The sequence below is a fragment of the Lissotriton helveticus genome, chromosome 6 (assembly GCF_964261635.1).
Source record: "Lissotriton helveticus chromosome 6, aLisHel1.1, whole genome shotgun sequence".
In the NCBI taxonomy this organism is placed as follows: domain Eukaryota; kingdom Metazoa; phylum Chordata; class Amphibia; order Caudata; family Salamandridae; genus Lissotriton; species Lissotriton helveticus.
Window position 1 is genome coordinate 946,345,499 of NC_136067.1, and position 1,153,433 is coordinate 947,498,931.

The 1,153,433-nt window shown below is 45.0% G+C and overlaps 2 protein-coding genes across 12 annotated transcripts in view; one reads left to right on the forward strand and one right to left on the reverse strand.

The window, feature by feature from the left end:
- The window catches only part of LOC144763210 (uncharacterized), a 473,214-nt gene extending 241,544 nt beyond the window's left edge, over nt 1-231,670 (forward strand). For 4 of the 10 annotated variants that reach the window (XR_013596185.1, XR_013596184.1, XR_013596183.1 and 1 more), the window contains 4 exons: nt 26,138-26,229; nt 41,147-41,239; nt 69,539-69,594; nt 231,457-231,670. Coding sequence is in view for 5 of the 10 variants with exons in the window: in XM_078648592.1 (XP_078504718.1) it covers nt 20,638-20,847; nt 26,138-26,229; nt 41,147-41,177 (333 nt within the window). In the remaining 5 variants the exon portion in view is untranslated. Of the gene's footprint in view, nt 1-20,630; nt 20,848-24,208; nt 24,341-26,137; nt 26,230-41,146; nt 41,240-69,538; nt 69,595-117,353; nt 117,541-163,929; nt 164,863-169,964; nt 171,142-231,456 lie in introns of those variants that run through there. The other 6 variants (XM_078648592.1, XR_013596187.1, XM_078648590.1 and 3 more) reach the window with 6 other exon arrangements.
- A 26,778-nt stretch (nt 231,671-258,448) lies between these two features.
- Nucleotides 258,449-960,542, reverse strand: RMDN2 (regulator of microtubule dynamics 2). Of its 2 annotated transcripts, none has more exons than XM_078648597.1 (11): nt 960,353-960,542; nt 928,164-928,632; nt 728,537-728,732; nt 707,968-708,070; nt 694,850-694,910; nt 502,653-502,728; nt 456,235-456,312; nt 330,217-330,315; nt 290,658-290,711; nt 290,474-290,554; nt 258,449-258,955 (listed from the first exon to the last, which is right to left on the reverse strand). In XM_078648597.1, the coding sequence occupies exons 2-11, from the start codon at nt 928,616-928,618 to the stop codon at nt 258,902-258,904; spliced, it is 1,257 nt and encodes a 418-aa protein (XP_078504723.1). In that variant the 5' UTR covers nt 928,619-928,632; nt 960,353-960,542; the 3' UTR covers nt 258,449-258,901. The 2 variants fall into 2 exon arrangements, with proteins under 2 accessions (XP_078504723.1, XP_078504721.1); XM_078648595.1 differs by having other exon boundaries at nt 707,968-708,073.
- Between the last annotated feature and the right edge of the window lie 192,891 nt (nt 960,543-1,153,433).

A 1,153,433-nucleotide genomic window follows, 5' to 3' on the forward strand; every position in this document is an offset into this window, starting at 1 on the left:
TTTTTCTGCAGATCTCTTGCCTCTTTCTGCACCCCTCTTTTCTCTTTCTGTACCTCTCTTGCCTCTTTCTGCACATTTCTTGCCTGTTTCTGTACCTTTCTTTCCTCTTTCTGTACCTCTGTTGCCTCTTTCAGCACTTCTCTTTCTCTTTCTGCACCCTTCACGCCAGTTGCAGCACCTCTGTTGGTTCTTTCTGCACTGCTCTTGCTTTTTTCTGTACCTCACTCGCCTTTTTCTGCACTTCTCTTGCTTATTTCTACAACTCTGTTTCTTTCAGCAATTCCCTTGCCTCTTTCTGCACTTACTCTTATACAATCACTGATACAAGCACACACTCATCCATACAGCCACTCTCACAATCACTCGCTCTCGCATATAGTGATTAATATACTCCAACACTCACATATACTGCCTTTCACATATGTAGTTACTCACAGATGTACCACTGAGACATCCATTCACTCACCAACACACCCATACACTCACCTACCCATACAGCCCTTCACAGATGCACTCTTGAACCCATACACCCAGTGAATTACCTACTCACACATCTATGCAGTTACACACCCCCCACCCACACACACGGACACTCAGATACTCAGACAACCAATTAATAACCCATATAGACACTCATATAGCTACTCACCAACCCATGCAGCCGCTTACACACCAACTGACTGATACAGACATATATACTGTTTACTCACTAACCCATGCGTTCAGTAAGACACGTTAATCACTCAGTTATACACCCACTGACACACCTAATAAATCATCTATTCAGACACTCATACACCCACTCATACTTGAATACACATTGGTGTATATATATATATATCTATATATATATATATAGATATATATATATATACAAATGAAGAGTTTGCCTAAAATGGAGGACGCCCACACAAGGTTAGTATTTGCCAAACATAGCTTTATTGAGGCAGTGGTTTCTGGGGCAGTCATCCGCACAATACAGTCCCAAAGTCCAGGAACCAACACGTTTTGTGGTTTCACTTCATCAGGGGTTTCACGGAGTGAAGGAAAGCAGCAGAGTGTTATGGCGGCAATTGCTAAATATTCAAGACCCCGCCCCATGGGCGTGGCCACACCTGTGGTTTTCTGGTCCTTGTAGTGCCGTTTTATTACTCAAGTGAGATACACTGCTGTTTAACTTCATAAGTAAATTAAGTAAAATCCATGTGGATTGTTGTGCCTCTTGACATGCGCCAGAACCGCTCCCATTCCTCAAACAGCGGCACCTCTCCCATATGCAAGTTCATCTTTTGATGTGCTTGCTGGAGTGTTGAAAACACCGGGGCACTCCTCCGCGACCCAGGCAAAGGCAGCATTCATCCAAACAAAGAGTTTTACTGAAATGGAGGACGCCCAAACGAGGTTAGTTTTTGCCAAACATAGCTTTATTGAGGCAGTGGTTTCTGGGGCAGTCATCCGCACAATACAGTCCCAAAGTCCAGGACCCAACGCGTTTCGTGGTTTCACTTCATCGGGGGTTTCACGTACTGAAGGAAAGCAGTGGAGTGTTATGGCGGCAACTGCTAAATAGTCAAGACCCCGCCCCATGGGCGTAGCCACACCTGTGGTTTTCTGGTCCTTGTAGTGCCGTTTTCTTACTCAAGTGAGATACACTGCTATTTAACTTCATAAGCGGTTCTGGCGCATGTCAATCTGCACAACGATCCACATGGATTTTACTTAAATTTACTTATGAAGTTAAACAGCAGTGCATCTCACACACCTCAAATTTACCTTAAATGTGTGGTATAGGCATACGTTGTAAAAGCATATGCATTCTAAAACCATGCTTGGCAAAAAATATGTGGTAAAGGTACAACATGGTGAAAACCTTCCTGATGGCATATCACAGTGGACAAACATAGATGGCTTGTTTCTGGACCCAAGATTACTGGGTCCAGAAACACCGAACCAGGAAATTCAAAATCAGTGTAACTTTACATTGCTCCCACCCCACCCCCTCTTGCACTTAAGGGATACCAGCTAATGCTCACTCCAGCATTTCTTTGCATTCCCCCACCTCTCCTCAAAGTAAAAATTCAATGTCAGGGGTAAACAACCCTATACTGTGCCCAGAATCAGTAATGATGTGGGTGAAAATAATTTGGTATTTCTAAAGTTTGTATAATTCTCACAACTACGGGCAACACCTTGTTATTTGAGTTGGAAATGCTGTCCAGAACTGGAACTTCTCTCCCCTCTAGATCGCTGCACCAAATATGGAGCTATTGGTAATGAGGACTCTAAAAAACACACAGGACCCAATTTTTAAATACTTGATAATATGCTCCAACCGTCACTGTGGCCCAAGTGACACTGACAGATAGGTTTCTACTGCAGACCACCTGCCTTATCTGGAGTCGTATCCAAGGCCTAACTCGGTGTTTTGTTCTCCGTGGCTACCTTGCTAATTTGGTACTATATAAATTCCCCTACACACATACACGAGGGGGTATATAATCCAGACTGTTCCACCTTTCATTTTTTGAATCAAGCCTAATATATTCCGTGCCACCAGTTCATAGGTTAACATTACGTACAGTACGTTTAAAAGCTAGAAGGGCGGCATTTCAATGTAAATAAATCGTAACATATAATATTGCTTTGACTACAGCACAGGCTAGTGCCATCTTTTTCTATACTTAACACGACTAATGTAGCGCTTAAAATAACATCAGAACATAAAATAGCATTTAGTTTAATTCCGTAAATGCAATAAACTTCTATTGGCATGGTTATTATGTAACACTTTTGCCTTCTTGTGGCACAATGAACTAAAATCTATTCAGGAACGTTTGCACCATTTATTTATTTCATTTTTTTTGGGGAGGGGACAGAAATGTCTCCATGCAGGTACCCCTTCCCCATAGTGTCTAACTTCATGCATCCTGATTTTTGTGTGGCTGTGTAACCACACTAATCTAGCAGGTGTGCAGAGGCCCAGGTCTGCAATAGTTACACGAGGTCCAGAACCTGTTCGGTGACCTGAAGTGGTGCACTGTGCTTGCCCTCGTAGCTGGTATAGGACCATTGTGCATATCCTAGATTTTGTACATAAAGCAGTGGTGTCAGCTGACAGAGTTTTGTGAATCATTAGTTATGAGAACTTTTGTTCTATGTCAGAAGAGCACAGTGGCATAGCTAGACCATTGGCCGCCTGTGGCAGCTGCAGCATGTAAGAGTAGGGGGGCAGGTAATTCTTGCATTTGCCACCCGCGACGGGCACAGGTAACAGCAGGAGGGGAGGCTGCCACCCCCAAAATTCATGCAGTCCGATACGGATCACCCCCCCTCCATGCTATGCCACTGGAAGTGCATGTGGTCTACTGATGCTATTCATTTAAAGTTCCTCATTAGTTTGAGCCCAAGAGCCTTCCACAACCATTCCCTGGACATGTCGAATGCATGTGTGTGTGTGAATATGTAGCACGTTTGATAACAACATTATATGCATGATGAGTTTCTGAGTGCTGGGACCTCTTGAATCTATTAAGATGGCCCTTGGTTCGCATGGCACAAGATGGAGGAGGGACACAGCTCCCCATATAGTGAAGTGTTTTTACTGCATTCCTGTGGCTGGAGTGTGGAGACCCAGACAATGAAGTGAAGGAGGATAGAGACAGAGTTACCTTAGAAATTCAATTAGGTCCTTCTTAGTAAAGGGCCACTGATTAGTCCTTTCTGAGTGCCTCCTGGAGATAGACGGATGGAGACTATCCTTTTGTCTGTCCCTTATTACTGCTTCATAAAGGCTGATACCAGTCAGGTGCAGAAATCTCACACTTACCGTGCCTTTATTTAGAATACTCGTGCTTGGAGCCAGCATCATTGCTGCCTGCCGGGAGAGCCATCACCTTTCACAAAGATCATGGCTCTCACAGCACCTATTCCTCATGAAAACCCTCTGTGTGCCTATAAGACAAAATCAAGTTAATTAAACATAATCTGATTAACCAAGCAAATGCTGTGCTATGGTACATGTTGCTACTCCAGCTGAACCATCAACCCATGAACATATTATGGACCCTGTTATTGGTCACACGGGCTTAACTAGCACTACTTGTAATGTCCAATCCTTTTCCTCTTTTAAACTTATCACTGCTAAAGACTGTTCATCATTTATTGCAAACAGTAGACCATCAGGTTCACCAGGTGACTCAACACCTGGTCCGATCTGGAAACGTTTAAATGACCAAGTGGCTCCCTAACTGACATCACCAATTCCTCATTATTAACAGGAATTTGTCCTCAACAATTCAAAAGGGCAATGGTCTGCCATCTATGAAAAAAGGGGGATCCAAACTAAACCACGCTTTTCTAGTTCCAAGTTCTCCTTAACCAAGGAAGGGATTGTTTTCAGAGTACTCGGAGAGCTGCTCTGAGACCAGTACTGGTGTCTGCATTACAGCAATCTCCAAGAGGTGGATATATCTGTACCTGAAATCTGTACTTCTTGCTGGAGGAGCCGAGGGTTTGGCTAGTGCCTAGAAGACGGCCAGCCTACTGAGAGAGGAATGTAAAGCGTCTGGCCCTATAAGAGAAGAGACAGTCCATGAGCAGAAGCTCAGCATACTCATAGTATGATGAACACCAAGTACAAGCTGACTGTCAGTAACAACAAAATCAAGAGCGACCCATGTCATTTGGAGTCTACCTATCTCCCTAAGTAGTTCCCCTGGTGAACTGTGCCATGTCATTCAAAGAAGAAGCAGAATTATGTCATCCAGTGCCCTGACATATGCCAGAAAGGCTTGTGCAGCCACTGCCTGAAGTTAGACATGCCACAAGAAACACCCCAATCATCACCAATATGAAAGCCCTGATCTGGACGAGAGGCCACAACTACCTAGGCAGTCACCCATTGAAGACCTGGGACAGAGGCTACAACTGTAATGACGGGACTCATCTTCACCGGGCTTGGGAGTCCGCAACCGCCAACGTGTGCTCCACCATCTTTGTCCTGAAGCATTTATCTCTGCCCAGCAGTCCATAATCAAAGTGAGGCTGTTGTCGCTGCCCAAGCTGTTGAAGCAGCTGATTGAATGGGTGTCCTGAATGTGCCGCCAGCGTCTCTAGATTCCAGCTGCATCACACAGGTGAAGCATGCTAAAGCTGTGAACAGACTGAGAAATTTAGGTGCAGAAAAAATCTGCCATATGTTTGGCCGTGTGAACTATGCTTACACAACAAACCGAGGCCCATAGACATTAGAAACTCCTAGAGAGGGGAGAAAGCACTGGAGGAGATGTAACGCCTCACTGGGTATCATAGATTAGAGTACAACCCTGTAACTGTCACCCCATTTACCTGTTTGCAATTTTGTTCTGTTGTTAAATAAAGCACTTTCCTTTTAACTAATGTTAAGCACTGTGATGAACATTATGATATTGCGTCTGTTTGATGATTATTGGGTCCTGATCTCTTGTCCCCCAGATTACCTACGTGAGAAAACTGCGACTGCTCTCCCTCACAACCCTGACAATCAAATGCAGAAAGGGTGTACTTGATCCAACCTGCAGAGCTATTAAGAAGGACAGACCTTAGGATCCCAGTGGAAAATGACTGCAAACACCACAGTTGTTATGTTATGTTATGTTACTGGGGGTTTTGTAAAGCGCTCAGCTGCTCCGAAGAGCGTCCCGGCGCTGTAGATCCTCAACACAAATATCAGCAACTAACAAGACAGCCAAAACGGCACTAGAAATCCACAGGAACAACTTACAGAACAAAGAGATAAGTTTTAAGTCCCTTTCTAAAGGCAGACAAATTGGGGCACGTTCGCGACATCAGGGGTAGAGTGTTCCAAAGACGGGGGGCAAGATAACTGAAGGAGCGACCTCCACAGCGAACACGTCTCACTGCCGGCACGATGGCATAGGCCTGGGCAGCCGACCTCAAGGGTCTAGATGGAAGATAGAAATTGACCCTTCTCTGCAAATAGCCAGCGCCGAGATTGTGAAGCGCCTTAAAAGCTGTAGTTAAGGTCTTAAAGGAGATGCGCTTGCGAATCGGCAGCCAGTGCAGAGTAGCAAGAAGGTTGCTAGCCCTGGCTCTTCTGGTAAGACCAAAGATTGCCCTGGCTGCCGAATTTTGGACTATCTGCAGGCGGGTCAGCAGATATTCAGGAAGACCCAAGTAAAGGATGTTGGCATAGTCTAGGCGAGAGCCTATCAGGGCCTGCACCGTTATCTTCTTGTGTTCCCAAGATAGGTACGGCAGAAACTTTCTCAACATCCTTAAGATGGCAAAGCACTTCCCCGTCAGGCCAGCTACCTGGGCTTTGAAGGAAAGGGTGTTATCGACCAACATGCCCAGATTCTTAGCTGTAACAGAATCGCTAGCAGCGGGGAACATGGCTGAAGGCCACCAGAGCTTCCATCTCGGGTCGGCAGGACAACCAAAAAACAATATCTCGGATTTGTCTGAGTTGCATTTGAGGCCGCTTTTCCCGAACCAATCAAACACAAACTCCAGGCACTTCCGGATGGCCGCTCCGTCGAAGTCACAGCCCCTGTCACACGTGAACAGGAGCTGTGTGTCATCCGCATAGGATACGATCTGAGCCCCTAGCTCCTCCACACGTGCCACCAACGGTGTCATGAAGATGTTAAAAAGGGAGGGGCTGAGTATGGAGCCCTGCGGGACCCCCACCTCAAGCTGTGGCATAGGGGCGGAGAAAGGGGGGGCCCAGATCGTTTGTCTGCGGTCGGCCAAGAAAGATTGAAACCATTCGAACACCGTTCCCCTTAGGCCAATCTCCCAGAGTCTTGTCAGGAGAAGGTCGTGGGGAACGGTGTCGAAGGCCGCCGACAGATCAAGCATGATGAGCAAGGCCTTTCCACCCCTGTCCAGAGTTTCTTTCACAGCCTCGGTCACCTCGAGTAGAGCAGTTTCAGTACTCAGGTTAGATCTGAACCCGGACTGTGACTGATGTAATAAGGAATTAACCTCTAGAAAGTTGGTTAAGGTGGTGTGTACATGCTTTTCCGCTATTTTGGCCAAAGCGGGCAGCAACGAGATTGGCCTATAGTTGGAATGCAATTTGGCATCTGCATTCGGCTTTTTGATCAGGGGAAGGACTAGGGCCTGCTTCCAAGATGAGGGGACTTTGCCCGAGCTCAGGGATAAGTTGATAATAGGGTTAATGATGGAGTTAAGAGCAGGTGCCAAAGTCGCAAGATACTTGGCGGGGCAAGGGTCAAGTGGAGAGCCAGATTTCAAGTTGGATACGAGGTCAAGCGAGGCCTGAAGCTCTAAAGCAGGAAAGCAGTCAAGAATAGGACCCGGGGTATACGTGTCCGATACAGATGAATGTATCCCGGGCTTAAGAGAGCCGTCGGCCCCGGAGCCAGAATCCGAGATGTTATGGGCTCCTTGCAAGGCCGACTGGATGGTGCGAATTTTATTAGTGAAGAATGCTGCAAGCTCCGTGATCCATGGTTCCGAGAAGACAGACGTAGGAGTACAGCAGGAGGGAGAGATAAAATCTTTAACGATCTTAAAGATCTCTTTGCAGGAGTTATCTGCTTCCTCAATCCTTTTAGCTAAAAAGGATTTTTTCTCTGCAATGATCTCCCTATGATACTCCTTCACTGCTTCTCTATAAGACTGCTTAGGAGATGTATCATACTGCCTCCGCCAGTTGTGGCTCATGGGACCCTGCTACCGATAGAGCAAGGACTCGTAGAAAAGAGACTGGCTCGGGAAGCAATCCTCTCATTTAACTTCTAACATTGTATTAATTACGTATTGTGTAAAACCAATACGCATCACATTAAAAAACTAAGGGTCAGAGAAGCATGCATATTTGTTTACTAAAATAAATAACTCGAGCGCAGTTCTAAAATGGCTGCTAATGGGAAATCTTTACTGCGCATGCATCAGCTGCATCTATGCAGTATGACGAGCTGTCGCTTGGAGGTAAATTCTTGCGCATGAGCAGAAGCTACTAAAATGGCGGCTTGAAAGCCCACATGCTTGGCATCTGCTTGGCTGAAACTATACCAAGCTATTTTACTAATGCTAATGCGGGGAAAGCATTAATGAATTAAGAGGGTTAGAGTAGAGATTGGTTGTACACAGTAAAACCATTAATTTTTTTAAATAACATTTGTCTTTCTGACTTTCTTATTAGTACGCATTTGGGCCTTTCGTGTGTGTCCGGAGTTTGTTAGACATGTGACCTCCGCGCATGCCTGTTGAAAGAGAGCCAGAAGAGTGACAATACTCTTGAATGCGATCCAAGGACACAAAAGTTACATACCCTGGGAACAAGCACTGAAGACCTCTGGATGAATAGATGTTCACAGCAAATTTAAACAAATGTTTCTATTAAGATGTGAATAGGGGTGGGAATAAAGCTTCGGAATAAAAATTAAGGGGGTGGATTTATGAACAATGGGTTGATAAACTAAGATGACACTTAAGCATGGTGTGATGATCTTCCCTCCCTTACCTGTCCAATCAGAATGAGTATTTTCACGATAATGAAACATTAATGGGTGGTACATGAATATCGAAAGGTATAATTGAGGTAATCTTAGTTAGATAGTCAGACGGAGATGCTGATGAAGAATCCAATGTAGAACCATCTATCTTACATAAATTACTTCAGAAGAAGATCGCGGAACTATCTCGAGGAAGAAGAGAGTGTCAGAGAGGGGTGCTATGCAAGCGTCGGTGCTGGAGAGGTCATCTATCCTCTCCTGAATCCTGTCCTGAAGCCTTTGTCGCCAGATCTTTCCTGGGAGACCCTTACCAGCCTTTGGCCATGGGGTTGGTTTTCACACCATCCTAGGTAACTATTATTTCTGTGAATGTGCAGATGTTCTTTTTTCTCTATCCTCTCTTTTCTGAGCATAAGTCATTGCAAAAGTATAAAGTATGTGTTTGATGATTGATTAATTGAATCTTCCCTCCTATGAGTGATTGAGACTGTACTGGACTTGGAGGTGGTTCACATGCAATTCATTTAGATAAAGATTTAAAATGTTCCCTGAGTCTGTGGTTATTTCATTCCAATAAGAGAAATAATTCATGTCATTTCACATCCAACTAGTTCAACTAATGGTCCATCGACCAGAGGAAAGAACTTTTTGATCAGTGAAAGATTGGTTGAGAATAAGAGGTGACTAATCTTGGAATGGTAGAAAATCATAAACTTTGACTCCAGCGGTTTTACTAAGCTGTGTGTATGTGTGTTTATGGACCGAGGTGAGTATATGGTATTGGAGTATCTTTTGCTGGTACTCCGCTAGATCACTACAATGTGGCCCCACACTGGATCTGACATTATATGCTTGTCTATCACTTATGTTATGTCATAAATCTTTCAGTTGTTCCTACCATCTTCTACCTTCTGTTCCTATTGGAGCAGGATCAAGACTGATTTGCTTATGGCAAGTCCCAGCCTGAAATGGCCTAGTCAGCAAAAAATCAATGATCTGGAATACAACCTCAAGTAATCACCAGTGGCTGAGATTAATTCAAGCATTCCATCAGTCACTATTTTGTTTCCTCAATGCGATGCCCTAAATGTGACAATATAACCAGAAGTGAGTCCCATGATAGCTTTGCCATAGGAAACAAGATGCTCCTAACCAATGAGGTCCAAAAAGGGTTGCTTGTGTTCCCATTAGGACAAGTCTAGCCAGGTACTTTGGGGCGGGCTGTTTCTATTGGAGTAGGACAGACCAAGATTGATTCCCATATGACTGGTCTCTGTGCGGCATGGCTTAGTGGGAAATAAAACCAAAGTCTAGAATGCAGCTCGAGTAAATACCAGTGCCTGAGGTAAGGATTCAATCCATCACCTCTTTGTTTTCCTTGTGTTAGGAGTGAAGCTATCTACACAGAGGATAGACATTTAGGGGTGGCCACTATGTTGATGTTTTTGGGTATAACCAGAAGTATTTTTAGGGAGATGTGAAAGAGAAAAATGAAGTTTAGAAGGATGTCTTGAAAGAAAATCTAATTTCCAGCTAGGGGAAAATGGCCACAAGCTACTCCTGACTATCCATAATGCATTAATTAAGAAACACTGCACATAGACTTTCCAGATTTTATATGGGGGCTAAGTGCCAAGGAGGATACAAGAATATCCAGGTACTTTACTTATTTTTAATTTTTATTTTAGAGTTTTATATAGCACGAACTAGACCCAAGACACTGGGTATCAGAGCGCTTTACATGATCACCAATTTTGTTACATTATTTGATTTTTTTTAACCTTGTCTCCTATGAAATAACCGCGGTTCTCAGCACAGGCCAGTTCAAAACAATAAATTACATTGCTAAACTGAATATAACAATAACCTCCAGATAATTACATTTTCAAAGGTAATTATCCTCAGTGTTTTTCACTGGACTTCAAAAATGTTAGCATTCTAAAGTGGCAGAATCAGGGAACCTATTAAGAAGCCCTGGTTAGAATGACTGACCTCCCATATATTGAACCACATTTATTAAAGAGAATTGGAATGATGACCAGGGTGTAGCTATCATTAGTGCAGTAGGTACAGCGAAACTGAGGGGCCAAGAATATGAAATATCGCTTAGGTGAGGATGAGCTTCCCTGTTTGAGGAAGAGTCTCTGACACCCTGCTATGTGTGTCAGAGAGGTAGGTAAAACATATTATTTGAGTGGAAGGGTTATTAAGATCAAGATGTATGTAATTAAACTGTTTAAGGTGGAAAGTGGGATATATACAATTTTAAGTGAAGGATGATTTGAACCTTTTAATTAAAACCGCTAATAGAGGCATACAATCTTAATTTTACTGCTAAAATTATCAATCAGAGCTGAAGAATTCAACGATGGAAATGTAGGTTCAGTTTTGTATGCGATGAGTGAAATAGTCAGAACTTGTCAAGTTAATAAAACATGGCCCCCTAAGACGTGTCAACCCAAATGAAAACATTTTATTATTGGAGGCATGCCAGCAGGCAGCTGGCTTACATCATGGTGGAACTGGTTTCCCAACATTGCAGCAACAAAAAATACTTTTTCTCGCATCACGTGTCTCACGTAATAAAGGAATGTTTTGGACTAGCAGTTGTTCATCTGACATTGAGCCTTAAATTCTGTTCACACATAATTTGGCTGTTGACATAAAGGCGAGAGAGGGCTCATGAAGCGCATTTTAAATTGAGCGGTTGTCATTTTAAAAAAAATGTTTACAAACGAATAATCTTAATGACAATTCACTGCCTGACTACTACAGATAGGACTAAGATAGGCCAGCTGTTAACTCATGCAGATTTGACAGCAAGCTTATTTTGGCACTTACTCTATTGTGAACTGAAACACTACTATGCAGTATCTGATTGGGGTACCCATTGATAGGCAAATATCTCTGATACCCAATTACGCTACCTCTTTCACAGGGGCGTGGCTTCAGAGGGGTGTACGGGGTTTGACACACTCCAAATAAATACATTCTTGCTTTGGTAGTTGTGCCTGGAGGCCCTTAGTAGAGTCTGCTTTGTCTCTGCAGGTTTTTCTTTTCATCCTGATTTAACTATGACGTTTTAATATGTTTATTTTCGGATCAGGAACTTAAATATATTTAGTGACTGGTTTTCCAAAAAAGTAGTAAATCTGCACCCACAGAAGTACTCCTTGAATGGTGCCAAGTGTCCTACTATTTAGAATTTACGAACATTGGCTTGGAAAGCTACACCAATCTCAGGTTTCCAATCATATTATGTATTAAAATACCCAAAAAATGATTGGCTGATTGTTTGCCTATAGTCTACTGACAATCCCTCAGGTAGCATTCCAAACCATTGTTTTTCGCCCAGTGGGCCAGAGAAGCCTGAGACTTTACTGCCTATACTCCACCTTCAAAATGTAGTGATGTCCACCAGACCAGTGGGCATCTCTAGAAACAGTGCTTAATTTGTTTTAAAAAAAATACATGCCAGGGCCCTCATCAGGAGGCCACTGCAGGTTAAACCATCCATTGCCCCTGCCAGTGCTGCCAATGACAATACCTACTCAACCACTAGCCATCACATGCTAACAAGTGTGACAATTCATAATATTCTAGGCCCCAAAGCTATAAGAATGGCTTAGGAAGTGTGGTGGGGGGCTCCTGATTATTTTCCACCAAAACCCTCTGGGCATAGCCAGCAATTTCTATTCCTAGAGTGTCCCTACTGAAACGCACCTGACTTCAAAATGGCGCCTGCCGCCGATCGTCACCGGGGATCTAAGTTACACCCCAAGGGGTGCCCTATGTCTGTTTCCTCAGCTTAAAGGCTGCAATAATAGACTGTAACAGCAATCATTGGTATCAGACCTACTGGGATGAACCCGATCAGCCTGAGGATTAAGCGAGAAGATGGCCGCCACTGTTCGCCGCCACTGTTCGCCTCACCACGATGTACTTCTACTCCTGGACCATAAAACAATTGGTCATCGACCGGACCTTGATCTTAGCCCTCATCCAACCTGGATCCTGCACACCCTTCATGACATTTACCCTGTAATCTTTCCCTCGACTGGTGAGACCTTGCTACCTGACCGATGCCCGGTGGAGCTACCCCAATAGCTATTGGGGAGATGGGCTGTGGATTCCCTCCTCGGCCGTCACCTACCCAGCTGGATATTGGGCAGTCCTTCATTTGTCTCTCCTGTCGTTATCTCCCTCCTTTCCCCTACACCCTTCCCTCTTACCCCTATCCGACCTGGAACCTGCACACCCTTCAGGACATTTACCCTGTGAAGTTTCCCTCGACCGCGGAGACCTTGCTACCTGACCGAAGCCCGGTGGAGGAACCACGATAGCTATAGGGGAGATGGGCTGTGGATTCCATCCTCGGCCATCACCTACCCAGTCGGACATTGGGCAGACCTTCCTACATCTCTCCTGCCGTTATCTGCCTCCTTCCCCCTACACCCTTCCCCCTTACCCCTATCTGCCCTATTTATCCTTCCTCCATACTCCTTAAATGTGTTTTCTTATTAACCAATGTAAACTGTAACTGTTTTTAACTGTGTAATACTGTGTTTCCTAATGTAAAGCGCTCTGATACCCACGGGTCTCGCCAGCGCTATATAAAACGCATTACATAAATAAATCAATAGGCAGACAGCGCCACCCTGTGGCAGACTGTCATAAGAGCCAGTGCTAACACTTCAGTGCTGGTGCTGAGCACTGGAAATCATGGGCTTAAATTAAGCACTCTCTATACATTAGAAAGAACTATAGTCATGGCAGATCCTGTCTTGTAGGGAATATTTGATGGATGGCTCATCGTCAAAGTTTTCCAAAGTTTTTTATTTTCCAAAAACGAACTCCCAAAGTGGGAGTTTGCACTTGAAAGAAAAATAAGTGAATGACCCCCCTACCATTGCAGTTTTCTTCCACGGTGTGGGGTCATTTTTCTTTTTTTTTTAGTCCTTCATGGTCAGAACTTCCCTGGTGGTGACAAACTGCCATCCACTCTAACTAAACAGTGCGGACTGTAGTGTGGCTTACTTTTGTTGGCACCTATTCCATCAGGCTATTGGAGGAAGTTCATATTGACAGAGTAAATGTTACTCTGTCGGCTTAAAACTTGCATTTTCCCACAGTCTAAATCATAAGGGTGGACCATGCATTTGATGGATAGGGTAATCTGTTGCCAGAGATCCACATAATGCAAATCAGTACTGACTCTGCTCCTCATGTGACCAGTCTATCCCGGACCTTGGTCAACTCACACATTCACCCATGTAGCCCTCTGCATTTATAGTTTAGATTCACATCCACAGAATCTCTTGCCTATGCTATGCTATGCCTTTGCTCTTTGATTTGTATTTGCTCTGCAGGTACCTCCTTCTTGACCCTTCTCTGCCTCAGCTGTAGTCCACATAATGAAAAAATGAAAAAATAGTCTCTCTTTTTGTACTCTACAGAAAGAGAACCTCCACTGTGTTTCTCTTCGCCATGGTTTTATCTTTCTTATTCTTTTCGCAAAATGTATGTTCCTCCTCAAAAAGGTAGTATTTTAAATTAGCAGAAAACAGGCACAGCAGCTGGCCCTCAAAGGAAAGAACAAAACAACTGCCAAGGACGGTCATACCTCACATAAAAAACTTCCAGCTTTCATTTAAAAAAAATGGAATACTAGTCTCGATTAGCTGATCTGAGTAACCTGAACGAATGTTAATTTCTAATATGTTAATGAAGAAGAACCGGGCACACTTTCACTGATATGTTGTCTACTGCAGTGCATGTTTAAAAAATGGTAAAGACTGTGTGAACCATACGTTGAAATTAACACTAATGTCAAGAGTATGAATATTTATACCCAGATTTATCAAACCTTCATGTAACGTTACACAGCAAGACATTTGCTGCACTGCGCCGCGTGAAAGGGAGAGGGCAGGAATATGCCATATTTAGCATTGTATGGTGCCTTCCTGTCCTCTCCATGCACTGGCACGCAATGCCCTGCCTTGCCCCAGTGCAGGGACCCTTGTGTCATGATGCAAAGGTGCCTGCGTTGTAGGCTGGATTGTTTGCAGGAAGGGTCACCAGTATTCAGAAGTCTTGGTATAGCCAGAGAATTAGAACCCCAAATAGATGTTATTAGCGCGAAAGCCAATTTTGATTCCCTTGCTTCTATGTTGCCAAAATCAGGATAGGTAAAATGAAATTAAAAAATTAATAAAACCTCTTACCTTGCGCTCACCACATCGCTGAGTCAGCGATGCGGCAACCGCAAGGTAAGGGGTTTTATTTATTTTTTATTTTATTTTACCTATCCCATCGTCTGTCGATCTCCCCCTGCCCCGCCCCACCACACCACTCTTACGTGTGCAGGCCGTGCCTGCTACTCCTACCGATCCCCATTCCACCTCCTTCCCACTGCCCCATAGGCCCCTCTCATGTGCTCTGCTTGTTGTATAAAGTATTTAAACATTATATACCAGCCTGATTGATGGAAAATCTGATGCTCACACTCCCCAATTTTACTGACCAAGCTACACCCCTCCTTACCACCAGGATTTACCTGGCAGTAAGAAACAGTAAAAAGTGGCAATATGTCCACACATCTAAATTAAGCAGGAGGACATGTAGCCATTTCTCCGACGGCCCTTACTTCCCAATGCCGTCAGAGAAGCGTGGCCACGGTGGAACAGAGTAGTATCCACTGTGGTCAAACGTAATGTCCGTCTGCAATTAAATTTGGCGGGCAGACCAATATATTGGCGGGGAGGGAACTCTCCATAAATACATCAATCGGGCCCTAAGTAATGGATAAAAAAATGCAAATGTGCTCTTTGAAATTTAGGAGGTGATAGAAAAGGATAAGAGTACCCAGCAGTGTAAAAATAAATAATACACTGTAACGGGGTGAGGCTGCGTACTGCAGAAGAGTGGTGGGCACCCGGAACTGACCCGGTACAACCTCCTTCCTTACAGACAGAGTCATGGGGTACGGATCACGACGAACACGAAGAAGAGGAACGCGGCTCCTTTAAGTGGGCATACACGGAGGAAGAGGATCCTCCTATTATACACGTCAGCGAGACCGGATTGGCTAAAACTGAGGAAGCGATGTTCATGGCGTGTGACATCACCCCCGAAGAGACAGCGAGGAGCGGGGACGGAGAACCGGAGACCGGAGATTGCAGAACCGAAGGAAGAAGTGGAGAACCTGAAGAACAACTGGGAGCAAGCGGAGGAGTGTCCGAGGGGAAGCCAGGAGGCCAACGACCCTGCGAGCCGCCGTGCCACTCTCCCGGGGGAGGAGCGTGGCTTTCCCAGGTACGGCAGCGTATGGCGGCTTGGGTGGGAAGCAAGCGTGTAAAATAGTGTACAGATCCCCTGTTTGTATCCTGCGTCCCCCCCCCTCTCGTTTCCATTAACCCCGCGTTTACCCTCACCGTCTGTGTACTCCCCACCCACTTCACTGGCGTATGTTAGAGTTGCACGTTCACCGGTGAATCCTCTCCCGACTCACTACACCCGGTCCCTCGGTGCATAAGACCCAAGCGGACAGCTGAACTAACGGCTCCCTTTCTGTTGGTTTTCTCTTTCCATGGACACCGGAGCCAAGGTAGCAGCTTAAAACCCAGACCGTGACCAAACATTGAGGGGCAGCGCTATACCCAACAGAAAAGAAGGAAGAACACCCGAACGCCAAAACGGATCCCAGTCAGTTCGCAAAAGAGAGACTAACGTTCAGAACGAGGAGAACATTAATGCTAAAAACAAACCGAGGAATACCAATAAAGCCCTCTTTGACCCCACGAACCGGTGTCCTACTCGTTCCTGCACCACAACCTGATACCTCTACTACCCCTGGTCCACAAGCCCAGCCCACAGTGGTGTCAGAAGTGGGATCCACTCCCTCAGAGCAAGACCCGATCATGGAACAAGTGATTCAAACCTTAATCGATGGGCAACAGAAACTGGAGTGGGCTATTGGCCAACAAATCAGTACCGCGGATGCAGATCGAGCCCTATTCCGCAACACCATGACTCAACAAATGGACAATTTACAGAAAGTGGTGCAGACCCCAGGAACCGCAGTGTCGGTAGATCGAAGACCTTTCGGACCTCATCCATCGGGGGTCTCCCTACAGAAGTACGTCATAGGCGAAGACCCGGACGCCTTCCTGGTCAATTTCGAAAGAGCTGCCCGAGCATGTGGGTGGCCAGAGGAAAAATGGCCTTTCTTTCTCGCTCCCTTGTTGACGGGAGAAGCACAGACAGCGTACCGGGTCGCTAACCATTCAGGAACGTCCACCTATACCGAGATTAAGGGGGTGATCCTGGACCACCTTGGTATGGATGCAGAAGCCTACAGACTCAGGTTTCGGAAGGAAAAAGGAGTCACAGGGGAAAACCCAAAAACGTTATATCTGCGTCTGAAAATGGCGGCGGAAAAATGGCTAAGACCCGAAACCCGGAGCAAAGACGATGTCATGACAAGCATCATTTTGGAACAGTTCATGGAAGCACTACCCTATGGTACACAAAGATGGTTGAGGCAACATCCAGGCCTGACCGCAGCTCAGGCGATTGAAATGGCGGCAAACTATACAAGGGCCGCTCCCCAAACCTTTCCATGGGAGATGGAGAAACCCTCCAAGACTTCAGTCTCTCCACCCAAGATGGAGAAAAAGAAGGCCGTCTTTGAACCCATGAAAACACGGCCCTTCCGCCCGGATATAACTCCTTTACGAGGGCCCCAGTGCTTTGAGTGTGGGGAGTGGGGCCACATAGCACGGTTATGCCCCAGGAAAAAACCAGCGGAGGAACACATGGAAGTTGGTTACATTCCTAAGGCCATGATGTACAGCGCAGAAATGGGGCCTTCCTACTATGTAAGGGTACGGGTGAACCACACTCCTGTGCTCCTAGACTCGGGCTGTAGACAGTCTGTAATAAGGGAGAAACTCGTGTATCCCTCTCAGATAGGGCAGGAGGGCGAAGTACACATTAGGTGTGTCCATGGGGACGTCAAGACTTATCCCATTGCACGCATTACCATACACCCAACGGGGAGGGAACCCTGTACTGTAAGGGTAGGAGTGGTGGGGTCCTTGCCTGAAGAACTGATATTAGGGGTGGACAATCCACAATTCCTAGCCCTGTTTAAAAGGGAGTTAGACAAGCGTCCTGCACAGGCCTACCTGTCCACCGAACCATGGGTCATAGATAGGGGGTTTAAGTTTGCACAGTCTAACGACCCAACACTTTTGAACGCATGGGAGGCCGCCCACATTGCCCAGACTACCGACTTGTCTCAGAGATACCCCCGTTTTAGCGTTGAAAACGATCTGTTGTATCGGGAAGGGAAGGAGGGAGAGCCTAGACAACTGGGGTGCCAAGTGCATTCCGAGAACAGATATTGTTCTACGCCCACACTCATTTGACAGCAGGACACAGTGGGGCAGAGAAGACCACTCAAAATATTCTACGCTTATTTTATTGGCCGGGTATCTATAAAGAGACAGAGGCCTATTGTCAACACTGTGAGGTGTGTCAGAGGAAGAATATGACCAGACCTCCAGCGGTGCCGTTACAACCCCTGCCCGTTATCGGCATTCCATGGGAACGCGTTGGCATGGATCTCATAGGGCCCCTGCCCCGCTCCTCTAGGGGACATACCTATGCACTAGTGGTGGTGGATTATTCCACCCGTTTCCCGGAGGCATTTCCGTTAAGCAGCCCCACCACTAGGAATGTAGCAGAAAAACTCGTTGAACTATTTTCAAGGGTTGGGTTTCCCCGTGAGATCCTGACGGATCAGGGGACGCCCTTTGTGTCACGCATGATGAGAGAGGTATGCAAAACTTTGGACCTACAACACATCCGCACATCTGCTTACCACCCACAAACGGATGGTTTAGTGGAAAGATACAACAGGACTCTAAAAACCACCCTCAAGAAACTGTTGACTTCAGAAAACAAGGACTGGGACAGAATGCTCCCGTTGGCTCTATATGTAGTAAGAGCACAGGTCCAGAGTAGCCTTGGATACTCGCCCTTTGAACTACTGGATGGCCGGCAACCCAGGTCCCTGCTCGAAATAACCAGGGAAGCATGGGAAAAAGAAGAGGCTAACGAACAGCGGTCCCTTCTGGAATATACCCAGCAGTTGAGGTCACGATTGGGGAAACTTAGGGATTTGGCCTATTCAAATCTGAAGTCGGCCCAAAGTCACCGAAAGCGGTATTACGATAAAGGCAAACGATGGAGAACCCTGAACCAAGGGGACTGGGCTCTAGTGCTACTCCCTTCCTCCACACAGAAATTCAGGAGCGAATGGAAAGGGCCGTATCAAGTACTAGAGAAGTTCGGCAGTACCACCTACAGGCTACAAATGTCGCCCACCCGCAAGCAGTCCTTTCACATGAATCTCTTAAAAAAATGGTTGGGACCAATACCTCGTTCTTCCAATCTGACCCTTCCTGAAGGCAGTGATAAATCAACCCTAGCCTACCTACCCATCAACCCGGAGTTATCCAACATGGAGAAACAGGAACTGCTGAACGACCTCCGCCCTTTTTCCCCCTTGTTTTCCGACACACCTGGTTGCACCCACTTGGCAGAACATGAGATACATACAACCCAGGGTAGTACAGTAAAACAAAGAGCATATCGCATACCAGCAGCAAAAAGGGCGGACGTGAGAAAGGAAGTCGCTAGTATGGTAGAGCTTGGTGTCATCAGACCCTCAAAAAGTAACTGGTCATCCCCGATTGTCATGGTGCCCAAGCCTGATGGGTCCACCCGTTTTTGTATGGACTTCAGGGCGCTGAACGCCATTTCCACCTTCGATGCGTTCCCCATACCCAGGGTGGACGAATTGATTGAACGTATAGGGGAAGCCAAATACATAACGACTCTGGATCTGACAAAGGGTTATTGGCAGGTACCCTTAAGGGAGGAGGACCGCCACAAAACTGCCTTTGCCACAGAGGACGGGTTATACGAGTTCATTGTCCTTCCCTTTGGCCTCCACGGGGCGCCTGCCACGTTCCAGAGACTTATGAATACGGTGTTAACCCCACATGCCAGCTACAGTTCTGTGTATTTGGATGACATAGTCATTTTCAGTCATACATGGACAGAGCACCGAGAACATGTAACCAAGGTTATGGCCTCTTTAAGAGATGCACGATTGCATGTGAACGCCAGGAAATCCAGGGCAGCTTTCTCAAAAGTGAAATATCTTGGGTTTATGCTAGGGGACGGAGTGATAGCCCCCCAAGAGGAGAAAATCAAAGCCATTACCGAAACTCCGTTTCCGTCTACAAAAAAGGAACTCAGGGCCTTTTTGGGCCTCATGGGCTACTATCGACGATTCATAAAGAGCTTTGCCGATATAGCTACTCCCCTGACCAATTTACTCCCAAAAAACGTCAAGAACACCCTGCCTCTCCCTCCTTCACAGGAAGCCAGGAATGCCTTCGTTCTACTGAAGAAAGCCATCACCACTAGTCCGGTGTTGCTACCCCCAGACTTTGAAAAGCCGTTTACACTAGCCACAGATGCTTCAGACACAGGTATAGGAGCAGTCCTGTCACAAATAGGGGAAGACAAAGCAGAACATCCGATACTGTACATAAGTAGAAAACTCCACCCTCGGGAACAAAGGTATCTCACCGTCGAAAAAGAGTGTCTGGCGATACGATGGGCAGTAGAGAAGTTACGTTATTATCTGGAGGGGAAAGTCTTTACCCTCTACTCAGATCATGCCCCTTTGCAGTGGATGCAAAAGAACAGGACAAAGAACGCTAGGATACTGCGGTGGTTTCTCTTCCTCCAGCCCTTTGCGTTTACGGTTGTACATCGGAAGGGGAGGGACAATGGGAACGCTGATTTTCTCTCTCGCATGCCCATTCTCCCCAATCGGGAGAATCCAGGGGGGGAGGAGTGTAACGGGGTGAGGCTGCGTACTGCAGAAGAGTGGTGGGCACCCGGAACTGACCCGGTACAACCTCCTTCCTTACAGACAGAGTCATGGGGTACGGATCACGATGAACACGAAGAAGAGGAACGCGGCTCCTTTAAGTGGGCATACACGGAGGAAGAGGATCCTCCTATTATACACGTCAGCGAGACCGGATTGGCTAAAACTGAGGAAGCGATGTTCATGGCATGTGACATCACCCCCGAAGAGACAGCGAGGAGCGGAGACGGAGAACCGGAGACCGGAGATTGCAGAACCGAAGGAAGAAGTGGAGAACCTGAAGAACAACTGGGAGCAAGCGGAGGAGTGTCCGAGGGGAAGCCAGGAGGCCAACGACCCTGCGAGCCGCCGTGCCACTCTCCCGGGGGAGGAGCGTGGCTTTCCCAGGTACGGCAGCGTATGGCGGCTTGGGTGGGAAGCAAGCGTGTAAAATAGTGTACAGATCCCCTGTTTGTATCCTGCGTTCCCCCCCTCTCGTTTCCATTTACCCCGCGTTTACCCTCACCGTCTGTGTACTCCCCACCCACTTCATTGGCGTATGTTAGAGTTGCACGTTCACCGGTGAATCCTCTCCCGACTCACTACACCCGGTCCCTCGGTGCATAAGACCCAAGCGGACAGCTGAACTAACGGCTCCCTTTCTGTTGGTTTTCTCTTTCCATGGACACCGGAGCCAAGGTAGCAGCTTAAAACCCAGACCGTGACCAGACATTGAGGGGCAGCGCTATACCCAACAGAAAAGAAGGAAGAACACCCGAACGCCAAAACGGATCCCAGTCAGTTCGCAAAAAAGAGACTAACGTTCAGAACGAGGAGAACATTAATGCTAAAAACAAACCGAGGAATACCAATAAAGCCCTCTTTGACCCCACGAACCGGTGTCCTACTCGTTCCTGCACCACAACCTGATACCTCTACTACCCCTGGTCCACAAGCCCAGCCCACATACACCCAAAATCCTGAGATATACAACAGGTCCAGACACTTATTGGAGCAAAAACAGCTTTATCTAAAATATAATCACCAAAGAATAATGAGCCAGTTCCTGAAATATTGTAAAGAGCCAATGTTCGGCAATACTTTTACTGTTTACCCATGCCAATAAATCATTACTGCTTTTCAAATTTAAACGGAAATGAAACCAGCCTCAGAACACCAACTGGGGATAAGCCTGTGGTGTTTCCAGCACTGTAATCCAGCAGCAAGCTGGACAATGAAACCTAGTAATGGCGCTTACTACTGCACCATTGGTACTGCATCTGGTTTATATTAATTTAGAATGTCATCTTGTAGTGGCCTGCTGTAATGTATTCCTGCATTTTAGCAATGGATAGAACAACCTGCTGCTACACATAAGAACCTTCTTCTCACCTTTTGAATTCTGCAAGAAGCTCAAGACCTGGCTTTTCGAGTAGTCCCAGGACCTATGTTTGGTACGTTTCAGAACTTTTCAGCGCCAGTATGCCCCCCCCCCCCCCAAGTGATAGTGTGCTCTACAGATCTGTGCATAACATAACATAACATGTTGATATAAAGCAAAACACCACTTAGTAAAGGCCTTTGGTACTGCATCTCTGCTCACACAGTCATGGTTATGCTTAAGTGTAGTTGAAAGGTTGTCCTGCATGCTGCAGCCAGTGGTTGTGGTTAAAAAGCAGCAGTAGATCAATTGAGTGTGGCGAGGAGGGAACAGAAAAAGTATGGAGAATAGCAGAAGCATAGTGAGAACTATGAGAGGAGACAAAAGGCTACTGAATCCCCAGCAACGTGTGAAAATATGAGACTGCCAAAGACCCAGAGATGTACGAGAAGGCCATTCACTGCTAGGATCAAAAACAGTTTTATATAATATGTAGACTAGGGTAAGTGATAAATTACGCTCCGCTGGCAGAGTTGGGTGAGTTTTGGCCAAGTTCCAGCCAAACCGTGCCAACCGCAGCACAGATGAGTTTTTTCTCACGTGATTCACCAACAGTAAGTTGGCGAGCAAGAATTGGGGTCCTCTAGCACAATTTTCGGGTGGTGGGACAGTACCTGGCAAGATTTTCCCAGTGCGGCAGTTGCAACTGCTTGCAGCTCGTGTACAAAATCCACGCAAGTGGCAGCAAAACCAACACGAGCAGCAGCTCCTTCTGGCACGCTATGTGTTGCCATTCATGCTGGTTGTTCAGTGTGGAACAACTTCCTGTCGCTAAAAATCAGTGCAATGAGACAATTTCTGCCAGTTTCCAGAACTTGTGAAATCTCACAGAGATTTCATGTAACTCCGGAGATTCCGTCAAGTGAAACTCCGCAAATTCCTCCCACCCCTACTGTAGACATTAAAATAAAGACCCGGTTCTCATTTTGTATTTGATATTAAACTTACAAATTACATCTTGGAAATATACAACTCTAAACAACCATCTTTCAGGAATATTTTGATGATTTTTGGTACCATTAAAGAAATGTTGTGTTGTACAGTGATCCAAAAATTATAAATGGTTTCAGAATGTCACTTAAAGACCTACCTGTGGTAATACCATCACTCCAACACAGCAATTATTCCAGGCTGCACAATGTCACCTAGTAACAGCCGTAGTACTGAATTCCTGTGCATCCAGTAATAGTGCCAGAAATCTAGGATGCAAATCAAGCTCAGTGAAAACTGGTATACTGTCAATTACACTTGTGCTTGGGCTTGAGTGTATTTTTTTGAGATATTGAATAGGAGAGTAATAGTATGCCTCAGAAATTAAAACTGATATACCTTTCAATATTTTTGACTCTCTGGTAGATAATGGCCATTATGTTCTAACCAGCAGTCAAAGTCCAAAAGAATCAATAGTGGAACTATTAAGAACTATTAAGAGTGTCATCCAGAGGGCATAGAAGAGTGGGTGGAGTCTAAAACAGCAGAAGTATTAATTTTAAGGCATGCCATTTAAACTCTGGTAACAAATAACATTAGTTGGAAATTGCAGATCTTTAGCCTGCTGGAAGCCAGGGATATGCTCTGGATCCCCACGAAATCGTTGATGATGTCATTTGAGATGCCATCAAATTAAGTCATGTATTAGGTCATTTGCATGGCAGGGCACGAGTAATGATTTTTGCAGATAACCATTTAGCCTATTTCATGAATTTCCAGGTTGTTTTCATTACCATGATTTTAATTTACTGTGTGTTTTTTAACTGGATTTCTGAGTTTTTATATTCTTAAATATGTTCTTATGTTATGAGTAAATCTGGGTTTTACAGCGTCAATCTTTTGCCTGTGCTCAGTGGCGGTTGGTAGGAACACATTGTCTTTCACCAGAACATGTGCCCAATCGCCTAATTACCAACCACCCACTGCTGTCTCTTCAGCCAGGCCCTCTGCACAACCTCCTACATGGTCAACACCCCAACTGTGCCCGGCCTTTCGTCGAGGCACAGCGGAGTTGCGATTAGGGCCTGTCCTACTGCCATGTCAGTAGCCTGTATTTGCACATCACAGGAACAGCGAAAAGTGGGGTGATACTAGCTCTTCAGTTAACTGCACCTTCAGTAATTTCCATGTACTCTTGATAAAAGCACAGAAAAATATACATGAGAATATGGAGCTTATGATGTGTGCTGATGCCTTCGCTATGCGTTCCTGTAGTTCTTTAGGTAATCACTTCTGTTATTATGTTGTATGTCTGGAAAATCTAGAAATCAACAACATAAATATCTCACCTAACCGTCTAACTCTATTGATGTTTCCCTTGCTCTCTGTTTTTATCAGGCACATGCTCGTTGATGCCCTCAACACGTTAGAAGAAGATTCAAGAGAAAACATAGAAACATCCTCAACTGCTTGAAAGTTATTACATTATGAGCAGCCTGTCAAGAGAAGCATGTCTTGGGCATATAAATGGTGATCACTAACTCCCCAGCAGTGCTCAAGCAGGCACCTGTTGGTTCCTTTGTGTCCAGTGGCTTACTTGCTGCTGTTTGTGATAAACCACACCCACCTGACTGTGCTTGTATTAGAGGACCATCCTACTGATTGATGGAGGAACAGCACAGACCTAGAGCTGGCTTGAGGCCAAAGAGGACACTGTCAACTTACGACTACACTAATCTCCTGGTGCTTGAATGCAACTTGCATCCTCTCACTACTGATGGCCTCTACCTATTGCCAAGGTGCTCCTGTCTGATTAGTGAACAGGTTTCTGGCAGCAGCCCTTAGGCTGCCATATTTGCTGCTAGTTCCCAGGGCCTACAGGGTGAACAACTCATTGCAATGAGCTTCTGTCTAATGCATCACCTCACCTGCAAGTTCTGCATTTTATTTTAAGTTCATCTTGTCAATATTTTGACACCTGTGTGCCTCCTTCACACACACTTGCACAGAATCAACTGGAACATCACCTATCGGATCCAGAGCATATCCCCAGCTTCATGCAGGGTAAAGATCTGCAATTTCCAACTAGTGCTATGGGGGGGAGGTCAAGAAAAGGAGACGCAAGGAAGTGCATTCAGAAGAGCAAGAAAAGAGGATGCTGAAGAGGACACACATGATGAGATGTGGAGGGAAAATAACGTAGATGCACTCTGAAGACCACTACCCCTTCCACAGGCCTCAATAATGTTTAGTCTACAGTTTCACAATTTCAGTTTAATTATTTATATAAAAAAACATTGCTGTTACGCATTTATCTTAAATAGCTAACAACCACTGATGAAGCCAATAGTCCTGGTTTCAGGTATATACAAGTTGTGTGATATATCTGGATGCAATATCAACGCTCAGAGAGAAACCAAAATACAGGACAGGTGGCACATTATGGCAATCACACAAATTCTGTCCCCTGCTGATGAGACTCCACTGGCTCCCAGTGAGGAAGCGAGTCCAGTTTAAAACTCTATGTACAATCCACAAGAGTATGATAGGGGAGGGCCCAAAATACATGACCGAAATCTTCCAGCCTTACATTCCCGGGCGCCCTCTGCGCTCCAGCCATCAGCAGCTTCTGCAAACACCCAGAGTAAAAAAGGCCAGACAAGGCGGCCGTGCATTAGCCTATGCCGGACCAGCACTCTGGAACTCTCTGCCCCCAGAACTAAGATCTCTCTCCAGCCACCTGACCTTTCGGAAAATTTTAAAAACTTACCTGTATCCTGGTAAATAATGCTTTTCTAGCTTACATCCCCACTCCCTCTGGGCACACATTCAGAATTAGTACACTCTAGTGTTGCAGCAATAGCGCGGAGATACCCCTTCGGGGGTCTAGTCTGGCGCTTTATAAGAATATAAAATAAATATAAAATAAATAAATGTTTAAGCCACACCCTTATTTCCATAAGCCACACACTTTTTAGGGACCCTCCCCCCCCACACACACACATACACACTTTTTTCATCCCACTTCAAGCCCTGGGGATAAGTGTTTATTGACTTTTATCCAATGTACTAATCTCATGTATATTTAATTTTGAGGAATATTATGTTTCATATCCAAACACCAGGAGTTGATTAGAGATACAGCTAAGTTATATCTTATCCCTGGTGCACTGAGAAACGAATTCTCACAACAGGTTACTAATATATCTCTGATTGCCTTTATATACCCATGTGATTTGGAGACCTCAGTGCCCACAAGAAGTAATTAGCCATGGGGGTGTCAGGTTTCTCTCTTCTCACATTCTCCTATTCCAATTTCTTTTACAGGCCCTCATATTACAATTGTATGTTGCCATTGGTGAAAGTAATGAGAGAAGGAAGAGAAGAGTGCATTACCCTCTTTGGATCCTGACTACAAGGTTAGTGCCTTTTAGCATCCTGTTAATGCTGCACCACTTAAAATGTTGCACCTAATTACATTTATTGTAAATAGTTTTGAATCTATTACTGTGTTTACGCCCCTACTGATTTTGTAGCAAGGCTAATGTTGTACCTAAATATGATAATTCCCAAGCTTGGGTGCTGCTGTTGTGTATTCCTTAAGCATGTTGTGCTTGTATCATGCAGCAGGGATTAAAACAAAAAAGAGTGCATACAAAGAGGCACAGACAGATGCAAGTTGCATAGACCCATGGCATTAACAGACTATAAAATATGGTACCGGCTGCGGTAGGTGCAGGTAACAGCGGTGGGGCCGCGTAAGGGAGGATTCTGAGAGACGATACCGAGGGAAAATTAAATAAATTATACATTTTCCCTCTCGGAATCCCTCCTTACATGGCCCCACCGCTGTTACCTGCACGGACCGCGGCTGATTGGTACATTCCAGTGTTTGCCTGCTTTAGCAAATTAAAGACTGATTCACTCTTCTAGAAGTCAATTAAATTAGCTACATTGAGTTGTGTAGCAATGAAAACCTATTAAAAAGTGCCAAAAATTACTTCATTGCATCCGAGGTACAGATAGGAGGACATTCTGTAATCACCTCCATTGCATACTATATGAGCATCACTGGGACTAGGTCACAGCCAAAAGGTGGTTATTATAGAGCTAGGAGGCCATAAGGGCATTCATACTTTCCAGGGTCATATTGGTTAATGTAAACAGTCTTGTTAGCCCAAACAAATGCTGATCTAAATTGTGCTGTATGAAGCAGAGACATGTGCCTATAGTCTCTATTCAGGTCCATGGATGACATGAAGTGACAGTTCACAAAGCATCCAACAAGCCACCAATTCTGTTAAGGAACTGTGCTTTCCTCCCATTTCCTTCCAGGAAGATACAAATCATGCACATCCGTTAGTTTCAAGATTTAGCACAAGTGGATTTTTGCAGCCTACAGGATATCTACATGATATCCGTATTACACTTTAGAAATCATGGTCTTAGATATCTAGGGGAATATTTACTATCACTTCAGGGAGGGCAGCAACTTGCACTGCATTACGTGAAAAGGGAGAAATCAGAAATGCTCCGTATTTGCTTGTATTTTGTTTCCACTGCGGGTATGGACAAAGCCTCATTAGTTAGCATAGAAGGATTTTGTTTTCATAAGTTAGCAAGGTATGAGAAAATGAAGTTGGCAAGTAAAAGCGCAGCAACCAGCAAGGAAGTGAGTTCTCATAGAAGAGGAGAGGAACGATCAAGGACGAACGAAGTTGCAACTTATCGATGTGTGAAAGGTGGTGCAAGTATCCAGTTGTGGTGGAGCCATTGAAATTCACTAGCAAGGATCACATGGGATTATCTACACTGAATGCAATTGACATTTTATGCTGAAACATAACGAGGAACAGAGAGAGTCATTTTAGGATTTCATGAAGAGCAGATCTTCGCTTCTGCTTCTGTGGTTTTATGCTACCTGACCCATTGTTGGAGTGCCTTCTACTGAAGACTCCGACAGCTGACACCTTTCTGATTACACCTTTACTAAATGCTTCTTAGAATAGGATTGCCCTTTTAAGGTAGTGTAGGGTGAGATAGTTTGCTCATGCTTACTCTAGAAAATCATGTGATGCATTGGTTCCGTAATGTCAGGTAGGGAAGGTAGGGAAGGTGATGCATCATTTTTTCTCGATGCGGCGGCAACGGCGCTGCGTTAGTCTCTCCAGCCGCAGTCCCACGATGCATTGGTTCTTGCAACCACACAGCATCTTTACTGAAAGATGTGTTATTAAATTCTGAGTTCAGAGTGCCTAAAATGTATTTGTCCGAATGAGAAGTTATACTTGTAAGATGTTACAAAGTATTTCCCATTCTATCCTATTAAACAGATAGCCTTTCAATAGTGAAAAATAAAATTTGCAACATTTCACTATCAGGACATGTCACACTCACCAGTCCATGTCCTACCTTTCACATACATTGCACCCTGCCCATGGGGGTACCTTGGGCCTACCATAGGGGTGCCTTACATGTGAGTAAAGGGAAAGTTAGGGCCTGGCAAGCTGGTGCAATTGGTAGGTCACATGGCAGTTTAAAACTGCACACAGACTCTGCAATTGCAGGTTTGAGATACCTCTTCAGAGCTAGTCATGTGGGTGGCACAATCAGTGCTGCAGGCCCATTAATAGCATTTGATTTACAGGCCCTGGCACACTCAGTGCACTTTACTAGGGGCTTACCAGTAAATCAATTATGCCAGTCATGGATAACCATTGATCCAAAAGGAAGTGGACAGGGCTGCCCGATCCCGGCGGTGAGAGGGGTAGGACACTGGCCTATGACACAGGAGATTAGAGCCTTAGACATAGAGGCACCATCCCTGATGTACAACCCGCCGGGTATTGATGAGGCACATAAATCTTGACGTTGAGGCAAGGAACAGTGCTCCAGAGGTACAACCTTCACTTAATTGGTAACGAGCATTTATAAATTAAAATTAAAATTTGAGTTATATTTCATAACCTTTGTTAGTAGACTATAACCATAGAGGTCCTGAAGAATCCCGAGCCAATGCGCATAGCGAGAAACATGTCGACCGACTTCCTAACACTTCCCAGTCTAGTCTAGAGCTAGGGAACATCACATTCCAGAAAGCCCGACTAGCTTCACTTTTAACTGCAATGAGGGACCGCCCGAATAAAGTAGTCTCAGGTACCCTTCGCTGCTTTTTAATTCACATTCCAGTCTACAACCCATTTGGCCCCATACCCACACTTCACCAATACGCAGTTGGAACAAAAGATCTCCGCCAAAGAGCCCCTCTTTGAGGTGAGCCCGTTGGGAATTGCACCGCCTACCCGACGAGGAGCACTGCCGATGATGAAGCATGACACCTGCAAGGGTGTCTGAGGCAATTATATCCAACACAATGGATACCCAGTGGTAGGCTTACACACTCAAGCCTCCACGTGTCTACTTCCCTGTGACCAGCATTCCACACAACCCTTTTCTTCCCTAGGAACAGCCCTGTCCACTTCCTTTTGGATCAATACTTACGCAGGGCAAGGACTGTGGCTGGACCTTCCACTCACTTTGAGTGGTAATTACGCCCGCACTGATCCCATTGGATCATTCTCCTCCCCTCCCCCTTCTTTGTATACACACAATCATGGATAACCAATCATGTTCATAATTTTCACAGAGAGCATATGCACTTTAGCACTGATTAGCAGTGGTAAAGTGCTCAGAGTCCGATAGCCAACAACAAAAGGTCAGAAAAAAAATAAGAGGAAGAAGCAAAAAGTTTGGGAATGACCCTGTAAAAAGGGCTAAGTCCAAGAACAGCTTTGTATTATATAAGATAAATCTCTTCAGGAGATTTAGATTTACCTTGGTCTGTCTGTATTTCCATATGATCATGTTGAGATTGGTCTATATTGATTTGTTTCTAAATTTATAATTTAACCCTACTAAACTTAGAATAAGTTGTCGAGTTGGTTATTTATTGAGTGATCGCATTGGTCACTCTGAAATGAGATGCAAACAAGTGATAGTTTCTCCTTTTACCTCGCAAGAAGCTTTAACGATCATCAATCTGGGGATAAATGTTTTAGTGGGCCCAAGCTCCATCATTTACATCATACTCTATATAGTCTAAATATCTGAAGGTCTGATTCACAAAAGTAAACTTACACTTTCAGGAAAGTTTACAATTGTTTGCAATTCACAAAGGGATTTATGAGTAGTATCTTTATGAGTGTGGAGTCTTTCCACATAAAAAGGCCAACGTTTTTATGTGCGTAGACTCCGATCCCTTAAATGTTTTCTACTTGTTAATCCCTTTGTGAATAGCAAACAATCGGAAACTTACACAAAAGTGTAAGTTTGCCTTTGTGAATCAGGCCCTCAGTCTCTCTACGTGGGTTACCATATTTGGTGTTTCTATAGCTTATATATCCCTTGTGTTGCCTGAGCTATAGAATTCTCTGAATCACATATTTTCTGTTCTAGTTCCAAAGTCTCCTTTCAAAGCACCTTTTTGACCACACGTAATATTTTAATGTGTAGTCCACCTTTGACTATCTCTAAAACGACTTGTTTGATATCTGTGTACTGGGTCAGGCCTTCATTTATAGCAAATTAAATGATTAGAGAATCACTAATCATCTCTTATATCACCTTGTCTTGCTACACTGTGAGTTGCAGTCTTGATGTCGGGAGGGCCATTATGGGGTTATCCCAGTCCGAAGTCATCGGGGGACTATGGTCTAACAGTAAACATCCTAAATATTCTGAGTTATATGCTATGTGACCCAGATCAGGTGTGCACAAGATCATATTGAGAAGTGTGGAAAGCATGCATGGAAGTACAGTACAAGTACTATCTTGCATTTGGGTGCATCTCTTGCTAAATGTCTATGAGATGTCGGTGTTGCATCCAGCCAAAGAGGCGTGCTGAACTTTTCTGGGCCTGTATATTGTGTAGCAGGTGGAAGCAATGTATTCATTGCTACGTCATGCATTTGTTGTCACCTCCCCATATCTTCGGATTGTCAGCTAAATGAAGCCAGTTTGAAACCAGGGCTTCAATAAACTGTGGTTAATTTGTGTTTGGGCTGTGTATGCTGGCCAATGGCTTAGCCTCACCATCTAGTGTACCTTCTGTGATTGCAAATCTTTCCTTCATGCTTTGGTACTGTTTTGGGTGCACAAACATGACCCCAAGTATTATACAGATTAATGTCCTCCGGTGTATCTAGAGTATGTTGTGGCATATATTTGTCTGCACCTTCTATGCAATTTAATGGCCTTCTCGTAGTTGAGGTAAATTTCCTTCTAAGTATGCTATTTCTACACGTTTGTGCTTTAGGTAGGCATAAATCCTGTGTTGGTTGGTCAGCTGGCCATCCCTCTCACTTTAAAAAGAAAAATCTTTTTATTGACAAATAAAATGATAAACAAATAAGGCACAACAGATGAATTTACAATAATCACTCATTTAGCACCGACCATCACAATGGATACATCAAGTTTTGTGGGGTCATGGGGATTCCCACTCCACAGTGTCATTATGGTCAACTGGAGGGGTACAAATATCACCTCTATAACTGTTGCAGGCGCCCCAAATTTTCCCCCACGTTCCAGGGCGGCCCCTAGCCACATATACCGATCTCTACCTAAACATGCTCCAATCGAGATATTCCATCCATTTCCCCAGTTGGGGCGCCTGAGTAGCACCCCAAAGTTGCGCGATATTACGCTTGGCGATCCTACATGCTAGCGTCACCCATCGTTTCCCATGCGCTGTGAGGTCAGAGGGCTCCCAGACATTCAAAATACAGCGTCGGGCCTCCACCTGCACACTCATCCCCAGCACCTCCCGAAACTTCTTGTGTATCTTCATCCAATAGGACTGCACCTCTGAACAGTGCCACAATACATGCATAAATGTGCCAGTTTCTCCACACCCTCTTCGGCATCTCGCATCGTCCGCCAACCCCATTCGCACCAATCGAGGCCCCGTCACATAGGACCGATGTAGAATCTTCAATTGCACCAATCGCAACCTCATCTGAATGGCCACTGTTTTAGGAGATGATTCCACCTCCCTCCAATCAATCTTCATCGTCTATGACTAAGCCGTCAGCACTCCACCATCCCTCTCACTTTTAAATGATGAAGTTATATTTAGGCTGTTTCACCATGGTCTGGTTTCATGAGGAACGTGCTCCTTTTGGGCCTTGCAGGTACCAAATATTTCTCTTTATGTATTGCTCTTCTCAGTGTGCATTTTAATACCTTAAGGACGTCCCCATTGCCACTGTGTTTATCTAAGGGCAATATGTGATGTGAATCTCCCCTGCCCTAAATTTACTCATCATCCCTCAACACAACATTAGCCAACTTCCTACTCCACGACAAAGTTGAAATGAGAACTCAACCATTTTTAACATAACGTGCAATATTCCTGCATTGCATGTTCTTGTGTGTCATCAGCCTACTTGGAGCGTAATGGGGTACCAGCATTACGAGTTCTGCCTGAGCCCTGGCCCAAATTCCAATTATTCTATCTATGAAAGGATACAGAGCCTCAAACCTTTTTAAAGTTCAGTTTGAAATCTTCTACCAACTAGTATACTTCTCAGTTTCTGCTGAATCAGAGGCACTACTTCCTGTTGTGCCTAGACCATATCCTCCACAGTGGCATACTAGATACTTTGCAAGCCATGGCAGTCCCTGCCTTTGCCGCCCACCGACGGCCGCATGGTACAGTGGGGGTATGTCCTTGCATTGATTCCTTCGTTTGCAGCCCTGCGGCAAATGCATGTAAGAGTGGTGGAGGCCACTGCCCCCAAAACTCGTGCCACCTAGGGCGTAGTGGTAATCAGGTGAACAACCCTTTTCTTCTTCTTGGTGGCCTAATAACCATGTGCCTGATGTTTCTGATGATGTCAGTTAGTCGCTTCCTGCATGTATATTTATTGAGTTCTGCAACTGGAGACCTCCACTACCAGTTGTGCCATCTCAGTCGCTGCTTGTTCCTTAGTTGGGCCTCTTGTTGGTTTAGACCAGTCTCTTTTTCGGGCTTTGGGCACCCATTTGATTTCCTCCTCTGGTTCTGAGAGGTCTTTTTATCAGCGTGTTTTCTTCCAGCCACGTCCAAGCCTCCTGGGCCTCAGTGAATAAGTGTGTATCGCTGTTGATCATAATTTTCAGATTCACTAAGAACACTAATGCGTATTTCAGGTTCAATTTGTGAAGTCTCTTCTTGACCCTCAGGAACGAGTTGCATTAACTTTGCTCATTCACAGTATAGTCCGGAAAAATTAGAAGCATATTTTTTATGGACTCCTAGCCCTTCTTTCTAGCTATCTGGAGTATGTTGTTCAATTCCCTATAATTAAATAGCCTGGCTGTTACTGGTCTTGGGGAGTCATTACTTCTTTGAGCCACTGCTCCAGGAAGAGTTCTACACTAGGAGCGAGATTTATCAATATTTCACACAAAGCAACGCAGCAAGACAACTTGCTGCACTGCACAGCATGAAAAAGAGGAGGAGGAATGCACTATATTTTCCAAAATATGGCGCATTCCTGATGTATGCCGCACTGGCAAACAATCTGCTGCCTACCCCCAACGCAGCCACCCTTGGCTCCATGAAGCAAAGGTGCATGTGCTGCAGACAGGATTGCTTTTGTGCAGGAAGGCACAAAAGCAACCCTTCGAGGTATTTTCCTCTTTCCAAGTGTACCGAAGGGGAACATCGTTTACAACGCAGTGAAAACACCGCGATGCCTTTACAACGATGCCATTACAACGCAGGTCGTTACTACGACTTGCGCTGGATGGCGCTGTTGTATAAGGAATATTGCAATTTTATATTCCAACACCTTCCCTACTGTTACGTGGACTGGTGTTGGAATATAAAATTATAATATTCCACAATCCATACCCTACAACGCAAGTCGTTGTAACGACTTGCGTTGTAATGGCAGCGTTGTCATGTACCGCGATCTAAGAGATCGCGTTGTACTGACATACATCCGTCCCAAAGAATGCAGCACATTTTGGAAAAAAACTTGGAGAAATTAAAATATTTCTCCTCGTTGTGCCTGAAATCATAGCATTATGATGCATTCCCAGGTTTACCAGTCTTGTTAAATCTGGGAATGAGGCAAAATTCATGGGTGGATGTGTGGGAATATCCATGCTCCACCCATGGAACACCTTACCAGGGCAGAATAACGCAAGGCACTCACCTGCGCTGCCTTGCCTTACTCCAGATTTACCAAGCAACACAGGGCTACACATGTATCCAGTGTAGTGTCTGGAATGAGATTGAAGTCCTCCCTAATATGTTATCTGTGTCAACTGAGGAAGTGACGAGACCGAGAGCTTTCAGGATTTATAGCTCCTGATGGTCATTAGGTGCGTATAGGGTGGCGAGGGTGAATGTGAAGTGGTGTACTGATATCCTGAGGGAGAATAGTTTCCCTGGAAGCTTTGCTGGGTCTGCCATGCGGCCTTAGAATTTAGTGGCCAATAGGATTGCCACTTGTGCTTGTTTTGTGGGACTGGGCGAGAAAAACTGCCTGTTGAACCAGCAAGATCTCATCCTTGTGGAGTCCTTCTTCAGTAGGTGTGCCCCCTGCAACAGGCATATATCACAGTCCAAGCCTCTGAGTGAGGAGTGATAGGAGTGCCAGGCATTTGGCCAGTCCATTCAACCATCGAACATTGAGGCTTAGGACCTTAACCATTTGCATTGGGTAATGGTGACTGTGTAGACTTAAGGTGTGGAAGGATCTGTGGAAGCCCTGTCAGAGGTTTAGGGTGGACTATTGATGGATGTAGCTGTTGGCTGAGGCAGATAGCCTGATTGGAGGAGATTACCACCTTGGGGTTTAACATTATAACTGCACCGCTTCCTCCATGGGAACAAGAAGTAGTACTGGCTTGATGGTTGTGGGGCCGAGCGTCATAGTGAATCAGGTGCAGAGAAATGATGTGCCCTCTGTCAACCTGATGCTAACTAATGATAACATATACCTGCGGGTTTGGGTTTAGTAGCGAATCCCAGTTGTAAGTGCTACATCAATGGGCCTCGTCGTTGCAAACATCTTCCAAAGCCACGGGCCATAAAGCTAGCCAATGTATTTCCTGTCTCCTTCCTCCGTCCCCTGGCCATTTTTCTGGACACGTTGTAATTCCAAATGTGGTGCTCTGGAGTAAGCAGGGGGTTGAACAAAATTAGCAGTTTTTGAGCTGTCTCCGCTGGGACAGGTCTGGATCCTGACAACTTCTTGAAATGTAGAATATCTGTGTAGATAGAATGCACTTCAGAGCAAAATATGTATTTAAGGCATATGTGGTTTAATTAATGCTGATACTAATTGTAATGCTATCTCTCGACAAAAAAGAGATTGAGACCTTACGGGGAAAGGACCAAGGTTAATAGTTATTTCTTGAAACAGCTATACAGGCGTGGATTTGATAGTAATGCCATTGGGATTAACTAGTAAATGTTTATGTCGATTTATTAATTCAGAATTTTTTGTATACCACTACTTGTGTTGATGTCAGGGCGCTATATGTTGCCCATATAAAAAGTCGTACCCTTTGTTAACTTCCATTAAAACACGCACTAGCAAAGCCAATAGGCCAAGCATTGACAGGCAGCCTTTTGATTTTGCCAATGTTTGTTTTGTTTCTTCATTGCTTTTGCAAAACGTCATTGTTAGGGGTGCTGCTGGACCTTCACCAACATAAAAAATGCCTAAAAACAAAAACTTTTTGGGCATTCAAAAGCACACATTTTCACACTAGCCTTTAGCATTAAGGTAACTACTTTCTGTGTGGATGAGCTCCCTGTGAAAGAACAGAATGCTGTCACTCACAGTGGAGTTAGCAAATGACTGAAGTGGGCTAAACAACTGACCCGTGTGATATGCGGCTGTGGGCAGGAGAATTAATGTAAAGGACACAGAAACAGGCAAATTGATTAAAAGGGCTGTCTGAAAGCCCCTATAAATAAGTATATGACATATATAATTTAGTCAAATCAAAAAGTCTTGGTTAATGCCAGACCTCAAAATTGTTTTAAAACTTTTTCATAATATGTGGGTGTTTTTGGCAAACACTGAAAGCAGAATAATAAACTGAAACACTGGGGAACATGGCGCTCTTCATCCAGAACCCCTACTAAGCTAATGCGAAACTCGTATTTAATTTAAAAGTGCTATTTGGCATGAGTTGGATTCTGGGATGGGATCCGCGTGGCAGGGAAACATAAATTGCATTAAATGACCATCAATCACAGTCATATTACTGCTGCCCCGTAACAAATGGCCACACATTCAGCACAATGAGCACGGCGATATCCCCAGGCAAACGCTAAGGTCTGTTGCCGGTAATTTGACAGCAGTTTCATCATGGCCGTGGGTTAAACTGCAGGAGCGAAAGGCAAACAACTTTAAAGGGATATATTTTCCATCATGATCAATGGAGACCTCTGGCTTAGACTAAACCAAGCTCAAACAGGAAGTTCCGTGACATGCTTAAGCTGGAACACACGCAAAAGCAAACACAACTTTCCCCTCTCCAGCGACGTTTGGAAAATAGTCTATTAGGGCCGGGATGCAATCTGTTTGCTCTCCCTGTACATTTCAGCTGATCTTTCCGAATGCATTAATGGTCTGTGCCGGGCCCAGCCCTACAGCCATTGCTGCTTCTGCTTTGCTTTCCCTTATTTCCATCTCTGAATCTGCTTGTGTTGGCATCTGGCTGTGTGACTTACCCAGTGGCTTCCAGGTGTTGTGCGCTCACACGAAGGTGTTCTGTTTCATTCAGGAGAGCAGAAGCACTGAATGCAGCTAAAGAGTGCACGACTGTGCGGCTGTGTTACATAAAGTGAGCACTGGGGGCAGTATCACATACAGTGCTATGGGGTGCAACGGGCCTTTGCGCCCACTTTAAGCGCCCCCGGGGCACTTGGGTATTACAGAAGGGGGCGCAGACGCTTGTGCGGCCCCTTTTGTAATACCAGTAGCACTGGCGCACATAAAGCACCAGTGCTATTTTAAAGGGGCGTCCCCTCATTTGCATGGGGGCGTGCACCAGGCAAATTAAGAATCTCTTTGCCGTGCTGTATTACTGACGTGGGTGCAGAAGCACAGAAGCCCTCAGGAGGCACATTGAGAGTGCCCCCCTGATGGCAGCCCTCTGGTGGGGGGAAAGTGAGTCCCATGAACCCCACAGACATCCCCTTGTGGGCGGGTGCAGTCACTGACTGCACCCACCTGCAAAGGGTTCTCTAATCCTGCGGGTGGCGCCTGCACTGTGAAAACATGGAGCAGCTGTAAAGCAGCCGCTGCGTTATTCACCTGAATGCGTTGCCCAGGGTACAACGCAAGTTCGCTGCTGCCCTGGGGGCAGCGCATTCATCGTAATAGGGCGCATTTTCATTGTTTACCCCAGGCGCACGTTTGCAAAGCTGCGCCCGGCGCAAACAATGAAACAGCGATTTATGTGCAATGTTGCCCTGGGAGTGCTAAGATAAGACTGAGGGCCAGATTTACTAACTTTCCACATAGCACAACAACCAAAGTTGCGATAGGCCTACTTTGCACTACTTTAGGGCTATTTTCCAGCGTAAGTAAACTTTTGAGCATCAAAGTAAATCTCATATTAACAATTTTCACCAGTTTGCATCACTTTTGTGATGCAAGTCTGGTGCAAATGATTAATAAATCTGCCCCACAGTTTCTGCCAAAGCTTTAGACAGGTGTCTTAAATAGACGAAGAGCTAAAGAAGCACTATTTTACTGACTTAGACAGTGGTAAATGGTAGCTTGCCACTGGAGCTTTCAAGGTATGTACTGCTTTTTGTTGGAAACACAGTAGTATGTGTTGAAATATCAAAATTAAAAAAAACGCACATTACAAATAACCTCAACAAAGCAATGTAAATGCAATAAAAACATAACAAGGGACATCGCAACAAAAGAGTCAAAACAGAATACAAAATAAATAAATATAATGAATAACTAATCTATATATGAGAAGCGCAAACATATCACCCCTTAAGGTTTCAAGGCGCTGTGGGCTGTCGGGGAGATTTAGTGAGCTATTGTCGAGAATCACATGATGACAAGCTGGGCTGCTGCCGGCGATCGAGCCGTGAGCCCCACACTCTGGAGTCAGCCACTCTAGCCACTCCGCCACACCTTTCCAACTTCATAACCACAGTAAAATTACATTGCAACATGCAGCACAACGACACAGCAGCACAACACGCAGAGAATGCATCACTACTAGGACAAAGTGTCACCCCTCCAATTTCCACACCATGGCCAAAAGAAAAGCTCTTCTAAGCAGGTGGTAAATGTGCCAAGATCTGGTCCAAGAGGAAAGAAAATCATGGTGAACTGAATCCAGTTTTCTCTTGCCCGATTGAGGGGAAATTACTTGTAATCAATGGATCTAGGTCTGGGACCACAGTTTTGATTTAGGGACACCACCCCTCCAGTATCCTCACAACTATATCATGGGAACTTACTGGTGTCCCAAGTGCTAAACAATAAGTAATTGTGACTCGAATGTAACATGCCTTATACGTTTTATTTTATTCTCTGACTGTTAGCTGATAAGTTAACTAACACAAGTAGACATTGCATACATACATTGACTGATAGCATATTGCTTTTCCATTTGGGGTGAAAATATACACTGTATAACCTTTTAAAGTGTGTCCTTTAATTCCTGTCGTAAATAACAACTGGCCCAAAAACATTTACACTGGGATTCAGGTATGTTTTCGCCCAGAATTTCTACCTTGGTGTGAAAAAATATGCAATAATGTCTACAAACAGTTTTTGCATCTCTTTTTGCATATGCCAATACCCAATTTCTCATTGTTGTATACATGATGGAATTGAAAGTGCCCCATTACCCCTTAGTAACTAGTAAAAAGGAGAACAAATTGTTTATGTTTATATTGTTGGAGAGAACTACCTGATGACAAATGCTGGAAAAGGAGGAGAACTAATGTCAGGCCATAACTTTCCAGTTACAGCAGGTCTCTGAGGGGGGCACGTCCGGCCTACTTCCACAGTAGCCCTCTTAAATCCAGATATACATTTCCAAGACAGCAACTGAGCCAACGTTTTATTCTGCAATTTATTTTCAATTGCAGAGCGTAAGACATTTTTTTGGGTTCTGCCCATGGACTTGGGTAGTCAAGAAAGAAAAGACTGAAGCCATCCAGTGCATTGATAACTCAGCCATCACCTCAAACCCCATTATGCACCAGACTGTTTCCATGCAGCTGTCTTCTGCTCAGCAATATTATCGAGAAATGTCTTTGGATATATTTGATGTCATTCTGTTTCAAAACCTACTGGGAATGCACTGGTGCCTATCCACAGCGCACTGGTAGACTGGAGAGAAGGGTTGTCACCTTTCAGAGCAGTTACATCTTGAGAAATGTTCTCCATAGAAGGTAGTCCATCCATTGAAAGTCATGTATTGCTGTCCTACTCTTTATAGCATAGGAAAAAACATCCTGGTACTGGTAGATCTTAATTGCTTGTATGTGCTTAGGACCAAGAAGACACACACTCTTCCCCTATCCCCAGTCCTAGATGTCAGCGTGACCTTTCTAAGTAAACCTTAATAATATATGAAGAATTCCTGCACACGTGGCTAAAGAAAATCAGATACCCCACCAAAAAAAAGATGACCACTTCAAGAAAGAATTCACAAGACATTCCCCTTCACCAACACAGACACCCACTTTCTTTAACACTCAGTAATGCTCACAAGTTAATCTATAATGTTTCCAAATCAGGATTAGAAGTTTACGTGGAATACCGCACTCCCAAAGCTTTTCTGCTGGACATTTCACTCAGGAAAACCTTGTGAAATATGTGAGTGACAAAAGGATGAATATTCAGGAGAAGATGGCAGGGTTTAGTGCCATAATACAATTTTTAAACTTAATTCCCTATTTATGATGGGTAGTCTCAGAGCAGCAATACATTCCCTCAACTCAGAATTACTGATCCTAAAAGTATTGGTAATTTTGGGTGGTGGGAATTCTGCATAGGTATTCCTAATAAACCTTTGATATGGACCTAAGTAAACAAAAACATGCCTCAACATTGTTTGATTTGATTATCATCACCTCAGTGATAGTGAAGGACTGATATCCTTAATAAATATATCACTCGATCAAGTTCAGGACGCAAAGACCTGCATGAAGTTTACTCATTAGAAAGTACACAGTCTTGTTCAGATAAACAGCTAGGATGAGTGGAAAACTACTGGGGACTACAAGTATCAATGCCCTTTTGCCTTCAGTATGTGGCATCAGCTTTCATTCTTTATTTGAGCACAGTTTCGAAGTGCATACTTGACTAATTTGAACATGGCTACCCGGTGGACATGCTAATGTGTCCTTCTCTTCCTAAGGATGCATATGCATTAACGATTACCTATCTGGGTGTCACTACTGTGTAGAGCAAAACCCAATTATCAGGCATCATTTAGTCTTCTTTCTTGTCTAAATAATTTGTAGCATTTCAGACAATTGCAATAGACTTTTTAATGACTCTTTCTCTGTTGCCTGGTTAAACAAACATCTGGTTGGTAGCATATGCATTTACCAAAACGTCATAGAAATGAATGGAATACCTACTACAGACACTTAAGCATGGGTATTCATAAAGAACATATTTCATTTCCATGGATCACCTACCATGATGACCTCTAACTGTCATAAGCCACCTACATGGATCCCAGGTTATTCAAATGGGGCAACGGCACTAGTTCCCGAATCCTTCTGAGATTTGCCCTCGGTTTACAGGAGGAGACACTGCTCAGTGACAAATCCCAGGGGGCAGAGGGTTGAGATGGATAGAGCGTGTGGACTCAAAAAATACTGTGGCTTGTCTACTCAACTGCAACACTGCAGCAGGCATTCACACCAGTCTGATGAATGGTACCGGCAGATATGTTATCTATAGGCAAACAAATATTAAGGCTTTAGTCTAGTATTAGCTATATCTTTTAAGGTATCTCCTCACGAAAGATTGTATATCTCAACTAGCGTTTAGTTTTGTTGTTAGTTGTTTTTAGATAGTCCATAGAGGTTCCTTCATCAAAGTTTCAAAACTGTAGTGAGTATGATTCCAGCATCAAACTCAGAAGGTAATGTGGACAGGGTTAGCTTCACCCAAGCCCTTTCTGGCAGAGCCCTGCCAACATAATGTACAAGTTGAACAAAAACACTGGTTACCTTGTCTGCAAGTACGATGTTGCGACAGAGCTCAGCGTCTTGCGAAATCAAGTCTGTTAATGTGTCTGTCCTTCTCTTCTTGTTTTTCCATCCAGGTGCGAACCTGATGCGGGACATTCTTTATAGTGAGGTAAAAGTGGAAGGAACAAGGGAGCTGGCAAGACAGAGTCCTTGAAGCCGGGAAACAGGTAAGTGCAGGCAAAGAAGCTAAGCGAAGGGGTGGAGTGTGGACAGTATTTAAAAAAAGACTGTTTTAGAACATTCCTAAAGGTCACATTCTAATTGTTGTAACAAGGAACAGGTGCAGATAATTAACTTGATGAGGCTGTCTTCTAGAAGGTGTTTTAGAATGTTCACAAAGGTCACATTCTAATTGCTTATAGCAAGGAACAAGTGCAGCTGATTAATTTGATTAGGCTGTCTTCTAGAGGGTATTTTAGTAGGTTCACAAAGGTTGCATTCTAATTGTTTATAGCAAGGAACAGGTGCAGGAAATTAATTTGATGGTGGCTTTCTTCAGGAAGGTTCAAGTTGAGGTAATCTATGCCAGTTGCTTAATGCTTATTCTGGTGGATTTTCTGGATGTTTCTGTGGCGCCAGAAACTTGACTTTGAATATGCATGGTAAACATTTGTAAAAGCTAATAAACATTTTCAAACAAATCTGGGAACACCAGCTACAGCTAGCTATTACCAACAGCATGTAATCTGATCAAAAGTCAGTGTACAAGATGTTTGTTCATTCACAAGTGTTGGAAGGAATTATATGAGTCATGCCGTTAGTCAAGAGAGGTGAGCTGTGACAGGAATCCTGACACTGACAGAGGGACTCTATTCAGCTCTAACTTTTGGAAGACCTTCACAGAAACTCAGAAATCATACTTCACTGCTCCTCAAGCTATGACCCTCTGATTATGGCCAAACAGTACTCACCAACCAAGTATGGAACAGTACCTGACGTGTTTTTTGTAGACTATGAAACTAAGTGGAAAGCATAACCTGTACTTATCATAATTCACCTACACACCACTAAAGGTACCATCCCTTTGTCATGGTCACAAGTCTATATTTAAAGAATGATCCCCAAACATCTAACTGGTCCTCATGTCTCTAACGTTTAGACATACATTTAAACCTTGAAAAAAGGTTTGGATCCAATTTGATAACATTTCCAAAATTTCAAGAAGAACAGAATATTCTCTGATTGATATTGAGTGCACGCATGTCCTTAAATCTAAGATGACACATCCTGGTTGCCCACAATAAATACCCAATTGAGTGTGAAGGCAAGAAACTTCTCATTGCCTCACTTTGGGCTAAATGTAGTTAAAATCAAATTTGCGAAACCTTAATAGCGAATTTTACAGTTTCGCTATTAAGAACTCGCAAAATTGAATGTAGGTAGGAATTGCTAAACTATTAGCGAATCCCTAATATTCCTCAGTAGCGAATCGCACGTTGAGATTCGTTAATAAGGAATACCTACCCATTCATTCCTATGGGCCAGGACGCCCATAGGAATGAATGGGAAGATATTATCCATTTGCTAATCGCTATTTGAGAATTGCAAATAGCGGGAGCTATTTCAAGGGTGCCAAGGTGTCAAAAGGACACCCTGTTGCACCCCTGAAATGTGCATGTGTGCACATGTTTCGCACATACATGCCTCAAGGGCATGAATGTGTGCCACATGGCACTTTAAAAAAAGCAAAAAAGTGTTTTTTAACAGGAAATCGCTAATTACCACCAACTTGAAGTTGGTGGTAATTAGCGATTCCTTAAGGCTAAAGTTCACTTTCTTTTGTGCTACTTACATTGCATTTAATGAATCGCAATTTGCGATTCCTTATATGCAAGAGCAAAATAAAGGAATCGCAATTTTGCAATTCCTTATTTTGCTAGTAGGTTTAAACTCACCTACATTTCAGCGTTGGAGCTCACTATTTGACCATCTACATCTGGCCCTTAATGTTTTTAGATCAATAGTAACTGTATTGGCGTGATCCATGGAATGCAGAGGATGTGTCAAAAATGGCTGTAGGCTTGATATAATTATCACTTCAGGCATTAAAATCTACAGTCCATCCATAATGGTATGCATCCACATTCATTTTATAAAACCTTAAGGGTTCTCATGTAAATATCTAAGCAGTATGCTGCAAGACGTATGTGAAAATAGCAAAAGGACAGGAGGAGAGAAAATGTTCTTGGAAAATATTTAAGGAGACCCAAGGATCATCCAGAAATATATTTAGAGGGAGAAAATATTTTGCCAAAAACACACATACATTTTGCCCATTTCTCTGGAATAATAGATTTTTTTCCTGGTTACCCTACACATCTAAGAAAAGTATGTGCTTTGAGTACATTTTAAATTAGTATATTTGGTCACTTTAGTCAACAATATCTACTTAAGGACATAACCCAAAGCTATTGTAAGCAAACTATCAGCTGATAAGCTGACATGCCAGTGAGATGTTGGGTTCAATAGTTCTGCAAACTAAGTACCGCTGTGTCTATGTGTATCATCCAGTCGCAAATCCAAATCCAGGTTGGGTCCTCTAAGGCTGTAATTCTTCTGAAGTCAATAAAATCAGCATCAATGAGTCAGGATATAATAATCGTGGGTGGCAAGGTCAAATAAATTGGGTGGCAAGTACTGTACAAAATGCAAAAGTTTTTTTTCTGGGTGAAACCTGCTCTGAATTTAGCACGAAAAAAAGATAGAGGTTAGACTTAGATCATAAATAATCATTTTAACCTCTATGGCAGACACAACCAGGCCCAAATTGCATAAAAGTTTACAGGAGGTTAGACACGAACCGAAATTGGGGACATAATTGTGTTACTTTGTCCTGATTGCATAATAAGACTTGGAACAAAATATACTTCCCCAATTTTCAAATGTGAAAGCTGGACCTAAGCTTGACTTAAAGTCTTCTTCAAAATAGCCTACCTGGGCCCTCGTTACTTGGGGCCCAGTAAAATACTTGTTATTTGCTCCCCAGAATATCCATTCCCGGGTTCTTCAGTAAATCCGTGGTCAGGGGCAGTACCTAGCACTGAGAGATATTTTGTGGAATAACAAATGAAATTGGACTTACCTTGCTGATTGCAGTTTGCTTTCCCAAGTATTTCGCCCAAAGGCATTGCCTGGTTGCCATAGGCAAAATGAGTCCAACATATAGTGTTCTCTTATAACTACTAATTCCCATATGATGGTAACTTGCATTGCCAGCACCAATGCAATTAGCAGGTCACACATAATGAGAGCATAAGTGTTGTTTGTCAACAAATACATGTTCAAGAAATCGCCCTTCCAACCTAACATCAGCCATCAAAGTCATTATGGTCTCCTAGCACTTCTTCAGAGCTGGTCCTGTAGTTCAATACAGTATGCCTGCACAGCGCCGTGTTTAAATTAGAAAAAAAAAAGGTTGTACTACTAACCTTAAAGAAACAAATGACACTGATCCTATTCTGGATTCTAATGGCAATACTCAGAAACCGCTTTCTTGATAACTTCCAACTGTACTATTTTCATCGCATTTGAAGTATGTGAATTAATGGAAAAACGAAAACTCATAAACCACATTGGAGAAAAACAAATAATGGAAAACCAATTTAAAAAAAAGAAAATTTTAAGGAAATACAAATAAATCGAAAATGAAAGGAAACATTTTAAAGGAGAGATAATTATAAGGAAACATCTAAAATCACACACTTGGGTGAAGATTAGGGGTAAGGAGGGTTTTTAGGTTCAGTGATGGGTGGTGTTTAGGGGCAAAAAGGAGATTTTAGGGTTCAGGGACAGTGATGTGCAGCAATGGTGAGGGTTTTTTAGGGGTCAGGCATGGGTTGAATTTATGTTGGTGAGGTGTTTTTAGGGTTTCTGGATGAGTGGAGTTTAGGGGTGATGAGGGTTTTTTAGTGGCCAGGGATGGTGGCTTGCAGAGGTGCTGAGCATTTTCTGGATTTGCGGATGGGGGGAGTTTAGGAGTGGTGAGTGTTTTTCAGGTTCAGTGATGGGTAGAGGCTTTTGGTGGGGAAGGGTTTTCAGTGTTCAAAACTGATCTGTAACCTCCCTTCACGCTCGCCTGCTGGTCCACTCCTCAGAAAGCTGCATTGGCTGCCTGTTGAGAAGCGTGTCATCTTTAAACTCTGTTGCTTGACACATAAAGCCCTGTTTAAGTCAAGGCCAGCTAACCTAGCATACCTATTAAACTCTTATCTCCCATCTGGATGCCTGAGATCATCGGACAAATCTTTCTTGGTGATTCCTCGCATCCGTGCCTCAAGATATGGGGCAGATTGTTCTCCTATACTGCTCCATTTCATTTGAACAAGCTTCCTTTCTGCCTTCGCTCCTGCCCTGATTTCACTTCTTTCAAGAATGGGCTAAAGACCTGGCTATTTTTGACTGTTCTCTTTTCCCATGTGCAGTGCAGCACCGAGATGCTCCTTCAGGACCAATGTGTGCGCAATACTAAGGGGTCTATTAAAATGGCGGAAGGATCGCCACTGCCCATATGGCGGTGACGATCCACCCGCCATTATACTCCACCCGCATGCAATTTACCCCCCGCCTGATTATGTTGGCGGGGATTCCGCGGCGGATGGGAAGACCGTCCGCCGCTTTTCCGCCTGGTCGATGAGTTTGAATATGGTGGCGGTGTCTGTTAGACACTGCCATCCATATTATAATGCATAATGCATGCGGGGAAGAGCATGCGGGGAACCGCCACGGAAAGGCATGCGGATTTCGCAAATGGGGGCCCGTTGCGGGCCCCTAGGATGTTAGGGGTGGGGGGGCACAATGGGGGTACCATTGGCACGGACAAAGTGGCAGGCACCGCGCTGGGCCTGTGACCTTGTGCATGCCAATGCTCACAGCACCGCCCGCCACAATGCTGGGAATAGAGGATGCCACGCCATGGTGGAGGTGGCTTTCTAATTGCCGGTGAGGGACCACCGCACCACTGGCGGCCGATCCCAGCACCGCTAGGGTGGCAGGCGGACAAAAGGACACCCACCATCCTATAGACCCTTTAAGTGTCCAAATAAATAAATAGGGTTCAGGCATGGGGGAGTTTAAGGGTGATGTGGAGCTTTAGGGGTCATGATTGGGTGGATTTCAGGGGTGGTGAGGGTTTTTTTACGGTTCAGGGATTAGTGTAGTTTATGGGTGTGACAGAATTTTACGGGATCAGGGATGAGTGGGGTATAGTAGAATAAAGGGATTTTTAGGGTTCAGAAATGGGTGGAGTTTAGAGATAGTGCTGGAGTTTAGGTGAAGAGATGAGTTTAGGACTAGAAAGGTCTCTAAGGGTTCAGGGATAGGTGGAGTTTAGGAGTCAGAGATGGGTGGAATTTAGGTGTGGTGTGGGGTTTTTAGGATTCAGGGATTGTTGGAGTTTAGGGTTAAAAAGTGCTTTCAGGGTTCAGGCAGCTGTGGTGTTTAGGAGTCATGAAAGGGTGTAGTTAATGCGTGGGGAGGCATTTTTAGGGAACAGAGATGGATGGTGTTTAAGGGTGGGTGAGGGTTCAGCAAAATAAAAGCACCAAAATAATTGTTTGACAATGTAAAATATATACATCTGAAATAATGTCCCCTGACATAAAATATTGAAATAAATGCTTTCAACAAAAATGTTTCTGAAAGAAGGACCTGAAACCAGTTCATTTACACTTCAAAAAATAATTATACAGAAGCTAATTTCAGAATAAAAAGACATTGTTTAAATTGTTTTCTCCGAAATGACAAATGCCATTCATCCTGAAAATCTCCATTAAACCATTGAGGTGAAATTGTTTCTCAGTAATGGTATCCCATTAAATTGTTTTTGTATAAAAGCACATACAAGCCATCGCAATAGCTTCTTTTGGGATAGATTTTGACTTTACACATAAAGCTTTGGCAAAGTGCTAGTACGAGATTTCCAAGATGAGGCGCCCATCATTTTCTGTCCAATCCATTGAATAGTCAGTGCGCCAAATATGGCTTTGTGTTAAATCCCAGGAAGATCACACCATGACTTAACAAGACAGTGAGGCCAAAATAGGTTTAAAGTTTCAACAGCAGCTCAGAAATATGCAGACAAGATTGAGAGGGCGTGGCTTGGCGCCCGAGGGACATGGCGGTGGCTGAGTGAAGCTACGCGGCGGTCCCGGGAGGCAAGATGTTGTAGATTGACTTTACCTGCACCAAGGCTATGGGCGGACATCGGAAGACTCCAGGATCTTCTCTGGATGTTTGAAGACTTTTGCGGTGAACAATAACGCCGCATTTTGACGCCGTAAGTTCTTTGCGGTCCCGTTATAATCGTGGCTGCCATTTTTAATTGCTTTCGTGTTTCAGTATGTCTTCACAAGCTTTTTAAAGCAGAGTTTTTTCCTGGTTAATCTGTTTATTCTGCTTTAGCTGACTGTGTACCCCATAAGACTACTGTATCTTTCAGCAATTTGAACACTACATAGCTTTATTGCATCTGCTCACCTTTCAGGTTCTTCATGCCTTTTACTACACTCTGCGGGAAGCCATTTTAGGAGCATCGTTTCTTCTTAGGCATTTTCCTCAAGTTGCTCTGTGATGTTACCAAGCATCTGGCTGACAACGTGTTCTCTTACTTCTGGACATGAACTTTAGGACATTATTTTCTTTGTGCTTTTAAAGCTGGATTTCGACATTTTAATGCTGTTCCTTAACATTTGCTCTACGCTTAATTGCTGATGAGACAACTTGCTTGGCGGCCATATTATGTTCATTTTCACAGTTATTCTCTGTCTACTGCATATGGCCTCTACTACACAAGTTTTAAGGAGGTATTTAAGTATTGGTGGTTACTATATTTGATTTATGTATGATATATTTGTACTGTACTTACGAGACCTCTTACTCAATCCCACATCAGCGCTACTCTTTACAGTACCTCCCTCCTAGAAGTCTGTTTTTTCACCATATGTGCATATCAAACAGGAGTGTGTAAAATAAGACTTTATGGGCAGAACCTGGGGCCATATGTATCAAGCAAATTCGCATTCGCAAAGACCCCTTTGCGAATGCGAATTTGCTACATGGTATGTATTAAGCAAAATCTGGTGCAAAATAAGGAATTGCAAAATTTGCGATTCCTTTTTTTGCAATTGCATTTAGGGAATCACAAATTTTGCGATTCCTTAAATGCAATGTATGAAGCAAAAAAAAATTGCAAAATGTCCTTAAGGAATCGCAAATTACCACCAACTTCTAGTTGGTGGTAAGTTGCGAATTCCTTGAAAACTGCACATTTTTGCATTTTTCAAAGTGCTATGTGACGCACATACATGCCCTTGGGGCATGTATGTGCGCCACATGTGCACCCATGCATATTTCCGGGGTGCAACAGGGTGTCCTTTGGACACCCCTGCACCCTTGAAATTATTCTCAATTTGCGATTAGCAAATTGCAAATCGCAAATTGAGAATAATTTCCCATTCATTCCTATGGGCCTCCTTGCCCATAGATATTAATGGGAAAGTATTCCTTAATTGCGATTCGCAATTTGCTAATCGTAATTAAGGAATCTTAAGAAATCGCAAAAAAAATGCGATTTTGTACATACATACCCATTTGCGATTCTCAAACAGCGATTTCTTAAAAAACGCTATTTGAGAATCGCAAATGGGTATCTTGATGCATATGGCCCCTGGTCTCTTTACCCTACATCTTCTCAACCAAAGCGCATTTTTGTGAAAAACTCGAAGAAAAATTTAGAATTCTCCAAATTAGAGGACTCCTTAACTTCTTCTTTGCACAGCACAGACTCAACAATGGAGACCTCTCAAAGTGTCTCAGGGAAATCAAATACCAAGTGACTAAAAATAGATCCTCCTTCACCTCCTAAACAATCATCACTTGTTTCAATGGAGTTGTTACTAGAGAAAATCAGAGCTCTTCGCCCTTTAATGGAAGAGACTAATACTAAACTCTAGGTCTTGACGGACAACTGGTCACAGCTTGAAACTAGAGTCTCTTCTGTTGAGCAGACGGTTACTTCTTTAAAAGAAACCTGTGTTAATGTTTCCCATCTTCATTCTCAAGTATCGGTACTCCAGAAGCAGGTTGAGGACTTAGAAAACTGCAATAAAAGGAATAATCTGCTTATTTATGGTCTAGGTGAAGGACTTGAAAGATCTGACCTGTTGACTTTCTTCAAATCATTCCTACCTAAGCTGCTTCATATGCCAGAAGACACGGTACTAAACATCCAACGAGCACATCGCTTAGGGCGTCTATCATCTTCTGCATCTTCTTCATAAAGGCCTAGAAGAGTCATCTAGTACTTCTTAGAATACACAGATTTATTGAAAGTCTTGGGGGCAGTTAAATCTTCCCCAAAAATTATATGGTCAGGCTCCTCACTGTTTTAGCTCAGGATTATGCTAAATCCACTGCTAATCGACGTAAAGCTTTTCTAAATATGAAAGCTGAGCTTCGCTCTTTAGGAGCCAGATACGGCCTGTTCCATCCCTGTTTATTCAAAGTTACATACAACAATAGAACAACTACATATGAAGATCCAGTATGGTTGCAAAGTTTCATTAATTCATGCAAAACATCGGCTATGGAATCATCTGGACCTTCCTCTTCATATAATGGTTGAACTTTAATGATGCTCCTCTGTGACTTTTCACTTTCAGGGCTGTATTTTTCTTGTTTTTTTTAATACTCAAATGCTGTTCTTTTGTTATAATCATCTTTTTTAGGATATTCAGTCACTGTTTCTGTTTACGTTTTGATATATTCGTTCATTGCTGATGTTTCCTCATAGTTACTATTATTGTTATTGTTGTTAATGTTCGTTCTAGTTCACTATTCTAACATTTCATTCTCTCCTTCTGCTTTTACAGGCTCCCTATCCTTGTCTCATGATGTTTTCCCGGTTCCCCATTCAGCCAACCTTGGATGTGTCGTCCATCCCATGTCGTTCCATCCCCCCTCCTTGTCTTCATGTTTTCTTCCCTTGTAGGTATGTTACCCTTCTACATTTCTATTCCTCCTCTACCCCTAATCCTATCCTTCTTCTTTCTTGTAACTAATCTTCTTCTTCTCAATCTAGGTGTTGTCGTTATTCCTATTCTTTTTGTATTTTTATATTACATTATTGTGTACTCTAGATTTGATTCTATTTTGATACTCTACTTTCCTATGCTTTTTCTTCTAGTCTGACTTTTCTGGCAGATTTTGGTATATTTTTGATATCTCTTATTTCTCCTAACTTTTCATGTCATTAAAATTAGTTTCATGAAATGTTAGAGGACTCAACTCTCCTATAAAAAAGCAGAGAGTACTAACTCATCTGGCTAAGTTAAGTGCTGACATAGTATTCCTGCAAGAGACTCATCTTACAGAAGATGAGTCATTAAAATTTAAAAAAGGTTGGGTAGGAGAACTATTTTATTCAAGTGGAGATGGTAAACGTAATGGAGTTATGATGTTGTGTTGTAGATCCCTTAACTTTAAATTAATCTCACAAGACTCTAATACAGATGGCCGTTGGCTAAATGTTAATTTGATGCTTAAGGATGTTCCAGTCTCTTTTTTCATTGTTTATGCCCCTAGTGGCGGTGATGCCTCTTTTTGGCGCTCAGTGGCCAAGCAGATCACTCTTCACATGGAAGACAATTTCATTTTGGCGGGTGACTGTAATCACGTTTTTGATCCTTTTATAGATCGGAACTCTAAAGTGTCATTTATCACTAACAAAATACATAAATCCTTTATTCACACGGTCACGCAACTTAAACTTTTGGATACCTGGAGATTATGTAATCCTACTACGAGGGAGTAAACTTTTCATTCCCCGGTGCTTCATTCCCAATCACGACTTGATTATTTTTTTGTATCGCATAACATCTCACAAGCACTTATACATGCGGAAATAGGCCCTATTTTATTATCTGACCACGCCCCAGTTTTAATCGATGTGGACATTCTACCCAAACCCAATTCTCCCAGAAGATGGCATTTTAATAATACCCTGCTTTTGGACCCAGAATTTGCTTCTTCATCTAAAACCTTTTTTTAACGAATACTTTCTCCTAAATCATACTGATTTTCAACTATTTGGGATGCTTTTAAAGCTACCGCTAGGGATTTTATTATTTCCTATGTGACAAAGAAGCGTACTATTGCTCGCAATCGTACTAGTTCTTTATTCCAAAATATTAAGAGACTGGAGCATTCTTTTTACACTTCCAACTCTAAAGATGTTCTTAACACTCTCATCAAAGCAAAGTTACAGTTCAATAAGGAATCAACGGATAATGCCGTGTTATATTTATTGAAATCTAGCGTGAAATGTTATGGTGGTAGAAATAAGGCAGGAAAACTCTTAGCGAATTATTTAAAAACAAAACAGAACAAACGGAATATTGATGCTATTTTTGATGATGATATTACTTTAAAGTTCAAGGACTCAGAAATTTTAGATGAGTTTGCTTTATTTTATAAAAGACTATATTCATCCGAAACACAATCCACAGATCATTCACTATCACAGTTCTTTTCACTCATACAACAGCCCCAACAGTCTTCTGCTGATTTAGCACTATTGGAATCTCAGATAACGCAACAAGAACTCTTGATTGCACTCCAACATTTGAAAAAAGACAAGGCTCCTGGGCCAGATGGATTTACTGTTGATTTTTTTCTTTATTTTTCCAATGTATTAATGCCTAAACTACACCTTTTAATTGAGTCTTTTCAATCCTTGGGAAAGTCTGGTGGTACCTTTTTAGATGCTCACATATGTTTGATTCCTAAAGAAGAGAAAGATACGAAGTACCCTAAGAATATCAGACCCATTTCGCTTATTAATATTGATTACAAGATTTGTTCCAAAACACTAGCCCTCCGTTTAAACTCCTATCTCCACGAGATTTTAGGTAAAGAACAGTCTGGCTTTGTGAAAGGCCGTGTTATACAAGACAACACAAGACTTTTTTTCAATATTTTATCAAAGGCTACGCATTTGAAACATTCCCTTGCACCTATAGCACTAGATGCTGAGAAAGCATTTGATGGAGTAGAATGGCGTTATTTATTTTATTTGGTCCTAATTTAATTTCCTTAATCTCTCTATTATATATTCGAATCCACGTGCTGCTGTCGGTGCTAATGGGTTACTGTCCTCCTTCTTTGACCTTGGCAGAGGGGTGCATCAGGGTTGTCCTTTATCCCCTTTTCTTTTTAATTTGGCCCTCGAACTCTTCCTTTCCAGAATTCATCAAAATATGCACATACAAGGTTTTCAGACCCCTACAACTAATGTCAAACTTGCAGCATATGCTGATGATAGTTTGCTTTTTATTTCAAACCCCACTGAATCGATCCCAGCCTTTTTAGACGAAGTTCATTCTTTTTCATCAATATCAGGATATTAGTGATAAATGTGAAATATTGCCCTTGACTAAATATACCTTTAAAGCTGATTTTATTTCAACTAATTTTACTTGGAAGTCGTCCTCTATTAAATATTTAGGCTTAAATTTTACACCGACAATAAAAGAGACAATCAGGTTATGCTTAAATAATTGCATGCAAAAACTCACAGAGCTCACCAATAAATGGCATCCTCTTTATTTATCCTGGTGGGGTTGCCTGGATACTATTAAGATGATGCTTTCCCCCATAGTTTTATATACCATATCTAACATCCCAGTTTCCATACCTACTAAATTATTTAAATCCATTAATTCAGTGTTATCCTGCTTTTTATGGAACAAGAAAAGACCGCGTATGTCTATCTCAAAGTTATCACGTCCCAAAGCTGAAGGTGGAATTCATTTTCCGAACTTTATTGCTTATCATAAAGCTTTTCTTTTGCGACAAGCTTCATACTGGTTGCTTGGCTCTGAGGAGGATTTTCCTCTTTGGACGTCTTTGGACGTCAGTAGAGCTTTCGTTCCTTTCTCCTTTTTCATTTCAAGAATACCACTCTTTTTACCGCAAACCCCAAACACTTTCTATTCCATTAATCAAGTTTACCTCAAAATTATTAAGCCCCATATTTCCTTTACTTTATGATACTCCCGAATCTTTTTCGAATTCACCCATATGGCATAATAAAACGTTATTAATACGTAACAGACCTTTTTACTGGAAATCTTGGAGACAACGTGGTATAATTTGGATACATTAGTTGTTCTCAAATAAAGAATTTCTTTCCTTTTCCTCGCTCAGACAGTTATACGCCCTACCCGCCTCCTTCATCTCCAAACTTCAGATTCTTCGTAAAGCTGTCCTTGATGTATATACACTGTTATCAAATAACACTATTGCCAATCCCACCACTCATATTGATAAGGACCTTTCCGTTCTATTGCATACTCAACCCAAGGCATCTAAATTATACCTTTTCTTACAATCTGTCAGCACACTGAGACAGAAAACAAGTACTGAAGAGACGTGGGAAAAAGATTTCAATACGGAATGGTCTCTTACTCTGTGGAATAATTTATGGACTAAAATACGTAAATCCTCCAGATCAGCTAGTTTAACGCAAACATTGTTTTATGTGTATAATAGACTTTTGTTATCTCCACAACTTTTACATAAAAGATTCCCTAATACTCCGAATACATGTTGGACTTGTACCTCGCCAAATGCAGATCTATTTCATTTGTTGTTCTCATGTACACCAGTATATAATTTTTGGAAACAGGTCTGGCTTCAAATTAACCCAATTTTTGACACACACCTCCCGTTCTCTATGACACACATTTTCTTTGGAACCCTTTCCTCAGTTTGGGATAATAACGCAACTAAGCAGTCGTTTCCAACAAATAATAAGAAATTGGAAGGACTTTACGAAAATCTCATTCAAGGCCTGGTGGTATGATGTTTGCCACAACCATAGACTGGATACTTTTTCCAATTTACCTTCACCCATTGCTTTCAAAAGGCTTCAGTTATTGTTACCAGTTACGACATTTTTTGACACTTGTGCCAAAAAACCCTCCTTACTGAAGCCCTCTCAACAAGAAGTACTCAAACCTCCATAGTTTCTCTAACTTCCTTCTCTTTCTCCTGTAATTCATGTCTTATATTTTTCTTGTTTATTTAGTATGGACATTATTGTTCTTTGTTTTTATTCAAGTACTTATGCTGGAATACAATTGTATTGTAATACTTGTTGCTCAATGTTTGTTGCCTAGTCGCATTGATGTATAATGACACACCTATATTCCTAAATAAAATTCTTTTTTGAAACTAGAAAAAAAAGATATGCAGACAAAAGCACTGTCAACCCTTGGCCATGGTTGACTTCTAATAAACCTAGAATAACCATGGCTCATTCATGAATATAAAAACTGTGTTTTAGACATGGAAAGTTCCCCAGTAGAAGCAATACTGGGCGGGTAACAGGGCTGGAAAAATGAAAGCTTTAATTTTATAGAGGTTAATGTGAAGGTTAAAATGCTTCTATTAAAATTGGATGGGACAATTATTTATTTCTTAAACCACTTTTTTCCAAAGGGCTCATGCACAACTAAAAGGTGTAAAGGAAGAATAAATACAACAGGTAACAGCAGTGAGGTTTAACCATGATTATACAGTAACAAGGAAAGATCAAATCTCTAAGAAAATGGAAGCTTCTTCCATAAATTAAGAGCTAACAACACAAGTGAATGAAAATTAAATAGTGCACAGGGAGGACAGGACACAGTAAACACAAAGCAGAACATAAGGTTTGTGAATAATTATACAGACAAATGGGGAGCAAAGGTATGGAGAAGCAGTTAAAGGAGAACCCTTTAAAAGAGTCAAGTGTAATATGGGGAATAATGACAGCAGGAACGTAAAGAGAAAAAAAAGAGTACAGGTATTATAAATGGACTATAGTGGATTAGTTAGATATTAAGGAAGACCAATATATAGCAAGAACAGTAGTTAAATTTTGAAAGAACCAATGCTAGAATAACAACTTCAAAGAAGAAAATCTATGAGATGTATTCATTTTACAAATGGAAGTGAGAGCCTTGGCCACAGAAGAAATCTGGCACGCAATATCAAGAGAAGAGTTAAAAGAAAATAGGTTGCGAGCAGTGGAGGAGAAAGGAAGTTGAGTCAGAGGAAAGAAAATAGATGGTTTAACAGGATAAGAGGAATCAACCGAGAAGTAAACATTTTTATACTTTCTTGGAATTAAGCTTAAGAAAATGAGAGGCCATCCAAGACTCTACTGCCAGAAGGCAACTAGACTCACATACATGTAAGAACGTGGAGGGTGAAGAAAAAGAAAAGAAAATCCGTGAACCATCAGCAGAGAAATAGGAAACAAGACTGCAGGTAAAAACAATGGAAAACAAATTATAGATTTCAAGAAAAAAGCAAGAGATCCAAAACTGGACCATTAGTAACCAAACAGAATCAGGAGAAAGCAAACTGAACAGGGTAGAGAGCATAAAACAACCTTTGATGATCCTGAAAAGAGCAACTAGTACTATAAGAACAAAATTAAAAGGGAACAGAAATTGATACCCAGAACTGAAAAAGAAGAAAACATACATTGTTCCAAAAACTTTGCAGATAAATGTAACAGAATAAACACTGTTGAGAATTGACTATGGAGAGAATAAAGAAGAGAATCGGATACCTGAAGCAAAGCAGTGTCAGTTAAGAAAATCAGAGCAAAATCTAGATGGAGCAGCGGAAAGAAGATTGAAAACATGTAGAAAGAAAAATGCTTGTAAAAAAATACATTTCAGAAATTAAAAAATACATGGGAGTAAAGAAATAGGCTGAAAGGTTAACAGATCATCAGGATTCAGAGGTTGCGTCTTAGGAAAATGGAGAACAGTGGTAGACTGGGAGGAAGAATTCTGTGAAAGATTAAAGAAAATAGTCAAGTACAGCCAAGTGAGGGGAAACCAATTTTATAAGTGGTGAGGCAAGATGATCAAAAGGCAAGCTAGTGGGGTTGTCCCTATGAAGCAGAGTCAAAACCTAAGTCTCACAAACAGTCTGTAAATATGTAAGTGAAGGACAAGAAGTGTAGATCTAGGAATCAGTACAGAGACTATCTAACAGTCAAAGGCACAAGAAAAATAAGATGGAGTACATGCATTAATGTTGTGAGAACTTAGAAGTAAAGTACGAAGCAACATCTCCCACAGAACATTGAGAAGGATCAGAATGTTAAGGAGAAAGCAAATAATTGACAATATTATGCAGTGAGCAAGGGACATAGTGCCAATCTTGAAAAGAGGGAAGGGAGAGAATCTTTGACAGACTTTAACTGTGAGACAGCGATATCATGAATTGCCAGATGGATGAGGTCAAAATGAGAGGACCAACATTTCTTGTAATATTTCCAAAACAACAATAATTATTCCATACCTCTCTTGAAAGGGTTAGTTGCAGTTCCTGAAGATTGTCAGTAAATTACAACCAATTACTTCCCCACAGAGGCTATTTGTCCTTTTCTGCATTTAAGGTTTTTGCACAAATAGCATACCTCACCATAGTACATCAATATTAACTGAAGGAAAAAATCATGGCAGTGTCAAAGAAGAAAGACTCCTTTGAAGGACACTTAATCACCCTCTTGCAGGAACTTCCGGCAACAAATCCTCCAAAAGGGGAAGATTTTTCAACCTATCACAAATTTTTTAAAACCTCATGACACAATATACTGATCAAGATTGTTGTCACAATGCAGTAAGAGCTACATTAAATTACAGCTTTGGCAGAGGTGAAATAAATTCTTGGAATACTGGATGAAGCACTCAACAACAACAGCAACAACATAGGGACTGCCTGAGATAATCTCAGAGATAATGGCCTCAGAGGGAAAAATGGAGACAGGTATTGAAGAATAAAAAGGTGGTCAAACCACCTTTGGAAGCTAAAATAAGAGAGCAGAAAGCAGCTGTTCATGAGGTGATGGGTTTGAAGCAACCTTCTTTGATGAAGAGCTGGGACACTTGAAAGGTCTCAGAAGAAAAATGTCACTGAATCCATCTGATATCTCTGATGGGCTGATCCCTTATTGGTTCTGAGCGAGGAAGAGGGAAGTGGTGATGGTGGGGGTTCATAGCAGAGGAACCACATGGGGCTTCTTTCTCTTGGCCTTCGGGTATGCCCACAAAACGCAGATTTGAGCAGCGAGTTCTATCTTCCAATTCTTCAAGCTTAGCCTTCGGAACATTATTATATTCTCTGAACTACACAGACACACTGTCAAGCTGATTGAAGTGGTCTTCCAGATCTGAAACCCTCTGCTCTGCTTGCTCCAGACATACATTGCACTGAGTCAGAGTCTCATTAATGAGACACAGTTGTTAGTTGATTTCTTTGTAAGCTTGGGTTTGGATAGCTCGCATCTCGCAAATTTCAACTAGAACCAGCTAAAGTAGTGAAGCAAGCGGTGAGGTGGACACAAGGCCAGTTAATGCTCAATGTGGCACTTCCTGTGGCACTTCCTGTCGATCCTGCTGCATAGGCCCTTGAAGCACTGATTGACCTGACTTTGCCCACAATTCAACAAGCGGTTGAAGGTGGAGGACCTTACTAGAAGGCTCATTCCTCTGCAGACTGCTCAGATCATGGCCGGGGACTTCTAGTGGATGTTCAGCGCCTGTGTATGGCAATGCCTCATTACAAGAAGAGGTGGCAATAATTGGCCTCATTAGCCAAAACAGTTGACAGAATGGCCTGGATGGATGCGGAGAGTGAGAAAAAATTGGACATGTAGCTTTCGGAGACAGTGCACTGCATGCTGAATCACGCCCTGAGCACTTTCTTTAGCGACTGCTGCTGTGCTCGGGTTATTGTGGCCATGACTTGTGGTAATTATTTCACTAATGGGTGAGTCATTGCACTCCCCAATATCCTGAAGCAACTGTTATTTTAACAACTGTGAGGTAGATATCTCCATTTTATCCATATTGCCATCTGTTACTGAAATTGCTGAAGTCCGTGGACCGACCCTGGGCTCTGATGCATTGGCATTAGAGACTGACTGAGATGATCCACCGATCATGGTTTTTGGTTCGGTTCTGATACACATCTGCATGCTCTTGCAGTTGTGAGCCAATGCTTCAAACCTTTGCTGGATTTTGCAAGAGTGCGACTAGAAGCTTTTACATTTTGAAGGGAATAGAGCTTCATTAGGGCGAGGTGCTCTTCACTCCTAGTCAAACTGATGTCACTCCCAATCATCTGGAAACCCCTGCATAAAAGCACTGCTTCTCCTAGGTTTTGGTGCAGCACCATAGGATGCCTCCCAGAAGTGTGAGGGAGCCTGTAAAGGCTCCCTGAGGGCCACAAACGGCTCCGTCTTCTAAATGGGCCACATCTGCAACCCCCAAAGGGGCCACTGGCCTAAGGAGACCACTTCTAAGAGCTCAACCTCTGCCTCCCACTCTAGTCACTGGGTTTCCCGAATAAAGTCCTGTATTGCAAGCAAAATACTAGACATCTAGTGTTCTGGCTATCCCTCCGCTTGTAAAGATAGGCCTCCCTTAGGATCAACACAAGGCTCAGAAAGTCAAGCAAAGTCAGTTGTGTGATAAAATAGCAGAATAAAGGGGAGCAGTGCACCCTTGTGAAAAGCTGACCTGTATCTTAGATGTTTTCTCTCCATGTCATCCAACCGACAGCAGGGGGGGAAACAATGGCATACAAATGCCTGCACCTCCAGCTTGCCTCACAGCTTCTTCAACAGTTGTGCACTCAGAGGACAGTGCCAGTTGGCCACCAGAAAACTGTTTATTTGCAATCTGCGAACCTGGTCCACCTATCAAGAGAGGCTAGAGAGGTAATAGACTGTCCCATTACTAGTGAGAAACTCTGCACGGTTCCTGAGGACATGCAGAACAGAAAACACCTGGACCAGATGGTCTGCCCCCCCTGAGTTTTATAAAACGCCCCCCGGATTGTTGATAAGCTCATGGAGGAGCTAGCAGGAGTCATGCAAATTTTGGTTATCAAAGATCAGATGGGTTTTATCCCACAAAGGAACACAAAATGTAATATTTGAAGACTGACACATGTAGAACACTTCTTATGCGCTGATAGTGGTTGCTATCCTGCGGGCTCCCTGGAAATGGAAAAAGCATTCGATACAGTGGGCTGGAACTACATTTTTGTGGTCCTAAGAGGGATGAACTTTGTACTGGGGGGTGACAAAATGGATCAAAGTACCATATACTTGTCCTGAGGTCAGGATCTGCGCGGGAGGGATGGCGTCTCTTAAGTGGGAGCCTGAATGAGTCACACATTAGGGATGCCCATTGTCACCTGTTCGTTTTAGACATTGAACAACTAGCAAACACTCTCCGTAGAGAAACAATGGACTGGGGAGTGTGGGTCAGCTTGGTGACTAATGTGGTGTCTATGCAGATGATACCTTGGTCTTCATGATGGGGCTAGGGGGACTCGGTGCCCTGCTTACTACAGCACCTAGAGGAATTCAGGCAAGTGACTGGATTGACTACTAACTGGAATAAATCTTGATTATTCCCTATGTAGGTCCATGCTGACATGCCAGAGGGGGATCTGCCTGACCTGGGGATGAAATGTCAATAGAAATAGTTGAAATACCTAAAAATACATGTGACTCATACTCCCTCGGACAACCTCATGCTCAACATTGGGAACCTCTTAGAGGACCTAGAAAAGTCCATCCCATTCTGGAAGAACCTACCATTGTCCCTCTTTGGCAGGGTAGTAGTCAGTAAAAAAGGATCATTTTCCTCAGATGCCTGTATGACTTCCATGGCAGGATGAGTCTACTCCCACGGTTGGTGTTCTGACAATTAGATAAGATTACTGTATTCCTCTAGGATGGAGCACACCCCAGGATAAAGCTGGACACACTAAAATTGCCCTATGACATGGGAAGTACGGCTCTACCTGACAGTTGTAGCAAGTTGATATACCCATTCAGGTGAAAAGGTTCCTTGTGAGTTGCTACCTTCAAGGGGACTTAAAAAGGGCAATCCTAGAGATACAATGAGAAGGGCAGGTGGTCCTATATCTGGTATCTCTTATGTCTCAGATCTGGGACAGTTTCTGTAGAGATGTAGGAAGGGGGATCCCTTTCAGCTCAGACATAGAAATATGGACCTGCCTGTATTTTGGGACCTTAGCCTGCTTGCCAGAGGAGTCGGCTGGCTGAGAGGAATGCGCTGTTGATAGATGGGTGACCTATATGAAGGAGAAACCTGTCTTATGCTTGAGATGGCACAACAAAACATTTCTATCTGGTCAGGCCAATTTCTGACATTTGCTAGACTGACGGCTGTGGTTCATTGGTATTATACTGGTTTTCTAGGCGCCCACCGGAATCGTACACACTAAATGTCATGGCGGACCTGCAGGAAGGAGGTAGGCATGTTTCCTAGTTGTATAAGGCATTAGTCCAGAACAAAGTGGCTCCATACCCTGACTGTGAGGTTAAAATGTCAGCGAGATGTGGGAATCTCTCTCACTGATACTGAGTGGGATAGAAAACTGGGGTATAACAAGATTGTCCCTAGCAATGCCCGGTTTCACCTGATGCAGTTGAAGATACTTCATTGAGCCTACTTCATGCGCCTTACTTTTCGTAAAATGTAACTGGCATTCACAATAGAATGCTCTACATGTGGATGGACTCCATCTGATCTCCTGCATATGTTGTCTACGTGCCCTGTGGTGTCCGCTTACTGGACTACGGTGATGAAGTGTTTTAGGACTATTCCTTGAAACATTGTGAGCTCGGACGCTATCCTACCTATAAAAATGGAAACATTTGGGGCCAGATGTAGGTAGCCAAATACCGGTCGGTAACGGACGAAATTCGGTAATTTCGGCCGTTACCGACCGGTATTTGGAATTTGAGATGTAGGTGCCAAAAAGTACCCGAATCGGTAAAGAAGAGTCGGTATCAATCCGAATCGGTATTTTCCGAATCCACATCTACCGAGTTCTTATTTACCGATTCGGTAAATAAGAAATGGTAAAAATGGCCCATCAAGATGTAGGAAAGTAAAACAATACCGAATTTCTCGAAAATCGTTATTTAAGAGTCGGTATTTACCATGGATTGAAAGCAGGTGGTAACCAGGGGCAGGCTATAAAAAAGGCCACAAAATGCCACAGTTTTGCAAGAATGGCGGCATTCTACGTGATTGTGAGGCGGCTACGGCTACAGGCAGCAGGAGAGAGGGTTTGGAGAAGGGAGGAGCAGGTCTACAGGCAGAGGATCACCCTATTCCAACTGACTGAGCCAAAGATACTGCAGAGGTACAGGACACACCCCAGAACCATCCTGGACTTGATTAGGGACCTCCACCCATACCTGGAACACCCAACACCCAGGGTCCACGCCATCCCACCCCATGTGCAGGTGCTTTGTAGCCTACACCTGCTTGCCTCTGGGAGCTACCAGAGTGTGATTGCTGCAGTTGGTGGTGTGTCCCAGAGCTTCCGCCACGTTTTTTTCGCACGTTCCTGTAGGCCATGACACACAGAATGGAACATTACATCCGGTTCCCTGACACACCTGTGGAACTTGCAAAAACAAAAACTGATTTCTATCAACTGGCACACTTCCCTCACATGATAGGATGCATAGATGGCACCCACATTTCACTCTGTCCACCTGCAGCCACTGAACACATCTACAGAAACCGTAAGTCAACGCACTCCATCAATGTGCAGGTGATATGCCATGCTGCCAACATCATCACCGACATTATGGCCAAATATCCCGGTAGCACCCACGTCTCCTACATTTTCCAGAACAGTGGGATATACACACAGCTTGTTGCTGGAGAGTTTGGGGACGGATATCTGCTAGGTAAACAACTGTGATACACCCTGATAGTTATGGCAGATGTATGTGTCATGCGTATGTAATTAATGAACCTCTCTTTACCACCTAGGTGATAGTGCATATGCCCTGCGTCCCTTTGTGCTCACACCCTACCTCAATCCAACTACCAGGAGTGAGAGGCGTTATAATATGGCTCACAGGTCTTCTCGCAACGTTGTGGAGCGAACATTTGGACTCCTCAAGAGCAGATTCCGCTGCCCGGCAGTACACCTCCACCCTGTGTTGCAAGATAATAGCTACCTGTGCCATGTTGCACAATCTTGCCACCAAAGATGGCACAGAGGTACAGGTAACACATCAAGAGGACATTGATGATGATCAAGAACAGGCAGAGCCCCAAGCAACAGGAGCAGCAGCAACAGATGGTAGATTGAGACGGGCAGAGATCACACGTCGATATTACTAGGTAATGAATGAGACACAGACAGGTGTAGTATGTGAAGTATGTAGTTTACTTTTCACTACATCGTGCAAGTGTTCAAATGCCATTGGCTTACAATGTCTGTGTCCATGACTGCGTGCTCACAGTTACCCTCACTGTGACCAGTCCTGTGGGGTGTGGGCAATCCTTAACGTTTTCGGGCACACACTACAGTGCGGGATGCATGAGGCTGGGTATCCACACTTTGGGTGGTGGCTGGGTCAGAAATGTTGTGCCTGACGCTCCTACGCTTCTCAGGTACAGGTGTGCTGGAGCCACTCCTGCTGGTGGACCCTTCTGTGTCATCCACACCTGTGTCACCAGCAGTGCCTGTCTGATTAGTGAGCATCTGCTCCATTGTAGAGGTGACTCTCCCCATGCCCGTTGATAAGCCTGTGCAGCAGTGCACTAATGCATCCTGCATTGCAATTGAACGCCTCCACAGCAGTGATGTGGCTGTGGCAAAGCGGTCCAGGGCCTTAGACCGCTGCCGCATACACTGGCGCTCTCTGCGACGCTCTAAGTGGTCTCTGTCCAACTTGTCAGACAGAACACCCATGTACTGTGAGATGTCTGTCATCCCCTTAGCAATTGCCTCCATGCTCCCAGCAATGCTGCCTATTCCATGGTCAATGTGTGACAGTTTGTAATTCATGCTGCGCACCTGCCTGTGCACTGCCAACATTGCCTTTGCCTGCATGCGCTGCACCTTAACCATGGCGGCCTCCAGGCCACAGAAGACCCCCTCTCCTTCCTGCCCTGCACCACTCTCCCTTGCCCTTCTGCCAAGGACACTGGCTCGCACAGCGCCTGCAGTACTCTGCTGCCTGGCCTTGTCAGCCACAGTTGGATTTATCTGCATTTCACCCTCCTCATCCTCCTCATCTGATGTTTACAGTTGCCTAAGAGGGGGCACATCAGCCCTCCTTGCCCTTCCCTGCATGGATGACTGTGTGGTTGGTGTTGGCGAATGTGCTGCTGGTTCCAACTCAGGTGTTCCAAACAATAGAGGGGAATGCGGCTGAGGTGTTGTGGCTCGCTCAGGTGTTGTGGCTTCCTGGGATGTGGATTTCTCTTTTCCAACAGCGCTGTGACTTGCACTTTGTCTGTCATTTTCCCTTCTTTTAGGTACTGGTGCCCTCTCCTCCCTTTCTGGTGCTGTACTGCGTGAGGATTCTCCTGTGAAAAGATATGATCATAGGGTCAGAGGTGTCGTTCACCTGTGTGTCTTCATTAAATGCATTTATATCACACATTTGCCTAGTCTACATCAGCTGCTCGAAGTTGTGTGTGGCATGCCTTGCTGGATTCTATGGTGTATGCATTGCATGTATGAACCTATGACTACGTCTCCCATGATGCATTGCTGGCCATCAGTAAAAGCTGTTCTGGAGTGTTATGCTTACACACAGTGGGGAAGAGGGACAGGGTAATGGGTAGGGATAACTGTCCATACCTTGTTTCTTTGAAGCTCTGTCAGAGCTATCCATGTCCCCAATTCCATGGATGCTTTCTGGCTCCAGGGTGGATTCAACTAGCTCCTCAAGCTCTGTAAGTCTGGGAGCTCGGTTTTCCCCCACCTGTAACACCTGCTTCCTTTCTTTGGGCAGCAATTTTCTTCATAGTGACGATGCGCAGGTCGTACCATCTTTTCTTTAGGTCGTCGATCTCCCTGTGCGTCATCCCAATGGCATTCACCTTTGTTTGGATGTCAAGCCATATGCTTCTTTTTACAGACTTTCCTTCTGCGGTCTCCTGCATCCTTCTGCCCTTCCTGAGACTCCATTCTGATGAACAGGCAAGCTCTGGAAAGCCAGCTCCTCTCTGTTTCCTCCTGCTTTGCTAACTGTTCAGTTGCTCTGCACCTGCATGGGTATGGCCACTCCCAGGTACTGGGGAGAGGTGCTTGATTCTGATTGGTTGGTTCCTCTGTGCCTTTGTTGTGGTGTGTGGTGGGTGTTCCTGATTGGTTTACAGGGTCACATGTAATTTTTCAGTTCTCCTGATTCGGATTTACCGAATCCGTATTTACCGAATCCGTAAATTCCGATTCGCTATATTCCATTCATTCCTATGGGCCAGAAGGACCATAGGAATGAATGGGTACCAATTCGGTATTTACCAATCGGTATTTACCTATTCGGTAAATTCCGAATTGAAATTCCGAATGATACCGATTCGGTATATTTTAACGAATTTTTATCTACATCGCGTTTTCCGATTCTTAATTACCGATTCGGTATGAGTCGGGAAGACATCCAAACCTGGTGCATGATCATTGATACACTGCTGGAGGTGGACTGTGCCCTGGAGACAGACAGCCCTCAAAGTGTAGTATCTCCCCAACCTGACCAGAATACCTGAGCTGTGACTTGGAGGGAGACATATTGTAACATATGAGTGAAAGCAATTGTAAGGGCTCAAAATGTAGATTGATATGGCATGATGTATGATGTTATGTAAAGGTGGTAACATCTTTGTATGAGCGCTGCTCTTGTTATTTTGATGGTATATAAAACGAAAGAAAAGATTTTGTTTTCAAAAGAAGTAATTCAATTGTTTTAATTTGAATATCAGTCTTGATGGCAGAGACACATTTTGCTACAAAGAGTTCCACCATCCCTGGGTTATAGACTTCCTGTAAAGCTGGGCAATTAGACCAACAACCCTCTTTAAATAATAGAAATGACAACCTCCTATATTTATAAGATCTTAAGAGAGGCTGGTCATGTGTTCAACAGATGTTTTAGACAGCCTGCGGCAAAGAGCTGGGGCTATCTTTATATGACGAAGTGTTGCTGGACACATTACATGCAAAAATGAGGGATTTGTCATACAGCTTATACTTTTCTCAGTACAACTGTGTGTTTGTTGGTCAACATAAACGTCAAAACTGTTTAAGAGTGAGTCTACGCACACCATCAGGATATGTTGGCCTTAGTCCTGCTAGCTCACAGTGTACCACCTGTACCCCTAACCTTGCAAGGTAAGAGGTAGAACGTGCAACCTCAGAACTTGACAGCCCTGAACCCCCAAGGAAATCATGGTAAGAGATCTAGAACCTTTTCATTTGGTAACTAATACCCAAAGAGATACACAAGAAATAAAACACCATGGTGTTTCAATATTTATTGAAGCATTACGATTCTTGTGTAAAATATGTGTGCTGCAATAATCAATAGAAGGAAACAGAATAGTGTTATGAACATTATGAAAATGGTGAATAAGATAAACAATTCAACCATTTTGCTGTTAGAGAATATATGTGTGCATCTAAGTACTATTATATTTTGTACTCCTACTTAGCGCTACCTATACTAGTGTGCCTAGTGTAGGTGAATCTGCCAGAATCCCTTTAGGGTGATCTAACTCCCCCGTTACCTGGGGGTAAGGGTCATCAGGCAGCCCGTCTTGGTGGAGAGCTGGGCATCATCCCTCGCAGGAGGTAAACAGGAATCAGCTGGGCTTGAATTCCAGCACAGGGCGACCTCATAGTGCCAGCAAAATGCTCCTCTAATTAAACAAAGGAATGATTTAATTTATATAATAAACATCACCCATGTTACCATGCTTCAGATAAAGTCAGGCTGCCATTAAAGGTTCTACCCTGTCAAAGCTGTCGCAGAGCGAACTATAATAAACAACATAATTTTGCTCAATGAACTTTAGCTTTCATACAGAATGTCCAAGGCTTATGAAGATGTGTAAATGTAAGTAGAGTTATTTCATGGAACGTTATCCGTAAAAGCACACAAGTAAAAAAAAGTATGTCAAGTGTCAACATTCAAGAAAAGATGTTTAAATGTGAGCATATAAAATGGCAGTGTTCCTGCCCAGGCCTAAAAGTAACCACATGGCAGAAAGCACACAAGATACTGGGAAACACAAAACAGTGAAATTATTCTTATGGTTGCTTTACACTCTAGAAAGGCTTTAATCACATTGGTGTCTCTTTCACATCTGTTATAGAACTACCCCCAGCTACAGAGGTTTGGAGGAAGTTTCTCTATAACTTTACATAAATTACAAATATTAAGGTTCTACCTCTTGAAATATTTCTGTTCTTGTTGCCGGAGCAGAAGTAATAACCAGGTAATAGGGCAAAGATCCGCCCTTTCTCCTATTGTTCGCAGCTAGAGAATCCATTCAAGATGCAAATGAAAGACCCCTTCTCTACCTACTAAGATTAATTGATCTCACAGACTCAGGCAGATTTTGGGAATGGAAAAGGCAGTTCATAACATTATAGGTATAAATATTTTTTGGCAACTTTGGGTGACACTACTGACTTTCTACTCCAAGGATGCCAGATTGCTCACATTGCCAAAACCTTGAGGGAAGATCTGAGTGATAATGGAAGCAATGCATATGTAATAGTTTGATTAGTTATTTATTTATCTATTTTTTTGCAGAGTTTTATATAGCGCGAACTAGACCCGAACCGAATCAGGTATCAGAGTGCTTTACATAGCACCAGTTACGTTACATGAGGACACACTTTCATTTTTTTTTTTAGGCACGGGGAGATTAAGTGATTTGCCCAGAATCACAGGAGGTTTTTGGCGTCGTTACCGAGACTCGAACCCAGATCCCCAGGTCCGAGGTCGAGCGCCTTAGGCCAACCCCTCTCCCCAATATCTTTCAATATGTTTTATCCTGGAAGGTGTTTAAATTTTTATTTTTTATGCTATTTGGGGACAAAGTGACTTTTAAGTACTGAAACAGGGTGGGGGGCAGGGAAGGTTTGTTTTGTTGTGTCTATTGTTGGAATAACTGTCTTAAAACTCACTAACAATGTACTGAGCAATGAAGAACCAACCAACTCCTTTTATTTGTAACAAATGTTTCATTCTACAGTTTCCTGAGTTAATAATGTGGCAGCAATGCCCTCTGGTAAGGAAAGTCAGGGTGAGATTCCAGCACAACCAGATAAGGTTTCAAAGCCAAAATATATTTACTCATTTAGTTATACATAAGCATGGCTTTTGATGGTTGCTGCTTCGTGTGAGTAACCAAGATCCATCCTGCCCTGCAGTGTGGCCAAGATGTGGCACACTAGATGAGACAATGCCAACCGGTGAGATGGTTTCCAGGATGACATCACCTGGAGGGGCATAATTGTGTCGGAAAAAAGGACTGAGTTTCAGAAATATTTGCATGCCAATACAGCAAATGGGATTTGGATGGCAAGTGTCCAAGGTCTTGTGTCAGGTTACAAGAGGGTGAACCCAAGCTACGCTCATGCAACAATCATACAAATAAACTAATAATGAGGATGTATGACATTACAACGCATGTATTTACAACGCTGGTACCCTTACAACGCATACAATTACATCGTAAGTATTGGTAAGTTTAAAATATTTTTTTTTATGTAAATTAATTAAAATTAATATAATTTAATTTAATTTAATTAATTTAATTTAATTTTAATTTTTTTAATTTAATTAATTACACTTAATTTAATGTAATTACTTTATTTTAATGTAATTTAAATTTAATTGTATTTAATTTTTACCCTGTACCCCTTTACCCAAAAACCCAAAACTGACCCTTAATCTTAAAAATACCCCTTTACCCAAAAACCCAAAACTGACCCTAAACCCTAAAAATACCCCTTTACCCAAAAACCCAAAACTGACCCTAAACCCTAAAAATACCCCTTTACCCAAAAACCCAAAACTGACCCTGGACCCTAAAAATACCCCTTTACCCAAAAACCCAAAATTGACCCTGAACCCTAAAAATACCCCTTTACCCAAAAACTAAAAACTGACCCTGAACCCTAAAAATACCCTTTACCCAAAAACTAAAAACTGACCCTGAACCCTAAAAATACCCCTTTACCCAAAAACTAAAAACTGACCCTGAACCCTAAAACTACCCCTTTACCCAAAAACTCAAAACTGACCCTAAACCCTAAAAATACCCCTTTACCCAAAAACCCAAAACTGACCCTGAACCCTAAAAGTACCCCTTTACCCAAAAACCCAAAACTGACCCTGAACCCTAAAAATACCCCTTTACCCAAAAACCCAAAACTGACCCTGAACCCTAAAAATACCCCTTTACCCAAAAACCCAAAACTGACCCTGAACCCTAAAAATACCCCTTTACCCAAAAACCCAAAACTGACCCTAAACCCTAAAAATACCCCTTTACCCAAAAACCCAAAACTGACCCTAAACCCTAAAAATACCCCTTTACCCAAAAACCCAAACTTATAATATTTTTAATAAAATTATATACTTACCAATACTTACGTTGTAATGGTATGCGTTGTAAAGGTACCTGCGTTGTAAATACATGCGTTGTAATGGTATTTCGTTGTAATGGATCCTGCATTGTAAAAAATGCGTGGTAATGGTAGGTCGTTGTAAAAGTTGCGTGGTAATGGTTGTATACCAATAATGACAAAGTTAATTTTCAAGATCTTAAAAAGTTCAAGGAGCATCTGGTTAAAATTCAGGTCAATCAGAATTGAAATGTGGTACATGAGTTTGGGAAGTGGTTAAACGTAAATAAAAGCAGCAATAGTGTCATACTACTACAAACAATGTATACATAATAACCTGTATTATATTAAAAATATAAAACACAATGACAAAACTCATTTAATGTTAAACTCAGCATTATACATAAATAAGTTAAATAACAAAGGCAAATGGCAGACAATTATGAAGAGATTGAGGGAATTCAATTCTGCTTTTATTGAGTGAAACACATCAATCTGAGTAGGTGAATTTTATATATGTCAGCAATATTGGTGGATTGAGGAAAAATTGCCTCAAATGCTCTCTGGGGAGTGGCAGTTTTTATCAGACAGATGGGTGACGTGAATACGGTGAATATTTAAACTTTAGAGGTATTAGAGGCTCGATAACTGATCAAGCAGAAATATATGTAAATTATTACTGATGAGCTTCTAGAGTTCAATGACCAATGAGACTATTGCTGTTTATCAATTAATATTGGAATAAGTATAAATACAATCTTCAGTTATGGATTAATGGATATCTGGCACAGCTGGTACATTTATGTTTGCAAATATATCTATGATTAAAGAAATTACTATAGTGCAGGCTGGTTGGAATATTTTTTTTGTGAAAATATCTTAGGTATCCTGAAATCTACAAAATAAGTTGCATAGGTCCCTCTTATTATCTATGTCTTTTTTTCAATTTCTTCTCCGACTGTCAGTCATTCCAGCCGTCATCCTGATGTTCAACGGGTCCAACAACAGGTCCCATCATATGGTATTGTAAAATGTTTGCACAGTTCAACTACCATATTCCATCTAATATCTAAATTACTCTAGACCATTCCTAATTATGAAATTCTTCATGAGTGTACCTTTGCAACACAAATTTTGACAAACCCTCACTATTGGGAGTCAGTGGTCTCAATCCATTCAAAGACATTACAAGAAGCCGGAATGGCGAGAAAATACTATGAAATATCCAGCAAGGTCATGGTCATGGCAAACAGAATGGCATTGGACATGCCATATTACATAGTAGGATGGGAGAGATTTTTTTACTGAGCCAATATTTATCCTCCAACAGTCACGTTTTAAATTGAAGCTCTTAATTATGTACAACAGAACATCAAAAATAGAATTTTCATTTTAAATGCAGAAAACATTTTGACTTAATAAACTAAGATTTTAGGTCTACATCTTTGAAGAGAGAGTTCCGGCCTCGGAGATCATATTTCAGGCATTCAGCTATTTTAATGCTGTCGACCAGACTCAAAGTTTTAGTTAATGGGTCCTTTAGAATATTTCATGAGCTAGAGGCAGGAAGAATGCTTCTACAGGACTATCGGAACGAGGGAGAAAAGGGAACCCTACTCACAGCGGAACCAGGGTAGCTAATTATAACAAGTAAACAGTGGTTATCCCAACCTAAATTGGTCTGCTTGATTTTACCATTAACCATCGTGAGAATTAATTTCCGGTAAGTCGACAGCACTTCCCTTTTTTACACACGCAATCACTCAGCATCATCTTGCCACTAAGCGCTATTGCCACTCTCGTTCCCCACACTTGTTCCACCACAGAAGTGACCTGCCAAGCCCTCCTTATTGCGACCGCCAGTCTCCCTTACTTTTACGAGGGTAAGTGCACAATGTACCCCCCTAACAGTCAACAGTATATAGAGTGCTCTTCTCTCCATGCATCGATCTAATTGCTCCCCCTTCTCGTTATACTACAGAACCCGTCCGAGTCTCCCTATAAGTAACTTTCCTATTATTCACGGTTGGCACTTCACCTTCATTCATACTTGTACTGTGCGGTCAACAACTTAGGTAGTTGTAATACCAACATTTTACAATTAAAATAATGCAAATAGGTCCACTCTCTCTTCTTTATACTACTTCTCATTCTCCTTCTCGGATGCCCCAAATACCCCAGGTCCTGAAGAGACCCTGCATCCTTAATAGGGTCGAAACGCCGTCAACATTTTATGAAAACAAACCATTATCACAGCACTTATCATCATATAACGTGGCTGTATAATTTGAGGAAATAACATTGTTGGTCGTCTCCTCTGTTAAAAATACATGAAACCTTGTAAATATTTCCACTCCTTGTCACTTAACTGTTTGGTTCATGCCACACTTGGGACACTTTTTTCACAAATGCTTTTCTTTGTATAAATAATGTTTACACATATTGTGTAAATAATACAAACATACATGTGCAAACTCTTAGTGTCTGGTCCCCCTTCTTTGACATCTTACACAACCCTTTTTATATTGCGATTGCGCAGTAATATTATCACGTATAGCTATATTTTTCCCACAGGAACCACTGTTTCCTTCTAGAGGACTATCAGCAGAAGGAGGAGATGAAAGAGCCTTCAAAAGGACACTGTAGAATGTCTATGATGAGTCAATCATAAATTCTGTCTGGTGCATCTTTAAAGTCGGACTGAGAAGTGGGCCAGGGCCAAGAGACCATGGGCCTGATCAAGGACACCGTCTCGGTCCTGGGACTGACCAACCTAATTCAGCAGTCCTAACCACCTAATTCGAATGCAACTGTACACTTATCGGTCGCATTCCTACATTTCCCTAAACTGGAGGTAATACATGCTTCCATAGGGAAATGGGAGGTGCTATTCATCCCTGCACCCCGTGGCAGGCATGGTACCTGCCACAGGGTGCAGGGATCAACAGGGGGACCTCATAGGTGCCCCCTCGGCCCCCAACCGGAGACCACACACACAATGGGGCCCTGCTGGGGGCCCCCAAACACGCTTTACATGTCGGACTGACCGACAAGGAAACCATGCAGTAAAACCATGCATCGTAATCCCAAGGACGGAAATCCCTTTGGAATTACAAGCTGGTTCTGGCTGGCCAATGGACTCCTTGAGCCCGTGGTAAGCCAGCCAGAATAACCGGCCGGTTTAGTTTCCGACTGTAATTCAGCGGTCGGATAGTAAACCAAGGCGCTGATTACGTGGCGTTGGTTGGAGCCTTCCGAGTCGCATGTTGAAAACGGAACACACCGGACGGTGTAGGGAGTACTCTCCCTGAAATAATTAAAATATCACCCTACAAGAAGAACTCTGAGATAAGAAAATGAATAGAGTTCTCAATTATTAGTTGAGAAACTACTGACTTCTGGAATTGGCTCGCATGATTTTGAACCGAATTACTCTTATGCCCTGAAGAAGTCATTTGGGTGACTGTACCCCATGACGAAACACGTGTTGGCATTGGTTTTTTTATGTATTGGCTACATTCTATATGAATTTGATGAATTTTGAAGACTGAGAATATTCTGATGCATGAAGAGAAAATAAAATAAAATAAAAGGAATTGATTCAATGGACTCTGGATGGACATTAATTTGATTGTGGTTATCTTTTCTCTTGGGACAATATAAGAAGTTGCTTGCATGTGCTCGGGGACAACTTGTCTTTTCTTCATTGAATTCTCTGATTGCAGAGGATTCTTTTTTGGGGACGCAGGTGGCCGCTTTCCCCTGTTCCCTTGAGCCATTTCACTTGGAGAACACTGAATCAGTTGGTTTTGCACATAAATTACCCAGCCACTTTTTGTCTTACTTCGCATCCTAATTGGCCCCTAAGTGTTTTTTAAAAAGTCAGCCTTCTCCAATATTTTCATGTTTGTTAATTCTACCATAGACTTTTCATGGTTTCCAATGTGGTTTACATGAGAGGGGAGTAAGGGAAGGCTGAGTTGATTGAGGATGAGGTGTTTGTCTTCGGTGTGGAGGGTCTTACATAAGGCAATTCTCTTTCTTTATCCTTCTCTTTTTTGGGAGGGGGGATGACCATACCAGCACCCATACATAGGTGCAGACATCGCACCAGGAGAGAGAAGGGAGGGGCATCAATGCAATGGGCGGTAAATGCGCCAAGGTTCACAGGAAGGGTTTAGGGTGGGTGGTAGGGTGGGCAGAGGTGGGGAGAGGCGAAGAAGGGGGAGAGGCAGGTGCCAGGCAAAGGTTGCCAAGGCACAGGTAGGGGGTTAGGAGACGCTGAACACCAGGGCAACCAGCAGTCTGTGGTAAAAAGAACGGTTCCAGGGTGGAACAATTTAATATATGGAGCGGAGAGGTTGTCTTTTAGTAAGGTTGTAATACGGCAGGAAAGAATCCATAAACGTGGTGAAGAGATGAACATACTTAAGGAGCTACCCTTGCAGCTCTGTCTAAATTAAGTGTTATTTGTGTGGACGTTAATGGTCTAAATAATTCAAAGAAACAGAAGGCAATTTTGAGGTGGCTTGACAAACAAAAATCTTCTGTACTACTCCTTCAGGAGACTCATATTAGGAAGAATAAGAGTAAGTCAATCAATCAAAATAACTTTATTCGGTTTACACATGTAAAACCATATAAGTTTCCAATATTTAAAAACAATGCATGATAAAAATTCATAAAATATTTACACAGTTCATCACACGGTAAACCAGACCCCATAGAGATCTCATACAATTCATAGGCAAAATACAAAACCAAATACTAGGGGCTAGATGTAGGTAAATCTTATTTACCGATTCATAAATACAGAATTTTACCGATTCGGTATTTATGAATCGGTAAATAAGATGTAGGTAAAAATTCGGTAATTTTTACCAAATCGGTAGGATTCGGTATTTACCGATTCGGTAATTATCGAATCGGTATTTGCCATTGATTCCTATGGGCCTTGAAGCCCATAGGAATCAATAGCAAATACCGATTCGGTAATTACCGAATCGGTAAAAATACCGAATTGCCAAGGGGGACAGTGTCACTTTGACGCCCTGTTACACCCCTGTTTCTGGCTTGTGTGCCATGTGACACACATACATGCCCTTAGGGCATGTATGTGTGCCACATGGCACAGGTGTGCATGCACAGATGTGCTTGTACACAGGAATTCGTTATTTACTACCCAATGGTATTAGGTGGTAAATAACGAATTCTAAAGGCCCTGTAGCTTTGTTTATAGTGCTACCTACATAAGAAATTACAGATTCAGTAATTTTACCGATCGGTAATTTTACCGAATCTGTAAAATTACCGATTCGGTAAAATTACCGAATCTGTATGATTTTGTAACCCCTACATGCCAATGTCCAAATACCGGTCGGAAACGGCCGAAAATCGGTATCTTCGGGCGTTTCCGACCGGTATTTGGACACCTACATCTGGCCCCTGGTCCCTTAAAAATAGGAGTTCAAATAAACTAATGGATAGATGACTCCCTGGATCCTATCTCATAATTGTGTCTCATCTGGGGGACTAGAATAAGAACAGACCCTCACAGATACCATCGTTTAATTAAGGTAGGCTCTAAGCTTCACTGCAGATTTAAGAAAATTAAGGACAAATAAAATAGAATCGTCATGAAACAGCTATAAATAAATAAGAGCTGGGCAAGGTTGCCTCAATTACATCCTCCTTAAAATAGGAACAAGAAAAGTTTTCTGGGGGATCGCATAAAACTTACAGAATAATAAAAAGTGAAGCAAATCCTGTGGAGACTCACCGTCGCAGTCACAAGATGCTAAAATCCGTCTCCTACTACTCCCCATTGGTAAAGCCAGCAGGAGGTGGAAAAAATCCAGGCAAATCTTGGTCAACAAAAACATTCATAGGTACTAAAAGACCCCAGAAGATATGGCTCAGTAAATAATGGAGTTTTCAGTGTTAAAAAATTCCGAACACTAGGTTTCCTCAATTCCAGCTCTTCCCTCTCTAATTTCCTTAGACTGCAAAAGGACTCCCTTACTCACCCCAAATCATTTTTAGATACCGATTCTGGGTCAGTGTATAATTCTGCTCTTCCTAGCCTAGACAGAGTGACAGCTAAAAAGAAGTTCCATAACTGTTTGTTAGAAAAAGAAGGTATCAGCATCCAAAACTTTGGTCAACAACTTTAAGAGGAGGGAGAATTCAGTGGCAAATGACTAGCTCAGAGTACGCGGTCCTGAAAAATTATAAACAGCATTGTTAAAATTAGGAATCCCAAAACAGGGGCTATGGAGGTAGAAAGCCAAACAATCGAGGTTATATTTTTTTGAACACTATCAAAACATTTATGAGGAAAACATAAATCCTCCAGAAGAAGAAATTTCAAGTTTCTAGGCCCAGCTCCATATGCCCTCAATCAATTATAGGTGACTGCCAATCTTATTCACCCAGTTGAAAGGGGGAGGTAGGGAAAGTGACTAAAATCCTGCCCAGATGGTTATCCACCACAGTGGTATCTTTATATGCTTAAACTTCTAAAACGTTCACTTACGGAGCTTAAAGGAGGGGATCCCACTTTCTTTTTTTTTTTTTTTTTTTTTTTTGTTGAAAAACCTTTATTGGAGTAAGCAAGAAAATACAAGGATGGGCCTACAACCACACGGGCTGGCCGCTAAAGAGGAGTCAAAATACAAGATACCTGCCCGCAGAGGCAACAGTCGACCAACAATGCAATACTCCCCACAAAATACAGGACAAAACAGATTTTATTTTATATGTAAGAACAAGCACACAAAAAGGCGAAAGTATAGTACTGACAGTCAGCCCAAAGGACGTAAAGGGGGTATAGCAGCAGGAGAACATAAACGGAGCTCCAAGCTCCAAGGAGATCGGGGGGGTGGGGGGGGGGGAGGGGCGAGGAGATCAGAGGGGAGAACCGGAAACACCAGTACAACCCCTATATGAAAGGTTCCAGGAACGCTCGCCTAGGGAGACAGGGTAATCTCAGCAGTGCCTACAAGGGGAGGAGTACAAATGTCGCCACGGTAGTCATTCCATTGACCCCAAACCTTCGTCCACGCCCTGGGTCTGCCCCTGGCAACATAGACAGTCTTCTCACGGAACATGGACCAGTCCATATTATCCTCCCATTTCGAGACGTCAGGGGGCCTAGAGGCCCCCCAGAGTTGCGCAACATCCCGCTTCGCAACCATATAACCCAGGGTGGCCCATCTGGTCTGGGCCACCGAATAGTCAGTGGGTTCCCAAACATTCAAAAGACAGCGACGAGGTTCCGGACGCAAGGACACACCTGTCACCACAGCCATCACTTCAAGCACAGCCGTCCAATAAGCAGCCACCATCGGGCACTCCCAAAGAATATGCAAAAAAGTTGCACTCAAACCACAGCCACGCTTGCATAACCCGTCGGAGGAAAAGCCCATCACCACCAGACGCGGTCCCGTAACGTACACCCGATGAAGGATCTTAAGTTGAACCAGACGGAGACGAGCCGGAATAGCCACCTCCTTCGGGGAGGAGAGGGCCGATTGCCAGTCCTCATCATCAAGTTCCAACCCATCGCCCACCCACGCTTCCCGAAGTCGGACCAGTAGGTCGGCCCGATTATTAATCAACTTTTTATAGATCAGGGAGATAGTGCTATCAGGAAGATGCCCGTCAAGGATACGGTCTTCAAGGGGGGAAGAATCAGGCGGAATCTCACCAGGAGCAAATACCGAAGCAAGGGCGTGTCTGACCTGTAGATAACGAAAGAATTCCCGACCATTCAGGCCATAGTCAGCCTGGAGGGCCTGAAACGACCGCACAGAACCCTTAGAGTACACATCCCCCACCGTACAAATCCCAATCATATCCCAACGATCGAAACCCTTGGTAGACCAGAGACCGCCCAGACGTTCCGAAGCATAAAGCGGTGTCGCCAACGTCAAGCGATCTTCCCAGCCCAAGTTCACATTCGCAGCACGCCACACAGTCAAAGCAATCAATGTAGGTCCCACAAGATGGCGCCCAGCGGAGCGAGAGTAAAGCACTCTGTTAAAATCACCTCCCGGAAGCTGAAGTTTATCCATCTCGAACGCCGGATTGCGACCCGGCGAAAACATAACGTGATTGATAGCAGACAGGTGGGAGGCCCAATAATATCTCTTAATGTCGGGGAGCGCCATGCCCCCGTCATACCACGGGATGGAAAGTTTCGCGAGAGCAATGCGCGGACGCCCATCCCAAATAAGCTGTCTCTGAAGGCTCTCAATCTCCCGAAAATAGGTCTTAGGGATAGGATCATAACAGTTCTGGAGAGCGTAGAGAAATCGCGGCAATGACATCATTTTAAACAGGGCCGCCCGACCCAGGGGAGATAAGGGAAGTTTACGCCAGCGGGCAACGTCCAAACGTAGTCTAAGCAACGGGGGAAGGAGATTACGATCAAAGCGAAGGGACGAGTCCAAAGTAACAAAAATCCCCAAGTATTTGAAGCCATCCTGGGCCACCTGAATGGGAAGTCTACTCGGCAACGGAGGCAAGACACCAGATAAAACATATACACAGGACTTGGTCCAGTTAATTACAAGGCCCGAGTTAGCACCAAAGGACGCGAGAACGTCAAATAAAACGGATAAAGACTTACAAGGGGAGGTAAGATACAAGAGGATATCGTCTGCATAAAGCGAGACGCGGTCTTCGAAGTCCGGGGCCCAACGAATCCCTTTAAGGGACGGTTCCCACCGAAGCCAGGCCGCCAATGGTTCAAGAGCGAGTGCAAACAGCAGCGGAGACAAGGGGCAACCCTGACGGGTGCCCCTGCCCAAGGAGAAGGGAGCCGACACCCTACCATTCACCACAACTTGTGCCAGAGGTTCCGCGTACAACAATTTAACCCAGCTAATAAACTCGCACCCGAATCCAAATTTCTCAAGAGTCGCCCATAAATAGGGCCACTCCACAGTATCGAAGGCCATGGAGGCATCCAAAGACGCCAAAATGGCCGGTTCCGTCAACAGCCTCGCCCTCGCTAACACGCCGTGAAGGCGACGTAGATTCAAAGCAGTGTTGCGATGCGGGATAAAGCCAGATTGATCTGGATGGACCAGGTCACCAAGAACCGACAGAAGACGGGACGCCAAAAGTTTCGCCAAAACCTTGGGTTCAACATTCAGCAGGGATATAGGCCTATATGAGGAACAAAGGTCCCGTGGTTTACCATCTTTGGGGATGACGACTATCGTCGCCAGACGCTGATCGTAGGGAAGGATGTTCCGCTCTCGGGATTCTAAAAACATATCGCGGAGATACGGCGCCATCTTATCGGGACGTAATTTGTACAACTCAATAGGCAACCCGTTCGGGCCCAATGCTTTGCCCGAGCGGAGCGAACGGATAGCAGTAGCTATCTCATCAGCCGTAAAAGGGGAGTCCAAAGCAATACGGTCCAAGTCGGAGACACAGGGCAGAGTTATATCACGCAACAGAAGGTGAGAGTCAGCCACATCCCTCACAGACACGGGAGCATACACAACACGGAAGTATTCTGCAAAACGATCAACAATGGCAGTCGGGTCAGTCACATTCTCACCACTCGCAGACTGAATCACGGGCACCACACGATTAACTCTTTCTTTCTTGTCCAACCACGCTAGGAGTTTACCCGCTTTATCACCCACATCATATAACCTGCCTTGTTGTTCTCGAAACATCACCTTTGCAGCGTCCGTGACCAGGGATTTATAGGCAAATTGTTTCAAACCCAGGGCGTGAAGTTTCTCAGGCGTGACTCCAGAGTCCAGTTCGTCCTCCAAAGCCGAAATCTCCCCCTCAAGGTCTACCACCTCCCTCTTCCCGGCTTTCTTAGCTTCAACAATCAAGGAAAGGGCCTGTCCACGAATCACCGTTTTAAAAGCTTCCCACAGGGACACAGCCGAAGAGACCGACCCCTCGTTGTCCAGGAAATACGCATCCATGGACTTGAGCAAGAGGCTACGGGTCTCAGGGGAGGAAAGGTACCATGGGTTAATGGGAGCTACTCGGCCCGCTGCCTCTACCCCAACCTCAAAACGAAGCCAGAGCGGCGAGTGGTCAGAGATACCCCTTGGCAAATGCAGAATCTCACTGACCGCCGACGACTGGGCCGCGGGCATCAGGAAATAATCCAGCCGAGATAAACTGCCATGTGCCCCAGAGTGGAATGTGTATTGAAGCTGAGTAGGATGCAACAGTCGCCAGCAGTCCACAAGGCCAAAGGTATCTAGAAACCCACCCAACCACTGCTGAGCAGCCGGAGTATCCCTAGGGGGATGGCGATCGTGAAGGCCGGAAAGCACCGAATTAAAATCACCGGCCAGGAAGAGAGTACTATTAGGGAGATCTAACAAGACGCGGCCCAAATCAGTGAAAGTAGAAGTCTGCAAACCCGGGGGGACATAAACATTGAAGAGAGATAGGGTGCGGCCCTCATATCTACCCACCAAGACCGCATACCTCCCTCGGTCATCTTGAATCACCTCATCAATTGCCAGGGGGAGGGAGGTTCGAACAAGGATACCCACACCCCTGGAACCGGAGGTAAACCCCGAGTGTGCCACAAGGCGGTAGCCCCACCTATTCATTGCATAACAAACATTTCCAATCAAATGAGTTTCTTGCAGGAAAACAACGTCCGGTGATAAACGTCGTATACATTTCAAAACCACACTGCGCTTAATACGATCTCCCAGACCGTTAACGTTCCAGGAAACGAATTTTAACCCTCTACCCCCCATCCCATCCACCCGAGCCAAAACCCCTCGTCCATGAGCACGACATCAGAAACAGCAGCAAACACAGGAGCAATCCGCCTTGAAAACAACACACAAAAAAGAAAGAACTTCCCAACCCCCCTCCCCCAAACTGAAAAGGAACACCCCCCACCCTGCACCCCTGCAAAAAGCTAAAGAGCCACCCCAACCTGCAGTGTGCCTGTCGCCCTAGAACCCCTATTCTACACAAAGACCCCGGAGGAGGAAAGGCCCCCGTTCCACCCGCCCCCCGACCACACCAAGAATGAAAAGAAACAAACTAAAGACAAAATAATTATACTGTAGAGGAACGCCGGCCAACACTCCTGAAAACGTATTCAAAGTAAGACATGAGAGCCGAACAGTCAGATCTCCGCACCACCTTCGGCACCACCAGGGTGAGCGGCGGGCTCAGTCTCAGGAGGACGGTCAGGCAAGGAGTCCAGCCAGTCATTAACAACATCTGGTCGATCAAAGAAAAGGGTACGCTCGTTATACTCGACCCGAAGCCTGGTGGGAAAGAGCATAGCATAGCGTAGGCCCCGGTCCCGAAGACGTTTCTTGGCACCACGAAATTCCATCCGTTGTCTCTGAACTTGTTGGGAAAAGTCCGGGTAAAAGTTCACCGTGGCATTTTCAAAGGCCACCGGGCCCTTCACCCGCGAAGCCTGCATGATAGCGTCCCGGTCTCTATAGTGGAAAAGCTTCGCCACAATAGGTCTCGGCGGGGCTCCCGGCTTACCTTTGCCCCCCGGAACACGATGTGCACGTTCCACTGTGAAAAACTTAGTAAGACCGGAAGGGGCAAGATGGTTCAAGACCAGATCTTCAACCAGGAGATCCACCGAGTGGGGTTCTGGGTTCTCCGGTACACCAACCAGACGGACATTGCAGCGACGTGCCCTATTTTCAAAATCCTCCAGGCGTCGGGTCATGAAGTCGTTCACCCGACGGAGATTCCCGACCTCCGTCTGGAGCTCCGATACGTCCTTCGTGAGGCTGGATGATTTAATATCCAATGATTGTACCCTGTCATTCGTCTTGCCGAGATCAGCACGAATCAGATTCACTTCAATAGCCACAGTGTCAAGTTTATGGGCCAAGGCCTCGTACTGCAGGCCGATGGATTCCCTCACGCCCGAAATGGCGCCCATGATGTCCTGCAGGGAGGGCTCCGCCGACTCCTCCAAAACTCGATCGGACGCTGTAAGAGGACCAGGCAGGGCAGCTCCGGGGGACCCCTTAGAATGGGTATAGCGGTCCATAACATTTGATTGAACCGGAGCTCCGCGCAGAGGCGTTTTCGTCTTGCGCGTCTCCCTGTCCCCTCTGCCCGCCATTTTGAAGATGCGTCACAAGGCGAGCCACCAGGGTCAACGGGCCCGACACCCAAATCGCAGGACCAAAGGTTTCCAAAAAGGGCACCACTCGGGTAGAGGTCGCCAAACCAGCAAACAGTCCACAGGAAGGCCCAACAGCCGATCTGCCTCCAAGTATCAGCCCCTGCACGACACGCACACTCGCGGCCCAAGTCGAAACAGAATCGAAACCGAAACTTAGGAGGGGAGCCCACAAGGCTAGTTCTCCTGCCTCTGTTGTTCAATTCCAGGACGGCCACAGAACCGCACCCCGTCCCGGGCGCACCTCAAGGGCGGAGCCCAAAAGTTCAGATCACCATATCTCAGGAGTCCGATGTCCAAATCGATTTCTGAAAAGTGCCAGGGTCATCAGCCAAACGTCCTCCACATGAATTCTTGCAGGAAATCAGGATTCAGTCAGGATAAAATGCCGGGAGCGGCGAGGGTCCGGAGAGCGCTGTGCTCAAGCGGCCATCTCGGATGCCCGCCAAGCTCCTCCTCGGATCCCACTTTCTTATTTCAGAAAATGGTTCTGATTTTCTTCCCTAAAAAACGAAAGCCAAAGGATGTCAAGTCTTTTCAACCCATTACTTTATTGAAAACCGACTATCAACTTTTTATGATAGTTTTAGCTCTAAGGATATGTAGGGTAATAGCAAGCTTGACAGAGGCAGATCAAAATGGTTTCATACCAACATGCATTCTGTATTCTAATGCGCATTTTCTGTTAGGGGCTATCGATTACTTCTCTGAAAATAAGATACCTGCAGCGGTACTGTTTTAGGACACTGAAAAAGCATTCGAGTTGGTGGGGTGGAAGTTTTTGAGGAGATTAAACTTCCTGGCCACATCCCCAAGTCAATTTCCCAAACACATAAGGGCTGCTCTGCGCTCCTCTTTTTAAAATGGAAAAATATTTCTCTGATTGAAAGACACGAGGCACTATGCAATCTTTATGGAGCTCCTTGCATGTGCCCTGAGGAGAATAGAGGTAGATTAAGTCAGCTATCCCTCTGTACCCCAGACTCAATGTATATGCCGATGACCTTGTGCTATAACTCTGAAATGGATGTTCCATCAATATCCAGTTTCAGAAAATGTGGAGCATTTATGTAGACTAAACTATACCAATGTTATGGGAAAGATTGAGTTTATTCTAGACCGATAGCAAAACCTACCAAGCACGATCGGATGAAGGGTGGTGAGGATTAAGATTCACATTTTACCTTAACACAATTTCTGGTTCTCTGCAATCCTGGGGCACTTATAAATCGAATTGTATCATTAGGTTCAATACAAAGATTAAAAGTCCTCAATTCTCGGAACAGGAAAACAATTGTTTTTCTCAGCATGGACACCTGAGACTAATCCACTACTCCTTCGGTTACAGGACATTGATGGCAGTCATTAAATCCTGACTACATGCTGGGCACCTGAATTACCTTATTCTTCATGTCCTTTGAAGCTTGCTTCTCCTTGAATTTTAGAAAACCCAGACCCTACGAAAGTTGACCTGAGCGCACTCAACTGGCTCAAAGTAAAGAAAGGATTTTTATAATGATAGCCTGTTCTACATCTAAACCTTATCATGACCTAACCCGAAGCTACTTAACAGATAGAATCCAATATGACATCCAATAGCAGATCTCCTCGCATACTCTTCCCTCCAGCATACAAGCCAAACCAGTAATTAAAAAATATATGCTTTGCGCTCTATATAATTGTGTTTAACCTTATGAGAGATGTGATTTCATTGGCTAGAGGGCAGCTTAAGAAAATTTCAACAATACAAATAAAATTCAAACATAGTTGCCTGTAAAATAATGGCTACTCCAATTGGCTCAAGTCAAAGCAATGCAGAGCTTGTAGTCTGTTTATTTCATCTCCCAGACAGCACAACTCTGGCGCAAGTGAGACTAGTGTTTCATTTAAGCAAACAAGCTATTGCCCTGCAAGTTGCATTTGAGTGATTCTTCTCAAAGATTCGATCAGCTCTCATCGTCTCGCTACAAACTATATAAAGGGAAGCAATAACTAACAAGACCAGCCTTTGGAGTGGTTTCTTGAAAGGAGAGCTGAAAAGGCTAAAGTTAATGGAGATCTGGAACAAAGGGCTGTACTTTGCCAAATAGAAACTTGGAAAACAAGCATTGGCAAAGTCAATAGGTCTCGCCTATAGGGGTCCCCTGCGGACGCTTTCCCATTTGCGACTCCATTACCACCCTCTTGAAGAGAGTGCAAATTTGCTAGCATTTTGTGACCGCAATTGTGGTCGCAAAACATTCGTAAATGGGTTAGCGAGTCGCTATTTGGAAGGGAACGCCCCTCCCAAATAGTGAGTCTCTGAACACTTTTTCTATGTGTCGCAATTAATTTGCGGCGCGCAAAAGTGTGTTAGTACATGGCCATTCCAATTTTAGCATGGGCAAACGGGTCACTAACCCATTTGCGCATGCTAAAATTGGTTGTACATCTGGCCCTAAGTCCCTTATAAAACCGCCAATTAGTAAGAAGGGCCACTGTGGAATATTCTTCTGCAACCTAATCTCAGGTTTCATGTCTTCCCATACTTTCCATGAATCTCAATTTAGGAAATCTGACATTAACCTAAAGCCAATCCTTTCCCATTTTAAGGCAATATGTTTTTCTAAAAGGTGTCTTTCCCCCACATAAACATCTGTTAAATGAGTTGCACCATTAATTATTGAAATTGCGCAATGTTGTAATATCCATGCCTTCCGCTTTATACACCACTATAAAGTCTTATATCAAACTTTTTTGGGGAGCTTTGATAATATGTAAAAAAGTCTCTAATATATTCTTGCAAAAATATTTCTAGAAAAAAATTATCATACCCATGACTAATCAATGATTTAGAGAATCTAAAGGTGCTCTGGGCAGAGCTCGCAAAATAATACGTTTTTATATTAAGGAGAGCTAATCCTCCTTCTTCTAAAGGCCTATGTAAGGTCTCAAGTGCTAAACGGGGTGCTTTATTTGCCCAGATGAAAGCTGTAAACATACTCTCCATCTCATCTGGAGATTTAAAGGAATTGCGGTGAACAAATAATGATACAAAGGTAAAACCGAATTTTTAGAGGAATACAACCCATTACAGAAAGAGGTACATTGTTCTATCTGGCAAATAATGCCTTCGCCTTGCTGATAAGGGGAATATAATTCAATTGAAATAAGTTATCAACATTCTATGTGAAATATAACCCCCAAATATCGTTTAGACCTTGAGTTAATTAGTGGATGAAATTCATGTAATAAAGTGTCTTCGTGCAATTACTTAACAAAATCTCTGTTTTGGATTTATTAATCTTGTACCCTCCAAAATCTTGATATGCTTAAAAGATTGAAAACATTATTTTCTGGTTTTCGAAATCTGGCTGTACAAACAACACTATATCATCTGCATATAGTTTGAGAGGCGTCATTCCCCTTACATGCAGCGCTATATTGGGTGTTGTGCAGATTGCAATGGCTAGAGTCTCTATAAAAAGAGCAAAGAGTATGGGTGATAAGGAGCCTCCTTGTCTTTTTCCCCTATTTCTTGCGCATGTTCCTATATTTTTCGCGTTTATGATTATTTGAGCTTTAGCTCCTGTATATAGACTAGATAGTAGGTGAATCAACTTTCTAGGTAATACTCATTTTTTGAGAATGAAAAAAGGCTCTCACGGTTTACTAGATCGAAAGCCTTTTCTGCATCTAAAAACATCACATGTGCAGGTATATTCTTCTGTGCAAAGAAATCCATGGCTTCTGCTAAAAAAAAAAAAGTGTTAAAAAATAGCTGTCTGCCTGGTACAAAGCCACACTGATCTGGATGTATTAATGTCCCCATAACTTGACTGATCCGAATAGCTTAAAGTTTTGTGATTATCTCACAATCTACATTTATAAAGCTTATGGGCCAATATGAATTGATATCCTCTCTATCCATGCCCATGAGCAAAATCAAAAGTAAAGATGAGTGCAACAAGAGAAAAGAAGACTTGGCAAAATAAAAGAAAGTTAACCAGAGAAAATAAATCTTTGCAATTTTGTTTGTCCTGCTGGGCACCTGTTCCCAGTCACACGCCTTCTGTTTGCAGGGGACTAAAAGTTAAAAAGAACAAAATAGTACCTCAATCACGTTGAGAGGAGCGGACAGGCACTGATAAAGTTGAATTCATCAGTGCTTGGTCCCTGCTCCACAGAGAGTAACAGAAATTATGTTAGGCCTGCCTTGATGCATTACAAGGCTGTAACGAAGAGTGCCACACAAGCAAACAAATAGTAAGCAACAGGTGTACTCCAAGCCCTTTTTGTTAACAAAAGTGTCTCCCAAGCGAGACGCATGCCCTAGGGCATGCTCGCGCAGGCCCGACCCTAAAAAGCAGACAAAGCTGATTACCTTCTACGACATGCTAGGGCAACCATCAAGCAAGAAGCCACATCTTGATGGTTGTAAGATTGTATGAAATTTTAAAAACTGAACTTATCTCTATCATTAAACCAAAAGGGGGTTTGGGTTAATTCTGCTATAGTGTTATCGTTATAGGAGACCCGAAGATGAAGCTGGCTGCACTTGCCGCTTTTTTGGAATGACAAAAGAGACTTTAATACATATTATCTGTTCATATGATCCTCTTAACACCCCTAAGAAGATTTTGACTTAAGCTGATTTTTTATTAAACTGAATATTAGAAGTTGCCATCACAGCATGCCTATATAGATCAGACCCACAATTAACTGGTCGATTTCTTAAATATATGAAAGCGGTCATAAAGTTATTGTAGATGCTGGAGACCAACGTAGGTATGACTGAGCAGAACTACATCATCTGCGTACAGAAGGTTGGACAATGTTTTCCCTCTTAACCTCGACGAATGTGAGTTACAGGCGTCTAGCGCCTTTGGGAGGTCAGCCATATATAAATTAAACAGAGTTGATGCGAGCACGCAACCCTGTTTCAGTCCCTTCGTTGTTGGAACTTTTGAAGAGATGTGGGTACCGCCACCTAGTTTCACCTGTACCCAAGTGTCTGTGTGCAGAAGTTTCAACATGTTTAGAGTAGGCTGTGGTAAACCCCATTGCGCCAGTTTCCCCCACAGTCTCCCCCTCTCTACATTATCGAAAGCAGCACTAAAGTCGATTTAGCACAAGTATAAAGGTAGTTTTGATGCTTTAGCTGCATTGGTTATTAGTGAGATTGTAAGGATATTCATAGATGTGCTGGCCATTTTGCGAAAACCGGTCTGATTCAGCGGTATTATCATGTTTGTCTCCACCCAGTTTGTCAGCTCCTCTAGTATAGTGCCCGCAAAGTATTTTGCTTCATTGTTTATTAGAGCTACTAGGCGGTAATTATTGGGCTCCGACTTTTCACCTTTTTTGTGGATTGGCACTATTGTTGAGCCCTTCCATGAGTCCGGTATTTTGTTTAGCCGCCTGACCTCCTGAAATAGGAGTTGTAGGATTTCTACCCAGTCTTCAGTCTTGGCTTTGAGCAGGGCAGGTGGAATTACGTTCGGTCCCGGAGCCCCTTCCTTCCTTCCCTTGGCGATCTGCTTTTTGATTAAGAGAGGCATAGAGCGATTGTCTGTGCCTGATGGACTAATTTCTTTGTGTGTCTGCTCCTGCTTCCTCATCTCCAATTTACTTGCTCCACCTTGTTCTTCAAGTGTCCTGCTATTGGCCGTATAAGTTCCAACACTGTCTGTTTGGTTGTTAAAGTGTGAGAAAAGGTATTTTACTCAATTTGTTTCCGCAATATGTGACCCAATGCCCTTATGGCCTGGGTGGATAATCCCATTCGCCATCCTCCAGAAGCGGGCGCTATTGTGGCTGTTTGAGTAATATAGAAGTTTTGCCCAGATTGCCATCTCGCGCTCACTGTTGATGTTCCATTTGAGCCTTTTTAATTCAGCCCTTTGTTCCTTCAAGGAGGCTCGTGCAATGGCGTTCTCTGGGAGTCTTCTCAGCCTGCGCAGACTTGCATTTATTGATTTTTTGAGATGTTTTAGCTGTAAACTTTGTTCCTTCAAAGTTTTATTGATTTCCCATGCTTTCTTGGAGTTATTTTTTGTAGAGGAGGTTTCTGCATATTGATCTAGTAAAATGGCAGTAAACTGTTCCCAGTGGTATATTTGGTCTTCTGAGCTAAAAACTGGTGAGCTGAAGAGTTGAATGGCTGCTTCGGCCTTAGAGTTTACATTGTTTGTTGTGCATTTAATCCTTCTTAAGTTGGAGGTAAAAATCGACCCCACAATTGGGTCCGTGCTGATTTGTCTTGCAGCAGTTGCTAATATTTGAAATTCTTTGGGGCGATGATCGCTGTCGCCCTTATCACCCATTCTGTACCCAGATATGTATGGAAAGAGAGTGAGACTAGCAAAGGTGTAGTCCAGTATGGAACTTGTTGTAGAGGAGTATTAAGAGTCAACTGGTGGAGTGTCATCCGGGAATCTTCTGTTTAAAGCTCGGAAGTTCAAGTGTTCTAAATCTGAAAGTAGGGGACTATTGCAGTGCTTCTTCCTTCTGTGCAATGGATGACTTTGTGTAGGAATATTGTGGATTCCGTTTTGTATATCTACCTCCTCTCCTTGTGACGAGCCTATAAGATCTTGGTTTAGGTCTCCTGTCAAAATGAAGGTTGGGTTTTCCATCGCTGTGGCATACTTTGCTGCCTGTTTAACAAGAGCTGTTGAATCTTTCGCTTTACGTTTATGATGGACGTATGAATTGATTAGACATACCTCCATTTCTTCGTCCTCGAGAAGGATTGAAATTGTGACTGCTATTGTTGCATTTGACAGCGAGACTATACGGGTTATTGAAGGTATGATTGTGGTGCAAACGTAGATTGCCATCCCGCAAGAGCAGTGGCCAAATCTGCCCATCCTTGTTGCTGGAGTAACGAAGCAGGTATAGCCTTCAATGTGCTGAGGTGCCAGGAGCCAGGTCTCCTGTAGAAGAATTATATCAAAAGTTGTTACATACTGCAGGAAGTCTGGATCGTCTATTTTACTTGCCAAGCCGTTTATGTTCCACGAGCATAGTCTGAGGAGAGATTCCTTTGATCTAGTGTGGTTTCTGTCTTGCCTATCGCGTCAATGCTCCTCTGTTCGTAAGATGATGGTGTGCGATGTTAGTTCCTTGTTAGAACCTTCGCTTGGTCTAGCATCTGCCCATGGCACCTTTTCTTGTTGATCCCTGTAGCTGCTGGCACTCTGTTGACGGGATCTTCCCCGTGCTCCTCTGAGTACACAGTTCGGGTGTATTTGGTGTGTTTTTGGAACTGTGCTTGGATTGCTTAGTAATGGCGATGGATAGGCCGGTTTTTGAAAGGGGGTGATGTCTATGCCCCAACTTTAAAATTTGCCTAGTTCAGCTAAAATGACCTCTGCAGTTTTGCTTGTGGCCCACGTTGTTTTTGTGGCCTCTGGACACTGAGGGTCGGTCGTTTGTATGAACTCAATAGAGGGTAAATCTGTTGACCTTATGCCAGCAAGATTGGGAATTGACGGCGTTAGTCTTAAGATATTACCTCGATTTAGTATGTCCTGTTGACCCTTGTAGGTGTATAGAGGGTAGAAAACCACTACCTCATCTTCCTGGTGACTGAATTGCTTAGCCGGCGGCTGTATGTTTGCTGTGGCCAGCGGTTCAGGTTGGAATATATTGCTAATTATTTCTTTGGGCTGTGTTTCTGCTTTGTTACTTAGTACTTTGGCCATGAAGTTTCTAGGTGTGGACTTCTGTTTTATAGACGTGGGGGAAATTTGTTTAGATTCTTGCACACCATGCTGTACCCATTGGCCCGGGAACCTCCAGCTAGAGCTACCGTTTGCCAATATGATAGGCCCTTTGGATTCTTTTAACAAAGGCTCCTTGTATGGCCCGACTGGCCTGTCTGACGTTCCACAGTCTTCTCAACTGGACCCATTCTTTGAGCTTGTGTTGGTGTTTTTATGGTTGCTCTTGAATAGCTTTTGGGCCTCGGCGTTAGACGCTTCTCCCCTTCTTTCTTGTGGGTGTTCAGGTTTATTGGATGGAAACATTAACTCTCCTCGAGTTTCCTGGCATTGTGGTAGCTGGGAATTGTGCCCACTATCTAATTTTGTTATTAGAAGAATGGTAGTACGAACTTGTTTTGTTTCTTCTTTATGTTCGATAGTGGCCCTAGATGCAGCTCTTGGTCCGTAGTCTTCTCCCATTACCCCTTGTGCCCCAATTACAGAAATCTGATTTGGGGCCTCCTCTTGGTCCGGGGGATGTTTGGAGATTATTGGAGACAGTTGTACTTGATTGACAGAGATTGCATCAGCTGGGTTATTATCGCAAATTTTGGCTGAGTCTGAGAAGATGAGAAAGAAAGCAGTTGCTTTTGTGAGGGGCTTTTGGTTGCGCCCTTCCTTTTCAATTGACGGTGTTGCTTGGCTTTGAGTTTTGGTGAACTTTCATTTCCGGGACTTCCCTTTTTCTCAGTGTCCGCCTTGAGGTTACCTCTGTGCAGATTGCTGGTTATTTGGTCATTAGTTGTTCCCACTGAGCTGTTGAAATTGTCCTGGCGCTTTGTTGTTTTCCCTGCTGTAACGCTTTTGATATCTGTTACGAGGCTGCTTAGAATTGAGGGCAGGGTAGATAGTTTATCAATGACCTGGTCACAGTTGCATATGGATTGGGAGCTAGATTGTGCTCTTGTTATTAGACCATTAAAATTACCCAATTTTTCGTCAATGCCGGCACTGAAAACTGCCAGTGTATTCAGCAGACTTAATTGTAATTTCAATCTGATAAGATGGAGATCCAATGTATTAACGGCTAATTGTATTGTATTTAGTAGGGAAGCCCAGACACCTGCATTTTGTTCGTTTGTTTGCCCAATCTTTTCTGCTCTCTTTTTAGTTTGTTCTATGGGGAGAACGTTCCCAGAAAGTTCAGTCATGGTATCCACTCTTCGTTCCTGTTCCTGTTCATTATTTAGTGAATAGGTTGCGAGCATATCCTTCCATTCCTGTGTGTTCAGATAAGACATAAGCGCCCTCCTTCTTCTTTCTGGTTTGGATCCAGTGTCCATACTCCTGCTCCTGTTCCTATGTTTTGTAAAAATTGACACCCATGGTCAGGGGATGGTGTGTTTATGGGTGATTTAATGTTTGGTAAGTCTGATCTTTTAGTGGAGGTGCTGTAACTGCTGGGCAAGGTGTTATTTCTGAGACTGAAGTTGATTACGCTGATTTGCTCAGCATCTGTTCTCCTTAGTGCTTCTTTAGTGTCACTCGCAGCCTTTGTTTTTTTGTTGTCCCAGTCCTCGCCCCTAGCATCTGATTGTGGTAGTGGTGTAGAACTTTCTTGTAGCCTGTAGTCTGCAGTGGAGGTCTCTTGAGGACTACGCTGCTGTCTGATTTTTATTGGTTAAAATCCTAATCTCCCAGGTGCGCCCATGAGAGATGTAGTTTCTGGCAATTGCGCCCCTGGTGGTTGTAACACGGTCTGTGGATGCTGGATTGGTTGGTCTAGTGCCCTGCTTTCGTTGTTGGATTCTTTAGGCTTTGAGCTTGGAATAAGAACTTGGGTATGCATTGGTAGCAGAGGAGATTGCAGACCTTTTAAAGTTGCAGTACATGAAAAAATGGCTGACCCTGGGTCCCTAAGGAAATTGAATTTCGTGTAGATCTTCGGTTGACTGGAGCTTGTGCCCCTACTAGATCCCGTCCATGCTGTGGTCTCGCTCAGTTGCTGATCTTCTTTTGCTAGTTTTCGTTCATCACTTTGCTGACTTCTCTTCTTACCTTTTCTCCCCCTTGTCTTGGATGGCAAAGCCTCTCTTGTTCTACCGGACCTCATTTGGCCTTTATGCGGCAGGTCAGCTGTTCCACCTCTGCTTTAGCTTAGCCTCAATCGTCTGCTGGTTGTCATGCCTGGCCCCCTGGCTGAGTTTGAATTTAATTGAGTGGTGCGATAATATGATGGAATGTACTGAATGAAATACCAGTAACCAGAGCGCAATGTCCGAAAACTCAATATCGAGGCTCCCTCTTTTCGAGTGATGTGCAGTGGGGGGGTCAGAGGCCAAGAAGGGGAGGGGGTGAATTGGTTCCTCAGGTAGAGCTAGCTCAGCCCACCCAGCCCTTTCCCCTTCCCACACTCACCGCTTATACTGGGTTTGCTTCCCGGGTCTGCCTGGATTTGCCTAGTCTGCCGAGTTTGCGGCAGTGTTACTGCTGCTGTTTCCCCTGCTGTGCTTCAGGCCGCTTTTGGTAGACAGCTCTGGCCTTTCTGTTCTTCATCAAGATGCAAAGGCAAGGATGCAGAGGTTGCAGATGTGCTACAGTACCACTGAAAGACTCTGGGAACCCCTTGCTAGATCCCTGTGGTGAGCTTGATCCTTTGGCAAGGTTGCTTCTTGGGTTTCCCGGCCTCAAAGAGCCTACAAGCCTACAAGAGCCGCAGCTGCCACTGTCTAGTAGCCTGACAGACTCTCAGACTCCCAGCATAGCACAGCTTCCTGCACTCGACGTGTCCACATTATGCTTCTGGGGTCAGTTGTGGAATGTGGAATGTTGTAGGGGTTGGGGTTTCCAAATAATTCCCTGATAGTTCCAATGACCTCACTGTTTCCACGGTTTTCCACTGTTTTCCACAGTTTGCAGTTTGCAGTTCCTGGCACTGCAGTCCCTATTGCAGCTCCCGCCGCCTTCCTCACTGCTCTACTGCAGCCTCTGTGGCTCCTGCCTGCTGTCCCGCTGTGGTTCACGGCAGCTCCGTAATGGCCCCCAACTGTGCAGCTACAGGCTGCAGGCCACAGGCAAAGCAAGGTGGGGGGGGGGCATACTCCAGAGCGTTTTCTTGCAGCGAGCTGCAAGCTAGTCATATGCGGCTCACATTTGGGCTCGCGTTCGTGCTACTCAGAGCTACTCAGCTCTGTCTTCCTCGAGTCTTCCTCGGTGGATCGCAGTGGCGGTTTAGCGGGTATGGTAACTGGGGTCTCCGCTCACCGCTCGCCTCTCACTGCTTCGCTTCACCATTGCGTGCACACTCGCTCTGACGGGTCGCCAGCAAGAACAGGCCTGGATTCCTCAGGAGTCGACAACAGTGAGATCTCACTGTGCATAGGCTTCAAGCTGCACCTCACTCACAAGTCCCAATAATGCCGAAACCAGTCGACAGTTACTCATGTTTCCATTCACAGGAAATATGATGTGGAAGTTGGTGAAGAACAGCCCTCCATAAAGTAGGGATAAAACTAATGTGCTTATGATTCTTCATTGTCAGTAATGGAACAGACTTTAAAAGACAATGGGATATATGTGCCCTAATAGGTGGAGGCAAAGTTCAACCTTTACAGCCCAAGTTCCAGACCATTCTGAACTGGGAAGCTCCAACAACTCTGGTTCAGTCCTTGGCTTGACTGGGTATTACAGGAGGTTTGTGAAGGGGTATGGTACCATTTTGGCACCCCTTACAAAATTTACCTCCAAGAAGCACCCAAAGAAGATAAACTGGACAGTGAACTGTCAAAAAGCGTTTGACACCCTGAAGGAGGCAATGTGCTCAGCAACCATTCTTGAGCTCCAGATTACTTGAGGCAGTTCATAGGGCAGACTGATGCCTCTGAACATGGCATAGGAGAGGTCCTATCCCAGACCAACAATGATGGCCATGGCCAGCCTGTTGCTTTCGTTAGCTGGAGGTTACTCCCAAGGGAACAGCGTTGGAGTGCCACTGAGAGAGACGCCTTTGCTGTGGTTGGGTCCCTGAAGAAGCCGAGACCATACCTGTTTGGTACTCACTATTTTGTGTAAACTGACCACAGGCCACTCAGATAGCTGATGCAAATGAAAGGTGAAAACCCTAAACTGTTGATGAGGTCTATCTCCCTACAGGGAATGGACTTTACAGTGGAGCACAGACCTGGGACTGACCATGCCAATGCAGACGGCCTTTCCATGTTTTTCCACTAAGGTTAGTCTCATCCTCTTCTTTTTGTGGCGGGTTTGTGTAGGAAAGTGCCCCTTTTTGACATGATCACCCCCACTTTTTTCCTGGTATTTGATGCAACTTTGGCTGAAGTGCACTGGGTACCTGCTAACCAGGTCTCAAGTGGCAGTGTTCTTTCCCAAAAACAAGGTAAACTGCAATTGTTCCACAATTGGCAAGACCTTTAGCAACCTTGTAAGTCCATAGTACCTGTTTACATGGCATCGACATCCTGGATCGCGCGTCTTGGTGAATGTAAACATTAAGTATCAGGATAGGTCGCTTGATATCTTTATGCCACTTCTATAATTTGACTACCAAGATGTTACATCAGTCCACTATCACTTGTTCACTGTGTTTTTGTGAGCCACAGCTATGAAGAGGACAGTCTCCCCCTCGATCGCTCAAACCTCTTTGTTTTTTATACTAGGATGAAATAAACAATATATCCTTCTATTGTAAACAGTTACATTGCCCATGTTTCTTGCAAAAGAAGGATTTAATATTCTCGCAGAATGTTTATCAAGTGCCTATTGTGGTTTCTAGTACATACACCACTGATATTCCACAAGCACAATTTCAATTTCAGGGATTTTGTTGCATTACCCGCTGATGTTGGTCGGGAGGGGCTGCACATTAGTGCATCAGTATCGCCTGCCATTGTGTAAGGCTGCTGTTAGCCAGCCTACGTTTAACTGACTCGCACTGTAATAGCATGTTGCAAACTGCAAGTTCTGCTGCAGCAATGTAGAGGATGAAGAGGATATTGTTCTGCCGATAGAGGTCCTAAGGACTGAAAAAGTTTGCATGTGTCCTTCTGTGTCTTGCTTCAGGGTAGTTTCATTCTGAATTATAAGAGGGTCTGGATAGCCTAACTGATGAGGTATACTGATCTTAATTCCCCATTCAAGAAAAGGCTCCTTCTCATGAAGGAACTTCCTGGCTAGCTGATCAGTGGCCCACGTCACAAGGCTTGACTCTTGTTTTCCATAGGAGGCAGGAATTCAATAGATTCAATATAATTCGTTGGCATCTTTGCAAGTGATGGAACTGACTAAATGTTTTAAGACGTTACCATGGTTAAGTATGTCGTGTCTCCCCCTGGACTGGTATTCTGGGGTGAAGACTATTTGGTTGCCTTCAATCCACGGACCAGAAGACTTGTCTCCGGTGTTTGAACCAAAACTTGATGGGCCTGAGCCAGATTCTTTTTGTATCTGAGGAAGGTTTGGTAAATGGTCCCCTGGTCAATAGGCTTTAGACAGCTACAGAGTCTTGGAAAACAGGCAGACATGCAGAAGCCTTGAAGGTAGCTGTTCTTTGTATTGCTAGAGGTTGAGCTTGGTCTATGTTGTTTGGAAGGGCTTCTATGTTGCCCATATTATTGACTGTAAGATGTTTACATAACTGAGCTGCCTTCAACTTACTCTCATCCTGTGAGGCCGAGGTGGAGCTAGGGGTTCCCAGGGCAGATTTGCTCTTAAGTTAGGGCTGAAACCTTGTCTAGAATTGTACTACTCTGAGTAGTTTTTCCCGATTCTTTAATCAAATAAAGGGTAGGGTTTCCTTTTTTCTTGCAGTCCTTTACTGTCGTGACTTAGCTCTTGCATTGGCTCTACCTTGTGCTCAATTTCTTTCTTAGCTAGTTTACTTGCAGTGGTACAGATAATAGTTTTTGAGTTGCCTTTAGTTTTCTTTCTGAACTTGTGTTGTTTATTCTCTGTTTTTCTGTATTTGCTTCATCTGGAACAGTTACAAGCTTGTTGAACATAGGCGCACAAGTGCAATCGATGCTGCATTGTTCGGTGCCCGGATTATCAGTACATTTAGGTCGGCCAACTTTTGGTGGATTCCTGAAACTGATTTTGCGATGGCGTTAAGCAGATTCATTTGGACGTTCATTTTGGTGACTTGATATGTCAGGGCATCAAGTGTTAACTGTGAAGTTTTGAATAAAATATCCCACACTGCCCCATAGTATATTTTTACTTGGAGGCTTTGCCATTTGTATAGCTCATTCTTATTACTTTCTAGGTTATTATGTACAATAGATAGCCCAGCTTGAGAAGCTGTGTCTACTTTAGCCACATTAATTATAGGCTTAGTGAATGTGTTATTAGCTGGGCACGGAGTGCTCCAGCTGTAGGACTCTGTCTCCTCTTGTAGATTTAGTTAATTTATCCTCCATTCTAATCTGCTTAGACTTGTATCCCCATGACACTGGTCACCTGCTATTTGTTCAGTTTGTAAGTATAATGGATATGAAATAAGTTAGGGAGAGTCATTGGGGCTTAACTGACGCTGCTCTAGTTGGCTAGTCTCTTAGCCGAGTGCTTGTTCTTGTTCCTCCTGGAGCAAATGTGTTTCCAAACTATTTTGTCCTTTTTGGACATTTACGCTACCTCTGTTGGCAGTGGGGCATCATTTTTCAGTAGTAAACTGGGGGGTGTTAAAGGTAAGGATAGTCTGGGAGAAATCAGTGACAAAGGCGACCTCAATGTTAGTAGCTTTAGGTCAGTTATAGATCCCAGCTGGTATCCTTGTTCTCTTTGTTTTCCACCTGTTCTGAATTAAGTGCATTGGCCATCGATACCGTGCAGGACCCAGTTTTACAGATCAGGGATAAGATGGGAGAAATGGCTTCGGCGTTTTGAAAATTATGCTGAAGCAACAGATGTCACCGAGGCCAAGATGAAAGGACTATTCCTGAACTATGTGGGCGATGAGGTCGAGGATCTGTTGGTAACGCTGCCAGCCGCGGACATTGACACCTATGCCAAGTTAACAAAGTGCCTGACGGAAAAGTTTGATCCGCAAAGAAATGTCGACTTCGAGAGATACAGCTTCACGATTGCCTTCCAACAAGCTGAGGAATCACTAGATGACTTCGCAACGAGGTTAAGGAAACTAGTGACTCACTGTGCGTTCGACAAATTTGACAACGAACAGGCCATAAGACTATTGATCATCGCAGGCTGTCGGGACATAGAATTCCGAACACGAATACTGAAGGAACCAATAACACTGGAGAGCATACTCGCACTAGGGAGGGCAGAGGCACGAGCAACAGCACACGCGAAAGAAATGGAGCATGGCAAAGGAAGAGGTGGAGAACAAATTAATAGGATAGCGAGCAACAACAACAAAACAGGAAACTGGAGACAAGACAGAAGCGGCCAGACGGGGAGGAAGCAACAAGAAGGAACATGCTACAGATGTGGACTAGAGTTCCCACACCGAGGTGGCCCCTGCCCAGCATTTGGCCAGACGTGCCGAAAATGCAACGGACGAGATCATTATGCAAGCGTATGTCAAGGGGCGCAGTTTAGAAATGACCGTGGAAGAACAGGTAGAGGGAGGATGTCGACACGCGGACACATCAGACACGTCAAGACAGGAGTGAGGAGCTCGTCTGCAGAATCCGAGGACGAGGAAAGAGAAGAAAAACCGGAGCGGCTATACCTCATGACAGAGGTCAACACAGACTCAGAAGATGATGAAGAAGAGTGTGACGAAGTAATATGCCTGGTGGACAAAAAGAAAATGAAGAAAACGGAGTCCGTCACAATAAAAGTGGGGCCACACGATACCACGTTTGTGTTGGACAGTGGCGCAACGTGCAATATCATGTGCGTCTCTGAATACGAGAAGATGAAAGTAAAGCCGACCCTGAAGCCGTCTAGAGTGAAAGTATTCACATGGGGGGCAAAGAGACCAGTGATCAACTTGGGGAAATGTAAGGAGGAATTAAGATACAAAGATCAAAGACTAACGGAACAGATACACGTGCTCCAAGGAGACATCCCAGCGCCATGTTTGTTGAGCAACGTCACGGCACAAGTAATGGGGCTGATGGAAATGACATATCAGATATCGGAAAGAAGAACAAACATTCTAAAAGAATACCCCAAACTGATAGAAGGTTTAGGAAAGCTGAAAGGGCGGCAAATAACGCTGCACATAGATGAAACGATAAGACCAGTCGCGCAACACCACAGAAGGGTGCCCATACACCTACAGCCACAAGTCGAGGAAGAGCTGGAGGCCTTACTAAGACAGGACATCATAGAACGAGCAGATGGACCGACACCATGGGTGTCACCAATCGTGGCCGTCCCAAAGAAGGACAAGTCAAAGATAAGAATATGCGTGGACATGAGGATCCCTAACAAGGCAATTGAGCGGGAGCGGCACCCTGGCCCACATCTAAATGACATGATTAGCTGCCTCACAGGCACGAGAAAATTTTCGAAACTGGACCTATGCAAGGGGTACCACCAACTGGAACTAGACCCCCAGTCGCGATACATCACGACGTTCTCCACCCACCTCGGACTATTTAGGTACAAACGACTGAGCTTCGGGATCTCGTCGGCTGCAGAAATATTTCAGGAGACGATTCGTCAAGTCATCAGGCCGGTCAAGAACAGTTTGAACTACAGTGATGATATCCTGGTGTTCGGCAAGTCGGATGAAGAACATGACACGGCTTTGAGGGAGGTATGCTCACACCTAGAGGAAGCAGGTTTAACGCTAAACGAAGAAAAATGCAAACTGGGGCGGAACGAGCTAGTGTTCTTCGGTCACATATTTTCCAAAAAAGGCATGCGGCCAGATTGCAGCAAGGTAGAGACATTAGAAAAATCAAAGAAGCCCACGGACGTGGCAGAAGTGAGATCGTTTCTAGGGCTGGCAAGTTACTGTGCACGCTACATTAAAGACTTCGCCACCGTCAGCGCGCCACTGAGAGAGCTGACGAAACAAGGACAAAAGTTCCAGTGGACCAGCGAGTGTGACAAAGGGTTTGAAGAGATAAGAAGAGCGGTGACAGCAGTAGATCATTTGGCCTACTTTGACCCGAAGCTATGCACAGAGCTGACAGTGGATGCAAGCCCCGTGGGGCTGGGAGCGATTTTAGCACAACATCAGCCCGGCAGAGATTCCCCAAGACACATCGTTGCGTATGGGAGCAAGAGTTTGACCGACGTTGAAAGGGGATATTCACAACCCGAAAAAGAGAGCCTGGCGGTGGTGTGGGCCTGTGAACATTACCACATGTTCGTGTACGGGAAACCATTCACGATCGTGACCGACCATCAGGCCTTGATAACAATCTATGGCAACCCGAACGCTAAGATACCGCCAAGAATAGAAAGGTGGGGAATCAGGCTCATGGACTACAATTTCAAAATCATCCACAAGCCAGGAAAAGAACAAAACCCAGCAGACTATGTGTCAAGACACCCCCTGCCGCAAAAGTCACGAGCGACCACAATGGCAGAAGAATACTTGAACTTCGCACTGAAACTGAGTACACCGGCGACAATAACAGAGAGTGAACTAAAGGAAGAAACAAAACAGGACGCCACCATGCAGGAGGCAATGAGAATCAACAGGGCGCAACGATGGAGACACGTAAACAATAACATGTGCGTAGGAAAAGGAATAGACTGAGAAGAACTGCTGGCCTTCAAAAGAATAAATGAGGAGCTGTCCGAATGCGAAAACGGGACAATAATGAGATGCACCAGAATACTGATGCCCCAAAAGCTGAGAAAAAGAACAGTGGACTTGGCACACGAATCACACCGAGGCATGGTGGCCACGAAAAAGATGCTCTGGGAAAAAGTGTGGTTCCCGGGACTCGATAACATGGTGGAAGAGATGGTGACAAAATGCCACGTATGTCAAATAACAGGACCGCTGTCAAAACCAGAACCCTTGCAAATGTCCCCGCTACCACAGGCGGTGTGGACCGAGCTGGCAGCTGACTTCTACGGGCCGCTAGAAACAGGAAACTATTTTCTGGTTGTGATAGACGAGTACTCAAGATTTCCCCTAGTAAAGACAGTGTCGTCAACATCGGCGAACGCAACGCTACCAGTGCTAGATGACATTTTTGCAGCATGGGGCTCGCCACAGACATTGAAAACGGACAATGGCCCACCCTTCTCAGGCGAAGAATTTAAAAGATTTATGGCGTACCTAGGCATACGTCACAGACGAATAACGCCGCTGTGGCCACAAGCGAATGGGATGGCTGAGCGGTTCATGGGGACCATCAAAAAGGCGGTACAGAGAGCAAAAGTGACTCAAATCTCGATCGGGCATGCCCTGTGCCAGGTACTAAGGGACTATCGGAACACACCACACAGTTCCACAGGAAAATGCCCGGCTGAACTGGTACTAGGGCGAGTGAGCAGAACAAGACTGCCACAGATGAAAGAAGAAAAAAAAGCAGAGCAGAAAGAAATAGCTATCAGAGACAAGGGACAGAAAGCAAAAATGAAAGAATACGCCGATCAAAAATGACATGCCACGCCTCACATGTTAGAGGAAGGGGACATGGTGTTTATGAAACAGCGGCAGGTGAGGAAGTCAGACAGCGCGTTTGCAAAAGATCCGCTAAAGGTGGTGAAAGTGAACGGGCCCATGATCACGGCTGCTGCTGGCCAACACCAGGTCACAAGAAACAGCTCCCACTTTAAAGAGGTGAAAACGGAAGAAGAAGGAGACATGCCAAAGAACGAACCAACCAGAGAGATGTGGCAGGAAGATCCAGCACCCACTGTCGGAGAACAGCGACCAAGGCGAGAATGCAAGAAGACCAAGAGACTGATCGAAGAGATGTGAGGGGACTATCACTACACACATCTCTCTCTCTCTCTCTCTCTCTCTCTCTCTCTCTCTCTCTCTCTCTCTCTCTCTCTCTCTTTGTTGCAACAAGGGGGGAGATGTCGTGCCCACAGGATGGCACTAGGACCCTGGAGCCCAGGGTCAGGGGAACAAGGACACCGGACACCACATCCGGTCAGGGGGCGGAGGTCAGGGCACTCTGGAGCAGGACTTAGGCGTGGGAGATCAGGGGTTCAGGAGCTCACCCCAAATGATACAATGATACAGCCTGTATGCCAATAAAGAATACTACGAATCACCATACCGTCTCCTGTGTGTTCTGTCCGAACGACGCGACAGTGTCCAGGGGGGGGGGGGCTATTCCCGCTTATATAGGAAAAATTGGAGCAGGAAGAGTAGTCGTGGCTTCAGAGATGAAGAGGATAATCCCAATGGTTCCTATAAAAAGTAAAATGTGTGCGGTATTTTTGTGGATTTCTCGAACATTCGAGACACTGAGAGATTAAGGTGCGATTTTCCCAGATCAGTTTTGCCTTCAAACGTTTTGCAGTCTGCAATGTTTGCTGTTTTTTTCTTCCTCCTAATGGGAGGTTGTAACACTGTCCCGTTCCGACCGCGTGTTCCTCCTGGCTCTGCTTTCACGGCCTTGATAGACCGAAAGTCAGGACAGCCTGATAATTCAAAGTAAATTAAGCTCAGAGGGTAACTGAAGGTAAAAAGTTCAATGAAGGGCGCATCGAGCCTTTCACTTCACACTATTTAGAACGAAGGCAGCTGGTGTTTATGCACTAACCAATTCGGTAAGTACTGGAGATGCAGACAAATGACGAAGCAGGCTGCCGAGGCAAAGCAATACTATTTAGAACGGTACTGCGTAAAAGGGTTCTGTTTAGAGTCTGCTGAGTGTAAGGCAGTGCTTTAAATGGAAAAAAATAAGTGCGGGTACTCATCAAACTCATGCATGGGACCTACAGAGCCTGGAAATTAGTCACACCTGACTCATTTCATCACCACTTCGCCTCCAACGGCTTAGCGACTCTGGGAACACTACCCACCAACAGAGGTGCAGTGCAGCTTGAAACAGAGATCACTAAGACGCGGGACCAATGGTCACCGAATCATGTGCACCGAATCTTAAATCTAAACCCAGAAAAACGGTACCTGAAAAGTGGTACACAGCAGAACTTAGGGTGCTGAAAAAAAAATGTAAAACACTGGAAAACAATTGGCAACTGTCTAGATCGGACACTGATAACTCAGCGTAGAAAACGCAACTCAGGGGCTACACCCATGCAAACAAGAAGGTCAAAAGGGCATACTTTGCACAATGAATAAATGAGAACACAAATTTGCAAAAGAACTTTATAAAATAGTGCCCGAGCTATGCAAACCAACCTGCATGTCCCAAACCCTGCTCCCTTCAGCAAAAGCTGTGAAAAAATCAGTAATTTCTTCACTGACAAAATAGGCACAATCTATTCGTCATTTAACAATACCACTCCAGCGAATTTCGTTGTGAGAAGTTGGCCTGTCATATGCTGTCCACTATTCTAGTGGGCACCTTGCACCAGTCCAAACGACCCTTATTGATGGTAGGTTAAATACAACCTTTATAGAAAGCTATCCTCGTGGTAGCTGTGGAGAGCAGCCTACAGGCTAAGTCTTGGAGGAATGTAAAGCAGCTTGTTTTACCAGTCTATAATCTCGTGAATGATCAAATGAAAGGAGAACCATACTAGGTATATATATAAAATATATGTATTTATTCTAAACACATCCCTCTAGTCTCTTTATGAGGCTAGAGGCAAAAGTACTTTCAGTAAACACAATAACATACAGTAAATTAGCACAAAATACGTTGAGCCCTATGGGCGTACAAAACCATATATCAATAAAGTGGTATAAGAATCACAACTTGGATAGATACAAGGCCTAGAGCATTCAGAACCGCTGGGGTCACCAGGAACCATCCAAGGTAGGGACACAGGACCCACAGGGGACGCGTGCAGTGTCTGAGCACAGCCGCGAATCACCATTAACTTCTAATGGGAAAGTCGCGGTTGGAAATTTAAAGATAAAGGACACTTAGAAGAGTACTTGAAGCAAACCCTTTTAGAACTAGGAGGTTCTAGAGTCAACACCCACGTGAGCACCGAAGTACTCGAGTTACCTCACCCAGGGAAGCCAGGTGCATAGGTGTCTTTTGATGTCGGGTTTCGTCATTGGTTTCAATGGCAAGTTGCTGCAAAAGTACTGCTGGCGACCAAGTGGAAAGTGTCCCGGTGGATCCAAGCCTTGATCAAGGATGTGAAGAACCTGAAAGCAGAGGGGACAAAGTCTGGGTCACTAGCCAGTGACCAGGAAGGCGATGAGCGGATGCCCACAGATGCTGGGTGCTTGCAGGTGAAGAAGGTGAAGCTTGACTCTTCAGCTACGAGGACCAGGAGGCATTGACGATGACCAGGTGCTGGATTCAAGCTGTCCCATGAAGGATGTCGAGTGCTGAGATGTTGGTTTCTGGATTGGACCCAACAAGCCTTGACAACAGCAACCCACGCAGAAAGCAGAGATTGGCTTAGGTGCATACCAGCAAGGTCTGAGGGGCTCATGCTTTGGTGGGGAGTCAGGGTACCTCTGGAGCAATCAGGGAAGCCCAAAGGAAAGAAGAGTTATCTTTTTGGATACCCACCAGTCGACGGACCACAGATTGCAAAGGGGCCTCGGGCAGAAATGCAAGAAGCAGGCTCACGGAACACTCGTGGAGTGTAGGCCCTCAATCTTTGGTGCAGATGGTGCTAAGGGCTTGGACTACAAAAAGACCAATGCACAACTTTGGGAAAGCTCAGGAAGTTGATGCACTAGCAAATATGCACGATGTCCAGGAGTTCCGGTCCCACGCCACTCGTGAGGGCTTTGGGTCTCAGCTTTGCTTGGATCTCATGCAGGCCTCTGAGAAATCTGGAAGTCTGTGTCCTGAGTCGCAAATACTTTGGGGTCTGGCAGGAGCCTTGGAAATGCAGACCGGCAAGATGCTTCTTTGGTGCCTGCTTGAGCAGGGGAGTCACTCCTTGACCCCAAGGGAGATTCTTCCATCTTCTAATCATGTAGAATGTCGAAGTTCCAGGATATATGTTTCAGAGTTTCGTCCAGGTGTAATCTGAAGTCCTAAGTACTGAGGTCCCATACTTATACTAAGAAAGTGAGTTGGACATACTCTGGGGACCCACCTATGGGAGGGTCTGGGAAGAGGGGTGGTTACACCCATTCCCTTTGTCCAGTTTCGTGCCAGAGCAGGGGCTGAGTGCCCCTGCAACCGGTTTGAACTGGGATATGCACAGGGACACCAAGTGTGCCCCCAGCACGGTCTGAAAAGCATTCTCTGAATGCACCACCCAGCCCCAATACACTAAAGCCTGTCTGGGAGGTGGTTATACCTCCCTGTAACAGGAAACCTATTGTCCAGGCCTCCCCTGCCGGAGTTTCATCCAGCAGCAGGAGGTCAGACTTGTGTCTGTGGCTGTGGCATTCATTTTGTGATGCCAGGGCTCGTTTAAACTATTACCGGGCAGACCAGTGTATACATGTCTTCTCCCTCTATAAGGGTGGAATTCTACCCCCGCCGCCAGTACTGGTGGGGGGTAGGATTCCAAAGTGTTTGACACCAAGCACAACATGTTTCCATGCAGCCATTCCAAAGTTAGCATTTACCACGAGGTTATAATGCACTTAAGAGTATATGGTCTGGCTGCATCAGAGAACAGCTTCAGAGAATAGATTCTGAAAGCAGCAGAGGGGTGCTGCTCATGCATGGGCACCCTCTCACACAAAACCAAGCACTCTGCCTTCAGGATTGATAAGGCCTGCGATCCACCACTGCTCTAAACCAAACCTCCAGACCATCACTATATATCCTAGGAGCTATCGCACTTTACTCGTCAGTGGGGCCCATAACACCTCGAGTCACTCATTCACACAAGTCACCCTGCTCCCAAGATCAGTGAAAACCAGAGGACGAGCTGCTGGGATAGCAGAGTGTCCTACTTCATCTATTTAATCTAAAATTCTATACATTATATACATCTGCAGTTTATTAAATTTACCATGGTTTTAATTCTCGAGAAAACATTAAGACACCCCACTGTTTGGTCAATGGATCAACTAGTAAAAGTTAACTAATGGACAACAAGACCAGCTTAATTCTCCATTTATTTAATTTTTATATTGAAATTGTAATCTCCTAGCATGACCTTATTTTATTTAACTTTAATTCGAATACAATTAAACATTTTATAAATTCACCTAAAGAAAAAGAAGATTAAATTCAAACAGTTTACATTTATTAGCAGAATAGTTCGGAAAAATAAGTCAAAGACATATTACCAATCTTCTCGGCAATAGAAATCAGGGTTAAAGCAGAAGAGTTCCCAAAAACAGCCTCTCTATTCCTTCTCGATGTTCACCTCCCATCAAGACTCCGTCCCCATCAATAGTTAAAGTCAGGAAACATTTCAAAGTCTTTGCACCAAGGAAAAATTAATCAGTCCGACAGCATGTCGTGGTGCAAAAAGTAATTCAAAAGCACACTCCTTTCTTTCTTCCAAACAACCTCTTTTATACCCTTTTTCCCTAACCATCTATCTAAAATTTGAAACTTTTAGGGTCCACATTCAATTTTCATTGGTCCATTCAAGGGGTGGATGAGGATAACCTCATCTCCTCATTGTCCATATTTCCGGCTAGTCATGGCTCCACACACAATAAGGTTCTGATTGTTCATTATTACACTCCTTCACCCTTGTCCTTTAACTTGTCACTTTCGTACAGTTTCCCAGGCTTATGACACAGACATCTTAAACTTGGCACCATTCTGCTCTTCAGGCCACGCTGACCTTGACATCAGCCGCACAGGCACAGGCTGCTTGCACATCTCTCGAGCACAATCGCACTTGCGTAGAGAGATACTTTACTAGGTCGCATAACGGGAACTATTATAGAAACAAACACAATTAAACGTTTGATTTTGAAGTAAGACCCTTCTGTTTATCTCCCCCATTCTATATTCACCCTGTTAGTGGTTACCTAGCTGTAAAGCAAAAATGATGCATTGTTTTTTTACCATTCTGCATCATTTCTACCACAATTATACAGTTAGGAAGCATCCATGCATAGCCTTTCATTAGATTATAGCATTTCCGCACTATATTAGTAAGACAGTTTCATATAATTAATGGATTACGGGTTGCAACACAAGCATATTAGTTTCCCACGTGTCTTTGTGTGTGTGCGTTCTATTCTATGTTGGTTAAATTAAAATCACACGATTAATTCATATTACAGTTATGAGAAGTTAACTCCACGAGGGTATATAAAATTGTTTTGTTTTTACCCTCGCTCCATCAACTGCCATAGGAGTGACTGATAGGTTTATATGTGTCAGTGATATAAGGTAGATATAGGTAACCTATATCTTAGTAAGGGGTTCATGCACCACCTTACCCAGGCTGCAGTAGCAGTCCGGTGGTGCCATTTTGGAAGGCTTCCCAGGGGTGGCATAATACATGCTTCACCCCTTGGTAGGCCTCTGGGGTACCTATGCCCTTAGTACCTAAGGTACCATATACTAGGGACACACAAGGGTAACCCAGTAACCAATCTGGAGTATACCTAATGTGCATGCAATCAATTTAGAGAGGAAGCAGCTAGGCTGGGGTCCTGGTTAGCAGGGCCCCAGCCAGACTAAAGTCAAAAAACAGTGGAACACCAGCAAAAAGTCGGGGTAACCATAGTAAGCAGATCCTACTCTCCTACAATCATCAACTGGGAAAATAAAGACCCTCATCCCAACACCCCGTGCATTTAGACAGCTTTGTGCCTTTTACAGAAAAAGAAGTTGCTAAAGCAATCGGGGAAGTCAAATCGGGATCCCCTCTCGACCCATGTCCACACTTCATTTTTTCACAACTTATACCTACCCTGTGCCATTACATCACACAGCTATTTAACCAATCCCTGGAGACAACAGTCTTCCCAGAGATCTGGAAACAAGCCATAGTAACCCCCTTTGAAAAAGATAGGATCCAACGTAAACAACCCAGTCAACTACAGATCAATTTCTTAGCTCTCCTATCTATCCAAGGTACTAGAGAAACTTCTCAATAGACAGCTATTTAATTACCTAAAATCCAACGATTTGCTTGACCCCTCACAAACAGGTTTCAGGGCCACCAACAGTATGGAGGCAACTCTCTTGACTGTCCTAGACAATATAATATCATTGCTGGACCAGGGAAAGGCAGTAGCCCTGATCCTGGGGGACCTGCTGGCGGCTTTCGACACGGTCACCCACCAACTTTTTTTGGAAAATTTGCACGAAAAAGAGATACATGCAAAGGCCCTTCAATGGCTCAGCTCATTCTTATGTAACAGAACTCAAACTCCAAAAAACCTCAGCTGTGGCGTCCCACAGGGAGCATCCCTGAGCCCCATACTATTCAATGCCTATGTTTCATCCTTGGCAAACATTGGCATGAAATCGGGCTTTGGAATTTGCTCCTATACGGATGATACCCGACTGAAAATAGCCATCAGAAATAGGCATGATGATACCAGAGCCACATCCAACAAATGCCTTACTGCGATGGCAACCTGGATGTCAGCGCACTGTTTAAAGCTCAACGCAGAGAAATCTGAAATCCTGCTTCTCGGCGGAGCCAATCATATCTGGGACACATCCCGGGGCCCCACTCTGTGGGTGTGGCGCCAGCACCAAAGCAGTGCGTCAAAAACTTGGGCATCATCATTGATAACACCCTATCGATGCAGGACCATGTGCGGATCCTGTGTGGTAGAAGCTTTGCATCACTGAAGCTTCTATAAAAACTCTTCCCCTGGATCCCACTGGAAAGCAGGAGGACCATCACACAAGCCCTGTCTGTCAGCAGGTTAGACTACGGGAGTGCACTTTTTGTTGGCATGCCAGATTATCTTTTTAAACGTCTGCACCTGATACAAAATGCAGCGGCTAAACCGGCGTGCAATGAGGGTAGATACAGCTCAGCGACAAAATGCCTGAAGCAACTTCACTGGCTGCCCATGCACCAAAGAGCACGATTTAAACTCTTAGGACATGCACATAGGCCCCAAGATTCTCCAGAAGAGAAGCAAATTCTACGTCCCATCCAGGTGCTTAATGTCACGTTCCCTAGCATTAGCTGAGACCAAAAGAATCAGTAGCAGGACAGGTTGACACACCTTCTCGCACCTTGCCGCACTTTATTGGAATGAGCTTCTGCTGGAACTACGGCTAACTGCAGAACACATGGCGTTCAGGAAGAAACTTAAAACTCGTTTATTTCCTTTGCACTGCCGCTACCGCCCTCAATTAGACTAAACGGACTCATCACTCTCCGGCTCCACTAGCGCCGTCATATCCCAGTGGAAAGAATGTCAAGCTTTATACATAAATAAAAATAAATAAATAACTTTAATTAGAGGTGTGGCTAGTGGGCGGGGCTATGGGCGGGGTTAGAGGTGGAACATGATACAATGACACTACTTCCATCTGTTGTGTTATTGCTATGTTTGGGTGTTAAACTGAAATGCAACCTATGCCCTGACAGTATTAACAAGTATAACATCACTAAATAATTAATACAATCAGCAAATGTTCTGCATTACACTGCATACTTTGCCTTTTGATGCTGCATAATTTTATCAAACCTGCTGCATAATTACAGTGGCCCGGATTATTATCATTTATTTGCATTGGGCTCAAGTCAATACTCATATTCACGTGTGATCACACACACACAGGCCCAAGCTCACATGAACATACAAAGCAGTCCGCACACTTTCTTTTAAAAAACTTTGTAGAGTATTCACATTCACTCTCTTCCTCTTTCCTTTACACGTTAACGCGCACACAAGTCGTTAAACACTCACAACCAAACACTCACACAAAAGGCTCACGCAGGATAAAGAACTCTTTCAAGTCCTTACCTCCTGTGGCTTCCTTAATTGCCACTCTCAGTGGGTCCTCTGGATTCCAGGGTGTGCACAAATGCACACCATAGTGTAAATGTGATTGACAGAGCAGTGTCTGAATGGTACGGACACTGCTCTGTCAAGCTCAGCGTGAAGGTGAGATTTTCAACACCCACACGTCCAAGAAGACATAATGCAACTGAGCTGCTGTTGAACGGTTCAGCAGGGGCTCAGCCCAGGGCTCTCGGGGTACTTTACCTGTCAGAGTATCCGGTAGGCAGGCTCCACCTTGCCTCCGCAGAATTAGCAATAAACAGTACATCAGACATGAGTACCGGTACTCTCCTTGGTGGGGGTTGAAGTGCCGGTACTTGAAGGGATAGAAAAAAGAAGTGCTGGTACTCAGTACCGGTGAGTACTGGCCCATTTAAAGCACTGGTGTAAGGTAAGGCAAAAGGGGGGAATGGGAAGGTGCCAATGCGTGCACAGGCTGCACGGCCTAATGCAGACTACCACAGTGTGAGCGGCCTAATGCTTCCTTAGTGTTCACTAGCTTTAGCCCCCTGCAGAGTACCTGTGTCCGGTGCACTAGTCCCACCACAGAGAAACAGGATTTGACTGCCTTTACTATGTGCTGGTAATACACTGCAGTGCTACAACACCATTTTATTACTGCCTGTCTCCTCACCATCTGTGCCTGCTTGTTTACTGGTTATCAGTTGGTTATCAATTACTCTGCAGTAGTGGTTGCAGTGGCGTTGTCAGCAAAAACATGGGAGGATGTAGGAGAAGAAAGATAGCTTCTCACTGGTGCCACTTTCACTCTTGCAAACCAGGCTCACAGCCCGCACCGGGGCTACTCAGAACAACTCCAAAGTAGTTTTGTGGTTCGGCACAGGCTGCACTGGCTACAGCCACCCTGGCAAGTCTCGACTGCCTAATTAGACATGAGTACTCCAGCCGTCGCCCATCCACTTCCTGTCCGATCGCCAATGGCCTCCCTGCTGCCTCCTCTGCTTCTGTGCGGTGCTTAACTGCGCCTGCTTCCACAACAGTGTCTACATATCATAGTGACTCATAAGAAAGCAAGCAAAAACACATAAACCACCACAGGCAGGTTTCTGACCCCTGCAGGTGAGTGCCCACGCTCTCTGAGGTCAGACACAATGCCTACTCTGGCTGGAGGTGTTGTCACCTCCTCCAAGGAGGATGGATAGTATTCAGCATATCAAGGCTGGAGGTTTCGAAGGCATCTGCTGCCCTTGAAATGCAACTCCAACTTCCCCCCAAACAGGAGAAATGCAACCACCTTCCTGGGTCCCATTTGGCACCAGGACAGGTGAGAAAATTAGCTAGTTAAGTATCAGGCTAGTTACCCCCTTAGGGTAGGTACCTGAAGTGAACACTAAAAATTTAATTCCACCATCTTGTTTGTTGATGAAATTAGATATACTGGGTCAGGGTTATGCCCATTCCCCACAGAAAGCGGTCATAAAGGGGGTGTAGGCACTCCCAAGGTAAGTACCCCTTTGCCTACTTCCTTACAATGCCCTTTATGCCACTAAACTGAGAATTTAGGTGCACCCCGGATATCACCAACTCAGATTCAACTGACACAAGAAGAAGAGGACAAAGAATAGCGAAGAAAGCAAAAACCGAGAACCAGCTGCAGACCTTTTGGCATCAAACCCTGCCTGCACCGGTCCCTAGAATCATGACAAACTGCGCATCTGCCAAGAACCCTTGTGGGCTGCCAGCACTTTGCAAATTGACAGCAATCTCCCTAGGAGAAGATGAGCTACTTTCCTGCAGCCTACAGGCACCAAACAGCAAAGTCTGGTCCACCTTCCTGCCACTCCCCGGTCTCACCAATGCAGTGACCGACCATGAAGAGGTCACTGTGCTCCCGGAGGTCAGATCCACCTCCCCACCAAGTGAGAAGATGCCAGGACCAACTGAAGCTTGACAGCACCAATACCCGAGGTACCGCACCCATTGTAGCAACCAAAGCCTGTGTGTGTCCAATCTGGACTCCAACGACTGCAAGACTGAGCAGCTGTTGAGAGATATCATCACCATGGAGACCCACTCCAATAGAGGCCCAGCTTTCTTGTTTTTGTCTCCTCAACTGGTGAAGACCAACAACAGTAAGTGCCAGTGATGTACAAGCCCAACCAACCTAACCACTCTACACCTGAGTGCCCTGGCCTGAGTTTTCAAGAACCAACTATGCTTCCTTGCTCCCAGGGCCCTCACAAACCGAGCCCCCCATTGGGAGCGCCTGGGCTTTTCCCCAAGACCACATCTGCAGCCTGTTTCTAGGTGCTCCCTCCTTTCCAACCCGACCAGCACCTCTGCACGTGGACGCTACAGGGCAGGTAAAGACTAACTGCTGGTGGTTCTTTGAAACTTGGCCACCCAACAACTTAGTTCTGAAGGGAATTCCCAGAAACCTATAGCAAGTAACTGTATGCAGTATATGCCTTTTTTCTAATAGAACAGCATTGCCACATAAAGACGCATTTAAGTGAACATTTTACTTACCTGTAAAAAATCAATATCATGAAAAGTACTTATTTGATCCCGAAGTACTTGGTGTTGAAATTTATATAAAAATATGTGTTATTTTTCTAAATTATTCTCAGATTTATTCTTGAGTGTGTGTGTAATGTATTGCCTCTGTGAGTAAAACAAATGCCTAGCACTACCCTCTGATAAGACTAAACTGCTCGCCCACACTACCACAAAAGAGAACATTCGGGCTTGTTACTTGTGCCACTGAAAGCCAATAAGGATTACTTGGACTCTCTAGACAGTATACCTCATTGTGTTGCACTACATAGAGAGCCACCTTCCTACAATCTCACCACTCTCTCTTCCCACTCTGGTGTCGGGCCCAACCATAATCCTCGTACAGCTAGGTGGATGTCCACCCCTCCCACTTGGTTCTTCTCTATGGCCAAACCACAGCCTCACCTTCAGATATGGAACAATAATTCATCCTGTTTGGATATGCTGCCAGTGCAGAAAGTCTTTATTGCTGTTATGTTGTGTTTTCCCCCATCCTTACCCTCTCTCATCGATGTCGACCAGAGACAGACTGTTGCCGCCCCCTGTTGTATGCCGAGTATAGATTGGGCTCACACACACAGTAGCTGGCCCCAGGCACACTGCTTCCGGGGAGGACAAAGCTCACACACAGCATGGCCCCTCTGATGGAAACACAGCTCCTGACCCTTCAGGTTAGGGGGGATGCACACAGTGGCAAAACGCTACTCCTACACAAAACACCAACACGCCCAGATCATTTTGATCCAAGAAACACATCTCACACTGACAAAACTGCAGCGCTTGCAAAAAGATTTGAGGGCTCACATCATAACCACTGCCAACTCTGCATATGCATGCAGCGTCCTCACCTGGATCCGCCCCAGAGTCTCCTTTCAGGCCATCAACACTATAATGGACAGCGAGGGTCATTTTGCTATAGTACAGGGTCAGCTTGATGGCTCCAGGGTCCTCCTGGGTAGCATATCTGCCCCTAACACAGAGCAGGAAGTCTTTTAGACAGCACTATCACAAACACTTGCACATAAAAGAGGAACCCTTTGGACCCTGGCTAGTGACTATAATTGTCCGCTGTATGTTTCACTTGATCGCTCCCATCCTCCACTCCCTGCGCAACCCCCCACACATATGCGTTTCATCTTCAGAAGTGGATATTAGTGGATGAGTGGAAGTCCATCTACCCTTCAACAAGTGTGTGCTCCTTCTATTTGGCGGTACATGATATGTACTTATGCCTTGATCATGTCCTCATATCAGCCATCCTTCTAGAAATTATGAGTCGGGCAGACTACCTGGACAGCAAACTCTCTGGCCATGGCACGCACACGGTCGAACAGTCCTGGAACACCACCCACCCCCGGTGCCCCGTGGCAATTGCCCAGAGATATTGGAAGATCTTTTCTTCCAAGACTCACATGCTCGGCACATCACTCAAAGCTTCTTTGATAACGGCGGGATGGCCTCATCATGTGCAGTTGAGTGGGACACCTTCAAGGTGCTCACCCACTGCATTGAATTCAGGAGATAGCAGCAGTCAGTAAAACAGTTGACCGAGAGCTATCCAGGCCCTAACCTGGACAAGGCGGTAGTCCTAGACGCCTCTAGGAAAATGGGACTCTCGGACCCCAAAACTCACTACGCAACCATCCTCTACCAATTGCGCTGCTTCACTTTCAAAGCCTATGAGGCCAGAATGCATCAGCAGGGAGACAAATCAGACTGTTCCACTAAGATTACCGTTGTGGGTACATACTGGAGAGTTCCCTGCCCTCCGGTACCAACCTCCACACCCAACAAGCTATCAATGACCACCGGCGGCACAGATGAGTTCACTCCTCTCAGGGTGCTTTCTTCTTAGAGTTGCACCCGTCAGTAGGGGGAAACTAGATGTACCTTTGACCACACAGGATATCAAACAGGCTATATGTATCCTAGCTAGGAATAAGACCCTGGCCTGGATGGTCTCCCAGTCCAATATTATGGCGCCTTCAGCTCCCCTCTTGTCCCCCACCTAGCCATGATATATGAAGAGGCTCTGCGGGCCAAACAACTACTTCCATCCTTATGCATGTTTGTACTGGCATCGCTCCTGAAGACTGATCAAGACCCGACCCACCTCGCACCCTATCGCCCAATTGCCATACTGAGTATGGATTACAAAATCATGGGGGAAATATTAGCCGAACGCTATGCTCAGATCCTGCCGACCCTAGTCCAACCTGATCAAAATGGATTTGTCCTAGGGCTGAACACCCCTCAAAATATATGCTGCCTATTTCATCTGATGGACCAAGCCAACCACTTTTCCTATGCAGCATGCCTCATTCTAGATTCAAAAAAAGGCATTCCATACCCTGGAGCCTTTTCAAGGTGCTCTCCACCCTGGGAGTTGGTGAGCGCCTCTGTGCATACACACAACTTCTATAAACAAACCTGACATCCAGAGTCTGGCTGGGCTGACTGATCTCCTCAGCATTCCCAGTGAAAATGGCACTAGACAGCCCTGCTTTTTATCCTTGCAATGGAATCCTTAGCTGTAAGACTTCGACTGGAGTGGGGGCCGGCTGGGGGACCGCCCTAGATGGCACAACTCATGCAGTCTCCCTCTACGTGGATGACCAAGTCCTTTACATCTGGGACATCTGTACAGAGCTCTCCCTCATCTACGTCACACTGCACTCTTTCGCGCATATAGCCGGTCTACGACTTAACTGGACAACGTTGTGCACATTCCCCTTGGGTGGCCCCCCCCGTCGAGGTTCGGCTGGGGGGACAGAGGCTAGAGTCGGTGGGTGACACTGTCCTGTACCTTGGGATGCACCTATACCACTCCCCTGCAGACCTTTTTTGCGGGCAACATCAGGAGGACGTTCACAGCCTTGAAATCGCAGGTTCCATTTTAGAACACAGTTCAACTGGCCACGACAAGGAAAATTACCATCTCCAAAACGTTTTTCCTTCCCTACCTCTTCTACCAACCATTCCGTCACCCTCCCTCCCCCTTTGCAGGACCTCAATACACTGCTCAATAGCTTATCTGGGGCATTAAATGACACTGCATAGCTCTGCAGAAACTGCAGTTACCTGTGAGGTAGGGCGGCCTAGGAGCGCCCTCATTCAAAGTTTACTACCTGGCAGCCCAGCTTTAATGGGTCTCACAGTGGCTGGCTCAGCGTAATCTGGCTTAAACGCGTGCAGGCACGTGCCCCCTCAAACCCACAAACCTTCAGAGTCTCCTTTTGTCCAAGACAGCCCTCTACACCAGCAATCACAATTAGTGAAAATCGCACACAAATGCATTAGGCTGACAATACATCTTACTCGCCATATCACCCTGGACGCTCCTGCCTTCCCCCTGCAGGGCCTCCCATACCCTCCCATCTCTCACTCATCCAGAGACCTAACGCCCTGGTATGCCTGCTCCCTCACCACCATTGAGAATACTGCTATGGATGATTGTGCCCTGAGTGGGAATGGCGCTCACTTTTTTTGGTATATATATTGCTATTATGCTTATATATATGATGCCAAGGGAGGAGGTAATCACCCAACACCCCACAATTTAGATCCAAGGATCTGTACAATACTACATATTAAGCCCTGGCACACATATGTACAGTGTTTAAAGTTAATAATTTATATCAGAGAAACAAACATGGATCATATACATCGATTTAATGTTTTCTTCTTGTAGCTCCAGCCAACAAGTGTTTCGTCGATCGGGTCAAGGGACCCAAGACTTCCTCAGGGCTTTATGTATTCAGTGAGGATTGTTGAGCCTTCTGGCTGGTTATAATTCCATCCCAGCCTAATGTGGCTGGGAAATTCCAAGGGAATAGTTTTGTCTATCATAAATTAATACAACACATACAAATCAGTATTATGTCTTTGCGTTCTTGAACAGATGGCGTATCCTGGCCGTTACGAGAGCGCTGTGTGTGCAGCGACGTAGTTACTTCCGATCTCGGCACCTCAGTATGGCCGTTATGGGATCGACAAAACATGTGTTGGCTGGAGCTACAAGAAGAAAACATTAAATCGATTTATATGATCCATGTTTGTTTCTCTTATATAAGTTATTAACTTTAAACACTGTACATATGTGTGCCTGGGCTTGATATGTAGCCTCACCACCATTGGCAACTTATTTCAAGATGGCCATCTTCTTACCACTGACCACCTATTCGAAGACTTTGCTAACTCAGGGGTTAATTCTTCTGTTCCACCAGATGCTGTACATGTTCCATGCCCAATGATCCGTAGTTGATACCGGAACTCCCACTCACTCTATCATACAGTCCCTACTAACCATGGGAACAGGACGCAGTCTCGTGAGATGGCTTTGCAGTGCGATGAGAGAACACACATGGACCCCGCTAATGACACTTAGAGATGAATGGCAAACAGATTTTGGGTAGGCATTCCACGACACTGAATGAGACAGGGCCCTTGAATTCCCGCACACGGTTAAAATTATTCAATTCATCATCCTACATAGGACCTATGTAACGCCACATCAGCTCCACCACTTCTTCTCCACTACCCGCCGGGGATGCCTGCACTGCCAAGAGTTTCTTGTTTGACCTACAGCATATGTTGTGGTCGTTGCCCACCCTTTCCGCATATTGGCAGTCAATCCACACAATGTTCCGTGAAGTAATGGAGCTATCGGCCATATGCTCTTGGGAGGCTTGCGTACTGGGCATTTTCAAACATGGAAAGCGTATAGTGGTCAGGGTGCATTTTGCTAGCCTCGCATTACTGCTAGTCAAGTATGTGATCTCCCTTCACTAGTAATCAACCCACCCTCCCAAGATAGAGGCCTGGTATGGGGCAATGCAGTGGGGGGTGGGTGGCCGAGGGCAAGGTCCTACACTTTGTAGAGGTTCGGTGCATACACAGGAACCCCATCTCCCCTGCGTAGTATGCCCTTCCGGACTACTTCCTCCAGTGATGATGATTAGCCCACTTGAACCCAGGTTTACGGTCTCTCACATGTCAGATCCCCCTCCCCTCTCCTAACACTGCACCCTGACCACCCTTCAGATCCTGATGCCCTCCTCCTAGATTCCTTTCCCCTGTCCACATAGCGGCCTTTTGGACACCTTAAATTATGTTATATAACCCCTGAACAGTCTATGTACTTGTCATTCTTTGTTGAAACCCCTCATTCAAAACACTTGTTAACAAAAACATTACTTGAAGTGCTGCATAAGTGCTGTGTAAAGACTTTAAACATTGTCTCTAAGTTAAACCTGACTGCTTTTATGGCAAGCTACCAGAGGGTTCAGCAGAGGGTAAATTGGGGTTTGCTTGTGACATCATCCTGGCAGGGATTGTGGCTGCTGCTTGAAAAGGGTTTCACCCCCTCAACCAGTAACCCAATTCCCAAAAATGGGTCATCTGAGTATATAGTGGAGAACATTCTTGACCCATGTAGAGTCAGACGTCAGTTATAACATCTAATGTCCTAAAAAGGGTATGAAGGCAAAGATAGATTTGGAAACCTGGGTCAGTTATTCATTCACCCCACTTAATCTGCTCATTCCATCATTGCTTCACTAATAACAATAGATCCTAATTTGGAGTATTTGGGAGGGGGGTACTACCAGGAATCCTGGAGCTTGTGCTTTTCAGGGATCATGACAAGTACTGCAGGGATGCGGTCATATTTCTAACACTCGACGATGCAATCATGCTAAGGTCTGGCTTTGAAGACTATGGCAGAAGGCCTAATAATGACTGGGGAGTTGAAGGAAGGTGGTCATAGGGTAACACAGTTCAGCAGTTTCCAGGAAAGTAGCAGAACATTCTAGAAAAGTTGGAACATTCTGGAAGGAGCCAGAAGGTTCTGAACACTTGTGGGTCAGTAAAAGCTGGGAAGATTTAAACACCAGTCACAGTATTACACTTTGCCTGGCAACAACGGTTGATGGGTTCTCTATTCCTTTTGCATAATTTGCACTATTTGTGTTCACGGATCATTTTTTATTTGCTCCCCGTTGGCTCATTTGGATGTTTAGGGCAGCTTGAAGTAACCCTTCCCTTCGCAGATACTGAGCTTTGCTTGTTGCCATTCTGGAATACCTACTCCAACTTCACCACCCGAGTCATCCTGGCTACCGGCATCTCTACTGTTGTAGGAGGACATTGTGTTTGATTTCCAGACTGTATCCTGGTCATTTGGTTGCTATTTGTGCCCTCTCTGCTTCCATTCCCTGGTAAGCCATTCTCCTGATACTCACAAAACATTGCATCATGTTGTACACATATACTTAGATCACTGGTACCTTGTGTTGTAGGATTACGGGGTATACCAGTCAGTACATTGGAGATCCAGAGTCATTGCTGTACGTTTCCACCAATCCAGGTTCTTGAGGTCAATGGGCAGAGACACTTATAGAGTGTTTCTTTTCTGGCTATCTAACTTCCCCTTTGACTCCCTGTACTGTTATTTCAGCTTCTGAAGCTAATGACAGAGCTTACGTAACTGAAAGGGGAAGGAGTGTGGTTAGCTCAGAGTCCTTAGCCAGAATTCCACTGAAATCCTGACAAATAATCTTCAAATATAAATGTTCAAATTCACTTCCTAAATAGGATTGCTTGATTAGAATGCTCCTCTGAACATAGAGACGGACTCCAGAATGTGAGGTATGTGTGGAAATAACTCTCACCCGTTGTCTTGGGTTCCAGAAATCAAACTCCTGGCACATCTCAGTTGTCTTGCATGGACATTGTGGGCTGCGATGAAACATACACAAAGATGATGCCGCTGTTCCCAAATGATGTGGGAATTAAAGAGTCATGGACAATGAGATTCATAGTCCATACTGTTGTGCAGTGCATCATCCAAAGATGCAGAGCCTTCCGCCAACTGTCACTGGCATTCCTGGTCCAGTTCTAGCATTTCCTTGACTGGTGGTAAAAGCATCACCACCCCCTTTCGTACCGCTTTTGGCCGCCATAAGTGTGGCAGGGTATGCTCAGACGTGAGTCCCTTGCTCACTTTGCCACTGGATTCAAGCAAGCCGGGCTGAAGACGGCTGTAATGCCAGAAACCGGTCCTCGGAAGCTTGTTTCCGGTCCAGGGAAGGCATGGCTTGGCAGTTCGGGCTGGACTGTTCCCATGAGGTACAGGGTCAGACTGATTTGCATATAGCCTTGTCTGAACTGGGGTGGCAGAGTGGGCTAAAGAACGGTGATGGATTCAACCCAGATCTTTTGACTGGGTGTGAGTGTTTGATTGGTTCAGATGCTCCGTTCATCACCACCCCCTTTTGTACCGGTAAAGCAAGTGCATTCAAAGTATGATGCCCATATACACAGTGATGTAAGTCATGGATCATTGCTGTACTCTAAGATGTGTTGCTAGTCACTACTGCCACTGCCTCTCTTTACTAGGCAAAGAGGTGCCTGGATGTTGCAGCGTACTATAGTAAAGTAGACCAGGTCTTGTTACCTGTTTTCCGTTTCCCCTTGTATAGAGATCTCCTACTGGCTCTCCCATGTGAAGTTTTTTCCAGTCATTCACAGACTGCCAAGTGTGGAATGAGGCATCTTCTCAATGCCAGGAAGAATTGCCTAATGCAAATTTTAGTGAAGGTCGGCCTGGAATTAATCCTAAGGGAGTGAGTCGCCAAGGATTAATGACACCCTTGCTGCTCCGATGACGTGAGTTGCTGAAGTAATTCAAGATCATCAGCTGGTGTCAGAGAGCTGCAGTAATGCTTGCCTGTCAACAACATTTGTGATCATGCAAATTTGTTGACATTGCCCCATCCAGCACCACGGGGAAACAAAGGTATTTCCTCTACATTCCTGCAATTGTAGTTGGATTTCAACCATCCACATTCTGTGAACAGTTCCAGTGATATGGGGTATTAAAATATGGGTTGGATCCTATCCCTAAATCCTAGAACCCAGTGGTACTGATAGACTTTCTGGGGTTCAGCGGCTGCCTCTAATCATGTTGGTGCCAACTTCCACAGGAAGAACCTGATAAAAGCCATCCTGTTTTAAGATATGAACCCTTATGTGTTCGGGGATGCTATTTTGGGCACAAACCTATTCCATCTTTTATCCTCCACTGAAACTACTCAAGAAAAAATGAAGACCAGTTGGGTTTCTACTGGTCTCGCGTTGAGCTGCATTCCAACGGAACATTGATTGTTGTCTCCAGAGTGGAAGCGTTAAACTAGAGATGCAGCACAGTTTAGCCTTGCCGGTGTAAACCTACATTTATAATGAATTAAAAAAAGGGGAGCAATACCGTCTTCAAAGTTCAAACAGAAAGGCTCACCTTACATTAAACATACAATAAGCCTCTTCTTAGAAGTGGATTTTTCATGCTTTAGCTTAGATGTTTTTATACTTATGTGTACATAAAGGAGAAATTGAATACACATTATCAAAGTGTTATTAAGATGTGGATTAGTGTATGTTTAATGGAAGATGAGCCCAATTGTTTGAACGTTGAGAAGGGTTTTGCTCCCCTTTTTTAAATGTATTACTAGTGAGCAGGACTGAAAGGTTACTGACCTCAAAGGGTTAGAGCAGTGCAGGGCTGAATCACGGTTATAACCTTGCCTTTGTATCTACATTTCTGATGGGTGTAGCTCTTTACCTTTGGGTTGTGAATGTTTGGCATACAACATTTTGGACTGTTTTCATCTTAAACTTAGCAACAAAGCATCAAACCCCTGACTTGTCTAAGTTGCAACCAGAGCAAGAGTAATTGAAATCAAGGCTCAAGACAAACCATGGACATAATATGCTTCCATTTGGTACCTTTGTCCCCCTGATTAAATTCTGTTGACCAACATTTTAACAGGTCATAGAAGAATAAGCAAACACTCCCTTTAAGGACTGTACTGGCTATAGTTCTCAATGTTGTTCAGAAATATAGCATATGGATTGTACATTTTATACATACATTTAGGATCACATGTGACTTTCTGAATATATAATATTTTAACTGCCCTATTTTACTAAGCTACTGATAAAGTCATAATCTACTTCGACGTTATTCTGCCTGACTGAACTTGACATTGAGGGGCACATTTATCAAGAGGTTGCATTGCCCTTGCAACATGCAAATAGCCAGAAGGGAGACGCAACTACTCAGTTAGATTTATCAAGCCACGCAAGGCCACCTTGTGTGGCCCTGAGAGGCTTGATAAATCTAGAGTAACGCAAAGCAGTGCATGTCGCTGCATTGCAATCCTCTGCCCGAGGTAAGCATTCCATGGGTGGAGCGTGGGTGTTCCCATGCCGCCACCAATGGATTTTGGCGCATTTTCAGATTAACCATTATTGGCAGACCTGGGCATGCATCAAAATGCTATGCCTTCACAGGTGAGGCATAACGAGGAGAAATATCTTTATCTATCCTCTTTTTTCCCCCTTTCTGTGTGTGCGCTAGAAAGAGGAAAATGGCTCAACGGAATGTTTGTTTGCAGGAAAGTGTCTCTTCCTGCACAAAAACAATCCTTTCTTGTACTTAGGCTCCTTCGCACCATGGCGCAAGAAAGCCCACGCTTGTCCTAGGCTGCCAAAAGGGCCCAATGCAAGGAAAGGACAGGAAAGCGGCGTATCGTGTAAAATTTTATACATTCCTGGCCTTTCCCTATCATGCGGCACAGAAAGGTGACTCACTGCATTGCATGATTTTTTCATAGATATGCCCCTGAGTTTCTTGTGTGGTATTGTTGGACCCGGCCCTTTTGGCAGGTTCACCCCGAAACTTTTTGCTTTTTCCTAGCCTGTTTCTGGAACCTGGTGTTGGTGATTTTAGGCCTTGGCGCACTTTGTCACTGTGGTACAGTGTAAAGTGCGTGAGCTCTCTGTGTATGTGTGGTGAGTGACCTGCCCTCTCATAGGAATGAATGGGGAATATGTATGCCCATGGTAGTTCCTGATGTGTGGGGAGTGCAGGGTCGAGTTTGGTATGTACGAACTCGTGAGATTGAATGCTGCGCAATGGTATATGCGGCATGATTGTGTCGAAGTGCCACTTTTAGAAGTTGGCATATTTGTGTAGTCTGTGGCTGGCGTGTGATTGGCTGGAGCCTGGCCCCAGGAGTGAGCCTGGGCCTGCTTGTGGATTGACTGTCTGGTTTGAGGGTGACAGGGGCTGCGGAGCCCCCAGGAGGTTGTCTGAGTCAGCCCGTGGATGAAAGGCTGCATCTGCTGCCAGGGAAGTGGGAGGAGATAGCATCTAGGAGTGAATAGGGCTGTGCCTGCCTGACCACAATGCTGGCTCCACCTCCCGCTGGGCGACTGTCACCTCTGTCCCTGATACTGAAAGAAAGATGGAAGCCAGGAACTCCAAGGGCTCCAGCAACACCCAAGAACTGGTTTAGACCGGGCTCAGGGCCCACTTGCACAAAGACTTCAACGGACTTCAAAGACTTTTAGGGGTATAAGAGAAGGACCCCTGACAACAGAAAATCAGATTCTACAATCAAGAGGAACCTCGGCTGGAAGAAGGACTGCGGGAGAACTGAAGGAAGATTGCCTTGCTGTGTGCTCTAAGGGCTGACCTGTTCTGCTGTTCAATTAAAAGCTGAGAAGAAGAAAGGGACTTTGCTATGTGCTGTGACCCTGCCTGCTTGACCTCAAGACTTTGCTGTGTCTACCAAGGAATCTCCAAGGGCCTAAGTAGAGCTGGCCTCCTGTCCTGGAACCCAGGGTCAAAAGGTTCCCTTGAAACTACCAAGAAACGCCGTAAAGATCGTGCTCATCTGCGGCTTGGTGCGTGATTAATGACTGGTGGGCGTGTAGGAGATTGGTGTGCTCATCGGCACATTCTGACTGCAGATCGGCGGCTCGTGGTGCTCCCCTTCGTGAGGTAGTGCCCAAAAGGTCCTCGTGACACCCCGAGCGCCCTGCCGCCTCCTACGACCTCGAAACTGCCGGGTCGCTGATCACCGCCGCAGCCCGGGGCCTGAAATTGACTCAGAAGCCTCGCCGGGACCACGGAGAACAAGATCGGAGAACTGTCCTCTCATTGGTTGAGAAGGACGAGCCCCCTCAGCAATGCTGCGCAGGGATTGGCTGGCAGTAAGAAGCTCTTCCGCGGCGCCGCGTTGTCATTGGCGGGCTGTGGGAGGCTTGCCTGAAAGACCGGCGCTCTTATTGGCTGTGGACTGAAGGCTGTTCGTGAGGTGCCGCGCTCTGCCGCGCTCTGGTTGGTTGATCCCCCGCAGAAGCCCCTACGTCACGGCAAGCTCGTCCGAGCGCCGCGCTGCGATTGGCGGGCTGCGGTAAGCTCGGCATGGGGAGCGGCCTGCTGATTGCTCCACTCAAAGCCACGTCGTCACCCAGGAGGCTCGCCTGCCGAGCCACGCAGTGATTGGTCCCTGTAACCGGGACCCCCGAGGACGTCGCTGAAGCCGTGTGTGAAAGAGTGACCCGACCTCGCCGAGGGAGCCAGAAGCGATCCCTTCCCCTGGCCTGTCGTCCCTGCTCGGAGAGCCGAGCTAGCTCCCCACCGCTCCCTGGAGTGCTGAGAGCGGGCGGAGGGCTGCCGGGACTGGCCGGGGCTTAGGGGAAGTCAGCTCGGAGTAGCGCGAAGGCGCTAGCAACTACCGGTGAGGCGCGCTCGCCCTGGCTGGGGCTCAGTAGTTCGGAGACCTAATTAAGAACGTACTAACACGCTGGCATTGCTTGGTTTACTCGTTTTAAGAGCTGATTTGAAATAAGTAAGTAGTATTATTTTTAATACGGATTTACAGAGACTTGAGACTGTTTCTTTTTAAACGTGAGGGACTCCAACAACGGGCCATAATTGTTTAAGAGCCTGTGTGGCTCCAACGTTTGGGGCATGTGTGATGTCCAGAGCCTGTGTGGCTCCAACGTGCACAGTTCAGAGCCTGTGGGGCTCCAACAGAGGGCGCAAATTTATTCTAGGGGCTAGTGACAGCCCCTGTCGCAGTTTGTTTCCCAGCTGCCCAGCAATTAGTGGGCAGCTGCACCGTTTAGGTCTTGTGAGGTTCCCAGGTGCCCAGCAAGTAGTGGGCACCTGCAATGTTTAGGTTTTGCGCCAGTGGCGCACCCCTGACTGGCGCTGCAGTGGCAGTGCGCCCTGACATTCTGGACACAGGGCTCTTTAGTCCCTTTATTAGATGGGGGCTGGTATGTGATTTTATTTAGGCGCAATGTGATTATCTATGTGATGGTAATTGCCTAATGTGAGTTTTGCGCAATGTGATGTGGTGCTAGGAAATGTAATGCATTTAATATGATTACGCACCTTGATCTTACACCTCTGAATGTTTTTATGCATCATGTGTTTTTGCGCTATTGAGTTGTGTTTTGGCACCTCTGAATGTTTTTATGCATCATGTGTCTTCCTTGTCCTTGCACCTCTGAATGTGTTCTGATGCATCATGTGCCTTATTCTCACACCGCTGAATGTATTTTTATGCATCATGTGTTTTCTTTCCTTACACCTCTGAATGTGTTTTTATACATCATGTGTTTACCTTTTTCCCTACACCTCTGAATGTTGTGATGCATCATGTGTAATGTGTTTTTGCTTACACCCCTAAATGTATTTTATTCTTAGGTGGTTGTTCTTTCCAGTACAGGTGGTCCTAGTGAGGTCCTGGTCCCCTGCGTGACATTCTCCTATGGTGGTTAGGGTTGCGTAGGTGGTACTTACCTGTTACCAGTAGTTACTGGTTGTGTGCTATTCTTGCTAATTTGTGCTACAGTGATTTTATATCCTTTTATTCTAATGTCTGACAGTATTTCTATTTCTAAAAGTGTTGATTCTGACAGTGGCCCATGTGGCCCTGTCTTGTAAATAATCCCTTGCGAATATTGCCCGTGCCAGTTGGCACAATGTACCTGTGTGATTTCTATCTGATGTGATTTTGACAATACAGAAGTTATTTTTATATAACCTTGTGTGGAGTTCCTTTTGTGGTGTGCCTAGTATGTTGTTGCTGTTGTGTGCTTGCGCAAATGCTTTACACATTGCCTCCGAGTTTAGCCTTACTGCTCGTGCCAAGCTACCAGGGGGTGAACAGGGGTTATCTTGGCCTGTGACTCCCTTACCCTGACTAGAATGGTGGTTTCTGCCTGGCTTTGGCATCAGCCTTAGCCTACCAGAAATAGCCAGTTCTAACAGGTATGTACTGTGCAGAGCTGCATCCGAGTGTCTAACTGTTAACAGCTACTAAGGTAAGCTTTCACTATTCAATTTCAGCTGGCAATATCTTGTCTGCCCTGTCCAATCACCTTTTTTCCTTCAAGTGATCAAAATCAATCAATCAATCAATCATTTGCATTTGTAAAGCGCGCTACTCACCCGTGGGGGTCTCAAGGTGCTGGGGGGGGGGGTCAGTGCTCAAAAAGCCAGGTCTTGAGCTGCCTTCTGAAGGAGAGGTGGTCCTGTGTGGCGCGCAGGTGGCTGGGAAGAGAGTTCCAGGTCTTCGCTGCCAGGTAGGAGAAGGACCTGCCCCCGGCGGTGGCCCGGTGGATGCGGGGCACGGCTGCCAGGGCTTGTCCTGTCGAGCGCAGGGTGCGAGGAGGACAGTAGAAGGAGAGGCGGTGGTTGATGAGTTTTGGTCCGAGGTTGTGAAGGGCCTTGTGTGCATGGGTGAGGAGCCTGAAGGTGATCCTCTTGCTGACTGGGAGCCAGTGAAGTCTCTTCAGGTGACCGGAGATGCGGTGGTGGTGGGGGATGTTCAGGATGAGTCGTGCGGCTGCGTTCTGGATTCGTTGAAGTTTCTTCTGTCGCTTGGTAGTGATGCCGACGTACAGAGTGTTCCCATAGTCCATGCGGCTGGTGACGAGGGCGTGGGTGACGGTCTTCCTGGTGTCGGTGGGGATCCAGCGGAAGATTTTGCGGAGCATGCGGAGGGTGTTGAAGCATGCCGATGTCACCGCGTGGACCTGTCTGTTCATGGAGAGGGACGAGTCCAGGATGAAGCCGAGGTTGCGGGCGTGGTCGGTGGGTTGGGGAGTGCTGTCCAGGGCGGGGGGCCACCAGGATTCGTCCCAGGCGGTGGGAGTAGGGCCGAGGATTAGGACCTCCATCTTATCGGTGTTGAGTTTAAGCCGGCTGTCTGTCATCCAGTCCGCTACTTCCTTCATGCCTTCGTGTAGTCTGGTTCTTGCTGAGGTGGGGTTGTTGGTGAGGGAGAGGATGAGCTGAGTATCGTCAGCGTAGGATATGATGTTGAGTCCGTGTTTGCGTGCGATGTTCGTCAGGGGGGTCATGTAAATGTTGAAGAGGGTGGGGCTGAGGGAGGATCCTTGTGGGACGCCGCAGATTACTTCAGTAGCTGTAGACCTGAAGGGGGGGGGGAGTCGGACTCTCTGTGTTCTTCCGGAGAGGAAGGAAGTGATCCATTCCAGGGCCTTGCCTCGGATGCCAGCGTTGTTGAGGCGCCGTATTAGAGTACGGTGGCATACAGTGTCGAAGGCTGCGGAGAGGTCCAGGAGTATGAGTGCCACGGTCTCTCCCTTGTCTGTCAGGGATCTGATGTCGTCTGTGGCTGCGATGAGGGCGGTCTCGATGCTGTGGTTAGCTCTGAAACCGAACTGTGAGGGGTCGAGTGAGTCATTGGATTCTAGGGCGGTGGTGAGTTGGGTGTTGATGATCTTCTCAATCACTTTGGCGGGGAATGGGAGGAGCGAGATGGGCCGGACGTTTTTGAGTTCGGTGGGGTTTGCTGTAGGTTTCTTTAGGAGGGCGTTGAGTTCGGCGTGTTTCCAGTTTTCGGGGAAGGTGGCGGTGGTGAGTGATGTGTTGATGACGTCTCGTAGGTGGGATGCGATGATGTTGTTGGCTTTGTTGAAAATGTGGTGCGGGCATGGGTCGGATGGGGATCCTAAGTGGATGGAGTTCATGATGCGGGTGGTTTCCTCGGTGGTGGTTGGGTTCCAGGTGTGGATGGTGGTGTTGTCAGTGTCGGATTCCGGAGGTGGGTTCGTGTTGGATGTGGAGAGGCTGTTGTAAATATCGGTGACCTTGTGGTGAAAGAAAGCCGCGAGGGAGTCGCAGAGATCCTGAGAGGGGGGGGTGGCGTTGTTTTCAGCATCTGGGTTAGAGAGTTCCCTGACGATGCCGAATAGTTCCTTGCTATTGTGGGCGTTGTTTTCGAGCCTGTCTTTGAAGGATGATTTTCTTGCTGCGCGGAGGAGTTGGTGGTGTTTGCGGGTGGCGTTCTTGAGAGCAGACATGTTCTCGTCGGTCTGATTGAGGCGCCAGGTTTTTTCGTGGGTGCAACATTCTTTTTTGGAGTCCTTGAGGGTGGGGGTGAACCAGGAGTTTTTCTTGTGGTTGTCTTTGTATACCTGGGTCTTCAGTGGGGCCAGGAGGTTGGCGCAGTCTGAGATCAAGTTTGTGAGGTTGGAGGCCGCTTCGTTGGGGTCTGCGGTGCTGGTGGGTGGGTTCTGGGAGAGGGCTGTGGTGAGTTGTTCGGTGGTGACTCGGTTCCATTGTCTTCTTGGTGGTTGTTGGGCGTGGTGGTGTACGGCGTTTTTTTTTTTAAGCTGAAGTGGACACAGCTGTGGTCCGTCCAGGATAGTTTGGTGGTGTGGCTGAAGGAGATGTGTTTGCTGGAGGAGAAGATCGGGTCGAGTGTGTGTCCGGCGTAGTGGGTGGGGGTGTTGACCAGCTGTTTCAGTCCGAGGTTGGCGAGGTTGTCCAGCAGGGTGTTGGTATTGTTGTCGGCGTGGTTCTCCAGGTGGAAGTTGAGGTCCCCTAGGAGTATGTAGTTGGTGGAGGGGAGTGCGTGTGGGCTGATGAAGTCTGCGATGTCTTCGCTGAATTTTGTGCAAAGTCCCGGTGGTCTGTAGATGAGGGTGCCTCTAAGTGTGGTCTTGGGGTCGCTGTGGATTGAGAAGTGGAGGTGTTCGGCGTCGGGGAGCGTGTTGTCGGTGTTGGTCGTTATGCGGATGGAGCTCTTGTGGACGATGGCGATGCCTCCTCCGGTGAGGTTAGTGTGGTCTCTCCTGACGATTTTGTAGCCGTCGGGGATGGCTATGGCGGTGTCGGGTGCCGAGGAGGGGTTCATCCAGGTCTCGGTGAGGAAGGCGATGTCCGGGGTTGTGGAGTCGATGAGGTTCCATATTTCGATGGCGTGCCTGTGGACGGAACGGGTGTTGATCAGGATGCATTCGAGTTTGTTTCCGGGGGAGTTGTTCTTGTTGGGTGCGTTGGGTGTTCGTAGGCAGGTGAAACGGCAGTTGCGGCAGGAGAAAGCCCCGTGGGCTCGCTTCGGGGTGGCGCGGCAGCAACCCGGTGTGCGTCCGCGGTTGAGGGCGGTGAGGGAGGTGGTGTCGTAGGTCCGGCGGGGGGTGTGGGAGTCACAGGGGCCAGGGGTTGTGGCGCTGGGCGCGGTCCAAAAGATGGCAAAAAACGAAGGGTATTCTGTGGGGAGAAAAAATAGTGAAAGACTGGGGGCAGATGGCAGAGAGCACTGGTGGCGCTGCACGAGGCAGGGGGAGCGACCTACCCTTGGGTCAAGGGTCGCTACCTCAGCCTCGCTGCGGCCGCCAATTGTGGGGTAGCCGGGTGAGGAGGGGTCAGCTGGGGGTGGGCGGCGGGAGGGTAGGCGGGGAAAAGATGGCAAAAAACGAAGGGGAATCTGTGGGGAGAAAAAACAGTGAACAGAGACAGACAAAGATGGCAAAAAACGAAGGGGAATCTGTGGGGAGAAAAAACAGTGAACAGAGACAGACAAAGATGGCAAAAAACGGAGGGGAATCTGTGGGGAGAAAAAATAGTGAAAGACTGGGGGCAGATGGCGGAGAGCACTGGTGGCGCTGCACGAGGCAGGGGGAGCGACCTACCCTTGGGTACCCCACGTATTCACTCTCTACCGTGTAACCTGCCTCTTGAAACCTATCTTCTTTGGTTCAAAAATTGCAGTAGTTAACCCATACTAAATATCCCTCATATGAGCCTCCAACACACTCCATCCCCATCTTGTTTCCCTCCTACCATTCTTTTCCTAGATCATCGACAGGACCATTTTCAATAGCTCACCAGGTACAGTTCCACCAATAACCCATGCACTTCCTCCAATCCCAGTCAACGTTCCATAAAAGTACACTGTTATCAGCATTGTTCATCCTAGTTACATCTACTCCTTCAAACTATGGATCACAACCTCTTCCTGTCAATTTTGTCTGATTTTGGATCCTCTGGTTTATCCCTCTTCTGACTCTCCGCCTCAGTCTTGGTTCATTTTTAAAAATCGTGCCCATTTTCTCAACAAATAAAAAATACACTGGTGATGCACGGATGGCTATAAATTGGAGCAAGGGGCTGCACGTGTCTCACAAGTCATCAACACAAAAAGTAAATTTAAGAAAACTATCTGGGGAAGCAAAAGACAATTATACTGACAGATCCATTCTCACAAATATTGAACTAGAAATAAATAATAATTACATCATCAAATGTCAAGGCTCTTACTCCATTAATGAGAAATTGAAATAAAAATGATTGCTGCAAAAATGTAACAATTCCTCACAGTGCTCGTTAGGACTTTCAAGGAAGTCACATTTTAAATCTGCAACTCATGTTATCACCCTAGACTTCTGGGACTTTTTGCATTTCAATGTGTACATTTTTAGCCTTCTGCTAGCCACCCTTTGACTACTTCTGGTTAGAGTTTGGGCTTTATTCCGAGTGCCCTCAGTTTTCCCCATGGAGTTGGTAACAGAAATTACTGGCCCCATCCCTTCCAGATTACAAGATGTGTTGTTTCACCTCAAGACTTCGTCTCCTAAAAGCAAAAATTCCAGATGAAACACCGGTCGAAAAAATTAATATTGGCTTACACACACCGATCCTCAAAAGATATTTCCCCAAAAACATATCACGTGGAATATTTGCATCCTCCCCCTGGAGTTCCTCATGCCTCTAGTGTTGGTAACTCTAATTGGAGGTGGGATAAGGGCCGATTTACAGCCTGCTGTTAAGATCTACAAACATTTTGCATTGGGGATGCATTACAAAATTGACGCACACCTGAGCACATTTTTTTCCATTCATTTTCCCGTTAGGGGCGTGACCGAGACCCCTGTATCCCCTGCGGCTCAGGGGGGTCTGAACTTTTCATGGCCCCCAAATCCTTCAGGGGGCCCACATTCGGCCCAATTCCAATGAATATACGTAAGATATGGGAGACCCATGGTCCCCTCATCATATTATGTAGGGGGAGCCCCATCACTTTGTGTTAAGCCACTGTTTTCAGCACAAAACTTACTTTGTCCTGGAAAAGTGCCTGAAAGTAATGCAAAAGAAAGCAAAGCGCTGCTTTACATTAATTCGCATCAAGGGGGCATTCCAATGGTGGGACATGGGTATTCCTGTGCAACCATCCATGGTTTTGATGCAACATCCTATCTACTAACAATAGTAGGAAGGGTGTTGCACCCAAAAATAAGGCCATTGGAAAGCAGGCTTTAAAAGGGAGAAATGCTTTTATTTCTCCTAACTTGTCCCTCTTTGCATATGTGCTGCACTGTACAGCTCACATCCCATGTGGGGAAAGTTTTAAAGTTTGTCTAGGCGCAGTATTTTGTACTGCACTGGTATAATTTCAGTACCAAATCTATGCTAGACTCAAGCAGACATCTTTGCATTAAGGCACAAAGGTGTGTGCGTGGCGATCGGTAGGAATAGTGCATCAGCGTTGCGGAGATAGCAGGATAGCGGCATATCTTAGTAGATAGGACGGTTTCATGCTCTCTCACGGTCACGCAACGTAACACAACAACGTTGGGTGCTGCGCTGCGTTACACTTTTGTAATTCTCGGCCTATGTGTATTAACTAAATAAATACAGCAATTTAGGTATAACTTGAATGTGTCATATTACGTGCCATGTCAGAGGTATCTTTAGGACACGAACTATCTAGGGAGCAGTCGGCTACTAAGACTTTTTGGTAGTTATGCAACCTGTTATTAGTTACAAGAGACAATTCAGTATGTACTGTGTGCTACACAAGGGATCACAGTTATTATTAATAAACTGCAAATGCTGGTGCCCTAATCTCATGCTTTGATGATTTAGCGCCAAGAAGCTCCGCGATGGTCTACGGTAGAAATAAAGTTGACATAACAAACTGAAGGATATTACTCAGCCTATGCTTTAATTATATTTAAAAGTGGTATGCAGAGGGGTTTGCGTTTTTAATTCATAAGTGCTCCTATGCAGGGCTTTCATAATCTTTTATAGATCCCTTTTGCGCCCAGAGTCCTTTATTTTAAAGATGAGTATAATTACTTACTTATTTCTTAGGCCAGTCCACAGAGGTTGGCGTGGAAAGGCCTCCATATGCCTTTAATGCCAGACTGTGAGGTATCCAGGCAGGTAATCAGAGGGGAACCCCCCCTCCTAACCCTGCCCATAAATGATGGTTTAAGAAGGCAGTAGCAGTACGTAATAAAAAATATTTGCAAGGGAGCAAGCAGAGCATGTCGGTTATAACCTACAGAATTTTCACATTAGGGCTGTGGCTCTCTGCCCACAAAAATATTTGTTGAATGTTTCTTGGGGGCTCCTACACTCACAAGGAGTTTCTCAGCATATGGCAGTCATTAACCGGCTATTCCCAGATGTTGTATTTTTGTGGGAGATTTGGATCAATGCACAATTCTATAATAAAAACCAAGTCCTCAAGACCTAGTCAAATCCTATTTTTTCTATGTAGCTCAATAGTAAAAAGTGTATCCATAAAAACGCAGGTACTGTACAATAAAATATATTGGGATTAACTCAGTGGTATTGTGTGTTGACATGCTCCAATGGCACGCAGACATTTTGTTGTGGAGGAAGCAATAGATGTGTGCGCAACATCTGCGAAAAAGGATACCCTGGTAACGTGACATCATGTTCCCGCTTCCTGAGGCGGTAGCCATATTTCTCTACTTATCCATCAGCATTGCAGTCCACATCTGTAATGTATATGTACACACAATGAACTACTTACGGCAAACATACACGCACACATTAAGGGCATTTCCTCGACTTCCAGTTAACGTAGATTGAATAAACCAAACCAAGTCTGACCGCTCAACTTAAAACCAGAGACAATGTGTACTTCTGTAAATATCTTTATATGTTTCTGCATCAGATCAGAAAATGCTTCTGTTCCACTGTCTAGACAGAAACTTGTAGATTTTCCATTTCCCCAAGAATATCAATAAAATATGTTCCAAAATGCAAATAAATATTTGAGAACCTTTATGAACTTTATCTGGACCTCAGACGGTGAACACAATATTTTGGAGTCATTTGAACTATGTCTCTGATATACCTTCTCTGCTTAGGAGACACCCTGACAGACTAAGGTTACTCTGTCCATCAGGGTAACAGAGGACATTATGTCCGCTACCTTGATGGACAGACGACCGCTATATTTAGAGATCACTGACAGCCCTGCGGTGATCTCTGTGCCTTCAGTGGAACCTCAGTGGTTCCCATGAAGGCTCAGCACATTTGGTGAACATCCACCGTCTCGCCAAACTTTTCTGTTTTGCAAAAACAAACCCCCACTTTTGTTATTGAAAAATAAAGAACTAATTACTCTCACATCCTGAAAGTCTTCTCCCAGGATATGGGTTCAAGTTTTTTCTTTCGGAATCGGTCAGTTTTTTTCAAGCAGTAATGGACATGGGAAAAAAATACAGCAGACTATCTGCTCTAAATAGGACGAGACGTCTGATGCGGGTCGTATGATGTGCTTAAACTGGGGTGACATAGTGAGCAAAAGAAAGATGGATTTAACCCAGATCTCATGACTGGGGGTGAATGTTTGATTAATTCAGCATTCCGTCCATCATTTGTTGCAGCAGCATTTTTTGTACTAAGTGGGTTGGGTATGTCCAGACATGGGTCCCTTGCTTGCTATGCCACTGGAATTAAGCTAGCCTGGCTGATGGAGGGTGACACCTCGAAACCAGTCTCAGGATGCTTGTTTATGGTCCAGTGAGGACCCTGCTCGGCAGGTCTGGCTGGAGTGTTTTCCATGAGGAGCAGGGACAAGACTGATTTGCAGAGGGAAGGATCCTAACTGGGGTGGCATAGTAATCAAAAGCACGATGGATTTAACTCTGATCTCTTGACTTGGGGGGAATGTTTGATTTATTCAGCATTGCGTCCATCATTTGTTGCTGCAGCATTTTTTGCCCAAGTGGGCTGGGTATGGCCAGACGTGGGTCCCTTGCACGCTGTGTCACTGGATTTAAGCTTGCATGGCTGTTGAGGGGTGACACACTAAAACCAGCCCAAGGATGCTTGTTTCCGGCCCAGTGAGGACACAGCTTAGCAGTTCAGGCTGGACTGTTTCCATGGGGAGCAGGGTCAAGTCTGATATGTTTATGGCTCGGTCTAAACTGGAGTTGCGTAGTGAGAAAAAGAAGATGGATTTAACTCAGATTTCTAGACTGGTGGGGAATGTTTGGTTTATTCAGCATTCCGTCCATCATTTGTTGCAGCAGCATTTTTTGTACTAAGTGGGTTGGGTATGTCCAGACATGGGTCCCTTGCTTGCTATGCCACTGGATTTAAGCTAGCCTGGCTGATTGAGGGTGACACCTCGAAACCAGTCCAGGATGCTTGTTTATGGTCCAGTAAGGACCCTGCTCGGCAGTTCTGGCTGGAGTGTTTTCCATGAGGAGCAGGGACAAGACTGATTTGCAGAGGGAAGGATCCTAACTGGGGTGGCATAGTAATCAAAAGCACGATGGATTTAACTCTGATCTCTTGACTTGGGGGGAATGTTTGATTTATTCAGCATTGCGTCCATCATTTGTTGCTGCAGCATTTTTTGCCCAAGTGGGCTGGGTATGGCCAGACGTGGGTCCCTTACACGCTGTGTCACTGGATTTAAGCTCGCATGGCTGTTGAGGGGTGACACACTAAAACCAGCCCAAGGATGCTTGTTTCCGGCCCAGTGAGGACACAGCTTAGCAGTTCAGGCTGGACTGTTTCCATGGGGAGCAGGGTCAAGTCTGATATGTTTAAGGCTCGGTCTAAACTGGAGTTGCGTAGTGAGAAAAAGAAGATGGATTTAACTCAGATTTCTAGACTGGTGGGGAATGTTTGGTTTATTCAGCATTCCGTCCATCATTTGTTGCAGCAGCATTTTTTGTACTAAGTGGGTTGGGTATGTCCAGACATGGGTCCCTTGCTTGCTATGCCACAGGATTTAAGCTAGCCTGGCTGATTGAGGGTGACACCTCGAAACCAGTCCCAGGATGCTTGTTTATGGTCCAGTAAGGACCCTGCTCGGCAGTTCTGGCTGGAGTGTTTTCCATGAGGAGCAGGGACAAGACTGATTTGCAGAGGGAAGGATCCTAACTGGGGTGGCATAGTAATCAAAAGAACGATGGATTTAACTCTGATCTCTTGACTTGGGGGGAATGTTTGATTTATTCAGCATTGCGTCCATCATTTGTTGCTGCAGCATTTTTTGCCCAAGTGGGCTGGGTATGGCCAGACGTGGGTCCCTTGCACGCTGTGTCACTGGATTTAAGCTTGCGTGGCTGTTGAGGGGTGACACACTGAAACCAGTCCCAGGATGCTTGTTTCCGGTCCAGTGAGGACACAGCTTAGCAGTTCAGGCTCGACTGTTTCCATGGGGAGCAGGGTCAAGTCTGATATGTATATGGCTGGGTCCAAACTGGGGTTGCATAGTAAGCAAAGGAACAATGGATTTAACTCAGATCTCTAGACTGGTGGGAATGTTTGGTTTATTCAGCATTCTGTCAATAATGTGTTGCTGCTGTGTCTTCACTCCAACGACCCCTACATCATCAGTCTGTCAGAGTAAGCTTTCTGAAGGTAAAGCCACCAACTAGGCAGAGGATTTCTAAAGCAATTGTAGGTAGCACAGGAAAGCTAAAATGGAAAAGGAAATATTGCAGATCAAAACAGCAGTGCCTTTAATTAAATATGCAAATGTGTCTAGCATTCAGAGGATTTTCAGAACTCATGGAGTTAAGCGGCATTTACCCAACACCAAGAGCTACTGAGTAAGAGGAAACACCTTTCCATTAAAATGCAGATATCCAACAAAATAGAGAGAAAAAAGAAAATCCACTACAATCACACCGAATGTTAGCTCATTCCTTAAGATTCTACTTAAAAGACTGAAGCTAGGAGGAGGAGCTTCGCGTGAGCCCAAGATGGCCGCGTGAGCTTTGGGCTCCCGAGACCCCCGCCGCCCCCGGAGACACCCTGTGTATAATCCTGTAGCCTGACGGCTGAATCCTGTGGCGGAAGTGAAGCGGTGCCGGGCGCTGGTCTCCGCGTCCTGATCCGCAGCTGGGGGCCGGAGCTGCATCGCCGGCAAATCCGAGGCCTACGCATCCAGAAGCCGGGGTCTCGAGCTTGTTCCCGACCACGGCGCAAGTGTCATAACAGCGGGCCGGAAACCGGACGTCGCCGGTCCGGCCCCACATCAAATATTAACTTTACGTGCCCTGCGTGCTGGGGCCCCCCCCTGTCAATACCACTTGTATGGGAGACCCTGCTTGCTGCCCACACTGCAGGGGGGTCGATGACAGCAGCAACAGCGCCACAATCTGACCCGCAGACGCAGCCCAGAGAAGTGGGCGACTGGTGGTGGTTTGTGTCCCTGGGACTGGTGAGTGGAGCTAAGGCCCAGGTGCTCCAGTCCTGGTGCGAGGCTGCTAGGGGAGATGGAGAATGCCCCTCACTATTGTATGCTGGCTGGGGGGCTCACACGTGGCGTAGTGGCATGAGACCTGAAGCAGCAGAGACCCGGATGAGGCGTATTGGGTACCCCATGCGGCAGAGCGTCATCGGAGTCTGAAGGTGGGCCACAGAAGTAGCACCCTATCCTGGAGCCGAGGGTCAGCCCGGACGGTTGAGTGATTAGCCGCTGAGTGCGCAGATGTCCTGTCGCGGCTCTGGACTGCCCCACCCCCCCAGTTCCACAGTGGGCAACACCGGTGGCCAGAGACATTTATATGGCCTGAGGGCGACTGAGAGCGCCCGGCAAGCAATAATATTCTCCTTTGATATCGTGGCAAGAACTGTAGGCACCGAGTGGCCTGTCCCACGCCCACGACTGAAATGGCGTCTAAGCCATAGACGGAGAAACAACAGTCCAAGTCTACCAGAGGGGCCCGTTATGTCCAGGCCAACAAGTTAGACCGATACACGCAGCCCAAGAGAATCGCCTTCTGGGACTGGGAAATCGCAAGACGGAAGCAGAGAGGCTTCGGGCCCCACAGCAGAGCCTACACAACAGGATGTGATGGCTGCTATACAAGGGGTAAAAACCTCCCTTGGACAACAGATGGAGTCACCGGACCAAAAGTTGGACGCTGTAACCATTGAGGTTAATTTGATCCGGGCTGACCTCACCAAATCGAGTGAAAAAGTAAAGTCATTGGATATCAAAACAGCAAGTTTGACGGACGATGTGGCGCAGTTGCAGCGAGAGGTCCGGAACCTTCAGGCGTCTAGCGAGTTGGCAAGTTGCAAGCTGGACGAATACGAAGGAAGGGCCCAGAGAAACAACGTATGCATCATTGGTGTTCCAGAGAAAGCCGAGGGTCTGGCCCCTGACCTCTTTGTGGAAGATCTCATACTTAAACATTTGCAACCGAAAGGACTGGGAAACTTCTTCACGGTGGAGCGGGCGCATGGAGTCCCGGGGTAAAGGCTGCGACCGGGGGCTCCACCTCGACCGATGATTGCAAGAGTGCTCAACTTCAGGGATAGAGACGCTATCCTGCAGGCCTCCAGATCTGGGGGCCCTCTGAAGTATGAAAATTCCACCCTCAACCTTTTTCCAGACTTTACGCAGGCAGTTCAGAGGCAGCGGCAAAGTTTCCTCGGAGTCAAGAAGCGGCTTCATGATAAAGGACTCAAGTACGCCATGATGTATCCTGCTGAGTTGCTTGTTGAGGCTGAGGGGAAGGTGTGGTTTTTTGACAATCTGGAAACTGCCTCGGACTGGGTGGAAAGTCTTCTGTCCTAGGGAGAGCCTCCGAGGCGGAGCGGCAACAACGGAGACGGCTCGCAAGAACAGGAATGATGAGTAGTTCTATTGTCTGTGGGACCGGACATTGTTGGGTGGGGGGTCAAGTGCGTGATGTTTCCACGGGTCTGCTTTGTGGGGTCCTGAGTTACAACAGGTGAAACATTATCCTTGGAGGGGTGCGGGGATGTGGAGTGCCGAACTCCTCCTTAGATCTACCTTTATATAGTCGGTTAGTTAGATATAGGGTGACAGGCACACTGCGAGTTGGGGGTTGGCGAAGGCCGCGTGCAGGAGTGCAGGGTGGGGACAGGGGAGTATGGTTGTGTTTGTTGTTGTGTGATGGGTGCTGTTGTTTTTATTTTTGCTTTTTTTTTTTCTTCCCTTTCGCCTCAGGTGCCATTACTGTAGCAAGCCGTTTTGCACGTGAGTTGAATGGGGCAGGGAAGTAGAGGTTCAGGGATGAGAGTTCTGAGCTGGAATGTGAATGGCTTGGGGGACAAGATCAAGAGGGGGATGGTCAGTCAACTTATCAGACGACACTACCCAGATGTGGTATTGCTGTAAGAGACGCACTTAGTTGGTAATAGATGCATGGCCCTCCATAAAGGGGGATACAAGTTGGTGGTGCATGCAGGGTTCACTACCGGCTACCGGGGAGTCGGTGTACTGATCAAAAACTTTTTCCCTCTGTCGGTGCAGGCCACTTGGGTGGATCAAAGGGGCAGATATGCGGGAGTCTGGGGGCTGGCTGGGGCAGAACGGTCACCTTATTGTCTATCTATGTGCCACCGGGCCTCCAGGCGGAGACCTTTCGAGACCTGGCGGCGGTTTTCCTCACATTACCCCTAGGGGGACTTATCCTGGGTGGCGACTTTAACGTGGTTTTGGATGGAGAGATGGACCGTTGCCCCCCGCGTGTGCTTAGACCAACACAGAGGTGGCTCCCAGAGTTTCTAGACATGCTGGGACTGATTGATAGTTGGCGACTATGCAACCCAGCATTGACACACTACACCCATGTATCTGCTGCTCATGGGAGTTTATCTAGAATAGATTATATTTTATTACCTGCGGCGCTGGAGACTATGATCAAAGAGGTGAAGTTTCTTGGGAGGGGCATTTCTGACCACTCTCCACTGTGGGTGCGGCTGGCCCTAGACCTTCCAGAAGTGGGGAGGGTTGCCCCCATCAGCGCGTGGCAGTTGAAGGACCCTACCATTAAGAAAGAGGTACTGCAGATGTCGGACCGCTATTTCTGGGAAAATGTGAGGTCTGTCGATTCGGCCCAATCTCTTTGGGAGGCATATAAAACGGTGGCGAGAGGAGAGGTCTTGTCCCTAGTGACGGGCAAGAAGAAGAAAAGGCAAGCAGATGTGGCCCAGAAAGAGACAGAGGTCATTATTTTGGAGGAAAGGGTGGCTAAGTCACCCACCCCTGAGGGGCTCCATTTGCTAAAACTCCGACTGGAGGAATATAAAGATCTCGTGAGAGATAGAGCAGTGGCCCATAATAATGCCGTCCAGAGCCGTATCTATGAGCACGGTGATAAAGCCGGTAAACTGATTGCATGGCTCGAACATGGAGAGAGGGCATCCGGACTAGTACCCCAATTGGAAGGGCGGGTGTCAGGTAAGATCACAGATCCCCAGGCGGTGGCGGATGAGTTTTCGGAATATTATAGGACAGTATACACGACCGGTAATGGATTTACAGAGGCTGACAACAGCGAGATGATCAGGGATATCGTAATGCCGAGTTTGTCAGAGGAAGACAGGAGCTATCTCAACTCCGCGTTTTCTGACGACGAAGTTGCGCAAGCGATCAGACAATTAAAGTCCGGCAAAGCGACGGGCCCAAATGGGATACCGATAGAGTTATACAAACTGAATGCTGGTAGACTGGCCCCATATGTCCGAGCTATGTTTTTGGAGAGCAAGGAGAAGGGTGAGCTCCCATACGACCAACGAGTGGCCAATATTGTGGTCATCCATAAGACTGGTAAACCCAAGACACAATGCCCATCTTATAGACCCATATCGCTTCTTAACGCAGAACCTAAAATCCTAGTGAAAATCCTATCCACTAGGCTGGTCGAGGTGATCTCGTCCCTTATTCACCCGGATCAGTCCGGTTTCATGCCTCGTCGCAACACAGCGCTGAACCTGCGTAGGCAGCATGGCGTCCTTGGCGGCGCCTCGAAGATCCATGAGCCGGCAGTGTTGGTATCTTTGGACGCCACAATGGCTTTCGATAGAGTGGAGTGGCAATACTTGTTTGCGGTGTTGGCAAAGCTGGGCTTTGGAAAAGAGTTCATTGCTTGGCTTTGCTTGCTGTATGCTAAGCCCCTAGCTAGAATGGTGGTCAATAACTGCAAGTCTGCCGACTTCTCTTAGGGTCGAGGCACGAGACAGGGATGTCTGTTGTCTCCTCTGCTTTTTGCACTCGGATGGAGCCCCTGGCAACCTGGGTTAGTTGGGACAGATCGATTCGGGACTTACGATGGTCGCCTGACTGGGAGGACAAAATCTCGCTTAATGGGGATGATGTCTTGTTGTATCTCACTAACCCTAGAGATTCCTTTAGTAATTTTGTGGACGTGCTTTCTATTTTCGGCAGGTACTCCAGACTGGCAATAAACTGGACGAAGTCGGTGCTATATGCTCTGGTGGGCGACCTCCCAATGGTTCCGCAGACGTGCCCTATTCATATTGAGACCGTCGGATTTAAATACTTAGGTATATTTATCACGCTCAATCCACAGTTACGGTATGCTAATAACCTGACCGCCCCATTGAATAGATGTAAGAAGGACATGGAGTGCTGGAAAGCCCTACCGCTCTCCTTGCTTGGGAGAGCTGCGCTCTTCAAGATGATGGCCTTGCTTCGGTTTTTGTATGTCTTACAGAATTCAATTGACCCGGTCCCGGCAGCGTATTTCCGGGAGATAGAGACCCTTCAGAGACAGCTCCTGTGGGATGGTAGGGCTCAAATAGCGTTTGGTAAATTGACTCTTGCGTGGTATGACAGTGGAATCGGGATCCCAGATCTGCGGAAGTACTATTGAGCCTCACAACTGGCCGCAGTGAACCATATTGTTTATGGACTCCCTGGAGATCCAGGCTATGCTATGGACCAGGGTCAAGCCCCGGGGGGGGAAGGGGGGGTGATAGTGAGGGCTCTGTATTCCAGGCCCGGGATGTTTCCGTTGACCGGCCCACTGTGCATGCTATCCAAGTGTGGCACGCAGCTAATAAAGGTCTGGGGTGGGAAGGCAAATTGACTCTAGCCACTCCCCTCCTGAACTCTGAGAAGCTGGGTAGTCTATGGAAATCGAAGGAGTTCGACAGGTGGGATCTTATTGGGATTGCTCAAATAAAAGATGTATGGGCGAAAGATACAGTGCACACCTTTGAGTCCCTCAAAAAACAATATAGTCTACATGATACCAAATATTATCGATATCGACAGGTGAGGCACGCCCTGGCCACTCACATCCCTAAGGGTACGCTGCTCCCTGAGACTTCGCCCCTGAAGGACCGAGTGCTGGATGGATTTATTCCCCAAAAAACCATCTCCCTGATATACAGGAAACTGATCAATAACGTGGAAAACCCATTGGTGCGTCTTAGAGCTCAATGGAGTGCTGGTGGGTTAGAATTAGATGATGAGGATTGGACGGAGGCGGTCTCCTCCCCAAAGGTGGTTGCCATTCAGATGCGGCTTCGACTGGTGCAACTAAAAATACTTCATAGATCCTATATAACTGGACCCCGTTTGTTACGAATGGGACGAGCTGTAAGCGGAGAGTGTAGGAGAAAGTGTGGGGAAGTCGGCACTTTAATGTATACTCTCTGGCATTGTGTCGAGATACAGTTGTATTGGGCAAAGATCCACGATGAACTGGGGGGTGCCTTGGGGGTGGAGCTGCGGCCGGAGGCCCGGAGGTGTTTGCTGAATGTGTGGGAGCCTACAGATTTAAATGCATATCAGAAACAGTGGGTGACGTTGGCGTATATGGTGGCTAAATGAAACATAGCCCAGCACTGGGGAGCCAGTCAGCCGCCCGAGTCACCAAATGGGCGGAAGACCTTGACTGGTGCATGATTAGAGAAAGAGTTGTTTATGTGGCCAGGGGATGCCCAAAAAAGTGGGGTAAGATTTGGAACTCATGGAATTGTCATAGAGGGGATATTTGTGAACCACCTACGCCGATACTGGTGCCAGAGGCACAGGACTCTCCAAGCTCCCTGCATTAAATGTTGGTTTATTTGATTCTGTACTTTGCCACGATGCCTCACGTGATTGGAAATGTAATGTGCGCACCTGAGCTATATATATATATATATATATATATAATTTTTTTCCCCTTTTCTTTTTTCCTTCTGTAATGTTCCCCTTTTTCCGTTTTCAATAAAAAAGAGTTATTAAAAATAAAAAAAAGACTGAAGCTGTCAGCAATACTCTAAATCGAACTATGTTGTGTTCTTGCAATGGATCATAATTTGAATTTTATACAAACAATGAGTGAGAAATAACTTCCATTGAAATAAGGAGATTAGTAACTAAAATGTATTAAACCAGGTCAAAATTTTCCCTTCTCATGAATTCAATTTCCTGGCATCAACTTTTTAGACAGCTCAGAGAGTAAGCCAGATCAATCAAATTCAAATGACAACTCTAGATTAAATAGCTATTTTCAACGTTTTATAGCCTGGGTTTCTTAAAGCATTTGATTATACCATCTGATTGGCCTGTTAAATAGGGTGACATGAGCATAAATCATCCCGTCTGTATTTTTGTATTTTAACCGTGCGCCATATTGCGTCGGAATCGGCTGCTCCAAGTTAGATTTTAATTTATGCAAGGTAGGCTTTCCGTAGGAAATGCCTACTTTAAAAGTGCCTCAGTGGTATTTACCACTTTGTTTTGCCACTTCAGGCCGCTACGGAGCCAATGCGCCACAATCGTTACGCCTGCTTAACCCAGGCTTAGGCATTGGCTGTGCCCAAGGGACCTCACCAGCTGTAGTGACTTGATTGCAAGGTAAGTGGGCCACAGAAGGTAGGTATGTGCACGTAATGTGACAATTTGTGGCATTACATGCTGCTGTCACACATACAAGTGGGCACTATACCCACTTGTATCCATCACATCCAGAACCAATGCGTGTGAGCGCAAGGTGAAAGGTGACTGTCAGCTTTTCATGCTCTAACACATTGGTTTATATTCAATAGGCGATATGTCAGTGAAAACTGACTCATCGCCTCTGTATTGTGATGCATTGCTGGAGTTGCATCGGTTTTCCCACCAACTCTAGCAATGAGCCAAAAAACCCTGCTACAAGGTGTGACGTATTGTAAATATGGCACATCTATGGTGGTGCAAGGGCATAAATTATCCCGTCTGTATTTTTGTATTTTTACCATGCCCCTTAACGCGTCAGAATCGGCTGCTCCAAGTTAGATTTTAATTTATGCAAGGTAGGCGTTCCGTCGGAAATGCCTACAGTAAAACTCCCTCAGTGGTATTTACCACTTTGTTTTGCCACTTCAGGCCGCTACGCAGCCAATGCGTCACAATCCTTACGTCTGCTTAACCCAGGCTTAGGGATGACGCATTGGCTGTGCCCAAGGGACCTCACCAGCTGTAGTGACTTGATTGCAATATGCAATCAAGTTAGAAGGTAAGTGGGCCACAGAAGGTAGGTATGTGCACGTAATGTCACAATTTGTGACATTACATGCTGCTGTCACACATACAAGTGGGCACTATACCCACTTGTATCCATCACATCCAGAACCAATGCATTTAAGAGCAAGGTGACTTTGTCACCTTTTCATGCTCAAACACATTGGTTTATATTTAATAGGCGATGTGTCAGTGAAAACTGACGCATTGCCTCTGTATTGTGATGCATTGCTGGAGTTGCATCGGTTTTCCCACCAACACTAGCAATGAACCAAAAAAATCTGCTACAAGGTGTGACGTATTGTAAATATGGCACATCTATGGTGGTGCAAGGGTTTCTGGCGCAAGCGCATGTAATCTAACGCATCTCTGCTTTAACGCAGTGATGCATCAGTTTCTTGCAAATGAGGCCCCATATTTTTTTATGTCTTTCCGTGTGTCATTGGTCACCACGAGAGACGCCCTATCAAAGTAACAGCTCTCTCTAATAGGCAGGTTTCAAGACGAGGAAGCTCAAAGCAAGTTGAGTGTGTGTGCACAAAGCAACCGATGCTGGAGCTCGCTTTGCCAAGTGGCATAGCCTGGTGTGATTCCGATAGGCTACCTCCTGCCACTTGTACAGACTTAGCTTTGTAGGTCCTAAACCTCAAACGCAAGCACAATTAACTGCAGCAGGGAGCGTCCATGTTTAAATAATGTGCTGCAGTAGCGGATGCAGAAGAGACAAGATAAGTCATTTCAGCACCACACCAGGAAGCTAAGGATAAGTCAATGGAATCACCATACCACTCACTAGAGACGCAAGACACTATGATAAGAGTAATTTATTTATTAACATTTTTTATATAGCACTAGAGGTCACCTAGATAACTTCAGAGGGCTGATCTGCTATTCTCCAGTCCCACCCATATGGGTATTGGCTTTACTAGAAAGCTTGAAAGAAAAGTTTGGTATTCAAAGGTTTCCTGAACTGAATCTGCTTTATTTAGTTCATGGGTAGGGCTAAAGCTGTTCCCTAATTTCAAACCCTGCCTCTCCAATGATCTTCCACCATATTTAAAACTATTTTTGGGCCCTTTTTGGATCAGATGTGCAGACAAGAAGCTGAACTCTGAGAATTAATAGTGGGAGACAATACCAGTGAGAGACCACAAATGGCTGATTCAATCATAGCATTTGAGCGGCTCACTGATTCTCACCAGCTCTTGCAGTAACGTTGCATTTGTCGAACGTCATCATTTGTTAACAAAAAGCGCCTCCTATCTCGCTGTGAGGGTTTCTCTAGAGCATCTCAGCTGATACAGTTGCACTTCCCTTGTGCCTCCTTATTGCAACTGCAATAACATCCCCAACTTTTTTTCGAAAGAGGCAATGAGCAAAGATGTATTCACATGATTGAGAGGAAGTGAATGGGAATGCAAGTTTCCATTACTAAATCTCCCTAGCACATGCAGTCTATGGTGGGTATCATTAAGCTATAGCAAGCTCCACTGGGACTCCAGGTGTGAGCATCAACGCACATGGATAAACCAACAGGAAAGTTGACATAACCTATATACTGACTTCTGTAACTGAGAGTACATGGGCAACACCCTCAGGCTTTATCTGCTATTTTGTGTAATCATGATTTGTGATCTTATGCGTTGACTAGTAAGTCTATTTATATTCCAGCACTGACGAGAGTGTACATACCATCTTATCCAAAGGATCTATGCAAATTTACGGGTTAAATTATGCTGCACTATAGGTCAATGTGTATGCTTACAGTAATGTCTGACAGTAGCTTAGCACCCTTGCAACAAAGACACATTTCCAACATTCTGGTAATGGCACTGCTTCACGTGGTCGCCTAAACTCTCCTTTCACCTCATGGTGTACGTTTTATTTACACCTGCTTATGATAAAAAATAATGTACATATTGAATAATACGCACAAGTTTACCACACGAATTCTATACAGTTCCTCAATATTGCCTAAAATTCAGTTTTTTTGTTACTTCTGCTCCTAAAATCCCACACACCCTACAGCTCGTCCTAGAGATAGACGCCCTAATGAGATTCATCCTCCTGTAGATGGCAGTAACAAAAACCATGACCTCACAGTGAGCTCTTTAAAATCATAGTGCAAACCGTGACTAACTTTCTGGACTCTTAGGGGTCTATTTCGATGGAGGACGGATCGCCCCTGCCGGCTCGGCGGTGGCTACCGCTACCCCGGCGGGGGCGATCCACCCGCCATCCACGCCTGAATGACCCCCCCCACCATATTAGGATGGCTGGGGGGTCCGCGGCGGACGGGAAGACAGTCCGCCCCTTTTCCACCCGTCGACGAGTCGACCGGGTGGAAAAAGGACTTGATATGGTGGCGGTGTCTGCAAAACACCACCATCCATATTAACATGCCGGCGGAGAGCAGCCTTTCCAATGCGGCGTTGCCGCCATAGAAAGGCATGCAGTTTTTACTGTTGGGGGCCCGTAGTGGGCCCCCAGGATGTTGGAGGGGTGGAAGTGCACTATCCCCCTGCATTGGCATGGACAAGGTGGCAGGCACCGCGGGGTCCCTCTCACCTTGTGCATGCCAATGCACAATGTGCATTCCCAGCATTGTGGCAGGTGGTACTGTGAGAACTGCCCGCCACAATGCTGGGAATGGGGGTGCCACAGCCTCGGTGGCAGTGGCATCATAATTTCGGGTACAGGACCACCGCACCCCTGGAGGACGGTCCTGCATACCATTACTGCCAGCCTTCGTAATAGACCCCTTAATCTTTCACCAGGGACCTCAAAGTAGTGTTACACATTGTTGCACCCACATGCATCCTAAGTGTGCCTTATGATTTAGCATCCTTACAAAACAAAAAAAAAGTAATATACTCTGTCTGTTTCATCACACTGATCCCGAACTGTCATTTTACGGAATCCAAGTCACAAAAGGGACGTTTTCATACTTTCAAAATGTATTACACGTTGACAGTCACTTGAACAAACATAGGAGTGTGGGCATAACCTGCACATAGACATTCAGGATATCAATAATATAAAATGGATAATCTTAAGGCATCAAATTTCACATTCACTGATTTGGTTCCAAGGTAATGTGCAGCCACATGCTGATGCCAATCCAATAGCAAGAGCAGCCCAGGTCACTTGTTAGTGGTACCGGAAGGCGCGGCACGCTCAGGCTTGGGGCACCCCTCTTCAGGATCTCTTCTTGAAACAATTACTTGGCACACTTACCATTTCATATCATGACACCAAGCACAAATCGTGGACAATAACTCACAATAGCGCCCATAGGTTTTTAGGAAGTTATCTTATACCTAATAATCTTTAGTCTTGGATCCTGTGGACAAGAAGCTGAATCTGCCCTTGAGCCATCCAATGGTATCTTAGACCTCTTGACACCATAAAAGTCTGACAATACTTCTCCACGTCAAGGAACCTCAACAAAGAGTGGATGGGAGTCTCCTCTCAGAGCATCACATTAGAGGAGTAGGTTTCCCATTAAAATGGAAAGGTCAGTCAGAGTCTCTTCCATATTGTTTTGGTCAGACAAGAAAAACAGTGCAGGAACTAGAGCTTCCCGCATCTTTGTGTGCAGATAACTTTCTCTAGCCCTGGATAGCGGCCAGAGCGGATGACTAGAAAGGGCGTGGCTCATGGCGCCGGGGGCTGCTCAGAATCATGTGACTCTGGACAACAGCTAACTTAATCTCCCCAGACAGCCCCCCCCCCGGCGCCTGGATACTCTTAGGGGTGATAAGTATGCACTTTACGAAATGTGGATATGTTCACCTATGCAACACTGCTTCTTTGCACACCCACAAATGGATGTAACATTCATTCATCATTTTAACCAGAATGTGGTTTACTGGGTTTTTACAAAGTCTTGTTCTCACCACTGTCGAGCAGTGGGGTAGGAAGGGTACCTAGGACACTTCAATCAAGAGAGAAAAATGCCCCCAGAGGCCCAATTAGGAAAATAACTGCAGCATTTGTTACACTGTTGGTGGCCCATCACAGTCTTAGGCCCTGGTGCTACTGCAAGGCTAAAACTTGTCTGGATGTTGCTCGTGTTCCCATTCAGAGAAGAAGCAGATCTGACAACACACACGGTGCCTTCATGTGTCACACGATATTTGCCCCCTTCACATGGCCACATGATGAGGTGCAAATACCACACAGAAACACAGAGGTGACCTGGATCCTCCTGTATAGGGTGGGTTCCCAGATTCTTTTTTCTTTACTTTTTCAAAGAAGATAAGAGGAAGAGGGTTGTCATGCCTCAGAAGCTGTGGTCAGCACAAAGCTTGCCCCACCAAGACCACTCCCTCCTCCCACAAAGAAAAATATTTAGAAGTTGGCAGGTTCGGGAATGTGGCCAGGCAGTTTGGGCTGGACTGTTCATTTAGGAGAAGGACCAAAACTGGCTTGCATAGTGTTACTCAGCGTCTTGAGCGGTGCAGTTGGTAAAACATTTGTGAGTAGAACTTCAATCCATGTGATTGTCTATTGGTAACAACTTGCATGTACTATATTAGTTTGTTGTACCCTGGTGTGACTGTCGCGGCTGCACTAATTATATATAGCTCCATACCCGCTCTAGACCACAGGTACCACCGCCAAACGCAGCCATGTACAGCAAACATCCACATCTATATCAGCTACAAACAACTACATCAATTGTGTCCAAACTCTTTAAAAGTATTAGTGGAGGCGTAGCCAAGATGGTGATCTGACTGGACGTGGGGTGCTGAGGCTCCTCGCCCGCGGCCCTTCACTTTTTTTGGCAGACAGTCCCCTGCAGTGCGCTGAAACGTGCGGCGCTGTGCGAGGGGGCCCAGGTACAACAAGAAAGAAGGGTCAGATTAGCCATTTCCCCCAGAATTACTCCTCGACTGACCTGGCCAGCGCCGACGAGCTCCACCAACATAGCGCCCTGATAGTGACTGATTGAAGGTGCCGCTGGGCCGGGGAAGCTGTGTGGCCAAGCGCTGGGCGCCGCCTGCTGCAGACTGCTGCTGAGCTCGACACTGAGCCCGACTGTGAGCGAGGAGCGGCCCTGGTCCTGACTGCCTGGTCCTGATCTGCGCTTCCCAGGTGGCAGCGTGGGAGGCCCGGGAGCACGAAAATCGAGCGCACAGCCCTTTGGCGGCCCGGCGGCTGTTGCTTCAGAGGACGCTCGCCGGGCCCGGGGCACGCAAGCATAGTGCCAGCTGGGACAGCGAGCACAGCGGCAATCTTGGTAGCCGGAGAGGGCCGGACCTTTCATAGCTGCACCGAGGCCCCCGCGCCATCTCCTGAGGGAACCACGAGTTTGCTGCGGAGCTGACTTCATTGGCACGGAGAGGCTGCCGCGCTCTGCCGCCACAGGTGGTCTACGCTCGTGTAATGTTGGGCCCTAGGCCCGCATTATGCAAAGCAGGGAGACAAGGACACCAGGATAGTGGGCTGGTTAATCGGCCACGAGCACGTGCGCTCGGCCCCCTTTATTGACCGGGTCACCTGACTCGTGACGCCGGTGGTGGGTGGGTGTATAGTGTAGGTTACAAATTCTGAAAGACTAGAACGTGTCCAGCAGGACACTACATTCCTCTCAAACTTTAATACAAATTAAAGGAACAAAGTCCGAAACTGCGGGAGGAAACAAACACACAATTTACTGTTGTCACAATTTTACAAAAGTCCCTTCCGCTGCTTGACGCATGACGACGGTGGAAACTTGCAGCTGGAACTACTAGTTCACATGGGCATGACGTCCTGGTGCTCCCTGGAGGTGCCCTTCTGGACTCTCAGCCTCGCTCTTGTGGTGGCGACAAAGATGACAAAATGATATATTTGATGGATGTTGTTTTCTGCCATTCAGTCCTGGTTTCTTTAGTGTAGGCAGCGTGGCTTCTCTTTGCAAAGGAGGGAGTATCTGAAAGACATCCCTCTCACTAGGACGTGGGTATTCTTCTGCCACAAGTTGCTCCAACTCCACAGTCTGCGTGTGAATGGAGGAGACGATGAGAGTGTCACCACAAAGTCCGTAGCTCCACCTGGAGGGTGGTTGTTGAATCCTGCCTTTGCACACAAGTTCCTCTTCTTCCCGGGACGTGCAGGGTAGACGGCGATGGATCCATCTCTCTTGTCGGGACCCTCTGCCACCGGTGTCCCTGAGGCCTTTGCCCCTTGGATATCCACGGGCTGGTGTGGAGTGGTCAGTTCTCCTTCTGCCAGGACATCTGGGCGCTATCCCCATCCAGACTTCCGCTCAATCCCAAAGGTGGGTGTTGTCAATGGTCCAGCCTGTTCATTCCTGCAGCCGACAGGTTGTCAGAAGACTTGTACGTAGATGCCTGTTCCTCTCCTCGTGCCACCGATGTTCTCCTGGACATGTATGTCGCTGTGCTCGATGTTGTGGCGCGTGTCACCTCCTCTTCTGGAGTGTGGGTTGACCTGCCACACCTCTCCTCATCTTCCTGGACGTTGTTGTTTCTGATGGTGTTATGCCACTTGGCTTCTTTCTTCTTTCCATTTCTTCTTCGAGGCATCGTGCCACTCATTTTCCATCTTCCTAGATGTTGTTGTATCTGGTGGCACTATGCCCTTCGATTCCTTTCTTCTTTTTTTTTCTTCCTCGCGACACAGTCTGGTCATCTTGCTGCTCTTGTCCTCCTGACCAGGCTTCTCCGAGCGGCGTGCACTCCGCCCGTTTCCCTCTGGTCTTGTGCGGGCTCTAGGACACTGTCTTCTTTCCGCTCTGTGACTGGACCGGTCGCCGCGACCTTCTTCCTTTGACTGTTTTACTTCTGGTTCTTGATGGGTGTCGCGTCCGTCTTCTTCTGGTCCTCCTCATGGATCCCTTGGGGGTCCTCTTCTGGAGACCCGCTCCACGGGCTTCTACTTTCCTCTGATTAGACCTCCTGCCAGGTCTCTCATCGTAAGTGACCATCGTGCTGGTGGGATCCTTCTTTTCTTCCTGGGCGATCATCTGGCTTTATCTTCCTTGCGACCAGACTGGGTGGTCTGCTTTCTCTCCTTTGCGACCAGACTGGGTGGTCGGCTTTACATTCCTTGCGACCGGACTGGGTGGTCGGCTTTCTCTTCTTTGCGACCAGACTGGGTGGTTGGCTTTACCTTCCTTGCGACCGGACTGGGTGGTCGGCTTTCTCTTCTTTGTGGCCAGACTGGGTGGTCGGCTTTGCCTTCCTTGCGACCAGACTGGGTGTTCGGCGTCCTCCTGGTGTGTCTTCATGCTTCTGGTGATCTGCGTGATCACAGTTTTCTGTTGCAATGCTTGTGCTTTGGCGCGCTTTTGTCTGCGCTCTGTGTGCGCTTCTTTGTGTCCGGAGGGTTACGCCACCGCTCCTGTGACTTTTCCTGGCGTCATCGCGCTACTCAACGTGCGTGCTGCACTTCCTCCCTTCCTCGTGAACTCGCTGCGTTTTCCGTGTGGTGGTAAAGGCTTTGGTGTCTCGGTTGCCGCTGTGGTGACGACCTGTGGCCATCAGGCGTCACCTCCACTTTGTTTCCACAGGTCCTGGCAGTGTCTTACTTCATGTCGCTCTTTTGCTTCTTTGGGCTCACTTGCTGTGCGTTCTGCTGAGGTCCCTTGTGGAGTTCCTGCACTCCTTTCACGTTTCTCGCAATTCTGGCGCGTTCCTGCGCCCCTGGCACACTCCTGCGCCGTTACCTTTTATCTTCACAGGCTGTGTGATGACTTGGTGGCGCTCAGGCGTGGCAGTGTCCTTGCGCACTCTTCACGCGCTCACCGTTGTCTTTCTTTCCTTTCCCCTGGTGGTAGGTGTCCTTCTGTGACGTGCTGTGGTAGTGTTGCCTTTCTTTAGTTCCCTTCTCCTTGGGAGTAGCCACCTGCCATCATTTGATCGGTTCCTGTGCACCACATTGGGCTCCTTTACTTTTCGGCGGGCGTGATGCTTCTGATCGGACACTAAGTGGCTCTGCAGGCCAGGCAGCTTTCCAACGGATGCGAGTCTCGCTCGTCTTGGCCGGGTGGTGAGGAGCAGTTCCCGGAACAAAAAGGAAGGCCCAGTCAGGCCACGGGACACGAACTAGTCAGGTAAGTGGAAATGTCTTTATTGTTTCTCTGGCAGGCACGGGTGCACTCGCGCTTACACCCCCTGGGGCTTTTATACTGTGCATTTGTTTCCCACGGCTGCATGGGGGCACCTTTTTTCTTTATGCAGGGCCCGGCAGCTCTCCTCACGCTACGGGCTCATTCACCCCGCCGCCGCAGCAGCCTCAGTCACACGCTGCGCGGCGGGGCATGGGTCGCTGCAGGCAGGCCGCGGGTGGGCTCTGCTGGTCTTGCTTCACTGGGGGGCCACAGTAGCCGGCGCTGCTCACACTGTTGGGGGCAAGGTTTGTGTTCATAGCGGGTGGGCTCCGCTTTACACACTTTTTCAGCGGCGCTAGCTGGCGGCCGCCATTATCGCTGTTGTGACCTTTGCGGGTGGGCTCCGCTTTCAGTGTCGGTCACTGGCATAGGCTCACCTTCGGCCAACGGGCCTGCTTTCTCCATGCGGGTGGGCTCCGCGTGGTTTCCCCCCACCGGTCACTCGATCGTGGCCGACAGGGGTGGGCTCCGGTCGGTCCGCTCTTCTTGTTGTGGGGTCACTTTGTCGCGGCCGATGCGGGTGGGCTCCGCTCGGTCCGCTCTTTTCCCTCGGGGCACCGCCATGGCAGGGCGGCTCACGGTAGGCTCGAAAGGTGCGGGGTGGGCTCTTGGACACCCTCTCAGCATCCTCCAGTCCCGGGGCTCATCACACGCCCTACGGGCCTCTCGCCGGCCGGCGCTGATTCACAGGGGGTGCCCTCTGCGCGGGCAGCTCTCTCCCCCCTTTTTCCACCGATGAACTGTGGCTGCACACGCGGGAAAGACCCGCCTCTTTGCCAATGTAATGTTGGGCCCTAGGCCCGCATTATGCAAAGCAGGGAGACACGGACACCAGGATAGTGGGCTGGTTAATCGGCCACGAGCACGTGCGCTTGGCCCCCTTTATTGCCCGGGTCACCTGACTCGTGACGCCGGTGGTGGGTGGGTGTATAGTGTAGTTTACAAATTCTGAAAGACTAGAACGTGTCCAGCAAGACACTACAGCTCGGTGGAGCCCGGTAGACAATACTCCTGTCGTCATAGGATACCTATACGCTCCCAACTCTGGTCAAGAGCCTTTCCTTACAGATTCGCTGTTGGAAGTCCTTCGCTATCATGACAGGCAGATCTTAATAGGCGGGGATCTTAACTTAGTTATGGACTCAGGGAAATACAGGTCCGGCCAAAGATATGGTGTCACTGGGGCGATTTCGAGTGTGGGGAATGAATGGCTTCACAATAGAGGGCTGATAGATATATGGAGACCGGCTCACCCACACAGCACGCAATACTCATCTATTCCCATGTACACCATACCTACGCTCGCCTAGATCATTTTATAGGGTCCTCCGAACTCAATGCCCTGGTCCAAACGGTAGACATAGTTCCTGCAGCACTGTCCGATCACGAAGCCATGACGTTGACTCTTGATATGCGATCCATAGGCAGACCGAGGGGGAGGTGGAGACTACGGGAATCTCTATTACAAAGATCAGATATTTGCCGACAGGTGCAGAAGTGCATCACTGACTATTTACAATCCAATGACTCTGCTGACACACCTTTGACTGCATTATGGGGAGCTTTTAACGCGGTAGTGAGGGGTGAATTAATAGCTATCTCTGCAGCTGATAATAGAGCACGCAAGGAGAAAAGGGAAGAGTTAGCAGGTAAAGTGTTGGAGCTTGAGCGAGTACACAGCAGGACGGGGGCTCCGTGAATGTGACGGCAACTCAAAGCAGCTAGAGCGCAACTTGCCAGCCTAGACTTAACAGAGCGGAATATGCTGCCTTACGCCTCAAACACTCTTATTATATAGGGGGTGAAAAGACGGGAAAGCTCCTTGTGAGCAAGATCCAAGCGTGGTCCGATCATTATGCAAAGCAGGGAGACAAGGACACCAGGATAGTGGGCTGGTTAATCGGCCACGAGCACGTGCGCTCGGCCCCCTTTATTGACCGGGTCACCTGACTCGTGACGCCGGTGGTGGGTGGGTGTATAGTGTAGGTTACAAATTCTGAAAGACTAGAACGTGTCCAGCAGGACACTACATTCCTCTCAAACTTTAATACAAATTAAAGGAACAAAGTCCGAAACTGCGGGAGGAAACAAACACACAATTTACTGTTGTCACAATTTTACAAAAGTCCCTTCCGCTGCTTGACGCATGACGACGGTGGAAACTTGCAGCTGGAACTACTAGTTCACATGGGCATGACGTCCTGGTGCTCCCTGGAGGTGCCCTTCTGGACTCTCAGCCTCGCTCTTGTGGTGGCGACAAAGATGACAAAATGATATATTTGATGGATGTTGTTTTCTGCCATTCAGTCCTGGTTTCTTTAGTGTAGGCAGCGTGGCTTCTCTTTGCAAAGGAGGGAGTATCTGAAAGACATCCCTCTCACTAGGACGTGGGTATTCTTCTGCCACAAGTTGCTCCAACTCCACAGTCTGCGTGTGAATGGAGGAGACGATGAGAGTGTCACCACAAAGTCCGTAGCTCCACCTGGAGGGTGGTTGTTGAATCCTGCCTTTGCACACAAGTTCCTCTTCTTCCCGGGACGTGCAGGGTAGACGGCGATGGATCCATCTCTCTTGTCGGGACCCTCTGCCACCGGTGTCCCTGAGGCCTTTGCCCCTTGGATATCCACGGGCTGGTGTGGAGTGGTCAGTTCTCCTTCTGCCAGGACATCTGGGCGCTATCCCCATCCAGACTTCCGCTCAATCCCAAAGGTGGGTGTTGTCAATGGTCCAGCCTGTTCATTCCTGCAGCCGACAGGTTGTCAGAAGACTTGTACGTAGATGCCTGTTCCTCTCCTCGTGCCACCGATGTTCTCCTGGACATGTATGTCGCTGTGCTCGATGTTGTGGCGCGTGTCACCTCCTCTTCTGGAGTGTGGGTTGACCTGCCACACCTCTCCTCATCTTCCTGGACGTTGTTGTTTCTGATGGTGTTATGCCACTTGGCTTCTTTCTTCTTTCCATTTCTTCTTCGAGGCATCGTGCCACTCATTTTCCATCTTCCTAGATGTTGTTGTATCTGGTGGCACTATGCCCTTCGATTCCTTTCTTCTTTTTTTTTCTTCCTCGCGACACAGTCTGGTCATCTTGCTGCTCTTGTCCTCCTGACCAGGCTTCTCCGAGCGGCGTGCACTCCGCCCGTTTCCCTCTGGTCTTGTGCGGGCTCTAGGACACTGTCTTCTTTCCGCTCTGTGACTGGACCGGTCGCCGTGACCTTCTTCCTTTGACTGTTTTACTTCTGGTTCTTGATGGGTGTCGCGTCCGTCTTCTTCTGGTCCTCCTCATGGATCCCTTGGGGGTCCTCTTCTGGAGACCCGCTCCACGGGCTTCTACTTTCCTCTGATTAGACCTCCTGCCAGGTCTCTCATCGTAAGTGACCATCGTGCTGGTGGGATCCTTCTTTTCTTCCTGGGCGATCATCTGGCTTTATCTTCCTTGCGACCAGACTGGGTGGTCTGCTTTCTCTCCTTTGCGACCAGACTGGGTGGTCGGCTTTACATTCCTTGCGACCGGACTGGGTGGTCGGCTTTCTCTTCTTTGCGACCAGACTGGGTGGTTGGCTTTACCTTCCTTGCGACCGGACTGGGTGGTCGGCTTTCTCTTCTTTGTGGCCAGACTGGGTGGTCGGCTTTGCCTTCCTTGCGACCAGACTGGGTGTTCGGCGTCCTCCTGGTGTGTCTTCATGCTTCTGGTGATCTGCGTGATCACAGTTTTCTGTTGCAATGCTTGTGCTTTGGCGCGCTTTTGTCTGCGCTCTGTGTGCGCTTCTTTGTGTCCGGAGGGTTACGCCACCGCTCCTGTGACTTTTCCTGGCGTCATCGCGCTACTCAACGTGCGTGCTGCACTTCCTCCCTTCCTCGTGAACTCGCTGCGTTTTCCGTGTGGTGGTAAAGGCTTTGGTGTCTCGGTTGCCGCTGTGGTGACGACCTGTGGCCATCAGGCGTCACCTCCACTTTGTTTCCACAGGTCCTGGCAGTGTCTTACTTCATGTCGCTCTTTTGCTTCTTTGGGCTCACTTGCTGTGCGTTCTGCTGAGGTCCCTTGTGAAGTTCCTGCACTCCTTTCACGTTTCTCGCAATTCTGGCGCGTTCCTGCGCCCCTGGCACACTCCTGCGCCGTTACCTTTTATCTTCACAGGCTGTGTGATGACTTGGTGGCGCTCAGGCGTGGCAGTGTCCTTGCGCACTCTTCACGCGCTCACCGTTATCTTTCTTTCCTTTCCCCTGGTGGTAGGTGTCCTTCTGTGACGTGCTGTGGTAGTGTTGCCTTTCTTTAGTTCCCTTCTCCTTGGGAGTAGCCACCTGCCATCATTTGATCGGTTCCTGTGCACCACATTGGGCTCCTTTACTTTTCGGCGGGCGTGATGCTTCTGATCGGACACTAAGTGGCTCTGCAGGCCAGGCAGCTTTCCAACGGATGCGAGTCTCGCTCGTCTTGGCCGGGTGGTGAGGAGCAGTTCCCGGAACAAAAAGGAAGGCCCAGTCAGGCCACGGGACACGAACTAGTCAGGTAAGTGGAAATGTCTTTATTGTTTCTCTGGCAGGCACGGGTGCACTCGCGCTTACACCCCCTGGGGCTTTTATACTGTGCATTTGTTTCCCACGGCTGCATGGGGGCACCTTTTTTCTTTATGCAGGGCCCGGCAGCTCTCCTCACGCTACGGGCTCATTCACCCCGCCGCCGCAGCAGCCTCAGTCACACGCTGCGCGGCGGGGCATGGGTCGCTGCAGGCAGGCCGCGGGTGGGCTCTGCTGGTCTTGCTTCACTGGGGGGCCACAGTAGCCGGCGCTGCTCACACTGTTGGGGGCAAGGTTTGTGTTCATAGCGGGTGGGCTCCGCTTTACACACTTTTTCAGCGGCGCTAGCTGGCGGCCGCCATTATCGCTGTTGTGACCTTTGCGGGTGGGCTCCGCTTTCAGTGTCGGTCACTGGCATAGGCTCACCTTCGGCCAACGGGCCTGCTTTCTCCATGCGGGTGGGCTCCGCGTGGTTTCCCCCCACCGGTCACTCGATCGTGGCCGACAGGGGTGGGCTCCGGTCGGTCCGCTCTTCTTGTTGTGGGGTCACTTTGTCGCGGCCGATGCGGGTGGGCTCCGCTCGGTCCGCTCTTTTCCCTCGGGGCACCGCCATGGCAGGGCGGCTCACGGTAGGCTCGAAAGGTGCGGGGTGGGCTCTTGGACACCCTCTCAGCATCCTCCAGTCCCGGGGCTCATCACACGCCCTACGGGCCTCTCGCCGGCCGGCGCCGATTCACAGGGGGTGCCCTCTGCGCGGGCAGCTCTCTCCCCCCTTTTTCCACCGATGAACTGTGGCTGCACACGCGGGAAAGACCCGCCTCTTTGCCAATGTAATGTTGGGCCCTAGGCCCGCATTATGCAAAGCAGGGAGACACGGACACCAGGATAGTGGGCTGGTTAATCGGCCACGAGCACGTGCGCTTGGCCCCCTTTATTGCCCGGGTCACCTGACTCGTGACGCCGGTGGTGGGTGGGTGTATAGTGTAGTTTACAAATTCTGAAAGACTAGAACGTGTCCAGCAAGACACTACAGCTCGGTGGAGCCCGGTAGACAATACTCCTGTCGTCATAGGATACCTATACGCTCCCAACTCTGGTCAAGAGCCTTTCCTTACAGATTCGCTGTTGGAAGTCCTTCGCTATCATGACAGGCAGATCTTAATAGGCGGGGATCTTAACTTAGTTACGGACTCAGGGAAATACAGGTCCGGCCAAAGATATGGTGTCACTGGGGCGATTTCGAGTGTGGGGAATGAATGGCTTCACAATAGAGGGCTGATAGATATATGGAGACCGGCTCACCCACACAGCACGCAATACTCATCTATTCCCATGTACACCATACCTACGCTCGCCTAGATCATTTTATAGGGTCCTCCGAACTCAATGCCCTGGTCCAAACGGTAGACATAGTTCCTGCAGCACTGTCCGATCACAAAGCCATGACGTTGACTCTTGATATGCGATCCATAGGCAGACCGAGGGGGAGGTGGAGACTACGGGAATCTCTATTACAAAGATCAGATATTTGCCGACAGGTGCAGAAGTGCATCACTGACTATTTACAATCCAATGACTCTGCTGACACACCTTTGACTGCATTATGGGGAGCTTTTAACGCGGTAGTGAGGGGTGAATTAATAGCTATCTCTGCAGCTGATAATAGAGCACGCAAGGAGAAAAGGGAAGAGTTAGCAGGTAAAGTGTTGGAGCTTGAGCGAGTACACAGCAGGACGGGGGCTCCGTGAATGTGACGGCAACTCAAAGCAGCTAGAGCGCAACTTGCCAGCCTAGACTTAACAGAGCGGAATATGCTGCCTTACGCCTCAAACACTCTTATTATATAGGGGGTGAAAAGACGGGAAAGCTCCTTGTGAGCAAGCTCCAAGCGTGGTCCGAACGTTCCAGAATCATGGCCCTCCACACCTCATCTGGGGAACGAGTCGAAGGTGATGATCAGATTGCTGACGCCCTACGGGATTTCTATGCTTCATTCTATAGTAGGGACCCCACAATTGACAGGGCAGGAGAGGATTACCTTTGTCAAGCGGCGGTCACAGCTCTTAACGCATCGGGTGCGGCGGCACTTGATGCCCCCCATTAGGGTGGAAGAAGTGATTGGTGCAATCTCCCGCCTCAAACCACTGAAATCGCCGGGTCCGGACAGCTTCTCCACCGGTTTTTAAAACCTTTTTGTCATTCCTTAGCCCCGGTTCTAATGCGCCTGTTTAACTCCTTCCATGGACCGGGGACAATCCCAGCAGATATGCTTGAGGCCGACATTGTAGTCATTCCCAAGGCAGGGAAAGATCTCACTCAGTGCGCCGCATACCGGCCAATTTCCCTCCATAATCTCGACCTGTAGCTGTTTACAGGGGTCCTAGCGGCCAGGTTGGGCCCGCGGCTGCCCAGTATAATCGAACCGGACCAATCAGGCTTCATCCCCAACAGGCAAAGCAGCGATAACACCAATGCATTTAATAGATAAAGCCCTGTTGCTTTCCGTCGATGCTGAGAAAGCGTTCGACCGGGTGGAGGTGGATTGGGGCTTCTTGGATATGAAGCTAGCGCACTTTGGCGTGGGGGATCGTTTTCGGCCTGGGTGGCGAGCTGCTATGACCAACCCAGAGCAACGATACGGGTCAATGGGGTCAGTTCAAAACCCTTCGATATTCGGAAAGTTACACGTCAGGGTGTCCTCTTTCACCCCTGCTTTTTGCACTCTACATAGAGCCACTGGCTCAGCGGATTAGGGACAACCCCCAGAAAGCTGGTATCCCCTTTCGGGGGGAACAGCATACGACATCCTGGCAACCCTTACCTCGCCCGACGCTCCGTTCCAGCTTTTCTACAGGAGTTAGCAGAGTTTGGTAAGGTTTCCGGCTTTAAGGTTAACGTTGGGAAGTCCATGTTTTTGCCTCTGGGTATTAACGAGAATGCACCGGGAACTGCATTTTTGGAGGTCGGGGAATTGCGTGCCCGGACTGAGATCCCATACCTGGGGATTGCGCTAACCCCCACCACTGGCCAAACACTTACACGCAACTACTCTAACCTCACTTCCCAAGTGGCTCGAGATCTTCGCTGTTGTAGGATGCATCCCCTGTCTTTGCTAGACCATGTGGCAGAGGTAAAAATGTCAATACTGCCTAAAATACTATACATCTTTCAGACGATACCGGTTGGTCCCCCCTTGAGGTACATTCACACGCTGCAGTCGGAGATCCATCACTTTATCTGGGCGGGGAAAAGACCGAGGCTACGTCGAGATGTTGCTTCTTGGCCCCCGGACAAGGGAGGTCTAGGGGTTCCCAATCTCATGAACTATTATAAAGCGGCACAACTCCGTTACCTAGTTGAATGGAGCAGGCCGGAGTCAGAAAAGCGTTGGCTTTTTCAGGACAGGGCAATGGTGCGACTTTCACTATGGAAGGTACCATTCCTGAAGCCTTTGGACCAGCCATCATACCTCAATAAATCTCCCATTACTCGTTCTGTGATGAGGGTTTGGGACTTAGTTGCCGCGAAGAGGAATCTCACTTCGTTTCCCTCACCTCTCACTCCTCTCTTTGATAACCCTGACTTCCCCCCGGGATTGGAGGCGCGGGCTTTCCCACAGTGGCGAGCATCAACCTGCTGGTCAGCGGTTCACCTCTTTGATGGATTCATCCCCTACTCAGAATTGCTAGATTTGGTATGACGTCAAAGACCCTATAAGGTTCCAGTACTTCCAACTTCGCCACTGGCTGCTACACCCCGACACATGCCCTTTGGTTAGCCGTACCCTCACGGCTTACGAGAAGTGGCTCTTATCTAAGCACTCTGATCGCAAATTGATCTCTGAATTATATTGTATGCTGCAATCACCTGTATCTCCGGAACGCTCGGCTGGTCAATGCCACTGGGAAGCAGAGTTAGGTAGGAGCCTTTCCCTGAAGGAATGGCAGCAGATCTACTACAGGGCTAACCACACCGCAAAAAACCTAGGGAGTAGGGAAGCTGCAGTTAAGGTCGCCATTTACTGGTACCTGACCCCAGCTCGCCTTCTCAAAATTCATCCAGGCCGCAGTTCCGATTGCTGGAGAGGTTGTGGAGAACTAGGCACACTGACGCATATCCTCTGGGACTGCAGGGAAGTGAAAGGGTTCTGGTCGGAGGTTCTTAATGATGTAGACATCTACTTTGAAACTGAGATTCCCCGCTTTCCTGCTTATGCTCTCTTGGAGCTGCCGAACAAACTCACCTTTCCACTCAAATCCATACGAGGGAAACAAATGGGGATAGCACTTGGCGCAGCAGTACACCACATCTTATCACTTTGAGGCACAAAGACCCGTCCAACGTATACTGGGTGGCTTCACAAACTATGGTATATCATTGGCATGGAGCGAATACAAGCTAACATCATGAATACAGCAGCCTCCTTTTACACTATCTGTTGCCCCCTCCTCTCGTTATTGGCACACAAATTCAATGAAGTCACCTGTCCTAGGTACCTCCGTTTGCTCAGACTCACGGATGCTCCGCAGCCTGCAGACTCGTCCTAGTTGGCAAGACAACACTGTTTGCCATAGCGTATAGGCACACCGGTTCCTGGGGTGGGCGGGAGGGGGGATGCGGTTCTGGGGGAGGGGTTGGGATGGGAGGGGGGTTGCAGGCGGGAATAGCTCAGGCTTTGCTTTAAACATTGCTCTTCTTCATCTGATATGGACTCAAGGCCGTCGGCCGGACATTTCCTTTTCTTCTCTTGTAGTTCTTAGCAAGGGTTTTGACCATGCAAGCATCGTTTAGACGTTTATAGCAACGAATGTGCCAGATGGGAGATATCTCGGCAATTGTGTGTTTCTCTCACTGTACCTTTGCCTGCTTTAAAATCAATAAAATAAAGTTAATTCAAAAAGTATTAGTGGATCAAAAAAGAAGACCACAGTCTACGTCTCACTGAGCCTTATTGCCATCTAAATGTAAATGTAGTATACTTGTAAAGCGCACAGCTGCCCCAGCAACGGGGCGTCCCGGCGCTGTATAACTCTGGGGAACCCGTCCTGGCTTTCCCTGTGGGATGGTCCCTTGCTGGGAGTCCCCAAGGTGGAGCCAGGCATCCCCGGAATTGGTGGGGCCGTTGTGGAGATTAGGCAAGCTAATGCCCAGAGTTGCCGAGTGGAACCCCTGATTAGAGTAAGCACCGAAGCGAGAATTATCGAGTCCGCTGACCAAGGTCCACGACCCAGCCGCGTCGGGAATTGAACCCTGGTCCCAGGCTGACTTCTGCTCTCAGGCCTGCCGCCTCTAACCAGTGAGCCACACTACTAGAAAACTTTAGTGGACAATGGGCCTAATATTTGCCTTTGTTATGCACATGTGTCAATGTACGGCTCCCATTTTCTGTTCTCAATAGACAACTTTCTTTAGTACACTCCTTTGGGGCAAAAGGCTTTCTACTACCATACCATATGCCAGTCCTGTGATATTTGATTTGTAAACCCATGGCTCAGATAAATAAGGGAAGCCAGCACAACAACAAAAAGTGGACCAGAAAATGTTATTTTGCAATTCTTCATTGAAGATACTTTAAACCAACCTTTACAAAATGTACAAAAAACACATGATTTCATTGGAGCTTACATTAATTATCAATAACTCATGCATCTGCTTCATTCATTGGGATTCCTTCCGGTTCAATTTCCTCCAAACATGCATTTAGGCTGTCAGACTTACTATTCCCATTCCAACCGTAAGGACCATTTCGAATTTTGCAGGGGTCAGATTTACCATTCCCCCTCCAACATAAGCAACAGTAGGGAAAATGTTGGATTTTGGAGGGGTCAGAATTACTATGACCCCTCCTACCTGAGTAACAGTAGAGAAAGTGTTGGACTTTGGCATGACTACATTTACTATTCCCACTCCAAAGTAAGCAAAATTAGAGTAATGTGGAACTTATGAGGGGTCAGATTTACATTTATCTCTCCGGCATTAGCGACAGTAGGGAACATTTTAGATATAGGAAGGCTTAGATTTACTAATCCCACAACTAATATATAAAAACAAATATGGATACAATAAATAAAAATAAAACATATTTTAACAATTATAAAAAATATAAATGATCTAACATTATCTAATTTACATAAATATTTAAGAAATACAATTACTAAATTAACAAATAAAATTTTATAAAAAACCATATTAAAACATTTTAAAAATTAGAAACATTTAAAAAATATGTAAAACTTTCCCAACCCTATTACCATACAAATATCACACCTACAAAAACTAATAAAAATTATAAGTATTTATTTATAAATATGGTATTTGTAGAGCGTGACAATCATCCACAGAGGACTATCAAGGCGTATAAAGAATTAACAACACACATTAATTAAAAAAAAAATAATACTATAAAATTCATAATTACAGAAAAGCCTAACTTTTAATACAATGAATCAATATATAAATGAACACAAAGGATTTTGCAAAAGCAATTATCCAACTAAACACGTAATCCCAAAAATTAATTACATAAAAAAACATCTATAATTAACAATTAACATCATTTACATAATTAATAATCACATTAACAAATTCAAAGCTATAAAATGGATATACTATCTATAGACAATTAAAAAGCAGTTATAAAAAGACTTCCCCCTTACTCCCCTACATACCGAACAACCAAAAAATAGATGAAAAAAAACTTAACATAAAATTCTCTAAATATGTTACCAAACTAAAAAATGAACGAGTTAAAAATAATTAGACATATTTAACAGTAAAATCATAACTTATAACAGAAAAACGAATAGTACACAACAAAATGTTTTTTTAAACGTTTTTATATACAACTATACTTAAAACGTGATATAAAGTTTGTAAAAAAAAAAGATATTCTTACCATCTATATTCTGTCCCTCGATATTATATTCTTGGCTCCACTATATTTTTGACACAATATTTGTGTCCATCAATATTTTGGAAACAATACAATGGTCGGACATGCTTAAATCAATAGTGGATTGGTTCTGAAGAATTTGATGCAGTCAGCCCATGAGGCAGTCGCCTGGTGAAGGCACGGGGATGTCTGACCCTTGCTGTAGACCATTTATTGAGGATTCTGGTGTAGTGACTTTACACCAGATATGGCTCTGGCACAGGAGGAAACTGAAGCTACCAGCTTGCACTAGACACACAGGGGCAATAGGCCGCTCTTTTAATAGTGCTTTCTTATCCAGCTATAATTGAACTCCACAGACCCTGGCTGAGCCTGCCTCACAACAGTATCACAGTGTGACTGACGTTGTGCAGTATAAAAGTGCTTCCTGGAGGCATTTTGTCGTTTTGTGTGGTACCCGTCCCTATTTCCCTGTTAGTCACCGACATTGCACAGTTGTTTACGTCCCTCTTTTTGTTTACTACCAGTACCCCTGTGATTGCCATTTCCCCTCAGATCACGTAGCCAACACGAGTACTGCCAGGGAGTTCACCCGGAGTTTGCCGCATGAGCAACAATGCTCGCTGTTGTTCATACAACTAGGCATACGTTATGCTATGCTGAAGTCAGTGTTAGTTGAACTTTTCTATGTTTGACAAGTGTTCAACTACCACTAAAAAAAGGGTTGCTTTTCTCCATTTTAGAAAACCTGAGTGTGTCTATTAAGAGGCTGACATCACATTACCCTGGGAAACACTGATTCTTAGACCCAGTAGCATAACGAAAGTTGAGGGGGGACCCTGCAAGGTATACAGAGGGCCCCCCGCTCCATATTTAATCCAGAGTACTCAGCCCTGAGTACTGTGCTGAGGGGCCCCCTGCAGCTCGGGCCTGTGTTACGCCCCTGCTTAGACCAGGGGTGTAACGCAGCCCCTACGGCGCATCGGGGGCCCAACCCTTTATGGAGACTCCATTCCTTCAGGTGGGCCCCATTCCAAGACCAATGAATATCTGTGAGATGGGGAGACTCAGGCACCCCTCATCACATTCTGCAGGGGGTACCCATCATGTTGCATTACACCATTAGTTCAAAGTGATGGTCATGGGTAATTCAGACTCCAATAGGTGCTGTGTGCAAAACTTGGCACTGCCATGGGGGTTAGGGGTGGAGAGAGGGAACAGCAATCCAACGGTAACCCAGCAGTTTACTGTCCTCTCCAGAGACTTGAAACAGGCTGTGAATTAGGTAAGCGCAAAAGAGACCTCTTCACCAGTAGAAAACAGCACTGCATTATTGTCAGAAAATATATTTGTATACACACCAATTGCATGGATACCTAGGAAATGTGTTAGAGGACAGGGGAAAGGATTCTGGAGGGAGGCTGTATTTTTATAAGTAAAGTATTAGTGTGTTTATCCCATGCATGCATGTTGAGCAGGAAATGGATTGTCTAATTCCAGAGTCAGCGAGAAATGTAGGTGATTTATCTAAAGTGGGCTACTGAAGCTATGCAGGTAACCAAGTTGCTTTCTTCCTTTGCAGTACTTTCAACAATTCTATAGAGACTAGTTACACTGGACCACTCATAGCTTAAGACCGTCTCTCTCATGGACTTTAATCCAGGGTCAACAGTGTAGCTGAAGCCTCCCCAGGCTTGTCATTTGCGGCCCATGTCAGTAACTTTGCTACCCTAATGTCAGGGGTCACGAAGAGAGCGCCACGCACTTAAGGTACACTAGACTCTATCAGCCATGTCTGCTATAATCCACCTCTTGCTATTACCAAAGCCCACTAGCAGCAGGGAGCATTAGCAAAACCAGTAGGTCTCTCCACCTTCACCTTCACTCTCCACCTTCTTTGCACCTGAAATTGCTGTGAGCCATGATTGAATGGTGATACTGCTAATGGGGAAATACACTAAGGCTAAGGGTCTGATTTAGATCTTGGCAGTAATACCATCATCCCGCCACGGCGGCTGTCCCAAGTAACCCATCACCCTGAAAGCGGTACACCTCCCCTATTTAGATGGATGCTGGCTGACTCTCCGTCCGTGTTGACAGAGGGTTTACGATTGCCGACCCTGCGGACTCCAGTGCTGGTGAATAGTACTTCATTGCCGTCAGGGCGCCAGGATTGCGCTGAGCCGATTTAGATTTCACAGATGTGCTGGCGGTCTTCTAGCGGTGGGTTGCCGATTGAGTGAATCTGTTGCGAGACAGGGTCAAAATTGGAATATTCCTGTTGCTCCAGGCTGGATGCTAGCATCACACACCTGATGCATTTTGCTTAATTGTTTGAACCTGCATAAAACACACTCCGTTTCAGACCATGATCTTTTGCCATTCTACAGCACCACGGCGTTTGAAAGGCAAAATGTGATCACTGAAGTCAAGTTATTTTGTTGCTTTTCCCTATTCCTTGTCCGGTTTTCTTCTTTCATGTATTTCCTTGTGGTTAATTAATTTGATTTCATCATATTTATTTGGATAATGCCAAGGTACAAAAATCCATGTTTCACTGTGGGAGAATTGTCAGCCATGGTGAATGAAATCATAAGAGTAATGCCACAATTGTTTGGAGCCCAAGTCCAAAATACATCCCTATCTCAGAAAACGAACATATGGTCCAGAACAGTTGACAGAGTGAATGCTGTAGCAAGCAGCCTGTGCACACAGGAGGAAAGAGTGTGGTCCCTGGCCTCCAAGTGTCACCTGGAGGCTCAGAGGACTGGTGGTGGTTTTCCAGGGCCCCTCTTACAATTCATGCACTGGGAGTAGAAGGTCTTGCAGATCCTGCATCCTGAAGTCTTGACAGGATTTCTAGTGGGGTGGAGACTGATAAGTCACAAAACCTAAATGTCCTATTTGCTTTGAAGTTAGCTGTTGCAAATGTGTTCAGCATCATTTATTTTACATAGTAACCTACACATATCAGTAACATCTTGTTTGACTTGTTTGTTTGAATGTATTGAGTTGTATTTAAGAAAACAGGTTTCAAAGCCATCGCATTTCAGATGACGTTATGGCGCTTAGAAGTGTTTGTACTCCAAATAACATATAGGTGTTTCACATAGTAAATTTATGTTCTCCTTCTACTGCAGATTTACACAAGGTGTGTTCAAGTAACAATTTTGCAAGTGTTGTGAATGTTTCATTGAAATAACTACAACTACTATGATGCCTGGTTTCAGTTTTGTGAAAATAATATTGCCATTTAATTTTGATCGTTCTCCCTTTTCTATCATATTTTCACCTATGGTAACGTGTTATTTATTGATCAATCTCTATATAATGACCTCTTTTTAAAATTGTTTTGTTGAGTTTTGGATGTTGTCCTTTTCTTGTCATGAAGTTGAATTGATGTCATTAGTTTTACAAATCAACGGTTGTTGGCCTTAAAAATGTTAAAGCATGTAAAATTGTATCCTGAATAAAAGTGGCATATGCAGAACTGAACTCTGATGACTAATGCTAAACATCTCCCTAAGTTGTGTAAATGTCTCTTTGGTAGCCCGCTATGCCTTAGAATGGTATATGTAAGATTTCTACTCTCTTTTGTGTTGTGTTGAATGTTTGGTACATTCCATGTATACTTACTAATTTATCTTTTTTCATTTCAGAACATCTTCTAAACTGTTTATTTGAAGTAGTTTTGTATGAAACAAACTGTGTAATTAATTACATTTTCACTTTAAGGTCTAATCAGGATATTCAATTCCTTTTCTCTTTTAGATTGCTACATTATTATTGAATAAAACTCATTGGATGTGTAATCCGCACTTTTACAAAATAATATGTATGCTACATTCATTATAGGTCTTACAGCAAGAGCACATGGTCAAACATCTGTGTCTCAGGGTACCTCGACTCCAGCCCAGGATCAAGCCTCCAGGGAGGACTCCACTCCTGAAAGTCTGGATGAAGAGAAGCGGCCTGGTCCATCTGTTCTGCCTGGGCAGAGGGCTCCAGTGAGTCTCCCTCGGCCCACACCTACACCTTCCACCCCAGCTATTACAACACCTCAGCAGACAGATACCTCTAATTTCTGTGTCCAAAGAAACATAACACCCATCTTGTGCCCCTCCCAGTACTGGCAGGTGGTGAGACAACACAAACACCACAAACAGTTCAGCCAGGACTCAGTGGGACGGAGCATATTGGCTCATGGCTACAGGTTAGTGGGGTTAGGGGTCATAGGAGGGATCCTGTGGGCCAGCATAGCGAGGCCACTGTGGTCACAGTTACCCAGACCACCATCAATCAAGTCTTGGGAGCCCTCCATCAGTCTTAGGACTTGATGGGCGCGATCCTTACAGAGCTCCAGGACATAAAGCAGTTGCAGAGGGAGCACACTGTTCATAAAGAGAATTTGAACTCCGAATTGCAGCAGGACATTTACACCCAGATGTGCAGGGATTTTCTTGCACCATCTTCCCTTTTCTGTGGTCCAATTACAACTGCCTCAGCCACAAAAAGGGAGGCCCTTACACAAGAGGCAACACTTCCAGCCACCTCAGTACCTGCAACTGTGGGGCCATCGGCCCTCCACAGGAGTAAACATTAATTCGGATCACCATGGCAAAACCCCCCCACCACCAAGAGACGTCAAACTTTATTTCCTCCAGGGTGTTACCACCATTCATTCGGTGGACAATTCTCTGCTCACATTTACCTTTGTGAGGCAAGTTGTAGATTGGACATTGGACTTCCAACTATTCTGGCTCAACAATTATGGTTTCATTCACCATGACTGACTTTTTCTTATTTTTTTTTTTTTGGTTTACATCCATTTTGCTTTTGTTTAATAAAAGCAGAAAAAGTCAAAGACTGGTGTTGTAGTTATTTTCTGTATTCATGTAATTGTTTGTCTTCCATCATACATTTCAAAATGTAAACAACCAAACAATTCATTAATTAGGTACTGTTTCTCACTAGTTTCTACCTTGACAATTACATTTGAAACAGAGTGTTCTGTCAATTTTTATAAAACGTAGCAAACATTACATAACTCAGTGCCATTTTTAGGTCGAGCATTCAAGACCTCTTGTATATATTTTAGTATATACTTATATGCTTTAGTATATACCTATATATGTGTATGTACTTTGTGGACTCTGGAGATCAGCCAGCTGAGGCACTTTCCTTTTTTTTAAATATTTCTGGCAACTGCGTCTATGTAACTTTCTTGATAGAAAACGACCAGCAGAGGTCAGTAAAATACCATAATCACTTTAGCATTCTCTAAAATCCAGTCGATAGAAATTGTCTTCCACGAGCACTCGTAGACAATAATATATTTTTCAAATCTTGTATTTTCAGTGATATGACCACTGAAGGCCCTGAATTTATATTAAAAACAGAGCTTTGGACTATACCATTTTCCACTGAAAGGCAATGTGTCTCTCCATAAGTTCCCATACCATGCTTGTCATACAGTTTGGTGCTTACTTTCTATCCAAGGTGAAGAACAGTAGATGTTTTAGCACCCAGGCTAATGTGCTGCATAGCTAAATACATATAAGATCCCAAAGACCAGACTGATAGCATTGCAAATGCTTGTTACCTTTCCAGTTCCACACTTTGCCACCATTGGAAGAAAGGGATATAATCAAAAGAATCAGATTCAATTTTTTGGCCACAGGATTGGATAAAAATATTGTTGCAGTGTCTGGGGGAATGTCACAACTAAATTTAAGTGGTGTGCTGTAACAAGTTCTTTCTACAATGATGCAACCCAGTAACATTGTCATACACTTTACACAAAATGTGTATCTGACCAATGTGAAGAGGGGTGGGAATGTTTTTGGTTGACTACCACATATAGTTAGAGTAAATCTAGCACAACATATTGGCTCAGTGCCACCATTCAACAGAAAACAAGTCAAATGCAATTTGAAAAAAAACTTCCATTCAATCTCTGTGCAAGTTGTCTCAGTGCCAGATATGCACACATAAAATCTGTGTGTGTCTTCCACAGGAACAAACCATGGTCCCTTTGTACTTTGAAACAGCACTATTTAACTACAAATGTCGCAACTGTGAAATGTCAAAATGAAGATGACATGGTGAAGATACCTAAAACAGATTAAAACAAAAAGATGAATAATTCAATGTGATAAAATAGATACATTACAAAGTCATCTTTTTAAGGACACATTTTCGTAAAAGATGTCAAACATACTTTTTTCCTCATTACATCAATAACTGTTTTTTACAGACGTGATAATATGTAAAGAGATACTTACACTCATGTGAAGAAGTCATGGCATCCTGACGTAAGTCAACTCCTTCCCCCTCACCACGATCATTGTCATTTGACATTTCAGCATCCTCACCCATTGGCTCTTCACTGTCCCCATCCTTTGCAATCTAAGGGATGTTCCGTCGCAGGGCTTTGTTATACAGCAGGCTATGGTGATTTGGCATACCATCCTTTGCAATGTAAGGGATGTTCCGTCGCAGGGCTTTGTTATGCAGCAGTCCATGGTGATTTGGCATACCTTATCGGGTGAGTAGAGGAGGGCTCCAGACAGCAAATTCTGGCCTTTAGGAGCCCAAAAGCAGCTCCACTGGCCTGTGTTGTTCCATGGGCCTCACTGGAGCAGACTTTCTCTGGCATTGCTGGTTTCCTCAGTAGTGCCAAAAAGCATTGTTGGTTAGGATAAGCCGAGTCTCCTAAAGAGAAAAAGAGAAGAGCCAAGATATGTAACACAATTTCAGATGATTCACCTTGAAATTACTCAAACAATCTTATGTCAGATTGTACTTACCAACAAGCCAGGCCCACCCATGTCCAAGTTGTGACATTTGCAGGAGTATGCTGCTGTTCCGTAGTACAATGAAATCATGGACTGGTCCGGGGAAACACGCACAGACACTTGTAATGTACAAATCAACTAAGCAGACAACTTTCACATTGAAAGGAAGTGCTTCCGATTACTGTAGACTTTTTCTTTGGCGTGTGGTGGCACTAAGGCAATATGTGTGCCATCAATTATTCAAACCACATGTTGTAGGTGACCCAAACCATATCAATCACCCTTCACATTCGCAAACTCCTCATGTCGTGGAAACTGGATGAACTGTTGATGTGTCTCATTGTTTACAAAAGAACTTCTTGAAACCCACTGATGAAAGTTGGTTGTGCCATTCCTCCAGATACTGCCACAGTGTATTGGAATGATCCTGTGGGCACAAAATGAGGAGCTGCCATGAGTTTAGCAATAAATGTAATATTATTATTATTATTATTATTAAAAAAGCTTATAAAGCGCGTAGTCCCCCTGAGGTATCCCAGCGCTGAAAATCTTCTGTTGTGAGGCAGAAGATCTGGCTCCAGCAGATGACATAAATCCAGTATAGTTTGCCTAATCAATCTGAACTTTTTAATAATATCCTGTGCTTCCATAGTGGCAAGATCTGCAAATGGGCGGTACACTTGAGGTTGTCATCTCCTCACTCTCCCAGGGTTCAAATGTCTGCATTGGAAGAATTATGAACATTTTAAAACATTTTCCACATAAATCCCTTTTGATTATTAACACAAATGTAATGTGCAAATAATATATATGGTTTCACAACATATTTTAAGCGTAACATTTTTTTTGTAATTTTTACTTCACAAATGTTATTTTGTAGCTGTCAATATTTTAGATATAAAAGAATGTGTAAATAATACATCTCTAATGTATTATTTGCACACTCTTTTTTTCCAACCTAAATACCGTCAACGAAGTTGTACTCAACTATCACATTTAACCACAGTACGCACTACATATAAATGTGTTTTTTTTTAAACATGAGTGTTCTTCAAAGTTTTAATATGTAAACAAAGTAGCCACCATTTTGAATGATGGTGACAAACTTAACAGTCACAAACATACAATTTGATCTTCTAAAATGGGGGTCACCTGACCTCGCCATCATCACATTTGTAATCTGTGGCAGAAGTTACCCGTGTAGTGGGTGTTCAACTCAACGACGGACACAGCCATAGGCTAATGTGTATGAAAGCAACATACAAAGGCCAATGGCCGTGTCCGTCTACATGTACATGGTGGTACAAAAAAAATTCACTTCCCTCTTAACACTGCAACCATCAAGACCTGCTCCTCTTTTGCTGCTGTTCGTGACTTCTGGGAGCAACGATGTCAGGTCGAGCTGTTGAGACAGCCCCTGCCTTTTCGCCATAGGAGCTGGAGTTACCAACTTAGATGGTTCTCTTCCTGTCTGGCCAGTTCTATAGCTCAACAGAGAAACGAGTACATGTTTGAAATGTATATGTGAATCTGTCTAGCTGTTTTTTTTCCATTAACACAGGCTGCAATGTCTCTTCCAGAATGAAGCGTAGTGATTGATGTAAAGTGTCATATATTTTGATCCTTACTTAGGACAATGATGTTGGGGATTTGTAAGCACTTCACAATGTTAAAAAACAACAACGTTAGTATGTGTTATGTGTTTAAAGCCCTAGTCTTTATTTGGCATGTATGTAGAGATATATTTAAATTACATGTGAAGTGTAGAAATCTCACCTCATGTGTAAATTAAAAAACACATTATATAGTCTTTACAACTGTAAATATATATGTTTTTCTGTACAAACCAAATAAAAATGATTTGAGCTATGTGTATTGTCCCACTGGTCACTGAGCCTAGATCATGGGCTACAAACAGTTGATTGGGAGATATCAGTAGCCCCCAGCCCCTTCAGAATAGCACACAGCCTTGAGGTCAGTTATTAGATTGGCTCAGCATCCTTTTTTAGGGAAGGCTGTGTTCATTTGACATCATGATTTTCAGGCTCCAGATAGCAGGGTCTGACAATGAGCAGTGCTCAGTCAGAATCATGGGCCTGGCTGGGGCTTAATCACAGAGACAAACAACTGAAGAACCGAGGTTATCTGTCATAAAAATATTTCCTTGTCAACTCAAATTTGGAGGTGTGAGCAAAAATATGCCCCTGAATGCTTTTAAAAGGACAATTGAAATGGAGAGTTACCTAACTTCTTGAAATAACATTTCATTTCACGTTACTCCCATTTCGCAGTGTTTCATGTCCAAACTGCTGGCCCTTTACTTCCAGTGGCCATTATTCACTTTGCCATAAGTATTTATGCAAGATATAGCTCCTTTTGTACATGTGAGAGCTTTAAAGTGCAGAAAAATGTTAAATGATTTGAAGTGTTTGGTAGAATATTTCTCTGCACTTTTAAATTCCCCTCATTTCAAAAGGACATACAATTGTATTTTTTTGTCATCCATGTAACAGTGCCACATATGGCAAAAGCTGTGTCCTGTGCTACAAGTACATACCCCACAGACTGTCACCCGCACAATTATCTCCCATTCATTCGCGCACATGTTCCTACATCCCCAAAGAGCACACTCTCACCGATACACAAGGCAGCCCTTTCATAGTGCCCAGTGTCATAGTATTTTGTTCAAACCATAGTACCTGGCTCTATGGACTTTAGGCATCAAGTCCATGAAGCTGGCAATGAGGGTGTCTGGTAACATAGCGCAAGTTGTTTAGCCTTCAGTAGTGCATAATGTTTTGCACTGCCCTGAAGTAGCTCACATCACAGAAAAGGTAGAAACCCCCTGGGCTAGATGATGTCACTGGTCTGTATTAGTGAGTGTAGTACATGACAAGGGATGAGGGTAGAAAAACAGGTCACCAAAAAAAGTGTGTTTTAATATAATTGTTTTGGTCAGCTTGTGAAAATACACATGTTGTATGGTAACTTATGAGTCATGCTTGTGATAGATGTAGTAAAATTCTGTTACATCAATACAGGCAAACAAAATACAAAACGATTTTTTTTCATTCATTTCTTGTATCCATACAGGTCAATGCCCAACAGAAGCGGGATATCTGGAAGGCCATCCCCAGGAAATTGTGAACCCTGGTTTTCTACAAGTGGCGCAGCCTCTATTGCAGGAAGAAGTGGGAGGACCTACGACGCTGGACCAGGAAGTAAGCAGAAGTCCAGCTCGGGCAGTCCTCCCAATGTGGAAAGCACCCTGACTCCACAAACGGACCGCATTCTTGTGGTGGCCTATCCTCACCTTGATGGACAGTTGATGATCCTCTGTCAGCCGTTCTTGAGTTGGTGGTAAAGGAGGAGGAAAAGTAAGAAAGGGAAGAGAATAGCCATCCTGGTTGATCAGCAAGACCCATTTCTCTGAGGTTGTGGACCTCCAGCAAAAGAGATGATGTTGAATTTTCACTCCAACTAGAGCGGCATGGTCTTGCAGAACCAAACTAGAAATGCTTGGAGGCTGCAGCATGCGGGAGCTGGGTGGCAGATGGCTTCTGGCTACCATTCCCACGAGGTCGGAATGTACTTCATCCATGTCCTCGCACAGCTTGAGAAGTCTGTGCAGAACAGTGGCTGGGACATGGCTGATGCAGTTTCCACAAAAGGGGAGAAAGGTAGAGTGGCCACAAGGTGTAACCCAGAGGCCCAAGGATCTGGTCATAGCACAATATTTCTTGAAGCGCCCCAAAGCCAAGTCTGCCTGCTCACCAAAGAGACAAGCCCGATCAAAGGGCATGTCCATGAGGTTAGCCTGGACTTTACCAGAGAAGCCGGATGTTCTCAGCCAGACTTGATGCGGTAAGACCACCGTCATTGAAACCGCTCTACCCAGCGAGTCAGTGGTGTATAATCCACACCTATTGCTAAACTTTGCAGCATCTCTCCCATCTTTCACTGCCTCGGTTACAAAAAGCAGCACTTGCGCAACTGTTTCCCATAAGGTGTGCGAGAAATGGCCCAATAAGCATCCAGTGTTCACCGACCACAATGCAAGGCTGGTGGAAGAAACTTCTACTCCCCAAGTGCATCTAGCCTCTTGGATTCCGTATCTGGGGAGCGGAAGGGAACACACCAAGGGACATTGAAGCCTGAACCACCAAGTTCTCAGGGGTGGAGTGTTGGCTGAGGAATCTTGAATCGCCCGGTATAGGGCTATGGCGGCAAGCTATTGTTCTGTTCACAGGAGCCCTTGAGCTAGGCTTGGACCATGTGCCAGTACTTTATTAAAGGGCAAAAGGGATTCGGATGAGGAAGCCCCAGATTGAAGCATTTTGGTCAAGATATTAATCTTCACCTGCACCTGAGGTAGCTCTAAGTCAAGGACCTCTGCTGCCCTCCTCACCACAACCTCCTCCCTAACCACACGAGGAGGTGAGGTTGTGTGAAGGGTCCAGAGACCCCTCCCATTTCTCTCCCAAGCCTGAAACCTCTTCAAAATGCACAGGCAACAAAGCAGAAGCTCTGGGCTCTGTTGGCACCAGAGTCGACGTTGACTAACGTCAATCCTACTTTGATTTATCAGGTATCAGAATGGGGCTGGCACCTGAGGCATCAACTTTGGGGCCAGCGCAGGCCACGTTGGCACAATCCAGGATACTCCGATGGATTGCACCCGACAGCGAATTGAAAGCTATCTTCGTTAAGATAGTCATCCTCACCACGTGTATGGGATTACATCTAGTATTCGAAGCAGGATTGATTTATTGGAACCTTGGAATAGGATCAATCGCATGCATATGCGCATGTTGAACTTTTGAAGAAACACAGCAAAACCACATGCATAACAAGACATTAAATAGTGTGCACGTTTAAGTAGCAGCTTTTCAGTTAGGGAATATAATGGATTCTGGGTACTGTAGTTTTTTAGTTGCAGTTACACTACGGATGGGGACACGTGGGACAGGCAGGTGGTTAATTTACACGAAAGGAGAGGGAGGAGTTAAAATGTCAGTGGTGGTTTAAAACGAGCAGGCACACGAGTGAAACAAAACTGTTGGTGAAAATGGAGGCTGGAGACAGAGTGCAGTTTTCACAGGTATGTGAGGAACGTTGGTTAAGGTGAATGTTTGAATGTCGGTGGTTTGAATGTGTGAGGAACGGGTAATGTTGTGGAATGCGTGAGTGCCGCTAGAAAGTGGTTAAGGTTGTGTAGCGATGTAGGGATATGTAAGCAGTTGCGGGAAAGGGGTTTAATAGTTTGCGAGTGGTTTCAGTGCGATAGTTGCTACGAGCAGTTTGAGTCAGGGAGAGGAGGGGAATGGTGGTCGAATGTTTGATAGTGAGTAATTGGTTTCCGGCATGAAAGTAGGGGGAGGCATGGAAGGCGCAAACAGTTTGAATTTAATTTAGACATGGTGGGAGGTTTTGATACTGGTGAACACAGCAAAGGGCACTTTCAACGTGTAAAATATATTTAAAATACAACACGGAAAAAGTATGATTTCCATAATATTTTATGGTTTATTTTTGCAAATATGGTTGTAATACATGTAGTGATGGCTGTTTTTTCAATTGATATTTGTAGTTATCCCTGACGAAGGTCTTACAGAGATCGAAATGCATTGGGTGGAAATAAAGAAAACTGTTTTGGATTATTCATGCGTTTCCTTCGTGTTCTTGAATGAGGTCCGGATGGGCACGGCTTGAGCATGAGAAGCTTTTAAAACAGCATGATAACCTGCACGCGGTGTAAAAAACAGAGTACATGGAAAAGAAATGAATTAAAGTTGTTGAAACTTAAGAAGTCAAAGGATTGTTCACATTGGAGCATTAATTTGCAATTATGGCTGTGCAATTGGGAATGGGGTGTCAAATCGCCCCATATTGTTTTCTATACAATCCATGATACTCACCAAGTGCAGTGGCCGGAGCCATCAGTGTGGAGCCTGGTGGGGCTTCTCTCTACCCCGGGGGACCCAAAGGCGCACCAGAGGTCTGGCCTGCTCAAATACACGGAGCATGGTCTCATAAAATTCTTTCACTTGAGCGGGGGTTGCTCTGCCTACCGGAAATGAGGGGGATGTGCAGAGTCAGACCTGGCAATGATTCCGCAGAACTGTGCCTAGGGCGTCTATGATCCTTACTTGTCTCGTCGATGGACGACAGACGAGGTGAAGTCGAAGTCCATTTGGACTTCTTCTTCTTATGCCTCTTTCCCATGTGTCCTGAGGACCTCGAGTGCAAAGAAAAGGACTTTGGGGGCCTGGAATGGTCCCCCAAACTTCTCTTGTTCGATCAGGACCAGGACCTCCATGGGTCCGTGTTAGATGTCGACTACCATGCCACAAGGAGCTTCATGGATCGCTCGCGCAAGGCCTTCAGAGCAACGGCCAGACAGTCCGAGCCCGACGTCAAGTTGTGGTTGCGCTTGAGATATATACACATAAGATTACTGAGTTTGAGGATACGCTGGCAGGGGCCACCCTCCAAATCTTGACACATGGGAAACAAAATAGGGGACCCGGACACTTTCTACTTGGAGTTCCTAATTATTCCTGTTCGCTCACTTTTATGGAAAACCCGTGAGGTTTTTCGTAAAACCCTCACCCACCAGGTTTACCCCTTGGTGGCATGCTTCATCATAGGGTCCTTTCCATTCCGCTACAGAACTAGGAGTGCTGCAACCAGACGGACTACACAGAAGCACTGGTAGAAAAGACTATGAGAGGCAGAATGTTCTGCTGGGGAGGAGTGAGGTAGAGGGAGTGTATGATTAAAAATATCTGACCAGTGGGTGATGCTACTTTTATTGTTACCCCCAGTCGGTATGATTAAAAACAGGGGGAAAAACTAGGACTATATGGGATATTAATGAGCCCAAATCCTAACGTTCGACATGTTTCTAGCCTACTCCTATGGCTATTCTTCAGGACCTAGTGTTCTCTAATGTTGTACCTAGTTTCACTCCTATAGTTGGTTTACTAAAGACCAACTTTTTTACAGTGCAGCAATTGCACAATTATACTCAGGTGCTGTACAAAATGATACCGTCTGGTAATCCTACTGTGATAGTTCTGAAACGAGAAAGCAAAGAGTAACAGTTTTAATGTCTCCACTTATGTCCCGGGAAGGACTATGTAGATTGGTGAAGTTCGTCAAAAACAAGGTTTGTGGAGGGTCTAAGGGGAAAATTATTTAAAGACCAAAGGACAGACAAACCCCTTATTCACAGTATAACAACACAAAAAGGACTGTCAATGGTCTGTACAACTTATGGGGGCAAAGAAAAATGTGACAGACTCTGTGTCTACCTGTAAAGTGTGTACAACAAAAAGGAAATGAATCCCATCAGCCCACCCATATGGCAGAGCTTCATCATCTGGGATAGAACCAAAGATGGTCCGGTTAGGGAGCCACACACCTATTGGAATTATGTGCTTCTCCAAACCCAAGGAACCACCAGTGATGGATCATACCAAAAATCAAATCAGTTTGGAATGGTGTGGGATGTTAAATTGCAGTGCGAAAAATTTGTGCAAAAAGAATCAAAAAGTGAGATGTAAAATTGGCTACCATGATTTAAGGAAAACTTTATTAGGGAAAAGCTCTGCCATATGGATGGGCTGATGGGATTCATTTCCTTTTTGTTGTACACACTTTACAGGTAGACACAGAGTCTGTCACATTTTTCTTTGCCCCCATAAATTGTACAGACCATTGACAGTCCTTTTTGATTGGTGAAGTTCGCCATTTTTCTAAAAAGTGTATACTTGATTGAGACACCACAAACAAACCAGATGGGGGTTGGTACCGACATGGGGGTGACAGACACCACACGGCTTGAAACCTACCCGTCCAGACGTCATCACTTGACAGACAAGAAGAAAATCTCTCGACAAAATGTTGGAAAAAAACTATCAAAAAGAGACAGAGAGGTAGCTCTTCCCCGGATCAGCACTAACCTCAACAGAAAGAAAAGAACTGACACCACTTGCCTGGGTGGCTCCTACACAGGAAAGCGGGAAGTCACAACCGATGTAGCGCCATGGTACTGAAATTCGAAGGTAAAGAATCTGCAGCTAGAAGTCTATCAGATAGCATAGGTATCTACATAGTGTGTTACACATTGATAAGCTACTTCAGTACAGAATCCATGTAATATTTTTTACAATTGACATATACTTTAGTTACTACTTTAAGTAAGTGTTACCATTGTGAAATGCCCAAACAAAGGAAACAGGCTTCCAGTTTATACTCATTTTGGTAGAAAATTGCAGTACTTGCTGAAATACAGTGATTCATATTTTACTCTTTGAGAATGAAAATAATGCATATTTCTAGCCCTTGTAAATACAATGTACTAAGGTATTTTTGGTTGATATACTTCTAGGTGACATAAGTTTGCGATTCTTAACAAAGCCAACCATTCAGAGGTGTTCAACAGTTCCTGGAGAGACATCAACATGGATAAGAGACAAGATCATACATGCTATAGGAGCCTTCTTGGGGAATGACAAAACTGTCACCAAATGGTTCCTGGTAATGTTGCGTTCATGCATGAGCTTATGCTAATGTAGAACTAAAGATTGAGAGCCTTGAAGCAGGTGAGATATCAACATTTGGAATCTGTTTTGTGATCAAAGTTAAAGAGCAGTTCTGTTTACACAAATTCAATCAAACTATAGTGTATGTCTTTTCAGCATCATGAGGAGCAGGCGAAGGAGACATTGGCCATAGAGGCGTTGAAGCAGGCTGCCACTGGTGTTTGGGTGCCAACACCATGGACACTGAGGGACCAAGTGGCACAGAGGGTGAGGGGAAGGCAATGGAGGCTGCCAACTCCACAACATCATCTTTGGAGGCCTCCACGAGTCAGCACTCCCAAGTGGTGGCGGACCCGCCAGGAACTCTACCCCATCCTTGTCTGCCACCCAGAGTACCATCTCTACCCTCCCTCATGCCCCCCAGTTGGCCAAACCTGCCCCCCTAAAAGGGGTGGCATCTCCTTTGCTGCAGGCACCTTACCCCTTGACCCTGTCCCCCCAGTTGCGGTGAGTGAGGAGGCTATTGACCTCCTCCAGAACATCTTTGTAGGACAGACTATACTACTGAATGCCATCCAGGGGCTTAGCTGCCATATGCAACACATTGTAGCATACCCTGAAGGCATTCACAGTACTATATCTGGACTATGTAAGTATTTTCAAGATATAGCCTCCTCACTTACTGCATCCTCCCAAACTTGTGAATCCCCACCTTCTGCCCCTTACCCATCCAAATTCCCTATTTTCAGCCTGTCCCAAGCTCATTCAAAACTTTACATGCACCCACTCAAACAGAAACAAGCAAGCAGCACACCCACACAGAAAACCAAACACCACAAAAACACAGGCACACAATCAAACACAGACACCATACCCACCAGCACACCCACATGCACACCCAGAGACATGGCAGCTGCCAGCACACACAGGGGCACCACCCCCACCACCAGCACACCGACAGACAACGCAACCAACTCCACACCCATATGCACCACCAACAGCACACCTACAAACACTGCAGCTACCACACTCACACCACCCCCACTACCAGCACACCCAAAGACAGTGCACCCACCAGCACACCCACATGTGCCACCAGCACACCCACAGACACCATACCCTCTGCCACATCCACATGCATCACCATCAGCACACCCACAGACACCGCACCAACCACCACACCTACATGCACCACCACATCCACATGCATCACCACATCCACATGGACCACTTCCACACCCAGCACCTCCAAAACACACCCCTCCACACACACATTCACACTTTAGAATCCACACCCACAAAAAAAACACCTACACTCAACCAAACAACAGACTTCTAGGAAGCAAGACATACCCAAATGTGCACAACATACACCAGACCCACAAGCACCTGCACCATCAACAGACACATGCACATGAGCCACTGCCACACCCTCTACCACCCAAACCCAACTCCCTGCTGTACATCCTACCTCTTTTCTCTGTTAGAGTTTGTTGCTTGCCCCTGCCATAACGTCTTCCAAAGCCCAAACCACCCCTCCCAAATGCAAATCTACCCCTCCCACACCCCAATCCTCCCCTTCCACACCCCAATCCACCCCTTCCACATCCCAACACACCCCCAATACAGAAACCACCCCTGCTAAAACTAAAAGTACCCCTACCAAAGGCAACCCCCCCTCTCTACCCCAGGAGCACCCCTCCCAAACGCAACCCCCCAAATCCAAGAACACCCCTCCCAAACCCGACTCCCCCTGTAAGATCTTTGAGGTGCCAGCTCCACCCATAGTGACTAGATGCACCTTCCTGGGGAGGTTCCTGTTGGTAGTGAATTAGGAAGCAAGCTTAGTGCCACGGCACAATAGCCCACAGGACTTTGTTGGTACTTTATGAAATGCAATTTGGCTTTGAGAGAATATCGAGGGACATTTTTTGCAATAAATCCTTTATTTTGAGTTCATCAAATTAGTCCTGGCATTAATTTTCCTTTGCAATTGTTTTAGTCCTAGCAATGTTTCTGACTAAAGTGTGAATTACTTATTTTGCTTTACCGTTATTGCAGGTAATACTTTATTTTAAATGTCTACTTTGTTAAGTACATACACTGGTTAACATAGTACGTGATTGGAGCTTTTGGCGTGCTCTTGTGCCATCAAAACGCTGGCTCTCTGACTTTTCCAGATGTTGTGGTTTACTGAGGACAGACAACGTCTCTGCAGTCAATACATCAACAGACTGGGTGGGACCAAGTCCCAGGTGTTAGTGGAGATTGCCAAAGAATTTTGGCACTAGTCTTCAACATTGCATTTCGGTGATTGCAGAATATCTCCCAGGCTGAGACAATACAGTAGCGCACTGGAAATCTTGTTATCTTCCCCAATATATCCCCGTCCAATTTACCCTTTCCACTTCAAATTACTCCAATCTACCCCACTCCAATTTACCATGTTAATCTAGCCAACTTCCGCACTCCAATCTCCCCAATCCACCTCACTCCATTCTATCCCACTCTACCCCCACTCCACTCTATGCATGTCTACCCCACTTCACTCTACCACAATCTACCCTGCTACAATCTACCCCACCCAACCTCACTACATGCCACTCTCTTTGACCTCGCCCGCAGATTCTGGGACTAATGCTTGGAGAAAGAATTATTGTGATGGCGGAACACCACCCAGGAGTATTCAATCAGGTAGCATTTTGGCACTCCAATCACCTTCAGGATGAGAGCCTTTGTCGTTTACAACCACTGGTGTTTCAAGCCCTTCACAACAGATTGTGTCAGTGGACCTCTTTGCCTCCTGTCTGGGTCACCAACTCCCAAGATATTACAGTTGGAGACTGGATACTGAGGCAGTGGCCACGGATGCCTTCCTGTAGGATTGGCAAGTCGTACAGGATCATGCCTTTCCCCCTTTCTCGATGATCATGCGCCTTTCGGCGCAGGTCAGGAGACATAAGGCAGATGTCATCCAGGTGACTCCGACTTGGAAATCACAAGTATGGTTTTTCCAATCCCTCTACTCCTATTTCCGGATCTCCTCAAGGATCCAGAGGGGAATCCCCATCATCTTGTCATTCAAGGATCTCTGTCGCTTATGGCCTGGAGGATTACAGGGAACACTGGAAAATCCCAGGTCTTTCGCAACTGGCTGCATCTCTGCTCTCCAAAACATGGGCCGACAGCACTATCAAACACTACATATCAGCGTTGTCTAGATGGTTGGGCTGGTGTCACCAGAGACATCTGGATACCGTGTGGCAGACATTGTCCATATTCAGAAGTTCCGTGCATTTCTGGCATCAATCCATTAACACCTTTACAGTCACTTATGCAGATGATACCCAATTAGTGATCCCAGTATCATCCAATTTGTCATAGACAGCAAAGCATTTTTACAACTGTATGCAGGAGATCGGAAAATGGATGGTCCAAAACTGCTTGAAGTTGAATTCAACGTTTATAAAAAATGGAGGACCCAATATACCCTTGTAGGCTTGGCCAATGAATAATTCAAAGAAAAAAGTGTCTACAAGGGATTTCACTTGTGCTAGATATATTCTATTACTTCAATTACATTTGAGTCAGTCATATATAATCAGACTCTCAAGTGTCACAAAAGACAACCACAATAAGTATACTTTTAAGAGAACAAAGAGCAAAGCACACGGAAAAACCTGTTCGTATAAAATGATTTTATCTGATTTGAATTTCTTGAATTTGAAAAGGGTACATCGGAACAAAATAAATATCAGCAAATAACTTTATGAAAAGATGTACAAATCAATTTAGACATACAAATCATAACCTACATCAGCTCTTGAAAAAAGAATAAGCAAATATTAACTTAATATAGATAAATATTGCTAAAGAGACTGAAGGTTCTCCTGGAGTTCACGGGACTGTCGACATTTCGGTCTGTGTGGCGTCAGTCCATTAGACCATTCTCAGGACGATTGTTTTTTTGCGAGATATAGAACCCTATACAAATATAAGACAGTGTGTTATATTTCACATTACAATGTATTGTCTCAAATTGAGGTGAAAGAGTAGGAAAGACCGTGTGCAGTGGGAGCAATATTGAGAAGGTACACCAGTGTCAGGAGATCACATTTGTGCAAAGCCCAAGTGCGTGAGGATATATTTAAGTGTCACCTCCTTAACCCTTGTGTTCAAACTAAGCTCTAAGGGGAATGAAAATAACAGTAGCTTACATCTATTCTGTTCACAAGGAGATAATGAATGACCTTGAGTCGGGGTGGTAGCTTTAAGGCCACTTTCAAATCACTGCCAGAACGGAACGAAAGAGTATTTTTTATTCCACTGGTCAGTGCAATATTTAGAAGATAAAATTAATAACCTTCAGAGATGTATACCTTATAGTATATGGCAACCAATCGATGTTTCTGATAAAGCCAACGGCGATTCTTACTTTATTCTTCCCAGATAGAATAAGGTCAACATTTCTATAAATAAACAAGTGTGGAAAATGTATCAGAGGCTAATCTTACACTAAATCAGCAGAAAAGTGGTGGGCCAAGATGGCGGCTGAGTAAGACCTGAGTCACTCACCTCCACGCCGCTCTGGATCTCTGAGCTGTCCTGTCAACCGAACAATGTGCCCAGGTATCGATGGTTGGGATCGAGGCTATGGGCGCTGCTGGTACACTAAAAAATGGAGTCTGATTGAGGAGAGGAGTGTGCGGGAGCATCGCTGTTGGCTGGGTCGAAGATCGTGCTGGGAAGCACTTGCAAGATTGCTGCTCACCGCGCTGACTGACAGGCACGAGATCCACGATCACGGAGACAGGTCCTGGTTGCAACGCGACCGGGACGCCGAGGAGAAGGAGAACGAAGCGAGCGCGATGGCAGCCGCCCAAGGAGGTGTGCGACCCAAAGCCCGACTGGCAGTGCCCGGTCCCGCTGCAGCTACTCGCTCTGAGCATAAAGACAGCGCTAAGGTGGAACAGGGGAAGCAGAAAGCTGGCGCCAATTCTGGTAAGATTGGGAAAGACCTGGGGGGTAAAAACGCTAAACATCCTCCGATTAAAGACACACTAACGGCGGGGGATAAGAGGCAACCGATCATTGCTAAACTATTTTCTAAAAGACATAATGGCGGGGCACGCCTGTTTGCAGCTTGTGGAGACCGCGCCGTGAGGGCAACGGCCTAAATACTTCATTTTGCTGACCGACTGCCGTGAGGGAAACGGCTGAAACACAGCGGCTTTCCCCGCCAAAGACTCCATTTCCCAGGTGCCCCAGGGTTCACCGGCGCACCGGTGACATCACAGCCAGCGCCCGGTGGCGCTACTAAACAGCGGAGCGCCGAGTGCTCCGAGGGGGGCGAGGCACGCCTGTTTGCAGCTTGTGGAGACCGCGCCGTGAGGGCAACAGCCTAAATACTTCATTTTGCTGACCCACTGCCGTGAGGGAAACGGATGAAACACCGCGGCTTTCCCCGCCAAAGACTCCATTTCCCAGGTGCCCCGGGATTCAACAAAGACTTTTCATATGACATTATTTTTAACGTAGTACTTTGTGCGCTTCTGGAGTACCTGTGCTGACAAATAAACAGTATCTTTTGCCACCAACTATCCGTATTTTATACACCTATAGTCCTTGGGACCAACTACCGGCAACTAAAATGTCCAAAAATAAATCCACTATGGATAACTATCTAGTCAAAGTGGTAAATAAGATTAATAATGACCGGAGAAAGTCGCTGGGCCGGGAAAGTCAATCTGATTTACCCCTTACATCTCCCATAGTCGATACAGAAGTAGCTGTGGATGTAAATTGTGATCCCGATGTTATACCAACAGAATTACCTAATCAGGATTTTCCCGAAGTCTCTGATGATATCCCCTTACGCCGATCTCCGGCCCTGAGAACAATGAGGGCCTGTAGAAAACTACAAACCAAGCGTGGGGGAAACAACAACAAGAGAAGAGTTGAAAACACACCAAAGAACACTGCTTGTGACAATGAGACTTTAAATAAGAACAATGCTGTTAATGTTAACACCGAGCAATTGGATCTATTAGCTAGTATTATAGAGGGAAAATTTGAAACTATCGTTAAACCACTGGTAGACAAAATAGACCTACTTACAGCTGAAGTGTCCAGACTAGGCAGACTATTAGATGCACATACTGGTAAGATTGAAAGCCTTGGGTCTAAAGAGAGGAGTGTACCAGGTAATGATACTGTCCCGAAACCGTATGCTGGGGGACCTAGTCCAAACAAATTAGATATACTAGACCCGCCAGTGGAAAGCCAAACCGCTAAGGTAACAGCGGCATCTGTAAGTATGCCTGGAGCATTAGCACCCAAGAAAAGTCGTTCTATAATCTCCCACCAGATTGTGCACCTTATGTTGTTGTCCTTTCTAACGTTCCCCCTCTAGATGTTAGTCAGGATCAATCCCCTCTGGAATCACATGATTCGCTCAAATATAAAATGGTCTCATGGTTACATAGACACTGTGGGTTCCCAACCAATTTCTCTGACCAAATTCTAACAACTAGAAGGGTACATTGGATTGGCAACTCAAAAAAATCCTGTAGGGGTGATTGTGTCATCTTTAATTTTAAATATCCACAGCATGTCGCAACTGTCTTGCTTAGAGCAGCCTCTCTAACTCCGAATGAGAACGAGGTACTGGTGCGGCCATTGGGGTATTTTTATAATCATCTTAGTAAGATACCTGCTGCCACTAAAAGAGATAGACCTTTCACCCCCAACCACTGCCCAGCTTTTGAGGTACCAACACAGAATAGATACCAAGCTCTGAGCTCCCTGGACCAGAACGATTGACATCTAAAGGGTACTGGGCCTTTGTTGTGCAAAACTCTTAATGCCCAAGAAAAACATTTATGTGGGACAAGCATAAACTCAGAGCGAAGTTGGGATAATTCCACTAAAGCGATTATTGAAAGTGGACTATTATTTGCCCTTGTTAGAGAGAGTGGGGTGATAAACCCGCGATTATCAAGTGCTCAGGACCATAATGCTGGTGCAATTAAGGTTGATCCCCATGTATATGGTGCTAATTATAATAGTGTCCAAGAGATACCCAAAAACTCTATCACAGGGGGTACCTCTATTGTTAGATGGAACATTGATCCTGAGGTTGAGAAGAACCCATACAATAAGTATATCACTGCAGATAGTGGGGCTTTAGGTGAGTCCTTGACATCTTTACCTGTTAGCAACAAAGTAAGAGTAGCTATGCCCTTAGAATGGACTAACCATGAGGGAGCTTATAGCCATGCAGCAAGCACATCAATAACAAGGTACGATTAAGTGGTCGACTATCATCCAATCATAACTCTAGACACAACCCCTGTTACAAGAAATTGTATCCGCGATGCTATAAATAAGGAGTCGCTACCAGTAGAGGAAACCCTAATCAGCCATCCTAACCTCGTAGTGATATCCTGGAACATCTCGGGTCTGGCAAAAAATCTTTCAGATCCCGATTGGTCTAATTATATAGACTCCAGTGATATCTGCCTACTGCAGGAAACTTGGGCCCTTGATATACCACACAGAGTAGGGTATAAAACCTTTAATATAGAGGCAGTAGCTTCAACCCGATGGAGACGCTCGAGGGGACTCACAGTGTGGATTAAAGTGTCTCTTAAAGTAAATATTAAGCAATTACACACCGACTCAGCTGACATACTGGGGCTGGCAGTTAACCCAAGGGATGGTAGGCGCATTACTGTCTTCAATATATATAATCGACCGTGTGGGCTGTCAAAAGAATCTACAACCCTGGAAAAACTGGACAATCTCCTTGTTAATAATATAGACTCGCCAAGCATCCTGATTTGAGGGGATTTTAATTGTAATTTCGAGCCAATTAAGGGGTTTGGCGATGTTTTGGAGATGAGGACAGTGCTAACAATATCCCATCTCTATCCTATACGGAGGGAGTGCGCTGCACGACTCTAGCTGTGGAAATGACAAAACTAGTCGCAGTACATGGAACGAGGGCTTGAAATGGCCGCTTCAGTTCTGATTCTCCCAAGGCCCCCACCTTTGGTAAAAACAACTCTCATAGCTGTATAGATTATATGCTGGTATCCCTTGACATTTGGTCTTATCTGATAGACTTTGAAATTGTCCCAAGGTATGAAAGTGACCATCGGCCGTTGCAGTTGTTAATAAATTACCGATTGCTCCCTAGTAGTAGCTCAATGTCAGAGGTTCTCCCCATGGAGAATAAATCCCATGATGCCCCAGTAATGAGCAATAATAGGCGTTCCCTTAAATGGTCCAGCATATTGGGAAATGGGGAGGCAATGTCTAGCATCTATCAACTCTTTGCAGATACATTTTCTAATCATTTATCCCATCCGGTAGAGGACAATGATTTTATAGATGCACATACCAAGTTTTTCACATCCCTTGTACCCTACGTGTCGAAAATGGCAAAAAAAAGGTTGATGCATAAAATTAGTGCTGTAGGGTCCAAACCTTGGTATAACAAGGAGTGCCGCTTACTGAAGAGTTCACTCATAGATGCTATCAAGAACAAGACACCAGGGGCCCAATGTAGGTAACACATTTTTACCGATTCTTAAATACCGATTTTTACCGAATCGGTATTTAAGAAAAGGGAAATGATATGTAGGTAAAAAATCGGTAAAAAATACCGATTCGGTAAAATTCGGAAACCCCGACCCGTTATTTACCGATTTGTTAATTACCGATTCGGCAAATACCGATTCGGAAATACTCATTCAAACCTATGGGCCCGGATGCCCATAGGAATGAATTGAGGTTACTGAATCGGTAAATACCGAATCGGTAAATACCGAGTCGGGGGATACAAAATATCAGGCAGTTGATGTATCAACCAATCAGGTGCCTCCACCACGCCCCCTCAGCCAACCAACAGAGCAATCTACCAATCCTGTGCATCCACCCCACCCCACAACCAGGAAGTGGCCACACCCATGCAGGTGCAGAGTACCTGATCACACAGGAGAGCAGTTACACAGACAGGCTGTTGTGAAGCTGAGCCCTGCAGGACAAACAAATGGATCCCCAACACTCCCAGAGGGAAGGTGGAGATAGGAAGAGGAAGATGAAGTTCAGCACAGGTGAACTTCAGGTGCTGGTGGAGGAGGTTGTCAAGCACTACCCCAAAATCTTTGGAAAGCAGTCTCTGCAGGTACCAGAGGCTGTGAAGAGGAACACCTGGCTGGGGATCCAACCAAAGTCAATCCAACAGGAGTGACAACCAGGGAAGTGGACGATCTCAAGAAGAGATGGTATGATCTAAGGATCATAACCAAGAAGAAATTGGCAGCAAGGATTAAAGAGGCCAATGCTACAGGTGGAGGGAAGAACAGGGCACCTGCTCTCACGGATCTAGAAGAGCTGGTGGAGTCCACACTGGAGCCAGAGTGCGTTGTGGGGATTGGTGATGAAGACAGCTCAGCCCGAGCTGCATCAAAGAAAGGTAAGGGACATGTCCATCATTCCTCACCCCTTGCCTGTGTCCCTCCCCCAATGTGGCTGTGTGTTGAGGAAATCCAGTTCAGACTTCAGTATTCACCTGCAATGCATTATGGGAGTGGTAGTCATAAGAATACACATCAGAGCAGTCAAAATGAAATATTGTCAGATCTGCCACACAATACAAATAGAGACATGGGAGGAGCAGGAAAAAGTGATATTACAATGTGATTTAATAGTGATTTACACGGTGAAAGCACCACTAAGACACTGTCCATATCTGTCCACAGGAGAGACATCACGCAAGTCACTGCAGGAGAGGGAGAAGACACATCCCCACAGGGATAGGAGTGAGCAAGAAGGCAGGGATGCAGGGTCCAGCACTGCAACACCTACAGCACCCTGCACACAAGCAGCTGCCACACCAGAGGCAGACACCATGCTACTTGAAGCATCTCCTGTGCTCCTAGACTCTCCACAAAATGAGTCACAACTACTTGACACACCAGCAGACACAGAGGTGTCAGACATCTGCAGGCCCAGGAGGCATGACGGTCCCCCGCTAAGGATCCTTCAAACATCCTCCGATGAGGAAAGGGAGGGTGAGGAGTCAATTGAGGCAATTGCAGGAAATGCACCAGGTCTTACATCCACTCCTGTCAGTCGACCTGGGGGCACAAGACGTCGTAGGGTCCGGGAGGCAAGCGGGAGTGGCCGTGATGAGAGTGTATTCTGTGGTCTTGAGACCACAATGGTCAAGGTGCAGCACCTGCAAGCAAAAGGTATTAGTGCAGTGCACAGACAAATGCGCCATGTGAACACAAATCTGGACAACATGAACAAGGGAATAACAGCAATGGCGGACAGCATGAGGGACATGGCCGAAGGAGTCAGGGACATGTCACAGTGTGTGATGTCACTCTGTGAGGAACTACGTGAGGACCGCGTCCAAAGGCGCAGGGCGAGGCATTGCATGCAACAGCAGACAAGGGGCATGCACCGTCTTGCAACTACGACTTCACTGCTGTGTCGCCGTTCAGTTGCGATGCAGGAGGGGCTGGTGCACTGCTGTATTGATCTCACGAGGGGGATGGGGAGAGTTACTACAGCAATGGAGGTGCTGCTGACAAACCAGGCAGCCACCACAGGAGCAGAAGGTCTGGCGGAGACAGATATTTCCAGTAGCAGGAGCAGCACCCCTATCCCAGAAATACGGAGGAGCAGCAGACGCCAGACTACCGGCGCTGCTACAGCAGACTTGGAACTAAGCCAACTTCACGCATCACGCAGTGCTGGTCATGGGCGCAAGCAGTGAGTCCGCCACATTCAGTTGGACATGTGATGGTGAGGTAACCCCCGTCCACCCAGTAGTGGTAGGCACACTAGTATGTTACAATTGTGTCTTCAGACATTTAACGTAGTGCCAATTAAACTACGTGCATTGCAGTACAACACGTGCTTTGTCTCTATACTTACTCAAAAGTAGTTGTGTGTGATCTCTGCCCGTCTCTGTATTCCGTCTGTGGGTGTAGGTACTCCTACTGTGTTGGCTTCTGGTATTGCCTGCCCCGCAGCCCTGGGCCACTCCCAGCCGAGTATCGACGCTGTGGAGTTGGTCCCGGGCACTGAATTGCGGCAGCCATATTGGGGGTAGCTGGGACTCCCCACGCTCTAGTTGCGCATAAAAGGGGACTTCCATGCCTCCGCGCAGCGGACGCGCTCAGCGGATGCGCCGGATCTGTGCCGGAGTCGTGCCAGAGTCCTGCCCGTCTGCGCCCGTCCACGACCATCTCGCGGCCTCGACAGTCGACTATCCTCCTGGCTCTACCTTGAACCTCATTTCTTACAGCAGGGAACAATTACTGGATCTTAACCCTACTCTCTGCAATTTTACGCACGCAATTTCTTCCTATGATAACCGCCACGCCCATCCCTTCTCCCACTGTAGCGACGAAAAGAGAGCCTGCAATCTCCTGATACAATCCCCCCTCTTTCAGACACCTAACCAACATCTTCCCACTAGCAAAACTATCAACATTAAAGCGGGCCTAATTAACTGCCGTTCTCTAGTCAAACACTCCTTAGACATTGCGCATACCCTGGAAGATGATAAATGGGATCTCCTCTTTTTAACTGAGACTTGGTTGGGGGACGAATCCAACCCTGCCCTGAACCTAGCTGTTCCCCCAGATTACAGCATACTGTGTGCTAATAGACAGAGCCCTAATCCAGGTGGAGGGGTTGCAATAATTTATCGATCAAAATGGACCATTTCATCGTTCCCCTTTGCCCAAATTGGATCTAATGAGGCATTACCATTCTCTATCCATCTCGCCGCTAACATCACTTGTTCAGGCCTTTTGGTCTATCGTCCTCCCAAATGCAAACTTATGCATCTCCCATCACTTTTGGACTATGCTCTCCAGGCTTGTTCCCGCTATTCGAACTTCACTCTGCTTGGTGACTTTAATCTCCATGTAGATAATGTCCATGATCAAGCCAATTTAAACTTTCTGTCCACCCTCTCTGACGGCGGTTTGAATCAACTGGTCTCCAACCCTACCCATAAAGCCGGACACATCCTTGACTTGATTTGCACAAATCTGACAGATATCTGTATCAGTGAACCCTACCCGGTGATCTGGTCAGACCATTTCTTTGTCCCTTTTTCCTTCTGCCTACAACAACAGGATAGACCTAGACTCCCGGCTAAAACAGAAGGCCGTAACTGGAGCAAGATTACCCTTCATAGCGTAGCAGCTCATCTCCCTCCGACTGCCCCAACAGAAACCTTAGACCTTGATTCTAGGCTAAACGATTTCAACAACAGAATTTCTTCTGTTATAAATATTATTGCTCCTATCAAACCTATTAAAACTTTCCGAGCGGTTCCTTCTGCACCCTGGTACTCTGATGATCTGCGTAAATGCAAATCAGCCTGTAAAATCTTGGAGAGATGTTGGAGACAAACATATTCCCTGGAAAGTAAACAACTCTACAAATCAGCCCTCAAAGATTATAGAAAAAGGATAATTGAGCATAAGAGAGTATATCTGGAGGAGAAAATTAAACCGAGCCCAGGGCTCATCACGAGAAATCTATAACACTGTTAGAGCCTTTATCGATCCTATGGCCCTTAAACGACAATCCCCAGCGTCCCAATTTCTCTGTGACCGCCTCTCGGATTATTTCGAGGACAAGATTGCTAGCATTTATGCCTCCTTTCCAGACAAAAAAACCCCACTGCCCTCTGATAACAGCCCAATCAATTCAGTATTCACCCCTGACATTTCTCTAGACAAAAAATCTCCACAGTCCACTGATAATAGCTCTGTCAACTCAGTTTCCACTCCTGTCTTTACTAATTTTGCAGAAATCTCCCTCGAACGTTCTTTGACAGAACTATCAAAATGTAAGTCAGGGTCACCCACAGACCCTTGGCCGGCCAAACATTACAAATTCCTGGCCCCGCTTCTTAATCCATTTCTTAACGAGATTTGGAACGACTCATTCCGGACAGGTATCTTCCCTGATTCCTGGAAGCATGCCCGTCTGGTTCCTATTCTCAAAAAGCCCAATGCCGATCCCAATGAACCATCTAATTATCGGCCTATCTCGTTGTTACCTGCACCTGCTAAGGTATTGGAAAAACTAGCCCACCAACAACTTGCGGACTTCCTTGAATCCAACGGCTCCTTTTACAACTCCCAACATGGGTTTAGAACCGGTCATAGTACCAAGTCGGCATTAATAGAAATGGCTGACTCTGTAAGATGGAGACTGGATGAAGGATCTAGAGCGGTGTTGGTGCTGCTCGACTTGTCGGCAGCATTCGACACCGTCTCCCACCCAGTCCTCCTTGACCGACTTCAGTCTAAGGGCATCCAAGGTAAGGCACTGGAATGGCTTACCTCCTTTTTAAAAAACCGTACTCAAGCAGTTTTTACCCCTCCCTTCACCTCGGCTAATCGTCCTCTGAAGTGGGGAGTCCCACAGGGCTCCTCACTTAGCCCCCTTTTATTTAATGTTTATTTTTCCCCATTAGCTGAGATCATTGCTCAATCAGGTATAAAATCTACCTCCTATGCTGATGACATCCAGCTATTGTTTGCCTACAACCCTAATCAGTCCACCTTCGACCCATTAAAGAACTGCCTTAACAATATAGCTAGTTGGATGGATGACAACTTCCTTCGGCTTAATGCCGGTAAAACTGAGGTCCTCTTTTTCCACCAATCCTCCCCCCTTGACTCCAATCTTTGGTGGCCCCACGAATTAAACACACCCCCCTACCCAAAGAATCTGTGAAGAATCTTGGAGTCAGATGGGATACCAGTCTCTCATTTCATAAACAAATCCAAACGGTATCGGCTGCATGCTTTTCGAAAATCAGAATAATTAAAAAATGTATTAACTTTTTACCCAACAACACCAGAAGAACAATCATTCAGGCATTGATTACGTCCCATTTGGATTATGCCAATGGCCTTTACATCGGACTCTCCTCTGGCCTCTGCCATCGTCTTCAGATGGTCCAAAATGCCGCAGTCCGTTTGGTCTGTGGCATTTCCTTGCGTGACCACATCTCCCCTCACAGACGTCGCCTCCATTGGCTTCCGATCAAACAAAGAGCAGAATTTAAGGCCCTGACTTTGACCCATCGAGCTGTAAGGGGCAAGGGCTCTGCATATTTCTCCTTCTCCCTCCGCCCCTACAGCAACATCAGACCCCTCCGCTCCCGTTCAAAACATTTTCTAGTCATCCCTAAATTCAAAAAGGTACGTTCAGGTGGAAGAACGTTTCAAGTAGGGGCCACTACTCTCTGGAACAATCTCCCCCAACCCATTCGATTTATCCAAGAAGAACTACCATTCCGAAAAGCTGTAAAATCATTCTTATTCTGTTAAACTTCAACAAGAGCCAGTAAATCATTATACTCACATACAACGGGCGCCGGGACACCCCGTTGGGGTAGCCGTGCGCTATATAAGATACACTAAATAAATAAAAAAATAAATGGTCTTCATAGTCCTCCAATTCCACCTCTGTACCCTTCTTAGTTGCGAGGTTGTGCAACATTGCACAGGTTGCAATTATCTTACAGCATGTTACTGGTGAGTACTGCCGTGCCCCACCACTTTTGTGGAGGCAGCGGAACCGGCTCTTCAGGAGCCCAAAGGTGCGCTCCACGATGTTCCGGGTGGATTTATGTGCCACATTGTATCGTCTCTGGCTTGGGGTTGTGGGGTTGAGGTAGGGCGTCAGGACAAAGGAACGGAGTGCATATGCACTATCCCCTAATGTGAGAGAGAAAAATACATTACTCACAGGCACACAATGACATACGTCTGCATCATCTATCAAGGGAGTGTCACACAGTAATTTACCTAGCAGGTATCCTTCCCCGAATTCCCCCGCTGTCAGGCGGGTGTAGATCCCACTGTTTTGGAATATATATGAGTCGTGGGTGCTTCCTGGGTACCTGGCCACTATATCTGTGATCATGTACTTTGCATCACAGATTACTTGTACATTAATTGTGTGTGATGACTTTCTGTTCCTGTATATGTGCTCAGTGGCAGCTGGGGGGCATATTGGGATGTGGGTCCCATCAATGCAGCCAATCACGTGTGGGAAATTTGCCATGAGGTAAAAGTCAGTCTTGGTCCTGAGCAAGTCCGCATCAGTGTCTGGGAAGTGGATGTAATGCTCCATTCTTTGCATCATGGCATCCAGGAACTTTCTGAAAATACGCGACAGGCAGCTCTGGGACACCCCATCTACCGCAGCAACAACACTCTGATAACTCCCAGATGCAAGCAGGTGTATGCTACAGAGCACCTGCACATGGGGTGGGATGGCGTGGGCCCTTGGTTTTGGGTGGTCCAGGAGTGGGTGCAGGTCCCTGATCAGGTCCATGATGGTTTGGGGGTGTATCTCTGGCTCTGTCAATTGGAAGAGTGTAATCCTCTGCCTGTAGACCTGCTCCTCCCTTCTCCATTCCCTCTCACCTGCTGCCTGTAGCCTTAGCCGTCTTGCTATGACGTAGAAAGCCGCCATTCTGGTTCCAGTGTTGCATTTTGGGGCCCTTTTTTATAGGCTGCACCTGATTACCACCTGCTTTCCATCCATGTTAAATACCGATTCATAAATACCGAAATTTCGTGAAATTCTGTAATTTATGGGTCACCTACATCTCAATGGTGTTGTTTTTTCCATTTCTTATTTTCCGAATCGGTAATTTTACCGATTCGGTACGTTTACCGACTCGGTATAATTTCCGATTCGGTAATTTTACCGATTCGGAACATTTACCAACTCAGTATATTTTCCGAATTGGTAACTTTTCCGATTCGGTAATATTACCGATTCGGAAATATTCTCGAGCCGGTAATCTACCGATTCGGTATTTTTACCGAATCTGTATATTTTGGGCGAGCTACATCTCAATGTCCAAATACCGGTCGGTAACGGCCAAAATTACCGATTTTCGGCCGTTACTGACCGGTATTAGGCTACCTACATCTGGCCCCAGATGTGATCAGGGCCCTTAGGAGCGAATACAGGAAGACACAGCTTAACGGCAGAGTCCTTTGGGACGAGGAATGTTGGGGGAATATGTTACTAGCTGCTAAGGCTAAGGATAGTGTGGGGTTTTGGAAACTTGTTGCTAATGACAAAAATAGAGACAAAATACCCGAGGATGTGTTTATTGACGAGCAAACCTGGGTCAATCATTTCACCCAATTATATGAAGCCCCAGGAAACAAGGAGCCATCCATTGATAATTGCTCTAGAATTGTACATAGCACAAATCCCCTAGTGTTTAGTCTAGAAGAAACTGAGCAAGCCATTAGCTCAGTAAAAAATGGTAAAGCGCCTGGACTGGACAAAATAACTAGGGACTTGTACAAGCATGAGATTGGAGTGTGGGCACCCTACATCAACCATCTCTTTAATATATTTGCTACTGGTGGTAATTTACCTGATAGTTGGAGGGGCGCTGAAATCGTTTTAATTTTCAAAAAGGGAGATAGAGGTGTTCCTTCTAACTATCGTCCCATTAGTCTTTTAGATATTTTGCAAAACATTTTTGCGAGGCACCTTTTAATTCGTATAAATTAGTGGATTGATGAGCATGATATCTTTACCAAATTCCAAGCAGGCTTTAGACGTAACACCAGCACAATCGATCAAGTGTTCAGATTTTGTTGTATTTGTTGGAAATATGTTTTTTTATTGAAGGGACATATTTATGTAGCTTTTGTTGACCTTAGGGCAGCTTTTGATTTAGTTTTGCGGGATCGTTTATGGGATTGTTTGTTTGCAATGGGACTACCAGTCTGTTTAATCGAGCAGATCAGAAGATTGCATAATAACAACTTTGCAAGGATACGCTGGGGTCCGAATGGGGAACTATCTAATCCTGTTCCAATTAGGCAGGGAGTCCGCCAAGGGTGCGTGTTGGCCCCTACTCTCTTTTCCTTATTTGTCAACGATATTCCGGCACATTTAGACGAGAGTCAAAATGGCTCACCTAAGTTGAATGGAGAGAGGGTTCCCGCACTTTTATTTGCAGACGACACCATTCTGAACTCGCAAACCCCGAGTGGTCTGCAAAACCTTTTAAACTCCTTCAAATTGTACTGTGACAAGAAGGGATTAGAAATATATACAAATAAGACCAAATGTATGGCCCTCAATCCCCATAAATCCTTTAAGGGCCATTTCCTTCTTAACAACCAAAAACTGGAACTTGTATCAGATTTCTCCTACTTGGACGTCTCTCTTGACTCCAAAAATTCCTGGAAGACACAACTAGAAAAAAGCAAAACCATTTTTAATCAGAACACCCTACCCATGCCATGACGACATGGGGCCAGCTTAAACAAATCTATTACACCAGCTCTGGAAGTGTTCAAATTCAAGGCACAGGTCGGTGCCTTATATGGTGCCGAAATTTGGGGTATGAATGCGGGGAATCTTTTTAAGAAAAGTGAGAATAACTTCTACAGGAGTATTCTGAGAATACCCACACGCACCCCAGTCTTACCCCTTTTTTTAGACCTTAATATGAAGCGTAGGGACGATCTTGCAGTACTCCGCCCACTCCTATATTGGGTTAGACTATGGAGTACTCCAGATCTTGCAGATTACAAAAGTGGCATTCTAGAAGTGAAGAACCTTGATGCTTACAATGCCAATCCTTGGTTAAAGCATGTAAAAACTTGGTTTATTCAAATTGGTCTTACCCACTTCTGGGAAAACCCTGCACCTTTGACACAAAGTTGCAAGATTATGGTCCTATATCTCTCATAACTCCCTAATTGATAATTCTTGTGGCTCTATCACCAGTAGTTTCCTTAATTTTAAAAATGTACCACACTTTGAGTTTTTAGATGAGATACAACCCCAGCTTGCAAAAAGTCTGTACCTAAAATTTAGATACGGAATACTTAAAACGAATATAGTCCTAGCTAGGTGGAAAAAGCACACCGGGACAACAAAAAGTTTGAACTGTACATGTTGTCAGTCCAACCTAAGAGAGGATGAGAAACATATATTGTTGTTCTGCACCACATACGACAGAGCAAGGAGACGATGGATAAAGCCCTTGTGTAATGCCCTAGGTATTCGTTCGTATGTGGAAGCATTTAGGATCATCAACACAGATACTAGTCGTCATACTGTGTTCTGTGTCAGCAGATTTTTATTGCTTGTAAGTTATTCACGCAAGAAGCGGGAGTTGGAGCTGTAGCTGCTCAGCTGGCCGTTCGCTATGCAGAGGTTATGTTGTCCTGATTGTCCGAGGAATATTGTTGAGTCAACCTTTAGGATCATTCTCTATGGTGCCACTTAAAAAGTTTTTTATCTTGTATTTTAACAAAAGTTTTATATTTTATGTGCCTTTTTAAATTCATGAATTAACACTAAATTTGATGAATTGTACTGTATTCCAGCTCCCCAACAGCATATCATGTATGTACTTTTGTATCCACTGTGTAAAATGTACTGTTGTTTTTATGTGTCTTTTATGGCCAGATTGTGCCGAAATAAAGATCAATGAAATTAATTAAAAAACATAATGCGGACCGGGGCACGGACTCAATGACAGAACCTTTGATGGAGGCTGGTAGCACAAGGGGCTCTGGGTTAAACGAGACAAAACAAAGTTTGATACATAAAGACAGCATAACAAACTGTGAGGCTCGTGTGTCCTGGGGCTCAAGTGGTGAAACAACAGTCCTGCTGACAAGTGATATGGGAGGCACAATACTGGAAAATCCTGAAATGGGGCTAGAGCGCAATTTGGACAAAGAGATTAATAAAACATCAGAGACAGAGTCAGATACAATGAATAATCACACACCAAAAAGAGAGGAACCACAATTAAGGCAGCAGCTAAAAGATGTGCAGGCAGCCCTTCTGGATATTACAGAACAGGGATATCAGTCTCCGACCCCCACCGAGAACTTTTTCTCTCTAAATGAGGAATCGTATGGCTCAGAGTCCTTGGGACCACATATCCGTAGTAGCGATGATGAGGGAGTTGATACCTCCGCAAGCAGCCAACGTGAAGGCAAAAAAGCCCAAAGGAAATAAAGGAAATCCTCGGAAAGAAGGAAATTGGCTCAGAAAACGGATACTGAGGAACTTGAGGCAGATCTCCGATGGGACTATTCCGATACACAACCACTGCTACTAGGAGGGCATGGAGCACTGGTCACACAAGAAGGGGTGGACAAACAGGAGGAACTAGCGCAAACACCCGAACCAACTCTAACAATGATCTTACAATCTTTGAGCACTTTTCACAATGAGGTTAAGTCGGAAAATCGGATAGCTCGTGTGGCGGCAAAAAAGCGACAGGGGTCCATGCGCAAAATTGGTAAGACCTGCAAAGAGATTGCTGAAAGAATGAATATGGTGGAGACCCGAACAGAAATATTGGAGACCACAGTGGATTCTCTGAAAACCCAGGTTACATCTCAAGAAAAAGCGGTCACCGACATCATGTGGAAGCTAGAAGAAAATCGCCAGCGCAGGAATAACCTGCTAATTCTTGGGATACCAGAAAATAGCGAAGGCAACGACATCCGGGCATTCGTTATTAAGTTGTTTAAGGATGCATTCCCCGAGCTAACACAATGGGATTGGGACAAAGAGATTCAATGAGTACATGGGTTCTCACTTTCACTTCCCAAACAGCCACATAAGGAACATGCTTTCCCCAGAGTCATTTTGATATTCTTTGGCAATTTTCTTTTGCGACAGGCAGTATATGATCTTGCCCCGCTAAATAAAAAAAGGAACTGGGAGGGGCTTTCCTTCTTCGCAAAACCAGACTTCGCACATGCCACTGTGGAAAGATGATGGAGACTACTGCAGCTGATCACACCATTTCAGAATGCAGGGGCTCTTGCCTTCCTCCAAAACCCGCCCAACTGAAAGTAGTGTCACAGGGCCGCACAATGTTTTTCACCTCAGAGATACAAGCTGAACACTTTTTGAAAGATATCATTGCAGGAGGTAGGGGGGCACAAGGAAAAAATAAGATATCTATTTTGTGTACCCTTCTTTTTCTTTTTTTTTTCTCTTTTCTTCTTTATTTTTTCAACTAAACTAAACTACTACTGAACGGCAGCTAGACTATTGTTGGACTATGAGGGTACCCCGTTTGAATAAATTTGATCTGATATCTGGACTTGGTCATAGCAGCTTGCTAGCAATAGGTATATTGTATCCCCATCCGGTCAACTTATTTTTCCCTATAACTATCCTATAAGGTTTTCTTTTTTTCAATGTATATCTCATGAATCTATGTGTTCCCTCCTAGGGCACGATTTGTATGTATGTAAGGGAAGGAGGGGCATGGAGTGAGGGTGAGGTTGGTCAGACGCTATCACACAGGCTCGGGGTTGAGCCTGGCGGCTTAAAAAGTGGTGGAGGGTGGGGGAAGGGGAGGAGGGGGGAAGACCAACGGAAGGTAAATACAAGATGGGCGGAAGTAGGTGTAGGTGTAGGGTGGAGGGGTCACAATAGTAAGAAAATGATAGGAAAGGGGATTAGGCGCCAACAATATGATTACAGTAAATGTATGAAGAATGATCAAACAATAGATTGGCAAGGTTAAGAATTATATCAATGAATATATGTGGTCTTAATGACATAAAAAAAGACAAAGTAGCTATGGGACTGCAAGCAATGGAGGCTAATATAGTATGCCTACAGGAGACACATATTGAGGGGTCACAACAGTACCTACTGAAAACATTAGGGTACCAACTCATAATCGCCTCTACTCAGGGTGCACGAACAAGAGGGGTAGCCATCCTAGCAAAAGGGGGAGGGCTCCAATTTACAAGATCAACATCTGATAAATTTGGACGATGGGCCATCACTGAATGCCAATATAATAATGGGGAAAATAAAATGACATTATGCACAATTTATGGCAATGTTAGTGACGATCCAGATGTTCTGATGAGTGTCGCTAATGAACTAGGGGATTGGTCAATGGGTCCCGAATATAAATATCAAGGGAGGAAACCAAAGGTTTTCAGGGCTCTTAAGGATTTTTGCGTATTACATGGGCTGATTGATAGCTGGCAACTAAATCACACTGGGGACCACGGCTTTACATATTTCTCCCATCCACACTCTCGACATGCACGACTTGATTACATGCTGATCTCTAATTCTTTGAAAGATATGTGTACTGTAGGAAAACTCCCGAGGGAATTATCAGACCACAATCCTCTAGAATTGGATCTAGTATGTAATAGAAGTAATCCCATAATAAGGACCTGGAAGTTTGAAAGAGCATTTTTAAAGAATGAGAAATACTGTCAACATATGAGGGATTGGATCCCGACTTTCTTAGAGGTTAATATGGGTAGTGCACCTATCGAGGTGGTCTGGGATACCATGGAGGCTGGTATTAGGGGAGAAACGCTCCAGTTTTCAGTTAGGGCCAATAGAGAGGGGAAACAACAGTTGGCAATGCTACCGCGGAACTTGAGTAGAGCAGAGGAAGATCTGATCGAAGCTACACAAGGGGGACGGGTAACGAATGATGACTTGGCGCCGGTAGCCATCGCTAGAAATCTTGTATCTGAGATTTTCACGGAGAAGGCCATTACCAAAGCTACAACTTATGGGGATAAAACGTATGAGCTCAGTGAACAAGTTGGTCACCAGTTAGCAGGTCGCACGAGAGAGGAGATAACAGCTAATGTAATAAAAAGCATTAAGGATTTAGAAGATGGTCTGAGATCAGAATCATCTGAAATTAGAGCATCATTTCAGAGGTTTTATCAAGAATTGTATAAAGAACCAGAAAGAGAACAGGAGGACCCTAATGAATATTTAGATCAAAGTGTGGGCCATTGCTTGGAGAAAGAAGATCAAGACAGTCTAGATATCCCTCTCTGTTGGGATGAAATATTGCTTTCTATGAATGCTCTGGCAATGGGCAAAGCAGCAGGTATGGATGGGATCCCATCAGAGTTCTTGGTGAAATTCTCAGATCAACTTAAAATAATCATGTTGGAGCTATTTAGCTCTATATTTCAGGGAGGGAATCCACATGCTTCTTGGTCAGTTGCTAAAATCATGGTTTTCCTGAAAAAAAACAAGGACCCCCTGGAAATGGGATCTTATCGTCCTATAACATTAATAAAGGGGGATTCCAAAATTTATTCTAAACTTTTGGCCGCCCGATTGGCACCAATCATTCATAAAATCATGTCAGCTCGCCAACATGGGTTTATCGCAGGGATATCAACAATTGATCACGTGCAAAGAGTGATTTTCCTATTTGATTATGCAGAGACAACAGGAGACCCTATGGCGCTTATTCTGCTTGACGCGGAGAAGGCGTTCGATAGGGTCTCCTGGAAGTTTCTGTGGACAGCCATGACCCGCTGTGGAATTACCAGGGGATTCATTAAAGCCACCCAAGGACTTTATGTCAATCCAGGCGCTAATGTACTGATTAACGGGATTCTCTCTGAGAAATTTACCATCACTAGGGGAACAAGACAGGGGTGCCCCTGCTCACCTCTCCTATTTGCAATCTATATTGACTCATTTATCCGCAAATTTGAAAGTCATCCTTCTGTACCACCTATTCGGGTACATAATCACAACACAAAAACGCTGGCTTATGCCGATGACATCGCATTGGTCACCAGTGATCCTATTAGGGCTATTAATATGATAGGGGAGGAGGCACAGCGGTTCGGCAGTGTCTCTGGTTACAAACTGAATTCTGGGAAAACCCAGATTGTCCTTAATGGTAAAGCCAGGATGAGGGATAACAGGGTAACTGGTCAGGCAGTGTATCTCGGCATTAACATTAGCGCAAAAATAGAACATTTTGTTAGTATCAATCTTGACCCCCTGATCGGCCGCACTAAAAAAAGAGTTGGCTCGGTTGGATAATCTACATCTTACCATCGGTGGTAGATGCAATGTAGTTAAAATGCTTTTCTTGCCCAGATTTCTGTACTTTTTTCGAGCAATATGTCTGGAGTTTTCTCCTCAGTATTTTAAAAGCATCAAGACCATGTTCTCAAGATTTATCTGGGGATTTAAGAGACCCCGTCGGGTTCTTAAATTGATTATGCTGCCTAAAGAAACAGGGGGACTAGCAATGCCCAACTTTGAACTTTATTACTGGGCGACGGGGCGAAATATTGTGTGACACTCATCTCCAAAGAACCTAGCAAACACCTTATTCCAACATCACAAGAAATGATCATGGGGGATGGGTGTGAGGGGTGCTTATGGCGACATGTCAACGATAACTATTTTAAGAAAATTAAACTTAAGATTATCTCTAGCATATACAAAGTCTGGTGCAATGTACGGAAATTGCTGGGGCTGGGCCATTATTCATGCTATACTCCCGTAAGCTGTAATAATCATCTCCCGGAGATTTTTCAGGATGGATGCATGGCTAGGTGGATAGAAGCAGGGGGGTTGCTTCTATACACCAAACTGACTGAAAAGCTTTACGGAGCTGCATACAGAATACAACATCAGCCATAGGGATTTCTTTAAATTCTTACAGATTAGGGATTTCTTACTAAAGAAAGTGGGGGGTCAGGTAAAATTCCAAACTAGTATTACTATAGAGAATTTATGTAGGAAACCCACTCCTAAAATTGGGGAAATCTATGAAACATTAAATAGAGCTTTTCCTGATGATATGAGTAAGCAATTAACAGTTTGGCAGACTAAATTAAACGTACAGCCAACAACCCCCGAACATGCGTATGAATTATCTCAAACCTGCCTAATGTCTATTAAATTGCAGGCACAATTCTATAAAACGTTCTTTTCCCTATATTATACCCCTTACAAAATTGCAAAAAGGGCGACCGGAAAGGGAACTACCTGTCCGCGATGCTCTCTGTATGAAGCCGACATTATCCACATGTTTGCCTCCTGCAATACATTAACTAATGTGATAATAGAAATATCAGATTTCCTATCGGAGGTATTTCAAGCAAGAATTACCATCTCAACGGAAGAGATAATGTTAGGAGCAGCTGACTATAAACGACCTATATATATGCAGGGATTGATATTGGTGGCTAAGGCTGTTTTTTGACTCTGCATAGCCTCATCTAGGCTAGACCAAAATCCACCTGCTTTCTCACAATGGAGGGCAAGATTACTTGTGGCTTGTAGCCTGGAGGTGGCCATATATATAAAAATAAAGGGATTAACAAAAGGAAAAGGGGCATGCTGATTTGGGAACCACTACTTCAGTGGATGCAAGACCACATTTAGGGCTGGAGCCTATGCTGAAGTCTTAGATGTTTGTAGATATTATAGCGAGTTTAAGCCAAGACATTCTAGGATGGTGTACATTGCAACGAAATGCTTAGACTTTGAATATGTGACAATTGTGTATTGTTTGGTTATCTATCTGCCTATAATTGAATTGTCTTCACAAAGAATGTATGTAATAATTTTTTTTTTGTATCCTTGTGGAATGAGAGCTTGGTCTTCTGGGGGGGTATGTGTAAAATGGGAAAAAATTATTGAATAAAGATGTTTAAAACAAAATCAGCGGAAAAGATTATAAAATGAGACAATTATCCTACTGTGGACCTTGAGATGTATATTACTAAAGGGCAACAAGGGCAATTGATTTAGCAGTATAGCCTCGTCACATCACTAAGCCTTCCTCCACAGGAATATGTCTATTCTGTATTCATAATAGATCAAATATAGACATGCGATGTGCCATATCAGTTTAAGTCACATAAACAGGGGCCTCCAGATATTGAAAACGACTCCTTTTATAGTTGAACGGGTAAGGGAGAAAAGATCGTACTTAGGGCACCCTGTCAAATCAGTTGCAAGTCTAATATATATATTTGACTGTGTCACAGTATTTTGGACAAAAAATTACTCAGAGCTAATCTCGACATCTAATGCCTCAATAGATGCAATGTCAAGAGGGTGTTACCTTTTATCTGCAGTCACTCGATAGAACAAAGAGCCCGCATTCGCTATTGGCATAGAGGCATATTCCTGTAGAGGAAGGCTTAGTGATGTGACAAGGCTATACTGCTAAATCAATTGCCCTTGTTGCCCTTTAGTAATATACATCTCAAGGTCCACAGTAGGATAATTGTCTCATTTTATAATCTTTTCCGCTGATTTAGTGTAAGATTAGCCTCTGATACATTTTCCACACTTGTTTATTTTATAGAACTTTAGGCCTTATTCTATCTGGGAAGAATAAAGTAAGAATCGCCGTTGGCTTTATCAGAAACATCGATTGGTTGCCTTTCACTATAAGGTATACATCTCTGAAGGTTATTAAGTTTATGTTCTAAATATTGCACTGACCAGTGGAATAACAAATACTCTTTCGTTTCGGTCTGGCAGTGATCTGAAGGTGGCTTTTAAACTACCACCCCGACTCAAGGTCTTTCATTATCTCCTTGTGAACAGAATAGAAGTAAGCTACTGTTATTTCCATTCCCCTTAGACCTTAGTTTGAACACAAGGGTTAAGGAGGTGACACTTAAATATATCCCCACGCACTTGGGCTTTGCACAAATGTGATCTTCTGACACTGGTGTACCTGCTCACCTTTGCTCCCACTGCACACGGTCTTTCCTACTCTTTCACCTCAATTTGAGACAATACAGTGTAATGTGAAATATAACATACTGTATTATATTTGTATAGGGTTCCATATCTTGCAACAATCGTCCTGAGGATTGTCTAATGGACTGACGCCACACAGACCGAAACGTCGACATTCCCGTCAACTCCAATAGAACCTTCAGTCTCTTTAGCAATATTTATCTATATTAAGTTAATACTTGCTTATTATTTTTTCAGGAGCTGATGTAGGTTATGATTTGTATGTCTAAATTGATTAGTAAATCTTTTCATAACGTTATTTGCTGATATTTATTTTGTTCCGCTGTACCCTTTTCAAGAAATTCAAATCAGATAAAATCATTTCATACGAACAGGTTTTTCCGTGTGCTTTGCTCTTTGTTCTCTTAAAAGTATACTTATTGTGGTTGTCTTTTGTGACACTTGAGAGTCTGATTATATATGACTGACTCAAATTTAATTGAAGTATTAGAATATATCTAGCTCAAGTGAAATCCCTTGTAGACACTTTTTTCTTTGAATAGAAGCTGAATTCAGGCAAGACCGAGGTATTTGTCTTTGGGAAGGATCTCTCCTTTTAGTCCCAAGAGGGGTGACAACCTCAACTTGGCCAACTTCCATTGGCAGTTACTAATGTAAAAAACCTTGGAGTTATCTTTGATAATCAACTGACCTTCGAAGGACATGTAAATGCAATCATGTCTGCCTCCTTTAATATGAAACTTTCAAGAAAGATCTTTCCCTTCATTTCGAAAGACCTGCAGAAAACTAATTTCCGCACTGATACTCTCAAAAAGTGAGTATGCAAATGCTCTTTCCTTAAATATAGGAAAAAAAAGTCTCAATAAGCTTCAGGTCCTACAAAACACAGCCGCTCGCCTTTTACTTGGCATATCTAAAAGAGAATCAGTATCAGCTGCCCTTCCACTTCTCCACTGGCTACCTATTGAGAAGCATATACTGTTTAAGGCCCTGTGGATTGCTTTCAGGGCTCTTCATGGGGAAGGCCCTCAAGTTTTTAAGCTTTAGATTCGTTGGTACATTCTGCCAAGATCCCTTCGCTCAGCATGTAATCAGCATGGATTATCTCTTGCCTAGACTACGGGAACTCCCTATATGTTGGCCTCCAGGAAAAACTGTTGACTAAACTCCAGGTAGTCAGGAACTATGCTGCCAGACTGTTTTTCAGTTTTCCAAGGTGAACCCACGCCACCCCCCTATTGCAGCGGCTACACTGGCTACCAGTTAAGCAGAGAACCAGATTTAAGGGGCTATGTATAGCCCACAAAGCCATCTATGGGCAGGCCCCAGCATACATTAAGCAACGCCTGGTAATCTATACTCCAGGACGGTTCCTCCGGTCCTCTGGTGATGGTCTGCCCAGCTTCTGGACCTCTTCCGTAGGGGGCAGAGCATTCTCTATTATGATCCCCCAACTCTGGAATGAGCTGCCACCCTCCTCCCATTTAGGAAAACATTTAAAACCCTCCTTTTTACTGAAGCCTGGGGAACAATGTAGGCCATTCGGGGCGCGCACTCTCAGAGGTGCCAAGGTTGGGCTCTCTCTCAAAGCGCTTAGAGACCAGTAGGTGATAATGCGTTGTAGAAATCCCAATTAACATTAACATTAACATATAATATCATTGTTCCTCGAGTAAAAAGAGCACAGTGGGGCAGGAGAAGTTTTATAGGCAGCACTTCCCATCTCTGGAACATCCTTCCATTATTCCTGAAAAAGAAAACGGACTTCCTCTGTTTTAGGAAAAAATTTAAAACATGGCTTTTCAACCTGTAGGAGTCTCTTAACTCTGGCCAGCCTCCTAACCTGGCCATGCCTGGTTAGCAAGCTTGTGCGGCTAGACACTCCAGGGCAGTAGTGCACGTTTATTATAAATTTTTATTTCATTTCATATCAGCAATTTAGTCAGGCCATTCTCCAGTGCGTGACCATTCAGTTGGGGAACACCCCCTCGTATGTAAACTGTAGTGTGGTATCCGCCTATTCCTTCCTCCGGAGCCCAGATACTCTGCCCTATGGGATGTGAACACAGTCCTTAATAGGTTTTTGTCTTGGGGATCCAACAAATACCTGTTGAGGAAGGATCTCTGAGCTAAACGTCTCTGCTTGGTTTCTTGCCAGCGAGTCTCAGATGTAAGAGCTCTGGATATAACAGGTAGAGTTTTTATCCCAGGGAAAATGTTCCACAGCGGATCAAGCAACCAGCACCTCTCATTTCCAACGTCCCTTAAAATAGTCAGTCTTGTTGTGCTGACAACCTCCAGGACCTGCTGCGGTTCGGTCCCACTGGAATTCCAGATAGAAACTTTGGAGAAGAGTGGAGGCAGCACCAAGCACGAAGTAAAACAGGACCAGAGTTGTATCAAAAAATATATTTTTCTTTTTATTTTCGTATTTTCAAAGTGCATAGGACAGCCAACGCGTTTCGCTCCCCAACCGAGGGAGCTTCGTCAGGGCTGAAAACAACGTGAAATAATACACATATATTAATGACATATACTGACATAAAACAATCACAGCAAAAAAACATACAAGTTTTAAAAACATCAGATCAGGCTTTCGAAAGGACGACACAACACCTAAGGAGACCACAATAACAATCCTACTATCTTGAGGGCATGTTACCCCAATTCGAGATATACATACAGCAATGATGGTACAACATGGTAAATACAGTAATCACATTGTAAGGCGAAATAATATACAACCATGTATTGCGTCTAGGATTTAAGAAAAGTGGGTCAGTGAGAAGAGTGGGGTGGGGCAGAGTTCAAAGGAGAGAGGAGGGGGAAAGGAGCTAGAGAGGAATAAAAGTAAAAAATGCATTTAAATAATACTAAGAAAGATATGGAATGATAACCAGTTCTAAAAAAATACGCAAACGACTAGGCCCATTTATTCGAGAATGTGTACATTGTATTTCTCACCAAAAGTACTGGATGGTTAGTCTTGCTGTAGCGCAATAAAGTTGACATGAATGTATCTTCTTCACTGCAAGTTCTGCGCACTCTTGTGAGTTCGCCAAACGGAATGTTTCTAATTACCGAACTAGCATGCGCACTAGACGCATGTAGTACGGAATTACAGGAAGTTTCCTTCCGGTAGAGTTTACTTTGGACCCGACCGTTCTGTACATAGAACGTAATGTCCAAAAAATTGATACTGCTCTTGTTATGTGACATGGTGAACTTTACATTGTAGGGATTATCGTTAAGGTAGACAAAATAGTTGGTTAGTTCCTCAGCAGTCCCTGACCACAAACAAATCACATCATCGAGGTACCTCCCCCAGAACACAATATGATTGGTCCAAGGGGAGGCACATCGGGCCCAGGCATGCTCCCTCTCATACCATCCCATAAAGAGGCAGGCATAAGAAGGAGCAAACCTGGAACCCATCGCAGTACCACTGGTCTGCTGGTACCAGCAGTCATCGAAGAGAAAGTAGTTATTAAGTAGAATGAGGTCAATCATCTGCAAAATCATTTCGCTCTGTGAGTAGAGCTGGGCATCCTCTCTACCCAGAAACGATTGGACTGCTATTTTCCCATATACTCTGTCAATACATGTATAGAGACTGGTGACATCCAGTGTGACAAAACTAAGGTCATCCGACCACTCAAAATAATTGAGTTTGGTCAAGACATCCTTGCTATCTCGAATATAGGAAGGGAGACTCAGGACGTATTTCTGCAGCTTCAGGTCTACATAGTGGGAAAGACCTTCGGTGGGTGAGCCCACCCCCGAGATAATGGGTCTGCCAGGTGGAAACCCCTCTCCCCCCTTGTGAATTTTAGGGAGGATGTATATACAAGGGAAGGAAGGGTGGGACATGTGTAGAAATTTGAATTCATCCTCCGTAAGTAGTCACGAATCCTTCCATTCATGATGGAATTCACTACAAGTGGTATCGGATTACTCTTGATCTCCCTATAATTATGGCGATCTGCAAGTTGACGTTTGATTTCACTAAGATAGTCTACCCGATTCATAATCACCACACTTCCGCCCTTATCGGCCTCACGTATGACTATATTAGGGTCATCCTTGAGGTTTTTAAGGGCTTTTCTTTCAGAGTGAGTTATATTAGCTCTGGTTCCAGTATATAACTGGTTCGAAGTGTCAAGTTTATACAGATCTTCTGTGACCTTCTTATAAAAGGCATCTATATTAGAATGATATCCGAATGTTGGAATAAATTTGGATCTGGGATGAAGGCCACTGTCATCGGTTATTTCTTGGCCAATACCAAGTTCTGTCATTAGAGCAGGTAGATCAATCTGTTCCTCCTCGTCGATAGTCATGAGGCAGTGAACAGCACGGATCGAGGCAACAGTATGTTCGCTCTCACTCAATCGGTTTGTTGGAGTAGCACTACACACAGCTCTATTGGAAAAGAAATCCTTCAGTTTTAAAAGTCTAATAAACTTAAACAGGTCAACGTGTACATCAGCAAAATCTCCAATTTGAGTAGGGCAAAAATTCAATCCTTTACTCAAAACTTGCATTTCAGTAGTATCCAGATTTTTATTAGATAATTTTACAATTTTCAACTCTTGTATACCATCAGTAACATTTGTCAAATCAGCATTATTGACTATTTCTTTACTTTTACAGGCTTGTCGGTTTTTCCTACTGACTTTCCACCTCCTGCCCCCCTCCTAGTTTTGGCTGTCCCCTTTTTTGTTGAAGGCGGCTTGACATTCTCAACTTTGCCAGTTCCTTTTGGAACGACGAGGAGCCCTCGCCTAAAGGGACCTCAGATGTAGTAATGGAGGAGGCGACACTGCTGGTTGAGGAAATGGAGATGTTACTGACTGACTGGTTGTCCTCACCATCATCCCTTTCTTCCCTACTTCTCTTTTTATCCTCGGCCACAGAGAGATTATCAAATTTCCTGGCAAAAGTGTAGATACAACCGTCCTTATAGTCACGGTCATCTCTCTTGATCTTTCGTAGTTTCTTTTCCTTAAGGTAGACTTGGTGATTATCCATTACTTGTTTCAAAATAGTGACATTTTTCTCAATTAAATCCTTCTCCCCCAACTCACCAATCTCTTTTTCTATTTGCTCACTCTCCTCCTGTAGCTTTTCACCCTTTTCTAACGAGTGTTTAACAAGAATTTTCATCATGATACATGAGGCTCCCTCTAAATTACTCTCCCATTCTTTAAGTAGGTTTTCACTCAAGTCCTCAAAGGTGGGGAATATGAGGATCCTCAGTCCCCAAGATATTGTGTCAGGGTCACCCCATCCCACCATCTACTTAGCTCCAATTTGCGTAATCTCTCTAATTTTAGGAAAAGGCTCTTTAAACTTTTTTTGCCAGGTTGTTCTGGGGCAGGTGTTACCCTAGGATTGTTGGGTCCAAACAGATTAAGTGCAATCTCTTCACGTCCATCATTGTATCTAGACTAACTGGTTGCAGGAGGTACGGGGACGTGCCGATCCCCACTGGTTCCTCTCCTTAGATGCCGAAAAAGCGTTCGACGCAGTGCACTGGCCGTTCCTTTTCGCAGTGCTCAGTAAGTTCGGCTTTGGTCCCAACTTCCTGCGATGGGTTCGTCTCCTCTCTACTGCCCCGAAGGCCAGAGTGCGGGTAAACGGGACTCTGTCCAGAGAGTTCCAGATCCAGAGAGGTACCCGACAGGGATGCCCCCTGTCCCCCCTCCTGTTCACGCTTACCATGGAGGTACTAGCTGCGAGGGTCCGACAGGACGCAGACATACACGGTTTTACAACCGGTGCTAACGACCCGATGCCTGAAAAAATTTCATTATATGCGGACGATGTCCTCCTGTACATAACAGATCCGGAAACTACGATCCCAGAACTCTTCCGAGAATTAGACAGCTACGGCAGGATGGCGGGACACAGAATTAACTGGCACAAGTCAGTGATCTATGACCCCGGGGGCCACGATCGATGGGGTACTATACCAGACGACCTCCTGACAACAACCGAGGGCTTTCAATACCTCGGGATATTCGTTACCGTGAGAGAGGACCTCTCCTTTACCAGGAATGTGGAAAGGGTCATACGAAATGCAATAGCGGATATGAACCGGTGGAGACAGCTCCCGCTGACTCTCTTGGGGAGGGAGGCCATGTACAAAATGGTCATATTGCCAAAATTCCTCTATGCTCTGCAAAATGAGTACTATCCGATACAGGCGTCGGTTTTCCGTAGGATCCATGCAGACTTGAGATCTTTCCTTCGGTTAGGCAAGCAGGCTAGGGTGGCTTTGTCCACCCTTCAGAGGCATCAGTACAGTGGAGGGATCTCACTCCCAAACTTGGAGGCCTATTACTGGGCGGAACACCTGACGCCAATAAATGATTGGCTCCATGCCCCAGCTGACCACCCAACATACGCACTAGAAAGAGCTAAACTGTCGGCCAAGAATACTCTGTGTTTCCTCTATGGGACCCCAGGGCGGACCTCCCTCCTCCCAGCCACGCTAGAGACGCTGCACGCGTGGAGGACGGCCACACGTCGTATGGGATGGGACAAGAAGCCAACTAGACAGACGCCACTGTGGCACTGCCAGTGGTTGACGGAACTCCACAAACTAAGGGGCTTTCAGAGGTGGGATGATATTGGGATCTCCGCCATAGGAGATGTCATCGCCAAGGGGGAATTCAAATCGTTTCAGACACTTAAATCTGACTTCGGGCTTCACAACTCACAACACTTTAAATATATGCAACTGCGACACGCATGGCTAGCCCAAAAGGTCTCACTCGTAGATCTCCCGGAATATGCACCTCTTGAGGGGAGGATCCTGCAAGAACAGCTGCAGGGGAAGGCAGTGTCCCTGACGTATAAGACTCTGACTAACCATACACTGGGGGATTTGGCAAAGCTCAGGGCCACATGGGAGGCGGAGGTGGGAGTGATGGAAGACCTGGATTGGGACACAGTGCTGATGCATCCCCGTGAGGTGGCCATCAAGTCCCGATTGCTCTTAATCCAGCTAAACATACTTCATAGAACATACTATGGCAGGCAGAGGCTATGCAGAATGGGGAAGGTTGATGATCCAAACTGTCTCAGGTGCACTCGAGAGATTGGGGGCTTTTACCATACGGTATGGTCATGCGGGATAATACAAGCTTACTGGACCCAGGTCTTCCAAGAACTGGAGGAGATCCTAGAGGTCCCCATCATGCAAGAGCCCAAACTAGCCTTACTAGGCATGACCAACGAGGTAGACGTGGCCCGTCCCCTTCTTATATTCCTGGTCTTGGCGTTGGTGGTGGCAAAACGGGACATTGCAAAACATTGGGGAGCACCAGAGCCCCCTGACATAGAGGAATGGAGAAGGGGGCTTGATATGTACATGGCAGCTGAACGAGTGACATATAAGGCTAGGGGATGCCCCAAAAAATTCCGTAGAGTGTGGTCTAAATGGAGACGATACAGAGGATTGGATGGAGGGATGTGATTGTCCGCCTACTGGTAGGGAGAGGGGTGAAGGGTTGAGTTTGAGGGAACAGAGACATTGAACAGATGCTACATAAACAGCCCTTCTGGGGATAGTTGTACACTGCCTCGGGAGTGTGCCACAGCTCTAGAAAATGAAATGCTGGCTTGGGTGGGGAGGGGGGTGGGCGGGAGGGTGTGATTGCTGCGGGACTTACTTCTACATGTAGTTTGATGGATGCAAGTATCTAGTTGTTTCACTGTTCAACGGGGGGGGGGAGTTTTTTGTTAGCAACAGGGGATCCATAGGACAAAATATAAAACTGCAGAGGTTATTCTTGGCCCTTGAAATACACTGAATATACACGGGTGTACGCAGAAGCGCTTGGTTGAACATTGCCGCCCAACCTCCGGGGTGTGGGCTGAATGGCCGTGTATATACCTGGGGGGACCGAGGGGGGTTATTCGTGACAAATTGAAAGTGCTTGATTATTGTGTTAACTGATTAAGGCGAATCTGCAATAAACATAAATTAAAAAAAAAAAAAATCATTGTATCTAGACATGATATAATATCAAAAAATGTCCCAGGAGGAAAGAGTGCTGAACGATCCAAATAAGGTCCAAAGGAAAATGTTCCACAGCGGATCAAGCAACCAACACCTCTAATTTCCAACGTCCCTTAAAATAGTCAGTCTTGTTGTGCTGGCAACCTCCAGGACCTGCTACGGTTCGGTCCCACTGGAATTCCAGATAGAAACTTTGGAGAAGAGTGGAGGCAGCACCAAGCACGAAGTAAAACAGGACCAGAGTTGTATCAAAAAATATATTTTTCTTTTTATTTTCGTATTTTCAAAGTGCATAGGACAGCCACCGCGTTTCGCTCCCCAACCATGGGAGCTTCGTCAGGGCTGAAAACAACGTGAAATAATACACATATATTAATGACATATACTGACATAAAACAATCACAGCAAAAAAACATGCAAGTTTTAAAAACATCAGATCAGGCTTTCGAAAGGACGACACAACACATAAGCAGACCACAATAACAATCCTACTATCTTGAGGGCATATTACCCCAATTAGAGATATACATACAGCAATGATGGTACAACATGGTAAATACAGTAATCACATTGTAAGGCGAAATAATATACAACCATGTATTGCGTCTAGGATTTAAGAAAAGTGGGTCAGTAAGAAGAGTGGGGTGGGGCAGAGTTCAAAGGAGAGAGGGGGGAAGGAGCTAGAGAGGAATAAAAGTAAAAAATGCATTTAAATAATACTAAGAAAGATATGGAATGATAACCAGTTCTAAAAAAAACGCAAACGACTAGGCCTATTTATTCGAGAATGTGTACATTGTATTTCTCACCAAAAGTACTGGATGGTTAGTCTTGCTGTAGCACAATAAAGTTGACATGAATGTATCTTCTTCACTGCAAGTTCTGCGCACTCTTGTGAGTTCGCCAAACGGAATGTTTCTAATTACCGAACTAGCATGCGCACTAGACGCATGTAGTACGGAATTACAGGAAGTTTCCTTCCGGTAGAGTTTACTTTGGACCCGACCGTTCTGTACATAGAACGTAATGTCCCAAAAATGTATACTGCTCTTGTTATGTGACATGGTGAACTTTACATTGTAGGGATTATCGTTAAGGTAGACGAAATAGTTGGTTAGTTCCTCAGCAGTCCCTGACCACAAACAAATCACATCATCGATGTACCTCCCCCAGAACACAATATGATTGGTCCAAGGGGAGGCACATCGGGCCCAGGCATGCTCCCTCTCATACCATCCCATAAAGAGGCAGCCATAAGAAGGAGCAAACCTGGAACCAATCGCAGTACCACTGGTCTGCTGGTACCAGCAGTCATCGAAGAGAAAGTAGTTATTAAGTAGAATGAGGTCATTCATCTGCAAAATCTTTTTGTTCTGTGAGTAGAGCTGGGCATCCTCTCTATCCAGAAACAATTGGACTGCTATTTTCCCATATACTCTGTCAATACACGTATAGAGACTGGTGACATCCAGTGTGACAAAACTAAGATCATCCGACCACTCAAAATCATCGAGTTTGGTCAAGACATCCTTGCTATCTCGAATATAGGAAGGGAGAGTCAGGACGTATTTCTGCAGCTTCAGGTCTACATAGTGGGAAAGACCTTCGGTGGGTGAGCCCACCCCCGAGATAATGGGTCTGCCAGGTGGAAACCCCTCTCCCCCTTTTGAATTTTAGGGAGGATGTATATACAAGGGAAGGAAGGGTGGGACACGTGTAGAAATTTGAATTCATCCTCTGTAAGTAGGCACGAATCCTTCCATTCACACAGTCTTTCATTGATGGCATTCACTACAAGTGGTATCGGATTACTCTTGATCTCCCTATAATTATGGCGATCTGCAAGTTGACGTTTGATTTCACTAAGATAGTCTACCCGATTCATAATCACCACACTTCCGCCCTTATCGGCCTCACGTATGACTATATTAGGGTCATCCTTGAGGTTTCCAAGGGCTTTTCTTTCAGAGTGAGTTATATTAGCTCTGGTTCCAGTATATAACTGGTTCGAAGTGTCAAGTTTCTACAGATCTTCTGTGACCTTCTTATAAAAGGCATCTATATTAGAATGATATCCGAATGTTGGAATAAATTTGGATCTGGGATGAAGGCCACTGTCATCGGTTATTTCTTGGCCAATACCAAGTTCTGTCATTAGAGCGGGAAGATCAATCTGTTCCTCCTCGTCGATAGTCATGAGGCAGTGAACAGCACGGATCGAGGCAACAGTATGTTCGCTCTCACTCAATCGGTTTGTTGGAGTAGCACTACACACAGCTCTATTGGAAAAGAAATCCTTCAGTTTTAAAAGTCTAATAAACTTAAACAGGTCAATGTGTACATCAGCAAAATCTCCCATTTGAGTAGGGCAAAAATTCAATCCTTTACTCAAAACTTGCATTTCAGTAGTATCCAGGTTTTTATTAGATAAATTTACAATTTTCAACTCTTGTATACCATCAGTATCATTTGTCAAATCAGCAGTATTGACTATTTCTTTACTTTTACAAGCTTGTCGGTTTTTCCTACTGCCTTTCCACCTCCTGCCCCCCCTCCTAGTTTTGGCTGTCCCCTTTTTTGTTGAAGGCGGCTTGACATTCTCAACTTTGCCAGTTCCTTTTGGAACGACGAGGAGCCCTCGCCTAAAGGGACCTCAGATGTAGTAATGGAGGAGGCGACACTGCTGGTTGAGGAAATGGAGATGTTACTGACTGACTGGTTGTCCTCACCATCATCCCTTTCTTCCCTACTTCTCTTTTTATCCTCGGCCACAGAGAGATTATCAAATTTCCTGGCAAAAGTGTAGATACAACCGTCCTTATAGTCACGGTCATCTCTCTTGATCTTTCGTAGTTTCTTTTCCTTAAGGTAGACTTGGTGATTATCCATTACTTGTTTCAAAATAGTGACATTTTTCTCAATTAAATCCTTCTCCCCCAACTCACCAATCTCTTTTTCTATTTGCTCACTCTCCTCCTGTAGCTTTTCACCCTTTTCTAACGAGTGTTTAACAAGAATTTTCATCATGATACATGAGGCTCCCTCTAAATTACTCTCCCATTCTTTAAGTAGGTTTTCACTCAAGTCCTCAAAGGTGGGGAATATGAGGATCCTCAGTCCCCAAGATGTTGTGTCAGGGTCACCCCATCCCACCATCTACTTAGCTCCAATTTGCGTAATCTCTCTAATTTTAGGAAAAGGCTCTTTAAACTTTTTTTGCCAGGTTGTTCTGGGGCAGGTGTTACCCTAGGATTGTTGGGTCCAAACAGATTAAGTGCCATCTCTTCACGTCCATCATTGTATCTAGACATGATATAATATCAAAAAATGTCCCGGGAGGAAAGAGTGCTGAACGATCCAAATAAGGTACAAAGGAAAATGTTCCACAGCGGATCAAGCAACCAGCACCTCTAATTTCCAACGTCCCTTAAAATAGTCAGTCTTGTTGTGCTGACAACCTCCAGGACCTGCTGCGGTTCGGTCCCACTGGAATTCCAGATAGAAACTTTGGAGAAGAGTGGAGGCAGCACCAAGCACGAAGTAAAACAGGACCAGAGTTGTATCAAAAAATATATTTTTCTTTTTATTTTCGTATTTTCAAAGTGCATAGGACAGCCAACGCGTTTCGCTCCCCAACCGTGGGAGCTTCGTCAGGGCTGAAAACAACGTGAAATAATACACATATATTAATGACATATACTGACATAAAACAATCACAGCAAAAAAACATACAAGTTTTAAAAACATCAGATCAGGCTTTCGAAAGGACGACAACACCTAAGGAGACCACAATAACAATCCTACTATCTTGAGGGCATGTTACCCCAATTCGAGATATACATACAGCAATGATGGTACAACATGGTAAATACAGTAATCACATTGTAAGGCGAAATAATATACAACCATGTATTGCGTCTAGGATTTAAGAAAAGTGGGTCAGTGAGAAGAGTGGGGTGGGGCAGAGTTCAAAGGAGAGAGGGGGGGGAAGGAGCTAGAGAGGAATACAAGTAAAAAAGGCATTTAAATAATACTAAGAAAGATATGGAATGATAACCAGTTCTAAAAAATACGCAAACGACTAGGCCCATTTATTCGAGAATGTGTACATTGTATTTCTCACCAAAAGTACTGGATGGTTAGTCTTGCTGTAGCGCAATAAAGTTGACATGAATGTATCTTCTTCACTGCAAGTTCTGCGCACTCTTGTGAGTTCGCCAAACGGAATGTTTCTAATTACCGAACTAGCATGCGCACTAGACGCATGTAGTACGGAATTACAGGAAGTTTCCTTCCGGTAGAGTTTACTTTGGACCCGACTGTTCTGTACATAGAACGTAATGTCCCAAAAATTGATACTGCTCTTGTTATGTGACATGGTGAACTTTACATTGTAGGGATTATCGTTAAGGTAGACGAAATAGTTGGTTAGTTCCTAAGCAGTCCCTGACCACAAACAAATCACATCATCGATGTACCTCCCCCAGAACACAATATGATTGGTCCAAGGGGAGGCACATCGGGCCAGGCATGCTCCCTCTCATACCATCCCATAAAGAGGCAGGCATAAGAAGGAGCAAACCTGGAACCCATCGCAGTACCACTGGTCTGCTGGTACCAGCAGTCATCGAAGAGAAAGTAGTTATTAAGTAGAATGAGTTCAATCATCTGCAAAATCATTTCGTTCTGTGAGTAGAGCTGGGCATCCTCTCTATCCAGAAACGATTGGACTGCTATTTTCCCATATACCTTGTCAATACACGTATAGAGACTGGTGACATCCAGTGTGACAAAACTAAGGTCATCCGACCACTCAAAATCATTGAGTTTGGTAAAGACATCCTTGCTATCTCGAATATAGGAAGGGAGAGTCAGGACGTATTTCTGCAGCTTCAGGTCTACATAGTGGGAAAGACCTTCGGTGGGTGAGCCCACCCCCGAGATAATGGGTATGCCAGGTGGAAACCCCTCTCCCCCCTTGTGAATTTTAGGGAGGATGTATATACAAGGGAAGGAAGGGTGGGACACGTGTAGAAATTTGAATTCATCCTCCGTAAGTAGGCACGAATCCTTCCATTCACACAGTCTTTCATTGATGGCATTCACTACAAGTGGTATCGGATTACTCTTGATCTCCCTATAATTATGGCGATCTGCAAGTTGACGTTTGATTTCACTAAGATAGTCTACCCGATTCATAATCACCACACTTCCGCCCTTATCGGCCTCACGTATGACTATATTAGGGTCATCCTTGAGGTTTTTAAGGGCTTTTCTTTCAGAGTGAGTTATATTAGCTCTGGTTCCAGTATATAACTGGTTCGAAGTGTCAAGTTTATACAGATCTTCTGTGACCTTCTTATAAAAGGCATCTATATTAGAATGATATCTGAATGTTGGAATAAATTTGGATCTGGGATGAAGGCCACTGTCATCGGTTATTTCTTGGCCAATACCAAGTTCTGTCATTAGAGCGGGAAGATCAATCTGTTCCTCCTAGTCAATAGTCATGAGGCAGTGAACAGCACGGATCGAGGCAACAGTATGTTCGCTCTCACTCAATCGGTTTGTTGGAGTAGCACTACACACAGCTCTATTGGAAAAGAAATCCTTCAGTTTTAAAAGTCTAATAAACTTAAACAGGTCAATGTGTACATCAGCAAAATCTCCCATTTGAGTAGGGCAAAAATTCAATCCTTTACTCAAAACTTGCATTTCAGTAGTATCCAGATTTTTATTAGATAAATTTACAATTTTCAACTCTTGTATACCATCAGTATCATTTGTCAAATCAGCAGTATTGACTATTTCTTTACTTTTACAAGCTTGTCGGTTTTTCCTACTGCCTTTCCACCTCCTGCCCCCCCTCCTAGTTTTGGCTGTTCCCTTTTTTGTTAAAGGCGGCTTGGCATTCTCAACTTTGCCAGTTCCTTTTGGAACGACGAGGAGCCCTCGCCTAGAGGGACCTCAGATGTAGTAATGGAGGAGGCGACACTGCTGGTTGAGGAAATGGAGATGTTACTGACTGACTGGTTGTCCTCACCATCATCCCTTTCTTCCCTAGTTCTTTTTTTATCCTCGGCCACAGAGAGATTATCAAATTTCTTGGCAAAAGTGTAGATACTACCGTCCTTGTAGTCACGGTCATCTCTCTTGATCTTTCGTAGTTTCTTTTCCTTAAGGTAGACTTGGTGATTATCCATTACTTGTTTCAAAATAGTGAAATTTTTCTCAATTAAATCCTTCTCCCCCAACTCACCAATCTCTTTTTCTATTTGCTCAATCTCCTCCTGTAGCTTTTCACCCTTTTCTAACGAGTGTTTAACAAGAATTTTCATCATGATACATGAAGGCTCCCTCTAAATTACTCTCCCATTCTTTAAGTATGTTTTCACTCAAGTCCTCAAAGGTGGGGAATATGAGGATCCTCAGTCCCCTAGGGACTTTTCCATTCTCAAGATATTGTGTCAGGGTCACCCCATCCCACCATCTACTTAGCTCCAATTTGCGTAATCTCTCTAATTTTAGGAAAAGGCTCTTTAAACTTTTTTTGCCAGGTTGTTCTGGGGCAGGTGTTACCCTAGGATTGTTGGGTCCAAACAGATTAAGTGCCATCTCTTCACGTCCATCATTGTATCTAGACATGATATAATATCAAAAAATGTCCCGGGAGGAAAGAGTGCTGAACGATCCAAATAAGGTCCAAAGGAAAATGTTCCACAGCGGATCAAGCAACCAGCACCTCTAATTTCCAACGTCCCTTAAAATAGTCAGTCTTGTTGTGCTGACAACCTCCAGGACCTGCTGCGGTTCTGTCCCACTGGAATTCCAGATAGAAACTTTGGAGAAGAGTGGAGGCAGCACCAAGCACGAAGTAAAACAGTACCAGAGTTGTATCAAAAAATATATTTTTCTTTTTATTTTTGTATTTTCCAAGTGCATAGGACAGCCAACGCGTTTCGCTCCCCGACCGTGGGAGCTTCGTCATGGCTGAAAACAATGTGAAATAATACACATATATTAATGACATATACTGACATAAAACAATCACAGCAAAAAAAACATACAAGTTTTAAAAACATCAGATCAGGCTTTCGAAAGGACGACACAACACCTAAGGAGACCACAATAACAATCCTACTATCTTGAGGGCATGTTACCCCAATCCGAGATATACATACAGCAATGATGGTACAACATGGTAAATACAGTAATCACATTGTAAGGCGAAATAATATACAACCATGTATTGCGTCTAGGATTTAAGAAAAGTGGGTCAGTGAGAAGAGTGGGGTGGGGCAGAGTTCAAAGGAGAGAGGGGGGGGAAGGAGCTAGAGAGGAATACAAGTAAAAAAGGCATTTAAATAATACTAAGAAAGATATGGAATGATAATCAGTTCTAAAAAATACGCAAACGACTAGGCCCATTTATTCGAGAATGTGTACATTGTATTTCTCACCAAAAGTACTGGATGGTTAGTCTAGCTGTAGCGCAAAGAAGTTGACATGAATGTATCTTCTTCACTGCAAGTTCTGCGCACTCTTGTGAGTTCGCCAAACGGAATATTTCTAATTACCGAATTAGTATGCGCACTAGACGCATGTAGTACGGAATTACAGGAAGTTTCCTTCCGGTAGAGTTTACTTTGGACCCGACCGTTCTGTACATAGAACGTAATGTCCAAAAAATTCATACTGCTCTTGTTATGTGACATGGTGAGCTTTACATTGTAGGGATTATCGTTAAGGTAGACAAAATAGTTGGTTAGTTCCTCAGCAGTCCCTGACCACAAACAAATCACATCATCGATGTACCTCCCCCAGAACACAATATGATTGGTCCAAGGGGAGGCACATCGAGCCCAGGCATGCTCCTTCTCATACCATCCCATAAAGAGGCATAAGAAGGAGCAAACCTGGAACCCATCGCAGTACCACTGGTCTGCTGGTACCAGCAGTCATCGAAGAGAAAGTAGTTATTAAGTAGAATGAGGTCAATCATCTGCAAAATCATTTCGTTCTGTGAGTAGAGCTGGGCATCCTCTCTATGCAGAAACGATTGGACTGCTATTTTCCCATATACTCTGTCAATACACGTATAGAGACTGGTGACATCCAGTGTGACAAAACTAAGGTCATCCGACCACTCAAAATCATGGAGTTTGGTCAAGACATCCTTGCTATCTCGAATATAGGAAGGGAGACTCAGGACGTATTTCTGCAGCTTCAGGTCTACATAGTGGGAAAGACCTTCGGTGGGTGAGCCCACCCCCGAGATAATGGGTCTGCCAGGTGGAAACCCCTCTCCCCCCTTGTGAATTTTAGGGAGGATGTATACACAAGGGAAGGAAGGGTGGGACATGTGTAGAAATTTGAATTCATTCTCCATAAGTAGGCACGAATCCTTCCATTCACACAGTCTTTCGTTGATGGCATTCACTACAAGTGGTATCGGATTACTCTTGATCTCCCTATAATTATGGCGATCTGCAAGTTGACGTTTGATTTCACTAAGATAGTCTACCCGATTCATAATCACCACACTTCCGCCCTTATCGGCCTCACGTATGACTATATTAGGGTCATCCTTGAGGTTTTTAAGGGCTTTTCTTTCAGAGTGAGTCTTGGTATTGGCCAAGAAATAACCGATGACAGTGGCCTTCATCCCAGATCAGGTCGGGTCCAAAGTAAACTTTACCGGAAGGAAACTTCCTGTAATTCCGTACTACATGCGACTAGTGCGCATGCTAGTTCGGTAATTAGAAACATTCCGTTTGGCGAACTCACAAGAGTGCGCAGAACTTGCAGTGAAGAAGATACATTCATGTCAACTTTATTGCGCTACAGCAAGACTAACCATCCAGTACTTTTGGTGAGAAATACAATGTACACATTCTCGAATAAATGGGCCTAGTCGTTTGCGTATTTTTTAGAACTGGTTATCATTCCATATCTTTCTTAGTATTATTTAAATGCATTTTTTTACTTTTATTCCTCTCTAGCTCCTTCCCCCCCTCTCTCCTTTGAACTCTGCCCCACCCCACTCTTCTCACTGACCCACTTTTCTTAAATCCTAGACGCAATACATGGTAGTATATTATTTCGCCTTACAATGTGATTACTGTATTTACCATGTTGTACCATCATTGCTGTATGTATATCTCGAATTGGGGTAACATGCCCTCAAGATAGTAGGATTGTTATTGTGGTCTCCTTAGGTGTTGTCGTCCCTTCGAAAGCCTGATCTGATGTTTTTAAAACTTGTATGTTTTTTTGCTGTGATTGTTTTATGTCAGTATATGTCATTAATATATGTGTATTATTTCACGTTGTTTTCAGCCCTGACGAAGCTCCCACGGTTGGGGAGCGAAACGCGTTGGTTGTCCTATGCACTTTGAAAATACGAAAATAAAAATAAAAATATATTTTTTGATACAACTCTGGTCCTGTTTTACTTTGTGCTTGGTGCTGCCTCCACTCTTCTCCAGAGTTTTTATCCCAGATAGGGTTACTTTCCATATCTCAAGGCGTACAAAATGTAATTTCTGCATGGTTAACTATCCTCCCGTTCCAGATTCCCCAAAGGTATGTGTAGTAAGATGCATAAAGAGCCATGAGACGATGACTGAGGATGCCTGTCCACACATAGAGAGAGACCTCCTGATAGCCCCTGAGGAAGCCATTCTAGGCAGTCTCTTCATCCACTATCGCATGATGAGTTGGATGAGTCAAGTGGCTGGCATAGAAACCAAATTGTTCGGGGCACACTCTACCTGGGGCTATGGCGTTAAAGGCGTTCTCTCTTGGAGACCCTTTAGAGAATATCCTCAATACAGCAGTCTGGTCTTCAGGCTCTACCTTTAAACGGTTTGATTTCAAACCAGTCCAGCTTCTGCCTTCACTGTTTGTGGATAAACTTTAAACAAGCATAAACCTCGCCTCTGGTCCTGACATAGAATGTAAAATGTCCTAGCTATCATGACGGAAAGTATAAATTCTAGTAAGAACACGAAGGTGAGGAATAACCCACAAGGTTAATTTACTCTCACCCAGATATGGAAGAACCATGTTAGTATGTGTTAGACCTGGCATCATTGGTGTGGGTCTCCCCTGTATTTTTTGCCTTTGCCTCCTGTGTTTTTGCTGTGGGTTGGACTTCGTTTTTGCTGGTCTAGGTGCTTTGGGCACCCTTGCCACTGCTGTTCAGTGCCAAAGTGCAAGTGCTCCCTTTGTAAAATGTTGTTATGGTTTGGTGATTCCATGATTGGTATATTTGACTTACTACCTAAACAACAAGGAGCTATAGAGGGATAGTTTCAAGCCAGATCGCCCTCCACCCATCAACTATTCAAACAACAAGAATCGGGGCACTTATTTCTCTTTATAGTAAGACCAGAGTATTCACCTCGACCCAACAACTGTTTAAAAAATGATACAGTTTAATATGGTCCACTTTGCCCGGGGTAATAAGTTAACTTAAACAGGAATCACGAAACAGGTGTATGTCAGACCATTCACAACCACACATCCACTGAACATTAGAATATGTGTCCCGCCCCAAAAAGGTGTGAAGAGAAAGTGCCTCACGTGGGCACCACAAGAGGAGCTACTGGCAGGTTCTCACCAGATTTCCCAGGTAATCATTATCATCTGCAACTTTCTCAAGAAAAAGTGTATAGTGTCCAGATAAGCAAATGTGTAGAGGTGTACTTGGTGAAAAAATCACTAAAAAGGAAAGGAAGAAAACCAGACCTGGTGAAGTGCAAGAGACAGAATTGTCTCAAACCAAGATTAAAAATGAGCTAAGACTCACATGACCCTTTAATCTGAAATCGAGAACTTGCCCTTTAAAACCATAGCATATTATATACCTGTTCTAAGTAGGCCAAAGTGCAAGTGCTCCCTTTGTAAATTGTTGTTATGGATTGGTGATTCCATGATTGGCATATTTGACTTACTAGTCAGTCCCTAGTACAGTTCACTGTGTGTGCCCAGGGCCTGTAAGTCAAATGCTTCTAATGGGTCTGCAGCACTGATTGTGCCACCCACATAAGCAGTCTGTAAATGTAACTCAGGTATGTCATTGCAGTGCCTGTGAAACACACAAGATGATGGACGGAATGCTGCACAATGGCAAAACATTCACCCCCAGTCACAGATCTGGGTTTGATCCATCGTTATTTTGCTCACCAAGCCACCCCAGTTTAGACATGGCCGTAAGCAAATCAGTCTTGATCCTGTGCCTCATGGGAACAGTTCAGACCGAACTGTCAAACCATGTCTTCCCTGGACCAGAATCAAGCATCCTAGGACCGGTTTCTGGCTATCAGCCTTCATCAGCCAGGATAGCTTGACTCCAGTGGTGTAGTGAGCACGGGACCCACGTCTGGGCATACCCTTCCCACATAGGGTGAACAGCAAAACACACAAGATGATGGACGGAATGTTTCACAATGGCAAAACATTCACCCCAGTCACAGATCTGGGTTTAATCCATCGTTATTTCACTCACCAAGCCACCCTAGTTCAGACATGGCCATATGCAAATCGGTCTTGGCCCTGTGCCTCATGGGAACAGTCCAGCCCAAGCCCGAGCCAGTGAGTATGCTGATCAGCCTATAGAGGAGGTAGGGAATTTAGATGGACAGCTGGATGGGCTATTGTGTCTGCCTGGGGGAGGGTACTTTCCTGAGGGGGCAGCAGTGTCTCTTCAAAGAGGTTGCCTCCAGCAGAAGCTGGAAAACAGGGGAAAAAACAGGATGCATGAATTGGAGATCACAAAGCTTAAGCTGGGTAAAGAGGACAGGGAGTTGGCATTTCAGAGAAATTAGCCCTGGAGGAGAAAAAGATGCTCTTGGAGCATGAAAGAGGTTTGAGGGAGCTGGGTCTAAAGGCAAAGAGGATAGAGTCCAATCCCATGGTGGCAGCGCACCATCAGTGCCTGGAAAAGGGAAGGTGTACACCCCCAAGGAGTATTAAGGAATTTATGAAGCATGAAGACATTGGTCAGTGGCTTAAAGCATATGAGGTAGCAATGAGATCCTACAGAATCCCTGAGAGAGACTGGGGAGCAGGGTTGTGGAACAGCTTTGTCGCTGAAGTGAGGGAAACGTTGCCCACGGAGGATCAGATGTCCTATGCCCCCATGAAGTTAGCCTTAATAGGGAGGTATGGTTTGACCCCAGAATCATACATGCAGAAGTTGAGGACTTGTAAGAAGCTGGAGTCAAGCACTTAGGTGGAGTATGCCTCCTATTTTTGCAGAACACCGGAAGGATGCGTGAAGGGTAGGAAGGTAAATGATTTTCAGGGGCTCTATGATTTGGTTGCACTGGAGCACTTGTCAGATAATTGTTTTCCAGAGCTATGCCAGCACTTGATTGACAGTAAGCTGATTGACCCCAGAAAGCTGGCTGTGGAGGCAGACCTCTGGGTCAGTACAGGGGTCCAAAAAGGTCATGTGGGAGACTCCGCCAAAGGTGGGCAGGGTCCTCAGCAGAAGAGTGGGGGGGACAAGGGTAAATCGAAGGAGTTCCAGAAAGGGCCCCAAAGTAATTCCCAAGGGATCCAAGGGAATGGTTCCCAGCCTTTTACTGAGAAGAAGCCATGGGTCCCTACAGGTAAGCCTGGCCAGAAGGGCCCCATGGCATGTTGTGGTTGTGGTCAGGTGGACCACTTCCAGGGGGATCTTAGGTGTCCCAAAAAGGTTACCACCGCATCCACTGGTGCACCACCTAGGGAGATGGCTAGTGTAGCCTTGGGGGAGGAATCGGGTGCCCAAGAGGGGTGGGGTCACGCAGAAATGACCCATGTTTCTTTAGGCGACAGTGAGATGGCCAAAAGAGCTCATCTGCCTGATAACACTAAAAAGTAAGGGCAGTGGGTGGCCATCCATGACCATAGTGTGGAACCACTGAGAGACACTGGAGCCAGGGTGACAGCTGTCAGTTGTCAGCTGGTGTCTGAGGAGCAGGTGGTCCCCAACACATTTTACCCAGTAGTTGCAGCTGAGAACCCCGAGTGCCTCTGCAAAATGGCACCGGTTCCCTTTGAGTGGGGGGGGGGCTCAAGTACCTTGAAAGTAGCTGTGAGGCCAGCCATGCCTGTTGACAGTCTGCTAGGCAACGATTTGGAGACCTCCCTTGGGAAAAGGTAGAGCATAAGTCTCATTTGGAGATGTTGGGTCTGCCTGAGTGGGTGTGTGTGACCACTCATTCTATGGCAGCCGATAAGGGCAATCAAGAGGACCTGGAGCCTGAAAGAGTGGTCCAGGTGCCTGCCAGAAAGAGAAGAGGCAGGGGGTGTGGGTAACCGGCCCCCGAAGTTCCCATGGTCCAGGAGGAGGCAAACCTTGAGGGGGATGCCTTGGAGCCTACAGGGGAACAAGCGGCTGAACTGGGAGACCTGGCTGAGCTCACCCATTGGTGGCAGGAAGGGGGACCCTCCAGGGAGGTATTCTGCCCGGATAAGCAGAAATGCCCTTCTCTTGTTGGTTTGCGGCAACAAGCTGCAAACCAGGCAGCAGGTGATCAGTCTAGATCACATTAGATTGGCTGGGAGAAGGGTCTCCTGTATAGTGAGCCTAAGGTTGCTGAGCATGGGTTGGCCCATGTGCTGGTGGTACCGCAGCCCTTCAGAGCCTTCCTACTGGGTCTGGCTCATGATGTGCCATTGGCAGGCATTTGGGGCAAGACAAGACCTTTGAAATGCTTGTCACCCACTTTTATTGGCCCCAAATGTGTAAGAACTCTGACACTCATTGCAGATCTTGCCAGACTTGCCAAGCGAGTGGCAAGAGTGGGAGGAAGTGTATGGCTCCTCTCGAACCTTTCCTGTGGTCAGCACCCCCTTTGAGAGGGTGGGTATTGATATTGCGGGGCCTCTGGATCCCAAGACAGCCATGGACAACAGGTTCGTCTTGGTGGACCATGCCATAATGGTACCCGGAAGCCATCCCTCTATGGACTGTGACAGCCTGTGCGATGGGTCATGCGTTGATGGGGATTTTCTCCCGGGATGGGTTCTCCAGAGAGGTGGTGTCTGACCAGGGTACCAACTTCATATCTAAGTATGTGAAGTCCCTGTGGCAGGAGTGTGGTGTTACCTACAAGTTCACCACTCCTTACAAACCCGAAGGTAACGTGCTGGTTGAGAGATTCTGCCAGACGCTGAAGGGCATGATTTTAGGTCTTGATGAACCCATGAGCCATAATTGGGACCTTCTCGTACCAGGCCTTTTGTTTGCTTACAGAAAGGTCCGCAGAAGTCCTTAAGGCTCTGTCCATTTGAACTCCTGTATGGGCATCCTGTAAGAGGACCTCTTAAGTCTGGTGAAAGAAGGCTGGGAGAAAGCTCCCAGTAAACCCCCCTCCCCCCGGATGTATATAGCTACATTCTTGGCCTTCAGGAACCAGTCTAAGTACTTCAGGCAACTTGCTTAGGCAAACCTGGAAGCCAGCCAAGAAGAAATGTAACGGTTGTATGTGTCAGGATGTAGACGTTGCGCCTGCCCAACGAACTACAGTTCCCAGCAGGACCGGGGGTTGAACTACGTTTCCCAGCATCCTCTGCGCCGATTGGGATATCCTGGGGCGGAGTTTGGCGCTCGAGGCTTGCGATTCTGACCGTGAGGAGGAAGCGGCTGCTCCTCCTCGAGCCCGGCGTTCTGATGCTGTTTTCCGGAGTTGTGAACCTCGTCCATGAGGTTTGAGACTGGTGATTATAAGCCCTGTGAGCTTTTACGCTGGCTAGCGTATATGTTTGAGTAACTGTTTCCCGTGAATTCTAACGTGAAGCGCGCTGATATGTTTTTGTTGTCCTCGCTGCTGCAAGGAAAATAGTAGTACGATTTGTGGGAGGCCATATTACTAGAGAGGCTGGCTGCTTCGTTGTTTTGTGCAGAGCCAGACGCGTTGTCACTGAAGTGCAAGTGGCGGAGTGCAGGGGGGGATGAGGACCTCCGCACTACCGGCACGAATAATCATTGTTGGCCACACAACCTTGGATAGGATTGAAATTACCAAAGCGGATGTCTGTAGTTGAACCTACGTCATACCGTGTTTGGATTGATTAATGACATTTGACATGTATTTGCTTACTGTGTGAAGGAGCCATTTACACTAGCGAATCTAAGGAGTTTTTTGTGCTTTCAACAAAGAAACTTTTGGGCTTCGTTTTCTTTCAAGGAGGAACTGTTTCCTTTTACTTTATTACTTTGAGTGCTTTACTGGATTCCTGGACTCGCTTCTAGAGTTGTGGAGGGAGGCTATAGGGTAGGTTGCTGATACGCAATTTCTAATTAGGTGACTGGTGCTAGGAGGCACATGTTTAATATTTTCTCTTGTGTTGTATAGGACAGAAGGAAGGTTGGAGAAACTGCGGTATTGGGCCGGTTCACAAAGCATACAGGTGATTTCTAGGCTCTGCTGTAGTGAGAATTACATGAGTGTAGTGATTGATGTATTACTAACCATTGCCTTTTGTTTTCCAGTTTATTTTTCCCTGCTGCCCCTTCCCTTCTTCTCTTTTCGGGTTTTTCCCCTTTTGGGGTTTTTTCCCTCGCCGTATCGTCTGACCTCCCTGTGTATACAAACTTCAGGGTGGTCGGAGGGTCCGGAGGTGGAGCATTGTTGCTGCGTGCTGATCCTGCGGAGCGTGAACCTGACAGTATGATCAGAATGGTGAACAGCCTTTACAACGAAACTTTTACAACGCACTACCATTATGACGCAACTTTTACAACGCAAACCATTACAACGCATAGCGCTGGGGGTGCTCTAGGATAGGGAATAGGTTTAATGTACTATCCAACACCTTCCCTACTATCCACGGGGACTGGAGTTGGAATAGTAAATTAAACTATTCACTATCAGCGCCCAAAAGCATTATGCGTTGTAATGGTATGCGTTGTAAAACTTACGATGTAAAGGTAGGCGTTGTAAAAGTATGCGTTGTAACGTCATACATCCATCAGAATGCCACTCTGATCGAGTTTCAGCCTGGCCAAAAAGTTTGGGTCATGGCCCCAGTGGAGCCTTGTGTGCTCCAAGATAAGTGGACTGGGCCATTTGAGGTGGTGGAGCACAAGAGTAAAGTCACCTACCAGGTGGACTTGCAGTCTCCAAGGAACCCTTTGTGGGTCCTACATGTGAACCGACTTAAGCTACATTAGGAGAGGTCCGAAGGGGGCATGCTCTTAGCGACAGATGCTGGAATGGAAGAGGAGACTGAGCCTCTTCCTGACCTCCTGCCTGCGAAGGAACATGATGGGTCAGTGGACGGTGTAACACTCTCCCCTGCCCTGACTCCTGAACAGCAGAGTGACTGCTGCCAACTCTTGGGACAGTTTGCTGCTCTGTTCTCCCTGACCCCTGGTGTCACTCAGTGGTGTGTCCTTGAAGTTGACACTGCGGACAGTCCTCCTGTGAAGCATAACATTTACAGAGTGACTGACAGGGTCAAGGCTTGCATCAAGGAGGTCTCCAAGATGTTAGCACGAGGGGTGATTGAGCCCTCAAACAGCCCTTGGGCCTTGGTCTCAAAGGCTGCCGCACTCGGTGCCACGCCAGCACTCTGGTTCTGTGTGGACTACCAAGCGCTAAATTCAATCACCAGGACTGATGCACACCTCATCCCCAGAGCTGAAGAGCTCAGCGAATGGTTGGGAGCTGCCAAGTACCTCAGTACGTTTGACTTAACGTCTGGGAACTGGCAGATTGTCCTAACTGATGGGGTAAAGGAGAGGTCAGCATTTTCAACACAAGAGGGGCACTACCAATGCTGGGTGATGCCCTTTGGGTTGAATAATGACCCTGCCACCTTTCAGAGGTTGTTCAACCAGGTGTTGGCTAGACTGGAGGATTTCAGTTCCCCCTACCTGGAAGACATTGCAGTGTTCCGTACCACTTGGGAGGAACATCTGCACCACCTCTGGGAAGTGTTGAAAGCTCTGCAAAAGGCAGGCCTCACGATCAATGCAAGCAAGTACCAGATCGGGCAGTGTTCAGTGGTATACTTGGGACTCCATGTAGGGAGCGGCCCGGTGGCGCCCCTACCGGCCTAATTTATACCATTCTGGCTTGGGATCCCCCAGACCCAGACAGAGATGAGAACCTTCTTAGGACTCACCAGGTATTATAGAAGATTCGTCAAGGGTTATGGCTCTATTGTTGCCCCCTTCACAGAGCTGACTTCCAAGAAGCAGCCCAGGAAAGTGAACTGGACAGACGGCTGCCAAAAAGCTTTTGATGCCCAGAAATCTGCCATGAACATGGTGCACATGCTCAAGGCACCCAACTTTTCACAGAGATTTGTGGTGCAGACAAATGCTTCAGAGCATGGTATGGGGGCTGTGCTCTCACAGCTAAATGAGGAGGGCATAGACCAACCTGTAGCCTTCATTAGTAGGGGTTACCTCCATGGAAACAGAGGTGGACTGCGATTGAGTGTGAGGCATTTGCTGTGGTCAGGGTGTTGAAGAAGCTGAGGTCCTACTTGTTTGGGACTCACTTCTGGGTTCAGACCGACCACAGGCCCCTTAGATGGCTGATGCAGATGACGGGTGAGAATCCAAAGTTGTTTGGGTGGTCCATTTCCCTACAGGGGATGGACTTCATGGTGGAAAACCGCCCTGGTACAGAACACGCCAATGTTGATGGTCTGTCCAGATTTTTCCGCCTAAGTGAAGAGAACACCTAAGAGGGTGGGTAGTTCTCCCTCCATTTCAGCTGGAGGGGACACTGTTAGACCTGGCATAGATCTCCTCTGTATTTTTAGGTTTCGTCCTGGGCGTTGCAACTGCGTAGCAGTTGCTCCTCCCACGGCGAAACCTCATGATCCTACATATGGACTTTGGTTCCGCCTCTGTCTCTCATTGGCTAGCTCCATAAATGGAGGCTAGCCATTGGGAGAGACAGAGGCTGTCAATCACGCTTTCCTGTGAAAACGCGATTCGGGGGCGTTTCTCGGGCTTTTTTTAAGTCCCGCCCCTTTGTCCTGGGCCGCGCTGTCATTGGCTGCCGGCCGAGACACCCCCATGACGTCATTCCCCGGGCCGCGCTGTGATTGGCTGGCCGGCCCGGGACCTGACTTGTTTCTATAGCCGTCTAGGGACAGTCTGGCTTTCGATGTCGTCTTGTGCGCAGAGCCTCTCATGAATAATTGCACCGGGCAGGTCAGACTTCTGCAGCAGCATGCCTCCGTCAATTTATATCCATTGCTGCTCTTTACTCGGTTTACACAATGTCCTGACAAACCGGGTGCTGCACAGCTCTCGCCTGCTTTATGCAATATATATGTCCTGAGTGGCGTGTCATCCGTTATCGAAGGGCCCGTGCATTTTGCAGCAATTACAGTAATTGCCCACTGTCACCCCTCTTAGTGCCCGCTGGTTAGACTGCATTTGCATCTAATTATCCTGTGTCCCGGGCCGACTGTCACCGCCTGCGAAATGTCCGCCTCCCGGGGATTGCACTCAGACAATGGCCCGTGCAATTTCCTGCACAGACAGAGCTGGGGAATGGTTGCAGTCTTCACAGAAGGGGGAACACACAGAGGGCGACTCACCGCTGCCGTTTCCCTACCGCCACAGTCTCTGTTGCGCGGGCCGCTTCTTCCGTCTCCGTGCGGCTTGTTCTAATATTCCCCTGAAAGCAGTAATACAACTCTTACTTAGAGCAGACAGCAAGCAGATTAAAATAAATTCTACAGAAGCATCGCAAGCAGGTATTCATGACTGCATGTAGGCTAGTTGATTTGACTACACTGGCCCTAAAAAGAGGTACTGGTTGTTTCATAAACTCTCCTTAGACATTCATCTGGCAAGGCACTTTTAACATGCCCCGTTTGAGTACAGAATTGTGGTCATTATAGACTGTATGCTTAACAAAGCTTTTTCGGCTTTTCCCAGACTAACTCCGGCATAGAAATGTTTGTCTTGACTGGATTATGCTACCTCCTTTAACATAGCCATATTTATTTAATAAACGAATCGGCAGGCTTCAAATGATTTGAAAACAGTCCACTAGATATAGATTGTGATAGTCAGCTGCATGATTTTATTAAGTCTCCTGAATGTGGCTTACACCAGCACAAGTCAAAAGTCATTTGTAGAATTCTAATCTTCATGTAACAAAGCCATCAGGATTGAAGACAATGTTGCCCTTGTGGGTGGGTTCTAAAGTGTGTCATCGACATTTTAAATCACAACATGATTAGTTGCGGTTTAATCGCTTCTTTTTTTTAAATGTTGGCTGTTCAGACATGACTTCAAGAACCTACACCTTCCTTCAAATACGGAAAATTTTAAATTACTGGCAGTTTATGAAGATTCTAAAAACTTGGCCCTTTCCACAAGCCTTATAAATGAGTATCCAGTGTTGGTCCCGGGCCTGTTCCACCTGGAAATTCCCATTTCATTTTAGCTCTGGTGATCAAAATTATTTGGCCCTGTGTTCTGAAACGACTCATGAGTGCATGATCCACGTTAAAAAATACATATAATAGATCTCTTTTGTGGATTTGACCATATGTTTCTACAGCAAAATAAACGGTGGTCAGTTTGTAGATAAGCATAGCTCTGCAAACGGATTGTTCAAAGGCACTAAATCTGTTTCTAAACTGTTACCTCGTACAAATAGGCCTCTAAAGCGACCATTCGTTTTTTAGGTTTCGCCTTGTCGGCGGGCGGAGTGAGGCTCGGGCACGAGCAGGAGCCGAAGATCCCGAGCGAACCCTGCTTTGGAGACTGCAGTGCTCGGAGATAACTAACCTCGATGCTCACTTTCCATGGTCAATGAATTCAGTCTGTGGTTCCATTCCATACAAGTCTTGTTAACCAAGCCGCTCATGAATGCATTGATCCAATTATATCTTTCCTGATAAGTTCTGTGGGACAAGATCCTCATCCAAACGATGCTTAATGTGGACAGAGGGGAAGTGATTTCGGGCAAATTGTATTCCAACTCACTAGTCACTACTGCCTCCTATGCAGGGAAACTGCCAGGCACTTCTTACTGATTTTGACTTTATTTAGTACCCACTTTTACTGTTTTACATGACTTTTTTTCTTGTTGACCTCAAGCTTGGTGATTTTTAAGCCATCCCACTCGCACATTGTCCACTGACATCGAAAGGAATGGCCTGGGAATGCTGTAACTAAAATATAACTCTTAACCTGCCGATCAGGTATGGAACCCTGCAATGACTGTGGTCACGTTGTAGCTCAACACCTTGAGCTAAAATATTTTTTAGTGAGGCAGAAATGTCCTTTGTCAGATGCCCCACCCTTGCCATTTGGAAGTGCTAATAGTCACAGGATCTGTCCATCTCCCTGCAATCCACCACGAACAGCTTCTCATGTGTCATACTCAGCGCCACAAGTTCTTAAATTGTTTTTACAAAAAAGTGCAGGGACCTACATTTTTAGGTTTCGCCTGGCGAAAGCTGCGCACCGTGGCTGGTTCTGGGTGTGTGTGTGTGTGACTCTGGGTGTGTGTGTGTGTGTGGTAGTAATTGCTGTCTGCTGAGCTCGTCCGTAGGATACAATAGGTCTCACATTTGCGAGAGATTAAGCTAATGGCAATGTAAATGACAATGCCATTTATTTATCTGTTTTCAAAACCAATACATAAATACAAATTTTGTCATTAACAAAGCCAATAGCTCTAACTTTTCTAAAGGCGAAACCATTGCATTGTAAATGCTTGTTTCTCTTTGCTTCCTGTGTTTTTGCTGTGTGTTGGACTTTGTTTTTGCTGGTCTAGATGCTTGCGGCACTTTGCCACTGCTGTTTAGCGCCAAAGTGCAAGTGTTTCCTTTGTAAATTGTTTTTATGGATTGGTGATTCCATGATTGGCATATTTAACTTACAAAGTCAGACCCTAGAACAGTGCAGTGGGTGTGCCCAGGGCCTGTAAGTCAAATGCTGCTAGTGGGCCTGCAGCACTGATTGCGCCACCCACATAAGCAGCCTGTAAATGTAACTCAGGCTTGCCATTGCAGTGTCTATGTGCAGTCTGGTACTGCGACCTGGCAAAAGCACCCACTTGCCAGGCCCTAACCTTCCCTTTATTTACATGTTAGTCACCCCTAAGGTACGCCCAAGGTACCCCTGTGGGCCAGGTGCGGTTTATGTGAAAGGTGGGACATGACCTGATGTGTGTGGCATGTCCTGATTGTAAGTCACTGACAATTTCGTTTTTCACTTTTGCAATAATACTAGTTCCCATAGGATAGGATAGAATAGGGAGATTGCTTATAACATCTTATAACCATAACTACCCCTGGAAACAAGGTAGGAAAATAAACTTTGATATGCCTGAACTCAGAATGTTAAGATGCATGTTTTAGTGAGGGTGATTTTTACATTCTACAATCAGGGAATTGTAAGCGCGCTACTCACCCGTGAGGGTCTCAAGGCGCTGAGGGGGGTGGGGGTGGGGGGGAGGTGGGGGGGTTGGTGCTCCGTTCAGCAGTGAGCCACTCTGTTCAGCCGAAGAGCCCGGTCTTCAGGGTCTTCCTGAAGGTGTTCAGGGAGGGGGCGCATCGGATGTCTGCCCGTAGCTCATTCCAGGTCTTGGCTGCAATGTGGGCAAACGATCTTTCGCCTGATCTGGCCCTGAGGATGCGTGGGGTTTCAGCCAGTGCGAGGTTGGATAAACGCAGGTTCCTTTTGGGTATGTGGAAGTTTATTCTGTGGTTGAGGTATATGGGTCCATTGTTGTGCAGGCATTTGGAGGCACGAGTGAGAATCGTGAAGGTGACTCTTCTCCACGGGAAGCTAGTGGAGTCGCCGCAGGTGTTGGCTGATGTGTTCGTGCCGGGGGGATGCCGAGGACGAGTCTGGCCGCGGTGTTCTGTGCTTAAAAATACAACTTTTGGAAAGTAGGTATATTTTTTTGCCTAACCAGCCAGTGTGCCTCTGCAAGGATGTGGATTGACTGTCTGGCTTTGGAGTAACTGGCTGGATAGGTGCAGTGGCTCTGGAGAGTCTGATGAGTCAGGGCTGGCCTGAATAGACCTGGGCTGCATTTAGAGTACGGGAAGGAGATTTCCTTTCTCCTGAATGGGCCTGGTTTGCCTTCCACAATGCTGCCTCCACCTCCTGCCAGGAAGCTGCATCAGTGAGGACAGAACTGGTTTTGGCTGGGCACAGACACACTCTGGCTTCAGAGAACAAAGATATTTATTGTACCTACCTCTGCCAACTAGAGGCCCCCATTTTTAGCAGTATGTTTTACTCTCTTGATACTGATTCTGTATAAGAATGTCTTCTTGATACTGTGTAGTTTTCTTACAGCATATACTCCTAGTTATTAGCTTATATTGTTGGCTATAAACTTGGCTGTAATCATATTCCAGATATTGGTTCATTCATCGCCATTCTTCTCCCTAGGATTTGATGGGTAAAAACAGGATTGAGAACGTCTGCAGTCACAGGAAGAAAGAGGAAGAGGAGATAGTGACAAATGACTATGGAAATATTGTGGAGCCAAATGATTGCCCATTGTTGAAGTTTGAACTATGGCTTTTTCTACAAGGGTTGTGGGAAACAAAGTCTGCTGTAAGGTTTTTCTAGTGGCTGCAGTAATAAAAGTGAAGAAATAACGGCATAATCCTCACCTTTGCGTCCTTAATAGAGATGAAACTTTCTGGTACGATAGCTAGAAAGTTTTGCATTCTAGTAGTCACAATACACTCCTTACACACAAAAACACAGCTTAATATCAGCACTTGCCACAAAACAAAGAAAGGAATATGTAAGAAAGAAAGGAAGGCATAAATTACAAGTAATCTTCATTACTCCCAATTCTAATCTTCCTCATCACAGTCCTTACCTGTTGAACAGTAATGCCGACCTCATGAGACAGCTTTCTCAGACTAATTTTTCCCTTACAGTATCTCTTCGGAGTTTACTATTGAGCCCTCCCCTTCCCCTTTAAATAACAAAGCCAAAACTGGCACTTCCTGTACTATCAAGTTCGACTGTATTGAAGAAATGGTGAGATAGCAACATTTTTGGACTGTGATGAGGAAGTTGGGAATCAGGAGTGATAAATATTACGAGTAAGTAAAACAAAATTACGTACCTGTACACTGTGGTTGTCCAGTATTGATATCTTTTATAGATTCACATGCTTGAATCTTCCCCCTCGTCATGGTGGGAGTCCCAAGACAACAGTAAAATAGCAGTAATAAAGTTTAACATTCAATTGCCATAGAAAATCAATAGCCTTTAGCAACCTATTGCCATTGTTTTAAAACATCCAAATTTCAACCAATCAGAGCATAGACCGTAGAGTCATCCCCTGCAGGGCCACCATTCCTCAGATTTCGAGCATGAGTACAATTAGAGAAAAAATGGAGGGTGAGGATAAAGAGGACTCTCTTGGGATTAGTACAAATCAAAAATCAGCACAAGATATTCAAGCACCAAATAATCTCCAAAACGCACATATTTATTGCTCAGAAAACCCAAACAACGGTAGTGCACATAAGGGCCGCTATCGTATTTGAAGCAAAAAGACAATGCGGGGTTACGTGCATACACGGCTCTACCACAACGGAAGGTGCTTATTTTCAAACACCGAGCGGGCAGACGTAATACACAGGATTGGTCAAAACCGCTAGGTCAAACTACACAGGCACATTACAATATCGAAAATGGAGTTCCTTGCACAAGTTGGGCCATGTGATTGGATATCCTATTATACTTTAATATGGGTCCCATATGAGTGGATAGACAACTAAACTAATCCACCCTGAAAAAACGCCACAAGATCCATTATGGACCCTCTGAAGGCGTGAAACATGTCAACCTAACGCACTCATTCACCATTACCGCTTTTCACTTACTGACAACAGAACAGAAGGAAAATATTCACCCCTCAGAAATAATTTCTCTTGAGGCCTTCGATGTCACCAATTTTAACTTTAACACATGGACTTCTGAATGAAGGTTCTTTAGGGTATCATTGTGGTAATTTTACTCACTCTCCTTCCTTTCCCTCCCACACATCTGCACTCACCACTGCGGCTTGCTCATAAAAAGAACTTTGACAAAGAGCCCTCTCGCAGGGACCGAGGGGACTGCAGTGCCACCCCCACAAGGAGCAACGCCAGATGATGAAGCATGAAACCCGCATGGGTGCGAGGGCACTTCTTCAAAAAGGAACTACTCCATTTCCAACCTACCCTGTAAGTCAGTTTCTCACAGACTCTCACAGCGACTGAAATAGGCCAGCTCATCTGTTACTCCTTTGTGATTATTAAGGTGAACCATCCCACCATGCGACCCAAAGCAGAACAAATAAACATCAGTCATAGAGTGCAGGCATTATAAACACAAATAAATATATACCTAAATCAGAAGGTATTCGAAAAGTATTAATCACTGGTCATAAAATAATACTGTACGAAGAAATAGACACAAAGAAATTCATACCTTATGCGAACAGGCGTCGCAGGGCAGCTTATCCAATCGCTACATCTGCCTTCTGCCATGTATCAAGGCAGTAATGCTTCGTGAAGTTATGGATGTTCGTCCATGTCGCAGCCCTACAGATGTCAGGCAAGGACACTACGGCAAACAGGGCTGAGGAAGCTGCCACCTTGCAAGTGGAATGAGCTGTGACCTTGGTAGCCAAAGGGCGGCCAGCCCTCTCAGGACAGAAGAGTATAGTCGATGAGACCCAGCAAGCAATAAATGCCCAGGTCAAATCCTGGACAAAGTAGAACTTTAAACAACGTTCAATGTCCACTGAATGGAGGGCTTTTTCAGCCGCCGAAGATGGAGCAGGAAAGAAGAAGGGAAGAATCATTGATTCATTTAGATGAAACGTGGAAGGTACCTTGGGAATAAAAGAAGGATTGGTACGAAGAATTACTCTATCCTGATGAAACTGCAGGTAAGGCTCTGATGCAGTAAAGACTTGGATGTCACTAATGTGTCTAGCTGAGGTGAAGGCCAACAGGAAAGCAACTTTCCATGAAAGGTATTTTAAATCACATTTTTGTATCGGTTTCGAAGGAGACATCATAAGCTGTGACAGGATGAGGTTTGGTTGACATAGCACCGGAGGAGGTCATATTGCAGGGTAGGGCCTAAACAGACCCTTCAAAAACTCCTTCACCAGCTTGGTAGACCACAAGGACAAGTGACCAGAATGTCGTCTGTATCTGGATATTGTTGCCTAGGGCACCCTGATGGATGTATGCGTCAGGCCAGATCTGGCGAGAGACAATGGATAGGGCAAAATGTCCTCAGGAGGCGATGAGAGAGGATCACAAGAGTGCTCGACACACCATGAGCAAAATGGTTTCCATTTGGCCAAGTAGCCCTTGATTGTAGAAGGAGCTCGGACTTTATGCAGTACTGCTTGACATTCTTCAGAAATTGCTAGCGCTCCAAATTCTGTGTGATGAGGAGCCAAGCTGATGAAGTGCCTGAATTTGTGAATTCACCACTGGCCCTGGTTCATGGAGAAGACATTCTCCTTTGGCTGGAACAGGATTGGAGAGGACCCTGATAGGCGATGCAGCTCTGTAAACCAATACTGTTGTGTCCACGCAGGGGTGATAAGGATGATGCAGCAAGGCTCCTGTTTGATGTTCCGCAGATCCTTTGGAAAGAGAGGAAATGGAAGGAATGTGTAAGCAAACGTTCCTTTCCAAGAGAAATCGAAGGCATTTCCTAGAGAGCCTAGCTGAGGAAATCTACTGGCGTAGAACCTGCATTTTCTGTTGAAAGATATAGCGAACAAATCTAGGGTTGGAAACCCCAAATGACAAAAGACCCCTAGCAGCTGATGCTCCTTTAGCTCCCACTAGTGACATTATTAGGTGTCTCTGCTGAGGGAGTCGGGCCATTAGTTTTCGACTCCTGGAACATGTTGAACTTGTATTGATATCTCATGGGCTATCAGCCATTTCCAGATCTGCTGAGCCAGGACTGAGAGGGCATGAGATCTTTTCCCAACTTGCTTTAGTAGATAGAACATCCTAGTGGTGTTGTCCGTGCGAACGAGGATCGATGATTTCCAATCCTTGGCAAGAATGCCTAGAGCTGTTCCTGGAGAGGTCTCATCCGTAGGCGACAGTGAGGGTTGAGCGGGATGCAGGATGACATCATCCCTAGCATTGATTTGTACATCCTTACTTAAACACACTTTTTTGAGGATAGGGATTGCACCTTCTTTTGGATGTGTGAACTCCTCTCTTTCGCGGGGAAGGCTTTTGAAAGCGTAGTATCCAGAGTTACTCCTAGGAACACCAGCGACTTGGAGGGAATGAGAGAGGACTTTTCCCCATTGAGTTTGGACCTAGAGAGCCAAGGAGCCAAACACAGGGGTTTGTAGATCTTAAGGCGCCTTAAAAGGATGGAACCTTGACCAACCAGTCGTATAGGTAAGGGAATATCTGGTGACCGAATCACTGGAGAAATACCGCCACTGGCACCAAGAACTTGGTGAAGAACTTACAAGTCAGACCCTAGAACAGTGCAGTGGGTGTGCCCAGGGCCTGTAAGTCAAATGCTCCTAGTGGGCCTGCAGCACTGATTGTGCCACCCACATAAGCAGCCTGTAAATGTAACTTAGGCTTGCCATTGCAGTGCCTATGTGCCTAAGTGCCTATGTGCAGTCTGGTACTGCGACCTGGCAAATGCACCCACTTGCCAGGCCCTAACCTTCCCTTTATTTACATGTTAGTCACCCCTAAGGTACGCCCAAGGTACCCCTGTGGGCCGGGTGCGGTTTATGTGAAAGGTGGGACATGACCTGATGTGTGTGGCATGTCCTGATTGTAAGTCAGAGCCAAGGAGCCAAACACAGGGGTTTGTAGATCTTCTGGCGCCTTAAAAGGATGGAACCTTGACCAACCAGTCGTATAGGTAAGGGAATATCTGGTGACCGAATCACTGGAGAAATGCCGCCACTGGCACCAAGAACTTGGTGAAGAGTCTTGGAGGAAACTTTAACCGGAACCTGAGAAAACGTCGATTCTTCGGATTTATGGGAGTACGTGTCCAGAAGATTGAGGGAGGACTTATAATCCAGCACATCCATGAGAAGCAAAATCTCCTGGAACGACAACATCATGAAGGGTTGCCTTTGATGAACTTGTCCAGCAACCTGAGGTCCATTATTTGCCTCCATTTTTCTGTCTTTTTCTTTATCAATTAGTAATGAGAGTAGAAACCTAGATTGTGCTGACTGTGCAGCACTTCTTCAATTGCTTGCTTGCAGAGGAGCAATCGGATTTCCCTCTTGAGAACTTGCAGATGACGATGAGAAGTTCTTCGCGGAGGTAAATCCGGAGGATGTTGAACAAATTCTAGGGTGTGACCATGGTGGAATTTGTGTAACACCCTTTTGTCAAAAGATATGAGCTTCAATTGATTGGAGCAAGTGGGGCCGAATTGAAGTGGAGCTACAGTAGCACGGGCCAGTGAATCCTCATTGCCTCTAGCTGGCTTCATAAGATCTTTCTCCTGACTCTGGGCACTGATGTGCTGATGCTCTAGGGCAGGCTGGTGTTGAGGTTTGATGAAAGGGCTTCGCTGAGTACTGCGATCGAAATTCCTACTGGTAATAGGGTTGAGAATGCTGCTGGAGTTGAGGTTGAGAGAGATATTGACCTCTAACTTTTCCCCGAAAAGAAAACTTATTTTGCTGTAGGTTCGTCAGCAATTTTGCCATATCCATGTCTGACTTAATAGATTTCAGTGCGTCATCCACGTGTTTACCAAAAAGGAATTTGCAGTCAAATGACATATCAAACACCTTGGTCTGAAGCTCAAGGTGAAATGTTGTAGCCTTTAGCCACCCCTTCCGCCGCAACACCGCCACTCCCGCCATCTGTCTGAAGGCAGACGATGAGATGTCTAGAGCCACATCAATGATCTTGGAAATGGCTCTCTCCCCCTCTGACAGAACATCCTTTGCCTCCTCCTTCTTGTCCTCTGGAAGATACTCCAACAAGGAAGAGATGTCAGACCACATCTGCTGGTCATATCTCCTGAGGATAGCCATGGCGGTGGAGGCCCTGATGTCAGTGGCTGCCAATGCGGAGAACCATTATTCGAGGTTGTCCAGACAGCGCCCTTCCTTGTCAGGTGGAACTACACATGGAGAAGAAGGATTTTTAGATCTTCTTTGAGCAGTCTGCATAATAACTAAATCAGTCCAGAGGATGACCAATAAGGCATGTAGAAGAGTTTTCTGGTGCCCTGTACTTTTTACCTAATTTTGGAACCACTGGAGGAATAGAGGCTGGCATTTTCATTAATTTCAAGTCCTCTTGCCATAAGTAGTCCACGATGGGTATGGCCCGAGTGGAGCGTTGCATAGAAGGTTTAAAATCATATAAATAACATCTGCTTAGCTGACAGATAGATCGAGGCGCCTTGAAGCGTGCTCCAGGAGAACATAGAAGCCGCCGATATCTGCAGGTGGAGTGTCGGCTATAGGTGGAGTATGCGAGGGCACAGAAGGAGCCACGTAATTGCCCCATTCATCATGGACATGCGCATCCATGCTCCCCTTCTTCTAACTGCTGGTCATCACTGTCCTGCACCTGAACAGGAATTTCCAACGGTGAAGGAACATTCTTTATTCCTGGAGGCGGAGGCGCAGCCAGCGGCGGAGAATGACAACAGGGACCTACTGTGTAGGTGGTAGTTGCGGAGCAGAGTTCTCCAAAGGAAATAGCTTATAGTAGTCATGAAGCATCATACGAAGATGGTAGATCAATGAAATGGGATTATTGATGGATGGCTCTTGTGCATGATCCTCCAGTTTTTCGTATGGGTAGTGCTCTTGAAATGGGTGCCCTGCATCAGAGAAGGAATATTCACCCTATAAATAAGCAGATGGGTCATCTAGCTTCTCGTCCTCCTCTTAATCTTGGCAAATGACTGAGCTGTGAGGGGCTATATGCAGGGCCATACGGACTATCATCCTCAAATTCCTGGAAATCCAAGAGACAAGAAGGAGGCAATGGAGATATTTTTGAAAATATTTTGTAGGAGAGAAGGTATCGTCTTTTAAAGCACAAGGTCCCTTTCCCTCGTCAACGGAACAGTTGACGCGGTCGTCGACGGTAGAACCGGCTGCGGCAGCTGGAGAGAGAGACTCCCCAACGGTGAAGTGACGAGCGAAACTCTAGTCGACGGAGATGTTCTTACCACAGGTCGACGACAGTGACACCACTACTTCGGTCTTCAACAACGAAGCCGCCATCGTAGTCTTGACTGTTGACGTAGTCGAAGTTGCTGACGAGACCGTCAATGGAGCGCCTGATTCTGTGGAGACGGAGGCCATGGATATCGATTTCTTTGTCGACTGTGTCGTTAACGAATGGATTTTTGTAGATGAAGGGAGTATGAGGCATTGATGGTGAAGCAGAGCTAGCTCTTTGATGAGAGGAAGAGGGACCAAGCTGATCTTTTGTAACCCTCTTTTCTTCAGGCCTCTCTTTACTTTGAGATCTAGATTTTTTAGGATCTCTGCAAAGAGGAAGACCCTTCTTCCTTTCTTTTCTTGGAGGAGGTATGAGGCTTCTCCTCACCTTCAGAATCAGAGTCCTAAGCAGCCTTTTTTCTTTGCAGTCAGAGAAGCAGCCTATCCTCACTGTCCTTGAAGGTTTTTGTGCCAAAAGTACGAAAGTACTTACATTTTCAAGGCTTGTGGTCAGGATACAGGAAGTAAAAGCACTCTTTATGTGGGTCTCAAGAATACAGACTGTACTTTCCACAAGTCTTGCAGGGCCTAAACAACCCTTTTTTAGAGTCAGCCATAATGAAGAAAAATAGGTACTCACACTCCGGGACTGCACCTCAGCAAAAGAGATGAAGCAAAGAAATGAACTATAAGCTGGAAGTCCAACAGGGCAAAGTAGAAACACTGTGACTGAGCACAGTTCAGGAAGACTACTTAACACTTGACGTGCGGTAAGAAATCTGAGGTATGGTGGCCCTGCAGGGGAAGGAGGCTCTGTGGTCGGTGCTCTGATTGGCTGAAATTTGGACGTTTTAGAACAATGATAATAGGTTGCTAAACGCTATTGATTTTCTAAGACAATTGAATGTTAAACTTTATCACTGCTATGTTACTGTTACCGTGGGACTCCCAACATAACGAAGGGGAAGATTCAAGCATGTGAATCTATAAAAGATACAATACTGGAGAATTTATGGATTACCTTCAGGTGCCTTCTTCCTAGTCATGCCTTAGCTGTTGAGGATATACCAAGTGCATTTTTTAATTTATAAATGAAAAAGACAGGAACTCTTCTTTTGTTCATGTGAAACTTAACAAAAATTTAACTTATTACAATCTATAAAATAATCTGAAATTAAACAAAATACTTTGAATTCAGTTGAATAACACACATCAAACCTGCAATGTTTAAACAAAAATGTTTTGCGATGATCAAGTAGCAGATAAACACATTTCAGTCAAAGAAACACCTTTGAATTCTAGTGCTCCATTTACTGATATTATATAACCCCTTCTTTTTATTTTTTATAGAAGACACCTAGAAAAATCTCAACATAGATGTAAGATTCCTAATGTCTGGAATTATTGCTAGAAAGATTCAACTTATTTTGTACCAGCAACGGGCTAGCAATAAATGTGGATAAAACCAAATTAATGGCTATCCACCTGGGACGACTTTTTGTTTATCTTGCCGCCTGTCTGCTTTGTTGCCCGCAACATAGAGGGCACCGGACATTGGACCAGCTGCTCCCGCTCCTGCCACCGGACTTGCTGCTCCCGCCCCGTACCTGCCACGGACTTCAACTCCCAGCTCCCCCGTGTGGCTCATGATCATGCGTCACGGGGGGACAACTGGATAATATAACCAACAAGGACATGTTGGAATCATGGAAATCCATCATGAGCAGCATGCTGGATGGAAGGCTGAATCCCATCATGGGGAAATTGGACCTTATTGAGAAAACCCTGATAGATTTAAATAAGTCTTCATTGATTACACCCACACTTATTTCTAATTCCGTACCCTCGATTTCAAATACAAGTACCATGACGTTGTGTCTTATACCCCCACCTGCAGCAGTGGCAGCCCCTCAACCTCCACCCAGTACCCAGTCTTGTAGTGCAAATGTGGCTGTAATAGATTCACGTAGGGATGCTGATGGTGTGAGCAAGGGACCTTAAAGCATTACGGCCCAATCTAACATCGGGCAGGGCAAGGCTACACAGGGAATAGAGAGAATATTAGCCGATTATCAGGGATCCCGGACTTTTGCCCTCATATCGGGAACCCAGAATCCAGCAGTGGTTGATCTTCCACCACAATCTACGCCCCTGGTAGTGATTTTGACAAATGTCCCGCCACTCCACCATGGATCTCAGGAAAAAAATGTTCAACTTAGAAATAAGGTGACCTATTGGTTATCTTGTAATACATCATTGGGACCCATCGTGGAACGTAACATTTTAATGGTGCGCCGTGTTGGGTGGATAGGGAGTTCACGGAAAAATGCAGATGGCGACTGTATTATTGTGAATTTTAATTGTAGCCACCTTGTGGATAGAATCCTTCGGGAGGTCTATCTCAATTCTTCTAATAGTGCCTTTTGTATAAAAGCTCTCCACTAGGCTCATTCTACAAGGTTGTTCCTAGAAGCCGGATGAATTCAAGTTTGCCTCGCGACGGAAGGGCCACAAGTTCGACCAGGGTGCCAGGGATGGATTCTTTATTCCAAATGGGGGTTTTAGGGTGCCAAGATGAGCAGCAGTCGGTCCCCCGGCTGGAACTCTCAAACTGGTTCTCAGTCCTTTCCAGGTTGGAAGAGTGTGATTGACTATTGCCAAGGTCCCAGTCAGTAGGAGCTCCAATACAAAGGCTCGAGGAACTATGTACTACCACATCAGAAATTGTGTTAAGGGGCGAGGAAGGGCCGGAGAGGGTCAGCACTCGAAGCAAGGACCTTGTATTGGTAGGAACCCAGGGATTTCAACCTACTCAGGACCTTTACAATGTCGTCTCATAGAATATCGCAGGTTTGGCTGGGAAGCTCGGGGACCTGATGTGGCTGCAGTTTATCAGGCAGTTCTCCGTGATTTGTTTACAGGAGACCTGGCTGGTTGATTGTAGTCTATCCCTGGAGGGTTATAAAGCCGTTTATGTCCCAGCAATACCATCATTACATGGCAGAGCCAGCGATGTCTTAATTATATTTATAGCATTGGCATTGTTCTGTAAGATACAGATAGACCCCTACACCAAGAAAAATCTTCAAGCAATTATTTTGAAAATGGGAAAGAACGACTTGGGAATCATTAATTTTTATAACTCTGTGGCTCAAGAGGGGTGGGTGTAAAATTGCTCAGCTACAAATCCTCCTACGGAAGATGCGTGGCTCTGTCGCTAATAATCTGATGGTAATGGGAGACTTTAATATCCACCCCTGTGGTGATCCAGCAGTTGTCTGTATGGGGGACTTGGAGTGTGCAAAGATGCTGGGTTTTCATTTCGAACATACGGCACAGGGAAATGCCCTGAGCAGTTTGCTGGACTCTTTTGATCTGATCCCAGCAATGACAGTTTCTCACCCACAAAGTAAACAGTGTGTACTCTTGTTTACAAGTAGGTACAATGGCTCCTTCATTGACCACAAATTGACCACCTCCGGCTTACATAGGCATTTAGTAAGGTTTGTAATTATTTAAAGTGTTTTAGTGATCACAACCCAGTTTGTGCATTCCTGGGAGGGGGTGGTTGTTGAGCCAAAATAGGATTCAGGTAGTGGGCAGAATGAGATGGTAGACGTAGAATAAAGTGGACACAGATTGACCCTGACCTATTTTATAGTGAGGTGAAAATTTCATGTGCTACTGAGATTGCCTCCTGCATATCCCCCGATACCCACCCCGGGGGAGTTCTTAGGACTTTTGAGGATATTACTTTCAAAGTAGGGACCCTGTTAAGTGCTCCTCAACGCAAATGACTGCCCTCCGAACCTTGATGGTTTGATGCTTCTTGCTCTAAGGCTGCTAGATTGCTCAAAGAAGCCTTAAAGATCACACCGAGAGAAGCAGGCCCTGGATTTGAGAAAGAGAGAATTGAAGGAGGAAACCTGGCGTGAATTACTAGAACCCAGTAATCTAGCTAGCAGTTCCAGATTCTGGAACATTATTAATCGCCCACTTTTGGAGAAGCCACATGAGGGAGAAATGGGTACTAACATAACCGAGAGCGAGTGAGTGTCTCATTTCAAGTCTATTTTTAAGGGTGGGCGGGATCCTGACAGACCCAGGGAAGGGGGAATTTTATCGGCCCCAATATCAATTGAGTTGAAGGAGGTGGAGTTGGGCATTCGAGGGCTATCTAGCAACAAAGCGCAAGGACCGGACGGTATACCGCCGGACCTCTTTAAGTCCAACCCCCAGTTTTGGGCCCCGGTACTGGCGGGCGTGATTAACGCTGCGGCCACTATCAGATGGCCAGAGTCCAGGGGTACGTCCACGATTGTTCCGGCTTTCAAAAAGGGGGATCGGAATAGCACTTTGTGCTATAGACCAATCTCCCTTCTTGATTCCGTGGTCAAGGTCGTTGGCGGGGTACTACTAAGAAGATTAGCCTCATGGGCAGAGCAAAATGCGATAATCTCAGACATCCAGTATGGAGTCCGCTCAGGACATGCCACCATATCCCAATGTCTTAACTTTTATCTGATCCAGGGCAAATATACAATTGCCCGTTAGGGCACCCTCTACATGGCCTTCATGGATTTATCCTCCCCTTTCGACTGCGTCAATAGGGGGAAATTGTGGCAAACCATGAGGGCCATGGGGTAAAGGATAACCTGGTCGGTTTTCTTGAGGACCTGCATAGGGATACCAGGGCCAATGTTAGATACGCCAACGGCCTTCGGGTATCTAGGGATTTTAATATATAGAGGGGCGTTCGGCAGGGCTGCATTTAATCCCCGTTTTTATTCAACCTTTATATTAACGACCTATACAAGACATTGGTAACAACAGGGGCCGATTTCCCATATGTAGGTAGCCGGGGTCTGCCCGTCCTGCTTTATGCGGACGACGCGGTCTTTATTGCTAGAACTGCAAAGGGTTTGCAGACCTTGCTTGACTCATTTCGGAGTTTTATGGAGAACCGGGATCTATCAATCAATAACTCCAAATCATACATTATGTTGGTCGGGTCCCGCCGTAAGAAAGTATATCTTTTTAAAGTAGGCATTGGCAGGGTGCCCCTGACAACAACATTTTCTTACTTGGGCGTCCTGATGGATGATAAACTTAACTGGGGGGGCGCTCATCCAGCGAACTAAAGGGGAAGTTACACGGGCCAACACAGCAATCTTCAACTTTGCCACCAAAGTGGGCAGGCACCCTGTGGCGGCAATGTTGAAGCTATACCGGGCAAAAAGTGTGGCAATTGCAAGCTAAGGAAGTGGCCTATGGGGCTATACATGAACTGATGAAATACAGGTGGTGGAGAATAACTTCCTAAAACGCCTCCTTGAAGTGCCATGGGGTACTTCCAATTTGGTGGTTCACGAAGAGGTCGGGCTGCCGTATATCAGTGACTATTTGGCTATACATCCTTTGTTGCTCTGGCTCAACTGTTGGCTGAATGATGAGTTGGCCCTTAACCACCTGATTTTAAGGGATATTTGGAGTCTGGATTTCATGCTACGAATTCCGTGGTTGAAATATATAAAGAAATGTTTTGAGGAGTTAGGGCTGTGATTTATTTTTAAAACCTGATCTCATTACAATGGAGTATGTGGATTATATTAAGAAGACCTTTATGATGACAAAGAAGCTTGCGTGAGACCACAGCGAACTGGGGAAACAAAGCGTTCGCAAATATGTGACGCTAAAAACAACCCTTACTATGGAACCATATCTTCTGTGGCCCTTGTCTACCCATGAGCGGTTTTTATTGATCAGGTTTCGTTTTGATTATTTTCATTTGCTTTTAGCAGTTCCAAAGGGGAGTTGTAGAGGACAAGTGCTAGCACCCTGTAGCTGCGAGGAGTGTCTCCATAGGACCTGCTGCATTTTGTGTTTTTCTGCACTTTTTACACTGTTCCCCGTACATATTTTTTAACTTCATTATTAAAGAAATTACATTTTAATCAGGTTCGCCCTGCTCTTTTCTATTTACAATTGTTAAAACCAGACTGTATCCCTTTTGTAGTAGGTTTTTTAAAATCGGCCCTGCGATCTAGATTATGTATGGAGCACTGATAGTGATCCTTTTCCTCATCATCCTTTGCCTCATGAGTCTGTATTTTGCACATTGTTTGTTCAGTCTGTATCTATTTCTTAATATGGCATTGGTGACCATGTTTTAATTTTATTGTACTGTAACTGTTTTTTTTATTATCCTTTTTATGGAATCTCTGTATTTGTCATATGATTATATTGTGTTGGGAAACTTTTATGGTTTTATCTTTAAAACCGAATAAAGTATTTTGAAAGGAAGAAAGGCTATCCACCCACACAGACAATTTTGGGGATCAGTCAGACTAGGGGTAGTCAATCTAGAGAGAGTCTCAGACTTTGATCATTTGGATGTACGCCTTTCCAACACCAGCTCCTGGAAAAGCCAGGTTCTTAAGAGTAGAATACTTCTAAACCACAGAGCAGCAGCCATGTTGAATTTTGCTAGGAACACATATTTCCATCCTATTTCCCCACTGTTGGAAATCTTGAAATCTGGAGAGCCCAAGTCCTGGCTGCAGCTACCTATGGCTCTGAACTATGGGGCTATAGCAATGTTAACTCAGAACTTAGACTCCCACATGGCCCATCTCGGATTTTTTGCAGAGTGGATCTAAATAATCGCCCTATCGATGTCAAGGTGAGACTGAAACCAATTTTATACTGGCTGAGTTTATGGTTGGTCTTGGAGCTGGAATATTTTAGAAATAGATTGAAGGATATCCTTTTAATCCCAAGGTATGCTAAACACTTAGCCATGGCTCTGCTACGTCAGCGAATCGCTCACTGCACTGGGAGCCTCAGACCTTTGGCAACGCCCAGAGGGCATCTCTTTTTCCTCTGTAAAGGGGATCAGAAAGGCCTTCTGGACAAAGACTGGAGGAAGGTACTGGAAACCACTGCCAGTGTCAGTCATGTTGATTCTTTGCTCTATCAAAAAATTGAACCAAGGTTTGAAACCTTCTTGGGTGAAATTGACCTGTCTTTCACTAGAATTTTGCATATCAAATTCAGGCTGAGTACCCTGCTACCTGCATTCTTTACCAGCAAATGTAGATCCCTCCCACCCAAGTGGCAGTGCTGTCTGCTCTTTTTGTGGCACAGCCCAGGAGACAGATGCCCGCTTACTCTTTTTTTTGCCCTGCATACACCAAACAGCGTAGATGCTGGATTGTCCCCTTGTGCAGGCGCCTTGGAATAAGGCTATACAAACAAGCATTGCGTATCTGTAGGTCAGATACGGGGTCCTGTGTGGTTTTCTCAATAGCTACATTTTTAAATTCAGTGTGGCCTATCTGCAGTAGGATACTTATGCAAACACCAGAACCCAATCATTGAGCACATACGTTGACTGCAACATACCACCTTAGCTACAGCTGCACATAACCATTCGATGAACCACTAAATATAATCGCCCAAGAATAGACTCACATTTAACAAAATATTGATTTTATACAGCATCACCTCCAAATTTATGTTTTAAAGTGCGAAAGCTTTTACCCAGATTATATTTAAACCTAAAAACCAAATATTTTTTACTATGGCATTGTCCCTTTGGGAAACTTAAGCTTTGAGTTTATTTAATCGTTTGTTAATCCAATGTGACTTTTATTTTATGCTGCTTTTATGGTCGTGACCAAAATAAAGTATTTAAAAAAAAAAAGAGAGACTGTATTTATTGGCCTATGATTCAAAACTTCTTTAAGGTCAAATATGCCAGGCTTGAGATGCTATTCACTTACACACCTCCTCCAGTTAGAAATATAGCTTCTAGGCATCCTTGGCAGCAATGCCAATATTTTGTCAGCAATTTGTTAATAATTTGCCAGTAATCTGCAGGAAGAACATTTGAATCAAATATGAACTCTACCTGAAAAAACACATAGATTAAGCTGTCAAAGCATGTTTTTCCACCAAATGTTGTTGAAACAAATTCTTCCTTTCATGTCCATCGCTCACTATGAAACTTCAGGAAACACGTCTTTGCTGCTGGTCTGTGGAAAGTCTTTAATTTAGGTCTTACAAAATGCTCAGTTGCACATTTACAGCAAGTCTGCACTACCACAGGCAGGGCTCACCTTAAAATTAGGAGATTATATCAAATTTCCCCAGCATGGACTCTTTTGATTGGATGTCAATTCATAAATGGACGAGTTAAAGGTTTTGTGCCTTGCTCAAAGTTATTTCCTGAATTAGCACCAAATCGTGAGCACTAATTTTGCAGCATTTTCTCTTGGGCATTTTATTGGGTCCTCTATGGAAAATAGATGATAATTTCATCAACACCAGGTACGAGGTAGGGATTTGAGTACAGATAACCTAGTGGGGAACACTCTGCCCTTAGCATGGGATCTTAAACAAAACCAACATAGCCTCTGTAAACCTCTGCAGAATTTACACTTTTCTCTGTTGGACTTTTCATCCAAATACACAGTGTTTTATTCTCTGTATCACCATAGGGGGTCAGACTGCACTTAAAATATTAACCAGCAATTCCATAACAAAATCACTGAGGAGTTGAGCGCATCACCCAACCCCGGATGCGAGATCACCAGGAAAGAGACACTTCACAAGCCTGAAAGCAAAATCACAATCATCTACAAGAACGCCATCAGGTGCATCACCTCCATGGACATGTCATCCTCCAACATGGTACACTTGTCGTTCAAGCTCTACACAACAGCCAAGTTCACCATAAGCAGCACTTTCATATGCAGACCACCAGGCCTGGGTACCAGATTCATCGACAGCATCACAGACTTTGTTGCACACATCCCCCTCAACACTAGAAATGTCATTGTCCGCAGAGATCTGAAATTCCACCTGGAAGACCAAGCCGACCCCAACTCAAAAACACTCATTGAAGTCTTTGAATGCCTGGACCAAAGTCCAATAAATAAAGGGACCTACCTACATCACCGAGCACCACCTGGTCCAATTTTCTCTACTTTTAACAACATCGGAGTCAATGAGCCAAAACCAGTCTCTTGGGGAGACCACACACTAATCAAGTTAAGCACCCCTTTATCAGTTCAACACATACGTACCACCACCAGCTTTCCGAAATTGAATCTATGCCAAAATTACTGACCTGGATCTCAGCAGTCAGATACTGAACCTTCTGGAGACAGAGGGCCAAGGGACTCCCTGACTCTGAACTCCTTTTTTCCAATAACACAAGCACAAGTTGAACTGTTGATGAAAGAAGTGAAGTCAGGTTCTCCGGCAGACATTATGCCCGCAAGAATAACAACTCTTTTAACAAAACAGCTTTCCCCAGTGATCACTAAGCTTCTCATTCTATCTCTGCAGAAGGGCGTGGTACCCAGAGAATGGAAAACCTGGTCAAGTCAAGCCCATTTGCAAAAGTAATGGACTCCCACTTTCGGAGTTCTCCAATCTTCGCCCTATTTCACTTCTCCCTTTCATGGGCAAGCTCCTGGAAAAACACGTAAATAAGCAACTATCCAATTTTATTGAAAGCGCTGACAGGTTAGATCCATCACAATCGGGATTCCGGCCCAAACACAGCACTGAGTCCGCCCTTCTAGAAGTCACTGGCAATATCAGAAAGGGCACTCAATGATCTTAGTGCTGCTTGACCTGTAGGCAGCTTTCGACACTATCTCGTATAAAATCATGAGACAGCAATTGGAAACAGTAGGACTCACAGATCAAGCCTTGGAATGGTTAGTTAGCTTCCTAGACGCTCGGACCCAGGTAGTAAACCTCGGGAATTTTAGGTCATCTTCGGTAACTCTGTCCAAGGGAGTCTCCCAGGGCTCATGTTTGAGCCCAACTCTTTTTAATATCTATGTGGCTCCCTTGGCAGAACTATTAAGAAGCAGCGGATTCATCCCCGTTTCATACGCGGATGATACCCAACTGCTGTTTCCATTTGAAAAATTCACGCCGGAGGTGAAAAGGGCATTCTTCATTGGAATGGGAAAAATTTCCAAGTGGATGAAGAATAATTATCTTCAGTGTAACATAGGAAAGACCGAGATCATGCTGTTTGGTGAGGCCAAGCTATCATGGTCACCGGATTGGTGGCCATCGGATATGGGTATATCGCCTGCTCCTAAAACAGACATTAAAAACTTAGGGGTCTGCTTGGAACAGACTCTGACAATGAAAGCCCATGCTGCCCAAACTGCTGGAGCCTGTTTCCATATATTGAGGATGCTACGTCGAATTTTGTCCTTATTACCGGACTCTGCACGCAAGACGATAACCCAGGCACTTGTATTGAGTCGACTGGATTACTGCAATGGTTTATTACTAGCAGCCAATGAATCAGCCTTAGACAGACTTCAGGTCAATCAATCAATCAATCAAAGCATTTATATAGCGCACTACTCACCCGGAGGGTCTCAAGGCGCTAGGGGAGGGGGGGTCTGCTACTGCTTGAACAGCCAGGTATTGAGCTGCTTCCTGAAGGCAAGGTATTCCTGGGTCAGGCGGAGGTGGGTCGGGAGGGAGTTCCAAGTCTTGGCGGCCAGGTAGGAGAAGGACCTTCCTCCTGTGGTGGCTCTTCGGATGCGGGGGACGACGGCGAGGTCGTGGCCGGTCGATCAAAGCTGGCGTGTGGGAGCGTAGAAGTTGAGGCGGCTGTTGAGGTATCCTGGGCCTTGGTTGCGAAGGGCTTTGTGTGCGTGGGTGAGGAGACGGAAGGTGATTCTCTTGTTGACCGGGAGCCAGTGCAGATCTCTCAGGTGTCCGGTGATGTGGCTGCGAAGGGGGATGTCCAGGATGAGTCGTGCTGAGGCGTTCTGAATCCGCTGGAGTCTCTTCTGGAGTTTGGCGGTGGTTCCGGCGTAGAGGGAGTTGCCGTAGTCCAGACGGCTGGTGATAAGGGCCTGGGTGACCGTTTTCCTGGTCTCGGTGGGGATCCACCGGAAGATCTTACGTAGCATGCGCAGGATGTTGAAGCATGACGAGGAGACGGCGTTGACTTGTCTGGTCATGGAGAGGGAGGAGTCCAGGATGAAGCCCAGGTTGCGTGCGTGGTCTGTTGGTTTGGGTGCGCTGCCCAGGGCGGGGGGCCACCAGGAGTCGTCCCAGGCAGAGGGTGAAGATCCCAGGATGAGAACTTCCGTCTTGTCCGAGTTCAGTTTCAGGCGGCTGTTCGTCATCCACTTGGCTACGTCTGTCATCCCTTCGTGTAGGTTGGCTCTGGCGGGGTCGTTGGTGAGGGAGAGGATCAGCTGGATGTCGTCGGCGTGCAGAACACGGCGGCCAGGCTGATTCTGAATGCCCCGGTAAGATCAGCCTCCAAGCCATTGCTCCAGCAATTACATTGGCTGCCCATTCGGAAACGGGTGCAGTTTAAAATCCATTGCATCATTCACAAGGCATTGTTGAACCAAGGCCCAAAATATATGAAAGATAAATTTCATATATATGTCCCCACACGGTCTTTGCGTTCGGTAGCCAAACACTTACTCAATGTACCAAGAATAAAACGGACCAGACAGGGTGGTAAAGCCCTTTCTGTGCTTGGCCCCAGTAATTGGAATAAGCTACCCGCTCAGCTCCGCTTAAGTGCGGAGCATTCTGCCTTTAGGAAACAATTAAAAACGTTTCTTTTCAGCGCCTGAGCAATAATTCCCTCTGATAATACACTTCCAAGGACGGAGATACTCCTCCGGGAGTCGATTCAGGTGCTTTATAAGTAAATAAATAAATAAATAAATAAATAAAACAGCATCACTGGCAAGAACCAGAACACTGCTCTCACCACCCATCGAAACAAACACAGCTACATCTCCAAACCCGTCAAAAATGTGTTTTTAAAAAAAAAATGTATTTATTTATTTTTTTAATTTTTTTTATTCCTCATATACCAATGATGGGTATTCTAGATAGGGTATCTCTTCCTCTCCACATTGCGATGTACCGGCATCAAGGATTGAATCCAAGGAATTCAATCCAGCATTGGAGAGAAAGAAGAATCCCCCTCCAGGCAAGCTGTTTGCTAAGTCCACTCCATACCCTTTAATCCGATAGACCCTTGGTTGGGTTGGAGACAAGGCACCAACAGTACCCAGGTAAAATCATAGGAATACTCTCATCTGTTCCGCCAAGCCACTAGGGCCGCCCAGATCTTAGCAAGGCTAGAGCCATCGCAAGCAATGTCCGACTCACTGATATAAATGATGTATCTCAGGCAATTAGCAAAGGTGGGAGCATTCTCTGACTTCCAGCACTTGCATATTTACTGTCTAGCTAAAATCATTACGTAAAATATAAATTTGGTCCTCATTTCATTAAGCTGATACTCTACCCCTAGACCAAAAAGAATCATCATAGGAGTAATGGCTATATGTATACCCAAAACTTCTGTTATAAAACCTTCGATGTTAGACCAGAAAAGGGATAGTCTTGGACACTCAACGAACATGTGTAGATCGTCCGCAGCGGAAACTTTACAACGTGGGCAAAAATGTTCAAAATTCGTGAATTTGGCCAATTTTTTGGGGGATATGTAGACACTGTGCATGGTAAACAGATGATTTCGTTTTAGGGGGGCTGATTTAACAACTGTGTATAGCAATTTAAAAGAGTCTCCCCATAGAGCTGGTAAATTATCACTCTGCAAAGCTATCGCTTCTCCCCATAGTTTATTTAGTTCAAGTTCTGTGACTTCATCTTTCTCGTTTAAAGCCTCATACCAGAAGGAAATCTCTTTTTTCCAGCTCCCTTTTTTTTTTACCAGATCAAACTTAGGACGAGCTGGTAAACCCCAGGATATGGTACTCCACCAGCTAGATAACTGGTAAAATTTAAACCTGGTGAGAGTTCCGTTTGTCAAACGAGAAAATACATCCCACCCCACTAAATCTGAATCATCAAGGAGATCCTGCCACTGCTTAATACCAGCTGTTTTAAGGGGGAGCGATAATTGATCTCTGAGACATTCGGGTGTTCCCGGGGAATCCCATATAGGGGCCTGAGGTGTATAGTAAGGGATGCCTAGTTTTTTTCTGACAAACACCCAATTTCTCAGAGCCGTGCCCAAGACCTTTAGTCTAACCTTCTTGTAGTATTTTGGGTCCCCAAACTTAAATAGAAAGGATTCATGTCCTAGTGGGATGCCATGTAATAGTGCCTGGAATAGTCGACCCAAACAAGATGTATCAGCTTTGTCGGCCATTAACCTAAAGTTTTTGAAATGAAATGCATGACAGTAATGAAGAATATCGGGCATAGCAAGTCCACCAGTCTTCAATTTTCTTCTGAGTTTTTTCAGAGAAATTCTGGGCGATTTAGAGTTCCAGATAAAAGATCCTACTCGTCCTTGCAATTTGGCAATGTCCTTGGGACTGAATGACAAAGGTATCGAATTAAAAAGGAATGTAATCTTTGGCAGGATAACCATTTTTATTAGGTTCACCCTCCCGAAAATGTTCAATGGCAAGCCCGACCAGCGATGTAGAAGCCCGCTGATATCCTTGTAGACTCTATCGAAATTAACTTTAGATATCTCAGAAATGTTCTGGAGCAGATGTACACCTAGATATCTCATCCGAGGCTTTGTTTCGAAGACTTGGTCCTCCTGATTCCATTGCATGACCTCGGTTTTCTGTTTGTTGATTTTATACCCTGAGGCCTCTCCGAATGCTTCTGCGTGCTGAAATAATCGGGGGATTGATATTTCGGCATTTGATGTATACATTAAAAGATCATCCGCATATAAAGCAATTTTTAAATCTAGCTCATTCATGCGGAAAGGTTTGATTAGAGTATCCGATCTTAACTGGATAGCTAGGGGCTCTAAATATAAATTAAACAGTAAGGGAGAAAGTGGACATCCCTGTCTGGTGCCACGTGTTATTTGAACCCAGTCAGTAAGTGAGTTGTTTACGAGGAACTTGGCCCTAGGGTGTAGATAAAGTGATTTCACAGATGTTATAAAATTAGCTGGAATGCCAAATTTTGACAGAGCTTCCCACAGATACCACCAACTGACCTGGTCAAAGGCCTTAGCGGCATCGATTGCTACGATGGTTAATGGGGATTTTTCCTCTGTAGCAAAATCAATGGCAGCAATTGCCTGGAAGGTCAGCTCATTCAGCTGTCTGCCGGGCATAAAACCCCTCTGATCCTCGTGAACCACTGACTTAATTACTTTGGCCAGTCTCGCTGCTAACACACCCGCAAAGATTTTATAGTCTGTGTTTAGCAGCGAGATCGGCCTGTAAGACTCAGCCTTAGTAGGGTCCTTATTTGATTTCAGAACTAACGTAACCGTAGCCTCTAACCAGGACGGGGGACTAAGCTCTCCTGCTTGATGTATTTTATTAAATAAAGACGTAAGGATGGGAACTAATATATCAGATCCTATTTGGTATACTTCCACTGGAAGCCCATCTGGACCAGCTGCTTTTCCCCTGGCCATCCTTTTTAATTGATCGTGTACTTCCCCCTCTTTGATCAGAGAACTCAAAGACAGGCTATCTTCCTCAGTTAAATGTGGAAGGCATACCCCCTCTAACCAATGAGCTACGCTTTCGGTTGAATTTTTGTCGTTATCCCCTGTATATAGGTCCTGCATATATGTTTTGATTTCTCCCAAAATCTCATCATTGTCGAATGTAATATCTCCAGAGCTCTGTATCCTTAATTTACTTATCTGATTCCTAGTACGATCAGATCTAGCCTTCCAAGCCAATATTCGACCACATTTTTCCCCATAAGAAAAGTTCTGCAGTCTACTTGCATCCCACTTTTCTTTGATTATTTTATCTAGATTAGCCTGATATTTAGCTTTTAAACTCTTTAGCTCTTTCTGGATGGGAATCAAGTTAATCTGCTGTTCTAGAGAGGCTTTCTGTAGCTCTTGTTCTTTATGCTTTATTTTGGATAGAGAATCATCCTCTGCCATCTTCCTAGCTTTATTTCTGCGTATCATAATAGATGTAAGTGTCCCCCTTAGAAAAGACTTAAATGCTTCCCATATTATTTGATCTGATGCAGTGGCTTTATTGAACTCAAAATATTCCGCCATATCTTTCAGTAGATCATTCTTTAGCTCTTCCTGTAGTAATAGGGATCTATCCAAGATCCACCGCCTAACTAGAAGGCCTTGTGAAAATTTGACTGTTAGTTCTACCAAGGAGTGATCAGATAGTATTGCCGGGATATATGAAGTAGACACAATCTCAGGAAGCAAACTTTGATCAATAAGGAAGAAATCAATACGGGAGTGATGTTTGTGTCTGTGGCTATAAAATGAGTAGTCTCTATTGTTCTGATTCTTGACCCTCCAAACATCCAATAAGTTAAAATCCCTCATGATATTTCTAAGCTCTCTTTTAGATCTACATAAGGGGGGCGAAGCGACCTTAGAAGTGCGGTCCAAACTTGGATCAAGTACGAGGTTAAAATCACCGCCTAGGATGATGGGAGCATTTAGATCAAGAAAACTCGTTTTTAAGCTAGTCAGAGCCTCAGGAGAGTCCTGATTTGGTCCATAGTATATTGCGCATGTCAACTTTACATTTCTTATGTCTAAAGATGCAGTCAACCATCGACCTGTATGGTCGGTTTCGTATTTCTCCACTCTAATCCCACTATTAATTCTAACGATTATTGCCACTCCTCTGGTATTACCGCTCTGCTGAGAGCAGAGGAGGTCCTGTATCCACTTTTGATTTTTAAAAGCTACTTTACATTCCTGCTGTTCAAGGTGGGTTTCTTCTAAAAGAAGAATATGGGCGCCAGATTTATTTAAAAATTCGCAAATTCTGCTGAGTTTTCTACTCTCCCTCAACCCATTAACATTCCTATTTATTATCTTGATTTTATTCTCCATATTTCATTAGTAGCAGTAAAGAGGGTACCAAATTGAAGAGTTAACTCCCATGTGCACTCCAAAACATTGAATCGTGCCTGTCTCATCTTTACTAGATATATGAGGGATTTTTTCTTTTTACCATCTCCACCCCCCTGACCACCCCCTCCTCCCCCCATGAGGAACCACCCCATATTACCTTTGGCGATTGTATCGCCATTTGGGGCCCGTCTGCCCGATCCGGATTCTGGTCCCAATTATAACACCTATATAAGAAATAAAGTAATGCCGCTGCACCCAAAAAAAAAAAAAAAAAAGTCCACCTAATTATTATTATTATTATTTTTTTCTCCTTTATTTGTCTATTTCTACCCTCATTTTCACTTTTCTTTTTGTTTTTGTGGGTTATATATATTTTCTTTCCCTTCTTTTTTTTTCTCCTTCTTCCTCGTTCCATTTTTTTTTCACTTTATTATGTGGATGCATGTCTATATATATATACATATTTTTCTCTCTTGTTTTTTTTTTTTGTTTTGTTTTTATTTCCATTTTTTTTTTCCTTCTTCCTCCCTTACCTTCCATCTTCCTTTTTCTTTTCTCCATTCCTCTTTTTCTTGTGTGATATTCTTACTTACTCCCTTCACCCCTCACTTATATTCTCATGAAACTAAATCTTATTATATAGCTATCTCTGAGCTTCTTTCAGACTAATAAGGAAACTGTCAACTTCCTGAGGGGATGTGAAGTTATATGTCTTATTATTCCATACCACCCTTAGTGAGGCTGGAAACTTCATCCTAACCTGTGCACCTAGTCCTCTCAATTCCTGCATCCGGGTCCCCAGCTCCCACTGCCTCTGTGCTGTCACTCTCCCGACATCTGAACGAATTAAGTATTTAGAGGAGTCAATCTGAAGTGTAGAATCAACGAGGGCCCTACCTAGAATTAATTCCTTAACTGAATATGATAGGAAATTAACCCGTCAAAAATGTTAACAATTTGATCACCTCCTGCACCAATTCCCAGGCCCCGCTCAAACACAGTAATAAAAGAGCTAGATCCAGGCTAGTTGGTACACGTAGGAACTCAGACTGATGAAAAGCCACTGCAAACACCTGGAGCTCAAATGGAGACAAGAGCACGTTTAAATCTGACCTGATGTACTACCACCAAATGATCCAAACCACCAAATGTGCTGCTCGAGCAGACTGCATCGATGCCAGCACTAACAGAAGCAAAGAAATCGTCACCATCGTGAAGGATTTCACCTCACCAGCGGCTGTTTCAAACTCACTCACCTCTGATACAATCTCCCTCAATTCTTTAGCAGCAAAATCTCTGCCTTTTACAGCAATTTCAGCCCGCACCCAGACCCGACAGACTTTTCCAAATGTCTCGCGATCTATTCCAAAGAACAATATTAACAACATGGATCGTCTTCACTCTTGAAAAGCCGCCATCACAATGAAGTCTACTCACTCAGGGGCCCCATCAGACCCTGCCATCACCACATCTATTCCTGCGGACTACAACCCAACAGTGACATACTCACAACCATTCTGAATACCTTCACCTATTCCATGACCTTCACAAACCCCTGGAAACATGCAACTGTCCTCCCATTGCTGACACAACCCAACACTTGCCAACTACAGACCGAGGTCTCAGAGACAATCATCAACATAGTTGAGGCCTCACCGAATGTCTTGACAACCAATAACTCCTCAATTCAGCTCAGTCTGGTTTCAGTGCCGACCACAGCACGGGAACTGCCCTCATCCCCTTCATGGATGACATTGCATGACTCTGGATGGAGAAGACACAAGGTCCCTCATCCTACTGGACCTCTCCGCAGAATCTCACATGGTCTCCCAACCTATTCTCATCCAACACCTACACAACATCGGAATGCAAAGACATTTACTCCAATGGATCTGCTCCTTCCTGACTAGAGGGATTCAGTCAGTCAGCCTGCACCGTATACCTCAGATGCTTATGATATCATATGTGGAGTTCTGCAAAGATCCTCCCTGAGCCCGACCCTTTTCGATCCTCTAGCCAGTATCATCCACTCTCATGACATCAACGTCTTCTCCTACGCTGACAAACAACTCATTCCTTCCGTCATGGAGAAGATGCCCAGTAACTGGATCAAGTTCAATACCTGCTTGACTGAAATGGCTCACTGGATGAAGACCAAGTGCCTGAATCGGAACACTGACAAGATTGAAATCATGATCTTAGGGTAGTGCACTTCACCGTGGGACTCCCCCTGATGGGCAACACAGCGAGGACGAACACCCAGCCTCACTACCCCTTCCATTCCAAGAACCTTAGGTTCATCATCGACAGCATAATCGACATGACCGCCCAATTAAACCATCACTGCCTCATGCCTCAATACCCTGAAGATGAGCTGAAGGATTTTGAAATGGCTCCCAATAAGCACCTGGAAAACCATAATGCACTCCTACGTTACAAGCAAGTTGGACAACAGAAACGCCCTCTAACCTAGGATCAACAAAAAACTCACCGAAAGGCTGCAGACCATTCAGAGCCTAGCAGCCATTATCGCTCTTAACCTGCCACATCGCATTCACATCACACCCATCAGAAGGAGCTCCACTGGCTCCTCATACTCAAACAAGCACAATTCAAACTCCTCATACACACTTCCAAGGTACTACATAACACTGGCCCTGCATACCTCAACAATCGCATCAGCTTTCACAGTCTTTCCAGACACCTCAGCTTTTATGGACTTCTACTTGCACAAATCCCGTGCATATGGAAAACCAGATTCGTCAGAGGAGCCTTCTCCTACATCGCTTCTAAAGCGTGGAACAACCTGCCGCTACACATAAAAGCCTCCTCATCACTCCTTGAATTTCGCAAGAAACTGAAGACCTGGCTTTTCGAGTAGTCTCATTATGCTATTGGTTTGGCTAGACTCACACATGCTCAGTGCCAGGATCCCCTCCCGGGCAAGAGTGCGCTCTACAAATGTGCATAACATAGCACGAAGCAGCCCACATATTAAATGCAGAGCAATGGTTAAGTGGTAGAACTACATCCTGTGGAATCCATAAGTTCAGCCTCTTTACCTAAAAGAACAGCAGCTAAAGATGAGGGCTATTTTTTTGCTGCTTATCTCAATGGCTGTCAGTTTGGTGGTCGGAGGAAGTGACATTATTCCCAAGGTTTCACCCATTTTCAGAACTCCCGATTCGAGCTGAAAACTTTATTTATAGTTTTTTAAAAATTTATGAAGCAGCTAAAGCAGCTATCTCACATGATTTTGCCATATGCTGGAAATGCAGTGCTTTCCCTTTTCCTTGAGGTTATATTGCATTTAACTTAAAAACAGGTTCTCAAGCTATATGGACCAGTATATGACCTTTTTGACCCAGGCCATGCCTCTGACATTCCTATTAGACATGGCACATTTTCTAGTGTGATGCTGGGAAGTGGCACATGCCAATTCATTGGCCTAAGCTGGGCTTTTGACATTTTATACCTCTTTGAAGACTTCTTCCGAAATTGGTCTGAAAGGCATTTGATGTTGTCTTGAAGGACCTACAAGGATACTCTACAGCCTCCTACACTAGATAACCATTCTAAATCATGGAGGGTTTACAACAGACCAGGCCACTGTATCATCTATAAAGACAATGAATCGGATCTTGAGGATGTAAACTTTCTGGGCTGCTCATTCCCACTTATCTTAGTGCAATCCTGTCTCTGGTATCAGCAGTAATGGGTGCCTATTCCTAAGCTACTTTTGACTTAACTTTATTACAGTCATGACTCCGGAATAGGTGGTAATATTTAAGATGACCCACTTGGGGAAATATTGGAAAGATCCCGTCCAGGGCCAATATTGGGGCCATAAGGAAGTACAAGCAGCAGAAGAAGGTTTGAAAGCCTGATCTCTACCACTTGCATTGAATTAAGAACAATGAATATGGCTATTCTATAAGGAAGGTGGGATGGAGAGTGGAAAGAGGACACCGAAGCAAGGTGTTCTGTGGCCCATTTGCCAAAGGGAGCAAAAGTAAATGTAGGTTACTGATGGAATTCAGAGAAAAGAAAGACAGCAATTTTAAGTTAATACACACATTCGATTAAGCATGTTTGCATGTACACAATTGTTATATCTCAACGTCTAATATAATGTGCTTGCAGGGCAACTACTGGGGTGAGCAGATCATCACAGTGCCATCACTCGCTCCCTCACTCACCCAATCACTATCTCACAAACCAGCCACACTGATTGGCTATGCTGCATTTGTATTCCTAGTTACTGCAAATTGTTTCTGAAATAAAGTCAGGTCGACAAAGTGAAGGAGAAAAATTACATTTTCAAGACGTCTAATAAAAATATCATCTTTATTGATTCCATTGTGTGTTATATTATTGCTTTATTAATCTCTGTAAGAAATATAAAATATACTAAAAGGCTATGATGTGCTTTCTTTTCCTTATTTACTTTCACTGTAAAAGAAACATCTTCAAATGTACAAGTGGTGATTACTGACTTTTACAGATTTTCCATGGTTTTACTTCACCTATTTTTGAAGATAGTCCTACAAATCTACAACGATTTATACTGATTCACAGAAAATGCCCTAAACTCTCTATTACTGGGGCTAAATAGAAGATCATTTTTCTTTTGCCAAATTATTAAAAAGTAGATAAAGATCTCAGCATGTACATGATTATTAATATAGTTGATCCTAAACTTCAGGCGGTCATCAAATCAGCCATGCTCTTGGACTCCATTCAACTGAATGTACTGACGTGATGTTAGGTAAGAGTTCTTGTTATTGCCTCAGCGTGGAAAGTAACGCCTCCAAATCTTTTTGAGATTCTTTATCCTACAAAACAAACATTATAAATACACAAGTGCATCAGTAAGGCACGTCTGCGATTTAAACATTTTTACTCATAAGCCAGTGGCAACATTTGCTTGGAGTCAATTGGTACAAAAATATAGATTTTCGAGCACTATTTGCGCACAGAAGAGATATTTGTTTTTGTAAAGATTTTCAACACATACTTTAAATAGGAAAGATATTTAATAACTGAGGTTGCACGAGTAAGTGAAAAACAGGTTATTAAATGGATACACAAAACCTTTGCTGATATACTGGTTTAATTTTTTATTTGATTGTTTCCCTGTTGATTTCTGAAAATGACTGTAAAAAAGGAACTGTGGCACTATGCAAATATAAAAGATTCGAGTAAAATACGGAGTTAGGAATTACACGTTTACCAGTAACTCATGTGTAAGATTGTGACCACATGGTACGTATTATATATCACTCAGCTAAACAGATTTCAAGCAGGATAAACAAGCATTATCAAAGGCAACATGTCTGCCCCTCAAAAGCTGATGGGGTGGTTATTAATGTTCTTTTACTGAAGGCATATAAAAGAAAAAGAAAAACAAGAAACAAAAATAGAAAAAATGCTGCCACTTTAACATGGTGGTTATATGCTTGCAAAAAATATTTAACCATCTGATATAAATTCATTATATCAGCATATTCCTACCAGGCTGGAGTACAGAGAACAGATGTAGGAATGTGTTTTAATCGTAATGTACTATCCAGGAAAATGTGATTCTTATTGATATATGAAAAGTAATCTTGCCTTTTGACTACTGTAACCAATACCAAAAGAATGTATACAAAAATAAAAAAAATAACAGAAGGAAAAAAGCATTGGCAAAATAAAGTGTAGGAGGGCCACCAGCCTTGGCACTGAAATGCATTTCTTTTTAGGTGGATATGAGCGATTGATAAAGAAAGAACTGCTGTAATTCACAGAGCAAAAGATCAATTGGCTGAAGTGGGTTGACCCACAACCTCGAAAAATGTGGATGACAGTGGACAGACCAATATATGAAAAGGGCAGGCCCTAAATTCCCTTTAACAAGAGGCCAACAGACATTAGAATCTTTCTCAAGACCAGTAAAAAAAAAGCCCTGGCAAAGCCAAAAGGTCTGGTCCTGGAAACCTGGTATGAGGGCTACTTGCGTTGTGAGAAACTGCTGATAGGCATTGTTATTTTGGGAATCTGTGGCTGTGAGGCATTCTGATAGCTCAGATACACCGCGGAGGTCTGTGAAGCACTCATTTAAGATAATCCTTGAAGGTACAGACTAGTGAATATTGACCCCAATCAATAAATCCAGCCACAAACATTTGCCCTCACTATACTTTAATTCTTCTACAGTATCTAGTATTGACAGAAAGGTGGCAATGATCTTGTACATTGGGAATTGAGGGACGTGGTGTAGCAACAGAGAGAGAGTATGGTGATATTGCATTCTTATTGGAGAATCCACTGCCAGCAACATCAGCTCAGTGCCATCAGGACGTCTGCAACTTGATTGGCAGAAGCCATTTAGCTTTGTGTAAAGTTGAACATTTACGCATACAGATTTCAGAGAGTCTGTTAGAATCCTTGGTAGGATCTGGATGTGATGGGAGCAGGCACTTTTCATCAAGACGCACTGTGCTGGAAACCGGAACAGGAAGGTTCCTCTCCCTCTGCCTCTCATTCTTTCGAGATGGTGCATCTTGCATGGGACGCAACCGTGTCATCATTTTATCCAACAAACGCTGAAGCTTCTCAAGATGCACTCAACAGTGTGTCTGCCGTTCGGATCACGGTTCAGCACACATACACATACATATATATACACACACACATATATACATACATATTTAAAACCCACCTTAATTCTTTTCAAGTCTGAGTTTTGACAGTGCAGCTAGCAAACAGACCTACTGTGCCTAATATACTATAGCGGCCTTTGGGAATGCTCCTTTTCAGCCATTCCTTTTAGCTATATCAGACTATTTCCGCCAATAGCTTGAGACTTTGGCAATCTCACAAGGTACTACTTCTGTCTTACCTGCTGCTACCTGCTGTCTGGGCGTATCTTGTATCTTTAGGCTTCCAATGGAGTGTTTCATTGAACTGCATGAACAACTATTTTACGAACCCAGGCATGACTGCCTGCAGATGGTATTGCCCTTTTCACTTTCCCCTCATTTCCAATCCTGCCGGCTCGACCTGTCCTCGCTCTTTCCTGTCTCTCTCAGTCTTCCATTTCTGCCCGCAGCAACCCCACTTGTTCCTCCCCCTCACTCTTTCCCGGACTACTCCTTGTTCACAGAGAGGTTTTAAGGCTTGGGCAAAGTGGGCTCCAGCCCAGGGCCCCACCTTTCAAAGGAGACCCTTGTTATTTGGTCAGTACAGGACCCCTCGTTCATTTATTCGAATAGTCAAGCTGCAATAACCACCTATACCTGTTTTGGTCATAGAATGTTTGAAAGTATACCACAACCTCATACAGGGCTGCCCCTTGGTTCAGTTCCATGCCAAACAGTGTGCTGTAAGTGGATCGAAAAGGGACTAGGAAAGGCTTGGGTCCTGTCACTATCCGGCCTGGACCACTCTCAATAAAGTAAACAAACAAAGTGGCCGGATAGCTTGAGTTTAGATACTAATTCAGCGCCTAGTTCAATGAATTACCAGGTTGAACAGACATATGTCTGGAATTACTTTTTTATTTTATAAAAGGATTTAGAAAACTTTTTTCTTATAGCGTCAAAAGACACAACAAAACATTTAACGAATTTTACAAACAATACATTCCATAAATTGAACACAATAATACAAATCAATGGGGTTTTCCACCAGTGAAATACAAGACAATATACTTCTCATGGACAACTGTACTATGCCTCGAGTTGAGTAATCTATGAGGCACCAATCCTGAATATGGAACAAACAAGTGGTCTAACAGAGTGGAATACTGGCCTACTTGTTTATCATCTGCAAAAGATACACAGTGCATTTATCACCAAGTGCTACACCGAATAGGAATTACAAGGAGGCAATTCTACAGTTTGCACATGTATTAATTACATTCCTATCGAGCCTTAAAACATTGGTATCTTGCAGGGAAGGACGTCGACGCGTTTCGAACCCAAGTGTATGTAACGGGTTCTCCTCAGGACATGGACTGGGGGGTCGTTGTCACTATAAAATAATTACAAACACTATATCAGAGAAGGGCTAATTAGTATAAGCTTCTCGCGGAGACTCACACACTTAAAAGTTAAAAAGGTACCTTATTGGCTGGGGGTTTGGATCACTCCCTGCAATTGAAAAAAGGTTTAAAGATCCAAATTAAGGTCATGCCTACACAATGCCTCTCATATTTAGTGAGTGAACTACAACGTCCAGGACATACCTCAATGGTGCGTTCAAAGACGATCACTGGGAGGGGTGCCGGTATACGTCAGTTATGCACTATGCAGATCAAGAGAGCTGTAAGAAGCGGGGGATACCAGTTACTAAACCTCATCGAGTATATGGGAGTGTTACATGGGGTTTACACAAGATAGAATCCTACCTTCGTTGTACGGGCATGAGTCCCTTCATAGACGCCTATTCAAGCGGCGGCCGCCGCTTGGACTTGTGCGCTGTTAAGACACAAGACGAGCGTTTTAATAAAGCGTCAGATTCCGCTTTCTTAGTATAAACTGCATCAACAGTACATATAACCTTACTTCTCCTTGACGGTTCAGAAGCGTTTGATTCCGGCACCCAGCTCCGTGTGAACAGACCGCTGTTGACTAAAGGGGGTGTGTCTAGTTGTGTTTAAGCCCACGCTCAAACCGGTGTATCGTGGGAAACGTAGTTTCCAATGTGTTCTCTCACAAGTTGCATGAAATTTTGAAATGTAATAAAGAGAGGCACATGTTGGGGGCAAAAGTGGACCTATTAGCTCATAATTAGGCGACAGAGAATTCTTTTAACTACACCATATATAGATGTGGTGTCACATCGTCGCACGAGCAGCAGCGTGAGACAACAGGTACGCGTGGCGGGCGTATGGACAGTTACAGGTTACTAAATTCATTAAGATCGTTCAATCCTTCCATGGCAGTGTTGAACTTCAAGATGAGGTAGGCCTCTTTTTGTGCCAATCGTACATCTGGGTCCCCGCCCGCTCCAGGGGTGTTCTTTATGCTTGCTAGAATTGTCCATTTGAGATCATTGGCCGAGTGTGCCTTCTTCAAAAAATGGGACACCAGTGGTGCTGTCAGTACTTTGTTGTTTATCCTGGATCTGTGTTGAATTATGCGTTGGCGCACTTCCTGGGTGGTTTTGCCAATGTAGACTTTACCGAAGGGGCATGTGATGGCATATATTGCATATTTGGTCTTACAGTTCGTAAAGTCTTCGTGCCGCCAATGTTTTTTGCCGTCCGTGAAATGGGTGCCTTCAATCGTGAGGCTGCATACCGAACATGTACCACACTTGTGGTGTCCTTTCACTGGTCCCATGTTGAAGAGTGTACTCTGTGTTTCCCTTTTCGTAGTACCTCTAGTCGGAGCAATTTGTTGTCCAATACTCCGTTTTTTTTTCAACGCAAACAGTGGTTTGCCAATCTCAGGAATGATTTCCTCAACGAGGTGCCAGTTATTGCGTATGATCTTCTGCACCGGGTTGGTATGTGGTCCAAACGTGGAGACGCACACCATCCTATCCAGTTTCGGTTTGTCCCTCTTCTGCAGGAGGTGTTCTCGAGGAGTCCATCTGGCTCTTTTCATCGAGTGTTTGAGCAGTTTGGCTGGGTATCCTCTCTCCTTCAGCTTGTTTGTCAGAGCTTCACCATGTATCACAAAGTCTTCTGTTGAAGAACAATTCCTTCTAACCCTAAGGTACTGTCCGTAGGGTAGGTTGTTTCTCAAACTTTTAGGATGGTAACTTCTGTAATGTAGGCAATTGTTTTTATCCGTTTTTTTCTTGAACAGAGTTGACTTGAGGCCTTCCGGCGTGGACTTGATCTCGACGTCCAGGAATGGCATGGTTTTGCAGTCATACGTCAAGCTGAATTTGATGTCTGGACTCCGGTTGTTAAGCCAATCATGGAATTCTTCCAGGGATTGTGGTGTACCATTCCAGATACACCACACATCATCTATATACCTCAGCCACTGCCCAATATGGGCTCTGTATGGATTGTTGTTATACACGTACTTCTCCTCATACTGGGCCATAAACAGTATGGCCATTTCCGGTGCGAAGGGACAGCCCATCGCTGATCCTTTTATTTGTAGGAACATTTCATCTTCAAACACAAAGAAGTTCTTTTTAAGGGCTAGAGCTGCTAGATTCACAATCAACTCGGTCGGGACTCTATGTGGATGGGGTCTGGAATCTAGATACATTTCAATCACATCAACTCCATCTTGCTGGGGAATTTGAGTGTAAAGGGACGAAACGTCCATTGTAACTAGAAGTTGTGTACTCGGGTCAAATTGAAGTCCTTCTACCTTGTTTATAAAATCCATAGTCAAATGGATGAACAATTGGATTTTGAAGAGAGGTGGTATTATTCACCAAGGACAAGGGGCATTCAATGTACATTTACAGTTTGAGACAGCACTGTAAAGATTAGATCTTGTGACAACCCAGTGGCACTTGGTGCAAGGTGCTATATACAGTTAAAGTGAAGTGAAAGTGCAAGTGCTTTAAAAACAGCATTGGTGGCGCATAGAATATATTATATACATCAATTACAGCTTCAATTACAAAACAAGTTACAATCACTTGGAAAAAGGTTATTTTCTTGTAAGAGCTTAAAGTGTCATATGCGTCATTTAATTCAGGCTGTGTGGTCGACGGCGTTTCGATCCCCTTTGGTCGGGATCGTCATCAGGTTATTGCATTTATTGCTGAATAGCCACGCCAGATGAGCTCTTGCCTTCTGCGCCCCTCATTTCTTCAGACGCTGCCCAACTACGTGAGCAGTCCCAGGACAAGTCGCTACCAGCAACCGGCGCACAGTTCCCCCGAATGCCACAAGCCACGCATCCTTGCTTGGCTTCCTCACTGTACTTATCGACAACCCCGTCCTGATGACGATCCCGACCAAAGGGGATCGAAACGCCGTCGACCACACAGCCTGAATTAAATGACGCATATGACACTTTAAGCTCTTACAAGAAAATAACCTTTTTCCAAGTGATTGTAACTTGTTTTGTAATTGAAGCTGTAATTGATGTATATAATATATTCTATGCGCCACCAATGCTGTTTTTAAAGCACTTGCACTTTCACTTCACTTTAACTGTATATAGCACCTTGCACCAAGTGCCACTGGGTTGTCACAAGATCTAATCTTTACAGTGCTGTCTCAAACTGTAAATGTACATTGAATGCCCCTTGTCCTTGGTGAATAATACCACCTCTCTTCAAAATCCATTTGACTCCTTGTTTCTGTTCTTAGTAATGCCTAAAGGCATGCACAATTGAAACTGTCTCTTAATAATACCTGTTGGGAATTGTTTTTTGCTTACGCCTCACGATTGAAGGCACCCATTTCACGGACGGCAAAAAACATTGGCGGCACGAAGACTTTATGAACTGTAAGACCAAATATGCAATATATGCCATCACATGCCCCTGCGGTAAAGTCTACATTGGCAAAACCACCCAGGAAGTGCGCCAACGCATAATTCAACACAGATCCAGGATAAACAACAAAGTACTGACAGCACCACTGGTGTCCCATTTTTTGAAGAAGGCACACTCGGCCAATGATCTCAAATGGACAATTCTAGCAAGCATAAAGAACACCCCTGGAGCGGGCGGGGACCCAGATGTACGATTGGCACAAAAAGAGGCCTACCTCATCTTGAAGTTCAACACTGCCATGGAAGGATTGAACGATCTTAATGAATTTAGTAACCTGTAACTGTCCATACGCCCGCCACGCGTACCTGTTGTCGCACGCTGCTGCTCGTGCGACGATGTGACACCACATCTATATATGGTGTAGTTAAAAGAATTCTCTGTCGCCTAATTATGAGCTAATAGGTCCACTTTTGCCCCCAACATGTGCCTCTCTTTATTACATTTCAAAATTTCATGCAACTTGTGAGAGAACACATTGGAAACTACATTTCCCACGATACACCGGTTTGAGCGTGGGCTTAAACACAACTAGACACGCCCCCTTTAGTCAACAGCGGTCTGTTCACACGGAGCTGGGTGCCGGAATCAAACGCTTCTGAACCGTCAAGGAGAAGTAAGGTTATATGTACTGTTGATGCAGTTTATACTAAGAAAGCGGAATCTGACGCTTTATTAAAACGCTCGTCTTGTGTCTTAACAGCGCACAAGTCCAAGCGGCGGCCGCCGCTTGAATAGGCGTCTATGAAGGGACTCATGCCCGTACAACGAAGGTAGGATTCTATCTTGTGTAAACCCCATGTAACACTCCCATATACTCGATGAGGTTTAGTAACTGGTATCCCCCGCTTCTTACAGCTCTCTTGATCTGCATAGTGCATAACTGACGTATACCGGCACCCCTCCCAGTAATCGTCTTTGACGCACCATTGAGGTATGTCCTGGACGTTGTAGTTCACTCACTAAATATGAGAGGCATTGTGTAGGCATGACCTTAATTTGGATCTTTAAACCTTTTTTCAATTGCAGGGAGTGATCCAAACCCCCAGCCAATAAGGTACCTTTTTAACTTTTAAGTGTGTGAGTCTCCGCGAGAAGCTTATACTAATTAGCCCTTCTCTGATATAGTGTTTGTAATTATTTTATAGTGACAACGACCCCCCAGTCCATGTCCTGAGGAGAACCCGTTACATACACTTGGGTTCGAAACGCGTCGACGTCCTTCCCTGCAAGATACCAATGTTTTAAGGCTCGATAGGAATGTAATTAATACATGTGCAAACTGTAGAATTGCCTCCTTGTAATTCCTATTCGGTGTAGCACTTGGTGATAAATGCACTGTGTATCTTTTGCAGATGATAAACAAGTAGGCCAGTATTCCACTCTGTTAGACCACTTGTTTGTTCCATATTCAGGATTGGTGCCTCATAGATTACTCAACTCGAGGCATAGTACAGTTGTCCATGAGAAGTATATTGTCTTGTATTTCACTGGTGGAAAACCCCATTGATTTGTATTATTGTGTTCAATTTATGGAATGTATTGTTTGTAAAATTCGTTAAATGTTTTGTTGTGTCTTTTGACGCTATAAGAAAAAAGTTTTCTAAATCCTTTTATAAAATAAAAAAGTAATTCCAGACATATGTCTGTTCAACCTGGTAATTCATTGAACTAGGCGCTGAATTAGTATCTAAACTCAAGCTATCCGGCCACTTTGTTTGTTTACTTTATTGTAAGTGGATCGAGGCAGTGCATGGGCAACTCGAGAAAAGGAGTACTAGTGCTGATTTTAAATAAACAGTTTCCTATAATTTTTCTTTTTCTTTTATTATTGTTTAACTTTTAAGGTCTTATCAATGGCTATGTTTTAGTTAAAAATAGATCGTAAATCCAAAGTTGTTGGCAACAGGGACCCCAAAATAGGTTTTACTCCTGGCCCCCAAAATCCCAAAGATGTCACTGCTCGTGCCCAACCTCTCCACCCCTTCTCTCCTTCCCTCAACCCCTCCATTTTTCTCTTTTGTAATATTATAACCTCCTGCATCGCACCTCATTTCGTTCCTCCCATCTAACTTACACACTTTGCTATGTGCGCTGTTTGTACCCCCTACACACCACCCCCTCTCATTCCTTTCTCTTACCCAAATGTGTGTTGCCCTGATTCCACCTGCTCTCCTTTCCCTCCTGGTGACTCAATTCTGCCAGGGTTACCTGTGCTATTATCAAGTTGTCCGCCAAAACTATTGCCGCTCAGTTAACAGATATTTACAATGCCATGTTTAGAAAAGGTTATTTCCCAAAGCAGTGGAAGATTGCTTCCATCCTTCCCTTACAGACAAATCCACTTAGAATCCTACATATCCCAGTAACTACTGACCTATCTCCCGTTTGCCACTTCCTGCAAATGTAGAAGAAAAGGAAATGAACAAACAACTGTCACAATGTATTCAGAATAATCAGCTATTAAATGACTCAATTTAATTCAGAACAGGCCACAGTCAAATCTACTGAAGAAATAAGGATGGCTATTGATAAAGGAGGAAATGAGGTCCTAGTACTTCTTGACTTATCTACCACTTTCGACTAACATTTTATTGGCCGACTGTCTTCGGATCATAGGTATAGAAGGTTCAGCACTCTCCCTATTAAAATACTTTCTATCGGAATGAACTCAAACAGTGGCCCTGGATCCATATGTTTCAGACAAAATGTTTCTCTCCCGTGCGGGGTTCCACAGGGCTCGTCCTTCAGCCGAACGCTGTTTAATATTTATGGCATATCACTTGAGCCCCTGATAAGATCGTTTGGCTTTGATCTTACATCCTATGCGAATCATACACAAATTGTGGTATCAGTGGCAACAAAGGATACTGACATGGGAGACAGATTTCAAAACTGTATGTTAACAATTAGCAACTGGATGAACAGGAATTGTCGAAGACTCAATTCTGGCAAGATTGAGGTCATCTTGTTTGGGAACCAGCCCACGTTTTGGTCCTTGTCATGGAGGCCAGAGGAGCTAGGTACTCTCCTGGTTCCAGTTAATAAAGCACAAAATGTAGGAGTCATTGTGCACAGTAAACTTACCTTTAAAGAACAAATGAATTGAGTGATCTCCTCAACATTTAACAGTTTGAGGACAATTAAGAAGTTCCTCCCTTTCATTCCTGTAGAATCAAAGAGGACTGTGGTGCCTGCCCTGACCTTATCAAAAGTTGATTACTTTAATGGCCTTTACCTCAATATGCAGAATCAACACATGAATAAATTGCAAATTCTTCAGATTGCCGCAGCCAGGCTGCTTACTAGCATTCCTAAATTTAAGTCAGCTTCACAAGCTATCCACAATCTACACTGGCTCCCGATTAGACAACGTACCAAATTCAAGGCCCTGTGCATTGCCTACAATCCTCTGCGTGGAGGCAGGCCAGCTTATTTGAGACATAGTTTTAAAAAACAGGAGCCATCAGGACACCTGCGCTCATTCGGAGCAAACAATCTGGCCATCCCCAGGATTTATAGGGCTAACTGGGGAAGTAGAAGCTTTGTGCTGGGCCCAGCTAGACTCCGGAAAGAACAAATATCAGAGCCATGCTGTGTTTACTAGCATTCAGAAAGGCATTCAAAACATGTTTTTTTTGTCTAATTCAGATGCCAAATCCTAGCCTACCACGCTAAGCTAACGCCTCCGGGTATTTGTGTTTATTAACATAACACAAAATATACATTCATCTTTTGTTGCAATATCAAATGAAAATCAGGAGCAGGGGGACCTTTTATTATAGTCCTGAGGGGCGTAGCTTCATGGGGGGGTTGTTTGAGGCAGTACACCCCGCTAATTCATGTATTCTGTAGTCAATATTTGGGCACAGGTGCTTTGAGTCGGGTATGGTGAGGTGTTTGCCAGATTTTCATTGGTATTTTCAGATACACATGCAGACAAACACACAAATTCTTGTCACCGTTTTAAAGGTCTTAAAACATGGTTATTTATATTGAATTATAAATACCCCTCACATTCTGCACTCCTCTCCCTTCCTACTGCTCCCTAAGGCTCTCTCCTGGACTGCTTCTCATATAATGTATTTTAACTCGCATGATTGTTAGAAAATCTGAAGCTCACCCCACAAACTTAGTGACCAAGCTATGCCCCTGAAAGTCCTTCCTTTTTTTCCATGTCACAGAAACTAAAGAAGAACCATTATGAACGCTCCTTTGCTTTTCCAGACATTGTTTTGACAGAGAAACAAAGGCAGAACTGAATTAAAGGCAAGGATCCTTTCAATGTACAGCGACTTTTATACAGAAACTTCCTTCCCTATATCCCCTGAAAAAATGGAGGCTTGGACTAATTCACACACACTATGCACTATTTCTCCAGCATTTCTTGCACTAAGAGTAGGTATTATATGCCACCGATAATGTTGATGATTACTCACTATGTGTGAATTTGTGAGAATTCAATGAAATTCAGAATAGTCATCTAATTACCCTTCTGCAAAGAAAATTGGTGGTTCCCACACCTAACCATAAATTTACAATATTGGAATATTTGAGCAATCATAGATATTATGTGGTTAAAAGCCCTAACTGTGAGTATAAACGCCGACAGATTCTGTTTCCACGTGTCACAGTCTTTCACAAGGGTAGGCAAGAGATTTTGCTACTCAGTCCTTATATTGATTCCTTAATGAAGAGTCACAAGACTGAATATGGCGTATTCATTTTTGCAATACCTATGCATTCTCATTAATGTTGCCGATTCTCATTTGTTCGAGTAAAGAAAACATTTTGAAATAAGAATGAAAATCATGGATAATCAAGCACATCTGAATTATATAAACAAGGTAGGTGTTTTTACCACACTAAACAAAATGTGGTTGGCACAGGCAAAGGTGAGCGATGTTGTTTTTCCCCAACTGTGTGAAAAGTGCCAAGTAATGGAAAGATTCATTATTCTTCCCTCTTGTGAATGAATTGGCTTGATCTTCAGTGGTAAACGCTATATGGCTTGCCAATATCAACAGTGAATGAAAAAGCTGTTCAAACTCTGTGTATGGTAAGCATACAGATCTACATGCTTTGACTCCCGTGTGCCTCTTTAGACCGCCGTGTGAAATGTACTAACATTCTGCTACTCTCCTTGTTCTCAATTCATAAAAGTCAGTTCAGTTATGAAGAGTTGGAAAGCTACACTAAATGTACTCCTACAAACAGAGCCGGAAGAATCCCTGTTGACGCCCCTAGGCAGTCGAAATTTCGCCCGACCCCTCCCCCCCTCATGCACCGGATTTGTTTTTACAAACTGACAGCTGCCAGAAAATGCGCTTTTAAGAGGCAAACTGTTATGTGATTCTGATGTCTCTGGTTTATGTTCTTTTGTGTTGTTAAAATGGTACATTACATTATTACAGTATTTTCTCTATAGAGTCTTTAATGTAAAGTTTTCGTTTCTTTGAGTCGACTCATTTTTTTCTCTTTTGGAAACAATATTTAAGAAAGCTTGATTGTCATGTTCTTGCAAGCTCAAATCAATATTATTTTGATCCGTTGTCGTGGGGCCCAAAAAGGAGTGGGGCCCATAGGCCAGTGCCTACTCTGCCTATTTGGAAATCTGGCACTGCCTATAACTGGAGCAGATTTCTGAATTTTATGGGATAAAAGACAATTCCGAACAGTATGCCTAGAAATTTACGCCAGAGTTCCAGGGCACGTAAGAAGTTCACTGTTCCTGTTTGGGCCTTGGCGCTGCTTTAAACAGGTGTGCCAGGCACCCCTTTAAACAGGTTTGCCAGGCACAAACATTGACAGAGCACCTATTACGAAAAAAGTGAATAGAGAACAGGCGATGCTCTGAGGGCAGCACATTAGTGAAATACAGAGAGACTCTTTCAATCAGTTGCTTTGTCTTCTCTGTGCGGGTGGCCCTTGCCCGCGCTTGAAAGAGGAGACAGACCTCCCTGCAGGCAGGTGTAGGGAATGACTGCACTCACCTGACGGGGAGATGACTAGGGTGTCCATGTGACCATGTGACTGGCCCCCCTCATCCCTCTTCAGGGGCTGCATGCAGGGGGGGGCACTGACTGTGCACTATCTTTCTGTGGCACTCAGTCAGTGCACCGCCTAATGGCCTCTATGCCTCTCTGTCCACATCTATAACGAAGTAGAAAGTGCTTCCCTCATATGCTAGTAAGGGAACGAGCCTCCGAAAATAGTACTGGCACTACATGTGCACCGGCATCCATCTGCATTACAGAAGAAGACGCACAATCGTTTGCACCTTCTTTTGTAATACTACACTGCCCTCTGGACGGAGAAAAGGGGTGCACACACCCATTGCGCCCTCAGGGCACTGTTTGTAATATTGTCCCAGAAAGCATAAAATAACTAGGTAGAAAGCCACTTACAACTCTACCTTGGCAGCACCAGAGACATGAGCTGCCACTATCCAGTCTGCTTTTGCAGTGTTCCTCAGTTCATACTACTTCACTGATACCTGCAAAAGCCCCAGCAGTAATTCATATTTTGGGCAACTTACTTCTTGCCTGACCTTCCGAAGGCTAAGCTAGTAGGGTTGATGGGACAGCAAAGGAAGACTCAAGGGAACTCTTTCATCCACTAACTCAATGAGTTATTGTCAGACTTCATCTGTTGGTTACTGTGGCTAAAAGCTACAGGATGGACACACACATGGGAGCAGTATTAAATCTTTAGCAACACTCAGAGCATTTGCAGAGTTCTCAAATTTCCCAGTTGCATGAGTGGGTAGTGATCCAAACCAGGTATTTTTTCTCGCCTTAGGATACTTACTTGTAATCTAGAATATGTAATGTGACAAACAGAACTACTAGTACTGGAATGCAAAGAAAAAAGTCAGACTGCGTCATCCATGGAACAGGGGATCTTATGAGCTCTCCATAGGCATACTAATTGACAAAAAACACTTTGAATGTACCAATCAAGCTTAGCTAGCCTTTGTTTTTAAAAGTTGTCACTAAGTCATTTAGAAGCACAAATACCCTTGAATACAATCAAAAGATTTGTGAATCTACAGTAGGTAAAACACATTTTTACATTTTCTTTGTGATAATGTCTGTTTTCTTAGTAACTGTATACCACTCAAAGTGTAAGAAGTTCACTTTAGAGCACTATTAAAAACTGAAAATGAAAATTATAGCAAACCTCAGAGATCCCAGGATTCAAATCTGCCTCCCTGACTGTTAGCACACAATTGATATGATACATCACTATTGAAATCAATGTGATTTGTTTTATATATCATGGATAATATAAATATATAAATATAACTGCCTAACAGAGCACTGATTCTAAATGCGATCTCTTCATCCTTAAATGTCTGAAAGCTCATAAAACGCATGCATTTCTTTTCAAACTTCTCATGTTGCTTTAGAGTGTCACACAAGCAAGTAGACAGGTATGAAGGTGTGGTTAACTTACAAACATGTGCATTGTTTACTGTGTATATATAGCAATGCTTGTATTTTGCCTTTGAATGGTAGTCATTTACCATTTATGTATGATAGCCCTGTGACAGATAGAAGGACTGAAGGCTTTACTTCACTTAAGTATTCTGCTATAAACAATGCAGTTATCCAAAGTTCTGAAATGAATACGTCAACAACATTTAAACCCCAACAACATTTATAAGGGGTCTTCATCAGGCAGAACATCAATTCTAGTAAATAACAGATACTTGCTTCATAATCAACAATAACTAACAGCAGAAAGAAAGAAATTAATAAAGCCTGAACAGGTATCACCTCCCTTTCAAAGTCAAATGCATAGGATAAAGACCTGCAGGCTTGTAAGTTCTGTGAAACCAAACTCATGTCCCCAGTATAGTAAATGTACTTGCCCCACTACTTAGGTATTCCTTAAAAAGGAATGCAACCCCTCACGCTCACTTTAGGTGGCATGTGCCATCATCAGAGCTGCTCCCTCGTCAGCATGAATGGTGCTAGGCAGGCTCATCCCACAAGTGTTCTTTCCCATTATTTAACCCCTTCGCCACGGCGTGAATTTCGCTGCTGCACGGGGGAAGAGTGGGGGTCTGAGCGAGGTGCTGCTGTGTTCGTGATGGAACCACGCCGTCATGAGTCACGGGCGGCGTGTGCTCATGACGGCGTGGTTCTGTCACGGCCCCACCCGCTCATTATTTCGCCCGCACAGGCGGGAAATAATGCCGCGTGGGAGGAGCGGTACAAAAGGGGGCGGTGATGGACGGAGCATCTGAACCAATCAAACACTCACACCAAGTCAACAGATCTGGGTTTAATCCATCACCGTTCTTTAGCCCACTCTGCCACCCCTGTTCAGACGTGCGTGGGAGGAGCGGCAGCTGCATGACCTAACCACGCCGTCATGAGCACACGCCGTCCGTGGCTCATGACAGCGTGGTTCCGTCATAAGCAGGCAAGGAATTCATAACCCAGGTGCCTTGGTTTACAGCAAAGCGCATTACATGACCGATTTATCTTTTATAAATACATAACAATACATGTTTTGATTATCAAGGCTCTAACTGTTCTCTACTTGTGATAGAAGCTTGCATTGCAGTTGCCTGTGTGGCACCGTTCATTTGTTTGTAACAACAATTGCAATGCCGCTTCAAATGCTGTGCATTTATTCCATATTCGAGGAAAAGGGTGACTGTAGTGGGCAACAATGTGTCCATTCGTTTATTGCATACAAACATCAGCACTAGTGTAAATTCATGGCACTGACAAATATAATGATTTTTAAAGAACATCAGCAGTGCAATGTAAGCCAAGTAGCTAGAAAGACACATGTTTTACAGCTCTGATAAACATGTACTGACCTTTGTTTTTAAAGGGAACATAACTAAATTCAAAGGCTGAGGTGATAAGAGAGAAAAGGGTCATCCCATTACATAGGACTTTTTTTTATATTTCAGAAAGTCCAAGATATGAATTACAGTGGACGGTAGCATTTTTGAAGGAAAGTTGTGGTGAGAGTGGTTTGTGAGAAAAGTATCACTATCATTTTTTATTACAAGAATGATAGTACAAAACGATTTAAACGTGATTCTCTCTCACTGGTAAGCAACGCAAAGGTCCAAAATTAGGGGAGGCATGACCTCTCTATTTTTTATATTTAATCTTTTGTATTGAAGTATCAATTCAGTCACCATAGTCAAAGAAATATAATAACACGTCAAATCGAGAACATGTGTCCTTCTTCAGCACAAGGTAGTAGCAGGAATAACACACAGTCCCCACTTCCAAAGACCAAATACTCCTCTATGGATCCTAGTGCCAAAAGAGACTGCACCTTCTGACACAAAACGGACAGATGATCCCCTGAAAGGTGCTGGGCTCAATGTGGCAGATGTGGGTGGTCGAAAAGAAATGGAAGGAAGTAACCCGTTTGGATGATTTAAACGATCTACCTGCTGGGTGTGATGCTCAGCCACCCCTGGAGGACATGGCAAACAATGGCTCCTACAAGATTGTTGAACTGATGCTGAAAGGCCCAAATAGCATGCCGTGTCCCAGCTCTCTTTAAAACGCTCCATGGCAGAGTCTAATTTTTCACTGAAAAGCAATCTATCAAAAGGCATGTCCATTTGGGATCTTATCCGTTTAGCATCACACTTGTCCCAATATCCCGTCCTAGACAAACAATGGTATCTACCTTGATCATATGACATCCCACCCATCCCGTATTGGTTTGGGCCAAGAAAGCCCTAAAGTCTTCTGTAACTGATGGTAAGATCTCACCAACCAAGTTCCAGAATGCATAGGTGTAGCATCCCAGGAGGAAGCTGGCTTTGATCGACTTCAGCGCAAGACTGTTAGACAAAAACATCATTTTACCAAACACTTCCATATGTTTGAACTTTGTCTGGAGGAGTAGGGTTCACTATGCTGGTGGATGCCTGTACTACCAAACTCTTAGCGGTTGGATGCAGGTTAAAAAAAAAAAAGTGGTTCGCCAGGAGCTGGTCTATGGTGAGCTTGTGACTTGGTGATTGACCAAGGGGCTAAAACATGGTTTAGCAGAAGCACCCAAAAGCGTATCATTGAGGGTTTCACTGAATGGCAGAAGAAGTTCCGCCGGTGTAAAGCTGAAGGACCTCAGTGAGGACTTTAGCTTTTACATCTGTAGTGGTGAGGTGGACATCAAGAACTTCAGTAACTCTCCTAGTTACTGTGGCAAAGGATATACTTGCATTAGTTGCTGGTCCAAGGGCGGAATTTAATGCAGTATTGGGTGCGATATCCATTCCACTGGCATTTTGCAGGTCCACGTACAAGTTATCCTCATCATTGGGTAGGGTAAACTCATCCCTAATGCCCCCATTGTCATTTGTATATCACTAACTCTGGGTGCAGTATTAGCCAAAAGGTTGGTGCAGGGCCTGAGCATGACTGCGCAGTAATGGTATTGTTTCTGGGTCATGTGGAGAAGTGTGGCTCAATGGTTAGAGCAGCAGAACCTGATGCAGAGGTCTAGCCTGGGACCAGGGTTCAATTCCCCGCCTCGGCGGGTCTTGGGCTAAAAAATTCCACGGACCTCATAATTCTCGCCTCGGTGCCTATTCCAATCATGGAGTCCCACTCTGCAACTCTGGGCAATAGCTTGCTTAATCTCCACAACGGCCCCCACAACGCTAAGGATGCCTGGCCTCCACCTTGGGGGTGCCCAGGAGTGGACACCTCACAGGGAAAGCCAGGATGGGTTCCACAGCGGTATTCGTACAAGCGCCTTGAGACCCTTGCGGGTGAGTAGTGCGCTATACAAGTATCAATTTACATTTACAAGAATTAAATATTGGCTGTTCCACATTATGTTAAGGGCAGGGCCTCAGTCAAGTTAAATTTGGCTCGAATACAGATGCCACAAAGGTAGGTACCTTGGACAATGTCCAAGGTACCAGTGCAGATTTTCGCTCCAGACCCGAAGTTTACCCTGATGCTGGTGGAACACTGGAAGTTGGTTTGAGGGGTACATATGACAATGAGGACAGAACCACCAGCAGTAACACGACTAGAAGTCCCCGTGTTTCCTTGGGCCTGAAAGCATGCCAGAGGAAGGCGGAAGCACGCCGGAGATGCACAGCATGGCCTCTCTAAAGTCTTCAGTCTGCTGCGATGTCACTGATGGACCTGGAAATTGGAGGTGCATCAAGACTAAGGTTGGAATTGGCTCCTTGGTTGAACGCGAACAAGACCTAGAGGCACACCTTGTCTGGAGATCAAGAGATGTGGGAAGGGGCCAAGTCTTGGTTAGACTTCCTATGCTTCCTTTATGATTTACCCAAAGACTTTGAACATCAATAAGATCTATTGCAGGAGCAACTTCGGGAGCTGCAGTCTCATCTTCAACCAGGAATGAGACCTGCGTTGAGTCTTGAGATGTTTTGTCATGTAGAGCTTCATCTTACGTTCTTGAATGGCTTTCAGATTTATCAGGCCGCAGACATCACAGGCCTTGGAGTCATGCGCCAAACCCAAACACCAGAGGTACACCTCATGAGGATTTAATCACAGATACCTGTTTGTGATAGTCCCTATAGGATTTAAACCATGTAGTCTTAAGAGGTGACATGTTTCCATGCACATTGGAATAATTTAGGGAAAAACTCACTGAGAAAAAATCTCTTGAAGAAAAAGAGGGGAGCTCAGGATCCATATCTGAAGACATGGGTGAAAAGGAACTGACGTTAGTGCACATAGGGGGAGCATTTAAGTGTCTCCGCTCATCGCTTCTGTAGCAGAATGAGGTCAGTATGGAGTTGCACCGCATCACCTGTTGGCATGTAAGAGCACTGCTTTTTAAGTTTCTGGATTCAGTGAGGCACCTGTGGATATTCACAAGGCTAAGAATCTGCACTTAGAAATATCTATTAGAAATAATATCTTTTAGTAAGGCAAGCTGGTGTTCTTTTATTGCATACAAAAGAAGATTAGTCAAACAAATATGTAAATCATCCATACCTTTCATGAGTTTATCAGTAGGCCATTGCTCAATTAGTCAACAACAGGACAAGACCTTGTTTGATAGGTGCAGTTTTCCCCTAAAGTCAGTTGCCTGTACCTTTCTGATTGTATTAAGACTTGCATTGGTATCAGTACTTTCTGGCTAAACAAATGTGGTAATAAACGCATTTAAAAACGTAATTTGTGTCTCCAAAGGAGATTAGAAAGCCCAGTAGGCTCCATGATCCGTGCCAGATTTTTCAGCTATTCACGCAAAATCAATTTACAAACATTGAATCCAATGACATATAATTGACAGCGTGGTTATCCTTAATATCTGAAATGGACCTAGCCACCCAGGACGTACGTTGGGCACTTCTTGGACATATATCTGTGATGCACTTTTTTGGAACCTTTGACAGAATTTCAGCCCTAGGTGGACAGAGAGGAAATGTGGTTGCCTCGGGAATGAGTACTTTGGCTACTGGTGTTCGCAAGTTTGTTTTCAAATATCTTTAGTTTTTTTTTTATTACACCACAACAGGACTCGGGCCAACATCCGGAGAATTTCCAAGTATTTGTACGTGATGAATCTGATTTTCTAAAGGTGCACAGGCGCCAATCTCGATTCCTCTGCACGCATGTTTTGCTAAAGTTGAACAAAAACTTTGTGCATTTCATTACTGTCAAGAGAGAGATACCTGCAAGCACAGGTGTAACTAAATAGGGCCAATTCTGGTTCATTTGATGTTTCAAAGCTTCCTGGGAATTCGATGCAGGCTTCGGCCCGGTGTTTGACAAAAATAATTAATTCCATGTCACGTTACAAACTTCAAATTTCAAAACTCACTTGGCAAGGGAAGGACAGGCTTCGAAAAACCCGCAAGGCAAGCCTTTCATAACTTGTGTTTCTTTTTTTTCTCATTCATGAACGGTAGAAATACATGCCACCCACATATATCAAAGGGTAAACGCGGTATAAATAAATGATTAAAAACATCTTAAAGAAACCCGGAACTGCGTTTTGTCGCTTGCTTAATTGCAGCTGAAACTGGATAAGACAAAGGATCAGTTTTATCTCAGCTGTTATGGGCTTCCTTAATGCCTGCCAAAATAAAGCTTTTCACACATCCTCCTTGGCAAAACCGCAGAATTGTGCATGTTTACAATCCACTGTTTTAGATAATTTAAAGGCGCCCTGCAGATATCTATACAAAAGGCGATAACAGACGGTGGTTTCTGATTTTTGTTCAGGCAGCCCGGAGGCCCTCGGATAGCGTCAGGGGCATGACCGGTGCTTAATATGAGCCGGTGGTTGCAGGTTGGGCCCACCAGCACTTTTGCTGAACAGATTTTGACCTTGAGCAAAAGAGTGAAAAACCAACAATGGGAAAAGGAAGAGAGAGATGGATGGAAAGATAGTGTGAAAGGGAGAACCTAGGAACCTGCAGGAGTGAGGAGTGTTTGGTAGTGCCTTAAAGAGCCATGTGGTGTAATTAAGACCACACAGCCTTGGTATTTGGCACACTGACCTTCAATAGCGCCCGCCGCGATCTTTTGGGCCCCAGCACTTTTTCTTTTACAAATTAAGCACTGCATGAGACAAGTGTCAGGAACTCATCACAAGGCAAACAATTAGCGTCAGGGACAATAGAGGTGTGTGTCTTGAAAACAGTTTGTGTTGGGAAACATGGTGGAAATATCAACGGCATGGTGGGAGTATTGGGGGCTACCAGACAAGGTCCAAGACATGGTGGACATCACGAACACCTATAAACAGTGTCAAGAGTAGAACACGTCTGGTGGGCACAATGGCAATCTATAGAACCCAGAGTCTGGGCGAAGTCCATAGGAGCCTCTGGACGGGTGCTAGACTCCTTTTTGCCAAAGAGCAAAAGAGCAGCAGATAAGAGGAACATGAGTGCACATTCGTGCAAAATTGGCGTCCAGGTTCAGCACATTCCCATATTCAGGGAAGTATCTTTTGAACTATAGGATACTCTAAGCATGTTATTGATATTGTCACATGCTTTTTTCTGAGGTAGGCTATTGGCACATTCAGAGCATAAGTGCCTGTACATTTTGATAATTATGACATAAGCACTCTGGGAATGATTGAGTAGAGATCCAGGCCCTCTTTTGAAAATGTTAATCGAGTTCATGTGGGTATGGAATCATGTATGTGGGAAACTGGCAAACTTGGTACGCCTGGTAGTGCAACCAACAGACAGACATAAGAGGATTTAATGAGAACAATCATGGCTCTTGGTTGAGTGCTTGGCCTCTGCAAAAATGCATGCAAGTGTACAATAAACAATTATACTAATAAAGTAAAACGTGATGTTAATGTTCACATATCACTTAAGTAAAGCAACAAAATGTAATATAACAAATTTAACAAATATTTAAAAAATGGATAAGAGTTTCAAACGGTATCGGAAAAAGAACATTTAACACGAACAAATGATAAACAGAGTCGGATTTCAAATTCATGAAAAACAAGAATAAGAAAAACAGCCATCAGTTAAAAAAAAAAAATTAAGAAGTGGTGCATGAAAACGTAAAGAAACCAAACCCAACTGATAATTAAGGGTCATCTATTACCCAGACTGAGGCTGCACAGAGCCACAAATCAGGGAGTGCTGTTACCGTACATTGTCAACAGAACTGTAGCACAACAACCAACGGAACACGTACAATTCAAATGGTTCTAGGCAACAACATGTAATGAAACCAAACTCCAACTGTAAAGGGCCATCTATAGTTAGATTTGAGGAATTGATGCTGTATGTACAAAACAAGGGTTGCCCTTTTCACCTCTCATTGTGAGTAGAACTCTTTGCACAAATGCACACAAATCAAGAAGTAAGGCAACAAGAAAGTAAAATGGCATTGTTCATTGATGACATCCTATGTGTTATGACTGCCCCACTCAATTATCTGATTGCTATTAAAATGTCTTGCCATTCTTTGAGAATGTATTACGATTTAAGTTCAACTACTCTAAATTCATGATGTTGAACATATACAATGTATCAAAAAAGTTACACTTAGAGATACTTTTGAATTTAGGAAATAAAATCAAGGATTTGGGTGTGCACAGCATTCGTTTGCATATATCCCTTAACCAACACAGTAACCAAAATCTCTTACAGAATTTATATCCTGTTCTAGAACCCGATCTCTTGCCTAAATAGGACAGCATAGATCAAGAACAATGTTCTAGCAAGAATGCAGTTTGCCATCTACAGCGCCTGTAACAGATCTGTTAGACAGTAGTCAAAACATTCAAAACAAGACTTCTCCATTTTATAAAGAAACATAAGTAGCACAGGGTATCAAAATGAGTTTTGTTAGGTTCTAGGATGAAAGGTGGACCACCGCCCTTGATATTGGGTGCTGTGATTTTGGTACACTCTCGAACCAGCAGCAGCAGTGTAGTGATGGAACATCAGACTGTTTTTCCCTCCCTCATGAGCTGCATAAGACATCCAGAGAGATGGAACATAAATTCTCTCTAACACCATTAAAAATCTAGAATGCCTTCACATACAGGGAGAAAGGCCTGAGGATCTAAGGGAAATTTGCATCGCCTCCACGCCTTGTTCCCATATTTAATAACTTTGATTGTACACCAGATGAAACAAAGATTAGAATGATGTATGGAAGGAAAACTGACAAAAATATTTCAGATGCACACAGACATACAAGCCAAAAGCTTCACTCAATGTAAAACAGACTTTTATCTGAGAGTGTTATATATTAGTATATACTCACATTTATTTAATTTTCCAGTTTTGCAAAACTTGCAGCTGCCCCAACTGGGGCGTCCTAGTGCTGAAACGTTCAACTAGATTGGAGCAAAAAGATGACCATCTAATATTGGAACCACCATGTTTTCAGTTGCTTTCTGAAAGCATATTCAGATGTGCTCAGTTTGATGTAAAGAGACCTATTCTCGAGTTTGCGGTCAAGACAGCTGAATGAAGGGCCAAATTGTCTGGAAAACTTGATGTGAAGGACACAAGCAAGATGGAAACCCCAAGTGCAAAGATCGTGGGTTGGAATAAGGGGATGTAGACACAAATGTAGATAATAGAGACCTCTATTGGAAAAGTTCTGTAGACAAAGCATGAAGGTTTAAAGATTGTGCATTTTTCCACAGGATGCCAATGAAGATATTTGAGCTGGGCTGAAATTGACTACTGGTGAGGGATGTGAAGTAAAAGCCGAGCAACAGCATTCTGGATGACTTGAATTTATTTTGAAAGTGATTTAGGGAGTCATAGATAAAGAGAATTTCCATAGTGCAGGTATGATATAATTAGCAATTGGATTATGGATTTGCCAGTGTTCAGAGGTAGCAAAGGACAAATCTTTCTGAGAGTTCACAGAATGCCAAACCATGAGGCAGCCACTTTAGTAATGTGGCAGTTGAAAGAGAGTTTGGAATTAAACCATTGCATGATTTTCAGTCACTGAATTCATCTTTCACTGGAACTCAAGATTGTTGAAAACGGCAGTTCATGATATTGCTGCATATTGAAATGCAGAGTCCCCCTTTGTAATTAAATATGGTCCTAGAAAACTCTGATAGGTTTAAGCTTTATAAATTTCGAAGCGGCAAACTGACCTGCCAAATAACATTTCTGAAGAAGTGTAATGATAAAGCAGGAAAATCTAGCTTGAAGCCTTCTTTTTTTTAACAATACTTTTTATTGATGACAGAGTTGGTACAAAACAAACATCCCTGCATTTTCTCATACAATTATCAACTTTGATACATAAATTGTTCGATAAGTCTTCACTTGGTTGTATACCATGTGGACCACTATCCCCAATTTCAGTTTTTCTTCAACTAGGGGGCTTGAAGCCTTATTAATATAATTGATAAATTGCCTTAGACGTTAAAGTAAAAGCACACACAATAGGGTAAAATGTAGGAAAATGTGCCTTTATTAAACCGATAAAAGTTTGGATGCAGAATTAACATTAAGCTTGTTTTAAAAATTACACATACAAAATTAGTGCAGAAGGCAGTAAGCTTCCATTTCAATTGTATTTCCATTGCTAGGTACAAACTAGGCCCTAGTCTTCTTTCCATCTTTTCTTATTTTCTTTTTAATAAATAAATGGCTTTAAGGAAATGCCTACCCATGAACAAATGTTTAATAGATGGACGAAATGTGGCCTGTTTAGATTGTCATTGCTGTAGAATGTGTTGACTTCATAACATGTATTTCTCTTTCCAAAGCTAGATGTTCTCATTGTATTTAGATAGTTTAGCTTTCACATACTTATACAATGTTGAATAGTGAATAGTATACTAAAAAAATATTGCTTACATGAAAACATGAACCCCATGATTTAACCAGGATGTTGCAAATAAAATGTTTCTGTTTTTGGAGTAGTTCATTCTTACGCAGTGCTTACGTTTCTCATGGGAACCCAAAGTCAATGTTACAAGGGCCTGAAAGTCTAGCAGCTAACTGATACTTTTAAGTAGTACTCTGTTGACATTGTACGTTTCTCGAGGGAAACGAAGAAGCTGTAGACCATCGGACGATTTCTCTTCATTGGCCAGAGGTGATCTAACAACGAAATGGATTGATAAATGTGTTTTTGTGTTTTATAATAGTGCACATTTCCTAGTTAGGAGGGGCTCTCTCTCTCTCAGACACACAGACTCTCTGACATTCTTCTACTGAGAGATTTGCTGTAAGCTACTGCTGACAGTTCTTTGTTACGTGCCACCTTGGTGGTGACTATTTCTGATTTATCTTTTCTCATGCCTTTACAGGTGTAGCTACTGCAGCACCTGTTGTTCGCATCCAGAGCAGGGCCGGATTGGCCGTTGCGGGCACCGGGCAATTCCCCCCCCCGGTGCGCGGCAAGGGTGGGGGCCGGTTTTGGGCCACTGGCGGCCGTTTTTGTCACAGGGCCTTTTTTGCAGCATAGCTGCAAAATCAGCCCTGTAACAAAACCGGCCGAAAACCGGCCCCGGCAAAAAGCCAGCTCCCCCTCCCCCCGGGGGGCCGGCCAAGCACTTTGCCAGGGCCGGTTTTGGTTCCCAGTCCGGCCCTGATCCAGAGCCTCAGCTGAGTCTTCCTTAACTGCTCTTTATGGGGAGTTCGACTTCTAAAATGCTCCAATGATCTCGTTCTTTTCAAGAACTGACTAAATTCTGAAATGATAAATCTATATAGAATAGGGACTAAATTCCTTTATGGAACACACTTAACCATAACGTTTTACTTTATATTTCTGTAAACGGATTTATCTGACTTACCAACTGAATATATTTGAGAAAACAATCCTGCAATCTGTTAACGAGAAATAATGATTTTGAACCGATCCTAAACTCTCGGCATTGACTGAACTAATCAACTGTAAAGATAACACTTGTTAAGATATTTTCGTTTTATGCTCCATTCTAATACGGTAGCAAAGATTAATCCACCTGAAGAACATAGCACAGATCTGGAGTCCACATTGTAAGTTACAGTTTGAACTGATTAAATTAAATTGACTTCCCCGCTATAAGTAGTATAACATCTGGATAAGGTTTGAGTCATCTTAATAAACACAAATGAAAGAAAATTAATGTAATGTGTGAATTATATGGTTTTATGCCCTTCTTCAACTAACACGCACATTTCCGAATGGGTCACATTATATGCTGGATCACGGCAGGCCTGGCCGACAAAGTTTGTGACCCTACCTGGCTGTCTTTTGTTAAACAACACGCAGTGATATGTCTGCAGGAAACATGGCTGGTAGATAACAATTTCGCTCACATCGAGGGATACCAAAGCTTTTTTATCTCAGCTGAACCCTCTAGTAGTGGAAGAGCAAAAGGGGGCTTGGCAATCTACATAAGTTTGGCTCTCACCTACCACAAAAACATCCGCCAAACAGGCAATAGGAATAGCCAAGTACTTGATTTGAAAAGGGGTAAACATACCTTGACCCTGATCAATTTTTACAATGCAGTAAACCAGTATGGAGAATGCAACTTACTGCAGTTGTGTGACTTTTTGACAGATAATGAGAGGAACTTGTCGAGTAAACTGTTGATTGCTGGTGACTTTAATACCCATCCCTGTGGGAATCCAGGAGAGACGCCCATGGGTCATCTAGGGTGCAACAGCATAAATGGTTTTCACTTTGACCACTCTAGGCGCGGAACTCAGCTTAACAACTTGATGGACAAAAACAATTTAATTGCAGCTATGTCTGAGACGGCGGAGCATACACTCTTTCAAGTTCCCACATATAAAGGTAATACAAATGGTTCTTACATAGACCATATTCTATTATCTACGGACCTTGCTAACTTTGCCTCGGATTTTCGCATTCAATTAAATGCCCACAGTGATCATAATCCGATTTCCATCGACTTGGGTGGCGGCATTTTTGACCTGCGAAAGCACAGCGAAGGCCGGGGAACTACAAAGTGCATAAATGAGAAACGCCGACTAAAATGGACAATGGTGGACTGTGATAATTTATATATCTCGATAAATAACCTTTGCAGCTCTGATCTTTCAATTTGTGTGTCACCCACATCATCTCCCGGTCAAACTTTGTCTGCCTTTGAGGGGGTCGTAGATAAAGTAGGGTCCTTGCTGATGGTACCAGCAAATGGGCATGCTGGAAAGAACCCAAAATGGTTCGATCATTCTTGTTCCAAAGCCAATAGAGACCTCAAGCTGTACATTAACGATTTAGAGGAGTGTCTTTTGGGCACGGGAGTTGACTACCCCTACGTCGGTCGGAAAGGACTGCCGGTACTGCTTTATGCGGACGATGCAGTCCTGATATCCAGGACTACAACAGGCCTACAAATTCTGTTAAAAGCGTTTCATGACTTTATGAAGTCACGGGATCTGAGTATTAACAACTCAAAATCCTATGTCATGAAGGTAGGCTTGGGGAATAAAAAGCTAAACTCTTTTAATGTTAACGGGGAAAAAATCCCCGTGGCCAAGACATTCTCTTATCTGGGTGTCCTTTTTGACCATCAGCTGAACTGGGGACCCGCAGTACAGAGGAAAATGGGTGAGGTAACCAGGGCCAATGCAGCCATACATGATTTCGCAAGAAAAATGGGCAATAGCCCGGTGGCTGCACTGCTCCAACTTTACCAAGCAAAAAGCTTATCTATTGCATGTTATGGAAGTGAGCTATGGGGTCTTACTTCTCCTAGAGGGCTAGAGGTTGCAGAAAATAGCTTTTTAAAACGGGTTTTGAGGGTACCAAGGGGCACAGGCAACTTTTCTGTCCATGAAGAATTAGGCATGCCCTATTTGAGCGACAGAATAGCCGTAAATCCCATACTTTGTTGGCTGAACTGTTGGACAAATACTGAAATACCCCTCACTCAACAAATCCTGAAAGAAGCACTAACATGGGAAAATGGTTTCAAAGTCCCCTGGCTCAAATACATTAGCAAATGTTTATCTGATCTAGGGCGTCCTGACCTTTTTGCAACCCCAGAGCTTATTACTAAATCTGATGTTATTTTTGTGAAGAAGACCTTCATAGCTTCTAGGTATTTAGCCCGGGAGGAGGCCGAATTAAAAAAAGACAGTGTCCGGAAACATGTGTTTTTAAAAACCTGCTTACAAATGGAACCGTACCTGTCATGGCCCCTGTCAGGTTATGATCGCTTTCTGCTCTCGAGGTTTCGCCTTGATCTATTCCATCTTTTATTGGCCATACCGAGGGGGGCCCATCGAGGCCAAGTGTTGCCACCTTGCAGCTGCGACGAAAAGTCTCCGCAAGACCTGGCACACTTTTTATTTATCTGCCCCTTTTATCTTGTACCAAGGAAGTTATATTTAAAACCAATCCTCAAACAATTGAATTTTGTACAAATCCGCCCAGCACTTTATTACCTCCAACTACTAAGTTGTGACTGCACTTTATTTGTATGTAGCTTTTTAAAACTTGCAATCAAATTCAGGGCAAGTATGGAGGGATAATTGCGTTGTGCTGAGAGAAATATTATTATACCAATATAACTATATATATTTACAAATTTTTACTGTACATTCTGTCTGATCTTTTTCAAGTGATTCCTAGTAATATATGAATTTTATGTGTTAACTGTAAATTTATTGAAATGTGCTTTTATGGATGTTACTATGAACATTCGAATAACGTTCTTTTGACTGACTGATATGCTGGATCAACTGTGGCCAACTAGGAACAAAATCCCACATCTGGCAGAGTTGTATCACAGATCAGACTTACTGGAAGGAGGCCATGTCATGCATATGGGATTTCATGGGAAAGAAATCTACCTCAAACCTGCATGAGTTTGCCTGGTGATCGAGACAGTAACCATTCTACTTGTTACATATGTGGCAAGAGCTGTGCTGAAAGATTACAATGATAATGAGCATTCAGAAGACGAAGCGCCTGTCAGACAGCATGTTTATGGTTGTCATGCTTTGCATGTGATTAAACATCCACGCTGCCTAGACTGCACTGATGCTTCTGCACTCGCAGCCACCCAGAACTTCATGAACTATGTGGAGCATCAGCCATCAATTACAGTGGCAGACATGCAGAAATCAACCCTGGGCAAAGGACGTCAAACTTGGGCTTATTTGTGTGACACACAAAACCATGAATTGCAATAAAAGGGTGTGTAAAAGCCTTATAAACTGCCCTGTCCAAGATTGTAGTCTGGCCATAGAATGCCATGTAAGATTCCCAATACAAGGTGACATTGTTTCTTTTCCTGTGATGTAAGTTACTGTTTTGAATCATATATAAGGATGCCTTTCCAAGGTATGGACGCATCCAAATGCATTACTTCCCTAATTTTCCCTCACATTCTTCACTCCCATGCTACTCTTTTTGCTTTTTGATACTCTTTTTGTTTCTGATTTTTGATTCTTGCATTGGCTTTTTCCCTTTCCCTGATGTAAGGAGGAATATGGTGCCGTGATAATAACCTCAGTATAAATATATACATCTTGAATCAAGAGCTGGAACAAGACTGCCAAGGGGAGTTTTTAGCCTTTGTTCGTTTTTATCTCCTAATTGGGACCCTCCTAAGGAGTCACTTGATACCTTGTATGAAGTGGTCTGTGCACGGTGGCACCATGGATACATGGAAGAGCCGTACTTTCCTTGGACAATCTAGCATCATGTTCCTTGACACTATCGCAACATAATTTGATATGGTTAAGATAATCACACTATTATTTGCTGTCAGGCTGACTATAGTCCACTCACAGTAAACCACAGTAGTTTCCACAATTAATCTGTGCTGACTTCATGTGAAGTTTGCATTCAAGACAGGGAAAATCACTGTATCTTTCACTTAATATGAACTGAAGCTTCCCAGTGAGTGTAAGTCGTTCCTATATACACAGAAGGATGAATCACTACACTAGGCAAGTTTCAGAGGTGTACACACACAGAGAAATAGAAACCTATTCAGGGCATAACAAGCGTGATTTGGTTACACATATTTTTGGTGCAAATTCTGTGCCTTTTTATGAATGGGATGTACACATAATTGAGTGCAAATTCTAATCATTAGCCACTGAAAATATAGAAAATTTTACATGCGCATTTGGAGAATTTCCAGATGTATTTTCTATTCACTTGTGTATGCTTATTTTATACTTACTGATGAACACTCTTTCGTTGATGCTGGCCAGATTTTGTGGGTATCTGATCCAAAGTCCCCAGTCAAATTAGTTTTGACTGGAATATTTGCTACGTGTACTGGGCTCTGACTTAGGACTACGTCTGTTCCTGCTACTATCAGAGATAGTCACAAAACAGGAAAAGAGAGATGGATGTATACTGTTCTCTCTTCTCAACCCCCACCCCAAGCCACCAGGTACTAGAGATTTCAGGCAGTGAACATGCAGGAGCCATTTACAGGCTGATGTGATATGTCCGAGAGGGAATACCCTGTTTACAGAAAGGAGACCACCATTTTGTGCACACATCCTTCATACATGATGGTACTGACATAACGAAGGCAAGAGTCCCAAGTTACAGTGACTGGACGGACCTTTACTGGTGAGAGGATACAGGCAATCTTCCCTCAGAGGTACAGGTAAAATGACTGTGCTCTTGGGCTATAATCATCCTACCAACACTACCAGCCATCACATAGGCTATGTTCAGGGGGCTTTAGTCATCTGCATTCAAAAACAAAGACTACTTTGGGTTTCTCTCAGAAAACAAAAAACAAAACATGATTGAGTGTCTTGCAGGCTGGTATGATCCTTGAGCTTGCTGTAAGAAAAACATAGCGTCGTCCAGAAAACATGCAAGGGCAGGGCGGGCTAGCATCACCAAGCCACGCAGGGCACTTTCTTCCCAAGGAACACTGCTTGTGCCAGGTTTTCCAAATGCTCCAGCGAGGAGGTTGTTATACCTGCTACTCAGCCAGTGTGACTGTGGTGGCGGAATGTTGGTGTGTGAGGTGGCTGTGGAATGTTGATAAGTGAGCGAGTCAGTTGGAGGATGGGCGGAGCAGCAGGGAGACTGTTCCAAATGGGGCTCTTGTTAACATCTTACTCAATAAACTTTGCATGTATTATTTTACCACATGTTGTGCATATGCATGAAATGTTTCCACCCATTATTTTCATGCTTTCGCATCAGTACTTTGCTACATTGTTTATTTGCATGCAATTGTTCTGAGGTCGTTCTGTTGCATGCAATAGTCCTAATGTCATCCTTTGCATGCATTACTTTTAATGTTATTCTTTCTAGGGCTCCAATGTTATTTGTGTAAAGAAAGGAGATGTGTTATACCTGCTGCTCAGCCAGTGTGACTGTGGTGGCGGAATGTTGGTGTGTGAGGTGGCTGTGGACTGTTGGGGAGTGAGAGAGTCAGTTGGAGGATGGGTTGAGCACAGGCGCGCAACACCCATTGGGCTCACGGGGCTTTAGCCCCCCCCCCCCCCCGTCGTGCCTGTCAGCCCGGGCTGACACAGCTTTGCGGGCTGGCGAGCATGTAATTGCAGCCGCACCCGAGTACTTAACAGGTCTTTAAAAGACCATTTAGTTGTAAATGAGGCTTTTGTTGTGTGATCACCCCTTCTCACAGCCACTTTGTCCGTGGTTGGAAGAATTAGCCCCCCCCCGAAATATTTTCAGCCCCCCCCCCCCCCCCTGAAATTTGCCTCTAGTTGCCCGCCTGGTTGAGCAACAGTGGCTTTTGTTAACATCTTACTCAATAAACCTACTTAACTAATCTACTTGGAACTGGACCTTCTTTCTTCTACAAGAGAGGTCCCTTTTGTTCCTTAAACATTTTCTATTTCTGTGGTGCGATTTTGCACAACACCAAGAACTGAGCCACAGATTCTTAGCAATTGATCCCTGAACTTTCTATTAATATAAAACAGATTATCGGTATTTGCCTAGGGACCGACAAACATTCATCATTTACGTTCAGTAAACATAATTATTCGGATTTAAGAGACACACAAAAGGAACACAAATGTCCATGTCTAATATCTAGATTCATGCTCATAATGAGGTGTTGTGATGATCGGCATTCTCTTTACAATGCTATATATAGTTTTAGAAAATATTGTGTAAACAAAAGGAATATATATTTTATAAACTACCCATGTCTACCTAAGAAAGCGGAAAAGATAGGCGATCTGTTTATATTCTCATTGCCAAGGCAATAAAATGGAAATTAAATTGCAGTTATAAAAGATTAAACAACCCTTTGTTGATTTGTTCAATCAAAGTCCGCCTCATAAAGTTTAGACCCTCTTCAAAAAAGCGGACTGTGAGAACAAGAAGCGGCTGGTTTTCCAAATATCCAAACATTAAATTGCGACATGAAAAGAAATATACGGAGTTAACGGTGTACGTGGGATTCTTCAGTTACACACGACAGAGAAGACGGACATTTATTTTAGTACCCACCTCATTGGTCAGCGATACAATCGCTGATGCAGCATCACAATACTTGAGTGCCTGGTTATTAAGTCCAAGGTCTCTATAGCACTGAAATAAATGTGAGATATGTAAAAGAAAAATCAATTGTACATGGAACACATCAGTAATAAGCGATAGAAAGCACACAGAAAGAACAATGTGTTATAGTTACCTTTGCTAAATACACATAATTGGATTTGGAATATGAAGGCCGCATTTCTTCAACCTGGTAAAAATATTTTTAGAGTAAAAAACAAACAAGAAGTTAAAGAAATGTCTCGATAAAATCGACACGATTTGATATAGTCAATTTAACTGACTTTACATCTTATTGCATGGATGCAATTTGTTTTTCATATCGGGGGTAAGTCAAATAAAATGCGCCTTCCCGTTTAAGTTCCCATAGGAACTCTTGCTCATAGTAATGGCATGCATTGTTATTGGGCCACATTTATATTCATTGTGGCAAGGCAAAAATATAGGCAAGAATAGAGTATATAGTAAATTCTCAAATGTTCTAAATATAAACCTATAATAAATCCCTCTCCATTGTATATATGAAATTTTGAAATATGTTTTACTTTACCAGAAGCTCAATACATAAATGAAGTAACTGCTTCAAATTAGTTTAAATGCTACACAACATAAAGTGCTGAATGATAGGGTTTTGAAGTGTGAATGTGCAATTACAATATTTGCTTTTGGAGAGGTTGTAATTTCCCTAGTAAAATATGCTTATATTGATCCCCAAGATCTAAATTATTTACAAAGAATGAGTTTATCACAATAAATACCAGGAACATGGCCTTTTCTAGCAACTTATAATGCTAATCAGATGTCAAAGGACAGTACTGTAAAACTGGGTTACTGATTGAGGGGTGTGAAACCCTACTCAAGCAGCAACCACCAACCTTGTTGGGGTGAAGTCACAAGCAAACTCTAAATTAACCTACGCACTTTTAAAGGTTTAAGTAAAAATAGTGCCACGAAAGCCTAAAGTGCTATTTGCGACTATCTGGTCATGTGAGACCGGGAGAAAGTAACAAGTTCAGGCCAACTGTGATGGAGCATGGGTCGTATACAGGAACCAGGTTAGTCTCGCTGAAAACTATCTTCTCTTACTAGCGCGCAGAGTCCCGTTACCAGTGGAGGAAGCCACGAGGAGCAGGGAAGTGTCGCGGATGGTCATTGATGTAACGCGAAGAGTAGGTCTGGCGTCACGGATAGGCAGAGCTGTAGAGTGAAGATTCTGTTGTCGTCACAAAAGTTGGGCCAGTACTTCGAGAAGGCGCTCTACACGAGCGGTTTATGTTGGAGTGCGATGGGTGATGGGTCGAGCTGACAGAACTTAGCACTGGTGGGCTGTGTGAGTGACAAGGTTTCAGCACCAACGGGCCCACTCGCGGTCGCACAGAGCCCACAAACTTCAATTCAGCCTCTGTGAGGCCGCACCAAGGGTCCAAGACCTAAGGAGCATCATTTGGGGCTCAGGGCCCTGCTCCAGCTGGTTTTGGGTGCTAGTTCAGGGGGCTGTGAGCCTGTTATGTCCCTATGGCTCTAAACAGCAGGCTAGCAGACTAGCCCTTGGAATCACTCTGGGAGTCCTGAGTTCAGTTACAGGTCCCAATCCCTCTGATTCAGGTAGGAGGGCAGCAGGGCAGTAGTCCAGGAGAGTGACAGTCCTTCCAGCAGCAATGCAGTCCTTCTTCCTGGCAGAGTCTCCCACAGGTCCAGAGGTGCACTGAAGAGTTGGTGTCTGAGGTCCAATATTTATACTTGCCTCTTCATTTGAAGTGGGAGAAGCTTCTAGAGGCTTCCCTTTGAAGTCTGCAGGATTCCTGCCTTCCCTGTGCTGGCTCCAGAATAACTGCAAGGGGTGTGCAGCCATTTGTGTGGCAGCAGGACACAGCCTAGTCAAGTGTAAGTAGGGCTGCACCCAGCTCTGTCATCCTGCAAGTGATGGGCCATCCAGGCACACCTAAGCTCTCTATTCTGTCTGGCTGCCTAGGAGAATACAAAAAGCCCAACTGTCAGCTACACACAGTCATGTGACCCAGAGACAGGCTGCAGGCACCAAATGGATAAGGCAGGAAAATGACAACTTTCTAAAAGAGGCATTTTCGAAATTGTAATTCAAAATCTAAAGACACCAAATATGAACTGGTTATCTGTTCCCATTCAACAATTATAGCTTGTTAAATGTAATATGGTAACCCCAGTGTTATCCTATGGAAGACGCAGGCTTTGCAGTAGTGAAAAAGGAATTTAGAAGTTTTTAACTGCCAGAACATGTCAAACGTCAAGGTCATTGTCCAACTTTTTTTTAAATATACTGCTCCTAGCCCTCTGGGCTCTCCAGGGGTTACCCCTAGGGGGGACATATGTATTAAAAAGGAAGGTTTTGGCCTAGCAAAAGGTTTATTTTTTCAGGTCAGATGGCAGTTGAAAATTGCACACACAGGCTCTGCAATGTCAGGCCTGAGACATGTTTAAAGGGCTTCTTTAGTGGGTGGCACAATCAGTGCTGCAGGCCCACTAGAAGCACTTAATTTACAGGTTCTAGGTACACATAGTACCACTTTAATAGGAACTTATAAGTAAATTAAAGATTGCAATTTGGGATAAGTCAATCTTACCAATTTGTTTAAGTAGAGAGCACATGCACTTTAGCACTAGTTTGAAGTGATAAAGTGTGCAGAGTCCTCAGGCCAGCGAAAACGACATCAGCAAAAATTAGAAGAGGATGTCAGGAATTTGGGGAAAAGCCCACTCTTAGGCTCACAGGTCTAAGAAGTACATACCAGGAAGTCATGTGTTGAGGTGCAATGGTAAGTTGAGGCTTGCTGACCAGACTTAGTAACAAACATTTGCATGTCTTATTTGATGGGGGGGATCTGAAAAACAAACCATTCTCTTGGAGTTCAAAGCCTCTAGGGATGATATCACTTAATGAAGGGGCAATGAAGTGAACAAACTTTTAGACTACATTTATTGTAGAGAGGTAATGTTCAATTAGAGTACCCCATAATCAAAACTCACAGAACAGAAAGTTAATAATTCAGATAAAATAGAATAATGCGTCCCAACAACATATAAATATCAGCAGTCCTACTTTCATTTTTTTTTTAAAAATATTTTTTTATTGAGACCAAACATTTAAGCAGTTCAAATTTACCTTTTATACAACAGAATTGGTTATACATACAAAATTCATACAAAATAAAGTAGGCAATAGATTGGCAGATTAGACAAATGATACCACAAATACATTCCTATCAATTAAGACTGAGGAAAACACATCAGAAACAAATGAAAAAGATACTGATGCTACATTGCAGTCCGAGCAACACTATTCTTTTATCCATTCTGCCACAGGCGCCCAAATTCGAGTCGCAAATTGCCTCCGTCTCCCCCCTTTACAAGAGAATGCAGAAAATTCTAGACGATGTATAGCTAACAATCTTGCTCGCCACTGTACAAATGTAGGGGCTTCCGAAGAAAGCCACTGAGAAGTTATGCATAGGCGAGCCTGCGACATAGCAATAAATATAAGAGCCGATTCATTAAAGGTGTTACTACCAGCTAATATATTACCAGCCTCAGAGCCGAATATCACAAGTGCCGGTGTTATTATGCATCGGATCTTAAGTGTGGCATTAATAAAAAGCTCGATATCGTCTAGAAAAGCACGAAGCGATGGGCAGGAATAAAACATATGTGTTGCATCGGCTGCCAGCAACCCGCATCGTGCACATGTAATTCCTTTCGTGGCCCCCCATTTTGCAATCTTAGCAGGCGTATAGTATAAATCCAGCATTGACATATAACTTTGGGTTTTGAGCGAACCAGATACTATAACCTGACTAGCAAGTTCTATCACAGAGGTTAAATCAATACCTGCCCTACCTAATTTTACTTCCCACTTGGCATTTTGAACAGTCAAATCATCCGGAAGTGTTGATAACATAAATTGGTACAAAGTGCATATCCTACTTCTCTTTTTTATCAACTCAATGACAGGTACTTTCTCCAAGATGCCAGGAGTTATCTTCAGGTATTTTTGGATAAAACTTTGAATCTGTAAATACTTGAAGAAGTCACGTGAAGATAACTGAAATTTATCACTTATTTCACTATATGAAAGGACAACACCCTCCTCAGCCATATCGCCCAACCCATTGATACCTTTGCTTTGCCATCTATACATAACATGATCCTTAAAGATGCTGGGAAATATTCGAGTAGCTTTAAAAGGCGTATATAAATTCATATTAGGAATAGTTAATTTCCTCCTAATCATTCGCCAGATGGTATATGCAGCTATCAAGACCTTAAAGCGAGTTCTCTTATAGAAGCTGGGTTCAAGGACTTCAAGTAAAATACCTTTTGCGGCTGAGCCCAGCCCAATCTCATAAATAGTGGGAGTGTTACAGATTGGTATGCACACCTTATCTCCACAAAGCAGCACACCCATTACTTGCAGCATCGCAGCCCAATAATACATAACGAGATTTGGAACCGCCCAACCCCCTCGATCTCTGGGGAGACACATCCACTTAGCCGCTCTGCGTGAACGCCTATACCCCCACAAAAATCTGTAGCAAACTCTATCTGCCTTTACCAAGCTTATTTGAGAAAACAAAAGGGGAATGGTCCTGAACAAATATAAAAACTTAGGGAGAATTAACATTTTAACAACACTGCATCGTCCATATAAGGATAGATGCAGGCTATCTAGTCTTTCCAATTTTTTATTAACTTCATCTATAACCGGTAAAATATTTAAATCAGGTATAGTGTCCACTACAGAAGTTATACGCACCCCTAAATACCTGGCATCAGGAACCACTGGGGCATCTGAGATGACCATACCAGGTGTCTGAACCACCTGCGTCTTTGAGACATTAAGCTTATAGCCCGACACTGCCCCGAAGTGCCACGCCAATTGCTTAAGTTCACTAAAAGCAGACGAAACTTCAGATGTTATAACAACTATATCGTCTGCGTACGCTAACAATTTATAAGACATATTAATGACTCTTATAGGTTTTATGCACTGATTAGCAATAATCTTAGAAAGAAAGGGGTCTATATAGAGGGCAAACAGCAGGGGAGAACAAGGACACCCCTGTCGTGTGCCCCTAGTGATAGAAAAAGGGCAAGTCTGCTGGCCGGAGATACGAAGTTGTACTCTTGGGAAAATATACATTGCACAGATCGCCTGTATAAATTCTTTTGGAAATTTCTTCCACTTCAGGACAACCCACATAAACCCCCAGGAGACCCGGTCGAACGCCTTCTCGGCGTCCAACAGGATCAACCCAAGGGGTGAGTTCGTGACTTGAGCCCAGTCTAATAATGCTACGGAGCGTCTAACATGGTCAGCAGTATCTCGGCCAGGTATAAATCCATGCTGGAACACAGAGACCAGAGGGGTAATCACCTGTGCAAGTCGACCGGCCATTATTTTTGAGTATATTTTAGAATCACTATTAATTAGAGAAATAGGCCGAAATGAAGATGGTAACAACTCCGGTTTGTCTTTTTTTTTTAAACAAGACTATGGTTGTATTTTAGTAATAAAGAAAAGGGAGGACTCCTTTTAGGTTCAATCAGGGACCAGGAGTGAAAAGTGTAAGAAAAAACAAAGGTCCAAGGGAAGACCAGCTCTTGGGCTTCTACCCAGTTTTACCCTGCTCTCTCAGGAAGCCCACTGTTTCTGAACTAGTTGTTTAGTTACACAGTACTTAAGACAATAAAGACGTACATGCATAAAGACCTCACCAACTATACTTGGATTAAAAATACTTAAACACTTTATTCAAAGTTCATACAATCATAGATAATACACATTAGATAAAAAAATTAATAAAACCATATGTTTAAAACAGTTTCCTCGTCTTTTTGTTCGAGAAAAAGATTAAGGTTAATCCTTGTACATAAAAGTTGTCAACTTTTGATAAACTGGACACCCACGAATAGTGTGATTTCTTGTATATTTTTGAAAAAAACTGATGATGTGTGTTTCTTTTTATGTACAAGGATTAACCTTAATCTTTTTCTCGAACAAAAAGACGAGGAAACTGTTTTAAACATATGGTTTTATTATTTTTTTTATCTAATGTGTATTATCTATGATTGTATGAACTTTGAATAAAGTGTTTAAGTATTTTTAATCCAAGTATAGTTGGTGAGGTCTTTATGCATGTACGTCTTTATTGTCTCAAGTACTGTGTAACTAAACAACTAGTTCAGAAACAGTGGGCTTCCTGAGAGAGCAGGGTAAAACTGGGTAGAAACCCAAGAGCTGGTCTTCCCTTGGACCTATGGTTGTATTTTGCCATGATTCTGGTACTATACCCCTCTGGGCTGCTCTTAATATCTCCAAGAAGAACTGGCCGATTTCGGGTAGAAACACCTTATAAAACTCCAATGGCACTGCATCTGGTCTGCAAGCCTTGCCATTAGCCAAAGATTTTACTGCAGTCTCGACCTCCTCCCATTGAATGGGGGTGTCCAAATGCTCACCCTGTTCAGGAGAAATAACGGCGGTCTCAAGATCTGCTAGAAAAGCTTCGGCAGCTCTCTCAGAATTAAGGCGAGTGGTATCTTCCCTATATAAGGAGGAATAAAATCTGAAGAAAACTTCATTAACCTTTTCCTGTGTTTCATGCACTATTCCATGTTCATCTTGAATTTTCACCACCTGACTCTGAATGCTTTGCTGACGGAGTCTCATAGCTAGAACCCTGCCAGAATTCTCCCCAAACTCAAACATTTCTGTACGATATGGTAAAAACTTTAACGCAAGGTCCTGTCCAAGAGGCTCCAACAGCCCAGCCCTGAGAATCGCCACCTTTTGTAAACTGAGAGCTATATCATTCCCATCCTTGATATTTAGAGTCAGTGCTATTTCTGCATCCCGAAGTTCTCTAACACCATTACGCATCCGTTCTTGTTCTAATTTCCACCTGTAGGAAGAGAAACTTTTAGTTTCACCCCGTAACCCCGCTTTCATTGTGTCCCAGTCCACTTGATCTGTAGCAGATCCTTTATTGATATTCAGAAATTGGACTACCCATTTTTTAATATGTGAACGATACCCCTCATCGAATAAGAGTTTCTTATCAAACGTCCAATCACTAGGTGGTTTTCTAACTCGTGACCAAGGACATTCAGCGATCAGTGAATTATGGTCTGAAAGAAGTCGTGGTAGACAAAAAATATTGCTAACAGCTGCCACCGGTTTAGACAAAAAGACAAAATCTAACCTAACATTTTTCTTATGAGGTATGGAGTAGAACGTAGAGCCATCTTCTGTTCTCTTATGAAGATACCATACATCTGTAAGACCATGCTCCTGAAGAAGAGCCTGAAGGGCTTTAAAAACTTTAGCTTTTCTCCCCACATAATTACGGACATTCGTGAAATCCACATTGCTTGACATATTAATGTTCATATCTCCACATAGGAGTAGTGGACTGGGCCATGGAGCCAACTCAACATCTAAATATTTAAACACATCAGGGTCATCTAAATTCGATCCATACACATTACAATTTGTTACCAATTTACCCCCGATGCACAATTCAACTAAAGCCCACCTACCCATTCTATCGGCCAATGTCCTTTTGCATATACCCAGGCCGCCCTTTGCATATATAGCGACCCCTCTAATCATAGATGTCTGTTTGGAGCAGACTAATATCTCAAACCCAGGAAGCTTTAAACATTCCCGCTTCCCCCATGGAATATGTGTCTCCTGTATACAGAGTATATCCACATGCATGAAGTCAACAATTTTACGAAAAAGAGCCCGCTTTTTAGCGTCATTGAGGCCACAAATATTCCAAGTACCGATAACTATTTTATCCTGCCCCATCTAAGCACTAAAAGAAAAAGAAAACCCAAATGAGATTCCCTCGGCCTATACAACCTATACAATAAGCTATAATGTCTGTCTGCCATTTTATAGATAATTTGTACCACCAATTCTGCCAGATAAGTCTCAATTTTTTACCTACCCCCACTCTCCCCCCCACACACCATACCGCCCCTTGCAACTCCCTCCCGCCAACCCCCACACCCCCACCCAAAAAAGAGGCGTAAGGACATTGTCCTCAGTGATGTTGAGATGCAACAACCGTTCCCCACCCCATCGAGTTCCCTACACCACACATATGGCACTCTCTTGCTCCACTTCTCAAGTATGATCAACTTCTACTTACAAATATCGGTATTATGTCGTTCATAATCACAGATCCCTAAAACCTATAAGAAATGATTGCATATAAACAGATACAATTACCATCATTGTCTCCTAGGGACCAGCTTTTTACTAAACGAATGAAGTACACCTTTATGTTTGAGATACCTCAACCGATACTATTTTAGATAAAGAGAGATACACTCATAACACTCAAACAATAATAAAGCATTGTAATTAACCCAACCCACCATCCCAGATTACAAGACGCACCAGACCAATTACGAGTTATAAGTTCTCATTATCGAAACTCAGAAACCGGATACATCATCTTTTCCGCTTAATTAACTTTTTTTTCAGCCTTCTTTCTTTTTAAGATCAGACAGGTAAACCTGTGCCATCTGGCTAGATGTAAAGTACCTCGTTTGCCCATTAAAGACAACCTTTAATTTGGAGGGATTAAGCAAGAAGACCTGAGCACCTACTGCTTGGAAGGGGGTAAATAATTTCTGCATTTGCCATCGTTCATTAACAGTTGTTGGGCAAAAGTCCGGACGTACGAAAAACTCGCACCCCAAGCCAGTGAGTTTTTTCCCAGGACGAGCTAAATCATAAAGGGCTTCTCGAAGCAAATAATTATTCAAACAAATTAATATCGCCTTTGGGTGTAAGTTTTGGTCACCCTGTCTATCTCTCGCCCGCTGTCGCACTGCAAACGGGAATCTGTGAACTCGGATTACCTCCCTTTCCCATTTCCAAGTAGTCAACTCTGGAAATGCCTCCTTGAACAACTGAACAATAAACTTACGAGGGTCTGCCCCCTCTCTTGTTTCTGCTATCCCTAAAATACGCAAGTTATTACGGCGTGATCGATTTTCTAGATCCGTTAGCTTCCAGTCTACATCAGTTTTTGCATGCTGTAAAGACTCTACCACAGATTGTTGCTTCACCAAAGTATCTTCTACAGAGGACACTCTCTCCTCTACTTCCACCACACGTGATGTAACTTCCGAGCAGGTTTTTATTAGGCGCCGTACGTTGTTCTGTAATTTCCTTACAGCACCTTGCATTCGCAACCCCTCCATTTTTGTCTCACTACGATGAGTCATAATAGTCTTATAGATGAGACCAAGTGTAATCGCCTCCTCTTCCAGCTCTTCATCCAAGTTAATCTGAACGAATGGCCGTGCTTGATCACACTGTACTTCACCGGTATCCTTCATCTTCCTCACTGTATCCTGGGTCTGAAACTGTTCCGGGTCCTCTGCTTCTTCATAATCTGGAAGGTCCCCCCAGTCCCCAAGATTGCTAGCACTGTCCAATTCTTGTTCCTTATCAGACAAGGTTGTTAAGTCTGACATAGAATACAATTTCCCTTCAGCCTCAGATTCAAGCTCTTTGTCCAACACCATTATAGGTAAATCCGCTTTTAAACTGGGCTGGGAGGCCAAATCTTCAACCCCATTTACAGGGGTAATTACCGCTGTCTGATCCTGCCTCATACTTATCTCAGAAGAATTCACTTCACTACCAGCTCCGACTACAACGTCACTGTCGATAAGCTCATTAATCAGCTCGTTATTTGATTCCACGTTTTCTTTTAGCCTGGCTCCCCGCCTCTTATCAAAAATTGCTGCAACTGCAACTGTTTTTTGTTTAGCTGCTGTCTCTAGAGACTGGTGGGCTGCTGAATCTCTGTAATTAGTCTGTAAATCTCCCAAGGCTCCTTGCCCACTTCGTGCTTGTAACTGTGGAAGAGGCTGCATTTTTGCACTTAGACCATTAACCTTTCCAACTGCGCCAGCTTCTGTAACCACCCTGGTCGAGCGGTTATCTACATCGGGAACATTAGACTTAGAAGCAGCACCTTTTGTTTTAGCTCCATTGCCAATTTCCGAAGCAGGTGTGCTCCTTGTAGGGGTCCCAGTCTGAGTTTCAGTCGCTCCCCCGCCTTTATTCTTCGCGTTTCCCTTCCCTTCGGCGCCATCGCAAATGCTATATAAGCAGGATCGCTACAGAGTTTAAATATTATATTTTGCAAAAGTATTTTCTAATGGAGCCTACGGTAGCTCTACAACTGAATGTCCCACTCTCACCTTGATTTAGTAGTGTTACAGTGTAACAAGTCGAGCGCTCCTACTTCCGAAAACAGTTACAGCAGAGAGGCAACAAAGTAGCAACAAGGTGGCAGCAGCGCTATTTTTACTCCCCGCTCAGTCACCTCGGCTCGTTTCGATTTATTCAGCAAAAAAAAGCGAGCTGAGTTCAATAGCCGCTTATCAGCAATGCCACAGCAGACAACACATCTCGTCTCAGCCCAGCGTCGGGCGGGATCGGCCCGAAGCACCGCACACACCCACTCGGGGAATCACGCAGCTGAGACCGCTGAGAATCGCCGAGATCCGCCAGAAACGCTCCGACCCCACTCAATCATCCATATGGCCGGTGCAAATCTGCGATGCAACGAGGAAGTGAAAGGAGGAAGAAAGTCCAGGGAGAACAGAAGCCGCCAGTCTACAATCCGGAAGGTAGGGAGGGAGAATCACCATTAGCATGGAACTCTAACGGGAACACAGCGGTGCACCTCACACGGCTACAGTTGCGGCCGCCATCTTGCCTCACCCAAATGTGGCAGTCCTACTTTCAGAGTAATACAATTTTTTTTTGAATACTCTCATGAAGATTCCTAATTTCTTTTTGGCTAAAGCAGTATGGGATACCCTTATAGATAGAGGAATCTAAAAAGTCTGAATCAGTCAAAAGCATTCTCCAAGACCGAATGGCCTAACCCGGTATCCACCAGAGCACTGACCTCCAGACAGCAAGTAATGGGAAATGTATTCAGGAATAAAATATTCACAACATACATATCGCCTGGACTGACCCTTTTCCAGGCATATCGGTCAGGAGGACACTGACTGTTAGTTTTCTGATCGAAATTGGGGACGTACTAAAATGTGTCCTGATATTCGTAAATTTACATTGTTTTGGATGACATGGACGGTTTTACCTTTCATCATGGATTTATAATGCTTCTGACAAAAGTTTTACTCAGGGGCGGCTCCTCCGCTAAGGCGCAGGAGTGTCGCCCCACTGCCTTTTAGCACAGCAAAAAAGGAAAAAAGATAACACAATGTTATTATAATTTTATTTTTCTGTCCTGGAGCAGTTTTGTGGGGCGGGCCTAAGTTGCGCAGGGGGAAGAAGTGGTGGCAACTTATTAAGTGCGCATGAATGTTTGGCCGGCTCTCTGGGGCTGGCCAAACATTTTGCATGTTCTCCACCCAGGCTACATTACAGCCTGAGTGGAGAACATGCCCAGGCTCCCATTCCCCATCTGAACGTAGAACCATGGCACTCAGACCAATCACAAAGCTGCATTGCAGCGTTGTGAACGGCTTAGGGGTGCCTATCCTGCTTCCTATTCGAACAGAAGCCAAGAAGTATAAGGAGAGGACAGAAGAGAGGTGGCAGCCGGGCAGCTGGCTGGCCGGCAGGTAAGTGATCTCCCCTCCCTCCTCTTCTCCCCTCCAAGCGGAAGCAGCCACGACTGGTTTTACTTGTAATCTTGTGAAGAAACCCATTAAGATAATACATGTGATAAACTATCCCACTTATGTAAAAAGTTTCATTATTATTGTTGCAGGTGATCCGCATATCTGTCTTTACAAGAATATCTATACACTAAGAAGGGTAACTAATGGGCTGTGAGAGCACCTTGTGCCGGGCTCCATTCTCCATTTATGCGCTCATTTTGACTACAAATTAACAAGCTGCATTAGATTCTGCCATTCCTAAAAACGTTATAAATTGTTTTATTTGAAAATGTTGCAAAAATGACAATGGTAACTTTATCATAACATGACTTCTATCTTGCTAGTGGGTTTCAGAGTGATAGTGGTCTGTACTTTACAGGACATTTGGGTAGTCAAGAGCTGTCTTCACTGCCGCTCAAGAAGTACAAGTTTTTAGCATTGGCAAGTATACTGGCGTGTCATAAGTTTCATAATTAGCAGCTTGGAAACTGAAAGATGTGCCTACTATGATTGTCTTCTTTTACGGTGGTATAATTATTAGGGTGCTAGATTACTAGTGTATCTATTAAGCTTCATTTGTAGGAAACTTAGTACCCTTCCATGATTGATTTGTGAGGAATGCAGAGTATTTTGAAATTGGACCTTATCGCAAAAAGAAACAAAGGAGGGACTTCAGCACGGGATGTGGTCTTGTAAGATTTTATAGAAAATGTTTCTTGCGGATTCAATTTGGATTCATTGGAGGATTCTCGTAACTGAAGGTGGCACTCTAGGGCATACACAGTTGCATAATCTAGTTGTGATATAGGGTAAGTAGTTATCTGGTTCTTGTTTAAGAATTCAAAATGCTGAAAAATACGCCGTGATCATCCTTATGGTATTAAATGTAGATTTGTTTGCTTGCAACTACATATTTTATTAGAGACAAACTACTATCAGTTTATTCGCCTGAGTAAAGAAACATTTCCTGTAAAAACACAGGATACTTTGAAACAAAAAATGGAGTGGATGAGAATTCATTTTCATCAATTGAATTCTTCCAACATTTGTTAAATAAAGACAGGCCTAATCCCAAAACTGTTTAGCTGTCCTTTGTAACAGTACTTTATAAATGTAACATATATGTAGGTCTTCGAATGTATCTGATTGACGTGCACATTACTAAGTGATTCAATACCATGTCTCTTCAATTCCTCACGGACATCATGTCATGAAGCCTGACACAGAATTACCTCACTGTTTGCAGTGTTGACAGAGTAGCCTGAAACTCTTGAAACATTTACAATATAGCTCAAAGTCTGACTTACACCAGCTTGGTTTGCTGCCAAGTAGAAATCTTTGCTGCCTGTGTGGAGATGTATATAAAAAGCACAGTGTATCGTGTAGCTAAATTCTGTCTCAGACAAACAAACTCATGACAAATTCCACCTTGTGCTCTAGAAAGATCATAAATAAAAGGAGGGGAATGGCATCCCAGCCTTATTCCATAGTGGTGCAACCTGTCCGATTATCATTAACTATTATTCGTGCCATGACCCATGATAAAGAAATGCAGTTGAGTTAATGCAGTGGGACAGTAATCCCATTGCCTCGATAACAAACAAGACATAGCTTTAAAATGTAACTTGACCATTGACCTTGACAAGTAAAAATATGCTATATGACAAGAGTTCTTGACTGAACGCCTAAGAGTGCCTCCAAGGAAGGTAGGAACTCACAGCTTGCAGGCAGAATACATACAAAACTCAACCACAAAGGGCCCAGGGGGGCATAACAGGCATTTGCACCCGCTTTGTGCACCCCAAGGGCACTTTGGTATTACAGAAGGGGCCACAGAAGCTTGTGCGTCCCCTTCTGTAATACCGATCGGGCTGGCGCACATAAAGTGCAAGGGGGCGTCCCCTCATTTGGATGGAGGTGTGGCCCATGCAAATGAGGGAATCCCCTTGCCTCTGCACCCTCGCCTTATTACAGAAGCGGGCGCAGAGGCAAAGAAGCTCTCAGGAGGTGCACTGTCAGTGGGCCCCTTCAGAGCAGGCCTCTGGAGGGGAGAAAGGGGGTCCTATGGACCCCTCTACACATCCCCTTGCAGGCGGGTGCAGTCACTGACTGCATCTGCCTACAAGGGGATCTTTATTCCCCTTTGAAAGCGAAAGAGGGTTGCCCCCTGCACTGTGAAAACACGGAGCGGTTTTAAGGCAGTCGCTCTGTTTTTTACATGACTGTGCTGCCCTGGGGGCCCTGGGGGGGAGCGCATTCACCATAACACAGCACATTTTCCTGCACTGCGCCGGGCGCAACTTTTGAAGGGTGTGCCCAGCGCAATCCAGGAAAATGCTTTGCATCTGTAATATGGCCCTTGGTTGTTTAAGAGTGCATAATAGGGTCAGGAGTTTATCACATGACAAATGCACAGGATGGTTAACAGTTATGATATTGAAGATGCCGTAGACCTAATATGGAATCAAGTCTTTATTTTCAAGCTCGAAGAACAGAGCCCACGACCGCACCTCCTGCATCACTGGTGTCCTCAAAGAACTCCCAGACTGTTCATTAAAACACCCAACAACACCAGAAGCTGAACGTGGAGCTCAAACATATCCAAGCCATTTTACACACAACACGACAGTGCCATGAGGAACAAAGGGAATACAAAGCTTAATGACTTACATCACCGTTACATCAGTGCTTATTAGGTGAAGGGCTACTATCGCAATGGATGTAAATATACACACATATACATATGTATATACTTATATAGATATAGCACAGACACTGGTGGACCCTACCATCCACACGAAAAGCCGTCCATGGAAGCCTTATCAATAAAATAGTGACAACACAACTCCGTTTATTCTTACATTTTCTGCAACATCTCACTCTTATGTACAGTGACGTTTACAGCTCCATGTTTGAAACACATCTTTAAACCTCGCACATCTCACCAAACTCCTCCCAAACAGGTTGTACTACATCCAAGACACTTCCACTTATGAGCTTTGAAAAATTGCCCTGGAATGCAATTGATATTAGATTTCTTCATGGAGTCATCAGGGGGATGAAGAGCTAGTCAAATGCTATAATACAAAACTATATGTGTACTACCGGAAAACTAGATTGCCCTCCCAGAGTCTCTGAGGGGTGCTACATGATCCATTGGCAGCTATGTGATTGCTCTATTTGACATCACTCTTTTGCTAAACTGATTACCAATAATCTTCCTCTTTGTAGTTTATCTCTTGATTGTTAGTAACAAACTGAACATAATGGTCCCATAACCTAGGTCCAACTCCAGTATTTAAGACAAAGGAGATGAAGAATGCATCCTGGTAAGTCTCGGAGGAGAAGATGATACTGGAGGATGAAAAATGTAGAAGACCCTTGTAACTTCTTGTGTGTATACTAGGGATATGAATGAGGGTTGACTGGAGATTATTGGGACCAATCAAGCAGCCTCAAAGTAAGAGAGGTGAAGAGATGCTCTTTGCTGTCCGTCTGAGGGATTTAAAATCAAATATGTTCAACTCCACAACAAGGGAGGAGACATGACTGTTAGAGCAGCATGATTTGATCACCCTGAACTGGGTGGGCTGAGGGGTGAAAGTTTAAGGTAGTTGAACAAGTCCGAACATCCTTACAGCAGCTGTAGACTTCAACATTGTCATAAGACCTAATGTGTGCCACTCCGATGAGCTACTTATGATTACACCAAAACCCTGGGCTATCCTTAATGACTGAAAAAGGCCTGAGGTATAGAGAATGCAGGTTTCTTATTGGAACTGGAGTGTCCTGTCTGATTCCGTTAACAATTCCAATACCATGTTCCACTGATTTGTCCCTGGTTTTCTAGAACTAGAGGTTAACATTCGGTGTTTCTTCAATTACTAATCATGTACCTTTGTTCCACACCTGCTGATAATAATGTCTCAAGGAATATGGTGCAACACAGAGTCAGCAGGACCTCACCACAGGATCACGGAGGCCAGTGTGAGGGACGAATGTGTTTGGCACACAAAACACACATGCTTAAGTGTAAAAGGAAGTGTGTGATTTGACTCAATTGTAGAACAAATAATATTAAAAAAGAGAGCACCATGAAGAGGAAGAAGTGGTGGGCAGCTCAATAACTGCTTCCGAAATACAGAGAATGCAGTTTGAAGCACGAAGGGTTTAGTTTGTGCAAGAATATCAATGTCAAATGTGTCTTAACTTTTATGATGCTTGTGTAAATGTGAAGACAGATTGCATTTTGTAAGAATATCTTAAAAGTGTAGCTTGTGGTAGCCTAAATGCTGATAAGGATTTTCCAAGCAAGATATACTGATGGAGGCTTCCTTTTCCCTAACTAGTGATAGGAGCATTTCCTGAAAGAACAGAGAACCATGACATATATGAGTATATACATCATTGATAAGAATGGAAGCTTCTGTTAGGAAGTTTGGAACACTGAACTGGTTAAAAGGGATAGAAGGAGGACACATAGGAATGTGTCCTAGTCATAAATTGACATCGAACATCTACTTCACATGGACAAATAGCCACAAAGCCAGACCTTGGAGCCAACAAGGCTGAACCCATCAAAGTCTTCCCATTGATTCAATGAGACTGATGGCCAAATTATTAGCTATTAAAGGCTAACTCACCTGACTTTTTTTGCTGCAGGGTAGTGCGTTCCGCCATGAGGCCCAAACACTGCTCCTAAGCCGTCTACTCGGCGCGCAAGCCAGTGATAGGCCTCCAGAACTGTTTCAGTGGCACATAAGAGACATCACCTTTATTGTTAGCACTTTAAGTTAATGATGGTTTACTCTTTGAATTTAGGCAACTGTTATGGGATTTCATCTATGCTTTTACAATAATGCTGTTACTCAATTAATTATTGCTACTATCAAATAATTACATATTAAATGCATTGTTGTTAGTGTTTCTGCTGTTTTCTGCATCGCCGTTGCCACTTGTCTACGTTCAAAAGAACATGTTGTGTTAAGTGTTGCCATCTGAGCACACTTGTCAAAGACACAAATAAAAAGAATGTACTATTGTACATGTGAATGTAATTGCGTTTGGGAAGATATAGGCACGTTGTGTACACGACACTCGTAATACGAAACTTAGCTTGAGTGAACCGCAAGAGCCCTCTTCTTCCCCATTTTAAGTTGGCCGCCATGATTGTATTCATCGCGCGTCACGTGGTATTGAAGACGCGCTGATTGGGCGGGACCACAGTAAGAGTTAAAACACACGGCGACGGGAGCTCGGAGTCGGAGCTCCTAAAACGCCGGTGGGACGCGGCACCGGTAAGAGGATCTTTGCCGGTCGGTGAGATGTTTGTTTATATAAAGCTTGGTAGCTAGTGGTTGCGAGCTTGGGAGTTGTTGATGACAGCGCGAGCAACTTGCACTTCCTTATAGACACGTAAATTGTTGATGAGGGCATTATACAGGCAGTGATGCTCTAACCTTTAAGCCATTAAGTGGGATGTGAAGTGGTCGGAGATCATTATAAATGAGAACGAACTAGAGAATTGTGTCATGAGCATACAATGAGAGGGTATGGTTTAGATAAAATGATATGTAAACCATGGATTATTGATGTTGTTGTGTGCAAACTGTGTTTATATACAATTATAGAGGGCCAGATTGTGGATGGTCTTCGTAGGGACACGTGATCGATCGACATGTTTGACCCAATGAGGAGGGTTGTAGGTATGCTGCAACTTCGCAACCTCCAGGTAATAATGCTCTAAATGAACTATCTGCCACTACAGTTTTCGACATTCACGCTGCCCGTGCAGGAGGCATGTTACCACGATTTTTTGTGGTTCTCGAAAAGGAGAACAAGCACTGTTTTTTTCTTTCTTTGCTTTACTTCTTTCACTGAAGAGAGAGAGTTGCCAATGATGAGAAGTGGGTAAACTGGCGATTGTTAGCCAGAAACCCCATTGGCGGTTCTACCGTGAGGTACTCTCTCTCTCCTCCCACATTTTTTCATTGGATGTAAGGTGGGGAGTTTGGATGGTAGGGGACATTGTTGTTTTTAGTGAGACTCTAAGACAAACAAGAGTAGTTGGATTGTTCACACTCAAGGGAATTGAGAAGAATATTGAAAACCTTGGTTTTGTCGTTTTCAAAGTGAATAAGTGTCTGTTAGGTGAGGCCCCATGTTGTTTACAAGATCACCCACCCTAGGCAAAACTAGGTTAGGTAGTGGTAGGTAGGAGTACAACTATACAAAGCACTTATATCCCTGCATATATTCACTGTCTTAGCACAATGGTGGAAATGTTCATCCTTTTCACTGTTCTTGTGATGCTAATTACATTAATCTGTTACATTCTAATTATTGCAGCACATGTATTTTATGGAAGAATCACAACGCCTCAATACATATGGAAAAGCCTTGCTGAGTGTTTCTTGTGTACTACTTTGGGTAAGCATGAGAGCCCTAACGAAAGGGTTCTAGATCTGTGACCACGATTTCCTTAGGGGATCAGTGTTGTCATGTTCTAAGGTTGCACACACATTTGTTGTGCTGGTTAGGGGTAAAGATGGTGCCCTATGGCTAGCTCGGACATAGGCCAATATATCCTGAGGGTGTGCACAGAATCAGTCTGGCACAATCCTGATGTTTATGTTGTCCAACAAACGCACAGTTTTACAAAGGGAGGTACAAGCTGCAAAACACTGCCAGATGAGCTTAGCTGAGTAGGCCAGGTGGATGTGAACAACAAACAAACTTAGAGGTCTAAATCAGAAACCTGATCTGAATATCTTTCAAAATACCTTCATGTCTAAAAAAGTACATCAAGATAAAGAAGTAGCTAACAGTTATGAACAACAGACCAGATCGCCAAGAAAAGGGCCACCTGTAATTGCTAATCAAAACCCATTATGGATTCCCATCAATAACTTGTATGGATCAATGTTTTCATTTGGTAATCCTGCCAGGGTATCCTGTCTCTTGATCATTGAGACATACGGCATACCCCCATCGTTGGCATGGGGTAATGACCTGCAATTACTAGATTAGACCAAATGATGATGATCTGATGGGAAAGTGCAGTGCAAAAAATATAAAGATGAATGTGATGGTTAAAACAGGATAGGGAGCTTTAACAAAAATTACTTTATTGGGCATAAGCCCCTTCCTTGTTAAAAACAAGAACAGTGCAACAACATAAACGCAGTTTAAACAAATAGCTGCGAGAGGACCAACATGTTTCAGCCTATTATGGGAAGAAACCCAAGGCTTTCGTCAGGGTCTCTGTTCTCAAAGAATGCTACTGCCAATTTAGTGAGAAACGTGTGAAAAAAGTATAATAAAAAACACACAAGTGAATGAATAACAGTAAAGGATATATTTCTCCTACATCTGTTTCAATTCCTCCTTGGCACCTGGTGTGATCCAGTGTGCCCGGGGAAAGGACCTCACCTCTTCCTGGACCTGGCTCAGGTAAATGTGAGACCCCGCTCTGTCCGTCGTTGTCCCAAACGGTGACTGAGTCAGGGGGAGGCCAATGGATGACAGGGTCACCAGTCTCGTGGGTTTTTACAGTACATTAATATCATTACCAGTGAATACCCATTTAACAGAAGTCAGTTCTCTTACATTCAAAAGTGGATTCTGACAAATAGGTAGCAATGTTATTTTAATCTCCTGCCACTCCATGAATAGTCAGCTAAGTCTTTATGTTGAATGGCTACATTGCTGACACAAAGGACCAAAGTCATGGGCAACCTGAGCCAAAGGGAACATATAAGCATTAAGGGTCTTATTTAGAGTTCTGTATAGTGGGACATCAATTGTATTTAGAGTGCCATTGACACAATTGCACTCTTAATATAGCATATGGGACATTCACCACGTTTTAGGTTGACCTCAATCCACCCAACTGTAAATAGGACCTTAAATCCGGTTATGGAATCACAACAGACCTGTAAAAAGAAAATTACATCACTACTCTACTGTAATAAGTTACTAAAGTTGAACTGTGACATCACAATACCTCCTTGCAGCAGATGGTGGAAGGGAGGTCAGTGAGCAGAATAAGTAGTATTGCCTGATACAGAAGGCTAAACCTTTTGCTAAAAGCCCTCTAACCGAGTTCTAACGAGGCTGAGGCCCATTAAAATAGCCTTATAGCCTGCCGTAGAGGGCTATACCAGCTGTTAAAGGCCCCGAGCCGAAGGCGAGGGCCTTTAACAAGGGAGAGGGACTTTAATAGCGGTATAGCCCAGCTACGAAGGGCTATAAGGCTATTAGAACATTCTGCGACTAGAGGGCAGAATGTTCTAACAAAAAAGAACAAAGCCTTATGGGAGCGTGAGGGGATTGGTATCCCCTCAGGGTCCTTGAAGCCTTTGTTCACAGCCAGAGCTGTGAACAAAGAATCATTGGAATGTTGGAGCTCCAGGCTTATACCAGCCATTATAAGCCCGGAGCACTCCATTGTTTTCAATGGAGCTCCCAACATTCCAATGTTCTAATATAGCCTTATAGCCCGAGGTAGAGGGCTATACCGGCTATTAAAGGCCCTCTCCAGCGTTAAAGGCCCCGAGCCGAAGGCGAGGGCCTTTAACAAGGGAGAGGGACTTTAATAGCGGTATAGCCCATCTACGAAGGGCTATAAGGCTATTAGAACATTCTATCACTAGAGGACAGAATGTTCTAACAAAAAAAACAAAGCCTTTTGGGAGCATGAGGGGATTGGAATCCCCTCAGGTTCCCTGAAGCCTTTGTTCACACCCAGAGCTGTGAACTAAGAAACATTGGAATGTTGGAGCTCCAGGCTTATACGAGCCATTATAAGCCCAGAGCACTCCATTGTTTTCAATGGAGCTCCCAACATTCCAATGTTCTAATAACTGGTAAAGTCCGAAGCAGAAGGACTATAATGCTACTGGAATATTCCAGCCACTAAAGGAAGAATGTTCTAATTTGTACAAGGAGAAACAGAAAGACAAGCATTAGATTGTTGGAGCAGAAGGGACCTGTTAGGATCTAAAGGTCATAAAACTCCTTGGTGAATTTCAATATTTTTATAAGGAGTGGCAGAAAAAAACAGCAGACCCCCCCCAAGACCCAGCACAGTTTATAGCAACTAAACTTGAATTACAATTAATGCAGATGTAACTGGTTAAAGACGAAACATTCTTATATTTCAAATTATTTGAGGTGATTGCTGTTTTTACATGCTTGAACTATTTACTTTACTATAACAAGGGCAGGCAATTTTGACGACTGCTCCAACCTAAGAGAGAAAAGCGACCGCAGTTCTAGAGGAAAGAAATCAGTAAAACGTACAAAGCTGATTTGTGACATACTGAAATTATTAGAAGACAGAGGCCGTTAGGTACAGATTTTATCCATCAGCATTGCAACAAAATCACTGCGGTGGTCTGTCATAATTTGAGGCGGGTGTAATTTGCTGTACAGTAATTACACAAAATTATAGCAAAATTACGCAAGATTATGGGGTATTACGCTAGGAGCAAAACCTGGCATTTAGTGCTATCTTCTTGGCGCAAAATGTACCCGTGTATCCAAAAAGGGCCAGGGGATGCATTTTGTGCTAAGAAAATATAGCCAAGTGCAACAGAATATTAACATCAGCAGCAAGAAGTCACTAAGGGCCTCATTAGGATGGCGGTTTTCCGCATCCTCCGGGCCGGCGGAAGTGTCCGCCGGCCTGGAGGATGCGGAAAAACCGCGGCGGAGACTCCAAAGACCCACCGCCAAATTAGGATGGCTGGTGGGTCTGGAATTCCGTCCGCCGCTTTTCCGCCGCGGTCGGCTTCCGACCGCGGCGGAAAAGCTATAACATGGCAGGCGGTGTCTATGAGACACCCTCCGCCATATTATGATGTTTGTGTAAATATGCTTTTCCACGGCGGCTTTTCCGCCATGGAAAAGCATACGGACATTCACTTTGGGGGCCCGTTGCGGGCCCCCTGGGTGAATGGGGGGTGGGGGGTGCACATGGGGGGTACCTATGGTACCCCCCTGCATTTGCGTACACAAAGCAGCAGGCACCGTGCGGTGCCTGCCGCTTTGTGCATGTAAATGCAACACATGCATTTTTAACATTGCGGCGGGTGCAGCTTGAAGCTGCACCCGCCGCAATGTTAAAAATAGAGGATGTGACCGCCACCCTGGCGGTCACATCCTAATTCCCATGGAGGGACTGCCGCTGCCCATGCGGACGGTCCCTCCTACTCAGGGGTGGCGGACGGACGCAAGTCCGTCCGCTATCCTAATAGGCCCCTTAGTTTGTTGCTCCTGAGGTAGGACTTTTGTACCAAACTACTCATAATCAGGCAAATGGATGTGATCGGATAATTGTCGGTAATTTTGCAACAAACGAGTAACGCAAAATTACTAAAATTACTCCAACTGCTCTGGCATAATTACCATTTCGCCCAGGCCTAGTCATAATAAGGCTAATGAATGCTGAATTTGTAAAGGAAAAGCAAAGTTTCACAAAACTTTCTCTATTGCTTAAAGGCCTGGCAGGCAATACCCTATCCCTTACTGGTCATATGATGGTGCTGAGTTCAACACATTTCCTATGACCGCAATGCTAGCGTTTTCTAACCTCGGTTCATTAAATTCAAGTTTGCAACACTCCACACTTCACACTCAATTACATTCTAGGACACGAATTCTATTGAGTCTTGTTGTATTCCCTTTTGACTTCCATGGTCATTACTTTTAACAACAGACGTCAGTGTTAGATCACTGGATCAGCCTACTTCCTGAATGATACATATCCACAAGTAACAGTGATTTCTTATTTTTGACTAAGAATCACGTTGTGCATTTTTCATGGTGACTAAGGGATTTTTCAAACAGGGGGAAGTGGAACATGCGTGCACACCAATCCTGCCGTGCAAATAATTAAAGGTGGATTCCCACATGAAAATGTGAGTAAGAAGGCGTTATAGACTCATTTCCAGAAAACTATGCAACGACCCCATCATCATTGCCTCATTCTACAAAAAAGTAATCTTGGGTGTCAAATTTTGCAAGAGCTCTAGAGTATCTGTTCTTTTAGCTTATTTAAGAAGGTGGGCAGTAAACGGTTAATGTGTAGGCTGATTTACAATTTTTTAAAGTTATCTATCTACACCTCATATGTTACACCTCACAATTTGCATGCATTTCTGACTTTGCACCACACATCCAAGATTATGCTTGGAAAACAAGGCGTATAACTTACAGAAGTTAAGTACTGCCAATATGCAAATCCGATATGTTCATATTTCTTCTTCTCCGCCTGAATTTTCCTTCAGTCAGAGAAACCTCTTCCTCTGCACCCCCGTTAAATATAGGGGTGCTCCAGACTGCTTCATAAACTTGTATATAGCTTTACTATAACGATTTTCCGGTCTGACAGCACAGTTGTCTCAGGACGTATTGTAACCAAATATTTTAAAAATGCATAGAGTGAGTTTTGGTTTCACCCAGATAAATATTCCTCTTTCCTCTCAGTTTACTGGCTGTCTGGCGTACCAATCCACCTTTCACAAAGTGCTTCCACTGGAATACATGAGGTACCATTTTACATGTCAAACATACACTCCATACTAGAGCTGTTGTCCGCATTACATTTTTTGTCACCTTTACGCCTTCTATACAGAAAACAATCCTTTTTGCTCCTTATTTTCCTCGGTATTCACAATGCCAATAGAACAGGCTTTAATGTAATAACAGCATACGTGCAGACACAACATGTAAACGTTCTGTAAATTGTGTTTATATGCTTTGGCACGCACTATTAACATACTTTGGTATAGTACATCCAGGCCTACTGGCTCTGCAACGCTCTCTACGTCGGAATCAACAAGAAACTCCTTTGCAAACGCCAGACTGCCCAGAACGCTGCAGCCAGACTGATCCTCGACATCCCCCGTCCCAGTCACTTCACCCAACACCTCTGCGATCTCCACTGGCTGCAAGTCGAAAGAAGAATAACCTTCAAACTCCTCAACGACGCATACAGGGTCCTTCACAACACCGGAACAGCATATCTGAACAGCCGCCTCTCCTTCCACACACCCAAAAGACACCTCCGATCAGTCCAGCTCTCTTTGGCCATCCATGTTTTAAGCGATCAGCACAGGAGTAAAGTCCTTCTCCTACCTTGCAGCCAAAGCCAAGGCACACCCTCCCCTCCAGCTATCTCCCACATTGCCCCAATTCAGGAAGGACATAAAGACCTGGATCGTTGAATGACGCCAGCACTCCACGGAGCCCCCCCAGAACCCTGCTTGATTGATTGTTATGGGTATGTATATGTGTGTGGTAAATAAGTTGAAAGCAATGCAAAATGCTTTTGAATAGGCACAAATAGCTAACATTTACGGTGTTCCATGCTCTTGCACTTTCACTCTTATTCTTTACACTCTCCTTCAAGCCCTTTTTACCATCCATATTTCTAAAACTTACAACTGCAGACATCAGGATTTGGTACTGAGAACCACAAGAAAATGTATTGTGATTCCTGCCCACACTAAAACACGGTTCTTCTCAAGCTGATGTATTCTTGAAGCTGAGTTACATTTTAAGATTTTCACTGATTCCGTTTTATGATCTGGCTTGACTACGCAGCTATCACTAGATAATTTTGTGAGAATTACCAGGAGAGGCGCTTTGGCTCCCTCCACCCACATGGAAGAATCCAGGAGTAAAGGTTTTGATTGGGCAAAAGTTGTGTTTGCCCTCCATTGACTCCATTGACAGCTGTGATCATTTTGTTATTTAACCAGCTGCCTGAGCTTGAACTTTCAGGGACACACCCATGACATTATGATGCTATTAAAGTGTCTTAGATAACTAGATTTACGCATTTTTTCTATTTTTCTCTGGCAGCAGCACAGATCGGAGGAGGGCAATCAATGTACATGGAATTGTAAGTCTGGCTTGACAGTGTATTCATAAGCGAGACCTATTGGCATTGCCAATGCTGGTTATTTTATGTGAGCATCCTATGTGTTTAACTTTCCTTGTATTTAAAATTCCGATTTGCACTGGATAGAGAGAAGGACTGTTCATAACATTCCATGTACATTGTCAGTGTTCTAAAAACCCTAGTGAAACGGGGCATTCTGCCTACAAGTCCTGCCCTCCAGTATCTCAATCTGAGTTCTGTTGAACTAGGCAGTCGTTTCATGATTGCAGAGCCACTGATTGACACTGGTTATTGTTGGCAATACTAGATGCATAACAGCACATGTTAATGATTTCATTATGGCATTTCCAATTACTATCTGTTTTTTACGTCATCAATAGGATACGAGCTCATTTGAACTACTGCAAACTTCAACAGGAGAATAGTAGCATAGATGTATTGTTGTATGATATGCTGAGATCAAACATAGTTAATACATGTATGACTAGGATTTGAAACTACACATGCAATACTAAAACATATTTTCATGATACAGTTTATCTTTCCATCTTGATCACAAACCAAGCACGAAAAGTTATTTCCTAATTCTGAACATGACGATACTGGTAAACAACCTTATTGTATTCCGGATGGGTATTGAGTTACTGTATTAAAACGTAGTAGTATATCAGCTCAGAAGAAAGGGAATGTTTCAAACTATCATAGAGATCAGAAATATAGGTACATCACAGGTAAAACGTCAAGCAGTGGCGTCACTAGGGTTGGTGTCACCCAGTGCGGGTAACTCATGGTGTCACCCCCTCACGACTTACCCCATGAATCCATGATGGACCTCCTCGAGGAGATGTATTCATCTGTGCAACATCCACGGAGGAGGTCCTTCTTCTTCTGGAGCCTTTCCAAGCCCACTCCTCTACACCGCAGTCAAAAGCACTGCAGAGGTGTTACCCATCCTTTCATAACTCCTCCCCTTGCTCCTGGCCAACATAGAAAAGTCTTAACCACACGTGGGGAAATGTGGAGTGTGGCTTTGACGCATTCCTTCGAGGCGGAGACGCCTGCCCCATTCCAATGTGTGGCGCTTTGCATCATGCTCACCAGACCTGACTGGAGTTTACTTAAAAAACAGTAGCTGTGCACCTGTCAATGGTTACAATGCCAATTGTCTTACCAGGCACTTTGTAATTGCTATTCATTCTGCTCAAGACATCACTCAACCACTTTCTTTAACAAGGAAGATGAGAGGGCAAAAATGTTGCCAAATAAATAATACAGGGCACAAGTAAATTGTTCGAGAGCCTGTAAATCTATTAACCAATTGGTTTCCATCACCAAAGAAAGTTACATGATAAAAATGAATGCTACTTTTTTATTTATATTCAGAAGGGCAGAGCCAGTGTTCACCTTTCCGACTCTTCCTTTTCAGTGCATTATTTCTAGCGCACTGAGCAGCAGTGCCACTCGTCTTGACACAGGGGTGCAGGTGTATGTGGTTTGCGTGAGTGAAAGTTCATTGCACTCTGTCACGATATGGTAAACTAGTGTAAGAAAGGGGACGCATTTAAGGAAAGGTCGGCAACTCTAGCGCCTTACACCGGGACTGCCCTAGCGCCTGTCATTTAGAAGACAACTCTGTGCAGTTCACATAAATCAACGTGACTGGCGGGTTTTCAGTTGAGTCTCTCCTACATGTAGCAGCGCCTTCAAGCAACACTCTGAGCGCTATCCAAACCCCAGCAATCCACATGCTACATTTGCACAAACCATCAAAGTGCAATAGAGCTCGAGTACCGAAGCGCTTTAATTAAGGTAGATTGCTGAAAGTTGCAGTACTTTAATTGAGCCACACAAACCGCAGTGGCAGACAGGATACCGCTTTGAATCACAGTCACAACGCTGCGTGCACCGAGTAAGAAAGGAGGCGCTCTGACGCCGTTCTCAGCCCAGTCAGAGATACAATATAGAGAAGTAACTCATGCAATAATATATAGGATTGCCAATCAACAGGTCTGAGCGTGAACTGTTTTTAAACTTAAAGCGCGCTCACTACAGTGCACAGGTTATCGTAGGACTGTGGTCCTACACCTCACACCGAAGGAGCAGAACACACATAATATACTTTTTCAGAATGGGCAGCGGACAGGTTGACAGGTGCAGAGCTACTCTTTTTTAAGTAAACTCCAGTCAGGTCTGGTGAGCATGATGTGAAGCGCCACACATTGGAATGCAAATAAAATAATGTATATTCGAATTCCACCATTATCCAGAAACAAATCTTCAATACCACTTTATTCCCACATGTACCTACCTCTAAACTCATTTGCAATATCAAAGTATCTGTGCGGCGTTTCTTTTGCTGCAGTGACCTCAATTTAAACGCAGGTTTTTCTTTCTACAGTGAAATAGCGAAATACTCTATAGACCTCTATTAGATATGGTGCTTAAACACAAGCTGGACGCCACATGCATGCCAGGCGGGCATGCATTCAGCACTTGAGGGCAGCAGCATCGAACTGGCAGCCACGGCTGCTGGATCTAAAGAACTCAAAAGAACAACCGGAAACAAAGAAAGAACGTAAAAAAACAGAGCCAGAATGCCCAGTGGGAAAATGGGGAACATATTTAACATACAGCTGTCCCTCACAGGGCAGAGTGGTTAGGACGGAGTCACTCTAAAAACAGGGTGAAGTGAGTTGCATGAGGAGGGAAGGCTGGGGCAGAGTCAGGTAATCCCTTCCCTTTTACCATTAAGAAGCATATAAATCGCAGCGACTGTGCTCGATGCGCTTTCTGGTGAAAATGGCATCAGCAGCCACATGCGAGACCACTGGCTCTGCCCCAGCTGGACGGGCCTTTCCAATGCATGGCCTTAGCAAAAGTGCCCTCCCCCTCCCATGAACCAATCTGCATCTTTCGGGCAGCACAAAGAGTAGTGAGGGCTGCTAACCTGCTAGGCTGTTTTAATAGTCCACCTCGATGCACTCCACAATCTGCCTCTGCTCGGCTGTCAGGGCCCCAGAGGGGGCCCCTCCGGGCTGGGGCAGCAGCAGCCTGTGAAATTTGCTCTGTGAAATTTGGGGAAGGCAGAGGCACATCCTGTAACTTTAGGAAAGCTGTGAGTTAAAAGATGCTGTTTGCGGAACGTTTTACCGTTTTTTCCGGCTCCCAGTTCAAAGGGCATACTTCAAACACACACACAGCGAAGGGAAGAATTGGGGTGCCACTTACCAGCTGAAGACAAGCGTGCACCTGGCGCTGCAATTGCAAAACATGGGCAGTGATGGAAACGGCGGGTCGGGAGCCACATCACACGAGAGTGACGTTTTCGAACGTCGTTGACGTCTGGACGTCTACGCCGTAGCCTAATTGGACAATAATCTTGGCCGGTGGCCGGTTAAGGTTCGACAGACAGTAATATTATTTTGCATTTTGGTGTGCAAAATAATATCAGTCTGTCGAACCTTACCCGGCCGCCGGCCAAGATTATTGTCCACACGGACCACGGTGTCACCCCCATGTGAAGGTGTCACCCGGTGCGGTCCGCACCCCCCGCACCCCACTAGTGACGCCACTGACGTCAAGTTAAGATATGATTGTTCAAACTGTAGTAAAGATCTCCGTTTCCTGTTAGATATCAACGCTACAATAGTGCAAATTAGCCTAGCTGCGTGATGAGGCGCAAGATGATATACAGTGTCTCTGTTTGTCTCGGGGACCTCAACTTCCACCTGGAGAACGACGACGACCGCAACACCACCACCGTGCTGGAAAACCTCGCAAACCTGGGACTCAAGCAACTGGTGACCACCCCCACCCACCTCGCCGGACACACACTCGACGCCGTCTTCTCATCAAGCAAAGACATCGCCTTCAGCCACGCCACAGGACTCCACAGGACGGACCACAGCTGCGTCCACTTCACCTTCAGAAGGACGACGACCCACCACCACCAGCAACAGGTTGCCCGAAGAAGCTGGAACAAGATCACAGCCGACCAGCTCGCCGCCTCCCTGAGGCAGCACCCTCCCGCCAGCTCAGCGAACCCCAGCCAGGCCGCCGACAACCTCACGAAGTGGATCAGCAACTGCGCGGACGAACTCGCCCCTTTGAGGACCCCGCCCAGCAGACGCGGCAGCAAGAAAGCCATATGGTTCACCGACGAACTCAAGAGCTCCAAGAAGAACTGCCGAGCCCTTGAGAAAGTCTGGAGAAGGGAACCAACACCGGACAACATGACCACCCTCAAGCTTGCCACCCGGAAGCACCACCAACTGATCCGCGCCACCAAGAAAACTGCATTCAAGGACAGACTGGACAACAACGCACACAACTGCAAGGAACTCTTCAACATCGTGAAAGAGCTCTCCAACCCCAACGCAGGAAACAACAACATCACCCCATCGCAAGACCTCTGCAACTCCCTCGCCTCCTACTTCCACAACAAGATCGCAGACATACACAACAGCTTCAGCAGTCAACCATCGCACACAACGACCGCAGCAACGCCACCCACCACCACCCTCCGCGCCTGGACTCCGATCAGCACCGATGACACCGTCCGCATGATGAACTCCATCCACTCCGGATCGCCGACCGACCCCTGCCCTCACCACGTCTTCAACAAGGCCGACACTGTCATCGCACCCCACCTGCGGGACATCATCAACACCTCCTTCGACACCGCCACCTTCCCGGAGAGCTGGAAGCACGCCGAACTCAGCGCTCTACTAAAGAAACCAACAGCGGACCCCACCGAACTCAAGAACTACCGCCCCATCTCGCTCCTCCCGTTTCCAGCCAAAGTCATCGAGAAGACCATCAACAAACAGCTGGCCGCCTTCCTCGAGACGAATGGATCCCTCGACCCGTCGCAGTCTGGCTTCCGAGCCAACCACAGCACCGAGACCGCCCTCATCGCTGCCACCGATGACATCCGAGCCCTGATGGACAACGGAGAAACAGCGGCCCTCATCCTCCTAGACCTCTCCGCTGCATTCGACACTGTCTGCCACCGCACCCTAGTGCAACGCCTCAGCAACGTCGGAATTCAAGAGAAGGCACTGGAATGGATCGTCTCCTTCCTCGACGGAAGAACACAGAGAGTCCGTCTACCACCGTACAAGTCAGAGGCCACGGAAGTAATCTGCGGCGTCCCTCAAGGATCCTCGCTGAGCCCCACCCTCTTCAACGTCTACATGAGCCCCCTCGCGCCCATCGCACGCCAACACAACCTGAACATCATCTCCTACGCCGATGACACCCAGCTGATCCTCTCACTGACCAACGACCCCGCCGCTTCCAGAGCCAACCTTCACGAAGGGATGAAAGCCGTAGCCGAATGGATGACGACCAGCCGCTTGAAACTCAACTCAGACAAGACGGAAGTCCTCATCCTGGGCTCCTCGCCCTCCGCCTGGGACGACTCCTGGTGGCCCCCCGCCCTGGGCTCCGCACCCACACCGACAGACCACGCACGCAACCTGGGCTTCATCCTGGACTCCTCCCTCTCCATGACCAGACAAGTCAACGCCGTCTCCTCGTCATGCTTCAACATCCTGCGCATGCTACGAAAGATCTTCCGGTGGATCCCCACCGAGACCAGGAAGACGGTCACCCAGGCCCTCGTCACCAGCCGACTGGACTACGGCAACGCCCTCTACGCCGGAACCACCGCCAAGCTCCAGAAGAGACTCCAGCGGATCCAGAACGCCTCAGCCAGACTCATCCTCGACATCCCCCGACGCAGCCACATCTCCGGACATCTGAGAGACCTGCACTGGCTCCCCGTCAACAAGAGAATCACCTTCCGTCTCCTCACCCACGCACACAAAGCCCTACACGACCAAGGCCCGAGCTACCTCAACAACCGCATCAACTTCTACGCTCCCAAACGCCACCTCCGATCAGCCAGTCACGCCCTCGCCGCCGTCCCCCGCATCCGAAGATCGACAACAGGAGGAAGGTCGTTCTCCCACCTGGCCGCCAAGACCTGGAACTCCCTCCCGACCGACCTGCGCCTGACCCAAGACCACCTTTCCTTCAGGAAGAAGCTCAAGACCTGGCTTTTCGAGCAGTAGCAGCACCCCCCCCCCCCCCAAGCGCCTTGAGACCCTCCGGGTAAGTAGTGCGCTATATAAATGTCCATGATTGATTGATTGATTGATTGCCCCATTCACCTTTCTCCATGTCAACTGTACAACTCCTCAATTTTGTTTTAGAACTGACTGAGTTTGGCGAACTGTGGCAAATAACCTTGCTCTTATTGGATTTGAAATTCCAGGTTAGTGCATCCTGACACCGCCATACACTCACTATCGCCTTATCTTTATTATCCCTGTTTTCTCCATTTGTCACTCTTTTTCAATTTTTAGCTTCCTCCTCCTTTTTCCATTTTCTCCCTTTTTCTTTCTCTGGGTAAAATCTGTTGACGAAAAATAAGTTCTGGTCAGCAACAATTAGTAGCATGGCTCACCACTGCACAAATTAAACAATGCTCCATATTTTACTGAGAGATGTCCCAATAAACTCTAGAAATCTGGCAGGACTAGTATCTCGGAGGGCTCTAGGCAGGATAGTGTTACGACTTGAATTCTCACTATGCACGATTTCCCTTAGTTGCCTGTTCCCTGCTGCTCAGCCAGTATGGATGTGATTTTGTGGAATTCGGGAGTGCTTTTTGAGGTAATGAAATGCTAGAGAGCCTGGTGTGGTTGAAAAAGCGTCAGTTGGAGTGTGTGGGCTGAGCAGTGGGAGGCTGCTCCTGGTGGGGCTAAACAACTGAAATTTACCAACTTAATCTGTAACTATGCTTAATAAACCTTCTAGTTAAAACCTACCACGTGGCTACCTGGACCTCCCTTGGATTGCAACAATGGCGACGATGTGAAATAAGAACCTGTGTGTTGTGAAAGATAGACTGTATTTTAACCTGCTGAAGAAACTGGAACTAAGGAACCTTAAGCTTAAAGTAAAAGGAACACCCTGGTTAGCCCCACCAGTGTCCTTTATCACCTGGACAGTCTTCCAGGGGCGTTTGAACTAACTGACATCATGGGACTGATTAAACTTGACTGCATGCTCTGATGTATGCTTAGACCTTTGTCAATAAGTGTGAGCGCACAAGGAGTTACTGAAGTTCGTGGATCAGCAAGCACAACTGGCAGCATTTATTTCTGAAGGAACTGGCAGCGTTTTTAGTATTGGTCACTGCAGTGTGCAGCACAATTTATGGGATGCTTATTCCATGGGGACACACTATGTAGCAGTGTTTCTTTGGAAGGGATTGTGGTGAACTGGCAGCGCTGCTGTGCCGTTCGAATAGTGCTTTTCCTGCCAAAGGGAAGATGGCGGTTGGTGTGCTGGTGCACTTGTTTGGACTGGAATTACACCTTAAGGTGATTCCATGAACTGGAATGGATACACGGTTGTGGGTAAGTTCACTTTCAAACTTAATCACCGCAACGGCTTGGCTCGAGTGGCAGGTCTACATAGTGGCCACGTGTTGGAACGTGCTGGGGGTTTGTGGCAACTTAGCAGTTCCTGTATTCATTTTTGTGTGACGTGCACCGTCTTGTGCACATCACTCTGGAGGGTACTGTCACTCTCTGGATGGGTGCACATGCGTTGTATGTGCGTATGACGCGCAACCTTAGCCGTGATCCCTGATTGGTGTGACGTCATCGCAGGCAACGTGAGTTGTCATCTGTGAGGAGGACACCTTTATTTTGAGGTGTTGCTTCATCTTGGACTCCGTGAACTACAGCGCTTAGGCCAAGGCACTGTTCTGTGTCCCTATGAGGGGCTGGAGATCGGATTGAGTTGGTGAGAGTGGTGGCAACAAAAGGAAGCTCGTCGGCAATTATTCAGCATTGCTGTGGACTTCGGGTGAGAGATCGTTCACCGGAGTAAAATACTTTCTTTCTGCTTGTATTGGAATGTGTTAATGCTGTTGTTTTATTTTTAGAGATGTGTACTTGGAATGTGTGTGGTTTGTTAAGGAGTTCTTTGGGTGTTATTACTTTATATTGTGGTTGTTGCGTTGGGGATGGGAGAACCACTCTTAACTTTATGTTCCTGTGTGCCATGCTGATTTTCTTGCTTAAGTGGATGTTATATGCTGGTCTGTATTTTCTACATATACATATACTGCATGCGGATATTGCATGCTGAGTGGTTGTTTATTTATTCTATTAAAAAGTCTTGCCTATATGCATTTTGCCATGCTTGTGGGGGTGCCTAGAGTTTTTAACCTATTAATGTAAGCTATGTAGCATGTCCTATACTGATTGATTGTAGAGTTGTGAACTTTGGCATGGGGTCGGGTAACCTAGTATGCTTTGCCTGAGACGTATGGTCCTGTCAGGTGTGCGAAAAAACTGCAGTAGTGTTGCGTACCCTAGTACTGATTTGTACGGATTTGTAGGCTCGAGTACCCTAGTGATGCGCTGTAGGGTTGTGTACTCTAGTACTTTGATGTAGGGTCATTTACCTAGTACTGTGTTGTAGGTTGTGCACCCTAGAACTGTGTTGAAGGGTCATTTACCCTAGTACCGTGCTGTAGGGTCATGTACCCTAGTAGTGTGTTGTGGGGTCCTGTACCTTAGTGCGGCATTGTAGGGTTGTGTACCCTAGTACTGTGTTGTAGGGTTGTGAAACCTAGTACTGTGTTGAAGGGTCGTGTACCCTATTGATGTATTGAAGGTTCCCATTATGCATCCTTTCCCTTAGTTACCTGTTCCCTGCAGTTCAGCCAGTATGGATGTGATGTTGTGGAATGCTTTGTGAGGTAAAGGAATGCTGGAGTGCCTGGTGCGGTTGAGCGTGTCAGTTGGAGTGCATGGGCTGAGCAGAAAGGAGGCTGCTCCTGGTGGGGCTAAACTACTTATCTGAAATGTACCATCTTAACCTGTAACTAAGCTTAATAGACCTTCTACTTGTAACCTAACCTGTGGCTACCTGGACTTCCTTTGAATTGCAACAGATAGCGACCTACGACCCTGCTCGCAGGCAGGTCGCTCCCCACGCTGCTGCACGGCTCTGCCTGCATTGTTTTTGCCTAATCTTATATTTTTCTCCTGTGGCTAACTTTCTTTCTTGCCCAGACTTGTTTATATTTCCCTGTGCCTGTACTTGCTTTCTTGCCCAGACTTGTTTTTATTCCCCTGTGCCTGTACTTGCTTTCTTGCCCAGACTTGTTTTTATTCCCCTGTGCCTAACTTGCTTTCTTGCCCAGACTTGTTTTTATTCCTCTGTGCCTGTACTAGTTTTCTTGCCTAAACTTGTTTTTCCTTCCTGTGCCCAGTTCTCCCGTGGACCCGCCCATTTTTCCCGCCGCTGCGTCCCTGTGGCCCCACCCACTGCAATCCCATTTGCTGCCCCGCTCCCGTCTCCCAGCTGCTCTTCCCTCCCATATCCCCTCATATGGAAGCCGCGCAGCGGTAAAAGGAGCGACCTACGACCCTGCTCGCAGGCAGGTTGCTCCCCACGCTGCTGCACAGCTCTGCCTGCATTGTTTTTGCCTAATCTTGTATTTTTCCCCTGTGCCTAACTTTCTTTGTTGCCCAGACTTGTTTTATTCCCCTGTGCCTGTACTTGCTTTCTTGCCCAGACTTGTTTTTATTCCCCTGTGCCTGTACTTGCTTTCTTGCCCAGACTTGTTTTTATTCCTCTGTGCCTGTACTAGTTTTCTTGCCTAAACTTGTTTTTCCTTCCTGTACCCAGTTCTCTCGCGGCCCCCGCCCATTTTTCCTGCCGCTGCGTCCCTGTGGCCCCGCCCACCTGCAATCCCATTCGCCGCCCGCTCCCGCCTCCCAGCTGCTCCTCCCTCCCACATCCCCTCATATGGAAGCCGCTGGCGCACCTAAGGCAAGCCCGTCTGTGCCCGTCCGTGCCTGGACCGCTCCCAGCGCCAGGACCCCTGGACACCACGAACGCCACGACGCCCGACACCGCTACGATGCCAGAACCCTCCACGCACTCAACACCGGATGATCACACACCTGCTTTCTTGCCGCCCCGAAGCGCACCCACGGAGCTTTCACCTGCCGGAACTGCAGCTTCACAAGCATTCACCCCACCACGCTGCCGACCAGGAAAGAACCCAACCACCTCAGATGCATCCTTCTCAACACCCGCTCCGCCCGAAAACATGCAGTTGAACTCTGGGACCTACTCGACTCAACCTCCCCAGACGTCGCCTTCCTGACGGAGACCTGGCTGAACCCCGCCTCGGCACCCGACATAGCCATAGCCATCCCGGAAGGCTACAAGATCACCCGCAAGAACCGCATCAACAGAGCGGGAGGAGGAATCGCCATCGTCCACAGGAACATTCTCAGAGTCTCGACCAACACCGACGACACCCTCAGCACGGCCGAACACCTGTACTTCCAGATCCACACCGACCCCAACACCACCCTCAGAGGAACCCTCATCTACAGACCGCCCGGACCCCGACCACAGTTCGGCGACTCCATCGCCGACTTCGTCAGCACACACGCCCTCACCTCCACGGACTACATCCTCCTCGGGGACCTGAACTTCCACCTCGAGAACAATGACAACACCAACTCCACCACCCTGATCGACAACCTAGCCAACCTCGGACTCAGACAACTCGTCACAACACCCACCCACTCCGCCGGTCACACGCTTGACCCCATCTTCTCCGCAAGCCCCAACGTCTCCTTCAACCATACCACTGAACTCCACTGGACCGACCACCACTGCATCCACTTCACCTTCAAGAAACCCACCATGCACCACCGCACCCAACAGATGCCTCACCGCTGCTGGAGCAAAGTCCCCGAAGACCAGCTAACCACCACCCTCGCCCAGAGTCCACCCGCCGACCATACCGACCCTGACACCGCCGCCCGCAACCTCAGGCAGTGGATTAACGACTGCGCCAACACCCTCGCCCCGATCAAGAAACCCTCCAACAATAATACCAACAAGAAAGCCAGCTGGTTCACTGAAGACCTCCGGGCCTCCAAGCAAACCTTCCAAAAGCTGGAGAAGATCTGGCTCCGTGAACGAACACCGGACAGCCACACCGCCCACAAGAATGCCACCCGCAGACACCATCACCTCATCAGATCTGCCAAAAGGGCCTCCTTCAAAGACCGCCTAGACAACAACGCGCACAACAGCAAAGAGCTCTTCAACATCATGAAGGAACTCTCCAACTCCAGCTCCAACACCAACGATGTCCCACCCTCGCAAGACATGTGCGACTCGCTGGCCACCTTCTTCCACCGCAAGATCACAGACATCCACGACAGTTTCAACGCCACGACCGCCCCGACAACCACTGAGACCTCCGCCCCCACGACCACCATCCGCACCAACCGCCTGCTCTACTGGACCAACATCAACGACGATGACACCATCAAAATCATGAATCCAATTAATTAAATTAGACCATCATTTTAAACTTCCTTTTATCCATATATTTATTCACTAGTTTCTCATCCTTTTTAAACTGTTCATTCAATTCGTTTTATCCATACCATTGCTTTTACAAAGCCGTTAAAAAACTTCAAGGCACAGGTTGATTCCACATGTAATGTAATGTAATGTAATGTACAGGAATTTATATAGCGCAAATCACCGAGCGGTTTCTAAGCGCTTGCTTAGGGAACCCGTCCTGGTATTCCCCTGTGAGATAACCCCGGCAGGGTATCCGCAAGGTGAAAGCCAGGCATCCCGCCGCGAGGGGCCGTTGTGGAGATTAAGCAAGCTATTGCCCAGAGTCGCAGAGTGTGAACCCGTGAATCGAGTAGGCACCGGAGCGAGAATTGTCGAGTCCATGGACATTTTAGGACTCAAGACCCCGCCGAGCCAGGAATTGAACCCTGGTCCCGGGCTGACCTCTGCTTCCAGGTCTGCCTCCTCTAACCAGTGAGCCACACTTCTCCACTCCACATGTCGAGATGTTTATTAAAAGAACCCAATGCATTTCGGGAAAAAATCCCTTCGTCAGGGGCATCTAAAAATATAATATAAACACAATTGTTTTTTACCCATCATCATTCTCAATATCATAATTATGTGCATTTAGAACCAACAACATACGTTTCTTATTACTCTAAAATGCGTGAGAGGATCAACAGTGCATCCAATTCTGCATATTAACGTGTCACATTATAATTAATTGCACTTTGAAAAATACCCGATTGAGCACTCGTATCTGCATCCGTATTTCAACTATTATTAAGTATGCTGTGCAGCCTATTCCCCTTTGTCTGTCTTTCACCTCTCTTTTATAAGGCGATTTTACTCGTTTCATGATGCAACAATGACTCACATTTCATACGCGCTTACCGTGACATGTACTTTTGCTCCAATAAAACCATTGGAAAAGTTACTCTACCATTGAATAGTGTGTTTAAATGGAAGCTGCATCTCTCTGAGAGATGCAGCTTTCATTTAAACACACTATTCGCGCTGCGGCACGCTTTGAATAACAGGAACATGCTACAATGGTAGAGTAACTTTTCAAATGGTTTTATTGGAGCAAAAGCACATGTCACGGTAATTGGATCTCCACTTTGGTGAGGTGTAGGATCCAGTATCGTTGGGGGTTATCTGTATGTGTCCTGCAAAATTAACTCCAAAGTATTAGCACTGTCCCCTTTACTCTCCTCCTCAGTATCGCTTATAAAACCAGTAAATGGATGCTTAATGATGCAGAAGGACCTAAGAGTCGCACATGATGGAAGTATGAATCCTGCAGGACAGAAATCTGGGCTGATGGGAGATAGAGATTCCCTCTCTCTTTAGTCTTTCTCTTGTACAGCGTAAGGTTTCCTTATCAAAGTTTTTGTGGTAAAGTCAAACAAAGATCGCACATGAAGGGACAAGATAATATCAGTAATTTAAAAAAAATGTGATGACCGTTCATCTCAATACAACATACAGTGCACATACATAAACAATTGATTCTAAGAATCAAAATACAATGCAATAAAAAAATATAGCCTAGAAATGATCACTTGCACCAACTGAGCAACTTGAAGCATCCCATAATTCCCGCCAACACCCCACAGCAAGACACCAGCGGTACATTGAGCACGTGCCACATCACATTCCATGTCCCTTCAGCCTAATGGTGTCCTCTGTCTGCCTATTGCAGCCATAGAACCTGAATGTTTATCCAGTTGTAGGTGTGCTTGCTTCAGAAGTACCCGCATAGCATGGATTACCCCTGGCATTGGTGGACACCTCCCAGTCATGCCACTAGCGCTGCAGTCAGAAATGGCTGTTAATACAGTTAATTTCTTGGCACAGACCAGACTCGATGTTATAGGCTGTATGAGTAGATGTGAGATTGGTTACAAAACACTTGAGAGAACCACACATTTTAATGAGACACAGGGAATGTGGCGATTATAAAAACAGAATTTTATTGGACTGTCGTGCAAGTATATTAATTGTCTTACGCTGCAGAACCAGTTTGGGGTGGTTCTCCTTTCAAATGTTTTTTCCAGGCTACTTTAGCCTCAGACTTTGTTTAGTGATGCTTCTCACAGCAGGGTGGTATCTGGTCAGAAGCACCCACAACAAAGGCATAAAGAGCTGTGAGGTTTCTGTGCTTGGTTGTCATCAGCCCAAATGAAAGTGTAATCAAGGAGAGCAAAAGGCTGGGCCTCACCTAAAGAGTCCCCTTCACCTTGCAAACAGACTCTTCAGCCCCACCCATCACCCCTACCTTTTACCAAAGAGAAGTGCATCAGAAAGTCTCATCAGCAGCCCCTTGCTAAGAAAGTCTCCATCAAATTTCTAAAGAGAGCCCTGTCCCCTTCTCACCTCACTCGAGAAGGATCTCAATCCTACAGCCAGGGAAATGTAGATAACACACTCGCCCTCCATCCAGTACCATGCTAAACAGGGGGTGCAAAAATAACACCAGATCCCACTTTACTTTTTTATCTATAACTGTAAGCCACAATTGAGGATTAACATCAGAATACATTCATCCAAGCACTTGCAGAGTCTCCTTTTCAATGTTTTGTAACTCAACGCCACATCTCGCTAGGATTAGTAAGCGTTATATAAATGCAATTAGAATACAATACAATGGTGGAGATTTTATCTCCATGTAAGAAAGGCATTTTATGAAGGTGAAGTTAGACATTTAAGAGCCAAGGAGAGCTATGGCTGAAGCAAAGAATCCCATGGAGTTTTGCCATAGATCTATTTATAGTCTCCCATCACACCAATGGCAAATGGACACCTCAGTATCAGTGACACTGATGTTAAATGTTAATTGGTTGGGTGAACTAGTTGCAGAGAAGGGAGGAATCATTACTAGAACCAATATCACTGGGGTTCTACAGTCTTATGGCCTGAGTAACATGTTATTTGTGCATCTAAGTTCAATTTTGATTTTAAAATACAAGGATTGAAACCACACAGAAATCAGAAATCGTGAAAACCAATATAAAATTGGCAATCACACTACCCAGAACTCATTCCCCCCTGAAATCTAGAATTAGATCTGGATGAGTAAATAAGCACAGTAAAAGTCAACAAATTAAGATATAGCAATATGTTGCAATTAACTTCAAGATTAAGCCGATGTTGATGTACACTCCTCTTTAGAAAGTCAGAGGTGCTTTTGATATTTCTGGTGAAAGATGCTTCTGCTCGCTTTACACTTTACCTGGTGTTGTTGACCAGATATTCAGCATGTACTCAAAGGGTGCAATGTCGACACATTTGGTGCTTTTTGCAACGGCTGTTGATGCCGTTCTACTGAGAATTTAACCAGACTGACTATTGATCAGGATGTTTGTGCTGGTTATCAATCAGGTTTTCAAAAAAGATAGTTTGAAAAAGAAGTAACTAATGGCACATTATCTAAGTCAACAGTCGTGTGATGTTTCTTCATAGGGTACCATCAGGATCAAAAACTGTGGTTATTACCACTATCTTCACGATTGTGGTGAAATGTCCCCACTGAATACAGAAGAGTAATAGAAGTTAAAGGAAAGTTTAATCTACTCCAGAACAATACATGAAACAAAATAACTCCACAATAAACATTCATTAAAAAGTAGGAAAGCAAGATATTTACCTTAATAAAATTCTGTAGAGCCTCCTGGATTGTCGCTGATGGTGGGTTTCCAAACAAGGTAGCAGCAACTTTTCTCTCAATCCAAGTCAACTGGGCAACCTGTTTTAAAATAAACAACCACATATATGTTCAGGCAGCATGACAGCAAACAACAAATGTACTATAACATGTGGATTATCTTTTAGAGTCAAACTTAAGCCTATGTATGTTTTGATAGACAAAACCGGGTTTATTGTGCAATAGCTTCAAAAATGTGTAAGGAATTGAAAGAGCATACAGTGAAATAGTGTAAGGGAAAAAAATAGGCTAAAGAGAAAATATACATGTGTTAAACGTATGCCTCTGGTTGGCACACAACTGTTTTGGACTAGGATGTTTAATTGTGTACATTCCAGTGACATTCTTGAGTCATTTAGTTTGAGAAAACATAATTCTGCCAAATGTAAAGCAAAATCAATACCAACATAGCATGAAATGCAGTAAGTAACTAATGTATGCAATCTTTATTGAGCTTATTATCCAGCCTCTATGTGTTCAACTTGAAATCTAAAGAACTAACTTCTAAACTCCTCAATAATATTTGGTAACAAAAAGGGATTAGGCAAACCCAACCTAACCCAACATATATAGTCTCTTGCTTGATCTAAGTGAATGTACAAAGGAAAACAACAATGTTTTAACAAAACTGAAAGTCCTTACTCAACTTTTATAGCTGGTGATCAGAAAGAAGCAGGAAAAGGTTTTGGCGAAAAGTGCTGCACCCGCAATTGGGGTACAGCTTTCACGAGTAAATCATTCAAATCAGCGGTAGATGCAAAAACATTAGAAAGGCAGTAATCAGATGTTGAAGGTTTTGATAACCTGTGAGCAGATGTAACACTGAAGAAACTGAAACGACTGTCTCTCACAATGAATCAGAGAGACTTACTGTACTGAGATGTACTGGCACATAAAAGGAAGCATCGTTATTGTAGAAGATGCATACACAACTGGAATATGTGATGTTAAATCATGGAATGGAGATTTGTAGAGCACACTACCACTTGAGAGGGGTATCCTGGCTCTGAGTAGATGTGAGTCTAGCCAAACTTAGGGCCTAGTGGGACTACTCAAAAAGCCAAGTCTTCAGCTTGTTGCAAAATTGAAGTGAGGAGAAGGCTTCTATGTGCAGGTGGTACCATGCTTTAGGAGCGATGTGCGAGAAGGCTAAACCACTGGATCTGGTTTTCCCCATGAATTGTTGTGAGCAAGTAGGAGTCTGGACGAGTGGAGGTGTCTGGAACATCTATGAAAGCAGGTGTGATTGTGGAGGTATGCTGGACCAGTGCAATTTATTGCTTTGAAAGTGTGGGTAGGGAGTTAGAATTGTGCTTGAATGTGTACGGGGAGCCAGTGGAGACCCTTCTGGTGTGGTGTGGTGTGATGAGAGTGTGGCGTTGAAGGTTGAAAGTGATTCTGGCCACGAGTTCTGAGTGGTCGCCAGTCTTCTGGTGAGATTTTTATTGACCCCCGGATAGAGGGATTTCCCATAGTCTAGCTTACTTGTAATGAGGGCATCCATGATGGTTTTCCAGGTGCTGATTGGGAGCAGTTTAAAAATCTTTCTCAACATCTTCAGAGTATGAAAGTATGAGGCGGTGACGGTCCTGACTGGAGTGGTCATGTTGAGTTTGCTGTTGACAACGATACAAAGGTTGTTGACGTGGGTGGAGGGGTGGGTGTTGGTCCTAGCTCTGTCGGCCACCAGGTGGAGTCCCATGGTGAAGTGCTCTTTCTTGAAGATCCCGATTTCAGTCTTCTCGGTGTTCAGCTTCAGACAGTTGGGTTTCATCTAGTGGGTGTTTTTAGTCATTTAGGCAATGAACTTTATTCGAGTTGCGTGTCATCAATGTCGTAAAAGAGGTTGATATCATGAGAAAGGATGATGCTGCCTAAGGGGGCTCTTATATGCATTGAAGACGGTTGGGTTCAGGGAGGATCCTTGCTTAATTTCGCACATGAGTTTGTGGGCGTCCGAGGTGTTGGTGTCATGCTGAATGACTAGATCCTTCAGTCAGGCAGGAGCAAATCCATTCGGAGTATATTTCGTGTAGTCGTCGGATGTGGTGGGAGGCCATGTCAAACATTGAGGACAGGTCCAGAACAATGAGAGCTTACATGTCTCTTCCATCCAAAGTCATATGTGGCAGCCATGTGGACAGCTTCTGTTCTGTGGTTGGATCTGAAACCAGACTGAGTGGTGTCAATAGGTTGGTGGTCATTGAGGTATTTTGTGAAGCGTCTGTTGATTATTTTCTCATTATCTGGGAAAGGTAGCAGGGAGATCGCTCTGTAGTTGGTGAGCGTTGAAGGGTCTTCAGAGAGTTTTTACAGCAATGGGAGGACAGGTAGGTCGCAGAAGGGGTGGAGGCGTTCAGAAAAGGTGTAAGCATGGCACTGATGGGTTGTAGTCATCTGGCATAACGGATTGTAATGTGATCATTACTTAAGTTTGACTTCCAATGTTCTTGTTGAAGTGGTGTCTGTATCATTCCAGCCTTTACTGTGCAATGTGTACGCCCTAGTGTGCGATTTTTTGCACTGTTTGTCTTCTTGACTGTCCAATTCCTCATTTTATTTTCTGAAGGGACAACAGACAAGGAACATTGTTGGCCCCTTTGAAAGAAATATTATTACAACCACTTCTCTTATGAGCTGAACTCTGACAAGAGAAAAGTCCAAGTAGATGGAACGCAGCAACCCTTCACCTAAAGATGTTAAAAGTTTAATTTTGGCCTATCCAGTGGACTGAAACCTCATTGCATCTGGGTGTCTATCTGTCTCGTTAGTTAAGAAAGCTTTGCCTAAATGTTTTCCGAAAAGCTGGAGGCATTGAAATGGCATACAAGTTACTTCCCTTCAGTAACGCCTCATCTGGTAGAGACTATATCTAGCCACAGATTCTTTACCTTAGAATTTACCAGGCGTCAGACTGGATCCGTAAGATTTTTCGTGAGCAGGTAGGTGGCGTCGTTCGGCTCTGCTAGCGTCGTCTGTGCCGGAAGTGACGTCTGTGGCACCTATATAGGTGCCAAATAGGCGCGCGGACGTCAGTATGTTTTCACAACTTTCCACGACAGAAGCACGGCACCATGAAGAACACTGACCACTGGTGTGAAAAATTAGGGCCTTGAAAGGGATCAGTTTTGTCCCTAGAAATCCGTTCGCCGGACAGGGAGGAGGAGAGGGTCGGTAAGGAATCTACAGCTAGATATAGGGACTGATTATGACCCTGGTGCACACACTTTCCAGCCTGTGGTGGCTTTCGGGAAAACGTGTCCAAGCCAGGGGCATCCTGACTGCACATTACATTAACTCTTAATCAAAAAGGGGGAGGAGGAATAAGTGTCCAGTCAGTTCCCCTGGTCAGATATCCAAAATCAAAAGTAGGCAGGACACTTGTAACTACGTTACACAAGGTTTATTTAGATAACCCTCATAAACGCTATGTTGTTAACGTTGCGGTTTATTTTGTTTTTTCCGCCCCACATAGACGTTGTGGCATTTATCATTGTGTTATCCAAACGTGCTGTATGCCAGCCTCAAGCCTGAGGCAACCTCTGGTGCTGCGTAGTAGTGTCCAGAGATGTGCACAGATACCCCCAAAATGAAGGTTAAGGTAAAAAACTAACCTACATCCAAAAAGACTCTTTTAATTAACAGGGGATGTGGTTTGTTATTAAAAAGAAAATGGGTATGCCTTAAGATCAGGTTACTGGATCCATGCATATCACTTTACCGTCAACATGTTTCAGCTCCTGTGTGCCCAGCCGGGTCTATGGAGCATTCGTCAGGACAAAACAAAACAAAACACAATAAAAATACTCACACAACTTGTGCAGTATTCAGTGGACAAATTTAGTTACCCACAATTTTCGGAAGGTTCGGTTCACCTATAATGCAAAAGATTGGTACACAGCATTACTCATATTAGAGGGTATATTATTGCATCTTGCTGCTCATTCCTATCTTTAGGAGACAACTATGTTGTTTGTACAATTATTACATTGTGATACACTATGTCAGACATCCTGGTGAGTCTAAGGGAGGAGAATTCTAAAGGTAAGATTCTCAGTAGGGAAGGATACAAACAACAGTGCCTAGACCTCCTTGCTGACACAAAGTTTTACAACAGAATCATTTCCGACCCCACCCCAAGACTACAAAACTCCATAGCTATGATGGTCTACGAAGCGGAATCGAATGCTTGGATAACAAAAAAAGAAGCAGACTATCTGATTACAAAAGACCCAAAGACTCCGTGTTTTTACTCGTTACCAAAAACACACAAAAACAGATCCCCATCCCCGGGACGCCCTATAGTCTCAGGTATAGGCTCTATATTAGAACCTTTGTCTCAGTTTGCAGACCAATATTTAAAACCCTTGGTTCAAAAAACACCAACATATCTGAAAGACACACGTGACCTCTTAAACCAAATATCAGAGATGCCTTTTGATCAGGAGACAATGTTACTTGTGGGTTTAGATGTAGAGTCACTCTACACGAGTTTACCACAAAAAGAGACACTGCAAATGTTAGAGGATGTACTATTCATGAAAGAGTGGAACTATCGAACAGCGCGACACTTCATTCTTGAATGCGGTCGACTAGCCTTGACTGAGAATTTTTTCGAATTTGAAGGGAGTCTATTTTTGCAGAACCATGGCACTTCCATGGGCAGTGCTTTTGCCCCATCAGTAGCAGGTCTCTATGTTAGCAATTTCGAAACCAACAATGTACTCACTGACACTAACCCTTACGTTTCCAGTATATTATACTGGAAACGGTACATAGATGACATCCTAATGATATGGAAGAATGACAATGATGTACAACTATTTATTGATTGGTTGAACACACGAGTCCAATGGTTGAAATTTACCTTCACTATGGACACTACAAGTATAGATTTCCTAGACCTCATGATCTTCATTAAAAATGGACAGGTCGAAACCAAAACGTTTCACAAACCAACGTCAAAAAACAGTCTCTTGTAAACCACTTAGGGATAATCTGCCCTATAGCCAGTTCTTGAGGCTCAAAAGAAACTGTAGTCAGGAGAGTGATTATAGAAAACAAGCGCAAGAGCTGTGCAGAAACCTTGAATACAGAGATTACAAGAAGTCTATAATATCCAAATGCCGAAAAAGGGCTAAGAATCAACCAAGACAATGCCTTCTGGATACAACTGTAAAGGAACCAACAACAGGCTTAGTGACATGTGTCACAACTTACAGCCCAGCCATTCACAAAGTTCAGAAGTTGATAAATAAGAACTGGAGAATATTGGCGACTGGCAAATTCAACTGGCCTAAACCAAGATTCTCAAACCGACGAACTAGAAACCTGAGAGACATTGTGGTGCATACCCACCCTAAAAAACTTCAGCCATATGGACAAATTAGAGACATTGAAATGTCCCCATTGACAGGACATTACCCGTGTGGAACTTGCCTAGTGTGTAAATTAACAACTGCGACAAAAACCATACAATTGACAGAATCACTAACCTGGACCCAAAGACAACATACGAACTGCAACTCTACACATGTTATTTACATATTAACATGTCCCTGTGAGAAAAAATATATAGGAATGACTTGCAGAAAAATAAAAGTGAGAATTGGGGAACATAAGAGTAACATCAGATTGAAGAAGAACACAACAAAACTCTGTGCGCATTTTATTGATGTAGGCCATAATGCTGAGGAACTGAAATGTGAAATGCAAAAATACCCCGTGTATCATTTCTTTTATGGCTCTACATTTAAGCAACACAAACTAGTCTCAATATAGTTTGTGAGGTATTATTTATTTATACCTTTTTGTTTTATTATTTTTCAGATCTTTTACAATTTCATTACTATCTGAGAAAAACACACTGTAACAAACAAATACATCACAATTCAACATACATATTTACAATAACAAATTACATCTATATACAACCAGCAGATCAAATCAAATTGTCTTTTCGACAGACATTCAATAAGGTTAGAGTTATTCAATAACACTAGTGACAATGCCATACAGCATTTACCTGGACAGTCCACTACTTATGAACCAATATCATTAAATAAAGAATACATAAAACCAAAAAATGTATTTAGTGTTTAGAAAAAAAGAACAAAAACAGAAATTTCACTGGAGACCACAAATTAATTTCTTGGTCAACTGGACATTCAAGGTGAATATTTTTCAAATGCCGACGCGTTTCAAACCCTGTCACTTCAGTTATTGGGTTCTCATCAGGGCTCTTTCCTTTAAAGTGGTCTGTGGGATATACGAAAAAGAGCTTTGTTTTAATCTTTGACTACCCTAATAGGTTTCCCATTTGCTTTTACCTTCTTACTGTTACAATTTACCAGACTTCCAGCCTTTGCCGGTCCACGGGCTCCCTTAGTAGGTAATCCTTCAGCTTACATGCCCCCTAGAACACAAGTGGTCAAAGTAAGCCCTCGTTATTAAAACGAATAGGTCAGTCATCCAAATGCTTCAGCTCATCCTAGACGTACCTGGGGGTGTCTTCGAATTAGTGTGGACACCTTGTGGTACTTGTTCTGTGCTTGGGCTGTTGTTGATTATCAACGTTTTATTGGCGTTTTTATGAAACAACCTGCAAGCCACAGTACGAAATTTTAGTCCCCTTGTCATATTTTAAAATTGCTGCGCTCGCCGGCAGAAAGGCATACCTGTCTCTCCAAAGGGGTGAATACGTCGTTCTTCACCTTCACACTTTGTGGGCTGGAATTACTCTCTCGCGCCCTTCATGGCCATCATCCTAGCTTTCCTGTATGTGAAAAGACGGGCGTTTGTTTAAAATGTCCCGTATATCAAGTAACTAACACACTTTCGCCCGCGGAAGTCAGGTAAATTGTAACAGTAAGAAGGTAAAAGCAAATGGGAAACCTATTAGGGTAGTCAAAGATTAAAACAAAGCTCTTTTTCGTATATCCCACAGACAACTTTAAAGGAAAGAGCCCTGATGAGAACCCAATAACTTTAGTGACAGGGTTTGAAACGCGTCGGCATTTGAAAAATATTCACCTTGAATGTCCAGTTGACCAAGAAATTAATTTGTGGTCTCCAGTGAAATTTCTGTTTTTGTTCTTTTTTCTAAACACTAAATACATTTTTTGGTTTTATGTATTCTTTATTTAATGATATTGGTTCATAAGTAGTGGACTGTCCAGGTAAATGCTGTATGGCATTGTCACTAGTGTTATTGAATAACTCTAACCTTATTGAATGTCTGTCGAAAAGACAATTTGATTTGATCTGCTGGTTGTATATAGATGTAATTTGTTATTGTAAATATGTATGTTGAATTGTGATGTATTTGTTTGTTACAGTGTGTTTTTCTCAGATAGTAATGAAATTGAAAAAGATCTGAAAAATAATAAAACAAAAAGGTATAAATAAATAATACCTCACAAACTATATTGAGACTAGTTTGTGTTGCTTAAATGTAGAGCCATAAAAGAAATGATACAGGGGGTATTTTTGCATTTCACATTATATTAAAGGTCCAACCCACTGTATGTCCCAGGACCTAACTCCATTGTTTAAAAAAAAAGAGGAACTGAAATGGACAGTATTGGAGATGCTGTAAGACAAACCAACAATGCAGAAAAGATCTTATATGAAAAGGAACAAAGATGGGTGGACAGGCTTAATACCAACTTATTTGTAATGATGATATCCAATGGCACCATTTCTCACAATGATCATAAGGAGAAGTATCTACTTTTGGTGCGCATATACAGAATTACACTAACTTCCCTATGCCATGCATGAACTTTATCTGTTGGCTGTCAATGTGGCAGGTCTCGCTGAAAACCACTACAATATGTCCGCTCAGGAAGCAGGGACACTGGGGACCCCCACCTGAATAATGAACCTATCCTGCACACTATTGCCACTTTTTTGTACATAAGCTTTATCACTTCAATGCCCCTAGTCTCTCGTTTCAGGTCTATTAACCGAAGATTAGTTTACTAGAGCGGACTTATGAACGCTTTTATAACAACTCAGAATGAACACAATAAATTATCTAATAGTATTCACGATGCACCAATCAAGTATATATTTTGCAAACAAGTTCGACACCATAAAGAAAAAATAGACGTAATAAATCCGATCTCCGGTATACATAACAAAAATAGAAATGCAATGTGGTACAATGTGTCCTCTTTCTATTTCTTATACCTTAGCGATGTAAAAGACGAACACTGATGACGATGCCGCATCCAGGGGCAGAGCCAGCACTAGACGCGGAATTCGCCTTCCATGCGGGTAAGAATGGCGTCCTGGAACAGTTGCGACCTGTTCGACGTACAAACGGTAATATTTAATACCTTACTTCCCTTCTCCCGCAGCCTGGGACCCAGTGTCTAACTCCCCTGAAGACGGGAACAATTTACAACAATAAGGTAAAAATTCGAATCGCTAATCAGCATTGAGTAATATATGTCTGCCTTAAATTGTTCACATCCCATTGCCAAAAACAAACACAATATTAGCTTTACAATCTTTGCATTAACTGTGAGATATTCGGTATATGTCTGAAATTGCATTACTATGGATTATGCGTTAGTGCCGCATCAAAAGTGGTTATTGTCACGCGCACATTATCAAAGTATGACTTACCTTGGGATTACATATTTTATAACATAAAACCAGATATTACACTCTTTACTCTGGTTACAATACAAGACCTAATTTTAATCAAGTGTCTTCACACGTTTACTAATAACTACGAACAAATCTTACCTGTAGAATTCTCCTTCCCTAGACTCGCCAGGATGTCTGACATAGTGTATCACAATGTAATAATTGTACAAACAACATAGTTGTCTCCTAAAGATAGGAATGAGCAGCAAGATGCAATAATATACCCCCTAATATGAGTAATGCTGTGTACCAATCTTTTGCATTATAGGTGAACCGAACCTTCCGAAAATTGTGGGTAACTAAATTTGTCCACTGAATACTGCACAAGTTGTGTGAGTATTTTTATTGTGTTTTGTTTTGTTTTGTCCTGACGAATGCTCCATAGACCCGGCTGGGCACACAGGAGCTGAAACATGTTGACGGTAAAGTGATATGCATGGATCCAGTAACCTGATCTTAAGGCATACCCATTTTCTTTTTAATAACAAACCACATCCCCTGTTAATTAAAAGAGTCTTTTTGGATGTAGGTTAGTTTTTTACCTTAACCTTCATTTTGGGGGTATCTGTGCACATCTCTGGACACTACTACGCAGCACCAGAGGTTGCCTCAGGCTTGAGGCTGGCATACAGCACGTTTGGATAACCCAATGATAAATGCCACAACGTCTATGTGGGGCGGAAAAAACAATATAAACCGCAACGTTAACAACATAGCGTTTATGAGGGTTATCTAAATAAACCTTGTGTAACGTAGTTACAAGTGTCCTGCCTACTTTTGATTTTGGATATCTGCACATTACATTATCATAAGGCTGGCGGTATATCAACTGCACAGTCATGGTGGCTGCATGCTGTGGCTCTAGGAAAGAGCCTGCAGCCAATGTGGGCCAGGCTACAATTACCCCAGGCAGCATGGCCCGCAGGAGAAACAGTGCGTGCAACAGTGCCAATGGCAAGGGGGCAAACATAGCTGGCTCAGTAACATGTCTCAAAGGCACGCTCACACTGGAGACATGTTTGCATCCCAAAACCAGCCTTTACGCCAACCTTTTCACGCCACAAAAAGGTTCTCGGAAAGGCAGGTCTTGATCAGCCCGGCAGTGGAAATGCCGGGACCACCTCTATGGGCCACAGCTAACACTGCTGCCACGGTAGCAGACATGTTGGTGGTGATGGAGACAGTCCGCCATGCCCTGCTTGGGATCCGGCAGTCGGACCGACAGGGTAGCAGTCAGCCGGACTGTCAAAATGCAACAACGGTTCAAAGACGCCACCAGGGTTGTGATTGGGCCCATAGTCTCTACCAGATAAGGAGTTACCAAAGGTAGGTAACTTGTTCATCTGATAGAGACTTCTAGCTGTAGATTCCTTACTTTAGAATATATACCCAAGCAATACCATCCCCCGTGGTGGGTTTGCAAGCCAATTTTACACAAGGATGTCCTGCAGTACCGAACCCGCAAAGTGCCCATCGGACCTGACTGTCCAGCAGTAATGTTTGGTGAAAGTGTGCAGGGAAGTCCTTGTTGCTGTCTGGTAGATGTCCAGGACCTGAACTTTGTGATATAATGCAGTGGTCACAGCTGTAGCTCTGGAGGAATGAGCTCGCAAACCTTCGAGACGTTTCTTCTTGGCCAGTGCTTAGCAGATTTTGGTGCAGAGCACAACCGATCTGGAGATGGTTAGCTTCTGCACAGCGTGATATTTCTTCGCACCAACATACAGCATGAAGAGTTGGTTGGCCACCTGGAACTCTTGTGTGCGGTCAAGGTAGAACGATAATGCTCTCTCTGGGTCCAGGCGGTGGAGTCGCTTCTCTTCTTTAGAGGAATGTGGAGGAGCGTAAAAGGTAGGCAGGGTGATTCACTGGCCTATGTGAAATGGGGTGATCACTTTCCGTAGAAAGGAGGCTGTTATAATCTCTCTTTCCCTCTTTACCCTCAGAGGTATACCCCTTTCCTATCCCTCCCAGTTCCCCAAGTGGACTCTCACCCGGGAGCCTGCTTTGGAATGTTGGTGAATGTTCACTGTGAAGCAGAGTCGGTGAGTGGATGGCCAACAAAGAAGTTCTACAGCTCTTACCTTGTTTCATCGTTATTATTTCGTTTCGAAAACCTTTATTTCGGTCGCTAGGACCATAAAAGTGTACACAAATCAACAGAATAACAAACATACATAAGCAATTCATGCAATTCTATACAACACTCTATAAAATGTTACAGTCACTAATTATTTTGATATTTTGATATTTATGGGTATTTATAAAGCACGAACATTCGCTCCCAGGGGAGGATCTTGGCGCTGCTCATAGTACTAGATTTTACGGGACAAATAGGGTGGGAGATGGGGAGCACATGAAAGTTGACATAAATGGGGAACAATTACTTCAGTTACTGTTGGTGCACCCAGCAGACAGACAAGAGATAACAGAAATATTTCAATAAATAATTTAAAAATAGGCTATGTACAATAAAATGGCATTCTTCATAAAAACTTATATATACAAGAAGAATTAAAAATCTGTATCTCAAAAGTTATTATTTCACAATACTGGCGATGATCTACTGCGTAGGGGGCAGTCTAGCCATCTCCACTTTGTGTGCTCTCCACCTACAGCTGTGGGATTTTGCAAAACAGTGTATCCTGGCAGGTACACCTTTCTCTGGAACGATCTTGGTGGTGGCATAGTAGGATACCCGGTGTGCTACAACCTTACGACATTTTCACCTGTGTGAGGGAGGACAAGATATTATTTGGTTTGCCACGGATTGTTCGTGTTTTGAGTAGTGCCCAAAGTGCAGGGGTCATATGAGTTTTGACAGCGTCCCTGGTTCCTGACTACATATCTTCATTCTTCTGTCACGTATTGTTGTGTTTTGGGAGTGCCTTCATACAGCTTTCTTCAGGGTTCTGCCGGCATTCCAGTTTCCTGACAGAAACTTCAGCTTCAATTCTGTCACGGATTGGACGAGAAGAGTTCCCCAACGAGCATCTGTCATCGGGATTCACCAGCGTTCCTACCACCTTTCAAAATCCTTCCTGCGGTGGCATGAGTCTGAGCCATTTATCGCACCAGCTGTACGCACCTCGATTTCTTCGTCTCCTCAGATTTCTGAGCATGTGTGGCATCACGGAGGTCACGGAGGTCAGGGCCAATCGGTGAGGGGGTGCCACTTTACCTCAGCGCAGGCGTCCTGACAGGAAGAGTCATACGGAAGGAGCGGTCTATCCTTTTGGTAAACTCTAAGGAGTTTGTGCATGTGAGTGACGGTTGTCTCTCACATCAGCCGTCTAACAGCCCATAGGGTGTGAGTTTTTTTTCGTCCTGAGCCTCGCTCTCCAATGTACACGCATCGCTCCTGAGGAAACCAACTCAGTTTCCAGCTCCGTGCGTGCACAGTCTTCCTCACGGGATCCTAGGCAGTTTGGGAGCGGAGACTTTGCCTTCTTTGCAAGCGCGGCTGCGCTCCGGCTTTCCTGCGGAGTACTTTCAATATCTTCAAGAGGTGCATGGCAGAAAATCTATCGTTGCTGAGCTTCATGCGGAGATGGAGCCCACACATTGCGAGCTAGCGAGCTAGTCTGTTTCTTTTTGTCTAAAGCCTAGTAAGTTTACACCTGTTTATGGTTTTTCCTCTTTTTGTCACTGGGATCAGCATGGTAGTGTAAGGGTGCATCCTGTTAGTGAGGCAGATGTGTTCCTTAGCTATCGCTCGCAATCTGTCCTGACATCTGAAGTGAAATACTGGTCAGTGTTAAGCAACCTTGTCCTCAGTGCATGATGATGGCCGCAGCGAGCATGAGCCAAACCCCATTGTTCCTAAATGAGAACGAAGAGCCTGAGATATATTGAAAAGACTGGGTTAAACTGTTTGAATCTTACCTAATTCCCATTGGGGGCAAACGGTTCTTCCCATAGCCGAAACAGCATATCTTACTACATAACTTGGGGGTATATGGACGTAAAATTGATGACACACTGCCTGAGACTGAACGAGAATGGGAAGTGGACGCTTTCGACATATTTGCTAGCACCATGTTCAAATTGGAAATTCATTCTGGAAACAAAATCAATGTGGTGTTAAAATGCCATAAGGTTTTCTGTAGATTGCAGGGGAAACAAGAGGATGTATTCAATTACATTGCAGCCTTAAGGGGTCTTAGTAAGTTGTGCGATTTTGGGAACCTTACAGATTCCCTTATAAGGGACCAGCTAGTACATTGCACGAATAACATATGCAGATAAGAACAGCTGTTAGCCAAAAATCCCACCCTCAGGGAGGCAGTTGCCATAGCCCAATCAGTGGAACACACTGCTAAGTGTATCAAAGAGATGAAATCTCCAACGGATCTGGTAGCTAACGTACAAGAGGGTGTGGAGGAGGGTGAGATTTGTAAAGTCAAGAAGACGGAAGGTATACAAAACAAAATCGCAACTGACTGAAGGAAACTTGGATGTTTCAGATGTGGCAGCAGCAATCATTTAGCCAACAATGTACAATGCCCAGCTAAAAGTGTTTAGATGTAAGAAGTGCAATAGGAGGGGGCATTTTGGCAGAGTTTGTAGAGAAGGAGAGCCCAACAACAGAGGGTGGGGGAAAAGGTGATCATGTTAAAGAAAATATTTGTGTCACTCCCATGCAAAGGAAATAGGTCTTCCAGGTAAAAGACATAATGGGAAGTATTAATCTAATCTATCCCAAATGTGATGTGCTGCTCAATAGGAAGGCAATCACTATGTATGCAGATTCCTGTTCGCCTTTTATCCTGTTGAGCATGCAGATTTTGTGAGCATGAATATGGATGGGTGTGTGATGTCAGACATTTCTCCTACAGGCAATACCAAAGAACCCATACCACTTAGTGGAATGAAAGAAATGCTTATTGAATTCAAGGGGAGAAACACTGTAGAGAAAGTTTACATTGTGGAAACTGGGTCTCATTTCTTGGGATGGCAACATCAGAAAGAGTTGGGTATAATTCTTGATCCCAATGACCAAGAACAGGTACTTTTGATGGATGATATCCAATCTGGAGCTGGCATAAGTGAGGAGTTCCCAAAATTGTTTTCTGGAAAACTAGGCCTTCTTCAGGATTTCCAGCATAAGATTAAGCTACAAACTAATGCTTGACCCACTGTGCATAGGTTACGCCCCGACCACATTTAGTGAGGGAACCCGTAGAGAAGGAATTAAACAGATTGTGCAATATGGGCGTTATCCAATCTATTGACACGTCTGAATGGTTAGCACCCATCGTTATTGCATCTAAGGCCAATGGAGAAGGCATTTGTTTATTTTTGGACTTGCGTAGTCTAAATGAAAGCATCTTCCAAACATAAACAACGGAAATGCTTAGTACCATGGGTCTTCAGCGTCATCGATCTCTCCATGGCATACCACCAAGTGGATCTCCTCCCTCACTCCAGACCCCTTACAGCATTTATTACCCCACATGGAGCGTAAATTTACAGGTACAATGCCGTTTGGCTTGGCATTGGCTGCAGCGGTCTTCCAATAAATAATGCACCAAATCTTAAAGGACGTGGGTAACACCATGTGCTTCCAGGAAGATATCCTGGCATACGGACGGTGGGCTGAAGCTCATGACCAAAACCTCAGAGATGTCTTCTGAGGGTTAATTGGGGCTGCATTTACTGGGCAGAAATCCAAGTGTCAGATCAGAGTGACGTCTGTGTATTACCTAGGACACTATTTCCGAAAATGGGTTTAGACCCAAACACAAGTTATTGAGTGCTGTGAGAGATGCCCCGTATCCCAGGAGTAAGGACAAGTTAATATCCATTCTGGGTTTACTAGAGTACATGGCTAAGTACATTAAAACCTTCTCAGGGAAGTGTGAACAGTTGCGGGATCTTAAAAAAAAACAACAACAAAAAAGGAGTTCGAGTGGCAGGATGAACACAAATGCACTGTTGATGCCTTAAAAGAAGAAATTGTCAATTCACCAGCATTGGGTACTTTTGATCCCAGGCAAAAAAACATCCTCACTACTGACGCCTCCAACAAGGGCCTGGGGGCAACACTATCACAGAAAGAAGGCAAGGATGAAAGGATAATTGCCTTTGCATTCCGGTGTCTTACCAAAGCTGAGAGTAACTATTCTGTAGTTGAGAAAGCGGCCCTGACATGTTACTGGGCAGTGAAACACTTTAAGTTCTGGGGTTTAACTTTTACTATCCGCACGGACCACAACCCCCTTATGTCAGAACTAAAGGAAAACTCTTACCTAGAACTTACACAGGAACAGAGATGCTTGTTCCCAACTCCCTCTCAAGGATACCTCGGAGAACCAGTAACTTCACCTAGCCTCCAAGACTACACTCAAGGGGGAAGGGGGAGTGGATAAAATAAACTAAGAAGAGACTGGTCTCGAAACTCTGGTCCTCTCTTTACTGGTCTATTTCTTCTTCTTCCGCTCTGCAGACCGTGTACTTCTGGGAGAATCTACCAATAGATTAGAAAACACAATTATTGTATCTCCCTATCAGCTCTATGTTTTCTTATTATTCTAATTACATCTACCAATCCGAAGCTCCAAGAACGGAGCCTCTCCTCTGTGTTTTCTCTTTTCTTTTTAATTTGAGCTTCTTTCTTATCTTCTATAATTACACCAGCCTTTACTTGACCTATTGACAAGAATACCTTTTAGTCATGTTATTCTTTTCTTTTATATGTGTATTTTCTGTTATATATTTTCACTTACTTTATCTATGGTGTTTGAATTTCTTGTTTCTTCCTTCACTTCGAAATTCTTTTTGCACTCCTTTATCTTGTTCTATGCTCTCAATCTATTTAGTGTCTAAATAGTAATTATGACCTTTTCTTTTATTTACAGGTTCTAAAGAAAGCTTCTTGCCTATGGCAAGTATCGGGTTGAATCCTTTACATAAGTCTATTGCTTATAACAACTTATATTTGTCCTTGCCTTAAAACTACCCTTTCTTTTTATATCGTTTTTTGTTTGTTGTGTTTTCTCCTTACAGTTTTTCTGGTGCTAATCTTTACCAAGGAACGTACTTATTTCTATGAGGTAACTATTTACAATTTCCACTTAGACTTCTATGGTTTTCATAACATTGTTTCACAGTCTAAAAATCATTTTCAACTTAGCTTTGTCTTCTGTTTCCTTTCCGTAGGTCGCACGGTGAGGCAGAAGCTGAAAGGAAACTGTGGCGCAGTTCAATGACTATCTAAGATGATTTCTCGGCAACACTAGGCGTCCTCAAAGACTCCGTGACTTTAGGTAATCCTAACTACACCCGACAGAAGCTGCGGAAGAATTCCCGATAGGCACCAGACGAAAAAAACTAATTGGCCTATTCAGCGAAGGCGCAACCGTCCTTGCTCTGGAATTTCCTCAGTGAAGTGCGCGTTCGTCTTAGAACGCGAGCTTCAACTTAGCTCTGCACACCTGTGGAGTGAAAGACTAGACCGCTGCTCAGGGTTAGAGGCGGCGGCCATCTTTAAGTGTCTACATTGGTGCAACTTAGACCAGCCATTGTTCTTTGGCTGTTTCTTCCTTGTCAGACAGTGACCGTTAGGTACCAGTGCACAAACAGTCGGTATGAAGCGTTTTGGAGGTCTGACAGTACCCCCAACAAAGGAGGTCCCCTCAGTCCAAGTTTTGTAGGGAATCGTCAATGAAAAGATTTCACCAATCTAGAAGCATGCACATCGGACTCTAATTCCCATGATCGTTCCTCTGGTCCATAGCCCTTCCAATCCACCAAGTAGTACAGCTTTCCTTTTACTACTTTTGAAACTAGAATTTTTTTTACTTCAAATTCTACCCCAGACTCTAGATGGATAGGTTTTGGAGGTAAGTCTTTTTGCAACTCTGGTGATGCCTTTTTCAATAAAGAAACATGAAAGACGGGGTGAATTTTTAACTTGGTGGGTAGCTTCAGCCGATATGTGACTGGGGTCATTTGTTCTTCAATTTGATATGGCCCTATAAACCTGGGTTGGAATTTTCGGTTCCCCTTTAATCTAAGGTTCTTAGTGCTTAACCAGACTCTATCATCTTTCTCTAAGGGAGGGCCTTCACGTCATTTCTTGTCTGCATAAGTCTTAAATTTTCTTTTAGCTTGTTCTAGGTTTTGAATAGCAGTCTGATGGACTTGTTCTAGATGAGACACTAAATGCTTTACCGCTGGAACTGAAATATTAGTCTCTCTGATGGTGGAATTTGGGTGTCTGCCATAGTTCAGATAAAATGGAGAGTAGCCTGTGGAGACATTTCTAGCATTATTGTGTGCAAATTCTGCAGCCCACAAATAGTCCGACCATTCTCCTTCCTGTTTCAAAAGGAACAATCTCAAACACTGCTCTAATTCTTGGTTCACCCTCTTTGTCTGTCCATCCGTCTCGGGGTGATAGCTAGTTAAATATATGGCTTCAATACCTAGCCCTTCCACAAATGCTTTCCAAAAATGAGACACAAACTGTGTCCCTCTGTCTGAAACAATGACCTTTGGAATTCCATGTATCTTTACAATTTGTGTACTAATATGGTTAGCTAGTTGTTTAGCAGTGGGTACTCCCTTTAAGGCCATGAAATGCGCCATCTTTGAAAAGGCATCTACAAACACTAGAATGGTGTTGAACCCTTGACTAAGAGGTAAATCCACTATGAGGTCTAGTGTAACTGTGTGCCATGGGAAGGGTGGTGTGGGCAAAGGTTGTAACAACCCCCTAGGAGCTTGCAGTTCTGATTTTCCCTGAGCGCAGATTTCACAGGCCTTAACATACTTTTCAATGTCTTTGGTCATTTGAGGCCACCAGTAATGTCTTTTTATGAATTCTTCATTCTTTGCCACTCCCTTGTGTCCTGAAGGTTATCATGACACTCATAAATCACTTGATTTCTCAATTCTTTACTGGGCAAGTACAAGGCCCTCTTATGATAAGGTAGCTGATGCTGAATCTCTCTTTCTGCTTCCTCCCTCACCCAATCTTGCATCTCTTCAGGACTCATGGCCTTGATTATTTGTTCCTTCAGATCAGTTGAAATCGTTGCTCCAATGATTTTCGCACTCGGAATTATCAGTTGATCGCCTGTCCGGTTCCTTTGAGCACTACTTCCCAATCTTGATAAAGCATCGGCCTTTCCGTTCTGGGCTCCTGGTCTGTACGTGATTACAAAGTCGTAGTCAGCAAAGTACAGTGACCATCAAAGTTGTCTTGGAGTCAGCGTCCTGGCTGATTTCAGGAACTTTAAATGTCTATGATCCGTGAAAACAGTTACCTGGTGTTGAGCTCCCATGAGATAGTGTCGCCACTCTTTGAAAGCATCTTTAATGGCAAATAACTCTTTCTCAGTTATGGTGTAATTCACCTCAGCAGGCGTCTGCTTTCGTAATCTGTAGGCGACTGAATGCAACTGATCTGTTATCTTGTGTCGTTGAGATAACACTCCTCCAACCGCTAGAGCGGAGGCATCCGTCTCCACATAAAATGGTTCTGAGGAATCTGCGTGCAAGAGTATTGGGGCAGTGGTGAAATCTTTCTTCAATGACTAAGCAGCAAAGGCACAAACGTCTGTGCTCTGGAATTTCCTTGGTAAAGTGCACGTTCGTCTTGGAACGCGAGCTTCACTTTAGCTCTGCACACCTGTGGAGTGAAAGACTAGACCGCTGCTCAGGGTTAGAGGCGGCGGCAATCTTTAAGTGTCTACATTGGTGCAACTTAGACCAGCCATTGCTCTTTGGCTATTTCTTCCTTGTCAGGCAGTGACTGTTAGGTACTAGTGCACAAACAGTCGGTATGAAGCGTTTTGGAGGTCTGACACCTTACATTCATAGTCACCGTCAAGGGCATGGAACATAGTACACCCCGCATATGTAAATGGATACTGGGTCTGGAAAATGTCTGTTTTAAAGTTGAGTATGGTCCGGGGGGTGAAAACAAAATTGCTGAATTTTTGTCCAGAACACCGTTGCAAAATGAACAGCCTGATGAAGTGGTTTTTTTTACTTAGATTTTAATAAATGAAGCACAACAAAAAATAAACAAAAACATTACATCTTAGAATCGGAATCAGAGGATAATACAAATACATGTTCTTCCACAAAGCAACTTCAGCTTGTATATGTCGTGCTGCCAGATGTATTCCCAAATAGAAAAAACAATAAACAAACAAATCAAACCAATTTGGGCAAAATCCTATATCATCTCTCACCACAGTATATATTCACTGTGAGCCATTATTTGTTCAGTCGTGTTCGAGTGATCTCATTAGCAGCTCACGCTAGGCACCCCGCCCCTGCGAGGTCATATGCAAGTCAATACCTTACTTGGACGTATTTAGGAAGTATGTCCGTAAGGGCTCCCATATGTCTTTCGGTCTCGAACTAATGGGTAATTCCTCCATATATGTATTAAGGTTATCACAGCAATACACCATGTCCTTTATCCATGCCCTCAGTGCAGGGCGGCGCCTATTCCCCCACGTGATCGCCACTCTCCGCTTCGCCATCAGCACCGCCAGTCGCACAAAAGTACCCTTCGCCCCTTTCACATACGGCACACAGCATAACAAGCATACAAGTGGAGTTCAGGGCAGATCTACAGTCAGCATCTCCCTCAAACAATTCACCACTGCAGTCCAAACCTCCGCCACCTTCACACAGCCCCACGCCAAGTGCATAAAATCTGCATCATCCTGACCACACCTGTCACAACACGCAGTCACACGCAAGCTGTATTTGTGCAGTCTCGCAGGTGTATAATACATTTGGTGTATGTATTTAAAATGTATAATACGGAGATTACCATTCATACAGAGCCTCCCCGTCAAACCGCAGACATGCTTCCAGTTATCTTCTGAGATTGGGCTAGGCAGGCATTCATTCCATCTACTCCAACTCTTGTCTACTGTATCCACCGTTTCATCTTTAACCATCTTATATAGTTTTGATATCAGCCTCTTATTAGTAGGCGTGGTGAGAACAAACTGCAAAGACATCAGTGCGGGAGGTTCTTGCGGATACGTAGTATAGTGCATCTTAGCCGCGTGCCGCAGCCTATGGAGCGCGAATCTAAAGAGGAGTGACTGATATATTGCAGGGTCTCCTGTGAAACGAACTCGCCATTTGGGTAAATGTCTTGCATGTGAGAAAGACCAGCCTCCCACATCACCCTCATGGATGGGGCTTCGTGTGTGACCGACATATGCGCGTGATGTTCCAGGTACAGATCTGGCGCGTATATCGGCAGTTTTTGTGCTAGGTGCCCGATTTTCCGCCAGGCAGAAACCGTGGCGTCAACCGCATTAATTTCTCATTTTGGAGTACCCAGGGAGTGATGGGTAATTACACTGTGCAGCGGGATAGGTGCTACATCCCCCTCCTCCACTGCAACATGTGGTGTAAAGGCATGCGGTCTGTACCAATAATATAAATATTGAGCCTCTGCACTCAAATAGTATGCATAGAAATCTGGCGCCACGAATCCTCCCCTCTCATAACCTTTGGTAAGGATCGTGCACTGTATTCGCGCCGCTCTGCCACCCCACACCAGTCGAATTAACTGGCCACGGAGGTTCTTAAAGAACTCCATAGTGAGCGTTATCGGGATGTTTATAAACAGATAGAGAAACCTAGGTAATACAACCATCTGGATGAGGGCAATGCGATCCGCCAAAGATAGCGGCAGCAAAATCCAGCTGTCCACCATACTTTCCAGCTTAGAGTATGCTCTCCCATAATTCTCCCTGATGACCACAGTTGGATCACGGTGTACCCAAACTCCTAAATATTTAACTGGATCCGTAGACCATACCAGCGGGAATTCCAAACTGGGTTGCGTAGTACCTGCCGTCTAAGGAATTATAAACGACTTGTCCCAATTAATGTGTAATCCGGATAGGAGACCAAATCGGACATACTCCGGGAGTAGCTGTGCCAAGTATCTGGTCGGTTCACGTACAAACAGCACCATGTCGTCAGCGTACATTGATATTGATACCGGCCTATAATTAAAACTAAGTGCAGTGGCTCGATGACGCTGTCGAATAACCCAAGCCAGAGGCTCCCACATGATCGCAAACAGCAACGGCGAGAGGGGGCAGCCCTGCCGAGTGCCCCTCTCAATCCGCAGCACTTCAGATGAATATCACCCCACCCGCACCCTCACCGATGGTGCAGTGTAGAGTACTGTTATCCACTGTGTGAAGAAAGGCGGAAATCCCATACGATGCAAGACCCGATACATATAGTGCCTCTCCACCGAATCAAACGCCTTTGCGGCGTCTAGCATTACCGCCGCTGCTTCCAGGTTCGGCTCCAATACATGGAACATAGAAAACAGCGTACGAAGGTTGTGCGAGGTGGACCATTCCGGCATGAACCCCGATTGATCCGGTAGTATCAGACCCTGCAGCAGAGGCTGCAATCTGGTGGCCATGATCTTTGCCAAGATCTTAGCGTCGATATTAATTAGGGAAAGTGGGCGGTAAGATTCACATCTATCTGCAGGCTTATCTTTCTTAAGGAGAGTAATAATCAACGCTTCTCTCATCGACGGCGGCAACATCCCTGTATCATACGCCTCTGCGTACACCTCCAAAAGATGCGGTGCGAGCAGATAAGCATATTTTTTTATAAAATTCTACTGTAAACCTATCTGGGCCGGGCGCCTTACCATTAGGCATCGCCGCGATCGCCAACTTTATATCCTGCTCATCTATGGGCAGGCATAGGTATTTCCTTTGTACGTCAGAAAGCCAGGCACATGCTATGTTTTCCAAATATGCGTCAAACTCAGACTCCGACGTCATACCTCGCGAGCTATATAAATCCGTAAAAAACACGCGGAACTGCTCTGTGATGGCTTCTGGAGCATAATGTTTGACTCCCTGATCATCAACGATTCTGTCCACTCGCTGCTGCTCAAGACGCTCCCTGATTTTAAACGTCAGTGTACGACCCGATCTACCTGCCTCACCGTACCGTCGAGCTACATGCCTACGGGACAAATACTTGACATCCGCCTCAGCAAATGTATCATACTACCCGACCAATTCTTGTATCCGTGCCAGTTTAGTCATTTCCGGTGCAGCCTCATACTCCTTTTCTAGGTCGCGTAATTTGTTTTTAATGTTTTGGAGTTTTGTCCTTATGTCTCTCAATATACCGGCTGCCATTCCGATACAAACCCCCCTGATTGTGACCTTAAAGGCCTCCCAGAGCATTGAAGCGTCCTCTACAGTGCCTGTGTTTAACGCAAAATATTGAACTATGGCTTCGCGTATCGCCTTGTCATATACGGGATCAAGGAGCGCCTCAGAGCGTAATCTCCACGTAAAAGGACGGCGCACCACCGTCGGGTATCGTAGCACCAGCCTCACCGGGTTATGTTCTGAGAGTGTGCGACCAAGGGGCGCCACATCATCAACCCATTCCATCAGTTCTCCACCAATCAACCAATAATCAAGCCGTGATCAACTTCCATGCATTAGCGTCGCATGTGTGCCCTCTCGTCTCTGTGGGTGCGGTACTCTCCATACATCGCACAGCCCAAATTCTTCCATAGCTCGCGATATACTCCCAGCAACCCTGAGGGTACGATGCGAAATGGGGTTCGATTTATCTAGTTGCGCATTCAGATAAGTGTTCAAATCCCCCCCCCCCCCTATATAACAGGGGCAGCAGGCCAATCTCTCAATTTCCCACATATGTGGTCCACACAACCCGGGTCATCAACTATCGGCCCATACATATTTATAATGGTGACCAGCCTGCCACGCAGTTTCCCACACACCATCGCACATCTACCATCTTCATCTGTGTATGTGTGCAGCGCTTGAAAGTCCGTCACCTTCTTAACCAAAATCATCACCCCTCTCGCATAGGAGGAGTACGAAGCGGCCAGACGAAAACCTGCCCACCTGCCCATCACTCCACGCTCAGTTACCTTAGTCAAGTGAGTTTCCTGCATCAGGGCAATTTGTATCCCATGCCTGTTTAAATATGCCAGTACGTGTCTCAACTTTTTTAATGAGTTTAGACCTCGAACATTCCAGGTGAGCATCGTACATTTATCTACCATCAGACACATTCAATCCCATTATCAGTAGCTACCGTATCAGGACCTAGAGGGGCACAAGCCATGCTGCTATAATACAGTAGAACCTTATTGAGATCATCACAGTTTGGCTTACACAGTTGACTGGTTTCAAAGCAAAAGGAAACAAACAAAAACAAAAACTGCACATTCCCAATCCCTTCCCCCCTTCTCCCTCCCACTCCAACCTCCCAATCAGGTCGAGACCATACCTCCCCTCCCTCCCTTAATACAACAACGATATGGGGAACACCCTCTTGGGGAAGAGGCTTAGCAACTGTTCTCGCACCAGAGTGTGGTTGCTGGAACTATCCAACTGCCCCATCTGCATTTTCACTACAACATATTTCAATGAACTGTAATCTACAACCCTACCCGGGACCCGCTACAAACAGTAATACAGAGATGTGACCTCCATCCCTCGCCCTCCCCCAGCACATCACCTGACAAGCGCTATATCACTCCAAACAGAACCAAAGCAGGTGTTTTGTAGTGAGGTACATAGGTATCTATCTACTATCTCATAGTTAATCTGCATCATCTAGTCCCGACAGCCTCTTTTCCTCATCCAGCTGTTTCGGCCGTGGCTTCGCCTTACAAATATGTTTGGTGAATTTTAGCGCAGACTTTGCATCAGTAAAGAAATGTGACTGCTCCTCATACGTAATTTTCAATTTCGCCAGATATAGCATGGCGTACGGCACAGACGCCTCTCTCAGCAGCTTTTTCACTGGCACAAATTCCCGCCTCGCTGTCTGTACCGCCGGCGTGTAATCCGGAAAAAACAAGAGTCTGTCTCCCTTGTACATCACCGGTTCCTTGGCCCTGGCCTCATTCAAAATGGAGTCCCGATCTGCATAGTTGAGCAGGCGTGCAATGATCGGGCGTGGCGGCGCTCCTGGTTTAGGCCTCAGTCCCAAGGATCTGTGCACCCTTTCCACTATCAGCACGTTAGAGAGAGCGGGCCCAAAGAGTTCACGTAACATGCCATCTACGAAAGTCTCCATCTTGGTTATGGGCGTTGTTTCCGAAAGACCAATAATTCGAATAATATAGCGCCTTGAGCGCGCTTCTAAATCCTCATTCTTTGGGCTAATCACCTCAAGTATCTTTTCCATTTGTAGGATCTGTGTGCGAGCCTCAGCCTGCGCATCATGGCCATCAGACACTCAGTTCTAAAGAACGTCCAATCTGCTCTCGTGCTTATCCACTTTTTTTTTACCATATCTAATCCAGTCGCTAGGGCATCAATTTTGCTATCAATGGACTTCATCCCTGCACGTAGCTCCAGAAGTATGGACCTGGTGTCGTTATCCGCGTCCTCCGTGAGGCCAGAGGCACCACGCGAGTCACTCAGCTCGCCCATACCGTCCGTTGTGCGCGTCTGTCTTTTATTCTCAAACTGAAGCTTTGCCTGTTTAGGCTCCGATTTTCCCATGATGAACCGTTGCGCATCTAAGTGACCCAGTAGAACCGATCAGCCACCCAGAACACAACTTGTAGCTCAACCACACCGCGCTATGAGCACCGCAACTGTACCGCTACGTAGTTCACACTCCTGGGCTCCACGCTGTGCCTTCAAATAGCATCTTCAGACACTCTGCACAGCTAGGCCCCAGCAGACCCCGTGTCACGGAGATGGTTGGTTGCTGAACAAGCAGATCTTAGGCCAATCGCACAGGGCTCAGGGCAAGCGTTCCAGGCCAGACTCGGCACTCTTACTATCCCCCGCACCCGAGAGGCCCCACCACGGCCCCTCTGCCACTCCTGCCCGTATTACGGGCCGACAGCAGACCGAGATGGCTGCCAGGTAGTATTCCCCCCCAGCGCCAAGAGACAGCCCAGCAACCAGTCGGCATAGATGAGCAGCACTGCTCAAGTCGAGATCTCCTGCGGCCCCGCCACGTAGGCCCCACGAGGCGCTGCCACACAGCGGGTCGCTTCACCCCACGAGACCCACGCCGCCTGGCCAGCGAGTCCCAACTCTTCCCAGCGCTTCACTCACCCCACCTTGTCCGTCCTCCAGGCCTCTCCTCCACGCCATCAGCCGCGGTCACCAACATCCACCAGCAGTGAAGCGCCCCAGCCAGTCTCGGGGTCAGGCAAAGTCAGGGCAGGTCCACACACAAGGCCGCAGGTTGTATTCCAGCACCCAGGGGGATCCGCGGTCAGCCTCGCCAAAGGCCTATCGCCACATCAGGAGACAGTCAGGTCGCCGGGTCACAGCACCTCCCCGTCCCACCAGTAGTAGCGGCAGTATGGTCCGCGAGTCCCACTTAACGCTCAAGAGCTTGCCGCCACGACGGGAAATCCCCCAGATCCTCCACGAGCCTAACAGCGCTCAGTTCTCCTGCCGTGTCGGCGCCATTTTCTCCTCTCCTCTCCGTCACAGCCTCGCTCAGTCCGGGAGAAGCACGTGGGACAGAAACCTGTACACCTCACCAGTACGTGCCCCAAACGTCCCGGAACATCCGGTGGGGGGGGTTTTCTTGTGCAGTCGGGTTGATAAGGATGGTATTTTTCCAGTGCAGGGTTCCGGCGCGCGGAGCTCCCCTAGCAGGCAGCCATTCCGCTACGCGCCGAAGCCACGCCCCCCCGCCTGAAGAAGTGTTAGACAGTCCCATCCTGGCTAAAATTATCCTGCATTAACAGAAGAGGAATGGGAAAAATGCATGGAAAAGGGATATGAGTCTGAGTAGCTTTATTGAAATGATTGTGGAAGGGTGGCCCAACAAGTACAGTGAGGTCGACGAGGAGATCAGAGACTTTTGGGAGGTCAGGGTGAACTGAGCACCATAGAAGGAAAAGTATTTCAAAAGATTAACATTGTACCTCCGGAAAGTTTGAGAAGGAGAATCGTGAAATTGGCACACGAACATCACCTCGGGCGGAGCATGGCAAACAACAGAGTTAGAGTAAACTTATGGTTTCCCAGGATGGACTTCCTGGTAGAACTAATGGTGAAGGACTGTCACAGTTGTGCCAAAAGTGACAAATCGGAATCCACCCGCAAAGCCCCATTATCCCCTGTTGAGGTACCTCTCAAACGATGGAGTAAACATGCCATGGATATATTTGGACCCATGGACAATTTAGGAATGTTCAAAAAATTCATGCTTGTGTTGGTTGATTAAACATCTCACTGGTTCATGCGCAAATCTTTTCATTGCACTAACACAAAAATGGTCCTAGATTTCCTCAAGTACGTCTTTTCAAGGGAAGGTATACCTTCTCTCCTGGTCACAGACAATGGGGTGCAGTTCACATCCCAACAGATGAAGGAATTTTTGTTAAACCTGAACATCAAACAAGAAAGAACTGCGTTATATTGCCCCAAGGCATATGACATGGTAGCCACTCCTCCTTGACCCGCCCACCCGCCTGCCCCCAACCAAACTCTTCTTCTGCTTTCTCGCAGTGCGAGAAGCAGAAACATAAAATGGCATTTATACTATTTTATGTTTCTGCTTCTCGCACTGCGAGAAAGCAAAGGGCGATGCTCCTCTGCCCACATGGAGGAACTGCCCCGGATTATACATTTTAATATCACAGATTCAAAATCTATGTTAGCCCACTTTGGCTCTTTCTTCTTGTACCATAGCTTTTGCCATTTTTTCCACACAAAATATTCTGGAACTCATCTTTCCAGAAACAGCAATTTTCTTTTTACTGTACTGTCACTGACATAACTCTTATTTTTACTCCATTTCACACATTACAATTGTGTCTTTGTCGTATGTCCCTGTGTGTATGAGTGTGCCCTTCCTCCCTCTCTCCATAACAGTAATGCCCAACCTGCCTCTCACTCTTTAGCTATCACATTCCAATCACGGCTTGCCTCACATCCTTCTGTGTCCCCTGAAGTGTATAATTTTATAAAATATCTACTTGTCCAAGGGATGCTAAAATTCTCATTGTATCAGTACTCTTATAGTAGCCGCTTTAATTATGCTAGCGCTCATATTACATCGGGGTACAAATTTGCAATCGCTCTGCAGATTTTTGCATGTGTATTATTGATCACGAGAAAATGATAATCACAAATGTTTTCTAGGAATGTGGTTTCTAGGCCTATGTCTGTAAACTCTTTTGAATTCCATCAAGTCATAAATCTGCATCAAGTCAAAGACCTATACCTGCAGGTGTACTTTAGAATTGTTCTTTAAAAATAGCACCCCAATTTTATTTCCAAGTTGCTATTAATGGTTTTACATTGAATCTGCATTATGAATTGTTTTTACAAAATAAAATACTGCAGAGCATCAATTTGGATAAATGATGACTCAGAAATAGTATCTAAAGTTGTGCAATAGCTTAGCAAAAATGTTTATGAAGTTGCAATTTTTGGGGTACATTTAATTTTGAAGGCATACAATCACTAATCTTGCTGTCATGCTTATACTTGTATTTGCATATTATCAAGGAGTATTCTGAGAGCATTATAAGTAGCCTCTCATTTTGCAATAAAGTGTACACACTTTTATACTGGAATCACTGGCAGTAATGGAGGTTGAGCTCACAGGTCAATGCATTTCATTGGAGCGCTCACTCTAATGGTAAAGGCTTTGCATTAATAAATCATATAAAGAAGTTTGAACAACTTATACATATGGATACAATCTTGCTTCAACGGAAGACAATCCTCTTTCACAGATCCATAATATGGTACTGTAAACTGGCAGCCAAAGGATTTGTGATGGAAGAGGTTGGGCCTACTTGTCCAGTGGACAAAGTAAATATGAAACCTTCTTGGCCTTAAACCCACGCAATATAGGCTGGGCGTCAGAAATTCCACACTCCTGGTGCCTGTGCATTCCCAAATACTTTTACCACCAACCCTGTCCCTTGTGCTCAGCTTCGGTTACTGTCCCATTTTGTTCTCTATCTATTCCTCCGGGCAATGGATTTGGCATTGCAGTTCTGGCACCAACAGCATCAAAACACTTGAACATTTGACCCATAGGTAAGAGAGATTGTCATTTCCCTAAAAAGAAGTTACACCATCTTTCTGATTTTAAAAACTAGCATCCAATCACAAGTCTCTTATTTAAATGATTATAACTACTTATGTATTGTTTTTAGCTCATCCTTAGGTTGGAAATCACACATTCCTATGAAAGAACAACAAATCGGAAGGAATGTGGAGGCTATGTTTCACTAGCAATGTCATTAAGACATAAACCTTTGGCAGAGAGTATAGCCCTTTATAATACCAAATCCATTGCTGCTGAAATATATGGGGTATCAAAAAACAGACAAACTTCAATATATTGAAAATGGTTTCACACTCAGAATGCTTGCAGTTCCAGAAAATACTGCAAAAAGTATACGTCATGAGGAGTTGGGCCTTCCCTGTATAGATGACCAGGGAAAAATTGCACCGCTCTTCTTGTGGATTAAGTGTTGGCAAAACCCAGAGGCAGTTTTGGTTAGAACTTGCATGTTAGACTGTTTAGCCTTAGATCGTGTGAATAAGATACCTTGTGTGATGTAAGCAGATCAGGTCTTTAGATATTGGGTCTAATATGTTCAAATCCCCTACTCATATTCCACCAAATGCTACGATGATTGTGAAATTAAAGTATGCCAACCATTGTTTTGAGGAATGATTAAGAGGCATTTTGGATATGAAAACAATTGAATATTACTGGCAAATGCATACAGTTAAATTAATTGAATTGTATCTGAGATGGACTGAGAATGTAAATCATCGGCTTCTTTTAACATTCTTCAGATTTAATTTGCTTTAAAGTTGCTTTTCCATTACAATGTGTTTGGCAGCGGGAAGTACCGCCATGTCATTGTGATATTGCCATCAAACAGAGCACATAACTTTGTCTTATTTTGTCCGCTTTATTCAGGTCCAAGAAGTACCTTTCTGATTCCTTTATTGTACCAGGATAAAATTAGGCAATGCTGGTCAGCAATGGAATTTTTGTAAAAACGAATTATGGTAGACACGTGCCACGCAGTGCTACCTTTTATTAGGAGTGCCATCCGGATTAGAAAATGCTATGAGCTTGTACATTTTACAGAGGCCTTTTTTTTTAAGTCAGATGTATCCTCTTTTCTGAATTTTAAAGATATAATTTAATGTAATATTTTATGTGTTTTCATGACCATTATTGTCTTTTATATTGAAATGTATTCATGATATGTGTTGTATGCTTTTTATGACCCCATGCCAAACTAAAAATACACTGACTGACTCTTACTTATTGCAACAATGGAAAGATACATTGCCATGTAAAATAGCAACATTTATCATGGAGAACAAACATCTAGCTGAAATTCAATTAGGCTTCCAGCCAGGTTGCAAATTAAGTACAAAAGCAAAATGAACAATTGATGGACAGAATGTTGAACAATGTCAAACATTAACCCCAGTACAGAGATCTGGGCCTAAATCCATCGTTCCGTTGCTCCCCATGCCATTCCAGTTTAAAACCAGCCATATACAAATCAGCCTTGACCCTGCTCCCCATGGGAACAGTCCATCCCGAACTGCCAGGCCAGGGTCTCCCAGGACTGGATATCAAGCATCCTATGACCCATTTCCGGGTTTCACTCATCATCAACCAGGCTAGCTTGACTTCAGTGGAATGGAGAACACAGGACCCTCCTTTGGGCCTACCCATTCCACTCGGGGTGACAAAAGCAAAAAGAACAATTGATGGACAGAATGTTGAACAATGACAAACATTCACCCCAGTACAGAGATCTAGGCCTAAATCCATCGCTATTTAGCTCCCCATGCCAGTCCAGTTTGGGCTGGACTGTTCCCATGAGGCACAGGGTCAAGAATGAGTTGCATATAGCTGGGTCTAAACTGGGGTGGCATGGTGAGCAAAAGAACTATGGATTTAAACCCAGATTTATTGACGGGGGTGAATGTTGGATTTGCTCTGCATTCCATCCATCATCTGTGTGTCTTTTGCTTTCTCGCCTTAAGTGCGCCAGGTATGCCCAGGCATGGGTCTCGGGCTTACAGTGTGACTGGATTCAACCTAGCCTGGCTGATGAGGGGTGATGCCCCGAAACTGGTCTCAGGATGCTTGTTTCCGACCTAAGGAGGACTTGGCTTGGCAGTTCGGGCTGGGATGTTCCCATGAGGCACAGGGTCAAGACGGATTTGAATATACCTGGGTCTAAACTGGGGTGGCATGGTGAGCAAAAGAACAATGGATTTAACCCAGACCTATTGACTGGGTATGAATTTTTTATTTGCTCTGCATTCCGTCCATCATCTGTGTGTCTTTTCCAACTGAAGTACAGTCAGTCTGCAAAGAGTTGACCACATTCTTTGCATCTTTGACAAAAGGCGGAGATTGTTTCCCAACCTACAGGACTGCTATGACTATTCGCCAAAGTTAAAAATATGGCACAATAGCCCAACAACAAGACCGAAATACGTATTGACAGCATTCTTACTTTTTAGTAAAAAGTAAAATAATGAATCCTTATGTTCCTCTAGAGCCATCCTGTACACATTGATCCCCCTAGGAGCACTGATCAAAGGCATAGGAAAACCAATCCACCAGTATGTTCGCAATCCCAAAAACTAAAAGCACACCACTTTTCTCTCTGAATATATGGTGGTAAAAGAGAACTGTATGGTCAAGTACACCTAAATGTTGATCAAATTTGCCACTCATATTGCAACTCCATATCCAATGGAACTTGTGATACGATGAATAGGATATCCGTCACATTTGTGATAGAGTATCCAATCCGCCAAGATCTTAATCAGGCCCTATGTCTAGATTCAATCCTACAAGTTTCTGGATTCACATTACCTTCTCTCCTGGCTAGATCAGGCAACATGCTTTCTGGCTTCTGTGGTGTTCCCATTTAGTAGTGTTGGATTGCAGTTTAGAAGGGATATTTGTGCACAAGTGCGCCATTTACAGAGATATCTCCGTGGAGCCCCATGGTTTTTGAAGGATGAGGTCGAATCAGGAGATTTGCCCACAAGTTAATAAATCTGGCACCAATTACAAGACTGTTGGTATGTCTCATTACATTGTCTAGCTGCACTGCCTGTATTACTGGTATCTAAAATATAACAAAGATGTGGTTTTGATTACTTCTTGCGAGGAGACTTCAAGATGTGATTGGGATGGATTTTTGTGGTCTGAAAGTTCATTTTTTAGTATGTCCATACTTCATCTTTACAATTGAGACTACAACTGAATGAATTATGATTCCCCGGAAATAGTGAAATTCGTGAGTGCCCATGAATGTTTAAACAGTTCAATGTGTTGTCTGTCAGCACAGAATACAATTGCATTGTCTGGACAAGGTGAAGGGCTCTTAGGCAGAGTTTCATTATCGTCGCTTGTTAAAGAGGAAGTGATTCTAGGTCAAATTCCAGCCAGCTGTAGGAAATTTTGCAATTGCTATCGCTGGTGCTATCAGTGAAGTTTCCCGTGGTACGAAATGCCTCAGTGGTTGCTCCTGGAAGTATGATGCATGATTGTGATTTTTGAAATTACGTTACAGACAGCTTATTTAGAAAAAAACATTCACCCTTCTTACACTTTGGAAAAGTTTAATTTATCCTCAGTAGATCTATTATTGTACTGAGGCGAGGTCCTGGTTGTACAGCATATGAAATAGGGATGAATTCAGGGAACTGGCACTGGGATTTGATGAACACATTCTTTTTCTGCTGAAGCAATGCTCTTGATGATCCCTGGAAGGTGGAATTAGTATTGTTTTTGACCAGTGACAATGCCACATGCAATAACAGGGTATTTGGATGGGACTCATGTTGGTAATGGCTGAGAGAGGATTTGGTAAGAATATTCAAAATCAAAAAGTAGCTTGTGGGTCTTTAAACTAAATGTACAACTCATTTCCCTCAAAAGTTTATTATGACTGTTCTGAGAACCGTAGGCTGAAATACAGGATGACATAATGCAAAATAAATACCAGTAATAAGTATGAAATCCTAAGCGATGTATGGATATATGCATGTGAATACTATTCCCCTTTGGTTAACTTTTAAAGATATGGAGAAGTGGAGAAGTGTATTTTGAGAGATTTGGGCAATATAAACTTTAAACTGCACTTTCACAACTTTCATTGGTTGTAATCGATCTTGGAGAGAGCTGTCTAGGGCGTCTCTCAAGTTCTTGATTTGCTGCTACCAAGGATCTACTGAAATGAGAGAACATCGATTTGCTCTGAGTGTCTGAGTTCATTGAAGGCATGATAAGCCTTGATGATCCCAGTTTCCATTGAGCATTAATGCTTCTTTCCATACCAATGATCTCAGGACACAGGACTTGGAGAAAGCCATCTTTTATTGGATGATTTATGATCATGTGACGAACAAGTTACTTACCTTTGGTAGCGATGTATCTGGTAGAGACACACCTAGCTGCAGATTCCTTAACTTTGAATATCCTCCAGGCGCCAGTCTGGATCTGGAGATTTTTCAGCAGTGTCTCTGCGTTTCCTGGGGGACGGCATCGCATGGCTCCGCCCTGATGTCATCCACGGATATGACATCACTGGAGCCATATAAGTTCCTCCAGGCGCGCTGACGTCAGTGTTCTTCTTTTCCGCGCTGTAATGCGGATCCAGAAGAAGCGATTCCTCTGGCATGTTTGTTTTTGGCTTTACCGATGCCTTTTATGTCCAGGAACAGTATGCCAATGCCTTCTGGCTTTAAGTCATGTGAGACCTGTACGCTGTTGATATTGGTGACGGATCCACACGCGAGTTGGCGACTTGTATGTGGTATATAACAACAGAACCCCAGGGAGGACATGGGGGAGGGAACGAGAGGCACGGGGTACTGAGAGTAGGCAGCCTCCAACATATAATGTTCAGCACAAGTGGGGCCACTCCCAGTAGGGAAACCGAGGTGCTACAGTGTTAGTTTGTGATGCAGGCATCTCACAAAAAATGAATGACTGGTCTCACACATCACATGGTGTCATGCTTCATCATTGACCGTTTCCTCTTACGTTACGTAGGAACTTCGGCTTCAGCTTCCAACAGGCGTCACACTCCTCGGAGTCGTGGTGCTCGTCTAGGCACCACATACAAATCTCACAAAAAGTGAAGGACTGGTCTCAGACACCACCTGGTGTCATGCTTCATCATTGAGCAGTCCTTGCCCTCTAAAAACTTGGTTTGATAGAGGGCGGGCATACACCTGATGACAGGGATACACTTCTAAACTAAGTGGGGGCCATTAAAGCAAACAGTGAGATTAAAAGGCCATTATACATGTCAAATCCACTTTAATGTAGCTGGCATCTATATGGTAATTAAAATAAGTGATTGGTGTGTTGTGGATTCTATTGTTCTCCCACCGTGGTAAGTGTGGTCGACATGTTTCAGCCGGTTGGTCCAGTAGGGTCCATGGCATTCATCAGGACCTAAAGGAAAGATTGCGGGCTCCACTCTTATCAGGCTTTGGTGAGAGGGTTCCACTGTGTGGGGTGATCTAGATCACGCTCCACTGTTGTGCGGCTTATGCGTTCAATTGTGGTATCTTTTATCCACAATGCTTACCCTAGACAAGGAAATGAATTGCCCCATAGGATGGTGGGGGAGGAAGACCCCTTTGGTCAAGCGCTGAATAGTAAGGCGAAACAAACCAAAACAAACGCAGTTGAGAACATTAAAAAATGTGGGTACAACCATGAGACTCTGGTTTCTCAGGCATGGTGGTCGGAAGGAAACTTAGGTCAATGATTCTTACTTTCACACACACAGTCATGCTATCACTCTCTTACTGTTCCCTGGTGCGTCTTCCTCCTCTGCACCTAGATGTTTACTCCTCACCTCCTGGACGATAAATGAGGGACGCGAGGCCATGCAATTTATAGTGCTAGCGCTGAGTGGCGGGTGTTAATTGGCCTAATTGAGTGCAAATGACTGCAGTGACCCGAGATCCGGTGTTACAAGGCAGCGCTGCTAAATTATAGAAGGCGCCGCCTGATCTGCTTGGAGACAAGTACGTGGTCTGAGAGTGCCTTAAAAGGACATCCGTTGTCCGCAGTGAGCGTGCCTGGCCACTGCACCTGAAACCGAAGGAGCAGGTGTCCCAAGACAGCGTTGCTTAAATATGAAATGCGCCACCTGACCTGCCTGGTGGAACATTACGTGTTCTGCGAGTGCCTTAAAAAGGACATCCGATGTCCGCAGCGAGCGTGCCTGGCCTCTGAACTTCAATCAGTTACCATAGGAGCGGAGGCGACACATCCACCACATGCTTAGTGTCCCGTCTTCCACTTCGTGCAGAAAAGATAGTGTCTGAGAGCAGCGCATGCTCCCGCTACAAGTACATTCCGTGTACACTACAGTGCGCCTACCCCAATAGCATGTAAAGAGGTGTAGTAAAAAAGGAACTGCTCTAAAGCTCAAGCTTCAAGAAAGGGAATTCCTCTATTCATTAAAGTGAATTACGTAACAGTTATTCAGGCTACTGTGCAATTTGTAGCCATGGGATCTCATGACTGAGTCCCTTTTCCCACGTGCGGAGACGGTATACCCACGTCTGTTCTCTGACATGAAGTGGTCTGGTCAGATCAGCCTTGTATTTCTTCATTAATTCTAAAACTACCCACTTAAGATCGGTATCTCTGTGGTTATGATCCAAGAAGTGCCTTGTTAGTTTAGTGTTCTTTTTTTTACACTGTATGGTAATGCGGTGTTCAATAATGTATATTTTAATCTTCCAGTGGTCATGCCCACATACATCAGGCCGCAGGCACATGTGAGGAGGTATACAACATTTTCGGTGTTACAATTACTGAAGCTTTTTAGTTTCCAAGAGTTTGTAGTTTCAATGTCTACCTCTTTCATGACCACAGTAAATGGACATGCGACACATCCACCACATGCTTAGTGTCCTGTGTGCCTCTGTGTGTTCCAAAGAGTAACACTCGGCAGACATCGGATGTCCTTTTTAAGGCACTCACAGACCACGTAATGTTCCTCCAGGCAGGCCAGGCGGTGCATTTCAGATTTAAGCAGCGCTGTCTTGGGATGCCCGCTCCTTCTGTATTTGTTTCAGGTGCAGTGGCCTGGCACGCTCGCTGCGGACAATGAATGTCCTTTTAAGGCACTCTCAGACCACGTAACTTGTCTCCAGGCAGGTCAGAAAGCTAAGTTCATACTCTAGACAGGTATTTATTCTGCTTGAGATTTGCAGCTATTGAAGGCTCCAAATAAAGCATAGTGTGATTCCAAAAAGAAATGTGATGCTGCCAAAGAAGTACTGTATAGAGAGGTATCGCTGATGGTGAGGGAGCAGGAGTAAGAGTGGCAAAGAGAAGAAGTGGATATAGGAGGAAGAGTCGTAGAGGAAGCTATGAAAGACGAGAGGGCAGAGGTGGCAGTGAAGAAAAGGACAAGAGAGAGAAATTTGGAGGAAAGAAAAAAAGGGTGGTGTAAGGAAGGAGTAAGAGAAATTTAGAAAAAAGGGTAGCTGGATGTTAGGTTTTAGGGTTGGTGGAAAAGGTGCGATAATGTGAATGTTCTGCACAGGTGAAGCCCTCCGTCAACCTTTGCAGCAATGATCCCATTCCAGTGGAGTCCAGGAGCTTTTAAAGATAGCATTTATAATTGCCTCTTGTTAGAATCGGGTTCTTAGTTGGCAGTGGCTAGCACCCTGCCCAAGTTGGGAACCTTCCTTCTAGTCAGGGTAAGGAAGTTACATACCTAAAATAAACCTTGCTCAACCCCTTGGTAGCTTGCTGTGAGCAGTCCGGCTTATCTCAGATGCAATATGTCGAGTGTTTGCACCTAACATACAGTAACACAGTGAAATCACTACAGAATGACACCACAACAGGTTTAGGAAAATAGGCAATATTTATCTGTGCAAAGAAAGACCAAAACAATACATAAATTAAAATACGAATTCTGTAAGCATGAGCATAAAATACAGTTCCTCTTAGTCTATAGCTCCGTCTGGGGCTATTGCAACGTCATGAACAACAAATCCAACAGTCAGGCAGACCATGAGGGCCAGCTACTGTGTCAGGAAGACCCGCAAACAGTCCCTTGGATATGCAGGCTGTCGAGGACCTCGTGATGAGATCCGATGATGTGGCATCTCTTGCGCCGGCAGGTGTCGGTTCCAGCGGTCAGTGTAGAAGTCGTCGGGGCCTTGAAGTCACGTGCATTGCACTTTGAAGTCAGGAGCGCTGCGGTCGACTTTGGCCGGGGCTGCAATGCGAAGCGGGGCAATGCGTCATGTGGTGCCCACAGGTCAAGGTGCAGGCAGCAGCGTGGCATCGTTACTAAAGCACTGTTGTCGGTAGACCCAAGGTTGCGATGCGAAGCGGGGCAATGCGTCATGTGGTGCCTTTCAGTCGTGATGCAAACAACGGCGTCAGTTGACAAGGCTGGAGTCGATGGCGCTGACGTCAGTAGACCAGGGCTACTGTGTCGGACGGGGCGATGCCTCGTGTACCTCACAAGCGATATTTGCAGGCAGCAGCATCGATGTCAGTGTGGAATATCATCGTTGATGATACCAGGACTGTTATGTGAAGCAGGCAATGCTTCATGCAGTGCCTTCAGGTCATGGTGCAAGCAGCGTCGTTGATGCTCCTTTTTCTCCTGTTGCAGCACGAACACACAGTTCCCAGTGCCGGTAAGCAGATGAAGTCAAAGTCTTTGATGTTCCCGAGATTACCTCAATCCCTTGGAGAAACAAACAGCAGGATAAAGAAATTTCAGCCCAGTTCTTTCACTGCCCAAGACAGAAGCAGCACACAGCAGGCCAACACAGCAAAGCACGCAGTAATGTGGTAGTCTCTCCTGAAAGCGTTTCTAGCCCTTCTTCTTGGAAGAGTTCTTAGTCCAGAGTATTCTAAAGTTGTGGGGTCTGAGCCCCAATACTTCTAGGTAGGCAACCTTCAAAGAAAAGTCTTTGTTGTGCACAGAAGCTGGCCCTTAACCTGCTCTGCCCCATGACACACCACAGGGGGTGGAGACAGAATTGAGTGAGGACAGGCACAGCTCCTCTGCCCACTCTAACTCAGGAAGGCCAATCAACCGGGCGATCTTCATGGTGAGTTCAGACACCCCAAACCCCAACTTGCTATCATCTTCCCCTGGGGATCTGCACTTGAAAAGGCGTTTCCATTATGACGCAAAGTTAACCGATGGAAGGGATAACCTTGCAATAGTGAAAAACAAATTGAAATGAAATAGCAATTTGTAGAGCACTCTACATCCCAGAGATGTTTAGGTGCTAAGATTCTGGGATGAAAGGAGAGACCTAACAGAAAATCCTGATAAAAAAAGTAGCATGCAGGTAGGTGTAGCATACCGGACTTGCCACAGCTATTTATTAAAGAGCCAAGTTTTTAAAGCCATGCAGAATGCCAAAAGGTTGGATTTTTCTTCAAATCCAAGGGCATAGAATTCTATAGTTTGGCCGTTCCCGCTACGAACCTTCTGCCACCCCCAAGTAGCTTTCTTGACTTTGGGAATAATTAGACTGGCCGAGGATGCAGACCTCAAAGATCTTGATGGCACATACCACTGAAAGCATTGCCTCAAAGATTCAGGGCTGTCGCGGTGCAGCACCTTGAAGGCAAAGCAAAGAGATTTGAACTCCACCCACTTTTTGAGTGAAGTTCAGGCAGTGTGGGAGACCGATTGATACCTAGGGATCTCAAGAAGTAATCTAGCTGCCACATTTTGAATCATCTGTAGTTTATGTAGGAATTTTTTATGTGCATAAGGAGTAGTCCACAACAATAGTCAATTTTAGAGAAAATAAGTGCAGTGATCACTGCTTTACGCAGGTCCAAAGGAATGAAAGGAAAGATTTTTCTGAGAGTTATGATTTATGAGGAACATACTTCTTGTGAAAAATATCAAATGATAATACCAATAACCTCACACCTTACACTAAGTTTCCCTGAAGAAGAAAATGTAATTGATGTCACAAGTAACATGTGGGGAACTTTAGATCACGGAATATCGCTGGGCTTAAAAGCGAGTTTAACAATCTTGAATGTATTAACCTCATTAAGCAAATACAGCCTAATTTGTTTACAAGAAATGTAGGAGCGTGACAAACAATCTATTTATGGTTACATATCCTACTTCACTCCTGCAATCAGATTCAGTTCTGGTCAAGCCAAAAGGGGGTTATTGATTCTGATTTCTGTGTTATTTCCATACAAAGTGGTGCAGACCAATCTGGTTCACCCAACTCCCAATTGTTAATCTTACAGGGATGAGTTTGCCACAAACTTCTAGTGCTACATTTCCATAATAATGCATTTAATACACAACATTTAGAACCTATTTTCAACTTGAGAAAACTCCTAGAGTCCTGGTTTGAGACGGCCAAGGACAATGCTTCGATTTAATGGGCTGGAGATTTGAATGTCCATCTCTCTACCAGACATCTATCTCCTTGGCTCTACCTGTGGGTTACAAGGTCCAAACCATGAAGCCATATAACATTTCAACCACGCTCTGCAAGGTGATGCACTGAATAATTATTTAACTAAATACAATTTTTCCTTTCGTTTTGATTATTGTTTGAAGCCCCTTATTATAGCTCCGACCTACAATGGCAGAGAGCACAACAGCACAATTGATTTTATTCTTTTGTCCAGTGACATTGCCCATCTGGTTAATAACTTTATGGTATTGGAACCAGCTTTAGTGACCACAATCCACTTAACCTCCTTGTTCAATCAGGGGGAGCCTTCTTACCGCCGCATGTGAAAACATTTTCTTTGGAAGCCAATAAAAATAATGGTGTGCCACTTAAATGGGAGCGTCTTAATCCTAACCTATTGCTAAACAGGTACTTAGTATGAGATTGGACAACATTTTATGCTGTCTGGATGATACCGCAGCCCCAGAGTAAGACACTGGGATATTGGTTGATGAGGGTGTTAACCCTTATCAAGCAACAACCACAGTCCTTTTGTCAGGGTGAACTACAGAAGTCACAAAATTAACCCATGCTTAACCCTCTGCTAGCTTGGCACAAAAGCAGTCAGGCTTCACTTAGAGGCAATGAATAGAGTATTTATGCAGCACTTAATGAGTAATAAAGGGAAAACACAAAACAAGAAAAACCCCAAATCAATTTAGACAAATAGGATACATTTCAATAAATAAAACGAGACTAAAACAACAGAAATCCAATCAGTAGAACTGAAAATATGCAACTTTAAAGGATTAAGCAACAGATTTCAGAGGAGAAGGTCAGCTGATGAAAGCCAAGTGTCCAGAACCCGTGGAGGCATCTCTTGGGGATCAGGAACTCACACCAGCAGTGGCAGCAGGGCTTAGGCAGGTCCAGTTGCAGATCCAGGTAGAGCTAGTTGCAGCAGATCAGCTGGGTAGTTGCAGGAAAGCCTCAGGAACTTACTGTGTCTCTGTAGCTCAGAACGCGAGGCCAGGCGACTGACCCTTGGAGTCACTCGGGTAGCCTGGGATGAAGGGAGCATGTCCAGTTTTTATTTGTGCAGGGCAGGCCTCAAGCAGTAGGGTAGTCCACTGGGGAACAAGATAAGACTTTAGCCTTTTCCTGGAATCAACTCACCCCACAATAACGTTGGAAGACAAAATTTGCCATCTACTTCCTCTAAGATCATGTTGTACCAAAGCGAGATCTCCTTCTTTACAGGGGGTGTATCAACTAGACACGCCTCTAATTCACTTTCTCCCCCTATAGGCAAGCTGCTGTTCCGCATAGACTGTATATGAAGTGCCTGAGCCCAACTTGAGATTTGTAAATATTTAAATCTTGAAAGTCTTGGCCCAACTTTGTTGACCAAGTAGTTCCATGGAAATAAAGATCCGTCGATAAACAAGTCGCCCCAAGATGCAATTCCAGCCTCTTTGAGTGGTAATGCTAATGCATTTCCCGTCCAGGCTGGGGGCGCAGGTAAATCCCATATTGGAGCTCTACTAGAGTGATAACCTCTATCCTCCAAATCTCGAAACTCGATCTGGCAAGGGGAGGGAATCAGGAAAAGAGAGCCTTTTGGTATCAGCTGGATTGGTCACGTTGAACCTGGGTTTTTTTCTTTTTTTTTTTTCCCAGGTCCAATGATTACGCAGACATGGTTCACCTTCTGGTTCTGCTGCAGCATGTAGCGGTGCTTTTGGGGCCCCGGTGGGTCGGGCGCTATCGATCAACAAAATAGCCCACATGTCAGAGATTTCTGGCTCGCCAGCAGTTACTGTTGGGATTTGGTCGCCATCCTCCCTATGCTATCCCTGCCAGCTGACGCTGAGACAGTACAGTGGCACTGCCTGCTTTTCTGCTCTGTGGCAGTTTTGTTTTGATAGATTGGAGCCATGCACGCGAATGAGGATATTAAAAAAAAAAAAAAAAAAAAGATCAGACTTTAGCAGCAGAGCAGTCCTCTGGAAAATAAGGCAGGCTTCAAGCAGCAGGGCAGTCCTCTACGGAACAAGGCAGGCTTCAAGCAGCAGGGCAGTCCTCTACGGAACAAGGAAAGCTTCAAGCAGCAGGGAAGTACTCTGGCTAACAAGGTAAGCTTCAAGCAGCTTGGCAGTCCTCAGGGGAACAAGCCAGTCCTTCCTCTGTAATTTACGCAGGCCCAGGAGTGTACTGAAGAGCGGCTCTGGGTGTCCAATATTTATAAGTGATGCCGGCCTTTGAAGTGGGAGAGACACGTCTAGGTCTTTCTACCATATGGTTCAGGAATGTTCCCCTTTCTGTGTTCAGGCTCCAAGAGGACAAGGGTAACACAAGACTGGTGTCAAGTTTTTGGTGAGTGTGCTAAGGCAGCTCTTTTAAAATGTAAGTGGGGCGACAAGCAGCTCCGTCCCACCCATTATGCAGGATGGCCCATCCTGCCATCATCTAATCCCAGTTTGTCTCACTGTCTGGAACAAATACACAAAGGGAAACTGCCAACTACACCTAGTCATGTGACCCAGGAAACAGGCTACAGGCACCAAATGGCTAGGACAAGACAATGACAACTTTCTAAAAGTGGTATTTTCAGAATTGTAACTTAAAATCCGTCTTTACCTTTGTAGAGGAATTTAAATTACAATAATTTTGAGACCAAACACAAATTTTCTACCAGTTCCCAATCCAATGTTAGCGTTTATTAAATCTAAAACAGAAACCCAATGTAATCCTATGCGAAAGGTAGGCCTTGTACTAGTGAAAACGAATTTAAGAGTTTTTCACTACGAGGAAATGTAAAACTTAAAATTACATGTTCAACATTTTAAATACACTGCATCCTGCCCTGAAGGCTGTCTAGTGCCTCCCTCAGGGGTGACATATGTAATAAAATGGAAGGTGCAGACCTGGCAAAAAGGTTATTTTGCCACGTCAAATTGGCAGTTTAAAACTGCACAGAGGCTGCAATGGCAGCCCTAAGACATGTTTTGAAGGGCTACTAAAGTGGCTGGCACAATAAGAGCTGCAGACCCACTAAGTAGCAATAAAATTACAGGCCCGGAGTACATGCAGTACCGCTCTACTACGGACTTATAAAATTTGCCAATTGGGTGTAAGCTAATTTTATCATGTTTAGGGGAGAGAGTAATAGCACTTTAAAACTGGTTAGCAGTGGTAAAGTGCAGTGAGACCCAAGGCCAACAAAAACGAATTTCATCAAACAGTAGGGGAGAAAGAAAAACATTTGGGGGGAAGACCACACCAAAGGCTGACAGGTCCAACAGTTATTTATTTTTTACAAGGGCCTAGCAGCTCTACGCACACTGCTATCAGGTCAGTCGCACATCTTAATGTGTGCAGCATCTTGTACATAGTCCCTTATTTTTTGCTGTTAAAAAATGACGGCCACTCTGCTTTTGAAATGCTTTATTGGTAAAAAATGGCCATCTGCATTGGGAACACAATCATTGGCAAGACTATGCCAGACCTATTCCTTTCGCCAATGCTTATTTTTTAGGGCTAATGATCTTTGAGCTATTCCTGGTAGCGTGGCATTTCTGCTCAAAATCTCAGGAGTTTGTCACGTCAAATAAAAAAGAATCCAGAAATAAATCAAACTAAAAATAAAAGACAGGTTAACTTCAGATCAATTCAAAATATCATGATACTTGTTCCTCTATTGGCTTGGGCTGCCCTGGCAGGGTAAGGAAACAACTGCAATAGCTCTTGGGAAGGCCGAAAGAGCACTGGCAAAGCCTCATGCGTCATTCCTGTCCAGATGAAGTAGCTGGGATTTCTTTAGAATAACCAGTTGTTAAATATATTTAGCAAGATCTTTACTTGGAACTCTCCAAAATAGCACCTGTCACTTCTAATGAATAACTGTATAAACAGCAACTCTAGGTGCATTTCTCAAATATCAAATCCTGTGCCATGCGTGACTTCATCGTGCTCTGGGGATGCTGTGAATGGTGCTGACAGGGATTCAGCATAAACAATAGAGGGTCCTTGCTGGGGTTTTATCTCCCTTCCCAACGTTTAACCCCTATTGCAAGGGAACATTCTGCTGATACTTTCATATGAAAGTGTGCATTTACTTAAGGACATTTGAATATACTCTTTGTGCCATCTGCAAAAAACTATTTTGTTTAGTCACATATTGTAAATATTTTAATAGGCATCTTTAATCATAATATCTGGGGCCGTATTAAAGATAGTGCCCTGGGGCGCGGCAGGAATGTGCACATGCTTTTTGCGCCAACTGGACACTATGGTATTACATAAGGACCGCAGATGCTTCTGCAGCCCCTTCTGCAATGCTGATAGCGCAGGCGGACATGTACCACCAGTGCTAGCCTTTTGGCGTTTGCCATGCCTAACATGCCCCTAGGAGCCGATTGTCAGTGCGCCCCCTGAAGCTGCCTTCTGGACCCCCACATATTCCCCTGCAGGCAGGTACCATGACTCACTGTACTTGCCTGTAGGTAGATCTCTGCCTTCTGGACCCCCACATATTCCCCTTACTGTAAAAAAAAAAAAAAAAAAAAAAAATTTCTTTCATTATCACTCGGACTCTATAACCAGTCTAATTAAAATGGCACAACAAATATTAGTTACACTACCTCCTCAATTCCTACCTGAACCTAGTACACCCCAAATACCATGGGAAGACTGGTATATTATGTTCGATAATTACCTCGAAGCACTGGATGGCCAAGAATTTTCGGCCAAAAGGAAAAAAGCCATCCTATTGAGCACGCTAGGCAAAGAAGGGCAGAGGGTTTTCCGATTCCTACCCATAGCTTTAAGAGCTAATGGACAAGACATGGACGATGAGTTCAAAGAAGCTGTAGCGAGGTTGGAAGTAAGATTCTCTAAGGAGGAGAATCTAGTCATGAACCGATATAAGTTCTACACTCAAAGACAAAAAGATTCTGAATCCATAGATGACTTTGTGGCCAGACTCAGAGAACTTTCCATTAAATGTAAATTTGGTATCATGAATGAGGAACTCATAAGGGATCAACTCATAATACAATGCTCAAACAAGAAAATCCAGGAGAGATTGTGGGCAGCAAAGAATCCCTCCCTCAAAGATGCCATAGACCTGGCCAAAGTCATTGAGGAATCAAGCAAGTGCATGAAGACACTAGACTCCCACAAAACAAGTCCGCAACAGGAGGTTTCAGTAGTGTCGGATAAGAATAATTCTACTGAATGTGAGCATTGCGGGAGTGATAATGTTGCAGTAGTAAGAAACAAATCTAGATTTCCACAAAAGAAGAATTTCAGTAAACTATGCAGCAGGTGTGGAAGCAATACCCACTCTTCGGAGGCAAAGTTTTGTTTTGCAACAAATAAAGAATGCCTCAAATGTGGCAAAATGGGACATTTCTCAAAGATGTGCAAAACTAAATCCAAGCAGAAAGTTGCTGTAGTTGAAGATTATCCTCATGAAGATGGAGAGGAAAGATTCTTAGTAGTGGATGATGTGGACGTGATTGAAGATGATCCCAGGCAAAATAGACCAAAAGCCGTCTTCACAATTGACTCTCATGAAGTATCATTAATGGTAGACACAGGATCACGTCATACCATTATTCCTAAAGTTACTTTTGACACTTTCTGGCAGGGAATGCACTTATATGAGAGTGACATTTCAGCTAAAGGTTTTAATGGCAAGAAGATCGATATTCTTGGGTTCTTTGAATCTGATATTTGCTTTGAGAAAAGATCCACTCGAGGGAAAGTATATGTCTCAATTGATGGCCCACCCATTCTTGGTTGGATCCACCAATATGATCTGTATATAGTTATCAACCCTAGGGCCAAGAACCAGATTATGGTAGTCGATGATGACTCTATCGAGTCTATTCTCAACGAATTTGATTCAGTATTCAGAGCCGAGCTTGGTGAGTTGAGAGGTTACTCTCATCTGATCAAACTCAAGAAGAATAGCCTACCCATACAGCACCGTGTCAGGAGAATTCCCATCTCTATTCGTGAAGAAGTAAAGTTATTGATTGAAGAAATGCTTCAGTCAGGGGTTATAGAACCTACAGAAGCATCAGCCTGGGTTTCACCTGTAGTTATTTCTAAGAAGGCTGATGGTAAACTCAGGTTCTGTGTAGACCTCAGGGCCCTGAACAAGTGTGTTGTTGCCGACACCTTTCCCCTACCAAATATCTCTGAGATGGTTTCTACCCTTCAGGGAGCTAAATATTTCTCGAAGCTGGACCTGAGGAGTGCCTATCATCAGGTCAGGCTTCACGAATCTTCGAAACACCTCACCGCATTTATCACCCCGGAAGGCATATTCCAATTTACACGCCTCCCCTTTGGTTTGATATCGGCGGCGAGTGTGTTCCAGAGATTAGTCACAGAAATTTTCAAGGGGTTGAGTAATGTGGTGTTTTTCCAGGATGACATCTTGGTATTTGGAGAATCAATTACTGAACACAACCTGGTTTTGAAGAATGTACTGCACAGAATTTGGGATACAGGCCTTACATTAAGAAAAGATAAATGTTCCTTTCTTGTCCAGGACATCGAATACCTAGGCCATGAAATATCCGTCAGAGGAGTAAAACCTAAAAAAGACCTCCTAGAGGCTATACGCTCTGCCCCTTGTCCAGTTGACAAGGATCAATTGAGGTCCTTCATGGGACTAATTGAATATTATTCTAAATTTGTAGACAAATTTTCCGAAAAGACTATACCTTTGAGAGCATTACTTAAAAAAGGTTGCAAATTTGTTTGGGGGCAGGAGTTAAACACATGTTTTAACAATATTAAAAATGCAATTTGTTGTGCAAAAGTATTAGCACCGTTTGACACCAAGAAAGTCTCTACATTGATGGTTGATGCGAGCGCATGTGGTCTTGGCGCTGTCCTAGTACAAACACATAAGGATGGTCAGCGACCAATTGCGTTTGCTTCCCGTACTCTTTCTCAAAGTGAACGGAATTATTCCGTTATTGAGAAAGAGGCCTTGGCTGCTGCCTGGGGAGCACATCATTTCCGTACTTATTTGTGGGGTACACATTTTAATCTAAAGACCGATCACAAACCACTGATAAGAATACTTTCTCCTGGAGGCGCAGCCTGTAGTTCCCCGAGGTTAGCAAGATTGGCCTCCAAACTGCAGGAGTACCATTTTGATATCTTTCACATACAGGGCTGGAAGAATTTTCAGGCTGATTGCCTGTCTAGATTGGCAGTCCCGAGTGAACATCTGTCTGATGATGAATTTCAACTTGAGAGTGTAGAAGAAAACATCGCTTGGATTAATGATGTTGTGTCTCTTGGTGCTAGTTCTTTCACACATAAAGATTGGGTAGAGGCCATGTCTAATGATTGTGTGCTACAAGAAGTCATTCAATTAATTAAACTAGGTGCACGAAGAGAAAGTTGTGTACATGTTTCAGTTCGTCCTTTCTTAAAGATTATTGACGAACTGTCCGTGTGTGGAGAAAATGTTGTAATGCGCGGAGACAAATTTGTTCCCCCTGCTGACTTAAGGACCAAACTTATTGCCATAGCACATGAAGGGCATTTGGGGCAAACATTGACACAACAAAGGCTTAAATTGAACTTTTGGTGGCCAGGTATAGACTCCTCTGTTACTTCCTGGGTTGAGGATTGTCCTACTTGCAAAGTTGGTGAAAAGCGGTTGAAAGTCTCAGCAGGGTCTCAAGTTGGAGAGTTAGTGTTTCCTGAAGTCCCATGGCATACGATATGCCTGGATTTTATAGGTCCCATGAACGAATTACCAATTTCTCAGAGGTTTGCTATTGTCGTAGTGGACTGTTTTTCAAAGTGGTTATCTGTTGAATTCTTGAAGGACATTACCACTGAAACGACTATAAAGTACTTGAGATCTTTATTTTTTGTGGAGGGTTTTCCTAATGTCATTATCACTGATAATGGAACGCAGTTAGTCTCTCACGAGATGCGTTCTTTTCTTGCCGCTTCTGGTATTTCCCATCACAGAACGTCTCTTTACAACCCACAAGGGAATGGACTCTGTGAGCGCCTGAATAGATTAGTTAAAGGTACTATTCAGATGGCCTTATCGAAGAGTTCGTCAGTCTCTGTTTTGGTTAGTGAAATGGTCTATGCTTATTGCACTACACTTCATGGGTCTCAGAACAAATCTCCTTTTGAGATTATGAGAGGCAGGGTTGCTAATACGAAGTTGACCCCTTCTTGGCTCAAGGATTTAATTTCCCAAGCCGGCTTAGTCAAGATTAATCCTATGTTGGTGTCTTTCCCCTCTTCCCCCTCTGTAACTCCTACTGTTAGGTCAACTCAGTCTACTTCACAGATAACTCCTACTAGGAAGTTAACAAAGTCGGTTTCAAGCAGAATCAATAAAGGTGACCTGGTCAAAGTCAAGTCTGGGAGGGTGTCTGGTGGATTGTCCAAATTTAGAGGTCCTTTTCTGGTGAAAATGGTTTACCCACACTATGTGGTACTTTCCAATGGAGAAAAATGGAACTTGAGGAGAGTGGCGTTATATCAAAAAGCTGGTTCCATCAATTCTCATAGTTCAAGAACTGGATTTTCTCAGACTCAACATCCCGCTGATGATAGTTCATCCGGATACATGTTCATTTCTCCCATATTTCTTCCAACTCTGTGGGAGGGTTAAGTACTATAGGTAGTGGTGATTCACGCACTCTTTCTTCAGTTGGTGATATTTCTCACTGTAGGAGGGGTGGTGATGGTGATGCTACTACTGTAGCTCAGTCCAGTGAAGAGACTTCAGATAGAATCCAACCACCCTCAAGGTGTCTGCGAGATCGCAGACCTCCTTTGTATCTTAACGATTACTGTTGTGATTGATCGATAAATCAAATGAATCCATATGTGTTCTTAACAACGTAAAAATGTAAGTTATTTTTACTTATGCTACAAATAGAGTGTTTCTTGTTAATAATAGATATTTTCTCACTTTAACTTTCTAGTGTTTTTGTATTCAGCGAGAGGAGATGTGTTATACATTATTCCTACCTTTGTTTCTGGTATTTTCCTACACTCCATTCCTACCTTTATTTCTTGTGTTTCCTTACCTCGTTGTATTCCAGAATGTATAATGTTCTAGTCTCCTCTAAAGATTCTTAGTTGAGTCAGTTACTCCTGACCAGCTCCTTGATGAAGATGCTTATTCTGTTTCCTGTACATTAAATACAACTTACCTCCAAGGCTGACTCCAGAGTATTTACTACACATTGCTTTTTTTGTAAATATTTTTTATTGATTTTAAACATTTAACACATCACATTACATGCTGCATTATGCAAACTACACAGCAGTAGGCACATTTCCACTTTATCACAGAATAAACAAGGGGCGGCATTGCATTGTCCAGCAATTCTAACTCAACCCCACCCATATATAGTTCGTGTACATCAAGACCTTTGTCAGACAATTACATTGTTATGCCAAGGCTCTTGCCTACGCCACCTTTTTTGGGGAGCGCTCAATGCAGCATGAACATTTTGTCCTACAGGTTTTTGTAGCATGTTTGCAGAGGCACAGGTGAAAACATGGGAGAGAGGGTTCCACAAAATATACCAGGCCCTTGGCATTAAAATGTATTTTTTGGATAATCAGTCTCGAACCAATAACGTATTTTCAGCGCTGGACTCTCAAATTACAAGAAAAAGCAATGCATTGTTCACTTGCATCAAAGCAACTGTTATGAAACAAAAACATGTTAAATTCTATATGTGAAGCCAAAGGATAAGAAATAAGGAAAAAGCTAAACAATTAAGAATCTACCCTGAATCTAAAACAGCATTAGCAAGAACTATTGTTTATCTCGATATGAGTGATCAGAAGTCTTTCTAAGCAAGTTCTCGAGATTATAGGACCTGAACGTATACCCAGTGCTCCCATTGACACATGTATAGACTGGCTCAACCTGCAGTCAAAAGGTTGCCTGATGACTGACTGCTGGCCAGTTAGAATCTTTAAGGGAGTTTCAAAGAAGCACAAAAAAGATCATACTTCTTCACTCCTGCATTAAGGTTTGAAAACTAAATATTTATACACCAGAGGTGGCTTCAGATGACAGAAGGCACTGACGATCTTCCAATAGTAATTTTTTCCATAAACCACATTGTAAAATTCTGAACAACATACATGGAAGAACAAGTATTTTATAAAATTTCATAGGCACTCTAGTTAGAGCTTTTGTAAAGTGTTGAACACAGATAGGCATCTCAGATTGCTTCGATAGAGAATGGGTTACATTGTAATTTTATTATGAAGACACCAGCAAGGTAAGATTTCTTCAAGTTTTATTGAGGTACACCACCATAGGCTGTCAGCTTGACCGCTTCACCACCCTCTCAGAACACAGCCAGGAGGCAGCGGTAGAATGTTGGGACAATGGAAGGAAGGTTCCAAGGAGACAGGAAAAGGAGGGGGAAACAAAGAGAGGATGAAACATTCCATTCCGGTCACAGCCAGGATTCTTAACTCTATGGCTTACCGCCAACAAGGATGTTCATGAGCAACATAGTATTGGGCTCTGAGGTGTGATGAGGTAAGGTGTCGGCAATCAGGATGTAACTCTACTTGGTGATATGCTGATGATAAGTCGAGGACACTGAAATGACTAGCATCTTTAATGAGAGTGAGGACTTCATGTATTCTGGGTAGCGGGTGCCTATCTACCCAAATATTTTTATTTAGGTCCCTAAGATCAATGCAAAGTCTGACTTCCTTACTGACAGCTTTGGACGTAATTTCAATGGGAGCTAACCATTGGAAACTTTCTATTGGTTCTATGCCCCCCCAATTCTAGCAGTCTGTTTATCTCTTTACGTAGGGGTTCATGCATTAAATGTGCAATAGGCCTTACCTTATGGGCAATGGCTTTGGCTTTGTCTTCAAGTTTTATACAATGCTGGAAAATCTTTGAGTAGACCTAATTTATTGGTAAATACTTCAGGGAATTCTTCGCAGATTGCTTGACCACAAACTGACCTATCCACCAAGAGAACTTGATTATAACTATTGGGATCAAGTTTCATACCGAGGTCTTTTTGGTGCTTCCACCCTAATAGATTGGATCCTTTTTCGGTTACATAGATCTTGCCGACTGTGTTTCTACCCTTATATTCAATTCTCATAGTGGTCATGCCTAACAGGGAGATGGGATCTCCTCCATATCCTCTGGATTTGATGTTTGCTTCTGTGAGAGTGCTCAACTTGTTGGGAAACAACCCTTCAAACATTTTACTGTCTAGCAAGGTGTATGGAGAACATGAGTCGGCGAAAACTCTGACCAATTTATTGTCCAGTGTGATGGTGCATTCCGGAAAGTTGACCGTGCCATCATTGTCTTCAACTTGGAACACCAACTTATCCTCTACAGGTGTGGGTTCTGCTTCTATCAAGGAAACTTTTTGGGATTATTGTCATGGCACACTCTGCTGGGTATCCTCTCCTTCCACATTTGTGTCACGTTACATTTTTTGCTGGACAGGAAGGATTATTCGCTAAATGTGCGGGGTTACCGCACCTATAATATTTAGATTTAAAATTAGTACTCGTTTGGTTTTTCTGTTTCAATTCCTTTTCCTTTGATGATTCTTGTTTGTTAATGGCATTTACTTCATGGCAGGACTCAGCACTTACGTTTATTTCTTTTATACATTCGGCTGAGTGTTCAATACTTAAAGCAATTTCTATAGCTTGTTTCAGATCGGGTTACCCATCAACAATTTTTCGTGAATTTTGTGGTTGTTTGTGCATCTGACCAATTGGTCTCTAATGAGAGATTCTGTTAATCCTTCTAACTCGCATGTGTTAGATAACGGTTTTAGAGCTGCAAAATAAGGTTTAATCTTCTCACTTTTACTTTGAACGCTGGAAAAGAACTTGTGCCTTTCCAGCACCACGTTTACGGCTTTCCCAAAATGTTTCTCCAGTTTGTTCATTGTAGCTAGATAAACATTGAAATCTCCTTCACTTCCTTCTTCAACCTCTGTGTCAGGACCTTCAAAGTTATTATAAGTCTTTCGGCCCTCAACTCCTAAATTATGCAATAAAATGTGCTGCTTCCTGAAATTCGAAAAAGGTTTTCCCCCTATCGCTATCAAGTATGATTCAAATATTACTCTCCAATCCTTCCATGAGATGGTAGGATTTCCTTCTTCATTTAGAAAGGGCGGAGGCAATGCCATGTTTAACGCAGCCATATCGTACTAAAGGAAATAATTGCAGAGTAGAACTGGTAAAAGAGTCAACTGGAGGTGGCAGGACTAACGAACACTGAGGTCTGGGGAAGAGAGTTTAGGGCAGATCTACACAGGATACTTTTTAAAAGCTGGATATCTTAACTGGCTATAGCCTAGAACTGCTTGTTAAGAATGGATAATATGTTATGTTATGTTAGTTGCTCTTTTACAGCGCGCAAATCACCCTGGGGCATCTCGGCGCTGCCTAGAGGAATGTCACAGATAGCGGGGGCCTGAGCTGTCGTAGTCTAATACAAGAAAGCCTTTAGATGTTTCCTAAAAATTCCATATGTCGGAGTATCCCGCAGGGCCTTAGGCAAGCTGTTCCAATACTTGGGAGCTAGATAGGAAAAGGCTCTGCCTCCAGTGTGGTTCAAACGGATGCGAGGGATCTGTAACAATTTTTGGGAACCAGATCTCAGATTACGGCCTGGAATGTGTTTTTTCAGTTTCTTTTGAAGATAATGAGGACCTCGGCCATTTAAAGCATTATATGACAGGCAGCAGATTTTAAAGAAGGATCTTTTTTTTACCGGCAGCCAATGCAGTTGTTTTAGCAGAGGTTCGGAGGGGGAACCTGCTGGCATGTTTAGGATCATTCTGGCGGCAGTATTTTGAATGACCTGTAATTTATTTAGTAAGGTCACACCCACTTCGGCCAGCACCCAGTACTTTAAAATCAAAGACCGGCACTCTGGTAATGCTGTGCCTGTTGGCATGCGTTGAAAGGGAATGATTCTTCGAAGTACTGGATGAAAAAGCTGTGACCATCAGCGTGTCATATTGAAGGCACCCTTGGTATTGCTGTGCCTATCAGCGTGTCACCTTGAAGGCAACTCTTAGAACAAGATGGGCAAAATAGCATAAGCTGTGCCTATCAGTGTGTACTTTGAAGACAAGCTTTAGAACTAGATAGGCAATTCCGGATAAGCTGTGCCCATCAGCGTGCAGTAACAAACTCCTTCAATGACGTGGACAGGCAGTGTAGAATAAGCAGTGCCCATCAGCGTGCACAGAGACTGGACCAAAGCTCTCGTCACGAAGAATCCTTCAGAGAATTACTGAGGAAAGTGTGGATGGGAAACTTCAGCTATTTTCCAGTCAAGATGCATGAAAGTGCTGACACGAATCATAGGCCACACGGGGCGCTCGTCAGCTGAGGAGAGTTCACAGGGTGACGGGTAACTTGAATACTCAGCCGATTAGAACAAGGACTACCCAAGGCTCTCCAAGACGGAGTTGAAGAGGGTAGCAGGTCCCAATGCAATGCGAGCCAATACTTACCTCGTGTGAAAATTGCTGCCAGGAATCTCCGCCTGAAAATGCTACCAAGAATCTCCATTAACTAGAATCCCCATTTGCCAACGGCCAGAAACACTCCCCACTTGATAAGAGAGGCAGCACCAGGATGAAAGTTCCGCTGGCAGGAACTACCGCTTGACAGATTACGTTGTCCACAGAGGTGGAAACTTCCAAATGGAGAGGAAAACAGTATTCGAAAAGGAGAGCGCTCACTTCAAGGAGACAGTGAGCAGGGCAAACTCCCCAACAGCCAACCACACAGAGGCGACGTGCGACCTGTGGCACAACTCACTTGAAGAGTACCTGCGCATGTTGACCCCACAGGAACCGGCACAGGCCGTCTGGAGACGTCGGCACAACAGGACACGGAGCACAAAATGGTGAGGGTCCACTAAGAAATTACTTCAGCACTAGCCACGTCCTTCATGAACGATGTGCCCCTCACAGCAGGCACGGCCGTACCTGAACTCCTCTCCACAATCACCTTCTGTCTGGGAACTGGACACCGCTGTGAACAGCTGGGGATGGTGGTGTAACTGCCCCCATGCAGCAATAGTCACTAGTATTATAAAGACACCAGCAAGGTAAGATTTCTTCAAGTTTTATTGAGGTACACCACCATAGGCTGTCAGCTTGACCGCTTCACCACCCTCTCAGAACACAGCCGGGAGGCAGCGGTAGAATGTTAGGACAATGGAAGGAAGGTTCCAAGGATGCAGGAAAAGGAGGGGGGAAACAAAGAGAGGATGAAACCAATAGATCACAACAAATTTATATTGTGTAATAGGAAGTTTCAACGCCGTTGTGGTGCGGATATTTTGAGATCTAGTTGTTAATCTTTTCAGAGTGAAATGGAGGGAAAGTCAGGCACAAGAGTTAAGCAGGTGGTTGGATATGTCCAGGTAGATTCATGTGAAGACGTTCTTAATGCCGAGTGAAGCCACTTGGTGTAGAAAAGTACTTGGAAAAGAAGTAGCGAACAAAACTCATGGTGAGTATGCACCGGATTATTGGCTGGCTGGTGATAAAACATGCTGTTGGCGTCACACCAGCGGACTTTGTTCAGGGAAGGTAGACTTGACGGGTTTATGTGGCAGGGCGATCCAAGACATGGATCAGTTCTGCCTTCTTTTAGCAACGGCCAATCAAACAACTTGGCCTCCTAGTCAGTCATACTGATCTCAAATTTGAATTGAACCCCATTTATCAATATTTCAGAAATTTAGTGTGTGGCCTCCAATTCTTTTTAATGGGGTGTGCTAACAATCACACTTTTGGAACCTATTTTCATGTCATATATTTCCTGAGGGAAGATATTTTCATGAAATGCCTTCCGGTCAGCTAAGACCAAAATACTACTGGCTAGAGAAGCTGACAGAAATGTCCAAAAGAAGAGGGTTCTCTTCTGGTAAAAATTACCTGTTGAGCATGCGGACTCAGTGGAAAACTAATACTTAAATATAAAGAATATTTTTCCTTAATAACTTCAATATCTCACTTCTTAATTGGATGTTCTAAACAGAAATGGATTAACATAAATAGGATGTAGGTCTTCTCATCCTAAAACACAGAACTGTATTTTAACCTGGAATGATAGTAGGTACACAAACATTACTGAAGGGAGTTAATATTCTTTTGAATGAAATCCACTTGCTAAAAACTATTTTATCACACATTAAATTTATGTCATTTTACATATTTTCATTGACAAACTTCACACTGTATGTAAATAGTTTTATTCGTTTACGTTATGGTGCGTGTATTTTATGTAAAATATATAAAAAGAAAGCTTATTCTTTCCTGTATCAAAAAAGGCAGCAAAGAAAGTTGCTTACAAATTAGATGATTTTTTGCTGTCATCAATAGTCCTAGGCATTATCTTCAAGTTTTAAAAAGATAAAATTCCTGCAAAGGTTTGAGTAAGCCGTCATGCTGAAATATGTATAGTGGTATCAAATCCAGGTCTGCACATTCTACTTAAACCTTTTGGGAAGAGGCAGCCCATTGAATAATGATATAGTGGGTTTCAAATCCAGGTCTGCACATTCTAATTAACAATTATTTTGAGATGAGATAGTCCAATCCCCCTTATAATATACATAGGCCCTCATTATGATGTCGGGTGGACCGCCACAGACAGGCCGTCAGTGGGGGTCCGCCTGACATCTAGGGCAATGGTATGACTGCCAGATTACGATACTGGCGGTCGAATCACAGAGGGCGGGGGGAAAGACCACCGCCTCCGACAGGCTCAAGGAGCCCGTCGGGGCAGCGATCGGACTGTAAAACCTACAATGAAGGTGGTGCATGCGCAGGCACTGCCCTAGGGATTACAATGTCCATTTCCCACAGCATTTTCACACCAGTCTCACTGCCATGGAAAGGCTGTCTGAAAGGGATTTTGAGGGCCCCCTGCAGGGCCCTGTACCCCGTGGGCACCCTATGTGGCCAGGGGGGCACATGCGGTGCCCCCCCCTCCCAAAACATCCATGCACTGCATGGTGCCTGACACAGCGCATGGATATTTGCAAACATGCCTTTTACTACTGCGGCTTGTCCTGCAGTCCTTTTCTGGGCCACAGCACAAGCCACAATAGTAAAAGGCATGTTTCCAACTGCCTACACGGCGGTCTCATCATAATATGGCAGGTGGAACTGCCAACTACTTGTCGGCCGGTGTCCAGCCGGCTGCGATCGGACGCTCGTCTGACCCCCATCGTAATGAGGCACTTTATGAGGTAAGGCCAAGTTTGAGCCTTATAAATCTGTATTCCACCAAAGGAAATTCTTCCCTAATAAATACTATTATTGCCTTACTGTAATTCAACATGAGAACATTTGTCAAAGTTTATTGTACAGCAGATGACAAATAACAAGATTCCTACCCCAAGGGACAACTATATAACAAGTATAACTCTGGAAACTTTTCCAATCAAGAAATTCTTAGCAAGTCTTAATCTATCAATTGTCAGACAGTGTGCAATGATACAACACTACTGCAACATGTGTTGACCTCCTCAAAGGACTTTACTACTTCTTACAGACTCCATATGCCAGATGTTAGATGCCATAAGTCTCACCTGTTCATCAGCAACAATTAGGACAAAGTTAGTAGACCTCACTAGTGAAAAGCATATGTTGAAACAAATAGGCATTTCAAGGTGCATTGTTATTCCACTATTTTAACCCCTTAAGTGCTGCCGTCGGCCAACGGTCGTCACGGGCACTACCTCCCCAGTGCTGCGCACGACCATTGGACGTCCAGTTCAGCACCGGATAATGGACAGCGCAGCACTGGGGAGGTTTGTTTACTAGCTTTAAAGGGGTTAATGCCTGAAGACAGTTCTTTTTTATATTGAATGTCACCGATTACCATATCAGGAAAGAGTTTTAGTGCTGGAAACCCCCTCTAATGAATCCTGGAGGTATTAAAAAAAGGACTATCACTTCTTAGCCTCTTTTAGGAATGGTTGCATTTGCTTTGATAACTGAATTTTGAACATATTTATAATTTTACGACTATGCATGCGGTTGCCTTGTGGGAGAGCTTATGCATGAGTTGGTTATGATGACAGGCAGGAATAAAAGCAATAATCCCGATTAGTTAATTGGGGAAAGCTATGTCAGATTGATCTTTTTATTATGCAGAGACTGTAGGTGTAACTTAACTGTCAAAAGCATATGTTGGCAGTAATGGGCCTTTAAAGGTGGACTGTTAATCCAGTGTATTGAAAATTGTAGATAGATATTTTGTATTTTATCAAGCAGAATCTCATCTCACAGATTCTGTTTTAGGCAAGGGTACTGGTGTTTGTTTCTCCCTCAAACACTTGGGGTAGAAGATTTGCTAGACCCTTTTAGAGGGGATTGTATATTTTGTGGCAAATGCAATTTTGGACATATCTGTACTCGATTTGTATGCATAGTATTTAGGAGGGTGTGTGTGTATTAAAGTGCTTTTCAAGGCTAGTCTGACAGCTTAAGCGGTCTGGCAGGCTCTTGCAATGAAGGAAATCACATGAAATAGATAGATATACTTTCATAGTGGGATTTTGGGTCAGCTGTCTCCAGCCATTGTTCTCGTCATATTTTATTTGCATTCTGTTTCCACCCATGGCAGCATATATAAAGGGAAATCAGGCTGTTTTCCCAAAGGAATCATTAACTCCTATTATTTGCATGTTTACTAGGACGGGGCTTCAAGGTGCTAAAATGATACAGTGACCAGGTGTTTGCCCCCAGTGGTTTGATTTTTACATTATTCATCACCATTACACTTTGCTTTGAATCGTTGTCACAAGAGATGCTTTTCCCACATCTTTATACTGCACAAGACCATCTTTAAATCATCTTCTACATTCATTTGATTAGTTTATAGGTGCCAATTAATAAGTGAGTATGATTCTCTGGGTAACCCTGCTTTCTTAAGCTCAATACCTAATTCCCACTTTGCATATCTGGTACAGCCCTGTCTGTTCACTAGCATGTAGCATGAGCCACTTAGTTGTCCCACTTCAGCTATTGGCCATTGACAGCATTTTGACTGATCGTATGTGCACGTTTACCTGAAATTAAGTGACTTCAGTACTGTTGGGCCGGTCCTGAGTTTTGGACTTCCTCTTTTTATAGGTTCCCTTTCATTTCTTTCATTCTCCTTTTTTATTGTATTTTTCTGCTTGCCTGGCAGGTCCCTAAACAGTGCTAACGAGCCACTCTTTTGCCACATACTGCACGGCCACTGCTTCTACACTGAGTGGCTGCCATGGACTGGTATTGTCCAAAGTGTATCACTGCATTAAAATGCCATGATAGTCGCAATGTTAAGATGTAACAAGTCAGTGGTTTTCAGTACTACAATGATACAATTTGCACAATACCAATTCAAGGTGCTGACACAATGTGATAGTTACTGGGTGGCCATCTTTGAATCACTGTATATTGTGTTTGTGTATTGCTGTTTTACCATTCCAAGATTGTGGAGACCTTCCTTCTAAATTCTAACCTATCTAATCTTCAGGAGACTACTCAAGAGCTGGCTCTTTCCTACATAACCACCATACTCAAATTTAGTATACAGCATACCGCTGTGTTTGTAAATATTTATAATTGGATTATGTGTATGTATTTACATATGTGTGTTTCTTTGAACGAATATATATAATAACTATGGGTTTTAAAATATATATTCTTTAGGTCTGCTTAAGAAATATATATATATATATATATATATATATATATATATATATATATATATATATATATATATATATCACTTTCTCTCCGTCCGACGCCACAGCATCCCAGTCACAATATCCAGCTGGTTTAAAGACGAACAAGTAAGACCCAATTCCTTGTGCAACAGCGCAATTTATTTTAAAATTACACCCAAGCAAGCCGCATGACGCGTTACGCCTCTAGCCAGAGGCTTGATCACATGATACGTTGCTAAACATAGTGAAAGGGTTAAATAGCAATGGCGAGTTGAAATGGGAGGCACCATATAGTTAGTGCTCCACCCCTTTAAAAAGACACAAGACTGTTTTTTGCCAGTATCTTCTCAGCAGCATAATTGTGCATTCCTTAAAGTTCATCATTGGACAAGTGTCCATATTGTGTATAACAGAGGCACTGATTAAGAGAAACACCGTTAAGCATAGACACTATATATAGAAAAATATGCAACAAATCTTTGCATTATTCATTTCATAATATATACAGTATTTACAATATTTACAGAATAAAAGACATAGTGTCTATGTATATATATTTCTCAACAAGGAACAAACCCAGCCGAGCTCCTGTCCGTAACCCAGCAGTTCGAGTGCACCACAGCACAAACGGAATCCAAACGCAATTTCTTCAAATTAAGGTATTTTTTATTATTTTTACAACACCATTGGTGCAATGAAGGAGAACGGTCCTATTATTCTATGCTTAACATGTTTATAGGTCACTGCATAGTTTTCATATGTTATTTGATAAGATGCTTATGGGTCCCTGTTTTATTCATCTATCACAATATGTAAATATTATCATAACTATTTTATCTACAAGTTCTTCACTACTGAAATATTGGTGAGAAGATAAAATAAAAATAGAAAATCCCAGATTACCAAATAGGCAAAGTATGCACCGGCCTATAGGCCCCACTCCTTTTAGGGGCCCGCGACAATGGATAAAAATAATATTGATTTGATCTTGAAAGAAAATTACAATCAAGCTTTCTTAAATTGTTTCCAAAAGATAGAAAAAGAAGGAATCAACTCAAAGAAACAAACACTTTACATTAAAGACTCTATAGCGAAAATGCTGTATTCATTTTAATGTAGTGGTTTATTACAATTATTGGTTGGTTGGTAAAATGAAAAGCGTATTAGGAAATAATTTGTGTAGGGGCCCACAAAATTTCGACTGCTTAGGGGCCTTCACAAGGTTTAATCTGGCACTGAATATAAGCTTCAAGTACAGCATCACTTGAAGGTATAAGTTTGTACAATACAACTTTAAATCTAGACATTTATCTTCCTTTTACATGTATACCCTTTCTATGTAGTTATGTATCTATTTATTTATTATTTTACTCCTACTGAAGAAGAATAAAAACACCTTTGATTCTCTCCAATGCACTACTCTGTCTCGCCCTACACCTCTTTCAATATATCCTCTACCTCCACTCTCTGACTCATCGCAAACCTTATTCTACTATGATCTCCAAAATAAACCTTTCTAGGCTCTTCTCCCCTCCATCCCTCCTTGGCTCAACCTGAATGCTCATTATATTACTATGATCTCCCAAACAACCCTTTCTAAATGCTTCCCTCACGTATCCCTCCTTTGACTCTTCCCAAACCTAATTTTCCCTCTCGATTTCCCTAATCAATTCTATAAACTCTTCCCTCCTCCATCTCTCCTTTTACTCATCCCAAGCTTCATCTTACAACTATTATCTCCAAAATAACACTTTCTAGACTCCTGCCTGTTCTATTCCTCCATTATCCTATTCAATCCAATTAACAGACTCACATGTCCAGCTCTCAAATGAGCACATATTTCTCTATACTCATCCACCACTAATCCTTTTTCTGTTCCGGAGAAACGTGCTACTCACCAAAAAGCGCTTTGATGCCTCGTATGAGGTAGTAAGTACTATAAAATTATACCTACAAATGCTGTTACAATGTTAGAACTGAAAATTATGCCCTCTGCACGATAGCATAACAAGATTGCCATCCACTGCCCTGTTCAATTTTTTTTTCAAGCATCTGCCGGCCACATTTATTTTAACGTATCTTCCAAAAGTGTTGAGTTTGATAGCATGTTTTTACTGTAGATGGATGCATGAATGGATGCGTGACAGAGAGCATTTATGATGTATTAATGAGATTCTAAACTCACCAGTGACTTCAGATGTGCTTTCCGTTAAAAGCCAGACCTACTGACATTGCCAATTATTTTTCTTCTCTGCCTACGGTGGTGACATAGATTACACACACTTTAACCTCTTCAGTGCTGCGCGAATTTCGCTGCAGTGCTGAAGGGTCATAAATCACATTGACTCATGACGGAAATGTTCCGTCATCAGCACCTGAGCACCGACGCTGATGACGGAACCGTTCCGTCATGAGCATGGAAGGGGTTAATACTCTCTTACATATCATCATACGATTTTCTTGGCAATGTAAACCCATCTCATTGTAATGACGGAAGCTTACTACATAGTGGTGTATATTTTTTTATGTTGTTATTTCTTTCTATACATTATCTGCTAGTTATTATTGCATTATTATACCCCAAGACCAGCCACTACATTTCTATCAAATGTTGCTCTTATTTTCTGAATATGTATGTCGATATCTCGACTGTTAGCATCCTTTTGTACCACTAATCTATACTATATATTTTTTTAAATTATTTTTATTTAAAATTTCTGAGTAACAAAAGGACATGGCCTCATACATCTTAATGGCAGATTAGTACGTAAGAAGAATGATTCCAGCATATTACCACACTGTCCATCTTATCGGCTATGATCTTACAATGACCACACTCAGCCAGGGCAGCCAATTTAGCAAACTTTTTTAAACCCTGATTTTCAGTACAGTCCCCTAACATCGTAGCTCAGGGCCCCAGTAGCTCTCTCTATGCCTGCTATCCCGACAATAGCCATCAAGTAGCACGTCCCCTTGCTACTTATGCAGTGGCGTTACAGAATGATGACATCTGTACCTACTCTGAAACAACAACGAATCGTGGAGGGTCAGAGGGAAATGTTTAACGACCAAACAGGTAGATACCCCCAGTGGAACTACGTAAATAACAAGAAACCTGAAGGTCAAATATAGCTGAGATGCTTGAACTAACACTGGAGAGATTGCACATCAAGACTTTCAATACATCAGTGATCAAAAGTCAAACTGGCTTCCAACAAAAGCTGTTTGAGTCCTATCAGCCCACCCAAGTGGCGGAGCCTCATCATGTAGGACCCCCAAAAACTAGGTCTGTGTACGAGAGCCCTGGTGTATTTTGGCTTCGTGTCACTAGGCCATAGTCTGGTCACCGCAATTGTTCTAACAGAAGGTGGAGCTGATGTGTGCAGTGCAAAAAAATGAATAAAGTGAGGTGTTTTAAAATGGCTGTCAAGGCAAACAAAGAACTTTATTAGTGTTCACCTGAACGTCAGACTAAAAGATAGTGAAGGGACAGTGTGACAAAATCACTGTCTGGATTGCTTGGTAAAAATTATATATAAGGCCAACATGTTTCTGCCGTAAGGTGGAAGTTCACCGGCATTCATCAGGGCCAAGCTCTTATGTATGCTACTGCAATTACACTATCAATCGTGCTTGATAAGAAATAAAAAATCTAACAGACCATTATCAGGAACTGATGAGCGGTCATTAGGACCATCCTACCATGTCCTCGCACTTGGCACAGTTGTTAGAAGAGATCTTCCCTGTAAAAAAAGGGGAAGAACGATGTACTCCGTTCATCAGAATACTGCTAGTTGAAAATACAAATAAAAAGTTCAATAAAACTTAAGTGCGCCCTTAATAAAGAGTGCTATTCTGTGCAAAACCAGTGATAGTCAAACATAACTCAGCTATGCCAATCATTATATCATGATGGCCTCTTGAAATGTGCGCTATATTAAGTCGCCAGCAGATAATCTGTGTATACTTTCAAAAAGACTTTATTAAACACTTACCCAACTCTACGTGGGAAGATAGCCTCACCTCACCCGGCAACTGCTCGGAAGAATGAGGCCCCGCTCTAAACATGTAAGCAAGGACAGTTCCTAGATTAGATACCTGTCACACATTATGACTCTTTTACAGTTTACAAACCCAACAGTTTTGTGAACTGTCTATCATGGTCACAGTAACCCCGGGACCCAGATGGATGCGCTCGACGACTACAATTCAAAAACCCTCCCCTCACATAGCCTAGCTTATGACTGCGTATTTGATATCGCAGATTTGTCTTACATCAACCAGTTGAGTGGCATTTGCTGGTGATGAACATGAATATGTCCCCCCAAAATAGGAATATCTATTAGGGAAATCACTTCTAATAAGGGTTGCAGTTACCCTACATCACAGTGGTTATTTTGGATAAGTTACTCAACTCATGGTCGAGTGGGTGTGTATTATAACCAAAGGAAAGGGGTCACCCTTGATGAGAGCTCAGTTACACTGTTATAGTATCAGGACAAGTAGACCTGACTACACAAGATGAACCATAAAGGTGCTTGAGTCCTTAACTCGCGCTCTCAAGGTGTAGCTACACTGAAGCTTATCAAATGCATCTAGCCACCTTGCCCATCCATTCTGCGGAAATTTTAGAAAACCTGACCTGTTTTAAAGGAGTTTAACCCCCAGGTTGTAATACAAACAGAATAGAAGAACCGCCCTCCTCTACCTTTGTGCTGCCCTCTTACCTGTCCGTCGGTACCTCTCGGCGTGGTCTCGAGCCGAAGGGGAGGCACCGACGGTCAAGCGAGGGCGCGGTTAAATACTGCGGCTCCAGACATTTCACATCTGTACCTACTCCCCATCACCTGTGGTGGTATCAGTCCTTTCGGTCTCACTTTCTTTGGTCAGAAGTTATGTCTTATATAACGCCCAGAAGTTTTTAGGGTGACTGCGCGGTGGGAGAAGCTCACTATAGCTCTTGGTTTGCGTGGTGCAATACATCATGTCTCTGGACCAATCTGCGATTGTAGGAATCGGGCCCTTAGACCAGCAGATCTCCACTCTTCGTCTAGCAATTAACATGCTCATATCGATCAGTCTACAAACTACTTTTGGGAGTGGCCTAGAGTACATCTATAATATATACTTACACTTGAATCCTTAACCCCTTCTCTGCGGGGGTAATTCCCCCGCTGTGCTGGGGAGCGAGTACATCTATAATATAAACTTACACTTGAATCCTTAACCCCTTCTCTGCGGGGCTAATTCCCCCGCTGTGCTGGGGAGCGGGGGGCGCGCACAGCGCCCCGTGCTGATGACGAGCTCAGCTCGCCATCAGCCCGGTGCTCGTGTGCTGATGACGAGCTGAGCTCGTCACGGCCACGCCCGTTCCTTAGAACGCTCAGCACAGCAGGGGAATTATCCCCGCGTGAGCGTTCTAACGGCCATGACGAGCTCAGCTCATCATCAGCACACGAGCACCATGGCTGATGTCGAGCTGAGCTCGTCTTCAGCATGGGAGGGGTTAATTTATTTTGCCTTGGTAATTAACTGTTTTGTCAACAGTTTGCTCCTATCTATAACGATTGCATATACTTTTTTTAATCTGTAAGGCACACTGAAGCTGTTCAGGACGCTATATAAATCACCAGAACAAGATAAAGTTGGGGCAATGCATAGAAACACGATTAAATAAGAACGTTGCCCTTCTATGTTCACGCACAGCGGCCGAGAGGGCATATGATTTAAAGGTAACTGGTGGTAATGTGTGAATATTTTGTAAGGAAAGCTAGCCTGCTACTGCTTGGCACGGTATTTTTACAAGTTACTGAATGCATTACTGATGCAATTTCCACTATTCGAAGTGTCGGTTCTAATGGCCGAGCCAAGATACGCTAACATTTTCCCTTCTTGGAATATACGTTTATTTGAGAAAGGGCTGGGATTTTGGCCTTGATGCAAAAGAGCTCACCTTTTAAATGCAGACTTGAGGCATTTGTTCCAAAAGTGCCTTTTAATGTATAATTGTTCTATTTGTATTTGAACAATATCTAATTTTCTCATAAAATACTATCAGCATGACATCTGTGACACAAACTAAAAAAAAACGATTATTTAAATATGCAAATGTTTGGACGCGTTACATATTGCCTACTGGATAGGATCTGCACCAGTTGTAATTGTGAAAAGAAAGCAGGATTCATTTTACCTACCAAAGGAACTTGTGTAATATTTGGTGGTCGTTCATTTTAGGGATGTGAATTTAAATGTTTTCAGAGCAATCTGGCTCAACGCACACTGAAAGCACAAGCAGGTTAAGAGGTGACAACTGACAACAAATACCTTTCATCGCCTCATTTTTATCATTAAAAAAGGACTTTCTCTGTGATAAAAGATGGCCTGCGCTTTTCGTAATGAAAGGTGGGGGATTTTCAACAGGCGGAAACCTTGAATATTCGTAAAAACCACTTAGAATAAAACAATAAATCACAGAAGACACGTGATCAAATAAATCAAATAAAGACTAAACTGTTTTCTCGCAGCAGTCACCTTTCTGTGTCTCTTCAAAGCATTATTAATACAAAATAGAATACATTTGAGGCAACAATAAATACTTGCGAATTAATATGCCAGTTCTCATGACTGACTTCATATCTTTACTTGTTTTTAACACATCTTGTAATTAATAATAATAAAAAATGGCTTTGGGTCGGTCTCCTTTAGCTATTTATTGGCTTGTTTAGATCAGCCGTATTCCAAAGCATGTGGTGCATCGTTTTCAGCACGTGGTAGGGCCTTATTGTTGGTCATTCTGCACCACGTCCAAATGTTTATTTGAAGTATGGCCCAAATAAGCCCGTAGATGCTCTATAATATGCACTATTGCAACTCAGTTTCAGGGAAACAACTTTTAGTGCCAAAAAGCTAACTTCAAAATAAAAATGATTTACTTTCAAAAATAACACTTTATATTTACTATATAGCGTTTATATAAATTTTTTATGACCGGTTTGGGGACAGACACCCACTGATTCTGCTTGCAACATTATCGAGGTTTGAACATTGCCTGTCCTCAAGGTGTGTGTTGCTTCTTTCAGGCTAGCTAGCATTCAGTGCTCTTCTCTCATCTCCTTCGCGCCCCCACCCAGTCTTCCAAGATACTTCCACTTTTCCACCAGAGATCAGAAATGAGAGCTTTTCCAACCCGCTCCTGGAAGCCCACCTTGGTCAGTTATTGAAGGCTTCAGCACTCTCCTGTCACTGCAGCAATGAAGAGGTTTGGCTAGCTAACTCTTTTTCATCCACTCATCCTGTATCCCCTTTTCTCCTTCCGTGCAGCCCTTTTCTATGCCTGTAAGACTCGCCCAATGCCCCTCTCTCTGGCTGCTCCCATATAACTCTGAACAGTAGGCCTCAGAATGAAAGCCAGCCCCATATCTATGGTGACAGCTGTTCCCCTCCTCCAAAGTTTGCTCTGCCACATTCTGCCTTTGCTGCTGCACAACTTTTGCCTGAACTTCTGATGGAAACTAAAACTATGTGTCAGATCAGCCAACCTGAGTAAAATTTCTACCATTTGAGGACGGTGTGGGGGCCTCATGCCGAGAAGTACCTAAGAGGCCCCTTTTGACCTCACCCTGCACCCAACCCCCCTAAAAATAGAAACACCTTACTGAGGGTGGGGCCGATGTCCTGGGGTGTTTTCACACCCCTCAATGGACGTCGGCAGTTCATAGCCTTGGAAAACAGCAGAAATCGCCTATCTGCTGTGGTTTTCAGCTCATTTTCCCTGAAACCGTGTGATATCGGCTTCTCACAGGGTGAGTGGGTGATGGAAGCCGCTGTTGTGTGTCATTCGGTGGCACCGTGTGAGTTAGCAGTAGGCCTGGGCGGTAAATTCTGTTCCTCTCGTGGAATTTGCGAAATTTGGGAAATTTTGCGTTTTGCAGAGAAAGCTAAAATTGCCAAAAATTCGGTGATTGCGGCTTCGCAGAATTTTGTGCTTGTTTGCGCTTTCAAAATGCGCGTTCATGAGATATTTCCCCCGAGCACACAAACAGCGTTTGCGAACAGGTAAAAAGCATCACAAACGGGCGGAGCAATCAATTCCGCATGTTTGCGGAACTCTCTGCATGCTCGCGGAGATTTTTTACAGTTTCGCCCACCCCTAGTTAGCAGGTCTGATGTGTCAACATCAACACAGAAAAAACGCACAGACAAATAGCCAGCAGCAAGAATCATGTTCTACAACCGTCTACTTAGTAAAGCAATATTTTGGCTAGCAATGCACATTTTTTCTATTGAATAGATACTGAAACCCTGAAACTCAGTCACAGGGCACAGGCCTCGAAATGTCCTTTATCCTAGAGCTTTTATGGGAAACGTGTTTTGCTACATTTCCCTCTGATGACTCTCTGACAACTCCCAACGATGGTCTTCAAACTGAGGGGGTGGGCGAAGGCTGATTGAGTACGAGGGATGACCGAGGCTTGCTGCACCAACTTGCATGGTTCCCAAATAGCACCACATCATGCAAAGTCATCTGCTTTGACCCCATCTTTATAATGTTGAAAGAAAATTTACCGGCCCCAGAATGCCAGGACTTGCAGAAGATGCCACAACTGACACGGGGCAAGTTGCCAGATATACAAATGTCTCCAAAAGCCGTTAGCAGCTTGATAATGAACTTGGCAAATCGTACTTTTTAAAGAGATAGCTCTACAACATAGCAATCAATACATTTCAAATGGGCTAATGTAAGAAATAACAAAAGTAACAACATCCCTTTTTTTCAGAAAATTGAAAGTTCCCTAAACATGATGGCTAGAAATGATCACTCCCTCAACTTCAATATATTTTTTTAATTTACACAGTGTAGTAGTTTAGATATCTCCTTCAGAAAGCATGCCCTCTGATCTCACATGAAATTCTGACTCACTTTCAATGCTTTAAACTACATATATTCAAAGTGACGCAGTGTGGAGACCCACATAAGTGCTGGACAGACAGCAGAAGTCAATGCAGGGCTTTCCCACTGATGAGAGAGCGAAAGACCACTGTAGCAGGTATGGATTTATGCGACTAGACAGACCCTCATACCAGAAGGTTCTCCAGCAAACACTGCAACCAACCTTAAAAAGTCTGCCTGGAATGTTCCAATCCTCTTGTAGTCACAGAAAGAGTCCAGGCAGTCTTAGCCAGTTGTGTGGCCTGTAGTAATGTAAGCAAAGCCTTCCATGACATGGACACAGGAAAAGCCATCTTATTGAAACAGCAGCAGTGCTTAAGCCCCTGGAGAAAAGATTATAAACAGCAACCGACCCCTCATCAACAGCCCTGAGGGGGTTACAGGTGCTCAGAGGGTTCGGAGCTAACCTCTCACTCTGAAAGCATGAACGGATTGTGGGGATTATCAATCAGCCAGGATGAAGACATGGTCAATCCTGGGGGCGGGTGAGAATGGCATTACTTCCAGCTGGCCATGGTGTGTCTCCCCAGGACACCAGTGACTTCTTCACTTACAAATTATAATATGAAGCCCTTTGTGTGACAATTTAATACTTCCGTTACCATCTTGGGGAGAGGAGTTGGCCAAACGGCTACGGCAGTCGACCTCGAATCTGGGGAACCGGGTTCGAGTCTCGGCAATGACGCTGAACCTCCTGTGCTTCTGGGCAAATCACTTAATCTCCCCATGCCTAACACAAATGAGTGTGTCCTCATGTAATGCAACTGGTGCTATGTAAAGTGCTCTGATACCCGATTCGGGTCAAGTTCGCGCTATATAAAACTGTAAAATAAAAAAATAAAAATAAAATAAAAACTGTACACTGACTAATGTAATGTACTCCCAAGCGTCCGATCCGCATTAAACAAGAAACGAGTACTGGGTATGATTTTCCTTGTGTACCACAAGATGCAACTGAATTTGAACTTGTGGCTCATTTTCCGTATTTGGGCAAGAAAATGTGCACATCTCAAGGCGATTCAGTTTGCATCTCGTGCTACACAAGAACATTCATACATTTTACACATTCACTTACCAACACATGAATATAATGAAAGAATGCATTCACTTTCCACTGTTTGTGAGATGCACACTGGCCCAAGAGCAGAAGGTGCTTCAGTACTGACACAGGAGGAGTCAGGCTTGTGGATGAAGCTACCAAGGGAAACATGCGCCAGTGGCACAGGGTGAACCAGACCAGTAGAGGACGCTTCCCAGTGACACATGACGATCGCATATGTGTAATATTAGTAAAGCATTAGCAGCTGTGACCGATGTTGCTGCTATTGAACTAACTCTCTGACCCAAATTGTCAATTTGTTGGCCATCTCCCCCCAGAGGGACTGATGATGCTGTGATCGGGTTCTTTGATATGTATTGAGCTACTGATGTTATAACAGAGTAGGGTTTTGGTGACACGTAAGGCAGGCATGGGCTATATACAGAGCTCTGTACTTCTTCTCTAGACATGGAACCACTGCCTGAACTAACGTAGCTGGTGTCATCCTTCATCTTAGGTCTTTAGACCAGACGAGTCCAGTAGAGGTATGGATTGTGTGGATTTGCGCAGCTGTTACTTAAAAAGAATCAAGGAAAGCATTGCTGCTCCACTGAAGCCATTGGGAGATTGAACTTTTTAGCTGCTTTCCCCATCAGAGCATGAAACCGGGGCTATGTCGTACAGAGGGGAATCCAGTTAGGTGGGCAATGTATTGCTTTCCTTGTTAAGAAGTAGTCATCCCATTCTGAATCACCTCTGTCATCTCCTAGTTCACCTTCCTCCATATCTGAATACACAGAATCTGATCAGTCTTCATCCCCCAAGTCTTTAGGAGTTGGCAGGGCCAGTGGTTGGTTGACCACTTTGGGGACATTTCCATTGCGTGGCCTTACGGCTAGAGTGGTCGACCTCGAAGCTGAGGAACCGGGTTCAAGTCTCAGCAGGAACGATCAACTTCCTGTGATTCTGAACAAATCCCTTAATCTCCCTGCACCTACCAAAAATGAATGTGTCCATCTGTAACAAAACTGGTGCTCATGTAAAGCGCTCTAATACCTGATATCTTCGGGTCGAGTTCGCACTATATAAAACTCCCCCCCCCAAAAAGTGGGTGGGTTGGAAAAGGAGGCATGAGTGGTGGAGGAAGAGTAGGCCCAGGAGGTGTCATGGGTGGGGCAGGTGGAGGTTGCCCTCTAGGTTTAAAAGGAGGTAACCTTTCAATTTTTTGTTGCAAAGTGGACAGACATTTTGCAGGCACCTGCATGACCTCTGCCACAACGAGGAGGTCCATAATAGTGAGGAGGGTTGTCAACTACAAAGGTTTGGGGTGGATACTACATGATAATTTTCCTCTTCATCTAAAGCTTTGTCCTCAAACTCCAGGACATAGCACACACTGAGATGAGTATGACTGTAGGTATATCTGTGTATCTTTGTATCGCTGGGTCATTGACAGGAGCTCTCACTAGTTACAGTAAATTTCATAAGGTATATTTTATAATGCCCAAAGGTTTAAACAAAATACTGTCCATGGCTACTCTTATTTTTTACTAGTACTGGCTCCTACTCATTTAATCGTGGTGTCAGTTCAGTAAAAAATGGTTAGGTGGCAATCCTGCATGCAGCGCCGGCTCTTTGCTCGTACCCAAATAATTGAGAGATCAGAGTAAATGTAAATGTAAATGTATTGCGACTTATATAGCGCACGTATCACCCGAAGGCATCAAGGCGCTTGCCTTGGGAACCCGTCCTGGCTTTTCCCTGTGAGATAACCCCTACTGGGTATCCCCAGGGTGAAAGCCAGGCATCCCGCAGCGGGTGGGCCGCCGTAGTGGAGATTAAGCAACTATTGCCCAGAGTTGCAGCGTGGGACCCCATGATTAGAATAGGCACCGAGGCGAGAATTATCGAGTCCGTGGACATTTTTGGGCTCAGGACCCTGCCGCGTCGGGAATTGAACCCTGGTCCCGGGCCAGACCTCTGCATCAGGGTCTGCCGCTCTAATCAGTGAGCCACACTCCTCCACTAGGAAGTAAAGAGCAAGAGCTACGAGGACGTTCACTGCTAAATGAGTACGACAGAGTCCTTTCCTTCTAATTTGGTACTAAATATCCCAGCAGCCCTAGCGTTTCGATCCAACAATGATTTAGCCACGAATAAAGAGCAGTGGTTGGAGGAGTTTTCTACAGCGTGTACGTACCACAATCTGGAGAGGTACTACTTTTAGGCTGTTTCCATCCGCAAACAGCGAAAACCAGCCATTTTAGCCAATGGTTAAAGCCAGTCGAAAAAGTCAATAGCTGAAGGAGCTTTCCAAAAGCCCCATTTTGAATATGTATGTTTAGGGTGGTAGGTAGTATGTGGCTGGTGTGTGGTGTGAGGACAACAGCTCTCATTAGACAGCTAAAGCAGTCCTTAGGGGACCTCACAAGAACTCCACGAGCATCTATTCTTTTAGTCATTTACTCTCTCTGTGAGTTCTATTTCGCAAACAATAATTAAATATGTCACAACTTAAAACACTATGGTCAGTAAAATGTGTTGCTCCAGGCAGCACATGTGCCTGGCTCACTAATTTGATTAACGTTCTGATCTTAATTCAAATTCTGGTCCTGTCAACAGTCTTCTCAAAACGCAACAGGCACTTCCTCTCTGGCATCTCACCGGCTTACTTGTGAGAACAAATGGCTGTTCATCAAAACATTGTTCCAAAGACTCCGGTGGCAAACAGGGGCTCACGCTGCGAGCAGATGGACCGCACGTTGTTTCACACACCATCTGCTCGACCCTGCTAGCTACAACTGCAAGCAGTAAAGCTGAGGACACGCGGTTCAGTGCACAAGACCTTAAGTGGCATCTGTGCAGGGTCAGAATTGAACATACACATAATAACATAAGGAACAAGGTGAACTGACCAACAACTGTGGTCCTGTGGAGGTCTCCGAGAAAAGTGGAGAAAGGGTTAACGAAGGTCACTCAAGTCAGGAGAGGTCAAAAGACTGAAACATATCTCGGATATCAATGACTTAGGCAGGGGTAGTGAGGCTACAAAAGGGTCTTTGTTTTGTTTCCTTTAAAGGAACCACTCTTGTGATTTTGGCCAGACTTGGGAGAAGTAAAGAGAATCCACATTATTATAGCACAACTTTCTTGGAATTGCTGCTTCGATGGGAGGAGTACTTTTTCTCATTTTCGACCACAACTTTCGGGATCATCTTTGTAGCAAACATTTGATGATGTTACAATTTAGGAAGTCACCCTATAATAGAAAATCATCTCTGAGGCAGGGTAGTAGTGCGGTGTCTACACCGTATGTATATTAAAGGCTAATATTTTTATTTTATGTCAGCTTCAGCTGTCTCATCCACCTCATGTAATAATAATTAAAAAAAATAAAGCATACATGCATACAGAAGGGACCTTTAGATCAGCCATCTTCATCCACTGGCCTGTTCGACTTTTATTCACATTCTGCTTCTGCACACGACAGCTAACAGCAGAGGGCGATGGATCAACCCCCCCATCAGCAGTTGTCTCTCTTGCTCCATAAGTGATGGCACTTGCCTCATCACATATGCACATCTGTCTAAGCATAAGTGCACTTCAACGCCAGGAGGGCGGGCCAATATTTTTCTTTGCATGTTTTACTTGCCTTTTTTTTATATTCTGAGCCACCTTTGTTTGTTTAAATGATGTCTTCAGGTTACAGTAATTCAAAGCCAAAAGTACCTTTTCTCTGCACCAAAAAGAATACTTTTTCTGTACCATGTATTACAGCAAAAAAGGGTTTTAATACTAGTTTGAAGTGCATCTGCCTGCTAGGAAATGCCCACACAGTTGTTCTATCCAATTGTTATGCAATTGCTTATATTTTTACATGAAAATATTTTTTTGCATGCTGATGGCCGCTACATTTAAGCAGTGGCTTGATTTCTTTTTCATTCTTTTGGTTTTTATGGCATTTGCTTGCAATAAAAAACACACATTAACCAGTGCACTAGCTTCCCAAGGCAAAACCTATTGGTTTTGTCAGTGCTTGTTTAGATTGAGATTAGGCCAAGAATTAAATGCGAGGGAGCCTATGCTATTACCTTTATTATAATCTGGTATGTATGTTGGTTTGTTTATATTGGCACATAAATACAAACACAGTAAAAGTAAGCATCCTACATAAATCAACAATATATTACATGTAACAGCAGTGTCTCAACATCACAGGAAAACTCAGTGTAGAGGGTAGGAAAGTGATTGAGCAATAGGAGCCGAGCTCCTGCTCAAAGTATTGGGGAAAAGCACCAAAAGGTTTGCGGGCTGGCATGAGGGAGAGTGAAACACAGGAACACAGGGGCAGGGAGAAAAAACATGAGGAAGGCAACAACACAGGGGGCAACGGAAGAAGCACACGAGGAAAACAGTAACATGGAGAGCAAGGGAGAAGAGAAGCACACCTGGGATACAGCTGGAAAACATATGGAATTCCCTTGAATGCTTAAGCAAAAAGAGAAAAACAGTTCCCTCGAAATAAGCAGTGTAAGGATACAAGTAAAGAGACACAAGTAAAGGGACCATACTCCAGCGGAAGGACAAACAAGATAGACCAGGCAAGCCATTGAATAAAAAACAAGCAAATGAGTGTGACGATAGGGCCAACTAATGCTAGTAAGAGGCAGGCTTCAGCCCACTGCAGAGTTCTTGCTAAGTGGACAATAGGTCTTTTGCAGCCAGGCACTATGCACTGTCTTGTAGGTCAGACCTAAAAGGTAAAAAATGCCCTATTGCAAGTTCGCCCTAACCCTATAGCGGCTGGTTTTCAACATGATTAAGGAGTTTATGCCAAAGAACGCTTGTTACCTAGGAGAATCGCAAAAAAAATGATGAAGAGTACAATAAATAGTAGGCAGCCACCCAACCGAATGTAGATTTACACATTTTCTGTAAAACGGCCCAGATAATGTTTGAAAAATACGCTTTTCGTAAACTGTAAATTCATAAATTAACTTTTTGCTTGCCTTACAGTTTCTGGCCCATTGTGCCCGGTCACACAGTAGGTAAAGTACCTCATAGAAGTTACTTCAATCACCAATGCCTTGCATTAAGGAAAAGAAGGAAAGGACAGCTCTTCAGAATTGTGGGTAATGGGGTCGTTGACATGCAACATGACAAAGACCATTAAGATTGGGGTGTCTCTGTGTTGGTAATCACGGTGATCAACACGACTACAATACAATGGCAATTTCATACCAATTCTTACACAAACTGCATGGTCTCCCCTATGATCGGATCACAGAGCCATATTACACAGTCTTGGATTTGAATGCTTCCACCTGCAAAGTGTGGAACTGCAGGTGCATGGAGATAGCTAACACACTGTTTTTGGGGTAAGCAATCAACCAAATACAACACAGGACTTGCGGAATAGATTGTAACCGCCAAATAAGTATAATTTGCGTCTACCTCTCACACCTCCTCCTCCATCACGCTGCTAGGCGCTATGTTCCACGACAATATAATAGCATCTCTCGGGTCACTCACGCATGACACCAAGATACTTTCCAGGTTGGATGACAACAAATACAAACAACACAGGCAAATATGCATTCCTGCACAGTGTAGTGTGCTTGACGTCCTATAAAGCACTCCGGCACCCTCAAATCGTGTATGAAGCGCTATCTCAATGCTACACACAATAACAACCTAACAGCATTTCTTGACCAGCTAGAGAACATCTCAGCATGAGCCCTTTGTTTGCCAAATGCAGGTTTGGATCTGGAAGGTATGACTCCGCTTCATGGGTGTTAGACGACGGAATAAGGTGTTATTTCAAAATAACATTTAAAGTACAATGCCAGACCCTGAACCTTTCTGGTTCGACGTATGGCAACATCTTTTCCAGATGCGCTCTATTTAAAATCTTTCACTTATAGCACAATGACTCAAAATAGCATTAGCTCCCACACTTCAGGTGAATCAGAGTTGCTGGGGGGTTTGCACTAAATGTTGGCCAAGAGAGAGGGAGGAAAGGAAAGGAAAATGAGCGAGTGTCGGGTCTTCGGGGCGCTGGCAGTAAACCCAACGCAGCTGCTTTCGGTCCTCTCCCTAGACACGAGGAACTTGTAAAATAACTAAATGGCTGCTAGATTTTTGTGACGAGATCGTCACTGCACGCGAAAGCCATTCTGCATGAGGCCCTCTTCCATGCAGAGAGATTTATTTTTGCCATAAAACAAAATAACTGAACATTTCTACAAATAACATTCTTTAAAAAATATATACCTGTAGTGTAGTCTCTGGTTGTTCAAATTAAGTATTTTGTAAACTAAACGAACAGTGTGTATATGTATATATATATATATGTGTATATATATATATATATATATATTCACTGAAAAAACCATAGGTTATACACCATATATAGTTAGGAATTAGCATTTACAAAACCTTGAAAATTCACTGAAAAAACCATAGGTTATAGACCATATATAGTTAGGAATTAGCATTTAAAAAACCTTTTTTTACTCACACAAAACCGTTGAAATTCCATATATAGTTAGTAGTACTAACTATATATCGCGCACCTGCAATCCACTGCTGATCATGTCACATATTACATCATTCATGACATGGTCAGTGACATCACTGATGACATCACTGATGACATCTCAAATGACATCACTGATGACATCACTGAAAAAAAACATCCAGTAATTTTATGTTTCTGTAAAGTTTAAATATGTCTTACATATTGAAGAATGAGTGGATGTATAAGTGTCAGGATGAAGGATTTAGTAGGTGCATGACTGACTGTATGAGTGAGTGATTAAATATGTCTCACTGAGTGCATGGGTTACTGACTAAACTGTCTTAATTTGTGCATCATTATGTCTGTTGTTCTGTAAACTGCTGCATGTGTTGATCAGTAGCTATATGAGTAACTATATGGGTTATTGATTGATTGCCCAAGTATTTGTATGGGAGACTGAGTGTGTGTGTGGCTGGCTGGGAGGTGTGTTACTGTGCAGATCAATGTGTACTTGTATCAGTGATTGTATAAGAGAGTAAGTATGTGTGTAGTATATGTTTGAAAATGTAAGGTGTTCTATGTTTAACTGTAAAGATGAGAAAATGGAAGTGTGATTGATTCTTTACAGGACTGACTAGGTGTGTGAGTAACTCCATGGATGAGTGGCAGAGTGTGAGTGTCTGTATAGGTGTATGAGTGCATATGATAGTGTTGTAAAGATGAGTGATTGTATGTATGAATGATTGTATGGGTGAATGAGTGAATGTGTGTGTAGACGTAGGAATTAGTGAGTGCGTATGTAGTAACTAGTATTGGTGTGTCAAAGGTTTCAAAAATTATACTCTGTATTTAACACTGGGTGTAACAGAGGTTATATTAAAGTGTGAGGAGATGCATTGTATTGTCACATGAATGATATCATCAGTGATGTGATCATTGATGTCAAATGAGATGTCATCAGTGATGTCATCAGTGATGTCATTTGAGATGTCATCAGTGATGCCATCAGTGATGTCACTGACCATGTCATAAATGATGTAATATGTGACATGATCAGCAGTGGATTGCGGTATTGTATAACCTATGGTTTTTTCAGTGAATTTCAATGGTTTTTTAATAGCAAATATCATAAGCTGTCGAATGTCAAGTACGTGGTAAGAAAAAACATTTTCGTGTTTATGCACACTGATCTGCTTTGAATGCTGCCCCCCCCTCATTTCTATTAGGAGTACTCTCTCTTTGCAGATAGTGAAGGGTAGTTAACGCAGGCCTTTGCCCCCGTTGTAATCCGTCGTGCCTGCTTCTCTCTCCATTTGATTGATTGTTATCCAAGCATTTACTGTTTTAGAATTGGTTCTCTTTGGTTCATTCTCTATTTACAAACAAGCACAGAGTCGCAATACTCTGTTTAGTCTTTGCAGATAGCGAAAAACCGTGTAAAAAAACAAAAGGAATCGAGCAAAATCAGTAGGCCACTAATGGAATCTCTTTTTGACCTCGCTAAAATAGAAACATTAGGAACAACCCCTCATGAGAAATACGAAACTAGTGAGATGAACTGAACTCCACACCATGATGGCTGCAAGACAGCTCGGCTCCGCCACCCACCCCGCCCAAAATAACGATAAACTCTATGCAAATATTACAAATATATACAACACACCAGCAAAGTAACAGGGTAAAACATTTTATTAAATAACTATTTACATAACTATTTTATACTTTTTGTTGCCCGATCCGGCTAGCTCAATCGATCGAGCATGAAACTCATGCACTCTGATAGTTCAAAGTTTTGAGGAGTGCTTGTAACACTGTCTGAAGCCTATTTGCACTTGCTACAGCTTCACTATTCTCAATGTAAGTGGGGGCTGTTTGAGGACGTGACTGCATTTGAAAACAATGTGATGCGGTGCCACCCTGAACCGCTTGACGGAGGCCCCCGAGGGACGGTGTCATGGCGCGGACTCGGAGGGGGCGCTTGGCTCCGGCCCCCTCCGCAAATCGTGTTGCCCTGGTGTGGCCTGAGATCGCCCCCGACATAGGTGGCCGGCTCCCGGGGTCAAGCGGAACTTTTTGCCTTTTGGTGACTCTTCCATTCTTGACCTTGTCCCACAATCCGTTTCACCTAAAGACACGCTGTAGTGGGGCGCCCCTTTACCGTTTCAGTTGCCATTTCGCCCGCTTTTGCTACACTGTGTCTCTTCCGCTATTCAGCTGTTTACCGCCCGCTCTTTCGACTACAGCGTCTCGCTCACCATGTACTTGAGTTGCTCCCGCTCTTGCGGTGCAGCGATAGGCGGCTGCCACAGGACTCTCAAAATGGCGGCCGGCTCTTCAGATTTGGGCGTGGTCCACTAAAATGGGCCTGCGACACCTTGGAACTCGGACGCTTGTCTGCTAGAGCTTGGGCTCCATTCTCGAAAGCGTCCCCTCAGCCTTGAAGATTCTACAAAAGTCTTGGGGGCCCCCGACTCCCGCAGGCTTCTGGTGGGGAGCGGCAGCATGATTGCTCGTGGAATGGCCACGACGGAGCTACGAAATGGTGGTGCTCTCATGCTAACGCCAGCTTCAGTCTGAAACATCCAGAAACACTGTAGACTACCAATTCGATCAGTTCCGGTAGCGCCCCAACGTGACCCGGTAGAGAAGAACTTGCCCTCCCCTCTTTGACTGATGGTTCTTGTTGCCTGTCCCTTCTGTTGTCATTTAACAGAACTATTTAGCCTGCTGAAAGGGGTTGTGTTCCGACCGCTGGTTGGTGGAGACATTTTGACTATATTCTGGACCTGCGTTGTCGCGTAATGCGTCATATGACGCGCCGCGTTAGCGCATCCGGAAGTGCTCCGGTGCGCGAAGCGCAGCTTCCCGGAAGCGATCCGGGGCGCGGCGCGCAGCGCGTAACGTAAGCATAACAGGTCATGTGACTTGTTAATAAAACTTTTCATTGGTTCATTTTACTTTTCTTATTCTAATGATGAAAGGCTTGGTCATATGACCTAAAAATTACGCTTTTTATTACTTTCGAACATTATTTTTTCTTAAACATATGTTATAATGTTCCAGGCTAATGTACTTTCCCAGAAAATTAACAACTGTCCTGCAAGTAAAATATATTCCTTTTTCGAGAAAAAGGGCGTTTCTTCGTCCCATGACGGAGCCGTTGAGCAAAAGAGGCTCGGCCTGCTGTCTTAGTCGCAGATACGCCTGAATATCAGATTCTTATCGATCACTTTATGTTGCAGAAGTAGAAACACAACAGCCCTTGACCATTTATCTTTACTGCGTTCCTGCGTATTATACCTTTTACCCTTCATGTAATTGGACTGCTTTATTTCACTTGCCTTTTACTGATTCTAAAACAGTGACTATTATTAAAAACTTTACCAATGTAAATACTACTACCATGTTTTCTTTTAAAAACCTTTATTGTGAAAATGTCAGTATACAAATACGGGCCTATAACCACGTGGGCCGGCCACGGAGCAAACTGTAATCGTATATGATGAGTAGACATTTACACTGTAGAGGAACGTAACGGGCGGGCCATTAGGTTGCAAGAACTAAGGTGTCTAACAGTTGCGGAATCGGTGGACGTACATTTTATAATTAAAATACGACAGAGCCAGTTACAATAAAATTATCTAGATATACATTTGCGGGCAAGTACCATGGGTGACGTTAATTCGAACTTTCAATAGTACAGTAATCAATAACATCAGAACTTAATATCAATAGGGATGTCGAAATATTCAATCAATTCTCGTCCCCGCCCGCCATGTGCTTCAAAACTGCATACGTATCTCGTGATTTCAAGGTTCTGCAACCAGTACACAACAAGGAGTTACGAGTCCCATTTATTCCGGCGCCATTTTGGGCGAGGACGGGCAGGTCCAGGATATAGTCAAAATGTCTCTACCAACCATCGACTATGATGATGTTCATATGCTGTATTTATTAGAGTAACACTCATCTGTCCACATGAAATTAATTTGCCACAATCTAAACATGTCATTTTAATCTTTCCAAAGTTCTTCTAAATATTTGGGACCGTTTCCCTTGCCTCTGATGCTGTCAGTGCCACTTCTTTGGTGAATGTACTGGCAGGTCGGGGGTTCTCCTCCAAATCTCTCTTTTGTGCAGCACTATAATGAATCGGTGCCACCTCTCCATATGACGATGCATGGTATAGTTACCATAACTATATTTTTTTTCGGTTCCTCTGGAGAGTACATCGTGGCAGATGAGGCAGGTAACGTACCGGGCATTTACCTTTTTTGCATGTAGAGGAAAGGAAAAAAAATTCGAGCGTCCGAGTTCTAAGGTGTCCCAGGGCCATTTTAGTGGACCAGGCCCAAATCCAAAGAACAGGCCGCCATTTTGAGAGTCCTGTTGCAGCCGCCTGTCGCTGTAGCATCAAGAGCGGCTGAAACTCAGCTGAATGGCAACTGAAACGGTAAAGGGGCGCCCCACTACAGCAGACGAGCCTCCACCTGGGAAGGCCCGTTCACGCCGCCTCCCCCCCCCCCCCCTTCGGGCACCCCACGCCGTTATTCGGAGCAGGATTGTAGGATGGCCACACCAATGCGGCAACTTGCTAGACACCACCTCGGTGCCAACCGAATCTCAGCGACTTGTGGTGTCTTCTATTCAGAAAATATTGTTGTGCTGCCTTCGGCCTATTCGCCGCAAGTGCGCACGCAACTCAGCTGCATAGCGAGTGAAACACCAAGGGGCGCCCCACTGCAGCCGAGGAACCTTCATCTTGGGGGCGACGCACAGCATCACATTGCTTTCCAATGCAGTCAGATCCTCAAACAACCCCCACTGACTGACGCGAACTCACAGGCCAACGGAGCGCCCCACGCCGACTTTCGGCGCAGCATTGTAGGATGGCCACACCAGTGCGGCAACTTGCTAGACACCGCCTCGTTGCCATCCGGATCTTGGCGCATTGCGCTGCCTTTGGCCCTATTCGCACATCGGTCCGCTACTGACGCCATCTCACAGGCCAACGGGGCGCCCCACGCCGACTTTCAGCATTGTAGGATGGCCACACCAGTGCGGCAACTTGCTAGACACCACCTCGGTGCCATCCGGATCTTGGCGCGTTGTGCTGCCTTCGGCTTATTCGCACATCAGTCCGCTACTGACGCGAACTCACAGGCCAACGGGGCGCCCCACGCCGACTTTCAGCATTGTAGGATGGCCACACCAGTGCGGCAACTTGCTAGACACCACCTCGGTGCCATCCGGATCTTGGCGCGTTGTGCTGCCTTCGGCCTATTCGCACATCGGTCCGCTACTGACGCGAACTCACAGGCCAACGGGGCGCCCCACGCCGACTTTCAGCATTGTAGGATGGCCACACCAGTGTGGCAACTTGCTAGACACCACCTCGGTGCCATCCGGATCTTGGCGCGTTGTGCTGCCTTCGGCCTATTCGCACATCGATCCGCTACTGACGCCGCCTCACGTGCCAACGGATTTTCTACGCTTTTTATACCCTATGCCGCATAACAGGTCATGTGACTTGTTTATAAAACTTTTCATTGGTTCATTTTACTTTTGGTTTCCTAATGATGGAAGGCTTGATCATATGACCTAAAAATAACACTTTTCATTGGATGAAAACTTTTTTTTTTTCCCCAAACGATGAAAGCCCCACCTTGTTTCTGGATGTTTCAGACTGAAGCTGACGTCAGCATGAGAGCACCACCATCTCGTGGCTCCGTCGTGGTCATTCCGCGAGCAATCATGGCAGCCGCTCCCCACCGGAAGTCTGCAGGAGTCGGGGGCCCCCAAGACTTTTGTAGAATCCTCAAGGCTGAGGGGACGCTTTCGAGAATGGGGTCCAAGACCTAGCAGACAAGCGTCCGATTTCCAAGGTGTCCCAGGGCCATTTCAGTGGACCAGGCCCAAAAAGGAAAGAGCCTGCCGCCATTTTGAGAGTCCTGTGGCAGCCGCCTATCGCTGCACCGCAAGAGTGGGCGCAACTCAGCTGAATGGCGGATTTTGACACAGTGTACCAAAAGCGGGCGGAATGGCAACTGAAACGGTAAAGGGGCGCCCCACTACAGCAGACGAGCCTCCACCTGGAGAGGCCCGTTCACCCCCCCTAACCCCCCCCCCCCGGGGCGCCCCACGCCGTTATTCGGAGCAGCATTGTGGGATACCAAAACCAGTGCGGCAACTTACTTGACATCACCTGGGTGCCATCCACATCTCAGCGCGTTCTGCTGCCTTGGGACTATTCGCACAACAGACCGCTACTGACGAGCTACCCCCCGGGACGCCCCGCGCCGTTATTCGGAGCAGCATTGTAGGATACCCAAAACCAGTGCGGCACCCAGGCAACATCACCTGGGTGCCGTCCAGAACTCAGGACGTTGTGCTGCCTTGGGACTATTCGCACAACCGACCGCTACTGACCATTGTTCCTTCTTTTTTCCTAAAAATGTTTAAATGTTTTTACTGTTTTTGTTGCGTTGTATATATTTATAAGTTATTAAAGTTTTATAATCCTACTACTTTGTTGGAGTGCTATATATTTTTAATGTGACACATAATTGTAAAAACTTTGATGTACAAAGAGGCATCCCTGGAATCTTCCGCTTCAGGCTCGGTCCCCTACCCAATCACAATACAGGATAGTTTTCAGATAGTAGGAACGCGTGTGGTGTGACGGATCTCATCGGGTGGGGGCCTTGATCTACTGTAACTCCTTTGAAGAGGGGTGCTTCTTTACAGCTGGGGCCATAAAGTACATCTGCAGGGCTACCTGATAGCCTGGGACCGGCCTGGACAATCGGACACAGAGGAAGAGGAGTGTCAGAGGGTGCGGTAGTGAATAGGGCGAAAGGGAGGGGTCGGGCGGGCACAGAGTGTGATTCTCAGGGAAGAGCAGCGCAGATGGGGGGAGGTTTATTGCCCATGCATAAGACAGAGAGCGGGGGTGACCAGTGCCTGGGGGAGATGCTTGCGAGGGTGGGGAGCCATGCTAAGGATCGACAGCGTGCAGAGAGTGGGTCTGGTCAAGGCATCTAAAATGGCTGCCGTGCACGACAAAAGTGTGGCATTTGAAAAAAGGCAAGATGGCACAGACAATGTTTTTCAACACTTCCTGATTTCCTTAGAATCGAACGTTAACAGACGTTATCTCTCCCACACTACCGGTCCCCCTGGGCTTAAACGCCGAGATGGTAGGGACTGCATCCCGTGGAGATAGGCCGAGACGTCACTCAGCAGAAAAAAAGTAAAAAAAAAGTCTATAAACATACAATAAGTTAAAAGTCAATCATTCTTGTTTCCTTGTAGTACGCTCCCCAGTCCGCTTCCCGTTACGCTAACCGGGGGCACCCCACCAAAAAAAACGTTTTTTTTTTTTTTGCCCCGCGGAGCCCTTTTAAAGCCTCCACATCAAACCTATGGGGTCAGGGAGGATCTACTATGCCCCCTTATGGTCATTTGCCCCTTCGCTTTGGCCTCCTCTTGTCTCTCGATCCTACCGAGAGACAAGATGGCGGCCGCTCCGTACTGTTTGGAATGTTTACAGACACCGGAGAGCCAATCAGCTTCGCTTCGCAAAGCTCCGTAACGCGAAAAGTACGCGAAACGGAGCGCTACCCGGGATGCTGTCACAGATATATATCTTTTTTTGAACGTTCATTTCTCAAAATCCACTGCAGCACATATATTGAGACCCAGCAAAGGCACATCGGGCTACCGGTCCCTACAATTTTGCCAAGTTTCATGCAAATCCATTCACCCGTTCGATTTTTTTTTTTTGCCCCGCGGGGCCCTTTTAAAACCTCCACATCAAACCTAGGGGGTCAGGGAGGATCTACTATGCCCCCTTATGGTCATTTGCCCCTTCGCTTTGGCCTCCTCTTGTCTCTCGATCCTACCGAGAGACAAGATGGCAGCCGCTACGGACTGTTTGGAATGTTTACAGACGCCGGAGAACCAATCAGCTTCGCTTCGCAAAGCTCCGTAACGCGAAAAGTACGCGAAGCGGAGCGCTGCCCGGAGCGCTGTCACAGATATATATCTTTTTTTGAACGTTAATTTCTCAAAATCCACTGGAGCACATATATTGAGACCTAGCAAAGGCACATCGGGCTACCAGTCCCTACAATTTTGCCAAGTTTCGTGCAAATCCATTCAGCCGTTCGAGCTAAAAGTGAGTCCAACCGCCCTATGGAAATTAACATGGGAAAAACGCGTTTTGGGACCCCCCTTTTTTCTCGGCCCCCCCTTGACGAACCCCCCCCCCAAATTTTCAGGGGCTGCTCAGAAACAAAATGTTCCATTTTCCTGAAAATTTCAGCCAATTCCGTCCACAAACGCCAAAGTTATTAGACATAGAATTTTCAAAAATCCCATAGAGAAAAAATCCTAACTATATATACCTACTGGCGACCGCCAGTAGGTAATATATATATATATATATATATATATATATATATAATTACCTACTGGCGGTAACCAGTAGGGAGTTATAGTTAGGACTTATTTTCCATATGTGGAGCGTTGTTTGTTTTGTGAATATCTTTAGCGTAGTTGGACTTCTACTACGCGGACTTCAGCAGCTGCCTTGTAAGTTTTGTGGTAATCCGTCAAGAATGGGCAGAGAAAATGGGGGGGGGGGTCACAAATCGCGTTTTCTCCATGTTAATTCCCAAAGGAACTTTAGACACAGCTACAGTCCTAACTGCTGAAAAGAATAACACAAAATTTAGCAGAAAGGTAGATATTGGTCAAGGGAAGTGCCTTTTTCTGGTCTGGTGTAAATCCGTTCAGTAGTTGCGGAGTTATTAAAAGAAATTCAAATTTGAATAAATAGGGATGCAAAGGCTCTGCAAACCCTCTCGATCTCGTGCTGAGATCTGATTGGCTGCCATCTCGGGACTCGGCTTGAGCCAAATCTCACAAACATTTTAAAAAAGGAGAAAGGGGCTTGGTACCCTGACCCACTAGGCCTTTTGGAAGGGGAGGGGGGGGAGGGGCGAGCATGGCAAATTGTACTTTTTATTTTTAAGGCAGGAGTCACACTGGATCTGTGGCTCTTGCCAAAAATTGATGGAGAAAAAAAAACAAGAGGAGCAGGCTCCTGCACTTCTGAAATCTTTAGGTCTTGGGTGGACCACATCTAAGGGCATTTACACATATACATTTGTGAGGGGGCGGGGCAGCATTCCCCACGCCCCGGGGACCACTACCCCCAGGGCTCGCTCCTGCTATGTCACGGAGTGCCCACCCCTGGGACATAGCTGTTTGCTGTGGCTTGGTGGGAGCTTTAACAGCTCCCAACAAGTCACAGCAAGCACTCCGCTTTCAGGAAGCGAGAGCTGTGAAAATGTTCATTTGCTGGAAGCAGAGCATTTGTCTGTTTCTCTGCCCGCTGTCAAGTGAGCAGGGAAACAGGCAAATTGCTTTCAGACACAGGGAGCTGCATGTTTAGCAGCTCCCTGTGTCTGAAAGCAATGCCGGCTCCCGCAGGGGGCAGGGAGCTGGCAGGGAGCTGCCAGGCTCCCTCTGTGGTTCCAATACAGACTAGGTGCCCTGGGGGCACCCAGGAAACCATGGCAGGGTCCGGCAGATGGGGCGCTGCCGTAATCGGTTAGAGGACGGGGGCAACGCAGCCCTCCTATCCATTTCTAAATGGCTGTGCCCCGGGGGATGGGGTCCCCGGGCCGATATCAGCCCAGGTAGGGGGCTGTGTGGCCCCCCTCTCCCCTATTGCATACATAATTTTTTTTTGAAGGCCAGGCCTTGGGGAATGGGGTCCCAAGGGCCGAAATTGGCTTGAGGAGGTGGTCCACACGACCCCATGACTATTAACTTTTTTCTTTTTTAGAAGGACGGGCCTTGGTGTGTGGGGTCCCAGGGGCCCGAAATTGCCCCCCTCCCCTATTGAAAATTAGATTTATTAAAAAGGTCAGGCCCCTAGGGATGGGGTCCCCGGGCTAAAATCAGCCCAAGGAGGGAGGCCGAAGCCCCTAATAAAAAGTGAGTGGGTGTCAGAATGTCTGTATGAGTGAGTCACCAGGTGTGTAAGTGGCTGTATGAGTGAGTGAGTGAGTGGCTATTTTGAGTGAGTGTTTGGTTAAGTGAGTAGGTATGTGAGTGGTTGTATTGGAGAGTGAGTGTCTGTGTGAATCCTGTGTGGGTGAGTGACTAGTTGTATGAGTGGCCATATGGGGGAGGCAATGGTTGTGTGAGTGAGTGGGTGTGTGAGTGAGTGGCTCTATGTAGGAGTGAGTGGTTGTGTGAGTACTTGAATGGGTATGTGAGTGGTAGTGTGGGTGTGAGTGGAAGTACGAGGTCTGATGGTGTGTGAGTGGTTTTCTGGATGATATAATCAGTGATGACATTTGAGATGGCATCGGTGATGTCAATGACCATGTCAAGATGTAATATGTGAGGTCATAAGCTGTGCATTGTGGGGTCGTAAGTTATAGTTAGCTCAGGTAACTATAACTCTACAGCAATCCACTGTATGCTATTCCACTGTATGCCACTCCATTGTACGCCACTTCATTCTACACTATTCCACTACACTCTACCCCACTCCAGTCTAAGTGACTCCACTGTGCCACTACACGCCACTCCATTCTACGACAATGCACTATACGCTATTACACTGCACATCACGCTATTCTATGCCACTCCACTCTAGGCACCACTCCACTCCACTCTATGCTATTCCACTGTACACCAGTACACTGTACCTCACTCCACTCTACAACACTCCATTGTACACCACTCCATTCTCTGCCATTTCACTCTATGCTATTCCACTGTACGCCACCCCACTCCACTACTACCCCACTCCAATCTATCCCACTCTACTCTATGCTGCAACATTGTATTCCACTTCACTCTAGGACAATCCACTGTAAGCTATTACACTATACATCACCCCACTGCAGGCCACTCCACTCTATGCCAATCTACTCTACCCTACTCCACTGGACGGCACTCCCTTCTACGCCACTCTACTGTACGATACTCCAGTATATGTCACTACTCTGTACGCCACTAACACTCAATATTATTCCAGTCTACGCCACTATACGCTACTCAACTGTACGCTACTCCACAGTACGATATTTCACTGTGTGCCACAACAGTCTTCCCTACTTCATTCTACCCCGCTCCACTCTACAACACTCCACTGTATGGTATTCCACTTTGCAACACTCCACTCTATGCCACTACATTGTATGCCACTCCACTCTACGCCTCTCAAATCTGCACTTTTCCACTGTATGCCACTTCAGTGTAGGCCACTCCACTCTAAGTTAATCCTCTGTATGCCACTCTACTCTTTTCCACTGTAAGCCAATGCAGTCTAACACACCCCACTGTACGCCACTGCCCCACTACACTGTAAGTCAATCCACCCTACACTGTTCCACTGCACACAACTCCACTGTATGCCAGTCAACTCTAGAACACTCAATTCTACAACACACCGTTCTATGCCATTACACTGTACACCCCTCCACTCTACACTATTACACTGTACACAAATTCACTTTAACACACTGCACTGTACACCACCGCAATATACACCACTACACTATGCACTAATCCACTCTACACTATTACACTGTATGCAACTTCACTGTATGGGACTCCATTCTATGATATTCCACTTATGCCACTTCACTGTACTCCACTCCAATATACGGTATTCCACTCTACATCACTTCACTGCACTGCATGCCACTCTACTATACGCCACTCCACTTTATACCGCTACACTCCCCACCACCACTCCACTCGATGTCACTTCAGTCTAAACCACTGCAATATATACTAGTCCCCTCTTTGCTACTCCTTTCTATCCTATTCCACTGTATGCTATTCCACTCTATGGCACTACACTATACGACGCTCCACTATACGCTAGTTCTCTCAATGCCATTCCACAACAGTTCACACTATGCTATTATACTGTATGCCATTACACTGCACCGCACTACACTGTACACCGCTCCAATCTATGTCAGTGCACTCTACGCTACTACATTGTACGCTATTCCACTCCTCCATAATACACTATACGCCATTCCACTCTTTGCCACTCCACTGTACGCTATTCTATTGTACGCCACTTCACTCTTCAACACTCCACTATATGATATTCCACTCTAAGCCACTCCAATATACACCACTCCATTGTACCGCACTGCACTGGTATGTATGCCTTCATTGAAAGCCTCCACCTTCAAGTCTTTGTTGCGGCTGAGCTGTCTTTCTGCTATGACCTGTGACCCGACACCTACCTCCCCACCACTGATCACCACTACCGTTATCCAGAGGTTTACTGGAGCGGATGCTCCGAGGATCAGCGCTAAATGATAATGATCCTACTGACTTCAGCCTCACCTGCTGATGAAGCTTCTCCTTTGAAATTACTTTTGTGTTGGCCCGGCCCTTTATTTCGAGATGGGTTATTAGGCCTATGCTAGTTGTTGAACTTGACTGTGGCTGGCTCCAACATGGCCTCTCTGCTAGACCGTAGATGCACAAATGGGAAAGACAAGACTAGAATTACCTTACACAACAGCATAGTATTCACTAGAGAGGACACACTGACAGAGTATATGAACAGACCTCAAGCTCAAAGACAAATGCAAAATGCCATTTTATTTCAAGTTCACTAAGACACATTGCCTGTTATGTCTCAGTTCATATACAGGTAGATGTTGGCATTGCCATATTTCTCTGTGTAGTATTGCTTTGACTGTGTAGGAAAGAATTTTTTTTCTATAAGATAAAGTACTGGCGGGTCAATTATTTATTTATACTCTGGCACCACCTTCAAATTACTATACATTGAGCACCTTCGTACACAGTCTTGTCACCTCATTCGCCACACTACAATAACTCGCCCCTTCTCCATGCAATAGTTATACCCTTGCATATTACATCAATTATAGCATCTGCAATCAGAGGATTGATAACACTTATGACATCTGAAATCACATAATTTGCCAGAATACAGTGCATGGTAGAGTTTGTGAGTTATAGTTAATGAAGTTTGACAAGTGAGGTGACAAGACTGTGTATGGAGGTGTGCCACTTATAGTAATTCAAAAGTGGTGCGCAGGTATAAATGTAAGTAATTTAAAAGTGGTGTATAAGTATAAATATAAGTTGGAACTATGACTTCTAGTAATTTTAAAGTGCTGAGTAACTCAGAAATGTAAGTTAGAATTATAACTTATCCTTAACCTTTGTTTTTTCATAGAATTTCAATGGTTTTTAATGTATTTTTTTTATAATGGTACAGTTTACTATTTTCGAGTGGAGTGTCCTTAAGTGGACTGCGATCAATACAGTAGAGGATATTCTTGTAAAGTGTAATTTTATCTAGTATAGTGTTGTAGAGTAAGGAGAGTGGTGTGTAGTTGATTGTAATAAGATACAATGGAGTGGCATAGACTGGAGGGGCATAGAGCAGAGTGCATAGAGTGGGGTGGCATTCAGTGGAGTGGTATAGAGTGAAGTGGGATAGAATAGAGTGACCGTCTGTGGAGTGGCGTACACAGGAATAGCAACTAGTAGAGTGGCATAAAGTGGAAAGGTATACAGTGGAGTGGTATAGAGCGGGATAGCATACAGTGGAGAGTGCTGCCGTGGAGTTGCATAGAGTAGAATGCTTAGGTGTGCAGTATAGTGGTGTGCAGTGCAGTGTAGTGCCATTGACTGGAGTGTTGTAGAATGTAGTGGCATACATTGGAATAGTTATACTGGAATGGCGAACAGTGCAATGGGGACAGTGGGGTGTGGTAGAGTGGAGCGGCATACAGTGGAATAGCGTAGAGTGGTATAGAGTGGAGTTGCGTACAATGGAGTGGTGTAGAGTGGAGTGAGGTACAGTATAGTGTTGTAAAGTTGAATAGCATAGTGGTGTACAGTGGAATGGCGCCCAGCGAGTGGCATGCAGGAGAATAGCGTACACTGGAGTGGGGTAAACAAGCGTCGTAGGGTGGAGTTGCGTAGAGTAGAAAATCGTAGAGTGCAGTGGTGTACAGTGGAGTAGCATAGAGTGGAGTGGCTTACAGTGGAGTAGTATTAAGTGGAATAACGTTGAGTTTAATGGCATTAGGTTTAGTGACGTACAGTGGAGTGGCATATAATGGAGTGGAGTAGTGTAGACTACTGTGTCACACAGTGGAATAGCCTAGAATGTAGAAGCATAGAGTGTAGTGACACAAGGTGGAGTAACGTTTATTTGAGTGGCATAGAATGTAGAGTTGTGCGTGGAATAGCATATAGTGGATTGTGGTAGAGTAGAGTGGCGTATACTTCTGTTGAGGAGAGTGGAGTGACGCACAGTGGAATATCTTCAAATGCAGTGGTGTACCATAAAGGGGTGCAGAGTGGAATGGAATATAGCGGAGTAGCGTAGAGTGTAGTATTGTACAGCGGAGATGTGTACAGTGAAGTGGCATAGACTGGAGTGCGATAGAATACAGTTGCATACACTATAATAGCACAGAGTAGAGTAGACTACTGTGGTGTGGTAGAGTAGATTTGCGTATGATGTAGTGTTGAATAGTGACTGACGTAAAGTGGAGTGTCAAAAAGTGGAGTGGCATAAAGTGGAACAGTGGAGAGTGCAGTGGCATAAAGTGAAGTGTCATAGCATGGAGTGGCGTACAGTGGACTGTGTTAATTGAATCAGGCGTAGTGTGAAAGTGTGTGAACGAACGTAAATGTTATGTGGCAGGAATATACATCGTGATGTGTAAATGTTAAATGTTGGTAGTACATGTAAATAGTGTAAGTAGTGTTAACCTTCTAAGTTGTAAAAAATATTTATTGTGTCCAGTATACCACAGTAAGTTTGCAGTATGCCACGGTACATGAGTCTGAGAAGTGGTTATGTCATTGGCTAATGGCTGTGTTTACCAAAAGTAAAAGGCAGCATTGTAGTTTTTAAATCACATTTTTGCTGTTTTCTGCGCTCTGCGTTTCAAGAGGTTCTTGGTTAAGATCTAAGTATTAGGTTTTATTGTTGTTCAATACCTATTACCACTTGAAGTAGTAATAGGTAGATATTTTTATTTGTACATTTCTATATATTTTTATAGCAGTCTAGGGCGAACTGCACTTTTTATTTTTTTAAGTACTGCGGTAATTTGTGGTATTAACGTGCTACTCCATATATTTGTTTGTGCATATTTAAATATGTAAAAAATACACTTTAGTACACTAGATTTGTAAAATATGGTGTATTACAGTGTATTTCTAATTATTTAACACTTTTGTTTTTTCTACTGCAGAACTCCATAGGTAGCACCGAGGTACACCTTATTCTATTTTTTTAAATATGTAGAAACTTATAAATAGGATTCCCTACCTATTACCACTTTAGTAAAGTGGTAATAGATAGGGGAAAAATATCAAACCTAATACTTACCTAGATATGAAAGCGTAATGCAGAACAAAGTCAAAAGGTACACAACATGGCTTCCTTTAACTTTCCTAAAAGCAGTCATTAGCCAATCACCTAATGACTTGTCACCGATATGTACAGCTGTCCTGCCGCGAAATACGGTGACATTTTGCGAAAATGCCTCAACAGATATCACTAATTTAAAATGCCTTATAACTTAAAAAAATACTTACTCTACTTACCTGTAGTACCCAAAAGAATCATCTGCACACCATAATGTGTAATCCTGCCAATTTTCATTTAAATCCGTTCAGCCATTGTCTTGCTATGCGATATTTAAATCACTGTATTTTTGTGTAATCTTGTGTAATTTTACCTACAAGCAACTCACTTCTGGGCACTTTCATAGCTGCACTTTGACCAATTCCCCCGCGCAGCGGATATTAGCGCTGCGGCGGATTGAGCCTGACATTGACGCCATCCCCGCGCCAAGACCTTGGCCACGCCCACTCTCACGAGGCCACGCCTATCACACACTATATCAATGTGCATCCCCAGAACGCGCGCCAAAGGGAAGCCCGTCTGCGCCAGACCGGGCCCAGGGGCCAGCCAGGCCGGTCACACCATCTCTTATTCGGCCGACTCCCTGAGGGCTCTATGACTCCCCAACCGTACTCCCTCCCCCTCCACTATCAGACGCATCTCCTTGACTGGTACCTCCCCATCTGATCGGAGACTGACCAACCTGGTCGCATCCCCTACCCAGCCTACTAAGAGCAATACCACCATCAGAGTCCTTTATTTAAACACCCGTTCTTTGGCTAAAGATTACGCCGATATCTTTATCCTCCTCTCCAATGAAAAACCTGATGCTCTCCTGCTCACTGAAACTTGGCTGACTGCGGATTCACTCCCTGACATCTTGGCGGCCCTCCCCCCAGACTACTACATCCTCCGTGCCGATCGGCCAGGAAACCGCCCTGGGGGCGGGGTAGCGGCCATAATCCCCAAACGCCATAACTCCAACTCCACTCCATCCTTCTCACTCCTGGGAGTAGACAATCTTATCTTTAGTCTGAAAACGGATAGCGGGGCCTTAACTGTCCTTCTCCTTTATCGCCCTCCCTAACCGATGCCTTCTTTCGCGGCCTCCTTGTCCGATCAGCTGATCAACCTCCTCACCTCCCATCCTAGATTCGCCCTTTTCGGCGATCTTAATTATTGGTATAATGACTTCAATGCCGGGCCCCACGCCTCGGAGGTCTTCGAGGTTCTCACTAGCCTCAACCTGTCTCAACAAATCACTTCGCCCACACATATCAAGGGCCACATTCTGGACCAAATATGGACTCAAAACCTTACTCTTTCGTGTCCCTCTGTTTTACCTTGTACCTGGTCAGACCATCACCTAATAGACACTACCCCCACGATCAGTGGCAACTTCCCCACCCCACTGATGGCCGGTGGTCTATCTCGCAAATGGAATGCCTACAACTCAGAAGGATTTCTTGCGACTCTCTCAGATACCCGCCCTGTCCCCGTCTCGCATACCAACGTTGAGAAATTAGAAAGTGACACTCGCCTCTGGCTACAGTCAGCCAGTGACCAATTCGCCCCCCTAATCAAATTTCCCCCGACCAGACATCATAACTCCCATAGTTTGTTCTCGGACGATCTTAAAAAACTTAAACTGAAGGTACGTCAACTAGAAAGGGCATGGAGATGCAATTAATCTAAACCAGCCAGATCACTATACATCTTAGCTCGCAGAGACTACAAAATTGCAATTGGTTCAGCCAAATCTACTAATTTCTCTGACAGAATCTCTTCCTCGGACAACAAATCCAAAGAAATTTTCAAAATCATGAATGAACTGACATCTGACGATCGAACCCTTCCAGGTCAGACCCCTACTCAAGAAACCTGTGACGCTCTTAACTTCTTCTTTGTCGAAAAAATTAACAAAATTAAGGCATCGATCTCTACTGCCCCTCTGATCACCACCCCGCTAATTCCCCATAACAACTCTTCTGTTTTCACCGAATTCCCCCTCATTAGCCCTATCTCCCTAGCTCAGCTCGCGTCCCGGATAAAGTCAGGTTCCCCCCACGACGGCTGCCCACCCTCAGTCTTGCGAAGCGTATCTCACTCCCTACCTGAATGCATCCTACCGCTCTTGAATGGCTCGCTTAACACAGGTATTGTCCCCAGATCCTTCAAAGAGGCCATTCTAGTCCCGCTATTAAAAAAAACGGGCGCGGACTCAGCGGAACTCTCCAATTATCGCCCCATATCGCTTCTGCCCTATTTCTCTAAACTCCTCGAAGCACATGTCACTGGATGCCTCTCTAACTTTATTGAGACCTCCTGTTACCTGGAGCCTAATCAGGCCGGCTTCAGGCCTTCATTTTCCACTGAAGCCATCATCCTGGCTGTCCTTGACACGCTGAGGAGGAATGCTGACTTAGGGACTCCCCAGGCCCTCGTTCTCCTGGACCTCTCGGCCGCGTTCGACACGGTTGACCATAACATCTTGCTCAACCGTGTCGAACAGGCTGGCATCCAGGATTCTGCCCTCAGCTGGATCCGCTCCTTCTTGTCTGGTAGAACCCAAGCCGTCCGGCTGGGCCCCTACACAGCACCCAAGACCCTTACAACATGCGGTGTCCCCCAGGGCTCCTCCCTGTCACCTTTATTGTTCAATCTGTACCTTCGGCCCCTACTCCACTCACTCTGCAACTGGGACATTACAGTTTATAATTATGCCGATGACCTGCAGATCATTTTTCCACTCAACTCCCCCAACGCAGCAGATAATTTTCACTCGGTTATGCTCCATATCCAAGATTGGATGAACGCCAACCAATTAAAACTGAACCCCGGGAAAACCGAGCTTCTCCTCCCGGGCTCCAGTCCCTCTTTTTGGGGCACCCAGTTCTGGCCAACTAAACTGGGCTCCCCACCGCTCCCCTCAACCTCTGTAAAAAGCCTTGGCGTGACTATCGACGCCGAACTCTCCCTCAGGCCCCATATCGGTTCCGTGATCTCATCTTGTTCCTTTCAACTCAGAAAGATCTGGAAGGTCAGTCACCTACTCCCCCCACCTGCTCGGATTCAAGTTATCATGTCTCTTGTGCTCTCCCGCCTGGACTTTTCTAACTGCATTTACCATGGACTTCCCAAAACCCTTCTTCACCGCCTTCAGGTGGTCCAAAACCAGGCAGCCCGGATCATCTTTAAATCTCCAAAATGGCAGTCTGCCAAACCTCTCATGCACAAACTGCACTGGCTACACATAGAACAGAGGGTGGCCTTTAAGTTGGGCTGCCTCACGTTCAAAGCCCTTCACTGCCCCAGCCCTGCTTTCCTGACCTCCCTCATCACTCCCTACTGCCCAAAGCGCAACCTCCGCTCTGCTCATCTTAAATCACTCTCCATACCCAAAACCAGAACCAACAAATTTGGCGGACGAAGGTTCGCCCTCTTGGCACCAAAGTTCTGGAACTCCCTCCCCCTGACAATCAAATCAAGCAGCTCCCTCCTTCATTTTAGGAAGCTGCTCAAAACTTTCCTTTTTCCCCCACCCTGCTAATCCCGCACTAAACCTCAGTCTGTGATCACCTCTGTTCTATAGCGCCAGGAAACTCATGGTGTCAGTGCGCTCTATAAATTTCATTTAATATTAATAATAATATAGAAAAATCTATGTAAAATCATTGGATTTCAAGTGTGTTTTGGAACCCGACTTTTTTCTTTGCAGCCCTTTGAACAAACGCTGCAAAACTTTCAATCCTCCACCAATCTAATGGATGCAATAGATCTTCAACGTTTTGCGGATATTTATCAAACAGGTGCAAAGTTACTAAGGGACAAAAATCTGAGGAATTCCTATCTCTGGCTAGGACTACAGAATGGCTACCGACACAGCCACAAACACACACACACAGGTTACAGGGAAGTTATAGTTAGGCTCAGATTTCACTAGTTCAAAACCATTTGACTTCAGCAGTTATAGTTACTTGAGGTAACTATAACTTACGCCCCCGCAATGCACTGCTTATGACCTCACATATTACATAACTCATTACATGGTCAGTGACATCACTGATGACATCGTAAGAGTTTTCAAAGAGTTTACGGGTGTTAAACATAGGTAACCTACTACAAAAGTTAGATTAGTATACTAGTTGTACTACTAATGAGTGATACTAATTCTAACATATGTGATCTGGGTGGTTATGTGCCTGTCTGTATAGTGTGTGAGTGGCTGCCTACGTGGGTGTGTGAGTGCATGCATGAGTGGATGTATAGATGAGTGAGTGGGTTTCTGCCTAGCTTTGTGGGTGTGTAAGTGGTTGTATGGGTGTGTGAGTGGGTGTCTGAGTGTTTTTTGGGTGAGGGTGTGTGAGTGGCTTTGTAGATGTGGGAATGTCTCTATGGGGGTGTGAATGGCTGTATGGGTGTATAAGTGGGTGTGAGAGTAGCTGTGCGGGAGTGAGTGTCCGTCTGAGTAGCTGTATGGGTGTGTGAGTGTTGTATGGCTGTGTGAGTGGCTGTATGAGTGTGTCAGTGGTTGTAAGGGTGAGTGATTGGCTGTGCTATGTGGCTATATGGGTGGGTGACTGTTTGGGTGGGTGTCTGAATGGCTGTATGAGTGGGTGACTGGGAGTGTAAGTGGGTGCTCGGTTAAGTGAGTTGGTGTGAATGGCTGTATGGGTCAGTGAGCAGATATGGTAGTGCTTGTATGGATGGGTGAAAGTGTGTGAGTGCTTGTATTGTTGAGTGAAGTGAGTGGCTGTGTTGAGAGGCTGTATGAGTGATGGAGTGATTGGGTGTGTGCATGGCTGTATAGATGAAGTCTGTGCACGAGTAGCTGTATGGGTTTGTGTGTGGCTGTGTGGGTGCATAAGTCGCTGTATGGGCGAGTGAATGGTTGTGTGAGTGGCTGTATGAGTGAGTCGGTGGGTGTGTGAGTGTCGATGGAGGAGTGAGTGGTTGTGTGAGTACTGTATGGGTCTGTGAATGTGTATGTGAGTGGTTCTGAGGGTATATGAGAGGCTGTATAGGGGTGTGAGTATGTGTGTGTGGTTCTATGGATGATGTCATCAGTGATGTCATTGACCATGTCATGAGTGATGTAATATGTGAGGTTATAAGCGGGGGACTACTTTATAGTTAGCTCAGGTAACTATTACTGGTGAATTTCAATGGTTTTGTACGAGTTAAATGTGAGCTTAAGTATAATGTACCTGTAAACTTTGTTTATTTCTGTGAATTTCTAAGGTTTTTTAAATTCTATTTCTTAATTATAACATCCCTGTAAGATGCCCATTGCAATGCACAGTGGGGGGATTGAACGCATGGCCTGGCACTGTGCTGACCCTACCGAACCATGCTGCTCCTATTCCCCTCTTCCATGCCATCCATGGTCCACGTCCATGACCCTGCTACCTCATTACAACTGTGTGTGGCCACTGTTCTGCCACAGCCCTTCCTGCCAGCCCTAAAGAGTTAGCTTGCTGCTCCATCTACCTCCTCACAAACCTCTTTTGTCCGATTTCATGCACAAACCCCCTTCCTTCTGCCCTGTTGCCTCTGCTCTTCATTTAGCTTCATGTCCCTGCCCACTCCTCCGGCCCTCCAATCCCCAATTCTATAACCCAGCATTGCCTTCCTGCTTCGCCTCTGTGCTTAGTTTGCTGCCCCTACTACCGTTCCCTCTGCCCTCCAATGTCTGTGTGCATGGCCCTGGTCCCTCCTTTCTGCCCACCACATTTCATGGACCTGCCACCTTCATATCTACTCTGAGAGTTCAGTATATCTGCCACTGCCCCTCCCAACTGCCAAGCATGGTCAGATGGCTTCTCTACCCTGCCTGTCCAAGTACCATGCCCCTGACCCCTCCTTCCTGACCTCTATGGTCTATTTTGCTACTAATGCCTTCTACCCCCCATGCTCTGTTGTACTGCAACTGCTCCTCCTGTCTGGCCTGCGTGGTCTATTGTAAAACATCTTACCTGCCCTCTTTTCTCTGTGTGCAACCCCAACCCCTCCATTGTATTCTATATGGTCCTTTGTGCATGCCCCTGCAGCCTCTCTATTGCCAAACATGGCAGTTGTGCTGTCACTAACCCTCCCGCTTGCCGTGGAGGGTCTTATGTGCTGCCACAGCCCCTCCCACCTGCCCTGTGTGGTAAGCTTGCTGCCCATGACCCCCTCCCACCTTCTTTCTGTTGTTTGTTTGTATGCCAATATAGCCTCACTGATGCCCTCCATGGTGTTGTGCTTCAAGTTCCCAACCCGCCTGCCCTCCCTAGTCAGTTTGCTGCTCCTGTCCCCTTGCCACCTGCCCGCTGTTTTACATGTGCAGACTCCTATACGCTACCTCTTGTCTTATCTGGTCCGCTGTTGTGCCCCAGCCACCTCCCTTCTGCCCTTCATAGTTGCTTATGCTGCAACTTTCCCTCCTGTCTGTCCGGTATGGTTAGCTTGCTGCACTTGCCTCTTCGCCCTCTCCTTTCTATTATCCATGTGCATGGGACTATCCCCTCCTATTGATTTCCATGGTCCGTTGTGCTGCATTGCCGTTCCGCTTGCCCTGTGTCGTGTATTGTGCTGCTGCATCCCCTGACGCCTGCCCTGTAAGGTCAGTTTGGTGCCCCTGCAAATCTCCTCCTGCCCTTTCTTAAACTAGTCCATGTTCGTACCCCATTCCTCCTGCCCTCCTTGATCTAATGTACCTTACTTGCCAACGTTTGGAACTTGGTAAGATGGAAATTTTGAAAAAAAACACCTAGGTTTAATAAATTTACCCATTGACTTACATCGAAAAAGAGGCAATTTTAGGCAGGAGACACATAAAATGAAGCCCTTTTGGGCTTAAAAACATCAGGAGTCTCCTGTCCGGAAGGGTCCTTATGGACTGTATGGTTGTACTGCCACTGCTTCTTCCTTCTGCTCTCAATGGTCTTTTGTATTGCCAGTTACTCTTTCTTGTACTGCCTGGTTCGTTTGTAGCCCCTATACCCTGCCCTCCATGGTCCGTTGTACTGCCCTCCCCTTCCACCTGCACAGCGTGATCAACTTGTTGCCTCTGCAACCTCCTCCGTGAGAGGGACTTGTTCCCATAAAATTATGGTTAGTGCTCTGATGCAGCATGATTTTAAAAAACTCATAATTCACAACATGTTTATACACAGACACGAAAAATTAAAAGTATACATTGCACACGTGAGACACAGTGACACACGAATAGAGACAAGTGTAGTAGAAGCACCGTAAAAGAGTGCGTTAAAACGTTAGATAAAGAAAACACATCGATAAGACAACACTAATACATATAAACGAGTTGCGATACTAAAATGTTAACACATAGTTTGCTTATTAACACATATTGATGAAACTTGTGATGCTAAGTGAAGTGGCTAAGTGTTTTTCATGCTCTTTGCTGAGAATGCACCAGTTAGAAAAGTCGGCACAAAAATGTGTAGTAATGAAGTACAAGCCTGATATTTTCCAATATGTTATTAGAGACTATAGTTTATGAAATATTGAAAAACATTTTTCTAGGATGAAATTTGAAAACCGTGCAATTATTTGAATGCTGTGAAAAACTGTGGTAGTAGTGCATTTCTAACGCTAGCCATTCCCACATGTAATAATATTTTGTGAAAATGTATACATTCTTCTTTTGAATTGGTTTAATTTCATCATATCTGAAGTAAAGTTAACGCTCATTTCAGTTAAACATGAAATGCTCACTTAAAGGCATCCATGTAATGCTTTTTTCTAATGCTGGCCTTTCCCCCGATTTAATAAAATGGATTGTTCTTGGCAAATGAAATGTTACTTATTTGTCTCGAACATGTCTCAACCTGACATTCTTTAAAAAAAAAAAAAAATTATTTGTATTAATGTTTTGTGATTTAAACATACAATCAAACAATTCATGAATACACGATACAGATTGGAAGTCAGGCTGTAGCTTTTGCTGTTGGGCAAATAATATATCAACATTTCCTCTAAGAGAGCACATGCATTTAGGCTCATGCGCCACATATAAAGGGGTCTCTCTGGTAGGTTTCATGTCACATTTTATTTGCTTCTCCCCACTTCTCCACGCCTCTAGCACCCTAGGGATGGCCTGTAAGAGCCGGATACCACCCTTACCACCATAGATATAATGTAATTGTGTATGTTTTCTAAATTGCAGTCTTTCCAACATATACGTGGGATGGTCTTTCGGAGCGTGGTTCCATTAGTTAATGACAATGAGATGGGCCGCTCTATAGTATGCCTGATGTCTGGTAGGGCCAAACCCCCATTGAATGGGTTCGTCAGTAGCTTTTGCAGTGCTATGCATGGATGGGCCTCGTCCCATAGGAGCAGGCGTAGCTCGCTGTTAAGGTTGTGAACACGGTCTCTGGTATTTTGCAGTAGTTGTTTTGCAACACATAAAGCAGCTGGGAGAGTGTGATCATTTTGTACATGGCAGCCCTACCCGTGAGCATCAGGGGCAGTTTCCTCCATCTCTTGACATCTTCTTGAAAATTTTAAAGGACCCGCCTGATATTATGGTCTAAACTAAGAGGTACCTCCGTGGTGAAATAGAGTCCCAGGTAAGTAAACCCTTCTGTTGACAAACATAAGCAGCTCGGGTATGTCTGAGGCGCCACCTCCCCTCCCACTGGGTACAAGGTGGATTTAGTCCAGTTAATCTTGTACCCCGCGTGACGGCCGTAGTCTTGAAAGAATTGCAAAGTTTTGGGGAGTGTCACGGCAGGGTCTGTGACGTACAATAAAATGTCATCTGCCTATAAAGATACGGGTTCTTCCTCCAAAAGTCGGTACTCATCTACGAAACCACCTAGTCTAGGGTAAGCTCTAACAACACAGGCCAAGGGCTCTAATATGAGGGCAAACAGTAAGGGAGACAGAGACAACCCTGCCTAGTTCCCCTATGAATCGGTCAGGTCATCAAGGTAGCCCCGTTAACCCGGACTTTAGCCTCAGGCTCATTGTACAGGAGCACCAACCATTCCTGAAAGACTGGACCAAATCTAAATTTCTCCAATGTACGTACCATGAAGGGCCAGTGGATGGTATCGAACGCCTTCTCGGCATCCAGGGAAAGGGCAGGTGGGGACTGTCTCAGCTCTGAACAGTGTTCATCCAATTAGCCAGTCATCGTAGGTTAAAGCATGTGGCTCGCTTTGGCATAAAACCTGATTGGTCTCTGTGTATCAGGGGGCGATAACCATCAAGAGGCGCGTCGCGAGGATAGTGGCAAGAATCTTTGTTTCTATATGAAGCAGTAATATGGGTCGATAGGACCAGCAATCGTCCGGGGGTTTTCTCGTTTTATGAATTACTACCACTGTCGCCATTCGGAGATCTTTTGAGAGAGTCCCATGTTCTTTTGACGTCCTAAACATATTAAGTAAATGGGGGCCAACAGACTGCTATTTAATTTTTTTAATTCTCCCGGGAGTGCATTTGGAACCGTGGTTTTCCCCGACCTTTGGCGGGCGATGGCCTCTGTTACTTCTTCGAGCATATTATATCTCCTTCAAGCCTGTCCCTCTCCTCCTGGGAGAGAACAGGAAGCTCAATTGTGTCTAGGTAGTGGGTTATTTGCGCCTCACTCTCTTGTGGTCTAGTGGCATAGAGTTCTGTATAGTACCGGGCAAAAGCCCCAGCTATATCTTGGAGTGTGGTGCGAGTGTGGCTTCGTTCTTGAATGGACGTTACCCATCTCAACTCCATTTCCTTCCTGCCTAACCATACAAGTAATTTACCCGCCCAATATCCTGTCTCGTACAGCCGGTGTTGGACTGCCAGTTGATGAGTCTTTGCCTCTTGAGTGACCAGAGCCTGGTATTCCCCTTTAGTTATTTCAATTTGGTGACGTGTAGGAGCACTCAATGCGTAGGGTCTACTTCCATCTAGGCTCAACAGTTTGCATTCTAAGGCCTTTATCTCTTGGGTTTCTCGTTGTTTTTTGTGGGCAAATATATTTTGTGCTCTGTCCCGTATCACCGCCTTGAAGGCTTCCCAAAAAAGTGACTGCCGACTGTACGGAGCCTTCGTTTTCCTTAAAATAGAGCTCTGAGTCCACCCTGAGTTCTTTAGCGCCTTTTATCGTTCAAGGCCCTTGCACTCTCCAATTCGCTCCCTGGTTGCCACTCCCTCCCCACCTTTAGAAGAAGCAGTGAGTGATCTGAGATGCCCTTAGCTAAGTATTCCATGCTCTCTACGTGTTCGATCTTCCCCCCTGGGGCAAAGATGTAATCCAGTCTCGAGAACACCCTGTGGGCCCCTGAGAAATAGGAATAGGCACGTGTGTGCAAGTGATGTTGTCTCCACTAGTCGGTCAGTCCAAAGGCCGCTTGGGACTTTGACAATGCGGTGGGTTCAAGGGACCCAGGCCGTGTTTGAGTGCGATCTAAAGAGGGTTCACTCACATCATTAAAGTCCTCCCATGAAATGCGTAGTGGGTCCCGAATGCATGAGGACACCCTGACATTCTTGAATGTTTTTTCGACGTATACAGTGTAATATTTCAGCTATGGCTATAAGTTGTAACTTTGTATTTCTTTTCCACCAATGTTAGGTCAGTGTGCACTCACAAACTTAAGTTTCTCATGACTGGCATGGGAAACCAGCTTCATGTTTCAATCGTCTCAGGTGTTTTACCGCCGGCCACTGTTGCATACAATGTTGCATACAGTTTAGGTGAGTCCTACCTTGATTTGTGTCCTGACTACTGTTTTTAATGCTTCTTTCCATACAATTTACGTATGTTTGGACCCATAGTTGGGCTACATTATTAGAGCTATCTAAACACGATGTTTAAGGGACCCATTACTTACTTTGTTTATGCCTGAAGGAGTAATTTATAATTAAGAATGCCCTAAAATATGAATTACTACCACATATGATATTAATGGTGATTTACCAACAGGGAATCATTATGCGATTTTTATGCACTTCTATATTTGTTGTTGTTTTTATCCCACCTCCAGGTCTACTATGCAAACAATGGGGTATGTAGTTTTACACTTACCTACCAGTGCAGATAGTATGGCATTTTGATCCTGAAGAAGTGTCTAGATCTTTAATGACTGTGGAGACACGAAACATGTTGATCATCTGAGAATAGGGCCCTCACAACTAGGCATATCGCGACTAGGTTTGGCCCCTCTCCACCTTTTAACTAGGCAGTTTACCTACGGAATAAAGTTTGGATAGGACTAACTGACCTATTTTAATTCACCTTTCCCTACATCTACACTCACTAGGCCCCTCACCCCCACTGGCAGGAACAGAAGATCCCTGATAAAGAGCCCAGGGTTCCGGGTGCCCGTCAGGTATTTCAGTGCCGACCTGACGAGGGGCAGGCTCAAATGATGAAGCAAGACACCTAGCTTGCTGGGTGTGTGAGATCCCTAGTTTCGAAAGGAGACTTCCCCCTCCTCCTTCTTCTTGCACACACCTGAGGTCCCCTTTGAGACCCTTCTACCAGTTCCTATTATCTATTTCAACCACTTGAGAGGAACTCCGTACCATTCTTCACAATATAGCCCCCTAGGGGGTGCGTACGCTGGACCTCGTTAAACTGGCCAGAGTCCCTCTCACATGATGTGATCGTCTTCCAATGGTGGTGTGATGCTACACCACTGGATATTGCTAAAACTCTATAAAAGAAGAAACCCCAAAGCTGGGGAACCCGAACGCCATTGATTTTTGCTTCTTGAGACCTGGATGCTATGCTGACCGATCTTTTTACTTTGGACGGTTTGTCGATGCTACAATCCGTAGCTGATAGACAGAGACCTTATTTGCTGAACCATTTCTATTTCTCAATTTCCCTTATATCTTTAGCTCTAAGTTAATGAACTCACACAAATGAACTTTAAGTCTGAACCTTTTCTCCTTTTAAGTAGGACCTCAGCTGCTAGAAATTTGACCATCCTTCTGCCTTAGTGCTAGCTGGACTCTGTAACTCTGAAAATGACTTTATAACCACTCCATAAAGATATGCCTAAATGGTTGGTGCTTTAATGCAAGTTGTGATATTCTTTACAGAAGCCCTTAAGACATTTTTCATTTTAATGAAATTTGATTCTTTAATACAATAACCAAAATAATCAAAATCTTGTCTGAATCTATTATTGAGTCCTGTTGGATTTTCGATTCAAACTATGCTTCTGTTTAAGTGCGCTGTAGGGAGAATCAACAAGCTCAATCAGAATATCTGGTTGTACTTCTCTTGTTCTATGTTGCTGTTGCAGACCTTTTGGTTCGCATAATCTTAACTTGACTTAATTTTTTCATGAGGTTGGGCCTTTTAGTTGCATTTCTTTATTTCTACAGTGTGGTCTTATGAGTGATCAATCTAAAGTTGATCTCTAACTTTTGAGTTGACTGTCACTTAATGTTCCTCATTGCACAGCTAATGTGGCGTTTGGTCACCCTAATTTCTATCCCTCCTATCGGCAGAGAAAGATTTGTCAGAGGATCATAGCCTCTGTGCTAATGGAAACACTTCAGACGGTCTAATCGTAAAGGGCACAGAAAGGTTAGAAGTGTAAAGGAGAGTAAGCGTACAATTAAATATTTTGCGCACACTTCACGCTGCAACAAATCTGATAGCAGAGTTATGGTTCTGCCACTCTTCTCCTCTTTACTCTTGCTGTCTCTCATCTCTAACACTGCTGCTGCCTGTGACTCCTGTCGTCAGCCTGTACATCTCCCTGCTATTTTGAACTCTGCGTTTTCCTCTTGTCATTCCTAATGAAGCGGAAGATGACGTGTTTTACTTTCTTACCAACACAGAGTGCAAAAACAAAATGAAAATGCTTTTTTGCATATATTAATCAGTGTGGTATGACTGGGTTTATTGCGGAACAGGCGGCTGCTTGAGCACAGCAGGTCATGTCACTGCTAGTGCTGCCTGTAATTAGTAGGTCCAGGGATGGCAATGGCATCGGCATCCACTGCTCAGCTTGCTGTGATCCTGCCTGCTACAGCACAGGCATTGTACCCATCAGTAATGTTGCCAATGCCGGTAAGTATGGCTGTGGTGTCTACTGGACTCACTCACGCTCAGCAATTACCATGCTCGGGTGCAGCGCACAGATTGTACTGGTGGAGCCATGGCGCACAAAAGCTGTGTTGGGCCACAGCCGCATCAAGCACATTGAGGATAGCAGCAATGTAGGGCTGCCGGATATGCTACTCTGGCTACGCAACAAGTGGAAAGTCCACACTTACTTTAATGTAATCTTCCTCAAGAGCCCTCACTCCCAAGTTCCAAATGCGCTCTTGCAGCTTCCTTGCCTCAACTCCGTCATGAGCCAGTCCCCAGCTACAATTATTCAATGGGACATTTAGGCCCAGGCAGTGGCAGGGTGCAGCAGACTAGGGGAATAGAATGCAAGCCATAGTTTGTCGATGGCTTCTTGGATTTGTGATCAGCGCGATGACATCATCACTAACGTGCTAATACACAACACTAACGTGCTGATACACAATCATGCCTGTCTGGACAGGCGTATGCCGGCCTGCCTAGGAACATTTACCAGCCAGTCACCTTGCAATGTATGTTATTCTTTTTATTTGGAATTGAACAATTAATATTGAGACCACCACTTGCAGGTTCAGAAATTGTAGCCCCGGCCCTGTGAAAGAAGTGCAGGTGCTGAGCACCTGAAAGCACCTACCCAAATTAAGCACTGCTTTGAATCTCTGAGGACTTGGTACATCTGTGGCCACTGGAATTATGCAGCAGGGGACAATCATATTTATCAGCAGGGTTGAGTAAATTATGCGGCATGAAAACGTTAAATATGTGGCATAACGCAGCAGACTTTGTGTGATAGTATTGACTCATTAGTTTGCGATTTTTACACATGGTAATACTGAGCAAAGATGTTACCTCATTAGTAGCAGTTTATCAGCAAAATTGAATAATAAGCAACTAAAAGATGAACAATCAACCTTTGTGAAGGGCCTTCCATGGCGCACAAACACATCGCCCCATTTTTAGTAATTTTTGATCCGAATGACCTAGAAACTGTTTTTTGTTACAATCTGCAGAGTATGCCTCAGATGATCGCTTAAGTGGCAAATGTGGAAAATCCATAATTATGTGACATATTCCACAGCCGCAGAATCGCATAATTCCACTGGCCCCGATATTTATGGTCTGGTGCTCCTTGGAGAGCCCACTCTGCACCCAAGCGCATGCAAACACCGTGGTGGATTGTCTATCTCGCCTGCTGTATATCATAGATGCTTTGTGCATCATTTGAGACACTGCAGAGTATGTCGTAGTAAATGTCCATTTAGTGTTTTGAGTGTACACGTAAATTAATAGTACGAAGAGAAACGTATTTTATTCTTCCTTGTGTAAAAAGAATAAGGAACTGTTGAAACGTTCAGCACAGATTTGGGAAGTACACTTGCATTTTCGCCATTTCAGCTTGACTGCATACTCCTGTTTTCGTGTATTTACAAGAATGTGTTTGGCGATGTCCAATTTAGTATTTTTGCCAATCTTTTTTCCACTTCATGACACTTTTTTGTTCAATTTCATGATTACAGTCTGGGTAATACCATCATGCAGCAAAGTATGGTGTTTTCGTTATTCATTACACGCGGATCTATTATTTCGGTGTAGGTGTTTTAGCAAGGGTAAGTGCCCTCACTTACTATATGGTCTTGAATGGTCCTCATGGCGATGACTAAGACAGAAAGCAGCACACACAAATGAGCGGTGTGATCACTAACAGCCGTCTTTATCTTATATTTACATTCTTGTGTGTGTGCAGACACCTTAACTTTAGTTATTTGCACATCATTCCTCTCAGTCCTAGTGAACATGAGGCTAGAATAGTAAATGCGCCCGTCACGGGAGGCAGGGGATTAGTACCACTACTCCTACTACAATTATTAGACCAACTAACAATAATATTAATAAATATTATTTTATATGGCACCTCATGCCGCACTGCTGTCGCTTCTAAGAGCTATAAATAACTTAAAGGTGCTCCTAGTAACCAAATTAATGGTATTCGCAAAGTGATACTAAGCAAGTGCACTTGTGTGGATATTGCAATGTCATTAATATCTTCCAACATTTCCTCCAAAACCCATGTCCCTTGGAAACACGCCCCCACTCAGACCTAAAGGTCATGCTCTGAAGGCTTAGACTATCACACTTCTGTTGATAAAAGGAGGACCACTGCAATGGGTGATAACAGGAATTTCATTTAGCGCCGAGACACGGTACCTCTATTTCGTCGGCTTTCACTCACAAGGAAGTAATGTGCCTGAATTAGGTTCAAGTCAATGTGTGTTATCAGAAAAATACACACTGACATACTCTCTCCATGTACACTTCCTTCCATACTGCACAGTGCACGCACTAATAGCGCTGCAAATTGAAAAAGATTAACATGAGCGCTAGATAACGGAGATACGAACTCTCAGCTTGCCTCTACCTTATGTAAATGAATTCTATATGTACTAACCAGACAGATTAGGCCCCTAAATTCGGTACAACCACTTCAATTAGCTTTCCACCCTGCTACTACTGCATAATATAAAGCCATTTGAAGGATTATATTCAAACGTGGTGACCGTTTTACATTTCTGTTTTTGTGATAAGCTCACCCATATAACACATTATAAACAAGGGGGAGTGGTGCAGGGGAGACAAGGAGGCACTGCAGCTGCCGCCCTGCACGTCCCTGCTCGCTCTCGCAGTCAAGACGCCGTGGGAGTTAACCTTTTAGAAGAGGTGGGACATGCACCCACCATTAGCAGGCTTTGTTTCCAAAAAGGCGCACGCAAAAGCCAACCAAATGCATGGAAGGAGTCAGACCCACAGAGTAATGACAAGAAGTATCGCAGAGCAGCGCATGCACGATGCTAGGCTCGACCTAAAAACTGGAACAGGGAAAGTGGGAGAAGAGTGACATACAGGAGGAACTTTTGAATTAATTATTACTAAATCGTCCACTACCAAATAATGAGACATTGAGTCAAGACCTGATGGAAATGAGTACACCCTGAGGGACCCAATGCTCCCTTGATGCCTGAAGTACCAAAGGAACCAATGCCTATTTTTCCTGTGAGTGGGAGGTCAGAAATGTCAGCTCCAAAAAACTGATCGATACGAATGCTCTAGATGCTTTGACTGTTACCAATACTATTGGACCCGTTGTGCCACTTTATAAGTTTGGACCACAGGTAAATACAATTCATAATTTGGCTGTATATACTGGAGTAACTACAGTATGCTGGAGTTCTTCAGAATTGACAGTAAAATCACTGATTCACATGCCAATGGTTCGAATGAAGGCCAATAATGTTGCTACTGTGAACATTGTCCCTAATCAGACACAAGGTGACATGATGCAAAGAATGGGGCAGAGGTTTCCACCTTTTTATTGTCCTAGACCAAATGGGCCTCCTGAAATGAGTTACCATGCTTCTGACATGACTGTGCCAATGGGTGTTTCAGTTCCAGATTCAATTGCACTAAAGTTACAATCTGGATGAATGCAAATTTTACTAGTGGAAGTTTAAATTTAAATCGTACAGGAGAGCAACCAGGGTTTACCCCTCAAGAACTTGATGAATGGCTTAGAGAATACAGAACCCCAAATAATCAGAGTTCTGCAATGTTCCAGTTTACCTTACAGCTACAACTGTAAATTCAGTTCCATCTCAACCTTCCGTTTCTAGTTCAGCCCACATTTCAGATGTGATTGCAGGTCCACGTTCAGCTCAAAATTCAGTTCAGACAAGTGAACCGATTAAAACTTGAATTAGAAGAAATGATTCAGGGAACACTTAGCTCGATAAGATTAGAGGCCTACGAAGAGGAGAAACTACTGTTTCTCTGTAAAAATGTTACAAGACAAGCAAATGCGACCAATGAGAGATTTTTTGAATTGGCTCGGACATATGGGGTAGATATTCGAAATTCAAAGGGTTTGCAGAGATCTTATAAGATGGGCTTTACTGACAAAGATATTGAAAACATGAGAGCACCAGGAAGAAAATTGCAGATCAAAGAACTAATCACATTAATCAGAAAATGGGATGACAGAGAAAAATGGGAAAGCAGATGGTCGAAAAAGAAGAAAGCGAAGCGAGTTTGAGTGCAGTCACCACCTGATTGTTATGATGGCAGTGAAGGGGATGTGCAAATGCTCCCCATGAGGGAAGGACCTGAAGGAGGATATGTCTATGTACCGTGGAATAGACAAGATATTTTGTCATTTATGAATGAGTTCCCTAGATTGAGAGAAAAGCCACTGGAAGGGTACAGGCAGGTTGAGTGATATGTGTACATTTCGATGGTTTTGGAGATTGATTTGAATACTTTGTTTGAAATTGCGGTTCCAGCACAATTGTGGGCTGAATGTAAGATTTCTGTGAATTGGCCAGAGGGAGAACCTCCACTGAATTCTAGAACAGATGCACCATCTCCAGACGTTAATGAGGAAATATCCTCAGGTGATAACTCACCTGAAGAATAAGGTTTCGCCTAAAGAAATTGATAGGATGCAGATTGATAAAACGACCCAAGAGTTCAAAGAGTCAGTACATGCTTTTTAGGTCGAGCCTGGAATTCGCATCCAAAGGATGCGTCCAGGTGGAGACTTATAGCTAGCTGACTCGGGGGAATGAAGGACAAGAAACTGCCACGAGCTTCTCTTCGGCTGGATTACACTGCGTGCACGCCCAGCCGGCGCCGTGCACATCCCCTGCCTGGTGCGCGCTCTTCAATGAATGAAAGTGAAACTGGCTGCAGTGCCTCGCATCCATGCCGCGTTAGTGTCTTTCCCGTTTATTTCCCTCCGCTTCTCTCGTGTCCCCTTCCCTCCGCCTCTCTCGTGTCCCCTTCCCTCAGCGTCTCTCTCGCCTGCATCCTTCCCTCGGCGTCTCTCGCCTCCCCTTCTGTAGTTTACTGTCCTCCCTCTGCCTAAGGCTCTCTCCAGGTCCTTTCCCTACCTGCCTCTCCATGCTCCGCTCTCTGTCTCGTGGGCCGCGGTGCTCCTCTATTTCTTCGGTGTCGTTTCCCGTCCTAGCTGCTAACTTTCCTCTGCAGGAAGTCGCCGCTGCTCCGTCCTCGGCTCCAGCAGTGCCCCACCCTCTTAACTTCACGTCCCTCCCTTAGCTCCTCCCTGCGGTCTCCTCCCCTCTCCCTATCTCTCCCACGAAGGAGCGGGGCACTCCCTTGCGGTCAGGCGGCTCTCCGGTGCCGTGACCAGACTCCGAACTTCCCCGCAGACCCTGCGCTCTGGTCCCGGACGGTCCTCTGCGTCCGACGAACCTGCACTACAGTCCAACACAGACTGGGGCTTCACGCCACCCTTGGACAGAGTCTCAGAGCCCAAGGAGAAGGCTGACAGGCTAGGCGAGGACGAGGAGCAGCTGCCACCGCTCTTCGCAACCAGGGGGGAAAGTGTCCGTTATATGGTGCCCACGGGTGTCAGGCATGCCGCGGACAGTTCGGACGGCACTACCCGGGCCAGGTCAGCTCCCTTCCAGTAGCTAAGGTGTCGGACCCCAGTCCATCCTTCACCTCTCGGACTCCTCAGCGGGCCATGCAGGCAGCGCTGGGCTTCTCCGTGCTAAACATGCCCCTGTACAGCTCCTGTTGCCTGTCTGCCCGCAGTTTTGGGAGCTCTGATGAACCACAACGCTCCTCCAGCCCCGCTTCCCAGAGGCTGTGGGAAAAAGGCTTACAGACAGCCGTCCCTGCAACGGGGCGCCGGGCCCTGCCAAAAGGGGACACCTCAGCGAGCTGTGAAGACACCGGGACAGTAAGGACGCACAACCGCGTGGGAAAAGCAGAGGTTGTTGAAAGAGTCCAAGCAATAGATGATGTCGATTCTTCTGTCCTGCACAGGGGGTTGCAGCTACTTTCATGGTAAGGCCACCCCGAGGGGTCAGTGTAAGGTGCCACAACGTATGAAATGGTTCTCTTCACCTGTTCCACCACAGCCTTTAACCTATAACATTCATCTATTGGATATCCCCGGCCTCACCCCCTGCATGCCGCAGATACTTATTTCACAATGACTGTTAAGTGTGTATCTTGTCCTTTATACATGCATGTTTGAGTGTTTGTGTGTGTGTGTGTGTATAATCTATGAATATGTGACTGTGTGCATGCATGTGCGCATGTTTGCTTGTGTGCATTTTTGTGTGTATGTAAAGTGACATTTGCTTTGTGTCTGTACATCACTGTATGTGTATCTATGCATATACAAATCGTTGTATATATGTGAATGACTGTTTATATGTGTGTTTATGCGTATGTGTGTATTTTGTGTGTGAATGTGTGTAGGTGTGAATATGTATGAATACATGTTTGCATCTGTGTGCGCGTTTTTGCACGTGGGTGACGTACACAATGCACACTCTGGGAATGTTTTCATTTTTCTAGTGATGGCCTCCCTGACTGCACTAGATAGACATTGTCTGTGAGATTACGTCATTTCTTCTAACATTTATCATTGCGCGCGCACAGCACCATACCCAGTACCTAAAATTCACCCGAGTACTACCACACCGGGCAGTTATTTTCCATAATTCACAATAATTATATCAATTCAGCCACTTGCATATTAAACATGCATTTGCGATGCAATAGGTCTCGCATTTACGCGAGTTTGAGCTATTGACATTGCAAATAACTATGCCTTTTATTTTTGTTTTTAAAACATAAATAAAAGGCATTGTCATTTACAATGCCAATAGCTTAAACTCGTTTTCATTAGGCGGTCTCCTGAACTTATTCTGAAACTGAACATAGACTAGAGTGATATAGTGAGTTTTCTACAATGTATTCTCACTGCATTGCAGACAATATCTACATTGTGGTGCAGCTGAGACAATTGGGAATGAGTTCAGCTGTCGAGATCAGGGTATGCATAGATCACTACCATCACTTTAACAACCCGATAGGCTGCAGAGCATAGTGCACAAAGGGTTGTCCTTTTTCATACTTTCCTTTTTCTGTGACCAATAGGGGAAGTAATTTAATTTAAGTCTAAAAAAAGCTAAAGTCACTGGCATGAGAAGACTGAACAACAAATTCAAAACTGCGGCTTCGTTTTTGAGCCTAGGAAGAACTTTTTTTTTAAATACTCCTCGTAACTTCTTGCCTGCACGAGCTCAAGTTGTAGGAGTGTTGACCATAGCCTAAGGCCTGTCTTTGCGGGGTGGACAATTGTGTGGAAGCGGTTACAGATAATGATCAACAATTCGGCAGTGCTGTATTCCTTTCTCTCTCCATGGGGAATTTGAACCTTGAGTGCGGTACTTATGCATTTCTGAGCACACTCCGAAGGTCAATTAAAGAGTCCTAGAAACGTCTCCCTAGATGTTTGGTCTTCTACTGTCGGGCGGTGGCTAGTTTGATGGCATTGATTAGCCTTTAACAGGAGAGCTGCAGAATTACATTATTGGCAGTTTTCATTAGGTTTTGAGATTACTCTTCCTAGTATTGAACTTCACTATGGTCAGGTTGTGCTGTTCCATGTCAGTTTACAAAAGTGTAGTTCTCAGCCTTATCACGTTTGTATGTCTTGTTCCATGCCTGACTCCTGCATGCCAAGTCCCCTTTCACAGCTTCCGCATGACAAAGGAGTGGAAAGCTTCCACAGACTCCCTTGGAAATGCATGTGGATTACGTTTTTGTTTCAGTCACTCAGGAGCTTTGATTTTCCTCAACTCCTCTGGTCCTGTGGTGTTCCTCTTAGTGTTGGTGATGGGAGTATGTGAGGAGAAAGACGAGTTGCATACATCATTTTAATATTCTTGGCCTAATGTAATCACTTCAAAAATATCCACTCACCCACTTTACTTTACCAGGGATGTAGACATTGTGCATTGCTATTGGGGCCCGCAAGATATAACTTAACTGAATGACAAGGCTGGTACAGTAGCACAGTCTGGGCTATTGGTCTTTTTAGTAGGCATGGGAGAAGGAGATTAAGATGTGCTCTCCCCTGTGTGCTTCCTCCCCACTTCCATCCGTGATGTGCTCCCCATGTGTGCTTCCTCCCCATTTCCCTCCGTCATGTGCTCACTCATGTGTGCTTCCTCCCATTTCACTCCATGATGTGCTCACGCTGTGTGCTTACTCCCCACTTCCCTCCGTGATGTGCTCACCGATGTGTGCTTCCTTCCCAATTTTCTCTGTGATATGCTCACCCTTGTGTAATTCCTCCCAATTCTCTCCGTGATGTGCTCACTCTTATGTGCTTCCTCCCAATTCCATCCATGATGTGCTCCCATTTGTGCATCCTCCCCACTTCACTCAGTGATGTGCTCACCCATGTGTGCTTCCTCCCACTTCACTCCATGATGTGCTCGCCCTGTGTGCTTACTCCCCACTTCCCTCAGTGATGTGCTCACCCATGTGTGCTTCCTTCCACTTCACTCCATGATATGCTCACCCTGTGTGCTTACTTCCCACTTCCCTCCGTGATGTGCTCACCCATGTGTGCTTACTCCCCACTTCCCTCCGTGATGTGCTCACCCATGTGTGCTTCCTCCCCAATTCCCTCTGTGATGTGCTCACCCATGTGTGCTTCCTCCCCAATTCCCTCTGTGATGTGCTCACCCATGTGTACTTCCTCCCCACTTCCCTCCGTGGTGTGCTTCCTCCCCAATTCTCTCAGTGATGTGCTCACCCTTGTGTGCACACACACAGACGCACACACACCGCTCCCCCCCACGCACACACACACTCACCACCAGCCCCCTGCACACTCACCACCCGCCCCCCGCACACACACCGCCATCCCCCCGCACACACACCGCCACCCCCCCAAAATTAAGCCCCACTTACCGCATCAGCGGCCTCAGCCACCACTCCTGACTTCTGCTGCCACCGCGGGGCTCTCCCTCAGGCATGGGAGCCCCACGTCACCACTGCTCCTGGGCCATCCACTCCGTGGGCGCGGACTTCCCTCAAAAGACGGAAGTCCCGCCCCACGACAAGCATGACGCTCCCGGTTTCGGGATGTGCACGCGTACGCTCTCGGCTTGTGCCCATTAAAGCACTAATGCCACTTCACTTTCAAATTCCGTAATCTCTGTAGTTTCATTGGAAGTACCTCAGCTCTGCCAATAACGTTCTGGTGCACTAGAAATAACAGCCGTCTGTTAAGGGTACACGTCGACTCCAAAGGTGATTTACCTGGGCTGGGCAGTTAAAGCCAGGGCGTTGAAAGCAGAGCTCGGGTCAAACATCACTGCACTAGGCCCGACCCAGCGCTGCGCTGAAGGGGAGGACGGGAGCCTGTCCGAAGCAAATCTCGGTGGTTTTGCTGTATAAGTTTCTAGAATGTCCCTCCTGAGTCAGGAGAACTGAAGCTGCCGGAATGACTAGTCTCTTCCAGCTCCTCCGGCAGCGGCGAGGGAGGAATTAACTCGGTGCCAGAACATGGAGGGCCCGCACCGCGCAGACTGCGACCACGCATCCAAGGTGTCCTTCTCACTGGAGGACGAGGCCGCCGAGGCGGCTCTGGGGCCTGGGGAGGCACAGTAAATATCAGACAGGTAAGGCGCTCACTGGGATAGGGGAAAAACCAAAATAAAAGGCATTGTCATTTACAATGCCAAAAGCTCAAACTCGCGTAAATGCGAGACCTATTGCATTGCAAATGCTTGTTATGAAAGGTTAGTACAGATTTTCAAGCAGTACAGTTGATCAGACACTATTGCAGAGAGAGATGTGGGACAATTCGTTTATATGTTTGTCATGGTTTGAGACCTAAGATTTCTGAAAGAATTCGACAGTAGGTACTTTGCTGGCAGAGTAAATCTATGCACGAAATATTGGGTTTTGCAAAAATTTTTGCAGACAATATTGACAGGATACACAATATACTCAAGGAGAACCGAATTATTACACAGATAAAGGCAATGCAGAAAGGACCGAATCCGATGGGTTTAGAGAACACAGGAAGGGTACAATGAGTTTATAATCAGGTTCTGATGATGGAGGGTATTAATTGTTTTTAACAGCAGAATTTCCCTTCACAAGGAAGAGGTTGTGGTAATCCTGTGGATTCTAGAACGGATATTGAGGTATCGCTTTTGAAAAAGACAAATCCATGTCAAGTGTGCCGTAAACTTGGACACTGAAGACGCAAGTGTTAAGTCTGTTTTGAATAACATGGGAAATCAGATATAGAATGTGCATTATGCACAGTTTCAAAGGAATAACATGAGACAGACTCACCAGATGATGTGACAGAGAATGCTGAATTCTAATTTAATGCAGCAAATCCAAACACCACAAGCTCCTAAGCCACAACAGAGTATTCAGGTGCAAAGATACAATGTGAATTAAAATGCCTACTAAAATCACAATGTAGCACAGCAATATTTGATTGAATTGGATGATAGTGACCAAGGGCCAGATTTACGACCATTCCAAATTGCAACTCGCAATTTACGCTCAATTGTGATTCACAAATTGCGAGTCGCAATTTGGAATGTACAACAGGGTCAGAGACACTAATTGCGATTCCCAATGGGGTTGCAAAATGCGAGGCTTATGAATATTTATGAGCCACTTGCAATTTGTGACCCCATTGGGAATGGCAGGCCCGCCAAGGGATGGTGGCCTGCTGGGCTCAGCAGACCTCCAGGTCTGGGACCGCTTGTCAATAAAGCAGTTTCTTTTTTTTAAATGCAGCCCGTTTTACTTAAAGGAAAATGGCTGTTAACATTTTTGTTTCATTTTTTAAGGGCAGGTAGTGGTCCCTGGGACCACTGCCTGCCCTTAACCACATGAATGCTACAGCAATTCATGCTCTGTGCTGCAGATCCATATTTACCATTGTTCATGACGAGCTTAACTCGTCATCAGCACACAAGCAGTGTACTGCATGACGAGCTGAGCTCGTCATGAGCATGGAAGGGGTAAAAAATATTTTTAGAGCCAGTCACAAAAGGGAAGGGGTCCCCGAGGACCTGTTTTGCCACTTTATAAGTTTGGGCCACAGGTAAATACAATTCATAATTTGGCTGTACATACTGGAGTAAATACAGTATGCTGGAGTTCTTCAGATTTGACAGTAAAATCACTGATTCACATGTCAATGGTTCGAATGAAGGCCAATAATGCTGCTACTGTGAATATTGTCCCTAATCAGACACAATGTGACATGACGCAAAGAATGGTGCAGAGGTTTCCCCCTTTTTATTTTCCTAGACCAAATGGGCCTCCTGAAATGAGTTACCATGCCTCTGACATGACTGTGCCAATAGGTGTTTCAGTTCCAGATTCAATTGTACTAATTTTACAACCTGGATGAATGCAAATTTTACTACTGGAAGTTTCAATTTGAAAAGTACAGGAGAGCAACTTGATGAATGGATTAGAGAATACAGAACCCCAAATAATCAGAGTTCTGCAATGAGTCACAATTGTTTGCGAGTAGCAAAATATTGTTTGTACATGGCCATGTAGGTTTGTGCGTGCACAAACAGGTCACAAACCCGTTTGCACACGCAAAAACTGGTCGTACATCTGCACCAAGGCCCGTTTCGATGAAAGTGCCTAAGGGGGAGGAGGACTGCGTGCTTGGCGCAGTCTTAGATGTAGACCAGAGTGGCCCCTATGTGGCTGGAGAAGTGGATGGGAATCCTATCTCACTAGTTGTCGACACTGGGGCTACCCAGTTTATTGTAAGAACAGAAGATGTTTCAACCCTACCCCTCTCGGGAGAAAGTATCCAAGTAATCAGAGTTACAAATAGAAAGAACCAATGACTGATAACATAGGATTCTTTGAGAATCAACATTTATTTGAGGTGTGCAACACAAGTCCAATGAACCTGCTTGGAAGTGATTTACTTTGCAACACAAACTGTTTGATTTATTGCACACCCAGAGGAATGGAATTCCACACGAATGATGAGGATGTTGGTTTTAAACTTGGTCAATAAAAATCAGGTGTGGGGATGTATCCTCTCCTGACTTGTGAGGGTTTGCCTGAAGAATTGAGAGACACAGTTTTACCTGAAGTATGAGACTTTACAAGTAAAGACATCGAAATAATCAAAGGTGTCAACCCAGTCCGAATCACGATAAAACCAAATACATAATTCCCAAGAATCACACAATACAATTTATCTCCAGAAACCATTGCTGGAATTACGGCTGTGATTGACTCAATGACTGAGCAAGGGATTCTGGTGGAGATCATGGGAAGCCTGTGTACCTCTCCCATTATGGGCACGCAGAAGCCAAATGCAGGCATCGAATTATGCAGGATTTGCACAAGGTGAATGCCACTGTTGTTCCATGTTGTCCCATGGTACCGAATCCAGCTGTGATTTTATTTCAGATTCCATGTGAGCCTGAATGGTTTTCAGTTATTGACTTATACTAGGACATGTTCTTGATTCCATTGAATGAAGACAGACAATTTTTATTCGCTTTCAGTTTTGGCAGCCGTGTTTTGGAATGGTGCCGAGTCTCACAGGGGTATACGAAAAGTCCTTAAATGTTTAATCAGATACTTGAAAAGAATCTTGAACCTCTGAAAATGCTAAATCATTCAGTGTTGTGTTCAGTGCTAGTACTACTACTGGTGGCGCCAACTATGAGAGAAGCTTGCAGAGTCGATATTACTGCCTTGCTAAATTATCTAGTAGAGAATGAACATATAGTTTCCCCGACTAAGATACAATTTTGCAAAACTGAAATCCAGTACTTAGGACATCACATTGAAAAAGGAGCGAGGAAAGTGAAGCAGAAAGAATCTCAGCAATCTTTAACGTGAATCTTCCAGTTACCCAAAAGGAACTCTGCATGTTCTTAGGAATGGTGGGCTACTGCAGACAGTGGATTACAAGCCCCTACAGAGGCTGTTACACAAAGATGTGTGAAATCCAGTACTCTAGGATAACAATTGCATGAGTGCCTTCACAGAGCTACGAGAATGCCTTTGCAGGGCACCAGCTTTGGGAATGCTGGATTACAATAAGTGCTTTGTGTTGTTCTGCAGTGAGAGAGAAAGTTGCGTTCTTTCAGTGTTGACACAAATGCATGCAAGTAACCGTAGGCCTATTGCCTACTTCTCAGTGAACTTTGATCGCGTTGCGGCTGCTTTGCCTGGATGTCTGAAAACGGTTGCTTCTACATATGTGAGTCTTGAGCAGTGTGAAAGTATAATGGGATATCCACTGACAGTATTCGTGCCCCATTCAGTTGAGATAATATTGACTTGCACGCGAACACAGTATCTGACCATTACAAAGTACGACCAAGTCTTGTTGAGTGAAGAGAATGCAACACTGAAGAGATGCATGGTGTTGAACCCCGTTACATTGATGCCCTTGCCTTGAAATGAGAGTGTGGTGGATGAAGCTGAACATGATTGTTTGGATGTGACTGAGTTGTTTACCAAACACAGTCATGATATTTCTAATGAACCACTGGCTGAATCTGATCCTGTGTTTGTGGATGGTTTCGGTTTGAGAGACAATGAAGGAAATCTGAAAGCTTTGTATGAACTGCTGGAGGTGTTGTGGAAGCTTCATGGTTGCAAGGAGTGTTTTCTGCGCAAGATGCAGAGCTTATAGCTTTGACAAGAGCGTGCACCATTTCAGAACAGCTATGAGCTACAACTTACATTAATAGTCAGTATGGCTTTGGAGTCGTACTTGAATTTGGGCAATTGTAGGCACAGCGTGTGTTTATGACATCCCATTAGAAATGGAAAATGCGTGAGGAACCTTTTGCAGTCCCTACAATTGTCTGCCCAAATTGCTATTGTGAAATGTGTTGCTAACCAACAAGGTACCGACTGTGTTACAGTCAGTAACTATTATGCGAATAAGATGGCGAGATATTATGCCGTGAATGCGCACACCTTTAACAAGGAGGTTTGAAAAACACATCCAATATCACAGATTGTACTTTGATTTTGCCAGCCTTAGATACATGGGAGGTTAGGAAGCTACAGAATGAGGTGAAGGAAGCAGAACGGCAGGGTTGGGTGTGAGCAGGCTGTGCCAAGAGGGACGATGATGTATGGATTTACGTTGAAGGAGGAACTGTGTTGCCTGACAGCTTATTTTCACTAATTGCAAGGCACTACAATGGTTCTGCACATGTTGGGAGAGATGCATTGATGTGTCTGTTCCAACAGGTGTGGTACAATTCCAGATTTAGAGCAGCTGCAGAGACACTATGTCATCGGTGCGTAATAGGTCGGCAACAAAACCCAAGAAAAAGAGCACAGGTTGTCATGAGTCGCACTTGTATATCTGCAGGTCCTTTCAGCCGGATGCACAAGAACTTCATATAGATGCCCCTCTACAATGGTTTGAGGTCTGTTTTGGTCATTGTATGCGTTTTCTCAAAATGGGTTGAAGCTTATCCTACTCGTAGGAATGATAGTCTCACTGTGCCGACATTGTTATTAAGGGAGCTGAGTCCAAGATTCGGAATTCCGCCTTCTCTGGAGTCAGACTGCGGAACTCATTTTAACAATAGAGTAAAAGAAATGTTGTGGGCAGTACTACAGGCTGAGCAGAAGCTTCAATGCAGTTACCAACCGGAGGCTTCCGGGTTGGTGGAACATTGAAATCCAGACTGGAGAAAATGTGCACTTCTACAACTCTGAAGCGGCCAGATGCATGGTCTTTGTGTTGATGAGTTTGAGAAGTACTCCAGATATGAGGGCAGGATTGCCACTTCACAAAGTGGTCATGAGACGCGTGATGAAACTGCCAGCTATTCCCGCGAATGCATTAAACAACTACAATGAGGAATTATTTTCTGAGTTCCCAAATAGCGTCAAAGCGCTTTTAAATAATTTGCTATCTTTAAGTTTTTTTTATCCAGATTTCACTTGATTATATGTTTCACTTAAGGGAGAGGATGTGGTGTTATGACCAGAGCTGTAGACTTTGCAACTGGAGAACCAGGTATGAGGTTTGGCGTCAGCTCGACATCCTGTGATTCTGGGTAAATTACTTCATCTAACCATGCCTAAAACCAAAAATGAATGTGTCCCTGTGTAACATAACTGATTCTCAAATAAAGCACTCCTATATCGCCGGGTGAAGTCTGCGCTATACAAAATTGCAAAGAAAACAAAATAATTAAGTATTTTAGCTATACTTAGGTTACATTTGGGTGATATTTGTGCTATATTTGGACTCTTTTTTCTCTGGTGGCCATCTTGGGAGACTTATTTGTTATGAAACTCCCTAATTTCATCATTTACTTCAGTGTCCTCAGTAGAAAATGCATTCAGTTTTCTACTTAGATTTCATCAAGATGGCGTTCATATGTGCCACACTTTTGGCATAAATTCAGAATATTCACACTCTAGTTGCTCTTTAGAACACTGTACTAAAGCTGCTGATCCCCAGGGAGTTAACTGGTATTCTGTTGCCAGTGTTCAACGTGCATGTTTCAGTCTGCATGTCAGAATGTTTTAATGAAATAAAAGAGGAAGATATTTTAAAACTAACTTGAAATGTGTCCACATTTTTCTTTCTGCAACACTAACTATTATTTATATGACAAACTGATCCTCTTCATTTTGTTCCTTTCTAAATTAAATGTTTCCAGTTTTATCAGTTTAATTCAATCAACATGGTTTCAGGTGTGTCGTACTTTTGTCATAAGTGATAATGTTAGGGCTCTAGCTCTTCTTTAAAACCAGTGTTTGATCTGTAAAAAATTAAGTGCCAGGGCCCTTCTCAGGAGACCACTGCAGCCTGCACCACCCAATGCCCATGCCAGCACCGCCAATGACAGTGCTAACATAACACCTAACCATCGCACTCCTACAAACGTGACAATTCAGACTATTTCAGGCCACAAAAAGCTATAAAAATGGCATGAGAGGCTGTTATCATTCATTTTAGATGTGAATTGACTTAATAAACAAGGGCGCTGTGCTCCTTTCTAGATTAAAGAGACAGCGCCACCATGTAGGGGATGGCACTAGTGCCAGTACTGACAATATTTTTGGGGAAAATCTGTTTATTATCATAGTGATTAGAGCTACAGTACAGAAATGTTATCATATAACGAAACCATAAATAGGTGTGCTCCATTGGACATGAGAATAGCAGGTATAGTGTGCATTTTAACTTTTGTTGTATTTCTGAGTAGGTAAACAAATCCCTTAAGAACTGAAGAACTCCCTCCCTCCACCCGCGAAGGCCCCACCCTAGACACTCTTACACCACGTGTAAATACACCATTTGGTACTTGGCTGTATCCACAAAACAGTTCTTACCAAAAATTTAATTCTATACAAACAGTCAGTGACATAAGCAATAATATCACGGGAATCCCATAGCATAGTCTAGTGCACCATGTCTGTTCACGGTACATGTGAGCCCACTGAAGGCAGGACACAGTTCAGTCTATGGGTAACGAAACAGTAGACCCATCATAACCCTCTGTCTCGAACCTCCCCAGCAAGGCAAACCAATCCAGCGAAATCGGCGTTTTCCTGAGGCCCCTGTGTTCTTCGCGCTGCAGCGCTGCACCCTCTGCTTTGCCCCAACGTATCACTTCCGTTTTCCACAATTCGGGATAAGGTGGCTTGGGTGATTTCCATCTCATGGTGATTGCACGTTTCGCAAGTAACATGGCCATATCAGTGAAACGTGTTGTTACACTCCTTGTACGCGCAGCTGTTCCCAGCCCTAGGAGCGCATATTCTAAGGTGAGCGTCTGTACCGTGGCACCTGCTCCGGTGAGCGACTCATTAATAGTGGTCCAGTAATAGCCCAGTTTGGGGCAGTCCCACAACATGTGTACCAGTGATGCATCGCCTGTAGCGCATCGGGGGCATGTGTCGACTGCGTTAGGGAACATGGCGTGCAGACGGTGTGGCGTTAAATACGCTCTATGCAGGACCATTAGCTGGATGAACTTAAACTTGGGGCTCCTAGCTACTTTTTTGGGAAATTGGAGGATACGCTCCCATTCCTTGTCCCTAAGTGGCCTCCCTATATCTCCCTCCCACTTGGCCTTGAGAGGCGATAGCGAGACCGCCCTTCCTGTTCTGATACTCGCAGTGAGCCATTTAGTTAGATGACTTCCCGTTCCCATGAGGTACTGCATTGTCAAAAAGGGGTTCGTGGGTGGTTCCACTCCCTCATGCGCCCACCTTCTCGTTACGTAGTGACGGAGGCCAGCATGAAGGAGGAACGATCCCCCGGGGACACCATGTGTGGTCCTGAAGTCTTCAAAGGACAACATTTGTCCTTCAGCAAAGAGGTCACCTACGTGCGCCACAACAGCGTTGTGCCAGGACACAAGTTTGTTAGTTGTGAGCAGTCCTGACTCCAGTGGGATACCCAGTAGTGGAATTGTGGGGGCATATGATGTTGTCAGGCCGTGTATTTTATCGCTCTCCGCCAGCATTGTACTGCAAGTCGGAGAAGTGGTGAGGTGTCCCTCGGTATTTCCGAGTGGGGTAATAGTAAGACATGGATTTTCCCTTTGGAGCGGTCGTCTTCTGCCATGTTAATCTCGTGCAGGTTCCGACCCGCTAGCCAGTAGGCCAGCCATTGCAGTTGACATGCGTAGTTGTAGGCCCTGAAGTCTGGTACTCCTATACCTCCGGTTCTAGAGGTGAGCTGCAACTTAGCCAGGCCTATGCGCCTCCGCCCTGGTCCCCATATGAGTTCTGTGAGGAGTGTGTCTAGTGCCTTGAACGTCGTGGCAGGGATCAGGAATGGCAAATTCGTGAAATAGTAAATGAGGCGGGGAAGCATTACCATCTTGGAGATGGCTACTCTGCCGGCCACCGATAGGGGCAGCGACAACCAGAATTGTACATGTGATTTGAGTGCTCTCATAGCTCTTCCGAGGTTGCCGTCTATCATTTCCTCTGCATCCCTGTAGATTTGTATCCCGAGGTAGCGGAAGGTGGTGTCCGCCATTTGAAAGGTGTGTGGCGTGAAGGGCAGTGGTGCAGACGAGCCAGTGGCAGCAAAGTGGAACCCGTATGATTTGGGTTCGCTTATGGTGAGGCCCGATAATGACCTCAATTCCTCAAATATTTTAGGTATAGGATCCAGGTCGCCCCGCAGATCATGTAGGTATAGGATAATATCGTCAGCATAAGCGGACACTATATGAGTCATCCCACCTTTCCGAATGCCACAGTGGGGGGCCACTGTCCGGAGCTTACAGAGCAGCGGTTCAAGCGCCAGGATGAATAGGAGCGGGGAGAGTGGGCAACCCTGCCTGGTACTTCTCGCTATGGCTAGGGGTCCTGAGATGTATCTGGATGTGCGCACCCGGGCCGTGGGGCGGGTGTACAGTAGTTCGACCCACGCAATATATTCGGGGGGTATCCCGAATTTCGCGAGCGTAGCAAACATGAAATTCCATCTGAGGGAATCGAAAGCCTGCTTCAGGTCCAACGAGATGCAGCCCTCAGAGCCCACGTCTGCCGGGTCTCGCAGCATCAGTTGGGCTAGTCTTCTAAGGTTCATGGCTGTGCTTCTACCCGGTACAAACCCGCATTGGTCAGGGTGGATCAGCTGCGGGATGTACTGTGCCAATCTCGTTGCTAGGACCTTGCTCAGTATCTTATAGTCAGTGTTAAGGAGAGATAAGGGTCTGTAGTTAGCTAGGTGCATCCCATCTTTACCCGGTTTTAAGAGGGAGGTTATTAAAGCCTGGAGGGAGGACTGTGGCAAGGAGTCAGTCCGCAGCGCCTCTAGATAAATGGTTTGTAAGCGCAGGGCTAGTAGGTCTAGAAATGTGGCATAGATCTCGGCTGGCAGGCCGTCCGTCCCAGGGGTCTTATTCCTCGGGAGTGCGCGTATTGCCTGTCTAATCTCCGCAACAGTAATATTATGTTTCAAGTCGTCGCTTTGTCTGGCAGTGAGTTGGGGTAGCTCTAAATCCCTCATAAATTCCTCAAGTGCTGTCTGCGAGAGGCGTTGGTGTGGGCCATAGAGTGTGGCGTAGTAGTCCTTGAATGCAGTGTTGATTCCTACTTGAGTCGAGGCCAGTATGCCTTCCTGATCTAGTATTTCCAAGATTGGGTGGTGCGCCGGAGAGTCTCGTATAATACGGGCCAGCAGAGGGCCCGATCTATCCGCCTGCGTGTGCTGTCTATTAGTGTATTCCCTATAATCTAATAATCTCAAGTCTTCTAGCAGTTCAGCGTGCTTAATATGTGCGTCTTGCAGCGGTGTGAAGTGTAAGTTCGTGCCCGCAGCTTCACTCTCTAGCATCGCCAATCTACCCTCCACTTCTTTCAGATTATCGATCACCTCCCTTCTTCTGCCCACTCGGGTGGCCATCGCTTCCCCTCTGATGAAGACTTTGAAAGCGTCCCATTCTATCTGTCGGGAGGTGGCAGTGCCAGTATTCGTGTCGAAGTAACTCTCAATGGTGTCTGCCATGGACAACCTGAAGACCGTGTCTTCTAGTAGTTCCGTGGGCAATCTCCAAGTCGGTTTTGGGGCCAGCAGCCGGCCCCATTGCCAAGTCAACTCGACAGGGTTGTGATCCGAGAGGGTCTTTCCCATGTGCTGGGCCTGAACAACCGATCCTAGTAGGGAACGGGAGCAAAATATACGGTCTATTCTGGTGTGCAGTTGATGTGGTGGGGAGAAAAAAGTATATTCCCTGTCCAGTAGATGTGTACTGCGCCATGCATCTGCTAGGTCCCATCCCTCTGCCCATTGCGCTAGCGCATCCGCCTGCCTCCTGCTTTCCGTGGCGTGCAATGGCGGGTGTGACCTGTCCAGTGCAACATCTAATACAGCATTGAAATCCCCTCCAACCACCCATTGATGATCTGCCCAATCCGCAATGACTCCATTGACATTTACCAAAAAATCCGATTGGCCCGAATTTGGCGAATACACACATCCTATAACACAGCAGCAGCCCCATCCAGTAAACCCCTCACAAACACATATCTACCCTCCTTGTCAATTCTCTGCTCTATTGGCTTGAAGGGAACAGAATTACGAAGCCAAATAGCGGCCCCCCTAGAGAATGCGGAGTAGGACGTAGCGAAAAGTTGTCCCTTCCATTTCTTCCGTAGTTTCAAGTTCTCAGCACAGTTCAAGTGTGTCTCTTGGAGGCAGGCTATCATGACTCCCCTACGGTTGAGTTGAGCTAGTATCCTGTGTCTCTTGTGAATCGAGCCCATGCCCCGTACATTCCAGGTGCACAAGTTGTACACATTAAGTGGCCCCATAACTGTTCGTGTAACGCGGTAATGCTGAGCTCGTGGGTATACACGCCAAGTACATCTTACTACAGGAGAGGAGTGCCATGCAAACAGTTAACCCCTGAACATTAAGGTCCCCAGGCCAACGGGCTCGGGGTCCGAACCAAGATGCCCAACATGGGCATAAGTCAAACAGTTCCATGTGCATGTGATGGGGGGTGCAGACCACTTGTGCCTGACTTGTACTGGCCTGCGGTGGCATAGCAGCCCTTAGTAAACCAAACCCTTAGGCAACCCACCTGTGTGCAGAGAGTGATACGGTTCATACATTACCACCCGGATATTATTCAAGGCGCTGGTGTTAAAATTCCTCTGCCATCTGCGCCGTGATCTTGGGGAAGAGTTGTAGGCTGTCCGCCGATCCTGACACCTCGGTGTGTGTGTCAGAGTTGCTAGCCAGGTCCCTGGCTGTGCCCGCGTCATGAGCGGCGAGCGCCTCCTCCGTCAATTGCACCACCGATGATTGGTCCTTCGAGCGGTTCTTTGCGGCTTGTCCCTTTGGCGATGACCTTGGCGAGGGGGCTCGTCCAGTGTTGGAATCGGTGTGTCTCCGGCCCGTCTGACTCCGATGTCCGTCGCTCCTGGTGCCCGTAAATGGGTCCTGCGAGGCCGGCGTCGTTAGCGTTACTTCCATCCACTCTTCCGCCTCCTCTGGCGAATCAAAGAAGTATGATTTGTTACCATGCAGGATCTTGAGGCGGGCGGGGAACAGAAGGGCATGATATACGGAGATATTCTTGTCCTCATAGCGAATCGGCGCTTTCTCTCGGGCCACGCGCAGCACAGTGTTGCGTCCTTATAGTGAAGGAGGCGCGCGATTAAAGGACGTGGAGGCGCTCCTGGTTGCGGCGGTCTGGACGGCATTCTGTGCGCCCGTTCCACGCTGTATAGGGCAGTAAGGTCTTCCGGGCCCACCATTTTCCTGAGCCAGTCCTCCACAAATTGAGTAGGATTCCTCCCCTCGCTGCGTTCCGGAATGCCTAAAATGCGGACGTTGTTGCGGCGGGCCCGCCCTTCTGCATCGTCAACCTTGTCCCACAGCAGCTTGAGTTGTTTCTCCACGCCTTCCAGCTTCGTTGAGTGTTCCGTAAAGATCATTCAGCGCAAGTTTTTGTTCTGAGACCCTCTCCGCAAGTTTGTTGTGATCCGCCCGGAGCAATGAGAGGCCCATCGCCATGCTATCCATACGCGATTCTAGTGCCTCCCGTGTAGCTCGTATTTCGTTTAGGATGAGGTCCAGTTTGGCGTCTTGTGTCCCTTTCCCCGTTGGCGGGATAATGTCCATGTTGGAGAAGGCTAGTGGGTCCTCCGAGCCGGTGGACTGCATGTCCGTCGACGCACCGTGGTCCTGGGCCTTGCCCCTGTGCTTCCCCATCGACCTAGTATGCAGGGTGACGTTGGGTTAAGCGTGCTCTCTGTTCTCAGTTTACACAGCTGTGCGACACACAGCGTTGCGGGTCAAGGGTGACTTCGCAGCTATCGACGCTACAGTGGAGAAGGTAGCGGTAGTGTTAGTCCCCGCGAGTTGAGTAGAGTCGATGGCTCTGTGGCAGCGGTAGCACTGCTGGCCGGTGTGGTGGCGCCCTTTGGAAGATCCTCCGTGTGGCTGCAGCGCAGGCCTCGGCGAGGTGGTGGGCATGGGCTACTGCGTCGCAGGAGGGGGTCCGTTAGAGGTAGGACCGCAGTGAAGCGTCGCGTACCTGCCCCAGTAGAAGTGGTCCTGCAGTCGGTGGCTTGCCACGTGGGCCTCTGCGCAGCAGGTCTTCTCAATGTGGCTCGGGGTCGCCACCGGCCAGGTGGTTGCAAGGGCCGCGCCGGCGCTGTGATGCGTCACCAGGGCCACAGCACCTTTGCTGCTTCAATGCGCTGTGGGTAGTGCAGACCTTCGCGCCGTCTTCTCAGAGATCTCGGGGGCCCGGGGAGGAGGTAAGATGGCGCCTGCAGCACCGCCGCGGCGCCGATTCGTGCCGTGCGGCCGCCGCGTATCCCAGGTAGTGGCTACAGTTTCCCGGGCGCCAGGGTCCTCTCCCCAGATCACCCAGTCTCCTGCTCCTCACCGGCTCGCAGGCGGGTGCGGACACCTCCGCGCCGTGCAGTCGGGCGCCGGGCCAATCCTGGTGTTTCTCCGGCTGCGGTCGGGACAAGCAGGTCAGGACGGACCGCCCTGGGCTCACCAGTGAGGGGGGGACAGTTCAGCACCGGCAGGAGCAGGCGTTAGACGATGGCCGTGGGCGCGCGGTCAAGCTCCGCGCCCTCGCTCACCTCCGGAGCCCCCTCCGCAGACCGCCAGTATCCAACGGCAACCAGACCTCCGGGCTAATTGAGGCCGCGGCTCTCCTCGAGGCAGCAGGCCTCAGCAATCGCCACAGTCCACGGGGGTGTTAGGCTGCGTCCGAAGGAGGCAGCTCGCCGTCACTGCTCTCCGCTCGCCTGTTGAGGCTCCGGGTGCAAGATTGAGGAGGGTTGCACTGCAGGCAGACAGGATAATCAGCTAGTTTCAAGGGCTATGGACGGAGTTCTTGCACTACACGTCCGCCATGATCGGCTCGTGGCCACGCCCCCCCCAGTACTGACAATATAAGAGCTGGTAAACACAAGGAGATGATGTACGGAGCGCTGAAACTTTTCAGACACTCACCTCCAGTCACAGATCTGTGTTCAATCCATCATCATTCTTAAACTCACTTTGCCACCTCAGTTGAGACTCAGCTACATGCAAATCAGTCTTGACCCTGTGACTCATGGGAACAGTCCAGCCCAAACTGCCAAGCCAAGTCTTCCGTGAACCGGAAACAAGCATCCTGGGACCAGTTTCTGGGTAACACCTTTCATCAGCCAGGCTAGCTTGAATCCAGTGGCAAAGTGAGCAAGGGACACACGTCTGGGCATACCCGGACAACTTAGGGCAAACAAAGCAAACACAAGGAGATGCTGGACGGAGCGCTGAAACTTTTCAGACACTCACCCCCAGTCTCAGATCTGGGTTGAATCTATTATCATTCTTTAGCTCACTTCGCCACCTCAGTTCAGACCCAGCTATATGCAAATTAGTCTTGACCCTGTGGCTCATGGAATATATATATATATATATATATATATATATATATATATATATATATATATATATATATATATATATATATATATATATATATATCCAACAAGGCTCATAGTTTGTTTCAAAACATGTACATGATATGTATTATCCAATACATTCACATTACTTTACTGTAACAATAAATCTAAGTCCAGGCAGGATGTTCTTGTGCAAAAACTGATAAAGTGGTACACAAAAAATAATTTGAAAAGAGAATGCGGTTGAAGGCCCTTGGGGTTGGGAGCAGGGCCTGTGATGTCATCAATGATGTCATTTAATATGTTATGAGTGATGTAATATGTGAGTTCATATGGAATGCATGGCAGGGGGGAAAGTTATAGTTAGCTCTGTAAATTATACCTTGTATATTTAATTTTTTTGGGGGGAATAACAGGCAACTTTGAAACAATTCCTATATATCACAGCATTTTGTGCAATCAAAGAACTAAAACGTAATATCATTTATATATATTCATTCCCATGTATAGTTATACCACACAGGTACAGATTTTCTAAGATTTCAAGGATATATTTTGTTTAAAACTGTATAATGTGATTTAATAAAAATAAAAAACAGTACATGGGAAATGTAAATGAAAATGCAACATCAGTGAGAGTATTGCAATATGATTAGAGGTGGATATTACCTATGAAATGGTAAAAAAAGAAAGTGTTTCAAGGTACATATTGTTATTTGGGGGATTCAACCGAATTATCTGGGTAAAAACATCAGCTTACCGCATAGCACCAGCGCCCAAGCAAGTAGTATAAAAATGGATCATGGGGCCTCAGCTCAATTGCTTTGTCTAAATGCTCCTGAAAAGCAAACACAATTTATCATTAAAAACAATGTTCAACAAGGGTTACCTTCACCCACTCCCCCACAAAACAATATAACATTTTCAACCTACTGTGGAGGAAAATTTCAATTCTATTAAGGACACAGAGGGGAGTATTCTGCTATACTTTTTCCACTTTATTCTCCAACAGCACTCATTTATAACGTATAATTACTAGACTACGTTTCCCATAAGTCCTCTGGATAAATAACAGTACATTTCCCTTTTCAAGACACTCTGTGAATTCCTGTGTTCTCTCTTTCTTTGTGTGACAACAGCTGAATACATATTTTCATCTTATTGTTTATTTTTTGTTTGCTTAAATAAGTATATTATTACCATCCTTACCTATATTTCCTTCCAAGTTTGAAAATAAATATCAACTCTCACTTAGCCGGTACAAATTACACACTGAAACATATTACATGTACACAACATGTGCTCCCCATGGTGCAGGCGATTAATCCATAGACTACTAAAAGCTATGATGTAAAAAGGGATGATATTCCATTAAGGATTACTTGCAAAATCAACCAGTTAGAATAGAATAGAAGGATTTTTGTAAAGCGCATGGCTACCCGAAAGCATCCCAGCGCTGTGTGTAACACTAGAGTAGGGCCTGCCTTCAATGGAAAGAGCCAGGTTTTAAGTTGAGTGGGGAAGGTAAGGTGGCTGGATGGTCTGCGCAGCTGTAACGGCTGGCTGTTCCACAATTTGGAGACATTGTATGAGAAACGCCGGCCTCCACTTCTGGCCTTCCTTATCCTTGGTACCACAGCCAGTTACATCTCATCCGAGCAAAGGTTTCTGCTGGCCTTGTATGGGCAAATCATTGATTTGATGGTGGGAGACCCATTTCCGCCTAGGGATTTGTGGACAACACACAGGGCCCTAAAATTAATTCGTTCCTGCTCCGGTAACCAATGTATTGTATTGCGACTTATATAGCGCACGTATCACCCGAAGGTATCAAGGCGCTTGCTTAGGGAACCCGTCCTGGGATTCCCCTGTGAGATACCCCGGCAGGGTATCCACAAGGTGAAAGCCAGGCATCCCGCCGCGAGGGGCCGTAGTGGAGATTAAGCGAGCTATTGCCCAGAGTCGCAGAGTGTGACCCCGTGAGTCGAGTAGGCACCGGAGCGAGAATTGTCGAGTCCGTGGAATTTTTGAGCCCGAGACCCGCCGAGGCGGGGAATCGAACCCTGGTCCACGGCCGATCTCAGATTCCGGGTCTGCCGCCTCTAACCACAAAGCAGGGGGTAGCATGGGTAGTGCCGGTTTTGCTGAACATCGGTTCTGGGTTCCCGAGAGCAGTCTTGCAGCTGAGTTCTGCACAATCTGCAGTCTTGAGATGACATGGTTAGGGGCGCCTAAATAAAGGGTGTTATCATAGTCTATTCTGGATAGGATGAGCGCCTGGACCAGCGTTTTTTTTGGCTTGGTCCGGTAAGAGCGGAAGAACTTTGCGGATCATCCTTAGCAAGCCAAGACAAAGACCAGTGGTTTTTCTAGCTTGGACTTTAAATGAGAGGTCTTGGTCCTACCAGATCCCCAGACTTTTTATCTCTGTTTTTGGGACGGAAGCCGATGCCATACAAGCTGGCCACATGGTATTGGCTTTAAAATGTAGCTGGTTGCCAAGCAGCATAGGCTCTGTTTTACCACCGTTGAGTTTTAAGTGGGATAGACTCATCCACTTAGTGATTTCCTCAAGACAGTCGCAGAGATCCGGGGGCGTATGGTCGGCCTGGGTCAAAGCCACCACCAACTGAGTGTCATTGGCATACATGACTATATGAATCCCAAAGGATGTGACAATCTCCGCCACTGGATGCATATAGACATTAAAAAGGGTTGCGCTCAGGGATGAGCACCGTGGGACTCCACACTTGAGGGGGACCGGTTTTAACAGGATGTCACCTGCAAACACCTGGAAGCACATGTCCTCCAAAAAGGATTGGAGCCATGATAACATATTGCCAGACACTCCTATATTCCTGAGATGGTGCACCAAGATATGATGATTCACAGTGTAAAGGCCGCGCTTAGGGCGAGGAGTATTATGGCGGGTGTAACTCCTAAATCGAGAATCTTCCGTGCTTCCACCACAACCGCCAATAAGGCGGTCGTGGTGCCTTGGCGCGGGCTGAAGCCCGTTTGTGAGGGGTGGAGCAGGTTCGTGGATTCCAGAAACATGGAGAGAGTATGGTTGACAATTTTCTCTTCAATTTTGCCCATTGGTGGGAGGAGCGAGATAGGACGACGATTGCCCAAATCTGCCGGGTCCAGGTTAAGCTTTTTCAGCAGAGCTTGTACCATAGCTCTCTTTCATTCAGGGGGCACAATCCCTAATGAGAGGGAAGAATTGATCACGCTGGTCATAATAGGGTCCACTGTAGATGCAGCCAACTTTAAGATGTTAGGAGGTGCAGGGTCTAATGGTGAGTCCGATTTGACCGTGCATAATATAGCTAAAAATTACTCCTGAGTCTGCGGTGTGAAGTTCTCCAGATGGTATATATTTCCATGCTGGTCCACGGTAGTCAGCTCAAGAGTGTCATCATCTCTTAGTGGGAGGTGTTTAAGAATATTATGAACTTTGGTGGCAAAGTATTCTGCAAGTTCGTTACAGCAGTCTCCCGAAGGGTTGGGTGCTGCTGGGGTGTCCGGTGCTTTGAGGAGTTTTTTTGCAATCAAAAAGGTCTCTTTGGAGGAATTGGGTGCTCCTGAAATCTTTTCCTCATAGTAAATGGCCTGGGCTCGTTTTATTTCAGTCTTGTATTTTCCAATAGCTACCCTACATTCCTGTTTCTTAGCTACAGAGACATCTTTCCTCCACATCCTCTCTAGACGTTTGCATTTTTGTTTTAGCATCCTCAGCTTTGGTGAGAACCATGCAGACTTGTTGTAGCCCCCTTTCTTCTGGATTAGAAGCAGTCTATCGTCATATGACACCCTATGAGAGACAGAGGACTTTAACTATATGTTTTTCATTTGGTACAGTAACACTCGTGGAAGAGTATATCATTTGGGCAACGATATTTGCAAGTATTTACATTAATTCGCATGGCACACCTACGTAGCGGTGCTTCCAGAGGTGCTAAAACAGATGCATACTGAAAATGGGCCTGCACGTGCTCTTGATTTAGGTATAAACTCAATGGGTTAATTTAAGGACAGTCAAGTCTCTTTGAAAGTTCTAATAATATTTCTCGAGAAGCTGCTGTTTCAGGAGTACACCAGTGGTTGGCAGCAATTTCCCTTAATGAGCGTGAAAGTGATCTTCCAAAAATTACATAAGCTCAGATCTCTGCAGGCCATTGTACCTAAGGGTCGCTGGCAATAAAAACATACTTCAAAGCAAATAATGGGAATGATTTAACGGTGAAGAAGACATCCTCCTCCATCTTCTCCAAGACTCGATAGGTATGACATATGTGTTTATGAAAAATGCTTGTCCTCAAGCAACCTCCAGGCAGAACTTGTCTCATTCCCGTCATTGTCCACTATCAGTGAATGCGGTATGGCACAGGGTCAGTCCTGATGGCAGCACTTTTCTATCTGTACAGGCCCTCTTGGCACTCCTGGTTGGCAGCAGCAAACTCAACTATCAGATGTAAGAGAATAATGCACACATTCATTTGAAATTACCACAGGGTAGTGGAAGCTGATATCATCTGAAGTGCAAACCTGCAGTAAAACTGGATGTGTCTCAGACCGCCAAAGATGGAGAACTTACTCCTAGATGCAGGCGATCTTACTCCTTGAGCCCTGATGTTGGTCCAGTTAAGCTGCTCCTTCACCACTCACACTAAAGGTCTGAATAAATGTGAATCATATTCAACAAAAGTGTCTCAATTGTGTAACAGGTTAAACTCCTTGATGTTTTGTGGAGTGTTCAGTGTTGGATTGGCCAGTCGGGCAGTTTGCCACTTCTAGATGGGCCAGGTTGGAAGGACCAGTGTGTGAGCCATTGTTTTTGGTCCAGTGGAATGTGATAGGAACAAAAACAAAAAACAAGTTACTTACCTGTACACTGTGGTTCTCCAGTATTGATACCTTTCATAGATTCACATGCTTGAATCTTTCCCGTCGTCATGGTGGGAGTCTCACGGTAATACAAAATATAGCAGAATTAGAAGAAAAAATTACTGCCCCCATTAAAATGGACCTCACATTTGTTAACCTATCCTCCTCTTTATGAGGTCCAATTGTCAGCCAATGAGATGCCAGCCCTTGAGACCACAATCCCCTGCAGAGCCACCATACCTCAGATTTCGAGCCCAAGTGTAGAGAAAGCTTCTCATCATGAGGTTAGAGTGGTTTGCCTTAAAACAGGGAGGTGGGTGGGCCGCATGTGAATCTATGAAAGATATCAATACTGGAGAACCACAGTGTACAGGTAAGTAATTGACCATGCCATGAATGATGTAATATGTGACATCATCAGCAGTGCATTGCGGGCGCGCAAGTTATAGTTAGCACAACTAACTAAAACGGAGGAATTTCTATGGTTTTGTACGAGTGAAATGTCCAGCTAACTATAACACTCATGAAACCTATGGTTTTTTCAGTGAATTTCAAAGGTTTTTTAAATGCTAATTCCTAACTATAAGGTCTCTGATACTTACGTTTTTTTTCAGTGAATTTCAAGGGTTTTTTAAATGCTAATTTCGAACTATAACATCTCTGAAACCTATGGTTTTTTCAGTGAATTTCAAAGGTTTTTTAAATGCTAATTTTTAAGTGCAATAGTAGTTATACCTATTTTTTTGTACTGAATTTCTACAGTTTTTTAACTATTTATCAATATTTTATTTATTAAACATTATATATTTTTCTGAAAATTGCAAAAAAAATATTAAAATAAATGTAAAATAAATATTTTAAATTGTTTTTTTTTGTATTTTAATATATTTATATATAATTTAATTTTTTAATTTTTTCTCCATAATTTTTGGGGGAGTTGTGCACCCAAAGCACACCTACTGCAGCGGGTCCGCGTATTCTAGCTGCCATTTTGGAAAAGTTGTGAAGGATTCGCATATGGTGAGCGACGAGTGCGTGGTTTTTTTCAGTTACGTCATACACGTACAATGTTACATGGTGCGCGTGACCTGTATGCGACTCCTGCTCCTGCGCACTCGCGACACATGCGTATTACGGTATGCGGCGCTTGAGCGGTGGCGGGCCCCACTTGATGTCATATACGTGTTTGGGCACACTGGGTGCGCGACTCCCATGAAATTTATTATGTTCTAAAATGATATGTACGTGTCTTTAATGTACATATTAGGTACTAGCTGCGTTTGAATGGGTCGTATTTTCAGGGAGAGGAAAAGCCACGCAGGGTGGCTTTTCCTCTCCTTGTAAATATGGAGGAGGCCCCAGCGCCATCACTTTGTTACAAAAAGTGACGTATTGGTGGCGCAGGGGGCTTGTAAATCTGCCCCATAAGTGCTTAGGTATTGGCAGAGTGATACAATAAGAACATAGTACTGTATGGCTGATTGACGAACTGCATGAGTCTGACAGGAGGTATCCTAGGCTGCATGAGTACTCCTTCAGTATTTAGTGGAGTGTACCAATATTATGTATCTGCTTAGAGGATTGTGCACAGAATATTGTACGTGTACTTGTGTTCGTGCCTAGGTCATTCTATAAGAACATCACTAGTAACTCGAATGACGACAGTGCTGCAAACAGAGGTCTCAGTTAATTTATAAGTGCTTAGGTATTGTCTCAATGCTTGAGTCATTCTGCAAGTGCATAGACAGTGACTGGGTTCCTAGAGTGCTAGTAGTTGATAGCAGGATAAGTTTATAGGCGCTTATGTTTCAGCAGGATAAGTTTATAGGCGCTTATGTTTCAGCAGAGTGATTAGATCAGGACATGCTTATGTCAGGATGATTGTAGGAGTGGACACAGACTCACAGTGTGATTCCAGACAAGCATGACTATTACCTGGACTTTTGCAGGACTGACTCAGTAGTCTGCAAGGGTTTAAGGGACCGCATACATTGTGCACATTTGACTGTAACACTGCTTGTCTCAATGCCTGATTCATTCTGCAAGTGCATAGACAGTGAATAAGTTCCTAGAGTGCCAGTAGTTGACAGCAGGATAAGTTTGTAAGGACTTCTGTTTCAGCAGAGTGATTAGAAAAGGACAATCTTTTGTCAGGATGATTGTAGGAGCGGACACGGACTCACACTGTGATTCCAGACAAGCATGACTATTACCTGGACTATTGCAGGTCTGACTCAGTAGTCTGCAAGGGGTTAAGGGACCGTATTTATGGTGCACATTTGACTGTACCACTGCTTGTCTCAATGCCTGAGTCATTCTGCAAGTGCATAGACCGTGACTGGGTTCCTATAGTACTAGTAGTTGACAGCAGGATATGTTTATAAGCACTTTTGTTTCAGGAGAGTGATTAGATAAGGATATGCTTCTGTCAGGATGATTGTAGGAGGGGAAAGAGCCGCTTTAGAGCCATAGAACAGGTCAATAGAGCTGCGCAAGAACTAGAGACCCAGGTCAGCAGAGCTGCTCTAGAGCCAGAGAAACAGGTCAGCAGAGATTCTCTAGAGCCAGAGAACCAGGTCAGCAGAGCTGATTTAGAGCCATAGAACCAGGTCAGCAGAGCTGCTCTAGAGGCAGAGAACCAGGTCAGAAGAGCTGCTTTAGAGGGAGAGAAGCAGGTCAGCAGAGCTGCTTTAGAGCCAGAGAACCAAGTCAGCAGAGCTGCTCTAGAGCCCTAGAACCAGGTCAGCAAAGCTGCTTTAGAGCCCTAGAACCAGGTCAGCAGAGTTGCTCTAGGGGCAGAGAACCAGGTCAGCAGAGCTGATTTAGAGGGAGAGAACCAGGTCAGCAGAGCTGCTTTAGAGACAGAGAACCAGGTCATCAGAGCTGCTCTAGAGCCAGAGAACCAGGTCAGCAGAGCTGCTTTAGAGCCATAGCACCAGGGCAGCAGAGCTGCTTTAGAGCCATAGCACCTCTGCTGCTTTAGAGCCAGAGAAACCAGGTCAGCAGAGCTGCTTTAGAGGGAGAGAATCAGGTCAGCAGAGCTGCTTTAGAGCCAGAGAACCAGGCCAGCAGAGCTGCTTTAGAGCCAGAGAACCAGGTCAGCAGAGCTGCTTTACAGCCGGAGAACCAGGTCAGCAGAGCTGCTTTAGAGCCAGAGAACCAAGTCAGCACAGCTGCTTTAGAGCCTTAGAACCAGGTCAGCATCGCTGCTTTAGAGCCAGAGAACCAGGTCAGCAGAGCTGCTCTACAGTCTAAGAACCAGGTAAGAAGAGCTGCTCTAGAGCCAGAGAACAAGGTCAGCAGAGCTGCTGTAGAGCCAGAGAAACCAGGTTAGTAGAGCTGCTTTAGAGGGAGAGAACCAAGTCAGCAGAGCTGCTCTAGAGCCAGAGAACCAGGTCAGCAGAGCTGCTTTAGAGGCAGAGAACCAGGTCAGCGGAGCTGATTTAGAGGGAGAGAACCAGGTCAGCAGAGCTGCTTTAGAGGGAGAGAACCAGGTCAACAGAGCTGCTTTAGAGCCATAGCACCAGGTCAACAGAGCTGCTTTAGAGCCAGAGAACTAGGTCAGCAGAGCTGCTGGAGTGCCAGAGAAACCTGGTCAGTAGTGCTACTTTAGAGCGAGAGAACCAGGTCAGCAGAGCTGCTTTAGAGCGAGAGAACCAGGTCAGCAGAGCTGCTTTAGAGGGAGAGAACCAGGTCAGCAGAGATGCTCTACAGCCTAAGAACTAGGTCAGCAGAGCTGCTCTAGAGCCAGAGAACCAGGTCAGCAGAGCTGCTGTAGAGCCAGACAAACCAGGTCAGCGGAGCTGCTTTAGAGGGAGAGAATCAGGTCAGCAGAGCTGCTTTAGAGCCAGAGAACCAGGCCAGCAGAGCTGCTTTAGAGCCAGAGAACTAGGTCAGCAGAGCTGCTGGAGTGCCAGAGAAACCTGGTCAGTAGAGCTACTTTAGAGCGAGAGAACCAGGTCAGCAGAGCTGCTTTAGAGCGAGAGAACCAGGTCAGCAGAGCTGCTTTAGAGGGAGAGAACCAGGTCAGCAGAGATGCTCTACAGCCTAAGAACTAGGTCAGCAGAGCTGCTCTAGAGCCAGAGAACCAGGTCAGCAGAGCTGCTGTAGAGCCAGACAAACCAGGTCAGCGGAGCTGCTTTAGAGGGAGAGAATCAGGTCAGCAGAGCTGCTTTAGAGCCAGAGAACCAGGCCAGCAGAGCTGCTTTAGAGCCAGAGAAACAGGTCAGCAGAGCTGCTTTACAGCCAGAGAACCAGGCCAGCAGAGCTGCTTTAGAGCCAGAGAACTAGGTCAGCAGAGCTGCTGGAGTGCCAGAGAAACCTGGTCAGTAGAGCTACTTTAGAGCGAGAGAACCAGGTCAGCAGAGCTGCTTTAGAGCGAGAGAACCAGGTCAGCAGAGCTGCTTTAGAGGGAGAGAACCAGGTCAGCAGAGATGCTCTACAGCCTAAGAACTAGGTCAGCAGAGCTGCTCTAGAGCCAGAGAACCAGGTCAGCAGAGCTGCTGTAGAGCCAGACAAACCAGGTCAGCGGAGCTGCTTTAGAGGGAGAGAATCAGGTCAGCAGAGCTGCTTTAGAGCCAGAGAACCAGGCCAGCAGAGCTGCTTTAGAGCCAGAGAAACAGGTCAGCAGAGCTGCTTTACAGCCAGAGAACCAGGTCGGCAGAGCTGCTCTAGAGCCAGAGAACCAAGTCAGCACAGCTGCTTTAGAGCCATAGAACCAGGTCAGCATCGCTGCTGTAGAGCCAGACAAACCAGGTCAGCGGAGCTGCTTTAGAGGGAGAGAATCAGGTCAGCAGAGCTGCTTTAGAGCCAGAGAACCAGGCCAGCAGAGCTGCTTTAGAGCCAGAGAACTAGGTCAGCAGAGCTGCTGGAGTGCCAGAGAAACCTGGTCAGTAGAGCTACTTTAGAGCGAGAGAACCAGGTCAGCAGAGCTGCTTTAGAGCGAGAGAACCAGGTCAGCAGAGCTGCTTTAGAGGGAGAGAACCAGGTCAGCAGAGATGCTCTACAGCCTAAGAACTAGGTCAGCAGAGCTGCTCTAGAGCCAGAGAACCAGGTCAGCAGAGCTGCTGTAGAGCCAGACAAACCAGGTCAGCGGAGCTGCTTTAGAGGGAGAGAATCAGGTCAGCAGAGCTGCTTTAGAGCCAGAGAACCAGGCCAGCAGAGCTGCTTTAGAGCCAGAGAACTAGGTCAGCAGAGCTGCTGGAGTGCCAGAGAAACCTGGTCAGTAGAGCTACTTTAGAGCGAGAGAACCAGGTCAGCAGAGCTGCTTTAGAGCGAGAGAACCAGGTCAGCAGAGCTGCTTTAGAGGGAGAGAACCAGGTCAGCAGAGATGCTCTACAGCCTAAGAACTAGGTCAGCAGAGCTGCTCTAGAGCCAGAGAACCAGGTCAGCAGAGCTGCTGTAGAGCCAGACAAACCAGGTCAGCAGAGCTGCTTTAGAGGGAGAGAATCAGGTCAGCAGAGCTGCTTTAGAGCCAGAGAACCAGGCCAGCAGAGCTGCTTTAGAGCCAGAGAAACAGGTCAGCAGAGCTGCTTTACAGCCAGAGAACCAGGTCGGCAGAGCTGCTCTAGAGCCAGAGAACCAAGTCAGCACAGCTGCTTTAGAGCCATAGAACCAGGTCAGCATCGCTGCTTTAGGGCCAGAGAACCAGGTCAGCAGAGCTGCTCTACAGTCTAAGAACCAGGTAAGCAGAGCTGCTCTAGAGCCAGAGAACAAGGTCAGCACAGCTGCTGTGGAGCCAGAGAAACCAGGTCAGTAGAGCTGCTTTAGAGGGAGAGAACCAGGTCAGCAGAGCTGCTCCAGAGGGAGAGAACCAGGTCAGCAGAACTGCTTTACAGTCATAGAACCGGGCCAGCAGAGCTGCTTTAGAGCCAGAGAACCAGGTCAGCAGAGCTGCTCTACCTGACCATGACTGACTGACACTGGCTGACTGACACTGACTGATGGACACTGACTGATTGACACTGAATGACAGTGATTGACTGAAGCTGACCGACTGACACTGACGGACTACTCTCTACTACTCTCTACAACTCTTTACCCCTCACTCTCTACTACTCACTCTCCACTACTCACTCTCCACTAATCACTCTCCACTACTCACTCTCTACTTCTTTCTACTACTCACTCTCTACTTTCTCTACTACTCACTCTCTACTACACTATACTGCTCCCTACCACTCACTCTCTACTACACTATACTACTCACTCGCTACTACTCACTACTACTCACTCTCTACTACTCTACTACTCACTCTACTACTCTACTACTCACTCTACTACTCTACTACTCACTCTACTACTCTCTACAACTCTTTACCCCTCACTCTCTACTACTCACTCTCCACTACTCACTCTCCACTACTCACTCTCCACTACTCACTCTCCACTACTCACTCTCTACTTCTTTCTACTACTCACTCTCTACTTTCTCTACTACTCACTCTCTACTACACTATACTGCTCCCTACCACTCACTCTCTACTACACTCTACTACTCACTCGCTACTACTCACTACTACTCACTCTCTACTACTCTACTACTCACTCTCTACTACTCTACTACTCTACTACTCACTCTCTACTACTCTCTACTACTCTCTCTTTACTACTCTCTACTACCCACTCTCTACTACTCTACTACTCTCTACTACTCTCTCTACTACTCTCTACTTTCTTTACTACTCACTACTACTCACTCTACTACACTCTGCTACTCCCGACCACTCACTCTCTACTACTCACTCCCTACTACTCTACTACTCACTCTCTACTACACTCTACTACTCGCTCTCCACTACTCACTCTCTACTACTTGCTCTCTACTACTCGCTCTCCACTACTCGCTCTCCACTACTCGCTCTCCACTACTCGCTCTCCACTACTCACTCTCCACTACTCACTCTCTACTTCTTTCTACTACTCACTCTCTACTTTCTCTACTACTCACTCTCTACTACACTATACTGCTCCCTACCACTCACTCTCTACTACACTATACTACTCACTCGCTACTACTCACTACTACTCACTCTCTACTACTCTACTACTCACTCTACTACTCTCTACAACTCTTTACCCCTCACTCTCTACTACTCACTCTCCACTACTCACTCTCCACTACTCACTCTCCACTACTCACTCTCTACTTCTTTCTACTACTCACTCTCTACTTTCTCTACTACTCACTCTCTACTACACTATACTGCTCCCTACCACTCACTCTCTACTACACTCTACTACTCACTCGCTACTGCTCACTACTACTCACTCTCTACTACTCTACTACTCACTCTCTACTACTCTACTACTCACTCTCTACTACTCTCTACTACTCTCTCTTTACTACTCTCTACTACCCACTCTCTACTACTCTACTACTCTCTACTACTCTCTCTACTACTCTCTACTTTCTTTACTACTCACTACTACTCACTCTACTACACTCTGCTACTCCCGGCCACTCACTCTCTACTACTCACTCCCTACTACTCTACTACTCACTCTCTACTACACTCTACTACTCGCTCTCCACTACTCACTCTCTACTACTTGCTCTCTACTACTCGCTCTCCACTACTCGCTCTCCACTACTCGCTCTCCACTACTCTCTTTCTACTACTCTCTACTACTCACTCTATACTACTCACTCTCTACTATTCACTCTCTACTATTCTCTCTACTATTCACTCTCTACTACTCACTCTCCACTACTCACTCTCCACTACTCACTCTCTACTACTCTACTACTCACTCTCTACTACTCTACTAATCTCTACTTTCTTTACTACTCACTCTCTACTACTCCCTACTACTCACTACCTCTCACTCTCTACTACTCTACTACTCTCTACTACTCACTCTCTCTACTACTCATTCTCTCTACTACTCATTCTCTACTACTCTTTACTACTCACTCGCCACAACTCTCTCTACTACTCACTCTACTACTCCCTACCTCTCACTCTCTACTACTCTACTACTCTCTACTACACACTCTACTACTCACTCTCTACTACTCATTCTCTACTACTCTCTACTACTCACTCTACTACTCCCTACCTCTCACTCTCTACTACTCGCTCTCTACTTCTTTCTACTACTCACTCTCTACTTTCTCTACTTCTCACTCTCTACTACACTATACTGCTCCCTACCACTCACTCTCTACTACACTCTACTACTCACTCGCTTCTACTCACTACTACTCACTCTCTACTACTCTACTACTCACTCTACTACTCTACTACTCTCTACTACTCTCTACAACTCTTTACCCCTCACTCTCCACTACTCACTCTCCACTACTCACTCTCCACTACTCACTCTCCACTACTCACTCTCCACTACTCACTCTCTACTTCTTTCTACTACTCACTCTCTACTTTCTCTACTACTCACTCTCTACTACACTGTTATGTTATGTTAAATGGTTTTTTGTAGAGCGCACGGCTACTCAAAAAGAGTGTCCCGGCGCTTTTAATTGAAGAAGGCTGCAGTAAACTAACATAACACATTAAAAGAGAAAAAGATACAAAAGTAAAGAAAAAAACACAGCACACAAGACAGGCCTACTGGACAAACAGCCAGGTCTTAAGGTCCTTTCTAAAGGCTAATAAGCCAGTGGATCCCCGGAGGGAGAGGGGCAGAGAATTCCATAATTGGGGTGCCAGTAATCCAAAGGAGCGACCTCTCAGACGTGCTCTCTTCACTCGTGGGACAGAAGCCAGAAATAAAGATTCTGATCTCAGAGAGCGAGCTGGTTGGTAAAAAGTCAGTCTCTTCTGGAGATACTTCGCTCCCGACGCATGAAGGGCCTTATATGCCAAAGTCAGGGCCTTGAAGACAATCCGCTTACGGATTGGGAGCCAATGCAAGGTCTGGAGCAAACCCGCAGCGCTGGTACGCCTGTTCACTCCGTAGACCGCCCTTGCCGCAGCATTCTGTACAACCTGTAGTCGCTGTAACAGGTACTCTGGCAGGCCCAGGTATAAAATGTTTGAATAATCCAACCTGGAGCCTATCAGGGCCTGTACAGTCAGCTTCCGGTGCTCCTCCGATAACAGGGGAAGAAACCTCCGCAGCATCCTGAGGAGGCCGAAGCACATGCCCGACACCCCCAAAATCTGGGCTTTCATTGTCAGCCCCGTGTCCATCTTAACACCCAAGTTTTTAGCTATTTGGGATGAACACGTAGGGGGGAACATGTCGGTAGGCCACCAGGCCTGCCAGTCTGGCTCCGTATCGCACCCAAAGAAGAGTATCTCGGACTTATCGGAATTGCACTTGAGGCTGTGCAGTTGGAACCATTGAAACACAGCCCCAAGGCAATCCCGGATACTCTCCCCCTCGAAATCTCCTCCTCTCTTACACGAGAAGAGGAGCTGGGTATCGTCGGCATAAGATACGATCCGGGCCCCAAACGACTCCGCCAATGCCGCCAAAGGGGTCATGAAGATATTAAAGAGGGTCGGGCTCAGAATAGAGCCCTGAGGGACCCCAACACCCAGTGGGGGCATCACGGCGGAATCTGGTGAGGCCCAGACCGTTTGCCGGCGGCCAGCTAGAAAGGAAGAAAACCAGCTGAGCACCGTTCCCCGAAGTCCTATCTCATAGAGTCTTGTGAGAAGACCATCATGGGGAACGGTGTCAAAAGCCGCCGACAAATCCAACATCACCAGCATGGCTTTACCCCCTGAATCCAAGATCTCCTTGATTGTTTCGGAGACCTCGAGGAGCGCAGTCTCCGTGCTAAGATTAGGGCGAAAACCTGACTGGGTGGCATGCAGAATCTCGTTCGCCTCTAGAAAATTGGAAAGCACCGTCTGCACGTGCTTTTCAACAATTTTCGAAAGAGCCGGCAGCAGAGAGATGGGCCGATAGTTAACAGGGGCCTTAGGGTCCAGGCCAGGCTTCTTAAGCAGCGGGATGACCATAGCCTGCTTCCAAGCCTGCGGAACCACTCCCTGGCTCAACGAAAGATTTAGCAGCGGATTGACCAAAGGGTTGATCACCTCAGCCAGTTTCGCCAGTATCTTAGCAGGGCAAGGATCTAGGGGCGAGCCAGATTTCAAGTTGCCCATGAGTGCTAAGGAGGCGGGCTCCGATATAGATGGAAAAGCGCCCAGTATCAGATCTGGCAAGACCGGAGGCGATCGAATGGCCTCAGTGGCAGTACGCTCCGCGGATGTAGCAAGTGGAAAAGAGGCCTGTATAAGTTGGATCTTGCTCGTAAAAAAAACGGCAAGATCCGCCGCCCATGAATCGGAGGGCCTCTCCTCAGCGATGTTTATCCGTGGCGATGTAAATTCCCTGACTATAGAGAAAATCTCCTTACAGGAGTTGGAGGCCGCTTCTATTCTCCCTGCCAGGTAGGCTTTCTTACCTAGGCGAATCTCCCGGTGATACTCCTTAACCATGTTCTTAAAGGTCACCTTAGCCACCTCATCGTATTTAACCCGCCAAGCTCTTTCGGCAACCTTACACTGCTGCCGCTTAGCCGACAGTGCAATGGTAAACCAAGGGGCGGAGACTCGTTTAGGAGTACGACGAGGGGCTAGTTCCGGAGCAAGATCGTTAAGCCTATCAGTCAGCCATACCTGCAGGGACTCCAAGTCCTTCGCCAGGTCTCCCGAAAGAGGACAAGGATGATCCAGAGCAGCCTGAGCCAGCATCTCCGGGGTCACTCGATGATATGCCCTACTCCCTACCACTCACTCTCTACTACACTCCACTACTCACTCGCTACTACTCACTACTACTCACTCTCTACTACTCTACTACTCACTCTCTACTACTCTACTACTCACTCTCTACTACTCTCTGCTACTCACTCTCTACTACTCTCTACTACTCTCTCTCTACTACTCTCTACAACCCACTCTCTACTACTCTACTACTCTCTACTACTCTCTCTACTACTCTCTACTTTCTTTACTACTCACTCTCTACTACTCACTCTACTACACTCTGCTACTCCCGACCACTCACTCTCTACTACTCAATCCCTACTACTCTACTACTCACTCTCTACTACACTCTACTACTCGCTCTCCACTACTCGCTCTCCACTACTCTCTACTACTCACTCTATACTACTCACTCGATACTACTCACTCTCTACTATTCACTCTCTACTATTCTCTCTACTATTCACTCTCGACTATTCACTCTCCACTACTCACTCTCCACTACTCTACTACTCACTCTCTACTACTCTACTAATCTCTACTTTCTTTACTACTCACTCTCTACTACTCCCTACTACTCACTACCTCTCACTCTCTACTACTCTACTACTCTCTACTACTCACTCTCTACTACTCACTCTCTCTACTACTCATTCTCTACTACTCTTTACTACTCACTCACCACAACTCTCTCTACTACTCACTCTACTACTCCCTACCTCTCACTCTCTACTACTCTACTACTCTCTACTACACACTCTACTACTCTCTACTACTCACTCTCTACTACTCACTCTACTACTCCCTACCTCTCACTCTCTACTACTCGCTCTCTACTACTCGCTCTCCACTACGCACTACTATTCGCTCTCTACTACTCGCTCTCCACTACTCTCTACTATTCTACTACTCTCTTTACTACTCACTCTCTACTACTCACTCTCTACTACTCACTCAATTCAATTAGTCTTTATTTGATTATAAAATCATAAAAGACGCATGTAAGACAGTATTAAAAAGAAAGATAACTTGTTAGGCCAATAAAAGATATCAAATGACTAAATTCATATAAAATTCCATTAAAAAACATATTATGCTAAAAATGAATCGTATCTTAAATCCTATTCTTCTTAGGACCAGATAAGAATTCCTAGAGAAAAGGAATAACTATAAACACACAGGTTTCGGTTAGAGACCTCATGCTTATAAAAGAGCTAGGTTAGAAGGGACTAAAATGGGCCATCTCTCAATAACATCAGTTACGTAGTACCTTGTAGCCTATTCCTTTTAAGGACCCACGTCCAGCTCCAACATTTGGCCATAGCCAGGACTATGACCTCACTGGTATCAGTTCTTAAGATACGGAAGGCCGTTTGGCAAGATCTTGTTCCTATTCTGGTACAAAATGGCTTGAGCCATTTATGCTGAGGACCCTTGTATGCAGGGCACACAAACAGAACATGCGGTAAAGTCTCTTCCTCACCTAGGCAAGAGTGACATTTTGAATCTTTGTAATCCAAAAAGAGACCTGTTAAAGAAGCACCGCTCACTTGGGAAAGAGACTTCAGGCGGACCATGTCCCTATATAAGCTATATTACTCACTCTCTACTACACACTCTCTACTTGCACTCTACTACTCGCTCTCTGCTACTCTCTACTACTCACTCTCTAATACTCCACTACTCTCTACTACTCACTCTCTACTACTCTCTTTACACTCTACTACTCTCTCTCTACTACTTACTCTCTACTACTCACTCTCTGCTACTCACTCTCTGCTACTCACTCTCTGCTACTCACTCTCTGCTACTCACGCTCTGCTACTCTCGCTCTGCTACTCTCGCTCTGCTACTCTCGCTCTGCTACTCTCGCTCTGCTACTCTCGCTCTGCTACTCACTCTCTACTACTCACTCTCTACTACTCTCTACTACTCACTCTACTACTCACGCTCTACTCTCTACTACTCACTCTACTACTCATTCTCTACTCTATATTACTCACTCTCTACTATCTACCTCTCTCTCTACTACTCTCTACCTCTCCACCTCTACCTCTACACCTCTACCTCTACCTCTACACCTCTACCTCTACACCTCCACCTCCACCTCCACACCTCTGCCTCCACACCTCTGCCTCCACACCTCTAGCCTCTACACCTCTAGCCTCTACACCTCTACCTCCACACCTCTACCTCTACACCTCTAGCCTCTACACCTCTAGCCTCTACACCTTTAGCCTTTACACCTCTACACCTCTAGCCTCTCTCTACCTCTCTCTACACGCACACATATGCACACACATATATATGCATACATATATAAACATTTATATAATCTGCATACCTCTATAAATACAAATATAAATGCATGCATACATATACATACATATGCATGTTATGTACATGAAAGTTTGAAAAACACTAATAAAAGCAATGCAAAAAGCCACCTAATTACATACAGAAATGCTTTAGCTTAAACGAGGGCGAGACCTATTGCATTTTCAATGCTTGTTTATTTTGTTTCCATCAAGAGGGCATTCAGATGTGTCACACATTTGCCATCAATTCTGAATGTTAGCGCTCTAGATGTTCATTAGATCACTGTAGTAAAGCTACTGCTCACCAGGGAAGTCTGCTGCTGGTATTCAAAGTGCATGTTTCGGTCTGCATGTTAGAATTTTTTAATGAAATAGAAGAGGATTTGAGAAGTCAAAATGTGCCCTAATATTTCTTTCTGCAGCACTAATCATAATTTCTATTGCAAAATGAAGCCCCTCATTTTGTTCCTTTGCAAATTAAATGTTTTAAGTGTTACCACTTTATTCCAATCAAGATGGCTTCAGGTTTTCCATACGTTTGTCATAAGTAAGACTGTTAGTGCTCTAGTGTTCTTTAGAGCACTCTGGGACATTCTATCATTGGGCTATACTTGGACTACATCTGGGTGATATTTGTGCTACATTTGGGCTCTTTTGTCTCTGATGGCCATCTTGGGAGACTTATTTGTTATGAAGTTTCCTAATTTCCTCATTTACTACAGTCTCCTCAGTAGGAAATACTTTCAGATTTTTACTATGGTTCCATCAAGAAGGCATGCAGATCTGTCACACATTTGCCATAAATTCTGAATGTTAGCACTCTAGTTGCTCAATAGATCACTGTAGTAAAGCTACTGTTCACCAGGGAAGTCTGCTACTGGTATTGAAAGTACACGTTTCAGCCTGCATGTCAGAATTTTTTTTTTAAGAAATAGAAGAAGATTTGAGAAGTCACTCAAAATGTGCCCTAATTTTTCTTTCTGTAGCACTAATCATACTTTCTATGGCAAAATGAACCCCTTCATTTTGTTCCTTTTTTTATATTTCTTTTTATTAAAACAAGGCATCAGTAAATACACCGGTGCATAGTACAGAAGAGGGTCAATCAACGTCAACATTCAATACAAAAATTCATGGTCGGGGGGGGAAGGGGAGCCATACATCAATATCATAAACGCTTATTCAATCGGGTCATGGGGAAGTTGGATCATCAAGGACTACATTTGCAGGTGGTACACAAATATTCCCTCTGTATTCATTCCAGGGGCCCCAAATATTATTCCACTTCCGAGGACGACCCTTTGCCAGGTAAACAGTTTTTTCACGGAACATACACCAATCCATACTTTCTTTCCAACCCTCTATCGTTGGCGGCCTATCAGAACTCCACAGTTGTGCTACATTTCGCTTAGCGATCATGGTCCCCAACGTGACCCATTGGGTCTGTGCAGTATTTAGGTCTGTGGGCTGCCAGATATTTAGCAGGCATCTCCTAGCCTCCGGCAAGAGAGCCACCCCTGTAACTTCATGCATAGCATTGTAAACAGAGCCCCAATAATTCACCATATGTCGACATTCCCAGATGATATGAAGGAACGTCCCCAATAGGCCACATCCCCGCTTACACAAACCCTCCTCCGCTAGACCCATTTTAATCAAACGTGGACCCGTGACATAAACTCTGTGGAGTATCTTAAGCTGGACAAGTCTCAATCTTGCTGGGATCGCGACTTCCTTTGGAGAGGAGGTCGCCGATTGCCAGTCCTCATCATCAATTTCAAGGCCATCTCGGGTCCACCTCTCCCTCAGATCTACCAAAAGATCAACTCTGTGATTATTCAGTTTTTTATACACCAGGGAAATTGTGCTATCGGGCATATGTCGATCTAGTATACGGCCCTCCAGGGGGATGCCTCCGGTATCCTCTCCCCCTCGGGGAAGACCGATCGCAGTGCATGTCTGACCTGCGGATAACTAAAATACTCCGTACCACTCAGCTCATATTCCTTTTGTAGGTCAGCAAATGATTTAATCTTTCCCTTCACCCAGAGATCACCCACAGTGGCTATTCCAATCAGTTCCCATTTATCAAAACCCTTCGTGTTCCATAGTTTGCCAAATCTATCCGAACCAAAGAGTGTGGCAGCCAGAGTCAAGCGGTCTTTCCAACCAAGCGAAGTAGTAACATCATGCCATATGCGCACCGCCACCCTAGTCGGCCCTGTCAGGGTTTTTTCAACTGATTTAGTGTACAGTGCTCAGCTATAATTGCCACCGGAAGCACCCACCTATCCATGGCATAGCCGGGATCAGTCGCAGATCCATACGTACCATGATTTATAGCCCCTAGCTGCGACGCCCAATAATATCTCTAGATGTCGGGGAGGGCGATCCCTCCGTCATACCACGGGAGCGTTAGTTTGGCCAATGCTATACGTGGCCTGCCGTCCCAGAGTAGTTTACGCTGCAAACCCTCCACTTCGCAGAAATAGCTTGCAGGTACCACATCTAAAGTGTTTTGGAGGGCATAAAGGAAACGCAGCAGGGACATCATTTTAAAAAGGGCCGCTCGTCCAAACATCGAAAGTGGAAGTCTCTGCCACCCAACCACATCACTTTTCAACCGAGCCAATGGAGGAAGAAGGTTTCACTTATACCGGATCATAGGATCCATGGAAATATAAACACCAAGATTTTTGAACCCTTCCCTTACAATTTGAATGGGGCAGTTCCGAAGCAAAACTGGGGTGTCACCATGTAAGATATACAAATAAGATTTTGTCCAATTTATAATCAATCCCGAATTTCTGCCATACGAGGCCAACACATCACAGAGGACAATTAGAGACTTCCTCGGAGAGGAAAGATAAAGCAAGATATCTTCAGCGTATAGAGAGATCCGATCCTCAAACTGTTGAGACCAACGAATACCCTTGATCGAGGGCTCCCAGCGGAGCCAAGCCGCCAATGGCTCGAGAGCCAGCGAAAACAGAAGTGGGGAGAGTGAGCAGCCCTGTCTAGTGCCCCGCCCAAGATAAAATGGCGCAGAGACACGGCCATTAACGACTACCTGCGCGAGTGGCTTAGTATACAATAGACGTACCCAGCTAATGAACTCCGGACCAAAACCAAACTTAGCCAAAACAACCCATAAATTCGGCCATTCCACCGTATCAAAAGCCATCGTCGCGTCGAGTGACGCCACGATAGCAGGCTCCTGCAAGGTATGGGCCCTCGCAAGAACCCCATGCAATCGCCTCAGATTCAAGGCCGTATTTCAATATGAAATAAATCCCGATTGATCGGGATGGACGAGTTCACCAATGACTTTTATCAATCTATTGGACAGTATCTCAGCCAAAATCTTAGGCTCTGCATTCAACAATGAGATCGGCCTGTACGAAGCGCAGCTAGTTCTAGGTTTCCCTTCCTTATGGATCACCACAATCGATGCCAGTCTCTGATCCCGGGGGAGAACACCACACTCTCGGGACTCCAAAAACATATCTCTCAAATAGGGGGCGACTCTATCGGGACGGAGCTTATATAATTCGATAGGGAGACCATTGGGACCCATCGCTTTTCCGGTATTCAAGGATCGCACTGCCAAAGCTACCTCATCGGCGGTAAGTTTACCGTCCATAAGGTTCGATCCTCCACCGACAGACACGGGAGCTTAATATCCCTCAATAGTAGAAACGAATCTTCCTCCGGTCTATCTGAGCTGGACGTATAAATATTCCGGAAGTATTCAGCGAAGCTGTCTACTATCTCCTGCGGGTCGGTCACACAAGTCCCGTCCGTAGCTTCAACCTCTGGGATGACCCGATCTGCTCTATCTTTCTTGTCCAGCCAGGCTATCAACTTACCGGCCTTATCACCTACATCATACAGACGCCCCTGTTGCTCGCGACCAAGAGCCCTCGCGCTGTCTGTGACCAACGTCCTATACTCAAGCTGTTTAAGCTGTAAAACATGCAATCTGGCGCGGGTCACCCCCTGCTTCAATTCCATTTCTATATTAGCTATTTCGGACTCAATTCTCACTACGTCCTCCTCCTGCTGCCTTTTAACACTCGCGATCAGGGATAAAGCCTGACCCCGGACTACAGTTTTAAACGCCTCCCACAACGAAATCGACGACGAGACCGATCCCTCATTATCCTGAAAATAATGCTCAAACGCTTTTATCAAATCTTTCCGGATTTTGGGATCACGCAGGTACCAGGAATTAATGGGGGCCAGTCTACCATTGAAGCCGGTAGCAAAGTCGAAACTAAGCCAAATAGGAGAATGATCAGATATACCTCTGGCCAAATGCCGTACTTCAACAATAGATGAGGCCTGGGCCGCAGGTACCAGACCATAGTCAATCCGAGAAAGACTCCCATGAGCACCAGAATGAAAAGTGTATTGCCGTTGAGTAGGATGAAATAATCTCCAACTATCAACCAAACCCAGTGTCTCCACGAAGTCCGGAAGCCATCTTTGAGCTCGCCTCAAATCCCGTGACCGAGATCTATCCAGGGTGCCAGAGACTACTGCATTGAAGTCTCCCCCCAAAATCAACAATCCACTAGGAAGGTCTAGTACAACCTTACCCAACTCAAGAAAGGTTGTGTTCTGCAGACCCGGGGGGACATACACCGAGACCAAAGAGAGGGTACGCCCCTCCCAACGTCCTGAAACCGCAGAATATCGTCCCCTTTCATCCGCGACGACCGAGTGAACAACGAACAGGAGAGAACCCCTAAGGAGGATCCCAACACCCCTGGACTCAGAAGTAAAACCCGCATGCGCCACAAGCCGATATCCCTTCCTATTTATTGCCTTACACACATTTCCAACCAAGTGAATTTCCTGTAGGAGGACCACATCTGGGGAGTGTCTCTTAAGGAATTGTATGACCACACTACGCTTGATCTTGTCCCCCAACCCATTGACGTTCCAACTCAATACCCTCAACCCCCTACACCCCATCATGAAACCGAAAGGAGATCCAACCCTCCTCCGAGCCCAGCACCTTACAGGAGTAAGCTTAAAATACAATGCTGTGTGAAAACTCAGACACAACACCAAAAAACAACAGTTCCCCCCCACCTCCCGCCAAACATCCCGTTACGCAACCCCCCACCCTGCACCCCTGCTTACGACTTTCAAGCCTCCCCAACTCGCAGTGTGCCTGTCGCCCCACATATAGACTAAACTACAAAAAGAAAGTCAAAGGAGGAAAGAGGCCTACCAATAGCCCATTTATCCCCCTAATGTATCGTGTTAGGTGTGAATCAAAACAGTACATACAAAAGGAAACCTTTCCCCCATTGTCCCCGGGTCCCAGAACCACAGTCATAATTTTTGTTCTTGTGCACTCCCATCTTCTCCTCCACTCTGTTTCTGGGGTTCCTGCCGGGCCTTCAAAGTGTCTAACCAGTCTGCAGCCATCTCCGGCTCATCAAAAAAATAAGTTCTATCTTCATGTTCAATTCTCAGTTTAGCCGGGTAAAGCATAGAGTATGTAAGTCCCATATCTCAAAGCCTTCTCTTCACCCCCATAAAGTTCAGTCTTTGCTTCTGGACTGTTTGTGCAAAGTCAGGAAAGAAACTGATGGACGAGTTTTCATACTTCAAGGAGCCTCCCGATCTGGAAGCCTGAAGGATAGCGTCTAAAATGGAATATTCTGGCTATAAAGGGCCGAGGCGGGGCACCGACACGCGGTCTTCCTCCCGGAATTCTGTGGGCCCGCTCGAAAGTAAAAAACTTGCTCAGGCCTTTGGGGCCAAGATGGTTGGTTATGAGACCCTCCACGAAGAGATCAGCTGCCTGCCCTTCCGCATTTTCCGGGACCCCAATGATACGAACGTTATTCCTCCGGGCTCTCCCTTCAAAATCCTCCAGTCGACTGACAACACGGTCATGAGAGGCTTTCATATTCCGTACTTCGGATTGTAGCTCCGTGACATCGTCCGTGAGACTAGCCGTTTTAATGTCCAAGGATTTCACTTTCTCACTTGCCTTTGTGAGGTCAGCCCAAATCAAGTTGACTTCGATGGACATCGTATCCAGTGGGTCTCCATCTTCTGTCCCATCAATGGCGGCCATTACATCTTGCAATGTAGGCTCTGTTTCCAGGGCAGAGGTGTCCTTTACTCCTTCCTGTAACTCTCCTGGTCCACTAGGCGAACCCTTAGTTTGGGCGTAAAGGTCCATGTTGTTCGACTGCGTATACAGTCCCCCTCTGGTGGCCTTCTGCTGCCGTTTGTCCCCTTCCGGCTTGGTCGCCATTTTGGGGATACTGCTATACACGTAGGCCGATCCAGGGAGGTTGCACTCAGCAATCGTTATTCGTAGAACACGTCAAGTCCCTTACATCTGACCCTCCAGGATAGTATATCAATTATCCGTGGCCACCGATGTCAACTGGGGTGTCCAACAGTCGGACACACTCTTCAGCTGGGTCGCGAAAGCACCCGTCAAAACCGAAAGTGAAACCAAGTGAGGCTGTGGGGCCGGACCGGCCACTTCCGGTATACAGTGCCGTTGTTGTTGAACTACGCCACGGGCACTATGCCAACCCAGGCTCCGGGCATCCGAGAGAGACAGGCCGTAAACTTTCCGAGTCCATAACTCCGGTTTCCGGGGCGCCTTCGGGGTGCAGTTTGCAGCGTTCAGATCGTCTTTGCTTCAACTGCAAGAATCACTCCACAGCATTCAGGATTAACGACAGGATATAATTGAGGGGCTACGGGGGTCTCGGGAGCCCCAAGCTCACGCGGCCATCTTGGATGCGTGCGAAGCTCCTCCCGTCATTTTGTTCCTTTTTAAATTAAATGTTTTAAGAGTTACCACTTTATTCCAATCAAGATGGCTTCAAATGTGCTATACTTTTGGCATACGTCATAAGGCTGTTAGCACTCTAGTTGTTCTTTAGAACACTCTGGGAAGCTGCAGTAGAACACAAAGGAATCAACTGACAGTCTCTGCCCTTGTTGGATATACATGTTGTACTGAGAATGTCAGACTTCATTCTCACATGACTGGGAAAGAAAATGGGAATTTACAGAAAATATGCTCTCAGTTTAGCTTATAGATCACCTTCCACCTTTCCCACCTCTGTGGGAAAGGCATGAGAAAATAGTTTTCTCTCAAACATAATTCATGATATCCCAGCAGAAGGCTTTTTCACATGGTAAAAAATCACCTTAGAACACACAACAATTCGTAAAATGAGTATGGTACCATCAACAAATGATTTATAATGTAACTAAAGTCTTAAAACCTTCTATTAACTGCAATGCTTTTTAATGAGGTGCTATCATGTATATTGGTCCCAAGATGGCTGCCAACACTTCTTGGATGAAGTGCTGACAGCCAATCAGATCTCACGATGAGATGTATCGTTAGGTTCCGCCCAGATATATATATGGATTTTTTTCCTTTAATATCTAAAAAACTACTGAACAGATTTACACCATTTAACCACAGGTGCGAGTGTGAACCAAGGACTACCTCTTGCCAAATTTGGTGTAATTCTGTTCAGTAGTTCGGGCTGTAGCTGCAATTAAAGGTTCCTATGAAAAATTGCATGGGAAAAACAGGTTTTGGGACCCCTTTTTTTCTTAGCCCCGCTTGACGAATCACCCCCATACTTTCAGGCTAGGAGCAGACCAGAGCTCCCCACGAGTTTTGAAAATTTCGCAAAGATCCGTCAACTAGTGCCAAAGTTATTGCAAATAGAATGTTGCGGATTTCCTATGGAAAATAGGTCCTAACTATACACACTGGCGACCGCCAGTAGGTAATATATATATTGAAATGCTCTTAGACATGATACAATTATGTCTAAGCAATAATTTCTTTCTTTTTGACAACTACATATACAAACAAATCCAGGAAACGGCGATGGGAACCTGCTTCACCCCCAGCTTTGCATGCTTGTACCTCGGCTGGTGGGAGGAGCAGGTTGTCTACAAGACCAGACAATTTGAAGACCACGCCGTCCTCTGGTTGAGATACATTGATGATATTTTCTGTGTGTGGAATGGGGCAGAAAATGAGGCACGAAACTTTGTTGACACACTCAATGTCAATGATTTGAACCTACATTTCACTAGCCAAACTGATAAAAGAACCATTGAATTTTTGGACCTCAATCTTGAAATAATTAATACTAAAATCTGCAGTAAATTATTCAGGAAAATCACAGCTTACAATAGTTTGCTGCACGCAAATAGTTGCCATCCAAAGAGTTTGATTCGTAGTAGTCCTTTTGGAGAACTGTTAAGGGCCAGAAGGAACTGCAGTACTGATGATGGTTATCAGGCAGAGAAAGCAAAAATGACTTACTGTATATCCTCTTGCCAGGAATCTTTCAAACACTCATCAAAGACACCATCAAAAAAGTGGGGATAAAGGTCCAATATTGGACGAACAGTGTAGAGAAGAGTTGGATAGAGACCTGACCATCAGCGAGATTATAGGCGCATTACAGGAGTTAGCAGCTGGTAAGGCCGCAGGCCCCGACGGAATTCCCCTGGAGGTCTATAAAAGTATTGAAACCGAGATCGCCCCATAGCTGTTGGATCTTTTTAACGGTATATTGTGCTCAGGGGTAATACCCGACTCCTGGAAGGAAACCAATATTCATAAGAAAGGGAAACCGAAGGAGAATCCAGGGTCATACCGCCCAATTTCGCTTATTAATGCTGACACAAAACTGTATTCTAAAGTCTGGGCCAAAAGACTGGGTAGGAACCTTGGCGGTCTCGTCTCTCCGTGGCAGCATGGGTTTGTGCCTGGGCGAGGCACCACGGACCATACTAGACGAGCTATAGCGCTGTTCGATGTCCTTGGGGCTGCGGGGGGGGGGGAGGGGGGGAGATGGCCATGATCCTCCTCGACGCGGAGAAAGCTTTTGACCGCGTGGTCTGGGATTTCCTTTGGGGCATCCTGGTAGGTAGAGGCTTCGGAATTAAAGCTTTCAGAGCTCTTAGAGCGATGTATAAGGATCTGGTAGCCCGTATGTTAGTAATGGGAGAGAGTTTGGAGAAAATAGTAATCAAAAGGGGGACGCGCCAAGGATGCCCCTGCTCCCCGATCCTTTTCACGCTATATATAGAACCCCTGATCAAGAAGATTTTGGGCTGCCCTCAGATCAACCCAGTGGTGCTTAATGGCTATTCAAACAAACTGTTAGCATACGCCGACGTTCTGGCGGTAATAACCACCGATCCTCAGCAGGCGATGCCCATTCTGACTCAATTGGCTAAAGATTTTGGCAGTAAGTCAGGGTATTTGCTAAACTAAGGAAAAACACAAATAATCTGCACTAAAAACATCAGTAAGGCAGACAACAGATATGTGGATTTAGCTGTATATCTAGGGGTGAGAGTAAATGCCTCAGTTAATAAGATCATTGCAGACAATAATCTGCCCCTTATGGGTACGATCAAAGCCGAATTGAAAAGATTAGATTTCTTACACCTCTCCTTGATAGGGGGGGTAAATGTTCTTAAAATGACAATATTCCCTAAAGTTTTGTATTTGTTCCGGGCCATTCCACTCTTGCTTGAGGACAAAATAATTAATAACTTAGAATCGGAGGCGGAGCTACGCTCGCGAACAAGATGGCCGCTTAGGCTCCCGGCTCCGCCGACCTCCGTCTCCTGTCGGATTATCCTGTTATGTATCCTGATCTTACGCCCGACCTCCATGTGGATGAATAGTTGCTGACCCCGGTGGTGCAATCCCGATCATTCTGCGGACTTGATCGACGAAGTTACACCGTGTTGCAATTCTCGGCCTAACCCGGCTGGTGAGCCGGGGCCTCGAGTACTGGCCCGGCCGGGTTACAATTGAACAACATCGGCTGTGGGACCCAGGTTGGGTCCGGTCTTTCGCTGCGGAGGTCATATTGCCCGATTCTGATAGTGGTCGCTCGGTCTGCTTAACACCGAAGAAGAGGTGCCGCAACGCTTCTGTGGCCGTGGGCTGGAGTCCCCTGTCCTGGAGACCGGGTGCGCCCTCTCCCCGAGTTCGAAGGGCCGGGGTCCCCGGCTCGCGGAGGATAGACTGCCGTGCGGTGCACGATCAACCGCCCTCCGCGACCCTCCGCTCCGTTCTTGCCTGCTCCCTCGGAGAACCGGAGCTCTGGGGACGAAGATCTTGCCAGCAACTAATCGAACGGAGATGGGTCGGACGGAGTGCGAACCATCGCTCAGGACCGTCTTGATTGCAATCGGGGCTCTACATTCTCATGTGGAGGTTTTGATCCACAAAATGTCCGCTTGTGTAGTTGGGACTGAGCGCCTGAGACCGGACTATGCTCCATTGCAAAATCCCAAACGTGCGAGGCCTCCCACGGTGAATGCCTTGTCGGTGGATGATGGCCTCGTCCTGGATGCAGTGTTGGAGCCCTTGGTTGGTTAAAGAATACCTGAATGTAACCTTGGTATCGTGAGTGCATTGCCACATCTAATAGTTCTTCCGACGAAGGTGGAACCATTCGACCCTCCGTTCCCGGAGCCTCTTTTCAATCACTCTCGAACCGCAACAATATTTTCTTCCTCCCTGGCAGCTTCATCATGTTCTCGGAGGAAACAGTATTGGGACTTACTGTCGGAGAGGGGGTGCTTATGTGAGACTGGAGTTTTTGATGGACTACTACTATTGACTTTCTCTGGACTGAGCATTCTTGCCCTCTTTTTCCATCTCGTTTATCCTGTTGAGAGAGTGGTTCCAGCTGTGGGAGTTTACATTGCAGACCAAGGTTGAGATTGACTGAAAGGGGCTTGTATCGTGGCTTCAATGGACATGGGTTTGCTACTACTATTCTTGCGGAGGGTTGGGCGGTTTTATAACCTCCCCTGTTAGCTCTGATTGAATATCCTGATTGTTTTTGGTTATGCGTTCAGGGGTCATTGTTTCTGGCGGGGGGGAGGGGGGACCAGGAGCCTGTATGTCGATTTCCTCCCCCACTTTTCTTTTCTACGTTAAGTACACAGTTCGTTGGGGCGACAGGCACACTGCTAGTTGGGGTTGGGCGGAAGCCATAAGCAGGGGTGCAGGGTGGGGGTAGGGGTTTGTTGTATTGTCTTTCTTTTTGTTTTTCACGTTTATTATCCTGTTCCTCTTCTGTTATTAGATGCCTTCCTGAGGGGTTGTATTGATTGGTGGGTGGACGGGTCCTAGGGGTGGTGATGTGCAAGAGATCCTTTATAATGTATTGCCTTCAAGTGCTGCAAACGGGAAGCGGTCGTTGTTTTGCTATGGTTCAATCCTTTTAGGCCTGCCTGCCACTCGAACTTTCTGATTCTTTTTCTCCTTAAAAATCCTGTTCCTAAGGGTGGTGGACTTATGAAGGGTGTCGAACTGATCGAAACGATATCTCCTGTGTTTTAATTATCGCATTCCATGGTAGCTTGATATTTAGCTTTCACCTTGTGGAATTTCCGTACATTACCCACTGCTGGTCTGTATAAGTGTTGCTTACTCCGTAATGTAAGGCATCTGCCGATTGTTTTTCTTGTATTTCCTTAATAAAAAGAATTTTAAAAAAAACAAAAAACTTAGAATCAATCTTTATTAGATTTATCTGGCAGTGTGGCAAGGTCAGGCGGTCCATTAATTTTATGTCGCTTCCACTTGAAAGGGGGGGTTAGGCCATGCCAAACCTTAGATTATATCATTGGACTTGCCTTTTGACACAAATGACCGCACTTTTCCAATTAGATCCCAGTCCGGCAGCTGCTCAAGGAGATAATCAGAATCCCCCATCCATTTTTGAACTTTAACTGGGGAGAAGGGCCATCGGTCTATTGATGTGTGAAGTAGATCGCAGATATTACAAGAGGGCCCGTTATAAGATTCTGGAAGGGGTGTGGGGGACCTGGAAAGCGGCCCAAAAGTTCTTGAATATTCCAAAGATAAATGCAAATCTCCATTTGTGGAACTCTAGCCTTTTCCCCATCTAGGCATGGATAGGAACTGCTTGTTTTGGAGAGAGCAAGGAGTAAAGACCTTAGGTGATATTATGGTAGGGGATGATATTCTTGGGTTTGAAGTAATGCAGCATAAGTACGGGATCCCCCCTAATCATTGGTTTTTGTACGGCCAGTTAGTTCGTATTTTTTGAAGGCTTTTAGACCCAAAATCTCTCTATCAATAGGTAATCCAATGGTCGATTATCTAACAAAGGGGGGTAAGGAAATAAAAATAGTGTATAAGCAGCTGATGCTGGGCGTACAAGAGGATCTGGAGAAAGTCGAATGAACATTTGCGTTGAAGCTGGGAGACCTAGATGTTGACCTAGATCTAGCCCTTCTTTTAAATAAGAAATTATTTCGGTCCTCAGACATGCGGGCACAGCATTACAAAACACTATTTAATCTTTATCATACCCCGGCAAAGCTGTTTGCTTGGGGGATGAGGGAGAGTGATAGATGTCCTAGGTGTAATGCCGGCCCTGCAGATTTATTACACATGTTCCATCAGTGTGATAAGCTTATCCCAATACGTAGGGAGATTACACATTTTTTGGAGGGGCTGCTACACTATAAAAATCAATCTATCCCCTACCCTGATGCTATTAGGCACGGACGGCAAGCTGAATCTGGGAAGGGATGCAGAAGCTCTGGTTTTTATTTCAGTGGCGGTCCTTCGAATTCTTATCTCCGCGGGTTGGAAAGATACCACCGCTCCCTCATTCCAAATGTGGATTGCCAGATTACTGGGATGCATAATATAGAGTCCTGCTTATACGAACTAAAGGGCAAAAAAACTCAGGAACTGGGCAGGAGTATCTGGGCACCACTGAAAAAGTGGAGAGTTGTAAGATTTTAATGGAACGCCTTCTTACCTAAGAATAATGAATGTTAAAATCAATTGTTGAAATTTTAACATCTAGGCTTTTACTATTTATCGGTGGTTATATGTTATTTATGTACTGCTAATTAACTTTTCTGAAAAGGTATGGTGACTTTTTTATGTATTGTTCAAGTAATAATGAAATTATATCTGTCTTTTTTATATTGCATCAGAAAATCTCAATAAATACATAAAAAAAGTAGATAAACTTAAGAGAGATGAGTTAATATTTCCCACAAGTGCTACCAATGTAATTGAGAAAAAGGAACCAATAAGGTTCATAACTAAATAGAACACTCATGCATGGGAATTAAGAAAGAGTCTTAAGAAATTTTGGGATGTGTTAAGAAATGATGATGACCTACGTGAGCATGTAGGGGAGTATCCATCCCTGACATTCCGTAAACCACAATCATTATGAGATCATCTTTGTAGCAACATGATCCAAAGCCCCCAAAAAATGAATGAGATAAGGGGATTCTTTACATGCAATCAATGTAAAGCATGCAAGTTTAGTTGTAATCTCAACTCTATCAAAATTTGCAACTGTATGGCACCATTTACTATACAGAAACATGTGAATTGCAATACTAAATATGCAATTTATACTTTGAAATGCCCATCTGGTAAGTACTATAAATACTATATAGGCAGTACCATTCACAAAGGGAAAAAGCGAGTCCTTGAAAATCTTAGGGCCATAAATAAAAATGTCAAAAACTACCCTGTTGCAAGACACTTTCATGAGTTCCACAAAAGCAATCCTAATCTGGTGAGGTTTGCTGTCATTGATTGTATTCCACCCAGAGTCAGGGGTGGCAATAGAAAAGCCGAACTCAGGAGACTTGAATCCAGACTCATCATCAGATTTAATACAATGGCCCCTAATGGGCCCCTAATACATCTTTGAACTGTTTTTATACTAATTGCTGCTATTTTCCATCTCCCATGAATTACTCATATTGCTGTTTTTTTTATTTTCGTGTTTCATTAGATTTTATTTGTGCACCTTTTTTGGTTTTAATTACACCATCTTATTTTCTGATTTCTTTACAGATATCTATACAGGGAAGAGAAGCGTAGGTGTCAACAACATTACTTTTTTTGACAATATTATTATCGTCTACGATGGACTTTCAGTATCACACACACCTGCCCACTAGGGCGTAATACACACTATGATAATACTACAAAGATTGGTATAGAGATTGTAGAACCTCATGGCCTAAAATTATTGGCAGCCACGTTTACATTGCAAAATGCCAGACTACGGAGCCATGCCTGCAGGGAGGGGGCTCTTTTGCTGCCCCATAAGAGGGCAACCTCCCTTTTGGCCAACAGGAAGCACAGAGCCGCCAGTTTCCTTATGTTCTTAGGGAAGTTGGCCACATAGCCCAGCAGTGCAATTTCAGGGGTGGGCGTGAGCTGCATGGACAGCATGTCACCTAATGTGGAATGGACAAGAGACCAGTACTGGTGTATCTTGGGGCAAATCCAATAGAGGTGCGCAAAGTCAGCAAATGGAGCCAAACATTTCGGACAATGACGGGGCCTATTGTGGTCTAGCCTATGTGAGCGTGCGGGAGTGTGATACATTCTTCGAAGGAATTTAAAGTGAAGTAATTTGTGCCTGCTATTCAGCGAAACCTCCTTGGTGGCCCTGCAACACTGCTCCCATTGATCATCTGTGATGGGCATACCCAGATCTGCTTCCCAGCCAGCACGCATCCCAACGTCGGACACAGGTCTGGACGCCCCTCATTGTTTGTATAATGTCGAACCCAGATGAGCGCCAGTAGAGCTCTGTATCAACAGCGTCAGAGGCGGGGCGGGCTCGGGGGCCGAGAGAAAGGAAGGGAAAGTGGCCCGAAGCATAGAGTACATACGGGTCATGACAAAAGTGTCCATAAAAGAACGCTCCCAAAATCGAGCCTCCTCTGTGATGGAGAAGATGTGCCCATCCGGGAATAGGTCGCCTATTGTGTGAATATGAAATGTATCCTGTATTATACTCCTGGTCTCATTTGCATTATCCCACGTATGCCGTCTTATCTCTTTGGCAGGGAGTTGTTATGTTCTGGGGGTATGGTCCGCCCCTGATGCCAGGGGCGTGCAGTGTTGAAGTCATGTGATCTGGCAGAATAAAGAGAGGCCCCGCACGCACGTACGCAGTTGAGAGACGAGCGCACGGAGAGCCACCAAGTTATTCCCAGAGTCTGGCTCAGTTATTTCTAGGGCCACGTGTCAGGCCTAGTCAGACTTAGATGCCCGAAGTGTAGGTCCCAAGTTGTTACCCCTAGGGCGATCATTCCCTACCTTCAGGACACAACAATTGGCGACGAGGGTGGTTGCCGGATCCTCGCCTGGTGGGGGTACCTGCTTCTTGCCCCGTGGGGCGGCTGCGAGCCCGTCCTTTGGCTCGTGGTGCTCGTGCCTTGCGGCGTCCCCCACCCCTACGCAGTGCGCCTGGAGGGGCGACTTCGAGCCCTGGAGCCTCGCAGGTGAGCCGTGCTGCCCAGCGCCTGCCTGCAGTGTGCATCGGTGTGTTTGCCCAGTCGGCACACTCTCTCCCCGGTGGTTTCCCGCCCAGCGCCGCACCGTGCCCCTTGGCTCGTGCGTGAAGCGCGCTTCGGTCCGCTTGGCCCGACGATCGGGGCGGTGCCCTGTTTCATCTCCTGCATCTGGCGGACGCGGCGTGTGTCTGTCCTGCCGCTGGCCTTGCCCGCCCGTGGACAGTGCGCCGGTCGCACGCGCCGTCCCGGGGTTCCTGTGGCTCGCTCCACGGCCGCGGCCCGCCCCGCCTGTGGGTGCTGTCGGCCTGGTGCTCCGTACCGACCCGTGTCTGGTCCTCCCGCGCACCGCCTCGGGTGCTGCCGCGGCCTGTGGGTGGCCTGATCCAGCGCTCCCTAGAGGATGGCCATGATTCCACCCATCGAACCGTTTGTGGTGGAGGTTGCGCCTTCGACTCTCGCCCCAAAATGGAAGGAGTGGGTGGACAGGCTCCTAGTATTCTTCGAGGCCACGAAAGTCCACAAGGAACAGAAACGGGCCATGGTGATACACCTAGGGGGTAAGGACATCCACTCTATCGCTCGGACCCTTACAGAGGCGACCCCCAGAACGCATCACACGTTGATAAATGCCCTCAATGCCCACTTTGAGCCCATGGCCAATCAAGACTATGAACGTTTTGTATTCAGACAAGCGCGTCAGCTGCCGGAGGAATCGTTGGACACCTACCACACCAGACTCAAAAAGCTGGCGCTGACGTGCGGCTTTCAAGATGTTACGGAAGAGATCCGAGGGCAAATCATACAGGGCTGCGCCTCGGCCAAATTGAGAGAACGGATACTGGAGGAGTCTGGCAAGCCGCTGGCTGATATCTTAACTCTCGGCCGCACGAAGGAACTTTCCAAGGCCAGGGCCGCGCATATGGAAGCTGCCTTGCACGCATCGGTCAAAGTGGAACCAGTCAATAAGATTCAGGCCCAAACGCCCACCAAGTGGCACAAAAGACCACCCGCCCCGGGTGGAGCCTCGGGACATTCATGTGGTTATTGCGGAGGCCCGCGGCACCCGATGACAGAATGCCCAGCACGAGGCAAGCGGTGCTCAGGATGTGGCAAAACGAATCATTTTGAAAAAGTGTGCCGATCAAAAAAATTCCGCAGGCCACGCCCAGCTGTACAGGCCATAACGGAAGGGGAACCGAGTCACAGCGATATGGATGATGATGAGGAAGAAGAACGGTCGGTGCACAAGGTACATATGATCGGCACTGCTGCCCGTCGCACCAGACCACTACCTCAATGCTCTATACAGGTGGCGGACCAAGACCTAATGGCGGTAGTGGACACGGGTGCATCCATAAATCTCATGAGCGCTTCACTCTACAGAACCATGGCCACGCCTCCGGCGTTGAGCCCTACCCCCATCACCGTCTTTGCATATGGACAAGACACCCCTCTCAGGATTCGAGGGAAATTCAGAGCGGCTATCCGCCATGGGAACAAAACTATTAGAGCAAACATCTTTGTGTTGGAAGAAGGTCAAGGCATGCTATTGAGCTGCAGGGCAGCCGAAGACCTCGGCGTGGTAACGTTTGCCTTCGGAGTACATGAGGAGTCAGTCCAACAACTTCTCATGGAATTCCCGGACCTCTTTGAGGGCATTGGACGGTTCAAGGGCCGGGAGATCCACTTACACATTGATCCCACGGTGCAGCCGGTGGCTCTGAGACACCGTCGCATCGCTTTTCATCTTCGGCCACTGGTAGAAGAGGAACTCCGTAAATTGGAAGCGGCGGGCATCATTGAAAAAGTCTCGGGTCCCACTCCCTGGGTGTCGCCTATCGTAGTCACCCGGAAACCGAAACAGCCAGGGGCGGTCAGGATCTGCGTGGACATGCGCCTTCCCAATGCAGCCATAAAACGGGAGCGTCACATCACCCCCACCATTGATGACCTTATTGGAGAGATGGCTGGAGCCTGCTGGTTCTCAAAGTTAGACCTACGATCAGGATATCACCAGCTGGTGTTGGACATGGAGTCGCGAAACATTACCACTTTTTCCACCCACATTGGCCTACGAAGGTACACTCGACTCAGCTTCGGAATCTCCAGTGCAGCGGAGGTGTTCCAGAATGTCATCCAAGAATTGATTGCCGGAATACCTGGAGTAATAAACGTCAGTGATGACATAATGATATACGCCCGCACCATTACCGAACACAATCACAGACTAACTCAAGTATTTCGAAGGCTCAGAGATGCAGGACTCACGCTCCATAGAGAAAAATGTGAGTTCCTACGGAGCAAAATAGGATTCTTTGGATATGTATTCTCAGCAGATGGCGTCAACCCAGACCCTGACAAAGTAAAGGACATTAAAGATGCACCCTCCCCCACAATAGTCACCGAAGTCCGGAGTTTCCTGGGCATGGTTAATTATTGTGGCAGGTTCATCAAAGATTTGGCCAATCTCACGCTTCCCCTCCGTGACCTCACAAAGGACTCCATTCCATGGAACTGGGGACCGGAGCAGGAGAAGGCATTCCAAGACATCAAAGACTCTCTGTCCAGTAATACCACGCTTGCATTCTTTGACCCTCGAAATGTCACTCTCATTGCGGTGGATGCTGGGCCTGCCGGATTGGGAGCTGTCCTCATGCAAAAACAGAGGGATGACATAGATTGGACACCGGTTGCTTTTGCAAGCAGATCCCTCACAGACACTGAGCAGCGGTATTCGCAAATCGAGAAGGAAGCGATTGCCATTCATTGGGGGTGCAGACATTTCCATCTGTATATATATGGCAAGCCATTCACGGTGGTGACTGACCATAAACCACTGCTGGCCCTGTTCTCAGGAACCTCATCGAAGCTGCCGCCTCGTATCGAAAAGTGGTTGCTCCAATTGCAGGAGTACAACTGCACCATTGAATATCAGCCAGGAGCAAAGAACCCGGCGGACTATCTCTCTCGACATCCCAGGCCAGCTACCCCAGAAGAAATGGACGAGGCCGAAGAGACGGAGGCCTATGTCAAATGGGTGGTCGCGCGGTCGTGCCCTCGCCCCCTCTCCATAAATGACATTGTGAAGGCCACGACACAAGATGCCTGTCTCCAGAGGGCCAAAGAAATTCTCCACACGGCGAACTGGCACCGTGCCAAAGAGGGATGGAAGGTGCTCACTCCAGATGCTCAGAAGATCATGGAAAGCCTATATCATGTCCGGGAAGAACTCAATGAGGATGATGCGGGGTGCCTGTTACGAGGGCATCGTATAGTGATACCCACGGCCCTAACGGACCAGGTGATCCAGCTGGCACATGTAGGCCATCAGGGAATGGTTAAAACTAAGGCTCGATTACGAACAAAGGTGTGGTTTCCCCTGATGGACGACATGGTAGAGAACGTGGTGAGGTCGTGTGCTGCGTGTCAAGTTACTGGAGAGGCTCCTCGGGAAGCTCCGATTATAGTGGAACCCCGACCCCAACAGCCATGGGATAGGGTCAGCATGGACTTTGGCAGCCTCCCGGATGGAAGATACACGTTAGTAATGATCGATGACCATTCCAAATATCCTGAAGTGGAGATAGTTTCCAGTACAAGTGCGGAGAGTGTCATCCCAAAGATAGAAAAAATTGTTGCTACTCATGGGGCCATGCGTGAGCTCCGTACAGACAATGGGCCCCCATTTCAAGGGCAAGACCTGGCCACTTATCTGTCATCTCTTGGCACTCGACACCGAAGAATCACCCCTCGCTGGCCTCAAGCCAATGGGGAAGCTGAACGGTTCATGAGAACCCTGAACAAAGTTATTCGCATTGCCCATGACAAAGGCCAGTCCGTGGAGATGGCTATCTTCACGTTTCTCCGCAGCTACCGGCAAACCCCACACTCAACCACTGGGATAGCCCCAGCCCATCTCCTCATGGGACGAGTAATACCTGACTCCATTCCTCACCATCCCCAGTGGTTACCGGAAGGGGTGAATGAAGAAATAATTGCGAACAAGAGAAAGGCCGCTTTTGCCAAGATCAGCCGGAAGAGAAAGGCGATGATGACACGTTTCAGCAGAGGGGATGTGGTACTTCTTCGTAACCGAGTAACCAGTGGAAAGTTCAGGCTGAACTATGAAAAAGGACCATGGCAAGTAATTGGTGTGAAAGGCACCCGTATCACTGTGGTCCGAGGACGAGAGACAGTAACCAGAAACATATCCCATTTCAAACACTTTCATGAGGAGTTGACGACAGCGGATTCCCCAACGCTGCCTGCGGAAACTGAAACTGCAACGAACTTGCCTTGCCAGGAGCTAACGCCCAGTCCCGGGGTCACCCAGAGTAACACCTCGAGAGCAGCGATCAAAGAGGCGGGGGATGGCGCTGGGGCCCTCGAAAGCACGCCAGATCCGGAGGGGGCCGACATGGAGGCGCCAGAGGCAGATGCCGCCCCAGAGACAGATTTTCCAAGTCAGCGAGGTGTGCAACAAAGGCTGAGAAGAAACCCAACGCCCTCCTGCCGGCTACGCGATTATTTCACGTAAGACTGTTTCATGTACAAGTGCTCCGTGCAATGTTAGTGAAATGCTCTACCCGTTCGAAGTAGTATTGAAAAGTAAAACAGGGGTCTATGTATAATGCCATAATAGACTGTCTCACAAGATTGTTGTTGTTGTTTTTCTTGTTTTAAGAGGAATGTTATGTTCTGGGGGTATGGTCCGCCCCTGACGCCAGGGGCGTGCAGTGTTGAAGTCATGTGATCTGGCAGAATAAAGAGAGGCCCCGCACGCACGTACGCAGTTGAGAGACGAGCGCACGGAGAGCCACCAAGTTATTCCCAGAGTCTGTCTCAGTTATTTCTAGGGCCACGTGTCAGGCCTAGTCAGACTTAGATGCCCCGAAGTGTAGGTCCCAAGTTGTTACCCCTAGGGCGATCATTCCCTACCTTCAGGACACAACATGAGTGACCAAAGACTGCACTGAATTTTCTTTTTCATTCTACTCTATTGTATCGTACTTTTATCTCAAGAAATAGCCTGTATTCTCATGTTAGCGCCTGCAAATGATCATGTGCCAAAATACACTACGGTTCATGGCGTCTAGCCCGTAAAGACTGCCAAAAGCGTTCTGAGAAAATAAACACTGCTCAGCACATATCAGCATTCTCTAGTTACCAACTAAGACCGACAGAAAATATTACTTTCACAGTGTAGTATTTAAAGTCAAGCTCATCCGCAGTCTCTGCTCACTTAAATCAGCGGTTCGTAACCTTTTAAGTGGGCTCTCAATGAATCAGTACATAAATTCGGGAACCCCACCCAGTCAATAATAATCGTCGGGACTAACAGCCTAAGCAAATTCTATGATTTCGAACATAAAAACAAAACACACAAAATACAAAAACAAGGATACACCAAACAAATGCTCAAATATTGAGCTGTTTTGTATAGTTCCCCCTCAAATATAGAAAAAAAATTACATGTTCGATTTTGCTTCTTTAATTGTATATACTTTATAATTTTAATGTCATTTAATTTTGAAAACAGTCACAACCTCCTGCGTAGGCCTCATGGACCCTCAGGGGTCCTCGGACCACAGGTTTGGAACCACTGGCTTAAATAAAAGTGTGATAGTAAAAATGAAATTATTTTATCACTGATTGTGAGAGAAACAGATTTACAACTATAGAACAACTGGCGATGTTTTAAAAGCAATTTTAATAAGTGATTTCCCATGTTATTTCTGAGCAAGGACACCAGGGGCCGTATTATGAATTGTCATTGTTTGCACCCAGCGCACCTTTTATAAGGTGTGCTGGGCACAAACAATGACAATGCGCCCTATTACGAAGTATGCTCTGCCACCAGGGCAGCTGCAAACTCGCACTGCCCACAGGGCAGCGCATTCATGGGAAAACACGGAGCAGCTGCTCTGTGTTTTCACAGTGCAGGCGGCATTCGCCTGAACTTTTTCAGGTGAATAAAGATCCCCTTGCATGCGGGTGCAGTAACTCACTACACTCGCCTGCAAAAGGGTCTGGGGGGTCCATGTGACCCCTTTACCCCCTGCAGAGGGCTGCTCTCATGAGGCACACTGACAGTGTGCCACCTTTTAAATGGCACGCTGTCAGTGTGCTTCCTTGCCTCTGCGCCCGCATCTGTAATATGGTGCGGGCACAGAGTCAAAGGATTCTGCGCCAAAGTCAAAGGACTATGCAAATGAGGGAACGCTCTCTGAAGGTGGCGCTGGCGCTCTAAGTGTGCCAGCGCTATCGGTATTAGTGAAGGGGACACACAAGCGTCTATGGCCCCTTCTATAATACCAAAGTGCCCCAGTCGCATGCAAAGCGGGCTCCGATTACGAACACGTTTCTAAACAAATCTGATGTTGCTTTAGCCTGGCAGTATAAGCTGCACTGTTTCTCGTGGAGCAGAACCATGGCCGATTTGCAAAAGGCTGTCTGAAGTGGTAGAGTGAGCAAAAAGTGATGGATGCGTTATCATTTTCATAAAGTTTCTATTTTGGGTATCCCCTTTTTAGGTCTCGTGACCTATCAATGTGCATGCACATTGAGCGGAGCGAGATATAAAGGGGCTTAAACAGAGCTTACCGAGATCGGGCGATTCCATGCAGTGCCCGTGAAAAGCTCACGCAATGCGCATGTGCATTGCCATAAAAAGCACGTGCACAGACACCAGCCTCCCTCCCACAGTCATCCCCCAGCGTGCGCTGTGCCAACAAGCCTTTGAAGTGAAGCTTAGCGGAATGCACGTCTTGGGTTTCTATTTGCAGGATGCCACGTATGAACTTGACAGTTCTTTGAACTGAGCAAAGGCAGATTTGCCTGACAAGTTCCAGGCTGCAAAGGCACACCACGTGGCCCAACCACGGAATGCACCTACAGTAATTACAAGTGGGTCAAACGGATTTAATCCATCCTGCGTGAATACTAGGCGAAATCAGTGTAATGGGGATTGGAGCAACCTAGGACTCCAGAGTAAGGAAGTCAAAACCTCAACTGAAGCCACCACCATCAAGGCATTGCAGACCACGACATACTAGGAATCTCATTCTCCATGAAAGATGTGTCTTCATTCTAAACCATAGAAACAAGGACCACTTTAAATGGATTCAGGATAAAAGGTGCAGGGCGCATTTAATTCCAACCCTTTGACCCAAAGCCTATCCATCTGCATACAGAAAGTATGCAGACTAATAAGCTACACAAATAACAGCCTTTAATAATTTCGCAGACTGCCCTGTGCACATCACATTCCTTTTAGAGGTAGCGAAAGGTTAGAGTCCTCGAACAATAAATTCCACTAACACAATACCTCGTCTTTTATGCCTCTACTGCAGTCATGGTCCGTTCAAGCACACTAGGCTGGGTCCTTGGGTGTCAATTTAAGTTGGGCACCAAATTCAAGGAAGGGAAAAACAATATATAGTGAGCATGCGAGCCTCATTTGTGCGCGGCACCCTTAGGTTGCTGGAAACTAGCCAGCTGCATGCTGACTTAAAGCCAAATATTTAAAATAGCAGAAAACCAAATCAAATATATACGTACATCTTTGCATTCTTAAGTTACTAATTAACTGCTAGGCACCAATTAGGGGAAGGCGGATGCAGAAAATTTGTCTTTTCTTGAGGAAAACAAATAGAGTCAGACCCTTGACCCTGGTCTGGCAGGTTGCTCCCCACGTCGCGCAACTCCACCTGACTGCGCCGGCTCCCGGTGCCTGCTGCTGCTGAGTGCTCGTGTGTTCGAGGCCCCCCTGGGCTGCTGTCTTCACTTCTGGTACCTGCTCTGACTGTGTGGTATTACTGTACTTGTATTTGGTATAACTGTACTTGCATTATTGTTTGCCTTGCTACTGTATTGTTTTTTGTCCACTCACTGCCCTTCTCCTCTGACCTGCTTTTCGCCATCCCTTCCCCCGCCGCTGCCTCCCCTGCGGCCCCGCCCCCCGCTCCCATTCGCTGCTCCAACCCTCCTCCCAGCCGCTCCTCCCTCCCACCTCCCTACTTATGGTGGCCGCGCCAGAGGCGCCCGTCCGTGCCTGGACCGCGCCCAGCGGCAGAACCCCTGACCCCCCGCGAACGCCATGACGCCAGACTCCGGTAGGACGCCAGCACCCTCCACGCACTCAATGCCGGCTGAGACCGCAGCTGCTTCCAGGCCGCCCCGAAACGCACCGACTGACCTTTCTCCTGATGCACCTGCAGCTTCATCTGCGACAGAGCCACCAAACCACCAAGGACCAGACCCAACCACCTCCGCTGCATACTCCTAAACATACACTTTGCACGCAAACACGCCGTCGAGCTCTGGGACCTGCTCGACACCTTCCTGACCGAGACCTGGTGGAACGAATCCTCGGCCCCCGACATCGCCATAGCCGTCCCGGACGGCTACAACATCGCCAGCAGAGAAAGCTCCGACGGAACTGGAGGTGGAATAGCCATCATCCACAAGTCCAGCCTCAAGGTCTCCACCGACTCAGACGACACCCTCAGCACCACGAACACCTGCAATTCCGGATCCACACTGACCCCCAACATCACCCTCAGAGGTACACTAGTCTACAGACCCCCAGGACCCGACCACGGTTCAGCGACTCCATTGCCGACCTCGTCAGCACCCACGCACTCGCCTCCACGGACTACATCCTCCTCGGGAACCTGAACTTCCACCGTGAGAACAACGACGCCAACTCCACCACCTTGATCGACAACCTCGCCAACCTCGGCCTCAGACAACTCGTCACCACTCCCACCCACGCCGCCGGCCACACGCTTGACCCCATCTTCTCCACAAGCACCCACATCTCCTTCGACCGCACCACCGAACTCCACTGGACGGATCACCGCTGCATCCATTTCACCTACAAGAAGCCCACCACCACACCCAACAGCTGCCCCAAAGCTGCTGGAACAAAATCACCGAAGACCAGCGAGCCACCACCCTCGCCCAGAACCCACCCACCGACCCCCACCAACCTCAGACAGTGGATCAACGACTGCACCAACACCCTCGCCCTGCTCAAGAAACCCTCCAACAGCCGCTCCAGCAAGAAAGCCACCTGGTTCACTGAAGAACTCCAGACTTCCAAACGAGCCTGCCAGAAAATGGAGAAGAAATGGCTAAACGAACGAACACCGGACAGCCATGCAGCCCACAAGGTCGCCACTCACAGACATTACCATCTCATCAGATTAGCCAAGAGATTCTCCTTCAAAGCCCGCCTGGACAACAACGCAAACAACAGCAAAAGAGCTCTTCAGCATCGTGAAGGAACTCTCCAACCCCAGCGCCAACGCCAACGACATCTCGCCCTCATAAGAACTGTGTGACTCGCTGGCCACCTTCTTCCACCGCAAGATCGCTGACATCCATGACAGCTTCAACACCACCACGACCACCCCGACATCATCAGACCCCACCCCCCCTACGAACACCACCCGCATCAACCGCCTGACCTCCTGGACCAACATCAACAACGACGAAACACGCAAGACCATGAACTCCATCCACTCAGGATCACCGTCAGACCCCTGCCCACACCACATATTCAACAAAGCAGATGCAGCCATCGCACCCCAACTATGGAAAGTAATCAACATCTCCTTCAGGACAGCTACATTACCGGAAGGCTGGAAGCACGCCGAAATCAACACCCTACTCAAGAAACCAAAGGCGGACCCCAAGGACCTCAAGAATTTCCGGCCCATCTCCCAGCTCCCGTTCCCGGTGAAGGTCATCGAGAAAATCGTCAACACGCAACTGACCCGCTACCTCGAGGACAACGACATCCTAGACCCATCCTAGTCCAGATTCCGAAAAAACCACAGCACCCAGACAGCCCTCATCGCCGCCACAGACGACATCAGGATCCAACTAGACAACGGCGAAACATCAGCCCTCATCCTCTTGGACCTGTCAGCCGCCTTCGATACGGTCTGCCATGGCACACTAAAGACACGCCTCCAAAAAGCCGGAATCCAAGAGAAGGCCTTGGACTGGACCACAACCTTCCTCTCTGGCAGAACCCAGAGCGTCCGCCTCCCCCTTCCGCTCCGAAGCCACCGCATCATCTGCGGCGTACCCCAGGGCTCATCCCTCAGCTCGATGCTGTTCAACGTCTACATGGCCCCCCCTTGCTCACGTCGCCCGTCAGCACAACCTCAACATCATCTCCTATGCCGACGACACCCAGCTCATCCTCTACCTCACCAAGGATCCGCACACCGCCAAAACCAACCTCCACGAGGGTATGAAGGCCGTCGTTGAATGGATGAGAGGCAGCCAACTGAAGCTGAACTCGGACAAGACGGAGGTCCTCATCCTCGGATCAACCCCCTCAACCTGGGACAACTCCTGGTGGCCGACCACGCTGGGAACAGCAGCTACACCCACCGACCACGCACGCAACCTAGGAATCATCCTCGACTCCTCCCTTTCCATGTCAAAACAGGTCAACACCGTCTCCTACTACAACACCCTCCGCATGCTACGCAGGATCTACAAGTGGATCCCCACCGAGTCAAGAAGAACGTTGACACAGGCCCTCGTCAGCAGCAGATTGGACTACAGCAACGCACTCTACGCTGGAATCCCGGCCAAACACCTGCGACGACTGCAACGCATCCAAAACGCCTCCGCCCGACTGATCCTAAACGTCCCCGCCGCAGCCACATCACCCCCACCTGAGAGACCTTCACTGGCTCCCCATCGACAAGAGGATCACCTTCAAGATGCTCACCCACTCTCACAAAGCACTCCACAACACTGAAACAGCCTACCTCAACAGCAGATTCAGCTTCTACACCCCCACCCGCCAGCTACGCTCCGCTAGCCTCTACCTCACCGCCGTCCCCCGCATCCAACGGACGACCTCGGGCAGCAGATCCTTCTCCTTCCTCGCCGTCAAAACTTGGAACACCCTCCCTACCCACCTACGATAGACCCAAGACCTGCTCACCTTCAGAAGACTCCTCAAGATCTGGCTATTCGAGCAGTAGTGGGACCCCGCCCTCAGTGCCTTGAGACCCTCACGGGTAAGTAGCGTGCTTTATAAGTACGATTGATTGATTGATTGGTTGATTGATTAAAGAATTTATCACAAGTGTTGCACTTCGAACAGAGTATGGCAAAACTTCTAAGCCAACCACCAAGACCGATGTGGGCCTCGTAATGGAGCAGTTAATTAAGAACTGTAATAATAAAATAGTACGATGACCAAGTACGTTTTGGATCCATTTAATAATAACTCTGCACAAGGACACTCATGAAGATGCCAATTATCTATTGCCCAAATGGTACACCATTTTCCAGGTTAATTGACCACCTGCTATTATAGGCCTGGGGGAACAGCAGACCATGGGCCTGTTCGCAAACATGAAAAGTGAGCCGAAGTGCCAGGGCCATAGGTTAGGACCTTTTGCAACGGTGACTCAAAGGCCGAGATGAACTGCTGTTTCCCAGCTGCTGGTGGAAAATAATCGGGCACACCGCTGCTTCCCCCTGTAGTATTCCCCTCGCTGCATCTGAAGTATCCACCCGCCACAGCATAAAGTTAAAACAAAAGAAAATCGGGTACAAACATGGACGAGATCAAAGGCAAGCAGGCGAGGGATAAGAAACAAGCAGAATAGGCAAAAAATGCTAGTTATGAATGGGACAAAAAAAAGACTGCCAGTGAGCGAGACGGGACGTGATATACGAATAAAAATGCAATAAAACATTCATAGGCGACACATTCTCCATGTAAGAGAACTGTTGAGGAGAAAGACGAATGAGTGAAAATGATTTACAAGATAACAAGGGCTAAGGCTAAAGTGGTACGGACAGTGGAAACCGTGAAAAGGGGATGAGGATGTGCATTAAAAAAGGGAAACAGAATCTAGACATGGAATGTTATATGAGTGAAAGGGAACAAGAAATCAAATGACTGGGTAAAGAAATAAAATTTAAAAACTGAAGCAAGTAGTAAATAGAGGAAGATTAAACATTTACGAAAAGGGCAGAAACTAAGAAAGCCACGCTAGCGATTAACTGAAAACGGTGGAAGAAAAACAAAAGGAATAAAAATAAAAAATGCTAAATAAAAGAAATCTGGATTATTGAATGGTGAGAAAATAGAAGCAATACGACGTAAACAGGAAGGCAATGTCTCGAAAAATGGAAGATTCGGCCAGCAGACTGCTGCAATCAAAAGAGTGCATGATGTCCGAGAAGCGTGCAAAGTTCATCGGGATATCAACAAGACCTCAGGGGATCGCACAGTATTTTAGAAATTTAACAGTGTTCCAGCCACACTTGAGTGATTTACAATATTATCAATATATAAACACCCAGGTGATTGTGAGACACAAAATAAAGAGACCAGTTTACTGGAAATTAAGGGAAACGAAACGTTAACATTTCAGCATTTTACCCAAGAGACTATTTCACTTTAAAAAGGTCCCTATTTAACTTTACAAGCAGTCATCTTATCACGATCCACATACAAACGGGTGGTTCCAACAACCTTTGCATCCCAAAACAAGTGCAGCAGGCTGCCGGTAGCAGGGGGAGGTGCGCGCCTCGCGTGGGAGGGGGGGAGGGGGGGAGCGATGTGATTCACTTGCGGGAGCGATAATTGCTACCATATGGCAGCGCTCGCTCCCGCAAGTGAATTGCCACACGTGCACGCGTTGCCATTGAAGGCAATATAATGCGTGCACGTTTTTGGCTTAAAAGCCAAAGCGATAGCAAAAGGTCTTTTTGCCTATGCAGCGCATGCATGCTCCGTAGGGGAGACCTAAAAAGTGTCGGGTACTTGCCCTCAAACTTTATGTTGGCTCGTCATACAGCAGGATGGCTTGACCCATAAGATCCCTATTTAAGTAATGCAGAGCTCTGTATGGTGCCAGGTACTTCTTTATGAATTCTACTTGGATTAGTGGCTTATCAAAGTAAGTCCTCCGTCTGCTGCAGGCCCTTTCCAAAGACATGATCCTCAACTACATTGGTCTACGCTGGGATACTGCAGTTATCTGAGAACAGCACTACAAGCAGGTGACTAGAAGCTGGTGCTCTGCTTGTGATATCCCAGTTAATGGGAGTTGATCCCTGAACACTTAATATCACCTTTCCACTGAAAACAAGCAATGCAAAGCCAATACATCCAACTTGCTTTTCCAATTATAACCAAGAACTTTTAGATTTGCCAATGCATCTTTAGCATAGCCGATATGTATCCATGTCTATACTTTGCGGGGAAAATAACAGCAGTAAAACAACATGTTAATGTAGCTGCAAAGAAGAAGAAAAAAAACAACCTCAGAAATTGGGTAATAATGCGTTGTTCTGTAACAGACTTAAATCGCCAGTTAAGATGTCAAGTTGTCAGCATGTGTAAACAACTTCAGACCACACAGTGGCTCTCAATTGCAATCTATAGGTCATGTCACATCTACAGTCTAACAAAAAGCAACTTGAAGTCCCATAGCCAAATACGAATTGGAACACAAAGGCAACTTTGTATCCATCTGCAAAAACCCATGGGCTTGCCAAACAGCCTCTCCAAGCAAAGGCAGAGCGTAAAAACACAGGAAAGTCAATGGCTTAAGGTTGGTGACCCAAAACCTACTGCATCGCTATACCTCTAATAATACTTTGTTGAAGAATTGATGATAGGAGATCAATCTGTCTTTAACCAGACCTACACAAAGACAAATACTTTCATTTGAAAGATGTTAAAAAATGAGATCACTGCACAAGTTATGGTCATTGCAATGTAGTCGAAAGGAGTGAAATGCGTGAGCAAGCTGTACAGAGCACAAATCATTGATGCAGCCAGCACCCTATAGCAAGTAAAACTTGACAAGAAGAGCAATTAAATAAGCACTTCACGTTAAAATGTACAGTACCTTGAAGAGATAGCCATTCTTGATTTTATTCTGTACGCTCTCATATTCAGACAAATAACCACACATGATGGCAAACCTGAAAAATGAATACAAATATTATGTCACTATTAAACCAATCAAATGTATCCTAAAATCTAACCTTCAACATTTTTAAAAATCACACGTTACCATTGGTTAAAAAAGGCATGTAGTGCTTTCTTCCACAGTCTTCCATCTTTGTGACAATGTATATAATGGGAACTATTATAGCCCATCTATTGAGATGGGTGATGGATTAGGTCCAGCCAGTATCACATTTATGGACCCGCAGAACGCACACAGATCTTGTAAGTAGGTAAATTAACTTGCTCGGGTATCTGGTCAGGTTATAATTTAAAATCAGCAAATTCTCTAATTAAAGAAGTTACCAGGGCGATACTTGACAACAAGCTTTGTTTCACCACAGAACCTTTTCCACTCTATTTTAGCTATAAGCACAGCCTCAACATAATGTCAACAGGTTCTAAAGAGTGAATGGCTCAGCCTAACAACCTGTCCCTCCGTTGCAGTGGAGTCTGGATGTGCCATTGCAAAGGCGCGAATGGACGTCGTTAGCTCTTTCTGAGATGCTTGAAGAGAAAGAAGAATCAGTCTCTGGCGGAAATCATGGGAGGGGGTTTCAGGTCCTCGAGGGCACCTATTTTTATTATGCAGTTTTCTAGAGCCTGAACCTGGCCCAATGGCATTTGAGCGCTTTACAGAAATACAAAAATAAGTTACATATAAAGGTTTTTAAAAAATTGATAATTGATCATCAATACGCCTAAAGGAACACATGCAATGGGTTAAAATAATTCCACAGGTTTTCCTTGAAGTTTAGAATACTACTCAAGACCTTATGCGTTGCATTTAAGGCTGTTCACGGATTGGACCTAGCCTTCACCGCTGAAAGAGAGCCAAGGTATTTTTCAAACCAGTACTTGCGCTAATCATCAGCACATTTCTTGACTGTGCCTTCATTTGCTAAAGCTAGACTAGAAGGGCACAGCTTTTCAGTTTGTTCATCTAAACAATAGATCACTCTTCCGGTCTCACTTCCAGAAGAAAAAGATCTGCTCTCCTCCAGACTCTCCTTAAAGACCTAGCTCTTTAAAGGAGTCATGTCACTTTAATTGCAAGGACTCTGACGCAGTCTGCGCCCAGAAACCAATGGTGACCTAGCGCCTACCCCCTGCCCCCAATGAGCACATGCTCAGAAAGGGATGTCATAATAATAAGGCAACACCACTTCACATGCCAGACTACCAGTTAAAGGTATAATTCGCTCATGGATATTCAACGATCACAGACATACAGAGCCCTGTCGGGGTTCACCAATGTGGCAAGTGGCCATGATTTAACCCCTTCTACGCTCATGACGAGCTCAGCTCGTCATGGGCGTAACCTGCGCTACGCGGATCACGAGCTGAGCTCGTCACGTAACGCGGGTTTTTTTAAATCGCAGCGCGCAGCGGGAAAACCGCTAGCGCGCATGCGGTTAAGATAGGTGAATCAAAGTACACCTGATCTCAGGGGGGGGGGAGAAGTAGCGCTTAGGATCTGCAAATGCAGCACAGCATGCCATGTGCAAAATTAACAAAGCTATTATTGTGAGTGGTTATATTTTACTCCGATCTAAGATATTAATAACTGTCATATTTCCAACAGTAACAAAAACGTATTCATAGAAAGAGGAACCAATATCTACTCATACGCAGCATTGCTTCGTGCGTCATGCATTCCCAGTCTCTTTGGCTCTACCCACGAGGAAAGAGGGTTAATGCTGTGCCCACATTGAAGTTCTTTTTCAATCTGATCCTGTCTAACATCTGTGATGGTTCAAATACAGATTTAGAATCAAAGGCACTGTTACGTACAGCGTTATACTAGTGCAAAACATCATGAGTGAATACATTTTGAGGCTTACATATTAGCATGTGGAGCAAAACAGTTTTGCCATCTAAGTAGAGAAATGCATTAGGGCACATCATTTGAGCAAACGGATAGGTGTAATGTTTGCATTGTTTAATAATAAGTAATGAAGTTACTATATTGTTCTAGCCTTTTGTACTGAAATTGCTGCTGAAGATCGATGGCCTTTTGGAAGAAAATTGTCTGTCCCAATAACTCATAATCTTATCTTCCATTTAGTTGCACAAAAAAAGAGTTTAAAAAAAGGTGAACTAAAATGTAGAGCTTTACAGAACCAATACATTTTTGTACTCAAGGTCAAAAGTCTGCTTTTAAAACAATTGTTCCAAAGTGGACAACGTGAGTAGACCTGAGCCAAGGGTCTACTCAACTGTAATTTTCAGCACTGCAAAACTGTGGTATAAAAACACTAAATGAAAACTGTGCCACTATCTTACACATTTACACATTAATAGCAATATTTGCTGATGGGGGTTGTCGGACCTAACATCCTTGGCCTGGTTTTCTCCCAACGTTCTGCCTTCCATCCAGTTGTTTGTGCTGACTTTGTGTTTGCTGGCCTTAAGACTCTGGGCACTACACCACTGCTACAGTGCTCGTGCTCTCGCCACTATACATGGTGAAATTGGCTTACACCCAACTGGCACATTTAATTTCCTTGTAAGTCCCTGGTGGAGTGGTACTACCTGAACCCAGGGCCTGTAAATTAAATGCTACTAGTGGGCATGCAACATTTATTGTTCCACCCACTTAAGTAGCCTTTTCAAACATGTCTCAGGTCTGCGATTGCAGCCTATGTGTGCAGTTTTAGACTGCCATGTCGACCTGGCAAACTAAACCTTTTGCCAGGCCTAAACCTTCCTTTTTGAAACATATACCCACCCCTAGGGTAGGCCCTAAAGAGTCAAAAGGACACAGTGTAGTGTATTTAAAACGTTTGGCATGTACTTTTAACTTTATCATGTCTTGGTAGTACTCTTAAATTCATTTTTCAATACTGCAAGGCCTACATCTCAATTTATTGCTATTTGTGTACTGCATGAATACTTTGCAAAATTGCCTCTAAGTTAAGCCTGACTGCTTTTGTGGCAAGCTACCAGAGGGTTAAGCACAGGTTAATTTGGGGTTTGCTAGTGTTTCACCCGGACAAGAATTGTGGTTGCTGCTTAGCTTGGGTTTCAACCGTACATTCCCACATTTACTAGCCCTTGTTATCCTTTTCCTAGTCAACCTAATTGTTTTGCGGTCACTGATTGCTGCCTATTTACATGGTGTCTATTTATATGTCTGTATAGACAACAATGAGCTAAACCCTTTTTCACCATGTCTCTGTGCACTTGTCACACTTTCTTTTCACCTCAATTTCCAAAATGACACATCTTACATGCCACAAAACAGCACTGACGGTTGAGTTTCTTTCCTCGCACCCTGGGTGATGAAAACAGGCACATTCAACGTGGGGTAAATGTTAAATCCTTATTCCTCATTTACCCACGTTAGATACCTTTATCATGCCCTTCATTCAACCCCAATTATACATCGTACTAGTTTTAGCTAGTAAGGATGTTGCCATATTGCCTGTAAAATGCATATGCGTTTTATTTATTTAAAGGAGAAAATAAATTACGTGAGATTTTTCACTGAATGCGGACATTTTAGAGTTGGCCTTTGAAGAAGCTGACATTTTTCATGGCCTTGTCTGTTAATTTATTTTTTGCCTGATCTGCCTGGGAGTGCCACAGGGAGGCAGAGGGTGACAGGAACCAAGCAAGCAGTCAGAATTCTCCAGCAGAGAATGGTTGGAACTTCTGTCTCCTCTCGCTCACAAACACTGACCCTTCCACTCTTGGGTGGAAAAAAGCCGGTGTACCCAGCTCAGTTAGCAATGGCTGTGGATCAGCAGCTCCCGAGTGATGAGGTAGGTCACCATGGTAACTTTAGACTGGAGTCTCCACAGGCTGCCATAACTTACTGCAATCACACTGCAGATATGGAAAGAAGATGACATCTCCTTGGGGGTAGTTCTGGAAGTGCGGTCTTTGCGGAACGCCTTGACGATGCAATGTGCCGAGGCTGCAGGAAGAGCCTCCCAGCACTCTCAAGGGCATTATGAGCGTAAAGAAGGAGGAGCAGAGGCAACTCAGCAGCCTCCTTTACGTCAGTAGATGCAGAAACCATCAAGCACACTTTGCTGTGGCCATCTGAGATCCCCAGCCATTATGCCCCCATCACACCGGGCCAGCTGCTAAACAGAATACAGAGACTGCAGCGGAACAGGACACTGGGTACAATATCTGTGGCAGGGGTAGGACTGGTGTCTTCAGGAACAAGAAGCATAGCAATTAGAAATCTCCTTACTAAGGAGTGCATGGAGGGCAAAGTATCCATACACTGCAAAGAGCACACTCTTTAGGCAGAGACACACACCCCAAATGCTGCACATTCAAAGGCCGAGTTGCCAAAAGGAGGAAGCACAATTCAAGGGTGCAGCAAAAGCATCTCTCTTAATAGAGATTTTATGACTCTTTTTGAAGGACATTGTTATACTTTTTATGATTACATGAGCTCTGGCTAACAGCTAAAGCTGGATGTATTAACTCAGGGATTTAGCACCCACACACAAACGCACACAAAACAATCTCAGACTTCTACATTCAATTGAATAAGTAAGATCCAGCCCTGTCGACCATCCGTTTTTTAAATCTAGGACACCTAACAAACATTATCATGCTCCACTATTGATTGATGATGTGCTTGGCCATTCATTGTGAAGTGAACATGTTGAGCAAACAATTAACACAAAACGTCATCCATGGCCTTTTTCTGCTGGCATTTAGGAACAATCAATGAGGATCTACTGATGGGCCTTCTTATAAGAATTGAATAGTAACATCGCTACTGTAATGTGCTGTGATCAGCTGATAATTGCTTTTAAATGTGATACCGAGCTATGTATTCTTATAGCATTTAACATATTTTAGCACCACAAGCGACAAGCATCGTGGAGCTGGACTATTACTTTTAAGTTGCAGGAAAGGGAAGGTGCACAGGAGCGAGAGGGTCTGTTTTCGATCACTTTGCAATGCTTAGTAAATATCATGTTTTACACATACCAGGATAGGCTTGTATACGCTTGTCAGGGTCTGAAATAAAGTTATATTTCACTTGCTCATAATCTTTTATTAGGGAAACTATAAAAATAACACTCCATATTAGCAATGTTCCTACGATCATGTGGATTTACTGGATTGCCTGCTCTGAAAGTGCTCAGAGCTTCAGGGCTAATGTATATTCTCTTTTTAAAACAAAAAAAGATGCAATAAAGGGAGGCTGCTGTAAGGACCTCCCAGATCAACTGTCCTTCCCATACAACCCCTGCCTTGAAGTAAGCCAAATAATTCAATGAGTTGGCTGCCATCATCAACGAACTCTTTTACTTAAGGACCATAGTCTAAACTCAAGCGATCACAGGTACATTTCGGGTAGCTTCTTCAACTGAAAAAAAAATCATGGGGAAAACAGTACTAGAAGTCTCCCGTTGTGCCTCAAACACTCCCAGGATTTTTATGAAGTCAGTAAGGCAACGGGCACTTCTGCAGACTTTACAACGCTTGTTGTAGTCTGGAACCAAGAGCACAACGATTCACTTGGCACTTTACTGATCAAATGCCTTTAAACTATAACCCGTCTGAGGTGAATCGCCCAAATGGGTTATTATGGAAGTTCGGCAAAGCAATGCAGTGTCGCGTGACGCAGAAAACGGCTGTGCCGTATTTTCACTAGGATTTGTAAACCACTGAAGAAACAGCGTCCCCAAGAAGGGCTGTAGAATGCGCTTTTTTCCTAACCACCGCTTCATGCGACAGAGCGGAAACAGACTACAATCTGGGAACGTAGACTTTTTTTTATTAAAGAAAATAATAGGGACAACTATCTGCTCTTCATATGTTACGTGCATCTGAAGGTGCCTGAATTCCTAGGGTAGCAGTAGTTCAGGACATCTCCTCCTTCACAACCTTTAATTAGGCTAACCTGGCAGCAGAAGTACAGAGGCACGGTATGTACAGGTTGCTCCTAGGAGCCATACCCTGGTGGAGGAACTAAGGAAAGAAGGGGTGAGGGGAATGCAGGTAAAATGGCACATACACCTACTTTCATCATTCTGACACCAAGGAACAAAGACGGGGTCAAATCCAAGTGAAGGAGGAAGATCGCCAAAAGGCAGCCCTTCCCCCAACTGTGGCAGAGGTTAGGTCATTTGAAGGGACCAATGGCAGGACGGCAAGGGCAAAATAAAGTGGAGGCGGAGCGGACAGCAAAGCACAAAGCACAGGGCACAGAATAAAGACCACAATCAGCACAATTGGCTCACTCCTAAAAAAAGACAGGTATGTCAACTCAGTGCGCTGTGGATTAAACAGTATTGGTTTTGAATTGTTTCAGAGTGCGCTCCATTTTATTCAGCGGCAGAGAGAAAACAGCTTTGTGCAAGATATTCACCATGACCCACCTGCACGCAGAGCGCCACCTTCGGCGCGTGGTGCACCGGCTGGTGGATTTGAAAAGAAAACACATATACATATATAGAGAGAAAGAGAGAGCGAGGGAGAGAGAGCGAGAGAGAGCGAGGGAGAGAGAGCGAGAGAGAGCGAGGGAGAGAGGGAGAGAGCGAGGGAGAGAGGGAGAGAGAGAGAGAGAGAAGGTGTGTGTGTGTGTCTGTCTGTCTCTTGAAACTAGCTAGAGAGAGCAACACAGTATTTAACATGAGTGGAATCCTGAGATACGATTCCGGATCAATTATGAGGTGACATATTTGAGGGCAGTGATGCATTCATACAGTGTAAAAACGCGTTGTTTATTAACTAGGCAACTCTTCAGCTCCTTTCTAAATTTAAGGAGGGTTATAGGATTTCTGATACGTTCCAGATCCTGCAAGCATAGATGGAGAAGGTTTTTTTTCTTTTTGTTTTCAATCTAGAGATGTCTTGGCTCCTTCTGTAGAGCTGTCCGCTTGTGATCGGTTACTCCTTCCCAATTATGCAGCAGTGTCAATTCTGGTGGCATTTTCTGAGATGGAGTTGGTCTTGAAGGTTATGAAGGTTTGGACGGGGAATTGGTTTAGTCTTTTCTTGGTTAGGGTGATTTGGTCAAATTCGAATGCCTTTGAAGAGATGATCTTAAGCACACAGAATGCCGTTCGTCTCGTGAAGGATATTAGAACTGACTGTCACTATCAAGGTGCAAGAGGAATATGTCTGGGACTGTTGTTCTGAAAGCATATCCATGGAGGGCGGGGATCACTTTCATCAAGAGGGGGCCATACTTGATTAATTTTGTTAGATATCTTTTTTGAGGGAGAGCTTGGTGTTGACTATGAATCCTAGTAGAGTTGGGAATCAGCTGAAGGCCCCACAAGGGGAGAAGCTGTACAAGTTTGTATTGGAGATCAAGGCTTAAGTCTGTCGTTCAGTATTGGCTTAGTTGCATTTTAGATAGGCATTGTACAGCCGTCCAGAATGAGAATAAGGCAAGTTTTGAGTTGAGGAATGTTGTGAGGAGTGGCGATTTTCACTTGTTTCAGTGTACTGATAGATCTTGATGTTGCTGGCGAGCAGAATTCCATTGTAGAGGTTGAAGATGACAGGAGATGAGTAATTTCTGGGCCCTTGAGGTTCCCGTTTGGATGAATTGGTGACAGTTGGCTAGGTAGGAGATGAACCACTGCAGCACTGGGTCGGGGCAGAATAAAACAGTCGCCATTCAACTTCAAAACCAGGAGAGCAAGAACAACCTTCTCCTTCAGCACAATTAATCCATCTTTTGGTTACACTGCTGCACAGAGACTGATACCATTCAAGAAGTCAACAATGCCCTGTGATCACTAAAATGAATAAACCCTGCCTCTTAGTCCTACTCAGCATCTCCACCGGCTTTGACACACAATGCAACCAAGCACAGAGCCACAAATTGCAGCATGTGGAAAAGACCATTTCCCATTAACGTTATTGGAGTAACAAGCACAAATGACTATGGAAATTAACAACCACCAACGGCCCCAAAGAGCAATGAGGATAAGTAGCCTCAGATAAAACTGAGCATTAGTCATCTCAAATAGTATAAGCAACAATGTCCTACAGCAAAATAATGATTAATGGCCCCAGCCAGGCGCACAACACACACTGGGCTCCAAGGGCTTTAGCAACCCCCCCCCCCACCCCGGCATGTGTGTAACCATTGGCTAAGACAGCTTCCCGGGCACAAACACAGACAGTTTTTGAGCGGTTGTGGTCTGGCGTCCGTCTTACTGCAGCCGCACCGAGTACTTCACGTGTCTTTAAAAGATAATTTACTGGTTAACGAGGCTTTGTTGTTCTTTCACCCCTTCTTAGAGCCACTGCATCTTCACTCTGCCGATTGCTGGAAGAATTAGCCAGCCCCCCCCACCCCAAAGATTTTTTTACTCTAGTTGTGCCTCTGGCCCCAGCAGTACTGAGCATTAATTTCCCAAACTGCAAAGAGATTTTATAGCAACTTGGCTGTAATGTGCATCAACGGGCACAGACAATATTGATGATCAACAGTCCAAGGGAACAACAAGGTTTGAGATTCAGAAGCAGCGCCCTCAGGCGCTGCAAGCACATGCAACACCTGCAGCTCTACTGTCCCCAAGGCTGGGGATCTTGCGGATTGCTGGTCATGGCAGCTGCAATTCTGCACCCATTGTTGGAGAGACGGTGGCATATCATGCTGCCGCTCCTCTACCCTACTAATACTCATTGCAGCTCACACCACGGCCCTTGTTTCACAGGACAGGAGTTCGGGTGCAGCAGCTTCAATGGTACGCTTCCATGACCAGTACTGCTGGGTCTGGACTCACGTCTAAATGTAAGGATACTGATGGAGTGGAAGACAGCTGAAGAAACTGTAGAGGGGGAGGGCTCCAGTCCCATAACACTAAGGTTACTATGAAGAGTTGTGGCGAGGAACCATGAAGATGCAGAGATTCAGTTATAGTGGACAACGACTCGCGGTTTATAATTACTGAACATATCAGGGAACAAAGAAAAAAGTAGGACCCCATTCCAGATGGGGACACATGTATTTACTTCATCAGTGTGTGTTGGTGCAGAATCAATAATCCATACATCAAGAATGACAGTCACAACAACAAATGGCTGGTAATGTTAGGTGATCAATGTATGAATGCCACATATGGCAATGGGTGAGGGAGATGAATTACTGTACCTCTCTACATTTAATGGGTGCTGATGATGTAGCTCTGGTAAACAGATTAAAGCTTTCGTCTAACAGGCCTAAAGAGACAAATTTAGATGTTGTGTGTTCAGTTAGATGAGAGCAAAACTTTGGAATATCATTTTTCTTTTCAAAACTAAAGTAAACTGATTTTGCACTATTTTTCTGTTTACTAAATAGAAACCGTAGTTACATTTTTCCTTAAACGTCAACACATCTTTTACATTTGACAAGGAAAGAAAATGTTTGTGCCCTATTATTGCCTGCAAACATAGCAAAAGAAATTTCCTAAACCAGTTCGCTTATTTTTTTTTAATGCTTTGGTTCCTTGTCATAGACCCTCTCTCCAAGCTATGTGATTTCCCGCATAGGTAATTCTACACTGGGAATTACAGATACCACATAGATGGTAATTCCAGCATAGAGAATTCCTAGGCCATCATAAGCCGTCCTTTGAGTATGTGATATACCGTATTTTCCGGCGTATAAGATGACTTTTTAACCCTTGAAAATCTTCTCGAAAGTCGGGGGTCGTCTTATACGCCGGGTGTCGTCTCATGCAACTTAACTTTGTGAGGAGCTGCGCCCACAGATCGATGGCAGGGGTCAAATGCTACTGAAGGCGGCCCCTGCAGACTGTACTACAGTGCTCTGAACTGCTGCACCATAAGCGGTGAGAGAAGTGAGGCAGACTTGGTGTGCTGAGTGACGCCCATGGTGCTTCTGAGACTGTGGTGGACACTGGCAATTAATTGCCAGTGTACCCCACAGTCTCACAATCAATCTAGGCGTCTACAGCCACCATGAATATCACGACGGTAATGCCCTGCTTACCTCTTTGGCCTCAGTGAAAAAATCCACTTCTACACTTATGCGTCTCGGGGACGGAGTCACCCGCCACAACACTGCCTTGAGGGCGCCTGGGAATAGAAATAACGGTAGTACTACCAAAGTCCTGCCTAACATGCAAATCAACTAAGTCTGCCAACTCCATGTCCCGAAGGGGAACTTACCCGGGAATCAATCCACACAGCGTGCGCAGTCTGCTAATCTGGTGTTTCTCTCTCCGTATCCGATGTGGCCATAAATCTCGCGTTCATCAGAAGGAGAGGAGCGTCAGTACATGATCTCTTCAGTTAATGATTCAGAAAAGGGGGTGGTGATGAACAGAGTGTCTGAATTAAGCAGACCACTCTTACCCACTCCAAAGATCAGGACTTGATCCATCACCGTTATTTAGCTCACTGCCCCATCCCAGCTCAGAACCTGGCTATATGCAAATTAGTCTGTCCCTGGCCCAGTGCATCATGGGAACAGGGCAGACCAAACTACCAAGCCAATTCTTCACCAGAAAGGAGACAAGCTACCGGGGACCAGTTTCTGGCATTTCAGCCTCGTCGGCCCGGCTTGCTTGAATCCTGATGGAGCAGTGAGCAAGGGACTCATGTCTGAGTATACCCTGCCACACCTATAGTGGCCAAAAACGATTCAGAAAAGGGGGTGGTGATGAACAGAGTGTCTGAATTAAGCAGACCACTCTTACCCAGTCCAAAGATCAGGGCTTGATCCATCACCGTTATTTAGCTCACTGCCCCATCCCAGCTCAGAACCTGGCTATATGCAAATTAGTCTGTCCCTGGCCCAGTGCATCATGGGAACAGGGCAGACCAAACTACCAAGCCAATTCTTCACCAGAAAGGAGACAAGCTACCGGGGACCGGTTTCTGGCATTTCAGCCTCGTCGGCCCGGCTTGCTTGAATCCTGATGGAGCAGTGAGCAAGGGACTCATGTCTGAGTATACCCTGCCACACCTATAGTGGCCAAAAACGATTCAGAAAAGGGGGTGGTGATGAACAGTTCATCACCCCCCCCCCCTTTCTGAATAATTCCCCCCCCCCCCTTTTCTGAATCATTTTGTCCACCATAAGCGTGGAAGGGTATACTCAGATGTGAGTCCCTTGTTCATTGCACCATCAGGATTCAAGCAAGCCGGGCCGACGACGCCTGAAATGGCAGAAACCGGTCCCCGGAAGCTTGTTTCCTTCCCAGTACAAGAATTGGCTTGGTAGTTTGGTTTGCCCTGTTCCCATCATGCACTGGGACAGGAACAGACTAATTTCCATATAGCCAAGTTCTGAGCTGGGATGGTGCAGTGAGCTAAAAAACGGTGATGGATCAAGCCCTGATCTTTGGACTGGGTAAGAGTGGTCTGCTTAATTCAGGCACTCTGTTCATCACCACCCCCCTTTTCTGAATCTCTTCAGTTAATGGCCATGGAAAGGGGACAGTAGACCTAAAGCGTACGCCTTACCTGACTGGAAGGCCACTGTCTTCGCGCAGTATTTGGGGTGCGTTGGAAGAGGGGTAGTCTTATACGGCGAGTATAGCCCAAACCCTATATTTTAACAAGAAAAGTAGGGGGGTCGTCTTACACACCCAGTCGTCTTATACGCCGGAAAATACGGTAATTATCGGAATAGGTGCGTCCGCTCCCAGTCCCACACATTAAACCACATTTTTCTCCATTTTCTATCGTCAGGTTTTTTTCGGAAATACTTGTGGGTGGATGTTCTTGCATAAGGACTTGGATTCCCGTCTCACCCTGCTGAAAGCTCTTGATTCAAATTCCGCAAAAAACTGTTCTTCCTGTCCTGGAGAATATTTTTTGGGATAGCAGAATGTAGATTAATACATAAATATGTAAAAGGTGAAGTGGCTTTTGCAGCTGTGGTTTGATGTGTCTGGCAGACCTCTAAAATCACATAAATAACATGGGTCGGATTTGAAAACATATTAGTTTATTTTTTCAGTGAAGCACAATAAAAATTACAAGATCAGTCTGATCCATGTTGTGTTCTGGTGCATAGTGTATATAACTCGAATTAATTTAGGAACCAAACCAATTCTCTCCATTCGCCATTCTGCAAACCAAATGTGTCCTATTTTTTCACGCAAATTAGTTTTTAAAATATATGCACCACGTAATAAGAGAAGCCCTTTTATATTTAAAATAATGTCATTTTCTTTGAAATTCTTAATTTCTGTTCATTACTGAAAAAGACAAGGAGATAGCCCGGAAAACAACAGCCTTCAGCCTTTTTTAGGCAAAAAACACACACTAGCAGGTTGTTGAAACAAATAGGCACAGTAGCTACATTGCGTGAGGGTGAGGAAAAACTGTCAAACAGTCTGTGGGGAATTAGCCCTTGATCAAGGTACAGTGAAAGGAATCCAGCTAATCCCCGGCGCTCTGCTCTGGTGCAGCAGCAGGGCGCGACCATTCTCAAGGGAGGGGGGGTGGAGGGCAGACAGCAACAGGAAGGGTAAGGAGGGTTCAGGTGCCTACGCAGCACTGGGGGAGGGGGGTTTGCCCTCAGCAACAGCTACGTAAACGGTCAAACTCGTTTCCCTTTTGCGTGCCCCCTCGCCCCCCATCTCCCTTTTTTGGACTGCGTGGCGTTAATCTCCTCAACTCGGCATACCATAACTAAACGGATTGAAACTGCAAAAACAAACAACGAGAAGTGAACAGTCCTCCCAGATCCCAGAGATTGTGCCTGACTGCGTGACAGGAAGGGGGAGAAGCGAGCCAAACGGAGATTTGGAGAACGAGATTTATTCGCAAATGTGGTTTCGAGACATTCCCGTGAGTTATTCCGACAAGTAACAGCGACTGAAAAAGAGTTCAGCAGAATGAATAATGATTTGGAATTCATTGAGAGTGCGGTTCGCAGGCGCTGGGTTTGGGAAGCACATGAACCCATTTTCTTGGCCCCCTCTAGGTCACATTTATTTAAGGATATCATATTAGGCTTTTCCAGCAAACATTATTTATGAAAACCATAAGTAGGTGTTCGATATAAATGTGCCTGTACTCTTGGACAAAGGCCGCATAATGCACTCCAATAAATGGCATGAGCATGGAAATAGTTTACTGCACTATAAATGGTATCTTCTGAAAGAAAAACGTAAATGCAATAAAACAGTGAAGTAAGGCGAGGTAAAGTCTTGAATGAAATAAAATCACAATTATTTCGTTAAAGACCGTATCATAGGTTTTTAGGAATTCCAGAACACCTATTACATATCAAGTTTTCTCTTTTTGCCTGCTAGACATGTTGGAACTCAATTACCTTTCATTACAATCACAATGCATCTCAATTACTGTCGACCCTTATCATTGGTCCTTAAGGATCTGAGAAGTCCATCAATTGTTTCTTTTTTCCATAAACAATATTTCAGACTTTTCACTAACTTAGCCCTTTAAATTATCTTGTAAAGTACATCCCAGTCAAACATCTCCTTCTAAGAGTTGATGAAACCCAACTACAAAGCGAAACACATATTGTATGTTACGAAGATGGGATATCTTTTTACAGAAATATTTGATTGATCATTTTGGACTATTAGAAGAATACGTATGGAAGAGGACTAAACCACAAACGTAAAGACCATCACTGTCTGAAGTCACACATTGTGTAATTTTTATTTGCCTTTAGGGAATTCTGACTTAAGAGCATTTAATGCTGGAGATATTTTGATACTCCCCACCACCCTAAAATGTGTAGAGAAGGGGTATTCTCTACACCATGTGTGTACTTCATTAGGAGTAGTTAGAAGCAACGCAAAGATCTTTTCTTTAGATCCAAACAGCCACACATTATCTTTTTCACCTACGCACTATTTTGGTTCTCAAAATAAAGGTCATGATATACTGCTTTGCTCCCTTAGGTACATCCCCAACACGTTACAAGTCTGAATTGGAACAAAGAAACACTAAACATCAGAAGAGAATATCCACACAAATGTGATAAAACTCCAAAGTATTCTATTCCAAAAACTCACAAACATGATTAACACTTTGTTTGCAAACTTGTAGGTACTTTAAGTACATCAAACGTATTTGTTTTATAAAGTGAATAGATTTGAGTGAGAACAATGATCTGGCACAGCATGTCTGAAATAAAGAATTTATAGAAACCACAACAGCTTTTCTCTTTGGTTCCGCTGAGATATGAAGAATTAATGTTGGAAATGATGGGTCTTCGTGGGCTACGTGGATCAGAAAAAGAAATTATGGAACGGGAATGCAAAGCATGGTGTTTTCTTTCAACCCAGTCACTATGGACCATGTTTATTAAATACAAGCATTCCCTTTTAGTAGCTCAATAAAATAAGTCTACATGCGTTCAAAATAAACATTTTCTCATATCTGAACCTTGATTTCCTTATAATAGTTACATTGATCAAACATGTAACTGAAGAAGTAGAAGTAAAAGAAGAAGGTGTAAAGTACTTTTTTACCCCTAGGCCTTTCGTGTCGCGGGCAGGAGAACAGGAGGAGTATGGGGTGAAAGGCATTCAGGCTGCTGCGAGGGAGAAGACAGTAAACGGAAGAGGAAGTCTAGCAGCACCATTGACCCACCAGAGAAGCCACTGTGATGGAATACAGAAAGTTGAGGCAATAAGCTACAGAAATGTAGGCACCATTTGTTATCTGATATCTGTGCTGTGGTCGTGCAGCACTTACAGGCGTTCTCCTGGCAAGTTCTTTCAGTGGCAGCTCTGCAGACATGGGACATAGCAGCTGCTTCATAAGGACCTCTGGTAGAGGCAGGTGAGCAAAACGTCAAGCCTGCTCCTAGGCACCCATTCTAACAGATGTGGACTCTGGGGTTCTTGTCTGGAATGAGCGGCTTCAGGCCCAGGATCAGGCTTCTGTGGCAGTTCCTACACAAAATTTGCTTGGAGTTAGGCAACAGCAGCACTAACTCTGCGCGAACTGCTTGGGTGCTGTACAGCACATGATTACATCTCGGGCTTGATATGTGTTCGCCGTCCACTGCAGGCTGTGTGATTGGAAACCCCCACAACATAGGTCGGCTCTGGCTTCGATCCCAAGGGCAGCTAGCAACTTCTGGGTGGCATGCCGGAGAACACAGCTGGCTTCACCTACTGGACAGTTCCTCCGCCTACAGGGCCAGGCACTCTTCACTTCTATTTCTCCATCTCTCTATCTCTCTGTGATCAGGGTGCCAGGTTTCTGGGCGCTAGGCAGACCTTCCACTTCCACTTCTCCAGCAAGCTGCACAGACTTCAGGTGATGTCAATTTATCTCTGGAAGACTGGCCATCATGCAGCAACCAGCCCTGCTCAAATAGCAGCTCTTTGATTGCTCTTCAGAGGACTCCCTCCCTTGGTCACGAAGAATTTGTAATTGGAAATAAAGTATAGTAGCTTGCTTTCCATTTATAGGCACATTTTTCAGACAGGGGATAAGGTGCATACTAATGGCTCTCACAGAAGTAGTAAAAAGGGCGTGTTCACAGAGGAAGTGTCCAGTACAAGGACACGATGAAGTGTGAGATCGCAGTCATTAGTCTTTCTGATGCAGTAATCAGGGGCATAAAAACCGGCAGGCCCTGCATTGAAACCTACTCACTCTGAAGAACTGAACCTGCAGTAACACTTTTGCCCCTATAATGAACAAACCATGGTGCTCAGGAAGAACTAAGCTGCAGCCTTTTGCTACCGAGGCCCTCAATTAAATTCCTACAGGCAGTCCCATCTCCATCCCCGCGCATTCCAGGATATGGATCTCCACCCTCCAGCCACATTAATGTCAATATATTTCCACTAACTGGAGAAACTGAATACCCTATATCTTGTGACACGCTAAACATGGGGCCATCCTAAATGGATCTCACTGGTCCCAGTATCCAGACTCACACCATACTCAGTCTAAATAGCATACACATTCTACACATATACTGCAAATACATGCATTTGACAGAATCAGCCTCAACAAAAAGACAGATCAGGAAATCATAGCTGAAAATTGGGGCCTTATCAATATTATCGTTCTCCTCCAGGGGTTCGTACATTGTGAATCCTGACCTCCTGAGTTTTAAATTTTAGCCCCTATCGGTGCTGTCTCATGCTGCCTAATTGATAGCCCGTTTTTTCTGTGCTTTAGCCAGGAGTCGGGGAGGGACTACATCGGAATAAAGTCAAAGAGCAATAAAGGTTTATGTTAGGAGAACGCTGTTAAAGTAGGAATCCTTATATATGAATCTTAATGATAACCATTTTGTATTGAAGTACCTGATCCACGGTATTGTGTTAAAACCAGGTGCATTTTAAAACGGGATTGTAATGATTCTTCTTAAGTACGTTTTTATCTACTCCAGGGGGGTATTGTAATGATTTTAATGAATCAAACAATAAAAAAGAATTTGATTTGATTTGAATCAGCTATGCTGCACTTTAAACTTGCTTGCCCGCAATCATGAAGTGGATTATTGTGGTCCTTGGAAAGGGCGGCGAAGGGAGCTTCCAACATCAAAATTATTATGTTAGTGAAATTCCAGTTCATGTCAAAGGATCCATGGGTTACCCTTTATTATTGCAGAGCCCAACATTTATGTCTTTACTGAATAAAATATCCCCATTATGCAGTTAGATGCACCAGTCACTTTAAAATGGAGTATTAAGTAGCAATCGATGACAGGCCACATGACAGCTCCTATATTTTGGGAACCCCATATCAATCAATAAAATCAGCCACTCTCACTGAAATGTGCTCGGGGAATCACGAGAAATTGATTAATGACTGGTGGCCCCATTCCCTTCTGGAAAGCACTGAGTAAGTCTGTGTTCTAAACGGAGAGGAGCCGTGATCTGATTTGCTTCACATAACGGGCATCGTCTGAAGTGCTGGGAAGGAAAATAGACAGCCACCAAAGGGGCACCAGATCACAGGATCTGCAGTATAAACAACATCTGGGGTGTAACAACTCCCAGAGACCCACGGTCTGAACCATATATCCTTTGAATAATGCAATTCAACATTGTAAGATGGACACCAGGGTATGAATGCAACTGACACCAGAACAAACAGACCCATAGCAGTGAGCCTTTATAGTACAAGGAGAGGGAGCCAGCTCAGGTTACAGGGATGGCACTGTTTGTGTTAAATTAAATAATAGAAAAAGTATGTTGGTGAAAAAGATGCAGGTGGCAGGGCAGTGTGCTGCGGACCGGCTTGGAGTCCATGAAGTTCGACATCTGTACCAAGTGCTGGCTAAGGGTCATGGTTTGAATTATTCTGCTGGGGACAAATTAAGGGATCAGTAAAGTTATTTTGGTAGTGTGTACCAAACAATATCCGTACAAGACTTACTAGAGGACGAGGTGTTGAGAGCATCTGTTCTCTGATCACTGTGGCACATATACTAATGGAACAATAGCCAAATATATCATTGAAACCCACCATAAATTCAAAAATGCCTCAAAAAAGAAATACATAACCTAAGGTAATGGAAGTGATTAACCAAAGTCTTCCGCCTGCACGAACACAGCTCCAAGGCACCAAACGATTGCGTTCACATTTCTCAAAGACTTCTATTTACTTTTGATTGGCCTACTCTTTCATTAAGTAGTTCTTAGGGGTAGCAACTTATAACCTACACGTTATTCGGTGCACATGATGAGCCTGTTCACCTGCTCAGGCTATCCTGGAATTTAAAGACAACCGATTAGCTCAGCACAGCGATTATTGGCCTACCCTGGCCTCCCAAGATACTCTGTCTATACTCACCCTGTGGAAGTGCATTTGTTTACCACAGGATAAGTGGAAACTTTCAGGCAGTTCTCAACACCTTTGTAATATCGCTCTCACACTTTTCGGCACTTCAAAACATATACATAAAAAATAGGTGTGAGTAATGAGGGAGGTGTGGGAACATGCGTGGAGCACCCCCATTAGTAAGTCTAATGTGTAATGGTGCTTGCACCGTTCACGACATACATGTTGTATTCTATACACACTTGAAGGGGTTGTGGTTCAGCCTCCTTTAGCCACTGGCTTCTTTGTCTTATGAACCTTCAGTCATCAGCCTGAAACATTGCCAATCACTCCTTAATTTAGGCCAGAGGGGTATTTTAATCTCACTTTCTTTCTACTGGCTGTTTTTGGTTGCATGCTCCCGCCTCCATTGGAAAGCACTTTGTCATCACACATTTAATTATTTATCTCAGCCACATATTCCACAGACAAAGCAATTGTTTTTAATAGTAGTGTATTGCAGCAATCAGTTTGAATTGTTGTTGTCAGTATGTGCAGCAAAACTACTGGCTTCGGCAGTGCTCGTTTTAGTATGAGGTGTGGCAGAAACAAAGAACGCACAGGAAAAATGTTTAGCCTATGCTGTGGATTTTTAGAACTGTGGAAGAAAATCCTATACCTCAATTATATGCAAAATATGTCTATGAAGGAATCAATGCCCTCGTGTGTGTGCCCGGACATAGTCTTATAATTACAATGTGTATTAAACAATTGGCTAAGAAACTGAAATCAAAATGTAGTGGGATTGACAATGCTGTATGGAATACTAGTTCCTCTGTCGGCCATCTCTAAAGACCGTCCCAGCAGGACAGCTTGATGCTCTGGGGATGGTAGACAACGTTTACAACTATATTTCTGATATTCACCAATGCCTTGCTGCTCCAAATTTTCTTGTTCACCTGGTGGGGCCATTCAGCAAATGAAGTCAAAATATCGCTCAAAATTCAAACAAACATCACCAAAGAAACATTCTAAATGCGTGTTGCCGGGGTGAACGTTAGCAGGAGAAGCAAACACTCGATGGCCCCATAAAATGGGGCAAATAGTCATTTTTCAGTTATCCATTACCCAGTCAGGTCTTTCACAGTAGCGTAATACCAACTATCAATCGGGCACAAAATTAAGCCAAAGTTCCTGAGAACATTCTTCAGAGTCACTGTCCAGGTACCGGTTCTAGCTGACCAGGTTCTGGTTCTAGCTGACTAGATGGCTTACCTGTCTCCATTCCCACCCACCAACACCAATATTCCAATAAAGATCATTATCCCCACAACTGTGTCTCACTAGAGCACTGCAGAAATAAGAGCACATCTCTTCCCACCTGGTGGATGTACACTGGCTACCACCCCCAAACATGCATCATGTTCAAGACTTTTTGCATCACCGACAAAGCAGTGAGGATGCCGCTGGCCGCGCGACGCGAAGGGGAGCTAAGCGAAGACAGCATCTTAGTCCCACATTCCGCGCGCACGCCAGCTCTGGCCCGCCCCCTTTCATGCTGTCCTATGGGCGCGGGCCGCCAGGGCGAGGGGCGGCCCCCTAAGGGTTTAAAGCCAGCGCGGCAGTGAGGCTCGGCCTTTCCTGCCGTCGCGTTCCTGGCTGCTCTGTGGCAAGAGGACGCTTGTTACTAACGTCCTGGTGTGAAAGAGTCTTGCCAAGAGGCATAAAATAGGGCAGAAGGTTAACATGCCCACGGCAAGGAACACATATAGTGCGAATGACAATTTTATGCGATGGCTAGCTGAGGGATTACTCCCTCTTTCACTGACATCCCTGTGTCACTGCAAAACCCCAATGGCTAGGCCGCCAGCAAGGCCTGCGTCCTAGGCCCCCTTTAGATCACCGTAGTAACTAATGTCCCACGTTGGCGCCAATTCCTAAGCTTCGACAACAAAGGTGGCCGCTGTCCCGTGCCGGCGCCAGTCCAGGGTCACGATCCGTGAAGAGGGTTTGAAGCAAGCAGGCCTCCCGCATGAGTTCGCTGCTACTACCATAGGGTAGGAGATTTCAGATTTAGGCAAATATTCATCTTGAAGCGCGAGGCTTGAGAAAAATAATATGACCACTTAACAATGCCAGCAGGATTGCATATGCGAACAGTGGCAGATATTGGTACGTCGGTGGCAACGGTGTCCCGTTTGGCGCTAATTACAGAGTGGCCCTGTCAGCGCGGTCAAAGCCAGAGCTTTCTTCACAGTAGGTACGGTAATGGTGCATGAGAATGGGCTAAGAATCAAGCGAACAAATTGCAATGAAAGTGCTATCCTTTCGTGGCGACTGACAGCACGGAGACCACCTATTTAAACGACACTTATTTCACTCTGCCAGGCATCCTTTCTCGACGCATCACGACACTTATTTCACTCTGCCAGGCATCCTTTCTCGACGCATCACGCTGTCCTCCTGTGTGCTCTTCTCGGTTCCTGCCACCTGCTGAGCTTTCCATACATACTTACAGGAGGATCCCTGGGTCACAGTGCACTGCTTCCCCTCGCCCCAAAATGTAACCCAGGAAGCTTGTGAGTGCCCTCTTGCATCTGTGAATGGTCTGTACTGCACCGATGCGTCTGTCTAGGCGCTATATTAACAGGATTTTCTTCAAAATCGTTCTTTTTTACATACGTCCTGTCTGGTGTCGTCAGGCATCGTCTGAGAATGATGCCAGTCTGTGATTTCAGAGACAGTTGTATTTCTGCTGAAAAGTGGTCGACTTCTGTTAAGACTGCGTTGCCTCAGATCATAATTCGTCCACTTGAACAAACAGAATTTGGAGAGCTTAGTGCTCCAGATATCTACGTTGAATATTAAACTCGGCTGGGTCAACTTGCGCAAAGCGCTCCGAAGTAGTTGAAACGGGATGTAGCGTCGAAGCACTGCCAGTAATCAACATTACTTTTCCAAGCTCACTAGCCATACTTTCATCAACAACTGGAAGATGAAAGGCTGCGCCAGAGCGTAGACGCAGCGACAGGTAGATCGCTGAGCTTTAGTGGCTGCGGATCAAAGCGCAAATCGTTCTTGTGACACTTTCACGCACAATGCCCTCGAACAAGGCAAGGGGATGTTTGTTTACACAGGAGGGGAGTGTTACCAGACACAAAAGGTGTGCCATTGCTTCTTTGAAAGGAGAGCAGCTTTAATAAAGATTATATAAACATGCCGCTAAACATGCCGCTAAAAAGGAGCTTCCGCTGCTGCAAGCCTCACAAGTAGGTCAGATTTCGTTTCTCACGGCAGAAACAAAAGTAGGGCATGAATTGTGCTTCCGTGGGCGCTGCTCGTGCCAGGACTGACGTTATAATGGCCCGTTCTTTAATTTGATTAATTTTGACCCCTATAGCGCCTGCGCAAACCAGACTACTTCTAAGTCCTTATATGCGAAATTGATCTAAAAAAATAATGTGCGCAGCCTTGCTCAGGGATGCATTTTACCGACCTCGTTATGAGGAAGAGCTGAGTTGCACCTACTAATTCACATATCTCAGGAGGCAGAGAGCACAAACGGCTGTTTCCTTATGTCACCTCTTCAGTGCACTCCAACGGAGAGCAGAATCGTGGAGCCCAGAGGCCTAACTTCTATTTGTGCAGCAGGTGCAGTGGCACCGGTCCAAGAGCCCCGGGGCCATTTAACCCTGATCATTGGTGCTGTTTTCCTTGCACCAGGCCCAATGGTATCCACACTACACTGCCGGCTCCTCATTTGACCCGGCCACTCTCCCTCCTCCCATTTCCACGGGGCATCCTGTGCATCATCATCCCATCGGGAATACATCCTCCTTTTGTAAAACGAGTGCAGACTCAAGGGAGCGCATGAAATTTTCATACATGTTCGGTAGTGAAGTGAGAAGGGCTGGGGCAACGAGGCTAGGTTAGTCTTACTGTTAAAGTTGGTTGGTACATAGGTGTGTAGGCCGGCTAATAACAGTGTTTGTTCTTTCAGATACCGGAAGTAGCAGCCATTAAAGGGGAAAGGACCGACAGCGGCGGAATTGAAGCAGTAGCAGGTAATGCGCGTACCGGCGTACGTCGGGAGAACGGTCATCGTGTAGAGTGCAGGACTGGCAAAGAGGGTTTGTGCGCAAATAACATAGTGTTGTATTACAGATTGCGTCAGCACCGCGGGTGGGGACAGGCAGCGGCTGCCTTGAAGGAGCGGCACATTGCGAGGATCACGGGCGAGGATTGGCACCGGCTATCTGTGCAGGAGCAGCAGGTAATACGGGGTGGCACAGGTCGGGGGGTAACGATGCGGCGTGTAACGCGGTTTCCTTGCAGGTGTGCTGGTGGGAAGTACCCGGACGAAATGGGTTAAGACTCGTGTATTTTCTCATCCATAGGGACCCGAAAGGGCAGAAGCATTCGCGATGAGTTCTCACGGCGCTGCGTTGCCACAGGATGGGCTATGGGCAGAATTCTTGGCGATCGCGCAGGCTAAAGGGCCTGCTTGGGCGCAAGGCTTCATCGAAGGGCGCCGGCTCGAAGAGGCTGGTAGGCCTGCGACCCCCGAGGACGCTCCGGGCACATCAGGGGAGGGGACTCGCCGGTCCACCCGCAAACGGAAGGGCACACGAAAGGAATTCACAGCCGCACCAGCACGCTGCAATAAAACAAAACAATCCGCCCCAGCTGGACCGCCGGTAGAGATTGTGGCTGTACCCACTGTGGTACATGAGACAGTGGCAGGAATGACGGATCTAGCCCAAATGGGTAAGACTATGGACGATATGCTGGGGTTGATGAATATATTTCAAAAGCGTTTAGACACCATGGCGGCTGCACAGGAAGGGGCGGTCCAGCTGCCAGGGTCGGCATCAAGGGATCCGGTGAGTCAGGTATGGGCTCAGTCGGGGCCGTCACCGTTAGGAGGGTCACCGCTACTGGTCGGGCCGTCAGTAGTGCCACCCGCAAACAGTGCTTACATTACCACCATGCAGGGTGCTCCACCAGCTAGTCAGCAGAGCACGGCGACGAATGTTCCCCTAACTGTCTCCCCTATTCTCACGGTCACCCCGCAGATTGTGAACACTTTTAATTCACAGAATGTGTCAGCAGTTGCCCAGCTGAATGGTCCCCCCGCTGTGCATCAAGTTACGCCCCCCCCCTGCCCCATGACGGTGGCCCCGCAAATTGTCAACGCTTTGAATTCACAAGGCGTGTCAGCAGACAACCATCAAAGCATGGCTCCCGTTGTTCCCCAGAGTGTGCCCCCCATTATTTCTCCAGGTACCCCACAAGTCATATCCCAGACCGCCGCTCTTAACGCACAGGCAGTGAGCCTGGCGCCAGCTGCGGAAGGGACAACGGTTGGCACAAGGAACGGTACAGGTGGGTCAGTGGCCGGGCCCCCTTCAGTCCCAGCAGGGGAAGGACGGCCAGTGGGCGTGGTGAAGCATGGCACAAAAGCGGGAGGGGGATGCTCTTTGTCCAGACAGGTTCCCCAAGCGGCAAAGGAAGGTATATGGAGAAGGGAGTACATAGACATCCTGACATTATTAATGCATGACAGTGCGGGGGCAGACACTAGGCGGATGGGCAAGAAGGAGGAGGACAAGGTTCGTTTTCAGCGTTGGCCTGAAAAGACAATAGAAAACTGGACGGAGGCATTTAATATATTGGCAGCTATCGTAGTGCAGAAGGACCCGGCCCAGAGCGAGACCCTTATGGAGTATGCGAACTCCATCCAACAGGGTGCAAGGGAATCCGGAGGGACGGGTTGGTTCACATACGACCAGGAATTTAGAAAGTCCATGGCCAGCTGCCCAGAAATAGGGTGGGACCACACTAACATTCAGCTTTGGTTCAAACACATGTGTAGAACTGGGAGCAGCAGGAGGGACGCACCTCAGAGGACCCTGAGCGAGGGTGTGGATGCCAAAAGGTGGGAGCAAGATCAAAGGTGGGAACAGTACCCAAGGCGGTCCTTTCAACAGTCCTTTCGGGGGGGGCGGGGGAGGGGTCACGGAGCAGGCACAAGACGCTTCAATTCAGGGACATGTAGGCTGTTTAATAACGGGGCATGTACATGGGGGAGGGCGTGCAAGTTCGCCCACAAGTGCAGCAAGTGTGGTTCCCAGCATGCGGCAATATCCTGCACCGGCAGCCAACATCCAACCCCCACAACAGCACAAGGAACAGAGGGTGCTCGGCAATAGGCCACAGGGAGGGCAGACTGGATGGAATGAGAAGGACAACGTGATAATTGGCAGACCCCCCCGGCAGCACAGAGAGCAGGCAGGATACATCAGGGGCCCCCCGGCTACCAAAGAGCAGGGCAATGGTATACTGGACAGCTACGAGCCAACATCTGAGGACACATCTGCCCAACAGGGAGGTGGGGTGGAGCATTCCAAGGGTCCATCTCCCATAGTGCTTCAGAACATTCTACCTCTTCTCAGGGTCTACCCACTCGTTAAAGAGCGGGAGACACTGGTCAACGGATTTGTGGACGGTTTTAAGATCCCGTACAAGGGCCCTCTGGGTCCCAGAGACGCCCTGAATTTGAGGTCAGCTAGGGAATTACATCAGGTGGTCAGTGACAAGATCAGGAAGGAGGTTGACCTGGGGAGGGTGGCTGGACCGTTTCCTTCCCCCCCTACAGAATTTCTTAGTTTCCCCGCTAGGCGTGGTCCCAAAGAAGCAGCAGGGGTCATACAGACTAATACACCACCTGTCGTACCCAGAAGGCAATTCAGTAAACCATTGGTTGGAGGAAGGGGCATGTTCAGTCTCATACTGCTCGCTGGACATGGCCATTGATCTGATTAGGAGAACAGGCAAGGGAGCATGGCTGGCCAAGGCAGATATCGAGTCTGCATTCCGCCTCCTACCCGTTCACCCTGACAGTCAGCACTTGTTGGGTTTCAGGTGGGAAGGGGCATTCTTTTTCGATCGCTGCATGCCCATGGGTTGCGCGGTCTCATGTGCTTTCTTCGAGGCTTTCAGCTCCTTCTTGCAGTGGGCACTCACCACCAGACATGGCATTTCACAAGTCACCCACTATCTGGACGACTTCCTGTTTTTCGGCAGGGACGGTTCCCAGGAATGCGCCGATGCCCTGCTCGCCTTTGAGGCCTTGTCGGAGCATCTTGGCGTTCCCTTGGCACCAGGGAAAACGGAAGGGCCCTCACAGGTCCTCACATTCCTGGGCATAGAACTCGATACAGTGAAAGGTGAGTCCAGGCTTCCAGCAGAGAAGGTAGGCGAACTGCGAAGGGACATCAGTGCGATTACTGGGAGGGGCAGTGCAACGCTAGAAGCAGTACAGAGCCTGTTGGGAAAACTGAACTTCGCTGCAAGGGTCATCCCGGCTGGCAAGGTGTTTTCCCGCAGGTTGGCAAAGGCCATGGGTGGGGTGAAGAAGAAGCATCACCTAGTACGCCTGGGACCGGGACTGAGATCAGACTTGTGCATGTGGGATGAATTTCTAAAGAACTTCAATGGTACAGTAATATGGAGGGCCCCCTGGGAAAGCAGCCAGGGCCTGTGTCTCTTTTCGGATGCTTCTGGTAGAGTAGGCTTCGGGGTGATCTTCAGAGAGAAGTGGTGTGCAATGAAGTGGCCGAATGCATGGCGCAAGAAGGGTGTGACAGCAAATATCACGGTCCTGGAGCTGTTTCCCATTGTTGTGGCGATGCACCTATGGCCAGAAGGCTTGGGCAACAGGAAGGTAGTGTTCTGGTCTGACAACTTAGCTGTGGTCCACGCGATCAACGGTTCGACTGCTAGCTGCCCGCTAGTTTTAAGCCTGCTGAGAGAACTGGTTAGGACTGGGCTGCGTAACAACATTGAGTTCAGGGCTAGACATGTCGAGGGTGTCAAGAATGTGGCAGCTGACGCTCTCTCTCGCTTTCAGCTGTCACGATTCCGGGAGGCTTGGCCGCAGGCTGGGGAGGAGATGACACCGTTTCCGGCAACACTATGGCGACTACTTCGGTGGGGGAACGGCTGAAGAAGATGGGCCAACGTTCACTGGCCCAGTCAACCAGGAGAAAATATGAGGCCCAACTAACAACCGTCCGAGCAGTCATCCAGGCCTTGGGAGCAGCGACTTTGAGTTCAAGGGAACAAGTGGAGGGTTTTGTAGTTTGGTCTAGGGAGACGGGCAAGTCCCACTCCTGGGTGTCCAGCCACCTGGCGGCACTCAAACACGAGACACGTCTAAATGGCGAGCAGGACACAACTGGGGAGTTCAGAATAAGGGCCGCACTTAAGGGGTGGGCCAGGGACGAGGTCAAGTCCCCTGACAAGAGAGCAGGGATAGAGTTCCCCGCCTTACAGCGCATGGTCGATGCGCTGCCGTCGGTAACACATTCAGCTTTTGAGACGCAACTTTTTGCTACAGCCTTCTGTCTGGCGTTTTTTGGTGCCTTCCGGGCCAACGAGCTGGTGGCGAAATCAAAGCTAGACAAGTCTGGGAGGGCGCTAGATATGATAGACGTTTGTGCCAGGGACTCATTAGTTCTGTGGTTGCGCAAGTCCAAAACGGATCAGGCTGGCAAAGGTGTTGCCATAACATTGCATGCATTCGAGGACCCCAGATACTGCCCAGTCACCTTGGTTAGGGATTACTTGAAAATAAGGCCCTTGCTAGCGGGCGCCTTCTTAATTCACGCTGATGGTACGCCATTAATACAGTTCCAATTCCAGCGAGTGATGGCAAAGGCGTTGGTCAAAGCAGGCTTGTCGCAGACTGAGGGCGATAAGAAATTTTCAAGCCATTCATTCAGAATAGGGGCAGCCACGGCCGCATTCAGGGCTGGGTTGGGAGAAGAAGGGGTCAAAAGGGTGGGGAGGTGGTCCTCCTCCTGTTACCAGCGGTACGTTCGCCCCTGAAGATGTGTTGCTAGAGAACTCAAGGCGGGGGACAACAAGGCTCTGAGAAGAAAATATGCAGGGTTTACAGTTAAACTTTCAGTTACAATTATGCTTGTTTTGTGCAGTGTTCATTGATGAAGAACAGATTAATGCCGACATGGTACAGTCAAGTTAAGTTTGCTTGTGTGCAGTGTTCAAGGATAAATATAAGGTTAAAATGATACAGTAAAGTTAAGTTCGCTTGTGTGCAGTGTTCAGTACAAATAAAAGGCTAATGCCAACGGTGTACAGTAAAGTTAAGTTCGCTTGTGTGCAGTGTTCAGTACAAATAAAAGGTTAATGCCAACGGTGTCCTTTCTTGCAGCCGACTGTTGCGTTTGGGTGATGGGCCATTCGTATGTTACCAGGCTTGAGCAGTGGGCGTCATACAGGAAATGGGAGGCGACCTTAACAAGAACACAAATTTTATGGCTGGGTTGCCCGGGTATGAGATGGGGCCAGCTGAGGCGCAGGATCGACCAATGTTTGTCAGCGCAGGGGGGGCCGCCCAACATCCTCGTCATCCACTTGGGTGGGAATGATCTGGTAACCATGGGGAGGAGAGCTTTGTTAGAGGCTATGCAGAGGGACACTATTGCGATAACGAACAGATTGGGTGCCACTGAACTAATATGGTCGGAGATCGTTCCACGGAGAGCCTGGAAGGGAGCACGGTCAGCCGTTGCCCTGGAGCAGGGCAGGAAGAGGGTAAACCGGGCCATGCAGAAATTCATGGAAAGGAGAGGCCTGGGGTTCATCAGGCATGCATTGATTCAGGAAAGGACTGTGGGTTATTACGAGAAGGACGGGGTGCACTTGTCGGGGCTGGGCATGGATGTCTTCCTCTTAGATTTGGGAGAGTGCTTAACAGCAGCAGGGTGCCAGTGACCTGGCTGACAGGTACCAATGCAGCAAGGCACAATAAGATACAAGTGAGGAAAACAGTAGGAAGAGTATAAGGTGGTGGGGGGGCTCTGTCATCGACGGGGGCCTCCTCCAGAGCTGTGGCGGAGTACAGGGCGATCTGGAGGCAGATGGACAGTAGGGGTACCTCTGCGGCAGAAGGACACAGTCAATACCTCTGCCTGGCACAGTAGGGGTGCCTGAGCCAAGAACCTGGAGCCGAGGGGGTTCCAGCGAACAGCGTCGGCGCCCCGTTAGTCCTTCGGGCGGTCGGGGGGCCTGAACCGACCGGGGGTGTGCCTCATCGCTCCGCCCTGACAGGGGGGGCGGGAGTGAACGAAAGAAAGTGATAAGGGACTGCACCGTCAGAGCATCGACTCGCCGTGCAAGAATGGCTCATTAGGCATGCGGGACGGCGAGGGGCTGCCGCATTGGATCGCCCGTAAGATGACCCACCTTATTTCCACTTGTTGTGCAAAATAAACCTGCACCACTGCTTTCCCACTAATTTGTCTCATGGTTTCATTGGTATGTGAGTCATGGGGCGCAGAGGGGGGGAAGCGCTGGGAGTGTGGGCACTATGAGTCGAACGTTAACTGGCATGAAACCACACACTTTCAAAGGGCAATACAACACAAGAAAGCAAGACAGTGCCACACTGGAAATCTTGGCCAGCTAAAAGAAGAAAACGCTCAAAAAAACAAGCCACCTGAAGCTTAAACAGTCATGCATCTGCATATCAGGGTTGTTACAACCCTCCTGTGGTTCAGAAGCAGCTGATGGCCCATCTCCTCAGGGAAAGACTCATATAGCATTAAAAGGGAGGTTGCCACTTCCCGCAAGTACCTCGACCCAACACAAAAGAGTCACCACGTACCTCCGCACTCCCCAAGGTTTGTCACAGTCCCAAATTGTACCACCAACCACCTTTATACACACTGCTCTGCTACAAGCGAACCCGCTTTCTGATTTATAAATACTAACCCATACATGCATGTGCACCTTGAAGCATATGTGTCTGATTCAGTGATCAGCCAGAAGCACCATAAACTTATAAGTCACAATAAGAATATTTGTGACAGAACAAATTAACTTGAGGTCACAGATTACAGGAAAGAAATCGTGCACACAAATGAATTAAATGAATTATACAAACATTTGTAACGTAAGAGGATTTCTGCTGGCCATACAACACCCCTCAACCATGTACTGCACATGGGGGAAGCTGCTCTCTAAAGTGACAGTGTAAAGGAGACAAGATGGCTCAATGAGTTAAAAACGTGCAGCTGCTTTCTTGTGCACTAAAGGCATTAGGAAGAATCCAAGCAAGGCAGGCTTAGCCTTCCATCATTCTGATGTCGGTAAGTGGCGCACTACTAACTGCGTATCTATGTATGCAAGTAAGTATGTGTCTATGTTTGTAATAATGCATGTATGTAAGGTACAGATATAGAGTAAATCAAGAGTGAGGGGAGTTCTGCACAACAAAGGAGAATAGAAGAGGCATTGCCCAGCACCCTGAAATTCGGGTGCAGGACCAGCAAGAGAGAAGAAGCCCAATGAGACAAGGGCGTGAGGAAAGTCAGGAAAATGGTCAGGCGATTTAGTCGATGTTTCTCAAGTAATTTTTGCCCGGCGTTAAACGCCTCTAATACCATACGAATTTTATCAAATAAAGAGGCAGGCGCTGGAGACAGGAAGACAGGAAACAAGTTTTATTCCGACGGAGCAGAACACATCAGATCGGACAACAAGGTATCGTCTCGAGGTGCTCTCTAACAGCCTCTCTGAGACCTGGCCTTTTATACACTGGTTTACGACATGTGATCGCTCTTTATTACAATAAAGACATTGTGAAGTAATGGAAAAATGACATCCCCGGTACCCCCCCCCCTAGTTCCGGCTCATTCCAACACGTGGCTACAGTAGAGGTCCTCACCCCCCATACAATAGGAGGGGGCTATCACGCAGCTGAGTGTTCCGCCGATTCGTTTGGAATGTGTGCGCCTGATCGAATCTCAGGGGGTGGGGAAGTCATGATCAATAGTAGCTCCTTTGAAGAGGGGCGAGTGCATACAGTAGTGGGCAATAAACTGTATCCTCAGGCCAAGGGATGCCAGCGGTCCGTGCAGACAATCGGGCTCAGAGGAAGGGGTCATCAAAGGAGAGATATTCCATGAAAGAAGGGATTGGTGTGGACAGTCGAGCATAGAGGAAGGGTTTATCAAAAGAGGGGTGTTCATGGGAGGAAAGGAGGTGTTGGTCAGGCGCGGGGTGTAATTCCCGGAGACAGAGTTATGCGGAAGAGGAGGTTTCATGACTTGTGCATGTGAGCGCGGGGGCAGCCAGGGTGCATGGGGGGATGCTTGCAGGGTCAGGGAAGTGCGCTGATGATCGATCGTGAACAGAGAGACCATGGTACCTAAAATGGCTGTCGTGTATGTTTATACATGAGTCTGAGGAATGGGCAAGATGGCGCAGATGATGTTCAGTTCACGAACTAAAATTCCACAGTCCTCCCTTTTAACATGTCTCGCCAGCTTGTCAATTCGGATCTATCCCCATAAGACCACGTATTTCTATCTCATAGAGGGGACTCATGTGCTCAGTTCTAAAGTCCAAAGTCTTAGGGCACATACAGTTAGAAATGAGTGAACACAAAGGTGGCAAACATTGAATACCTAAGCAACACCCACACAGTATCAGGACTGGTATCAGTATAAATGTAAACAACCTCCATCCCCAGTCCTTCAAAGTGTCCCAAAACCAGCTTCCAAGCGACCATCCTTCTTGCTCCTGGTGAACCTCTGAGGATAGTCTGTGGAGGTGTTCGATTGCCTTGTAGAGTGAAGGCGAGTTATCTGGCACGTAGGTGCAACAGCTGGAGCCGATGATGCGGCATGCTCCTCCACGGTCGGCCAGAACCACATCTAGAACAAGGCGGTTCTGAAGAGCCACTAGGCGGACTGCCTGAAGCTCAGCCGTGTTGTTAGCGAGGATGCCAGCCGTGATGTTAATGGTTGTTTCTACTGCCTGAGTCAGATGTCGGATAGCGCGGCTATTTGCCATTGGGCCCCACAGAGGAACAAGTCCTTTCACCGCATCCAGGAACTGTGCTCCGGTGGAGTCGGCTTGTCCAATGTCTCCGGCGCGCTTTTGCCGGTGATGGTAGGCTGGGGCCACATACGTGGGGGGAAGAATGAAGGCGATGTAGCACGTACCCCTCCAACCTTTCGGGAGCCAAGTGTAAGCTTTGATGCCACAAACAAAGTACATATTCGGAGAAGCAACAAAGGAGGGGGGATCAACTGAGACCAATGTTCTGGTGATACGGCAGGAACTGTGACCCACCAGCTGTGTTCCCCGGCCTTCGAGGCACACGAGACCTGTGACATTAATGACGGACAGGGCCACAGTCAGAGTGGCAGCCGTTCGCTTCCGCAGGTGGGCGAAGGTTGGTCTAGCTGGATTGTGGAGTACTTGCATCTCGACTCGTTCTTTGGCAGGGATGTTCATATGAAAGGCGGAACCTGAGGTCACAGGACAAAAGGGGGCAGATGTCCTTCCTGTTTTGTTCAGCCAGAACCCATAGTAGAAATGTGACACTGTTTGACCAGAAGCGGCGTTGACCTTGTGGCTTTCCTGCAAGAGGATCAACCAGGCGAGGCAGGAGCCATGTACTGAGAAAGGAGAAGGGATGAAGGGGATGGAGTGTCCAGTGGCATGCGGGAGCAACCCGCAGATCCAGCAGTTCGTGGCATTTGCAGCAAGGTTGTGTTGGTGCAATAGTTGCACGAAGGAATTGTTCCAGAACTCCTTACGCCTTTCTCGGAGCTGAGGCGAAAGGGAGATCAGGTGATGCTCTTTCATGGTGGTTGGCTGTGCAGTGGTCAGCAGTATCTGATGAGCGGGTGTGCTGTCCTCCAAGATCCAGAAGGAAGTCATGAGGAGGAGGCAGAGGAGGAAGAGAATGAAGAAGGCGATTGTCTTTGATTCGTGCAAATTGTCAGTCTTTGGGTTCCTGTAGTGGGTCAGTACTTGCCAGGGGCCCGTCCACCGGGGTTCCAGACTCTTTGCCCGTTGAAAATTCCGGACTAGAACATAATCTCCCGGTTGGATATCGTGACCGGGACCCCTGGAAGCATCGGGGATGGCCTGCTGCACCTGTTGATGAATGACAGACAACGTTTTAGTTAATTTGCACAAATAATCTGACAGCAGGACGTCGGGGACGTCGTGAATGGAGGTCGGTTTGGGGGCAGTCCAGAGGTTCATTGGTCGTCCAAACACAACCTCGTAGGGGGTCAAGTGGTGCTTAGTGGGAGTGGAGCGCATCGATAGCAATGCCAGTGGGAGGGCATCTGGCCACTTAAGCCCTGTGGTGGCCACTATTTTTGACAGTTTCAGTTTCAGTGTAGCATTGTGTCACTCAACTAGGCCAGCGGATTGGGGGTGGAAGACCGCATGGAACCGCTGTTTTACTCCCAGCCCCTTCAAGATTAGTTGGATAACTTCAGCTATGAAGTGGGGGCCATTGTCGCTCCATAAAATTCGACAAAGGCCGTAGCGGGGAAAAAACTCTTTCAGTAGTACTTTGGCAGTAGTCATGGCAGTGTTATCACGGGTTGGATAGGCTTCCACCCATTTGCTGAAGGCGCATACAATGACTAATACGTACTTCAAGCCTTGGCATCTCTCCAAGTGGATGTAATCCATCTGGAGGACCTCAAAGGGGTGGTCGGGGATCCCAAACCCTCCCCGGGGTACTACAGTTCCTTTCCCGGGGTTGTGTTGTAGGCAGATAAGGCACTGCTGGACCAGGCCTTTGGCTGAGTCGGGGATTTTGTTGTTGTGCCAGACTTTGGAAATGAGTTCGATCATGGGGGCAGAACCTATGTGTGCAGGGGAGTGTGCCATAGTCAGTATGGGGATCAAGTATGAGTCAGGCAGCAACCATTTGTTCGTGTCTTTTGTCCGCCAGCAGCCTTCATCGTCCTTCAGACCCACCCGTGCCCACTCAGTCAGTTCGTGAGGTGCGCTGGCAGACTGGATGTCCCTAATCGTTTCCCTAGCGTCAGTCCATTTTTCTGCTTGTGACCTGGTCACATATATGCGTGTCGTTGTCCTATTCTCAGCTGTGGTTCGGGCAGTGATGTCGGCCAGTGCGTTTCCCTGTCCAACTAAGTCCGTCACCTTCTTGTGTGCCTGGCATTTCATCACTGCTAATCGTTTGGGGAGGAGGACTGCTTCAATCAGGGCGGAGACTAGATCTCCGTGAAGGATGGGCGTGCCGTGGGACGTCAGGAATCCCCTTTCCCTCCACAAGAGCCCAAAATGATGAACCACCCCGAAGGCATACTGGCTGTCCGTGTAAATGTTTGTCGTGGTTCCTGCTGCTATGATACATGCTCGTGTGAGGGCAATTAGCTCTGCCGCCTGTGCGGATCGTTGCGTGATGCGGGCTGTTTCAACTACTGTTAGGGCTGTCGTCACCGCATAGGCAGCTGAAGTGGTGCCGTCTGGGAGTTTGATACAAGAGCCGTCTACCCATAGCTCTCCATCAGGGTCTGTAAAAGCAATGTCTCAGAGGTCAATTCTACTCCTGGTCTGTTCGTCCGTGAGGGTCACACAGTCGTGTATAGGGGGCGCATCGGGGTCGTTTTCAGGGAAGGGCAACAGTGTGGCAGGATTCAAAGTTGTGCATCTCTTCAGAGTGATGTGGGGTGCAAGTAGAGTCAATTCGTACCCCGTCAGTCGTGCACTAGTCAGGTGTTGAGTCTTGGTCTGGTTCAAAAGGGTGTCAACTGCGTGGGGTACCAACACCGTGAGAGAGTTTGAAAGTACAATACCCTCACTCTGACGGATAGAGACAGCAGCGGCGGCTACAGCTCGAAAGCAGGCAGGTAAAGCTCTGGCGACTGGGTCAAGAGTGGCAGAGAAGTAGGCACAAGGGCGTTGTTTGGAGCCGATGGGCTGAGTTAGAACAGACAATGCGCATCCCTCCCTTTCGTGAGTGAAGAGAGAGAAGGGCTTGGAGTAATCTGGTGTTCCTAGGACAGGTGCCGAGCAAAGAGCATCCCGCAACTCCTTAAAGGACGCTTGGCATTCGGGGGTCCAAGGGAGTGGGAAGGGAACATCTTTGGCCAACAGGGAAAGTAGGGGCTTTATAATGAGACTGAAATTTGGTAACCATTGTCGGCAAAAAGAGGTAAGGCCCACCAATGAACGGACTTGCTTCTGTGTTTTTGGGATGGGGTGTCTAGGATGGTCTGGATTCGGTCGGGTGTAAGTTTCCTCCCTTCTTTGGACAGGAGATGGCCTAGGTATGTCACTTGAGGTTGGCAGAATTGCAGTTTCTTTTTGGAGACTTTGTGGCCATTCTCCGCAAGAAAGTGCAAGAGTTGGATAGTGGCCGTGATTGCAAGTGGAGTGGTGTCGGCCGCCAAAAGGATATCATCGACATATTGGATCAACACCACTCCATCTGGTAGCTGGACGGCGTCCAGCTGTCTTTTGAGGGCCTGGCTGTAAATGCTAGGACTTTCAGTGTAGCCCTGAGGAGCTCTACAAAATCGGTACAAACGTTTTTTTAAGGTGAAGCCGAAGAGATAACGGCTGTCTGGATGGATGGGGATAGAGAAAAATGCATTCTTGAGATCAATAACGGTGAAGGTGGTGGCAGTGGACGGGATGAGGGTCAGAATGGTGGTGATGTCTGAGACTACGGGGTATTGTGGCACCACCACTTTGTTGACTTCTCGCAGGTCGATGATGAAGCGGTACGCTTTCTCATCTCCCTCACCTTGCTTCTTAACAATGGATAGGATAGGGCTGTTGCAGACATTACTAACCACTTCCTCTACCACTCCTGCATCTACCAGGGACTGAATAATCGCTACCAATGCCTTCTCGCCTTCGGGCGATATCCGCTACTGTGGGAGTTTCGGGAGTATTGCGTCTGGGCGAACAGTTATGTGCACAGGGTCGATCATCATTCGTCCTGCATCCGAGTCGTTTCTGGCCCATAGGTACAGGGGTAGGGTGTCGAGCAAGGTTAGGTCAGCATCAGTTATAGAGTACATATGTCGTGCGGGACGGGATCTGGACATGTTCGGGTTGTCGTACAGGATGGCTCGGACTCCATCTGGGGAACACCTAATAGTAGCTCGGAAATGTTTTAGTAAATCAATACCCATAATGGCGTCAGGGGAGTTGGAGGAGAGCAGAAATGTTGTGTCCGTGGGGTTGTTTCCTAGGTCAAAGGAGATAGGTACAGACAGGGGATTAGTGGAGGGCGTTCCATCGAAACCTATCGATGTAATGTGTGAGCCAGACAAGGGTGCCCTTGGAATCAGTCGCTTTGATAATACACTACGTGTCGCTCCAGTGTCTACCAAGAATGGAGACTTTGTGCCCAGGACCTTAGCGGTGACGTAAGGACCTTGCTGGTCAACACAGAGCTCGACTGGATCCCTCCCTTGCCCCTGGCAGTCCTATGCGAAGTCGGGGGTGTTCTCACTGTCAGATAGTTGGTACTGGTTCTGTCGGGGGCGGTCAAATGTGTTCGATCTTCCTGGTCTGTCGCTGTTGGGGTCGTTTGTGTATCCCCGTCCCTGTCCTCTAGTCCTGGGGCCATTCATCATGTCCCTCGTTTCTTTATTTTTAATTAGTTCCAGAAGAGCCGGACATTGAGACTTCCAATGCCCGAATCCTCTGCAAAATGCACACTGATTATCTTCTATATCCCTACGTCCAGAGTAGGGAGTGGATGTGTGGTCCTTTGGGGGTGGATTTCTAGGGGCGATTGATTGATAGCTCCCCCTGTGTAGTTCTTTCCCGACTGCCACCCCTTGTATCTGAGCTATCATCACCCTTTCTTTCAAATCTTTCTTCTTTCTCTCGGTTGCCCTATCATTCTCATTCTTTTGGTGTTCGTAGTACTGAGCCATTTGGAGGATAGCGGCGGGTTTGGAGGCCCCCCAACTACTCTCGCTCGTTTGTAACTTTTCGGAAACCTCTTGTGACAGACCCTAACGTAGTTTTGCACAAATAGGTGTTGTCCGGTTGCAGTGGTCATGTCTTGGCCACTGTAGTCGGAGAACACCGTTTCGAATCGGTAGAAGTATTCTGATACGTCTTCCTGGGGTTTCTGACGGCAAGCCGTGACTATTGACCAATCTACCTTTTTCTCTGGGATCAAGGTTTTTAGCTTTTGAACTATTTTGTCCGGAAGTTCCAGTATGTCTTTTATCGGTTTCCTTCCGGGCTCTCGTCGTCTATCTAGCTCACGGAGTTGATTCCAGGTATGTCCAAACAGATCTGTGTGTTCGGCTTTCCGGATTTGCTTTCACACGTCAGCCGGCAGACATAACCCGAAAAACAAATCAATGTCTGCTAGAGTCATTATCGTTGAGCCCAAGGCTGTACCTAATTCGGTGTAAAATGCTGTCGGGTTTTTCCTTAAATCAGGCAGGGTTTGCCTAAAGGTTAAAATATCTTGTCGATCCCATGGTTGGTAAACCCAATTGTACACAAGCCTTCCTTTTGCATCTGCGTGGTTGATATCGTCGTTTGTTCCCTGACCTCTTGGGGGAACCCAGTAGGGGGCGGCTTCTCTGATAGGCATCATAGTGTTGGTTACTTCTAATGGGGACTCAGCCGTTTCAGGGACTGTGATCTTAACCTCTGGTTTCTGTTCCGTGAGGTGGCGGAAGACTTCAAGCGTTTGCATGAAAAGGTCCGTCACATCGCGTTCAGTCCCATCTCCAACGTCGATCTTTCTATATAGGGTCGTCAGCTTAGCAGGACCCTTAGTCTGATACCTATCCTCATATGTGTTCAGGGTGTGGTAGCTGAACCGTAAAATGAAATGCCGTCTATGGCTACCGGCATGTGAATTGTGCACATCCATCGTATATTCTTCGCTCTCTTTCCGTTCTACCAACGTCTTTGCTATCTTGTCAATCCCATCCCGCTCATCTTTGCTCAACCTATTTGGTCTGGCCGTTAGCTGCTTGCTAGTCTCGAGTTCATCTGATGTTGTTACCAATGTGGCTGGTGCGAAGGCCGTAAGAGCCGGGGCACTAGCGCTAGAGTCACACTCGCCCGCACTCAGAACTGGTAGGTGCTGTGCCAGAGGCTGGCAGGGGGCATAAGGAGGGGGCATGTAGATAATCGGAGGACCTAGCAGTAACTCGTCGTTTGCCCGTTGTTTGGAGGGCATCTCCGGGTAGAGCGTAGAGGGGGTCCTAACAGGGCATTGGCCTGTCGACCCTGATTCTTGCGTTTGTCTAACTTCCTCTCTCCTTCTTATTTCTTCATCTAGTTCCTTCGCTGCCAGGTGGGCTGCCTTTCGTAACTCTTTCCCTATTCTTGCTTCTTCTCTTTTCCTTCGTTGTTCTGCTTCTTTGCGCCACATGCCGATACTATCGAGCATGGTGGGTGTTGCCTTATTTATTCTAACAGCTGTTTCTAGCGCTTTTATTTTATGTTCATCAAAGGAACCTATCAGTGGCCACTGACTTTCGGGGTCCTTCTCTGTATATTTATGCCATAACTTACTATAAGCTATAGCGACTAGTCCTTGTTTAATGAACATGTCCTTATTAGGGGTGCCTTCCAATGGAGCTGGATGGTTCATCTCTAATAAGCGGTCCGGGTTGTTCCAACTACCAATCAGTGGGGAGAAGACAGGCATGACAGATTACAACGGGGGACAAAGGTCCGCACTACCTATCTCTCACTGTTTGCAAAGACTAGACAGAATATGGCTATTCTACGTTATTTGCAAGCAGAGAACCTCAAAAGAACTATACTCCAAACAATCTATGTTCGGACAATCAATCAATGGGGAGAAAAATAGGTACGACAGATTACAATGGGGGACAAAAGTCCGCGTTACCTACCCTTCACTATCCGCAAAGGGAGATAGAATATTCCTATTCCTCCCCGTTTGCAGGCAGCGAATATCTCAAAGAGCGACAATGCAAATACTAGTATTTCAATCAATCAAACAATCAATCAATTCGCAATTCGTCGTGTGTCACGACCTTACCCGGACCGCATGGACAGTTTCTTGTCTTCCGCTTCAAGCGCCCGATCGTCCTCTACTCTCTGCTGCTACCGCGGCACTCCTGATGGTTCCCAGTCAGGACCGTAGATCACTCGGGAGAGGTCTACTTGGAACCAGTGAAGTTCGGATGATCGGCTGTCAGACGAGGGTCTATCGGACAGGAGCTCTCCCGATCTTTGCAGTCGTTCACTCTGTCGTCGGGACCTCTCCCACTGGATCCACGTGTCGCTGATGGGCCCCACACTTGGGACGCCAATTGAGGAAAGTCAGGAAAATGGTCAGGCGATTTAGTCGATGTTTCTCAAGTAATTTTTGCCCGGCGTTAAACGCCTCTAATACCATACGAATTTTATCAAATAAGGAGGCAGGCGCTGGAGACAGGAAGACAGGAAACAAGTTTTATTCCGACGGAGCAGAACACATCAGATCGGACAACAAGGTATCGTCTCGAGGTGCTCTCTAACAGCCTCTCTGAGACCTGGCCTTTTATACACTGGTTTACGACATGTGATCGCTCTTTATTACAATAAAGACATTGTGAAGTAATGGAAAAATGACATCCCCGGTTCCCCCCCCCCCCCCCCCCCCAGTTCCGGCTCATTCCAACACGTGGCTACAGTAGAGGTCCTCACCCCCCATACAATAGGAGGGGGCTATCACGCAGCTGAGTGTTCCGCCGATTCCTTTGGAATGTGTGCGCCTGATCGAATCTCAGGGGGTGGGGAAGTCATGATCAATAGTAGCTCCTTTGAAGAGGGGCGAGTGCATACAGTAGTGGGCAATAAACTGTATCCTCAGGCCAAGGGATGACCAGCGGTCCTTGCAGACAATCGGGCTCAGAGGAAGGGGTCATCAAAGGAGAGATATTCCATGAAAGAAGGGATTGGTGTGGACAGTCGAGCATAGAGGAAGGGTTTATCAAAAGAGGGGTATTCATGGGAGGAAAGGAGGCGTTGGTTAGGCGCGGGGTGTAATTCCCGGAGACAGAGTCATGCGGAAGAGGAGGTTTCATGACTTGTGCATGTGAGCGCGGGGGCAGCCAGGGTGCATGGGGGGATGCTTGCAGGGTCAGGGAAGTGCGCTGATGATCGATCGTGAACAGAGAGACCATGGTACCTAAGATGGCTGTCGTGTATGTTTATACATGAGTCTGAGGAATGGGCAAGATGGCGCAGATGATGTTCAGTTCACGAACTAAAATTCCACAGGCGGGGAGGATACACGTCAGAGGAACTATTCACTCAAGGTCAGATAACTGGAGGTTAAAACATAGATTAGGTGCTGCTTGAAAGAGCCTTCAGTTCCTTCCAAAAGCGAAGGGTGAACAGAGGTTCTCGCATCAAGGGCCCGTTAGTGGTCTAGAATCCGTGTACTTAGCTGTAGATATTGCCTTTCATTACTTGCTAATCTCCAATCTAGCAAAGTTGCTGCAGTGGGTGTTATGAAGCCCACCAAAGATCTTCATCTGACCTGTCGGGTATGGCGGGGTATCTGGGCTTCAAGTAATAGTAGTACCTGTTAATTACAGGGCTTAGAGAGAGTAGTACAGCATAAAGAGTTATATAAAATAAATAATACCAGTAGCTGTTAATAATGCTACTATCAAAAAGAGCTATCATAAGAACAACATGTAACCATCATTAAGCCTAACTTCCTCACTCTACTCATGGCGAAGAAGTGCGAAAATCTTCACTGACTGCGTGATCCTGGTTTGTCCTAAAAACCACCCCCAAAATAAATCCATTAAAAGGATTTACTAGCTTATATGTTATGACGGTCGGTATTATCTTAAGATCAAGTACATATAGATGTTAACCCGTAAGGGTAATTCACAAGGCACTACTAAAAAGTCATAGTTTACTCAATTTAAAGTTTGGCCTGCTTGTGTAAGTTTGCTGATGAATCACCAACACCTCCACTGACACATGATCTATGTAGCTGAAACTTATGCACCGAGTAAAAGCCCACAACCTTCCGGAAATGTTTGATATTTACAAATATCTTTGCCGTTCACCTATTGCTGTAGCCATACTCATCTGCTCCGTAGTAATGCACAGGACAAGGTCGTTACAGCCACTTACTTTTATTGGTGCCGAAGTCTTCCAATATTTGGCAACCTTCTTACAAACATCTCGTGAAATCTGAAAAGATCTGTCCTGGTTACCCTACTTTTGAATACACTTATGCTGTTTCGTTTGCATTTAAAATATATGTTTCAAATTATATGTTCCCTAACAGAGGTGCATTTAGGACAGAATAAGCTTTTTTTCGAATCATATGGTATTTATGGACCAGGTTTGCAGCCGTTATTGACGACAGCGAGTAAATGGTTGAAACAGGCAATCGTTATGGCTTATATTAAATAAAATGACTTACTTTCAGGTTCAGTACAGGGAGATGCCTCTATGAAGGGCGTGTGTAACACAGCCACGTGGTCGTCCGCACACACACCTTCTTTAATCAATACCATCTCCAATTAGGAGGTGGAATTTCTGCTGTTTTTGGGGAAACGGTTTTGTATTCTGCATAGTTTCGAAGTTTGTTTTTTGCATTATGATCACTTCAGCATGATCTAGAATGTTGGTGTATTTTGTGATTGCTTTTACTGCTTGGTTATGATCTCACCAGTTAATGAGTGGGACGAGGAAGATGGACGAAGAATTAATAGCCCGGTTAGTTAGTAGTAATCTTCAATACTCTGAGATCAGTTCTTCCTCGTCACAGTCTATCATTGCCCTCCTCTCGAACCTTGCGCACTTAGGAATCATGAAGATTGATAACATGCATACCATAATGTTATTGCCTTCGTTTTTCAGTAATTTTGACATAATTATTATAATGCTGGCGTGCTGGCTTGTTACCGCGCTCCGTCCCTTTGGCACTGTTGTAGACTTCCATAACCAGGCTGGTGCAACATCTCGTACCAGACACAAGCCCCGACATCCAAACTCGCAAAGTTTGCAATGATTTCAAACAATTTACTCCAGTTCATCCTTTTGTATTTCTTTTTATTCTAATTTTTAAACATGGTTACCACGTTTTACACAGAGGCTGCATGATTCCCCCCAGGGGCACACTATTAATTCAAATTGTGCCGTGAACTTTAAACAAAGCACGTGACCATGCCAAACAAATGAAACAGAAGAATGGTTTACATCCAATGCCAATGTATGCAATACACCAGAAATTGGTCGTGCACGTGTGCCTGTTGGAGTCAGATATTTTCCTTCATGGTATTTACACAAAAAGATGATGGACGGAATGTTGAACATTGTCAAACATTCATCCTTAGTCACAGATCTGGGTTTAATCCATAGTTATTTTGCCATTCTAGTTTGGACCCAGCCATATGCAAATCAGTCTTGACTATGCTCCCCATGGGAACAGTCCAGCCTATATTGCCAGGCCAGGTCCTCCCTGGACCGGAAAACAAGCATCCTGGAACAGGTTTCGGGGTGTCATCCCTCATCAGCCAGGGTAGCATGAGAGAGTATTACCACTTCTTCTATATGGTTTTAGTACAGGAAGAGGAACTTGGCCATCCTTGTAGTTTTATTTTGGTTTCACTTTGTTAGGAAACCAATTTCTTTCGTCAAGAGATGAAATCTCCCCCAGTAAGGACTAGGACCAGGGAGAAGAACAAGCAGCTAATTAGATGGAGCTTGAGGAACTAGGCACAGCAAGGAAGGGTCCACTTCTAGACTGTCTTTCATGTAAGACAGGAAGCATTGAACTGCAAGCATCCTGGCTAAAGGAGCTGGTATTGTTCCAATCCTGCTATAAAGTGGTCACAATGCTGGCTCCCCAGATGTAACCTAGCGGCATCATGGAGTAGGGCCTGCAGGGAGCAAGAATGGTGCTTTGAAAACTGTAAGGATAGAATTTCAGGACGCAATGTAGACAAAGCCAGGACTAGAACCACGGACCGCTGAACAGACCGTGAAGTGATCCACTGAGATTCTAGGAGATGCTGACAGTGCCGGATTAATCCCTGTGGAGGCCCCTAGGAAGTAAAAATGTCACCCCCCCCCCTTCGCTAATTATCTCCTAATACATTATTAATATTACCAATCAACAATTTTGATAAAACAATTTTATTATACTAAACTGAACATTAACAATTATTGTTATTAAACAAAAAAATTATAAAGATTTTAATAAACCAGCAAAACTTTAAATATTCACTTTCCTCAATTTGTTTGTGGAGAAATCTTTCAGGATATTTTGGAAATCTACCTTTTGCAAGAGGTCGTATTCAGTGGAGTCTTCAATGTAAAGTTTTCGTTTCCTTGAGTTGATTCATTTTTTTCCATCTTTGGAAACATTTTAAGAAGCTTGATTGTAATTTTCTTTCAAGATCAAATCAATATTATTTTGATCTGCTGTTGCGGGCCCCTATAAGGAGAGGGGCCCATAGGCCGGTGCCTACTTTGTCTATTTGTAATCCGGAACAGGATGTTGATGGCTGACAAGTGCCAAGTCCACTTTGTTAGTCCTGCACTGATAAATAATTTATTGGCTCCCTGCTATTTTTAAAGTTAAACGTTAAGGTGTGGGGTTATTACTTTTAGCTTTACACTCACTTTCCCGTGCTTTGACTGTGTAAATAACGAAAACTGGAGGGGCCAACAATGCTTATCTAGAACAAACAAGCATGCTGCTATCAACACAAGACGTTATGCTTGCGCCACAATCAATCCAGAATACCAATGATGTCACCAGCAGAGCACATTTTTATTTATGTATTTTTTACTTGTACAGTCAGCTGGATTCTAGTTCATAAAGAGCTCACTCCCTAGCACAGACATAAATTACTCCTCAGTGTTTCATGAAGACGCTGATCAGCTAAAGACACGCTTGGGTGAAAAAGGAAATGCATAGACATGTTATTTGAACGTCCTACCAGACAAATATTTCCTATTATCATCTACTGAAGCACATCTGAAGTGTGAAATAAGGAAAGATCCAAGCTATTTTTTTAATTAACTCGTCCTCTAGCAATTCCGTAGCAGAGGTTGTACAGCACACCATAGCCATCTAGTGGCTATTTTAGGAACTTGGCCGTTCACTTTCACATTCACATCGTGTATTGTCATGATATTGCTTGCATAATGAAGATTACAACGGTGAGATGTACGTACTTACTAGAGCGATTTTAATAGAGTGTGCAATTAAAGTTTCATATAGGCGAGAACAGAAATGAACGCACAAACAACAAGGTATAATATAAGTTAAAAATGCAAGAACGAGCAGGAACACCACTGAGCACAAAGAAGAGGTAAAGCCAATTTGATATAACAAACATGGCACTTTTTAACATTCCATACATTTGCTAAAGCCACATATCAATATGTAAAATACGACTTCCGTTTCTAAATCCTAAACATTTCTGCTCAGTGGTTCGATCATTGGACATCACTCACATTGGGTGGTGAAAATTCTACCCTGACATGGCTTCCGAACACTCAATTGGCTGAATGCGGTCACTTTCTCGGTTAGTGGTGAAAAAACAAAGGTGCAGAAAGAAAGCGGAGACGATATAGCCTAACGGCTAGGGCGGTCCATCTCAAACCTTGGGAACCGTGTTCGAGTCCCGGCATGACGCCAACACCCTGTGATTGTGAGCAAATCACTTAATCTCCACCTAACAAAAATGAATATGTCCTTGTGTAAGCAATTGATGCTCATGTAAAGAGCTCTGATACCCGATACCTTTGGGTCAAGTTCGCGCTATATAAAACTCAGAAGAAGAAGAAAAAAAAGATGGAAAAGAGATTATTTTAGTTTGCTAATACGATGGCATATGTTTGCAATAAAGATGTGTAACCATACAGTGCTTAATTTGTAAAATATTAAGTGCCTGGGCCCTGACCAGGAGGCCACTGCAGCTTGCACCACCCATCGCCCTTGTCATTGCTTCTAAAACAGCTATTAACCATCTCTCTCAGGGGCGGACTGACGACCGGGCAGTTTGGAAAGCTGCCGAGCTGGGGGCTGATTTCACAGCGGTGGGGGATGATTTCGTTCATGGAGACATGGTGTGCTTTAAAATAATTAATGCAAAACTAATTTCGCTTAGCACATGCAGGTCTCCATGAACGAAATCACCTCCCAGCTCAGCAGCATTCCAAAATGCCCGGTAGCCAGTCCGGCCCTGATCTCTCTCGCATGTAAATGTGACAGTTCAGATTATTCCAGGTCCCCAAAGCTAAAGAAATGGCTGGGGAGGCAGGTATTAGCACTATTTTAATGTATATTGTATTCCTAAACAACCGTTGTTCTGCTCATCTCTAAATTAGAAGGTAGCACCACCATGTGGTAGAGTGTTCTAAGTATGGTGTTGACAATTAGCTGCCGGGCACCGGAAACCAATTAACCCCTTCCGTGCTGGTGACGAACCCCAGCCGTCACGCTCCACGGTGCTCGTGTGCTGATGACAGCTGGAGTTCGTCACGGCCCCGCCCTGTTCGTTCCGCGGCCGCACACGGGGGGAATCGCGGCCGCACGGAAGGGGTTAAGTGCCGGTGCTGAGCACCGGAAAGCACTGGCTCAAATTAAGCACTGAGTCACCAGCTTTCCAAAGTCTGATGTACTGGCTTTGCCTATGCTGGTTTTACTTTGAAATCCAGCATATAAATACTTGAGTTTGTACACATCACATAGCAAAAAGAGAAAATATCAAACGAATAGTTATACAAGGGCAAACAACGAGATCAAAGACAAATTATGGATAGGTAAAAAATATATAGTCAAAGCATAATCATCTTATATTTGTCTACATTTTACTGTGCTCAGGACGGAATACATTTTGTTACAATGTATCAGAGTAATTGCAATATCTAATCTTAATTAATGGAGTTTCTCAAATCTTCTTCATCCGCTCCAGAAAGAAGGTGCTTTCTTGGCCTTTTAGGTCCTTGCAATAATAATTCTTCCTATGGACACACTAAAAGTAAGGATGTCAATCCGGGGTTTTAATATTGTATTGCCTAGCCAAGGCCTATATTTGGTGTTTTTATCTGCACGATTTATGCAATGCCTATGTATATTCCCTATTTGACTCTTGTATTGATCTGTTACCCCATTCCCTCAATTTGTAAAGCGCTCCGATACCCTTCGGGATTATGTTCGGACTATATAAAACTTTATAAATAAATAAATGGCTACAGTATGCAGAACTAACTTTACCTGCTTATGTCTGTAGAAAATAATTAAGTAGCCAGGAATCAAATCTTCGTTTAGCATCTCATTAAGCAGATCATGTACACTTTGGTGGGCAGCCAGCTAGGTCAGCAGAGGCTCTGGCCTCTGCTCCACTGACGGAAGACCACCGGCCATATATAGAAATCTACCAGGGGCGCAACTAGACCCGAACTTTGGGGGCCGGGGGAGCTAACACTCGCAGCAATGGGCCAGGACATGCAATTCCAGCACTGGGGTCGGAGCTAACCTTATAGCCATTATATGATGAAATGATTATATGTGCAATTTAAACATATTAGATAAACCTGATATGATAAAAAACATATTTTTTCAGATTTGCACTGTTCCTAAGCTTCAACTTATTGCAAGTCCAAACAAATGCTTGCGACTCGTTGTTGACTGAAGGTACAGTTTTAGTTTACCCAATGAGATGGTGTAAAATATTCAGGAGTAAGGCTGCCCTTTTGTACAGGCAACAAAATATGAGGATTTGTAGCAGTGCTTAATTTAAGCTGGTAGTTGAAGGTGGAGCACACTGGCCTTCGTTTTCAGGGTCCCACACATATTTCCCTCATCAGACTTTGTTACAGAGCAAGAGAGAAAAACAGAGAAGGGAAAAAGAAGAAAAAGAAAGATGGTAAAATAATGACAAAGGAAGAAAGCAAAGATGAATAATTATCTGCACGAGCGAGATAGAAGGGCAGTGCCCGGTGGTTGATGAAAGTGGCACACGGTATAATCCTGTCTAGGCAGTCTTGGTATTCGGCTCACACAGCATTTGAAATTGCAGGTCACAGGCTCGTGACCAAGACTTTGGGCACCAGTATTTTTTATTTTACAAATTAAGGACTGCTTAGTGGGTTACCACACGTTATGCTGGAGTGTGTGACTGGTAAGTCACACATTCAATTCCCAAAATGCCATTCCTTCTTTCTGAATTAATTGTGTGCAAGGAGTTGGTAATATTGCTGCCTGTAAATGCACTGCCACACACCTGTGCTATTCTAAATAAAAATCCAATAGTTATTGTTAACATGCCATATTCAACAGTTCCTATATTTATTTATTCATAAAGTTTTATATAGCGCGAACGTGACCCACGGGGGTATCAGAGTGCTTTACAATAAAAGAAAAGAAAAGGTTGAGGTGGTAAACAAACAATCAAATTTGTCAAATTGTGCAATAGCAATATAAAATATACACATAAACATAGAGGACCCAGATTCTGCAGGACGTTGTACAATAGACAGTTAATGAACGTTAGGAGATTGTGCTAGCAAACATACATATTATAACTTCTAACGATTCAAAGTTGATGTACAAAATGTATAGCTGACAAGGTGGACCCACACCCAATTAAGCATTAGACAACATACAGTTATAGAGCAGAAAGGACAGTGATATAAGTCTTACATACAGTAGACTATGCCAATCCATCTTAGATAGGTAGTGGAGATAGGATTTTAAAAATGACTCAGTGACGTCCTATAATTAAAACTTAGAAGATGAATTTGTTCATTAGTAGTCTTTTTACTTCCTTTTTGAATGCAGTAAAGGAAGTGATTCCACACACTAGTGGAGGTAAAGAGTTCCACATCTTTGGTGCAATCCCTGAGAAAGCTCTACAGCCTGTTCTCTTCTTATTCCATGAAGGAATGCACCAGGCTGTTATTGACGAACTGGGATAAAAGCTTGTCAAGTAGGAAGTACTATGGCCAGGGATGCCAGCCTCGGTGGTAGATGGTTAGCTAGAATACAGATACAAACTTATTTGATTAGGAAGATTTGGCCCAATTCCCTGTAGAGATTAAAATAATCAAAGGAAAGTGAGAAGTCAAGGAACGGTGTTCTGGTGCTCCATTTGAATCTATGGCAGTATTTAAATCAGGTGCTCCCCAACCGTTTCTGTAATAAGAGCTACTTATGTTCAATGAAAATACTCCTGAGCTACTAACCTTATTAGATATGTGATAGTAACAACATCAAACAAGGTTACATTAGTGGCCACCATATGCAAGATTACCGGAGGTGATCACCTTAGTGCATCAGACACAGTTGTCAGCTGTCAAGTAAGAAATTGCTTTGTCAAATTGGAATGCCTCCCCACGGGCAATGCATAACAGCCATAGCTGAAATTTAGCTAACACCAAATTATTAATATTTGTAGTAGTCTCCTCAACACCGTTTGATTTTTATCATTCAAATATCAGCTTTAAATATTTTTGAAATTCTAACATTTTTTTCCAAACGTCAGCCTTTAAATTAAAAAACATGCTTTTTCTGGAAGAATACATACTTTTCAATTTTGGTATACATATATTACTTCAGTCAAGCAAAATCTTCTTATTTAGCTCATTGGGATGCACACAGGAGAGCTACTTCCAGGTAGCAGGAGAGGTAATAGTAGCTCTCAAGCTACTCATTGGAAAAGCCTGGTCCTGTGGAAGTCATTGCTGCTTTTGTGCACAGCCATACCACAAATCTGCTTTTGTAACTTGAGAGATGGTTACTTTCTTCGACGAATGTAGATATTTGTCTTGAAGCCGATCTTTCATTCTTTTTGCCTAGAACCAATTGGTTATTGACCAGAAGTTAGAAGGAGCCTTTGTTTGAATGCCTCTTTGTTTTAGGAAGTTCTTTTTGGAATAGACCTTTAGCTAAGCAGTTGTTGCTATTTCTGGCTTGATCGGCTGAAGAGGTATTAATGAGAATATTCTTGCATATATGAACAAGACATGGGTCTGCAGGTAATCATGCTGGCCTACAAGCGTTTGCAGCCTTGATAAAGTCCTGTGTGGTCATGAGGCTAAAGGTGAGTAACTGTGGTTGTTGTCATGATTAGTTTTCTAGTAAATTGCACAGCACTGCTGGAATTGTGATTGAGAGGGAAGCAGGCGGCCTAAAATTATTTTGAGGGTTGGAAGGAATGCAGGTGTGCCAGGCACACAGCAAGAACAAGTGGTGCGGCCTTTGACTGTGCAGGCATCAGGATGTCCTAAGGTATTGCCACTTCATGTACTGTGGTTGGAGGAAACTTTTGCCACTGAAATGTTCTAGCAGGTCTATCTTTGTGACCTTGAGGCTCATCATCAGCTCTCCCTGTCCAGATCTCCTGTCTATTGTTAAGAACTCTTACCCACTGTCTACTCTTCGGGCCACAGGTCAGCTTTCCAAGACATAGGGCAGGTTACTCTGAAGCATGACCGGCATCAGGTCTCATGGCGGTCGTGGCCCCAGTCAGGTTTTCCTGCTCCCTACTCCTGAATTGCTCTTCAGATGAAAAGAAAACTAAACATCCATGCTGCTCACCATTTAAAGGTTGAGCAGTGGCTATTACAGTAGGTGTGTGCTGTACAGGCATGGGCAATTATTGAAAATAATATATATTTAGTTTAATGATTACACATTGAGACACAAATATGAATACATTTAGTATCCATGTAATGACACATTTAACGGAGTCCACTAAACATGTACGGAGTGAATAAACCATAAGACAGCTCATATTAGTTTAGCAAATATAATGTTGCATGAATATGCTCTCCTAGAAAGGATACATATTTAGACAGGACCACTGTGCACTACCTAGCTCCTAGTCACTGTCATCCATTTATTAAGATTTCAATGAATCAAAGGCACAATGGGTGCAGTTAGGAACTGTGCAAGATTATTGGCAATAAATGTAATCAATGAGATTTTGAATAAAGCATAGTGTTATAAAACCACTGGACTGCTTCTGGTTAATAACTAATATTCTGCAACCAATGACATAACTCAGTGGATCCGTCTGGAACAGTTAAGATACTTGTATAGTGTTGTGATGCACTTGTTTTTTAAAGCACCTTAGTTATTAACGCATGTGTTTCAGAACTTCTGAGATTCAGAATTTTATTTTTTAGGTCTGGCTACACATCGCTGCAGTCACCTGACCATATCTGATCCACAGAAAAAGAACTGTAAGAAGCACACCTAAGGGAGAAGCTTGTCTCTGCCCACATGTTGGTTACCCTAAGTACAATATTTGATTGGGCAGAAGGCATGCTCTGCCATTGAGAAACAGTGCTTGTCGTACTCCTGTTGGCTTCCGAGGGAAGATCAGTCACGGGAAAAAAAGTAATGATGTGGCAGTTTGCAATGGGAAGACTCCATTAACATGTGGTAATAGTAACTAACTTCAGAAATTACTTCCACTATAACAAGGTCAGCATTTTTTCATGGGTGACCCCCTTATGCCAAGGAGTACATACAAAAAGTCAAGGCCAAAAATTTGGCATGGACACTTCAGCCATAGTCAGTGGTACCACTAAAAATTCCATCTGGTATACAAGGGTCAGTATTTTGCAATTGACATCCCATATAAAACAAGTATGTGATGTCTTATGACAAGAATTACCTCAAACATCAGTGCTAGCATTTTGCTATGGGTCCACCCCACGTGATAAGAACTACATGCATCATGTTACGGCCAAGTGTGGTGGTGCATATTCTGTGGTCCTGCCACTGGGTATGGCTGGGCTTGCAGCTTTCTTATTAGAGTCCCCACAGCCAATTATGGTGTCCTAATAGGAGCATGTCAGGCCTGCAGTTTCCCATGGGTAACAGCTCCCATCCATATGCCATAAGTGCCCTTGTCCACAAAGCAAGATTAACACCTTCAGCGCTACCGCGTTTACCTGCGCTGAGAAGGGAGTAAATGGCTTGTTTGTGACAAAGCCAGCTCGTCATGAGCGCAGGGCAGGTAACGCCCATGACGAGCTGGCTTTGTCATTAGCGTCGAAGTGGTTAACCCCCAGTTTTGTCAGAACAGCAGTCCACTTGCAAGCATAATACACACACCCACACACAAACACATACTCACACACACATTCTTTCACAAACTCACTCATTCTCACTATATCTCTTGCACTTTCATACATCTGTACTCTGTCACACTCACCCCCACCCGATCCATTTATTTAAACTCTGCATTTCGCCGCCTTTGTTTCATTCTCGGCGAGAGTTTGGACAGGGGTAGGTGTACTAGAGGCTACACCCGCATTACTTACTTCAACAGCCCAACTTTTCGCGGGCGTCCATTCCCTTGACCACTGGAGGAGAGCTTTAATTAATATTTGGTATCATCCAGGAGCAGCTTCTATGTAACAGCTACAACCACATAGTGGGGACACAGGTCTCCTGATCCGCCCTGGATGAGATAAGAGGGTTCTCATTTTAACTTTTATGTATTTTACTCACGTGCACTTCACTTAGTTTTTGGTCCTGACGAAGCGCCAATGACCTACGGGCGATAGAGGTGCGAAACATGTTGACCTTGACTAGTGACACCCAGGCATAGTGGGCCTTGTGGGGTCAGTCATTTTTAAGCAGTACTTTTAACTGGCAAGGGTTACCTAGACAATCTTGTCACCGCTTCCATACCCTTGATTTTATCACACTATCATGTTTGCACGTAATTGATTTACCCTCCCTTACCCTTCCCCACACACCTGCATGCAACATCCGGCTAATCCTCTAAAAGATCGCCGATAAAGTGACCCTTCTGGGACCCGTAGGGAATTGCAGCGCCGGCCCTACGAGGAGCAAAATTGCCCGATGATGAAGCATGACATCCTCCGGGGTGTGTGAGGGCAGCAGAGGATGTAGTATGCCTTTCCCTCTCCCATCAGGGTATTTTTTTACCTAGGATTACTTTTCCCCATTCTTCCCTGTTTTTAATGTATGGGCGACTATTTGCACTCAGATACGTGGGTGACTTTTGCACCCTGGTATAGGAACTTTGTCCTCTTTTTGTGAACAGATTTGGTTTAGGAGCGTGGACACTGGACCTTTATTGGCTCCTTGGTCCCCCCCTCTCTTTTGTTGAAGGGGGTACTAGAGCCAATGGAAAGGGGAAAAAGCCTCCATAGGCAGTTCACAAAGGCATGTATATATATGCTTGCTTAAAGACCTGTGAAATACTCTGGTGAAGCGGAGCTAAAAGACGTCAGACACTGCCCAGGCGAGCCCACAGCAGCTCAAGAACTGTGTGTGTGTCCTTGAATGTACAGCACATTATGCAAGATGCTTTAAAAATTCATCCCAAACGTCAAGTTCCGTTTAATTTCATCACAACCTTTGTTGTTTTAAACAACTATCTATCGCTCCCCCAACACCTGCAGTATTAAGGCTTGTGTACGTGTTCAGCAGTCCCCTCAGTTGATCATGCTTTTATCCCTAATCAGAGATCAAATGCCTTCATTCTAGGGGGCCAAGTAACACCAAGATAGTGAGTGTCCAGGTGCTTCAGTGCTGGAAGCCAGATTCTTAAGATATCATCCTTGTCTTTTACCAACTATGACAACAATCTCTCCATTATAAGCTTGTCCAACATTGAATACCATGTAAATACCGAGGAGGGAAGTGCTTCTGCTTCCATGATCCAGCAATAACAATTTTGGCCGTGGCCAGTAAGTTTAAAGTTAGGTGCTGCTGTTCTTTCCCAGACTACACATAAATAAATGTATTCAGTTGGCCCGCTTGAGATGGTTTGCCCGTCACATTCCATGCTGCGACATCGAATATACTTTAAAAAGTGTGCTTCTAGTTAATGCTAGCCCACCGCGCAACGTTATACAGAAAATGACTCCGACATTGAATTCCAGAGGAAGGGGGGAGCATGGGAACAGAATACCTTGGAAACATGGGAAGGAATCTCCCCTACCTGGTGGGGACCACCCGGCCTCCTTCCTTTTTGGTGTTGATATTTTTCTTTCTTGGTTAGAAGGCAGCTGGATTTTATTATTCAAACCCCGGAGCTGTTATTCCACGCACGAGGGCACATTTTTGGCGGCGTAAGGCCGATGCACTTGCAATGGGAATCCATGACGCAGCGGGATTTCCCCTTGGAACGCAAGGACAGTATTTTTCTCTCAGCAGCACGCATGTTCAGAAATCAGAAACATGGGGGGTCACTCTCAGCTCGCTCGCTTCACATGTACAGGTGCTCCTGTGGAGATTTATTATATAAATAACTGCCGAAATAACTAATTCGTGCCTTGTGGGATCAGTATATGTAAACATAACAAGCACACATATTTTCAGAAAGTCTGTAACTGCTGCTGCGGTTTCCGAAATAAAGAACTGATTCTGACTGGGACTGATTAAATATTTTTCCTACCAGAACAATCCCTGGATAAAGTCACTGAATGCGTTCTTTAATCAGTCAGCTACACTATAACACTTTGGATAGGACTAACGTCACGAGCTGGTACCACAGAACCCTACACACTGCTGCTACATTACTTCCAGGTCCCAAAGTTCAGTGTTCTCTTAAACAATAAAGACATCCCCTCTGCCATTCACATAACGTCAAAGGAGTATCCTGCCCAACAAGTATTATGAATGGTTAGGATCAGTGCTTAACTTGTGCGAGTGGTGGGCTCTAGCACTTATTTTTGGAAAATGGACTTTAATTTTCATCATTAGATTTTGACCTACAGCAAGAAAGAGAAACACAAAAAGAAAGGAAGAAAAAGAATGACAATAGTGAGAACGCAAGGGTGAAATCGAACATGCACGAATGAGATAGACGGGAATAGAAGGTTGGTGAAAGAAAGAAGCTTCAGGTAAAAGGACGAGCAGGGCAGCCTTTTGATTCAGTAATACCGGCATTCGTCAGAGGGCTCCTGCAAAATACTTTGGGCATTTTATTTATTTATACAAGTTAATCACTGGCTAAGATGTCAATTTTTAGGTCTAGCATTAGCCACGACGTTTAGATTTTACTAAAATTATATGTATAGTATACTTACTTAAAGGGACTTTCAGCCAGCTCTCTTCATCTATTAGTCTGTTGTTGTGGCATTCACATTTTGCTTCCGCCCACTACAGCATACAGCATGTGGCAATGGGTTAACCTGCTTCAGCCACTGGCTAACTTCACTTTGAGAGAATGCATTTTACTCTTTCTCAAGGAGAATATCCGCACACAAGGTATTTACCTTCAGAGCAAGTGTTTTTGTTTTTACTTTATAATTACTTTAGTATTGCCTTTATGCTTCGAACTTATGGTGAAATCTTTGTACTAGATGTGAGCACAGGCCACATTCCACGCTTTATCAGTTCCTGTCTCCTGCTAATGCTGCTCCAAACTCCTTTTGAAGTGTCCTTTGTTTATCTAGTGGTATTTCACAAAATTACAGAATGCGTCCATTTGAAACTGTTCACTGTTCTTTTTTTACTATGCATGCAGTACACAAACTGAAAGCTTCATTATTATACAAGTCATGAGCAGACAATCCCTCAAATCACATTTATTATGGACTCAATTTCACCAATGGTTCTATAATAAACATAGGCCAGGAAGAAAATAAGCCTTTATCATGTTTAATTTGCTGCACTTGTAACACTTTTTAGGTTTCGCCTGTCGAAAGCTGCGCAAGCAGCGTTTCGTGCAGGTGAAATCTTATGTTTAGAGTATGTGTGCTCATGTCCCGCCCCTCTGTTCCATTGGCTAGCTCCATAAATGGAGGCTAGCCATTGGAACAGAGATCTGTCCATCATTGCTGGAGCAGATTCGTGGGCGTTCCCGCGATTTTTACTCATCCCACCCCTTTTCCTACGTCTTACGGTGGTGGGCGGTGTTTTTTTCTTTCTTTTTCAAGCCATGTTTTTGTCATTTGGAAGGTGTCTGTTGCACGGATGAGCTGCGCTATTTCTGTTGTCTGTGGTCTCCATGTTATGTCGTGCTTGGCTCGTAGCTGTCGTCTCCGTCTTCCGTCTTTACACTGTATGTATGCTCCGGTTTTCGTGCGTGGCTGTCGTCTTTGTGCCTGTGGTCTCTGTGTTATGTTGTGCGTGGCTGCTTTCAGGAGCTGCTCGGCTCCGCTGGCCTCCCCCCCTTCTCTCTGCCCTCCTCCGTCACGCTCTGCCGCTCCCCCGGGCCCCCACCCCTGCCCTCCCTCCCTCTCCAGCGGCCATGCTGCCTCTGCTTGTTTAATCCTACTGCAGCGGCAGGAGGAGAAGAAAGCTGTGTCGGTATGTGAGATGCTGGGCGTGGGGACGGTGTGTGCGAGTTGTGGTGCTTGTTTTACTTTTAGTACCCATTTACCAGCCTTCTCTAAAAAGCAATCGAAAAAGTCAACTAGGTGTAGTTTCCGAGCCCTGCTGCTGTCAGGAGGGTCTTATTTATACCTTATCAACGTATATGTGACGAAAGAAAGAACATCCATTCAGTTCCCCCTTCAAAAGCAGTGTTTGTCTGTTGGATAAAGAGCCCTATTTATTTGTGGGCTGGCCCAGAACCTGTAGTGCAAAGTTTGTGACCGGTATTCATTTGGTAAATGCACGATTTACGACGAGGTGGGACTCTTGTGGGTGGTTCAGACAGGAGAAAGGTTGAGACTCGACGAGACTCCTCAGTGGCGGAAAGAAAGTTCTTAGATATATAGCACAATTTCATTAGGCGGAATGTAAATAAATAAATAACCACTGGCTGCGGTTGTGTCTTTAGGAAGCAAGTTTCTGGCAGAATTGATTGACTTGATGCTACTGAGCTGCGCTTAAAATCACCGCGTCTCTGGGTCAGTATCATACATCAGTTGCCTAGGATCACACATTGCACTTAAATGTCCGTCTGGATTTCGGCTCCGTTCACTTGGTGCCAACGTTGAGAATTTAGCAGCAGTGTGTTTTCCGCCGAGAAGATTGCAGCGCTGCACAAACCAAATAGTTCCTTTCTCACTGGGGCAGGCATTTCTATTGTATTATTATTGCTTTTAAGTAGCGCTTCATGCGCCGAGACGAGGTGTCGAAGCGTATCAGCAGATGGACCCTTTACACGATAAGAACGCTTGCTCGCGGCAAAAGGTAACAGTGAAAAACCCGCTTCCTTCTCCAGATAACTGGTTGTTTGGGGGAATTGGAAGGATGCATTTGTACGTGTGTCCCCTCCACACGGGCTCTCATTTCACAGGGGCCGGGTATTTCCAGTTACGGTCGTTTCTTTTACAATGACGTCTCCCACAAGGTGCTAGTATTGCATTACAGTGACAAGTGAACATGACAAACGGTGTCCCCTTCACGGATCCGCTGGCTCAAATCTTCCTCACACAAGGGGGACGGACTCTGGGGTGAGGGTGGGGGGTTGCAACGGCTCAAATCTGGAGAGAATCTGTAGCTGATGGGCACGTGAGGTAGGAGCATTGACTCACAGTGATGCAAAACTTGCCCCCCCCCCTCCCTCCCGCAGCAGCATGGCGAGGGAGCCCTAAAAGGGCACTCAAACTGTCTGCTTCGCTGCTTTACAAAGACATTTGGCCTGATGGGGGAACCCCCGAGGGGCGTGCAGCCTGCCAGGCAGGTCAGCGTAGTGTTCGAACTGTGGAGCTCCGCCTTTCAACCGTTTATATTACTCGTATTGAGCCGTGCTGCTTTGGCTGAAACCAGCAGCTCTCACGAGGTACCTACACTAAATACACTCCCTTTTATGTGTTTTAGTATGGGTATGCCCATTCAGTAGGTTGATCACTTTTAAAGGCAAAAACCGGGACATTTCACAAAAAATAGAAGGGCTACACTTTTACTTCATCCGAGCTTTAGGGGAGCCTGACTTCCATACAATTACAGAAAAGGCAGTAACAGTATAAAGGAAATGCAATTTTAAAAGCCAGTGTCATGCCTCTTAATTAAAGTGCTTTATCATAACAGTTGATAACCATCCCTGCTTTGGAAAACATTATAAGGCACTTCCCACCGTTTTCACTAGACCCTCTCTAAAAACCGGGACAAGACATACATTTACCAAAAATCGACCGGTACAGCTGGTGGAAAACCGGGACTGCCCTGGCAAATCCGGGACGCCTGGTCACCCTACCATTCAGTTTTATGTGGTCAGTTTATTTGAGGTCAGTTTCATATGAGCGCTCCTAGGCAGGGCTTTAAGAATGCCGGGTCCTGCCTTTGCTCAGCACGGCCAGTTCTTAAAAGCGGGTTGTGAGACGGGCACCTTTCGGTACCACCACTGCTCAAAGCCTTTGATGTAACCTCAAAGAGACTCGTTTTTTGTTTTTTTTACAGTTTCATCGTTTCAGAATGGAAGCATTTCAATATTATATACAACAAAGCCACAGTTGTTGCTTATTTATTTTATGCAACTAACAACCATTGACAAAGCTAATAGTCTCGGCTTGTTGTAGGTATAATGTTTCGTGTGGTATCATATATCTGGATGCAATGACGGAAACAGCAAAGTACCAGTGGGGCAACAAACTACTAAAGACACATTTTTAGTTTGTGTTTTAAGCCACGCCCTTAATTACACCGGCCACGCCCCCTTTTTCATCCCCCTTATAGCCCTGCACTTAGGCTCTGGCGAATGGCAGACCTTTTGAGCAATAGCTGGATGAAGTAAGGGAAGGGTGAGGCGATGGCTGCTTTGATACATTATCATTTCACTAAACAGCAGCGTGCAACTGTGCGCTCTTCTCTCGGAAGGGGGGGGGGGGAGGCGTCTCAGCTTGGTAGTTTAAATCAGCTCTTGACAGTGAGGAGCGAAACTGTGAAATAAAATTGTTTACAATAGGTCGGGCAGCCGACCATTTCAAAGGCAGAACTAAAATGTGTACTCTGCACTTCCACAGAACAGCCCTTTAGCATGCTGATTCCTTCGTATTAGCACCAAGAAACGACATGGCTTTGACCACTACTCTTTAAACCACTTCCCCAAAAACACAATAATTGTTCTTCCCCAGCACTGCTGGTTTGGTAGATAGGAAGTGTGAAGGGCGGGGCTGTAGTTTCTATTGCTCAGTTGAAGAAGTTTTTAGAGAGGGCTTTTGTGTGTCTTGATTAGTGTTACAGGAAGGCTGAATGAGGGCCAGATGCAGGATCTCAAACTTCATTGTGTTATGTTGTGGGTGCTTCAGACTGGAGACATCCCAGTGCAACCTTCCCTGAGAAGTAATACTTTCACACACATTCCCTAAAACATGCTATATTTCCCTTTATCCCACCCTCATCATCAGAGGGAAAGGAGTATCTCCAGCACAGACATTTAAAATACAACCTTCCTGTTTTCTTGTCTCCTTTATTCGGTTTATGCGAAGATGAACCCATATTTATTTACTGAATTTACCTGGTGGGTGATGATGGTGTGTGTGAACGCTGGGGTCCTCATGGCGTACAGTGCTATTATAAAAGAAGCAGAGTGACTAGGGAATGCAGAGTGACTAGGGGGTGCAGAGTGACTAGGGAGTGCAGAGTGACTAGGGAGTGCTAGGGAGTGCAGAGTGACTAGGGAGTGCTAGGGAGTGCAGAGTAACTAGGGAGTGCAGAGTGACTAGGGAGTGCTGGGGAGTGCAGAGTGACTAGGGAGTGCAAGGGAGTGGAGAGTGACTAGGGAGTGCTAGGGAGTGGAGAGTGACTGCAGAGTGCTAGGGAGTGCTAGATAGTGCAGAGTGACTGCAGAGTGCTAGGGACTGCAGAGTGACTGCAGAGTGCTAGGGAGTGCTAGGGAGTGGAGAGTGACTGCAGAGTGACTAGGGAGTGCTAGGCAGTGCAGAGTAACTAGGGAGTGCAGAGTGACTAGGGAGTGCTAGGGAGTGCAGAGTGACTAGGGAGTGCTAGGGAGTGGGAAGTGACTAGGGAGTGCTAGGGAGTGGAGAGTGACTGCAGAGTGCTAGGGAGTGCTAGAGAGTGCAGAGTGACTGCAGAGTGCTATGGAGTGCTAGGGACTGCAGAGTGACTGCTAGGGAGTGCAGAGTGACTGCAGAATGCTAGGGAGTGCAGAGTGACTAGGGAGTGCTGGGGAATGCAGAGTGACTAGGGAGTGCAGAGTGACTAGGGAGTGCTAGGGAGTGCAGAGTGACTAGGGACTGCTAGGGAGTGCAGAGTGCAAGGGAGTGCAGAGTGCAAGGGAGTGCGGGGGAGTGCGAGGGAGTGCAGAGTGACTAGGGAGTGCTCGGGAGTGCAGAGTGACTAGGGAGTGCTAGGGAGTGCAGAGTGCTAGGGAGTGCAGAGTGACTAGGGAGTGCAGAGTCACTAGGGAGGGCTAGGGAGTGCTAGGGAGTGCAGAGTGACTAGGGAGTGCTAGGGAGTGCTGAGTGACTAGAGAGTGCTATGGAGTACTAGGGACTGCAGAGTGACTGCAGAGGCTAATGGCAATGTAAATGACAATGCCATTTATTTATCTTTTTTCAAAACCAACACATAAATACAAATTTTGTCATTTACAATGCCAATAGCTCTAACTTTTCCAAAGGCGAAACCATTGCATTGTAAATGCTTGTTTTTATTTATTTCCTACTTTGTATTGATCTTTCTTCCTTCTTTTTCTCTTTCTTTCGCTCCATCATTCCTTCTTTCTTTCCATGCTTCCTTTCCTTTCCTTCTTTCATCTTCCCTTCCTTATTACTTTTCATCTTTCATTCATTTTTCTTTAAATCTTTCTTCCCTTCTTTCTCTTTTCTTTTTCAGTCTTTCATTCCATCGTTCCTTCCTTTTTCCACCTTTTTTTTCTTTCTTTTCTGCTTTGTTTCTTTTGTTCTTTCTTTTCTTACTTTCCTCCATTCTTTTTTGCTTTCCTTATTTCTTTCAATTCTTTTTTGCTTTCCCTATTTCTTTCAATTCTTTCCTGCTTTCCTTTCTTTCTTTAATTTGTTCTTGATTGCCTTCTTTCATGCTTTCTTGCCTTCTTGTTTTCCTTTAATCTTCTTGCCTTCTTACTTGCCCTATCTTTCTTTAATTCTTGTCGTCTTGCCTCTTTCTTTTAATTTTTCTTTATTTAGTTCCTTTTCTTCATTTGTTTCCCTTTCTTTCTTTCAGGCAAGAGGCTGGCAGCCAAAGGCAGAATGTTTGGCTTCTTTATTAGCTGAGACCTTTTGATTTTAGTACAATTATGTGCATTACATAGTTATTTATATGGGTTTTCAGCAGCACTTCATCCATTTGTTTGTAGTTGTATCATTCACATTTTTCTCCAACCCACTGACACACACATCACGGGGCAATGCGTCAGCTCACTGGCATGCTGTCCTTTCACAATGAGCGAACGCGCAATCTCTCTCTCTCTCTCTCTCTCTCTCTCTCTCTCTCTCTCTCTCTCTCTCTCTCTCTCTCTCTCTCTCTCTCTCTCTCAAACCCCCCCCCCCCCCAGGGAGCACTGCAGTGATGTATGCCCTTTTGAGACCAAAAAAAACATTTCTGTCTTTAGTCAATGTTTTTTATTTGAATGACGAACACCAAGCAGCTTCGCGAACAATACAGTTATGCAAAAACCATGTCAAAACAAAACAAGAACTGCCAAAAAGGCTGTGGGACAGTGCCAGACCTACAGACTTTGCCAATGCTTTTTAGGCCTGCGTTAGTCAATACCTTTTGTTTTCAAAAAAATAAATATATACAGAGCCTTTCAGCCCCCTTTCTTTAACTATTCGTCTTGTGTAACGTCATTTAACTTTTGTTTCCGTCCACCAAAGTAAACAGCATAGGGCACTGGGTCAGCCCACTTCAGACAGTGCCCACCCTCGCTGTGAGTGATTGCATTTTTTGCTTTTCACAATGTCGGCATCCCCACATTAAGTAGTGCACTTCACTGACAGGACTCTGGAGAAAATGTTTCCTTTTCTTAATACTGTTTTCCAGTTACCAAGACAGAACACCTCCTCCTACATTTTCCCCTGCCTTGCGTGCATACATCAGATGTACAAGTAATGGTTCAGCTGGAATGATTCCACTTTTCTTCACTGTATGCAGTTTTTTCGAGTGCACACTAAAAATGTCTCTTCTTATTGCTAATAACTAGGTGCATCACACAACTATATCGTTCTTCATTCTAGTTTTGATGCAAGCATTTTGAGGCTGTATGTTGTTTTTCACAAACGTGAAATCCCCTAGCTGACAAAAGGATACAAACAATTTCAGCAGAAATTGGCAAGCCTGCATTTATGAGGGTTATAAATGCCACTTTGAAATACAGAGAACACTATTTTATGATGGGAGTAACCGAGCAAGATTAAAGAAATGCATCCGGCAAAGGAAGTCAAACACAGTGATTCCTTGGCTGCCAATTTCTTTGCTTTTAAAAGCACTCCATAAGAAACAGTTCGAAATATGCAAGAAGATAAGGGAACTGGGATTCAGCAGCATAATGAAATCCTCTGAGTTCGAGTGTCAGCCATCCTGCACTCAACAACAGAGGGCTGGCCACCACATCCTTCCCTGTCGATGAAGCTGGCCACCGCATCCCTCTCTGTCCACGAAGCTGGCCACCACACCCCTCTCTGTCCATGAAGCTGGCCACCACATCCCTCTCTGTCCCTGAAGCTGGCCACCACACCCCTCTCTGTCCATGAAGCTGGCCACCACATCCCTCTGTGTCCATGAAGCTGGTCTCCACGTCCTTCTCTGTCGATGAAGCTGGCCACCACACCCCTCTCTGTCCATGAAGCTGGCCACCACATCCCTCTCTGTCCATGAAGCTGGCCACCACATCCCTCTCTGTCCATGAAGCTGGCCACCACATCCCTCTCTGTCCATGAAGCTGGCCACCACACCCCTCTCTGTCCATGAAGCTGGCCACCACATCCCTCTCGGTCCATGAAGCTGGCCACCACATGCCTCTCTGTCCCTGAAGCTGGCCACCACATCCCTCTCTGTCCATGAAGCTGGCCACCACACCCCTCTCTGTCCATGGAGCTGGACACCACATCCTTCTCTGTCGATGAAGCTGGCCACCACACCCCTCTCTGTCCATGAAGCTGGCCACCACATCCCTCTCTGTCCATGAAGCTGGCCACCACATCCCTCTCTGTCCATGAAGCTGGCCACCACACCCCTCTCTGTCCATGAAGCTGGCCACCACATCCCTCTCGGTCCATGAAGCTGGCCACCACATGCCTCTCTGTCCCTGAAGCTGGCCACCACATCCCTCTCTGTCCATGAAGCTGGCCACCACACCCCTCTCTGTCCATGGAGCTGGACACCACATCCTTCTCTGTCGATGAAGCTGGCCACCACATCCCTCTCTGTCCATGAAGCTGGCCACCACACCCCTCTCTGTCCATGAAGCTGGCCACCACATCCCTCTCTGTCCATGAAGCTGGCCACCATATCCCTCTCTGTGGATGAAGCTGGCCACCACATCCCTCTCTATCCATGAAGCTGGCCACCACACCCCTCTCTGACCAAGAAGCTGGCCACCACATCCCTCTCTGTCCATGAAGCTGGCCACCACATCCCTCTCTGTCCATGAAGCTGGCCACCACATCCCTCTCTGTCCATGAAGCTGGCCACCACACCCCTCTCTGTCCATGAAGCTGGCCACCACATCCCTCTCTGTCCATGAAGCTGGCCACCACATCCCTCTCTGTCCATGAAGCTGGCCACCACATCCCTCTCTGTCCATGAAGCTGGCCACCACACCCCTCTCTCTGTCCATGAAGCTGGCCACCACATCCTTCTCTGTCGATGAAGCTGGCCACCACATCCCTCTCTGTCCATGAAGCTGGCCACCACATCCCTCTCTGTCCATGAAGCTGGCCACCACATCCCTCTCTGTCCATGAAGCTGGCCACCACATCCCTCTCTGTCCATGAAGCTGGCCACCACATCCCTCTCTGTCCATGAAGCTGGTCTCCACATCCTTCTCCGTCGATTAAGCTGGCCACCATATCCCTCTCTGTCCCTGAAGCTGGCCACCACATCCCTCTCTGTCCATGAAGCTGGCCACCACATCCCTCTCTGTCCATGAAGCTGGCCACCACATCCCTCTCTGTCCATGAAGCTGGCCTCCACATCCTTCTCTGTCCATGAAGATGGCCACCATATCCCTCTCTGTCCCATGAAGCTGGCCACCACATCCCTCTTTGTCCATGAAGCTGGCCACCACATCCCTCTTTGTCCATGAAGCTGGCCACCACATCCCTCTCGGTCCATGAAGCTGGCCACCACATCCCTCTCGGTCCATGAAGCTAGCCACCACATCCCTCTCGGTCCATGAAGCTGGCCACCACATCACTCTCTGTCCATGAAAACACTGTTTTCACATCTTGTCAGTGCAGTGCAGGCAGGCTCATGATGTCAGAAAAAACCTTGATTGTTTCCTACACAGTCTTTGGGCCCCCTTAGCTGTTCACCGTTGAGGAACGTCACCTTCACCATGTGAGTGCATGGTAATGTCAGTGCTCTACTCTAAGTGCCTGATGCTTCTGCACTCAAGGAACAAGCTGCCAGTGGATTTTCCAGGGTGGATACTTCTGTCACCATGGCTAGGAGTAATGTTACAGTCTGAGGGTAGACGAAAACTGACAGTGCTGAATGTGAGAGGACTGTAGAGGCGATAGCTGTGTGACACAGAGAGCAGAGGCATATACAGTGCTACTGCTGAAGACACCAAATTTCAATTAAGCTATTTTGTAAATAAATATATATCAAGCTCAATTCCAGCGTGTTTTCTTTTGGAATTGAGCATGATGTTTGACATGGATCCACCTCCATGTACGGATGCCCCCGTCAGGAAGAGTCAACAGACGCCTAAGGTGGAAAGTGAAGCAGAGCAGAGAATATATATATATATATATATATATATATATATATATATATATATATATTTTCACTGAAAAAACCATAGGTTATAGACCATATATAGTTAGGAATTAGCATTTACAAAACCTTGAAAATTCACTGAAAAAACCATAGGTTATAGACCATATATAGTTAGGAATTAGCATTTAGAAAACCTTATTTTACTCACACAAAACCATTGAAATTCCATATATAGTTAGTTGCACTAACTATATATCGCGCACCCGCAATCCACGGCTGATGATGTCACATATTACATCATTCATGACATGGTCAGTGACATCACTGATGACATCACTGATGACATCTCAAATGACATCACTGATGACATCACTGATGACATCACTGATGACAACATCCAGTGACTGTATGTTTCTGTAAAGTTAAAATGTGTCTTACATATTGAAGAATGAGTGGAAGTATAAGTGTCTGGACAAAGGATTTAGTAGGTGCATGACTGAATGTATGAGTGAGTGATTAAATGTGTCTCACTGAGTGCATGGGTTAGTGACTAAACTGTCTTAATTTGTGCATCATTATGTCTGTTGTTCTGTAAACTGCTGCATGTGTTGATCAGTAGCTATATGATTAACTATATGGGTTACTGATTGATTGTCCAAGTATTTGTATGGGAGACTGAGTGTGTGTGTGGCTGGCTGGGAGGTGTGTGACTCTGTGCAGATCAATGTGTACTTGTATCAATGATTGTATAAGAAGGTAAGTGTGTGTTAGTATATGTTTGAAAATGTAAGGTGCTCTATGTTTAACTGTATAGACAAGAAAATGGAAGTGTCATTGATTCTTTACAGGACTGACTAGGTGTGTGAGTAACTCCATGGATGAGTGGCAGACTGTGAGTGTCTGTATAGGTGTATGAGTGCATATGATAGTGTTGTAAAGATGAGTGATTGTGTGTATGAATGATTGTATGGGTGAATGAGTGAATGTGTGTGTAGACATAGGAATCAGTGAGTGCGTATGTAGTAACTAGTATTGGTGTGTCAATGGTTTCAAAAATTATACTCTGTATTTAACACTGGGTGAAACAGAGGTTATATTAAAATGTGAGGAGATGCATTGTATTGTCACATGAATGATATCATCAGTGATGTGGTCATTGATGTCAAATGAGATGTCATCAGTGATGTCATCAGTGATGTCATTTGAGATGTCATCAGTGATGTCATCAGTGATGTCACTGACCATGTCATGAATGATGTAATATGTGACATCATCAGCAGTGGATTGCGGGTGCGCGATATATAGTTAGTGCAACTAACTATATATGGAATTTCAATGGTTTTGTGTGAGTAAAATAAGGTTTTCTAAATGCTAATTCCTAACTATATATGGTCTATAACCTATGGTTTTTTCAGTGAATTTTCAAGGTTTTGTAAATGCTAATTCCTAACTATATATGGTCTATAACCTACGGTTTTTTCAGTGAATTTCATTGGTTTTTTAACAGCTAATATCTGTAGCTGTAAAATGTATTCTTCTTTAAATCCAAAAATATATTTTATATGTTTATTAATAATTTTTTTTTTAAATATTTTTTTTTCTTCGTTCCCGCTTCGCGAATCGGGAAGCTTCCCGTTAGCTGACCTTGATGCCGCGAAATAGACCGCGAGCCGGTAAACGTTTCTTTACCGCAACTGCCGCGTTAGAAAACAACATCGTGACGCCTCCCGTCCGCATGACGTTTCACGTTGTCGCGTGATACGTCATATGACGTGCTACGTTAGCGAACTGGTACGCTTACCGAGTCGCAAAGCACAGGTTTCTGGAAGCAAAGCGGGAGGCCCTGCAAAGCGCTTAACGTAAACACAGCAGGTCATGTGACTTGGTAATAACACTTTTCATTGGTTCATTTCACTTTTGGTTTCCTAATGATGTAAGACTAGGTCATATAATCTAAAATGAACACTTTTCATTGGTTGAGAACTATTGTTTTTCCCAAATGATGAAAATCCCTCCTTCTTTCCTCACTCTGACTTTCATCATTGTGAGAGAAAGACCCTTTGTTACCAGTGAGCAATGGCTTCTTTAGTAGCTTCAGCTGGTGCTTCCCCACCACCTCCACCACCTCCAAGGAAGAGTGGACCACCTGCTCAAGTTATAATTCAGCAAGAAGAGGAAGAAGAGGAACAGGACAACGAGCACGAAGAGAGGCACTTTTTACCTGAGGAGCCCAGGACGTCTCACCGGAAAGAAAACTTCATTTGGCAATTTTTAAAAATTCCCAAAGGTCAGAAAAAAGTAAATGCAAGATACGTAACTTGCCTTATATGTCAAGATAGACTGTCCAGAGGGACCGACAAAAAATACAGTTTCGGAAACTACACAATGCATCGCCATATGACTAGGTGGCATCCTAACAACTACAGTGCTGCACAGTTTCGTAACGACCTAGATAATCTCCCTATTATGGCCAGAAGATCTGTTGTACCGGAAGTAACGGGACCAGAGGGCAGGGAGATGGTGCCAAATATTCAAACGAGATTTCATGAAGTAAAACACGTCTGCGTACATTGCAGTGGATTCATTTGCTACGGAGAAAGAAGCATCACTCTGATCAACAGAGCTATTGACTATCATATATGCAAGTTTGTACGAAACGCCCCAAATAATAAATACTTTTTTTTTGTTTTGTTGCTCCTGTTGAGCCCTTTACAATGAATCGTTTTCATTGCCCCCTGCAAGAAAAACCCCAAAAAATATAAAACTGTTCAGAAAAATTCAAAAAAAGTAAAAAAAATTTCAGAAAAATAATAAAAAAAATATAAAACAACAAAAACAATAAAAAAAAAGTTCTTTTCAGAACTACCTCCCCGTTATTAAAAAATTGGTACAATATTTGGAACTGTGCCAACCTCTATTTCTCGTAGTACGCTTCCCAGTTCGCTCGCCGGTACGCGAACCGGAAGCGAACCAAAAACAGTAAGTATAAGGGAAGGAAACAGACACTTATGTTAAAAGAAAGACAGCTATAGGGGAGTAAACTAGAGATACTATTACCCGTAATACACTGCTGATGATGTCACATATTACATCATTCATGACATGCTCAGTGACATCATCAGCAGAGGATTGCGGGTTTTTTGGCAACGTGCCTTATCCACGGTTTAATAACGCTGCCTTTTGCTTTATATAAGTTTTCAAATTGTATGAAATATATACCAATAGGTCGTTATGAACCTTTAGGTAGTGCTTTTCTTCATGAGGTCTGGTCGCTTCCATACACATACAGATGTTTCAAAGATGATCAAGAAGTTTATCTGAATGGAGAGGAATGCACTGAGACGCCAGATCATTCACTAATGTGTAGGCACATACAGTTACACGGTTCATGCAACAAACACCGACCAAATATGGCTTGCGTGTTGCAAGGCACGCCAGTTCCTGCTATCATCCCCACGTTCAAGTTGTTGGAAAATGGTAGTTATTTGATGCTCAATAATGAAGATTGTTCTGGGTTAATTAAAAGTATTCCTTTTACCGTAACAGTAAGTGAACGGGTTATTTGCTGCAGAAATGTTCTATTTCCTCCCACACATGAACATAGGGAGTTTTCAATCTGGCCACAAATACCAACCTTGGGAGCAGATTTCAACGGCATGGCAAGAATAAGAGCTCTTTTGTCTCAGAGAGAGGTGGCCTTGAGTTCGGCCCGTGAAACTTTCGTGCTTCACATAGCGAACACCCGTACAGAGGTGCAGACCCTTTTCAATACTGATTCGCCTTTGCATTTCAGCAAGATGGTTCGGACTATCTTTAACGCGTCCTCCACAAAGGCCCTGGCGCACTTTTTTAAAGTTGTTACCAGTGGTCTCGTGACTTCATTTGAGAAAATCTTTGGAGTCATCCCTGCTTTCTTTCATTCTATTTTCTCCACTGTGCTTCGTGGATTGCCATTTTTACTTGCATTACCAGCGGACGCTCTTGTGCTTTTTTACATTTTTAAATATGGATGTCCCTCCTGTGCAAGCTCCCGCCCTGCAGCTGCTGACACTGTTCCGCAATCGCATGCTAGAATATTATGGCACAATGCCGTTTGCGATATTAAGCACGGCATATGGATTATCTTTTCGATTCTCCTACTTCACCTGTGTCCAGCCTGTATTTCACTGCCTGACCTGTGATTTCGATTGGGCCATTGATTTGTGTCTCTGCGGACCGGTTTCTCCGGACGTCGACTTTAATCAGCTGATGACTCCTATCATTACTCACGAGTTGGTTTGTCCTGGCGAAAGGATTATGGCTGTGGCATTGATGCATGGACTAATTGGTCCCTGGAATTTACTGGCGGCAACACAGTCTTTCTTGGAACAGAGCTTTCTTGAAAACCCACCGAGCTGTCCTCTGATGGTGATAGAGGATCCGGTGCTGGGAGAGCACGTATGTTCTTTTCCGCTTTTAAATTGGATGGCTGAACTCTTTTCGGATGAAGACGGTGACTTCCTATTGGAGGCTGTTGCAGCTTATTTTGCATACACAGTTATGTCATAGACCTTTTTCATGTTTGATATGCTGAGTACTAGCATTTCATTGACAATTCATTGACTTATTTGTCAAGTTTTTATTATTTAGCTTGCCTATTGGCTTAAGACTCGATAAAGTACTTGGCTGTTTTATTTTTCTTTAGCATTAAATTTTCCTAGTTTTTAATGTTTTACCTTGCGGACCGTCCACATATAAAGTTGCCATCTGCTCTCATGAGATGGCACTTCTATTATCTTATTCAGTTCGTTTCCGGATCATGGGGAGGTGTCATCTAGGTCCTGGATATCTTTACACCGTGTTAAGTTAGCATGGGCTCATTACCGGTTTAAACGCCATTTTTCCTTTTTTGCAACTTCTGCACACGACACTTAGTTGTTGCTTTAGCTTTCAACCTAGTAGTTCATCGTGGTTTACATGAGAATAATATGTTATTGCTCTACTATCTGCTTTGCTTGTTAAACTATATCTGTACAGCGAGTGCTGAAGTTTCAAGAACAACACGATACAGAATTGTTATGAGGTCTGATCTGCACGACTTCATACTCATAACATAAGTGCAGCTTCTGCCAATTCTGGGCATGAGGCGGGTTTTATATTGCTTTGCCGAACACACATACACAACAGTTGATGCGGTTCACATGAAGAGAGAGCTGGTGTATGCTGATGTGATTCCTTCAAATCTAAGACACTAAAGTATGGGCACGCCCTAAACCAACACAAACAGACCTTCTTAGCAAATAATATAATATGTGTATTAGGGAGGGTGAGATATAAGCAGCCGCGGGCCGTGGAGGGAGTTACGGTGGGGCAGGGAGGCGGGGAGGGGGAAGGGCAGGGTGGAGCCCTCTCCACCCTGCCCCTCCCCCTCCCCGCCTCCCTGCCCCACCGTAACTCCCTCCACGGCCCGTGGCTGCTTATAAGTGTTGATAACTCTTATTCATTTACAGCATGTTAACATACTGTCACCATTCGCTTTTTATGTACTAGTAACTATGCTGGTAATTTTGCTACTGATAATATGTGTACTTGTATTATCTAAGATACTACGCCTGAGAAGACGGCATTAGTAAATAAACATTTCAAATACACAAGTGTTCTTCTTAACTCCATGTTCTGGTTTCTAAGAAATATATAACGACCGACTGTTCATGAGTTCCACGTATCCTGAGGTACTATAAGTTCATATTCTGGATTGTCTAAACATTGAGAGTTTGTTATATCCAATGTGACACTGTACCTAGCTTGCTAAGGGGTTTTTGATTACTAACGTGAGTTTTGGGGCACCCTAATTCGCCGAGGTTCCAATCCTCTGTGCACAGTTCTCTGTGAGAACAGAAACCCTGCGACAGGGGCACCCCCGACCCTTGCTGGAGCTTCATCACACTTGCGATACAACTCCAGCAATGCGCCACCTTTACGGCACAGATACATCACGCATCTGTGCTGTTTTTGCCCCATGATGCGCCGCATTGTAAATGCAGCACACCATAGGTGACGGAACAGCGGCACAGAATGACTAACACATCCCTGGTGATGCGCCAGTCATCATAAATCTATCCCTATGCTTCTTATCTTGTTCGAGATGAACCGCCATATGTATCATCAAAGTTTTTTGCATTTCCTAAATAGCGAACTTTAAGGAATAAATAGCGATTCTTTACCATTCCTAGTTTGCGATGAGCTATTTGCTAATTACAAATTACCCATTCATTTCCTTCATTTCCATAGGGCGGTTGGACTCACTTTTAGCTCGAACGGCTGAATGGATTTCCACGAAACTTGGCAAAATTGTAGGGACTGGTAGCCCGATGTGCCTTTGCTATGTCTCAAGATATATGCTCCAGTGGTTTTTACGAAAATTAACTTTGAAAAATATATATTGGGCTACATTGGCCTATATATATGTTGGAGCCCAAATGTAGCCCAATGTAGCCCAATGAAGCCCAATGAAGCCCAATGTAGCCCAATGTAGCCCAAAGATGGCCGCCAGAGACAAAAAAAACAAATGTAGCCCAAATATCAGCCAGATGTAGCCCAACTATAGCCCAGTGACAGAATGACCAATCAGCTTCGCAAACCTCCGTTACGCGAAGCGGAGCGCTGTTACAGATATATATCTTTTTTTGAACGTTAATTTCTCAAAATCCACTGGAGCACATATATTGAGACCTAGCAAAGGCACATCGGGCTACCAGTCCCTAATATTTTACCAAGTTTCCTGCAAATCCATTCAGCCGTTCGATTATTATTATTATTTTTTTTTTTTTGCCCCGCGGGGCCCTTTTAAAACCTCCACATCAAACCTAGGGGGTCAGCGAGGATCTACTATGCCCCCTTATGGTCATTTGCCCCTTCGCTTTGCCCTCCTCGTGTCTCTCGATCCTACCGAGAGACAAGATGGCGGCCGCTACGGACTGTTTGGAATGTTTACAGACGCCGGAGAACCAATCAGCTTCGCTTCACAAAGCTCCGTTGCGCGAAAAGTACGCGTACTGGAGCGCTGCCCGGTCCGCTGTTACAGATATATATCTTTTTTTAAACGTTAATTTCTCAAAATCCACTGTAGCACATACATTGAGACCTACAAAAGGCACATCGGGCTACCAGTCCCTACAATTTTGCCAAGTTTCGTGCAAATCCATTCAGCCGTTCGGGCTAAAAGTGAAGCCAACCGCCCTATGGAAAACTCAATGTTAAAAACACGTTTTGGGACCCCCCTTTTTTCTCGACCCCCCCTGGACGAACCCCCCCCCCAATTTTCAGGGGCTGCTCAGAAACAAAATGTTCCATTTTCCTGAAAATTTCAGCCAATTCCGTCCACAAACGCCAAAGTTATTAGACATAGAATTTTCAAAAATCCCATAGAGAAAAAATCCTAACTATATATACCTACTGGCGACTGCCAGTAGGTAATATATATATATATATATCCAAACGACTGCAACTCCAACTACTTCCACCGCAGTGGCGAAGGAGAGACGGACCACTTGATTCAGGCAAGATGTTTATTTGACCTTCACATCCAGTACAGCTACGGCAGACGACGCGTTTCGGGCTTGCAAAGCCCTTGATCACACATATATATATATATATTTCCAGTCTCTGTTTAACCGGTATATCGCCACCACCACAGATACACGGACCACCACGCAGTAGATAGTATTCAGAAGGTAGATTTATTATCCTCCAAAGGTCTTATTTCGGCATGACGCGTTTCGGGCACAGGATGCCCTTGATCACATGTCGACAAAGTTTTACACCTCACATTAAATACTAGTTTCATTGGTGGTTGTTAGCACGTGATGAAATAAAAAGTGAAGACATACTTAAAAGTGCAATGAGTGCATGGTTTACAGGGATCAGAACATATTTCGCATATCTTCTAATTGCACACATAAGTAACGACAATGTCAGAAATTAAATATGTTCTTAAATTCAGCAAGTACTTATTTTGAATATTTAAGGCATAAATGCACAAAGAATAATAATAACGAAGTGCAAATTCTGGCAATAAATAAGCAAGCATAATTCATATATACACATTACAATTCTAAAACCTATTACTATAAAATATATAAATATGATACAAAAATATATATTCTATTAAATAACATGTGCAAATATATGCATAAGTGTGCAACCAATTGCAAGGTTTTCAGTGCAAATCAGTATAAATCAATTTTGAGCATGAATGCCAAAAAAACACTTCTTGTGTAGTATTCAGCTGAAGAAAACCTCATGAATGAGTTTGTATCTCTATGACATGTCGATTAAAAATTTTTTTTTCTAGATACTGGTGCAAAATTATTTGGGCAACATGCGGTCCCGAATGTAAGCCCACTAATATAGTAATTCTATAAGAGATCCGGTCCCTGTATAAAAGTGCTAGTGAATCCAAGTGATAAAAAACTAGGAAAAATGTTAAGTGATTAAAATAGACAAATTAAATGAATGTTCATATCAACATTATGAATAGGAAGCTCCTATATAATCTCTTCAAGTTTCATTTGACAGTTTACATAGATATAGGGCAAGTTAACAATGGATCAGATTCTAAAATAAAGGAGTTACTACAGGAACGTATGCATGTCCTCTCTGTCATTAAGACCATGTGGGGACTAACAGCCTGATTCATGTAGCTAAAAGCGCTCGCAAAAGGGCCAGATTCTGAGAATCTGGCCCTTTGCGAGTGCGATTTTTGCATTTGGTATTCATCATCCCAAATGCAAAAATCGCTATTTAAGAATTCGCATATTTGCGAGGAATGGCATTTAAGGAATCTCTAATAGAGATTCCTCAAATGCTATTCATGACACAATAAATAATTGCGATTTTGCACTTTTGGGCCGCTATTTACCGAGAGGTCAGACCTCTCGGTAAATAGCAAAAACTCTGAAAAATGCTTTTAAAAGCATTTTTCTAAGTTGCATGTTGCACACACACATGTCCTTTGGACATGTGTGTGCGCAACACCTGTTCAAATGTGCATTTTTGGGGTGCTACAGGGTGTCCTTTGGACACCCCTGGCACCCTTAAAATCGCTATCTGATTTGCGAGTAGCAAATTGCTACTCGCAAATGAGGGATACTCCCCATTCATTCCTATGGGCCTTTTGGCCCATAGGAATGAATGGGGAGTTATTCCTTTTTTTGCGAGTAGCAAATTTCTACTCGCAAATAGAGAACATGTAGGAATCGCTATTTATTTAGAAATTCCTACATGAATGCCGTTTTGCGTGTCCTCAATAGCGAGTCGCTATGATTCGCTATTAGGGCCACGCAAAACGGCCCGTACATGAATCAGGCTGTTACTGTTTAGATTAAGGATATACTTGGTTTCCATTTGTCTTAGAAGTTTGTCTCTGTCTCCTCCTCTTTTTTGTTCAGGTACTGTGTCAATGACAAAGTAAGAGAGGCATTTCACATCCTTATTATGTGTGTTCTTGAAATATCTGGCCACTGGGTAGGCAGGGTCACTATTTATGATGGCTCTAATATGTTGTAGTATCCTCACATGCACCTGGTTCTTGGTACTGCCAACGTACCTAAGCCCACAGGTACACGTGAGGACATAGACTGCATAATCAGTGCGGCAGTCATATTACCCTTTAATCACCTGATCTTCAATTTTAAAAGGGGTGTTATATTTGGCGGTATTAACACCAAACTTGCAGGCTCTGCATGTGGTACATTTAAAAAATCCATTTTTTACTGGAAGCCAAGCACTCCCGATTGGAGCCCCAATCACCGTATTGTTAGCGAGAAGTGCGGCCATATTCTTCGCTTTTCTAAACGTAACATTAGGCCTGTCAGGTAATTCACATTTCAATACACTATCTGTCAAGACAATGGGCCAATTCCTATTTAAGATTGAACGAACTTTGCGTTCCTGCCTGCTGTAAGTTACAATTAATCTTGGTGCCTCTCTTTTTTCAACAATAGCACTTTCAAGTTCAGTGTCAATCGGAAGTAAAGTGCTTCTTGGTCTAGCATTAGCTTTCTCGATTGCTTTAGACAAGATGTTTTCTGTATAACCTCTGAGTCTCATGCGTTCTATGCATTCATTTTTACACCTTTCAAATTCATTGTCAGTGCTGCATATACGCTTGAGACGCAAGATTTCTCCATAGGGGATACTTGCAATTAAATGTCGTGGGTGCGCGCTGGAGGCATGAAGTATCGCGTTTCCTGCTGTGGGTTTCCTGTATGCGGTGGTGACTAGTTTATTACCTTCTACCTGTACCTGTACATCCAGAAATTGAATCATGGTAGTACTACAGTGTGAAGTGCAAATTAAACACATTATTGTTCAATTTTTCCACAAATCTATTAGCACTTTCTATGTCACCCCTCCATATAACGAAAACATCATCAATAAATCTAAGCCAGGAAACGACTCTTTGGTTGTAAAGTGTACTGTGCTCCCCCCTGAGGACCTGTTTTTCCCAGAACCCTACGTATCCATGCAGTTCGTCATGCAACACAGAAACGTACTGCCAAGTTACCAAATGACGAAGAGTCGACCCAAAGGTTGCTGGTGAAAAGCGTGGTTTATTCAATCAATGCCAGTTTCTCTTGTTCTGTCTCCTTTTTCTCTCTCAATATTTCCTTTATCCCAGGTTATCTCACTTTCCCCAGACGGTTACTTCTGATCTCTCTGCTATCCTTCAGCTCTCTCTCTTCAGTTCCCCATTCTCTCCGTTACACGTCAGCAATTCTCCCCAATACTCATTCCCTTACTGCACATCTATTGTGAGCTTGTTCTCTTTTCTCTCTGTTGCTTGCCAATTCTTTCTGTTCTTTCTCACGGTCTCCGTGCGATGCTTCTTACTTGTTCATTCCACCCCTTCTTGCCCTTCTCCTGTGACCCCCCTTCCCCTTCACGTCCTTATGTCATTCTCTCCTGGCCTTTCTTTGAATAATTTTCCAAGTTCTCTCACCCATTACTGCTTTCTCTCTTTGTGTCTCACTCCATTGACCTCGCCCCCTCGCCCTCTTTTTCAGTGTGCCCCCATTCTTTTTAAATCTGAGACTTACATCTCACTTGGATAACCACCCCTTATTTCACTCCCCACATTCAGTCCCTCTATTACTGTGTATGTCACTTTCACTCTCTGGCAATCTTTGTCCGCAATTCCCACAAAAGTTATTTTCTCTCTTTCCTTCACTCTTCTGTATTTCTTCTCATATATCATTTCACTGTATTTCTTTGCCTGCTCCTTTGATTCACAACCTCTCATTTTTAGCTCTCGTCTTTTTTATTTCCTCTCTTCTTTCACTTCGACCTCTCTCCTAGCCTTTTGCTCTCCATCCTTTTCCCATGCTGTCAAGACTTTGTAGCATCACTTGGCTCAAATGCTAGGAATTTCCATTAATACCAAACATGGCATGCACTAGGGGTGCATACCCCACTTTCTTTGAGGGTTTCTCCCGTCCCTGCACTGGCCCTCACATCATGCATGCTCCCTTCTAGTGCTCTTCTCTTTTATATATTCTCCCCATCATGAAGGGAGAATATATAAATCTAGGAAAACACGGCGAGCAAAGAAAAATAGTACAGAAGATATTCTGTCCTATTTTTCTTCATTCCCCAGGTCTTCCTCTCCTGATCTTCGACTCCTATGTGGTCTGCCATCCTTGGATCTGCCCAGTCCATTCTTAACCATCATATGTTCTCTTTCTCACCTTGTGCTCTTGCATCTTCTTTGGTATTCTAAAACCTGTGTGCTCCCATTCCCATTCCATTATGTTGTGTAATTTCCCCCATTCTGTGCAATCTTTAGGCCCATAATACCCCATCCACAGCACTCCCATTCATCAGTCATGTCCTGCGCCTTCAACTTGCATTCTCCTACCCCGTGCTCTCCCATCTAGTGCTATTTCCCACCATGCACCATTCAAATTCTGTGCTCTCCACTTGTGTGTTCTTCTATCATGTGTTCTGCCCATCCAGTTCTCTTCAAAGCACTGTGATATTCTGTCATGTATTTTTTCAACTGTATGCTCTCTATTTCAATTGTCTTCCATACTGCCCTTTCCATCTCACGCCCGAATACTGTGCCCTCTCTTTCTTTGTTTCCCTTAATGTCCTCTCTCCCAGCCTAATCTGTTGCATCTTGTGCCCCCTAATGCCTCATTCCATGCTCCCTGATTCTGTTACTTTCCAATGTGTTCTCTCTCTCTCTCTCTTGATGTGCTTCATCTATCCTGTGAACGTTTCCATCCAGTCCTCTTCCATCCAGTGCTCCACCACCCTTTACTCACTCATCCTCAGCTCCCCTATCACATGCATTCAACAGTTCTAGCCTACTTGTTCTCTACTTCATCCATCCCACGTTCATCTTGTGCTTTCTCATCCACTGCTCTCATCCATCCCTGTAAGCTCTCTCGTGAGGTTGAATTCTCCCATTCTATGCTACTACCACTGTGCTGTTCTTCTGCGTGATCTCCCCCACCTCTGTCATATCTTTCCTGCATTTATCCATCTTGTTCGCTTCCACTTGTGCTCGCTTCCGTTGCCATTCTCCCAGCATTCCCTCTTGTGCTCTCACCATGTTTTTGTTTTATTAGCTCTCATCCTGTGCTCTCCTTTCTCTGTTCTTTCAGATTCCGGGGTCTCGCCCATCCTGTCCTCCTCCCAAGACGGTATGAACCCTCCCATAATATACTATTTTTCATCCACTGATTCCAGGCTCCATGCTCCCACTCGTCTGTGCCCTTTCCTCATCCAGGGTCTCTTACATCCTGCACTTTTTCTCTCTCCTAACCCCATCATTTGTTCTCTCCCATCCACTACTTCACTCTTCCTATGCTCTACCATGTGGTCTTCATCCCAATCTGTACTCTTTCATTTTTGCACTTAGCCAATACTCCTCTTTCTCAGCTTTGTGCTTTTTGTCCATGCGCTCTCCCTCCCATCCTCTCCTCTCAAATACGTTCTATGCTTTTCACCACCCTGTACCATATGTCATTCTGGGCCCATCCTCTGGTCTTATATTCTGTCCGCTATTATCATGTGTACGTTCCCATCTCTCTTGCCAATGCTCTGGCCAGACCCGTTGGCTTTGTCAATGCTTGTTAAGTATAGCAAAGACACCTTAGCTTTCTTTCGAAATTAAGTAGTCTGGAGGGGGAAATGAATGCTTATCCCACCTCAGTCACTGGCTTTTGTATGCGTCTCTCACCACATTCATTAATTCATTCTAACTGCTATTCATCATGTATGAAGTTTTGCCTCTGCTCGTCATTTCAGTGGTGTTGCAGTGAGATACGTACACACACAGGAGTGACATCTACTTTAATTGTCTTTAATGGGTTGTACAGTTATTTTTTGTCTTGGGAAAATATAAAATTTTCAGCATACGAGGCATACAAGTACATGTAACACATTTAATGTGTTTTTTGCTTAACGTGAATGCAATCACAAACAACCTAGTGATGTCCCTTTTTAGGTCTCGTGACCTATCAATGCGCATGCGCATTGAGAGAAGCGAGACTATAGGGCTTTAAACAAAGTTTAACTAACTGTGGCGATTTGGTGCTGTGCCCGTGCGCTTTTAGGTCAATGCGCAAGCGCATTGACCTAAAATGCGCGTGCACAGCATCAAATCGCCATCTGTTCCCCAGCAGCACTCCTCCCACTCCTTTGAAGTGAAGCTTAGCTTCACTTCAAAGGCCCCTGCCGCTCTCCCTGCTCCGCCCCCTGCTGCGGCCGTGTCGCACTTCTCCTCCCCCCTCCCCACATTAATGCCCTCCTTTTGTCTCTCCCTATCCCTCTTACTTCACCTTTTTCTCTCCCCTTCCCTCTGCTTCGCCATCTCTTCTTTCCCTCTCGATTCCCCGTGTTTCCTCCTTTCCATATTTTTTCCGTTCTCTACTTCTCTCTGTCCCTTACCTCTGAGTTGTCCGCTCTCCCCTTTCTCTCACCGCACACCCCTTCCCTCCCTCCACTCGTCTGTTCTCTCCCTGCCCCCTTGTTTTTTTTTCCTCGCACAAATGTGAAAGCACTGTACAGCAGCAGAGAACAGGCTCCGCTTCCCTTGTGTCGTGTTTCCAGTGACTGCGGTAGTGTCCCTTACCTAATGAATGAGTGCTAAAATATTAATTGTGCACAAATGCATCCCGGACGTTCCTATGGCAAACGACCAGAATTAACGGGCAAGGCAACTGGCTGTTATGCAGGCACATAAGTGTTTCATTATTAGCCAACAGTGTGAAGTCCAACATTATCAAGTGCAAAAATAGTATTTTACAGCATGCGGTGCACATATTCGCCGTAATATAAATAAAAGGGCTACATGAGAAAAAATATTTTAAGATACATCTTTACCAAATGTGCAGCTCACAATGTAATGTCCCAGTCCTGCTATATGCACGTGCACTCCTTTCTCCCTCTCTCCCGCTGCCTAGTCCTCCCACCCCCTCCCTCTCCAGCGCGCGCTCCACTCGCATCTGCCTGCTGCTCCCCCGCCCACCCCCCCAGCCCCCCAACCAGCAATTCACACACAGCAACGCCACTCACACACGCAACTCAACTCATCCACGCAACCCCACTCATCGACGCAACCCCACTCATCGACGCAACGCCACTCACACACGCAACGCCACTCACACACGCAACGCCACTCACACACGCAACGCCACTCATCCACGCAACGCCACTCACACACGCAACCCCACTCATCGACGCAACGCCACTCACACACGCAACACCACTCACACACACAACGCCACTCACACACGCAACGCCACTCACACAGGCAACGCCACTCACACACGCAACGCCACTCACACACGCAACGCCACTCACACACGCAACGCCACTCACACACGCAACTCATCCACGCAACCCCACTCATCGACGCAACGCCACTCACACACGCAACGCCACTCACCCACGCAACACCACTCACACACGCAACGCCACTCACACACGCAACGCCACTCACACACGCAACGCCACTCACACACGCAACGCCACTCACACACGCAACGCCACTCACACACGCAACGCCACTCACACACGCAACTCATCCACGCAACCCCACTCATCTACGCAACCCCATTCACACATGCAACGCCACTCACCCACGCCACGCCACTCACACACGCAACGCCACTCACACACGCAACGCCACTCACACACGCAACGCCACTCACCCACGCAACGCCACTCACCCACGCAACGCCACTCATCCACGCAACGCCACTCACACACGCAACGCCACTCACCCACGCAACGCCACTCACACACGCAACGCCACTCACACACGCAACGCCACTCACACACGCAACGCCACTCACACACGCAACGCCACTCACACACGCAACTCATCCACGCAACCCCACTCATCTACGCAACCCCACTCACACACGCAACGCCACTCACCCACGCAACGCCACTCACACACGCAACCCCACTCACACACGCAACGCCACTCACACACGCAACGCCACTCACCCACGCAACGCCACTCACCCACGCAACGCCACTCACACACGCAACTCATCCACGCAACGCCACACACGCAACGCCACTCACACACGCAACGCTGCTCACACACGCAACGCCACTCACACACGCAATGCCACTCACACACGCAACGCCACTCACACGCAACTCATCCACGCAACCCCACTCATCCACGCAACGCCACTCATCCACGCAACGCCACTCACACACACAACGCCACTCACACACGCAACGCCACTCACACACGCCACTCACACACGCAACGCCACTCACACACGCAACGCCACTCACACACGCAACTCATCCACGCAACCCCACTCACACACGCAACGCCACTCACACACGCAACGCCACTCACACATGCAACGCCATTCACACACGCAACGCCACTCACACACGCAACGCCACTCACACACGCAACGCCACTCACACACGCAACGCCACTCACACACGCAGCTCATCCATGCAACCCCACTCATCCATGCAACCCCACTCATCCACGCAACCCCACTCACACACGCAACGCCACTCACACACGCAGTGCCACTCACACACGCAACGCCACTCACACACGCAACGCCACTCACACACGCAACTCATCGACGCAACGCCACTCAGACGCAACGCCACTCATCGACGCAACGCCACTCATCGACGCAACGCCACTCTTCGACGCAACGCCACTCATCCACGCAATGCCACTCACACACGCAACGCCACTCACACACGCAACGCCACTCACACATGCAACGCCACTCACACACGCAACGCCACTCACACACGCAACGCCAATCACACACGCAACGCCACTCACCCACGCAACGCCACTCATCCACGCAACGCCACTCATCCACGCAACGCCACTCAACCACGCAACGCCACTCAACCACGCAACGCCACTCATCCATTTGCAAAACCAAAAGGTCAAACTCTTCTATTGCGAGACCTATTGCATTTTCAATGCTTGTTCTGGTTCGCTTTGCCATTAGTAGCTTGGAGCACAGTTTAGTAGTAGCGCTGTTACGTCAAAATCTAGTTTTACTGAGCATTTCTGAATGCTAAATTGATACACGTTTACAGAGCAGACTATGAAAATGTCTAATTCATCAAGAATTTATTTTTTAAATCTTACTTTGACAAATGTATATAGTAGTAGACCTGTAATCTATCTTGACTGCTTACACTTTCATCTAGAGGGTCTTGAGATCCAATGTCAGCAGAAACTTATAATGCACTCATACCGAAGAGACTCAGCCCCGAATAATAGACATTGGTTTCACAGGACCTTTAAAGTGTAGTTTGTTCACAATATATAGAACTGATAAATTATACAAAACAAAATAGCTGTCCTGTCCTGAATTTCAGAACAATACTTCAGAAAACAAGCTCTGGCAAAGCAAATAAGTCTTGGTTTTATGATGAGAGTGGAAATCACTTGTCTTTGCCAATGCTGGTTTGTAAAGCACTGTTGAAAAAGTAAAAGAATTGCACATCTTATAGCACCCCAAAACTGAAGATTGCTGGGGTTTGATCGAAGAGCAGACTAATAGGCTGTTTTTGTTTAATCTCATGCATGCCACTTGCTACATGAAAAGCCCATGGAGTATCTGATATTGTTCTACCTTAACAGGTGAAGCAGTTGGACTTCTGTAGGAAAAAGATAGGCATGTTCAGCCCTTAAAAATAAAGATGAGGAAAATTGGACACAAGATGAGATGAGGAAAGATAATATTTATTTAGTCTCATTTAATAGATGTATATGGAACAACAAAGTCCAACAGTTTTTGGAGCTATATAAATTGAACATCAGGAATTGGGATGGATTTTCGTCATTAAGAACGAAACGTACTTTAGAAAAAGATTTAGTGTATTAGTCTGCACCCTACTATACCACTATCCCATACGGAAAAGCTGACATTCTTGCTATTGTACCATCTCTTTGAAAGTCACATGAAGGAGCGGGTGGCGTTTGGCCCGGTCCAAGATGGCCGGCTCCCAATAACCCACTTCAACTGCCTGGAGTCTTGCTCCAAAATTCACAGCAACTGGACGACTGACACCCCAGGAAGTGTTGGACATCGCGACTGGGAACCATAGATCATCTATGCAGCCTGAAATTTGAGGGTATTTCTTCCCCGGAGTCCTGTACCGAAGCAAGGATAGCGGGTGCTCCACAACACAGGCATCCATCTGCACTGGCTCAACATCAGCCCTTCTTGCCTACCCTTCAGTGGCAAACCCCAGTGGCTACACGAACAGACCCACGCCGGAGGGACATGCAGAGCCCCCTTGGGCCTGTCTGTGCTGCTGAGTAACCTATCTGGCGGGGAAGGTGAGGCGGCAACCCATGGCCTGCTAGGGCCCGATGCTCCCAGTGGCAACCAAAGGGGGGGGCACCTCTGCTACTGGAACAGGCAGACATACCAGGAATGCAGTTCCAGACTATTAGAGACATTAGTCCAACTGTGGTGACGTATATTTGCACTCTCAATCCCCCTCTCGCTGCCGGGGTGCCATGCTCCTGTGCACCAGAGAAGCCCAACCTCCTTTCCTATTGCAGCCTACTTTGCCTGAGATCAATAGCAGCGGATGCAGTAGAGGAGACCTATGCCGGCTGCTGTAGCAACATACCCCTGAAACAGATTCGCCTCGTAGAGGTGCAACGGAGCTAGAGCTATACACCTATAAACACCTATACATCACTGATCTGCTGTAACCCATCAATGACAGCTCAGCATTTCTGCCCTGTGTCGACTCCGTCTACATTTCCATTGCTCCCGTGCTAACCAGGGGACCCTGGAATTTCGGCCAGGAAACAATGCTATGAAGCGGTGTGCTCTGAGGTTCCGTAAAAATTATTACGATGTCCTGGGCAATGGCGAATATAGGCGAATTTGGTATCTATGAACCGTAAATGACGAGTTCGGCAAGTGTGTGTATTTTCGCTACACTACCTGCCAGGGTTCGTCTAATATTACGTGTTCTTCATCTGAACCCTCGGGTTCCATTTTAGATACGGCATCCATTTTGTTTCTTGCCCTCACGTAGTCAGCGAGCAGGTAACTGTTCGCCCCTTGACCCTCTAGTTCCCAAGCCTTGCGGAAGACGCATATTCCTTTCATGCATCTTTATGGCCGGAGGAATGACACAGCAAAGGCAGATGGCTCAGCTTGAGGGTAATCTGGCCGTGCCGGCCTATTGTGACAGCCGTGCAGGCGATGGGATCCAACTCTTTGATCCTACGATCATGCTTCCGATATTACCCCCACACTCTTTTCTCTACGCGTGTCTGACTTCCTTGCAGCTGCTCTTGTCTCTTCTTCTTTGTCATTTACAACTCTAATGGGTGTGCCTAATGGTGGGAAGATGTACTTTTACAGTTGGGAACCAGCATGGCTATTGTAATTATGTTCCGGGATTCTGAACACATGAAAGCGACCCTTTTGAAGTGTACTGTGGGAACCGGATTGTAATCTTTAGTCCACATGTTATGCAATGGCAACATTCTGTATAAAAGAGAGCGACCTACAATACAATTTGAAGCAGACTCGCAGAACCTACATGTTCATGTACTTCTTATGACTCCTGTTTCCCTGCAGTAATAAAAGCTGATCTTTGACGCCGAAGGAAGTGTCCCGTGTCTCTGTAATTTGTGCGCTGAAACAGGTATCCCATGAAGGTTATAGGTGTTGTTCCCTGGCACCGCTGGTACTGTTAAAAGTCCAGTCCTTCAGTTGGCGCCCAACGTGGGGCGACTTCAGCGGTACCGGTCCAAAGCCTGATGATCGTGAGGAACTTCGTGTGAAATCTCCGAGGGAAGGTGCACCCCGCTTCATCGATCCTGTTGTCGAAATAAGTGGCCCGAAGTTTTTCCCTGCGAAGATTCCCGCCTCCTGACGGCTGCGACGGACCGATGCCCTGACTGTCGACCTGTCTTCGACGCCCGGCGCAGACCTTATGTACAAGCGAGACGACAGACGGGCCTTCCTGGTGACGCCATTGAAGTTCCGAGTTAAGTATTTGTGGGTCGCTCCCAGTCCTTAGTGGTTGTTCTAGCTTTGTTGTTAGCCTTTAAGGCTTTGTTGTAATAGCTCACTGAGCTTTGTAATAGCCTCCTCAGGCTTTGTGGTTAGCTCTCTGAGCTTTGTGATAGCCTTAAGGCTTTGTTGTATTGCATGGTTCCATTGCATTTGTGGTTCTTAGTATTGGTCCTTAGTATTATTTGACAGTTGCAATTGCCAAAAACCGAGGGTTTTGACTTACACGAGGTTTTATTGCTTCGGTAATCCTTGAAGTTTGATACTAGGTTAGTGTGCACGATGCCTAGCCATAGTGATTTGTTTCGTATTTTCAAATGTTGCGCAATGGATTCCCGGTTGGAGGATTCATGTCTGATACCTCCAGTTGGAACTCCGATACATGATCTTTATAGTCGACATGGGGTGGGTCCTATAATATATAATGATTACTGGGTCCGCTATACAAAGAAAGACGGTGACCTTAGATGGCCACCACATGGAACTTTTGAACTTTCGATTTTAGATAATCTTGAGGCTAAATTATTTTTAAAGAAAGCTAGGCCAGCTATGTTTGATTCCTTTCGGATATGGCGTAAAGAGGCCAAGCAGAAAGAAATCAAACAACTTAAAAAGGATCAAAAGCAAGGGTTCGTTCCGATAATGCAAGCTATACGAGAATGTAAACAGGACAAAGAAGAAAAGGACATGGAAATCGCTACTAGATTGCATCATATGAAAATAGATAAATGTTACCCAGTTTTACCGAATAATCTAGAAAAGAAAGAAGAAGATTTGAAGGAGGATTCCTTGCTGTCATACTTGATGAAATCACCACCTCCTTATGTACAGGGTGCTACTGCTCCTGTAGTTCCTCCTGTAGTTCCTCCTATTGTACCCCTTGTTGCTCCAGCGGCTGCGGGCCAGCCCGTTGTTAACCCTACGTTTGTTCCACCACCTGTCCTTGTTCCTACTGCTCCTGTACCTGTACCTTCACAGACTGTTGTTTCTGCTACTCCAACTATCTTGTCCGTTCCTACTATGCCTTCCTTCACCTCCAGTGTTGTTGCCCCTGTTTTTCTTTCTCCTTCTGTTCGTAAGCGTGTTCCTAACTCTGTTGCTACCCTTTACTCACCTCTTTCTGGTCCGTTATTTTCATCTGATTCATCTGAAACTCCTCAGAGACGGAGTCAGATCCCTAGTGGTAGGGAGAAAGAGACGTTAATAACCATGGCACATAGGTGGATGAAACATCCTGCTAATTACACTCCACGTGTAGTCTTTGATACGTTTTCTCAGTTTAATGAGCCTACGCAGAGATTCGTGTTTGAGGAGATGTGTAACTTTTTGAGGGAAGAATGGTATAATGATGATGTAGATAATGTACCGTCCGACATAATTGAACTTCAGAGCCACTTTTCGAACGGTATGATTATAGGAGACGATGTACGACGTGCCGTGGAACGCTTATTAGCATTCAGATCCACAGCACATTCTAGGGTGTCATTAGATGATACCACCGAGAATTGGAAAGCGGTTCCTGGTCAGTATCCCATGAGAGAGGTTCCGCCACTGTGGGTGCCTGGTGATCCTAATGCAAACCCGGTGGTTCTACCGCATTTTCGAAGAGTGTGGATACATCTTCCATGGAAACGATCGGAAGTTTTGCAAGTAAAGCAATCCTTGCCCGATCCACGTAAAAACCCGGCTGGTTATTATAAGGAGTTATCACAACTGGTGGAAGCTTCTATTATGAACCTTGCCGACATCGACATGTTGTTTGGCAATGTTGTACCGCAACCAGTTTGGGCTAAAATTCGTCAAGCCAATCACGCAGTTGAATTAGGGGGTGATTGGGCTGCACTGCTAGCAGCTGATGCATTACAAGTTGGTGGGGCCAAGCCTGAACAGCTGATTTTGGATTTGCCTCAGAAAATCATTACGCTCATGAAAACTCTCATGCCAGCGATGAAGGTGAACTGGGATAAGTTATCAGCTTGTAAGCAAAAGAAAGACGAGAGTGTCTCGGATTTCTTTACAAGGTTTGAGGAAGCGTTTGTCGACCACAGCGGCCAGGACATGGGCGCTGAGGGAGGCCAGCGGTTATTCGTTGACAAGTTCGTATCGAATTTGCTGCCTGAACTAAGCAACAAACTGAAGAATTCAGAGAGTGTGTGGGCAGTTTCAACCCCTGCGCAAATACTAGCAACGGCTCAGTATTATGAGAATAGGGAAAAAGAAGAAAGTGATCGTGTAGAAAAGAAAACGAAGGAGCTCAAAACGAAGGTTTTGTTGCAGCAAGCATATCCTCCACGATCAAACCAAAATGATTCACAACAGCAGTATCGACCACGAGCACAGCCCGATAGGACACAGCCGCGCTCTGACAACTTTGATTACAGATCTTCACTTGGGTATAATCAGTGCGCATATTGTAGGAAAGAGGGACATCTAAAATATGATTGTCTTGCCTTACGGGACCGTCTGAATGGTGTGTCGACACGTGGAAACCGTGGTGGTGGTCCTCAACAGGCACCACGTGGTAGAGGTCGTGGTTTATCCCACAATCAGATTGATCGTCATCAAAATCAATCGGATGCGAATAATTATTTTGATCAGCGAAATACGGGGTCTGTTCGATCTGCACAGTATAATGTTGATGATTATTACGTAGAGCACGAGACTGTTGTAAATGACCATTACTAGGACAGCCACCGACAAAGAGAGGGAGTAGTGTCAGTTCCGGTCGATCAGAGTGGGCCTTACGTTGCAGTAGCTACATCGGGTGTAGTTGAGCCTTTTCTGTTAGACACTGGTGCGACGAAAAGTTCCATCATGCATTCAAAACTCCCTGGCGCACCTTTGTCTGGCTTAACGAACGTTTCCGTTGGATTCTCTGGCGCCCCTGTTAGTAACCCAGTCTCTAATCCTTTGCCTCTTATGATTGGACCTCGTGAGCTAACAGCTCCACTGATTCTATCTACTGGTTGTGGTGAAAATCTTTTGGGCCTGGATTTGTTGAAACGATTATATGCAACATTGTATTGTTCCCCCGAAGGAGTGGAGCTTACATTGGGACGGAGAGTGATCTCTCCCATGTATTTATCGGTCGATAAATTCCCACCGGAATTGAGTTCCCTCCCTGCGTCCTTATGGGCCACAGGTCCTAATGATGTGGGCCTGTTAGACATTCCACCTTATGTGATTCAATTGAAACCAAATGCGCGATTACCGCGTTTACCTCAATATCGTATTTCTCTTGAGGGCAAACGAGCGTTGTTAGCAATAGTTCATGATCTCATTGGAAAAGGTGTTGTTGAAGAAACTCGTGGAAATGTATGTAATAGCCCTGTATTGCCAATTCTGAAACGAACTGACCCAACTAAACCTCCTGTGTATCGTTTCGTTATAGATTTGAGAGAGGTAAATAAAATAGTAGTTCCACAATTTCCTGTGGTCCCTGACATTACGGCTTTACTAACAATGATTCCGGCATCTGCCTCCTGGTTCACAGTGATCGATCTAAAGAATGCTTTCTTTAGCATCCCGATTGCCGAGGAAAGCAGAGACCTATTCGGATTCTCATTAGGTGGTCGCAGTTTTAGGCTAAAACGCGCTCCACAGGGCTACTGTGAGAGTCCGTCAATCTACAGCCAAGCACTTAAAGGTCAGCTTGATGCCTTTGTATTACCTAAAGGTGCAGCTTTGATTCAATACGTTGACGATCTTTTAGTGGCAGCTGATACAGAAGCTATTTGCAAAACGGCTACAGTATCATTGTTACACTATCTACATGACTTACACCACAAGGTATCGCCTTCAAAGCTACAGTATTGTTGTCAAGAAGTTACCTATCTAGGTCACTTATTGTCAAGAGAAGGGAGAAGGTTGACCCCAGAGAGAATTGCAGCGATTTCCCGGATGAATGTGCCAAAAACCCAGAGAGATGTTCGCGCCTTTTTAGGTATTACGTCCTACTGCAGACAATGGATTCCAAATTTTTCATTGTTGGCGAAACCATTGATAGCCCTTACGTGCAAGGATGTCCCATCCCCAGTACCTTGGTCTGAAGAATGTCAGAAAAGTTTTTCTGAATTGCGTGATGCGTTGTGTTCGGCTCCTGTGTTGGGCACCCCTGACTACAGTAAGCCGTTTACACTATACGTTCACGAGAGGGACGGTTGCGCGTTGAGTGTTCTGACACAACCTTTTGGCGGCAAGCAACGCCCATGTGCCTATTTTTCTTCGACTTTAGACCCAGTAGCAAGAGCCTTGCCAAGTTGTTTAAGGGCAACAGCGGCAGCTGCGGCGTCCATTCGACAGTCCGCAGGTTTAGTTATGGATAATATGCTCACGGTAATGGTTCCGCATGCAGTTGACACTCTATTGAATCGAACGAAAACTCAACATCTGACAAGCGCAAGATTGTCTGGATATGAGTTGACGTTGCTGGCCAGTCACATACGGATAAAACGATGTAATGTGTTGAATCCAGCAACATTGCTGCCGATCGACACAGAATCAGGTGGTGAAGCAGTACATGACTGCTATCTCAGAACTGAAGAGGAGACTAAGGGTCGCATTGACCTAAAAGATACTCCATTGACAGATCCTGATGGTACTTTGTATGTGGATGGTTCTTGTTTCAAGTTGCCGAACAGTGATGTGACGACTGCGTATGCTGTAGTTACATTGAAAACGATTGTAGAAAGCGCAAGATTAAGTCAGAAATCGGCTCAGGCTGCCGAGTTAATCGCTTTGACGAGAGCGTGTGTGTTGTCTAAAGATAAACGGGTGAATGTGTTTACAGATAGTCAGTATGCGTTTGGTGTGGCACATAGTTTTGGACGACTGTGGAGAGAGAGAGGATTCCTTACGTCGCATGGCACGAAGATTCAACATGGTCAGCTTGTAAATGATCTTTTAGATGCACTCACATTGCCTAAACAGGTGGCCATAGTCAAATGTAGCGCACATCAGAAAGTAACAGATGATGTGGGTCGTGGAAATGCGTTTGCGGATGAAACAGCTAAAGAGACGGCTAAAGATTTGACGAACAGAATGTATGTTACGAGCTCAGTAAGATGGCCAACAGAGACTGGTATGTGTGAAGACACATTTGAAAGTGTGAAAGCAATACAGAATGAAGCCACTGAGACGGAAAGGACAAAATGGAGAGAGAGCACGGGAAGATTGGATGAGAATGGATGTTGGGTTGATTTATCAGAGAAGCAGAGATGGATGTTACCGGATGCGTATGTGCTCGCTGTTGTTACAATGGCTCATGGTATGGCACACATCAACACAAAAGGCATATGCAAGTTGTTGTCTCATGTATGGAAGAATGATGGGATTACTAAGTGTGCCGAGAGAGTGGTTAAGAATTGTATGGTGTGTTTGATGCACAATCCTGGTAAGGGCACCCCCACTCCACCTGGCCATTTTGCCCCTCCTACGTACCCTTTCGAAGTTATCCAGTTGGACTTTATCCACATGGACCGATGTAATAACTTGAAGTATGTGTTGGTTGTGGTGTGTGCATTTTCTAGGTGGATTGAGGCTTACCCCCTTAAGGATAATACGGCCTTATCCACGGCAAAAATTTTGCTCAAAGAGTATTTTCCCCGCTACGGAATGCCTCGGGTCGTATGGTCGGACAACGGAAGTGAGTTTGTTGGGAGTGTGATGAAGAGTGTGTGTCGCGGTTTAGGGATAGTACAAAAATTCCATAGTGCAAATCATCCACAATCAGCAGGATTGGTGGAAGGATATAATGGCACTTTAAAACTGAAATTGGCTAAAATTCAGGCAACAACTGGTTTATCATGGCCCGACGCTTTGCCTCTGGCTCTCCTGTCGACCAGGGCAACTGTACACTCTCGAGTAGGGCTCAGCCCATATGAGTTGTGTTCGGTCGTCCTGCTAATGTATGGGGAGTCCCAAGACCAAAGGAATTTGACAGAATTGAATACCCTATGATGATTGATTATCTCTATGATCTGACTGCTAAATTGAGTTTGATTCATCAACAGGTCTTTGAGTCTCTGCCGTCACAAACAGAGGGTCCTGGTCATCGACTTCAACCAGGGGACTGGGTCCTTGTTAAAAACTACGGACGACAACGAAACCTAGAACCAAGATTTGTGGGCCCGTTCCAAGTACAGCTGGCCACGAGGACGGCGGTTCGATTACACGGACGCCGGAACTGGGTACATGCTACCCACACGAAAAGAGTCCCGCTTCCTCTGCCGTCGGACACCTGGATGAGAAGAGGTCTTTCTTCATCTGAGACCGACACTTCACCACATTTCGTTCCATTCAGCGAAGCTCGGCTTGTATCTGACACCGTTGCTGACTCCTCTCAAACAATCTCTTCCACGTCAACCTTGGAAAATTTGACTGTTGAACAATCACCTGAACAATTGAACACTCCTTTGCCGTCCAATCCATTGTTTGAAGATCAGACTCGCCCTGGAAGTAGCCGATATTTTCTTCGTCCACGAACAAGCCACAAATAAAAAGATTTTTTTGTTTCTAGGTTCTACATTGCTCTGAAAACAGTGGACATTATATATTGTGTATCTTTTTCTTTTTCGTACAGCCAAGAACATTATTTAGTTAGAACCTACCATCCAGGTTGACCGTAAGGCCGTGCGGGTACTTCCTTCTGTTTAGCAGCTATCGACACAAGGTTGGTTTCTATTATCAATTTCTGGGAACTCCTGGGAATTGATAACCGCTACTCAGAACGAAGTGCGTCAAGAACGTCGCGGACGGTCGTTAGGGGATGGAATCATCATTGTCTGAGCTGTCGAAAAGAGAAGAAATGTTGGCGCAAAGATCTACATTGAAAAAAATATGTCATACAAAATGGTTTCTCTCACAAATAATCATACTGTTTCTCACCATATCTATGCTATTGGTAGGAGGAATATATTATGGGTCTCAGTTCTTATTGTCTTCTGCTACACCTACTCTTCCATCTCATGATCAATATTTCGTTTCTACTGTTTCTCCACATTCCTTTTATCCTTTGCCTCAACACGAACAAGTCAGACGTGCGGAATTCAGAAACAACTCTTTTATCCAACTCTTGCATCAGCATCAGTTAGTGGTAAACACTACCAACTGTTGGGTGTGTGGGTTAATGCCACATACCATGGATAGGGGTATTCCGTACTTAGTTCTGCCTTATAGTGCACAAGGGTCAGCTCGAGCATTACAAACTATGTTCCGTAGCGCACTAGATTCCTACCCCCATCGAGAACCACGCTCAGCAAACTCTGGTCCTGGCCCGTACCACAAGACTCTGGCGAGAGCTATTGCAGACTTAGATTGAGATATTTTTGACGCATCGCTCATCCCAGAGGAAGAGGTGCGAGCATATAAGGAACTAAGTGAAGCTGAGTACAGCTTATCAGTGGGTGAGAGGCAGCTTAAAAGCTCGCCACCGATATGGATTGTACCTCACCTTGGTAATTTCTGCTTGAAAGGTCTTGGTCGAAATCCGAGAGCTCAGTTTGGGGAGAGTGCTTGTACCGAGACGTATGTCTTACCGACGCTCTCTTCCCCTGTCTTCCTGCCTACCAAGGGTACTTACTTTGTATGTTATGATCGAGCCTATACGTGGTTACCTCATGACTTCTCGGGAACCTGTTATATTGCGAATCTTTTGCCTCTGACTTTCACTGTGGCCTCTGATTACCACAGAACTAGAATTGTAAGAGGTGTGATTAGCAAAGAAGATACTTCCGGACAAGAAGCGGGAGAATTCTTTAAGGGTTTCCTCCCGTTTTGGGGACCGATGGTTAACAGCAGGAACCTGAGGCAGTTAACTCGTGTAGTAGAATCAACTGCCAACATAACTGCAAATGCCCTTGGTAATTTGACAACCGAGCTCCAAGCGGATAGATTGATGACGTTGCAGAACCGAATGGTTCTAGATATCATTCTAGCAGATAGAGGTGGGGTTTGTACAGTCATCCATTCGAGCTGCTGCATATTCATACCTGATAACGCTCCAACGGTTTATCAAGCCATCTCTAAGTTGCACAAAATTTCGGAGTCCATACACGTGGACGAAGGAAATTGGACACTTCTGGGATGGTTTTGGGGTCTGATATCGACTTGGGGTTGGAAGATTCTAATGATCATAGGGGCTGTTGTGACATTTCTGTTCTCATGTTGTCTTTGTGTGCAATGTGGTCCTGCCTTATGTGGCCTTTGTGCTGCGACGTGTATAAGACAGCCTGTTGTCACCAAAGAGGCATTGAAGGATAGAATAATGTATCAACAACATCTGAGTGATCTGATGAGTATCGAAATCGATTATGATTCCGACTAGTGCTTGCCTACATGAGGGCAAAAGGACCGTCTGAGGTTCCGTAAAAATTATTACGATGTTCTGGGCAATGCCGAATATAGGCGAATTTGGTATCTATGAACCGTAAATGACGAGTTCGGCAAGTGTGTGTATTTTCGCTACACTACCTGCCAGGGTTCGTCTAATATTACGTGTTCTTCATCTGAACCCTCGGGTTCCATTTTAGATACGGCATCCATTTTGTTTCTTGCCCTCACGTAGTCAGCGAGCAGGTAACTGTTCGCCCCTTGACCCTCTAGTTCCCAAGCCTTGCGGAAGACGCATATTCCTTTCATGCATCTTTATGGCCGGAGGAATGACACAGCAAAGGCAGATGGCTCAGCTTGAGGGTAATCTGGCCGTGCCGGCCTATTGTGACAGCCGTGCAGGCGATGGGATCCAACTCTTTGATCCTACGATCATGCTTCCGATATTACCCCCACACTCTTTTCTCTACGCGTGTCTGACTTCCTTGCAGCTGCTCTTGTCTCTTCTTCTTTGTCATTTACAACTCTAATGGGTGTGCCTAATGGTGGGAAGATGTACTTTTACAGTTGGGAACCAGCATGGCTATTGTAATTATGTTCCGGGATTCTGAACACATGAAAGCGACCCTTTTGAAGTGTACTGTGGGAACCGGATTGTAATCTTTAGTCCACATGTTATGCAATGGTAACATTCTGTATAAAAGAGAGCGACCTACAATACAATTTGAAGCAGACTCGCAGAACCTACATGTTCATGTACTTCTTATGACTCCTGTTTCCCTGCAGTAATAAAAGCTGATCTTTGACGCCGAAGGAAGTGTCCCGTGTCTCTGTAATTTGTGCGCCGAAACAGGTATCCCATGAAGGTTATAGGTGTTGTTCCCTGGCACCGCTGGTACTGTTAAAAGTCCAGTCCTTCAGCTCTCGGCCTTCTGTCTTTCCACTTCGCTTGACAATTGAGGAGGGATGACCTATGTGGCAGAGAGGCCAATGCTCAGGTAATACGGATGCAGCCTGCTCCTCCACAATCCAGCCTCCCACTCAGGTGAAGGTAATTGTGGGCTCTACAGCTGCCACACTACTTCCTGTGTACTTCTGTACTTATGGTTCCGCAGTGTACTGCTAGGAATTTCCTACACACTCTCTGGCCACCCTGAATGGGAGTACTGGACTCACTCAAATCAGGCAACCCCCGCTCTGCCTCCCACTGACCCCGATGTCAAAGGAGAAGGCGACACATCAACTTCTCTTTACAGAAGTAGTACCTGGCATGGCATGAAGAGCTCTGTCCCATTCTCCTCGGGTACTGTGGTTCTCAAAATCCGGACCCCGTTGTTTTCCCGATATCGAGGTCCAATACCCGTGTCACAAAAGGGTCAGAGCTGATTTGCATATCGCCATTGTCTAACCCAGGGTGGTGTGGAGTGCAAAAAAACGATGGATTTGGGCCCAGATCTTTGGACTGGGGTGAATGTGTGACATTGATCCACATTCTGTACATCACCTGTTTTGTTTGCAAATTCGCCATAAGTGCGCTGGGGATGCTCAGACGTGGGTCCCAGGCACTCCATACCACTGGAGTCAAGCTAGCCGGGCTGATGAGAGGTGTTACCTCGAAACCGGTCCGGTCCTCGGATGCTTGATTCCGTTCTGGGAAGGACATGGCTTTTGTAGTTCGGACTGGACTGTTCCCATGGGGCACAGGGTCAGAGCTGATTTGCATATCGCCATTGTCTAACCCAGGGTGGTGTGGAGTGCAAAAAAACGATGGATTTGGGCCCAGATCTTTGGACTGGGGTGAATGTGTGACATTGATCCACATTCTGTCCATCACCTGTTTTGTTTGCAAATTCGCCCTGTGAATTAGAAGCACCCCTCATTCTTACAACAGGTTGCGGTGAAAATTTGTTAGGATTGGATTTGCTAAAGAGATTGTACGCGACTTTGTACTGTTCTCCCTCGGGAGTACAGCTTACTTTAGGGAAAAAAGTCATTTCTCCAATGTACTTGTCAAAAGAAGGTATCCCAACCGAATTGTCATCACTTCCGGATATACTGTGGGCTAATGGTTCCAACGATGTAGGTCGTTTAGAGATAGCACCGTATGTCATAACTTTGAAAGCCAACGTCAGATTGCCACGTATTCCCCAATACAAAATATCTAACGAATGCGAGAAGGCATTATTAACGATCATTTATGATTTGATCGATAAAGATGTTATCGAAGAAACAACAGGAAACATTTGTAATAGTCCAGTTTTACCGGTCTTAAAACGTACTGATCCTTCACAGCCCCCTGTGTATAGGTTTGTGATTGACCTCCGAGAAGTAAATAAGGTAGTTATACCGCAGTTTCCAGTTGTCCCCGACATTACTGCTTTATTGACAATGGTTCCAGCTTCAGCAGCTTGGTTCTCTGTGATTGACCTGAAGAACGCTTTCTTCAGCGTCCCGATCGCTGAAGAGAGTAGAGACCTTTTCGGCTTCAATTTAGGAGGACGAAGCTTCCGCTTCAAATGCGCTCCTCAAGGCTACTGCGAAAGCCCATCAATATTCAGTCAGGCTCTGAAAACACAACTAGACACAATTGTACTGCCAGATGGGTCAACATTGATTCAGTACGTAGACGATCTACTGATCGCTGCAGACACTGAAGAGATTTGCAAGGAAGCTACGTTGTCGCTATTACGTCACCTGTGTGACATGAAGCACAAAGTCTCCCTTTCAAAACTACAATTTTGCCGACAAGAAGTAACCTACTTAGGTCACATCTTGTCGAAGGAGGGAAGGAGACTGACACCAGAAAGAATACAGGCAATTGCAGAACTGAGTGCCCCAAGGACACAGCAAGAAGTTCGAGCCTTTTTGGGCATTACGTCGTACTGTAGACAATGGATACCGAATTTCTCACTACTAGCCAAACCCTTACTGTCACTACTCCGCAAAGACACGCCTAAACCTATGCCTTGGTCTGAAGATTGTCAGACGAGTTTCCGCGAGTTGCGCGATGCATTGTGTTCGGCTCCTGTGTTGGGAAACCCCAACTACAGTAAGCCTTTTACATTGTATGTCCACGAAAAAGAAGGTTGTGCATTATCAGTCTTAATGCAACTCTTTGGGGACAAACAGCGCCCATGCGCGTATTTTTCGGCAACTCTGGATCCAGTGGCTAAGGCACTGCCAAGTTGTCTAAGAGCAACAGCCGCAGCAGCTGCCTGCATTCGAAAGTCTGCTGGATTAGTCATGAATAACACTCTGATCTTTATGGTTCCGCATGCAGTTGACATTTTGCTAAATAGGACCAAGACACAACACCTTACTAGCGCTCGACTATCCAGTTACGAACTTACCCTGCTAGCAAGTCACATCCATATAAAGAGGTGTGATACACTCAACCCCGCTACGTTATTACCCATCCCGACAGAGACAGACAAGATTGACAAGCATGACTGTTGTTTCAGGACAGAGGAAGAGACAAAAGGGAGAGTAGACTTACAAGACACTCCCCTTCCCGAATTCAATGATACTCTATGGGTTGATGGTTCATGTTTCAAGTTGCCGAATGGTGATACGACTACAGCATATGCCATAACGACATTACACACCATTGTAGAGACTGCACGCATTTCCCACGGTTCTGCACAAGCCGCCGAACTTGTAGCGCTTACTAGAGCATGTGTGCTGGCGAAAGGGAAGCGAGTGAATGTGTACACTGACAGCCAATATGCCTTTGGTGTGGCTCACAGTTTTGGGAGATTATGGCGTGAACGTGGGTTCCTTACGTCCCATGGTGCAAAGATACAACATGGCCAGCTAGTTAATGAGCTCCTTGAGTCACTCACCTTGCCCCTACAAGTCGCCATTATAAAATGCAGTGCACACAGAAAGATTCAGGATGATGTTGGCCGCGGAAATGCATTTGCAGATGAGGTTGCGAAAGGAACTGCAAGGAACACAATGAGTCGGATGTATGTCATGGGTCCCGCTAGATGGATTGCTGATGTGGGAATGTGTGAGGACACCATTGAAAGCGTAAAATCGATACAAGCCGAGGCCACTGAGAACGAAGTGAATGAATGGAGAGGAAGCACAGGTAGATTGGATGCGAATGATTGTTGGGTCGAATTATCGGAACACCAGCGATGGTTATTACCTAACGCATACGTACTTGCAGTAGTAACGCTAGCTCACGGAATGGCACACATCAGTTCGAGAGGAATATGTAAACTCTTGGCCCCAGTATGGCAGAATAGCAATATCCCAAAATGTGCAAAGAATGTGGTCGAAAAGTGTATGGTATGTTTGAAGTACAATCCCGGTAGGGGAACCCCAACTCCAGCTGGTCATTTTGCGCCTCCAACGTACCCGTTCGAGGTTTTACAGCTCGACTTCATCCACATGGAGAGGTGCAACAACCTAAAAGTACGTGCTCGTTGTTGTCTGCGCCTTTTCAAGGTGGGTGGAAGCGTACCCCCTTAAGGACAATACCGCCTTATCAACTGCCAAAGCCCTTGTCAAAGAGTTCTTCCCTAGGTTCGGTATGCCTAGAATCGTCTGGAGTGATAACGGAAGTGAATTCGTAGGATGCGTGATGAAGAGAGTGTGTGAGTGTTTAAGCATCCACCAAAAATTCCACTCTGCAAATCACCCCCAATCAGCTGGATTAGTAGAGTGCTATAATGGCACTCTAAAACTCAAACTAGCCAAGATCCAAGCCGGTACAGGTCTTAAATGGCCTGACGCCCTGCCTCTAGCACTTTTGTCAACCAGGACGACTGTCCACTCCAGGTTAGGACTTAGCCCCCATGAGACTGTGTTTGGCCGCCCAGCCAACGTCTGGGGCGTGCCAAGACCCAAGAAACTAAGCGAGATAGAACACCCCGTACTGCTTGACTATTTGTGCGAATTGACAACTAAATTGCGTGTTTTACACCAACAGGTTCACAGTTCGTCTCCACCAGCCTCTGACGATCCAGGTCACCTCATCGAACCCGGTTCGTGGGTTTTGGTGCGGAATTTTCAGCGCACCAACAACGGACAGCCGAGGTGGACCGGACCATACCTGGTGTTGCTTTCAACGAGATCTGCTGTTCGGGTTGAAGGCAAGAAGAACTGGGTACATGGGACCCACTGCAAACGAGTCCCTCTACCCCTTCCATACGACCGGTGGGTCAACAAAGGACTTGCCGACTCTGAGACAGAATCCGTACCTCGCTTCATCCCTTTCAGCGATGCCCGTTTGAAAGAAACTAGTACCGAAAAGGAGAGTGATCATATTTTGCAAGGACTTGTGTCACCATCTATGCAATTGGACACTACTGAACCTGAAACGCTGTTTGAAGATCACACCGTACCTGGGAAACGATGATACAACCTGCAGTCTATACAAAAGAACTAATAAAAGTTTGATCTAATGTAATTTCCTTTTTCCCCTAAGAACTATTTTTGGATTTTCAGCTCTCTCGTCCCAAGGGAACTAGCTCATTTTTGATTTTTCGAACCGCCATCCGGTTCTGCTGCTAGGGTCGCGGTTGAAGTCTGGGGAGTGCAACTGGGAAGTTCTAGGTCCACGGTTCTGATTGGTCCACGGGAGTTACCCCGGACTGAGCAGAGCGCGCTCCCTGGGAGAATCAATCAACCACCGCGGGCAGCAACTAGAGGATGGAGTTTCCAAGGGTAGAGAGACCTGTCAGGCTCACGAACTTCGAAAAACAGTTGTGCACGATACTGTCCAGAAGAAGATTCCTGATACTATGTGTTTTAATGTTATGTAGCATACTTGTGTTTTTTACTAGTTATACACTATTCGTTTTTAAAGTTACCTTTTCGAATGACACCCAGACACCACCTCCTCCCACTATTTCTCCACACTACTTTCACCCTTTACCTGAACACGAGTCTGCCCGAAGACTCGAATTTGTAAACAACTCTTTCATCCAGCTTCTACACCAACACCAGTCCATAATGAACACGTCAAACTGTTGGATATGCGGACTTATGCCACACACAACCGATAAGGGGGTCCCATACTTCATTTTGCCATTCAGCTACTATGGTTCTCTGTGGGCGTTCCAGACCTTGTTCTTATTCGCCCTAGAACCATACCCGACCCGTTCCGCTGCGAGCGATTCCAGTAACAAGGCACTAATCGCAGGGATAAGGAACATGAGTAAGGATATCGACACATATCTGACAATGCCCAAAGATGAACTGAGTCCCTACACCCGTTGGAATGTGACTAAACATGGGGTTTACCTGGTCAAGAGCCAGGCAGCACAGAAATCTCGCCCAGTTTGGATAGTTCCCCACCTAGGTCACTTATGCTTACAGGGTATTGGTAGGAACCCCACAGCGCAGTTGGGAAAGAGCGTTTGCACGGAAACATATGTATTTGCTTCCCGAACTTCCCCTATACTCTTGGCAGCCAAAGGCACGTATTTCGTTTGCCACGACCAAGCCTACACGTGGTTACCCCCTGATTTCTCAGGTTCATGTTTTATTTCATTTCTGCTTCCTCCCACCTATACGGCCCGAGCAGATTACCACCGGACAAGGACAGCTAGAGGTGTCGTGAGTAAAGACGACACCGCGGGTCAGGAATTCGCCGACTTCACAAAGGGTTTTCTGCCATTTTGGGGGCCTATGGTGAACAGCAGGAATATTCGTCAGTTAGCGAGGATAGTTGAATCCGCCGTGACTACGACGGCCGGAGCACTTGGCAATTTGACAACAGAACTTCAGTCGGATCGACTTATGACCCTTCAGAACCGAATTGCCTTAGATATCATACTCGCCGATCGTGGTGGTGTGTGTAGAGTCATCCAATCCAGTTGCTGCATTTTCATCCCTGATAACGCACCGACAGTATACCAGGCCATCTCCAAATTACACGAAATATCTGGTTCCCTTCACATTGAGAAAGGGGATTGGTCACTGCTGGGGTGGTTCTGGGAGCTGATCACTGCCTGGGGATGGAAAACCTTGATCTTCATTGGGATGATCTTGGCACTTCTGTTCATGTTTTGCTTGTGTATACAGTGTGCTCCTGCACTATGTGGCCTCTGTGCTACCTCGTGTGTACGGAAGCCTGTGTCGCAGGACGAGCTGAGTAACAGAATGATGCTACAGCAACATCTCCACGAATTTCTTCATACCGATTTGGACTCAGATTAGCATGAGTTATTGCCTTATATGAGGGCAAAAGGAGGGTCTGTGGTTCTCAAAATCCGGACCCCGTTGTTTTCCCGATATCGAGGTCCAATACCCGTGTCACAAAATCTCAACGTACCAAGACGATTTTGGTGTCTATGAACCGATAATGATTAGGACATCATTCCTATGTATTTGCGTTACAATCGAGGGTTGCCAACACCCCTAAATCACAGTTTCCGTCCCATCCCTTAAACTCCATTTTGTGAACGGCATCCATCTTGCATCTTGCCCTCATGATAAGTCAATTAAAGGTCGAGCTTGATCCAAATAGACACGTCCACCTTTCGTGACTTTCCCCTGACCTGTCCCAACTGACTCCACTGTCTTCGGCCAAACCTGTTTAGGCAGCTCCTCGCCCAGTGGCCGAATGCGATAGCATCTACGCATAACATTCCACGAACCATTCACTACATACAGACCATGCTTTCTGCAAACATGCACCTGTCCACGTTCCTTGTTTTATGGCCAGGTTTATGACTGGGTTACACCTTTCTTTATTAAGGTTTCATCGATATCTGATGGGAGTTCCAGGTCTAACTGGGTAATCTATCAACGAACTGGACATCTAAAATATGGGCTTGCTTACATGACTTCGCTCTTTGTATTATTGTAGAAATATGTATATTGCCGTACCATAAAACTCAAGAATTCTTGCTTGAAGCCATATATCTTGTATATAAGGAGACGGCAGGTTCTGTAAAAACGAACAGTCTCCCAAAACCTACTCTCCGTGTGGTGTACTTCTGGGACACGTGTTACTTGGTAGCTACCAATAAAACTTGATCTTTGACTGCGATAGAAGACTCATTGTTTCTGTGGTCCGGAACAAGGGAACTCAGAGGTCTTCGGGTGTTATCCCCTGACACCAGCGGGTTCCTAAAAACCCGTTACCTCAGTACAACGGGGAGAGCTGCAAACAATCGACCCAATGGCAGCCTTCCCAGGACCTGGGCTAATATCCCCCGACTAACTGTTGCATTTTTCGCCCGCTTCTAGCAGTTGAAATAGTGCAGCTGTTAGAAGGGGCGATCTCAGAGGGCCAGGCTATGCTCACCCGACCACCCCGGGACCCACCTCTCCCACAAATAATGCCGAGTCTCAACATGAGGTCCTCGCCGGGGAGGACGTCGGATCTAGGATCATACACACTGAGCTCACACCACACTTACGAACGGACACCACACCGTAGGTTTTCAGTAACAAGTTCTTTATGAACAGTAAAAAGGAATCAGCACTCTTATTTACAAGCGATCGAGGGATCGTAAAGTCTCAGGAATTCGGGAGGAGGGAAGCGGGACAGTCTCAGTCTTTAGGCCAGTACGAAGCGTACCCTGCACACAGCTCTCAATCCTCGAGCCGGGGGATACGGAAGATGATGGTCGTGCTTCACTCACTTCGAGTTGACTCAGGTCGTGTTGGTAGCGTCGATGGTCCAGCCGGACCAGAGTACTCCCCGAGCCGCGACGAGGTCAGCAGGGCTCGATCCGGAGGTGTTCTTGAGGAGCCGCGACAGCGTCAGCAGGGCTCAGGATGTTTCACGAAGATCTCTTTAGAGTTCAAGCTCGAGCCGCGACGAGGTCAGCAGGGCTCCGAGGTTATAGTTCTGTCTTTGCGAGGACGAGCCGCGACAGCATCAGCAGGGCTCCGATGGTCCAGTTCCGTGTTACGAGAAGGAGCCGCGACAGCGTCAGCAGGGCTCGAAGGATTCAGAGGTTCAGTTCTCCCCAAGGTTCAGCCGCGATCAGATCAGCAGGGCTTTCTTGTCCAGGATACAACTGCCCGCTAGTTGTTGGGCGGGCCTTGATATAGTCCAGGGGCCCTTTGATGTCCGGAACCTCGCAGGCGGAGGTCTCCGGCCTTGGGGGCTGGTCGTTGGAGAGATCCGTTGGTTGGCCCCTTGATCCTTTGGAAGATGCGTTCGGGAATTCCCAGACGCCCAGCAGGGTCTGGAGCCAGCTATCGGGGAGGCCAGAGGTGCGATCGAAACCGGCCCACAGGGGAGGCCAGAGGTGTGAGAGAAACCAGTTTCTCAGGGGAGGCCGGAGGTGCAATCGAAACTCCCTGTCTTATCTCACTCAGGGAGCCCTTTACCCCCAGCCGGGACTGGCGCGCCTTGGAGTCTAAGTTTCGCTGGGGCGGGGGTCATGCTAGGCCCAGGGAGTCAGGGATCTCGGGAAGGGAAAATGGCTGCCGGGGGCCCTGTGGGGTGATGCAAGTTCTGGTCGCTCGGAGCCGGGAAGGAGGCCAGGGGCATGCGGGGCTGGTCGTCGGCTGGCGGGGTCGTGCAGGGAGTTGGGACGTACAGGGAGCAGAACAACCAGGGGCCTCTGGGTGCAGGGCTAGGCTAACAGGGTGCTGAGGAACGTGGGGGGGAACCACGCCACGAGGCCAGGTCCAACACGCGTCCCCCCCAGTTGAAAGGCGGAGAGAACTACCCATCCCCTTGGGGGTTCTCTTCACTGAGGGGGAAGAATCGGGACAGGCCGTCGGCGTTGGCGTGGCCAACACCAGGCCGGTGCTCGACAGTGAAATCCATCCCCTGGAGGGAGATGGACCATCGCAACAGTTTGGGGTTTTCTCCTCTCATTTGCATAAGCCACCGGAGGTGTCGGTGGTCGGTTTGGACCCGGAAGTGAGTACCGAACAGGTAGGGCCTCAGCTTCTTCAGGGCCCAAACCACCGCGAAGGCCTCCCGCTCGATGGTGCTCCACCTTTGCTCTCGAGGGAGTAACCTCCGGCTAATGAATCCCACTGGCTGGTCTAGGCCTTTTTCATTCACCTGGGACAGGACCGCTCCGATGCCATGTTCGGACGCGTCCGTTTAGACCACGAACTCTCGGGAGTAGTCGGGGGCCTGGAGTACAGGAGCAGTGCACATGGCGTCTTTCAATGCTTCGAACGCCTCTTGGCAGGCGGGGGTCCAGCTGACTTTCTTCGGCTGGTTTTTGGAGGTCAACTCCGTGAGGGGGACTACGATGCTGCCGTACCCTTTTATGAATCTTCGGTAGTACCCCGTGAGCCCAAGGAATGCCCGCACTTCCGTCTGGGTCGTGGGGGCCTCCCAGGCCACGATCGCATCGATCTTGGGCTGGAGGGGAGCTACTAGGCCGCTTCCGACCTGGTGCCCCAGGTAGACCACGGACCCTTGTCCGATTTGGCATTTACTTGCTTTAATTGTGAGGCCCGCCGTCCGCAGGGCCATCAACACCTCCCAGAGGTGCTGGAGGTGCTCGGACCAATGGGAACTGAACACCGCGATATCGTCGAGATATGCGGCGCTGAATTCCTCCAACCCAGCCAGTACCTGGTTAACCAGCCTCTGGAAGGTGGCGGGGCATTTTTCATCCCGAAGGGCATCACCCGGAAGTGGCAGTGACCATCCGGGGTGGAGAAGGCGGATCTCTCTCTGGCCCCCTCGGTGAGGGCGATCTGCCAGTATCCGCTGGTCAAGTCGAAAGTGCTGAGATAGCGAGCAGACCCTAGGCGGTCAATGAGCTCGTCTGCTCGTGGAATGGGGTGGGCGTCGGTTCTGGTGACTGCATTGAGCCCGCGGTAGTCTATGCAAAACCTCAGCTCGGGAACAGCACCGGGGGCGGCCGCCTTCGGAACCAGGACCACGGGGCTGGCCCATGGGCTGTCAGAGGCTTCGACCACTCCTAGGGCTAGCATCTTAGAGACTTCGGCCTTGATGCAGGCCCGAACTCTGTCAGGGACGCGGTAGGCTCTGTGCCGTACCGGAGGGCTGTCCCCGGTGTCCACGTCGTGGACGCACCAGCTGGTGACGCCGGGGATGAGGGAGAAAAGGTCAGAGAACTGTCCCAGTGAATGGCGACAGTCCTCGCGCTGCTCGGGGGTGAGGGAGGAGGAGACACTCACTCCCTCTAGGGAGCCATCTTTTTCTTTCGCACACAGGAGATCGGGTAGAGGCTCCGGGTCCTCTTCCCCTCCGTCGTCGGTGGCGAGGAGCAAACTCAACTCGGACCTCACGAAGTGGGGTTTGAGGCGGTTCACATGAAGGACCCTCAGGGGGTTCCTGGGGGACTGCAAATCTATGAGGTAGGTCACCTGGCTCTTGCGCTCCACCACCTTGAAGGGCCCGGTCCACTTGTCTTGCAGGGCACAAGGTTCCACTGGGGCCATCACCCAAACCTGCTGTCCGGGCTGAAACTCGACCAGAGTGGCATTCTGGTCATACCAGCGTTTCATCTCTTCCTGACTGGCCTCGAGGTTTGCCTCGGCCAGTTATCGGAACTTCCGAGTCTGATTTCGGAGGGCCAGGATGTAACGGAACACATCTGGAGGGGGCTCTGGGGCTGTCGTTTCCCAACCCTCTTTGACCAGACTTAGGGGCCCCCGGACGGGGTGCCCATAGAGCAGCTCGAAGGGGCTAAACCCCAAGGATTTCTGGGGGACTTCTCGGTACGCGAACAGGAGACAGGGTAGGAGGACGTCTTACTTGCGCCTCAGGGGCTCTTCGAGACCCATGATCATTCCCTTGAGGGTCCGGTTGAATCGCTCAACCAGACCGTTACCTTGGGGGTGGTATGGGGTGGTGAACTTGTACGTCAACCCACACTGCTGCCAGAGGGACTTCATGTACTTGGAGATGAAGTTCATCCCTCGATCGCTCACCACTTCTCGTGGGAATCCCACTCGGGAGAAGATCCCCATGAGGGCCCACTACGGGGGCTGTCACCGTTCGTAGGGGAATGGCCTCGGGGTATCGGGTGGCATGGTCCACCAGGACGAGGATAAACCGGTGGCCTAAGGAGGTCCGGGGGTCTAGAGGCCCCACGATATCTATTCCCACCCGTTCAAAGGGGGTACTGACCACGGGGAAGGGTTGGAGTGGGGCCTTGCGCCTCCCTCCGCTCTTCCCGCTGGCCTGACATGTGGGGCAGGACTTACAGTGGGCCTCCACATCGGAGCGCATGCCGGGCCAGTAAAAGTGAGTGACCAGCCGGTGGTAGGTTTCGTCTTGTCCCAGGTGTCCCGCCAGGGGTACATCATGGGCCCGGTTCAGGAGGAAGCCGCGGAAGCGTAGGGGTACCACCAGCACCCGGGCTGACCCTAGCTCGGCGGACTTTTGTTCACTATATAATAGGCCGTTTTCCCAATAGACAAGGTGGGAGCCGGTCTGGTCGCCGGCGGCCTGGGCGGCGGCCTGCTGCCGTGGCCCAACCAGGGAAGGACAGGAGGTCTGTTCCAGGCAGAATTCTTCTCGGGAAGGTCCGCCTTCCTGGCGCCACTGTGCTAACTCAGGAAGTTCGTCCAAGTTTGTGGTCTGTTCGACGACAGGGCCTAGGGGATCTGTGTCGGAGTCGATGCTCTCACTGGGGGGAAGCTCGGGGACTTCGGATGGCCCGCCGCCCTTCGGGTCGTCAACGAACGGGCGAGGGGTCTTGGGTTCCACCCCCTCGGGGGTGGGCAGTCGGGCGGTCATGGATCGGGTGTTCACGCAGGCCCACTCGGGCAGGCCCAACATCTCTAGGTTAGTTCTACCTGCTTCCACGGGGAGCTCTCCAGGTCGTTACCCAGTAGGCAATCCACCGGCATGTCGGTGCGGACCGCTACTCGTAACTCCCCAGAGACGCCCTCCCACTCGTCGGGACCTGAGCTATTCGGCAGGTGCGGACGGAATTGTCTGCTGAGATCACCCTGCAGGAGGCGTGGGGTACAATTTGGTCTTCTGTGACTAGGTGACACCGTACTGCAGTAATGCTGGCCCCTGTGTCTCGGAGCGCCCCTATGCGTTGCCCGTTGACAGTCACCTGCTGTCGGTATTTTTCAGTGTTGTCTGGCAAGGGGGCTCCGGGGACCATTTCCCTATCACCCAGGGAGACTAAAGTCATGGCTGCTGGTTCCCACCCTTCGAGATCCTCGATCTCTTCCTCCTCTAAGGCTACTGTGGCTAGCTGGCGCACTGGGGGACCTGCAGCAGCGGGTTTCTTGAGCATGGGGCACATGGGGTCACTGGCATAATGCCCGGTTTGCTGGCATCTGTAGCAGACGGTGGTGATGCTGGGTCCTGGTCTAGCTGGGGGGAACCCTGCTCTCGCTGCGGGAGGAGATGTTCCGGACTGGTTTCTGGGAAGGCTTCGTGGGGGCCCTGCCTGGGATCCCCTCTGTCTACCCTGACCTCCCCCTCCCCTCTGACGGGAAGATCCTTGCTCGTGTCGGCCATATTCTCCCCCAGGCCCCCGGGGGACTCTGGTGCTCACCCAGCGGTCTGCTTCGACCGCCAGCTTCCGGGGGTCGGCCAACTTGCTGTCCAGTAGGTATTGTCTCAGTTCCACAAAGCAGTTGGTGGATAAATGTTCGTAGGCGATGAGATCAATAAGTCCTTCAAAAGTGGTCGCCTTGCTACCCTTCATCCACCCTTCCAAGGCCCGGCTGTAGAAATTCACATATTCTACCCATGTGGTGCCGGGGATCTTCTTGCAGTCTCTAAACCGTTGTCGATACATCTCCGGGGTGAGCCCATATCTCGTGAGGAGGGCCTCTTTCATGTGGCTGTAGGAAGTTTGCTCGGAGGATGGTAGATCGAGCAGGGTGTCTCTCCCCTCGCTCAGGAATCGACCCCACAACCTGGCCCCCCAATCCTTCTGAGGAACTCGGTGGGAGGTCATGGCGACTTCGTAGGCCTTGAACCATTGTTGGATATCATCGTTCTTGTAATACTCTTTTACCACATCCTTGGGGATGTGAACTTTTGGTTCTGCCGGGGGAACAGCTTCTCGGTTCTCCGGTGTTCGGTTGTCTCCGCTCCGGGCCTTTAGTTCAATCTCCTTCAGGCCGCGCTCGTGCTCCAGCTGGAGTCTCCTGCCTTTGTGTTCCCTCTGGAGCTTCTTCTCCTCCAGTTCTCCTTGCAGCCGTACCTGCTCTATGGCCAGTTTCTTATCAGCCAACTTGAGCTCTCCTTCCATTTTAAGGCGTGCCAGTTCTGGCTCGTGGCTTCGATTGCGTTCTGTCATCTCCTCCGGTGACAGACCTCTCTCCGTGCTGGGACTCTGCGTCAGGGAGTCGGTTTCCTCACCCTCTTGATCGCGGGTTTCGGTCTGTGCCCCCCCCTCTCCATCGTCTCCTTCTGGCAGGGGAAGATTGGCTCTGGCCTCTACCCATGCGGTCAGGGCTTTTTGGAAGTCCTCTTTGGTACTCAACCCAGTGGTAGCGATATGGAAATCCTTGCAGAATTGCTTCAGTTCTCGATGGGTGTACTCTTCCAGAAGATCCTTCTGGAATGTGGTCCTTTCGCTTGTCACAATGAGACTCATGGTTGTTCTTCGCTCAGGTAGTGTGTCAGTCGTTTACTGTACGATCCCTAGACGTAGGCTCTTATCTCGTCGCTTGCCACCAATGTTAGAAGGGGCGATATCAGAAGGCCAGGCTATGCTCACCCGACCACCCCGGGACCCACCTCTCCCACAAATAATGCCGAGTCTCAACGTAAGGTCCTCGCCGGGGAGGACGTCGGATCTAGGATCGTACACACTGAGCTCACACCACACTTACGAACGGACACCACAACGTAGGTTTTCAGTAACAAGTTCTTTATGAACGGTAAAAAGGAATCAGCACTCTTATTTACAAGCGATCGAGGGATCGTAATGTCTCAGGAATTCGGGAGGAGGGAAGCGGGACAGTCTCAGTCTTTAGGCCAGTACGAAGCGTACCCTGCGCACAGCTCTCAATCCTCGAGCCGGGGGATACGGAAGATGATGGTCGTGGTGGCTGCTTCACTCACTTCGAGTTGACTCAGGTCGTGTTGGTAGCGTCGATGGTCCAGCCGGACCAGAGTACTCCTCGAGCCGCGACGAGGTCAGCAGGGCTCGATCCGGAGGTGTTCTTGAGGAGCCGCGACAGCGTCAGCAGGGCTCAGGATGTTTCACGAAGATCTCTTTAGAGTTCAAGCTCGAGCCGCAACGAGGTCAGCAGGGCTCCGAGGTTATAGTTCTGTCTTTGCGAGGACGAGCCGCGACAGCGTCAGCAGGGCTCCGATGTTCCAGTTCCGTGTTACGAGAAGGAGCCGCGACAGCGTCAGCAGGGCTCGAAGGATTCAGAGGTTCAGTTCTCCCCAAGGTTCAGCCGCGATCAGATCAGCAGGGCTTTCTTGTCCAGGACACAACTGCCCGCTAGTTGTTGGGCGGGCCTTGATATAGTCCAGGGGCCCTTTGATGTCCGGACCCTCGCAGGCGGAGGTCTCAGGCCTTGGGGGCTGGTCATTGGAGAGATCCGTTGGTTGGCCTCTTGATCCTTCGGAAGATGCGTTCGGGAATTCGCAGACGCCCAGCAGGGTCTGGAGCCAGCTCTCAGGGAGGCCAGAGGTGCGATCGAAACCGGCCCACAGGGGAGGCCAGAGGTGTGAGAGAAACCAGTCTCTCAGGGGAGGCCGGAGGTGCAATCGAAACTCCCTGTCTTATCTCACTCAGGGAGCCCTTTACCCCCCAGCCGGGACTGGCGCGCCTTGGAGTCTAAGTTTCGCTGGGGCCGGGGTCATGCTAGGCCCAGGGAGTCAGGGATCTCGGGAAGGGAAAATGGCTGCCGGGGGCCCTATGGGGTGATGCAAGTTCTGGGCGCTCGGAGCCGGGAAGGAGGCCAGGGGCATGCGGGGCTGGTCGTCGGCTGGCGGGGTCGTGCAGGGAGTTGGGACGTCCAGGGAGCAGGACGACCAGGGGCCTCTGGGTGCAGGGCTAGGCTAACAGGGTGCTGAGGAACGGGGGGAACCACGCCACAAGGCCAGGTCCAACAGCAGCAGAAAATAAACGAATGTGCATGTTATTCCCCGTTACCAGACCAATCATTTTGTAATGGTCGCATTTTGAAACAGGGATACTGGCTGGAATTGGAGATTATGGCCCACTTCATCCCTGTCCCAAAATCACATTGATTGTGATAGGAAAGCACATTTTAGGAGCACAAAAGCTCTATCGGATAGTGTGTACCATGTCTTCTAAATCTTCATTTCAAGTACGGACCATAAACCATAATATATAACCTAACACTCACAGTAAAACACTAATACTATATAAGGAACACATGTATAGAAGTGCTATTTAAAAAAAAAATCACATGACTCTTAACTCCTCATGCTGTCAATCTGCACAGCTTTTGTCAAGACAGACTTGATTGGAAGCACAGAAAGTTAACTTTAAAGAGAACTATTTTCTGTATTTTAAATGTTTTTCAAAACAAAAACAGACAGGGTAACACATCCTTTTCCATCTGGATTTAGTTGTAAAAATCTATTTTAAGAAAACCTGAATCTTAAATCTACCACATCTTAAATCTACCACATGTTCAACTCGCAGTGAATTACAAACCAACAGAGCTGCGTCCCGTCTAAACCCCTAACATTGCTAAATATATATTTTTTACTATTTGCTACTGTAGTGATGTAATTGCATCCACTCTACGTAAGAGCTAATTTAAAAATGAGTGCAAACATCAGAGGATATATGCTAATACAGCTCTAGCAAGGCTGCTGCGTACCTCCCCTGGATTAAGAGGTACAGTGAAAAAAATGTCGCTAATTGAGTGAACGTATGTTTTTCTAGACTTATATAAATGTTGTTCCTACCACCCTTTGGCTGTTTTGTCCTCTATTTACATGAGTCATGTGTTAATACCGCATTACATGCTCAATAATTATATAGCATGTCTGGATGACTGATGGTTGCTCAATGCCATGTGAACTCCTAAGGAACAAGTACAATGGATGACTGCAAAATGCACATTCCTGTGCGTTGCTTGCTTGTCTTCCACTACTTAAAAAAACATCGAAACATTATTTCATAGTTGATGCAAGATGGCATTTCCAAGAAAGGCAAACTTCACAGCTGGATTTCATATTCAGTGTGGGATTAAACTATTTTGATACTGATCATTCCAAAGGTTGTGTATATACACAGTCACTGACAGTTCTAACACTTTTCTGCTACACTCATGCACAGAAGCAGGTACACGTTTGCGGCAACACTTCAACACTTCCCAAGTATACTATACAGTACTCGCTTTCTAACCACCAAACTATAATCTAATGTTCTTTTTTGCATTAAATTCACAGGAACGTGTAGAGAAAATGTACACTAGATGCACAATCCCGGTCCTCATGCATAACATCAAAACACAACCCACACAGGCCACATGTCAGTTACACCTCTTCCACAGAGCAGCGCGAGACCAGGATGCAGATGCGCTTTGTTACCTCGCCAGGGGCACGAGGTGCTATATAAATGCAATTACGATATACATGTCTGGTGTCAAAGCAGAGTCAAAAATTACGGCTTCACTAAGAGCGAGGAGGGAAAATGAATCTGATCATTTCTGGGGGATTTTTATGAGGGATGACTAAAGCATGTGAAGAGGAAATATATATTTCTCAATAAAGTATCTGTGCATGCAGCCATCTGGCAAGTGCTCCCTTCTTGACATCATTTCTGGAGCCCTGCCAGGCCGGTGGTCAAATCATGACATTTGCTTTTCCGATTCTCCTGCTGAGACCTGCGATCCAGAGAGCCTGTCAAGGCATAACACTGAATCGCGTGCTCTAGGCAGCCATTAAATAACATTTTGGAGCTCGCGGTAGGGAGAACCAGGCATGTCCTTGAGCACGTGCTGCAAGGAACCGCGCCAGAGAGCACGTGCCTTCGGGGCTTTGGAAAGGAGACTGCAACATCCGTACATTTAGTCCAATGCCCCGCAGTGCGCTATTGTAATTACACAATGTCCGGTGAGGAAAGGGAACCTCTGATTTTAATTAAAAATGAAATTTAAATGATAAACATTTGTGTCCCTAAATATCCGATGACACCAGTTATGAGGCTCTCTGGAAGAAAAGCAAGCAGTGAAGTCTCCTAAAGTCCATCTGGAAACGGCTGGGGTCGACATTGTGCAAAATGTCTTTGCCAATCACAGGAGCAGGTTTAGGCAGATTAGTGTTGCGTTGCGGTTATTATATGTTAGGTCAATGTTGTCTATTGAGATGTTGTGTTGTGTTGTGTTGTGTCATGGCCAACAGAGCAATGTCAATGTCAGAGGTGATGACGCCCTCGATGTATTCTGAAGAAGTCTGTCATGACGGCACCATCACCAAATAACAGTGTTATAATCTACATTATCAAATCTGTTTCTGTGTACACTCATGAGTGAAGCAGCCTGTTCACTAATAGTCCCCGGGAGCCCCATCCATTCACATAAAGCGCCCCCACTACCCCAGGTGCATGACTCCCGGCGTATATAATAAATACATATAGATCAAAGAATCTATGGCCTGCCATTGATTATACAGCAATAAGACATTGGTGAGCTGGATTCACAGTGATTAAGACACACGAATTCAAACATGTAGAAAATTTGATTTTGGCAGCTTTAGCGAGCAAACGGATAAGTCAACTAGTTAGCAAACATGTGGTATGTGATATTGATGGAGCGAGATTCAGAAATGTTTTTCATTTCAACTCGTGAAGTCACACTTCCATAAATAAAATAATAAAATTAACAGTTGTACTGTGTATGTATTAATTTAACCTAGTTTAAGTTGCATCTATACCTGACAAACGCGGGATACTAACATCTGTGCTCATAAACGTGCATTATGTTGCATTTCCTTGTTTGTGAAAATAATAAATTAATCATGTTTATTTGTCATGTCAAAAATTAACTGCAGCTGTTTAGAATAAATGGCATGTGCTTATTTTGCTTCCCTGTCTATGTGGTGTCACTCTATTCTCTATAGGTGCATAAAGGACATTGCTGGATAATAAGAAGAATGGTAGATATAAAATGCTGCTTTATTGGTTTGCTTCTGCTAGGAAACTTAGACTAATGGGTTAATTATTAGCAATAAAGGGTGGCAACAGAACAACTTATTTGTCTCACATTAATTATTTTCTTGTGTTTGTTTATACATTAGTTAATAAAGAGGCTTTGGGCCTAGTGAAAACTTTCCGTGCTTGCAAAAATCTGCTTGGAGCCAGAATAAGTCCGTGATGGCTACAGTTTTCTCCGTCTGAAAAGTTTGTTATGATGAGATGACATTCTCTTTGCCGAACAAGGCCAAGGCCAGGAACCGGCGAAAGGCTTATAACATTCATGCATCCGAGGAAGCTAAAAACTTCATTTTGTTGCTAATGTAGCGAACTGGAGGAAACTGCGTTTTTCGAAAACCGGAGACAATGGTCTCTAAGAATGATGACGGAACTGTAATTCTGAAATCTGGTGACATGTCGCTTGTCACTTTTGAGCAAATGGGACTTCATTTCAGCAGAGAAAAATATACAATTTTAGATTAGCTTAGCGTAGAAAGGTATAAAAACTCTTACCCCGTGGAAGAGTTATGCTTCTCCTTGCAGACCTTTTGATGAGGGCGTTATGCTGTTGGACTTCTCTTGGAGCACGTAAGAGCCCTCAAAGACTTTACTTTTAATTTTCCTTATAGCTAGCATTAGTTAGGGACTTAGGTTTTGAAAAATGCCAAGCTGATAATTTTCATTTGCAATAATAATTTTGATTCATAATAAAATTGTCATAACTATTTGCAATGATTCAAATAAAAATGCTTTAATAAAATCTCTAATACATTTTCCAAATGAGTAGCTAATAAAAATCTTACTTTGGAAATCAAGCTGGTCTTGTTATTTTCATATGTATAGGTTATTCATAGCTAGATCTTATCGCCACAGTGGCTTAATTAGCTTGTAGGTTTGTATAGTACGATGAATTCATTTACCATGGTTGTATATAAATGTATATAATTTGTGAATAGGTTAATTAGGCCACATGATCCAGTTGGTTATAATATGTCATGTTAGATTTATGGGCCTTATGAGAGTTTATTGATTGATGGTGTATATAGTAGAGTTGGGTAGTGTTACTTAGGACATATTTCCAAAAGCCCGCTGGATCAATTTTTCTGGTAGCAGAGGATGGTTGCTATGGTAACCGATATGTTATATGGTAACCGATATGTTATATGGTAGTTGCATAGGATCGATGATTAACATATGTTGAGTTTGTTCAATTTTGTTATGTGTAGTCGAAAGGGTTTTTCCGACGTGGAAAATCCTAGTTGTACCGGTACAGAGTAGTGTGGCCAGAGTGTAAAGTCACAAGTCACACAGTGCATTTGATCTGTTTCAGAGTTGTGATATCGTCGTGTATCACAAGTGTTGTCGTCGCGCAGCACGTGTTAGGGATATAGGTGTGTAAGATAGAATGCATGCATAGTGAGGATTTTCTAACAAATCGAAACATTGAGTATAAGGACAATGTGTCCATTGTAAACCTCTCTGTGGGGAAAGTAATAGAATTTATTCAACTTGAGTGAAGGGTAGGATAACGTCGCTTATTTTACTGACGATTCATGTTATCAGTGGGGGGTTAGAGTCCCGCCAGGATTTCATGTGTGTGTGGTTAGGGATACTTTCCGTTTGAAAGTGCGTAAATGAACTTGTAATTCTGTTTGAGTCAAACTTTGAATTGCTACTTTATGTGCATTCAGAGTGTGAAGGGTAGAGTAAAAGTTTACTTTATCGGCAAATGCATATTCTGGGAGAATAGCGTCGTCTATTCCACGCAAAGAATTTCTCGTGTGTCTGTAAAACTATCATCTTATTTAGAGAAACAGACAAATGGTTTGCTCTTTTTGTTGTTGATTAATTGAATTTCATTGAGAAAAGCGTCTTTAAAATGGCGCTGTGAAAAGTTTTTGTGAAAGAGGGGTGAGCGCTGAGAGTGAGACGCGAGAAACCGCAGCGGCTGTGTACGTCACAGGGTCCGCGCAGGGATTGGGTACTGTACGTCGCAGGCTGTGCTCTGATTGGCTCACGTGATTTTGTCGAGCTGAACGCTGATTGGCTTTAGTGAAAAGTTCTGTTTTTACCGGTTGAGCAAGGTGGTGACGTAGCTCGAACTTGATTGGCTTGTTGGTGTGTTTCGCGCACGGATTGGCTGGTGTTACGGAACAACCAGGAAAACATTACTATCATTTCTGATTAAGCGGATTTGATTTAAAAATGACTTATTACTTTAAACATGTCGAGAAAAACACTTCGATACTTCAAAAATTTAAGAATTTATTTTCACTGGACAAGAAAATTCAAACGCGAGGTGGTAAATTACTTCATAAGTACAAGACACCTGCAGCGTATATGGAAGGTGAATATGGTTACCATACTGTCCTGTGGTTTGATGTTTGGAAAAATTACACAAAGGACGACGGCGTATTGGCTTGGCCGGATGATGGTTCATTTAATGTTAAGGTTTTAAGAAATCTGAGAGAGAAAATGTCAGCTCTAGTACCACGGCCTAGACAGACACAATTTGAAGCTCTAGTTGAATGGGAGGATGAGATGTTTCAACTTCAGAGAGAAGCAAATGGAATTAAGAGACCTCCAAAAACACTGACTTACAGACGAGAAACGCATGAAGATAGAATGCGTATGTGGAGACAGGGAGATATGTGTGATGGTCTCTATTTAATTAGGGAAATGGTTCTAGGGTCTCCAGGTGAAAAAAGAACTGAAAAGAAAAATAATATGGTTATAGATAATGAAACAGAGGATCCGGTCTTAGAAGAAATTTATACTACGAATAATAAAAATGCCCCTTTGAGACAACCTCGTTCTTGGTCCACTCCAACGGTTTCTGCTGGAACCACTCCTAGTGCACCCCCAGTAAATGACTCTCCAAAATTGTACCCAAATAATTGTGAATCTTTTGGAACTTCAGAACAATTTGAGACAAGAACTAATTCTAGTGCTTATAATGAAAACAGAAGTTTTCCAATGGAAAGGGAAGCCCCTAGAAATCTGATGAGAACTGACAGGATTGAGGAAGTTGCAAATACTTCAGAATACCTGCGATCGAAAGAAAAATTAATTCAGCAAATAACCAAGAACATGGAAGGAGTGACAGTTCCAGTAACGATTGGTCCTGTTCAGCCTGTTTTCGATCAAAAGGAAATTAAACAGCCAGGTTTAACAATTCCATTGAACGCAGAAATTCAAAAGGTAGCTGAAAAATTTTATTCAGATTTATCTGAAATTAATCGTGAAAAATCAAGGATGCCTGACTTGACTTTTAATCAAGGTTCTTTTAATCAGACACCAATAGGTGCAGAGTCAGATGCTGAGTCTCCTGAAAAAAGAGAAGCAAATTCAAAACTTGATGTTGCTAAATTAAAAGCAGATTTAGAAGAACTAATAATTGGCACAATTGGTCCGGATAGTTTAAAATTTTACAGAGATGATGAACTCCTGTTCATCAGCAAAAGCATGCATTGGAAAATAAAGAATAAATATGATCAGCTGGAGGAACTGGCAGAAGAATTAGAAGTTGATTTGAACTAACAGAAAAACCTAGGAAAACATTACAGATTACATTTTACAGAAAAAGACATTGAAAATTTCAATACAGGAGGAAGAATTATGCACATAAAAGAGTTGATTGTTTATATCAAGAAATTGGGTGACTTGAGTAAATGGAGAGTGAAATGGACTAAAAAGAAGGAAGACGAACGGTTGGATAGGTTGGCTAATCTGTCTAAACAGTTTCCAATGAGAGAAATCGCAGGTGGAGGGTATGTACATGTTCCCTGGTCAAGACAGGACATTTTGCTTTTCACTAATGATTTTCCTCGGCTGAGGGAAAAACCTGTGGAATGGTACCGACAAGTAGATAGGTTTATTAAAGTTTCAAAAGTTCTGTGGATTGATCTGGATGGCTTTTTCGACATAGTTGTCCCATCAGATCTATGGACAGAATGCAAAATTGCTGTGGGTTGGCCAAAAGCTGAACCAGATCAAGTTAAGGAGACAGGTGCTCCAGCACCCGAGGTCATGGAATTCTATGAAAAAGTGATTTACTGGTTAAAACAAAAAATCGCCCCAAAAGAAGCAGATTGGGTTAAAATTGACAGAACAAACCAGGAGCCGAAAGAATCAGTTCATTCATTCTATGAAAGATTACTCTTGGTTTTCAAACAATACAGTGGTTACGAAAAATTTGATGAGAAAGATATGAGCCATTTTATTTACAGGTTCGTATATGGTCTTAGACCAGAAATCGGGGAAATGATCAGGAATAATATTGTCGGATGGCAATCAAATTCGGTTGATGATATTTTAAGAAAGGCAAAATACTGTAGTGATGAGTTAGAAGCCAAACAGAAGAAATTAAAGGAGAAAGCAATGTGGGCACAGGTAAAGGTAGCTGAACAACAGATAGCAAGCCTTGAAAATATAAATGGGAATTTTGTGCAACATGGAAATTTCGTGCAAAATCAGAATCAGGGTCAAGGAAAGTTTAAAAGTAATTTTAATAATCCTATTAAGCCAAAGTTTAATCAAAAAATTGAAGAATTAAAACAAACGATGCCTTGCTTTAACTGCGGGGAGATTGGACATTGGAGAAACGAGTGTAAAAACCCACCCAGAAAGTTTAAAAATGCATAATTTAACCCACAGATGCAGAATGATGTTGATCTGCAGCAACAGTTGCAGCTGCAGCGTCAAATGAGTGAGCTGAGTCTTCAGCGACAGCTACAACAGCAGTTAACCCAGCAGCAGAGTCAGATCCCGTTGCCTCCTTTCCCAAATTGTGGGGGAAGTCAAAAATTCAATCCAGAAATTGGGTTCAGCGGATGTGATCAGGTAATAAGAAATCAAAGACCAAATTTGCAAAGTGCATCAGGACAATTTTTGTTAACAGGAAACAAAGAAAGTGATTCTGATGACTGCTTCTGACGGTGCCCGAGAGAGGGGGAAGAGTGTGTAATTGGAGCCACTCTTGAGGTTGACCAGTCTGGTCCATTTGTAAATGGAAAGGTGAACGATGTAGAGATCACTTTTCTTGTGGACACTGGTGCGACTCGTTCTACTGTTAGATCAGTGGAAATTGAAAACCTACCTCTCTCTGGGGATACCATCCAAGTAGTCGGAGTCAGCAATCAACAAATGAAGACTGATCTTACTGATCCTGTGAATGTGGAAATAGGCAACTTCAAAGACAAACACAGATTTGTAGTTTGTAATAGCAGTCCAGTGAATTTACTAGGGAGAGATATATTGTGTAAAATGAATTGTAGGATATACTGCTCACCTGGTGGAATTGAGTTACAAACCATGGTGGAAGATGGGTTGTACAGACTAACTATGCTAATGATTGAGGCAGAAGAAGAAACATTTTTCCTACCTTTGATAAAGAAAATTTACCAGAGGAATTAAAAGAGACAGTAAAATCTGAGATTTGGGATTTGACTGGAAATGAGATGGGTCTGATGAAACATGTCGATCCAGTCAAAATCACAGTGAAACAGGGAATAGACTTTCCAAACATTCCTCAATATAAAATGAAGGCAGAAACGATTGAGGGTGTTATTCCTGTAATTGAAAAATTCATCAAACAAGGTGTTTTGAAAGAAATTGAGAGTAGTCCTTGTAACTCACCGATTATGGGGATCAAAAAGCCAAATGGAACGTACAGAATTGTTCAGGATTTGAGAAAAATTAACCAGATTGTAGTTCCTTGTTGCCCAGTTGTTCCAAACCCTGCTGTTATTCTTTACCAGATTCCGCATGATGCAGAATGGTATACTGTCATTGATCTTTGCAATGCGTTCTTTACTGTCCCATTGCATCCAGAAAGCCAGGAAATCTTCGCTTTTCGGTTCCAGAGTAGGACCCTCGCATGGTGCAGAATCCCTCAAGGGTATACAGAAAGTCCTTCTATCTTTAATGAACTGTTAAAGAGATCTTTGGAAGATTTGAGTTTGCCAGGCAGATCGACATTAGTGCAATATATTGACGATCTGTTGATCGCAGCAAAGACGAGAGATAATTGTGTGACAGACTCAATTACAATTTTGAATCATTTGGCAGATGAGGGACACAAAGTGTCTCCTGCAAAGTTGCAGTTTTGTAAACAAGAAGTAAAATACCTTGGTCATAGAATTGCAAAAGGAATGAGACAGGTGACAATCAAGAGAATCAAAATGATTCAAGGAATGCAACCTCCAAAAACACAAAGACAGGTGAGAATGTTCCTGGGAATGGTTGGTTACTGTCGGCAATGGATTAGTGGATTTTCGGTAATTGCGAAGCCACTACAAAGATTGACAAAATCAGATGTAAAAGATCCAATTGTTCGTACTGATATTGAATTAGAAGCTTTTGAGAAACTAAAAAGAAGCTTATGTGAAGCTCCAGCTCTGGGCATGCCAGATTATGAAAAAGGTTTTGAACTGTATTGCAGTGAAAGAGAAGGATGTGCTTTGTCTGTGTTAATTCAGAGACATGGTAACATGAGAAAGCCTATTGCTTACTTCTCAGCAGTTCTTGATCCGGTTGCGAAGGCATTGCCAGGTTGCTTAAAAGCAGTTGCAGCAACAAGTGTTAGCCTGGAACAAAGTGAGGGAATAATAATGGGATTTCCTGTAAAAGTTTATGTTCCTCACTCAGTTGAAATTCTCCTTACAAGGAGTAAAACGCAGCACATGACAAGCAGCAGACTAACCAAATATGAGAAAATTATTCTGGGATCTGATAATGTGTCAATTGCAAGGTGTGTGAATTTAAATCCTTCCACTCTGTTGCCTGACATTGAAAATATTGACGAAAATGACGTGGGGCATGAATGCTTGGATGTCATGGAATACTGTACCAAGCCAAAGCAGGACATTATAGATGTACCATTGCCTGAATCAGATCTTGTTTTCTTTGTGGATGGCTCCTGTCTGAGATCAGAGGGAGGTGTTTTAAAAGCAGCATACTCGGTCTGCACAGTTGCAGATGTTGAAGAAGCTTCATGTCTAGAAGGAATTCGTTCAGCACAGGTGGCTGAATTAATTGCTTTGATTCGTGCTTGTGAAATAGCAAAAGATTTGAGAATTACTATAATAACAGATAGCCAGTACAGATTTGAAGTTGTGCATGATTATGGACAGCTCTGGTCTCAGAGAGGCTACATGACATCAGCAGGTTCTCCAATCAAAAATGCAGTGTTAATTAAAAGATTAATTGATGGAATTCAATTGCCAAAGGAAATTGCTGTGGTAAAATGCGCAGCACATCAAAAAGGTGAAGATTTTATCACCAGAGGCAATAATTTTGCAGACGAAACGGCAAAATTCTGTGCAAAAAATGAATTTGGACATAATAGGGGAAAAACAAAGACTTTGGTTCAATTTCATTAATGCTAACATCTGTTGTTGAGACATGGGAAGAAATTAGGGACTTACAAAATGAAGCTGATGATGATGAGAAAAACTCATGGTTGAGAGCAGAATGTAGACCACGAGATGAGGATGGTGTTTGGACCTACAAAGATGGCAGAGTAGTCTTACCAAATTGCATGATTGCTGACATGGCCAGAATGTATCATGGTCCTGGTCATATTGGAAGAGACTCTATGATCAGGCTTTTGAAAGAGACATGGTTTAATACCAAGTTTAGGACAATTGCAGAGTCTCTTTGTCAGAGGTGTTTGACTTGCCAACAAATGAACCCAAACAGGAAATCAGTTGTGGGAACGGGAGTCATAGGTCGGGGGGGTGGTCCTTTTACCAGATTACAAATGGATTTCATTGAAATGCCAATACACAACTGTTTGAAATATGTTTTGGTGATTGTGTGCTTGTTTTCAAGATGGGTGGAAGCATTTCCAACACGTCATTGTGATTCGATTACAGTGGCAAAGTTGCTTCTTAGAGAGATAATACCGAGGTACGGTTTCCCAGTCACTCTTGAGAGTGATGGAGGGGGACATTTTGATAACAAACTGATGAAATTGATCTGTGAAGCATTACACATTGAGCAGAAAATACATTGTGCATACAGACCAGAGGCATCTGGAGTAGTAGAGCAGATTAATGGAACAATAAAAAATAGAATTGGGAAAATGTGTCTTGATACAGGTGTAAAGTGGACAGATGCTCTTCCATTTGTTCTGATGACTTTGAGAAGTACACCAGCTAAAAAGACAGGTCTGAGTCCTCATGAGATCCTTATGGGGAGAGTGATGAGGCAAGCTTATGTACCTGTAGGGAAACTGTTAAGCATTAATGACAGTGCGATTTTGGAGTATTGCAAGCGTCTGTCTGACGTAGTGACTTCTGTGTCTAATCAGGTGGGAACTGAAGCACAATCAAAAGACAAAGTGCAGACACATGATCTGAGACCTGGAGATTGGGTCAGAACGAAAGTTCACCGAAGAAGGAACTGTTTGATCCCGAGGTGGCAGAAACCGAGGCAGGTGATCCTTGTTACAACGAATGCAGTGAAGTGTAGAGGATTGAAAAGGTGGATACATCCAAGTCACACTATTCCAATACCTACACCTGAAAACTCTGATGAGGAGAGTGATACGACAGATGATTCAGACTCTGAAGAAGAAGTAGAAAGAAATCCAGATATTGAAGATCGACAGAGTGGTCGACATCTGGAGAAACCATCTGTGAATGGAGATTTGATTGGAAAAGAATTGAAGATTATTGAAATAGATTCTGGAGATGAAAATAATCTGTTAGATAAAGAATCAACAGAAGTAACAGAAAAGGAAACAGGTGAAGGGAGAGAACCTGATAAAGAATCGAGAAAAGAAAAAGAAACAACAGAAGAGTCTGATCAAGTTCAGAAGAAAGACCAGGAGGGTATCGAAAGGCAGATAACGAGCTCTGAAAGCAGGAACAAGGATTCCGGATCTGGGAAGTTAAAGGTGATTGAAGAATTGGACGAAGACGAATTACCGAGTACCAGTGATGGGAGAAGGAGTGCTGTTCCTAACGGAGTAAAGCTGCCGATTAGAAAAGATCCTGGGATAACGATTGAAATTTCGGACAGTGACTCTGGAGAAAGTGATGAAGAATGTCAAAAAGGAGGAGTGAAGAAAAGATCATGGAAAACAGAATCTAATGAGTCCGAGCCAAAAAGAAAAATCCTGAGGAAAGGAGAGACCTGGCCATCTGAAAACGGAGGGTTGAGAGTCAGGTTAGTGAAAAGATCAAAGGAGCAGGTGAATGAGATAACTAGTCAGGGGGATCCTGAAAAGAAAGCTGAAAAAGGAAAGAAAATAGAAGTGATTTCTAGAAAGACAAAGAGAGTTTTGAGACCGAATCAGAAATATAATTCTCCTGAATGGGCTTATATAATAATACCACCTGTAATTGAAATAAATAGCAGTAGTCAGGAAGAAGAGGTGGAGGAAATTAGTGACAATGATTGAAGTACTAACATGTTAGAATTTAGGGTTAAGTTTAGGTTCCTGTTTTTGGCGTAAGGCTGAAGAAATTGTGTTAGGTGACACAAGGTCGAAGAAATTGTACTTGTGACGCAAGGTCGAAGAAAAATTGTTAGAGGTTTAAAAAAAAAAAATAATTAAAAGGGGGGTGTGAGGTTTTAGAAATTTTTGAAATTTTGAACATTTTTGTTTTCTCTTTTTGTAAATAAGTTAAAAAAAAAAAGATGCCTTATGTAATGTCGCGTAGTACTTCAAAATGTTCCATTTTAAAGAAATGCTGTAAGATAACTCTGGTGTGTGTGCTCATATTAATTCTGCTCTGGTTAGTTTTAGCTGTCATCTTTCCTTTCGGGATCGATAAAGAGAGGTACAAGGTCAATATGACAAGCAAAGCTTCAGTTAGTCAAGACAAACATAGTGCAACACGCAAAGCTAACAAGGTTATTGATCGCAGACCAGATGTTCATCAGGACAGGTCTGTTGGTGATTTTTCTAGCAATACTTTTTCAAGGCTTTTGGGAGAGTACGTTAAGGTCATGGGTGTCAAAGATTGTTATATCTGTGTGAAGTTGCCTGCTTCTGTCTCTGAGGGAGTGACATACAATATGCTTCCTCTTACTTATGGCATAACGTGCAGTGTGATAGCTAGTTTATTTTACCAGACTGGTCGGTTGGAGTATTATTATTCCAACTATGATGAGATCTTTGCTAATCTGAAAATAGAGAATGCTTTAAATAAACATAAACAAGCTAAACAGATGAGGGATTTCTTTTTAGTAACTAATGAACTGACTTACGAGTATGCTTATAGAAACAATTTAACTTGCAAATTGAGAGCTGAGGAAAAGACTTTCCTGAACCTTGTTGAGGAGAGAAGGGCAATTTATAAAAGAAATGAGATGGTCAAACAGACCAAATCTAAGTTTTGGCAGAAGGAGGATGCTAAGCTTAATGGCAAATCTTTTGATAATGTTGCAATTCACATAGACAAACCAATTAGTGGCAAGCTTTGCATTAGGAGAGACAATACACGGTTTGATAATTATTTTGTAGGAGCTAGCAACTGTGAGGACACTTACCAAATAATGGGGGGTTGGGGATTCAAAGGTGGCAGAGATCCAATTTTTCCTGGGATCTATTTTGTTTGTGGAGATAAGGCTTATTATAATCTCCCAGACCATTGGTATGGGACATGTTTTGTTGGTCTTGTGTTCCCCAAGATTTTTCATGTTGACAGAAATGCAGAAGGTTCTTTTGCAATCAGTGGCCATGCAAACAGATATAGAAGAGAAAGTTTCTCAGAAATTTTGGGAGACATCTTTGAGGCAGTGATACCCTTAGTAGGTATAACCCTGAATGCAGGAAGAATCAGAAAATTGTCCACAATTGTTGACAGATTGTCCACTGACACAGCAGGTGGTTTTCAGTTAGTGGATGTGGAGGTTATTGCGGTCAGATCAATGGCGATGCAAAATCGCCTTGCTTTAGACATACTCCTGGCAAAAGAGGGAGGAGTCTGTGGCATTTTACATGTACAGCATTGCTGTACCTACATGCCAGATGAGAGTAAGAATATTGAAATGTACATTAGAAACATCACAGAGATGCATTCAGAAATAGTCCCCTTAGAAGAAGATGATTTTTCAGAACGACTTTCAAAAAGATTCCAAGCAATCAAAACCTGGTTTCAAGAGATTGGTGGATCAGTTCTTGGCAAGATTCTAACACCTTTGTTTGTAATAATTTTCGTGATAGTTTTGACAAAGATCAGTTGTATGTTACACAAGAGAAAGAAGCACATGAGGGAAAAGAGAAGAATTTATAAAATCAAAAAGGAGCAAGAGAAAGAGATAGAGCTTGAGGAGTTGCGCAGAGCTCAATATGAGAGTTGTTAAGATTTTGCTGAAACTAGTCTTTAGAAAATACTAACAGAATGAAATCGAACCATTTTCTTTTGAGATAAAAATTTTACCAAATTTTTGGGTGTGGTGTGGTGATTGGTTAATCACCAGATGAGGGAGTTGATGGAGCGAGATTCAGAAATGTTTTTCATTTCAACTCGTGAAGTCACACTTCCATAAATAAAATAATAAAATTAACAGTTGTACTGTGTATGTATTAATTTAACCTAGTTTAAGTTGCATCTATACCTGACAAACGCGGGATACTAACATCTGTGCTCATAAACGTGCATTATGTTGCATTTCCTTGTTTGTGAAAATAATAAATTAATCATGTTTATTTGTCATGTCAAAAATTAACTGCAGCTGTTTAGAATAAATGGCATGTGCTTATTTTGCTTCCCTGTCTATGTGGTGTCACTCTATTCTCTATAGGTGCATAAAGGACATTGCTGGATAATAAGAAGAATGGTAGATATAAAATGCTGCTTTATTTGTTTGCTTCTGCTAGGTAACTTAGACTAATGGGTTAATTATTAGCAATAAAGGGTGGCAAAAGAACAAATTATTTTTCTCGCATTAATTATTTTCTTGTGTTTGTTTATACATTAGTTAATAAAGAGGCTTTGGGCCTAGTGAAAACTTTCCGTGCTTGCAAAAATCTGCTTGGAGCCAGAATAAGTCTGTGATGGCTACAGTTTTCTCCGTCTGAAAAGTTTGTTATGATGAGATTACATTCTCTTTGCCGAACAAGGCCAAGGCCAGGAACCGGCGAAAGCCTTATAACATTCATGCATCCGAGGAAGCTAAAAACTTCATTTTGTTGCTAATGTAGCGAACTGGAGGAAACTGCGTTTTTCGAAAACCGGAGACAATGGTCTCTAAGAATGATGACGGAACTGTAATTCTGAAATCTGGTGACATGTCGCTTGTCACTTTTGAGCCAATGGGACTTCATTTCAGCAGAGAAAAATATACAATTTTAGATTAGCTTAGCGTAGAAAGGTATAAAAACTCTTACCCCGTGGAAGAGTTATGCTACTCCTTGCAGACCTTTTGATGAGGGCGTTATGCTGTTGGACTTCTCTTGGAGCACGTAAGAGCCCTCAAAAACTTTACTTTTAATTTTCCTTATAGCTAGCATTAGTTAGGGACTTAGGTTTTGAAAAATGCCAAGCTGATAATTTTCATTTGCAATAATAATTTTGATTCATAATAAAATTGTCATAACTATTTGCAATGATTCAAATAAAAATGCTTTAATAAAATCTCTAATACATTTTCCAAATGAGTAGCTAATAAAAATCTTACTTTGGAAATCAAGCTGGTCTTGTTATTTTCATATGTATAGGTTATTCATAGCTAGATCTTATCGCCACAGTGGCTTAATTAGCTTGTAGGTTTGTATAGTACGATGAATTCATTTACCATGGTTGTATATAAATGTATATAATTTGTGAATAGGTTAATTAAGCCACATGATCCAGTTGGTTATAATATGTCATGTTAGATTTATGGGCCTTATGAGAGTTTATTGATTGATGGTGTATATAGTAGAGTTGGGTAGCGTTACTTAGGACATATTTCCAAAAGCCCGCTGGATCAATATAATTAAAAGATCGTACACAGGAGCCAGCCTTCATGTCCCATAGAAATGCATCAGCGTCAGACTTGTAATGTCAGCCCTGTAACAGGTTAAAGGCCGGCCCTGTAACAGGTTAATGCTGGGCATCACATCACCTTGATCCTGTTACACAAGCACAAACAGCAAACAACCCCCTGTAGGGGGCCTGGCAAGAGACAACAGGGATCATGGAAAACAAGGGGGGCGTCACAAAAATAGTCAGAAGTAGAATCCCCTCATCCTCTGTTTCCCCGAGGAGAGAACCTTTTATCGGAGCATTACACAGCACTACAAATCTCAGCTTGTTTCAGCTTTTTGATAGAAGCGAAGATTGAAATTTGGTACCACCAAAAGTTTTTGATCAGCAGATAATAATTTTTCATCTTTACTCACATTTAATTAAGAAAACTGCAATTGTCAAAACACAGCCTGGGTGACATACACTCATACCTATAGCAGCCCCTTTTGCATTAATGACATACTGTCAAAGTAATGTCTACACAGTGGTAATAACAGATGTTGGTTATCTTTGAATATTTCATAATTTCACATGATTTTGAAAAATTTCCAGTTGCCGAATGCAAATTGTTGGTACATTAATCTCTTCGCAGTACATAGCCTAGCACATCAAGTGCACTTTGCGTAGGATAAGCCTTCCCTTGGTTCAAGGGGCAACAGTATTCTGGGATATAAAGTCTATATGACAATTCCTCAAAGGTTGAAGGCTAGGGGTAGGGTTTTTGGTGAGGTCAGGAAGACTGGTGCTCTGCCTGATGTGTGCGCTGTTTGTAATGAACCAAAGTATGTATGGTGCTGCCAGGTTGGGGGAAATACCCTATAACCCTCAGGAGTTGTATGGGCCACACAGGGTCCACACAGCAAAGTGAGCAGAGTCCCGGGCACACATAGTGAGGATAAGACAATGTTAATGGAGTAACTGTAGCTGTGGTCGACACCAGTTCAAAGTTGAAAAGTGTATTGAATGACGCTACGACTGAATAGTACACAAATAGCCAGCAGACGTGTTTTGTCACAGGCATTGGTTCTGTGACTCTTCAGGGCTATGTGGCGTGCATTAATAGGATCAAAGCAGGTCTCTTGTAACCGGTGATAGTTCCAACCCGGTTTAAGGGTACATGATGGAGGCACTATTTGAAGCCTAGGTGAGAGGTGCTCGCTTGTGGGTCACCGGCTTGGGATGCGCACGGTGTGGACCGGCAGTCAGCTGCAGGCTGAAAAAGAAAATCAGGCAGGGGTGTAGTGCGCGGAGGCCGGGTCAGGTACGCAGAGCGGCGTGTGGAAGAGGGTTCGCCCAGATGAAACTGTCTACTAGAAGTATCCAGCAGGGCAGGGGCGGCCTTAGGGATGTGCAAGCTGTGCACCTGCACAGGGCCACCACACCCCAGGGGCCACCACGCCAATATATATCCTTGATATAATAATCCTCTGAGGATGCATACATATTTGTGTGGCAGCCCCTGGAAGGGATTTGGCGTCCTCTGGCTCTGTTCCACTTCCAAACACCCTGACCCCCCCTCTTCACTGGCCTCCGTGCTCCGCCCCGCCCGGACCCCCTCTTCCGTCCGGGGCCCCCAACCCACGCTCCCTGCACATGACCGCCGAGAGCCTAGAGCCGCCCCTGAGCAGGGTAGCAGTATTAGGCGCCAGGTGACGCGGTGGCTTCAGGGTGGGTGCCTGTGGGACCGCCCAAAGGTTGTGGGAATGATCGTCCAGTGTCTGCCCGGGCAGCAGGGTCCGGCGCCTGGTCGTGGCGTCGAGTATAGGAGCCTAGCAGGTGCGGGATCGCAGTGAATTCACGAGGAGGAAGTGAACCAGCAGACGGGTAGTCCTGCTGGAAGATTCTGTAGGTCAGAAGACACTGGAGCGACGGATCCAGTGTCTTGTAATGTCAAAAAAGGCATAACATAAATGAATGTACAACAAGGCAATAAACACAGCACATTTATTCCATAACCACAGAATAAAATACTTTACGGGACTGGTGTGCACGAAAAACCTCACCAATACACAAAACATGGGGGGCTGCTAAAGTTACTCATCTCCTATCCCTTTGAGATTAAATAACAAAGAAGAGAGGAATACATTTCAATAAGACTTGTGATAACACTGTACAATATTTGGTCAATGTTAACCGAACCCAAGATTGTCAAATCATATTTTTAATCCTTCTTAATAGTCCTTATAGCAATGAAAAAGTTCCTACATAACATTTCATTGCCCCATATATGGGTAAACTTGAACATACCTTAAATATATTAATATACTTTATACTCCTGGTACGGAGATTACTGGAAGCAATCCACAAAATGAATAGATCAGATCAGACGAAAACAATAATGGAATGATCCCCATAGCCATAAGAAGGGTCCGCCATAAACATATTCCACTGGTCCATTAATATGTGGGGAAATAGTGTCCCCTGCATGATACCTGAAAAGATTTTATTAGTTTTAGTCAAATCGCAAATCACCATTGAAAGCACCCAAGAGTGTTTCAAAAGCAAACGAGTTATGTACACACTATGCGCAAAACACCCTATATCATATTTAGGTAATACCTATAATGTGTATCCCAAATATACTCATGTACGAGTTTGGGTAGCCAAAATGACCAAAGATGCTCAACAGAAAACAAATGCCTGCATTGAAACATCTATGGTCCTTATGCAAAACACACAATCCTTACACAAATGGCAAACAATGTTCATGATGTTTCCATATTACACATTAATCCCAAATACCGATATGTCGATAGAGATGCCTATTGTAGAAGTCTCAATCAATAAAACAACTTCCCCAAACATCAAACGTCTTCCGCCGTTTAACTGTCAACATTATAAAGGCCCATCAGTAATGAATTCTACTGGGACAACTTCGTCTATTTACACAATCCCGGATGGTCTCAATCCGCAGGACATAAATAATCACAGCCTTCTTGTGTCTTAAGCACAATGGAAATGTCCACTGGAACCCCATATATTTGCAGTTACCAATAGACCAAAACACGTCCCAGTTCACGTTACATATATATTTGTAACCTCCAGTGTAAGCAGGACATATATGCTCCCATGCATTCATAATTAACAACAAACCAAAAAACAGACTCACCTGTATTTGAGGGCCCATCATAAGTAAGGCCCCTCACAACATTGGACACAAAACATGGTCACTCCACACCCATTAAAATCACCAAGGGCCAACAGGCAGACTGGATCACCACACAGGGAAGCAAACATGATAATATGTGAATACAATGTTACCGCTGTATCCTCCCATCAAAAGTATAATACGGATAACGGAATTAACCCCACCACGTATTTTACCTTATTAAATTATATCACCGCCTGTCCCTCTCCGCATAACACAAAGCCCGACCTCACCTTAGTCAGTACCAAACTTGTCCCTCCATACTTTTACTGGAGCATTTGCCAGGAGCAATGGCGCCCTTTAAATTCGAAAAGTGATATGATACGTGTGCCTTATCAGTTACACCTCACTCTTAACATCAGATACATCAAATGACCCAAAGACATTGAGATAAGGTAGATAAAACAGCTGCCATATTGGAGTGGGGGAAAAAAAAGGTAACGTCAATGTTGGAAAATCACATATAAATTCATAACGTAATCCAAGACTATCAAGAACCAAACAAGGAAACATAGTGACCATCTTTTATCTTTTTAGACTCCTCCTTTTCTTATTCCTTATCTTTTTCCTATATCTATTACATCCACATAAAATCACCTAATGCAAGAAAGATGTAGAATCGCTCTTCAGGGTAACATCTATGTGTATAACAAAAGGAGAAGATATACGTAAAAAAAGACAACCAAAATCACATCACATGGGTCTGGATAGATTATACAATTGCATAAGACAACAAGCATTTGCAATGCAATAGGTCTCGCATTAGGAAAGTTTGAGCTATTGGGCTTATAAATGACAATATTTTTATTTATGTGTTGGTTTTGAAAATAGCTAAATTAATAGCTTTGTCATTTACAATGCCAATAGTTATAACTTTCGCAAATGTGACACCTATAGCATTTGTAATGCAACATGTTTTGTATTTACGTGACTTAGATGTATTGATATTACAAATAACAATGGCTTTTAATTTTTTTAAATAATTAATACTTAAATAAAAGTGATTGTAATTTATAATGGCAATAGCTTAAACTTTTGTAAATAACGTTTGTGAAGATTATGTTTAGTGTATTTTATTGTGACGAAAATCCAAGAACAGAAGTGAAATATTAACATCTTTTTGTTACATTTGTAATAAAGCCTGAAACATTGAGAGAACATATTTGACCCAGTTGTTGTTGAATTGTTGCACAGATCGATCCTGTGATGGCGCGGAGTGATATTGTGGTGGCAACGAGTGATGCTGTGACGTTCAGTGATGCTGTGGTAGTGCATAGTGATGTTGTGGTGGCCCTGAGTGATGCTGTGGTGGCCCTGAGTGATGCTGTGAAGGCCGTGAGTGATGCTGTGGAGGCCGTGAGTGATGCTGTGGAGGCCGTGAGTGATGCTGTGGTGGTGCTGAGTGGTGCTGTGGTGGTGCTGAGTGGTGTTGTGGTGGTGCTGAGTGGTGCTGTGGTGGTGCTAAGTGGTGCTGTGCTGATGCTGAGTGATGCTGTTGTGGTGCTGAGTGGTGCTGTGGTGGTGCTGAGTGATGCTGTGGTGGTGCTGAGTGGTGCTGTGGTGGTGCTGAGAGATGCTGTGGTGGTGCTGAGTGATGCTGTAGTGGTGCTGAGTGGTGCTGCAGTGGTGCTGAGTGATAATGTGGTGGTGCTGAGTGGTGGTGTGGTGGTGCTGAGTGATAATGTGGTGGTGCTGAGTGATAATGTGGTGGTGCTGAGTGATGCTGGGGTAGCGCTGAGTGATGATGTGGTGATGCTGAGTGGTGCTGTGGTGGTGCTGAGTGATGCTGGGGTGGCACTGAGTGATGCTGTGGTGGTGCTGAGCGGTGCTGTGGTGGTGCTGAGTGGTGCTGCTGAGTGGTGCTGTGGTGGTGCTGAGTGATAATGTGGTGGTGCTGAGTGATGCCGTGGTGGTGCTGAGTGGTGCTGTGGTGGTGCTGAGTGATAATGTGGTGGTGCTGAGTGATGATGTGGTGATGCTGCAGAGTGGTGCTGTTGTGCTGCGGAGTGGTGCTGTGGTGGTGCTGAGTGGTGCTGTAGTGGTGCTGAGTGATGCTGTGGTGGTGCTGAGTGATAATGTGGCGGTGCTGAGTGATAATGTGGTGGTGCTGAGTGATAATGTGGTGGTGCTGAGTGGTGCTGATGAGTGGTGCTGTGGTGGTGCTGAGTGATAATGTGGTGGTGCTGAGTGATAATGTGGTGGTGCTGAGTGATAATGTGGTGGTGCTGAGTGATGCTGTGGTGGTGCTGAATGGTGCTGTGGTGGTGCTGAGTGATAATGTGGTGGTGCTGAGTGATAATGTGGTGGTGCTGAGTGATGCTGGGGTAGCGCTGAGTGATTATGTGGTGATGCTGAGTGGTGCTGTGGTGGTGCTGAGTGATGCTGGGGTGGCGCTGAGTGATGCTGTGGTGATGCTGAGTGGTGCTATGGTGATGCTGAGTGGTGCTGTGGTGATGCTGAGTGGTGCTGTGGTTATGCTGAGTGGTGCTGTGGTGGTGCTGAGTGGTGCTGTAGTGGTGCTGAGTGATGCTGTGGTGGTGCTGAGTGATAATGTGGTGGTGCTGAGTGATAATGTGGTGGTGCTGAGTGATGATGTGGTGGTGCTGAGTGATGCTGTGGTGGTGCTGAATGGTGCTGTGGTGGTGCTGAGTGATAATGTGGTGGTGCTGAGTGATAATGTGGTGGTGCTGAGTGATGCTGGGGTAGCGCTGAGTGATTATGTGGTGATGCTGAGTGGTGCTGTGGTGGTGCTGAGTGATGCTGGGGTGGCGCTGAGTGATGCTGTGGTGATGCTGAGTGGTGCTGTGGTGATGCTGAGTGGTGCTGTGGTGGTGCTGAGTGATGCTGGGGTGGTGCTGAGTGATGCTGGGGTGGCGCTGAGTGATGCTGGTGCTGAGTGGAGCTGTGGTGGTGCGGAGTGATGCTGTGGTGGTGCTGAGTGGTGCTCCGGTGGTTCTGAGTGGTGCTGTGGTGGTTCTGAGTGATGCTGTGCTGAGTGATGCTGTGGTGATGCTGAGTGATGCTGTGGTGGTGCTGACTAGTGCTGCGGTGGTGCTGAGTGGTGAGTGGTGCTGCGGTGGTGCTGAGTTGTGCTGTGGTAGTGCTGAGTGGTGCTGAGTGATAATGTGGTGGTGCTGAGTGATAATATGGTGGTGCTGAGTGGTGGTGCTGAGTGGTGCTGTGGTGGTGCTGAGTGATGTTGTGGTGGTGCTGAGTGGTGCTGTGGTGGTGCTGAGTGATAATGTGGTGGTGCTGAGGTGGTGCTGAGAGATGCTGAGGTGGTGCTGAGTGATGCTGTGGTGGTTCTGAGTGGTGCTGTGGTGGTGCTGACTGGTGCTGTGGTGGTACTGAGTGGTGCTGTGGTGGTGCTGAGTGATAATGTAGTGGTGCTGAGTGATAATGTGGTGGTGCTGAGTGATGCTGGGGTAGTGATGATGTGGTGATGCTGAGAGGTGCTGTGGTGGTGCGGAGTGATGCTGGAGTGGCGCTGAGTGATGCTGTGGTGGTGCTGAGCGGTGCTGTGGTGGTGCTGAGTGGTGCTGCTGAGGGATGCTGGGGTGGCGCTGAGTGGTGCTGTGGTGGTGCTGAGTGATAATGTGGTGGTGCTGAGTGATCATGTGGTGGTGCTGAGTGATAATGTGTTGGTGCTGAGTGGTGCTGTGGTGGTGCTGAGTGGTGCTGTGGGGGTGCTGAGTGGTGCTGAGTGATAATGTGGTGGTGCTGAGTGATAATGTGGTGGTGCTGAGTGATGCTGGGGTAGCGCTGAGTGATGATGTGGTGATGCTGAGTGGTGCTGTGGTCTAGCTGAGTGATTCTGAGGTGGCGCTGAGTGATGCAGAGGTGGCGCTGAGTGATGCTGTGGTGGTGCTGAGTGGTGCTGTGGTGGTGCTGAGTGGTGCTGTGGTGATGCTGGGGTGGCGCTGAGTGATGCTGTGGTGGTGCTGAGTGGTGCTGTGGTGGTGCTGAGTGATAATGTGGTGATGCTGAGTGATAATGTGGTGGTGCTGAATGATGCTGTGGTGGTGCTGAGTGATGCTGTGGTGGTGCTGAGTGATGCTGTGGTGGTGCTGAGTGGTGCTGCAGTGGTGCTGAGTGATAATGTGGTGGTGCTGAGTGATAATGTGGAGGTGCTGAGTGGTGCTGTGGTGGTGCTGAGTGGTAATGTGGTGGTGCTGAGTGATAATGTGGTGGTGCTGAGTGATGCTGGGGTAGCGCTGAGTGATGATGTGGTGCTGTGGTGGTGCTGAGTGATGCTGGGGTGGCGCTGAGTGATGCTGTGGTGGTGCTATGCGGTGCTGTGGTGGTGCTGAGTGGTGCTGCTGAGTGGTGCTGTGGTGGTGCTGAGTGATAATGTGGTGGTGCGGAGTGATGCTGTGGTGGTGCTGAGTGGTGCTGTGGTGGTGCTGATTGATAATGTGGTGGTGCTGAGTGATGATTTGGTGATGCTGTGGTGTTGCGGAGTGGTGCTGTGGTGCTGCTGAGTGGTGCTGTGGTGGTGCTGAGTGGTGCTGTAGTGGTGCTGAGTGATGCTGTGGTGGTGCTGAGTGGTGCTGATGAGTGGTGCTGTGGTGGTGCTGAGTGATGTTGTGGTGGTGCTGAGTGGTGCTGAGTGATAATGTGGTGGTGCTGAGTGATGCTGTGGTGGTGCTGAATGGTGCTGTGGTGGTGCTGAGTGATAATGTGGTGGTGCTGAGTGATAATGTGGTGTTGCTGAGTGGTGCTGATGAGTGGTGCTGTGGTGGTGCTGAGTGATGCTGTGGTGGTGCTGAGTGGTGCTGAGTGATAATGTGGTGGTGCTGAGTGATAATGTGGTGGTGCTGAGTGATGCTGGGGTAGCGCTGAGTGATGATGTGGTGATGCTGAGTGGTGCTGTGGTCTAGCTGAGTGATTCTGAGGTGGCGCTGAGTGATGCAGAGGTGGCGCTGAGTGATGCTGTGGTGGTGCTGAGTGGTGCTGTGGTGGTGCTGAGTGGTGCTGTGGTGATGCTGGGGTGGCGCTGAGTGATGCTGTGGTGGTGCTGAGTGGTGCTGTGGTGGTGCTGAGTGATAATGTGGTGATGCTGAGTGATAATGTGGTGGTGCTGAATGATGCTGTGGTGGTGCTGAGTGATAATGTGGTGGTGCTGAGTGATGCTGTGGTGGTGCTGAGTGGTGCTGCAGTGGTGCTGAGTGATAATGTGGTGGTGCTGAGTGATAATGTGGAGGTGCTGAGTGGTGCTGTGGTGGTGCTGAGTGGTAATGTGGTGGTGCTGAGTGATAATGTGGTGGTGCTGAGTGATGCTGGGGTAGCGCTGAGTGATGATGTGGTGATGCTGAGTGGTGCTGTGGTGGTGCTGAGTGATGCTGGGGTGGCGCTGAGTGATGCTGTGGTGGTGCTATGCGGTGCTGTGGTGGTGCTGAGTGGTGCTGCTGAGTGGTGCTGTGGTGGTGCTGAGTGATAATGTGGTGGTGCGGAGTGATGCCGTGGTGGTGCTGAGTGGTGCTGTGGTGGTGCTGAGTGATAATGTGGTGGTGCTGAGTGATGATTTGGTGATGCTGTGGTGTTGCGGAGTGGTGCTGTGGTGGTGCTGAGTGGTGCTGTAGTGGTGCTGAGTGATGCTGTGGTGGTGCTGAGTGGTGCTGATGAGTGGTGCTGTGGTGGTGCTGAGTGATGTTGTGGTGGTGCTGAGTGGTGCTGAGTGATAATGTGGTGGTGCTGAGTGATGCTGTGGTGGTGCTGAATGGTGCTGTGGTGGTGCTGAGTGATAATGTGGTGGTGCTGAGTGATAATGTGGTGTTGCTGAGTGGTGCTGATGAGTGGTGCTGTGGTGGTGCTGAGTGATGTTGTGGTGGTGCTGAGTGGTGCTGAGTGATAATGTGGTGGTGCTGAGTGATGCTGTGGTGGTGCTGAATGGTGCTGTGGTGGTGCTGAGTGATAATATGGTGGTGCGGAGTGATAATGTGGTGGTGCTGAGTGATGCTGGGGTAGCGCTGAGTGATTATGTGGTGATGCTGAGTGGTGCTGTGGTGGTGCTGAGTGATGCTGGGGTGGCGCTGAGTGATGCTGTGGTGATGCTGAGTGGTGCTGTGGTGATGCTGAGTGGTGCTGTGGTGGTGCTGAGTGATGCTGGGGTGGAGCGGAGTGATGCTGTGCTGAGTGATGCTGTGGTGATGCTGAGTGATGCTGTGGTGGTGCTGAGTGATGCTGTGGTGGTGCCGAGTGATGCTGTGGTGGTGCTGACTAGTGCTGTGGTGGTGCTGAGTGGTGAGTGGTGCTGCGGTGGTGCTGAGTGGTGCTGAGTGATAATGTGGTGGTGCTGAGTGATAATGTGGTGGTGCTGAGTGGTGGTGCTGAGTGGTGCTGTGGTGGTGCTGAGTGATGTTGTGGTGGTGCTGAGTGGTGCTGTGGTGGTGCTGAGTGATAATGTGGTGGTGCTGAAGTGGTGCTGAGTGATGCTGTGGTGGTGCTGAGTGGTGCTGTGGTGGTGCTGACTGGTGCTGTGGTGGTACTGAGTGGTGCTGTGGTGGTGCTGAGTGATGCTGTGGTGGTGCCGAGTGGTGCTGTGGTGGTGCTGAGTGATAATGTGGTGGTGCTGAGTGATGCTGTGGTGGTGCTGAGTGATGCTGTGGTGGTGCTGAGTGATGCTGTGGTGGTGCTGAGTGATGCTGTGGTGGTACTGCTGTCAACGAAGAGGAATTAGTGGGCACTGATTAGTAACACGAATTCCCCAGTTGACTAAATTGCACAATTCACACACATCTCACACATTGAAAATGGCAGCCGACGTGCTATGAGAAAGGGAACAGGCGGCGGCTATGTTTAACGATGAGATACACGTCTCCAAAAATGGACAGAAGTATTCAAATCACACAATAATAGAAATAATTATTCATAATTGCGTGAAGTTGATAAAAGTCAAACTGCAATGACACTTACAGATGTTGTAGGCCCCAATTTAAAACCACCACTGGAAAATCCTATAGGTGTCTTCTCTCAGCTGTTGGTTTTGTCAGTGCTTTTTTGTCAGTGTTAATTAGCTTCGTAAAAAAGCAAAATCCTGTGAACGTGCTTCCTTGCCTAATCAGATACATGCCCACATACATCTTAACACTACAACTGCTGCAACGTCACATGCACCCATATGCATCGCAATGTGGTACCATTTTGTTGTTTGCTTTTATTTAGCATTCCCTGCGTGTAAAAGTATATAAAAAAAAACCATAAAAAGTGTTACAAAATAACAAATATCAGCTTTTATAGCGCACACCCCACGGAGAGTTCTCTCCAGGCGCTTGAAGGATCGGTGCCGCGTGGTGTTCAAGACTGAAGTTTACTTCGGTGTTTGACATGCTGCGCCCCGTGAACACATCCTGTACCTGTGAGCGAGGCAGGAATGTGAATGGGCTGGGTAGGGTTTGCTCTTCCCCCCCAGTGTGCTAGTCTGATTTTGGAAATACAGGAACTGTCATTAATCTTATCAAGGAAGATGCGCGTGACAGCGCAGGTCACTGTGGATCCCGATACAACGGGTGAAAGCGCTATGAAGCACAAGGAAAGGGCGTGACGTGCCATTGTAATGACACCTATTGCACGTACCAAAATCAGCTCACTAGTATCAATAAACTAGCGTGGAAAGGGGTGTCCACTGTCTGCCATCAATAAGGTGTACAGCGAGAATAAAAATGTGCAAGAACTACATAGCACATTGATACATTGTATCGACTGGGGAATGGGCTCCCAGGACAGCGATAAATATTATTAACTTGAGGAAATGGGCCAAACTGAGGACATGGAGAAAATAGGAAACAAAATGGAAAAAAAAAAACGGTTAAACCGCGGCCACGAAATGAAATTAAAAGCGGTCGCGAAATGAAATTAAAAGCGGCCGGGAAATGCTCTCGGCATTGCGGGGGCGGGGGCGCATTCCTTTGAAGTGTGAAGCAGGGGGCGGGGGAGCAGATCCCTTTGAAGTGAAGCTCTCGGCATAATGAGCTAGAGCACGGCCTCGCGGCAGTGAAAGTGAAACAGCAGGGGTGAATTAGGGGGGAGGAGAAGTGATGCAGAGCGCGCACTGGGGTAAATGCCTGAGGCCGAGCGCACGCTGGGGAAGCTTCAGATGCCTGTGGGAGCGAGGCTGATGGGTTTGATGTGGACGCGCATTTCACACAAGTGCACCACATGAACTGTACTAAATCCGCAATGGTTTCAGAGCTTGTTTTGCCTACTATACTCTCGTCTATTTATCCCTGCGGGATAGAATAGTCGAGACCTAAAAAGGAGTGTCCAGTATTACATCGCATATAACAATCAATAGAAAGTATCATCCTGGTGCGCCATAACAAGTAAAGAAATCACCAAAGGGTGCTCCATTGATAAATGAAAATTATTCATTGTCTACAGAAATTCTAAGAGCTAGTGCATCTCTCCAATATGGCAAGTTGTATTAACCAATAAGAATCCTTTCGAATCATGTTCCCAATGTAGAAGCAGATAGCCACTATCCATAGTTCCTGAATCTCAATCTTTTGTATTATGGGAACAAAATATGAATGTTACTGAATTTTATCTAAGGGAAAACCATGATAAGTGAGAAGAAGGTACTACCCTAATCTTAACCCTAAAAATTATGGAATTCATGGTCTGTATTATGTACCTCAGTGGTGGCTCTTAAACAACATATCCATTTGGCCTCAGTTTGTCTTAAGAGAAGCACCCTGTCACCACCACATGGGTTTTCAATAATGTGGGCAATCCCAAAAAAACAAGTTGAAACACTTGGATGAGCAAACCTATAATGGTCAGTCATGGGATATCTAATATTCCCATTTCTTAGTGCTCTGTAGTGTTCTTGTATGCACAACCTAAGGTTGCAAACTGTGCTGCCTACATAGATCATATCACAACCGATCAAATATACAGCAAAACGTGTGTTGCAATTGATGAAATATTTTATGCTATACACTTGAGATGAACTGCATCCTGTTTTGTTTTTGCCATGTGCGAATATATTACAGTCATTACATGTGTAAAAACCACATTGTTTGGAAGGCATCCAACTCCCATTCCATTGTGTGGTGGCTATATAGCTGGTACACAAGGAGTCCCTCAACGTGCGTCCCACTACTGTACACCGCCCTGGGATTTCTATCAATCTCACTGCACAGTCCCGGAATCTCCAGTAAAAGATGCCATGTTTACGCAAGATTCTGAAGGTCTTATCACTATGTACCAAGTATTTGGTAATGAAGAGCAACTGCTCATGTCCCGTCCGTCATACATTCTTTCTGTTTTCAGTTCTGGCCTTCAGAGTATATTCTCTCGATACCGGACGAAACTTTCTCTCTGCACTTGTCCAGGTGTCTGCTATGTTTTTCCTGAACATGGTGTCCTCACTGCAATTCCCCCTGACGTGGATCATTTCACCATACGGAATGTTCCTAAGGACTGAAGTTGCAAGTGCACTTGGTGCATGTAATTTACTATTAAATGCTGTTTCCTTACCGAACATGGTCCTATGGATCGCACCATCTCTTATATAGAATTGAAGGGTCAAAAAAACAATTCTCTCTCTATGGTGGCTCATTGTTAGTTTAATATTGTAAAGATAGTCATTAAGGTATGAAAAATAATTATGCAATGCCTCAGTTGAGCCAGCCTATAGACAGATAATGTTGTCAATGTACCTCCCCCAGAAAACTTTATGTTAAGCCCAGGGAGAGGCCTCTTTGCCCCAGGCATGGTCCCTCTCAACCCAGCCCATAAATAGGCCGCCATAGCAGGGAGCAAACCGGGAACCCATAGCTGCACTCTGTAGTTGATGATACCAGGGGAACATCATGAATAAAGTAATTTCTAGAACGTATAATGTCGATCACATACAGTATCATGTTATGTTCAAAATGATCCGTCACAACCGTATTAAAAAAAGATCGCACTGCAAGCAACCCAAAATACTTACGTATACATGTGTACAAGCTGGTTTCATCATGTGTCCCAAATTGTAGGTCCTCAGACCATGACAAGCTGTTAAATTTGGTGAGAATATCCTTACCATCCTTTATATAAGAAAGTAAATTAATCACAAGTTTTTGTAATTTAATGTCTACAAACTCAAGACAGTCTCTCCATAGGGGACCCAACCTCTGAAATGATGGGTCTCCCTGGGGGAAAGGAACCCCCTTTATGGACCTTAGGCAGGACGTAAATACATGGGGATCTCGCTTTTCCAACCAACAGATAACGATATTCATCATCGGATAAACACGTCTTTTCATTCTCCCAACTTCATATTGATGAAAATCGCAAGTTCATTAATGGGATTAGATTTAATACATTCATAACATTGGCGATCATTTAACTGACAGTTGAGATCTCATTCATGCAGTCACCATTAATCAGGATGACTACACTTCCGCCCTTGTCAGCTTCCCAAATTGCTATGCTGGTATCATTTTGCAAACTAAGGAGAGCTTGCCTCTCCTCATACGAAACGGAATACTGCGGTTGCAGACCAAATTTGAGAGGGGTGTTCAAAATATGTAACTCACTTGTCACCCTCTTATTAAAGTGATCAATATTCTGATGGTATGATGGCGGGGGAATAAACTTCAACCTTGGCCTAGGTCTACTTTCCGCAACAAGACTCTCCACTATATCAAGATCACACAATAGTGATTCCATATCTCTAACTTAATCAGACTCAATAGAAAGAAGACACTGTAAATCTTGTACATCAGAAATTGTATGTTTCGTAGGTGTCCACCTGGTAACACAAACATCAGACTTCTTTGTTCGCTGGAAAAAAAAACCTTTAATTAGAAAGCTATTGTGAATTTAAACAAATCAATATGCACATCAACCACATCCCCATTTTGTGTAGGGCAATAATTCAAACCTTTGTGAAAGACACTAGTCTAATTCTTAGCCAAAATTCTGCCGACAAGTTTATAACTTCCAGACAGTTATGTATACTATCATCATTTGGAATATCTAGGTTGAAACCTTCTATATTCTGGGCAACACCATTTGAGGGGATCATCCCAATTAACTCTTCTTGGATCGCGTCTGAACCCAGTTCTTTCTACCCATTTTCCCTTTCAACCTCCTTCCCCTTTCTGGTTGGTTTACTCCCTTTTTGCATTGTTTGTTGCTCATTCAGAGTATCTCCATCTAGGATGTTCCTTTCCCTCACGGGTTTTCAAATAACAATTGACAAGAGGTGGTACTACTTTTTGCAGCAATAGAACTACTGCTAGTTGAGTTCTTCACTCTGCTCCCTAGCTCTCTTCTTGTCTTCAATTGAGTTGACATTATCAAACTGTTTCGCACAAGTGTATATACGACCCTCACTGTAGTCTCGATCATCTCTTTTGATTTTCTCTCACTTTTTTGTCTTTCAGGTACTGTTGGTGATTTTTTTAACCTTATTCAAGATGCCATAGCTTATTTTTCAATAAGTTCTTATATTCCATTGTCTTAAACTCTTTTTCAAGATTTTCTATTTCAGATTGTAATTTAGTCCCCTTGACACTGGCATGTTTAATTAGTATGCGCATCATTATGCATGACGCACCACCAAATTACTCTCCCATTCCTCTAGGAGATACTCACTAAGATCTTCAAAAGTGGGGAATATCAGAACACATAATCATCTTGGTATTTATTTTGTTATTGCCCACATACTGTTGTAAGGTAACACAATCCCACCGTCGTGTAAATTCCTGTTTTTCCCAATTTTAAAAGATAGAGCGTATTCCTCCATTACATTGATGCTTTGGCAACATACCATAGCAATGAAGTAAAACTTTTTCCAAACAGATCTCTTGCCAATTCCTCTCTTCTGTCATTAACTCTCTGCATTATTTTCCTGGTAGGGTTTATATAAATTCAGTTATAGGTAGTGAGTGCAATATTGTACAAAAACTAAAGTATAAACAACCAAATACCAACGGCGGACTCAAATAACCACGCCTCACATAACGTCCTAACCAAGTATAATCCGTTGCACTTCTTTTTCTTTACCTTCCGTCGTTAGGTACTGCTGCCAAGCAGAAATTGGATTTATAAGAAGTGGAATGGCGCACCCAGAAATGTAATAGTCCACACATCATCAGTTGTGTTTAAAAAGAATATTTTTTATTCTTCCTTTAATTCAGATTCATAAAATTCCCATACAAAATGCAATCCAGCTAACATGTTTTGTTCAAAAACTATTTTGAACTTCATCAGGGCTGTAAATAATATACAAGGAACACAAATAAGAAATCACAAACTGATATAAATTGGTACAGCTAGCCTCAATCAGTCATGATTCTTAGTTCCACCAGGGACGAGGACATATTAAGTGTGAATTTTGGAAAAATACCAAGGCTTGAGAATCATAGTATTATTTTGTTAAATTTTGTTGTTTATCAGTTCATTAGTTCCACATTCCTTCCATCATTTGTGTATCTTTTACTTTGTCGCTCTAAGTGCGTCGGGCATGCCCAGATGTTGGTACTGGGCTCACTGTGCCACTGGAGTCAAGCAAGCCTGGCTGATTAGGGGTGATACTCCAAAACAGGTCCCACAATGCTTTTTTTCTGGTCCAGAGAGGACGTGGCTTGGTAGTTCAGGCTGGACTGTTCCCATGAGGAACAGGGTCAAGACTGATTTGCATACGGCTGAGTCGGGTGGCATGGTGAGCAAAAGAACAATGGATTTAACCCCAATCTCTTGACAGGGGTGAATGTTTGATTTGTTCAGCATTCCATCTGTCATCTGTTCTTTTTGCATTTGTCGCCCTAAGTGGGAAGGGTATGCCCAGATAGGAGTCCAGTGCTCATTAATCCACCACATTCAAGTTAGCCTGGCTGATGAGGGGGTGATAACCCAAAACTGGTCCCAGGATGCTTGTTTCTGTTCCAGGGAGGACCTGGCCTGGCAGTTCGTGTTGGACTGTTTCCAGAGGGAGCAGAGTCAAGATTGATTTGCAAATAGCTGGGTCTAAACTGGAATAGCGCGGTGTGCAAAAAAACGATGGATTTAATTGAGATCGGTGACTGGAGATGAATGTTTGATTTGTTCAGCATTCCGTCCATCATCTGTTCTCTTTGTACCTCTGCCAGTAGGCAGTGGCGCAGGGAGACCCATACATCCCCAAGTCAACATATATCAGGAGCAACTCAGCTTACATTTTTTACTGTTCATTACAGTACAGTAGGTCTGATATCCACAGCTTGCACGTTGGCACTCTGCCACTAGCCCAATGATGGACTGCCTGTATTTAGCAAAAATATGTGGGTATCAAGTTTTCTGGACAATTGTGGGAAGGGCACCTCCAACCCCAGCATTGCAATGTGGTGAGTACAGCTTCCTGGCATGTCTATTATCTTTGACTCAGACACCTCCCCACAGAATCCTTTCACCCTGGGGTAGTCCCATACCATTATCCCACTTAAGGTACCTGAGTACTATAGGAAACAAGTCAATATTGTCCTGGATGTAAAAGTAGTAGCCTACAAGGTTATAAAAAGATAGTCAAGAGGTCACCTCACCCATAACTTATCATGGCATGCTTCATCATCAGCCACCTCTCACACTGGAGTAGGACAATGCCACTCCAGCCGGCTCAGCCAAATGAAAATGGGAGATCTTAGATATTAATCTACAGGACAAATCAGCTGGCCCACATTCAAGGTTAAAAATAGCTAGGGGTATACCCAAAGGAAGTTCCTTTATTACAGGGTACCCATGATATAGGTTGAAATCAGAATTGTGGTCTAAAGGTAGAACATGATCGTTCATCTAACCATTCGAAAGTACCAACATGTTTAGACCAATGTCCAGTATTTGTAAAGCACAAACAATTACCCAAAGGTGTCAAGGCGCTGGGAGCCCTCGGGAAGATTAAGCGAGCTATTGCCCAGAGGCACATAGTGCTGGGCTGATCTGCAGCCGGCCCGGGGATCGAACCGTGAGCTCCATGTTCCGGAGTCAGTCGCCCTGGCCGCTGTGCCACACCTACTATCGGTGAGAGTGAAAGGTCACAAGTTCTTCATGTGGGTCGAAGAATTCCCCATCTATGTTACACACCAGTTACATGCAGTAAAATTGAGACTGTGTTCTTATACCAGCGGGTTGTCCAGTAGGACATTGACCTGCAGGGTTAGACAAAGCCCAATATTCATGAATAAAGGCAAAAGGCTATCATAAAACACATAAGTTATCATAAAACACATAAGTTGCATCATAACATAAACATGCATAGCCACAATTAAAAAGCTTGGTCTCAGTCTTGTGCCAAGTCATGGCCTGCATTCATGCTTAACACTCTCTGCTTGATGAACAATGCCATTTTTTAGAGGAGTGTGGAGTCCGTGTGCAAAAAGAAATAAAATTACTATTGAGTCAAGTGTAGTGTGCTTACTTGCTGATGGTGTGCTAAGTCGAATGCCTCTCAGTTGTCACTTAGCCAAGTTTAGATCATTAGATCATATTGCACCCTATGCATGACTTATCTGATTGTACTGATTGCTTCTTTTGATTTATTTGTTTGACGATGTTTTATCTCTGAACTATGATCCCTCATGTACTCCTTCCATGTAAAGCGCTCTGATATCCGCAAGGATCTTGTCCGCGCTATATAAAACTTTCAAAATAAATAAAATAAATAGATCAGAATGTGGTTGGGGTCCCTCATCTGTAGTCACACACTAGTCACATGATAGATAATTGAAAATGATGGGTCATTCCGACCTAAAATGTCTAATCTGGTAAAAAACATAATGAACGAAATGAATACATATCCCGTCAGTAAAGTTCAATGGCTACCTCTAGTGCAGAGGTACTCAAACATTCTAGGATCTCAGTATGGGAGAGACCATAATCTTAAACAAGCAATTGTCAAAGGGCATGCCCATTGTATTATCATTGGGCGTTCCCACAGACATACATACATAGAAGACACAGAGCTGAGCGACCCGCTGCGGAAAGTCCCACGCCAACCTGACCTCTTTCGCACCATAAGCCTTTCTCAATACTCAATCGCTACATGGCAAACGGGGTATAATATAGTTTATGAAAGTATCGGCAGTGAATAAGACAGAGCCTGCTACATGGTAGACACATCAGTTTGAGAGCAATTGAATTCCCACACTGTATCGGTTAGTGAGCCTAGTAAGTCCTCACCCCATTTCACTCTGAATGGTACTTTGCACATTTGGGCAACAGCCTGCAGGGCATCGTAAAGGGACAAACTCAGGTCGCTTGAGATTTACGTTTGGCCCAAGCACGTAGAGTATAATGCATCATGTTAATTCCTGCCAGTTGCTTAAGGAATTTCCAGTACAGCACTTTTGTCAATGGGGTTAAGGCTATTACGCACCTCTCCACTGCCAGATGGGCCATGTAACATTGAGGGTGATCCCATCAGAAGGCTAATTGGGGATGTACTCACAAATAATACAGTTGGGAGAGTCATTAGTTCTTATGCCAATCTAGGCTGCTTACCGCCCAAACCAGCCTCATCAGACAATGATTTCAGTGCTTGATAAAAGTGATTTAGTGAGGGGGGCTGTAATATTTCTGAAGTAGTATGCAAACTTTGGGAGGGTCACCATTTTAGTAAGACCAAAACAGCCCGCCCGTGTAATTTAACCCACCTTGTTATCTGTTCCCCTAGTTTGCTGATTGCAGTTCCGTAATTAGCATTGTGCACCTCATCTTTTTTCACTACTGATCCATAGTCCCAAGTACTTAATTAGGCCTTCACCTCATTCTAGCAGGAAATCTGTATTGAACCTTTAGTGCTAGGGGTGAGCGGAAAGACTGCGTACTTACCCCAGTTTATGGATGTGCATGCTGTCTTACTAAAACCTTATAAATTCCCTAAAGATGGGGCTGAGACTCTTGTGTGGGCCCCTCATATATAGTCATGTCTTCTGCATATAAAAACATTGATATTTGTCAGACTTGAACTTAAGTGTGTACTCTGAATAATGTTGTCGTAATTTAGTGGCTAGTAGTTTAAGTGCGAGTGCAAATAAAAATCGGGCGAGGGGACAGCCCTGACAAGTGCCCCAAGCTATATGTATTGGAGTCAACCTCCCTCCATTTATACAGAGCCTGGTTACTGAGTTAGTGTATAATGTCTCATCCAGCCCAAGAATCAACTCAGCATGCCTACACAGGACAGAACGTTTCTCGATTCCTAAGAGTCGAAAGCTTTGGTGGCGTTCAAAAAGTCTGCCACAGTATCCGTCTCAGGGTCTAGTTTGTGTAGCATGGCAACAGAGTTCACAAAGTATGTGATGCGGAAAACCTTGGTACGAAACCTACCTAGTCTGGCAGGACCATGCTGGGTGATGCGGGAACAGCCTATTGGGTGTGTTCTTTGCTAGTATTTCGACACTGCAATTAATAAGGGCTAGCAGCCTGCATGTATCAGATCTTTCTGGTTTCTTCCCTGACTTATGAAAGGTGATCAGCTGAGCCTCAGAAGGACACCTTCTGGGAGAAGTTCTTTAAAAACAGCCAGAAAATATAGGGCCACCTAATTTGAGAACTCCTTGTAAAGCCTGGACTGGAACCCATCTGTGTCAGGGACTTCAACAGATAGCAACCCTTTTATTATCACCTTAACTTCCTCTGGTGTGATGGGTTGGGCAAGGAGCATTCTCTGTGCATCTCCTAGCAATGTTATAGCTATATCCTTTGGGTAAGCATTAATTTGTGTGGTTGAGGTATTGCACTACGACAAGTAAAGGTCTTCATAACATTTGGAAAAAGTCCCCAATATTTCCTCCATTTCATATTCATAGTTATCTGTGTCTGCTTTGCATACAACGCTACTAGCTGCCCACGGTTGTTTGATAATATTAGCTAGTGTCTTGCCTGGATGTTCATGCCCCCAAAAGCGTGGGCCTTTGCATATTTGCCCAAATAGCGAGCTTTTCTTTGTCTTACTTCATTGTATTCTGTAACTCTAGATTCAAATATCTTGCTAGTGCTCTTTCTTCCCTCTGATTACAGGACGGTTTCCTAGCTGTTTTATCTCACGCTCCAGTCAAGTTAATTGACTACGAATGGATTTTAATGCACCATGCTGCTTGGCAATGTATTGTCCCTCTCAACACCACTGTGAATGCTCTCCATATTGTTGGCATACGGTCCCATATTATTAGTAAAGAAGTCACAGTTTATTTTCTAATCTCATCTCTAAACAATCTGTCTAACAGAGCTCTCAGAGACATCCTCCGCAAAGTTTTGTTGCCTTGCAATCATGGGATCCTTAATGTGGGAAGAACTGGGATGTGATCTAACAATGATTTCACAAGGCGGTCAAAATATCTTTTCCAGGCACTCACATCACAAGAGAATACCCAGTAGTCCAATCCAGACTATAATCTGTGTTTGTTAGAAATGGGGGTCTCTAGTTGGCAAGGGCTTGCATCTTTGTCCAATGAGGGATCCTTCTTCGTAGTCAGGATAAGGGAGTTACACTCCTAAAATAACCCCTGCTCGCCCCCTTGGCAGCTTGGCATGAGCAGTCAGGCTTATCTTAAAGGCAGTGTGTAAAGCATTTGCACATAACTGACAGTAATAGTAATAGTGTGAGCACAACAAAAGGACACCACACCACTTTAGAAAAATAGCCAATATTTTTATATACAAGACCAAAAAACGATAAGAATCCACAATACAGTACTTAAAAATCTACAGTTATCAAAATACGCTTTAAAAACAGTTCCTTGGTGTCGATAGCTCCGTCCGGGGCGATCAGGGGATCATGAGCAAACAAATCCGAACAGTTCAGGCTGGTCGCGGCGTCGCGGACCAGCTACGGTGTAGGGAAGACCAGCAAACAGTACTTGTTAGAGATGCAGGGCGCCAAGGCCCTTGAAGTCACTTGCGTTGCAGGTAGAGCTCCTTTCTGTTAGGATCAGAAGCGTTGGAGTTGGCAGGTGTCGGGTGCTGCGGTGCGAAGTGCAGCGGTTCGGTGCCCTCAGGTCGCGGTACGAGCAGCGGCTCAGTGACGGCGTCAAATGCAGTCGGTGAAACCAGAGTTGCAGCGCTTAGTGAAGGCGGTGCTTGTCACGGTGCTGGCAGGTCATGGTGCAAGCAGCGTCGTCGTCGTTGCTGAAACGCTGTTGTCTGCTGACGAACGGGAGTCGATGGTGCCGGCGCCGGTAGGCCAAGGCTGTGGTGCGGGATGAGGGCGGTGCGCCGTGTACCTTTACCAGCAGGGCCCTCGAACCACAGTGCAAGCAGCGGAGTTGTTTTCGGCGTGGAGGGGCGGTGTGGGGGAGGCCAAGGCATCGTTGTGTAGCGAGGCGGTGCGGAGTGTGGAGCCCAGAGGTCGAAGGCGAGTAACGGCTTGGTGGTGGCATCAGCAGGCGTCTTCGTGAGACTAGGGACGCGTTGCGGTGGTGCTCTCTACGGTGTCTAGGCTTCGTCGTGAAGCAAGGCGGTGCGGAGTGTGGTGTCCATAAGTCGCGGTGCGAGCAGCGGCTTGGTGGCGGAGTCAGCAGGCATTGTCGGTGAGACCAGGGTTGCGGTGCTGCGTTGCAGTGGTGCCCTCTGCAGTACCTTCGGGACATGGAGTCGTCTGCGCGTCGTAGACGTAGTCGAGTTGCTTTTCTTCTGTCGCAGCACAAAACACACAGTCTCCAGTGCTGAGGGCAGAAGAGCTTGAAGTCTTTGCTGTCCTGAGACTTCTTGAACAGGGGGCAAGTTCTACCTCAAGCCCTTGGAGAAACTCACAAAAGTAGACTGCAGAAAGTTCAGTCCAGTCCTTTCACTGCTCAAGACAGAAAAAGCCACTGTAGGCCAACACAGCAAAGCACACAGCAGAGTGGCAGTCCCTCCTCACAGCTTCTCCATGGCTTCTTCTTGGCAGTCTTCTTGATCCAAAAGAATTCTGAAGTTCAGGGGTCTGGGCCTCAGTATTTGTATCGAAAAATCATTTGATCCTCTAGGCAGAGGGTGTCTGTGCCCAGCCAGAACCAGTTCTGCCTTCTATGGTGTGATTTCCCGGCAGGGGGTGGAGACGGTATTGTCAGGAGCAGACCAGGCCCTTTGAGGTGCAAGGAAATGTCCTCCCTCTTTCCCCATCGCAGCCCAGGTCTATTCAGCCCTCTCCTGACCTACCTAGACTATCAGGAGTCACCTTTGCTTCCTAGCCATCTGTCATCCAAAACCCAGACAGGCAATCCACATTCCAGCAAAGGCACACAGGATGACTGAGCAAGAAAATACCTACATCCTAAAAGCGGTATTTTCACACACAGAATGTAAAAATCACCTTTACTAAAAGATGCATTGTTAGATTCTGAGTTCAGGCATACTAAATTTTATTTTCCCACCAAATTCCCAGGGCAAGTTATGTTTATAAAATGTTATAAACAAACTTACCATGCTGTCCTATTGGGAACAGGTAGCCTTGCAATAGTGAAAAACGAAATGGGCTGTAATTCACTATCAGGACATGCCACACACACCAGGGCATGTCCTACCTTTCACATCCACTGCACCCTCCCACAGGGGTACTTTGGGCCTACCTTAGGGGTGCCTGACATGTAAGAAAAGGAAAGGTTAGGGACTGGCCAGTGTGTGCACGGGCCAAGTCGACATAACAGTTACAAACTGCGTGCAGACTCTGCAATGGCAGGTCTGAGGAACCTTTTCCGGGCTACTCACATGGGTGGCACAATCCGTGCTGCAGGCCCACGCGTAGCATTTAGTTCCCAGGCCCTGGCATACTCAGTGCACTTTACTAGTGGCTGACAAGAAAACCAAACAGCCAATCATGGAAACACCAATCCATAACATACTTTACCACAGGAGCACTTGCACTTTACCACTGACCAGCAGTGCGAAAAGTCAGCAGAAACACTACGCCAGCAAAAACAGAGTCAAAACCGGGAAAGCAGAAAGCAAAATCGCAGGGGAAACATGCCAAAAGATGCCAAGTCTAACAGTGTGCATATAGGAATATGTGTCATCTTCCAAATATCTAATAGCTTATGATCTGTAAGAATTCCCCTCATGGTCACAGCAGCAGCCGCAGATGTAATTCGTCTGTGAAATTAATTCAATTTGTCAACCTGTGAATTTAACACAGTATTAAAATTGTCGCCCCATCTAATGGAGCATTTGAAAAACTCCATGGTTATTCACATTTAGACGGTTACAATTAGCTAATGTAAGATGCCTACCACCCAGGGAGCCCTGCACTTCACATCTTGTACTTATTTGCTGTATTTCCTTATTTAATCTTTTCTTTCCCTCCTAAAGCCGCTATTTTTAACCACTGTGATGCTTTGATGCACCCTATGTAACTGTTTCGTTGATTTGTAGTTGACCCCTGTACATCCCTGATCATCTGTAATTGTGAAGCACTCACATATCCCTTGGGATCATGTTCGCGCTATATAAAACTTTATAAATAAATGCCCCGAACCTTTAGGGAGCAAAGTCTTAATAACAGTCAACGGGGAGGGTTACAATAAATACGCAGATAGTAGGAGCATTTTAAAGTCTCAGAACATGTGACTAGCAGCCCACGTGGATGATAGCAATGAAAAAACTACACAGTCAAAAAAGGATCCACATAAAAGGAAACATTTCAGCTTACCACAGACAAGGACAAATCGTTGTTGGACATGTTTTAAGCTACAATAGCTGCTTTAAACTTCCAATCTCGTAAAATCAATATCCTGTGGACCAATAAAACATGCTGTCCATTTTTAGGTCTCGGCTAGCGTAGGCTGCGCACATGCACAGTCTCGCTGGCGAGATTTAATGACTGAGTAGCGAGGGTAAACCCCGCCCCTCTTCTTCATTGGCTGGCCTCCTAAACGGCAGCCAGCCATTGGAGAAGAGGTCTCAGTTACGTCATTCTCTCCATCTAAGCCCCGTCCCTTTCGGATTGGGGGGCGTGTTTTTTTCTACCTAGTGATGTTCTCAGTGAAAAACACGCCCCCCAGTCTGAAAAGGACGGGGCTTGGAGATGGTGAGCGCTTGTTGGTATTGACTTGCAGTGAATTTACATTTTACGAGAAACAAGCCCTCTCGTTACACATTAGGGTAGTGCTGGTATCCCACAACTGATTTACTACAGATTTCAAGAAACCGCTACGAGTGCGGAGAGTTGTGAAGATAGCGGTGGCATTAGAACATATTTGTGGCTTGTGGACACATTTCTTGGAGGTAGGCAGCTTGTTTGTTCTAGACCTGTTGGCTCCTCACCTCGCAACCTCAAGCGATGCTGGGAAAGTTAAGGTCAGACCACACTCGTTAGGACGGTTAACCCCATGAATTTTTCTTTGTGCAACTTTTGAATAGTTCCTGCCATTTGTGTAACTAAACCGAGCCCTGGGGGAAAGCTATTAGAGAAAGTGCGGTGGAAGAACAAATATGGCACAGAACTTCCATAGAGACGGTTGCCGGGCTCCCGTGGCTCTGCTGATTAGAGTCCGCCTGGAAGGAGGAGGGGAGGGGGGGATGAGGGTCGAATAAAATGAACATGTAGGAAGTAATTTGCCGAGTGAATCACCTTTCCAAGCAGCACCCCGGCCCCCCACGCCTGAGCCGCGGGAGTTCAGATTTAACTGAACCTGGTTGCAGCCCGTCTCTGTTCTCATGTTTACATTTTCCCTGGCTTTCTTACGTTTGGCAGATTTTAAAGTCCCACCAGAGCTCGGCAAGGCACGCCGGGCAGCAGCTTCCCTCAGAGGGCGGCGGGGAGCGCATCAGTTACTCAGTCTGCCTCCCCCTTGAACCCTCACGCCGGGCACGTCCATGCACATCTGCTTTCTTTTCAGTGTTTCCTGCAGGCTGAGGAGGCCGCCGCACAGTGCCTTCGCTTCTCTGGGAAGGTAGGTGGCTTCCATGGTGGACTGAGACGGGGGGAATCTGAACCCGCCGGGGTAACGTGGATGCAATGCAGCCACAAGGCGCATCTTCACAGGAACTAGAAAAACACGTGCATCTTATTCTTGACACCAAGTTGCACGAATGTTTGATGCTCCATTGCTTGCACGTGTGCAGATGAAATAGGCAGCCTCTGATTTCCTAACCATGCGCTTTCCCGGACTTGGTGCTTGTAGCTGCAACTTAGGCACGAGCACGGTGGCACGAGCGCAGGGGATAACGCACGCGAGGGTGGGGGGCGGAGGGGAGGAATGTCACAGCCTCGCAGAGGAAGGAATGCAGCCCAGGGCTTGTCCAGAGCTGCCCGAGTGGAGCGTTTATTTGTAAAATAGGAAGGTAATCCGCCGCCTGAGCCAGTGCCATGGTGCCCACGGTAGGTGTTTTGGCTTGATTTGAACATAACTTTTTTTCGCCTGGTAGTTGTGCGGACCGGCCTTGGTTCCCTGGCTTGTTTACCTAGCTGGCTTTGGTTTGCCTCCGTGTTTTCACAAGTGGTGAATGGTCTGGAAAGGGGATAGCTGTGGGACGGGGAGTGCGGCTGAAAGAAAGAAATGCCTTTTTTTCCCCTCTTGGACTCTGTACTCAGGTATTTGAATTTCAAGGCAGGAAATGCTGTGGGGGTTGGGGGATTGGAATGCGCACATTCTTCAGCGCCATCTCTTCGGGGTAGATTATCCTTTGCCTGGTGTTGTTATTTGCATGTAAATGAATCCAGGTCACCTCACCTCTGTAGTGAGGTAGCTGAAGGGCGTTTTTGACATGAACCTGTCACGTTGCTTCTAGACACTAGAATAATTGAAAAAAATAAAGACTCAAACATGTTAAGGTTTTTTTTTATAAGGCTTTATTGAAAAAAATGATGACAATCAATTTTTTTTAACCATTGCAATGTGTGGCTCTGTGTGTGTGTGTGTGGCTCTGTGTGTGTGTGTGGCTCTGTGGGTGTGCGGCTCTGTGGGTGTGTGTGGCTCTGTGGGTGTGTGTGGCTCTGTGGGTGTGTGTGGCTCTGTGGGTGTGTGTGGTTCTGTATGTGTGTGTGGCTCTGTGTGTGTATGTGGCTCTGTTTGTGTGTGTGGCTCTGTGTGTGTGTGGCTCTGTGTGTGTGCGTGGCTCTGTGAGTGTGCGTGGCTCTGTGTGTGTGTGTGTGTGTGGCTCTGTTTGTGTGGCTCTGTGAGTGTGCGTGGCTCTGTGTGTGTGTGTGGCTCTGTTTGTGTGTGTGTGGCTCTGTGTGTGTGTGGCTCTGTGTGTGTGTGTGGCTCTGTGAGTGTGTGTGGCTGTGTGTGTGTGGCTCTGTGTGTGTGTGGCTCTGTGTGTGTGTGGCTCTGTGTGTGTGTGGCTCTGTGTGTGTGTGGCTCTATTTGTGTGTGTGTGGCTCTCTCTGTGTGTGTGGGTGCAAATGCAATAGGTCTCACATTTGCGAGAGATTAAGCTATTGGCATTGTAAATGACAATGCCATTTATTTATTTGTGTTCAAGACCAACACATAAATAAAAATGTTGTCATTTACAATGCCAATAGCTCTAACTTTTGCAAAGGCGAGACCGTTGCATTGTAAATGCTTGTTGTTACAGGGATCAATGCAAAACTGGAAAATCTGAACACTCTCGTACTAAGGTTAAGAGTCGAGAGCAAATCACAACAAAAGCAATGCACATGTTGGTTGATAAACTAGGTACCCTTTCTTAAGGTATTGCAATTGCTAACAACCAATATAAAAAAATACCTCAAGCCTTCTCTTCAAAATTAGTTCGGACAAGAATCAAGAAATCAACGAAGACCATGGACCACACAGCATCAGTTTGTAAACACTATAATAAAGCCTACTGAAACAAAGCCAAATATTATATAACCAACAGCCATAACAACAACACAAGATACACTGAGCATGCAGTAAATCATATACAAAGAGGTCTTTCACAGCGAAAAAGGCAAAGTGGACAAATCTATCCTGAAAAACCCAAATGCACCAGCTAACAATAAAATACTGGAATACATGTGTACTCAAACCCTAAAGACTGTGGACCTAAGTCAACCACAGAAGGGAATTGCAACAGAATTGCCAGACAATGATTAAATATGTGAAGTCCTGCTATCTCAAATTAAACCATTAGAGGTACAGCTCCATGGCAAAATCCACACAAACCATAACCCAAATAGTGTTCGCACCAAGTCCAACCAGTGACAAGACATCAGATAAGGACAAATTCAAACTAAGCCAAAATCGTGGCAATCCTCTAGCAAAGCAGCAACAAAAAAAGGCTTCGAAGAGTGATTAATAACCTTCAGATAACAGTAAATAGCAGAGACGCTGTAACCAATTCATCTAATTTAAACAGATTTTAGCCCATATTTAGCAGTCATGCTGAGTGTCGGCCAGATGCACGGAAGCCCCTGAAGCAAGCAGCGGACAGTTGACAGTTCCAACTGTGATCACAATACAGAGATATCAGGTTTAAGACATGCAACACAGGTCGATGCTGACAGGTCCAACCAAGATTACGATACAGAAACATCAAGTATAAGTCATTCAACACAGGCCATTGCAACACATTTTTTTAATCAAGTACTGCAGCTAGGCACCGATTAAAGCCAAAATGTGATATCGATTCAGTAAACTTTCACAATGTATCAAATATGAGTAGCACACAGGAGACAAGTAATATCTAAATTTAGAAGTATCAGGGTGTACCGCAGTCGGAAATCGCATGACTTGCAACTAAACCCTATCAAGATAGCCCAAATACAACTTGCCAGGAAACTGCAAGTTTGAACCCTCCAAATTCCAATGATATTAACACCAGTAACATGGAAAGACAGAAACCATTTAACATCTCAGCTTGTGTTAGAAACCTAATCCGTGGTATCACAAGACGCGTGTGAAATCCCATTTTCCCCGGGGCCAGTGGCAGATTTAAAAGTAATAGCAGTGCATTACAAATACCTCTATAAAAGACAAGGAATGGTGACAAACTTAGTGACACCAAAAGAAAAAAGCGAATACTTAAGCACAGATATGTCTTCAGTGGGCTCAAAGATATTTTAAATTGTGTTAATATATCAAATTGTTAAAGAGTCTACCAGTGCAGAAATATATCAATTCCATCGACATAGAGTCTGTCGAATTTGGGCTATACTGTGGCTTCCTAAAATCAGAATTTACGCTAGTAAGCTGGAGCACAAAAGAGATAGCATTTGAGGTTTTTGCAATGAGATATCTTCGGAAGTTGAGGAATCTACATCACTAAATATTCTGAGGAGGTGTAGCACTCACTTTCACTGAAAGAAGACCAAGTAAGTTCTGTCCATGGTACATCATCATGGCGCATTAAATCCATTCCCTATTCTATCCTGAGAAATCCAATAGGGAAAAAAAGCCATCACAGAAGATACATCCAGATAATATAGTGTTATGTTCCATAAAGGTACCCCAATATAAGCATAGGCAGTCACCTAACCTTTCACCTATATTCTCCTTACCATTACACTACATAACGGTTCTTAGTACTGACCTTTTACCTAGTTACGGTAATGTCCAGAGATGACATGGGTTTTTTTTCCAAAAAGATTAAGCCTCATTCATAATGCATGAGGATTCTTGGAATCACAGCAGGACAGCAGGCCTACTAACTCCTGCATAATAACTATGTATAAGGGTCATTCCTTCCGTCATCCCAGTCCGACATGACACAGCAAGGTATATCCCCAGGGGGTACCACTTTGGGTATATATACATCATCATCTCTTGCTGAGATAGTCAGAGGAGAAAGGGGTTTCCAAGCGGACACACTGACGTGAGATGCGGAGGCTCCTGCACGCAGATACTCCAGCTCACAGTGGTCTGACATCCCTTGCGGGGTGTCCATCTCGAGACCAAGACGGGGTCCCACAGTCTCTCACTTCAGGTAATAGGGTTGACTTTATCCTAGAGGGATTCTTGGCTTTACACCTACATACATGCTAGGTAGATTTAGGTACATCTAGTTAGGGAATAAACTTGCTTGTATTCATTGTTTTAGCACAATGGTAGACATCTACCATCCTTTTACTCTGTTAGTGCTTATTATCATTTATATCTGTTACTGTCTAATGGTTGTTTCAGCACACCTATTTTACACTAGAATGACGCTGGTTCAATAAATGCTTATTGAAAAACATCCCCACCGTTTATTCTGTGTATCTCTCTGAGACAAAGGCCGACTGTCTGTTCCTAACTGAAACATGGCTGGGGGAGGGTGCAGGACCAGATATTGCCACTGCCATTCCCCTGAGCCATGCTATCTTCCGCATGGACAGAGCCGCCGGGAAAGGGGGTGGTGTCGCCTTGGTTGTTGATAGGCGCATCACATGTTCCATTCTTCCCTCGGACAACATTCACGGCTGTGAGGTTCTTGCCTTTTCCCTTTCCTTTTCATCCCATCAATCTTGTATGGGTCTTTTGGTCTATAGGCCTCCGGGCCCCTTGGGTACGTTCTTTGAAGAGCTCTATTCAGCTATTTTCACACTATGCCTCAGGTCTAAAAATTGTCTGCTCTTAGGCGACTTTAACATCCATATGGACAGAGCGACTGACCCCGACAGCACTAAGCTCAAAGATATTACCTCTTCCTTGGGGCTTATCCCCTATCTTCGGTCTTTCACCCATTGCAAGGGTCACACGTTGGATCAGGTATTTTCCACTGTCCCTGTAGTCCTGGCCTCTCTGGCTCCTGTTCTGTGGACTGACCACTTCTTAGCGGACTTTGAGATCCCTTGTACTGAGAAGGGCCTCCACAGTGGACAGTGGCATGAAGCACACCCCTCCAGAGCCTTCCACCGGGTTTCCCCTGCCATGCTAATGCAGGCTCTCGACACCCACCCATGCCCGCTAACGGGCAACCTGGAATCAGACATTGAGCTTTTACAGCTCTGGCTGACTCAACGGTTAGCTGTCTTAGCCCCCCTTCGACCCCACAGTACAGTCTCAGTTAAGGGTTCCGCCCCTTGGTTCTCGCCGGCCTTAGCCGAGAAGCGACGGCATTGCAAAAAAGCTGAAAGGGAGTGGCGTAAGCACTACGATGCCAACTCGAAGGAAACCTATAGGGCCATGGTCAAAGACTACCATCGCGACATTACAGCTGGCAAAAAGTCTTATCTGGCATGCAGGATTGAAGAGGCCTCCAGTTCCTGTAAAGAAATCTTCAGGATAGTTAAGGACTTCATCTCCCCCCCATGGTGCACTCCCAGCACCATGCACTCAGAGTCCTGGATCACCGAACTTGCGGACTTTTTTGCCAGCAAGATTCGGACCATCCAGGCCTCCTTTGGAAAGGCGGGCTCGTCTACTATTTCTAACTGGCAACCTCCCCTTTCTTGCCCGAACTCTGCTGGCCCTACCCTCTTAAACTTTCCATTGTTGACCTCACAGGCTTCCTTGGACCTCCTCTCCAAATTGAAATCAGGTTCCCCTTTAGACCCCTGTCCGGCTAAATTCCTTGTGTCTATGGCTCCCAGACTCAACCATCTAATCAACCCGATACTCAATCTCTCCCTCAGTACTGGTGAGGTTCCCCAACTTTGGAAACAGGCCCTTATTCTGCCACTTCTTAAGAAACCTAACCTGAATCCGGACTCTCGCGCCAATTATAGACCTATTTCCCTCCTGCCAGCGCTTGCAAAGGTGGTTGAGAAGCACATTCATGCCACTCTGTCCCACTTTCTCGAGACGAATGGTATACTCCATAAGTCGCAGTCCGGTTTTCGCTCCAATCTGAGCACGGAAACAGCATTGCTCGAAGTCACCGAGGCCATTAAAGAAACTTTGAACAGAGGAGGCGGGGCCATGTTGGTCATGCTGGACCTCTCTGCGGCTTTCGACACCGTCCCCCATGACCGTCTCCTCTCTAGACTCTGGGAGATTGGTCTAAGGGGGACGGTGTTTCGGTGGTTTAGGTCTTTCCTCTCGAACCGCCAGCAAACGGTCTGGGCCCCCCTATTCTGCCGAGATGCCACCTTTGGAGGTCGGAGTTCCGCAGGGCTCAATTTTGAGCCCGTCGGTTTTTAATATCTATATGACTCCTCTGGCGGCATTGGCGGAAGGCTGTGGAGCCCAGATCGTGTCGTACGCGGACAACACACAACTTCTGTTCACGTGCGATAGGGGCTGCGACTTTGACGGGACATCCATTCGGGGCTGCCTTGGGGCAGTTTTTGACTGGTTCAGTCATAATTGCCTCAAGTGCAACTCCGATAAGTCCGAAGTACTTTTTTTCGGCTGCCCCGTGGTTCCTGGGTGGAGGGAGTGGTGGCCTCCTGCCATGTTCCCTCCCACCAGCGACTCAGGGGTTGCCAAAAATCTGGGCATCCAGATTGATAACAGCCTCTCTTTTAAAACTCAGGTGGCTGGTCTGGCTGGCAGGTGTTTTGCGATCTTGAAGATGCTGAGGAAGTTTTTGCCTCTTCTTTCTTTAGCAAAAACAACAAGTGATGGACTGAATGTGGATCAATGTCACACACTCCCCCAGTCAAAAGATCTGGGCCCAAATCCATCGGTTTTTTGCACTCCACACCACCCTGGGTTAGACAATGGCGATATGCAAATCAGCTCTGACCCTGTTGCCCCATGGGAACAGTCCAGTCCGAACTACAAAAGCCATGTCCTTCCCAGAACGGAATCAAGCATCCGAGGACCGGACCGGTTTTGAGGTAACACCTCTCTTCAGCCCGGCTAGCTTGACTCCAAGTGGTGTGGAGTGCCTGGGACCCACGTCTGGGCATCCCCAGCGCACTTAGGGCGGCAATTGCAAAAACAACAAGTGATGGACTGAATGTGGATCAATGTCACACACTCCCCCAGTCAAAAGATCTGGGCCCAAATCCATCGTTTTTTTGTACTCCACACCACCCTGGGTTAGACAATGGCGATATGCAAATCAGCTCTGACCCTGTTGCCCCATGGGAACAGTCCAGTCCGAACTACAAAAGCCATGTCCTTCCCAGAACGGAATCAAGCATCCGAGGACCGGACCGGTTTCGAGGTAACACCTCTCTTCAGCCCGGCTAGCTTGACTCCAGTGGTGTGGAGTGCCTGGGACCCACGTCTGAGCATCCCCAGCGCACTTATGGCGAATTTGCAAACAAAACAGGTGATGGACAGAATGTGGATCAATGAGTGCAAAAAAACGATGGATTTGGGCCCAGATCTTTTGACTGGGGGAGTGTGTGACATTGATCCACATTCAGTCCATCACTTGTTGTTTTTGCAATTGCCGCCCTAAGTGCGCTGGGGATGCCCAGACGTGGGTCCCAGGCACTCCACACCACTTGGAGTCAAGCTAGCCGGGCTGAAGAGAGGTGTTACCTCGAAACCGGTCCGGTCCTCGGATGCTTGATTCCCTTCTGGGAAGGACATGGCTTTTGTAGTTCGGACTGGACTGTTCCCATGGGGCAACAGGGTCAGAGCTGATTTGCATATCGCCATTGTCTAACCCAGGGTGGTGTGGAGTGCAAAAAAACGATGGATTTGGGCCCAGATCTTTTGACTGGGGGAGTGTGTGACATTGATCCACATTCAGTCCATCACTTGTTGTTTTTGCAATCTTCTTTCTTTAGAGCATAGAAGAATCACGGTTCAGGCCCTGATAGGCTCGCGCCTAGATTATTCTAATATACTTTATCTAGGCCTCCCGGACTTCCTGTTAGTGCGTCTTCAGGTAGTGTAAAACTCCGCTGCCCGGGCTATTTTCGGACTTTCCAGGAGAGCCAGGGCCAGTGATCTTCTTAGAACTCTTCACTGGCTGCCCATCAAGAAGCGAATCACCTTTAAGGCCCGAACCATCGCCTTTAAAGCCCTTCACGGTACTGGCCCTTGTTATCTTCGGAAACGCATCAGTTTCTATTTACCTTCTAGATCTTTGCGTTCTGCCACCCAGGCCAGGGCCGTCAACCCGGTGATCCGACGGGCGCGCTGCGGGGGTCGGTCTTTTAAACATCTTGCCCCCCAAGTGAGCATGAGTGACTGATTGAAAAGTGGCACTGTTTCCACGATCCCTGATGGGACAGGGTTGTCATGTTCAATAGTTGCCAAGAACTATTCTCTCCTTGGTAAGAGGGGTTTCTAGTGGCACTGTGAGCTAGCTGGTATACAGGCTAACATATTCGGTAGGGGTGTCTAGAATCAGTCTGACTCCAATCCTACAGTATATGTTGTCTAAACGCGCAGATCCTATATAGGTTTGTAGGAACTACACAACTATAGAAGCGCAATTTCTGAGAATACCAGCATGAGGGATCTGAAAAAGTACTGGAGCTGGCTACCGGCAGCACTTCATGCTCATCTCCCATTATGAAACAGGGCCAAGGTACAGGAACCAGCTAGTGAGGAACAAAATCTCAAATTATTACTACTCTGTTGCTGGAACGTGAGCTTTTTGCCAAATCGGTCATGAAAACAAAAGATTACAACATTCTAGAAAGATTTCATATCATCCTAGTCCAAGGAACTTTGTCCCTACATATCTTACTTATAGGATACATTGAATTTAATACTTTTACCACTAAAGTCAAAGCAAAAGTGCGCCCTAACGGTTGGACCAACAACCTGTGTTTCCTGAGATCTGAACATGAAGCTACCCAACTATAACTTTATGTGACATGGATATTAGCAGCAAAACTGGAGTGGTGGGCATTCGAGCTTAGTAGCCCATAATCATTTTAAATATATACATAAATCCAGCAATAACAGTAAAGCATGAAGTCATTGCCAAACTACAATTGTTACTGATAGACCTTAAAGCTGAATACAACAAAGCCAAGTTCATACTTTCAGGTGACTTTAATTCAAATGTTTTCCCTTACCTCGTGAAGATGATCAAATGGTAGTGAAAGACCATATATGGGGGTTCCAATTTGGATAGCTACTCCATGCTGAAGGTGTGATAAATCAGGTGAAATTAGTATGGTAACATGCATTGCAGTTGGTTTAGACGGAGTAAAAGGAATATTCCCAGAAAACCAACCACCTGAACAGATGTAAATCACCGCCAATAATAGTTCAATCATTGATTTGACCATGGCTTAGCCTCCACTATGCAAGCTCACTGCTTTTTGCAAAATTGACTCCCTTCATAAAGTGACCATCTCCCACAGTCGATGTGGCTACACACCAGGATCCCATTTCTTTCTGAGGCAAATAGTCTAATAAACTCATCCTTCTCGGACAATGTAAGAAGACTAAAATGGGATGGTCACAATCCAACCACATCATGTCACAATGTACCCAATTATTGGTGACAGAACAAAACTTTGCATGCAACCCTGTCCATGCTTGGGAGCTAGTCGCAGGAAAACTCTTAATGATGTACCAGAATTCTACCAGCAAAAAAGCTCAACAGTTATGCCCGAAGAAAAACAAACCAAAACAGTTCAAGCATTAGCTCAAACTGATGAAAAAAAAAGAACCAAGAACATAGAGCTCTAAATAACTCCAAAGTAATCCATCCCAAGTAGCAAAAAACTGTAAGTGCAGGCAAAAATATAACAAAGCGGTCTGGTTAGCAAAGAAGATTTTCGGTAACTACATTTTGGGCAAAACATTCTGTAAGCAAGTAGAAACAAAAAAATAATTAAGAGAATTTTTAAAAATGATCAACAATTAAGAAAGAGAAATGCATAATGCATATAATACCAACATCAACAAGTAAGCCTGGGTAAATTGTCATACCACTCAGTACCACAAGAGCATATAATTGGTGCATGAAAAGATGTTTCACGCTCCTCTAATAATATCAACTCCCAATTGGCAGGCAAAATCCCAAGGATAAGACGCAGCCCTCTCAAGGTAACAGAAAGATACTGACAGAAGGAGCAACGCTGTGATACAACTGGAAAAAAAATACAAAAAAAGTAGGACAGAGGGAGTCCCGGTCCTAAACAGGCTACCCCAGGCACTCTTTAAAACCAATCCAGCATTCTGGACAAAAACCTTACCCCGATATTAAACTTTAGTCAGGGAAACAAACAGATACCGGATTTCACGGCGCGGGGCAATCCTTCATTTATTTTATTTATTTATTTATAGGCTTATTACGCGCCGGCATCACACCCAAAGGTGTATCTCCGCGCGGTGCTGTGAAGTGGACTGATTTGAGAGACTCCTCCTAGAATAGTACAGTTTTTAAGCGCTTCCTGAAAGCTGGGTGACTGGGGCACTCTCTAAGGGAGAGGGGGAGGCTGTTCCATAGACGCGGACCCATGATGGAAAGGGCGCGGCCTCCCTGTCTGGTCTTATAATGCCTGGGAACCTGAAGCAACTGTTGGTTGGTGGACCTGAGGATGCGGGATGGACGGTGATAAACAAATTTGTCCGCCAGGTAATGGGGTCCCAGATTGTGTAGACTCTTGTGTATCACACAGCAGATCTTAAATTCTACCCGTTTCCGGATAGGAAGCCAGTGAAGGGCTTTGAGGAGGGGGAGGGATGGAGTTCTGGGGGGGGAGTTGGTCACCAGCCGTGCTGCGGTGTTCTGCACCACCTGTAGTTTATTGAGCACTCCCTCGCTGGCCGCTAAGAGTAGGCCGTTACAGTAGTCCAGGCGGCTCAAAACGAGGGCCTGGACCAGGGTCTTCCGGGTATCATCGGGTAGAAGGGGGAACACCTTCCGAAGGAGGCCAATAACGTGGAAGCAGGACCCCGCAGTGGTGCCGGCATGGTAAGAAAGGGTGAGGTCCTGGTCTAGACGAACCCCCAGGTTTTTTACCACCTGTTTAGGGAGCGGGGCATGTCCCAGACTTGAAGGCCACCAGTCTGGGGTCCAAAGGATTTTCGCCTCCCCGAATAACATGACCTCAGACTTTCCCACGTTGCACTGTAGAAAATTCTTGGCCATCCAGCTGGCAATTGCAGTCATGCCGTTGGAGAAAGCTTGTCTTATCTCCGGGGTATAGGTTTTAAAAGTGAACAGCAGCTGCGTGTCGTCAGCGTAGGAGATAGGCATAAACCCAAAGGACCTAGTCATGTTGGCCAGAGAGGAGACATATACGTTAAACAACGTAGGGCTAAGACAGGAGCCCTGCGGGACTCCTCTGATGATGTTGGCCGAGGTGGAAGTAAAGGAGCCCATGTTCACCTTCTGGGTACGCTCTGAGAGAAAGCTGGTGAACCACGCCAGGGCAGATCTATCAATGCCTATCTCCTTTAATCTGGTGAGGAGAATGGCGTGGGATATGGTGTCGAATGCTGCGGACAGGTCCAACAGCACCAACACCACAGACAAACCTCTGTCCAAGGACAGGCGTATGGCATCCGTAACGGAGAGGAGGGCGGTCTCGGTACTATGCCTAGGCCTGAACCCGGACTGAGAATGGTCTAGGCTGCCAGTCTGCTCAATGAAGGCGGAGAGATGGTGATTGACGTGCTTCTCCGTCAGTTTGCCGATGAATGGCAGCAAGGAAATTGGCCGCAGATTGGTCATGTCCGACCAGGGGATGGCGGAGTTCTTCCTGATAGGCTTGACCGTGGCCTCCTTCCACACCTGGGGGACCAGTCCCTCAGACAGGGAGCAATTGATCACCGTTTGAATGCAGGGGCTAATAACACTCCCAATAAGGTGCATGACACGGGCAGGTACGGGGTCAACTAGGCTGCCTGACTTAATGGTCCCAATCAGGGAGTTGACCTGGTCTAAGGTGATCTCAGGGACGAGAGATAATGAGGCTGGGACAGCGCAGGCTGTTCCAGACTGGAGACTGGAAGAGGGGACATTATCATCCGCGGATGTGCTTGATTGGGAGATATTTTGGTAAATGGCATCAATTTTATCCGAGAAAAAACCGGCTGTTTCATCGCACAGTTTTTGGGTTAGCACCTCTGCACTGTCGCAAGCGACAGGTTTGGTGAATGTGCAAAGCACCTGGTACAGCATTTTGGGGTCGTTGCTAGCCCCAGAGAGTTGGGAGATAATGTGGGACTTGCGGGCAGCTCTGATGTTTTTATGATAGAGTCTCATTGCTGAGCTGTACCTGTCTCTATCAATGGTGCTGCGCGAAAGTCTCCAAGATTTCTCCAACTTTCTGCAGGCTCTTTTCTCCGTGCGCAGTGCGTCTGAGTACCATAGTTCTTGTTTTCGGTCCGACCGCTGATTGCAGCGTCTTAGGGGGGCGATCAGGTTGACCGTCGTACTCAAGGCATTATTAAATTTGGACAAGGCCAAATTGGGGGAGTCTGATGGGAGAAAATCAGGAGGAATAAAGGCAGCACCGAAGGAGTTGGCGGATACCTTATGCCACTGCCTGCGCCATAACGGCAGGGGGACAGGTTTGGGGCGTTCCTCCAAGAGAGTAGGGAGGGAGAAGTTAATTATAAAGTGGTCGGTCCAATCCACCTGCGATGGGGGGTGACAAATCAGGGAATGAGAGTTCGATAAAATTAAATCGAGAGTGTGGCCGGCTTGGTGAGTCGGACCCTGGTTGCACTGTTTGAAGCCTAGGGCAGATAGGTCGGTCAACAGTTTGCGGGTTTCAGCGTTGTCGGATAGTTCGCTGTGGACATTGAAGTCCCCTAGGAGTACAAAATTAGTCCCTGATCTAATATGGGGGGCTAGTGTCTCCAGGAGGGTGGTCGAGGCCTCAGTGTAGGGGCCCGGAGGGCGGTACACCAATGCTCCCTTCCAGTAAAATGGGGGCGAGGAGCCGAATTTAAAAACCAGTATCTCAATGTCATCAGTACAACATTGGTCGAGAAGAGTGACAGTGAGAGTATCTTTATAGATTACTGCGACCCCACCGCCGGTTTTGACAGGGCGGTCAAGCCTAAGAATCTTATACCCCGAGGGAACCGCCAGGGTGATAGCAGGGACCAGGTGAGGTTTAAGCCAGGTCTCAGTACAGAAGCAGTAGTCGGGGCGGGTTGAGTGTATTAGGTCCCAAAGGGGGCTGTAAATTGATTTCAGTCAACTACAGACTAATCGGTCAACTGGATAACAAGGTGAAATACTTCACCAGGCTACTATTACTTGATGTCAGTTCATGGGCACAGGAACGTTCACTAATCCCCCTCAAGCTGACTTTTTCCCAGGAATGGGCACACTTTCAAACCTGAAAGCATTAACCATAATGATAAACAGAATATTTTAAACAAATTGAACATTGCACACTTGCTTCATGGACTTCAAGGCCACGTTTGATTACGTACATAGAACAAAGCTGTGGAAAACAATTTGCAGATTGGAGGATACCAGGAAAGCTCCTTAAAGAAATTCCACAGCTATACATGGATGTTTGGATGCGGGTCAAAATTGACGATGGAATGATGGTATCATGCAAGGTTGTCACAACCATCGCCCTTAAACAGGGTTGTTTGTTGTCACCTGCATTATGAAACATCTTTATAGCTGACCTGCAAATTGAGCTGGATAAAACCACCCTCACCCACCAAAACAGAGCGAAAGACCCCTGACAGCCATATTGTAATCTGATGGCGTTCTAATGGTGAACAGAACCAAAGTGGATCCCAAAGGCTTTTAAACAAATTCTGTGAGCTCACCAAAACCAATAATCTTGAAATCAACCTCAAGAAAATTAATGTGGTTCCAATTAGCAAAATGTCTAAGAAATGTGGTCCCTGTTTTATTTTTTTAATAGCCTCAAACTGCTCCAGCAGTCCAAATACAAATACTTGGGAGTAATTATCGACTCAAGATGAACCTTCATGGCACACAAAGATCAAATCAAATCAAAAGCTGGTGCATTGGTTTCAGTCTACATCTTCGTGTATAAAGCCCTGTGCGCACAAATTCTATAGCTGATGTTAAAGGTTATTAGTCCAAAATTACTGCTCACCATCTCGTACAGGAGTGAACCATTGTGAGGACGCAATATAAAATTATTGGAAACAATAAATGTAAACATCTATACGTATATTTTCCGGCTACCACAAAATGTATCTCCAGTGTAAGTCAGATTAGACTTTGATGTCACCAAACAAACCATCGCAAGACAAGGGACTTTTGTGAAAATGTGTTTTATGTTAAGAGCTTAAAGACTGTGATAAGTTGTGTCTTCGCTTTTAGTAGTCAGAGTTGGGAACTTTTCTATGTCATAACTTATTAAACATTTACTGGATCATTCAGAGGTTTTGAGGGGGGCAGTTATTGATGGAACCGAGTTGGGCTGAGGCAGGTGGTTCCAGCATTCCTTATCTTGATGAATAAACCTCAACTTATCTTTATTGGAGTATGGCTCATTCTTATGGAGTATTATCTTAACACAGGGATCACCAGATCACCTGCTTTGGGCTAAACCATCCAACACAGTAAAGAAATCAAGATATAGGGAATACTTATAAGAATGTTTGAATAGTCTACATATTATCAATCTCCGTAATTCATCATTGTCACTAGGTGAGTTCAAAATGCACATAAAAGCATGGTAAAGCGTCATATATCCAAGATACGAATATCACAGCGAAGCGGTCAACTCTTATCGGCCCCAGCTTGTAAGTCATCCTTAGACTGTTACTATTTCAAGCTTACAAAAAGAAGTTTATGGCCCATCATTTGGGTGGCTTTCCTACCTATTAGTTTGCCCCTAAATGGTCTGTTCCAGACAACAATAAACATGTAAACAAAACAAAAGCAGCAAACCTTTGTGCACATGATCTGTGTATACCCTACGCTTCTTACAGAACATAGCAAGAGCCTTTTAACCGAATGGTGGTGCAGACCTGTAGACAAGCAGTTATCAGATCTTTCTATGGGAAGAATACCAGCCTAACCACCCACATGGTCACATTTTTGACAACGGCTGAGAATTAATGACACCTTATGAACTGATGATCCATGTCACTTCCATCTGAGATTTAATTGACAACGTTTTCTTTTTACCATTCATTTTAAGTAGAGTATGGGGTTATTATCAACTTGTTTCACTAAATAAGAACATTCACTCAGTTTTTAGGTCTCGCGACCTATCAATGCGCGCAAGCGCATTGAGCGGAGCGAGAATTCAAGTGCTCGAAATCCTCGTCAAAACAAGGGCTTCTTGCTGCGGTTTTGTTTGAGTTCACGTGAATCACGTGACCAAACAAGCATGCGCATCAGCCTCCCTCCCTCCCTCCTAATTGCATTTTTTCACGCCCGCACAGCACATCAAAGGGCTTCTCCCAGCATGTGCTGTGCGGCTTCTCCTCCCCTAATTACCAGCTTCCCCCATGTCTCCCTTGTGTGCTTCTCTCGTTGCTGCCTCCGTCGTGTACTTCTTGCTGTGTTGCTGTCTCCCTCGTGGTTTTCCCCCACCACTCATGTTGTTCTCTCCCTTGTGAACCCAACCCACCCCCCCCTGCCGCTTGCATTTACCGTACTTGTCTTATTTTTTTCCTTTATCGCTGTATTTTCTCTTTTATCCTCTTTCCGCTGCAATTCATTTTTTCTCACGTATAGTTTTTCTTCTTTTTCGTTACATTCCTTTATTTTCCTTTGTGTCTCTCTTTTTCATAGGTAATGTTTCCTATCCCACTGTTCCGTCGTTCCGAACGCTCCCTTTAAGCATCTTCACGACCCTTCATTTGTTACTATCCCTTGCTCTTCAATATCCCGTGACGTACGCAAACATCAATCGGATCATTTTATATATGAACGCTCCCCACAAAAACAGCACTTAATATCGCACGCGCACAGCTCTCTTCTCTCTCCTTTTGTGGGTGACTACCCCCTCACTGACCCATTAACAGCTCTTTCCTCCCTATATGGCCCCAGTCTCTGCTTCCAGGTCTGTGCACTCCCCCCTCACCGCTCTCGCATCCTCTTCCATTATCTCTCCTGTTTAATGGTTCCATCTGCACTGGCCTCTCACTGCTGTCTCCAACTCTCAGTCCACTCCTTCCTTTCTCTATTCGTAGCGCTCACTTACTCACCCTTTACATCTGCAGCCTTGGCTCTCTCCCGCTGTGTTGCTGTCTCCCTCGTGGTTTTCCCCCACCACTCGTGTTGTTCTCTCCCTTGTGAACCCAACCCACCCCCCCCGCCGCTTGCATTTCCCGTACTTATCTTTATTTTTTTCCTTTATCGCTGTATTTTCTATTTTATCCTCTTTCCGCTGTAATTCATTTTTTCTCACGTATAGTTTTTCTTCTTTTTCGTTACATTCCTTTATTTTCCTTTGTGTCTCCCTTTTTCATAGGTAATGTTTCCTACCCCACTGTTCCGTCGTTCCGAACGCTCCCTTTAAGCATCTTCACGACCCTTCATTTGTTACTATCCCTTGCTCTTCAATATCCCGTGACGTACGCAGACATCAATCGGATCATTTTATATATGAACGCTCCCCACAACAAGCATTGGCATAGCCAATAGGTCTCGCTTTTGGGACCATGTAAGTGTTTAGCCATGCGACAGTTTATGTTGTTGCAACAAGGATATTATGCTGCATACCTACTTATAAGGTCCCAAAAGTGAGACCTATTGGCTACGCAAATGCTTGTTTAATGTTGCTCTACACATGCAATGGTTTTAATTAACTTTGTATGAATACATTATTTTAATCTTTAGTACCAGTCTTGCATTATGGGGGTTATTTAGAACCTGGACAATCTAAGTAATGTAGGAGCATTGCCTTCTCGGGATATAATCTCTCATAATAACAGGTATCACTTGTATTTTAAAAAATGATTTAGTGGGCTGAATGGTGCAACCATCAAATGTCCTAAAGATATAGAATACCTTGTCCGTATTGAGTAATTTCTCTAGCTTTGCCTTTAGTTGGTCTTCAACGTCAATATCACTGCTCAGCTGCCAACATCCTCCCCACCCGTTTGTCAAACTTTAGAGCAATGCAGCCAGATTCATGAAGCCAAAATCGGCTCGCAAAGGGCCAGATTCTGCGAATCTGGCCCTTTGCGAGGGCTTTTCTTGCAATTGGGATTCATCATCCCAAATGCTAAAATCGCAAATATTGAAATCGCTAAATTGCGAAGAATTGCATTTAAGGAATCTCAATTTGAGATTCCTTAAATGCAATTCATGAACCATTTTAGAATTGTGAATTCGCAATCTGGGGCCGCTATTTACTGCGAAGTCTGACTTCGTGGTAAATAGCGAAAACTTAGAAAAATGCACTTTAGTGCATTTTTCTAAGTTGGATGTTACACACACACATGTCCTTTGGACATGTGGTGTGCGCAACACCAGTGTAAATCATCATTTCACGAGTGCTACAGGGTGTCCTTTGGACACCCTGGCACCCTTGAAATCGCTTCCTTATTTGCGATTCGCTAATTGCTGAATCGCAAATAAGGAAGCAGTAGAAATCGCAATAAATTTTGCGATTTCTACATGCATCTTGTTTTGCGAGTCTTTAATAGCGATTCCTTAATAATCGCTATTAAGGACTCGCAAAAGAGGAGCATGATGAATCTGGAGGATAGTGTCTATCCTCCGGTTGAGTGCATCAATTATACAGTCCAACGACAAAAAGTTTAGTTGCCTGCTGATGACAAGTGTTTTCAAGTCTTGGTCCCCGTCTCTGGAATGTTGGCCAGTTGCATCCATCTTGGCTTGGCCGCTGCCTAACTCCAACAATAAGTTAGCCCACTTACTCTTAAATTGAAGGTAGCCTTGTTCAGTGTTATATTTGCCCATTTAGCTGCTAGAGACTAGGTTTCAGGGTGGGGTTGGGGTATAATCAATGTTGTTAATCAGGTCTTTGCATGTGTATTAATACCTATGCAGTGGTAACCTAGCTGCTAGAATGCAATCCACACCGCCCTGGGAGCAAGGAGAGTCCACAGATTATATTGAAAGGCGCCAGACAGCAGGTGCTATATGCATGCAATTCTGGAGCACAAACTAGTCCCGAAGTATACTGCAGGGAAATCAGTGAATTTTTAAACTCTTATTACTTTGTTCTCATGCACATTACTTTTCTTCCAGTGGACCCCCAACCAAGTATTCAGCAGCAGTGAACCCAAACGGCTACCGCTCTGCTGAGCTCCAAGTATTCACAAGACTCTGCATAACATTGTCCTTTCTCTTTCTGTGAGGGGGCTCTGAACACCAATTCGGCCACTGAGGGAATGCCCACTGCCATCCCCTACTCCAGCTCCCTGCACACAGCGTGCCCAGTCCTCTGCTCCCACCTACGGTGAACAGGCAGTGTAGTGTGGCTGTGATCTTTGGGCACCTGTTCACCCTTTCAGGGACACTGGGGACCTCACAACAATCACTGCTCATGCCCAGTGCATCATACGCCCATCTCAGGGGCTCTCTGGGATCTCCCCACACTTACTGACCCCTCATGTGAGCCGGGACAACACTCGGCATTACAGTGGCAGCCATCTTGAAACTGCCTCATGCTCGTGATATGGCCAATTTATTTTACAGCTCAGGACTCAAAGTGGGTTTTTTCAACATCAACAGCCTCTCGGGCAGTTATCCTTTTTATTTCCTGTTTCTCCCGGCTCTTAGATGCCTCAGTTCAGCGAATGATGAAGGATAGTGGCCTCTGGGATGAGGAGTATCACCAATGGGTAGCGATCTTTGAGACAACCCCAACCAACCCCCCCCCCCCCCCCCCCCCGCCCACCTCCGTTGAGAACCATAGTTAGAGTAAAGTCGCTTTTCACTCTCAAAATCACATACTTTTGTAAAGGAGTATCAAGAAGCATTTACTTGGAATGATTAGGATATTGCCACACCTTCTGCAGTAAAATACATTTGTGAAGACCACCTGTCACAATTATCTGTATGCACTGACTGACATCAGCTTTCACACAATAGTACTTTAGAAAGTGTTCAGAGCATCCTGAACAGAAGGAAATTAGTTATCTATTGGAGACAATTCTTTACTATTGCTACAAAGCATTATCCATTCTTATTCTCATTCTCCATTCTCAACAGTAAAAACTACACCTCCAAGTGAATGAATGAATACGCATTTATATTGCGCATGGCTATCCTGGGGCATCCCAGCGCATTTAGAGCAGCTAGAGCTTCACCGCTACTCATTGGTGAAAGGTAAGAACAGATGAACATACTTTCCAGAAGTAGGGTCGAATTTAATGCATGGTCAGTCCTTATGATTCAAGACCCAGTCCTTAACAACAATTGCCAAACACTGGAATAATATGTTTACAAGGAAAGAATTGTGCACAAAAGGAGCTGTTTACTGTTGTGAATTGGCAGTGCAAAAGTGAGTATTTATTATATTTCTTTGGGCTGTAGTGTAGATCTCTCTCAATCTTGAATAACCCATAGCACAGGCCAGTAGTTTTCAGAGGATCTATTCAGATTCCTGCAAAGAGATTAAGGGAGAAACAAAGAGGGAGACATATGGAAGAGAAAGTGAAAAAAAAGAAAGACAGAAAGGAGACTAATGAGAGTGATAAAGGAAAATAGAGGAAACAATAAATGACAGAATGGAATATGGTGAAGGGCTTAGTAAGTGAAGAAATAATAAAAGAAATATGAGACAACGCATAGCTGCCTTTCAGAAAACTGAAAGTAGTCCTGAATAGAATTTCAAATGGACAGACTAACAAATTACATACTTACTTCTACGTCCAGTTCTCGAACATTGAAATCTTTCATATATTCAAGGGAATCACTGGTAATTTTAAATAGCAGTAAACGGTCTTAAAATGGCGACTGATCTCAACAACTATGTTTGTTTATGAGCTCACCCACCTCATTTGAACAATTGAACAATTTGCACTTCAGCCAGTTAAAGTGAACTGCTAAGCTCTCGTACTCCCCCTAATGGTCTACCATAGCTCAGAATTCATTGCACAAAGTGTGAGCAGATTACATGATAAATGCGCCTCTGGCCAGGAAGGAGGGAGGGTCGCATGTGGCTATATGAAAGATGCCCCGCTGGAGAACTGGAGTTTAAGGTAAGTAACTGTGACAGAGGGGCCGGGGAAGGAAGGACTCGACAGAAAGTGCAGTCCAAACAAGTCCTTTATTGACAGTATAAGGGGCTTGCCCGTGGGCAGAGTCTCGTTCCACTCAAAGAGTTCCTCCTGCCTTGGAGTCGTCTTGCACTGGGAAGGTATACACCAGGGTCTCCGTCTTCCCTTTCCTCGGGGCTTCTCGGCTCCGGATGCAGTCAGGGAGAAAAGAGACACAGGAGAGCCTCGTTAGTGGCGTAACGAAGGGATAAGCATGAGAGGGGGGAAGGGGAAGTGAGGGATCACCAGGGTCCACCACCTTGTACCCAGCGTTGCTATGACTATGTGCTTAGGAGAACGTGCGGGGTTCTGTGGCCACCCTCGTCCTACTCCGTCCCGCCCCGTGCGGTGAAAAACCCTTGTAGACGCCCTCGTACCTTGGTTAGCCACACTTCTCCCCTGGAAGTGTGGCAGGGCGGCTCGTGGGTCCGTGGGCCTCCTGGCTTGTCGCGTCTCTCCTTCGGCAATACCAGCAATGGCTCTTCTCCCCTTCCGTCTTCCTCGGTGTCGGCGTTCTCCTCGCGGGTCGGCGTCTTCCCATCAGGTACCGCGCGTGTAGGAATCCCCGGCACTTCCTTATCCTCCTCCTGATCCGCTGATAGGGCCGTTGTTGATGACGAGGCCTCTCCCGATAGGCTGAACGGCGGAATCGTCAGGGGACTCCCCCCTGACGTCACAGAAGGGAGGGCCAACAGCAGAGGCAGCGAAGGCAGCGCTGACCCACTCCATGCCACATCAAAGGGATCCTGCGGACGGGGCGGAAATGGACAGAAGTTAGCAGGTACGCCCCGTCCGTCCAGGACAGGGAGCTCGTCCTCGTGACAGTAACGCATTTCTTTTCCAGCATTGGATCTTTCATATAGTCACATGCTTGAATCAGAACAGTAAGCAGTACATATCATTCATGACAAATCAGGAAGCAGGCTCACTTTACTGAAACAGGTTGAAAAGGACTATCTATCTCACTGCTAAATGGGCTGCTACGTTCACATTCAGGCAGTAGAGCTTTGTGACATTTACCTGCTCCCCCTGGTAGTCACACAGCAGATTTCCTGCTAAAGCCTACCAGCATAGAGTGCTGCAGTCATTGATGGGCTCCTGGTGGAATGCGCCCTCACTCTTCCCTGGAGGGGACGCTTCGCCTTGTGGCAAAAAGTGATGCAGGCTGACACTCAAAATGCTATTCGCCGTTTGGACGGGGGCCTCATTATCCCTGGAAAGCCACAGGACACAAATAGTTAGTCAGAAGAGCAAATATCTTTAGTCTTGTCCATATAAACTTGATGCACCAACGCATATCAAGTGAGTGTAATGATTTTATTACCAACATTGCAGGATTTGGGAAGGAGCACAGAATGACAGCTACATTCAGATGAAAGTCAGTAGGGACTAGGTATGAATTTAGGATGGTTCCATAGGATCACTTTGTCCTTCTTAAGTAGAGAAAAGTTATTTCCCTGTACATGCTTGCATCTCTCCCACTGTGCGTGCCAACGTAAGCGCCAAGAGAAGAATTGCTTTCCAGGAAATTAATTTTAGATGCGTTGTGTGAATTAGATGACTCGGGACAGTGTTAAGCGCCCAGGGTACGGGTGGGCGCTGTTCAGGAAGAAATGCTCTGTAAAGTTCCTTCATAAATTTATAATTCTCTATTAGAAAAGAGTGGTTGTATTGTCTTTCATTCTTCAAAAACTGAGATTGCTGCCAAATGGACTCGTACTGATGAATATTTTATTTGTTGGCTTTGCACCAGACACAGAAACGCTTCCACTTGGCATTCTATGTCTTCATGGCTGCTGGCTCCCGGGCTTACGCCAGGATGTTTCTGCATCCTGCTATCAGATCCAAATGACCCAGCTTTAGCTCATCAGGTAGGGTACTGTCAGGCTTAATGAATGGACGTCATGGTGGAGTATCTCTCTACTTTACTTGGAGAGGAGCCTTGAGTGCATCTTTAATGAAACTGCTGGGAGTACAGATAGATTCAGGAGCTCAGTGATTCAATATTGGCCTGGCCAGGCAGAGCACTGTGATTCAGAGTACAATCTTCTGCCTTTGCTTACCTTAGCACTCTGCAAGTTACGACCCCACATTATGAAAATCCCTGTCCCTAGAAATTTGTTTGCAGAGCGGAGACTATGGGTGGATCAGTAAAGAATCTGCATATAGCTAGATTCTCCACTAGATAAGGCGTTATCGAAGGTAAGTAACTTGTTCATCTGACAGAGACTTCTAGCCGGAGATTCCTTACCTTAGAGTAGATACCAAAGAAATACCTCCACGGACGTGGGTCTGTGAAACAATTTCACATTAAAAAGTCCTGTTGGAACGAGTGAGCACAGTGCCCAACCCAAGGGACCTGATTGTCAAGGCAACAGTGTTTTCTGAACGTGTGCAGAGAGGCTCCTGTCTCTGCCTGGCATATGTCCAGGACCGGGACTCCATGTGCTAACGCAGTGGTTGCAGCCTTGCCTCTGAGGGAATGAGCATACAAGCCCTCAGGGGGTTGCTTCTTAGCCACTGCGCAGCGGAACTTAATGCAGAATACAATTCATCGAGGGGTGGTTCGATTGTGCACGGCCTTTCCCTTCTTAGCTTCGACATTCCACACGAAGAGTTGTTCATCCACCCAAAATAATCTTGTGTGGTCAAGGTAGAACGACAATGCTCTTTTTGGGTCCAGTTGGTAGAGCCGCTCCTCCTCTTTAGAGGGATGTGGAAGAGTGTTAAAAGTAGGCAGGATGATGGACTTACCTACATGAAAAGGAGAACCAATTTCGACAGAAGGGAGGCTGTAGTGCAAAGAACCAGTCTCTCTGGGTAGATGTTCAGGTATGGAGGCTCGCCCGAAGCTCCAGTAGGTTGATGTGAAGTTTGGATTCTCCAGAGACCAGATGCCTCTTATCTCCACCTCTCCAAATTGGCCGCCCAAGCCCAGGAGTGATGCATCTGTCACCACTGTGATATCTGTTTGGGCAAGGGAGAGGGGTCTGCTGCTGGTTTGTTAACCACCACAGCAGATCTTTTGCTATTTTCTCTGAGAACTGGACCATGTTGGAGAGATTCCCCTGATGCAGCACCTACAGGAACTTCAGGTTTCATTGCCAAGTCCACATATGCCAGCGGGCATTCATAAGAAGCAGGATGCAAAAGACCACAAGTCCCAGCAGCCTCAGAGTCAGTCCTACTGAAATCCAGGATAGAGGCTGAAACAGCAATATCATCGCCTGAATACAGCAGACGTGCCGTTCTGGGGGATAGTCCCGAAACTGCACTGTGTCCAGGACAGCTCAGATGAAAGGGAGCATCTGAGAGGGAGTCAGTGTGAATTTGGCATGTTGATAGTATGCCCCAGCATATGCAAGAGCTCTACCGTAGTTGGAAGGTGGGAGACGACAGCCAGTCATCGTGATAGTGGAAGAATGGCACCCCTGATCTCCGCAGATGAGCTGCAACCACCACCATTTGTTTGTTTGTTTGATGAGTTTTATATAGCCCTGGCTAGATCCGAAGGTTTCAGAGCACTTTACAGAAGGAACAGCGAGATGCAAGGTACAATAATTAAACATTATTTACACAATGATTATTTATTTATTTATTTATTTTTTGCAATTTTTAAAGCGCTGCAATTACCCGTGGGTGTCTCGGCGCTAAAGGCTAGAACTAAATAACCAGTGATTAAACAGTGAGACAATAAGTAAGAGTGATCCGTAAGTAGTATCATTGGGAGAACAGCCAAGTCTTTAGCTGCTTTCTGAAGACAATCAAAGATGGACTAGTCTTTATATTGAAGGGAAGGGAGTTCCACAGTTTCGCTGCTGCTATGGTGAAACATCTGTCGCCCCAGTTGACTCTCCTAGTTCTGGGAATCTGAAGCATGTGAGCCGTGTTAGAACGTAATGTTCTGGGGGTTGCCAAAGGTTTGAAAGAACTTCTTAGGAATTTAGGGCCCGTGTTGTTTATTGCCTTATAGACAATACAGAGGGTCTTAAACTTCGTGCGACTTCTAACTGGAAGCCAATGCAGTTGGTCTAGATATCCAGAAACAGAGCTGTATTTGGGATACCCAATAGAACTCTGGCGGAAGCATTTTGTATTAGTTGCAGTTTGGAAATAACCTTTTTTTGAGCATTGAGGAAGAGGGCATTGCAGTAGTCAGTGCGAGAAAACACCAGTGTGGATATAAGTGTTTTTCCCGAAGCTATGGGAAGATACGGTAAGAGTTTCTTTATTTTCCTTAAGATGTTAAAGGAAGATGAAACTACCGCATTCGCATGATGATGGAAGAGGAGCTTGTTGTCAAATATCACTCCCAAATTTCTGACTTTACTTACAGGTTGAGGTGGAATTCCCAGTTCCTCAGGCCACCATAGAGGGGACCACAATGGTTGAATATTTCCAAACAGCATAACTTCCGTCTTAGATGAGTTGAGTTTTAAACAGTTGGAAGCCATCCAACTGCTAATGGCCCTCATACCGTTCTTGAAATTTGCTGCAACGCTGGGTCCGTCTTTGTGAATAGATAACACCAACTGGGTGTCGTCAGCGTATGTTGTCAAATTGATGTTATACTCTTTTATTACCCTCGCTAAGTCCGAAACATAGATATTGAAAAGGGTCGGACTTAGCGAGGAACCCTGAGGGACTCCACAGGGAAGGCTGAAAGTAGGTGAGGTAAAAGTGCCCAACTTGACAGCTTGTCTACGATCAGCCAAGAATGATCTGATAAGGTCCCTCGCCTTATGTAAATGGCGAGTCATAAGGGGCAGAGAAGGTAAGGGGGGACAAGAATCTGAGTCTGTGATAGCTGAGAGAAGAGAAGGGAACCTAAGGTGCAGTTAGAGTTAAGGCAGTCAAGCAAAAAAGAGAAACGTTCGAGGGTCGCCAGGATGGAATACAGCGGTAAGAAGGAATGGGCAAAGGTCAACAAGATGGCGGATCCGGGTTGTGGGTATCGACGAAACCATCCCAAAATGGCGGCATGCACGCAACTCAAAAACCCCAAAAAACCAAGAGAGCTGAATTCCATCTAGTACAATCGGAGGGGGGACGCAGCCACATTACCAAGGGAGGGCGGAGGGTTGTAGAATGTCGGCCGCTTGCATGCACAGGCTCTGGACCGTGGTGCGTATCAGTGTTAACAATCAGCACATCGTAGATCAGGGAAAAGGTGCCTGGAAGTTAGGGAGCAGTCTTAGAGAAAGGGAGGCAGCAGCGTAGTCCAGGGGGGTGCGCCTCCCAGGTTCAGAAGGTAAGGAAAAGCCCGGGGGCGTCGCACCGCAGTGCCGTGAAAGCTCACCACCACTGCACCCCCGTACCTGGAAAGGACTCATGGGTCCCAGACGTCTTACAGGAGGCAAAGCTAGAGGGCAGGCAGTAGGGCAAGAAGCGGCAGTCGAGCCGGGAAAGGCCGGAGGAAGATCAGGAGGAGTGAACCTTGTCCCAGCTCCTCAACAGACATCCAGGGAACTCCACCAGGCATCAGCACTGCAAAGAGGAGAGGAGTTGGCCTAACGGCTAAGGCGCTCGACCTCGGACCTGGGGATCTGGGTTCGAGTCTCGGTAACGACGCCAAAACCTCCTGTGATTCTGGGCAAATCACTTAATCTTCCCGTGCCTAAAATGAAAGTAACTGGAAAAACGTCAAATGTAATGTAACTGGAAAAATATGTAAAGCGCTCTGATACCTGATTCGGTTCGAGTCTAGTTCGCGCTATATAAAACTCCGCAAAAAAAAACAAAAACAAAAAAACTGGCTCAGTCGACAACCGACCATCAACGATTCGTCAAAAGGCGTGGGGAGGGAGGAGACAGCAGTGGAGAAACGACGAGACCTATGTCTGATGTCCGACTGGGTAGGTGACGGCCACGAAGGTGTGCCGGAGATAATCTCCCCAACATCAGTCGATGCAGCTCCACCGGACATCAGCCATGTTGCTCGGGCTCCGCCGGTTCGAGTATTGATCCGGATTACATCCGACCTTCAAGACTCTAGATACAGGAGAAAAAGGAGAGACGGAGACCGCTGTCTAAGAACAACCACCAGGTGAGTAAAAGGGTCCGGGAGTGGGGGGTTAGGGGATTTGAGCCATAACGGCAATCCCTGGCCAGGAGCTCCCGGCCGGAGCTCCTCACCTGTCGGCCACCCCCATCGCCTTAGAAAACACCTGGGGGGCCCTGGTAACTCTAGAGGGGAGCACGAGAAACTGAAAGTGCTTGTGGCCCACCATGAACTGCAGGTTACGCCTGTGGGCAGGCAGGATGGGAATGAAGAAATACGTTTTCTGCAAGTCCATACCATACAGTCTCTACTGTCCAGGGCAGAAAGCACTTGAGCGAAAATGAGCATTTTAAACTTCTCCTTCTTGAGTAAGAAATTGAAAGGACATAGCTCTAGGATAGGACAAAGGCCTCTATCCTTCTTGGGCACCAGAAAGTAGCAGGAATAGTAACCAAGACCTACTTCTGACGTTTGCATCCTCTTTATAGCTCAGTTGATCAAAAGAGCCATCACTCCCTGGGGGAGCAAGTTAAGATGTTCTTCCATCAGCCTGTCACAAGAAGGCGTCATGGATGGTGGGATAGTCACGAAGGGGAGTGTGTAGCCCCTTCTCATAATTTAAAGAACTCATCATTCCTATGTTATCGAACTCTAGCGTGGCAGGTGATGGTATATTGTGCCTCCCACTGGGTGCCCATGATGGTAAGAGGGCAAACTACAAGGGTTTGGAGGCTGCAGCTGTCTAAGGGGACGGGGTTTGGACTGGCATAAACTCAGGCTGCCTGATCACGGTGTTAGTGGGTACTGAGTCCTCCTCCACACAGAGGCTGGTAAGCTTGCATGTCCCAGTGTTTGGGAGGCAGCTGAAAGCCCCTTCCATGGCCACAAAAGAACTGCAGGGTGAAAAATATTAAAAACCTCTAGTTGTGAAATTAAAAACATCATCTATATTGTTAATTACATTCCAACAACACCAAATACAATGTACTGGCAGATGGACTTTTGGCAAAAAAAAAAGATATATCATCAGATGAAATATGCATAGGAAAGTTTCATACTCAAGAGACATGTTTTACATTTGTTTGAACAAAAACTACAAAAGAACAAATCTCAAAATGTTGATAAACCCACCATAGGGAGAAAATACAGTACAGTACTACAAACCAAATCAATTTAGGCCAGAAAATATGAACAATTAAAGAAAGTGAGTCATATACTTGAGGCCATTATGTAGATGAGAATTACTCTCACAGACTTTCTCACACCCTAAATGATTTAGTTGCAAAACAACCGAAAAGGCACCACAAATTATCAATTCAATTACTTGTTCAAACTAACCAATTCATTTAAGCACCCACAATCAAATTAACGATTACCTTATAATGTTTGCAGGTTGCATAATGACAAAAGTGCTGTCATTTATACTTCCAGTTTCTTGGAAAAGCAAATAGATGTGTCTAGTGGCGCTGTAAGACCACTGTCTAAGAAACCGCTCTGTCCAGAAATTCGGTGGTGTCCAGTCCACAGCAGACCGTAAACTTAGCTGCATCTCTCCCATCAGCAACAGCCTAGGAGTGTATGGTTTGGGCCTTCTCCGGAACCATGGGCAGCACCTGCCAACTGAATCCCATAGGGCATTGGAGTAACGACGTAAAAGGCATGCAGTGTTCACAGACCGCAGTGCAAAGCTGGTGGAAGAAAACATTCTTGCCTAAGGTGTCCAGCCGAATGTATGATGTTACTTAGCATGCCATTACTTAGCATGCCTTTTCTACGCAGTTTTTACTTAGCAAATGCCTTTAAATAGCAGTATTTTAAAACGCATGTCATTACTTCGCAAAATCATAGAAAACCATTAAAGTGGCATTACTTAGCAGTACATTACTTCGCAGGTTTTTACTACGCATACAGATTCTTTTTTCTTTTTTTACCCTACACGCCAACACTACCCTCCACGCCCCCTACACTTCCCTAAACCCTAAAACACTACCCCCTGCACTACACATACACTACAACACTTCCTTAAACCCTAAAACACTACCCCCTGCACTACACATACACTACAACACTACCCTTAACCCTAAAACACTACCCTACACTACACATACACTACAACACTACCCTAAACCCTAAAACACTACCCCCTACACAACACATACACTACAACACTACCCTAAACCCTAAACCACTACCCTACACATACACTACAACACTACCCTAGACCCTAAAACACTACCCTACACTACACATACACTACAGCACTACCCTAAACCCTAAAGCACTACCCTACACTACACGTACACTACAACACTACCCTAAAACCTAAACCACTACCCCTACACTACACATACACTAAAACACTACCCTAAACCCTAAAACACTACCCTACACTACACGTACACTACAACACTAGCCTAAACCCTAAAACACTACCCCCTACACTACACATACACTACAACACTACACTAAACCCTAAAACACTCCCCTACATTACATGTACACTACAACACTACCCTAAACCCTAATACACTACAACCTACACTACACATACACAACACTACCCCAAACCCTAAAACACTACCCCTACACTACACATACACTACAACACTACCCTAAACCCTAAAACACTACCCTACACTACACATACACTACAACACTACCCTAAACCCTAAAACACTACCCTACACTACACATACACTACAACACTACCCTAAACCCTAAAACACTACACCCTACACTACAACACTACCCTAACTACACTGCCCCACTTACCTCTCTCTCCTCGTGGTCCCTCTCTTCACCTTCAACCATGGATCCACTCTTCACCTGCGAAGTAACGGCATATGTGAAGTAACGGCATAAGCGAAGTAAAGGCATGCTAAGTAGAAGCATGCGTAGTAATGGACTATGCAAAGTAAAAGTTGCTAAGTAAAAGAATAGCAAAGTAAAAGTTGCTAAGCAATGGTTGTTTACCGTCCAGCCTCCTAGATCCCCTATCAGGTGGGTCAGTACGGAATGCACCAGGATTTACATGGGAGGTTGAGGTTTGGATCACAAAACTCCTTGGGGTAGGGTGTGTGTGTGAGGAAATTGGGGTCCCCTTGGGCGGGCAGGTGGTGGTGGGCAATAGTCCTGTTCACAGAGAACCTGTGCTGGAATTGGACCAGGTCCCAAGTAGGATGTCTATAAGGGCTTAATTAAATGGGAGAAACAGTTCTGAGGGGGTCACTCCCAGTCGAAGCACCTCTATCTAAGACGTTCGTCTCGACTACCACTGTGGGCAGGCTAAGCCCATGATCTCGTCCACCCTTACCCCTACCACTGCAAATCATGCTCCCTCGTCTGAATCCATGGGAGGGGGGGAAAGCAATCCAGTATCCGGAGAAGTATCCAGTCCACTGGCATCCGCCAAGTCATCACAGCAGCCCATGTTTGGATCTAAAGGCTGGCATTCTTTCGGGTCTAGTGACCCCTCCCAATCATCCACCAGTACCTTCGAGCTCCGTGTTGACGATCAGAATTGGGACAACGGCACCGGAGCGTCAGCATCAGGACCGGCACTGGGGAAGATCAAGGTAGTACGATCAGCTCTGGTCTAAATCCATTGATGGATTCAAGAGGCCTGATTGGTGCCAGGGAAGGAGCCACTGGCGTGAAACCAGGAGGGGCGCTCCCAAACATGGGGGGCCCAAATGAGCGCCGGCGAGGCGCATGGCCTTCAAAAACTCTTGAAGTTGAGCGAAGGCCACTCCTGGAAACTCAGGGAGGTGAGGAGCCAGCCCAGGCGCTGTCTCAACTACTGAGCCATGCCTCTAATTATGATGCTCCCTCGTCTCATCTCATCTCACCTCTTCGACTACTTACTCTTCTTCTTGCAATGGGACTTACCAAGTGCCCCAACAACTTCGAGTGCAACAAAGATCTTGGGCTCCACGGCTGATCCTGGGACCTTCCTCTCAATCAGGATCGAGACCATGGTGGCGCCGTACGTCGAGCCACTAGGAGACTGAAGGACCACTCCTTCAAGGTCTTTGGATCCATCGAGCGACAGTTGATGAAGGTCTTCATGTGGTGGTCGATTTCGGGGCACCAGACGCAAACAAAGTACAAGACTGACATTGATTGGTGACAGGCACCACTGAGCTTGAAGCTAGCCTTCCTAGATGACATTCCTGTCACACCAGGAAATGTCTTTCTCAAACAAGCATTTGCAATGCAATAGGTCTCGCATTAGGAAAGTTTGAGCAATTGGTATTGTAAATGACATTTTTTTTATTTATGTGTTGGTTTTGAAAATAGCGAAATTAATAGCTTTGTCATTTACAATGCCAATATTTTTAACTTTTGCAAATGTGACACCTACAGCATAGCACTTATAGCGTGATAAATGTCCAGATATACCTTTTGCATCCAAAAAGATTTGCAGTTTAGTAAAAAAAAAGAGATATTAGCAGCACTTGTTAAAGAGGAGGATGAAATGTATTATGCTATGTGGTTGCGTATGCATGAATAATAAATAAAGGGGAAGTGTCCGCCACACTGGGAAGTCAATGGACAAGGGGAGGTATATAAATATTTGCATCTAACCGAGGACAAATTTACACAAAGTACCTGTAGGAGAACGGTTTTATAATATGTTTGTATAACTTGGATAAGGGGATGCATTGCTGACAATTTAGAAGGACTATGAAACAAGCTTGAATCCATGAGAGGTGTTGGTATGCAGGCCAAGTCTGGGCTAGGCCTCGGCTCGGCAGAACCCCCTACAAGTGATGCACATAACTGGAAGATCTTCATAAAACTCCCATCGAAATACAGGGATGGGGCCTGACTAGCACTACTTGGCCTCTAGCAGCCTTTCACCCTTCTTTCTAAGGTTCAGAAATGAAGTGTGTTAAGGACTGTTTATTTATTTTATTTATTTATAAAGTTTTATATAGTTAAGCACCAATAAGCAACCCAAAGTGTGTTGGGTAATATATGACTGGTGAATATAGTCATCTTTCCCCATCACCCAGAACCGAGGCCTTTCTACTGCTCCATTCTGAATTTTACCTTCTCACAAACACAAACACAGACACAAAGACACTCATGCTTCCCCACCCCACCAGGTCTTTCTCCCCTTCTCCCTCTATTGTTTCTCTAGCCACTGTGGGCTGATTCCTTCTATTTCATCCCACAAAAACATCATATATGTATCACCACTGCAAATCCCTATCATGGGGTACCAGGTTTCACCTCCTCTCTGTAGGAGTAAGTGGCCTTTCCCCAGCACACTGACATTAGGCACTGATTCTGTAACTTTATCATATCTCTTAGCAGAAACATCTGCGCTCTCTCTATCCATTCAAGCCTGGACATTTCAAATCACAGTCACTCGGTACTGGACCTCTCCTTCCCTGCATCACTCCCTTCACACACCCACGACCCGCAGAACTTCCACCCCACCCTACATGACCCACTTTCCACCAGATAATCATGCTCACCACTGCTTGCGTTTCATTGAATCAAGTGATAACATAATGCAGCTCCCGTCGGATACTCAATGAACGGACAACAAACTACTCTCGGCCATAAACTGGGCTGAAGAACTTAGCTCCCAGCTGAATTCTCCCAAACACACAGATTTATAATATCCTGGTATCTGACGAGGTTTCATGAGAAAATTAACTACATTTCAGATATTGCCTGCCTCCACTTTTTACAGATTGTTAAAAGCGTAAATAACATGTGTTTGTATTACTTTGCTTCACGGCGCTCAGCGAATTACCCATTCAAGGATGAATGTCAGCGTCAGACCTACCAGAATTCCAACCTCTACCGTGTAAATTACAGACACACACACCTCTCGGTAAACAGCGCCAATCTCAATAAGATCTCTTGTTTGCTCATATATAGTAGCAAAGATGCTCGTTCTGGTCCTGCAAAGACGATCAATTAGAGCAGCATCATGGCGTAGGCGCTATACGAGTTCTCCGTCATGGGGTAGAGTGGGTTCTGAACCTGCGGGCGCTTCTGGCCGGTCGTGGTTCGGTTCCCCAGGGGTCCCCTCTCAGCCTTGTCGGTCTCCGAGGCCCCTCCATGCCGGACTCTGGATGGGTCTGTGATTGAGGTGAGCTGTGGCTTGGTAGGCCTCAGGTGACCCACGTCAATGAGTCGAGGGTACTCGGATATCACCCTCGGCTCATACTGCTGCACGGCCTTGGCATCGTCGTCCTCTGCACCTCTCCACGTGCGCAGCAGAGTCCGCCGCTGCCACCTGCCCATTCAAAACCAGTATTGCCCTGGTGGTTCCACTGACTGACTCCCAGTCATTTCGTTATCCAGAAACATCTCTGCCTCCGTCTGTGGACCCATCCTCCACGGGACCTCAGTCTGCCTCATAACCGAGGCAACTTCGGACACCTCGGTGTCCCCGCTGGCAGCCATGATATCTCCTGGGAGCAGGACGAGGCCATGAAACACCCACCAAGCAAACAACATGCCGCTTTCTCCACACAAAAAAAGTTTGCAAACAAAGTTTGATGAGGCCCTGGTGTTCCTTTCTTCGCAGGCGACGCAGGAGCCCGCACGCAGGCGGTCTACAGAGCGAGATGCCCAGCAGCAAAACGTCAAAAACACAGCAACTGATGGTGCCTTGTTTTAGTCTTCAATGCGCCTTAGTCAGGTATGTGAGGATAAAAGTTCACAGAGAATAGTGCTTTGAAGAGCTGCCCCCGGGAGTCCCCCTCGTATGGCGCTGCCTCACTGCTGCTGCGAAACTGAAAGCAGCCTGGGCTGAGAGTGAGAGGGTGGGGACTGCCCGTGCATGCGCACTCTTTGCTATGGAGAACGAAGTCCGGCAGCTGAAGTCCCGGGGTCAGGAGGGGGCCGGGTGAAGACTAGCGCTGTGGAGCTCCCATGCCGAGACAGACCCAATGGCTGCCGAGGGAGAGAGGGACACGGACGACGCAGAAAGAGCCCGGTGAGTAAGGGGGGTGTGTGTACGAGTGTGTCTGTGAGTGTGTGTGTGTGTGTGTGTGTGTGTGTGTGTGTGCGCGCGTGAGCGGGGGGTTGGGGGGTACGTGCGTGGCTGTGTGTGGGCGCATGAGCCCGTGGGGGGGCGTGTGTGTGTGTGCGCGCATGGGCTTATATGTGCCTGCGTCTGTGTGTGTGCCTGCCTGCCTGCGTGTTTAGGTGGGAAGCTGAGGCAGGGGATGTGCACGGCGCCGGGCTGGACATGCGCGTCCACGAGGTGAAATCCACGCGCGTGCCCGACTCGTGTCTCACATTCCCAGAAGTCAGCAACATTAGTTGTCGAGCTTGGATGCATGCTTCGCATGCTTTTCCAGCTCGACCTAAAAACGAAAAGAGGCTACTCAAACAGTAACTAAGGTAGCTCTCTCCCGATCTGCACTTACTGGTGCGGAAAGGAAAGAACTGACATTAGCACGCTGGGTTGGTACCTATATACCTACCGCACATGTCACTTCCGGTACGGATGATGGTGATAATACCATACAGATCGAACTACGCCATCTACCGGCGCACAGGGCTACTTCTCATTAAACATATCCAGATCCAATCTGCTGCCTGGGAATAATTCTAGGGTAAGGAATCTTCAGAAAATATCTAGCAGATGTTGCCACCATGGAACCAACTCTATGGCCCAAATTATCTATGCACCTGCCTTCCCTATCAGTGGGTGCAGACGATGGAGTGACAGGGTTCTTTGATCTGCTTTCAGACGCAGACATGATAACAGAGCCTGGTTTGGGATGGCTGGTAAAGCTGTTAGGGGCTATTTGTGGGGCCCTGTTCTTCTTTTCTAAGCAGGGCACCACTGATACACTGTGGCTAGTGTTTTCATCAATTTTAGGTCTTCAGACCAAATAATGTCCAGTATAGGTATGGACCTAATAGCTATGTGTGGCTGCCCATTCCATTGTATAGGAAGCACTGCTGTACCACCAAGATCTTGGGGAGATTTTCTTTTTGCTGTTCTTTCCATCAGTGCATAGATAAGGGCTATATACACCAGAGGTGAGTCGTCTGCTTTTGGTATGATATAATCATCTTCCTCTTCATTTCTTCCATCATCTGGTAGATTGCCCTCTTCCTCCAAATCAGTCCTTGGCTCCCATATCCTTAGGAGTTGGTAGGGCCAGTGGTGAAGTAACCACCCTTGGATGATAGGTCGTTGGAGGTTAAGAGGATGGAGGTGGCAGAGGAGCAGTTGGTAGTGGAGGTGGTGGTGGTGGAGGTGAATGGGAAGGCAGAGTGGGCATAGTTTGTCCAGTTGCTGAGGAAGCTGTCTTTGAAAAGTGTCATCTGTTGTAAGGTTGACAACATTGCCCCAGGCACCTGCATTATCCCAGAGTCTGTATTGCAACAGTGAGGTGGAAAGGACTAAGGATGGTTAACAGTTATGAAAGTCTGTAGCTAATAGTCATACTCCTGGTAAGGATTCTCATCGTCCAAGGTTTCTCCCTCAAATTCCGGGATTTAATGGACATCCAATAGCACAGGGCTATAAGCAGTCTCAGAGGCGTCCTGGACACTGAAATCCCTTTCCAATTCAGAATCTAAAATTTGGGTGGGAAGGCTTGCTGTCACTATAATAGGTGAAAAAGGACTTGTCTAGAGAAGACCATCGCTGACAGTCTCGTAGTTAAGATCGACATTGTAAATGATGAAGTAAGTGTCATCGTCGGTGGCAGGAGTAGAGACATCTTTGTGTTGTCATTGGCAATGTTCCCAAGCTCAACGACGATCTCTTCATACGATGATGACATGAAACTCACCTGCACACTAGATTTAAGTCAGGACATCAAGGGAACTGGGTTTTTGCGCAGGTTTTTTGGCAGACTGGTGTTCGTTCTATCTGGAGTATTTTTCTGAATTCCAGTCTATTTCTCTGAGTTGGTGGCTGCAGGTGCTTTATAATGCAAGTACAGCTCTGGAAACTCCATGTTTCTGCTTTTGTGCCACCGGTTTGGCGGAGCACTTTTCACCGAATTATCCCAAGATGAGGGGGCATCCCCTTTCGAAGGAGGGTATTCCTCTATTTCTAATACAAAGTGGGCGGACCTCCTCTTTCAATTCCTTTATGGTCTATGAAGGAGATGTTATGCTTTCTGATGCTATTTATTATGGTCCTGCTTATCTTTAATGTATGATATAACTAAACACACTTTCTGTCTGTAAAGCGCTCTGATACCCGCAAGGGTCTTGTCCGCGTTCTATAAAAACTTTCAAATAAATAAATAAAGCAGGATGCGCAAAATTTGCTGCCCGCATACAGATATGGTCACAGAAAAGACTGATGAGCAGTCTCTCCAACCATTGAAGAAGCAATTTCAATTTTTTTTAAATAAGTGCATATATATATATATATATATATATATATAGTAAGAGTTTGGAATCTGGATATAATACCTTCTTGTCCTCAGAATGGAATACTTCAGAAATCTACTTGTCCTGCAAAAAAAAATTTACTTGTCCTGTAAAAAATCCACTGATTACTTTTGGTACCATGCAGGGAGTTGAGAGCTCTCATAGGTGCCTCTATGATTATGTCAGAGTTTATCTCAAGTTTTGGATTCTTACTAGGCTCTGATTTTGCCACCTTACAGTATATTTACCTACAGGGTTTGGAAGTAGGCAGGAAGTGTTAGGTCCAGAGCTGGAACACCAAATGAGACTGTGCAGACCACAAACGAATATATTTAAGGATAATCACCAACTCCTTTCAAATATCTTCCCACAAAGAAAAAGGTTGAACATTTACTTTTGACAAGGGAGGAGCCAAACGTTTTCCAGGGAGGGAAAATTAAGGACTGTAAGGAAAGTGAATTTTGAAATTGTTAAACAGATTTTCGTATGAGGAAATACATACATGGATATTTGCTCATGTGAAAATGCAAAGACATGTACTTGTGAGCGCACTTTGTTGTAAAATTCGGTCACAAATGTGTTTTCATGCTGCCCATAATGGTTTTACATTCATTCTCCCTAATTAGTCTTTTTTATATTCGCATGCATCAAACATATTTTCCTAAATGATGCCTCCGAGAAGTTTTATAGTTGTAGGATACTTTAGCAAAACAGTTGCTTTCAAACTGTGAATGTTTACATTTTACTTTGAAAGCAAATTATCACCATGTTCCCGTTGTTCTTAATCACTGAGCATTCTATGGGCATTACAAATGACGTCACAAGTTACATTTTGCAGACATGTATACAAATGTCGATACTTAGATCACTGTCAGTAATGCAAGCTGAGCTCACAGATCACTGAATCCCTTTACAGTGCTTGTGGTAATAGCAAAGGCTTTAGTATTAATGAATCATCAACACAACTTGATCACCTTATACATATGGATTCTAATCTTGTATTTCGTGACAGACACTCGTTTAACACATCCATACTTTGGTGCTGTAAACTGGCAGAAAAGGTGTGTGCTTCAGAAGGTTGGACCTACTTGTTGAGTGGACATGGACTTGTCCTCGACCAAAAATAATAAGCAGCGGTCATCCGCAACAGAATTCCCCTCCCCAGCAAAGATCTGGTCATGTAGAATCAGAAACACTGCACGGCCGGATAAGCTTCTGATGCTAGGACCAGTTGACCTTGGACATCATCATGCAACACCCAGGAGGCTCAGGTCTGATCTCACTCGACTAACCAGCACACACAAATCAATTGCCTAAAACACGGCACAAGTCTTTAGCTATACAGGGTCTGGCTACAGAACACAAACAAGCCAACCTGAGAGGACCTTCACATTAACTTCTATGTAGAGATCCACTTTCTTCATTCTAGAATGTTACTGTAAACAAGCAACTGGCCATGCTTACGCAGACCTGATCCATGTGTAATCACTTGTAGACCGTAGGCAACACTATATCATCCCAATGATACAGTGAAAAAGAACGCCGTTACATTTATTTAATAAGTCTTGTCTAACTTAACTCTTTTAACCAAGCTTTGTTTGATATACACCATCGGAAGCCCCCTCAAAGTGACATGATTAGTCAGTTTCCTTTTGGGAAATGTAGGAGTTCAATTGGTCAAACTGAGCACAATGCTATGGTCATTGCTTTAATTATTTAATTCCCGTTGAATTGGATGTAGAAGCTGCTTGATCTCCATTCTGCCTAAATATTGTATAAATATTGTATCTCTCAAGGTTCACAGCAAATAGTATGCGCAGACAGCGCATGCAATAAACTGATTTTACCATGTGTCATTTCCCAAACCCAGACCAAAGAATAGCAAATATTAAGATCATTATGTGTTTGGGCTCTCAGGTGATTCTGCCAAAGAGAGTTTACCAGTATAGTGTTGACGTGTAGTAGTAGTAGTAGTAGTAGATCTGAGAGTAGGCAACCCCACAAGAGAACGGAACTGAAACCACCCACCTCATTCCTCATCTCCCAAAGAGCTGCCCAGATGGTAGAGTTTTGAAGCCCCAACCACTTTGGCGACACAGAGATGTACTTGTCTTCAACACTCAGTGAAACCCGTTGGCTCAGTCAGCTCCACAATCAACAAGTGTTAAGGAAATCTACAACAATAGTTGCAAACAAAATTCTCTTTTGTGGTTAGCCTATTAAGTGTGTGTAGTGACAGAGATATTTGCACTCATTGGTGTGGTTTTGACCATTGCCCACCACCATCTCAGCATATTTTGCTTTTGTTTGTATATGTATGATGCTCATTTTATTTCAGACTTTACCTCACCAATTGGCAGAGCTTACCTGCTTGCTTTGGCATGATCTTATGCCTCCTTTCTATGATCTTTGTTCTTTTCGGGCCTAGAGGCCTGTGCACGAGAGACGCCATATTCTTTTCTGACTCGATCTTTCTGAACCGCTTGTAGGTGAAAGGCCATGTTTTAGTTTCAATGTGTTATTCGCTAGCTATGAACCAGAGAGGACTGGTTCTTATCGAAGGAATGTGCTCATCCCACGCCGAGGTCATAACAAAGGATTAGCTACCCTGAGAAGGGGCCTTGGTACCAGGTGGCACAGGAATTCAGTGGGAACCATAGGAGGAGTTTGCTAGAAGCTTCGATGGGAAGCTGCATTCTATATTAGTGAATGGAGAGATTTACTGGTCGGACAGTTCTTACATTTCGACAACCTATGAAGCCATGGCGGACTGGTGAAGCAGCGTGGTGCAGACGTGTATCTACGGCTGTGGAACAGAGAGTCCTGACTGGACCAGAGGGAAAGAGAGGAATGAGTCTCTATTCATCAAGCGAGATGCCTAGGATTATGGTGAGGTGTTAGCCTATTGTATCTAATCATATATTTTTTTTCAGCTTTCATAAGCATGAATGTTTTGGTGATTGTGATAATGTTTAGTTACTTCTTTTCTTGTCACCCTATTATCATGTAATAAAGAGATCCCAATGTGCATTAGTATCATTTGTCTGTTTTCCTTTGAAAGGGAGTAAGTGGGCTCTTCTTAGCCAGGTGCTGTCATATAGAAGGATGGTGGAATTCCCTTCTTACAGGTAACTGATGACAGGAAGGTGTGCTGCTTCTAATCAGGGAATAACTGCAAGTGCAATTTCTACCTTATACATTCTGTCAGGGAAGGTCGGGCCCCTTGTCCACGTAAGGGAAATCTGTTCCCAACAGGTATGTCCAAATTATAGGTGTTGCTCCCTCACAGAATTGCGTTGTGTCGCTGGAAGGTGTTGATTCGTCGGAAGACGTTGTGTCGTGTTGCGAATGTATGTTGTGTCGCCGGAAGGCGTTGATTCACCGGAAGGTGTTGGTTCTTGTTGCATTGTTGTACATATCCCTCGAGGCTATGGCTCTGGATTTTCAGTACTTTTAGTTGTATGTGTGTGTCTATTTGCATTATTCCTTTCCCAGGCTGGTATTTTATATGTCCACGTGTGGTGTTTTTATGCGTCCTGAGGAGTACTATGGTAAGTAGTGGCTTGGGACATGCTATGTTATTGCTTAGCGAGTAGTATGAGTTCCAAATTGTGCCAGAACCCAATTCATTACAGTGTGTTTAAAAGTTTGGAAAGACTTTGTTTGCTGATGACATCACGTGCCTGATAAGAGATTCAAATGACTCCTCACCTTCCTCTAAACATAGTCTAGCTATGTGACAGACTCTCAAGGCTTAAAAGGATTTATTTAAAATCGAAAGGCATGAATATTGCAAAACCTATGAACGAAGTTACCTACCAAGAAAATATGTGTGATTTTACTTGGTATACAACAGCAGGTTAAATATCTGGGCATAATTATGGTTATGTCATTTAAAAATCTACATATTCTTACTTCCATGATTTGTTGAATGCAATGCATCAGGACTTGGAGAGTCAGCTAAAAAATATATGAGCTCGCATGGTTGGCCATAATACATTGGGTAAAAATTTATTAGATGCTGAGACCCCTTTTGTGTTTTAGGGGCATATGTTTGAAAATCCCTGTTTGCGATTCTCAAAAAGCGATTTTTTGAGAATCGCTATTTGAGAATTGCAAAAAGGGATGTATGTAAAGAAAAAAAGAAAATAAATATCAATTTTTTTGCGATTTCTTAGTAATCCTTAATTGCGATTAGCAAATTGCGAAATCGCAATTAAGGAATACTTTCCCATTCATTTCTATGGGCCAGGAGGCCCATAGGAATGTATGGGAAGTCATTCTCAATTTGCGATTCCCAATTTGAGAATCGCAAATTGAGAATAATTTCAAGGGTGCAAGGGTGTCATAAGGACACCCTGATGCACCCCTGAAATGCGCATATGGCGCACATACATGCCCTTAGGGCGTGCGCCACATGGCATCTTCACAAATACCAAAAAGTGCATTTGTGAAAGAAATCGCAAATTACCACCAACTTGAAGTTGGTGGTACTTTGCGATTTCTTAAGGAGAAAATCACAAAACTTGAGTGATTGCTGCATAGCATTTAAGGAATCGCAATTTGCGATTCCTTAAATGCTTACACAAAATTAAGGAATCGGATTCCTTAATTTTGCAATGCGAATTTCCTAATACATCCAGTTTTGTGAATTTTCTGTCACAAACGCAGCTTTTTTGCGATTCACAGCGTTTGCGACTAAAAATTCTATTTATACATATGCCCCTTAGTTACGGTTGTGTTTGACACTATCAAAAACAACAGAACAGACAGCCAGATGCATCAACAGATGGAATTGCAATTCCTAAATAGCGATTTTTAAGGAATCGCTATTTAGGAATCGCAAAAGCCTATGCATATAGGAATCGCTATAAAAATAGCGATTCCTACACATTCCTTAATTGCGACTCGCAAATTGCGAGTCGCAGTTAAGGAATGCTGTCCCATTCATTCCTATGGGCCTCCAGGCCCATAGGAATGAATTGGAGATTGCATGAGCAATGTGCGAGTACCAGTAGGTACTCGCACATTGCTCATGCAATTTCAAGGGTGCAAGGGTGTCAAAATGACACCCTGTTGCACCCCTGAAATTGATCTGTGCACATATGTTGCACACACACATGCCCTCAGGGCATGTGTGTGCGCAACATGAAACTTTGAAAAATGCACAAAAGTGCATTTTTCACAGTTTTTGCAAATTACCATGAAGTTTAACTTCATGGTAATTTGCTACACCTATTAGCGAATTCGCTCATTTTTTTACTTTGATGCATTGCATTTGAGGAATCTCAATTTGGGATTCCTTAAATGCAATCGCAATTTAACGAATGTCAATTTAGAGATTCCTTAAATTGCGATTTTTGCATTTGGGATGTATCATCCCAAATGCAAAAATACCGGTGGCAAAGGGGCAGATTCTGAGAATCTGCCCGTTTGCGACCGGTTTTTAGCTTGATGCATGTGGCTGAGAATCTTTCCGCTTACTATGGCTGGTATTAGGGCTAGTAATATGCCAACAGTCCTTTTTAGCAAGTCCAAATATCTGATAACTAATTTGCTGAGGAATTGAAGCCAGCATTAACAGGACCATGGACAGCAAACACACATCAGATTGTGATGGAACTGGAACCTGTGGTAGCCCCTTTAAAAAATCTTGAAGGTTGATTAAAAAGCAAAGCTCACGATGAAGGCAAAGGATATTTAAATCAGTTTTCATCCTTTGGATTTAGGGCAAAGCAGTTAGAAAACTTAAGATCACTATTTTCCATCTTCCCATAGGTTGACCACTTTAAACCAGGATTACATCTTTAATGCTAGATAGTTAAAATAATGGATTCTTCAGCTGAAGTATGAAAACAGTTCACCAGAGGACTATTTGCATGTAAGGAAGTATTTTGTTTGATCATACCTTACATTTTTATTATATCCAGCTGAGTTGCTGGAAATACAAAAAAAATGATAGAAATATAATAACAAGAAATTGAAATGTGTTCCATTACACAGCCTCTAAGAAAGCCTTTAACAAAAAAAAACCTGGACCCAAGCACACATTTTTCTATAACCATGTATGCGTCAGGTTGGGTGGTGTGGGGAGCTTGAGATGCAGGCATAGTTTGCTTTATGAGTTTTGAGGAGTTCACATACGCTTCTCTTACCCATTCCCATCTTGGAAATGGTAAGCAATTTGCACAAGAAAACAGTTGTAAAATCTGTGACTGGCACGCTTTCCAGGAGTACCACTGGCCATGTATGTGAATTGCTCAAAGTAGTTATTCTGCACCCTTTTGTAAGAGTACTAAAATCAGAGTAGATTTGCGACTTTTTGCTTTGGGTCCACTGGGTCGGAATCGCAAAGCAGTTTGCACACCCGATTTGAGCTAGTTGTACAGGTTTGTAAATGCAAAAATCCCAATCCTGATTTGCAAAAACCATGATTGGTGGAGTTTTACATCAGTTAGGTACACTTACAAATGTGGAAATTCCATCAGTATAGTAAAATTACTGCAAGGGTCCTGTATTATTGACTTACCGTAAGGTTAGGAGTGTAGATGTGGCCAATTCTGGGTGGACCGCTTTGAAAAAGTAGGCAAACATCCAGAACTTTCAAGGCTGTCTTTATTTATCTGCCCCTTGTGAGTAGGTTTCCAATGTGAAACAGAAGCAAATTAGTTTCAAAGTTGGGACGAAATGTGTTTCCAGAGTCAACTGTTATAAATACACACCCTATTTAATTCAATACAGAAAGATGACTTTCTCGAAAGGAAACAAGATTATGAAATCAAGAAAAAAAGAAGACACTTCCACATGTAGAATCTTCACCTAGTGGAAATTCGACGTGTAAATATTTTACATTGGAGTAAGCTGAGAAATCTGTGATTGCCATTAATGAATTCCCTTTTCAATCCCATCCACACATGTCAGAAATAGACTCCAAAATTAGGAGTAATCCTATGCAAACAAAAATGTTACTTTTTCACACCGGGAATTTTAAATCAAGCCTTCTAGATAGAAAAAGTATTGAGCTTCTCGTCCTGCCTATCATATTGTGCAGCTAGAGTATTTATTTCAGAACAGAAGATATTTTTGTAGTCTGTGAACAGAACCCTAAAAGACCTATGATGAAGCTCAGTGTGAAATATTAGAGTCCCGAGCACCGTATACTACTTTCGTAGAAGCTTTAGCTATAAATGAGAGGGTCTCAGATGAACGATTGATGTAACCATATGTTATGAAGCTGGTTATATGTGATTTCATTGAAGAAATCATTCATAAAATACCAAGTTTTGGAAACCACTTCCCGTAAATTGTTCTACTGAAATTTTAAAGGCAAATGTTATTTAACATTTTGTAGAAAGAGATTCAGACAATGTATTTTTTTCGAAATTGCTGTTTATGTGCATATGTTTAGAGAGGTAAATGCAATTAATCTAGTGAATGGGTTCTCTATATTGGGTTTTCTTCAAGGTTTGCATTGATTATTCATTTTCCCTTCACTCCACTTCTCACATTCTGCCACTGGGTGAGATTTCAGAGTTTTAAATTGATGTTTCCTAAGGTTATACTCAAACTCCCACTCTCTCTTTCCACTGTCCCCCACCTTTCTCCCTGCTGCCTTATCCATCCATCCTCCCTCCCTCCCTCCCTCCCTCTCACCTTGGTATAAAAAGTTGTTTAGGTCCACTCCTCAATACTTATCTTTTTTTTGTCACTTTTCTTGTGCTCCTCCCCGGGTCGAACTGGGACAGAAAATAGGCCCTGGCAACCAAAATCAAGTGGCCCCCTATAAGTGGATTGACAACTAAAAAGTTTGGAACTTGTAAAGACACGCTGTATATGTGTTTTGCAGGGTATGGAAAACAACAAAGATTTGAGTTTGCTGCAGGCAATATTTGTAGTAATATCAGGGAAATCAACAGTAAAACCCGGCCCAGCAGGCCATAAAACAGGCCCACAAACAGTCAAAACAAGCATTTGCAACGCAATAGGTCTTACATTTGGGGGAGCTTGAGCTTTTGACATTGTAAATGACAACATCCTTTATCGATGTGTTTTGGTTTGGAATGGAGTGGAAAAAGTGAGGAGAAAATACAGAGGGGAAGGTTGGGAGTACATCTCGAGATGCAGTGGCAGAGGGCAAGTTTAGAGGGAAAAGGACGGATATGGGAAAAGAATAAATTAGTTACGCGGCCTAGCCCCTTTTGAAACTTGTTCAAAATGTTTTTTTAAGCCCCAGCCTTCCACAGTCACACATGTCAGCACAATAGTGTTACATATAATTAATCTTTAACGTTTATAGCAATGTCGCGAAAGTTGTAACAGTGTTTCCAGTTGCTCTGTTTCATACATCTCTTATAGGTTATGTCAGCACAACAGGCTAAGAAGGAAGTGTCGCAGTAAGTTTCAACAGAGCGCTTACCGCCTCAGACCTCCCTAACTGTCCATGACCGTCCTAACCCCTGGAACCACTAGAGATGCAATGCTCAGGCATGGAACGGCCTGGAGAAAAGGGACACATCGCCAATGTTTGTCAAGGAGACTAATTGGACAGAAATGTAAAGAAGCCAGCTACAATCAAAATTACACATCTAAAATAATTTAGGAAGCAAAAAGTGTATTATATATGTTTAGCAATGTTAACAGGGTCCGTCTTCTCAGATTGTGCCCTGGCCGAAAATCAGCCTATGATAGGGATTGTAACAACCTCGGTTTCCTTTATTCCCCATCGCACATGTAAAAAGATGGCCTGTTTTTTTCTGCGATAAGGTCCTTAGCTCTCCTAAGGGAACTTTGAAACTTGTGTTCCTAATGCTACAAATGAACCTCCGTGTATTTAAAGCCACTATCGAAATAAGATCAAAAAATCAAAGACGCCTTGATGGAAGACATCCATCTTTTGCAATTCGAATCACACACCAATGATTTGTACATTTCTAAACATCTCTTCACAGTAATGGGGGATTCTCCAGATATTAGCACTTAAGTAGGTAAAAACGTAATATGCTTGCATAGCTCCGCCGCTTTAGTCTGCTAGCTTACATGATCTCTTTGACTTTGATATGCAATACATTAAAAAGTAAAGGTCCAGACATTATATTTCTGAGTCACAGAACTGGACAACAGGCACAACAAGACGTCGTGTACTGTGGACTGCTTGCTGCCTGCTACATTGATAAATTTCAATATATCCTTGTACCACGAAGTCGGTTTACGACACGGAAAACGATGATATTTGGTCTTTCCAAACCAAGCGGGCCGCCTTATTTGTCAAGTATACAGTAAAAATGGATAACAAAAACACAAGGATGAGCTGAGGAACTCATACCAACTTAAACAAAAACTGTTCCCACAAATCACAATGATCATCTTGTGGAGCAATTACCAAAATTGTCCACTGACACCCAGTGTCGGTTTAGCAAAATTTGCGTTTTTCAGCAGCTAGTGTGTTCTATTACCTGCTAAATGTTTCTGGAAGTTTAACAGAAAACTATGTAATACACAACAATACAGACTGTGGAGCCTTCTTTACAGCCGCTAGATATCCTGTGATGAATGGCAATATGGTTCAGCCCTTGAAGATCATCAGAAAACATGGTCATATCCAGTCCTTAGCACTAACACTTACCACTGGTGGCAGTCTGCACTTTGGGGATCCAGTTCAATGGCTTTTTCTGCTATTATCTTTCCTGCAACATAATTTGGAATACATTAATTTGATGGAAAAGCTCACCTTTTTGCTTCTACACAGAAGATCAAAAGAAAATAAAGGAATCATAGCAGTACTTTTAGATATATTCAAATACTGATCACAGGTTTGGTTGGCAGAGACTTCTGATTTTCAGAGATTTCTGGTTCCTTCTAAAAGTACTATACTTCACAAACTGGCTGGACATATGTCTTGTATTTCTACTTTCCAGTTGTTTCTCTCTTTCTGGTTCTAATCACTTGTATTTTAATCAGATAAGCAGGGGTAATTGATACTGTGCTGCTGTCACGGATGGACTGATTTTGTTAAGAAGGCTCTCGAATGCCATGGGTAACTCACAAACACGTGCAGGCACAGAGCAATGCAGGCACCTATGCGAGGAAGCAGAAGAAGAAGATGCAGATGAAAAAGAAGAAACATAAGAAGTAGAGGAAGAAGGAAAAAAAAGCAAAAGATGATGAAGGAGATGAAACAGAAGAAGAATAGGGAGGTGGCGGTACCCTATGCACATCGCAGGGATGAGTGACTATCTGGAATGCTATTGTAAGCTAAGGAACTGTTGGAACAAATTTGGAAAGAAAGTGGAAAACAATGAGAATTGCCACGGTGTAGCGGTCTCGAGATGTTTGGGGTGCTTTTCATCTCACAGTGCCGCTTCCATCTACGCCCTAGCATAGCTCATTGGAATGCTTCGAACAACCTGAGTGCTATTTGAGGACAAGGGTTTGTGTATGAGGTTGCAGCATTGTAGGTAAGCAGTGAAGTCGGAATTAGGCATTCAAAAATAAAAAATTTGATCTGCATTCACTTCGTATGTATATAGGCATGTGTTGATTTAAGTATGTGGCATATATGTAGCACAAACTCAGCTACAGTGAGCAGAGTGGTGTACTTGACCAAAAACTATCAAAATAGCCAGAGGTGTTATCAAGGCCTGTGGAGGAGCATTTTTGTAACTTTGAAGAATAATGTTCTTAGTAGACCTGTGTCTTCAGTTTTTTCTAGAAATGAAGGAGGGCTGCAGTGGACCTGATAGATATGGGGTTGTTGTTCCAAATCAGGGATGCATAGATGGAGAAGGCCTCTTACCTGTTTTTTAATTCTTTTGAATTACCACGTCTCCAGTCATGCGATGTCTTGGCTGTAGGCGTGTTAGAAAGGTAGGTGATTGTTTAAATTGTAACCAATTTCTAGATAATGCAGCTGGTCTTGACAAAGGTGCATTGGAGTAGGAGAAGCCGGTGGAGTTTCCTAATGGGGTCAGGAATAATGTATTTAAGTTCATTCTGCACCCTGATGAAATGTGCTGTAGTACAGGCAACGCTGCTATCACATGATTACAGGAGTGCCGTGAAGGTTAGTTAGCCTACACACAAAAACCCTGAGGCCTCAAATAGACCGTAATGGGTTCAGATATTTTGTGAGAGCAGAGCTAACACTGTAGCAACCCTGCCTTGATGTGTAAACTTTTAATGAATTCAGATTAACATTTTATATTTATGAGGGAAATACAGTCTTGTGCTTAGAAGAGGAATGTTTTATAATCAAAGCTGCATGTGCTTGCTTAGAGCTCAAGTCACAATGGAGCATGAGCAGATAGGAAGGAACTTTGTTTTATCACTTAGAGATAGAAGCCAGACCAGGTTGCTTGAAAAAGTCATGTTTTGTAGCCCTTCTGATGTACGTGTTGCAGAGAGAGTTTACTGATAAGGTATAATGCATCACATCTTGAGCAATGGTTATGGTTAAGTCAGATGCTAGACAATGTAGTGTTCTGAGAAAGTTAGCAATGGTGTGGAAGGTTATATCAAAAGGAGATTAGGTGCCGCAACGATTGAACCTCCAAATTCTACATACAGGACCAATGATAACTAATGAACAAGTTACTTACTTTCGGTAATGCCTTATCTGGTAGAGACTATCTAGCCGCAGATTCCTTCCCTTAGAATAATCACCAGGCATCAGACTGGAACTGGAATTTTTTTGTGAGCAGTAACCCTGCGTGTGGGTAGGGAGTGTCATGCGGCGCCACGTGACATTTTCTCCATTGGAAGTGACGTGCACGGTGCCTATACAGGCGCCACCCCAGCATGCTGACAGTTTCTTTTCACGACTTTCTATGTCAGAAGCACGGAGCCACCAAGAACTCTGACCTCTAGGGTGTGACGCAAGGGCCCTTAAAAGGGAAACAGCCCTTCACTCTGAATCCATTCGCGGTGAGGGTGGGTGGGTTGGTATGAAATCTGTGACAAGATAACAGTCTATCGGATAAGGTGTTACCAAAGGTAAGTAACTTGGCCATCTGTTTGAGACTTCTAGCCGCAGATTCCTTACCTTAGATAGATACCCAAGCAATACCTCCCCAGATATGGAACTGAGACATGGATTATACAAAAAAATCTTGTAGGACTGAAAAGGCAAAGTGCCTGTCTCAAAGGACCTAACAGTAAAGAGCGTAAAGATTTGTAAACATTTTTCGGGGCACGTCCGAATTGCTGCCTGACAGTTATCCAGGATGGGTAATCCGTGAGCTAACGCAGTGGTAGCACCCTTGGCCCTGGTAGAATAAGCTTGCAAACTTTCAGGAGGTTACTTTTCGGCAAATGCGTATCAGATTTTGATGCAGAGCACTATCCATCATGAGATGGTCTGTTTCTGCACTGCCTGTTTTTTTTGGCTCCGAAGTACCCCACAAAGAGTTGATCATCCACCCCGAACTCTTTTGTGTGGTCAAGGTAGAACAACAAAACTCTTTTTAGGTTTAGACAATGAAGTATCCTCTTCTTCTTTAGAGGGATGAAGCAGAGCATAAAATAGGTAGGGCGATGTACTCGACTACATGAAAGAAGTGATCACCTTCGTTAGAAAGGATGCTTTAGTCCAAAAAACCAGCTTGTCTGGGAGATGGTAAGGTATGGAAGCTGAGATGACAAAGCCTTTATCTCACTGACCCTCCATGCACTGGTACTGCCACTCGAAAGGCTGTTTTTATAGTGAGGAGCGTGAGAAGGCAGTTGTGTAATGGATGGAAAGGAGCGTGCATCAGAAACGTTAGGACTTAATAAAAGTCCCACTGAGTCATGATGAAGGTGGGAATATATTTTTTGGAGACCTTTCAAAAACCTATGCACAATAAGGGACTTGAACAGGGGTGATTGATCTGGTAATCACAGAAATGCTGAGATGGTAGAACGATAGCTTTTAAAGGTGTCCAAAGTAAGGCCCTGCTACACTAGAGTTAGAATAAACAAAAGAACTTGGGGAAGGGGTGCAGATAGGGGGTCAACTGGTTTATCTGCACACCATGCCTCGAACTTGCTCCAAAAGCAGGCGTATACCATCTTGGTGGAGGGAAGCCTGCTGCCAAGATAACATTGCAGACTTCCAACGGAAGGCTGAAAGTTGTCAACAGTTGCAGCTCAATCTCCACGCATAAATGCTAAGTGTTGTCAGGTTCAGGGGAAAAAACCCTCCCCTGTTGCTGCGACAGAAGATCCTCCTGAAGAAGAAGCCTGATCTAAGAACACATACACATGGTCAACAGCTTGGGATACCAGACTCTCCATGCCCAACCTCGACCCAAATGAATGACTTGGGCTTAGTCGTTCTTGATCTTCTTGAGTACTGGGCAGGCATTGTATTGGCAGAAAGGCATGGAGGAGGCCTGAGCTTCTCTCGAGATGAAAAGCGTCTCAAAGCGAGAGCTGCCTTGGTAACTGCAGCATGCAAAACTGCTGGCATTGAGCATTCGACGAAGTGAACAGATCAAACCAAGGTTATTCCTATTCTTGGAAGAGATCTAGTGCCACCTCCAGATTGACACGCCATTTGTGATCCACTAGGCATCGACGACTAAGTTTGTCTGCCCTGGCGTACATTGATCCTGACAGGTGTGAACCATCAGTGAAGTCGGAATTAGGCATTCAAAAATAAAAAATTTGATCTGCATTCACTTCGTATGTATATAGGCATGTGTTGATTTAAGTATGTGGCATATATGTAGCACAAACTCAGCTACAGTGAGCAGAGTGGTGTACTTGACCAAAAACTATCAAAATAGCCAGAGGTGTTATCAAGGCCTGTGGAGGAGCATTTTTGTAACTTTGAAGAATAATGTTCTTAGTAGACCTGTGTCTTCAGTTTTTTCTAGAAATGAAGGAGGGCTGCAGTGGACCTGATAGATATGGGGTTGTTGTTCCAAATCAGGGATGCATAGATGGAGAAGGCCTCTTACCTGTTTTTTAATTCTTTTGAATTACCACGTCTCCAGTCATGCGATGTCTTGGCTGTAGGCTTGTTAGAAAGGTAGGTGATTGTTTAAATTGCAACCAATTTCTAGATAATGCAGCTGGTCTTGACAAAGGTGCATTGGAGTAGGAGAAGCCGGTGGAGTTCCCTAATGGGGTCAGGAATAATGTATTCAAGTTCATTCTGCACCCTGATGAAATGTGCTGTAGTACAGGCAACGCTGCTATCACATGATTACAGGAGTGCCGTGAAGGTTAGTTAGCCTACACACAAAAACCCTGAGGCCTCAAATAGACCGTAATGGGTTCAGATATTTTGTGAGAGCAGAGCTAACACTGTAGCAACCCTGCCTTGATGTGTAAACTTTTAATGAATTCAGATTAACATTTTATATTTATGAGGGAAATACAGTCTTGTAACTGCAGCATGCAAAACTGCTGGCATTGAGCATTCGACGAAGTGAACAGATCAAATCAAGGTTATTCCTATTCTTGGAAGAGATCTAGTGCCACCTCCAGATTGACACGCCATTTGTGATCCACTAGGCATCGACGACTAAGTTTGTCTGCCCTGGCGTACATAGATCCTGACAGGTGTGAACCATCAGTGATATGCCCTGATGTACCAGGCCTGTCCGGAGGCACAAAGCCTCTTGAGAAAAGGTCCACCACCCCAACCCACCCCACCCTGTTTGTTGCAATTCCACATGGCGGTGGTGTTGTCTTTGAACACCTGAAACAGCAATCTTCTGATTGAAGAAAGGGAAGCATTAAATGCAAGTCGAATCGCTCAGAGCTCCATTAGGCTGATGTGGAGTCCGACTTCTACTGGAGACAGGAGTCCTCTGATCTCCACCTCTCCCAGACGGTCACCCCAGCCCAGAACTGATGCTTTAGTCACCACAGTCAGCTCTGGGTGGGGAGGGGAGAGAGGTCTGCCACTGACCCAATGTCAGCTCATTAGCCACCGCTGCAGGTCTTTTGCGGTTCCCTCTGAGATCTTGACCATGTCGGAGAGATTCCTCTGATGCTGTGCCCACTAGACCTTCGGGTCCAACTGCAGAGGCTAATGCAAGACGGGCATGTGTTACAATAAGGATGCAGGAGGCCATGAGGCCCAACAGCCTCAGAGACTGTCTCGCTTATCTAGGATAAAGGCTGAAACATCAGCATCATAGCCTGAATATTCTTGACTCCACTCTCGGGAGGATAGGCCCAAAACTGCACTGTATCCAGAACAGTTATGATGAATGAGAGCTTCTGAGAAGGAGTCAGGAGTGACTTTGGCATGTTGATAGTGAGACCCAGCAAGTTGAGTGAGGACGTGGTGACAGAGGGGAAGGAGTAGCCCCTTTGGACGAGATACAAAACCCAACAGTTGAATGTTATTAACCTCCAGTGGTACACATGATGGCATATCCTGGTCCCCTGTCCTCTGTTTCGATGCCTTTGATGGTCAAAGGGTATTCTAAAGGTTTTAAGAGGTATCGGCTGCCTGGCAGGGTGGTGGACTGGCTCAACCTCTTGCTTCCTCTCCCATGTGGTCTGTAGGAACTGTATCCTCAGCCATGAAAAGATTGTGAGGATTGCTGGCTGGGCATGTACAGACGTGGTTGTAAGACCCTTCTGTGACAACGAAAGGGGAAGAAGGTGGACTAGGTTTGGCGTGGGGCCATGAAAAGGCTCAAGGACCTGGCCATAGCTGTCCTTAAATCGCTAAATGGCAGAGTCCAACTTCTCACCAAACAACCGAGAGCCATCAAAGGCTGGGCGATGTCTGGACATCCTATGAAGAGGGAGTGGTTCTCAGCCAGGCATGGCGCAGAAGGGCCACTGACAATGAAATTGCTCTGCCCAGTGAGTCGGTCGTATCCAGTCCACATCTTAAGGAGAGCTTGACTGTTTCGCTCCCATCAGCAATTGCTTGAGAGAGTATGGCTCCAAGACCATGGGTAGTATTTGCCCAACGAGTTCCAGATGATATGGAAGTATCGGTCTAAGAGGCATGCAGTGTTCACCGACTGAAGTGCCAGGCTGGTTTAAGGGAACATCCTGTTCTTGAAGGGTTCCAGCCTTTTGGATCCCCCGTCCAGTGTAGTGGTAGTTAATGCGCCAAGGTTAATTTTGAATGTGGAGGCCTGGAGTAATGGTTTTGTGTCCCTAACTCCTGGCTGACAACAAAAGACATACAATTGATGGACGGAATACAAAAACAAATCAAAACATTCACACCCAGTAAGAGATGTGGGCTAAATCCATCATTCTTTTGCTCACCATGCCACCCCAGTTTATAGCCAGTGATATGCAAATCAGTTTTGACCCTGTGCCTCATGGGAACAGTCCAGACAGAACTGCCAAGCAACGTCCTCACTGGATGAATCAAGCCTCCTGGGACCGGTTTCGGGGCATCACCCCACATCAGCCAGGCTAGCTTGAATCCAGTGGCACACTGCGTCCAGGACCCACTTCTGTGCATACCCAGCGCACTTAGGATGAGAAAGCAAAAGACAGACACATAATGAACGGAATGCAGAGCAAATCAAACATTCACCCCAGTCAATAGATCTGGGTTAAATCATACGAATAAGGAAATCACTCTGTCATGGGAAGACTGACCCCCGTCAGCGCTGGACCCGGTGCCAGACGGCGCCCATCTGGCTCTGTGTCGGAGTTGGTTATGACAATGGGGATGGCGCCACTGTGGGGCGTCCGCAGTTCCTATGGAGTCTACACTGGAGCAGGTGCCGAGGAAGGTCGAGGTGGCTTGACAGGCACCGTTCCAGGTCCATCAACGGATCCAAGGGGCCCGAATGCCACCAGGGGTGAACCTGTTTGGCGGAGTACCAGTAGGGGTCCCCTCTGAGCCCGCGGGCCCCAAGGAGCACCAGCAGAGATGGGTCACCCAAATATGAGGAGCAAGGCCTCATAAACCTCACTTACATGGGCGAGGGTCGCTTCTGGAAACTCAGAGGTGCGGGCCAGCAAAAGTGCAGGCTCCACCAGAGAGCTATGGCTCGAGTGCCAAAGCTTCATTGTCTTGTCAGATGACTTTGACGGAAGTGGCAAAGTCAAAGATCTCTTTGACTTCTTGCTCTCCTTGTGACAGACGGACTTACCCAATTTTCCCGACTACCTCGACTGGGACGACCAGTGCTTGGAGCGGCTCTGTAACTGTTCTCAGTACCTTTCTCTCTAACGAGATCATGAGCGTTGTGGCATTGTGCAGCGAGGAGGTTGAGGGACTGTTCTCCCAAGGCCTTGGGGTGCATAGTAGGTCAATCATGGCAGGACTTGACATTGTGGTAGCCAGAGGCACATCTAATGTCACTGACATTTGTCGGTGATAGGTGCCACAGGGCTTGAAACCAGCCTTCCTAGCGGACATCCTCAACACACCAGGAGACAAAGTCTCGCAAAACTCTTAAGAACATATTGAAAAAAGGTCAGCCGAAAAAGCCTGGGTGTAGCTCTTCTCCAGATCTGCGCTGACTGGCTTGGAAAGAAAAAACTGACGTTAGCGCCCTGGGGTCGCGCCTATATAGGCCCTGCACACGTCACTTCTGCGAAGACCACGCCATGCAGAGACAACCACACCACCGACTGGCGCGCAGAGGTACAGCTCACGAAAAAGTTATGGATCCAGTCTGATGCCTGGGGATTATTCTAATGTAAGAAACTTGCAGCTAGAAGTCTCTATTAGATATTTTTTTAGATATTTAGGTCTGAGCATTATGCATGGGCCAAAGCATCTGGCATTACCCTCCTACTCTTCTGGGTTTGGCCAGGCATTAGAGTGATCACTTAAATTCACAACAGAACTTTTGGCTAGTTTTTTGCATTATTCTTTCAATATTTTATTCCTCTTGCAGAATGTACTTTAATTAACCATCATTCCAAACATCAGCAGAGGTATTGGCAGCATCTACAGTTGCGTTGCTGGGAGAATCGATGATCTTTTGATACTAACAGAGCAGCCTCAGCTACAGGTGGGTAACTGGTGCATGGGGGCCCTATTTCTCTTTTGTTTTTAGTGCTATGAGAGGTGCATCCATTCCACCCAACTTGGGCTGGGGCCGAGGTTATTCCAATCTTCAAAAAGGGAACCCGGGACACCCCGGCCAATTATAGGCCTATTAACTTAATTGATTGTAGTCAAAAACTTGTTTCAAGGGTTGTGCTGAACAGTCTTCTAGAATGGACGACTGCGACCCGGACAATATCACCTTTGCAGGGTGGGTTTAGAGAATGGATAAGTACACTAGATTAGGTCCTTCGGTTTCAGCTTCTTTATTGGAAATATGTTTTATTAGGGCGGGAACAGCTTTATGTATTATTTGTTGATCTCAGATCAGCTTCCGACCTCGTTTTCTGCTCCAAGTTATGGCAAGTGATGGTGAATATGCGCTTACATGAAAATATTTTCACCTAAGTAAGATGTAGCCAGATGGTGAATTGACTGAGCCCTTTTATGTCCAAAAGGGGGGGTGAGACAGTGGTGTGTCTTGTCCCAATCTTCTTTTTACTTTTTATCAACAACCTAGCAACTTTTATTGACTGTGATGGTTATGATGCTCTGCCCCTCGCAAACTCCAGGACACTGGTTCTGTTTGCGGACGATATGTTGCTTTTCTCGAAATCTCCCATGGGTTTCCAAAAGATCTTGGACACATTTGATTCCTTTTGTGCTCTTAGAGGTCTAGACATAAACATCACTAAAACTAAGTTTATTCAATACCACACGTCCTAATCCAGCTCATAGCGGGTCCCATTTGGAACGTGTTCGCACATTTGAGTACTCAAGTGTAACTCTCACACAGTATTTCAACAAGCAACCGCACGTAACTAGGAGCAGGTTAAGGTTACAGCGGATTTCGGGGGACATCGTAAAAATAAAAAAGGGCTCTCTTTTTCACCTTGTTTCCCTTCCACTACAAATCTTTAATTGCCAAGCACATGTCTCAGCTCTTTATAGAGCAGAGCTCTGGGGGCATAGGGATGTGTCTACTCTGGGGCTTGTTGAAAATAGTTTCCTGTGAGAGTTGACTGGTCTCCCTATAAGTTCCTGTTGCCTCCCCTAAGAAAACTAATGGATGTGGTTGGCTTAAGGCTTATACTATACTGGAAGAGATTTTAGTCCACTTCGGAGCTGGCTCCTTATCAGGCAGTGTTGCATGATATTCTCTGCAGTGTGGGTGCAATCGATATTTCGTGGCTTAAGTATGTTATGGCAATCCTCTCAAATATTGGCCGTAGCCACCTTTGGGGTGCCCCTTATGAGTGCAGTGAAACACCTAAGGCCCAAATATAGATTGCTTATACTAGGATAAAATAAGCTAAATCTGCTGTATGCTCAGGCACACGTTGGAACCTTGACTACCGGTTTCCTTCAATGGAAAGGCAACTATGATCTGGAGAACATTTTGGATGACACTGAGCGGGCAACTGAAACGAAAATCTATATGCAATTCAGATATGGGTCCCTTCCTCTTCTTTCCTTTACAGATGGGTGAGGGGTGAATCAAGGCCTGGGTGGGTGATTCAAGGCCCTCTCTCCAGCAACGTACTTCATATCTTTTAGCGAGTGATACACTTGAGCATGTTTTAATTTGTTGCCCGGCCTATTTAGGTCCTAGGAATCTGTACAACCAACTGCTGTGTCGCAATCTAGGGTTTAGGATATGCAGAGTGGTGCTGAGAATTCAGAAATGTGACACTAGCCGATGTGTAATATTCACATGCTCACAGTATTTGTTGGCGATGTGGAGGATCAGGCAATCTAATCTAAAAAGATTAGCATGGATTAGTACTACCTATGAGTAAATAATTAGATCTATGCAAGTACCTGCTGCATGACATCCTCTATTGTTTTATATTACTTTTTAATGGATTTTTTTATAATGGATTTATTCTAATTTTATTTATTTATTTATTTAACTGCGATTTTAATTGTTTGTACTTTGTTGGCATATTGACGAATACAGCTATTGATTGACTGGTACTTTATTTACATTTTAGCATGTTAAGAAATGTTTGTTAAACCTTTTTCTTGGATTGTTTTCTTGCATTATGCCAGAGGGTCAAACATTATGCCAGAGGGTCAAACACTGCATTGTGATGAAAACAACTCTGTGCTGAGCTGGTTGCACACCAGTATTGACATTAGTTGTGGTGCACAATACAAGACAACCGGCATACAGGATGCCTTCGAGGAGGTCCAGTGTAATATCTGTGAGATTGTGCAGGAGGACATATTTTTTAATGCAGAGGTGTTCCTGGCATGTTCATGAGTACGACAAGAACACTGACTTTTCTACGACTAGATTCACACCGAACAGACATTTTGTTGGAAATGGCCCTTTTTGCAGGGTTATCTCCAAACTTTTTGCTTCTTCCTCCTATTTTTTCCTGACCTGATCTTGTTGGTTTTATTATTATTTTTTTAACTGTTTTTATTTTGTTTTAACCATCAGCCAGAATATCAACAGGTGAGTCGTGTATACATCAAGTATTACCTTGTTACAATTACTTATTACTGTCTTGCATAGAGAGAATACATTTTGGGATTTCGCCCTCCAGTGTTCCTTCCCCTTCCCACCGATACATTAGATATGTCCTACTTGGGTTGCTTCCCCTTAGGCAGTGAAATTGTACGGCTATAGCTCACAGTTCCTGCATGTTGAGGTGCATAACAGAGTCCCCTACCCTCCACCTCCAAACCATAATATCTTAACCACAGCTGCCAAATTTTCTTGAATTATTTGGTTGTTCTCTCTGCCTCCATATATAAATCCATATTGGCACAGTTGTTGGTTTTAGGACTATGGGAACTTTACCACTGCTATTCAGTGCTAAAGTGCATATGCTTTCTGTAAAAATTGGTGTTTCCATGATTGGCATATCTGATTTAGTAGTAAGTCCCTAGTATTGTGCACTGTGTGCGCCCAGGGCCTGTAAATCAAATGCTGCTAGTGGGCCTGCAGCACTGATTGTGCCACCCACATAAGCAGCCGGTAAATGTAACTAAGGTCTGCCACTGCAGTATCTGTGGGCAGTCTAGTACTACCATGACGACCTGACAAGTGCACCCACTTGCCAGGCCCTACCCTTCCCTTCCCTTTTCTTACATGTCAGTCACCCCTAAGGTAGGCCCAAGGTACCCCTGTGGGCAGGGTTCAGTGTATGCGAAAGGTGCGAAAGGTAGGATATGTCCTGATAGTGAAATATTGCCCATTTGGTTTTTCACTATTGCAAGGCTACCTGTTCCCATAGGATAGAATGGAGAGTTTGCCTATAACATCTTATAAACATAACTACCCATGGGAACAAGGTAGGATAATAAAGTTTAGTATGCCAGAACTCAGAATTTAAAGATGCATTTTTTAGTAAAGGTGATTTTTACATTTTGTGTTTGAAAATATCTACTTTTAGAACGTAGGTATTTTCTTGCTTAGCCATCCAGCGTATCTCTGCTAGATTTGTGTAGTGCATGCCTGGCCTTGGGATGATAGGGGTTGGGGAGGTGCAGTGGCTCCAGAGACTCTGATGAGTCATGGCTGGGCTGAATAGACCTGGGTTGCATTTAGAGTAGTGGGAGGAGATATCCTTGCACCTAAATAGACTTGGGGCCCAATGTAGGAGCCCTAATACCGGTCGGAAACGGCCGATTTCGGCCGTTTCCGACCGGTATTAGGGTTTTCTAATGTAGGAGCATGCTTTACAGAATCTGTATTTTACCGAATCTGTATTTACAGATTCGGTAAAATTACTGAATTGGTAAATACAGACTCGGTAAAAATACCGATTCTGTAATAGCACATGTAGGTAGCACATCTTTGAGTGCCGCAGGCCTTTCAGATTCGGTATTTTACCACCCAATCCAATTGGGTGTTAAAATACCGAATTCAGGTGTGCATGCACATGTGTGCATGCACACCTAGCCATGTGACAGACAGACATGCCCTTAGGGCATGTCTGTGTGCCACATGGTGCACATGCCTATTTTTGGGGTGCCAGAGGGTGTCAAAGTGACACCCCCTGCACCCTTGCCAAATTCGGTATTTACTGATTCTGTAATTACAGAATCGGTATTGCCCATTGATTCCTATGGGCTTCAAAGCCCATAGGAATCAATGGGCAATACCGATTCAGTATTTACAGATTCGGTAAATACCAAAGAATCTGTAATACCTACATCTCCCCCCTTCATATTTACCGACTCTTAAATACCGAATCGGTAAAATTCGGTATTTAAGAGTCGGTAAATATGATTTACCTACATCTGGCCCCTGGTCTGCTATAGACAATGCTGTCTCCGCCTCCTGCTGGGAAGCTGGGTCAGAGAGGACCAAACTGGTTTGGACTAAACACAGACACTCTGTCTGAGAGGAAAAAGGAATTTGGGGTATAAATATTGGGGCCCGGACCCCAGAACTCTGTATGGTGGATTTTTATCGTTTTTGGTCTTGTTTTGGATATGTAAAAATATTGCATCATTTCATAAACTGGTGTGGTGTGGTGTCCTTTTGTAGTGTCTTCACTGTATTACTGTTGGTTATATGCAAATGCTTTACACACTGCCTCTACGATAAGCCTGACTGCTCGTGCCAAGCTACCAAGGGGGTGAGCAGGGTTTATTTTAGGAGTGTAACTCCCTTATCCTGATTAGAAGGAAGGGTCCCTACTTGGACAAAGGTGCAAAACCTTGCCAACTAGAGACCCCCATTTCTAACACACTTCCACTACACTTTGATCTCAAATGTGGTCTTCACATGATAAACATTATGCCCTTACCATTAGCAGCATAATTTTTCTTTTCTTCAACATCTGTAGTCATTTCGTACATATCACCATGTGCTCGCGCCAGTCGCCAAAGAAACTTAACTTCATTTCCATACTGCTGAAAGAAAAAACGAATCATTATTGTATGTGGTTTAATTAAAATAACCGGGCATTTGTCCGGGGAAAAAACTGCTGCATTTAGTTCAAGGGATAACCTTTGTAGTAAGCTCACATGGCAACAAATATGTCCCATCCCAAAAAGTCTGAAACTCTATCCCACTTGATAACAAAGTGTTCAGCATTCTTAGGGCTCTGGCAAGATTCTGTAGGTACAGAGGGAAAGTTAAGGTTTGGCTGGCGCTTCCACAGTTATGCCTCTTTAGTACTGTGCCCAGCATAACACAGATCTCTGAAACTACAGAGAATAAGAATATTTCATGACAAGGTCAGTCAATTCAATTTCAATTCAAATAACTTTATTTCGGTTCCACAAAGGAATCATAAAAGTATACATCAAGATAAAAAAGACACAAATTATTAAAAAAGCCACAATACATTTTACATATTTCTGGTTTTCAATATTAGAATCTTGGCATAAGAAACTGAGTCAAATTTATCATTAGACCAACATAGATACATTTTATGGGGTTTTCAACCCAGAGCATGTTTTAGTATTGATTTCTAATAACAAGAGCTGATCTAATGAAATTAAGTACAGCATTACAGATGTTAGGGGTTGACAGAGACAGTAGATATTCATAACCTTCTTTATAATAACGTGAACCGAAGGATAATAGTAATGGTCTAATAAAAGTATTTCTTGGGACCTTATACAAAGCACAGAAAAGAATAAGGTGCAAAGTATTTTGCGAAACCTTATCATTACAGGGGCAAAATGGTAGTTTCTCGCACCACCCCCCTTGCTTTGGCAATGCAAAAAGAAAGTGTAGAGTGCTAATGCGAAACCTTGTCAAGTAAAAACGCCATTGCGTATTGGTGATATATGAAAGATAGAAAGGTCGCAACAATTTGCCCCTGACACACAATGTATGTTCACTGTTCCTTAAGGTACCCAGATTAGAACTATAGGCACTCTTAATAGTTAGCTTTGCATCCTTACTAATCATGTCAGGGTTTCCAAACATATCACCTAACCCAATCTTATAAAGGGTATCCCTAACATATCAAAGCCATGGAATCTTTTTATAAAGGTCAAGTTTAAGGCAATCTTTTAAGATATTTTTTGTTAATTTCAATTCCTCAGATTGCCAAACTTTAGACCAAAGAAGTAATGGAGCTACATGTATGGTATCACTCACACACTCCATACCAACCTCCCCATGACAAAAACTGTTCGACGTACCCAATGGAACAGATAGGAGACGTTTTATAAATTTGTTCTCCATAATCTGCAACTTTTCACAATTTTGTGACCCCCAGACTCCAGCACCAAAAGTAATAACAGAAACACACTTAGCTTTATACAGGGATATTATTTCTGCTATTCGCCGTTGTCCTAATTTGCTGGCAAAACGAAAAAGAGCTTCAATTGATTGGGTAACCTTTTGGGCCCGAGCTAGTATCAGAGGTTCCCAGTTCAACTTTTTATTAAAAAGGTTACCCAAGTAATTAAAGTTATCAACATTCACTATAATTGAATCCTTCACCATATACCTGCGGATTTTTACGCTTTTCGGACCGCAAGTCATGGTAAATGATTTAGTGAAATTGACCCTAAGATCTAAATTTCCCATAAATAGATCAAAAGCATTCAAGCAAATCTGCATGCTATTGGATGTAAGGGTCATAAGAACAGTATCGTCTGCATATGACAACATTGGAATTCTTTTGCCGTTAATCTGTGGAAAATCAGCACCAGATTCTAGCAAAAAAAATTCTAATCCATTAGTATAAACCAAAAATAAGAAAGGAGCTAAAATACATCCCTGACGGACACCTTCAGTAGATAATATGGGTCTAGTCTTCTCCCCACCCGGGCCATATCTAATTCTCACTACTGTGGCGGCATGGAGCCTTTGAAGTAAGGTAACCAAAGGCTCCTCAAACCCCATAGACTCCATCATCCGCCATAGCTTACCCCTGCATACAGAGTCAAATGCACTGGACAAGTCCATGAATGCCAGGTGAATGGAACTATTCCTGGCACCCATGTACTTGCCCATAATTAATGCTAAATTTAGACACTGCTCAGTGGTTCCTTTCCCTCTTCTAAATCCATATTGGGAGTCCACAATAACCCCCACTGACTCCGCCCATGTTTCCAAGCGAGCCAATATCAGCCTACCCATTAACTTACAAGAGGCATCTATTAGTGATATTGGCCTGTAACAACATGGGTCAGACTTATCACCCTTCTTAAAAATGGGTACCACCACTGCCTCTTTCCAAGAAATCGGAATGGGCCCCAACGTTATTGCCTTGAAAACATTCAGGAGTAGTGGGGACCAAACCTCCAGATTATGTTTAAATAGATCCAAGGGTACTGCATCAGGACCTGGGGCCTTTAAAGCAGCCCCCTTAGTCAGGGCTGTCTTTACCTCTGAAAGCGTTAATGAGTCACTAAGTAATTTCGCTGACACCATATTTAAATTACCTTCTCCCGTGGTAGCAGTCAGGGGTAGCTCATTTGGATTAAAGATTTTACTATAATGGGCTACCCAGGAGTCTTCAGGTATGTGCATTCGAATGGTATTCTCTTCTCCTGTTTTTAAAAAAGGCCTATTTATTACCTCCCAAAAGAGCCTATTATCTCTTAGTTCAACCGCTTTTTCGAGATCTTCCCATGCCTTAGTCCGTAAATCATTTTTCCTCTTCCTAAAGGTATCTCCATACTTTTTCCTAGCTAATCTAACAAATTCCTTGTCGCGTGGAACTTGGCGTAAAGCCTTCGATAGTCGAGTTTGGGCAGAGGAGCATTCCTCATCAAACCATTTGGGCCCCCTATCTGGTTTCCTCCCACCTAATTTAACAAGGTGTGGAGCAATGTTTCCCAGTAACAGTTCGAAATTCTTAATTGTATAATCTGGGTCAGATATAGGCATCAGACATGTTTCTATCTTATCCTTATTTTCCTTAAAGATATGCTCCTCCAATTCCCTCACATCTACTTTATCCCACCTTAGGGTAACACCTTGATTTTGACTGTATTTTATAGGTTGTTCCACAGTCCGGGTCTTCTCAGAAACCAGGCTAAAACTCAGAATAAGGGGGTTATGGTCACTAACCGGGTTCGCCTCAATTCTAAAATCTTTTAGAAAATGGGAAAAACCCTTAGAAACCATGGCAAAGTCGATTGTGCTCGCTCTGCCCCCTGTACCCTGGAAAGTAGGTATATTCGATGCGCCAGAGAAATTAGGCATATCCAGGATACATAAGTCATTATTCAAAACAATACTGTTCAAGGCCTCCCCCTGTTTTGAGTGAATAAAATGGGCCATTGGTTGGTCAGTTAAATCCATCACACCACATACTCTAGACCCACTAAATTTACATAATACACAATTAAAATCGCCTAACCATATAATAAAAAGAGGGAAAACCCTATTTGTAACTTTCACAATTTCCTCCTGTAACTTTTCAATAACTACAGTAACATGGGGATCAAAAATATTATAATACCAATTTATAAGAAGAAGGGTTACCGGAAATAAATCCTTAATCAAAAGTAATTGGTACCAGGGAGATTCCACCACTCGTGCCACGTGTATCGAGTTATACTTTACGGAGATAGCTGTCGCAAGTCCACCCTTTGCTCTCCCTGCTTGCGAGGGCTCTGCAAAAACATTAAACATTTGAAAACCATCCAAGCTGTGATCCACAGTACGCCATGTCTCCTGGAGGCAGACAATATCAAAGGATTCAATACAATCTAGCCAGACAGGATCCTCTAATCTCCTCCCAAGGCCAGCTATATTCCAAGAAATTAAACGAAAACAGCTGTCCTCTACCCGATTACTCTCTTTACCCTGTAATGATTTCTCTTTAGGGTGAACCAAGTCACACTCACCTATTCTTGTGTCTCTACTGTTGTGTGCTACATCAGCATAGGGCGAGTTTATTTCTGTAGATTTACAGAGTTTTTCACCAAACCGCTGATCTAAGGCAAAATTAAAATTAAAATTTTCTTTACCCATAGATCCCAGAGTTCCCTCATTCACATGGGTGACATCATCTTTCTCTCCACCATAGGCTACAAAGTTAGTATGTTGCTCATAGAGCTTTTGAGATATATTACTAGCCCAAGGACCATCTACATTATTAATATTATTAGTTCTGGTCTCCAAATCGTCCCACTGATTAAATTCATAATGGGACGCCGTGACAAGCATAGCCCTTTCAAAAGGAGACGAAAATGTTGACAACTCATCCCAAACCACTTTTTCTTGTGACAGAATTGAAATCAGTCAATCGTTTACATCCATAGCAGTCAAAGGATGGAACATGTTAAATAGGGGAATATTCCAAAATTCCTTTGGATCTGTAGGAGGGTAATTATTATCGTTCAAGGTGGGATACCTAATTGGGTAGTTGGGTGAAAAGAAAGGGTTAACATTTCTATTAAAATGAGTAGGGATGGCGGAGTTCGTGAATTGTCTCCGACAATGAGGGACTTCCAAACCGTGCCTCCTCAAAGGTTTATTGGAGGGGAACATCATTGTTTCCGGGTAGAAGTATGTCAGGTTTCGAGATGATACACCTCCATCACTTCTACCCGGAAACCAGTCACTAATATAGGTGACCACCCTGTGGTCCCGAAAATTTATAATAACCACGTCACCTTCTATATCTTTAGGGCGTAAACCCACCCAGTGACACCTTCTCACTGAGACGATGTCACCATTCAGGTGTAATGGTAGTGGTCTATTTATACATAGCCAATGAATGACCTTATTTTTTAGGCTAATGTTTGATTCCACATTTCCATCTGGAACGACAGGGACGCCTGTTAAAATAATGACAAAATTAGACGACTCCGGGGGCAAGTCTACTATATTTTTTGAATTGGATTTTCCTCTATTTAAACTGCTTGTTTAAGTGGGAGGTAATCTACTGGTATTAAGAGGTTTTGGAGCCATTGATTGAACCCTTTCTCTACCTATGTTTTTTTTTGCTGTAGTATCAGATATGCCTACCGGTTTGATCGAATCTCTATCAGCAGGCATATTATTATTAGAACTTATAGTAGGTGTCTGTTGCCTACGTTGGTTATTGGTAGGTTGTTTAATTGTAGGTCGAGTCTCAGTTGGAATAGATGGAACAATTAAACTGGGGTTCTCTGGCGAGATAAGCTCCGGAAGAAGCCGATCCAATTTTTCATCCAGCCTTTTGAGTCTCTTAGTGAGCGGAAGAATGAGTGACTTTAAAAGACTTTCAACTGCCTCGAGGAGCCCTCCGTTAAGAAAAAATTTGTCATCTGTGACCGGATTCCCCTCTTTCCCCACTGCATCTATTAAAATTTGTTTAGATATAGCTACATGTGGCGCCTTCCACGGATTGCCAACCCCATTTTTTTGGCCACCCTTCCTCCTTCTTTTCCTAACTGGAGAGCATACAGGTCCTCTGTTCCCTTTACTTGTTTGATTGTCACGTGGTCTGCTAATTTTAGCAGTCGATTGAGATTCAAGCAACGTGACTACCTCAGTTTGAATCTTCAAAGCTGGTGGTAGAATGTTACTAATAGGATAGGGAACAGGATCTAAGGATAAGGGGGTATTGAGATCAATAAGATTATTGGATGCGGCCGTGGGCGAGTTACTCTCACCTTCCACAGCTACATCCAAATCATCTAATGGTGGCGGGCTATCTTGGAAGATTAGAGGAATATTTTCAGTATTAAACAATTCCGCATCCGCCTCAAGATACGTACTATCATGCATCGATGAGCTCATAGCTACCTTCTCATGGTTGGGAAGTGGCTGTCTCTTAAGGAGCTCAATGGAGAAGCGACGCTCGGCCCTCCTCTCTGCTAGAGTTAACTCTCTATCAATGTCTTTAGTAGCTCTAGAAAAATATTTATCGAGGGGGCCGAGTATTGCTACGCCAACACAGTTAGGAAGAGAGTTAGGGGTAGGACTAGCCATCCCTAAGGGGGTAGAAGAAGTAAAAAACCTAATTAAAAACAGTCAATAAAACAATTAAATATATTTTACCATAAAAAGCTAACAAGGGGGTTCAGAGTTAGGAAGAAATATAGGCCCATATGAAGAAAAAAACCAGCAGCAAACTCATCAGAGGGGTGGCCCAGCCCAGCCACCTTCGGCCACTGACGGCCAAAGACGGTCCCGCCCTTGTCCCGGGCTTCTCCCCGGGACGCTCCCACGCGCTCCCGCGCCGCGGGAAAAGCACTTGTATTAATACGTGGGCTGTTAGAGCGAAGGTGGGGCGTGGCGAGCAGGGAGAGCGGCCAGGTGACGGGAGGCGCGGGTTACCGGGCTTCTGGGATTCGAAGTCCGGTCCCAAACGCTCGCAGCCCTGCGTGCACACCAATTACCCTCAAGCACAGTCCAAGGCTCCCAAATGGCAGGAGAGGCGCTGCGGGACCCGCAGAGCGGGTACCGCGAGTTATAGCAGGAAAAAAGGCTAGGTAAGCTTACAGCAGCGACCAAACAGTCAAAGAGATGTCCCAGCGCAATCTGTGCTCAGAGTCCTTTTCAAAGCGAAGGTGGGGCGTGGCGAGCAGGGAGAGCGGCCAGGTGACGGGAGGCGCGGGTTACCGGGCTTCTGGGATTCGAAGTCCGGTCCCAAACGCTCGCAGCCCTGCGTGCACACCAATTACCCTCAAGCACAGTCCAAGGCTCCCAAATGGCAGGAGAGGCGCTGCGGGACCCGCGGAGCGGGTACCGCGAGTTATAGCAGGAGAAAAGGCTAGGTAAGCCTACAGCAGCGACCAAACAGTCAAAGAGATGTCCCAGCGCAATCTGTGCTCAGAGTCCTTTTCAAAGCGAAGGTGGGGCGTGGCGAGCAGGGAGAGCGGCCAGGTGACGGGAGGCGCGGGTTACCGGGCTTCTGAGATTCGAAGTCCGGTCCCAAACGCTCGCAGCCCTGCGTGCCCACCAATTACCCTCAAGCACAGTCCAAGGCTCCCAAATGGCAGGAGAGGCGCTGCGGGACCCGCGGAGCGGGTACCGCGAGTTATAGCAGGAGAAAAGGCTAGGTAAGCCTACAGCAGCGACCAAACAGTCAAAGAGATGCCCCCAACATCAGTTGGGGACAGTCAAAAAGAGGGTTGTGGTGGAACTCCCCCTCTCCGGGTGGGTTTCGGCTGTCAAATTTGACATGAACTTCGCTGGCATCATTAATACAAAGGGGAACACGAAAAGACAACTCAAGGGTATTTATTTTTAGATGTGTTTATTAATTGCCATTATCACAAAAGCCCTGTGGGTTACTTAGCAACAGAAGTTTAAGTTCTAAAAATAGTTCATACATAATTGTTTTAATGTACTGTGACATCTCAATGCAAGATGTCCAGCTGGATTCTTTAGCAGTGGATATTCCCCTTTGCTGCTTACATTGAACAATATGAAAGAGACATTGGGGCACAGTAAATACTCTGCATCATATTCCATTCCTACACTTCTTATTTCAATGAAAATGTGGTGTCCTCAAACAAAATTACAGCATGTGTTATACAACTCCCACCAGGAGCAGGGCGACTGTAAAGAAATATGAGAAAAAAGAAAAAAAATGGTGGCAGCATCAGCAAGATACAAAGGTACTCCTCTCCACCAAGGACCCAAAACAAATAATGATTGTTACACAGAAAACAGCACTGAGCATTACATTATGGTTAATTATGGGGCTGAATAAGTCTATGTTCGTCTGAACTGGACGGAAATTCTTTTAATTCTCTCTGGCGCTATTTTCAAGAGAGAACCAGTTTAAGAAGGGACCAGTCCACAAGTGAAACTGGTTGTCCACCATGAGTGTGCTTAATAGAAATTGTGTCAAGAAGAAGATAGCGCAAGTGGCACCACATTAATTACCAGGGTGAATAATAATGGTTCGATCCAGTGTGGGCTATTACATAAAAATGCACTCTCATCAGCATGCAAACAAACAATAGGATTTAAATCTTACGCAGGTGACCACACAGCACTGAAACAGAAGATGGGGTTAAAACTGCTGCTCAATCATTCATAGAAGGGAACCCCTTTCTACATTTGGCTGTAGGCCGTTTGTGGCTCTCCGTGACTCAAAGAATCCCTTAGGGGGCAGTAGTTGTCCAACATTTCTCAGTTGTGGAAAGACACTGTTTCCCAAAGGGCCTCTATGCCGGTGCACCTGCATTTGTAATTTGAAATGCATATCATGGTAAAGGCATTATGTAATTTGTCTGTAGCCATACCCCATGGATGTCGATGCACCAAAATGCCAGGGATAGTGGAAGTGACATCATATACCCTTTGACCTAAATGATGTCACAGGAAGTGATATCATCTGACCTTTGACTCGTGTATCGTCCCAAGAAGTGATATCACAAAACCTTAATTGTGATGCCATCACATTGATCAACACTGCTGAAGTTACATAACTGCACAATTAAAATACATTCTCCTAGCGGAGAACAACTGGTGGGGGTTTCTCTTCCCTGAGAACATTTATTTTTTAAATGGGTTTTACTAGAGAAATTTAAGGTACAATTTTCACATAAATTTGCTAAAGAGCCATAGGCTCTAAAAAACCCACAATAAATATTCAAGAACTTTCATAGTGTGCCAAGCTAATGAATTCAGACAGTCCCTATAAGTTCACCCAGTTATGTTTTTGAAATGTTCTATGGCTGCCACCCTATGTCACAAATTACCTCCATTGCTAGGATCAGCATTTTTCTATGGTGGCCTATTTCGCCCAAACATTACATACAATATGCCTATTCCAGAATGTTCTTAATGCTGCTTCTCTTGCACTACGGAGGTCCCTTAGGTCAAAGTTTATGCTTAATATGTCAAGGACCAAATTTTGTCATGGATGGCTCAATAGAACGGTCTATGAAAGACACTAATGGAAGGTGTTTTGATCCAATGCAATTTTTAGCCACATTTGTTATTATTTTTTGATAACACTCCATTTATACCCACTGACAAGCTTTACCATGGTTTGTGTTTGCATACTTTCACACATTTGATTTTGCTATGACCGTGCTCTTTATTTCAGTTGAGCATGACAGGACGTACCCAGTGGTTCGAGAGTGGACCCCACCTCTAAAACACTACGTAAGATCTATCAAAGAATTCACACCAATACTAAGGTTGATATTCACGTCGGACAGATTATAAACATTATTATGTGTCCACCACTAATACTGTGCTGCCTCTTTCACTTTTATGTATCACAATGATCATGTTATAACTGTCTTTATTATCACTTTCAGAAAGATGGTGCCAATAAACAAGCACGGGTCATAGAAATCCTGGTCGCCTTGACCACATGGGGGCCAGTATATTTACACTTTTTATTCATCACAAATTATTGCAGAGTGACTTTAGAACTTTAAGGTCCTGATGAATGCCCTGGTATCCCTGTATGTGAACATAGTTGGGCAGAAACACGTTGAGACACCATCGCTCATTGGGGAGTTGTAGCCCACACCATGGACCTTGCAGTCCAAGTGTGAGGAGGGAACCCAATGATGAAGCATATCACCTTCAGGTAAGTGAGGATTCTTGTCCTAACAAGCATGTACAATGCAATAGGTCTCGCAGTTGTTAGAGTTTGAGCTATTGGCATTGTAAATGGCAATGTCTTTTATTTATGTGTTGGTTTTTAAAACATAAATAAAAGGCATTGTCATTTACAATGCCAATAGGTTAAACTCTCGCAAATGCGAGACCTATTGCATTGCAAATGCTTTTTTTTAATGTAGTTGTCTGTGAAGTTCCACTTGCAAGTCATGGAGCACGCCCAGGTCAAGCAGAATCTGTGGTGTTTCTAGACAACTGAAACAGCCAATTGTTTTATGGCCATTTCTTGCAGGGGCTTCACAAAAAACAACCACGAGGACTGACAGGGGAGACCCCTCAGCAATCCTGCATATTAATGTTTTAGGAGAAAAGATAGTTGCAAAAAAATACTAGGCGTGACCGTCTGGACAAGATTGGACAAAACCAAGGACAAACAGCAGTCTTTTCCACGTTTGGGGTGTCTTTAAAGCCCTAGCCTAGCAACATTTTAACTGCACTCTGCATCTGCACTCTAAATCTGCACTCTGCACTCTGAATCTTGAATCTGCACGCTGCACTCACACTCTGCACTCTGAATCCGCACGCTGCACTCACACTCTGCATTCTGCATCTGCACTCTGCATCCTGAATCTGTACTCTCAATCTGCACTCTCAATCTGCACTCTCAATCTGCACTCTCAATCTGCACTCTCAATCTGCACTCTCAATCTGCACTCACAATCTGCACTCACAATCTGCACTCACAATCTGCACTCACAATCTGCACTCACAATCTGCACTCACAATCTGCACTCACAATCTGCACTCACAATCTGCACTCTGCACTCACAATCTGCACTCTCAATCTGCACTCTCAATCTGCACTCTCAATCTGCACTCTCAATCTGCACTCTCAATCTGCACTCTCAATCTGCACTCTCAATCTGCACTCTCAATCTGCACTCTCAATCTGCACTCACAATCTGCACTCACAATCTGCACTCACAATCTGCACTCACAATCTGCACTCACAATCTGCACTCACAATCTGCACTCTGCACTCACAATCTGCACTCACAATCTGCACTCACAATCTGCACTCACAATCTGCACTCACAATCTGCACTCACAATCTGCACTCACAATCTGCACTCACAATCTGCACTCACAATCTGCACTCACAATCTGCACTCACAATCTGCACTCTCAATCTGCACTCTCAATCTGCACTCTCAATCTGCACTCTCAATCTGCACTCTGCACTCTGCACTCTGCACTCTGCACTCTGCACTCTGCACTCTGCACTCTGCACTCTGCACTCTGCACTCTGCACTCTGCACTCTGCACTCTGAATCTGCACTCTGAATCTGCACTCTGAATCTGCACTCTGAATCTGCACTCTGAATCTGCACTCTGAATCTGCACTCTGAATCTGCACTCACAATCTGCACTCACAATCTGCACTCACAATCTGCACTCACAATCTGCACTCACAATCTGCACTCACAATCTGCACTCACAATCTGCACTCTGAATCTGCACTCTGAAACTGCACTCTGAAACTGCACTCTGAAACTGCACTCTGAAACTGCACTCTGTAAGTGTGCTTACCCCTCTTCTAGTGCACTTCCTCAGAGGTAAGAAGCACTATATACATTCAGCTACAATACAATACACGCCTTTCGCGAAATTATTTTCTTCCTTTGGTTGTCTGCCCTTAATTATATATATATATATATATATATATATATATATATATATATATATATATACACTACGTGTAGAAAACAAAAAAAAGCTTAACACAAAAAAGAGACAGGACGCTTTATCACAGTTTTATAAACATCAACTTTATCGACTGTTAACACCTCTCTTGGATCCGAAAAACCCAAACAGGAAATCACGATGATCATCACAAAATATGTAATTGCGCAGACAAAGCTTGAGAATACTTTCATCGTTAATAGCCCAGAGCCAACAGCAAGATCTCAAATACTCTGTACCCAACAATACCTAGGGTACACTGCTAGATTGATTTAGTATGGCACTGGAAGGGGAGGTGTGTGTACGAGGCCTATCATACTGTCTTCATAAATGTAAAAAGCCTACCTGTTGTGCTGTTCGGTAACTTTGCCCAACGGCTCCGAGAATATTTGCTGAAAGAACAAGCGGGAGGCGGCTCAGGCGCAGCACGTCTTCCGGAGACGTGCGCGTCCACAGAGCTGAGTCGGCTCGTGCACAGGCCAGTAGCAGCTCGTGCACAGCTCTAGACTCCCTTGCCAGTGAACACGGCGACTATAGAACTCGCTGGTGGGAGCGCTTCGCGCTCCAACGCCAGCTCGACCTAAAAAGGTCTCTTTTCCAGTAGAAGTGATACATACAATCACGGTCAAAAACACACAAGATTAAATTCTGATACATGAGTGAAAGTTGCTTCTCTGTACCCACAACATAACATACTTTTTGTGAGTTTTTTGGTCCAATGACCCTGCCACAGTTGTCTTCCCATATGCCAAGTATTTCCTCCAATGTGCCATCACAAGCAATTTGCCACAGGTGCCAACTATGCAAACTATGCCAAGAATTTCCTCCAGGAGGCCAGCACTGGCAATTTTACATGGGTGTTCCATGACAAAAAGTACCTACCGAGTGCCAGCAGTAGGATTTTGCCAAGGGTATCCCATATGCAAGTATTGTCTCCAGTATTCCAATGCCAACATTTTGTCAAGGGTGCTTCAAAAACCAAGAAACATGCCAGGAACAACAGCGGATCTGCAAGCATAACAACACATGCTCACTTACATTCACTTATTCACATTCATTCCATCATGAGCACGGACTTGCACTCATTCATTTTCATCAACCCTTGTGCACTCACTCTCACCCTGAATCACTCACTCACACTCTCTCACTCACTCTTACGCTGGCTCACTTATACTTACTAACTTATTTTGACACACACATACACACATCCATGATCCCATATACAAACATACATGCTCACACATTCACACACTGTCACCCAAACACACTCTCACCCCCATGCATGCACACAACATACATTAAAACCATTTTGTTTTTCTTATCTAAGGCGCCAGCGAAGGTCCAGATCTTATTGCTCCACGTTTTATTACACTAATAGTGAATAATAAACTATCATTCATCATTAATGTAATATAAATTAGCAAAAAACGAAGTTAGAGTTTGACTCTGATAATGCGAGACACCCCTGTGTTCCTGGCACTGATTTTGCCACGTCTGAAGCCAGGGGTCGAAAGGCAATACCAGGGGTAGCAAGGTGTCCCAACTGCAACCCCAGGAGACCTCTAAATGGCGCACAAGCCATACTCCCATTCAAAAGATTGAAGTTGCAGTGTAGTAGAATGACAAACTCTGGGTACGGATATTAAGAATAGGGCCCTGGGGCGTGGCCAAGGCGAGCACTAAGATGGCCGCCTATTCGGTCGGCTCCGCCGGCTGAGCATGAAATCCGTCTTATATCCACTTATTATTCCCTAACTGCAGCTGTATTGCCAGAATCTGTCACCAGAAGGGCCAGGCAACCGATCGATATCGCCTGTGGCCCAGACGGTGCTGCGGAGAGTCGGCCACGCGCTCTACGACATAGGGCCGGACTGAGACGTGAGAGCAGCCTTGCGGTCGGCCGGACGGTAACATTACTGGCAGCGGGGATCTTCGGAATAACGGTCTAGAGAGTTGAGCGATAGCGGGCGACAACCCACCGAGGCAGGCGGGAGGTCCTGGACTGTGGCCGCTGCTAACCGCGGATCTCGCGGTGCAGCATGTGCGCCGCTGAAGATCCGGTGCTACAGCGGGCTGAGGATCGGAGAGGCCTGTGGGTGCGTCTGTGGTGGCGCTGACAACGGCCTCCATCAGCGCAAGCCGCAGTGAGATGGGTGCCCCGCGCCGGCTGGGAGTGCGGTGTGGCATTGGGCTGCGTTTCGATCTCCTGAGGGACCTCACGCGGCTCCGTGTACCTGGGATAGTGGGGAGCCAGAACCGCGACGCAGTGGTGGCAGCGACCGGCGGCACAGCTCCGAGTCTGTTCTCCATACCTATACAACAAAGGCTGTGGACAGCTCTATCTGACCTGTGCATGTTGCGACACTGGAGCATGTGTGGAGACAATGTGGTGACCCCCGAGACTGCCTGGTGACACCGCACAGCCGCCCTGCGTGGTTGGCCGCCATGGTGGCCGCACAAGTGTACATCGGCTGCCGCTGATCAGCTCTTGTGGCACTGACCCTTCCTCCCCCAACACTATCTCTGGTGCAGAGTCGTGGCGCACACCTGGGGTGGCTTTGACGAACGTTTGACCACGCTCCGGGGCTGGGAGGTTGTAGAAGTGTGGCATTAGGGATAACACTCCGGTCATTCACGGACTGTCTGGTGCAAAGGGGAGGATATTGGTGACTCCATTCCCGGCCACTACACATTGTCCTCCGCGCCAAGCACAAGGGAGCCAGATCGGAGTGACCTGCATCCAATATGGTGGGGTGCCGCAGCTCAAATGCAGCCCTCAAGGCAAAACTGGGGGGGGGGTCCCGGCTCGAGCCCTAAAGGAGTGTCAGACACTTCCGACAAACCTGAGCCTGGAGGGAAGCAGAAGGACTCGACATTGCAGGATATTCTTGACGCCATTACTACCGTCTGCACATCCTTAGAGTCACGGATTGATACGGTCTACAACTAAATCAAGGCGACGTCCCTGATGGAAGAGACGTCCGAGCTGCAATAGAAGGTTGAGGACCTGCAAACACATGCCGGGAAGCTGGAGGCACAGCTGGACGACTATGAAGGACCCTCCAGGCGCAACAACGTCCGCATAATTGGGGTGCCGGAAAGCGCGGGAGTGCCATCTGCAGACCTTTTCGTGGAAGACTTGATCACTAACTACCTCAAGTCACGTGGGTTCTCCAACTTCTTCTCGTGGAGTGAGAGCACCAGGTGGCAGGGTGCCAACCGAGGCCTGGAGCCCCCCAAGACCGCTTCTCGCACGGATCTTTAACTTCCGCGACAGGGATGTCATCCTGCAATGTGCCCGTTCCGCCCTGCCAGTGGAATTCCAGAATAGTCGCATTACTTTCTTTCCGGACTTCACCCTCAAGGTGCAACAACAACGACAAAGTTTCCTGGAAATTAAGAAGGCGCTCCGCGAAAAGTACTTGAAATATGCGATGCTGTTCCCGGCCAAATTGAGGGTGGAATCGGTGGGGAAATCCTGGTTCTTCACCACTCCGAATGAGACCTGGGACTGGCTGGAGGGATGGCGTACGGCGGGCTGCCGCAAATCACCATGCCCGGGGTGCGAGGATGGACGGTGATACCCAAGCTTCTGGTGGTGGATCGCCGCAGACGGACTTGATTGAGGTAGCGGGTGGTGCTGAATAATTTGTTTGTATGTTTTCCCTTTAGGGGGTGTAATGAATCTAGGTGGTCAGTGAGCAATGGGGTTTGAGTTGCCCGAGTATATTGTGTCTGATATTCGTTAACCGGAGATAGACTGTAATAGATGTTTCTGTTGACCTGAACTCTTTGTGCCTTGCCTGTTCCTCTGCTGACCATGTGGGTGATGTGGGATACGTGTTTGGCCCTTGCCAATGCTTTTAATATAAACATGTTAGGCTATTCTGGTTAAAATGTGGGAAAGAAGTAGATTCCTTGGGGATGTGTGCTTGGTATGTCCATACGGTCCCGTAAGTTCTTGAAAGGGTGGGCGATAGGCACTCTGCTAGTTTGGGGGGCGGGAGGTTTTGTTACAGCTGAGCAGGGAGGCAGGGTGGGGGGTATTGGGGAGTACACGTCGGAGATGTGGGGAGGGTGGTGGGGATTGTTTTGGTGTGTTAATTTTAGTATTGGTTTTGTTTAGGCATGTCATCTTCAATTGGTCTCGAAAGCAAATTGCGACAGATGGGGTGTTTGGGTTACTCTCATTGGCCACAGTATCTAAGAAGGCAGTGGAATCCTTCCTCCTCCTCCCCTAGGCATGCTCATTTTGGGGATACCTCCCACCTGTGAAACCAGGAGATGAGTGCCATGCATAGACAGAACCTTAACCTGTTTTCCTGGAACGTAAATGGGCTGGGGGATAAAATTAAAAGAGGGGTGGTGCTCCAATTTCTGAAACGGCACTCGACTGATTTAGTTCTTCTGCAGGAGACCCACCTGTTGGGAAATGGTTGTAAGGCCCTGTCGCGATGGGGTTTCCAGATGGCTGCTCACTCCGCTTTTGGTTCTGTTTCCCGGGGGGTGGGCATTCTGGTTCGCAAATCCTTCCCCTTTATGATTAACATGATCCGTACGGACCCACTGGGTAGGTTTTTGGCGGTGTCCGGGGTTTGGGAGGGGGCTGTCCTCAATCTGGTATCAGTGTACATTCCGCCAGGACTGCACACCCAGGCCTTTAGTGACCTTGGGGATCGCCTCCTGAACCTACCAGACGGGAGATTGTTGATTGGGGGGGGACTTTAATTCTATTGTTTCTGATTCACTGGACCGCTGGCCCCAAAAGGACCTGCCACTCTCACTCAAACGAATATATAGCTTTATGGGGGCTATGGGCCTGGTGGATGTCTGGAGGTACATGCACCCCAAGGAGCTCCAATACACGCATCTCTTGGGGCCCCATCCTTGCATGTTGCGCATAGATTATATACTTGCACTCAAGCAACAGATCCACAATGTTAAAGATATTCATCACTTGGCAAGTGGGATCTCGGATCACTTGCCTGTGCTGTGCAGGGTGGAGGTGGGAGAACCCACGGTTGGCCTAGGGGCACCAATTAACCCATGATATCTCACTATTCCCCCTATCAGAAAGAAGGTCCTGAAAAAATCCGACCTTTATTTTCATGAAAACCTGCGCTTGGTCAGTTCCTCCTGCTCTGTTTGGGAGGCCTATAAAAACAGTCGTTCAGGGGGTCGTGTTGGGGCAAATCGCTTGACAGCAAAAGGAGAAATCTGCAGCCCTGGTGCGCTTAGAGAGTGAGATCCTGGAGTTGGAACGTGCAATCCGCCTACAGGACTCGGAGGACACTCACCAAAAGCTCTGTAATAAGATCAAATAATTCTCTGACTTAGCCACTGACCCGGCTAAAGCACATTATAGGGCTACACTTAGCAGGGTCCATGATATGGGTGATAAGGCAGGCAAACTGTTGGCATGGCTCGACTGCAGGGATGGGGCACGGTGAGTAGTGGTTGAACTTGTCACTGACCAGCACTCCCGTATCACTGCTCCGCAAGATATCGCAGATGCGTTTGGAAGGCACTTCCACTCCTTATATACCTCTCTCATGGCCTACTCAGAGGAGGAGGCTTCATCACTCCTACAAGATATTCATATGCCGGTTCTTACCGCGGAGGAGAGCTCTGACCTGGAGCGCGACCTCACAGTCACCGAAGTAGAGAAGGCCACCCATGATTTACGCGGGGGCCCCAACGAGAACCCAATAGAATCATTTAAGCTGACGGTGACCAGGACCGCCCCTTTTCTCACACAGACATGTACAGGGAGAGTAAGCAGATTGGAGTTCTTCCCGAGGATCTTAGCCTAGCTGCCATTATTGTTATCCATAAATTGGGTAAACCCACAGATCTGTGTTCTTCGTATAGGCCTATTTCACTGCTTAATTGCTAGGCCAAGATCCTTGCGAAGGTCCTCGTCACTCGCCTGTTGCAGGTTCTTCCCACCCTGATTTACCCGGATCAGTCCGGATTCATGCCGGCGCGGAACACATGTCTTAACCTCCACCGCCTACATGGAGTGCTCTGCAGAGCGGGTACAATTAGAGAGGACACAGAGGTGGTGTCTCAGGACGCCGCGTCGGCCTTTGACACTATCGAATGGCCCTGCATGTTTGCCGTGCTCCGGAAGCTCGGTTATGGCCTGGAATTCATCCAATGGGTGCGACTCCTTTATTGCCAACCATTGGCCCAGTTGGTCATTAACAATCATAAATCTCCTGTTTTTTCTTTGGGCATGGATACCAGGCAGGGCTGTCCCATGTCACCGCTCCTCTTTGCCTTGGCTTTTGAGACCCTGGCGGTGTGGATCCGTCAGGACCCGGCTATCAGGGGCCTGAGATGCACTCGCGGATGGGGGGACTGAATATCGCTGTATGCGGATGATATCCTGCTTTATCTAGCCTCCCCGGCAAAGTCACTAAACAAAGCAATGGACATATTCCGCATATTCGGCGAGTTTGCACGCTATAGGATCAACTGGTCCAAATCAGTGCTCTACGCACTTAATGTGCAACGGTCGACTCTCCCAGGGTTGCCAGCTGACGGAATCCGAGGATGGGTTAAAGTATTTGGGAACATGGGTATCCAAGGACCTCTCGCTTCTATGACGCTAACCTTCGACCACCGCTTGCATGTCTGAAGTCTGACGTCCAGCACTGGAGTTCGCTCCCCTTAACTCTCCTGGGCGAGCAGCATTATTTAAGATGATGTCCCTCCCCCGACTGCTGTATGCGCAGCAGAATATGCCCCTCCGGGACGCGGCTTCGTACTTCAAAGAACTTGAGTCTGCAGTGTGGGACTTTATGTGGAAGGGTAAGCCCCCCTGCATCACTACACAAAAACTCACGCTGGGATTGTTTGACGGCAGCATTGAGCTCCCTGATATGAAAAACATTATTAGGGCCTCGCAACTCGTGGGTGTTAACCACTGTAGATATCATCGGCACGATGATCCGGCCTTTTGGATAGACCGCTGGCTCCTCCCGGGAGGTGGATTTGAGGGGGCGGTGTACAAAAAATCTTTGCCACCTACCCTTTCCGGTCCGACTAAACATGCCGTGCAGGTATGGAGAGACACCAATAGAAGCCTGGGTTGGGAGGGTAAACTCACTCGCGCCACGCCGCTCAGGCACTGTGATCAGCTGGGTCCGTTGTCGCGTTTCCTGGGTTTTGATAAATGGAATGTCATTGGAATATCCAGTATTGGGGACCTTTGGAAATCGGGCGAGGTCCTACCATTTTCCCGATTGCAGGGGGATTATGAAATGGCCGACTGAGTGATTCCGGTATCTCCAAATTAGGCACGCTCTGCTTGCAGTTCTCCCTAGGGGTGCAGATCTCCCTGAATCTTCTCAGGATTCTTGACAGGGACTTGCCTGAAAAGGCTATATCTCTTATATACAAAAAGCTCCTGAACAACACGCCAGATCCCCTGAACCGTCTAAGAAGTAAATGGGACCATGATGTGGCTGGGCTGGATGACAAGGAATGGCGGGCGGCAGTGGCGTCTCCACGCGAAGTAGCCATCTCCTCCAGATTCCGGCTGGTCCAGTTGAAAATCCTTCACAGAATATACTTGTCAGGAACCTCACTCGTCCACATGGGCTACACCCAAGATATTGATTGCGCTCGACAATGTGGGCAGGAAGGCACCTTTATTCATACCCTTTCGAATGTGCTGCAATACAGAAATATTGGGAGGGGTTGACACTTATGATGGAGGAGGTATTGGGGCAGCAGATACGCGGCAACATCAAATTGATCTTATTGAACATAAGGGGCCCCATGGACCTCACCGCAAAAGGGAGAATTTGGGTCACCCTAGGCAACATGGTGGCCAAGCGAAATATTGCACGTATGTGGAGAGCCCCGATGCCTCTAGCGTTGCAGAATGGGCCAGAGATATGAACTGGTGTATGGTGAACGAAGTCCCCATCTACGTCTCTAGGGGGTGTCCGAAGAAATGGTCACACATTTGGGGGCCTTGGAATTCATTTCGGGGGGGGGATATATGTGAACCGCCTGGGAGCACGGATGATAATGCCGTTGATATTGAATGATATGTGATTCCTGACGACACCTATATTATACTGTACAATGAGCTTTTGATGTTTTCCCCAATTGTACTGCCTATGGATCATCTGTGCAATGTTGTACTTTGATTGTTAACATGCCTATTTTCCTTTAATAAATACAAAAATATATATATTTAAAAAAAATAGGGCCCTGGTGGTGGGGGTGAGATCTACTGCTGATAAGTGCAAGTGGAGAACGCGCACTTTTGAAGAAGAGGAATGAGGTATGAACGTGTATGCTGCAGGAGCCATACTCAATGTTTTTATGACCAGCCTTATTTGACAAACCTGGGAACAGGTAAGTACATATTTGTGCTCGCGCTGGTTCTACATTGTAGTACCAAAATATAGTTGGCAAAATATTGGCTGTCATTAATATCACGTCCCAAATATAATTTATGTAATATCACCCAATTGAAGATAATAAAAAAATATACACCCAATGGGACAATATTTTTGTAAACAATATATAGGACACATTTTTTATATCCGAAGATATTTTTGTGTATTTGTTTGTATTTGGTGTTTACGCAGGAACATCCGGCGATCATGGTCCACTAAGTCAGGTAGTGGACAGCCTACTATGCGCCAATTATAAAACTGTACAAACCATTTGTATCCATATTTGCTCTGTGATCCTAAGACCTGGTGAGCAAATAGTATTTCATTAATGGCAAAAGTCTGAAAATCCTGACAAAAAACTAAAGTCCTTGAGATCAAGAGATATCCGAGGCACCTCTGCGCTGGCATGACACTTTAAACACAACTGATGCCAATAGAATATTTAATTTGCATTTTTGTATCAAGACCTTTCCCTTCTTCATACCACGCCGCCCCTTCCGAATGACATTCCCCTCTCACACCACCCAGACTGCCTGTATATATGATCTAGTGCTTTACCCAAACCATTGATGCCCCATGACTTTCGAACTGCATATTCCACAGTTCATTCTCCATGTAAACCCCACTCCATGTAAATCATACCGCTGCCCGCCAGGCTACCTCGGCATTATATAAATATAGTGAATAAAATAAAATAAATGCCGTGCACGCTACCTTATCTTCTTTCCCAAGCAGCATCTTGTAACCTTCTTCCTTCTCAGTTTCAGAGCCATCGTGCAAGATGTCTGCACGCTGGATATCATGAATTAGCTCAGCCTCTTGTTCAGATACCGGGGATCCTGCTGTGAGAGGAACCCTTCTCTTTTCATCCTCGGATTCTTGTTCTGTGTCTGTATGAGCAGTAATGTACCTGCCAAAACAGAGATCTTTTTGTAATAACAGACACACACTTGAGACAAAAGTCTTTCAAGGTTATATACACAGAACAAAAGTCATCTTCTGAACCTCGTATTTGGAAAGTCAAAGTTAGGACAAACAAGTACAAAAAATAAAATATAAACTATCATTCAACCTAATATACCTTTTCACTAATGTACCTAAACTAAAATGTGTGCTCTGTGCAGAGAAAGAACACGGCAAAGAGAATGTTAAAACCACCTTAAATAGTGAAAAATGTATAAAATAGCTGAAAAAAAATAAAGAAAGCAAGCTAAGACCAAGAGGGCTTCTTTTATCATGGAAGTGCATGGGCAGTCGAAAGTTAAAAGTGGATTTAAATGGAAAGAGGCATCTTTTCCCAGCAGGAGTGATGTATCTTGCTGCACAGACATACCCCTGGCTGAAATTTGAGTAAGGAGACCAATGAAACAGCAGACAAACGGTAAAGACATTTAGCCAACACAACTATCTCAAGACTGTTGAACTGTATGTAGTCTAAATAAAAACTACACACAATGGACTGAACGATGTGAGCTCTTAAAACCTACTATACGCGTATGAAACCACACAGCGATCTCTTGGCTGTTCAGGAACATCTATAAGGTGGTTCAGAGTCAGACTAAAAGGGGAGATTTCCTAAATCACTACACTTGCAATTTGAACTAACCAGTAACTTAATTATAAACCCGAGAGGAGGCATGAGAATCAGTTGTACACATGGTGACCGTAGGTTTTGGTTCAGGTTTTGCGATGCGTGTGATGGCTTGTTCATATGTTCATACCGCTTACCAAACAATGGGGGAACTTAAGATTTCAGAGAAGACTAAAGGAGAATTGTAATGTATAAAACTAACCTCCAGATTTAAAGTTTGCTGATGGGTTACTCAGTCACAAATGTTACGGATATCTCGACCGCCTTATTACAAGTATCATAAGCTAAACTGCACTTGATATAACTCTAAATCCGCCTATTATGTGTTAAACAGACTGAGAATCTTTAGTGTAATATAGACTAATGCCTCCTGGCTTACTAAACATGAACAGTTACTCCTTTGATGTCATTAAATTCGACATGCACTATGATATTCTGTAATATCCCACTCTTGGAACTGCTAACGCGGGATTACTGGTTACTAATTATCTTACCAAATCCCAAACTATGTCGACTGAATCGTTGGTACCTGTCGTTGAGTAAAAGGTAATCTCGCAATAAGTCAATCAATTTAAGAACTTACACCACTCTAAATGACCACCAACCAAATTTAAGTTTTAAAGATTTAATATAAAGTCAAAGATAACTGAAGATACAAACTTCTCAAAATGAGATTCAAAAGGTAAATTGGTATCACTATAAACATGAACTTCTTGAATAATCTAAGTCTGAAGAACAAAATAATAAGTACAAGCTCAAAAACCATAAGGGTTGTCAAAATAGATATAAGTTGCAATCTCAAAGTCATTACAGAAAAGAAAATTAAGGTTAGTCTGTCCCTACACTATTTTAAATGACATCCCTACTTAGCAAGATCTTAACCCTCTAGGTGTCAGCCGTGGTGACTTCCTAAGAAGATCACGCACTTCTCTTTGTCTCTTCTCTGATAATGGGTCTCTCCTGATCAGCCTATCTGCCTACCCATCCGCTTCCTTAGGCTCCCAAAATCATCTGCTCTGCTCTCCTCCCGGGTCTCTTTCCCTAAAACCAAATCACATTTCTGATAGGAACGCCCCTTAGGACGCCCCTCACGTGGTACATCTTTGCGCGGCAAACTCCATGATGGTACTCTTGAAGACCCTCGTTATAGTTGACCTTGGTTCCCAGGCTTCTTCTTCAGTGCGCTGATACCCCCTGAAATTCCTGGAAACTCCTACAGGCCTGCGCAAGGCGCCACTGAACAAAGTCCCTTTCATTCGAGCTGATTAGGACCCTCGCACCTGCATACAGCTCGTCCTGCAGTGGGCCTCAAATTCCAGACTCCACCATATCTTTAGTCATAAAACACTCTCAAAGCTCGGTGCTGGACACCTCGCGACCTCTTCTCTAACGAGCACATGACGATTTACACGACATGACATTATCTCCTCTGGCCTACTTGATTTACATGCAGCAGGTCCCTGCACTCTTAAAACGTTAACTTGATTTAAACAGCAAACATTCTTAACTAGCATACGTTTCTAAAATAACACATCTATAAAGCATATACTTTTAACCCTAAGTTCAATAGTACATTTTGGAAGAACCATGTCAACCTTATCTCACATTAATTTAGCAGCACGTTCAGGTTTGCTGTGAATTGCCCTAAGGCCTACACATAATACTGGATTTTCAAAGTTACATTTAATTCGGACATGATTCTTTTAACATGAGAACATGAGGTTTTCACATATATTCCAACATTTTCTACATTAATCTCACATCGTTACAATTATAGTTACTCTACTTAACATTCTATACATTTCACTACTGAATATAAACCACTCTGTATATTTCACTCCTGGATATAAAACACTCGTGTGCAAAACATGTTTAAACTAACTACGTGCTTGTAAATATGGCGTACTTATACATTTTTTCAAACTTGTGCTCTCTCAGTCCCCCCTTTGATGACCTTCAGGGGTCATCATCACCAAGACACTAAAAATGTAGAACCCTTCAAAGTGAAGTCAGGACAGTGCCACCTCTTTTCATACTCTCCAATGCTTTCAGACTCTTGTATTGAGAATCCTGCATTGCTGTCAACTCTTCCTCCTGTTTCCTCATAGTTCTCTGCAACCTATTTGCTCTATACCATTGATACAAACGCACCAATCCCCACAAAGTGATTACACAAATCACAATTATGATGATGGGTTTCAGTATGTACCAAACGATACCCTTTCCTAAGTTGGCAAACCAACTTCCAACTTTACCCATTCCATGACCTACTTTTTCCCACACATTTACCTTTGCCAGGTCCTCAATTTCGTAGTGTATGGCAGTGATGTTTTGTATATACTTCTCTAGAGGTTTTGAATTGTCTGGAATGTAAGTACAGCATTCCTGGACCTTCAAAGCCTTACAGACTCCTCCCTCTTTTGCTAACAGAACGTCTAAAGCAAGTCGGTTCTGAAGAACCATTGCCCTAATCGATTGCATCTCCCCTTCTATCAGCATCAAGGATCTTGCAGTACTGGCAGATAGCCTATCTACGACTGTAGCTAACCTCCTGATCTTAATGTCATTCATTATCAATCCTAAGAAAGGGAATGCAGCACCTAGTACATCTCCAACTACTTCTGCTGCACCCAGCCCTCGTTTCCATCTAGTTGATATTTCCTTCTTAGGCGTGTCTAAATTCTCAACATGATATATTTTAGGGAAGACAACAGCCAGATAGCATGATCCATACCAATTATCTGGTAACTTCACATAGGCATTTCTTCAACATACAAAATATACATTTGGTATTGCTTGCATCCCTTTCAAAAAGTTCTTAGAGTAATACTCCAATTGAAAGGCATGTTCACAATTGACTTGTCCTACATAAAAGTTTTCATAATAGGAGTAACTCCTGTGAATGCACAGTTTCCCCCGTTTCTCCTTATCCAAAGCAATTGGACCAATACTACCTTTTCTTTGATGTGCCCTTTCCTCCTTGGTCCAATCTGTTTCCCATTGTCCTGATGCCTTCAATATCTTCTGCCTCCTGTATCTAGTATCTACCTGTGCTATAAACTTTTTCTCAACTTCTGATATTTGACAAGTCAGATTGTTCCTTCGAGCATGTGAAGTATCTAACGTTCTCCATGGGATAAACCATTTGTGTAATCTGTCTTCGCTTTTGTAATAGTCCCATTTGTTCAAATGCTTGAAATTCGGAACCTCTGGCAATGTCGAGTCGAAATTCGAGAAATAATACTCGAATCCTTCTCGTCCATAAAACATGCTCAACAATAAACTGCACGTTATTCCATATGTCAACGGAAGATGATGGTATCTGATACCCTCCTCCACTGAAGCTGGTAATTGCATACAAACGTAACAATCCTTTACTTCCATGGCATCAACATATTCATAAAGCAATTTAGCATAAGCATTTGACTTGTAATTTCCCTGTGATTCATCGGTGTGAAGCCTTTTTATTTCTGCATCTAACAATGCTTTGTCTTTCTCATTGATGTTTCCCTTCTCTTTAATAATGGTAGTTTTCGGTGTTGATACTCCCTTCTCCTCCTTAACTGCGGTTTCATCCCCTTCGTGTCCCGCTAGGAATGAAACAGTTACCACTAAAATTATAAGAGAAACCACTACTCCTAAAAGTGTAACAGCTATACATTTTGCCCTGCGGTTCGGGTTGCCAGCCTCCATGTTCTCAAACAATGTCGCTTTGGACGTTCTTTCTGCACCAACTTCTTCCTCGTTTTCAAACAAAGTCTTTTTCTCTTGCAATGTCTCTCTTTTGAACACTCGGAAGCTTGACAATTTATTTCCGCAAAACAGTTCAAAGTCCAGTAAAAATAGACAACCCTAGCCCTTCTCCATCCGCTAAAAGGAAACCCCTACCATTTTTTCTTCTTCCACTCGGCGCTAGGTTATCTTGCAACAAATTTACAATTTCTTTTCAACAGTCTTATTTTCGTCTGAAGTTATGTATGACTCAAGGAGTGATACTACGTCTTCATAAATGTCCATCCGAAGTATCATTCCCTCAGGTTCTGGGCAGTTCGTACCACACCAAGGAAAGTCAACTTTTTCTAGGATTATTCTCCTTATTTCGCTCAAGACAAGTGGACGGACAAAATTGAGAGTTAACGTTTTTTCAATTTCTACTCCTGGTACTATCAGTTCTACATCCACAATTACAAAGGGGTCCGTTCTAATCAAGATCACTTTCTTCACCTTTCCAGTTCTGCGCCCCCTTGAAGACATTCGCAATATGGTATTAATCCACAACAATAAGCGCTCCTAGCATTTCTACTACTCGCTCAAGCATTTCCAAACGAAGAAGAGTTCCCTCCAATATTGGATATCGTGAACAGCAAACTGGAAACTCAACTGTCTCTAAAATCAATTTTCTTATTCCACTCAGGAGAGCAGGATGAACGATGTTGAGTGTCAGCAACCTTTCGGTCTCCGCTCCTGGCAGTAGAAACCTTATTTGCACTGTGATGATCGGGTCAGTTCTGATCAGTTCCACTTCCCTGATCCTCCCTGTTCTGTGTCTCCCAGACATCTGCAACGAGGTAGGTCCAGTCGGGAGTAGAGTATCTTCTACTAGGCACTCGCACCCTCCTTGATCTTCTAAGACCCTCCTCGGCTTGATTCTGGATATCTTCTTCTGGATCTGAGTCTTCGGATATAGGAGTAAGCGTTTCTTCCTGGGCCGACCTCAAACTTAGCCTTCTTCTCCTTACTGGCCAAGTGGCAGCTCCAAGCCTTATTCTCCTATTCCTTGTCCTCTCACTTGGTTCTTGATCGCTCTGATACGGATCTGAGTCTGAGTCGTATTCACTTCTGCTCTCTCCTTCATTTGCGTCTTCTGTCTCACTGCCGTCCTGCCTTTGCTCTTCTTCTGAATCCGTTGCGTTCCCAACTTCTTCTGACACCCCCTCAGCCGCCTCTATCCCTTCTTGCGACTCTTCTTCCACTTCCGGGCTTTCGTCTGGGATGGGAGCTGTTCCTTCTAGAGGTGCTGGAACTCTGCGAGTATGGGAAGCATGGATCCAATTTGGCAGCCCCCCGCACTTCACCGCGGTGTTCGTTATCAGGATTACCTGAAAGGGCCCACGCCAGCGAACATCTAGGCAGTTCTTCCGGACGTGTTTTTTAACTAAGACCCAGTCCCCTGGGTTCAGGTCATGACACAGGTTCCTCGATGCTGGAACTTCAACCGCATGCACCTGAAGGGACACAGAATGGATGGCGTCAGACAGTCCTTTACAATAATCCAAGATCAGATCATCTGTAATATTCAATAGGGCAGTAGTTGGAACTGTAGGAAGTCTCATGGCCCTCCCCATCAGGATCTCGTGGGGAGAAAGACCTGTCCTCCTGTCAGGGGTGCTGCGCATGCTCATGAGCACTAAAGGAAGAGCATCTGGCCAACTCAAGGATGTGGATGCCACTACTTTAGCCAATCTATTCTTCAAAGTGCCATTCACTTGTTCCACAATTCCTGAAGCTTCTGGTCGATAACTACAATGCAGCTTTTGATCGATATTCAGTGTGGAGCACAACATCTTCACTATTTCGCTGTTAAAATGTTTTCCTCTGTCAGATTCCAAAGAGGCAGGCACCCCGAAGCGCGGTATCAACTCCCTGAGCAACAATTTAGCCACTGTGAGTGTATCGCACCTACGTGTAGGGTACGCTTCAACCCATCTGGAAAATACGCATACAATCACCAACACATACCGAAGGCGATTGACTCTTGGCATTTCGATGAAATCTAGTTGCATTCTATTGAAAGGCCCCCCCGACCTCCCAATGTGACTCAGTGTGACTGGTGTTCGTTTGCCTACGTTCAGCTGTTGGCAAGTAACACATCGCTTGCATACTGATTCTGCTGCTATTCTAAATTTGGGGCAATACCAAGTCTGCCTAAAAACTCTCAACATAGCATCTCTTCCTAGGTGTACTGGACCATGTATTTCTCTCGCCATGGGATTTGCTAACTCTTCAGGTAACACAGCCCTCCCGTCTGCTGAAACCCAAAAATCCATTTCACTTCGCACACAACCTGCGGTTTCCCATGCCCTTTTCTCAGTTTCTGGTGCATTCTCCTGCATTACCCTCAAATCTTCCCAGGAATCCACGGTCTCTAACATCATGCTTAATTCAGTCTTTTCTCCTGCACCTTCTATTTCCACCTTTGAGAAGGAATAATTTTGTTCCGCACAATAGCGTGCGACTTCATCAGCGTATCTATTGCCTTGTGACACAAAATCTGTATTCTTAGTATGAGCTACACATTTTACTATTGCGATATCAACTGGACCTTGCAATGCTTCTAACAACAGCCGCACAAATTCTCCATTTCGAATGGGCGAACCTGAGGAGGTCATGTAACCCCTCTGAGACCACAACTGCCCGAAATCATGAACCACACCGAAACCATATTGGCTGTCCGTGTAGATGGTGACTCTCTTTCCATTTCCTGCTATGCAGGCACGAGTTAGGGCAATAATCTCTGCTACCTGTGCGGAATGTACTCCTTCCAGGCAAGCGGCTTCCACAACTCCAGTAATGGTACAAACAGCATAAGCTGCTCTCAACCGACCAGTATCGTCTCTTAAACATGAGCCATCAACAAAATAAATTTCATCGGGGTCAGACAATGGCTCATCCACAATATCTGGTCTGGGTTTCGTGCATAGTTCAGTCACATCAAGGCAATCGTGGTCTTCACATCCTTCGCCTTCTATTACAGTAGGTAATGGCATCAAAGTAGCAGGATTCAAGACAGAGCATCTCCTGAGAGTCACGTTTTCTGCGGCAAGTATAACTTGCTCGTAACGCGTGAGCCTGCTATTGGTCAGATGCTGCGTCTTCGTCCTGGTCATTAACAATTCAACTGAATGTGGTACATACACCACCACTGGATGTCCCATCACAATACTCTCGCTCCTTTCAATGCTGACACCCGTTGCAGCAACGGATTTGAGACATCCGGGCAACGCTGCGGCTACTGGATCTAATGTAGCCGAAAAATATGCAACTGGTCTACGGGCATTACCGTGGGTCTGTGCCAAGACTGACAAAGCACATCCCTCTCTCTCACAGCAATAGAGTGAAAAGGACTTCTCGTAATCGGGCATTCCCAAAGCTGGAGCACGGCATAAATCGTCTCTCAGCTGTAAAAACGCCACCAGACATTCTTCATCCCATGGTACCGGATCACTCACCTCCTTGTGCGTCAGTTTCTGTAAGGGCTTTGCTTTCAGTGAGAAGTTAACTATCCACTGTCGGCAGTAACCCACCATTCCTAGGAACATTCTAACTTCTCTCTGTGTTGTAGGCGCATTCATTTTCATTATTGCCTCAATCCTCTCTGGGGACACCTTACGTTTCCCTTTTTCTAACCTGTGCCCTAGATACTGTACTTCTGTCAGACAATACTGCAACTTGCTCGGAGATACCTTATGTCCATTTTCAGCTAAATGGTTCAGTAAGGCAATTGAGTCTGCTTTACAAGCTTCCTCTGTTTCTGACGCAACAAGTAGGTCATCTATGTACTGTACCAGAACCGAGTTCTGTGGCAGTACTAGATTTTCAAGATTCTTTTTCAACAACTGATTAAAGATGGATGGGCTGTCTGTGAATCCTTGTGGGATTCGACACCATGTTAAAACGCGATCTTCCATTTTAAAAGCAAAAAGATACCTGCTCTCTTCATCCAATGGGATTGAAAAGAAAGCCTGACAAAGATCTATCACTGTGAACCATTCTGCTTGACATGGTATTTGAAATAGTATCACTGATGGATTCGGTACCACGGGACAACATGAAACGACTATGTTGTTAATTTTTCGTAAATCCTGCACTATCCTGAATTTCCCGCTAGGTTTCTGCAAACCCATAATCGGGGAGTTACAAGGACTACCCACGATTTCTTTCAGTATTCCCTGCTGTATCATTGACTCGATCACAGGCTTTATTCCTGCAATCGTTTCCTGTGACAATTTGTATTGAGGCGTTCTTGGAAACTCAACATTTGGTTTTACCAATATTTTTACCGGTTCTACCCCTTTAATCAATCCTATATCTTCTCCTGTGAAATCCCACACCTCTGACGCCACTGCATCTCTTAAATCTTGGGGAAGATCTTCTACAGTCAGAGTAGGATATAGTTCTACACAGAATTTTGAATTGGCCACCTTAAAGGTAGCATCATCGTCGGTAGTCTGTACCTCCACTCCTTGTGGGGTGCAGTATATGGTGCAATTCAATTTGCATAACAAATCCCTTCCCAACAGACATACCGGACTCGAGTCACAAACCACAAACTGATGTTCGTTCATGTGGTTTCCAATTTTCACAGACACTGGTTCTGTCAAAGGACTAGTCATTCTTTTATTTGCGACTCCTACCACCTGAATTGTTTCTCCTGACATCGGCAAGTCTGGAACCACCGCTGATCTCAGAGTCGAACGAGTAGCCCCAGTATCCACTAAGAACGTAGTGGGACACCCTGCCACTTCTGCCTCAACAAATGGCCCTCTTTGATCCACTTCTAGGACTGCCCCGAGGGTACAGTCCTCTTCACTGCTCACCCGTTGTCCTGTCAATGGATCAATGTAATAACATTTTTCTTCCTCGATAAACAGAGGCATTTGTTTAAAGACCTTTCCCCCAGCTGCTATCTTCGGTGGCTGTGGGAATTGGGCCCGTGGAGCCGAAGTCCCCCCTTTGGCCACCTTATTACTTGGGACTGTCACCTTTTGCACTGGGACTTCTTGGACCTGCTCTTCTACTTCCAACTCTCCATTTTCAGGGTTAAAGGGACACTTGCGTCGCCAATGCCCCACCTGGTGACACTGATGACACTTTGTCGTTTTCTTTAAAGTGGCAAAGTCTATCCTAGGTCTCTGCCCTTCTTCATTATCTTTGCTCTGACCATTTGGTTTTCGTCCCATTCCCTGCTTCTGCTGGCCACCCTTCCCAGCGGACTGCATTTGCACCACCATTAATTTCTCCTTTAGATTCTTGGCTTTAGAATCTATCTCGTCACTACAGTATCGTGCATAACGTAGAATTTCATCTAGTGGTTTGTTCTGCCAACAGATTAAATGTTGTTGAATCATCAAGCAAATGTCAGGTCTCAACCCCAAGACAAACTTTGACACAAACTGTCCTATATCTTTGGGATCCATTACATCAAGTCCACTGTATTGCTTGAATGTTTTCAACAACCTCTCATAAAACTCATGCACGGTCTCCTTCGGTTCTTGCCTTGTTCGATCTATCTTTACCCAATCTATATCCTGTGGTGGTACCTTATCTTTCAACCAAGCTATTACCCTTTCATACTTTCGCATGACAATCTCAGATGGTCCATTTGTTCGAGCATCCCTCAATGGTTCAGCATTTGGCCATTCGACACTAGTCTTACAAGGGGTCCACAGATCAGATGGGACCACGATGTCAAACAACGTGTTCAAATCAATCCACAATACCTTCGAAATTTTAACAAACCTCTCTACCTGCTTATACCACTCTACTGGATTGTCCCGCAACTTCGGAAATGAGTTGGTAAATGCAGCTAAGTCTCCCCTACTCCAGGGCACATGCACATAATTTCCATTTGATATTTCTCGCAAAGGGAATGCCTCCATATGCATTGCCCTTCCCTCAGGAGTCATCACATTTGCACTTCGCCTAACCGTGCCCTTTTTCGACCACCTTTCTTCCCATTTATCCAGCTCTCTCCACACTCGTATCCCAGCTATCAACTCCCTTATGTGAGTTTTCAATCCAGTAGTCCTTTTCTCATCTAGATCTTGGTCTGAGTATTGTAACCTATGGTTACTCTGTAGTGCCCTTGTCCTAGATAAATCTACAGCATAACTGTCGGCCAAATTAGACAGTTTCTCGTGGAATGCTCTAGCTCTCCTAGTAGTATCCTTCGCTATGAATAGCAACTCATCTTGTTCGTACAAATCGATCCTTTCTAAAGGCACCGTTCCTTCTATAATCTCGTCTAGATCGGATTTCAGACTGGAGACATCAAGCCTTTTAACCTTTATCGCAGCTTTCAGCACCTCTGGTCCAGATGTACCTTCTGCCTCCCTCCCGTCCCAGCTCCTAGCCCTGCGCCTAGGCACTGGTGAGTTAAAGGGAGTCCTCCCCTGTTCCCATCTCTCTAGGTCCCATGCCTTTCCATCTTCTCGGGGTGGATGATGAAATACTTCCCTGTTTCTCAATTTTCCGCCTTCCCCGATCTGCCTGTTTTCTCTAGGTGCATAGTAAGGCATCCCATTGCTCCCCCTCTCTTCACTATTTCCCTGTGATTCTTGATTACTCGAAGCATGGCGGGACCTGTCACTATTCTCCTTCCTCCAATGTTGGACATCTTCCCCGAGTGTATGGTGAAGGCACCTAAACCTATTTTGGAAAGCCCGTACCATTTCATCTCCCCCTTTCTCCCAGAGACGGGACATTTCCTCACACTCTACAATCCTAGTATTTTGTTCCGGCTGTTCTCTCTGATTTGTAGGACATGCATCCCCTCTATTCTCTTGACTTTGGCCTTCCCGGCCCTGACTACTCTCGCTGGCCCCACAATGAGATACTGTCCCATTGCCCCTGATATCCCACTCTGGTTCCGTCCTTGTCCTGTTACTCGGAGATACTATGGACCCGTCCCATTCCCTCAAATCAGCTCTTAACTCTGAATAGGATCTTGGCCGTGGTCCCCTTAGATCCATTGGTCCTCTCGGACCTCCCTGTTCTGAATTGGGACCGACAGTTGTGTCTAATGGGGTATTCCATGTTACTGATCCTGGCAATTGTTTCCATGCATTTGTCACATTATTCCTCCTTTCCATCTCGATCCTTTCTCTATCCAATTGCCTTTGTTGTTCCTCTCTATCTCTCTCAGGGTTATAGATCGAAACTATGGGTCCTATGGTAACAGGCACCTGAAGAGCGTCTGGCAATCCAACAGTCTCAGCCCTTTCGGTGGTTGGCGCTTTTTGCACCACAAACCTTCCCACTACACTCTGCACAGTGTTGTTTGGAGGTGTTTCTCCACTTTTGATAGGTGTCCATTCCGATATAGGGAGTGGTGTATATCCTTCTATGTCATTCCCATCTTCCCTTGCGAGCCCTCTATCTTCTATCATCCCCACTCTCGGAGGTGGTCTATCCATTAACAATCTGTTTATTAGATTGTCCTCCGACTCGCTTTCCTCGTCTTCTTCCATGAGATTTCCTCCTCCTGACACCTCCCTCATCGGATACATTTTCTCCACCTCAATAGTCTGTACCCTCCAACGCTTTTCCTCCTCATCCCATTTGGAATCTCGCACTGCCCTTACCGATCGCGTCAGTCTTTGTTGACGCCTGTTCAAATTTCGGTCGTGTGCAGCCTTAATCCATGCATTAAGTGCCTCAAACTGTGTTGGTCTAGGTGAGGGTTTCAATGAGGACATGGTTGCTTTTAGCCGATGTAACACCTCTAATTTAAACGTCCCGTACTTCGGGAACTGCATTTCCTCATTCCCTTCCGTAAGCTTATTCCAAGCCCCAATCCACAATATGGTATGCAGCCCCACATTCGTTGCCATATAATGAGCTGGCGTACCCTCCGGCGGAGCCTCCTCCCCGTAATAATGTTCACTTCGTTTACGTTTAAAAATCCCTTTCAAACACTTAAAACACTTCATGATTTCTCTTTTCTCCGCGTTCGTTTACTTCCTGATGACACTCCACCAATCTCAGCGCCGTTCTCACTAACTGGCCTATCCGTACGCGACTTTTCTCCGACGTCACGCTAGCCGCCCAACCAGAGCGCGGCTCTAGCTAACGTCACACCAACCGCTCAATCACAGCGCAGCTCTAGCCGACGTCACCCGTCCCCCTTCGCAGCAGTTCCCCTCCTTTCTCAGCTCGTCTCCTCGGTCATGCACGCATCCCATTCATACTCTGAAAAATGATTACTTCCGTCCAAGCGATCACCTTTCTTGACTGTACGCCCACAGTCTTTCTGTAGTTGTCACCTTAACTTGGCGAAATGTCTTTCCGATTACTTCCAGACAATCGCCTTCTCCGATAGGTTACTCACACACAGTAACTTTCGACCAGCGTCCGTTACTCATACACTCACTCTTACACTCCCCCTATCTTGGATCCACGGCGGTCAATGGTACCTCGTGACCTCCGTACTATGGTCGACAACTACCCTGGATGTTCGATACACCCAAAACCACTTAAGCTCTGGCCTGAACTTAAGATTTCACCAGTTAACCCGTTTACCAGGTTACCAGTTTACCAGGTTGCGCGCGCTCACAACCTTCTCTCATTCACACTACAGGCATTCAACTCCGCAAGACATTACAATACAAATACAACACAAAACACCGCAATCTGTTCACGCATGACCCTTTTTATACTCACTCTCCGATACTGCTGCTTTTCTCGCACCGTCTGCACCTTTCGGCACACGATTCTTCCGCTGCTCGTCTCTCGGCGTCTCGGGCCTTGGGGTAAACTAACCTCTCTAGATTACCTTCCTCAAGAAGATAACCATCCTCACTCTGCTACCAACTGCTAACGCGGGATTACTGGTTACTAATTATCTTACCAAATCCCAAACTATGTCGACTGAATCGTTGGTACCTGTCGTTGAGTAAAAGGTAATCTCGCAATAAGTCAATCAATTTAAGAACTTACACCACTCTAAATGACCACCAACCAAATTTAAGTTTTAAAGATTTAATATAAAGTCAAAGATAACTGAAGATACAAACTTCTCAAAATGAGATTCAAAAGGTAAATTGGTATCACTATAAACATGAACTTCTTGAATAATCTAAGTCTGAAGAACAAAATAATAAGTACAAGCTCAAAAACCATAAGGGTTGTCAAAATAGATATAAGTTGCAATCTCAAAGTCATTACAGAAAAGAAAATTAAGGTTAGTCTGTCCCTACACTATTTTAAATGACATCCCTACTTAGCAAGATCTTAACCCTCTAGGTGTCAGCCGTGGTGACTTCCTAAGAAGATCACGCACTTCTCTTTGTCTCTTCTCTGATAATGGGTCTCTCCTGATCAGCCTATCTGCCTACCCATCCGCTTCCTTAGGCTCCCAAAATCATCTGCTCTGCTCTCCTCCCGGGTCTCTTTCCCTAATACCAAATCACATTTCTGATAGGAACGCCCCTTAGGACGCCCCTCACGTGGTACATCTTTGCGCGGCAAACTCCATGATGGTACTCTTGAAGACCCTCGTTATAGTTGACCTTGGTTCCCAGGCTTCTTCTTCAGTGCGCTGATACCCCCTGAAATTCCTGGAAACTCCTACAGGCCTGCGCAAGGCGCCACTGAACAAAGTCCCTTTCATTCGAGCTGATTAGGACCCTCGCACCTGCATACAGCTCGTCCTGCAGTGGGCCTCAAATTCCAGACTCCACCATATCTTTAGTCATAAAACACTCTCAAAGCTCGGTGCTGGACACCTCGCGACCTCTTCTCTAACGAGCACATGACGATTTACACGACATGACATTATCTCCTCTGGCCTACTTGATTTACATGCAGCAGGTCCCTGCACTCTTAAAACGTTAACTTGATTTAAACAGCAAACATTCTTAACTAGCATACGTTTCTAAAATAACACATCTATAAAGCATATACTTTTAACCCTAAGTTCAATAGTACATTTTGGAAGAACCATGTCAACCTTATCTCACATTAATTTAGCAGCACGTTCAGGTTTGCTGTGAATTGCCCTAAGGCCTACACATAATACTGGATTTTCAAAGTTACATTTAATTCGGACATGATTCTTTTAACATGAGAACATGAGGTTTTCACATATATTCCAACATTTTCTACATTAATCTCACATCGTTACAATTATAGTTACTCTACTTAACATTCTATACATTTCACTACTGAATATAAACCACTCTGTATATTTCACTCCTGGATATAAAACACTCGTGTGCAAAACATGTTTAAACTAACTACGTGCTTGTAAATATGGCGTACTTATACATTTTTTCAAACTTGTGCTCTCTCAGAACGATAAAAGTCTTTAATCTTTAAGAGGCATGCGATGTATTGGATTTCCAACAAAACGCAAAGCAGCCTTCAGCTGTCTCTCATTATATAATTTCAATGCACTTTCTAGACTACAGTCTGTCAGCATTTCTTTATTTTTTTGACAGGTTAAGGCCGGTAACAATGAACACCACTTGTGTTTCTATTCCCTACCACAGGGCCTAGCACACAGAGTGAAGACTGAGGAGAGCGGATAAGAATATAATTGACTGAATGAACCAAGGAATTGCAGGTCACAGAGAAGCCATGTTAAGTCAATGGGTGAAAATTGAATCCATATTCAGCATCCATGATTAGACAATCTTATTAAATATAAGGAAGGGAAGAGGGTCATAGATTGAATCTGTCTTAATAATAATGGGGTGATCCAATTGTTGAATAACAGAAGACTATACATTTCGAAAATTGGATATAATCAGGCAACAAGTAAGTCAAGTCAGAATTTATATAGCGCACTACATACCCATAGGGTCTCAAGGCGCTTGAGGAAGGGGGGGGAGGTTTACTTATCGAATATCCATGTTTTAAGTTGTTTTCTGAAGGCTAGGTGGTTTTGAGTAAGGCGGAGGTGGATGGGAAGGGAATTCCAGGTCTTGGCCGCTAAGTAGGAGAAGGATCTTCCTCCCATGGTGGCTTTGTGGATGCGCGGAACAGCGGCGAGGGCTTGGTTGGACGAACGCAGCTGGCGGGTGGGGGTGTAAAAGGAAAGGCGTGTGTTGAGACAATCAGGTCCAAGTTCGTATAGGGCTTTGTGTGCGTCGGTGAGGAGACGGAACGTTATTCTCTTGATGACGGGGAGCCAGTGAAGGTCTTTCAGGTGAGCGGAAATGTGGTCTGTGCGGGGGATGTCTAGTATGACTCTGGCTGAAGCATTTTGGATGCGTTGGAGTTTTTTCTGTAGTTTCGCGGTGGAACCGGCGTAAAGGGTGTTTCCGTAGTCCAGACGGCTTGTAACCAGTGCTTGGGTGACCGTTTTTCTTGTTTCGGTGGGGATCCAGTGAAATGTTTTTTTGAGCATGCGTAGGATGTTGAAGCATGAAGATGAGACGGCGTTGACTTGTCTGGTCATCGAGAGAGAGGAGTCCAGGATGATGCCCAGGTTCCGTGCGTGGTCCGTCGGTATGGGGGCTTTTCTTAGGGCCGTTGGCCACCAAGAGTCGTCCCAGGCGGAAGGGGATGAGCCTAAGATGAGGACTTCCGTTTTGTCCGAGTTCAGTTTCAGACGGCTGTGCTTCATCCACTCGGCTACTTCTTTCATCCCTTTGTGTAGGTTGGTTTTGGCGGTGGTTGGGTCTTTGGTGAGTGAGAGGATCAGCTGAGTGTCATCAGCGTAGGAGATGATGTTGAGGTTGTGTTGACGTGCGATGGTTGCGAGGGGGCTCATGTAGACGTTGAAGAGGGTGGGGCTGAGTGATGATCCTTGCGGGACGCCGCAGATGACTTCGGTGGCCTCTGACTTAAAAGGGGGGAGGCGGACTCTCTGAGTTCTTCCAGCGAGGAACGAAATGATCCAGTCCAATGCTTTTCCTTGAATTCCGATGTTTGAGGCGTTGTATCAGGGTGCTATGGCAGACTATGTCGAAGGCTGCGGAGAGGTCAAGGAGGATAAGGGCGACTGTGTCTCCGTTGTCCAGTTGTTTTCTGATGTCGTCTGTTGCTGCGATGAGGGCGGTCTCGGTGCTGTGTTTGGCTCGGAAGCCAGACTGTGAGGAGTCGAGTGATTTGTTAGTTTCGAGGAAGGTGGCGAGCTGATTGTTAATGGCTTTCTCAATGACTTTGGCAGGGAATGGGAGGAGCGAGATGGGGCGGTAGTTTTTGAGTTCGGTGGGATCAGCTGTGGGTTTCTTCAGAAGGGCGCTGAGTTCAGCGTGTTTCCAGCTATCTGGGAATGTGGTGGAGTTAAGGGAGTAGTTGATGACATCTCGGAGATGGGGTGCGATAATGGAGTCTGCTTTGTTGAAGATGTGATGGGGACAAGGGTCTGTAGGGGATCCTGAGTGGATGGAGTTCATCAGGCGAATGGTCTCTTCTGTGGTGATTGGGTTCCATTCGAGAAGGATATTCGGAGGAGGTAACGGTTCGGAGGTGAGTGGGGTGGATTGGTTTACAGGTGTGTTGTCAAAGCTGTTATGGATGTCGGCGATTTTGTCATGAAAGAATGAGGCAAGGGAGTCGCAGAGGACTTGAGAGGGGGTGATGTCGTTAGAGCTGGCGGTGGGGTTGGTGAATTCTTTGATGATGTTGAAAAGTTCCTTGCTGTTGTGGGCGTTGTTGTCTAGTCGGTCTTTGAGCGCTGATTTCTTGGCTGTCCGGATTAGTTGGTGGTGTTTGTGGGTGGCGTTTTTGAAGGCGGCTTGGGTGATAGTGTTTGGGTCTGTTTTCCAAGTTTTCTCAAGGGAACGACAGAGCTTCTTGGATTTCTTAAGGTCATCATTGAACCAGGGGGCGTTCTTGCTACCTTGCTTGCTTTGATGTTTTTTCAAGGGTGCTAATTTGTCGGCCGTTTGGGTTAACCATTGTGTGAGGTTGATTGCGGCTTGGTTAGGGTTCGTTGAATAGGCAGGGGGTTTTTGAAGAAGCGATGTTGAGATCTGCTCGATGGTGATTTTGTTCCAATTTCTTCGCAGAGTTGGTTGAGGGTGGTTGTGGGTCGAGGTCTTATTGTAAATAAAGTGGATGCAGCTGTGGTCCGTCCAGTGGAGGGGTGTGGTATGAGTGAAGGAGATATGCTTGCTGGAAGTGAAGATAGGGTAGAGTGTGTGTCCTGCATAGTGTGTGGGGGTGTTAACAAGTTGTTTGAGTCCGAGATTGGCGAGATTGTCCAGAAGGGTGGTGGTGTTACTGTCGTTGTTCTTTTCCAGATGGAAATTGAGGTCTCCCAGTAGAATGTATTCTTCTGAAGGGAGGGCGTGTGGGGTGATAAAGTCAGTGATGTCTTCGCTGAATTTTGTACGGGGTCCTGGTGGCCTGTAGAGGAGGGTGCCCCTAAGTGTTGTCTTGGGGTCGGTGTGGATCTGGAAGTGAAGGTATTCGGCGATAGCGAGGTTGTCATCTGAGCTGGATGAGACGCGGATGGTGTTCTTGTGGACGATGGCGATGCCTCCTCCTGTTTGGATGGGGCGGTCCTTACGGATGATCTTGTAGCCGTCCGGGATGGCTATGGTGATGTCTGGAGCTGAAGAGGCATTCATCCAGGTTTCTGTTAGGAAGGCGATGTCCGGAGAAATGGTGTCGAGTAGATTCCAAAGGTCGATGGCGTGTTTGTGAACCGAGCGGGTGTTGAGAAGGATGCATTTTAGGTGGTTGGTTTTGGCTCTCTGTTTGGTGTTTGTGGATTTGTTTTGGGACTTGACGCAGGTAAATTTGCAGGAGTGGCAGGTGAAGGGTCCATGGGTGTGTCCTGGTGCTGCTTGGGCGCAGTTAGTGAGTCGGCCGGGGTTGAGTGCTGAGAGGGAGGAGGCGTCGTATGTAATGCGGGGAGGATGGGTGAAGCGGGGACCAGGGGGTCTGGCTCTGGGCGCGGTCCAGGCGCGGACGGGCGTAGACGGGCTTACCTTTGGCGCACCTTCGGCGCGCATGGGGCGCGTCCGCTGCGCGTGACCGCTGCGCTCGGATGCATCGGTCATAAGAGGATGGTGGGGAGGGGAGGGGCGAGGGAGGGTCAGCTGGGAGGCTGGGGCGGGGCCGCTAGCCGGGCTGGGAGGAAAACAAACAAGAAACAAAATGTCGGCGAGCCTTAAGGCAAATCAGGGCACTATTGGGGTACAGGTAGGGCGATGCAGCACACAATGCGAGATAAGTCAATATAAAGTGCACAATTACGCAGACAGGCAAAGTACAGCAGCACTGGACTGTGATAGGCACACGAGGCGCTGTCTGGCGGCACAGCGCTCCTAACTACAAATTAGTCCTTAATAGCGCGAGATGCTAGCAGTTCCCAGATGTTAGCTTTTAAGTAATTATGGTTTGATCAGCGCTACGATACCAGCTCGAGGTCAGGAGCAGCGTGGGGGAGCGACCGCCTTCGTGAGGCTCAGGACAGTCACAGTAAACACTAACACTGCACAGCTGTGCTTAAAGACTGCTGAGGAACATATGTAAATAAAACTACATTTCTGAAACAGCAGAGACAACAGGAGACCGAATACAACATAACAACTGAAGACGTCAATGTGTTTTTAAAAGTATCAATTCTTTCAAAGTGCTCAGTGGCGAGAGGGGTGACATCGCAGCCCAGAAGAAACAGGATCAGAGAGAGCACAACCCCTGAGCACAGACGTAGCACAAAGATAAAGGTACTCAGAGTGCGCAGCAGAAGGTGAGCAAAGATAGCACAGCAGAGGAGGAACAGAGAGACCCTCAGATAGGAAGCGTAGAGAGTGCGGCTGGGGTACAGAAAAAGAAGAGGGATGAAAACTCAAAATGAAAAAAACAAAGGAAATTATTGTTTCAAATTCTTGTCCTAGCCAGCCCTTGTCCCTGCGAAAAAGGGAAATTTAGGAGCCACAATGGAGACACTTCTGACCGTCATTCTTAGTTTATTCTGAAGAAAATAACAGGCAATTCTTTCATTTAAACATGTGCAGGAGGTTGGCTTAGTATATGGTGCACACTTATTTCAGCAAAGCACCTTGCTCTAATCCAGACAACCCTTATGGTTATTTTAGTGGTTTTACACAACCATAGAAAGCCCTCTAAGTGGTAACTATGGAGAGCATCCTTCAGGCTTAATCAGAAGGAGCGTCAAGCAGCTTGTTTTTACTAGATCTAATCATGTAGTGTAGGTTAAATAAAAAGGAACCACACAGTGTATATATAAAAATAGTTCTATTTATTACACAACACTCACTAACACATTGGTATATCTCCTACCCGGAGATATCAACAGAAATATACAAAAATACTTCAATTGCAAAAAGGTAACTAAGCACAATACACAGAGGTCTCCAGGTGGAGACCAAACCATATAGTATATGGTGGCGACCAAACCATATAGTATAAAGTGGAATGCGAACTATGACCGAAGTCAGGACTTGGACCAAGAAACTCAGATGCCCTGGGTACACTAGAAAACACACAAGGTAAGTATGCAGGACCCCACAGAGGCTGTGTGCAGAGTGGATGCCCACCAGCATACTCAATAGTAGTCAATGGGAAAGTTGTGGCTGCAGTTTAGAAGAAGAAGGACCTTTCCCAGTGGACTCTAAAGAAACGCAGTGGTAGACAGAAGGTTTGAGTGTCACCCCACCTGTGGACACCCCAGGAACCAGGATACCTACACTAGGGAAGCCTGGTGCGTAGGTGCAAAGTGATGTCGGAAATGCCCTAGACCATAATAGAGGACTTCAGTAAAGATGCCACTGGCGAAGACTGTGTAAGAGTCCAGTGGATTCCAAGGGTGGATTCTTGAAGAGAAGAACCTGCAAGCAGAGGGGACAGAGTCTATGTCATTTGGATGTGATGGAAGAGCAATGCCATACGATGTTGGAAGATGCAGGAGTGATGATGATGACCTTGTCGCTGCAGCTGTGAGGAACCATGCGACAGACAGAAGCTGTCCCACGTCGGAAGTTGAGAACCAAGGGGGTCGGTGTCCGGCAGGAGCACCAACAAGCTTTGGCAGCTGCAACAGGCATGAAAAGTGAAGAAGGAGCACCATGGGGACCAGCAAGGACCAAGGGACTAGCCACAAGCAGTAGAGTCAGAGCTGGCCCTGGGCAAGTAGGGGAGCCCACTGAAGAAGTAGAAGACCCTTGAAAGGACCCAACGGCCAAGGGCACAGGAGTCACAAGAGGACTTCGAGCAGCTCACCAAAGATGAAGACCCACAGTGCAGAGGATGCAGTGAGGATGATGATCTTGGCAGAAAGAGGCGTTGGAGGCTGGAGCTTCTTGTAGCCCAAAGATCTCTGGAGTGCAGAGCCCACAAACCTCTGCAATAGCAAATGGACGCAGTGCATAGGGGTTCTTTCCTAGCAGTTCTGATGAGGGTGACTGGCCTCAAAATTGCAGAGAGGACAGGTCAGACCTTGAGGGAGTTGCAGAACCACCACCTGTGTTACTGAGCCTTTCGAAGTCCGTGGGACGTCAGGAGCAGCAGACCGGTCAGCTTCGTTGTGGTGCCTGCAAATGGAGGGGAGTGACTCAGATAACTTCAGGTGTGCTTGATGCCCACACGTCTGTTGATGATCCTGGATGGACACAGACACAAACAACAAAGAAGACTTGTAGAACAGCGAGCCCAGGAGCAGCAGGAGTCTTCCGTGATGCAGTCTTGGTTCCAGGTGAAGTCCAAGTGTCCAGACGGTCGAAGAGTGACGTGGTTTCAGGTTTGAGTTTTGTCCCGTGACCAATGTGAGGACCCACCCACAGGTTAGCCCTTAAATACCAGAAGAATGGGGTTAGGATGACTCAGGGGTCCCTCCCAGAGGAGGAGCTGGACAGAGGGCAGAATACTCCCATGTCCTTCATCCAATTCTGCACCAGAGCGGGAGCCAAGGGCTCTCTGAACTGGCTCAAACCGGAGTATGCAAGGAGGGAACCAAATGTGCCCTTCAAAGCACTGGCAAGCGCTCCCACCCCAGCCCAATACACTAAGTACTGTCTGGGAAGTGGTCACACCTCCCTGTGACAGAAAACCCATTCCTCTACCTTTCCCTGCTCAAGCTCAGCTCAGCAGCAGTAGGGCTGAATCATGGCTGGGGTCAGCAGCAGCAGTAGCTTGCTGCCAGACCCTGGAAGGCTGTTACCGGTAGTACTGGGGGTTTCCCCGGAGGAGCCCTCTGGTGTATGGAATCATACCTCCAACACCAGTAACGGAGTTTGGGTATGATTCCAACAAGTTTGTTATCAAACAAGCCAGGTTCGGCACAGCCACGATATAGTTAGCCATTGCATAATGTGCATCATTGGCTGACCCCATTTACAAAGCCTGGAGAATGAACTACGGGGTTTGTAAGGGTGTCCTGCTCATGCAGAGGGCACCCACATACTTTAACCTAGCACCCTGCCTTCATGATTGAAAGACTTGCCTTAGGGCTGATTTATAGGTTTTAAGTGTAGTACCTCGGATATACGAAAACTTATATCTGTCGTAAGTGGTGCTAGCACCAGCTTACACAAGCTGCAATGACGGGCCTGTAGTTCCAGTTTGAGTGGTCTCTCATGGGTGGCACCTGCATGCTGCAGCCCATGGGAGCCCCTGGTGTACCTATGCCCTATTTACTTCAGTACCATATATTAGGGACTTCTAGGGGTACACCAGTAGCTAATTTGGGAGGTACAAAAGTACTTACCAAGTTAGATTTAGGAAGCAAGCACAGTGACTGGGGTCCTGATTAGCAGGATCCCAGTCAGACTAGTCATAAAAACATACTGACACCAGCAAAAAGTGGGGGTAACCATGAATGCAGATCCTACTTTCCTACAACATGTGACACTGAACTAGAGCTCTGTGACGTAAACAAAAAAAAATGGAATTATGTTAATTGATAAACCTGGGTTTGGGGTATCTTGCAGGATATCAGTTTCAGATTGTACAGGTTAAGCGGTTTCTCTATGATCAAGCTGGATCTACTGAAGACAGTGGTATAGTTCACCAGTAAATTATTAACTATTTCACAAAGGAACTCCACTTTAAAGAACTTTAGGATCAATTTATCAATTGATAAATTGGTGGTATGTATACTCCATTGCAACGGTAATGGAATCTACTTACCCGCTAATAAAAAGGTCTGCCTGCTCCATTTAAATGCATGCAGATCTTCAGTTTGGCCACTGTGGATAATACTCTGTCTCTGCCATGGCCAAACTTCTTTGACGACCCAGGGGATTAAGGGCTGTCGGAAAATGTCGACAAGTGTGCCTGCGCAATTAGGATGGCCGGACATGTAGTCATTTTCTACCATTTCTTACCGCCAGGTAAAACATGGTTGTAAGTAACAGTAAAATGTTTATTATGCTCCTCCTGCCATGGGAGAAGACTCCATTTGCAAAGGGAGAATTTTGTTTTCTTTTCAAAAAGAAAATCCCAAGAAAAAAGGATTACTCTGTGCTTCAGGGCTGCGCTCCTGCTGCCACAGCCCCGTAGCACAGAGTATTATACATTCAGGGCCGGCTTTAGCGCTGGTGGCGCCCAGTGTGACAATCTTACTACCACCCGGGCAAAAGTGCCCCTCATCTCTCCATAGCCCCTCTTTGAAATACATTTAATTTGTTTTAAAGCGCTGGTAAAGGCTGGCTTTCCTATTCCACTCACCCTGCCCCTAGAAACCTGTCAGCAGTACAGGAAGGATGGGTGGGTCTCTAAGGAATCTGCGGCTAGATCATATCTCTACCAGGTAAGGAGTTAGCGAAGGTAAGTAACTTGTCCATCTGATAGAGACATCTAGCCACAGATTACTTACCTATGAATAGATACCCAGGTAAAACCATCCCCGGAGAAGGTACTGGGAATACATTTACTACCAGGAAATCCTGCAGGACAGAGTGGCCAAAAAGGCCATACCTGTGGACTAGACTGTCCAGGCAGTAGTGCTTGGTGAATGTGTGCAGAGATGCCCATGTTGCTGTCTGTCGAGGACTGGAATTACACACTGCAACGCCATGGTAGCAGCCTTAGCTCAAGTGGAATGAGCCCTTAATCCTTCAGGAGGCTGCTTTTTGGCCAGAGGGTAACACATTTTGTTGCAGAGGACACCCATCGCAAGATAGTCCTCTTCTGCACCGCAAAACATTTCTTTGTTGCAGCGTACCCCACAAAGAGTTGGTCATCCACTCTGAACTTTTTTGAGCAGTCACGGTAGAACAACAACGCTCTTTTTGGGTCCAGATGCTGGAGTCGCTCCTCTTATTTAAAGGGGTGTGGAGGAGCATAGAAAGTGGGCAAGGTGACGGATTGCTCCACATGAAATGGAGTTACCACTTATGGTAAAAAAGAGGCCCTAGTGACGAGCACCAACCTATCAGGGAAGACAGTCAGGTAAGGAGGCTTGGATGAAAAAGCCTTCAATTTGCTCACCCTCCTGGCTGAAGGGTTTGCTACTAAAAAGGCTGTTTTGATAGTATGCAACCGGAGGGAGCAATTATGCAGAGAGTAAAATGGAGCGCACGTTAGTAAGGTGAGAACCAAAATCAGGTCCCACTGAGGCATAATGAAAGCTGAAGAAGGGAACATATGTACAGGGCCCTTGAGAAATCCATTTACAATGGGAGACTTAAATAATGAGGATTGGTCTGGAAGCTTTAGGAAGGCAGACAGGGCCAAAGGAAACCCTTAGAGAGTGCTTAGTGCAGAGCTTTGCTTGGCAAGGGTCAAAATAAAAATCAAAACTTGAGAAAGGGAAGCAGAGACGGGATAAATATACCTTTCTATACAATATTTAAAAAATGTATCCCATCGGCAGGCCTACACATTCTTGGTGGAGGGCCGCCTAGCCGTCAAAACAACACTGCTAACTTCAAGAGGAAGGTTGAATGCCATACACTCTTTTACAGCTGGGGAGGAGACGGGGAGCCATAACAGTCTGGAATCACAAATTCCAATGGCACCTTCCTGGATTTCTACCTTGGAACTTTTCAGGAATCACGGTCTGAAATCCTAATATGCAAGTCTGGCTACCCTGAGGATCCAGGCCCCCCCCCCCCTCAGCTTTTTAGGTCTCTGGCTCACGTGATCAACTCAGTATTAAACCACATTTGAAACACCTCGCTATCCACCAGCACTTTTCCAGATATTTAGAAACATGCATTCCTACTAACCCTTTTGAAAAAAACGAATGCTGACCCTACGGAGCTTGGTAATTACCGCCCGATCTCACTACTGCCAGCACCTGCAAAAATGCAGGAAAAAACCGGTGCAATGACAACTCGCCAATTTCATAGATGCACACAAGATCCTGCATGACACAGTCCGGATTTCGGACGGGATATACTCAATTCAGCTGGACTATGTAAACAGTCTGTACCTAGGGCTGCCTTCTTACCTGATAAATAGACTTCAGATGGTACAGAATGGGGCAGAGAGATTAATTCGACAGGTCCCGTTCCGTCATCATATCTCCACTCATATCAGACAACTTTATTGGTTCCCTGTTGTTAAAAGGATAGACTTCAAGTCCCTGACCCTGGCCTTTCGTGTCCTGGATGACAGAGAACCAAGGTATCTCAGGCACAGGCTATGCCCATATCAACAAAAACGCACACTGAGATCCAACTCCCAGCACCTGCTTTGTGTACCTCATTATCCTAAGTACCGAATGGGAGGCAGGTCCTTCACAGTGAGGACTGCCAGGCTGTGAACTCCTTACCCTTTCGTATGCGCTTGATTGAATTAAAACTCGTGTTCAGGAAGATCTTGAAGACCTGGCTTTTTAGTCAAGACTAGCTCCTCTGTTGGACCTGGTCCTCACTTGCAGCCACCACTAAGCGCTGGGGCACCTCTACACGAGGTAGCTGTTGCACTCTACAAATGCCAGTATTATTATTATTATTATTATTATTGTCGTTATCAACTGCCACCGCTTAATCTCCAAACAAGAAGGTATAGAGTTTGACAGGTTCGAGTGGAGAATCCTCGTCTGTTGCTGAGCCAGAAGATCCTCCTGAAGGGGCACCCTGATCAGAGGATCGATGCTCGCTTGGAGAAGCTTGGGATACCTGACTCTCCTTGCCTAGTCCGGTGCCACAAGAAAGACTTGGGCCCGGTAGCTCCTGATCTTCTAGAGCACTCTGAACAGGAGCGTAATGGGCAGAAAGATATATAGGAGGCCTAAGGTCCACTAGAGACGAAAAGTGTCTACGAGTAAAAGGTGCCTTGGAAACTCCAGCGTGCAAAATTGCTGACACTGCACGTTCTCAGCAGAGGCGAACAGATCTAACCAGACTCTCCATGCCCAGTCCGGAGCCACAAGAAAGACTTGGGCCCAGTTGCTCCTGATCTTCTAGAGCACTCTGAACAGGAGTGGTATGGGCAGAAAGACATATAGGTGGCCTAAGATCCACTAGAGACGAAAAGTATCTACGAGTGAAAGCCGCCTTGGAAACTTCAGCACGCAAAATTGCTGACATTGAACGTTCTCAGCAGAGGCGAATAGATCTAACCAAGACTCTACCCACTGTTGAAAGAGTCCTTGCGCCACCTCCGGATGGAGACACACCGCAGAAGTTATACTAGTGTGATCAGGTCGTGGATGTTAACGGCCATGAGGAGTACGTGAGCAACTGCAGCGCACAACTGCAGATTCACTGAGAAATGGTGCCCCCCCCCCCCAACATGTGCTCGTTTGCTGTCAGATCTGTTTGATGCGGCACACGCAGAATTTTCGACGTGTCAAAATGAAAATAAACCTCAGCCTCTCCCCCCACAATGGAGAGCTTCAACAAGTTATGGTCCCAAAAGCACAGACCATGGAACAGAATCCTCCGAATCAAGGAGGTTACCAGGTCCGTGCAGGTCACAAACACCTGGCAGTTGCCTAGAAATGCACAAAGCAATTCAGCGCGGGCATACGTTTTATGGCAGCTTACTCGTACACACTAACTTACACAGACTTCTGAACACGAAGCCCCGAAAATACATGCTTTATCTGCTGACAAAGCAGTACAAAAGGGGTGGTGATGAACGGAGCATCTGAACCAATCAAACACTCACACCCAGTCAACAGATCTGGGTTTAATCCATCACCGTTCTTTAGCCCACTGCAAATAAGTCTGACCCTGTGCCTCATGGGAACAGTCCAGCCCGAACTGCCAAGCCATGCCTTCCCTGGACCGGATTCAAGCTTCCTAGGACCGGTTTCTGGCATTACAGCCGTCTTCAGCCAGGCTTGCTTGAATCCAGTGGCAAAGTGAGCAAGGGACTCACGTCTGAGCATACCCTGCCAACTTATGGCGGCCAAAGCGGTACAAAAGGGGGTGGTGATGAACGGAGCATCTGAACCAATCAAACACTCACACCCAGTCAACAGATCTGGGTTTAATCCATCACCGTTCTTTAGCCCACTCTGCCACCCCAGTTCAGACATGGCCATATGCAAATCAGTCTGACCCTGTGCCTCATGGGAACAGTCCAACCCGAACTGCCAAGCCATGCCTTCCCTGGACCGGATTCAAGCTTCCTAGGACCGGTTTCTGGCATTACAGCCGTCTTCAGCCAGGCTTGCTTGAATCCAGTGGCAAAGTGAGCAAGGGACTCACGTCTGACCATACCCTGCCAACTTAAGGAGACCAAAGCAGTACAAAAGGGGGTGGTGATGAACGGAGCATCTGAACCAATCAAACACTCACATCCAGTCAACAGATCTGGGTTTAATCCATCACCGTTCTTTAGCCCACTCTGCCACCCCAGTTCAGACATGGCCATATGCAAATCAGTCTGACCCTGTGCCTCATGGGAACAGTCCAGCCCAAACTGCCAAGCCATGCCTTCCCTGCACCGGATTCAAGCTTCCTAGGACCGGTTTATGGCATTACAGCCGTCTTCAGCCAGGCTTGCTTGAATCCAGTGGCAAAGTGAGCAAGGGACTCACCCCCGTTTGTACTGCTTATCTGCTGACAAAGACAGTGATTGGAGCACAGGCAGGCGCATATCACCTAGAAAGGCAAATAATTACACAGCCCAATCAGCAACAACATAGAAAATAATAACATAACCCGGCGTTTGTGTAACTGCGTGCAACAACTGAAATAACCCCTTGGAATAGGTGAACTGTGAAGGTCCAGGCTAGTGCCTACCACCGGCTAGCGCGTGCTTGGGGAAGATGAACGCGCACGAACCCGGGTTTTGACGTGCACGCGACAACCTTTGCCTGTTGACTGAAATGACAGTCTAAACAGAGAAAAAGAACTCTTCTGGTTCGCTCGGATTTTGCTGATGTGCGTAAACGCAGGTTAGATGAGTTTACGTTACAAAAACAAGTATATAAAGTGTTAGAATCCCCCGATATCGCTGTGTATGTCTGTTTTCTCCAGTTCTTTCATTCATGACTTCTCCATTTGCGCTCTGCCGAATCTCTTCTTTTATCATGTTTATTTCACCTGTTCTCTGTCAACTTCTTCTCTCTTTGGGATTTACATTGTTCATCTTCTCTACACCTCTTTCCATCTTATCTCATCATTTTATTTAACCTTTTGTCTATTATTTCCTTTACGTGTTTTACTGCTACTCTCTTTTCTCCGCGCTTCGTTTTCTCCCCGCTCCCCCGCCCTTTTCACTTCCCTCTCTGACAAGCCCTTTTCCCGCTTCCGCACCTTCCCTCCTCAGCCCACGCACTGCCCCGGGCTCACGCCTCTGGCAGATCTTATCTTTGGGCCTGTGCACCTCAATAGAGACAACCCAACTTTAAAGGCAGGACTTCAGGGAGGCTGACATAATGTAGTCAACAACCCACCCCGCCCCCCCGCACTGTTAGCCTTTTGAAGAAACCTCGGTGACATCTGTATCCATTACAGGGAGATGTTGGCGCTGTTAATTGCTTATTGGTCTTTACGAGGACAGTGAAGATTTGTATTATATCGGGGGTCTTTTGCTGTTTGCCTGATCAGTCACTACTCACAGCACCCTACCTCACTCACGGATCGGTCTTGACTCACAGATATACCCCGTGCTTGCACGTACATGCCAACTATTTTAAAATGGAAGCTTTAACAAACAAGCATTGGCATAGCTATTAGCGCGCGCCTTTGGGACCGGATTAGTGTTTAGCCATGCAACAGTTGATGTTGTTGCACCAAGGATATTGTGCTGTATAATTAAATACTTATAAGGTCCCAAAAGCGAGCACTATTGGCTATGCCAATGCTTGTTTTAATCAAGCTTCTTAGTACATCAGGCCCAGAATGTCCAGAAAAAGTCAATTCCAAATATAATAAAATGTTACAAACCACTAGAAACAAATGTTTATTAGGAATACTGAAAGGAATATGATTAACTTCACAATAGGTTTTAGGTATATTAAAGGTTTACTTTCTAGACCCAGATTAAGTGTGTGGTCATACAGCAAAGTTTATTTTTTTAAACCTAAATATGGAAAGAATTCCTAACTGGATTGGATTCAAGGTCTATGCTGAGTTTGGAAGTGACCTAGTCGCCATACAGCAGAGGTGAAGAAGCGTGCTGGCAAGAGTTACTTTTACACTGAGTTTTAAGCGTACAAATTGTCTTTAGCTAGCAATATCTCTAAGAGCAAACTCAGTCCTGAAAGCAGGTACTAACGCCAGAGAACGTCCCCTGAATCAAAGAATTCAAGACATCGCCACATTCTATAAAGTGATATTTGTCAGCAACTGTAGGCAGGATTGTCATAATTCTACTTCCCTAAAACCCCAGGACAAGATCACTGCCGATTTCAGCCTTAGAAATATTGGTGCATATGCAAAAGGCTTACACACACCTGGCAGTCAGAGGTAAAACTCCATTAACAAATGACAAGACCCCAAATGAGTGCTGCCCATTGGAATTCATGTGTTTCTCTCTCAACTTCTATGTGGGCCTTGTCATCAAATTTCCACAGATCTTTGAGCACTTTCAAATAAAGGCTAAAGGCTTTGGATCTGACATATCCACAAACACTCAACTAGAGTGGGCGGGGGGATGCACAGGCTCCAGGTCCTGCTTCTTCGGGTGTGGTATTAAACTTTCATTAGACAAACTTTAGCTGTAGTTTTTAAGCCATTCAAGGTATGTTAAAATGGAACCAGGACCAGTTAAAAGGATAAGTCTGTAATCCTTAAAGACTCTTCTGCAAAGATACTGTTAGGATACGTTGTAAGCTGGCAAAGCATATGACAAACAAAATGACCACAGCATGATAAAACACAGTGTCAGCTTGAGATTCTGGTGGGTAGGAGGATTAGACAAAACAAATTTGGGTGAAACATATCAAATCCCCAATGTAATCACCTACCAGGTGAAAAGCAATTTCATGAGGCAATGTACCACAATGTTAGGAATACTTGAGTCTCTATACAAACCACACCTGTACAACAGAGTCGAAAAGAACAATGCACATCGAGGTCTGCCTGGAAAAGGTAGTATGTGCTTGCTGCAGGGCGTGAGTGTAACACTGGCTGTTTTTCAACACTTCAGATCGCGATTTGAGAACCCCTCCTATGAAATCCAAACCAGGCTATTCCTGTTTACATAAACGGCCAATTGCTATGAAATTATGTGCTGATGGCATGGCCGGGAGAAAGGCAGCTCCAGTTTCACATTGTCATGCTACTAAGTGTGTTGACTGATTATAACAAGTAAATGTAACAAAGTATGAGTGAACTGAATGCACAAGAATCCTTTCAAGGCTCTACTTTTTCGGAATGATGCGTTTGGTTTCCGCACCCAGCCTGTGATCCATGGGGGAGTGCCAGCAAAATGCACTGGTGACTTGTTAAGACCTTAGCAATGGAGCATAGTGAATCACTGAGTAACGCAGGAAATTACTTTGTTTACTTATTTATTCAATTATGTTCAATTTCGAAAAATCTATACCCCATACAAGAGTATTAGAGTGCTCACAATCAAAGAAAACTAGTGATACCCTATAGAAGAATGGCGTAGCTACCATACTACAACACTACCTATCAAAAAGCAAAGCAAAGAATGCCCAGAAGCTGGGAGGAGAGAAGACGGCCTGTAGATGCACTCGTATGGAGTGCTCGTTTAGAAATAGAAAAAAAAAGTACCTCTAAGGGAGTAGCCACTGGAAGGACACTGGCAAGTAACACATTGGCAGTGACCGGAAGCTGCACTTGGGCAAGATCCATGCCACAGCATGGATGGCATAGCAGAGCAGGAAATGAAAGCAGATGACGACATAAGCATGTAAATTAGAGCGAAGTTGGAATAAACGAACAGCAAGTTCACGTAAGTAATGGGCAAGTTCTAAGTTCCTTTTAAGATTTTTTTTTTTTAATACAAGAGATTTCGCAAGCACAGTGCAACCGCTGTGCAGGCAAAACTTTCTAAAGCGCCTCTTGTTAACATCCAATGAGAAGTGAAGGCAAAATCTAGCAGACAGAACTATGTCGATATCCAATTAGGCTAGAACCCCTCTTCCATTGGAAAAAGATGCTGTTGTCCATCCAAGCTAATCAGGTAGTTCCATTGCTGCTTACACATGGATCAACAAAACCAATTTAAGTTACTGGAAAGCATGTCAACAGTCTATCACGGTCATGGAGAACAAAACTGTAGACATCATGCTTTGAGTATGCCCTGAAAATATTCAGGAGCATTGATCACATAAGTGGTAACCCCAAAAGTCGAATTTTAGATAACATTAATATAGCCAGCCCAGAATTTTCCAACTCAATATTGGGCATGTTACAGATTTCTGAATGGAAAAAAAACAGTGAGTCATGACACAAGCTCCATCACTAGTTGCCTGGGTAAAACAGTCTGTAAGGGACCCAGAATATGTTAACCTCTAAGAACTTACTGACATTTGCTGACCAATGTATCTAACAATCAGAAGATTGGTTAAGTTGCCATCCCATAAATAGTGCAAGTAGTATTTCCAGTTAGTCTCCTTGCAATGGTGTTGTGTGTGTGATCCTGAAAGACCACATTAAACCACGTGCTTGTGCCAAATTCAGATAACCTATGCAGAGTAGCTCTCGTCCCCATGACCACAGATATCCTTATTTTCTTAGCAAAAAACTCAACCGGCATCTATATTGATAGCTTTGTAAACTCTTCTATACTCCCAAAAACATGTCCCCCAGGATCACATACAGAATAGCAAACATGTTCGCTTGTCCTCAGAAAGATGTTCAAGGAACATGATTAGCAAAGGGCGTAGGGAAAGGTGAAATATCAAAATGTTGAAATAAACACAATATGCTAATGAATGTAACATATGTTATTCAAGCACACTTTCCTTAACATGTTTTACCTTAGTCACACAGACATATGTTGGCACATATCAGAGAGAAACAGTTAGTGAATAACTGCTGCACTGTTTAGTTATTCTATTGGTGACACTTTGCCTTGTGAGTTAATGATATTGTTAATTCATCTTTAGGAGAGGGTGTGGGAAGAGATTTTTGTTAGCAAAGCAGATCAAAGACCAGTAGTCGAGCTTGTTAAGGGCCACAACTACCATAATTCTACAGCTATTTTAGGATTGTTCATACTCAAGCCCTGTACCTCAAACAATAGCATACACACGGTCATTCTATAAAAGACACGTGCACCAAGCTACATATCATGTGTGTGCAACCTTTAGTTTGTCATGGCTTTTTAACTAACAACATATTGTATTGGGCTTGAACAACTCAATGCTGGTGAGTTTATTAGTAGAAATGGCCTGGTCGTGGTCTCTGAAAGTTTCCCCTGCACATGTGGGACTTTACTATTATGGCGGAGTTTAATAAAAGTAATATTTGTGAAGATTTGTATTATATCGGGGGTCTTTTTGCTGTTTGCCTGAGTCAGTCACTACTCACTGCACCCTACCTCACTCAAGGATCGGTCTCCACTCACAGATATACCCCGTGCTTGCACGTACATGCCAACTATTTTAAAATGGAAGATTAAACAAACAAGCATTGGCATAGCCAATATGCATATAAAAAAATGCCTTAATGTTAAGCTGGTAAATTTATATTGCAAGGGGATTTCAAAAACAGCAACCAAGTAAGTTTTATATGAGCAGCTTAACACAGAATGAAACTGGCTTAAAAATTGGTCGTTTTTTCTAACCTCATCCTGAAATGGACTGGGTGGGCAGAAATACCCAAGTCAAGCTACTTAGTATTACATAACGCATGCTGCAACTAAATAGGTTAAATTGAATGTTCCAATTTATAATTTTTTAACAAAATAAATCCATGTCAATTTTTACATCTCACTTATTAATTAGCTGTTAGTCAAGATCAGTATTTACTGTACCGTTTCCTCTTCATAGAATTTATGGTAATCTGGACTTGCAATATTGCCGCAATAAGGAACAAGTATTGACAAAGCCAATAGATTTTGTCTATGCGAAGTTTTTTGGGTTTGTCAATTTATTTTTACATTTCACGTAGAAATCAATTAATTTTAGAATACAAATTGCTGAACTGTTCAGAGTACTACTGCTCACTCTATCGAAGAGGGTGCTATAGTCTAACAAACATTGAAGCACAAGCTTAACCTCTCCACATAATTGATGTCCAAACATATACATAAGACATTAAAAGGTGCTTATGCTTTTAATCATTATGGATATCTAGGACTCCATGAACTCACTGAACCCTCATTACGGCTCACCAAATATAAGCCTGCTTCTTTTATTAGTGGCCGTTGCTCATGGTGGGTGAGATAGAAATTGAGAGGTATGTTTCTCACATGAGCCAGTAGAGGTTGGTTTCTCACATGAGCCGGGAGCGGCATATTTCCCTCAGCCATCACGCCCCTGGTGTGAACTCAATAAAATTAAAATTTCAACTCATGTGTTATTATGGGTTTCAGGCAGCAACTGGTCTAACCCCTTTGCTGTTCGATGACTGAAAGAAACAGTGAGTAATGTGGCACCGTTTCACTCCAGAGCACTTGGTTGAGAAGGGAAAGCTGCACAAGTGGGTGATGGGAGGAGAGTGGAGGCTGTGCTGCATGCTCAGTCACACGAACAGTCTGTCTGTTGTCAGGCAACAACTAGGCCATAGCAGCACCTGACACCAAAGACAGCAAGCCCACTGAACAGGACAAAAGCAACCCCACGCGAGTCCACTCAGACCCAGAGCATCGCTTGTGACTCCCACTGAGCAAGAACGGGCAATTCAAAACATCTATCAGAAAGCATGCTTTCAATGTGGTATCTAAGGTAACAGAAGGGGAGCTAGCAGTTAATTTTGTGCTGGAGGAAGGTCACCTCGGCTTGTGGAAGCAGCAACAGCAACAGCGGAGGGCTAAGCAACATGAGGTCAATACGTGGCGGGTATTAGCGAAAATGTGGGAAGAGCGCCAAGGAGGAGAGGAGATGGCCTGCAGATACACTCCTGTGGAGTGCTTGATACCAATTTTTTTTCAGTACCTTCCGAAGTGCGCAGCAAGTGGATGGACACTAGCCACTGACCTGTGACCGAAAGCTGTACTTGGGCCATGCTCCATGGAATAGACAGGCAAAGCAGCATCAGGAAGACATGCAAAGTGAAAGCATGCTGACCAATCAGAAGCATAGAAAAAGAAACAACGTTTATTTCAACAAATGGTAAGTAATGGATGGGTTCTAAGGCCCTTTAAAGATTTTTGGGGGGAATAACAGAGATTTCACAAGCACAGCGCAAGCTATGTGTAGGTGAAACCCAATAAATGTTGTTTTAGTGGGATGGGGACTGAGTCACTACCTAATATTTTGCATATCTGCCCTGGACGGATTACACATAGAAAATATTATTTACAAACTAAGTTTTTACATCCTATCCATAAGAGATGGTTCACCCCAATCTCTTCAAGGTTACACTGTACCCGTGTTTAAGATTCATCATTTGGCTAACTCACATCCTGAAATAAGGAATGTAACTGATTTGCTTTTACATATTTAGTTAGTAAGAATCTGTTTTTATTCTGTTTATTACGTTTTTTAATGTTTTAACTATCATATTGCATACGAAACATTAACATGTATTTATCGAATATACAATAAACTATTATTTACTTACTAAAAGGAGGAAAAGGGGCACAAAAAGAGAACAGTTGTAAGGACACGGTTAATTAAGAAGTGGAATAGGGGAGGGCTAGTTTGAGACAAAATGAGGAAAGTAAATGGTGTTCATGTACTATTAAAATGTGTAGAACATAATTAGTTTGTGCAGCAACAGGGAAGAGGCGCTGTAGGTTTAAAATGTAAATGTTGACAACTCAAAATGCTTTTGGTATGCTTCATTTGATCCGCTATGGTTTGCGACTTGCATTACGTGCTTTACTTGTTTTCAGTGGTGCATACGGAAAACCACGTGGCATCTGCAGTCTGACAGCTGGAATTAAGTTTAAAAAGGAAGGATGTAAAACTGTTTTTTATTGTAAGCAAAACACAGAACGCCCGAAGTTAGATACAGCAAGCAGCACTGAGAAAGTATATCAGGAATTCGGAAAAGAAGATTGCATGTTGTTACATGATACAATAAACCTCGCATTTACAAGCTTTTCGTCGGCGCGTCAAACACCTCCCAGGGTTTAAAACTATTTGATTTACTCATGGGAAGTGAAATCGCATAACAAGCCCATTAGTGACAGCTGAAGGAAATGTTTTCTTTTCTAAGAACTGCGCTTTTTCAAGGCCTCACAAGACATAACCGCCCCAAATTATTGCAAAATGGGTTTGGCCTAGGGGCCATCTAAAGTGTAAGGTCGAACCCATGTCAAGAGGCAAGGGGAGTCATGGAAACTCAAAGTTACCATGTCGGATTAAATCAACACAATCTGGAAACGATCACAAACAAAATAGACGTTTTTTCTAATAAATTAAAGGTCCACTAATGTTTCCCTCTCTCTGTAGAATATTCTGTCAATCAATGAAGGGCACACTCGAAACAAGGCAAGGAAATGCGACTTTCACAGAAAATGCGTTAAATCGCAAGTCCATTATCCAACAATTGTGGATTCAGCAAAATCATTGGGAATAACTCTGGACAGCAATCTCACTATGCAGAAACACGTTAGCAACGCGACAAAGGGAGCAAACTGCCAGTTAAACATTCTCAGGAAATTGAAGCCATTCTTTCCAGTCAACGACTTCAAACAGGCTGTACAAGCGCTAGTTATCCCCCTTGTGGATTACGGTATTGTCTCTCTATGCGGCCTCCCAAAAGCATCTACAGCTTCCCTTAGAGCATCAATAAACTCTGCGGAAAGACTCATCACCCGTTCGAAAAAACGTTTCCACACCTCCCCTGACCTAACAGCCCTGAACTGGCTCCCGTTTGAAGCAAGAATCCACCTAAAAATTGCTTGCATTACACATAAGGCCTTACACCACAAGGCACCCATTTATCTCACACAGAAGTTGACAATCTCTGGTGGTTCAAGGTCCTCTAGGGGTGCAGATAACCTTCTCCTGAAACCTCAAAAAAAAAAATATAAACGTTCCTTCTCTTGGATGGCGCCTAGGATTTGAAATTCTCTTCCCCCTGAAACCATACTGAATTCTTCTTTCGTATCTTTCAAAAAGGAAGTAAAAGCGATTCTCAGGACAAAATTTACTTGACCACTCTGCCCGGCCCTGAACACTTTTCTTCCGAGACTCTCTGTTTATGTTCTTGGAACAACTATGATCCCATGCTTTGGTATTTTTACGACTTTCATGTGTTTTATTTTATTTATCCTATGCTTGTTCTCTATATTGTGCCTTACTATCCATTTGTTATAATCAACTTTGTTCATTGTAAAGCGCTCTGATATCCGCAAGGATCTTGTTTTACCGCCACAGAGGAAGCATGGCAGAAGAACAACACGCTTAAAGACTCATAAATAACATGGTATTTTTAAATGTGCAGTTGTGAGCCAATGCAAGCACCGAAAACAAACTGCACCGCTCAATCACCAAAGAGACTCTGTTAAAATCAAACTTGTACTTGAAGACAAAGGACCTACTTTTGCAAGAGAATGCTAATGCCAAAAATGATTTCCAGGTACATATCAAACTCACCCCCCTGGACTGGTTACAGGTGAACATGTGAGCACACGCGTTTGCGCACATGTACAAGCTGGGAATGTGAAACCACAGTCTTGTGCAGCTCAGTATCTGTGCACAGGTAGCCGGTCGCAAAGGGACTCTTTAAAGATTGGTGCTGACCTGGTGTAGGTTTTAAACTGTGAGCGAGTATTTATAGTGTAGGTCTGTAGTGCCTACTCAAAGTATGTGGTGCGTAAATAAATTACACATTACAGCAAAAATTTGCACCAATGCAGCGTATGCCTCACTTAGGCCTACAGGGTCCAGTACGGTAGAAATCCTATGGTAAACATGCATCCAAAATATAGACGTACAGTCCCTATCATCATATCTAAACTCCGTATGGGACTTTAAGACTTTTCAAAGTCCCTCGGCTCAGCTCATAATCAGATTCCAAGCCTTTGTCTCTCCTACTGAGCCAAGTTAATTGCACTGCAGGTCAGCAGGAGGATCATTGGCCATCCCACACGATCGAGCCATTAACACTGTTTTACACAGTTCCTGGGAAGGGAACTGGTGGGGAGGAAATCTGCATCTGCTAATTAACTCTTCACACTGCACCTGGACTGGAAAAGCCAAAGCCTACTGAAACAAAGGAGGATGGCCAGAACTTTTGGTGGGAGGTAATCAGGCAGCTGTATGAGTTTGAGGTGGAGCTGAGACGCCCAGGAAAGGTCTTTTTTTTAGACCACTTGAAGTCGCCATCTTAAAAAGTCCCAGAATGTCGTGTATGATGACTGGAGCAGAGATGGAGTGATGATGTGGCACCCAATGATTGGCCAGGTGTGCATGCCTTTTAGAACTTTGAACCCCCACTTAAAAATCTTGCAACAATGGAGAGTTTTTGGGTAGACACTGGATCCTTGAGTGATGATGGCAAAAGAATTACCAGTTGGAAGGGCAAGCCACCTGACGCCAATGCAACTATGGACCCCAGCTGGTCCCAAGGACTTGGGTGGGTTTCACTAGTTGTGCTGGCCCCTGTGTACACCCAGAGGAACAGATGTACAAATTGGCTTGCTGGGGAACCCAGGATGGTTGCCCTTGAATGTCTGTGGATTGGCCCTTGACTACACTGACACACGGGTGCCCTTCAATAAGCCAGGAAGCTATTGGGCCTGGGGACTGTAACAGGGGGAGGTTGATCAGCTTGCTGGCTGTGGAGTGGCTGTAGAAGAGGACCCACCTTCAAACAGGTGAGAAGAGAGGGAGACCAGGGTGAAGATAGGTCTGGCACAGGGAGCAGTAAATCTCAATCTCCCCAAGAAAGGCTCTCCTTCTGAGGTCCGAAGGCCTGAAGAAAATGCTTCTGGTGTCTAGGGCTGGACAGCAGCAGCAAAATTGCACAAATTGGCCTTATGGGGCCCTACAAAATCGTAATCTAAAGTTCAGTGCATCAGGGGGAGTGAGTGGGAAAGGAGGAAGTGTGCTCCACTGCAGAACTCAACTAATCCACTGAGCAGGACCAAGCTCCCAGGGAGTCGGTGCATCTTCATCAAATGAATTTTGGATGGGGAGGGGGCATGTGTGGGGCCCACTTTCTGACATCTCTCACAGCTCTTGGGACCCCATCTTCCGAGGCATGGCACAACTGAAAAGTTCTGGGCGACCCAATCCCTCTGAGACAGAAGAAGATAGTCAGAGCTGGGCATGTAGCCCACTACCATTGATCATGTCTGGGGGAGGGAGGGAGGTGTGGGGGTGTAACTGAGCGCACAGGCAGAATACCTCCAGCCCACAGCTACCACGAGCAGAAGAAAACAGAGCAGCTCCCGCCTCTGGGTGGGAGCTAAAGAGAGAGTGTTTGCTCCTGCCCAAGGCCGAAGCAGCATAGAGTGTTGCCGGTTCCCTTGATGGATTAGCCAAAGCATGGGCAAAACGGCAGGGGCTGCGAGGGCTCCCAGCAGCCACCAATGGGGAAAACATGCCTGCGGGTGCCCACCGTGCACTCATAAACCTACAAAGAAATGAGGCCCGAGGCCTCTCCAAAGCCAAATAAAAGAGTGTGAAAAACTGCACAATAAGTATTCACCACTTCAGACGAGGAACAATCCATAAGCCTCTGCGAGGGCTCATTAATATGCATCTCTGTGCTAATACTGTCCCAGGAAGGGCAGGGACACCATCAATGGTTCTCTTGGGTGTTGTGAGGCTGCTAGGAGCATAGCAGCCTTCACAGGAGTCTCTCCACAAGTTGTGGGTGATGTTACCCTATGTTGCGTTCATGACCCCGGGAGATCTTTAGTATTGATTTGAAGCACTCCTGGAGCTGGAGCTCTTGCTCAGGCTCTGGAGTGTAGGGATCCCAATCACTTGGTCCACAAGCTGCAATAGTAGCATGACAAAAGTAAAAGAAAGACTCTGGGACACATATTAGTAAATGGAATGCTTTAATGACAATGGTAATGGTTGACAATGCAGGGTATTGCTGTATAATGAATGCTACTGAACGTTGGTACTACCTCCATTGACTTAAATGGTGGGTTATAACATGTATTGCAAATCGGTACTGTCCCCTATGATTTCAATGGTGTTGTGATGGTTACGAATAACATGTTCTCTGCTTTTACTGGCATAGTGGCACTGTAACAAAGCCAGACGGGCAGCCTTAGCAATAATGACACCCCACTATATTGTGATATTGCATCTAATGTAGGAGGGGGATTTTTTTGTTATAGGATTCAGGACCGAAAAGGGAAGTAACATAATATGGGGGTGTCACCAACATTTATTTCCATCTACCCAACTGTGCATATTTGCACCTTAATGCATAGTATTTGGCAACGTGTGGAGTACGCGCTGCCTGGACGGTGGTTTATAGAGAGCTGTTATGTACCAGCGAGTTGGGGTTACCATTCTTCACCATCTTCCCTGAGTAGACCTTGGGACTCCTCTACTTCGCGGCCCTGACAGAGTCAAGCGATACAATGGAGTCCTTGTTTCACAATAAAGAGAAACTTGCAGGCTTATTACTGTAAAAGACTCCCATCCATAACAACTAATGGCCCAGCTTCTTACATTGTTAATCTGTTTTTTTCTGATGCATTGCAATGATCTTTGTGTACGTAGTGCCTGTCAATATTGGTCTGTGCTGTGGTATCAGTATAAGCATGTGAGTGTGTGGGTGTGTGGGTGGGTTGCGGTATGTGAATGTGTGTTTCTTTGTCTCACATACATCCATAGAATGGCATATTGCCTGTTCAGGGGTTGTTGTATCAAACGGAAATTATGTTTTATAACTGTGTTTCCCAAGCACTATGATCCTCTGTAATGTACACATTGAGTGTCTGTCACACTTGATTTTCATTGATGTATATAGTATTACAAGCCGCTCTACCTTGAGTATGGACCTCGGCTCTTGCTACTTTCTGAACATTCGTTTTCCTTGCTGAGAAGTGCTCCGACATTCCTTTGTGGACCTTGACCTCACTATTTCAAAACAAGATGCTAATGTTGACGGATGTATGACGTTACAACGCATACTTTTACTCCGCAGACCGTTACAACGCGACTTTTACACCGCATACCGTTACAACGCATAGCGCTTAGAGGTGCTGGATAGTGGTAAGTATAATTTACTATTCTAACTCCAGTCCCCGTGGACCCTAGGGAAGGTGTTGGATAGTAAATTATACTTATTCCCTATCCTAGAGCGCCCCCCAGCGCAATGCGTTGTAATGGTATGCGGAGTAAAAGTCGCGTTGTAATGGTAGTGCGGAGTAAAAAATGCGTTGTAACAGGTGTATACCAATCAGGTGCACTCGGCCAACCTCGTTCATATATATTTGTTGGGAATTAGTCAAGGTAGCAAGTGCTGGGACACAGTCCTGGATGTCCAGCCGATGGGACCCACCATTCGAATTTACAATGTGCTGGAATTGGAATTCGTGTTCCTTACAGTACAACTGTGGGGTACAGTGCCATAAAAGGTCACGTTATAACGAGATGGCAGCGACCAACATATGGTTTAACGTGTAAACTGTCATTTTACACAGTAAGTAATCCTGTGCAACCACGAGAGCCATCGCAAAGCATTGAAGCATAACAAGGAGGGGTAAGAAGGCACCCTTCCCCTTACGACGTAAAAGTTACTCACAAAGTGTACATAGAAAATTCGCATAGGCAGATGCAATGCACTGGCTTGGCATATGCATACTGGTTCGGAGAATCTGGCCCATAACTATTCTATGTACCAACAGCTCACTGAAAAAACATATTAAATGAGAAATATTTCTAACTCAAATAAAAAAAAACCACTGAAATTCATCACTTATGGTAAATAATGCTCGCAAGGCACATAATAACTGATGTCATGTGCCATGTTTAACTCTGGCTAGACTGACTACTGTAACAGTTCTATTTGCATATGGGTATTTTATGCATGGCGGATGGTTGGCCTTCAAGTGTTAATCACGACACACAGTTCCCTACATCCAGTGGCGTAACAAAACTTAAGGGACACCGTACATGGCAGGGCCCCCACGCTCAGGACATAGTCATGAGCTCTCAGGCCAGGCAAAGCTGCCACCAGCACACAGTGCTGGAGGGTGCCATTTGGCGCTCAGGCCCCCCCTGCACAGCGGGGGCGGCGGGGGTTATTGCTATGCCACTGCTGGAATCTTTCATTCCTTTCCAATGTGCTTTTGTTAGCATGACTAATGTCAACCAGCTGCTAAAATAATATAGCGATCTTGCACATTGTTAGCAAACATCCATTCAGAATATTAATTTTCTAGGCCCTAAACCTAGCACAAACGCACTCTAAAGAGTTAGTGATCCACATGCTGACATTCAATTAGACTTGGCTCGTATGTAACAAGTAGGTATTATCAGGAAAGCCCTGCCATGCGACAGTATGTCAGGAGCAAATTCACACACTTCAGATTTCATGAAGGATTCGAAAACTGAATCTGTGAAACGTATCCTTGGAATTCTTTAGCAAATTCATTTTTTCTGATCACATTTTCATATGTAATTGCAGATACAAAACCCCCTGACCAAGTGCAATTTCAATAACTAAACATTTCTTCTCTTTAGGGAAACAATTTTTCCCTCATGAAGAAACTTACTTCACATACACCCCAACGAATTGTTGTAGGAAAGTGATCTATTTTGCCCTGATCACGTCCCATTTTTTGACTGATGCTGGTGGTTACTGACTCAAAGTGCCCTGGTCTCTGGTAAGCAGGTGCAGGTCCAGGGCCAGTGCTCTGTCCTCTAAAGGTAAACAGTAAATGGCATAGTTATAACTGGCAAAGACAACCTACCTGCAAGTCCTTAGTATATGGTAGGGCACATAGGTTTAGAGACACCGCTGGGCTTAATGCACTTAAGTGTACACTGCTGTGGTGTCTAGTGTCATTTTAAAGCCAGGCCTGCCTTGCAGCCTGGTTTTAAATTTAAACTATTTCCAAATTTGACTTTGGATTTAAAAGTACTTCCAAAGTCCAAAACTACCTTTTTACAACTTATGTTACTTATATGTCACCCCTAAGGTTTGTCCTATCTGCCCCAACGGTACGGTAGGGTGCATAGTTATTAAAAAGCAGGGACAATATGAAAGATGGTTTATATGCCGTGGTAAGGAAAAATAGCCAAAGTCATTTTTCCCTATTGAGCCCCACTAGGCTAACATGGGTGATATTTTATTAAACTTAATGGTCTATCTTTGCTTTGGAGGTAGTTAACAAGATCATTAAAAGGATCAAATTAATTTTTACATTAAATACAACAACTTGCCAAGGTTAGATTTATTGCAATTGTTACAGAAAAGTAGTTTTTAGAACTAACTATCCTGAAGTTGCCTAAAGAAGCCCTGTAGCAGCCTCTTCAGATTGCCCAGCCTTTGAAACCTGAGCCAAGCTGCTACCCGAGTAAGTGTGAACAGACGTGGGCCTGAAGCAATACATCATCTAGGTGGGAAGAGATTTGCTTCCTGGAAAAAGCCAGGGAGAGGCAAGGGGGTTGGGGAGATAAGCTGGACTTCAAAGGCAGGAGACGAGATGTCATAGGAACCAGGCCAGCCCCCACTTCCTTGATCCCCAGCCAGATGGGAGCACCTAATTAGATTAGGGGAGATCTTTTCCAGTTAGATTTTTGGCAAACAGTGCATTCACAAATATGACACAATTTACAGGAAGTGGTCATAACAGAGGGAGGTAACTTTACCCCTATTGGTTGAGGTGCAACCCCCCCCCCCTCCCTCCAGCCCAGAATGGAGGATAAATATGAGAGAGCTACAGGAGCTCCTCGGAGCAGTGCCTGGAACATCAGAAGGACGACAGGCCTGCTGAACCCTTGGACTGCACCACAGAAGGCCTGAACTCCATATGAAAGGACTGTGCCCGGCTTGAAGAAAAAGGAGTGGGCTCCCCAATCAGCAACAGGTACAACCGAGCTGGAAGAAGTCCCCTGCAAAGCCTAACAGTGGAATACCCCATCTGACCAGCCGCAACTGGATTTTTCCTGGATTGTGCAGGTGTAGTGCGGGAAATTGTGTCCTAGCCACCAAGAGGAAATCCAGAGTCTCTGAACCTTTGGCTGGGGCTACTGGACCCTCATTTTCCCCAAAGGAACTCAGAAACAACCAGATCTGAAAAGTTTGAAAACTTTCTGCAGAGTTTTGCAGAAAAGCTTCTTGATGAGACTGGATTAATGTCGAGAGTCAAGATCCAATGTCGACTTGATGATCATATTGACCTTGCTGTTTAGTCCTTCTGAAAAGCTCCAAACAGAGCCCAGCTCGATGCCAAGAGGACCGCTTTGAGACCCGTATCGCCATCAAAGCCGAATGATCCGAAGCCTGTCTTTTCACAAGCCATCAAGCCGAAGTAGGCTGCCGTCCTCGACTAGAACTCTAGATCTGAGAAGCCTGAGGACCCGCCAACTGGCCTGTTGATGAGAGAAAAGCTCTAATAAAAAGACTAAGTCTGAAGGAAAACTTTTTTATTTTTAACAGGTTTTTATTTTTACTCTTGTTAACAGAAAAAAGCATTACAGTCATACACAATATGTGCCATTATCCTTGGATACATGTTAATGGTACATACTACCACAGTAATCTGTGCGGAGCAAATCTTAGCGCAACCAGACATCTAATCAATGTAAGAGAGTACATTTAGCGCACAGGCATACACCCCTGAAACAGTTTGTGTCTAACTGGCGTTTGGGCCAGGTGTTGGACGGGACTGCCATACACAGCACCTCAGCCCATAATAGGTTCTCCACCATCCCCAAATCTTGTAGAACTTAGGGGAACACCTCTGCTGAGGTATGTCACCTTCTCTGCTGCCATGTCGAGGTCCATCCCCCTTCTCCACTCATGTATGGCAGGCATCTCTGGCACACCCCAGTACTTAGTTACTTCTCTTTTTGCCACCTCTGGGCCTAGTTGGTTAAAAAGTAGCTTGAAGTGCGGAACATCAACATAGTTCGGAATCCCCAACAACACAAACGTACACGGACGGTTCAAAGGACTTGGGGTTGTCGGTGTAAGTCATCAGACCATCCAGCCCATTTAGATGTGATCATGTTTAATTTCTGTTTGAGACCGTACAAAAAAATAATAAAAAATACCCCCACACTCTTGGAGAAAACTCACAGGGCATCAGGATCATTAGAATTTTGTTTTCCAATAGTTGGTTGCACGGCCAAATGAAACCATTGGTTAATATGAAAAAAAAACAGATCTCTAAAGATGGCGGATAGGAGGTTGCTTGCCTAACTAAAAATGAGGTTCTATTTACCTTAATCAAATTTGTAGGAGGATACAGCATACAATACAAATACATGTGTGGTTTAGTCATACACAAGGCATTTCATGTAGTATTTTTAATGTGTAAACATTTGTACCAGTCTTATCACACTACAGAAAGGGAAGCATGCCTTTGGGTATCTTTGACCAGTATACAGACACAGTTGTCAGTGTTCCATCCTTAGCTTGAACTCCCTACATATTGTTTGTATCACCTATATGGTGCACTGCTCAACTATTGTATCAACACTGAACTGTACTTATTGCCGCAAACAGAAGTTGCAAACAAAAAAAATACAGAAATTAACCTGTAACATAATAACGTGGAACAGCTACTTTTGAATTTAAATGCACTGTGGTACTGGTCTGGAAATAAACATTGTTTGATAACAATCCAAAAATGACTTGAGAAAAGAAAAGACATTTCTTTTTGTAATGTAACCCTTACTAAGAGCATTACTATTGGAAAGCAATGTTCTTGAAGTGAAAGCTACCTTTGTAGGTGTCAATCCAGGCTGAAGTATTTTACGTTTTATATTTGTATGCATAGTCACCACATGTGACAAATGATCTGTTTTATGTTTTATATGCTCTGGTTAAAGGTTATGCTTTGTTTTAATTTTAATTAAATGCGATGGTTTTAATTGATCACGCAAATAACAATCTACTGTTATAAGTACTAAGTTTTATTTCAACATATAACAATGGATTTACCTTTTATTTAAAAAATACTCTGCTGTAGCAGACGAATGTAAATGTAAATGTAAATGTAAATGTAGTTGAGCTTATATAGCGCACAGCTACCCGCAGTGGGTGTCCCGGCGCTTGCTTAGGGAACCCGTCCTGGTATTCCCCTGTGAGATAGCAGGGTATCCACAAGGTGAAAGTCAGGCATCCCGCCGCGAGGGGCCGTTGTGGAGATTAAGCAAGCTATTGCCCAGAGTCACAGAGTGTGAACCCGTGAGTCGAGGAGGCACCGGGGCGAGAATTATCGAGTCCGTGGAATTTTTAGCCCAAGACCCGCCGAGGCGGGGAATTGAACCCTGGTCCAGGACCGATCTCAGCTTCCGGGTCTGCTGCCTCTAACCCCTGAGCCACACTTCTCCACAGACCATTATGATATACAAACAAAGACACGTACATGACATACAACGTGACATTTTTCTATATTTAAACCAGAATAGGAGATTCTGAACAGAACTTAGAGATACAAATAAAAAAAAGACTTCTTAGCACACTGGTGCTGAATCACCAACTTGTTGCGGGCAGGAAGTAGACTGCTTTCCAACCACAATTACTTTATTGCATCTGGAGAAATAGGTCACAATATATGTGTATGCTAGTATGGTATCAGGTGCCAGCCTGTGGTGGGGCACTGCCCCGAGGAGCATATGTTGGCCCAATTGATGATGTTGATGTCTCTGCAGCATCATGCTCCATCCCTACGCATGCCAGGAGCCTTTAACCCCTTGCCTGCTGATGACAAGCCCAGCCCGTCATGAGGCACAGTGGAGCTGTGCTCATGACGAGCTGGGCTCGTCATAACGGCCGTGCCACTCCCCCTCGAGGTGTATTCCACACCTGTGCGGACGTTCTATGGGAGTGGGCGGAGTCATGACGAGCCCAGCTCAGCATGAGCACAGCTGCATTGTGCCTCTTGATCAGCAGGGCTCGTCATGAGCACCGCGGCGCCGCGCGCGGGCCCCCTCCCTCCCGTACAGGAGGGGAATAACACCCGTGGTTAAGGGTTTAAGACAGTGCTTCCACATGCTCTTGGTCCAGGGCAAATCGTTTTTCCCTGAAGGACAACTGCGATTTCAACCAATCAGAAGTCCTTTATGGGTGTGTCATAGGACTTCCAGTAGTCCCGCGATGCTCCTGCGGAACTACCACAGGATCACGAAACGTAAGAACAAGGCAAATGTTACACAAAAACACTCCAGACCGGACACATAGGGGGCTGGGAAGCATGTTATTCTCTGGCCTGGCAGAAGTCTAGTATGGGATGATTGAATGAGGAGTGTGCGTATGTTGATTTTGAGGTATGAAGTTTGGAAATGTATGGTTGCTTTTGTTTTCGAGTACTGAAGTTACAGCAACGGAAATAAGTTTGTTTATGAAGTTTAAGGGTAGGGATGGGAGGGGTGGGATTGGGGGTTACATGGGGATGCACATCTTGTTATTACAGTGTGTACCCGGGGGTGGGATGTTCGAATTGTTCAGTTTAAGGGCCTCACCGGCAGCAAAGGGGACATTATGCAGCACTTAAATAACATAGACAAGACAGACACGGGTTGGATGATATGGGACAATACAAAATCATAACATGGAATGTGAGTGGGTTAAACTAATTTGTTAAGTGGTACAGAATACAAACATATATTACGGAGGCAGGGCATTCAGATTGCCATGCTACAGGAGACACACTTGCTCGACACCGAGACGCAGTAACTCCACAGGAAGTGGAGTGGGCAGTTGTTCCTTCTACCTACTCTACCTATGCTAGGGGGGTAGCCATATGGGTGGCCTCACAGCTTACGTTCAAATTACACATATATGAGGCAGATGTAGAGGGCAGGTATGTCATAGTATACGGTGTGCTTGATGGTTTTGAGGTGTGCCTGGTTAACATATATGCTCCGAACATAGATGACAGGGAGATTTTCACAAACCTAGAAACCCGGGTTCTCCCGTGCATTGGGAGGCCGTTGATATGGGCGGGTGACTTTAATTGTGTGCTGGATGGCCTATTGTATAGGTACTAGCCAAACCAACACACTAAACCACACAGACAACAGCCCTGGGTGAGGTGATGGGCTGACTCAACTGTGTGTATATTTGGCGAGACATGCACGTATGTAGGCAAGAGAAGCTACACTTGTTATACCCCTGCCCGCGAGATGCAGAGTAGACTCAATCGCTTCCTGCTTTCTTGAGAGGAATGTGATAAAGTTACAGAGACTGAAGTGTCGGGTCGTTTTCTGTCGGATCATGCCCCTTTGCTGCGGGTGTGGGGATCCAAGAGAATTAGGCCACGGGTCTCACTGTGGAGACTACAACCAGCAGCATTGCGTGATCCGGTATTCAGAGAAGAACTCAGGGAGGTTGTTGCAGGGTATTTTGCCACAAATCGGTCTACCTCTGAGACCAGGAGCACAGAGTGGAACGCTTTTAAAGTGGTTACCAGAGGGGACTGTCTGTCCAGAGTGGGAGGAACCAGAAGATGGCTAGAGGCAGAACTGATAGAGGCTGAGGATCGCCTGGCGAGGGTTCAGAGTGAGGAGCAGGATGTGATGCGCCCTAATGGTTCACTCTTGTAGGCACAACGCGGGGGGAGATCTGGTACAGACTAGAGTTCGGAGAGAATATTGGCAACTACTACATAGAGAGGGGGATAGATCAGGGCGGTTACTGACGTGGGTTTTAAAACGCGAGCGCCCTGCTCCATTGATTTTAATGTTGCAGCGCTCTGATGGAGACAAGGTGACCACACAGATTGGGGTCAACAATGTACTATTCTAACATCTATCAGACACTTACCGCGAAAACTATGGCCATGGGGTCGCAGTAGAGGCGGGGTATTTTTGGGACGTTTCCCTCCCACAACTTACAGATGAACAAAGAGGGGAACTAGAGGCAGCACTTCAGCCGGGGAAATTGCTGGAAGCACTACAGGGCGTGGCTCGTTACAGATCGCCAGGCACGGATGGGATTCCGGTGGAATTTTATCATAATTATGCAGGCCTCTGCACGAGCCCGGATCGTTTGCTGGAAACGTTGCAGGAAGCAAAAAAGTCTGGACACTTGCCGCAGTCTAAGAGGGAGGCACAAATAATAATGCTCCTCAAACCTGGTAGAAACACAGATGATCTGGCGGCGTACAGGTCCTTGTCTATGTTGGGAGTACATGCTAAACCACTGGCCAAGGTCATGGGCAATAGACTAAGAAAAGTAATAACTGCATGTTCATACAGTGTGGTTCAGTGTGATCAGTGTGGGTGAGGCACACACATGAACTTAAGAAGGTTGTCTCATGTTCTCGGTGGCCGAAGGTAACCATAGAGATGTGGTGGGTGCCTTGAACATCGAAAAGGCTTTCGATATGTTGCGGTGGGAGTACATATGGAATGTGCATGGAAAGATGGGTTTCGGAGGGAGATACATCTCGTGGGTCAAATTGCTGTACGGTCAGCCGAGAGCTCGGGTACGAAATGGGAGCATAGTCTCTGAAGCTATACGGATTGAAAGGGCCACAAGACATGGATTTCCGCTATTCCCGCTCCTTTTTGCATTGGCAATGGAGCCACTGGGGGTGAGACTACAGAGAGACATGGTGCCATGGGGTATAGAGGTAGTGTCCCTATATGCGGTCGATGCTCTTTTGTATATCTGACAGCCTGAAGAGGCGATTCTGATATTACTTAGGGTGCTAGCCTGCTTTGTAGCAATTCGGGTCTCAGAATTAACCAACAGAAAACAATACTATTCCCGCTGGGAGCACTTGCACAAGGAAACCCTCAGGACCTTCCCAATGTAGCGCTTGACTGGAAATGCAGACATTTTAGATACCTGGTATTCAGGTAGCGCACCAGCCAGAGGCTCAGTTTGACCTCAATATCAGCAAGGTTCTTACAGGACTAGAAGCGCCTATACAATTTTGGAACAAAATCCCCCTCTCAATTATGGGAAGAGTGGCTCTATCGAAAATGGTGGTGTTGCCCCACTGCTTATATGTTCTACAGAATTCCTTCTGTAGAATCCAAAAACGCACGTTTGATAAATTATTTAATCTTTTGATTTCCTTGGTGTGGGATGGATGTCGAAGTAGAGAAAAGTTAGAAATACTCAAGCAGGACATGAATGCAGGAGGCCTTGGGTTCCCTGACCTCAGGTTATACTATTTAGCAGGTTTGCTACAATACGCGGCACAATGGTGCATGGAGGAATGCAAGGTGGACAAGAACTATTCGGAGACTGGAATAAGGGGACACAACTGCAGAGGTATCTCATGATGGGATTGAGGATCCCAAAAAACGACCCCCATATAGTTCGGCAGCTGTAAAAGTCCAGACCCTGAAAACCCCAATTGGCCCCTACCTTATGCAGCTGCCCCGCTCTCTTCTCCACAGCCACCGGACTCAGACATCTCCCTTGGTGAACAAGGGCACCCCTCTATCCTGCTTAGCTGGCCCTTTAAGAGTGACAAACCTGAAGATCCCCGTTTCACCTTTTGGGGGTGGAGCCGGCGAGTATCGTCAGCGGATAAAGAACCACCAGCCAATAACGTGTTTGTCAATGACTGGAAGGAGGAAGACAGCGTCCGAAGAGAACCTGGAAAGTGGGAAGAGTCGGGAGAGTCTGAACCGCCGGAGCCCATCCCAGCCACCGACGGAGAGAAGCCAGGAGGCCAATGTTTCCTCGAATCGCCCTGCCACGCTCCTGGAGGAACGTGGCTGGAACAGGTGCATCAATGCTTGCGGGGAGCTGAAAAGAGGGCGGAATTAGTGTCCCCGGGAGGATCTAGGCAGCCTGCTGGAAAGCCTAAAAAGCGGGTGGTAAACTCGGTCCCGCGTGTCCCTGCGCTGCTCTGGGGATGGATTCCTTTCCTGCACTATCTGTTCCTAGGACCGGGTGCTAACTCCTCGCACACCCTTTCCCTTATACCATTTCAAACTAAGCACTAAGTAGTGCTGTCTTTTTTTGTTTGTTTGTTTCCTCCTATCTGGCTCTGTTCCATCCGACCTCGATGTGAGTGACACGCCGAGCGATGCCAAGATCGAGAAGTGTAGACGTCGGAGAGAAACTGTTAATTCCCCCCTCCTCGGTATTTTGAATAAAGAACTTGCAACGTTACTCGTGTGTCGGGCTTTCCTGCCTGTTTACAGCAGGTTACAGAAGCCTGGGAACTGGCTGTCAAGCTGGTTCTCCGCAGGGCACCGTATGCAAATGTACTGCCTCTTTGGTGGTTGAAGAGGTTTCAAAATACCCAGGTGACAGTGGACATCTCAAAGTGGTACGAGGGAGGATGCGAAAGGGCTGGGGATCTATAACAGAACGAGACCTTTCTCACTTTTGAGAAGACACAAAACTGGTTCCAGGTACCAGCAGGCCATTTCCTGCAGTATGCAAAGGTCTTGCGTACGGTCAGGGAGATATGGACCACATTCCCGGAAGAGCCACAGGAGTCACATACACTAATGACGCTCCTGGATCCGGGCTCCTGCAAAGGCCTGATCTCGCGCATATACGCAGCGATGAAAGAAGAGCAGGTGGCTGATCGGTCGGCCATAAGGGGGAAATGTGAGGAAGACCTACCTATTCCACTGACAGACGTGGAATGGAAAAGGAGCACTAGCACAGGTGGCGGAAGCGTCAAGTAACGCTGGGTTTAAGTTAATCCAATTCCACTATTTACATCGTACATATGTAACACTACAGCATAGAGCACCGTTCACAACGGGATCCAGGCCGTCCTGCCCAAGATGCAGCACTGACCCTGCTACTTTTTTGCACTGGACCTGGAGCTGCATACGTTTACAATCATACTGGAACCAGGTGGTACAGACACTCAGCGCAGCTACAGCAGTGCGTATAGATGTTTCCATAAAACAGTGCTTATTAGGTACCCTCCCAACTCTGAAAAAGGGGACACAGATAAGTTATCGATGGTGGGACTGGTCCTGGCAAAAATACGGGTTGCGATACATTGGATTCTTTCCACACCACCCATAGTGAACAAATAAAAAGCTGATGTGCGTGAATGGGGTGTGGCGGAAGAATGCCATCGTAGGGTAGTACGAATGGACGAAAATGCAGCGAGTGACCTAATGGATTGGGGACAAATGTTAACGGAAGTGAGAGTAGCAGCAGCCCAGAGAAACGAGGAGACAACACTCATACAGTCATCCACACACGATTTACAGGTACCCAGTACTGAACTTAGCATTGCCCCACACACACACATTAACTTAAACGAGGTATATCATCCAACCTGAACGCCCACAGCTGCTGGAAAAGAGAGGGGTGGAGGAAAGGGGGGAAATGTTTATGTTCCACGTGCTCATTGGGGGTTCTTTTACAGTTAAAATAAAATGAAAGGGCGATGCAAATATATTGTGATTTGATAGGTCGCAGAGAATGTAGCATATCAATGTATATTGTTAAAATGTAAGGATACACACGACAATGCTATAAGATGTAATGTGAAGCAATGATATCAATAAAAACAGTTTAAAAAAAACACCCTGGAGATCTTCATTATTTGACCCAATTAAAAAATCTCTAGGCTCAAAGTTAAATACAAATCAGTCTTTCATACCCTACAGAAGTTTTTAAACGTTTTTCACCGGTCTCGCTGAACTGAAGCGGAGCCCAGACCAGGAAGTAAAACCAACATGGAACTCCTGCGGCAGCCTCTCATCGGTTCCAGACTCCCATGGGAGTACCGCGGGACTGGTGGAAAGTACAAAAGATTAATAATAATACAACTCTTTAAGTTAAAAAAATAAACCACAGACTGATGATTAAAAGAAAAAAATTAAGGTTAAATGTTAAACTGATGTTGTAAGTAACTTTCCTAAAAACATTTTACTATTCGTTAACAAAAAACATAAATTCACTGAAAAAACAAAGGTTAAAGTGAAGTTATAGTTAGGCTTGGTTATAACTTATAATATCTAACTTTACCATTAAAAACACTGACATTCACAAATAAAAACCATTAAAATTATGTTATAGTTAGGCATAGATAAAATACCTTTACTTAATAAGTAAAAGAAAAAGAAAACCTAGAACTTCACTGAAAAAACAAAGGTTAAAGCGACGTTATAGTTAGCAGGAAATGTCAGTCATAATGTGACTATTTCAACCAAAGAAATTTTTGAAATTTGCCAGTTATAGTTCAGCAAGTTAAATATAACTTGTGCCCCCGCCATGCACTGCTTATGACCTAATGCATGTAAAATATAAGCAACTACTCCACAACAGGAGTATGAAAACAATAATGGGTATTTAATTCCCACAAAGCTGCATCTAAAATGCCTACTGGTGATCAAGCACAGCAAGGAGCATGAGGCAAAATGGAATTTTGCAATCTGGGTATTTCCTAATCTTTAGCAACAGGGACTATCAGGCCCAGCAGTTCTTAGCCTGATGTCACGGACACCTGCATAGGGGGGTTGTGACTGGAAAATGAAATATTAGCAGATTAATAAAGTATTTATACATAAAAAAGGGTAAAAATGTATTTTTTTAAATGCTCAGTAAACTTGACGGAATTTGAATTTGGAAGCTTAACATTAAGTTAGCATCTTTCCCTTGGTTAGTGGGGGCAGTGCAAGTACAGCAATCAGGGTCTAGTATAGACAATTGGTGGCCTCAACTGAAGTACTGGTATTCGCAAACAACCAGTGAAGATCCATCAGGACCAAAAAAGACAAAGTGATATGATGGCGTCTAGCCTATTGCTTTGTCTTTTGGAAACAAAATCAAATTGTGAAAAGCTCCAACCTGCTAAAATATTTTATGATGCATCTATTTGTTTGATGTATACTCGTTTTCTCCATATCCTTCTGCAAAGGACCTTGAGTTGTGAGGGCGAATCTTTCCTAACAAGAAGGTAGCATATGTTGCCTTAATGACAAAATGGCCAGAAGTCAGAGCACAGACAGCTTAATTAAGAAGTCAAAGTTGACAGTGCTCCAATCTCTTAAGTTATTTATGTGGGGAAGAGAGATCAGGATACAAACACAACAGTATCTGTCACCAGCTGAGGTCCTTAATATATCAGGGATCCGTGCCAGCTGCTAAGTTGTTTTGCATACTGGCATTAGGTTATGCTGAAAAGGCAAATTCATGCCCCTTATAATACCCCCTTGAGAAGGGCTACTGCACAAGTTGGATCAGCATATCTTCCTGACTCTAGACTCTCAAGCATTATGCTGCAGCCTGTGGGATGCAGACAGAAACAAGCCAGATAAGTGGGTGCAGTATCCTTCATTGCACTAGATGAATGACCTAAACCTGGATTGTTTGGATGTAAATTATGAGATTAGTAAAATGCAGCAAACGTGTCTGAAGTTGTGTGAATACTTTCAAATTTACTACCTTGTCTGTGTTGAACTAATATGCTTCCAAGCTCCTGGCACTTCTCAGACACTCCCCTACAAACACAGACTTCTACAAATCCTTGCATAACTTTCCATTGTGTAATACATGCAAAGTTCATACGTTGCTCAAACACATTAACCATCCACACGCATATGTAGCCTTGTGAACTGAAAGTACTGTTCTTAATCGTGGGTTTGACACTATCTGTCAATGAAACGTGTATTATTAAGCAATGGCGCCTGGAGCACCACTGAATTGAAAGAATTGCTGATAGAAATGCAGCAGACAGACTGAGTGGATTTACTGATGACCAGACCAAGAGAGCGATATAGAAGTATTTTATTTTAAACATGTCTTTATTGAGATCAAAGCAATAAACATGGCACAGCAGTAAAGCACAATTATAATCTTCCAACTTCCAGTGCAAATCAAAGCAGTATCAATTTGTAATTGTACCAACCCAAGAAATCACACTGCATATCATCTAAACAAAACATTATTATACTAACGAAAAACAAGCAGCAGCAGCGAGTGGGGGCAACAATAGAACAATAGACTTCCCAGCGACATATACGTATTAATAAGAGTTACACCAGCTATGTAGAGCTTTAGATAAAAAGTAGCCATAACATACGGAATAGCAGATGCATTTGAGATAATCAAAAGAACATTTACAAAATCACAGAACGAAGTTCCAGGTTATTGCTGATGCCCAGCAATTTTGTTAATGGGAGATCATAAAATGCTTCCCACTCTGTGACCTGGTGGACCACTTTGCCTGAGAGAAATTTGATAGATCATCCTTATTTGTAAATTAATGCAGACTACCAAGAAAAAACTAAAATACCCTCTCTTGAATTTAATAGTGCACCTCTGATTAGTGAGACCACCTTAAAGAACATCCAAAGACTTGAGTACCTCCCTACTGCCACTCTTCAACTGATTGTCAATTAATCCTTATCAAAACTAGAGCTCACCCAAGAAAGGACTACAATATCGGCCCCACAGCGAAGGAAAATAACTCTTGAGGTCCCTCCACCTTTGACTGAAACTGGGAAGCAGCGAGAAGAAATGTAGTTACACCGCTAAAAAAAGAACTTGCATCAAGGGAGCACAGAACATACTGATGGACCACAATTCTAGTTCTCCACCATTTTAGTAACAATTCTAGTTCTCCACCATTTTAGTAACATTTGAAAGTCTACTCAACCACTGAAACTTCTTCTACATCTTGGGTAGAATTCAAACAATTACAGCTTTGAGTAGTCAGTGAAGCCCAGCAGCCGGCATTGCAGGCAGGATCCTCTAGGTCGGATGGGAGCTTCACTTTCTGAGATGTCAACACTTGCAGTTAAATAGAGCATTTTACCTTTGCTGCCAGACATGCTTCAAATGCTACACACCATCTTGGATCTGGAAAATACCTTTGCTATTTTCACAGAAACCCCGAGACGCCCTTGCTTCAATCATGACAGTTCTTGATCATCTCCACAACATTAGGACTCTTGTGCACTTTCACAATTTTTAAGAATTAAGATTAAGAACATCCTTTCTCTACTACTCTCTGCACTGCCACCTTGTGCCGGAAGATATATGCAATTTTAGTGAATACCGACTGCATTCAGAGAAAAATAACCATACGGTTCACAGATTTATGCATGTAATTTTAGGAAAATTATCACTTTTAGTGATACAGAAAAATGTTAAAACCACACACCTATGTCTTCGCAAATCCTAGATTTTTGTACATGTGCCTAAAGCTAAACCAGTAGATTAGTGGGATAATGCCTCGCTCGGGTTCAAACTGGCAGCTCACCAGAGAGGCTCTTCCAGCCGGATTCTTAAATTCTGCAACATCCATGACACAATGGACTCGTTATAACCCTCCTGACACTGTGGCCGCTGCAGAAAGCCCGGCTGCACCAGATTGGCTGAATTATGGCTGCTTTAGCCTCTGAGGGGTGGTGAATTCCCCTGGACTTCGGATACAGCCTATGGAGGCGGAGTGCAACCTTGCTGCGAGACAGCGGCATCGGCCCGCGTGGGGAGTCCGCCGCGGGCAGCAGTCAGGAGACAGTCCGGAATGCCAATGGCAGCCCGCGCCCCAAATATCTGGGTTGTCGTGCCCTAGCAGCTGCCTGGGAGGTTGAACGGCAGTGCCTGGCTGTCTCTGGGCGGAGGTGTTGATCCCGCACATGTGTGACCAGCACTGGGCCTATGCTCGGCGGACTTCCTTGGCACATCTGTGCACTTCTCGCTTATTTTCGTTACCTGAGGCGGAAAGCCGGGTGACATCTTCATCTCTTGCTTTCTTTAGTACGATCTTCATTCGTACCCCTCTACCTTTTGGCATTTGCGCCGCGCAGTACTTCCTCTCATGGCCCCCTACTCTTACGGCTGATTTGGAGCCGAAGGGTATTCTGGGACCGGTAGGCCTCTCACCTTGGTAGCGGCCATCTTGGGGGGAGGCAGGCCCGCTGGTCGGCTGACTAGTGGTGCGGTCTCTCGCCTGCGACGTCATAAATTTAGAGGCCCTCTGCTCCGCGCAGCGGACGCGTAAAGCGGACGCGGCTCTTTCGCGCCAAAGGAGCGCCTAAGGACAGCCCGTCTGCGCCCGTCAGCGTCCCGGAGGTGGACTGGGGCGGCCGGGGCGGGATCGTTGCTCCAGTTGGCAACATGCTTCAATATACGGCAGACGAGCTCACTACTCTGAGGGGTAAGGCCGAGAATTGCTGTATTGTTTTCCCCAGTCGGCCTAAAGGCAAGAGGCGTTGTCCAGGCTGTGGCAGGCTACCGGGCAATGCCCCTGCGACCATCTCCAATAAACTGCCCAATGAGAGCACCTGTCTACTCCTGAATACCAGGTTTAAGTAAACATGCCTTAGACCTTCATAACCTTCTGTCCGAGACTAATCCCATCTGTCTCTTCTCGACGGAGACGTGGTTGGGTGACTGCTCGGGCCCTGACATAGCCACGGCACTTCCTCCTAACTACGTAATTTTTAGGAAGGACAGGGTTAACGGTAGGGGGGTGGTGTCGCGATAGTGGTGGACAAGCTTTTTTCATGTTCCATCATTCAAACTGACGACATTCAAGGGTGTGAGGCCTTGGGTTTCTCTCTATCCTTGTCTCCACATCAATCCTGCTCGGGGTTACTGATTTACAGACTCCCTGGTCCTATTGGCTCCTTTCACGAAGAGCTCCACGCGGTGGTCTCCGCACTTTGTTTAAAAGCAGACCATTGCCCCTTCTGGGGGATTTCAATATTCACATGGACACGAGGGAAAGTATAGACACTATCAAGATCTTTGACACTACATCTCCCTTGGGTCTTATCCCTTACCTTTCTGCTCCCACGCACAACAAAGGCCACACGCTCTATCACATTTTTTCCACTATCCCAATAGGAGTTTCCACCCCAGTACCTGTCCTGTGGTCGGACCATTATTTAGTGAATTTTCAGATCTTTCATTCGGATAAATTATCCTCCAGTATGCATAGCCGCCTTTTTCAGTCCTCACGAGCCTATCATCGTGTTTCCTCCGACATGCTGGCACAAGCTCTTTTATCCCATCCCTGCCAGCTGTCAGGCAGTTTAGAGGCTGATCTTGATCTACTGCAAACATGGTTCATGGAGAGACTGGACGAGTTAGCCCCTGCGACGACCGTTCGTAAAGTGGCCCTTAGGGCCTCTGCCCCTTGTTTACTGCTGCTTTGATTGAAAAGCGGCGACAGTGCAAGAAAGCTGAAAGGGTTTGGCGTCACCATTATGATCTCATTGCTAAGACGGCTTATAGGGAATCCATTAAATCCTATCACAGTGATATTCTGTTGGAAAAGAAAGCCTATTTTGCCAGAAGAATAGAGGCTGCAATCAACACCAGTAAAGAATTATTCTTAGGTGTTAAGGAATTCACCTCTCCTACTATGAGCACGCCTACATGCCGTCACTCCGAATCCTGGGTCATCCAATTAGCCGATTTCTTCGCCAATAAAATTAAATCCATTCAGGGCTCCTTCTCGCCCGCGGGTGCTGAGGTAGCTTCCTGCTTCACTGTCCTCCCTTCTCCATCCCTAATTACCGTGGGTCCTACCCTCTCAGAGTTCCCTTTTCTCTCCTGTTCAGCCTCGTTGGACCTTCTCACCAAACTAAAATCTGGTTCCCCATTGGATCCCTGTCCGGCCAAATTCTTCGCAAGAACAGCACAAGTGATCAATTCCCTAATTAATCCCGTGCTTAATCTATCTCTCAGCACGGGAGTGGTCCCGCCGGCCTGGAAGCAGGCCCTTATTCTGCCGCTTCTGAAAAAGCCAAATTTGGATCCTCTGGCACACGCCAATTATAGGCCCATCTCTCTCCTTCCAGCATTTGCCAAGGTTGTGGAGAAGCATGTCCACTCTTCCCTCTCCAATTTCCTTGAGACCAATAACATCTTGCATTGCTCTAAGTCTGGCTTCCGTGCAAACATGAGCACGGAGACAGCGCTGCTAGAAGTAACAGAGGCAATTAAGGAGGTCTTGGATTCAGGGGGAAAGGCGATGTTGGTGGTGCTTGATCTCTCGGCGGCCTTCGACACCGTCCCCCACAGCGGTCTCATCTCAAGACTCAGTGAGATCGGTCTGCGGGGGGCGGTGTTCAGCTGGTTTGAATCCTTTCTAGCGAACCGCAGTCAAACGATCTGGGCCCCCCCGTTCTCTGCCGCGGTGCCGCCATTGGAGGTAGGAGTTCCACAGGGCTCAATTTTGAGCCCAACTCTCTTTAACATCTATATGGCCCCCTTGGCGGTACTGGCAGAGTCTTATGGTGCCCAGATCGTCTCGTATGCTGATGACACCCAGCTCCTCTTCTCCTGCGAGAAGGGTTCAGACTTCAATGGTGAGAGTATCAGAGGTTGCCTTGGGGCTGTGTTTGAATGGTTCCAGCTTAACAGCCTTAAGTGCAACTCGGACAAATCTGAGGTGCTCTTTTTTGGCTGTCCTTCCGACCCTAGGTGGCAGTCTTGGTGGCCTGCGGCCATGTTTCCTCCCTCCGCTGCTTCCGATACGGCCAAGAATTTGGGAGTGAAGATCGACAACGGCCTCACTTTGAAGCCCCAGATTCTAGGCCTAGTTGGTAAATGCTTCGGCCTCCTTAAAATGCTAAGGAAATTTCTTCCTTTGCTTTCTCAGGCCCATAGAAAAATTACCGTGCAGGCACTAATTGGCTCTCGTTTGGACTATGCCAACGTGCTCTATCTCGGACTTCCTGAGTATCTCCTATCACGTCTGCAAATAGTCCAAAATTCGGCTGCGTGAGCCATTTTTCGATTTCATCGGAGAGCCAGTGCAAAAGTCCTTTTGAAAACTCTACACTGGCTCCCAATTCGAAAACGTATTGTTTTTAAGGCGCTCACTATGACCTTTAAAGCTCTCCATGACACTGGCGCCAAATATATCAGGAAACGGCTGGCTTTCTACCAGCCATCGAGATCGCTCAGGTCAGCTTCGCTGGCCTTGGCTTCTGTCCCTGGTATTAGGCGAACCCGCATGGGAGGCAGCTCTTTTAGACGCTTGGCGCCTCAGTTGTGGAATGCTTTACCGGTCTCTCTGAGAAAGATTGTCAACCTGTTAGCCTTTACAAAAGATCTTAAGTCCTGGCTTTTTGTTCAGTAGTGTTTGGCATCTATTGCCTGCTCCTGGTCTGCATTGGGTTTGAAGTGCCGGGACACTCTTCGGAGTAGCTGAGCGCTATACAAAACACGTTATAACATAGCATAACATCTGTGGTTGCTGGGCCTAGCATCGAACACCAGACTGTGGTTGGTCCAAGCTACATATGCAGTGGCAGGGTACCACACCAGTGTAATTGTGAGTATCTGATCACCCCCCCCGCCTGGTTAGGCCAATAAGTGCTGTAACGCTACTGCTCTGAGTTGCATGTTGCCCCCGGGCTGCATGCCATGGGACACCCTAGCCCACAACTGTCGCTCATGTTTCTTCCAATTGCGCAGAACATCAAGGGTTGTCCGACCACTTGTGCTTTCCCCATGGGCTTAACAGGGTGCCCCCATCAGCTCCGGACCGACATGTCTTATGTTATCGGCCCGTGCAGCGCATTCCTCACCCGCCTGGACCCCAGAGCCCGCGGCCGGGGGCCTGGCATACAGAGGACACCATATGCTACCCAGCTTACATGCATGTGCAACTGACTGCAGCTATTGAGCATTATCACCCATAAGCACTATTGAACCGCATCCTAGCTGTGGAGCTGTGCGGTGAATGCCCGACATTCTTTCTGACTCAGCACCACACATTCTACTCTCCCCTGGATACGTAAACAGACACAACCCATACTAGAACACATAACAGAGACATACTGCGGCGGGCACTTGTTGTACCCCTGATCCTGCGCCTTCCAATTTCCTCCACAGGCATCTGACCCCTGAGCTTGCTCATGCCCCAAGTCAAAAAACAACCCGGGGTGATGAGGCCTGGACCAGGGAAACTCGGCACAACGCATGTTGAGCCGCTGGACGCCAAACTACTGAAATTTGAAACTGCTACGGCTGGGAGCGGCAAGGTGACCATCCGGGCTACTAGCTCTTCCATGTACATCAGACCAGCAACTACCATGGGCAAACATGGCGCTCGCCAGTCCAAACTCACCTTCGAAGGTAGGCACATCACGCAACAGTTGGAATAGGGTAGTCGCCTGGAATCTTCCCCAGAGCGCCTGCAAGAGAACGCTACCTAGGACATAGACCTTAAGGAGATACTGGTAGATGACAAGACCAGTCTCAAGGCCATCAATGCGAAACTTTACATACTTATCAACCGCCTAAACCACATGAAACAAAGGTTGGGCAAGTACAAAACCAGACTGGGCCATCTCAAAAATCGAGCCTCTGATGCAGAAGATGCTCAAGCTGACCCCAAAGAGCATATGCTGCACATGGACAAGATTCTAGAACAAATCGAATCTAAAAATGAGGATCTCGAAACGAGATTGAGGTGGAATAATCTCTACTGAGATTAGGCCTCTCGGAGGAATCCTGTCAATACTTGTCCCTGCTATGTTCTCTGTGTGACACCATGGGCATGGATACCCCATTCGGCCACCCAGCCACTGATGGCAGGGGTGTATGTTCGGCTCTACTTCAGACTCAGGGATGTTTCCCAGTCTGGATTTTATGACTGTTGTGGGTTGTCAGTAAGGGGGAGGGATAACAATGCTCAGCCATTTGTGGGGGTTGTTGTGGGTGACAGGAGGTTTGGGTTATTGCACACAGTACAGCTTGGTTTATTTTTCTTTGTCCCTTCTGGCCTCTCAGGCGATACACCACTACATAAGCAACAAACAGCACTCGAAACACTGAACGAAAGTTGCATCATACAGACTAGCGGCACCTTACTGTGACATTGACAAAATGCCTCACTTGGAATATCTGCAGTCTTAACGACCACAGAAAAGCTTGTCTAGTACATGCATATTTTGCCCATCATTACAAAGATATCTGCTTTCTCCAGGAATTACATCTCACCTTGTGCACTGCTCCAGGGTTGCGCATCAAATGGTGGGGCGAAATGCTCGCTCCTCTGTATTCCAACTATGCTAGAGAGGTTGCCATTTCAATTTACAGAAGCCTCGCTTGACACCTCACCAGCTCCCTCATAGACAAAGAAGGCTGCTATTTCATAGTAGCAGGCATGCTACACAGACGGCCTGTGATTCCTGTCACCGTATATGGTCCAGAGTTTTTCTCCGAGGAATTGAGGCTGCCAGTTGGCATTGGCCCTGGGGCCATACTCTGGGGTGGGGGCTTCAACATAGCGCTGGATGACCAGCTAGACGGTTCTAGGTCCTCTCGATGGCCACAGGCCAGTATGGCCTCGGCTCTCAATATACTCAATATACTCATACAGGGCAACACTTGCTGGATGTGTGGAGACAATCACATGGGAGAGCACAGAAGGGCACCTACTTCACGTTACACCACAATGCATCATCAAGAATAGATTTCTGGATGGTGTCTAAAGATGTTCAGATATGGGGCCTGAGAGTAACACACCTGCCCCGCATTCTCTCGGATCATGCCCCTGTACTTTTAGAATTGACGGTGTCTAAGGCCTCCCGATGCTTCTCTTGGTATCTCCCCCTGAACCTTCTCTTGGCATCTACCCCGGGTGCTGCGAGAGGCTAAGTTCAGTGAGGAGGTCCATACAGAGATAGTCGCTTATTTTGCGCACAACAAGGGTTCGGTGAGCTCCCTATCCATGTTATGGGAGGGATTTAAGGTGGTAATACGTGGCATTTGTACAGCCAAACAATCTGATGTCCTAAGGCCATACGCAGACAGCTGGTCAGGTCAGAGAACGATATATGGGGTTTGGAGTCAGCTTGGTAGCCCATTGGTCTGGAAATACTCCGACTATGATCTGAGAAAAATATATCCAAATATTCCGGGAAGGCAGTCCGTGAAACTAACTACCTTGGTTGCGACGCTCAGACCCAACGTTATGGGGAAGAAGACCACCCGGTAGAACATGGGCAGGCTTGCTTCGCCAACCACATGCCTCCACATACGTGGTAAAACTGCTAGATGCAAACTCTATAGTCCTGGACACTTTAAAAGGCCTCCTTAATACAATGTCCTCCTATATACAGCCACCCGGGAACACAACCAGACCAAATTAACAGACTATTTAGACACTACTCAGCTACTATGGTTAGATGGAGCTCACAAGGTGTACCACAACTCTCCCATCACTATAGAGGAAATAGTACAAACAATTAATTTGCTCCCCGGCAACAAAGCACCCGGGCTTGATGGCCGGACTTCTTTCTTCTATAAATAAAGTGCATACCTCCTAGCTCTCCACCTCCTGGCTATGTTTGAGGATCCCTGGAGGCAGGCTTCCTGCCCCCCACTCTCAGAGGCCGTTATTGTATCCCTACTCAAGCCGGACAATCCAGCATCACAATGAGACTTATGAAGACCACTGTCGCTGATTAATGTAGACAACAATATTCTCACCAAGATTCAAGCAAACCGCCTCTTTCCTTTGCTACCTGACATAGTACACCCAGAGCAATCCGGATTCATACCTGGGGGCTCTACTTCCCATAACGTCCGAACTATATTTGCGGTCATGCCTCATCTTGATCCCCAGGTCTCCGCAGTAGCTGCTCTACACGACGCCACTAAGGCATTCGATTCATTAGAATAGGCCTACTTCTTTCCCCTTCTCCAAAGATTGGGACTCAGTCCTCCCTTAATTCGCTATATTCAACTTTTATACACTCTTCCTACAGCACATGTCCATCTCAATGGACTGATCTCAGACCGATTCCTATCACCGGTGGCACGTGACAGGGTTGCCCGCTATCAGCACTGACATTTGCGCTAGCAATGGACCCTCTAGACTCCGGCAGCACCATGCTGATCGGGGAATAAGCTTCATCTCACGGAGGTTAATAGTTTCAATGTATGCAGATGATCTTACTCTACATTTGCAAGCAGCGCAAGAACTTTGCACCAATTACACACAAGGTTATCCGCTTCGGCGGATTCTCCGGTATACACATAAATTGGGTGAAGTCTACACTTTTTCCTCTTTTCATACAGACTGTCCCTCGGGGTTGGCCTCCGACTCGGTCCGATACCTGGGCGTCTCGCTGAGTCGGGATCCTGGGGAGATTTGGAAAGCGAACTACGGCCGTGCTATCGTGTGGTTAAAAGACAGAATTCCTATCTGGTCTCAATGACCGCTCTCATTAGCTGGACGGATTGACATTGTGAAAATGGTGGTACTTCCCAAATTTCTCCAGCTCTGTCTCAACATCTCCATTCCACTCACAGTTCAATTTCTGCGGCGCTTACAGGCCGATTTAGTTAAATTGGGCTGGGTGGCAATCCAGCATCTCTTGGGATATACTTACACAGCCCAGCTCTCAAGGGTGACTGGAAGCACCAAATATGTTACTCTAAGACCGTTTGTAAGCGACATGAGAGAAGCTGGAGAAATGGTTACTTGCCAGCCCCGGAGAGGGTATATAAATCTAGCCTCAAGATGTACCATGCCTTGATAAGGAAAACCAGCTTCGCCTACTATGCAGAGCGGATTGATAAGGCGGACTGTTCCGCCAAAGAACTGTTCCTGGTATATAAAGAGTTATCCTCATTGGCCTCTATTGGGGAACCGGAGGCTGGCTCTGCGGAATCTTGTAAGCAGATAGCAGAATTTTTTTCCAATGAAGTGAAGTATATCTACTCTACCTTCCCGAAGGAGGCTAGGGTTCGATCTGGTAGTGAGGAGACACCTATGTGTGGGTTAATGGAAAAAGAATGCCTGAAGGTGTTCAGGGTTCCAGATGATGATTTGCTGCATAAAGTAGCTAGGGGTGTGAAATCTGGCTCACCTAAACACCTCGCTCCAGCTAAAATCCTGAGAGGAAATATTGAGGCCTTAGCACCTTATATTAGATACCTGTTAGAGATGTCTTTTGGATCTGGCATGGTGCCGATAACCTGGAAAGAAGCAGTGGTTCTTCCACTAAAGAAAAAGCCACAGATTAGTATGGATCAGCGGAGTAATCTGCGTCCCATATCACTCCTTCCTTACTTTGCTAAAATAGCTGAAAAGTTGGTTAATCAGCAACTGACCGCTCACATTGAAACACATGGGCTCTTACATCCATCACAGGCGGGTTTCCGAGCCTGCCACTCTACGGAGTCAGCTTTGCTCTTCTCCACAGAGGCCTTACGGAGACATGTGGACGAGGGTCATACCGCGGCACTGATTCTCCTTGATCTCAGTGCCGCGTTTGACACTGTGGCACAACACACCTTGCTGCAGTGTCTGAGGAAGGGTGGCGTGGTAGGGAAGGCATGGGAATGGCTGGAGTCTTTTCTCCACGAGCGTAGTTTTCGTGTCGAGCAAGGGTCCCATAAGTCTAAGGCTATTAACCTGGATCAAGGGGTTCCGCAAGGCTCCAGCCTGAGCCCTACACTTTTTAATCTTTATGTGGCGCCTGTGGCGCTAATAACTGAGCAATATGGAGTGGAAGTGGTGACTTACGCAGATGATACGCTGCTGGTTGTGGCTTTGACACAGCGTGCTGAGTGCGCAGCCAGCAATTTTGCGTCTTGTCTCCAAGACCTTGCTGGCTGGATGGCCGATAATTGTCTCAGACTGAACGGTGATAAAACGGAGGTGCTGATTGTGGGCAAGTCTCCGTCAGTCTGGACATCGGCCTGGTGGCCCCAGTCACTGGGTCCTTTACCTGTGCCTAAGGATCAAGTTAAAAATCTTGGAATCTGGATCGATTCTAAAATCTCTTATGAATATCACACCAGACGTGTGGCCGGAACTTGCTTTGGCATTCTGCGTAGTCTTAGAAAGACGCTGGATCTGCTCCCTGTTACAGCTAGGAAGGCCTAGTCCATGCTTTGGTTACTTCCAGGCTGGACTATGGGAATGTCCTCTATTTGGGAGCTAATGTGAAATGTCTACAGAGACTACAATATATCCAGAATGCTGCCGCCCGCCTGGTGTTGATGCTACCTAAAAGAGCCGCCTCAAAAAAAGCCTTGGAATCGCTGCACTGGCTGCCCATTAGGGATCATTTCCTGTTTAAGGATGTATGACGTTACAACGCATACTTTTACAACGCCTACCTTTACATCGCAAGTTTTACAACGCATACCGTTACAACGCATAGTGCTTTTAGGCGCTGGATAGTGAATAGTTTAATTTACTATTCCAACTCCAGTCCCCGTGGATAGTAGGGAAGGTGTTGGATAGTACATTAAACCTATTCCCTATCCTAGAGCGCCCCCCCAGCGCTATGCGTTGTAATAGTTTGCGTTGTAAAAGTTGCATCGTAAAGGCACTGCGTGGTAAAAGTTGCGATGTAAAGGATGTTTACCCCTGTTTAAAGCCCTCTGTGTCAGTCACAGGATTGCGCAGGGTAAAGGTCCTTGCTTCCTTCGCAATCTGCTAACATCGTACACTCCGACTCGGCTGCTGCGATCGCAAGGGGCTGGCATGATGCAGGTTCCCAAAATTAGAAGGGCCAGAATGGGAGGAAGATCCTTCTGTTTTTTAGGCTGCCCGGCGTTGGAATGCCCTAACCATTAGGCTTCGTGTGGAAACCTCTGAGGTGGTTTTCCGTAAAGAACTAAAAACCTATCTATTCCCTAGGGACTACTTCCATTGGGTCGGGCTGGGGGAGGCTGTAACAGTTTTGGTGCTGGGGGCCAATGACTAGCACGGGGACATACTGACTAGTGTAAGCAGGCGCTGTATAAGCTCAGGATTATTATTATTTATTATGCCCTATGCGCCCAGACATAATTTTTACATTATTGGGTCTACCCGACACCCTACCAGCCACACACTTCAAACAAAATAGATCTCGCAGATACATGGCCTTTATCCACGACATTGTACGCTACTTACAAAGCACCATGGGCGGGGATTGACACTGTGGCATGCGTGTGCTGGACATGAGATGGCCTTAGAAAATGGGCGGGACTATCTTTTATCTATGGCCCTTCTATCCCACTTAGCTGCAACCCCCTAATGCTGCCATTTGAAAGACAAGGGCACTCAAATGCGGGCATGCTGACACAACATAACTACATAATCAGATTTATACCCGAAAGGTACATTTCTGAATCCCTATGATGCCCCTGACTCGGCAACACCCTTCTACACTGGACCTTCTCCTTTATCATTGATAAACATAGGATACCCTGTCCTAAGAAATTTATATTGGCCTGCCTAAAGATTGTTTTAACTGAAAATGTCTTTGAGTTCGGATCACGCCTATACCGGCAAATTAGAGGTGTAAGTATGGGGGCATCAGTAGCCCCCTCAGTGGCGAATATTTACATGTCTTTTTTTGAAGAAAAATGTATTCACAATAAAATAGATCCATTCTAGGAGTCTCTCTCTCATTGGTCAAGATACATTGATGATATCTTTTTTGTCTGGACCGATGGGAGAGAGACTATCAGAATTTCTACTGTGGCTTAACTCTGTAGATCTGAATCTCAAGTTTACATCCCATATCAGTGCTGACAGAGTTGAATTTTTGGACATCATGATTTTTCATGATGACGGAAAATTAAAGGTGGACCTGTTTACAAAATCAACAGCAAGAAACACCTTGCTCCACTTCCAAAGTTTCCATCCCCGAAGCCAGAAGCAGAGTATCCCCTTTTCTCAGTTCCTAAGTGTGGAAAAGTAAATTTTGCCATGTTCTGTGTCCCTACGTGTTCCCCATCTTATGTTATGTGTGCATGATTAATATGCATATGTATTCCCCATGATCGATTAAAGACGCAATTACAGTTGTGTCCATCTCTAGTATGCCAGTTTCCAGTTCTCGTGAAAGCTACGAGTATTGAGCCTATGTAAAGTCACGTTGCCACGTTTCTCAGTGTGCACGTTATTTCATTGTAAAGTCCCCGTTTCTAGGCCTCAAAAGGGCCCGGACTCAGATTCAGCTCCTGTCTCCTGAACCCTCGCTGAGGAGCGATACAGCCCACACCTGTATCCCTGACCCTTCACTTACTTCCTGCCTCACAGTGCCCGGCTCGGCCTGGCTCTGCCTGCCAGTCTGCCAAGAGTATGTTATGATTCTAGTTATCAGTCCAGCTCTCCTTCTCTGCATTCCTAAGTTACTGAATCGCATCAATAGTTTCAGTCATCGTCTAGCCTTTACGTCTCCATGTAAGAGAAATACTGTATTAATGGTCATTTAATATTCCTCAACACGCACTACATGTAGAATAATGCATGCACCAGTCTTAGAGTCTGTTAGCCTTTACCCTGATAACTTTTGGATTCTATCAACATGTTCTCTAAACATCAGATACTAGATAGTGTTTAGGTACATGTCGCTCTGACTCTCCAGACTTCAGTCTCTGCTTCTAGCGCAGAAGTCATAGCCCCCAGCTTCTCCCTAGTAACACGTCATTGCCAGCTTGCGCGCACCACTAGGTTAGAGGTCCCAGCTCCTTAGGTAGCCCCCTCCATGTTTCCGCCCCGTTTATGACATATTCTGTTATGTTTGCATCACATGTCTATGTATACGGCCTGTTCACGCCTCCTGTTACACCTACTTTCTGCCTTATCTTTCGCGACTGCTACAGGCCCTGCCCACTGCTACGCCTATTGTATTGAACATCATGTATTTTGTTTAACTATATATACTTGTGCATTGTTATTAAAAGTTGCTAGCCATCCCAGATCTTGCCCGTGCAGGTTGTCCTGTTCCTGTCCTTTATGCTGTATTAAACCTGCAAACTCCTACTACCTCGAATCTTGACTCTTATTTATTGAGCTATCTGTTATTATATATCTAGTCAAAAATAGAGGTATTATTTATTTATTTACCACATAATGGCGCCCGAATAGGGACTTGCCCTTTCCCCACGCGCCGGTGAAGCCACGCAAGCCCCCTGATCCTCTGCAGCCGTGACGGAACCATACCGTGCACGTGCAGATATTTCTGCTTCAAGTATCCCTCAGGCCCACGGAGGAGACGGAGGTTGCGGTCCAGCATCCAGACGAGGCGGTGGAGGAACGCGGCGAGTCCCGACCAGAGCCCAAGCCGAGAGTCCAAGGTCCGAGGTATCCGGAGGCCCACCCGTAACTGAAGTCCGAAGTTCGTCCGTCCGGCGTCGAAGCAGTCCAGTCCAGTCCGAGGCCTTCCGTTCTTGCTGCCCGGTGAGTACCGTTGCTGGGGTAGTATCTAGACAGGGTCAATTGCATTGTCTCTGGTCCGTGGGTTTGGGTACACAGATCCAACACGAAGTGTCCACTTAGGTGGATGCGGGTCCTGACGTGTCTCTTTATGAGACCGGTAAGTTTCGTACTGTTTTAGCAGTGCATCTAGTTTCTGTTCTAGTCCGTTCTGTTCTCGAGAAATTCATGTATTCTGTTTTCAGTATTCCAGGTGGTATTTTGTCAGAACTATTATTTTAAATGTCATTCATGTATTTTAATGTCGTGGTATGAAAGTGGTGTAATTATCGTGTTCATTGTGTATTGTATTGTGTCTAGACTACAGTTCAGTCATGCCGCTGTTCTCAAAACTACGTCAGTTAAAAACTAGAAAAGGTCTGTTAGAAGAAGCAGTTCCTGTCCCGCCTAGGGACAGTCCAGGTCATTTTATGTATCAAAAGCATGGCATAAGTGCCATATTATATCTAGATTTATGGGTGGAGTACACCAAACAGTTAGAAGAAAAGTATAGATGGCCCGTATCAGGTACGTGGGATGCCGAGTGCATCATGCGAGCAGAAGAAGTATTATGGAAAAAGAAAGCCAGACAGTCACAGAAAGATGCCATCGAGTTATGGCGCAAAAAATCTCAAAAGAACAGAAAAAGAAATCAGAAAGTCAGAATTAAGTAGAGAATCCACAGAAAGAGCCCAAGAAAGGGAACTAATCGAGATAGGTGAACGAGTTAAAACCGAACAGACAGACAGACAGAGGAATGCCCTCATTAAGGGTATGTATCCTCTTCTTGCCGAGGGCTTGCCAAAAGCAACCCCGGAGGCATCCTCCAGTAATTTTCCGCCACCTTTAGTTCCGACCAAGCTACGTCACAAACCGACCGCAGCTGATATTTTTCTCTCGTCCTATTTGGACGACACAGTCCCAGAATATGCAAATCCTGTTCCACCAGCTCCTGTAAATAATGTAATTCATGGTCTTCCAGACACCGGGGCACCTTTTGCAGTACCTGTTACGGTACCCCCGGTCCAGCCCGTAGTACAAATTCCCGCCACATCAGTCACTCTGCCAGCACGAAGAGTATCAGTCGACGATTCCAGTATAGGGGCCGCGGGAGGAGGTCCTCCTGGTACCCCGCCGCCAAGTAGACGTTTAGGGCCAGTCGAGTTACATGAACGTGCGTTACAGCGTACGCCCAAATATAAGTCCATTGCACAAATCAGGCGAGTTCTTACTGAATGCTGTTATGATCCAGTCCCAGGCGAGGATAGTATGGTTCTATATTCCATACGTATAAGACAGGTGTCCGAGTATTTGGTCACCCTACCGAATATGAAAGAAGATCTAGACAGAATGTATCGTTTCATTCGTACAGGACAAGATCCAGAAAGTATTGTTGAAGTCATGTCTCACAGGAAATCCGAGATCCAGTTTATGCTATTAAAGTTTCTGATCAATTGTTTAATACGGGAACAAGATTCCCCGACTAAAGACCCGACCGAAATGAGAATTCTGACAAAGTGGAGTGATAATATAGCCGAGGGTAAGCACAAGACACTCAATAGTATAGAGAATATGTACAAGAAAATTCGTAAAGAAATAATAAGGTTACACGAACAACGCAAAGAAGCTCTAGGAAGCGAGAAAGAAAATGACTCTTCTACTGAAGAGGTAGAGGACGAGAATACCGCCAGAATAGCGTATGTAGGTAAATCTAGATTTCCAGACCGACATTTACGCCTGGAACACCAGAAAGTGTTTCATCTTCCAGCACCAGAACAAGGCTCTCTAGAACAAGTATTTCAAGCTACCGATCACATTCTGAAATCACGAATCGGTTATAGTGAGTTAAGTACCATGCATGAACAAGAACTAGCCCGATCAGCAGTCCGATGGACTACTGATTCTACCACTTTTCCAGACGAAATAGTGGCACAAATGTTTCTGAAACTGCCCCCAGCCGAGCAACGACTGGTGGGTATGTATATGATCCAACACCTCATTACACTGTATGAGGGTCAACATTCTGATCCAGGTCCGTTACATGATATCCTGAACGAGTTACTCCAGTATAGATGGAAAGGTTTAGGTACCGATTTAGTTAGTGTCATTCTAGAACAGCGCCACAAATATAGTACGTTTTTGAACCCGCATTTTGTTCATGTCTCACCTCCAGAAAGTAAACCGTTTTACATAGATAGACAGCATCCGTTACGAGAAGTACACCCAGTTAGGACAGCAGATGGTGAAATGCAACGAGTATTTGTTTACACCCCAGTTACCAAGATGGAACTCTTCGAGATGAAGAAATTAATTCCCTGTCACGACAAAGATCCAACAGGGTTCCACCGAGAATTAAAAGACATGCTCCGTATGGGAGAATACACGTATCCAGATATAATTAAAATGTTAAAAGTCCTGTTGCCCGCAGGGGTATACGAAAAACTCAAGGAAAAAGATTGGGAGGTGGGAGAGAAAAAGATCGATTGGACAGCTCTAGAAGCTGAAGATAAGATACGAGTACCAGGTACCGGTCTTGGAGACAAATGTAAAGAATTACCAGAACTATTAATACAAGTTTTGCCTAGATTATTAGCCACTAAAAAGGAAGACTGGGATGCAATCTCAGCCTGTAAACAGAAACAAGACGAAGACACTAGTGATTTTTATTCTAGATTTGAGAAATGTTTTATAATAAACAGTGGTTTGAAGACGAGTAGCGAGTCATACCCTCATCTTTTTGTTACTAAACTAGTCGAGAATTCAAGTCCACAAGTTAAGAATCGAGTTTTGAAAGTCGAAAGTACATGGCAAGCTAGTACCCCGTCCCAGATGTTACAGATGCTCCAGTATCACCAGAATAGAATCAGAGAAGAGCAAGAACACGAGAGAAGACGTATGAAAGACACGAAAATGAAAGTACTAGTTGCACAATCTGTTCCTCAAGACAGTCAGAAGAGGGGTCCGAATCAAGCCAGTCATCCTGCAGCTCCCGTTAAAGGGACATGCAATTATTGTAAACAGCCAGGTCATTTTATAAACGAGTGTGCAGTTCTGAAACACAATATAGCCACTGGTAAAACTAAAGAAAGACCACGTCCGCCTAGACAAGAACAAGTTTCACAGACTTCTCAGCCACAGAATGCACAACAGACAGTTCCAGCACCGCAGCCTATTACTGCAACACAGCATGTCACACAGCAGATGTACCAGTATGCACAGTCCGAGTATCCAGAGTACCAGGCGTATTCATGAAACAGCCTAGAGAGGGAGGTAGGCTTGCCACTCATCGAGATTCCTGTAGATCAAGAAGGTCCCTATGTTCATAGTCAAGTATTAGGGAAAGACAGAAAGTTTCTGATTGATACAGGGGCAAGTAGGACTACTATAAGTCACTACGAGGTTCCAGGGGCTCCGCTCTCAGGCTCTAGAAATGTTTCCCTTGGGTTTTCAGGAAAGCCAATTGTAAACGAGATATCAAAGCCAGTAACTCTAGAAGTAGGTCCATTGTCCCGAACTACTGATCTATTACTTACGAAGTCATGTCCAGAAAATTTGTTAGGCATTAAGACACTGAAAGAATTAGGTGCAGTTATTTGTTGTTCCCCAGAGGGAATACGTTTGTTTTTACGTGACTTCAAGGGTCACTATGTATTACGAGATTTTGATCCAAGATTGTCTAATGTCCCGCAGCATCTATGGGCGCAAGGTCCAACTGATGTTGGTTTCATGCAAATCACACCCCATCGTGTGACTCTCAAGCAAGGTATAGTCTTGCCACGAATCAGAAAGTACAGATTGCCACCTGAGGCTGTAGCAGCCTTATCCAAAATTATTGACGAGCTCATGGCTCAAGGAGTAGTTGTAGAAACTGACTCCAATGTATGTAATTCTCCTATCATTCCAGTCATGAAACGTACTGATCCAAATGCACCCCCAGTATATCGATTAGTGATTGACCTTCGAGAACTCAATAAATGTATTATTCCCCAGTACCCAGTTGTTCCAGATATCTCATCCCTATTGACAGCCATTGATCCTGGGGCAATATTCTTTACCGTAATCGACCTCAAGAATGCATTTTTCAGTGTCCCGATTCATCCAGACAGCCAGTACCTTTTCGGTTTTTGTTTAAATGGAAGGAGCTATAAATTCACACGAGCTCCTCAAGGTTTCACAGAAAGTCCTAGTATTTACAGTCAAGCGCTTAAAAGACAACTAGACAACATTCACATGCCAACTGACACTGCCCTGCTCCAATATGTCGATGATCTACTGATCACAGCCCGTTCTGAACGTGCTTGCGAGCGAGCGTCACTTACAGTCCTGTATTTCCTAGCCGAGATGGGGCACAAGGTGTCCCCTTCAAAGCTTCAATTCTGTGTCCAGCAAGTGATCTACTTAGGCCACTTACTGTCCAAGTGGGGTAGGCAGTTGACACCTGACCGTATCCAGTTAATAGCGAGTCTTCCGCAGCCCAAGACCCAGAAGGAGGTACGTGCTTTTATCGGCCTTACTTCTTATTGCAGACAATGGATTCCTCAGTATGCATTTCTAGCCAAGCCACTGATACAGTTAACGACACAGGAGGCAGCCGTATCGACTGTTCTCCCTTGGACATCTGAACATACACTTAGTTTCAATGAGTTAAAGAAAGCTTTATGCCAAGCACCTGTTCTAGCTACACCGAACTACAGTAAGCCTTTTACACTTTTTGTCACAGAACGTGATGGTACAGCATTATCTGTTCTCACACAAGATCAAGCCGGACAATACAAGCCCTGTGCTTATTTTTCGAGCACACTAGATCCAGTAGCCCAGGCTCTGCCTGCGTGCCTCAAGTCAGTTGCAGCCACAGCATTAGCTATCAGACAAAGTGATTCCATAGTATTAGGACACTCCTTAACAGTACAAGTTCCACACTCCGTGGAAGTTCTTTTAAACCGAACACAGACTCAGCACTTGACAATTGCACGTTTGACAGGTTATGAACTGACACTGTTCCAGCCACACATAGAAATCAGACGCTGCAACGTTCTAAATCCTGCTACACTGTTACCATCAGTTACTTCGAATCCTGCCACACATGACTGTGTGGAAATAGTTAACACTATGACTAAGCCGAGACAAGATCTGACAGATATTCCATTACCAGATCCCGACCTAACACTTTATGTGGATGGTTCATGTATGAGAACAAGTATAGGAGAACTAGTAGCCGCGTATGCAGTGACTACTGACACTGAAGTTATTGAAACACACCGTATTGACACCCTGTCTGCTCAAGCAGCAGAGCTAGTTGCTCTGACTCAAGCCTGCATACACGCCAAGAACCTGAAAGTTAACATTTACACAGATTCACGATACGCATTCGGAGTTGTACACGACTTTGGAGTGCTCTGGCAGGAGAGAGGTTTCATGACTTCTCATGGAACCAAGATTCAGCATGGTCTCCTCATTCAAGCTCTGTTAGATGCAATACATTTACCGACATCTATCGCTATCATGAAGTGCAAAGCACATACGAAAGTTACTGACATTATTTCCCAAGGAAATGATCTAGCAGATCGAACAGCCAAGCTTACAGCACAGACACCAGACATACCAGTTAACACGACACCGACGTCCACTCTAGAACAGACTACTTGTATGACAGTTAAGGACCCTACTCAAGATGTCATAGATATCCAGTTACATGCTACTCCCGAAGAAATCAAGAAATGGTCCGAACAAGGAGGGGTCCAGACAGATCAGGGATGGGTGACGAAGGGAAAAGCCACATGGTTTCTCCCCGACTCTATGGTTCAAGTCATTATCAATACCACACATAGTCCAGCACATCTAGGAGAGAAAGCCATGTTAGACAGTATCCAGAACATTTGGTTTAACAAGCATTTACGAGCTGCAGCCAAGCAGAAAGTCCGTACCTGTATGATATGTTGCCAGTTCAATCCAGGTAAAAGTGTCCCGGTGGAACAAGGTGGATTCCAGCCCCCTGACCACCCTTTTGAAGTCCTCCAGATGGATTATATTCAGATGGAGCGATGTCGAGGTTTCAAGTATGTCCTTGTAGTTGTATGCGCTTTGTCCAGGTGGACAGAAGCATATCCAGTCCCAGATTACACAGCCGCGACCACTGCCAAGCAGTTGGTTCGTGAATTCTTCCCCCGCTATGGACTCCCTAGGGTCGTGTATTCTGATAACGGCCAGCCATTCTCATCCGAACTAATGAAGCACGTTTCCCTGTTGTTAGGGTACCAGTGGAAGTTCCATTGTGTACGCCATCCAGAAGCAGCCGGTCTCGTAGAGAGACATAATCAAACTTTGAAAATCCGTATTGCCAAAGTCTGTCAAGAAAAAGGTGTAGACTGGTTAGTTGCCCTGCCAGTTGCCCTGTTCTATATGCGCATGGTCGCACATTCCAGATCAGGCCTGTCCCTTTATGAGGTCGTATTCGGCCGCCCCCCGAATATGTGGGGTACACCTAGACCCCGAAGTATTACAGATGTTTCCAGTAATATGCTGACAGATTACCTAGCTTCCTTGATGTCTGCCCTACACTCTTGTCGTTCACAGGTTGCCGCCGCATTTCCAGACAATACCGAGGTGAAACCGCATGAAATCGTTCCAGGAAGCTTGGTTCTCGTCCGGAATTTTGATCGTTCAAGTCCGCTGGAGCCTCGCTGGAAGGAGCCGAAGTTAGTCCTTTTGACCACCCGTACTGCCGTCAAGTTGGAAGGCAGGAAGGGGTGGGTGCACCTGTCACACGTCAAGAAATTTCACGGACTCCGACTAAAAACTGTTTCCAAGAACATTTCCAAGGATTGTCGAGATTTTAAAGACTGCCAAGATACTATTCTTAAGGACTGTCCCGCAAATGACATTGATACCAAGCCTCCCCTGTTAGAGGAAACTCCGCAGCAGGAGTATAAAAAGAAGCTCCGGTCTAGTAAAATAAGTCAGCCAGTTTAATTGTCTAAGTCCTCCCCTAGGTGAAACGGTTAGACAGGTATCTGACATGTATGAAATAGACCCCCATAGTGAGAGAGTTAGTCAAAACTCAATCCGATGTATTGTTTTTCTAAGTTTCATATTATTTTTAAGCGTGATGGTTACCTGCACGAGTTATGCATTTCATTTATGTTTTCCAATTTCTCATGTAAATAAGTTTTCTAATACTACAGTAGAGCACACGTTTAGTGATCTGCCTCCTCACGAACTATCTTATCGTCTTGCTATGCGCAACAATACATTTATCCGTATGTTACATTATTCACACCAGACCAGCAATGCCACTAATTGTTGGGTGTGTGGTCGACTCCCCCCTTTCCAGACACCGAAGGGAGTTCTGCCACTGTTTCCTTATCCGTTTTCACATAATGGCTCATGTGGAGCCTGGTCCATGTTAACGTCATCCTCAACAGATATGTCCTTTCTGAACAGTACATGTTTTCCAGACAAGCAAGGTCTTCCCCACAGGACAGGGTTAGATCTAGAAAATGAAGTTTATAATTTGGGTAATTATTCTTCGAATTTCATGGTCCTGAATGTTCAGTCTGATCCTACTCCAGACTTACCTGCTATTTCAGTATTACCAGTCAAAGGCGAATTATGTGTCAGAAATAATGGTTCCGTACATGTAGGACATAGTGATTGTACTACTATTGTCGAGTATAGTGACAGTGGGAAATCTATTTTCAAAGCTTCACGTCATTCTTATTTTGTTTGTGGTCAGACCGCATATGTTTGTCTGCCCCTCGATTGGGAGGGAACCTGTTACATTGCCTTCCTACTGCCACCAGTTTTCCTAGCCCCATCTGATTATCACAGAAACACACATCTAGTACACATTAGACATAGAAGGGAGATTGAGTCCCCAATTGTCGATCAAACTGAAACTGCTCTAGAACAATATACAGATTTCAATAAAGGTTTCTTCTTCTTTATAGGACCTGTCCAGAATAGTAAGTTAATCCGTAGGTTAACAAGAACCCTTGAAGCAGTAGTGAATGAGACTGCCTCTGCTCTAGGTAACTTAACCGAAGAACAATCTGCTATGAGATTTGTCGTGCTCCAAAATCGTCTCGTTCTTGACGTCATACTGGCCGATAGAGGAGGAGCATGTAGAGTCATCGGATCTAGTTGCTGCATTTTCATTCCTAATAACGCACCGTCTGTTTATTCAGCTATAGCCAGACTTCATCAAATTGCCCATCAGTTACACCAGAATCCAGGCACCTGGACATGGTCCGGTTGGTTTTGGAGTATAATTTCTGTCTGGGGATGGAAAGTATTGTCATTTCTAGGTATTGCAGTAGCGATCATATTCAGTTGCTGCCTCTGTATACAATGTGGCCCTGCGATTTGCGGCATTTGTGCTACCTCTTGTATTCCTAGTCCCAAGTCCCGTCCTAGATCCCGTTCCAAGAAAATTCGAGACGAGCAAATGATACTGTATGAAATGATAGATGGTATCATGAATATTGATGTTTCCTGATGGAAACGTAGTGACAAGGAGGGAATGTGGAAAAGTAAATTTTGCCATGTTCTGTGTCCCTACGTGTTCCCCATCTTATGTTATGTGTGCATGATTAATATGCATATGTATTCCCCATGATCGATTAAAGACGCAATTACAGTTGTGTCCATCTCTAGTATGCCAGTTTCCAGTTCTCGTGAAAGCTACGAGTATTGAGCCTATGTAAAGTCACGTTGCCACGTTTCTCAGTGTGCACGTTATTTCATTGTAAAGTCCCCGTTTCTAGGCCTCAAAAGGGCCCGGACTCAGATTCAGCTCCTGTCTCCTGAACCCTCGCTGAGGAGCGATACAGCCCACACCTGTATCCCTGACCCTTCACTTACTTCCTGCCTCACAGTGCCCGGCTCGGCCTGGCTCTGCCTGCCAGTCTGCCAAGAGTATGTTATGATTCTAGTTATCAGTCCAGCTCTCCTTCTCTGCATTCCTAAGTTACTGAATCGCATCAATAGTTTCAGTCATCGTCTAGCCTTTACGTCTCCATGTAAGAGAAATACTGTATTAATGGTCATTTAATATTCCTCAACACGCACTACATGTAGAATAATGCATGCACCAGTCTTAGAGTCTGTTAGCCTTTACCCTGATAACTTTTGGATTCTATCAACATGTTCTCTAAACATCAGATACTAGATAGTGTTTAGGTACATGTCGCTCTGACTCTCCAGACTTCAGTCTCTGCTTCTAGCGCAGAAGTCATAGCCCCCAGCTTCTCCCTAGAAACACGTCATTGCCAGCTTGCGCGCACCACTAGGTTAGAGGTCCCGGCTCCTTAGGTAGCCCCCTCCATGTTTCCGCCCCGTTTATGACATATTCTGTTACGTTTGCATCACATGTCTATGTATACGCCCTGTTCACGCCTCCTGTTACACCTACTTTCTGCCTTATCTTTCGCGACTGCTACAGGCCCTGCCCACTGCTACGCCTATTGTATTGAACATCATGTATTTTGTTTAACTATATATACTTGTGCATTGTTATTAAAAGTTGCTAGCCATCCCAGATCTTGCCCGTGCAGGTTGTCCTGTTCCTGTCCTTTATGCTGTATTAAACCTGCAAACTCCTACTACCTCGAATCTTGACTCTTATTTATTGAGCTATCTGTTATTATATATCTAGTCAAAAATAGAGGTATTATTTATTTATTTACCACATAAGAGTAAGGCGGAACTGCACTGATCTTCGTGACTATGACAGGCAGGCCATAGACATGAGAAAAAAGTTCCTGGAGAGAGGATACCCTCACCGGCCGGTGAGGGAATCATATAAAAGAGCGAGATATTATGACAGAGATCACCTCCTTAGATCAAAACCAAAAGAGACGACCCAACAATTGGTTTGCATCACGCGACATTCTACTCTTGATGCAAAAGTAAAACAAGTCATTAACTCCTCCTGGCATATTTTAAATAGTAATAGCAACAGCGAACAGAAATTGGAGAAACCTTTATTTGCCCATAGGCGAAATAGAAACATAAAAGACCAAATTGTACACTCTAGATTTCAAGGACAATCGACTTTAGGTACCCTAATGCAAAAATCTATACAAACAAATCAAGTAATTAAAGGTACCTTCAAATGCTCTAGCTGCAAGTATGGCTCGGGTATTATAGAAGGTGAGTCTTTTATACACAATGGATGTACTGCATCAGCCACAAATATGTGAAACTGCAAAACCTCAAATGTTGTATATTTCATTCAATGCCCGTGTTCCCTTGGATCGTGGGCGAAACATCAAGATCAATACAAGTTCGACTGACAGAGCATCGCTCCGCAATCAGAACCAAAAAAATACTTTCACCGATGGTGAAACATTTTTTAGATCATAGCCACGACCCAGAAGAAATTAAATGGCGGATTCTAGAAAAAATAAACATTCCAAAGGCGGTGAGCGGATTCGCAAAAAACGGGAAGTTTTTTGGATTTTCTCTCTGAATACATTTAAGATTGGATTAAATAGCGAGATTCCGTGGGAGAATGCAATTAATTAACGACATGATGGTAATTCGAATTGCTAAATTTCTAATTCGGTTTTTTCCAATTTTTTATTCCACCCTTTGAATCCCGTTTATTTTTCAATATTTTACATCATCCAATCTTTATACTGCATTTTTATCTATAAAAATGGGCTGCTGTCAAATGTCTACTTAAACTTGCTTAGTATTTTTTCTATTTCTTTCGATTGACTTCCTAGATGTATACTCTTGCAACTCTCGCCTCTTGGAATTTACGTTCGGTATAACTTTCGTTCTGAAAACTAGTGCTATCTCTATGCTAGTTACCCGAACCACCCAGATCCAACAAAATACCCCACGTGTTGTTCATTCAGGGCGTCTTTCCTATTTCCGTCAGGATATTTAAGAGCTCACAAACTTCCGAGCCGTTGATAATTTCCCGCCTGCATATCCACTGCAACTCGGGCTCCCATCTTGGACGCAGCCAACCTCCGCACAAATCTAGCCAAGTATTCGATTCCAGGTATGTTTACTTACAGGTCTCGTAGATCCTGCCTGCGGTAACCTTGTAGGGACCACTATTAGAGTCATTTATCTATCACCTCACAGTGTTAACCCCTACTTACCCTCGTTTCTGTTTTTTCTGCTATTTTCCTTATAGTGAATCACGGAACGTACTTATGAACTGCCGCGGAGGTGAAGCTATATTACGTTTGAAACTAGGTAACTTTAAAATTCTAGTCCTCATAAATAATTACCTTTTTCTTCCCTCTATCACCCACTAATATCATTATTTTACTATGTTATTTACAGATCCTGTTTCTCCGTATTGATCCAATTATCAATTTATACACTCCATTTGGAACAACCTATTTGATACTCCCCTTTGAAGAAATAATGATTCGCTAGATTTAGGTAGGTCCCTATTCGCCATATTATAGTGCCTAATTGTCTAATGGTATCCTAGATTATACGCTCCGCATTGATTTAGAGCCTGTTACAATCATGGCCACCGTATTTTTTCATTTCTGTCCTCTGCAGTGCCCGTATATTTTTACGAAAACCAGATATATAATAAGGAATTACCTGCAGATGGCAAGGTAATGGCTTTTTCAAAATTATATGTCCACTTACATGAAGTTTTGATATGAAGGGTAAATTAGATATACTTGTTTCACGTGACGAACCCACGTGGTAGTGATGAAGCAAAGCTTTGCATAATTTGCGGCTTGCCGAAATCAAGAACCTCATTTATGTGTAATAAGGTAACCCGTGTATGTTTTACTAACGTTTATATTTAGCTTAAGTAAAGTTCCCGACGCTTGCCTATGTGTATTTCTAATGAATTAATCCGTGTCCTTTTAAAAATGGCCGTCGCTTGTATTTTAGTTACTGCGCATGCGTCAGCCACACTCACGTGTCCTGACGCGTCTGCAGAAGTGGAGGGAAAGTTATGCGCATGCGTAATTCATAGCTGTGCTTATCATGTGGTACAGCTCGTGCCACTGCTCTTGTGTCCGTCTCAATGTAGCTAACATTTAATTGCATAAGTTTATTTTCTTGATGATGAGTTAAAAGTACCAACCCTGTGATGTGTTTTCATAATGACATTATTATGTATTAATTTGTTTTCGCTTACTTTTCATGTACCGCGGGAAATGGGGGTCTGAGTGAGAGGAGAGCCATATTGGAGGTCCCTTCTGCGCCTGTGCGACATTCGGCAGCACGAGGGACCTTGGCTGATGGAACATAGCCAGCTGGCAGTGATGGGCGAGATGCTCCTGAGAAAGTCACCTCTGCCCTGCGAGAACAGCGAATGTGGCTTCTTATATGATACATTGTTATATTGCGCTACTGTTAGCTCATGGGAACCCCAAATCTGCTAGGCGGTACCCAAATATGTTAATGAAGGCTTCAATTCGCGTATTGTGATTGGTGTGTTACCCAAACCCTACCTTAGGACCAATTGAAATTGAGGGATTCTGACACTTTGCAACATTGGGGGGTGGTACACTGTCCCCAAACTGTATATCTACCCTGGGTTCACCTAGTGAACCGTCCGACTTGTCTGGTTTAGCTGACCTGTCACTGACCCAACGCACTCAATAGGTGACTGAAGATACAGAGCGCTGCGGAGCACTCTGTCCGAATTTGACCATAGACTAAGGTTCTACTGAACCTTAAAGTGCTGGCAAGGCACTTAGCTGGGAGTTCGCTGACCCAATCGGGGTCTTGATCGATAGCTGCAGAGCGGGTGGAGCGCAGGCGTTGCTTCCGAACTGTGGGTTCCGGTCCTGTCCTGAAGAGGGTCCTGAGGGTTTGCTGTCCTGTCCTGAGGGTCCTGTCCTGATTCCTATTCCGAGGGTATCCTGTCCTGTCCTGGGTGTCCATTCTGCACCTTCTGTCCTTTGAGGGGTATCCTTCTTTGAGGGTTTCCTGTCCTTAACTGACCCGTGGCCAGGGTTTGGTTTCCACACCTTTTCTAGGTAAATATTACTCTGAACCTCTTGAAAATTCTTGCACCTTCTGAATTTCTAACTTTTGCTTAAATAAAGTTCAACATTGCATATGTTATATTTCCATGCCTTTCCGCAACTATTTGAACAGTCATTTATAATTTTGCAAAGTTATTCCTATGTCTTCTCATTTGTTAGAAATCATATTTTGCATAGCAGTGTGTCATTTTCTGATATGGTCTAGAACTTCGTTGCCTAGGTTGTTCAAAGGCCCCTTCACCTTAAGTGAAGCGTGTTATTCATTATAAGCTCTTCTATAGACACACACACTTAGTCTATCCCTGTCTAGATAATACTGACTTATATAGTATTTTCTCGTTACATTTTATTTAGTACCTTGATGATTACTCTGTCATTATTTCTTTCTGCCTATGTGATTTACGTTATCTTGGTTATTGATTGCCTTATTTTACTGTATCTCATGCAAGAAAATATTGAACTTTAGATAAACATTTTAAAACTTCCAGTTGTCCGTGGTCATTTAAACAGTATTTGAATGATATTGGTTGGGTTTGTATTTTGCTGCCTTTCCTTTACAGCTAGCTCCCTGATTCATTGTGGTCATTAGGCACCTGCATCGGTGGATGGTAAGTCGGGTGCACTGAAAATTGGTAGCAGGGAACACACACACACCAACTTGATAGAGCTCGTGAAGTCACCTGATCGATGTATATGGTGATTTGAAAAGTATATGGGCCCTGAAGCCGGAAACGGCGAAAACTGTTGGTCGGGTGGCCTCGCGCGCTCTATCAGTTTTCCTTGATAATACGGTACCGAGCGAAAGTATACTATGTATGCACACAGAAAAAGAAAAAGAAAAGGATAGAAATATCTCTAGAGATTGAAAAGCATTTTAATTTCGACTGTGACTCATTGAGCAAGAAACGATTGCTATAGAAGGTGTCAAATTATTAAACATATCAAACATATCCCATTCATGACTCATATTTATTTTAGATATCTTTCTTTTTTATTAGATATCGTTTTTACGACTTTTAAACGCATTTGAATCCTTGTCGACTTCAACTGTTAAGTAAATATGACTGATCCCAATAAAATAATTCCACATTAAGAGAAGTAAGTAAAAATAAGTATATCTTATTAAGATTGTTTAAAGTAAAATGCTCTTTTTGCTAAAGTTGGCATCTGAGTTTTAATATGTATAGAATATTGAGCTATCTGCTCTAATGATGATTTAACTATAAGCCTCTTGACAATCTATTAGCGTCTAGATTAGGCTAACACACATTCCTGTTTTTCTAACTTTCTGACCTGTTACCTTCATGTGTCCTGGTTCAACCTTGTTCATCTTAATTAGTTGGTTGCCTATCGACATGAGTATGGAAGTCCAAATGTAATTACTCTCATTTTTGAGTTTTTGCTTGTGTATAATTGGGCCTAGGTAACCAATTCCTTGGTTATGTACAAATGCTATATGTTCAACGTAAACTTCATGGTTTTGTAGATAAAAATGCAAAGTATTAAAAACGAATAGCTTTGTCTACCAAAATGTTATTATATGTATATTTTTTGATTTATATATTGTTCTTTTACATCTAGGTAATAGATTGGTTTGTCCTTAAGAAGGCGCTGGTTCGCCGAAACGCGCGTCGATATAAAACTCCTTCCTTTATTTGTGTGATATAAAATGTATTTAATGTGTCATATCCATTTCATTATTTGTAATTATTTTTTGTATGACTTTTATGTTGTTTTTAAATTGTGTTTTAACAGTAATAAATGAACGTTTCTGAATTTTTTACATGTACTGATAATAAAAATTGTGTCCGCTTTCCAGAATTGGTTCCTTTCCCTCCTATTATTAAATAGACAAGTTACTATAACTGCCTAGGTTGATATTGTCTCATATATCCTTCTCCTGTACTTTCCATTTAGGGCCACCTGCCGAAATATTCATGACCACATGCTCACAACACCATCCCCTCGCAAACTGATTACTCACCTTTACAACATCATGCAATCCTCCTGCCCGGCCACGACTCCAAGAGCCCTGCCTGGTAGACTGGCATTGGTTCTCCAATGTCGGGTTCCCAGTGGTCTTTTTGCTGGGAGCAACTAGAATTACTCTGACAAAACTACAGACTGCACCCAATACACTTTAAATGTTTGCACCGACTATATCGCACCCCATTACAGCTATTTAAAATATGGGCCTAATCACCAATCCCCAATGTCTCCGATGCACCATACTCAGAACTCCTTCTTTCGTTTGGCGTGGCAGCACTGGCGTAACGAAAAGTGAGGGGGCCTCCCTGCACTGTACTTAGGAGGGCCCCCTCCAGGCTCAATCAGGAGCTCTCCGGCCAGAGTGCACTGCCGAGGGGGCCCCTTGGAGCTAGGGCCCCCCCCGCACCGCGTGGGCTGCGGGGGCCTGTGTTACGCCCCTGCGTGGCAGTGCCCTGATGTGGTAAAATTCTGGGAGGAAGTATTTTCAGCTATACACACAATCACTGGGCACTGTTCTTGCATTCCACTGATCGGGCTGCTAGGTTATGTTAAGGATATCCCAGCCGCAGTAAGTAGGTTCACAGCCATGTTGCTTCATCTTGCAAAACGCAGGATGGCCATGAACTGGGGTAGACGTCCAGTCCCTACAACAGATGCCTGGCTGAAAGATGCAACATACTGATCTGAGCAATTATCCTACTTCTGGGACCGGATGCTACCACAGTTCCAGCACAAAGATATTTTGGAACCTCTACTAGCCTACCTACCCAGTACTGGCATGTCAGAGCAATCCCCTCCTGCAATCACATCCCCTGTGCTCCCCACGTCGTCTGTTAACACTATTCCACTTACAAATCATGCAGGGCCTGTACATCCCTTCACCAGAGGGTTCTAGTGTGCTCACAAACTTCCCAATTGCCCTATTTAAACATCAATCATGGGCAGTCCCGTGGTCGAAGTCTGATGCGTATTGTTAACCAAATCCAATTGCTCATTGTTGTAGACCATTGTCATGCTATCATAAAATGAATCTTATCGCTGGCCCCTTGTCGCCCACTCCTGATCCTCTCTCCTTACCCACCCTGTATTTCTTTCTTTATTTTTTTACCTTTGTAATCCTTCTGTGTATTACTGTTTTTTTACTTTGTAGGATTTGTTGTAAGCTGTATCACCATGAGAAATGTCAATAAAACAAGTTGAAAAAAAGCTAGACCAGTAGATTGTTTGAAAGTGTAAAACTCATACTATGTTGTCAGGTTTAAGTAGCAAAGGCACAATCATTATTTTTCTGTTTCCCCCTATATAGAAAAGAACCTTTCAGGTGGAGAGAAACATGTCTCAATGCCCAAAGATAACAAGGAACTCACACTTTCATAGAAATATCCAGTCTCCCTCACTTCCTGCAAACTTACGAAAATATACTATAAATAAATGATCTCAATGGAGTAACTACTTGGTCGACAAACTAGAAAGTGCTTTGGCCTCGCAAAGGTATGGAGAGCGATATGTAAAGACCAGTACAACAAGATCCATTACAGCAGATTTTCCCTAGTCGTAACTTCCATCTGTGGAGACCTCCTAAACAGACCCACGCAAAAAGATCTGAGTGTCGGTCACCATGTTATTATATGTCAATGCATTACATTTTTATGTTTAAGAAGGATGGATATCCAAAGCCTTTGCAACTACTGTTCTATGAAAGTGGGACCCCCTCCCTGACAGATTTCATGAAGAACTGATACGATTGATAGAACTGAAATTTGAAAAAACCTACCAGGATGCGGTGGAAGTTTGCCAGAATTGGATATTTCTGTCTATCATAACATTAAACGTTTACACCGGAAAACCAGAGCGCACCAACTCAGTGAAACGGCATGACAGCTGAATGACAGTTTCCTAAAATGATAACGAGGCATTTACCTTGTCTGGGGATTGGGTTCGTTTAAACAGGTAAACTTGCAAATTAAATACAGCGATATTTAACTAGCTTAAGGGGTGTACTTAGCAACTTTATAGCGTCCTAGCTGCCTGCAACTCAAAGGCACGCCAGTGAAGGAGTTCTGAATTCTTGAATGGTATAGACACCTCAGGCAGAATAAACACTGCTTTATGTAATTGTTTGATCTTTGTCCTGACATAAATATTCAACAAAAACGGAGTTGAAATGACTATGGTTGATTTACTGTATTACAGGCTCTTTGCAACTTCATGCACATAGCCAAGTGCATAAAGAAAAGGCACTCGCGTTTTAAACATATTATTTACAAGTTTGTCAACCCCTTACCTGCTGGGCCTCCCCCCCCCCCTTTTTTTCCTCATAAGGTAGACACACCAAATAAATGTGTGTCTTTTTTTCTCAACATACAGGGGATTCTAAAGGCACCCAGGGTTTGTGGATTTCCCTAGAGGGCATTGAAAAAATAGGCAAAATATAGTGAACATTTGAGTTTTTGCTGGAAAAATAGGAAACAAGTGCTCCAGATAAAAGTGTCTGCTTTATTTTTTCCTAAAAAGTGCATCAATGAACAGTTTGCTGTGCTAAAGTCACCATCTTCCCAGCTTTCAGAAACATACAGAACTGAATTTTTAAAAACAATTTTTTTTCCACAGTTTTGGCATTTTTCAAAGAGGCAGCCCATTTTTCCTATTTTTTGTGCTCTCACCCTACTTCCAGATTGTGGTGGAAACCAGTTTGAGAACCAGGAAAACTATAGATTTCTGAAAAGTAGACACAATTCTGAATTCGGCAAGGGGTCATAAGAGTAAATCCCTCTAGGGTTTCCCAATGAAAGGAACTGTTGAAATAAAGAAATATTGAAAATGAGTAGGAACAACTGCTATTACGTTTTCATCTGTAACTTTGTCATGAAGGCAGATTTACAAAAGCAATATTCCATTACATCTGCTAGACCCTTCTGGTTGTGAGGATATTTAGGGTTTGTAGATTCTCCAAGAACACAGGCTACCCAGAGCCAACAACTGAGCTGCACCGTTCAATGGTTTTTCTCTGTGTACCGAGTACAGACCAATCATATGGTGAAATATATAGGGATAAATTGGTATCAAGGAAATCTATGCATTTCTGAAATGGGCGCAAGAGCAGTAGTTATTTGTACATCTCAGAATTTTTGGGTATCCGTATTAGCATATGAGTTAGAGAGTATTTTTCAAAAGGTCTACCGTTCTATGCTCCCATGTCTTCTTATAACAAGCATTTGCAGTGCAATAGGTCTCGCATTTACGCACGTTTGAGCTATTGGCATTGTAAATGACATTGCCTTTTACGTGTTGATTTTAAAAAACAAATAAAAGGCATTGTCATTTACAATGACAATATCTTAAACTCTCGCAAATGCGAGACCTATTCCATTGTAAATGCTTGTGTTTACAAGCATTCCATGCCGTGCTTTCACATTAATAGAGGCCACAACCCTTTCTTTCGACAAGCTGTGTGTAAAGAAAGGTACGCGGCTGCTATTAAAGTGAAAGTGCGATATAGGCCGCTTTTACCAAAAAAAGCATTTGTTTGTGATTGAAATAGTGAAGAAAAAAACATGTGGACGTCTGTGCAGCAGGGGGAAGGGGACAAGGAACAGAGCATATTTCAAACTCATAACGATGAGTTAGTAAAAAACTGTTTTTGCAAATTAACCGCGCCAGCTTCGCACGGCGTCTCTAAGCAGGGGGTTGGGGTGATCATATTTATAGCCGACGTCCATTAAGTCAAAGAGCGCCAGGGGCGTAACACAGGCCCACGCATCCCCCGCAGTGCGGGGGGCCCTCAAGCTCAAGGGGGCCCCCTTAGCACTGCACTTCGGCCTGAGAGCTAATAATAGAGTCCGGAGGGGCCCCCTCAATTATCGTTAAGCCACTGAAGAGCGCATAGCGTGCTGCAAATTCCCCCTCCCCCAAAAATGGCCGCCAATAACTTAAGCTGGTGTGCGCCCTTTACGTTGTTCACCCTTAAAGAAAATAGTGCTCACTGACTAGATAAAGCAGACTGTGTAAGACCACAAGTAAAAAGTCCAGTCATTATGGGACGTTACAAATTCAAGGAGGGGACTAGTAAGCCTATTCACGAATGAAAAGCAATGATTTTGAAAGGACTGTAATAGGAGCCAATTGAAAAGATGGGCGGGGTAATGGGCAGAGCTTTTATTCCATTCCTCAATACAGCATGGCTCGCAGAGCAGCGCATGCGCTGCCCAGGCTCGACCTAAAAATGGTACTTCACTTATGCGGGTAGGCCTATTGCCCTTGACAGGAAACGACCCAAAATGAAACATCGATACGTCACATTTTTCCACTCAAACTGACCCATTTTTGCCAAGTGGGTAGCTATGAGTTTTGGGCCCTAGCTCAGCCGGCACCAAGAAAACTTAGCAAGCTTAAAAATGTTTGAAAACTAGACAACAGGAGGTATCCAGGGTGGGATGACTTGCATAGCACTCACCATTTCTGTTACCCAGACTACCTTTCAAACCTCAAACTTTGACTTAAACAAAAACATTTTCCTCATATTTCTGTAATGGAAAGTTCTGGAAACTGCGAGGAGCCACAAACTTCTGTTATCCCAGCATTCCCCCTAGTCTCCCGATAAAAACAGTACCTCACTTGTGTGAGTAAGCCTAGTGCCACGACAGGAAGCGTCCCAAAACGCAACATGGATTCATCTAATTTTTCCACTCAATCTGAAACTTTTTTACTGAGTGGGTAGCATTAAATTTCGGATCCTAGCTCAAAAGGTACCTAGAGAAACCTAGCATTTTTGCAAAAATTTTTTAAAACTAGACTCCTGTTGAAGGAGTATTTGCCACCAGCTGGCATGGGGTACCTAACAAATTGTCATTGCACCACACTTCCCCTTTTTTCCCGTCCTGCTACGTGTATTTAAATATATATGCAGAACAGCAGTTCAGGGTTGTATAGTAATATTCTGGGAAAAAGTTCTATAACCTAACAACATTGGCAAAGCCAATAGGTCTCACCTATGAGAGCTATTGACAATGTTTTGCAGACATGCTGTACAGCAGCGCTGATGCTTTGCAATGTAGCTAAAACTAATTTTAATAAGCATTTCCAAAAATGGCATATATGTTCAAGATTTTGGGACGATATTCTGGTACCTCTGAGGAAATGTATACAATGTTTCTATGTCCTTGAAATGCCAATAAAAACACACACACACACACACATATATATGTGCACAACAACGCAACATCACTATATCAGAATCAGGTTCAGAAACCTACTTGGATATGGACGAACTGATGGATGCTAGTGGGAGGAATTTACTTTCTTTTAAACCATTAGAGGAATATGATTTTTTACAATCAGCAATGACACTGAGGGCGAGACCACCGGAGCAGTCATACGGAAGAGGAAGAGGCGCAAACGCAAGAGGAAAGCCATGAGGCGGGGAGGAAAGAAACACAAGAGGAGCAATGTCGCATGGGAAGACAACACGACAGACCAAACAGCAATGATGGGTGAGCCCAATCGGACTATCATAAACATTTCTTCCCATATCTTGACTTTGGCTGAGAGATCGGTATTGGAGTTGGGCTTGACCTTTTGCCCAATGGCCAATTTCGATTACAGCAGGACTAGAATCGATGTTTTCTTTTGTGCGCAAATTGAAGTTAATGAAAATGTTTATGTTAAAGAAAAGACGGGCTCTAGAACAGAGGAGTAACGAAACAGATTAGAGCACACAGGTGTCAAATGTTTTAAGTATACAGGATGTTGAGAGTCTGGCATGCGCTATGGAATTGTGTGGTGAGGATGTGAGTGGTTTGAGTGACTCTGAAATACTTGACAGGATGGGCTTGACATTGGGAGGACGTAATGTGACAAATCACAGACCCAAATCTACCTTCAATCCCATCACACCACACGACAACTTAGAGACATTCTATGACATTGTTGTTAGAGATCTTCTATCTCTCTGGGAGAACAGCAAAAACAAACATGCACATAATCTCACGCCAGACCAGAGGAAAGCCCTTGGCACACTTAATGCTGACCCCTGTTGTGTAATAAAGCCATCTGACAAGGGAGGTAATGTTGTCTTGTGGGATGTGAATCTGTACAAACAGGAGGCCAATAGACAACTTGAATTATCAGGCAACTATAGGAGATCTAACAGAGAGGAATATGTCTCTAGCATCACCACCTACCATGAGAAACTAGAGGGTTGGAGAGAGAGAAATCTGCTAGCAGAGTCAGAATTCAGATTTGTATGTGTAAAGCAGCCAGTCTCCCCTTGTTTTTACATGTTGCCGAAGGTGCACAAGGACGATACAGACCCACCTGGTAGACCCATTGTTTCTGCCAATGGCAGTCTTCTCGAGAATACATCCATTTTTCTAGATACTTTTCTTTTTCCCTATATCCTCAACCTCCCATCATATTGCAGGGACAGTACGGATTTCATTACGAAGATAGACGGGATCAGGTGGGAGGACAGTTTTCTGGCTAGTTACAGTAGACGTGGTCTCACTGTACACGTGCATCAGACACACTGATGGCTTGAAGGCATGTAAACACTTCCTGAGGGACAGATCTGTCTTCTTTCTACAACAAACTGAAATGCTGCTTGAAATGTTAGAATTTTGTTTACTAAACAATTTCCTTCTGTTTGAGGACATTTGGTTCAAACAAGAGGTGGGCACAGCGATGGGAAGTTGCTTTGCTCCAAGTTTTGCCTGCATGCTGATGGGTTGGTGGGAGGAACAAGTATTATGGTCTGATGAAAATGCCAACCTCACACGTCACATTGCCTTTTACACCAGGTATATTGATGATATTTTTCTGATCTGCGATGGTTCCAAGTTAGAATTGAACAAATTCCTTCCCTCAATAGGAATGAGGTTAATCTGAAATTTACCAGCAGGACAGACCAGACAGAAATGGACTTCCTAGACGTTACAGTCAAAGTTGTGGAAGGAGCCATTCAAACCAGCCTATACAGGAAACCCACCTCAGGCAACATCATTCTACATGCTAGAAGTCACCACCCCAATAGTCCTAAGGATAGCATCCCGTATGGGGAATTCCTGAGGGCGAAGCGTAATTGTAGCTCAGAGACAGCATTTGAGAAAGAACAGGCCACCATGACACAGAGATTCAAGGCTAGGGGCTATTTCGACCAGGTACTGCTGGTGGCTAAAGAAAAAGCTAAAGCCAGGAATAGAGAGACACTCTTGACTAAAAGGAAAGTGAGAACTACAGAGAACCTGGAATCCAATAATGTCAGGCTGATAACAACCTACAATGTAGAAGCAGGCAGAGTACGTGAGATATTAAAGAGACACTGGCACATTGTCAAGAGTGATCCTGTCATAGACAAAACGATTAACAGACAACCCCAGATAACATACAGAAAGGCACGTTCTCTGAGAGACATGTTAGTGAGAAGCTACTTTGAGGCACCAAAGAAGAAAAAAACTTGGCTCAAGGAACAGAAAGGCTTTTTCAAATGTGGCAAATGTAAAGCCTGTGCCAGTAGCAAGAATGTCAAATCATATCCCCTTCCCACGGGCAAAAGTGAACAAATTGGGAAATTTATGAATTGCAATACTGACTATTGTGTGCACGTGATTGTATGCCCATGTGCCAAGTTTTATATTGGGAGCACCATCTTCCCAATAAAGAAACGCATATTGGAACACATGAGGGCGATTAAGAATGTTGACATGAGTTATGCTACTGCACCCCACTGGTTGCCCTTTCATGACAGTGATGTTAATCATTTCTCTTTCTTTGGCATTGACAGAATTCCTGCAAATCCGAGAGGGGGTAACAGACTAAAGCAGCTACGAGTCCTGGAATCCCAGTACATCATCCGTCTGGATTCAAGAAACCCCTTTGGCATGAATGAGGATGAGGAGTTACATGTGCATATTGGCTGAAGACCTTATGTTAGGCCTTGAAACTATCTTACCTAACCTCTGCACCTGACCCTCTTCCTGCTTCCATCCCCAGCTGTTGTGTTTGCAACGTCCAACACACACTATTCCATCGGAGAGGGCCCTCTCTGATGATAGCTGTGGAGTTAGGAGCGTCACAGTATAGCTTACACAAGACGACCCCGTGAGGACCCACCTGGTCCTGCATATGGGGTAGCTCGCACTCTGCGAATAACCCACCACCATCTCACTTTTGGTTATATTTCCCCATTCCCTTTTTTGCACACTACCTGTACCCCACCTTTTAACTGCACAATCACACCCACAGCTATACTCTTTGATGTAGGTCTGAACAGGCTGTCAACAGATAGTATAGGGTTCACCTCTTGCACTAACCACAGCGCTAAAAGATTTATTTTAGCACTACCTGTTTTTATCAAGCCATATCTAAGGATTGGCTTCTTTCCCCCGGCAACCCCCTCACTCTCCTTGACTAAGCTCCACCTTCCAGAACATATGAAGTTTCAGAATATGTCTCTCGGCAGTTTGATAACATGTACATAGGTAGTAGCATTATAGCACTAGCGCACAAGCTATGAAAATCCCTAATATTTAAACATGCAATATATCTTTCTCTGCCAAGAGGAGCACGAGGCCGCTTGGCCTACACTTATGTTGTTTTTTGGACTCGATTTTGTGCAAATGTATGAATTTATACATCCAGTGCTTCAGATTTATTTACATAGGCCACTTGGCCAGATCGTAATTGAATTAATTTAATCAATTCTACTGTACTAGTATTGTGTACACACGTTTAATTTATTCAAAATAATGAAATGTGGCTTTCAGTTATGTATGAAGCACAAGTTCACATTACCTATTGCACTACAGAGTCTTTCTTCTACCCCATTTGTAGTTCTTACTACTTTTGTAGTTTGTTTTGGGATGTGGTCCTATGTCAATTTCCTGTGCTTGAAGGTGTGGTGGCAGCACTTCGGAAGATCCGCTGAGCGCTGGGAGCAGACTGCGAGCTTGGGAAACAGTGTGGAGCTCTTCTGCTACCCGTTCCCTATTCCTCCCTGCTACATTTTAATTAGCGTTTTTCGCTCGATATTTTTATCAAATTTATTCCCCTCACTCCCCTCATTGCTCTTACTTGATTTTATTCGGGCCAGTAAGCGGATGATCTAATACTCGCTCCCTCAGTAGGGTGAGCCTCCCTGCCCCGGTCCATCTCGGCTGACGTGCCGCTTGTTGTGGAGTGCAGGCGCCATCTTAGGGGCGCGACGATGGCGCGCCGAAGGTGCGCCTAAGGTAAGCCCGTCTGCGCCCGTCCGCGGCCGTTCGGGGATTGGGGCATGTCCCCCTGCTCGTTTTTTAAGTTATTCGTCCTCCGATTTATTTCATCTACATGCCCATTGGCCTCTTACCCCTACCGCTCGGCCAAAACTTGAGTTATAGGGGTTATTTTGTGCACGGGAAAATTTCCCCGAGATAGACCTTCCCCTGGCCTCAGTCCCTAACTCTCCTTCTGCCACACCGCCCCTCCCCCCCAGATATTGATCTCCCTTCAACTAAAGGGCCCTTATGTTCGAAACTCAATGTGAGTTATCTTAACACTCGTTCACTGGTTAAACACCAGCTGGAAATTTTTTACTATTTAGATACTGTGAATCCTGATATACTGCTGCTCACCGAGACTTGGCTGAACGAGGAATCCTCTCCAGATATTTTTGCCGAAATTCCATCCGGCTATTACATCCTCCAAGTGAATAGAGTCCCGGGTAGGCCAGGAGGTGGGGTAGCAGCTATTATCAAACATTCTATTAGATTTTCTGCTCTGACCACTGTCAGTATTCCCTCGGTTGACTACCTCGTGCTAAGACTGGAATCTCCAGTGACACCTTTTATCTGTGTATTAGTATATCGCCCTCCTCAGCCTATGCCCAACTTCCCGATGATGTTTGGGGATATGCTCTCTCAATTAGTCATTAACATTTCTAAAATCTTAGTTATAGGTGATTTTAATTACTGGCCCCTTGATGCAAAGGAGAGTGCCTGTTCTGCTATGTTTTCTGATTTATTATCTGGGATGAATTGTAGTCAACACATAAACGTAGCTACCCACATCAAAGGCCATGTTTTGGACCAGGTTTGGACCTCGAACCTGGACATCTCTGTTCCTTTTATCTCTCCCTGTCTATGGTCAGACCACTCCATACTCTCCTTCTCCCTTACGGCCACTCCCTTCCCTAATAGGGCCCTGGAGGGCAACCTCCTGGCCCGGAACTGGAAAAGGGCCAACCTTAGTGAATTTGTTAATCTACTTAGTACTTCTGTCCCTCCCCCCTCTGATTTCATTGATACTCAAGCCTCTGCCTTGACGTGCTGGCTCGAATCAGCCAGCAACGTTGTAGCCCCTTTTAGGCAGCTTAAGCTTAAGCGCCCTCATGATGCACTAAAGTGGTTCACCGAGGATCTCAAAGCTCTAAAGCTTGGACTCAGGCAGGCTGAGCGCCGTTGGCGACGAGGCTATGCTGCCGATACGAAGCTGCGGTTTACACTTTTGCTTAGAGAGTATAAAACAGCGGTCTTACAGGCAAAGACTTCTTACTTCTCTAAAAAGATTATTGACTCGTCCTCCAAAACTAAAGATATTTTTTCCATTGTGGAGGAGCTGTCACACCCAGACAGGGTTACTATTAAACCTCTCCCCTCCCGTGCGCTCTGTGACTCCCTTGATCAGTTTTTCGTGGACAAAATTGTCAATATTAAAAATAGCATCTTATTAGTGGGCCCTCCTTTGTCTCCCAGGTTTAGTTCCCCCATGCCATCTCCTAACCCTCAGCAACTGACTCTGATCCCTCCGATTTTGGTGGAGGAATTGTTAGTTCTTTTAAATAAAGTCACTTCCGGGTCCCCCTCTGATTGTTGTCCCCCTTTAGTTCTTCGTGCGGCTTTTACAGCCTGCCCACTTCCCCCTTTGGGGCTTTTGAATAAGTCTCTTTCTTCCGGCCTGGTTCCTAAATCATTTAAAGTTGCCGAGGTTGTGCCTATCTTAAAAAAAAAAAATTTTAAAAACACGGCGGACCCTTCGGTTATGAGCACCTTTCGGCCCATTTCCCTCCTCCCCTACCTCAGTAAGATTCTTGAGTCTCATGTTACCAACATCTTGATCTCATTTATCGAACATTCCCAATATCTCGATCCTCAACAAGCCGGTTTCAGACCCACCCATTCTACGGAGTCAGTTATTCTTTCAGTTATGGAGGAACTGCGGAGAGGGGCGGACTCTAACATCAGTCAGGTTCTGGTGCTCCTAGACTTGTCGTCTGCCTTTGACACGGTCGACCATGATATCCTGCTTGGCCGTGTCGAGGAGGCCGGCATTTGGGGTACCGCCCTTGACTGGGTCCGCTCCTTCCTGAACAACCGCCGCCAGTCGGTCCGGCTCTGTCGGTTTACTGCCGATGGGGTCGAACTGACGTGCGGCGTCCCGCAGGGTTCCTCCTTATCCCCCCTTCTTTTTAATTTATATCTGACTCCCCTCATCCGCTCCCTGCGAGGTAGTCACGTCACCGCGTTTAATTACGCGGATGACATCCAGCTAGTTTTTAATATTGACTCCTCGGACCAGTCTATTGCCAATCTCCAGTCCAACCTTTGCCACATTAGTGACTGGATGGGGGTAAACCACCTCAAGCTTAACCCCGACAAGACAGAGTTGGTTCTTGTCGGGGGAGCTGCCAACCCGTGGAAATCCATCTTTTGGCCTGCGAGGTTGGGTTCCCCCCCCAACCCAGTTACAATGAAGCCCCAGATCAATGCTGTAGTCTCCTCCAGTTTTTTCCAGTTGCGGAAAATCCAAAAGATTGCCCGTTTCCTGACCATTGAGGCCCTCACTGTAGTTCTACTGGCCTTAGTTATCTCGAGGATAGACTACGCCAACTCCCTTTATGCTGGTATTCCGGCTTACCTGCTGAAGAGGTTGCAACTTGTTCAAAACCAGGCTGCCCGTCTTATTTACCGTCAACCAAGGCACCAACATGTCCGTCCTTTGTTGAAATCCCTTCACTGGCTTCCTATGTTTCAGCGCTGTAAAATCAAACTTGGTTGCACCATTTTTAAGTCCCTCGCCGGAACTGGTCCATCCTTCATTTTCTCATTACTGCACCCCTATGTTCCTTCCCGCAACCTTCGTTCTGCTCACCCGGCATTGCTTAAGGTTCTGCTCTTTAAACGGAAGAAACATGGGGGATTGAGATTTTCTTTTCTTGCTCCCTCATTTTGGAATTCCCTTCCCCTGAACATAAGACTTGCCTCCTCCTATACCCGTTTTAGGTCCCTTTTAAAGACTTATTTGTTCTGTAATGCTTATGACTAACACCTTTTTGTCTTGTTTACGGTCTACCCCCTTCTGCTCGAGCGCCAAGAAACCGCTAGGTGTTAGTTGCGCTTTAAAAATATTTTTTACATTACATTACTACTTCCTTGGTGCACTTTAAAATGGTGATTGTAAGTTTATGTGGCTGGCTAACGAAGAAGACCACCTGGTCGAAACGCGTCGCCAATAAACGATTTTCACACGGACCCTGGAGTGCGAGTCTTTTGTATTCCTTGGATCTATCGAGTGGGGAACCCTTTCAGAATATATATATATATATATATATATATATATATATATATATATATATATATATATATATATTGCAACACGCTCCAACTTTGTGTCGTCAGAAAATTGGCCAGCACGCAGGTAATCCGATGTGTAGAAATACTTTATTGCAAACCCCCCTCACCCCAGACAGACGCGTTTCGCTATCAAAGCTTCGTCAGTGTCAGCTTGTGTTTGTGAACAGTCGCCATTTTAAATCCCACCAAACCTGAATTAATTCATCAACATAAAAGAAGGTTCATACATTAAAAAGGCGGTGGCCATCTTTTAGTGCATACCTATACATACATTCGCAATGACTTTCAATGGCAAATTACTAAAGTGCGTGATTTAAAACCAATTAACAACAACAAACATTTATCATTCCTGTACATACTTTCATTTTATAGGTCAAGTCCTGATTTCTATAGCCACTTATAAATCAGTTGTTCTGATATTGTCTGTGTTATGCTATTTTATAACGGGGTGAATCCCCAAGTATAATCTTTATATGAGTGACATAAACCATTCTTTCCCTGACCTCTTTGTTTTTTATATGGCCCTGTATGGGCAAATTAGATATTTTCTTAAAGATGTTATAGAGTTGCAACGTCACTACGGACATAGGGGTTTAGAGACTTGATGTCTTGAAAAAAATATATATATATTTTTTGTCCAAAAGGTTGCCCATGTAGGAATGCCACACAAGAGGGGGTTACCGCACTCGTTCCACCAGTAGCAGCCCCTCAGTCTGTCACACTTCTCTCCTGTGATGCCAGACGCGTTTCGCCTTTACGCCTTGCCGCACGCCCACATGGGCAGGACTCAAGTAATTGCAAGGAATAAAAGCACGTGCATGTAATTAAAGCCGTTTGTTTCTCGTTCGTGAAAGTCAGTGAACAAGCTGTAAAGGCGAAACGCGTCTGGCATTACAGGAGAGAAGTGTGACAGACTGAGGGGCTGCTACTGGTGGAACGAGTGCGGTAACCCCCTCTTGTGTGGCATTCCTACATTGGCAACCTTTTGGACAAAATTTAATGTGGCTGGCCTCAGTCACAGGAATGCCCCGCCGCTGCTTCTGGCGGCTCTTCGCCGTTCATGAAACTCGAGCGGTGTTAAGGAGGGGGCCTGAGCCACTGGCAGGTATCGGCAGAACATCAGCGCTGTAAACCCTTTTTTCCACCCACTGGGGAGAACATTTGAACGCAGCAACAAGGGCACCCACGGAGGTTTTGCACTATCGAGTTGGGCAAGATCAACTACAAAGACCATAATGCCTTGCCGCACGCCCACATGGGCAGGACTCAAGTAATTGCAAGGAATAAAAGCACGTGCATGTAATTAAAGCCGTTTGTTTCTCGTTCGTGAAAGTCAGTGAACAAGCTGTAAAGGCGAAACGCGTCTGGCATCACAGGAGAGAAGTGTGACAGACTGAGGGGCTGCTACTGGTGGAACGAGTGCGGTAACCCCCTCTTGTGTGGCATTCCTACATGGGCAACCTTTTGGACAAAATTTTATGTGGCTGGCCTCAGTCACAGGAATGCCCCGCCGCTGCTTCTGGTGGCTCTTCACCGTTCATGAAACTCGAGCGGTGTTAAGAAGGAGAGGGGCCTGAGCCACTGGCAGGTATCGGCAGAACATCAGCGCTGTAAACCCTTTTTTCCACCCACTGGGGAGAACATTTGAACGCAGCAACAAGGGCACCCACGGAGGTTTTGCACTATCGAGTTGGGCACGATCAACTACAAAGACCATAATGCCTTGCCGCACGCCCACATGGGCAGGACTCAAGTAATTGCAAGGAATAAAAGCACGTGCATGTAATTAAAGCCGTTTGTTTCTCGTTCGTGAAAGTCAGTGAACAAGCTGTAAAGGCGAAACGCGTCTGGCATCACAGGAGAGTAGTGTGACAGACTGAGGGGCTGCTACTGGTGGAACGAGTGTGGTAACCCCCTCTTGTGTGGCATTCCTACATGGGCAACCTTTTGGACAAAATTTAATGTGGCTGGCCTCAGTCACAGGAATGCCCCGCCGCTGCTTCTGGCGGCTCTTCACCGTTCATGAAACTCGAGCGGTGTTAAGAAGGAGGGGGGCCTGAGCCACTGGCAGGTATCGGCAGAACATCAGCGCTGTAAACCCTTTTTTCCACCCACTGGGGAGAACATTTGAACGCAGCAACAAGGGCACCCACGGAGGTTTTGCACTATCGAGTTGGGCAAGATCGACTACAAAGACCATAATGCCTTGCCGCACGCCCACATGGGCAGGACTCAAGTAATTGCAAGGAATAAAAGCACGTGCATGTAATTAAAGCCGTTTGTTTCTCGTTCGTGAAAGTCAGTGAACAAGCTGTAAAGGCGAAACGCGTCTGGCATCACAGGAGAGAAGTGTGACAGACTGAGGGGCTGCTACTGGTGGAATGAGTGCGGTAAACCCCTCTTGTGTGGCATTCCTACATGGGCAACCTTTTGGACAAAATATATATATATATATATATATATATATATATATATATATATATATATATATATATATATATCAAAAACACTCCTTTACAGGTACCAGAAAAAAGCACTCTTGGGGTCCGCTGCAATAGATGTTTTATTCCATTTTCATATGCGGGAAAGCATGATAAAACAGACGCGTTTTGGCGATGCCTTAGTCTTGTCGATCATTTTATGCGCTCGCAAAGCAGACATTTTAAAGTTGCCATTACAAGGGTCACATGATCGGAGTGTTCATGACAATTAAAAGAGGACTAGCAGGTTCTATGCAAAGCGGCCATCTTTGAATGGTACAATTCAAGCTTTATCAAATCATCACATTTCTGACAATTCGAACCTCCGCGCAATTAGGTCTAAAACTGTATATATTTACATATAGATGCGCATCTCGCCTGAAATCGAATCACGCCGTGTATCGGCATAAACAACAGATCTTTGACCTTTATCAGAATTTCAGCCGCGTATCGGCATATCCTTAAAATAACATTCAGATCGAACACAAATCAAATCAATAAGACCCCAAAATATCACACTTAATAAACAGATTAAACCAAACTCCTAAGAGCCCCTGGGTTTTAGTCTCCCAAATGAACCGTCATTTCTTCACTCATATTCATTCCATTGGGGGTCTTTGTACCCAGGTCTATTATATATCGTGACTCCAGTCTACGAAGTTTCCTGACTCTATCCCCTCCCCTTATGTTCTGTGGGACATGGTCCAAGCCATAATAAATCAATAGGTTCCTATTGCTATTATGTTTCTCAGCGAAATGTCGTGCAACTGGGTAATTCACATCCCCTTTGCGATTGCCCTCATGTGTTCTTAAAATCTTATTTTTACAGAATGAATAGTACTGCCTATGTAGCACAGGCCACATGGGCATTGAAGGCAATACACCACATAACTGGTGTGACATGTGAGAAACTTCATTATGATCTTTGGCTTGGACAAACCTGTTACCTTGTAGGATAATGTACGCTTGCTAATAACACAAGCCTTACATTTACTGCAAGGATAAAATCCCTTAAGCTCCGCCAAGGTGCCTTGCTTTTTGCTGTCAGCGTGTAAGTGGCTGCGTACCAAATTATCTTTCAGTGATCTTGCTCTCCTAAATGTAATTGAGGGGGATGGAGGAATGTCGGTGCCAATCATACTGTTAGTTTTAAGAATATGCCAATTCCTTCTCATGATTTGTCTTAATACATTGGCATTCTTCGAAAAGGTTGTAATCATTCTAAAACTGTTTTAGTTAGAGTCAACAGATTCATTTTTCTTTTGCTTTTTCTCTTTATTCAACAGGGTATCTCTGGGTATCTTTCTGACCCTATTGAGGGTCTCTTGTAACAGTTCATTGTGATATCCCCTTTGAATAAATCTATCTACACTTTCCCTGGCTGCTATCTCAAAATCCAAGTCTCTGGTGCTGTTACGCTTTAATCTAAGGAGTTCCCCATAGGGGATACTCCTTATCAGGCCTGTAGGATGGTTGCTAGCCGCGTGTAAAATAGAATTACCCGCAGTTGGTCTGCGGTAAAGAGACATATGTAGAGAATTCTCATGCACACTAACCTTGAGATCTAAATAGTTCACGGTCTCAGAACGGATATCCTCACTGAATTCCAGGTTCACTACATTCTTATTGATACAATTGATGAATTCGGAAGCCGAATCTAATGAGCCATTCCATTTATACATAAATCATCTATATCTCGGTACCAGGCAATCACCCTACTCATCTCAATATTAATAACGGGCAATGTTACATTTCACTAGATCAGATGCAATATAGCCCCAGTGGGCAAATAGTTATTTGCGAATTTAAATTCCGCCTGTGGGGAGCCGGCAGGGACCATGGGGGAATTGGGGCTACCCCACGGTCCCCAACGAGGTGGCCAGGCCCCGGGGGATGGGGTCCCAGGGGCCAGAAGTGGCCAGGGAGGGCGGCTGCGTGGCCCCACTCCCCAATAATAATTAAATAAATAAATAAATAAATAACTAACTAACACAAAGGCCGGCCCCGGGGGATGGGGTCTCTGGGGACATAAATGGCCTGAGGAGGGAGGCCATGCAGCCCCCCTCCATAATAACAACGAAAATAATTGGGGCCCGGAATTGGCCACGGGAGAGGGGTCCACGCGGCCCCTTCCTGTCAATATATATTTATTTTTGATTAAATGGGGGTCAGGCCCTGGGGGATGGGGTCCCCAGGGCCCAAAAAAGTAAAAAGAAGGGGGATCACACAGCCCCCCTTCCAAAAAAAGATATTTTAAAATATCTCGGGATCATGCCGGAGGCCCCACCTCCTCCCAGCAGCACTCTGCAAACGCACCCCCTGATGCGTTGTAAGATGGGAAAGTAATTCCCCTTAAATACTGGTGGTCCCTGGTGGCTAACAAGGCCACCAGGTACATCCAGTATGCGCCAGGGAGCTGTGTTGCAGAGAGGTGGTCCAGGGCAAGCTCCTTTTTACACCTCTCTGCAATGCAGCTCTGTGGCGCTTACTGAGGTACCTGGTGGGCTAGTTGGACCCCAAGGACCCTAAGGATTCAAGGGGACTTGAGCCCCCAACTTAAAACGCGCCACTGGGCTAATTTGCACAGTGGTAAAGGGAGGGGGCGGGGCCTAAGGTGACATGCGTACAAACATGCCCTGTGGCGCGTTTTAAGTTGGGGAATTAATTCCCCTTCAATCCTGTGGGCCCCTGGGGCCAACTAGCCCATCAGATACCTCCAAAAACTGCCAGAGGCCTGCGTTGCAGAGAGGTGGTCCAGGCCACGCCCCTTTTTACACCTCTCTGCAATGCAGTTCTGTGGCGCTTACTGGAGGTACCTGGTGGACTAGTTGGACCCCAGTGACCCTCAGGATTCAAGAGGACTTCATCCCCCAACTTAAAACGCACAACGGGCACGTTTGCACAGTGGTGAAGGGAGGGGGTGGTACCTTTCTGCACCTCTGATTTAGAGTTAGTTTTAATCCCCCTGCCCTATTATGTACTAGGGGCTTACAGAGGAGGTCATGCTAATCACAGGGGTACCCCAACGCATAGTGTTCCCTAGTGTATGGAGGTGTTTTCACTGTATTCTAAGTGTCTTTTAGCATAGCACTGGCTCTAGGCCTGGTTAGTCAGAGTCAGTTACCACCAGTACCGTTCTGAAAAAGTTGAGGGCACAGGATGATTTTGCAACAAGGCCTCTTTCTGCTCCTCGGTTTGTTCTTTCTGTACGTCTTGCTTCTTCCTGCACCTTTCTTCATCTTCGAGGACTTCTGTTGCTTCTTTCTGCATTTCTTTTGCTTCTTTCTATGCATTTTTTCTTCCTTCTTCACATGTCCTACCTCTGTAGGCATAGTTAGAAACTAGCATTTAAAAAACATTTGAAATTCACGGAAAAAACATAGGTTTCAGGCATGTTATAGTTAGAAATTAGCATTTAAAAAACATTAGAAATTCCCTGAAAAAATCATAGGTTTCAGGGGCGTTATAGTTAGTTGGACATTTCACTCGTACAAAACCATAGAAATTCCCCTGTTATAGTTAGTTCAGCCAACTATAACTTGCGCGCCCGCAATGCACTGCTGATGACGTCACGTATTACATCACTCATGACATGGTCAGTGACATCACTCATGACATCATGGATTGCATCTCAAATGACATCACTGATGACATCATCCCTGGGATAGAGTGGCAGACCTCCTCTCACCCCAATATAAACTTTGATACACACACTCAAAAATAGAAACTAACATTTTCAAAACAATGGACATACCAATACCAGTTACAACACACCTATTCAGTAATTCCAAGATCTACACACACATCCACTCATTCGCCAACAATCCTATACAGTCACTCATACATGTACTCACTCATCATATGTACTCATACACCTACACATCCTGTTACACACCGCCACTCATCCATAGTTACTCACACACATAGTCACACACGCAAACAAAGTATCAAACATCCATTTACTTGCATATAAAGTTATACACACACCACCACACTTACTTCTACAGAAACTTACATATACTTACTCTCTTAAACAATCGCTTATAGAAACACATACTTATTTATACAGGAACTCTTCCAATGTCTCACTCTCACATATACTCACTTATATACACACAAATATTCACATATACTAGTTTAAAACAAATGTAGTTACTCAGGAAGACACTATTGAGACAGTCATTCACTCACTAACGCACCCACACACACACTCATCCACCCATACAGTCCTGCACACATGCTGTCTTCAACACATACAAACAGTGAGTCACTCATTCATGCATCTATGCACTAATTAATACCCCCCACCAAACCATACAGACACTCATACTGATACTCAAAAAACCAACTAATAACCCATATAGACACTCATGTAGCTACTCACAACCCATGCAGCCACTTATACACAAAGTGAGAGACTGATACAGATATTTACATATTTAAACATTAGTCACTAACCCATGTATTCACTAAGATACACTTAGTTATACAATCAATTTTACAAAATAAATCATCCATTTAGACACTTATATACCCATTTATTCTTTCATCGACCTTGAGATATACATATATAAAACATATTTAATTTTCAGAAAAACACACATTCACTGGATGAGGTCATCAGTGATGTCATTTGAGATGTCATCAGTAATGTCATGAGTGATGTCACTGACCATGTCACGAGTGATGTAATATTTAACGTCATCAGCATTGCGGGTGCGCGAGTTATAGTTAGCTGAACTAACTCTAACGGGGGAGTTGCTCTGGTTTTGTACGAGTGAAATGTCCAACTAACTATAACTCTCCTGAAACCTATGGTTTTTTCAGTGAATATATATTCCAACAGGTTCCCCAGAGATGAGGCCGCACTCTTGAGCAGGTAAGTGTCACCACTTTTATTTAGAAACAGGCTGATTCACACCCCGAAATGGTGCCCCAATGGGGGGCTGACGCGTTTCGAGGATTCCATCCTCTTCATCTGAGACCAAGAACACGAGCAGTCCGTTATTACGTGCATCTGCAATGTTCCAGCACGTTCATTTTAATTGCTAATTGGCCTCTGGTGTGCCATTTTCGCAGTGCATTCTGGACATTGCAGTTTTAATTATGCATATTACCTCCCTCCAGTGGGTCCGGTGCTCGAGCAGAGTAAAGGGGCCAATCCTCAGCTCACCAATAAGCCCCCGAGTGAGACGCAGTGTGTATATGTATTACCTGGGTTTGCTTCGTCTCTTTTTTGCTGCCGGACCGCTGCAGGACGTACTTATGCTGAATATATATATATATATATATATATATATATATATATATATATATATATATATATAAGCATTTGCAGTGCAATAGGTCTCGCATATGCGAGAGTTTGAGCTATTAACATTGTAAATGCCATTACTTTTAATTTACCAACAAGCAGTGCATAAACATGTACTTTGTATTTATAGTTGTTGCTTACGAGAAGCAAGCTGGCAGTAACTGTGCCTTTTTTACTGCCATGTCTATATCTTATTGGAAATACATTTGGAAGCAGATAACATCTGTAGTGACAATAAACATCAATTTCAAAGGAGAAAAAGTCTTCTTTGAAGTGCATGTGGCATAGTAAAACATAGCTACAAATGGCAAGAGGTTTAACAAGTATGACAGGGAAGAAAATAAAAAAGTAGTATCTCAATCACAGCACAATCAGAAAAGGACAGCAAACAAGCTGAGGTAATCAGTACTTGGTCCATGCTCCAGCTGAAAGAGGAAGAAGTGAAGCCAGCTCGCACTGTCCATTAGAAGGCAGGAAATAAATGTGACAATGAATCTGTGAGAAAGTAATAAATGTTCTAAACATTTAGAACTACTAATGACAAATCTGCCTTGGGCTTCAAACATAAAATTCATTTTTTTATAAACATGACACGAAGGCATTTGGTGCCCAAAAATGGGCTTTGGATTTTAAGGCCTCCAATCAGACATTTTCCCTTTCATCAAACATGTTCTTTAGAATGATGAAACATGCACAAATATAACTTCTAGTTGGACTTTAATGTGACTAGTTTAGATTCCGTCTTAACTTTAGAATGTACTTTTTAACTTACAATAATTATTAAACATCTGTGCAGCATTAATGTACAATTAGTATTATATTAGCATGACATCTATAAGTGCAGAAAACAGTGACAGCTAACTAGAATTAATGGCTGGTAGAAATACAGCTTGTTCGAAGAGCTGACCTCAACTTGACCTTCCAGATAACAGTAGAATGGACCTTTCCTTTGTGAAATAAAGATGCTTCACATGAATTACAACAAATGGGCCAGCAAGGGAATTTGTTTCAAAATTGTCAATTTCGGTCACCATGGGAAATAAATGAATCAGTTACCCACATTAATGTCAATAGGTGACTAGATTTGAATTGTTGTTGCACTAATGTTATTACCACACTAATAACAAAAAGAAATACACAAACCAGGGTTTTTGTCAAAGGGTTATTATTTTCTTTATAGTGAATTAAAAAAGGGTACTAGAGAAATGCATTTGGGACAAATGAAGAGCAGATTATATACTCCTACTATCCATCTCAAACAAAAGTCAAAACTGCTAAACAATGTTGCTATAGTGATTTCAAACCAACAGAGTAAATGAAAATCAATATAATAGATAAAAATCAAGCAGAATTTAGACTTTATAGTCTTTTATGTTCGATTTCATAAGACCATCCTCAGCTGCTCTCAGACCGCTGTCGCTTTGATGCTGCTGGCGTAACTCGTGTCGCTTCCAAAAACCATCCAAATCGTGTCAAAATTAAAAGCATCGTTTGGATTTGAATTCACAACTTTCAATTGGAATTTAAATAACATTCGTCCAAGTGACTATACGTAATATTGAAGGCCTGGATTCCACTGTTCTTATTGACAGATCCTGATCAGCATCACTGACCGTTAGGCGGTGTATTCTGCATCTTTCCCGAGGGTCATCGCCCTAAATGCACAACAAAGAAGTCCTGATGATGGTCTTATGAAATCGAACATAAAAGACCGAAACGTCGACTATAAAGTCTAAATTCTGCTTGATTTTTATCTATTATATTGATTTTCATTTACTCTGTTGGTTTGAAATCACTATAGCAACATTGTTTAGCAGTTTTGACTTTTGTTTGAGATGGATAGTAGGAGTATATAATCTGCTCTTCATTTGTCCCAAATGCATTTCTCTAGTACCCTTTTTTAATTCACTATAAAGAAAATAATAACCCTTTGACAAAAACCCTGGTTTGTGTATTTCTTTTTGTTATTAGTGTGGTAATAACATTAGTGCAACAACAATTCAAATCTAGTCACCTATTGACATTAATGTGGGTAACTGATTCATTTATTTCCCATGGTGACCGAAATTGACAATTTTGAAACAAATTCCCTTGCTGGCCCATTTGTTGTAAATATTACTTGCCCAAGCCCGCAAGGGTTTATTGGGTTGCTCACCCGCTTTAAATATATCACATGAATTACAGCATGTAACCTCGGAACCCTCACTGATATCATATTTGGCTGGGACGAGGGTAAATCAGATGGAGCTGGAGAAATTTAGTGTAGGAGGAGACAGGAGGCAGAGCAGCTGACTTTAAAAGCAGAAATGAGAGGCTGTGTTATTTTGACATAGATTAAAACAAGCTTTATGCTTTGACTAATTGGCTTTGCCAAGGCTTATTTATTCTATGCTTTATTTCCCTTTATGGGAAATTCAGAAATGTTTAATTATGGATTTTTAGCCTCATGGTAATCTCCCCCTTGCCTTGATTTTTTAGCTCTTCATGGGTTCTCACTGACATCATTTGAGTCCCATTTCTTAGTATGGGGATTCTTTCCTTTATGGAATGCGCAGTGTGGACATTATAGTATGATCTGCACCAACTATGTTTTTCCAATATCAATTCTGTAACCTGGTTCATATTTGACCAATTATAGAGAATCAGAGAAAACTAAACTTTAATTAGAAAATAAAACCCTTTTAAAACTAGTCAAACCTCTTATCATTGACTGAACATTAAATATTTGACAGTTGACGATATACATGATCTGTACTTTCTGTTTTAGCTCCATTCAGAAAACGGTGGCAAAATGTCCATTCAACCTGGATTTCGATGGTCCAAGCTGTACGTTTGGTCACTATCAAAGCCAACAGATGGTAAGCAATGGTCGGAGTCAAAGCCCTTGTTGTATGCAATAATCTTGCAAGCCAGGACGCATGCAGTGCATGCACTATCGCAGGAATTACCTAAATAGTTATTTTGTATCCTGGTACCCGCCCTACCAAACAGCTGCCAAACTTCAAAGTTGATTACGTTGGACAGTTCCTTGAATTCACACACTGAACATTGTAATGGCTCATCTTTAACACTTTTCACCACTCCGAGAGCAGCACTTATATCCACATAATATTGTTCATATTGGAAGCCACTCCATTGTTTCCAATATTTTGCCCTGAGATGGGCTTAAATAGTGGAAACTATCGAAAAATGAATATAACACAAAAGATTTTAGGACTCTCTTTCAAATACATAAATTCTGGGAAAACGTACTACTTTTGGGAACTTTGAGAACAACAAATGCCTTATTTGAGATTGGTTACTAACATTTCCAATTCAACAAGCACACTCTAGTTGGGGCGCTAGAGGGCGCCAGGCAAGATGGCCGCACGAATGTGAGGCTCCGCCAGATCGAGCCATAATCCTCTTCAAATCCTGCATATCCTGTCCTTGTAACTCCTTAGCGTTGCGGACATACCTGTACGGAGTGAGGCGGCATTGTTTGGCTCTGCTTCGGCTTTCTGGCCGACTCCGATGGTGCCTGCCGCCGCCTGAACTGCCGGCTGGGCCCTGACAATGTGGCGATCCGGGACGGCCCCGCGTCCGAAACCTGCCTGCGGTGGGGGAGTCCTGCGGTGCCCAGCGTGACTGCAGGGAGCGACTTGAGCGGCTGGCCGGACTTGTCGAGGCCGAGGGAGAGGCCCTGTGCAGCGGCGGAGGCGAGCGGTCGTTGCCTGGGCCGGCCCCGGCTTCTGCCGGTTACGGTGAATGGGGAAGCGGCCTGGGGAGGCCCGGGGCTGCGGTGGTGGCGTTGGGCCGCACTGGGCCGCTCCGGGTGAGCTGCGGCTGGTGGGGGCGGGGTGCACTCAGGCGCGGCTGCGGGGGCCGGTCGGGTCTGTGACGGCTCCGCAGAGCCGAGAAGAATCTTGAAGCATACTGCCTGGGTCTGCGGCGGTGTGCTGGCCACGGGTGAGAGCTGGGGACGGACTGCCCTACTGTTCGCTGCTGGGTGGTGGGGCCTACCGGGCGCCTGCTGCTTTGATTTGCCGTCCATCGGCGCCCCGGGGGGCTGTGGTGCTGCTCCGCCGCTATTGTTGCACGGCTTTGAGACTGCCCGTACCAGCGCCTGGAGGCTTTGGGGAGCCTGTGAATCGATTTGGTGGCTGGGTCTGCTGGAGGCCTGTGGATGTGGGATTGGCGTTGGGCCTTGCCTGTTCGCGTGTCACCGGCTGGTGGTACTGTGTTGGCTTCTGGAATTCCCTCTCCCTGGCTGGTGAGACTGCTTGCCCATCCTAATTACTGTGCATACTGCTCCGATCAGCTGGTGGTGGCTACTGAGATTTTGTGGGCTGGTAGTGACGGTTTACCGGCACTATGGGCAGGCCTGAAAGAAATCAGCCCAAATTGACTTTTGACGCTAGGAAATCTGCGACGTCGGCCTCGCAGGCGCCGCAGGACACGGAGCCCGCTGGGGCATCTGGGGGTACTCCTAACTTAGAGGCTGTGCTGGTGGCGATGCAAAAAACATTGCAGTCCATAGAAGGTACCATGGAGGCAGTAAATCACAGACTGGACCAAATGGCGACGCAATTTGATAGACAGAATGAACGGATGGGAGAGGTTGAACAGAGAGTGTCTGCCACTGAGGATGGTCTGGCTACCGTATCCACCAAGGTTTTCAACATGGAGCGTGTTTTGGAGGTCATCCAGGCTAAGAATGAGGAGTTGGAAGGGCGGTCCCGGCGCAACAACATCCGCGTCACGGGCCTGCCGGAGTCTACCAATGTGGGTCGGATGGAAGATTTCATGGAACGCTTGTTGCTGGATATTTTTGGAGCGGATCAGTTATCCCGAGTGTTCATCGTGGAGCGGGCACATCGCTCATTGGCGAAACGTCCAGTGCCGGGAGCAGCGCCCCGTCCCATCATCGCCCGTATACTCAATTATAAAGACAGGGATGTGATTCTGCGCCTGGCCCGGGAGAAGGGCACCATAGACTATCAGGGCAACAAACTCGAATTCTATCCTGATTTTACAGTGGCGGTGCAAACAGCGAGGAAAGAATTCCATGTGGTTAAGCAACTGCTCAGGGCAGAGGACATTCCATATGCCATGCTCTATCCGGCCCGCCTCCGGATTGGACCTCCGGCAGATAATAAAATCTTTACATCTCCCAAGGCAGCCATGGATTATGCGAAGAAGCAGAAAAAAAGGAAACGTGACTCCAATGCAGCACAGGACAGGGAGGAGGAGATGCGCGATGAGGCGGCATAGGTCTCCGTACCTCTTCCATATGATCATCGATCCTGGTTATACTTGTTGGGGCACTGCTGCACGATAACGCTCCACTCTATAGCTGACTAGTTAGTCCTTTTTCATTACTGCTAAAGGTTGATGGGTCTATGCGTCTCTGCACTCTCAATGTTACTGCAAGTGACCTGGCTAAGTATCTGAGACTAATGTGCTGTTTCTTTCTTATATGTTGGGGTTCAGCGCACGGACCCCTGTCACTGTTGCTGTTGGGTGGTGGGTCGGGACACTTATGCTGATACGATGCGGCCCTAGAGGGGGATTCATGCTGCACTGCTGTTTGATACATCTATTGAGATTTGGCTCCTAGGCCTCTGTGCTGTCTTATATGGAGGGGTTGCACCTGCCTTATGGATGAGGTCTAGGGGATGGCTATTCTCTGGGAAGGTATATGTTGCCCTGTTGATTTGCCTGTTCCTAGTTATATGCTAGCACATGCTGATAGCTGTGCTGCTGCCTCCTCCACTGGGTGCTGCTGGAATGTTCTGGTATATGACGTAGCGCGGGGAGGATGCGGATGGATGATTAGATGGATTGCTCGATCCCCTCCTGCTTAGCTTGCTAGTGGGAGTTGGGCACCTCTACGCCCCCACATATGGGAGCTCCCCACATTTTGTTTGGTGCAAAGTTCCGGGTTTGGGCACTGAGGGGTTGGGGATGGCTTTGGCAGGTTGGGGGTGCTGAAGTGGGCGGGGGGTGGGGATCTGGTTGCCAGGGATTTCAGTTCTGGGGAGGGAGTTTGACTCATGAGGGTACTTGCATGGAGGATCTGTTTGGTGATGCTGGGGGCTGCCTCGGGTGGGACATGGGATGGGACGCAATTGTCAATGTTTACTGGCCGGAAAGTACATTTGAGACCAGATGGATAAATATATGTATTAACTATCATTCTTTCTAGGGGGGGGGGGAACGCTGAATTGGATAACGTGGAATGTGCGGGGTCTTAACAGACCACAAAATACTAGGCAGATGCTTGCGTATTTGAATAGGCATGCAGTGCAGGTGGCCTTCCTGCAGGAGACGCATCTCAGCGGGCAGGCGGCTGGCGCGGTTGCTTGCCGTTGGGCGGGTACCAGAGTGGCCACCTCATACTCCTCCTATGCCCGAGGTGTCATGATTCTCATTAAAAAAGATGTCCCCTTTGTGAGTTTGCATGAAGAGATTGATCAGGAAGGTCGCTATATCATTTTGCATGGAAAACTGTGTGGTACGCTAGTCACGATGGTTAATGTATATGGGCCCAACATCGACGATCCGGATTTTTATGTCACGTTGTGGAATAGGGTCTGTCAGCTGCCTCCCTCGGCGATTATTTGCGGTGGGGATCTAAATGTGACGCTGGATCAAGGGTTGGATAAAAAGGAAACGCGCCAATCATCCATGAAGCGTGCATGTGGAGCTGTCAGGGATGGGATGGAGGTGCTGGGGCTGGTGGATATGTGGCGACTGGGACATCCGGGAGTGAGGGAGGGCACTTGCTATACTTCCGCTCATGACACCTGGTCAAGATTGGATTACTGGCTGGTGACGAAGGATGTGAGTGGATGGGTGGCGAGAACTGCGCATTTGGCTCGTACATTATCCGATCATGCCCCTATGCTGATGGAAGTTCAGCTCCCAAGGCATGCGCACGTACCGTTTGCATGGCGGTTGCCTCCTGGTGTTTTGAAAGACCAGGTCCTGCGAGAGAGTTTGCGTGAAGCGATTGAAATGTTTTTCGATAAGAATGTTGGATCGGTGTCTAGTGCGGGCGTAATTTGGGAGGCGTTTATGGTGACAATGCGGGGCACATGTATCGGTATGCAGGCCGGGGTACTTAAATCGCTCAGGGACTCTATGGAGCGACTGGAGCGCGAGTTGTTATGTCTGGAGCGACAATGTGAGCAGCAGCCCTCTGATCGTCTACTGGCCGACGTGCGCGTGAAGGTTTCTGAGTACAATGAACGAGCAGATCAGGAAGTTCAATATCTATCCAAGCGAGCTAAAGCTCAGTACTATGGAGAGGGTGGCAGGCCTGGGCGGGGACTGGCGGATAGGCTAAGGGACCCCTGGGCTAAACATTGCGCAGTGCAGGAGATCAGGGAGGGCGATAGGACTGTGACTGATGCGGAGGGTATCTTGGACTGTTTCACTCGGTACTATACTAACATGTATGCACATAAAGACACAGCAGACGAAGGGGAAATCGCCGACTATCTAGAGGGCGTTGCGCTAGTCTGGCTCTCGAAGGGACAGCAGGACTTTCTGATGCGTCACGTCACGGAAGGTGAATTGAGAGATGCGATTGCGGCTCTGCCCAGCAGCAAGGCTGCCGGTACGGATGGCCTGCCGCCAGAATTCTATAAGGAGTATGTGGATTTATTGTTGCCACATCTGGCGATGGTGCTGGAAGAAGCCTTTGAAAGTGGGCAACTACCTCCGACGTTGAGGGAGGCTCTGCTGGTGGTCCTCCCGAAGCCAGGTAAACCTTTGGACTGCTGCGAGTCATACCGGCCGTTGTCGTTAATGAACACAGATGTTAAGATCATTGCCAAGGTGTTAGCCACGCGATTGCAATTATTATTGCCGGTAATGGTGTTGCCGGACCAATCTGGATTTGTTCCGGCGCGCTCCACTGCGCATAACCTTAGAGCACTTTTCGCTGTCCTACACCTACTCAAACCTGACTTAGCTGCGGTGGCTGTCCTATTGGACGCCGCCAAAGCATTCGACTCTGTGGCCTGGAGATACATGATGGCCATACTGCATCGCATGGGGGTGCCGTTCTTTTTCACGTCGCTGATAGCTCTGTTGTACACTAATCCTGTGGCTCGGGTGCGAGTGAACGGGCGTGTGTCGGAACCGTTCGCAATACAGAGGGGCACGAGACAGGGGTGCCCACTTTCGCCTTTATTGTTTGCCATCATTTTGGAACCACTAGCCTGTATTTTGCGACAGCGGCACGCGTCCTCGGCTCTTTGTTTCCGTCTCCGCTCCCTGGCGGTGTCCATGTACGCGGATGACATGGTGCTCTACATTCGAGAGCCAGACAGATACCTAGATGGGGTGCTCAGGGAATATGTGCGGTTTGAACGTTTCTCCGGCCTGTCGATAAATTGGGGGAAGTCCGTAGTGCTGCCACTGACAGATATTACGCGTCCATTTCTGTTAGAATTTCCTTTGGAATGGGCTGAGGAACCTGTCCGCTATCTGGGCATATGGATACATAGAGACGCCCAAGAAATAATCCGGGCTAACTACGGTGTGGCCATTTCCAAATTAGAAGACCAAGTAGCGCGCTGGATTCAGTTGCCACTTTCGTTCGCGGACCGCGTGGCTTTGATCAAAATGCTGGTGCTCCCCAAATTTTTATATTATTTCGTCAATATTCCGCTCCGCTTGACATCTAGTTTTTTCACAACGTTGCAGTCCCTGCTCATTACCTTGGCTTGGGGAGGGGAGAAACCGCGAGTGAAATGGGAAACCCTGACCAAGCCCTATGAGAGGGGCGGCTTTGCGGTGCCTGACATGAAGCTCTACTATCTATGTGCGCAGGCGCATTTTGCCTCGTACTGGATCTCGGCGCCGCCATATACAACGCACGTGGCGATCGAGGCGGCAGCAGCGCATCCATTGCCATTGAAAGCGATGATTGTAAACTCACACTCTGTATATGAAAGGGGTGAAGTGGACACTGTGCAGAGCACGGTGAGAGCGTGGCGGGAGTTGGGCCGGCGCACCAGTTCCTTGCCACTCTATGCGCCGGCCATGCCACTGCTCCATCATGAGCATATCTCAGTCTCGTGTGAGATAGGGGCTCTCCACCTTCTACAGGATGCTGGTATAACTACAATGGGGGATGTCTTCCCGGCGGGCCGCTTTCTGGATTTACCGTCAATCTTGGACCGAACAAACAATGGCACCATGGCTACCTTCGTGTATGTCCGGTTGAGAGCTGCAGTGCGCGATCATTATCCGACCTTTCCGTTGGAACCGTCCGCGCTGGCTGCGCTGCAGTTCATGTATACTGCTACTTCTAGAGTCAAAATGGTTTCGAGGTTGTACAAACTTTCACAAGATGAGGAGTGTGGTATGGATGTGGCTGCGAAGGCTAGGTGGGATGCTTGTTTGCTGGAGCCGCTCCTGGAGGATGAATGGGTGGAGTGCTGTGCTATGACCGGGAAATTTGCTGTCAATGGGAAGTTTAGGCTCTTGCATTATAAATTCTTGCAACAATGGTATTATTCACCGGAACAACTCCCTAAATTTGGCCTGCGTGACTCATCTATGTGTGTGCGCTGCGGGGTTGCTGTGGCTGACTTTCTCCATCTGGCTTGGACGTGCCCGCGTGTGTCTAGGTTCTGGATAGCAGTGACTGAGGCATTGTCTGCTATGACCTCGGTGTCCATTGAGGCGACACCACGTGTATGTTTGCTGGGAATGGTGTCTGGAGTTCCTTTGGGCGTGAGGCGGTTGGTGGCACTGGCGCTACAGCTGGCCAAGCGCGGAGTGGCGACCTGCTGGGGGGGGGGGGAAGACGGGCACCGGAAGTAAAGACTTGGTTGAAGGACATGACATATTGTCGAGATCAATTGACATGCTATTATGAGGAACTGGAACTACCAGCGGGCTCCCGCCCCCGCGGCATCTGGGGACCATATACCACTTATATGCTGGCGCAACTGTCTGACGATGACTATCTCTGCCCGTATCTCTGTGTGAGAGTTGTTGTAAGGGGGGATGCCTGGTAGGAGATGGTGTGCTACAGGCCACTCCTGTTCTTTTGACTGCTGCTCTGTGCTGATGCCTCTGGACCTGCGCTGGTCGCCTGGCCGGTGTCCTGCCACTGATTGCGTAGCTTCTGCCTGTGGTTGACCCTTCCAACTTATTGCACTTCCTCGGTTCCCTTACTGTCTTGCTTGGCTATCACCCCGCTGTGACTCTCTCCTGTGGAGGGCGGCCCCCACACATTGTGTCTGTTATCCCATGCGATGTTTGCACAATTGCTGTACTACACCAGGGGGGGGGGTTGTGGGGGTGTTATTGTTGTTTCTATTGTTTCTTAAAGAAAAAGAAAAAATGAGACCTCAGATGGATTCCTAAATGCTCCCCATATTCGGCTCCGAGCTTTGTGCTGCTAGATGCTGTTTGGTACGCCACCGGGCCTTTGGCTGTCGGTATTCTGGCTGTGTACTATGACCCATATGTGCTTCAGAATTCAACGTTTGCGGCCGGCCCGCTGGGTTGTAGGCCAGAAGCTGTGTAACTGTAATTCAGATAATATAGGTCTTTCAAAAAAAAAAAAAAAAACAAGCACACTCTAGTTAGGTCCTTCTCCACTGGCACACAGTCAAGCTCATGCCCAACATGTACACTCTTATTTATAACATGCCTGACGAAGGTATCTAACAACATCTCACAGCCAACAGGTACGTAGTAGGTTATGACATGCCTGACATAAGTATCCAGGGACATAACCGACCAAACATGCACATTCGGGTTGTCCATCCCACATATTCACTGATATATTCTGCTATATTGTACATGGCCTGTTAGTCCAAAATTGCTCCAAATAGGGGTGTGGAATTTAATAAAATATCTACTTGTCCACGGGGTAGGTTGTTTCATAAATCTACTTGTCCTGTAACATAATCCACTCCACCCTTTGGTGCCATGTAGTGAGGCAACAAGTTATGCCAGCAATCTCATTACATAAGAGCTCTGATATAGCCTCTCTGATTAAGCCAGGTCTCATACCATAGTAGTGTTTGAATACTTGCAATCCCCTTATGTTGCCACGTTTCCCCAAATCTACATATTGGGACTGAAAGTAGTGGGAAGTAATAGTTCCAGTGTTAGAATGCTGTTTTGAGTCTGTGCAAACCTACAAAATTGCATGTTTAAGGGTTTTCAACAACTCTTTTCTAATCTTTTCCCATACTGAGACATGTTGGAAATTTACTCCTGACAATAGTCGACGTAAACCTTCTTCCAGAGCTGGGAAAAAAGTGGTTGGAGGGAAAGTGAACTTGCAAACACTCAGATTTTTGCATGAGCAAATCTACACATGCAAATTTGCTCATGCTAAAATGCAGTTCACAAATATTTTCTAGTAGTACTATTTCTTGTCCTACTTCTGTAACTTATTGGGAATTAACGAAAGCCATATAACTGCACTTAATGAAAGGACATACACCATGGGCGCACTTTTGAGACTTTTTCTGTAATAATTGGGCTCCTTATTTGGTCTGGCGTTGACATGACCTTTTGCGTTTACTAAAATTCTGTCTCTCTCTCTGTATCAGCTAGCTTCACTGTGAGTAATAGCATTCTGCTCTTTCACAGGGAGCATATCTGCACACAATTTAGTTTTGTTCAGTGCCAATAACTACTGTGGCAGTGTGTGCTTTTTGAGACCAAAAATCAACTTTTGATTTTGACAATGTTTGTTATAATGGCGAGGGCCCGGCAGCTCTCACACCAATTTGGTTTTACAAAAACCATGCCAAAACAATTCACACATTGACAAAACTAAAAAGCTGACCGCCAATTTCAGACCTACTGTCTTTGCCAATGCTTGTTTATTTTTGTTTCCCAAAATCTTATTGAAACTGGTTACACTGATTTTCCATTATGAATATTTTTGGAAAATACTAGCATACATAAACACTTTACTAAATGATACTGCAAATAAATGGTACCTAAACTTTTACATTAGTTTGGCGAAATCCTTTTTTTCCTGCTTTCATTTTTTTATGAATATTTTATTTTGAAAGCACATCAATCTTGCTTTCAAGCTTCTGCAAATATTTGCATCAAATCAGAGAGAATTCTGGGAGCATTATACATAGCCTCATATTGCTAAACTTTGAAAACGTGTGTACACATGTTTATAATGGAACCAATGTCAGTGCAGTCAGAGCTTACAACATTTACTTAGAACGCTCACCCTAATAACAAGCATTTGCAATGCAATAGGTCTCGCATTTGTCAGAGTTGGAGCTATTGGCATTGAAAAAGGCAATGGGTTTTTTGCAGTGGAGTGAATATTTAAAGAAAATGATGTGCAGTTAAAACCTTTAAGATTTATTGATCATGAGCAATAATATGACCTTTTTTAAGACAGTATTCAATATGGTGGCCATTCCTTTAACTGATTTACAAATGACATTATTGAAAAGGGACAACAGCCTATTACAGACACAATAGTGGAAAACAGAGTTTATGTTATCTAGTCTAAGATACTCGAGAGTATGTTTTCAATTTTAAACTCGCTGCCTCGGTGCACCTCTGTAGCCATCTTCCTGCTCATCCTAAACATGCATTCAAGTTATGTTCATCTATGACATAAAATGTCTCATTTCCATTCCTGGTATATGAAGCGAGAACGTTCAGTAGCTTGCTCAGCAACGACAGCTTACTGTTCTTCTCTTACCTGAATGCTGTTCTTGAATTTGAATTCCATGAACCTACATAGGAGCCATGTACATAACGGAGTCTTTTCTCTGCCTGTGTATCTTAAGCTCATTTGGGGTGTCGCCTGTCTCTGTGATTCGCATATATATTCTTATTTTTAACAAACACTCTGCTGATTTCGAATCGGCATGCGGATAGACTTTCTTTCACACCCTCTAATCACCTGACAGCCAAAGATAACATTGGAGACCCTTACAAGTTGATATGCCACTCAGAAGTTCAGATATTCTTTTAATACTCCTTCGCTTACACCCAGAGAGTGGTGCACTCCTAAACTAACATGCATCCTGAGTTGAATTATTGCAAAGGAGTACAGTGTGGTACTCAACTTGTATCACATCATTACAAGTATGCTGCCTTTCCTTTGGCATTAATCTTTATGATAGGTGCACGCCCGTCGCAACAAGAAGCCTGTTGCACCCTTTGCTACGATAAAGGAACAACTGGATAGAAAGATAAGAAGAGGGGGTGGGGCGCAGCAGGAGGCAGATGGAGAAGAGCGGCTGAGGGAATGAAAAGTAAACAGAAGTGATAATTCAGTGGTAGAGAATGAAGGGAAAATGACGTGATACGTATGTAATATGGGCACAAGAAGGGCTGGGCTATATAGAGTTGGATGAGGGAGAGCGGATAACCTGTGGCGAGAGTGGTGAGGGGCAGAGAATGTTCGGAACGGCAGAGAGTGAGGAGATAAGGAAATAAGAGCTGGATAAAGAATAAGTGGACGACTACAGTCTGTGGGAACGGGAAAATGTTTGTCGAGAGGGTGCGTGGCCTTAAATTAAACAGCTGGGCCACGGCTAGTGTGGCGGGGGCTCTGCTTGACTGCACCAACTGAGCAGTGGCCTCCTCCTAACTTGCAATAAACCCCTGAAACAATGTTCACAATATTTATGGGGAAATCACAGAAATGCGATGTGTCACGCCGTTTTCTGTGACGTCACTGGATGAGATGTCGGAAGAAGGCGCTCCCTGTGATGTCACCTACGCTGCACTTATTTATTTCGGACAAGATTTAGGACCCTGCTTGGGGCACTTCCCCACAGTTCATGTCCAAAGCCTGGGCCTGGACAGCACTGGTGCCTGAGGGACAGCTCTGCCGCCTAAAGCCGAGCCTGTAATGCGTGTTATTTGAGGATATTCCTGCTATATGAAGCGGTAGCCTGTAACTTTGTGTAACCTTAGGAGTGAGAATATCTGCTGCACACAGCTTGGGCCTGCTGACATCTAAGTACCAAGAGGGATAGTATTTAATCATGACATAGTGACATCTGTGTGATCTGATAAACAGCCTTGCTGCCTAAAAGCTGAGCCAGAAGAGCTTTGATCCAGCTGTTTAAAGTCACAAACTGAGCACTGTTGGTCTCTGAGGGATGGGTCTGCTGTATAAAGTCAGAACCTGCTGTGTCATGTATCCCTTCTTTACCAAACTCAATGGTACTCGTTTTATTGACCTCTAAAACCGTGCTTAATTTGTAAATTTAAAAGGGCTCTCCCACATCCCCCACTAGTGCAGGTTCTGTCCCTGTTGCAAATGAAAGATCAGCTCTAGTCGTCTTGGTAGGAAGGCCCCTATTTTAGTAATTACACACAATCATTGAATTTATGTGTTTTGTTTTAATGCAGGTGTGCATTTTTCAGATTGTTGTACTGTTTTTTTATTCCTTACGGTCCATTTTCAGGTGGGGGAGAAACCCATGTTGACTTGTAAGCATGTAACAGTATCTTACGCATTAATTCGGCACAATTTCTCAATGCATATTTGAGGGCTTAATGGCCTGTACACATTTATTTAAGAGTAAGAACCCGCTAAATAAACACAGGCTGTGAAGTGTGGGTTTTCTAATGCTTGTAGGATGAGCCCAGCCGGGTCATAAGAAAACCTTTTTTAGCAGGCCTGTTTTAAGTATTAATCCATTGTGTAATACTGTTAATAAAAACTTAACAACGCGTGCATAATACGGCTGCACCATCCACTGTTGCATGTAAGTGCCAGAGCTCAGGGTTAGCACAAATTAAGCACAGGTGAATGCAGAATGAATAAATATTTTGAATACTTCCCGAGCCACAAAAATGAGCTTCGGTGGTGGCCACAAATTAGGCACTGCTCTGAAGGATGAAAGACTCGCACACAGGTGTGATCGTCAGGTTATACACTGATCTCTACAAATGGATACATTAGTCCATGGAGCTTTTCTACTGGCTGAGATGTGATACTGTAAGGAGAGCTCCATGGTGCAAAAGCAGACCACGTAACATCTGTGTCATCTGCGGGAGTAGTGCTTGAATTGAAAATAGAAGTGCATGTACTATGTACTAGAGTGAAGTGCCGGTACTCTCCGATTAAAAATAGTGCATTTCTCTTGAGAAGTGCCGGTACTCTCCCTTTCAAAATAAAAAAGAGCCGGTACTCAATACAGAACAGTACTGGCCCGGTTAAAGCAGTGTGCGGGAGCACCGGGTTGTTTAAACATTCAATATAAGGCATTGATGTAACCTAAAAAAAAAGGTAATGCCGTGAAAAGTTGGTACTTGGCACATCTGCATAACTGGAGCCATAGCTCACTGCCTGAAGCATCGGGATACCACATTTGCCTGCCCCTCGCCATTGTCTGAAGACTAAACTTTTAGTTCGAGAATATTCCAGCCTCATTTTTCTCCCTCTCAGATATCAGCTTCTCCCTATAGACGAGACACCCACCCGGGTCGAAGTTCACCCCTCTCTGACACCACGTTCCACAGTAACACTGAAAACATACATGCTGCATAATGTAAACAAACACTAAAACATAAATGTTGCATTAATATGTGTCAGTCATCAACGTAAACACCTAAAGATAACACAAATACATAATGGCATTGCATCCATAAAACCGCTTATTATAAAGGAAACATAAAGTAAACATACTTGCCAGAGCGAAATCAAATATGCAAAGTAAAACAACGCATGGTGAGCACGAGCCCACGGGCAATATATTGTTAAACATTGGCAAGCAGAGAGGGGTAACTAAAAGGCTAACAGATGCAGGATGACTATAAAGGCCCCTGAAGCATACGAGGAATTAACACTGGGAAGACCCAGGGAGAACGATGACCCTCGCCTTTCAGAAAGAGAAAGTGAAAATCTTTTTCGCCTAAAGGTGCGAAACACCGGACATGAATAAATGAAAGGCTTCTGCTTCGATGTGGCAAAATTCAACAACGACAAGGCACCCTATACATTTAAAACTCCGCACCAAAACTCAACTCTGTGAGCCTCTAGAAAAGTTAATCCTTGGGTTCAAATCCCACGCTGCTCGAAGAAACCTAAGAGCAACAACACTACAGCGATGGATCTGGGTACAGTCCAGAAGGGAGAGGCAGCTTGCCACAGACTGGGCAGGAGCTCTACTGGTCTCACCTGAGGCATCGCACACCGCCGCTCTCCAGGAACTGTCCAGCAGGAGCAGGGCGGCAGCCAGCACTACCTGAGAATGGCAACATGGAGCCCGATCCATGCTTGCAATGGGAAGCTTGCGTTCCAAAGCCAGACTATGACCACACGTCAGGAGACAGGTGCCTGCGCAGACGCAGATCCGACGCTCAGACCAGCTGTTCTCGTGACCGTGGTGTCAGCCGAGGCACGATGGGGCTGTCAGGGGAGGGTGATCTGAGGACTGGGAGAGGAAACAAACATATCACAGGGCGCGTCTGGCCTTTGATCTACCTGTACCTGCGGGCACCTGAATATGAGAACTGGGGACTGCTGTGAAGGCACAGAGGGATAGAGAAAGAGGCGCAAGGGGGCTAAGAAAGGCTGGTTTCAAGGAGGAGCGAGAGAGGTTGTAAACCTTTAAAAATGAGCGCGTGTAGAAGACAAGCATACATAAGTAAATAGCTGACAAGTCAAAAGAGATGATTTTTGTTCTTTGGTTTGTATAATAAATACATTGCAGTATTGAGTAAACATTCATGCTGTTTGACTTATTTAACAAGCGGCAGTGAACATGATCGATTCTAAAACAAACACACCCATGAGTGGTGCGCGCTTGCGCGCCACAGCGAAACCTCTGGTTTAAATTATCGCGCCCGTGTCTGGGCACGGTAGTTGAAACCACATGGCCTTTGGTGCCCGTAACAGACACCAATAGGCCATCGGCGGAGCAATGCACCCGCCTTTGGCCAATTGCGTGCAGTCTTTTATAAAAAAGAGCACGTAAAGGCGAATCGAGTCGCACAGAAGGAAAAGCACACGCACGAGCGTGTGTCATTCTTCAGTCAGCTACTCAAACCCCGTTTTTCACCTACTAAATGTCTCGCGATGCACGAGCACTGTTGCGCACTGCACAGCTAGGCGCGAGACCTAATAAAGACTTTCAATGAATGAACCATAAATAGAAGTTTGAACAGCATTAACATATGGATAAACATGTTACCTTAACTGCAGACAGTGCCCTTCCCTGATCCATAATGTGGTACAGCAAACTGGCAGCCAAAGGGTTTGTGCTGCAGGGGGTTGGGCCTACATGTCCCAAGGACAAAATACACATGAAAACTTGTTTTCCTTGACCCCAAACAAAATGTCCTGCGTGTCGGGCTATAGGAACTACACATTCCTGCAAAAAGGGTTTTCTATGGAAATATTTCCACAAAATAGATTACATACACATACAATTCAAGTGGTCTTAAATGATAGCTACAGGTGCAGTGATTAATGTATTTTTAGTTCAGTACTCCCTCCCTCAATGCCCCCATGCTATATCCAATATGTCTTCAGTTCGCTCTCTTCTCCATAATATTTTCTAACTTTCTCTGCGAGGTCACATTCTCTAGTTCTCCATTATTCTATATCAGGAACAGATAGCTGTTTATTAACAAACATTTCACATCAGCCAATTAAATTTCAATAAAAGAAAAAAATAACATTTCCCAACTCATGACATCAACAGTACACCAATCAGGCCATGACATCGCCGATATAATGAGCAGATGCCATTTCCATTCCACTTTCTTTGCTGCTCTGCTCAAAGATAAGTACTGATTTCTTTTATGATGTACATGCCGATAAGTGTTTTTACTGAACTGCTCTTGCAGTACACGCACTGCACGCCCTTAGGGATTACTGCTGCTTCACTTGCACTCAACGGGAGTGCTTAGGAGCCTGGAAGCGGAGCACTAGTTGCTCAGACGATTGTCCTATTCTTAGCTTGCGCCTGTGCACTACTCACGGTGGGATACCATGGTTGTATTGGGTGGTGCGAGCCATGCTGCGTCACAAGTAAAGCGCCTGTCCCTCCGTGCCACTAAATACTGCTGGAGGGCCTGATAAATGCTCCTGTACGCTCTTGTGGGCAAGATACATGTTCATACAGGCTTTGCCGGGGCATCAGTACCGGAAGGCCCAGCCCAAAGCTTTTCTTACACCAGTGTGGGGCAAGTGCACAGTAACAAGCTTTGCCTGAGGGCAGTGTAAGTGGGTATTACTTGTTTTGATGCCTTGCGGCCTCACTTGTTTTTGTCAGAATTCCTGGGCTGCCCCCCCCACCTTCCGAGGGTCTATCCCTCGATTACTTTGGACCCTATTTCCCAGGTGACTCGCACACTCCAGGTTCCCGACGTGTATCAGGATCAGGAAGTGACGTGTCGCTTAATAGGAGGGAGCCTGACTCCATTCAGTACACATGCTGAACAACGGTCACCGGCGCCGACGCCGCACGCCAGGGCAAGTCTTTGGTTTGTGGCTCTCCTGAAATGCTCGAGACATCATCTGTTCCAACATGTCTCCTCTGACATTTTCCTATGGCCAGACTAAGGTCATCTCTCCCACTTGGTGTTTCACCACTTGGTGGTTCCCTAGCTTTTCTCCCTCATGGCCAACTACCACACCGGTTCAGACGGATTACAAAATCTCGAGGAAGGGCTCAGTCAGGCAAATATTCTTGCAGAAGCCTTGGAAGGTTCCATGACCCAACCCCCTTACGTAGGCCTGACGGAAGTACGCCACCCATTTTCCCACCATCTTACGCAGTACGCCGGATCCAGGCAAGGTTCAGTCCCTATCCAAGATTAGTTACCCCTTACCCCACATTCCTCCCCGCCCCCCATTAGTGGTTTTTCCCCCTCCCTCACCTCTCCACACATAGATAGGGACAGCCTTCCCTCTCTTTTGCCCAACTCAGGTATCATACATGGTCACTGGGAACCTGAGAACCAATCTCACTCTGCGGCCTTTCATGCCCCTTCTGTTCTCGACACCTCCCTGGACTTCCATCTTGACCAGGGCCATGATAGGAGCATCCAAGACAAAATCCCCAAAGCATACTCTCAGAATACTCTCATCCAGATGACCCCAACGCGGTCAGGTTTGACCCCAATTTAGTCTTCTCTTTACAACTTCCACTGTACAAGATGCTGGTCCTTGCCAAAGACACAAATAACCCAGTGGATCTTGACATCCTTACTAGATGGGCCCAAAGCACATTTTGTCTGGCAGACAACGCCCATTGTGTACTGTCTATAGAACACAGACTATCAGGGCCTAGGCAGTCTGACCCTTCGGCTAGAGGAATATTACCAGAGGTCCCGTGTCGTCATTCAGATCCATAGAATGTGGTAAACCCACTCACTCTCAATAAACCCTCTTCCGCTACGGGTGAAATTCCTTTTGATAAGTGGGCAATGACAATCTCGGAGTAGATTTCAAGGTAAGCTGGATTCAACTTCTTACTGTCCTAGGGATAGATCAGTTATTCCTTTTCCACAGTGGATTCCTTTATTTTTGGTCTGTGGGTCCTAACAAGTCAGTAGAGGCCTGTCGTAGGAGGCAAAACTTTTCCTCCCCTATTTAATTTAGGGACGGTACTCTTCAACTAGACAGAGGCTTACCACTCTTAAATACACTTTTTCCCTCGTTAGATTCTATGACGCAGGGTCATTATGCTTGCCTGCAACAAGCCTTATCCATGGATAATGGGTACTAACTTCGGCTACTATTAGGGAATCAACGAGTCAAGTTGTTCATCCGTTTATCCACCTCAACAACACTGCTCAGCAACTCTGCCCCACCTTTCTAGCTGACAAATGCAACTTCCTTAGGACATAGTGTCTGGTTAATTGGAGGGAAATTCTGGTTATCTCCCACTTAGCGCGTTCGCCTGCGTTTCTGCTCACTTTGATGGTAGCTCAATGCACCCCACGTCACTAGGTCCACAAGGCATTTTGCTCCCATCTCCACAATTACTAGCACCCTTTATAGTTTTAACTAGGTCCACCTAAAGGAGTAACTCGCTGAACCATTCGTCTTGACTTCACAGGGTTAGTTTGGGCTTCAATACGGGCAGTGTATGTCTATCGGACAACCATCATCCTTTTTGTACACTTGAAGCCCATGTTACAACTCAGAGGTCGGTGGGTGGTGGTGAAATGCCTAATTTGGAAGGTCCTTTTCAGAGCTCATGTAATTGTCTAGACATATTAGGTATCCAATGTGAGAGTTCCATATTCCCATCGTCTGTTGGGGACCCTGTCTAGAGTGGAGATCCTCTCCAATGCTGTTTGAGTAACAAACTGAGGGAGACTAAGTCTCAACTTCTACCAGGGTGCAGGTGAGTTTGGCATTATGGCCTGTATTTGTTCACCCCGCAGTGACATCAGTCTTTCGACTGCATCAGAGCTGTGTTATACCAGTCGGGAGCACAAGCTTTCTACGGGATTCCAGGGGTCGCAACTCAGGTTTGTATGTGGTTAAGGTAATATGACGTAACTGAAATTTCCAACTTGGAGATCTGAATGGCATACACCGATTCCTTCAATGGAGGAAGCTCGTCTCGGGGAGAGCAGGCCTATGGCACTACACAATTGGAGGAGGTTCCCCGCTTCATGCTTTCCGCCCAATTCTTCATCTTTCTGAGAGTAGCATCACACACTTGGTCTTCATGCAAAATTGATAATAGTTATTCCGATGGGAAATACTCAATTCGATCTCCGATCCGTTTGAGGTTTTACTAAGCTCAGATTTTTTTCCTTTGGATTCGGCTCTACTATGACCAGCTCCTAACGCATTCCTGGAGATTTTTTCCTTCCACTGTTTTTAGATCACAACTATGCAAATCGTAGTCAGATTCTATCCACAAGCGATATGGGTTTTCTGTGTTATGTTATCGGTATGCAACTCTGACAAGTCTTTCTTCCTTTCTGTGGAGATAGACCAGCTTGCAATCTTCTTGTAGCTTGTAGAATCAGGTACGGGGTTTCTCTCCCTTTCAGCAGGTTCTGTCCTCTGAGATACCAATGGTATTTCCAGGTTCCTTCTGAGATACTTTCACATCTTGGTTAATCCAATGATAATTTTCCTAGAAATGGTGCACCCTTATTGTTTCCAGAGGGTTAAAGTTTCCTCTTAATCAGCCTACTTGATTGTTCCACCATAACACCACACAGTGCTTTCTGATGGTTAGCACGCCAAGCAAACTGGTTTAGCTAAAACAGGCGATGATCTTTCAGTTGAGCTTGTTTAGTCACAGGGAATATGGTCTCCAACTATTCAATCTGGATAGCATATAACCGGATATCTCTTAGACGATGTAGGCAAGTTTTTTTTTACTTTGAGAGGATTCTGGATGTGATTTCATGGATATTAGAACAGCTTTGAACAAGCATAATCCAAAGCCTCCGGTCCGGACATAGAATAAAAAGATTTCTAGCTAACACGTCAATTCTATTAAGGAGTCGGAGGTGAGAATTATCCCACCCTCAATTGTTAATTAATAGTGTCTATTCAGGCTGAAGTGTTAAAAAAATTGTTTAAATCATCCCACTCTCATGTATTTAATGTATTCATATGTGATGTCCTTTTAATCCTACATGGCCTCGGATATTTTGTACGGTATAGTTTTATTTGGATTTTCCTCTACATTGTATTGATATCGTGTATTAAGACTTTTGAATGCAATGTTTTGATTTCATGTAATCATATATTTAGATGCAGTATTTTTCCCTATCTGGAATTGGATGTTACATTGTTTTCTTTCTCTTCTTTTAACAGCTTCTGACCGGAAGTTCGAACAGCTGATCAAGCAAAAGGTTCAGAGGTCTGTTCTCTCCAAGATACTGTTGACCTTTGGAATGAAAGGAGTTCTTGGGTTCTGAACAGTAACAAGACTAATCAGGCTCCAGCAGGTTGTTTCTGGGTTCTAGTCACAGTTGCAGATATGCTGGTATAAACATTGGTTTGAGCTCTTCAGTGAAATGAATGGTCGGACTTCCAGTTCATACGGATCCAAGCAGAAGACGGATTATTCAAGTTCCTATTGGTCCATTCTGGGTTCTGGTTACAGTTTCGGATGTTCCAGTAAAGAGTTCGGCGAAGGTTCCTCAGTCGAAGGGAAAGTTCAGTTATTCCACTTTTCAAGGTTACAACAATGCAAATGTATGTAATGTTCGCGGCGCTGGCAAAGAATGGAAATGGCCTCTGATCATTATATTGACAGGGTCATGGTCTGACTGGTGTACTTCTGATGATGTCATGAGTAGCATATTGGGAAATGTAGTTTTTTCTTTTATTGAAATTAAATTGGCTGCTGTGAAATGTTAGTTAATAAACAGCGAAGAAAGAAAGCATAATCCGCTCGCCTCAGAGTCCTTAATGGAAATGAAAATTCTTGATGCGTTAGCTAGAAACATATTTTATTCCTCATACCACCTTTGCTTCCGCCACTACCCACAGTGGCTTACATTTACTTTAGTGTTCTCTCATTTAACCTCAATGTCATCAGATAGAGCAAATACTTTTCTTTCCTTGCCTCTAAACTCTGGAATGATCTTCCTCTGTTTGCGGAAAAGCCCCTACAGAATTTATTTTCAAAACGCAGTTAAAGACCTTTTTCATAAATTTAGTTTTATAATGGAATTTTTCTTGACAGTTTCTTTCTGTTTGCATTCTGTTTGGCTGAGTGCCAGTGGCTTCTTCGAAGCAGCTTTGCGCTGTATAAATGACTTCATTATTACCATCCCTTGTCAGTGCAGCCTGTCTTGTGCTCGGAAGCAGTCTAGCCGTTCTTATCTTTCTGCTCTGCCTTGCCCTCAGTGTATGGTGTCTTTCAGTTTTTTATGTTTCGCCTGGCGTCCGCTGCGCAGCAGCGTTCGCGCAGGCGAAAACTTTTGAGAAGAGTATGGTGCCTTTGTGACGCCTCTCACTTCCATTTGCTAGCTCCATAAATGGAGGCTAGCCATTGGAAAACAGAGGCGTCTGTCATTCTGCGAGGCGACTCGTGGGCGTTTCTGAGATTTTTTCTCATCCAGCCCCTTTTAGCACGTCAGTGCGGCGGTGGGCGGGGTTTATTTTTTTGGTCGTCCATGTTTCTTTTGGTCATTCCGCGGGCGACCGCCGCCGGAGGAAGTCCAGGTCCAGGTGAGTGCTTTTGATTGTGGCCGTTCCCGCCGCCCCCCCTCCCGCTGTACGTGTGCCCGTTCCCGCTCCCCCCTCCCGCTGTCCGTGCCTTTCCCACCCCGCCTCCCGCTGTCCGTGCCATTCCCGCCCCCCTCCCCCTGTCCGTGCCTTTCCTGCCCTCCCTCCCGCTGTCCGTGCCTTTCCCGCCCCCCTCCCGTTGTCCGTGCCTTTCCTGCCCTCCCTCCCGCTGTCCGTGCCTTTCCTTGTTCATTAAGTCAGGCGGGGAGTGGTTTCCGAAAAGAAGGCCTGGCCGGGAATGGCTTCAGGCGCCATTATCCTTTCACATACTGCCTGGGGGAGTATACACATAGCGCCTTGAAGAAAGACAAATGCACACAGTGACAGACATCACACCATCCTGGGACAGTATACAACCAGCTCCTTTAGCAAGATACGTGCACAGTGACAGCCCTGATTCTGCACACTGATACTGACGTCAGACAGGGAGAAGGTTAACCAATCCTTGCAACGAAACACTCCTACATACGGGTGTGCTTCTTAACTGTGGAAAATGTTTCCAAGTGTACACCTTACTTTAAATGTGAAATGTAGTCATGGGCTCGCTCTGGCTGGTTCCTAATAATTATAACTGTTTTAACACAAAGCACCTATGTGGTAGCGTGGTGGGTGAATGCATTGGCTGCACTTACGTCGATGGAAAGAGCTGCAGGCGTCACTAATTACAATGGGGTCGTTGATCCTGTATCGATAACCGGCTCCGTCGTGTGTTCCACAGGGCTAACAGATCGGGCGCAAACTCTGGCCACTGCAGGAGGTAGCCCTCTCAATACGCGCACGGTGAAATGTGGCGCAAATGAGAAGTGAGCGCAATTCTTCTTTGCACCCTCTCCCCCCCTCGCCTTCCCGGGACCTTGCGAGGGGGTGTAACGCAGTACAGAAGGTGCCCGGTTAATACTGCTTCCTGGAGCTATGGTAATTAGCAGGTGCGCGGTTTGCATCAGTTATTTGCATTTGAATTGTAATCAGGGCTCCATGATGGGCATTTGTAAGGCTTCAGTGAAGGCCTGTCTTCTAGAGCAGGGGTGAAGTTCAGGTCATGAAACAGACATCGACGCGAGTCCTAGTCTGGCCCTATGTTGATGTCCATAGCATAAACGGCACACTGATACTGACGTCAGACAGGGAGAAGGTTAACCAATCCTTGCAACGAAACACTCCTACATACGGGTGTGCTTCTTAACTGTGGAAAATGTTTCCAAGTGTACACCTTACTTTAAATATGAAATGTAGTCATGGGCTCGCTCTGGCTGGTTCCTAATAATTATAACTGTTTTAACACAAAGCACCTATGTGTTAGCGTGGTGGGTGAATGCATTGGCTGCACTTACGTCAATGGAAAGAGCTGCAGGCGTCACTAATTACAATGGGGACGTTGATCCTGTATCGATAACCGGCTCCGTCGTGTGTTCCACAGGGCTAACAGATCGGGCGCAAACTCTGGCCACTGCAGGAGGTAGCCCTCTCAATACGCGCACGGTGAAATCTGGCGCAAATGAGAAGTGAGCGCAATTCTACTTTGCACCCTCTCCCCCCCTCGCCTTCCCGGGACCTTGCGAGGGGGTGTAACGCAGTACAGAAGGTGCCCTGTTAATACTGCTTCCTGGAAGCTATGGTAATTAGCAGGTGCGCGGTTTGCATCAGTTATTTGCATTTGAATTGTAATCAGGGCTCCATGATGGGCATTTGTAAGGCTTCAGTGAAGGCCTGTCTTCTAGAGCAGGGGTGAAGTTCAGGTCATGAAACAGACATCGACGCGAGTCCTAGTCTGGCCCTATGTTGATGTCCATAGCATAAACGGCAAAAACATTGATCGATTTCTGAACGAATGTAAATGTCATCGTCTATTGGTTCCTGTGTATTTTCAGGTCCTGTGTATACATGTGGGTGCAACTCAGTTTCAAGTGTGCACGATACAGGAATAGTATACTACACACACATACACAAAATACAGAACACAACATCCTGGAAATAGCTACTACTTTGTTCATCCCACGTATAGCCGTGCCATTAAAATTAGTAATTGCACCTCCTGCCAGTTACTGTTAGAAATGGCAGAAGCGTCGTATGAAGCATATGTACAACTATTTCTTATTTTTACCTGTTGGTACAGCCTTACAAACCGGGGCCAGTGTGTCTGCCAGTTTTTGCAGTATTATCCTTCTACCTGTGTTTGATACTCGTTTGTAACATACACACGCCACTTTTCTCTTGTAACACACTGTGTGCTACCTCTTACATTTTGTTTGCTTTAGATACTTGCACAAGTGCCACCATTGCCTACGTAACGTTTGTTCTTGTGCTTGAGTGTCATACCTCTACTTGTACTTTGGACGCTTTTGTAACCTGCACACATGTCACTTTTTCCTCCTGTAATGCACGGGCCCTGCGCTTAATGTCCGTCATCATTTTCCTACTGCCACTGCTCCTGCTCCCTTTGCTGTCACTCCCAGAGCAAGGTGAGACTTTTCATTAAAAATTGGTCAAAAGGCCGGGGGGGATCTCTGAAAGCTGCCTACAATATAGCACTGCAGTAGTCTAACCTTAAAATAAACGTGCACAACTGAATTCCATGTAGTGAATTTATGTATCTCATGCAGTGAAGCAAGTTCTCAGTGCTAAGCGTTTCAGCTGTCAATGTCTGAAATGTCATTATTTTTAGCTTCCTGTAATTTTGCCATTTAATATGAGGTTACAGGAGGGAGCACTAGCTTCTTGGAGTTTCTTGTTGCTCAAATGGCTGTAATTTCTAATATTTTTAAGTTTCCCTCGTCCTCATTGCATGATTTTTGTTCGTGAGAAAGTGTCACTCATAGTCGCTGAAATGTCACTCATAAATTCGCTGAAATTATGAAAATGTCACACATGGCAATCTGAAACCTTGGCAGCTATGCATCCCCCCCTCCCGCTGTCTGTGTCATTATTTTTAGCTTCCTGTAATTTTGCCATTTAATATGAGGTTACAGGAGGGAGCACTAGCTTCTTGGAGTTTCTTGTTGCTCAAGTGGCTGTCATTTCTGATATTTTGAAGTTTCCCTCGTCTTCATTGCATGATTTTTGTTCGTGAGTAATTGCTGTCTGCTGAGCTCGTCCGTAGGGTCCAATAGGTCTCACATTTGCGAGAGATTAAGCTAATGGCAATGTAAATGACAATGCCATTTATTTATCTGTTTTCAAAACCAACACATAAATACAAATTTTGTCATTTAAAATGCCAATAGCTCTAACTTTTCCAAAGGCGAAACCATTGCATTGTAAATGCTTGTTCACAGTGTTTCTGTCTTTTGCCTTCAATCCATTCAGTGGTGTAGCAACAGAGCCATGGGCACTACTAGTATTACCATGAAAAATAGACCTGCGGTCCCCTGGTAGGGTAGTACATGATAACTGTAGCAGGGGTGCACTGAGTACCCCTTGCCCTGAGCCCCGATAACACTACACCTGTTGCATCAATTATATCTACTGCCCTCAAAATTCGTTTTTCAGGATCCCTTCTCTTGTCTTCAGTGCTATCTCTCATTGTCTTAGTGCTACTTTGTTCATTCCCTTAATGCCGTCTCTCAGTGCTTCCTTGTCGATCGGCAGAGTGGTCCTTCTTTTCTTATGTCTGGCCAGAGACAGCTTTAGCTGTCCACCAAAGCTCATGAGAGGAACTATAAATAAGACATACAGAGGAATATTGAGTCAGCTCCATACTGACACCGGTTGCTTTGGGGTAGCCCTTTTTGTAATTGTCTGATGATAATTTCATTCACGTTCTGGATCATCTCACAGAAGTATTTCCTCGGTACCAATATGGCTGCTTTTTGTAAATGAGTTTATAACTTTGATCCACTTTATTACATTGACCATTAAGCGCATGAATACGCCTAAGCAGTGATATCCACTGTAATGCACACATGGTGATGCAGTCCATGAACTGTAATGGAAGCAGCCGAAGGTCCTAGATCTAATTAAGAGCTGGAGGTGCTGTGTACAAGCTTCTAATTCCTCTTCTACCAGTGGATCCAACTCTTCACCCATGAGAATAATGATGAGCCAGGCAGTGCTCACCAGGGCAGGGGTGGGTGCAGCTTAGGCTGCGAGTTGACCACTTCATCTGCACAGGGCAGCAGCTCACCTGTGGCGCTATCCTCTGGGGAGACAGCAAACACGGAACCTCATGTCACTTCCACCCTACCATAAAAAGTAAACATTGCAGTGGAGAGTCTGTTACAAATGACAACCTCCAGGGCTCCATGGCAGTTGGAGGCAGTGTACATCTTCTGGTACCACCCTGTAATAGCAATGCACATACACCCACGCACACTGGCAGGGAGCAGTACCCCGCGCCTTAGCAGAAAAGCTAGTAGCCCACGAGTCTCATCTCCATTGGGAGAGAGATCAAGTGCCTGCGCTGGAAAGATCAGATCAAATCTCACAAGTCACGACTGCATCGCTGCAACCTCTGCACAGAGTTAACTCTGAGACTGATATGGTGTTGTGTATCACTTTAGAGCAGAGACCCGGTTTGTGTATGTAACTGTGCCACTTCTTCACTATGATACTCTTGGGTTCATGACTGAAAATCAGGAACTCTGTCTTACATTAAGCTTTAATCCGCAAAAGGTCACCCAGTTCTGTATATCGACGTACACTCTTTGATGTAGTTGAAAGATACTTCATTTTTATAGATTGTTATATACATAATCATATCAATAGCATATTGTTGGAACGATAGACCAGGACATTTAAGAAATTCAGCTAATGATTCCAGGCACTGGTTGAACGGGTTGAGGGCTAGTAGTGGGCATTGTGGGATGCCAAGTAGAGTTTGAATGGAGTTATAGACTGTCATTTATCTTGTTTATCTCATAGTCCAGATAGGATCTGAACATTTTTAACACTTTCCCACTGAAGCTAATGAGAATATAGATGGTACTAAGCAATAACTCGTGGTCCACTATCTCAAAAGCCACTTACAGAGGTAAAGTAAAATCAGAAGTCAAGAGTTGCCCCTGTCCAGCATCTGATAAGCGTCATCAGTAAAACTCAATATTGCAGTTTGGGAGTTTTGGGAACACTGAACCCAGACAGGAAGTTATTAAAAATTGGTAATGTTATTTACCAACACGTATCCACGACTGTGTCAACAAATTGGAAAACAGTACTTTTTACTGCTGACCATTTATATTGCTTTCAGGATTTTCAGAAAAGATCTTGTTACACCTTTCTTTTGGGAGGTGTGAACAAAGCCATGGATTAGAGATACTTTTATGAAATGTATAGACATGGGAAGGGAAGAGGAAATAACTTATTCTGTAAGCTTTGTTGGAGGGGGTCAAAGGGTAGTCTGAAAGTAAGTTAAACTACTTCAGAGTTTCAGTGGTGAAGAAGTTAAAGGCTGTCTAGCTATCCAATTGCAATTTTTGCTTTAGATTTCCATCTTTATTGTAATAAGTCTGTCCTGAAGATGCAATTCCATCTTAAAAGACTTGCACTTTTTTGTGGAAGAAATCTACCAGTTCAGTGCTTTACTAATCTAGGATCTGGATAGTTTTAGAAGTGAGTTTTAAGAAGCTGAAGAGTTTAACGGTGTGATTTGTAAATGTTCTTACTTGCGAAAGCAAAAAGGGGACAGCAAGGACAAATCATAGAGCACAGAATTCCATTTACAAATTGCTGGGACCCATCCACGTTTATCTTAAATTAGAAATGGTGGTGGACGAAGTTCAAACGAGAACTACCATCCTAGTCTTCAAGTTCTACCTACATCTCTGTGCTCTGTCTTGGGAACCCACAGCACAGTAAGTCAAAGCTATGAATGGGGCAGATGAAAGAAAGCTCCAAGGCAATAAACAGGGAATCTGTTGAAGCAACTTTTTTATTCTCATTTCACTTGTTCCCTTTGATGAAGAAGAGCACATTAAGAATCCAGAGTGCGACTTCTGAAAGCGGAAGCAAAATGCATTAAAGAACTTTGTAAGGAAGGGAAGGAGCATTTATTTACCAGTTGAGCGGTATTGAAAGGATGCCCAATAGATGTTGATGAAATATATGAAGAATACTGTGATCTGTACATGGGCGCGTGGTGCACTCGAGGAAATAATGAGGATGTAAAGAAAGGAATTAATCTCAGAATAAACAAGCATTGACAAAGCAAACATGTCTCGCCTATGCAAGCGCTATTGGCTTTGGCAATGTGTTTTAGCCATTTTGTACACCAGTGTGACTGCTGTTTAGCATGGCTAAAACTCAGTGGAGACCGGTAGATTGAGGTAGAGTGGAATGGGGTGGATTGGGGTAGGGAGGATTGGGGTAGAATGGAGTGGGGTCGATTGGAGTGGTGTGGAGTAAATTGGGATGTGGTGAGTTAGATTAGAGTGGGGTAGAGTAGGATGGAGTGTGGTAGATTGAAATGGATTTGATATGGGTACATTGGAGTGGGGTAGAGTGGCGTGAGGGAGTGGGTTAGATTGAATAGGGCTAGACTGAGGTGACGTGGAGTCGTTTGAAGTGGAGTGAGGTAGATTGGAGTGGAATGGGATATATTGGGGTAGATTGAAGTAGAGTAGATTGAGGGAAAAGGAGTGCAGTAGATTTGGGTAGATTGGATTGGACTGGGGTTGACTGGAGTGGAGTGTGTAGATTGGAGTGGGGTAGATAGGAGTGAAGAGGCATAGATTGGAGTGGGTTAGAGTGGGATGGAGGGAGTAGTTTGGAGAGGGATAGATTGGGTGGATTATGGTAGGGTAGATTGGAGTGAAGTGGGGTAGATTGGAGTGGAGTTGGATAGATTGGGTTAGATTGGGATGGGGTGGGGTAGATTGGGTTAGATTGGAGAGAAGTCGTTTGGGGTAGACTGGAGTGAGGTGGATTGGATTGGGTAGATTGGAATAGGATACTTGGGTTGGAGTAGGTAGATTAGAGTATACTGGGGTAGGTGGTTTGGGATGGAGTAGGGTAGATTTGGGTGGCATGAGGTAGATTGAATTGAAGTGTGGCATACTGGGGTAGAGTGGACTGGGACAGATTGGGTGGATTGGAGTGGGGTAGATTGGGGTGGAGTGGAGTTGGAAAGATTGGAGTGGATTTGAGATTGGAGTGGAGTGAGATAGATGGGGGAGAGTGTAGTGAGGTAGATTAGGGTGGAGTGGGAGTAGAATGGGTGGATTAGAGTAGGGTAGATTGTAGTGGGGTATACTGAAGATGGATGACTGGAGGGGGTAAATTGTAGTGGAGTGAGTAGATTGGAGTGGGGTAGATTAGAGTGGAGAGGAGTTGAATAGAGTGGGGTGGATTAGGGAACATTGGAGTGGGGTGGACTGGGGTAGACTGGAATGGAGTGGGGTGAACTGGAATGATTGGAGAAGAGTGGGGTAAAATTGAGTGGAGTGCAGTAGATGGGAATGGGGTGGGGTTAAATGGGTTGGATTGAGTGGAGTGGGGTAGATTGGAGTGGAACAGATTAAAGTGGGGTAGATCGGAGTGGGGTAGACTGGTGTAGAGTGGAATGGAATGGAGTGGGGTAGATTGGAGTAGGGTAGATTGGATCATAGTGGAGTGGATTGGGGAACACTGGAATGGAGTGGGGTAGATTGAAGTGAGTGGGGTAGATTGAAGTGGGTGGGGTAGACTCGAGTGGAGTAGATTGGGGTACATTGTGGCGGGGTGGGGTAGATTGGGGTACACTGGAGTAGAATTTGATAGATTGGAGTGGAGTGGGGAAGAGCAGGTAAGTGGTGTTGAGTGGCATGGAGTGGAGTGAGTGGTGTAGATTGGAGCGGCTTGGAGTCGAGTGGTGGGGCGTGTCGTACAGGGTCTTAGAGTGGAGGGGCATAGAGTGGAGTGGCATGTCATAGACAGGAGCGGAGTGTTGTAGAATGGAGTGGCGTAATATAGAGTGGAAGGGCATGGAGGGGAGTGGATTGGAATAGAGTGGAGTAGATTGGCATACTGTGTAGCATGCATGATGTGCTAGCGCACTGCCATTACAGAAAACACATTTTCAATTGAAATGACCATTACATTCGCACTGAAATACAGTGTTACTGTAACAAACGATAATGTGTGCAAATGTCATCACCTAGTGTATTGATGTGTTTTGATCGTATTCAAATATTTGTTTCAACCACACTTCAGAATTACAAACCAAATGTGTTTCTTTGGTACAAAGTCTGGTGTATTCTGAATCATCAGCACAGTTCATTACATTTATTGTTGTGTACTGTGAACATTCTACACTCTTCCCTCTTCTAAGGCTACTCATCAGGACTGTCACAAATTCTCTCACGTTGAAGTCAGAGAAAGAAAAGTAAACACCAAGCGCCCTCGGAAAAGAGAGCTTGACATGTGACCTCTGTCTTGGAATGCACAGTAAATGTAACAAGATAAGAACAGGATGTAAAGGCTTGTTTACAGAAAGTAGAGTTTGTGGAAGAATACAGTAAACAAGGTTTGAGTAACGGTAAGGATGAACTCAAGCTGGACAGCCCGACACAAGTAAAGCCAGAAAAAATAAAGACAGAATATGTAAGTAACAAACTACAAAGCCAATGGTAAGCAACAAATGGAATGTATTCCTAGGTCAGCTTTCTGAATGTCCCCAAGATATCTTTAGCAACTTCAACCTAAAAAATTATGCCTGTGATAAGACAATGTGTGTGTGGTGCTGTGCAGACTGTTAAGTGGGTGAGTGCAAAAGTCAGACAAAGGGTTGATGAATGTATGTTTGGATAAGTTAGTGGATGGGGAGATGGATGAGTGCATGCAAGGATGAATGAATGAGTGAGTCTATAAATGAATACGTATTTGTAAATGTGGAGATGCCTGTATGAATGAATCAGTGAGTGATTACAAGGACATATGGCTGGATGAATAGATGAATTGATTGATGTAAGAGTGAATGAGTAAGATGATAAGCAATTGAATGGTTGGACAGAGTTTTGCTGGTTGTGGAATGTGATCCTCCACTCCACTGCCCATTCACAAATGCACTCATCCAATGAGTTTTACATTTATCCATCCACAATCAGCCACATTCACCCACTCACGCAACCCTGAGACTTAGTGACTCACCCATCTATACAACCTCCCCCCACAGATACTTGTACAATTTCCAAGCACTCTCACTAATAAAAAATCAGGCATGCTGGCTTGGCCACTTGTTTTTCCATGCACCTCCACTTCTTTCTCCATTTTGCTCTCTTTTTTCCCTGTGTGAATTCCAATTGTTTTCACAGTGCTCCTGTCCTCCATCTTTTTTTATAGTGCCTCCTCTATTTTCATCAAAACTGTATGCCTACTTTTCACACTGTTTCTCCTCTGCCTCTTCCTCCTACGCTTTCGCAAATGTGATCGACCTAATGATCTGTTTCCACTCCTCATATTCTCTCCCTCTTACTCTCTTCTCTCCAGTTTTTTTCTGTTTTCAGTCGGGATTTTACTCTTTTTCCTTCTCATTACCTCTTAGATATTCATCTGCCCATTGTCTATTTGCTCAGAAATCTGTTTACATCAATATCATTTTTTCCTTTATCTGCCACTTCAGTGTCTGTTTAGCACACTCTTTTTATCTTATTCCTGAGCCCCCTCCCTCTTTCTGGCATCACCTCTGTGTCTTCTCATGTTTCACTCCACTTCTCCCAACAAGTCTACCAAATATATATCTTTTTGCTCCTTTCTTTATCCAGTCATTCTCCCAATTTTTCTTCTTCTTGCATGCCTATAGTGTCGGTTTATTCTGCTTCTTCTTCAGTGTTTCTTGCTTAATTCTCTCCAGTCGCTACGCCCCTGTTCAATTTCTTTTCCTCTCTCCAGTGTGGGGCTTTCTTCTAGATCTACTGCTTTTTCCTTTTTTACATGGCTTTTCTTGTTGTTTGGGGTGTCTTGTTTTTCTCTTCCTCATTTCTTTCCCCATCTTCTCTACAGATTCTATCCCATGCCATATCCAGTCTATCGCTTTCATCTCCTTCTTTCTTAGCATCTCTTTCAGGCCTCTACTCTCCAGAGTCTCTTGTCTATTCACTCTTCTCTCCTATCACTGTTGCTTGTTCACCGTGCTCATCTCAAAATTGTCCTTGTCTTTATCATTCTAAATTTCTACCCCTTTCTCCACTACACTAACCCATGTTTTGGTCACATAAAAAAATTAAATAAATAAAAAGGGTCTGCCATTTTTCTTCAGTGTTTCCATCTCTCTTCCACCTCTCATGTGTCTTTTGCATTTTTCCCATCCCTCTTAGGCAGGAACAGTGAACTGGGACTAGGGGTCTGAAGAACCCTCTACACTTTAATTATGGTTACAGTTTACTGTACAACCACAGGGTAGGATGTCCATGTTTTATCATTTGCATTCGGGCTCATGGCACTGAACCACACCGCTGTTTTTCTTGCCCCACTCCAAAGTCTCTCTCTTCCTCGCTTTCTCTCCAGTGTTTCTCCTCTCTACATTGTATCTTTCTCTGTGGCCTATAAGCACCTCCTCTCCCCACCTGTATGCTCTCTCTTATTCTACGATCCCTCTGCTCTCTATTGACTGCTGAGGACTAGGAGCCCCTGCAGTGCTGCCTAGCTGTGCAGACTTCAACATGCATTGCATGTCCTTGGGCTGTAACGGAGGTGCTTGGACACAGCATGTCTGACACAGGCCTTGGAAAATCTACTCACCCACTCGCTATGCCGTGCCACATTTTTTCTAGTCAAGCTATTTTTAAGAGTCCCGAGTTCATTCTCGCCAGTGAACTAAAGTTGGAAAGAAAGATGCCTTTAAATCTTGTTTTTATCTTGACACATTTGATATCTGTTCAAAGTCCAATGTCAGTTTTTAGGGCTCGGACTCCTCCCCAGTGAAACTGGGAGGAGTTTCGAGAACTAATGTTAAAGGAGAAAAAAAAGAAGAAGTATCTCCTAGGGCCTTGGTGAGAGGAATTCCACACATTCCTTAGCGTTTTCTGTCATCTGGTCAGTGATTCGTCTTCCCTGTGCTGTGTATGTAGTAGCCTTGAAGTGATAGGCTGTAAGTAATGTACGCGTGCCCGATGTGGCATTTTGTGTGCGAGAACGAGCATGGCAGAGTGATTAATCTTAATTACGAGCTGTCAGAGTGCCCGTGTAATGCAAGCCAGATGGTGCGAGCGCGTACACCATTGCATGCAACAGAACAGTGACACGGTAAGCTCGCAGATGTCCTCCCTCTCTCCTCAGCGCCCCTCCCACCCCCTCTGAGTCGGGAAACATGGCCTGTGTGTACTGGGTGTACGCAGGGGCGACGAGGGACCCCCCCCCCCCACGTCCTCCTTTTCAAATTCCTTTCTAGCTGAGCGGAGCCTGCGACTGCGGACTGCGAGCATGAGCTGCTCCTCCCGGCCCCAGCCCCTCCTCTCCTGTGAACTCTGGAGTCTGCAGATTGCACCGGCGGCCGTCCCCAGCAACTTTAAAGGTGAGTGTTGTGTCCTCATGAAACTTAACTGGTCCGAGCCCTAAAAACATAACATGACGACATTGAATCTGTGCTCATGTAAATCGCTCTAATGCCCTTGACCTAAATGCGTGCAAGATTGCAAAAAAACAAACCCATAAATCACCTTTTAAACCAGGAGGCCCGAGTTGTAATCAGGGTGTTGCGTCTCCAAAAGCGCGTGATCCTGGATAAATCAGTGGGTCTCTCTCCTGTCCTTGCGCCTAACGTCCCTAATCTAACAAAAGTGTACTTTCGCTGAAAGTTCGCAGAAAGAAGCAAATGCATGTCTAAAGCCGTTTAGAACGAACTTTTCGTTTGAATGTAACAATATGCCTGGCCGTTTGTGGGGAAACTAACACGCTACGTAAAGTTCTGCACACGTGCAAAAATCGAGCACATTACTTTTGCTGCTCGTGTAAGCAGCAAAATACGAAAACAGAACTGTTTTAAACTAAAGTTTTGCACAAAGCTAACAAACGAAGCACACTAATGTGCGACGCCTAGAGCACCACGTTGGGTTTCACCAGTGAACGCGTAACCGAGCGCATTATTTTTTCAACTTTTCCCATGAGAAAGACCACAGAGTCGGATACAAAATTAATATGTTCCATAAATGGTGAAAAATACCTGGATCCGTTTATTTAAACAACAACTGTATTCACATACAGAGTTTTATTTGTAAAAATGTGTTAAATACGTAACACATTTCCCAAGGCATATCCGCATGATGTATTTTTTGCAGTTTATCAGTTTGTTTCGCCTGCTGCCGCGCTGCTGCCGAACGCTTTGAGTAATTTCGCAAGCCAAATGAATGGTGCAGAAAGCAGTTTTTCTCTTATTAGTACTTGTGAAAGTGTCTGTACTGTAATAAGTGCGTGGGAACCCATGAGAGCGCCGGCTGGCACGCAGCCCACGACATGTGGTCCGGCAGAACATGGAAATAAATAAATAAAAAAGACATTTACAGAAAATAAGAATGGACACGCGGGGAAGAGAGCCAGATGTGGTGTGTTTTTTACGGGGGCCTCGGGTCTCGTTAAGAGATAATGAGTAACAGCGCCGCGTTTATCTACCAGTGTCCGCCTTTGAAAAGGCGCTTGCGGTAAAATGCGTGTGCGGGCCTCCGCGCAGGCCCTAACTCCCCCCAGAGCTCTGCCCCACCCCGCTGGCATGGGCAGGCTGCCAGGGGACCCACTGCGGGCCCCCACAATTTGTCACCATGGGATGAAGCTCGGGAATGTGGTCCCAACTTATAAAACCAGATTCTACAGGACTCCCAGCGGCAGGGCTCAGGGTCTGGGAAAAGGGCGGCGCTAGGGGCGGGGTGAGGGGGGTGCGAGGGGCAAGGTCAAAATTCAACAGGCGGCCGGCTGCGCATACCATCAGAACAGCCACGCGGGCAGGGGAGTCCGCGCTCCAGAATCACTTTTGACACAATTATTAATTAGCATGAACACTATTGGAATGCATGAAATCTGTAATGAAAGATTGTCTGTAATAGTCTCATTGGGTGAGAGCCATTGGCGTGACCACCGAGTCCGACTCCCTGTTCTTCCCTTCTCTGACGTCAGAGCAGCATGACTCCTGGCCCTTCTGTGGCGTCAGAGCAGCATGACTCCTGGCCCTTTTGTGACGTCAGAGAAGCAGGACTCCTGGTTCTTCTGTGACATTAGAGCAGCATGACTCTTGGCCCTTCTGTGACGTCAGAGCAGCATGACTCCTGGCCCTTTTGTGACATCAGAGCATCATGACTCCTGGCCCTTCTGTGACATCAGAGCAGCATGACTCCTGCCCCTCCTTCTCATGTCAGAGCAGCATGGCTCCTGGCCCTTTTGTGACGCCAGAGAAGCAGGACTCCTGGTCCTTCTGTGACATCAAAGCAGCATGACTCCTGGCCCTTCTGTGACGTCAGAGCAGCATGACTCCTGGCCCTTTTGTGAGTAGAGTAGTGAGTAGTGAGTGCAGAGTAGTGAGTAGTGAGTGCAGAGTAGTGAGTAGTGAGTGCAGAGTAGTGAGTAGTGAGTGCAGAGTAGTGAGTAGTGAGTGCAGAGTAGTGAGTAGTGAGTGCAGAGTAGTGAATAGTGAGTAGAGTAGTGAATAGTGAGTAGAGTAGTGAGTAGTGAGTAGAGTAGTGAGTAGTGAGTAGAGTAGTGAATAGTGAGTAGAGTAGTGAGTAGTGAGTAGAGTAGTGAATAGTGAGTAGAGTAGTGAGTAGAGTAGTGAGTAGAGTAGTGAGTAGAGTAGTGAGTAGAGTAGTGAGTGCAGAGTAGAGTAGTGAGTAGGACATCACAGGCAGCAGCTGTGCAAGCTTCTTACACTCACAAGGAGACCACAGGCAGCTGAGGTGCAATCTTCTCACACTCACAAGAACGACATCACAGGCAGCAGCAGTGCAAGCTTCTTACACTCACAAGAAGGACATCACAGGCAGCACCGGTGCAAAGTTCTTACACTCACAAGGAGACATGCCAGCAGAGGTGCAAGCTTCTCACACTCAGAAGAAGGACATCACAGGCAGTAACGGTGCAATATTCTCATACTCACAAGGAGATCACTGGCAGTACACACCACATGAACACACTCCACAACACATAGCAACAATACATTGGCATTTATAATGCCATTAGCTCAAACTCAAATAAATCCGAGCCCGATTGCATTTCTAATGCTTGTTTTACTAGTGGATGCTTATCTTATCCTGGAAAATGGTGTTTACTTTTCTTTCTATAACTACAGATAGAGGATTTTGTACAGAACTGTCTGACAATCATGAAACAAAAGGCTGTAGAATGTCATTCTTTTTCTAACAAAAAACATGTAAATAACCAGTCAATTAATAGTACAAATATTTCAAAATAACACAGGAATTACAAAAATACCTTTTTTTGTAATTCAGAAGTGTGATGCAAACAAAGATTTAAATAGGAACAAAACAAATCAGAACACTTTACTTGGCGATGTTCAAATGACAAATATTTGCAGAAACTCGATTTCCAGGCATTATTTCCAGTCGCGGCTGGCATGGCTCGTGGGTGGGCCACAGGGGTGGGGGTGCGGGTGATCGGAAATAGAAAAATGTAAAAAACGTAACTCGAGGCTGGGTCCCGCGACTTCTCTGCTCCTGCTCTCCTGCCTCCGACAGGAACAGAAAGCAGGCAGCCAGGCTCCCTCCCTTAAGCAATCACAACGCTGCAATGAAGCGTTGTGATCGATCTGGGCACCACAACACGGCGCTCAGTCAGGCATTGGAGGGGTGGGCATGTTCTCCATGCAGGCTGTAATGCAGCCTGCATGGCGAACAAGGAAGTGCGCATGGCTGTTTTGGGCAGCCCGAAAGCACACTTTAGGAGGGGGCAAACCACTCCTGCCCTGCCCTGCCCTGCCCTGCCCTGCCCTGCTCGAAGAGCAAAACAGCCCCGCCCACCCGCCTGCCGCAAACAGCAGTACATGAAACATAAAATGACAATAACTCTTAAGTTATTTTCATTTCATGTTTCTCACTGCTTAAAAGCATTGTGGTGACGCTCCTCCGCAATAGCAGAGGAGCCACCCCAGATAATTTCTTGTACACTAAATAGTTTTATCAGTAAAACCACGTCAGCGGGACATTTTGTGGCCATTTCAATGGAAAATGTGCTGACTGCAAATGACAGTGTCCTACCACTTATGCTTTAGTCATATTTATTAAAAGTGATAGTTTTCAAGCATGATTTGTGAAACACTCCTACCCCCGCCTTTATGGCAATGCTGTTAGTGAACTAAGAGGCAAGTCAGGGGTCATGTGGATCCCACACGTGGCTAGATTTGTATTAAATGTAGAGAAAAAGTTTAGTCTATTAAATCAAATTGGTTTTTTATACAGCAGACTTGCTGAATTCACATATTTGAAGGTGATTTCAGATGTGATAATGAAGAAATTGGCGGCTTAGTGAATTAAAAAATGTGCCCAGGGTAGAGCTAGCCCGAGAGCGTAATGGCCGCCTTTTAGCTCGGCTCCGTCGGCCCTCCGGCCAACCTCGACTATCCTGCAATTTATCCTGTACTGCGACGACACTTCACTACAGATTTTGGAATTTAACGACCCACTCTTACTCACCGTCTGGTCCGGAGGCTCCTGCGTGCTGTGGGTCCGCAGTTGTGCCCTCGGAAAGTTTTGGCCTCCGGGCGCTCGAGACCGGGACCTCGCCGGTGGGACCCGACCGGCGGTGCTGAGATTGCCGGCCCCGGCCGCGAGAGAGAGCCACTGGTGGGAGCCGTTGTGTGTGTGCCCCGGAGATCCTGAACCGGCCCCGATTTGTGAACCGTGCGGCTGGAGGGGGACGAGATGTGTTGGGGGCTGACTGTGTGAAGGGGTCCCTTCGCCTTTGTTCTGTCCGGCGGCCCTGGACCCCGCGCCTAGCTCTCGCCTGTGGGGCCCGCCGCTGTTCGGAGGGGGCCCCCCCCCATCGAGCGCCTACCCGTTCTGTGCCGGTGAGGCCGTTGTTGGGAACCTCTGGAGATCTGTAAAGTCCTACATTTGGGAACTGTTTGGGGGCCCGCGGTGGAGTGCGGGGCGGCGAAACTCACAAAATGGCTACCAACAACGTGGGGGGTGCTCCGCTCTGTGTCGACGAACTTTGCTGGCCGGATTGCGCGGGGGCCTGGGCGTATGCTCGAGCGCCCACGCTCGGAGATGTCCTGGACGCCTTGATGTCCTTACACGCTGTCTTGGCCCCCGGTGCTTCTATCGACCCCATGCGGCCCGCCGCCATTTTGGGTCGCCGCTCTTTCATGCACCCCTATCGTCCTGATGCCTCCATTGCTTCGCCCCCTTCGGCTGCGCCAGGAGTTGCTGCCGCTGTTCTTCGGCCGCTTGATGGGCCGGTGGCTTTTGAACCTCCGGTTTTTCACCATCCGGGCTTCGATGACTTGCACACGACACGGAGATCTGCTTCTTCCCGGACAACTGGGAACTATGGTGGACCGCTGTTTGCTCCCGCTTCGATGGATCCGAGCTTTTGTCCTGGAGGGGTACCTTTGCATTGTCGAACTGTGACACTGGACTCCGGCTTGCTTTTGCTTGCCCTGTCGATGCTACTACAATTGACTTGCTTCACTGACTTTTTGTATTCCATTAGTTTGGTGGCTCTCCCTAATCTTCATCACTGCCGTAACCTTAGTCAACATCCAGATTATCCTGAGCTGGGTGGTCCGCTTCATGTTATCCTTTATTGGGTTGGTTTCGTGGTTAGGAAGGGCTGGGGGTAAGTTGCACAACACTGATAGACTGCTGGTTTACCTGTCCGTTGCACTGATGTTTACACTCTCGACATTGTGAAACGTTTAAATTTTTCCCCCCTCCCCCCCCTGCGGTTATTGCTGTATGTGAAGGTGTAGTATTGATTTGATAGTTATTCATTTGATGGTCGGGGGAGGGTCGCAGCCGAGTGTGTTTGTTCGTATCCTCTGGCTCCTCCCTCTCATCTTATTTTTGTTTCATATTCCCTCTCCTCCTCCTTTTTGTCTCCCTACTCTACTTTCTTTCTTTACTATATTTCGGGTTTCGGATTAGGGCGACAGGCACGCTGTTTGGAGGGTAGGCCGTAGCCTTCTGCAGGGGTGCGGGGTGGGACGGGTGGGCGGGGTCTTTCAGATTTTTCTTTTTTGGTTCTATGGCCCTTTTCTATCCCTTTATAGAGGTGCCGCTTCTGTCCTCGCTTCTCTGGCATGAGTGGGTTGGGGTCTATTACTATGCCACTTTTCTCAGTTTCGGTGTTTCCGTCGCGACTGCCATACCCTTCTTCTCGCCAGTTTTCTACTTTCTTCTATATTACTAGCCGCGGGATGCTTGGCCCGGGGTGGCGCCCTTCTTGCACGATTGTGTTTCTCCTTTTATATTTCCTTTCTTTGTTCCTCCTTCTTCCCCTTTCCCTGTTTTTGTCTTTCTTGGTTTCCTTCCCTCAGTTTCCCCCCTATTTTTCCCCCTTTTCCCTCCTCCCTCTCCTTCCCCCCCCCCTCCCTTTTTTTCCCCAGGCTAGTATGGCGAGTAGGTTTGAATCGTGCAGTTTATCCGCTCCCCTTGCATTTGTTAGCGTGTCATTGGGTGGGGGGCATGAGATGTTGGTAGTACTTGTATGCTTATCTAATGTATTTTGCGTTTGTTTTGTGCTGCGATCGACTCGTGTCTTCACATCCTCCTCCCCCCCCCCTCTTCCCATTTTGGCGTGGGTATATTTCTGTTTATTGTTTTGTTTCGTATTTTATGTGTCTGCCGTAAGCCTTGTCCCCTTATTATAAAATGGACCTCATTGTTCCTGATATTGGGCCGTTAATGTTGCTTGTCCTTTCCTTAGCACTGTTTTAAATATGTTTGCCTGCCTGCCAGCTGGCCTGTGTCGCTTATTTTGACTTTTGATCATTTAATTGACTTGTGGCCGGCCGGATTGGTTGTGGGCCCACGCATGTATATCCTGTTGATGCAAATAAAGGTTTTCAAAAAAAAAAAAAAATGTGCCCAGTATCACATCATTTGAAAATCTGTTTCTGGGTCGAGAGCATTATGGTTAGGTGGAGTACACTATTGAAGTCATTAGACCTGCAGGTCTGGTAACATGTTTATGATTGCTCGAGGCCTTTGATGGTGAAGGAAAAGAAAAGGGGCTCCAGAGGGAGACTACAAAGAGAGGGGCAAACATTGAGCGAGCCCAGCCATTTTCCGCAGCAGATATGTCCTGTGAAGGGATTGCGCTGAAGGCAGTTTACAAAAGAAAGTCAATGTCCCAACCATATCTCATGCAAAAGAACAATTGATGGACAGAATGCAGAACAATGTCATACATTCACCCCAGTACAGAGATCTGGGCTTAAATCCATTGTGCTTTTTGCTCACCATGCCATTCCACTTTGGACCCAGCCATATGCAAATCAGTCTTGACCCTGCGCCCGAACAATCCAGCCCGAACTGCCAGGCCAGGTCCTCCCTGGACTGGAAACCCCTCATCAGCCAGGATAGCTTGACTCCAGTGGCATGGAGAGCAACTGTATCTTAAGCACAAGCAATTACTTAGGACTAGAATTGGGCATTCTGTATTAGTTCTTAAACGCGTGATGTTTTCCTCGGTTTGCTAGGATGAGTGCAATACGATGAGTTAGTGTTACAGTTGAGGCGTGACACTTGCCAGGACTGATTATGGCTGCTCACTTTTAAAATCTCTCTTCATCCTTTAGGCTCTGTACTCCAGACTTTAGTCTGCCACTAAGCAGTCCTACTGACAATGGCAGCCGAATTTAGGGTTAGAGTTAGGTGGGATGCGAAAAGGGTAACGGGGAAGAGCGAAGGACAAAATCAGGAGGCTAGGGAGCAGCGATGCAACTTTGGAACTGGGGAACCAGGTTCGAGTCCGGCCTCGACTCAATAGCCTGTGATTCTGGGCAAACCACTTAATCTCTCCTTGGTGTCTAAATAAAAATGTGTAATTTAATCTGGGACTCACGAAATGGCCTTAGCCAAGGTTGCACTGTATAAAATCGCACAAAAAAATAAATAAACACAATTGAAACAAAGGGGAGTAAGTTGGCGCTCTTTCTTCGGCCAGAAAAGAAGTATGAAACCATTGCTACCCTGGAAACTACACTTCCAATCCCTGAAGGGGCATCGAGTTTAGTACGAATTGTCCGTACTGTGTGTACACAAGAAATCACTTGAAATAAAATATTGGAGATAGACGCTACCAGATTCGGTGCTCCTGTCTCTGATGGACAGTGTAGTTAACCTAGAGAGACAGAGACCATCTCATTGGGAAAACTATGGATCATGGTTAAGTAACTGTACTTAAATTAAACTAAAAATATTATGTATGCCAGAGGGCAAATGAGTTCACAGACAGAGCTTGTAAGTGAGACAGTATCCTTGTTTGCACTGCTCTGTGGCAAAGGGTTACTTTCCCATTCCAACGCTTGGCACAGGACGTAGCGGCAGAGTCCAACGTGTAAATGAGATGTGAACAATCAAGATGCATCTTGAAAGTGTTAGGAAATACAACGGTGTCGACAAGAAACAGGAAGGCCAACACGCAAGTCTGCACAGCTTCAAAGCATGCAGATTGCTTGATTATAGTTTATAACAAGGTTGGCCACTTCCTCCTTGGTGTTCAAGGGGCCAGTATGACCAAATCTCGCGTTTAGTGCAATCACAAAAGTACGTTTTAACGAAAAACAGGTTCTGCTCAGGTTCCACATACGAGTTTAAATAGATTTAATCCCGATAATTTACACAATTTAAAATGCTTCCGACTGGGAGGAAATATTATACACTTGCAGAAGATTTTTTTTAAAAACTTAATTCCAGACATTTTTACCCTCTCAAAATCAGTATTATGGACCTTATTCTGTATTATAAAAAAAATCTATTGTTTCCCTACATCAATGTTATCTTAATCGTGATTTATGTTGCGAATTCAGATCATCAAAAGGAATTGTTACATTATTACCAACCCCAAACACCACCATTGGTGGGCTCTGACCACTGTAAAAAAAATGGCCATCTATTTCCCCCTTCATCCGCACTTTCATTACAACAGTGTTATATTGTACAACAGCATTTTATGGCGATTACAATTCATCTGTTTAATGAGCTGTTGCTATTTAAAGCTTAACTTAAACTGCCCCTTTATTTGCGGAGGTAAAATAGTAACCAGTAAAAACGGATACCTTTGGGTGCAGTACTGCACCCCCTTTCCAAGTTCTGTACCTCTCAATCAGCGAAAAACTAGATTACCACGATAATACCACATGCTGCAATGCAGATTTGAGTGCAAACTCTTGCACTTTTGGTCTGTCCTCTGTTATTTCTGGCTCTCTCTCATTACAGGATAAGCTGCAGACGTGGACAGCATAGAAATTAAGGTCAGAGAAATTAAGCTGCAGGTGTCCATGTGTTGGTCTTTCCTTGAGTGCTCTTAGGCTGTTGATGAGTCTTAACCCAAGCAAGATAGCATTTTGCTGATAGTGTGCTCCCCATTCACACAGAATAAGGACGTTTTTCAGGTCATACCTGCCTATTTGGTAAGATCTAGTGAAGGCACACTAGAGATCCCACTTTGTCTCTGGAACCAAAGAGCAAGGCTGGCGCTTCCATATAGCGAGGTAAAGGCAAGTAGAGGGAGATGGAATGGCACGTCCAAGGGCTGTGGAACATACTGGAAAGTCATTGCAATCACACCGAAGCACAAATACTTCAGATTTTATTCCTGCCTAGGAAATAATGGAGCATATTATTAAACACAATTAATGTAATCTGAGCTCATAAGTAGAAATAAACGTGTCCTCAACGTCTAAAACGATGAATGCCTCAAATGCCATCGGATAAGCGAACATAAAACATCATTGTTCGAAGACCTTTGTGCACATTGATAACATGAAGTGTCTTCCTTGGAAGGACACTTAATACTCGCTAAATGGAAAACAGAACAAAAGCATACAACTGTACAGAAACTCAATGCCATTTGATATTTCTTCAGTTTATCAAGTGTCACATAGTGGGTTTTCTCAGTTTTTTAATAATCTGTCCTCTAGTTGCCTAACCTACCCCACATACAATATTAAGGATTCAGTTCACAAAATCTTTACAATGCTCAAGTACAACTTAATGACATTGTTAGACCTGGCATCCATGGCATGGTTTCCCCCGACTTTCAGAAAAAAACCACTAGATCACCACAGTGTCCTAGCAAGCCAATGCGGACTGTCTCTTCAGGTTCTTCCGCCTTAGTGAAGAGAACTCCCAAGGGGTCAGGCAGCACACCGTATTTTATGCTGGGGGAACTCATGATGGACCTGGAATTCTTGGTGTGGTTTCCCCTGACATTTTGCCTTCCGACCTCTTTTTTTTTGCGGACTTCTTTTTTGCTGGCCTTAGGAATCTGAGCCCTTTACCACTGCTAACCAGTGCTAAAGTGCATGTGCTCCTTACTTTAAACATGGCAGCAACATTCACTTTATCCACAGTTGCCATATTTGATTTACTTGTCCCTAGTAAAGTGCACTACCTGTGCCCAGGGCCTGTAAATCAAATGTTACAAGTGGACTTTAAAGGCTACTTAAGTGGGTGGCACTATTATCTTTCGGGCAGCAGAAGTGTGGCGAGTAGGTTTGTGGCGGCGAGGCATTGTGCAGCAAATTGCGGGCAACGTGAAGAAATTGCCCCCACTGCGAGCCCATGTCACATATTCAATTCTTATGTGGTGTTTTGGCCCCTGGTGATATCTAGGAGTGGCCACACGGGTATAACCGTGAGTTTTACACTTTTCACATACATATCCTCACGGACAGGACACGCCTTAGCGCGCGTGGACCGCCGGGGGATTAATTTGGTCCTGAAGAAAGCTGAGCTAAATTTCGCAGTATACAGCTGAAACATGTTGACCTATTTTTATTAGGACTCAGCGGTTCAAATAAAGACCGTGGCTTAGTCCTTTTCACTTGTTTTTAATGAGACCAGTTGTCCATGTAATAAAGTTGTTTATGGCATAACTGGTATCTTTTAACTTTGCACTCACCACACTTGAGCACATATATTTTTCGCTCAAAAACACCAGCTCCGCTGTAACTCAGGCATTGCAGCACACTGGGGGGACATTCGGTCTCCCCAGTGGGAACCCTATGATGAAGCATGTCACCACTAGGGTGAGTGAGGGTTCTTCTTAAGAAATAAAGTTTTTTCTTTCCCACTGTTTTCACGTTTTGTTCTGATTACTATTTGGTAGCTTCTAGACTTTTGTTGTATCACAAGAGTATGATTACAGCACCTTTGGTCACTCTTATGTTGTTGTTATACTATTAGTGCTTAAACATATCTCAGGCCTGCCACTGCAGAACTTGTGTGTGAGCAGTTTTAAACTGACATTTAGACCTGGCAAGTTAGCCTACTTGCCAGGCCCAAACCTTCCTATTTATTACATATAGGTCACCCCTAAGGCAGGCCCTGGACAGCCGATGGGGTGTGCAGTGTATCTAAAAAGTAGGACATGTACTCTTAAGTTTACATTGTCCTGGTAGTGAAATACTCTTAAATTAATGTTTTCAATACTACAAGGCCTATCTCTCCCAAGGATACTGGAATTGCCTTATTACATTTTATAAGTGTAATTGCCCTTGGGAAGAGACGGGAAAACCCCACTTGGTTTCTCTGGACTCACAATTTAAAAAGACAACTGATGGTTAAGTTGGTTTTTAAATTGCAGTTTTGAAAATGCCACAGAAAGTTTGCATTTTCTTACTAAAATCATTTGGTGCCTTCTGCCTGTCTCTGGAATACACATCTGGGGTGGGCGACAGCTGGCTTCCTGCTTTCCCTAATGGCTAGAGCTGCCGACTTTGAAGCTGGGGAAACGGGTTCAAGTCTCTGCACCCGCTCACCATCCTGTGATTCTGAGCAGATCCCATAATCTCATCGTGCCTAAAAAACTAATGCGAACTTCTGTAATGTAATTGGTGCTCATATATAGCGCTCCGATACCTTTGCGTCGAGTTCGCGCTATATAAAACAGCAACACATTAGGAGAGAGCAGTGAGTGCTAGGTCTATACCAAAGAGCATGATAGGTAGTTCATTCCAAGAAGCAGTGAGCTCAACCAGTGCACACAGTCCGCTCAAGCAGCCTGCCCTTGAAAGTAGTGCTCAATGGCTGCACGTCATCGGTGACAAAATCCGAAAGCTGCACGTCTGACCTATGGCCACACTAATTATACTGCGTGGCTCTCAGAGGCAGAAAAGGAAGGGGTCGCCGCCTCGGTTCCTGGGCTCCGGGCTGGAGTGCCAGAGTGCCCTGTCTGCTGTTTTGCCCGTGGATCGAAGGATAGGATGGAGGGGTGAAGGGCAGGCACTGGGGAAAGGTCCTATTGAAAAAAAAAACTGCCGCGAATGGTGCACGCGCGCGCCAGCATATGTCTTCCATTATCCCGCCCTTGTCTGGGCGGGATAATTGAAGAAATATGGGCTTGCGCATAACAGACACCAATAGGCCATAGGCGGAGCTACGCGACCGCCCATGGCCTATTGCGTGTTCTGTTTAAAAACAGCACGCACGCCAAGGCCAATGAGAATGGACCTTGGAAATAACACGCAGAAATGCGTGGAATTTCCAGGTCCATTTTCAATTCCCCTCGGAAAAGGACTCGCTGCGCAGTGTTCGGCAGGCCCGAGCCCTAAAAATGCAGCTCCCAAAACACGAGCAGTGAATGGAGACAAGTACTTTGGCCATGCACCAGGTAAGATAATAGACAATCACAAGAAGAGGAAGTGAAGCTGGCACATCATAACAAACGAAAAGCAAGCAAATGAGAGGGACAATGAAACCAAAAAATAGTAAGCAATGGGGGGTGATGGGGGTTTCTGCCAAATGTAATCCATAAAAATTTCTTGAAAGCACAGCTGCCTCAGGTGAGACCTAAAAAGAAACAAATGTGTCTAAAGAACCAATCAACACTTAATAATTTTGATATGTTTGAACCTTGTACATTTTGCCCATCCTCATCTCGATGCAAAGTGCTGTAATCTGTTTAAGTACCGATATGAAACAGACAGATCAAAGAAAGTGCGCAAGATGTACCATCCAACCTTTCACTAAAGAAATGTCAATAAAGTAGATATTTTTTCTATCACGCGTGTTTGTCGTTAGCCACAAAGCAAAGAAGTATAGACGTTCACTGCAATGTACACCAACAGACCAGAAAAAAATAAACTAAATGTTTTACAGAAGGTAGAGTGTCCCATAGATTAGTATGTGCTTAGCTTTGTGATCTGAAAGCTATGCTAGAACTTGCGTGCAATAATAACATCCCTCTGTTGTTTCAGATTGTGGTGAAATATTGCATAAGATTTGCTCACTTCTTTAAAACAGTCTGCTGACGCCATCTATTGCATGAGAGCAGGTAATACATATAGTGTTAAGTTGGAAAAGATAAAAAAAAAAACACAAGTCAGATTCCTTAGAGGAACAAATGAATCATTTAACATGAGATTAGGGCTGAACATATGTTTTGTAAAAATGAAAAAAAAGAAACAGAACATATTCTTTTTATAATTTGTACTCGCATCGGATGATTCTTTAAAACAATCATCAAAATAAGCAAACAATATAAAAGTAATTACCTATGACCTTTCAGTACAACTAACTGGCACACATATCCACAGTTAGAGAGTTTTTACAAATGTATACGTAGCAGCAGTAGTGTGTACACACAGGGACATACGTTTCTGTCAGTCATCTAGGGGGAGTGAGATGATTGCTCAATGAAGGTGGCATGTGTCATGTTGGTCTGGAAAAGAGTTTCTGGCGGTATCCATGGGTGTCATGCTTTGGGTATGGCGTAGTGCTCTAGTGATGGAGTTGGAGTTGTTGAGTGTTCTGTGTGATAAGTTAGCAGTTCCTAGCTTTCTAGAGGTGAAGAGGATGAGGTCATGATGGAAGAGAGGGAGAGAGAGAGCATGAATATACTTGTGTAGTTACGACAGTGAGAAACCCACTAAACTGTACACTACACATCTTAACTAAGTATTTGCTTTAGAAATTGAGAGCATGGCAATTCGTACTGGACCGTGTTCAGGGTTGGGAGAAAACAAGGAGTGCACTGCACCTCTATGAAAAGATAAAGACTAGGAACCTCACTTAAATTGAATACATCCCTGGGTTAAATAACCCTTACATGTTATCATTACTCCATGCGTAACATACGTGGTCAGGTTAATGTAATTAACATTCACGTACTATTAGCCAATAAATACCATCAGCACCCAATAGGTTAAAAAATAAATAAATAATAAAATGAGTGAAGAGGACCAACGTTTTTGTGCTGAATGCAAGGGTTGCCAAACACCAAGGCTACCTAGTATAACATGTCACTTCTTCCTTTTCTTTCACTTCTACCCCTTTGCTTCACTATTTTGGGTTCTTTTTCATCTTGCTTTCTTCCCTTTGTCATGGTATTCCTATTTTTGCTTTACCTATGAATGATACCAGCTCTGGCAACCAAAAGCACAAATTACCCCCACATATCATCTCATATGTTCACTCTGTGGAGAGAAATGTGAAAGCATTTCTCGCCTCCAGCTCTCACCTATTTAGTAAAATATTTTCTAGCTACTCAATATTTAAAAAAATAAAACATTCAAATACATTTCGATTTATGATTTGCCAGAATTTCAATGTTACTAACTGAGTGTAGGAGAATGTACCTTTTTGCATCATCACCCCAACTTATTGCTAGATTTTACTGTTGGTTTTTGGACTCTGAACACAATGTCACTGCTGTCTAGTGTTCAATGTATTAGAGCTGATCCACAAACCATGTCAAAACGAGCTATACTCCAAATTGGCATATTTAACTTATCTAGTATATGGCAAAGTGTACCCTGGGCCTGAAAGTTAAATGTCACTAGTGGACTGCAATATCCATGGTGCCACCACTAAAGTGATAGTGCAAATCATGACTGCAGGCCTCCCACTATAGCCGGTCTATGCAGTTTTAAAACTGCAATTTTTACCTGCCTAAATAACTCCTTTGGACAAGAGTATGCCTCCTTTTTAAATCTTATTAAGTCACCCCTAAGAAGGCCTTAAATACCCATAAGGCAGAGTGCACGCAATTTAAAATTAGGACATGTTATAGCTTAATATTAAACATATTATTAAAATGCCAAAGCCCTAAAAGCCATTTTCACTGTAGCAGGGTAAGCTGTTCCATAGAAAAGAATTGGGATACAATATTAAATTTAATAATGTTAACTTCGCCCATAAGACAGCTACAGAGTTTATTCTTAGACTTTTACAAATATTTATTACAACCACAATTCATTGGTTAATTTTGATATGTATGGAATAGTTACAAAAAGTAATTTTAAAAAGTCACCTTTTACCGGCCTAAAGCCTGGAGAAGCCCATTTGCACGAGCTTCCACCTGTCACCCAGGACCTGAGTGGCCCCTTTGTTGAGGTATGAACCTCCTCCCAGAGCTGAGATCAAGCCCTTGGGTGTGGGGAGGTGTTGTTACTGGATCAGGATTGGTCCAGGATAACCATCTGGGCAGTGAGATAGGATGTGCCCCTAGAATACGTTTTGAGTGACCACATTGAGCCACACTTCTCCACTGTGGAGAGGTGTGGCTTAATGGTTAGAGCGGCAGACCTGATGCAGAGGTCTAGCCCGGGACCAGGGTTCAATTCCCCGCCTCGGCGGGTCTTGGGCTCAAAAATTCCACGGACCTGATAATTCTCGCCTTGGTGCCTAGTCCAATCATGGAGTCCCACTCTGCAACTCTGGGCAATAGCTTGCTTAATCTCCACAACGGCCCCCACAACGCTAAGGATGCCTGGCCTCCACCTTGGGGGGTGCCCAGGAGTGGACACCTCACAGGGAAAGCCAGGATGGGTTCCACAGCTGTATTCGTACAAGCGCCTTGAGACCCTTGCGGGTGAGTAGTGCGCTATACAAGTATCAATTTACATTTACAGAGGAGTGGTAGCTAATTTCCCTGCTGCAACACTTGGGTGGGCACAGGAGCTATGCACAAGGGAGTGATAGTTCTGTCCTGTTGGACTTTGGTAGAGAGGGGGACTGTGGAATTGTTTGCAATAGGGCACACAGCAACTGCTGCAAAGGAATGTAGCGTTACCCCTGGAAGTTACTTCCCTATTGGTTATTGAGGGGCAGGAGTCACTTGCACACACAGGCTAGTGCCAGGCATAAATGTGGCACCCTTGGGAACCTTCTTTAGAACACTACTAGACTGGTGGAGGACAGAAGAATGATTGGACCTGCTGTTGAGATCTCCGAAGAGACCGGAGAGGCTGGATCTGCTACCACTTGTAACCAGGGCAAAGAAGTGGACTCCAAGGGTCAGCTGGCTGTCCCCCTCTAAAGCTACAGGGACACAACAAGGTGCTTTTACAACTGGACCTGCCCTGGAGCATGCTGGTGGCTTCTGCTGGAGTGAGTGTTGAACCACAAGTGCTGTTCCTGAGGTCCCGCAACCCTTGGCTGTGGCTGGGACATCAATACTTTTTAACTCCAAAGTCCTCCAGAGGACCTTGACAAACTTGCCAAGTCAATCTGACTACAGTGTGTTGTCATTTGTCCAAGATTCAGGTTGCTCTTGCTTGGTGCTTTTCCGCAGCATGAAATCAGTTTCAGCAAAGGCTATTCAGCCTCGTCGAGCCTGGTTTGGATATAGCTTTCAGCCTTGCCCCGCTGGATGAATCAGAGCTCCAAAAAAGTGATTAAGTGTGAAGGCATTAATCTTCACCCAGCGAAGGCACCAAAAGTATCCAGACATCAAGGGAGCTTCCTTGGTTGCACATTTAGAATTTTTCCTGCTCTGAACTATCCCACCGAAAGTCAACAGCTTCACCAGGACCATGTCCAATTGCTATCTGGCCTCACGGAGCCATTGTTGGCCACCACTTGCTGCCTTACCCCACTTAGGACTTCCATTTCAGAGACTTATTCAGTAGGTAAAACTTCCGACTGGACTGAACCTCGCTTCTGTATTTGACCTGTGCTAAATAGCGGTCAGCCTTAACTTGAACCAGGTCTCGGTCAAGTGCAGCCAGATGACCGCGATTAGTTCTTACTGCTTTTTGAGGCTATTTCTATTTAAAACATAACTCCAGTTAATGGTATTTTTGTCGTTTTGCTGTCAATGTGTTCAATAAAGTATTTTCTATTTTTATAATATAGAGTGGGATTTATATATTGTGGTTTTAACTTTAACAGTTTCGTACTTCTAAATGCTTTGTATATTTTCTTAAAATTAGCCTGTCTGCTCTGCTCCATAGCTACCAGGAGGCTGAGCTCAGCTTTCAATTAGTGAAACCATTACTGGACTTAACGTGTGTAGTGATACTACTTGAGGTGGAGTACCATCCCTCCCACTTATAATCCACTTTCTCATACTGAGTAATCCATAACTTAAGTCCTAACGCGTTTAACTCATCTTTTCCCCGTGCTACAGAATGTCCATCATATTCTCCTTCAGGATTAGCTTCTAATATGCATCTAACAGAAGTACGTGCTATGCAAATGTTTAAAAAAAATCTAAATCAATAAAATGAGTTTGAAAAAAGGATTCGTGTCTTATTTCTTTGCTGGAATAGCAATTGTGAAAATATTCTAAAGCAGTGGTTCCCAACCTGTGGCCCGTAGACCCTTGGGGTCCGCAAAGCCTCCTTAGGCGGTCCACGACCATCTAGAAAATAAAATAATATGAACTTATTAATAAAGTGTATATAAATAAAGAAGATAAATGTACAATTGCAAATTTTAAAACATACTGTAAATGTAAAGGAGTTTGAAATTATAGGCTAAAATTAAATTAGTATCCACAGATTGATTTGTGGGAGCAGTGCAGGTGCATCAAACAGAATGTAGTATGGACGATGAGTGACCTTAATTGAATTTAGAAAAGCTCCAACCTTTCTATTAAATTTTTTTTTTATTTAGGAGTTTGCAAATTAAATAAAACGTGTCATCATTTGTGTATTTGTTTGATTAATGCTTTCTTCTGAATTTTTTTCTGTATTGTTGTGCGGCTCAAATCATCAACAATGCTCAGGCCGTGGCCCTCAGCTTCAAGTAATGACTGATTGGGGGGTCTCCGGATTCCAATAATAATTCAGTGGGGGACCCCAGATGTCAAAAAGTTGAGAACCACTGTTCTGAAGTATTTAATACTTATGACAAGCAGACACATTGCCCAAGTCAATTCTTGAAATTTAACTGCTGACTGCGTTCATATTTTTCTTTTTTATCCTTGCCAATATCCTTATCCTTGCCAATATCCTTTTAAGAAAGGATTATGGCAAAGAAAGGAAAAACCTCCAAGCACCGAATGAGCAGAGAAAAACAGATGTCAACTAAAAGAAAAGGTGCGCTGCATATATGTCTTTCATTAGTTTTTCTTTTTTTAAATCAAGTTGCTAAAGATGGGTGCAATCAAGAATTCAATACTTTTGAGCCACGGCAAAAGGACATATTTAACATGGCCTCATTTGAGAGTATAACTTACAAGTTATATGACCACATGTCAAAATTTGAAGCGGTTTAGTGTAGATTCTATGAATCTTAAAATATATCCTGGCAGACTCTACTTTACTTCGATGATTTACACTTTAACGCGTGTGATGTTATTAGGGACACTAGCTGATAGAGGTGCACGTCACTTGTTTCCCACTATCCCTTGCAATTATCAGAGACTGGCAATGAAACGTTTTTGTCAAACTTATCTTGGCAATTTTTTTATATGTCCAGAATAGGTTTCACCAGCTTTACAAAACAATAAGGAGTGCATTTCTCGATGAAAAATTCATTTTTTCTAGCTGGTTTTCTTGCCTTATTTACTAGGGAGAGGGGTTCTCACAATAACACCCTGCTCTTAGCTTCATTAGCTTGGTAGGGACCAGGGTGAGGCCTGTCCATTCATAGTTCATTGTAAAAGAAGAACCGGGGAAAATAAGCCTTTGTTCCCTCGGCCAGTTGTAGTCTGCTTGACATCTGCCCAGTGGGAGGGGGAGCTGGCAAGAACAACTAGTTTGGTGTAGTTGAGGAGGAGGAGACCACTCATTTCCCAAAACACATCTCTAGCTTGGACACCAAAAACTTTCAAGGGCAGAAGAGTGTTGTAATATTGAAGTTTACTTAGAATAGTGCACTGCAGAATAGTTTGCAGGAAGGCAAACAGGATGTGTTACAAAAGTGGGGACGGTTGCCCTTTGGAGTTTTGTTCTCATTGGTTAGAGAGTCCAGAAGTCATTCTACCCACTGGCTAATAAATCCACAAAGGTGGTACCTCATCCATGGCTCATTAGACAATTTATGGACCTGTGGAATACCATAGAGGACTGGTCCACATGTCTGAGACCTGAGGGACTGGACGCGCTTCCATTTATACTCAGGACTGAGAAGTGAACTCCAAGGATCAGTTTGATATCACATCCTGTCTGGCTACAGGGACATTACAAACTGCCTTTTTTGTGGAGTTCCCTGCTGACCAGTAGCAACTAGACCAGGACTGGACATGCTGGTGGCCTCTGCTGGAGGGAGTTCTGGCCTCCAAGTGCGGTCACTGAAGTCTTGTGGGCCTTAAAATGGTCCATAAAAATGCTGCTCCAGAAAGTATGAAACGTTGGAACTAAGGAGTGTTGCACTTGGCCTGCTCTGTAGGGTCACCCCCAAACTTTTTGCCTTCACCCCTTCTGTTTTCTGAACCCATTTGTGCTGGCCTTTAGGACTTTGTGCACGTTACCACTGCTAACCAGTGCTAACATGCTTGAGCTCTCTCCTTTAAAAATGGTAATATTGGTTTACACTGGATCCGACACCAAGTCCTGCAAAGTCTCGTCAAATAGCTAGAAACTTCATCGGAATTGATACCAAGGAATGTAAAGTGACGCAAATCCATGTTGCAGAGTCTCCTCAGAACAGATGCGGTATGACGCAAAGCTTTCTATAGCAAAACAGCGGAAACTTTGCATCAAGGACCTAAGGTTTAATCCACCGCGGGCCAAACTTGAAACTGTGCCTGGCCTGCACTCCATTGCAGTCGGCCTGAACTTGTGACTTTGTCCCAGACCAGTGTGACCAGATACCCTCAGTTGGTGCTTCAGCCTTTTGGCGCCACTTTCACCAAAACCATTAAACTTCAGTATCTCCAGTTCTACTGATTGGATTTTATAATTTTGGTCTCAAATTATTTATTAGTACACAATCTTTTTTTTCTAAATTGGTTTGTGATTTTTCTTCTGTTGTATTTTCACTTTATTACGGTTTGTATGCAGCATAAATACTTTACGCATTGCTTCGAAGTTAAACTTGACTTTTGAGTCAAGCTACTAAAGGGTTAAGCACAAGTTGATTTTGTGACTTTTATGGTTCACCTTGACAAGGATTGTGGTTGTTGCTTTAGAAGCCCATTCATCCCTTCAATCAAAAACCCAATTTCTCACACAGCTTCCATGGGATCTTGTGGCAAAGGGGCACTGTTTTGAGAGGACTTCTTCGGGCACAGCTTCCAGGCTTGCCCCACTTCCATTCTAGGTACCAAGGGCCTGATTTAGCCATTTGATGAACAGAGGTATTATGGGGGACATTACCTTCGTCATCCAGACAGTATTCTGTAAAATTCAGAGATGACCACTGTCAAAGTGGCCATCACTGTACAGTGAAAAGAACCGCAATCATGGTGGTTCCTTTCAATGTTTTAAAGGCTTGTTTTTTAAAGAAACAAACTCTAAAAGCAGGAGAACGTTTTTGAAGAAAAAAAAACACCAACGACCTTCACAACATGGGATATTTCCCAGGGTGTGGTGGCCAAAATCCTTTTTTTTGCTGTCCTTCACAGGCTGCGTTTTCCTGGCTGTCATAGACAGGGAAAGAAAATCCATTACACCATTCACCCTAGAGGTTGGTGTAATCTCCTTATTCTGACAGCCCATACTCTGTTGAGCCGTCAGAAGAAGTATTCAGTTGACTGAGCCAACAGGGAACCCATTGACAGAATACAAAAGGCCTATCCATCTCAAAATGAGGCCGGCAGTCTGACAGTTTGGCAGGCAGGGTACTCTATGGCATTTGCGACAGAGGGCCCTGATCATGAAACTCTACATCATACCCTAATTCAGAAGATAAAATCTTTGACAGGGACAATCCTCTTGGTCTATGCGACCTTTGCTCCAAAACGGTTGCCTTGTAATTGCACATAACTTATGGTCAACTGTGAACAGTGACTTATGATTGGTGCTTTACTTTTTCTTGCCTCGTTTTGCCTATAAGCTTTGAAACTACATAGCTCTGGTTCCTCTTATTGGACTTTAGTCAATTTAGTTTAATTTTTTTGATTACATTTTCCTGTATCTTTAGAAACTGGTTCTGGAATTTTTATTGTGTTCTGTTTGGACTTTTTAGTTGTTTTTGGTACTGCTAAATACTTTTACACACTCTTGCTTAAGTTAAGCCGGTCTACTCTGTTGCACAGCAACCAGGGGTGGAGCCCAGGTATATTTATTGTACTTGTGTGTTGGACCTGACAAGATTTTAGACTTCATACTTGTGATGGACTCAGCTCTTCCTCAACTAATAACCCTTTTTCTTTCAGCCTCCCAATGTAGGGTCTGTGACCCCACATCACCCTGTATGTTGATACTAGCAGCCCGCCCCAGCATTGCCTGGGGCAGAAAGGGGAGGGGGCAGTACACCCGCTCCCGCCCCGACCCCCTCCCGCACCGACTCCCTCCCGCCCCGACTCACTCTCGCCCCCCTCCCGCCCCGACTCACTCGCGCCCCCCTCCCGCCCCGACTCACTCGCGCTCCGACATTTTTATTTACTGCTGCCTCCTTCTTGCCTCCCCCTGCATCACACAGTCTCACTTTCCGTTTCCTTACCTGTGCCGCCGCTCCTCACTGCACAGCTGCTCGTCACTGCACTGCCCTCCTCCTTCGTCGCCATCACGCACGTCGCGTCGCGGCCAGCGCTAGGTCCCCGCCGGCGCTACTTTCAGGGGACTACTTTGTTTACAAACTTAATTTTTTTAATTTACTTTTTTTTTAAATTTATATAGCCTATGTTCATCTACACACCCTGACATTTTCATAGATGTATCGGGTGTGTAGATTGGCGCTGTGGTTCCTGAGTTTACCTGGCCAAAATGTGCAAGTTCTCTCGTTATAATAGTAGTATAGATAATGGATGGTAGTGGTGTTGACAGACAAAATCTGAATGGCACTCCCCGTAATCGAAGGGAGAAATCTCTTTATTGCCAGATGGACCGCAATCCTCTCGAAGACATGCTACTCTGATGTGCACAAAAGGCATAACAATATCTTGCATGCAGATGAGCACCCAGCCCATCAAGACGGTGTCTAGGACCACAGTAGATAAAGCCTGCCGAGGTCAGAAATGACAACCCACCAAGAAGTTCATCCCCCAGTGCAAATGTTGATGCACGATGTGAGAAATCATCACCTGAGCAATGAGACGTTCCTGATGCTGAAGTCACTGTGATCTCAAGCAGCTTTGAATAATTTAAATCTGTCATCTGATGATTGGCACAATTTGGATGGATATGGCTGAAGGACAGGCAGTCACAGATCTGCCGAAATTATATCCAAGCTGGAGTTAGAATCCTCTAAACCAACTCGATAATATTGGTGATCCTCTGAGGAGAAGAGTCTTCATGTGGGTCATGTCCACTATGACCCCTTTGAAGGTCAGTCGATGTGTATGACGGATGTGACACTTTTGGGCTTTGATGATTGACAGAATTCAATTGGGGACCAAGCCACATCCCAACTGGGATTACTCTGCCACAACTCTGCTGTTGGGGTATCCTAACACGGACACCCTGTGGCCTGACTTACTATGGCACTGCAAACAGAAGAATTGGAATGGGAAAACAGGCATCCAGGAGATCTTGGGATGCCAAATCAATCTCCTACAATTGGGGCTGGAAAGACTTTAGATACTGGCGGGTCCCGTTTCCGGCTGGCGTATGTGTCGTTAAACTACTGCACGGCATAGGCAGCTTACACGGAAGAGACATCACGCTCGAGTGCAGGTTGCAGTGATACCAAAGTAGGTAAGGTGCCTTAGACTATTGCCACTGCATTAAAGAAACGGATGGTCACAGTACCCAATGCCCACGATTTTATTTTATTTTTTTTCAGCGTGGGTTATCATCCTTATTGTGTAAATAGAGACACTTGAAGTAATATTGGGGGTTACCTGCCCTGGAACTTCCATCCACCAATGGAGAATCAGATAAATAGTAAGTCTGCCTCCACTTTTCACATTGGTGTACACTAAGATTTATCTAGAATAACAATATAATAAGGTATTCACTGATTACAGGTCTGAATATCCCAAGATCCTGTGCTGCATCCAACAGAATTCTCACCACCTGGGCCGTTTAAAAAATACGGTCAGTGTTGTACTGGTAAGCCGTGGTACACACTATAATTAGCCCAATTCCTTATCTCGTGGATTTCCTGGAACCTATCCTTATACTATTTTACCTATAGTCCCCAGAAAACACAGTCCTGAAGAGATCATGTATCTAGAGAGGGTCGAAACGCCGTCGACACCATAACAAAAGAAAGAGCCTGAAGTATAATTATTTATTGTATAGAGCTCGCCTTTTTGATTTTCACCAATAACCTGTTTCCAGTTTTTCACCTTTTTGTCACACAAAATTCACTAAAATAGGTTATGGTGACGTCACTGGGGTTCACAATACCACTTCAAATGTGCAACTAAATGCAAATATTTTAATGACTAGTCTAAGGGAATACTAACTAAAACTGCAGAATAAACGTACTTTCTTCGGCTGAAATAAGGTATATCAATAATTCAAGGTCTGTTGGGCTTTTTGCGACGTAAATTGAATACGCTTGGTGTATACAAATTGTGACATTATATTACAATGTGACTCAATGGAGGGTCATAAATGAATAATTGACTAGGATTGAATCAGATCAACTATTCGAGTTGCAGATTGTTTATGGTTTGTGATAAATGTGTTCCTTGTGAACATTGTTTTTGTACTTTTGGAAAGACTTTAGGGACAGCATTTTGAACTTGCCCTGCCATATGAACATTGACAGCCAAGAACCAAGATAGTTATCAATGCTCTGTCTTTGTTGGGGATCAAGAAATAAAGGAAGCAGAATAATATGCTCCTTTCTACTAAAAGGCACTATTTCTTTGGTGCCTTTCTTCAGAAGGGTAAGGACTCCCGCCTTCAAAATTGAGTTGTGTGACAGACAGCATGTCCTGGTAGAAAAAGAGTATTCAGAAGGGAGGGACAGCTTGTTATTGGTGATAGAATCCCCAACAACCACCACCTTCCCCAAAGGAGCAGAATAGCCTCAGGAGTGTCTGGATGCATTGAGAAGGTTGCCTTCAGCTGGAACTGGGCTGACCTGGGGTATCCTCAAAACTTCCAATATTGTTGAAGGAATGGTCTCCTTGGGAGACTAGGTCCAACGTGTAAGTCGTAGGTCTGCTGTTTTTGAAGCATTCAAGGGATGAATTGGCATTCTCTCAGAATACATGCTCGCCATTTAAAGGAATGTAGACAAATGTGATTCGGACGTCTCCACAAAAGCCAGCAAAAAGCATCTCACCTTGCAGATACAGCTTGACAACCATGCTCATGGACCAAGCATCGCTGTCCACAGAAATCAGGCCACACTTCCAAGATCTGTTTGAATGCCTCCAAAATGTAATTGACATGATGTGCAAATAGCTTTTTCAGGTGGTCTGGTCAGCTGATCAGTGTACATTTTTGTCAACTCTGACTAGGCATGAACAGATCACAATATACGTTGCCCAAGCAGAGCTGAGGGTGAATCTAGCAGAACTGGACACATGTCAGTGCAGAAAGTCAAGTTTCTTGGATTCCCTGTAAAGAGGTGCCGTGGTGGAAGCATTAAGATTTTGCTCTGAGGAGGGTGTTTGGGCACAAGATCTTGTTGGCATGGGTGAGAAGACAAAAAGTCAGGGTCACCCAGACCAGCCCTATGCTATCTGGCTATCGGTCTTTGGGCTGTTTGGGATGAAAGGGTTTATACCCATACAGCCAGGAGGAGATCTAAGACAGCCTCAATGAATGGCAGCAACGGCTCAAAATTGGAGGACAAGAGTGGCAAGGTCTCAGTCAAAATGTAAACGTTCGCTTCCACAGAGGTCATGCTCGGTTGCAATGCTTCAGCTGTTTTTCAAACCAACATTTTCTATCTACCTGCAGATTCTTCTTCTCTTAAATCTCTTCTAGACTGGAACTGAAAAAGCTGAAATAGTTCTTATGCACCAGAAAGTAGTACCATGGCTCCAAGTTGACTCGGACACCTCCCTAGATGTGATGCTTCCAGCTGGCCCATAAAAACCTAATTTCAATTTTGCAGATTCAGTCTGGTGCCTGGATGAGTTTTAGAATGTGGAGAATCAGCAACTTAGAAGTATTTCCTTAGTAGATCCTTTGCCTACTTAAATTCGCTGCTGAATGGCCAGATGATGCGGATAGAGAAAATATACAGATCCACAATGATGACAATCTCACAGAGTTGTTATTTTTAATTTCAATTGGAAATAATTGGTATTGTTATGGTATTGTTTTTATGCTGTTTGCCGTATAAGCTATTTCACAATATATTTTGACTTGCGCTTCCTTGAAAGGTCGACTTTTCTGCCATTAATTTACATTAAGGTTTAAATTGAAATTAGGATTATCAAATTTGCTTATGTGCCACAAAAGCTTTTGGTTCTTACTCAGATTTGGTGTATAACTTAGCCTGCATCCTTTTCTCATGATTTCTTGCATCTTCATGAAGGTGAAATGCATTGTTGAGACTGCTGCTGTTTGCTTCAAAGTGAACAGTAGACTCCAAACAGGCACTGAACAGAACTTTAGTTGTTCAAGTTTAAAATTACTTTATGAGCCCAGTTGTTGCTTATTTTCTCTGACTTGTATTATAGGTGCCACAAGTTTTCATGATGTCAACAATTTTTGTATCAGGGAGCTAGTTCAATTAGATTTTAAAGTTTGGTTGAGAGTAAAAGATCTTGCAGAGTGGTTGTATTAGTGAAGTCTCATAGAGTAAGCTTTTTATGAGGGGGATATCCACAGGCACTTCAGGCTGCTTTCACTTAAGTGAATGCACCACATTACTCACTTCTTTTAGAAAAGTGTAGTGTTTGCAGGAAAAATGTGTTAAAAAACTATACTTTAGAGCCCATTGCATAAGTTAGTAGAAGGAAGGTTATTTTCTCTCTTCACTTTGGTCAAAGGCAATGTTTTCTTTAAAAGCTATCTAGCGCTGCCAGGTTTCCCAGGACCAAGCATGATGTACTACTCCAGTTTAGGTTTGTCTTTGAATTCTGGGGCTTGTAGTCCTGTTTATTCCATTATAAAACATGATTACAAATCCCAAGCTTCAAAGGAAACAACCTAGATTGGAACAACACATCAAACTTGGACTTGGAAAACCTGGTAGTTATAGCTACCACCAACAAGAGACCATTGAAACAGTATTACATTCAGATAGGTAGCTAACTACTAAATCCTAAAAAAAATATACTGGAGCACTCCAACAATTTGTTTAAATAGCATTGTTTGAGGACAAATAAATAGTAAAGTCAGTCCATAAGTCTAAGGTCATGTAATATATTTTTGTCGTCTTTATTGAACTTGTTTCAAGCCAGATGATGACTTCCCTATAGATAAACAGGTTAGAGGCTCATCTTTATTATGCAGATATCAATGGCCAGGTACAAAGAGCTATGAAACTGAAATGCAGTGCTAAAACTAAAACAACGGCTACAGAGTGAGACACCATTTACAAAAAAGAAAACTTAGGATACTCCTAGATTTACAATAATTACTGTCACAAGGAAGCTGATAAGAAGTAGGGAATGCGTAGAGGATTAAGCCCAAGGTAGGATCAGAATAATGGAGCCAAAAAAAATGTCAGCCTTGTGAGTAAGGTATCAAGCATGCATTTGAAACGTGATATGTGTTTTAACTACCACTAGGTCATCACCAAAATGTCTAAATACGGTTAGTGGAAATTTTGGGAGATCGAGTTGAAGAAAAGAAACAAGCCTAGCTTGTCCCATTTCAGTGAACTGACTGAGGTCAAGAGGAGACACGTTATGTTGCTGGTTTGATGAACTGACTAACGTGGAATTTGTCCTGGTGGCATTATATGTTCACAATGGTTTAAAACACAAGTTAAATTGTCAGTGAGAGGTTACCAATGAATTTGTTCTTGATTAATAAGTTTAAGTGACTAAGCGAGTTCAAAGTTAATCGCTAGGCTGACAACAAACTTAGTGCTAAAGAGATGCAGGAAAGTTGCTTTAGGAGTCTCAGAGACCCTCTGAGAGAGTCAACTGCGTAAAGGGAGCCTCTCACAACGGAAATGTGGGATTGATACCATTTCCCCTGGGATCACAGCTGACCGGACCTTGGACGCAGCTTTTACTCGTCTACTGGTTTGTGCCCCCTCCTCTTTCATGCTTCGTCTCTCATGTTCCCCTACCTCTTTCCCTCTTTCATTCTTTGTCCACCTCCGCTGCTCTTAGCCCCTCTCCCCTGAATCTCTCCCCTTGCCTGCTTCATAACATGTATCTACGCCGCCTAACCCCCTGTCCCTTGTGCCCTTTGTCTAAGCACTCCTTCTCCCCTTGTTGGGGAAAGATCCAATATTCATACTCTGAAGTCTCAGTTATCCCTCTGAGAGGGTCCACAGCGTCAAGGGAGCCACTCACAGTTGAGGTTATGGTATGGCCCCCCTTGCCAAAGCACTCCCTCTCCCCTTGCTGGGGAAGGATCCAGTAGTTAGGCCTTGGAGTCTCAGAGACCCCTCTGAGAGAGTCCACTGCATCAAGGGTGCCTCATGCAACAGAGATGTGGGAATTATTCCACTTCCCCAGGGATCACAGTTTACAGGACTTGGGATGCAGCTTTTACTCGTCCTCCGGTTTGTGCCACCATCACCCTCCCCTCCTCTTTCATACTCTCTCTCTCCCCCACCTCTTTCCCTCCTTCATTCTTTGTCTACTTTCTCTGCTCCTACCCCCTTTCCCCTGAATCTCCCCCATGCCTGCTCTTTCCCTTACGTATAGGTACTTATTGTTTTTCTCAACCTAACATGTAACTATGTCACTATGCTCTGAAACTGTGTAATCTTTTAATGATGTAACCTGCAACTATGGTCTGATACTCATGTAAAGCGCTCAAATACCTTCAGGTCTAGCCAGCGCTACATGAAACCTTTCAAATAAATAAAATAAAACCAAATGAATTTGGGGAGGATACCCAAGAAGGATATATTAATGCACAGGCTAGTAGGGAGCACCCCTGTACACTTAGAAAATGAAGTACTGGAATGGGAGTTTGAATTTCGAATCTAGCTGCTCTTCCTAACAGCAGCAGGTGATCTACTTAGACGTTTTGGTCTGTTTTTTTGTGAATGAAATAGGATGGTGTAAAAGTGTGTGCACTGGTAACCATCTGGGAATATTTAGGTAAAGTGATGTAATCGAACAATTCTGTATTCTTCATGCTGGTTTATAAAGTCTAGCTCTCATAGACAGTCTTTGACCAGGCAAGAAAGTGGTTCATTATTTACATTGTATTCATATACCTCATATTTATTTTCAAATATCACTCATGGGCCATAATTGTGAATGTGATCATAAAGCTACAGGGAGTCCCTTGTAAATGAAACTGCGTGACTGCTATTAAGAGTCACAAAAATCTGGTCCTCGCCTCTGAAAAGAACAAGGGCATGCCATTATTAATAGGAAAACATTGTCTCTACTGTATTAAGGGATATTCTGGATGGCAAAAACTATAAAGAAAGCAGGGCATTTTACCAGTAATTGCTATGTTTAAGAACCAGAGCAGTGTGTGTTGGCTGTGGTACTTAGGGTGCAAACACAACCCTTCAACACAAGAGTTTTAGAAGTCACAGTTAGTTTTTGTAGAAGATGTCTGAAATCATTTTATTGAAAAACTGGCTCCAGGACGATCGAGGCAGGAGGGTAATTTGGCTGTGCCTGTGGTGTAAGCGGCAGGCTTTCAAACTTACATTGGGAACATGTGAACAATCTTTAAAAATTTAAGATTTGAATGGGTCCAGCTTGCTCCATCCAGGTAACAAATCCAACACAATAGACACACTTTTAAATGCCTCTATTAACTTAATCTATGTCACAAAAATAATTCTTAAATTTTTGTAAACGCATACATTAGTATCTATTCTCTTTTTCAAATTCTATTGACTGTTACCTATGTTGGCCTTACTCACTCCACTGACTACCAGAAACAAAGGGATGCATACTCAAACCAATGCACCTAATACACAAAACAGTTTCTGCAAATTCTTTGGGGTCTTTTGAATGAAAAAGTAATTGTGTACCAATCATAAAACAGGTAAATTCTGGTAGAAAGGCTTTACAAGCAGCTACTACCAAGACATGGAACACGCTTCCTCTAAATATGTGAGCGGACATCAATATTTTAAAATTTCGAAAATGTCTGGAAAGGCGGGATTTCACCTCTAGAGTCTGCTTACCATTCTCCAGAATCCTGTCCCAGGTCGACTGGACCTTTTTACCTGTCATAGAATGATTTAGGCAACCTGTTCACAAATTCCAATTTATTTTCAAGATCCCCAATTGCTTCCCCCAAAGAACCACTGACTAAGGACTGAAATTGAAGGTTTATTACATAACCAAAAACAACTGAAGGTACAAGCACCTCAGCAAGAGGTTGAAAAGGTAAACGGGCACTAATACAAACATAATCCTACGGAAAAGTCTCAAGCGACTGATGAATAATACGAGAATCAATTCCAGAATCATCAGACTAAACAAGATTGCTATAACCTGTGTTCTAGTACTCATTGGACTAATAGACATAAATTCAGATTAGTCTGTCCCTACTCTATACAAAGTGACATCTCTACTCAGCAATAGCCCAACCTAACCAAAGGTGTCAGCAGTGGTGACTTCCAAAGAAGCTCACTCTCTTTCTCCCTAGACTAGATAATCAACGACCATAGCTAAGCTCTTTGCCAAACCAACTGCTCTCTCTAGCTCCTCAGCCCATCTGCTCTGCCTCCACCCTCGGGGTGCTGTCCCTAATACGAAACCCCACAATGTGAATGACACGCCCTCCAATACACCCCTCTAGAAGGTGCTGAGCTTCGAAATTTTCCATCATTGCACTTGTCCATCCTTGTCCGTGCAAACGTCCTTGGGTCCCAGACTCTCCATCGTTTCAAGTTGCTTCTTTGAATTCCAGGTCTACTCCTCCATGTCTGGGTCTAACAAATCTAACACTCATACACAATGGGCCCTTCTATTCTGCTGTCTACACAGTGATGCACCTGCAAAGGAATACACGCAAATAGACTCTCATTTCATAAATGTTGCAACTTCTTCTAAAGGCATCTTTTATAAACATTTCTACAGTTAATATGTTAAGCAAGACATTCTCAAACAGGCCTGCACCATTGCGATGAACTAGGCTAGGCCTCTGCTTGGTTACAGGCCCAACATTTTACATTAGCAATCCCTTGTTTCACTAGGCCTCCAACCTTAACAGCAAATACATTTTCTACGTTAAGCAAATGTCGAATATAAAGGACACAGTTATATTTCAATAAGCAGATCTAAACGCACAATAGTGCTCGTTTAAACACTCTTCTTATTAGTGAAAGATTTCATTTCAACGTCATCTCTGGGTTAAACAGCAAGTGTGTAATTTCAATTCATCTCTCCCACACTGCATCTAATACATGATAAAAGTCCTCTCTGTATACGGGTGCTGACTACCTGTACATATGATGCACCCCTACAAATTTCGCTTTAATTTGTGCTCTCTCAGTTTCCCCCTTTGATGACCTGTGTCATCACCACCCTTACATCATCCTCAGGAGAAGAACCAAGCTAAACAGAACTTGTGGCCACTTTCCCTCGCTTCAGCATCTCCAACGCTCTCAAACTGCGATACTGACTGTCTTGTAGCCTCTCCATTCGCATTTCTTGCACTCTCATCGATCTCGCCAACCTAGTTGACCGATACCACTTGTACATTCTCACTAAACCCCACAACCCAATCACACACGCCACTGCTATGATGAGGGGTTTCAGTACAAACCCAAGGAAACTTCTTCCTAAGTTTGCAAACCAGTTTCCAACTTTCCCAAATCCCTTGCCAACCGTCTCCCACGCATTCTCTTGAGTCAAATCCTCAATTTCATAATGAATTGCAGTAATGCTGCTTATATATTTCTCCAGATCTTTAGAATTGTCTGGTATATAGGTGCAACATTCTTGAACCTTCAAACGTTTACAGACTCCTCCCTCTTTTGCTAGGATGACGTCAAGCGCAAGACGGTTCTGTAAAACCATTGTCCTGATTGACAACATCTCACCCTCAACCAACACCAATGACTTAGCTGTACTCATTGACAATTCGTCCACCACAGTTGCCAACCGCCGTATTTTCACATCATTCAGAATGACACCCAGCATAGGTATCGTTGCTCCAAATACGTCTACGATAATTGCTCCAGCACTTCCCCTCGCTTCAGCCGCCTTTGAGGCCCACCCTCTAAGAGCGCAAAATCCTCAGTGTGATAAATCTTGGGAAAAATAATCGCTAGATAACATGTTCCTTACCACTTCTCCGGCAACCTCACATACGCATTCTTTCCGCAGACAAAGTACACAGTAGGGATCACCTGTACCACACTCTTCAGAAAATCTTTCGTGTAATACTCCAATGTGAAGGTGTGTTCACATGTAGTATGACCCACATACACATTTTCATAATACGTCTGTAGTCTGTGAAGGCACAACTTCCCTTTCTGCACTTCATCTAGAGCTATTGGACCATAACTCCCTCTGGACCTGTGCTGCTTCTCTTCTTCGGTCCAATCTACTTTGCCTTGCACTGAATCTCGCAACTGTTTTTGCTTCGTGTACCTATCTTCCACCTGCTCAATGAACTTCTTTTCTGTCTCAGATAATAAGCATGTCAAATTGTGTCGATGTGCGTACGGGGTGTCTAACTCTTGTGTGGGGATGAAAAAATATCAAAGTCTGTCCTCTGACTTATAATAATCCCACTTGTTCAAGTGCTTATAAGCAGGGACTTCTGGTAACACAGCATCATAATTCGAAAAGAAATATTCAAAATGGTTTCGCCCATAAAATATGCTAAGCAACAGACTACATGAAATTCCATAAGTCAATGGAAGGTGATGGTATCTAATACCCTCATCTACTGAAGCTGGTAATTGCATACACAAATAACAGTCTTTCGCATCCATCGCATCAATGTATTCATACAACAGCTTTGCATATGCATTCTGCCCAAAATTCCCTTTAGACAGATCTGTATGTAACCTACGACTTTCTGCAGCCAGCAAAGCCTTCTCTCTTCTTGCTCTGTCTTCCTTCTGGCTGGGGGTGGTAGGTGTCGGTGTCCCCTCAGCCTTCACTACCTGCTCGTGTGGTGCAAAGTAGGAAACTAGAACTACTACAACTATAAGGAGTATCACTCCTCCTAACAGGATGCCTACTATGCACTTAGCTCTACGATTCGGGTCTCCAGCCGCCATGGTCTCAGCACAAAGTAGTTTGTTCTCCAAAATCACCCAAAGTCTCTTTCTTTGTTATTTGAGTCTCTCGAACCACATCTGGCAGCAGAAATCCCCGTTTCAGTTCTTCTTTTGCTTCAACAACAAACAGCCCTAACCCTTCTCCGTCCTCTGTGGAAAGTCCCGAAATTTCTTCTTCTTCTTCCACTCGGCTCTAGATTAGTTCAACAGCTATTTACAAAGTCTTTAATAATCATTGATGATACTTGATCCGATTGCCTGCAACACATAGTCTAAAAGTTCCATGCGGAGCACAACTGCGTCATAAGATGGTATGTCCGGACCAAATGTAGGAAAAATCAGTCTATCCAGGAGTAAATCACGTATCTTGCTTAGGAGAGGGGGATTAGGAATGGTGAGTGTCAGTACGCCTTCGATTTCAAGTCCAGGTACCAACAGTATCACTTCCAATTTAACGTTTGGGATCGTACTGGTCACAGCCACTGACCTCACCCTCCCGGACCTCAGTACACCTGGCATTTGTGAAAGGGTAGGTCCACTCAGGGGTGGCGTATCTTCAACAAGGTACTCTCACCCTCCTTGATCTTCTCGGGCCCCTCTGCTCTGATTCTTGTTCTCCCTCTTCCAGCTCTGAATCTTCGGACACAGGGGCAAGATCTCTTTCGGAAGCCAATCTCACATTCATTCGCCTCCGTCTCTCGGGCCAATGAGCCTCTGCACCTCTTGCTCTTCTGCTTCTTGTTTGCACCCCCTGTTCGTCCTCACTTTCAGCTTCTTCTGCGCTCAGGTCACCTTCTTCGCCACTTCCTCCTTCTGAGGCAGACTCAGTGTCACTGTTGTCGTGGTCGTTTCCTGCCTGATCAGGGGAGTCCCCAACTTCCACCGGCACCCCTACAGCTTGACTTATCCCCTCTTCTGGATCTTCCTCCTCGTCCGGATTTCCCCTTACGAGAGGAGCTGTATTCTCCAGGGGTGCTGGGACTCGTCGGGTATGAGAAGCATGGATCCAATTTGGCAGACCACCACACTTCACAGCAGTTGTTGTCACCAGAATAACTTGGAAGGGTCCTCTCCAGCGCACATCCAGGCAGCTCTTCCTGACGTGCTTCCGCACCAGGACCCAGTCACCTGGGCACAGGTCGTGACAAAGGTCGCTAGAAGCCAGGATTTCAGCAGCCTGCACCTGAAGAGACACAGAACGGATGACATCAGAAAGTCCCCTGCAATAATCAAGAATCAGATCATCTGTGATATTTAGCAAGGCAGTCGTAGGGATAGATGGCAGTCTCATAGCCCTCCCCATCAGTACTTCGTGAGGTGAGAGTCCTGTCCTCCTGTCTGGTGTACTACGCATACTCATCAGTACCAACGGCAATGCATCGGGCCACTTCAGGGACGCGGATGAGCACACTTTTGCCATCCGGGCCTTGAGAGTTCCGTTTATTTGCTCCACTATGCCAGAAGCCTCTGGGCGGTAGCTACAATGCAATCTCTGGTCAATATTCAGGGCAGAGCAGAGCATCTTCACAACTTCGCTATTAAAGTGCTTTCCTCTGTCCGATTCCAAAGAGGTCGGAACCCCGAATCGTGGCACCAATTCCCTCAACAATAATTTTGCTACTGTGAGTGTATCGCACCTACGAGTGGGATATGCCTCAACCCATCTAGAAAACACACACACAATCACCAAGACGTACCTGAGGCGGTTGCACCTCGGCATCTCAATGAAATCCAGTTGCATCCTATAGAAAGGTCCACCGGACCTCCCAATATGACTCAATGTAACTGGTGTTCTTTTTCCCACAATCATCTGTTGACATGTTACACATCTCTGACTTACTGCTTCCGCAGCCTGTCTAAATTTCGGATTGTACCACGTTTGCCTGAACACCCGCATCATCGCATCCCTTCCCAGATGCACAGGACCATGTATCTGTCGTGCCATCGAACTCACCAGCTCATTCGGCAACACAGCTCGTCCATCAGCCGAAACCCACATGTCCAAGTCTCCCTTGACACAACCAGCCAATTCCCACACCCTTTTCTCATAATCTGACGCCTGTCCTTGCATGTTCTTCAACTCTTCCCAGGTATCCGCCACCTCAAGCATCATGCTCAGCTCGGTTCTTTCCCTTGGCCCTTCGACTGTTTGTTCTGTGAAGGAGTATCCCTGCTCCGCACAATAACGTGCGACTTGGTCGGCATAACGATTCCCCATGGACACAAAATCAGTACCTTTGGTGTGGGCTGTGCATTTCACTACGGCTATCTCTGCTGGACCTTGCAAAGCCTCCAGCAGTAGCCTGATGAATTCTCCATTCCTGATTGGGGAACCCGATGAGGTCATGTAACCCCTTTGGGACCACAATTGCCCGAAGTCGTGAACCACTCCAAATCCATATTGACTGTCAGTGAATATGGTGTTCTTAATCCCGTTGGCTGCCAAACAGGCACGCGTCAACGCAATTATCTCAGCCACCTGCGCGGAGTGTACTCCTTCCAGGCAGGCTGCTTCAACTATTCCAGAGATAGTACAGACAGCAAACGCTGCTCTCAACTGACCAGTATTGTCCCTTACACATGAGCCATCCATAAAGTAAATTTCGTCAGGGTCTGTCAATGGCTCATCAACAATATCCGGTCTAGGTTTGGTGCATAGTTCAGTCACATCGAGGCAATCATGGTCTTCCCAATCATCTTCTATATCATTTGGTAATGGCAACAAAGTAGAAGGATTCAAGACAGAGCACCTCCTGAGAGTCACATTCTCCGCAGCAAGTATGACCTGCTCGTAGCGTGTGAGCCTATTGTTAGTCAAGTGCTGAGTCTTGGTCCTGGTCATCAACAATTCCACTGAGTGGGGTACATGCACTGTCAGTGGATACCCCATCACGATACTCTCACACCTTTCAATGCGGACACCTGTTGCGGCAACGGATTTGAGACATCCGGGCAACGCTGCGGCTACTGGATCTAAGGTAGCCGAGAAGTAAGCAACTGGTCTACGGACTCCTCCATGATCCTGCACTAGGACTGCCAAAGCACACCCCTCTCTCTCACTGCAGAAAAATGCAAATGATTTAGTGTAATCGGGCATTCCCAGAGCCGGAGTACGACACAAGTCCTCTCTCAGCTCGAGAAAGGCCATCATACAATCTGTGTCCCATGGTACCGGATCACTCACGTCCTTGTGCGTCAGTTTCTGCAATGGTTTCGCCTTCAGGGAAAAGTTAGCAATCCATTGTCGGCAATATCCAACCATGCCTAGGAACATCCTAACCTCTCTTTGGGTCGAAGGCACCGTCATTCTCATGATCGTCTCAATCCTGTCGGGCGACACTTTTCTCTTCCCCTTCTCTATTCTGTGACCCAGATACTGCACCTCAGCTAGGCAGTACTGTAACTTGTTGGGGGATACCTTGTGCCCATTCTCTGCCAAATGGTTCAACAAGGCAATGGTATCAATCCCACAAGCATCTTCGGTGTCTGACGCAACAAGGAGGTCGTCTATGTACTGTACGAGAACAGAGTTCTGCGGCAGTACCAGACTCTCAAGATTCCTTTTCAGCAACTGATTAAAGATCGATGGACTCTCTGTGTACCCTTGAGGGATACGACACCATGTTAAGACGCGGTTCTCTATTTTGAACGCAAAAATAAATTGGCTCTCCTCATGCAATGGGAAGAAAAGAAAGCCTGACACAAGTCAATCACAGAAAACCATTCGGCTTGGAACGGTATCTGAAACAGTATCACTGATGGATTTGGTACCACTGGACAGCATGGAACAACTATGTTGTTCACTTTTCGCAAATCCTGCACAATCCTAAACTTCCCGCTAGGCTTCTGCAAACCCATTATCGGAGAGTTACAGGGACTGCCCATAACCTCCTTTAGAATTCCCTGTCTGATCATGGACTCAATCACGGGGTTTATGCCTGCAAGTGTTTCCGGGGTCAACTTGTACTGAGGCATTCTCGGGAATTCAGCATTCGGTCTTACTTGAATTCTGACTGGCTCTACTCCTTTGATCAATCCGATCTCCTCCCCTGTAAAGTCCCACACCTCCGATGAGACTGAATCCCTCAAATCCCAAGGGAGTTCTTCCACAGTTAAAGCAGGGTACAATTCAATGCACACCTGCGGATTTGCAACCTTAAAGTCAGCATCATCATCATTTGTCTGCAATTCTACGCCCTTGGGGGTACAATAGATTGTACAATTGAGTTTACACAAAAGGTCTCTCCCTAACAGACACACAGGACTGGAATCACATACTACAAATTGGTGTCTGTCTCTGAAACTTCCGATCTTTACTGGGCCTGGCTCAGTCAGGGGGTTTGTCATTCTCCTGTTTGCGACTCCTACAACTTGTATGGTCTGTCCTGAAAGGGGTAAGTTGGGGACTACCGCAGACCGCACAGTAGAGCGAGAAGCACCAGTATCAACAAAGAAGGTGGTGGGATGTCCATCCACATCTGCCTCCACAAATGGTCCCCTCTGATCTACCTCCAGCACTGCTCCAAGAGTACAGCCCTCCACCCCTTCCAGGTATCGTCCTGTTACTGGGTCAAAGTAATAGCACTCGTCCCCCTCGACTATGAAGGGCATCTGCTTGTAAATCTTGTTCCCTGCTGAAATCTTCGGCGGCTGGGGAACCGGAGCCCTAGGGGCTGAAGTCCCCCCTTTAGTCGTCTGGTACTTTGTCACTGTTACTTTCCGTACCGGAGGGGCTTGAACCTCCTTCTCCTCTTCCTCCTGTACCTGATTGTCGGGGTTATGGGGACACTCGCGTCTCCAATGCCCGACCTCCTGACATTGATGGCACTTGGTCGTCTTTTTCAGGGTCGCTATATCTATCCTTGGTCTCGGACCTTCCTCATTGTCCCTTCTCTGTCCCCCTGATTTCCTCCCCAGTGTGCCACTTCCTGACTGACCCTGTCCTCCTGATTGCATCTGTACTAGCATCAATTTGTCCTTTAGTTTCCTGGTCTTCGAGTCTATCTCGTCACTGCAATACCTCGCATACCTCAAGATCTCATCCAGCGGCTTGTTTTGCCAACAAATTAAATGTTGTTGTATCATGAGACAGATATCAGGTCTCAGGCCCAGAACAAACTTGGACACAAACTGTCTTATGTCCTTTGGATCCATCACATCCAATCCACTGTACTGTTTAAAAATCTGCAATAGTCGCTCATAATACTCATGAACTGTCTCCTTTGGTTCCTGTCTAGTCCGATCTATTTTCACCCAGTCAATGTCCTGTGGTGGTACCTTAGTTTTTAACCATGTGATCGCCTGCTCGTACTTTGCCATCACCCTGGGCAACGGTCCATTGGTGGCAGCCTCTCTCTCTGGCTCCGCTGTGGGCCATTCAAAACTGACCTTACATGCTATCCACAGACCTCCTGGGACCACAATGTCAAATAGCGTGTTCAAATCAATCCACAGCACCTTTGAGATTTTAACGAACCTCTCTACCTGTTTGTACCATTCCACTGGACTCTCGCGCTTTTAGGGAAATGTGTTCGTAAAGGCAGCCAAATCTCCCCTACTCCAGGGCACATGTACATATCCCCCATGAGCCACCTCCCGCAAGGGGTACGCTTCAGCCTGCATCAACCCTCCTCCCGGGGATGTCTCAATAGCACTTCGTCTAACAGTCTTTTTCTTCGACCACCTTTCTTCCCACTTCTCCAAGTGGGACCACGTTCGGATTCCCACCACCAGTTCCCTGATGTGGGTTTTTAATCCGATCACTCTCTTTTCTTCTAAGTCTTGGTCCGAGTACTGCAACCTATGACCACCCTGTAGTGCTTTCGTCTTTGCCAAATCCACAGCATACTTGTTTGCTAATTCAGAAAGTTTCTCATGAGCTGTCCTTGCCCTCCGAGTAACATCTTTCGCCACAAACAACAGCTCATCTGGCTCATAAAGTTCGATCCTTTCTAGTGGCAGTGTACCTTCTACTATTTCCTCCACCTCTGATTTTAGTCTCAGCACATCTATCCTTCTTGCCTTAATTGCAGCCCTCAACGTACCTTGACTAGAAGTTCCATTAGAGTCCCTCCCGCCACCGTCCTGACTCTCTCTTCTGTTTTCTTCAGGTGTGTTAGGGGGAACCCTTCTGTTTTCCCAACCTTCTCGGTCCCACTCCTGTCTACTGTTGCCAGAGGTGTGGTGGGACGCCCCCCTACTCCCCACACTTCCGCGTTCCCATTCCTGCCTGCTTTCACTATGCGCGCAGTGAGACACCCTCCTACTTTCCTGGCTTCCAGACCCAAATTCATTCACTGATCTGTTGCTCTGAGTGTCCACAATTGTTTCCCAAGTTCTCAAATCTGGCCTTAATTCTCTCATCGACCTCAGCCGTGGTCCCCTCAAATCCATCGGTCCCCTCAAACCCCCCTGCTCTTCGGAGGAGTCTGCCGATGCTGCCAAAGGGGTGCTCCTTTCTACAGGTCTTGGTAATTGGCTCCACCTGTCTGCCCCATCACTCCTTTCATCACTGACACTTCTCTCTCTCTCTGTTTGTGGCGGAACCTCACCTGGTCCCTGTTCTGGATTGTATACTGATACTATGGGACCTATAGTAACAGGTACCGTAAGAGCGTCTGGCAGTCTCTGAGAATGGACACCCTCTTCTACGTGTACCTTTTGTACTGTAAATCTTCCCACTACTCTCGTCGTTGGGGAAGGTGGAGGTGCCTTTTCACCCTCCGCGGGGCCCAACTTGTCCCCTGGGGTGCTCCAACCACTCACCATTGTTCTCACGTCTCCCTTCACATCCAGTACCCTCAAACTGTGTGCTGAGGAAAGATGTAGTTAATTGCCACATATGTCACTAGCTTTAATTCAGTGAACACGAATTACATATAAAAGTACAAGGCGACGGAGTCCCTAAGCTAAATCCTTTAGTAACTGTATGAGTTTGCAGTACAAATCCTTAATTACGTCTTCTCTTAGTCATTTGTTAACGGTTAGTTCACCCCTTGCTGTATATAAAACCAAGGTCCGTAATGTAAAAAAAAAACTATGAACCCACGGTGCCTGCTGTTAGATGCTCATTGGCCGCAGTAGTACTTCCTCAGAATATTTTGTACGCTATTGAATTAGAGAACTGTTTACGTACACTGAAGAAGCAGAGTCCATTCTAGCTAGAAAACATACTTAAAGGGTAGCTCCCAATTTACATTATTTCTATCGCCACTTAAGAGAGAAATTAGTTGTGACAGCCTGCAATTTTCCTTAATGACTAACCCCATTGTATGGATGCGGTGTTCAATCAGAAAAAAACTTTCTGGTGCAAAACAGCTTGAAGCCAGCCACGTGTCCAAGCCCATTCTCCTCTACCATGTGCTACTAAGCGATCTAGCCCCTCCAGGATTGCAGTGTATATGAAAGTAGCAGGCTGGAGCTGTGGCAAGGATTCTCATGTGGATTTAAACCCTTTCGTTGGGAAACTGAACAGAAACATTTTTCCAGACAGAACTTGCCTTTTTATGTGCTGAGGAAATAAAAGCACTGGTACAAGCATGCTCCTTTAGCAAGCACAGCAAAGGGGGAGGAGCAAGATGGCGGAGTGAAGCCGCCGCAGAGCACAGCTTATCGAGGTTCCCGCACCTATGCTGAGCGCTGAAGAGATAAGCGCCGATACTGCAGAAAACAAAGACAATTAGTGACTCTATATGCTGAGGCGCTGCTGCTGCATGGTTTATGCCACAGGCTGATATCAGCTCAGGAATCTTACAGGGGGAATACGAGGGAACACGAGTGGAGTGGAGGAGAAAAAGGAAAAAAACGAATGTGGCGTTCTTTTTTTACAGAGTGGGCGCTTACAGCGGGCATCTTGGCTGGCCACCTGGAGGTCGGTCCTTGACAGGTTGGGTCTGCTCTTGTTGGTGGTTCCAGCATTGGAGCAGTGAGAGTCGGGAGAAGCATGGTGCCGCCTAAAACTGCCCCCAGGAGCACAAGGGCTGGAAAAGCTGCCGCAGGTGAAGCGGGCGCGTCAGATGGTGGAAGTACCGCGGAGAGAGCCAGCACGACTATTGGTAAGCGGCTCTCATGTCTGCTTCAGTCGGTGAAAGCCGTTGAACTGCTAGCTGGCGGCTTGGACGGCCTGGATAAGGGGGAGTTTACCGGTAACAAAATTGCCGAAGTCCTGCTTGCAGCATTACCTGACTGCAACAGTGTAGCAGAGGACTCTGCTTTGTTAAGAACTGAGAGGCTGATGAACAGCAATGCTAGTATTAGTGAGAATGGGGATGGCGGGGCAGTCCTCATACCTTTAGTGGCAACCCAACAAGGGATGGGGGGGGCGAGCCGCCTGGCATGTCTATATCTAATGAACAGCTGGTGAACGCCAATCAATCTATGGACCACGTAGTGGCAGTGGCAAGAGTGGCAAGAGTGGAAAAGGTGATGGCTTCGGATACAAAGACTTGTGATATTGTAAACATGGTGGAGGAAGAAAATGGCGAGCAGGCTTCATATGAGGACATAGAGGAATTAGTGGAGTCCTCCAGGCTTCTCCTACTGACACAGCTAAAGCATCTGCAGGACGGAGAGGGAAGGGTAAAAATAAAGTAAAAAAGCCACCAGTTGGGCAGGGTGTGGCATCTCCACCTGGGAAAGCTATTTCAGATAATAGCCACTACGAAAATGTGTGCAAGCGAAAGGGGGGGGGGGGTCAAGTCAATGGCACTACGGATCTCGGGCAGTGCCCTACCTAAAGCAACCCAACTAAAGCTCACACAGTGTCAGCAGCAGGGGGCAGTCCTAAGTTGGGGGGGTCAGATGGGGTGCAATCTCTACCATCTGTACTTCCAATAACCAAGACTACTCATATTACACCTGCAGCACGCCAATTAGCGGAAGGAGCTATGGTTGGCCAAGAAGCTACGACACCTTCACTCTTCTGAATCCTACAGTCTCTGAACAAGCAAAGACAGGAAGCTCAACAGCATTATAAACAGGCTCGAGAAGATAATAATAAAATGCAACAATTCTTACAGGAGATGGCAGAAAAACTCGGTGGGGTAACTCGAAATATATCAGATCTACAACAGAGGGTTGCAGGTACCGAAGAACTGTCTGTACTCATAGATGCCCTAGCACAGAAACATGAGGCTCAGTTATCAGGTATACAGACAAAGTTGGAGGACATGGAAAATCGCCACCGCCAGCCAAACCTTAGGCTTTTTGGTGTTCCAGAAGGAGCAGAAGGAACAGATCCTAGGGCCTATATGGTACAATTACTTCAGAAGGCCTTTCCTGATCTTTCAGATTGGGATTGGGACTCTCCGCTGCAAAGAGTCCATAGAGTTCCACTGGTGCAAAGGAATAAGAGCAATCAATTCCCTAATCCATTCTTGATTTATTTTGGGAACTTTTTGCTGAGACAGGCTGTCGCATTGAAAGCCCGACCTAACTCTCCAGTAACAGTGGAAACAGTTACCTTTTTTGTTAGATCAGATTTAAGTAAAGCGACAATGGACCGGCGCTGGAAGCTGCGCCAATTTATAGATCCGATAAAAGATTTAGGTGCTCAAGCTTTTTTGCAAGAACCAGCACGGTTAAAAGTCTTTAAAGATGGATGTACCTATTTCTTTACTGAAGAAAAGGAAATAGGTCAAGCAGTGCATAAGTGGCAAACTGATGCTGTGGAAAAGACACAGAACAAGAGACTATAAAAGTTTTTTTTTCTTGCTTGAACTGCTGTTCTTCATTAAATCTAGCTGGCTATAATCGACCGGTGGTATCTAGGTGTAATCACTTTTTTCCTTTTTTCTTAGTCCTGTCTGGGATAGTTAGGTAACTTTCTCCACTGGAAATGTATCTCTTTCTGTTTTGGTGGATATTCTTGAGGGATATTTATCTCCCTTTTTTTTCCTGATGTATTTAGTAGTAAAAACTTAGGCGCTATCTTAAATGTTGTTGATATAGCACAGAGTGTGGGGGTGATCTCGAGGGCTGTGATTCTGTACCGCTGCTAAGTCAGCGTCAGCTGGTAAAGAGGGGAGGGAGGGGGGAGTCCTCTTCTATGGGACAGGAGGGTGGGGGGTTGGAGTTTTGTTGGGGAGGTAAGTCTAAGGGTGTTGTAGAGAGGCAAAAAAATTCATCATTGGGGCACAGCTGGATTAAGGAAAATGGAAGGTTTTTAGCTAGGTTTTTATTTTTTGTGCTACAAGGCGAGACACTAAAACTTACTCTTTTTGTTTCGAATCTAAAAGCGGAAATGGAGACTCGGTTGAAGTGCGAAAACTGAATTATGAACCAGGTTAAATGTATGGCCTGGAACGTTTCAGGTCTCAATAGTGTAACTAAGAGACAGTTAGTCCGCGAAGAATTACGAATGTATCAGCCACATTTGGTCTTCTTAACAGAAACTCATCTTGCCTATAAAGATCGGAGCACATTGAAACATTTAGGATATGATATTATTATTTGTACTACCCAATCTGTATCTATAAAGGGAGTGGCCATATTAAAAGACAAAAGGTTTCATTGCAGGGTGATTAAGACTCAGTCTGATCAATGGGGGCGCTGGGCGTTTGGCACAGTTTGAATTAAAGGGTAAAAAGTTTGTGGCTTGTGCAGTATATGGCCCTAACGTGGACGATCCTGCTATATTTGAACACCTCAATCTAGAATTATTAAACTGGGAGGGCGAAAAATTGATTATGGGAGACTTTAACTGTGTAATAGATTACGGCATCGACTCTACTGGGAAATGTAGTAATATTAGGATGCGGAAGGCTCGGGCTGCAATACTTCAGCTGGCAAGGCTTCAGTCGGTTATGGATGAATGGAGGCATTTGTATCCAACTATAGCGGGCTACACATTTTATTCAGCTCCCCACAAATGGTATTCTAGGATAGATATGACCTGGTTATCGGACAGTCTAATTTTAACATCGGATATGGAAATATGCCCCTGGGTCACTTCAGACCATAACCCCATTATTCTATTCTTCCAGGTTGAAGTAGAGAAAAGGGAAGGTAAGCTTTTTTCTTTTCCAAGGTATTTGCTGTCAGACAGCGAATATCTTGTTAAAATGACCGAACATCTTGAGGAATTCTTTATGGTTTAACTATTTTTTTTGAAAATGTCATCAAAAGGAAAAGCAATAAGGACAACAATCACCTTCGAATCATACTCCGGCACAATGACATAAAAGTGAATGGGGTTCAATGCAGGTACGTTGCGGTCTCCAAAGTATAGTCTAAGTAACCCCCAGCCGCTGAGATGTCGAGCTTGGTGATAATAACAAAAGAAGAACCTCCCCCCCACCCCGCCCCCCCCTTCCCTCCCCGTCCAGTGCTCACAACTTTCTCTGTGTTCCCGTTCTCTCTGATCCGCTGGTCCATTCCCTCCATCTCTGCCCTTAGGGGTCTGTCTCCTGTGGCTCCGTGAGCCTCAGCAGCCGGAGGTATCTGGGACAGGTGAGTTCCCTGAATTCTGTGACCAAGAGTGATCCAAAAGGTTGCCAAAGCTCCTCATACTGATCTCCCTCCCCCGCCATGGTGAGTGAGAGTTTTTCCATGCCCAGCACGTGCCACAACCTGTGCAGCCAGCCGGTGAAGGAAGGGACTGTGTCGGCGCGCCAGTGTGCAAGGATGTTTTGCACTGCTGAGCCTAGTACAATGGCCATTTGGCGGCCTCTGCGTGATGGTAAGGGATATGTAAGGGACTTAGGCAGCCCCAACAGCACATAAGCTGGGAAGCGCGGAAGCTCGGTTTGAAAGTGTTTGTCTACGTCATCTAGCACCGGTGTCCAGTACGCTTGAAGGTGGCTGCATTCCCAAAACATGTGGACCAGGTTGCCAACCTGGCCGCAACCCCGCCAGCAGTTGTTCACTTTGCTACGATCCATCTCGTGCAAGCGTTCCGGAGTGTAATACCAATATGTCGTTATTTTTGTAAGTGTCTCCGTAAGTCCTATGTGGTATGCGGAGTGTCGTGCCCTGTATGAAATCTTCTCCCACTCTTTATGACTAAAAGCCCTGCCCAATTCCCTCTCCCATCGCTCCCTGATGGGGTTGTAAATGTGCGTTTGTGGTGTCTGCAGCATTTTGTATAGATCAGATATAAGTTTAGCATTTGAGGTGCGAGACAGGAGCCACCGTTCATATGGGAAAAACCGTCTGTCTGCGTCTGCCCGCACCTCCGGCTGAAGTGCCCAGTGTCTGACTTGAAGGTACCGCATCCGGTCTGTCTCTGGTAAGGTACACTCTTGTGTAAAGTGGGTAAATGGAAGCACTCCCTCCGGGCTGTAGATGTGGTATAAAAAGCGGCAGCCCGCCGGTCTCCAATGCACAACGTCCGATTTCTCCATGCCTGGTGTAAAGTCTGGGTTATCTAACAGCGGTGTGAGCGGGGACGGGAAAGTTGTGAGGCCGTGTGTGAGGCTGGTGGTGTCCCATACCTCCATAGGGATGCGTGTGATGAATGAGGCATACAAATTAGCAGGCCTGTGGCCCTTCCGGAGAAAGGGGATTTCCTGCAATGGCTGGCCTGCTACAGCCTGGTCCTGGAAGAGCCAGTGTTTCTCCGACTCCCACTTGCTCCATTCCACCAAGTAGTGCAATTGCGCCGCCTGATAGTATTTGTGCAGGTCCGGTGTAGGAGAGTAGGGTCTGCTATCCTATGGTCACCCCATTTCTTTGCTTTTTGCTTCACTGGTTTTTGACTTAATGTGGCTGTGGGCCTGCTAATCAGACCCACAGCCCTGCTGTTCTCTCTCTAAATTCACAACATGTACTTTAGGTACATCACCAATTGGGATTGGGTCACCTTATGAGCCCCTGTACAGTGTACTATAGGTACCCAGGGTATAGGTGCATCCAAGGCCTACCAGGGGCTGCAGCATATATTTTGCCACCCATGGCTGGCCATCCAAACTGACACAACTGGCTGATCACTCAGCTGGGGCAAGGTTGTGTAATCACCCCTTGCTTAGATATAGCATTCCTATGTCTAAACCTATATCTGTACTAATATGCACCTATAAGTCACTCCTATGGCAGGCCTTAACAATCCTGAAGGCAGAGTGCTTGGTTTTATGTGAGATGGTGCTCTAGCATGAGCTGAGCCGGTCTGCAGCTTTCGGAACCATGTCCTTATAGCTGTTCTAGGATAATGCCATACCATATACTCTTAAGTGCATTATGAACCTCGCGGTTAAATGCTATCTTTGGTTTGGCTTTATCAAAACATGTCGTGTAAGGTGTCTTAGCTTTGGAATACTACCCCCTCACCAATTCTGGCGACGGGGGTAGCATTTCACCCTTCTAGAGGGAGAAGACATGTTACTTCCATTAATCCCGGTTAAAGTTAACCAGAGCCTCAGCATCACAAAATGGATGATGCTGCCACAGACACAAGTCTGGCCTCCTGCTGCTGGACGAAACTCCGGCAGGGGAAGTCTGGACAATAGGTTTCCTGTCACAGGGAGGTGCTAGCACCACCTCAGACAGGAGATAGTGGATTGGGGCAGGGAGGGCTGAATGAAACTAGACACTGCCTGGGACACAAGGTGTCCCATGCATAGGCCAGTTCAAACCTGTGCTGGGGCACTCCAGCCCCAGCTCTGGCACGAAACTGGACAAAGGGAAAGGGGTGTAACCACCCCCTTCCTGGGTCCCACCCTTAGGAGGAACCTAGCAGGTAATCCAGCCCCTTGATTTGGAATAAAGGTAGGAGCTGTGTCCTTAGACTTTAGATAATCCTGACTGAAACTCTGATACAAAACTTTGGACCCTTCAACATGCTACTCGACGTAGAAGACTGAAGAATCTCTCTTGTGGTCAAGGAGTGACCACCCTGTGCAAGCAGGCACCATCAAGCGCGCAACGGTTTGCTTTGTTGTTGCTCCCGCCGGAGCTCGTACGACAGAGACCGACAAGAACCGGACTTCCAGACATCCAACAGCCCGATCCACAGCCACAGCAAAGCTGAGACCTGTGGAGGCGACGAGAGACGTGGGACCGGCCATCTTGGAAAGCCAGCGAAGTGCTTTCTGTGCAGCTCCTGAGGCACCCTCGAAGCTGTGCATTGGGGATTGAGAAGCCCCAGCCCCGAGCATCCTTTGCACCGAAGATCACCTCTCCACACTCACCGAGTGCTGCGTGGGGCCTTTTTTGCATTTTCCTGCTGGACGCGTCTGTCCGGTCACTTGCCCGTTAGCTAGTGGCCTCTGTGACGACGAACCTTCGAATTTTCAACGCTGGTCTGGTTGCTCCAGACTGGCCCTTGCTCCCCTGAAAAGAAGCGGCCCATCAGACCTTGCTGGTCTGATCCAGAAGCCATCTTCGAGTCCTGCGTGGGTTGCATTTGCCAAGGCCTGTTGACTCCGAATCGAGATCCGACACCGTCGACAGCAAGAGCCTTCGTGGGACAGTCCGTGTCCAGCACCTGGTCGTCATCGACACCTCCTGGTCCACGTGGCAGCGGAGACAAGCTTCACGACATCACCTCACCTGATCGCAACCAGACATCGCCTGGTTCCTTCCTGGTCACTGGCTAGTGACCCAGACTCTGTCCCCTTTGCTTTCAGGTGCTCTACATCTTCGATACACCCTTGGATCCAACCGGACTCTTCTCTCCTGGTTGCCTGCAGCATCTTTTCTCCAAGGCTCCATAGAACTCCACGATGAAACCCGAAACACTTTGACACCTATGCACCTGCTTCCTGTGAGTGAGGTAACGCGAGTACTGCGGTGCTCCTGTAGAGATTTACACTCCTAGTGTCCTAGTTTTAAGTGGTTAAGTACTAGTCCAGTCGGAAGACTTCCAAATCTGCAACTTTCTAACTTTACGCACCCATTGACTTCTATAGGTGCACGCGTGTGCATCTAGACACTGCACCCGTATCCTGTGGGCCCCTGTGGGCACCTGTGGGCCTCCTGCTCCCTAACTGCTGTTAGTCCAGTGTAGCCCCAGCGATTCCCAAGGCCCTAGGCCTTACCATTGTTCGTGACGTGGTTCTTATACTACTATTTTAGTATATGGTTTTACAGGGCACCAGGGCCTATCCATATTTGTGCAACTTTTGTATGTTATAGTAAGTTACTTGTTATACGCTTGTGCTCCTGTGCTCATAAAGAGTTAATGGGATTTATTTAGAAATAAATACATATATATTTTGAATATATAACCTGTGTGGTGTCCTTCCATTTGGTTTTAAAAGGTTTGCATATGGTAAAACAGCTGGCTTCACATGCCCTCTTGAGTTTAGCCTAAGACTGCTTTTGTCCATGCTACCACTAGGATAGCTGGTCTATAAGGTTGACTTTACAACCATCACCATAAGGGTTGTTTGGACTGGTGCAAGGTGCTTACTAGAATAGTGAACATCATATACCAGGCCAACTTCTCACATTAGTGTGCAGCGGTTGGGATTTGAGCTTGCTGTTTTACCATTATAATGTTTGATATCATTTGAAAGATCACATTAGGTACCATAGGTACATTAACAAAGCTTAAAATACTTAAGTTCTACTGAACTTAGCTGTTGTAGAGGAAAGGGCCTAGCACACCCTGACTACAACTCCTAGAGAGTTTCTAGTAGGTAAACACTCAGTGTAGGTAGGTGCACACACCACACCTCACTAGACATGTCTGGCACAGGTGAACCCTCTGGTTCTCTACCTGTGGTAAGTGACCCTACCAAGGCACCCTCCAGATATGATATGCTCAACTTTCGAGAGATGAGGTCATTGTGTACCTCAAGGAAGTTGAAACAGTGTTCCAACCCTACCATCCAACACCTGATAGAAGTCCTAGAGGCAGGTGATCTGGAGAGGGCCTCTAAACCAGGTCCCCCAGAGAACACAGGTGAAGGTGTCCCCTCCACAGAAGATGACCCCCTAACCCCAGAAGTAGAGGAGGAAGAGGAGGAGGAAGATTCTGATGGAGATGGTAGCCAGGTCCAAGTCAGGAGGCTTAGCCAGGCTAACCTAAGCTTACATGAGAATGGAGAAGGGTTTCACCTTTCCAGACCTAATAGTAGGCTTCTCCCAGGCAATAGAAGGGAAATATATCCCTTCCAGGGAGTCTCTCCTCTCTAATGCCTCAAGGGGTTCTCAAAGGGGAATGACTTCCCCCCAGAGAAGAGAACATGAGGCTAGGATGAGAGCTGTCCAACTTCAGATAGAGAAAGAGGAAACAGCCCAGGCCCAAGCTAAACTTGCTTCAGCAAGGGAGCAAAAGTTAAGTGGGTTAGATTCCACTGGTGGCAGCAATATCCCTAAGGATAAAGACAGGTCCTATGATCATAGAAACCTGAGTAAGATTGTGCCCCCCTACAAAGATGGGGATGACATCCACAAGTGGATAACTGATTTGGAGAGGGCCTGCATGGTACAGCAGGTTCCCCAAGGTGAGTGGGCAGCAATCTTGTGACTCTCCTCTTCAAAAAAAGGAAGAGACAAACTCCTCACGGTTAGCCATGAGGATGCTAAAAACTACTCTGTCCTAAAGAGTGCTCTGATTGATGGGTTTGGCTTAACCACTGAACAGTACAGGTTAATGTTCAGAGATACCCAGAAGACACAGACTCAGGACTGGACTGATTGTGTTGATTGTGCCACTAAGGCTCTGGAAGGTTGGTTACTGGGAAGTAAAGTTAAGGACTATACAGGATTGTATAATTTGATCATGAGAGAACAAATCCTTAATAATTGTCAGAACCAGTTGTTGCACCAACACCTGATTGACTCAGATCTGACCTCTCCCCAAGACTTGGGAAAGAAGGCAGACAAATGGGTCAGAACCAGGGTTAAGCAGAGACCCCAGAACCAAGGTGGTGACCAGAAAAAGGCAGACCAAAGGGGTGGAGATCAAAAACAAAAAGACCAGAAGTCTTCTTCAGGCCCCCAAAATACTTCTAATGAGGGGGGGGTCCCAAAATTCCAAGAAAAAGAAGAAAGAAGGTCCAAAGAAACCTTGGTGCAATTATTGTAAAACTGCCTCTCACTGGTTTAGTGAGTGCACCAAGAAAGGTACAGCCCCTACCACTGCAGCCCCTAAGGCACCTGCACCCCCTAGTACAGTCAGCAATGGTAGTTCCCAACCCAAGTCTATAGTGGGGTTAACCAAGGGTACTGAGGTGGATCCTGGCCTAGTCAGGATTCCTACTCAGGCTGTCCTGATCTGTGATGTGGACATGGCTATGTCCCACAAAAGGGGTTTGGCTACAGCCCCTTTGAGCTTTTGTTTGGGCATCCTGTAAGAGGACCCCTATGTCCACTACTGTGAGTCCCAATACTTTGGGCAAGTACAGACAGACACCTTTTATAAATGATAACGTGGCTCAAGCTTACAGGGACACATGTGCCAGTGTCACTATGGTGACACCTAACTTTGTGAACCCTGGACAGATTGTACTGGGTGATAATTACCTAGTGACCAATGCTAGCAATGTCACTACTACACATAGTGTGGCAGTTGTTAATTTCTCCTGGGGAGGGGTAACTGGCCTCAAAAGAGTTGTGGTAAGTGCAGACCTCCCAGTTGAATGTCTTTTGGGCAATGATCTAGAAAACTCAGTATGGTCAGAAGTGGAGTATAGGACTCATGCAGAGATGCTAGGTATTTCAGCATATGTCCTTGCTGTGACCAGGTCACAGGCCGAAAAGTGCTTACCTGAACCTGTGCTGGATCTTGAAACTATAGACCAGACACAACCCAAGAGAAAGAGCAAGAGGGTTAAGGCAGTGCCCTCCCCCCTGCCTCAGGTTGAGGATCAGCCCTGCCAGGAGGATGATTCTGTGATCCAAGAGGGAACTGTCCTAGAAGAGCTTGAACCTGATCAGGTTGAGTTTCTTGGGACAGGGGGACCCTCAAGGGCAGATCTGGGGCAGGCTCAGTTAACTTGACCCTCTCTTGAACCCCCCCAGACAGCAGGCCGCTGCTGAAGCTGCTGGGAATGCTCAAGGTACTCATAAAGTGTATTGGGATGATGGGCTCCTTTATTCAGAGGCTAGAGACCCCAAGCCTGGTGCTTCCAGGAGGTTGGTTATACCGCTGCAATTTAGGGGCTTCCTTCTTACCTTGGCCCATGATATTCCCTTAGCAGGACATCTAGGCCAGAACAAGACTTGGGACAGGCTTGTCCCTCACTTTCACTGGCCCCATATGTCAGAAGATGCCAAGGAGTTTTATCGCTCCTGTGTTACCTGCCAAGCCAGCGGCAAATCAGGTGGCACAACAAAGGCCCCCCTCATACCACTACCTGTGGTGGGGATACCCTTTGAGAGAGTGGTGATAGACATTGTTGGCCCAATGGACCCCCAAACAGCATCTGGGCACATATTTATACTGGTGGTAGTGGATCATGCCACCAGGTATCCAGAAGCTATTCCCCTGAGGACCACAACAGCTCCTGTTGTGGCAAGGGCCCTACTTGGAGTTTTCTCCAGAGTGGGCTTTCCAAAGGAGGTTGTCTCTGACAGAGGTGCAAACTTCATGTCAGGATATTTGACTGCTATGTAGAAGGAGTGTGGTGTTAATTATAAATTCACCACACCCTACCATCCACAGTGCAATGGGCTTGTTGAAAGATTCAACAAGACCCTCAAAGGGATGATAAAAGGGTTACCTGAAAAGCTTAGACGAAGATGGGACATTCTTTTACCCTGCCTTCTGTTTGCTTACAGAGAGGTCCCACAAAAGGGGATTGGCTACAGCCCTTTTGAGCTTTTGTTTGGGCATCCTGTAAGAGGACCCCTATGTCTTGTGAGGGAAGGATGGGAGTTACCTCTCAAAAAGCCTAAACAAGATAGGGTGGACTATGTACTTGGTCTCCGCTCCAGGATGGCTGACTATATGGAGAAGGCTTCGAAAAACCTTGAGGCTAGCCAAGAACTTCAAAAAGCTTGGCATGACCAAAAGGCTGTGCTGACTGAGTACCAGCCAGGACAGAAGGTGTGGGTGTTGGAGCCAGTGGCCCCAGCAGCACACCAGGACAAATGGTCTGGACCCCACACCATTGTTGAGAAAAAGGGAGAGGTCACCTACTTGGTGGACCTTGGCACCCCTAGGAGCCCCCACAGGGTGCTCCATGTCAACAGATTTAAGGCATATGTTGACAGGGCAGACATGGGCTTGCTCATGGCTACAGATGGGAAACAGGAGGAAGAGAGGGACACTCTCCCAGACCTGTTGACTCAGAAGCCTGATGATGGTTCAGTTGATGGAGTGGCCTTGGCAGGCAGCCTCACTGACCAACAGCAATGGGGCTGCAGACACGTGATACAGGCCTATAGACATATGTTTTCCCTAACACCTAGGCAGACTAACTGGTGCACCCATGAGGTTGACACTGGTGACAGTCTGCCTGTGAAGAGTAAAATCTACAGGCAACCTGGCCATGTCAGGGACTGTATAAAGACTGAGGTGCAGAAAATGCTGGAGTTGGGAGTAATTGAGCCATCAGAGAGCCCCTGGGCCAGCCCAGTAGTCCTTGTACCAAAATCTCCCACCCAAGATGGTAAGAGAGAGATGTGGTTCTGTGTGGACTATAGAGGTCTCAATGCTGTCACTAGGACAGATGCTCACCCAATTCCAAGAGCAGAGGAGCTCATTGATAGATTGGATTCTGCCTAGTTTCTGAGCACATTTGATTTGACAGCTGGCTATTGGCAAATCAGGTTAGCTGAGGATGCCAAGGCCAAAACTGCTTTCTCAACCCCAGGAGGTCATTATCAATTTGTGGTAATGCCCTTTGGTTTGAAGAATGCACCTGCCACTTTCCAAAGGTTGGTGAACCAAGTCCTTGCTGGGTTGGATGACTTTTGTGCAGCTTATCTAGATGATATTGCTGTCTTCAGCTCCACCTGGGAGGATCACCTGATCCACCTGAAGAAGGTTTTAGAGGCCTTGCAAAAGGCAGGCCTAACTATCAAGACTACAAAGTGCCAGATAGGGCAGAGTAAGGTTGTGTACCTGGGCCACCTTGTAGGTGGGGGCCAGGTTCAACCACTGGAGAGTAAGATCCAGACCATACAGGACTGGGCTCCTCCAACCACCCAGACACAGGTCAGAGCTTTCTTGGGCCTGTCTGGGTACTACAGAACATTTTTCAAGAATTATGGGTCCATTGTGACACCACTCAATGACTTGACTTCAAAGAAGATGCCAAAAAAGGTTCAGTGAACAGTTTACTGTCAAAAGGCATTTGATGACCTGAAGAAGGCCATGTGCTCTGCACCTATCTTAAAGAGCCCTGACTACTCCAAAGAGTTTATTGTCCAAACAGATGCTTCTGAGTTGGGGGTGGGAGCTGTGCTTTCACAACTTAATGTAGATGGTCAAGACCAGCCCATTGCTTTTATCAGCAGAAGGCTGACCCCTAGAGAGAAACGTTGGTCAGCTATTGAGAGGGAGGCCTTTGCTGTGGTTTGGGCCCTGAAGAAGTTGAGACCATACTTGTTTGGCACTCACTTCAAGATTCAGACCGACCTTAAGCCCCTCTTGTGGCTAAATCAGATGAAGGGTGAAAATCCCAAACTGCTCAGGTGGTCTATTTCCCTACATGTGATGGACTTTACAGTGGAGCACAGACCAGGGACTGACCATGGCACTGCAGATGGTCTCTCCAGGTATTTCCACTTAGAACATGAAGACTTATCTGGTCAAGGTTAAGTTTAATGTCCCTGCGTTTGGGGGGGGGGGGGTTATGTAGAAGAGTAGGGTTTGCTATCCTATGGTCACCCCATTTTTTTGCTTTTTGCTTCACTGGTTTTCAATTTAATGTGGCTGTGGGCCTGCTAATCAGACCCACAGCCCTGCTGTTCTCGCTCTAAATTCACAACATGTACTTTAGGTACATCACCAATTGGGATTGGGTCACCTTATGAGCCCCTGTACAGTGTGTGTACTATAGGTACCCAGGGCATAGGTACATCCAAGGCCTACCAGGGGCTGCAGCATATCTTTTGCCACCCCTGGCTGGCCATCCAAACTGACACAACTGGCTGATCACTCAGCTGGGGCAAGGTCGTGTAATCACCCCTTGCTTAGATATAGTATTCCTATGTCTAAACCTATATCTGACCTAATAAATTTACGTTTAATCATTTAAATATTCAGGAGCACTTCTACCGGATCTGCTCCAATTTTAAATTAATATCTTGAGTGAAAAACACAAAAGCCACTACAACCCAAAAACAGACATACAATGTATTTAATTCATTGTCTCATGTTTTGATTTCAGTTTATGCAATAATGAAAAGTTCCAATAATTAAAATTCAATAGAAAGGTTGCCCAAAGGAGCGTGCAAAGGAGTGTGATCAGAGTGTTAAGTGAGTAAAGAAAAGAAAGGAATTCACAGCAATAAATATCACAATTTTACATTATTTATAAATCAATGACGGTATTCTAAATTATGCCGTATTGACTACCTGGCCAAAAAGAAAAAATTACCACATAACTATTATATACAGAGTTTTTAGAGACATTTATGTCATCAATGAGCACTGTATTAGGTAAAGAATTATGGTCCAGGGTAAGGAGAGAGCGTCGACGTTTCGACTCGACTTAGGGCCAACCGGTCATTTGAACCTGGGGCATGCGAGTCTTCATCAGAACAAAAGGATAAAAAGATGGGCAACCAAGGGATGTCGATGAACCTACAGAAATGTAATAATAAAGGGGGGTGTTACCCAATAGTAGTGGCAAGGTTAATTCAATCTAAAACAATAGAGAAGGGGTTTTGGCTTACCCTAAGTAGTAGAACCAACAAGGTATGTATCCTTTAACACGTGCTCCTGTAAAACAAATTATACAGTGCATCTAGACTTGATCCTTTTAAAAGGATCAAGTCTTGCCACTACTATTGGGTAACACCCCCCTTTATTATTACATTTCTGTAGGGTCATCGACATCCCTTGGTTGCCCATCTTTTTATCCTTTTGTCCTGATGAAGACTCGCATGCCCCAGGTTCAAATGAACCGGTAGCGGCCCACTCACTGCCACCCATCTTGCGAGGGGCATGGGGATTTCTCTTGGGAGGATCGCAAAGTGTTGGGGTTCCTCAGGAGAGTCAATACCCAGCAGGGCACACGTGTCGCGTAGTGATCTAATTTGATGTAGAGACCCCTGCCATTTGAAGACTAGTCGGAAGGGGTGGCCCCATGAGTAGAGAAATCCCTTGTCTCTGAGAAACGTTGTGGCAACTCGGAAAGCCTTCCTCTTATGTAGGGTGATGGCGGGGAGGTCTCGATACAATGCCCCCTGGTGTCCCTGGTAGCTTAGGGGCTGTTTCCACCGTGCTGCCTGGAGGAACCTCTCCTTCAAAGGGTAGTCAGGTGGCGGGGCAGGGGCCCGGCGCGCAATTTGCTCTGTCTATGCGTATGGGAAAATCAGTGGCCTCCCCCAGAATGTCCCTGAACATCTCCTGTAAGAAGCGTGTGACATTGTCCCCTTCCGCTTTGGACGGAACACCTCATACCCTGATGTTGTTCCGCCGAGAGCGGTTCTCGAGGTCCTCCATGTGTGCCTGGAGATCCACTTGTTGGTCCTTCAGCCGGATAACTTCCTGCTGTAGCAGATCAATCTTGAGGAATTCTTTAGAGAGAATACAGGGACAGCATCCCCGTTAATTGTTTGGGATACTATGAAAGCCTACGTTCGTGGTAATACGCAAAAATTCATTTTACTACAGAATAAAAACCGCAAAGGGGAGATGGAGATACGTGTGAATGCTCTGCGTACTATTGAGAAACAGCATGTCAAGGCAGTAAAAAATGCTCAGAGGAATCAAGATAGTTTGCTCCTATCGTTAATAGATGCAAGAACTTTGGTGAAGCAATTCCTCAAGGACAAATTGTGGCTAGTTATAATAAATATCGATTAAAACAATATGAATATGGGAACATATAGGGCAGATGCTTGCCTATCAGACAGCGGAGGCGAAGGCTAAAACAAAGTTAAATGCAATAAAGGGCATGGATGGGCGGTTATATACCAAGTCTTCAGCTATTTTAGAGCAATTTCTGTTGTTCTATAAGCAGCTCTACTCACTCACTTGGACATCAAATGAAGAGGAGATACCTAGATATCTCCAACATAGCTGTCTGCCTACAGTAGAACCTGAGGAAGCCTCTATGTTATATATGACTGTAACTGTGGAAGAAGTGGATCTGGCAGTCTTAGCATTGCCAATAGGGAAGGCTGCTAGGGATGACTCAATACCATTAGAATTCTATAAATCTTTTTAAAAGATTTTGCTTTTGCCTCTCAGTAGGGTAATACAATCTGTGTCTGCAAGTGGGCGGGTACCGGAGTCGTGGTGTATGACACAAATTGTGTTTTTTCAAAAAAAAAAAGGGCAAAGCACCAACAGAATGCAGGTCATACCAGCCCATTTCTCTTATTAACGCGGACGCCAAGATATTTTCAAAAGTCTTGGCGACTCCTCTGGCCCAGTTAATGCTGCAATTAGTCTCTGAGAGACAGCATGGGTTTATCATGGGTAGGGACACTACTTACCATGTCAATATGGCTATTGGAGCGTTTGATTTTGCTAAGAAAAAAAAGATAGACTTCGGTATGATTCTTTTAGACGCCGAAAAGGCATTTGATCGGGTCAGGTGGGAGTTTTTATGGGCTGTACTAGTCAAGTTGTCTTATTCGGGTTCTCTGTCCATTCCATTTAGGACTCTATGTGGGACTAGGCAAGGTTGTCCCTGGTCTCCATTATTGTTTGCTCTATATATAGAGCCATTTATACGCACGTTACAATCTTGTATGCATATTAAGCCATTGGAATCTGCGAATTCCAAACTTAAGATCACGGCATACGCAGATGATATCGCGGTTTATGCAATTAATCCAGGCGAGGCCATGACAAGTATCAAAGAAGAAGCAGAGAAATTCTGTGATGTCTCAGGATATAAATTGAATGCTAACAAGACCCAAGTGCTCACTAACTTTGGGACTCAAAAATCAATCATTGGCGCTTGTACGACTGTGACCTATTTGGGGGTAAAGATAACAGCTAAAGTCAGTCAGATTATTGACCTAAATTATGTACCGCTTCTGAACGATACTACTAAACTGCTCAAAATCTGGCATAAGCTCCCTATAGGGTTATAGGGCCGATGCAATCTCATAAAAATGAAAATACTTTCTAAGTTTTTATACTTGTTTCGGTCTATTCCCTTAAAAGTCTCTAATATTTTCTTTAAAAAACTTGAGGGGATCTTTAGTAGTTTTATTTGGGGATATAAAAAACCTAGGAGGGCAATTGATTTGCTCAAATCGCCATTTGATCAAGGCGGACTTGGTTTTCCAGATTTTAAAATGTACTTTTGGGCTGCCTTTATGGGTCGTTTTCACAGACTGTTGGGCCTAGACCACACAGACTCAATCTTTAGTTTTATTTTAGGCAATCAGAGGGAGAAGTTCTTATATGGAATTAGAGAACCAAATTACTTTAAGCGAGTTAAGTTTAAGACGGTCAGAGACACTGTATTTATTTGGCCAGCTATGGTTGCTAGAACTAAATTGCCAGCATATCATGGAAAATGTCCATTATGGGGGAATCCTCTGTTTCCCCGAGGTGTTCCATGATCAAACATGGAAACTTTGGGCTAAGTATGGAATCATCTGCTTAGGCGATATATATGATGAGAAAATAATTAAATCATTCGAAAGTCTACAGCTACTTTTTAAACTTCCTACTCATTTTCTTTTCAAGTATTTACAGATCAGAGATTACTTGGCCCAAAATTTGGATGTTAAAGCAATAAGGCATTCTACTATCTGGGACTGTTTGTACGGAGGGAAAACTAAATCCCTAAGAGGGTTAATGTATGAACATTTACATAGTTTTAAACCAGATGGCAGCGAGAAATTAGCAGAGCGCTGGAGTCAAACTTTGGGTATATGTGTTACACCGGGAGTGATTAAAAAGGCTCTGGGTCAGGTCAAGGATTCAGTTCACTCTGTAAGTCTGCAACTCCAGCAATTGCGCATTACATGTATGTTGTACTACACCCCGGCAAAAATAACTAAATGGGCTCAGGGTAACACGATGGGGGGATAAGACTAGATGCTCTAAATGCGGATTATATGCTGCCAATCTGATACATATGTTTATTGAATGCCCAGAGCTAAAGGGGTTATTGGCGAAAAATCGAACCGTTACTTCAGCTTAAATTAGGCTTGGATTCCTCGCTTACTAATCTCGAAATATTACTGGGCTATAAGGAGGATAACTTGGCAGGCGCCCAACTTTTTTCAATTTTGATGGCGGCTGCCAGATTGGCCGTCACCCGGTTGTGAGTCTCTAAAGTACCGCCCTCGGTTGAGGATTGGTGATCTATTATTAGAGAGACGTACGGACTAGAGGCAGCCTTGGCTAAAACAAGGGGGGGTCCGTTCTTTAGTTAAGCTAGAATTACTGTGGAGACCATTGATTTTGGCTGGAATAATTTAATTATTGACAGTTCTGTATGAAATTGTTCTGTACCCCTTTTGTAACAATTTCTGCTCGTTTTTTTCTGTTTATTAGTGTCTTCGCCTAATGTGTAAATTTAAAACCTCCAGCTGATTTTTCTTTTTGTTATTGTTATTGTTGTATATATGTGCCCGCTTTGATGAAAATATATATATTTTTTAAATACATTTTAAAAAAGCAAGCACAGCAAAGCGTGGATATTGGTTACTTATCTTAAACACATCGTAAAAAGAATGAAGAGTGAATGAAGGTGTTTGAGGGCTTCAGCCAATCTTTTCGAGTAGGAGGTTTTTCTGTGGTTCATAAAAAGGCCTATAAATGGCTTAGGGGAATTAGTACAGCTAATAGGTCTCGCCTATGAGAGCTATTGACTTTACCAATGTCTTGTACCCATGCTGTACAGCAGTGCCCATGCTTTGCAGTGTGGCTACAACTAATTCTAAAAAGCACTATGACACAGCTAGGGCTAATGAGCTTTTATATTTTTCAAATGTGCATTTACGCTGGATATTTTATTGGCATGCTGCACCGCAGCCACGCTGCTATAAAAGTCGGCCTGTTAGGTTTCGGCACAACACCCCTAGGATTCTGTGCAAATCGGTTAACCTTCCCATGCATGAAATTGAAAAAATTTGACATTTGGCAAACAGTCCTACCACATAAAGAAAGCAATTTCGCCCATGTAGATGTCTTAGTGAAAATTCATTTGGAAGCAGACAACACCTGTTGTCACAATAACAGCAAAAACCAACTGTTGTCTCAATAAACATCGTTTTCAATGGAGAAAAAGGTTTCTTTAAAGGTCATGTGGCATGGTAAACAATTTCTACAAATGGCTAGAGTTTCAACAGGGATCACAGTGCGATCAGCAGAAAAAAAGCAATCAAGCAATCAATAATGCTCCAGAAAAAGAACAGGAAGCAAAGCCAGCATGCGCTGCCCAATTGGAAGGCAGCAAATAGGAGTGACAATGAAGCCAACAAACGTGAAGCAATGGGCGTGCTGCAAGCCCCTTCTTGTAAGCAATATCTCTTGCAAGTGAGAGCGCATGCAGCGGATGTATCCCTCGCAGGCAAGACTAAACACTTGCTATTGGTATAGAATATTTCCTTTTTACATGGCGAAACAAGTCACATGAGGTAGTAGATGCCCTTTAACAACTTCAACTCTGTATGCCACTGCAAAGATATGCATTTTGTCAATTATAATACTACTGTAGAGACTGAGTCCAACTAACAAGAAGGTGTCATAAGCACGTACTTAACCATCATTTAAAAGACAGTGATATTTTTTATTAACTCCTAATTAACTCGGGTACTCCTCCTTTTCTAGCAGAAACAATAATATAGTATTTGACACGGTGACACTGAAACAGTGTAAATTTTTCTATATAACAAAATATGAATCATGGAAGAATTCTAATTCCAAATTGGGAAGCTCAACAATCGTAGAATTTGGTGAAAGGGTTGTCCTACTTAAATGAGTGCATGAAGCCAAGGGAACAGGAGCAGCAAAGAGACATTCTTATAATAATATAATCAATTAATCTAACTCAGCATGCCACAGACCAACACTTAGCAGTTACTGTCAGGATTGGCGTACGTATTGGGGTGTGAATAAAATCATTTTCTGCAAACAATCAGCTAGTAATAATGAGAAGACACCAGATCTAAATTCACCCATGCTAGAACGCAAAAGAAAATATTATTCCTCTGTGTAGTATGTCCTGCAGTTTTAGCCAAAACCTCATGGCACTATTTGCCAATGCTCTTCTGATGCTCTTCAGTAGTGAATTGTGGGAGTCCAAACACATCTATCTTAGAAATTCAGATGCGTCCCAGTTGACCCTCCTATTTGCTTCAACTGTGTATTCCATTGGACCTCAGGCCAAAAGCTATACAGATGAGCTAGAGATGTGCTGCCAAAGGATGGCTTTTTGCAGAAAGGGGTGAGGTGACGGCGAACTAAAAACCTGGTGAGGAATTTATCCTTTCTCTTTTATCTAGATCCATGTGTGAGAGAAGTCAAAATTAAAGAACTAAATGAGGGATAAAGAAAGCACAAGGGTGCAAAAGGCATCAAAAGAAATCTATTTACTTTTTTAGTTTTGAGTAATATGCAGGCTATTAAGCTTGTTGCATGATGGACACATCAAAGCACAATTAGATACTGTGGGTGCTAGGTGTTGAAAGTCTGGGTTGTACTCAAATGAAAAAAAATATTTGGAGCTTCTTCTTGAATCAGGAGGGCAAAGCGAGTGGGAGGACTTGCTGCCTACTAAAGGGGAGAGGGTTGAGTCATGCTCTGGTGTGCTACCCACTAAAGCATCATCTGAATAGATCAGTTTTAAGTTCCTTCCTTGACATCAAATGCTTAACTGGGACATCAGATATAAGCTATTCCTTGAACTCTGCCTGTTCTGCTAGTGAGCTCCTTTTGCTTAATGCTAGAAAGGCAGTAAAGAGTAGGTAGAGGAGTGTCATTAAAAACCCACTTGACCAATGCTCCCTCTCTCTCTCTTTGTGAACAAGTGCAGTGTAGTTGAAAGGCTTAAACAGTTAACAACACCTTTGAGCAGACTAAATTTAGGATGTAAATCACAATTAAAAGTACACAAAACAGACTACTTCTTAAGAGGGCAGCCCACGAAGTCTAAACTTTGTAGCTCAATGTGTCATGAAAGGATGTAAGGTTTGTATTCTCAAAGGATAATCTGCTTCACGAAAATGCTCAAAATTGTGTTTGTTCTGTATTAAGAAGTATGAGTAACCTGTAGAATTGTTCAAATTGCTAATGCATGTGTCAACAAGAAAAATCAACAATTTGGCAAAGTATTTGAACACGAAGAAGACATGTGGGACATGTTTCCCAGGATTTTCTTCATAGCAAATTAGAAGATGCTGGGAGCATGAAAGATTATCATGCGCTATCTGATACTGTATCATTGAAGTGTTGCCTGAAGTACCTTCAATTTATACTGGAGTAAATTCCAGATGCACATGATGTTCCAGGCATTTCCAGATTTGACTGCGAGTAAACTTTTTTAAATGTACATAAAAATGCACACTGCTCCCATGCATCTCATGATCTTCAGTAAGTCTAAGTAAACAGAGCTCAGAAGGCATTGATTTGTGTCAAAGCTGAAAATGTGGATTTCAAAACTAATGTACTCTAGCAATCCTTCAAATTTTCCAACAGAATAAGACTGCTGTCAGAAGGAGTGTTTAAAAGAATCACAAATGTTGTCAGACATAGCGATCAAACTTAAAATTAAAAAAAATAACAAATCCCTGGTTTTAAAAAACAGGGAAGAATAGAGTGAAAAGGAGCGAGATCTAATGGAGTACATCTGTTGTGATCCAGCACGATGTTAGCTTTTAGCAAAATATGGGGTCACTAGATTGACTCACTGTGGACCTTAGTGACAAAGCTGCAAATGCAAAAGTAAGATATTTTATCAGTACATTTCCAACTTTAAGGGAAGTCATAAAGATTCCCAAGAGCTCACCCAGAAATCCACACCAGTTGAAGACTTCAACTATTCACTCAGGAAATTGAAGCATTTACTATTTGCAGCAGGTGGAAAGTTCTTAAACATGATGTTTAACTTTTTTTACTTTCTCCACAGAGTACATATATATTTTGTAAGGATCTCTACAATCTCTTCCTCCTGTCGATTCTCTCAAGGCTTAATCTGCATACTGTTTAAGCAGTGACCTGAGCCTTTTTAGGTTGACAGCTGTATATAACATTATCAGAGACTTACCCTCCTTCACTTTCTGCCTCTTCAGAGCTATGCAGTTCTGTTGAACCTCTCGCCGAGTCAAGTTTTTTCCTTTTGGATGCTTTATGGAGTGGGCTGATCCGGCGAGATTCTGGTTTGCCCCTGAGCTCGTCACGGATTTGGTCCTCTAGCTTTGGAATGCTCTCTTTCAGATATTTGACCTCATTCTTCAGTTCTTCCACACTCATCAACAAACAGTTCAGCTTGTCCAGCATCTGCAGCTGTCTTCCTTGCAATGCCACTATAGCACCTTGATTGTTCTGGACTGAGGCATGGGGTGGGGCTGACTGCAGTTTGTTTGAGAAAGACAGAAAGTTTGATAACTGAATGCCAGATCTTGGATTTCGACTCTTTTTGTACCACACAATGGCCAAGCTGATCCCTGCAGCTCCAGCCAACAATCCCGCTATCAATTCTTTACTGTCTGCCCGGGCCATATCTCCGTCTGCTTCTGCAATAATAAAAAAAAAGAAAAAGAAAGACAAGTGGTATCTGAATTTGAATGAAGAGACCAGACCTTTCTATTCACAATCTAATCTAAATTTGATTAAAACGTGCAGTGCTTGGTTCACAAGCACATGTTAAAAAGTGTCAGGGTTCAAAGATAGCCAAAAACTTTAAGGAAGAGACAGGGAGTGGATTAGACTAGCCGGTAGTGGGTTAGGATAATCTTTGTTTTTGAGGAGAGAATTTGGCCTAACGGCTAGGGTGGTCAACCTCGGAGCTGGGGAACTGGGTTCGAGTCTCAGGAGGGATGCTCAACATTCTGTGATTCTGGGCAAATTACTTAATCTCCCTGTGCCAAACAAAAATGAATGTGTCTGTCCGTAGCGTAACTGGTGCTCAAGCAAAGGGCTCTGATAACTTCGGGTCTGGTTAGCGCTATAGAAAACTCCACAAAAAAAGGGCTTATTATATCCCTGGTGCTTTGACACTTCTTGTCAACATAGAATGTCAGAGGAACTGATTGAGACACATCTGTGCAGAATGCCGTGCTTCAGGGAAATAAGAAGGTTCAACTATAAAAACTGGAAAGGATGTTAATTCCTGGAGCACTGCAAAAGTTGGCCACATCGGGGACAGCCCTCATAGAGGTAGTTATCATTAAAAGATTAACATAAGGAGCACAATCATAAGCATGACGTTACACCTCAGAATTGTTTCGCCCAGAGATAAAGATTCTGAGAAAAAGGCTTTGTGGACCTCGATATCATCACCTTAGAGAAAAAGCCCTTTATTTTGCAGTCTTATAAAGCGCAAACCTGGCCCAAGAGCATTAGAACATTTTACAATAGCAACAGATTACACTATACAAGAGATTACACTATTAGGCATGGGGAGATTAAGTAAATTGCCAAGAATCACAGGCTGTTGAGCTGAAGCTGAGACTCAAACCTGGCCCCCTAGTAAGCAGATCTAGCATTAGGCCACATCTCCCCAATCTTTGAACTTGTTGCACACAAAATTACTTGTCAGTTTTGATAAATCTGCTTTGAATACACTGGTTGTGTTTTATTTTTTCTCGTTTTACTCAAGTATTTGACGCTGTTGCTATTAGTTTCATTTGGTAATTTTACATCTATGACTTTAAATATATGAGTTCCACATTATATCTACATATCCAACCAGTTGAGGTAGCTGACTTGGATGTTCTTTATTTGGTTTTCATAATGTAATACTCTGCTAATAGTTTAACATTCCCCTCAAATAACTAATACCCCAAGAGTATAATGGATAACTTCTTGCCTCTAATTTCAATAACTTTTCGTTTTCTTGTGTGCTTAACATATATTTATTTATATATAAAAGAAATTATGTAGCTAATATACCACCAGGTGTAGGATCAGTAACTTAAAGGTGTTTGTTCTAAAGATGGAAGCAGACCTAGCTAATTATTGTGGGAAAACAAGCGCTCCTAATTCTTTTCTTGTTATAGGCTGAGGTAATTCTTTGGCTGCTCTATTGAAGCAACTCCCGACCAGCAGAGACTACTTCCCCCATTTCTACTGGGACTTATTGTAATGTCCCCATTTTATTGGGTGCTGTGTATATTGGCTGAGAAAGAGTTGTAAATAAACTGTGGTGGAAATCCAGTTACTTGTCCACAGACGAAAGTCAAAATGTAGGAATCATAAATTTAAAGATTTGCCTAAGTTTCTAGCTTTCAGGGGTCACAAAAGTTCCCTGGCATACACTTCAAATCTTTCATTTCCATGTGTAATCCTCTACATTTACTCATGAGGACTACAACCAAGAAGTACAGACTTTGGCTCTATGGGATACTCGTACTACACTGAAGAATAATTAAGGCTTGCTATGGAAAAAAGAAAACAAAAAATCTTTTGTTAAATCATACAGAACAGATAATACAAAGATGTGTATGATACAATAGAATGATCACAATGGTGTTTCTGGACACAGGTTCCAAATTTGCATCCGGCAAAAAAAAATGTCCGTCACCATGATATGTCACATGAAAGAAAGGCTTTTATACTTGGATATTCCGACGAGGAGGCGGAACTAATACATGCTTTGATCAAGGAAATCACTGAAAGTTCTGTAACTTCAGGCAAACCGAAAGAAAAACTCAAAGCACCTAGATTTCCTGTTTAAAAATCATATGCTCTCACACGTTCTGCCATATACCCAAGGTTTACTCTCAGTATTGAAGCCACCTCTATTTAAAGGGAACAAAAAATATGATGATCATTAGTAAGCCATTTTAAATAAAAGTTCACTCAACTTAATACTTTGAATAGTATTAGGACTAGTACAAGTCTCATCAAAAATTGCCAACGAATTTCAACAATTAAAATGAGTAATACAAGCCCCTCTTCAAGATAAAGATTGGCAAAAGGAACTAGAAAAAGTAAATAAACTGGAAGAATATACTTAAGAAATTAAGGAGGGAAAAACATACAAGGTTTCTAAGGGAAACAAAATGGCTACAAAAACACCCGGGTGTACAATTGGGCATTAGTGTACGCATAAACTTGTTATAACAATGAGCAAGGAAAGGCTCATTAATACAATAGAACAGTGGCATTGCACATAGCATTCTTCATTGGATGCTTCTCAAAGTACAGAAAATACAAATGCCACAGATACATGTTGAAACACAAGAAGAAAGGTTGAGAGTGGACAGTAATAAACAATCAACTTTCTCTGGCAAAAGCAAAGTGTTTAGACACAAGTCTTGCGGAAAACACATTATCAAAATAGGGATTAGGATGAGAATGATAAGAGTCACAGCATAATTTAAATTTTATGAATACTGAGAAAATAGTCCTTAAGAAAGAGATGCCATGCACACAGACATACATCATTTTTACACAGAAATCAGTATATTTAAATTTAACAATTAAGGCAATGCCTCAGAGTTAAACACATTTTTAACACCTTAGACGAGTCTACCAGGAAAGAGGAACAAATGTAGACTACAAGAAAAGAGGGACCAAGGTAAAAGGAGCTCAAATTGATATCAAAAGTCATGCCTCCTAGAAGTCACAATGTTTTTGAGGCTTTTGAAAGGTTGGTCCTAAATAAGCTAAAGCCACTGAACCACAGGGTCACATTAAATATAAAATAAACACAAAGAAGGACAGAACTGTAATAAATAACTCATTGGACAAAGGGAACATCATCATGCCCAGGCCTGACACAAACAGGGCATTAGTTCTCATTGATAGAGACTGTTATATTAATAAGTTAGTCAAGCCATGTACATGCTTATCATTAGGGAGAAATCCCACTTTGATCTACACTCGTCAGAATAATAGAAAAGGCTATAGAGCAGGCTTCTCCAATGAGTAGCTCGTAAGCTATCAGTAGCTCTCCAGCAACCTATAAGAAGCTCTCCTCTGTGCAGCTCAGCATACTGATTTAGAAGCTTTTGGTTGGCTGAATTAATATATGTATCAACAATGAAAAGTGTGTATTGAAGACGAAAATGTATGTGCATTAAGAAATCATAAGGTGATGCTTGGAGAAAAAATATAGAATGTTCAAAATATATCTGCAGCTGATTTTTGAGTGATAAATTATGCAGCCTTGGGGAGGCATTACTAATAGTATTATGCTTTTTTTCCTGCAGGCAACTGTGCCGGATTCATTAAGATGAGCACTGCTGGTAAATCTAGCATATGGTGGATAATAATGTAATACTGTCTGGCGTGGTCACTATTACAACACTAACAATATTAGCAGCTCGGATGAATTTCATTTAACATAAGGAGAGCTTATTTCAGAAAAGGATGAACGGCTGGTAACTGCAGCTTTAGATAAACAGTGGAGCAACAAAAACACAGAGAGATACCAAAAGCAAGAATTTCCAAAGATGCTGCAAATCTAGTAAGGTACATAAAAATCTAGCAAATACTTCAATGATTATTTACTGTTTAGCACTAATTTCATTCGTGAACCACTGAAGAAGTATTTAAATATTTTCTTACAGCAGTTGGTGACGAACATGTCATCATGTTTAAAGGCCACAAGTGATTTTTCAGAAAAATTAGTGGTTTGAAAAAAGAGCTGATACATAGTCGTACAGATTGCACATTAGATGTAAACACACTCTTGACGTCCATTCTGCACTCGATGGACTAGACGCAGTGGGATAGGCATCGAGTAGGAAAATAAGGGCCTACTACACATCAATTTTTCCATGATTGGAGGCCAATATTGGGCTGTGAACTTCGCACCGTTCGCGGAGTTTTCTGCACTCCGCAGAGCGCAGAAAACTCTGCTTCCCGATGTGCAGTGGAGTTTTTTCCCCGATCGCGAATGGTAAGTTCGGGATCGCGAACGGTAAGTTCGTGAGCGCGAGTTGCCGCTCGGGTAGAATTTCTACCCGAGCGGCAGGAATACCAACACAAGTTGCACTGCACTCGGCCACTCATGGAACTACGCAGAGTTTTTGTAACTTTGCAGAGTTCCGCGTAGCAAAACTCTGCGAAGTGGGCCCAGGCCTACATCCTATGTTGGGAAAATGGAGAGGAAAATAAACCCAGTCTGAATGAAAGTATAAACAACATAATAATATACAACACAAAGTCAGCAACAGAATCACAAATTAGAAACAAGCATTGGCAATGCCAATAGCTCTCGCTTTAAATGGATGTTGTTTGGCAACGTGAAGCACTACTAGTAGAAGGCATAGGAATTGATACATATTTGAGTGGATGCATAGAAATGTAGAATAATGCTGGTGTAGGTTAAAAGGTCAGGTGACAGTTGCTCTGTCAAAGCCAGACCTAAAAATCTATTTAGGTTAATGACTTTCCTCCTCCCATCTGTGCTGCTGCCAGACAAGAACACCATAAATGTTCTAGTTATCTAAGATACTTCAATAGCATTCCAATGTTATATACCTGCCCCTGAAAGTTCATGCTTGGACAACTTGATAAATAAACAAAATCTGCACAGCTGTGAGGAGGGCAAGCACATTTTTTGTGGAAGCATACCATTTCTACCCAATCACAACATGTGCTCCTGGCTCCCAACAAGTAGGTGGAACCAAAGCCAGTCTCTTGGTTGTTTTCACATAATTTTCTGGTGTCAAAAAGAAGAGCTTTGAATCAGGCAAGTAGATACACAATTGTCAACTGGACTTAACGACAAATACCAACTTTTCTTTGCGAAAACTACATAGGACATAAAAGATAAAACTACAAGGTTATGGGTAGATGTGTCCCACACTGGAAGGAATAAGGGGTTTATGGGAAGGAGAAAATGGTAGTATTGACTGGTTAGGAAGATGTTGTTTGCTCAGAGCAGGAATGCTTGTGGCACAGGATACAGGTAATGCACCAATGTCAACTCAATGAGTCCACGCACAGGGTAGCGATTTGTAAATTACATTTTATATTTGATGGTATAACAAGCTAATGAATTCTCCCTTTCCTTGTTTTCATCTTTGAAAACATTCATGTACTCACTGATGACGAATGTATTTTGGAATGTTAAGTGAAACTAGATCTGAATTTAAATGCAATATTCAGATTAAGTGATACCAAGTACAAACTAAAGGAATAAAACATTTATGGATTTAGTCTAACAGTTTAAATGTATTTGTAATTGAGAACAAACACAAGTTTTGAATGGAACATGAATTCACCAGATTGTGTATAAGGAGACAGAGACCAGGAAGCATGCTGCATATAGGGTCTGATGTCACCTCTCCATGGCCCCAAACTAAGTGCACTCTACAAGTGGAAAAAGTGATCACAGACAACGCCTAAGCTCAGTTCCTGCCATGAGATGTTATCTTTTGGCCCCTAGTGTCCTCCACAAACCTCGAGTAACTGTCCCTAGGTGCCCAGTTTCTCTCTGCCACATATAACAACTATCCATGCAATCCAAATGACCTAGCAGCCAGAAAGCATACCTGTTGCAGATACTCTCTTTACCTTCTTTGTATGCACCCAGACACTTCATCTCTGCCCGATGCCCTCGGTTCATGTTCCCATACAATTTGCCCCATACAAGTGTCACAATGGTATTGTGTCTGATTAATTGCTTTATGCATCTTTCTCTTCCTTCTATTGCTCAGCTGTCATTTGACTCTCCACTCTCCCATTTGCTGCTTCTGTGCTGCCCTATTCACTCTTCTAATGAGCACTCTGGAAAATGCTTCTATCTCTAATGATCAGGTAATGAACACGAGCCACAGTCTTTGCTAAGAGTTGTTTCTCTCATGGGAACTAGTCGCTACCGTAACAAGAGGCTCTTCTCCCCTGCTACTCTACATCAGGATGAGCAATGTGAAAAAGGCATTTATTTAGCCAGCGCCAGCTAAATAAAGGTATCTTTTACACTATTCACATGGTTGGTTGCCAAATAGCACACAATATCTGCTGTTAAGACAGCTGCTAGATGCACAATTATTTGTTTCTGCTATTTATCAGCCCCTGTATAAAGAGCAGAAGGCACATACTATTTGGCCAATTTACTTCAGGTAATACAGATGTAACCATTTAATTGCTACAACCGACTATTGCAAAAACGTTTCAACTGATTCTCTAGCGATTGATAATATATATATTTAATTATTATTCTGCTAAATCTTTAAACTTTCAATTTTTCAGAATAAATGGCAATTAAATAAGGACATACTGTCTAACAAATAGGGGCTACACTACCCAAGAGTCATCTAAAACAGGATTAGTTACTCATGACACAAACTCCACTGTCCATTTAAGGCGCATGGGCCACACCAAATGTTACCATTTGTAGGCATTGAGGAATCATGGAACAAGTGAATGGTGAAAAGCCTGCATTAAACGAGGTCTCTTTTAGTAGCTGTTAAATGCAAAAGTCCACAATATTCTTTATCTCCGTATGGGCATCAATAAACCTGAATTGTAAGAAGCATTTTTCTCAGAAAGAGAAGTAACCATAGACACCCAGGCTAAAACCACTCTCTCTGGAAATTAAGCTAGGCTCTCTTATCACCTCCATCTCCCAGCTTGTAGCTACCATTTCACTTTTAAGCTCCAAGATCTCCACTTTTCCTTACACCTCTACTCCTTTGGAAAACGCTCACCTTCCCACGAAATGCCCCTCACCCCCCACCGAAGTATAGCCAAGCATAACTAGTCTGCAACCATTGTTTATCCACACAAGCCCTTGAACGCCACCCGTCCCCAACCTGCATCTCCGAGTAACCCAACTATCTACACTATTCCGACCATCTCCTCTGTCAGAGTCAAGCATCCACCTAAACCAGCCAGTTCACCCCATCTAAGTACAATATCCCTATCACTCTTCATTGCCCAGGTGCCCCCGTCACCAAAACAGTCTTGACAGAGCTGCGCTGTCTGCTCCACAATTGCAGATCTGCAAGAAAACACAAACTTGTAATCTCCGATACCATCACCTTTCACAATATTGGCATGCTCTTCCTCACAGAGACTTGGTTCAACGACACCTCTCACTCTATGTTTGATCTCCTATTACCCACAGGCTAATGACAGAACTGAAAAAGTTGGGGGAGGTGTTGCAGTCATCTTTAGAAACTCCCTTCAACTTAAGGCTTTTCCTATCAGCTCCTTCCGCACTTTTGAATGCCTATCTCTTGAGCTTCAACTACACCACCGCTCACCCCTCAGATTCCATGCCGTTTACCGCCCGCCTGACAGCGGCCCTGCGTTTATCACCTTCGCTGTGGCGGCTACTCCGCCGCAGCGCTAAGGGGGCGGGGTGGCCGTGCGGCGCGCCCATGCTGGTGACGGAACCGCTGCGTCACCAGCCTCGGTTGAGCTGTGCTCATGACGGAGCGGTTCCGTCATGGCCCGGACCGCTCAATAGAATGCGCCGCACATGCGCGAAATCAGCGCCGCACAGGCGCGTCAAGCGGGCCATGACGGAACCGATACGTCATCAGCACTGCGCCACCGCGGCTGATGGCGGAGCGGTTCCGTCATCAGCGCGGAAGAGGTTAAGGAGGAACTCACTGACTTCATCAGCGACCAATACTCGCAAAGTGACAATCAGACCTTCGTGGGTGACTTCAATATCCACTGGGGCTTACCGCAAGACTCGTCCGTGAATTGGCTGGCCACCTTCCTCTCTGCAAACGATCTTATCCAACACTGCACAGAATCAACACACTTCAAGGGCTCAATCCTGGACCTTGTTCTTTCTAAAGCAGGCATGCTTTCTATCGCTACCCCTATTTATGTAGACTGGTCTGACCACTTCCTCATCCCATTCTCTCTTCACCTTGCACACTCTATAACTCTTGGCCAACCTAACGGGCTACCTCCTGGTTCCGTGACACTAAAAATATTGACACCGTTTCCCTCTGTGATTCAGCTTTGCTGTCACTTGCAAGACTAGACCCGAACCTAGATGTTCGGGAACTCACCTCCCAATGCCTCACAGTCCGTGCAGTGGAAATCAATAACGTCGCTCCTCTCCAAAGCAAAAAGAAAAGGCCCAATTCCCTCAGCACCTTGGTTCAACAAATCTCTCTATGAAGAAAGGAAGCACATAAGACTCCTGGAGAAACAATGGAGGCAAGAGCCAACCACCGATAATTTGACCACGCTTCATTCAGCAAGATCCAAGTACCACAAGCACATCTTCCTTGGGAAAGCGTTGCACTTCAGAATCCTCCTTGATTCAGTCAAAAATAGACCCAAAAAACTATTTGATCTCATCAAGAATACTAACTGCTCTCCCCCAACCTCCAAGCTGGAGGATTCTACAAAGAAAGCAGCGGATTTCGCTGTATTCTTCGACGAAAAAGTGAAATCATTGGTGGAGCAGGTCGCTCATCCTATCCCTCCAGATGAGCGCAAATCACTAGTCATTTGGCAGAACTTTGACCCCATCTCTGAAGATGCCCTTCTCAACTGCATCCACGAAACAAAGCCCTCCAACCATTCTCTCGACCCCATCCCTAGTGCCATTGCCATCGACTTCTATACCCATTCTCTTCCCTATTGGACCACTCTAGTCAACCTCTCCCTCTGTCAAGGCTCCCTTCCTGTCCCCTTCAAAACTGGGCAGGTCACCCCTCTGCTTAAAAAACCCACTGCTGATGCGAATGACCTCAACAACTTCCGCCCCATCACTATCCTACCCTTTCTTGCTTAGATCACAGAAAGATGTGTAGCGAAACAACTATCTCGCCATATCAAGGACAATGATCTTCTTGACAATTTTCAGTCCGGCTTCATCCAAAACTGCAGCACTGAAACCGCCCTGCTGCAAGTGATTGATGATGCTCTGCGGATACTCGATTCGGGAGGGTCTTGTCTTCAAATTCTCCTTGACATTTCTGCTGCCTTTGACACTGTCAATCACAACACTCTCCTCAACACTCTTCAACAGAGAATGGGCATAGAGGGCACTGTGCTTAAATGGTTTGCTTCCTTCCTCTCTGATAGATCCCAAATGATCAAAATAGCGAACAGTCTTTCACCACCTTCGGTGGTAGGTCAAGGTGTTCCTCAAGACTCTATACTTGCACCCACACTGTTCAACCTCTATTTAGAACCACTGGGTGATCTCCTAAGTAAAGCCGGGGTCCACTATCATCTCTACGCAGATGACACTCAAATCTACCTTAAAGTTGCCTCCACTCACGATCTCTCCGTCCTAAGCTTGACTCTGGACTCCATTCAAAACTGGATGTCAACACATCAACTGATTCTGAATCCCTCCAAAACTGAATTCCTCCTCCTCTCCTCCTCACTCTCTCCTCCCCTGGTACAAACATGGATGGATCAGCTGAATCTACTTAACAATAAACCCATCATTGTTGACAACGCAAAATCCCTGGGTGTCATACTCGACAAAAAACTCAATTTAATCTCCCACATTAACTCCATTGCAAAGTCTGCTCGATACCAACTGCGCCTTCTTTGGGGAATTAGTTGTTTCTTCCCAGAGCAAGACCTTAAAACTCTGGTCCAATCGCTGGTCCTCTCCAGACTGGACTACTGCAATTCTCTTCTCACTGTCCTCCCCAAATCCCACCTGTCCCCCCTTAAATCTATTCTCCATTAAGCAGCTCGCTTCATTTATGGGGCCAAAAGAAGCGACCACATCACACCCATGCTATCCACCCTCCGCTGGCTTCCCATCGAGGCAAGAGCTATCTACAAGACTGCCTGTATCACCCACAAAGCCTTGCACTCCTCCTCTCCTTGCTACCTGGCGAATAAACTGAAACTCTCTGAAGGCTCTAAACCATCATGGAATGCGGAAAATTTACTGCTTGAACCTCCCACTTTCAAGAAGGAAAGATCGATGGCCCAATCCTTTTCAGGCAACGCGGTGAGAATCTGGAACTCACTTCCACCTCGGCTCCGGACCACCGCCTCCTCCCAGGCCTTCAAAACTGACCTCAAATTTCTCCTCCTTCAAAGAAACTTCCAAATGTAATTCACACCCTCTCTATTTTCTGAAGGAAGACCCTCCATTATAGAGAATCCTTCCCAGTGTGTTCTTGCCAGCTATTGCAGTTTCAGTTTCAAGCAAGCTTTATTCGACGATTGTCATAAAAGCATAAAATCCATATAAAAATACAGTTTAAAACAGATAAATAAGGTTAAAAAAATTAGCAAATTCTTTCCCTTTAAAAATTTAGGAGATATAATACTAATATATTTGCATAAGGAATTATTTAACTGTGATGTATTCCTATAGCTTCTGTATAGATCCCCCTATTCCTGACCCTATTCTGGTTAACAAATTAACTAGCAGCCATCCCATGATGCAGAAACCGTTATCTGATTAAGCCAGACCACGGCACAGGAGCGCGTTATCTGATTAGGTCATAACGCTTGCCATCTAATTAGGCAAGCAATATTCCTCCAGCCCCTGATAAGGCATACGGAGTTCTCAAAACAAATCAAACCTATGACAACCTGGGAAAATCCCTGCGGCCATTGTTTTGATTTCTCAAAGAACTTCAGTAAAAGAATGTGCTAACGACCAGCTCGTATGACATCCTTATTGACGTATCTATGTCCATCCTTACGTCAATCTCGGCACCTTACAGGTATAAATATTACCGACATTGCCTTAAGCAAACACACGCGGTGGTGACGAGATCGGAGCAGCGAGACTTGCCGAAGCCCAGCAGAGAGCGAAGCCCACTGGCGCTGCCCCGCCTTCCTGACGCGCTGAGAACGAGACGCTGCCTTTCTCCTGCCGAGAAATCCAGCCCCGGCGCTTCCGAGTAGCCCTTGCAGGCAGCTTGGAATATCGAGACCACAGACGAGAGATACCATCCCTCAACCATCCTAGATCTCAGGTACAGAACTGAATAACCCCTTGCAGAGAATTCTTGAGTCAGTCACTTGGCAAAAACAAACTTAACTCAAACTGCTACTTTCTACTCCAACCCACGTATTAGGCTTAGGTCAGGTACACCGGGGTAGGCGTGGTTAGAAGCACCAGTTTAGTACGATTAGTTAAATGTATATGTGTATGTATATATTCTATCCATTTTAAATAGCATATGGCTTAGAAACCATATCAATGCTTTTACAGTATTATTTTATAATTCTGCTTTTATTGTATGCACTTTACTTAACCATAAGTATTGCAATAATATCGATTCATTTCTCTTGTACGAGAAAAGAGACTGATCAATAAATAACATCTTTTATTGAACACGCCCGTCTCTTCCTTTTCTCTACAATCTGGTGAAACTAAGAATGCACGTACTGACTGAGTAAAATAAGTTGTCTTTTGTTTTCACACGACTCTAGAGATATACTCTTGATTAGGGGAGAGCAAAATTGTCATGTTCTATGGTTGTCAGAAACTAAATCCCTTCTTGTCTATCCAGGGAGGTTCAACTCCTCCTTGCCTATTCGAGAAAGTTTCTAGTGAACTCTGAGCTAGCTGGCAAACCCAAAACTTTAAGTCTAATATCGACAGTAGAAGACCTAGTTAACGTCTGGTCTAGGTCTATACTATTGGAGGTATAATTCCAATGCGCAGAGCCTATTGGGATAATAGGAACTACACTACATGGCGCCCAACGTGTTTGGAAAGGCGATAAAACTAACGCAAGACTTTAGAGTAACTCAGTCGTGCTCTTTCACTCAGACCCTTTTCTCCCATAATACTCCAAAGACGTCTGGAGTGGGTGAGAGGTAAAATCCGCCAAACCTCGCAGGAGGGAACTCCTATGTATGGTTCTTGGTTCAATCAACGTTGAAGGATACACTGTTCCAAAATATTGTGCATCTAATCTTTGTTTCCATAAGGAACCTGATCTGCAAACAAACAGAATAACCTTCCTGACAGTAAAATTTCAGAAAGTGATGATGAAAGACAGAGAGTTAGATTAGCAGCTGAACTAATAGAAGCTGATAATACTATGCAAGAAGCAGACCCGGATATAAAACTCATCCCGGTCAACATAAGAAGATCTATAACGTTAAAACTTATAGACAATGGACTGACACCAAGAGGTGGTACAGTCATATTCGTAATTGAGGCACACGAATATCGGCAGACAGAGGTATTCTATTCATGGATAAACTTTCCAGCAGCAAACGCTGTAACAAAGGAGTTCCACTATTATAAAATAGAGGAACCTCCTAATGAGTACACTCCTTTCGAAGAAGTGGAAGTACCACTCAAATTCCAAGAGCACCTGCTCTTGTTTAATGGCGCCCTAAAACATAATAATCACATCACCAGGCTCGGTCCACTAGGTAGACCAGGAGCAACGTGGCCGGTCCTAGCCGGATACACACCACATCCAGACATCGAAAGAATGTCTGCAGCAGATGTTTTAGTACAACTAAAACAATTAATTAAAATATATAGACAATTAGTCCAATATGTAATGCGGACTTCAACTATCCAACCAGTAATTAAAATTCCACAGCCGACCCCTCATCAGGGGAACACAAATAAAATTACACCACAGAACATACAGTCCTGCCTAGGTAAAGTACCAGCTAAACGGGAACAAATACCATTCTGGTTAGCACAAAAAATCACCCAAATAGAGGCGGTATTTCCAGATACCACCCCGGTAGAAAAACACAGGATTCTGACTATCTGTCTTCCAATGGGAATCGCACCACACGTGGAGGACTGTGACACTTGGGGTACAGTCTTTGCTTCCATTTACACAAAAACAGATGGAGTTCCATCCATGTCAGTAATACCAGATGTGCTAAAACAAATTCAAGACGAATACGGTCCAGAACCCGCTTTAACTCTCGGTATGAAATTACTAAAAGACTTCAAGCAGGTCTCGGCAATATTACTAGCCAACATAAAAGGAGAAGCAGCGAATGTGGCGATCCGCCAGAGGTTAAAAGAGACAGATATAGCAGACCAACCAGCTGAAATTGCCAGAATTATAGGAAAATCCTATGAAGAACTAGGTAGAGATAGTTTGGGTGGAATACCAGTGAAGCCCCAACTAATTGAAAGTCCTGAAAAATTATTTATTAAAAATAATCTAAACAGTCAAAAGAAGAACTGGGATGGAAACAAACAATCCAATCCAAAAGAAAAGAGATTCCAGCCCAGAGGAAGGTCTCCTCGGCGGAGAGAAAGATCTCCGGACCAAGGACCCAAGTCTCCCCAAAGGGAGCCCTCTGTGAAAAGATACAACCTTAGAAATAGGGATAACAAAGAAACCTGATGGATATCAAGATTTTGATACACGTCCCTCTCAATCTTTTCAGACTTCCTCGCAGAAATCGGAAAGAAGAGGACGATCGGAACCCAGGGAAGGGCACGTCAAGTCCAAAGACAAGGAACCTGCTCATCCAAATAAAAAATTACAGTTTCCAAAGAAGAAGGTAGCCAGTATTAAAGTATTCAACAATGCCGAGAATACTGAGGACACAGCTGAAAAACGGAGAGTGGGTTCAGACAATGCTAGACAGCGCAGCAGAAGTGAGCATAGCACGCAAAGTCCTTATGAATCATCTGGAGACAGTGGACACGAATGAATACATTCAAGTGGAAACTGCAGACACCAGAGTTAGCAAACCTCACAAAATATATGAAATAACTTTACGTATAGAAGGGGATAAGACTAGAAAAATAAGGGGCCTTTTTTGGGATAATCTCTCCAAGGGCTATGACATCCTTCAAGGTGAAAAAGATTGGCCACCAGAGTTTGTCAGGGAGTGCCCACATGGCGAAGAAATAATTATGCCTGCCTTCTCAAATCATATTCCAATTCATAAAAAATATACACTTGCAAGAAAGTGGGCAGTAGCTCAAGCTCCTGCTTTATATAAAAATCATGTGGGATGGGATGAGGAATCTCCTCCACACAAAATCCAGTTAAAATCACAACCTACTGCACAAAGGCAGTATCCAATCAAGCAAGAAGCAAAAAAACAGGTAAAAGAAATTCTAGATCAACTAGAATACCAGGGGGTGATTGAAACTTGCACCTCACAAATGAACAACCCTTTGTTTCCTGTCTCCAAACCAGACAATTCATATCGTCTAGTTTTGGATTACAGACACCTTAACTCATGTTGCAAAACTTTTGCAGTACAAAACTCGCATAGTGCTGCACTAATGAATAACATAGTGCGCAAAAAATATAAAACAACATTAGACATCTCTAATGGATTCTTTTGTCAAAATATAGCACCAGAGAGCAGATACTTGTCAGCGTTCTCAATAAATGGCGCTCAAAAAGAATTCTGTCGGTTACCCCAGGGGTACAAGAACAGCCCAGGATTATTCTCAGCGAGAGTAACAGAGTTACTACAAACATATGATGACGAAGCATTATCTTATGTCGATGACATATACCTAACAGATGATGACTTGGATACTCACTTGAAGAGAGTGAACACCATAATACTTGGGTTCGCAGCAGAGGGTTACAAATTCAACTTTAAAAAATCTAGAATTGCCCATCTAACAGTCCTGTTCTTAGGATATGAATTATCAAGTGAAGGCAAAAGCCTGGCTGACAATTTCCTAGAGAAATGTGCCGTACTCCAAGCACCTAGAACACTAAAAAACCTACAGTCAATTCTAGGTTTCCTAAATTTCGGAAGAACATACATTGCAAATTACGCAGAAAGGGTCAAACCCCTTTATGATCTAATAAAACCAGATTTTAAAAAAACCAATTGGACTCAAATACACACAGAAATTCTGAGATCCTTACAAACAGATATGTTAATTAAAACAAAATTAGAAACACGTGATAACACACGCAACCTTGTGATTCGAGTCATCCCAGGAAGATGCGGATTCACATACCTGACCTCTAACGAGGGAGAAAAGGTACCAATTGCATTCAAATCACACTTGTACACAGAAGCTGAAAAGAAATTCAGCATTAAAGAAAACATTGTTCATGCAGTTCAAACCGCAATGGCTAGAAAAAAGATAAAGCTGACGGTAGACACATCACAGTCAGAACAGCAGAATCAGCATTTGAGGCATTAACAACCCCGTGTAATTTACCAACAACAGCATTGAATCCGGAATGGATACAATGGGTGAATTCCATTACAATGGACAAAGTAAAATACTACTTTGATCCAGAACTAGAGGAACTAAAATATCTAGAATATGAAAGAATATTCCCTCTGCCAATCGACATTCTGCCATTACGACAGTACGCTTGTGTAATCTATACAGACGGACATGCTCAACCATCCGTTTGGGGAGAACAAGCATACAACCCCACATGTGAGATTACAAAAGAAGTGTGGCGCGGAGGTATACTAAGACCTCTATTAACAAAAACACACTCAGTAGAAACTAATTCAGAACAACAGACTGAAATAATAGCATTGAAAATGGCGCTAGATAATACAGATCGCGAATTCCCGACACTGATAGTGTCCGATTCGTATTACTGCGTCAAATCATATAACAGCGATTTACAGAAATGGATTCAAAACGGTTACAAAGATGACACAGGTGCAACAATAAAGCAAAAACTGCTTTGGGAACAAATAGTTCTGTTAAAAAAAGAACTACCAAAGACTCACGTGATACACTCACTGAGTCATCAGCGTGATGGCGTTCACGTTGCAGGGAATTCATTGGCTGAGAAAGCCACAGCGGTAGCAACTGAATCGGCTTCCGTAGCTAGAAAAAAGCGTGCAGTAAAATACATTGACAGTGAAACAATGCTGGCGGTGAAAACGTCATCAAAAGGCGACTGCTCAGCGTTACCGATCAGTTACCCACTCAAATATACATACATAATCGATGCAAACTCCGTTCCTTTTGCTCGAATCCCTGGAGTGGGGGATAGAGTGATTCCAAACATGGACAGGAGAGGCTTGTTAATAGCAGACGCACATATGGGCGAGGGTCTCAGACACCTCAAACTAAAAGATTCTCTGGAAGAATTAAAATCAGTATACTGGTGGCCAGGCATGAGCCTGCATCATACCATTTTTGTAAAAAACTGCCCAAACTGTAACAGAAATCGCAGTGGTGAAAGAAACGGTATATTACCTTGGAGTTTCACACCAGAAAGGATCAACAATAAAAAATAAATCCCAATATGAAAAATGCGTCGTATTAACATACAGAGACTAGTTTTCACTTATAATGTAGACCCCAACTTTCGGCTGACGCCAGAACTGTTATATCAAGATTTGCAAGTCTATAATGGCATATACGCTAGAAGCATGCTACGTACTGACCAATATCTTTCCATTTGCCTCTTGGGTATGTGAGGAGTGCTTGGCCAGAATGAGCATTGCATTTGCGGGAATCTTCTCACTTCCTTCCTGAGGGATACGGGATGGTGTAAAGAAAAAACCAAAGGCAGAGAGCGATCTATAACAGCAAAGGTATTAGGTTCGGGAGCTGGGTGGGTCAAACATCTAATAAGTGTCCAACGTAGTCTAAACAACTTGCCAAGAAATTCTCTGAAGGGATTCAGTCCGTACGAATTATTGTTTGGGACTAGGATGTTAGTCTTAGATCTTGACAGTCAGACTTCAGTGGTGAAAGAAAAAAGCTTTGATATCAAAGATCGTTTGGCTATTTTGCAGGACTTAAACGAAACAAGAAAAGACCTGAGCAACATAAAGTTGAAACAACAGCCAATAACCACTGAAGAAACACCGCCTGTCCCAGCAAGACCTGTCTGGATTCCAAAAATCGGGGATCTAGTCAGAGAAAAGATCGCGGTAAAGAAGGAATTTGGGCCTTCTTACAGAAAAGAAGTTCCTGTCTTGTCCATCAACGGGACAAGATCAGTTGTACTACCGCCGCTTGCTGGTAAAAAGGAGAACTGAGTTGTATCCATCGACCTGGTAAAACCACAATCATGTGGCCGATAACAAACAGTAGGCCAAGTGGACTCCCGATAAGTAGTAGAACACCGAGGTTTGCTACAAGTACAGAGGTGCTAACTAAAAGGCTAATCACATTCGAAACGCCTACAGAAGAACAACAAGGACTATGCAACAATGCAATGGAACTCACACCTCTGAAAACCCAAATAAAAACGTTTAGTAGAGACACACCAACCTACAATGAAGTAACAGAAGAAACAGTAATCCTGAAACAATTGGAACAATTGATAGAACAGCATCCGGCTACTTCATAAACTTCAATGATTCCTCTGAAGACCTCAGTGAATCAAAGACACAACCATCAACGAAAACCCTTAAAGACAAAACTAAGGAACTTTTGAAACAGCTGAAAGAAACCTATCTGATTTCTCCATGGATTGAATTTTGGGTGTCCTTTGGTGTATTTATCCTCATACTTTGGCTCATCATGGTACTATGCTTGGGACGCTTCATTGAGGGAAAATATGCAAAAATGGACACAGCAAGCCAGAAAATCAACTTGATCCTCAAGCCACACACGTCTTCACACGTCGAGAAAAGAGAACTTTCTTCAGTCAACTTCACAGCCAATCCTATACAGTGTGGGGTAGCATGGGACAATACTGACTATGAAATTTATGGTCCGGTTGAAATCCTCAAATATCCACACCAAATCAAGATCTCGTTGAGTGACTTTGTAAAACCAAACTCATTTGCTGATGATTGGGACTTTGAAAGTATTAATGACATGATGTCTGACCTAGTGATGTCTGCTAAATTTACCAAACATGATTATTTGCAGGGTTCGTCTAATTATGATAGTATGTACTGCTACAACCACTATGGTAACCATTTTCTACATAAATCTGCACAACCTAGAAATGTTTTAAATTATAATCAATGGGAACATTGTGCAACCCCTCCAAAAGGAAGCTCAAGAACCGTTTATGACAAATATTCTTATTTTTCAGGGTTCAATACAAGTAAAGCTGAAACATTTTATTTTAAATTGTCAAATAAGACAGGAACAAAAACCATGCTTACAAACACAAAATTGATATATTCGGACTCATTTTTTGAACAGATGAATACATTTGGTTTTGATTATTGGGACAAAAATGTGGAAGTAAAAAGTGTTTGGGGTACAAGAGAATGGCAAGTTCAGGGTATAGAATCATTGTTTAGAGCCTGCATGATCCCAGAACAAATTATATTCTTGAATGACACTATTCAACAAACTACCTGTCTTGGATTAGCCAAAATCAAAGACTTAAATAAACCGTCTATTCCAAAACCAACAATGAACAGCAATAACTCTGCAGATGAAGAGATAGACGTAAACTATGTATTAAACCAAAACAGAACAAATCCTGATTGGAAACAATGGTTAATCTGGCCCACAGATACTAATAACTGTCAAGACAGATTCCTGAACAAAACACAGGGGTTCACATTGACCAGGCCAGACCCTAGATATTCCCAAAGACAACACCCAGGGATAATCACCACCTACAGTGTGGGCAAACTCTGCCTTCAATGGCTACAAACTTCCACACTGACAGAAATTAAGCAACACCTGACTTTACTTACTGATGGTGCTGACTTGCGTGATTTCATTATGGGACCGCGCAAACAGCGTCAAAAACGCTTCATAGCAGCCTCTATATATGCAGCTTACAACGAGGCCTGGAAGATAACTCAAATTGAGACAGCAGAAAGTATACGGGAAATTGACCGTATTAATTTGGAAAAATCGCTTTCTGTAGTGGACAATGGGTTAATGACTCTGTCCTCCAGAATTTTTTCATTGGATAGTATTGTGTCTTCAGCAATCGACATAATATCGCAAGACTTACTGTTGTTACAACACGGTCAGTCGCAATTGCGTTCTATTATACAGCTTGGATGGACGTTACAAAATCTGCGTTCAGGCTATGTGCCTTGGCGTTTAATCAACACAACGTCACTATTCAATATCTTTAACCTTACTGATAAACAAATCAGTATGGCACAGAAGGGTGCTGATTATACAATCCTGAGCATTGAGAAACTCGAGAGATTACCATTGACAGTGTCAGAACGACCTGTCATTGAATGGATAATACATGGGATAATTAATATTCCGATATCTACTTTCAGGTTTCAATACTGCCAAAAATATATACAGGCTGGCATGTACGAAAAATTGGGAAAAGGGTACATTAAGACAACATGGAACTTGCCCTATTCACATGCATGTGTCAGTAATAAAGGCCAGAAAGTGTTCCTTAGTGGCAATAATTGTGCAATGTCACTAAGCGGTACACTTCTGTGTAATGGAATTAGTTTGCATGGAGCCTGTGAAGGGAACTCAAATAACCTTTCATGTCACCAGCTAGGCACACCTGCAACACAGATAGAACCATTCTTTAAAAGACTCTATAAAGGGAGTTACATCCTAATTGTGGATCGCAGATGTTGTAGTCTACTGCCCGGGGTTCCTTATCTCGTAAGTACAACTGCGAAGGTCATGTGCTGTGGACGCTTATTGTTCCCCAGCTCCTTTCCAGACAGGGAGGCAAGGACATGGCCTAACTTGAAAATTACTTCTATTCGAATTGATACTTTAAGCAGAATGAAAACAGTGCTTCTTCAGACGCCAACCAGGCTCACGTCATCAAAAGAAACGTATGATCTCCTAGTCGCAAGGACGACTGCAGAGATTCACTCATTGTTATCAACTAATTCCCCCATACATTTCGCAGAAATCCTGAATGAAATCTTAAATATTTCTGATACCAGTGGAGTCTCAAATGTATTTAAGACATTGTTTTCAGGAGCATTAACACCATTCAAAGCCATACTGGGTATTTTTCCAGACCTCGTCCATTCGATTTTTGGAGGAGTTCCCCTCATTTTGGGACTAATTGCAGGAATCCTATTCTTAGTCCTTATATTTCGTTATGGCAAACCATGTCACAGACAAAACACCTGCGACAAGGGAAGAAACAATCCGAGCCATTGGATACCGGGACCGGATATCAAAAATCCTGGGACTAACCCGGCTTAGAGACCTGAACATGACTTGGTTTCTTTCATTTCGACCGATATGGCAAAGATGTGTTTTACCTGTATTAAGGTGCATGCTGTGCGGAGAAGAATGCGTGTTGGACACCTGTCTGACGCTACAATCGGATGCGCCAATGGATGCAGAAACATTGTTGGGTCCGGTAACGGCTCATGCATTGTGCTGCCCTCAACGGCTGCCAATCCTGATGACGGCATTCGTGGAAACTTCACCACTACGATTAAGGGGTAGTGAAGATCAAGATGAAAGCAGCATCGATCAGGTACAACCTTCTGTCAGCAATACTACTCAAAACGTCAATGGAGACACTCATGCACATGAATGCATGGTTACATCTTTTTCCGAGTTAGTGGAACTCTCACAGGAAGCTGTTGACAGCTTTTTCAGCAGTCTCAATGATATGATGTTCTCACCAGAGCAGAAATAACGACTCTTGAACAAGCTAGCACACGGCGTTCCCGACACCTTGAATTTGGCCTTCAACTTTAATAATAAAGTAGCAAGATCAACTTTTTCCTCCAGTCCACGGACAGCAATTTTTTAGCAGCCCCAAAATATTTTTTTATTATTATAATTTTTTCGGGACACTTATCTTCTGCTTAAAGTAAGAACTATTCTTAGAGAACTAATTTCTGTTTTTAGAAACTTCATAGACATTAGCTGCCCGCTGATATGTTCATAAATATTTTTGAACTGTGATGAAGTGGTCTCGAACTTTTCTTCTGTATTAAGAGCCATTTCATGTGTAATTCTCATATTCAATTACTAATAATGTATACATATGCGTGATTAATTTAGCATTATTCTACTGCTTAAGTGCATATAGTACATGTGACTATTTTTTTCCCGTATATTACATAATTTCGAAATGCATTATGTGTATTTTGGGGTGGTAAGGTATACACGGTACTCTACAGTATGTTTTACTATGCCTAGATTCGTAAATATGGCCATAGTTAGCGTGGAGTGGGTGTGATGTATTCCTATAGGTTCTGTATAGATCCCCCTATTCCTGACCCTATTCTGGTTAACAAATTAACTAGCAGCCATCCCATGATACAGAAACCGTTATCTGATTAAGCCAGACCACGGCACAGGAGCGCGTTATCTGATTAGGTCATAACGCTTGCCATCTAATTAGGCAAGCAATATTCCTCCATCCCCTGATAAGGCATACGGAGTTCTCAAAACAAATCAAACCTATGACAACCTGGGAAAATCCCTGCCGCCATTGTTTTGATTTCTCAAAGAACTTCAGTAAAAGAATGTGCTAACGACCAGCTCGTATGACATCCTTATTGACGTATCTATGTCCATCCTTACGTCAATCTCGGCACCTTACAGGTATAAATATTACCGACATTGCCTTAAGCAAACACACGCGGTGGTGATGACATCGGAGCAGCGAGACTTGCCGAAGCCCAGCAGAGAGCGAAGCCCACTGGCGCTGCCCCGCCTTCCTGACGCGCTGAGAACGAGACGCTGCCTTTCTCCTGCTGAGAAATCCAGCCCCGGCGCTTCCGAGTAGCCCTTGCAGGCAGCTTGGAATATCGAGACCACAGACGAGAGATACCATCCCTCAACCATCCTAGATCTCAGGTACAGAACTGAATAACCCCTTGCAGAGAATTCTTGAGTCAGTCACTTGGCAAAAACAAACTTAACTCAAACTGCTACTTTCTACTCCAACCCACGTATTAGGCTTAGGTCAGGTACACCGGGGTAGGCGTGGTTAGAAGCACCAGTTGAGTACGATTAGTTAAATGTATATGTGTATGTATATATTCTATCCATTTTAAATAGCATATGGCTTAGAAACCATATCAATGCTTTTACAGTATTATTTTATAATTCTGCTTTTATTGTATGCACTTTACTTAACCATAAGTATTGCAATAATATCGATTCATTTCTCTTGTACGAGAAAAGAGACTGATCAATAAATAACATCTTTTATTGAACACGCCCGTCTCTTCCTTTTCTCTACAATCTGGTGAAACTAAGAATGCACGTACTGACTGAGTAAAATAAGTTGTCTTTTGTTTTCACACGACTCTAGAGGGATGTATGACGTTACAACGCATACTTTTACCACGCCTACCATTACCACGCATTTTTTACAACGCAGGATCCATTACAACGCATACCATTACCATGCATGTATTTACAACGCATATACCTTTACAACGCATACAATTACAACGTAAGTATTGGTAAGTATATAATATTTTTTAATATTTAATTTAATTAAAATTAATATAATGTAATTTAATTTAATTAATTTAATTTAATTTAATCAATTTAATTTAATGTAATTTAAATTTAATTATATTTAATTTTTACCCTGTACCCTTTTACCCAAAAACCCAAAACTGACCCTGAACCCAAAAAATACCCCTTTACCCAAAAACCCAAAACTGACCCTGAACCCTAAAAATACCCCTTTATCCAAAAACTCAAAACTGACCCTAAACCCTAAAAATACCCCTTTACCCAAAAACCCAAAACTGACCCTGAACCCTAAAAATACCCCTTTACCCAAAAACCCAAAACTGACCCTGAACCCTAAAAATACCCCTTTACCCAAAAACCCAAAACTGACCCTGAACCCTAAAAATACCCCTTTACCCAAAAACTGAAAACTGACCCTGAATCCTAAAAATACCCCTTTACCCAAAAACTGAAAACTGACCCTGAACCCTAAAAATACCCCTTTACCCAAAAACTGACCCTGAACCCTAAAAATACCCCTTTACCCAAAAACTGAAAACTGACCCTGAACCCTAAAAATACCCCTTTACCCCAAAACTGAAAACTGACCCTGAACCCTAAAAATAAAAATACCCCTTTACCCAAAAACTGAAAACTGACCCTAAACCCTAAAAATACCCCTTTACCCAAAAACTGAAAACTGACCCTAAACCCTAAAAATACCCCTTTACCCAAAAACTGAAAACTGACCCTGAACCCTAAAAATACCCCTTTACCCAAAAACCCAAAACTGACCCTGAACCCTAAAAATACCCCTTTACCCCAAAACTGAAAACTGACCCTGAACCCTAAAAATAAAAATACCCCTTTACCCAAAAACTGAAAACTGACCCTAAACCCTAAAAATACCCCTTTACCCAAAAACTGAAAACTGACCCTAAACCCTAAAAATACCCCTTTACCCAAAAACTGAAAACTGACCCTGAACCCTAAAAATACCCCTTTACCCAAAAACCCAAAACTGACCCTGAACCCTAAAAATACCCCTTTACCAAAAAACCCAAATAATATTTTTAATAAAATAATATACTTACCAATACTTACGTTGTAATGGTATGCGTTGTAAAAGTACCTGCGTTGTAAATACATGCGTGGTAATGGTATGCGTTGTAATGGATCCTGCGTTGTAAAAAATGCGTGGTAACGGTAGGTCGTGGTAAAAGTTGCGTTGTAAAGGTTGTATACCACTCTAGAGATATACTCTTGATTAGGGGAGAGCAAAGTTGTCATGTTCTATGGTTGTCAGAAACTAAATCCCTTCTTGTCTATCCAGGGAGGTTCAACTCCTCCTTGCCTATTCGAGAAAGTTTCTAGTGAACTCTGAGCTAGCTGGCAAACCCAAAACTTTAAGTCTAATATCGACAGTAGAAGACCTAGTTAACGTCTGGTCTAGGTCTATACTATTGGAGGTATTATTCCAATGCGCAGAGCCTATTGGGATAATAGGAACTACACTACATAACATTACCTCAAAAGGGATTTGATTATCACCAGGGGAAAAGTTAGTCTATTAACAAACTACTTCTGATGGTCCATGCCCACCCCAGAAATTTTGCCACAGCTACATATACAGTCATATTTGTACAGGCACATATTATTCTAACTGCAGCCAGGCCGCTATCCGTGCCCAGCAACCTGCACATTGGGCGTAGCCATGTTCGTCGTGGGGCCGCATTCGCTGGGCATTCAAATAATAAGTGACCAACAGTTTCTGAAAGCGCCGGGCATGCTGGACAGCCGACTTTGTCTCCCCTAGACCACTTGCTAGTAAAAGCCCTAACAGGTAAGCTACCAATTCTCAGTTGGAAATAAAGTTTGCGATCTAAGGGTTTTGAGATAACATCCCAGAAGTCTTCCAGGTGCGGTCCCTCCTTAAAGTCCATAAACGCACCGGTCAATGACCAAGGAGCTGTGGTCCTGAAGATCTTAGCAGCCACAAGTTTCCAATACTGGTTCTTTAAAAACTTCTTGGGTGGGAACCTTGCATTTGTTGGGTCTTCCCACAAGTCTTGTAAGCCCAGATCAATCAGAACACCCCTGATGTGTACTAACCACTTGATTCCATGAGAATTGCCACATCTAGTTATATCTATCAGTCCCCTTCTGTAAGTCTCTAATTCTGGGGTTGTCCAGAGCCGCCTCCAATATAAAATTGGACGCAAAGAGGCAATAAGGGCTATTGGGGACAAACCCAGGTCATAGAGAAGGGGATTCAGGGGAGTACTCTGTGGTAGTTTTATCAGATTCCTAAGAAATACATTTTCTGAAGCTGACATCCCCCGTAAGTTCTCAGATCCCCAAACTTCTACCCCGTATAAAGTGGAACTAACCACTTTTCCATTGTAAACCGCTAATACGGGAGCTATTGGTTTAGTGAGGGACCTGGAATGCTCCAGACTCAGGGCACCAGAGAGTTGGCGATGTTTCAGAATAGGCAGCTCAATCTGCTGTTTCCATCTCAAGTCATGCTGGATACAGACGCCCAAATAGCTGAAAGCCTGGACCCTTTCTAGGGGACGCCTGTTCATAGTCATAGTACCCTTAGAGGGTTTTGGGGCATTAAAAGTCATAAACTTAGATTTTGCTACATTGACTTCCAAACCCCGAGCGGAGCAGAAATCTTCAAAAAGCACCAAGGCCTTCTGCAACCCGCTTGGGGTTTTTGCTACTAAAAGACAATCATCGGCGAACATTAAAATAGGAACTTTTGCTCCAGCTAGGATAGGGGCATCAATGTTGGAATCAATTAGCATTTTGGCCACATCATTAATGTATAAATATGCTGTCCTGTTTTCAGTTTCTATTTTTGGTCAATTCTGGTGGGGTTTTTTCAGTGTTTTCAATATCTTAAAAAACAGTTGTTATCAGTGGTTACACATTTTCACACCACTAAAAACAATAGAATAAGTGTTTTTCCGGTGTTTATGGAAAGTTTTGTTTTTATTATTGCTTGCTTTCTGCACTGAAAGAACATGGTATATAGACAATGTACGTGTAGTGTATATGAGGTCCAAAGAGATTTTTGCAAATTAATCTTAATGTAGTACACCATACAATACTTCTTCAGTGAAACTTCTGTGAAAAAGCCCTCCCAGCATTCATAGCCCCTTGTGCTGAGAACCGTCAGCTAAGGGGCACAGTTGGGATGACTCTTTCTTTGATGCCACATAAAGCACGAAATGATAAATATTTGCATTGTAGTTCCTGGGCATAAGAAAACAGTGCACGAGAATGGACTAAAAAGTCAATAGCATCCCTCATTAACTCTAAAGATTGTAAAGCTGCTTTCTGCATACCATCTAACAAGTGGCAAGGATCTCCTACAGGGAATCACTTCAGCTCGGGTATCAATTTTGACAGGTCATCACACAAATTTTTTATATACGTAGCTGAATCACTACAAATACAAACAATATCACTCCAATCTATGTTGAACTTGGAAAGAACCTTTTTTGCAGAGCATAACAAGTGACACTGCGTTCCATGTTTTCCAAAAGTCTGGTGTCACGTTTTCACCACTATCCCAGAAGCTTGGTGATATATATACTTGTCACTATACCTTGCATTTAATGTTTAACGCCCGAGGTGTTGGCAATTTACCTACTATCAATGCTGACCCACTAGAAACTATGGTCTGATGTATTAAGGGTTTTTACCCATTCTCTGTGGGCAAATGTGACGACACATATTAGGAAAGATTTATATGAAACTAGCCATTTTACCTATCAGTAAAAGAATCAAATGCAGCCAAAATATCAAATGTGAGTTTGATATGTCCTGATTCTCTACAGTTTATAAAACAATTAAACTAAACCTAAAACGTGAAACTAAACCCTGCATCTTTAGACCAAAGGCCATAAAACTGAAAAAAGTAAAAGGAAGAAGAAAGAATATTTTAGTGTCATCCCTAAAGAATAAAACTCAAGCAGAATAATGTTAGCCAGTCTTTCTTACTGCTAACTTGTATAACAAAGTTACATTTTATTGACCCCTTCAGTAAGAACAAAATTACTCTTTCACTTTCTTTTTCCTTTCTTTGAATGGCATTTAGTTTGTGGTTGTGCAGGTGTTTTTTCAGTGTTTATCTGTTTTGACCGGTGAGGGCTATTTTTCTTTCAGTGGGGTTTTATCAGTTATTATAGGTTTAAACCTAAAACCCCACAGCCTATGTATAAAGAAAATAACGTTGGCGCCAGGACGCAGCCCTGGCGAACTCCAGTTTCCACTGGGAACTGGGGCGTAACACTGCCAGGCCCGCCCCACCTAATCTGTGCGTAGTTTTGTTCATGGAGTTTTTTCAGAAGCATAAGAAGGGGCCCAGGCAGACCCATGTCATTGAGGACTTTCCACAGGGTAGCGCGCGGAACCAGATCGACTGCCGCTCTTAAATCTATGAACGCTACGTACAGGCTACCATGCCCGATCAGCACAGTCTTCAAGTGCAACATCGTAAAATGTAGCACCTGGTCGACCGTGCTAACTGAGGTCCTAAAGCCTGCCTGTAGATGGGATAAGATGTTGTTGTCCCGCTCCCACTCCAGTACTTTATTTAAAATCAGCCTGCCAAAACATTTTGGGGAGGTGTCAATCAGGCTGATTGGACGATAATTTCCTGGCTGCGACTTGTCCCCTTTTTTTTATACACGGGTATAATTTCGGCCCCATTCCAGGAGCAAGGTATAGGGGCTCCTCTGGCAATCATGTTAGCTAAAAGGAGTATGTAGGAACCCCAGGAGTTTTTGTCCTGTAAAAATAGGTCCGCGGGGATGCCATCGATACCTGGCGCTCTGCCAGGAACCACTAGATCTAAGGCACAGTAAACATCTTTTAGGGTAAACATATCCTCAGCGATTAGAATGGTGGGAGTCTATGATTAATTCTGAGCCCTTACCCCTCGCATATTGTGGCTGAAAGTAGGCTACCCATTTATCTTTGGGAACCCAGTCCTGTGGCTCATCTGGGTTTCCCTCCACCCCCCACCTATACACATTCCAAAATCTCCGCGAGTCTTTGTTGGAACCTGCCTCCTTTGAGTCATTCCACCTAGTCTCATCCCAGTTGCGTTTAGCTCTAAAGACAGTATTTTTATACATGGATCTGGCCATCCGAATATTCTCGCTTGACTCACTTTTAATGGCTCTACCCAGGTCCAGACGGGCCTGCCTACATTCCCCCGAATACCAACGAGGTGGCTCAGGTATACGTGGACCTTTTTTAGTACAAGCCTTGACGAAAAGGCTTTTCAGTTCGCAAAAAAAGGCCTCATGGACCCTTGTTCCTTCCTCTTGAAAAGGAAGGGCATTATCTTTTTCAAGTAGTTCCTCTAAGTCACGTGTTGCTTGAGCAAGCTTTCGAGTTATAAAATCAATGTTAATTGGATTAATCGAAACTTTCGACCATCGGACATGATGCATATCATTCGATAGGACAGTATCAGTAATGGGAGTTAGAGACACATCCTTACCATGGTAGTCGGGAGTACTCCAGTAGGAGAGAGTCATGCACAGAGGGTTATGGTCACTCTCTATCCTTTCTATAACTAGCATGTCGCGGAGGAATCTCCATGTCCCCAGGTTGAGTAGAATATAATCTATTCTACTCTCTCTGGTGCCACTTTTGAATGTGATCGCCCCGGATTTATCACCCAGTGATCTTCCATTTGTTGATCTTAGACCATTGTTTAAACAGATAGAATTCATTTGAATCACTATATCTGACCACTTTTTAATTGGTTTGAGCTCAAGTTTAGGTATCCCCCATTCCCTATCTTCATCGTCCGTTGTATTCCAGTTATCACATAAAAGAGGTTCAAAAGTAACATTAAAATCTCCCCCCAAAATTAAATTGGAATGGAGATGAGGGGAATGAAGCATCTCTTCCAGGAGTGCAAGTACTAATGACTTTTTCCTAGCAGTACTTCGAGCGTAGACATTGTAGATGTTAATCGGCTCTTGGTTAGGTAACACAAGACTTAGGGCCTGTAGATCCCCATGATTGGAGTGAATGACTTTTACTGTAGCACCAAGGTCCTGTCTGATCCAAATTGTTAGGCCACCAGACGGACGACCCTTGCCTCCCTTCTCTGCCGGAATACTGTAATTTAAATACTCAGGAAGGTGTAATGGGTCCAATAGCCAGGTTTCCTGAAATAAACATATATCATGCTGGCTAACAAATGATACCCACTCCGGGGATTCTATTTTTGATTGAAGGCCAGCTATATTCCAGGAAAGAACAGACCCAAATTTACCAGTGGTAGACACAGTACAATCCTGCTTAGTTGACTCTGCGGCCATAGATAGGGGGCAGCCATACATGGCGAATAAGATAGCAAGGATGGCACTTCGGATGGAATAACCAAGTCATTAGTTAGGTCGTGGCCTAAGACTTCATTGTTAATTGAATCGCTGCTCACCCCAATAGAAGCTTTAGACTGGAGTCAATCGTTATGATCCAAGCTCGAGTTTGCCAGAAAATTGCCCTTACCAATTTTTCCTCCTTCAGAAAGCCAACTTTGGGGAGGAGTTGTTCTCATCTGAATCCTTGAATGATCCGGAGAACAGGATCTAAATTCTAGGTTTAGTAATTCTCCGGCTATCATTGGGTTTTTGAAATTTAATTTGATGCAATCATATGCATCACCCTGAGAGATAAGCCTCGCCGCGCTGGAGATGTCCTCCCTGATGACTGACCTACAGCCCCTTACATACCTAATCCAGTGAATTGCTTTATTGGTAAGTGCTTCAGGAGTTTCATGAGCCCTACCAATAGGTAGCTTGGGAAAATTAATCAGGAACACAGGGGGAGATTTACCCAGATAAGAGGTACGTGGCATAACGTTTGGGCATGGTGGAACAGATCTTGGGTACTGTCGGCTAGTCACGGATTGCTTGACAGCCTGACTTGCTCTGTAAACACTTTTACCCCCTAGGTTCCCGGATATCCCACTAGGTAAAGTAATTGGCACTGGACCGGTTCTTTGGGTAACGTTGTTGGCTGTAGTAGCTACGCTCCCTGCCCTGCCCATGTCAGTGGATGTAGGGCTTGGGGTAACAGCAGTGCCCTGAGCGATACATGGGTTAATCAAGGGGGAGCTTTCCCTAGACATCCTGCTAAATTTGCACTTTTACAATTACAATTAGCAAGGTTGGTTACCGCAGAGCCTTTGCCAAAGCCCGCCCTTATGTTACTTACAGCAGTACTGAGTTGGTCAATCTTGGTTTGCATACTTACGACCAAGTTACACAAATGATTTACAATTTTAAACAGTAGGTTATTGGTTAGTTCAGCTAGCCTGGGTGTCCCCATAATAGTAGCCACATCCAAAATACCTTCTGCTGGGGGTGGACCAGGCACAAGCAACTCAGACCTGCTTTCAGCATTACAATTTTCAATTTGTGCTAAAACAGTAAACCTGTTACTACAGGGTAAGGCGCTTATATCATCAGAACTATGTTCAGGAGGTGAAGTGAATTGAGACTGAACTGTAATGGGCTCTCCCCTCTCTACTAAAACCATTTTAGCCCCAGTGATCTGCTTATTGGTGAACATCTCTGGAATAATGGCAACCCCTCGCTTATTACTCTTAACTTCCGGGGCACTCACAATACTACATCCCTCTAAGACTCTCTCCCAATGGTTGGGAGCAGATGTTAACAAGTCTCTACAGTCTTGCAACAGATCGTCAATTCTGTCGATGACACAATTTACTCCCGCATGTGACTGCCGCTTTCTAGGTGGTTTGCACTTCGATCTCTTGGCTTGCTTCCCTCCCTGAGCCATCATGCAACAGAGTCGTTCACATCCTCAGTGGATTTCCTCTTCCCCATTACTGTGGTAGATAGAGCCCACAAATAAGCAGAAGATGGAAAGTAAACAGTACCTTATGATAGAAAATCAAGGGGGGGTGGCCCAGTCCAGTCACCGTCAGGCCCCGGACGGCCACAGATGGCCCGCCCTTTGCCCGGGCTTCGCCCGGCTCGTCCCGCACGCAGTCCCGCGAGGCGGGGATGACGCTGCTCTTTATGCGCCTCCCAGCGCGGTTGAGTGGTGCGCGGCTACCGCGTGGACTGCTGGGGGTTGGAGTCCGCTGAAGCACCTTGTCCCGCTCGGCGGCCGCACTCTGGTGGAGAGAGTGTGCGGCAGTGGGAGGCAGCGGGAAGCAAGCTGGCGAGGTGGCTCTAGTAAGCAGGGGTCGGAGTGGCAGATGCAAATAGGCTCACGGGCCCCAAGAGGTATGCTGATATTGCAGTATTATCCTTCTACCTGTGTTTGGTACTCGTTTGTAACATGCACAAGTCACTTGTCTCATATAACACACTGTTTGCTACCTCTTACATTTTGTTTGCTTTAGATACTTGCACAAGAGCAACCATTGCCTACGTAACGTTTGTTCTTGTGCTTGAGTGTCTGCCATTTATTGCAGTATTATACCTCTACTTGTACTTTGTACGCTGTTGTAACCTGCACACATGTCACTTTTTTCCTCCTGTAATGCACCGTTTGCTACCTCTTGTGTTTTGTTTGCTCACAATTGTCATTTTTGCCTCATGTAACTTAACGTTTGCTTTTGTAATGTTCTCCTCATGTATCAGTTCTGTTCCTATTGTGCTCTGACACCTTCGGGTAAAGTCCGCGCTATATAAAAACGCATAAAATAAATAAATAAATAGAAAACAATAGAATTGATATACTGTACTGTAAATGGTGCTAGTAAGGTTTATTCTTTTTCTACCGCAAATTTCCATACATCTTTGTAAATCAGGAGAGCATCAAGGGATGCGCACACTTTGTACACGTTTTGTTACACCTTCCCTTGTATACAATTAGCACACTGTCCGCCCCCTGCAACATACCTTTCCCAATTCAACAGCTCTGTGTTTGTCCTTCCCTTGACGTTTATTGGCGGAGCTTGCCAACATTCACATGCCTTCTCATTGCATTATATTGTAATACGTTCTCATTCTCTCTGATAATAAAATCTTGCAACTAGAGACGCCATGCTACCACCTAGTTTGTAGTTCACGAGCTGCTGCACAATCTTAATGAAGGAAAAGACTTACCCCGTACAGCTAAGAACCCGTCAATAATCCTTTCATCTATCCACGGACTGTCAGCCCTCTTTCAGACCCAGGAACAGCAGTACGTGTTTTGACGCGGACGCCGGCGCACTGACGTCACACGCCGATTCGCTGTTGAAGACTAGTGAGATTCCACGGACCTCGTCTCGCGGCTCCTGGTCCCTAGTACGGATTCCACGATGGCAGAACGACGGACGAACCTCAGGGCAGGAGCCCAGTAGAGTATGCCTTAAGAGCTTGGAGGAGCGGGCAAGGAGGATGTAGGCGAGGCCCTAGCGCCGTGGTTGTCTGTCTCCAAGCAGGCTGGGAAGCTGCTGGTGGGGCTTGCATACACGCCTTCTGTGGTTCAGTGGGCGGGAACGGCAGGGCAGGGCACAGGTGTATTGTGCCTCTACTTTTTATTTATTTATTAGAATTTGTACCCCACATTGTTTTTTAAAAATAGTCAATACCTATATATAAGGCTCGGCAGTTCGGGGACGGGTGGGTGTCTGTTTATTCCATTTTTCTATTCCAAAGTGCATCCTCGGGATGTAGTGAATATTGTTTTCAAATTAGGAAAAATAACTAAAGACAGAGTGGTCTCAAAGGGACCGGATTGGTTTTTCTCACACCCAAACACATTAGTGCCACTCTACAGAGTTTGCCAGTGAAGCGCTACTTTCTTCTTTCTTTGAACAACACTGTTTTCCCGGGTGGCAGGGCTTGAAGTTGAACGGGTCCAGTTTTGCAAAACAGGCGCTGAGACTGGTTCCTAACGGGCCCCTTAGTTTTTGCCCTCACCCTGGGAGTGACAAAAAATCTTAACTCGGGGGCGCTATCAGCCATCACCAGCCTTAGATGTAACCTTGGAGAGACTCCTTTGTTACGCAAGCTGCTAAGACGTAGCTAATCAAAAGATACGATCACCTCCTAGTGATCATGAAAGTGCACGCTGGGGGGAGTGGTGAAGGGCAGAGCTCGGGCTATGCATTTAACAGGTCTGCAGTGAAAAAGCTGCATCATTGGCCTCTGCTAAGTCTCACCAGCTTCTAGACTTTTTTTCCAAGGCAACAATAAATAAAATTAAGCAGTTGACAAAAGAGTAATATAAAGTTTCTGATGGAGTGATATTGTGACTTCACGGTATCATAAATACAGAATTGAAGTATTTTCAGTATTATTTACCACAAAGTCGTAAATCCTCCTTGATTTTATGCAGCTAACAGCTACTGATAAAGACAGTAGTCTGAACTTGTTTTAAGTGCATGCCAGTAGTTCTATTATATATCTGGGTACAATAACAGAAAGAGGCAGCAACATGCAAGTCAGGCATCTGAGATTATCTCAAATATTTAAGCCACTCCCTTTTTTACATAGGTTACGCCCCTTTGAAGTCCCCCAGTTTTTTTAAACCGCTTAAAGCCCTGGTGGGAGGGGAAGAGCCCCCCTTTCCTGGAGGTACTGTAATACCCAATTGATGCGTGGAGTGGAAAACGTTTAATGTTATCCTTTTCAGCTGTTTTCCTTCTTTTATGAAGTGGGTACCGCAGTTTTGTGTTCAAGGATGTGTTCTTTTTAACCATACTGCTTACATTTTGTAAGTAAGTTTAAGTTTAAACATTTGTATAGCGCATTATTCACCCAGAGGGTCTCAAGGCGCTTGGGGGGGGGGGGTACTTTACATATCAAATATCCAAGTTTTTAGTTGTTTTCTGAAGGAGAGGTGGTTCTGTGTAATGGGGGAGGTGGGTAGGGAGAGAATTCCAGGTCTTGGCCGCTAAGTAGGAGAAGGATCTTCCCCCCCATGGTGGATCTTTGGATGCGTGGAATTGCGGCGAGGGCTTGATTGGACGATCGAAGTTGGCGGGTGGGGGTGTAAAAGGACAGGCGCGTGTTGAGGTATTCGGGTCCTAGGTCGTAGAGGGCTTTGTGTGCGTGGGTGAGGAGACGGAACGTTATTCTCTTGTTGACGGGGAGCCAGTGGAGGTCTTTCAGGTGAACGGAAATGTGAGCTTGACGTCTAGGATGAGTCTGGCTGAGGCGTTTTGGATGCGTTGGAGTTTTTTCTGTAGTTTGGCTGTGGTTCCGGCGTAAAGGGTGTTTCTGTAGTCCAGTCGGCTTGTGACCAGTGCATGGGTGACCGTCTTTCTTGTTTCAGTGGGGATCCAGCGGAAGATTTTTTTGAGCATACGTAGGAAGTTGAAGCATGATGATGATACAGCGTTGACTTGTCTGGTCATCGAGAGGGAGGAGTCCAGGATGAAGCCCAGGTTACGTGCGTGATCCGTTGGTATGGGTGCGGTTCCCAGGGCCGATGGCCACCATGAGTCGTCCCAGGCGGAGGGGGATGATCCTAAGATGAGGACTTCCGTTTTGTCCGAATTCAGTTTTAAACGGCTGTTCTTCATCCACTCGGCTACTTCTTTCATCCCTTCGTGTAGGTTGGTTTTGGCGGTGTTTGGGTCTTTGGTGAGGGAGAGGATCAGCTGGGTGTCGTCTGCGTAGGAGATGATGTTGAGGTTGTGTTGGCGCGCGATGGATGCGAGGGGACTCGTGTATACGTTGAAGAGGGTGGGGCTGAGTGATGATCCTTGTGGTACGCCGCAGATGACTTCGGTGGCCTCTGATCTAAAAGGGGGGAGGCGGACTCTCTGGGTTCTTCCGGCGAGGAAAGAGATGATCCAGTCCAGTGCTTTTCCTTGTATTTCGACGTTGCTGAGGCGTTGTATAAGGGTGCCTTGACAGACTGTGTCAAAGGCTGCGGAGAGGTCAAGTAGGATGAGGGCAGCTGTTTCTCCATTGTCCAGTAGAGTTCGAATGTCGTCTGTTGTTGCGATGAGGGCGGTCTCGGTGCCGTGTTTGGCTCGGAAGCCAGACTGTGAAGGGTCGAGGGATTTATTGGATTCGAGGAAGGCGGCGAGTTGGCTGTTGACAGCTCTTTTAATGACTTTGGCAGGGAATAGGAGGAGCGAAATGGGGTGGTAGTTCTTAAGTTCAGTGGGGTCTGCTGTGGGTTTCTTCAGGAGGGCGCTGAGTTCGGCATGTTTCCAGCTTTCCGGGAAGGTAGCGGAGTTGAGGGAGCAGTTGATGACTTCTCGGAGATGGGGTGCGATAATGGAGTCTGCTTTGTTGAAAATGTGGTGGGGACATGGGTCGGTTGGCGATCCTGAGTGGATGGTGTATATACCCAATGGACATTTGACACTTGCCCCTTCTGTGCCCTGTAGCCATGTCCTTAACTTTTCAGGCAAAAAAACGTACTGATTTCTGAATGAGTGTAAACGCATTAGGGTAACCATGTTCTGCTTACATTTCACATGGTTTACTTAATCTTGCATTCCTTATGAGTGTTTGCTTTTTCCAGGATGTTATTTTTTTTCAGGCAGCATATTACTCTTGTCTAGTGTATAATTTGGATTGAGTCACATCCAGAAGTTTTTAAGGGGCACAATTAGGTTGTAGCTGAAGGCAGTGTGACTTTCTTTCAGTGGGGTAGTATGGTGTTCAGCGAGGGAAAGGCTGTGGCACTATGGCCAAAGCTGCCGAATTTGGATCTGGGGAACCAGGTTCAGCCTTTATTACTAGTCCACTAAGCTACTATCCTGAGGGAGCACATTCCCATGCTAGGCCTTAAAAGCCCTGGTGTCTTGGCACCAGCAGGTGGACCCTAGCGTTGGCAAGTGTGGGTTAACCTTGAAGGTCTGTCCACCACAATCCATACTGAAGTTAATCTTTAGTCTTGCAGGTGGCCTGTGAAGCAGCACACTGTAGAGCATCACTGGTGGCACAGGGCCCTGGAGCCCACTCCCCCTCACCCATTGGTACCTCCATTGGCCTTGTTTCAGCAGTAGAAGTTCAACTTACCAGAGATAGGCAATGCAGGACTCACATGCACACCAAAATAAGTTCACAAACTTCACGGTCTCTATGCTTCATGCATAAGCACTTTTAACATGTGCTGCCTGCTTTGGGGCGCTGGAATTATGCAGCAATGGAGGACAACATTGTGTCACAGTGTTAGCTAAATTATGCAGCAAAAAAGGCTGCAGTGTAATGTTGTATATTCTCTGATACTTTTTTATTTTGTGTTTGTTGTAATACTTTATTCGATATTGTCATATCATAAAAGCATGTTGATAAGAATATGTAATTCATACATTAAAAACAATAAAATGTTATTTACAGTTATAAAACAAAATTAATGACAATACTAGAGTACAACAATATGAGAATAGAAATGAATTAATAACAATATATATAAAATCTATGCTTTGTTAGTATTTAACATCCTTGTGCGTATGAGCCAGGCGCAGGATATGAATTTAGCCACTCCACATACAATAAGGAGGGATGTTGTATCAGTTGTAAAGATACGTAGGGCAACCCGGAAATCTCTGACTCCCAGCTCTCAACACACTGGTTTCAGCCATCTCAGCCTAGCCCTCTTATAAGCCCTACAGCCAAACAAGAAATGGGGTAACGATTCTGATTTGCACGGGCAACAAGGGCAAGTACTATTTGAGGCCCTTGAACCTTTCCATCTTTCTGTAAATTTGTTGAGGGGTAATATCCCGTACCTCATTTTTAGGAAGACCGATCTATCTAGTGGTATTATAATGAAATCCAAAAACGGTTCAAACTTCCTAGTGGGCTTATGATCTAAAAACTGTGTGGTCAGTGATCCCCATTTCTGGTTCTTCTGCTCCATTGCGTCTACCCAATCCCAATAGATTTTCTTAATTACTGGTTTGGGCGGGGGCTTCTGAGAAATCCCAAATTCAGCCAATCCCAGTTTTATGACAATTGTCTCAGTTTATTTACCCACTGTATTTTATTCCCACTATTCAGAGCAATAAGTTCATCCATAACCAGATCATAGTTTGCTAGTTCAGGGGTCCTCCTAAGGCGCACCCAGAACAGCAGGGGTCGAAGATTAACTATATCAAGGATAGAACGTTTGCCCATGTCATGGAAGAGTGGTTTAAGCGGAGTTGAGGTAGGGAGGGAAACTAAGTCCCTTATAAATTTATTCTCTGCTGTCACCAAAACTGGGACGTTTTCACCTCCCCACAGTTCCGCCCCATAGGTCGCAGAGGGCAGTGCCCTCCCCTCAGACAGCAAATTTGACCATAATTTGGGATCATGTATAAATAAGTCACCCGGTAGCCCATCCGGGCCTGCCGCTTTTGCCGGGATTATGTTTTTAATTGCATCCTGGACTTCCCAGGATGTGTGTGGATCTACGGGTGCAGACCCCTCATTACTGTGATTAGCTTGTGCCCTCTCAAATGAGCCTGCCTCATCTTCACCATAATACAAATTTGTGAAATGTGAGTGCCATTGCTGTTCAGTTATATGGTTGGCGAGTGGCTCCGGACCTACTCTGTCTAATTTATTTATCAGGTTCCAAAACAGAGTTGTGTTTTTTGAGCTGGCTACAACCCTAAGTTCCTGCCAATATTCCTCCTCCCATTCCCTCTTGGCCCTCTTGATACACAGATTGTATTCCCTTCTAGCCAACCGGGCAGCTGTGGTATCCTTTTTCCTAATAGCATTTGCTATGGCCCTTTTCTTTTCCCTACATTGTACCGTGTACCATAAGGTACTGGCTAATGCTGGGTTCTTATTTTTTAGTCCCCCTTTATTTTTTATTATAAAAAAGGAGCCAATTTTCTTTATTAGGGTATTATAAGAGTCTCTAAGGCTGAAATTTGGATTAACTTGCTGAGCACACATTTTGGGTACAAGTTCCCTGGTTTCTTGTTCCACCAGGTCTTTAATACACAATAGACTGTCTTCCTGACACGACACCCTGTTCCATTTAAGCCTGCGATTGCAGTTGGATGGGACTAGATCTTTTGTTATCATTAATAAGTCATCCTCGGATTCCCTCCCCCGGCCCCATTGTATTTCCATACAAAGCGGGTTGTGGTCGCTATCCTGCGACTGTACAATTTCCATATCAATTAGTCTACTCCATGATCCAAAATCAAGCAGAATATAAACAATTCTGGAAGGACAGCTAAGTTTATTATAGGTGTTGGCACCATTTGGGTCCCAATTTGTCCTACCATTGAGGGCACGTAAATTATATTCTGTTGTCAAAGCGTTTAATTGGATCGCTCTTGGGGTCCACTTTTTGATTGGGGCTAGAGTCAGAGGCGGGATAGATTTTTTACAATCATCTTCATTCATGTCCACAATATCGTCAACACCTAGGGGTTCGTAGGTACAATTAAAATCACCCCCTATGATGACACTGGACTGTAAAAGAATATCTGTCAACGCTCCCTCGCGTAAGGCTATAGTGGGTGAGGTTTGGCCTCCTGGGGACCCTCGGGCATACACATTAAACAACTCGAAGGAATTTATGGAATGGTTGCCCTTAACAGAGATGTACAGTATATCCTGAGATGGCAAGGAATGAACAATAACCACCAGGTTAAGCGCTACTTTAATCCAGACATGTAAACCCCCCGAAGGGCGACCTCTCCCTGTACTAACAGCCGGAATAAAGTGGGTAGAATATCCACATTTATATTGGGGGGGATATGCTCCACGTTTCTTGAAACATACAGATATCAAACGTATCTATGAATTCACTCCATTCGGGATTTAACATATTTTTCTGGAGGCCCGCTATATTCCAAGAAATCAATTTAATTGTTTTCATGTGTGGATTAGAGTTGATGATGTTTATATCTGAGGCTATTCCTCCTGTAGCTGTAGTTAAATGTCCACCAACACAGGGCACTTCATTAGGGCTTTCATCTCCATGTGACTTAGCCTCAGCATCAGTTGCCCTGCCCTCATTGTCTACAATATTTTCAGAGCAGATAGTCTGATGCTCAGGGCTTTGTATATCATATTTTTGTGCGGTATTGTTCAAACAATTGGCCATTGATGGTCAATCTGTAAGATCAAGGCCTGATTCATCTCTGTGCCCACAATGATACCATAATGGCGTTGATCTGATTTGGATATTGGAATTCCTGGGTGGGTAAGTCCTAAACTACAAAGCTACTAAATTCTCAGCAATGCTTTGATTACCAAACACGATCTCAATACAGTCTGTTACAGATCCAGGCATAGAGAGCCTCTTGATATTGATCATGTCCTCCCTAATAACTGACCTGCACCCTCTAACGTGGCGGAGCCAATGAATGACCTTGTTACGTAGAGAATCAGTATTCTCATAGTTACTGGTAGCCTCCAGCTTAATAACCCCAGTCAGTGTCCCTGGGGAATTTTGTCACCCTTCTCCCAGAGGATAATCTATCACTATCTCCATAGTGAGTGGCGTGCCCCTGGAGCTCCCTACGTTGTAGTGTTAGATCTTTCTGTTTTGCTACTATGGGGTTTCGGCCTGTGGTGGTGTTCCTGTCTATGGGTTTGGTGGATGATTGTGCTACGTGGATAGTGCGTAAATCCCCAACGATTTTACTAACTGGCAATGGAGCAGTTCGTGGTATACGATTAGACAATGTCGTTTCTACAATCTTGGGTAATGGAGTCAATCGTGGAATGGGAGCTTTAACAGGGTTAGGAGCTAGCACTGGCTGTGGGGAGATTTGTTTTTGTGGAGCCTTACATTTTATTAGGTCCATCATCATTTCCTTGATTTGGGCTATATCCCTTTCCAGGCCTTTTACTTTCCCCATTAGCCTATGATTAAAGTTTGAGCATCTAGGGCAGCCATCTGGACTATTCTTATCCTTCATATCCTCCCCCAACCTTTGCATTAAGACCCCACCTATTTCCCTTGACTCCCCTTCCAGGACCGCAAATCGATTATCTAGGGTAGCCATCTGGACTATTCTTATCCTTCATATCCTCCCCTAACCTTTGCATTAAGACCCCACCTATTTCCCTTGACTCCCCTTCCAGGACCGCAAATCGATTGGAACACGTAATATCCACTTCCTTTTCTATGGAGCACAGGGGCTTATCTGCATTCACATTTGACATTTCTATGATAGCATTAACATTTACCCCTTTATCTGCCTCAATAACATTTACCTCTATGGGGTTGGGGGAGTCAGTATGAGTATTATCCAGTAAAGACTTAGGTTTTGCACGTTTAGTAAAAATAGCTGGAATAATTTAGCTCTTTCTAAGCAATAAACTTTCCACCACAGGATCAGCTTTATCCACATTACTTGAGGCCGTAGCAGTCGCTAATATATTCTCACAGTCTGCAACAATATTTTCTATATTTGACATTACACAGTTGAAAGCAGCATGTGATACTTTCTTAGACTTCTTCCTTTTTTTTACTGTGGTAACAGCGACTCCCACCCCCTCCATGGCTTTTCTCTTCCCCATGTTGCTATGGCGATGTTTTAATACGGAAGTGGCTAATGATGCACTCATGAGGAAGGACCAGTAATGAGGTATACACCTATGAGTTGTTCACAGTACCTTAATGTGCCCTGATGTATGTCCAAGTCACTCGAAAGGAGGGGGGCCCTGCCTCGGTCTGCCTAGGACGGCCGCAGACGGCCCCGCCCTTGTCCCAGTCGTGACTCGCGGGGCGAGAGGCTCTCCTGCTACGCGCCTCCTGGCGCAGCTGGGTGTTGTGGTTCCCCAGCTGCGTGTGGCACCGGACGGCTGGCGGCAAGTGCAGGAGCCGTTCCCCTCACGGCGAGATTGGAAAGTGAGGAGGTGGTTGGGACGCCGTTTCCCTCACGGCCGGCTGAATGCTCCCAGGAAGTGCCCCACGAGCGCTTCGGCGCTCCTGCTGATAAGCCGCCTCCTGGCGCGTGAAGAGCGTCACTCCTGCCGCGTGAGCCCCGGGGCAGCTGGGTGTTGTGGTTCCCCAGCTGCGTGTGGCACCGAATGGCTGGTGGCAAGTGCAGGAGCCGTTCCCCTCACGGCGAGATTGGAAAGTGAGGAGGTGGTTGGGATGCCGTTTCCCTTACGGCCGGCTGAATGCTCCCAGAAAGTGCCCCACGAGCGCTTCAGCGCTCCTGCTGATAAGCCGCCTCCTGGCGCGTGAAGAGCGTCACTCCTGCTGCGCGAGCCCCGGGGCAGCTGGGTGTTGTGGTTCCCCAGCTGCGTGTGGCACCGGATGGCTGGCGCCAAGTGCAGGAGCCCTTCCCCTCACGGCGAGATTGGAAAGTGAGGAGGTGGTTGGGGCGCCGTTTCCCTCACGGCCGGCTGAATGCTCCCAGAAAGTTTTTACAATGATTTGAGCAAGGCTATTGGTCTCAATTTTCTCCAATTTGTCCTTAATCCCGGATGGATGTACACATTGCATAATAAAATTGAATCTTTCTCAAGTTTGCGCAACAGTTCATTGGGAAGATTTTGCAATAGTGAGATTTTAATGCATTGAATCCAGGTTTGTCCTAACTCAGTCGATTCAGATATCCAAGGTGTATTGGTGTTGAGGTTGATTGATAAACCACCAGATGCTCTACCTTATGCTTTTCCTTAGTAGCGTTTAATGGTATTCTTTAAAGCCGTCGGATCGATGCCAGTGCCGTGGCCCAGGTCTCCTGGAATAGTAAGATATCAAATTTCTTAAGAAGAGTTAAAAGATCCTCCTCCTCTGTCATACTGCCGAAGCCATTGATGTTCCAAGAGCACAATTTTAAATTGCTTACTCATGCCTCACTTTTTTTGGTATCAGTGACCGAGTTGTTGAAAAGAGAACTTGCCTGTTTTGACGGGGTGCTGCAGGTGCTACATGGTGGATAATGCGTAGGTTGGACCAGCTCTCCAGGGCACTGTTGATAGGTCCTACGGCCCCACGGAGTATTCCACTGTCTTTTACCATTCTGGCTTCTGCTGTTGGACATAGCGGACCTGGATACTGTTTTGTTTCAATTGTTTTTATTTCAATTCCCCATTTTGCAAAACATTCTCTATGGCACCAGAATTCCATTGTGATTTTTGGGTCACGCCAGGTTACAACTGTCATTTCTCTCCCTTTTGCGCTTGGCATGGGTTTACATTTTACACTTTCAATATGATTTGTGTTTTGATGTTTAAATGTTTCAATAGAAAGAGTCTGTACTATGACTTGGCGGCTTTTCTGTTTGTTATGCCTTGATTTTCTCAGTCGCTCGCGTTCCCTTTTTGTTAATGGGTCACTAGATTTATGTTGCTGCGGATTTCCAACTGCAGCATCGAGCAAAAAACCACCACGTTGTTGATTAATTTGCGTTGATGTATCGTTCGAAATTTCTGACTGAATGTCCTCTTGAGTCCAAGTCTCTCAGGATACCGTCAATTTTGTCTGCACTTTCCAAAGTGCCCGAGGAAGTGGTGAGATTCAGTTTACTTGAGCCTGTTTTGGTGGGAACACTGGCTGATGCAACGAAATTCGTTGTTTTTTATACTTTTACCAGATTGTCTGTCAAGATCGGCGGGATGGGCTTCAGTTGGTTCATGGTGCTGGAACATTGACATTCGTGATACAATGTATGGGGGTCTTTTTGCACCCGCTCAATTATAGAATTTAGATCTTGAAGTTTATTTTCTATACCAGAAACGTGGAACGCCAGAGTTTGCAGTAGATCAACTTGCAGTTCTAGTTTTTCTGAGTGCTAAAGTAATGCTGAAGAAATGGTTTCAATAATAATGATGAAGGGGACCGTAATGGAGCTTCTAGGTGTGAAAATGATCTGCTTGGTGGGCATCTATGTGCAGACTTGGAAAGGTACCATCTCTAGAATTATTCATGAAGTTCTCCAAAGCATCCTGCGCCGGACCAATGCTTAATTGAGTAATGAAACCAGACCCTAGTCGAGTCTTTATTGGGGAGAGTAAAGTGTTGTAGTAATGGAGGGGCCTGTAATTATTTTTGTTTTTGCATTAAGGGAGAGAATTTCTTCCTTCTGGACTTTCTGTGTTAACTCGAAAGAACTTATTAGGAATTCCTGTGTTTCCACAACGGATTTTGGTAAAACCTCTTAACAGACCCCCTAAAGCGTTTTCATCTTCAGTAGTTTATTAGAGACAGTGGTCCCTTTCAAGGAGAATCCCTACAGATAACCACAATACTACAATCAGGATCGGGTCTGTCTGTATCCAAATGGACGGTATTTAGAATTTATTTATGCATATTTAAAGCTGAACAGTACATAAGCATTATGTGAGCAGGACATGACGGGGTTTTAGGAAATCCGCAGATTTCCTTACCACAGGCATGTGACTTAAAAGTGACTCTTGGTGGAAATACAAAATAACAGTAGTCACAAAAACACAAACCTCTTATACTCCACAAAAATCTCAATTTGAAGTTTAGAGTTTAAGACAACCACGTCTTAAATCCGTAAGGGGTTTGCGGGCGACGTAGAGGAGCAATGGCAAATATTGGGGAGACTACGGAGGAGCGGCGGAGCTGCCTGTCGCAGTAAGTGGGGGTCGGGGGAGTGCGCGGCCGTGTGCCCCTCCGCTGCCTGGACCTAGTCCCCAATTGGTGCCCTGTGACAGTTGGGGCTGGGCTCGGGCTGGTGGGGAGCATGCTTGGGCCGTGCTCTGCCGGACTCCTCGCGGGCTGGGACGGTTTTGTACACCGGAGTCTCCCCGAATGGGTGGTGGGGCTGTGGGCTGACCTCTGTTACCCTACCCGCGCTGCATAGTGGTGTGATTGGGGATAAGGGTGCGGGGGCTGCTCCTCCTGCAACTTCTCGGGGAGCGACCCACGTGGAGGGGGACTCCTTGGTTCCGCTAGCGCAATCTCCCATTCAGCGTCAGGCCCTGGGCTCTCTGGTCTTTCAGTCTATGTAACACCAACCCTAGAGCAGTGGTACTGATACCCTAACATGAGCAGAGGTGGCACCTAAGACACAGTGGTAATGCATTCAACCATTTAGACCCACTGTATACCACGGTAGTGGCAATTTCTGAAAATCCAAGTTGCCCTGCACTCTTCTGGTAGAATGGGGAAGACGGACCCCAGACATTCTAAACTCCCATTTGAAATTAAGCGCCAAACCTGCATTACAGACACAGGTTCGGAGCCGGATACGGACCATGGCGCCAAATATTCTGGGGAACATCAAGAGGAAGATTTGCGCACCATATTGCTTGATGTGCGCTCAAGCATTAAAACTATTGACAATAAGATTGATGTCCTTACCTTGAGCCTAGACAAAGTTAAAAAGCGAGTAGACGCTCCTGAAGTCAGCCTAGATACCATGGAGACTAGAATTTCAGACACCCAGGACTTCCAACCCGAATCTAGGGTACAATTGCTCAATATGGAAAAGGTACTTGCAGTAATTAAAGTGAAAAACGAGGACTGTGAAGCACGCTCAGGGCGCTATAACCTCAGAAGCATGCTCAAGGCGCTATAACCTCAGAATTATTGGTCTGCCACAGTCCACTGCCTTTCCGAAAATAGAACCATATCAAGAGAACCTACTGCGCAAACGATTTTGCTGGCACTTTTGTCTGTGATGCTTGTTTCCTTCTCAAGCAACAACCACAATTCTGGTCGGGGTGATTGGCGGAAGTGAGTCTCAGCAGGAGGAGGAGGAGCGAGCACCGAGCAAGCAGCAGCAGGAGGGAAAGCTGCAGTGTCCCGGGTCTCTGGCTTGTCCCGTGATCCGCGACCTCACGTCCACCATCGAGGGGAAGCAGCCTACATCCCGGCATCTCGTCTGGCCGGCGGAGGAGGTCAGTGCTGTGTTGTGCTCTCAGGAGGATTAGTGCGGTGCAGCGAGGGGCGGAGCAAGGGACCGAGCGCGGCCGCCGTTAGAGGCGTCTGCTAAGTAAGAGCCCGGGGGTTGACCACGGAGGCAGCGTGACTTGGTCTACTAGCCAGTGGTCCCCCCGTGAGCTCCGCTCGCCGCTCTCCCCTCGGATTGAGGTTCGTTAAGGACTAATACCATCGCCGCCCCCGCAGCAATTACCGCCTCGCCCAGAGGCTTAGCACCAGCGGTTTGCGTGGACTCCGCCAACTTGCTGCCACCTCCCCAGTAGCCGGCACGCGCTGGATTTTTTAAAATCACAGCCTTCCGATACACTTGCTTCGCCAGGAGCTAGTAGCCATAGTATAAGGCTCTTCTAGACAAACAATCCACCAAGCCATTTGCGCCGAAGAGCCGTTAGAGGGCAAAGGAGGTCAAACAAAGGAGGACTAGCTCAGTCAAACACGAGTCCTCTCTTATAAAGAGTCCCCAATAAAGTGTGATCAGCAAACGACCATAAAGTTAGCAGACAGCAAGATCACAATCAGCAAGTGAGGCAGGAAAGAGAGAGAGGGGGGAAAAAATACTATATATATAAATATATTCAAAAAAACAGTAGTCCAAGGGTCAGTAAAAGAGCGACTAAAGCAAAGGAGCCCATAGGTTCTATCATTAAGCAAAAAAAAAAAGAGAATGAGATCTGGAACTAACCGGCAAGCCTTACCAAGTAAGAAACAAAAAAAAAAGCAAAACCAGGGAAGTCTCTCCAAGAGGGTTCCTCTTCTGATCAAAAGGGGGAACCAGCGGATCTGAGAGAGAGAGAGAAAGTGGGCAGGATCGGTCCCGATAGCAGATAAAACCGACCCGAGCTTAGGAAAACAGCAGAAGATCAATAAAAAAATGTTCCTAAAGGATCTAGTGTCCGCGATCTTTGCCTCAACAAAGGAGGCACTAAATCTACCGAGCCCAATTCAGCCCGACAAGTTAAAAACACCAGTCTTGTTCGAAACTTCAAATCAGGACAAGAAGCCAATGGAACCATTTACTTACGATGCCTCACCCGACTACTCGGGGGGAAAAAAACATCTAAGAAAAAAAACAGAAACTGTATTGGCCCAAGTCCACAATACACCTATCGATACGGAATCGACTAGTGGTACGGAAAAAAAACAAGTAGTAAACAAGACACGAAGGGTGAAAAAAAATGTCATTAACATCCTCGACACCTCCGGGAAAGGAATCCTTGGAGAATATCTTTAACAACACAGTACACATGAACAACAAGGAATATAAAGACCACAACGGCCCAAGCAAGGGGACCAAACCCGGGGAAATTGGTGAATTGATAAAACAGAGAGTAGAAGGGGAGGAAGTCTGGTCGAACTCCCTCTTAGTATCAAATGAATCAAATTTGATCAAAATTTTTAAAATGACAACAAAAGGACATCTCCACAAGGGCCCACTGTAGACCAACAACTAACCCCCAAGGACCATGGGTTGGGACCAGTGGCATCAACCCCACGCAACCTAATGGTCAGCAGTGGCATTCAAAGAATACTCATAGAAGACAGTACGAGTTACGGCAGTAGAGTAAGCAAAGGTCATCAGTCGGCACCAATTTCAATCTCATCGGCAAGCATGATCGAACATCCAACCGAACCGACAGGGAATGCAGGCATCCAACAGTTCAACGTACACTGGGGGAAGGCGCTAATAAGTTCGCTGGATCAAGCAATAAGGGCACTCAATTATCAGTCTGACAAAATGGAGGTCCTAATCGACCTCATAAATATTATCGCAGAGCACATCGCGAACATAAGCTCCAAGACAGGCACAATAATGTCCTTATTGGCAAATTAAGGAAACGAGTACCAACTTTCAAACAAAGACAAACAAAACAAAGGAAACATGGACCAACTCCCAAACAAAGACAAACAAAACAACAGCGAGGGCGGGAGCATAATTGAGAAACTTGCGTCCCTCCCAGATATTTTAAAAGACATTCTCGGAGCAGTCAAAGCAGCTAGGAAGCGCAAGGGAAATCAAGACTCCCCAGAGAAAAAACTCAACAAAGAAAAGCCAAACGTCCCAAATTATCAAATAAAACAAAAGCACAACAAAGAGGGGGACGGCAACTTAGAGCAACTGGACCACAAAGAGCTCCAAAAGAAGGAAACGGAAAGCAGCGACGTTCAAATAAAAGAACAACAGGTTAACTTTGATCCCCAGCCACAAGACAAATTAACAAAAAGACAAAGGAACCGAGCTAGGAAGGCAAGGCCCAAACAAAAAAGTAACCAAATTACGGTCACAGAATTTTTTTTCCCAATATTAACAAGGAGCACGAGCCGAGACCAAGCAAATACAAACGATTCTCCGAACAACTCCACGAGTAGACTGGTGTTATCGGACTCTGATCGGGTAAGCTACTCGTTTCGGCAGTCAATAACAGTGGAACCCATTCAAGAGCAAGAACCACCAACACACGAGGGCTCGAAACATGGTCCACAACAAGCTTCAGGCACTCTTAATCACAAAAGGCAAAAAAAAAAAAGATTCAGAGTATACCGAGGAAAGGTCTCCGACAAAAAAATTAGAAAAAGACCTATCATCTTCAAGGATTTCATGTGCAAACACAGTGGACGGTCAGATCTCAAAGTACCCGAGCGAAGAAAAGGCACGAAAGACTAACCACGGGCGCTCGGATAAAAATAAAATTAAGCAAAAACGGGGGAAAAAAACCTGTGCAGTTAGTAAAAAATCAGACCCCAATCAAGATCACCACAAACGGAAACGATCGGAGATGTATTGCACAAAGTAAAGACCGAGAATACGAGCAAAGCAATTTAGTAGCAAAGCTAAAGACCAGGGAAAAGAGGAAAGAGGCTTGCACAGGACAGGAAACAGTCAGAAAAACAAACAAACTAGTAACCAGAAAAGAAGACCAACAGGCCCCTCAAGGAAGGCAAAAAAACGCCCTGGAAGAGATCGAACCAATATTGTCATTTATCCCAGAATACATAACGAAGGGAAGGCAGGGCATTTTAAACAGAGGGAACTTGATAAAACTATTCAAGGCAATACCAGAACTAAGATAAATAGTCTCTCGAGACATAGTAGCAGTGGAGTTCTTTCAAAATAAAGATAACCCGGATATAGAAGACTCTGTGATCACCTGGGCATCTAAGGAGTTAGCGGCCAGGATCTTCGCTAATAGACCGTTATTCGAGAGTTGGGGAATAACTTTGAAGCAACATAGGCGCCCAAGATATCCATATCCCCCTTTTGAAAAGTCCATCAAAATCAAAGGGGGATGAATCATTAAGTCCAAAGCAAACAACGTGTCTCCGAGGAGCTCGCGTAACGACCCAGGAAAAAAATTCAGGAAACACGATCATTCAAACAAACCAGATAAACAAAGGAGGGCCTCTCTGGGTCGACCAGGACTGGTCATGGATCCCAACGGCACTTAGCCAAAAGAATTCCTAGAAACAACGCAAACTTACCGTTAAGAAAATCCAACCAGGCCCATTTTACGGAAAAATGCAATTTGGTAAAGATCAAGATGTGTTCGTGGAATGTACACGGATTCAGCGGTATGGACTAGGACCACGAAACTCAATCTTTCTTTCAAAACCAAGACCTAATTCTTTTACAAGAGACCTGGAACCTGATTTACCCCGCAATTCCGGGATTCACCGAACACCACATATTAGCAGAGAGACTGTCCAACTATCGGCACCCACGAGGAGGTCTATCAACGTACGTGTCACAAAAATTCGACTGGCAAACAGAGGAACAGGACGTAGGGCTGAGTTGGGTCCAAATAACTAAAATCAACATAATGTCGCAGCCGCAACTGCTATTGATAAACGTTTATATTCATCCATACCAAGTATCAAAAAACGAAAAAATTGCTACACTTATCAAATTAACCAAAGCCTTACGAAAATCAAATAAGCTATGCCAACTAATAATATCAGCAGACATCAACCACAAGTTAATGAGCTATGGTAAGATAAGCCACAATCAGGAGAAAGGTCAAGCCTAACAATCTTAAAAAGCAGAAAAAAAGGAGACTCATTGTTGGTACCAACTTACATGAGTGGTAAGGTCAAGTCAACTAGTGACTTTACAATAATAAGTGATACATTAAAACATGCCATTGAGGACTATACCATAGTCCATCGTACAGAAAGTGACCATTTTCCCCAAGCTATAAGGATGAACATCGCAGCAACATGTGCTGAAAAAATAACCTCGATAACGCAACAATCTGAGAAAAGTAATCTGCGGGAAATAAAATGGAGGAGAGGAAAAATGAAAGACATCCAGGTCACAGCAAGTAACTTTATGTCGAATCTCGGCCAACAAACAGAAGGAGAACGGGTAAAAAACTGGGAAAACCTGGTAGAGTAACTCATCCAGAAGCACACCGCTCCATCAGCTATACAAAGAGGCACCAAAGTGCAGAGAGAACCTTGGTATAACACAAGAAAATCATTGTGCAGTCTCTAATTGGCTCGCGACTTGATTACGCGAATGCCCTGTATCTAGGGCTGCCTAAATATCTGCTGGCCCGCTTGCAGATTGTACAGAACTCGGCTGCAAGAGCCATTTTTGGTCTTCCACACAGGGCAAGAGCCTCGGAACTCCTAAAGAGACTGCATTGGTTGCCCATTGCTCAAAGAATCACCTTCAAGGTTTTGACCCTGGCTTTCAAGGCCCTCCATTTGATCGGTCCTAAGTATCTGGGGAAGCGACTGGCTTTTTATGTTCCGAGGAGGACTCTGCGGTCCGCCTTGTTGGCTAAAGCCGAGGTTCCCCCTATTAAACTTGCCCGGATCGGAGGGCGTTCCTTCCGCTACTTGGTCCCGTGCTGCTGGAATGAGCTACCGGTTTCCTTAAGAAAGTCAACCAGTCTCCTTTCTTTTAGAAAGGAGCTTAAAGCCTGGCTCTTTTCAGTATGATTTTTTTTTTCCTCATGACCTTCGTGAGCAGCTGTGTTGTGTTCTCCGCTGTAGCTCTCTTTGCCAAAGCGCCGGGACACCCATCTGGGTAGCCGTGCGCTATAGAAGAGACCTTAACATAACATAACATAACAGTGAGTTAAGAAATGAAAAGAGGAAAATAGCCCGGGAGTAACGGATCCAACTGAGACGGAAAAAACAGGGATCCAAACCAAACTTCAATAACATTAGGAGTTTGAGAAAAAACTATCAGAAAAAGTTGTGGACCGCAAAAGCAGTGTATAAAGAATCTATTTGAGTAAAGCTTTTATTTGCAAGTAAAAAACCAAACTCTCTGGACTTTTGGAGTATAATAAATAACCTAAACAAAGGAGAAGCATTGCACCAGGATCCCGGAATTGTAGACATCGACTGGGGAGTTCACCTGATGAACCTTTACTCAAGAAACGATAAGAACCAAGGGTTAACAAATGACACGGAACCAACTAACTTAAAAACCACTCAGGTTAGCGAAAAAAAAGCCCAAAGACGTGGAACGCGAAAAAGGAGTTAACGAAACTCTGACTAATCGCAACCATTTAAAAAAAATAATTCAAAAACTCAAAACCGAGGGCGCCCCAGGACCAAATGGTCTCCTGACTGCAGTATTTAAGTTCAACGAGGATTTTTGGGCCGAATACCTAACTATGCTGTTTAATGAAATTTACATCCAAAGTAAAATGCCGGCATCTTGGAAAGGAAACCTCATCCACCCAATTTATAAAAAAGGAGACCGTAGAAATCCGGGCAATTACAGGCTGATTTCTTTAATCGATGTGGAAGCCAAGCTTTATGCCTCATGTCTCTTAGAGCAGACGCAAGAATGGGCGGAAAACAATAACTTAATTCCAAGATTCCAAATCAAATTCAGACAAGGGGTGGGGACAATAACCAACTTGACCATCCTGGCATTATTAACCGAGAACGCAGAAAAAAAGAACCAACGACTATATGCGTGCTTTGTCGACATAAAAGCCGCCTTTGATCGAGTGAGCAGGCTTAGACTATGGGGAAAGCTAAAAGATTGGTGGTTGCCCCAAAGTTTATTAAACGCAATAATCGGTTTGTATAGTGACACATGGGTTAGGGTAAAACAAGGACAAGGGTCCAGTTTAACATCTAAAATTAAAATCCAGGAAGGCCTAAAACAAGGTTGCGTGTTAGCCCTCAGCCTATTCAATTTATACCTGGCAGACATACTCAGAAATCTAGAAGACATCGATTGTCACGCCCCGAAGTTGGGCAATGTTTCAGTTCCAATGCTGCAGTATGCAGATGGCATTGTCCTATTAAGTAAAACACCAATAGGCTTACAACGCTTAATAAATATGCTAGTATCCTACCTAGCCCAGGAAAATCTGGAATTGAATAAAGAAAAAACAAAAGTGCTCCGGCTAGTGGAGCAAAAGAAAATCAAATTCAAATGGGCAATTAACGAGTCAGTGGCAGAAGAACAGGAATCCTACAAGTACCTAAGAGTAACTCCCGGACAAGGCCACTCAAAAAAGGAGCACACCTTGGCAATAAAAGCGAAATCACAAACACTAATTTATGCGTGTAGACAATTACAATTAAAAATGGCCTGCCCGAACTACACGCACCTCTTAAAGGTAATGGCTGCACACATTTTACCAACACTGTCATACGGCCTAGTAACGTGGCTTGGAAGTGAGGCGAAAATACTAAACGAATTACAAAACAAGATATATAAAGCAGTGTTTGAACTGCCACAGTCAGCCTCTCCAGCACAAATCCGCCTAGAATTTGGCCTACTGTGGTAAATAAAAAAACTAATTATTTACGCTGTCGGAATTTCTATAATTACCCAAGAAATGGTAATACATAAAATGAGGAGCAGAGTCCGTGGTCTTCGAGTTGAAAGGGTTTTATTCCAGAACTCGAGTTAAGGGAGAGCTCCTTCACCAAGCGGGTTCAGGAGTAGTCTGCTTTACTTGGAACATAACAGCACTTGTATACATTATGAGTACAATCAAAAGGAGTTCCCCCGGACTTGATTCAATCATTCATGATGTAATCGTACGGAAGACATAGCATGCTTGTTCTCGTTCTCGTTTAAAGAATAACTTGGATTACATTTACACATAGACAAACATATTGCATTGGAGTGATTGTGGTGACAAGTTACAGAGTTACTAGTGTCTGGGGACAGAGAATCGAGGCATTGTTACAGGGTCGTTTGTCGGAAAGGTAAAGAGGACGAGGCATTGTGCGTTCTTTACTTCTTACACAAGGGCGGTGATGTCTCACAATGGTATATGTGTGCAGCTGGGAGGAAGGAGAATGGGCTGTGGTTAACTATTCTTCTTCATGGCAGTCTCGTGTGCTTGATCAGGTTTTCCCTTGATTGTTGACCCAACCCGTGGCTGCCCCCGCAAGCTGAGAGATCATTGACGAGCGAGAGCTGCTCGTTCTGTGACAGAGTTGGAGAGGGGGGGTTTGGTGAGCCAACCACCTTAACTGACTCCGTTCTGGTCTAAGGGAAAATATCGAACGGGACGGAAACCCGTAAGATACACGATGGCTGGCCATTATTTTCTTTGCATGTGCTAGTACAACGAAGAGAAAAATAGGCAAGAGGGGGTATAACAGGATCCGTGCTTGAAGTAGGAAAATCGGCTTGCCTGGTCGGTGTTAGGGTGAATATGGTGCATGATGGGACACCAGGCGGAAAAAGGAAGTTTTTAGTCAACTTCCACATTCCCTCCTTGTCCCATAGAAACCCTATTACAGAAATTCTTAATCAATTTCTATATTCATTAGGTCGTATACTTGTTCTTGCAACATGATCTTTTCATTTTTCTTTCCTCTGTTTCGTGGACGAGGAGTACAGGAAGTGGCACAGTCCACAAAGGGCGGGGCCACACTGGACACAGAGGCAACAGGTGAAAATAGTGGCTAAAACGAGGCCCAGGACTGTTAATGCCTTCCACTCCCAGGTGGACAGGAGGTCCCACAACCAGCCGGTCAGGGACCATGTGCCGGTGTCCATATCCAACTTATCGGATAGCACATGGAGGCGGGAGATAGCAGCCGTTTTGCGGTACTACCCAACCTCCTTGATCTGTCCGTCTTTGATCGCCGGAAAACATTTCCCTGAAGGAAGCAATGTCATGGAACTGAGAGTAACTGATATTTTCGTGATCTTCGGCCCTCCCCCAGGTTACAGTAAGATCCTCCATTTTAGAGACAGCCTTTACTATTTTAGTCTTTACTTCGTTCCAATTACTCTCGTTTTTCAATTTTGTCGGGGGGATGTTTCTGATTGAGGCAGAAAATATCATGGCTAATGCATAGGCGGACCCTGAATAACCGAACGGGAGAGAGAAAAAGGGCATTCCCTTATGTACGGAATGTGGCATCAAGCCACAAACCCAACAGTTCGTCTTGTTGACTATGAGTTGGTGTTTATGGAGGGTGGAAATGAAGGTATTATTTATAAACTCCTTTCTTCTGTCCTCGAGGTGTGGGGGAAGATCAACATGGGAATGCATAGTGGTATTCTTTACAAGTGTGGAAGAATGCGGAGGGAAAACTGTACATAAGATCCAACCCAGACAAGCTGCTACACAGCAAACAAGTAACATTATCAGTAGAAAAATCGAGAACCTGCTATGCAGTAATTTTACATAATTAGTCTTTTTTCCATTTGCGCATCATGTCATTTCTCCTCATTTTGTCTATGAATTTAATATCAAAATGTGTCTGTACACGAGATCAAAATGTCTCCCAGCAGCCGCTTCACCAAGAGCTTGTTCCTGGGCTTAATTAGCTACCGGTGCGTTACGATCAGGTGTAATGTCTTTAGTCTATTTTTGGTGAGATCGCAGCCACGATCTGTATTCCTGTTGAGGAGTGAGTTCTGGAAGTGGGGAAATTATATCCGGGGCGTTTATAGCCGTTGAACAGGGCACAGTGTCTGTTGGTGTTGGTCCCAAAAATTTTCTGTAGTGGCTAGCGTGGAGCCATCCCTTGCGTCCTTCTACTTTGACGGCCGTCCTCGTGGTCAAGAGTACTAATTTCGGAGCCGTCTACCTTTTCTCCAGGGGGCTGGTACGATCGAAGTTCCGTACAAGTATCCAATCTCCGGGCTTTATGGAGTGTTCCTCAGGCGTGGTGTGGTCTGGAAAAGCTGCTGCAACCTGCGAACGACAAGATTGGAGTGCAGACATCAAGGAAGCCAGGTAATCTGTCAACATGTTAGAATTAATTTCAGTCAGTTTCCTAGGAGAAGGGACACCCCAGATGTTAGGAGGTCTCCTGAATGTTATTTCGAAAGGGGACAGTCCCGTCCGGGAATGTGCCACCATCCGCATGTAAAAGAGAGCGACCGGGAGGGCAGTGACCCAGTCTATCCTTTTTTTATGCACATAATTTGGCTAGTTTCGTTTTCAAGGTCTGGTTGTGTCGCTCTACCAGGCCCGCTGCTTGAGGGTGTCGGACACAATGAAATCTCCAGGAATATCCCAGTAGTAGAGAAACAGCCTCCATTAGTTTGGAAGAGAAAGGCTGTCCATTGTCTGAATAGATGACCCTTGGTAACCCATACCTGGGGAAGAATTCTCTCACTAGTTGCTTAGCAGTTGTCTGGGCACCATAGTCTGGGACGGGGTATGCTTTAGTCCATCGTGTCAGTGTACACACTACCACCAGTACATATTTGTACCCTCTACATCTGTCCATCTGGATATAATCCATTTGGAGGACTTCGAAAGGATGATCAGGAGGCTGGAATCCACCCTGTTCTACTGGTACTCCTTTACCAGGGTTACATTGGCAACATATCATACAAGTTTTTACCTTTTTGTTTGGCTGCACCTCTTAGGTGTTTGTTAAACCAGATGTTCCGTAACCTATCCAGCATACCTTTCTCGCCTAGGTGGGCGGGGCTATGGACTGTGTCAATTATGACTTGTACCATGGAGTCAGGGAGAAACCACACTGTTCGGTTTTTGTTCATCCAACCCTGATCAGTCTGGACCCCTCCTTGTTCAGTCCATTTCTTTATTTCATCTGCGGTGGCATGCGTCTGTATGTCTTACACATCTTTCAAGGGGTCCCTCACTATCATAGTGACAGTCTGTGTGGGTAACTGAGAGTCTGTGGTATTCGCTGGATTCTGGGCTGTCTGTTTAGCAGTCCGGTCCGCTAAGTCATTTCCTTTAGATATAGTGTCTGTAGCTTTGGTATGTGCTTTGCACTTCAGAATAGCTATGGCTGTAGGCAGGTGTATGACATCTAGTAAGGCTTGAATCAGGGGACCATGTTGTATTTTGGCCCCATGTGAGGTAAGAAAGCCTCTTTCTCGCCACAACACTCCAAAATTATGAACTACACCAAATGCATATTGGGAATCGGTGTAGATGTTCACTTTCAATTGTTTTGCCCATATGCAGGCCTGTGTCAGGGCGATGAGCTCTGCCGCTTGGGCTGACAGGATGTCTGTTCTTTGGGTCTCTATAATTTTACAGTCCGTTGTTACTGCATAGGCTGCCACTAACTCTCCAGCGCTTGTCCTCATGCACGATCCATCCACATAAAGTGTTACATCAGGATCTGGGAGTGCAACATCTGTTAGGTCTTGTCTTGGTTTTGTCACTACATCGATCATCTCCACACAGTCATGTTGTGTCGCGTCATCTGAGCTTGAGGGCAAAAGGGTAGCGGGGTTCAATATGTTGCACCGTCTGATCTCTGTGTGGCTGAAAGAGCGTTAGTTCGTATCCTGGCTTAACTATGTGGGCATACTGAGGGATCCATTGTCTGCAATATGAAGTGAGACCAATGAATGCACGTACTTCTTTTTGTGACTTTGGCTGTGAAATTGCCGAGATCAATTGGATTCGTTCTTGTCAGTTGCCTACCCTCCTTCGACAGCAAATGTCCTAAGTAAGCCACTTGCTGTGCGCAGAACTGCAATTTTGAGGGAGACACCTTGTGACCTTTGTCTGTCAGGAAGTGTAGAACTGTGAGAGATGCTTTTTCACAGTCTGGTTCTGTCCTTGCTGTGATGAGAATGTCATCTACATACTGTATTAATGCTGTGTTGGTAGGCATATTGATACTGTCAAGTTGTCTTTTTAGTGCTTGGCTGTAGATGCTTGGACTTTCTGTATAGCCTTGGGGAGCTCTAGTGAACCTGAAACTTCGTCCTTTTAAACTGAATCCGAATAGATATTGACTGTCGGGATGTATAGGAATGCTGAAAAACGCATTCTTCAAGTCGATGACTGTGAAAAATGCAGCTTCGGGGTTTATGGCAGTCAGTAGTGAGGAAATATCTGGGACCACTGGATATTGTGGGATCACACATTTGTTCAGTTCTCGAAGATCGACCACCAGTCGGTAGACCGGGGGTGCCTGAGGGTCAGTCCTTTTGAGGACTGGAAGAACTGGAGAATTGCAAACATTTGAATCCGTCTCTATCACCACTCCATGTTCTATAAGTTCTTGGATTATCTTGAGTAAAGCTTGTTCAGCCTCGGGTGGAATCTTATATTGTCGTATACGGGGTAGGACTACACCCTCCTTGAGTGTGACTTGATGTGGGGTGATATCCATGTATCCGACATCAGTCGAGCTTTTTGCCCACAAATGTTGTGGGATGTCATTTAGTCTGGGGTCGAATTCTTTGACTGTGAAATGTCCTTTGAAATCTCGTAGAAACAATTTTACTCCTTCCGGTGAACAGCATATTACTGCTCCTAGTTCTTTGAGTGTCTTGATTCCTAGTAAATTCTCTGGGCACGTTTCCGTAAGGACTAGATCAGTAGTACGTGTCAGAGGACCTACTCCTAACGAGACTTGTTCAGGCACTTTGTTTATGATCGGTTTTCCTGAAAAGCCCAGAGATATATTATGTGAGCCGGAGAGAGGAACCTCTGGGACTTCCTTATGACTTATGGTAGTCCTACTCGCCCCCGTGTCTATGAGGAATTTTCTGTCTTGTCCCAGTAAGTGAGCTTGTACATATGGACCTTTCTGATCCACTGGAACTGGGATAAGGGGCAAGTCACTTTCTCTCTCTAGGCTGTCTCATGCATATGGTTCAAACTCGGGGTAATCTGACTGTGCGTACTGGTACATCTGTGTGGCAGCAGCAGCAGGCGTCTGAACCTGTGGAGGGGTAATGGTCTGAGGCTGCTGAGTGTTACCTGGTCTGGGAGTGTGAGGGCGTTCTTTTGTCTTTCCTGTCGCTATGTTATGTTTCAGGACTGGGCATTCCCTCACAAAATGGCCTGGTTGCTTGCAGTAGTTGCAAGTACCTTTATTGGCCCCCACATTACCTTTTGGGGTCCGTGTTTACTGGTGCCGTCTGTGCAACCAGTACCTTCATTTTTGTGTCTTTTACTCGTTTCTTTTCTTGTTCCTGTTCTTCCCTTATTCTGTTGTGGTGGTACTGTAACATTTGTGAAGGACTATTTGCTTGCCAGGTACTCTCAATCTTTAACACTCTATTTCTGATGGGGGGTAAGGCGTTGTCCACCAGTTTGGACACAAAAAGATGAGGATATGCCTCGCTACTATGTGCAAGTCCACTATTTATAGAGAAACATTTCTCCAATCTGGTGTAATAATCACCCGTATCCTCGTCTGGCTTTTGTTTACAGGCAGAAATGGCATCCCAATCTTCCTTTTTTGTGCCAATAACAGAGGCAATACCTGTATGAGGAGACTGGGTAATTCCTTTACACATTCACCTAGACCTTCACCTGGTTTCCGGTCTGTCTCTTCTTTTTCTAGGGCAGTCCACGTAATCTTTTTACAACCCACCTCCCAGTCCTTTTCCTTCAATTTGTCAAATATGCCTGTAGGTAGAATTACTTTAAGTAGTATGATTATATCTGGATATGTAAAACTACCCATTTGGAGGATATCCTTCAACTCTCTATGAAATCCTCCGGGATCTTTTTCGTGAGAGGGCACCATCTTTTTAATTTCCAATATTTCTAACTTGGTAAGGGGAGTACACACATGTATTCGTTGCAGTGTACCATCTGGCTGGGGTATGGGGTGGACTTCTCGTAAGGGGTATTGGCCTATACTGCAAGGTTCATGGTCTGATGAAGCTAAGGTAAATTGGAGGTAACGGAGGCGCAGGTCCAGAATGGTATTGATCAATTCCGGTCCCCGAGACCTCCATCTTTCTGTCACTACTTCTTGTAACAGTTTGTATAGCTTATCTGATCGGTGGAAGTTATTCTTGTATAAGGTAGCCAGGTGTTGGATCATATAAATACCTGCTAGCCGTTGTTCTGCTCGGGGAAGAGCCAGAAACATTTGTGCTACTATATCTGGGCCGTATACCCGGTGCTGTGATATCCAATGGGTGGCAGACCGGGCCAATTTCTTTTTTTGTTGAGTAAGGGGAGGCTCATTGTCCATCCATTCATCTAGGGCTCTTTCTGTGGACTGAAAAAGGTCTTCCGAAGAAGGATCTAATCTTTTAACTTTCCGCGACACTCGCGGGGTTCGCCACTTGGAGCCAGGACAATGTCGCGCTGCACCCAGGAAATTCATTCTACCTAGTGTCGGACCCTCATCTTCCTCTGAGTCGTCCTCCTGTGTGACTTTCTCAGAGTGGATGGTGACAATTTTCTTAACCAGTCTTTTAGTTATTTTGTCGATCTGATGTCCCAGATCGTGTGCTCCCCTGTGTACCTGATCACTAAGGTCTATTAACTCAGAGTCTACGCTTCCATTACCCGGGTCTAGTTCCCGGATCAGACAATTTATGATGAACCGCAGGAGCAGTCCTCTGATGGGAACTTTTCTATTTTTCATGACCTGGACCAGAGTATCCGGACCTTCACCTGTTCGTATGAACTCATAAACTCTATCCAAATGCTTCGTTATATCAGGGACCTTCTGGATTTGACCATGGGCTTGTCTTAATCTCGCTGATATCGTGGCCATTGGGCCACTACCGGGTTCGGGGTCGTAAGGACACTCAAGAGGCGGGACATCGTCTTTATCCTCAGCCCCGTTCCCGGACACTCCTAAATCAGAGGTGGAACCACCGGCTACTAGTTCAGGAGCACGTGTAGACGGGTGTGTTCTAGGCATGTTAACATAAGCGGGGGTGGTTCCGACAGATAGGCAGGGAGAAAATTGTCGGGAGCAGTGGGAATTACTTTCACTGGGGATTTAGGATGTCTTCTATACTTTCTTCTGACAAAACGGGATAAATGCCAGTAACAAGGGCGCTTCTTTCTCTATCTGCCTGTTCAGCTAAAACCTTCTCACCTTCTTCCTGTAATTGCTTTTCTTTAGCCTGTTCCGACATTCTCTTACTTTTCTCGACTTTCCCTAGTTCTTTCTGGGCCCTCCTATGTGCTTCCTTACGCCATAACTCAATGGCTTCTGTCTGTGAGGGCCTCGCCTTTCGTTTCCATAACTCTTCTTCTACTCTCATAATACATTCTATGTCCCAGGTACCTGCGGCGGGCCATCAATGCACCATTTCTAATTTTTCGGTATAGTCTACCCAAAGGTCTAAGAATAATATGGCACTCAATCCATGTTTGTTATACATGAAATGTCCAGGTGTATCTCTAGGCGGGATTTTAACTGGTTTCTCTAATAGATTCTTTTTGGTGCCGATCGTACGTAATTTGGAAAACAGAGGCATTCTTAAACTCAACTAATTATGGTTAAAAAGACTTGGAATATACAAAAACAAAACAAACACTTTATACACTAGAATATAGTGCAACCGTACCGGTCTCACGAATGAGACACGTCTTTACCGTTTTCCAAAAATGGAACCCGTCTTTATACTTTCCCAGTGGTACTCACCAAGAAGCAAAACTTGAAAGACCTGGTCATCGGACTCTTGACGCTTGCGCAGGAATATCGGGGCTCCAAAGACCTCGGACTCGGCGTTCTCACTGGTCGGGCTCTGGGTTGGGACGCTCCGCTATCTTCTTCACCGCCTCGTGTGGATGATCAGTCGCAGTCTGTCTCCTCCTCGTCTCGAGGGAGTTAGCGGGAACACCCCGCTGTTGTGCACTTGAAGTCCGTCGAAAGTATGGAAGGGACAAGGACCCGACTTACATCGCCGGCGCGTACGGAAGAGGGAGCGTCCTGTTTGGGCGCCAATTAATGTGGTAAATAAAAAAACGAATTATTTACGCTGTCGGAATTTCTATAATTACCCAAGAAATGGTAATACATAAAATGAGGAGCAGAGTCCGTGGTCTTCGAGTTGAAAGGGTTTTATTCCAGAACTCGAGTTAAGGGAGAGCTCCTTCACCAAGCGGGTTCAGGAGTATATCTGCTTTACTTGGAACATAACAGCACTTATATACATTATGAGTACAATCAAAAGAAGGAGTTCCCCCGGACTTGATTACATCATTCATGATGTAATCATACGGAAGACATAGCATGCTTGTTCTCGTTTAAAGAAATAACTTGGTTTACATTTACACATAGACAAACATATTGCATTGGAGTGATTGTGGTGACAAGTTACAGAGTTACCAGTGTCTGGGGACAGAGAATCGAGGCATTGTTACAGGGTCGTTTCTGTCAGAAAGGTAAAGAGGACGAGGCATTGTGCGTTCTTTACTTCTTACACAAGGGCGGTGATGTCTCACAATGGTATATGTGTGCAGCTGGGAGGAAGGAGAATGGGCTGTGGTTAACTATTCTTCTTCATGGCTGTCTCGTGTGCTTGATCAGGTTTTCCCTTGATTGTTGACCCAACCCGTGGCTGCCCCCGCAAGCTGAGAGATCATTGATGAGCGAGAGCTGCTCGTTCTGTGACAGAGTTGGAGAGGGGGGGTTTTGGTGAGCCAACCACCTTAACTGACTCCGTTCTGGTCTAAGGGAAAATATCGAACGGGACGGAAACCCGTAAGATACACGATGGCTGGCCATTATTTTCTTTGCATGTGCCAGTACAACGAAGAGAAAAATAGGCAAGAGGGGGTATAACAGGATCCGTGCTTGAAGTAGGAAAATCGGCTTGCCTGGTCGGTGTTAGGGTGAATAGGGTGCATGATGGGACACCAGGCGGAAAAAGGAAGTTTTTAGTCAACTTCCACACTACAAAACCAAAAATTTCGATCAATGACCAGCTTTGTTAAATTAGGTCATAAACTCCGCTCAGCCCCAACTTAGTCAATGGATAACATCTGCTGGAAATAAAGTACCAGGAAAGCCAGCCACCCACAAACTCATGGGGAAGCTACTTGAGCACTTGTCTGTCCGAATTGGAACTATTAGAAGAATGGAAAAAAGAAACTGATCAAGCATACTTTAGCAAAGTAGCTAATGGTGCAGTAAAAACGAAATCATTGTTAGAGGACAAAAAAACATTAACTAAACGTCGACACGCATGGACCCTAATCACCTCTTACCATCAACAGAAGCCACAGGAATATTTAGTTGCGCATTTTAGTCCGCATTTAAAAAAGATTTACATCGACTATCGATAGGGGCAGCATTACTCTAAGGACTTAAGACCATCCTGGAAACATCAAAGAGAGAGCCCCCATTGCAGACTGCGGATATCATGAAGAAACCTTAACGCACCTGTTATGCGTATTCCTGGCACTCATGGCTTTAAGAAGACAGTACTTACGAGACATCTTCATTACACTGAACATACGTTCATGTCGGCAAGCAGTAATAAGTTGGCTGGGAGGCACCTCTACCATCTTGGCCTGTCGGGGGCTTAAACTCATGACCGAAGTAAAAAAACAGCTACAAGAATCTTAATGGAAAATAAGTAACTGAGATTGGAAGAACATTGAGGTATATATAACTTTATTAAACCTTAGATCAAGAATTTGAACAATAATCCGCTCTGCACCAGGGGGAAACTAAGAACTGTTTTTAAAAAAAAAAAAAATGCATAAGGATGTTTTTATAGCATCTTATATTTTTTATTTTTTCACCTGAACGAACATTGTAACGATTTTTATCAATCATTCAATAAACTTGAACATTGGTCAGGATGATTGTTTAATGTGCACACCGCTATTTGGGCCCCAGACCACCGGTGGGTACTGCACCCGTTCGATAATTGCGCGACTTCTGAATTATAGGGACGAGACTCCATTCTCAAAGCAGCCAGAGACAGAAGTCCTATAACCAGGGAAACTTCCTCTCCTTTTTCCTAGACTACACTTCATCGGTTCAGGCCGCACGCAGAGAATTTGCACCGGGGAAACGCAACCTACAAAATGCCTCCATTCTGTATGCCATGCTATACCCGACCAAGCTAAAAATAACATATGACGGGCTCTTTGCTCCAATGTGCTCCTTTTCTATACAAGTACACACTACATAACATACCAGCTGTAACATGAGAGGCTAAATTCCTTACTTGGAACATTAGAGGTGCCTAATGATTTCAGAAAATTGAGATTAATGCATGCATCTTTAATCAGACGTCGCATAGATGTGTGTTTCCTGCAAGAGGCTCATTTGAAATGTTGCCCGGACCACAAATTGCACAACAGATACTGGGGGAGATACACTCTGCCCCGTACTCCAACTCTGCATGAGGAGTTTGGGTGCTGATCAGACGTGGCTTGGGCTGGACAACTATTCATGCAGATCGACCCAGACGGGTGTTACATTATTTTAAATGGTACGCTGATGTCCACACAGGTTACCTTAGTGGTTAAATATGGTCCAAATGTGGATGACCCACAATTTTTCCTCACTGTATGGGCAAGGGCATTGGCAACATGAGACGACACGGTAGTTGGTGCGGAGACTTTAATGTCACTCTAAAAAATGAATGGGACAGGGTCGGGCCTCTCGCGGTCCGCACACAAGGGCAGCCCAGCAACTAAACACCATTATACTTGAACATAATCTTTCTGATATCTGGCATAGCAGAAATTCAGAAGCCAGGGAGGGAACATGCATTACCTCATATCACAGTGCCTGGTCCAGACTGGATTATTGGCTGGTTACTGGTGACATTGCATCCTGGACCAGAGACATGCTGCACCTGCCTCGCACAGTGTCGGACCATGTCCGAGTTGGGTTGTGCTGGACGGTGCCGCAAACTTTGCCCCCTGTGTTCAGCTGGAGCCTCCCACCACATGCTCTTTTAGATGCAGCATTTAGAGACGAGATCCGAATTGAAATCACCCAGTTATTTTCCACGAATGAGGGGTCAGTGGATCTCCCTCCACCTTAAGGGAGGCCTTAAAGGCTGTTATCAAAGGTGCATGTATCTCTAAGCAATCCGGGGTTTTAAAGTCCATAAGGGCAACATTATCAAAGTTGGAACATGACATTAGATCCACGGAATTGCTTTTTTATCAGTCGGAGGCATCCACACACCTTGCATCCTTATGGGAGAAAATTGCAGAATTCGTTTTAGAGGCAGAGAGAGACGCCCAATTCCTGGGGGAAGACGCAAGAGTGTGCATCTATGGCAAAGGCGACAGGGGCCGTGCAAAATCCTCGCTAATGCACTTAAACAACATACATCTACAACCTTTATAGCTGAGCTACTTGATAACGATTTAACTCCTGTCAGAGGACAACAAGCCACACATAAGCATCTCACCAGGTTCTAGTCCTCATTATACTCGGCAGCACGAAGCGCTCCTCACCCTGAGTTAGGCACATATTTGGACTCCAGTGAAGTGCTTTGGCTCAGTGAAGCCCATAGGTCCTATCTAGACAAACCTTTTGTTGGTGGAAGACATAACACCGGTTATCCATGGCTTGCCAGGCGCGAAGGCACCTGGCTAGATGGGTTGACGACCTCTTTCTACAAGACATTAAATGCAGATCCTCTGCACACGTATGATAATTATAAAATGAGTGTTACATTTATAAATCACAATTAGTTTTTCTTGTGCTTTTCGAGGTTTTTTATTCAAATGGTTCTGTAAGCGAAGTCCATTCTGCACTTCACTTTTCCTGATTCTTACCCAACACTTGTTTCGTCGCTGTTACATGGGATTACACAGCGACTTCTTCAGGGCTAAGGAAATATACAATAACGCTTGTTTGAATGTACACAGGTGATCTGTTAATTTATATTAGAATACTGTCATAGTGAGTCAAGTGACATAAACAGGCCTTTGATCACTACGGTGTTTGTGGACAATACTCACACGAGCCACATGGATATATCTAAGTCCAAAGAGTCGGAGAAGGCTATTGGTGGCCAGCAATAGATTTTATAGTTGAAAGAGAGGTGAGGAACTGTATAGAGTAGGTGCAGAGTGGCAAAGTGTTGAAATGTAGGACTCAACCCTTGGCCAAAGGAGAACAAGCCTCTGGCCCTTGGGTAGACATAGCATGGAACCCCTTGTTCCAATCAAAGTAAAATTGTGTAACAAGTATGTGCTAGTATGCACTGAAATGATTTCATGATGATTGGATGTAAAAATAGTGAAATCTATATAGGAATTCTTGAGGACAAGGGGCATTAAACATGAAAGGGCAGACTGAAAACAATAGCAAAGCGGAACACTTTAATAAAGTGTCGAAGAGAAGTATAAGTATACTGCAATCATTGATGTGTGTTGTGGATTGGGAGTGTGAAGTGAGGAAGAAAGTGTGTGAGTACTGTCTGACGCCACGTTCTACTACAGGTTTTTCCCCTCTATTCAAGGGAAGAACTCCAAATAGTCTGAAGGTAGATAATTGAGTAGGTGATGTGGAAGGGCAGAGAGAGAAGGAAAGAGAGAATGTGGTGAAAAAGAAGGAATTTTACAAGAAGCAGAAAGCTGTTAAGAGAACCATACTACAAGTCAGTGATTGGATAAAACTCAAGTCTCCAAGAAGCGAGGGTAAGCCCTATGGAATTTAGTCAGCCTTTAAAATTAGTAAAGGTATTCAACAATGCAGTGAAGACGAGTGATCAAAGGATCTGGAATCTTAACAGGGTGGCTAGATATCACCTGGTGGAGGGTTAGGCTTCATGTCCTTCCTGGGGTTGTGGAACCATCTGAGAACCAATTAGCGAGACCACAGTGCATAGAGAATAGGCCATTGTGTTTACAAGATTATGTTTAAACATGTGGACTTCTACACTGATATGCTGTAATTGTAACTAGTACCATATTGTAAAAAGGTTTGGTTTCTTAGTGTTGTATATGTTTCACCTAATTGGTTAATTTACTGGGTGTTGTGTTGGGTGAGGGACGTGATGTTGTGTTCCGGAATCACCATAGCATTTTTGGAATGGTAGTAAATTGCTAAGGACAAGTATTCCATAGTCAGTAGGACTGAAGTGTAACTGACCATTGGGTGCTTTTGTGGATGTGGTCCATGTTACTTCTAACTTCATAAAGGATTTATGTTTTACAATGCATGAAGATATCTGAGCATCATTCAGAACTCTACATCCGATTTAAGAGTTCCCGCTCCCATCTGAAAGGCAAAAGTAAGATACCAAAAGCGCGCTTCATCCGCAGTGAGTAATATATCCAGAATGCCAAAATCAGCATGAACCAAGAATTTGATTTGCTTTACCAGGATCTAATTTTCTTTACATGCTTGGTCCCGCTATAGCAATCAATTAATAAAGCAAGAAATTTGTAAAGTGCACTACATACCCGTGAGGGTCTCAAGGTGCTGGGGGGAGGTTGATTGAAAGTCCAGGTCTTGAGTAGTCTTCTGAAGGCCAGTAGGTCTTGGGTCTGTCGTAGGTTGGTGGGGAGGGTGTTCCAGGTCTTGGCGGCGAGGTGGGAGAAGGATCTGCCACCGGCGGGCGTTTTCCGGATGCGTGGGACCGTGGCTAGAGTGAGGCTGGCTGAGCGGAGGCTGCGGGTGGGTGTAGAAGCTGAGTCGTCCATTGAGGTATGCTGGTCTGGCGTTATGTAGGGCTTTGTATGCGTGGATGAGTAGTTTTGAAGATTATCCTCTTGTTGACGGGGAGCCAGTGTAAGTCTCTCAGGTGAGGGGTGATGTGGCTGTGTCCGGGGATGTCTAGGACCAGTCGCGCCGCGGCGTTCTGGATGCGTTGCAGCCGTCTTAGGAGCTTGATTGTTGTTCCTGCGTAGAGGGCGTTTCCGTAGTCCAGCCTGCTGGTGACGAGGGCCTGGGTGACGGTTTTTCTCGTTTCGGAGGGGATCCCCTTGAAGATCCTGTGGACCATACGGAGGGTGTTTGTAGCAGGATGTGGAGACGGCATTGACCTGCTTGGTCATGGAGAGGGTGGAGTCGAGGATGACCCCCAGGTTGCGTGTGTGGTCGGTGGGTGCTGGGGCTGTTCCCAGCGAGGTAGGCTACCAGGAGTCGTCCCAGGCTGAGAGGGTGAAACCGAGGATGAGGACCTCCGTCTTGTCAGAATTCAGCTTCAGCCTGCTGTCCTTCATCCATTCGGCGACAGTCTTCATTCCCCTGTGGAGGTTGGCTTTGGCAGTGAGAGGGTTTTTGGTGAGGGAGAGGAACAACTGGGTGTCGTCGGCGTAGGAGATGATGTTGAGGTTGTGCTGTCGGGTGATGTGGGCGAGTGGAGCCATGTAGGTATTGAACAGTGTCGGGCTGAGGGAGGATCCTTGTGGTACGCCGCAGATGATCTCGGTGGTCTTGGAGCGGAAGGGTGGGAGGCGGACTCTCTGGGTTCTGCCAGAGAGGAAGGATGTGGTCCAGGCCAGGGCCTCCTCTTGGATTCCGGCGTCGTGGAGGCATGCTGTTAGAGTGCAGTACAAAAGGGGGGGTGAAGGACAGAGCATCTGAACCAATCAAACACTCACACCCAGTCAACAGATCTGGGTTTAATCCATCACCGTTCTTTAGCCCACTCTGCCACCCCAGTTCAGACATGGCCATATGCAAATCAGTCTGAGCCTGTGCCTCATGGGAACAGTCCAGCCCGAACTGCCAAGCCATGCCTTCCCTGGTCCGGAAACAAGCTTCCTAGGACCGGTTTTTGGCATTCCAGCCGTCTTCAGCCAGGCTTGCTTGAATCCAGTGGCAAAGGAAGCAAGGGACTCACGTCTGAGCATACCCTGCCAACTTATGGCGAACAAAGCGGTACAAAAGGGGGTGGTGAGTGTCAGACCGTGTCGAAGGCGGCTGAAAGGTCCAGAAGGATGAGGGCAGCTGTTTCTCTATTGTCCATCAGGGGCCTGATGTCGTTCGTGGCGGCGATGAGGGCGGTTTCGGTGCTGTGGTTGCTGTGGAAGCCGGACTGAGATGGGTCCAGGATGTTGTTGTCTTTGAGGTATCGGGTCAGTTGTCTGTTGACGATTTTCTCTGTGACTTTCTCCGGGAACGGGAGCAGGGAGATGGGCCGGATATTCTTGAGGTCCTTGGGGTCTGCCGAGCCTCGATGTAGCTTTGTCACAGCATGAATCCACTCACTGTCAGAATGCTTGTTTCAAGGGGCAAATAAGCTTCGCCCCATCCTTGCTTTTAACAATAAATTCACTTACCTGAAAGCTTGCACTAAGGTTTTTTGATCGCAAAATTGAAACAAGCATTTGCGGTGCAATAGGTCTCGCATTACTGATAGTTTGAGGTATTGGCATTGCAAGTAAAAATGCACTGCCAATAGCTAATACTTTCAGTAGTGCGAGACCTAGTGCATTGCAAATGCTTGCGTAGTGAGCCAGGAACCAGCATTGTATGCCTCACTGCAGTACCGCAAGCTGCTCCTAGAGGTCCCTAGTGAGCAAGGCACCAGCACTGCTTGTCTAGGTGCAGTACCACAAGCTGCTCCTAGAGGTCCCTAGTGAGCAAGGCATCAGCACTGCATGTCTAGCTGCAGTCTGCAAGCTGCGTCTAGAGGTCCCTAGTGAGCATCATACACTTTTGGTCACATTTGGCACTGTACCCCGCAGAAGATATGGTAAATCCACCCTACCAATAATGCATTGCATGCAAGACGGTACCACAAGTACATTCAAATATATATATATATATATATATATATATATATATATATATATATATATATATATATATAGCCTCTTGCCTTCGTGTTATTTCACTCAAATAAATTAATTTATTGCAACCCAGCCAGTGCCGGTGTGCCTCTTTGAAAGGAGAAAGGGGGATTGGTGTTTATGTTTTCCTGGAAGCCACGCACCAGCAGCACTGGCCGCCCTGCTAAGGTCCAGGTCTATTTGCGTGGCACTGTGGATTGATTTACTGTTTGAACCTGACCTGCTTGCCCCCTGTTTTCGGCGTGTGGCAAGTTTGGGAGCAGAAGGATGTATATCCGAGAATGCAGGCTGGGGCTGCTTTGAATCATGTGAGTGGAAAATTAACTTTTCGAACTGTGCAATGAAGCTGACATTATTTTTTGCGCAATGGAAAGGGCATCAATATAAGAAAGTTGGAGCATACAAATGTTTCTTTCATTTAAAGTCTTCAAGTTTTCCATTGCGCACTCTGAAAGAGAATACGGCCCACGCTGTTTAAAAGCAGACCACGTGGGTGCAATTCAAAAAACAGAGACTGCCTCCCGTGACCAAGGCTTTCACAAGCAGAAACGTTGGGATAAGGAAGCCTCTTGCCTTCGTGTTATTTCACTCAAATAAATGAATTTATTGCAACCCAGCCAGTGCCGGTGTGCCTCTTTGAAAGGAGAAAGGGGGATTGGTGTTTATGTTTTCCTGGAAGCCACGCACCAGCAGCACTGGCCCCCTGCTAAGGTCCAGGTCTATTTGCGTGGCACTGTGGATTGATATATATATCTATCCAAAGATTACCCCGACCACTTCCAGCAAGCGCCTGGCGAGGAGGGAGACTCAGGCCTCAGCAGCAAAATTTCAGGCAAGAAAAACTTTATTTAATCACCTCTCACGACGACGCGTTTCGGGCTATGCAACCCTTGATCACATTCAGCTTAAACTGCGCCATTTTTTTCTTTTTATACATGTAGTGAAAGTGCACACCTGGGTTGCATTAAAGGAACACTCACAGGGTCAACAGACAGTGTGAAAAGACTTCTGAAGCATGGTGTGCAATGTACTTTTTCTATACCCTACACAAATACATGCTAATATGCTATTAATTCAATTTAGAATGTTGGTGTATTTTGCGCACAACATTAATTAAAAAAAATATAGCAATTTCAACAACAACAGTTGTTGAAATACAATTGGGAATTGCACATAAATGCACAAAAATTCTCTCTGGATAAATCCATATTGTATCATCGTTTTTTGATATTTCACACATGCACTGCCCATGTGCATTACAATTCTATCTGGATGAATCCAGGCAACCAAAATACCCAATAAAAGTGCTCGAGTGCGAAGGTCCTAAATTAGGAACTAACAAGACAGTGCAAAATAGCATAAAAAGTGCAGTGCAGTAATAAATATGTCAAGACTGTGATTAATATTCTAAGATACAATATAAATAGTTGATAGCAAGCACATATTATAATCCATCATTAATAAAATACTCCGTCCGGGGTAAAATATTAAAATTTATCAAACTACTACGAAAATTAGCATACCGCTAAAAAACCATTATATTGTAAAAACAATAATCAAGGAAAGGTCTAGAAAAGGTAACAGCTGACTATTTGGAAATTTTATAAGTCTATAATAACATCAGGAAATTAATAAAGATACAAATTGTAACCATTAGTATTGTCAACACATAAATCCAAATAATACATTTACAAGAAGGTGTGCATGTCTTCTGTATTATTTAATCCCTGCGGCCACTTACTATCAAACTCTAATATGAACTTTGTCTCAAGTTGCCTGAGCTGTCGCTCTCTGTTGCCACCCCTCTTAGATTTCGGTATGGCACTAACAACATATGTTAGACAATTAATGTCTTTACCATGGCAACTGGCAAAGTGTCTGGCCACAGGGTAAGCAGGATCGTTGTGTAATATTGCCCTTATGTGCTGCAATATTCTGACGTGCACTGGCTGCTTAGTACTACCAATGTAGTTTAGCCCGCAAGTGCACGTCAAAACGTAAACTGCACATTCGGTTTTGCAATTATAGCTACCTTTTATTGGAACAGGAGATGTTTCAAAAGGTGTGTGATGTAATCCAGGAGACAGAAGTGGTTGTAGTTAGGAGGTTTAATGAAGGAGAACAGCTTGTACATCCACAATCTTCAGGAGACAGACTTACACTGCCTAACTCCCACATATGGAATGTAGAATCAAGAAAGAACCATAACAATTCTGAAAGAACAGAAAGGAGGAATACAACACATCTTCCCCCTTTTGAAAACAAAAAAAAACAACAAAAAAAACAGATTAATGAATGAAATCACACAATTTGATGGGAGAATATTTAACACGGACACTTCTCCTTAAAGCATCATTGTCAGATTGTTCAACATGTCCAGTGACTTCATAATCAGCATTCACATTAGAATTATCATTTAGAGTACCACAATCATTAATGGGTAAGTTAACATCACCAATTTGCGAATCAACATTCTCAGTTTGTGGTGAATCGACACTCAGTTTGTGGCTCGCACCCAAAAGTGTCTAACATGGCTGAAAAAGTTACATCATCTTCAGCATTTGAGATGATGTAACTTTTTCAGCCATGTTAATCATCTTCAGCATTTGAGATGATGTAACTTTTTCAGCCATGTTAGACACTTTTGGGTGCGAGCCACAAATATGATTGATAAATGGGTCAGTTCTTGTTTGCCTTGTTCTTTGAGTGATAAATCTGTGAAACCATTGGCTGTTGGTGTTTCGCTGCTGTTTTCAATCCTTTCTCCAAGTATCCACTTCTGTTTAAGACAAACAATTAGTTGGAAAGATGGTGTTCTCAAAATATATCCCATCCTCGTCGCCAAAATTATGATGTAATCCAGGAGACCGAAGTGGTTGTAGTTAGGAGGTTTAATGAAGGAGAACAGCTTGTACATCCACAATCTTCAAGAGACAGACTTACACTGCCTAACTCCCACATATGGAATGTAGAATCAAGAAAGAACCATAACCATTCTGAAAGAACAGAAAGGAGGAATACAACAGTGTGCAATAGCTCGTCTTGTTGCACACGAATTTACAGGCTTGACATGAGGTACAGCGTCTGAAGCCATTAGCAGAATGCAACCAAAGTGGTGGTTTCCTAGTTTCTGGAGAGTTTTTGTCAAGGTCAGTGCCCATAGATTTACCTTTTCTAAAGGTGATTGATGGTGCTTTGGGCAGCCTTTCTTGTAACACCACATCAGTCAAAACAATTGGCCAATGTTTAGTCATGATAGCTCTAATTCTTCTCTCCTGCCTAGAGAAAGTGGTTATAAATCTAGGACTATCAGAAACTTCCTTAACTGGATTCTGATCAATAGGGAGCTTAGTGAACAAAGTGCTTCTGGGACGCTCACTAGCTTTAGCAATGGCATCTTTAATGATTTTATTGCTATACCCTCTATTTTTGAGACGCTTGCACATTTGCTCTTAACATGTCAAAAAATCTGCATTATCACTACAAATACGTTTCAGTCTTAGAATTTCTCCGTATGGGATACTCGCTATAAGATGTTTATGGTGGGAACTTTCAGCATGCAACGTTATGTTCCCAGCTGTGGGTTTACGAAATAGCGTAGTACATAATAACCCTTCCCTGACCTGAAGCCTCACATCAAGGAAATCAATTTGTCGATAGTAGAGGTGAAATTTAAATTCATGCAATTATCATTAATGGCTGCAATGAATAGTTCTGCCTCTTGCTGTGTCCCCTGCCATAATAAGAACACATCATCGATATATCAAATTCTTTGGGGATAGCTTTCTTATAACAAGCGGTATCCTCAAGCTGCCTGTTAGCTTCAGTAATGTAGTCTGATTTAGGCCATAATACGAAGTTACCGCCTTTGACAGATTTTTTAACTATGACATCACAGTTGTTACCTAGTCTCTTCATTAGATTGGTGTATGTCAAGTTCTTAAAGAACATGCTCCTTTGCCATTTATTTTTCTTTTCAGTGTGATTCAATTTCTTTGTCTGATACAACCATATCATGGTATGTGTCAACTGAATCTTTGGGCATATTAGGTAGGAAAACAGACTTTGATTTAAAAGGACTAAGACCTGCACCTTTCTGCAAGCAGTCTATTCTACGCAATCTATCTTGCATGAATAAATCAACATTATCTGAGGTGTCAGTGTCTGCCTCTACATTGTTCCATTCATTAAGTAAAAGCACAACAGGAGCATCGGAAACCAACAAGGAAGGTAAAGTGCCATTTCCCTCCGCTGTTATTCCAGGAATACAATGATGAGCCCTGTCAGTTTTAGATGCAAAGAACTTTTTTAATTTTAGCTTTCGGATGAAGCAATAAACATCAATACGCGTTTTAGCATAATTGAAATTTTCCCCTGGACAGTAATTTAGTCCCAGCGCTATACATATACATACAAGTAGTAGCTTCGAAATGTGACAAAAGAATTATATTAATTCCGGATTAGGTAGTACTCTGTGGAGCTGATGAAGGGACATTTATAGAAGGTCTAATATAAATGTGAGTTGTGCTAGCGAGTAAAGTAACCACTGCCAACCTAGTTCAGGACCAAGTGAGTGTCTTGTCGGATGGCCTTTAAGAAAATAGTGCTTTGAGGCAGTAATTAAAACCTAGAGCGTAACAACACATGTAATAGGGGGTGTCCTCATGGGAGGTTACTAGAAGAGACAAGGAGGGACTACTAAGCCTAATGACCAATGAAACACCACCATTTACAAAGGACTGGGACAGGAGCCAATTAAATTAGATGGGCAGAAAGTAGGCAAAGCTTTATGCACATATCCTGAATACAGCATGGCTCGATGAGACAGCGCAAGCGCTGCCTAGGCAAGACCTAAGAACAGGATGAGGAAAGGGCAGGACTTACTTTTGTAGGTTAGTCTAAGGGAAGAGGACATTGGCCATCTTAGAGGTAGGATGGGAACACCTAAACTAATAATTTTGCTTCAAATGATCTGGAAAAAAGCTATTGCTCTTTCCGTAATTACTGTAGCGAGGAAGATAAGGCAAGGATGTATTATAAAATACATTTAAGATAAATACACAAGGTACTTCTCTTTTACTGCAAACAGCAAGAAAGTAGAACTTGTTTGTAGGCAAATAGGTACTGGTTCATTATATATTGTTCTTCTACAGCTTGTTTCCCATTGCTTGTTTCCACAACATAATGCGAATTGTAGTTTTTATGTCTAGTCTTCTATTCAATTAAAGCAAGGAGAACGTATCCGGTCTTGTCCTAATATCCATTTCTTTGTTATATGAACATATTCTTTTCAAAAGCTCACCAACACGTGTATTAAAAGCCATTTTCATGATTCGCAACCAACATGTGTGTTTCAAGCCCGAAATTACCCTTGGGGGTTTTACAAAAGTTGTAATTATGAAAACAAATCCTGAATTTCAGCCTTCATTTACCATTACCAATCCTTTCGCTGCTGTCTAGGCATTCATTTTTCCCATAAAAAAGACACATCTTAATCATCAATGTTAGCAGGACTGTAAATATAGGAGGGTTCAAATAGAACACATGGGGCATGAGGCACAGATCGAAAACGCTGACTTGAGGCAGTAAATATTTCATGTTGGAGTTTCTGTGCTGCAAAAATATTTACAACAAGGGGTGGTGAGGGACAGAGTCTCTGAATTAAGCAGAATACTCTCACCCAGTCAAAAGATCAGGGCTAGATCCAACACCGTTTTTTAGCTCATTGCACCATCCCAGTTTCAGAACCTGGCTGTATGCAAATTAGTCTGTTCCTGTCCCATCATGGAACAGGGCAAACCAAACTACAAAAGCCAATTCTTACACTGGGAAGGAAACAAGCTTCCGGGGACCGGTTTCTGGCATTACAGCCGTCTTCGGCCCGGCTTGCTTGAATCCTGATGGTGCAATGAGCAAGGGACTCATGTCTGAGTATACCCTTCCACGCTTAGGGTGGACAAAAATATTTACAACAAGGGGTGGTGAGGGACAGAGTCTCTGAATTAAGCAGAATACTCTCACCCAGTCAAAAGATCAGGGCTAGATCCAACACCGTTTTTTAGCTCATTGCACCATCCCAGTTTCAGAACCTGGCTGTATGCAAATTAGTCTGTTCCTGTCCCAGTGCATGATGGGAACAGGGCAAACCAAACTACAAAAGCCAATTCTTACACTGGGAAGGAAACAAGCTTCCGGGGACCGGTTTCTGGCATTACAGCCGTCTTCGGCCCGGCTTGCTTGAATCCTGATGGTGCAATGAGCAAGGGACTCATGTCTGAGTATCCTCTTCCACGCTTAGGGTGGACAAAAATATTTACAACAAGGGGTGGTGAGGGACAGAGTCTCTGAATTAAGCAGAATACTCTCACCCAGTCAAAAGATCAGGGCTAGATCCAACACCGTTTTGTAGCTCATTGCACCATCCCAGTTTCAGAACCTGGCTGTATGCAAATTAGTCTGTTCCTGTCCCAGTGCATGATGGGAACAGGGCAAACCAAACTACAAAAGCCAATTCTTACACTGGGAAGGAAACAAGCTTCCGGGGACCGGTTTCTGGCATTACAGCCGTCTTCGGCCCGGCTTGCTTGAATCCTGGTGGTGCAATGAGCAAGGGACTCATGTCTGAGTATCCTCTTCCACGCTTAGGGTGGACAAAAATATATACTATACAACTATAAACTCGCCTATCATGGTGCAGCACTTTAGAAAATGCTCTTGGTGGAGTAATGAGCTGGTCAGTTGCTGTGTATATCGCAGCCTACAGTACTTTCTAGAGAGCATGGACAAGACTAATTCGACTGCAGGGTATAGAGCGAATGAATCCTGGATTAGTGTGGAGCTAGCCTGCAATAGGTCAAACATGGCAGCCTTCGGGAGTCTGTTTGAGGAAAGCTGCAAGCTGCTTGAATGAACAGCTGCAACAAGGATGTAATAAAAATGATTTAACTAAGAAAACAAATTTGTTGCTAAAAAATGTCAAAAATTATCAAACTTTTTCAATCTACATACATCAATAGGATATCATTTTAATACGGACAAAAGCACGCTTCCTAATTAGAGCAGTAAGAAGTGTGCTTTAAATGACAGTATTTCTAAAGAGAATAAAATGCAATTATCTCCAGAAAACCTTGCTTTTCCGTGGCTTTATTTTTTTACGCAAGTATTGCTGTATTGCTTTTCAATCCTCCTTTCTAAAATGGCCTCATGTTGTTCTAGCAGCAGTGAGCTCTTCCAGAGCCTGTCTCCCTTCAATCAGTTGTTTTGGTTGTGTTGGGTACTAAGAGATGCCGGTGCGCATGTCCCCCGCCCCCACCCTCCCCTTCCTTCTCTGTAAAGTTTGCAGGGCGAACTGTCAAAACACCAGCAACACTGAGGGGTGCATGTACCTTGACATCAGGTCGGAGGAAAGAGGCTGAAGATGTAAAGCAGCACCTGCCAAGCACGGCGGCACAGGCTGCACGTCTCAGACACTATTGGAATCGAGCAGTAGTATCAAGATAAGGATGCTTTTGCGCTGGGCGGGGACCAAATAGTCTCTGCCATCAGGCACAGAGTAAACCGCCAAACTATGACAAACATTCCTGCCTGTAGTTATCAATCGACCTTCAGGAACCGCAATGACACATTTTTGTGCATTTCTCTTGTTTCTTATTCTTTAAAAAAATAAAAATAAACCTCTGCCTTTTTCAGTTAAGTGTAGATTCTGCCACACCTTTCTACTGTACTTGATTTAAACTGTGTGATGTTCGTAGATATGCTGTCCAGCAAAGAAGTAGCCCATGTATTTTGTGGCACCTTCACCCAGTCTTTGTCAGTAGTTATTCTAAAAGGGGAATGACCCTTTTTTTTGCACCAACCATGTCGGTCTCGAATAAACTGTCAGAAGCTCTCACAGGTGTATGCTGGCTATATTAGAAAGGGTGTCGACTTTGGGATTATTGTATTGTCATGTCATTTTATTTATATAGCGCTTACTATCCTGAGGCATTAAAGCACTGTGACGAGTATCACTCTTCTCTGGAACTCTACATAAGTGGTCAGTCCAGAGTTTTTTGTTGGTTTTAGATGTTAGTCTCGTTCTATCAAGGAACCCAGTCCTTACGTTTGCTCCATTATTTTGTGGTAGATTAAATTCTGAGGGGCATATCCACAAGGATGTATCGCCGAGTTAACGGCACTTTATCGCAGCCAAAGTCGCGATAAATTTAACGCCCCATTCACAAGTTGGTGCTAACAGCCCACATCACCAATTTACCTGCGATAGCAGCCACAAAAAACATCGCCACAGATGACACCGGCAACTATCTCTAATGAGATACAGAGTAGGCGTTCCCGTGCAAAAAGCCGCAACAACACCACTCCGCAACATTCTCAAAAACCGGCCAAATCGGCGATGAGAACCAAAACAAGCGATAAGGTGCGTTAGCAGCAGGAAATAAACACCTGCTCTGACCTGGTGTAAAGTTGGACGCCAGCCTGCACCAGAAAAGGGAGCCCAGCCCAGAGCCACACCTAAAGGGCAAAAGATGCCATGGAGCCACTGATCATGCAGCTGGGAGCCCCACCAGGGCCACAACACCCACCGCCACCACCCCCACGGACCCTCACCGCCCCAGACCACGACAGAGGCAGAGCAGACAAAGACAGCGACCTTCAGAAAATGCACTAACCTCACAGACCCAACAACAGAGGATGTCAATGCCCACTACAGGCACAAAAGGACAACCATCCTCCGCATCCTGAACATCATTGTCCACAGGCTGACGGAACCAACACAGCAGAACACCAACATCCCACCTCAGACAAAGCTGCTGCCCGTGCTGCACTTGTTGGCTTCTGGTACCTTCCAACCAACAACTGCCAGAGTCAGAGGAGTCTCACAGCCAGCCCAATCCAAGATCCTTGCAACGGTCTTGGATGACATCATCAGCTTGGCACCCCACTACCTCTACTTCACCCACACTGTGCATGAACAGCTGGAGACCAAGCCAGGCGTCTACGCCATAGTTGGCTTCCAGCACGTGTTAGGGGGCAATTGACTGCACACATGTCCTACTTGGCAACACTGCATACAATAACTGCAACAGGGAGCACACAATGTTCAGGCAATAGTGGACCACCGGGGAATCTCCACCAACCTTGTTGCCAACTACCCAGGCAGTGTGCATGATTCCTGCATCTACCGACAGTCCATCAACCAGCACTACCAGGATGGCACCCATGGAAATGCACTGCTCATTGGCAAGTACCAAATGAACACACCACACACCTCAACTCCACAATCATGCAACTCACAACACCGGGAATGCACACGTTACAAACGTACATACAACATGCCCACCCACCAGATATGACAGCATAACTTACTGTGGGAACCTGGGCCAGCCATGTACATAAGCCATCAACGGAATGGCACCTCAGGCACACAATAGCAGATTGTGGGGAGAGGTGGGGACCAGGCATGTGTGAAGGAGGCAAGTGACCCATGAATGAGAATGTACACAATGCCAACTCTGGCGTGGGTGTGCTGGCCAGAATGCAGTATGCAGACCACACACATATCCATGTCGACATACACCGCTGGTGTATGGAGTGTAGTGGACATTGGATGCAAGAATGTCACCCCAGCCAAGGAAGATCGCGGAAATGTAGATTATGTCACCCACGTGAGCAGAGAGGGCTGGCCCAGCGTACGCCAGGCCAGCGTAGGGGTGTGAATAAAAAGCACGTAACTCTGGGCATGGTTCTCTTCCGGAATGCCCAACGTCTCTGCCAGGGCGGCGCCTCTCACCCCACCACGAGGCCGACGCCGAGAGCGGTGTTGCCTGCGATCCTGTGCGCCTGCTGCGCCTGCTGCGCCGGGCTGCTGGTCCCCGAACCCGTCTTGCCCGCCCCTGCACACCCAGGCCTCACTGCTCACCTGCTGACACTGGCGTGGGTTAAAGAGGGCCCACCACATGCCGGTGCAAGCTCCGAGGCCCGGGACTCTGGCAGCCTCCTCAGACCATCACGGCCTCCACGATACAGGCCCGCAGTACTCCTTTCTCGTAGACGTACTCCACCGGCATACACAGCAGACTAGTAGGTCGCACGTTTGGAACGGAGTCTTGATTACAGTATGGCAGAGTAAATTTTTTATGGCAGAGTTTATATCACTATACACCCTTCGATGTGGTGCCACCAAGTCTGTGTATAGCATTCCAACCACACTTGTGTGTGGGCCCACGCGGACCACTGCCCTCGGGCCACACTGGGCTCGAGTAGGTCACACATTTGGAACGGAGTCTTGATTTCTTCATGGCAGAGGTCATATCATAATAATAATATTAGCACGCAAGGAGAAGTGTAAGAGGAAAAAAGGATCATTGTTACGGAGGTGATCGAACACTACCAACAACTGCCCCGGTGTCACTAAATCTGTGCATCGCGAGCCAATGACACGTGGCTGTGGGCCCCTGCTGACTGCTGCCTTCTGCCTACACTGTGGTCCAGTAGGTCACACATTTGGGACTGAGTCCTGATTTATCAATGGCAGAGTTCATATCATTGTACCAGCCTCATCACAGACTGCATCCCCTCTCAGCCCCGGTGCCACTAAGTCTGTTTCCCGGCATTCATGGACACTCTCTGGTTGAACCTTGGTAGCATCTGAGTCTGTGAACTGGGGGTTGTCTTCATCCTCATGTAGCTGATACCGACTTGGTGGTAATAACAAGGCAGTAGCATTCCACTACTCAATTTGCTGCTTCAGGATGTTTTCTGCCTTCCGCATCATGCCCTGGAGGACACCTTCCAATGTCCCCCACAACCCTCCGCCATATTCACCTTCGATATCGACGAGGACCCGCTTAGACCACGTGGTCCTACCTCAGTTCACTGCAAGTCACCGTCCTGTGGCAGTGTGCCTGTTCCAGCCGCAGTGCATCCTGGGCCACTAACTCTGTGCAGCTCAAGTCAGAGACCCTGTCTGATGAGATATTGGATGGCCTCTGCGACGATGGCCTTGGGGTAATCAACGTCATGTGTATGCGGCCCTGCGCTGTCCGCTGCCTCTGGCCTCAACTGCGGTTCACCAGGGCTCACACATCAAATCGAGTCCCGGACGTCGCATCACCGCAGGAGGCACATGCCAGGACTACCTCCAAATGCCAACTGCCAGAGTCAAAACAGTCATACTGGCAGACTAATGGAGTTGCTCACACCTGTCGTGGATGCCATCATCTGCCTAATGCCCTGCTCAGCACTCCAGGTGCCACTAATTCAGTGCACCACACCTCATGGACCACTTCTGATTGAGTTGTGTGCTGTGGAGAGCTCACGTAGCAATGTCACCTCAGGCAGTGTGGTAGACCTGAGACGATGATGAGGAAGATGATGCAGGTGTAACACACCCCACTGCAGCTGCATCAGGCATATCCCGATGGGACACACTCCTAGACCTTTTCTTCACATGACCGCGCTCAGCTCTAGTGCCCCAACCTCAGTGCACTGCAACTCACGGACACTTCTGTTTCCATATTGGGTGACCTCTGTACTTGCTCCTGCTACCACCATGATGCTCCGCAGTTGTCTCTGTAATGCTGGTGTTTTCTGTTTCCGTTTTAATAGTGTTCACTGTTCAAGTTGTTTACAGCCTCAACCACTCTTTGCAGGCTGGCTTACACTCACCGCACACACATCCAGCACAGGCGTCACTGTGCATGTGACCCTGCCAATAAAGGCGCTGGGCGCACGTGCCCATAGCCAGTTCCCCAAACTATCTGCGTGTGTCTGTGTGGTCATGTATGCATGAGGGCCCTACAACATTACGTTGTGCTGTGTACAGCGGATGCAACCATATCACCGCTGGCAGCGGGTAAGACCGTGGACATGTAGCTTTGTCGTCACCCACTCAATACGTAAGAGGAGTGGACTGGGCCATTGTACGGAGGTACACCGTGTATGTGCAAATAATTCCGGAGCTCTGGACGTGGTTCATTACAGGAAATGTGCAAATGCATGTGTTTCTGTCGCAGCGTAGGTCTCCTTTGTGAGGTGTAGGTGGTCCCTGATGGGACTTAGACACCCACTTATGTGATCTAGTTCGACTTCCATGAGCTCTGAGCCCACCCGTACCTGTTCGGCCACCTCCTTTTGCCATTCTAACACCTGGCATTAGAATGCGATGTGTGCCTCGGTGAAGTGTTGGGAGCCAGCCGTGGTGGCGGGTGCTTTCTTCTGTGTGGTCTGTGCAGGGGCTGGGGTCTCCTCTATGTAGCTTGGCTGCCCTGCTCCTGGGGGTGGGTTACCTAAGATGTCCATGAGCTGTAGGGCGTCGGTGTCGAAGGTGTGGTCGTCCTCTCCAGCATCACTGATGGGTTACCTGGTTTGATCTGCTGGAGGTGTTGTTTGTCCCTCTGCAATGTGAAGGGGAGATGCATGTTGACATGTATGTTGGCGCATTGTTCTAGTTTACATGCAGATTTTATGACAATGTACATTGTGACTGTTTAGGAGGTGCTGGATATTTGATGCGGCACAGTGTACATTTGGACTACATGACGGATGTGGGGTTGTACACGTACATTTCAATCTCACAGTTTCCTGCTATGTTAGATGTGATTGGTCTGTTTCTGCGCATGAGCGGTCTCAGTTGTGTCCTGTTCTGCAGTGTAGGTGTTGCACTTTGCACCACATTGACGTGGGATGCGCTGTGATTGCTATATATGTGTGTGCTGCAGTGTGCCACAGGGATCAGGGACATGATCCTGGGTCATTGTGGGTGTGCAGTGTGCTGCACATTGTTGTGCCTGTGTGCCATTGTGCCCATCTCCCCCAGTCCCTGGTCGTTACTCACCCTGTTGATGTTGTGTCAGGTCCTATCCCGCTGTGTCCGTACTCCCAACTCCTTGCACCGTCTCCACACTGACGACTGGGGCCTCCATTTCCTCCAGCTCCTCCTGTGGCGCAGGACTCCCACCTCCTGTTGCCGTTGCTGCCTTTCCGTTGGCAGCGGGTTGGTGCTTGGTTTGGCTTTTCACATCATGCCAGCGCCTCCTCCATTGACCTCCTCGACACTCCGACTGCATTCACGTTTGTCAAATTGGTGTTCAGTTGATGGTAGTGTTCTGTCACATCCGTGATGCTGATCTGGTTTTCCTGCAGACTGCACCCTGTTTTCGTCTTCTCCTTGCCCTTCCTCGACCCCAAGGTTCCTTGCTGGTGGTCTGTGGGGTTTGCGTTGGCCTCTGCACTCGGTCCGGGTGCATCCATGTTGCTACGCAGTTTGATTTGGTTTTGGTGTGTTCTTTTTGTTACTTTTATAGTGAATTTTCCCGCATGGCGTGTGGGAATTGCAGGCCTGTCGTTGGTTTTTCGTTGATTGTTTTATCGCGATTGGCCTCATCGCAACTTTTTTTGCGTTTGTGTTTCGCATTTATGCGGCGTCGCGTTGACTTTATCGCGGACATTTGACGCGTTATCGTGAGCCTATTGCATGGTACCGCCGTGTTGAGAATACAACGTTAACACAGCGTTATTTTCCAGCGATAGACTGCGATGTGAAGAGTTGTGTTAAGCTAATTTTGCGGTAATTATCACATGTACTTGAGGATATCCCCCATAGTACGTTGGTGTGATCATTAATGGAGCCAGATGTGAGTTCACTATAGTTTGTGTGGTGAATAGATAGGCTAGAAAGGTCTAAGTATTGTTAGGTTGCAGGGATGTGGATTCAAAGACGGAGAAGTTCTGATCGGTGAAATGAGGTGTGGGCAATTTGCATAAATACAACAATAGAGAAAAAGGAAGGCAGGCAGTTATGCGATGTAAAGTAGGCAATACTTAAAGAGGCGAGGCATGCAGAGGATTGAAGATAAGGTGTGGGTCATTCAACACAAAGAAATGAGGGGAAACCAATTGATAGTTTTGATTTGAGTACAATTTTTCATGCAGAGTTTTAAGATTATAGTGGGAGGAGACATTTTGAGATAACATGCAATATGAGGATTTAAAATTGTAGGAAACCACATTATTTGGATTTGAGAAAATGTCATGTTTTTCAGCATCTCTCTAGCACATACTGCTCCTATATGAGGTGCTGAAGCGTTTATCCACACGGATAGCACATTACAGCCACAGGTTTTTTCATCCTATGTGGAAAGTGTTTCTGTTTCCTTTGTGATGTCCACTGAGATGAATGTTTTTTGTTAGCGGATGCAGTGATTGGCGATATGATTATCCTGAAGCATGTGGCCGTTTAAAGAAAGAAAATTACAAAAAACACAATTCAAGCACCTTTTAGTCTTGTGTCCTTGGAACTTGCCACTACACTTTAGAACTTCAGCATTCAACCACTGTGAAACAGAAACCAACCTGTATTTACAAATGATGTTAAAGCGATGTGCAAATGAGGCAGGTGTTCTTATTCTGTAAGGCCCAGGCATATTCTTGTAGTTATTGTAGTTATTAACATAATTTCTGGTCACAATATAAATGATTTCCTGTTATGTGAAATAATTCTCGATGAATCTTTTTCCAGAAGAAATAGTTCTAAATGAAGTACGCCTCAATATGAAGTCGAGGATGGTCACCCAAACAACTGCAGAGTATTGTTATAGTTAATATTTTATTACAAGACCTAAAGGAATATTTGATGTAACCACGCGATCAAAAACATTGCGGTATGTTACATCGCAGTCTTTACAACGCAAGTCATTACAACGACTTGCGCTGGATTTAGTATTCCAACAACAGTCAACGTACAGTAGGGAAGGTGTTGGAATAGATCTTACTATTCCTTAGGTTATAACGCCATCCAGCGCAAGTCGCTGTAACGCTTGCGTTGAAACTGCATCGCAGTGTAATCACCGCGATGTAAAGGATATTTCCCGACCTGAAGCTCCTATTATGCAGTCTTTTCGTGCTTTTATTTATATAGCAGCCAAGCAAGAAACTACGTTACCCTGAAAACTAAAGAGAAAAGCTACAGAACATCCTAAAGTAAACGCCAATAGGACTTCTAGTGACCTGATATTTATGTTGACTGTGAACAAGTCCTTTTTTCTTGAAGCGAGAAGTTAAACAGGTAAGGATATAAACAAAGAACTGAATAAAATGTAAATACCATGATTATCAAGTCCATGACACAGTCCGTAAAGAGATGAGGATCATCCAAGCCACACTGGGTAGAAGTCCCTGACGATATTCTGAATCCTGCATGAGTGAAACTGTCCCATCCAGATTAAGAGGATGCATTGGTGGAAGGAGCTGGCACTGCAAAAAAACAAAATAACACCAGGGAGGGTTGAAAAATAGTTGTGGGATAATACTTTCCTCCATTTCCTTAATAAAAATGTAGCGTTTCTGACAACACGCTAGGAAAATCAAAATTTTATTACAAGACCAAAGGCTCCTATTATGCATGTTCAAAGCATTGCAATAACAGAATCAGAAACGTGAGCTATAGATTTGCAGTAAAAAGTTGTAGAAGTATTTACATTTGACCAATCTGCAGATTTAAGAATATCATATAAAGTAGCCCTTGCCCAGAAAGTCAAGAAGCAATGGCTCCCTCTACCTGAATGGGTTCCAAAAGAATCAATATTAATATCAGCTAGGGACATGATCCGTTTGACCCAACAGGCAAGGGTTGGGGAGGAAACAGACTTATGAGGTTTTTGAAATGAGTAATGACGAAGATCACAAATCTGCAGTACGAGAAACATCCTTTTTTTTTTTTTACAGTTTCCAACACCCAACTTGGGTTATGAAGGGAAATAGATATAAGGAATGGTAGATACATCGGTTTTGGTATATCTGTGAACCTGAAAGGAAACGCCAAGAGGGGAATAGTGAAAGAAAGACACATCCAAAGCTTTCGCATCTGAAACAGGTTTCAAAGAAATTTGACAAAGAAGCGTAGTAAGCTTTGCAGAGAGGTGTTTGAGAGTGGGCGAAACATTAGCTTGTCATGAAATAAACAATTTGAGCACCATATTAACATCCCACATTTTATTGTACATGGGAACTGGAGGTTTGACATGTCTTACTCCCTTTAACAGTCGACAAATTAAAGAATGTTCACCAATGGGTCTGCTAACAACTTGATGATGACGATCTAGTTGTATTGATAGTGCAGTAAGCTTTACCTTGAGAGGCTAACGAAGCTAAGAAATTATTGTTACATCAGCTGAAAAGAGATCTGAATTCCTGTCCATACACCAGGCGAGCCAGGCCGATCTGTAAATGTTTTATGTGACAGGAGCCCATGATTGTTGAATGAGCTGGATAGCTTCTGACGAAATTCTTGGGATTCTTTCGGATAACATGAAATCCTCCAAGCAATGAGAAGAAGGGAGCCTTCTAAACTCATGTTGTGTGGATGACCCAGGGAATTGAGCAGTAATTCAGGAAATGGAGGAATTCAAACAGGGTAGCCTGAAGCTATCTCCAGCAGAGTGGGGTACCAGGTTTGGGCTTGCCAAAATGGAGTGATTGGAACTAGAAAAGATGGCTGTCTGCGAGCCTGAGCCAGAACTTGTGCAGTTAGGAGAAAAGAAAGAAAGTTGTAGAGCTGAGTTTAAGGCCAAGATTGGAGTAAAGTATCCATAGCCAGAGACTTAGAATCTGGTCTCCAGCTCAAAAAAGAAGAGTGCTGGGAGTTGAGGCAAAAAGATCTATCGACATACTGCCGAAGATGAAAGAATGGCGATTGCACGCTGAAGAGTTCAACTACTAATCGCTGGAATCCTGAAGGTGTCAGGAATAACAGTCAGCCACTATGTTTACATTTCCTGGAAGATAAACTGCTCGGTCTGAAAGATTGTGTTGTAGACAATAGTCCCATAGAAGTTTGACAAGATCCGCTAGAACTTTGGACTTTGTCCCTCCAAGGTAATTGATATATCTGACAGCAATCAGATTGTCTATGAAGAGAAGAATGGTGCAACTGACTCTTTGGTAAAGGACTGGATTGCAGTGCAACCTGCAAGCATCTCTAAACTGTTGATATGCAAGAAGGACTCCTTCAGAGAACATACCAGTCAAGAACTGACCACATCTTGCGCCCCAACATGTCCAGCTTGCATTGGATTCTAATAGAAGATCGGGGGTAGCAAAGAAAATAGTTCTCCTGTTCCAGGCATCTAGATTCTGAAGCCACCAAAGAAGCTCTTCTTTGAACTTTTGATCTAATGTAAAATCTGATTTGAATAGGCCAGACCTCTGCAAAGATGCTGAATAATCAGTCGTTAAAGATCTCGATAATAAAGAGGGCCTGGAAAAATAGTTGTATTGAAGAAGCTAGAAGACCTACCAATCGGTTCAAAGACGTGAGGAAGAGTTAGCAAATGACAGATTTCCTTTTTTATGATTGATATGTAAAAAAAATGTATGAAGGAAGTTGAAGGATAGAGTGTGAAGTGTCGAACAGGAAAACGAAGAACTCGAACTGTTAAGTCGGGATCAAGGCAGACTTCTTGATGTTTATAACAAAACCTAAACGAAGAGAAGAGTCTGAGAAAGATGTAAGTGAGAAAGAAGATTCATGCCCTGTGCTATGATGAAAAAATTGTTGAGATAAACAATAAGGTAAATTCCTTAAGCTCTGAGAGAGGCTACCACCGGTCTGAGAATCTTGGTGAAGCATCAAGGGACTGTGGACAGGCCGGAGGGAAGCGCTCTGTAACGATAAAAAGAATTTTCCCATTGAAACCGGAGTTACTTCCTGTGGGAAGAATTAATAGGGACAGTAAGATAAGTGTTCTGAAGGTCCAGTCTGACCAACCAATCTTCTTGAATGAGAATATCTCTGAGATGTAGGATGGTTTCTTTTTTGAAGTGATGATACATTACAAAGTCGGTGAATATTTTTAGATTTAGGACTAATCAAAAAATGCTTTTCCTTTTGTGCACAAGAAAAATAGTGCTGAGGAAACCCGAAGGATTGAAGGACATTTATCTATAGCTTGTTTAGAAAGAAGGGACTACATTTCTCGTATACAAGGCTCTTTTGAGAAAAGGAGAGGAAGAGGGATATGAAATTGAACCGGAGGTTGGTAAAAAAAAACTCTGAGGTTCCGCTGAACTGATTGAATTACCCAGGGATCTGTGGTGAGAGAAAGCCATGAATTGAGGAACAGAGCCTTCCTACACAGGAAGGCAAGAACTAGAAACACTTATAAGAATACTGCTCTTCTTTGTTCCTGTATCCCTTGGACCAGTAGCCTTTGGCGCGGCAGGGGTAGAATTGAGCCCCATATCAGATTTACGAGTCGGATTGATTTTGCTGGTTGAAGGAGCCTCTGTTGTAAAGGAAATCCGACCTTTGCTGTCTCTGGCAAAAACCAGAGGGGAAAAATATTCTTTAGAGAAAGCTGAGCTTTGTCCATTGTGGCAAAGATAGAAACATATTTGCCTAACTCTGATGAAATAGTCTCTGAATAACAATTCCTTGGCCGAAGGACCTTTCTCCTTAGACGCCAGAGAACCCAGTTTAGGGTCAATCTTTAGTGACAAACGTTTCTGTCTTTCCAGAAAAATATGCGCATTAGCATTGCCTAGAATGTAAATAACCCTTGTGCCCAATTGGAGAGAGTTTAAAGATCAATAAGAGTGCCATCCATCTTGGCCTCCTCTGCTGTGTCCCGATGAGAGGACCCAGCAAATCCAGCATCCAGTCCTGGCAGTTAGACCAGGCTCTATCCACTTGCTTTTTAGGATGCTTACCGAACTTGGTGAAGGACATGAGAATATTGGGGTTAATAATAAGAGTAGAGTGATATTGTTAGGGAGGGAAGGGCGGGGACAATCGGGCTTTAATTTATTCTTGGTAAACTTGTCCAGGGCATTACGTAAATAAAAAGATACATACCCTGCCACATAGTTGGAAGGGAACCACACAGTTGAGTTTGGCTGGGGAATAAATTAGGGATTGAGCATGGGTTCACCGAGGTGGTTCACTAGATCATGAGACCCCTGGTGAGACACACCACTGTCAAGAGGAGACATTTTTTGTCTTTCTCTGATGACCCTTAGTAGGATCTGCAGACCCATCCATGTAATCTGAGTCATACAACACACCATCAGTGCCTCAACTGCCGATTACCAATATGTCTTCCAGGTAGTCCTCTGATGTGTTGTTGCTGTAGCTTCGTGCACCACTTTAGTTTGTTGAATGTCACTCAGCCCCTGGCTTCCTACACACACACACACACACAAAGGGCGTCTCTTGGAAGCCATGTACCTCTCTTCCCTCAAAGGCGTCAGTCTGAGTTCATGTGCAGCAAGAAGATGAAGACAGCCCCCCTGTTACATGAGGGGCTCACAGGACCCAAATGACACAAGACAGACCAGGCAATTAATGAGTTGTTTCCAAGGTTGAGCAGGTACTGTTTGTTCACTAAACATCAGAGTTTTCAACACACCCCTTTATTTACGGGATAATTCTCCCATACAGTCGCCATGCTACCAGCCAGGTTGATGCCCCAAATGCCTTTTGAAATTCTCAAACATCAAGATGGTATCTGTGAATGGTGAGGCTGTAAAACTACTTTTCAGAGATCAAGGGCACAAACACAACAGCTAACTCTTGCTACTACTTAATGTCACAGATGAGCAAGTGCACACGATCTTGCCCATGCTACCTAAACTGATCAAGCTGATGATTTTCAACTTAACATGCATTTTGTCCCCAGGACATTCCCAGCTATAAGAAATTCACCTGGTGGCTAGCCAACAGGTACACAAGGACTCATTGGTGTTAGACATGGCATCTCCTTGAACTAGCCAGCATCAGTGTTGGTGAATTCAGGACACAAGTTTAGATCCAGTCCAGTGAAAGATAAACGTGCCTGGCTTGGAGCAGGTTAATCATTTAGCAAGAGTATGTTTCTCCTCATATGTGTCACAAAACATAAACTGAAGCAAGGTCAAATCTCCACAGAAGGACCCTTAATTAACACATAAAGATGTGCTGGACATGGTCAAGAAGGAAAGGAAGGATGCATCTACATGATTGTTGACAAGGAGGTTCGCATCCATGGCTGACCTATTACCACTGGTGAGAGTAATGTCATGAATGACATTCAAAGTGGTTCTCTTAGCCCCAACCATTTTGTACTCGAGCAAAGATATGTGCTTATGGTGGCACATCACCTCTTCCAGTGTCTGGAGAAATCATCACCAACATTACTCACAAATAGGGCTTGCTTTCCCATCCTCAAAACAAAAGGCGGCATGTTCCATGCTAGTGTACTGTTGAGTCTTGCCAGCTTATCATACCTTAATTCAAACCAGGAGATATGATTTGTCAATTTTAAGAATATTTCTAAGATCAGAGTTGTCTAATAGAAGAGCGTCAAATTACACATTGATAAGTTGAGCACAGAGCATGGCACGATTATACAGATGAAACCCATTCTTTCTGGGCTGTCAGATAGCAGCAGATCTTGACACGCTGAAATGAGCTGTAATTTTGCACCCTTGGTCTCCCCTCAAGTTTATGCCCAAAATCCAATCAGAAGCCATCAGTGGTGCGGTTATGCAACTGCTTAACAAAACGATAAAGAGAGAAGGACATATCATCCCCACAGAAGATGATCTAGGATCTGCGATGAATAGATAAAGCTTTCCCATGATCCCCCCCCCTTAATGTGGGATATCACCAGCTGCCACTGGAGGAAGCCTCAAGGTACATGAGCTGATTTTCACTGGATGAATCCTCAAGGTCCATTACCACTTTTTCGAATCTGACGCTAGAAGCGCCGAAGTTGTGGAATTTCAAGTGCTACAGAAGTATTCCAAAACTACATCTGAACACCATGCTGTCTAAGGGCTGTTCCTTCTCAAATTTCACGATATTGGACTGATTTTGCTGTATAACAATTGTCTAACAAGCATCAGCTTATTTAGCTACTGCTTCTCATCCGAAGACCTGGCCCCGGTAACAAGTGTCCGAAGACCAGCATCAGATTATGTGGCAACTACTTCTTATTTGAAGACCAGGCCCCTGTTTACATAACGGTTTCCTTTAGGCCCTGTGGCTTCAGGTAAATTCAAACCTGAACTTGTTACTCCCATATTACAAAGTGTATCCAGCAATACCTGTTTGTTCACAAAGGAATGCTGTACAGCATTTAGCGATATCGATAGAAACACTTTACTAAACAATTTCCCCTAATTTATAATGTTCTATCAGTATTGACCAAGGAGTTTCATGCTGCTTCTGAAATAGCATCTGCTCTTAATATAGTGAAAGAGGAATTGTTTTGTCTCTAATAGCAGAACTGAGCTGGCACTAAGTTGCAAAGGGCTTTGTAGATGCTTACAGTGCACAGAGTTCATTGGACATTTTAAAGTGTTGGCCTTTCTTGAGCCTTTCTCCATTTTTGCCAACAAAAAGGAATGGATTACAGAGATTCATCCTGCTCTTTTCCTTCATTACGAACATCTAGAGTTTGGTCCGCAACACCCTTAACTTGAGCTCTAACAACTTAGTTGATGTATGGGATCATCTCCTTTCTAGTCTCCACATATAAATGCGAGGGTTGCTTGTGATCAGAATCCCTGGGCTTGTTTGCAGAAACACACAGCTCAGAATTGATTCAAGTTTGAAGACTACACTACCAAATTCATAGTTTAATGGACAGTACATCTGCTTTAGCTAGTACATCCCTTGTGCGAACCCTCCAGGCCACATGTTAATACATAATGAGATCACTTTACATTTTCAGTGCTAGTGTTCTAAACCTATATATGAATAAGCACAGGGGCAACCCGAAGACCGGGGCGAGACAAAAGTAATCGTATGCATAGCAAACGAAATCAAAACGGCTGTCAATGCTTATAATATATTTTTTATTAGCACATGAGTAACCAAGTCTACCTAATTACAATGAATGAGCATACTGTATGTAGAGTTAATCCAAAAAGACCTTATGTGCAATAAAGATGTTTTATAACAATATATACGGTGAAGCATCAAACATTATTACAAGAATTGTTTAAGATTGTACAGGAAAATAGGCCTCGATAGTGTAAGTGATCATACAGTGCAGGTGAAGCAAATGAGACCAAAAGTGCCCGATAATAGTGATCAGATTAAAAATAGCGGTTGATCACGGTGGCTGTATTTAGACAGCTTTATACATTGGAGAATTGTTCGTTTTTAGAGTTTAGTTCTCCTTAATAGCCAAGTTGTTTTAGGAAAAACATTGTTGTGCCACAATATGTTGATAGCGTGTCAACGCTAGGTCATTTGGTGAGTCATTATCAAAACCAGAAGATTGTTGCAAGTACAATGTGCATCCGGAAAACTATAAAATAATATGAGGTACAATCATATTCTTAGCATTGATACTGGGTTGGGCTTTGTTTCCTATGCTTAGTGTTTTAAGCCTAGAATTTTGTGTCAACTCGAGACTTTCCAAACGCCTGCATTCTTATCCCTCAATGCCATTCCTTATTGCTGAATGGTTCATATCTTATTTGTTTGTTTTAATGTTTCATATTGGTGTCTCCAGAATTAATTATTACTTTATTACTGTTGTCACTTCTTTACGATGTTTCGGCCTGCAACTGGTTAATCCTCCATTCAAAGCATATTCTGTTTTTAATTGGCTTAAGGTATCTTCACAATTGTTTATCTTAGATAAATTGCAGCTGCTATTATACACTTACTCCACACTCCTTACCCTATAAGCTTTGTAAAATGGCTTTGCTTTCCTCTTCAAAATAATTAGCGACGGTGTAGTTTACGTTTTTAAACCATAGAGGAGTGAAATGGAGAAACTGCTATGTTGGCGCCTCAAGGTATGGCTTCACACGGTCTATTGAAACTTAACGATTGCTTTTGCATCGCACTAGTGGTGGCCAGATCCGGTGACTGAAACAGGTGGGGTGAAGAGTTATGTTTTGTTAATCTACACAGGCACTAGTTCACCGGGTTGCTTTTCCCAGCAGCATCAGCAGCCATGGAGGAAGAGCATAGAAAGTCTTTTGCTTATGACCAGTGTTCTCTCATTTCCTGTAAATCCTGTAAAAGATCGCGATAAGATAGTGGCTACAGCTGAAACCCCCTGGTATGTCAGGGGCATGCATAGAGATCACAGATCAGATTTCTTGGCGGCTATTTTGTGTTTTTTGTACATTGTACCAGTTATGATTCCACGATCTGCCCAGGCTTAGAACATGCAAAGTCCAACTCTTCTAGAGCATATCATTTGCCCTCTATGGTATGTTGTTAGACTGTGGCCTGAAATATCTAAGAATCGCAAGAGCAGATACATCCTCACTTTATGATTTTGCTACAAATGCCGTCCCATTGCCTGAGAGAGAACCACCAATTGCTACTATCACTACTAAACACAAGCACAAAAAAACTTCTGCGACTATGAGCTGTAGCCTCACATGGTGGCCAAACGCAGCTGAGTCGTGAGTAAGTATCCACACCAAACAATATATATTTGTATTGTTTGATGGGAGTTTGAGGTCTTATATATCATAAATATATGCCCTTGAAAGACAGGGAAATCTTACTGAGAGGAGTCTGTGGTGGCCTCAAAACAGCCAATAGCTTTATAGGCTGACAAACCTGGCATTGCAATGCATCTTTTTGAGTCGGCTGTTAAATTAAGGCCACCGGTATCTGTTGGAGTAGTGTTCTTGGTGTAGCTGCACCGCATAAACCGGGATCAGTCATTTGTGCACAGAATTATGAGCCCCTCACACATTGATTCATTACTGATGGGCACTATTGGACTGCTGTCCTGTTCCTCATGATTTATAGACACACAAATAATGGCCTGAGGAGATTTTAGGGCATCCTAGGGTTAGGATTAAGAGCAAAACCTATAGCAGAGTGAATTAAACCTGTTTGGGTGTAAAACTGGTACTAATGAGTTGCAACTAATGCCTAGATAGTGTTAACATTTACAAAAATAAGAAAATAATGAAGTAATTCTATCCCACAATGTGCCCCATAATTTGCCTTTTCTTGATGGAAAATATACTCCGCCCTGCCACATAATTTGGTCCCCCACTGCCACATAATTCCAGTGGTTCTGCTTATGTGTGACATTTACATGTTTTGAGGATCCTTATGTGTGACAGTCATGAGTAAAACAAAATGTTTATGTATGCGTAAGAAGGTTTTGCTCCTAATCCTAACCCTGGGATGACCCAATAAAGTCTTTGGTGTCCCCGGAGTTAGTTTTAACTCACACACATTTTCCACAACCCGTTCACACCCCTCACCACACCCTGCTCATCCACGGGTTTTAGTATACCTCAGCCTACACTTAAAACATCCCTCAGCTCCTCCCTCTCAGAGAGGGGGTTGTAGCCTGCTTTGTGACCAAGTTATTTATTTATTTATTTGTAGAGCGCAACATTTATCCCAGGGGATGTCACGGCGCTAGGGACTACGGTAATAGGTGGGTTCTGTGGGGTTGACCAGGTGTCAAAATCTTTCTTTGGGGAAGAGGTGTGTTTTGAGTTTTTTCCTAAATATGTTGTAATTTTTGGTTAGCCTGAGTTCCACTGGGAGTTCGTTCCAGCGTCGTGCAGCCAGGTAGGAGAAAGTACGTCCTCCTAATTTGGATTTCTTTATTTTCTTTATTTTAGCAAGAGCGAGGTGTTGCAATCTTAGCGGTCTGGCTGGAGTGTAGAAATGTATTCTGTTCTGAAGAATCATGGGTCCGTATCGTTGAGTGTCCTGTGGGCGTGACCGATGAGCTTAAAGCAGGCTCTTTGACTCATGGGCAGCCAGTGAAGTTGTTTTAGGCACTCTTTGGATGAATTGTATTTGCCTTTATTGCATACTAACTTAGCTGCAGCATTCTGTACTACCGGCAGTCGTTTGAATAGGTAGTCTGGTATGCCCACAAAAAGGGCACTGCCGTAGTCCAGCCTACTGACTAGCAGGGCCTGTGTGACTGATTTCCTGCTTTCCAAGGGGATCCATGAGAAGAGCCTTCTCAGAAGTTTTAGAGTGGTGAAGCTTTTCCCACATAGGGTTTGAATGTGGGCCTGCATGGATAGTGTCTCGTCAATTGTGATGCCCAGGTTTTTGGCTGAGTGCTTGGGTGCAGGGGCGTCTTCCAGAGTAGAGGGCCACCAAGAATTGTCCCATATGTGTTTGGTTCATCGAAGAGCAGGATCTTGGTTTTGCCTGCATTTAGTTTGAGACAGTGATCTGCCATCCATGTGGCCATTTCGGTAAGGCAGTTGTTAAGTCTTGTTTTGCTGTCTTCATGCCTCTTCCCTAGCGTGATTGTGAGTTGCGTGTCCTCCGCATAGGAGCATACACCAAAGCCCCATTTTGTTCAAATTCGTGCCAAAGGTGATACATAGGCATTGAACAGCGTGGGGCTGAGGGATGCACCCTGCAGGACACCGCATTTCAGTTGTTTAGGTTTGGATGAGAAGGCTCCTAGCTGTACTGTTTGTGTTCTGTTATGTAAAAAAGAGCTGAGCCATTCAAGAGCTTTTCCGTTTATCCCTTTTTCTTGTAGGTTTTCTAGTAGGACGTGGTGGGAAACCATATCGAACGCTGCCGATAGGTCCAATAGGATCAGGGCCACAGCTTTGCCCTGGACCAGGGAATTTCCGATATTGTCCGTGACAGCCAGCAGTGTAGCCTCTGTGCTATTGGTGGCCCTGAATCCTGTTTGGGTTGGGTCCAACAGGTTGTTGTCCTCTAGATATTTCGACAGCTGTCTGTTAATCAGTTTCTCCAATACCTTAGAGAGATAAGGGAGTTGGGAAATGGGTTTTTAGTTGACTGGGTTTGTTACATTTGTGCCTGCTTTTTTAAGTAATGGATTGACTATGGCTTGTTTCCATTTCTCCGGGAAGACAGCTGTTTCTAAGGATTTGTTCAAAACCTGCGTGATGACTGGGGTGAGGGTAGGTATGAGCTGTCTAAAGATAAAATGTGGGCAAGGATCAAGAGGTGAGCCAGATTTGATTTCCATCATGGTACTGGCTACTTCTGCTTCTAATATCGGGGTGAAGTTGTTTAAGTTGAATACGTTTTTAGGAGAGGAGGCAGATTCTTTCCTACTGGTATTTGAGTTAAATGTGGCGTATATTTCCTCTATTTTATCTGTGAAGTAGTTGCTGATCATTTCGCAGTTTTCAATTGAGGGGTGCAGAGTTTGGGACATGCAGGTGGGTTTGCATAGTTAATTTATAATTTTGTATAATTCTTTGGCTGAGTTGCCGTTTTCATTTATTCTTTGTGCATAGTGTTTTTTTGTGCATTTATTATGGCTTGGTTGTACGCTCGGAGCCTAGCTTTATAGGTTAGTTTGTCAGTGTCTGAGCAGGACATTCTCCAGGTGTGCTCCCTTGTTTTGCAGTTTTTTTAGTGCTTTGATTTCTGGGGTATACCATTTTTGAGAGATGGTTCTTTTTGTGGATTTAGATATGATTTTGTGGGTGCATAGGTCCAGAGTATTACTAATCTCTGTTTCGAGATTTAAGGCACCTTTGTTTGTGCAGGTGGTGCCAGGGAGGTCTAGAACGATGTTTGCAGGCCAGTGGAGTTCGAATACTTATGGGGTTTGGGCAGTGTGGGTTGGGCAAATGAGAAGGAGATTAGGGAGTGGTCCGTTCATGTTTCTGATTGAATCTCCTCAATCGAGGTAGTATCCATGTTGGAGAACAGTAAATCCAGTGTGTGGCCTGCACTATGTGTGGGGCCTTGGATTCATTGTTTGAGCTGGAGAATTTGCATGTCTTTGATTAGATGTTTGGCCGCTGGATTGTCTGATTTTTCAAAGTGAATATTGAAATCTCCAATTACCATGAAGTTTTTAAATTTGAGGCAGGCGGGGAAAATTTGTGTGAGTAGCCTCACGCTAAAATCTGCATGGTGGCCGGGGGGTGATCACGGCTTCTCCTAGAAGGGTGTGAATATCTTTAGATACTTGAAATGCTAATAGTTCGTGTTCATCATACAGAGCAGTTGTAATGGGGAGGCAGTTGAAGTTGTCCCTGAATATTATGGCGAGTCCCCCTCCTCTTTTCCCTTGTCTGTCCTGACGTATGGTTTTGTATCTTGGGGGGAGGGCATTGGCTATGTCAGGGCAGTTGTTCTCACTCAGCCAGGTTTCGGTTATGAAAACTAGGTCGGGATTTGTTTCGTTGATGATGTCCCAAATCTCCAGAGAGTGTTTTGGTACTGACCTGGCGTTAAAATTTAAGCATTTAATTCTTAAGTCGCTTTTCCCTATGTTGGGTGTGAGATCTAGGGTCGCTAGGCTGCTCCATTTGCATTTCAGACAAGTAAATGGTCCTTCTGTGAATTCAGGAGAGGCCCTAATACAGTCCGCGTGGCTGTGTAGGGTATGAGTGTTTAGATTGGTAAGGGTCTCTCTAGGGTAGGTTAAAATGTTCCTGAGGTTCGTTCTGCTAGGAGCAAGGGTCCTGGCCCCTGGTCCCGGTCGGGCGCGGACGGACTCAGACGGGCTTACCTTTGACGCACCAGCGGCGCGCCCACTGCGCGCTCGCTGACATATTGGCTTTAATGGCGTGTGAGGATACAGCTCCGCCCCCTCCGCTGCCGGAAACGCCCTGCGCGTTCTAGTGCCCGGTCTCCACGCCCTGCACACAAACAGCAGTCGAATATATGACATAATATCGACAGACAGAATATAGACATACAAAAATATCGACACAAAAATATCGACATCAAAAATATCGGAGTTCTATCTACATAAAGGTAAGTACGAAAATATCGAGAAAAAAATATCGTAGTACAAAAATATCGAAGTTAAAAATATATATTTTTTTTAATGTATTAATAATAATGTAAAAATAGTTTAGAAATACATATTTAACAAATTATAAATATTGAAACATTTAAAAAATAATAACTAATACATATACATTTAAAATAAATTAAAAAATCTACATATAAATTAATATATATATATACTTACTCCACATATTGCAACAGTAGGAAAAGCGTTGGATAGCGTAGGGGTAAAAATTACTATTCCCACTCCGGAGGGTGCAACAGTAGGGAAAGCGTTGGATAGCGTAGGGGTAAAAATTACTATTCCCACTCCAGAGAGTGCAACAGTAGGGAAAGCGTTGGATAGCGTAGGGGTAAAAATTACTATTCCCACTCCAGAGGGTGCAACAGTAGGGAAAGCGTTGGATAGCGTAGGGGTAAAAATTACTATTCCCACTCCAGAGGGTGCAACAGTAGGGAAAGCGTTGGATAGCGTAGGGGTAAAAATTACTATTCCCACTCCAGAGAGTGCAACAGTAGGGAAAGCGTTGGATAGCGTAGGGGCAAACATTTTGTCCTCATAGGGTGGCCGAGCTCCCACACCGGCACCTGAAACAAAACAGGTGTTGCAAATAAGCTGGGATATTTAAAGCGCTACTGTGCCCGTTACCGGAGTTTTACCGCGAAACGCCTGATGACCGGAGCTGCCACCAAACCAGTGTCGATTCCCTGATGAAGGGCATGACTCAAATGCCCGAAATGCATTGGAAATATAATAATGACATTGCCTGAAGGACAAAATGTTTGAAAAGCATAAAAGACTAAGTAACTACACTTGAAATTAACAAGTCAAAATGCTAATGAAACAAAAAAACACGCAAACAATTCAATCAATCGAGTGCAAGTCTTTTTTAAGGGAAGACAACAAAATGTGTGCCCGCAAAGGGATGATCCTAGAGCATCTCTAGTCTCACTTCTCAACTTATGTTTAAAACGTCGTTGGACCCTCGACGTCACCTTTCGGTGCACCAGTAAACTCAACCAAACTAAACCCAATAACTGTGTAACCAATCTGCTGTGCATCTATCCAATTTCAATTACATGGTATAAATTACTTCCCACACTACTCCCCCTTTAACACACAACACACTACACATACAAATAAAGACAATTAATATAAATATCAATTAATCAATTAATAACAATTAATATTATTACATTGATGTAATTATAATTTAACTAATTAACACATTAATTACCAATTAATAATTAATTACCGATTCAAAATTAATTAACAAGATATTTACAAGAATAAACAATATTTATTAATAAATTATTTATAAATAATATTATGAAATAATTAAAAAAAACTGTCAATTAATTAACAATTAATTAACAATAAATACCAATAAATAAATACAATCTCTTTAATTAATTTAATTTAATTGTCACACCCTATTCCCCTATAAACACACAACCCACTACACATAAATAAATCACATAAAAAATGTAATTGTCATTTAATCACTTAATAATAATTAATTACCAATTAATTATTAATTAACAATAACAAAAAATAGTACATATTACTACATTAACTCTAATTAATTTAATTAACTAATAATAATTAATTACCAATTAATTATTAATAAATACTTATTTATTCAATAAAAAAAAATATATTAATTAATTATAATTAAATTACTCCCCACCCTATTCCCCTATAAACCCACAACCCGCTCTGATACTAAAACGCAAAATGTAAACAAAATTACTAGTTTCTAAACATACATTAAAAAACATGTTTAACAAACATATAAACAACATAATAAAATACATTAACACTAAACAAAATTTCGATATTAGTAACATACATACCTTAATATCGATATTCTGTCTATCGATATTATTGCACATCGATATTCTATACCCTCGAAATTAAAACATCGATATTAATGTATATCGATATTTTAATTTCGATATTTTGTGTCTCTACCACAGCAGTCAGCTGCGGGGATCGAGGCGGGAGCTAAAAGATGTATGGGTGAGCAAGTACAAAGAAGCAAATGTGCAAAATAAGCAATAGTGAACAGTTTGCAAGTTTTAAAAATCGCTATTGAGCTTCCTTTTTCAAATAGCACAACAAGCGTTTTACCCCAAGTGAATGTTTGGTGAGGTCAGGCAGCCGCCTACTCACCGCGATCCCCTGAGATTACGCTAACACCTCGGCTTTAGTAGCGTGTGAGGCTGAGATACAGCTCCGCCCCCTCCGCTGCCGGAAACACCCTGTGCGTTCTAGTGCCCGGTCTCCACGCCCTCCACACAAACAGCAATCAGCTGCGGGGACCGAGGCGGGAGCCAAAAGATGTATGGGTGAGCGAGTACAATTGTGTTTAAAAGCAAATGTGCAAAATAAGCAATAGTGAACAGTTTCCTAGTTTTAAAAATCGCTACTGAGCTTCCTTTTTCAAATAGCACAACAAGCGTTTTACCCCCAGTGAATGTTTGGTGAGGTTAGGCAGCCGCCTACTCACCGCGATCCCCTACAGCCTACACCCTCTCATGGACAAATCCAGTCATTTACAGCACTTTACATTAAATATGTCCCTTACACAACGTCCCCCTCACCTCAAAGTATGGTCACCCTTTTCATGGCCAGAGGAAGTTACCTTCACAGCCATCATATGTACTGACTAGACAATTGCTACACCCAGAAGGCCAAGTTCACATTGCGAGGAAGTTACCCTATGACGAAGCATGCCACCTTCGGGTGGGCAAGGGAAACCGTCCTGTAAATGGGACGCTCCTCTGCTATCCTCCACCATACCTCATTATTTATATCCATACTCTACTTGAAATGCTTGAGGTGGAATTGAATTCTGTTAATGGTTTCTGGACGGTTGATGCAATATTTAGGTTGATTTTGGTTTATGACCTAGTGATGGCAGCAACCCTGCAGGATTCTACTGTCTTCTTTGAAACCATAATATAAACACAAGGGATACTATAAGTCTGTAATAAGCTCAATATTGTATGTCAATTATGGAGGAGAGCATGCATGAACTGGTGTCTGATCCAAAAGGACTAGGAAAAAGTGTGAGAACAAAACATAAATACTCCCATCAGCCCACCACTTGGCGGAATCTCGTCATCTGGGATTTTTTGTAAACAGACTGGTATCCGTAAGGTCTCTCACCTGATGATATTGTGAGGAGACCTATCAACAGATCCTCCAGTGACAGACAACAAATATAGATAACATGGCTAGATCGGAGAAGTTGCAGTGAAAAAAGGTAAAAGAAAAAAGTGAAATAGAAGTGAGATAAAATTACCTAATGTGATGCCAAGACAAAACTACTTTATTAGGGGTGGGTCATCACAAGGGTAATATTAAAAGCAACAGTATAAGGATAGTGTTGGAACAAATGTCACTATCAATCAGATGGAACTGGTAGACATGTTTCAGCCTAACAAGGCTTTCTTCAGGACCTAAGATTTACGATACTACTGCAACAACACTATACAAGTTAGTAATCACTTGATAGAAAAACCACAATTCTTGTGGATGCCTACCGTATACCTCATGGTAGGTCAGTAGATTCTCACCCAAAAGTTCAACGGGGTAGGGCCTCACCTCGCCTGGCACTCGCTCAGGTCTAAAAGAGGCCCCGCTCTGTCCGTCGGTACCTCGGGCCTCAACTCCCCCTCAGTTAAGGCCCGAGGTACCGACGGTACCAGGCGAGGTGAGGCCCTCCCCCATTAAACTTTTGGGTGAGAATCTATTGACCTACCATGAGGTATACGGTAGGCATCCACAAGAATTGTGGTTTTCTATCAAGTGATTACTAACTTGTATAGTGTTGTTGCAGTAGTATCGTAAATCTTAGGTCCTGAAGAAAGCCTTGTTAGGCTGAAACATGTCGACCAGTTCCATCTGATTGATAGTGACATTTGTTCCAACACTATCCTTATACTGTTGCTTTTAATATTACCCTTGTGATGACCCACCCCTAATAAAGTAGTTTTGTCTTGGCATCACATTAGGTAATTTTATCTCACATCTATTTCACTTTTTTCTTTTACCTTTTTTCACTGCAACTTCTCCCATCTAGCCATGTTATCTATATTTGTTCTCTGTCACTGGAGGATCTGTTGATAGGTCTCCTCACAATATCATCAGGTGAGAGACCTTACGGATACCAGTCTGTTTACAAAAAATCGAGATTCCGCCAAGTGGTGGGCTGATGGGAGTATTTATGTTTTGTTCTCACACTTTTTCCTAGTCTTTTTGGATCAGACACCAGTTCATGCATGCTCTCCTCCATAATTGACATACAATATTGAGCTTATTACAGACTTATAGTATCCCTTGTGTTTATATTATAATTAGATTGGGGGATAGGATACTGAATAGGTCTTTAAACTTGTTTCCCCTACAGACCCTTGTACACAGGTGTTTTTTTTCTTTGAAACCATTGCAACTTTAGAGTTCCCTTTATTTAGAGTGCATCCCTGCACTCTGACATGCTGAAATGTCTTCCTCGTGTCAAAGGCAGCAGATAAAACAGTGCCCTATTCCCATAGCTGTTTATCTTTTCGTTATTTTCAACCATGCCAAGTGTCACTCATCAGGGGTTAGACTAACTCAAATCATTAGCCTGTCCTGCCTTCCCTCACTTAACACATTTTGTCACACAATTCAGAGCTCCTCTGAAATCAGCTATAATGTGCTTGATGTACTGGAAATGATTTGCCAGCAGTGCACTGGACAGTACTGTCTGGCACAGTGTGTATTGTTTTTGTCTGGCTACTGTCCTAGATAAATGGTGTAGTGTAGTTCCTATCATCCCAATAGGCTCTGCGCATTGGAATAATATCTTCAATAGTATAGACGTAGGACAGAGGTTAACTAGGTCTTCTACTGTCGATATTAGACTTAGTTATGTGTGTGCCAGCTAGCTCAGAGTTCACTAGAAACTTTCTCGAATAGACAGGGAGGAGTTTAACCTCCCTGGATAGACAAGAAGGGATTTAGTTTCTGACAACCATAGAACATGACAACTTTGCTCTCCCTGATCAAGAGTATATCTCTAGAGTCGTGTGAAAACAAAAGACAACTTATTTTACTCAGTCAGTTCAGTGCATTCTTAGTTTCACCAGATTGTAGAGAAAAGGAAGAGACGGGCGTGTTCAATAAAAAGATGTTATTTATTGATCAGTCTCTGTTCTCATACAAGAGAAATGAATCGCTATTTTTGCAATACTTATTGTTAAGTAAAGTGCATACAGTAATAACAGAATTATAAAATAATACTGTAAAAGCATTGATATGGTTTCTTAGCCATATGATACTTAAAATGGATAAAATAGATACATACATATATACATTGACTAATCGTACTCAACTGGTGCTTCTAACTACGCCTACCCCAATGTACCTGACCTAAGCCTAATACGTGGCGGGAGTAGATAAGTAGCAGTTTAAGTTAAGTTTGCTTTGCCAAGAGTCTGCTTCAAGAATTCTCTACAAAGGATGATTCAGTTCAGTACCTGGGAGTTTAGAAGGCTGGAGGGCTGGTATCTCTATCTCAGGTCTTGATATTCCAGCTGCCTGCGAGGGCTGCTTGGAAGCGCCGGAGCTGGATTTCTCGGCAGGAGAAAAGGCAGCGTCTCTCTCTCTCTCAGCGCGTCAGAAAGGAGGGGCAGCGTCTGTGGGCTTCGCTGTCAGCTGGGCTCCTCGGCAAGTCTCGCTGCTCCAATCTTGTCACCACCTCGTGTGTTTGCTTAAGGCAATGTCGGTATTATTTATACCTGAAAGGTGCCGGGATTGACGTAAGGATGGACATAAATACGTCAATAAGGATGTCATACGAACTTGATCGTTCGCACATTTTTTACTGAAGTTCTCGGCTAAATCAAAACAATGGCTGTGGGGATTTCCCAGATCATGGTAGGTTTGATTTGTTTTGAGAACACCGTATGCCTATTAGGGGGCTGGAGAAATAGTGCTTGCCTAATGAGATGGCATGCGCTATGACCTAATCAGATAACGGGCTTCTGTGCCGTTGTGTGGCTAATCAGATAACGGATTTCTGTGCAGTTGAATGGCTGCTAGTTAATTATTAACCAGACAAGGGTCAGAAATAGGGGGATCGATACAGTACCCATAGTAAATACATCACACCCACTCCACGTAATCTATGTCCATATTTACAAATCTAGGCATAGTAAACAAAACTAGTAGTGCATGTGTATACCGAACCACCCCAAAATACAATCATTTGCATATTGAAATTTGGAAATGCGAAATACATGAAAAGATGAGTATAGTTACTATATGCACTTCAAGCAGTATAATAAAAGCTAAATCTAAACGCATATTTTGAAATCAGCATAAATGAAATGCGGAAATTACACATGAAATGGCTCTTAATACAGAAGAAAAAGTCGAGACCATCTCATCACAAAATCTTAATACTCTTGAACATGCTAGAGGGTAGCTAATGTGTCTTGAGTAGCTAAATATAGAAATTTTGTTCTCTAAGAATAGTCTTACTTTAAGCAGAAGATAAGTGTCCCAAAAAATCGTAAATATTTTGGAATGGAAGGGGAAAAAAATGTCTCGCTCTCTGTAAAAACTGGTGAGAAAATTTCTTTTTGCTTTATTTTCAAGGTTGAAGGCCAAATACAGTGTGTAGGGAACGCCGTGTGCTAGTTTGCTCAAAGTCATTCTTTCTGCTCTGGTGAAAACATCATATTGTTGAGACTTTAGAAAAAACTATCAACTGCGTCTTGTGAAAGTTCCACTAATTCGGATAAATTTTGTAACATGCATTCATGAGCATGATTACCTTCATTGATGTTTCGATCAGCATAGCTGACAGAAGGTTGTACCTGATCGATGCTGCTTTCATCTTGTACTTTACAACTCTTGAATCGTAGTGGTGAAGTCTCCACGAATGCCGTCATCAGGATTGGTAGCCGCTGGGGACAGCACAATGCATGAGCCGTTACCGGACCCAACAAAGTCTCTGCGTCCATTGGCACATCCGATTGTAGTGTCAGACAGGTGTCCAACACGCATTCTTCGCCGCATAGCAAGCACCTTAATACAGGCATAACACAACTTTGCCACATCGGTCTAAATGAAAGAAACCAAATCATGTTCAAATCTCGTAGCCGTGCTAGTCCAAGGACTTTAGTTATGCGGTCCCGGTAGCCAATAGCTCAGATTGTTTCTTCCATTATCGCTGGTGTCTTGTCTGTGACGTGGTTTGCCATAGCGAAGTAACAGGATCAAAAATAGGATGCCTGCCACTAGTCCCAAAAGGAGAGGAAGTCCGCCAAAGATGGAATGGACAAAATCGGGAAAAATACCCAGGATGGCTTTGAATGGGGTTAAAGCTCCCGAAAACACTGTCTTAAATACACTCGCGATTCCGCTTGTATCAGAAATATTTAAGATTTCGCTCAGTATTTCTGCGAAATGTATGGGGGAATTGATTGATAACAGTGAATTAATCTCAGCCGTTGTCCTTGCAACTTGGAGATCATATGTTTCTTTTGATGATGATAACATGGTTGGCGTCTGTAGGAGCACTGTCTTCATTCTGCTTAAAGTATCAATTCGAATAGAAGAAACTTTCAAACTGGGCCACAACCTTGCCTCCCTGTCTCGGGCATCGTTCGGGTACAATACTCGTTCACAGCACATGACCTTCGTAGTCACGGTTATGAGATAAGGTTTTCCGGGCAGCAGACTGCAACATCTGCGATCTACAATTAGAATGTAACTCCCGTTCGAGAGTCTCTTAAAGAATGGTTCTATTTGTGTTGCAGGTGTGCCTAGCTGGTGACATGAAAGGTTATTTGAGTTCCCTTCACAAGCTCCTTGCAAACTAATACCCTGACACAGAAGTGTACCGCTTAGTGACCTTTCACAATTATTGCCACTAAGGAACACACTTTGTCCTTTATTACTAACACATGCGTGTGTATAGGGCAAGTTCCATTTTGACTTAATGTATCCTTTACCCAACCTTTCATACTGGCCTGCCTGTATATATTTTTGGCAGTATTGAAACTGGAAAGTTGTTATCGGAATATTTATTATCCCGTGTATTATCCATTCAATGACAGGTCGTTCTGACATTGTCTATGGTAATCTCTCAAGTTTTTCAATGCTCAGAATTGTATAGTCAGCGCCCTTCTGTGCCAAACTGATTTGTTTATCAGTAAGGTTAAAGATATTAAATAGTGACTTTGTGTTGATTAAACGCCAAGGCACATAGCCTGAACGCAGATTTTGTAACGTCCAGCCAAGCTGTACAATAGAACGCAATTGGGACTGACCGTGTTGTAACATCAGTAAGTCTTGCGATATTATATCGATTGCTGAAGATACAATACTATCCAGTGAATATATTCTGGAGGACAGAGTCATTAACCCATTGTCCACAACAGAAAGTGATTTTTCCAAATTAATACGGTCAATTTCCCGTATTTTTTCTGCTGTCTCAATTTGAGTTACTTTCCAAACTTCATTGTAAGCTGCATATATAGAGGCCGCTATGAAACGTTTTTGACGCTGTTTGCGTGGTCCCATAATGAAATCACCCAAGTCAGCACCCTCTTGAAGTAAAGTTAGGTGTTGCTTAATTTCTACCAGTGTGGATGTTTGTAGCCATTGAAGGCAGAGCTTGCCCACACTGTAAGTAGTTACTATCCCTGGATGTTGTCTTTGGGAATATCTAGGGTCTGGCCTGGTCAATTTTAACCCCTGTATTTTGTTCAGGAATCTGTCTTGACAGTTATTTGTGTCTGTGGGCCAGATCAACCATTGTTTCCAATCAGGATGTGTTCTGTTTTGGTTTAAAATATGGTTTACGTCTATCTGAACATCTATAGAGTTATTACTATTCGTTGTTGGCTTTGGAATAGACGGTTTGTTTAAGTCTTTGATTTTGGCTAAGCCAAGACAGGTAGTTTGTTGAATGGTGTCATTCAAAAATATAATTTGTTTTGGGATCATGCAGGCTCTGAACAATGATTCTATACCTTGTACTTGCCAATCTTTTGTACCCCAAACAGTTTTTGTTTCAATGTTACTGTTCCAGAAATCAAAACCAAATGTATTCATTTGCTCAAAAAATGAATCTGAATCTATCAATTTTGTGTTTGTAAGCATGGTCTTCATACCTGTCTTATTTGACAATTTGAAATAAAATGTTTCTGCATTACTTGTGTTAAACCCTGAAAAGTATGAATATTTATCAAAAAATGTTTTGGAACTACTCTTTGGTGGAGTAGCACAATGTTCCCATTGGTTATAATTTAAAACATTTCTAGGTTGTGCAGATTTATGGAGATAATGGTTACCATAGTGGTTATAGCAGAACATTTGATCATAATTAGATGAACCCTGCAAATAATCATGTTCTGTAAATTTTGCAGACATTACTAGGTCAGACATCATATCATTAATACTTTCAAAGTCCCAATCATCAGCAAATGTGCTTGGTTTTACAAAGTCACTTAACGAGATCTTGAATTGGTGTGGATACTTCAGGATTTCAACCGGGCCATAGATTTCATAATCAGTATTGTCCCATGCTACACCGCCTGGTATAGGGTTGGCTGTGAAGTTCACTGTAGAAAGTTCTCTTTTCTTGACGTGTGAAGACGTGTGTGGTTTAAGGACCAAGTTGATTTTCTGGCTTGCTGTGTCCATTTTAGCATATTTTCCCTCAATGAAATGTCCCAAGCATAGTACCATGATGAGCCAAAGTATGAGGATAAATGCACCTAATGTCACCCATATTTCAATCCATGGAGAAGTCAGATAGGTTCTCTTTAGTTGATGAAAAATTTCCTTTGCTTTGTCTTTAAAAGTTTTTGTTGATGGCTTTACTTCTGGTTCGCTTTGTTCTTCTGAAGAATCATCGAAGTTGATGAAGTAGCCGGATGCCGTTCTGTCAATTGTTCCAATTGCTTCTGGATTACTTTTTGCTTTTGCTTTGTTTCATTAGAAGACTCTGTAGTTACATCATCGTAGGTTGTTGTTTCTTGATGAAAAGCTTTGATTTGGGTTTTAAGAGGTTCAAGTTCCATCGCTTTGTTGCATAGTCCTTGTTGTTTCACTGTAGATTTTCGAAATGTGATCAGTCTTTCAGATTGAACCTCTGTGGATGTAGCAAACTTTGGTGTTCTGCTACTTCTTGGGAGTCCACTTGGCCTACTATTTGTTATCGGCCACATGATTGTGGTTTAACCAGGTCGATGGATATGACTCAGTTTTTCTTTTTACCAGCAAGGGGCGGTAGTACTACTGATCTTGTCCCGTTGATAGACAAGACAGGAACTGCTTTTCTGTAAGAAGGCCCAAATTCCTTCTTTACCGCGATCTTTTCTCTGACCAGATCCCCGACTTTTGGAATCCAGACAGACCTTGCTGGGACAGGTGGTTTTTTAGGTTTTGCCTCGCCAAAAAGATGCGCTCTGCGCATCTTTTTCGCGCAGGCGAAAACCTGATGAGAATTGTAGTGTGCTTTGGGTCGGCCCTCCTCATTCATTGGCTGGCTCCGTAAATGGAGCCTTGCCATTGGACGAGGGGCCTGTCCGTCAATGCCGGACCAGACACGGGGGCGTTCCCGACATTCTTTGGCTTTTGCCGACGTCACGCGACGCCGGGAACGCCCCCGATTCTGTTCCGGCATTGCCGGCACCTCCCTTGCTCCCCCTCCCGCTTGTTTCCTGGTGCCCGCCTTCGTGCTCCGGCCGGCCGTCGTCAGCGTCTCTCCTCCCCCTTTCCCGCCCCCTCCCGCTTGTTATTTCAGTTATTTGCTCAACAAAGAATATTTTGAACCTCTGTATTCTAACCACTGCTAAAATTGGTGCATAAACTATTATAACTTCGTCCGCCAGAAGAAATCGTTTCAGATTCCGAACTAATGCTACGTTTATTTTGCTGTGTATTTACTTATCACTAAGCGCAGGGGAGATTCACAAAATCAAACACTAGGCCGCATATATCCACACGTCGGACCTAATGTCCCGCCATGTTAGGTGTAGCTGGCCGATTCAACACCGTTTGGGCGTGGTTAGATGCTTTGACTCCATTCCCCGTTTCTTATATCCCTGGGTAACTTGCACCCACTCTAGATTTTCGCCTGCATATGGGGAACCTTATATTGAGAGTGCGCAGCAGCAAATATAAGACAGAGGCGAAGTCCGCTTTTCTCACGAATGACCACCAACGCAGCCTCTCCCATCTGGATTTTATGTCCGCTCCCCAGAACATAGAGCAGGTCACGTGAGAAGAAATGTCATAAACAAAGAAAAGGGGTGTCACGAGACAGCTCGTGCGCAGGCTCCCCTTGCAGATGTCAGGTTTAGTCCTTCTTTTCTGTCTCTGTTGACAGGTACCGTGGGTTGGCCTGGCTGTCCTAGGGCTGCGCATGCGCTGTTGCTCAGCTGTCACCGCTCCCGGTCTGCGCTGGTGTCGGGCGAGGTCGTCAAGTAGAGCCCGGTGCCTCGCCATGGCTGGCGCTCCCGGGGCCTCAGTTAACCCCTTCCTGAGCGACTCAGAAGAGGAAGATGAGACCGCGGCAGACCTCTTGTCCCCGTCAGGCGGCTCGGAGCCTGCTCTGTCACCAGCTGGACCCCCGGTACCGGCCCCTCCCACGGGCCCTGCAGCGGAGCCGCGCTCGGTGCCGCTGGATGTGCTGGCCGCTCAACTCCTACGGGAACAGCTGGTGCTGACGGCGCTGGAGCTGCACACTGAGCTGCTGGAGAGCGGCCGCGAGCTGCCGCGTCTGCGGGACTATTTCTCTAACCCGGGGCATTTTGAGAGGCAAAGCGGGTGCACTCCGCCCGGAGCCGGCCCCGGGGGCGCCCCAGTGCCGGCCGGGGGGCCCCGCGAGGCCTCGCACAGCGCAGGAGCAGCCGGCGGAGGCAGCCTGAGTAAGTGTTCCTAGTGCATGTGACATCTCTGTGATTAAGAGTGTCAGCGAGGAAGGGGGTGGAACCTGATCGTGAAATGCACAGATCACCAGTGTGCACCCTAGGCACGATTCTGTGTAAGGCATGGTAGTGATGGATGAGTGGGTTGGCCCATCCTTTTGGCTTCATTATTTGTTACCTATCCAAAGAATGATTTTCTGCATCCCCTGTGAGGGCTTGAGGTGCAATGACACCTTTTCCTTCTTCCGGACTTTCTCGCAGCCTGCCCTCTCGCAGCCTGCCCTCTCGCAGCCTGCCCTCTCGCAGCCTGCCCCCTCCCAGCCTGCCCTCTCCCAGCCTGCCCTCTCCCAGCCTGCCCTCTCCCAGCCTGCCCTCTCCCAGCCTGCCCTCTCCCAGCCTGCCCTCTCCCAGCCTGCCCTCTCCCAGCCTGCCCTCTCCCAGCCTGTCCCCTCCCTGCCCTTTCCCAGCCTGTCCTCTTCCAGCCTGCCCTCTCCCAGCCTGTCCCTTCCATGACCTTTCCCAGCCTGTCCTCTCCCAGCTTGTCCACTTCCAGCCTGCCCTCTCCCAACCTGCCCTCTCCCAGCGTGTCCCCTCTCTGCCCTCTCCCAGCCTGCCCTCTCCCAGCCTGTCCCCTCCCTGCCCTCTCCCAGCCTGTCCTCTCCCTGCCTGTTGTCGTGTCCCGGCAGCAGCAGGCAGCAGGCAAGAGCGTGCACTGCGTCCCCGAAGTAACAGCCCTAAAGCAAGCAAGAAGTACGCCCCCTCCCACCAATCCCTGTTAGGTAGTGGAAACTGTCCAAACTGGGGTGCAGACAGCCCCTCTCACCTTTCAGCCTGGTACCACTGCACCAGCCGCACTACTTCCCTACTGACCATTCTCCACTTCAGCCCCGTCTAAATTACAATTCCTGCTTGTGACCCTTTTGCCTGCTTGTGCTCGTTTTCGTGACCCTGTTGCCTGCTTGTGCCTCCGTGTGCCCCTGTTGCCTGCTTGTGCCTCAGTTTTCGTGCCCCTGTCGCCTGCTTGTGCCTCAGTTTTCGTGCCCCTGTCGCCTGCTTGTGCCTCTGTGTGCCCCTGTCGCCTACTTGTGCCTCTGTGTGCCCCTGTCGCCTGCTTGTGCCTCCGTGTGCCCCTGTTGCCTGCTTGTGCCTCCGTGTGCCCCTGTTGCCTGCTTGTGCCTCCGTGTGCCCCTGTTGCCTGCTTGTGCCTCCGTTTTCGTTTTCGTGCCCCTGTTGCCTGCTTGTGCCTCCGTGTGCCCCTGTTGCCTGCTTGTGCCTCCGTGTGCCCCTGTTGCCTGCTTGTGCTGTGTGGGTGTGTGTGGAAGGCTCTGTGTGGGTGTGTGGAGGGCTCTGTGTGGCTGTGTGTGTGGGGGGCTTTGTGTGGCTGTGTGTGTGGGGGGCTCTGTGTGGCTGTGTGTGTGGGGGGCTCTGTGTGGCTGTGTGTGTGGGGGGCTCTGTGTGGCTGTGTGTGTGGGGGGCTCTGTGTGGCTGTGTGTGCGGGGGGCTCTGTGTGGCTGTGTGTGCGGGGGGCTCTGTGTGGCTGTGTGTGCGGGGGGGCTCTGTGTGGGTGTGTGTGGGGGGGCTCTGTGTGTGTTTGTTTGTGTCATTTGCTAGAGATAAAGCTAGTGGCATTGTAAATGACAATGCCATTTATTTATGTTTAAAAAAAACATAAATAAAAATAATGTCAAGAGCAATGCCAATAGCTCTAACTTTAACAAAGGCAAAACCATTGCATTGTAAATGCTTGTCTTCAGTGGTTGTTGGCTGCTGTTTCAACTTTATGTTGCTCAGGTCTTTTCTTGTTTCATTTAAGTCCTGTAAAATAGCCACGCGATCTTTGATATCAAAGCATTTTTCTTTAACCACTGAAGTCTGACTATCTAAGTCCTATATTAACATTCTAGTCCCAAACAATAGTTCGTACGGACTGAGTCCTTTCAGAGAATTTCTTGGCAGGTTATTTAGACTACGTTGGACACTTATTAAATGTTTGACCCACCCAGCTCCCGAACCTAATACCTTTGCTGTTATAGATTGCTTTATGCCTTGGTTTTTTCTTTACACCATCCCGTTTCCCTCAGGAAGGAAGTGAGAAGAGTCCCGCAATGCAATGTTCATTCTGGCCAGGCACCCCCCATAAGCTGTTTTAGAGCTAGAGTGAAGATTTTGGTCAGAACGTAACATGCTTCTAGCGTATATACCATTATAGACTCGCAAATCTTTGTATAACAGTTCCGACGTCAGCCGAAAGTTGGGGCCTACATTATAAGTAAAAATAGTCTTTATATGTTAATGTGACGCATTATTCATACTGGTTTTTATTTTGTCGATTTGATACATTCTGGAGTGAAACGCCATTGTATTAAACCGTTTCTCTCGCCACTGCGATCTCTATTGCAGTCTGGTCAGTTTTTTACAAAAATGTGATGATGCAGGCTCATGCCTGGCCACCAGTACACTGATTGTAATTCTTCCAGAGAATCTTTTAGCTTAAGGTGTCTGAGACCCTCACCCATACGTGCGTCCGCTATTAACAAGCCTCTCCTGTCCATGTTTGGAATTACTCTATCCCCCACTCCAGGGATTCGAGCAAAAGGGACTGCGTTTGCATCGATTATGTATGTATAATTGAGTGGGTAATTGATCGGTAGTGCAGAGCAGTCGCCTTTTGATGACGTTTTTACTGCCAGCACAGTTTCACCGTCAATGTATTTTACTGTACGCTTTTTTGTAGCTACGAAAGCCGATTTAGTTGCTACCGCTGTGGCTGTCTCAGCCAATGAATTCTCTGCAACGTGAACGCCATCACGCTGATGACTCAGTGAATGTATCACGTGAGTTTTTGGTAGTTCTTTCTGTAAAAGAACTACTTGTTCCCAAAGTACTTTTTGCTTTATTGTTGCACCTGTGTCATCTTTGTAACCGTTTTGAATCCATTTCTGTAAATCGTTATTGTATGATTTGACGCAGTAATACGAATCGCACACAATAAGTGTCGGGAATTCGCGATCGGCATTATCTAGCGCCATTTTTAACGCTATTATTTCAGTTTGTTGTTCTGAATTATTTTCCACTGAGTGTGTTTTTGTAAGTAGAGGTCTTAATTTACCTCCGCGCCACACTTCTTTTACAATTTCGCACGTGGCGTTGTAAGCCAGCTCTCCCCAAACTGAGGGTTGAGCATGTCCGTCTGTATATATTACACAGGCGTACTGTCGTAAAGGCAGAATGTCGATTGGCAGAGGGTATTTTCTCTCATATTCTAGATATTTTAATTCTTTCATTTCCGGGTCAAAATAGTATTTTACTTTGTCTGTAGCAACAGAATTTACCCATTGTATTCATTCTGGATTCAGTGCCGTTGTTGGTAAATTACATGGTGTTGTTAATGCCTCAAAAGCTGATTCTGCTGTTCTGACTGTAACCTGTCTACCGTCGGCTTGGTATTTTTCCTTTGCTACAGCTGTTTGAACCGCATGAACAATGTTTTCCTTAATGCTGAACCTTTTTTCAGCTTCTGTGTACAAATGTGATTTGTATGCTATTGGTACCTTCTCTCCCTCATTAGAGGTCAGGTATGTGAATCCGCATCTTCCTGGGATGACTCGAATCACAAGGTTGTGTGTGTTGTCACGTGTTTGTAATTTTGTTTTGACTAACATATCTGTTTGTAAAGATCTCAAAATTTCTGTGTGTTTTTGAGTCCAATTGATTCTTTTAAAATCTGGTTTTATAAGGTCATAGAGAGGTTTAACTCTCTCTGCATAATTTATAATGTAAGTTCTTCAAAAATTTAGGAAACCTAGAATTGATTGTAAGTTTTTTAGTGTTCTAGGTGCTTGGATTACAGCACATTTCTCTAGGAAATTGTCAGCCAGGCTTTTGCCTTCACTTGATAGTTCATATCCTAAAAACAGGACTGTTAGATGGGCAATTCTTGACTTTTTAAAGTTGAATTTGTAACCCTCTGCTGCGAACCCAAGTATTATGGTGTTCACTCTCTTCAAGTGAGTATCCAAGTCATCATCTGTTAGATAGATGTCATCGACATAAGATAATGCCTCATCATCATATATTTGTAGTAACTCTGTTACTCTTGCTGAGAATAATCCTGGGCTGTTCTTGAACCCCTGGGGCAAACGACAGAATTTTTTTTGCGCGCCATTTATTGAGAACGCGGTCAAATATCTGCTCTCTGGTGCTATATTTTGACAGAAGAATCCATTAGAGATGTCTAATGTTGTTTTGTATTTTTGCGCACTATGTTATTCATTAGTGCAGCACTATGCGAGTTTTGTACTGCAAAAGTTTTGCAACAAGAGTTAAGGTGTCTGTAGTCCAAAACAAGATGATATGAATTGTCTGGTTTGGAGACAGGAAACAAAGGATTATTCATTTGTGAGGTGCAAGTTTCAATCACCCCCTGGTATTCAAGTTGATCTATGATCTCTTTTACCCGTTTTTTAGCTTCTTGCTTAATTTGATACTGCCTCTGAGCAGTAGGTTGTGATTTTAACTGGATTTTGTGAGGAGGAGAGTCCTCCTCCCATCCCACATGGTTTTTATATAATGCAGGAGCTTGGGCTACTGCCCACTTTCTTGCAAGTGTATATTTTTTATGAATTGGAATATGATTTGAGAAGGCAGGCATAATTATTTCTTCGCCATGAGGGCACTCCCTGACAAACTCTGGTGGCCAGTCTCTTTCAGCTAGAAGGATATCATAGCCCTTGGAGAGATTATCCCAAAAGAGACCCCTTATTTTCCTAGTCTTATCCCCCTCTATACACAATGTTATTTCATATATTTTATGAGGTTTGCTAACTCTGGTATCTGCAGTTTCCACCTGAATGTATTCATTCGTGTCCACTGTCTCCAGATGATTCATAAGGATCTTGCGAGCTATGCTCACTTCTGCTGCGCTGTCTAGCATTGTCTGAGCCCATTCTCCGTTTTTCAGCTGTGTCCTCAGTATTCTCGGCATGGTTTATTACTTTAATACTGGCTACCTTCTTTTTTGGAAACTGTAATTTTTTATTTTGATGAGCAGGTTCCTTGTCTTTGGACTTGACGTGCTCTTCCCTGTGTTCTGACCGTCCTCTCATTTCCGATTTCTGCGAGGAAGTCTGAAAAGATTGAGAGGGACGTGTATCAATATCTTGATATCTATCAGGTTTCTTCAGTTTATCCCTATTTCTAAGGTTGTATTTTTTCTCAGAGGGCTCCCTCTGGGGAGACTTGTGTCCTTGGTCCGGAGATCTTTCTCTCCGCCGAGGAGACCTTCCTCTGGACTGGAATCTTTTTTTCTTTAGGAGTGGATTGTTTATTTCCATCCCAGCTCTTTTTGTGAGTGTTTAGATTATTTTTCATAATTATTTTTTCAGGTTTTTCAATTAGTTGGGGTTTCACCGGTATTCCACCCAAACTATCTCTTCCTAGTTCTTCATAGGATTTTTCTATGATTCTGGCAATTTCAAATGGTTGGTCTGCTATATCTGTCTCTTTCAACCTCTGGCGGATCGCCACATTTGCTGCTTCTCCCTTTATATTGGCTAATAATATTGCCGAGATAAGCTTGAAGTCTTTTAGTAATTTCATACCAAGAGTTAAAGCAGGTTCTGGACCGTATTCATCTTGAATTTGTTTTAGCACATCTGGTATTACTGACATGGATGGAACACCATGTGTTTTTGTGTAAATGGAAGCAAAGACTGTACCCCAAGTGTCACAATCCTCCACATGTGGTGCGATTCCCATTGGAAGACAGATAGTCGGAATCCTGTGTTTCTCAACCGGGGTGGTATCTGGAAATACCGCCTCTATTTGAGTGATTTTTTGTGCTAACCAGAATGGAATTTGTTCCCGTTTTGCGGGTACTTTACCTAGACAGGACTGTATGTTCTGTGGTGTAATTTTATTTGTGTTCCCCTGGTGAGGGATCAGCTGTGGAATTTTAATAGCTGGTAGGACTGTTGAAGTCCGCATTACATATTGGACTAATTGTCTGTGTATTTTAATTAGTTGTTTTAGCTGTGCTAAAAGATCTGGTGCAGACATTTCTTCAATGTCTGGATGTGGTGTGTATCCGGATAGGACCGGCCACGTTGCTCCTGGTCTACCTAGTGGACCGAGCCTGGTGATGTGATTATTATGTTTTAGGGCGCCATTAAACCAGAGCAGGTGCTCTTGGTATTTGAGTGGTATTTCCATCTCCTCGAAAGGAGTGTACTCATTTGGAGGTTCCTCTATTTTGTAATAGTGGAAGTCCTTTGTTACAGCGTTTGCTGCTGGAAAGTTTATCCATGAATAGAATACCTCTGTCTGCCGATATTCGTGTGCCTCTATTACGAATATGACTGTACCACCTCTCGGTGTCAGCCCATTTTCTATAAGTTTTAAAGTTATAGATTTTCTTATGTTGACCGGGATGAGTATTGCATCTGGGTCTGTTTGCAGCAGAGTATTGTCAGCTGCTAGGAGTTCAGCTGCTATTCTAACTGTCTCCCTTTCTTCTTCTTCTAGTGACATTCTAATGTCAAGAAGGTTATTTTATTTATTTGCAGATCAGGTTTCTATGGAAACAAAGATTAGATGCACAATATTTTGGAACAGTGTATCCTTTAACGTTGAATAAACCAAGAACCATACGTAGGAGTCTCCTCCTACTAAGTTTGGCGGATTTAACCTTTCACCCACTCCAGACGTCTTTGGAGTATTATGGGGAAAAGGGGTCTGTGTGAAAAAGCACGACTGAGTTACTCTAATGTCTTACGTTAGATTTATCGCCCATCCAAACACGTTGGGCGCCATGTAGTGTAGTTCCTATCATCCCAATAGGCTCTGCGCATTGGAATAATATCTTCAATAGTATAGACGTAGGACAGAGGTTAACTAGGTCTTCTACTGTCGATATTAGACTTAAAGTTATGTGTGTGCCAGCTAGCTCAGAGTTCCCTAGAAACTTTCTCGAATAGACAAGGAGGAGTTTAACCTCCCTGGATAGACAAGAAGGGATTTAGTTTCTGACAACCATAGAACATGACAACTTTGCTCTCCCTGATCAAGAGTATATCTCTAGAGTCGTGTGAAAACAAAAGACAACTTATTTTACTCAGTCAGTACGTGCATTCTTACTTTCACCAGATTGTAGAGAAAAGGAAGAGACGGGCGTGTTCAATAAAAAGATGTTATTTATTGATCAGTCTCTGTTCTCATACAAGAGAAATGAATCGCTATTATTGCAATACTTATTGTTAAGTAAAGTGCATACAGTAATAACAGAATTATAAAATAATACTGTAAAAGCATTGATATGGTTTCTTAGCCATATGATACTTAAAATGGATAAAATAGATACATACATATATACATTGACTAATCGTACTCAACTGGTGCTTCTAACTACGCCTACCCCAATGTACCTGACCTAAGCCTAATACGTGGCGGGAGTAGATAAGTAGCAGTTTAAGTTAAGTTTGCTTTGCCAAGAGTCTGCTTCAAGAATTCTCTACAAAGGATGATTCAGTTCAGTACCTGGGAGTTTAGAAGGCTGGAGGGCTGGTATCTCTATCTCAGGTCTTGATATTCCAGCTGCCTGCGAGGGCTGCTTGGAAGCGCCGGAGCTGGATTTCTCGGCAGGAGAAAAGGCAGCGTCTCTCTCTCTCAGCGCGTCAGAAAGGAGGGGCAGCGTCTGTGGGCTTCGCTGTCAGCTGGGCTCCTCGGCAAGTCTCACTGCTCCAATCTTGTCACCACCTCGTGTGTTTGCTTAAGGCAATGTCGGTATTATTTATACCTGAAAGGTGCCGGGATTGACGTAAGGATGGACATAAATACATCAATAAGGATGTCATACGAACTTGATCGTTCGCACATTCTTTACTGAAGTTTTTCTGCTAAATCAAAACAATGGCTGTGGGGATTTCCCAGATCGTGGTAGGTTTGATTTGTTTTGAGAACACCGTATGCCTATTAGGGGGCTGGAGAAATAGTGCTTGCCTAATGAGATGGCATGCGCTATGACCTAATCAGATAACTGGCTTCTGTGCCGTTGTGTGGCTAATCAGATAACGGATTTCTGTGCAGTTGAATGGCTGCTAGTTAATTATTAACCAGACAAGGGTCAGAAATAGGGGGATCGATACAGTACCCATAGTAAATACATCACAATGGTGCACTTTAGCGAAACAATATTACTTTTGGCTCCTATGGTTAAAGTACAGAGCATTGCTGGAGCACGGTCAGCAGATATGAATGATGCACAGTTTGATCTATGAAAGACAGTACATGTAGATAACAAGCAGGCAAGGGAAAGTGTGCCTGGCTTAGTTTCCGTCATATTATAGTGCACTGTGTAGTCGTACCAGCCCATTGTCACTGCAGACAATACAATGATAGTGACTTTGAGTGGTTTCTAGGCACATCGCCTCACTTCTTCCCAACTTATGTTCTTGTGCATTTTTGTACAAAAACAACTGGATTAACTTTTTACCTTGGCCACATTTTGCTTAGATAGCAGAGTTCTGGATCCCTTTTTGTTAAAGTAGAATTGAGTTCCTAGTTTTAAGAGACGGTTGTACATTAAAGACTCATTGACATCCCTGGCAAGTACCACACACCTCTTGTGTAATAACAGCTCGGAAATATGCAAGCTGCAGAAAATTCACAAATGCTATAGAACCTATATAAGGGAAGGTTTTGAATTCCTGGCCTGAAATCTACACAGTATTAGAGTCTTCCAATTATTTGCAGACATTCCCTGGCTCTGCCTACATAATCTATGTTGTCCTGTTTCAGACTCTCCTGATTCATTTTTTAACAGAGCTGCTTTTTGTCCGTATAAAACTTTGCGCGTTTTTAGGCTTGCGGGTCTTGTGACACCTGTATGTAAAGCTGCCATTTTAAGCCAGTGACCGTTTGCATGCTGGGACCGTGTGCACCATACCGTTAATGTAGAAGACAAAACTGCATGTCATAGAATTCAATGTACTGTTTGTAACAAAAACGTTAGGACTGGATGCACTGGCGTAACGAAAAGTTAGGGGACCTCCCTGCACGGTATTTATGGGGGCCCCCTCCGGGCTCAATCAGGAGCTCTCCCAGCCAGAGTTCAGTGCCGAGGGGGCCCCTTGGAACTAGGGCCCCCCCGCACCGCGTGGGCTGCGGGGGGCCTGTGTTACGCCCCTGGATGGTGTTACATATGACTTGGGGGCACCAGATCAAGCAAAGCAATATACTAACTGCACAAGTTCCAAGGCAGGTTTTCAGGGCACACAACATTTCTATGCAATTTACTTTGAAGTTTACTTCTGTATGTGTTGCTTCTTTGCCTTATATGAATCCCTATTTCTGAAAGATTAATTGTAATGCTAGCCACTTAGGTGACAATTAGTGTGACTCGATACCAGTTGAGTGGTGTAATGTCATGATGTCTGTTTATGTTGTGGTAGCTCAGCAGGTCCCTCCAGACTCTGGAGAGTATCTGTGAGGTGGATGTCTCTGGTTCAAAACGTAGTAGTGCCTACTCTGCTTTTTATCCATCTGAGGTCAATAAAATGAGCGCTATTTTTGTAAGTTTAATTCCTTCTATGCGAGAAAGAGAGATGTGTGTTGGGCGTCAAAGACCAGTGCAAGCCAATGAGATAGCTGCAAAGCAGTCTTGTGTCTTCTTTGTAGAACACTTTCACATACATGGCGACAGACAGGATTCAGGTGGGAGACTCCGATTTTTAGACCCAAAATAGTTTCAATTTAGCCGACTACTGACTAAAATCTCCTCAGCTTCAGTGTAAGTCGATACAAAAGGGGGTGGTGATGGACGGAGCATCTGAACCAATCAAACACTTACACCCAGTCAACAGATCTGGGTTTAATCCCTCACCGTTCTTTAGCCCACTCTGCCACCCCAGTCAAGACATGGTCATACGCAAATCAGTCTGATCCTGTGCCTCATGGGAACAGTCCAGCCCGAACTGCCAAGCCATGCCTTCCCTGGACCGGAAACAAGCTTCCTAGGACCGGTTTCTGACATTTTAGCCATCTTCACCAGGCTTGCTTGAATCCAGTGGCAAAGTGAGCAAGGGACTCACACCTGAGCATACCCTGCCAACTTATGGCGAACAAAGCGGTACAAAAGGGGGTGGTGATGGATGGAGCATCTGAACCAATCAAACACTCACACCCAGCCAACAGATCTGGGTTTAATCCATCACAGTTCTTTAGCCCACTCTGCCTCCCCAGCTCAGACATGGCCATACGCAAATCGGTCTGACCCTGTGATAGAGCACGCAGGTCACCCGACTATAATTTTTACCATATGCACATTTGGGCCCATAAATTCAATTTACCATATTTATTAATCAGGTAACCTACACTCTACTACCAGTAACACAGTTCGCTCCTATCTATTTCCTATGTACCCGACTTACCAATCCTTGTCACAGGTACCGATGATCACAATGGATCAGGGAGCTAGCTGAAAAGATAAGTAGTCACCAAAATACAATAACATTTATAATATTTGCACTCCTTATAATAACCACAGACTCAGGAAGTTTTCAAAACCTTTATCCAGTTCTCGTCAAAGTCAGAAAGCATGAAATTCACAGCGAGTAAACTATCAATAACCAAAATCATGAAAATCGTGTAACCATGCAGAAAATAGATTATGCCAACCATTTAGAAGTCTAGAAGGAAGGTAAAACAGGGAACATGCTAGTAAGAATTTTCAGAATTTAAACTTGGTATGGTGTGTCTAAAGCACGGGAAAAATAAGGAACATGCTAGAATGTCACAGTTTGAGTACCCCTAGAAGGTGGGTAAGGCAAAAGAACTTTAAATCGTACTAAAGGATTTGGAAGTAACTATGCAGCTATGAGGAAGGGAAGAAATGGAACACGCTAATGATTCAGAGTCATCAATTTAATTCGGCTAAAAGGAAGGTAAAGTAAGGGAACATCTATATTTCATAAACTGTATGTCACCATTTACTCAAAGGATGGGGAAAAATTGAACATGCTAATAAACCACAAAACGTATGACTTTATTATTGATCAGGATAGGAAAGGGAAAAAAAGGAACAATGTGAAATTAAGACTTTAGCTATTTGAAGAAGGGCAAGAAAATGACGCAAATGTGTTTCCCTCACAGATTTATATTTACCTAGAACGTTGTAGAGACCAACCCTGGCCACGGGTCAGTTAAGGACAGTAGGAACCCCAAGGAATGCAGTCGCCAGTAGGCCAGCAGGTGCAGAATGGAAACCCAGGACAGGAAAACCAGATTAGGATCAGGACAGGACCACCAAAGTTGAGACCAGCACCCGTAGTTCAGTTGCAACGCCTGTGCTACACCCTCTCTGCAGCTATCAGTCAAAACCCCGATTGGGTTCTCGAATTCCCCAGCAAAGTGCTTCGCCAGCACTTAAGGTTCTCAAAACCCCGAATGGGTCTGTGAGTCTATCTGACAGAGTGCTCCGCAGCACCTCTGTTTCTCTCGATCAGCTATTGAGTGCGTTGGGTCAGTGACAGGTCAGCTATTCGGACAAGTCGGACAATTTCTCTAGCTAAACCTAGGCTAGTTATACTGTTTTCGGGTCAGTGTACCACCCCCCAAATGTTGCAAGTGTAAGGATCCCCAATTTCAATTGGACAAAAGAAAGGACAGGTCATCACACCTCCTAGGATATGACTTTCTCAAGCTCATAATTTGAATTTTTATACACGCCCATCGAACTCTAGGTTCACATGACATATGCTTTACACATAACAATTGAGAATTTATCTCCAAATACAATGTATTTCATTGGGTACAATTCTGCTTCTTCGACTAGGTGAGCAACTTCTTCCCAGGCGCATCTTGGCTGGGACTGCCACTTGGTAAAGTTCCAAAGGTCATTGCTGTGGAGACTCGCAGATCTCACGCAGACTCAGTTTCAAGCAAAATGGAGTACAGCAGGGGACATCAGGCCATATTTCGTAATGTGCCATAAAATAGAAAAAGAGCAGTTTTAGAACACAGAAAAAATAAAGGCACTGTATACCAGGAATCCCTATATTACTCCCATTATTTCATAATAACTATAGCCTTAATGATTAATGCAGAACAGACAGCATAGCAAAAGCATCGCTGCAAGCTTCAGGCATGTGAGGACAAAAAAACAGCCATCTTAGTTCTACTGCGCAAGTGCAAAGAGTTTCCCACCAGAACTGCGAGTACGTCACGTCACATGGGTATGACCGACGCATGCGCAGAAGAAATTCCCGCGTAGCAGCAACCATTTTAATCTGCAAACGTATTACTATTAGTAAACACATAAGCAAGCGTCACTGGGACACCCAAAATGTCAGAGTAACGGACAAATTAATAAGACAAACGGGTTGATTAATAAGTTAAAGTTATTTGAGGTTCATGATTACAAGCAAGGTGCTTTACGTGCGAATCCTTGCTCCATCAATCCCCTCTTTGATGATATTTTATATCATCACAAATTAATGGAACCAGATGCCAACTTTTCACATTTTACCCAGTTCAATCTCTTCAAACATTCTATTCAGCTTTTTCTCAGTATCTTTGTTAGGGTGAGAATGTTTCACCCTTTTATAAATTTGATTATTTAATTCTTCTAATTCAAGCTCATCAACATTTCTCTTCACTCCTCGCTTGTTCACAGTATATTTCTCTTTGTGTTTTCGACATTTGCAGCAAATTATTATTATGAACACTACTAACCCTATTCCCGCTATTGGCATGACTATCTTGCTCACAAGACTTTTACCTAAGTTAGAAAACCAACTACCTACAGCGGAGAGACCATCAGTAAGTCTCTTCCAGGCACTGTCAACCTCCAGTGGTTTGAGCACTTTTTCCAAATTTGTAATGTTTCTCACATACCCTTTAATTTCCACACTTTTGTCAGGTATGTAAGTGCAACAATGTTGCGCTTTCAACATTCTGCAGACTCTGCCCTCTTTTGCCAACAATGTATCAAGAGCAAGTCTGTTTTGTAAAACCATTGAACTGATCGCAACCATTTCGGTATTGACCATCAGGAAACCTCCAGCAGTGTCAGTTGATAACCGATCAACCACTGTAGATAATTTGCAAATTTTGTGTGTGTTCAGAGCCACTCCCACTGTAGGTATCAGTGCACTAAAGATATCACCTACTATTTCACCAACACTTTCTCTTTTACTACGTACTAAATCATTAGTCCTTTCAGTGCTTCCAGTGATTTTCCCCACATGGTATATCTTTGGGAAGACAAAAATAACAGCTTCCGTAGCAATGGTCGGGCAATTTGAAATAAGCCTTGTTCCCACATATATAATAAATTCCAAGAAACACAGGATCTGACCCATCTTTGAAACCCCAGCCCCCAATTACCTTGTAATTGTGTTCGCATTCACTGGAACCAATTAATTGTTATAATAACTGGTTCTTTCTCTTTGAAGACAAATCCCTTTTTTTTCGAAATCCAGCAACGTAGCAGCATTAGCCCCACCATTTGAGGTGCTCCCTATGCTTTCAGCCCATTTGGGAATTTTCTGATTCATGGCTTTTGCTTTCTTTTGGAAACTTTCTCTTCTTTTTTCTACCATGTTCAGAAACATTTTCTCTTTTTCGTGTAATGAACAGGTCAGGTTATCTTTGTGTGCGTCATCTATATTTATTTTACCTACAGTTAGAAAGTAGTCACTCATGTATTTAGCTACATCTCTAGTTGTATGTACAGGGTTTAGGTTTCGTCGCACAGGAAGTTCAGAAAATATCACATCAAGATTTGAGAAATAATACTGTAAAGGTCCTCTTCTATAAAATAAACTAGTTAGAATACTACAGGGAATTCCATAGGTTAGTGGCAAGTGGTGGTATGTCACACCTTCAGCAACCGAAGTAGGCAGCTTCATACAGACATAACAGCCGTCTATTTCCATAGCTTCTACATACTGTACTAACAGGTTTGCGAAAACATTTAAATGGGTTTTGTTCTTGATTTTGTTTTAATGTAATTCTTCCTCATCTGGTGCTTCTAAGTCTAAATTTGTTTGCTTAAGGCTAAGTGTCTTATCTGGTGCATCTATGCTTTGTGGTGTATTTCAAGTGTGTGATTCTACAGTGTCTTCTGGTAGGTGATTATTTGGGTACAGGTTCGGGTCTTTACTCATCATAGAAGCAATAGCTATTGTTAGTCCTACCTATCCAAAGTAACAGTACTATTGCTACACTACACAAACATACTTGGCAGCATGTTTTTAAACAACCTCGTCTCGGTCTCCCATTCACAGAAGAATCAGACATTTTGACTCAAAAGAAACTTCAACCCCTCTTTGTAACTTTGTATAACTTGCTTACTCGGGCAACTTTCAGGTTGGTTTCGCTTCTTCGTCAGTCTGGTCAGTAATAAACTCTTCATCACTTTCGTCACTTATTTCCAAATTTTCAAACTCTTCCAGTACAAAGTAAGTCCACTCAGGACTCTGATACTTGTTATTAAGTCTTTTTATTCAAGCCCTTCTTCGCTTTGGTTTTATTACAGCTGGATCAGTTTGACTTGAGACTTCATTTATCTGTTCAGGTTCTTCAGTTATTGTCTTTAGTCGCAGTCTCAGTCTTTTTACAAATCTAGGTACTGAGTCACCTTTTCTGAGTCTTTTAACTGGCACTGTGTCTTGGCTCTCTTCAAACCCTCTTTTATTTTCGTTTAGCTGTGGTACATCTGCTTCAAGATTGTATTCTGTAGTTTTCCCTAACTGACTAGGTCCAGGTCTTTCATCAGTTTCTTCTGCCTGGTCCCTAAACTGGCCTTGTTCAGGTGTATACTGATTTTGGCTTTGATTTGTTTAGTTTTCTTCCTGACCACAATTGTCTATTCCTATCTGGTCCTGTTCAAGCTCTTCGAACTCTTGATTTTCTTCTGCTTGAACTTCCTCCCTAATTTCTATCTGTCCCTCCTCTGGCTCAGGAGTTCTTGTTGGAGTGTCAATTATCTGTTCTCTCCCTATCTGGTCCTCCTCAGAATCAGATTTGACTTGGAATTCGATGATCTGAGTGTCTTCCTCTTCACCTGTCTCATCCTCACTATCCCACTGTCTATCTAAATAGTTTTGCCTTCTGGTTCTTATAGGATCTATAGTCAGGTCGATTATTGGGACCCAATCATCTTGACTGGAGCTCGGTTGTTCTTCTTCAGCTACTTCAGGACCGATTTCTTAGGACCCCTTAGCTGCACAACCTTCAGCCTCAGTTTCTTCAGGTTCAGTCACTTTGTTCATGTGGCTGGCATGGATCCAGCGAGGTACTCCTGCACACTTCACAGCTGTGGTGGTTACCAGAATTACCTGGCGTGGCTTTCCCCACCTTGGTGCAAGGCAACTTTTCCGAGTATGTTTCTTTATTACGACCCAGTCACCTGGATTCAGGTCATGTGCTGGAGTCGTTGGTCTGGCGACAGCGTCTTCCCCAACCTGGTGAGAGATAGAACGCACTTGGTCAGCCAGTTCTTTGCAGTATTCTAGTACCAAATCATAAGATATGCTTATCAGTTTGCATCCTGGCACCCATGCTTGCCGCATTGCTCTTCCCATCAGTATCTCATGGGGACTCAAGCCCGTGTTCCGGTCTGGAATACTTCTAAGTCCCATCAACAAAAGTGGCAAAGCATCAGGCCATTCCAATTGAGTGTATTCACACATTTTTCCCAATCTTGCTTTAATTGTGCCATTCAGTTGTTCTACTACTCCAGAAGCCTCTGGGTGATATGCACAGTGCAGTTTTTGCGTGATTTTGAATGCTTCACAAATCTGTTTTATTATTTCATTTTGGAAATGACTTCCTCTGTCAGATTCAATTGTGACTTGAAAACCGTACCTAGGTATGAGTTCCCTAAGTAATAGTTTGGCTACTGTGATGCTGTCATTTCTACGTGCAGGGTAAGCTTCCACCCATTTTGAAAACAGGCAGACAATGACAAGTAGGTATTTCATTCCTCGACAAGGGGGTAACTGAATAAAGTCTAGTTGTAGTCGAATAAAGGGGCCCTCTGCCTTTCCAATCTTTCCTGGTAACACTACCGTTTTCTTTCCGGGGTTAAATTGCTGACAAATCAGGCACCTTTGGCAGAGTGCCTCTGCTACGTTTCTGAATTTCAAATTGAACCATGTCCGGCGGAACATGCGAATCATCGCATCTCTTCCCAAATGTGTGTCTCCATGTATCAACCTAGCCATAGGAGCAAGCAGACAGTCTGGCAACACAGGCATACCATCAAGGTAAACAATGACACCATCTTCATCTCTCCTCTGACATCCAAATTTCCTCCAATTTTCCTTTTCCTTTGCCTCTGCTGCATCCTGCAAGTCTCTCACCTCCTCCCATGTGTTTATTCCTTCTAGCATCATAAGTTGGCAGCTGTTTCCGTTTCCCCCAGCCTTTATATTGATTGCTATTCGGCACCTTGCACAATGTTGGGCTAACTGGTCAGCATATCGATTACCTGCTGTCACTTTGTCATCGCCAGATTTGTGAGCAGCACACTTGACCACAGCCAATTCTTTTGGTAACTGGATTGCTTCCAGTAAATCCTGCACATAATTTCCATTTCTGATAGGGGTACCTGAAGAAGTCAGGAACTCCCTTCGCATCCATAACTGGCCAAAGTCATGCCCAACCCCATAACCATACTGCCTATCAGTATATATGGTTATCTTTGAGTTCTTCCCAAATTTACAAGCTTTTGTCAATGCAACCAATTCAGCTACTTGTGCAGACTTGACTCCATGTAAATAAGATGCTTCCACTGGACCTCCTAAAGTACACACCGAGTAGGCAGCGCTTAGGCCTCCTTCCTCATGTCTCATGCATGAGCCGTCTACAAACAGCTCATAATCTTCATTAGTCAAAGGGTCTTCTTTTATGTCTGGGCGTGGTTTTGTACTAAACTCGGTCAAAACAATGCAGTCATGTTCAGTTTCCTCCCTCACTTCTGCTACGAATACTTAGGCAGTAAGGTAGCTGGGTTCAGAATATTACATCTAGCAATGGTTACGTTTCCTGCACCTACAAGGATTCTCTCATACTTAGTCAGCCGACTTGGTGTGAGATACTGAGTTTTAGTTCTTGTCAACTAGATCACAACAGAATGTGGAACATACACAGTTACTGGATGTCCCATAAGAATGGACTCACTCTGTTCAAGACTCTTGCATGTTGCAGCTACAGCTTTCAAACATCCAGGTAATCCAGCTGCTACTGGGTCCAATGTGGAAGAAAAATATGCCAGCGGACGTCGTGTTAAACCATGAATTTGGGTCAGGACTGAAAGTGCACAATTGTCTCGTCTATCACAGAAAAGTGCAAAATCTTTTGAATAGTCAGGCATTCCTAATGCAGGAGCTGTGCACAGATATTCTCGCAATTTTACAAAAGCAGTCATGCTTTCGTCATCCCATTCCACAGGATCTTTTGCTCCTTTCTTTGTAATGTTTATCAATGGTCTTGCTAGGACTGCAAATCCCACAATCCACTGCCTACAGTATCCTACAACTCCTAGAAACATTCTGATTTCTTTCTGAGTGTTTGGCAATTCCATGTTTCAAATTATCCTAATTCTTTCTGTGGTAACTTTCCTGATACCTCTCTCTATCCGGTGCCCCAGATATTTTACTGATGAGGTACAAAACTGCTGTTTTTCTGGCGACACTTTATGTCCACCTTCACCTAAATGGTTCAATAGGGCAATTGTGTCGACAACACAGTCTTTCCTGCTCTTAGACGCCACCAAGAGGTCGTCTATATATTGCACCAGGACTGATTTTCCGGGCAATACCAAAGTTTCAAGGCACTTTTTCAAAATTTGATTAAAGATAGAAGGGCTTTCTGTGTACCCCTGAGGAACACGATTCCAGACGTAGACATGGCTGTCGAATTCAAATGAGATAAGAAATTTGCTGTCTGGATGCAATGGAATCGAAAAGAATGCATGACACAAGTCAATGACGGTAAACCATCCAGCATTCCATGGTATCTGGTATAGAATCACTGCAGGGTTTGGCACAACAGGACAGCAAGGAACCACGATTTTATTAACCTTGCACAGGTCCTGTACGACCCTGTACTTACCACTAGGTTTCTTTATGCCAATTATCGGTGAGTTACAAGGACTGCTCAATACTTCTTGCAAAATGCCTGCTTCTAGCAACCGTTTGATTTCAATAGCAACCCCTGCTTTTACTTCTGCACTCATTTTATACTGTTGAGTATTTGGGTAGACTGCATCTTCCTTTATGGCTATTTTAATTGGGTCAACATTTGCCATTAATCCTACATCTTTTCCAGTAAAATCCCATACCTCTGGTTTCACTGTCTGTTGGAGCTCTTCAGGTAAGTCTTGTATTGTCAGTCTTTTAATTTCTGAGTCTGGTCTTGCTAACATTAATTTGTATATTCCGTCTTCATCTGGGGTCTGAATTTCAACACCATTTGGAGTGCAGACGATGGTACAGTTCATTTTGCACAACAAATCTCGTCCTAATAGGTTTACAGGACTGGAATCACAAACAACAAACCTATGCATTTCTTTAAAATTCCCAATTTTAATCTCCTTAGGTTCTGTAACTGGGGTACTAATTAGCTGATTAGAAACGCCCACTACTTGGATCGCTTCTCCCGAGAGGGGTAGGCTTGGAACGTCTGCTGTTCTCACAGTAGAACGGGTAGCACCAGTGTCCAACAGGAAGGTGACGTCATTTCCTTCAACCTTTCCTTCAATGTATGGCCCTGACTGGTCCACCGGCAAGGAGGCGCCAAGCACGCACTCCCCGTCCTCCCCCCTCAGGCACCGTCAATAGGTATTGTCACAGAGGAATGTGTCATTTAACAGAAATTGTGAAGTTGCTGCATTTCTATCCTCCCTTCCTTCCCAAACTTCAGTGTCTTCACTCTGTTGTGCTTTGCTCCTGTAATTTTGCCTAGGTGCGCGAGGCAACTGATTCTGTTTTACCTGCTGCTGGGTCTTCCGTGATGTCTCATTCTGCGTCTGTGGATTCAAATCATTAATTTGCACATTACCATTCTGTACAGCCTTACACTCGTCTCTCCAGTGTCCTATCTTTCCGCACCTGTGGCAGGGACATTTTTTCCGTGCCTCTTCTCTGCTCATTTTGACTCTCTGCTTTCCCCCACCCCCAGGGCCCTGACTCTGATTATTAGTCATTTTGCTTAACTGCTGTTCCTGGTGCTCTGCTAATTTTACCTGTGCCCACATGACTTTTTCTTTCAATTCTTTTCGTTTATCTTCCAGCTCATCTTCACAGTATTTAGCATATTTAAGGACTTCATCAGTGGGTTTAGCTTGCCAGCAGATTTTATTGTCTTGTGAAATGGGTCATGTCCTTCATCTCAATATTATCCAGGCCACTGTATGTCGTGAACACCTGTAACAGTCGTACATAGTAAGAATGTACAGTTTCATCTCGATTCTGGGTAGTTCTATCTATTCAGGTCCAATCAGTTTCTTTTGCAGGCACCTTTCCTTTCAGATACAACATTACCTGGTTGTACTTCCTCATCACATCCCCTGAAGGAGCCCCTGTCTTTGGGTCTCTCGGGAACTCTTCACTAGGCCAATCAACAGCAATTTTACATTCTGTCCACAAATCTACGGGAACTACAATGTCAAAGAAACCATCTAGATCTTTCAGGAGGCATTTTTGAACTTTCACAAATCTCTCGACCTGTCTGTACCATTCTACAGGTTTTTCTCGCAATTTTGGGAAGTCATTTGTAAAAGACACAATATCCTATGGGGACCATGGAACATGTACATATCCTCCACCTGGCACTTCTCGCATAGGATATAATTTGTCCACCTTTTCTGTTTCTTTTAAAACATATTCAGATGTCATTTGCTTTGATCTACTATCTTCCTTTTTCTTGGCCCACCTGCCTTTCCATTTTTCTAAATCTCCCCATTTTTGTAACCGGTTTAACAATTCTCTGATCTGTACCATTTTCCTGACACATTCATGTTCTCTAAATCTTTGTCTGAGAATTCTGCTCTGTAGGGTTTTTGCAACACTTTAGATCGGCTAATGTCTATTCCCATGCTAGCTGCGGTGTCTACTAATTTCTCATAGTACACTCTGGTATTTCGGGTAAAGCTTTTACAGAGGAATAACAATTCTTCTTCACTAAGGGTGTTTAATCTGTCCAATCCCACATTCCCAGCCATCAGTTCCTCCAATTCTATTCTCAATTTGTATATATCTAATGGTTTCGGCTGCGTATTTGGCTTCTCTAATTCTCGAGTCCATCTGTCGATTTCTTCAGGAGTCACTACCTTAGCACTTCTAGTACCGGAAGATGACTCAATTTGAACCTCTCTTGAAGTAAAAGGAGTGTTCTTTCTCTGTGAACTCCCTTCTGGTTCCCTTATCGGTAAATCCATCAAGGAAATCACAGATTCACATTCACTTGCCTGATCGTCTATTATCAAAGGCTCTTTTCTCGGCTGTACTACAGATGGGGTTACAATTGGAGTCTTCGGACTAGCTTGCTTATCCCCGTACAAAGGAACAACTGGGCCAATAGTTACTGGAATTGTCAGAGCTTCAGGACTTGTGTTTAGGGGCCGCAAAACCGCAATCGTAATCGGCCCCTAAATTGGGAGATTTTCTGAATTAGTTCTGTTCTTTGTTTAACTAAAGCCTCTTGTTCTCTATCCTGCAGTACTTTATCCATGGAGGTTTCATGTACTATCTGCGGAATTAAAGGAGGATTATAACTCGGGGCACTTGGATTTGTCATACTCGGCCCCTCACCATAATTAGGTTTCAGGAATGGGTTTCTCGTGCTTAGGGATCTTGGTTCCTCATTATAAGGTGGTGGATTCTTCATTAACAAATCCTCCAGATATTCATCGTCTGAATCACCCGTGGTCATTAAATGTTTGGTTTTCTCTGTCCTTTTCCCTCCCATGGGCTCTTCCACTGTTAATGCAGGGTACAGTCCTTCTACCATCATGTTTTGTCTCCATTCTTTCATTCTTTTTTCTCGGGTCTCTTTCTGTACCTTCGGATAAAATTTAGCTAACCCTTTGTCAATCCTGGGTCTGTTTTGCTCAAAAGCCTCTATTTCCCATTCTTCTAATGCCCCATATTGCGTTAGTCTAGGTCTTGGATGCAAATCATTCATTCGGGTTCTCAAATTAAACAAAATTCTCCCATTAAATGTCCCTTCTAAAGGAAATGCCAAAATTCCGTCATCTTTAGTATATAACACCCAATTTTCTAACCATACACAAGCATGGTAGCCTCTGTCAAACATCATAAATGATGCGGGAGTATTAGGTGGTGGAATTATAACTCCTTCTCTAGTTTTGATGGGTTTGTCTTTCTTGAAATAAGTCTTTACTTTGTCTACAAATGTCATTTTTCTCTTGTTTCAGTACATAATGTTATATCTAGCTGATTTCCACTGATCCCTCGCAAAACCTTGATATCTTGGATCAGGTCGAGTCTCTGGATGAGTCGGATACCACATATACCTTTTTGCAAATTACTTTTGTTTACAAAACCACTTCCAATACAAATGCGTCTTTTAATTTTCTACTACCAACCAAATGCGCGATTTCAAATAATTTCAACCAATGGGTGTGCGGCTTTCCTCGTAAACGAGTTCCCACGCTCCTGTGCTCACCCCTCCTTTACAATGCCACCCGCCCGCTGTCTCGACCAATACCAGCGCTGCACTGAGTGACGTCAGCGCAGCTCCGCAACTGACTCCCTCCTTCACAAGGTATCATAAATTAAATTCTTTATTTTAAAATGCAAGTGCTCTGTTTAATTTACAACGCAAACATTTGCCACTGTACTCGAGTGTCTAGAAAGAAAAAGATTTGTTTCACTGCAAGTAAATACCTTCTGTTTACTTTTCATATACTGCGAGTAGATCCCTTCTGCCTACTCTTCACACAAGCATTAGAGAACCTGCTACTCCTTCGACTCATCCACTTCTGGGATATATACTAAGCCAAAGGTTTCACCAGCGAACCCCATTGCTATTAATCAAGCTCAGACGAACCTGCTACTCCTTCCGTGTGACCCTTACTAGGTTATATCACAATAGAAGTTTTGCCAGCGAACTCTTTGCTATCATTTATTCATACATTTAGACAAAAAACACTAATTAGTGCTTCCAGTTCTGCCCAAACTGCGCCAATTTTCCTCGACGTAAGTGACCTCTACGCGACGTGGCTTCTATTCTACCACTCGCTATTCTGCCCCCGGGGATTCCAGATAAACATGTAACAATCACTAACGAATTTTGTTACAACATAGATTAATATAGCAGCATTTCAGAGGACATTTTAAAACATTTTATAACATTTCAAACAATAAAACAATTTTTCATTTGACCGATCGATTCTTTATTTAGCAGCAAGTTTTTCATTTTTTCACAGTTAGCAGCAGTTTACCTACCTACCTATCTTAACTAGTCCCTAACCATCCTCTGCTACCAGAAAATTACTGATAGAGCGCGCAGGTCACCCGACTATAATTTTTACCATATGCACATTTTGGCTGATAAATTCAATTTACCATATTTATTAATCAGGTAACCTACACTCTACTACAAGTAACCCAGTTCGCTCCTATCTATTTCCTATGTAGCCGACTTACCAATCCTTGTCACAGGTACCTATGATCACAATGGATCAGGGAGCTAGCTGAAAAGATAAGCAGTCACCAAAATACAATAACATTTATATTATTTGCACTCCTTATAATAACCACAGACTCAGGAAGTTTTGAAAACCTTTATCTAGTTCTCGTCAAAGTCAGAAAGCATGAAATTCACAGCGAGTAAATTATCAATAACCAAAATCATGAAAATCGTGTAACCATGCAGAAAATAGATTATGCCAACCATTTAGAAGTCTAGAGGGAAGGTAAAACAGGGAACATGCTAGTAAGAATTTTCAGAATTTAAACTTGGTATGGTGTGTCTAAAGGACGGGAAAAATAAGGAACATGCTAGAATGTCACAGTTTGAGTAGCCCTAGAAGGTGGGTAAGGGAAAAGAACTTTAAATCGTACTAAAGGATTTGGAAGTAACTATGCAGCTATGAGGAAGGGAAGAAATGGAACACGCTAATGATTCAGAGTCATCAATTTAATTTGGCTAAAAGGAAGGTAAAGAAAGGGAACATCTATATTTCATAAACTGTATGTCACCATTTACTCAAAGGATAGGGAAAAATTGAACATGCTAATAAACCACAAAATGTATGACTTTATTATTGATCAGGATAGGAAGGGGAAAAAAAGGAACAATGTGAAATTAAGACTTTAGCTATTTCAAGAAGGGCAAGAAAAGGCGCAAATGTGTTTCCCTCACAGATTTATATTTACCTAGAAAGGTGCGGAGACCAACCCTGACCACGGGTCAGTTAAGGACAGTAGGAACCCCAAGGAATGCAGTCACCAGTAGGCCAGCAGGTGCAGAATGGAAACCCAGGACAGGAAAACCAGATTAGGATCAGGACAGGACCACCAAAGTTGAGACCTGCACCCGCAGTTCAGTTGCAACGCCTGCGCTACACCCTCTCTGCAGCTATCAGTCAAAACCCCGATTGGGTTCCCGAATTCCCCAGCAAAGTGCTTCGCCAGCACTTAGACTCACAGACCCATTCTGGGTTTTGAGAACCTTATCTGACAGAGTGCTCCGCAGCACCTCTGTTTCTCTCGATCACCTATTGAGTGTGTTGGGTCAGTGACAGGTCAGCTATTCGGACAAGTCGGACAATTTCTCTAGCTAAACCTAGGCTATTTATACTGTTTTTAAGTCAGTGTACCACCCCCCAAATGTTGCAAGTGTAAGGATCCCCATTTTCGATTGGACAAAAGAAAGGACAAGTCATCACACCTCCTAGGAATGACTTTCTCAAGCTCATAATTTGAATTTTTATACACGCCCATCGAACTCTAGGTTCACATGACATATGCTTTACACATAACAATTGAGAATTTATCTCCAAATACAATGTATTTCATTGGGTACAATTCTGCTTCTTCGACTAGGTGAGAAACTTCTTCCCAGGCGCATCTTGGCTGGGACTGCCACTTGGTATAGTTCCAAAGGTTATTGCTGTGGAGACTCGCAGATCTCGCACAGACTCAGTTTCAAGCAAAATGGAGTACGGCAGGGGACATCAGGCCATATTTCCTAATGTGCCATAAAATAGAAAAAGAGCAGTTTTAGAACACAGAAAAAATAAATGCACTGTATACCAGGAATCCCTATATTACTCCCATTATTTCGTAATAACTGTAGCCTTAATGATTAATACAGAACAGACAGCATGGCAAAAGCATCGCTGCAAGCTTCAGGCATGTGAGGACAAAAAAACAGCCATCTTAGTTCTACTGCGCAAGTGCAAAGAGTTTCCCACCAGAACTGCGAGTACGTCACGTCACATGGGTATGACTGACGCATGCGCAGAAGAAATTCCCGCGTAGCAGCAACCATTTTAATCTGCAAGCGTATTACTATTAGTAAACACATAAGCAAGCGTCACTGGGACACCCAAAATGTCAGAATAAGGGGCAAATTAATAAGACAAACAGGTTGATTAATAAGTTAAAGTTATTTGAGGTTCATGATTACAAGCAAGGCGCTTTACGTGCGAATCCTTGCTCCATCACCTGTGCCTCATGGGAACAGTCCAGCCAACTTATGGCGAACAAAGCGGTACAAAAGGGGGTGGTGATGGACGGAGCATCTGAACCAATCAAACACTCACACCCAGTCAACAGATCTGGGTTTAATCCACCACCGTTCTTTAGCCCACTCTGCCACGCCAGTTCAGACATGGCCATATGCAAATCGGTCTGACCCTGTGCCTCATGGGAACAGTTCAGCCCGAACTGCCAAGCCATGCCTTCCCTGGACCGGAAAAAAGCTTCCTAGGACCGGTTTCTGGCATTTCAGCCGTCTTCAGCCAGGCTTGCTTGAATCCAGTGGCAAAGTGAGCTAGGGACTCACGTCTGATCATACCCTGCCAACTTATGGCGAACAAAGCGGTACAAAAGGGGGTGGTGATGGACGGAGCATCTGAACCAATCAAACACTCACACCCAGTCAACAGATCTGGGTTTAATCCATCACCGTTCTTTAGCCCACTCTGCCACCCCAGTACAGACATGGCCATATGCAAATCAGTCTGACCATGTGCCTCATGGGAACAGTCCAGCCCGAACGGCCAAGCCATGCCTTCCCTGGACTGGAAACAAGCTTCCTAGGACCGGTTTCTGGCATTTCAGCCGTCTTCAGCCAGGCTTGCGTGAATCCAGTGGCAAAGTTATGTTATGTTATATTATGCAAAGGGGCGTCCCGGCGCTAATCCCGAGGACAAAACAGAACTGAGATCAGGGAAAAAGAGAAACAAAAAGGGTAATTCAAGGGAATAAATGAGTTTTGATGGCTTTCCTAAATTGGAGCAGCTCCTCTATTTCCCGAATATGGACTGGTAGAGTATTCCATAGTTTTGCTGCTAAGAAGCGGAAGGAGCGTCCACCCGCTCTGCTTCGCTTGAACCGGGTTACCTCAACCAGGTTCTGGTCAGCTGAACGTAGAGCCCGCATGGGCACATACATGTTCAGAAAATGCCCCAGCATTTTAGAGGTAGACAGTTTTAAGATTTTAAATGAGATACATAAGGTCTTGAACTGTATCCGCTTAGCTACAGGAAGCCAGTGAAGTTTCCTGATAGTAGCAGAGGTAGAACTAAAACGTGGCAGACCTACTAAGGCTCTAGCCGCCGCATTTTGAATGCGTTGTAAGCGGGCAATTTCCGCCTTATTAGCACCTAAAAGCAGTGAACAGGCATAGTCCAATCTGGACAACTCTGTAGATTGGACAATCAGCTGCCTGGTAGCAGAGTCAAAGAATTTCAGGACCGCTCTCAAACTGCGTAGTATGCCAAAACAGGTGGCAGCAACTTTTTTCGTTTGGGTGCAAAAACTTAAAGCTGAGTCTAACCAGACTCCCAGGTTTTTCACTTCTGTCCTAGGTGTAGGAGCTTTTCCCAAAGTAGATGGCCACCAGTGGTCTCCCCATAACTCAGTATTTCTGGCAACCAATAGCATCTCTGCCTTAGCGGCGTTGAGTTGTAAACAATTAGCTGTCATCCACTCAGCTACCGCGTCCAGACCTGCTTTGAACCTAACATGGTCCATGGTGATGCCTTCCGAAAGGGTGACCACTAGCTGCGTATCGTCCGCGTACAACACGATGTTAAGGCCCCACGCTTTGGCGACCGCAGCCAGCGGCTGGACGTAGAGATTGAAAAGGGTGGGTCTCAAAGCCGAGTCCTGAGGAACACCCTGCCCAATACAGTGCGCCCTAGAAAGGAAGGGAGGAGTGGAAACGCGAATTAATCTGTTGGTCAGGAAAGACCTAAACCAGGCAAGAGCCATATCCGTGATTCCTGCCTCTTCAAGCCGAAGGAGCAGGATCTGGTGGGAGACAGTGTCAAAGGCGGCACTGAGATCCAATAGGATCAGTGCCGCCGTTTGACCATAGTCAAGAGTGGCCCAAAGATGCTCCGTCATAGCCAAGAGCGCCGTCTCCGTGCCATGACCGGCACGGAACCCATGCTGAGTTTCATCCAGAGTGTCATTGGCATTTAAAACATTGGTAAGAATTGAATTTACATGAGTCTCAGCAATCTTCGCAGCCCAAGGAAATAGGGCTGAAGTTTTCGGCCTTCAGATGGTCTAAGGTGGATTTTTTAAGTATAGGAGAGACCCATGCCTGCTTCCACGTAACCGGCACAATGGCAGCAGCAAAGGAGGCATTAATAAGGCTATGCAGCGGGGCCAAACAATACAGAGAAGAGTCTCTAAATTGGGAAGGCTTAAGGGGATCTGCCGGGGAGCCAGATTTAATAAGCCTAGTTAGCTGATCGAACTCTTCCTCAGAGATTTCGGGAATAACCGATAACTTAGAGGCAGGACTAAGTCTCGTTGCCGAGATACCGCAAGGCCGCATCACAGGAGTAAAAGCTAGGTAGATGCCCTGGATCTTCTCCACAAAAAAGGAGGCCAGCTTTTCGCACTGGGCCGCCGAAGTGGGGATATTGTTAGCAGATTTTTTTGTGCTAAGTTCTTTAAGAATCTTGAAAATAACCTTAGTCGGGTTAGAGCTATTTCGGAGGCATAGTACTCCGCCCGAGTCCTGCTAATGGCTTTATGGTATGTCTTGAGCTCTTTTAAATAGCGGATCTTTTTCTCAGAGGAATAATCTTTCCTCCAGTTGCGTTCATATTTTTTACAAACCTTCTTCAGGCCCGCCAAAGTGTCGTTAAACTAAGGATTGGCGCCCTGCGTGCAACCTTTACTCCACACGGCTGGAATAAGTCTATCCAGTGCCCGGGTTAACCAGGTGCAAAAAGAGTCATAACCTGTTTCAATATCAGTAAAAGGGCCCAATGGATCAGATTCCAAAAGAGCATGAAAGTCCACTAAGCGGAGCTTACGCCAGGGTCTTTTGTGCACGGCTCTTTGAGTTTTACACATGTTAGGGCTAGGGATACAGAAAGTCAGTTCCACTAAAAAATTATCTGACCAGGCTATAGTTGTAGGGGTAGTGGTGCTGGACAGCTCAATATTAGTAAAAATCGGATCCAACATATGGCCTCCATTATGGGTTGGACCTTTAACTAATTGGAAGAGCTGAAAGGCAGCTAGATCCGTAATCAAAGTGCGAATCGTCAGATCGTGCACCAACTCAAAATAAAGATTAAGATCGCCCAAAATATTAAAATTAGCTGACCCCACAGCAAACGCTTCTACAGTCTCCAGAAGAGAGATATTAAACTCACACATGGGTCCAGGGGGCCTATATATTAATAACACTGAAAAAGTAAAGTGGATGTTAATAGTGATGTTAAAATGTCCGCATTCACCCCCCTTCAAATTAATCTTCTCAAAAAGGCAGGAATAGGCCGATCTAGTAATCACAGCAATACCGCCACCTCTTGAAGCCCTATTTATCAAAGTGATCGAATATTCAGGGGGTAGTGCTAAGTTCGAAAAGGTCATGAGGTCATCCCTCATCCATGTTTCCGTTAGGAAAAGGATATCTGGGATTCATCCACTATGAGATCAAATATTTCCGCATAGTTTTTCGGTAACGATCTCACATTCAACTGGAGCACCTTTAGTCGTTGCTGTGCAGAAGATTTACCAAAAGCCCCTATGATGGTAGGAGTAGGGAGACTAAATTGCTCACAAATACACGTTACCGGGCCGCTCATGGGGTCAAGGGGAGCCAAGCAACCCTGGGGCTTGGTGGGACGCAAACTAAGTAACTTATCTCTAGAGTAGAATCCTTTTTCTGGTACATCTTGGCCAGCATCTCTGGCGAGAGGCGCTGGACGGGCGCTGACGGGCTTGCCTTTGGTGCGCTGCCGGCGCACCCGCTACGCCCGCCTGCTGCGCGGACGAGATCCAAAGCACATTTATGGGGCGTGAGGAGGGCGGGAAGATGAAACAACTAGTCCGCAACCCTCCGAGTTCCCCCAAGATGGCGGCTTGCCCCTCTCCAATCCGGCGTCAGCAGCTAATCAGCTGCGCGAGGATCAGGGGTCGGGAAGCAGTGGAACCAGGCTAAATCAGCCCCTAGGATGTAATGCAAGTAATAAATGCACTAGTGCAATTTTCGAGATAAAAACACAACACTTTTAAATTTGACAGTTTCTAAAATGCAGTCTCTCGGCTTCCGCTTCAGGAGAGTTTCGCCACAAGATATGCGCGTGGGCGCTTTGGGTACGATTTTAAGTCCCCGGGAGGGCGGGAAGATGAAACAACTAGTCCGCAACCCTCCGGTGAGCAAGGGAAAACGTCTGAGCATACCCTGCCAGCTTATGGCGAACAAAGCGGTACAAAAGGGGGTGGTGATGGACGGAGCATCTGAACCAATCAAACACTCACACCCAGTCAACAGATCTGGGTTCAATCCATCACCGTTCTTTAGCCCACTCTGCCACCCCAGTTCAGACATGGCCATGTGCAAATCAGTCTGACCCTGTGCCTGTGCATTTCAGCCGTCTTCAGCCAGGCTTGCTTGAATCCAGTGGCAAAGTGAGCAAGGGACTCATGTCTGAGCATACCCTGCCAACTTATGGCGAACAAAGCGGTACAAAAGGGGGTGGTGATGGACGGAGCATCTGAACCAATCAAACACTCACACCCAGTCAACAGATCTGGGTTTAATGGGAAACATCCTTTACAACGCAACTTTTACCAAGCAGTGCCTTTACGACGCAACTGTTACAACGCATGTCATTACAACGCATAGCGCTGTGGGGCACTCTAGGGTAGGGAATAGATTAAATTTACTATCCAACACCTTCCCTACTATCCACGGGGACTGGAGTTGGAATAGTAAATTAAACTATTCCCTATCCAGCACCCCTTAACGCTATGCGTTGTAACAGCATGCGTTGTGTAAACTGCGATGTAAAGGCATGCGTGGTAAAAGCATGCGTTTTAACGTCGTACAACCGGGTTTAATCCATCACCGTTCTTTAGCCCACTCTGCCACCCCAGTTCAGACATGGCCATATGCAAATCCGTCTGACCCTGTGCCTCATGGGAACAGTCCAGCCCGAACTGCCAAGCCATGCCTTCCCTGGACTGGAAACAAGCTTCCTACGTCAGGTTTCTGGCATTTCAGCCGTCTTCAGCCAGGCTTGCTTGAATCCAGCGGCAAAGTGAGCAAAGGACTCATGTCTGAGCATACCCTGCCAACGTATGGCGAACAAAGCGGTACAAAAGGGGGTGGTGATGGACGGAGCATCTGAACCAATCAAACACTCACACCCAGTCAGCAGATCTGGGTTTAATCCATCACCGTTCTTTAGCCCACTCTGTTGGTGTGTATAACACTTTCACATACATGGTAACAGACCGGATTCAGGTGGGAGACTCCGATTTCTAGACCCAAAATAGTTTCAATTTAGCCGACTTCTGACTAAAATCTCCTCAGCTTCAGTGTAAGTCGAGGCGGAAAATTTATTACCTCCATTTTCGTTTTCAAAATCTCCCTATTTCGAAGTTCAGAAGATTGGCATGCATGCCTTCAGCTAGTCCTGACTTTCTATCCTTGTATGCTTCATGTTGTTAGTATTTTAGAGACAAATTATAGCTCATTACAATAAAACAGAGTTTCTGGACCACTACATTGCAGAAAGGATTAATTTATATAACTTTTCTTATTATGCACATATAAATATTTTGTTCTACTCATGACTGTCACGCATAAGGGTCCTCAAAACATGGAAATGTCACACATAAGCAGGGCCACTGGATATAGGCCCAGATCTCTGTACTGGGGTGAATGTATGACATTGTTCTGCATTCTGTCCATCAATTGTTCTTTTTGCATTTGTCACCCCGAGTGGGATGGGTATGCCCAGATGTGGGTCCCGTACTCTCCATGCCACTGGAGTCAGCTTGACATTAGTTGTTCGCCTTCATGAGGACAACCATGCCAGGGTGTGATGGGGAGATCGGGGTTTAGTTACTAATCCCATTAAAATTAACAAGGGCATCCGCCACAGCTGCGTTCTGGCCCCAGCGCTATTTTCCGTATACATCAACCAAGTAGTTGACCATCAATCCAGGACCCCAACGGAGGCACCAATGCTAAGGCAGGAGAAAATCGGAATACTTCTATTTGTTGATGATACTCCTTGTCTCAAAAACACTTGGAGGCCTCCAGATGCTACTGAATAAATTCAAACTTTTTGCGATGGGAGAGGCTTTAAAATGAATACAACCAAGACCAAGCTTATGATGCTGAACCCCCATAAATCATACAAAGGGTGTTTAACCCTAAACAGCATTCCATTAGAAAGGGTGAATATCTTTGAATATTTGGGTATTAAATTGACTGGAGACCTATCTTGAAAGCAACACCTAATTAAGGCAAATTTAAAGTTCAAACAAATAGTAGGGGCGCTAAGGAAAGAACACTGCTGTTCGCACACTAAACCTGTTGAAACTGCCTTAGAAATTTACAAAAGCAAGGCCGTGAGCTGTGCCCTTTATTGGGCTGAGCTGTGGGGTTTCGAAAGACTAACTGATCTAACTGTGGCTGGAAACAAGTTTCTAAGGAACTTGGTGTCACTTCCCCAAGCACACCACTACATCCCCTCAAACTTGATATGGGCTTTAAATCCATTAAAGATCTAGCAGAACTCTGCCCGCTGCTATTTTGGCAGAGTTTAGTTTCAAAACCTGAATTGTTCTCCTATACTTCTGCTTTTGATGACCTTTGGGCTTTGGATATTTTAAGAAGATAGGTTGGATCAGAAACATCAAAAGTCTACTTGATAATATTGGGGTAAAAGGTTGAGGGCCAGATGTAGGTAACTCATTTTTACTGATTCTAAAATACCGAATTTTACCGAATCGGTATTTTAGAAAAGGGAAATGAGATGTAGGTAAAAAATCGGTAAAAAATACCGATTCGGTAAAATTCGGAAACCCCGACCCGGTAATTACCGAATCGGTATTTACCGAATCGGCAAATACCGAATCGGAAATTCACATTCAATCCTATGGGCCTGGATGCCCATAGGAATTAATTGAATTTACCGAAACGGTATTTACCGATTCGGTAAATATCGATACGGTAACTACCGAGTCGGGGATACAAAATATCAGGCAGTTGATGTATCAACCAATCACGTGCCTCCACCCCGCCCCTCAGCCAACCAACAGAGCAATCTACCAATCCTGTGCATCCACCCCACCCCACAACCAGGAAGTGGCCACACCCATGCAGGTGCAGAGTACCTGATCACACAGGAGAGCAGTTACACAGTGACAGGCTGTTGTGAAGCAGAGCTCTGCAGGACAAACAAATGGATTTCCAAGACTCCCAGAGGGAAGGTACAGAGAGGAAGAGGAAGATAAAGTTCAGCACAGGTGAACTTCAGGTGCTGATGAAGGAGGTTGTCAAGCACTACCCCAAAATCTTTGGAAAGCAGTCTCTGCAGGTAGCAGAGGCTGTGAAGAGGAACACCTGGCTGGGGATCCAAACCAAAGTGAACGCAATAGGAGTGACAACCAGGGAAGTGGACGATCTCAAGAAGAGATGGTATGATCTAAGGATCATACCCAAGAAGAAATTGGCAGCAAGAAGTAAAGAGGCCAATGCTACAGGTCGAGGAAAGAACAGGGCACCTGCTCTCACGGATCTGGAAGAGCTTGTGGAGTCCACACTGGAGCCAGAGTGCGTTGTGGGGATTGGTGATGCAGACAGCTCAGCCCGAGCTGCATCAAAGAAAGGTAAGGGACATGTCCATCATTCCTCACCCCTTGCCTGTCTCCCTCCCCCAATGTGGCTGTGTGTTGAGGAAATCCAGTACAGACTTCAGTATTCACCTGCAATGCATTATGGGAGTGGTAGTCATAAGAATACACATCAGAGCAGTCAACATGAAATAATGTCAGGCATGCCACACAATACAATCAGAGACAGGGGAGGAGCAGGAAATAGTGCTAATATAATGTGATTTAATAGTGAATTACACGGTGAAAGCTCCACTAAGACACTGTCCATATCTGTCCACAGGAGAGACTTCGCGCAAGTCAATGCAGGAGAGGGAGAAGACACATCCCCAAAGGGAGAGGAGTGAGGAAGAAGGCAGGGATGCAGGGCCCAGCACTGCAACACCCACAGCACCCTGCACCCAAGCAGCTGCCACACCAAAGGCAGACACAATGCAACTTGAAACATCTCCTCTGCTCCTTGACTCACCACAACATGAGTCGCAACAACTTGACACAACAGCAGACACAGAGGTGTCAGACATCTGCAGGCCCAGGAGGCATGACGTTCCCCCACTAAGGATCCGACCAACATCCTCCGATGAGGAAAGGGAGGGTGAGGAGCCAATAGAGTCAATGGCCGGAAATGCAGCAGGTCTTCCATCCACTCCTGTCACTCTATCCGGAGGAACAAGACGTCGTAGGGTCCGGGAGGCAAGCATGAGTGGCCGTGATGAGGGTGTCTTCTGTGGCCTTGAGACCACAATGGTCAGGGTGCAGCGCCTGCAAGCAAAAGCTATTAGTGCAGTGCACAGACAAATGCGCCATATGAACAAAAACTTTGATAACATGAACAAGGGAATAACATCAATGGCGGACAGCATGAGGAACATGGCCGATGGAGTCAGGGACATCATGTCACAGTGTGTGATGTCACTCTGTGAAGAACTACATGAGGACTGCGCCCAAAGGCGCAGGGAGAGGCATTGCATGCAACAGCAGACAAGGGGCATGCACCGTCTTGCAACTACGACTTCACTGCTGTGTCGCCGTTCAGTTGCGATGCAGGAGGGGCTGGTGCACTGCTGTACTGATCTCACGAGGGGAATGGGGAGAGTCACTACAGCAATGGAAGTGCTGCTGACAAACCAGTCAGCCACCACAGGAGCTGAAGGTTTAGGGGACACAGACAACACCAGTAGCAGGAGCAGCACCCCTATCCCTGAAATACAGAGGAGCAGCAGACGCCATAGTACCGGCGCTGGCACAGCAGACTTGGAACAAAACCAACCTCACGCATCACGCAGTGCTGTTCATGGGCGCAAGCAGTGAGTCTGCCAAATTCAGTTGGACATGTGAGGGTGAGGTAACCCCCGTCCATCCAGTAGTGCTAGGCACACTAGTATGTTACAATTGTGTCTTCAGACATTAGACGTAGTGCCAAATAAACTATGTGCATTGCAGTACAATACATGCGTTGTCTCTATACTTACTCAAAAGTAGTTGTGTGTGATCTCTGCCCGTCTCTGTCTTCCATCTGTGGGTGTTGGTACTCCTACTGTGTTGGCTGCTGGTAGTGCCTGCTCATCGTCATGGTCTTCATAGTCCTCCAATTCCACCTCTGTGCCCTTCTTAGTTGCGAGGTTGTGCAACATTGCACAGGTTGCAATGATCTTACAGCATGTTACTGGTGAGTACTGCTGTGCCCCCCCCCACTTTTGTGGAGGCAGCGGAACCGGCTCTTCAGGAGGCCAAAGGTGCGCTCCACGATGTTCCGGGTGGATTTATGTGCCACATTGTATCGTCTCTGGCTGGGGGTTGTGGGGTTGAGGTAGGGTGTCAGGACGAAGGAACGGAGTGCATATGCACTATCCTCTAATGTGAAAGGAGAAAAACATTACTCACAGGCACACATTGACATACGTCTGCATCATCTATTAAGGGAGTGTCACACAGTAATTTACCTAGCATGTATCCTTCCCCAAATTCACCTGCTGTCAGGCGGGTGTAGATCCCACTGTTTTGGAAGATGTAGGAGTCGTGGGTGCTTCCTGGGTACCTGCCCACTATATCTGTGATCATGTACTTGGCATCACAGATAACTTGTACATTAATTGTGTGTGATGACTTCCTGTTCCTTTATATGTGCTCAGTGGCAGCTGGGGTCATATTGGGATGTGGGTGCCATCAATGCAGCCAATCACGTGTGGGAAATTTGCCATGAGGTAAAAGTCAGTCTTGGTCCTGAGCAAGTCCGCATCAGTGTCTGGGAAGTGGATGTAATGCTCCATTCTTTGCATCATGGCATCCAGGAACTTTCTGAAAAAACGGGACAGGCAGCTCTGGGACACCCCACCTACCGCAGCTACAACACTCTGGTAACTCCCAGATGCAAGCAGGTGTATGCTACAGAGCACCTGCACATGAGGTGGGATGGCGTGGGCCCTTGGTTTTGGGTGCTCCAGGAGTGGGTGCAGGTCCCTGATCAGGTCCATGATGGTTTGGGGGTGCAGTCTGTATCTTTGCAGTATATCTGGCTCTGTCAATTGGAAGAGTGTCATCCTCTGCCCAGACCTGCTCCTCCCATCTCCATTCCCTCTCTCCTGCTGCCTGTAGCCGTAGCCACCTTGCTATGACGTAGAATGCTGCCATTCTGGTTACAGTGTTGCATTTTGGGGCCTTATTTTATAGGCTGCACCTGGTTACCACCTGCTTTCAATCCATGTTAAATGCTGACTCTTAAATACCGATTTTTCGACAAAATCGGTAATTTATGGGTCACCTACATCTCAATGTTGTTATTTTTTCCATTTCTTAATTTCCGATTCGGTACTTTTACTGAATCGGTACATTTACCGACTCGGTATATTTTCCGCATCGGTAATTTTACCGATTCGGAACATTTACCGACTCTGTATATTTTCTGAATCTGTAAAATTTCCGATTCGGAAAAATGTCCGAAACGGTAAATCTACCGATTCGGAATTTTTACCGATTCGGGAAATTTTGGGCGCCCTACATCTCAATGTCCAAATACTGGTCGGTAACGGCCGAAATTACCGATTTTTGGCCGTTACCGACCGGTATTTGGCTACTTACATCTGGCCCTGAGTGAGGTAGCACTAATCGCCTAGGGCCACCCACAAAGTATCAAGTAAAGCTTTGTATTGGGACTAGGTATCCCAGAACGAAATTAAGGAGAGCAAGTTTGGCAGGCTAACTGTGGAATTTGTTGATTTTAAATTGTTCTGTTCTTTGAAATGCTACCTTGACCGGCGACAGCTACCATCAGACAGAAAGCTATATCTTCAATTTAGGCATGGTTAACTCCCCTTGAGCTCTTTCACAAGTTCTGGGTCATGTAATACAGCTCAGAGCAAGGGCTCTCCATGCTGCTCTGCTCCCAACAAATCAACTCCCATGTTCTCTTTGGTTGTCAAGCATATTCTGGCCCTTGAGGAAGGTGATTAACACCTAGCCGTAAACAGCTGGGAACCAGAGAAAACGGTTTGGCCTTACGCATGCTAAAATCTGATGCAAGACCTTTGTTTTCCTATGCACTTGCAACATTTCTGGGTCAAATGTGGGGAATTAGAAGGAAGACCCTAAAGCTGAATTTACCATCTCACCCATTAGGCCCAACCGTATGAACCCCATTAGGCTTATCTAGCAACACCAGCAGGGAATCTGCATATGTGTATGCGAAGAGTAGATAATATAGTCGGTCCCATTGCCTCGGACGTTAGATCCCCAGAGGTTGATGATGTTTTTATTCTATGAACAAAATGCGAAGTTTGTAATTTGTATAGTTTTATATGGTTCATATCCTTGTGTAATAAGTGTTAAGAATTGATTTAATATTATGCTTTTTAAAAATAAAAAAACTTTTATATGCAAATATTGCAAGAAATGTATTTATGCACTCTGCACTTTTATGGTCTGATTACCGAAATAAAGCTTATTAATTGATGCACTCACTGATTCTCCCATCACAGACCAATTAGTGAAGTGTATCAACAATCACAACGTGCTGGGAAAGCTATGGGCTAAGGATCCTAGTCTGAAGGAGGCAATTGCCCTAACAGAAGCTATGGAGAACATGTCCATGTGGGTTTGGGAATTTTCTGACAGTCAAACTCATGAATCTGTTAATCAGCTTGAAGGGATGAAAGATGAATCAGACATGGAGCGTATTGGATTGTCGGTTAGGAAGATAAAGAATGAGACAAAGTTTGCACTTAGGAATGGTGATAATAACGAGGGACAATTCAAGTGCTACAGATGGGCACCACTAAAATAATCAGGGGCACCATGGCAGAAATGCTATTTGTTGCAAATGGGGGGAAAAGGGGCCATTATGCCAAAGTATGCAGAAGTGGCAGAGTGCATGCAGTAGATGATGTGTCTGACAGCCCGACAGACAATTTAAGAAGGGTGATTTTAGCTGTGAAAAAGAATGAAGACATTGACAGTGATTCTTTGACCATGTCTGAAGATAAAATAAAGGTTGTTGGCAAGAAATTCACAGTTTTGATGGGTTCAGGTTCACCATACACCGTGGTTGGGGTACAACAGTGGAACAGTTGTTTCAGTGGAGAACAACGATGTCAATCCGGTGGGGTATTGTGGAACTAGAATTGATGATTTTGAGTTGCACAGTAATGAGGATCCAATAAAAGATAGAGAAACTGTGGGCAAGGTCAATATTTAGTAATAATCTACTGGGTTGGCAACACCGAGGGGATATGGGCATATTTCTCAAACCAGCCCTGAACCCATTTTATTGGTGTCCAACAAAGGGAATCAGTTGGAGTTTGTTCACAAGTTTCGAGGATTGTTTGAGAAAGAATTAGGGTTGCTGCATGGATTTGAAAGTAAGGGTGTGCTCTTGAGGAATGCCTTACTGTGTCTGCTTAAGTATGGCAAGTACTTGAATTTGATGTTTGACCCACTTAAGGCTGAACACCAGAGATAGTTAGATTTAGGGATCATTGAAGACATTGAGTCCTTGGAATGCTTGGTTCTGCTTGTTCTTGGGACCAAGATGGTGGAAAAAGCATTAGAATGTGTGTGGACCTTGGAGGTCTCAACGAGCATATTTGGGTGGATCGCTAACCTCTCCCCAATATCATTGAAATGCCAGGAACACTTAAGGGAGCTAAGTTGTATAGTATCATGACTTTGCTTCAGCATATCATCAAATACCACTTCATGCTGAATCTAGGCATCTCTGTTAGTTTGTAACCCCTTTGTGTGCTTACAGGTTCTTACGAGTACCTTTTGGTGCCTTCAGCAGGTCCGTGTTTTCAAAGAGTGTTGAAAAGGATCTTGGAAGGCATAGCACAGGTTCTCCTCTTCCACGTTGACATGTTAGTGTTTGAAAAAGGGAAGAATATTCATGACAGAACCCTGGAGTGAATATTTAACAAATTATAATCCTCAGGTCTAACTTTGAAGAGAAACAAGTGTAAGTTTGATGTTACTTCTGCCACATACTTAGGACTCAGTTTCCTGCTTTATGATGGAATAGCGTTCCTCTGCTCCTCTCAGAGAACTTGAAGAAAATACTTTCTCCCCTCCATCAACAATTTGAGATAAAAGTGCTGTTAATCCTTTAAGACTGGTTCCAGAGCTTAGAGTAATTCTTGGGCTTGTGTCGAAATGTCCCAAGGTTGGTAGTTTACCAATGGATGATTCGGCCTAACAGAAAGCCTCCTCACATTCTTTTGTCCATTGAAAATTTACCCCTTTTAAATGAAATTGTTCAGTGGTTCGACAGCACTTTCAAAATTGGTAATGGATTTTTAGCAAAACTCCACCAATCCTAAAACTGACCTCACTTGAGCAGAATCACTTGGAGTGGGAGCATCAGTAATACTCTTGGCTAACTCCAATTTTGGGCGTATACCTTCACCAGTTCACTCTGTGCAGTGCATTTGTTGAAGAGCTTGTACCAACCAGTTGCTAACTCCATTTACATCAATATTGGTTTAAAGGCTACAATTTCATCAATTCAAACACGTACACATCATATCCTGAAAAACATGGACCAGTCACCTGTTACTATAAGCTTGGTACATCAACTATGTATTTATATTGCGGTTAGAAACAAAGTATTGATTGGATTGAAATATTGATGAATCAACCCAAAGGCTTAATGGTGGCACAGTCACTGCCAGTACTGAACAAGGGAAGATGTATTATCTGAACATAAAAATATAGATTACAATTTAAAAGTTGCTCCATCCTAATTGTCAATTAACTGGACAGAAATAATATACTGCTCTGTTCAGGTTTCTATCAGTGCTCCTTATAAAACATATGTCCTATTCTCAACTACTCAGAAACAAATAAATCATCTCAGATGATGAACTTTATGAGCAAGAAAGTAGAAACAAGTATGAACATTTTTGAGAAAGAAACATCTAGGGAGTATATTAGAAATGCAAAGGAAAAAGTAAAGAAATTGAAAGCCAATGTCCTTCTGAAAGTTAAACAAAATCAAAGGACATATCATTTACTCTATGTTTCCAAATATTTGATTGAACCCGATTGCATAAACTATTAACTAACATAGGAAAATTTAGCAAAGTGCCACCAAAATGAATTGTTTATTTAGGTACAAGCTGCTGTATACAAGAGATCATCAACCTTAAAAGAATAACTTCTTCTGTTACATGTGCTTAAAAGAAGGCACAAAGTCATATTGTTGCACAGACGGCTGGCGCCTTTCTATGCTTGATTGAACTGTTCTAATTGCAACAACATCAATTCTGATATTATTTGTCACCGATATATCGTGAAAGCATTTAAAATGGGAAACTTCACTACTTGGTATAGGGAATACTGTATTGCTTGGTGAGGCAGAGATTTGTCTTGCTAATTAGAATTTATTATTGTTTATTTTTGCTCAATAAATATATTTTGGACTTCAAGTGAGCTTGGAGTGATATTTCTTTTCTTTCAGGGATACAAAGTCTCCATTAGCAAGACATTTTGAGAAGTTTCTAATAATTTCATTTAGCTAAGAACTCTGGTTTTATAAGTGATCTTTTGCAAAAAGTTTCAGACTAAAAGATCAAATTATCATTAGAAAAGGAAGCTACCATGATAGTTCAATAAAAAATAGTTTGGCAAAAAGGTTAATAGAACTACATGACTTAAAGATTTATTTTTGTATTGCAATACAAAAACTATGATCAACACATAAGGAAGACTATAGAATATGATGTGAGAGATTTCACATTACCAGAAGGTGATAAATTGTTTTGCACTGACCACAATGAAGACGATGAAGAATTGATTAAATTCTTGTAAATCTGGTACAGCATACTCAGATGGATGAAGTTTAAGTTGAGATAGATCTCTCCGGGTGTCTTTCAAGTTAATTTGAAATACACATTGGTCTCCAACAAGGGTGTGTATTGGCTCCAACCCTTTTTGATTTGTATTTGGTAGACCTACAATCAGACTTAAGCAAATTAATTATTTTTCTCCAAAGACTGGGGGAGTACATATTCCCTGATTATTGCATGCCAATAAACTGATATCCTTTCACTCACCTATGACCCCACCACCACCAGAACCAACTTCCACAGATGCATGACAAACATTACAAACTGGATGAAGAACAACTGCCTGCAGCTGAACACAGACAAGACGGAACTGATCTTTGGCAATATCAAGGCTACTTTTACCTATTTGCAGCACCTAATGACTCTTTCTTCCACCACCATTCCCTTCCTGTCCCTTTATCTCATTTTTTAGGTCTCGCCTAGGTAGAGCATGTGCTGTCTTGAGAGATGTATCTACTCTGCGGGCTTCAAGCACGCCCATCGTTTATTAGTTGTTCTTTGGTGTGCCGCTCTGACATCCTTGCTTTGCAGTGGTGCATTGCTTTTAGTTGACGCTCCATTTGCTGTTTCGTCCCCGTCCATGGAGCACTTCACTGTTATATGTAGGCTTGCCCTTCTGTGCATGCAGGTTTGTTGAATTGCACTTTTATTTTGTTTGCTTCTGCCCCTGTGGTTAAAATGTCAGCTTTTCTTCCTGTACCTGTTTACCCGTCCCGATTGCCTTGTGTTGTAAAATGTCTGCTTTTTTTGCTGTAAGCATTCACCCCTCCCGATTGCCATAGTGCTAATGAACTTACATTGTTTTATTTTAAATGTTTTATAGTGGCATGTCTCCTAATTTTGTTTTTTAAACAGTCTTGTTTGAATGTACTTTGACCACTGTCGAAATAGCAAATCCTGTGGCAGGAGGCATGGAAGGCATGCAACAAAATGCAGCAGAGGGTAGCAGATCATCGTTGCCTAATATGCCGGAGAGGGTGTGGTGTTACAGCCAGGGCTGTTGACTTTGAAACTGAGACAGAGGATTTGAGTATCCGGTCGGCTCAACAGCCTCCAATTCTGGGCAGATCACCTAATCTCCCCTTGCCTAAAAACATGAATGTGACATTTAGATTTGGGGGTCTCTAGTTGGCACAGGTAGGTACTTGTGACAAATAGGGAGCCTTGCCTCTAGGAAGGGTAAGGGGTTACACTCCTAAAATAACCCCTGCTCACCCCCTTGGCAGTTTGGCATGAGCAGGCAGGCTTATCTCAGAGGCAGTGTGTAAAGCATTTGTGACCACATACAGTGACCCAGTGACAACACTACAGATGGACACCACACAAGGTTTAATATAAAAAATAAGTATACTTTATATAGATTTACCATAAGACCATAAAGAACAAAAATACACAATATTGTTACTTTAAGATGGTAGTTTCAGCTTAGTTCAGTTCAGTTCTTAGGATGCGACACTTTGCGTCAATGTACCTGACGATGCATTGTGCTTCCACAACAAGCAATGTCACAGCGATGGAAATGCTGCAAAGTTCTGGTGCAAAGAAATAAAGACGTGAAGATCTTCCAGATGCGGCACGCTTCTCCGGGGTTGCGAGAAGTTCTCGATTCGATGCGTAGAATGCGTGAAGTGTGACGGCAACAGCTTCAGCTGTGACACTCCTCTCCCACGTTTGCATGAAGCTTCCGCACGATGCGACAACTACAACGGCGACATCCTTGTTCAGAAATGCGACGGCAGCAGCTCCGATGGAGGCGCGCTTCTCCTGGGATGCGATGCGCTTTCCTCGATGAGGTGCAATGCGACAGTTCCAGCGGCGACACCCTTGTTCAGAAGTGCGACAACACCAACACGCTTCTTGCTCGTTGCAAGACTCTTCTCTCGATGCGGCGCAGAGCGACAAATCCAGCGGTGACACCCTTGTTCAGAAGTGCGACGGCAGGCAGCAGCGACGGCGGCGTGCTTCCTCTTCATTGCGAGACGCTTCTTTCGATGCTGTGCAGTGCGACAACTCCAGCTGCGACACCCTTGTACAGAAGTGCGACGGCGACACGCTTCTTCTTTGTTAAGTCCCGCTTCCAGCTCCTTGCAACACGCAGTCCCTCAGAAGGCCCAAAACAGCAGCAGGCACTTCCAAAAGAACGCTGGGGAGATGGGGGTTGAAGTCTGTTGTCCTTGAGACTTCAGCAGGAGGCATGCTCTTTTCCAAGCCCCTGGAGATACTTCACAAGTTGAAAGTAAACCGCACAAAGCTCTTACTCCTCTCTTTGGCAGTCAGGTAACCACTGCAGGCCAATCCCCTAAGCAGCACTTCAGCTTAGGAATAGTCTCTCCTCAGTTTCTTCAAGTTCCTCTCCTCAGCAGAGGTTTCTTCTTGTAGTCCAAAAGTGATCTAATTTCTTAGGATCAGGGTCCCAATACTTATACCCCAAAATACTTTGTTCTCTGAGGGGAGAGGGGCCTTTGCCTAGTCCAAACCAGTTCTGGAGCACTCTGTTTACAAGACTCCTTCTTTCCTTTCACAGTGCAGAGCAGAAACATCAGACGCCCCACAGGAGGTGGAGCCAGCATTGTGGAAGGCAAGCACAGCCCTGGAGCACTTTGTTGACAGTATTCCTTCTCTTCTTTCAGTTTGCTGGACTGAGACATCAACCGCACTCCAGGAGGTGGAGCCAGCACTGTGGAAGGCAGGCACAGCCCTATTCAAGGTTCAGGTGCAACTCCTCCCTCTCATCTAGATGCATATCTCTGTATTCACCACTGGGCTGACTCATTCTGTCTCCTGGAATCCCCAGCCCTGTCACTCACAAACTCCAGACAGGGAATCCACAACCTAGCAGAGGCAGGCTTGAAAGGTTAGGCAAGAAAATACCTACTTTCTAAAAGTGGTATTTTCAAACACAGAATGTTAAAACCAACTTCACTAAAAGATGTATTTTATCATTCTGAGTTCAGGCCTACTAAACTCGAATTTCTACCATGTTCTCTGAATCAGTTAGGATTATAAGAATGTAATAATCGAACCGTCCATTCTGGCCTATGGAGAACAGGTAACCTTGCAATAGTGAAAAACGAAAATGACGGTAATTTACTATTAGGACATGCCACACACACCAGGGCATGTCCTACCTTATACTTACAATGCACCCTGCCCTTGGGCCTACTATAGGGGTGACTGATATGAAGAAAAGGGAAGGTTTAGGGACTGCTAAGTGGGTACACTTGCCCAGTCAGCATGACAGTACCAGACTGCACACAGGCTCGGCAATGGCAGACCTTAAACACACTTTTACAGGCTGCCTCTGTGGGCGGAACAACCAGTGCTGCAAGCCCACTAGCAGCATTTGGATTTACAAGCCCTGGGCACTCCTGGTGCACTGTACTAGGGTCTGACAAGTAAACCAAACAGTCAATTATGGAGTCACTAATCAATATATTAATTTACAGTAGGGAGCACTTGCACTGTGGCATTGGACAGCAGTGGCAAAGTGCCCAAAGCAAGTAATACCAGCAAAAACACGAGTCAACAGCAAAAATGGAAGGGAGACGCACGCCAATGGGGCCAGGTCTAACAGCAACCTTATGTCATGTCACTGTTGCTCATTTAAAGCGCTTCCAGAACTCTGAGCAGAGTTTGCACCATATAACTTTAAAAAAAGAAGAACGTGCAGAGGTGGTGTTAATCGTAAATTCCATAGGAAATATTAGCGAGGACTTAATATTACAGGTGGTCTCATTCTCATTAAAAATCAGATTAAAACGCAGTGTGCATGGACAGAGAACTCCATGTAAAGATGAGAAAGCATGGACGTGGGATGTAAGGCCCAATGTCTCTGGTCACATGTTCATAACTAAACAGCAGAGCTCAGCTCGCGCTGCCCGCACCACTTGTATACAGAGTTGAAGAGAGTGGGAAAACATCAACCGGTTGTATGACTGATTACAAGACCACTTGCAATTGCTGAGTAACATGCAGACGAGAAGACATGGATTTTCTTCTGAATATCTCCAAAGAAACATGGACTCTGCTTGCCATCTTGTTGACCCTACTGTAAGTGTTGCACCGCACACCTCTCGATTGTCTGTACTAGAGTGGCACCTACAGTTTAGATCTGTCTATATTACACCCCCACTACTGTGTTTCAGGCATGATAAGCATAGTCTATGGCATGATGTCATAAACGCTATAACATGTATTTTATACAAATACGTAATCCTGTGCAGGTCATCTGTTGCAAATAATCAATAAGTGAGTATACACTAAAGAAAAACAACTTGCTGTCCGTTACACAGTAGACACTTTGCAAGTCTGTATTTTTAAAGCCATTATGAATGCTCTTGCTAGAGATTTCGTAGTCAGTGACACTCTACTGCTAGCCTCCTGATTTTCATGAGATAGAATCCTTGCCAAATCATTTCCACACCATGACTGTGCCTTGCAACAAGCACTAACAATGCCATTCCCTCTTTGTGGTTTGAAAAGAAAAGGTTTTGTATGCTGAGGCTGCCCATTACAAAGCATAATTAATAATAGAAGCGTTTTTAGTTGTCTCGGATGTTAGGTCTGTGTAAGTCGAGCTCAGCTCTCTTAGCTGCTACCAAGAGCTGTGTAACAAAAAAGCAGCTCTGATAGCTAACTAGGGTTAAGCAATAATAAACAACTTGTTAGGTTGCTGGTGCTAAGAACTGTGAGATGCATGAGCTAGCTACAAACCTATGAAGTTACTTAAACAAAATGAGAAGTGCTCAAACCAACCAGGTGCATGGATACATTTTCCTCCACGACACCCCTGCTAATTTACTGATTGAGGTGGTATATCCCCATGGCATGTCAGATTTCAGACACCCTTGCGTGTTTAAACAAGTAGACCCAGGCACCAAATCGAATTATCCCAGGGGTTTATTACTCCAAGGTGACTGTACTGTGTTTGACAAATGTAAAAGCCTGCTGACCCAAAGATTATTTCTCTCATACATCGTCTCACACATCAACAGCGAGCAGTGCAAATGCCTTGGCACCGGCAGTATAGACAAGCTGGTGTGCACTGCTGCTGCCTGCACAGTTTGACAGCACATGAGTGGCAAGAGACACCCTCCTTGTCAAACAAACCATGCAGCACCTCCAGAAATACAAGTGTCCCTCTTCTCCTGAACATGTGCAGAGGCATTCAGGTTTCCAACAAAAATAACAAAAGTAAACTCGGCGTGTGTATGGTGAAGCCGCAGAGATCTGTGGAGTTGTGTTGATGAGAACCAGGAGTCCATGGGATGACGTCTCCCCCCAGACGGGCTTTTCACTCCAAAATATTAATTTGTGACTGCGAATCAAAATTGCACCATGTGAATTTCAAAGTCCAAAACACACTTACAATCAGTCGCGGCCGGCATTACGGGTGGGGGGGAAGCAGGATAAATAAAATAAATAAAAGTCAAACTTACCTTCTTCCCGCCTTCAAGTTCCGACTCCGAGACTCCAGACTCCCGCCGACCTGTTCTTTTGAATTCCGAGTCGTGCTCGTCGTCACGCAGGAAGGCTGCAGGCAGCCTCCCTCCCCTCCACCACAGCACAGCGCTGTGATTGCTTCGGCCGGCTGCCACAACCACGTCATTTCTCTATGCTGCAGCATACAGAGAGCAGGGAGAGTGGGAGGTGTTACTCGAGGGCAGGGGGAGCGGCTTGCCCACTGTTCTTAATACAGTTAATACTGTCTGTTTGGACAGCCTCCCAGGCTGCCCAAACAGACAGTATTAACAACTGTGGGAAAGCCACTCCCACCTGCCCTCGAGTAACGCCGCCCACTCTCTCAACCAGGAACTTCTGCTTTCTCGCCGTGTAAGAAGGCAGAAACAAATGGTAGTTCTCTACTATTTGTTTCTGCCTTCTCGCACGGCGAGAAAGCAGTGGGGCGGCGCCCAAACGCCCCCAAGGAGGATCCGCCACTGGATGTCTCAGACATTAAGGTGATGGGTAAAATCATAGGCTTTGATGTAAAGCTATAGGCACTACCAGTGGTCGAAGTGCATTAAAAAAGTATGTGAACTGTGATGCTGCATGGAGAGGGGGTGGGGTCAAAGGCCTGGCTAAAAAAAAAAAACATTTTGTGCATTTTTTTGGTCGTCCACTATCGGGTAGCTACATATACAATAACGTGCACCTTAAATGAAAAACAAATGTAAAAGTTGTTAGTGGGAAATGCACTATGAAATCTTTATTAGTGCACTAAAGAGGTCTGTGTGCGACCAGAGAGCCCCAGAATTAAATCTTGGTTGGTGCAGTGAGGAATAGTGATGTGTATTTTTAGTGCTTCAAGGTCACCGCCTGTGACAGAAAGCACTGTGAATATGTAAGTCATTATTTTAATCATGCATTACACACAGTATGAGATTGAATGCTACAAAATGTGCAAAAGGTTTAAGATAAAATGGTGATTCCAAAATATAGATTTTAGTAATACCCAGACTTTACGTAATGCAATTTTTTACATTATTGTCCCTTCAACATCTCCAGGGGTAGTAAGCGCTATATAAATACAATTACAATTAAAAGGACTCACTTTACTGCTCAGTTAACTCTTTCCACTACCAAATATAATGCTTCTTTGTCATCACAAAGCTGCGAGTGATTCGATCAATTAAAGCCAGTACCCGCTCCCAAGCATCGTTAACTTTGCGGATTACCCTTTACATTTTCAGAATTAATTAGGCAAGCAGGCACCCTGGCAGGAAGGTTTGTTTAGCGGTCTGCCTGGCTTCAGTTCCACAGCATATAAACAACTGACCCTTCCTATTCTCGATCACCTTCATATACGATTAGTACCCTCTCACAACATCCTGCTTGTTACAGACTGAATCCTTTACTGGGTACTAGTCATTGCACACATAATCCCATCACTTGGAGTCACCACCAGTACTTATTTACAGCAGCCAGTATCCAAAGATGCATCCTGAATTCATCACTCATGAGTCGTGCTGTATTCAGCACCCACTGAAAACTATCAACCACAGTCAACCTTGTGGGGACGCTCTAGTCTAGAGTCTTCTGACTTGGAGTATGAAGTATGCGGAACTCATCAATAATCCTGGTACCCGTAGACCGCATCCACTAACATCACCCATCCTCTCACTGATCTCGCTGCATGGTTAGACAATTATAAGGTCCAAAAGGCGAGAACGATTGGCTATGTCAATGCTTGTTCATCCACGCTTTTTCCCTATCTCAACGTTTTTTCGCTCTAACTTTTTCTCCTTCTTCCTCTCTCTCTGGCTCTTGGGGAAATTCTAACAATGGAAAATAAGTTCCGGCTGCAAAGAAGTGCCCGGTGCCGACTATGCATTCACTGGCACAAATTAAGCACTGCTAATTTACACATTAGCTTCTCAGGTCAAACATCTGGCGATTCCTCACTACTCTTTCCTAAAAGTCACAGAAAGGAAATGTAATGGGTATAATTTGTTTTTAATATTTTTTCCGTTTTTTCCCTTTCTCGGGTATGGTTTGCTCTCCACTGCACAGGGTATCGGTTTGCATGTTACTCAACCTCTTGAATGAATCGCTGGCTTTCAGTTTGTCTAGAATGATTTTCGTTCTCCTGACGTCAATCGCTCTCTCCAGTATCCTTGGATTGATGTTTCACGGCCGAAAACGTTAAGGCATGATAACAAAACGACCTGTGTTCATGACCTTCGGCAATGTGATGTGTCGGGTCAATGTTTCAACATTTCAGTCGCGAAACAGGCTCTTAAAGTGATATTTTGTTTTACTCATTTGAGGTGGAAACTGCAGAACGAAGATGGAAAAAGATAAAAGAAAAATTCATTTTGTGAGCTGCAAACGTATGCCGGCAACGCATAAAATTCGAGGCTAGCACATAGTTATTTTTTGTATCTTTTTATCGTACTCTTAGCAGTTTTCTTTTTTTCGTTTATTTTCATTTGTGAATTTTCTGAGAGTTCTGGAAAACTGAAAAATGCTTCCATCAATTATATGTACTGCAAAGTTCAGCAGTTCTAAAAATGTGGGAGTAAACTAAATTGTAATTTTTATTTTGAACTTTGTCTGTGTTTAATCTGTTTTTATTTCTATGTTTACTGATAGTGGAAAATAACTCACAAACTCCTCCACTGTTACCTTTTCACAAGTCACTGCAATGCTAGCTTCCTCCTCTGTCAACCTTTGCCAGCTTCACAGACTGACCAAAGTGTCAGCTTCACACACGGTCTTCCAGCGCCACATTACTCTTCAGACTTACTAGCTGCCCACCCTGCATACTAATACTTGCTTCTCACATTGGCCTGGTGAGCATCAACCCTGCCACAGAGGCTGATAGCACAGTTTATCCTCCATGGCCAATCAATGATTGGTATCTCAGCTGAGTGCCAACCTATGTGCCGGATGTGATTTTGTGTATTTACAAAAGAGTTCAAATAATACCTTAATGCATACCCTCCCCTGGCCATTCATTGTCTTTGGATGTGTTTCAAGTTATACGCTTACTTAGTTAGAAGCCCCACCCCTTACACACTCCACGTGGGATCATTAGAATAATATAAAAATTTCGCTGGTGTTCCGATTAGGCATTTGCTCTCATTGTTAGGAGGAAGTTCAGTCACCAATTGCTCTGAACTCATTTTGCCCTGTAGCACCAATCTTCCACCACATTGTATAGACCCCAAAGATAATCCACCTTCAATAATTTCTCCTGACAGACATAAATTCCAAGGTGATTTTGCTAAATGCTCTAAAGAGCTTGCTTTTGTTTCCTCTAAACGATCTATGCATCTGACCACGATCAGGTTGCCTACATGTAGGAGGACTGCATACCTCTGCTGTGCCCTTCAGAAAACGGTGGCTTCCAAAGAGCCGATATAAGACTGGGGGAGAAGGAGGAAAGAGAGACTAGGCCGCCCTCCAAACAGTAGATGCAGAAAATGGAATCCAAAAAATCGGTTTCCGAGACCTAGCTCATGTCAAGGTAACTGGCCTGATTGACCAGTGGTACCTATGGAGAAAGAAACATTTCTTTCTAGTGTCCCCTCACTCACCGGGGTTGCCCCACGGTGACATGCTTCATCATTGGGGTCCTCCCAGTTCTCTACGAAAAGGGGCGTGCTGCGACTAGCGAACTACGCAGGAGCACTTTGAACGCATGCTTTAACTCTTGATTATTTATTTTATCTATCTCTCCCTAAATTAGGGACACAGGAGTGGCAAATGCAGGGCTGGTACCGGCATGGTCCTGAAGAAATGCTAGGGGTAGCATGAAACATGTAGACCGACCTTTTACTGTATCAATCCTCATTATAGGTTGACCAACAGTGATTCTCACCCCACTTTTAATATACCTGTCTAGGAGCATAATAAATTTGTTGAGGCCCACTAAGCACGGTATTTTTAACTCACCTATACCCACTCCACCACTTGCTTTGCACAACACATAGTCTTTCATTTCAAAGTGCTCCTGTGTAGTTCGCTAGTCGCAGCACGCCCCTTTTCGTAGAGAACTGGGAGGACCCCAATGATGAAGCAAGTCACCGTGGGGCAACCCCGGTGAGTGAGGGGACACTAGAAAGAAATTTTTCTTTCTCCATAGGTACCACTGGTCAATCAGGCCAGTTACCTTGACATGAGCTAGGTCTCGGAAACCGATTGTTTGGATTCCATTTTCTGCTTCCAAAGAGCCTACAGGCAGCTCTAAACAGTTTATGTGTAATAACATCTTCGTCAATGACCATCTTCCTCAAGTTGAGTACTGGCTATAATGAGCTTCCCACAACCATAGACTTGCATCCAACTCTGATACTACATCTGGTAATGAAGAAAAAATGACTCACCCATTTCAAACATCTACTCAATCCAACCACCAAGGTATCTCGTTCCAGGTATCCTAATCTATAGCAGAAGATCCTGTGTAAGACAGACCTCTTTGTAAATGTTTTATTTTGAGACATTGTATGGCTCGATAATAAAGCAGGCCTAGAAAAATTGCCCGAATCAAGGTGGACAAAAGTCCCACCAATATTGCCAATGAGACGCTTCCTGAAGACTCTAAATCAAAATCCATTTCTTCTTGATTGTGTTCACTTTCAACTTCGGGAGTAGCTATAACTCCTTTTCTAAATCCACCTGGAACCCTAGGGATGCCATCCTTGAGAGGGCACTAAGTCTGAATTTTCCTAGTTTACTACAGACCCTGAATTCATTCTATTGATATTTGTGTATGCGATCCTGATCCAGGAATATCATGTCGCCCAGATATACTACAATCCAGTGACTCTGTGTGTTACTGCTAGCAGCCATGCCAAGTGTCACTCATTAAAGGTTAGGCTAACTCAAATCATTCACTGGTACCACTTCCCCACACAACACCTTTTATCTTGCAATTCAATGCCCATCTGAATCCAGCTGTAATATGCATGATCTATTGAAAATGATTTGTCAGTAGTGGACTGGAGACGTCTGGCACAGTGTATACAATGTTGCTGCTTTGCTGGATCTCTTGCATCAGAGGTGGTTGTCACAACGTGACACAAGGTCAGTGTCACAAGGTGACACCAGATCAATGTTGCAATTCAGAGCAGCGGTGCCTCTCTGCTCCCACGGTGAAAGTACAAGCCCTGCTGGAGCATGGTCATCTGATCTGAGTAAGGCAGAGATACTTCTATGAAAGACAGTATAGGAGGATAAAAAGCAGGCAACAGAAAGTGTACCTGGATTTCTTTGCCTCTGATTATCTTGTATTGCTATACCATGACAGCACATCGAAACTGCAGTCAACTTACATTTGTAGACGTTCGCAAGCTCCATCTACAACATCTATGTGGTCATGTTTCAATGTCAGACTCATTTTTAAAAGAGCAGCAAGTTTTTTTTTCATTAGGTGTGGTACCTACATATAAAGCTGCATTTTAACCTAATGAGAATGGGCATGCTGGGGTAGGGTACAACATTCCATTAATGTGAAAAACAAATCTACATGTCCCAGAAGGCAAATCAATGTCTGGAAAAACGTCCGGACTGCCTGGTGGTACTCATGGCATGGGTTCACAAGAACAAGCAAACCAAATAGATTTTACAAATGCTCAGCAAATCTAGCAGGCCCTATATCCCACATAATTTAACTAAAGAAGAACAGAATGCCCTTAAATTATTGAGTTCAAACAATCAAATTGTCATCAAAGAAGCGGATAAGGGTGGAAATATAGTTGTGATGGGAAAAGAAATGTATGAGGCTGAGTTGTTGGGTCAATTGGAAAATGCAGAATGTTATATAAAACTGTCAAGCACTCCGATTTTTGATATTATACGAATTGTAAATTTAGAACTTAGAGATTGGAATATCAAAGGTTTGTTGAATGATGATGAACATGCTTATCTTAAGATTGTGAAACCACGTTATCCGTGCATATACACATTGCCCAAAATTCATAAAAATGCCTCTAGACCACCAGGAAGGCTTATTGTGTCGGGCATAGGGGGACCATTGGAACGACTCTCTGAGTTCGTTGATATATTCTTACAGCCCTATGTTGCTAATTTAGCTTCCTACATCAGAGACACAGGCCATATCCTTAATATTCTGGCAGACTTTAATTGGGACAATACTATGACCTTAGTTACATTGGATGTCGTATCCCTGTATACGAATATTAAACATGAACAGGGATTGGATGCACTAAAATATTTCTTGTATAAAAGACCCATTGAAATGATGGAGCACTCTGACATGTTAATTACAATGTCACGTCTTATTTTGGAACATAATGTATTTTTGTTCAACCAGGATTGGTACAGACAGAAGTGTGGAGTCGCCATGGGTCCCAGATTTGCGCCATCTCTGGCATGCCTCTTTATGGGGAGGTTCGAGATGGTGCATGTCTGGGGCCCAGGGGGTGCAAATGGCAGGAGAACATTTTATATTACGGAAGATACATTGATGACTGTTTAATTATTTGGACAGGTGATACTGAGAAACTTAATGAATTTGTTGGCCATATGAACAACAATCAATTTAACATGTCTTTTACAATGTCATCTAATAAGGAGAGTGTTGTCTTTCTAGACACGGAGCTATTTATTGCCAATGGTACAATTATTAGTCGTCTTTACAGAAAAAGTACCTCATGCAACTCAACACTATATGGCAGTAGTGCTCACCCCAAGGGATAGATTGATGCCATCCCATATGGGGAAATGTTTAGAGCTCGAAGAAACAACAGTAGGGATGAGGACTTCCACAATTGTATTGAGGATATGGAAGTACACTTCCTGGAGAGAGGTTATCATAAAGATACTATTTATGCAGCCAAGAAGAGATCGTTGAAGTTAAGTAGAGGTGAAACATTGAGGCCAAAGGGTGAGAAGAAAAAAACTAACATTATCAGATTGGTAACGAATTATCATCCCTGGTCCCATAAAATCTATAACATCCTAAATAAACATTGGCACTTGTTGAAGTCTGACCCAAGCATAAACACCTATATGAAGAACAAACCAAGTATTTCATATAGAAGGGGCTTAACAATACGTAGCATGATTAGCCCCAGCTATCCCAAAAGTGTCAACAAAGGACCCTCATGGCTCCATACTCACAATATGGGTTCATTTAAATGTGGGCACTGCAGTATGTGCAAATTTGCAGAAAATGGTATCAAGGAATTTAAATATAATGGGCTTGCGAAATATAAGATCTTTCAACATATTGACTGCAGCACTAAGTATGTTGTGTATGCTATTAGGTGTAAGTGCCAAAAGATCTATGTAGGAAGTACAATTAGGTGCCTTAAGGACAGAATCGCAGAACATTTCAGAGCTCTGAAAAAATTAGATCTTAGATATCCATTGGCCAATCATGCTAACAGTTGTCCTAGTCAGAGGGGACATTTATCGTTTACCTTCCATGGCATAGAACATGTTTTTGGTGATAAACGAGGTGGCAATAGAGAACTCAAGGTACGCCAATGTGAGGCCAGATGGATTCTCAAATTACGTGCGGTTGAGCTGGGGTTAAATGTGGATTCTGAACTTCAATATTTTCTGGGATGTTAAATCGTACTTTTTGGCATCATTGACTCGACCTCTGCTGTTATAGGCTGTAAATATTAAGATGACTTAGGTTGCATGGTACAATAATGATGATTTTTTGAATGCATTATTATTCTCATACAATTGCCCAATACACTGTTTGGATTAAGGTTACTATTGTAGATTCTTTGACATTTTGTAATATTGGAGGGCATGAACGAACTGGTTTAGAACTTTCTCTGTCCCCATGTTTTAAAGTTTCAACCCTAAAATTGGAAATATGTACAGTATTTCCTCTTTCTCTATATGTGGTTTTTTCACTATATTCTCTTTATTTTTTCGACGATTAACTAATTTTTGATCTTTTATTTCTCTGTTCTCTTTTTTCTTTCATTTTTTCTTTTATTATTATATAGTTTTTCATCCTTTTTATTGTTCATTCACTGCGGGACATGCGGGCAATGTGATATGTTATTTAAGTCGCATAATATGCTATATATTGGCTATTGTTGCAAGTTATAGTCCGTTGGTTTTAAATATAACGTTACTTGATTACATATTATTCCACTTATCTTTATCAGGACGGACCTACTCCAAGATGGCGCCCGTGAATTTCGGGAGCGCCGCACTGGAGTAGTCAGTTTTCTTATCATGTGCTTTTAACATGGCGGCACGGCTGCACGCCGAACGTTTTACTGTTTTCGTGGGCGAGAGGCACTACTATACTTAAGGTGAGGAGAGCGTCTATAGATATTACATTGTCCTCAGCTTATGGTTTTATACAGTGAGATTCTTGTAGGGCATTATTTGATTGTGGACATTAGCATGACATTGATTTTTGTGCATATCCGGTAAATTAAAATGGTATGCTATTTAATATGAATTGTAAAGGGCATTAACTGGCCTGCTATGACAGACCTGAGTTCAAGTTTGTTTTTAATATTGTAAGGGAGCTATTGCTGCTGTTACCTCTGATGATATTAACCTGGACTTGCAGGTTTTTGATTGTGTTGAGTACGATATTTGGTAGTTGTGTTTGTATATTAAGGAGTTACTTTTCTCACACAGGAGAATAATACTATTACGTGTGAAGATAATCAGATGAGGAAATTAATAATATGCTTCGTTTTGAGTTACGTTTAAGGTAAGGGATCACTGATATGTTATTTGACCTTTTTAGTGCTGGTCATCTAATTGTAAATATAGGTATAATATCATAAATATTTATTATGTTTTTTATTTTTAGTTGTGCTTACTCGCCTTAAATATTTAAAAGGAAATTATTGAAATACAGATTGTTGCTCTAGGTGAGTTTCAGAAATATGTAGTTTTACTTTACTGGCTGGGATTCACGCTGCATTGCATGTCCTATCAGATGAATGTTTGGGTCGCTCTTGGTGGTTGCTATGTAAGAGTACTTTAAATTGAATTATATTATTTCACTTTTTACTTTTTATTAACACCTTTTCTTTCGTTAATTCACTTTTACTTATGCTCTTCTTTGTTGTCTACCTCTGTGCGGCATAATGGCCCTAAAGGGATATAAGGTTCATATTTGGTTTTCCACCCGGTGGAGGTTAGGCTTAGCTTCCACCATGAGTGGATAGGCACCTGATGTTGGTTTTGTTTGTATTTTGTATTTACAGCCCTGAGGAAGTCTTTATGGTGGTGATGCGCCAAAGACGAAACATGCATGTTGGCTGTTGTGTGGAGATCTAAAAAACAAGATACATTTGTGTGAAGAATATTGTCTCACGAGTTCATGTGAAGAAAAAGAACTGAAGAAGAATTAAAAAATCACGGATATTCTATTCTGGACATTTATTATTGGCTGAACTGATTAATTTCTGAAGTACTGTGAAACGATACAAGAAGGGTTATATACTTCCTGCTCAGGGGGACCTACCAAATTGAGACTTTATCATTCATAAATTGCAATTTGGCAGTATAGGGTGGTGACTGTCTGGACTCCCTTAGTAGCAGATTACAAAATAATTCATAGAGTAACACCTAAACCATCAGACATTGCGCAGAAATACCTTACTGCCCTTTGGTTGGAAATCAAATAGATTTTACATTACTGTAAAAACTGACAGAAAAGGTTTAAAAGCAGGTTTTTGGGGCACACAAAATATTTATACAATTTACATTGCAGTTTATTTCTGTATTTGTTCCTCCTTCTCAATTTAGGAATGTCTATTTTAGAGACATGTATTCTATTGTTAGCCATTTAAGTGTGATTTGGGGTGACTGTATAACAGTTGCATGGTTTGATTTCTTAATATCGATTTATTATACGGTAGCTCAGTAGGTTGATCGTCTGCAGTGGAGAATTGTCTGTAAACTGGAGGCCTCAGGTTTGAATCTTTGGTAGTGCCTAATCTGCATGTTATCCATCCGAAGTCAATAAAATTAGTACTATTGCAATCACTTTAACTCTTTCTCTGACCGAATGCGAGATGTGCGTGTTGGGTATGGGGGAGGCAAAGGCGAGAGACAAGCCCATGAGATAGCTTCGATGTAGTCTTGTGTTTTGTTTGGATAATATTTGGTCCAATCCTGGCTTTTTATCCATGTGCAATTCACATTGTTAGCCTTTCAGAGGCAGTTTATAGGCCAATATGATGACCATTATAAAGGTCAATGGGAGTTCCTAGACCACTATTTTGCATAAAAGGTAGTGGCGGACAACACACAAAATAAAATACCGGTGTGGCGGTGGAGGGAAGGAGAGGGGGCCAGCGGGAAGCACACGGCAGGGGGGTGGTTAATGATAACAATTAAATGAAAAAAACACTTTCCTGGTGCTGTCGGCTGCCTTGCGCTCCTCTGCTGCAGTTCCTGGTCCCAGCAGTCCCTGGGACAGCATCATGACTCCCATCCAATCTCAGCGCTGCTCTCAAGCATGAGAGCAGCACCGGGATTGGCCTGAGCAGACTAGATCAACGCTTGCTCTGGCACAGGAAGTCTGTGCTGTTTCTCCAACCGGCTGTTCAATGCAACCGGGTTGGAGAAACCTAAGTGCGCATGTCAGTTTGGCCGGCCTGAGACGGCCGGCAAAACTTACATGCGCACTACCAAGTGCACTTATCACTCCTCCTCCCCCTTCAATGGCCCTGCCCTTCCCTAATTGTGCTGGCTTACAGCCAACATCTAAAATATAAAACAATAGTAAAATATTGTTTTATTTTTAAGCTGCTGGCTCTGAGCCAGTGAGGCGACGCTCCTCCGGCATTGCGGAGGAGCCACTACTGAATGGGGTTTTTCTGGGCATGGTCTCCTTGCACAGAGATAAAAGTTGTATTCTATTCCTGATTGAGTGTCACACATAGGGACAATGAAAACATGGTAATGTCACACGTATGTAAAATAGCACCAGGCTATGCACTGGACAGTAGGGAGGAGAAACTGATCAGGATGTACCTAATCGAACACTGTTCTTCATGGGAAGGGAAACCTTGTAGCCATCTAGCTGCATTTGGAACGAGAGTTCAGGCAAGACTGGCAGGGCAGCCTCAGGGGAAAGGAACAAAAGGAAAACGTATTGGTTACATTGGGGGTTGGGCGTGCAAATAGCAACAATACACCAATTGAAAACACACATGACATAGCAGCAACAAAAGAAGCCGGAAGTATGGACAATCCTTTATTTACCGTCTAGAAAAAGGTCATGCTGGTGTTTCCTTTTCCTCCTAGAACTGGCAACATTGTGGGTCATATTGTCACTCTTTGAAAAATGTGGCTACTATTAAATAAATTAGCGAGAAAAGACTACATAATTGAGTCTCTCGTCTTGCCCAAAAAGATAATAGACATTATACCTATGTAATTCTCCCTGGAGTACTGTGGCCAAGTGCGAGCTTCAGAGGCTTTTAACTTAATGTGCATGGTTTCCTGGCACCATGGCTCCACACCCAAGCCACATCTCCTTGTCAATAGATGCCATGACACTTGACCCCTGAGTAAGGGGCCTCCTTGGCTCAGTGGAACCATTCACATCATGCGTTGGCAGCAGATGTGTCAGACATTAGATGTTTGATTATTCTTCGATTCTGAGAGGCAAGAGTAGATTGGCCTCGGTTGTTTCAATATAACTGGGAAGAAATTTAGGGGAGGCAGGTAGGTATCTGCCATTTTGATTTTCTGTAGTGCATAGCCTACTTAAATAGCCCATGCAGGTAAATGTCTTTTTTGAGACAGTAACTTGGTTACACTGAACTAAAATGTATACACGAAAAATGCAAAAATCTATATTTGATTCCCTTACGTAGTCCATCTTTTAAAACAAGCATTTGCAATGCAACCGGTTTCGCATATTTAATAGTTAGAGCTATTGGTGTTGTAAATCATATGTTTTTTTTCATTAGAGGAGTCTAGAGACTAGGGATGAGGAACTACCACTCGGAAGAGAGACACAGCTGCAGCACTGTCTAGAGGACTTTGAATGAGGAATTACCACTGGGACTAAAGAAGCAGCTGCAGCACTGTCTAGAGGACGTAGAATGAGGAATTACTGATTATACCAAGAAAGCAGGTAGCAGCACTGGCTAAAGGACTTAGAATGAGGAATTACCGACTGGACCAGAGAAGCAGCTAGCATCACTGTCTAGAGGACTAAGAATGAGGAATTACTGACAGGACCAGAGAGGCAGCTGCAGCACTGCCTAGAGCATTAAGAATGGGGGAGTTACTGACGGGACCAGAAAAGCAGCTAGCAGCTCTGTCTGAGAGGACTGAGAATGAGGAATTACCACTGGGAAGAGAGACACAGCTTCAGCACTGCCTAGAGTACCTAGAATGAGGAATTACCACTCGGAACAGAGACGCAGCTGTAGCAAACTTAGAATGAGGAGTTCATGATTAGACCAAAGAAGCAGGGAGCAGCACTGTCTAGAGTACTTAGAATGATGAATTACCGATTTGACCGGAGAAGCAGCTTGCAGCACTGTCTAGAGGACTTCGAATGAGGAAGTACTGACAGGACCAAAGAAGCAGCTGAAGTACTGGCTAGAGGACTTAAATTGTGGGAATTCCTGACAGGACCAGAGAAGCAGCTACAGCACTGTCTAGAGAACTAAGATTGAGGAATTACTACTGGGACTAGAAAACCAGCTAGCAGCATTGTCTAGAAGACTATGAATGAGGAATTGCAACTGGGAACAGAAACGCACCTTCAGTACTGCATAGCGGACTAAGAATGGAGAATTACCACTGGGACCAAAGAAGCAGCAACAGCACTGTCTAGAGGACTAAGAATGAGGAATTACTGGCAGGACCAAGGAAGCAGCTGCAGCACTGCCTAGAAGACTAAGAATGATGAATTACCACTGGGACCAGAGACACAGCTGCAGCATTACCTAGAGCATTTAGAATGGGGGAGTTACTGACTGGATCAGAGAAGCAGATAGCAGTGCTGTCTAGAGGCCTAACAATGAGGACTTACTGACGGGACTAGAGAAGCAGCTAGCAGCACTGGCTAGAGGACTACGACAGAAGAATTACCATTGGGAACAGAGACACATTTGCAGCACTGCTTACAGGACTTAAAATGTGGGATTTACCGACGGAAACAGAGCGGCAGCTGCAGTATTGTCTAGAGGACTTAGAATGAGGACTTACCGATGGAACCAGAGTGGCAGCTAGCAGCACTATCTGGAAGACTTAGAATAAGGAATTACCGATGGGACCAGAGTAGCAGCTAGCAGCACTGTCTGGAAGATTTAGAATGAGGAATTACCAATGGGACCAGAGTAGCAGCTAGGAGCACTGTCTAGAGGGATTAAAATGAGGTGTTATCTTTGCTACCAAAGAAGCAGCTAGCCGCACTTCCTTGAGGACTTAGACTGAGGAATTATCGACGGGACCAGAGAAGCAGTGAGCAGCCTGCCAGAGGACTAAGAATGAGGAATTACCACTTGGAACAGAGACACAGCTGAAGCACTGCCTAGAGGACTTAGGATGGGAGAGTTACTGATGGGACCAGAGAAGCAGCTAGTAGCACTGTCTTAGAGGACTAAGAATGAGGAAATACCACTGGGAAGAGAGAGAGACTGCTTCAGCACTGCCTAGAGCAAATAGAATTAGTGATTACCACTCAGACCAGAAAAGCAGCTGGAGCAAACATAGAATGAGGAATTCATGATTAGACCAAAGAAGCAGGGAGCAGCACTGTCTAGACGACTTAGAACGATGAATTACCGATTTGACCAGAGAAGCAGGTAGCACCACTGTCTAGAGAACTTAGAATGAGGAATTACTGACAGGACCAAAGAAGCAGCTGCAACACTGGCTAGATGACTTAATTTGTGGGAATTACCAACAGGACTAGAGAAGCAGCTGCAGCAGTGTCTAGAGGATTTTGAGGAATTACTGGCAGGAACCAGGGAAGCAGCTGTAGCACTGTCTAGAGAACTAAGATTGAGGAATTACTACTGGGAGTAGAAACCCAGCTAGCAACACTGTCTAGAGGACTATGAATGAGGAATTACAACTGGGAACAGAAACGCACCTGCGGCACTGCCTAGCGGACTAAGAATGGGGAATTACCACTGGGGCCAAAGAAGCAGCTAGCAGCACTGACTAGAGGACTAAGAATAGTGAATTACCACTGTGATCAGAGGCGCAGCTGCAGCACTGCCTAAAGAACTTAGAATGAGGAATTACCGCTGGGACCAGAGTAGCAGCTAGCAGCACTGTCTAGATGACTAAGAATCGTGAATTACCACTGTGATCAGAGGCACAGCTGCAGCACTGCCTAAAGAACTTAGAATGAGGAATTACCGCTGGGACCAGAGTAGCAGCTAGCAGCACTGTCTAGAGAATTTAGAATGAGGAATGACCGACAGGACCAGAGCAGCAGATAGCAGCACTGTCTAGAGGACTAAGAATGAGGAATTATCACTGGGACCAGAGAGGCAGCTGCAGCACTGTCTAAAGGACTTAGAAGGCGGATTGACCAATGACACCAGAGAGTCAGCTGCAGCACTGTCTAAAGGACTTAGAAGGCGGATTGACCAATGACACCAGAGAATCAGCTGCAGCACTGTCTAAAGGACTTAGAAGGCGGATTGACCAATGACACCGGGAGAATCAGCTGCAGCACTGTCTAGAAGATTATGAATGGGACATTACCAATGGGACCAGAGAAGCAGCTAGCAGCACTGTCTGTGGGACTTAGAATGAAATATTACCACTGGGACCAGAGAAGCAACTAGCAGCACTGCTTAGAAGACTAAGAATTTTGAATTATCACTGGGGCCAGAGAGCAGCTAGCACCACTGCCTGGAGGACTTAGAATTAGTAATTACTGATGGGTCCAGAGAAACAGCTAATAGCACTGTCAAGAGGACTTAGAATGTCCCGATCAATGTAGGGGACCATTCCCTACCCCAAATTGCGCAAATGGCTGTTATTGTGACATTTTTGTATAGAAGGAATTTAGATTGGAACTCATTCTGAGCCCTATGCAAAATTCGTCCAGCATGCACATAAATAAGAGTGCAGAAACTGAAAGCAAAAAAAAAAAATCACCCCTCTCCTAATTAAACTAAGAAAAATGTTGCATCTGGAATAAGGGTATTGCGTACATGTTAAACAATTCCAAAAATAAAGGAACATTATGAGAACAAAAATGGAGTCTGCAACGAAAATAAACATGATTCAAACAGTGGCCACATTTCCAAATGTGAAGAGTTAACAACTAATGTTTGTCTTTCAGATAGTGCGTGAAAGATGTTTTACATAAAACGAAAAAAATGGATTTTATCTACAAAAAGTGTATGTTAATAAATAATGTTTATCATGGGCTAATAGGCTTTGAATTCACACGTGAAAATTGTCTTAAATAAAACGGAAAAAAGGATTTTATCTACAAAAAGTGCACGCTACACTATATGTTAGTCAAAGCAGTGGCATTAGCGTACAATACATCATGCACATAGTGCATAGGGCTATGCGATTAAAGAGACCAAAAAGTACATTCTTTATAAAATGCTAAACCCTGCACAAAAATCAAATATTGAGCAAACACAGGGATAAAAAGCCTTTAAAGAAAGGATACAAGTAATAGGCCAATACTCCAGGCAGGCCCGGACTGGCCGTTGCGGGCCCCGGTGAGCCGCAAGGGTGGGGGCCGGTTTTGGGCCTCTGGGGGCTGTTTTTGTTACAGGGCCGTTTTTGCAGCGTTGCAGCGGCCCTGTAACAAAATAGGCTGAAGACCTGCCCTGGCAAAGAGCGCGGTCGCACCCTGAACTCCAACCCCCCGCGGGGGATGGGGGGGGCCGACCGAGCACTTTGCCAGGGCCGGTTTTGGTTCCCAGTCCGGCCCTGACTCCAGGGGAGGGGCGAGACCTGAAAATGTGGGACAAATAAAAGCCATAAACAAAACAAAAGCAAGCTTTTACGAATGACACACATTTGAATGAACCACCAGCGAGGGGCGGCATTATAGCTCACATACCAAACACAGTATGCCTCTCAGAGCGGCACCTGCATTGACTAGTCTTGACCTAATCACTTTTAATGTAAAGTAAAAAGTACCGGCAAGGGAATTTGTTTCAAACAAATAGATAATTTACAGAAGTCAGACTGTATCATGTACGAATAAATTTATCTGACCAAACCACATTGGGATCTGTGCATGATTTGTCTCAAATTACCTTATTTGTGAGACATGAAATAGACAATCAAATGAAACAATAGCAACACGGGAAATCTTTATGGAAAAAGATTCTTTTATATAAGTAAATATTTAGAAGTTCATAGGGTACAAATCATATCACAGATTTAATCAAACAGTGCCTAAAGGAATAAATGAATTGACCTCTCAAACATTTGAATAAAAGTCCAATCAAGATGAATTAATAACAAATGACTCCTATTGTTCTAATAGTGAATATCAAATGCGTGATTAGTAGCCAACGTAGAGATGGACTTTAGCAGTCGACGTTTCAGTCTTATGTTGTTAAATCGCAAGACCTTCTTCAGGACAACATATATTTGTAACGGTGACCCCTCCAAGGGAATAGTAATGGCTGAGATTCCCCAGAACTAGTGCGCACGGAAATTGATACCGCCACTGGTTTTTGCACAGGAAAGATAACTTGTAATTGAAATACCACTAGCCTCAGTCGAAAAAAGTATGGGACCGTCGGAATTATTCTTTGTTCTTTGGTCTCAACTCGTCTGATGTAAGGGCTTTACAATGCAGCTTCTATTGATTTCGCAGCATTGGTTGTTCTCAATGTTTGAATCTCAAAAGAGTGCTCATACATGGACGAGAGTCCAATCACGCCTAAGGCCTAAGGCGTGATTGGACTCTCGTCCATGTATTAGCACTCTTTTGGTTCTCCAGTATGCCAACTGTCTGGTGTACAAAGTTCTTACCATAGAATTTAGAGAGAGAGCACTTCCACTGGGGTCCTGGGTAGCAGGATCCCAGTGAACTACAGTCAAAACACACTGACACTAGGCAAAAAGTGGAGGTATCTATGCCAGAAAGATCCTATTTTCGTGTTCTCACTCATCATTTTTATGAGGGTGTCTAGTTATTTGGATGTCGAGCAATGGACTTTGTTATAGATTTGAATGTCATGTGCCTTAGGTGTGCAAGGATAGTCCTTTGTCTCTAAAAGAGTTTGCCATTGGAGCTTGAAGAGATTGAAGAGTATGAGAACAAGCATTTGCAATGCAATAGGGCTCGCATTAGTAAAGTTTGAGGGATTATTATTGTAAATGTCAAAGTTTTTTTATTTTTTATTTTAACTTGTGGAAAATTCTAACTTTGGCATTTACAATGCTAATAGTGTGAATTAGTGGAAATGTGACACCTATAGCATTTGTAATGCAAAATGTGTTGTCTTTACATGACTTTGATGTATTAATATTAAAATTAAATTTTTTCCCCCCAATATTTAATAGTTAGTCATGAATTTGTAATATATAATGGCAATAGCGTAAACTTTATCACATTTTTTTTGATGATTAAGTTTATTGTTTTTTATAGTGATGAAAATACAAGAACAGAAGTGAAAGATTAATTTTTTTTTGAATTTTTTATTCAAATTATGAAAATTGAGAGAACATATTTTAATATGTTGTTGTTGAATTGGTGCACATATTGATGGTTTGTTGTCTTAGAATGATGTTGTGAGTGTGCCGAGTGATGCTGTGGCGTTCAGTGATGATCTGTTAGAGCATATTGATGTTGTGGTGCTCCAGAGTGATGCTGTGGTGCTCCAGAGTGATGCTGTGGTGATGTGATGGATAGTGAGGGTGATAGATAGAGGGAGTGCGTAAGATAGATAGAGGGACTGCGACAGATAGAGTAAGTGTGAGCGATAGAGGCAGGGTAAGATGGCGAGAGATGGAGTGTGGGCGAGGGATGGAGTGTGGATGAGGGATGTAGTGTGGGCCGTGAGAGGGATGGAGTGTGGTGCGGGGGATGGATGGAGTGTGGTGTGGGTGAGGGATGGAGTGTGGGGTGGGTGAGTGATGATTTGCGCTGCGTGGGTGAGAGTTGCGCTGCGTGGGTGAGATTTGCGCTGTGGTGTTTCTGTGGTGGTGCTGAGTGGTGCTGTGGTGGTGCTGAGTGATGTTGTGGTGGTGCTGAGTGATGCTGTGGTGGTGCTGAGTGATGCTGTGGTGGTGTTGAGTGGTGCTGTGGTGGTGCTGAGTGGAAGATGGGGAGAGGGATAAAAAGGAGAGGAGGGAGAGGGTAAAGAGAGGGAGAGAGGAGAGAGAGAGAGAGGGGGGAGAGAGGAGAGAGAGAGACGGAGACGGGCAGAGAAGAGAGGGAAGAGAGGGAAAGGGAGAGAGGGAGAGGGAAGTGAGGGAAAGGGAGAGAGGGAAAGGGAGAGAGAAAGGGGGAGGACGAGAGCGAAGGACGGAGGGGAGAGAGAGGGGAGGGAGAGAGGAGAGAGCAGGCAGAGGGGGAGATGGGGAGAGGGAGAAAAAGGAGAGCAGGGGGAAGGTAAAGAGGGAGAGAGGAGAGAGAGGGGGAGAGGAGAGAGGAGAGGGAGAGGGTGAGAGAGGAGAGAGTGAGAGGGAAGTGAGGGAAAGGGAGAGAGGTAGACGGAGAGAGGGAGAGAGTGAGGGGAGAGAGAGAGAGGGAGGACGAGAGGGAGGTTAGACTAAATAGGTAAAAAAAAAAGGCAAATGATGGAGAAAAGTGACAGAGGGGGACAGCGGTAGTGAGGGACAGAAGGAGGAAATAGTTCAGCAAAGGGGAGAGCGGGCGGGCGAGAGGGAGATTAGACTAAACAGGTAAAAAAAAGCAACAAATAAACGAGTCACGGCCTGCGGCCGTGAATAAGTGACGGCGGGGTGCAAGGAATTTACACAAACCAAGGCATCGTTTAAATACACTAGGCTCACAGCTAAACAGTTCCCAGGCAGGCCTCTGCAACACAACACGTTATGAAATAACTTACATAACGTAATGTAATGGGAATGCAGAGCCCGCACACTGCCCAGATAAAAAGAGGGGCTCCTGCACACATTTGTGAGCTGTTATGAATAAAGTTCGCTGGCACTGAAAGTAATAAGACCGGCAGCACTGGCGGTGCGCTAGTGCTATTACCAACATTTTAATGTACACTTTGAAAACAAGTCATAAATGTTAGTTAAATTAAATGAGAGGTTTTGCGAGAGTAAAGCGGAGGCAGCTATGGCGCTGGAGAGGGAGGGGGTGGGTTGCCCATATGGAGTGGGAGGGGGGGGCTGCCTGCTGGGAGATGCGAGCAGAGCCTTTGAAGAGCCAGAGTCAATAAGGGGAGGAGAACTGGCTGATAGGCAGAAGGCTCAGGCAAGCTCGTGCACGCCTCGGTGCTTGCCTCCTCGACAACGTTTTTTTTTTTTAAAGAGTCGGTCGGGCTAAACCTGTATGTAGTACTTGCAAACAGAAGAACCGCATCACGGTGGACATGCTCATATTTAAAGAACGATTTACAAGGGCATCAGAACAGCAAGGATATGCATTGTTTTCGCAACACAGCACCCTCTTCATACCTGCTGAGCTTCACGAAAAGACCTGAGAAACGGCTTGAGGCATTTCCTGCATAGCCCGAGCCTGGTGCTTAATTAAAGAGTCTGTTTAAAGACTCACAAGCAATATGCTGCTTTGGCCTCTTGTGGAAAGCAGGGCACAAGCACCCTCCCATACGGATGAAGCACTGTAACAGAAAACTAACTCCAGAACTCTCAGCGCGATTAGTTGACCTCAAGATGCCATAATGCACTGCAAGAAACAACCCGTGGGTGGAAAATAAAATGTAATATCATTTAAACAAACAAGTTCTTGCACTTAATATTCGAGCATAAAAAAATAATAATGTACTAAATAAAAAAGGCACACCACTAATCGGCAACAGAAAATACATCTACATGGTGAAAGGCAGCTAGTATTTGATCCCAAACATGGGGAAGAATGTGAAACTCTGCGAGTCAAGGCCTGCGGCCGTGAATAAGTGACGGCGACAGATGGCCGTGAAGCAGGGGGCGGGGCAGCGGAAGCCTTTGATGTGCCAAATGCTTCTGGCAGGGGGAAGGATCAGGAAAGCTCGTCCACGAGGAGCTTGTCACGTGATTCGATTTCTCGTGAACTGTTTGAAATCCGCGAAGAGAGCCAATCAGCTGCCTGAAGAGAGCCCTTGGGGAAAGAAGTGGATCAGCGACATAAGGACTCACCCCTGTTTTCTATTTCTGCGAAATAGAAAAGAGGCGAGCCCTAAAAAGGAGAGGTTTGGAGGATATAGGAAACGGTTGAACTACTCTTGAGTGGATGTATTTATTATTGGTCCTTCTGAGTCTAGAGATGAGGGTGTTGTGGGTGATAGCATTAAATTCATCACAATTTGGGGAGTCTCGGAATATTGTTTGGTCCATTGGGCTGATGTGTTTCAGATTCATTAATGAGTTAATGTTCTGCCTTGTTCCACTAACGGAATCCCTCATGTTCTTTCAGGAAAAGTTGGACATATGGTTTACCATCTATCGACGCGACAAGCAGGCAGCAAAGGCACAAGGGAAGGCAGAGGATTATGAGTGAAAAGTGCAAAGGTTCAGCCCTTCCTGTCACAGACACTATTACCTCCTCTTCCCCTTCCTTGTCCCACTAGTTACTCCATGTGTGAATGCATCCATTCGTCATTCCCCTTCCACAATTTCAAAGCTGTCTTTGGTTTCCAATAAAAGTACAGAAAAATACCCATAAAACCTCTCACTAGTCACAGTACTTTTGGTTACTTTATGTGCCCTAGTCATTCCTGATGGGTTTTGGGCTGTTTTCCCGAGGTTGTCTTTATACTTTTTGGCTGTTGTGGCCCCTTTAAAGTATTTTATTTTTAACTACTTCTAGAGTATGTTATTTTTCACTTGAAACACTTAGGGATATATTTACAAGCCCTTATTGCTACCATAACTTCACTTTTAGTGACGTTGTGGTGGCGATAGGAGTGTCACCTTATTTACAAGGCAGCGTTAAGCCACTTAATGTGGCTTAACACTGCCTTGTAAATAAGGCACCCTTTCACGCTGTAATTACGTGAAAGTGGAGGGCAATGGGTTTTGCGGTGGGCGTTCCACCGCAAAACTAATTGATTTTGACGCTGCCCCCTATTTACAAGGGTGGCGTAAATAGGAGGCAGCACCAAAATTAAGAACAGAGAAAACGTGGTCTTAAACAGGCGCAACTAGGAGAAATGCTTTATTTCTCCTCGTTTTTTCAGTTTCCATGTGTGCTGCGTTGTGCAGCACACATAGAAACAGCAAATTGCCACTGGTTGTTTATGTGCAGGAACGTGACCCTTCCTGCACTTAATAAAAAAAAAAATGACGTTTTGCAACTTGTGACAAAAGTGACAAAACATCATGCAAAGATTGTTTATGTGCAGGAAGGGAGACCTTCCTGCACATAAACAATCTTCCCCTCAATGTAGACACCCTTGCACTACGGTGCAACGATGCCTGTGTTGTCGATAAGCTACTAAGTTTAGCACCAGCGCAGGGGGAAACACAGGGCTAAACCATTTTGTTATAAATATGGTGTAGCCCTGTGTTTCTGAAGTGGCTGAATGAGGCGTTAATATCGGGTAATGATCAAGTGGTTGAACTTGAATTCAGTGTGCACTATACAACATGACATATCACAAAATCAACTGTATCATCAGCATCATCATGCTACTTCTCATTATTTATGATCTGATTTTTATGGTTTATTTACATTCATGAACATACACAGAATTGAATAGCATGTAACATAAACAAGCTTCAATATGTACACAAAAATGATTAAACAGAACAATGAAATGATTTCAATCTTCGCGCCCAATGCATTTTGGGACTTAGGGGTATATTAGCAAGAACCTCGTTAAAATTATCGCCATTTTAGCGGCAGGAAACTGCCGCTAAAACAGCGATAATGGGCTTCCTAATATGTGTTATAGAATTCCAATAGATGGCCAGGTTAGATGTCCTGCACATCCAACCTGGGCTTCTGTAACGAATATTAGCAAGCCCATTATCGCCGCTTTAGCGGCAGTTTCCTGCCGCTAAAACAGCGATCATTTTAACGAGGTTCTTGCTAATATGCCCCTCAGTCCCTCCTCCATGGACAATTCTGTAAAAGAAAATTAAACAAGGATTGATCTCTTGCTTTGATCTCAAAGTGAACTAATGATTTACACATTTAGGGCATTTATTGTGTGCATTCCAGACCACTGATGAGTAAACACCATACATTCATGTTACTCTCAAGCCTATTCAATAGTACTGATGAAGTGGAGAAAAGGCACAACGCCACACTCTTTGTAAACATGATCCAATGTACGTCACCACTGTAGGGATACTCATCCAAGTGAATGAAAAAAAGGCATAGGTTAGACCTCACTTCAACGTTTAGGTGGGTGAGTATGCCTTAGACCTCGTGCCCAGCCTAATATGGAGCCACAGTTCTGATCGCTCCAAGACTGTATGGTCACCCAACCACTGGGCGAACGCATGATGGGAAGAGGAGGAGCATCAGGAAGAGACTGATGCAACAGCACTCTTTTTCTCCCTATATCATAGTTGGGCAATCAGAAAAGTTCAACTATCACCCTTGGCCACAGCTGGGCATATACCCACAATGCCAGTAGATAATGTGTTGGTGCTTTTATTGCACCTAATGCATTTTGCACATCCTTCCTCAAGCATCTTAGCCCACTCTGAAAATTCTGGTGAATGCCAATTGTGTTTTGCCTTCCCTGAACTTCATGAGATAATGTGTAGCAGTAGGGAACATGTATATAATGCCATATAAAGGTCTTGTTTTTCAAAGCATGTACTTCTGCATATTTGAGCAAATCATTCTTTCGCTGAGGCTGACCCAGCATACTAGATTGTGCTCTCAACCTAGAAGCTAAGGATTTCTACATGTATTTCTGTTTCCTGTGGCTTTGGCAGTGTAGTGCAGATTGAGTTCCTAAGCACAACAAGCCAAACTGCTCCTTTTGGAGTCATGGCATACTCAGTAGCCTATAGGAGTTTCTCTCAATCGTAATGCTGAGTGATAAAAAAAGGTTTGAACATAGCACAGAGGATATAACCAAAGTAGCCTAAATGCAAAGGTGGAAGCTTATGCCCTAACAAATTTAGAATGTTCTTATAACCCTAAAAGGGCTGGCAGGGATGTTGGAATATCCAGTCAGATGGAGTATTCAGTTGTGGGGCTGTGAGCTTGCTGCCCTTGGGAAATAAATAAACACAAAGACCAAAGAGGTAAAATTATATTTGGGTTTGTTTGTTCTAGTGTTCTAGATAGAGAATGAGGACTGAGCTGCTCTTTTGTAGGAGGGTCAGTCTTATTTCCATTTGGTTGGTTTTCTGCCTTTAAAGCTGTACAATGTGCCAAATACCTTATAATATCCCTGGCACACAGGATGGCAAGAGTTTTAAATTTGATGCCAGATATTTTGGTTCTGTTGCGTTGTTTACTGACATTGGATATGTACTGTCATGGCACAAGATTTAAAAGTAGTTCGATGTTTCCTGGCACAGGATTTATACAGGCTATTTTTCTTCTGGGGCACAGTGCAACAGATAGGGCCTTATTACGATGCCGGTCGGACATGCGTCGACTGACATTGTTTCTAAATAGAAACTGCCCGGCTAGTAGTCAGAGGTTCCATCCCACAAATTAGGATGCAACCATACACAGGCGGTAGAAAAATCAATTTTCTATTGCAGCTTGTGTTGTAGTCGGAAAAGGGCTACAGCACAAGCTGCATTGGAAAAGTGGATGTTTTCAGACATGGATGTTTAGGGGTGCACCACAGATGCCCCCGAGGTCTTATAGAGGAGGCCGTGGGTGGATGGGGGCCCTGCTAGGGGCCCCCAAAGTCCGTTGCTGACAGCCTTTCTATGGCGGTCCGACCGCCATAGGAAGGCTGTCTTAAAGGGACATCGTAATCACTATGGTGGTGCCTGAGCAGGCACAGTTCCATTGTAGGGTATTTCATTCCGATCGACGGTCGGACGGGCTGCTTGCGCCTGTCGGAAGCGCCTGTCGGTCCCTCCACCTGCTTCCTCCAACCGCAGCACTTCATAATACGCCCGTCGGACCGTGGCACCAGTTGTCAGTTGGATCGCAACCAATGTCCTGTCATTTGCAATCCGACCAACATCGTAATGACGCCCATAGTGTAAGAAATATTCCTCTTTTACATAATCCCTCCCAATTGCTTCATTTTACTGATGCTGTTAATGTTTGGACTCTGCCTACTGGGACACACATACCAAGGCCCTTGCATGAGCTTTGACACCTGACAATTTGGTGAACTGACTATAAAACTATGATTGGCACATTTAACTTACCTGTAAGTCCCTAGTATTTGGTATTCAGTGTACCCAGGGTCACTAGTGAACTGCAGCATCTATTGTGCCACCACAAAAGTGACATTACAGGGTCAGTAGGGCTCGAAGTCAAAATGGCAAAAATTACAAAATGGCAAAAATAGCACATATTTTTGCCATTTTGTCGTGATGACACCCGGGAAGGGCAGCACCCACCGCACCCCCTTCCTACGCCACTGGCTTTAACGTGGACATGCTGCAGAATGCTCTCCCTCTGGAATTGTGTTCCCATATTAATTAGCTGGGCTTCCCAAAATCCCTTAAGACTTGGTTCTTTAGCAATAGATTGACAGATATTGCTTTTGTTCTTGGTGTAGTGGTCTATGTGTCCGCCAGCGCTGGGATGCCTTTGGGTCGCCATGCACTTTATAAATCAGAGCATTGCATAGCATGTCTTCAGGCCTGCCCCTTCAGCCTGTGTGCAGTTTTAAAACTGAAAATACAGCCTGGCATAGTAAAGCCTTTCCGAGGCCTAAATCTTCCTTTTTAATAATTATAAGTCACCTCTAAGGTAGACCCTGAATGTTCATAGGGCAGGGTGCATGATATTTAAAAGGTAGGGCATGTGTACTTATGTGTTATATCTCCTGCCAGTGAAAAGATCTCAAAAAACATTTTTCGTTGTGTCCCATAAAAAAGCACTGGATTATATTACAACACCTTATTATGCATATCTTCATTTTAGGAATAGCTTGAACAATGATTCAAGGACTCAAATTACTAGTAATTTAAAATCCAACCGAAAGGGCAAGTCAGTTTTTCTTTTTTTTTCTTTTACTAAAATGCTGCTTTCAGAAAGTTGGCATTTCCCTGCTCAACCCAAAGGTGCCCTTTTGCCAGTGTTCAGTATCACTTGACAGTTAAAATCTTTCCTTGGATGAGATGTATATTTCTAGTAGACAGTGGACAAAGACATTGGGTGTGGAGAGATGTTTTCCCTCTGACAGGATGACCATCTAGGCTGCCGCCCAGGATCTTAATTACACTTCAAAAGGTGCCTACCCTGTCACAGGCAGATGTAACTCACACCTAGGCCTGCCTCTGCATCGTCCTGCAAGTGGTCCGGCATCAATTCCAGTGGGAAAAGGGCTACCCAAACCTCTTTTAGAGCCCCCAAAGGGGGTGGTGTGGTTTGCCCATTATCATAGCCAAACCACTAGGTAGGAAGAGGGAAAAAAGGTCCGACAATATTGGTTTTAGGTAGAGAGGGGCATTGTGCCTGTATAAATCCTGTTCCAGTTTACAGTTCATAACACTGGAAGTGCTGTAAATGTGGTTGGGGCACCCCTGGGAACTTTTACCCTATTGATTAGGGCAGTGGTTCCCAAACTTTTTTCACCTGTGGCTCCCTTGACCTAATTGGCAGTTGGCTGTGGCTCCCCCCCATTTTTTTACCGGTGGGCGGGTGGGTGGGATTGTAAGCTCGACTTCGGGAGTACTTCCTGTTGTCTTCCTTAAACTAATTGGGATGCAATTAAGGTATTTAATCATATTTGTAACAAAATAAAAAGATAACAGTTGTAAAAGGGGAAAAACAAACTTTTGTTTTATGTGCGGATACGTTTTCTCTCATCGAGAATGTAAATGCGGCGTGAACTCAGGCATGGGAGGCTGTATTGAAGCCAGTGACCATACTGATGTTTCAGTAATATTTGAATGTATTCCCCTTTCAGGGACCATTCGAGAGTTCTACTGGGTTTGGTCTAGAATAGATTAGAAAAATGACGATGGCCCTGTCTGTAAACGCATATTTGAAGATGTTTTTTAAACAAAATATACTTTTTTTTAATTCAATGTAAATGCATATTCCCTATTGAATATATGGAATATGCATTCACAATGAAATAAAAGAAAAGTGTATTTTGTTTAAAAAACAACTTCAAATGTGCGTTTACAGACAGGGCCATCGTCATTTTTCTAATCTATTCTAGACCAAACCCAGTAAAACTCTCGCTTAATCTGGAGTTAAATTCCACCAAGTTAAGACGGAGCCACTCGGTGTTATCATTGCATACTGGAGGAAAAATGCACTCAACAGGCAAACACACGCGCCAAAATTAATTTAATACACCCCTCTCAACCCTCTCCCCCTGCCTACCAGAACCCTGCCAACCCCCTCCCCCCTGCCACCCTCTCCCCCTGCCTGCCAGAACCCTGCCAACCCTCTCCCCCTGCCCGTGGATGTCTTCCCCCGTCTCTTGTTTTATGCTTGTGGCTGTCCCTGCGCTAGGAGTGCCCGTTCTGCCCATGCTTGCTCCCTTCGTGACCTCTCCTGCCCCCTCTACCCATGTCTGTCCCCTTCGTGTCTTGAGACTGTCACTTCTTTCCATGCCTGCTCCCTTCGTGTCCTCTGACTGTGTCTTCTATCCATGCTGCTCCCTTTGTGTCCTCAGACTACCCTTCTCTCCATGCCTGCTCCCTTCGCGCACTCAGTCTGCTCCTAGTGTCCATGCCGGCTTTCGTCGTGCCCTCAGACTACCTTTCTGTCCGTGCCTGCCCCCATCCCCACTGACTACCCCTTCTGTCCATACCTCCCCCCGTGCACTCCGACTGGCCCCTCTGTCCATGCCTGCCCCGTGCCCTCAGACTGCCCCTTCTGTTCATGCCTGCTTTCTTCGTGACCTCCGACTACCCCTTCTGTCCATGCCATCTCCATAAGTGCCTTCTGACTCCCCCTTCTATCCATGCCAGCTCCCTTTGTGCAGTCAGTCTGCTCCTTGTGTCCATGACTGCTCCATTTGTGCCCCCTGATTGACCCATCTGGCAATGCCTGCTCCCACCGTGCTTTCAGACGTCCCCTTCTGTCCATCCCAGCCCCCATCGTGCTTTCAGACTACCTCGTCTGTCCATGACTTCTCCCTTCATGCCATAAGACTGCCCATTTTCTTCATGCCTGCTCCCTTCGTTCCCTCTAACTATCCATTATCTCCATGCCTGTTCGCTTTGTGCCCTCAGACTACCCCGTCTTTCCATGCCTGTTTCCTTTGTGTCCTCTGTCTTCCCCTTGTGTACATGCCTGCTTCCTCTGTGACCTCCGACTACCTCTTCTGTCCATGCCAGCTCCATATGTGCCTTCAGACTGCTTCTTCTGTCCATGCCTTCTCCCCCATGTCTTCTGACAGCCCCTTCTATGTATGCCTGTTTCCTTTGTGCTCTCATTCTGCTCCTTGTGTCCATGCCTGCTCCATTCGTGCCCCTCAATTGACCATTTTTCCATGCCTGCTCCCTTCGTGCCCTTAAACTCTGGCAAATGCAAAATTGTGTACAATTGTGTGCCTCGTCTTGTTAAGCGCCATCGCGAACTGTGCAGTGGGGGCAAATCTTTCAACAGGAAAGCACAGCAGCTGAATTTAAAGCAGCACTAATAATTATTTCACTCATAATATAAAAACGGCATGCATCAGGAACATTCAAAAGTGAGTAACGTGCTCCTAATATTATTAATTTAAAGCTGCGGATTTTCCACGATTATGCAGGTGGCATTTCTACATTTTGAGCGCTGCGGCTGCAATTTCCCACATCGTGCCGCGGCGCCTCTGGCAACTCATAAATGCTCACCGTGGTACTGCGGCGCACAGTTTGGGAACCACAGGATTAGGGAGTGGCCAGGAGTTTCCCCCACCCACAGGCTGTCACCGGGCATAAATGTGGCACCCTCTGTACCCCCTTCGGAACACCTCTGGACCTATGGAAGACAGAAGAAAGCCTGCACCTGCTATTGAACCCGTGGGGAGAGACCTCAATAGTAGGACCTGCTCCAGCATGTACCCAGTACCCGAGAAGAGAATCCAAGAGTCAGTTGTCTGACCTATTGTGTGAACTAAAGGGACACCACACGTTTTCAGAGGCCTTTGCTGCTTCCCAGCTGCCCCGACCCAACTGGACCTGACCTGATACTCTCTGCTGGCCTCTGCAAGAGTATGTCCTGACACCCAGGTTTTGTCCTCAAAGTCCTGGACCTTTGGCAGATTCAGAGTGCAGTACTCCCTGCCAAACAGATGGTTTCAGCAGAGCGACTCAGAACCCCACAGAGCTGTTTCAGGCACCTCCTCACTGAAGGCTTTCCAGGATCCGATGCTGAGCGATGCAGAGCCAAACCACACAGTCCTCACATTGTAGTCAGAAGGTAGACGCAGGACAAACCTGGTCTCCATCGTGGGTGAGCTGAACTTGTGACTCTGTCCTGGTCCGGTGCAACTAGATACCCACAGTTGGTGCCTTGTGCTTTTTTGTACTTAAACTGAATTCATACTTTAAATAATCGTATCTCCAGTTCCCCTTATTGGACAGTTGTTATTTTGGTATCCGTTGTTCATTAAAATTTCCTCTATTTTTATAAATTGGAGTGGGATTTTTATTGCCTTTTGTTTTTTACTTTTTTTTGGATCACATTTGTTTTATTATTTTCATCGGCATTGCATATAATACATTTGGACAATTGCTACAACTGGAATTCGTTCCCCACCCTCTCACTAACTTCCCCTGTTGCGTCTCGTACCAGGGTCGGATCAATGTGTCCATGCAAACCAGTGTGGGCCTTATGCTTCTTACAAATGCCAGCAACAACCCAAAAACCCAACAGCCCCCAATCCCCCCTCTCCTGGCCCCCTTCCACCACCCTCCCTGTCCCCCCCCCCGGTGTGTTCCTCATTTCCTCTGTGTGGTGTTGTTCAAGTGTGTCTTCGTGGGCCTTTACCTGTGCCATTTGATGGCTTATGGAAGTCGTCAACTAGGCGGAGTACCCTAAGATATTTTGGGCAAGTCAGCTCGTTGAATTCTTCGGTCAACAGGGATACCAGTGGCTGCCATGTGTCATTGAAGGAGTCCGTCGACTGCGTGAGGGAGGCCTGAATGCGTTCCATGCCGATAGCATACCAAAGTCTATGGAGCCATCCCGTTTGTGTGGGTTTTCTCATGGTGCCCCATAGTGAGAGGATGTGGTGTGTCGCCGCCCCGATTGCAAGTCCCATTTGCCTCCCCCGTAGTGACTTGAGTGGGAACGTGAGTTTGTTGAGGAGGCCCAGTATCGTGTATGCGGGAAAGCGGAGGATCTCCGTGTCAAAGTGTTGGTCTATGTCTTGGAGCACTCTGTCCCAGTATTCCTGCACCTCTACGCAGTCCCACAAGAGATGTGTCATGGTCCCCGTTTGACCGCACCCCCTCCAGCACGTAGAATTGCGACGTGGGTTGCTCTGATGGAGCCGCGCCGGGGTTAAATGCCAATAGTAGGCTATCTTAACGGCTGATTCCCTGCTTGCTATATTCCTGGCCGTGTTGTGGGCTCTGTAATAAATATGTAGCCATTCCTTGGTTGTGAAGGAGCGATCCAGCTCCCGCTCCCATTGTCGCTGACCCGCAGAGCGTGTAGTAGGCGGAGAGGGGCCTAGCATTTTATACAGCTCCTTGATTGCTCGTTTGTCGGTGGTCTTTGTGACGAGCCACTTTTCGTACACTTTGAGGTGCCGCTGACTTGTGGCAATGTGTCCCTGTCCGTGAGCCAGTGTCGGAACTGGAAGTATTGGAATCGATGCGGGTGTTCCACATTGTACATCTCCTGTATAGTACCTAGTTGCATGAAGCCCTCCGCGTCGAACAGGTGACCGGCGACCTGCAGTCTGTTTGTTGCCATTGAGGGAACGATCCTGGGGCCAGCCCCGACGGAAAGGCCGGATTGTCCAGCAGAGGAGTCATCGGTGATGGGAAGGAGGTTAGTCCCCTTGAGACTGCCACCGCATCCCACACCTGGAGCAGTGTGCGGGTGATAGTGAAGAACCGGTTTATTTAGGACCCGGCGGCGCCAGGGGCACGCCCAAAGTCTTCGGGTTCACCTGTCTTAGAATATAGAGACACGGGACTCTTCGTGGTGACGTCAAAGATCGATTTTATTGAATGCAGCCAGTAACAGAAGTCCTAGAAATCATCACGGTATGAGTTCTCAGGAGACTGCTCAAATTTACAAAGCAAGTCATCCCTTTTTATGCCAAAAATCGCATTCCAGACAAATACCTAACATTTACGAACTGTCCAATCACATGTAACCACACCAAAAGTATCGCATGACGGGAAAACCCACTTTTTAATTGTCCGGCCCATGATCAATCATCGGACAAACCCAACATTCTTCTTTAGACAGGCCGAACGAACCCATAATAAAAGAGGCCACAACCCATATCATAAATAGACCATAAAGAAAGGAGCAGAAACAGGTAAGAGTGGGATAAGGCATATTTGTGTGTAGTAAAACTTTACGATGTCCTGCGCTCTGATCTTAGTCTTGATCAGCTAGTGGGCAAGAACTGGCTCAGCAAGGTCGGCTTCAGGCAACGAGGTCAGTTGTCTTCGGGTCATGTAAAAGTCAGCACAAACCTCAGGTAAAGGACACGGGTCTTAAAGACTCATTCAGCCGCAGTCATTGGCCTATGTGAGGGCAACCACAAAATGGCTGTCTTGCACAAAATGGAAACCATGGTTCGGAACGGAATCTTCAAATACACTGTGAATCCTTGTGTGTAACATGGCGAAAACATTCGTGCTTGCCGAACTCATTAGTTACGGTTCCTTGTTACCAAAATCGTAACGGAACCATGACATTTAAAACACGGGTTCAGAATTCATGGAACCTCAGACCCTCCTTTTGCCCTTACATAGGCAATTACTCAGTCTATATCTGAGTCGATGTCAATTCTCATTAGATCACCAAGGTGCTGCTGAAGCATTATCTTGTTTCTCTGTACATCTCTCGAGACAGGCGGTCTCCTGACACACGTAGTAGCACAAAGGCCACATATGGCAGGACCGCACTGTACACAAAGACAACATGAGAAAAGAACCGCTAGAGCCGCACCAATGATCATCAGAATCTTCCATCCCCAAACGGATAACAGTCCCCAAAACCATCCAGTTAACGACCAATCTCCTTCGTCCACATGTATAGACCAGGAGATCTTATGTAACCTGGAAATTGCCTCGTATACCGTCGGAGCATTATCTGGGATAAACACGCAGCAACTCGATTGGATCACTTTACATACTCCACCTCGATCTGCGAGTACGACGTCTAAAACCATACGATTCTGTAATGTCATAAGGCGATCCGCTTGAAGCTCAGCTGTCAGATTACTAAGGGCACCGGCAGTTTCGTTTATGGTGGATTCAACCACTCTCGTTAATTGCCGTAAGCCTCTACTGTTAGCCATAGGTCCCCAAAACGGTAAGAAACCCTTAAAGAAGTCTCCCACTTCCTGTCCAGCGGTATCTTCCCGATCGAAGACACCTCTAACAACTCTTGTCTTGTGGTAATCTGCAGCGGCAGTATACGAAGGAGGCAACAAGTATCCAACATAACACGTTCCTGAAAAATCAGGGGGCAACCATGTATATGCTCGGTTGTAACAAACAAAATACGTGCCCTTAGCTGCCAAAAACGGCGGGGAAGATTGAGACGTAAAAACATACGTCTGAGTACAAACACTCTTCCCCAGCTGAGCTTTCGGATTTTTGCCATTACCTTGCAGACAAAAATGACCTCGTGGGGTACGACCCAAATCGGAGGTGACCTCTTTCGTTTCTGCTTTTCACTCAGACTAACACTGTATCCGGTCATGTTCCATCCAACATAAGCCGATAACTCTTCCTTGGGAATAGTCCTGTATGTATTGATATCTCTGCTCATATTCATGACTCCCTTCACCAAGGCTTGATTACTCAAGGATCTCTCATGGAATGTAGGGGATAGACTTCCAGGGCATAAATGAACATCGTCTGAAAAGCCCATAACGACCTATTCTGACTAAACGGTAAGATCAGATAGGGGACAACTCTATCTGTAGTATGTGGCATAAGACCACACACCCAACAATTAGTAATGTTCACTACCAACTGATGTTGATGCAGTAGCTGTACAAATGTGTTATGTACAAATTCTGACCTTCTAATCTGCTCGTGTTCAGGTAAGATATGAAAAGAATGCAAAGAAGTAGTAGTAGGAAAGGTCGTAGGTTGGGAAATAGGTGCAGAAGTCAATTGAGTAGAAAAAACAATCCAACCCACCAAAGTTAACGTCATGCTAAAGAACATCAGAATGCATAATCAGAAAATATTTGCTATACATTATTATACATAGTTTCATCTTAAAGTTCATTTTCTCAGCAGCTCTCTCGGTCTCAAAAAAACTCCATCCTCTAACTGGGCTGTTTGCGGCGGTTGGTTTTCTTCTGCTTAGGAGTTCTTCTGTCAGTCCAGGGAACGCCCTAAGACCAACCAGAACCGTCGACCTTGTGTCTACACGGCTGCAATCCCAAGTCTTTACACCGCGACCCTACAGCTGAACCCGGATGGCGGTTACAAAAAGGAAAAAAAGATCAAAACAGTTTCTTGGCTGAGAGATTGCAGTTCTAAAAAACCAAAAAGGAATTATTTGCTCTTTATTTGTCCATTATTTCTAGGTCGTAAATTATAACGGTTTTTGCCAGGCTCTGTCTGGTTTTGGAATAACAGATCAGGCTCGGTGGTATCCAATCTCAAAGATGAAGGCACAGCTGTTTGTAAAACATCATCATCTTCTTTCTCAGTCCCTCTCCATACCAACTCAGCGTCGCTGAACGGTGTGAACTTCGGCAACCTTTCAGTCTCGGTGTCGGCAATACCTTCGAGGATCCACTGGTCGTACGGCAGAGGTAAAGGGACCCTCCTTACAGGGTACGCCGTGGATCCAATTTTTCTTCCCAAAGACTTTTACTGATGTTCTTGTAGATAGCAAAACTTGATGAGGGCGCGTCCAGCGAGGCTGGTCATTCTTGAACCGTTGAAAATTTTTCACCAGGATTGATGGTGTGACCTGGGTCTACAGAGGCTGATGGCAGGTTATCGTGAACCTGTTGATGTAAGACACGCAATTTAGCAGTCAGGTCATACAAATAGTCCACCAACACAGGATAGTCAATATCACTAAATTTTGTTGGTCTCGGCACTCCCCACACATTTGCCGGTCGACCAAAACCAATCTCATACGGCCTAAGTCCGATTCAGGAATGCACTGTAGTTCTAGTTGACAAAAGTGCCAACGGCAAAGCATCGGGCCATTGGAGACCAGAACTCGCCTGAATTTTGGCTATCTTTAGCTTCAAAGTGCCATTGTAACATTCCACTAATCCAGCTGATTGGGGATGATTTGCAGCATGGAATTTTTGTTTTATGCCCAAACCCTCACACACTCTCTTCATGATCTTCCCCACAAACTCACTTCCGTTATCACTCCACACCATCCTTGGCAGCCCAAACCTAGGGAAATATTCTTTGAGCAAGACTTTAGCTGTGGACGAGGCAGTATTATCTTTTAGGAGGTATGCCTCTACCCATCTAGAAAAGGCTCAAACAACTACAAGGACGTATTTCAAATTGTTGCATCTTTCCATGTGGATAAAATCCAATTGCAGAACCTCGAACGGATACGTCGGAGGCGCAAAGAGACCAGCTGGAGTTGGAGTTCCCTCACCAGGATTATACATCAGACACACCATACAATTCTTGACCACATTCTCTGCACATTTGGGAATCCCACCATTCTCCCACACTGGAGCCAACAACTTACAAATTCCTTTCGCACTAATGTGGGACAACCCATGTGCCATCGTAACCACCGCAAGCACATATGCATCTATCAACATCCATCTTTGGTGTTCTGATAACTCAACCCAACAACCAGTCGAATCCAATCTGCCCGTAGTTTCTCTCCACACACTCTTTTCTTTTTCAGTGGCTTCAGCCTGGATTGATTTCACACTCTCAATCGTATCTTAACACATTCCAGCTGCACCAATCCATCTTGCAGGGCCTGCAACGTACATTCAACTCATCACATTTCTCGCTGTTTCTTTCGCAACTTCATCCGCAAACGCATTACCACGACCAACATCATCCGTAACCTTCGGGTGAGCACTACACTTCACAATCGCAACTTGCTTCGGCAAAGTAAGTGACTCAAGAAGCTCATTCACCAACTGCCCATGTTGGATCTTAGTCCCATGCGATGTGAGAAATCCTCTTTCTTTCCACAAGCGTCCAAAACTGTGTGCCACACCAAACGCGTACTGACTATCGGTATACACATTCACTTTCTTTCCTCAGATAAAATACACACTCTCGTTAATGCAATCAATTCTGCTGCTTGCGCCGCATTATAGCTCACTCGTGCAGTTTCAACAATCGTGCATAATGTCGTCACGGCATATGCCGCAGTCGTATCGCCATTTGGGAGCTTGTAGCATGACCCATCAACCCATAGCGTACCATCATGATCCGAAAGAGGAGTATCTTTCAAATCGATTCTCCCCTTCGTTTCCTCCTCCGTCTTAAGAAAACAGTCATGCTGTTCCTGACCATCTGTGTCCACAGAAATCGGCAGCAATGTCGCTGGATTCAATACATTACACCGCTTGATGTGCACATGACTAGCCAAAAGTGTCAACTCATAGCCCGACAATCTCGCACTAGTAAGGTGCTGAGTCTTGGTTCTATTTAACAGAGTATCCACTGCTTGTGGAACCATCACAACCAACGTGTTATCCATCACCAATCTAGCAGACTGTCGGATAGAAACCGCCGCTGCCTCTGTAGCTCTTAAGCAACTTGGCAATGCTCTAGCTACCGGATCTAAAGTCGACCAGAAATACGCACATGGACGCTGCTTATCACCGAATTGTTGAGTCAAAACTGACAATGCACAACCCTCTCTCTCGTGGACGTAGAGTGTAAAAGGCTTACTGTAGTCAGGAGTACCCAACATTGGAGCAGAACACAACGCATCACGCAACTCAGAAAAACTTTTCTGACAATCGTCAGACCAAGGAAGAGGGTTCGGGATAACCTTACAAGTCAATGCCAACAGAGGTTTTGCCAACAACGAAAAGTTCGGAATCCACTGCCTACAATACAACGTGATACCCAGAAACGCACGTACCTCTCTCTGCGTACTTGGCACAGTCATTTGAGCAATCGTTCGAATTCGTTCTGGGGTCAACCTTCTTCCCTCCTTCGACAAGAGATTACCTAAGTAGGTCACTTCTTGGCGACAATACTGCAACTTTGAAGGTGACACTTTATGATGCAAGTCAGACAAATGTCGTAACAAAGAAATAGTAGCTTCTTTACAAGTTTCCTCATCATCAGCAGCCACTAATAAATCGTCAACATACTGAATAGGAGCAGTACCAGCAGGCAACACAAGAGTATCAAGCTGAGTTTTCAAAGCCTGCTATAAATGGAAGGACTTTCGCAATAGCCTTGAGGAGCGCGCTTAAACCGGAAGCTTCGGCCTCCTAAAGAGAAGCCAAAAATATCTCTACTCTCCTCGGCAATTGGAATGCTGAAGAAAGCATTCTTCAGATTTACAACCGAAAACCAGGCAGCTGAAGCAGGAATCATAGTCAGCAAAGCAGTAATGTCCGGAACGACAGGAAACTGTGGCACAACAATCTTATTAACTTCTCGAAGGTCGATCACAAACCTGTAGACAGGTGGCTGAGAAGAGTCAATGCGCTTCAGGACAGGCAAAACGGGACTGTTACAGACATTACCTCTCGTTTCTTCAATCACACCTTTCTCAATCAAATTATAAATGATTGCTAAAAGCGCTCTTTCACCATCGCTAGAAATCCTATATTGGGGAATGCGTGGCAATTTAACATTTGCTTTAAGCGTTACAACATAAGGTGGAATCTCCAAAAGACCCACACCATTAGGACCAGTATCAGGGAGAGAACGCAATTCTGGTGGAAGCCAATCTTTAGACAAATACATCGGAGAGATCACTTTCTTACCCAATGTAAGCTGTACTCCCGAAGGAGAACAATGCAATGTTGCATTCAACCTTTTCAACAAATCCAAACCCAACAAATTCTCACCACAACCTGTCGTTAAAATGAGAGGTGCTTCCAACTCACAAGGCCCTATAGAAAGAGACAAGGGACTAGAAACTGGATTACGAACTGGGGCTCCAGAGAATCCTACTGAAATGTTCGTTAAGCCAGACAAAGGAGCGCCAGGGAGTTTATAGTGCATGATAGAACTCCTCGCTGCACCGGTATCCAAAAGAAAAGGCGCTACCACACCTGATGTAACTACTGCAACATAAGGCCCACTCTGATCTACTGGAACCAACACTACTCCCTCTCTTTGTCCATGGCTGTCCTAGCAATCATGATAGTCAGCATTCTCACTCTCAACATAATAGTCATCAGCATAGTACTGAGTCGACTGACCAGACGCAATGTTCTGTTGATCAAAACAATTCATAGAATTTCGTGGGGGAAAGGAACGTTCGTTCTGAGGAAACGCACCATGTCCTCTACCCCTAGATACTTGCTGGAAACCACCACGACCTCTCGGGCCGGCATACCACTCGCGCGCTGTCGTAAAACAGGACACTCATTTTTATAATGACCTTCCTCCCTACAATACGCACACTGATTCAGGCCCAAAGGTGGTCTTGGAGGAAAGTACCCAGCCTTCTGTTGCGGTCTCTGAAACGATGGAGGTTGCTGAAACTGTGGGCGTTGCTGTAACTCTTGCTGATTTGAGCGAGGCGGATACGCCTGCTGTAAAAGAACCTTAGTCTTTAAGTCTTTTGTCTTTTTCTCTACTCTGTCTTTCTCATCCTTATCCCTATTCTCATAGTACTGTGCAGTCGCCAATATCTGGGCCGACGAGGAAACAGCCCCAGAACTCTCAGAATCTTTCAACTTATTACACAGTTCAGGAAGTAAGTTAAAGACAAACTTATCTACGAACAATCTTTGTCCACTGTCCGTACTCATATCTTGACCACTGTGATCTATAAAGGTCTCTTCAAACATGGCGAAGAAATCAGATACACTTTCGTCCTTGTTCTGCTTACATGCTGCTAACTTGTCCCAATTTACTCGTAACGCTGGCATCATTGTTTTCATAAGATTTATAATTCTGCCAGGTAGATCTGCCACTAGAGCCGCAGGCTTAGAACCACCAACTTGTCTAGCGTCCGCAGCAGCAATATTGAGCCATGAGTCACCTAATTCAATCGCATGATCCTCATGACGAATCTTTGCCCATAGAGGTTGAGGTACTACATTACCCAACAGCATATCTATGTCGGCTAAATTCATGATGCATGCGTCAACTGTCTGGGACAATTCTTTGTAATAGCCAGCTGGATTCTTACGGGGATCAGGTAAAGACTGTTTAAGGGCCAAAACTTCTACTCTCTTCCATGGCACATGTACCCATACTCTCTGAAAATGTGCTGGTATAGCTGGGGGAACATTATTCGCACCAGCAGCGACTGCCTCGCGCCATACTGGAGGAACTTCTCTCATCGGATACTGTCTCACTTTCCTCCTAACTGCGGAATCAGGCTCAAACAATGGCTGAGACGGAAACTCGCTCCGAAATGCGAGTATCGTCGCAACTGCGTTCTCGACGCCGGGACCCACTATTGTCCCTTTCGCAAACTCAGACTGGACATTTAGCAACTCTACTGGGACTGAACCCAAATCATTATCTTCCCACTCCTCACGGAGGAAAGTACACATTACATCAAACACATATCTTTGCTTGGGTGCTTTTCACTGCAGGAAGACATCCATAACTGACTCCAAATTATACCTCGAAACATTCGAAATCCACCTGCGAACCTGGAGATCCAACACTGTCCGCTCTTCGGGACTAGGTAACTGACTACGCAGTTGTTTACGCGCAGAAACGGGGGTCATACTCGACGACCCAAAAAAAGGAGACGAGAGACCAGTAACAGTTTCAGTCATCCGTTGTCGAGCAGAAGGAGAAGCCATCATAAGGACAGGAGACAAAGTATTTTGAGGCAAAGTAGCAGAAGTCAAAGGTAAAGGAGAGTAAGGCAAAGAAGGTTCAGGCAAAACTGATAGCAAAGTTTGCAGACCCAGAGGAGGCGGGCCGTAGGAGGAAGGACAAGCTGAAGAGGAGCCGGTGGGTGAGCAGGACCAGGAGGTGGAACAACTGGAGGTGGAGGAGGTGCCGTAGCGTTCTGTGCATAAGGGGGTGGTAATCTCACTAGATGCGACATTAAAGGGTCCTTTTCAGGGTCCTTTGTCGCTTTCTCAAGAAGAGGTGGTAATGCTGGATAACATTTATCAATAGCCATATTATGTTGCCTATCTGATACCTCAATTGCTTCATCTTCTTCGTCTTCTGTAAACTGCTTGGCAGCTTGCATTATTGACAACCCCTTTTCGCTCTTATCTCTTTTAGCTTGTTTGATTTCTCGTTGTCTGGCTTCTTTACGCCAAAGGCAAAAGGAGTCAAACATTGCCGGCCGGGCTTTCTTTCTAAACAATTTCGTTTCTAAATTATCTAAAATCTCAGTATCAAAACAACCATATTGGGGCCATCGTAAAACCCCATCTTTCCTAGTATAGCGGACCCACACTTCATTAAACGTAATGGGGCCCACCCCGTGTTTAGAATAAAGTTCATAAGTCGGAGTTCCAACTGGAGGTATCGGACATGAATCCTCCAATCGGGAATCCCTGTTACAACCACAACAAAATATCCTCCTAATTTTGCTAAGACTAGGCATCTTCGCTCACTAATCTAGCTTCAAACTTCAAGGGATTATCTGCAACGATAGTCTCGCAAATATACGAGTCCCTCGCGTTTGGAAATTGCAATACCCAAATCAAAGACCCAAAAACTAAGTATTCAAAGAACCAAAAACAAAGAACTGGGAGCGACCCACGTATACTTAACTAAGGTACCAGTCACATCACCAGAAGACCCGTCTATCGTCTCGCCTTACAAAGCTGCACAAAGGGGGGTCCAAGACAGGGCGGCAGTCAGGGCAGCGGTCCTTCGTAGCCGTCTAGAAAGCAGGAGACCTCGCAGCAAAGACCTTCATACCACGTTCGACATACCGGGGTCGATGGAGTGGGGGCCCTTCTTCCGGAATTTCCTCACGAAGCTCCTCACGATCTTCAGGCTTGGACCGGTACCGCTTGATGTCGCCCCGCGTTGGGCGCCAACTGAAGAACCAGGTTATTTAGGACCCGGCGGCGCCTGGGGCACGCCCAAAGTCTTCGGGTTCACCTGTCTTAGAATACAGAGACACGGGACTCTTCGTGGTGACGTCAAAGATCGATTTTATTGACTGCAGCCAGTAACAGAAGTCCTAGAAATCATCACGGTATGAGTTCTCAGGAGACTGCTCAAATTTACAAAGCAAGTCATCCCTTTTTATGCCGAAAATCACATTCCAGACAAATACCTAACATTTACGAACTGTCCAATCACATGTATCCACACCAAAAGTATTGCATGCTGGTAAAACCCACTTTTCAATTTTCCGGCCCATGATCAATCATCGGACAAACCCAACATTCTTCTTTAGACAGGCCGAACGAACCAATAATAAAAGAGGCCACAACCCATATCATAAATAGACCATAAAGAAAGGAGCAGAAACAGGTACGAGTAGGATAAGGCATATTTGTGTGTAGTAAAACTTTACGATGTCCTGCGCTCTGATCTTAGTCTTGATCAGCTAGCGGGCAAGAACTGGCTCAGCAAGGTCGGCTTCAGGCAACGAGGTCAGTTCACTTCGGGTCATGTAAAAGTCAGCACAAACCTCAGCTAAAGGACACGGGTCTTAAAGACTCATTCAGCCGCAGTCATTGGCCTATGTGAGGGCAACCACAAAATGGCTGTCTTGCACAAAATGGAAACCATGGTTCGGAACTGAATCTTCAAATACACTGTGAATCCTTGTGTGTAACATGGCGAAAACATTCCTGCTTGCCGAACTCATTAGTTACGGTTCCTTGTTACCAAATTCTGAACCCGTGTTTTAAATGTCATGGTTCATGACATTTAAAACACGGGTTCAGAATTCACGGAACCTCAATAGGCAATTTTTTAATATATGCTGGCCTGTCAGGTCTCCGCAGGAAAGGGAGCTTCCATAGCGATGTACGGGCCATTGCCCGGTCCTGGAATAACCAGTGTTTTTTTGATTCCCGACGGGACCAATCTAGTAAATATCGAAGCTGTGCCACTTGGAAGTACCTCAGGAGGTCGGGAATGCCTAGGCCGCCCTCCGCGGGGGTACGCCTAGCCAAATCACGGCGGAGTCGGGGGCGTTCCCCAGCCCAGACAAACTGTCCGATTGCATCCTGCAATTTCTTGACCATCCTTATAGGTGGTGTGACCAGGATAGTTTGGAAGAGGTATAGCACCTTAGGTAACAGAGACATTTTAATTGCTGCAACCCGCCCTAGCTAGGAAAGTGGTAGTTGTCGCCACCTCTGTAGGTCCCCCTGCACTTGAGCGAGGAGCCTTGCGTAGTTGTGTTCAACCGTTTGGACGGTAGTGGGTGTCAGGGTTATACCCAGGTAGGGCACTGACATGCTGGTAGAAAGCCCTCCTATGTTCAGCCGGCCTCTGTGGGGTGCCCGAACGTTGCGCCCCAAGGGCAGAATGACGGACTCTCCGACGTTCATGTTAAAGCCGGAGACCCTCCCGAAAGTCGCCATTTCCTCCAGGAAAGCAGGGATCGAAGACACTGGGTCCTCCACTGCCGCCAGGATGTCTTCCGCGTATAGACTTATGGTCTGCTGTGCCCCCCCAAAGCTGATGCCTGTGATAGCCGGGTTGTCTCGTATGTGTTGCGCGAAGGGCTCTATGTAAAGGGCGAATAAAAGCGGCGAGAGCGGGCACCCCTGTCTAGTACTGCGCCTGATGTCAAAGGGCCGCGATCCCACTCCATTCACCCGGATGGTTGCCCGGGGGGCTGCATAACAACTAGAGCCCCATGCCCTGAACCGCTCTCCCACGCCGAACCTCACCAACATCCCGTCTAAGTACTTCCAATCCACCCTATTGAACGCTTTTTCGGCGTCTACCGATAGAAGGGCCGCGTTCAAGTCGTTGAAGTGGGCTTTATCTATGACATGTAGCAAGCGTTTGGTATTATCTGCACATTGTCTGTTTGGTATAAAACCTGCCTGGTCTGGCTCTATGATACCTGGTAGGCAGGAGCCCAGTCTCGCTGCCAGGATCCTAGTAAACAGTTTGAGGTCTATGTTGAGCAGCGAAATTGGTCGGTAGGCCGCGCACTGGGCCCCGTCCTTGCCCGACCTGTCCGCCTCCAGCATGTCTTGGGGAATAGAGCTCGGTCCTTGGAAGGAATTGAACATTCTGACAAGTATTGGGGCCAATAGGGGGCAAAATGTTTTGTAGAACCCTGCCGAGAATCTGTGCGATCGCGGAAATTACTTCCTCTAGCCGAATGGGGGCATCTAGAGACTTTGCATTGGCCTCATTGAGGGCTGTGACTGATGCCTCTCTAAGGTATGCCTCCCTGGCTGTCATATCCAGGGTTGGATCCACCGCGTATAAGGAGGCGTAAAAGGCTCTAAAAGCCTCTGCTATTTGATCGTCCTCCCGGACCTCCCGACCATTGTCGTCCTGGATAGGGGAGACTTTGGAGCGGAGGACCTTGGCTTTGAGCTTGCTAGCCAGCAAACGCCCAGTTCTGTCTCAACCAACATAGTATGTGTGGCAAAGGCGCAACGCCGCGTGTTTCGCACGGTCTAGGTCGAGGCTCGCGAGTAGGGCCCGAGCCGCTTTGAGCTTGCGCCATATCCTAGGGGCCCCTGTTCGGCTTTGAGCTCGTTCAAGCTCCAGCACCTGTTTCTACAGCGCCTGTCATTTGTCCCTGCGCTCCCGAGTCTCCTCTGCAGCTATCAGCTCCCCTCGTACAACCGATTTGAGTGCCCGCCAGAGCGCAGTCAATTCAACCTCGTCATTGTCGTTTATGCGTATGTAGTCCGTAATGCCTTTGGTGAGCTGTTGTGTGGCCCCTTGCGTTGGAGTAAGTTTTCCCTTAGGCGCCATCCGCCTTTACGTGTCTTTACCCGCAAAACCTCCAGTTGGATCATTACTGCATCGTGGTCTGAAAGAACTGCCGGGACAACCTCGATATCTTTGACCATAGGGGCTAGGTCCGTAGACCCAAAGAAGTGATCAATCCGGGCATAAGTGTGGTGTACATGTGAGTAAAAGGTGTACCCCGGAGTATTGGGATGGGCCCCCGCCATAAATCTAGGAACCCCCTACTGGCCAGCCACTGTCCCCCTGCCCTGGAAATTGCCCCCGCAAAGCCAAAGCGCTGTCCTGACCTGTCCATCCCGGAATCCATCACCATGTTAACATCGCCTCCCACCAGCGTGTACCTTGTGTTGGGCACCATAACATCTGCTAGAGCCCCCATGAGAAAGGCTTCCTGTTTGGTGTTGGGAGCGTATACTGACCCTATAGTAATCGCCAGCTCTCCTATGTGGACATTGTATACTAGGAGCCTGCCCTTAGTTTCTGCAATCTTGTCTCCAACCCGACCCTTGAAATGACGTGCAAAGAGTAAAGTGACCCTGGCTTTTTTTTCTATGGTGGAGGAGAAGTATTGCTGGGGAAAAGCTCATGCGGTGCCAGTCTTTAGAGAGTACATGTGTCTCTTGTAACAAGCATATGGCTGCCCCTGAGTTCTCTAAATAGGATAAGACCACCCTCCTTTTGATGGGGTTATTAAGCCCTTTCACATTCAAGGTGATAACCTGAAGTGTCGCTTCAGCCATGGGTGTATGTAACTTGTGTCGCGCTGTGCCGTGAGCAATTGTCGTCTTTTCGTGCCCGTTCAAGCCCCGTTTGGATGGAACACACCGGCATCCGCCCCTCACCCTCTGCCCCCCCTCCAGAGCCCCCCACCATCCCCTCACCCCCGGGCCCCAACTCCCACCCCCCTAATCCCCCCTCCCACTCCCCAGCTACCCCCCCAACGGCCCCCACCCCCCAACTCGGCTGCCCCCACCCTAACCCCAACTGAGAACTCCCCAGATCCCTTGGCGTCTCCCTGGACCTCAACTCCCGCCACCCGCCATCCCCCCTCCCCAACCCCAACTGGAAACTCAGAGATGTCATAGTCCCAGGCCTATCCGTACACAGTTCAGGCCTACGGAGTCTTTACGTGTGGCAGTGGCGACCTCTTCAGCCCCCACCCGTCCCCCCCCCTAGACCCGCTGATGCCAAATGCAAAGAAAAACCCCTCGTGGTTGTGGCACTAGTCCAATGCGTTAGGTCATGATGCATGTCCCAGATGGCTAGTCCGACGTTGCACTAGCCCAGTGCCGCTGTGTCTTTGTGCACTTCCTGGACGGCTGCTGCTTGTGCCTGCGCCATTGTTTTCGGGTCCGGCTTGAGGGAAGCTGTGGGCGAGCGTCTGCTACCCACTTGATGCCAACCTTCCTGCGAGGATCTCGGTGATTTCTTCTGTGAAGACTGCAAAGGTGCATCGTCCTTTCCAGAGTCCTCGTCCAAGTCTATGCCCAGTAGCTTACATGTGTCCCGCAGGGACCTGAGCTACTGCAAGGCTCCGTTCCATTTGAAAATGAGCCGGAAAGGGTGACCCCAGGAGTATGGAATCCCTTTGTCGCGCAGGAACGTTGTGGCTATTTGGAACGCTTTTCTCTTCTGCAGGGTGATGGCTGAGAGATCTTGATATAGAGCTATTGGGTGGCCCTGGTGCTGGAGGGGTTGTTTCCGACGCGCCTCCTGCAGGATCCGTTCCTTCAGCGGAAAGTCAGGCAAGAAGGCTAGGATATCTGGTGGGGGAGCAGGCGAGCGGCGTGTCAGGCCCGCCCTGTCAATACGAATGTCGAATTCTGCCGACTCTCCTAGAATTTCCCTAAAGAGTCCCTGCAAGAATTGAGCGACATTGCTCCGTTCTGTTTTGGATGGGACACCGCGGACTTGTATGTTGTTTCTGCGGGAGCGGTTCTCGGGGTCCTCCGAGTGCGCCTGGAGATCGACTTGTTGCTCACGCAGGCGGACGACCTCTTGTTGTATCTTTTCCACCTCCTCGCGCCTGGTCTGATCTGCTTCTTCCAGCGCCGCCACCCGTTCCCCCAGGCCATCCACATTGCGGCGCAGTTCGCGATACTCCCCAGCCATGTCCTGCTTCAATGTTTGAAAATCTTCCCTCAGGGAGTTGAATAGGGCCTCTAAAAACGATTTGGTAATGGGGGCCCCCCCATCTTCCTTCCCTGGGCTGTGCTTCGCCGCTGTCGGGGGCGGCGGGTTCTTCTCCCCTTTAGGGGCACCCTTCACTAGCATGTCCATGATGGTGCGGACGCGTGCATCCCCGTGCCCCCGTCGCCATGATGTGCTCAGCGCCTTTTCCCGGGAGGGGCCGTAGGGGTACGGAGGGTGGGTGGTGGTCTGTTGTATGGAGGTGTGTTCTCCAGGCACTGTAAGCCGATTGAAGGGGCTCGGTCCACACCCAGGTCAAGGCCCGGCTTTGTCTTCTCAGGCCCCCCGCTTCACCGGCAGGACATCATGTGCTCCGGACCCCCAGGCACGGTTCGGCTGTGGCCTCCTCTCACCTCTGTGCACCCGACAGTGCCCCGAACAGTCCAGGCTGATGTCGCCGCCCCTGGCGTGTGTGTCGTGGTAGGCCCCGGGGCCCAGGGCCCCGTCCGTGTGTGGGTCTGCGTGCGTGGGCTAGGCTCGAGGCGCTGTGTCCCACGGATTGTCCCTCGCGTGTAGTCAGAAGCGGGGGCCTGCCCCCGGCGTCTTCAGCGCTTTTGCTTGTGACTTGGAACCAGGCCTCAAGGCCGGGGACTCGATTTTCACGCCGTCTGGAGCAGCGTGGTCTCTGTCTGCAACCTCCCGCTTCGCTACTGGGCGCACTCACCGGTCTGCCAGGTCATCTGTCATGTCTTAGGGGCCTGGCGCAGTCGCTGTAGTCACACTGTTCCCCCAGGGTAGCCAGGAGCCTGGGTTGCCCCCGTTTTCTCCCGCGTCCAGGCCCCGGCGGCAGGCCTCAAAGCCGGGGCCTCGATTTTCACGCCGTCCGGCTTGGCAGGTCACCACTCGCGGCCGTCCGCCTCGTTTCTGGGCGCGCCCACCAGGTTGCCGGATCGTCTGTTGCTGCTCCGTGGGGGTGCTTGGCACCATCAACGCTCTGGGGTCGGTCGCTGTTTGGTGGGAGCCCACTGCTGGCGAGAAGCGCGGATCACGCCAGAGCCCCGGCTGCCATTTCCCTGCTGCGGTCGGTGGGCTCCGGCAGGGGCACCGCGTAGAGCAGATCCGCAAGCTCTCGCCGGCCCAAAGTGCGAGCAATGGGTGCCCCTATTGTGCTGGGCACGGATCACACTTCTGGTGGGGGTATTATGGGCAGAGAAAGGGTCAGGACGGGGGCCCGGGCCGGGAGCCTCACACACCTACGTCCGCTGCGGTCGCCTTCTTGGCCACTCCCCCCCCTGTTTTTTACTTTTTAACTGTTTTGGTACTGATAAATGCTTTACACATTAAAAGGTACACTAATAATCCTGAAGAACAGTAGCATAGCTCAAAGGAAGTTCAATGAATGGTTTATTCATGTAGAAAGTGGAAGAAACAGCTCAGCCACCCAAACAGCTCTGACTCAAGACTCGATTGACACTCAACATTATATGGCCATCACAAGCTGGAAAGCATTCTGCAGTCGTTACAAATGGCATCACGAGAAGACCAGAAGAAAGTAGATTACCACACTGTTGTTTTTTAATTTTAAACTATTTTGGTACTGATAAATGCTTTACACATTTCTTCTCAAATAAGCCTGTCTGCTTTGTGCTACCACTACGAAGGGTTGAGCTCAGGTGTATTATTGAGATCTAACTGAACCTAGAGCAGTATGGTGACATTATTACTTAGTAAGGACTCACATCACCTCCAATTCACCTGCGATTCATAATCCACATTATCACATTATCATAGATACTATTTCTGTAGTGGCAAAAAACACAAAAGGCAGTGCTGTAGACAATAGACTTGTCTATAAGCTTAGAAATGTCTCAAAACAGTTTCTAAATCCTAACGTTTTTGAACAAAATGTTAAGGAAAAGTATTTTACTCTGTCCATTGTGAGCTCCACATATATCCTGAGGTTTCCTTAAAATGCTTCTGAAGTTAGTTAATATCCTAATCAAACCTTGAAAGAACTCCGGTTTACAAGGGACAAGGCACTGTTCTTGTTGATTCCCATTCGAACATTTCGGTGGACCCTCATTTGGAAGTTTCCACAACCCACAATAGAACCAATGCAATTTATAGTTACAAGGCTGAAGGTATTAACACTTGACACTCATGCAGAGCCTTTTCCACTGGAAAAAACACACAATCTGCTAATGGCAGCCTACACCCAACTACTTGCTACAGCGCCAATATTCCAAGGAATTGATGAACCTGTGCTGGACTAAAACTATGTAACATATGGAAAGCATCAACACAGTAAAATATCCTAAAAGTGAAGTTGAGTTCCGAGCTACCCCCTCGCCATAGATATCTACTGCAGTTATGAAGTTTCTGTGTGGCTTGTCTTCAGAAAAATGTGCACACCGGCCTAAAATACACAAAATAGTAGTACAATGTAATGACCAAGACTGTGGAGGAAGTGACCTGGTTAGGGTCGCCCGGGTCACTTGTGACCACCTCTCACCCTCCACAAAATGAAGAGTCAGTCAGTCAGTAGAGAATGCTAACCAAGTATTTTATTAATATAGTGCTGCAGTGGAGCCCCGTCTGACCAGCCTCTTTTGATGGCTGCAGACAGACTGACCCCCTCCCAACATGACATAAGATATTATACATTTCCAAATCTTCTGAGAACACGCCCCAACTGGAAAATTCCAGTCCAGGCACTAGCAAACAAAGGTGCACTGAAGGATGAGCTACAGTCCCGGGACTAGGTATATGTTATCTTCACTCCAATGCCACCCCACTCATGCTAACCATTAGAGTGAAGGTGGGAACAAGCCTATACAACAGCTAAGGTATGCAATAATTGAGAGTACATTCATTAGAGCAACTGAAATCGGCCTTGGAAAAACACGAGCAAAAGGGCATGGAGACAGTTTTCTGCTGAGGCAAGCAGCACGAGGCAGGAGCTTAGCTTCAATCATGAAACCGAATGGAGGTTACTAATAAAATGGCACCATGAATGCTAACTTAACACAGAATAAAACATGAGCAAGGGGACAATAACATTTTCAATTCTAACAGACCCTCCTTTTAGCATTCGTGCTAAATTTTATGATTGCCATCAGGTAAGGGTCTTTACAATGCTAAAGATAAGACGAACATTCAGTCAGAGGCAATTGTTGCTACCTTAAAGACTATTGATTGAGACTAAATACTCTGTAAGGCTAAATACATATAATCAATATTCAACAATACCCTCGTCAATACTCATCAAATCTTAGATGCCCTGCATCATCATGGCTTTGCTCTGAGAGTCACGCTCTGGAGGCTTTGGGTGAGGAGTCAGCATTGATAGACATCAGGCACAACAAGCAGGAAGGCAGTGGATGCACAGACAACATGCCAAGATTATACCAGCGATGGCAATCTGGAAGATGATAATCTTCCAACCCCAAGATGCAAAGGAACCCCAAAATCACCCTGTGAGAGACCATGTGCCATTCGCCTGGTGTATGTCAGAAGAAAGCTCATGGAGCATCTGTATAGTGGCATATACATTTCTGAGCATGGTACGGTATGTATACACAGCAACTACTTCCGATGACGCGGCAGGCCCCACCCCTATCAGCAAGGATGACGTCTAACACCATCCGGTTTTGAAGGGCAACAAGTCTCGTAGCCTGTACCTTACTGTGATATTGGTCAAAAAATCCCTGCAGTGGTGTTAATGACCCCTTCTACAACCCTAGTGAGTCGCCTAATATTAAGACTATTGGCCATGGGGTCCCACAAAGGTATTATACCTTTCACAGCATCAGTAAACTGCTGCAAGGTGGTGTCCGTCCGATCTATGTCATCTGTGCTAATCATTCTCTTAAACCTAAGCGCAAGGGCATTTCTACGCTGTAGTTGATGGTCTTTATGGTAATTGGGTGGGGCGATATAAACCGGGGGTAAGAGGTAAGAAAGATAATACCTACCCGACTATCCCTCAGGAAGCCAGACATAACTGCGAGATCCACAAACAAAGTAGACATTGGGTGGCGGTATTAGGGGCGGACTATCCGCTAGTCTCAAATTATAAGTGACATTGCATCTGCTCTCCCTTACCGCTATTTTCCCAGCCCCCTCGTCACTGGAAGCAGCTGTAACATTAATCACTGACAGGGGTATCGGCGTATCTTCAGTAACATTACGGGCCTGTAAGGACTAGAAGTATTCTGATGTATTGAACGGCAGGAAATTATCTATTTCGGTCTTGGACCTTGTTCCGTTTCTCAGTCCCCTATATCCCTGCATACAGGAGCTTAGGAAAAATCTGAGGAAAGATCTGCAAGACGGTTCTTAGCCCATAGGAGCATCAGGAGGTGCTCAATGCTGGAAACGTACATTTTGTTTTAGGGTGCGAGAATCAGTACTCTTTTGTTCTAATGTAGCAGCCTGGGGAAATGAACGTACGATACTAAGCAATGCAAACCACCCCTCGCAGCTTTTAACATATGACAATGGACAACAAAATCTCACTCCTATGAGTCACTGAGGGCAGCAATACACATATCCAGCATTCTGTCGTGTTATAAGCATTTAGGGCCAGATGTAGGTAATCTCGATTTACCTACTCTTAAATACCGAATCATACCGATTCGGTATTTAAGAGGAGGTAAATGGGATGTAGGTAATTTCTCTTTTTAAATTACCGAATCGGTAAGATTCTGTAATTACCAAATCGGTATTTACCGATTCGGTAATTGCCATTCATTCCTATGGGCCTGGAGGTAAATGAATGTCAATTACCGAATTGGTAAATACCGATTCGGTAATTGGGGGAAACATTGAAGGGTGGCAGGGTGTCACTTTGACACCCTGTTGCACCCCTCAATCGTGTATGGGTGCACATGTTGCAGACATACATGCCCTAAGGGCATGTATGTCTGCAACATGGCAGCGTTTCAAAAGCAAAAAAAATGCTTTTCAAGGCTTTTCATTATTTACCACCAACTTCTAGTTGGTGGTAAATTACGAATTCTTAAAGCCCGGTAGCACTGATTACAGTGCTACCTACATCTCATAATACAGATTTGGTAATTTTACAGAATCGGTAATTTTACCGAATCTGTAAAATTACAGATTCTGTAAAATTACCGAATCTGTATTTTAGGTGGCCCTACATCTCAGTATCCAAATACCGGTGGGTAACGGTCGAAAATTGGTATTTTCGGCCGTTACCGACCGGTATTTGGATACCTACATCTGGCCCTATGTGTTTGGTGCAGAGTCTAGATGAACACATTATCTATATAGGACTGTTGGTGCTCCTCCTTGTGAGGTGCCAAAGTGACAAAAATATGTTCAGGGGAAACAGGTGTAGTACCAATCAAAGAATACACACAATATTTCTCCTCAAGGGAATATGCTATTCCAAGTATTATTACTAGAGAGATCAGAATAATAGTTACAAAAACTTTTTTGCTTTTCACAGAGCAAGTGGACCAAACAGGCCCGTCCCATTTAGAACTCAGAAAAGCAAAGGGATGTTTTTCCTCTCGAATGGGGCGACCAAAGGTATAAAAAAAAAATGTTTTATTACTATTACCAGAGGAAAAGACTTGATTGAAGCCAACTGGAGAGAAAACAAGGAAAGGGGGCAGTGTTCTCAGCATCCATCTGAGTCTCGCTGACGGACTCTTATTGTTCATCATAGGCGCTGTTGAGCATCGGCGGTGGAGCTGCTCCTCTAGCTCAGATCCAAATCCCACATTGCAGGGCAAGGTATTTCTGTTTTGAGAATCACAGTCCTTTAGCCCTCATCATTCACTGTCCAAAACAATGCACCAAACTCCCTTTCCCTAAGCTACCATTGGTACCACAAGCAAGGTATTCTTCAGCAATGCAGTCCATCCCTACTAATCTGACTTTTCCTTTGGTGCACTGTTCCTCCGTCGGGGGCGTAAATTGTACCTTGTCACTCCAGGCACAGCGGGGTCAGAAAAAAGGGGATCAGGCTCAAACGGACCAAGGGGCAGAGGCTCAACCACTGACGAGCCAGCAGGCTGGGGTTCAACGGGCTGGGACTCAGGCACAGGTGGACCAACAGGCTGAGGCTCCTTGATGGCCTTAATCTCAGGTGGCACCGCCTCATTCAGCACGGCATGGTTCTCTTCCTCAGTTGGTGCCCACGTCTGCCGTGCATCCGAAAAGGGAATGAAGCACGGTACCTGCTCCGTCTCATAGTAGACAAACCCGTTCAGCACCCACTGGCCGTAAGGCCACGGCAGGGGTACCGTCTTGCAGTTAGTACTGTGTATCCAATTCTTCTGGCCGTCGACCTTCACAGCTGTTCTGGTGGCGAGGAGGACTTGGAGTGGTCCCTTCCAGCACGGCTCCAAGCTGCTTTTCCTCTAGAAATTGCGCACGAGAACCCAGTCCCTGGGTCGTACCTCGTGGCCTGCCCCCTTGGGAGTTTGTGGTAAGGCTTCAGATATTTGTTAGTGAATAGAATGCAAACCTTTAGTCAAATCAGCAAAAAGTATTCTGTATCAGAAAAACAGCGATGTCGCGGGACGCCCCAGACATTTGCCGGGCGGTCGAACACAATCTCATAGTCCTGTTTAAGAGTGAGCAGTTGTTCTTGTGGACAACAACGCTAAAGGTAAAGCATCTTGCCACTGCAATCCTGTGCTCTCCTTGATTTGTGCCAGTTTTAGTTTGAGAGTACCATTGTACTTCTCAACTAAACCTGCTGATTGGGGGTGGTTCGCTGCATGAAACTTTTACTTGATGTGCAACCAATCACACACCAGCTGTCTAACCTTTGAATTTAAATGACTTCCATTGTCACTCCAAATCAAACGTGGCAAGCCGAAGTGTGGGAAGAACTCTTTCAATAGTGCCTTCATCGTTACCATGGCTGTATTCTCTTTAGTGGGGTAAGCCTCAATCCATTTGCTAAATGCACAGACAACCACTAACACATATTTCAGGTTATTAACTCGTTCCATTTAGATGAAATCCATCTGGAGAACCTTGAAAGGGAAGAAAGGTGGTGCGAAACTGCCAGAAGGTGTGGGGGTACCTTTCCCAGGATTGTGCATCATGCATACCATGCAGTACTTCACCAAATGAGCAGCAACTTTAGGGATATTGTCTTTCCGCCACACGGGATCTAACAACTTACATATCCCTTTTACACTAATGTGGGCTGGCCCATGTGCCATAGTAACCACAGGAAAGACATATGCATCAGGTAACACCCATCTCTACTTTCCTGACTTGTCAGTCCTACACCCATCCTCATCTAAATGGGCCGTACTTTCCTGCCATACTGCTAACTCCTCAATCATTGCCTCGCTCTGTATCTACTTGACATTATCCAAAGTGTCCTCAAACATAGTGACTTCAGGTATCCACCTAGCAGGGCTTGCCACAAACATTATATTCATTCGTGTTCGGGCTGTCTCTTTGGCTGTTAGGTCTGCAAATGCATTTTCCTTTCCCACATCAACCTTAATTGCCTTGTGGGCACTTCACTTCCTTGGGAAATGTCAAGGCTGACAAGAGCCTCTGTATCAATGGGCCATTCTGAATTTTTTACCCATGTGAAGTCAGGAATCCTCTCTCTGCATTGAGCCGCCCAAAATTATGAGCGACTCCAAAGGCGTACTGGCTGTCAGTATAAATATTGACAGACAGTCCCTCACACAACCCACAGGCTCGAAGAAGGGCAACTAACTCTGCAGCTTGGGCCGATTGGTAGGGAACCTGTGATGTCTCAACTATTGTGTTTAAAGTTGTTATGGACTAAGCCGCTGTTGTGGTGACATCTGGTAATCTGAAACAAGAGCCATCGACATATAGCTCTCCTTGGGGATCAGATAGGGGAACATCAGTCAGGTATACCCATCCCTTCGTCTCATCCTCTATACGGAAAATGCAATCATGCACGTCCATGTCCTCACTCTCAGAAGGAAAGGGTAGTAACGTGGCTGGATTCAGAGTGGTCGATCTTTTGATGGTGATGTGTGGTGCAAACATGGGTCACCTCATAGCCAGTCAGATGTGCACTGATAAGGTGCTGTATCTTCGCTCTGTTCAAAAGTGTATCCACAGCATGCGGTACCATGAGTGTAAGGTCAGTATCATGAACGAGCCCTGCCGATTGTTGAATGGAGACGGCCAAGGCTGCAACCACTCTTAGACAGCTCGGGAGGCTCTCTCGACAACGTCAAGAAGCGCAGAAAAATAAGCACATGACCTCTGCTTACTTCCAAAGGCCTGTGTTAAGACAGAGAGTATGCAGCCAGCTGTCTTGTGTACATACAACACGAGCGGCTTCTGGTAGTCAGGCGTGCCAAGCACAGGCGCAGAACAAAGCATGACTTGTAGTTGTTCAAAAGCTTGTTGACATTCATGCGTCCAAGGCAAGGGTTCATGCACATCTTTAGTGGTTAGTTGCAATAAAGGCTTCGTTAGTAGGGAGTAGTTAGGAATCCAGTGGTGACAATACGAGGTAATACCTTAAAAAAGCATGCACATCCCTTTGAGTCTTAAGGATGGGCATTTTAACAGTGGTGCTAATGCGTTCAGGTGTTAGTCTCCTTCCCTCCTTCAACAGTAGGTGACATAGGTAGGTGACCTCCTGTCAACAATACTGACATTTTGAGAGGGACACTTTGTGTCCATGGTGGGCCAAATGGAGCAACAATTTGACCGTAGCAGCCTTGCAACCACCTTCAGTGTCAGAAGCGATCAAGAGATTGTCTACATACTGCAATAACACATTACAGGTGGGAAGTATGAGGGAGTCCAATTGGCTTTTTAAAACTTTACTATAGATACTGGGGCTTTTAGTATAGCCCTGAAGAGCCCGACAGAATCTAAAGCTTCTGCGGGCATGGGCAAATCCAAACAGATACCTATTATCTGGATGTATCGGGATGCTAAAGAATGCATTTTTTAAATCAATGACAGAAAAGTATTTGGCAGACATCTCTTCAACAACCCCTGATGTAATCAAATTCTGTATAATCTGCATCAGCTCTCGCTCCCCTGCTTGCGGTATTTTGTACTGAGGGATATGGGGAAGAGCAACATTATCCTTAACTCTAATAGAGACCGATGGTATCTGCAAAAGCCCAATGTCCGTATCACCTGTAGGCCATAATATTGTCAGCACATCCTTGAACTCAGCGGGACGGATCTCTGGATGCTACCAAGCCACCCCGAGACGCTCCCACGGACCCTTCAGCTGCCACTACTGCAAGTTCTCCTGCATCCGGACCTGCACGGCTCCCGCACCCTCCAAGCCAAGCACCAGCAGCAACCACCTAAAGTGTATCCTGCTCAACACCCGCTCCGTCCACCGACACACCGTAGAGCTCTGGAACCTGCTCGACACAACATCACCTGACGTCGCCTTCCTCACGGAAACATGGATGAACGCCTCCTCGGCACCCGACATCGCCATCACCATCCCGGACGGATACAAGATCACCCGGAGGGACCGCGGCAATCAGACCGGAGGAGGCATCGCCATCATCCACAGGAACACCATCCGCATCACGACCAACACCGACGACGCCCTCGCTGCCGCCGAACACCTGCACTTCCAGATCCACACTGATCCCAAGACCACCCTCAGAGGCACTCTCATCTACAGACCCCCGGGACCGCGCACAAAATTCAGCGAAGACATCGCCGACTTCATCAGCCCCCACGCCCTCCCCTCCACCGACTACATCCTCCTCGGGGACCTCATCTTCCACCTGGAGAACAACAACGACCGCAAAGACCACCACCCTGCTGGACAACCTCGCCAACCTCGGTCTCAAGCAGCTGGTGACCACCCCCACCCACTAAGCCGGACACACACTCGACCCCGTCTTCTCATCCAGCAAGGACATCGCCTTCAGCCACGCCAGCAGACCCGGCAGTAAGAAAGCACCATGGTTCACCGTCGAACTCAAGCGCTCCAAGAAGAACTGCAGAGCCCTCGAGAAAGCCTGGCGCAGAGACCCTACACCAGACAACATGACCACCCTCAAGCTCGCCACTCGTAAACACCACCAACTGATCCACACCACCAAGAAAACCGCATCCAAGGAACGACTGGACAACAACGCACACAGCAGCAAAGAACTCTTCAACATCGTCAAAGAGCTCTCCAACCCGAACGCCGGAAACAACGACATCTCCCCATCGCAAGACCTCTGCAACTCCCTCGCCTCCTACTTCCACAACAAGATCGCAGACATAAACAACAGCTTCACCACACAACCATCGCACCCCACGACGGCACCGGCATCCCCCACCACCACCCTCCGCACCTGGACCCCGATCAGCACCGAAGAAACCCGACGCACGATGAACTCCATCCACTCCGGATCTCCAACCGACCCTTGCCCTCACCACGTCTTCAACAAGGCCGACGCTATCATCGCACCTCACCTGCGGGACATCATCAACACCTCCTTCAACACCGCTACCTTCCCTGAGAGCTGGAAGCACGCCGAACTCAGCGCCTTACTGAAGAAACCATCGGCGGACCCCACCGAAAAACTACCGCCCCATCTCGCTCCTCCCGTTCCCGGCCAAAGTCATCGAGAAGACCGTCAACAAGCAGCTGACAGCCTTCCTCGAGACGAACGGATCCCTCGACCTCTCGCAGTCCGGCTTCCGGGCCAACCACAGCACCGAGACCGCCCTCATCGCAGCCACCAATGACATCCGAGCCCTGCTCGACAACGGGGAAACTGCGGCCCTCATCCTCCTGGACCTCTCCGCTGCATTCGACACTGTCTGCCACCGCACCCTAGTGCAGCGCCTCAGCAACGTCGGAATCCAAGAGAAGGCATTAGAATGGATCACCTCCTTCCTCGCCGGAAGAACACAGAGAGTCCGCCTCCCCCCGTTCAGATCAGAAGCCACAGAAGTCATCTGCGGCGTTCCCCAGGGCTCCTCGCTCAGCCCCACCCTCTTCAATATCTACATGAGCCCCCTTGCGGCCATCGCACACCAGCACAACCTCAACATCATCTCTTACGCCGACGACACCCAACTGATCCTCTCCCTCACCAACGACCCCGCCACCGCCAGAGCCAACCTACACGAAGGGATGACAGACGTAGCCAAGTGGATGATGAACAGCCGCCTGAAACTGAACTCAGACAAGACGGAAGTCCTCATCCTGGGCTCTTCACCCTCTGCCTGGGACGACTCCTGGTGGCCCCCCGCCCTGGGCAGCGCACCCAAGCCAACAGACCACGCACGCAACCTGGGCTTCATCCTGGACTCCTCCCTCTCCATGACCAGACAAGTCAACGCCGTCTCCTCATCGTGCTTCAACATCCTGCGCATGCTACGTAAGATCTTCCGGTGGATCCCGACCGAGACCAGGAAGACTGTCACCCAGGCCCTCGTCACCAGCCGCCTGGACTACGGCAACTCCCTCTACGCCGGATCCACTGCCAGACTCCAGAGGAAACTCCAGCGGATCCAGAACGCCTCAGCGAGACTCATCCTCGACATCCCCCGACACAGCCATATCTCCGGACACCTGAGAGACCTGCACTGGCTCCCGGTCAACAAGAGAATCACCTTCCGTCTCCTCACCCACGCACACAAAGCCCTACACAACCAAGGCCCAAGATACCTCAACAGCCGCCTCAACTTCTACGCTCCCACACGCCAGCTTTGATCGACCAGCCTCGCCCTCGCCGCCGTCCCCCGCATCCGAAGAGCCACCACAGGAGGAAGGTCGTTCTCCTACCTGGCCGCCAAGACTTGGAACTCCCTCGCGACCCACCTCCGCCTGACCCAAGATCACCTTGCCTTCAGGAGGCAGCTCAAGACCTGGCTGTTCGAGCAGTAGCGGACCCCCCCCCCCCTCCCCAAGCGCCTTGAGACCCTCCGGGTGAGTAGTGCGTGATATAAATGCATTGATTGATTGATTGAAGGGTCTCATCCTTTGACAGACATTGCTTAGAATTCACTACATTGGGTCCTATTGTCATATAGACACCATCCGGAGAGCAAGAAATAGTCGCGTGAAACTTCTTGAACAAATCCAAACCCATCAAATTTTCTCCACAATAAAATATCAATAGTAAAGGCTAATCTACAGTAAAAGGACCAATAGTCGGGGCAAATGGCTCAGAAATTGGGCTCACAACCGGTATACCTGAAAAGCCTACCGAAACATTATTTTGGCCGGACAGGGCTGCCTTGGGGACCAGTGAACGAGAAACAGAGCTATTCATTGCACCTGTAGCCACCAAGATTTTCTTAGATGAGCCCTGCAAATTAGCTGTAACATAAGGTCCGCGCTAATCCACAGGGATCTGAACTGATCCCTCACCCTGCCCCTGGCTGTCCTAGCCATGCGTTAGCCCGCCACTTTATCCAAATCGTAGTCATCATGGTAATGCTGTTGCCCCCTAGGGTCATCAAAATAGTTCTCATTAGAGCAACCCAGCTGTTCCTCACCTGTCTGGCCTCCATCATGGCTGCCTGCTCCACGACCCATCCTTAAGAACCCCGTCCTCTAGGGACAGCGACTTTCTGTAACAATGCCGGACCCTCACTCCGCCAGTATCCCTCCTCCTTACAGTATGCACACTGGTTTGGCCCCAGAGGCCCGGCTTTTCTGCAAGTGCGAGTCAGCTGTTGAGCTGGGCCAATGCCTTGTCCCTACCGTTCACCCTGAACGCCTGCCGCATCAACACCTTTGTCTTCAACTCTCTATTTTTCTTCTCCACCTTCTCCTTCTCCTCGTTCTCTCTATGCTTATAGTACTGTTTCATGCTCTAAATCACTGATGGGGAGTACGTAGTCCAAGTGCTCTCCGAAGCCTGTAACTGAGCTGCGATCTCGGAAAGCAGGTTCGTAACAAATCTGTTAACGAACAATCGGACACCCTCTTCCATTGACAAATCCTGCCCACTGAAATCCAAAAACATTCCTTCAAACCTAGTAAAAAAAATCAGACACACTTTAATCTTTCTTCTGATGACATGCTGCTAACTTGTCCCAATCTACTCTTCTGGGTGGAATAAGAGAGTGCATCTATGTATCAATACGTCCTGGCAAAGCTAGTATCTCCGCCCATGGCTTCTCACCAGGCTTCCTCTCTTTAGCCCATGTCCTGAACTCATCCCAAGTGCCACCCAACTCCACAACATGGTCCTGTGTACGCACTTGCCGCCAAATATCCACGGGCACCATTAACCCCAAAAAATCTCAATGTCTGCCAACGTCATCACCATCGACGACGCGGCCTCTGTTAATTCTTTATAACATGAAGAGGGATTTTTCCGAGGGTCAGGTAACTGAGTCTTAAGAGACAAAACCTCACTCCTTTTCCAAGGAGTATAAACACATTGCTCCTGGAAACGGGCCTCTACTCGCTGTCTGACAACAGCATCATGCTGATCTCGCAGCTCCGGTGGTATCTCAGGATGAAAAATAGGGTGCACCTCCCTCATCGGAAACTGGGACGCTGTTTTTGGACTCTTCTGGTGCATCCTACCTTGGTATCCAATCAACGTTGCAACGTTACTAAAAACCTCAATAGGGGCCATGCCAGCAGCATACACACGGTCCCGGATGTCATAAATAATCTGGGGTGCACCACAATTGAAACACTGCTCCCACAACCCAATCATAGTAGCCTACGTATTCTTGAGGGCATGCTGCTGTACAAATGGCTCATACTCTTTCAACACACTCCACACATCTTCTACACTGTAAATCGGATTCCAGGCCCACTGAGCAGCCTAGTAAGCCATTTTTTTTCTCTGCATCTCCCACATCAGACCGAATCAACACCCACCCCATTCCCTCCTGTGCAGTCTCCCAATACCCATCATCCAATCCACGCACAGGCATCCTCATGCTCAACGAGGTCAGGGAGAGGAAATGTGAGGCAGGTGCAATAATCGAAGGGGCAGGCACAAGTGTTATTAATGACTGTACCGTAGGTGTAAGTAATAGGGAGAGGGAAGAAGTTGGAGCCACAGGCATAGCAGAAAGACCTGCAGTCGCTGTAGGCCCAACAGATGAAGCCAAAGAAGAAGAAGGAGGCGCTGTAGCCGAGGCAGCCAGATCAATAGCAGGAGAATCAGAGCCAGGGGCAGTCCTCAGGCTGCACCAAAATTACAAACTAGAAACAACAGCACAAAAGCCAAAAACTAGTCAAACCCCAGACGTGTTCAAAAGTAAGCCAAATCCATTACGTTGCCTGAAAGAATGTCCGCAGACAGTCTGTACTAAGCATGAGCGTAAAACCCGTTCCGCTCGCGGAATTTGCGGATTTTTGGCACATTCGCAATCCGCGAACTTTCGCGAATTTGCCGAAAATCCGTAAATTCGCACGCAGCGGATTTTTTTCTTGGTAATACAATTTTGAGGCGAGCGGCGTTCACTTACCGTTATTCAGCGTTTGCAGAGTTGTTTTTCTCCATATTTTGCGTGTGCTGCGCTATTTTGGATCTTGCTGCGAGATCCCGCAGGAGTTTGGGACCGCGATTACGTCATCGCGGCTTGCCACCTTGCACAGCACGCATCGCGAGAGTTCGCAATTGCGAACACGTAGGTGCGGCGGGCAGCAACAATCTCGCACTCGCGAAATACAGATTTTGAAATTCTGCACAAGAAATCCACCAGCAAACAGCATAAACCTTCAGAAAATGATGATTTTTATCAGAATCACTCCTCAGGTTGACATTTGCCTGCACTTTTTTTTAGCAAGGAGTCCATTTTGGGGGGTGGAGGGGGAAGGAAGTGCCCCACAGTCTCCACCTTCCTGTTCCTGTCCAGCAGGCTCCTCCCAGTGCTTTCTTCATGTGCTGGTCACTTTCATTTGGACCTTGACCTGGAAGGATTACTCTTTGTGGATGCTGCTGGATATTTGGATTTGAGGCCTTTTTGACTTTCTTTGGATCACTTTTGGATTAGAAATCAACTTTCACAAGTAAGTTTGTTTGGGGCATTACAGTTGCTGCAACTACAATTTTGGAACTTTTTCAGAACATTAAATAAAATATATTGTGGGTAGCCACAGTATCCAGTAGGACCAGGGTTAGTTATGGGTGCATGATACAACTGTTTTGTTGAATTTAAACATCATTGAGGCCATGGATGGGCTGGGATTGTGCTGAATTTTGTGTTTTTTGTCGATTTTTTGGGGCTGCTGTTGTGGCCTTTTGCCCAGGGGTATTGAGTGGTGCATTGACTGAGTCTGCCTGTGGGGTCTCTTTAATGTAAACATCCTGGATGGCATTGGATTGTGGTGATTTTTGTGTGTTTTTCATTTTTTTGGGGTGTACTGTTGATGTGGACTGGCCATGTGGGTGATGGTGGCCATTTTGAGTGCTGGTACAGGCAGGCCCTGGCCATGTGCTTGGGCCATTTTGAAGACAGGCAGTGTCTGAGGCCTGCACCCATTTTGCCTAGCTTTCATCCATTATGCCCAGGGGTAGTGAGTGGTGCATGGGCCTAGTCTTTCTGTGGGGTGTCTTCTTGAATTTAAACATCATTGAGGCCATGTGTGGGCTGGGATTGTGCTGAATTTTGTGGTTTTTGTCGATTTTTTGGGGCTGCTGTTGTGGCCTTTTGCCCAGGGGTAGTGAGTGGTGCATGGACTGAGTCTGCCTGTGGGGTCTCTTTAATGTAAACATCCTGGATGGCATTGGATTGGGGTGATTTTTTTGTGTTTTTCGTTTTTTTTGGGGTGTACTGTTGATGTGGACTGGCCATGTGGGTGGTGGTGGCTATTTTGAGTGCTGGTACAGGCAGGCCCTCCACATGTGCTTGGGGTGCAAGGGGCCATTTTGAAGACAGGCAGTGTCTGAGGCCTGCACCCATTTTGCCTAGCTTTCATCCATTATGCCCAGGGGTAGTGAGTGGTGCATGGGCCTAGTCTTTCTGTGGGGTGTCTTCTTGAATTTAAACATCATTGAGGCCATGGGTGGGCTGGGATTGTGCTGAATTTTGTGGTTTTTGTCGATTTTTTGGGGCTGCTGGTGGGGCCTTTTGCCCAGGGGTAGTACTAGTGAGTGGTGCATGGACTGAGTCTGCCTGTGGGCTCTCACTCTCTTTAATGTAAACATCCTGGATGGCATTGGATTGTGGTGATTTTTGTGTGTTTTTCGTTTTTTTTAGGTGTACTGTTGATGTGGACTGGCCATGTGGGTGGTGGTGGCCATCTTGAGTGCTGGTACAGGCAATATGTGCTTGGGGTGCACCCATTTTGCATAGCTTTCATCCATTATGCCCAGGGGTAGTGAGTGGTGCATGGGCCTAGTCTTTCTGTGGGGTGTCTTCTTGAATTTAAACATCATTGAGGGCATGGATGGCCTGGGATTGTGCTGATTTTTTTGTGTTTTTTCGACTTTTTGGGGTGTATAACTGATGTTCCTCTGTCTTCCATTGCTTTTAGGTGCACAAGAGAACCACCAGTGCCAGGAAGAAGTCCTGCTGCGGTGTGTGCAGCACAAAGTCACGTGTGGCCACAGACAACTCTGCAACTTGTGCAACTGTGGCCTGCTGTTCTGAGTGACATCTGAAGAAGATGGCCCCAAAAAAAGTTCCCCGTAGCTCCTCTAGCAAGAAAGTTGCCAGAAAGGAGCAGAAGAAGCAAGTTACCAAGCAGACTGGTGTGCCGCCCGCCACATTTTTTGGGAATAAAAAAAAAAGTACGCCTGCAGCAGCGGGATCTGCTGGGGACCAAGCTGGGAGCAGCATTGGGCTCAGTGCCACCACCCCCACGCCAACTTAAGTCCAAGCCCTTGAGTGCTGCAGAGGCAGCCAGTCTACTTGTTCAATCACCATCGACCAGTGATGTTGGCTCATCGCAAGAAAGTAGCAGCAATGTCCCTCAATCAACACAGGTTGTTGTAACTCATCTGACGAGTGTTGAACAACCACAGCCGCAACAACAACCACATGTGCAAGTACAAGCCCAAGTACATGTGGAAGGAGAGGCGGCGCAAGGAGAGGAGCAAGCAGAGGTGCATGGAGGGGCACAACAAGTGCCCACAATAGTTGTTCCTCCAGAAGTAGGGGCACATCTGGAAATCGACAATCAAGCCGAGGTATCATTCGAGGAAGCCACTCCTCCTGATGATCATTCATTGTCTTCCACATCCCGAGCAAGGAAAAGATCAAGGGTGGTGGTGTCTACATCTTATTCAAGCCCACCTCCTTCTGATGATATGGATCTTACTTGGGAACCAGCACCACTGCCGTCTGAGAGTGAGGCTGAGGCACACCATGATCTGACAAAGGTAGCTAAGCGTAAAAGGAAGGTCGTCGAAACTCTCATAGTTATGGAGTGTGATGACGCTCAACAAGAAGTGGCGTATACTCCTGCTGCTGAAGACTCTCACGACGACGACGCAGTCATCACTAACATCACTGAAGCCCCAGCGGGCATGCAGCAAACAGACATTTTGACCCTAGCCCGACAAGCTGCTGAGCCTGATGATGAAGTCGACGAGGAGGCAATGGGAACACCACAATCATTGAAGTTAACTAGTACACTACCACCTACCGCTTCCATATTTCTTCCTCGCCAGAAGGGGCCTCCATCCACCTCGACCTCAATTAGTGGTGGGCAAAGTGCACAATGTAGTAAAGTTCAGCAATACGCATCCTCCACTTCATCTGGCATTAGCAGCATGGCCACCACCAGTATCGCCTCCTCCGGCCCCCCCAGGCATTTCAAGTCCGCAGTTTGGGACTTCTTTAGTGTTAGCACAACAAGGGAAAACCTAGCCATTTGTAGCATTTGTAAGCTTGCAGTTAGTCGTGGTAAGCTTGGTACCAACTATGGGACTGGAGGCCAGAGAGGTCATCTTAAGAGACAGCACCTTGTCCAATGGCTTGCGCACCTAAAGGAGATCAAGGAAGCCCGAATTGCAAGTCAAGAAAACTTTGATGTTCCATCTGATGATGACGAGGAGGAGTCAGTGTCACACACTTCACTTACACCCAGTCCCCCTGTCAGCACACCCCCTGTGAGCCACACTAAGAGTGTGGGACAGAGTGAGACACCAATGCGAAAAGGTTAATCAGCGAGCGTAACTGGGTCAAAGAAGTCATCATCATCCCGTAAAATGGTCCAGGGCAACAGTAAAACCATGTTGTTTTCAGACGCGCCATATGAACGCAACCACCCAAGGGCGTGTCTGTATAACACTAAGCTGGCTAAAATGCTAGCGCTGGATCTTCTCCCTTTTTCTTTTGTAGAAGGGGTTGGTTTTCTAGAATTAGTGGCAGCGCTCTGCCCTAAATGGAAGGTTCCTAGCCGGTTCTATTTTGCCCGAGTTGCGGTTCCAGCACTACATGAAGATGTGCTTGAGGTGATTGGGGCAGCTTTGCAGAAGAGTGCTGTTCACACTATACATCTGACAACAGACATGTGGACCAGTGGCGCAGGCACTGATTACATGTGCATCACTGCACACTGGGTCTCTTTTTCAGGGGTTAAAGCAAAGCTAACCGCAGGTGTTGACCTGGACCAAGTTTTTAAAGCTTCTCGGAAACATGCAACACTAGCCATGTTTGGCTTGGAGAAACGTCATACAGCACAAAACATTTTGAATAAGTTTAACACAAAGGTCTTTCACTGGCTGTCCCCCAAAAAACGCGAGATTGGTTATGTTTCCACGGATAATGGCGCCAATGTAGTTAAGGCCATGGATCTGGGTCACTATTTCAGAGTGCCGTGTTTGGCGCACTGTATAAACCTGGTTGTTAAAAAATTCTTGGATAAAGACAGTCCAGCGTGCGAGTTAGTGGCCACCGGCCGAAAAATGTGCAACCATTTCAGCCATTCTTTTAAGGCCCGGAAGCATCTAAGGAGCCTGCTACATGAACGTCGAATGCCAGTGAAAGCACTCATCCAGGAGGTGCCAACACGTTGGAACTCAACCTTCTACATGCTTGAGCGTCTGTATGAGCAGTTTACGGTACTCGATCAGTATTTCTTAACACTGGGTACAACTCAGAAGGACCTGAGGCTAGATGCGGCGGAATGGGAGCTAGTTAAAAGCCTGACAGACATGCTTCGTCCTTTTGAGGTCTTCACACGTGCAGTCAGCAGGGAGGACTGTAATTTGGGAAAAGCTATCCCATTGTTGCGCATGCTGGAGCACAAACTGAAGGCGGTGTCTTCTAAGTTTCAAAAAGATGAAGAAAAGCAAGAAGCTTTTGTTTTGGCGGAGAAATTATTAGAGCGCCTACTTGGCGATGAACGTCTTCAAAAGATCCACTCATAACAGCATTACATTTGTGCTACTATTCTGCATCCACGCTACAAAAAGGCGCTGGCAGGCAGTGCATTATTTCTTTTTGGTGATGAAGATGTTACAAAGTATAGCCTTGTCAGCCATTAGGTTTGAAAGAGAACGGCAGCAAATTCAAGGAAAAGGCAGTACATCAGCATCAGCAGGCCATCCCCAGTCAAAAGACTCCACTTCTGCACCTGTGGCTGTGGCAGAAGTGACCTCTCAGCCGTTAAAGACACCGGCAACCGGAAAATCTGCACCAGACACAACAGAAATATCGGGTGATGATAGTGACGAGGATTGGCTAGCTGAGCTTGGCTTTGGTTCTCAAAAGGTCCGAGCAAAAAGTAAGCAAAGTGGAGGAACCGTGGAAAACCTTGAGTCGATGGTGCAGGACTATCTGAATGACTCAACAGAGGTCTATGTTAATGCTGACCCATTGGCGTATTGGCATGGGAAAAAAGAATTGTGGCCAGAGATCACCAACCTGGCTATAAATTACTTGTCTTGCCCACTCGCAAGCGTGTCTTCTGAACGTGTTTTCAGTGCTGCTGGTGGCATTGTAACTTGCAAACGGACCTGCCTCTCGCCCAAAAATGCGGAGAGGTTAACAATGATCAAGATGAATCAGCACCTCATACCACCAGATTACAAAGTACCGGATTACACGACGGAAGAAGACGATGAGGACAGCAACTTAGATGAGGGAATTTCTTCTGTGTTAGGTGACACTGACCTAATCCTGCCTGAATTCGCAGAGTATGAGGACGAACTCTTCTTCCCTGACACCGAGCCCTGAAAATGAGCCAATGAATCAAGAACTTTCTTTTTCGTACTTATTCACTTTTATTCCTGTGTGTCTGTCTTTCTTTGTTTTGCACAGTTAATATAATTAAAACTTTAATTACCTGTACTTTTGCTTTTTGGCTGTTTGGGGGTCTTCTACTTGTTTTCGCCTGGGTTGACGGCTCTGGGGCCATTGCTGGGAAGGTCTAATACCGGATAAAACTGGTTTGGACAACATCCATGAGGAAAAAGTTTTTTCATTTTCTGACATTTCGCTCAATGTAGCGTTTTCGGGGCCTGTTTGGGGGGCTTCCTGGTGTTTGTGGGTGGGTTTCGGGGTCTGGGAGCACTGCTGGGTATGGATAGTTTTGATAGCAAGAGGTTTGAAGGAAATCCATGGAGGCAGAGGGGAGTTAGGGCCTAGCTGCAGAGCGCGCACTGAGTGATTTTGGAAATTTCCAGAAAAGTGACTACTTTTGCTTTTTGGCTATATGGGGGTCTTCTACTTGTTTTCGCCTGGGTTGACGGCTCTGGGGCCAATGCTGGGAAGGTCTAATACCGGATAAAATTGGTTTGGACAACATCCATGAGGAAAAAGTTTTTTCATTTTCTGACATTTCGCTCAATGTAGCGTTTTCGGGGGCCTGTTTGGGGGGCTTCCTGGTGTTTGTGGGTGGGTTTCGGGGTCTGGGAGCACTGCTGGGTATGGATAGTTTTGATAGCAAGAGGTTTGAAGGAAATCCATGGGGGCAGAGGGGAGTTAGGGCCTAGCTGCAGAGCGCGCACTGAGTGATTTTGGAAATTTCCCAAAAAAGTGACAGTCACCATTTTTGTACTTTTGCTTTTTGGCTGTTTGGGGGTCTGCTACTTGTTTTTGCCTGGGTTGACGGCTCTGGGGCCATTGCTGGGAAGGTCTAATACCGGATAAAACTGGTTTGGACAACATCCATGAGGAAAAAGTTTTTTCATTGTCTGACATTTCGCTCAATGTAGCATTTTCGGGGGCCTGTTTGTGGGGCTTCCTGGTGTTTGTGGGTGGGTTTCGGGGTCTAGGAGCACTGCTGGGTATGGATAGTTTTGATAGCAAGAGGTTTGAAGGAAATCCATGGAGGCAGAGGGGAGTTAGGGCCTAGCTGCAGAGCGCGCACTGAGTGATTTTGGAAATTTTCAGAAAAGTGACAGTCACCATTTTTGTACTTTTGCTTTTTGGCTGTCTGGGGGTCTTCTACTTGTTTTCGCCTGGGTTTACGGCTCTGGGGCCATTGCTGGGAAGGTCTAATACCGGATAAAACTGGTTTGGACAACATCCATGAGGGAACATTTTTTCATTTTCTGACATTTCGCTCAATGTAGCGTTTTCTGGGGCCTGTTTGGGGGGCTTCCTGGTGTTTGTGGGTGGGTTTCTGGGTCTGGGAGCACTGCTGGGTATGGATAGTTTTGATAGCAAGAGGTTTGAAGGAAATCCATGGAGGCAGAGGGGAGTTAGGGCCTAGCTGCAGAGCGCGCACTGAGTGATTTTGGAAATTTTCAGAAAAGTGACAAAGTCCCCATTTTTGTACTTTTGCTTTTTGGCTGTTTGGGGGTCTTCTACTTGTTTTCACCTGGGTTGACGGCTCTGGGGCCATTGCTGGGAAGGTCTAATACCGGATAAAACTGGTTTGGACAACATCCATGAGGAAAAGCCTTTTGGCACTTTTTGTAACTTAGGGTTCGTTAGGGTTAGCCCTAGCAGCAGGATTGCATGTGTTTCGGGGTGTTCTTGATTTTTGCAACTGAGTTCTGGGGTCTTAGAGCACTCGTGGGAATGTGTAATTTTGGTTGCAAGTGATTTGAAGAAAATCCATGGTGGGAAAGGGGGGATCACTTACTCTGTGAGAGGCACTTAGTGTTGAAAACATTTAGCCATTTACACTTAAAGGAAGAAAATGACACAGACTTAAGTTTCAGGAAAACAAACTTACTGTTAAACCCCCACCCACCAGACTCAAAAGCAGTAAAAACAGGTATGCTCAGATGAAGTTTCAAAAAGTATATTTGTGTAGCCCTAACAAAATAATCTCCCGCAAGACCCTCCCTAACCCCAACAATTGTCCTTCAAAAGTCCCAAAAACAACCCAAATCCCAATTCCCACCCCCCAAAAGTCTCTAAAAAAGGGGCAAGGGACACTACGGCAGGATGCTGTTAACTTTAGCGGCCAGGGCATCATACTCCTTTCGGAGGGTGGCATGGTTGGAGCGGAGGCCCTCCACCAAGTTCTTATAAGTTAAGACCTCCTGCTCCAGGTAGGACACTCAGAGGCATAAGCGGCGCTGGCGTGCCTTGCAACTCCTGTGGGGGGCAGCTGCTGTCTTTGCTGCTCGGCGGTGGCGGTTGGCTTTGGTAGCCCGACTCCGTACCGCTGGAGCACTGCGCTGGCTGGCAGCCCGTGTGGGCCCGGAGGAGGATGCAGCTGTCGCAGTGGATGTACCAGTAGACTGCGTGTCCTCCTCCTCCAGGGCGAGCAGCCGCCGATATTCTGCGACAGTGGCATCCAGCCTCCGTTGCCAGGCCATTCGAGCCTGCTCCTTCCTTGGTGGTTTTTTGATTTGGAAGGAGCAACTATATGAAGAAAGAAAGACATAGTCTGTAACCAATGCTCCTTAAGATTAACACAAAATGATTGAGCAGAAAGTTGTGTCACAGTACAACTAGCAACTTGAAAGCACAGTACATAACTATTGAGGCCAGTATCTATCTAACCTCCCACTTCTTCATCCTTGCTCTAACATTAGTGGGAGTTTAAGGAACAAATTCTACGAGCACTATGGACTTCAATTACAGTCGACTATGACAGTACACCAGTCTTATTCTTCTTCTTCTCTCTTGTTTAGAAAAATTGGTACGTTATCTTCTGCAAGCCGGCATAATGCCAGTGCAGTGAACTTGCACCCGAGAAAAACAGACGCACACCATGATGAGTGAGACAGACTTGCGTTACTGTACCGGTGCAGTACATGCAGGTGGTGAAGCTCTTACTTTTCTATTACGGGTGGCACTGAGAATACTCTGTTAAAAGGGCTACTGCTTAATTAATTTAACTTTCACCCTACAGTGCAAATGAGTACTAGAAAAGGAAAATGAAGAAGCTAAATAATCTGATTATCTATCACTTCACATGGGATGTATTTGATTACATATGGGATGACTTTAGGTGCTTTGCTTTTTATTGAGTGAACAGTGATACACCCACACATGAATGACGTACTACTACTAAACTAAACTTATTAAGAGAGGTAGGGAGTGTCCACCGTAATAACCGTATATATGCTGTGCTTGCAGTTGCAATACAAACTACTGCTACTATTCATGGTAGTATTTGGACAAAATTACAACTTCTTTTCCTTGCCTTTCCTACACTGGAACGGACGTGCGGGTGCGGTGTTACATGCTCTTCAAAGTAACACTTAGTTCATCCAGTGACCGTCTACTCTCTCTAGATACACATATGCTATCTAAGAGTCAGATAGTACCATGATCCAGGCATCCATCCATTCAAAGTATATGCACACATACAGTTTCTGTTTCACCCACCCAGGCTGTTCTCCTTCCACCCATCCTTGCTTCATCATTCACCCAGCCATGCACCATACCATATTCTTTCCTTCCCAGCCATCTCAGGGACCAAGCAAACACATATCATTCTTCTTTGCCAGTCATCATTAAATTTCTCGTCCTTCCACACTTACTTACACCCTTCTTTCGCTTTTCGTTCATCCCATCCATCAAGTTCATCTCAGATCTGATTGGGATTCTTTTCGCCAAAAACTTGACAGCTAAGTCGAAGTACATTTAGAGGAGGCGACTACCTGGTTGATTTATAATACACCCGTGCAGAAAGCACACTCTGCAGTCTTCAATCTCAATAAGTAAGGAATATATAGCTTACCTCTGCCCGCCACCACCGTGTGAACCCTCACAGGCACATTGGTGTCGTCCGGCACTTGCACCGCCTCCTCCCCAGAAATGTTCTCCTCATCCAGCACCACCACCTCCGCGCTGGCCCCGCCACCAGATGTTCCACCTACAAAGTACATTTAAGAATGTTAGAATACACCACTCACTACTATATAATATTTGGTCTAGGAATAAAGAAATGTGAAAAAAACAGAAAACAATGTAATAATTTGTGACTGTCTAATCTAAAGTAAAAATGTCCCTTTTTCCAGGGAAGGCTCAGTGCATAGAGCTATTGCTGACTAGAATGGGAGTCCAATGGAATTGCCAAATGTGCAATCTTAGTTAGCTACATAGACAGACTAATAAGAATAATCTAGTAATACCACAGGGAGTCATAGTCGAGGCAGGATAAGAATTTAGATACAGTCTACAAGAAGATCAAAGACGATTTAGAAAAAATCGAATGAGGAACGCTAGGAAAAAATAGGTACTCTATATTAAAATGAAAACTTACTGGGGCCAGCAAAGGAGCCCTCGCCTGGCCGATCCTGGCCTTCTACAGCAGCAACCACCTCCTCCTCTGTCCTCTTGCCCCTGGGGGGAGCTGATGTACAACATGAAAGAAAGAAAGACCCGAAAACATGGATGATTGTTGTCAACCAAATCAAACATTTCAAAAGAACAATAACAAAATATTTTGGCGAAATAGCAAATAGACAACTATTCCACGGGATATATTGACCGATCTCATGTGGTCTACTACGTTATTAGTATTGCTTGATTTGCGGACCGTCGACTTGGAAAGTTCTTATGTAACTCACTAAACAAACTACTAAAAAGGTTCGCCTAGGACTGGCAGGCAGCAGTCCGCAGCACGCAAAGTGACAGACAAAGTCCATCGTGATTGCAGATCAGCGACAACACTAAAAAGTTTCCTACTACATTAACCAGTCATTAAAATACTCAAACTATCAATCCACCACCACTATTTCTTCTTATCGCCATGTGTACAAAGGAAGGACTGGACTTGAGTCTGTAGGGGCTGATTTAGAAGCCCCTTGCGGCTCTCTTGCTCCATTGTTGCGTGACTTTTGTGACGCAGCGGCAGAACAAAAGAGGTGCCATGGTGCGGCGTATATTAACAACGTGACGCATATGGGAGATGCATCACGTTGTAAAGCCCTGCGCCATCAGGGGGCGTTCCGGCGCAAGGGAGGGCGTTCCTGCGCAGGAACGCATCCTAAAAGTGGCTGAGGGACATCTACAAGATTTTAATCGGTCACTTTGAGGACAATGATGCGTGACTCAAACCCTGCGCCTGCTTGAAGCAGACGTACGGCTTGACGCAGCATTGGGGAGATAGAACACCCCAGAGCATTGCTGGGGCTGCACCATCGTTGCGACGCAACTCCAGCAATGCGCCGCCTTTACGGCACAGAAGCGTAACGCTTCGGTGACGTTTTGGGCACATGGTGCGCCGCATTGTAAATACGGCGCACCATGGGTGGTGGTGGCGTGGCGCACAATTACTGGCGCATCCCTGCTACTTTGCAGGGATGCGCCGGTAATTAAATACCTGACTCTTAGTGTCTAGCATTACACAGTTCTTTAAACTACACTCATGCATAATTTCACAGGCCAATGAAATGAACACAAAATCGAAAACAAATAAGCATAGTAGCAGCGCTACTGAGAAGGAGAGCAGTGCACCTGAAATGCACAGAAGATTTTGAAATATAATTTACCTACAATGTAATCAGCAGCAGTATTGCTCTTGGTAGAAAACAAAAATTTGCAAGATAATAACACACAGAGCAGGAGAAAACAGAGTAGTAAAGAAATAGCTACTACTACTCACCAAGCCCGGGGATCTCAAGGCCGAGCAGGTCCAGCAGATCGCGTTCCCGGTCCAGGATATCCGTCCAACGGTGGGTGACTTGGTTGTAGGGGCGCCGGACCCGAGATTGTTGGTACATGGCCCGGCACTCCTTCTCCCACCGCTTCCGGCGCTCCCGGATCCCGTACCCGCTAGCGATCTTGCCGCCTGCCATGATGGTCCTGGGGAGGCGGCGCTGAACATAAAAAACTAGTGCGGCCACCTCCTCCGCACTGAAGATCTCCCGGGGCGTGACATTCTCCCCCCTCAAACGCCCGCACGGGAGCCGGGCACGGGGTGCGGGACCCTTCCCCTTCTCAGGATGCTTCCCGGCTCCCTTTACCATGGTCTGGGCAGAAAGGAAGCTAAATAATAAAGAAGAAATAGAATAGGGAAGAAGAAAAGAAAAGAGTTTAAAAAAGTAGTTTAAAATTAACAAAAAGTAGCAGAAAACACAAAAATATAGAGCTAGAAAAATAGAGGGATAGGTAAGAAGTAAAATAGATTAAAAAAACTTCAAACAAGCAAAGGATGGCAGAGATTCAGAGAGGATACAGGAAGCATGCCCAGAACCATAGCAATGAATGAGAAACAAGATGGCCGCGCCCGTTCACGACCGCGTGGGTAAGTTCGCGCGAGATTTTCCTCGCGATCACACGCGAAATTGTACTAGCGAGCCGCACACTTTGCGAGATTACACATAGCGCCCGGAAACGGAATTACGTCACGCAAACAAGATGGCCGCGCCCATGTACGACCGCTAGGGTAACTTCGCAAACCTGTGATGATGAACCAGACGTAGAAACAACATAGTCGCGGCCGTTACGAGCCGACAAGTAAGTTCGCAATTGCGAGCTGGTACACAAACCTCGCGAACTGGCAGAAACCCTTGCGAACACAAAAAAAGAAAAATTCGCAATAGTTCGCGGATTCTGCGGATTGCGAATCCGTAAATACGCACATTCGCGAACGCCAGATTCGCAAAATCCGCCCATGCTTAGTCTGTACCCAAATTGGTCAGCAGACCTACCAAGTGCAATCAAAAGGTCTGCAGACCATACCAAATACTCCCCAAAATGGCACCACACTCACAAAGAACCAAAGCAAACTCACCTGGGGCACACATGTCGAACAGATTTATTCTCCACTGCCGACTCATCGGACCAAACGGTCAACTCCAAGGGTTTCGCCTTTCAGGACCCCAGCCGGGATGACCACTGGGCAAGGCACTGCGCGATCAGTCACGCGGGGCAGCTGCGAGAACTAAGCTCAGCCGTTTGGGGATTCCCGATCCGCCCATCTGACCTGACGCAGTCTCGTCCTCCCCACTTGCCTGCGGGCAAGGATGGACCACCCGGTGGGTACCTGTTCGGGCACCAAACGAAGGAAGTGACCCGATTAGGGTCACCGGGGTCACTTGTGATCAGCTCCCACCTTCCACAAAATGAAGAGTCAGTCCGTCAGAAGAGAATGCTAACCAAGTATTTTATTAGTATAGCGTTGCAGCGGAGCCCAGTCTGACCAGGCTCTTGAGATGGCTGCAGAGGGACTGACTCCCCCCAACAGGACATAAGATATTATACATTTCCAAATCTTCTGAGAACACGCTCAAGATGGAAAATTTCAGTCCAGGCACTAGCAAACAAAGAGACACAGAAAGATGAGCTACAGTCCTGGGACTGGGTATATGTTATCTTCACTGCAAGGCCACCTCACTCATGCTCACCATTAGAGTGAAGGTGGGAATTAGCCTATCTAACAGTTAAGGTATGCAACAATAGAAAGTACATTCATTAGTGCAGCTGAAATCGACCTTGGAAAAACACGAGCAAAGGGGCATGGAGACAGTTTTCTGCTGAGGCAGGCAGCACGAGGCAGGAGCTTAGCTTCAATCATGAAACAGAATGGCTGTTACTAATAAAATAGCGCCACGAATGCTAACTTAACACAGAATAAAACATGAGCAAAGGGACAATAACATTTTCAATTCTAACAACTGTGAGAACTAGAAATAGTTTTTGGGGAAATATTTACCAGAATAGAAGTTGTTCTCACATGTACAAAACACGTAACAAAATACAATTAATAGTAGTGAATATACATTATGAGCTTTTCAAGTTACAAGTATCAAAAGAGTAGAGTAACCATTTTTTTATAGCAATTAAACCAAGTAAAATATACTGGCTAGCACATGGCACATGCATCTGAACATTACGGCAAATCTTGTTTTCCTTGTCAGAGTTATTCACATAAAGCTTTTGGAAAATAAAGATGAAATTCAAAACCAGGATGTCAGACCTGGCTTCTTTTGGCATATTTCCCCAGTCTTTTTGCTTTCTGACATCCCGGT

Coding starts and splice junctions, on each gene's coding strand:
- RMDN2 (XM_078648595.1), bottom strand. CDS start 928,618: ATGGCCCGGGCAGACAGTAAAGAATTGATAGCGGGATTGTTGGCTGGA. Junction 728,733..928,163: donor GAGGCAGAAAGTGAAGGAGG/GTAAGTCTCTGA, acceptor CTGTTTTGGCAG/GTACATTACTGCTCATACAG. Junction 502,729..694,849: donor AGTGCAGACTGCCACCAGTG/GTAAGTGTTAGT, acceptor TTCATTTTTCAG/GTTTGCCATCATGTGTGGTT.